General features: G+C 47.6%; 2 protein-coding genes and 1 pseudogene across 3 annotated transcripts; 1 reads left to right on the forward strand and 2 right to left on the reverse strand.

The window, feature by feature from the left end:
- The first annotated feature begins 13,275 nt into the window (after positions 1-13,275).
- Positions 13,276-267,015, forward strand: B4GALT7 (beta-1,4-galactosyltransferase 7). 2 transcript variants are annotated; one of them, XM_069651543.1, is made up of 6 exons: positions 13,276-13,414; positions 125,068-125,418; positions 209,136-209,361; positions 242,363-242,446; positions 242,899-243,003; positions 266,373-267,015. In XM_069651543.1, the coding sequence occupies exons 1-6, from the start codon at positions 13,329-13,331 to the stop codon at positions 266,526-266,528; spliced, it is 1,008 nt and encodes a 335-aa protein (XP_069507644.1). In that variant the 5' UTR covers positions 13,276-13,328; the 3' UTR covers positions 266,529-267,015. The 2 variants fall into 2 exon arrangements, with proteins under 2 accessions (XP_069507644.1, XP_069507645.1); XM_069651544.1 differs by having other exon boundaries at positions 242,899-243,022; positions 266,373-266,505.
- A 170,951-nt stretch (positions 267,016-437,966) lies between these two features.
- On the reverse strand, positions 437,967-940,581 carry LOC138580756 (rab11 family-interacting protein 1-like). Its single transcript, XM_069651545.1, has 5 exons — positions 940,487-940,581; positions 938,744-939,082; positions 753,329-753,542; positions 605,719-605,812; positions 437,967-438,663 (listed from the first exon to the last, which is right to left on the reverse strand). The coding sequence occupies exons 1-5, from the start codon at positions 940,513-940,515 to the stop codon at positions 438,089-438,091; spliced, it is 1,251 nt and encodes a 416-aa protein (XP_069507646.1). The 5' UTR covers positions 940,516-940,581; the 3' UTR covers positions 437,967-438,088.
- LOC138581547 (5S ribosomal RNA) lies at positions 548,784-548,902 on the reverse strand (annotated as a pseudogene).
- Positions 940,582-1,153,433: the final 212,852 nt, after the last annotated feature.

Genomic DNA, 1,153,433 nt, shown 5'->3' on the forward strand with positions numbered 1-1,153,433 from the left:
GTTACTGCAGTCGGTAGTCTAAAAAGCCATTTTAAGATTTTTCCTTCTAACTTACTTAATTCATTTAAGAACTTAGTTCCCCATATCTCTGCCGCATATAGCAAACTTGATATTATTTTGCTAGAGTAAAGTAGTAGAATGGTGTTCACAGAAAAACTACCTTGACTCAAGGCTCCAGCTATTTTTGTACATTTCAGTTTGGTCTCTATCCAGTGCGGTTTCCATGAAAGCTTATTGTCCACTAGCACTCCTAGGTATCTATAACATTCAACCACTTCAATCACTGCATTCTTCAACACCCACTTGAACTTATTAGAGCGTGTTTGCTTTGAAGTGACTAAAAATGTCATCACCTTCATTTTCGCTGTTTATAACCAACCCATTGCTGTCAGCAAACTGGACCAGACAATTTAACCTATTTTGTAATCCAACTGGTTTATAGTCTAGCAAGACTAAATCATCAGCATATCCTAACCAGGCTAACTGGATATTGCTGATCTTTACTGCGTCAGCTGCTATCACCATCTCGTTCAGACAGTCAGCTAGATAAAGATTAAATAGTGTGGGTGCTAAACTACAGCCTTGTTTAACGCTGCATACTGTAGGGATTGCCTCCGATAGTCGGCCTTCACCATCCAGTCGGATATTAACAGATGTGTCAGAATATAACAGCTGGATCATGTATAGTAGCCCCGGCGGAATCCCCCATCTAGTTAATTTTAGCCACAATTCCTCTCTCACAGTAGTGTCGAACGCCGCGGTAAAATCAATAAATACTGCATACACCAGAAGTTTTTGCACCTAACATGAGTACTCCACTGCAGACACTAGGTTAATGATATTGTGAATCGTGGAGGATTTGGCACGAAAACCGGGTTGATTGATCGGGAGGATCATTTTTTCAACTATCCACTCATTCAGTTCTTCCAACAATACTTTTGCAAATATTTTTGCAGGTATTTCCAGCATTGCGAGCATTCTATAGTTTTCGGGATCTTTCCACTCTCCCTTTTTATGTATGGGGAGAATGATACTATCTCGCCAGGATTCGGGAATCGTTCCATTTTTACCTATCCATCGGAACAAAATAACAAATGCTTTTGCCCATTCCTCAGGTGCTAGGCGTAGGAGGGCGTTACTGGTCCTGTCCGGGCCAATTGCCCTAGATGTATGTAGTTGATCTATCATTCTTCTTAAGGAATCCTCAGTAAAATTCCCATGCCATATCGACTGGGTTACTTTGTATCCTTCCCCTTCAACTGTGTTCGATCCGATGGTGTTTTTTACATGCATTATCCAATCACTTTCTACCACGCTGTTAATGGGTAAGCTTCTTGTATTAGCCTCATTTATTGCCTTCCACATACCCTGGTGGTTGTTACTCTGGGCATGTGCAGCAATGTTCTGCCATACTTCCTTCACCTTATCTCTTTTATGGCTATGAAGCCATTTCCCATATTTTTTTTTTGGCCATTTTATCTGTGTTGTGGCATCACACTTCTAAGAGTTGACTATAGATTTAGGGCCTCATTACGACCCTGGCGGTAGGGAGTGAAGGGCGGCGTAAAAGGTGCCGAAGCCATTCCCTCCGTACCGCCGCATTACGAGTTCCCCTCGCGGGACACGGTAAGCACGCCTGCGAAATCCAGGCGTGCCTACCGGGTCCCGCGAGGGGTAGAGGGAGCAAACAACGGGCCATCTCGTAATGGCCCGTTGTTTGCTCCCTCTCCCATTCCCATTCAGCCCTATGGGGGCTGAAATGGGAATGGGGAAGGACTGTGTCCGGGTCCTTGGAGGGAGGAATTACCGGGCCTTCCGAACTCGGAATGGCCGGGTAAGTCCTCATTCCGAGGACCCGGACCCCGACGCGATTTCGGCGGCAGCCATGCCGCCAATAGCGGCATGGTTACCACCGAACTCGTAATGAGGGCCTTAATAGATTGTCTAAGTAATCTTTTGGCCTTGTTTATTTCCCAATCATTTGGCGGCACACCAAGTATTTTGCTTTCCATGAGACAGATTCCATCTTTCACTGTTGCTGCAATACTTCCGTTTACAAGTAGAGACTTCTTTAATTTTATTCACCAGATTTTCAAATTTCCAAATTGTATCCTTTAAGACTTCATCAGATGTGTTCTCCAATTGGTCCACAAATGCCTTCAATTCCTTTACTGCAATTACATTAGCTTTTTCTAATTTGGTATGGTTCCAGATTATCCGATTAGCGGCATTTTTGACCGCAATATTGCAGCACAGATGATATTTAGTCTCAACCTTTGGATATTCCAGCATCACATATAGTGGTAGATAGTCACTTTCTTCACGGCAGCCAATCACCATATCAAGTACCTATGGATTAGCCTTTTCATTCACTATAATGTAATCTATCGTAGATAGGCTGCCTCCCCCCACCCGGGTCGCACTCCGTTTGGCATCACCTTTGGTTTTACCATTTAGCATGATTAATTGATGTTTCAATATCAAGTTCCCCCATGGTCTGCCATATATATTCGAGAATCCACTTTTAATAGGACCTGAACCTCTCTCTTGGGATTTATTATCTTCCGGAAGGATAATCCTAGCATTAAAGCCCCAACTATTATAACAGGTAGCTCAGGTTGGCATTCTTTTAATATTTTTTCTATTCTAGCCGGATTGGCTTTGTTATGTATTCCATTAGGCGGGTTATATATGTTTATCACCATTAACCGCGGGAATTGAGGAAGGATGGTATTAACCATCACCACTAACACCATGTCAGTGGACCAGCTGTATTTTTCTCCAGACAATGGGTGTTTCATGGCTTTTAATAACCTGCATTTTGGGCGTCCTCCCTTCCCTTTCACTGCTAAACTTTGTAGGCAGCACCAACTATCAATATCACATGGTTCATATAGCCGTGTTTCCTGTAATGCTAAAATGCAAAAGCTGTGTAGATTAGCTAGCAACCCAGCGCCACTCACTCACTGGCCTCTCACTTCATCTCTAAAACTCAGGACATCCTGTCCTCACTCTCCTCCTATCACCTCCCTCCCTCTCTTCCCGGCTCTTTCTCCGGCCCTTCTGCAGCCACCCCTCCTCCCTCCTTCTCTGCCTTTCCCCTTTTCTCTGCTGACGAGGTTTCCAGACAAGTTCGATCTATGAAAGTCTTGTCTAAACAGGTTCACCCCTGTTCCTCCAAAACTATCAAGGACCACATTGACTCCCTGGCTCCTGCCCTGGCTGACTTTTGCAACCACTCCTTCGCCTCTGGAGTCTTCCCATCCCCCCTTAAGCACTCCCTTGTGCACCCTCTTCTAAAGAAACCCTCTTCCGACCCCTCCTGCACGACTAACTATCGCCCAATCTCCATCACTCCCTTCATGGGCAAGCTCCTGGAGAAACTGGCCATCTCCCAGCTTAACCTCCATGCTGAATCTGTTGGTAGTCTTCATGACCATCAATCTGGCTTCAGAGCTGCCAGAAGCACAAAAACTGCTCTCCTGAACATCCGTGAGGACCTGCTCTCGAACCTCGACTCCAACACTCTGTGTGTTCTCATTCTGCTCGATCTCTCTTCTGCCTTTGACACTGTCAACCATGCCATCCTGCTCAACCGTCTCCGTGATAACCTGGGTATCACTGGTCAGGCTCTGGCGTGGCTGACCTCTTTCCTTTCCAATCGACCCTCCCAGGTCCAACTGGGGTCCTTCCTCTCTGACATCTTTTTCTCTACCTGTGGTGTCCCCCAGGGATCTAATCTCTCTCCCTGGCTTTTCAACCAGTATCTGGCACTCCTTGCCCACCGCATCGCCGCTCTCTGCCCCAACTTTCAGTGCTATGCGGACGATACCCAGTTCATTTTCAGGCTACCCTCGGCCTCCTCCTCTCCTTCCCTCATCTCTGACTGTCTGTCTGCTATCCAGGAATGGTGTGCCGCCAATGACCTCTGCCTTAATGCCAGTAAGACTGAGATTCTACTCATCGGCACACCCACTCCCTCCTTCCCTGCAGCTCTCTGGCCAGCCTCTCTTGGCCCTCTTCCTGCTCCTACCTGCAAGGCAAAAAACCTCAGGGTCATCTTCGACTCCACACTCTTCTTCTCTCCTCATATATCTGACGTCTCTAAGAAGTTACACTACCAGCTGCACCTCCTCAGAGGTATTCTTCCCTTCGTCTCCTTCCCCCAGAAGCTCACTGTCTCCCGAGCCCTGGTCCTCTCGAAGCTGGACTACTGTAACAGCCTCTATCTTAATCTGCCTGCCTCCATTCTCCGCCCTCTGCAACTCATCCAGAACAGGACTGCGAGACTTGTCCTTGGACTCAAGCCCAGGGACCATATCTCTCCAGGACTGAAATCTCTACACTGGCTCCCAGTGGCTGCGAGGATTAAGTTCAAAACCCTCTGCATTGTCCACAAGGCCTTCTGGGGCCTGGGGCCTAAATACCTTCAACTCTCTCTTCCTAAATATCTTCCTTCCCGAGCCCTTCGCTCATCCGTCTCCAACTCCCTCAGGGTCAGCCGCTTCTCGAAGCAACGAGCTGGGGGTAGATCTCTCTCCGCAGCAAGGGTCTCCCTCTGGAACAGCCTTCCTGCCTCCCTGAAACTTGAGGAGAACCATCTCCAGTTCCGGAAGCACCTCAAAACCTTCCTCTTTGCTTCTGCTTTCTCTCTCCCTCTCCCCTGCTAAATTTTTCACTGAAACTGCACTGAATCTGCAACTGGGCCACTCTCTCTGACCTCGGTCCTTGGCCCAGCCACTCTCCACTTGCACTGCCTCCCTGGCAACCCCTGCGCTGCGGGACTGGCTCTGTATCCCTACAGCCCCTCCTCCCAGGCACTTGTCTGCACTTACCTTGCACTTGCCACCAGCTGGCCCTATTATTTATTTTTTATTCTACTTACCCTGTACTGCACTTCCCCCCCCTCCCCTTCCACTTTTCCCTCCCCCGTACCCCTCCACTTGCACGATCTAAATGACACCTGGCCTAGTAGGATCGTTGTCTTTCTTCCCCTTGTTCCCCCTCCCTGCCTCGTCGCGCCTTGAAACACTTGTGTATAGGCGCGTTACAAATGCCATATCATATCATATCACTTTCATAATGCAAGTTGCCACGGGTGTTCCAGGATATCATCATGTCTAATTCATCAGGGCCGTTGATCAAATTGGGATTTAAATTACATCGGTATCCACTGCCAGTAGCCTTCAGTCTTGCCTTCACTTCTAGTTTCAGCTATCTGATCAAGTTTGGGATTTCTTAAACATCTATGTATTTCATTAGCATTTAATGTGTCCTTTGGCCCCGAACTTCCATTAATCCATGCTTTATATTCATTTCCACTAGGCATCCATGAATTTTTTGCTCTGCTATTTTTATTTTTACGTTTCACATCAATTGCTAGCCTCTGATTCTTCACCATATGCATAGATGTTTCAGTACATGTATACCTTAACTTAATAGTTCATGATGACTTAATATGAACTCCAATATTGCATTATCTGCACACCACACATTAGTCGTCACAAGCCTTGGGGTCACTAATTGATCTACAATCTTAAAATCACTCGATCTCACCATCCGCAAGGGAACCAGGTTGGCGCATAGCTCAACAATGCGGTGTCTATTCAGAATTTCTATCGAGTTAGACCTTTTAATTTCTTGAAACTGTAATGCCCTCACAAAATTCTTTGGGTCTTTCATATAGGTAGGTTCATTATCATCGGCCCCTTCTTTGTCTTGAAAATGCACAGAATTGTTTACTAGTGTCTCAGTTTTGTTAGCAATTACGGGCACTTCTGGAAAACTCAGTGATCTACTCCTTGTATACTCCTGAGACCTTTTCGTGAAATAAGATTTTAATCGCTTTCAATACTTTAGTAGTAATCTCATCTATTTTTTTTTTATTCTTCTCCTTTTTGTTCTTAATTGGTACTACCCAATCATCTAATGTGGGGGGGAGGGCTTGTGGCGTGGTTTTGTAACCAGGACCGGTTTATGCAGTTTCGCCATTTTCATATTGGATCTTTTAGGCGTCGAATTCTCAGCTGGAGCATGAATGGCTACTGTGTGTGTGTGTGTACCTTGGAAGTTTGGTTCCTTTGTGAGGTGGATGGGGTTAGGCCTATTCCGCCCCAGTATAGCAACTGTTGTTAGGGGGTGGGGCTGGTTCTGCCACAATGTTGGAATTTGCAAGTTCTCTTACTATACAGCCATTCCTTCTACTTCCCTCTTGTCTATACATTGCTGCTTGTATCAATTTCTTTTTCTGATGTTTCCTAATCTTTTTACCCTTTCTCTGCCTCCCCCAACATCCCTCTGCCTCAGCTTCACTGGCTATTGTATACCCTGCTGAGATGTCACTTTGCAGATTCCCCATAGCCGGGCATGTTAGCCCAGGCACGGGATCTATTAAGTGAGCCTCCGGGTAAGCTACCTCTGTGTTGTTTCCTATTTCTATACAGGTTTTTCGCCCTTTATTAATACTCTTGTGCAACAGAACGGAGTGGACATCCAGCTTCCGTTCTATGGTTTCACATCTCTCTACCAACTCAGTGAGCACTCTTTGTAAGGCTTCCCATAGTTCCTCATTTTTTAGTGGGGCAAAGCTCTCGTTCATACGTGATTGGGTGCTATTGACTGTGATGTTACTCGTGTTCATCTAATTGATCTGTCTTCACCCTAGGTCCTCAGTGTATACTATTCGACTCAATACCGGATCAATGACAACCCTCTCTAGTTTCGCATTTTTAACATTGTCACTGAGTGGGTACTCAGAGAAAACAGACTAGCATAGCACAACTCTCATTATCTTGTTTCTCTCTCCCCATATGGGGCTCACTCAGTTTCAACTCACTCCAACTGGGCATATTGATCACATCTGTTAAATTACAACCCGTGTCCTTTCTCTTACCATTAGGGGGTAGCCCGTTTATTACTGAATTAACAGCATCTTTTCTACCCCAAATTGCAATCTCCCTGCAATCGTTAATGGTGCATAAAGGGCTAGCTGTCTTTACTTCATTCGCAATAATGTCGTCTTTTGAATCCTGCAACATGCAGGAGAGCAGCTTAGTCCCTATGCAAGGCAGTCTCATAGATCTTCTACCAGTTCAGATCTGCAATCATTGTTTTCCATATTACCTTGTGTTTGCACGTTCTATTGGGCCTCTTCATTTTCTCAATCTGGGCCACATCTAATTTGGCTTTACCATTAATGGATCGTAGTTCCATTTAGTTTCAGACTTTAATCCGTTAGAATCCAATTATTTATTAGGTGCTCTACACCACCTTACACCAAATAGTATGGACTCCCGGTTTAACTCTATAAGTTTAGACCCAATTGTAGCACTCACACTTATCTTTACCTTTGCCTCTCAGGGATGGAGATTTCACCCCCACCACTGTTGTGGACTATTGACTTGCAGTCGCACGCCTCGCGCTGCGCACCGTGAACAGTAAACAGTACTTCCAAGTACTTTGCAGTGCGCGCGCAAGGTGTGCTGGCTGCTGGGTATTTATTGTGTCACGTTGCAAGTTAGTGGGCGGGATCTATTCCACCCAGCATGCCTACTAGAAGGGGCACATAATAAAAATAAAAGAGGGACTTAAAAACCATCCATCATAATCCTTCTCTAACATCAAGCGTCATTAGGCAGACAACAAACCCCAGCTTGTTTCCACACCCAGGGTTTAGGGGCAGAGCCTCCCCCAATCTCCTTCACGTTTTTTAGATGAGACTATGTAAATGCTGGGCTAATTACCTTTAAAGGGGCTGGCGTGGTGTTACAGCAAATACACTACTCCTGAAGAGATGCCGACTCCGTTCTCAGCTTGAATCCGAGTCCAAAAAAGACGATGAACGAAGGTCGAGTATACCTTCTCCGCAGTAAACAGTACTTCCAAGTACTTTGCAGTGCGCACGCAAAATGCGCTGACTGCTGGGTATTTATTGTGTCACGTTGCAAGTTAGTGGGCGGGATCTATTACATCCGGCAGGCCAATCATAAAGGGGCCAGTGTCAGTGTGGTGTTACAGCAAATACACTCCTCACGAAGAGACGCCGACTCTGTTCTCAGCTCGAATCCCAGTCCAAAAAGACTATGAACAAAGGTCGAGTATACCTTCTCCGCAGTAAACAGTACTTCCAAGTCTATACTGACAGACTCCCACCTTTTGTTGCTCCTTGGGGCACTGATGATGAGCTCTGGGTTTTCAACTCTCCTGGTGGATTGGCAGGCCGCGCAGGATTCTATGAGGTCTATAACTCGCTGTTGCATGTGGGGACTTCAAGTATGAGGTTGTCTTTACAATTCCTTGGTGCCCACTGTGGGCTAGCTTGAGCGCTCTCTCTTCTAGCGCTGTTGGTAACATAATTCGGTGTCCCTAGCGTAAAACCGCTTCGGGCGCTACGGTAAGTTTGTGGCGGATCCCAAAGATGGCTTGCAGTTTCTCCTGGGCCGATTTTGTGCACCAGGCTGTCATGGCTAGAAAGTTCTTCCAGTTCCGTGACTGGATGGCTTGCGTGGGGTGGGATAAAATGGTGTCTGCCTTGGTCGCTTCAACCACTTCTTGGAGAGTGAGGGCCCGCGGTCGGGCGTATGCAACCACGTGGCATACGTGCTCGTCTGTCTCTGCGGCATGTTGCCTTTTTTGGTCTGTAGCGGGCCGCGGGAAAGATAGTCCACTGGGTTATCTGCTCTGGCCCGATATTCAACTTCGATATTGTAGGGCTGAAGTTGCAGCATCCCCTTTTCAATGTGGGCCAGGGGGTGTGGTGCTTAGCCCTTGAAGATGGGGATGAGGGGTTTATGGTCAGAAAATACCCTACCTTACTTGCACAGGAGATATACTTTGAAATGTCTGCACCCCCAGAGGATTGCTAGGGCCTCCTTTTCAATATGCGCATAATTTTGTTCAGTCTTGGTCAATGCGCAGCTGTCAAACACAATGGGCGTCACATTGCCTTCTTTGTCTATTTGAGTAAGCACGGCTCCTAGGCCCACCGAGCTTGCGTCGACAAGGAGCTCTGTGTTCCTTTCGATATCAAAGAATGCCATTGTCGTGGATGCGGACAGCGAGTCTTCGATCTGTTGGAACGCCTGCTGGTGGAGGGGTGACCATTCCCACTTCTGGTCTTTCTTTGTGAGTTCGCAGAGGGGGCACGGTAGGGTAGCAAGGTCCGGTATGAACCTCGCGCAGTACGTTGCCATGCCCATAAAACTCCTTACCTCGGTGGCAGATTGTGGGACTTTGGTGCTTTCGATGTCATTCAACTTCACTGGATCCGGTGAAACTCTGTTGGATTTGAAAATGTAGCCAAAGAAGCAGAGTTCTTCTTTGCCGAACTCCCATTTCTCTGCGTTCAATGTTAGTCCTGCGTCTTCGAGCCACTGTAATACTGCCGCCAGGCATTCGTGGTGTTCTTTGTTGTTTTTTCCATATACAATGATATCGTCACTGATGTTTGCCGTCCCTTCTAGGCCGTTCAGAACCTTTCGGTTTTCATGCTGAAATACTTCAGCGACTGATGATATCCTGAAGTTCAGGCGTTTGTATCTCCTCAGGCTGAGGTGGGAGGAGAAGGTGGTGACATACCTCAACTCTTTTGCCAGCTTGAGTTGGTGGTATCCCGACCTGAGGTCTAGGTTACTGAATATTGTTGCGACTGTCATGTCGACAATGAGTTCATCAATAGTTGACGTGATATGTCGCTCCCTCCCGATGGCTGCATTTGGGAGCCTCATGTAAATGCAGATTCGCACTGCATTTGGTTGTTTGGGCTTCTGCACTACTACCATGGGAGACACCCACGGGGTTGGCCCTGAGGGTTTCTCTATGATGCCTGCTTTTCTAGTTTCTCGAGTTCCTTTTCCACGGCCTCCCTCATGTGGAAGGGTACCTGGCGATGCCGTACTGCCTTGGGTTCAATGGTGGGGTCAATATGTAATTTGATGGACCTGCCTTTCAGGCAGCCGAGGCCCTGGAACACTTGGCAGTGTTTCTCGACTAGGTTGTTGACCTCTACGTGTTGGATGCTGAAGCCAAAGTGGATCAGCTGCCGTTTTTCTGTTGTTCTGCAGCTTAGGGGAGTCTCACAGCCAATATCGACTACGTAAATCCTTGTCCGGCAGGCAGTGTTGTTGTGCGACAGGTTAGATCTAAATAATCCTTGCACCGGTAGCAGTTTTTTGCAAGCATAGGCGAAGAGTCGTACCTTCCTATCCCGGAGAACCGGCTTTGGGTTGAGCTTGTCGAAAGCGATTGCTGGCATCACGTTGACGGTTGCTCCCGTGTCGATGACAACTTTTATTGGTTTTCCGTCAGAGATGACTGTGCAGGAGGGTCTCTTCTGTTTTTTGGACCTCTGAGGTTCTACCGTCGAGATGAGGTGTACGCGGTGTACTCTCTTGTTTGATTTCTTTCGTCTTTCCTTGCCTTGTTTGTTGGGTGAGGTGCTGTCATTGCTTTCTCTGCTTTCACTAGTGTCTGATGATCTTTGCGCGTGGTCCACAGCTCTTGCTCTTCCTTTCCTGCTTGGCTGGCGGGTGGTTTCCCGAGGGGCAAACTTTCTTCGGCGTTCATGTGGTCGTTGCGGCGCCTGTTCTCTGTCTCCTCCATCTGGCGGATGTAGGCAGACTGCTGTGTAGTGGTTGAGACGGTTGCATTTTTGGCAGGTCGAACCCCACGAAGGGCATGTTTCTCCTGGGCCACCACACCATTCGCAGGCGTTCTCTTGTCCTTGAGGTAGGTGGACTCGAGAGGGGTTTGAGCCTCTGACTCCTTGTTCTCAGTTGCTCTGGCGTCTCTTGATGGCAGCAACTTCCTCGCTTTTCTTTGGATCATCCAGCGGCAAGCGTTGAATCGCGGCCTCGATTACTGCTACCTAGTTGTCTGTGTGTTCACAAAGACGCCCATCTCAAGGATTCGGGATAGTGCTATGTTCTTTTCTGACAGGATGGCTCTCCTCAGCTTTTCCGACGAGAATCCATTTATGATTTTGAGCCGGATAGCGAATTCTTCGTTAGGAATTCGCACCCTACTGCCATCTCCCATAGACGTGCATGGAAATTGTACACTGTTTCACTCTTGCGTTGTCTGGCCATGCAAAAATGGAACCGCTCATAGTCAGGATTGAGGTTGGGTTTAAACTTGTTTGTCAGCGCAGCCTTGGCTGTGTCGTAGTCCTCTGTGCCACCCTTGTTGGGTAGAGTGTTGAAAAGACGTAGTGTCGCCGCTCAGATGTTAAGCAAAAGGAAGGTGCGTTTTCTTCTGTCTCTGATGATCTCCCTGACTTCGAGGTACAACTCGAATTGTTGTAGTCAGAGGCCCCAGCGGATGGCCACACCCATGGCAAATGGGTCAAATGGCGCCATGAGGGTGGTAAGTGCCGGGTCAGGGCGGTATGGGTTGATGCTCCTCCTCTCTGAGGGGCTTGTACCTGCCCTCGATGGGCTCTGATTCGTGCTGGACATGGCTGTGTAGAGGTGTTATTTGGTTTGTGTATGGCTGTGCGCGGGAAATGATAGTTCCTGCCTTCCGGCTGTATGGCCCTCTTAACGGGCGGTGAGAGATGTTTGTGTGCTCCTTTAACTGCACGTGGGGGTGTAGGATGCGGGCTCCTCTTACCTGGTGTAATCCCCAGTGGATGCGGCTGGATTCTCGCTGTATCCGATTTCCTCCTTGTGCTTGGTGCATAGGGCGGACGTAGTGTTGTGCCCCAGGTGTCGGGTGACTGATTCCGCTGCTCGCGGGTGTGAGCGAGATGATGGGATTGTTTAAGAGCATGTAGAACGTTGCTGCTTGGAAGCGGAACCTGCCAGCGTGTGCGATGAAAGCAGGCTGTTGAATTGCTCAATGGAACGTTGGGGGCTTAAATCCGAGGATTACACGCTTCTACGCGAGAATGGAACGTTCAGGCGTGTGCGATGAAAACAGGCCGGTGTTTGTGCTGTAGAATGTTGGGGGGTCTAAAAGAGAGGCTTGCGTGTTCCCGTGTGAGAACGGAACATTTGTATAGGCAGGATGTTGAAGAACGAGTCTCTCACTTGCTGCAAAGTTTTGTGCATGCCACCCTTACCGGCACGCACTAATGTAGAACCGGTCTCCGGTACGTTGGGAGTCGTTGAGCAGCTGTTTGTCGGGTTGGTGAATGTTAAGGATGACTCTTGCGTGTGGGGAAAGCGCCGTCCTTGTCACCAGTGTGATGTGGGGAGACTCCCAATATCTTGTAGGCCTCCCAGGCCTGATGATCGCAGTGCAGAGCAAACAGAATACACAACCACATTGTCTAGTGTGTAACCCCGGACTGGCGCGAAACCGTCAGTTCCGGTGATTCCTTTATTTCCGGCTCCCACCCCCAGAACGTGACCCCGTCTCCCGTGACATCACAATAATGAAAGCGATACAAGGCCTCCGTTTGGCCTTCTCTGTCACATATTGCAAAGGGGCAAATGAACAATCCCCTCCCCAGGGAATGCCAAATCGCCCCCCATGCAGGAGAATTAAATAACTGAACTGTTATGCTGGAAATTCTTACCCAAATGCGTCTGTCTGCAGAAGACACATATCCCCATCTGCTGCACATACATATCCCCATCTGCTGCACATACCAAACCCTCGAACCCCTTCCTTCCCCCCCTCCAACAGGGAGGATAACTGTTCGCTATACTGTCCACCATACATGCCAACATTTCAACCCACCTATGCGGTAGATTACGTCATAAAAACCGGGAGACCAAGATTTTCCCATAGGAATGCATTGGGCAAAGATTAATTTTAGGCGGGAGAAGGTGAAAAATAACATTCTTTTTCACAGAAAAATCGGGAATCTCCCGCCTAAATCGGGAGGGTTGGCATGTATGCTGTCCACTGGTACAGTGGAAGTCCCATTGGTAAGAGAGGAACGCGCTGTGCCCAGCCTCACTCCATAAAACACATCTCCCACAGGAAAATCGCACATCTGCATGAGAAAACCCCAAAACTAACTGAATCCACATGCACTTTAAGTAACTCTCAACCGATGCACATTACAAACCACCAAAATACACAGAAATACCCCCTTCCCAATATTGACGCTCTGCATTAAAGTAATAATCAACATGAGATAACTAAGATTTACCAGAAACCAAACAACTATACAAATGTGCTTTGTAAAGGAGGAGTCGCTCCCGCGACGCCTTGCCCACCCATTTCCCGCTTGTGCAAAAATGATGACGAAGTGAACGTTAAAACCCACGTGATGCCGAGCAGCCCACGTGATAAGGCGAACGTTGACACCCACGTGATGCAGAGCAGCCCAAGTGATGAAGTGGACGTTGAAGCCCACGTGATGCAAAGCAGCCCACGTGATGAAGTGGAGGCGGACCTTGCTACTAATGGGAACTAGACGCTACCCTTTACGAAACGATTATGTCCGCTTTCCAGGCAGCATCAGGTGAGTGAATGTGATCCAGCTCTTGTAGTGAATTTTATATGCATTTCTTTTAGCATCCTTCAACTTAGACGTTCTCACCACTTTGTTGTTATGTTGTTAAGAGGAGCCCTTTTGCAACCTCTAGGAATGGACTTTCAAGCTGTAATTCCTTGTATTGTACTTCTCCATACTTGCCAACATTATATTTGACTAAAAAGATGTAGGATTTTCAAAAAAAAATAATTCGCATGACATCACAGGAAAATACAAAACTTACATTTTTGGCACCATTGAAGCATTCTAAAACACACAACCCATCAAACAGCACAGCATGAAAAGATGTGTAAATGTTAAAAATGTTTAATTCTGAATGGTAAGGTAATGGCAATTCCCTTACACAGAAGGTAATCACACAGAGCTGGTAGGCAACGTTTGACGCTGCTCTCTAGCAGCTGCCTGGGCAGTACATATTTATTCCTGTTGTGTAGGCTGAACACTGAATGACATGGAGACCGATACCCGCCTCAGTCTGATAAGCAGATGCTGTGTGATGGTGTTACACTCTGCCACTTGCCTTCACTGGTGGTTCACCTAAGGGTTGTCCCGGCAAGAGCGCAGGACAGAGTCACGTAGCTGTCAGGTCAGTTGATTGGTCTGAGCTCAAAGTAATCACCTAGCAGCCCACTCACTGTACAGACCGACTAATGTGTCACATGCTTTGTAGTGCAAACTGCCTTAGAGTCACATAAATTACCTGCCGCAGTAGGATCTGTCGCCCATATCTGTAGGTGGTAGGACTGCTCAGAGCTGTCACAAGGTGTGGTGAGGCCCCCTTATGATGTTTTGCACTGGGCCAGCAAACGGAAGAAATCTCACCTTGAGTTTATGTGTGGAGGAACCCAAAGATGCTAACAGTATGTCCTTTCGTGTAGGCATGGGCAAGGGACTGTTGTATTGGTATTAACTCGCTATTGATGGTCGCAGGAGCAAAATGGTTTCAGCACCTGTGCCTCTAATAGTGCCTGGAAAATGCCTAATATGTATGCACAAGCCAAAACTGCTGGCTTTGCCAATGCATGTTTTTAACAGGACTTCAGTGAAGGACACACACAGTGCTTTTGAATCGAGTGGCTGAGGCAGACCCGGTGAACACATTTCATTACACCAGTGGCGTGTTTACAACTCCAAATAAGTCATTACGTCTCAGACCCCTCCTTTGAGAAAAAAACATGCAGGCACTTGGGAGTGCAAAGTTTGATGGTAAGGCTTGATTAAAGCCAGTTCCAAGAGTTCCCATGAGGAGGTATTTTGAGAGGGGAGGTCAGGAACTGGGTTGGAATTTCCATAGGGATTTGCATGGCCATGGCCAGTCAATGGGTGGGCAAGCAACCAAACCACACCTACAAGTTTTGTGTCCCACCTCATATGCCTTTTCTCCCTATTTGTACCCCATGCTGTCATTGGGCGTGAACTTCCCGGATCTAGGATCTGGCAGAAAATATCTCCCCAGATCTCCAAGATGGCTGGCTCTACAATCCTGGTAAATCTCCGTGCACTATACATTTATTTAGAATGCTGTGGTACATTCATTTTTTAAACTATGTCAGGCAAGGATATGAACCGTGGTCTCTAGGGTCAGAAGTGAGACTTTGTGCCACAAGACCACTTGAAGGTCTGAGCAGGACCCCTGTGAAATCCCTTGTCAATGTTGCACTGTACTGGAAATACTGATGTGCATTTTAAGGGGTGCAGATTTTGTACTTTGCTGACAACATTATAAGAAATGGGGCTATTTTCCAGGTGTTCATGATAAATATGATGATGTGCTAAAAGGCAAATGTTTATGGGGGTGACTAAAAATACCTGCCCTACACCCTCCCAATCGGGGATGGCATCGAGGCCTTTCAATCATTTCAAAGGAAAGGAGCCTCATGGGGGCCCCAGCAACTACCCCATATTGGCAGTCAGTAGTCTTTGTAACACAGCAATATATTCCTTTTCTGTTTTCGTTCTGGGGCTTAAAATGTGCTGCATTTCCTGGAACCCTTTCAGCTGTCAAGTCCTATGCAATTTACAGAAGTGTTATCACCTCATTGGGGACTACACATCAGCCACTTGTTGGCAAAGAAGGGTTTAAGGCTCTTGAGTGTGCTTTTAGTGTTTGAGCTCCTTGCTGGATGGCCTTCTTGTGATAATCAGTGACTACTTTATCTTTGGCGCAATTGTAATGTATGCACCACAGCGGTGCCTCAGATTGTTTTTGCTCTAAGTAAGGGGCCCCCGAACCATCATGTTGAAATGGTCCCCAATGCATCTTCAGCCGGGCCTGCTCCCAATCCTCTCCTTGCTGGTCCTGCCCCCTTCCCCTGTGCTGCCACAGTAAAACAAAGTACATTTCTACCACTGTCTGTTCTCCAAAGCAAGCGTTTTGGCTTATTGGTGGCAGTGCCACCTAATATCCCAAACTAAAAATAATTCAATGCCCCCATGCAGACATGCAGTGGCCCGCAGGGCTGCTAAATTTAGGGGTGGGGACTAGCACACACACTTACATACATCACTTTCACCCCTTGCATTCATCCATCAGTCACGCTGCGGGTCACTAAATTTAGTGGTGAGGGTTTGCACACACACTCACATCTAACACTTTCACTCATGCATTCATTCACCAGTCACACAACTCCTTGCAAGCACGCATAAATAAAACCAAACGCAGCACTGACACAAAGATAATCAGCATCATACATGTGCACATTCATACTCGTATGCATACAAATTTAATGTAAATACACATAAAATATATATATATATATATATATACACATTGTATTGAAAATAAAAACTTACCATACCCTTTAAAGGTGCCTGAACACCCACGGGACCCTTCACTCGGAGACATTGAAATGCTGCCTGACAGAGTGGAGGACCTTTCCTGTCAGTCAGTGTGTCCACGTTACGTGTTTCTGCAACATGAACACGCTGACTGACAGGAGAGGAGTCCTCTCTTGTCATTCAGCCTGTCTACGCTGTCTGTGCAATAATGGGAGTCGGCAGAGCTCACTTACTTATGAGCCCTGCTGTCTCCTATTATTATTTTGCTGTTTATTGCGGGCCCAAAAGGCTACGCAACAAACATCAAAATCATTGCAGGGTCTGACAGGAGACAGCACAGTCTCCCATCTGAATAAAGAATATGGGAGGACTGTGCTGCCTTCTACTCGGGAGGGAGCTGCGTGGCCCCTCCCAAGTGCGAGGCCTGGGGCAGTTTGCCCCTCCTGCACCCCCCTCATGACGGCCCTGGGACTGCTTAAAAAGTAGTAGCCTACTGCCTGAATCTGTAGGGTTGGCAAGTATGCTTATCACTTGTTGAAAATTGAAATAAAATATTGTTAAGTACGTGATTTTCGAAACATCTGGTTTTGCAATTACACGGGCAGCCTGTTGTTATTATAGACACAGTAGCTGCTCCGAAGCTCATTTACGGTACGGTACGGTTCAGGCTCTGCAGTGCTCGCAGACGCAGTAACTGCTGTGCAGCTACTACACAGACTGTGGTCTTGGTGTAAGTTACTATAAATATATAATACCTGCGCCGGCTAATGCTTGCAGATACACTAACTGCTGTGCAGCTATTATACAGACCGTGCTCTGGTGTAAGTGACTACATATTTAATAAAACCTGAACAGGCTAATGCTCACAGACGCAGTAACTGCTGGGCAGCTACTACACAGGCCCTGCTCGTGGTGTAAGTGACTATATATAATAATACCTGCGCAGGCTAATGCCTGTAGAGGCAGTAAATGCTGTGCAGCTACTACACAGACCCTGCTCTGGTGTAAGGGACTGTCACAAAGTGTTTGTGTAGGGGTGATGGAGTTCTTTCTGTGAATTGTTGGCCGATTCTTGTGGCGTAGTAGTTTGTTTATTGTTGCTTTGAGGACTGTTGCTTTGTACAGTTTTAGTTGTCTTTGGTATTTTATTTAGTCTTGTCTGGTGTATTGTTCTCTCCATTTTGCGGTTGTTTCAGTTCTTCTGTGAACCATTTTGCAGCCAGTTTTTTTGGTGTTGCTTTGAATGTTTTAGCTGGTGCTAATTGGTCCGTGGCCTTGGTGATCCAATTGTTGTGTGTCTTCTGTTGTATCTATGTTTGTATCAGTGGGATCTCTTTCACCTAGGTTGTCGTGGTGGGTTGATAGCATGGCGGCCTTGTCCGCTAGTTTTGTTGCAAAGTTGGGGTTGTAAGAAGATGGTCTGTAGAACAGTAGGAACATGGTTGTTGAGTTCTATCTTGATAGGGAGGGATTCATAATCTTGTGTTGGTTGTGGTGATTCGAGATGCTCGGACGTGTTTTTTATGATTGCGCCTCCTCTGTTGGCGTGTATTAATTTATAATTGTCAGGCACTGCTTCGTTCGCAATGGCTTTATAGTTGTCTGATAGCCAAGTTTCTGTAAGGAAGAACACGTCTGTGCCTCCTTCGCTTAGGAGGTCATTGATTTATGTTGAGTGTTTTGCCATGGATCTAATGTTGCGGAGGCTGCAATGTAGTTTGCTGAATTTCCCTTTTGTGTTGTTGTTAATATTGTGTGTTAGTTGCGTTTCCGTTCCAGGTGGGTTTTTCTTGGTTAAGTCTTTTGGATGGGGTGGTTCTTTGTTGGTCAGTCTCCTTGTCGAGCAGACCGATAAGGTTTATGGCGTGGTTGGTTCGTTTCCGGGTGGTAACTAGGGTAGCTACCCCTCTGTTGTTCCATTATTGGTGATATATGGGGTGTAGTGTGATGGTTTCCAATTTGTTCCTTGTTCTGGTTGGGGTATTGTCCATGGTGGAGACCAGGTTCGGATGGTTTATTAGTTGTCATCCGTTTGGTGTCCTGGGTGGGTCTGTATTCGTGAAGCTTGTTGGCTGTCGGTTCGTTGTTGCTGTGCTGTTTCTGTTTACCATGTTGTCGTATGTGGACAGGTAGCAAGCATTGTAGTCTGTCTTTGCTCTGTTATTTGTATGTCTCCTTGGGCCATTTCAGATGTTTGAGTTTTTTTGGGGTTGTAGTATCATGCTGGTCCATGCCCTCCCGTGTAGTTTGGGATTTCTTATTATTTCTGTTGTCTTTTCTGGCTTGTTTGTCTTTCTTGTGGCAAAGCATGCTGCGTGGGTTGTGTTCCTTAGTGGGTGTCCTCTTTCGATTGGTGTTTTTCATGGTCGTTTGGGTTCAGTCTTTGCTGTTTGTGGTTTGTTGTTGTGGGTAGTTGAGACCTCGGTTGATGGGACTTTGTGGTTCCGTTTGTTTATGCTTCTTTCTTTTTTGGATCATTTTTTATCCTGGAAGTACTTTTCGTTATGGTTGTTGATTATTGGATTTTGTGCAAAGCAAACATGAATACTGTGTGAAGGAGTGCATGTGAATACTGGCATATGTTGGTGCAGTCATGTTAGGGAGAATTCTCATTTCTGTGCTAATTCCCTTCAACCTTAGTCACCCCCAGCTCTTTTGCTAGACTGTAGGACTTTTTCATTTTAACCCTGGAGTGATGGAGACCCTTTTCCCACGACCTTTTGGATTGTGTTTTCACTGTTTTGCGAGTCTGACAAACTCCATATGCATCTACTTTGTGTATGGTGACGCACAGAACCTTCAGTGCAGTGTCACTGAGAAATCCTTTAGATTTCTCATAGGGTTTAAAATACCTTTTCTTGTGTGAACTACTGTTCCCAAGAATAGTAAAGTGAAATTGACTTTACTTACCTTTCTCTTTGTGGGTCAAGCACACGCCATTTTATGTGGAGTGCTGGGGGGTTACCTAGGACCCCCTTATCCTACATTCTCATGTAACGCATGTGTATGTTGCCCTCCCTACTTTTAAATGGCTAGTGGCAGTGGTTTAATTTTTCCTACCATTGTGCTTTTCTAGAGCAGGCTGAACCCTCAGCTGCAGTATAGCACCCAGCGGTGACCATTTTATCAAAACGGCCCCTTTTTTGTCATTTTCTGTTTGTGAGGTCTTTCTTGGGTTTTACTCTGTGCGGTGAACAGATTGGAGCCCTTTGTTTGTCTTGCCTTTGGCGCACTTCAGCCCTGAAGCCCGCCTCTGGCTCCAGTGTGTCTGGAAGGACAGGATGTGAGGGAGTGTCCCGAAACTCCCCTGTCCTTGTTTCTAGGAATGCCTGAATGCCGCAGTCCTGAATGGCTGACTGGCCGTCCTTTCAGGACAGCCACCCTGATGTGTTTTTGACAGCCTAGGCTGTGCAGGAATGGGAGAAACTATCTTAAAAGGCGAAGGTTTTGGGACTAGAGGCAGAGTCGACCACTGGGAAAAACATCAGACGAAGAAACCGTGAACGAAGCTTGCTGCATCCTCCTGGACATTTGAATTGCCTGGTGAAGCCCTGCTGCTGTGCTGAAACTCCCTTTTCAGACAGAGAAGCTCCGGAATGGACAACATCTCCCCTTGGGTTACTGGGACCAACTAACCCCGAGACTAACTCCACTGGACCATCTTCACTGTCTGGCTGTACTTCTTCATTGCTGCAAGATCCAAGTGCCAGGTGTCGGGTGAAACCTCTGAAATCTGCCTAGAAGCTTCAGGAGTCTCCTAAGGACCCTCCAGAAGCAGGAAGACCAGAGCTAGATTCCCCTCACCAGACCCAAGGAGTGAAGGAAGCCCAACTGGTACCAGAGATCTGCAACAGTTTGTTTACTAAGCGCTGAAACCGCAAAGTGCTGCTGAACCGAAAAGAGCCCATAGCTGCCAATGACCTCCGCAGGAGCCCTACATATGTCCTCCCTCTTGTCCCCATGATGTAGGCTCAGGAACACAGGGTCTGCAATGCTGTAGCAGGACGGAAGCCAGCTGGACCACTCTTCTGCAAACCAGACTTAGGCTACTTACCTCACTGTCTTGTAGCCTTGCTTTTCTCAGTTGGGAATTGCAGTGGCTTACTTTTGGAATTGATTCCAACTCTGTTTTCACAGCTTGTGACCCTACAAATGATTTTCTAACAAACTCTCTAACTTTTTGCAAGAAATTTGATTCTAAGACGTGCCTCGGCTCCATACACTGTTTCAAATTGACTTTCCCTGTCCTGGCTCCCTGCAGACTCTTCTAGCCTACTGACTTTGATATGGTGTGTCCCTCAGAGGTGGTAACCTGTCTTTTTCTAGACTGTTACTGCTGTGAAAGGCTTGTCTAGATTTCATTGGAAGATTTAGTTGTCCTCACATATACTGAGAACCTGTTAACATTTTTCCTTCCTTAAACCTTTCCTTTCTGCAACCTCAGAATCTGCAAAGTATAGCTAGTGTGATATATAAATGCCATTACTGTCCTTGTGATTGAAGTCACTCCAGGGTGCAGCAATTGTGTAAGACGCATATCCAAAGATTATCCACTAACTTGCTCTGATTCTGAAAAGTCATTTTAAAGTATATTTACATTGTTACATGAATTGCCTTTCTAAAGAACACTTATTGACAAATGTATGTTAATTAAATAACTATTTATAACTGAAACCTTGAGTTTAAGTGTTACTTGGCTACTTGTATTTACAGATTTCATTTGTACAGCTCTACAGCTCACAGTTATCCCTCTTGAGATAGGCCTGGCTGCTCAGTCACACTGCCAACCTGTGTAGTTTAGACCTATAAAAAGGTGGGCTTACCTAAAACATAGCAGGTAAGTGTTGTGTAGTCTCACACAGTGGGACTACACCAATTCTTACCTAACAAGTCAGCATGGAAATGTATTGATTGTGAGGGTGCTGGGTTCCTGCTTTTGACTGGGATGGCAAAGGATTCTCACCCAGGGGGTGCATGCTATGCTTAGGCCTCTTTCTTCCACTTTGGCCCTACATAGTTTCAGGCTTTACCCATGCCACATTGGGGATTGTGAGAGTGATGGGTGTCTGCTGTTGACTGGGATGGCAAAGGATTCTCATGGGTGCATGCTACGTTTAGGCCTCTGGCTTCCACTTTGGCCCAACACAGTCTCAAGCTTTACCCTTGCCACAGTGGGGGATCATTCAGCATAAGTGCAACTAAGCAAAAGCAGAATGACAAACTATTGGTCCGAATATCATCCTACACACATTGATGTTCTGAAGTAATCAGTAAATCCATCCCCAAATCATCAAGAACAATCATGTTTCATGGCAATGCTCTTGATGTAATCAGCAGGTCATCCCATAATCATCCCCAAATCATCAGGGACAAACGTTTGATCTCTTGAAGTGATCAGCAGGTCATCCTTGAAGCATCAGGAACAAAGAGTTTTCTAAAATGGGGATGATGTAAGCGTATTCATTAAATCATCCTAAGCTCAGCCCCAAATCATCACCCATCATTGTGAGATATTTGCTGATGACTTTAACCGTGTGATGACGTCTAATGTGGAATGACTTCTAGTGTAGTTTGATGATCATCAGATGACCCCAGGATGGTCTCTAAAGTCATCCTTTTAGACCAGGGCTGACCCTCACCTTACAATCGTGGTCGATCATTTTCCTCCGACCCCAAACCTGCCTTTCCACCTCCAAAGCAAATCATTGGTTGCCCTCACAGTCTTCTACCACAGTCTTTGATGGAAGGATGCTGGCGACGTGCGCCTCATAACCATCAGTGTCCTGTGCAGTGGCTCATTTTGAATAACTAGTGGCCGGGAGAAAAGCCCCAAACAAATGCTAACTTGGGCAATGGTCACATGAGTGAGGCCTTTGTTTGGCAAGGCCTCTCACATCTGTGCCTTCTTTCAGGATAAACATGCCTACTCAAGATAAACAGTCATCAAACTGCGCAATTCATTTAAATGATCTCTACATGTGTAACACACACAAAGTTCACGTTTTCTTGACATTGTGCATAACAGCAGTTTTGTTGCCTGAATCAAGCAATAAGCGAGTGATCTTATCACTGTTTGGTATGAGTGAAAACTCCATTTAACATAAAGGATTTATGTATTTGCCAGTTTTGGTTTATTTTATGATTTGTGTGGTTTCAAGTTCTCCCCTAAAGTCTGCTTCATGGAGATGGCCATTAATTTAAAAACAAGAGAACTACAATCGCACTGCACTGTACATGTGTCTTAGTAAAATGTAATTCATAGTAGCAAAGCCAGACGCGTGTTTCGATCTCACTGTTTTATTCATGGACTATACTCGATTTTATAAATCCACAGTACAACAATACAATCCATGAACAAATAATTATGAATGAACAAAAATCAATACCCCCCCTGTTGCACAAAAGAGGCAAACATTAAATGACAAAATTACACATACCGATAACCTACAGATATGCGTTGTTGCATTGTCGTAACCACAGTGCAAAGGTTTGTAAAACAATATTCCAATCCATAGTCCAACACATACATTTGACCCATACATTGGGTAAAAACTACACGTAAATTCATAGCGCCATAACAACCAGATTTGTATGAAAAAAAAGGGGAGAGAAAATAAAACACAAAACAGAACAAAGTAACAATAAATTAGTTGCCACACTAACATCTGCTCTGATCATAGTTAACTCAATAATACGTTGCATATGTTAATGTTAAAGGATATTCATACTGTGTATCACCACCGTAGTGGTCCCCTGGTGCTCTGGCGGATCTGAAAGAAGGGGGGGGTACGTTGCGGTGCGTTAGTAGGACAACATTTGGTGAAGGAGCAAGGGAGCTGTGATGTGCTGTTGGCAGCTTCAGTTCGGTTAACACTGTTTTTTGGTGTGGTATCCGGTCAGAGTCTGTTGTGTAAGGCTCTGTGTGGTGCGCAGATTGCTGCCGTTTAAGAGGTATGGTTTGGTTAGGCTTTGAGAGGTGTGTGAAGACGGGTGAAGTTTTTGTAGGGCTGGTTATTGGCATTGTTATCATGGAGAAACGCGCGCTCATTTTGTGTGTCTTTTGAGATTTAGGCAGTGTTTTTCCTTATATTGATCTAGTTTCGGCAAGACAAGGCTGTCTCTCATCGCTCTGTCCATGTATTGTGTTAGGTAGTCTCTACAGTTCTATCTTTGTTCTTCCTCAGGCCAGCCTCTACATTCCAGTCTGTGCCTGATGCACACTGGTACCTGTGGATCTCTCTAGTTGTGACCTATGCCCATACCATAGACCTTTAGCAGGATGTCTGGATTGACGGAAGTGACTCACCATACCTATGTCTCAGATGATTTTGTTGTGTGTGCTGGGTTAATTGTTAGGTCAGTACATCTCCAGGAATACTGCTAGGGTATCGTGTAGGTAGGTCTAATGCATTCCATCTTCTACTTACTAGGTTGGTGTGGATTTCTTAGTGTGGTGATATTGGTCTCATTTGGCTGGCAGGCTAGCTTAAATGGAGGGGTAGGTTTGAAGATGGTTGTCTTGTGAGTGTGAGGTAGTAGTTGGATAGTGTGGATGCACAATTGCATAGGGATTGGGGTTTACACAAGGTTTGTGTAGTCTTCAACAGGGATGCTTTGTAGTGGGTAAGGTTTATTTATTTATTTTTTATTTATTATTATTATTTTAAACAATTTTTATTCGTTTTTACAACAACCAATCAACAAAAACGAACCCAACAGTGCATGTCATATACATTCAAGCATCGTATACAATAACTTAAAACGTCCCCTGTCTCCCCATTCCCCCTCCCCTTAACTCGAGCCTACTCCACTTTGACCTCTGCTGTTGTTGCCTCTTGGGATACCGCCCCCTCTATACTCCCGGAGGAATCATGTTCACTTAGGCAGGCCTGGGTGGACCCAGACAGTGTGGCCACTAAGTGTCTCCAGGCCATCAGTTCCCGCCTCCTCATCCCCCCCCCCCCACGCCCCTCCATTGGCTGCTTCGTTCCATACCGCCGTTTCCGCTCCTGCCCATTTCAGGAGATCGTGCCAACAGACCTCTACTTTTGGCCTGTTGTCTGCTTTCCAGCCCATGGCAATTCTGCGCTTGGCAAGTATGTAGGCCAAGTCCTTGAGTTTACTTGCGTGTTTCAGTTTGCGCGGTCTAGAAAAAAACCCTACAATGCATGCCCACACGGATTCCACATCTAGTGTGATCCTCCTTCTCGGTTAGGTAGTGGGCTACTTCTCTCCAGAATTTCCCAATTTCCGGGCATGCCCAGAACATATGTATCATCCCTGCATTAACTCCTCCCCCCCCCCCCCCAACCCCCCATTTGGGACATGTTTGTATTTCTGCGCTCTTGAATCGTGCAATCATTTGGAGGGTCATGTACGCTCTGTGGGTAACATATAGCTGGATCTGTTGTAGCCTGGTGTTCCAAGATACTTTTTTATGGTATCTCTGGACCCTTCCCCACAACCCATCATTTATGGGTTTTCCCGGCTTCTACTTCCCAATCCCGTCTCAGCTGGGTCACTTCCTTTCCCACCCTGGACATCAGCAGTTCATAGATCCGAGAGACCTCATGCCCCCCCCCCCCCTGAGAAGTCATAATTGTTTCTATGGCCGTGTTGGGTTAGTCTTCCAGCACTATTTCGGACCATGTCTCTTTAACCCGCCGTACCAATCTAGTGTAGGTAATATACTGCCCTGAGTGTAGACCCGTTTCTTCTACCAGTACATTAAATTCCATTATCTACCCATCATGCTATACATATCCTAGCGTTGCAATGCCCATCAGTTCCCAGGGCGTACGAATCGTCTTCCTCAGTTGCTCGTCCACACCGGTCAATGCCACTAGTGGCACTTGCGGAGAACACGGGGTCGAGTTCTCCATGGCCTGGCAAGCCTTACGCCACATCTTCCATCCTAGTTCTAACATCATTGTGCGCCCTTTTAGCTTTGGTTTTGGCAGCCAAGAACGGAACACATTCAGATCTCAACAATCTGGACTCCGGTGTTGCGTCTTCCGTTAACCACATATTGTAGGCTGGCCAAATAATAGACCTCAAAGTTGGGCAATTTTATGCCCCCTTTTTCATACAAGTTCTGCAGTTTCCACAGGGCTATTCTATTCCTAGTATTGTGCCATATGAACCCTCTATATATGCTAAGTTTTGGGTATCCTGTATGGTACATCCCTTAATAAATGTAACAACCTCGGCAATACTACCATCTTTAACAGTGCCACCCTCCCTACCATGGCAAGAGGGAGCTTAGCCCAGAATCTCATGCTGGTCTCAGTGTTTGCCAGTGCTTTCTCTGTGTTATGTTTATATTCAGCCTCTACCGTGTGATAGATATCAATCCCCAGGTATCTAAAGGTTGTAGTCTCCCAGGGTATTTGTAATACTGGTACTTTTCTCACGGAATCCCTTTAGATCTCCCCAAGGAGAATATACACGACTTCTTGGGGTTAACCGTAATAACAGAGAGCAATGCAAATCGCTCCATTATTTCTAAAATATATTGCAGGTTTTCCTCTGGATACCTCAAGTATAACTGCATATCGTCAGCATACATTGATATTAGGTGTGGCCCTCCTTTTGTGTAGATTCCACCTCCTCATATTGTTGCCTCAGATATATCGCTTGGGGTTCTAGTGCGAGGATAAACAGCATCAGGGACCAAGGGCAACCCTGCCTGGTGCCTCTACTGCGTTGCCACCTCTCTGAAATGATTGCTTCCGTCTTGACTCTGGCTAGTGGCGCACTATACAGTAGTTTCACCCACTTCAGGTACCCGGGCCCTATTCCATATTCTTTTAGGGCTGCCCTCAGCCAAGGCCATTTGACAGAATCAAAGTCCTTCACCACATCTAATGAGACAATTGCAACTTCTTGCGAGTCCCTTCCGTCTGCTCTATGACCCGGTGGAGCCTTCTGAGATTGCCGGATATGCTTCTGTGTGGAACATATCCGGTCTGTTTAGGTTGTATACGTTTGTTAATGACCTGTCTCAGTCTATTTGCCAGCACAGCCGTGAGTATCTTGCTGTCCTGGTTCAGCATAGATAGCAGTCTATACGAGCCACAGTCCGTACTAGGCTTGTTAGGTTTGAGGAGCGGGATAATGGTTGCCTCTCTCAGGGATTCCGGCAGCATCCCTACTTCTAACGCTTCATTCAACATTGCCAGTAGCGGGGGGAGCACCTCCATCTTATGTTTTGTAGAACTCACTGGTGAGTCCGTCCGTTCCCGGGGCCTTACTAGTAGGCAGTAGCTTGATTACTGCATCTAGTTCCTCTACTGTGATTGGGGCCTCTAGGGTCTCCCTTTCTTCAGTACTTAGTTTAGGTAGGCCAATATCTTCTAATGTTTCCATCATCTCGCTCCCTTCACCCCTTCAACGTTTCTATACAGTTGTTGGTAGAACTCAAGGAACCCCCTGTTCACGCCCTCTTGGGTATTTGTCCATCCTCCCCTTTATTGCTCTGATCGTTGACTGGGTGTCTCGGTTTAATATAACCATGCTAAAAAACCTCCCCGGCTTGTCCCCGCCACCCCAGTATCCTCCAAACTCTCGCTGCAATTGACGTATGGTTTCGGCATCTTCAATGGAGTCATCTCCTCTCCGCATGATTGCCTCTAATTTCGCCTCTGCCTTTTGCAACTCCTGTGTTATGCCTCCTTGTAACCCCTTGGATTTAGCTATAGCTGCTCCCCTCACCACCACCTTATTATAACAACATTTTATTGTTTTATAAATATAACTTTGTAACATACAAACATTCACCTCTTCCTCCAGTCCCGCCACCCCCACACCCTTTTATTCGGTTCGTTGAGGCCTCAGTTATTCTGCTTCATACTCGTCTGTACATTTTCGTGACCCACTGCTCTACTGTTGCGTGTTTCACTCCTTGTTCCACGTAGTCACACTGGGTCTCAGTCCATACTCTCCTCCCATTTCCCCCAGATCTTGTTGGCCATGGCTGGGCATCCCAGTGCCGTGTATATTCTTTGTTCTTTAATTGCACAGATGTCCATTTCGGCGGACCATTGGCCCAGGGTCGGGCATTCCGGGGCTCCCCACTTCTGTGCCATATCCCTTTTTATCAGCCCCATTGCAGTGGATAAGAAGATAGCCTCCCATTTGTTTGTGTCGTTTTCATCTGGGACCCCTAATAGCCGTTTCACGGGTTCCAGTGCCACCGTCTGACCCCGCAGTCTCGACAGTCTTTGGCAACATTACGCCCAGAAGGTTTGTATCTGGGGGCATTTCCAGAGTAGGTGGTAAAAGGTGCCCTCTTCTCCCCGACATCTCAAGCAGTTGTGGTCCGGGGCCTGCTCCCAGCCGAATAGGGCGGTTCGTGGATAGTAGACCCGGTGTAGTATCTTGAGTTGAACCAACCGGATCTTGGAGTCTATGGCAATCTCTCGCGGGTGTATTAGTACTTGAACCCAGTCCTCTGGCTCTATGATTCCCCACGTCCCTCTCCCATTTAGTTTTGAGGTTGGCCAGTTCCGGGGTTGCAAACGCATTTATGGCTTTGTATAGAGTGGACATGACTTTGGTGGGGATTTGTTGTGGAAGGAGGTTGCGTTCCAGAGGGGTACACTCCGGTGCATCCCTTAGTGCCTGCCTGTGACCCCGGAGGGCGTGCAACAGCTGCACATAGTGATAGCGCTCATTCTCGGGAGTGCGAATTTCTGTTGTAACGCTTCGAACTGGGAGATGGCGCCTTATGTTGTTACATCCCCAATTGTAGTTATTCCTTCCTTCCAACCACCTGGTCCATACTGCCAGCTTCCGCACCTCAGTAAGCTTATTATTGCGCCATAGTGGTTGCGCCAGAGTTATTTTGTTCCCACAGCCAATGTTTGCATGTGCCTGCCTCCATACCATTGCGAAATGTGCAGAAAGCGTCTGTGGAGGGGGTCTAGTGAGGCTCTGGTAAAGTATGGCGATGGGTGGGACATCTGGTGTATTGGCTGTATCTGTACTAATGTGTGGAAGCTTGCGGTCCCCGTGTAGCAGGTCGTTGACCACAGTTAATTGGGTGGCCCAGTAGTAGGACTGGAGATGTGGAACTCCGATACCCCCCCTCCCATATTGATCTTTGTAGCGTTGTCAGCGTAATTTGGGGTTGCCCACCCTTCCATATCAGTTTCCTAAGGAGGCGTTCCACCTGGACAAATTCTGCGACTGGTATTATGTGTGGGGCGTTCTGCAGCACATACAAAAATCATGGAAGTGCCAGCATCTTGAAAAGCGCTGCTCTACCCATTATCGTGAGAGGGAGAAGCATCCAGTGTTTCACGTCTTCCGAAAAGCGCTCAGTCACTGGGTGCAGATTGTCCAAGACATAGGTCGAAAATTTCCCAGAGATCCATATGCCCAGGTAGCGAAAGCCCTCCCTCACCACTAGGCAGGGGGTCTCTTAGGGGACCGCCCGGTCTTCACCCCCGATCCCCCCCCCCCCCCCTGACTGGGAAGAGGACTGATTTGCCCCAAGTCACTTTCAGGCCACTGAAGTCTCTGAAAGCCGCCAGCATCCGGGCCACTATCGGGTAAGCTTGGCTCGGGTTACTTAGATAGAGTAGGAGGTCGTCGGCATAGAGGAAGACCTTATCCTCTCGTTCCTCACACCATGTAACAACCTGACGGAGCCATTGAGCCAAAGGCTGGATTACTAACGCAAAAAGAAGGGGGAACAGCGGGCAGCCTTGTCGTGTGCCCCTGCCTATTGGAAAGATTCTGGAGGTCCAACCATTCACCCTAATCTCTGCCTGCGGTGCCTCGTATAGGAGCTGTACCCAACCAATGAAGGTCTCTCCAATACCCATGCGTCGCATCGTCGCCCACAGGCTTTGCCATATCACTGAGTCGAACGCCTTTTCAAAATCAATTGCCAGAAGGGCGAGTGGTGCATCGAGAACTGGGGCCCGTTCCAATAATAGATGGAGTCGGCGTATGTTCATTCTCGTCGATCGATGTGGCATGAAGCCACATTGATCCGGGTGGACCAAGGAGGGAATGACCGCCTGTAACCTGTTTGCTAGTGCTTTGGCAAGAACCTTGGCTTCACCGTTTAATAAGTGATATTGGTCTTTTTTTTTTTAAAATGTATTTTATTGGCATTTATATAAGTACATAATAACCATCAAACGGTAACGTAACAAACTAACAACAACTAAATAATTACCACAGTCTTCATAGCTCAACGTATTGTTCTTGATTGTGATGAGGGGGGGGGGCGGCGGTGGTCGGTATACCCAAGGTCATGGGGGTTGAGTTTCCGGGTTGTCCATTCTTGGGGGTAAACCCCAGGCAAGTCTCTGGTAGGGGTGAGAACTCAGGGGGGTTTGTTATCCGAAGCATATTGGATGTCGCGCAACAGGGCCCTCCATGATTCTAGGGTGTCATTGGAGTTATCATCGCTTGAGTTGATTCCATCTTGCCAGGCTCTGGTCTCTGCCTCTGTCCACTTTTCCAGGCCCTTAAGCCAACGTCCATGTCTCTGGCCCCCTGGTGATTTCCATGCCATAGCTATGGACCTTTTTGCGAGGATGCAGGCTAGGTCCATTAGTTTGACCAGGTGTTTGTATTTGCTGAGTCTGGGATGGGCTCCCAGTAAGCATTCCTTTGGGTTCCATTCATATCTTGTGAGTCCCGCATTGGTGCAGGTGCTTTCTACCATGGACCAGAATTTCGCCGTTTTTCTGCAGGTCCAGAACATGTGGATCATATCCGCTTTGTCATTTCCGCACCAGGGGCAGTTCGGAGATGCTTGTTTGTTAAAGGTAGCAACTCTTAGTGGGGTCATGTATGTTCTGTATAGCACATTCAGTTGAACTTGTTTGACTGTAATGTTCCTCGACACCTCTTTGGGGTATAGTAATATTCGCTCCCATTCACTGTCAGACAGTGTGATCCCCAATTCGGTTTCCCATTTTTGTCGCAGGGATGCGCTTTTTTGGATTGGATCTATCATTCAGTTTGATGTATAAGCGGGAGACCGGCTTCCAACGATCTGCTAGGTCATACATTTCGTGGAGGAGGGGGTCTGGTGGGGGTTCTTCTGGCCAGACAGGCCATTTTGCCCTAGCTGTCCTCTTGAGGCGGTGGTACCACAGGAATTGGGTGTTCGAGATGCCTTCATTAGCTTGTAGCGATTCAAGTTCTCTGAACATGCCGTCTTCAAACAGGTCTCCCCATGTGTAGATTCCGTCTCTCCCATTTCCTGACTGTCGCTAGGTCTGCCTGAGTTTTGCATACATCCGCCAGAATGGGGGTGTTGGGATTGTAGGGATGTTTTAATTGTTGAAGGAAGCCAGTTCTGGCCCATATCTGCCTGCCCAGGGTGACAATCATGGGAACTTCAGATGTTTGTTTCATCAGGTTCCAAAGCATTTCTTTGGGGAATAGCTTGGAGGTCGCAGGAGCCCCACTTCAGCTGACGGGTCATCGGAGAGCCATTTTGTCACGTGGCTGAGCTGTGCAGCTACATAGTACCTTTGCAGATCGGGTAGTTGTATCCCTCCTTCCTTGTACGGGAGCGTGAGTGTAGGTAAAGAGAGCTTGTGTCTGGATGTCCTTGATTAGGGAGTCCAGTTTTTTGAAAAAGGGAGGTCTGATGTAGAAGCAGACGTTCGTGAAGTGATATAAAATAAAAAACGGGGGAAAACTATCATCTTGACTATTGCCGCTCTGCCCATTACTGCCAGTGGTAGCTTCGACCAAAAGTTCATGGATTTGCAGAGGGCAGCCACTGCCTTTTCAGTGTTGTGTTCATGCGTGAGTGCAGGGGTATGACACACATCGACTCCTAGGTACTTAAACTTCTCTAATTGCCATTGTATCCCGACGTCTGGTAGATTGGACTTATCCAGACCCCTGAGTCTGGCCAGTGGAAACGCACACGACTTTAGCTTGCTAAATGTTATCCCAGAGTATCGGGCATAGTTGTCTAGGATGTCCAACGCGACTTGTGCATTGAGCTGAGGGTTATTTAAATACAGGAGGACGTTGTCCGCGGTCATGGATATTATGGAATGGTCACTGCCCAGCTCATTGCCCGCGTCAAAGTGTTGTTTCCTGAAATAGGCTGCCACTTGCTCCAGGCCCAGTATGTATAACATCGGGGACAGGGGGATCCTTGCCTTGTGCCCCGCTGTATCGCCCAGGCTTTGGACACCGTCCCTCCAGTCTTCACTTTCGCTGCTCGTGAATTATACAGTTACTCGACCCATCTTACAAAGCCGTCGCCAAAGCCGAATTCCCTTAGTACTTCGATCAGCCACTCCCAGTAGATGGAATCGAAGGCTTTTATGGCGTCTAGCGATAGCACCGCTAGGTCTTCATCTCGATCATAGGTCTCTGCCATGATGTGCTGGAACCTCCTCAGGTTTGCGGTAGTATTGCGTCCTGGAACAAAACCATTCTGGTCCTCGTGAATCAGGGTTCCTACCACCCTCGCCAGCCTCTTAGCCAGTATTGTGGTCCGGATCTTGCAGTCATAGTTTAGCATGGCGATTGGGCGGTATGATTCACAGTTGTCGACAGGTTTGTTGGGTTTGAGTATAGGGATGATGATTGTTTCTTTCATGGAGTTGGGTAGGATTCCTTTTTCGTATGCCTCCATATACACCTTGTGGAGTATCGGGGTGAGGGTCGCTAAATACGCTTTATAGAATTCTGGCGGAAGCCCATCACTCCCGGGGGTCTTGCAGGTGGCTAGCGATCTAATCGCCTCGTCACGTCTTCTGGAGTGATTTCCGCGTCCAGTAGCTCACTTTGGGCCTCCGTCAGTCTTGGGAGCTCAATCTCTGCCAGTGTAGCCCTTATGTCCTCCACTGGTATTTTGGTGTCGTGGGCATACAGTTTGGAGTAGAAGGCCGCAAACGCAGAGTTAATATCTTGTTGCGTCCTGTGGGTTGTCCCCCTTTCATAAGTTATTTCGGTTGGGAGGTGTCTTGGGAACTCGCGTTTATACAGCCAGGCCAACATTCTACCAGGTTTATCTGCTTCTTTATGCACCCTGGCTATGTAGGTCGTGTAGTCGAATTTAGACAGTCTATTCCAGGCCAAAAGGCATTTCTCCCGGGTGCCCTTCAGTTCTGTTTCAGCGTCCAGCGTGATGTCGATTTCGGATTCCAGGTGTGTAATCTTATTCTCCAGATCCTCCAGTTCCGACTTCAGATGCTTGCGGATGCCACCAGCTCCGGATATGACTTCTCCCCGTGTCACAACCTTCATGGCCTCCCATAGTGTGCTTCAACCGGACACTGAGCCTGTGTTAATGTCTAGGTATTCCTCGAGTTTGGTACCAAGTTCCTCCTTAAATGCGTGGTCTGTGAGTGCTGCCGGTGGCATTCTCCATAGCGGGATTGGCGGTCTGGGTCCTCTAGGAGCCCATTGCATAATCAGCGGAGAGTGATCGGATATGGTTCTGCCTAGATACATTGTGGAGTCTACTTGTTGAGCTAGCTCACGGTCTATGAACAAATAGTCTATCCTCGTATGGACCTTGTGCGGGGCCGAGTAGTAAGAATAGCTCCTCTCCGTGCGATGTTGTTCCCTCCAGATGGCCACTAGGTCGAGTTGCTCTATTGTGGTGTTTAGCATGTTAGATGCAGGGCTATTTAAAAGACGGGGGGCTCTGATCTGTCCATAGCTCTGTTCCTGATGCAATTGAAGTCACCACCCCATATGAACGCACTCTCTCTGCGAAAAGAATCATTTTAGCACTGAGCATTTCGAGGTGTGAGGGTATTCCGTGTTGTGGTAAGTATGAGTTCACCAGGCACACTGGCGTGGATTCGATAGTTCCCCATAGTATTGGATATCTGCCCTCTTTGTCGGCTTCATAGTCCAGTAGCTGGATGGGCACTGTCGGGTTCACCCACGTGAACACTCCTCTAGCAAATTTGGAGTATGGCGCCCCTCTTCCGATCCCACCCCATCTTTCGGATAATTTGGCTGTGGATACTTCCGTGAGATGGGTCTCTTGAAGCATCACTATTGATACCTTTTTCCTGCGCAGGTAAGAGTGGATCTGATTCCTTCTCAGGTACGTGCCCATACCCTTCACATTCCACGTCATCACCTTAAGTTGGAGTGCCATTGAGTTGGTGTCTTGGTTTCATCTTTCCAGTTGCCCCAGATTTCACAGGGTGGCCCCTTCTCCGGGTGATGAGGCTCTCCTCCTGGGTTCCGGTGTTTACTCATCCTCGGCCCCCAAGGACCTCTGGTCCCGTGTTTCCCCTTTCTTAATATTTCGAGGACTGTGGTGTGAACGAAACGATTAACAAAACTGGAACTGGTGCGCCGAGCAACGACAAGTTCCTGCAGGTGCTCAGGTGCTCTCATACCGCCAGGACCCATCCGGGTGTCAGGCACGAGGGAGGTCGGTCAGGCAATTGGCCTGTCCTGAACTGTTCGTGGGGGTAGGGCTCTGTGCCTGGCGTGGGCCGAGCGAGGGCCGCATCTATGTAGCTGACTGTTGGGTGATTTTACTTTCTCTTTGGTCATTTGCCTTGCGTCTGAGTTAGCTTTATGAGTCATGGATCCGACCATGCCTCAAGCGCAGGGGGTTCTTCAGTTTTCCGTGGGTTGAGGATCCTTATCTGCAGCTAGATTGTTGTCTTCCAGCCACATGTTGGCAGCTGCTGGGGATTCCAGGAAAATCGCCCTCCCCTTGTGGATCACTTTCAGTCTGGAGGGGCATAATGGCATGTACTTCAGGTTCAGTTGCCTGAGCCGGGCTTTAATCGGCACGAATGAGTTCCTCTCTCTTTGGACCTTCGGGTGTAATCGGGGTAGATCGTTATCCTGGAGCTCCCACGTTCAATGGGGCCCTCTTCTCTGGAGTGCCGGAGGATGGTCTCTCTATCCTGGAAGTTGAGTACTTTAGCGATTTATAGGGCGAGGGTCTCTTCTGAAGTGATCTATCCGTCCTTTCAATCGAGAATCCTTGCGTTAGTCTTCCAGCACCCACCTCCTGTTGTATCAGGGATTCTATATAGGCTGTCGGATTCGAGCCCTCGCTTCCTTCCGGGACCCCAAGTATTCTGATGTTGGCGCGTCTGGCCCGGCCCTCATCCTCCTCAGCTCTGGCCTCAAGTGTGAACACCTTTCGTTCCAGGTCCAGCACCTTAGCTTTCAGCTCCGCTGTGTCGTCTGACGTTTCTTTTATGGTTGTTTCGGCAGTGGTCACTCTTTCTGTTAAGTTGCGGGCATCTTGGCGCATGAGTTGTAGCTCAGATTTGAACTCCCCGATTCTGGAATCTATAAATGTGTGCAGTGATGCAATTGCCTCCAGTACCTGGGCTTGATTCTCAGGGGAGTCCGCCGGTTTTGCTTGGGGAGGTTCGGGGGTGGAAGTGCGTGGCTGCGGGGGAGTTTTCGCTTTAGCAGATATATACGTGTCCATGGTGCTTGTTTTCATCTTATTCCTGGCCGCCATGATGAGGGACGTTCGGAGACGCCACTCGGTTGTGTGTCGTAGATGATAGTGGACGTCGCCTCCTCAGCAATGCTCCCACCGGCCCGGTGGTTTTAGTGTGCGGGCTGGCGGAGCATATGGTTCCGGGGGTGGGGACTGTTTTTCGCGGGTCTCCAGGGATCAACAGGGAGGCAGCGGGTGAGGGCCCCTCTGTAAAGGCCGCATCGGCCTGTTGGGATCTGTGTTCAAGTTCCCTGCGGGGCATACAACAGCACGCCGATGGTGCGGTGCTGTGGTCCCCTATGCTGGGGGTGTTCGATTGGTTTATGCCCTCACCCAGTGCTCTCCTCACCTCCACCTTCTTTTGCTGTCGAGGGGTCAGCGTGGCCACTCACGGTGTCTCTCCGGTTCTCACTCCTCGGCCGCTACGGATGCCAGGGCCCAGGCCCAGCCTCCCCGGGCGGGAGCACCCGCTTGTCTTCCCGGTCAGCCACTGCAGTAACAGTAGATCGGACCCGGGCTCCTCCTTCTTTTTTCGGTTGTGGCACCACCCTGTGGGTCGGTTTTGCTGCGAAGGCGGTTAGCGTTTTCCTCCGGCGCCGGCTTCAGGAGATGGCCTCCATCTTGGGTCCCGCCAACAGTAGGGGGGGGGGGGCCTTTGCAGGGGAAAATCTGTGGGTCTGGAGGTCCAAACCCAGGAGAAAACCACAGGATCGTGTCCGGGGCCGGTTCTCCTTCCCTTGGAACCGGTTCTTTCTGTCTCGGGTGTAATTTCAGGCAGGGAAAAGGATCGAGATACGGCGTCTCGGCCGGAGCACGGCGACTCAGCTTCCACTCGCCATGAGCTCCAGGCCACGCCCCCTGATAAGTGATATTGGTCTATATGATGCACACAGTTCGGGGGGTTTCCCCTGCTTTGGGATTACCACGATGCTGGCCTTTCTAAGGTCTGGGGGAAGAGTACCTTGTTCTTTTGCTGCGAGGAATAACTTGTGTAGGGGCGTGGCTATCTTGTCGCTACCCAGACACTTCCATGTCTCGACGGGGAATCCTTTGGGTCCCGGCATCTTCCCGGACTGCAGCTGGCCTATGGCCATTGCTATCTCGATTTCCTCTAGGGTTCTGTCAAGGTGTGATCTTTGCTGCTCCGATAGTTGTGGGAGCACAATTCTGTCCAAATAGGACGCATCTGTTGGGGTCTGTGGAGCCCTGCACAGGTCGGCATAGAATTCGGTGAATGCTTCTGCTATGTCCGGGTAATTTTGAGCCGGGCTGTTCACACCGCCGACAATCTGTCGGACATGCCTATGCCCCTCCTCATTTCTCTAACCCGGCCAGTAGCTTGCCTGCCTTATCCCCACATTCATAGAGTGTGGTTCTAGATTCCCTGTGCGCCTGTTTGGCGTTGTCTAGCGCCGTGTTGTGGAGCCTTTCCCTGGCCTTTAGGAGAGAGCGATGTGTCCCGGGGTTGGCATCTAGTATGTATCTGGATTCCCACTTTTCCACCTCTCCCTCTGCCTCTATCCCCCCCCCCCCCCCTGTGATGTTCTTTCTTCCTGTTGGTCACCCAGGCGATCATTTCCCCTCTAAGCACGGACTTGTGTGCTTCCCACATTGTAACCGGGTCTTCAACCGTGCCGATGTTGATTTCGAAGTATTCAACAGACTTTCCCGTGATGGCTTCTACAAATTCAGGGAGACCTAGATAATAGTTATTTAGTCTCCATGTCTTGGGTGGCCGGGGTCTGTTCGTGTGGAGTGTCATCTCCAGAGGAGTGTGATCTGAGGTGTTGCGAGGCAGCAGCTCTGAAGAAACTACTCTGTGCATTTCAGGTGTTGGGAGAAAGAAGTGGTCCATCCTGGACAAAGACGCATGGGCTCCCGAATGGAAGGAGAAGCCCCGATCTGTAGGTTGGAGTTCACTCCAGACATCACACAGGCCCAGTGCAGACGAGAAAGACGCCCGTCTAGTGGGTACGTTGGAATTTCGATTCCGGATGTGAGTTCGGTCAAGGGTATTACATAACACATCATTAAAATCTCCACATAGGATCCATACGTCCAGCTGGTGCTGTGCTAGCAGGGCGGTCACATCTCTCAAAAGTCCCTCCGCCAATCCAGGTGGGGAGTATATTGCTAATATAGCTAGTGTTTCGCCCCATAGTGTGCCTTGCACGAACACAAACCGGCTGCTAGGATCTTGTTCTACTGCCGTTAGCTCGAATGGGCGACGCTTATGCAGAAGGAAGAGGGTTCCTCGTGACCGTATGGTGTACCCCGCGTGGAACTCCAGGCGGTAGTTAGTCCTGCAGAAGAACTGGCAGGTCGAGCCTGCTAGGTGAATCTCGGTAAGTAGGGCCACATCGGGGGATCGCCTGTTAAGGAACTGGACTATCAGACGTCTTTTAATGCTTGATTCCCATGCCATTTACTTTCCATGTAAGGAATTTCAGGATCTTAGTATGTTCTGCGTTAGTTGTTGGGATTTGCGCTTCCCTAGTAGGGTCAGTCATGGTCCTTGGTGGGAGTTAGTATAAGCAGGATGAGGCGGTGTGTGCAGTGGGTGTTAGGCTTGTGAGCTGCACCAAACCTAGTGGTTGTCTGGGACATGGGTATGTATATCTGGGTTACAGTAGGTGGCAGTGTCGTGGGTGGTGGCGGGGTGACATAACTACCTCGTACACAAACAAAATATTCCTTCCCTCGCTCCCCCCTCCACATACTCCTCCCCAACGTGAAGTATCTGTCGCCCAAACTCATCTGGTGACAGAGAATTAGATCGCCAGATCAACTAGAATGCAATCAACTGTTCTGAACTTCTTTGAGACTTGCTGCACCCAGCGTGTATCGGGTATCTTGGGTCGGGAGTCCTGGCCTCCGCCAATAGTCTGACATGCTGGTTGAGAGGACTAAGTATTGTAATTCTTGTTCCCGGGCCGGCTGTGGTGTCCCTTCTAATCCGGGTTTCCTAAATATTCATTGCACAGCGGATGACCGGTGCGGCATCAGTTCTCGCTGGTGCCGGAGGCTTCCTACCGATCTTGTCTTTGTCAATCATACCACTAGGCTTATTCATGGTCAGCGTCTCCTCCCGGTTCCACCTGATTCTCTGGTACAGGCTGGTGGGTGGGCCTATCCCGTCGGCGGCGGGGTCCCGGTCCTCCTCCGCGGGTTCGGTCAGTCCTGGCCCAGTCTCCAGTAATATGGGTCTCGGCCCAAGTCCATGCTTCCTGCGGGTCCGTGAAGTGAACCGTTTTGCCTTCGTGCTGAACTCTCAACTGTCCCGGGAAGAGGAGTCTGTATTTGATGTTCATGGAGTGGAGCTTTTTCTTCAAGGGTTCGAAGGATTGTCTGGCCCTCTGGACCTTGTGGGTGTAGTCCGGGAAGAAGGCGATCCTGGCCCCATTATAGGTGATGGTCCCTTTCGTTTGGGTCATTTGCAGGATGGCGTCCCTATCCCGGTAATTGCGGAGTCTGGCGATGACTGTTCTTGGGGGAGCGCCTGGGGTTGTTCGCCCTGCTGGTATTCGGTGGGCGTGTTCCACGGAGAAGAAGTTTGACAGGGATTTTGGTGCAAAAGGGTCCGCGAGCCAAAAAGCTCTGTGCTAGGTCCCTCCGTTCCGGCAGGCCGAGGATGCAGATGTTATTGCGGCGGGACCTGCCCTCTCCCTCATCCACTCGCGCCTCCAGGGTTTTCTAGTCTGGACAGTGCCTGCGATAGTTGTCGGTTCACTCCTCTGAGGTCATCCTCCACCCCGGACATCCGTTGTTCCACTTCCCCTGTCCTGGTCGAGAGTTTCTGAATATCATGGCGAAGGAATGACACCTCCGCGCATATGCCATCAATTTGTTTTCTCCATCGAGGAGCGGGAATTGGCTATAGCCGCCATCACATCCTTCAAAGTTGGGGAGTCTCCCCCCCCGGGTCTGCGTTGACCAACACTGAGCATTGTGACCTGATGACACACATACCCCTCCACTCTTACATGTAAAATGTACATAATGTATTTACTGTATATAATTTGTTACCTTTCCACCCTTACATGTAAAGAATGTACATAATGTAATTACTGTATACAATTTATGTTACCAACAACCTGTAATATGCAACCTGTAACCAAGTTCTAAGCATTCTTGTTATTCTGTGCGCCCAGCTACCCAAGGGTTTTCGGGCGCCCTATCTATAAATAAATAAACAAACACTGTGGGGGCATTGGTAGCGTATTGATCCATCGTACTTTGCGTGGATGTTTTCTTGCCCTTATCCTTGCCCATGACGTCTTTCATACTGGTTGGTGCAATATCGTTGGTATACAGGGTGTCCTCCTTTCCGGCACAGGGTTGGGATTCCCGGACTGTTTGTGTGTTCCTGTGCCTTACAGAGGTCCTGGGCATCAGGGTTTTGTTATACTATCTATTCAGGGCCTTCCAATGCCATGCGGATGATTCCTGCTGTTACGTGTGGTCCCACTCTGCCAGGCGCCCCGAGGGGGCTTACTATGTAGGATCGGATTCAGGAGAGCGCGTGGTGTTCCTGTTGCTACTATCAGACTGCTTGCGTTGTCCTTGGGCCTCCCTTTCAACTGTCTCTCGCCAGCTTGTTCCAGAGGCACTGCGGGGTGGAGCGGGCGTCCCCGCCGAACCAAAGCATACACTGTCTGATGGGGAGACATCAGAGTGAGTGCGCACCACTGTTCACCAGGGTGGGTCACCGCTGTGCTTTAACTATGCTGATGTCCTCAGGCTTATTGAAGGGTCACTGCGAGGTTTGAGTGGGCGTCCTCGCCAAAGCAGAGTGTGTGCCATCTGATGGGGAGAGCCCGAAGTGTGTGCACCCCTCTGTTCACCAGGCTGGGTCACCGCTGTACTTTAACTTTGCTGGGTATCCCCAGGCCTGTTCAAGGGTCACTGCGGGGTGGAGTCTGCGTCCTTGCCGGGTCGGGGTGTGTGCCCTCTGATGGGGAGACACGGAATGTGTGCATCCCTCTGTTCTCCAGGATCGGGCACCGCTGTGTTTTAACTGTGTTGGCATCCGCAATGCAGTGTCTTTCTGTGTGCCCCCGCTCGACTCAGTGCTTGTTTGATAGCGGTCCCGGTATTATGACTTGTATGGCATCAATGGGCCCGTGATCGGGGGGGGGGTGGTCGGGGGCTCCTCAGGGGGCCCGCAGCGCCCCGCTGCCGCCGGGCGTGGGAGTTCGCTGTTTCGTTGAGTGTCGGGCCAGGCTTGCGGTGCCGAGGCCCGCAAAGAAGGGACACGCAGGCCACGCAGCGTCACTTTACCTTCCTAGGCCCCGGCACCCTCACTCGCCTCCACCGGTTCCATGGGCTCGGTCAGGTGGATCTTGCCCCCTCCTCTGGCGGTCTCCGCGGGCCCCAGGCGGCCGCTGGCTCCTCCTTCCAGCGGAGTTGGTCTCCCGGGCAGGTGGCTTCCCTCCACTGCAGCTGCCGGCACCCTGAAATCTGCCGAGAAACCGCAGGGTTGGCCTCCGCCTCGTCAGAAGTATGCCGGGCCCCACCACCTATCACGGTCTTGCTCTCAAGCAGCCCTCTCCGCAGGCACTGCTTGGAGTATCGGGTCGAGGTTGGCGCGACCCTCCGGGCACGGCACCCTCGGGTTCCGGGTAGCTTCAGTACTTCTCCCTCGCCACAGCTTCCCATGGCGTTCAAGGATCACCTTTTCCCGCCAGGCACGGGGCGCGTGGCGGCCATCTTCCCGGGTACTTCCCGCCATGGCTTCAATGGCCCTTCGTTCTGCTGGTCCCTTCGGGAATAATTCTCTGCCTCTCAGATCTCAGGATTCGTTCCTTGGGTGGTCCTCTTTCCGGATCAGTTAAAAAATGTGATTTTCAGCATTGTCAATGCAGGATAATTCAGGATTAATTACGGCGGGCAGCTGAGCTGCGAGGGATCACGTCTGCATTGCTCGGCTGTCGGCCACGCTCCCCCCCCCCCCCCTCACCACCACCTTAAATGCCTCCCATAGAGTGCCAGCCGATTCTACACTTCCGGTGTTATTTTCAAAGTATTCTACGATTCCCTCTCCCAGGTCCTTCCTGAACACTGTCTTTCAGTCAGTGCTTCGGCTCTAAGCTGCCACGTTGGGATCCTAGCTTGGGAGGCGAGTATTGCCATGTTCAGATCAATGGCGAGTGGTCTGAGAGGACCCTCACTTTTGTATTCCGACCGCACCAGCTCCCCCGCCAACTCTGGAGTAGCAAACATATAATCTAGCCGTGTGTACAGGTTTTGTGGGGCTGAGTAATGAGAATAATGTCTTTTATGTGGATGGTGTTGCCTCCATATATCTTCCAGATGAGTCTCCCAGCAGGGTCCTCAAGGTTTTGGCTGCATGGGTAGGTTTATCTAACTTCCTGTCTGATCTGTCCACCCTGGGATCCAGCGTGCAATTAGTCACCCCCCCCCCCGATATCACCGCACCCCAAAGGTATGGGCTGACTTTACTATATAAGGTCTTGAAATAGGCCACAGTATCTTGGTTCGGGGCATATGTATTTATGACACACAACTCTCTATTTTCTATCAATCCCCGTATCTCCACCATCCTCCCATCTAATTCCACAGTGGTCTGTAATAACTGAAAGAGGACATGTGGTGCAATCCAAGTGATCACCCTTCGGGCGTATGCAGAATACGTTGCCCTTAAGGTAGTCCCCTTCCATTTCTTTCCTATCACGTCCTGTTTTTCTTTTGTGAGGTGCGTTTCTTGTAATAGGGCAATATATATCTTCTGCCTCTTTAGACACATCATGATCTTATTCCTCTTGAGTAACTATTGAGCCCCCTGACATTCCAGGTTATTATCTTAAGGTCTCCCATCTCTCACCCATACCTGGTTCCGCCCCTGTCCTCCCTTGTCTTCCACACCATGCGTAGTAGCACATGGGTGTAAACTCGTTCCCTGTCCCCAGCTACCTCCCCCACCGCCTATACACCCAAGAAACTCTCCCAAACCCCACCAGTTGCTCTCCCTCCAGCCCCTTCCAACTTCCCCAAAATGTTGCCCAGCTCCATCCCTGGATCTCGGGCTACCCCGCATCTAGCTCTTCTCTCGGTATAACCGATACTCTGTACTCTGCAGGGGGATACCTCCCTAAAAGTATCCCAACTAAACTACCTCTAGGGGGGATTGGTTGTTACGCTCACCTGGCTCCCACAGAGGCGTCGATCGGAACTGGACAGCTGCGGTCTCAACCAATGTGACGCGTAGGGCCGAGATGACGGACTGGACAGGCCCACCTATCTTCGTTTGCTTGGCCCGTAGGAATATTCTTCTGCAAATGGAGAATGGGAATTAACCACCCGTGGAGTTGAGCGTAAATCCCCCCACCCCCGCTGTTCTCCCCACAGATCACCTTTGATGTCTCTTCTTATAGTCTCACCTGATGGTTTGAAAAGATGAGCTCTCCATCCTGCATTGAGCGCAGGGGCGCGTTGATAACCAGTTGCTTCACTGGCTCGAAAGAATTGGTGAGTTACAGAACAATGTTGACTCCGAGATTCCCGGCAAGACGCCGTAAGTATAAAGTTCGTAAGAGTTCAAATGCCTGACTTTCACTCTTGTCCGATTTCTTGCAGCTTGACCCTAATGAAGAGTTCCTCATGGCAACCGGTAGTATTCTGGTAAGGATTTGTATTTTCCAACACAGTTCGATAAAATAATGTCAATATGTAACCGGTTGCTTTCTTCCTTATTCAGGCGCTGAGAGAAAGTATGAAGTCTCTGGGAATAATACCTCCGGCGGTAGGTAAGTCTATTGTGGTGAGGAGGGTTCCCCTTGTTAGTCCCTTTGTTTCACCTTGCTGTCCTTTTGTTTCCCCTTAGGGGCTGGGGTTCGGCGAAGATGCAGTGGAAGCTGCGCCGACCCGTGAAGAGGAATAGTACCCCCGGTGGTAAAATCAGGTAAGTCTATGGGGGGGTAACTAATATTCCTCTGTGTATTCCCTTGGCTCACCTTGCTGTTCTTGTCTTCTCCTTAGGTGCCGGAGTGCGGCGGGAACATGCAGGAGGATGCGGTGGAATGTGAAGATGCTGCGAAGGCCGGTGAGTTCAGCGCGGCGCTGCAGCAGGCGAGGCGACGCGCATAAATAGCTTCTTTCTTCCAGCTCAAAGGCGCGATGGATCGGGAATTCAGGTAAGGATCAAACGTATTGCTCTTGTTCTAACCTTTTCTCCTTCTTTCTCCCTTTTTCTAGGAGCTCCAAACTCGAGGCAGGCGTGGCAGAAGGCTGGATGCAGACTTGCAGGCACGGTGAGCGTTACTCTGCTGGATGCAGAATAACGCGAAGCGTGTGCTGCTCTTCGGGCATGGTTTAAAGAGCCTCCAAAGTAGTCCCAGGTAAGCATTCCTCCCCAGCCCCGCCCGAGTAAAAAAATAGTCCCTAAGTAAAGTAGTCCCTTCCAAGCCTATGGCGCCAGGACTGACTCTCCATATGAGCTTGGCGCCATAGGCGCCAGGACTGGACCCAAATAGCCCCTAGCAGGGGTTGTTGGGCTTGCTTGGGATAACTTGATGCCTGCTTCCGGGGTTGCTGGACTTGGTCTGGGTCCCCGGGGGTAGGCATCATACCATTGGTAGTGTCTCCTGGTATTACCTCCTGCTTTGCACTGACAGCATGTCATAGTCTGTACACAGCAGGGGGACACTGTCCTAACAGTATCCCTACTAAACTACCCTAGGGGGTCGGTAGCGTGTTGCCTGGTGCTATGCCTCCCGCTATGTGCAGACTGCGCTTCATAATACAGGACCATGTAAGTTAGCCCCTTGATCTCTTATGGAATCTTCTATATTCCAGTCCCATCCCAATCGTACCTATTTCTCACAAGATCTCGTGTAGGCCTGCCTTAAGTGCAAGGTTTCAAATCATTTCTCCGTCGCAGTCTCCTTCAGGCCATCTGCACCCGTCGGACAGTTCCTTGAATCAAGCCACACAGTTGCATTCTCTGGTGTTTCGAAGAAAAACGCTTTATTCTTCAGGAGCACCTTAGTTTTCGCCAGATATAGTAACATGTATCTGTATCCCGCTTCTCGCATTCTTCTCTTCACCGCCACATAGTTCAGGCGTTGCCTTTGCACCAAAAGCGTATAGTCCGGGTATGTGGTCATGGTTGCTGACGCTCTGCTGATCGCTCCCCACCCCTTGCAGAAGTGTTCCAGGATTTTCTCCCTATCTTTATAATTCAAAATCTTGGCACTGATAGACTGCGTTGGAGCTCCCGGTGGTGGCTTCTTTGACTGTGCCCTGTGCGCCCTTTCCACTGCAAACCCTTGGCTTAGTAGTCCTCCCGAAATCTCTTGCAACAGCATGTCTTCAACATAATTTGCCAGGTCTGATCCCTCTTCCACCTCCGGAAGCCCCACTATGCGCACATTATTGTTATTCCCTGTGCGCTCTGCCAATGACCGTACATCTTGCTGTAATAAGTTCACATCTATGCTCACAGCGTCTATTTTAGACTCCAGCACAATCTTCAAGTCCGATATGGCTGTGTTCATCTTACTTTCCCATGAAGACTTCAGTTTGGTGATGGCGTCTAGTATCTGTTGGTTATTGGGTACCATTTTTTTCAGTGTCACAAGTGCCTTGTCCTTTCCCATTGACTCCTTCAGCACCTTGTGGTGACTTGGCAAACTCCTCCATGATGGATTGTTTCCATTTGGTTTTGGGCATTTTGGATGCCATCTTCCCTTCTAAAAGGGGCCGCAAGTCCATGTCTCAACTCTTGATGTCTTGCTGTCCCCGGCGCACCTACTCGGAACAGTGGACGTATTCCCAGGGCTGTCCCTCACTGGTGTTTCAGTACCCGTCTTCCTTGCCACGGGGGTCATTCACTCTTCTGGGGACCCGTGCCGACCTAGGTGTTCCACGGGCCTCGTATGGGATCTTGGTTGGCAAGTTTCATTTTGACTGAAGCCTGAATGCCAGTGTATTGTGCTGTTTCCTTGTTATTCACTGGATCCTTCCATGGTTCAGATTGTTACTGTATTTGGCTTTTGACCATATCTTCATCCGGGCACCTTCCTTATCGTGCCACCATACTTTGAAGACTGCACTTTGGCACTATAAATGGCACCTCTATATGTTCATACTGCAGGCCTGCCCTCCCATCCAGAGTTCTGTTGGAGTTGACAGCTTGTGGTGCCTCTTGCCCAATAAAGCGCCACTGAGCAGTTAATCTTGCTTTCACACACTTTCGTTCCTGAAATAAAATGTATCTTGTTGCTCATCCAGTCAGTTTCGTGCCTCTAAGGAGGAACGACAAGTCTCCATTAGGCTGCCGAACACAGCTTGCGCCTCCGAGTCTCTGCACCCGGTCTCATTGGCATATTTACCGTCTAATGCCTACCCGGCGGCCAGCTGATCATATTGGCTGCTTCGCCGGGGTGTTGTCGTCCGCGGCTGCTTTGGGCAGGGGCTTATGTCCTAGGCGTTTTCTTCGGTGTGCGCGCGCCCAGTGCCAGTTCGCCTTGACGCTCAAGGGTTGCAGACATGCAGCGCTCGCCCCGCGGGTTCTCTACTCCTTTTAAAAATCCTTCGGCAGCACCCCGACGAGCTTCCCACATCTGCGGGTGTTGCCGCACCGACGTCCACCACAGCTGTTGTGTTGTAGCCAGCAAGGTGGGCACCGCACTGTCTTTTCTCTGACCCTTGCGAAATGCGACCTTCAGCAGAAACCTTTCCGTTCGTCTTTGCTTCAGGCGGTCTCTTTGAAGTCCGGGACTGCCATTTTGTATCCTTTGACCGTCTTTGTTCGCAGTGTTTGGAGCTTCCAAACTCACGAATCCTAGCACCGGTGCCCTGGCAAATTTCAGTAATTGTGCAGCAAATGTTCAGACGTCCGGACCTGCACTTATTTCTTGGGTGCTTTTTTTTATACGCATAATCACGGATCGATTCCGGATCAGCAGGAGCTACCAAGGAAGCCACGTCCTACTCCATGGCTAGTTAGCCACGCCCCCAAGGTTGATGGTTGTGCCTGTTTTGTGTCAGCCTTGTTTTGTTATCTATTGTTCTGTCCTGATTTGGTTGTTGCTTGTGGTTGGTTCCGCCTAGAATTGGTTCTCTTGTTCTTGTGGGTGTCCTCCCACCTTTCTCCCCCCCCCCCCCCCCTCTCTGTCGGGTCTAGGTGTTATCTATACCATCACGGGTTCTGTCAGCTGCTTCGCTTTGCATTTCCGGTTTTATTGTTTCAGTTGTTTCCATCTGCTTCTGAGGTGTTGAAGAGCCAGATTTTTAGTATGCATTTTAGGTGGTCTTTGGTGTTTCTTATTTCTTTCGGGTGGTTGTTCGCCAGGTGGGAGAATGAGGAGCCCCCAAGCTTTTTCCTGGCGTATGGCTTTGGTTCCAGGCAGATTTCATTGCTTGATCTAAGGAGTCTCGTCGGCTTGTAGATGGTTATTTTATAGGAATTCTGCTCCTTGGCTGCTGATTGCCCTGTGTTGCACATTGTTTTGATCGTGATACGTTGTTTGATTTGATGTCGAGAACGGAGGCTCCCATTATGCTTCTTTCTTTTAATTCAAAATCACTACAGAAGCTCAGCAGCAAGATTTTAGCACGTAAAAATATACAACATGCCTGAGTGCTGAAATCCAGTGAAGAAAAAAAAAACTGTTTGTAACAATGTCCCAATAAGTCAAAACTTGGTTTCCCAAGAGTCCTTGAGACAGTCAGTAACTGGTCACTCAACATGTGACCCTTAACAGCCAATGTGATGAATGCAGCTCTTCCAAATAGCCGTAATCCCTAGACCACTTCCTCTTTCTTTGCTGCTCACATCAAGAGATACGTGGTTATTTTCATTTGTTGTCTTCTATATAGCAATGTTTTGTTAACTGGGAGTTTTCTTTTCTCCAGGGGTATTATTTATTGCTGAGCGTGTTTCGCCATGCTTCCGATCCGCTTACAGCAGAGTTTTCTTCCCTAATTGTCTACATTGGAGCAGCCGCCGGCATAGCTTGGCTGCGGCCTCGCACCCGCCGTGTTTTCCCACCCCTCCGCCAACCCCATTTGTCGGGTGCCGGAGTCACCAGGTCTGGCATAGGGGCCAGCATTGCCTTTGTACACATGTTTGGAAAAGGGGAGGTCTTTGATGGATGCGTCACCGGAAATCGGAACTGTTAAATATTTTTAAAATGACACACTGTAAACTGTACTTGGTAAATTGTACCGTTTTAAAAAAAAAAATTCGTTTCTGCTGAAAAAAAAAAGGTGGGGGGAGAAACGCAGGCTTCCCGCTTCCTCCGACACCACTGGTCCCTCCAGTGGCAGTGTCGGAGATGGGGGGGGGAAGGGGGAGTGCGCCCCCTCCCCTTTTGATCAGCATATGAATAATTCTGTTCGCCTCGCTTACCTCACGCCCCACACGCACAGTCCTTTTCCTTGTCCCTGTTCACCTCTGGTGCTCGCTGATGTGTTTCCCTTCAAAGAGGATAACGTCCCTGAGTGCTCGAAGCAACGCAGGGAAGAAGTTTCGCTTCGTCGTCCTTTTTAAAAATAAATAAATAAAAAAGGAATTGGCTGGAGGTTGTGCTGCCATACACATGCTGCCCCTACTGGTAGCCAGGGGTACTGCTACTTTAAAAAAAAGAAAAGAGAGAAAGAAGTCTGTGCTTTGTCTACTAAAGGACTATCCATCACTAAAATGTCAGAAGAATGCAGACCCCTCACTGACCAGGAATGGTCAGAAGATGAGTGGGACTATCGGGAGCAAGGTGTGGCCCTGGCAGATAGCTTCAAAAGAGTTCTTTGCTCTTCGTTGGAAACCACCATAAAGAAGCGGTGGCCGACATGCTAGCCCTGATTCAGCTATGACTCGATGACATGGAGGCGTACCTCAGGGGAGCACACCTGGAGGTGAAGGAGAGTGCACACCCCCGAAAGGGGGAAGGAGTACACAGGCTGGAAAGAGGAAGCAGGACTCTTTGACCCCGCCCCTCCCCCGAGCCAGACAGAGCCAGCCACAACCGTAGCCAATACCTCAACTGCCTTTACGGGCTCCTTCGCAAGTCTCAAAGAAGGCTTTCTTGAATAGGAAGGTGACCCCTTCCACAAGACCCTCTGACCCAGGAAGAGCAAATGAGAGTGAAGGGCGGATCTACGAGCCTGGAGGAGAATAATTAGCGTACAGATGATGATCACTACGATGATCACACTCCTCAATCTGAGGCCGACGATGACCAGCATGCAAGGTCAATGCCTAGCACATCTGGGAATGGACAGTCCCCATTTCCAAAAGACCCCCTAGCGAGCAACCCGCTTTCGAAGGAATGTTTTTCCCAGAGGACTTGATTTACCCCAGATCGTCTGACTGGGTCCCGTCATCCAGAGCGATGGATTACTTTAAAGATAGGTTTTGCCGACCCCTAGATAAAGAAGTGCGTGCCAAACTAAGAGCAGAATGTCCCCGTCCAGAAATTCCTGGGAAAGTGGCGCTCACACCGGAGCTCGATGCAAAAATGATCACCTTCCTTGACAAAACCGTAAGGATCCTAGAAGAGGGATGACCTGGAAGTCCTGCCAAGACAGGGTCCTTGAGCTTACCGTTGGCTTATCAAAAATTATGGACCTCTCAGAAGAGGCCCTGGACACGGGAAAACCTGTTGATCCAATTACGCTGTCACGAGCCATCTGTTTGCTCGGTAACGCTAATTGCGCTATTTCAACCGAGCGCAGGAAGGGCATTTTGATGAAAATAGATCCCAAACTGGGAGAGCTGGCCACCACAGAATCTGGCCCTGCCGCTCAGGGAATGCCATTTGGCGACCCCCTTCGTTAAGGAAATGACGAAGTTTGTGGGCACATTTACCGCACTCGACAAGGTGCAAGCCTCAATAGAGTTTTCTCTGCAAAAGTTTTCTCACAGGCTGCACGAGGCAGGGGCTGCTCCTCCGGCAGCTCTTACCTTGCCAGAAGATCCCAGCAATCAAGAGACCACCACACCTACTGGCTGGACAGTGGACCCATTCTTCCCCTCCAGAGGAAGAGGCAGGGGCCGCGGCAGGAGAAGGGCATCAAGGCAGCCCGCGAAACAATCCACAGGTAAGCATCAAATGTGCAGGGCCAGCGCCGCAGGGTTCCATAGGAGGCAGGTTAGTGCGATTTGTGCAAGCATGACACTCCTTATCAAGAGAAGCCTGGGTCAGGTGCGCACAGCAAGGCGCTTTCACCTAGATTTCTTTTCCCAGCATTTTCAAGCGCGTCACCCCACACAAATAGTAATGACGGAAGCAGATACGCTAGCTTTAGACGACGAGGTCCGCAGCTTACACCTCAAAGGAGCCATACGTCCATACTCGGACCATGTCTGATGTTTCAGCCTCCTCCTTCCTGGTGCGCAGGGAACAGGTCCGTCAAGTGATAAATCTCAGGGCATTGAAGAACTTTATTCTTTACCGCCACTTCAAAATTGAGGGAATACATATGCTCAGGGATATCCTGAGACCGGGCGACTGGCTGATTCGCCTAAACCTAAAGGATGCCTACCTAGCAGTGTCCGTCCATCAGCGGCATGTAAGATACCTGAGGTTCACATGGAAGGGCCAGGACTGGGAATGCACGAGCCTGCCCTTCGGGCTCTCCTCAGCGCCCTGAGCCTTCACCAATGCTCTTACGGCCAGTGGTAGCTCACCTCAGGGATAGGGGAGTAAGGCTTATCGTATATCTCGACAACATTATTCTCATGGCACAGACGGAGGACCTGGCGAAGCAGCAGGTCTAAATCGCCTTAGATCTGGTTCACGACCTGGGATTTCTCATTCATTGTGAGAAGTCAGTCCTAACCCCTTCAAGGTCGTATCCCCTCGTCTGCTTGTAGATGGTTTTCTTTTGTAGTTATTCTTCTGTGCTCACTGGCCGCTGATTGCCCTGTGTGTTATGCACATTGTTTTGAACGTGATCCGTTGTTTGATTGAAAGCCAATCTAGCATTTTTAGCGCTGGTGTGATATCTTCTAGATAGTTTCAGGAGGAGTCTAGCCGATGTGTTTTGGATGAGTTGTAGTTTCTTCAGCAGGTGCTCCGGCATTCCGAGGTAGAGGCTGTTGGCGCAGTCAGTTCTTGACATGAGACCGACGAATGTCAGTGTTTTGTGGGTGAAGGACAGGAATGGTAGGATTCTTTTTGTTGAGTGACGGAAGAAGAAGCATTTTTTAATTATTGCGTTTACTTGTGGTTCTAATGTTAGTGCGTTGTCCATTAGGACTCCCAGGTTTTTGACTAGGTTTGATGGTGTGGGCACGGTTCCCAATTCTATCGGCCACTGTATGTAGGTGTTGTCTTGGTTTTTGGATATAATCTTGATTTCTGTCTTTCCTTGGTGGATTTTTAGGTTGTTGGTGTTCATCCAGTCATAGATTTGAGTGTTCTTCTTGTGCATCTTAGATTTTTTTTGTTTGTATATTTTTTGTAGATGATTTGAATGTTGTCTGCATATTTGTAGCACTTAAGATTGTATTTTTTGAAGATCTTGATTAGCGCAGTCTAGTAGATTTTGAACTACAGTGGTGATAGTGAGGATCCTTGTGGTACCCCGCAGTCGTTAACTCTCAGAGCAGAGTTGAAGGGCTTTATCCAGACCGTTTCTGTTCTGTTTGCTAGAAATTATTTTATCCAGGGTAGTGCTAAATCGGTTAAACCTATATCTTTTAATCTCTTGATGAGGGTTTCAAAATGTGTTGTATGCTGCTGAGAGGTCGAGCAGAATCAGGGCTGAGGTTGCGTTGGAGTCAGCGTTTGTCTTTAGGTCATCCCAGATGGATAGGAGTGCCGATTCTGTTCCTCTTGTGTGTCTGAAGCCGACTTGTGCTTGGTCCAGCAATTGGTGTTTTTCGATATGTTCTTGGTTTAGTTTGTATATGTAGGTTTCTATGAGTTTTGCCGGGTAAGAAATGTTAGAAAAAGGTCTGTAGTTGGAGAGGTCTTCCATGTTACCACTTGTGTTCTTAAGTAGTGGTTTAATATACGCTGATTTGAAGGATCGTGGTACGGTCCCTGTCGCAAGCAACAAATTCAACAGATTTCTGTAATGGGAAGGGAGTGGGAGCCACTACTGGGACCTGAGGTGCAACATTAGGTGCTTAGGATTGTGAGGTTACATCCCTGAATTCTGCGGGCAAGGGGTGACGTGCACTCTGTATAGAGTCAAGGCGTTGATGAATGGCTGTGGTGGCGGCTGCCATGTCTGCCCGTAGAACGGTAATTGCTTGGACTAGAGCGGCCACGGGATCTCCAGCTGATGCCTCCATAACCAAGATGACAAAAAACTGCTTCACAGTCTGTCAAGACTTGATAGTCGTGTAGATTATAAAGGCCTCCGTCCCCAAGTACCACACAGGGCGATGATGACTCTCTGTGCAATCTTTGAGGCCACAGGTGATCGGTACTGGAACGCCGGAACCACGGAACACTAGAAACCCCAAGGCCGCTGTAAGGCAAACCAGTAATTAACACAACACCAATATAGGAATTACCAACTAAGGACAGTTAATTAGACTCTGACAAAATAGCTTACCTAGTTGTGGAAAGATTGCCACTTAACCAAACCAGGACCTCGGGGCAAGGAATGTGGTGGGCGTTTGTAAGATTACCCTCAGAGAATGGTGAGGGTGACAGCAGTAGGATGGCAATGATGGATCACCACTTTCGGATTCTTATGTACCACACTCTGGAAGTACCTGTAGATGCTTTGTGGCACTGGGGAATGAGAAGGAGAAGGAAGTTGAAGCGTTGCAGCAAAGGGGAGCGCCAGTAGGGGTCCGTGCAACTAATCCGTAATCCAGGTTGAGCAGAGGAGAACAACAAATCCAAGGGCTTGAGCAGGAGTCGTCCAAATAAGCAGTCCATGGGTCGAGGTGTCAGAAGAGTAGTTCGAGAGGCGTCCATACAAAGGGTGAGGCAAAAGGAGTCCGTAATTCGTAGTCTGTGATCAAAAAGGAAGCCAGGAATCGAAGAACGCCAAACAGTGCTAACAGGAACAGCTGTGAAGCACTGTGGAGGTGCGGAAACGAGGCTTTTATCCTGTTGCTATGGAAGCAATGTCACGTGAGTGGAATTTCCGTGCCACATGATCTGGAAACGCACGTGGCTGCTTGGCAACAGGACACTTGACCCTGCCTGTACCAATACGCCAGGGAAGTTGCCAGTAACGAAATGGACGTAAACGTCCCAAATGATGGGCAGATGCTTCCCCAAATTGTGGTTGACACCAGTCCCTGCACGAGACAAACGGGCAGCAAACTGCTGTCGACCTAAAGTGGAGGTGGGTGTGCATGCAATCGGGACAGCAGTGGACGTAGGGATGGGATGCATGACAGTTGGCGTATTTTTCTTTGAACCATATTTTGTAGTCCCCCAGGATTATCAGATGCTCATGTTGGATGGCTGTGTTGGTGATGGCTCTATGAATTTTTCGACGAAGGTGGCATCTGTCGGTGGTCTGTAAACCAGTATGAATGTTTGTTAAATGTGATTGGGTCAGCACGTAGCGTTCCAGTAGAAGAGCATTTTTGTCGAATCTGTGGAAATAAAGATCACCCGGAGACTGCAAAACACGTTCTCACAGAATGCCCCAGATTGGGCAATACATATATGTTGCACCTTGGAAGATTTGTACATCATCTTTACTTTATCAAAGACCCGGATTTCTGGAAACAAATTATTAATACTAAGAATAAGGGACTACTTATGACAATATATAGAATGTGGTAGAAAAATGTTTGGCTGAGAAAAAATAAGAACTATGCTATCTCTATTATGACAAACTAGGAATCTTGGTTTGGTGCCTATGGATAACAGATAGTGATTCTGGCTGAAATAGAGGTTCTCCCAATTGGTAATGCTCAGGTATTAGGAGACTCCCTTTAAGATTTTAAAGTTTAAGTAAGATTAACTGTGAGATGAAGGTATGGCATGTGTTAAAGGTTTTGCTAAAGGTTCTGTCTTTTTATCTGTTATCTGGTACTTATATGTATTGTGTATTTGATTTTGATTTATTGGATTGTATTAATTTTGTGTAAAGTTTTATTTTTAAAACTAAATCACATTAACTATATAAGTATGAATTTAATATTTGTGTTTGGATTTGATAAGTGTATGACCATGGATTTAGAGTTCTCGATGTTTAGCTTTCGTCTGTTTTTATTTTCAGGTGTCCTCGAATGCTATTGCGAGGCCTCCTCCATTTTTTGCATTTCCTGTTTAACTTTAGGCATTTGAAGTTGTTGGGGAGACAGCTTTGGAGTGTGATTTTGTAGTTGTCGTTCAGCCATGTTTCTGTGATGAATAGGATGTCGATACCATTGTCGCACAGCAGGTCGAAGATTTCTGTTGAGTGTTTTGACATTGATCTTGTGTTGATTAGTTCACAGTGGATTTTTATGGTATAATTTGATCTGTGCTTTATCATTGGTGTTGTTCTGATTGGTGTTTTGGTTTTCTTCTATGTAGATCTCTGGTTGTGGTGGTGTAAGTTGTGTCTTTGTCGAATAGTTCTTCTAGGTTAAGTCTTAGGTTTTTGTTTTCTTCAAGTTCCTCTTCTAAATTTTGTGGCTGTTAAAGGGTGGGTCCTCTTGTTTTGGTGATATGTGGGGTTACGGCGTTGATCGTGTTCTGGTTCCCTCTAACTTTGTCTGTTCTTCTGCGTGGTTGTGTTCTATTGTCGGTCTTTCTTGATTCGTTCATTGAGTTGGTTTGTTCCGATGAGTGGTGGTTTGCGAGTTATGGTGTTGGGTATAGGGACTTTTCTCTTCTGTCGGCAGTAGCTCTGTTTTGGATTTTGTCGATGGTGGTGTGTTCTGCAGTTCTGGATCTGTGGTGGCGTTCAGTGTGTGTGTTCTCTCTCTCCCATTTCTCTTTCTCGTGGTCCCATTTTGTTTTCGTGGCATTTTGTGTTATTCAGTGGTTGGTTGTACGGTTGATGTCGGAGTGTTTCACCCTTTTGGTTTTTGTTTGGCTTGTTGAGGTCGGGTTCCTTGTCAATTATTTGGTTTATGTTTCCTTTGAGTTGAGGTTGCGGTTGCAGGGGTGGTAGTCCACATGCAGTGCTTTGCCGGTTGGCTCGGTTTTTTGTTATGATTGTACATGCTTTTCCTTATTGGTTTTGTTCGGTTCTTTGCTTCCTTGCGTGTATGATTGTGGGCGTGGTGATGTCGTTATGCACAGTCAGTCTTTTCAGCTTAGTCTGGCTGTCTTGCAGAGTTTGTCTGGAGTGAGGCGGGTTTGTCCGACACAAGTTTGGGGGCTGTCTGGTGGTGTGGCTTGCTAGATAATGTGTGGCTGGTTTAGTATGTGGCTGAGGTGAAACAAACTGTGTAGTTGGTGGCTGTGAGGATGATCTAGTCGGTGGGTTATATAGCATGGGCAACTCTCTAGCTATTCATAGGGTTCTATCGGAGTTCCATTTCTGTGTGGTGCCGGCTAGTATTCACAGTTCTGTCTTAATGTGGCCAAGTCAATGGTCACTGTCTTCACTAGATGTGACTCAATGCGACATTCACAGTTCTAAGCGCGATGCCAGTCACTATTCACAGTTCTATCTCCGTTTGGTGCAGGCTAGTATTCACGGTTCTATCTTGATGTGGCAGAGGCCAGTGGTCACAGTCCTCTCTAGATGTGACGTAAGGCAATATTCACAATTCTCTGAGTGTGATGTAGGTTAATATTCAGTTCTATCTCAATGTAGCCCAGGCCAACACTCACAGCTCTATCTCAATGTGGCACAGACCGATAGGACTGTAACTATCTCAATGTAGCAGTCTCCAGATGTGAATCATGGCAGCATTAGCAATGCTCTCGAAGTGCAACGCAGGCTCATAAGTTCCATCTCAGTGTGGCACAGGTTAATATTCACAGTTCTTGCTCAATGTGGCATTCTCTAGCTGTGACATAAGGCAATATTCATAGTCCTTTCTCAATGTGGCACAGGCTAATATTCCCGGTTCTATCCAGATGAGACTTGGGCAATAATCCCAATCCTCACTAGTTGAGAAACGGGTTAGTATTTGTAGCCTGGTCTGTGTTCTGAGGGTAGGTAGAGTGGCAGGGCTTCCAGAGTACAGTGATTGCTCTACTCCCCACTCAGGCCACACCTACTTTGATAGTCGCTGCTGGTTGACGGCTGTCCACTGGCCTCCCCGGCTTACACCTGCAGACATGTTAGGGAGCTGCCTCTTTTGGAGCCGACTTTACCTTTTGGGCCCTTATCCGCAAGGGCTGCACGGGCAGAGGGATGCCCTGGTGCTATGCTAATTAATGGATTTGAATGGCTATTCAGGGGAGGGGCGGGACACAAGACCAGGAACCAATACGGAAGGGAGGCCGGGATAACGTCTGTGCGCTAGGCACTCCTGGACAGAAAATAAAAAAACACAAAAAAAGCCCAAAGGTAAAAGCCGTGCAGGGGAAGCTCATCACGGCGTTGCCAGGGATCAAGTGGCACGCTGGAGGTGGCAGGAAGGGGTCTAGGACCCTGTTCGACTAGCTGACCAATCAGGGGAGCAGGCAGGACACCAGGCATCATATTTATATTGATAAAATATTTATACTCCATTTATAAATACACAGTACAATCCATGAACAAATAATTATGAATGAACACAAATCAATACCCCCTGTTGCATAAGAGACAAACATTACACATAGCCATAACATACAAATATGCGTTGTTGCATTGTCATAACCACTGTACAAAGGTTTGTAAAACAATATTCCAATCCATATTCAAACACATACATTTGACCCATACATTGGGTAAAAATCACATGTAAATTCATAACTCCATAACAACCAGATTTGTATGAAAAAAAAGGGGTGAGAAAACGAAAACCAAAGACACAAAACAGTACAAAGTAACAATAAATGAGTTGCCACACTAACATCTGCTCTGATCATAGTTAACTGAAGAATACGTTGCATATTGAACCATCAGCTTGATCTTCAATAAATAACCCGTTAGCCACATACAGCCAGTATCCCATAACAGTCTCCCATAGCCATTACTGCACACTTGTGAGTGTGTGGTCACCTTTGGTATATCCCAGACAACGTACAAGTGTGCAAGGCCACGTACAAATATATTGCTAGATGGTTTTAATGGACATTGCATCTTTATGGGTCACAATCCTAATTACCATATTCCCACTCTTTACCCCCGTGCACATTCAGGTGATCACAACATTTACACCTGAGACTCCCTATTATTTTTTCTAAGGATCTTCACATCTGACTGTAGGGCTCGAAATAAAAATTGAATAAGAAGGAGCTAAAAGCAGCTCCTGGATATCCAGCATTAACTATCGTCCAGGAGCTTGTACTGGGGAATGAGGAGCTAGTACATAGTGTTCTGAAAATGGTACTCTTATAAGATGCAGTACATTATTTGTGACTTATTCTTTTAATTGTAGTATATATGTGTGTTATGTTAATTTATAGATTGTTCTAAACACACAGGTAAAATCACAAAGGCGTGTTAATTCGGCATCCGTTGGCCTGGGGGGGGCCAAATGTAGCTCCTAGTTGCTGTCAAGCTGGCTAGGCTCTTCTTGACACTTGTGTACAGGCACGTTATATAGGACTTTTCATATAATTGGCTCCAAGAAGGAGCTAAATAGCTCCCAGCTCTCCTCCATTTTGAGCATCCGAGTGACACAGCCTCAACCCTTCCAGCCTCTTTGAGGACATGATCTGTTGCCAGATTTCCACCAACCCAAGTCCTCCATGCTCTTTGAAAGCCCTGCCCCACAAGCTTCTCGTATCCCTGTGAGCTCCACTGTGCCATGTCAGCTTCTGCTCTTTATAGGATGTAGCGACACACTCCCAGCCTGGGAAATACAAGCCCACATAATAGACGGCACAGAATGCATGCATGTTAAAGTAGGGATGAATGCGGAAGCTACTGCCAATTTCCTACTGATCTACCGCCCCCCCCCCCCGCCTCCTCCTTCCCCAGCTGACAACTTAAATTTTAGCTCTTTCTAATTACTTACTCCCCTTCTCAAGCCAACATCTCGCTTGTACTGTTTGGTGATTTTAATTTTTGGTTAGACCACCCCGACGATCCAGCGGCGGCCGAGCTGCAACAGTCGCTTTCAGACTTGGGTCTGACCCAAATCATTCATGCCCCTGCCCATATAATGGGCGACACATTGGACTGGTTATCTACCATCAATATCCACTCAGACGACCTTCAGGCTCCCCCTGTCCATGAATAGATCATGCCTTCGTGCACTTTTCTTTATCTCTACCATTCCCCATAAAAAAACAAGGTTTAGAGTTCTCATGCTATCCTTGCACGGAACTTGAAGCAGTTGACTCTAGAGAAAATGTAAACCCTTTTAGAGCACACACCCGAGTTCACGGAGTTGGATTCGTCAGACCATATCTTTCAGTCTCATTGCCACTCTGGAGCATGTTACAAACATATTGGCCCCCTTGAAGCTGAATAAGAAACATCTTGAGGGAAAAATAAGCAAACCTAGGTTCTCCTCAGACTTGCAAACTTTTAAATCCTCTTCACTCAAAGCTTATTATGTCTGGAAAGCTAATCCAAATTCTACACTCTTGAGGCCTACAAAAGAGCCGCCAAAAAGTACACATCCGCAATAACCATTGCGAAAAAGAACTTGCATAACCTTAGGATATCTCAAGCAACCTCAGATTCGAAAGAGTTGTTTAGAATCTTGAAAGAGCAAGAGATCACCCCTCAACCTTTGGCCTCTATTATTATTAAAGATCCAAATTGGTGTCTGCAGATTCAGGCCATGTCTCAAAAACTCATGGACATCCGAGATGGTATAGCGTTTAAGAAATCTTCCCTGGCATTGAATCTTGATACTGGTGATCCTAAACCTTTCATTAGAGATATTCAACTTTCGTCCTATCTCCAACTCAAGGACACTAAATGCAAGAGTAACCCCTGCTCTCTTCTTTTTATTAAGACCTGTCCTCTCCTTCTTTTGGAGGGGATTCATAAATTCATGAATGCATCCCTGGATCAGGGCAGCGTTCCAGATGACTTGAAACAAGCTTTGATAACCCCCATACTAAAAAAAAACAGGTCTTGCTCAAGATAACCCATTAAACTATCGTCCAATAACTAATACCCCCCTTCCTCCTAAAAATCTTACGTAGGGTTGCCTATTTGCACATAGCTGAACATCTCATTCAACACCCCATTCTGAATTCCCTGCAATCGAGATTTAGACAGGGTTTTGGCACAGAAACATCTCTTGGAGTTGAAGGCTAGGCTACTTGGCCGCAGAGATGAGGGCTTCACATTGCTTCTTATCTCAACGGATCAATCTGCAGCATTCGATCTAGTGGATCATGTTATACTTTCAGATCGACTTGCAGACGTCGCAAACAGTTCACTGGGTTGATTCTTTTCTTGCAAATAGGATAAGTAGAGTCTGTGCTAATGAAGCCATGGCCCCCCATGCCAATCTTGTATGGGGTTCCGCAGGGAGCCAGTACCTCCCCATGCATCTACAACATCTTTATGGCCCCGTTCTTTGCCCATCTGAAACGGGAAGGAATCACATTTCTCCAGCATTGGATCTTTCATGGATTCACATGCTTAGAATATTCCCCGTCGTCAGGCCGGGAACCCTCGGTATCTTTATAAAAGCGTTTTCCATTGGAAAAACTCGACACTTTTGTGTCCTATTGACGTCCTTTTGGGACTCTTACGCATGGCCCAATAGGACGTACGTTATAAATGGCCCCCCCCCGCCGCTCCCTTCAGATTTTAACCATCTCCAAAGTAGTCGGGATCACCTTGTGTTGTTGGGTTGTACTTTCTTTCCCAATGTCGGGGAAAGCGTTGTTCCGCCCGTGTGCCACGTGTGGAGTGAAGAAAGTTTGAGGGGGACGGGCACATGGATTCCCTTTTATTGTCTCTACCCTCATCACTCTGCGGACACCTGTGATATCTGCAAGGGGTTCTTGCAAAAGACGTTGAGGGACCGTAATCGGCGTCTAATAACATGGCTGAACGAAGGGGCCTACCCTCCATCTGAGGTAGGATCGGTGCGCAGTCATTCATCGAACAGACCGAAGTCCCCTGTAGTCCCTCGCTGGTCAGTGTCAGCTGAGCCTCCGGCAAAGAAGCCGCGGTTTACGGAGAAGAGTCGTTCCTCTTCAGGGAAAGCAAAGGACGCTCCTTCATCTTCAAAACATGGTCGTTTGGACCAAGGCCGTAAGACAGAAAAATCTTCGTCTTTATCTACTACAAAAAAGAATGGAAATGATCCTTCAAGGCGCTTCTCCTCAGACCATCATAGGTCTTCCTCGAGTAGGGAATCTTCAAAACACCGGCCTAGAGACTCAAAAAAGGCAGGATCACCTAAAGTCTGCGCCACAACTGCCGGTGGCGTCAACGGGAGTCCTATCGTCAACGGCTCCAATACAGTTTGCACAGTCAATCCCTGTGTTGGCGATCGATAAGGGAGAGGTAGAAATTCCCAGGTTTTCATCGTCGATGGTGGACCCGCAAGAGACTTGGCAACCGACGGTATATGACGCAGTTCTGCCAGATACTCTATTACAGCAGGAGTCAGCGCTGTCTGTGTCGTCGATGGGGGAGGAGCGGGAACCAGTGGTTCATCCATCAGACCTCTGCTTACAGGGCATTGGCCCGTCGACTACGTCGGGGGATCCACGAGGTACCTCCTACGTCTTCTCTACTAAATCTGCAGTCGTTGTCTTTGCAGGTTTTATCTACGCTGCTAAACCAGTTGGATGCAAGGTTGCCTCCTATGGGTGCGCCTCTGGTGACAAGCCTCGTCGACGTGGCAGGCCCCGCTCCACGTTCAATGTCAACGGTTGAGTTGCTGCTCTCTGGTCCGGTCAGTGAAGAACCTCTCTGTTCACATCGAGAAGAGGGTGAGCTACTGGACTCTGAGTCGGATCAAGGCCACAGGGACTCCATCTCGGACATTTCATCATTGCCGTCAAGAGACCCTACGTGGGAATCGGATGGAGAAGTGGAAGCTCCTAGAAGCTCGGCACAACCGTCACCTCCAGATGACATTGGAGTCTTTTGTGCGATGATGTTGAAAGCCTGTGTTGAATTTGGTCTGACCCCAGAGGAAGAAGAGAAGGAATGCTTCTTATTTGACCACATGGGGAAGAGAAGGAAGTCTATCTTCTTGGTCCCGATTCTGGACCACGTTTGGCAGGAAGGCTTGCGTACCATGCGCCATCCATTTTCGGAGCATGCAATCAAGGGCAGGTTAGAAAAAAAAGTTTAAGGCTCCAGACTCTACACCTAATTGTTTGACCGCACAGCCCTCTCCTGAATCAGTGGTGTCAGCGGCGGCTAGCAGGCTACAACAACACAAGTGCCCATCACCTCCGACAGTGAAGCTAGAAGACAGGATGCCTTTGGTAAGAACGTCTTAACCGAAGGAGCGACGAGGGTCACGGCGGCTAACTCGTTAGCTATTATGGCACGATACGACCGTGAAATGTGGCATTGCCTGACCCCCTATCTTGGAGCACTTGCCCGAAGAGCACCGAAAGACAGCTATGCTACTGGTGCATAAAGGTGAGGAGGCATCAAATCACAGCATCAACATCGCTGTGGATTTGGCAGAGTCGGGATTCAAGCAAATAAATAATGGAGTGGTACTAAGAAGGCAGGCCTGGTTAAAATGTACAGACTTTATAATGGACTTCCGGCCTAAAGTGTTGGACATGCCCTGTGAAGGTGAGCAGTTATTTGGGGAGAAGATAGACTAAGCCCTCAAGGGCATGAAGGAGGATTCGGATACGGAAAGATCACTGGGGGAATTACAAAGTGGACAAGCATTTCTGCCTTTTCGCCCCTTCTGCAGAGCTTCAGGGAATTCACGATTTGCCACATCCAGAGACCGGAATTTCAATAGATCGGCATATTCCTCCCAGGGATACAGGCGAGCTGTCCAGGCGACACGGAGAAGCCGGGATTTCCAGACTTCTAGAAGGAGAGGAGGACAGTCTTAGTCTACGAAGAGTAAGCAATCAAAATTGCAGCAATGACAATCTTCAAAACGTCCTGGGAGGCAGAGTGTCATATTGCATAAACAAATGGGAAAGGATTACATCAGACAGTTGGGTATGGGACACTGTGAAACTAGGCCACTCTTTGCAGTACAAGATCACGGAGTCGCCCATTACTCCCGTGCATTCGGCACAACCCCATCTTCACATCTTAAAGCAGGAGGTTGTGCTTATGCTGCAAAAAGGGGCTATAGAATTGGTTCCGGTGGCAGAGAGAGGCCTGGGGGTCTACTCACGTTACTTTGTGGTTAAAAAAAAAAATACAAGGGCAAGTGGTGACCCATTCTGGACCTTCGAGCTCTCAACAAGACTCTACAACGCCTGAAGTTCAAGATGCTTACGCTTCAGGATGTCATCCGGTCGATACAACCGGGGGATTTTCTGGCATCATTGACTTACAAGACGCATACTTCCACATACCCATGCGTCGGCGGCACAGAACATGCCTGAGGTTTGTGGTGGGTCTGAGTCATTACCAATTCAGAGTGCTCCCATTCGGTCTAAAATCATCTCCCAGGACGTTTACGAAATGTTGGCCCCGGTGGCGGCATGGCTACGACGAGAAGGTCATCACGTCTACCCTTACCTGAACGACTGGCTAATAAGGGGCTCGTCGCCGTCTGCAGCGCAGGCAAGGCTCGACGTTACCATGCAGCTACTACAATGGTTGGGCTTTGCAATCAACTTCGAGAAATCCTTTCCCTCGCCCTCCAGGAGCTTGGTGTTTTTGGGCACAGAATTCAAAACCCAGTCAGGACTGGTAAAACCTTCTGTAGAGGGAGTTCAAAAATTCAAACGGAAAGCGGAGGAGTGGAGAGCTGGAACCTGAGTGTCAGTCAGAGGCTACATGTCGCTTCTAGGAGCCATGGCGTCATGTATCCTGTTAGAGAAAAACTCTCGTCTGTTCATGAGGCCAATACAAGAATTTCTGGTGGACCGGTGGTCTCAAAGTCATGGATTGTGGTCCGACAAAGTGATGATCAACAGCAACCTACTGGAAGATCTTCAGTGGTGGCAACTGTCAGACAATCTGACAAAGGGAATGCCTCTGCTAGAGCCGGAATTTCAATCCAGAATTGTGACGGATGCCTCCTTAACAGGATGGGGAGCTCATCTGGGGTCTTTACAAGTTCAAGGTCGATGGTCCCCAGTAGAAGCGAACCTTCACAACAATGTACTGGAACAAAGAGCCGTTTGTTGGGCTTTTTTTGCCACGCATACGGGGATCGCTTGTGAGAGTGTTAACGGACAACACGACCACGATGTTCTACCTCAGGAAACCAGGGGGGCACTCATTCCAGAGTGCTTTCGAGCGAGGCTCAGGAGCTATGGCATTGGGCCCTCGAACAGGACATCAGCATCGTGGCGTTTCACCTGCCAGGGGTGAATAATGTAATAGGCAGACTCTTTAATAATAATAATTTAGCATTTATATAGCGCTACAAACCCTTGGGTATCTGAGCGCTGCTTATTATTACCCACGGTGTGTGGTGCTCATTTATCGACCTCGGGAGGATGAAAGGCTGAGTTTGGCCCTGCCGGGATTCGAACCTGCGTGAGCAGGCTCTGCACAGATGTCAAAGCAAGCGCTCTACTCGCTGTGCAACTTGACCGGCTTTCAGCAGGGAGATGAGCCAACTCCACGAGTGGCAGCTGAACGATCAGCAAGTGTTGGGAATCTTCAGAAAATGGGGTCGTCCTCCGCTGGATCTCTTCGCAACCCAGGAGAACAAAAAGTGCAAGCAGTTCGCCAGCAGATGGCCGCAGCCCAATTCGCTGGGGGATGCGTTCTCCTTCCCGTTGACGGGCAAGTTCGCATATGCGTTCCCTCCGTTTCCTCTCATTCGATGGACCCTCCGGTGGATTCAGAAATATCCATGCCGTGTAATTCTGATTGCCCCTCACTGGGCCAGCCAGCCATGGTTTTCGGACCTGCTCCATCTATCAGTGGCAGAACCATTGAGATTTCAAGTGGCGCCGGATCTTCTCTTCCAAGACAAGGGAGCAATTTGGCATCACAACCCGGGCTCCCTCAGCCTGACGGCTTGGCTCCTGACTTCTACGAGTTTGGTTCACTGAACATTTCTAGAGATTGTCGCCACATTTTTAGAGGCGGCGAGAGCGCCGTCTACGCATGTCTCATATGCATGCAAGTTGGAAATATTCTGTGTGTGGTGTATGGATCAGCCAGGGGTGGACCCCCCTAAACATTTCATCAGAGCAAGTTCTGCCTTATTTTACTACACTTGGCGAGAATAGGTTTGTCTTTCTCCTCCATTAAAGTTCACCTGGCGGCCATTTCTAGGTTTACTCGGAAGAGGCACTCAACTCAGTTGTTCAGTGATCGACTAGTCAAACATTTTTTGAGAGGTTTATTTCGGACTTTTCCTCCGGCCAAGAAGTTCCTTCCAGGTTGGAGTCTCAATCTGGTGCTATCAGGGCTAATGAAGGCTCCATTCGAGCCTATGTCGTCGTCGCCCCTGAAATATTTGTCGTGGAAAATGGCCTTCTTGGTGGCCATTACTTCAGCAAGAAGAATGTTGGAGCTGGAAGCGCTGGTGATTGATATCCTCCCCCCCATACTTGGGTTTCTTCAAGGACAAGGTGGCGTTAGCCACTAACCCTCATTTTATTCCGAGGGTACCAACTACATTCCATAAGCCCTCTTCTATTGTGTTACCAGCATTCTTCGCTGCGGCTTCCTCTTTGGCAGAGAAGGCTCTCCATACGTTGGACGTCAAAAGAGCATTGAAGTTTTATCTGAGTCGTACTCAAGATTTCAGACGTATGAGACAACTGTTTGTGGCTTACTCTCACAATATGCTTGAAGATCCCTTTCACCCACCTTCTTCTTCTCCTCCTCCTCCTCACCTGAATGTCCTCCTTCGGATTATTCATCCGTGAGAATGTCTCTCCTTTCTCTCGAAGCTGTATCAGGCTTTTTGTTGATGAATTTAGGAAGGGCTCCTCTGGAGGCCACCTTGCCTTTATGCAATTGCCTGGCAGTGGGACCCCCAGGGAGACCACCCCACAATCAGGGAAAAGCTTTGCCGAAAAACCCTGATTTGGTATTTGTAGAGCGTTGATGTTGGGTCCGAGGGTCTCCGAATGGAATTGAGTAAGCAGTTGAAGTCTTGACTAATGGAGAACTGCAATAACCAGCATGCACTGGTATTGTGGTGTTCCTGTATGGTATCCGCGGTGTAAGGCGATCCAACCTTGGGAATGAGAGCCCCGCCAGGAAGGCGATGAGTTGGAAGGTAAGTGGCACCACCCGGCGGGTGGGGGGTGATACTTCAGGAGCGTCCCTGGGTCCGGAACAGAACAGCCTTGACTGGAAGAGATACCCGCGGGAAGCGTGGATGGGAACTCGGAGCAGGGGCGTGAAGGGGGGGAGGGGAGGAACCCGAGTAGCGATCGTGAACCGAAAGGAAAGAGGAAGCGTTCCGAGGAGCGGAACGGGTAGAAAGAAGAAAAGAGAAACAGAAGAGGATGGAAGGAAACGGGGAATGAGCCGAAGAGGAAAAAGGTGTAGCACTTGAACAGCGGGTAAACCCGAAAGCACAAAGGGTTGCAACGCGCTGCGGAATACTGCCGACGCGTCTAAATACACGTCACAAGCATGAAGTGGAAAACACTAGAATGCTGCACCCGCTTCTGCTGGATAATGGTACGGCTCAACCCTTCCTCCATTGATTCCACAACTTCCAAGGTCTGCGGATCATGACACTTACGGACCCTCAGTAAAAGAGAGACCATCTCCAAACAAGGATTATCCCGCTGGGTTTCGTCCGCTATTGCCTTCTGTCACTCTAAAGCAGGGAAGCCTCTGGAGAGGCGTCCGAAGGTTCATTCCACAAGATCCACTGCGTCATCTGCGGCATTGTGGTCGGGAGTTCTGCTGGTGGACATCTGTCGAGCGGCTTCCTGGTCTGTGCCGCATCGATTTACTCGGCATTACTGCCTAGAGCAACAGCATGGAGCAGATGTACAGATGGGATGGGCAGTCCTGCAATACCTGTTTCAGTAAGGTAAGCCCCCACAAAGTGGGGTACCTGTTTTAATGTACCAGGCTTGTTAATGCTTTTTCTTGTGGTTTTCTGTGTTTGCGTTCCTATGTAATTGGTTTGTATTAAACGACTCAGAATGTAAGGATACTGCTATGTAATCTATTCTAAGCATGTGAATCCATGAAAGATCCAATGCTGGAGAAGGGAGAAGTTTCTTACCTGTAACTCCATTTCTCCAGCGTTGGTTTCTTTCATGGATTCACATGCGCCCTCCAGCCTCCCCTGAATGCAAACATGATATTACCTCTACTTTGGAGGTAAAAATCTGAAGGGAGGGGCGGGGCTATTTATACCGTGCGTCCTATTGGGCCATGCGTAAGCATCCCAAAAGGACATCAATAGGACACAAAAGTGTCGAGTTTTTTCTAATGGAAAACGCTTTTATAAAGATACTGAGGGTTCGTGCCTGACGACGGGGAATATTCTAAGCATGTGAATCCATGAAAGATACCAACGCTGGACTAATGGAGTTACAGGTAAGAAACTACTCCCTTTCCAACTATGCCGACGACACCCAGTGTGTCATTCCGCTCACAGGCTCCCACTGTCAAGACGAATTCCAACTTAATGGAATTTTTACCATCATAGAGACCTGGATGACGCGTAACAATCTAGCACTTAATAGAGGGAAGACAGAGCTTATGATCGTGGGCTCGTCAGCATCGCTTGCCATGGATCCATCCTATAAGCTTTTTAGATTAGGTGAAGTGACCATCGCTCCTCAAACAAAAGTTAAAATTCTTGGCGTCCCTCTTGACCAACTGCTTAATATGAAAGCCCATGTGGGAATCACGGTAGCAGCCACTACTTACTATGCTAAATTATTGGCATACCTTGGGCCATACATCTCCCAATCAAATGCAGAAACAAAAGCACGCTCCATAATAGGAGCGAATATTGATTATTCTGGAAGTCTTCTGGCTGGAGTCAGTAAAGCAGCCATCAACATTCCCCAAGTAGTACAGAATGGCGCAGTGAGAGTCGCCATTGGGCTTGCACATCGGGCGCATGTCACAGAAGCAAGATGCTCATTACACTGGCTCCCAGCGGAGGCCTGTATTACTTGTAGACTTGCAGTCATAACGTTTAAATGTAGATTGAACATCATGCCAGATTACCTGCAACAGCATATTATGAAAAAACCCACCTGCAGAAATGTGAGGTTGAGCAATCGGAACTACTTCTACCTGCCAAGATGTAAAACCAAGAACGCACAGACGGGGGCTTTCTTCAGTGCTGCCCTGATGATATGGAACTCTCCTCCTCCATCATTGCGAGCTCACTCCTCTCTTCTTCCTTTAAAGAAAGAACTTAAGACTTTTCTATTCCAATGATCAGATCTACGGAGAACTAATCGGTGCATTCAGTTCCTAGTATCCATAGTATCTAGTATTCCAGAGATATCAGATGTCAATCTAACAGACAACCTAGACTTCCTGGCCATCTCAGAATCCTGGCTACATGACGCGGTAGGCCCTGCCTTATCGCTAGCAGTTCCTGATAACTATACGATCCTGCGAGCTGACAGACACGCCTCTCGAGGTGGGGGTCTAGCAATTATAGCTAAGATTAGCCTAGACATGAGAATTATCACAACTCCTACTATGAAATCTTGTGAATACCTCCCGGTCAAAATCACCACCGCTAACTCCCATACACTAAACATCTTTCTTACCTATAGACCACCAGGTCCCATTGTAACCTTTGCGGAGGATATTTGTACGACCTTGTCCAATAACCTAAAAAATACTTCCCAAACAATAGTGCTAGGTGACTTTAATTTAGGCTACAATGACACTAAGGATATCCAATCAACGGCTACTGCTTTGACTTTGAAAGAGTTGGGATTCTCCCAGTAAGTTAACCTACCCACGCACAACAAAGGTCGAATCCTTGATTGGATAGCAGAACATAACTGCGAAGTAATTATCACGGATACTGTACCTCAGATTTGGACTGATCACCACCTGCTATTATTTACATTGACAACTAACCCTGCCACTGCCCAGTCCTCACTCGCCCCCACCTGTGCCGACGAGGAACAAAAAACTCATGACAGCGGAAAAATTGCTAACCGTCATAATACCTAAACTGAACTCGGTCCCAGACAATATGGATCCCAATTTGCTAGTCGAACAGTATAACAAAGCTATGAACTTAGCCCTCGACCACATAGCTCCGCTCAAATTAAGGAATAGCAAACCGAAAAAGCATCTCAACTCATGGTTTACTCCTCACCTAAAAAACCTTAGGCTGATTAAAAGAAAACTTGAAACCGTTTGGAGACTCTCTCCATCAGCCGAACTTCATCCCAATACAAGAAAGACATTCTATTAGCCAAACAGGAAACCTATAATACTAGAATATCTCAATCTAAATCTAGTGTCAAATTGTTCAGCATTCTGAAAGAATTGGAAACACCTATTGTACCACAAGAAAACTGTACCGAGGACAAATAATGGTGCTCCAGTATACAACATGCCTTAACGAATAAAGTAGCTAACCTACAAACTAAAATTGCCCTCAAGAAAGCATCTCTAACGCTTCACATCCCTCAGAGTACAGCGCCACCTCCACAGTCCAAACAAGAATCACGATTCTGCTTCTCTAAGGTATCGACCATTGAGGTGGAAAAGGTCATACTGGGACTTAAACCGTCCAATTGCAAAGGCGATCAATGCCCAGCACAACTTATTAAGGATGCTGCGAGAGAATTATCGCCATTCATAACCAAACTCATTAACTCCTTCACCACACTGTACCGAACAATCTAAAAGAGTCTTGGGTACTGCCACTATTAAAGAAGCAAACCCTTGACCTGGCCATTCCCACAAACTTCAGGCCTATCACGACTGTGCCCTTTCTTCTAAAAATTTTAGATAAAGTGGCCTATATGCAAATACAAAACTTCCTAGAATCCAACCACCTACTCGGATCCCACCAATCTGGGTTCCGACCGCAACATGGGACTGAGACGGCTTTAATTGATCTTAAGGCCCAAATAGATGAGTGTAGAGACAATGGCCAAGCAGCCCTACTCCTCCTTCTGGACCTTTCAGCTGCATTTGACTTAGTCGACCATACAGTCTTATGCAGCCACCTAGACTCTGCAGCCCATTTCTCTAAAGAGGCTATAACATGGATCAAGTCCTTCCTGAGTAACTGAACTATGGGAGTCTTCTCTCCATCAGCCTCAGCAGACCCGATCCCTATAACCTGCGCGGTACCACAAGGATCTTGTGTGTCACCTACACTTTACAATGTATTCACTAAGCCCCTCTTTGACGAAATGGATCTGGGTACACTAACTACGCAGACGATACCCAGATCCTCCTTCCGCTTTCAGGGGATTACACCGAGGATCTGGCTCTAGTGAATAGAATCTATAGCATCGTTCAGGCATGGATGGCCACTCGTGGCCTATGCCTGAACGACGACAAAACTGAGCTCATTATCTTAGGCACCCCAACCTACATATCCAAACTCAGCCCTGACTATGCCAACTTCACTATCGACGGTAATAACATAAAAGTAGCTAAAGAAGTGAAAACCCTAGGCTTTTACCTAGACGCCACCATGAACTTTGCTAAACAAGTCAACTCACTAGCCTCTGCTACTGCATACACTTGCAAACTCATCAGAGTTAGCAAACAATTCCTCTCCACAGACAGCTGCATTACGCTTGCCAGAGCCCTTATACTCTCCAAATTGGATTACTGTAATGGACTCTACATTGGTGCGAACCAACATACCATCCATAAAATTCAGGTCCTCCAGAACAATGCCTTGAGAGCAGCTCTTAAGATCAACAGAAATGAGCATATATCTTCTGTAAGAAGAGAATACAAATGGCTATCCACTTTTGATCAAATTCAACTTAAGATTCCCTCCCTTACTCACAAGTGTCTCAACAATAAAGCTCCGCCCTACCTCACGGACAGGTTATGTAAAAGAACCTCGTCCAGACCAACAAGAACAGCCAGCACGAACTGCCTCCAAGTTCCGCGATTCAAACTCTCAACTATAGGAGGACATAGCTTCCCAGTCAAGGCTGCGCAGCTGTGGAACTCTCTACCCCCTGGCATTGGAGAACCTCAGCCCTTCTCTAAATTCAGACAGAATTTGACCAAGTGGCTAAGAATAAATGATATCTAACTACCCTGACCTGCATCTCTCTCTTGATGCACCTTTCTCTTGACGCCTACCCTCAGCTCCCGGAACTCGTTTATTATGTGCTTGAAGTACTGTGCGCACCCCATTACTATGTTACTTGACATTGTTTTTTGTAATGTAATGATCTTGGTGCCACTCGACCTGTTAAGTCACACTTATATAACTGCATATTGTAATCCTACGACTATCCTGTACACATGCACCCTGTAATTATGCTACTCAACCTTTGATTCTGCCTTGTGTATACCTGTCTACTGTAACATTTCTGATGTCCCTGTACATTCCTTATATAACATGTACCTGTAACTAAGCTGAACATATTCCTGTCTTTTGCGCCCTGATGCCCCAGGGTCTGGTGCACACTATAAATAATAAACTAAACTAGTTCTCTTCATCCCACGGTGGCTATGTCCCCATGTTTTTTATGTCCCTGTCCGTCTTGTCTGTGCCCTCACGCCTTAGGGTCTATGGATGCGCGTTATAAATAAATTAAAAAAGAGAGAAGCACACTCTGCTTATGGTATTTGAACCCAACCTTTTCACACCAGCCTTCACATGCAAAGGCCTAGCACATTACTTCCTGTTCCCCTTTCCTACTGGCCGTTTAGAGGCACAGGCCCAACACACTGATGACTGTGCCACAAAGACCTTTTCTAAGGGCTCCGTCTGACAAATGGCTTGCTCTATTTCACTCCGACGAGACTTGTCAATAAAGGAAATGTGGCCACCGCCTGATTCATTTTGTAAATAAGATTGTCCGACATGTGACTGTTTCCTATGCTCAGCTTAAACTTTGTAGGCAACAAATTCTGTTGAGATGGACCCACTTTCGGCTTTGCTTAAAACCTGCTGACCTTCAATAGATGTGAGAGAATAGGAGTTGTTGGATCACAGAGCATGCGCTGACATGTGGAAGAGAAGATAAGGAATAAGTGGTGTTGTTTGGGACTATTTATTCATGATAACAATTCAATGGATAAAAGTGCCCAAAGTAGACTTTAAATGGTGCCAACACGTGTTTCGACCCGTTGGGTGTTTTTCAAGGCACAATTCAGATTTTGAGAAATATATCAAAGGCACCTACACAAGGTGCAGTTACAATCCACAAAATATATACAAATGGCATACAGAAAGTTTAAGAAAACCCTTCAAACAATACAAGCTAGTCAAGTCTTTCAGAAAACGGGAAGTCAAAATGAAGGAATCCAATACAGTATTAGAATGCATACAAAGAATAAAGGCACAAGTTGTGATAACAATCGTAGTTGTTCAATAACCAAAGAAAGGGAAAAAAAACAGAAAAAAAGAAAAGACAAACCCAAGTTAATATGCCAATAAAAACAGGAGAAATAATAATATATCAGGGCAGGTAAAATCCTATTGAGTTCAAGCAAAAGAGATATATAGGGAAACCATTCCTGACAGAATAATAATACAACAACCTGCAAAGTCTCTTCTATACGGCTTGCACAATTTGTTCAATGCAAACTCTCACATGTCATAACTAATGCAATTGTATTTTCCTTAATAACAATAGTAATTTGGTAATTGCACAGAATGGCAATAAGATGCCAGTGAATGTAATCGGTGGCACAACATATGAGTAGAGATCTTCACACAAAAAAGGAGCTGTTTTTAGCAATTGATTGATTTGCAAAACAATAAGTTTGTGTGAAATGAAAGCGTTCTATCTCCAGGCCAAGTCACTAATAGTACAAAATAGAGAAATGAAATCACAGAAAGACATTCATTTCATGATCACTATTCAGACCTAATTTAGTACTTCTGAGATGACATATCAACAGACATTCAAGTTGTCTGAGCCAGAGTTGGCGGTCACCTCCTCTGTATGTGGTCCAGCTTGCTGAAGTCCAACAAATTGAATGTATCTTCCAGTTCATATGTCTGCCAATGAAAGGCAAGAGGTAGCCTTGGGTCTTGACTGTGCAAGTTTGAGAGATGCTCCCGAATTCGGATTCTGAGCTCACACAGGGTGCTCCCGATGGAATCTGCACACACACATAATACCATATACAATACATTTCGATCGACAATTAATGATATCTTTGATCTTGACAGTCCTCCATGACAATTGAAAACAGTGGTTGGTGCTGATGCGAACTGGCAAAAATTCCATTTACCACATTTGTGGAAGCCCATTACTTTATCGGGTAGCCAATTCAAGAGTGAACGCAAGGTAGATCTAGGTTTTAGGAAAGAGGGGCTCAATTTATTCTTCAAGGTTGTGGACCTAGTGAAAATCATGTTAGGACGATCAGTGATATAATTACAAAGATCCTGATCCAGCATTAGTAAGTGCCAATGTCTAGACAGTAACTTGTATAGTAAATACTTATATAGTAAATGACTGTCATTAGAGGACTTTGAGATAAAATTAACAAATTGGGGCAATGATTGTTTGGACTTGGGTGAACAGTGTAGCAACGACTCTCTCTGTAAGAGATCAGATTTAGTGAATGCCTGCTCAATGTTATGTGAAGAGTACCCACTTTCCTTAAAACTTCGCCTCAATAATCCCATTCTTGTGAGAAAGTAGCTTGCATAGTACAATTCGTCTTAGCTCAGTGAAATCCCCCAAATGGAATATTGTTAATTACACTTCTTTTGTGACAACTCTTGGCATGAAGCGTCGAATTAACCTCAGTAGGTTTCCTTAAGGTTCATGTGTGATCTTATTACCTTCAATGTAAATCCTCAAATCTAGAAAATCGATAGTGTCTGTGTTCAAACTACCTGTAAACTCTATACCAAAGGAATTATTGTTAAGGTACTATAGAAAATTTTTCTGAAGACCCATTCCAAATCACAAGAACATCGTCAATGTAACGCTTCCAAAGAAAAAGCGGTTGAACATAGTCATGGGCAATATGGATATATGAATTTTTCAAAGAAACCCATAAAAAGGTTTGCTAGGGAAGGCACATACTTGGCCCCCATAGCAACACCCATTGTTTGTATATAATATTCTTGATCAAAAAGAAACTGATTATGATCTAGGGTGAATCCCAGAAAGGCTTTAACCATGTCTATATGTATACTGTACGAAGCCGAATATTGACTAAAACTGTGGCAATGGTGAGGTAACACGTCTAAAGTAGCTAGTTGAAATTGTGGTTGCCAAGACACCTGACTCACAATTACCAAAGTTTGAGTAGCGTCTCTCCAATATGATGGTAATAATGGGACCATTTGTTTGATTGCCTTATTTATGTATTCGGACAAACCCTCGGTGGCCCAGCCTAAGCTGCTCCTTAAGGGACGAACTTCTGGGAGAAAAACATAGTTTGTGCTCCTTCGGTAAAAAGTACATTGTTGGTATAACAGGTTGTGATCTTGTGAGAAATGTACACTCATCTGTTAAAATGCATAATTCATGCCATTCCAAAAAAAAAGAGAAGTAAGTTCAAGGACTTTCTGCTTAGTAGGGTTACTGTTGAGTTAGATAACACCCTGGCGTTGCCATGGCTGTGTGCCATGGAAACATAATCTTGACGGTTCATAATGACGATATTACCGGCTTTATCGGCTTCCCTGATTACGATATTCGGGTCACATGCCAAATTATTCAAGGAATCCCTCTCCGCTTTAGAGAGACTGGATTTGAGGCTAGTGACACCTCTTCTGGAATGGTCAATATAAGCATGTATGTCAGATGAGATTGCCTTGTAGAATGTATCAATAACATTCTCTGTGCCTAAGGAGGGACTAAACTTGGACTTTCTTAGCTGGCAGCATCTGCCGATTGTCTATCACATTCTTGTACATAACCAGTTCTATCTTGTACAACAATGGCTCCACCTTTATCTGCCTTGCGAATTACAATTTTACTATTGGCTAGCAGATTTTTCACCGCCTGTTTTTTAAAAAAATTTTTTTTTATTATTCATATTGTGAAATGTGGATGTTTCAGTGTTTCTTTGTTGTAGACTTTCGATGTCTGCCAGTAACTTTTTTCTTCTTCAAAGACTTAGTGCAGAGGTCAATGTGCCGGTGTGGGGACACAATAGGTAGATTTTCTATGTAGACCAGTGTTGTCACTACCCTCCAACTCTTTATCTTGAAAAAATTGTTTGAGGTGGACTTGGCTCAAAAACCTGAAGAGTTCTTGTCGAAATAGGAACGAGTTATGGAGGTTGGTTTTCACAAAACGCATCCCTTTTTCAAGGGCGTGGTTTTCTTCAGCAGTGGGTATGTAAGTAGAAAGATTCATTGCAAGGCTGTCATGCTGAGTCTCATTCTCGGTTCCATGTCCCATGTCTAGTTGCCCCTCTCTAACAAAATGTCAGCAGCCCCTCTTCTTCCTTGTTTTGGGCGGTTACCACTTCTCCTGCCTCTAAAATTGTTCCTTCTCAGCTGATAGCAGGAATTGTAACCTCTTTAGTTGGTACCTATTTCATCACCATTTATCCCGTCACTCGAACTAAAAGAAGTATCTCTAAAGTAAACTATTTTCTTTTGTACATTCGGGTATACTTCCTCTTGTTGTTCTTTGTGGTTTAAAATGTTCTTGTGTGTAGTGAAAGGCCTTTTCATGTGTGAAGTTCTGTAAATCCTTTTTCATTCTTCTCACCCTTTCTTTTGTTGTTTTATCTTTAAATTCAGACATTTCTGTCAATAAAGCATCTAGTCTTTTCTTATATCGATTAATGGGACTATTTTCTTAATTTCTCCTTCCCAAGGCATTGAGGTCGATCAGGATTTTCTGTCATCTCAGTTGCAGTATCTATAATCAGGATGAGCCAATCCCTCTCGCCGCATTTTATTAGTGATGTAACTCCACCCGAATACAAAGTTTTTATTGTCTAAGAACAGCCTAGGTTCGTTTGTTACTACTATACCTTGTGGCAGTACTCCCTTTCTCATATATTCCAGCATTATAGAGCCATGTAGCTCTGTTCTAATGAGTCTTTTTCTAGTTTGGTTAAGTTCATCCCAATTGGAGATATTGGTCTCATCTTCTATTGAACCTCCAAATAAGGAGGATTTCTGCAGTAATTCGGTTATGTATTTATCGTCCTAACTCTTACACAGTTCCATCACCATTTTGAATGCACTGAATACAGAGTGTAATTTTTATTTTTTATTTGATTTTAATTGTACAAAACAATTTTTACAAAATGAAATACAGAGTGTAATTGCTCTCCAACTCTTGCTTTATGGTTAACTCAGTTAATGCTGATCACTGGTGGAGGGGTGGAAAAAACCCAGGTCCACAAGAGGATAGGAAATGGGTGGAAGGAGACAAAATCCTTTATCAGCTACTTACATTGTTAGAGCAAATTCGGGATAGTGTGACGACTTTGCGGCCCTTCACCATACTTTTAAACCCAAAAAGAGACTTGAGGGAAAGTATCATGCCCTGTTAAACAACCCCTCTGCAGGTTATTTACCTTAAACTGACTACACTGTCACAGTCGGGTCGTTTCTGAAGCTTAAGTGGGGGTCATGCTTTCTTTGATTCTATTGTATTTGGGCATTCATTACAAAACAAAAACTCAAACATCGTTTACAAAATTACCATCTTAAATTTACTTTTGTCTAAAATGTGTGCAAAATGGAAATATACATAAGTGATGCACGAAGAAAAACTAAAGTGCTTTGTGCTTAACAGTGCGTCAAATAACTTGATGCATACAGTATATTATAACATGTGCGAAAAATGCTAAAATCCATCATACTCTTCATACCTCATTCCCCCACCTTGTTTCATTCCTTCTTATATGTTTAAAAAAAACATGTACAGGAAATTCTTCAGCGTTTTTATTTCCATTCTTTCTATTCTCTTGGTCAAGATAATATATTCTGGTTCATTTCATCAACCACTTGGCCCGTTCCACTCTTCTGGCAGCAGTATTGGGTATACCACTACAATGAGGAAGATTATTCCTGATGCACTTATTGAGCTGTGGTATTGGTTTGGCCACTGCAAGAAAGGGAGAACTCCTGATGCATTCTGGCATCTTGGTTTGGCTTCCTGGACTTCTCCCGGTCTTCCTGCCGTTCCCATTACCTTGTTCTCTGTTGGGACACTGCTCTGGTTCTTCCCGGGGTCGTGGCGTTCCTTCTCTGCAATTTCTGACACAAGTAGCACACCTGCGCAGCTCTGTGGCAGGCTCCAGCTGGTGGTCTTGCCACTGTTTCCAGGTCCACCTTTCTGCGGTCGTGCCTCCACCCCGATTTGCTTATTCCCTCTGGCGAGTTGGCTCTCAACCAGCTCCTGAGTCGTTGTAGCAGTGTCCCATTCTTTGCGGCCTCTGCCTGGAGGAACAGCTCCTCTGCCTCTCTGGTCCATCCGGCTTGAACTCCCAGGAAGGACTTGCATGGTGCTGGCTTCCACGATGAGAGATCTCTTGTCCATTCTTTCTTTCTACTTTATATTGTTGAGTTCGATGTCCACCATCTTGAAAAGTCTCTTTGGCACTTTTCATGCCTCCAGTGAGCCACCTCGTTGCAGTATTTGGCTAGATTTCCATATGGCTTCTCATGTTCTTCGTCATGTCGTCTTCTACATTTGTCAATCATGGCTTTACAATAACACATGGTTCTAATATCAATGGTGTTAGAAAAGGGTGACCATGAGGGTAGATGGTACTGTGATAAGGTTGTAGAGCGGCTTTTCCCCAGGTGGACGCCCTTCTCTCCAGGAGGGGGGGGTCCCTCCATATGAGGTCCCCTCGCATATATCCACCCCTATTATTGGGACTATTGGGTAGTGGCCTCACTTCCCCAGCCTCATAGGAAAGGGCTCCCCCCTGGGGAGAAGTGATGAGACCCTGTGAATCGTCAAAATAACACTCTTCCCTCTCACTTTCTTTTTCTCTCATGCTCTCTATCAACCCGCAGGAGATAAAGCGCAGAACATAACCTCTTCCTCCCTTACACTCAACGCATCCTATCACACACCCCATCACCAGGCACAACCCTTTCCTCACATGCTTAAACACGGCACACTCAAATTCACACACCTCTCCTCCCAAATGTATGTACCGAGCAGGAAGATGGGACACCACAAACGTCCTGCTGCACACAGACACGAGGAAGGTAGCATGTGAATCACTGAGATAATGCAAGTAAATACCATACGGCCCACAACATGTACGCACTGATGCACACAAGCATGCATTCCAACTCCAAGCAATAAGGAAACAAAAAGGACACACACACAGCTGCCAGCTGATGTTCGCACGCCCAGTGTTGAACTCTGAGGAACCCCTCCAAACCCGTTCCCATATCAATTAAGTACTCCCTGTCAAAATTGCACACCCCGCACAGGAGGAAGACTTTTGCCTGGTGGAATTGGTTACAATACGTTGCCAAACCAAACACCCGCACACAGGTGCTAAGACCAGCCCTAAAGGTAGGGCTTATCCAAACTATCCAATGCTATCTCTCCCACACCCAGGAACGAACACACTTCACACCTACCAACCATCTGAAAATCCGCTGCCTGAGCCCATGACATTTAAGTATGCATATAGTGGGATCTGCTCCAGAATGCAGAGGAAAGCAATTTTCCTCAACAATGCTTAACCACAACTCTTTGGTACCAGCCGAGAACCAGTCGCACTCGCTGACTTTCACATCCCACTGCAACATCTCCCATGCATCCAGATGTACCATCTCGCACACATGGTTGCACCATTAACTGTTAAAATGTTATTTGTCCATGTAGAAATCGGGACAGGAGATGGTATTGTAATGCCAAACAATACTTTATTTTCTTAATGTTCATAAAGTGTCCATAAATGAATAGTAGTTCAGGCTTCATGCAGTTGCTTCACTGTGGTTAAAGTCTGGGAGCAAGGCTACTCCTCTTAAACCTTCTCCTAGTCACTCGATCCCGGGTAGGCCCACCAGTCGCTTCCTCTCTCCTCTCCGGCTTCCTGAAATAAAGAGGAGAATCAATGTCAGTCCTTTTATCCTCTGTAATCGGCTTGAATTTAAAGGAATGGTTTGCCCAAAAATATTTATTGCAAAAAAAGATGGCCAATAATAAAAAAAAAAAAAAGTTTTCACAAAAGGAAGCACATGGGGGCATCCATTTTGTGAAATCGATGCCCGCCTGTGCTTGCTTTTGCGGCACTAATGGAGGAAAAGCCAGCCAGCTGTAGTAAACAAAAGCTACCACTGGGTGGCTTTTCCTTCATTGGTGCCGGGACTCTGAGGACGCAGACCAGAGACTACTACAGGCAGAAACGCTACAGCTGCATCTCGGTGAGTGCTATTTATTTTTAAAAAAATAAGCACTAGCTGCAGGTTTTTTGTTTTCCGGGTTGGAGGATGCACTCTTGTGTCTCCTCATCCTCCTTGATCTCTGTTGCCTTCAACCCAGACGAACACTGCACTCTTCTCTCCCTCCTTGCTGACAGCATGGGATTCTCTGGAACTGTCCCGAATTGGTTTACCTCCTGCCTCTCAGGCAGACACAGGCTGTTGAAATGAACTTGGAGTCGATTAGAACGCACCATGTCTCGTACGTAGGCCCCAAGGCTCCATCCTATCACCAATCCTTATTAACCTTGACATGGAGCTTTTGGGCGTTCTCAAGCCTTTGGGCATGCTCAAACATCCAAATATAGCCATCCGTCAATACACGAACAATGCCCTTAGGGCCGCAACGGGCATCTCACGTAGGAACCACATTTCTGGGGTCAGAAGGCACGTTCACTGGTTCCCTGTCAAGGAAAGGGTTGTCTTTAAAACCCTTGCCTTGACACACACATGTCTCCATGATCTAGCCTCTCCCTACCTGGCTCAAAGGATCCTCAGACACACACCATCCTGGACCTGCTAGAACAGCCTACTCTAACCAAATCACTGTACCTCTCACACGAAGAGTGCGTGCAGGTGTCACGAGCTTCCCCACCATGGCTGCTTCCTTCTGGAACACCCTCCCATCTCAGATCGGGTCAATTGATTCTCATTCAGCTTTCCGCAAAGCCATCAAATCAAGGCTCTTTGTTTGAAAGGGCTGCATGCCCATATGTCTGTATTTCTGTGTATGCATCCAAGTAACACAGTTTCAAATGCGTCATGTAACAAAACATTCTGTACTAAGCAATACTCTGTTGGGCCGCATTTATGTAACCCTTAATCAAGCCTTCTTTCGTCTTCTCATAGCGCCTCAATGCCTGTGGGCTGTAGTGCGATCTACAAATCCTGAAATAAAAAAATAAAATGTACTCTGTTGTACATGAGGGGAAATAGTGTGCAGGCCATTGTCAGTCTCCATGATTACCTGGCTATCATCCAGTCCTGGATGTCGACTGCCTACCTCAAATTAAACCCATCCAAGACTGAATTCGTCTTCATCGGCCAACCCACTAAAAAACAACTTCTCCAATAATGGCTCAATGATATGAGCCTAGAAGGATTTGATCCACAACTCTGACTCGGCAAAATCCTTAGACTTCACCATTGATAGCAGCCTGTCCTTCCAGAAACACATAGCCAGGAAGGGAAAAATAGCCTTGGTCAGAATCTCTAACTGTCGAAAAAATCAACCTCTTATCCCAACGCAGGGCTTCCGGACCATAGTTCAGGCCCTTGTAATCTTGCATATAGATGGGGGAAATGCTCTCCTGACAGGTCTGCTGCTTTCCCTTCATTAGTGCTGTAGGCGGAGGACGGGGACTGGAGACCAGAGCAGGAAAGCTGCAGCTGAATCTCGGTAAGTGCTATTTATTTATTTTTAAAAAATAAGCACTAGCTGGAGGAGCCCGGAAAACCTAGAAATAAAACCGCAGCTTTAAAAACGTTGTATTTATGTTTGCGGTCGCTTTTGAAGCAACCGCAAACATAAATACAACGTTATTGTGTTGGAAAACGCTGCGGTTTTTCTTTCCAAGTTTCTCAGGCTCCTCCGGCTCGAAAGGAGCTTTTCCTTCATTAGTGCCGCAAAAGCCAGCACAGGAGGGCCTCCATGTCACAAAATGGATGCGCCCATGTGCTTGCTTTTGCGAATTTTGAGCTTGAATAGCTTAAAATTTTACATAGGAAGTTTTAAAACGGAGAATGCTAGTATTTTTTTTTTTTTTTTTATGTTGCCTATCTATTTTTTAAATAAAAATGTTTACTAGACCATCCCTTTAAGAGACTTGGTGGACACCTTGAAGGGTGCCAATATGCTTGGATACATCTCTAGAAGTTTGCAATGTCAGATGTGGCTGGGCAAGCTCATGCCTCATTTAGGGGAGTCATGGTGACTGAGTATTTAGGAGGGAGCAGGCCTGTGGCTGAATATGTGAAGGATGATCTTACGCACATACTTGATAAAGGTCACCCCAAGGATCCAATTCTGCCTTCCCATATGGCATTGAAGAACAGGGTCCTGGAGAACTGGGAAATGCCTGATAATACTCCAGCAGTAAATAAAGATTTGGCTAGGAAGTACAGGCCACCTGCGATTAGATCCAGTTGAGACTTTCATCTACGGGAAGTCTGGTTGTTCAGGTGGCCACATCAACCCCAAAGGCTGCAGCTTATCCCACAATCCCTCCAGATAGGGATGACCAGATGTTTGACGCCCTGGGATAACTGGTGTTTTCAGCGGCTAGCATGGCGCTGTTAATCCTACTTGGGCTATAGCAACATTTTCTGACACTTTGTGGGAAGTTGTGGCAATGGCCACAGAGCACATTCCTGAGGGTGAGGAAAGGGAAGGCTTCCTCGACATTGTACAGGATGGCATGGATGCTATGTGCCAGTCTCTGCAATCTGGTTTAGATACCTCAGATTGTGTTACTTGTGCGATGGCAGCAAGCAATGTAACAAGAAGGTTTGCGTGGCTACACAGGTCAGGTTTTGCCCCAGACATTCCGGCGAGGCTATTGGATATGACCTTTGATGGCTCCCAACTGTTTGGTTCGAAGGCCGACGAGAGTTTGAAAAGTTGATTCTATTCGTCTGTTGGAATAGCAAGGGGAAAATTATCTCAAAGGGGACAGGAGACTACCTCATGGTTCACAACGACGTGGGGGTCGAGCTGCCCAAAACAACCTCCCTCTTTTCCTTCTGGAGCAGCTGCAACACCAAATTTCTTTGAGGCCTTAGTCCACATGGCTGTGGTGTAAGGCAGACTGACGCAGCATTTGGAAGAATGGCGAAGTATTACTTCAGATGCTTGGGCCCTGCAAACTAGCCCATAGTTACTGTTGACCATTCTTGAAAAGGCCTCCTAATTCCCCCTCCCCCAAGCAGCCACTACTTGAAGGATCCAGATCCGCTACTCTTGCAGGAGATTTATCACCCTGTTACAGAAAGGTGCAATAAAATTGGTACCTGCAGCAGAGAGTAACCAATGATGGTAATCCCTGTACTCCTAATTCCCCAAAACAGGGGTCAAAATTAGGATTTGTTGACCAGGAGCAAAAAGCAACTCCTGGGTATTTGGGCATCACATGCCAGGCAGGAGCTACCTCTGGGTAACCAGGAGTCCGTCCACAGCGTGCAGCAAATCGAAACATAACCGCAAGATGCAATCTCTAACTTTTTGTACTTGCATACTACAAAATATGCTTTAAATGCCCCTTAGGCATTTCCTTTATTCTCCTCAGGTTCGCCATTGGCAGGTCTTCTTTTCAATTTCGGTTCTGCCATTAGGGCTCGCCTCCTCCCCGAGGCTCTTCACCAAATTGATGGCGGGAGTAGCGGCAAGTCTAAGGAGGGGGAGGGATTCACATCTACCTCTACCTGGACGATTTGCAGATCAGGGCTCATTCTCCCGAAGAGGTTCTGGAGCATCTCGGCATCACCTGCCACTCCCTCCACAATCTGGGTTTATGTCTTAATTTCAAGAAGTCCCACATGATACCTTCCCTAAATCTTCATTTATTGAAGCAGTCCTGGATGCTTTTGGGGAAAGCTTTGCCACCCCAAGTGAGGGCTCAACATATTCTGCAGATGGTCATGACATTTCAGAATGCCCAACATCTACCGGCCTTTAATTTTTCTTTTGTTAAGGTTGCTCGGTCTCATGGCATCCTGCCTTTTCCTGGTAGGAGAGGCCCGTCTTAAGGATGAGATCCATTTAGTGCACCCTCAGATCCCAATGGTCACAATTCTCTGGCAGGGTGACGAGCCATCTTCAAGTCCTGAACAAGGTCACACAGGATCTCCTGTGGTGGGTCTGCAAGGAGAATGTGATGAATGGTGAACCCTTTTTACGTCCATGGCCGGAGACAACAGTAGGTATGGACGCCTCCTGCACAAGTTTGGGAGCTCAAGCAAAGGATCTGACAATCTGCGGTCGTTGGTCGCCATCGGAGTCCAAACTACACACAAACCTTTTAGAGCCAAGGGCAGTCAAACTGGCGCTGATGGCCTTTCTGCCCTCTCTGTGGGTGAACAGTGTCCTGAAAATGACAGACAACAAAGTGGCCATGTATCAACTCAACAAAAGAGGAATGTGTAGAGGTAACTACCACTGTGCAGAGAGGCAATGCAGTACTGGTTTTGGGCACTGTAAGAAGGAATCTCATTATTGGCCGTTCAGCCAGAGAAGAGAACACCGCGGCGGACGCTCATAGCAAACAGAGCACCGTCTCTCACGAGTGGTAGTTTGCTCACGAAGTCCTTATAGAGATCTTCGCCCTTTGGGAACCCACCCACCCACCCCTCCCAATGGATCTGTTCGCGTCCAGTATAAACAGGAAGTGCAACCTGTTCTGCTTCAGGGAATTTCCTCAGAGAGGAGATCTGGGGTAAATGTTTGTGCTGGATTGGGACTTTGACTCCTGTATGCGTTCCCTCCAGTCCCCATCATTCCTCCGGTCATCAGAAGGTTGAGGAAGTTCAGGAAGTCCATAATCCTAATTGCTGCGGATTTGGTCAGGAGGACGTGGTTCTAGACCTGTCCATCTGCCCTCCGATTTGTCTTCCTCAAAAGGCAGGCCTGCTCACTCAGAATGGTCGCATTCTCCACCCAGCAATCAGAAATCTGAACCTTCACACCTGGTTGTTGAGAGGATGAGATACAGAGATTGGGATCTCCCAGAAGAAGTAATGGAGGGGTCGCTTTTGGCAAGAAGGGCTATACCAAAGCTCTATACTGTTGGAACACATTTTGCAGCGGTGAACAGTCTTGAACATAGACCCTTTTTACTTGTGACACACCATCGGTGCTATCCTTCTTGTTGTTTCTAGCCCATCAATGGCTGAACATTTCCACTCAAAAGGGCTATCTGGCAGCGCTTACCATTTCCAAGCGCTCACCCGAACAAGGCTCTTATTTTAAACTTCCTATTGTTGTCCAGATCCTGAAGGGACTGACTAACATCTTCCCACTTGTTCCTTTTATTCCCGTTTGGGACCTTAATTTAGTGTTAAACTTCTCGATGAACTCCTTTTGAGCCTCTTCATTCATGTCCTCTTAGCATAATGACTTTGAAGACTGTCTTTCTGACAGCAATCACCTCGGCTTGTAGGGTGAGTAAGCTTCAAGCCTTGTCTTCCAAGCCACCATTTACTACTTTCTATGGGGATAAAGTTGTTTTGAGGGTTCGCCCTGCATTTCTGCCTATGGTGGTGTCAGAGTTTCACCTGGCACAAGTGTTCTGCCATCTTTTTAGCCACCTCTTCATCCTCCCAAGGATGAAGAGAAGCTTCATTTCTTGGATCCTAAAAGAGCGCTGAGCTTTTACATTAGCAGGCTCGCTAAGGTTAGGCAAGATGATCAGCTCTTTATGGGCTCTAAGGGTCATATATTGGGACAGGGTGTTACTAAACAGACCTTGTCTGGATGGATTTTGTTGTGCGTTACCGAATGTTATACTCTGGCTGGCAAAGCAGTCCCTGGCAGTCTGAGAGTTCATTCCTCAAGAGGAGCAGCTACTTAAGCTTTATAAAGAGGGGTGCCAGACATTTGCTATGCTGAAACCTGCACTGCACACCTTTTACAAGACGTTATTGCCTTGATTGGTTTTGTATCGGGTTAGGAGGCTAAATTTGGCAAAGCTGCTCTTCACAGTGTAAATCAAAAGTAGCATTTTTTTTAAAACAATTTATTTTAATTTCATTTTTTTATTCCCCACCACCAGCTACATACTGGTATGGTAGTCTACCAAAGATGAGGAATTTGTGGGAGGACATGATCCAATAGAAGAACAAATTACTTACCCCTGGTAATGTTCTTTCTACTGGATCTTCCTCCCACATATTCCTCGTCGCCCTCCCAACCTTCCCCTCTATCCGTGGAATAAATTCCGTATTTACACCTTCCTCTCTTTTAAAGTTTCTTTAACATTCGAAATTTCTGTGTTTTGAAAGAGGGGGGAAAAGCATGAGCTGAAGCAATGGGCGTGGTGCGCGCTACTTATTCCAGCGTCGGCGTCCCAGCCGAGAGCGTGATGGAAGCTGCTGTGGGACCATGAGTTGCCCATGCATGGCCCCATGTTTCAGAAGCTGCAATCACGATATTGCAAGCACAATATTGCATATATCAAAGATGGGGAACACATGGGAGGAACATCCAATAGAAAGAACATTACTAGGGTCAAGCAATTTATTTTATCCAGGTCAGGATTTGATGGCCATCCCTGGCAATCAGATCAGTACCTGGTGTTTGAAAGGGATCTCTGTCAATGGGTATTACCTGGGCAGTTTAATGGCAATCTTTGGCAATGCAACACTTTCCTGGGAATTTGTTGTCACTACCTGACAATTGGGCAAGTACCGGGCAGTTGATGGTAATCGTCACTATAATGCAGATAATTAGGCATTCATTGGAAATATTTGGTAATGTGACATTTACCACGTCATTTAATAGCAGTCTGTGAAAATGGGGCACATCCCTGGGCATTTAATGGCGATCCTCGGAAATGCAGTGAATACCTCAATGTTTCATGGCCACCTCTGGCAATTGGTTCGTAACTGTGTATTTAATAGTAAATCCTGGCAATGGTATGAAGTAATATTTGATGACCTACCCTGGCAGCGAAATGGGTCCCTGCTAGCCATTTGATTTAAATCGTTGGCAATGGTTTGAGTACCGCCGCATTTAATGATAAGTACTGTGTGTATTTGATGGCACTTCCTGGCAATGGTGTGAGCACCTGAGCAATCTCTGGCTGATGATAGGTGCATAGTCATATAACGCCAAACCCTACAATGGGATGAAAACTGAGACATTAAATGACATTGTCTTTCTGTGGGGTGAGTATCTGTGTATTTGATGAGTACTACAATACTTGTATCCCTTTTCTTGGATGAGTACTTAGGCTTTTTATTGGCATTAAGGAATCGTGGCCATGTGAAGCCAATGATAAAGGGGTGAATACCTTGGAATTGGATGGTGATCTTTAGCAAAGGGGTGATTTCCTGTGCATTTGATGGCATTTGTTGACAGTGGGTGAACTATCTGGGCATTTTATATCAATTTTCCCAATCGGATACCTATGTATTTGAATTGGGGTTTGGGGTGGGGGAATAGGGCAAGGTAATGGTTATCCCTGGCATATAATGTACTTGAAAGGTCATGCCAATACTTGACATAACATGTGAGGACTTGGATGGTTAATGGGGGTAAATGGCGTATGATGTCGAAAGCTAATGTGGTATGACATCCAGTGCATATGATGGCAATACTAGGCATTCCAATTTCCCTATGCAAAAGACAGAACAGTTGGTTTTGGCATTGCATGTTCTAATCTCGCCCCACTGTTTAAAAGTGCTACTTTGTGGCCATAGATAACTGTCCCTTGATAGCATGTGAGGATGATGCTAATGTCCTGGTTCTACAGGCAATGTACCACTATGCATTGCTACGGCTTTGCAGAACTGTGCGCTTGTGTGCACGCTTGCTCACACTAAGGAACCAAACGATTGAGGTGAGAGGCAAACTGGTCCACTTACACATACTCCTGTGTGTGCGCGCTAGAGAAGACCGCGTTTACTGAAGTCTAACATATTGTTGCTACTGAACTGGGTGTACTCGGAGTTCCATTCCACTTCAGTATTGCACAACCCCAGGAGGTATTCTGTCATAACAGAAATATTACCCTAAAGGCACAAGTGCCAGAAATCCTTTGCTAGATCAGCTAGGCTCTTGGATGGTTGTTGTAACGAATCACCCACACGCAGGGTCGGATTGGCCTTTCGGTCCATGGCCGGACCGTAATCGTCACTGGGGAGTGGGGCTGGTTTCTGGCCACTCCTGGGCTGATTTGGAAAAAATAAATTGAAGAAAAAAAAATCTTTTTTTCAAAAAGCCTTTTATTCTTCTCAGGTTGAGTAATGAGCACCAACACAGGTTGGGTGATATTGTATGCATATTTGTTCTATAAAAAAGAGCTTAAGCATAAATGCTACACAATACCATATTATCATTTGGCCCTGGACATCCGCTTGCATTCACAGTAATTTGACAATATGGATCTATACACACTGATAATGATACATATGGTGATCCATTCTTGTATGAAATGTATATCACATGAGTGAAATCGTAACAATGTTTTTTCTAGTGTACTTGGGAACAATGCCATTTGATGCCACTTCCTGTTTTGCCAAGGGGTGAAAGGTCACGTTTCATCGCCCCCCCCCGGGATGTCACTTTGTGGTGGAGTCAAATGACATCACTTCCGGTGATGTCATCAGAGGTCAAGGGTCGTGAGCGAGGGGTGGGCCACTTTTTTTTTGGGGTGACCGAGCCCGTTTCTTGTCCCAGTCCGACCCTGCCCACACATACATACAGAGAAGGGCCTGCTCCTTGAAGTATCTGCTATACGAGGTTTTGTTTCACCACTGACCATTTATCACCTGTAGAATCATCCTCGTGCCTTGCCATCAAGCTTGCTGGCATCAAAGTCCAAAACTATATAGAGGGACCAAAAATGTCCCCCATTTCAGAGTTCATGTGCTTTAACCAACATGGAAGCTGCTTCCTGGTGTTCAGACATTTGGATTATCAGAGAGTAAGAAACTTTCTTTGACAATGTCTAACCCCCAACAGGTCTAGAGCTTTGTTTAGGGAGCCCAGAAGAATAGCCTAAAGGGATGCTTAACAGATTGCTAGCACCCACCCATGCAAGCAACCTGATGGAGAAAATGCCCTTTTTGAAAACAAGTTTTTTCTTGATGTCGTTTTTTTATTATGACCCACTCCGAAGGAATAGAATATACTTTGTGAATTTGTAGCAAAGCCCAGAAATTGGATGCGGAATTGAGGACTCATGTTAATATTCTTATTTGTTTTGAGTTTGTCGAAACTCAGATTCAGGAGAAGGGAAGTTGTGAGGGAGAGATGCTGGCATAGAACCTTGTCATCCTAAGTGGGCAGCAGCACTTCTTTGCGGTATGTTATGATCTGTACACCCCTGAATTTGAGGTAGAGATTGACCGACTGGTTTCAGTAGCTTTGTGAAGCACCAAGGGACTGATGATTGGCCAGATGGGAGAGAACTGAACTGCCTTCTGAAGCCTCTCCATAGAAACTGAAAGAATTTCTGATGAGGGGGATACATTGTGTCCTTTAGAACAGGCAACCTTCAGATCTACCTCAGCCCTCTGTTTTTTAAGTGGCATCGCTTTCAGATGGACAACCAGACAGTACACTTTGTCTGCCTCGAGAGCTAGGAACATTGTACTCAGGATGGAAGGTGAGCTGATACTAGCACTACTGCCTTTCTTTTCTTTTTTTATGTGTGTGATCCAAACGAACTTTACAAAAGAAAAGCTGTGTTTGTGTACGAGGTGACTTAGCAAGGTGGGACCCTGATCATGTTAACAATTTCATTGTGTGTTCCAGGATTTTTACTGTCGCTAGAAACCAGGTCGTTCGATCACCTCCTATCAATCTGTGCCACCATTTTTCTTCATCCCACCCACGTTCTTCATCTAGTAGGTGTTTGAGATGCATATGTCTGAGTTGCTTATTTTTAAGACACGATAGAAGCAGGTGTCGAATTGATTCGGTTTCAGTGTCGCAAAGGCGGCACTTGTTTCTGAAAGCCCTCTAATGCCACAAATTTCGTTAGTGTCCAGTAAGTTCATCCTTATCCTTAACAGGAGTTGCGTGCCGCCCTGCTGGGGATTTTTTTTAGGCATCTCATTGGGTCAGTTAGCTTTCTGTACAATTGAGGGAGTTGAAGTAATTTGTTTTTTGTTGCTGTCTCTTGTGTTTGGATCCAGTCTAGTTCTTTCAATTTCTTAGTCACTCTTGTTGGATTACTGATGAGGTCATCTTCAGAGCAGGCGACTGACTGTAGTAAGGCCTTGTTGGCGGATTTCCAAGCAGATCACATTTTCACCTTGTCTGCTTGTAGTTCTTTGTTTAGCAGACCGTAGATTTCTTTGCTTTCATCAATAATGCATTTTCGGTATAGGCATAGGGCATTGATGTTTACTGTTGCCGTAAGTGATAAAAGGCTGAGTTCTCGCCGAATTGCTGCAATGGACGTAGATTGTGGAAGGGAAAAAACCACCTTCCAAAACTGGCCTTCTAGTTTTGGCGAGATTTTTTTTTGGTATCAGTCATAGCCACCCACCGTAGGTAATTGAAGGGACAACTTGTAGAATTCGATAACTAGGATGGTTGAAAACTTCCCAAATTTCGTGTCTATCGCCTTTCCTTGTGCTGCCAGCTTTATTTTCTTTTGGAGCTTTTGCTGCATAGAAATTTCTTGTTTCGAGCTGTCCATTGTCACTCCAAGGTATTTGTATTCAGTTAACTTTTCAATCTCTGTATCCTCTAAAAACCATTTGTATGTTTCTGATCTTTTTTTTTTTGCCTCCTTCGAGGATCATGATTTTGGTTTTGTCTTTATTTGTTTTCAGGTTATTTTCTGAAGTGTAGAGGTGTAGATTTGTTGGCTGTTTCTGGAGACCCATCTGGGTCTGATCAAATAAGATGAGGTCATCCACGTACAAGAGGCGGCTGATTTGCCGGTAGCCAAAGAAGGTGGAAATGAGCGAGAGAGGTCTTCAGGTTCTCCGTAGTCGCCAATAGGCTAGTAACAGCACTGGGGCTAATGGGCAGCCTTGTTTCACCCCTTTTCCAGTCGGAATTTCTGCCGAGAGGTTGCCTAGTTGTGACAGTCGCACCCTGAGGGTGGTGTCCATGTGTAGTGCTTTTATTGGCTGGAGGATCCCCTGAGGGCAACACCATCCCTCCAATTTTTTCCCAAAGGCGATGCCTGTCGACTAAGTCAAAGGCCTGGGAGAGGTCGATAAACGCCACGAAGATTTGTGGTTTGCCCTCCAGTACCTTACTTTTAAGGGTGCTGATTGTTAGTATGTTTGCAGCTGTAACTGCATTTCTTTTGAAGCCCGTTTGAAAGATGTAATTACAAGGCGCCAACTTAGACCAGGATTGTAATCTTTTTAGGAGCAGTACTTTCCCAATACAGTCCAAAAGGGCGATGGGGCGGTAGTTTGACGGATCTGTGATGTCGCCCTTCTTATAAATCGGGACAATGATGGCTTTTGTCCAGGATGGCGGGACAGATTTCTGGGCAGCGCATCTCTTGAAGATGTTCTTGATCAGCATTGCCCATTCCACTTGGTTGGTTTTCAGGTCTATGTTGGATATCCCGTCCGGGCCTGCCGCTCGGGAGTTTTTCAGCTTGTTGAGATGGTCTCGGATTTCGTCTTGGTCGTCCAGTACAAGCCAATTGGTGTCATCCGGTGGCCTTAGAGGTGAGTCCAGGACGGGAAGCGGTTGGAAAAGGGAGGTGAAGTGGTCAATCCATTTTTTGTTTTTAACTCCTCCTTGATCTCTGCCTATTAGGGCATGCTTATCTTTGTCAACTGAGGAGGAACCAATTGACAAGGGGAGAATAAATCTGTTTGGTACCCCACAATGGTTTGTAGAACCCATAGGTCGGATGTGGAAGATGTCCCCTTTGGAAAGATTTAGGCATTTCTATCATACATACCTTTTTGGTGGGGTATTCAAAGACCATGCACTTTCCTGAGGGAAAGACTGGAGCTTCCAGACTCTCTATTTTAGTGGCATTTTCATTCGTCTCCCCACTGGGAGAAGGATGACCGTCCTCTTCAAGAGGAGAAATAGCTGGATTAGGCGAACGAGGTCAGGTGGGCTCTGCCCTGGGAGAAGCAGTCTGAGGAGGAGCCTGTGAAGATGGCTATCAGGAGGAGGTGGTAGATAAAGAGTTGGGGAGAAATGCCTGTGGTGAACTGAGATGGCAAGTGGCTTTTTATGCCTGGCCAGTATCGTGCAACTTAACATTGTTGCCACGCCAATAACATTGGAAAGTGGTGACTGGTGGAGGAGAGCAATCCTACAGTTAGACTGTGCAGGATGTTTCCAGGAGGCCAGATCAGCCCAAGGCAAGACCAGAATGTGGGAGGGGGAATGAGACCCAGGCAAAGAGGCCAGAGGAGTAGCATGGGCCCCAAAAGGTAGATATCTTTGAGCCCTGAGCTTTTTGGAATGAGTAGGGCTGACCTGGAGAATAAGGTGAATGTTAGGAAGCAGAGGGGGCAACTCTCTTCTCCAACTTGTCCCCACAGAGAAGTTGCACCTATATCGTCAGTGGGTCGGAGATCAGGAATACCCATGACCCTCCCCTTGAAGGAATTACAACGCTTAACAAGTAGAGCAGGGGTCTTCAACCTGCAGCTCGCCAGATGTTTGGACTATGTCTCACTCGTTAACTATGCCGACAAGGGCTTGTGGGAGTTGTCCAAAACATTTGGCGTGTCAAAGATTGAAGACCCCTTGGCTAGGGAAACCAGTCACCTTTGTCCTCATTGGTAAAGTTTTGAAACTCGTTTTTTGTTTGAAATATGTTGGATGTTTAAAATCTTTTTTTTCTGATGGTGTGTAGTAAGGAGCAATGAATTACTGTGACAAAGCCCCCGACCAACCTTAAAGTGGATGGTAGGGTAGCCAAGGGAGCCAGGGTCACCATGGGGAGGATGACCTAGCTGCCACTACCATTTCAAAGACACGTGCCTGGGGCTAGCCATGTCATTCTGCTGCACCTTTAAGGCACGGGAGGAATAATGTTGCCAACACTGAAATGAATGGACAGGCAGGTCTGCGTTATCTTTTCTACCTATCCCTTATGAAAGAGAGGCTTCAGAGACTTCTTTTTGTCACAAATGACAAAGTAGATCAAAGTGAGATCCAGTTCAGCAGCAACGCCGCCAGAGAGATGCATAGTGGGCAATGCTGATTTCACTTGCGCAGCGTTTAGCCCATTCATCTGGATTCTACACGACAGTCAAGCCTCTAAGGCGTTTGCTCCAGACACCACAGCAGGCCTGCAATGCGAATCCGAAAACACCTGAGATGAATAAATAAGATACGAACAGCCTATCACATTGGTGAACTAATACGCTAATAGTAAGCTGCAGACAGTTGCGAGAGGCTTGGTGGAGGGATCGGTGCTAAAGTACAAGACTGGGTTTTTGTAGTTAAAGAAGAAATGCTTTTGAAGACCGTTTGAGATGGTAGAGCCTGGAGGAGAGCAGAGGCAGGAGTTGGGGAGAGTAGGTGGTAAGAAGTTGTGGAGGAGATGAGGTGGGCCTGAGGAGGAGCTGGTGAATAGGACGTTTAGGAAGAGCAGGGGTAGAGATGGAGGGGGGGGCAGGAGGAGCGAATGGGGGACAGAGCAACCGAGGGAGAGAAAGCGACACAGTTTACTTACAGCATGTGTGAGTGAGGTAGGAGGAAAAGAATATGTGGTGAGGAGGTGTTGTAGACATTGGCTCTAAAACTAGCCAAAGGTCCTTTGGGGACAAAATCACGAGGAAGAAAATGGGATTGGGATGGCCGTTAGAGAGCTCTAGGACCCTTGAATGAGGGCATGGTCAGGACTGCCCAGGGAACCTCACAAATGGGCCCCCTTCAGGCTAAAGTCTCATGGACTACTGGTGAAACATCAGTGGCGATCCCTCCTTTGGCAGAAACTGCTAAATGTGTTGTGATGTTGGTTTCACACCCATGTCAACCTGCTTATTATCGCAGTTGCAGAAGGGCTGTTTGATTCAACAATTAAAGCCGAAAGAAACGAGACCCTTAAAGTGAATGAGGCCAGGAAGAGACTTTCAAGTTATTTGTTTGCAAGACAATTTTCTCTGACCTACAAAAGCTTTGACTTGTTTAGTTTGTTTTATTAACGCGCGCCAGACCCGCGGGTATCGGGGCACAGAGAGAAACGAGGATGTTTTCAGCTTAGGTTACAGTTCTGTACAGGTAAATACAGTAAGGTAAAAAGAACGGACCTTTAGGTAATATATACAGACATAAATATGGCATAAACTGTCAGGCAGTAACTTGAGAGGAAGCGACATTATATACATTGTGAGATAGTTGGGTGGAGCTGGCGGGAGGAGTCAGAGAATTGGTGGTCATTTTTTTTACAACTTGCAACCTCTTTGCCTTTTTTCCTTTTGAAATTTCCTTGACTCTTGAGATCTGCTATTCTGAGCGTTGTGTTTTTTTTCTTGGGGCTTTGGATTGTGATTTTCTTTTTTTTTTTTTTTTAGTTTTTTCCAAGGAGGGGGTAGACAGAGAAGGCAAGGTTAGTTGGTGAGAGAAAACGTCTGGGTTCAGTTTGCTTAGCTTCAAGCTTAATTCAATTACTTTGTATACAAAACCCTGAATAAACGCACCGAAAACCATGAAATTCTCTAGTCTTCATTGTCCCACATGTGTTTCAGACATTGCATGATAGGAAGTCTTCTGTGTGTACGTAGAATCTGGCCACAAACTGAGGCAAGTAGATACTCTTTATAAATCTGTCCCTGACGACATTGCTTTTGCCCTATGGGTTATCTGGATACGTGCGCACTGAGTGTTGGCATGAGGGCAACTGCTGAGCTTTTTAGCCTCCCCGTTCCATGGAAATCTTTTGGGATCCAAAGGTCCTCGCGTGCAATCGGGTGCTTACTGAGCATGTTTGAAACTGGTCCTTGCTATACAGGACTTGTCTTTCTGGTGGACCATTAACCAGTGGCATTCCATTCTTGACGCATCTAAAGGTGAGCTGAAGTCCTGTATATCCAACAGGTAGTTTCATCAAGTTCAAGAGCAGTCACGTTTGTCAGTCTTCATGACCAGCCAGAACTTTCATAATGAAACGCCTGTAGAAAGAGCTATGTAATATTTAGCAATTCATTTTCAAAACCTACCATGCTGTCAAAACAATTTTGCCTTGGATTGAGTATTGTAATGCTTTATTGGCTGGTGCTGGCAAAGGTGATATTTGTAAACTTCAAGTAGTGCAAAATGAGTCCTTTCGCAATTTGCATTGTGAAAAATATCCCTCGCAGAACCCACATCTCTGAATTTAGAAAAGAACTACCTCTGATTTGTACCCCTCCCCGGAAGGTCTTTAAGGCCGGCAACCTTCTTCATCTTGCCACTCTCAACTCTCGCTCTGCTGTCAAACACTCCTCTGACATCTGCCACCTCCTTGAAGAGCTGGACCTTTATGTCCTCGGTTTTACAGAGACATGGTTCACGGCTAGCTCTGTCACAAGCTTTGACACTCTACTCCCTGAGGGCTACAAGATCCTCTCCGCACCCAGACCCACTCGACCTGGAGGGGGCGTAACCCTGATCGTTCCTGAGTGGATTCCTGCCACTATCATTCCCATTCAGATGTACTCCTCTTTTGAATGCCTTGTCTGCAGGCTCTCAATCTCTCCTAGCCACTCTCTTACTGTTGCTACTCTCTACCGGTCCCCGGGGTAAATCACCTCTTTTCTCTCTGAGTGGGCCGACCTCTCGTCCTCCCTCCTGGCCTCAACCACTCAACTCCTCCTCCTTGGTGACCGCAACATTCACCTCGATTCTCACTGTCCCTCATCGCTGCTCTTTCGCAACCTCTGCGATACCCTCTCCCTCTCTATCCTCCCCTCTGGCCCGACGCACTCTGCAGGACACACACTTGATGTCTTGATCTCCCCTGGCCTCCCCCTCTCTATTCCTCTTACCACTCCTCTCTCCTGGAGTGACCACTGCCTCCTCTCCTCCCATCTCTCGCTCTCTTCCCCCCCCCAAACCAACCACACCCAACACTTCAACTTACCTTCTCGGACATCCGACCTATGAAGCGTGTGTCAGATGAGGCTTTCACTGCCACCTTCTCTCCCCTCTCCTCCCCCCCTGGCTGACTCACACCCAGACACAACCCTGTCCCTTCTCTACTCTTCCATCTCTGATACTCTTGATGCTCTTGCCCCTGTCATGAGGATCCGCTTGAAGTACCTGCCAGGTACCTGCTCACCCTGCACTGCCTCTTTTTCTGCACTTATTCAGACTTACCCAGTCTGCTGCCTTAAACACAGCACTTGCCACTTGCTGGCTGCACTACCACAATTTGCCTAAATTTCTATTTATTTTATTTATCTGCGCTCCTCGGCTTCTGCACTTTCCACTCTCCCCCTTCCATGCACTTTTTCCCTTTTCCCTTTCCCATGCACTTACGTTCTCAATGTCACTGGGCCTAGTAACATCGTTTTTATGTTGTGGTGTGTTCTCCCTTGTTCCCCTCCCTTGCCTAGACGCGCTCTGAAACACTTGTGTACGAGCGTGGTACAAATAAAATATCATATCATATCATATCATATATCATATCAATGGCTGCCGGTGGCGCCTTTATGGTATGGCGCCCGCTTCGAACGTTCAAACCCGAGCCAAGGAGAGCATTTTCTCCAGTCCCAGAGTCCTGCGCGTGAATGGAAACGGACTGTGCTTAGTGCAGGCAGCTAAAGCCTGGAATTATTTGCCTACGTGGTTACGTCCGGAAAGGAACCAGTTTCCTTTCCGAAAACTCTTGAATTACCAGTTTGTTGGCTTTAGCGTGTCCTGTCTTTTGTGTTAACTTGTATGTGCGGGTGCACCCTGATGCCTGCGGGCTACGGCGCCTAATGAGTGAAAGGTGATGGCCCTTCTGTCGCTGGACCTGGGTTTGGCACACAGTTGTACTTACCTTTTTGATAGATGACTTCACCCTTTCATGAGCACCACGAGCATGAGAGCGAACGGTTGGTGCTTTGTGAGATGAATGATGGTGCCAGTAGATGGCAAATAGTTATTCTAAACAGATGTAAAAAAAAGCTGCATTATTAAAACACAGTGCATAGGCTTAATTCGAGGAAGGAAGGAATGGGAGGATGGCATCGTTCCAAACGCGTGATGCGACCGAAACGAATCGTCTCTTGTTTCCTTTAGTAATTAAGAACTACTGGACGCGAAAGGTTGACCATCACCTTTTTCTGACTTGTGAAATCTAGATGGTTGGGGTAGGCCAGTTTCAAAATCTTGGCAGGGCTCCAGACGTGAAAGGCGTTGGTAATCCCAAGCATAGATAGGCTGTCTCTGCTCCCAAAGGACCAGAAAATCAGTGAGGGGAAAGAAGTGAAGTTTAGGGATTTGTGTTAAATTACTTGTACTGGGAATAAAACCGAACACCACCTGTATGTGATGTGCGGTACTAGGGTGACCAGACGTCCCGGTTTTGCCGGGACTGTCCCGGTTTTTGGTGCTCTGTCCACCTTTCTCAAGATTCTGTTTCCATTGGAAACTGCAGTGGTCTCGTTTTTGGTACTCAGTCGTTATAGCCGACAGGCAGGAATGCAGTCTGACACAGAAGAAATGCTTCATTTTACAACTTAAGATGGTGTTAGTTTGTGATCAAATAAACACATGTGATAATTCATTTAAACAGTAACACTTCAACCCCCCTCTCCTCCAACTGCTACTGAAGTGTAGCGGCTTGACTGCCACTTTCAAGAGTTCGTCCTACTTTTATGTTAGGTGCCCTGTCCTGGTTTTTTACTTTTAAAATCTGGTCACCCTAGCGGTAACAGGTCTCTGCATTGCAAGCAAACATGTATCCGAATCTCACCAGAAACTAGATGTGTGGCCTGCAGGATACTATAGTATAGGTGACTGCAGTAGGAGCATTCATTCATTGGGAAGCCGTATCGGCTATAAAACGTGGCTCTCGACACCTGGGACCAGACCTGGTGGCTGAATGTAACTTTCTTTCATGCCTTTCTTTGGCCAATTACTTTAATCTTCCACCCTAATTGTGAGGATATTTATTTAAAAAGCTATGATAATCATTTGGAAGTGCGAGACATGCAGAAGCTGAGCATTTAAGTCTTTGACTTTATCAGTGGGGGTATATTGATAAGGGCATAGAAGGCTTCTGTCCTCTGCCATTGTAGTTTGCTGCTGCCATTAATGAGTGCACACTCTAGTCTCACAGCCGAGACTGATAGGTTCTTACAGTAGCATCCCTTTCCCATCGCGTTCCGACTGAGCGTCATTGCAGAGTGCTGCCTTCTGTCTGCAACTTCATCAATTTGGGAGCTTCAGCTCCTCCAATCCAGTTGCTGCCTCTGCCATCGGATGAGGTTGTACTTTCTCTTAATTTACTTTTGCAAGGCTGACACGTTGTTGGCAGCCACTCAAGCTGTGCAGGTATGCAGGCACTATATCCCTACAGGTCATCCCCACGAAATCCCCTGCCTAAATGCGGCATATCTTACAAATGTCGCATTTCGTAAATACCAGCCGCAAGGTTCATTCAGCACACATTTTACAGTTTTATTCTAGTATTCTTTCATTTTCTTTGTCTTAATTGTACATGAGCCAATATTATACTACTTGTACACTGTAAGCACAGGATTTATGTTAAAAGAACGTAGCCTCTTTCTCAACTGTCCTCTTTCCTCCCTTTGCCTCCTCCAACTAATCTAGAATCTGCAAGACGTATCCTTGGCCTGAAGCCCAGGGACTGCATCTATCCGGCCCTAAAGTCTCTCCACTGGCTCCCACTGACTGCAAGTATCCAATTCAAAACCCTTTGCATCATCTACAAGGCTGTCTGGGACCCCTCTACATCCAGCTTTCCATTCCTAAATACCGCCCAGCCAGACTCCTTCGGTCTTCTTGCTCCAACTTTCTGCAGGTCACACGTTTCTCTAAGCAGCGAGTGGTAGGTAGATCCCTCACCTTGGCTGGCGCCTCCCTCTGGAACAGCCTCCCTCTTCCCATCAGATTTGAGCCAGATCTCCTTAAGTTCCGGAAACCTCTTAAGACCCTCCTTTTCTCCTCTGCCTTCCATCTCCCCGTCTCGTTCTAAGCTCTCCACCTGCCACTGCGACTGGGCCTGGTCCCGTTTTGAGTCTTACAGGGACCAGATCATCCCCCTACCAGAATCCTCTGCCAGCACTTGCCCTTGGGCTCCCTTTCCCGGACTATCCCTACCCAGTCCACCTGCCTACTGCACTTTGTCTCCCCTCCTCCCCTCTCTCCCCTGGCATTTGCCCCCCCCTTCTCTGTACAGCACTTAGCCCCCCTCACCCCTCGTCTGGTCTCCCCCACTACTGCACTTCACCATCTACCCCCTCCCCCTGGCACTTATGGCCAATCACTTGCAAAGTAGGATTGTCAAGGTCAATATAATCGTCTCTTTTTCGTATTATATCCCATGCTTCACCGATCTCCCTCCCCCTTGTCTTCTGGCGCCTGGAAACACAAATGTCAAATCAAGTCCTCCTAGCTACGTTTCATGTACTTCCCTTCTGATGTTCACTGTATTTGCCTTGGACCCAATTTTCGATATTCTGAAAGATTGCGCATGATGAGAGATGCATTTTTTTCTTTCTCATCCTGCTCTAATATGCCTAGAAGAGATTACATTGTCAATGCATGTACTGTATAAATCACTCCGATTGGATAGTGAGAGCCGGTACTGTTCCTGGACTACAGTGGCAGCATAGCGTATGCAATTCTTTGTAAAACTATGTATAGTTTCTTTGTCTGTTGAAAAGGCATGTCCTAGCACGTACCATTGTGTGGGGCTTAAGGATTCAGCCCTTGAAACTTGTTTTTCCTGCCTGCACAAGTAAACTAGACTATTCACGTGCTGCCAGTCCACCCTGTCTTCTGGGGGTAGTATTTCCGACTGAATACAGCCTAACCAAACTGCAACAAGGCTGTTGTGAAAGAACTCCATGGGGCCCAGTTGCTCTTCATGTGTGAAGGCTCAGCATATTTACTGGTGAGGTTTTCATCACTATTTTCCAATCAACCAAGAGAAGAAATTGACTTTGGCAAAAACGTTTTTTTTTTTTTTTTTGTAACACTCCTCTAGCATTCATAGGACTTTTCAATCTTTTTTTTCTGTCCTAGACTGCTTACTGGAAACTTGCTGGGTAGTTTCCACCCATTCAATGGGAGGGTTCTGAGCAGTGTAAGGGAGGCATGGTATCACAAGTGTGACACTGACACAAGAGCTACAATTTCCAAACCTTTATTCAATTTTGGAGGATTGGAATAATACCTGCTTTGCCCTATAGCTATGATGGAGTAGTCTCTACCATCAAATAATAAAGAAAAGCAGCAAATCAAAGATGGCCTATACTAACAAAAACCGAATGCCCGCCCTATCTCTTATACAAAACGTGTGTAAAGGGGAATAATATGTATGCAAACGAAAAGTGTCATAACATAAAGAATAAATGTGGCGGCGTCAGCTCTCCTTCCCATGTTGGACAGCACGGAGTAAGGCGCTCCCCGTAAACAGGATATGACACTAGCTCAGGTTCTCCAAACAAAGGCAGTTCAAAACGTGGATCAAGGCCTGGTTGGCCTTCCACATTAAAGTCACTTATTCCAGCTTTCAAAAGTTGTTTCACATTCAACAAAAGTTCACGCAGGTCTTCCTCGGTCGGGCTCAGACCTATCAATCACAGCACTTGCAGGGGTTCCCTTCCCCAAGCTTAATTCACATTCTTTAGGGGTTCCCGTCTCCTCATTTTATCACACTTTTGCTCTCCCTCTGCGGGCTCTGACCTTTTCCTGATGGCGAAGACTTTCGAATGTGCGAGGGTCTTATTTTTCTATAGACCTCCACAGGTGCTACTGTAGATTTCCTAGGCTACCATTTCACCTAATGAGATTTCACCTAATTTATTTAACCGAAAATGTTAGGGGAAATGGTATATGTGTAAGGCATAATAGATGGGGTGTGGGGTAAGGGTGTAAGTTAGGGTAGGGAGGTCTGCCTTCCTTCATGTCTCATCCACACACGTGCAGCCTTCAATTGTGAGATAGACTGTTGCACCTTCAATCTTAACACACACACCAGCCTTTCATGTCACTTGCCAACTCATCGGCTGTGTACGTTCCTTTCTTTTCTTTGCAGTTTTAATTCACAAGTCCAGGTTAATACCACAGGCTTGGGCCAGCTCCCCAACTTTGTTGTTTACCCGGGAGGGTTGTTGGCGCCCTTGAAACACAATGCAGTCCTCTTGTCTAGTATTTGGCCTTCGCGTATCTTTCACAGCTCTTCAGATGCAACGACCTCCTACAGGGATCTCCTCGGTTTCTCTACCCTTTGCTCTCGTCCCTCTTTCGGTCTCTCTGCTCCAGTAGGTTTGCCTTCGCCCCAGAGATTCTGCTCCTTCTCATATTCCACCGTGCTCAGAGTTTGTCTCCATGTTCCGCCTTTTATCCGCGTGGGAAGAGCTAATGGGTGTCAGATGTATGTAATTAAAGTAAAGTGCCTGACCTTGCCTAGCGGGACATGTCCAATGAGATATGTAAGTGTTAGCCTCTTTACTCTGTCACCCTTTCCTCTGCCCAGTGTTTGTGTACAAAAGGGAGGGGGGAGTTGGGACTTTGGAGGGTCCTATAAAATAGGATGGGTGAAGGGTACGGAAAAGGGGGGGGGGTAATTCTGCATCTCACCCCCACACCCTGAAGACCCCTCACCCGGGTGATCCTCCCCCAATGGCCCACCCCTAGGAACTGGATCCAAAAGCGATGGCCGTGTCCTGGCCACCTGATTGACAAGTCCCTGAGCACTAGCGGTTGCGACACCCTTTGGTTTCTCACAGAAACGAATGTCTTATGACCAAGGACGTTTCATAACTCTGGTCTTTGTGAACTCTCTCTAGAGATAACGTAGGCTGATTAGTAAGGCAGACTTGAGAAATCTTGGGTTTGGTGCGTCAGTACAGTTAACAACACTTAAAGCAAATTCAGTAATGGTGTGCCACACTTCCAAACTTAAGAAAACTATGCACTACTTTCTCGCTTTAGCGTGTGCCATCACCTCCATTTCCAAACTTAAACAAGTCTTGATCAAGGAGTTATAATCCAGAAAAGCACAAACTTCCTTGTGCGAGATAGTCACAACCTGTCCTGGTACTAAACTATACCTTTTTAGGCATTCTTCATATGGATTTAGATTTAAAGGAGTCTGGTGCTAATAATGGAACATTAACAGTGTCATTGGTGGTATCCTTTTGGGGGGCAATAAATGATTTTATTCTATATTTTCTCGAGATGACTGCACAAACCTCATTCCGTGTGATGGTATTGTTGCAGACACAAAATCTTGCTTTAGATTACTAATTTTACTGTACATGTTATTGCCAGTGTGTACCATATCGGCAAAAGTCATTAAGGCCTTAAGTCCCAGCCAAAAGATGGAGAGCGCAAAGCTATAAAATCACTATACCTGCTAGTGCTCACAGAGAAATACCATGCCATTGGTCAGGTCCTCTGGTTAAAAACTTGAGGATGGCGTTAATCCTGCCAAATCTCAAATTGCGGATCGTTTCTGCACTAAGGCACGTTGCGCGTGCGTCACGCTGTAAAATTGTTATTATAGCAGCCAATGTCTCTGCTCCACCTGCCATGCCTTCTTTGGGCCAAAAAAGCTGCATGCTCCTAAAGCGCACATAGACTGAAGACTGCGAAGCACCACAGAACACACGCACATATAATATATAAAATCATAGTGGCATGCGAGAATTCTACCACTGCTTGGACGTGGGTGAGTATACCAGTTTTCGTTACAATGTGACTCATGACGCTGTTTTTAGAGGTCTGAATTGTGTAGAATTAATGAATGTATGGGGTCTTCAAAAGGTGAGTCGAAATGTTCAGGGGAGCATTCCAGCGCGCTGTAAATGCTTCTGGGACAGTTCCTCCTCTGTTTTGGATTACAAAGATGTATCCCTGGGTATTTTTAACAAGTGTAGCTATTTTAAAGTGGCAAAAGTGATCATGCTCTTTTGCACTTAGAACAAGTTTTAGACAAGTGTATACATGCACCTGACCTGGAGGTTAAATTGGGTGGAAATAGATTGAAATGGAACTTCGGTACTATAAGAAAGTTCAACACTTTGTGAACAATATTGTGGGCCATTACTCGACTGAAGATTTAAAACAATTATTCTCACCCTATAAATATGCGGGTGTTGTGTGACTTCTATAACCACTTTTCAAGGCCTGCCAGATCTGTGATCCCTCGCAAACATGCTTTTGACTATGACATCCAAGCTAAAAAAAAAAGAGCAGGTGTAATTTGAGAGATTTGTACCCGTTGGCCGCATGAAACAGAATAATTAAAAGTAAGCATCTGACACTTGCATTTAAGAGCTGGTTATGCAATTATAAAAACAACTTTCTGCAAACAGATGCCAAGATTATGCTGGCCACCCATTCTTCAAAGAATGACACATTTCTGGAGACAAATTATTTATGATCCTAATACCAATCGAGTCTCCAAATAAAGCCTGTGTCTGAAAGGGATTGGATTGATCACTTCGAGGCTTGATGATTCCTCTCCTTGGAAGTTATGGTTCGACATTGATGAGTATTAGCTTGTTCGTTTAGGATAGTTCTGTGATCATTAGGTTGTGCCTTCTGGGATAGTACCCTGACTTTCAAACTGCACCGCACCCTTAGAATTTACCACATACTGACTTGAATCCCCTCTAGAAAGCACTGCAACTGAATAGTGATTGTGATTATTGACCTGTGCCTTTCTAAGATAATACTGTGATTATTACCTTTGCCTACTAGGATAGTACTGTCATTATTGGCTTCTGCCTTTCTAGCATAGACATATTAGACTGTGCAGCACCCTTACAGATTACCACATATGGACTAGAATCGCATCTAGAAGGCACCACAATAGAATAGTACAGTGATTATTGACCTGTGCCTTTTCTAAAATAGTACTGTGATTATTGGTTTGCCTTCTAGGATAGTACTGTGATTATGTGCTTGTGCCTTTTCTGAGACGGTTCTGTGAGTCTTGGCCTGTGTCTCTCTGGGACGGTTCCGTGATTCATGGCTTGTACTTCTCTAGGATAGTACTGTTTATTAGACCGTGCAGCACCCTTACAGATTTGCGAATGTTGGCCTGAGTCGTGTCTAGAGGGCGCCACAGCAGAACGGTATTGTGATTACCAGCTTTCTAGGATAATGCCGGGATTATTGGCTTGTGACTCTCTGGGCTATTGCTGTGGTTGCTGGCCTCTGCGGCACCCGTACAGATATGTGGATGTTGGTTTGAGTCGCGTTTGGAAAGCACCACTATAAGAGCAGTGTGCTGGGATTACTAATCTGTGCCTCTCGAGGATAGCCCAGTGGTGATTACCCAGTCCACACTGGGAGAGTACCGCGACTATTGGCCTGAACCACATGGGGATGGCTCTGTCAGTGTTGTCCTGCGTCGCACCATTAGAGAATTGTTAAGAAGGCCTTTTAACCACATCTAGAGGGTGCACTATTGGGACAACACAGTAAGTATTAGCCCTGCTGCGCCAAGATGCCACTGTGATCATTGGCCCTGACATTCGGTGATGGTGCTGTGAACAGTATCCTGCGTTGCACCAGAGATTTGTTTGTTGCTCTAAGTCTCTTCCAGGTAGAGCCTCATTAGGGACAGCCACTGGAATACCCTAGCGATATAACCCTAGTGGACCTCCCCAACCGGACGGCCCCAAACTCGAGACAGCGACTAAACTACCCTAGAGATATCACCCGAACAGACCATCCCCAACAGACAGAGCCCAAGCTTGCATAGGACAATCCCCCACACTCAGTCCAACACCACAAGACAGCAGGACCAAAAGCACAAAGACCGACTGCAACCACGAAGCGAACAAAACCAACCAGAAAAACCACTCCGAACTCAAAATGCTGCGAAAACTAATTGGACCAAGGGAAAGACAAAGCGCAGAAAGAATAAACCCAACAGCACACCACCGAATGCTCACAACTGCAGAACACACTCCTACAGACAAGAACGTTAACAGAACTGGCACCTAGATAAGAGAGAAATCCTCCTACCCAACACATGAACGAACCGACCCAATGTACAAATCAAGAACGAACATCAACCAAACACAACCACGCAGAAGAACGGACAAAGCTAGAGATAACAAGAACAATAATGGATGCCCTAACCCCTTACATCACCAAAACAAGAGGACCCTCTGCCCGACAACCACAAAATTTAGAAGAGGAGCCTGATGAAAACAAAAACCCAGGGCTGAACCTAGAAGGACTGAGACACACACACAATTGTACCAACACCTCAATTGGAGATCGACTTGGAAGGAAACCTAATCACCAGTCAGAAGACAACGCCGACAAAAAAGCACAAACCAAACTATACCATTTTAAAATGCACTGCAACTTAATAAACACAAGATCCATGTCAAATCACTCAACAGAGATCTTCAACCTTCTCTGTGACAACGGCATCGACATCCTATTCATCACAGAAACATGGCTGGACGACAACTCCAAATTCATACTCCAAAGCTGCTTCCCCACCAACTACAAATGCCTTAAGTTAAACAGGAAAAATAAAAAAGCAGGAGGCCTCGCAATAGCATTCAAAGATCACCTGAAAGTAAAAACAGACTAACCTCTTAACATCATGAACTGCAAATCCATGGTCATACACCTATCGGCGAATCCAAAAACAAATGTTAAATTCATACGGGTTTACAGACCACCAACATACGATGCAAAATTCGTTGATGGCTTCGTAGAAGCCATCACCAACATAGCCATCCAACACTAGCATCTGATAATCCTGGGGACTTCAACATTTGGTTCAAAGAAAAACAAGCCAACTCTCAAAGTTCACTAATTGGGCAGCTAACAGCCATGAAACTACAACAGTTGGTCAAAGGGGCAATAAACTTGGCAGGACACACCCTTGACGCAATCTTCACCAAGAAAAAACTTATCCTCACAGCACCACCGATACAAATACCTTGGAGCGAACATCTCCTCATCCCATTTGTGATCACACTACCAACCAAAGTCAGCATCCAGCCCCTCAAGCTCCCAACCACCACAAAAAGAAACTGGAAAACTGTCAAAGCAAGCAACCTAATAGAAAAACTGGACATGACCAAACCTTCAACAACGGAACTAGAGAAGGCAGACCTAGACTGGAAAGTGGAGCTACTCCACAAATGGATTGCTGATACAATTGAAAATATCTCCCTGGGAAAACAAATTTCCCCCTCAAGAAAAAGAGCAAGGGCAAAATGGTTCACCCCACTACTAAGAACCATGAAAAAGGACTAGCAGCTGGAATTGGAATGGAGGAAATAATACGCCCAAGATAAGAAAACACAGTTCCAGAGACAAATTTGATCATAGGAAATTCAAAAGGCAAAGAAACAGGCATTTTGATGACAGAATCACCAATGCTACCAACACACAAAAAGAAATGTTCAACATCATAAACGAAATGAGAAACCCACCTGGTTGCGACAACACTCCAATACCCTTGCAAACTATACAACTGCTTTGCAGACGTCTTAAAAACAAAATCAATGACATCTGACAAATCATCATACAAAACAGACCAACCAACCCTAACACTCAACCATCCGGACCTGATGAGGAGCCACAGCACAAACTCTAAAACTTCCCAGAAATGTCCCTAGAGACATTCGTCAAAATGGTAAAAGACAGCAAGAAAGCAGGATCACCCATGGATCCCTGCCCCCCCTGACATCTACAAATCAATCCTCGCACAAGGAACACCATCAGAATATTATAGAAGCCTCTTAAATCTGTCGCTCACAACAGGGACTGTACCACAATCCTTCAAATCAGCATATATTAAGCCACTTTTAAAAAGCACAAGTGGCGACGTGGAAGACCTATCCAACTACAGACCAATTTCAAACATTCCCTACCCAGCAAAAATACATATACAAGTTAACCCAAGACCATGTAGAAAAACACCAGCTGCTAGACCAAGCACAAGTCTGCATCAGACCCGCAAGAGGAACAGAATCGGCACACTATCCATCTCGGACTACCTAAAAACAAATGCAGACTCCACACAACCTACGCTCTGATTCTGCTCGACCTCTTGGCAGCCTTTGACACAGTAAGCCATGACACCCTAATCAAAAGATTAGAAGATATAGGTATAACGAACAAGGCACTACTCTGGATTAAGTCATTCCTAGCAGACGGAACAGAAACTGTATAGATAAAACCCTTAAAATCTACTCCACAAGTTAACGACTGTGGAGTACCACAAGGATCCTCCCTATCACCACTATACTGCTACATCTACCAGACTCCATTAATCAGGATCTTCAAAAAATACAACATTACATGCTACAACTACGCAGATGACACTGAAATCATCTACAAAATCGAAGATGCACAAGCTGATCACTCACCCCTAGTAGAATGTCGATAAGAAATCTTTGACTGGATGAACACCAACGTCTTAAAGATCATCCCAGGAAAGACAGAAATCATGATTACATCCAAAAACCAAGAGAACACCACCTACATTCCCTGACCGACGGAAATGGGAACCGCGCCCACACCATGTAAGGTAGTCAAAAACCTGGGAGTCCTAATGGACAATGTTATAACGTTAGAACCACAAGTAAACACAATAATTAAGAAATGCTTCTTCCTCCTTCACACAACAAGAAGAATCCTACCTTTCCTCTCATTCACCCACAAAACACTGACAATCGTCGCCCTCATCATATCAAGAATCGACTACGCAAACTGCCTCTACCTCGGGTTGCCGGAATACCGCCTGAAGAAATTACAACACATCCAAAATGCAGCAGCTAGACGACTCCTCAGACCACATCACTCCAGTGCTAAAAACACTACATTGGCGCCCAATTAAACCTCTTATCGCGTTCAAAACAATGTGCATAACAATCAGGACAATTGGCGGACAGGGAGCAGAATTCCTATAAAATAACAATCTACAAACCAACAAGGCTCCTCAGATCAAGCAGTGAAATCCACCTGGAACCAAAACCATACGCCTGAAAAAAAACTAGGGGGCTCCTCTTTATCCCACTTAGCCGCAAAAACATGGAACAACCTCCTGAAAGAAATCAGAAACATCAAAGACCATCTAAAATTTAGAAAACTTGTAAAAATATGGCTTTTCAACACCTCAGGAACAAATTGAAACAGCTAACACAATCAATCAAACAGGAAACTCAAAAACAGACGGATAGAATATATGATGGCACGGACAATACCCAGGACCGACTAAGGGAAACTCTAACAAGAGAGACGATGCTAGATGGAACAGAACGCAAGCGACAACCCCATGAGGACAGAAAATAATATACGTGCCCAACACCACCAACAACCTTACCCACTCGGGAAAGACGTAGGGTATGGACGTAGCTTGCAAGTAAATCAATCCGAAAAGATTAGGTTGCAGCAAAGACAAACTGGCATAAAAGGGCTAGCTGAATACAAAGATGGAAACACAAAAGTAGCTGACCTAGCGTAATGACAGAGAGATGAGACAGCCTTATCATGTGATGCTGAAACTTGATCACTGAAAGGAAACAACCTTCTCTAAATCTCGAAGGAGACGCTATAGGTAAGTACATTTCTCCTAACAAGGCTACTAACCAACCCCAAAAACTACGAAAAACCTCACCACTCCTCACACACCCTAACCAAACGCAACCACACCTCCTTAAAGCTGCAGCAACCTGCACGCACTTCACCACGCACACCGACAACCGCACCACACAGACCCCCACAGCAGCACACGATGGACTCAGAACCGAATACCACACCAATATGCTCGGCGAACAGTGTTAACCAAACTGAAGCTGCCAACAGTACTTCACAGCTCCCTTGCTCTTATCCAAACTTTGTCCTACTAACACGCCTAACCTATCCCCTTTTGTTTCAGATCTGAAAGAGTGCCAGGGGACCACTCCAGTGGTGATAGTGCGCGGTACAAATATCCTTTAACATTAACTTCTCTTGGACAGAATTAAGAAATCCAAAAGGTCACAAGTCCAGATCGATTAGCTAATGTGACCATAAAAGAGAACCCTTTGGGCTAAAATATTGTTTTCCATGTTTAACCTTATTGGATGTGCTCATAATATCCCTGAGTCATGGACAACTTCCCATGTGGTTCCAATATTTTAGAAAGGAGACAGATTTAAACCATCTTATTACTGAGCCATCGCTTTTTGGCATTTCTAGCTAGATATTTGCAACTTTTACATTGTAATATCTTGCTAAGTCGGCTTCTGAGGCGGGTAGATTTGAGGCATCAGTTCGGTTTTGTGAAGGGTCTTGGTACGTTCTTTTAATGGTTTTATTTTACATCTGCCACAAAACAGAGTGATAAACAGACACCAGCCCATCTATTTGCCATTTGTCGATTTTGAGAAAGCTTTCGACTGCGACAATACATCGCTGCTTTGGCTGAAATTACTAAATTGGGAATGCCCCCCACCCCATCTTAATTAACTTAAGACCACTGCATCTTAATACAACTATGCACGTTCGATTAAATAATGAAGGTCTAGCCTCCATTCCGACTTTGAAAGGTTTAAAACAAGGCTGCGTCTTGGCCTCTGCAACTTTTAACTTTATCATTTCATATACAGGAGATTTTATTTTAAAATGTAGTTTCCCCCAATAGTAGGAATTGTGCATGTAGGATGGTTAGTTGATGCGGATGACCTGGTTCTAATAGATTATACCCGACTGGGGTACAGCAACAACTGTCCGTTCTGGAAAAATGTGTCCGCAAATGAGTTGGAGATCAACTCATCCAAAACTAGCATAATAATGATGTGCCCTGGCAAACAGAAAACTAGCTTCATGTGGAAATTAGATCATACAGTTTTGGAGACTATAACTACAATCGTATAGTTGGGTTTTCACATAGCAGGCTGTGGAATAAGGAAGAACTCTATTGGGAACCTGAAAATGATTGTGTTAGTATCACAGGCTAAGAGAATTAATTGGTGATACAGTCATCTTTTGCTACTACCTTTTTAATTTCTACAAGTCCATGGTAGTCCTGATTATTACATATGGTGCAGACATATACTACAAAAGCATAGACTGACAGACTTAGGTCTGTTTTAGAGAGGTGTATTGTGCCTCCCAAAAAGGGTGCAATCAACAATCTCACATTATGAACAGGGTTTAACATCACTCCAAACCACTGCAAATTGGAAATGACTATTTAGGAAATTATTAACTTCTACAGAGAATTCACTATCGAAGGATCTCAAAGTAGACTAGAGAAATCTTTAGACAGTGATTTGATTGCATGGGCTGCTTATTATAAATCATTATTAATAATGCAGGAAATGTTATTAGAAAGTTTCCCAAAGGAGGTCAACTATTAAATAAGGAGCTGAGACATAGGATGAGTCATTTATCTGTTCAGCAATTGTCTGAGTTTTGTACTCCTGTTTTTTTTTTTTTATTTTCTGTCTGATTTGGCTCTGGTGGAGAGTCCCATGCAGAAATCCCACAAGTTCCATAAACATTCCTTTAATGTTCAAATTATAGCTCGAAAAACTGAATTGAGATCTATCCTAAAGAGATCGGGCCTAGGTGTGAAAGCTTATGGGGAGGGAGTAGCAAAGTTAAAAAATAATTATAGGAATTGGCTTCGTGCCCATAAGCATTTGGTAGTTCAGCAGGATACTGAGAGAATGCTTTGTGCCCTATCTCTTAGGAATTCTCTGAATTTTTGGTCAATGGTGGGATTGAATGAGGTAACTCATCACCAGAAACAGGACTCTATTATCCAAGAGGGAGTGTGGCTTGACCATTTTGCCAAGGTTTATGACTCTGAGGCTTCAATGTGTTCGGTTGTGGATATAATGTCCAATTTGTGTTTTGAATTTAATGTTCCGGACCTTGAATTGCTAATCAAGAAATCCTCAGCCTCGAGCGTCTGGTCCGAATGGTTCGAGTAACTCAATTTTGAAATTGGATCCAGTTACTTGGGCGAAGGTTCTAAAGGCCCTCTTCGATGACATTACTATCCAGAAGAGAATTCCAGACTCCTGGAAACAATCTATAGTTATACCTATCTATAAGAAGGTTGATGGGTTACTGGCCTCTAATTATCGCCCTATTTCTCTGCTGGATGCCGATAGTAAAATCTTTTCGGGCATCATTCTAGGGGAATTGGAAACCTGAGCTAAAACAAAGGGAATTATCCCTAAGCAGCAATCTGGTTTTAGAAAGGGCTTATCTACTTCATTGAATGGGCTTGTCTTGCCTTGCTGCCAAGTCATTTATACTGCCATTTTTGGAGCCTGGATCGACCTATCCCAGGCATTTGATATGGTTGACAGGAATTTACTGTGGGGAAAACTGGATGCCTGGGGAATCCCTCCTGGTTTACTCTCTATTCTGAGAGAGCTGCACTTCAACAATTATATGCGGGTCAGACTTGGTAGATCGGGTCTGCTTTCTGATCCAATTAGGATTACTAGAGGGGTACGACAGGGTTGTTTATTAGCTCCCCTGCTTTTCATCCTCTTTATGGCGGATCTATCTAACTGGTTAAAGGATATTGGTTTAATATCTCCTTCCATTGGTAATGCAAAAATTAATTGCTAGCGTATGCGGATGACGTAGTAGTCCTGGATTATTCACAAGTGGGGCTGCAACATCTGCTGTCAGCGTTGGAATCTTATGCTAGGAGCAATAAATTAAGTATAAACCCCTTAAAATCCAAGATTCTTCTATTCAAGAGACCAAATAAAATAGTGAAGAATTTTGCTTGGAAATTGGATCAGTCTCCGGTAGAGGTTGTTTCAGAACTAACTTATCTGGGAGCCGAATTGAGATCTTTTCCATCAAAGAATAGTCTACTGTCATCTATTGATCTAAAATTGGTGAAACTAGGTGCTTAGATGAGAAAAATTAATTCCAAGTTTGGCAAATTCTCTATCCTTCCCCTTATAAGATTTTATATTGGGAAGGTAGTTCCCATAATGTTATATGGTTTGGATTATAACGCTGTAGCTTTGGACTTAGAATGGGATGTTATAGAATCTAGGATTTGGAAACGTACTTTGGGTCTGCCAGGCTGTGTTCCCATTGTCTGTTTGCGCTATGAACTTGGTCTCTCGTCACTTGGATCGTGGCTAGAGTGGAAGTGGTTGACTCTCTACAGATTAATCCTAGATCCTCCTAAGAATTCCCTCTTTGAGGATGCAGCTATAGAACTGCAACAAGGGTCCAATTACTTTTTATACAGATTAGGACAAACATGTTTACAACTATTGTCTGGCTGTGACTGTGATGTGTTGTTGCTTTTGCAGAACCCTTTAAAAGTGAAAGAAAACATGAAATTGGCTGATTGGATTCACATGATTGGTGATATGCGAAGAACCAAAAGATCAGCCTCTTTGACACTGCTGGATAAACGTTTATCCTTCGTGCCTGCTTATTTAAAGAAGTCCCCTAACCCTTCGTTTAGATCTACTTTTCTGAGATTCCGTTTAAATTTACTCCCTACTCTAGAATTATTAGCTATCAGAGATAAAGAAGGGGGGACCTTATCAATTTGTGACAGGTTTCCAAGTAGTGAAGTCCAGACTATTAACCATTTACTTTCTAATTGTCTTGGGACCTGGAGTATCAGGACCATACTTTTTGGTAGATTTGTCCAGGAGTCTCATCTTAATACCGATGATTTTTGGGCAAGATTATCTTCTGGTAATGAGATGGCTTTATCAATTGAGGTGGGAAGATGTTTAAGGGAATTGAAGTTAGTAACAGATTGAACTATTTGCGTTGATTTGAATTTCTTTCCCATCTTTTTCTTTTTCTTTTATGATGTGTTATTCTATTTAAAACTTGTAAACTCCTGGATGATTGTTATTTTTTTTTTTTTTACTGTTTTTACTTTGTATACTGTATGTCGAAATGTGAAGTCAAATTTTGGCTATTGCACCATAAATACATTTTTAAAAAAATTATGACTCATTGATGTAGGTCCCTAATTTAATAGATATTTTAATTGATTCTTCAATGATGTCAAAGAAATTATGGTTTTGGGGATTGGATTAAGACGTCTGATGACACAAAAGTTATTTACTGAACTTGTGTCATGGAACAAACCACTGACCAATCTTCCCCGATAGCTAATAAAATGTCTAAATTCAAAATGGAAAAATATGGTTTTAGGTGTTTAGGCTATTTCCAACTAATGAGATCTTGCGCGTAGGGTTATTATTGAGAGACACAAAAGAACCTATAGATTTTGCAAAGATAAGAACCATGTAGAGACATTTGACAACAGAATTAAGTGCTCTCCGCTTATTAACAGCCAACCTCTTTGATAATTTGCCATATAATCCAGGTCAAGTAAATGTGGAAGCCTTATGGCACAGAACTATGGCAGGGACTGAAATTGCAATGCTTTTAGCCTTCATAAGATTTTTGTGAGCCATATTTTCAGCTTCATAATTGTTACGTGACCAAACATTTTAACCTGAGACGTGTGAGAATGCTACTGTTTTGATGTATTTTAGATTGATGTACTTTTTATATTTTATTGGTTTTACATGTCTTTTTATGATGATGCTAAAGACCTGCCGTGTACCATCAGGACAGCCTCTGTTGAGCAAAGAGGCATGGTCTGTGAATGGACCGCTCACAGGAGGGTCCAGAGGCACTTCGGGAATTTATTGCTGGCAGGATGCTGGTACAGCACACCGGTCTGGTTTATCGCCCCAGTCCAGATGAGGAACGGAGCAACCAAGGTCTTCTGTAGTCTTATGAGGCAACAGAAGTTCCCCACTAGATTGCTTTGGCAATGTTGATTTGCGGGTCTTCAATGTAGTCTTCACGTCTTCGAATGTTTACCTCCAGAATGATTACAGATTCTCTGTTTAGCAAAACCCCCTTTGGGTTGCCCCAGCCCCCCAATATCTAGGATCTGCACCATTCAAAAAGATAGTTTGCCTAATTATGGACTGCCACTCACCCCACATTTGCCCAGCATCAGACATCCACTGGGAGAAATGTGGATTGGGTCCGGACAGTCCCAATCCCATTTTCAAGCAATTCAGTTACACAAAGCACTTGCTCGTGAGTCCTGTGAAAGGACCCAGCAAATGTTAATGCCCTTATATAGAGGTTTCTGGCCTCAGAGGGTAGGAAGACTGCCAATATCAAGATGGCCAAAGAACAGGTCTTGAACCATGTGGGCAAGCGATTGACTCAAAATGGCGTTCTTGTGGTGAAAAAGTGTGTACGGTAGTGCTCTGGAACAAATTTTGAGTCACGGTTCTGTGGCAGCAGACATTCATAGGCACATCATAAAAGCATAAACATTGTTGCGAGACAAAAGGGAAGCAAAGTGCCTCTGTAGCACTCCACTTTAAGATGTGTTGTACAAAATTAAGGCACAGGAAAGCATACATGGGAGAAATGATTTCCCTGTAGTGCTTGCTGTAGGGGCTGACCAGTGACCGCCCCCAAGAGTCGAGCAGTAAAAGTTCAGAGGCTTTACTTGCATATAAAAATCAGCCTGGATTCCAGGACATAGGTCAATATGGCGGGGTCCCATTAAAATCGGCGGTGAGAAAACTGCAGAAATACAAATTTGCATAGCAGTTGGGGAAAGTAGTCTTTGAGGGACTGTACTCTGACGCGCCCTTATAACCTGAGTCTGCTGCCTAATGAGAAGCCTGTTGAGCAGTGTGCAATTGGCCCAGCCTTTGTAGCCCCATAGTGATCCAATAGACCTGATTCAGCCATGTGGTGTTCTTGTTATATTGCCAATTTTATATTCCTCCTGATGTTAGGAAAGATTTCGCTGAATGTAATTCTCCCTCTATTATGGACCTCCCTCCCCTCCCCCCCCCCAAACTTTTTGCTTTTGTTTGGCTATCCTGACCTGACTTTTTCCAGTGGAACAAAACTTTCAGCTGCGTTCCCCTGGGCTTTTACTCATTGTTTTAATGGGGAAACTGACATGTCCTTCAGACTGTCCGTTCTGGCAAACTGTTTCCCTTAGTATTTTACTTTGCCATTTCATGGTAACTTTTTATCAGTGTGCAGAGTACATTACTGTACTGTGCACTGGGGGGGGGGGTCCTTTTTTGTCTTATGGCCCTAGACACCCTCCAATGAATTTTTGGTGACTGTACAAGTGTGTCTAGGAGGAACTGGTGGCAGCAGTTTACTGTAATGCTATTTTTAAAGATTTGTTAACGGACATAACGCGTTTACTACAGATGACTCATGACTGTGGCCAGTGCTGAAAATGGCTGTGCCACAAAGTCTTTTGTTCTGTCCTTTGTCCATCTTCTCCCTTTGCCTTCCCCAGGACAAGCTGACCCGGGGCTTCTTTATTTGGGCATGCAGCCTCCCGCGAAAACTGCATCTTTCGCAGGCTCCTGCATGGCACATGTGCTAGTGCCCAGGAAGCTGGTTGGGAGTGTCTGGTCCCAATCCACACTACTGGTGCCAGGATGTCTAGTATGCATGATTACATAAGGACCGCAGTGGACCATCACTGGTGTGCATGCAACATCACTGGTGTGCATGCAAGGGAGCAGATCTTCTATTGGTTGTCCAGGTTTGGTCACGCATCGAATTTTGGATAAGAGAAGGGGCCCTACATCCATTCCGGGTCGATCTACCGTGGTTCATCTTGAACTACAGAAGGAGACAAGTATCCTGTGAGCTGTAGAGGACCCGAGGACCCATCGGAGAGGAGCTGGAAGGTTTGGCACTCTGAGCCTGCTGTTGTCCCGTCGGATCCCTGTCTCGTTCTTGACCTTAGAAGGCCTGCAAGGGCGCTTCGACCCATTTGAGTAGTGGGAGCAACTACTGTCTGCATCTCTTGATTTCCCGCCAAAAGGGCCTTCTCGGAAGTGTTCCTGGGCCGTCCAGTGAACTGAAAGAGAAGGGGAGAGTGGGGAAGCACAGACATGTGTTATCTCCTATCGCAGACCTCAATGAGAAAGATTAATGTCTTCAGAGCTTTTCAATCCGAAACAAGAGTTGACTAAACCTATACACAATTCAGAAACTCTTCAGGTGCAGACAGGCTAGTGTCACAAGGCCACTCGGGACAGAAAAGACAAGCAAAAAAACAAAACTGTGTATCGCTACACAGTGGCCAATTATGCACTCCTAGGGGGACAACTGTCCTAATATCTGTTAAAGTAGTTACCTATGTTGTTCCCGTTAATACTGTGAGGGCAACAGTTTAATTGAACCTTCAACTGTTTCAGCATGCTCAAAGGCACATTAAATCATAACACATGTATTTACATCAATAAACATTCCTTGTTATGGTTTAAACAGAAAAACACATTTTTTGTTGTTCCAGCATAAACATCAGACCAAAAGGTCTGCGTCGGAACCCTTATTTCACACTGAGATTATAAAAAAAAAAAAAATCATAGAAATCACGAGTAATCGTCCTTATACACATACATGTGCGATAGTGATTAACACTTGAAAGTAGTCAACATAGTTTGCAGATTAACAAAGTGTGCACTTGAGTTCCAGTGTTTAGAACATTCACACTTGGACTTTTACAAATGTCGTAAAATAATCGTAACCACACCAAAATAGCTCCTTATCGATGTCTCTTATGACCAACACGTTTCGGATTCAAAATCCATCTTCAGGGTGAGCGCTATATGTTCCTATTTGGTATGCTTCTTGTATAGGACCCTACAGGGTTGCAAAGCGTGCACATTCAGTGTCAAAATTTTGTATACTAGTCTAAATAGATGTACCCATATAAGGTGGAACAGTACTAACCTCCTGTTCCTTCGAATGAGACCAAGCCTCGTACCTGTAGAGGTCAATGTGTATCGTAAGTATTATGTACCAGTAACGTATCTCTACTTATACAATAACTGCTGTAACAAGCGCAAAGACCAAAGTAAATCACCAAATCTTGTGGATGAGGTTGAGAATTGCTGGGTATTGGTGCTAGTGCAGTCAAGAGGGCGATATCTATGCTGATTGCAGAAGGTAAAACACGTAGGGATTAGTCTGGGCAGACCAATGTAACGGCAAGACACTAGAAGGTCTATCTAGTTTGAACGCAATCAGTGTTAGAACAGTACTATATCAAACGTGGGCTCCAAATTCCCCATAGCCTAACCATGACAGGTCCCTCATTGAAGAATTATCAATACCGCAAAGGTGGAAAGGTGGCTACAAATCTAAAGCTGAAACAATCCCAGACAGCCGGGTGGAGTGCCTCTCAAAAAGTTCAATAACCCCCGAGGCCGACTGTGTAGAGGTGTGCGCTACAGTCTGTGCGACATATACCTGGACAGTAGCAGATTAAACAGGGAATTCCCCTGTATCACAGAGAAGCATGCTGTCTACAACATGTAATTTAATTCTGTGTCCCATTAGATCTCTATGCTGTAAACACTGCTAACAGCGGAATTTGAGATCATTGGGGCAGCATAGTGTCAAGAAATCTTAAAAGGGCGAAAGTTCACAGTACCAGCACGCTGGGTACTGCTATGATCATACACATTCAGAGGATAATTTGCACGGATCATTGCTGCTCATTAGTACGGTGTAGGTCTTACCTTGCAGGATAGATGCCGCTCCGAGCCGACCGCCTACTCGCGAGCGGCTCGGAGCCAGCATTGTTTGTAAGGTCGCCATGGCTCACACGCGTACAGAGCCATGGCAACAGTGCACCATCTTGGTGTGCGCCCTGAGCCGCGTGTTGTCATCGGGATATCCGTTGCCAAGCACTCCAGAAAGGACAGTATGGTGCCGTTAAATGTGGGAACTGACCAGCTCTGTCCCGGGACATTGCATAGGTGTGCTGCCGCTTCGAGTCGGGGCTTGAAACTTTGGGAATCCCTAGTTTGTGGTTCTCAACACCCTCCAGCCAAATTTCAAAGGCCTAGCTCCAATGAGTCGCGAATTAAGAGAGTGCATCACGCCACAATCTTTTGTGGTCCATGCATCACTGTGTTGTGGCGACGGTCACTGTGGGTGGCTTTCCTACCTTCTCTGCTGTGCCCTGAGCCCTGCTGCACCAGAATGTTCTTCTTTTTCTCTTCGTGGGCGGAGTTGTGGCTACTCTCCCGCCACGCACTATAGTCCTGTCCCGCAGCACCGGAGAGCCGGATCGGCGAGCAAAGGCAGGCAACCGCAGACTACCTTGACTAAATTGGCATAGTTTGGTCTGAATTGAAGCAAGGGGCGGTGAGTACTTGCTTAACTTACCGGTGTCCCCTGGCTCAACCATTTCTTTTTACGCACAAGGGTTCCTTGGGATCCTCTCTTTGACTGGGATAGCCCGCGCTTCCTAGCTTGTTTCGAATGTCGGAAACTGCTCTGTCCGCTAGGGTAGACCCTTCCCATGTGATTGGAACTTCTTCTACCACCCCCTTCATGAACCTTACCTAACTCTTTGCTTTAGCTCACTACTGCATGTTTTTACTCCCTTCTGTACATTGAGCACAAGGCTCCCCACTTCGCAGGGCTGGACTGAATAAGTTGGGGTTTCCATCCTGAAGACTGCCTAATGCTTAAATTATGTTAAACCCCCTTCTGTTATAGGTTGTGGACGTTTTCCTCCCTTTTTCGCATTAGGCTACAGTGGTTGTATATATGTTAGATAGTGTAATGCTTGTGTGGTAACTGTTGCATTATTGGTTTGGTTGTTCATGTGGTTTTATTGGGCCTAAAATGTATATTGCGCGATCTGGATGACACAAGGCCTAGTATGATCGTTATTTTGTTCTCCCTTGGTTTCCCCCCTCCTTGTCTTGTTGCGCCTAGAAACCCTTGTATACAGGTGCTTTAGAAATGCCACATCATATATCATATCAAATATATGTATTTTTGATATACAGTATTCTATGGTATCTTTACTGTGTACGCTCATTGTGGGCTTCTGATCACTCTCACCCCTCCTGAGACTTAGTCTTGGCCGCTTGCCAAGCTACCTAGATTGGTCTGGCTTGTCCAGAAGGTTCCCCTGTTTCACTAAACTAGGGTGGCCTAAACTTCTGTCCATCAGGCCAGAGTTTAGAAATCCATTCTAGCATCGGACATGATAGATTCCTAGTCAGAAAGTCTCCATTCTGAGTTCCGTGATTTCTAGTGTAGAACACAATTTGAGAGCAAGGACCAATAAAAGTAATTTTATGAATTTGGGCTCCTGGCAAGGAACCTATTCTGCCCAGCAGGGCTACTGATAGACAAGGATACAATTGAATAGGTCAAGAGAACATTACCTTTGCACTCTTCTTTCACCTTTCTGGTCAAACGCAATTAAATACAGCTACTCAATTTTTGGTCCCTTATTGGGGAATCTTTTGAATTTTATATAAGGTACAGTAAAATGCACTGGTTAATAAAATAGGTTATTCACCAAATTTTTCAAAATGAAACCTACAGAATGTAATCACAAGAATACAAAAACGCTATGGAGATCTAATGCTTGTGTATCAAGACAAGAGGTCAATATCTTGCTGTCATGATCAACTGAACAGCATTACAGTGGATGAGACTGAACATTTTTACAATGAAAAAACAAAAAAAACCACAATGTTCTTTCAGATAACAGTGAAACTACACTGTGAGTAATAAAGGTGTGTCTACACCGGGGTGTTTCTGCCGTCTGCGTGGGCTAAATGAGCCACGTATCTACCACGGCATTCATCAGGACGAAGTCTGTATGTGAGGGAAATCATAGAGTGCTGTAGAAAAGGAAATGGAAGGCTATTTAGAATAGTGCTCCAATAAGAGTAATATATATACAAATGAATTGCTGCATCATGTGCAAAGTACCATGGAAAAGACATCTTACCTGTGTGGAGGGAATTCCAACAGGCACTTTTTAAGAAACCGTCTTGGGTGAATTATCCAGACAGCATTCCTGCATCGAAAATAAGCGCGGACCAACTAAATAAAGTCTCCTCTAGGGAACAGTTGGAATCCAGCACAAACGGTAACAGATGCGCATAAATATGCTTGTAATGGTGATGGAGAGCTTACCTCTCATGTGAGGACAGTGGGCAGGGATCTGAAATCTGCGATATCCACGTGAAGTTCGCAGTCCTGAAAGAGGACAATATGTAAGTACATAAGTCACCTAGTGCACACTCGTGGCTTGTGTGAGAATAGTAGTGATATTAAGGGCATACCTAATAATTGATCTCGCTCGCGGGTCGCTGCATGCAGGCAAAGTACTGCAGGGCAATGCGCGGAATACCGAGTCACTCCCAGGCGAGAGAAAACAGGAAGTTTGGCGTAACTAACGCCGTTGCTAGGGTGTGAATCCTTGTATACGAACGGCCATATTGGAGAGTGTGTGAATGTCGCACTCGGCCGTACCAGAGGTATTGGAGCCCACAGGCGATCTGAGGGGTACAATGAACAATTTTGGTAGATGCCATATAACTATGTATAATTATGGTCTAGAGAAAACATGTTAGTTATGGTTGCCATGGATACTGGGATTACGGATCGTCAGGATCTAGATCAATTTAAGCAATATAAATATTTCTTGGTATACATTACACTTTCCGGTGTATCACAGGGTGACTGTTAAGTCCTTAGTGAAAGCATAAAGTGTAACTTTGTGTGGTGTTCCGGGCGTACAGTAGCGTGAGGACAGTTCAGCGTACATATCGGAATCGCACAGTTCTTACTGCTCGTATATACCGTGGGGGCTGAACCACATAGCATATGTGAGAAAGATCCCCCTACTTTGGTCTAGGGTTTGTTTAGCCATGAAAGGAATGCAGATCATCAATTCCAACTCGGATAAATATAGCAAAATACAGGTACGCGCCAAGTGTGCAGAAAAAAGCAAGTTACAAGTATGCCCCAAATATACCTGATTTTTGCACTGTTGCTTGCTAGAGTTGCAATACATACACCGTCATGAAAAATTATGTTTTGATCATTTTCAACATTTTCAGGTACAGTTCGAAGAGGGGTATCAGATTACAAAATATGCACAAACTAGGTACCTCGTTCTGGTACCCTGACTCGCTGGGCTCGTAACATATAAACCATTCTGTATAAACATTTTGAGCATTTTCAACATATTTTGTAATTGGATTCTTCTCTGAAAAAAATGCTCCAACTAATGGACAAAAGAATAACATTGTTACCAATGTGGCTAATACAAGATATGCGCCATGGAAAGGCCTCTGAAATGTATAACTTTAGCATGGCTAAATCAAAAAGAAGAACCCGGAGTAATCCGAGTTAGTTATTTCGAGACTCATCATTCTGTATTCCTGAGTGGAGCATATCAAACCACAATATTGTAGGTTGTGGACATAGGAAATGATCAAAGTACCCTTGAGGGACAATGAGTTAAGAAAGACCATTTCACATTTCTTGATCTTTCCGGGTTCACCCACTTTCCGCTTAGCAATATAGTTTTGCAAAAGCATGTTTAATGAACCTGTGACAGTCGAATCATGTGAATTTTAAGTTTTCTGTTTTTAATTTTCGTTTTGTAAAATTTTCTGTCTACAACTTGTTACATAGGTACATATTTTTGTCTGGCACCAAGGGCTGATGCCCAAAATGTAACATCTATCATTGATGTTGGTTCTCCTCTTTATAGGCTGTCTGCATTCCTCCGAACACATCCCAAAGTAAGGTTCTGCATTGAGTATGAGTGAAACGTGTTTGGGCTATATGAAGAATTGCATCGTGTACGATGACTGAGTGGCAATCTTGTGTTTTTTATTTGGTTTTTATTAATTGTTAAATTGTTGAACACATCTATGCATGGTCTATCTGGGATGCGACTATGTCCCCTGCCTGGTTCTGGGAACCAGCATCATAGTGACCCACCGAGCCAGTAGATGTTAGTCCCACAGGGAGTATGGGGAGGATCCTCTGGTCACCCTACCATGGTTCCCATCGCGTGGCACTCTACAAACTCTGTGCCTCGCCACATTCCTGTCTTGGGTGGCCTACACTCTCCCGGCTCCACCAACCCTAAGAGTATTTACTTGGCCCAACCCCTGGATTGAAGATTCTGCCAGGCACAGTCTGCTCCCGTCTGGGCCGGCCAGTGGGAGGAGGAACAAGTCTGGGACCGGGGGGTGGGGGGGGGGGGACTATTGTGAGATCAGAGATGGCGAAAGAGAAATCTGGACATGTCCACAGACCCACCTATTTGTGACTCTACGCCAAGGGAGTACTGGGGTATGGGACCATGGAAAGCCTGCAGCTAGATCAGACTGAGGAGAAGGGTACAGGTCACCCCAAATCCTGCAACGCCAGGAAGAGGTGAGTCAACCCCTCTTGAATGTGCACACACTTGAGCTGGCAGTCCGGAAGGCCCAGGAACATGCAACTAGCAAAAGAAATCTTGGATAAGGGCAGGGTCTCTGGAAAAGTGTCCCAATCCCATTAAAGGAAGGCCATCCTGGCCTTTCCTCTGTTTGGGAAGATCCCATTTAATGTAGGTTGTCCCTGCTTGCATTCCCTAATAAAAGATGGTGATCTAGAGCCTATGGTCTGGCATCCTTTTTGATCCCTGGATGAGCCCTGTGACGGTTATTGATTATCCAGAACACCCTCATCAATCATAGAACCATTTCTCCCTTTCGTTTGTCTGAGTACAAGTGGAGAAACACATTTTCATCACAGTATGCATGTGTTTTGCTGTTCTTAAAAGGCTTGCAGAACCTTTATTGCCAAAACAAATGTTTGTTACATTCGGATTGACCCTCGCCGGGTACTAATTTGGCATAAAGTCACTTGAGCAAAACAGAAAGGTGATGGCTGGAAGGTTTTGAATTAATCATAACCACGGGCAAAGCTCTGGGCAACCCTCCAGACCATCGTTTTTCAGCCTGCCAAGCATTACAGAGGGGGGGAAAAGGGTCCCGAGTCTCCCGGGCCTAGAGACCCAAGCTGCTCCTCACTGATGACGCCCAACAAGGCTGAAACATGTCTGGGAATGCTTGTGGTCTCGTGCAGAAGGGATGTGACCTAGCAGTTTGGGCTGGACTGCCCCTTTTGGGATAGGACCAAGCCTGATTTGCATATGGTTTTTCCCCCTTCTGTAATGGCTTGGCAGGCTGAAAAACGATGGTCTGGAGGGTTGCCCAGAGCTTTGCCCGTGGTTATGATTAATTCAAAACCTTCCAGCCATCACCTTTCTGTTTTTGATAGTCACTTGATCCATGACACGAGTGTCAGTTCTCTACATGCACACTCTTACTCGCAAATGGCTAGTGATGAATGCAGATTTTGAGGCCTAATGTGGAAATCCCTTGGCATATTAACGTTTTCACCCTTTCCATTATATACACACCCATAAACTAGAGGTAGGGGAGCAGAGAATGCATGGGTAAACAAGAGGCAGGGGGTCTGGTCTGTCCTGGCTCGGCTCTTAGGACCAAACAGGAGCGAGTCAGCAAAATAACCTCCTAGCATCTGAAACCTGTTATTAACTATTGCTACATTACAGCGATTAAAACAAATGCTGCCTGCGTGTTTACCGAGCATTCGGCGGTAACCAAAATACTGTATCCTTGTATGCCAAACAAGGGGACCGGAGGTTGCAGGGGTTGAAACCCCGCTCCCCTTGTTTGATAAAATGGGTTTGGGGTTTGCGGGGCTGTCCCACACTTCCTTTACATGGATAGCGGGGGCAGAGGACCTTTTGCATGTCGCACCCACTTGACAATCTCCCTCCCCCGATCTTCAAACCTTTAACTTATTCCCCGTAGTGCTGCCTACAAAGCCAAAAGTATTGGCATTGGAAGTGAAGAGAGGTGAGATGTGGCGAAGGACACACCCTGTGGGGTGTCTGGCTTTTTACCGAATAGACCACTGATGGCCTTGCTACTCAAGATTGCCATTTTTACCCACTAACTGCCGTATTCCAACTACACCACACCCCTAGTAGCACTATGAGCTAGTTATGTGCATTTATAGGGAGGAAACTTTTTTTAAGCAGTATTCTGAAAGGTAATCACTTGCATCTGAAAAGCAGCTCTTGGTGTAATATTGCCATAACCAAGTGTGCATCAGCCACTGGATTAGTAAGCACTGTGTGTCCTTGCATCTGTTCCCTGCACTGAATTCATGTTAAAAATGAGCATTGCCAAAGCGCCTCTTCTGGGCATCTTCTGGTACTGCCAGGTATGCCATCCTTTGGCATTGTAAAATGATTGACAAGACCAGGTAAATGCCTCTCATTCCTAAATAAAAGCCCAAACGTGTTTATTTTGTGAATGGTCGTTTTCGATTACACTTATTTCTCTGTAGTTCTCCATTATCAACTGTTATAATCTACTTAATAGCTTCTTATATATGCTGTTAGCTGTGAAGCATGCTGTAATGTTTGTTCCGTGGGAAGTGTCCCAGCTTCCCCACACACTTTAGTCTGTGCTATTCATAATATATGGGATAAAGTACCTCCCTTTTTGTATTTTATCACTATATTGTAAATCGCCTAGGAGTTCCGACGGAAGAGTTAATACATGGCCACTACAGTCATCCCCATTAATACCTGGCTCTTGATGAATGGAATGTAATGGATCTTTCAGCTGATCAGAAATATTGTAGAATACGTTTGAATTTAAGAAAAACCTCACCTGGGGCTTCTGATGTATTGCAGTAAATGGTTTAATAAAATGGGTTTACAATGTTTTGTGCTTTAAAATAAGTTACAACCTGCAGTTGGATTCTTACTCTGATGCATTTATATCCATCACTGCACAAAATAAACATATCACTTAAACAGTTCCTTCTCAGTTAATGGCTGCATATTTTCAAATAAGGCTGTTTTACGCACACAAAAAAGGAATGTACAAGGGTTGTCATGATTTTAATTTAGGTGCTGCGATGGCAGCTGAAATTCTGCTCTGTGCTGGCTCAGCAGCAGGCATTGCTAAATCCCAACCAAAGCATAATAACGGATTACAAATCAGTAGTGATGTAATGCTCTTATTACAGAGCAATAGTGATGTCACAACTCGCCTGTAATTCTATAGTCGCCAAGGTAGGGTCTCTTTGTAGGCTCAGAGCTATTAATGGCTATGTAGGCCCCTGGACATTGGGTGATTGCTATTCACACATGCATTTTTTTTTGTTTGGTCGGGAGAGGGGCTCTGTGTCTATTGTTCGAGCCTAATTGCCCGTCAAATAGATTGCCACCACCACAGCAAATAGAAAAGGGACTAAGTCTCTCTTCCATTTCTGTGACGGTCGCAGTGAAAGTGAGTGTGGCATCTGGAGCCTGAAGCCCTGGGCCACGGCTAAGTGGGGTGGATTTGGGGCGGGGCATGGAGGTGTGGGGGGGGGGAATGGCTGCACCCAGTGAAGGTGTGTGATTGGCTGTTGAAATGCAGGGAGACGCTGACAGTTTCCACCTGTGTTTCCATCTACCTGATTTGCTAAGTGCCTGTAATAGAGTTAAGGATGCCTCAACACACAGGCAGCGAGCTTCTTTATTGACACTTACACTCCCTCTGTCCTCCTTATCCTTGATCTCTCCTCCGCCTTTGACATGGTTAACCACAACATCCTGATCACACGTCTACGTGACACCCTGGGAATTGCAGGTCAGGCTCTGGCGTGGTTAATCTCCTTTCTCTCTGACCAACCAACCCAGGTGGAACTCTGGGCCTTTCTCTCGACTACTGCTCTCTCAACCTGTGGCGTTCCCCAGGGATCTAACCTCTCCCCCTGGTTCTTCAACATCTATATGGCTGCCTTGGCACGTGTCATTGCCACTTTCACATCTAACTTCCAGTGTTACGCGGATGACACGCAACTATCTTTCAGGCTACGTTCAGCCACCTCCTTGGTCATATCTGACTGTCTGTCTGCTATTCAGTAATGGTGTGCTGCAAATGACGTCTGCCTCAATGCCAGTAAGACTGAGATCGTTTGCATTGGGACTCCTGCTCCCGCTTTCCCTCTTGCACTCTGGCCGGCCTTGCTTGGGCCTGCGTCTGCACCCATCTTCGAGGCAAAAAACTTTGGGGTCATCTTCGACTCCACTCTCTCCTTCTCTCACATTTTGGACATCTCTTAAAGTCCAACTACCAGCTGCACCTCCTCAGAGGTACCCTTCCTTTTCTCACCTTCCCCCAGCGGCTCACTGTCTCCAGAGGCTTGGTTCTCTCTAGGTTGGACTATTGCAACTGCCTCTTCCTCAACCTCCCTTCTTCTGCCCTATGCCCTCTGCAACTCATCCAGAACAGAACCGAAAGACTTGGACTTGGCCTTAAGCCCAGGCACCTCATCTCTCCCGTGCTGAAATCCCTTCACTGGCTCCCCGTGGCTGCAAGGTTCAAGTTCAAGACCCCCTCTGCATTGTCCACAAGGCTTTCTGGGGCCTGGGGCCTGGGACCTACCTACCTGTGCAACACTGCCTTACCTAAATACTGTCCCTCACGAGCCCTCCGCTCATCTACCTCCAACCTTCTGCGAGTGAGCCAGATTTCCAAGCAGAGATTTGGAGAGAGATCCTGATCCTCATCAGTGGCCTCCCTCTGGAATAACCTCTATGCCGCCATCCAGCTTGAGCCTGACCTTCTTAAATTCTGAAAACTCCTCAAGAACTTAGTCTTCCCCTCTTCCTTCTCTCTCCCTCTACCATGCTAACCTAGCTCTCTGCTCTCTTCATCTCTCCCTCCTCATCGTTACAGCTTGCTGGCTGGCCGCCTGTTGTACCTCAGAGTCTCACAGGTCCTGGCACCCCCTCCAGTCCTCTCTCGCACGTGCCTCAGGGCTCTACAACCACCCACCCACCTTCACAGCACTTAGAAATAACCCAGAGTGTCTTTCTCCGCACTTAACCCAGTCTCCACCAACTGGGTGCACTTGAACCCCCCCCCCACCCTTCCCTGTCCCCTGTCTATGCACTTGCACAATCCAAATGCACCACGCCTGAAGATCGTCTTGTCTGTTCTCCCCCGTCTTCTCCCCTTAACTGCACTGTTAAAACTGCAGACTTGCCGTCAGGCTTATTTGCTGTGTCTCAACTGTTAAATGTATTTTATGCACTTATTCTCCCTGTGCAGACCATTATCGTCTCAGAATTTCAAGGGCTCTGAACGCCTGTTGTTTTTCTCCATGTTCCCACCCTCCTTGAGCGCTTTGAAACACCTTTGCTGTGTATAGGCGCTATATAAATAAACAATACAATACATAAGTCCAGGTAACTTTATTTTGCATATATAAAGTTCATCAGGGTTCCGGTTACTCTTTCGTATATACAGAGATCATTCCAGCTCCCAACTGACACGCACACAACGGTGCCCTTCACCCAGGTGCGAATAAGGTAATGCAGACTTTTATACTGGTATAGCAGGCTGCCATGCATTATACAAAAAAAATTCGAAAAAAATAATTGGCCTTTCTGAGAGCAGAGGCGGGACCTGACACCATGGAGAGGTGGATATGTGTTTTGCAGGTACGTGGAACATCTCAAGTCACTGGTGAGAAGGAAGTGAAGGTGGCATTTGAGTAAGATCTTGCGCAAGTGCTCCTAACAGCCACGACATTACACGTAAACACATTTGGAAAGAAAATAATACGGTCGACCAACTAGCGTGGTTATTGGTAAATAAACGCGAGTTAAGAAGTATGGGCACATCAAAAGTAAAGTGGGTACTGAAAATGAAAAAGGGAAAGGGCTGAAGACGAATGTGTGCTCAGGCAGCTCTTGGCCAACTCAGCTGGAGGGGAGGGGCTGTGGGAAGCACACAGGAGGCTATTGAAGGAGCAATTTGAGTATGTCCACGTGTGCTTCGGTGGGATTTCTGCGTCGCACTGTGTGCAGTGCTAGTGGATGGGGCAGGATTCTGGGAGGGTGGGTCTGGGTAGTCGGTGTATGCTTCGTCAGTGTGTGAGAGAAACAGAGCGGGTTCTATGCTGAATGTTTGACTTATGCGGGTGCAGCAAATACTCAGTGGGGCAGCTGTGTCTGTCCTGTTTGTGACCCGCAGCCTCAAGTTCATCGTGGTTTGCTTTGGTCACACACCTCACCCCCGGAGTCGCACTGCTGACCGTCTCTCCCCCGCCTCCTGTTGCAGGTCGCATCGTCTCGTGGGTATGCTGTCCCGGAAATGCTCCGTGCTCAGGCTGTTCTTTTTCTGTCTGCTTCTGGCTTTCACGTCCCTGCTGTGGCTTCAGTTCAGCTGCTCCACTGAAATTAGCCGGCGAGTTCACGAAAGAATGCCTGTGGCACCGAATCCGTGCGCACACGAGCACGCCGGCATCTCCAAGGACGACCCCTCCTGGGGGCCCCACACACTGGCGCTGGTGGTGCCCTTCAGGGAACGCTTTGATGAACTCCTGAACTTTGTGCCTCATATGCACGAGTACCTAGCGAAGAAAATGATTCGACATCGTATCTTCGTAGTCAACCAGGTGGATCACTTCAGGTACAGTGTTCTTATGCAATCCTTGTATACATTTGTAATGAGCATGTGCCAGCCAGCATGAGATGAGCAGAGTGGCTCTGGCTTGTTTATAAAGTCCATGTACCGTCACCCTGTTCACTGTGTCTACCACCACCGATGCCTAAGTTAATCGGCTTTTATACTTCACCAAATTTACTATTGTGCCAAGCCCATGATCTGTGGTGATGAGGTTGGTGGCGGAAGGAACGTGTACAGGTAAAGCAGCTACAGGTTAATCAAACATTCAGTGTTGGTAAAAGCATGCAACCCATGAAAGGAAGAGGGCTGGTGATAGTTTGTGTGTATACTCAACGTAGTTGAATCTGAGAGGAATGGCTTGGTGAACTACAGTTCTAAGAGGCCTGTGCTAAACTGCAATATTACCATGCTGATACTATTTTCGTTGTCTCTGTGACTACTAGGAGAGTGGCTGAATGAGCTTGAGATGTTCTCAAGCGTTCCCTTGAGACATTGAAGGCTTGTTTGCCAGATTGCATTTTACTATCCCAAGACAAAACCCCAGGATTTTTAAGTATAGGACTTTCAAGCTCAACTGTTAGTCAATTCTTCCTTCAGCCATTTCTATGTAAAAAGTAGCAGGAACATAAAGTTGAAGAAGCAGGGAAGGGAGCTGGACCCACTCGATGTACCTTGCTACACCTGCTTGGCCATGTACAAAATGAAAGCGAGGAACGTAATTCAGGGAAACCACTAAAGTACAGAATTTCCAACTCAAGAAGGTATCCGTCAAAAAACATGTACCTAACTAGTCGAGAGGGTGCCAGCCAAGAGTGACAATCATTTTAGAACTTTCTTAGATTAGTTGGCACACATCAATTCAAGCTAATGCTATGAAAATATCAAACTGAAGGGGAGCATTGTTGGAATAGTACATGATCAGCATAAAATAGAAAGTACAAGGTTTACTAGGTTAAGTATTATTGCAAGAGATTCAACCTTCATAGCATAATGGAAATGGCAGTGTTCGAAATTGTGTAAACGTTGTTTGTATTTATGCTGTCATGTGGGTGGGACTTTTGTAATCTGCTAATTTGGGACCTTGCATTAAATGAATACATAATGCAACAAATCAAGTTTACTGTCCAACTTTTGGGATACTCGGCGCCCTTTGAACTTTTAAATGAAAGGATTTTAAAGGTATTAAGAAAGCGAAAATCATAGGGTCTGTAGCCCAATGAGCTGCAAAAAGGAACTCTTAAAAAAGTAATATACTTTCAATGAACTCCCAAAACTACCACACATTAAGTGTTTTGTGTCCTGTTGAAAACCTGAAAGGCAGCAACAGTAACATGACAACTGTAGAATTATGACCGCGACAGATAATAGACTTTTCATGGTCCAAATCAACATACTTTTGTTGATCCCCCTGAACCGAACATGCTTTAGGTATAAGGTCATGCGAAGAATCGTCATTGGTCCTACCTAAACCTTAGCGATTCGCCCAGTACTTGGTTCCATTTGGGTAAGGTTGAGTACAGACCTACTTAACTTGTGACGAACAATGAGTCTCAAGGGGCACAGGCAAGGGATTCATACATCTGCAATGGCCTCAAAGCTCCTGTGGCATGGGTATTGAAGGATTTGATTCATAAGCATCTGGGTATGTTTTTAGGCATCCCGCTATGACCACCCCTCCTTATAAGTCTCTGTCCTAACACTTAGATCACGTCTGAAATTCAGACCCTCAAAAAACATGCATTGTGACCGACAACTTGCAGAAACCTACCCTACCTAACCTTCAAAAATTCCATTGCTGCCCCTAACCCCTGCACTGGAGTCTGCCAAATCCTCCTACTTCACAAACCTAATCTCCTCCCTTTGCAATAGTCCATGCAAACGTTAATCTACCCTCTGGTCTTTGCTCCCATCTCACAGGCCAATATCCATTGCCTCCTCTTTCTGCTAATGACTTTGCTCACTACTTTTCCTCTGCGTCACTCTCGCAGCCCTACTCACTCCCTCCCAAACTCTCCTTCTCTTCCCCTACCTCTTCTACTCTCGACTACTCCTCCCGTAACTCTTTTGTTGAATAAGCACCCATTCTTCGCATTGCCAACACATCATGCACTCCTTTTGACCTCCAAATGGTCAAATATTTAGTCTCTCTTGCCTGATCTCTCAGAGCTCCCGGAGCTCTTAAACCTCTCGCTCTCTCCCTGCTGCACTCTTTCTTGCCTTATTCAAATCTCCAACTGATTACCCCTATTGAAGAAACCCTTTAATGGCCCAAACATCCCAGCAAGCGATCACCCAGTATCTCTTCTTCCTCATTATTCAAAAGCCTTTGAGTTGGTCTTCGACCGGATAACTATAAGTACATTAAGGATAATGGCCTTGGAGATGCACTTCAATCTGGCTTCTTTAGCAGGCACTCCACAGAGACTGGACTCATGCATGCCTTCAACTTTCTCCCTAATGCTCATCACTCCAAACTCACTTCTCTACTCATCCCTCTGGACCTTTCTGCTACTTTTAACACCGTCAAGCACTTCTCTCTCCTCATTCCCCAGGAACTTGAGTTTTGCACATCTGCTCTTGCCTGGATCGCCTCCTACTTGGAAGGACAATCCTCTGACCCCCACCTTGCTCCATGTGTGCATCCCTAAAGTATCTGTCCTTGAACCTCTGCTCCTCATGATCTATCTCTCTGCCCTTGGAAGACACATTTCCAGTCGTGTAAGTGGAAAAAAAGGAACTAGTGGTACTCTGGCTGCATTCAAAAAGGAGGGAGTGAGTTGGTTAGACCAATGCTGCCTGGAGGGAGGCTTGGTACGGTTGTCGAGTGGTGGTGGGGGGGGGGGGGGTTTAGGGGAGGTGGGCTATGACCAGGAGCTCCCACTTTGGCTCACATTGTTGGATTTCAAGGTCTTCAGTAACAATGCCTTATAGAGTGTACTTTAAAAAAAAAAAACAATTGCATAGTAAAGCCACATGACGTGTAAATCCTTATAGCAACACGTTAAGCCAAAAGAATATCATTGTGGCTTTAATTTTCACATCATGAATGGTAAACTGTAATTCCCAGAATGCAAGATGATGCCAACCTGAAAAATCTAATTAACCCAATTGTACTTTCAATGATTTAAGACATGTGATAAAAGAAGTTGTGTAATAAACGGAGATGCAGATTATCCATTACAACCCTCCAGCACGTTGTTATGATGTTGAAAATATTGATTAGTGACTTAAAGCAGCTGTGACATCATGGATATAAACAAATCATTAATGGCCACTTTGTGTTGCTCACTTTAACTATCACATAATTGCAAGGTGCTTTGCGAACTCTTTGAGTTGGAAATGTTCCATCATGCATATGAAAGGCTCTTCCACTGATAAAAGGAATGTGTCTATGACCTGAGGACCATAACGACCTGCAGAGCCACAGGCGCTGTGTGTGTGTATTTGCCTAGCTGTGACTTGGGAAATTGGCAGTGCTTCAATGTCCAGTCTGTGCCGATTCTATATTTGGCTGAGGAGAAAGAAAAAGCTTCAATGACCTGTTTCTTACGCCTTTTAACTAAAAGGTACACGCTGTAAAAAGCAAACTAATGGCACGGCGGCATACCAGTGATTTATATTGCACTTAATCTCATTCTTTGGCTTTCACTCTTAACTTTTTTTTGCTGATGACACTCAAATAATGTTCTTTCCCTTTTTCACCCCAACCATTTCGGAACAGATTACAAACAATCTCACTGCAATTCATCACTGGATGGCTCTCCACCTCCTTATACTGAACTCCTCAAAATGAGTCTTCTTTCTCCCAGTTTCTACTGCCATCCCTAACCTCTGCTTTCCTGTCTCCTTCCCATCTGCCTTGCAATCTTGGGGTCCTCCAAAACTATTTTTTGTTTTCATCAACAAAGTGTAAAAAAAAGAACTGTAAAAGACATAACTATCATCACTTGGCATAAAAACACAAAGGAGCAGACTGGGAATAAAATTGTTGAGCATATTGCAAGTTTCAGTTAAACATTTAAATCACTCAGTGCCTCAATGCACACCCACCAAAACCCCACTACCTACCCCCCTCCTCCCATTCCCCCCCTCACATTGTACACCCCTATTCCAGGGCCATACATCTGTCCATCTACCCCCATCTGAACCCCACAATGAGGCAATACCTTTCTTTATTAGTCCCAAAGCAGCCACCAAAAAGGTCTTCTCATACTTAGTGAGCCCCTAATCCCCCCCTCATATCCCAAGTAGAACACATTTTGGGTCTTGAGGGACCTCAATGTTCAGTGTATTTGACAATTTTCTTATACATTTCCCCCACAACATTTTAGCCCGAGGACAGTGCCACAGGGTGTGGTAGAGCGTATTCCCTGACCTTCCACACCGTAGACAGCATTCATTCTCCGTCCGCCCCCCGCCCCCCGGACACATAGCTTGGTACAGGATTAATAAACCCTATGAAGAATCTTGTGCTGTATGAGAAGGAGCCTGGCAGATATACCAGTCTCTCGCAGGAACAGCCGTGCTTCTACCCATTTATCAAATTCGTTGGGGCCTATATACCTTTCCCACCTGCCCCTGAGGGGGGTCAGTTTCTGAGCCCCATAAGCAGATATTACTTGGTACAGCGTGGACATGATCTTCGTCTCAGTTCTGGCTGGTAGTAAATTTGCCTCTAGTGGGGGGGGGGAGGGGGAGGAGCACTGTGGGATTTCACTCAGAACAGGAAACTGTGACCTTAATGCATGCAACAGTTGTATATATTGAATGCGTTCCCCCTTCCAGAGGGCAAACTTCTCCTTAAGAGACTCGGAGGGAAGGAGACCATCCCCCTGCACCACATAACCCCCCCCACCCAAGTGCGGAATCCAATGTCTCCTAGTTCCGGAAATGGCCCATCTAGAGGAGCTCCGGGAGGTATGAATTACTCCATAGGGGTTGACTTGGCGTTGGCATCCCCCCAACCAATGTGTGTGCACCTCAGCCCAAATCTGTAGCACATGTTGTGTCATGAGCGGGGCCCCACCCCATCTCCCTTTCCTTGAATAAAGTACCTGCACTGAGGTCCTCCCCACGCATCCAGCCCTTTTCCGATGCAATATGAGTCAACCCAGCTGCCCAGTAATATTGTTGTAGACTGGGTAAGCCAATCCCCACCTCCCAGACTGACCGCTGGAGGGTTTTAAGGGCGATGCAAGCCTTCCCGCTCCCAGAGAAGCTCCCTCAAGGTTCCCTCAATCCGTCCAAACACTTTCCTGGAGACCGGGAGTTGGGCATTCTTCAATACATAAAGAAACTTGGGCATGGATATCATTTTAAACAGGGCCGCTCTGCCCATTAAACTCAGTGGGAGGGACTGCCAATGTGGGACATCTGACTTAAGTGTATCCATTATCCGGTGTAAATTCAGGTCAAGAAACTTCGAGAGGTGTTGGCCCAGTTGTATTCCCAGATAACGGAAGCCTGTCATAGATACCTTTTTATAGGGGCACTCCCATGGGAGCGCTGCATCCCCCGCCCTGTATGTCAAAGACCGATTTCTGCCAGTTGATCTTAAGGCCGCTGACCGCCTGGAAATCGCGGAATATCTTTGTCCCTGCTCAACAGGATACCTGTGGATTGCCCATATAATTCAACAGGTTATCTGTGTATAGAGATAATCGCTCTTCACCTCCCCAGGGCCACTGAAAAACCTCCCACTCTGCTCCCCCAGAGCTTCACTGCCTGTGGCTCAACAGCTAGGGTGAAAAGCAGAGGGGAAAGGGGACAGCCCTCCCTTGTTCCCCCGCCTGAGGGAGAATGTCCTGGAGCGGAACCCATTGACCTTTACTTCAGCCACTGGCGATTTATAGAGTAAGCACACCCACCTGTGAAAAACTATCACATTTATCACAACCTAGACCCTGGGGATCCCTTACTCCGGTGGCCAGGGAAAGGCCATCGCTTTTGGATCCCGACCCTGGGGGTGGACAAGCGAGGGAGGATCACCTGGGTAGGAGGTCCTCGGGGAGTGGGGGAGAAGCACCCAATGGTGAGACTGAGACATGGTATCCCCTTTTTCCACAACCCATCTAAACCCTATCCTTGTTATTTTATGGGAAATTACAACTCCCATAATTCCTCCCTACGTTGTCTTGACAACAGTACTGTACCAAGGAAGATGAGGAATGAGGACAGAAGGAATACCTCCCCTGACTTGCATTCGCCCTGTCCATGTAATGTGACCAGCAGGGTTCGAAATTGAGATTCTATGAGCAGGAATTTAAACCAGCTCCTGGGTGTCGGGCATCCCCCTGAAGGCAGGAGCTACCGCATGTTAATGTTAAAGGACATTTGTACCGCGCACTATCACCACTGAAGTGGTCCCCTGGCGCTATGGTGGCTCTGAAAAAGGGCAGGAGAGGGGGTGGCTTAGTGGGAATAAGCTGGAAAAGTGCAAGAGCAGTGATGTGCTGTTGGCAGCCTCAGCCCAGTGGGTCCGTTGGCTGGGCTTGGGGTGTTTTACGGTCTGTAGTCGTCGTGTGCTGTTGTGAAAGTCTGTGTGGTTTGTTTTGTAGTTGCATTGTTGTGAAGTTTGTGCGGATTGCTGCGTTTTAGGCTTGTGGTTGGTTAGAGTTTGAGAGGTGTATGCAGAGGAATGGAATTGTTAGTTGGTTGGTTAGTTGCCATTGCTGTCCATTGCAATTATGGGATTCCATCTAGGTGCGGCACATGCCGACATTCACACTTCCATCCAGAAGCGACGCAAGCTTCAGAATTCCATACGAGTGTGGCACATGCTAACAGTCACGTTTCTATCTAGATGGGGCGCAGGCTAAAGGCAAGAATCCCGAGTGTGGCAAATGCTAGCAGTCACACTTCTATCTATATGCGACGCCAGCTAGGGTTCAGAATTCTGAGTGTGGTGCATGCTAAGAATCACATTTCTATCTAGATGCGACGCAAGCATGTGAATAAGGAGCAATCCGAGATGCCCCTTTGTCCGTTTTATATTAACCAATTTGTTTAAATGTGTATTAGATGTGTTCTAATTCTTCTTTATTAATATTCACAAATGCTCAAAGTTGATGTCACATTTACATGTTTGGAAGGCAGCAGTTGGCCCTAGGAGCCAAACGTAGCTGCTGTTGGTTTCAAGCCAACCAGGCTCTTCTAATGGCTCCCAGCTCCCCTCAGTTTCGAACCCTGGGCCAGGCAGAGTCAGGCACATAACTCTACTAATGTACACCTGCCAATTAGAAGTATCCCTGTGAAAATGAAAGGTGGCACGCGCAGACACACTTTGAGCGAGGCTTGGCATGAGGAGCAACAGCTCTTCCGAGGCGGATGCAAACCAGGTGGTGGGAGTTGGAAGGCCAACGGGCTGATTATCAATTGAGAGGATCGAGAGAAAGCCAGGCAAGATTTCTAAGCTTTCAGGAAGCTGTGAGTGTTCGAAGAGCTGAGCAAGTGGAGGAAAGAAGACCTTCACGATGCCACGAAACTGCCCACGACCTTTGGAGTTGGAGAGGAGCAGCTGAAGCATTCGTAACAGCCTTGAGCTGCGAGGACAAGATGAAAGACATTCATTTAACACAACCAGTGAGGTATCGAGCACAACAAAATTCCGGTTGATGTTAAAACGAAAGTGACTGTGATTTGAAATTTGATGGTTTGCGTGTGTTCTGATAACCGGCAAATGAAGAGAGCAATTGTTAAAGGAAAAGGATACAGATTATCAGAGTGGTCCTGAGAGAGGAAGTCGCACATTCGAAAGTCTCTGTGAAATCTTAGGAACTTTTTGTGAACAGTTGAAAGATATTACGAGCGAAGATCAAAGGAAAGAAAGCTCAATAAGAGGAATGTGAAACAAGCCATGATATATTTTATTTGTATCGCGCTCATACACAAGTGGTTCAGATCGCGATACATAAGTGTTTCAGAGCGCGAATGCCTATGAGGGCAAAAGTAAAATATAAAGAACCAGGCCAAGAAGGCAAGTAAAAGGGAATAGGAACTAAGAGTACCAAGAGACATTGGTGCTGCAAGAGAAGATTGTGAATTGAAAGAATATGAAAAGAGAAGTTGAAATCCTGCAGAGGTCTATGTACATTTTCTTGCAGTTATTTCCGAAAGTCTCCGACACTGAAAGATCTTAAATAAAAACGTGGGGATGGGATCCCTCTTGAACAACACGACAGGCTCATGCCCAGCAGAGGTGAGAAATTGAGATCATATGAACTGAATATAGATGACGTGGCACGTGAAGCCTAAGGAAGTGATTGAACTACCAGAAATTGAAAGCCTAGGATTGAAGTGTTGAACTATACCAGGAAGTCAAAGTGTGCAAGACTGATGGAATGGTGCAATCCACCTATCCTTTGTTTCTTAATAAACTCTTTAGACACTGTAGGGTTGAACCTGGGGAAGGGAGTTTGTGACAAAGCCATTCTGACACTTCTTTTTGACACATTATTTTTCCGTTTTGTATTAATTTAACACATTTTGTTATCTTGAGAAGGAGGGCAAGGTTAGGTTTTCTTAGTATAGGCCTGTTTATTTTGAGCAGACTAACTTGGACGTATTTGTTACTGTTTAGTGGTTGAGATTGCTCCCATTTTTAGAGTTGGGGCCAGTTAGGAATTCTACTATCCCAAGCAAATTCATAAATAAAAGTTTTTGAAATGTGGATCCGTTGTCTTTGTCTGCTGCTCTATACCACACCTCCCTCACACTCCCCAAAAAGTTTCCCCCAAAACCCATACATTCCATCATTCCCCACAATGTATCCAAATGTACTGAATCAAATGCCTTTTCAAAATCCACTTACAACAGAGGATTATCCCATAACGCACACACTGCTCTCTACAAAACATAAAGGCACTATTTTAATGTAACCTCCACTCTCCCACATCACGTCATTCACACGCACAATGTTCCTGTTTGTTAAAGAATAAAGTTTGCCCCATTGAACCATAACACTACTAATCTAAACTCATTAGCAGTAATATGCTTCTCCATTGCAGTTCACCCTTATAAACCACAACACTTCTTATCTTAACTCATCAGTGCATGTTGTTTCGTCTGGCCCGCAACCCATGAAATCACCCTGCCGCTCCCCCATTGAGAACCGTTTCGTACCCTTCCCAAATCGTGGCAGAACTATTCACTGGTCCCTCATTAAGTGAGAAATATTCATGTATAGTGCGAACGAATGCCTCCGTGAACTCTGGGAAACCCAGATAGTACGAGTTCAGACTCCAAGTAGGCGCAGGCTTCTCACGCCCACTCTTGAATATGAGTAGCATAGAGTGGTCCGAAACCCCTCTGGCTATGAATTTCACTGAGAGCAACCTATGTCCATCACCCAGCGTGATAAACAGGTAGTCCAACCTGGAAAAAGAAGGAACCTGTAGCATCTGGGAGCCACGGGTAAGCCAGCCAACACACAGGAACCACGCAGGAGTTGGGCAAGTACAAACAGGAAATGTACTTTATTACTTGGGGCTCAGGCAGAAAGGTTACAGGGGAGAGATGGAGATAAGCATCTTTCTACTGTAGGTTCCCATCTCCAGAATCCCCTTCACACAATATTCTACATTCCTTCTGACATTCCTGAAGTAGCTGACCCACACAGACAGCTAGAAATCATTCACTCAGCACCCAACCATAGCAGTTAAACCCGCCAGACACCACAGAACCCTATAGAAAAAGGAGTACCCAGCATGCAAACTCCTCCAGGTATCCAACCAGCCCATTGCCCCAGCAAAGGAGCCCAATTTAGTGGGTACCTCTGGATTTCTACTGCTGCGCAAGACCTGTCCAAGCCAGTATGCATGGTCATTGAAATCCCCACTGAGGACCTGTTTGTCTGCACCACCCAACACAAGCTTCTGAAGGTCATTGAGCAAGTCCCTTGTGAACGGAGGGGGGGCGCATAGACCGCACACAATACCCCAGGTGGCACACCAGAGTTCCCCTGGATCAACCTGTACCTTCCTAGATGGTCCGTTCGCACCTCAGCGACCGTGAATGGCACCCTTTTATGGTTTAAGATCATAGTGCCCCTCGCCCCCCCTGGCAAAGCCAGCATGAAAGGCCATCCAATAGTTTGTTTGTGAAAAACGTGAGTTTGACCCTGCCAGGTGGGTCTCAGTCAGGGGAGGTAAGTGCGGGCAGTGCCTATTAAGGAACTGCAGTATCAATTTACGTTTAATGCTCGAGCACGTGCTTACCTTTCACATTAAGAACGGGACTCCATTGTAACGTGTCATCCTCCCGTAAGTACCAAATACCAGGCAAAAGCCCCTGTGCGAAGGGGGGAAAAAAAGGGCATTTCTAATACTACTCGAGAGCAGCTTTCGTTTGATGGACTCAAAGGATTGCCGCTGCACCTCTCTTGTGTAATTGGGGAAGACGCCGGTGCGGGACCCATTGTAGGTGACCGTGCCAGTCTCCCTAACCATCTGTAGCTGGGCATCCCGATCTCTGAAATTCAGAAGTCTTGCAATAATGGTGCATGGGCAAGCCCCCAGCACTGGTATTCCCGTGGGTACCCTGTGAGCCTCTCCACTGAGAAGAAGTTGGAGAGTTTCTTTGGTGCTATTAAATCCTTAAGGCACTTTTTGTGAAAAGGTTCCTTGCTGGGTCCCTCCACCTTCTCTGGAATCCCAAGGATGAAGGGGTTGTTTTACCTCCATCTCCCTTCACTGTCCTCTGCCCTACTCTCCAGGACTTTAAGCTTCTGTGATACCACTGTCAATTGTTTTTCCATCTTCTTCACCTCGTCTTCTGTGTCCAATATCCGCTGCTATGCCTCGCCCGCTCTCGAAGACCACTTGTGGACGTCCTGCCACAGAAAGGAGACCTCAGAAGCTAGTCCATCAATCTTTTCCCCCACTGAGGGCCGATACTCAGCAGTGGCCCCCATGATAACACTAGGCGCAATGGCTGAGTTGTGTGCGAGTTTTCCATGCTGGAGGCGGTGGTGGGCTCCACTTCGGCGGGCCAGAAACCACAAATTGCTCTTTGCTTTGCTGCATTGCCTTTTTCCTCTTCTCTGCCATTTTGTGATGTGGGGGAGGGGTGTCTCTTTCCAACAGAACACTCACTGGCCGTCCTCCCCTTTCACTGGAAACAGTCCGTGTGACGCCTGGTCTGTCTTTTGCGGTTCCCCTTGAACCTCTTGACCTGCACTAGGCTTCCAGCCACCTACACGGGGAGCAATCTGAGTCAGCACCTCACACCCACACTGTCAGGCCTCTGTCCGCAGGCTGCCTTACCACGTGCAGAGTCCGGCTGGGCAGATACTCACTGCAGATGCCTCTCGAATCCCCCTACTGGCTTCCAGGTGGTCTCACTCAGTGCTGCTGCTATCTACACCAGGGCCCAAAGCCTGTCATCTCTGGTCACCGAATAACTTGCCTGGGGTCCTTGGTTGCAGAGACTCTGCCTCTTTGCTAATTGCAGGTGCTCCTGAGTAGGCTGCCCCCAACTCCGGGGGAGAGTAGCCCACCCAACAGGCAGTGGGCCTTATCCCTGTGATGGTCTCTCTAGTCCACAATGTCTGCACAGGTCCCCCGTTGAACTGGGGCCTCCACCGCTCCCTGGGCACACTCCTGCTGTTTGCAGGCTAGGCCACTAATGATCAGGCAGTCTCCCTGCCCGACTCCGCTTCTTACGTTGTGGGCTCCCCGAGCATAGGGACCAGATCCTTTCTGCAGGGGGAAAGAGTCCCCAGAGTCAATTTCGCTATGTACGTGGCTAAGTTGCTGCTTATTTTCTGGCCGCCGGGCCACCTGCTGTCGGGCTGCTTCGATGTGGGAGCACGGCCCACGCTGTAGGCATCCACCGTAGGGCACCTTGCTCGCCTCCCGCTCATCCTCCATCATTCTTTAGTTATCACTGCTGCTGTGCGGCCACCTCTCTGCTGTCGATCTCACCAGTATTCACTTCTGAGGGTTGGCAGAGCGGGCGGCGGCCTCGGAGCGCCCCCGGTCCTACAGCAGTCTGGTGACCGCACCACAAAAGCCCCCATCCAGCTGCAGCGGCAATTGGCTCATTCCTCCGCCTTCCGGCCACCAAATACAGCCGGAGTGCTGCAGGCAGTCGCCAGCACCTTCCGCTACGATCGCCCACAGCTTAGAGCCTTCACAAGCAACTTTAATTTAGGATATTTGTCAGGATATATACAGCCTCATGGAGTGCCGAAATCCCACGTCTGCATTTTCTGCTGCTCAGCAGCGTCCCCTGGGTGTCCTCTTTGATGGCAGCCTATGATTGCTCGTATTAACTTCCTGAACCTTTGGAAAAGTCGAATTTTCTTTTTTACATACCACTCTACAAAAACTGTCTCAACTCTTGTGCTCAGAAAACTGGACTACAGCTCAAGTTTACTCCTTGCCTTCCTCCCTCCATACAAAATCCTTGACCTTGCTATCCTCACTCTCTACAACCTACCCATATCCTCTCCATCTTCTACCTATAAGACAACATGCTGGTTGGCTCTCCATGCAAGACTGCTCTTTTCAAGTTCTTTCTCCTAGTCTTCAAAGCTGTCAGTACCTGTCTGTTTTTCTGTTCCCTCACCATCTTGTTCCCTCCAATCATCCTCTGCTTTTGCTCTCACAGTGCCATACCATCCCTCTACCTCCTCTCTTTGCCGCTCTTTCTCCCTACTTGCCTGCTCCACTGGATCCCAGTGCCCATAACAATCAAAGCCAGCCTAACTGTGGTCTCGTCAAAGCTAGTCTTAAACTTCCCTTTCCTCGCTAAAGAGGGAGCTCCCCCCTGCGCTCTCCTCATCCTCCCGCCCTGACCCCCCCCCCACTGCTTCCAGTGGTGCTTAATATTGTAATTTGTATATTAAAATAGTACTCCACTTTAGTTATCACTTGCTCTCCTCAGTTTAATGTTCGCTTTGGTAAAACGCCTGTTTTCCTATATATTTATTTTTCTGTTTGTTTTGAGCCTGCTATATCGATCACTTTTTTACACCCTCATGAACTGGCTGACCATTTGTTCTCGACGAATTTGACATCCCTGTTCCTCAGTTAAATGCAAATAAATACCTCAAGGACCTATCTGTAAACCACAGCATCACTAAGTTAAGCCTGCGTAGCTCCCTGCCCTTTGGCACTGATGATATATCTGAATCTGCACCTTGGACCTTTCTGCATGCATCCTCTCCCTGTCTCGCAGCACTCGTCAATGCTCTCACAAAATTCGCCTAATTTCTATGGGCAGCAGGCTAGTCCAGAACGTACAGCAGGAAATGGTGGACTGACCCTGCAGTGTGCAAACAAATAGAACATTCACAGGGTATTTCCACTGCCACTGCTGTAAATGTAGAGCAAAGCAGAGGGCTGACCCTGGTACCTTGCCCTCACCCAACCCCTCCCCCCACACACCACCAACAAAAACATGCAGGTAACACTCCAGGGCAGCAACCACCTCGACAGTCTAGACCCAAAGTAGCCATACGTTCCAAGAGTAAAAGTAAAGTGGGTGAATTTCACGTCTGCTCCCCAGGCACACTCTGCCCTTGTGCTGTACCATACGCTGTGTGGAGGTATCCATTCCATGAAATAACGCAGACCCGTTCCCATTTTATGAATGTCTTTATTGGAGGAGCAAGGTGCTGTGTACTTACTGTAGTAGCGTGAGTGTGCCCTGCTTAAAGTGAAAGTCCAGTGCTTTAAGTGGGCCAGGAATAGCCGGGACTGAGCCCTGGCAGTCTCCAGAAAGGGCTCCCAAGCAGGGGCCCTGCCTGAGCCTACCCCCGACTAGCCCCAGCCGCGCTGACACCTGAGGCAGCCCATGTAGTGGCTGCACGGTTACACGGGCTGCCTGCAGCTGTTAGCACTTCAGTGTAGAAAAAAGAAAAGACAATGCCTTTTTGTTTTTTTTCTAATCCGAAGCCCCGACACCTGCAAGCAACACGTGTAGCCCTGCAGTGCGGGCTGCCTGATGGCTCTGTACCCTGAAACAGGAAGAGGTCTAGACTGGCCAGCCTTCCTTTAGTTTCCAAGTAAATGGCCATCACCCAGTGTAAAGCCCCATGGCTTCTCATGCTGGGTGATGGCTAGTTACTCAGAAACAAAAGGAGGGCTGCCAGGCCCCCCCTCCTGTTTCAGAGTACAGACCCATCAGCTGCAGGGGCAGCACTTTGATTCAAGGAGCCCGTGGTTAAAGCGTTGCACCACATGGCTCCTTGAATGAAAAGGCTGCCTGCTGGGCGTGAGCTGGGGCACATTGGTGTCGCACCTTTGGTGTGCCCAGCCCCTTCTTTGGCTTAAAAGGAGGGGATGGGCGCATCAAAGGTAATAATGCCAGTGCGCCCCAGCTCTACTTCTTTTAGCTAACCCTAGCCCCTTAGGCGAGGGGGGGGGGCTTTCTGTAGGGGTCATGGCCTAAGTACACCCATACTTGGGCCACACCTCTGAGAGGACCCCCCGATTTCTAATCCCACCTAAAGCACTAGGAAAGTCACTACTACATTATTGACTGACTTTTATTTTCGTTCATTTTGGGTGTATCTCACTCAGTGCTCTTGTACAAGCGAAGAAACTCTAAAAACGTCATCACGTTGCTCCACAGTCAGCCCTCTGAGAAGAAATGTGCACCAGTTATGTGCAGCAGAGTAGGGTGACCAGACTTTATAAGTAAAAAACCTGGACAGGGCACAAACATTAAAGTACCACTAACTCTTGAGTGGCTATCAAGGCACTACACTCGGATAGCGGCTGGAGTAGAAGGTGGTAGTGTTACTGATGGAATAAACTCATATTTTAAATAATTTATCGCAAACTACCACTATCTTAATTCATAAAATGCAGCATTTCTTCTGTGTGAGATTGTGAATTCCTGCCTGCCAACCATGAAGACTCACTACAAAAAACTGGGACCACTGCATTTTCCAATTGAAAACTAATCTTGAGAAAGGGGGGCACAGCATCCAATTGTGTGACAGTCCTGGCAAAACAGGACGTCTGGTCACCCTAGTGCGGAGGTCTGTCTGTTCGTCCAGGTTTTTTGCACTCTGGTGGTATGGGCTAGTTTTTGCACTCCTGCTTTATTGATGATCTTGGTCCCAGTTTCTGGTAGCTTGGTTTGAGGGGTACAGCGTCTCGTGAGGCCATGGTGTTGTCCCGTGCTGTCTTCCTGGTTGCTTTTGATGCACTCTTTCTAGTACGAGGCAACTCTGCACATAGCAGAGCGATCCCCCCCGCACATCAACCCCCCCCTTTCTACTTCTTGACACAGCATGTCAAATATTCTCTTACATAATAAACCACAGACACCATTGTAAAGTATTTGGAAACACAAGGTCACAGTTTATTTAGAGAAACACAAAATGGGACGGTCCCAGCAACATACTAAAGTAATATACATTTCCAGGATGACCCGTGTCATTCCCCGTTTGCACTTGGGCATAAACCATAAGCGGACATACGCTTCTGGTTCTGACTGCCAGTCAGTAAACATTCTTGGGACCACTGACATCAGATGCTGTAGCCTCAACTGGCCTGGCCCGGAGGGGAGTCGGTGCCCGTCACTTGGATTTGGCTCGAGTCTGACCATTCCTGAACCGCTCACAGCTGAAGCGTCAAAACTCATCTCTGGCTAGGAGCGCCCTGACACTCCGCCTGCGACAGAAAAAGGCAATTGGATACTGCTGAAAAACATAACAATAATAACAAAATGCTCAATACATCTGGACAATGTATTAACCTAATGATGACAGAAGGAATTGATTTTCATCACTTGGTCATGTGAACGCCTCACCAAGCTACTGAACTGCCTTAAAATAAAGATTGCACTACTTAATACTGAAAACATAATCAATTTCACAATTTTCAAGCTGTTACCCAATGAAGGGTGAGGGAGGGTGGGGATCACAAGGCAGGGGGGGGGGGCTGCTGAACAAGAGACTGTTCTGCTGCAGCCCCCACCTTTATAAGCATCCCCCAAGCGCCTGCGACCGGATGTCGGGCCCAGGGGGCCACCTCTTCCGCCTCCAAGGGGAGGAAGAGTAGAGTTTGACCAACCCCGGAATGGGGGGGCGAGAGGGGCAGCCTGCTATGTAGGATGTCCCTCTAGAGCCCCCTCCGGGGGCCGGTCAGCCACACACTGACTGCTCGAAATGTCAGTCGCTGACTGCCAAAGCCTTGCGGGAGCGTAAGGGGAAGTTGCAGGTAGGTCGGGTGTCCAAACCCAGTAAATCTAAGAAATCTACTGGTCTTTCCACCGACGACCCGAGGGGTGACTCTCCACGTCTGAGGAAATCTAGGGGATCTCTGTCCCGGAGTGGTTTGCTGCACTCCTTCTCGTCGAGGCACTCCCGAAAACTGTCACCGGTCGCCTTCCCTGACCTAGACGGATGATGGCTTTGCAGGGAAAGTGGCTTGCCCCGCTAAATCCTCTACCCCGGAGGAGTGGGAGACATTCAGGGAGAAAATGTTGCAGATTTTTCAATCTCAGGGCACTGCCCCGTCCGCGCCTTCGGTTGAAGTCGGCGGGGATAGGTCTTGATCCGACGCTCGTGCGCTTTCGTGCCCGGGTGGTCTGCGCGGAACCGTCGAGGTCCCGTTCGGACAAGGCTGCGGGAGATTGCCAGAGACGTGCCAGATCCAGGTCGCGGTCTTCGTTCCCTGATGAAACCGTTTCAATCTGGGAAGCTGTCAAGGAAGGTGTAGACGCCATCGGCGCTGAGCCCGTCGGGTGCTGCTGTCTGGGCCTTGTCCTCGACCAGGCCCTCGGTGCCTCTGTTGACATTGACGCCAAAGCCGTTGGCGCCCTCAACGCAATCGGGGCCTACGGCGCTGACTTTGCCAGGGGGAGCCCCGAGGGCTGTTGAACCTCAGAGAAAGGCTTTATCCAAGTCTGTGAGGCCTGTGCTTGACTCAAGGTCGCATCCTGTTCCAAGGAGAGAATTTTCTCATTCTTTCCACGACATTAATGAAGATGTTGAGGGGTCTGAGATTGAGCTGGAGCATTTTGATGCCCCGGGGGAAACTCCGAAAGCTCCAGACTTGGTCTTTTCGGAGGACAGTCAATTGGAAGACCTCCGTCAGTCTTTGCATGATGCCAGTGGCCTCCTGAGATGAGTTTGGCAGGCCAGAGCCTGGGGCTCATGCTGAATCCTCCTATAGGAGGTTGATGTCGAGGGTGACTGAGTACCTGGGGTGGTCCGGCCCTCCAGTTGAGGATGATCAGGATGACCTTACAGATATTTTGGATCAGGGTCTGTCCACTGACCCAGTGTTGCCTTTTCACATGGCTTTACAGGGTGGCTGCTGCTTGGAACACTCTAGAGTTTCTTCCGGCGGTCAACAAGTCGTTGACTAAAAAATACTGGCCATCTAATGGTGACCCCTGCTACCGATCTACTCGCCCCACTCCTGAGAAGTTTGGTGGTTCAGGCGGACATGGCTACCTCGAGGCAGGCGGCATACACTACCATCCCTCCAGATAGGGACGACAAACGCTTCGATGGATGGGCATGCAGGTTATTTTCGGCTGGGAGTATGGCCCTTAAATCGGCCAAATCCACTTGTGCCTTAGCCAAATATTCGCACACTCTGTGGAATTGCGTCTCTTTAGCAGCTGAGCATATTCCTGAGGGGGAAGAAAGGGATGGGTTCTTTGCTATAGTGCATGATGGCAAGGATGCCATGTGTGTGAGTCTCTTCCATCTGGGTTGGACACGGCAGATAGTGTTAGCCGGTCCATGGCTGTGAGCACCGTGGTACGCAGGTTTGCGTGGTTGCTGAAGTCGGGGTTTGCACCGGATGTGCAGAACCGCCTGTCTCAGCATCTAGAAGAGTGGCGAGCCATTACTTCAGATGTGTGGGTTCTGGAAACAATAGCGCACAGCTACTGCCTACCATTCCTAAATCGGCCTCCCGACAATCCACTGGGGAAACTCTCTTGAAGGTTCTGGATCCGCTCCTTGTGCAGAAAAGCTTGACCCTGCTGGAGAAAGGCGCTATAAAACTGGTGTGGTGGAGAGGAACCAGGGATGGTATTCCCCATGTTTTTTGATTCCACAAGAGGACTGAGACCCATCTTGGATTTGCTTCGCTTGAACAAGTTCCTCAGGAAGGACAAGTTCAAGATGGTCACTCTTTCTCAGGTCCTTCAGACCCTTCGACTTCAGGATTGGTTGGTGTCATTGGATCTACAGGATGCTTATTTTCATGTGCCGATCCATTCAAAGCACAGAAAATACCAGCGGTTCGCCGTTGGCGACTCGCACTTTCAGTTTCGGATCCTGCCATTCAGGTTGACCTCTGCCCGAGGGTCTTCACCAAGCACATGGTGGTGGAAACATCTCTCAGGAGAGGGGGGGATTCACGTCTACCCCTACCTGGATGATTGGCTAATCAGGGAAGGTTCTCCTGAACAGGCCTTGGATAATCTCAGCCTCACCTGCCACTCGCTTCACAAGCTGGGCTTCTCCCTCAATTTCAAGAAGTCGCACATGACACCTTCCCAACAGCTCCAGTACATCGGAGCTGTGATGGACACGTCCTTGGATATGCTCGCCACCCAAGGTGAGGGCTCATAACATTGTCCAGATGGTCAACAAATTTCAACATGCCCAGAGTCTTCCGGCTTTCGAATTCTTAAGGTTGCTCGGCCTCATGGCATCCTGCATTTTTCTGGTGCCAGAGGCCAGACTGGGGATGAGATCCCTTCAATGGGCCCTCAGAACACAGTGGTCTCAATTTTCAGGCAAGATGTCGGATCTCTTTCATGTCCCGTTCAAGGTCTCCGGGATCTTCTGTGGTGGGCCAACAAAGGGAATTTGATGAAGGGGAGCCGTTTTGGCAACCATGGCCGGAATTAACGGTGGTGACGGATGCCTCCCTCACAGGATGGGGAGCTCATGCCAACGAGCTGACCGTCAGCGGTCGTTGGTCTCCGTCGGAATCCAGACTTCGCATAAATCTTTTGGAGCTGAGGGCCATCAAGCTAGCCCTGAAGGCTTTTCTGCCGGCTGTGCGCGGGAAGTGTGCTGATCATGACGGACAACACTGTGGCTATGCATTACCTCAACAAGAGGGGTGGTGTAGGGTCGCTCTCGCTCTGCAGAGAGGCGATGCAGTCTGGTCCTGGGCAATACAGAAAGGAATCTCGCTCTCCGTGGTTCATCTGGCCGGAGAGAAGAATATGGCGGCAGACGCTCTGAGCAGGCAGAGCGCAGTCTCCCACGAGTGGGAGTTGGCTCAGGAAGACCTTCTGGAGATCTTTGCCCTTTGGGGAACCCCTCAAGTAGATCTGTTTGCGACTGGTGCCTTCTGGAATTGTGAGAGGTATTGCTCAAGGGAATTTCTCCCGAGAGGAGATTTAGGGGACGCGTTCGTCGTGGGCTGGTCATTCCCACTTCTCTACGAGTTTCCTCCAATCCCTGTCATTCCTCTTTTTCTAAGGAGGCTACAAAGGTTTGGGTCACACATGATCCTCATTGCTCCACATTGGGCCAGGAGAGCGTGCTACCCGGACCTTCTAGAAATGTCCATCTGTCCTCCATGCAGTCTTCCCCCCCCCCCCCCGAGAGGATCTTCTCTCGCGGGAGGGTGATCTGGTTCTCCACCCAGAGGTCAATACTCTCAACCTTCACGCTTGGTTTCTGAAAGGTTGAGATATAAGGATTGGGTACTCCTGGATGACGTGATGGAGGTGTTGCTTTCGGCCAGGCGGCCAGCAACCAAATCCTTGTACAGTTGGTGTAACTTTTGCGACTGGTGCAGAGGAAACAATGTCAATCCTTTTCAGTGTTCTATTCCGATGGTTCTCTTTCTTGCGTTCTTTGAGCCACAAGGGTCTGCAAGTGGGTACCATTAAAGGTTACCTGATAGCGCTGTCTATTTTCAAGCGCTCGTCTGAAGAATGTTCTTATTTTAAGATTCCAGTTTCTAAAAGGGCTCACAAATGTGTCCCCGCCGTCCCCTTTCCAGGTGCCGGTTTGGGATCTGAATCTAGTCTTAATATTCTTGATGGGTGCTCCGTTTGAACCTTTGCACTCTTGTCCTTTGAGACTGTTGACCTTCAAGACAGTTTTCTTGATTGCACTTACATCTACTTGCAGAGTGAGCGAGTTGCAGGCACTTTTGTCTAAGCCACCCTTTACTGTGTTCCACGGGCATAGGGTTGTACTGAGGGTATGTCATTCCTTCCTACCTAAGGTAGTGTCTGAGTTTTATATGTTTGGGATATTTCTTCTCTGTGAAAGATGGTGAGCTAAAGACTTTGGGTAAGGCTCTTGTAACCAGGACTCATGTCTGGCAGAGAGTCTCCCAGGACCCCCCCTTGTTATCTGTGAGTTTTATCTGAGCCAGAAGGTGGTACTTCCTGCTTTCTATCCTCCTCCTCACCTTGGTAAGGAAGAGGAGAGGCTCCATTGGTTGGACCCTAGGAGAGCTTTTACATTTCTAGGATGTCCAGGGTCAGAGTGGATGACCAGCTTTTTGTGGGATACACTGGACACTGATTGGGCCAGGCTGCTACCAAACGGACCTTGTCCTGGTGGATTATCCTCACCATCACTGAATGCTACAAATTGGCTGGCAAGGACCCTCCTGGGGGCTTGCGAGTACACTGCTCCAGGGACGTGGCTACAACCACAGCCCTGCAAAGGGGAGTTCCTGTTAAGAACATTTGTGATGCTGCAACGTGGTTTTTCATCCACACCTGTGTCAAGCATTACTCCCCTGGATACTCTCCATGGTCAAGATATGACCTTTGGTAGAAGTGCTCTATTCTGCCATCTGATTGGGTGCATCACATTCTTCTCCCTCCTCCACTCACTGATCCTGCTTTGGGGGTCTGTCAAAGATGTGGAATATATTGGAGGATACAATCCATTCGAAGAACAAGTTACTTACCAACTGGTAACGTTCTTTCGACTGGATGTTCCTCCAACGTATTAAACATCGCCCTCCCAGCTTGCACCTCTGAAGAATTTCCTATGCTATTGCAGCTTGCGTTCCCGCAATGCTATGTGCAGTCAAGGGGGCTTTGTGTGCGGTGATGGCACACATTGTGAGCAGAGAAAAAACATGAACTGAGACTACGGGCACCGTGCGTCCTACTTATGACCTCTGATGACGACACCTTCGACTGAGGCACTCGAGGGATATCGACCCGGCGTAGGATGCCTTCTGCCGAAAACATTTCCGAAGCAGCACAGCTGTGGGCATTACATGTCAAAGATGTGGAATACATTGGAGGAAGATCCTGTCGAAAGAACGTTATCAGTTGGTAAGTAACTTGTTCTTTCTAGGATGCCCCGTGTCATTCCCTGTTTGCACTTGGGCATAAGAGGACATACACTTTTGGTTCTGACTGCCAGTCAATAAACATTCTCAGGACCACTGAAATCCGATGCTGTAGCTTCGACTGCCCTGGAGGGGAGTCTGTCCCCGTCACTTGGATTTGGCTCAAGCCCGGCCATTCCTGAAACGCTCACCGCTGAAGCCGCAGTGTCGAAACTCATCTCTGGCATCTAGGCCATATTCACCAATACCTCCCATCTGCAGCCAGCCCTTCTCAGTGCCACTTGCATTGCCGTGAAGAAGACATACATTCCCTTATCAAACAGATGTACACCATCTGCAGCAAAATGCGATAGGAAAGAAGTCAAACAGCAATGTCCAATGAATCCAAGACTCTCCAATTTAGCAAATTTCTTCATGCTCCTATTCAAGCGCCTCTTAGATTTCTCCATCCCTTCCTGGAAAAGGGGACCATGCCAGAGCTGCCGCGGGGCAATCTCCGACCAAAATATGCCAGTGCCCGGTAGCTCCTGAGCCACGATACGCAGGGCCACCTATACCTGGGCCAGCAAGCGACCCCAACCCAACTTGGCAAGGTTATTACTGCCCAGATGAATCGCCATCATTCTAGCTGCGGGCCTCCACTGCAGCTGCCTATGTATTAAGGGTAACACGGAGTGCCACTTCATCCCTGGGGTACCCAGCTATATCACCTTTGTACCCCAAAATCCCAAGTTGGAGCCTACTTTGCATTGCAAGGCTGCATTCTCTGCCCGTGCTGTAAAGGAATGACCAATCATCCAAACTGCATCGTCTGTTGGTACAAAGCATAAGTGACATCAAAATCACTTCTCTCCTGCCCCCTACAGCCCTGCCCCATGACAAACTTCCAAACCGCATAACCTGAGATGGGGGCACGCTCTTGCGGTCCCTGTCCAATTTACAACCGGGCGTGGGGCCCGCTTCGGGCCGTACAGTCTTTAGCGGCCGGATTCCCATCTGCCCACCCTCATGATAGCCGGTGCCGACATCCCCTGTAGAAACGCTGTGATGGCTGCCCCAATCCTGAAACTGTTCGGAGACCAACCCGAACCATGGATGCCCAGTGCCCCCAGAGTTGCCGACAGAACACTGTGAGGGAGGAGGCGTCAGCATGCAGTAGGAAGGGGTGGCCCTCTTTGTTCCTATTTGTTAAAAAGAGCTTCAAGAGGTGTACCGGGCAGCTGCCCTTCAGTTGGGACACATGCATCTATATACTTGTTTTAAAAAGAAAGAAAAAAAAGTTTTATTGGTTTTTTGCAACATACCAAACGACTCCTCGTACCATACAACTCACATCTGTGGGAGTAACAAACAGCCTATGTATTGGCACCCATTCTAGTGTTGCCAGAGTTCATACCCACTGCCCTCTACACTTGTGCAGGTCTGCCTTCCCAAAAGAGGGGTCTTTGCGGTGGGCTGTCCGCCTTTGCCTTGCAACTTGCCCCGGGGTGCCATGTTTTTGTAGATCGGTTGGGTATTTGAACTATGTCTCTTGTGCCTCAGAAGTCTCTGTGCCGCTTTCGACACTGGGTGCAAATAGGACCCGCACTAGCATTTTCCATTGTTATTTTATTGCTGCTCTTGCATGCACCCCTCTGCATTGCCATAGTCCACACCATTGATTCTGCCAGTGTCCACCTCTTTTAAGTCTGCCCATCATGCTGCAACTGCTGGGCCTTTGTCAGACTTCCAAGCTATCGCTATTCGGCGTTTCGCTAGAACGCTGATATAAGTCTTTAATTTTTGCCTGATGCGCTTTCTGCCAGCCACCCTTTGAGGACAGGCCCAGCAAGTATGATTCTTGCATCCATGCATGCATTTGTATCCCTCCAGCCCCAACTCTCGATTTTATTAGTTCCCAAAATTGTGCTATTACTGGGCAGGTCCAAAAGATGTGCAGTATGTGTGCGTCGTCCATGCAGCACCTTGGGCAGGTGTGATTGGCTGTGCACCCCCTTCTGGATAGCCTGCTCGGGGTGAGGTATGCTCTGTGGGTGACAAACAATTGTGTCTGCTAAAACCTCGCGTTTCTGGCAACGCTCTCTATTTTAGTGCTCTTGGCCACTCTTGGTCCTTTAGGGTTTTCCGAAGCTCCAGTTCCCATTTCCCCTTTGCTGGGAGCTCAGGGGTATTTTGAGGGCACAGAAGCAACAGGTACATACAGTCTGGACACAGTGTGACCTCCTTCTGCTACATCATACTATGTGTCTAGCATTTAATCTGTCCCTTCCCCAGTATTCAAGCCTGTCCACCTTTTGTTCAATGCTGTCACCATAACTATTTATAGCATGAATTGGCCATTCTGTATACCGCTGCCCTCCATTAGGGTTTGGAGCTCCACCCACCGGCTCTCCCTCCAGAGGTCCCATATTTGTGCTATACCTTTTGGCCACCCAGTTTCGCCTGTATGTCTTGAGCTCACCTTGTTGGGCATTCACCAACCCTGACAGGGGGACATGTACCGAACGGGGTCTGGGGTTTACAAGATTTTCCATGCGCTCTTCCAAAGGGAGAGGCCCAATGTGATGAGCATGGGGAGCTTCTGATGCATGGGCTGTCATATCCATATGCTCTCCCTGAGGTAGCAGTGTTGAAGGGCGGGTTGTAAAATTAGTGTGTTTTTTTTGGGAGGTCTCGTCTCCGAGCCAGTGCGCCATGAACTGCAGCTGTCCTGTTAGGTAATATAATTCGTAGGTTGCTAATTTTTTCCCCGCCTGAATCATAATGCCTTTGTAGTGTACCTAACGCCAGTCTTTTCCTGCTGCCTCCCCAGAGGAATTCCCTCACCATCGTATTCAGTTGGGTCAAGAATTTCTTTTGGCATCATGTAGGGTATATTGTTGAAGTGATATAATAGACTGGGTAGCACTATCATTTTCAGCAGGGCTGCTCTGCCTGGCATCCCTAGTGGGTGCTTCCTCCAGAAGCCATAGAGTTGGTGACATTTTTTAGGGCTATCAATGTGTTAGCCTGATGCGATGCTGCCGGGTCGTGTTGTATCTCTATCCATAAGTAGCGGAAGGAAACTCATTGCAACAGATTTAGAGATTTAGAGATTTAGATTTAGAGATTTAGTCCCCGTTGGCCACCTATCCCCCACCACACAGTGACCAAACAAATCTCCCAGCTGAGAGCAAATAGTAGCTGGCGAAGCTAGGGAAGGCGGGGGAATCTAGGCGACGCAGCTACATACTCCATAGGAGTAGAACCTAGAAGCATGCATTGTGAAACCTGTGTCCCCAGCCAGGTACACCTGGGGGCCCGGCGGGTTGACCTAGTGCGCTAGGACATTGCAGCACGCAAAGAGGAGAGATAACACGGCGGGAAGAGAGCAGGAGAGGCACGCAACATAGTCTGTGATCCTACCCAGGGAAACGGCACAATGTCAAAATCGGGTAAAGGAGGCAAGTAAAAGTCCAAACGGCATTTCGACTCTCCCTCGTAAACCACTGGCTCAAAGCCCCTGGACAGCTCCCCGGAGGGACGGCCCCACCCAGTGCCTCAGGATCCTACAATGGCATTTCAGGACATCAAAGAAATGTTCAACCAACTGCAGAACAACATTCAGTCCCTTGATGGGAAGATGGACACACTCACCTGCAAGGTCGACCACATGTAGGTCCACCTTGACAAACATGGGGAGAGGCTTTATGAAGTCAAGGGGTGGGTTTCCACTGTGGACGACTAATCCACATCCACGGCCAGAGAGATGACGTTTGTGAAACGGGCCCACAAAGAACTAGTGGACAAACAGGAGGTTTTGGCGTCCAGGTCTCGGAGGAATAACCTGAGAATTGTGGAACAGAGAAACATGGAACCGCTAGCGGAGGAGATGAGGCACTGGGAGCGGAGGACTTTTCAGCAATGTTCATACTGGAACGGGCACACTGGGTCCCTAGCAGGAGGAAACTGATCCAGGGGCCCCCTCCCCCCATCCCCCCCCAACCGGGCTCTGATCCTTCTTTAATGTTTGCCTCCCTCTGTTTGGTTCACAATGGCCTTTCACTCAAAATATCACCTGTAGTGTTCATGAGTCTCAATGTATTTTTAAACTAGCATTTACTGTGGACATCCCTCAGTCGGGTTCACTCCTGTCAAAACAATGTTCATGGGGTTATTATTCACTCTGACTTGCAGGCATCCCTCAGCCGGGTTCACGTTTGCCAGATACACAATTCACTTTTCTTTATCACAATACAGGATTCACTTCCCTTCGCTTTCCTCTTGACAATGTGTCAAAGACTTTTGATTGTACAAGGGGTTTTACTCGACCCGTGTATGCCGATTTTGACCTCTTACGCTGGGCACTCCTAGGGCCTCCTGATATTTGTAGTTTCAACAAAAGAGGACCGTCTGAGTCTTTCAAATGATCGCCCACGTGGTACCGGACCACCCTGCATCTGTTCTTTCCCTGGGCTTTCTTAAAAGTTAAGTAATGCACAAGTTCTTTGTTCATAAGTTCTTTCTATTCATATCATGTAGCCATTTGCAAACTTCGCTCAACACAGTCCGGTTTACTATCGGTTCTCCCTCCGACTAACCGGCTGTGCTGAACTCTTTGGCGTTTCTGGTCTCTGGAGTCAAGGACGGTACCACAGTAGCAAGCGCGTCTCCCTGCCATGTACTTCAGTGCAGGAGGGTTCTGTGTACCATTGACATCTGTTAAACCTCACACCAGCTGTAGTTCCCGGTCTTACGATTTGTTTCACTGAAGCTTCGCGGGTCTAGGTCGAAAGGGGCAAGGGCACTTCCCTCCTTGTCGTCCTTTCAGGTCTCGCCGTCCTTCTCCTCCATGTGAACTGCCGTCCTAGAATAGTTGCTTCCTTGGGTGTTTGGCCTTGCTCAAAATGTGCTCTTTTATCCCAGTGGGGAAGGGAAAGGGCTGTCAGGTGTGTGTAGTTATTGTCAATTGCCTGACTCTGTCTGACGCTTGTGTTGGGACGTCAGGTAAATGGCTATGGTGTTAGTCTGTTGTCTTTCACGGTGTAAGAAAGTGTTTGTGTCAGAAAGGGGTGGGGGGGGGCAGAGCTTCTAAATATCTTACGGGGTAGGATGGGGGAATGGTGTTATAAAGAAGGGGGGGTACCGCGTCTCACCCGTCAGTGTCCCACATCCACTCCCCGAAGACCTCCATTCAGGTGGTCCACCCCAGGAACTGGATCCAATTGCGATGGCCGTGTCTTGGCCACCTGTATGACAGATCTCCGGGGACTAGCGGATGAGACCCCTTCAGGTTTCTCACACTATCCTCCATTATGTAGCCCATCCATTTTCATACTGTTGTGTAAAATGTGTCTCCTGAATGAACCCCACTTTTATAATGTGGCGTTTCAAGAATAGGAGATTTGTCCTGGTTTTACCTGGATGGTTACCTCCCCTTACTATCCTATTCTATCCAAAGCTTAGCAGGGAACTTCACTTCATATTTTTGTACCAGTGTACATTTCTCACCAGTAAACGTGCTCCTGGACGACTGCACTGCTGCAGAGAAATTGGAAAAATGTTGAATCTGGTCACCATCATAGCGCAAGTCACATTTCAACCTCTGGTCGAAAATATTCTTGCATACTAAATGTTTAAGCAGGTGTTCCCAGTTGAGCGCCTGAGCCCAATGCCAATTTCAGATATGTTTTGGCTTTATCATTTTTAGTTGCAATTATCCTATTTGTTGTTCTTGATCAATTTAAGTTCAGAAATAAATCATTGATTTCCTGTGTTGGATTCAGAAAAAATTAATAGCTCAAAGATATACTCTAGGCATTAGTTCCCAGATGTCCTGGTTGACACGTGTTTCGGCATCAAGACTTTTTCAAAACCGGACATAAACAATCTCAATCTAATATAACCAAAGCAAAATGTGTAAGTGAGTGCATCACAGACAGAAAGGGAGTGGTGAAGGGTAGGATTAGTGCTTAGAAATCGAATGTTCCAATACCAAAAGTCCAATCATTTCCAGGTTTTTAGAGCTATAGTTAGCATTCATTTAATGGATTACTCCCTGGCCACACAGATTTAGGAACATGATTTCCGAATTACTAGCATGATCAATCATTTATAGAATTAGTGTTCACATTTAGATGCTTGTTCACATGTCTGCTGCTACGTTATCAGATACCATATCATATAATATCATTGTGCATTAATCACACGCCACTACGCAATGAGCTAAGCAATTACAGCAGCCATAATTCCCCCTATTGTAACTACTATCACGCATTCTGTTGGATTAATGTCACAAGCAAACTATGCAATTATCATCATTCTCGTAGCGTGTGTTCGCTGAGTATGTCCGCGAGATACTGAGCTTGAGCAATTACAGCAGCCATAATTCCCATTATTGTAAACACTTCACAAATTGTGTTGAATTTCTGAATTACTGTCATAACCAATTGCAATCTATGCAATTGTCATTCTTATAGTGCATTCGCTGAACATGTCATCTGCAAGTATTAATAATCACGTGGTCACCGCAATTGAAATCCTCTGTCTAATAATGTAGCCCTGTTTCCAAACTCGCATCCCTTTTTAAAACACTCTGCGCATGTATTCACTTGGTGTTAGCTTCTACTGTTACATACAGTAAATCACGATTATCATGAACATCAATCGCTGTGTTCTATTTATTAAGCCCTGTGTCCCGTGTATCGCATCCCTCTTCCAAACTACACACAATTAGCTAAATGTTTTATGTCCTTGTTGCTTATACAGAAAATTCAGAGAATTTTGTTTGTTTATCCTGAAACCGTACCTGTTCATATGGAGACAGCTCCCTTGAGTGTTTTTTTTTTATTGCCATTTGTTAAAGTCAGGAATGATTCAAAACAAACCATATGGCGTATCACGCCCCCATACGTTTTAACAGTTATGGTTCCCAAAATTTTATTAACCTTTCCCCCCGCACCCCCATCCTTCATAGGTGCAGTTGGACAGATCAGGAAGCACATGTCACTCGACCATCCGGGGCCCCGATGGGGCCCCGACCGGGCGTTTCATTTTCAATTGTGTGGTGATACCTCCTATACATGGCTCCCTTATCAAAAGAGTGAGTCTGGTGGGGCCGAGTCAGTGTTCCTTCGGCTCTCTATTTTCGGTGGTAAAGAAGTTGTTATGGAACTTCAGCCATTCTGTCTCCACGAGTGCACTGCTTCCCTGGATTGCTGCTGAGATTTCTTCCATGCGATATGTTCTTGGCTGTCCCTGCCCACTCCCGCACTGTGCGGAGGTGCCCCCCTTTCCAGTACGTGGCTCGGCAGGCCCTCGCTACCAGGAATAGGAAGTGTGCCTGTGTGGGGAGCGTGTTCGTCTTATTTCTCAAGCCCGAACAGCACCAGGACAGGGTCCAGTTTATATGACCCGCCCCCTGCATCTCTGATTCAGCCCAGAACCTCCATCCAGAAGACCTGTACCTTGCGACAGGCCCACCACATGTGCCAATAGTTAGCTCTTTCTTTACACCCATGCCAGCAGCGAGGGTCTACCATGGGAAACATCTTGGAGAGTGATACTGGGTCATATTGCCCCCTGTGTAGCAGTTTTACAGCGTGCATTTTATTTTGACAGGAAATCTAGGCTTAAAAAGCCCTCCCACAGAGTCGCAGCCATAGTCCAGCCCCCAGTTCTAGACCCAGGTCCCTTTCCCATCTCGCCCCAAGACCCCTGGTCGCCTCACCTCTAGTTTCCAGCAGGGCCCGATAGAGAAGGGAGATGAGCCCTTTCATGTCTACATGTGTGTCCAGGACCTTCTCTACCGGGTGAGGCCCTTCCAAATGTGTGGCTTCCATTTTTCTGACATGAATACTCCCTTCAATCTCAGCTATAGGAGTGGGGACGATGTACCAATACCTAATGCGTTCTCTAGCTCTTGGATGCTTATGAACCCTTTGTCTCATCAGCTGGCCCACTCTGCAGAGTCCTGCCTCAAACCAGGTCTGATAATGCCCAACATCCGGGATTGCGTCTCTGACCAGTGGTGCCCAGCTATGGCTCATCGGTGAAGGCCATGTGGTTGCCTCCTCTCTCTTGCCTCCACTAGCCAGCGCTTTCCACATTGTCCCCAGAAATGGGTGTTCGCTGATCCTCTTTGGGAGCCTATTTAGCAGGACCCAAAGCCCTCCCCCACTGTCGCTGGGCTCAGGTGTTGGTTTTCCAGGTAGACCCGCTGTTTATCCGTATCCTCCCTTAGATGGGGTGGCCAGAGCCCTAAGTTGGGTTGCCCTATAATACACCTGCAGATCAGGGAGGCCAACACCTCCTTTCTCCTTTGGGAGGGTGTCTCATAGCCCACCCAGGGTTTCTGGTCTTGCCAAATGAATCTCGTAATGCGTTGCTTAGCTTCCTTCAGATGCACTTCCGGGGCCTTAATTAGGAGCATTTGAAAAAGGTATAGTACGCTGGGGAGGAGGTTCATCTTGACCGCCTTAAGTCTCCCGATCCATGACAACTGCCCTTTGTTCCACACCTCCATCACCGTGAACAGCCTGTCAAATAGGTGATAGTTGGCCTGGCCCAGGTCCTCATCTGGTCTAACAATATTTATCCCAAGGTATTTCACCCCTTCCGGCTGGATTTGCAGGCACAGAGGTTCCAACTCTTCTATGTTTCTGACTGAGTCTTGGGCGAAGGGAAGGAGCATGGATTTACTAATGTTTACCTTGCAGCCGGAGAAGCAACCAAAGGTCTCGATCACCTGCAGGGCAGCTGGGACTGATTGGGTGGGATGTCTCAGGTGCAGCATTATGTCATCGGCATAGAGTAGGATTTTAAAGGTTTTAACCCCCACATCGAAAGCTCCTCAGAGAAATTCCTTGAGTATCTCCATTGTCATGTCAAATAAGAGAGGGGACAAGGGGCATCCCTGTCGTGTCACTCAGTGGAGCCTGAACGTGCGGCACAATCGCCCATTGACCATGACCCTTGCCGATGGATCCACATATAGGGCCTTAATGGCCTGCAGGAGTCCTTCGCCCAAACCAAATTTCTCAAGTACTTTGTTAAGGAATCGCCAGTTAACCCGGTCAAATGCCTTTTCGGCATCTATTGCCACCAGGACCGGGTTGCCCCCTCCATCCACCGCTCCCCCCCCCCCCCCCCCAGCCACCGCTTACCTCATGAGGTGCAGGGTTTTTCTCATGGTGTCTGCAACCGGGCTACCTATATTAAGCCCACTTGATCAAAGTGGATGAGTTTCGGCATAATACTTTCGAGTCTTGTGGCGACTATCCTAGTGAGAAACTCACGTCGACGTTCAGTAGGGAGATGGGCCTATAAGATCGGCAGTCTGCCGGGTCCTTCCCTTCCTTGGGGATTACCGTAATTAATGCCCTTCCGAAGGACTGGGGGGCTCTCCTGGTTGCCATCATGTTCGAGAATAGGCCTGCTGGGAACCCAGCCAGTGGACCCGCAAAGGTCTTAGAAAAACCTGCTGTAAATCCATCTTCTCCTGGGGCCTTCCCTAACTTTTTAACCCGGATTTCGCTAGGACCGTTCAACGTGGAGGACTCGCTATATCTAAGTGTCGGTAGGGTCACCCCTTCCAGATAGGAATCCATTGCCGCCCTGTCAGGGGCCCCCTCGGTCCCATACAGGGTCTCATAGAAGTCGGCAAATTCTCCTGCTATGGCCGCTGGTTCAGACCTAACGTGATTTCACTCGCCCCTCAGCCTGTCCACCCATCTCTCTGCCCTTTGGCCCCAAAGCCTGGCGGCTAACACGGCATCCGCCTTATCCCCTTTTTCGTATTATCTTTGTCTCAAATATTGGAGGCTGGATATAACCTTTCCTAGTTCAATTCCTTTCAGCTCCTGTCATTTCTCACGAGCAATCCCCAGGTCCCTTTCCTTCTCTGCTTCCCCTTTCCCCCTCCACCCTTTTCAGGAGGCATATCTCCCCCTTAAATTCCAGGCTAGGAGGGCCCAGGTTCTCTTCTTCGCTGCCCCTTCCCTGATCAGTGTGCCCCACCAGGTTGCTTTAGCTGCGTCCCATACTATCCCTTGTTCCACTTCTCCTGTGTCGTTTATCTCAAAGTATTCCTTAATGGCCTCTCTAATTTCCTCCCTAACGACCCCATCTCTCAGGAGTAGGTCATTGCAGCGCCAGAGGGATTCCTTGGGTTTAAGCCCAGATACGTTAATGTCCGCTCTCGCCATGTCGTGGTCCGACCAGCTGATAGGTCGATGCTCAATGCTCACAGTTGTCTACTCTACTAGCATGTTGGTCCATGAGGATGTAGTCTATTCTAGTCCTAGAACCGTGGACTGCTGAGTGGAACGTGTATCCCCGCGTAGCCGGGTGCATCTCCCTCCAAATATCAACCTGCCCTTGTTCCCACATATTTGTTTTATTTAATTTGCATTTTGAAAGCGCTCACACAGCTCGGGGGCATTGAGGCTCTGTTAGAGGAATATATCTCTTAGTTGCGTATTTATAACGCGCTTAATACCCGGAGGTTTTTAAGTGCAGACCTGGGGATCGAACCTGTTTTGCTTTGTGTCATCTTGTTTCCAAGGGGAGGACGTTGCCGCTGAGCTATCCTCCCGGGACATTTAGTCTATGAACCCACGGTTCACCAGCCCCCCTCTACTCCCCGTGGGGATGAGCTCACCACTGTGATCTAATTCTCTGTCGGCCCACATGTTAAAGTCACCTCCCAAAATGAGGAGCCCTTCCACCCTGTCTAGGAGCTCTGTCATCGTCTTCTCAAAAATTGTAACTGGCCTCCACTTGGGCAATAAAGAGTTGCTATGGTTATCCTGGTGTTGTCCAGGTTCCCTGAGACCACCAGAGCCCTTCCATCTGCTCTGCTCCACACTGTCTGCTCTGCGAGCCTAAGTTTTCTGTGGAGTAAGATCCCCAATCCCCCTTTCTTGGAGGGGCCCGATGCCCAAAAAGTCTGGCCCACATGGGGACCCGGAATCCGTCTTTCCTCCCCTGCCACCGTTCGCGTCTCCTGTACCACAAGGGCATCCAACCCTGAATGTCTCATCTCCTTCCCCAGCAGGGAGCGTTTAGTGGGCGAGTTGAGGCCTTTTACATTCAGTGAACCCAACCTAAGAATCTCGACCCGGCCCCCGTTCTCAGGACCTGCCATCCGGGATCATCTTATTTCTCAACCCATCCCCGGCATTACGGGCCCCTACTGAGCTCCTCCATGTCCCAGATATGTTCCGCACCAAGTGACCTCCTCCCCTACCCCCATATCCCTTTGGTCTGAGACGCCTGCCCGAGGGCAAGCCACTATGGGATAGAATCGTTGGTCCTCCATTGTCACCCATATAATCTCGCCTCCCCCGGCAGGGGTCCAGTAATGTCCAGTGTTTCTGCATCGCTCCTCGTGGTGCTCAGGCTATTGTGTTTGGTTCTCATTTTCACTGCGAGCCAGTGTGTTTTTGAATTTTCTCTTCCCCTTCATCTTCTTCAGGGCCCAGGGGCCTTCGGGTTCTCTTGAGTATTCTGTGGGTGGCTCTCCTCCCCCTTTCTCCTCGGCTGTGGTACCCTCACCCTTGAGGACATGGAGCGCTTCCTTGCCGGCCGTCACTCCATAGTCCACTCCGGCTTGTTCAAACGACAGGGCAAAGGGGTAAGACCATCTGTATCTTATGTCCTGCTCCATGACTTACTTCCGCAGCATTTGAATTCGGACAACGAAATGAGTTCCTTTTTTATGATTACGACTCAAAATCACACTCATTGACCATCTATTTGTTAGTGGCAATGGACCGTGATGAAGAATATTAAGTTACTATTATTACAATGGCTAGTAAATAAGGGTGGTTAGGATGGTCCATAAACAAAATCACAAAAGTGCAGAAATTACATGTGGTGGAATAGTTTCATAATGCATTGTGTAGAATTCTCATTATATGTAATAGAGGTCGACATGTTTATTATACATGACTCATTGATGAAAATGAGACTATTTTCAAACAGGCATTATTAGCCATGGGAACAGTAAATGGGAGCTATTGAGGAAAAATGCACACAGTTTGCTTGTAGGACAAGAACGGTGGCATTGGCTTTACAATAATGTGATGAGATTAGGTAAATGTAATCTTGGATTACTTTATTACTGAAAAAGTAATCCAGGGCAAAAGGCGGGGGCTATCATAATCACGTGAGTGTGTGTATATATAGGAACCAAAACGGTGGAAGCGTTTGGAACACTAGAAGAACACACTCAAGGGAGGCTGTCTTCATGAACAGGTACGGTTTCAGGATAAACCAGATTCTCTGCATTTTCTGTATAAGCAACAAGAACATAAAACCTTTAGCTAATTGCGTGCAGTTTGGAAGAGGGTTGCGATACACGGGACACAGGGCTTAGTAAATAGAACACAGCGATTGATGTTCATGATAATCGTGCTTTACTGTAACAGTAGAAGCTAACACCAAGTGAATACACGCGGGAGTGTTTTAAAAAGGGATGCGTGTTTGGACGCAGAGAGCTAAATTATTACACACCCATGATTTCAATTGCGGTGACTGCATGATTATTGGAATACTTGTAGATGGCATGTTCAGGGAATGCATGCTCTGAGAATGACTTTTTGCATAGATTGGTTATGACAGTAATTCAACACAATTTGTGAAAGTGTTTACAATAAGGGGAATTATGGCTGCTATCATTGCTCTAGCTCGTTCAGTCGTGACATGTGAGTAATGTACAACGGTATGCAATAACGTAGCGATAGAGATGCATGAGCATTTAAATGTGAAAAGCAACTTTTTGAATGATTGACCATGTGAGTAATTCAGAAATCATGTTCTTAAAAAGAGCATGACAACAATGAACAAAGAGTATTGTTAGGAAATAGTTTAATACGCAGCAGTAGGCACTCCATTTTAAGGGAATGATTGGGAGCGGTACACAACACTTTGTATTTGGATTTGTAGATCAAGGCCACACCACCGCCAGGATGGGAGGACACACAATCTAGATGCGCTACAGTGTAGTTATGGGGTAGGGCCTGAACAAGGGTCGGACCGGAAGAATCTCTAAGCCAAGTTTCCGTAATAAACAGGAGCCGAGTCATTAGAGGATAAGAGATCGTAGCAGTCCATGGAATGCGCAGCCAGTGAGTGCACGTTCAGTAGACCGCAGTTTTACTCAGTCTGTTGCTTGGAAGTGTTAGGAGTGACAAGGGGCATAGCAAATCCCAAAGGCAATCTGGTGTCCGCAGGAGCCAATGAGAGTAGCATAGAACGCTCCCAGGTACGTCGAGGCATACCTAGAGCATGGCATCCGTCCGGCACTTAGTGCGCAGAAAGTGCCAGATGGGCACAGAGGGGCTTGCCTTAAGCACGCCTTTGGCGTGCTGGCGGCACACCTGCTGCACGCATCCGCTGCGTGGGCGAGTACCTCGGCAAATAAATGCCGGGAACCGCTCGGAGTGAGGCAAAGAACCACCCACCGAAGGAGCTAGATAGAGGACTGTTCTATGGGAACCGGGTCAGAGGTCCCATACGAAAATGCAACATGCAACAAAAATGCAACAAAGGGGGAGGTAATGACCCTGGGGATAGCGGCATGGCTGACAATAGCCCAACATTGGAAACGCAAAACCTCAGCCATGAACTAAGACTGGCTGCATGAAGTGTGGCGGTTCGTCTCGCTTGAATGGATGACGTACAAACTCCAAGGGTCAACCGACGCATTTCGGAAAGACTGGGGAAACATCCTAACCTACCTATAAAGTGACTATATGCTCCAGTGGTGCCCGCACAATATCAGAATCCTAGACATTTTGTAAAACTACCCGCACCCCGGAGGATCAAGGAAGTGGGCGGGGGAGGTAGAAATGTTGACATACTTGTTGTATATAACTACAAAATCAATAAAATCTGTTTAAAAAAAAAATAATGTCCTGGCACAGAAACCAGCTGACAGCTAAGGGGTGACAAATGATGGCGCAAGGCATAGAAGCAATCAATAAGGGATGCAGACTGAGAATGAGGAAAGGAGGAGTGCTGAGAGCATCAGTGTCTCTTGAGATGAAAATTGAAGCCGCTACAGACAGGGCGGAGTTGAAAACCATAAACTATGCCCAAGCATTGGCACCATTTTTGGTAAAGAAACGTGACTAAGAAAATCAACTTGAACGGGCAACTACACATTTACAATCTAACGGTTGGTAATAAAAAAAGGGAAATGAGGTCCGCCATCCGACAAGCTAAGACTTCCATTCCCAGAGAGGGAAGCTCATGACACAAAGGATTACAAAACCTCTGAACTAGCTGAAATGCTACAAAAGTTCACTGCTACAGCTAGACGCTGAACAAATGATTCAAATAATCTGCTCTATAAGCTCAGCTGCAATGTGGGGCCTACCGTCGAGTGCCTGGGCGGACCCTAATCTATAACAGATAAATGGAATCTGAGGCTGACTGGACCAAGCTCTTCAAAACTCTATCCTCCAGTCCAACGATTGCTTTTAAAACAAGTAATTTGGTCTAGAACTACATGTCACCTGGACTTTGATCGAGAAGACCTGATTTACCTTATTAAACGTGCAAGTTCCTGTAGAGCTCCAGGACTGGACGGACTGTCAAACACTACACTGAAGCAAAATCTGAAAGAATGGGCCATCATGCTTGAATTAATTCTGAAAATTGGGACTAAGACACAAACAACTCTGGTCTCTTGGACAAAGGCTAATGTCATCCCAATCTTTAAAAATGGTAACGGACATGATCCTAGCAACTATCGCCCTATTGCACAACTGGATGCTCTTGGTAAAATCTAAGCCACACTTCTTCTAAAGAGACTATCACAATGGGTGAGGGAATTCAGCCACTTTGACCCCTTTCAGGCTGGATTCATCAAGGGCCTGGGCACTACAGTACCAATCTGTATTCTATCAATTTTAAAGGAAAACCCCTAAGGGGGGGTGAAAGGCAAGTTATACCTGCCATTTATTGATTTCCATAAAGCAGTAAACAGTATTTCTCCAGCATGGGGTCTGGCATGGATTCACATGCTCATGAATATTCCCTGTCGTCAGGCTGGGAATCCTCGGTAAAGAAAAAATCAGTATCAGTTTAATTTCTGATCTGTCTTTCTTAGTAGTAACCAATCACTGGTCTCTGGGTCATACTGCCCCCAGCCAATGACTGCCCTCTCCCTAAGCCCCTCCCCTGGCAGCCATACCACACGTTCAAGTGTTGGGAGTCCTCGTGTTATAGCTCTCGAGCTTTTACTGCTTATTGTGAATTTTCAAAGCGTTTAATCTAATTTTTTCGGTCAATCGAGCCTCAAGCTCCACCGTTTCTACTTCCGATCAACGGGGACCCGTTTTGGAATTTTCTGCGCCCCTCAAGGGCGTAATTTTCATTGGGTATGCTTCTTGGAGGATTCCAGAAGACCTTGAGGCCTACCCCGCGGACATGGCCCAGGACAAAGGAAGCTCGACGTCCGGATCCAAGCTGTTCAGGAACTGCCCTGGATGCGGATTGCAGAATGTGTTCAAGGAGGACGAGCATTCTAGATGCCTCTACTGCCTTCACAAAGACAAAACGCACGTGGAGAAGGACTGTGTGTTTTGCAAGAACATGTCGGAGCGGACCATGAGGGATGGGGAGGGGGAGGATCCGCCTCACCAACTGGCTGGAAGGGAAGAGCCCAGCGGTAGGTGAGAAGAAGAGGTCCGAGCGGTCTAAGTCCTTTTAGGGCAATCCGGCGACGGGGGCCCAACAGAAGGCTAAGCACCGCGAGTCCGCGGGCACCGGGAGTGCTGAACGGTCAGGCTCCTTTCACTGATGCCATCAACCACGAGCCAACGCTCTGGCTCGGAAGAGAAAGTCAGAGAACCCGGCTAAGCTTCTGGAGAAGCCCCGGTCAATCACCGATGGAAGCAGCCGAGGGGGAGCGAGGCAGTGACCCCCCCCCCCCCAAGCTGAAGGCCGCAAGCGCGCCAAAAGTCGTGAAGGCCCTGAATCACCCGGCTAAGGCCTCTATCGAGGGAGTCGTGGCGGCCCTGGCGAAGCCTGTGGAGGCTACCCCAGTGGAGGTGACCTCTGGGCCCAGAGTTTCCACCGCGGAGGGAATCCTCTTTTCAGCCCATCGATCAGCCCCTCATGAAGACCCCGGTGGAAAAAGAGGGGGGGGGGGCGGTGGCCGTTACGGACACGGATACAGCCTCTGAGGAGGAGCTGGTTGAAGTCGTGAAGGGCCTCAACAAGAGGTTTGAGCAGGTCCGGTCCCACGGGAGGAATCCCGGGGAGGCAGACGAAGAGCGCAACGGTGGCGCCGACGCGGCTCCCATGGAGGAGGAGCAACCATCGCGCCCGTCGCAGCCAGTGCCCAAGCCTCAGGACAACTCGGTGGCCATTTTGATGGCAATCCAAACCTTATGCACGGAGATAAGGACGAGGTTGCCTCTACCCCCAACTGATGACCCAGCAGAACCGGGCCCGTCGGGAAGCCCTCCAAACAAGCGGAGGAGAGTTCATCCCCCCGACCCCCGCCCTTCCGGCCGCTCAGCCTTCATCTCCTTCCCCTGATCCTAGGGATGACACGGGAACAGATACGGCCACGACGGGGGACAGATGACGGTGGTGACGACGGGATGGACCTTCCATCACCACCCCGTCGGGCCTCCCCGCCCGACAAAATTGGCTCCTTCCACGCCATGATTACCAGGGCATCCGAGCTTTTCCAGCTCTGCCCTGAAGAACAGAAGAAGGAAGGCTTCCTCTATCAACGGCGTGAGGCCAAGAGGAAGACGGTCCTCGCGGTGCCGTTGCTTGACGACATCTGGGACGAGGGACTTGCTCTCCTGAAGAACCCGTCCACGACGCCTGCCAAGAGGGATCGGTACGAGAAGAAGTACAGGGCCCTGATTCTGCCCCTTTGTGCCTTAGGGCACAGCCGACCCCGGATTCGGTTGTCTCGGCGGCGCCCAAGAAGAAAGCAGCGGGGGCGACGGCTTCAACATCAACCTCCCCACCTGACGGTGAGGGAAAGAAACTGGACGCCATGGGACGACGAGTCATCTCATCTGTGGCGACGACGATTAAGGCGACCAAAGCCCTAGCTATTGTGGCCCGCTACGACAGGGAGTTGTGGTACAAGATCGCTCCCCTGCTGGACTTCCTACCGGACGACAAGAGGGCGGAGGCCCTGGGGATCCTACAGGAAGGTGAGGTAGGCGTTGGACCACGCCATTACGGTGGCCACGGACATCGCGAACACTGGGTTCTGCCATTTGGCCAACGGTGTTTGCCTTCGAAGGCGGGGATGGCTCAAGGCAACAGATTTCCGCCAGGACGTGCAAACCAGAGTTCTGGACATGCCCGTCGACGGGAACAACCTGTTTGGAAATACAGTAGATGAGTCACTTCAGGCTACCAAGACCGACACGGAGATGGCTCTGGCCTTGGGAGTTTTGCAGCAACGATGCCGCCCTTTCGGAACTCCGGAGGCAAGCAAGGTGCCTCCAAAGGATTCGGCGGTGGCTGCTCTACGTACTGCCAGGCAGCCCGTTCCTCGTCGCAAGAGGCCTACAGAGGGCGCAGCAAGTCAGGAGGATCTCGTCGCCATTGCCAAGGAGGCCAGGGCGGCAAAGCCGCCTCCAAGCAAGACTGAACAGGCCGTAACGTTGGGCCCCCACCTGAGCACCCCGGTGGGAGGCCGGCTGGCCAAGTTAGTCAGCGTGTGGGAGTCCATCTCCACTGACCGTTGGGTGCTGGATACCCTGGCCCACGGGCACACTCTTGAATTCCTAAAGAAGTGCCCCTGCATTCCTCCCGTGGCTAGGAAGGAAAATCACGTCCCTCAACTGCTGTTAGAAGTAAGGGCGATGCTCAAGAAGGGAGCCATCGAGCTCGTCCTGAAGAGGCTCTGGAGTATACTCGAGTTACTTCCTCGTCAGAAAGAAGACAGGCGGTTGGCGCCCCATCCTGGACCTGTGTCGGTTAAACAAATGCATCAAGGCCCAGAAGTTCCGGATGGTCACCCTCCAGCACGTGCTGTGACAGCTGGAGGAAGGCGACTTCCTATCGTCGCTGGATTTGAAGGATGCTTACTTCCACATCCCCATTCTAAAAGGGACACCAAAGGTTTCTCAGATTCGTAGTCCAAGGACGGCACTACCAATTCAAGGCCCTGCCATTCGGATTGAAGTCGGCGCCCAGGGTATTTACCAAGTGCCTAGCACCAGTGGCGGCGTGGCTGCGCCTGAAGGGGATCCACGTTTACCCCTACCTGGACGATTGGCTCATCCGAGCAAGGACAAGGGAACGCTCCGTCGAGCACACAGCGAAGACCATCTAACTGCTCACGGATCTGGGATTCTCAATCAACTTCCCCAATCCCACCTGATTCCGTCGCAGGTCGCACTGTTTCTGGGAGCCAAGCTCGATACAGTGGCGCAATTGGCCTCTCCGTCGGAGCAAAGGACAAAGGCCCTCCTGGGCCAGGTGCAGCTCCTGCTGGCCACGGATGTGGCCAGTGTGAGGTCCATCAAGTCCTTTCTCGGCATGATGTCCTCTTGCATCTACCCGGTGCGCCTATGCAGGCTGCGGATGCGTCCTCTACAGGAGTTCCTCGACGCCCGTTGGATGCAAGCGGTGGGCAGTTTCGAAGACAAGATCCCGCTCAACGAGGTCTTCCGCCAAGCAATTCGGTGGTGGGGCACCCGCGCACATCTTGCTGCGGGCACAGACTTTCAGACCCCAGCACATCAGGAGACGTGACGACGGATGCCTCCTTGGAGGGATGGGGAGCACACACCGGCGATCCTCACGCGAGAAGCCTTTGGCTCCCGGAGGAGAGGTCACTCCACATCAACATTCTGGGGCTCCGAGTAGTGTTCTGGGCTCTCCGGTCGTTTTTCCCGTCCCTCAAGGGCAAGGTGGTGAGGATCTTCACCGACAACACCATCACGATGTTCTACATCCGGAAGCAGGGAGGAACCAGGTCCCCGGCCCTATCCAAGGAGGCCCAGGATCTGTGGCATTGGGCCGTTGCCCAGGGGATGTTTCTGATGCCCTTCCATCTAGCAGGGATAAAGAACACCATTGCCGACTCACTCAGCAGGGAGCTGCGCTCCTGCCACGAGTGGGAACTGCGTCAGGACCAAGTGGATCGACTTTTCAGACGATGGGGCAAATCCCAGATCGACCTGTTCACGACGGCGGCAAATTCCCAAATGCCAAAGGTTCGCCAGCAGGTTTCCCCAGCCGAGGAGCATGGGCGATGCTTTCTCTTCCCCTGGGACGGCCTATTCCTGTATGTGTCCCCCCCCGTTGCCGTTGCTACTGCGACTCATCAACTAACTCAAGAGGTCCCGGTGCAGGATGATCCTTGTCGCACCGGCGTGGCCGAGACAGATCTGGGTTCTGACCTTCTGGAATTGTCAGCATCCCCCCCAGTCAAACTATCGACGGACGCGGATCTTCTCTCCAGAGAAGGAAGCGCCATCCTCCATCACAACCGGGGTCTCTGAACCTGCAGGCCTCGCTCCTGCGGCACCAGAGTTTGGAGGGTACGATATCCCGGCGGACTGCAATGAGGTGCTTGCAAAGGCCAGGGCGTCCTCAACTCTCAAGTGCTATGGACACAAATGGAAGAGGTTCTCTGTGTGGTGCCGTGCACAGAAGGTTAACCCCCTGCGAATTACGGCCCCTCAAGTGCTGCCGTACCTGCTGTCGCTGGCCAAGGCGGGGCTGGCTCATGCCTCCATCAAAATACATCTAGCAGCGATCTCCCGCTACACCAGAACTATGGGACGATCATCTATGTGGTCTCATCGTCTGGTGAAGGAGTTCATGAAGGGACTGTTCCGATCGTTCCCGCCAGTGAAGGCTCCGGCTCCGGCCCCGGCGTGGGAGCTCAACGTGGTGCTGACCAGGCTCATGGGGGCGCCTTTCGAGCCTCTGCATTCAGCAGCGTTGAAGTTCCTGTCGTGGAAAACAGCTTTTCTTGTGGCCATCACCTCCGCACAACGAGTGGGAGAGGTCCGGGCCCTATCCTGAAAGCCTCCATACTTGACTTTTCACAAGACGAGGGTGGTGCTGAGGAGGCACCCCTCCTTCATGCTCAAGGTGCCATCTGACTTCCATCTCAACGAGCCCTTGGTGTTAGCAGTTTTCTTCCTGTCGCCTTTGTCGCCGGCTGAGAGGACTTTACACTCGCTGGATGTTCCTAGAGCACTGAAGTTCTACGAGGACCGCACGAAGAGTTTTCGGAAGACATCACAACTGTTTGTGAAATTTGGACCTGTGAAACAAGGGAAGGCCCTCGCGAAGGCTTCCATTTCCAGATGGCTCTCCGGCTGCATCATGCACTGTCACCGGTTGGCAGACCGACCGTTGCCCAGCCGTCCAAGAGCCCATTCGACCAGAGCGATCGCTACTTCCACGGCGTTCTTGTCTGGTGTACCCCTGCTGGACATCTGCAGGGCTGCTACATGGCGGTCGACACACACCTTCACGAGATTCTACTGCGTCGACCGGGAATCCAGGGAGGAGTCCAGGGTTGGCCAAGCAGTGCTGTGCAAACTGTTCGCCTGAAGGTGGGCCTGGTGAGGAGGTAAGAGATGCTTAATGTTGAGTTATGTAATGCTTAATGTTGCGCCTTGCCACCTTCCGTGGTTGTGCATGTGTGTACTGCTAAGTATTCTTATATTCATGAGCATGTGAATCCATGCCAGACCCCATGCTGGAGAAGGAACAAGTTACTTACCTGTAACTGTTGTTCTCCAGCATGGATTCACATGCGAACCCTCCCTCCTTCCCCTCTGCGGCTCTTCGCTTGGTCCTACTTCCACTTTACGTGCTACCAAATCTGAGGATGGCTGCCAGGGGAGGGGCTTAGGGAGAGGGCAGTCATTGGCTGAGGGCAGTATGACCCAGAGACCAGTGATTGGTTACTACTAAGAAAGACGGATCAGAAACGAAACTGATACTGATTTTTTTTTTCTTTACCGAGGATTCCCAGCCTGATGGGGAATATTCATGAGCATGTGAATCCATCCCAGACCCATGCTGGAGAACAACTTGTTCCTCATAGACCGTCTATGGCTTAAACTGACAAACTGGGGCTGCACTGATGATCTGGTGGCCCAATAAGAGGCCTACACTCGAACACCACCATCAAAATCCATCTCAACACCAACGGATGGCTAAGTGAAGATATTCCAACAAACGGAGGGCTAAAGCAAGGTTGCCCATTGGCCTCTTCTATTTTCAGTTTGAACATCTCTTACATGAATAAATCAATGGGCAAGGTCAGATGTTTTCCGCCTTCTATAGGTGGGGTAAAGATACCCTGTCTGCTATATGCTGACGACTTGGTCATACTGGACCAAACTGCCACTGGTTTAGATAGGCATTTGAATGCCTTGGAGAGCTACAACTTGCTAATAAACATAGCAAAAACAAAGATTCTGCAAATCAAGAATAGAACCCAGGAATCTAGGAAAGTTCAACAATGGTTTATTGTGGAGGAGGAACGAGACTCTGTGAAAACCTTTAAGTACCTAGGAGTATGTCTCCCATCAAGCAAGATAGAGACAACTATTTGGATTTCACTTTGAGGGAAGTCAACCGCTCTAGCAAATCAAGCCTTCATAATAAAGCAAAACTTGTGTCGATTCTCCATGACACCTGTCCTGGAAATGTACAAACTCAACTTGGTGCCAATCCTTAAATATGGTGCGGCAGCCTTGCTGAGCTTCACAACAAAGCAATGGAATGTTCTGGATGGGCTTTATTGGCAGAAAATATTAGGTTTGTTTAAATCCACTCCTATTCAGCTCATAAGGCAAGAACTGGGCCTTTGCTCTTTGCAAGCGACTGTCGAATGGAAAAACATAATACTCCTACGTCTGTCCCCTTTCCTCTATACCAGGGGTCTCCTTCCCGGGCTCTACCAGGACTGGGAGGGGCTTGAGTAGTTTGTTACCAGGCGCATCCCTGAGGTGCCCCACAAGGGGCCCAATAGGCGCACCAGAGGTTTCTCCGAGGGTTCCCGCACTGGACCTGCCAAAACTGGACACTGTTCCGAGGTTCACCGTTTGGGTGCTAAAGTTCAGCCCAGTTCTTATTTGGCTCTGGATACCGGGGTACGCCATGAGGTCTCAGTTTCTGGAGCTTTCCCCACCGAGTCACGGCTCGAGGCCCCTCTTGAGGGGAGCCATACGTCCCGGGTTAAAACCAGAGGTTCTCTTTTTGGGGCTAAATCCAGTACCAACAGAGTGAAGGGAACCGCTTTGAAGGTCCTGTTGTTGAGGTACATTCCTCAACCGTCCCATGCTCTGGGTCAGGGTGGTACCAGTTCTGTCGAGTGGCAAAGAAGGCGGTCACGCACCACAGGCCTTCCAGTACTGGCTCTGCCGAGGTGCCTGCACTGGAGGCTAATACTGGGACAGTACCCAAGATGTCCAGTAAACATCCTAGATCTGCCAGCACTGGCTCGGCTGAGAATCCTTGTGTTAAGGCTAAAGTTACTGAAGTCCCTGACTCGCCTGAGGAAACAGTTGCCTCACTTTCTCCTGTGACGCAGTTCGCCTCAGGTGTCGACAACATGGTGGCCCAACCTCCATGCTCCATGGCAGCCATTTTGGATACCTCTCTTACACCAACGTTCACAGCGACTGGTGCTGGGAGCATTTCGTTTTGGGTTGAGCAGCCTTTTCCACACTATGTGAACAACAAAAACCTGTTCCGCCCTTCATTCGATTGGTGTGCTCGGGCTCCGCTGCCTCATGCAGTCTCGCTTCCTCCTGCTTCCGTGCCACTGATCTGTGTGGATCCAGCCACTGGTGGGACCTCCTGGCAACCCTCCTCGTTGCGTTCATTCGGTTATGCCCCACATGAACGGCCTCTGCTTACTCCAGCGCCTAGACCCTAGAGGATACTTTTTTCGGGAGTTTTCATACTCTCATGCACTCTGATCCTATGAGGGCGTACTTTAAAGGTCTTTTCAGGGACATGTACCTGGAGCCTCCTGTACCACCTTTTGTCCCAGCTGTTCCTACGCAGGTACCGGTGGTTCCACTGCCTCCACCTCTTCCTGGCAGACCTCCCCCACCACTTCCTCCTCTGCCTCTGCTTTCTCTGATAGAGAAGACACCGGCGGTGCAGAATAGCACTTTAAAACTGGAGGCGATACGCTCAGTGGAACAGTCCTCTGCTTCTGCTTCGCTGGATGAGCCTCAAGCAGACCAGGACAGCAAAGAACAGCCCTGCTCAGTTAGAGCATTCCATGACTGGATGCTGGAGATGATGGCCCTGCTTGATATTACAGTACCCAAGGCCCCCACTCCACAGGAAGGGGTCCTTTCTGGAGCCTTTACTCTGTCACCACAGGCGCGCACCGGCCTGTTCCTCCAGAAGGACGTCTTGGCTGAGGCCCATAAAGTCTGGGACAAACCCCATTCCGGGCTGCATCTCAACAAGCGATTGACGCTCGATACTAGCTTCACGCCTCGGAAGATCTAGCCTTATCGGCTTGTCCGCTCCCTTCGTCAACGGTGATGGCAGCAGCTACCCTCCAGTCCAAGCCGGCCTCTGCATCATCCACGGCAGCAGCCCAAATCCTCTCTAAAGAGGATAAACATCTTGACAGCTTTTGGCAATTAACTCTTTTCCAATTTGCGCTCCAACTTAGTCAAGCAAACACTGAGCTCGTCCTGGCAGCAGCTAATCTGAGGCTGTGGAAGGAGCTAGCCAATTTCAAGGAATGCATTCCTGCAGATAGGTTAGACGACTTCAAAGCCGGTTTGTCGGCCGCCAAAGTGTTGGCACAGGATTTACTGGAAGCTGCGGCACACCACATGGATACCTCGCTCGAGGCCTTATGGACGGGGTTGAGATGCGACATAGTTCTCAAAGGAAGTGCAGGACAAGGTACTGGACCTTCCTTTTGATGGCAAGGAATTGTTCCATTCCTCTACTGATGGGGAACTCACTAAGACGAGTACCCAAACCGCCAAATCTTGATCGGTCCTGGTGAAAGCTCCTGCTAAGGCCCCTTATTCACAGAGGTCACGGTCCCAAACTCAGTCATTCTCTGCGCTCAGGGGGTTTCAGGATCGTAGTGCGTGCCGAACTGAAGCTCCGGTTGGCGTGCCCCGCCGAAAACAGCAACATGGTGGTTGGTTTTTATCTCTACCATCAGCTTCCTCTCCAGGGACAGTTAGTCTCCCTGCCAACAAATCTTCCAAATGATATTTTTTGATGGAAGGACGAATGGAAGGACGAATCTAGTCTCATCTGGAGGTGTGGCAGACCATCGCCGAATACTGGTGGGTTTTGTCCATCGCTCGGTGGGCTTCCACTTGCCCCTCCCTCAAACCCTCCCTTCCAACAGATCGGGTCGCCCTCCCTGAGAGCCGACGTTCAGAAATGTCTGGACCTCAGCAAGGGGAGGGCTTCTACTCCCATCTGTTCAGTGCCCAAACCCAACCAGGCTGGCCTGCGCACTATCCTCGATCTTTCCCAGTTCAATCTTTCTCTTCCCCCAAGAGAAATTCAAGATCACGCCTTGCCAAATAAAGTCCTCTCTTCGGAAGGGTGACTGGCTCAGTGTAGTGGACCTTCAGGACGCATACATGCACGTCCTGATATGGAGTCGGCATCGAAAATATATCTGCGGTTCTCCTTGGGAGAGGAACACTTCCAGTTCTGTGTGCTCCCTTTTGGTCTCAGCTCGGCGCCACATGTCTTTACGAAGATGTTGTCGGTCATTGTAGCTTTCCTGAGACTGCAGGGCGTTCATGTATATCCATATTTGGACAACCACTTGTCCGCTTTTCCTCCAGTCTTCGCACGTGACCGCATGAGACCCAAAGACTTCTGGGCCTCATGGCCACTTGCGTCCTAGCCCTTCCTCTTGCACGTCTGAAGATGAGGCGTACTCGGGTGACTCTTCGGAGCTCTTGGTCTAAGGCTTCGGAGCCGGATTCCAAGATAATCCCAGTTCCATCCTGCATGACGATGGTTCTACAATGGTGGTCCTCGATCGACAACCTTTCTGTGGGGGCCTCCTTCCAGGAGCCCTGCCCACAAGTGATGGTTACCACGGTCTCATCCCTTCTGGGGTGGGATGCAACCGTTTCACTTCAAAGTATTCGACCTTTGGACACGTCAGGACAGGCAGTTTCATATCAACTATCTGGAACTCCTGGCTGTTTTCCTGGGGCTCAAGGCTTTTCAGCCATCTATCACCAAGAAGGTAGCCCGTATTTGCACGGACAATTCTGTGGAGATGTTTTACATCACCAAGCACGGTGGCCCCAAATCGCCGCTCCTTGCGGACCTAGCCATACAAATTTGGCACTGGCACATCCAGCACAACATTTGGCTCATGGCTGTACACATCCCGGGTCACATCAATGTAACTGCAGACTCACTCAGTCGGCAGCCAGTTACGAGTGGGAATTGAACGGCCTCGGGGCGTCCTCCCTGGGACACTCTCCAGATCCCGTGGCACAACATGAAGGCTTATGCTTTTCCTCCACTGCCTCTAATCCATCTGTCACTCTGCAAGCTCAGGAGTGAATCAAATTGCAATCTCCTCTTTATAGCTCCTTGGTGGCCAGCCAGATTCTGGTTTTCGGAACTTCAGCATCTGTCAATTCTTCCTCTGATCAGATTGCCACTGATTCCCGACCTCCTTCACCAGAGCGATCACTAGATGTGGCACCCGTCCCCACAATCATTCAGCTTGGCAGCCAGGTGCCTGAATTCAGATCTTTAGTGCAGTTTAATTTGTCCAAGGACAACATGCGCTATATCCAAGCGGCCAGAAAGCCTTCTACGAGGGCTTTATATAGGAGCAAATGGCTCAGTTTTCGCCACTGGTCATTAGCTAAACAGCTATACCCACCCAGGCATGCTATGCTTGACAAGTTCTATCGTTTGTGTCTCAGCTTGCAGCATCGGGCATCCATGTCTTGTCTTGCAGGACTTACTTATCTTATCTTCCATTGCGGCATATCTGTCCACCGACAACTGTTCCTTTTCTTTGGCCAATCCGGTTGTTAAAAGGCATTTTGCTGGTCTTCATCTCTTCCCGCCAGTGCGCAACCATCATACCAAATGGGATTTGAATGTGGTCTTCACAGCGTTATGCCATAAATCATTTGAACACATGGCTACTACCGATGTTGAATATCTTTCTTGGAAGGTCGTTTTTCTGATCGAGGCGACATCGGCGAGTTGAGTAAGTGATCACCTAGCTCTTTCTATGGAACATCCGTTCCTCACTTTCCATAAGGATAAGGTTGTGCTTCACACTCATCCTTCCTTTCTGCCTAAGGTGGTTACTGATTTTCATTTGAACCAATCGATCTCCCTACCTGGGTTTTTTCTTAATCCGGTGTCGGATGCTGAGAGTTTTACACAACCAGGATGTTAGGCGAGGTCTCAAATATTACCTCGATGGAACGAGTGAACTCGGGGCTCTTCACAACTCTTTATAGCTGGTCCGATAGCACAGCAAGTAGAGCGCTCGCTTTGACATCTGTGCAGAGCCTGCTGACGCAGGTTCGAATCCCGGCAGGGCCAAACTCAGCCTTTCATCCTTCCGAGGTCGATAAATGAGCACCACACACTGTGGGTAATAAGCACCGCTCGGATACCTGAGGGTTCGTAGCGCTAGATCAGGGGTGCACAACTGATTTTGACAGAGGGCAGAAAGTACCTTACATGAGGGCTATAGTGGGCCGAAAAGTAAATGTGGGCGGGGCGGGAGGCGGGGAGTGGCATGAGGCTTTTTAAACCCCCAAGTTGTACTAAACACATGGAAAAAGAATGTTTTTGAGGGGTAACGATTTTTATTTGCATTTCAAACTTACATTTTGTACTACACATTTTCCATTGTTATAATTTATTTCTATTTAGTTATTGTATCTCGCCTGTTTAATTAACTTATATATATTTTATTGACCCTAGATTGGACATGCCGTTATTTTGGACTGCTACAGTTTGCTATTTGGGTTGCCCAAGAGGAGTATGGCCTTCGTTGAGTCAGGTTTCCTCAAAAGGCCAAAGATGAACATCTCCTAACTGTGCCTGTTTTAGCTTTATTATTGGGTTCACTCTTGGGGTGCAACACTATGCCCCATGGCCCCCTCACCCCCAACCAAACACTATGCCCAATGGCCCCCTCACCCCCAACCAAACACTATGCCCCATGCCCCCCTCACCCCCAACCAAACACTATGCCCCATGTCCCCCTCATCCCCAACCAAACACTATGCCCCATGTCCCCCTCACCCCCAACCAAACACTATGCCCCATGGCCCCCTTACACCCAACCAAGCACAATGCCCCATGTCCCTCACCCCTAACCAAACACTATGCCCAATGGCCCCCTTACTCCCAAACCAAACACAATGCCCTATGGCCCCCTCGCCCCCAACCAAACACTATGCCCCATGGCCCCCTCACCCCCAACCAAACACTATGCCCCATGTCCCTCACCCCCAACCAAACACTATGCCCCATGGCCCCCTCACCCCCAACCAAACACTATGCCCCATGGCCTCCTCACCCCCAACCAAACCCCCCACCCCATGGCCCCCTCACCCCCAACCAAACGCTACGCCCCATGGCCTCCTCACCCCCAACCAAACCCCCCACCCCATGGCCCCCTCACCCTCAACCAAACCCCCACCCCCCAAATCAGCACACACAAACCAGCACCAATACACACCCGAACCCCCACCCCAGCACACACACAAACATGCACCATAAAGACCCGAACCCCCACCCCCCCAACTCCAAACCCCCCACCCCCAACTCAGCACACACACTCTCAAGCATGCACCCATACAGACCCGAACCCCCACCCCCCCAAATCAGCACACACACAAACATGCACCCATACAGATCTGAACCCCCACCCCCCCAACTCAGCACACAAACATGCACCCATAAAGACCCGAACCCCCCACCCCAAACCACCCACCCCCCAACTCAGCACACACACTCTCAAGCATGCACCCATACAGACCCGAACCCCCACCCCCCAACTCAGCACACACACAAACATGCACCCATACAGACCCGAACCCCCACCACCCCAAATCAGCACACTCTCAAACAAGCACCCATACAGACCCAAACCCCCACCCCCCAACTCAGCACACACACAAACATGCACCCATACAGACCCGAACCCCCACCACCCCAAATCAGCACACTCTCAAACAAGCACCCATACAGACCCAAACCCCCACCCCCCAACTCAGCACACACACATGCACCCATAAAGACCCAAACCCCCCCAACTCCAAACCCCCTAACTCAGCACACACTCTCAAGCATGCACCCATACAGACCCGAACCCCCCACCCCCAACTCAGAACACACACAAACATGCACCCATACAGACCCGAACCCCCACCCACCCAACTCAGCACACAAAAAACATTCAAATCCAAACATTCATACAAATCCGACACACCCCCCACCCCCGCATCTCAACATACACACAAAATACATTCAAATACAAACATTCATACACATCCGACACACCCCCCACCCCCGCATCTCAACATACACACAAAATACATTCAAATACAAAAATTCATACACATCCGACACACCCCCCCACCCCCGCATCTCAACATACACACAAAATACATTCAAATACAAACATTCATACACACCTCCCATCTCAGCATACACACACAATACAAATACAAACATTAATACACATCCGACACCCCCCCCCACCCCCGCATCTCAACATACACACAAAATACATTAAAATACAAACATTCATACACATCCGACACCCCCCCCACCCCCGCGTCTCAACATACACACACAAACATAAAGCAAAACAAACCCGACACACAAACAGAGCACTTACCGGAGACGTGCTGGAAGGCAGGTAAGCTGGAATGCTGGAATCGTACTACGGCTAGCGTGGTCCAAGGCTGAAATGTCTTCCGGCATCAAGCCTTATGGACCACGCCAGCCGTAGTGCTGGCCCTCCATTGGTGCAGCACACACGCATTACGTGGCTCGTAGGAGCGACGTGGTGCGTGTGTGTGCTGATCCAATGAGGGCCAGTGTTTTGTCCGGCCCGGAAGACAACAAAGACTTTCCTAATGGAGGACGGCCGCCCTCCATTAGGAAAGTCTTTGTGCCTTGCGGGCCGGACAAAAGAGCATGGCGGGCCGCAACTGGCCCGCGGGCCGTATGTTGTGCACCCATGCGCTAGATGATAATAAAAATAATTTAGCATCTATAATCACATTCGGAGATCCGAAAGGGAAACCAGCTTCCAAAGCAACTATCTCCTGATGGATTGCCTCTTGTATTTCAGAAGCCTTCCAGTAAAGGTGTTTTCCATCCACCCGAGCTAACTGTAGTACGTGCTTTGGAATCTCCCACAAGTACGGAGGAAAGGGGACGGGATGTAGGAGTATAACAGTTACTCACCATAGTGACTACCTTACTCCTAGTCCATAGTTGCCTTTCCTCCATACGCCGGCCCGCTGTCCCCTCTAAAAGTATCCTCTATTATTGCTCATATGGTCTCAGACCTGGCGATAGAAAAGGACGGAAGGGCGATGCGCAGAGCTCAGGAGTGCAGGGTTACAGCCATGTGCAGTACCCCCCGTAAAAATAAAAGGACAAAAATCAAAAAATGTTGATGCTTTTTTACAAAAGTAAATCCCTAAGGACGGAATGTCCCACAAGTATGGAGGAAATGGGACTATGGACAAAGAGTAAGGTAGTAACTTAATTAATTTCTTCGCCAAGTTCAGAAGCTCCTCCAATGTTGGCAATCATTGGATCGGCCATCTTGAAAAATGACAACAGCGCCTTTAGTATATGGGGAACTAAGAGCCGAGAAAGATTGGACTTCTGGGAGTAACACTAGAAGACCTATGAATCACTCCGGCAACAGTGAAAAAGAAACTGTGGACAGCAGATTGGATCACCACAGGTGATCGAACTATCCAAGTATAAACTCTACTATGATGCTGCCAAAGAACCAAGAAGCAGAGGCTCCCTGACAGAATACTTGAGTAAATTCCCGGATGCTTATTTCAGATCAGACTTTGAGAATCCAACTGAACTGTTGCAAAACTAGTGAAGCTATATTCTACGTGGGCTTTGAGGGCTAACTCATTGGAATGCAGGTTCTGTAAAGTGGTTGGTCAAGAAGAAAATCTCGGACACCTTTTTTCAGACTGCAAATCGTTAAGCATGCTCGGAACAAAGCACTTCCGAACATTGTTTCAGAATTTGTTAACATGAGTGCACATGAATGGTGGCCATTGCTGAGGAGCAGAAAGAAGCTGGGTCTATCATTGACCGCCGTAAAATTCTTAAGGGAAGCCTTAAATCTAATAGCTGATGTCTGTTAATCACCCAGAAAGTTGACAAAAGATGTATTCTCCTTTGATGGGAAGAATGGTCTGGAATTAGACTTTGCACAATTTGTAAAGTAAAACTGCCAAGCAAATAATTTAAAAAAAAAGTTTCAAAAAAAAAATGTTCCTCTCGCGGATTCCTCATCGCTCTCCCAACCTACCCCCTCAATTGGGGAGCTACTTTGCTCAGGACGATACACGGATTACTTTTTAAGGAGTGCAAAAATGCAATTTCCCAGCATGGTTGCGCATGGGGGAAAAAATGAATTAAGGGGCGGTGTTAGCCATTTATATCAACGTCGCATTCGATCCCGAAGCGTGTCAAGCTTCTCTTGACGCCGAAGTCACATGATGCTCCTTGGTGATGAAAAATGTCATCGGTTTTGCTGCTGACCAGTATATCTCTTAAGATAAGGAAATGCGTGGGAGCAACATCCATCAGAAAGAACATTACCAGAGGTAAGTAATTTGTTCATTGATGACCTCCATCAAATCCCTTTTGTCACTTGCAGATTTTTCAGCCTATGTAAAATACTTTCTGATTCTTGTGAATCTGCATGCTGTGCATATAGTCCAACATCTAATGGTAATTGCAGAGTGTTGCATATTGTATTTAGGATTGAAAGGGGACGTCGACATGGGCGTGCCTGTAACACTATCCCTAACGTGACGTGTAGTGTATCCAAAATCCCTCATGCGTCGAGGTGCCTCAGGTTCTTTTCCACCCAGCTAGCTGGTCGCCCTATGCGGAGCTCGTAAAATTGCTAATTAATATCTTTGTCCATGACCTGTGGTCGTTTTATATATTCGGCCCCTTCATCAACGACTACTTACCAACCACCGTGGAAGACGACTCCAGACTTCAACGGCTGGTGCTCCAGTCGACGCTGTCGACCACGTGTCCTTGGCCCTCCAGCCAGGCCTACACAGTAGGGAGAGTGGGGTCTGGGGCTCTATTCCTTTTCAAGAATGTATTTCCTTCTACCCTTATTTCCCCTTCTGGTTTTGCTGTCACTATAAACCTGAACTATGGACAGGACCCCTTTTAAATGTTGCCCTTCTTGTAAAGGCAAGTATCCGTAGAAGGACACGCACCGGAGGTGCAATAAGTGTCTACTTCGAGATCACCACGAGGAGTCCTGTCGGTCTTGCCAGCTTTTACGTCCTAAGACAATAAAAGAGCGGCAAGCTAAATGGTGGGCAGTTTACGTCATGATGCAGGCCGAGGGTAGCTCATGCAGGCCGAGGGTAGCTCCCCCGCCGCCACAGGCGCCGGGAGTGATGAGGAATTGAGACACAGCCGTGTCTCCGACACAGATGCTATCGACTTATCTTCAGAACAGTCGCGCTCCGAGTCGACCGTCCCCGACAGGCAGGCCACCGGTTCTGCTATAGGGAGTCTACACCCCGACGACAGGAAGGAACACACACACACTACACACAAAGGAAAGCACACAACCCCCCAAGCCGCCTTGACAGACTCGTCAGGACTGTTGAAGACGCAAACGGGTACGCCGATATCTTAAATGGAACCCGCCGATCTACAAGGTCGACGGCCCTCCCCGCAACCGCCTAGGCAGCATACGTCCGGGCACTCCAGTGATAAGGGCGTCGGCACCAAGATTCATAAGAGCGTCGAGACGCCTGTAAAGAGCACGCCGATGCATAAAGTTCCAGCAATGTCGTAAACCATGGCGAAGCCGCTAGAAGAGTCGAAATCCCTCCCAGATACGCCGACCATCCGCAAGAGTCTCGCCAACTTTGTCGAGGGACACGTCCACAAGTCGAGAAGGGCAGGAAGAGTATTCTGAAAGTTCCCAGCCCCTGGCTAAGACTCTTTCAGATAAATCTCTACAAACTAAGAACCCAGTGCCCCTAGAAGAACCCTCTCCACCCCCATTCTCCCACCCCCTCCAGACCCCTCTGGTTCATTTTTATGGACCAGAGACAGGTTTTACATGAATACACTTTCAAGATTTGTGGACTTTTCAGAACAGTTTATCATGCCTAAAAGGCCCAGTGAGGAAGACCTATACCCTACTGTGTCTAAATTTCGAAGGACCTCCTGCCCTCTTCATGAGGAGGTGTTTGACCTGACGGAACCACAGGAGGTTCCTCAGGACCCATATGTACAGGAAGATGATCCTTTTAAGGACCCTATTGACCAGGCCCCAGATTCGGGGGATGAGCAGCCAGTGGATAATGCACCATGACTGTCAGCGACCAATACGCCTGATCCAGACACATTGTGCATGGATCCTCCCTCATCGTCTCCTATAAGACAGGCATCTCCCATAGTTGACCAGATGGCATTCAATGCTATTCTGAAGAAAGCAGCAGCACATTTTCAGATTGCCACGCAGGAAGCAGTTTAAGACACCGACTTCGTGGAAGATATTTTGAAGGAGAAACCACCTGCAAGCCAGGCAATACCTCTGTTGAACTCAATTAAACTTCTTTGCGGACACCTTCGCAAACAAGTGCTGTGAACCCACGGGTCAAAGCTTTTTCGCCCTCACCCATTCTACATTCGGGGGCATACTACTCCAGATTTCCTAGAGGTGACAATGATTAGGAAAAGAAGGCACCACCGGACAAGGACTGCAAAAGTTGTATGCCCTGGGGAAGCGTGTTACTACTGTGGCAGCCTATTCCACCAGAATAGCCAACAATACCGTGTTGTTGGCCAACTAGGAAGGCCTGCAAGAGGTCCCTGAACCAACACGTTCACACCTGCTGGCGATTGTTTCGGGAGGCAGGTGAATCGTAATATTCTTAAAAACACCCTGGATACTGCAGACACAGCAGGAAGAACACTGGCCCAAGGTACCATATTGAAGAGGCATGCATGGTTGAAAAATTCCGGTTTCAAAACAGAAACACAGGCGCCCCTCATTAACAAGCCGGTAAAGGAATCTAACCTGTTTGGTAAGGCTGTGGATGAGGCGCTAAAGACTGCGAAGAAGGAACATGAGACCTTGAAGTCATTAAACCAGATAACTAAAGGCCCTTTCAGCAGGGAGGTGGAAGCTCTCGCCGCTCCTTTCACAGACAATCTTTCCCACGTTCCACCCACAATCAGTATGGTAGGGGAAACACATCGTCCTCAGGACAGGGGTCAGATGCCTCAAACCAATATCAGCCTAGAGGACAGCGCCAAGGCAAAGGAAGGGGTAGAAGCACCAACCATAGAGGCTCCACGGCCGCCAATCAGAAATGACTTACCGATCCGGGTCCCCTCCCATGCCTCCACGGTCGGAGGACGGATAACGTCATTCTTGTATGCATGCAGGGTATTACCACAGACCAGTGGGTGCTCAAGACTGTCACTGACGGTTACTGTATAGAGTTCAGCCAACCACCTCGATACCGACCACCAAAGTCCAGGCGTTTGTCACCAGAACATCTGAAGATCATATTGCAAGAGGTCGAGTCCTGCAAGAAAAGAGTGCGATCGAAGTCATCCCTGTTCTACAGGTAAACAATAGTATTTATTCAGTGTACTGCCTTGTACCCAACAAGGATCTCACCATGTGCCCTGTGCTAGACTTGCGCCCAGCAAACAAATTTGTCAAACCACTAAAGTTTTGAATGATAACATTGCAAGAGGTAATCCTTCTACTGACACAGGGGGATTACATAGCAACATTGGAAATGAAAGATGCATACTTTCATATTTCAATGTTGCCAGTGCACAGAAAATACTGAAGGTTCATGATAGAGGACAAGCACTATCAGTTCAAGGTCCTTCCATTTGGCATTGCCTCAGCCCCAAGGTTATTTCCAAAGGTGCTGGCAGTAGCAGTGGCTCACCTGCACAGGCAATCGATCCCAGTTTATCCTTAACTCGACGACTGGCTCATAACAAGGTATTTGTACGGACCATACCTTTCAAATACCCAGAAAACGATAGATCTACTCTTAAAGTCCAGCCTAGACCCCAGTCAAGTAATTTCTGAATTTCTGGGGGCTATGATTCAGACAGAAGACTGCCTTGTCTTCCCCTCCAACGAAAGGGTTCAAAACATGCTGTTTCAGATGCCTCGGTATGTATCCTGTCGAGAGGTGACAGTATGCAAAGCCATGCGACTGTTAGGAATGATGGCATCTTGCATTTATTTAGTCCAACACGCACGTTTGCGCATGTGCCCCATGCAAGAGTGGCTCAACAGCCAATGGTGTCAGGCCAGCAGACAATGGGACGATCTAGTGGTTGTCTTGGCAGCCCTCGTTTTCTCTCTGCAGTGTTGGATGAGGGAAACCTCTTGAAAGGGAAAACCTTCACCACCCCCGCAGTAGAAGCCACTCTCACAACGGATGCATCTCTTACAGGGGTGGGGGGCTCACCTCCTTCACCACCAGACGGCGCACAGCGTTTGGTCCCCATCAGTAGCATCCAACCACATAAACCTGTTGGAGCGGTTAGCAGTGTTCAAAGCCCTGAAGGCCTTTCAGATACAGTTACAGAGGAAGACCGTACTAGTTCTCACAGACAGTACCACGGCCATGTATTACCTGAACAAACAAGGGGCACACTCTCTCCAGGGTTATCCAAACTGTCCCAGAACATATGGAAGTGGGCTCTGAAACAAAATGTTCCTCCTGTCTCAACATGTTCCAGGAGAACTCAATCTTCTGGCGGAAGTACTCAGCAGAGACTTCCTGCTACTCACAGAGTACGAATGGCGACTACACGAAAACATTGTCTACAATATTTTTGCAGAATGGGGATTCCCAGAGATCGACTTGTTTGCAACTCTGGAGAACTCACAATGCCCAGATTACACCTCCAGAACCGCTCAAGGGGAACAGTCTCTGGATAAAATGTTCAGGGAAATATGTTTAAGTTTTTCCCCGACTCCCCTACTCAACTAGAACCAGTCACAATGATATTGGTGGCCCCAAAGTGGGCCCGCAAACCCTGGTTCTCCCATCTGATGGAGTTGTCAATCTCCCCTCCAATGAAACTACCTTGCCCATACAACATGCTTTTGCAGGACAAGGGGGAAACACTCCATCCGTTCCTGCAACTCTCAATTTAGCGGCCTGGCTCCTGAAGTCAGAGTTTGGGCATCTCCAACTTCCTCAGACATGCATGGACATACTTAAAGAAGCAAGAAAGCCTGACACCAGACATTGCTACTCCAATAAATAAAAAAGCTTCATCATCTGGTGTAATTCCAAGAGCATCAATCCTATAGACTGCTCACCCCACACATATTGTATTATACCTGACTCATTTACTGGACTCAGGTCTTGTTTCTAATTCCCTGAAGGTCCACTTAGCCACACTTTCAACGTATACCATGTCCGAAAGAAAGGTCTCGTGGTGGAAGATCCCAGTAATCAAGGCTTTCATGGAAGGGGTTAAAAGACTTCATCACCCTATTTCAAACCCAGCTCCCGAATGGTACCTAAATGTGGTACTAACTAGACGCATGGGATCTCCCTTTCAACCAATGCATAAGGCTAGCCTTAAAGCACTCCCTTACAAAACCGCCTTCCTGGTGGCAGTCACTTCAATAAGAAGAGTTAGTGAACTAAAGGCACTTTCTGTTCTAGACCCATTTGTCACTATGCCCAAAGTAAAGTAGTTCTGCGCACTCGCCCACGGTTTGCGCCCAAATTAATTTAGAAGTTCCATGTGAACCAATCGATAGAACTACCCACATTCGTCCAGAACCCCTCTAGCGAGGCAGAAAGAAGCCTACACACACTGGATGTGCGCAGGGCAGTCCTATATTATCCGGAAAAAACTAGGCCACTAAGAAAAACCAACCAGTTTTTCGTCTCAGTAGCTGCTGGTATAGAAAGGGACCCCATCTCTAAATCAGCCATCTCTAAGTGGATTGTCAATTGCATCCCACTCTGTTAGACTCTTGCCAAGAGACATCTGCCCTTCAAGCCTAGAGCACGCCCTACTCGGGGCACAGGGGCTTCCATAGCATTCATTGCAAATGTCCCTCTCGAGTCCATTTGCAAAACGGCAACCTGGAGTTCTGTACACACCTTTACAAAACACTACTTCCTGTATACTCGCTCTAGGTCCGATTCTCATGTGTGACAAGCAGTACTTAGACATCTCTTCACTACTTTTCCTTCTCGCTTCCCACCACCAACTCTGGATGCTGCTCGCTTGTCTATGCACAAAATGTGATTCTAAGCAGATTCACAAGCATCAGAAGACATGCATTACTTACCATAATAGCATTTCTGATGATTGTATCTGCTTAGATTCACATGTGCCCACCCTTCCTCCCTGCTCGGATCGAAGGGACATAGACATCTTACTACTACTTCTCTCTCTCTGTACTAACTCACGATAGTCATAAGGCTCCCTCACAGTAGAAAAAATACAATTGGAGGGGTCTCGACGCGTGAGGGATTTTGGGTACACTACATGTCGCATTAGGGATAGTGTGACAGGTATGCCAATGTCGACGTCCCCTTTCGATCCTCAAAAGACCAGATGCAATACTCTGAGATTACCACTAGATGTCAGATTATATGCACAGCATGTGAATCTAAGCGCATACAGTCATCAGAAATGCTATTACGGTAAGTAATGCATGTCATTCTGCTTCGTTTGGTGTTCACTCCAAATATCCCTTCTTGCATGTTGTCAAACTTTTGTTTTTGTTAAAACCTTTAAAATAAAGTGTAAATGCTGACCTCAAAATGACAGATAATCCAACTGAAATATACTGGTATTTTGGAAATTAATAATAAATATGTAAGTGTAACCCCCTTCTGTAATTCTGTAACAAAACAGGGACGCTGGAAGGATTAGAATCATTCTTAACCTCTGGCATTGCTCTGAGCAACCCTTCAGACTATCGTTCTTCATCTGCCAAGCCATTACAAAAGGTTAAAGACCATATGCAAATCAGGCTTGGTCCCACTTCCTTCCATGCCTTATCCTCACCTCCACTTCAGGGCTCCAGAGTGCAGCAGCCACAAAAAAGCATGTTGCCTGCATGTCAAGGGTCATGGGGGGTGACGGTGGGAGGGTGGGTTCCTGGCCAGTGGACCGCCATTGCTGCAGAGCCCCCATGCCATTTAGAACTCTTGAGGAGACGACTACCTTGGTTTGCTGCCAAGTAACACTACAAAAGCCCCATCATTGCCATGGAGTCCCGTATGCCAGAAGTTACTCCTGTGGTGACACATTTATTTATTTTTAATCTGTTTTTTGTTTGACACATTAACCAAGACCTTGGGGTGCTGCCACGAAATGATGCAGAGCGTCCTCCACTGCTGCATAATCCCAAACGTCTGATGTGACCCACGCAGAGATGCACAATCTAAGACCCAGAAAGGATGGCACACTGAAAAGAGCTAACCAATGCCCTGGAGTCCCTTGTGTTACACTGACCCGTCGCTGAACCTCATTAACCAAAACCCAGAGGTGCAATAAAAGCTATGAAGAGCCTTCGGTTGCTGTAAAATCCCATATGGCAAAAGGTATCCTCACAGAAAGATGCATAGAATGCTGACTAGCTGGGAGCACTGCCGGTAAGGCATTCAGCGGACCATTCCCCACTGCAGGATCCAATAACCTGGATAGGATGTCCGCATGCACTCACCAACACGAGGTGATCTATAGCATGAATGATGCATGAGTTGCAGTTTCCAGCAAAGCTGGAACAGAGCCAGGAGCGCAAGGCATAACTTAAAGATGACCTACATATTTCCACCAGAGGATTTTAAGAACCCAGGGAGACAACAGCCCAGTCCCCTCTGCAGCGGGAGTACAGAGCAGATGCCATGACATGCTCTTGGTTCCATCATTTGCTCGCCTGATGCAGCAATGAGAAGAGGTCTTCTCTATACCATCTAAGGGACTTCAGTGAGGCCAAGAAGCAGTGAGAGATAAGGACCCTTCCTCCCTTGTGGGAACCTCAGCTGGGGGACTTCTACCCAGGAGCCTCCCCCGAGACGGACACCTGGTACTCTCTGGCTTCTTCAGATTCTTCATAGGCTTCTCCAGCATTGGATCTTTCATGGATTCACATGCTTAGAATATTCCCCGTCGTCAGACTGGGACCCCTCGGTACACATATATAGCCTTTTTCAAAGGAAAAACTTTCGACACTTTTGTGTCCTGTCTACGTCCTTCTAGGACCCGCCTACGCATGCTCCGCAGGCCGTGCTAGTATAAGAGGCCCGCCCCCGCGGCTCCCCTTCAGATTTCAACCGTCTCCAAAGTAGTGGGATCTCCTCGTGTTGTCCTACTGTTTTGTACTAGGTTGCGTCATTGGATTTCGAGTAATAATGTCCTCTGTGTCAGGTAAAGCGCTGTTCCGTCCATGCGCGACATGCGGCTTAAAAAAGGTTTACGAGGGGGACGGACATATGGACTGCATATATTGCCTCCACCCTCACCATTCGGCGGATACCTGCGACATATGCAAGGGGTTTTCTCAAAAAACCCTCAAAGACCGGAACCGACGCCTGGTGGCATGGCTGAATGATGGAGCGGGGGCATACCCCCCCTCGGAGGTGGGCTCCACACAGTCGGCGAAAACATCGCGCCGAGCGGCCTCGTCGGAACCACCGGCGAAGAAATCTAGACCGTCGGAAAAAGAGTCGTCTGGAAGTCACTCCACTAGAGACTCCTCGGCGAAGAAATCATCCTCATCAAAAAAGCATGAGAAGGAAAGGAAATCCTCCTCTGGCGATCATCACAGATCGACCACGAGTCGAGAGTCGAGTAAAAGCGGGCACAGTGTGGAGAAGGCGGGACCGCCAAAACCACCTGCGAAGTCTTCGTCGTCGACGGCGGTCCAGTCATCGACCGCCTCCCTGCCACTTGCACAGGGGGCATCCACCGTCCCGTCGACAATGGCGTCGACAAGGGCCTCGTCGACGGGGATCCTACAGGAGGCCTGGAGGCCTGAAGTCTTTGACCCGACCCCCCCCCCGGAGCCTTTGCTACAAGAACAAGCATGTTGCTGTCCTCGGAGGACGAGAACGAGAGATTTGCTGGCCCAGTAGACCTAGGGCTACGAGTGGCTGACAAGTCGTCGACGAGGGCCTCTGTTACACCGGTATCTGCCCCTCTCCTCAATCCTCAATCGGTTTTGTCATTGGATATTCTGTCCACGCTTCAGTCCTTGTTGCAGTCGTTGGACCAGCGACTACCCCAGTCACTCGTCGACGAGCCGGGCCCGTCCCGTCAACCGACGCACCCACGCACACCAATCTCAACACTGGCACAGGAGGAAGGTGAGCTGCCAGATTCGGAGTCTGACAGGGGGGGCCATGTCGGATATCTCATTATCCCCCTCCAGGGATCCTACCTGGGAGTCAGAGGCGGAGTTGGAAAACCCCAGAAGCCCAGCTCACCCGTCCCCTCCGGACGACATCGCTTCATTCCATTCTATGATGGAGAAGGCATGCAAAGAATTTGGTCTGTCCCAAGAAGAACAGAAAAAGGATTGTTTTTTGTTCGACCACATGGGCAAGAGAAGGAGGTCGGTGTTCTCGATACCAATACTGGACCATGTATGGAAAGAGGGGTTGCAGACAATGAGACACCCATTCTCAGAACCAGCAGTGAAAGGACGCCTAGAAAAAAAGTTTAAGGCTCCAGAGTCTACCCCCAAGTGTTTATCCAACCAACACCGGACTCGGTGGTGTCGGCGGTAGCAGCGAAGGAAGGCAAAGGCACAGCACAAGTGCACGACTCCTCTCGAGAACGAGGCGAGACGCCAAGATGCCTTTGGCAAGAAAGTGCTCTCCGTGGGAGCGACCACAGTAAAGGCCGCAAACTCTCTGGCAATTGTGGCCAGATACGATAGGGAGATGTGGCACAGACTAGCTCCGCTGCTTGATCATCTTCCAGAAGAACAGAGGAAGGCGGCGATGCTACTGGTCCGAGAGGGTGAGGAAGCCTCAAATCACGCAATAAACATTGCAGTGGATCTCGCTGAGTCAGGCTTCAAGCAAGTCAACAATGGGGTGGTATTGCGTCGACAGTCATGGCTTAAGTGTACCTACTTCAGGCCAGAGGTGCAATACAAGGTCTTAGATATGCCCTTTGAGGGAGACCTTCTTTTCGGCGAGAAGGTGGACGAGGCCCTAAAAGGGATGAAAGAAGATCCGGACACGGCACGTTCATTGGGTGCCCTCCAGAGTGGCAGAAGTTACAAGTCTTTTCGTCCCTTTAGAGGGGCTTCAGGTAATTCAAGATTCTCTTCTGGAGACAGATCCTTTGCCAGATCGGCTTACCCCTCCCAGGGATACCGACGTGCCTCACAATCGGCTAACCGTCGACGAAACTTCCAGTCTTCCAGAAAACGACCATCATACCCATCGTCGTCGAGAGACAAGCAAAATAAAGATCAGCAGTGACATACCACGCACTGTCCTGGGGGGAAGAGTCTCAGCATATGTCGACGAATGGGAAAGGATAACGACGGACCAATGGGTGTTAGACACCATAAGAAACGGACACTCTCTGCAATTCAAACACAACCCTCTGCAAATTTCACCTGCGTTCACCGCTCAGTCCCATATGAAGGTACTGCAACAAGAGGTTACACTCATGTTAGCGAAGGGCGTGATAGAATTAGTTCCAACATCACAGAGAGGACAAGGAGTCTACTCAAGATACTTCGTCGTAAAAAAGCCGAACGGCAAATGGCGTCCCATTCTAGACTTACGCGATCTCAACAAGTCCTTAAAGAGCCTAAAATTCAAGATGCTCACTCTGCAGGAAGTGATCCGCGCAGTTCAAAAGGGAGATTTCCTGGCGTCCCTGGATTTACAGGACGTGTATTTCCATATTCCAATGTGTCGGAAACACAGGAAATTCCTACGTTTTGTAATAGGGCGAACTCACTACCAATTCACGGTTCTTCCTTTCGGGCTCAAGACCTCCCCCAGAACGTTCACAAAATGCCTGGCTCCAGTGGCTGCCTGGCTAAGGAAGCAAAGCCACCATGTATAACCATACCTCGACGACTGGCTGGTAAGGGGATCCTCCCCCGCGTCGACCAACACAAGTCTGCAAGCCACCATGCAGCTTCTACAACGACTAGGATTCGCCATAAACTTCGAGAAATCCTCTCTGCGGCCATCGAGAACGCTGGTATTCTTGGGGGCACAGTTCGAGACTCAGTTAGGGCTGGTGAAACCTTCCCTCGACAGGACCTCAAGACTCATTCAACAAGCGGCCCGGCTACGGCGAAACACCAGGATCTCGATGAGAAAGTATGTTTCGGTCCTAGGGGCCATGGCATCCTGCATCCATCTGGTGAGAAACTGTTGACTATTCATGAGGCCAGTCCAAGAATTGCTCGCGGACCGATGGACATAGGCTCAGGGATCGTAGTCGGACAGGATAACCGTCGACGACGACAAGCTACGTCGGACCCTCCAGTGGTGGCAGAGTTCCCACAATCTGAACAACGGTGTGCCCCTACAGGAGCCGGAGTTTCAGAGCACCATAGTTACGGATGCGTCCCTAACCGGATGGGGAGCGCACATGGGTGCTCTCCAAACGCAAGGTCGCTGGTCTCCAACGGAGTCACTCCTACACATAAACGTACTGGAACTCAGAGCGGTACGATGGGCTTTGAAGGCGTTCCTACCACACATCTAGAGTTTGCGAGTGCGAATACTGACCGACAATACAACAGCCATGTTTTATCTGAGGAAACAAGGAGGGGCACGATCGAGGACTCTTTCCATAGAAGCCCAGAAAACATGGCATTGGGCATCGAAACACGAAATTTCCCTCGTGGCTCATCACCTTCCAGGAGTGAGGAACGGCCAAGCCGACTCCCTCAGCAGAAGCATGGCCCAGATACACGAGTGGGAAGTGGACACGGGTCACTTGAGGAAAGTGTTTGAGAAATGGGGTCACCCCCCTCTGGACGCCTTCGCGACCAAAGACAACAAGAAATCCCAGCAATTTGCAAGCAGATGGCCCCAAGAGGGTTCGGTGGGGGAGGCGTTCTCCTTCCCATGGACGGACATGTTCCTCTATACTTTCCCCCCGTTTCCCCTCATACGGAAAACAATACAGTGGATACGCAGATACAATTGCCGGGTGATTCTAGTGACACCATACTGGCCGAGGCAACCGTGGTTCTCAGACCTCCTCCATCTATCGCTGGAACATCCCATAGCGTTTCCGAAAGTCCCGTACCTTCTATCCTGGGACAGAGGCACGGTGTGGCATCACGACCCGGACAGTCTCAACCTTACGTCCTGGCTCCTGACTTCTCGGAGTTGGGCGCCTTAGACATTTCAGAGGATTGCCAAAATATTCTACAGGCGGCTAGAGCCCCTTCTACTAACAAATCTTACTCCTATAAGTGGCGGAGATTCTGTGAATGGTGTAGAGGACAACAGGGCCTACAACCATTGTTGGTGACGCCGGAACAAGTTCTACCTTACCTGCTCCTCTTAGCAGAAAAGGGATTGTCCCCCTCGTCGATAAAGGTACACCTGGCAGCCATCTCGAGGTTCACAAGGAAGAGGCAGTCGTCTCCCCTATTCAATGACAGACTGGTAAAACACTTCATGCGGGGTTTATTTCGAGCCTTTCCCCCGGTGAAACGTTTTCCCCCGACGTGGAGCCTCAACACAGTGTTGGCAGGCTTGATGAAACCGCCTTTCGAGCCTATGGCCACGTCCGACATAAAATTCATTTCGTGGAAGTTGGCATTCCTGATAGCTATCACATCAGCCAGACGTATCTCGGAACTACAAGCGCTGGTCGTGGACCCGCCCTACCTAAGATTCTTTAAGGACAAGGTAGTCCTGGCAACTAACCCTATGTTCGTCCCGAAGGTTCCGACGGTATACCACAAACACTCATCCATGGTTCTGCCTACTTTCTTCGCCACTCCATCATCGGCAGCATAAAAAACTCTTCATACCCTGGACGTTAAGAGGGCTCTGAAATTCTACCTACATCGTACACAAGACATCAGGGCTACTCGGCAACTGTTTGTCGCATATGGTCCGTCGACGAGAGGAAAAGCAATCTCTAAACAGGGACTGGCTAGATGGGTCTCGTCGACGATTGCTTTTTGTCACTCTAAGGCCGGAAGGCCACTGCAAGGACATCCTAGAGCTCATTCTACAAGGTCGATGTCCTCCTCAACAGCGTTATGGGCGGGGATTCCGCTGATGGACATATGCCAAGCTGCGGCATGGTCAGTGCCCCACACGTTTACCCGCCACTACTGCCTTGCCAGGCAGCATGCAGACCAGGTGCAGATGGGAAGAGCTGTCCTGCGCCATCTGTTTCAGTAAGGTAAGCTCTTCCCTGTGGAGATTCTGTTGCCTACCCTCTTAAGGGCGATATACTTTATGTGGGCAATGTTATATGACTTAACTTATCCCTACGGTAGATATGCATTGTGTAGTAGGGTGAGAATATATATTGTTACATTACATTCTCACCGCCGTCTCAAGCGTTACTGCTATACAATCTATTCTAAGCATGTGAATCCATGAAAGATCCAATGCTGGAGAAGAGAATAGTTTCTTACCTGTAACTCCATTTCTCCAGCATTGGTATCTTTCATGGATTCACATGCGCCCGCCAACCTCCCCGTATGTAATGTATGTGATAAATTTAACCCTTCCTACTTTGGAGGGGCCGAAATCTGAAGGGGAGCCGCGGGGGCGGGCCTCTTATACTAGCAAGGCCTGCGGAGCATGCGTAGGCGGGTCCTAGAAGGACGTAGATAGGACACAAAAGTGTCGAAAGTTTTTCCTTTGAAAAAGGCTATATATGTGTACCGAGGGGTCCCAGTCTGACGACGGGGAATATTCTAAGCATGTGAATCCATGAAAGATACCAATGCTGGAGAAATGGAGTTACAGGTAAGAAACTATTCCCTTCCCTCTGAGGGGCTAATTCTGAGGGTGACAGAAGGTTCTGGGACTAAATCTGGGGAAACATAGATGTAAGGGGCCAAGTTGTCCAGCTTTTTCAAGGCGCTTGTCGGCAAACCTTTCAAGCACCTGTGCTGAGGTTCCCAAGACCTAGCCACTGATGACATTGCCGGTCTTCTTCCCTCATAGCCACACCAAGCAACCTTGCAAGATGGTGAACAACTTGGCTAAGGCTCTGGAAATGGCAGCCAGTGGGGCTTCTGTGATGCAGAAATGTCCATGGCTTTCAGATCTCTTGTTTGTGCAGGAACAGGCACTGGCAAGGGAGAAGCCTCCTGTGACTCATCAGGGATTTGGTGCCTTTGTTCCCAGTGTGCACCCCCCTGCCTGGGCTTTCTCCACCAGCTCCACCTCCTTCTCCCCCATATCGCCACTGGTGGACGCCCACGTGTGGCGAATCCTGTTAATTTGGACCCACATAGAGGAAACTGAGGAGGAACTTCCTTTATAAGCAGTGAGGGCAGCCCATGAATGGGTTTCCAGACTGCTGAAATTCTACGCCTAGGTGCCTGAGGTCATCTTGCAGAGCCAGGGGTTCTGGTGGCAGCATTGACATCACAAAGTTCAGAAACGTCAGGGGTTCATTGCACAGAAAGATATCCTGGTGGAGGGCTTTAATATTTGGGTGAAGCTCCACTCTGGATGGGTGATGAATGGGAGGGTGAATACCTCAGCAGCTACTCTCCTGTGAGCAAAAGGGAGTCGACCACTATTGCTTCACGTCATTGGGTGCAACGTATACCTGAAGTCTTTCTTGCAGCTTTTGACAGGCCAATTCTGAGAAGCCACTCCCGGCAGACGATCAGGAGGCGTTCAGCAGTGGTCTTGCTAAAATGAAGCAGGTCTGTTGGGATATTTTCCAGGCACCAAAAGATCATATCCATACATTGGCGAGTGGGCATAGTTGACTTTGGGGCGTCAAGCAACTTTAAAGCTTTACAGATAATTGGCCTACCAGCCACTTTTAATCTTTATAAATTGACAAATGCTCCCAACAAGAAAAAAATGGGGAACATAATTACTGCCAAGAAAAACTAGAAAATGGCAACCTTAGAAGCCCCTGCTTTGTTTTCACCCACACAACTCTGTGTATATGTTGGGATATGCTGTGTGCAAAGAACTATGGATTACAAAAAAAGATCTGCTTCAGAGTTAAAATTATATTATTATTTGCTTGAAAAATACCCGCATAGGAATGGTAGTTACCTTTTTACTTGCTAAAAAAAAATCATTTTCCTCCCAAATTAATAAAATGGGGAGTAAAATACTCCGATTTCAAAATCTTATCGGGAGAACTCGCCTCAAGCCTGCATGAGGGCTACCAAATTAAATTCCAATGTGCAGGATAATATTCTGAATCTTCCCTTTTGAGGCTGTAGACCTTTTATCACTCCTCCACGGGTAAGAAGTTAATGAAAAAAAGACCAGCACTCAGACTGCAAAGTCATTAGCAGTCGTGGCAAAAAAGCTTTTTTCCTCTTCTCGTATGGTTTCTGATTCACTCGCTCCTGCAGAAGCTTCAAAGGATATCTGAGAGACTGGCAAGGCAGGCTGCCCATTCCCCATCCCAAACAGAGAAAGAAGCAGCAGCGACCCACCCCCAGAGGTTTTTCAGTGACCTCTCCACCTACCTCTTCTGACACCCAGCAGAAACAATAACTAGCTGGTTTGCTGTTATTTGTTTCTGTTGGTGGCGGCCAGAGGCTGAGGATCTCCTGCCATGTGGTGGAATGGAGGACAATATCTTCGGACCTTTGGGCACAGACGGTGATCTATTGGGGTTTTTGATTTTGACCTTCCTCTGCTGCTGAAGCTAAAGGGAGGGCTCAAGTTTCAGAAGCTGCTGCCCAGGATGGGGCAGAATATTTTTCAGGCTCGAATGCCCAAGAACAACCAGTCTGGCCTGCGTATCATTCTGGACCAGTCCTCCTTAAATACTTTCCTTCCATTGCAAAAATTCAAGATCACACCGGCGCAGATTGTCTGCTCTCCGTCAGGAGGATTGGCTCTGTGCGGTGGATCGGAAGGAAGCGTTATTTATTCATTCTCCCCCCTAGTATCTGGTTCTCCCCTTTCATCTGAACGCAGCTCACAAAGACTTTACAAAGATGTCTGTGGTGGTAGCCTTCCTCAGGCGGCACGTTTCGCAAATATGGATTACTGGCTGGTCCGAACTTCTGACCAGCTGGAAGCTGACAGGTCACTTCAGGTTCTGCTGAAACGTCTCTTCTAACTTTGCTTTGCAATGAATACAGAAAACATTGACGCCTCCCCAGAGGCTGACCTTCATAGGTTTCGACAGGGACACTCTGGGGCCAAGGTTTTGCCAGCGCAGCATAGGGTGATGATTTGATTAAAATGTGCAATTTCCTTCTAAATGACTGTCTGGTGGTTTCAGAGGGTCTTGAGCATTTATCATGTTGCATACTCTGTGCTGCATGCTAATTTCAATATGAGGACGACACAGCTTTCTGGCCTTGGTCTGGAGTCTGTTTTACCACCCCTTGGCTACTGTCTTGCCGATTCTTTCCTGAGAGCAGATCTCCTTTGGTGTAGCGACTCGGCCATCATTTTGAAGAGGGTGCAGTTCGTGGTCCCTCTCCCCTCGGTTACCATTGTTACCGACTCCTCTGTTCTGGCCTGGGATTACTATGCTAGACGACTTGTAGTTTCACAATTTGTGGGGACACTAGGACGGATTCCTCAATCAGTGTGTTGGGAGCTGTAAAGCGATCTGCAATGCCTTCCTCCCGGTTAACAGGCCTTTCTATGCAGGATCTGGTGGACCATACCAATGCCATGTTTTACCCGAGCTAGCGGGAAGGCAGAGACACAAGGTCCCCCCAGCTATCTAGGCTCGCAAGGGAATTTTGGGAGTGGGCCATATCATAGGGCATTTGGGTTCAGGCGCTACATCTGCCTGTAGAATCCAATAAGGAAGAGGTTGCACTCTGCAAGTTTGCAGTGAGGCCCCCGCGTGTGGGTAGCGCCATCATTCAATGGTACAGGAATCTGTTTGAAAGGTGGGGGTAACCACTGGCTGGTGTTTGGCCCTTCCTGTGAATGCCAAGTGTGCTTCATGACTCGTGTAAGTGTGTAGAAGTAGGGCCCGGACATAATGGTGGCATATTTTTGGGTACATAATTTTATTAATCAAGAAAGGGTTGGAAAAAGGCCTCTCTATGCCTAAAGCTAAGACTGGTTTCCCTGCTTCAAAGAAGACGAATGAAATCAGGATGTCCTAAACCAAAAAGTCTGTCACTGTCTTGTCTCAAAAGCCTACCTCTGTCCCTAACACTAACAACTTAAACCAACTGTGCAAATGATCTCTTCCCAAAGTAAGGTGTTCTCGTTGGTTCCAACAAACAGAAAAGTTCCCAATCTCTCTAGCAATCAAATGTGATGAAATAAAACAATGTTCTCAAGAATAGGAATCCAAGGCTATTGTTGTGTTCCTTTACCCTAGACCACTTTTAGTTTTATTCCTTTGGGCTTCTGAGCCCCATAATCTTTTAGGTAAATGTCACTCAGCAATTCACAAGGATACACTTCTTGGATTCACGGTTCCTGAATCCCAGCAATTTGGCGCATTTCCCTCCCAAGCATGAGATTATGTCCTTTTCACTTCTAGGGTCCCTGACCCTCTTGTTCTGAACTTCTTTTGCCGGTGACGGTTCCAGACTCGCAAGTATCTGAAGGGCTTAGTTTACTCTCTTGCCAAGCTGTTGTCCTCTCATGGACTGTCTTTTTCTTACCTGGTCCACACCCTCTTGTTCCTTAACTTGCTCTCAATGTTTATGTGGGTGCGTTTCCAGACTTGCAAGGATCTGAATGGCTTGATTTACTCTCCTGGCAAGCTGTTGTCCTTTCATGGGCGGTCTCTTTTTCTCTTACAGGGTCCAAGACCCTCTTGTTCCTTGTTACTTCAGGTCTTGGCCTTTCATGTGGGTCCCAGACTCGCACTTTTTTTTTGTATCCGTTTGGTTCACCATCCTGCCAAACATACGACTCCTTTCTTGGTTATTTTTGGGGTCCCAGACTGTCTTATACTTTGACTTTGTGATCCTGTGACTCACACATCAAGGTCCCTTCAGGGTCACTGACTCTTATTCCTGGGGGTCCCAGACCCACTATGGTTTTGCTTACGTATGTCCCAGACTCTCTGTCCCTTGATGGTCCCAGACCCCCTCTTCATCCCCTTGCATCCCCAGACCTCTAGCGCCTCTTGGGAAACCCACATACCTGTTAGCGTCTGTGTTGTAGGTACCAGCGTTTCCCGTACAGCTGTTGTTCGTCGAGGCTCTGGTAGCGTTCGGGTAAGCGGCGGGTTCTGCAGCGGCTCTGCAAACCTCTGACTCGTCCCAGCTGCTCATCCTTCCTTGCAGGTGCTTCTCTGGGGCCTGAGGTGCCCAGAAGTTTGTCACAGATGCAGAGTGAGGGGTTCTTCGAGCTTGCACCAGGTTTGTGTTCTCCTTTTTCTCTGTTCACGATTTCCCATTTGGCTCCTGTCTGCTTGCCCAATGCATGGCTCCAGCAGTTCCTCCTAGGGAGGATCGTTCTCTTTTAACATCCCAGCTGAGCTCAATTTGAACTCCTGCGCTGTTTTGTTGCTTTCGTTTGGCCCAATGACATCTCGTGAGAAGCTAGACTGCTCACACTGATCCTTCAACGTGATCCTCAGACTCCCAGTCATCATCTTCTCAGTATTTTCAATCTGGATGTAAAATACTTGGTTGGTATTTCAGTGCCGTCAGGTATATCATTTTGACTAATTTGGCAACAATATATATCTTACTCTGACTAGAGGGGGAGAAGGAGGACTTGGTAATGGAGAAGGGGTTTGTGGCACTGAAGCTGGGGCATACCGCGTCTCCTGGGAATAGTCGTCCCCAATCCCATAGTGGGCTTCCTTCCACATGTGATCCTCCCTCGGTGCACCATCCCTATGAGGATTTTTTGTACTGTGGACGCACCGCCCTTGCTGCATGGGAATGGTCTCCCCCTAGCAGAAAAGGGACTGCATCCTCCGATTCGTCACACTGGGCAGACATCAGATGTCTGTGGGAGATGACCGTTCTCTGTGCATCTTTCTGCCCTTTCATCTTATTCACAGGGCGTTCCAGAAGTTCATTTTCCAAATATCAAATAGCCTGATCCAAGTGAATTCCATGGTAAACTGCCAGATTCTTGGACCTGAAGAGTTGGTAGGGATCCCACCCACACCACCTCATGTCCTCCTTTCTCTTAAGGTAAACCTTCTACTTTGGGGAGAAGAGAGGTTGGTGGGTGGGGCAAGGGTGTGATGGTTATGATTTGCCATTGCACCCCCGAAGCTCTTTGGTTGTCAGCCTGGTTCCTGAGCGCCTGACTTTCAGCCGTTGGGGCTTATCCAAAGACAACCTCGGTGTAGTCAGGGCTGCCCATATGGTACTGGGATGCATTAGAATCGTAAATGATTCTGTTTTTGTCACTGTTGCTTTGACAGGCTCATCAGTCCCTGGACCTGTGACTTGCCGTCGGTCCTTAGTTTGTCTGACTTGGCCAAATCTGTAATTTATTGCTGCACCTATCCTTCAGCTGTGCTTACCTACAGGAATGCTGATGGGGCCTCTTCCTCGTCCAATGTGGTTGTGAAGCAGTACTCCAAGGGGCTCAGGCAGCTGTTCCCGCTCTTCCAGGGGCACTCATTCAGCCTTTGACCTCACTGTTGACCTCACACCAGTTGCTCACAATATTTCTGAGCCCTAGGCAACAACCTACGCTTTGTGTCCTGTAAAATGCCTTTGTTGCTGTTACTTTGGGTCACAGTGTCACTGGGCTTCAAGCAAAGTTAGCCTCTGGAGCATTAACTACCTTTCATAGACATGAGGTGGTGCTTTGTACTCCCCATTTCTTTATACTCAAGATTGCGCTCAATTTTCATATCCATTATAGTGCTCTCTTCAGATTGCACCATTTGGACCTCTGTGGGGCACTTATATTTTACATGGTTAAGACCTGTGAGTTTAGGTCCTTGGAAATGCTTTGTCCTTTACATGAGACTTCCATGCAGTCAGCTGGCTTCTGCTTACATTAGGGAAGGATCCAAGTGTCAAAAGTTGAAACTTCCTAAAGGCCTCCACATTCATGTGGTGTGGAAAAGGGTGGCATCTGTTGCTTTCCAAAGGTGCGTCTCTTTGGAAATCAAGATCTTCGGCAGATGCCATGTTTGGGCCATCAGTACTGCAGAACTGCTTTTCTTCTTTGTAATCTCCCACACATGGCTTTACAAATTCTTTAAAACCCCACTAGACCTGTTCACATTCTTGACCTAAGAGAAATGCACTCCTGCCAGGGTGACCAGTGAAAACATATTTACCAGTGCTTTCTGTGAAATGGTGCCTATCACCTTAAGAACGTTTATTTGGTGTATTGCTGCAACCCAAAGGCCAGCCAGACACCATGAAACCTTTATTTGGCATTTACTGCAAAGTTTGTTTGCATAAATGTCAATTTTCAAGCACCCCTTCACTTGCCAGCAAGTCCGAATACCATAGAAATGGTACTCTCTCTTCATAAAATCTTCACACCAATGCGAGTTGGCTAGTAGATTTTGCAGGGCCTATAGACGTACGAAGGAAGTGAAAAGAAGCTGGATTACTGTACTTATAGTCCATACTCCACCTTCCATCATACACCCTTCCACGCTAAATAAACCTCAGTCATTCATTGCGTAGGCGATTGAAAAAGAGTGGAGGTAGAGGTGGGGCAGTGCCTGGAGAGGGGGTGCAACGTGCACACGCGGCTATTGCTAATCAATTAAAATTGAAGGATTATTCTTTTGCTGAAAGATGAACTCAGTTCTTGCTTAAGGGACAGGACCAAAGTATGGACGAAGAGTAATTATAGTCACTATGGTGTATAACCATTTACTATATCCCTGAAGAGTGCACCTGGCAATACATCCCTAAAGAGTGGGCTGGGCAGTCTATCCACGTAGATTGATCTGGTTACTATATACCGGGGAGCAGAAAGAATGGAGCAAGACAGTAGATCTCTGGACAAATTACAAGTAGCCAAGTGGGCACTATTATAACAGAGAATGTGGCTGTGGCAATGCAGCTTGCTTGGAGTTATATCCCTGAGACTGTGGCAAGAAACGATAGCCAGAAAGCAGCCAGTACCCCTAATAGTTTGAATAACATTGATATACTAACGTTTACGCCACACTGACAACTTTGGCTTAGACAGTTTAAAAAAAAAGCAACATTCTTTTTAGTTGTAGATAGTTCCACCTTCCCCACACTCCCCTACCAATAGCTCTTTACGGCAAGCCCCAGCCTAACGAGAATAAGTGTTGAAACCATATTTTTGTTTCATGTGTTCTGTTGGCACATATGATCATAGGTGAGAATTAGGACTCGGACATCGGGGTATGTTTTAAGAGTTTAATTTTCTCTCTGTCAAACCCACTCTTTCCCCAACTCTACAGCTCAAGTCCTAGTCTGTAACAACAGAAAGCTATAAAGGGTGTTCGTCAGGTGGTCAAGATGTCTCAAATTAAATTAAGTCCTCTGTCCGCAATCCTACTCCCGCCTAATCACTTTCCCTATCACCTTAACAGAAACAAACAAAATAACAGAACAAAGATTTTAGGAAACTACCCAGGCAAAGGTATGGCTGCTGGCTTCTGGCCCCAAACCTGCCCTTTATCTTAGAACCTCGCCTATGTTTATAGTTAATGATGCAGTTCTTGGCGGCTGGAATGTTATACATGTGCGCTGCAGCCCAGGCCTTTTTGTGTCTCGCCCCACTCTGGATTTCTTTGTCTTTCTCCCCTCAGGAAGATTTTCCGTTTTTTTGCTGCCCCCTCTAGGATACTTTAAGTTCCCACACTGATGATGCTCGCCTTCTCACTCCGCACTCTGGGGTTCCTTCAGTTTCTTCACCACTCTTGGACTTTCCTCTTTCTCACTCCCCAGTCGAGGTTTTCTTTTTTCTCCTCACTCCAGGCTTTTCTTCCATCTTCCCCTTGTCTGGGGTGTTCCTCTTTCTCACTCCCAACTCTGGGGTTTGTGTGTTTCTTGCTTCACAATCTGGGCTCTCCCTTCCTCTGAAGCTTCCTTCTCACCCCCCCTCCTGTTCTTTCTTCGGTCTTCCAAATCTGTGTTTTCTTCTGTCTCGCCCCTTGTTAGGCTGTTCCTTTCTCAATTCTTCCCCCCACCCCGGCATTATGCCCCACTGTGCGGTTAGTCTTTTTCACTTCCCTACCATGGGGTTGTGCCAGCCTCTTCCCGTTCTGGGAGGTTGTCGGCCTCTCCTTGCACTGTGGCTCTTCATTGCCCCTTCTGCCCGCCTCCCTCGCCAGTGGAGCCACTTTGTACCTGATTGCTGTAGGCGGCTGTCCTCTCTTCGCGAAGCTATGTATGCGACTCATCAACTGGACTCTGCGTCAGTGTTGGAGTTTGCTGCTTGCTTGGTGCGGGGTCGGTTAGGTGGATTCTCTGCAGTCTTTTGGTTTGGCTCATCAAGGTGCTTTGCCTCCCGTCTTGCCACTTCCCCGGGCTGCTCCAGTCGTTCGTCGGTTGTGCATTGCTCCACTTTCCCAAAGCATGTCGCAGAGCTGCACACCGAGACCGTGTTCTCGCTCACTTGCCGACCACACCTACTGTGGTCTCCTCAAGGCAGTTAAACTCTGTGGGACATCTTGTCTATTTCTCTCCTGATTCGTTCCTCCCTGGATGCTTCTCCAGGGGGCTGGTACACTAGTCTCTCGCTGCCTTCCATGGAGATGGGACAACGGCAGGGTCAGAAGCCGAGTCAGCCATGATTAAAGAGTATTTGGGGGGGGGTGGTCATACCACTTAGCCCCTGTATAACCCATCAAGATGATGGTGTCTGGGAGGGTGCTGACTTATACCCCACTTTGGGGTTTTCCTGTCTCCTAAAAGGGAAGCTCCTCCAGAGGGATCCTGCTTGCCATTTCCCCGAGGGGGGTGTTAAGTGTAGTGGGCTCACCTCCCTCGTCCCAAAGGTGGGGAAGAGGGGAGATGCATCTGAGCAAATTACAAGAACTAGAGCCAATTACAATGGTCAAACCTTATCGAGGCACCTTGGAGAACTGGCCAATGAAAGTATGACAACTAAAAATTGTTGAATCTGAGAAGCATACAGACAGGTGGTACATAACACCCGTCTCCTTGGGGCCTGGATGTAGTACCCAGCCCCCTTCTCATGACTCAAGCAGTCTTGGAGCCCATGCCACTCCGTCAAGGATATAGTGCCCAGTTTACTATGCCCTTGGATTATAGCACTCTGCTTTAGCCAGCACCAGATACTCACCCTCTTGTTGGGTCAACCTCCCAGACCAGGTGTGGTGTCACATGTCTCGCTGACCTTCCTGGCTCATTGGCCAGTATTCCTGTATTGCCAATTCTCTCGGGCCTCTCTGGCCTCTCAGCTCCCTCAAGCTCTGCAGCATTCACAACTTGTCCAACTCTCACACCTCTTTCAGCACTCACAAGTATCTCAGCTTGCCCATCTCTTTCTCCTCCCTCTGGTTTGCCAAGTCTTTTACCTCTGCACCCACCATCTTTTTCAGCTCTCCCTTGTCTCTGGACCCTTGCAACTTGGTCAGTTCTCTGGAATCTTCAGCCCAGCCCTATCAACCGCCAGCTCTTTTATGTTTCTCAGCACTTATGCACTTTGAGCTCACTAGGACCTCTCAGGCTGGTCTCCTACTCCACTCTGATTGTTTGTGATCGTTCTCACAGTTCCTTGTTTATGACACTCTGGGTCTGGTTTCCTCCATTCTTTTCTACATCTCTGAGCAGTCCCTTCTCCAACAAGGAGATCTGCCCTCTTGAGATGCCTTTTTCTCTGGTTTGGGGCTAAATTACATAACTTTGCTCTGCCACCAGCTCCACGCACACCTCCAAACCTTCAAATGGCCAAGCGTCCCTCTTTAAGGCAGGCAGCAGTCCTAACTGATGCTCAGCACCACAGTGCTTCCTCACTTTTGGGATCCAACCACACCTCCAGGTAGCTTGACCAAATGATGCTTCCAGGCGAGACTCCGACTTGAGCTTGTCACTGAGGGGCGGAGCCAGCTGTGGCACAAGGAGAGGCCCACACAGAGTGGAGATGCCTCTGACCCAACATGGTAGAGTGCAGAGTCGGAGAGGCAAAGGCAGCTCAAGGCATGCCTCTGATGGATGCCTGACAATGTGAAGTATGTGGTGGGCCCAGTGCCTGCAAATCGCTGCCGAAACCAGAAATCAAAAGACAAGCAAATCCTCTAGTCTCAAAGAGAGAGCCTAAGGGCAAAGAGACGCTGAAAGGAATGGAAGAGAAAACCTGCTTGTATCCAGCCTGGAAAGTCTGCAAGCCATGGGGAACGCCACCGCTATCCAAGAGACGCCATCGACTTCACTGGAACAAACCCAATGGAACAGAAGGTATCTGGGTTGGCCAGGGCAAGGAGAGGAAGAAAGGGGCGCGCCAAAGAGTTGCCATAAGCCCCTACGAGGGTCAGAGGTACCCGTAAAGAGAGAAGGAACAGAGTTGTTAGGGAAGCCCAAGAAACCAGAGGATTGTAATCCACCAGACGGCTCAGAGAAACTCCTAAGAGATGAGAGCAAAATAATGAGAGGGGTTAAAAATAACCTACAGAGATGACACTGGGGACAAAGGAACCCAAGAGGGCTAGAGAGGCCCAATAAAACACAGTGAAGAACAAATACCAGCAGAGCGCAGAGACTCCCAAGGCCTGAAGTGAGTGGTGAAAGGTCACTACAAGTTGTGGAGAGGGATCAGGGAGCTACCCCTCCACCTAAAGAAATTGAGACCTTTTGCTTTTCAGGGACCTAAGACTTTCTTTTTGAAATGTAAGGAAACTTTGTAACTTTGAGAGACTGCCAAGTGGTAGGTCCAGTTTAGCAGATAGGTTTGGACTGAGGACTATTTTTTTTGTTTTGACGGCGAGCACCGTAGGTCTAGTTTTGATAAGAACAACTCCCTTTTAGCAATAAGGATAGAAAGTATTTTCTTTTTAAGTTAAATAAAGCATCTTGACATGTCCTCTGGTCCGAGTCCTCCTTCTCACTTGCCACAACAGCCAAATATTGACACTTGAAATAGGACCTTGATGTGTGATGGATCATGGGTACTGTACACGTAACTGGGATAGTATTATGAGAATGCCCCGTCGATGTCCTGTTTTTGAAATTGAAGGAAATCATGTGAATCTAAGCAGATACAAGCATCAGAAAGACCATTAGAGGTATGTAATGTCATTTCCTTCATGAATACAGAAACTTAAATATATTTACACAAATATTGGGTAACCAGATTTCATGGTCTTATAATTCCTTTTGATGAGCCGGTTGTCAGAGAAACTAGTGTATAGAAATGAAATGAAAATGGATATAATATTCAGGAACTAAAGGATACAAGGACACGATACTGAGAAGAATTAAATTAAGTAAAATCACTATTTGGGAGTTCAACAACTCCTTTCGAAGTAATCTTTTTTCCTGAAATAAAACACTTTAAATGATCTTCAAGCAAAAGATTGTTTACTTTTTTTCTTTTAATTTTGATGTTTTGCAAGTTTGAATGTGAAACCCATAGGAAACAAACATGCTGCTATAGACCACGGCATAGGTTGTCAATAGCACTTTCATCTGACTTAGTCCTTTTTTTTCCGTTGTAAAATTCATCAGTTTCCTCCTCAGATACTCAGTGACTTGTTTTGTGGCTCACTGTTTACAAATCTTTGGCCAGTGTGATGAATCTAGCAATATCATCACTCCCTCTCCTGGGAAACTCTCTTCCTGTATGGCCAGGGAAGGGCAGCCGCTACCTGATCCTGACCCTGGGGGTGGCTGCCCGAGGGAGGATCATATGGGGGTAGAGGACCCTCATGAGAGGGAGAGAAACTGGCTATCCACCTTTCTACCCCTAAGTTCAGACTGTCATGGCTTGTTGTGGTATTGAAAACAACCATCTTATACTGGCCGCAGGGTTCCTTCTGTCAAATTGTACCAAAGTACTGAGACGAGACTGGAGTAATGAAGATACTAGAACAAGGAAGCAGCCTATGCTGCATTCTAGTTGTTGACTGGAGCTACATAGTAGTGGGGCGCTTGCATACCCACCAGCTGTGTGAGAGAGAGACGCTGCAGAGAGAGGGATGCTGTAGCGAGAACCTTGCTGCAAGCAAAGCCAGTCGGAAGCTGGAAAGTCGGCAAAGTGCTGCCTGATGCTGAAGGGCGGCTGGAAATGTTGTCCAGAGTAAGCCGAGAAGCCAGAGGTATGCTGTGGTGAAGTCAAGGACAGTGCAAGGCTGTCTGGGGACACGGGAGGCGAGAAGCCGAGAAGGGGGCAGAATGCTGTTCAGAGCCGCAGGCAAGCCACAGCAACCGTGGGACAAGGTGCACAAAATGGAAAAGCAGGGCCCTTCAGGGTGAATGCCGCACACCGTGGGGAAGGCTGGAGGAGTCTGCTAAGCAGGCAGGAAGCCATATGATAAAAAGGGAAAGTAACGAAGATCGAGGGTCGCTGACCCAATTGATGAAAAGGGCCTTACAAATAGGACCTCGATGTGTCACACTAGTAAAGTGTGCAAGTCTGAAACCCATCTACGTTGTGAAAGACACTATGAAAAGTCCTGGCAGGAGAGTAACCCACTGTGCGAGTCTGGGACCCACACCCAAATATGTGTGTGGAACATTGTGAAGGTGAGTCTGGAGACCCGTACCTCAAGGGAAAAGTAACTTGTTATAAAGTCCTGGCAGGAGTGTAGACCAGGACAAAGTGAATGTAAAGCCAATATCGTGAAGTCCTGACAGGAGAGTAAACCAGGCCAAAATGAATGCAAGTTTGGAGACCCGCATCTCAATTCAGGAGTGTGAAATATAGGGGAAGGGAATCGTACCCCATCAGTGGAATAATTGTTAATTATAAACTGTGGTAAATCAAGGGATGAGGAAGAACCCTTGAGTGTGTGATGCTAGGGGAAGGGGACCATACCCCCTTGGATGGAAAGTTGCCCTTTGCCAAGGACAAGAACTGTGGTAGAGAGCTGAAAAGAAGCCGAAAACATGAGGGAAGGGAAAACCATCTCCCATTGTCTGGAGAGTTGTGAAACCTGGGGGGAACTTTAATCATTTGTTTGTGCACCTTTTGGAATGCTATCAGGTAATATCCCCATAAATAATGTCACCATACATATAGTCGCTGGGAAACGGCATAGGCGACATTATTTATGGGGGTAATTTATAGGGTAAATAGGGGCGGGGTGGCCCCCGCTCCCTTTAAATAAATATGGGGGTTGCAGGGGTGTCCCCCTTCGGTTCCATATGGTAATACCACCGCAAAAAACAGACCCATTCTTGTATGGCGACGTTTTTTGCGGGGATATTATCAGCTTGGACCCCACAGTGTTTGTAGACACCTACAACCAGGCCATGCTAAAAGCCCTAAAAACCATTGCCCCCCTCAAACTACACAAACAAAAACCACGGCTCCACTTTAATTCTTAGTTCACCCCACACTTGCGCGATTTGCGTAAAGAAAAAAGAAAAGCCGAGGCTCACTGGAAAAGCTCACCTTCTCCAGTCAACAAAAACAACCTTACAGCAGCCTCCCTTACTTACAAAGAAGCCATCCTAGCTGCAAAAAGAAGTAAACAATAATAGAATCACTCAAGCCCAATCAAATACCAAAGAACTCTTTAAGATCCTCAGGGAACTTGAGTCTCCTGTCGCCCCCATTGATACGTGCACCCCTGACACTGAATGGTGCTCCTACATTCAAAAAGCTTTGCTCGACGAAATTGCCATGCTCCAAGCCAAAATTAACTCTTAAAAAAAGCCACCTATCTGACTCTTCTGATAGCCCCCCGTCTTACAAATCCCCCCCTCCTAAACACTCCTTCAAACCCTCAGCTTCTCCCCACTTACCATCAAGGAAGTAGAAAATATAACCAAGCTTAAGCCTTCCAACTGCCAAGGTGACGCCTGCCCTGCACCTGTCATAAAGGAAGCTGCACATGATCCTGCTCCTTTCATTACTTCATTCATTAACGCTTCCTTCAAATCGGGAACTGCACCTGACAACCTTAAGGATGCCTGGGTCATCCCATTAATCAAGAAACCCAATCTTGATCCCACTAATCCCTCTAATTACAGGCCCATCACCACGGTGCCATACCTTCTCAGAATTCTGGATCGAGCGGCATATCTCCAAATCCAGGACTATCTTGAATCCAACAATCTATTAGGGCTTAGACAATCTGGCTTCCGTCCCAGACACAGTACGGAGACAGCCTTAATTGATTTGAAATCCCAAATCGAGGAGCTGAAAGACGAGGGTAAACTGGCACTCCTGCTCCTCCTTGATTTTTCAGCTGCCTTCGATTTCCTCTGCCACCACCTCAAAATTGCGGCCCATTTTTCTGACGCAGCCTCTTCATGGATCAGCTCTTTTTTGGCTCACAGAGGGTCTTCTCCCCCTTGCCGCAGCTGATCCAGCCCACGTCCCGTGCGAAGTTCCACAAGGATCTTGTGTATCTCCCACGCTTTACAATGTATTTACCAAACCACTCTTTGATATACTTGACTATCTGGGTGTCTCCTACACGAATTATGCAGATGACACCCAGATACTCATCCCTATCACTGGCGATTATGTAACAGATGCTAATGCACTCAATGTAGTTTACACTGTCATCCAGGCCTGGATGGCTCATCATGGGCTTGGCCTCAATAATCAAAAGACCGAGATAATCATCCTCGGCTCACAATACAAACTTACTAAGCTTGACCCCAAATTCAATTCCTCAACATTGATGGGAATGATATCAAAGTTTCTCACGTCACAAAAACTCTAGGAATATATCTAGACTCTACTCTGTCCCTCAATCGACAAAGTAACTCCGTTGTCTCAGCGGCATCCTACACTTGCAAATTGATTACAGCATTTCGCCCCTTTCTGACTATTGAGAACTGTCTGATTCTTGCCAGAACCCTAATCATGTCCAAAATTGATTACTGCAACGCCCTCTACTTTGGGACCAGTCAACGAAACATTGATAACCTCCAGGTCACTCAGAACAATGCCATAAGGGCAGCTCTCAACGTTCCCAAGCGGTCCCACATTTCCACTACTAGACGCAACCTGCACTGGCTACCCATCACTCAACACATCTCCCTCATAGCACTCGCTCTAACACACAAAGCCCAGAACAATGCAGCCCTGGCTTACCTATCTACGCGTTTTACACAACATACAGCAACCAGACCACTAAGATCCTCACAGGTTCACACCCTGACGATTCCTTGCTTCAAGTTACAGACAGCTGGAGTTTCGAGCTTCCCAGTCCTCGCGGCTAAGCTCTGGAACACCCTCCCTAATGCTCTTAAAAACATTCCTGCCTTCCACTCCTTCAAAGCCAAATTGTGGTTACATGAACAGGATGCCCTTGCCTCTTCACTTTAAGTGATACATCTGTCTATCCTCACCGATTGATCTTTGTACATAAACTGCCATCTTTATCTCATTTTATGCGGACGATGTACTGCTATATGTTAGGGACCCATACAATAACGTGCCCACAATGCTAGATGTCTTAGATAACTTTGCAAAGGTCTCAGGCATACAATCCAGCAGGGTAAAGTCCTGTCTCTTTTCTCTGGGGGGCCTCAAGGGTAAGGACATAGCAGAACTCCCTTCAGTGGGGATCCAGTGGGAGGTCACCTCGTTTGTATACCTTGGAATACAAATCATGCACACCCCTGCACTAAAGCATGAACGCAACACTAAGGCGGTAATCCCTGCCTTGAGAAAATCCATAAACTTCTGGGCAAAACTTCCCCTGTCCATGATGGGCAGAGCCTCAATAATTAAAATGATCATCCTCCCCAGATTCCTGTACGGGTTCCACAATGTACACTACTACATCAATGCTCCTTTATTTCGCCTGTTGGAAGGGATATTCCGAGATTTCCTATGGGGGAGGGGCAGACACAAGATAGCGCTCACCACCTTAGTCCTACCATACAGTTGGGGGGAATTCAACTCCCAAATCTTGAGAAATATTATCTGGCAGCACAACTCGGCTTTTTGACCAAGTGTTTGGCAGACGATACCACATCTGAGACGCCCCTGCTACAACCCTTGATCTCCCCGATGCACTTGAGGGAACTAATCTGGGCCCCCAGCCATCTGATGCGTAATGCCCCCTTCTTAGCTATCCTAGGGAGGAAGGTATGGCACAGAGCGAAGGCACTCGCCCACGTAAAGCACCCTTACTCCCCGGACAGACCAATGATCTCGGATCTGTGCAGATCCGACACGGATCTACAACACCTCAGACACTGGGAAAAGAAAGGGGTATATGCATGGGGGGGCTTGTATGCTTGTACTCCTTTAAGGAATTTGAGATACTACAGGAGGAAGCTGGCATCCACACAGGTCAGTTCCTATGGTACCAAAGGATACGTACTATAGCACAAAATAAGTGGACAACATGGCCAGAGGAACCAGCATCAAACCCCCTGATTACATTACTGTATAGCTTAGGAGAGGGTTGTAAACTAGTGTCCCAAATCTACGGTCATCTCAGCGACACACCTATCCCACGAAGTGCCGATCTGAAAAGTAGATGGGAAGCTGATGTGGGCAGGGAGATAACTGATGGGGAATGGGAAGGGGCTCTAGCGTACCCTAAAACAGTCTCCAGAAACCATAGATTCAGACAAATGCAACTGAACCTGCTGCATCGAACATATTTAACCCCATCCAGGATGGCGAAATGTAATAATCCACCACACTCTAACTGTACCTGGTGCGGAGCGGATGGAGCGGACCTGATTCACGTGTTCTGGTCATGCACCAAAACGCAGCCCCTTTGGACCACCATACAGCAGACAAGCGAAAAGGCAGGATCGTCTAGGTACAGGTGGACTCCGGATGAATGCCTTACCCAGGCCGGCCAAACTTAAACATCTGGCCAAATTAATGGATATAATGTGTATATTGGCAAAAAGGAAAATTGCAATTTCCTGGAAGAAACCCGCCGGACCACAACATAAAGTATGGTATAGGGAATTAGAACGGTGGGTACGCGCCGAAACAAAGGCATGGGAAAACAGTGTTACCAGATCCACGGATGCCTCGAGCATGACCTTAGAAGCTTGGAAAGAACTCACAGGATCTCTATTTCACCCCTCAGATGACAAGCCCCCATGAACATGAACGAATCTACAGAAATCGCAGAACCTCAGGAGAAACTAGCCACAACCACAAAGGGTCCTTACTGGCTCAAAGCCCCCCCCACCCCCCCGCCCCCTGCTTGTGTCCTCCCCCCACGCCCCCTACGCCGACACAGTTCTGTCATGACGGGAGAATCACTTGGAGACAGTTAAAGTTGACTTGTTAAATTGTTAATGTTATTATGAAACGCTTATCCTTTCATTACGGGCATAAAATGTGCCATGCAAATATAAAAATGATAAATGCCAATAAACAAATTTAAAAATAGACTGCCATCTTTTGTATTCTCAGTTGCCTCCCTCCTTCGTTTGCTTGGTCCTTACTTTATGTAAATAGTGTAAATTGTAAATTTGTACTGTTCATCCTTTGTTTTGTAAGTTGTAACTGCTGCTTAAACATGTAACTGCCTTCTTAAACATGCGCCCAGATGCCCGTGGGCAAAGCGCTCACTACAAATAAAATAAATACAAATACATGGAGCTGTTGGAACATTAAGGAAGACTACAGATGGCCGGTTTAAAGTTTAGCTGTAAGGGTCATGATAGGATTTTGGACACAGGATGAAGAACTGTTATTTTATTTTTTTTGTGGATATTTTGACACTGACATAATTTAGTTCATTGAGGCAGGGAAACCCCTCGGTGTCAGGGCGAGAGAGGTCTTTCTCCAACCCTTCTTTTACTTTAATAAACGTCTATAGCAATCATCACAATGCCTCTGTGTCCAAGTCTTACTCCTGATTCATTACCCCAACTTCAGTGCTCATGTTATCTTGTGCTGGTGGTCTGTTTTTCCTTGGCTTAGCGCTGTGTGCAGTGTTCTACTTTGGCTTGTGCTGCTGTTCACTGTTATTCACAATGTGCCCACTTTTCCATTGACAGTTGTTTACAGTGTGTACCCTTTGCAGATTTAACAGGGCATCATTAATAAACGTGGGCTTTCTGGAGAGTGGGAATGACACGGATTACATCGCTATGCATGATGTAGACCTCCTACCGCTGAACTCTGAGCTGGACTACAGTTTCCCAGCTAACGGGCCCTTCCATGTGGCATCCCCAGACCTTCACCCTCTCTACCACTACAAGACATATGTGGGTGGCATCCTTCTGCTGACCAAAGAGCATTACGAGCTGGTAAGACCTGAACACTATTACCTATGTTTACACATGTATCGAATTTGCTGGTCAGAAAGGTACAATATTCTTCCTTGTTTTGCTCTTTATCATTTTAACAATATGATGATGAAGATCCAATGTTGATGGTGGTAGTTTCTCAAGACAGATATGGTTCTCTAAAAGGTTTCAGTGGCAGATTGTTTCTCCACACCTGCTGTTGCTCTAATTTACTAGTTTTCTCTCACTGATCTTTCCTCCCCTGCTACATCTGTCATGATTATTTTTGAGTTGCTGCAATCCTGTCTTTTCTACTCCTGTGTTCCTGCAGTTGTGTGCCTGCTGCTCCACTGTGCTCTTCTCTATAGCTGCGTGCTTCATATTTGTGTCTTGTATTAATTTACTTTCCTGTTCCTCTGCATTTGCTCTAGTGATTTTTCACAACCGGAATCCTTCCCTTTCAACTTGAACGTTTGTTTCCTGTGACAATTCATTAGGTTGTATGACTTCTCCCTAGGGAGTGGACCTTTCTAATGAGGCGAGGCCGCAACCTGAAATTCCCCCTAGGGGTGGTTCAATGCGTGTGGACGTCATGGGGAGGCACCCCCCCCCCTCTGGGGTCAAGGATAACCACCTGGGGTGCACCCTTGGCAATCCCTTCACCCACACATTCCCTAGTCCTATACTCCACCTCTAATCCTTTCATAGAGAGCAAATATATGTACTATTGTCATAGTGATAAAACCAGCCAAGTAGGAAGGACTAGGACGCAGAAGAACATCAGTGGTATGAAGATTACACCTTCAAGTACTGCCAGGAAGTGGCTCACTGGCATGAAGGGCGCCCCGAGATCATACATTGAGGTGATGATGATGGGCAGAGGCGGGACCAGTCATACATAAAGAAAACTGAACACTGACTCAAGGTTGTCTTTGAGGAGCAAGGAACCCGGGAGATTTTAATCCCAACAGAAGCAGGCAGAGCAACAGACGCCAGCAAGATGCTGCAACAGTCAACCGGGGACCCTGCAGGAGAACACCCCTTTGCCCGACCTGGAATGAAGAGTGTGGTGTGACACTGGCCAGGTGGGCCCCAAAGAGAGACAGAGACTGCAAAGGTGGGAGAGCCGTGAGAATGCTGTGCAGCCTGCCAGGCGAAAGAGAAGGTGCTTGGAAGCAGCAGATCGGAAAACCCATCCTCTGCAGAACCAGAGGAATGCCTGACCCTGCATGAAGGAAAGGGGAGGCACGGGAGGCTTGGTGAGGACGTGAAGGAAACCGCTGATGCAGGAAGCATCGCAGAAGACGTCCTCATCCCAGTGGCTTGCATAAGACCATTGGATGCCAAAGAAGGGACTGGGACCGAAAACTAGAGACGGAAAGCATCAGAGGAAATCTTCCTTGTTGCAGTGCGAAAGAGAGAACCACTGACCATCGGGAAAGGGTCTGGGACCCCGATAAGATTTGGTACTTTGTTCAGACCAAGTTAAAGTGGCAAAGTGTGTGTGAAGTTGAAAACAATGAGAAATATATCAAGAGAAGGGAGACATTCTCTTGGTCCTGAACTGAAACTTGAGCCAAAGATGCCAGGGGAAGGGAGTCATTCCCCATGGCCTTGTGTTGAACTGTGCCATAGCATGCAAAGAGATGGGAGGCTTTCTCTTGGTTCTGAACCGAGATTAGAGATAAAGAAGGCAGACAAAGAGAGTCCTTCCCTCTGGTTCTATTGAAGAGCATAAAGAGCTATACCAGGCGAAGGGCCCCATTCTCCTAGATGTAACGTTGTGCAGGAATGGGTGAAACCTGCAAGCCAGGGGAGTGAAGTCATTCCCCCTGGTAATTTGGTTTGAGAGAACACTCTTTTGAGCATTACCCATGTTCCCACTGTTTCTATTGAATAGCATAAGGAGCCATCCCAGGATATGGGAGCCATTTTCCTTAAAGAAGGAACTTTACGTTCATTTACCAATAGCTGTATAGTGTCAGGAGATGTCGGTGGTAGAAGTAGCTTTTGACACAGGAAAGTGGAATATACGTTGACGGACATTCTGACAGACCCTTTTAGTATTAGTTTTGAGGCAGGTAACCCCCCCCCCCTTTTTTTTTTTTTTAATTTTTTTTATAAATGTTATGGATAGTAAGGGCCTTTTTCACACACACGTCTGTAAACAAAAGCATTCCACACATTTGGAGCATATTCTTTCTTCTGTCTTGTTACTTTTTCGTGAAGATAGGAGCAGTACAGTACACTACTTTACATGGCATCCTCTCCTATACTGGTGTCGATGTGGCCCGACGCGAATGCTATGTGTATTCTCATGTGATGCCGGTAAGAAATTGCATCAGAGAACTGTAATTTTTCTGCTAGGCATACTGATGTGCATGCATGATGTAATTGGTAAGGACTCAACTCAGTTACAGCTTTCTGGCACTTGGAGTTGAATTATTGGTTGCATGAGTATGAAAGACTGACAGTGAATCATTTGTTACAAACACTTAAAGACAAAACGAGGATGAAAACATTTATTACAAGATCCCCCAAAGATTGAAAGGGCTATTAAGCATGTTGTCTTTTGGTAAGCGAAATCTTCTATCTCAACCTGACCCAGTTGTCCCATACTGGGGGAAGGAAGTTGAATACCCAGTTTACTTTCTGGTCCTAGCAGGAACAAGAGGAAAGATGTGTATTATTACACTATGGAAGAAGTGGAGAAGTTCTACAACAAAAGTAATGAGAGGCCATCGGAGGTCAGAATATCTTCTTGTGCCACAAAGAATAGAAAGCAGTACCAGCCAGTCTGCCCCATTCTGTATTATAAGTCTTTTCATTTTGGTTCATCTGTTGGTCTGCCTTGTTTTTATTGCAGGGAATTGTCACAACCTCTGCTTTTCTAACAAATGGCAATGGTTTTGTCAATGTGAACATGAAGTCCCTAGCTCTGCCTCTCCATACTTCCGCTGCACCCTTTAAAGAGCAGAAAGAATAACCTGCATACCCAAAAATATGGATTTTAACACATTTATGGCTTCCCTTTTTAGTTTTGTTTGATAAGATGGCGCAATGTTAAAACTATTGTATTAGAGTACATTTGGGAGGGAGATGGGATGTGATGAGGGACTCACTATCTGTTCCTCCTCGTCCAAAAGTCCCTTCCTAGGATCACTTTGAGATAGATTTGATGTAGTAACATGAGAGTTGTACTGTATATGGCCTGCCAGTGTTATTTCTAAGCAGTCTTCTGAGAGTTAATGGCTTAATTGTCGTAAACGAGCTCCGGGTGTAACAAACATTTCTCAACCAAGTGTTTGTTTTGTTTTATTCATTTATAATGCGCACCAGACCCCAGGGTAAGAGGGCGCAGCCGTACAGGGTATGCAACGCTTACAAAAGGGTTACAATAGTTACAAGTTGCGTTTTACATGGTGAAAATACTATAGATAGGATAGGCAGCAATGCAGTACATTATATACAGGTATTTATACAGTATTATACAATAGGTTATATACAGGATATGATATTTATATAATGCGGCAAGCATTGGGCAAACAGTACAGAGCAATTTATAATATATAATTTGTATCTATAATACAGGCAAAAGGATGTTAGGGGGTGCTGGTTAGTTGATCGATTGTTTCAAGTGACTGATGTAGTTGGCTCTGAATTTAAGGTAGGATTTCTCAGCGCGTATAGCTATGGGCAGTGAATTCCATAGTTGGGCCGCCCGGACGGGGAAGCTAGCACCTCCGGCCTTAGTCAGTTTAAATCTCGGAAAGTGTGTTTTCAGCCACTTCATTTAAGAACTACAGGTCCTTGGATCTGTTCCTTGAACTGTAGAAAAGCTTGTGTATAGTTATCAGGTAGGCATTTACCAGGGGCAATCATTGTAGGGCCAGGTACTCACACTATTTTCGAGCTGTTGCCATCTTTTGGGCAGGTAGTACCGTTATGGCAGTGCCTGGCAAATGCCTATCCCATCCTTGCACGAAATAAAAAAACTGTTGACTTTGTCAATGCTTGTTTATCTCTGGTGCTAGTCAAGTGTAGCAATAGGTTGCCTTTCTAACTCTGAAACATCTGTCTGTTGAATTACTCTGAAGTGACTCTCTGAGGTGAGTGCACTCTGTAGTCCACTGAAGAGGAGATTGTAGGGGAATATCCAACCACATGTGCTAGTCCCACTGTGTAGACAGTTGAAACTTTGTCCTACTTATTGGACCTTACAAAGGTTACCATGTGAAGCCAGCCCAATAGTCCCAAAACTTTCTATAGCCAAATGGCTTGTATCATTTATTTTCTTGGCTAGCAGGAATTCTCTGCAAGAGCTTTACCTAGTTGCATTTCGAATGGATTGTGTCCTCCCACGTATTCCTCATCTTTGATATTCATATCTCGCCAGTTTTGCTGTTTCGGAAAATGTTTTTCTCGGCAGATGGCGCTGTACTCGATGTCATGGCGCCAATGTTGCTCGAGGGCCTCCGTCGAGCGTTGACGTCATCGTTCGTACACATAGATCATGCAGCGCCCTTTGACTTCAGTTCCGTTTTTCCGAAAAGCTTTTGCTAGAGTACGAACACTGCGCTTCGTTTTTCTGTTGAAAAAGGTCTTCATCATCTACCCCTTTGACCCCAAAGTTCGGGTTTATGAAATGCTACGACTGCGGGTCGAACATATCTATAACTGATCTGCACTGCATCTGCCTGTGGGGGTCTGGGTTCTGGGCACCGTACCATGACAGAAAAAGCTCTATGGGAACGCAGAGGTAAACTGGCGGTGGGCAGGGATTCCTCCATTGAGATAATCGGGTGTCCGACAAAGTCAGATTCCCCATGTAAATGGGACGCCTTTAGAGTTTAAATGATGTACATTTTTGAGAATTCAGCCTCGAACCCCTCGAAAGAATCGCGGAAGAGCCATACCCCGGTTGCTTCTTCGAACGACTCGGGGAAGTCGAATGCTACTTCATTGAGGCAAAGCATGAAGTCGGTTATATGTGGAGAGAGCTCTCGACCCGATGAAAAGGCGTCGAAGTTATCGACTCAAGAACCGAGTCAGTCTTCGATACCTTCGAAGAAGCACAAAGCGTCGGGACTCGACGACTGTATCGACACCATTGGCGTCTAACATTTCGATGCCGAAATTGAGGGCAATTCCGAGTAAATCGACACTTTTTCGAAGCAGTCTTCGAAGACGTCGACGGAAACTTCGATTCAATCGAAGCCTGTGCCTATTCAGGAGAAGATTTTCAAACCAATTCCAAAAAAAGACTTCTTTAAATCTATGTCCTCTATATATGAGGAGGAATTGGCCTTTGAGGAGGAGATTTCTCCATTTGGGGTGCAGTTTGGCACTAAAAATGTGCCTGAAGAGCTCATTGATCAGGAATCTAGAATAAAGACCTTTGTGACTGCCTCCAATCTGCTAGTGGCCTTGACACTTTGCCAGAATTGGAGTTTGGCAGAACATGCAGGTTCTCGTTACAGAAATATCATGAATAGGGTTACGGAATATATGGGGTGGAGCAGAGCTTCCCCGGTGTATGAGCAAGATGATATGACAGACATTCTAGACTAGGGACAACAGAAGGATCCAATTCTGCCCTTCCACAAAGCTCTTCAGAAAAGTGTTATGGCTAATTGGGAAGCTCAAGAATCTTGGCCTGCAGTGAACAGACGTTTCTCTAGGAAGTATAGACCCTCTAGCAGTGACCCAGACGAACTCCCCAAGAACCCTACACCTGTGAGCTTGGTGGTTCAGGCTGCCACGTTAACCAGGCAATCTGCTTACCGCTCTATCCCTCCAGATAGAGATGACAAAAAGGTAGATGCCTGGGCTCGCAAGGTTTTTACATCAGGCAGCATGGCCTTGGAAGTCTACCAATGTCAGCTGTACTTTGTCAATATTTTCCTATAACCTGTGGGATTGTGTTGCCATGGCAGCTGATCACCTCCCGGAAGGCAAAGAGACTGCTTCCTGGCTTTAGTAAAGGATGGAAAGGAGAGAATGGGGGAATGTCTCCAGATCCATGGCTGCAAGCACCGTACTGCGCAGATTTGCGTGGTTGAGGAAGTCTGGTTTTGCACTGGATGTGCAGGCCAGACTGCTCAACATGCCCTTCAACGGCTTGAGGTTGTTCAGCAGCAAGGGGGGGTGAGGGTCTAGGGGAGCTGCAGTCCTCCAAGGTGGCGGCTAAGTCCCTTAGTGCCTCCATTCGACAACCTCAACAACCCTATTCAGGCTCATCTTCCTGGAGGGGTCATTCTTTTTGTTTCTATTTCTCAATTGGTAGAGAAAGAGGACAGGGCGGATCAAGGGGCCAAAGAAGATTCCCTCATGGTGGACGAGGAAGGGGTGCTAAATCGGCCCCAGCCGGGGCAAATGTACCCTCAGCCACTGCTGCAGCTGCCTCTAAGCCTCTCTGAGGCCTTGACCCACAAGACCCCGGTGAGAGGCAGAATTTCTCAGCATCTGAACGAATGGCGGGACATTACTTCAGATGCTTGGGCATTAGAAACAGTAGCCCAGGGTTACTGCCTTCCTTTTCAAAAAGGCCTCCGGATCATCCACCGGGATACGACTCAGTCAAAATTCCAGATCCGCTCCTTGTGCAGGAAATTTTAACCTTGCTAGGGAAAGGTGCAATAGAACATACACTTGTAGCAGAGAGGAACAAGGGTTGGTATTCCCCCTATTTTCTCATTCCCAAGAAGGACAGAGGGTTGAGACCCATCTTGGATTTATGAAACTTGAACAGGTTCAAGATTGTTACCCTTTCTCAGATCCTTCAGGCACTCCAACTCCAAGACTGGTTGGTATCATTGGACCTTTAGGATGCTTACTTTCATGTGTCAATCCATCTCCAGCACAGAAAGCACCTGAGGTATGCGGTTGGCGGTTCTCATTATCAGTTTCGAGTTCTGTCATTCGGGCTGACCTCCGCCCGAGGGTTTTCACCAAGTTGATGGCAGTAGTGGCAGCAAGTCTCAGGAGAGGGGGAATTCATGTCTACACCTACCTGGATGATTGGCTGCTCAGGGCTCACTCACCTGAGCAAGCCCAGGAACATCTCGGCGTCACTTGCCACTCCCTTCAGACTGGGCTTCTCCCTCAATTAGAATGATACCATTCCAAAGACTCCAGTTCATTGGAGCAGTCCTGGATACTTCCTCTGGGAAAGCCTCGCCACCGGAGGTGAGAGCTCAACACATTCTGCAGATGGTAACAAAATTCCAGAATGCCCAGCATCTGCCGGCCTTCGATTTTCTGAGGTTGCTCGGTCTAATGGCCTCCTGCATTTTTCTGGTGCCAGAGGCCCGATGAGAATGAGATCCCTTCAATGGGCCCTCAGGACTCAGTGGTCCCAATTCTCAGGGAATACGTCAGATCAACTGGAAGTTCCGAGCAGAGTTGCTCAGCACCTTCTACGGCGGGCTTGCAAGGACAACATTCTCAAGGGAGAATCTGTTTGGCAACCATGGCCGTAGATAACAGTAGTGATGGACGCCTCACTCACGGGGTGGAGAGCCCACACCAACGATCTGACAATTAGCGGCCGTTGGTCTCCATTGGAGTCCAAACTCCACATCAACCTTTTGGAGCTGAGGGCAATCAGACTAGCGCTGAAGGCCTTTCTGTCATCTGTACAGGGAAAGATTATCCTGATAATGACGGACAAGACAGTGGCCATGTACTACCTCAACAAGAGGAAGTTAGGGTCACTACCACTGTTCAGAGAAGCAATGCAGCTCTGGTTCTGAGCAATACAAGAAGGAATCTCCCTGTCAGCAGTTAACCTAGCCGTTGAGCAGAACACGGCAGCCGACGCTCTGAGCAGGCACATCAGAGTCTCCCACAAATGGGAACAAGCTCAGGAAGTCCTTCAGGGGAGATCTTCACCTTTTGGGGAACCCCGCAAGCAGGTCTGTTTACGACCGGTACCAACTGTAAATGTGAACTGTGTTGCTCAACGGAATTTCCCCCAAGAGGAGCTCTAGGAGACTCGTTCGTAGTGGACTGGGAATTTCCACTTCTTTAAGCGTTTCCTCCAGTCCCGTCATTCCTCATGTCATCAGGATGTTGAGAAAGTCTGTCCTGGTCATAGTCCTAATTGCCCCGGATTGGGCCAGGAGGACGTGGTACCTGGACCTTGTGGACATTACTTTCTGCCCTTCAATACGTCTTCCACAAAGAAGAGGATCTTCTCTCGCAAGAGGAAGGTAGTGTTCTCCATCCAGAGGTCAAGACACTCAGCCTTCACGCATGGTTTCTGAGAGTCTGAGGTACAAGGATTGGAACATCCTGGATCACGTAATGGAGATTTTGCATTTGACCAGAAGACCAGCAACCAAATCCTTGTACCGGTGTCATTGGAATAAGTTCAGTGACTGGAGCAAGGACAAGAATGTGGATCCATTCCAATGTGGCACTCCGTTAGTGCTCTTTTCTGTTGCATTTGGCTAATCTGGGGCTCTAGATTGGGACCATAAAAGGATATCTAGCTGCGCTTTCTATTTTTAAGCGCTCCTCGGAAGAGGTTTCCTATTTCAAAATACCCTTAATCGTTCAATTTCTGAAAGGGCTTACTAATGTGTATCTCCCAGTCCCATTCAATTTCTCTGCTTGGGATTTAAATCTTGTTTTAAAGTTTCTAACGTGTATCCCCTTTGAGCCTTTACATTCTTGTCCGTTAAGGCTTCTAACTTTGAAAACAACCCTACTTATTGCATTAACATCAGCTCGCAGGGTAAGGGAGTTGCAGGCTTTTTCATGCTATTTTCTATGAGGATAAAGTTGTCCTCAGAGTAAAACAATCATTCCTACCGAAAGTAGTCCGACTTCCATCTGTCGCAGAAGATAACGCTACAAACCATCTACCCTCCTCCTCATTCAGGTGGAAGAGAGGATGCATAGGCTAGACCCAAAAAGGGCTCCAAGCTTCTACATTGCAGGAATAGCTACATTTCGCCACAATTATCAACTCTTTATAGGGTATAACGGCCCCAAATTGGGCCTGGCAGTTACTAAACAAACCATATCAAAACCATATCCAGGCAGGACTCTAGCTATTGGAGAATGCTCTAGACTTGTGGGAAAGGACCCGCCAGAACGGCTTCGAGCTCATTCTACAAGGGGCATCGCAACCTCAGCGGCTCTCCAAAGGGGTGTCCCAATACTCCTGGCCAATTCACTCCCTTCAGGCAACACCAAAATAACACTAGCAGGGGAGCATATTTCCTCTCACCCTGTGTCCCCCGGAGTTCCTCTGCAGCGGGGTCTTCCACCGGGAAGGGCCGCCCTGCTCTCCTCCCAACCAAAGTAGAGTTGCTGTGATTCCATGTTGGGCTGCAGAGTATGGGCCGCCCCTCTGCAAGAACAGGGAACACCCTTAGTCGGCGCACAGCCTACTCCCACTTCCTCCTGGGTAGGCTCCTCCTCCAGTGCCCGGCTCGCCACCCGCCCCTTCACTCAGCGAGGGACGTCTCCAGGGGACACGCAACCGCCTCCCGATCGCACGGATGTCGGCGAATGGTTGTGCCCGTCAGACACCCTTACTCTTCGCTTTACGACCGGTACCAAGCTACACTGCGAGCTTTACATCAGAGGAGGGTCACTATCAGGGAGGCGGTGAACTCTATGGGAACGGCAAATGGAGCCCGTTGACCATGGCTGAATTAAAGCGGTAGCAGCCAGATGTACGAATGGAAGGTCACGCAGAGAGCACTTCCAATCGAACCCAGAGGCGGCAGAACACCATACACGGGGTGTTCCTGATGGACCCTGTGGCAGTCGGTGAATACAGACAGAAATGACCACGCAAGAGTAATTTGGAACTCGAAAATGTCAACTGAAATGGCAGGAATTAAGATAAAGCTGAACATTGATGTTTTAATGGTGCAATTGTTGCAGTTCTGTAACAGCGATGTAGTTATTATATGTAGTGTTCCCCTGATGAAACTCCAATAATAACAATTCTGAATGAGAATGATAAGGAGCGAAGCATGTCGGGCTACATACGAAGTGATTTAGTGAATAAGGGCATATGAGGTTGAATGAGAAAGTGAATAATTCTGATTAGAAGACCAAATGGAAAGCAATTTGAAAACGACTGTTTTTCCATACACTACTACTTACTACTATATATACCAGCTGTTTATTATCATGAATGACTTATGAAATTGTGATCTGTTCAAATGAAATGACGGAGTAAACTATTTTTTATTGATGCAAAATGAGTAATGGTTTGCTGTCTGAGATTTAAATGTATTAAGTATGGGTGTTGGCATGCTTAACGGAAAGCAGCTGGACACGATAAGATGTTATGATTGACATTTGGAACAACACCAAACTGCACAGGGTCACATAACTCAGGACCTAAAGGAATATTTTGATTGTGTATATATTTTTTTTTTAAAATCAATTGGGGGGATTATTCCTTTTGGGTCGTTAAACAATCCTCTAGTCTCCATTTGTTATGCGGTGTCCCAATAAATGACATCTGTTCAGCGGCTGTTGGTTGTCCATTGACACATTTGTCAAGCATTATTGCTTGGACCCATCCTCCATTCAAGGAGATCTCTTTGCAAAGGCAGTTCTCCATTCAATCCATGATTAATTAATTCTCCCGCCTCCAAATTGTCACTGCTTTGGGAGTCTATAAAAAAATGAGGAATACCTGGGAGGACACAATCCAGTCGGAAAACAAGTTACTTACCCCTGGTAACGTTCTTTTGACTGGATGTTCCTCCCACGTATTCCTCATCGCCCCACCCAGCCTACCCCGCCGTAAAATGTACGTGTATTACACTCTGCGTTTCCTGAGAGCTTGCGATCTGGGGTATGCCTGGTTAGTTCCTCGATTTAAAGGGGAACAGGAAAAAACAGAACTGAAGCCAACGGGCGCTGTACAATCTATTTGTACTAACAATGACTTTGACGCTCGGCGGAGGCCCTCGAGGGTCAACAATGCCACAAGAGTACAGCGTCCTCTGCCGAGAAGTTTTTTTACCGAAGCAGCGAAGCTGCTGAGATATGAATATCAAAGATGAGGAATGTGTGGGAGGAACATCCAGTCGAAATAACGTTACCAGGGGTTAGTAAATTGTTCTTCTAGAATCAGTCCTAAAAATGGATGCCTTTGCACTGTAGAAAGAATGTTTTTTCTTGTTGTGAAAAACGGAAGTTGAACACTGTTGCACCCCTGTTGAATGTCTGCTAATCGTTCAGGTGGGGGATAAAAGTGAATCCCCTCAAGTCTAAGTCCACCACCACCACAGCCATGTTCTTTGTGAACACCCATCAGACCAAAGGGAAGTCCTTTCTACTGACAAATATTACAAATATGATTGGTTATTTGTAACGCGCTTAATACCCAGAGGTTTCTAAGAGCGGACCCGGGGATCGAACCTGTGGTGCTCCGTGTCTCTTGCTTCCAAGGCGAGCGCGTTATGAATCTCTAAAACCTGTTTTCGCCTCATGGGAATGTTTAAATGAGCATCTTGAAAAGTCGCTAAGCTGCACCCTTCTTGTGAAGACTCTAAGATGTGCGGAATCTTCAACATGTGGAACCTCTTTGGTGTACTGTAACTTCTTCACCTCATCTAGAAATGGGTGTCTTAAGTCTATAGGAGCATTTCTATGTTCACTCTCTGACAGGATAGAGAGAAGGGTGGAACTCATGGCAGCCTCAGTGATTAACCTCTCTTTATAATATTTTGTATTTAGTCGCATTTTGCCATTTGTGTCAAAACTGACTTATGCTGCCCCTGGCTGGTGATGGAACGGTTTCAAAGATGGCTTGAGTAAAGGGGTCTGTACCAGCACCTGGAAAGTGTCCAGGAAACGGTCTTGGAAGTCTCTGCCAAAATCGCAGCCGCCAGCTTCACCATCAGGCAAAATCTTCTTTTAAGAAGACATGTCAACCTCTCACCATGAAGGTTGCTGGGGCCTGAATGCCTAAGAGAAATGGATTACTTGGCAGATGGGTGGGAGGGCCGACAAACATCTGACAAGAAGATGATCAGTCTTAAAATGTTGAAGGTACTCATCTGTCTTTGACACTCACATTGTTTTCCTATCATACAGAGAGTCCATACAGTGGATCCAAAACATTTTCTGTGATGTACAATTTTAAATTGTATGCTTTGAGTTGAGATTGTTGCCTCATAAAACTCTTAGACAAGTTTTTTTAATAGAAGCTGTTGGTAAAATGATTCTTTTGCCAAATTTAACGGGGAAGACCGCTTCTGGTGCTAACAAAAAGAATGTGTTGGGTTCATCCAGAGGTTCAGTTGAATACTGGGCAAAGTAGAGACAAACTTGTATTTGCCACAATGTAACCCCAGTTATTTGCAGATTAGTTTTGGCAGCCATGTCCCAAGTCTTGCTTTTCTTATCCCAGAAATGAAAAACCTGCAAAGCTGGAGCTTTCCCCTTACCAAGGGCTGCAGTAATAACTGTGGAGTCGGCTGAAAATTTCCCCTGGACAACCACTGGATCATCACTTGATGACTCTTAATTGTTGATGCTCTTAGCAAATGCACTCTTTGAATATGGTTTGCTCCATGGAAGCGCTATACATTCAAAACAGGTGCCACAGGCACAAAGACCGTTGGATTTTTCTACATTTCTTTTAATTATTTTTTGAATAAGCGGAGCCTGTAGCATTCTCAGGAGGGTGTTGGCATAACTTTGTCAGCGCTTTGGCCCCAGTGCCACTCAATTATCTTTTTGGAACCGGCAGCTCATCGCATGAGGAGGAGACATTGTCCATAAGATAAGGACAGTTGGGGAACGCTTTAGAGTAATTTGTGATAGTTTGTGCTTCCCGCCAATGGTTACAGAGTACCTGCGAGTTCCTGATTTTGATTCTGAACTGGATTAGTAGTGACGCTATGCCTAACCTTAGCCTACTGGTCCACAAAATGTTGCAAGGGCAAAACATCAAGAAGTCAGTCCGTCAGTAACTAAATGGATGACGGACATGGACCATTATGCTATATTTGAGACAGCTGTGCATGGACTTGGGGGCTGCCCTGATAAATATAAGATTTGTGACAGATGGGGAGCATGTGGGCTACAATTAAGTGTCTGAATGAGGCATGGGTTGTAGCTCTGGTGGGCATTTGGTGGATGGGTGGACATCTGTGTAGGACAGGAAAGCCGTGTTTCTTGAAGGGAATGGCTGTTGCTGCTTTATGATATATCTTCAAGCTGTGGGTGGCAAAGGTTTTTTTTTCTTGGGCTGGCTTTTTTTTGTTTTAAAATGTGAATAAAAAGCAAATCTAAAAAAGAAACCATTCTAAATGTGATATGGAAGGTTTGTCTTCTCTCTCATCTAAGGAACTATGGCAAGGCATGGGCAATCTGGTTAAGTCCACCTGCGTACAACCAGGTTGAAAACTCGCATTTATTGATCATAATACCTGAATCCTTGGGACACCCTCGATTAGTCGATAAAAACACTTAAAACATGACCCATGCACCAGGGTTTACAAAGACTTAACCGAAAATTAGTAGGCCCTTGTTCGTCTTTGGGACGCCTACTTTTTTTTTTTTTTGTAACTGGAAAACAAGGCACAAATTAGTTTTAAAAAATTGATTTGCAGAGTTTGCTAATTAAGAGTTCTCCAGCACGGGTCTGGCTTGGATTCACATGCTCATGAACGTTCCCTGTCGTCCGGCTGAGAATTCTCAGTAGAAGAAAAACAGTTTCACTTTCACTTTAAAACTGTATTTCACCTCTAAACCAATCGCTCTCCTCTGGGTCATAGTGCCACCATCCAATGACAGTCCTCTCCCTAAGCTCCACCCCTGGTGGCCCTCTTCAGATTTTTACTGCACGTTTCAGTGTTGGGAGTCTTCATGTTGCTCTCTGAGCTATTTTTGTGCATTTTTGAGTTTTTCTCCATCGAAAATTAACTAAATTTGACTTATCGTTTCTCAAAGAAAACCAACAAAGGCTGCTACATCAGGCTGGTAGCGTGGCTCAAGTTGAGCATGGGCTCTGACTCGGCCTCTGGGAAGGGTCATGCCTCACATAGGGTCGGGCGGTCCCAGGGGCAAACTCTCCACGGGAGGAGATCAAGATCCTTTGAGGACGCCCCATCTGTGGGGGTCCAAGAGAAGGCCAAGCTCTGCAACACTGGTTCCACTGGGTTCACTGCTGATGCAGGTCCCAAATCAGGCAGAGCGCAATCGCCATAAAGCTCCACAGTGAGCCTGCTGGCGAAGGTGTCTCTTTGAAGAGCAAGTCCCTGACCCCATCCATACTCTGTTTACAAGCGGACAAGCCTACAAGGGAGACATCCGTAGAGGACTCTTCAAAACTACCTACGATCTCCCAGCCTCGACCATTTGACCGCAGACCCGTTGACTAGGCCCCTGACTACTACTACCGCCACCACAGCATTGAAGGAAGGCAGATCCGTGAAGGGAATGCCTACAACTGCCACACCACTTGTCATTACCCCAGAGGCGTGATACAGCTGCGGAGGCAGCAGCGAAGGCAGTAGGCACACCAGGGATGGGGGGGGGGAAGGTCCTGTAACCGCACTGACCCAGAAGCCCCTGGAGAAGAAAATGAGGACAAGGCCCCCCTGATGGAAACGACACAGGATGGGGGACCCATGTGCTGCTCCACAGAAACCAGTGCAGATTTACACAAGCTCAGACGATTATCTTCCTGATGACTACTATACACACCACGAAGGAGGGCTGTGAGCCTTCGTCCCCTGCATGCAAGAGGAGGTGCGTTAGTCTGGACCCTATGCAGCTGGTTACGTACACCCCTCAACCAAGAGATGTGTTGCTAGATATTCTGATGACTATACACGAGGGTCACAGAGATCCAGCAGAGTCTACCCCCAACACTGGGACCTGCTCCACCACAGGACCTTGGGGACCTCCAAGGTTGAGTCCTCTTCGTTGGGAGAGGAAGTCTACGGATGCGACTGGCCCGTGGCGTCACCCGACCCGTGAAGCCCCCCCTCCCAGGTGCTTAATATCTCAACCACGGTCGTCTCGGCCACAGCCAGAAAGGGCTCAACAAACCAATCATCTGCATCCATGGTGCCTCCGGACCAGGATGGGAAGAACCTGGATGCTATGGGCAAGAGAATCTATACAGCAGCCTCCACCATCAAGGAAGCTAATGCCCTAGCCATTTTGTCCCGACAAGACCAGGAAGTATGGTACAATCTTGGGCCTATTCTGGACTTCCTACCTAAAAACAAGAAGGTCGAGGCACTAGCCCCGTTTCAGGAGAGAGAGGAGGCCTTTGACCATGCCATTACAGTGGTGGTGGACATTGCGGACACAGGTTTCACCAGATGGGGAACGGTGTGTCCCTTCATCGACCAGGGCCATTCGACAGTGAAAACCTCTTCAGCAAGGCCGTCTAGGAGTCGCTGCAAGCCATTACGACGGACACGGCAAGCTCCCTAGGAACCCTCCGCCAGCGCCTGCTGTCCTTTCGGGCAACCAGGGCAAAGTCTGGTAGATCCTCCAAGGGATATGCTACCCCGTACCGGCAGCCTCCTCGCTGCTTTACCCAAAAAGCATAAGGAGGGGGGGTGGCGTCTCTCGCTCTGACCTGGCCGCCTAAATCCTCGCAGTTATATCCTGGTTCCCCGATGTGCTGATCATGGACGCCCGCATTTCTGGTTGATGGAAGAGGGCGGCTACCACCCATTCCGATTTTGCTGAAAATGGGGCCCTGGAACCCCGAGAATAGATCCCTGGCACGGCAAACAGCGCCATCTTGGGCCACGCTTTTCTACACACCCAGCGGGGATCTGGACCCAGAGAACGCCACACTGCAGGGTGGCCCAACACCTCCCAACTCCCCTCCCCGCACTGCACACTTTAAGACCGCGGTCAGGCAGCGGTGTACCCTACCAGAACCTCCGCAACCTGGCCTCGAGAGTGGGGGAGACAGAACAAAGGATTTTGGACTCGGAGGATGCCATTAAACAAATGGAGAAAACAAATTAGCAGCGGTCACCCAAAAGCGAACCCACCTTGAAAACAGGGCAGAAGACAATAAAGGGCGAGCACACCGCAACAATATATGGATCCTTGGGGTGCCGGAAAAGAAGCAAGGACCCAGTGTGGAACTCTTCCTTGAATAATGGCTCAGTGAACTGTATGCCCCACGAGCGCACAGAATCCCGACTGGACGCCCTGTGCCTGGGGTGCCACCACACACAATAATTGCCAGACTCTTGAACTTTCACGACTGGGATTCCAGATGCCCTGGCCTCCGGCCCCATCACCTACAATGGCTACCGCATCAGATTTTATCCTGACTACACCAGGGAGGTCCAAAAGGCTTGTCAGTCTTTTGGCTCAATGAAAAAGAAGTTAAAGTGGCCGACTATAAAATACGCCTCGTTTTTCCCAGCACAGCTCAAGGTACACCATGAGGGAGTCACCCATGTGTTCTACACGCCGAAGGAAGCATGGGAGTGGCTTGAAACTCAGATCCTTAAGACCCTCTCCACCACGTCCATCAGAAGGTCGACCGAGATGGAAACCAGTAAGCGACCCATCCCCGATCCTGTTCGAATCATAAGATGCAGAGCAATCCACACCTGCAAAGACCAGGAAGGACAGGAAAGAAAATGGATAACCAATGATGGTCACTCAGGATTCACCGGCAGATGTTACCTAGTTGTTTTGTGCCAGGATGGCACACAGTTCTGGTTACAGATGCTTTTGGAGTACAGGGAGGTATGCAGGTATTACTGCTTTAGGCAACGGATCACAAAGGGGTTATGCTTTGTATATGTTGGGGGGTAAGAGGGGGTGTTTGGTGGCAACCTCGTTTGGTATTTAAAGGCACAACAGAAGACGAAGCTGGGAATATGTGGTGGTCGGGGAAATGGGACTGTTACTGGGGCCTGATTCTCTATGCTCGTATCATACATCAGCAGGGTTCATGGCAATCTCTTTGCTTACATGGAACGTTAATGGGCTGGGCTTTGGCATCAAGAGGTGGTTGGTGCTTAGGCACACCCCAAATATTGCACTGTTGACTAAAACACATCTTGTCGGGACAGAATGCCTCCTTTTTTTTTTTTTAAAAAACAATGCAACCGAATTCCACGCAGGATTCTATAGGGGGCGCATGTGGGGTGCTGATACTCGTACACAAAAGGACCCCCTTCCAAGTCAAAAAGGTGAAATCTGACCCCAAGGGTAGATTTGCTCTCCTGGTGGGGGAGATGTGGGTGGCTACTTGGTGCATCATGGCAGTTGTGTTTGAAACCGCAAGACACTATGGGAGCTGGGCATATGCCAAGCCTAGGGCTAAAAAGTGAGATCAGGGGGTGCAAAAAGTACATTGGTAAGGCCTGCCCCTATTTGGACTGACTTATCTACAATTGGCTACCACCTTTACTGATGATCCATGTATGTTGTGAACTGTATAGTATTAAAAACCAAGCAATGTTATATGTTTGCCGATTTATTTTTATGAAAATCAATAAGAATTGGTGTGTAAAAAAAAAATAAGCATAAAGGGGTCGCTCTTAGGCTTACGGCAGCAGGGGACAGCGTTGGCACTGCCCACAGGGCAGGGCACCGACCCCCAAGCAGGCCTGAAACGGCCATGGCCTCTGGGCCCCACTCATGCACCCCAGTGGGAGGCCGGCTGGCAAAGTTCGTCAGCACATGGAAGATCACCACCGACAGATGGGTGCTCGACGCGCTTGAATAGAGGCACACCTTGGCGTTCCAACGCAGGAACTCTTATTCCACCGGTGGACGGACCACAGCTTCTGCAAGAGGTGTGTGCCATGTTACGAAAGGGGGTGATAGAACCCATTCCCCAGCACCTCTGGGGCTCCGGAGTATACTCCAGATAGTTTCTGGTTCCAAAGAAGACTGGGGGTTGGAAGCCATTCCTGGATCTGCATCGTCTCAACAAGTAGTTAAAAGTCCCAGGGTGATCTTGTTACAACACTTGCGCAGCCAGCTGGAGGAAGGGCGATAGTTTAAAATAAATAATAATTTTTGACGTTGGATCTGGAGGACACCTACTTCCACATCTCCATTTGCAAGAAACACTGCAAATTCCTATGGTTTGTGGTGCAAAGGCGGCAATAAGAGTTCAAGGCACTTTACTTCGGGCTAAAATCGGCCCCAAGGATCTTTACAAAGTGCTTGGCCCCGGTTGCAGCACATCTTCCTCTGCAGGCCTTACCTAGATGATTAGCTCGTTTGATCCCGCTCCCACACTCTGGCGAAAAAGCATACAGCAAGGACTGTACGTCTGCTGACAGAGTTGGGGGTTCTCCATAAACTATTAGAAGTCCTGCTTGATGCCATCTCGGAACGTGCTGTTTCTGGGTGCCCGGCTCAACGCAGTAACGTGTTTGGCATCCCCCTCGGAGGTAGAGGGTGGTAGCAATCCAGGAAAAAGTACTTTGTCATCGGCGCAGAGGTCCACGGTGCAGGCCAAGTCGCTGCTGGGCATGATGTCCTCCTGCATCAGCCTAGTCCGCCTCTGCAAATTACAGATGAGGCCTCTCCAGGAGTTTCTGGATGTGAGGTGGATGCAAGTGTCGGCGACATTTGCAGACAAGATGATCCTCAACGAGGAGTTCCATCAGGCAATACAGTGTTGGGGCGTATGACTGCATCCCGTCCAAGGGGCCCCGTTGCAATTTCCCCCTTACTTGGAGACAGCCACCACGGACACCTCTCTGGAAGTCTGGGGAGCCCACACTGGGCAGTTGCACGCCAGAGGCCTCTGGCAGCTGGAAGGAAAGGTTCTCCACATCAACGTTCTTCAACGACAGGGCGGGTTGTGGGCCCTCAAGTCTTTTCTGCCATCGATGCGGGGCAAGATGGTGGTGATCTTAACAGACAACACCACCACCATGTTTTGCATCTGAAAGTGGGGGATCCCGCTCGCAGGCCCTCTCCAAGGAGGCCAAAGATCTGTGGCGCTGCGCCATTCGTCAGGACATGTTCCTCATCCCCTTCCCCCTTGCCGGGCATCAAGAACATCAATGCAGACTCGCTCACCAGAGAGCAAAGTTCTTACCACGAGTGGGAGCTTTGCCAGGATCAGTTGGACCACCTGTCCGAATGGGGCCAAACCCAGATTAGTCTCTCAGCGATGGTAGCAAACTCCAAGTGCCAGAAGTTTGCCAGCAGGTTCCCTCAGCCGAGGAGCATGGGGGATGCATGCTCGTTCCCATGGGCCTGACCGTTCCTTTAGGCTTTCCCTCAGTTCCCACTCCTGCTTCGTGTGATCAGAAAACTCGGACCGTACCACTGTAGGATGATATTTGTCGCACTGGCGTGGCTACTACAAATCTGGTTCCTGGATCTGCTGCATCTGTCAGTGGCCCTGTCCATCAGGCTACCACTGCTCCTGGACCTTCTCGCCAGAGGGGGCCGGAAGGGGGAGGGCAGCGCTTCTGCACCATAACCTGGAGTTGCTGAACCTAAAGGCAAGGCTCCTGCAGCCCTAGAGTTTGGACGTTATGCTTTACCTGCCGAATGTAAGGACATTCTGACCAAGGCCAGAGCCTAGTCGATATTCAGGTGCTGCGGCCACAAGTGGAAGTGCGTCTCTGTGTGTTGCCAGACTCAGATTACCCCTCTGCGCATCACAGCACTGCAGCACCTACCATACTTGCTTTCCTCGGACAAGGCTGGACTGGCTCATGCCTCTATCAAGGTGCACCTGGCAGCCATATCCCGCTACAGCAGAGCGCCGGGTAGGCCTTCTCTGTGGTGTCTCAGACTCGTCAAAGAGTTCCTCAAAGGGCTCTTCAGGACGTTTACGCCCGTAATGGCTCCTGCCCTGCTTGGGAGCTCAATGTGGTCCTGACTAAGCTCATGGGGGCACATTTTGAGCCTATGCATGCAACCGTGCTTAAATTTCTTTTGTGGAAGACTGCTTTCCTCATGGCCATCACCTCAGCAAGGCGGGTTGGGGAGATCCAAGCCCTGTCCTGCAAGCGGCCTTACTTGTCTTTCCAGGCTTCGAGGGTGGTACTGCGTACACAACCCACCTTTATGCCGAAGGTACCATTGGAAATCTACCTCAACAAACCTTTTGGCGTCACCTGTCTTCCCAAATCCATCGTCTCCAGCTTAGAGTGGCTTAAAGTTCTACGTGGCACGTAGGAACACTTCCAGAAGACTTCTCAGTAGTTCATCGACTTTGAATCTTGGAAAGGCCTTGTCGAAGGCTTCCACCTCCAGGTGGCTCTCCCGCTTCATCATGCACTGTCATTAACTGGCTAGCAGGCCGCTACCAGGCCGGCCGAGAGCCCACTCCACCAGAGCCATCGCAACAACAGCATTCTTCTCTGGTGTGCCGCTGCTACGTGCCCCCCTTCACAAGGTTCTACTGCATCGACAGGGATTCCAGGGAGGAGTCCTGAGTCGGCCTGGCGGTGCTACACAACCTGTTTGTGTGAGGCGGTCTGTTCCATAGGTGAGTGTTTATTGTTTCTATTGAGCATTGCCACAGCCTGTGGTTGTTTATATGTACTGCTGTGTAATTGTTATTCATGAGCATGTGAATCTGTGCCAGAACCCATGCTGGAGAAGGATTAAGTTACTTATGTTCTCCAGCATGTGTCTGGCATGGATTCACATGTGAACCCTCCCTCCCTCCTTCTCTTCTGTGGCTTTTCTTGGTTCATACTGCAACTTTACCTGCTTACCAAATCTGAAGCTGGCCATTAGGGGTGGAGCTTAGGGAGAAGACTGTCATTGGATGAGGGCAGTTTGACCCAGAGGACGATGATTGGTTTAGAGGAGAAATACAGTTTTTTTTAAAGTGAAAGTGAAACTTTTTTCTTTTTCCGAGGATTCCCAGCCCCGACGACTGGGAATATTCACGATTATGTGAATCCATGCTGGAGAACAATAGTTACAGCTAAGTGACTTAAACTGGTCTTGATTAGCAAACAAACTCATTTGATTTGCAATGTTGTGCTAATATTTTTAATATCCCCAGAAGTTATTTGTACCGAAGACATAAAATGAGCATCAATACAATATTTTTTTTGTAACGCTGACAGACCTCGGTGAGATTAAAGAATTTGTAAGGCCCGACTAGTTACGCTAGACATACATGTTGAGTATCTTAGCTTACCTACTTGAAGATCCCTTGCAAATGGTGTTTGCCCTTTTTAAAATCTACTATGTGAGTGGGCTTCACGAGCCCTGGGTGTGTGTCTGTAAAATGCAAAAGGTTAGCTACATGAATGGACACATAAAAATAGACAGGATAAAAGGCTCTGAAAACAATTTGGCCAGGTCTCTCCCGCAGGTGTTAATATATAATGCAATCATATTCATAGAGAAAAGCACTGGATGCCAACTACAGTGTATAGTGCTGCAGTAGATTTGTAGATGTAAAGACTGGATGGAATTATTGATCACTGCTTTGTGTAAACATCTAATTGGGTTTGTATATTCATTATGCAAGAGGAAAGAAAGTAACAGACTATGCAGGATGGATGAAGTATCGGGCAGAGAACTGGGTGAACTACATGTAATATTGTAGTTTGCGACCTTCTGGCTTTCATGGTAGCTGATATAAAGCAACAGGGTGATGAGATGGAGTATGGAATCCGCTTATAGGTTGAGCACCAGTCGCAAAGATGAATGCAACCATCAGATCACAGAACTAGGTTTGCTATCAAAAGCAAATGGCTGTGTGATCATGTACATTTGTAAATGTTTTAACTCAAAGTGATGCATCTTTCACCAACAAAATAAAAACTAGTTGACACTATGACCTTTAGATACACTAACCTAAGCTTTACTGTAAAGCATCTAGGTAGGCAATGCAGCGTTTTTACATTAGAAATACTGTAATTATGCATTATTTAACAACTTCAATTTTTAGGAATGGATTTTCATGATTGTTTTTTGAAAATCTAATAGTTAGCACATGCTGGTGTTTGCCAGACAGGATACCGTTTGCTTAATGAAAGTATCATCCCGATTTACTTCTGGTTTACGATTATTTGAAAAATAAAAATTCTTGCTGAGCCCTCCCACACAGGCCTTTGGCACTAGAGTGGAGGAGATTGTTACTGCTGCACTCGCTCTCCATTAGCCCCTTTAAATATGGAGTGAATAGAGAAAGGAGGGTGGAGAGAGACCCATGGGCAACAGTGGAATGCAGGGTGAGCTGTGCGTTAATAGAAAAGGGAAACCTAAATAGCTAGCTTTGCTACACAAGTGTCAATTTAATTAGCAAACTTACTGAATTGCATAGCAAATTGCTATGCCACACTGCTTATTTTACACCTTGGGAAAATACTGGTACCAGGGAATCCATTCTGGTACCATGCTTGGAGTCATTCTTTCTCTCTGTGACTTTATGGTGCATATCTGGAGCAGGAGAAGGGGCTCTCTCAAATGGCAAACGCCAAATTCTGTATGACACCAGAGCCTCTGTTACAGACGCACACGCTTTATGACGGAAGCAGTGCTCTTCCTCCTAAAGGATGAATATTTTAATACCGCCCACAGTGAGCCCACTGTGGAAACCTTATCTATGTTCACAGCACGGCTCTGAATTCCAGAGGGGCCTATGGTACTGGTCCCCCTTCTTTGGCCTCATATGTTGGAGATGAGGGAGGAACTAGATTAAAGAACAAATGGCACAAGAGTGAACTAGCTGGGGAGCCACCAGTGGGCGCTGAGATGTGCTGAAGTCTCTCAGCTGATCTCCTCCCCAGGGCGCCTTATTTTCGGTTCTGGTCCCCCCCCCCAGCCTTGTTCGAGCTGTGCCCTGGCCCCCCCTGGTGCTGTCCGGCATCGTGAGGAGCGAAAACCCGGTGTCCTGAAGTGCCGGGAACATGTAGTTTGCTGCAGTCCGAGGGGAAGTCGCTCGGTGCCTGGTGTGCGTCCCCGGCGAGAGAACCGCACAGGTCGGGGCTGCTTGGCGGTGGGGGAAGGGCCGTGGACTGTTTGATGGGCCCTCGGCCGTGGCTGATCCCCCTCCCCACCTCCCTCGTCCGGCAGGGCTGTGCACTGACAAGCGGCCGCATAGATCTCTCGTGTGCGGCAACCCTGAAGTGGAGGGGGCTTCCTGGCGGCTTGAAATCAGAGGTCCTGGAGCGGGAGGACCCGTGGCAGACGCCGGTCCGCCGTAGTATTGGTGTGCGGCCGTGCGTCCGGGAGGTGGAGGAGTGCGGGAGGCGTGCGCTTGGAGACTGTTCTCTGGATCCCGGCTCCTGAGGAGGTAGGGACCGGAGACGGCGCGGTGTGCGGCTTCGGGAAGGCTTGCATCCCGCAGAGTCTTGGCTGCGGATCTCTCTGGAGGTCCTGTGTGACTTTGAAGACTGCTCCGGCATTTCTTATGGTGTTTGCTCCCCTCCCCCATAGCTCTGGTGATGGCTGATTGTGGGGCCTCTTACGGCGTTCTTGTCTGGAGAAACTGTGTGGCCCCTGAAAGTTAGAACGGACCCTTTTTGTTCCTCCTCATGTCAGTTCTCCTGATGTTTACTACTTCTAGTGTTTAGGTTGTACCTTGGGACCCTGTCTTCTAGAGGAGCGCTCCCTCCATCCTTGCCTGTTTTCCTGTGGCTCCCCTTGCTGGAGTGCCCCTAGCCAGAAGACCCTGAACAGATCTGTCTGGTTGGATGCTCGCTCTTCCGGGCTCCTGTTTGTATCATTCTAGCCTTGAAGGGTACATTGGTGCCTGCGTGGGACATCATCTTGCAACCTGGTATTGAGAGGAGAAGGTTTGTGTTCGCCTTTTTATCCCCCAACCAGCCTCTCTGAGGTGGATCACCTGGGATCTCATATAGCCTGTGGCAAACTGGTGGGGTCTGTTTCTCAAGCTGCGCCTCAAGGTGAGACCTCTCTGGGTCTTGGCCCTCAGTTTTCGCTGCTGAACCTGATTTTGGATGCACGGAGTGCAGGCACTGCAAAGGTTTTGGCAGTCGCCTCAGCATTCGGGGGAAGACCTCACCATGCACGACTCTAGCTAGCCCGAGGCGGCAGAAACCCAAGATATGAGCCGTAGTGTGGCAGCCTTACTTGAGGAGATCTGAGGTTATCGGGCGGACATAGGGAAGAGGCTAGGTTCCCTTGATAAGAAGGTGGATGATGTGGAGGACCGCGTCCAAGCCCTTGAGGCTAGCCAGTCCTCCGCTGATCTCTTCGAGACTCAATTTGACCTGCGCCTGGCAGAGTTAGAGAGGAGGGAGGAAAAGATTGCGCTCAAACTAGACGATTTGGAAAATCGGGAGCGACGCTCTAATTTGAGTTTCCTTGGTATTCTGGAGCAAGAGTGGGAGACACAGGCAAACATTGTGAGAAAGGTCAAGGAAATTATAAGTCTTTTTTGTTCGGGGGAGAGAGAATACCAATGTCCCCACCATTGACAGAGCCCACAGGGCGGGAGGCCGCGTGGGTGGTCCTCGATCCGTCCTGGTGAAGTTTCATTATTTTGTGGAGAAGACCAAGATCCTGGAGTTGGCTTGTAAAAGGGGTCTGATTGACTGGAATGGTGCCAAGACGTCCATTTACCAGGACCTTTCAGCGTTCACACTTGCGCGCCGGAGACTCTGTGGGCCACTGACGAAATGGCTGCAGGCTATACAGGTGGGGGCATCCGTTCTCGCTCTCTTTTGAATTCAATGGAGATAAGTATGCTCTTACGTCGGAGACTAACATCAGGAGAGCGATGAGTGAGCTTCTGAGCGAATTTTTTTTTTGTGTATTTTTTTTTTTTATTCCCCCCCCCCCCCCCCCCCCCCCCAGGAACACATCAAGGTGGGCGAAGGTCGTCATAAAGATTCCTCAGAGTTTTGGGGCGGAGGCGTGTCCGGATCACAGGAAGTACAGGAAGATAACGCCCCCACTTGAATGGGGAGCAGAGTTCTCATTGTCTTGTTTGTGAATACGCTCCTGGAATGAGCATCTGGCTGTTAAGGCAGGCTGGAAGTTTGTACTAAATTTTCTGACTAAATGCTTGATTGCTAAAAAAGTTTTCTCTTTCTTCTCTTGTTCATCTATCGGGGGGGCTCAGAATATGGTGTGGTTTGGAGAAGTTTCTCGCCCTGGTGGAGGCGATCCATGGTGGTCTGAAGGCTCGGCAGTGGTGTTGCAGTCCTCTCAGGCGCTCATAAATTGGGATGGGGAGGGGGGGCGGTTAGAGTTGGGTGGGGAGGGAGGAGGTGGGGTTTGGAGGTACCGTGATTGTTGGGTTCAACATGCTCTTTTCTAGTTTATTTGTGTGTACCACGGACTTGGGACAAGGCTTGTATGAAGGCCTTCAGCAGGAGGCGAATGAGTCATCCGGCTGTTCTGATGGGTGATTTTGTCCATCCTTTGTCGGTGGGGTCCCTAAACGGGTGAGGCTTGAGTTCTCCGACAAAGAGGTCATTGGTGCTCAGAGAATTTGTCAGACTAAAACTTTATTTTTTCTTTGTGCAAGAGTCCCACTGGATTAAGGGGAGGGAGCCCACTTTCCGATCCAGAGCTATCCAGCAAATGTTTCGGTCATCAAATGTGGCAAAGAGGCGGGGGGTTGTGCTCTTGATCTCCCCGGATGCGCATTTTTCTCCCAGTGCCCATAGAGCGGATCCGGAGGGGCACTATGTTATGGTTAAGGGGGAGGTGAATGGTCGTCTGTTCACCTTTGTGGGAGTATATGCACCAAATGACGGTCAAGATGTGTTTTGGCAGGGGATGGGAAGGAAAATCAGGGATTTTGCAGAGGGAGCGATAATAGTTGGGGGAGATTTTAATATGGTTTTGAGCCCAGATGGAGACAGGAAATCTCCCAAGCCGTGCCCCGATCTTAGATCTCAAATGAAATTGGCAGATTCTTTCCGTATGGTAAATGAGGAATTGGGCCTGGTTGATGCCCATCCCGCTGGTGGCAGTCGGGATCCTCTCTATACTTCTTTTTCCCCAGTGCATCAGTCTTTTTCCAGGATCGACTATGTGCTGATGGACTCCTCGATCCGTGAATATATTTCTGATTTTAATGTAGAGACCATCCCATGGTCTGACCACGACCTGGTTACTATTAACCTGGGGATTCCCCCGGTGGCCCAGAGCAAGTCATAGTGGATATGTAACGATTCCCTTTTAATGGATAGGTAACTACGGCAGTCTCTTCTAGACTCTCACTGAATTTTTTTGTGTAAATGACGATGGGGAGGTGGAAATTAGAGGTGTGTGGGATGCGTTCAAGGCCACGATCAGAGGTGTTTTAATGGAAATGGGTGCTAGGAAGGACAGGTCTAGGGAAGAGCGCAAGTTGAGGGACCATATTCTTGCTATCCAACCGGGGGGTAAATTAAGATCGCAGATGGATCCAGGTAAGCGCGAAAAACTCCAGAATCTTAGGGCGAAATTGTCCGCTCTCCTTGTTGGTCAGACGGAGAAAAAACGTGCATTTATGAAGCAGCGTTTAAATGGAGAAGGGGGAAAAGGCGGACAAGATTCTGACCTGGAGGCTCAGGGAACTTCGTAACAGTAGGCGAGTTAATTTTATTTCTGGCCAGATGAGTGAAAAACTGCTTGGGAAGAATCAAATTGCGGAACAATTTAAACTGTATTACGAAAAACTGTATGCCTCTGAGTACACCAGGGATGGATCCGAAGTAGATTGTTTTTTTCATTTGCTTCCTCTCCTCTGTCTTGCGCGAGAGAGCTCGGCTTCCTTGGAGCTTCCCATCTCCCCCCAGGAGGTGATTGATGCTATTGCTTCTCTGAAGAATGGTACCACTCCAGGAGATGACGGATTCACTGTCCACTTCTTCAAAACGTTTCACTCCACCTTGGCTCCGTTCTTGGCTAGGATGTATAATTCGGCTTTGGATACTGGTTGTCTTCCCCCTTCCATGTTGTCGGCTCTTATTGTGGTCATTCCGAAGGAAGCAAAGGACCCTTCGCTATGTCAGTCCTATAGGCCCATCTCATTGCTAAATATTGATGTGAAAATATTGGCCAAACTCCTAGCGATCAGGCTGTCTAAATGTATCCCCTATTTGGTTCACGGAGACCAGGTGGGTTTTGTCCCCAGACGTCGGGGGTCTGACAATATCAGGAAAACAGTAGACCTGATGTATGAGGTGTCCAAGCGGGAGTCTGAGGCTTACCTCCTCTCGCTGGACTCTGAAAAAGCTTTTGACCGTGTGGAGTGGTTATATATGGGAAAGGTGCTCCGTAAGATGGGTATTGGTGATAAGTTTTGTGGATGGGTTTCGGCCCTATATACCGGTCCCTGCGCACAGGTTCTAGTTAATGGGTTTACCTCTCTGGGCTTCTCACTTTCTAGAGGAACTCGTCAGGGGTGCCCTCTTTCTCTCCTTTGTATGCTCTGGATATGGAGCCCTTTGCCATCGCGGTTAGAAACAATGAGGTGATTTCTGAGGTGCGTTGTGGGGACTATGAATTTAAATTGTCTCTCTTCGCAGACGATATTTTGGTGCATTTGTCTGGGATTAACGACTCCCTTCCTCGGTTGTTAGAGCTGACCCGCGATTTTGGAGCGTTCTCCGGGCTTAAAATCAACGTTTCCAAATCCTGTATTACGCCCATGGGTAAACTGGACAATAATATTAGTGGTAAAGCAGAGGTGTTCGGGATGCGGATAGAGAGTGTTAGTACTAGGTATCTGGGCAACAATATTCCTAGGGATCGGAGTAGGATTTTCGAGTTGAATTTTCCTCCCCTGCTAGCCAAGATTGGTGACTATCTAGTTAGATGGTCTCCTCTCACGCTTTCATGGTTTGGGCGCATGGTCTCTGTGAAAATGAATGTGCTTCCCAGGCTTCTTTATCTCTTCTACTTTCTTCCTTGTATCATTCCGTACTCTTTCTTTGCGTCTCTTCGATTGCATCTTCTTCGTTTTGTGTGGGGTGGCAAGAGAGCCAGAGTTAAATTCGATACCTTGTCCCTTCCAAAGGCGTTCGGAGGGTTCGGCCTTCCGGACTTCAAGCTGTATTACAAAGCGGCTCAGTTGCGGGCGATGCTAGAGCATCTGAGGGATGATCTCAGGACGTATTGGACGTATGTTGAAGATGTACAGGTCCACCCTCATAAGGTCAGGGACTTGCTCTGGGGCCCTTCCTCGTTCTTTACCTACAGCTGCTAAGTCTCATCCGATCCTATCGGTTCTTTGGGCACTGTGGAGACCAAGCAGGGACAACAAGCTACTCTCATCATGCCCCCCCCCTCTGTCTTCCTTGTGGGGTCCTCTGCTTGATTTGGGGACCAGAGGTTTTTGAGGGACGCAGTCGTGGTCAGACCAGGGCATAGAGAGGGCTGCACAACTGTTTAACCAGGGAGGTTTTATTGAATTTGCCCAATTATCAGAAGTGCTACCGGAGAAGCCTCTTTCCATCTTTGATTATTTGCGGCTTAAGGTCATCCTTACTCCAGCAGATTGGGTGGCTCCCCTCTCTCGTCCTTTGACTCCTTTTGAAAAAGTATTTGTGGAAGCCAAGTCTAGGAAGGAGTCTCTCTCTAAAATCTATAACGTGCTGATTACGGCTGATGTATAGGGTAGACAAGCGTTTAAGGGTGTATGGGAGGAGAGAATGGGCATAGCCCTTGATGATTGTGCATGGGACTCTTTCAGGTCAATTTTTTTGGGGGAAGCTCTATACCGCAGCCATGGAGCACAACTTTAACATTCTCCACTCTTGGCACCGGCTGCCCGTCTCCTTGTCTAAAATGTTCCCCAGTGAATCTCCTATGTGTCCTAGGGCTTGTGCTAGCAGAGGAACCTAGTTCCACATGTGGTGGGAGTGTCTGGTTATTCAGGTCTACTGGGCGGAGTTGCTAAGTTGGATCAAGGACATCCTGGGAACATGTCCTTCCCTTCATCCCATGGAGATTCGTTTGGGTACCCCAAGGCCTGAATGCGAGGAATTGCCCTTTTCCAGGGTGGTGGGAACGATGTTGAGGGCTGGGAGAATGGCCCTAGCCCAGAAGTGGAAAAGTTCTCCGGCCCCAACCAAAACGGAAAGGTTTAATAAACTTTTGGCAATTTTTACATACGAGAAACTCGCAGATATTGTCAATGATAACATGTCCTCTTTTTTGCAGGATTGGACTATTGTGCTTTTGAGCGCGGACTGTGAAGCCTTGAAGCTCTAAGATCATGGGCTCTGAATGGGGCTCGAGGATGGGAGGGTGGAGTGGGTATTTGTCTTCAAATTGGAATGTTTCATCTGAAGTTTTGTTTCTCTGGGACCTTGCCGTTAAGGCTGTTCAACAACTCACCCCTAACTGGTTTTATGCCTTTGCTCCAACCCTTGTGTACCGTTTTGCTTCTTTTTTGTTGAATCTTGTGTAGCTCATTGTTTGGGGGGGAGGGAGTATTGGGAGGGTTGGATGGGGGGAGTGGGGGAAGCGTTATCAAATGTCTTCTCGGTTGGGAACTCTTTGATTCCCGTTAGATGTATACGAGTGTTATTGTTGATGTTGAAAAGTTTAATGAACACAAAGTGGAAAAAAGTGAACTAGCTGTAGATTTCTGAGGCCTGTGATGCTAACTGGCTACAAGCCGAGAGGGGATGCATTCAAGAAATACATTCTTTAAAACCAGTGACTTGTGGCATGTGACGCTGAATCTGAAATAAGATTTAATGGAGTGTATTTGCTGGTTTTCATATTTGAAGAAGAAAAATCCAAAAAGGTGTTCAAGGCAAAGCCCTGCACAGTTTTTAAAACGCATGTTTTAATCCCTCTCTATTAAATACAATGGCGGGGATGTCTGAAGAGCAACAAATCAAACCGATATAGAAAGGCCACAAACAGTTTCCGTAACCACTAAGTGGAAAAACTGGCAACTGGAATATTGGAGCAGGTTTTGAGACTTGCGTATTGGAGATTCCAAAGTTTGAAATCCTGTACCTGCATTCTTCAGCATCTTTCGGTCAGTTTTGTGCCCGGCCTGCTGAGAGCAGGGGTCCCAGAGTGTCAGTGCATTAGCCTATCAAACCACTCGGCTGATCCTTACTCTCAAAGTCTGTATACATATCGTAATTTGGACACATTTGTCATTCACTTTAGCCATCTTTCGGCAGTGCCTTCAGCTGAGAGTATAGCCCCCTGTCCCTGCATACACCGAACGGGCACCTCCCAAATGCATCTGTTTCCACTGCTTAATGTTCACCCCTTTCTCCTCAACAGCCGGAGGGACTCTGGACCTGGCTGCATTTTTGCAAAAAACACACTTTCACATTCAGCCCCCCCCCCCACCCCTCTAATGTTTTATGATGGTTGTTTTGCGGAGCTATTAATGCTCATGCCAGCAATAGGCGATGCGGGAGACCTCTGTACCATCCACATACAGTTTAGATTTTGCCCTTTCATTTTTCTGCAGCTCAACATGAAGTCAGGCATTTTCTACTCCCTATCCTTCATAATTGCTTTGTTTCTTTTCAATGAGTGTATGCAGTGCATGAACATCGGCACATGGCTGGATTGTGGAGATCGGAAGAGCTTCTATGTTGGCCCACAGATCTTCATCCGGATGAAGTACCAATTCTGTCCTAGATTTTTTAAAACTTTTCCAGAACAGTGGTAGGAAGTTGCGGGGAAGCTAGTTGGAAATTACTTTTTTTTTTTTTTTTTTTAAACTTATTTTTTATTAGTTTTACATAAATATTACATGAAGAAGTTAACATTGAATCTTATAACATTCCCTTCGCCCCCTCCCCCCTCCCTCCCCACGGGATGGATGGAGTCATTTTGTCCAGGGATCCTGTTAAGCGTTAAATATGTCTGATATTTTTATGTTATGGGGGCACCATTGCTCCATAAAGTCTGACTGGAGGTATTGCAGGGTCCCTTCCCATTCTCTTACAAATTGGTCTCCTGTTCCTTGGAGTTTGTGAGTAATTTTTTCCATTGTTATATGGGCCCAAACTTTCTGTAGCCAGGTGTAGGTCAGTGGGGTGTTTTTATTTTTCCAGTTCTGTGCAATGGTGGTCCAAGCTGCAAATTGTAGTCCCATGAATGATCTCCATTGCGTTTTGCTGTATTGCCTTGCTGTGTCGTCTTTGATTCCACAGAGCCAGACCTTCTCTCCCATCAGCCCCACATCCGGGAATATTTTGCCCATCTCGTTTTTCACTTCTTCCCAAAAGGGTTTTATGCCTTTACAGTCATGCCATATGTGTCTCCAAGTCCCCACTTCGTCACATCCTCTCCAGCAGTGGCTGGACGTGTTAGGGTACATTGTGTGGAGCCTCTCTGGAGTGTAGTGCCACTGTGTCATTATTTTGACCCACATCTCCCTGGTTTGTGCCGAGCGGGTCATTCTGGGGATCTGTTTCCATAGATCCTCCCATTGTTTATCTGTTGGTTCCTCCCCCAGTGTTCTGCCCCATTTTATTCTGTATGACCATTTAATGCTTTCCCCTTGTGAGTTTATGTATTTGTATAACGTTGAAACCCACTTTCTCTCCCCCGTGTTGGATATGATGTATGTTTCGAACCCTGTAAGGTCCCTGGTTGCTGCCTCGGTGATTATTGGAGAGTTGAGCCAGTGTTTTAGCTGTTCATATCTGTATCTATCGCTTTTAGGGATTCTCGTGGTTGCCACGCACGACTCTAGGGGGATGATTTCCTTGTCCATGAACATCTCTCCTATTTTAGTAATGCCCGCTTTCTCCCATGTGTCATATGCCCCTTGTTCCATCCCCGGTGGAAATAGTGGCCATTAATGGCGAGCTTACGGGCAAGGAAATTACTTTTTTAAAGCCTGTTTCATTGGATATTGTAGTTCTAAAACAGTGCATTTACAGAGTTTGTTGTCCTGGTTATTGGTCTGTTTTGTGCATTTTATCACACATACTTAAGATTTGTACCCAGAGGAAGTGGCACACAGTTTGAAATGAGTGGCAAGTTCCGATTTATTTACACTAAAAAGGATATTGATAAAAGGAAGGAAATTACATTTGAAAATTAAGTTTCTCTATTTTATATACAAATGGCTTTTATCATTCTGTACTGATACACAAAGTTTAAAAAAAGCCAAAGATGGTGATTTAAAGAAACCGCATTTTGCATGTCGAGCACATTTCTCAGATACTGAATATATTGTTTTTAGTTGCGGAATGGGGGTGATGTCGGTGCCAGACCCTTTCCTTGGAGAAAGTGCAAGCAAGACGAGCATGCACATATAGGGTTGTGTGTTCCCTGTGCCCTCTTTCCTATTTCTACCCTGAAAACACCATGCACACACTGCTTTCCTCTACCTCTCTAGTTCCCTTAATCCATTGCTACAAGAAAGGACTGGGAGCGCAGTGTTCCACGACAGTGTCTTAGCATTTTTATATCACTCGAAGAAATGGCAACCAATCTAAACGCCTTGGTTCTGGAAAAATATTGCAACAAGGTGTTCCAAGTGATATCTGATCACTCGGAACTCTGAGGTGAAATACACCTCATACTTGAAAGCTACCGTCTATAATTGTTGTATGTCCGATTGACCATCCTCCAAACCCCCCCCCCCTCCCACTATCACCCCGCTATGCACCCCTTTCCCCCTATGCACATTTGCTGTTATCAAGCATTTCTGGGGTGCAGATAGGAGACACAAGGGGACTATATACAAAATAGAAGAAAAAAAACAAAGCGATCCAAAAAGGAGAAATACGTTATCAGAGAAAATGATATATCCTCCTGCTGTGATGTCAAAGCAGTTGATTGAGTTCCATTATCCTCTTCCATGGCATTGCCATAGGAGGATACAGCATTCAAAAAGGGAAACATAGTTGCAACGGTTGTATGGGAGCCATACACAACACTGTTTTTAATGGTGTGTAGACTTTGTGAGCAGTCCATATTGCCTGGTATGAATGTCATTCCCAACCTATGAACCTTGCCTTCCACTTGGTCCCATAACTCAGAGTGTACAATTATCCTGTGATAATGACTGCTCCACAAGTCTGTAATGCTGAAGCTCTCACTGCAAAACATGCATTTAGTGCAATGCAAAGAATTTTATTTTAGATTCTTTTCGTTCTGTTTTACTATGCATTTTCTCACCCCTCCATTTTAGTGTAACGGGATGTCGAACCGGTTTTGGGGCTGGGGTCGTGAAGATGATGAATTCTATCGCAGAATTAAAGCTGCTGGTCTGCAGGTAAAACTGCGGGAGATGTATTGATTTATGTATTGATTTTTAGCTCTTTGGTGCTATATACAAAATTGGGTGAATGTGGACACATTTGTCCACATTCCAGGTGGTGCATGCAGCTCTGGGAATGAGGGTCATGCAGCTGTGGTAGTGGGTTGTTTGGTGAAGAATTAGGGGTTCCTGAAACTGAGGAGGCTGGGTCTGACTATTGATGGTGTAGAGGAAACTAACTGAAGGACATGGCCATACAATGCATTTCATAGAAAGAAAGTAGCATTTTAGTGTGTACTCTGGATCTGTAAAAGGTTTGTGCGATAGGTGCACTGGGAGTGTACCTGTACTATGGTCTGGGTAAGAGAGGGTTGTAAAATGACTGGGGTAAGTGGGTTACTCTGTGCGGAGTGTGCTTTTGGTGACTGCGTTAGCTGGGTATGCCATCAAATGTTTCCCTTTTACAGCTTCTTCGGCCCTCTGGAATCACCACAGGATACAAGACCTTTCGTCACCTCCATGACCCAGCCTGGAGAAAGCGAGACCAGAAAAGGATTGCGGCTCAGAAGCAGGTATAACATCCAAATAAATGTGAGCACAACAGCATCCACAAAATCACCTTTAGATGGGAGAAATTGGTGTTTTCAAGAAGGTGCACAACTTGCCACGAAGAGACAGTGCTACCTTTAAGCTAGCTTACTAATTAGCAGCTATGTGTGACCTATTTAATTCCTCCCAAGGAATGTTTCTTCAATAGCCAATATTTTATTCGGTTTTAGAGTATTAAAAGAAAATCTATCCATCAGTGAGGCAGTCCTCACCTCCAAGGTAACTAATGGCATAAGCCTCACCTTCACTCACCCAGGCTCAACTGAAGTACATATCCTGGGAGCTCATGGTCCTTAAAAAGTATTCTATATTAGTAAGGTTGCCTCAGGCGACTGGTTTATCTTCTGAATGTTTGTTTTAATAAGTTAGCTATCTTCCTTCCATTGTTCTTTTCCAATCCCTCCATCTTGGCATAAATGTTCCTACTACGCTGCATAAACATCCCTATATGCCTCCTACATCAAAAAAATGTTGAAGTAATGGGGAGATTCAATAGTGGAGTAGAAAATGGGATCTGTTCTTTGTGAAGTAGGAGGTTCTTACTGATTGCATTGTTTCAAAACGGTAAGTGACACTGGGTTTCCTTCATTGAGCTATAGTGGCAGAAAATGAACAGTAGGGTTTAAATTGTTCAAGATGGTGTCATCATCCCAGTGCATATCCTAGTTTAATCTACTTATAATTACATTTGTTAACACCAATCCTAAATTCTACTGTCCTTTTAAATAAATCAAAAACTTTAATTGCATAAATTGTTTCATTTAACATCACCTAAAATGTCACATAATTTAGATTTCTACAAACCGTTTCACCCACTGCTCTCTATACATGTTTGTTAGCATCAACCAAATTCTATTGGGAAGTCAAAGCGCAGCCAACGTGTTTCATTTCTCCAAGCTTTTTGAAGGCAGTTTCCATTAATCTCTATTTTCCATTGGTAACTGGTCTTAGTTTAATGTGATTTAAAAAAAACTTTTTAAAAAAGCGGGAGAAAGAAAACAGATAACGGAAGGCATAAGCGAGTATTCATATTTATGCATTTATACAATTATAAAGATGAAAATGGATCAATAAATATATTTGTTAAATATTACATTGAATGTAATTAAATGGTTATTGGCCTAAGTGGCACTGTTGTGTCATGTCTCATTAGTCTTTTGAATTAAGAGTAGCTGTTAATTAAAATTTTTCTCAAATCTCTATTCTTAAATTTTAATATACACCATTGTATAAGAGGTTTACATATATAAAATTATTTCGTTTTGGGTATCATACATACAAGGATTGATGTGTAATATTGATTAGTAGTCAGTTGTCCTGATACTCTTAAATATCAGCACATGTTTTATCTAATGTATACTCAACCATTTTTTTTTTTAACAATGACTAGGTAGTGTCTGAAGAAATGTCATATATCTTTCCTCCACTGTATTTAAATTTCATAAAGCAAGATAACTATCTTAAGCATTTATTTGAAAGCCATACAGTATCTGTTTTCTATGTTGTATTCACACTACATCTGGAATCTAATCAGACCAGCTTAGGTGGTGTTCAGAGGTGTTTTCAAAGTCACTTTGTGTTGCAAGATTTAGAAAAGCCAGTCTAGGCACATCAAGTTTTTTCACAATCCCATTTTGTTCTATTCTACTCGCCCTCTCTTAAGTAGTGTAAGCCAAGCAGTAAGGCTGAACTAAGTAGAAAGCGGGCACTGTTGTGTAGTACAGTTATGACTTAGTGGAAAGAGTAAATTAAAAGGAGCCACACAAGTAAGTGTCGAAATAACACCAATTGTTTTCAGAACATTTTAAACATTCAAAGGCGAGTAACAATAGCATGGTACATATATACAGCTCACAGTTAGGTGATACACTACGGGCTGCACACTACCATTGGTATGACAAGCAATTATTGAGATTGTAAATGCAATTTGTGAAAGTAGGGAAAAAGATGTTAAACGCACATCAGAACATAGGCCTTATAAATTCATCACCATATCCCTAGTCTTCGAAGGTACAGCTGCAGGCTGCACCGTCGCTACAGGTGTCTTTAGGTGTCCAGCAAAGGTTCCTGGCAGTTACTGTACTTACCGTAAGGAGAGTCCCCTTAGCTAGGGTGGGTGAAACGTTGAAAACAGGTAGTGCAGAGCAACAGTAGGTGAAATAGAAACTTACCAGTGCTAAGTCAGTTTGCATAGATCAGAGAAACGGCTACCACCCATGAGGTCCAAAAGGATGATAAACAGAAGTACTGACCAAGATGCTACCACCTCGGACCAGCCCTGGGTAGAGTTAAGCAGCACTTTGCGTCCTAAGCAAACCCAATGGGGAAGAGCGGCCATACAACAGATGTGTGATCTAAGACCCTGAAAATCTGGAAAGTTAGAAACTGTTCCAGGTGACAGACAAATGCTGGGATAGACATATGTTTCCTTATCATGGTTGTAGTGCAGGGTCGTCTGGTCCTGGCTTCAAGGGTCTCACGGTTCCCCAGACGGTTGTGGGGCATCTTGTCGGATGCACAGCTTGCATTGACACCGGGTAGGATCGGGAGGCTCTAGGCATTTCAGTGGCAAGACTTCGAGCAGGCTTGTCTCTTGTGGAGGGCAACACAGTAGATTTCCAATGTCCAGGGTCCTGAGAGTGCCAGTTGTTGGGCTAGAAGGAAGCTCTGACGTGAATTCCACTTTGATTTCGACACGCTACCCCTGGAAAATAATAGCTTACCTTCAAATGCTAGGGTTACCAAACTGTTTTATAAACCAAAAGAGCTTTCTATTTTTCAGTTTGAGTTATCTGGGGGCTGTGCTCAAGGAAAGGAATTGACGGAGCATATTATAAAATGTATCTTTATCCAGCTATCAATCAAAAATAAAAATTGAAAGACTGGTGTGATTCTAGGGGTGTGTTATATCTCAATTTCCTATTCTTTACATTTTATACCATGCTTCTTCTTTCAGGATTTCCCTTTACGGCTGGGAGGGAGAAAGACCTGTCTCAGGATATTTACATGTCTATATTATTAACAACAATTCTATCCTTTTTAGCTCAGACACTGGTCTCTGTTTAAAATGAGTTGCAAGAATATGCAGTTATCATATACAAGGTTTTTATTAAAAATCTATTTCTAAGGTTCTGATTACCGTCTCGATCAACAAAAACAAGCATATCTTAGGTTGATTCACTGCCTTTCAATAAAAATACTATCCAATGATTTGCAGTTGTATCTCACTCTTTCTAAAAAATGTCTTTCTGCTTGTGTTTGGAATACTTAAGTGTGGTATTGCACTCAATGTGTTGCCATGCATTGTCTCCACACTTTGCAGATTTGCACCCATGTCTATAGATACCGGCTTGGGTGTTTCGGCTTCCTCTGCTCTGCTAAGAGACTTCAGATCTGGGCATCTCTCCTCTGCTCTGCATGCCTGGCTGGCTGTGGGGAAACATTCAATTGTTTTCTTGGGTTCCTCTGAAGCTACTCGCTAATCTGATGGTGTGGCCCCTTACATACATTAAATGTTAGCTCCAATGCCATTTACTGAGGCTTGCGTTTCTTCATTGGTCATTGACCTAGTTGCTATATTTTAGTTGACTTGGTCAATTGTGTTTATAAAAATTGCCCCTACATAATGGGGTCTTATATTACCTCATCAGACTCCGGACACTATTTCATGTTCCTGTCTCTTGTTTGGTTATCTTTATTTGATAAAACTTCCCTACATTAACTGGATCCCGACTGGCTCTTAACTTTTTAAACACTTGAAGTTCGTCCAGTGTCCAGTTTCCTGTTATCGTAACTGATCAAAGTTGTCTTCAATACTAACTGCAACCTTGTCCTTTCTCTCTTTCTAGCTCCTCTTCCTATTGTATTGTTTATTTATTCATAGAGCGCACCGGGCCGTTAGGCACCCGGGTGCTTGTGAAAATCTTAGTTACATAAATATCTTACATTTCTTATGTTACAGTTACAGGTTATCGTTGCATGAATAGCTTACATTTCTTATGTTACAGTTGCAGGCATATCTTACAAGTTACAGGATATTAGGATATATTTACAGTTATCAGTGGCATAAAGGGGATTAGAGGAAGGCAAAGGGAGAGGGGAGAGGTGTCTAGGAGACCGGTCGTTCAGAGGAGAGGTGTCAGCAGTCGTTGGTTTGTAGCCAGAGTTTAACATTGGTTTTGAACATGTGAAAGGAGGGAATGGCTCGAAGTGGATCCTGAATAGAGGTCCATATATTTGCAGCCAATACTGGGAAGCTTGAACCTCCAGTTCTTTTCAGATTGAAATTTGTGATTCTGATACTATTAGGTTGGGCCTTTCTAATGCGGCGTTCAGATGTGTACCTAGTAAATTTTTCAGTGAGGTATGCGGGTGCTTTGTTATTAAGACAGTTGTGTGTAATGTTCAGGGTTTTAAGTTTGATACAGTCCTTGATGGTCAGCCAGTTAGCAGTTCTTCTTTGGTCAGATATGTGTTGTCCTTTGGGAATACCTAGTGCTGTTCTGAGGGCGTTGTTTTGCAAGGTTTGGAGTTTATGGGTGTTGTGTTTGCTGGTACCTAGATAGTGTGTTACAATAGTCTAGTTTCGATAGGATAAGGGCTTGTGCAATGGTGATGCAACTATCCGTAGACAGAAATGTTTTGCATGCGTGAATTAGCTGGTTGCTGAAGCTGTGGCATTAACTTGCTTGTTGAGAGCTGAGTCTAAGTAGAATCTTAGCGTTTTGACTTCCTTGGCTACATTGATTTTGATACCATCAATAGTGATGGATTTGTATAGGTGGGAGAGTTTGTTTAGTTTACTAGTGGATCCAATGATTAAGAGCTCGGTTTTATCGTCGTTAAGACAGAATCTGTGTGTGGCCATCCGAGTTTGAATGATTTGGTAGATTTTGTTTGAGGATAGTGTCTTTGTTGTAATCTCCTTGAATTGGGATGAGGATCTGGGTATCATCAGCATAATTAGTATATGAGACACCCAGTTTTCTCCAAGATATCAAAGAGGGGCTTTGTAAAAATATTATACAAAGTAGGGGACCCCCGAGGAACACCACAGGTGATGAGAACTGGGTCAGCGGCTGAGATGGGCGAAAAGACTCTTATAGTTCTATTATCCAGGAATTAATTTATCCATGCCGTGGCCTTGGTGGAGAAGTTGGCAGCCGATTTAAGATGGTTACAAAGTACTTTGTGATCTACCAAGTTGAATGCGGCTGATAGATCTAGGAGTAAAAGAATGTGTCTCCTTTGTCTTTGCGCTCATCTAGTTGGTTTTTGAGATCAAGGAGGGCCGTCTCGGTCTGAATCCAGATTGTCTAGTGCCCAGTAGGTTATTAATCTCCAGGTAGGACTGAATCCAGATTGTCTAGTGCCCAATAGGTTATTTAATCTCCAGGTAGGATTGGATCTTTAGATAGGCAGCTTTATCTCAGATTTTAAGGAGGAACGCAACTGTCTTTATGGGTCTGTAGTTCGTTGGGACATTAGGGTCTAGGTTAGGTTTTTTTAGGAGGGGTAGTATCCAGGCATATTTGAGGTTTGTGGGCACAGAGCATGATTTGAAGGAGGAGTTGATAAAGGAGGTGACGAAAGGGGCTAGTTCTTGTGCAGCTTCTTTGATAATAGGGGCTGGACAGGTGTTGCCAAGACAGCGATAGGGTTTCAGAGATGTAATGATATTCTTAGCTTCTACAATGGAGATAGCTCTAAAGTTAAATTGGTTGTGTGGTTTAGTTTGGTTGATGGCGAGTTCCTGTAGGATGGCTTCTTGAGTGGAGAGCGCAATGTTGTGGAGGGAGGATCTTTTGGCAGAGTTTTTGTCTTTTAACATGGTGATTTTATTGTATAAGGCATTTTGAATGTTGGTGCACCATATTTTATCTTTGGTGCAGGAGTCTGTCGGTGTGATAGGGGATTCTAATTCTCTGAGGCTGGTGAAGATTTCCCTAGTGGTAGAATTTGCTTTTTTAATTCTGTCATTAAAGGTCTCTTTTTTTTTTTTTTTTTTCCTGCCTGAATTATTTGTTTCTTGTAACTATTGATAAGGGTAGTGAGGATATTTTTGTTATGGGGGGAGGTTTTTTTTTTCCAGCGGGCTTCAGCTTGTCTTTTATCTTTGCGCAAGAATTCAAGGCTTGGGATGAACCAAGTGTTAAGATGGGCAAGAGGTTTAGATTTACTTAGTTTCAGTGGCACAATGACATCTATAGCTGAGTTGATAGTATTATTGTACAGGTCAACCAGACCATTAGGGTTGGTGATAAGATTAGAATGATTAGTGATGGGCTGAATCAGAGGGAGGAGATACGTGACTGTTATGTTTTTTTTACAAAGTGTAAGGGCTGGAGGTGTCGGTAGTTTGGTTGTTTTAGATTGAGGTAAGTCTGAGAAGGTCAACAAGATCAGATGATGATCAGTCCATACGCATGGTTCAATAGCCGTTATGATGGAGGTGCAGATAATATCTGTCACCCAGTCCAGAGTACGGCCTTTGACATGTGTGGGGCCGTTGTTTCGGATGGTGAGGCCTGCTTCCAATATTGTGTTGGCTAGCATTGAGGCATTAGAGCCTTTAGGGTCATTGTATCCTAGGTTGAAGTCACTAAGTAGGATGATTTGTCCCCGGTTTAGCATTGGTGTTAAGAAGGGTGGTTATGTCTTCTTCAAAATAACCTACTAAACCTGGAGGTCTATAGATCAGGTGCACAGTAATAGTGCATGAAGTGAAGATTCCTAGTTTGAGAGAGAGTAGTTCTGCTGAGGGCATGGACATATGATCTACTTCTTTGATAGTGAGGTTGGCTCTGCAGATGAAAGCTTTGGAGGTTTCTCTGTCCTTTCTAAAGATGGTGAAGTTAGGAGGAATGGCAAGCATTGGGGCTGGACCAGCCGCTTTGTGCAACCATGTTTCAGTCCCTGCTAGGAAATCGAGCTGGTTGCAGATTATATCATCTGCTATTTCAGAGGCATGGGCTATCAAGGATCTAACGTTGATGAGGCCTCCCTTAAGGTTATGTGTTCCTTTCATGGTAACGCTAGTGTGGTCAATGTTGATCAGGGTTTCAGATGATTTAGTACAGGGTTTCTGAGTATGGATAGTTTTACTTTTAAAGGGGTTGTGCCGTACTCGTGTGGGTTCCGTCATGGAGTGACCTTGAGAAAGGTGGGCTGGTGGTGGCTTAGGCAATCTAGATCCTAGTATAAAAGGGTAGTGGGGCATACCTGACGCTGATATATCTGGGAGATGGGCTCTGATGACTGTTGGGTCGGAGGCTGGGTATACGTCTTGCTAGACGGTTCCCATGCTGTCTGGAGTCTATAGTGGAAAGCTGCCATTGTAGATAGGGCAGTAAGTGTGGTAAGGATAGCTAGGGAGCAAGTGGGCAGATTGTGCATGGGTGATGTAATAACAAAGTTGGTATGGGAGATTACCTGTAAACGGCCGGTGTAGGGTATAGGAGTAGATGGTAACACACAACATAGGGCCCGGTTATTGCTGGGTAGCAGCAAGCAGCATAAGGGCCTATGTTCTATCTTGCTGGGCCTAATTGGTCCATGAGATTAGAGAAGGGACTTTTCACAACCTTGGTTTTTCCTGACACTGTGTCAGCAAGATTGCAAAATAGTCTTTGGATTTTTCAATTGCTTAATGCAAAAAAAAATATTTATTTGCCCAATAGACTTCCCTCCATAAATCAAACCTTTACATATGTATTGAATAATACTTTCAGTAAGCATGTGCTTTCTAAGCGCTTACATAAGAGGTGTGTGTGTGTGAGCATAGAATGCATAGCTTTTGAGGCCTTGTATTAGCGCTACAATAACATATGTATCTGTAGTGGCTGAGGCCTTGAAAAGCTCAATGACACGCGTACTTGTGAATGTACAGCTTACTTGAGGCCTGGTGTTGGCATTTCAGTGATGACATATGTACTGGTAGTAAATCATTGCTAGGAAAGATTTAATTTATGTGCAGTTTTCCCTCCATTTATCGGCTCCCCAAACTTTTTGCTTTTGTTTGGCTTTCCTATCCTGACTTTTTTCAGTAGAGCCCAGCCTTCAGCTTAACTCCCCTGGGCTTTTTCTCACTTGTTATAGGGAAACTGAAACGTCCTTCAGACTGCCAGTACTGGGAAACTGTTTCCCTTAGTCTTCGACTATGTTGCCATTTCTTGGTAACTTTTTAACAGTGCACAATGTACCTTCCAGTACCGTGCGCTGGGGTCCCTTTTTGTTTTATGGCCCTAGACACCCTCAATAGATTTTTAGGTGATTGCACAAGTGTGCCTGGGACGAACTGGTGGCAGCAGTTTGTTTTCATAATGTTTTACTTCCTTTGGCTCAAGACTGTGGCCAGGTACGACAATGTCCGAGCCACAAAGTCTTTTGTTCTGTCCCATGGCTATTTTGTCCCTTGCCTTCACCCAGGTCGAGTATGTGTGTCTGCGCCCAGGAAGTGTCCCAATCCACACTACTGTTCCCAGGATGCCTGGAGTGCCTGAATGACTGAGACCATCGTGGACTGTGATTGGTCCACGTCTGGGATGCCTGCATGAGAGAAGATCTTCTATTGGAAGTTCTGGGTGCCGATTTCAGGCTGAAAGGCAGCACCCAAAATTGATAATGGCTTTCACCGACAACAAATCTGAGGTACTTTCTGTACCTTGGATGTACTGGCATGTGGAAATATGCATCCTTGATATCTAAGGCTGCAAGGTATTCTTGGGGCTGAATGGCTTGTATGACCTCGTGGAGCGTTACCATTTTAAAGTTTTGCTGTTTGATGATGTTTTTGTCTTCCTAGATCCAGAATAGGCGCCACTTTGTGTCTGGTTTTCTGACGACAAAGTGCCTGGAGTATACTCCCTTTCCTCTTGCTGAGGGAGGAGCTCTTTTGATGGTTTTCTTAGCATTTGACATATCTCGTATTGTAAAACCTGATGGTGTGGGTGAGATACCTTTTATGGAAGGTATCAGGATTTGTGCGCGCTTGAACTCCAATAAGTGGCCGTACTGGATTGCATCTTGCACCCACCTATCGTTCGTTATTGTTTACCACTCGTGGAGGTAGACCACCACATTTCCCCCCCCCACCTGCTACCCCTGAGGCAGTCATTGTTGTGCCTTATTTTGCCTACCTCTCTGGGAGGTGGCAGATCCGTGCTTTTGTTGCCTTTGATGGTATTCTGTTGCGCTGGGAGGATTGGTAAATCAGCTTGTAGGCCTGAGAATTACCCAGGTCTACCATAGCTCTTGTCTCTAGAGGCTGAGAATCTTGCATTACTGGAAGCTTCTCGTAAGGAGTGAAAGGGCTGCCTGCTGGAGGGCTGTAAGAGACCTAGCCATGTCTGGGGACAAAAATAATGAGGCCCTTAAAGCCATGAAGGCTGACACAAACAGATTTTTCCCTTCACATGTTCTATCAATGACCTTGTCTTGTACTTCTTGATGAAAATCGGTGCAACGTAGCCCTGCTTGGCGTCTAAGGACTAACCCATTGCCAATTTGCTTAAAGCCTGTTTCAACAAGGTCTACAGCGATATTTATGCTGTGATTCAAGGCATCCTCCCCTTCGCGCACCAACGTAATCGTCTCTTTTCTCTGCTGTTCCGGCAGGTTTTCCAATAAGGGAGCCAGACGATGCCACATCTCTCGATCATATTGAGCTACGATTGGCAGGGTATTTGCTGCTTTTACCGTTGTTGCCCCAATGGTGAAAACCTTTTTTCCAAAGGCATCAATTTTCCGGTTTTCATTGTCTTATGCTGCGTTCGAGCATTGCGTCTTGCTGCCGCTGAAACAACTGACTCGGGAGCAGGTCGCGAGGTGAGGCATTTCGGTGTTGTCTGGAGCTTTAAACTTCTTCTCCAGCCTCCCTTTAACTGCCGGTTCTGTAAAAGGATGCTTCAGAGTATGGAGGCCGTCCTGCCAAACGTGGTCCAGAATGGGTACGGAAAAGACTGCCTTCCTGCGTTTCCACATGTGGTCGAAGAGGAAACCATCTTTCTTTTCCTCATCTGGAATCAGACCAAACTCCTGGCATGCCTTAGACATCATGGAGTGAAATGCCCCAATGTCATCAGGAGGCGAAGGTTGAGCCGGGCTACCCTGCGCATCGTGGTCAGGATCTGTGTCCCATGTTTCCGGCTCTCTGTGGAGATGAGGCGGTAGAACTCCCCCGATCAGTGTCCTGGTCTGTGTCAATCAATTCCCCCTCTTCTTGCTCTCCCATACGTGGACTGAATGGAGGTGGAGGTCCAGGAGGTGTTTGAATCCTAGAGAGTATGTCCTGGTCTCTACAGGGATGGGTTGGATCCCTTCGATATTGAGGGGTAACTTGATGTTCTCCGGAAGGTTGAATTGTCTGAGCTTGAGGGAGCGGAAGCCTGGCATCAAGCTGTCCCAAAAGAGACTGCAGTGTTGTAAGGACCTGCAGGGAAAGCAGTGATTGTGGGTCTATGAGGTGGTGTATTGTGTATGCATAATGCCTGTTCCAGCAGGTGTTGATGGCAGAGTAGGTGTCTGAAACCTTCGAGGTGTGTAATCCTCTCTAGATGGTCCTTGGATTGGAAGTTCCTCCTTCAGGATCAGATTCAAAGACACCTGGGCATTCTTCTGATGTAATCTCACGCTGCAAAATGTCTTCTGGCATGATATCTGGGTACTCTATGGGAGACATTCCCTGGGGAGCCTAGTTGTGCTGCATCGTGGACCCCGTTGGGGTTTTCAAAATACACTTGGGGGACAATATATTGCCTTCTGTTGATAATTCTGACATCTCCATCGTGGTGGTCGAAGGGCACGTAGGCTTTTCTGCAGACGATTTCTTTTTGCCCGTTGACAAGTTGGTCGTGTTGGTGGTCGTCGAAGAGGTCTTCGACGAGAGACGAGTCGTAGACCCTGACGAAGATGCCTTCAATGCTGTAGTCGATGGTGCTGTCATCGGAGTAGACCTTGCCAATGATTTGGCCGTCGACTGCTATCTTGATGACGACTCGTGGCTAGAGGAGGATCTTTGAGATTCCGACGACGAGTAGTGTTTTTTCCCCACTCGTCTTGGTAGACTTTTTCAATGACGACGCTGAGGAGGATTTCGTAGCCGACTTGACTCTTTGCTTTTCCGTTGATGGAGGAGATCTCCTGGACGGGTCAGCGGATTTTGAGGAAGGGCGAGAGCCTTTCTCCCTCGGTTTGTCCGATAGTGCTTTCGTCAATGGGCCCTCGGATGAGTGTTTCGAGACCCTTCACCGCTAGCGGGAGTTTCTTTACAGGGAAAGAGTGTTTGGCCTTATCGTTCCCCGAGGACCGTTTTGCCTCACCTGTCTTTTGTTTCTTCGCCTCCTCAGATCTAGACCTCTGTCTTGACGGTGATTTATTGTCAGAGGGAACAGTTGCTCTGCCACTCCGTGGCGAGCCGACCTCAGACACCTGACAGGCTCCTTCATTGAGCCAGCAGATTAGGCATTGGTTCCTGTCCTTAAGGGTTTTTTGCCAAAAACCCTGGCAGATATCACAGCCGTCGGCATAATGGTTCGGGTAGAGGCAGTAAAGGCATTCCGTGTGCCTGTCCCCCTCATACACATTTTTTAGGCCGCAGGTGTTGGACTGCCTAAATAAGGACTTCTTAGGTTTTGAAGCTTCCGTGGTTGGAACTGGAACCGTGTGTAGAAGTCGGTTGCACCACTCGTTGAAGAAGAAAAACTTAATTTTCAAAGAAATGTTATTTTCTCTCTGGAGAGAAACGTGAGGAATACCAACAGCTCGGAAGATGGTTGAAAATGGAGGGGAAGCTGCTGGGGCGGAGCTATACAAGAACGTCCCATTGGTGGATACCAAAAGCACCCACAACGACATTGATGGGTACTCAAGGTGTCAAATTTTTCCATGGGAAGTTTACTAAGTCAAAGTAACCGGGGATTTCCAGCCTGACGATTGGGAATATTCACAGCATGTGACTCTATGAAAGATCCAATGCTGGAGAATGGCTTCAACCATTTCTGAAACAAAACTAAATACAGCTGTTGGCAGACTACACCGCAGAACACTTACAGGTTGATCTCCCGGGGAGCAAAATGGGGCAGGTAGCTCAACAGACACGGGCCCTTCAGCGGATCCCAAAATCCTCCGGTCCATAGAGGGTGAACAGGAGAAATCTCCATCGTCTTGAGAGTTCCTGAAGCTGCTTCCTGCTAGACCCAAACCAGCAAAGAGGGAAAACTCCCTTTAAGGAAACCAAGTGTCAACATTCTCGAAAAAATTCCAGAGGACATAGTGATAATGTATTTCCGGGGATCCTGCAAACTTTTGTTGCACATCCTGAATAATTGTACGCTTACTACAGTATTTATTTATTGACACACTGAAGAACAGTATAGCACAGTACAGCATCGGACTCCCATCAAGCAGGCAGCCTCTGCCGCACTTTCAGGGAGAGGGGAGGAGAACCCCTATACAACGTAGACTTTTAAGGAATCCCAAATAGCAGCTGGCCTTGATATAATCTCAGGCTACTGCCTCTGCAGGCCAAATTACATCTAGTACATGGGACAATCGCAGGCCAGCCCAGCCAATGCATCTTGGGTGCAACCACTGTCATTAGACACCACCCAAGAGAAGGAGTTTGAAAGGCAACCAGTCCCGGCAATAAATGTCAAGCGTTGGTAGAGCGAGCTGGCAAGAGGGGGAGAGCGGCAATCCATGGGAGACGCCTTTCTTGGAGACTGTGCGCCAGAGTGTGACGGCAGGGACCAGGAAGGAAAAGCTACCTGTGCGTGTTGAGGCAGAAGTGTGGTGTTAGAGTGGAGGGAGAGATTGGATCGAAGTAAGAGCTTGTTGTGTTACTGAAGCTACGTAATGGTAGTGTGGGGCAAGATTGAGGCGTAGCCTGTTGGAGAGGAATTTATTGGGCGTAACAGCAGAGGGGTATCACAGAGAGGAAAGGAAGCTGTACCATCTAGAGGGAGAGGAATATTGTGGAGGAGAGACATTTTATTTGAAAGATGACTGTGGTGGAAATGTGTGCGTTGAAGGAGACTGAATTGGAGATTTGTCCTGGGTAGCAGGCGGAGTGTCGAGAGCTATGCACAGCGGTTTAAGGCGTGGAGGAAGCAGCGTATTTTGTGGCAAGAGAAGATTACAAATAGTTGAGACGAGAGGTACCTGCAGGGAAGGGAGTGTTAATGGCAGGAGGAAGAAAGGGCCATGTAGAGTGGGAAGAAGGGATTGAACAGCATGCGGGAGATTGATGAGGGTCAATCGAGGGAGGGGACAGAACCAGAAAGCGCCTCGTTAGGTTGACACAAAAATAGGAAATTCTGGAGTACCATTTTGGGTCAGGGGGAGAGTACAGATGCAGGTGGAGGAACAAAATGGGGCGACTAGACAGCAGGTTATTGCTACAAAACATCGAACACAAACACTGCCAATCCCATAACATGGGATTTTTTTCAACAGATTTTAACACACAACAAAAATATAGATGGGATTTGGGTTGGGGTAAGGTGGGGGCATATGAGGGGAGGGATCCCTGCCACCCCCGACTCCCCCTGCATTTATTTTCGCTGCTCTGTGTTAAAATCTGGAGGAAATAAATGTGATGTTTTGGGCCTGGAAGTATTTTTCCTAATTGTTTTCACATAGATCCCGCTGCGGGACATGCAGGACAGCCCAGGAATAGCATGGAAGGCAAAAAAGGGGTCCAGGGAGAATGACGGGAGGAGGAGCAGTGGGTGGCAGATGAGTATGGCCATGCTTCTCTGCCAAGCCTCACGAGGGTGGACCAGACCCACCCAGAAGCGGCAACCCTGGACCCATCCTGGCCAGTCGTCTTTCCTGGTCCACCAGGACTGTTCCCAAGAGAGCCACTAGCTGGCAACAAGCTGGAGGGCCCTACTCCACACAATCTCTAGCCACGGCAGATCTACAGAGCGAACCTCAAGACAACGCTCACTGAAATAATGAATTGGACATTTATGATGCCCATCCCCCTGATGCAGAGCTTCTACCGACACTTCGTTATGGAGGTGATGCCTCAACTACTCTTGGACAGTCCAGTCCAGTCTGGTTATGGGGTCATGGTGAAGGTGGCGCAAAGATATGGGCCTCTCAGTGTGTTACCCTGTGGTCCAAGCGCCTGGAAGCAACGTTTTGCTTAATGCCAGGTGACAAATTGTCTCTGCACAAACCCAAACCCTAACCCCTCAGGCTCAGCCTCTACACCTTTGGGGATCATCCTTATTGGCCTCCTCCTTGACCACAGTCAGAAAGCCCAAGTCCTTTTGGAGAAAAGAGGCTACCTTAACCGCTTGTTATGCCTGCGTGTAACCTGCTTTTCATGAACGGAATGAGGGGTTTGCACACTTCCTGCCGTCAGACAAGAAAAGACCCATTTATGGCAGTATTAACGAAGCAAAAATAATGTCCATGGCTATGCTAGATGGTATGTCCCTGTGGGGATGGCAAGAGAGGAGCCTGGTTCCTGAATACTAAGCTTTTCTTTCTGAAGTACAGGCAACTCTGGGCATTACCAGTGCTTCTTTTGAATAAGCTCAGCACTAGGGAAACCACAAGGGTGGTGACCAGCTTCCTTCATCGGGAGTTGGGGGCAAAGGGCGCAGAGGGTTATATACCTAACCCCAATTAGATTACTGTCTTATTTGGGCCTCCTCGCTCCAAGCTGGTCTTTGGTTACTGAACCCAACTCTTTGACTAGTGCACTCGCTGGGGCTATCCATAATTGGGGAAAGTCCACTCTTGCACTGTCTCTGTCACGGAGCTGTATAGTTTATGGTGGTACTCTTCTCGGGAGAGATTTTTTCCCTTTTAGGAGAGTGTTCAGGATATACAGAACTTGGGCAGCCTCTACGCTATAAATTATCAAAGGTTCCTGGGCCTCATGTCTTCTGTGGTAATGGTGGTCCCCTTCACCAGGATGAGAATGGGGTGTGGGAGTTTAAACAGAGGTCCCTTCTGAACATCTGGGACCAGGAGTTCCATCCTCAACCCATAATGATTCTGGTACGGACTCAAGTGAAGGAGAAAGTGATTTGGGGGATGCAGGCACATTATTTTAAGGCTGGGAACCCTCTAATGGGAGGCAGATTCTCAGATCTCTACTGCGACCAACTTCTTTTTCCATATTGGGGTGTCGTTATGGAAACTCTGCAGCATCACAGACCCTTGGTCAGAACAGGACAAACGAATACACTTTCATGAACTTGAATTGATATCCATTATCCTGACCCTCCAATCCTTGCTCTCCACCATAATGGGAGCCAGAGTATTGGTCCTTACTCTCTTTTGTGAACAGGAACGGTGGAACAAGGTCACACAGAATATGCCACCTAGCATTGGAGTGCTGGGACTGAACTATTAAAAAAAAAAAAAAAAATTAAAAAGATCTAGTGGACATTCACCTTGCAGGATTCTTTAATGTAAGAGCATAGGCCCTCTGCAAATTGAACCTGGGGCATAATGAGTGGGTAATCTCAATGCCTGCACTAGACCAGATCTTGCAAACTTCGAGAACACCGCTGATTTTGCAACTGCGCATGCTGTATGCCTCTTGGATGGCTCGAGGCACAGACTCGTTGGGAGATGCTTTCTTGCTCCTTGTGAGAGGTGGGGGGCAGCTTTACCTATTTCCCTCTTTCCCACTGTTGCTGAAAGTGCTTCAGAAATTCAAAAGCTTCAGGAAGCATCAAAGTATTCTATTGGCCCCTGTCTGGCTTCACCGTATATAGGCCTTTTCCACTAGTCATACTAGCCTCCAGATTTTTGACACTGAAGAGGGACCTTCTGTCACAGGCTACTGAAATTATGCAGCATCCATTGCCCTCAATTTTATCCCTAGCAGCTTGTATCCTCAAGAGTTGACTTTCAAGGTTCTGGGTCTATCTTGGGATAGCATGGCTATCCTTAAAGCAGCCTACCAGGACGCACTGTTGCAGTAAATGGGAGCCTTTACCACTGGTGTGTGGTGAAGACTTTTAGTCCTCCTCACTGCTCTCTGGCTGACATTTTCTTATCTCTGATTTTGCATGCCAGTTGCATGCCCCTTTAGTTAGCCAAGCGTATCAAAATGCATATTAATGGTCTGAAGAAAAACTTTCTGCAGTTTTGGCAACCTCATCTAGCTTGGGATCTCAGTAGAGCTCTCTCCCTTGGTACATAAACCCATTAAGCCTATGGCCTCTGTGGACATTACATTTGTGACGTACAAGGACACCTTTTTAATAGCTCCATCTTCTGCTAGGATAGTCTGCTATTTTGGTATTGAGCATTGACCCACCCTTTTTTTCCCCCAGCGATAAGGTTCTGCTCCGCACTCATCATTTTTGTTTTTCTGAAAGGGTTATCGGTTTCACTTGAATTATGAGATTGATCTCCCGGTGTATTTATTTCTGCCCTTCTACAGAGGGAGAGATATCTGTGCATGCACTAGCTGTTGCTAGGTCTCCAATTTCTTTAGAGTAATCCAAAGAAAGTAGGCCCTCGGATAATCTTTGAGATTTGGAGGCCTGGCCCCGGGCACTAAAGTAGGAAAATTGTCCACCGCTCAATGGTGTTAGAAATGAAGTAAAGCAATCCTTTCCCCAGGTGTGCATGCCTGTTCATGGCGAAGGGTAGGACCCGTTGAAAGACATTTACAAAGCGGTCATATGGACCACCTCAAATGCATTCTGTGGATGCGAGTTCTAGGGCTGATACGTGGTTTAATCAAGAGGTGCCTTGGAATATTTTCGGGTAACTGGACAATTCACTAGATTTTTGATTGTTTCAAATTGGAGGTATGGAGAAAATTGGTAGGATTTAGGAGTAAGAAAGTAAGTCCCTCAACGTATTGATTAGTGTGATTACTGTGCCCTCAGTCCGTAGGCCCCTTTCCTCCATTCGGTCTCCCCTTCCGCCGATCCATACGATTGCCACCTGACAGTGTTTATAAAGAAGACTTGGACCTGGGAGCTCATGCAAGGGAACTGTTTCTGGTGCGTGACACAAATGCATTATTTTGTGCTACTGTAATGAATGCTGCTCCACTTCATGCTCCGGTCCTGTTCTTAAAGGACAAAATGTCCCATAATGGGGAGGAAAGAAGCCTATGGACTAGTGGACACTATGGTGAGTAACTTTTACTTTCCAGCACATTCTACACCGATGTTTTACCACCTAGTCATTGACTAAATCTTGGAATATTAGTTAACCTACCAACTGTTAATTGGAAAGTCTTTTGGCCGTTTGCTAGTCTGGATTCTACTCTGTAATGAGCACTGAAACAACCAGCTTGCTGCTAAAAGAAAACCTACTTGTCCTGAAAGAAAAGGGGAGGCCAGTATCCTTCATTTAGACCTGTTGGCAGCTTTTGACAAGGTACACTCTGCCATTTCGATATCTGCCTGGAGCATGTTATGGTATCCTTGGTCCAGCATTTGCTTGGATTAAGTATTTTGGGGGTGTAAGGAAGGCATGGTATCAAACAGTGAAGACAGACAAAAGTGATCACAGTTCAAGGATGTTTATTGATTTCAATGTGTTGGTTGAATACCTATCTAACCATAAATCTAAAGATGGGAGCAAGCTACGATCATCAAATAATAACGCAGTCCTAGTGGGGTCTGTGTCAAAATAAAAGGGCCTATACTAATAAACCCATTGCCAATCCTTACTTCTAAATACAAATGGTGGGTGATAACAGTGTAGGCAAAAGAAAAGTGTTCAAGAAAGAATGTCAGGATAGTTGAGCAGTTGGCTTCCCTTCCCCAGGTTTTCAGTACGGGACAAGGCAGCAAGTTCGAGCTTTGAACACACTCTGGCTTCTCTGCCACGATGGTACAGTTCAAAGCGTAGGTATCCGGGCCTTCTGTGCCAAGTCTCTTTACCATTCAAAGCATCTTTATTGCAGAGGACCTGACTTAACAAACGAGCACTAAAGTTCCTTGCTTCCCAGATTTTCCACATTCACGAGTGCTCGGGTTCACTATTCACCATGGGTCCCTCTCCTTCAGTTTCGGACCCCTTTTAGCACAATATTCACAATTGGTCTCCCTCAATCTGGCTCAGACCACGGATCTCCCTCATTTGGGCTCGGACCCCTTAACACAATGTTCTAAATTGGTCTCCCTTGTTTGGGCTTGCATTGTGTCAAAAATATGAAGACTTTTGTGCAATGGATTTTTCTTAAACCATCGCAGGACCACATCGATTCACTTAATTTCTCATTCTTACCTTTTTCTTTTCCTTTTAATCACTTTTAGCCAGAGATCGTACAGAGACCTTTGAGCATACTCGCCGTGCCGGACCACTCTGTCGCAGGTGTTCTATCTTCCTTTTCTTAGTTCATACATCTATCAGCAATTTAGCTTTCCTTGCATCTTTCATCACATGCGTTACAAATCTTCCTTCTTGCGCTTTATATACAATGTTGCCGCTTGCAACCTTGACTTCAACACAGACCGGTCTTGCATCTGTCTCCCCAACTAACCGGCTGTGTTTAATCTTACTGGCGCTGCTTTAATCTTGGAGCCAAGGATGATATCACGGCAGCTGCTGCTCCTCCCCAACTCGATCAGCCATGCAGGAGGGCCCTGGGTATCTACAACACAAAATGCAGGATTCTTCAGTCTCGATTCCTGGTGTTAAGCCTTTCAAGCCGAAGGACTTTGGAAATGAATGGTTCTCATCTCGAAAACACTGTTCCTTTGTGTTTTTTGCTTCGCTCAGAGTGTGCTCTCGTGCTCCACCTTTTATCCGTGTGGGGAAGCTTAATGGAAGTCAGGTGTGAGTGGTTACCATTAATTGCCTGACCATAGTAGTGGGACATGTTGGGTACAATGCTCGGATGTGAGTCGGTTTTCTCTGATAGCGGGCTGTCTGTGTAAAAGCGTTTGTCTAGGGAAAGGTGAATGTGGGTAGTGGGGTAGAGTTCCTAAATATCCTACCGGGTAGGATGGGATAAAGGTGTTACAGGGAAGGGGATACCGCGTCTCGCCATCGTGTGACCCCACCCTCCCCGAAAACCCCTCACCCCGGTGATCCTCCCACACTGGTCCATCCCCAGGAACTGGATCCAAAAGAGATGGCCATGTCCTGGCCACCTGGATGGCAGATCCCCAGGGACTATTGGGTGAGACACATTCTGGTTTCTCACAGGGGAGAGCTGGATGGTTCAGCTTGGCAATTCATTTCAGCCAACACCCATGGAACCCTATGGCAGGCTTCCAGATTCGACTCTATTCCCACTTTCATTATGTTCCCCTTGCCAGAGTGATGGATACATTCGGTCTGCTGTGTCAACTTTACACCAATGACACTCCGGTCTTTGTCATGGTGCCACGGAGGATGGTTAGATGATGATGATGATGGTGTGTTTGGGTTACTGTGCAGATCAGCTACTTGCATTTTAATTCGTGTAGAATGGAGGTCCTGCTCCCAGACTGTGACAACCCCAGCACCTCTTTGCATTGTGAATCATCTTGACACTCCACCAATCCTAGTGTAATCGATCAGGAAAATGGGAGCACTTTCTGATGACCTTCTTTCCGTTAACCCTGAGATCAAAGCTGTTTCCAAGATGGCAGGGATGTCATTTCACCAAAATGCCAGGGGTAGCGGAAGACACATCACACAACCCTTGACCCCTGATGACATCACAGGAAGTGATTTAATTTGACCCCACCACGAAGTGATATCGCGGGAAGCGATGGAACACAATCTTTCACCCGTTGTCAAAACAGGAAGTAGCATCACATAGCATTGTATACTTCGAAAAATATGGTTCCGATATCACTATAATGTGATGTACATTTCATGCAAGAATGGATTGCCATATGTATCATTAACATCAGTGTGTATAGGCCCATATTACCAAATTATTGTGAATGCAAGCAGGCGTCCATGCCCAAATGATAATGTGTTATTATATAGCACTTACGCTTATGCGCTTTATATAGAAAAAATATACACCCACTATCACCCAACCTGTGTTACTCCTTTATCAACCTCAGAAGGATGAAAGGCTGAGTTGAGGCGTTTAAGAACAGACTAAATCAGTGACTCACCCCCTGAAGTGTGCCTGAAATGAAATAAACCTTTAATGAGTCTAGCAATTATTGTATAGAATTCCAGAAAGACACATTATTTGGTATTCCTATTCTTTCTTATTTAGGGTCATTGCTGAAAGTGTTAGACTTGTTGCACTCCTGTTCTTATTTTTATTCTTTTTTGATGGGGCCTGAACAAGAAAGCCAGCCACTCCAGAAGTAAAGAGCCACATGGTGACCACAGCCCTGAAGCTTGCATTCCAAAAAAAAGGGAAAAAAATGTTTATTTTTTATAGAGGTCGCAAGGGAGAAAAGAGGTCGCAGTTGCGACCTCTGGCGCCCCCTAAATGACGTCTCTGCAAGATAGCTGATATTCACCTATACAAAAAGAGTTGGCCATTTCTTCACAAGAAACAAGAAAATGCCTACCAGGTACAAGCCCCCGCCACTCCAGGGACACTACAAAGAAAGGTCCAGATGATATGGCCAATAGACAAGTCTGAATCCTAAATTTAATGAGCCTTCAGCTTCCCTATGCGATGAAACAAAAGTTCCAATGATTTGGCCAAAGCAAACCATCTTTCACCTACTGTTGCATTCCCAAAGCGGCGACATGGAAGGTGCGAGATAGTGGTGGCCGGTTCAACTTGCTCGGCATGGTGCCTTTGTTGGAAGGTGGGTTCAATGTCCCTTTCAGTTTCAAACCTTGCTCATGTGGAGCGTTGTATCGTGTTCTGTGTGTGTTGCAATCCACTGTATTCCTGAGCTGCTGCTGTTCCCATCGCACAAGTTGTTTTTATCTTGTCTCTGGGTTTTCTGCCTGCAGGCTTCATGCTTCACCATTCTCTTATCTTTGGTGCCAATCTGCTCTCTTTTCGTGTGGCTTCCAAGTGCCTGCTGTGACACTGTATCTCCTGCCGCCAGACTCTAGCTGCTGACTGCTGCTGAAGTATTGTGTTCAACACCAGTCCCGTTATTCAGACAGCGCATCTCCATCCAGCGACGTTCAGGGTTTTTTGCCAGTGCGGCTTTTCCCCAGGGACTTGCTGTCCTCCGGTCATCTGGGTCGCTATCACTTCAGTGGCCAAGGTGGTTTCCGGCCCGAGCCACCCTTACTTTCACAACATCCTTACCAGAGTCCAGTTAAGTCATACAGTGCCCACCCTTAACACCTAAACTTCAAAGTCCATCCCTATTTGAATGTTAAAACAAACCAATTTGTTTCTTAGGTGTTCCAGGGTGTTCAATTTTGTATTGTCCATGGAGCTAGCCTTGACAAAGAGACTTGAAATCCAAAATGCATTGGCCTTTAACTCTGGCTCTTCAGTAGTAAAGAAGGCACAACATGCACTTTTAAATGTTCCAAGAAGATGAAAGAATGTTCTCGCGATATGTTGCGACGTTTCTTAGAAATGCAGTAGTGTACACTACAAAAGGTGGTTGCCAGATCTGATGATGAACATCAACAGGATGTTTTCACAGTTCTGTTTCCCGATTTAGTGGATTTCAGGTCTCTGGTAGACACCATCTATCAAATCATTTACCTAGAAGTTATTCTTGTAACATAGCGGTGCCCGCCCACACTACCTGTATTGTATACAACAAGCCCTTGCTGGAGCTTGGCTTTCAGACTTCATGGCAGACAAGACCTCGACTTTCTTCATTCACAGCCGGCCTCTCTCTTGGGCCTTGGTTTGCAGAACTCACAGTAGGCCTCTCTGAAAGGCCAGGACCTGGAGTATCTCCTCTTCCCTAGTGGGTTGTGGAGAGAAATCCCCAGGATTTGACTTCCAGCCCCCTCACCCTCCTGCCAAGTAGCTGAGTGGCTGTGGTGCCCTTCAGATTAGCACTGCAACTCTGAGGGCTTAACGTCACTCTCGCCTGTCTTTCCAGCCCTTCCAGACTACGTTACTCCAGGCAGCAGTCCTTCCAGGTGTACTCCCTCCAGAAGCCTCCCCTTATAGCAAGGGAGCATCAGCAGCTAAGTCTGCTTTCTCCACGTCCAAGAACTTGAATGACTTAACTCAGCCCTTTTTATACCCATTAGTCTCTTGTGCCAACCAACTCTGGTTACCTCCCAGTCTTATGTATCCCTCCCTGGGATTGGTTATACTTGGTGATGATGATTCTTCTTACTATCTCTTTAGTGATTGTTTCTTGTTGCCCAATGGATGTATTATTTGTATTCCCTCGGCAAGCAGCTGACCAGCTTCTAAGACCTCGGCAGCATGCAACGCCATCTTGGATCTCCCCAATTTGAAGTTGCCAGCTCTGCAGTGCTCCACGGTACCTTCTTCTGGGTGCAGTGTTCCCCCTATTTTGCGTGCTAGAGAACCTGGACGGCGAGCATCCCACTACTGCTGTGTTATATTCTGGGAAATTGAGTCGTGGATGTGAGACTGCACATGGTTATTTGTGCTGGACAAGCAACCATGTCTAAGTGTTTGTGTGTGTGTGTATTTCTGTATGTAATCCTACTACCTATATGCAAGGTCAGCACACGTCCACTCTCCAGCAAGGGGCGGGATGGGGCTCCTCTGAAAATGTAGTCAGCTGGAGTGGCGGATGCCAGATGTAGCAACATGGGCTCTGGGAACAAACGGAGCAGACATTCTCTGAGAGGAGGGGAAGGTTGCAGTGAGACCCCTTCCAGTCATCCTCTGACACCACCTCCCTCCCTCGTGGCTCACTATCCCCACAGGTTATCATGATGAAACTGGTGAATTGACTACAGGCATCAGTGGAAAGTCTGTAGCTAAACCAAAAGCAGTTCAGAATCAGGCACTTAGCACAATTCCCTAATTCAGCAACTACAATTTTTGTTGGAAAATAAGTCCTATGTGTGTGACAACTCATTTTGGATAATGATTAGTTGTTAAACCACCTGGTTGGATGCGATGCTTCAGTACATTCCTTTCACTGTTGCAAAAACTTAAGCTAAGGGAATGGTAACACTGGAGTGAAAATGTGGGCAATATCGAGTGAAAGGGGTTGTCTTCTACTGTTGGATATGAGGTCCTTAAAGTGTAAAGTAGTTTGCGAATTGTAGCATTTAATACATTTTACTACTCCTGTTTCTCAGAATCACACCAAGAGGTGGCATATTACTGTTCTGCTAAATAGATAATCCCCCTGCAGAGGGAGGCTCACTGAATGTTTAAACATTTCGGAAGACAATTCCATATCTAACCAAAAATGTGCAGAAGTGCAAAGCATTCAATTATTTGAAATATTTCAATCTGCAAAACCAGTGATATGTAACTTTTTATGCTGTTATTATTCTCCTTTTTCCACAGGAGCAGTTTAAAGTAGATCGGGATGGTGGCCTGAACAGTGTGCAATATAAGGTGGAGTCACGCACAGAGGTGGCCATCGGTGGAGCACCGTGCACGGTTCTCAATGTACTGCTAGATTGTGATCTGGACAGAACACCGTGGTGCTCCTTTGGCTGAATGCAGCGATTCTTCATGGCACAAACGAGGCAGGATTCCCTGCAGTCATGTGAGAGTTATTCTCCAGTAGTCTGAACCTCATGAGGACATACATGACCATTTGATGGAACAGACTCTGCATGGCAGTTTACCTCAAGCTCCATTGGTTCTTGGGATCAGACAGTATTCAGTGCAGCTCATTGGTAGCTTTCGTACAGCTGATGAGGATTGAAAAGCAGCAGCTTTGGGCTCCAAGGTCTGGACTTTGGGCTCCAAGGTCTGGAGCTCCTATCCTTCCTGTGGATCTGTTGTCTCCACTGGTGGGTAATGCATGCCGACTCGAAGACCTGCCTGATGCTGCAGTGAGTTGGGATCTGGGACTGTAAGTGTCTCGCCTCCCTCGTGTCGACAGTGATGGACACTGGGCCCATGCGACTGGTAGTGGGGGTCATTGCATCTGCTGCCTATCATAGGAGGCCTAGTTACAATAAAGGACAGTTTTAATTTATGTGATGCATTGTCATTGTATTTGCTTACAAACCTGAGATGTTAATGTGAGCACAATGTTATCTCTCTTTATACACCAAAGAAAGCTCACTAGTGCATAATGTCTGCTCCGTAAACCTTAATTGCCTACACTCCAAGAATTCCAACAGTACTGGAAATTCATAATACATAGAAATGACAAAAATACTTAAGCCAATTTATTAAAATCACAAAATCTCCTCTTCATGATTGCCACCCACAACCAACTGACTGGTTTGACAGACCCTAAACTCTTCGTCTTGCTCGGACCAAGTTCAGAATGTACCACTAAGAATACAGCTCATTGTCTGAGGCGGCATCTCACCCAGCAACAACAGAACTACCATTATATATCCACCTCAAAATTCACAATGTCACTCCCCATCGCATCCCGTGCAACCCTGAACCAATTCATCTAAAAAAAGAGCCCAACAAAATTAGTTTTACGAGTGTTCTCAACTGCCTGTAGCTTATTTTTCATCCTTTACGTGAACTAAAATAGCCTGATTTCTTTTTTTTGGGGGGGGGGCATATTAGTTTAATACAAAATTTAGCAAACAAACGCATAATATTCCTGCTTTCCAAATGTCCTTACAAAAACGTTCCAGTTTAGTTTAATGCCCCCATCAACCCACCACAATCCAGTAAATCAAAACATTCCCTTAAAAATGTAAGTGCTGTAATGGTCAAAAAGGCTGCTTCGCTCTCAGCAAAAAAGGCCACCACTCTGCTGCAGATAGTGTAGTGTAGCCTTCCAAGAAGTGCAGTGTCGTGTCCTGATCGTTGTTAAAGCTGTGCATCTAGTGAACAGAGTGAGTCGATTTTCAACCGAGCCAGTGATTTTACAGAATCTACAGCACAATGAGGTTGAGCCCATCACAGCTCTAGCTGAAAAGATTTCCATTGTTTTGACAGCCTCACAAACTGTGCCCTCTGGAAAGGGGCCGGGAATTTCTTCAAGTGCCCCGGTATGTTACCCCTGCATCTGGTTTCTTTTGCGCAAGGTTATAGAAGAGTTTGTGTTAATTAACTGTGTCGTTTGTTACTATCCAGTCCAAAGTCCATAGCTTCTTTTTGACCTTTCACGGAGTGCGACATAGGTCTTCCACTGAAGCGCTTAGCCGTCCCAAGGTGGCTCTCCGGTCTGCTCCCCAGTTCACCAAAGCACTCCTCTCTTCCTTCAGCAGTTCTGCTCTTACAATGGTCAAAATTGGAGCAGAATTCTTGTCTCTGCATTTGCAGAAGTAATGTAAGGTTTTCCACTCAGCTCCTGCTTTCACAGAGCCTAGGCTCAATTCACGTCTAATTACCTGAATTGAGACTGAGCTTGGTAGGCCCAAGACCTGTTTCCAAAAGGTCCCCTCCAGGAAGGCCCAGTGCTTTTTGGGGAACCATAGCAAGGCCTCCACTCCATATGTCGGCACCGGGACCCCCTTTGCTTTATTAGCTACGGCGATAGCTTTCCCCTTTAGAGATGCCAAGATGTGCCATTTTATTATATATTGAGGCCGCAGACTGTCCCCAACTCATTTGGCACTTCAAAAAATATCTAAAGACCTTTAGAATGCACTGCCTCCTCTACCCCTGCTATACTAATGACACATAACTCTGCCAGTGAATCAACAGCCAGCAAAACGAGAACCTGCCCCCAGAAACCTGCCTGCCATTGTATCGCGGGCACCTTTTTTCCTATTTGTGCCTACATCGCCCTGAAATAAGTTCTGTTCAACATAAAGCAGCAGTTCTGTGGATAATCCCTTCCTGGACCAAAACCATAGGCCCAGGAGTTTGAAGACTGTCTCTTCACATCGAGATTTGCTCAGTTTACAGTTCTTTCAATTTTTGCCACATTGTACTAGAACAACTTTTTCTCTTGCTCATCCCGCCTCAAACCGTCAGTGGGTGTTAGTAATAGGAACTATGGTGAACTACTTCCCTGGCTATGCCGGTTGCCCTGGTTTCATCCTACCCAAAAATAAATTCTTTAGTGCTTCTACCTTTTCGTAGGTTCACATGCTTTGAATATTCAATGTTAGGCTGAGAATCCTCAATACGATAAACAAGCAGTTTAAAAGGAAGCTGTATTAGACACAGCACACTATCCACTTAATTTGTATCTGTCAATTGGTAAGGTTGGTAGTCCCTAGGTTCAGTGCCCCTGACGCCCATCTTCATATTTGTTATTGTACATTGCTTGAGAGGAAGTTCTTTGGTAGCTACTCTTTTTTCGGATGGAATTTGCAAGACACAATTTGTTTTAAAAGAGAACTACAGTTTTTCTGTTTGAGGGGTTCAAATCGGTTTTAAGCTCCTGCATGGTGCTTTCAGGGGGGATAAAACCATGTCCATGACTTCTGTTCAGTGTTTAGCACCTTGGGAAGTGTGCTGGGATTCCCCTCTTTACTGATTTCTGGATATTGAACTGGATTCCTGGCTCCTTTATTGGCCAAGTGCTTTCTTTCTTACTGAACAAGATAGGCATATGGGCCTCATACTATGTTATTTTGCATGAAAATAGTCTCTTTCCATTTGTCCATAGACGTCGGCTTCTATGGACAAACCACTAGGGAAAAGGATCCAGATGTAAGGAGAACACTATGAAAATGGGGAATAAACCAGGCTTCACTGAGACAATTTGTAATCCCTCCCTGTCCACCCAGCAAGTGTGTGCACACCATTTGTCCATGAGTTGGGCCGCCATCTCCCATAAGTCAGCATTCTTCAATAATAGCTGTGTCCATGAGCGCTTCGTCTGTAGGTTCAGACTTCATTATTTTGACCCGGTCTTCAGTTGGCAAAGACTAAAATATAGTGAAAAACCTCAAGTCTGATGCATTTCCATACCGAATATGCATGGTTAGTATGGAAATGTGAGTACAATTGTGGGTGGATAGAAACGGGGGATGGGCAGGTTTGAAAAGGAGGAAGGATGGGGTAATTGGGCTTTGAGGGGTGGAATCCCTCTATTAAGAAAAAAAATAAAAATGGCCATTTCTCCTGGATGGGGTCTGACATGGATTCACATGCTCATGAATATTCCCCATCGTCAGGCTGGGAATCCTCTGCAAAAGAAAAAACAGTTCCACTTTAGCTTTAAAACTGTATTTCTCCTCTAAACCAATCATTGTCCTCTGGGTTATACTGACCCCATCCAATGGCAGTCCCCTCCCTTAGCTCTACTGCTGTTGGCCATCTTCAGATGTTTACTGCACGCTTCAGTGTTGGGTGTCCTCGAGTTTGCTCTGCAAGCTATTTCTACTTTTTGTGTGTTTTTTCACAGAAAAGGTTCTATTCTGGTTCCGAAAGAGACCTTCTCTCCATCTGCTGACAGTGGGGGCTCCCTTGTCAGTGAATTTCAGTGCCCCTCAAGGGCAAATATCGTCAAAGTGTCCAAAAGGCCATTGAGCCTACTTCGTGCCCTCCAACCATGATGGAGGAGAAGGAAAGAAGACGGATCCCTCTTCAAGCCCTGCACCAAGTTCAGGCTACGAAATGTGTTTGTGAAGGAGAAAAGCTTGCAATGCCTCTACTGTCTTCATCCGGACCACAAGGAAGGAGAGTGCGAGATCTGCCTCGGATTTTCCAAGAAGACGAAGAATAGACACAGTAGACTGTTGGCGTGGCTGAACGCCAAGGCCTCTGCCCTGTGCTTCGAGCAGGCTCATGCCTCACCCAGGACTGGCCGGTCCGAAGAGAGCGGGCTTCTAAGTCCTTTTAGGGCACCTCATCCGTAGGGGCCGAAGCTGAGGCCAAGCACTGCAAATCCGGGTCCACCGGGGTCGCTGCGCAAGCTGGTCCCGCTATGGGCAAGGCGCGATCGACATTGCCATCCGCCTCAATTCCCAGCCAGCAATCAAGCTCCTCCTCGAAGAGAAAACCGTTTAACCCGGCTAAGCTGTGGGAGAAGTCAGAGAAGCCAGGGACGGAGGAGAAGACAGCCGAACTGCCCAAGAAAGCCCAGTCAGCTCAAGAGAAGTCTTCATTGACGATTGAGCTGGTGGCGGCTGCTCTCACGAAGGCAAAAGGGGCTGACCCCGTAAGGGTAGACCCCACAGTGCAGAAGGGGTCCCTGCCTCTGAGGCGAGAAGCCACCACAGTAACTTTGGTGAAGTGTGGTGACACGCTGGAGAAGAGGATGCCATCTCTGAGCCTGGCTCCGACCCCTCGGGGTGGAAAAAAGGGGTGGGGGCAAAGAGGCCCTGGCCCAGGCCATGTCCCAGGCCATGGATGACGAGGACCTGGAGTCCTTACACACGGTCCATAAGGATGTGGAGGAGGACAATGGAGACAGCAGCGGTGCAGGTCTAGTGTTCTGATCACGCCAGCTCAGCCGAGGTATATACCTCTGGACATCCTGTCGACCCTACACACTTTGGTATCAGAGACACAGAAGAGGATGCCATAGGGCCCGGTTCCTGCGCTCTCCCTAGCCCCCTGATCAGCCGCCAGCAAAGAAGAGGAAGTGTCATCAGACGCCCCCGTTTCAGCCCCCACATCCGCATCGGGCACCCTTTCCAGTGGACCGGCCACGTGGAACGGGACAGATATGGCCACGGCTACAAGGGATAATGGAATTGTTACAGTGGGTGGCAGGTCTCTGCAGCCGAGGGCGTCCCCACTGGACGAGGTGTGGTCATTCCATTCCATGGCTGCTAGAGCCTTCAAACTTTTTGCACCTTGTGCCCAAGGAAACCAAGAAGGAGGGTTTCCTGTACCAGAGGCGCAACGCCAAGTTGAAGACTATCATTCCAGTGCACGTTCTGGATGGCATGTGAGAGGAGGGCCTGGCCCTCTCAAAGAACCCTTGCATGGCTCCGTCCATGTGGGATAGGCTGGAGAAGATGTACCGGATGGCGGAATCCGCACCCAGGTGCCTGAGGTTGCAATCTTCGTGGGATTCAGTGGTTTCGGCGGCAATGAGGAAACTGTCAGCTAATTCGTCATCGTCTTCAGTCCCACCAGACAGCACGGGGAAGTTGATGGACGCCGTGGAAAGGAAGCTAATTTACACCATGGTGGCCACCATCAACGCAGCCAACACACTGGCAATCCTAGTCGGGTATGACAGGGAGCTGTGGTACAATTTGGGCCCGATTCTGGCATTCCTCCCCAACGACAAGAGGATAGAGGCGATCTCACTCTTCCTGGAGGGAGAAGTTGCGTCGGATCACGGCATGACCGTGGCTTTTGGGCATTGCGACACTGGGTTCCAGCAGATGGGGAACAGTGTCTTCCTTTGTTGTCAAGGCTGGTTGAAGGCCACGAAATTCCACCAGGAAATCCAGGTGAGAATACTGGACATGCCTTTCGACTGAGATGACCTTTTTGGGAAACTTGTTGACGAGTCCCTGTAGGCCATCAAGGCGGCTACAGAGACGGCCTGTTCCCTGGGTATGCTCCAGCAGCACTGCTCTTCATTTCACTCCTCCAGAGGGAAGTCGAGCAGGTCGTGAAAAGGTTTTTCCTCATACCATCAGCCTGTTCACTCCGGTGGGAGGCCGGCTGATGGGATTAGTCAGCGAATGGGAAAAGATCACCACCGACAGATGGGTGCTGGATGCTCTTGCCCAAGGACATATCCTGGAATTCAGCACAGGTGTCGGCGTATCCCTCCGGTGGCCCGGCCGGAGCAGCATATCTCTCAGCTCTTGCAGGAGGTGCGGGCCATGCTAAGAAAAGGGGCGATCGAATTCGCTCCCTAACGACTCTGGGGCTCCGGAGTCTATCCCCGATACTTTTTAGTCAAAAAGAAGACCAGGGGCTGAAGGGCCATTCTCGACCTGAGACGTCTGAACAAGTACCTCAAGTCCCAAAAGTTTAGCATGGTCATATTGCAGCACATGCTCGGCCAACTGGAAAAAAAGGAGACTACTTTTACGTCCCAATTCACAGGAAACCCTGACCGTTACTACGCTTCGTAGTGCAGGGATGGCACTACCAGTTAAAGGCCCTTGCTTTCGGCTTGAAGTCAGCCCCAGGGTGTTCATGAAGTGCCTGGCACCAGTGGTGGCCCATCTGCGTATATGGGGGATACACATGTACCTCTACCGTGATGACTGGCTTATCCAGGCACACTCCCGAGAGTTAGCCGTCGGATACACAGAGACGACTGTCCAGCTGCTGACGGATCTGGGATTCTCTATCAATTATCTGAAGTCCTGCTTGACACCATCGCAGAACGTGCTGTTCCTGGGAGCCAGACAGAGAAGTCTCCTGCATGGCGTCACCCTGGGAGGAGAGAGTAGCAGCCATTCAGGGGAAAGTTCAACGATTTTTATCTATGAGGACCGCCACGGTGCGGACAATCAAGTCCCTGCTCGGCATAATGCTGTCTTGCATCTACCTTATCCAGCTCTGCAGGTTACAGATGCAACCTGTTTAGGAGTTCCTGCACACTCGCTGGATACAAGTGTCAGGATGCTTCCTGGACAAGATCCCGCTAGACTGGGAGTTCCGTTGGGCGATATGAGTGGTGGGGCATTTATTCCAACATCACTCGCACAGGGTTTCAAACCCCCCGCCCCGCACTCCAGGAGACGGTCACCACTGGCAGTTCTCTGGAGGGCCAGGGAGCCCACACGGACATCTGCACGCCAGAGGTCTGTGGCTGACGGAGGAGAAGGATCTCCATATAAATAACTGGAGATACGGGCAGTGTTCTGAGACCTCAAGTCATTCCTTCTATCTCTAAAGGGCAAGTTGCTGAGGATCTTCACGAACAACACCACGACCCAGAAAACAGGGGGGCACTCGATCCCCAGCGCTCTCCAAAGCGGCACAGGACTTGTGGCACTGGCCCGTCGGACAGGGTATGGTCCTCGTGCCTCTTCACCTGGTGGGAGTCAAGAACACAACTTGAAAACTATTAGAAGACTGTCACTGCGCACAGGAAAAAATATATATATATATTCAACCAGATAATATGAAATGTTCAGATAGTAGCAATCATGATCCGATGCTGTAAGTAATTGAATCCACACATCAAATTGTGAGAAATCTCTTCATTGTATTGTAAGGTAATAGCCGACACGTGTTTCGACCCAGACGGTCGTTTTCAAGGCTATTTGTTACCCATAGTTATACAGTCAGTCACAAAAGTAGACCATTAGAATGAAAGTGGCATCATATTATGCAGTAAATTATTGATAAACATAAAGAATATACATCAAAATCCACCCATGATGGAACATAATATAAAAATGAAATAAGATTGTAGCATACCACACCAGTTGGTAGAAGGTTTGGGATGAGCAGACGTATATGAAGGAAAATAGGAGAGAAAAGACAATGAATTCAGATTCGCTATCATGGATACTTTGCTTAGAAAAATAACATTCGTTATATGTATACATAATCCAAAGAAATATATTTGTTAGTGTGTCCATACATAAAGAGCACGTAGTGGGACATGTGACCCGCGCCCACGATCACCCGTCTGGAGTCCATACAAGTCTAGCCCATGTAGAGGACTTTGTATAAAGTGAAGTCCAAAATTGCAAAGTAAGATGCACCTCTGCCACCGTGACATAAATTATGTAAAGAAAATCTGATGTGCAATAAAAGGAGGCAATTCCTTACCCACTGGATGCACAAGTTGTTGTTCGAACCTGTAATTGTTATTGTGTAATTGTAAAGTCCGTATTTCCAATTATAAAAAAAATATAAACGGTATGTTATGCACTCATATATAGTGTTGCCTACCTTAGATAGGATATTTTCGAGTGACCTTCAGTCAAGATATCGCCTGGTCAATTAGCACAAAGTCAATGGGTTAAATCCCTGCGTCACTGAAAGCAATATATATGTATAATTAGTATGCCTGATGTTAGATTTGGGGTGTGTAGCTCCTGTAGAGTTAAAATGTACCTTTCATGGGTAAGAGAATCCCCGCAATCTATAAGCTCGCTCCCTCGAGCCAGGACGCCGTTGCACAAATAGATACAGCGGACCACTGCGCTCGGGAATGACGTGTCACGTGATGTCACAATGTAAACAAGACACGGAATAGTGAAAAGATGTGTTCTAGTGGCATCGCAATCGTCTAATGTTCTCTATATGTGTGATTGTCAAAAATATAAAGTTAAATAGCATTATTGTTTGGACATTTAAAAATAACAATTGAATATACCAGATGTAAGATAATGAAATACGTGTCGACTCAAATGTTTTGTGAACATCAAAACGTTCGTGAATCAGTGAAATGGGTTGCATGTCCCATGGTCTCCAAAGGGGTTAAATCATAAACGCGAGGCACAGGCCCCCACCCCACGCATATGAAAGATAATTCAGTTTTGTCATAAGTCGCATAAACATAGTTTATAAAAAAACATGCATCTCGTGACCTGAATTCAAACCAGTCTCCATTATTCACAAAAGGCAAATTGTTCTCGCCTCCATTTTACATAATTTCAATTGTGTATCACCCCCCCTCTTTTCTTTTTTTACTTTCATCAGACCCAGGAACCGTATCTCTTCCGTATCTTCCATTCGGTGTGTTTTTTGCCAATGAATAGCCAATGGTGTTTTAGGTTCAACATTCCTCAAACTCAGTAAGTGCTCACGTATACGTATACGTATCTGCCTGATGGTGCTGCCAACATATTTACTACATACACATACAATAATATATACAACAAAACCTGTTTTGCAGTTGATATGATCTTTTATGGTAATTTCGTTGTTGAATGAATCTCTAAAGATATATGTTTTGTCCATACCATATTTACATTGGTTACAATGTCCACATTTATGAAAACCATCCCCCCCTTGTAAGCCAACTTTGCGGTTCTTTGCGACACAGGTGCGTTCTTTTAATCCACCAAAAGATCCCAGAACCCTTGAGTACTTTAACTTTGTCAGACCTTAAAAACATTGAAACTTTGACCAATTTGAGCACAGAGGGAAACTCGGACTTGAATTCTGTTTGTGCAGATTTAGGAGTTATTACCAGTAATTTGGAAATTTGTGAACTCAAGTCTACATCGAAATTCACACTGCACATTTTGACTGAGAACGTTATTGACATTTTTCATAAATCCATGTTGAAGGATATTCATAAGCGAATGGATCAAGCAACACATTCCAACAAAAACCGGGCAACTGGTAGCAGAACACACTATAATCTTTCCAAATCTGAACATCAAGCTCTGAATTCCCTCATGCAAAACGGAGCAATTACCATCCAGGAAGCGGACAAAGGGGGCAATGTGGTGGTACTCAATACCAAAGATTCTATTCAAATGGGTATGAATCATGAATCATTTAGCAACAACACACTGCTGCAAAATTTTGAATACCAACCCCACGAACTCTATTGTATTGAAACTTAATAATTTGATTACCAAATGGCATCTGATGGGAATTGTTACGGATGAAGAAAAGAAGTTTCTTATTGTAAGTCACCCAACAATTCCAACTATATACATTTTACCCAAAATTCATAAAGCATTTCAACAGCTGCCTGAGGTAAGGCCAATTATGAGTGGCGTAGGTTGGGCCACAGAGGGCCTCTCCCAGTACTTAGATGAGGCCCTAAAAACCTTTGTGGTACAAATGAAGTCCTATATTAGGGACAGCACTCATGTTCTGCAATTTCTAGACACTATTGAATGGCATTCTGACTATTTACTTGCAACCATGGATGTCACAGCCCTATATACTAGCATTGGACACGATTTGGCGATCAATGCTCTGGAGTTTACTTTAAGGAACTGCTCGGCTTCTCACTGGCAACATGTCGAAATGCTCAAGGATTTTTTACTTTTTACTTTGAAAAACATTTGTTTATTTAATGACTAATTTTTCCAACAAGAGAGAGGGGTAGCGATGGGTGCAAATTTTGCGCCATCTCTAGCGAACCTATTTATGTCTCAATACGAAGAACAACACATATATCAACATAATACATATTTGCATCACATAATTGGATGGAAACGATTTATTGATATCATAATATGGGCAGGCACACCGGAATCTTTTTGTGACTTTGTTAAATATGCCAACATCAATAAATTTGGGATTCAGCTTACTGGATATGCTAGCTCGTCGAGCATAGATTTTTTTGGACCTGCACATCTTTATTTTAGACAACCAAATTCAAACTAATACATATCGTAAACCAACAGAGGTAAATTCAGTCCTTCACACTCACAGCAGCCATCAAAGGGGAACTATCAATAATATTCCAGGGGGTGAGTTCTATAGAGCTCGTAGAAATTGCAGTTGTGACTGTGATTACCAACAAGAATGTCAATTGCTTAATAATAGATTTCTTGAAAGAGGATATAGCCCCAAAACTATTAATGTAGCTTCTAAGAAATATAAGAACACCACACAGAAAGAATTAGTTAATAAATAAAGGAAAGAGAAAACAGATACACAACCGGTTGCGATTATAACCCAATATTCCAGAGATAGTGCTGAATTATATCGCATGACAGCCAAGCATTGGAACATTCTCCTATTGGACAAAGACCTGATACCATTTCTTACAGACAAGCCTAAACTTACCTTTATCAAAGCACCCACATTAAGAAACAAACTGTGCCCTTCCTTTTTAAATATACCAACTACAGAACCGCAAAGTTGGCTTACAAGGGGGGATGGTTTTCATAAATGTGGACATTGTAACCAATGTAAATATGCTATGGGCAAAACATATATCTTTAGAGATTCATTCAACAACGAAATTACCATAAAAGATCATATCAACTGCAAAACAAGTTATGTTGTATATGTTATTTTATGTGTATGTGGTAAATATTATGTTGGCAGCACCATCAGGCAGCTAGGCATACGTATACGTGAGCACTTACTGAGTTTGAGGAATGTTGAACCTAAAACACCATTGGCTATTCATTGGCAAAAAAACACACCGAATGGATGATACGGAAGAGATACGGTTCCTGGGTCTGATGAAAGTTAAAAAAGGAAAGAGGGGGGGGTGATACACAATTGAAATGACGTAAAATGGAGGCGAACAATTTGCCTTTTGAGAACAACAGAGACTGGTTTGAATTCCGATCACGAGATGCATGTTTTTTTATAAACTATGTTTATGCGACTTATGACAAAACTGAATTATCTTTCATATGCGTGGGGTGGGGGCCTGTGCCTCGCGTTTATGATTTAACCCCTTTGGAGACCATGGGACATACAACCCATTTCACTGATTCATGAACGTTTTGATGTTCACAAAAAACTTGAGTCGACACTTATTTCATTATCTTACATCTGGTACATTCAATTATATTTAAATGTCCAAACAATAATGCTATTTAACTTTATATTTTTGACATTCACACATATAGAGAACATTAGACGATTGCGATGTCACTACAACACATCTTTTCACTATTACGTGTCATGTGTACATTGTGACATCACGCGCATCTGTGCGCGTGACGTCGTTACGTGACACGTCATTCCCGAGCGCAGTGGTCCGCTGTATCTATTTGTGCAACGGCGTCCTGGCTCGAGGGAGCGAGCTTATTGATTGCAGGGATTCTCTTACCCATGAAAGGTACATTTTAACTCTACAGGAGCTACACACCCCAAATTTAACATCAGGCATACTAATTATATGTATATATTGCTTTCAGTGACGCGGGAATTTAACCCATTGACTTTGTACTAATTGACCAGGCGATATCTTGACTCAAGGTCACTCGAAAATATCCTATCTAAGGTAGGCAACACTATATATGAGTGCATAACATACCGTTCATATGTTTTTTATAATTGGATATACGGACTTTAGAATTACACAATAACAATTACAGGTTCGAATAACAACTTGTGCATTCAGAGGGTAAGGAATTGCCTCCTTTTATTGCACATCAGATTTTCTTTACATAATTTATTTCACGGTGGCAGAGGTGCTTACTTTGCAATTTTGGACTTCACTTTATACAAAGTCCTCTACATGGGCTAGGCTTGTATGGACTCCAGACGGGTGATCGTGGGCGCGGGTCACATGTCCCACTACGTGCTCTTTATGTATGGACACACTAACATAAATATATTTCTTTGGATTATGTATACATATAACGAATGTTATTTTTCTAATCAAAGTATCCATGATAGCGAATCTGAATTCATTGTCTTTTCTCTCCTATTTTCCTTCATATACGTCTGCTCATCCCAAACCATCTACCAACTGGTGTGGTATGCTACAATCTTATTTCATTTTTATATTATGTTCCATCATGGGTGGATTTTGATGTATATTCTATGTTTATCAATAATTTACTGCATAATATGATGCCACTTTCATTCTAATGGTCTACTTTTGTAACTGACTGTACAACTATGGGTAACAAATAGCATTGAAAATGACCGCCGGGGTCGAAACACGTGTCGGCTATTAACTTACAATACAATGAAGAGATTTCTCACAATTTGATGTGTGTGTGTGTGTGTGTGTATATATATATATATATATATATATAACATTTTTTCCTGTGCGCAGTGACAGTCTTCTAATAGTTTTCAAGTTGCGTATATGTACTGTGAACCATTGAGTGGAGGGTTCATCTTTAGAAAGACTCCTGCAGCCGGAAGCATTTCTATGCATTCCAATCATTCAACGAATTGAAAGGCTGGTGAATAGCGCACAATTCTAAGCATCTTTCACACTCGAATCAATTTATGCTGGAGTCAAGAACACCATTGCACACTCCCTCAGCAGGGTATTGCACTGCTGCCACGAGTGGGAACTTCGGTAGCACCAGGTGGACCACATCTTTGTCAAGTGGGGCAGGCTCCAGATTGATCTGTTTGCAATGGCGGCAAACTCCAAATGCCAGAAGTTTGCCAGCAGATTCCACCAATCGAGGAGCCTGGGGGACACATTCTCCTTCCCATGTAATAGCCTGTTTCTGTATGTGTTTCCTCCGTTGCCTCTCCTTCTACGAGTTATCAATGCACTCAGACGGTGCCAATGCAGGATGATAGTCATCGGCCATGCGTGGCCGAGGCAGGTTAGGTACCCGGACCTTCTCAGCCTGTCAGCGTTGCCGCCAGTCAAGCTGCCTGTGGTTCTGGATCTCCTCATCAGAGAAGGAGGCGCAGTCCTTCTCCAGGATCGCTGAACCTGAGGGCTTGGCTCCAGCAGTCCTAGAGTTTGGAGGATATGAGTTGCCTGTGGACTGTAGGGAAGTCCTTGCCTAGGCGAGGGCGTCATTGACTTTGAAGTGCTACGGTCACAATTGGAAGTGTTTCACGACATGGTGCCGCACTCAGAAGATTACCCCGCTCTTCCATACTTGCTACCCTTAGACGGGCACACGCCTCTATCAAGGTACATCTGCCGGCTACCTCCCGCTACACCAGGTCCCCAGGAAGATCTTCACTTTGGTCTCATCGACTCGTCAAGGAGTTCCTCAGAGGACTGTTTCAATCTTTCCCACCGGTAAAGTTTCCTGCCCCGGCATGGGAACTCAACGTTGTGCAGACAGGCTCATGGGGCCCCTCTTCGAGCCTATGCATCAGGCCCATCTCAAATTCCCTCCTATGGAAAATTGCTTTCCTTGTGTACATCACGTCTGCTGTGAGAGTGGGTGAGATCCAGGCCCTATCCTACAAGCAGCCATATCTGCCATAAGTGTGGCACGTTTGGGTTTGGGGAGTGGAGCAATTACTTTACTCTAGAAAGCCCTGCCACTCTACATCAACCTTCCTCTTTTGTGTCACATCTACACAGTGCGCTGAATGTTTACTGTGTTGTATTCTACCTCTTAAAACTGTATCACATCTAGATGGTCGCATTGAGATAGTACACTGAAGCTTACTGTGTTGTACTCTGCCTCTTTAGACTGTCACATCTAAATATAGTGCTGAAAGTTTACTGAACTGTACTCTACACATCTAGATGGCGCGCTCAAAGATTACTGTTGTACTCTGCCTCTTAAGACTGTGTCACATCTGGATAGTGCACTGAAGTTTACTGTGTTGTACTCCAACTCTTAAGACTGTCACATCTGGATGGACGGATGGATGGATTTATGGATGGAACATTATGAACATTAGCCTATGCCAGACACAGACAGGACTGTGAATGTTAGCAATGCCACATTTAGTCAGAACTGCAAACATTAGCCTGCGTCGCATCTGGATAGGATTCTGATTGTTAAACAGTGCTACACATAGAATTGTGAATGTTGGCATGTGCCGGACTGGGACAGGATTGTGAATGTTAGCAATGCCTCACCTACTTGGAATTGGGAAGACTAGCCTGCATCGCATCTGGATGGGGTTGTGATGGTTAGCAATGCCGTACTTCGTTAGAATTGCGAACGTTAGCCTGCGCCAGGACACGGACAAGACTGTGTTAGCAATGCCTTACTTGGTCTGAACTGCGGACATTGGCTTGCGTTACATCTGGATAGGATTGTCGGCAATGCCACACTGGTTTAGAGCTGTGGACATTGGCCTGCGTCGCATCTAGATGGGATTGTGAATGTTAACAATGCTGCACTATTTGATTCGTGAACATTGGCCTGGGCCAGACCTGTGCTAGATTGTGAATGTTAGCAATGCTGCACTATGAAGCTACGGAGCTATGAACATTAGCCTGAATATCATCTGGATAGGAATACAAATGTAAATGTGAACATGCCCCACACGTGTATCACTGTGTACCCTGCTTTCCTGTTCCCCATGCTGTTGCTATATTTCCGTATTCCCCCCTTCCGTCACTTTAAGCCCAGGCCCCTGCCATCCTGTTCATGTGCCTGGTCTCGTGCGCCTTAAAGATGACCATCGTATCACATTGCTACGCTTACTCTCTACTATACACCATCATTCAACTAGAACACTGCTATACCCCTGATTAATTCGGCATAGCTGTTCACACACGAATACAACCCCATGAACACCTCATCACCCTAATAAAAGGCAGCTAGCCGTGCACATTCTGGCCTAGTTGCTCACATATGCGTCCTGCAGGCCTAACGCAGCCAGAGCCCAGTCTGGATGTCCACCCACCAGACTGCACACATCCAACTAATATCTTCGGCAGCACACCTAACGCTAGGATGCTGCTACAATCCGGCAATTACATCAGCTGTACACATCTGGTGCACCCTGCAACACTATCTCTCTCTCTCTCCACTGACCAGAACTATGGGTCCCGCGGGCGTTCAACCAACTAGCGCTTTGAGGTCATACCAGTGATATATAGAGCGCTATATAAATGCCAAGTAACATAACATATCTGACTTTACAAATCAAGGCTAGTGTTGCGGACGCACCCCTCTTTCATGCCAAAGTTTCAGTCGGATTCCACCTCCAAGAGCCTTTGGTATTAGCTGTGCTTTTCCCAAATCCTTCGTCGCCGGCTGTAAGGGCCTTGCACTCGCTGGACGTTGCTCGTGCCCTGAAGTTCTATGTGACATGCACAAAGAGTTTTCTGAAGACTTCTCAACTGTTCGTGAACTCTGGTCCTTGTCCAAGGCTTCCATCTCAAGGTGGCTCTCTGGTTGCATCATGCACTGTCATCGGTTGTCGAATCGACCGATGCCCGGCTGTCTGAGAGCCCATTCCAGCAGAGCAATCGCTGCAACGATGGTGTTCCTGTCTGCTGTGCCTCTGCTGGACATCTGCAGGGCTACTATGTGGAGGTCCATGCACACCTTCACAAAGTTCTTCTGCATCAACGGGGATTCCAGGGAGGAGTCCAGAGTCGGCCAGGCAGTGCTATGCAACCTGTTCGCTTGAGGTAAGTCTGTTCCATAGGTAAGAGTTAATTGCTTCTGTTGAGCCTTACCACCTCCTGTGGTTGTGTAATGTGGTACCGCTGTGTGTTCGTTTTTCATGAGCATGTGAATCCATACCAGACCCCATGCTGGAGAAAGAACAAGTTACTTACCTGTAACTATTGTTCTCCAGCATGGGTCTGGCATGAAGTCACATGCGAACCCTCCCTCCGACCCATCAGCGTTTTTTTCCTGGTCATACTGTCACTTTACATGCTTACCAAATCTGAAAATGGCTGCCAGAGGAAGGTCTTAGGGAGAGGACTGTCATTGGATGGGGGCAGTATGACCCAGAGGACAGTGATTGTTTTAAAGGAGAAATACGGTTTGTAACCGAAGATTCCCGGCCTGACTGGGACTATTCGTGACCATGTGAAACCATGCCAGACCCATGCTAGAAAACAATAGTTAGAGGTAAGTAACTTGTTCCTTGCTTTTTCTGTCAGGGACTTATGGAAATTGCTAGGGCACAATACTCACATACAACCATCTACAGGAGCCTTGTGCAGTGAAATCCTGGACCAACCCTACTCTGAGGTCGTCCTAGATTATCCCATCTTTGGTTAGCTTCACCTAGAACAATATCATCTGCAAATCTGTTATACAAGTGCCTTTTCCATGGTTTCAAATTGTCAATGATGTTCAAGTCCATAGTGCCAGATTCACTGGGGTAGCTATGTTTGTGAGTCCATGCTCTGTGATAGGCCTTCTCAAATGCTTCAAAGTGTTTGTCAATTAGAACTCCTTCAGCAGAAAAATACATTCAAGGAAATGGAGAATTGACAGAAGGTCCCAAATAGAACATGCATGCCTTTGCACTTTATGGATCTCGTTACTTGCATTGTATATTCCTTCCTCCCTGCAGTGATGGATGAAGGAGCTTGATTGGAGACTATAGAGCAGCATGTCCTTTAAAACTTTTCATCCTGGCTAGCTTATTCCAGCTACTATGCGGGCTCTGAATTGCATCAATATTTTGTTACAATTCCCTAAACCATGTCCAGTGGAGGAAGATGGTCAGCATATAGATTTATTAACAAATATACCCTTCTAGGCGCCCCCCTTCTTAGAAATGCATGAGATCTTAAACCCTGTTACGATGGTGTTGATGGCTGGTGAGGAGCCGCTGAATCCATCTTCACCTTTTTCTGTGCCTTCTGCCAAGTGGCGAAGAATAGTAGCATAAGATTGTTCTTGTTTTTTTCTTTATGAATTACAAGTGAAACTATATGGTGTGTCCAATCATACCAGAAAGAGTAATTTCATGTAGCCATGATGGGCCTCAAATAGGCAATGCCGCAATTGAGAAGAACCCCAGGTGGCTGATGCGCACACGGTTTCTCACCATAAAGTGAGTTTGGAGACCTTAGCATGAAGTCTTTAGAATACAATGTGTTCAGATGACTGTGTATGCAAGTCTGTTCTGGAAATCAAACCCTGACACACGCAGAACTATATCACCCCAAATAGTACTATACATTTTGAGGATCTAAAATGTTACCTAGCTGGATCACCTGAATTGATACCCAGGGGGACAGTACCAGGATACAAAGGGTACCAGCATGCTTCTATTTACCATCTGCCTTCCTCCTTACTTATGGGTTGTCATTCAAAGGAAGAGGACTGGACCGGAGCTTGCTGCAGAGAAGAAGAAATCAAAAGAAAGATAAAGAGCACATGCTGGCGTAGACATACATGGCATATGCAGTCTCTCCTTACACATGATCCGTGCCCCATCTGCCAGTCCTTTTCTGTGCATTATTTTTTCTTTCTTTTGGAGCCTCCAGATTTATGTTTGTGTAAAATGTCTTTAAGCACTGTAGGACTTGTGGCATTTGTTTTTTCTCATGTGGACACACCTTTATGACTGGTGTAACTAGGGACAGATCACGAGTGGGGGCTGTGCTATTTTCTGATGCAGCTTCAGGGCCTTGTCTCAGGAAATTCCTTAACAGGTGGAAGGAACTCTTTGACTCCCCAGAGCATATGTAAGTTTGTCCGGGACAAGGTAAGTAAGAACCAATTTATATATATATATATATTTTAGTTTTTGGCAGTTAACCGGTCCTGGTGTCATGCTTCCAGCTGATCACCCATCCGGAAGCTGGTCCTCTGATTCCTTGAGCCACTGCAAGTTGACGTCACCAGGGCTTGCCCCAAAGTGCTAGTTGGACCTTCTAGTAGCCTTACAGTAGCCCTCAGGTTGAGGATAAATGTCCTTCTACCAGGACTTGTCCTGAGGGGAGCTTAGTGCCTGTTGAAGTTATTGCAGGCTCATTCTAGGTTTTGCTTCGAAGCCCAACACATCCCACAGAGGTATGGGCGGGTTCTTTGAAGTCTATACACTCGTCTTTGACGGCCATGTTTTAAGAACTACCACAGATTCATACACTCTTGAGCGGATATGCTTAGTCAATGTCCTCCATCAATAAGGATGATTCCCAGCGAATTTTCTCTCTTGAGGACAGCTGACATCCTCATACGTTGCCAAAAAATGTAAAGAAAGGAGATGCTTGTAAGCCTAAAGAAAATAGGTAGGCTGTCGGAAGTATTGGTTAAATTCCCAACTCTCCGTACTTTGCGGTACTCCGCTCTATAGTCTAAAGACATTCAGCCCTACCTATTGTACTAATTGACCAGGCGATATCTTGACTCGAGGTCACTCGAAAATATCCTATCTAAGGTAGGCAACACTATATATGAGTGCATAACATACCGTTCATATGTTTTTTATAATTGGAAATACGGACTTTAGAATTACACAATAACAATTACAGGTTCGAATAACAACTTGTACATTCAGAGGGTAAGGAATTGCCTTCTTTTATTGCACATCAGATTTTCTTTACATAATTTATTTCTGAGTCCACACTCTCACGTTTCGGAGGCACCTCCCATAAATTGGAGTCCTATGGTGGTACCCTTATAGGATGTAGTGTTTTCCATCTCGGCCAGACCAGGTTTGTCACCTAGGGTGAAGTGGAGTTCTGCCTTTACTACGCAGCAGGGTCTAGTACAGGGGTCCCCAACCTTTTGTGCACAATGAGCAAAATGTGCGTATCAAATGAAATGGTGAGCAACATCCATTTTTCAACTTAATATATTTGCGCTCAGTTGGCAGACAAATGATTGCACCACAAATTAGAAATGTCTTTCGTCGGTTTACCGACAAAAAAAACAATCTAAGTATTGCTGCAGTCACAATATAAGTACCAACAGAGCTGATCACAGTAATAAACCAAAACACCCAAAAAAAGGAATCGCCCAAGGGAACTAAGCCAAGAGTGACGGCAAACCAAGTATTAAAAAAAAGTTTGGCATGTAATAAACTTATGACTGCTTATAGAACACTTTAAATTATAGTACTTTATTTTATTTATTTATTTAATATTTATATTGCGCCGGTAGCTCGGGAGCCTCGGGGCGCAGAAACAAGGACACGAGAACGGACGGAACAGATAGTGATTGGACAGAGCAGACGGGACAGTCACATAGAATTAAGCTAACTGAGGCATATGCCGTGATGGCCGTTTATTTGAACATATGGGTTTTTACCTGTTTGCGAAAACGCGAGTAGTTGGTTTCCAGTCTAAGGTGGTCTGGTAGGTTGTTCCAAAGGTTGGCTGCAAGGGTTGGAAAGGCTCTACCTAAGCCACTTTTGAGTTTGTGAGGTGACGTAGCAATTTTAACAAGTTGGGATGATCTCAGTGTTCTATTAGGAACGTATGGTTTGATCCTAGTTTTTAAGTAGATTGGTGCCTTTCCGTAGATGCATCTGTGAACGATGGTTAAGGTTTTGAAATGCACCCTATCTTCGATTTTCAGCCAATGAAGCTCTCTTCTGGAGTTGCTGATATGTTCTGTTTTAGTTTTGAGCTTGACAATTCTTACCGCGTTGTTCTGTACAATTTGGTAGCTTTGTAGGCATTGCTTGGAGGCACCCAGGACTAGAGCGTTGCCATAGTCAAGGCGCGATAAGATGGTGGCTCTTGCTATGGTCGCACAATTTTCCTCGGATATGAAAGGTCTGATGGCTTTTATTAGACGGAGGTGGTAGGCACAGTTTTTTTTGATGAACTGTACTTGGGCGTCCGCACCCAACGATGCTTCTAGCAGCATACCTAGGGTTTTAACCTTGCTTAGGACCGGAATGGGGGTATCTTTAATGTGGAAGGATGTGTAGGATGAGGGTAGCTTAGCACGAGCAGAGGATGAGCCGAAAATCATGAGTTCCGTTTTTTTTCCGTTTAGGCACATCCAATTGGAGTCCATCCATTGCTCCACGTGGTTGTATATCGTGGTAAGTTGCTCGCTATCTTTCTGATAATTGCCACTTAGTTCGAATACAAGCTGTGTGTCGTCAGCATAGTTAGTGAAATAGGTGTTTATGTGGTCTAGAACAAGGCATAGGTATTTTAAGTAAAGATTGAACAGTAGGGGTGACATACTGGCCCCTTGGGGAACTCCACAGAGGATGTCTTTTTCAAGGGAGAACTTGTCCCCCCAGTGCACTCTGGATATTCTGTTTTTTAGAAAGGACATTATCCATCTGATGGCTTCATCAGAGCAGTTGGTGGTCTTTTTTAGCGCATTCTGGAGTAGGTTATGGTCGAGGAGATCAAATGCGGCGCTGAGGTCGAGTAGAACGAGGAGGCCTGTCTTACCCTTGTCAATAATACCGAGCATTTTGGTCTGCAGATCTAACATGGCCGTCTCGGTACTGTGTGCGGGGCGAAAACCAGACTGCTGTGGGTGGAGGGAATTAGATTCCTCTACTTAATAGTTGCTAGACCACGTGCAATTCTAGTGAAGGAAATTTGCAAAGCCATTAACTTAATTTGACATTAAGTGGTTGTTTACAGAAAGTGTTGAGGAAATTGAGTAGTCAGTAGTACATTTTTAGACACATAGTCAATTTGTTCAAAAATATAGTAGGACTGCATACACCATTATCAGGGATTTCAGGTTCTCAAGCAAAATATTTTAATGACATTTAGTGCAAATGGTTGGATAGTTAAATTGTTCGCAAATGAAACACTGATTTTCAGGATCCTTTGGGGTTCTGGCTGGGGATTTTCTGGGATCTTTAGTGGCAAATGTTGCACTCCTAAGAATGCAAGATCAGCAATACTGTTCCCAGTCATCGATTACTGTATTGTGGATTGTTTTTTCTTAAGGAATGTTATGAAATTTTGCATTTCTGTTTGAACAATGAGTTAACACTATGCTCTTGAGTTCATTGTCCAATAGCCAGGTTAGGAAATATGAAGAAGAATGTATGACAGCCAGAGGGGCTGGTTGGCGATGCCTCAGCTTGACAAGGATGCATTGGAAAAAAATTACTAAATCGCAAGAAATTAAGATATTCTCTTAAAACTGTTAAACAGTTTGGAGGCCACACGAAAGTATCCGTTTTGAGTCTTTGGCTGAAACTACCCAGGACAGAGCTATTGACAAATAGCATCCCCAGGTTTAGGAGGTCCAGGTTATTGAAAGGGATGCCCCTTTGTTCAATGCAGAATGAAGAATCTTGAAAAGAAAATTCAACCGCAATTTAATGAGTGGGTGGGTACATGGCTGGTCAAATGTATAGTTTTAAAAATGGCTCATAAAAATTGCCAAAATAAAAAATAACGATATTTATTGGAAACAATGGGGCTTTTTCCGAAGGACACCAAACTATTTTATGTTTAATGCAGTTGCCAAGACAGGCATTATGCCATCTCTTTAAACAAGGTCTGTTCCATGGTTTTTATGGGAGCGAAATCTAGGGTGCTTCAAATTATGTTCTGGAGGGGATGCAAAATAAATTCCTGTGCCAAATAGCCAGGTCTTCCTGCAGATACACCTGGTATTGCTGTATGAGCTGAATTGGGTGTGATCAGTTTGAAGGTGTCGGGCCGGTTAAGATTTTTGAATTATTTTTTAAAAGCACATCTGGGATTTTGTGCTAACCATAAAATGAATTTCAGTGCACATGCGATTGCAGCCTCCCCTTATAAAGAAAAGTACTTGAGGTATGGGGGGTTGTAAAGCACCGTCTATTTGGATTGGGGGTGGGATATAACTAAATTGAGCACATTAAGTGAACTTAAAATAGCTCTGAAAGCAAGAGCTTGTCCGATGGGGAGAGTGGCATATGCCCAAAATATACATAGGCTGCACTCTTTAGTTATATACAGACTTACACACACACATAAGATGCCATCTGTGAAATAAAATCCCCAGGATGCCGGAGGCTGATGCTAACCGTACGTGTAAATGTACCTACCCCTCAATAAATTACGGTGTGCTGGAGGAAGCACACAGTGTGCCTGCAAAGTAGGAGTAGATGAAGATTTTGTTAATTTTCTGTTAATTTGTCGCTGTTTTTCTGTTTTGCATAAGCGTGGACATATATGTCAGCTATGCTTTATATAACTAATTGTAATGATCAGGGTTTTATATGTAGCTGGTTTTAATATGCTAAAGCTGCTTTTTTTATTTTGTGCTTGTTCTATGAGAATGTTATGAACTATGATACGTTTTTAAATGTTGCTAACCTAATGGAGAAATATGATTTAAATAAATATTGATGGAGTAATACTGGTAATTACATAGTAGGCTTTAAAAGTCACTTCACTGGGGCTTTGGAGGTTACCTCCTAAGAATTAATTTGGCATATAATGGCAAATAGTGCATTTTAAAGCTCCTGGGGCCTGTTACATTGGTGAAAAAGTGGTTGGGAATAAAACATACTTTTCGGAAGGATTTGAAGCATCTTTTGGCTGCACAAAAGGGATTTTACACAAGACTGAGTGGCAAACATTGGTCAAAGCTTTGAGCATATGTTGACCACTTCAGAGTGGTGTGGTGGTGTTAACTAAGTATTTGGATTAATTAATTGACTATTAAGTTACATTTATTAACATAACTTAATTGTATTTGAATATTTGGCAAATTAATTATGAAAAATGTGGGATGGGTTTACCTTCTTAACCACGTGCCAGATGGCCAGTATGAAACAATGATGACTTTTTCACTAGGACACTATGTAATAATACATATAGGTGGCACTAAAATGTATATTTATGATACATATAATGCATGGTTGCATCAAACACAAACCTCACTTGTACTAAAAGCAGTGCATGCTAATTATTTAATAAATGAAAGTTGTATAATCATGCCACTTATTTGCCCATTATGCTAGCTGTTCAAAGAACAGAATGACAATTTCTCCAGGACACAAACATGGTTCAATTATTTTACTCATTCATTTGTCAGCTGAGCAAAGTATCTGAAGAGGACAGGGTTTTAGCAATGACGCTGCTCTAATAAGTAAGGACATTTACCCACAAAATTATTTGCATGGTGGCAACAAAAACAAATCTTGCATGTATAAAAATAAGCCAGCTGGAACAACAGCAGGCTTATTGGTTAAGATACTTGCACAGTCCAGGACTGTGTCCTGGCTGTATTGCTACTGAGGTCTCATCCCTTCAGCACCTCCTTCTAGGCCTCCACACCATGGCCCAGAGCAACTGGTTAGCAACAATTTAGGGTGGGCCCCATCACCAGGCTATGCTCCAGAAAGGATAGTTTAGGGATTCCCTTCAAGCTAATGTTATCAAAGAGGGGTGCAGAGTTGGGGAAACAAGCTAAATTGGTGCAGCCCAACAAACACCAAGAAGTAATATTTAGGTTAGTGATGGAGGAGAAATTGTGTTGAGCTTCCAACCCAGCACCACACACGATAGGCTCTTTCAGCTGCTTTGGCACAGGGTAGTCACTTCATCTTCCCAGTCAGACCGGCTTCTCTCACCGCATCAGCTAAAGGCAAAAACCTTGTGTGACAAAGAGGCAGGCAGGCTGGATTTTGAATAAAGAAAAAAGTTGTCTTTATTTGACTTAATTATATCGGGAAAAACTTGTCCCAATGAAGTAAAGTTCTTGCAAAACAAATGGTTTCTTTTCAATTTGTCTTCTGATTTTCTTAGTGTTCTTCAGCTATTTCTGTGCAGGGACGCAATAAGGACCTCTGGATCTTCTTCTACTCTTAACCCTCGTAAGCACACAGGCTTCCCGCAGCTCCCGTCTCCACATCCAGCTGGTTCTGTAATGAGAACAAGAATGAACACCCCAGCCTTTCCTTTCAGGTGCTTTATATACATTCTGCTTAACGAGCCAATTAGAGCCTGGTTTACTCGCCCGTTGATTAAAAACCCTTGCAAGCCCTGCCCCCTTTCTCTGAAGGCAACGAGGAGAATGGCGTCCCACTTTCTGTAAGACCCGACACCCTGGCTGGGACCGAGGAATGCAGGTGAGCAAGCTTGTTTAGTTTTGTCTGTGACTCGTTCTGCTCGATGTCAATGTGTGTCTGAGTGTGTTTTATCCGCGGTACTCCAGTTACTAGGGGAGGAAAATTTTATATGGAGCGGCTTGGCACATTGCCGCAACTCGGTGCTTCTGTCCCCTCGCGGCGTTCCATGAGGGGAGAGAACGCTAACATGCAGTGGCTTGGCACTGTGCACCGGCTCCATGGTTCTGTCTCCTTGCAGCATCCCGTTCCTGTCCATACCACTAATGTCAGCAGCCGTAATATACAGCCTGGTGCTGGCACGGTTAGACGCAAGGTTCATCCTTGAAATTCCGGACAGTCCCCCGTTGCGGCCCAACCACGCCCCAAGGTTGGATTCTGCTTGTTGTGGGGTATTCTCTGCTGATTTCTCCCTTGGTACACTGTCTTGGTTACCAGTGTTTTATTCTTGACTGTTACACATACCCCCACCTCCCCCCCGCCACCCCAAGCATCGAGCCGTTCGGGTCGATCTATGTTCCGAGATAGATGGTCCAGAATCAGTTGAAACGCTGCCGGTTTGTGTATGGTTTGAAAGCAGAACTCCTGTAAGGTGAGGAACCACCTTGGCTCTCCCACCCTACTTCTCCACCCATCAGTCGCCGGGAGGCGCAAGCCGGCCCTTCCGGGAAAGGCCCTGAGGGCAAGGCCAACAACTGACCAGAGCCCAGGGCCATACCCCCTGCTCGTTTCTTATGAGGTTGTGAGTAATCCATATTTCTTACCTACTCCACCTGCGCCCCTTACCTTGTCCACTCAATCTTCTCCCTTTATTACCTTACCGGCATCTGCTTTGTGTCCCAGTCACTGCATTGGACGTTAAGGTTGCTTAAAACATTCGCAACAGTGCGCCACCGTTAGTTGGACCTATGTACTCTACATTCTGGTAGACATCTCTACTATCCCCTCTCCTCATAGACAAATCACATTTATGTGTTCGTTACTAATGCATTTGAACTTGTGCCTTTCTGCATTTTAATCGACTGCCTTTTTGGCTCTGCTAAAATTGAATCTAGGTATCTAAGTATCTGTACCCTAATATACTACTACCGCGATTACTGCTGCCTTACTTTCTGTGCACGCCATTGCATCTACGGTGGTCATTGTTATTATTGTTTAACATTGTGTGCAATTGCCTACAACAGCACCTCTACCTCAACCACCCCCTTTTTTGTAGATCTAGTAGGCATCTGCTTTTAAGACTGCATTAGGCCAACATGCCCTCCACCCTCACTACTCTGTTTGCAAGAATACTGCCCCTCCTACCCTACTCTACCTCACATGGCACACCGGTGGGACAGTACCCAATTACACCACCGCCTCCCTCCACTACCCCAATCTTCACAACACCATGACTATGCCGTCCACTGCTCACCACACCAACCCTTACCTCAACAACCCAGCCTTATGGCTCCAACACTTTGCTTCCAGACCTTCACCAAACATATGATGTTCCATCACCCTCCCACAATTGTCCTATCCATATCATCTCTAACCAACAGTATGCATTGACCGACCACAACTTAATTACGTTTAACATTCAGTCCATACCTGCCAGCCTCTCTCCTACCATTGCACCGGCTACTGCCATCAGCAATAAACGTGACATCACTTGCGACAGACTCCTCCCCCTCCTCCTCCCGGCTCTCAATGACCAGGTTCGCTCATGCTCCAACCCCACGGTTATGGTTGACACCTTTTAACCTCGCTATGCAAAAAGCCTTAGATATCACCCCATCCAAACTGAAAAAACCCAAACCTCGAGCCCACCTGAACTCTTGGTTCACACCCCAGCTCAGAACCCTGCGCAAAGAAAAACGAATTGCGGAATCACATTGGAAAAGCAACCAGTCCGCAGCCAACAAATCGTGCCTCCTGCTGGCCACCCTTAACTACAAGGAAGCCATATTCCAGGCTAAAAAAGGCACTTACAATAAACGTATTGAACAAGCCAAATCCAACACCAAAGAATTGTTTAGAATCCTAAAAGAACTTGAAACCCCTGTCACTGCACCAGACACTTGCATCAAAGATAGCACTTGGTGTACCAAAATCCAAGAGACTCCCCTCGGCAAGATTGCCACCCTCCAATAACAAACGATCAAGCCTACAATCCAACCCACAACCCAAGCCTATCCCCACCCTAAACCACCCCATCCCAGACTGACTCCTTTTAGCTTCTCTCCACTCTCCATTTCCGAAGTGGAAAAGATCATCACCAGCCTTAAACCGACCAATTGCCAAGGTGACCTCTGCCGGCACCTATAATCAAGGAAGCAGCTCATGACCTAGCGCCATTCATAAGCCAATGAAGCCATCCCGAACACCCAGTTCCTGTGGTACCACCGCCTCAAGCGGACAGCAAAGGCACAGTGGCCTGTCTGGCCAGAAGAACCCCCACCGGACCCCCTCCTCCAGGAGATGTACGATTTAGCAGACGGTTGGAAACCAGTCTCCCGCTTGTACACCAAACTAAATGACAGACCCAACCCAAAAAGCTGTCGCTGAGACAAAAATGGGAATCCGAATTAGGGACCACGCTAACTGACAGTGAATGGGAGCGAATACTACTATACCCCAAAGAGGTGTCGAGGAACATTAGATTTAAACACGTTCAATTGAACGTGCTATACAGGACATACATGACCCCACTAAGAGTTGCTACCTTCAACAAACATGCACCGCCGAACTGCCCCTGGTGCGGAAATGACAAAGCGGACATGATCCATATGTTTTGGACCTGCACCAAAACAGCGAATTTCTGGTCCATGGTGGAACGTACCTGCACCGAAGTGGGACTCATGAGATATGAGTGGAACCCAAAGGAATGCCTACTGGGAGCCCATCCCAGACTTAGCAAATACAAACACCTGGTCAAACTAATGGACCTAGCCTCCATCCTCGCAAAAAGGTCCATAGCAATGGCATGGAAATCCCCAAGGGGCCCAAGGCACGGACGTTGGCTTAAGGACCTGGAAAAGTGGACGGAGGCAGAGACCAGGGCCTGGCAGGATGGAATCCGCTCAAACGATGATGACTCCAACGACACCCTAGACTCATGGAAGGCCCTGGTGCGCGACATCCAATTTGCCTCCGACCACAAACCCCCCTGAGCTTTCACCCCTACTAGAGACTTGCTTGTGACTCACCCCCAAGAATGGTCAACCTGATAACCCAGCCCCCATGATCTTGGGTGTGCCGCACACCAGCCCCTCTCCCCCCGCCACAATTACGAACAATATATTGAGCTACGAAGACTGTGGTAGTTAATTAGTTAATTTGACTTAGTTTGTTTGTTGTGTTACCGTTTGATGGTTGTGTTGTATTTCTATAAATGCCAATAAAATACTTTAAAAAAAAAAAATTTACCTAGCGCCATTCATTACTACGCTCATCAACTCTTCCTTTAGCTCTGGGATCATACCTGACAATCTAAAGGACCCGTGGGTCAGCCCCCTATTGAAAAAACCTACCCTGGACGCTAGTATACCCACAAACTACAGGCCAATCACCACAGTCCCGTTTTTACTAAAAATCCTCAACCGTGCAGCAGATCTACAAATTCAAGATTACCTTGAATCTAACAAACTCTTGGGACTTAGGCAATCTGGGTTCCGGCCACGTCACGGCACTGAAACTGCCCTCATAGATTTAAAAACACAGATTGAAGATCTAAAAGACAAAGGCAAACTTGCTCTCTTACGCCTCTTGGACTTCTCGGCGGCCTTTGATCTCGTCAATCATGAAATTCTCTGCCACCACCTTAAATCAGCTGCACGCTTCTCAGATAAAGCCACAACCTAGATTAGCTCCTTTTTAGACAATAGATCTATGCGCGTGTTCTCTCCACGAGCAGCCGCCCCACCCACATTGTATAACGTGTTCACCAAACCTCTCTTCGATATCTTGGACTATCTGGGTGTCACTTAAACCAACTACGCCGACGACACCCAGATACTAATCCCTATCTCAGGTGACTACACGGCTGACTCCCTCGCTATCAATGTCATCTACCAGGTCATCCAGGCGTGGATGGCTCAACACGGACTCTGTCTTAATGATGAAAAGACTGAGCTCCTTATTCTTGGTTTGCCACAAAAACTTACCAAACTCGACCCTGCGTTCAAGTCCTTCATCATCGATGGGAATATTATCCCAACCGCCAAGGACACAAAAACCCTAGGGATCTACATTGACTCTACCCTATCCCTGACCAGACAAACTAACTCAGTCTCTTTGGCAGCGGCATATACCTGCAAGCTTATTACAGCCTGTCGCCCTTTCCTCTCCGCAACCAATTGTCACCCTGGCTAGAACTCATGTATTATCCAAGATTGATTACTGCAATGCACTGTACCTAGGCACCAATTGCTGCAACCTAAACAAGTTACAAATTGTCCAGAAATATGCGATTAGAGCTGCCCTCAACATTCCCAGGCGCCAACACATATCCGACACCAGGCGCAATATTCGCTGGCTCTCAGTCCCACACCGTATCTCCCTGAAAACCCTGGCTCTTACCCACAAATGCCTTCATAACAAAGCTCCCTGCTACCTGGCCAACCGATTTGCCCTCCACAACTCCATTAGACCCCGCAGAATGGCTCATTTAAACTGCCTTGAGGTTCCACGTTTCAATCTCCAAAGATCAGGTGGAATTAGCTTCCCTATCTTGGCAGCTAAACACGCTTCCTAATGAGCTTAGAGCAGAACCCTCATTCCTGAGATTCAAACACCTTACAAAAACCTGGCTGGCCGCCCAGGACATTTAGCTCTGGGTTCTCTGCTTAATTTGTACATGTATATATAATCTTCTTGTCCTCTCATTGCTATTATTATACCTGTAAATTCTGTATTATACTTGTAAACTTTGTAATTATGGTTCTGTCTGTTTTTCTTACGTTGTAACTAACTGAGGCGCCCGGTTGCCCCTGGGCTTGGTGCGCTATACAAATAAATAAAAATACAAAAAAAAATAGAAAAACCACGTCAAAACTCTTTGATTAGAATCTTTATGCGTGGCCAGCCATTGCAGGGGTGCGTGATCTGTGAACACCGTGAACTGACGTCCTGCTAAGTAGTACCGCAATGTCTCAATGGCCCATTTTATGGACACGCATTCTTTTTCGATGGTCGAATACCCTAATTCATGTGGCAACAATTTGCCGCTGATAAAGGCCACTGGTTGTAGATTTGTCTCACTACCTTGTGTATGGCTCCCAGACCTACCCCGGAAGCGTCTGTTTGTAAATAAAACGGTTCTTTAAAGTCCGGGCATTTTAGAACAGGATGGGCTGATATTGTTTTTTTAAGTGCAACAAAAGCCTTCAATGCTTCCTCATCTTTTAGAATATCGGCCGTATAGGATGATTTCAGAGCATCTGTTAACGTACTGGCAATTGTTGAAAAGTGAGGAATGAATTTCCTGTAATAGCCGATGAATTCCAGGAAAGCTCTTACTTGTTTCTTGTTGCTGGGCATAGGCAGTTTTATTATAGCCTAGATTTTGTCCAGTTGAGGCCTAATCACCCCTTCGCCAACCACATGGCCTAGGTATTTTGTTTGGTTGGCTGCTAGTATGGTTTTCTTGGGGTTTATTTTGAATCCGGCTGTTTGTAGCAATGTTCTCCAGCATGGGGTCTGGCATGGATTCACATGCTCATGAATATTCCCCGTCAGGCTGGTAATCCTCTGTAAAGAAAAAATCAGTATCAGTTTCGTTTCTGATCTGTCGTTCTTAGTAGTAACCAATCACTGGGTCATACTGCCCCCAGCCAATGACTGCCCTCTCCCTAAGCCCCTCCCCGGGCAGCCATCCTCAGATTTTTACCGCACGTTCAAGTGTTGGGGAGTCCTTGTGCTTTAGCTCTCAAGCTTTTACTGCGTTTTCGCGCTTTTTCAGGAGATATTCTCATTTTTTTGGTTTAATCGAGCCTCAAGCTCCACCGTTTCCACTTCCGATAACAGGGACCCGTTTCGGAATTCTTCTACGCCCCTCAAGGGTGAAGTTGTCGTCGAGTTACGCTTCTCAGAGGTTCCAGAAGATCTGAGGCCTAACTCAACGGACATGGCCCAGGACAAGGGAAGCTTGACTCCCGGATCCAAGCCGTTCAGGAGCTGCCCGGGATGCAGATTGCAAAATGTTTTCAAGGAGGACGAGCATTCGAGATGTCTACTGCCTTCATGAGGACAAGACGCACGTGGAGAAGGACTGTGTGTTCTGCAAGAACCTGTCAGAACGGACCAAGCAAGATCGTCGTTCCCACCTCGCCTCCTGGCTGAAGAAGGGCACAGCAGGTGAGAAGGCGAAGAAAAAGTCTGAGTGGTCTTCTAAGTCCTGTGAGGGCGACGGGGGCCCAACAGAAGGCCAAGCACCGCGAGTCTGCGGGCACCGGGAGCGCCGAAAGGTCGGGCTCTTAGGCTGCCAAGCAGGGCGCGACTTCCCCGGCACGATCAACCACGAGCCAGCGCTCTGGTTTGGGGAAGAGGAAGTCCGAGAACCCGGGTAAGCTTCTGGAGAGGCCCCGGTCGATCTCGAAAGGAGCCGAGGGGGAGCGAGGCGATGACCCTCCCCCTAACGCGAAGGCCCAGGACGCACCTAAGGTGGTGAGGGCCTTGATCCACCCGGCAAAGGCCTCTATCGAGGTTGTCACAGCGGCCCTGGCGAAGCCGGCATAGACTACGCCAGTGGAGGCGGCCTCGGGGCCCAGAGTTTCCCTGCCACCGCGGAGGGAATCCTCTTTCCAGCCCATCGTTAAGACCCCGGTGGAAAAAGAGGGGGGAGGCGGTGGCCATTACAGACTCAGATTCAGCCTCCGAGGAGGATATGGTGGAAACCGTGAAAGGCCTCAACGAGAGGTTCGAGAAGGTTCCTGCTGGTGTGATCAAAGATAGCGACGATGGCGACGACGAGGGCCCAGTGGAGCAGCCATCCCGCCCGTCGCAGCCATTGCCCGAGCCCCAGGATAGCTTGGCGGCCATTTTGTTGGCAATTCAATCCTTATGTACTGAGATAAGGACAAGGTTATCACGGACCCCAACGGAGGATCCAGAACCAGGACTGTCGGGAATCCCTCCAAACAAGCGGAGGAGAGTCCACCCCGCACCGCCCTTCGTGCCCACGAGGCCTGTGGACCCCTCATCCCCCTCGCCGGACCCTCGGGATGATACGGCGACGGATACAGCGACGGGGACGGACGACGACGGTGGCGATGATACAACGAACATTCCTTCATCACCCCCACCCCCCTCGGGCCTCTCCGCCTGACGAAATTGGCTCTTTCCACGCCATGATAGCCAGGGCATCCGAGCTCTTCCAGCTATGCCCTGAGGAACAGAAAAAGGAAGGCTTTCTTTACCAACAACGGGAGGCCAAGAGAAACACGGTCCCCGCGGTACCGTTGCTCGACGACATCTGGGATGAGGGGCTGGCTATCCTGAAGAACCCTTCCACGACACCCGCCAAAAGGGACAGGTACGAGAAGTATTACCGGGTCCCCGATGCCGCCCCCTTGTGCCTCAGGGCCCAGCCTACGCCAGACTCGGTCGTCTCGGCAGCGGCCAAGAAGAAAGCGGCGGGTGCGGCGGATTCAACTTCCACTTCCCCGCCGGACAGCGAGGGCAAGAAGTTGGATTCCATGGGACAACGAGTCATCTCGGCGGCGACGACGATTAAGGCGGCCAATGCCTTAGCGATTGTGGCCCGTTACAACAGGGAGCTTTGGTTCAAGATAGCTCCCCTGCTAGACTTCCTACCGGACGACAAGAGGGCGGAGGCCCTACAGATTCTGCAGGAAGGTGAGGTGGCGTCGGATCATGCCATAACGTTGGCAACGGACATTGCCAATACCGGATTTCGCCAGCTGGGCAACAGGGTTTGCCTTCGACGAGGATGGCTCAAGGCGACGGACTTTCGCCAGGAAGTCCAGACCAGAGTGTTGGATGTGCCGTTCGACGGCAACAACCTGTTTGGGAAGACGGTGGATGAGTCCCTCCAGGCCATCAAGACTGACACAGAGACAGCCTGAGCCCTAGGAGTCCTTCAGCAACGGCGGCCCTTTCGGAGCTCCAGAGGCAGACAAGGGAGCCTCCAAGGGATCCATTGGTGGCTCTACTACGTACCACCAGGTGGCCCGATCCTCGTCCCAAGAGGCCTACAGAGGCCGCGGCAAGCAAGGAGGGTCTCGCTGCCGTCGTCAAGGAGGCCAAGGCGGCAAGGCCTCTTCCAAGCAGGACTGAACCGGCCGTAGCGTCGGGCCCCCAGCGAAGCACCCCGGTGGGAGGCTGCCTGACGAAGTTCGTCAGCGTGTGGGATTCCATCTCCACCGACCGTTGGGTGCTGGACACCCTGGCCCGCAGACACTCACTAGAATTTCAAAACAAGTATCCTCTCATTCCTCCCGTGGCCAGGAAGGAGAATCACGTCCCTCAACTGCTGTTGGAGGTAAGGGCGATGCTCAAGAAAGGTGCCATTGAGCTCGTCCCCAAGAGGCTCCGGGGCTCCGGAGTATACTTGGGTACTTCCTCGTCAGAAAGAAGACAGGCAGTTGGCGCCCCATCCTCGACCTGCGTCGGTTAAACAAGGCATAGAAATTCAGGATGGTCACCCTCCAGCACGTGCTAGGACAGCTGGAGGAGGGCGACTTCCTATCGTCGTTGGACCTGGAGGATGCTTACTTCCACATCCCCATTCTAAAAGGACACAAAGTTCCTCAGATTCGTAGTCCAGGGGCGTCACTACCAATTCAGAGCCCTGCCGTTCGGATTAAAGTCGGCACCCAGGGTGTTCACCAAGTGCCTCGCAGGGGATCCACGTCTACCCCTACCTGGACGACTGGCTAATCTGTGTAAGGTCAAGAGAACTCGCCGTCTAACACATGCGAGGACCATCTGCCTGCTCACGGAACTGGGATTCGTCATCAACTACCCCAAATCCCACCTAGTTCCGCTGCAGGTGGCACTGTTGTGGCCAGGGTGAGGTCCATCAAGTCTCTCCTCGGGATGATGTCCTCATGCATCTACCTTGTGCACCTTTGCAGACTTCGGATGCGTCCACTACAAGAGTTCCTTGACGCCTGCTGGATTCAAGTGGCGGGCAGTTTCAAAGACAGGATCCCGCTCGACAAGGAGTTCCGTCGGGCGATTCTATGGTGGGGTACCCGTGCGCACCTCATGGCAGGCAGAGTTTCAGACCCCGGCGTATCAGGAGACGGTGACGACGGACGCCTCCCTGGAGGGATGGGGGGCCCACACGGGAGATCTCCATGCAGGAGGCCTCTGGCTCCCGGAGGAGAGGTCTCTCCACCTCAACATCCTGGAGCTACGAGCCGTGTTCTGGGTGCTCAAATCGTTCCTTCCGTTCCTCAAGGACAAAGTGGTGAGGATCTTCACTGACAACACCACCACGATGTTCTACATCCGGAAGCAGGGAGGCACCAGATCCCCAGCCCTATCCAAGGAGGCCCAGGATCTGTGGCACTGGGCCGTCGCCCAGGGGATGTTTCTGGTTCCCTTCCACCTGGCAGGAATAATAAACACCATCGCCGACTCACTCAGCAGGGAGCTGCACTCGTGCCACGAGTGGGAACTACGCCAGGACTAGGTGGATCGGCTCTTTCAATGATGGGGCAAACCCCAGATCGACCTGTTCGTTATGGCGACGAACTCCAAGTGCCAGAGGTTTGCCAGTAGGTTCACACAGCAGAGGAGCATGGGCGATGCTTTCTCGTTCCCTTGGGACGGCCTGTTCCTGTATGCGTTCCCTCCGTTGCCGTTGCTGCTCCGTCTCATCAACCAGCTCAAGAGATACCGGTGCAGGATGATCCTCGTCGCACCGGCGTGGCCGAGACAGATCTGGTTCCCGAACCTTCTGGACTTGTCAGCGTCCCCACCTATCAAGCTGGCGACAGATGCAGATCTTCTCTCCAGAGAAGGAGGCGCCATTCTTCATCACGACCCGGAGTCGCTGAACTTGCAGGCTTGGCTCCTGCAGCACTAGAGTTTGGAGGATACGATATCCCGGCTGACTGCAGAGAGGTATTTGCAAAAGCCAGGGCATCCTCAACTCTCAAGTGCTACGGACATAAGTGGAAGAGGTTCTCTGTCTGGTGCCGTGCACAGAAGATTAACCCTCTGCGGGTCACGGCCCCTCAAGTATTGCCGTACCTACTGTCACTGGCAAAAGCTGGACTGGCTCACGCCTCCAAGATACATCTGGCTGCCATCTCCTGATACACCAGAACTACAGGACGGGCGTCCTTGTGGTCTCATCGCCTGGTGAAGGAATTTATGAAGGGACTATTCCGATCGTTCCCACCGGTGAAGGCCCCCGCCCCGGCGTGGGAGCTCAAGATGGTGCTGACCAGGCTCATGGGGGCCCCATTTGAGCCTATGCATTCGGCGCCGTTGAAGTTCCTGTCGTGGAAGACAGCATTTCTCGTGGCCATCACCTCCGCACGACGAGTGGGAGAGATCCAGGCTCTATCTTGCAAGCCTCCATACTTGACTTTTCACGACACGAGGGCGGTGCTGAGGACACACCCCTCCTTTATGCCCAAGGTGCCGTCGGACTTCCACCTCAACGAGCCCTTGGTGTTGACCTGTGAATCAAGGGAAGGCTCTCTCGAAGGCTTCCATTTCCAGATGGCTCTCCGGCTGCATCATGCACTGTCACCGGTTGGCAAACCGTCCGCTGCCCGGCCGTCCGAGAGCCCATTCGACCAGAGCGATCGCTGCTACCACGGCATTACTGTCTGGTGTGCCCCTGCTGGACATCTGCAGGGCTGCTACGTGGAGGTCGACGCACATCTTCACAAGATTCTACTGCGTCGATCGGGACTCCAGGGAGGAGTCCAGGGTCGGCCAAGCAGTGCTGCGCAACCTGTTCGCTTAAGGTGAGCCTGGTGAGGAGGTAAGAGATGCTTAATGTTGAGTTGTTGTATTGCTTAATGTTGAACCTGTTGCCACCTCCTGTGGTTGTGCATGTGTATACTGCTATGTATTCTTATATTTATGACCATGTGAATCCATGCCAGACCCCATGCTGGAACAAGTTACTTACCTGTAACTGTTGTTCTCCAGCATGGGTCTGGCATGGATTCACATGCGAACCCTCCCTCCTTCCCCTCTGCGGCTCTTCACTTGGTCATACTGCCACTTTACGTGCTACCAAATCTGAGGATGGCTGGCAGGGGAGGGTCTTAGGGAGAGGGCAGTCATTGGTTGGGGGCAGTATGACCCCGAGATCAGTGATTGGTTACTACTAAGAAAGACAGATCAGAAACGAAACTGATACTGATTTTTTCTTTACCGAGGATTCCTAGCCTGACGACGGGGAATATTCATGAGCATGTGAATCCATGCCAGACCCATGCTGGAGAACAACAGTTACAGGTAAGTAACTTGTTCCTTATAACTGCTTTGAGATGTTCCAGGTGTTCGTTCCAGGTGTTACTAAACACAATTATGTCATCCAGGTATGCTGAGCTATACCGACCATGGGGTGCTAGTGTTTGATTCATCAGTGTCTGAAACGTAGCCGGAGCCCCATGTAAACCAAATGGTAGTACCGTAAACTGATATAGACCAGAAGGGGTTGCAAATGCTGTTTTTATTTTGTCCTCTTGCCTCAGGGGAATCTGCCAATACCCTTTTGTCAAATCAATGGTGCTTATGAATCGTGCTGAACCCAACTGTTCTATTAGTTCGTCGATGCACGGCATAGGGTATGCTTGGTAGGTGGAGATGGAATTCAATTTCCTGTAGACCATGAAAAACCTGCTACTACCATCAGGTTTTGGGACAAGAATAGGAGAGGACCAGTGGCTGCAGGAGGGTTCTATTACCCCTAGACTCCGCATTTCCCCTACTTCTGCCTGTACAGCTTTTCTTTTAGATTCAGGAAGGCGGTAGGGACGTATTTGTGCCGTTTGTCCTGGTTCCGTCTCTATTTTGTGTTCTATCAAGGCCGTCTTTCCTGGAGAAAGAGAATACATCTCTCAGGTGAAGGATATATTTGTCCAGCTCCTTTTTCTCTACAGGTGTGAGTTGTGTACCCCATGGGACAGTACCGAAAGCTGTTCCTTCACTTTTGATTGTAGCCACAATGACTATCACAGCACCACCTTCGGGTTCTTTCCATTCCTTCAGTAGGTTTATGTGGTAATTCGGTCTCTTTTCTCTTCGATCCGGCTGCTCCACTAAGTAATTCACCGGCCCTAATACTGCAGTATTTTGTAGGGGCCTCTCCACTGAGCCAACATCTTGTTTTGACTAGTAGGCCACAACACCAACACTTTATCGCCGACTTTGAAGTTGCGAACTCTGGACTTCTTATTATAGTATTTTTCTTGTGCCAACTGTGATCTTCCCAGATTCGCTCTGGCTAGTTCCCTTAGTTCGGACAGGTTGTCCCTTAGCTCTATCACGGAGTCGGTGAGGGTTGTGGTTGTTTCTTGCTCTTCCCATTCATCCATGGCAATGTCCAAGACTGTATGGGGTCGGTGTCCAAACAATAACTCGAAAGGTGAAAACCCTGTTGAGGATTGTGGGGTGTCTCTTAGGACCATGAGTACCCATGGTATGGCCCTGTCCCAGTCTTTTCCCGTAGGAGCTGTTACTTTTTGAGCATTAATTTGATTGTCTTGTTGTCCCGTTCTACCAACCCATCAGTTTGTGGATGGTGGATGGTAGATGGAAGTGTGTATCTGTTTGATCTGTAACTGCTGACAGACTCTGCGCATTACCCCTGACAAAAAATTACGGCTTTGATCCGTCACGATTTCTGATGGAATTTCTACTCTTGCAAAGAAAGGTACTAGCTGGTTGCATACCTGTAATGCACTGATACCTCTCATGGGAAAAGCTTCCGGATACCTCGTAGCATAATCAACCACCACGAACAGATATTGGAATCCGTGACTACTGGGCTCCATGGTCCCACCAAGTTGTTAGGGAGAATTCTCTGAAAAGGCTAATTTCCCAAACCTAGTGAGTCCCCCAGCCGCTTTGCTGGATTTTTGGGGTTTATTTTTTTCTCCTGCTAAGAATGAGACTCTTTTACTCCCACTCTTAGACATGATTTGAGGTGTTCCTTTATCTTTCCATGTGTTTAATGGGCTATGGGGTCTTTTATTCCATAGGGTCTCATGTGTTTTTGATGTGGGTTACACAGCACCCTCCGTGCCGTAACACAGGGGTGTCGTAGCGACCCCCCAACATAGACTCCATACCCTGGGACTGACTACTGTCTCCCAGGGCATGTAAAGTCACCATTGGCTTTACTAGTCCCAAATTATGAACAGAAACCAGTACAAACCATCATATTGTGGACGTACTGGTCGGGGCAATTTGATTGCCCCGGGGTCTGTTGTTCGAGGGGGCATGTCTCCGTCCCCCCTGATCGAGTTTTGGCTGGTGGCAGTGGATACTACTTTTTATATTCGACCGCGAATATATCTCTATGGGATTTTCCCATTGTTCGAGGCTACCAACTTTAATTATTTAATTCTTATAGCCTCGAACATACCACCGGTTTATTTATTTAATATTAATTCACCGGTTGTTTTTTTGTTGTTGCCAGAACTCGATTCTAAAATGGCGTTTGTGTTCTCTTCTGTGACTCCAACCCAAGTCTAGCCCTTTGTTCCACTTTTTGGCGGGCTTCTCCACAGAAGCCTCCAAAAGTGGTGCCACTCTGTCTGGGTACCACAGGGGGTGTGGGAGGGGGGGGTTTAGGCACCCTGGACTGAGTTACCTTGGTAACTCAAGTCGCACTCTTGTGTGATTGGCCTCACCACTTAGCATGTTTGATTGACAGCTAGACTGAATGAATGGGGGTTTGCTGCATAAAAGCAGGGCTTTGGGGACTGGAACTTCAGAAGTCGCCACAGGACCTAAGAATCCGAGGAGGGAGAAGCTGAGCCGACCTGCAACGACGACACCACCGGTGGAGCCCTGCTGAACCGTCTCACCACTTTTCCCGACGACAGAGGAGATCTCCAGTCTGGAGAGTCTTCTTCCTTTGACTGGTGGGGATAACCAGTTTTGCCTTCTTTTCACCTTCCTGGAGCATCTCGTGGCCGCCTTGCCCGTGCCAGGCCCCCCAGCAACCGGAATACCACGGCTTACCACTACCGTGAAGAGAAGGGTAGTACCTTTTAACCGAAGAACTCCGCGGCTGATTTCTTCCCTGGCAGTGCAACGACCTTCATCTTTCCTCCACGGTGAGACCTCCTCTTCCTCTGGACGAAACACCGACTTGCACCCGCTGCCAGGAACAACTGCCTCCGCTGGAGCTTCCTTCACACTTAAGGTACTGTGTCCCGCCTGGCTTCCCTTGCGACAGATCGTTCGGGGTGACAGCAAAGCCTCGACTTTCTAACCTCGGCTGGCATGGGACAACCTAGCTAACTTTTCCTGACTTTAATTTCATCCTTTTTGTGCGAACTATCTACAAGACTCTTTGGGCATAACCCCACTGTGTGAACCTGGACCCCTTCTGCTTGCTCTCTCCAAGAGTGGGCCTTGCAATTGACTTCCGTGCTCTCCAGTAGAACTTTGCCTGTCCTGCCTTACTGTGGTTCTTGTAAAAGTATTGAAACTTGTGTGCTTTCAAACCTTTGCCTTTTCCCTCCCTTTTTCTATAACTTATTAGAGTGCCACCTTATGTTAAGCGCTCACCTCTGTCTGAAAATAAGTGGTGTTTTATTTATATATATATATATGATAGTGACTGTGTGCTGAATTTACTTACCTCTTTTTGTTAGTGTAATTTACAAGTGTGTCTTTAAATAATTATATACTTTTACACCAAAGCTCTGGTCAGTGTTTGCTTGTGCTACTGTGTCTCTGTACCTATTGTGTATACTCTATATACTGCCTAACTCTTCTTGAGGCCACAGCTACCAAGTGAATCTGTGTGGTGCAGACTGCTACCAAGTGGGTTTACTGCCAAACACATGTAGTCTTAAATCTTTTGCAGTGGTCCCTAAGGGAACTGCACAGGTTTCTGCCTAACACAAGTCCATTCCAATCTGGAAAAACGACTCCTTTATTAATGGCATGGGTCGTAAGGGTGCGCGAAGGGGCTTTATTGGGGTTGTCCTCTGGCAGATTTGGCACTCTTTGCAGTACTTAGCCACTTCCCGATACACCCCTGGCCAATAAAACCTCTTTAGGATTTTCTCTAAGGTTTTCTCCCGGGCCATATGTCCTCCGGCTCGGTTATCATGGGCCAATTTAATTATGGACGGTCTGAAACTGATAGGAACCAGTAATTGTTCTACTGGCTGTCCGTTCTGATTATTGGTAACCCTATACACAAGGCCTCTTAGTAACTTGAACCATGGTAGGGTTGTTTGGGGTGTGGACTCATCTACTGCTTGTTCCCGTACATTCCTTAAAGTCGGGTCCGTTTGTGTTTCACTTCTGAAGGATATTCTTTTTATCTTCGGGAATCCAATCCACAAGGCCACTACATTTTTCTACCCATTTCTTTTTCTCGTCTCGTACTTCTCTCCTAGTTTTCCTTGGCCTGGACTTATACTCTACGATCTCAGTGTGTGAGAAAGGTGCATTTTTTAGCCATTCCGGGTCTACCACACAGGCTTTAAAGGTGGGTAAATCCATTCCTATTAACACACGGGCAGATAGTGTGGCATGATGGCTACCTCCATGGGTGTATTTACTCCATTAAGTTCAATGTTAACTTGTTTGGAAGGGTATGATTTGGTATCCCCATGCACGCATTTTACCGGAATCACATTTTTCCCCCCTGTTCCCAGAGACACTTACTTCTGGTCTGATGGCGGTCTGTTCGCTTCCGCTGTCGAGAAGACCTTGCCTTGGAACCCTGTCGACTTTGACCTCCACCAGGTATGGCTCCCGTCGTCTTCTGAATTCACGGTTTTGGATACATCCGGTTTTCATTGGCTCGGTCTTGGGTTTTCTAGGGCAAAATCGGGCAATGTGGCCCCATTCCCCACAATCGAAGCATTGTGGCTGTCTGTTGGTGTTGGGCCATGCCATGCTTTTAGGTTCCGTTCTTTGGGGTTTGGGGATCTGTTCCACTCCCTGTAGTTCTTGTAGGAAGGACTTTGTTGATTTCCAATGGTACCGGCCTTGTACCACCTGCCTTTTGGAACACAGTGGCTATATCAATAGCTTCGTTGAGGGGTGGCCTATTGTGTTGCCATACCCATCTTTGCTTTGCACTTGGAAGAGCTTCCACGAACTGTTCAAGCTTCATCTTTTCTAGTACCTCCTGCACCGTACTGTGTGCTGGTTTTAACCATTTATCTGTTAAATCATGAACCCGATAGTACAGCTGCCTTGCATAGATCCGGTCAGTAATGGAGCTACGTAGTGCCCCCCTTTTTCTACTGGCCACTGAATCCCTGGCAACCCGTTCAAAGTTTGTGAAGAAATAGCCGGGATCATCGCCCTGTTGAAAGGTCTGCAACACATTAGAAGGGGCCGGGGTTGTTCCCCTAGTTGCTGCTACTGCTTCCGTGACCTGCTTGAGGCTATCCTGTGTTGCAGCCTGCAATTGTAGAGCTTGCTGTAGCACTTGCCAATCGGCTTGGGCTTGGTGACTATGGACTTGTACCAGTTGCTATAGTTGTTGCTGACCATCAGCCAAAGCCTTGATTATTGCTTCCATGGCGCGTTTAAATCCCACCCCTGCCACCAAACTTCTGTGACAAAGAGGCAGGCTGGATTTTGAATAAAGAAAAAAGTTGTCTTTATTTGACTTAATTATATCAGGATAAACTTGTCCCAATGAAGTAAAGTTGTTGCAAAACAAATGGTTTCTTTTCAATTTGTCTTCTGATTTTCTTAGTGTTCTCCTATTTCTGTGCAGGGACGCAAAAAGGACCTCTGGATCTTCTTCTACTCTTAATCCTCGTAAGCCCACATGCGTCCCGCAGCTCCCGTCTCCACGTCCAGCTGGTTCTGTAATGAGAACAAGAATGAACACCCCAGCCTTTCCTTTCAGGTGCTTTATATACATTCTGCTTAACAAGCCAATTAGAGCCCTAGTTTACTCGCCAGGTGATAAAAACCCTTGCAAGCCCTGCCCCCTTTCTCTGAAGGCAACGAGGAGAATGGCGTCCCGCTTTCTGTAAGACCCGACACCCTGGCTGGGACCGAGGAATGCAGGTGAGCGAGCTTGTTTAGTTGTGTCTGTGACTCGTTCTGCTCGATGTCAATGTGTGACTGAGGGGTGCATGGCCAGGCAGCCATGGAATAGGCTGTGTTTCCTGGGAGCTCCTTGATCCGATATACTGATCCTTTTATAAAGTGTGCATCAAACAGCCCAGTGCAGCTTGGAAACAACACAAACTGCGTGTGAGCACATTGGGCAGAAGGAGAGCGAGACGGAGCCCTGTTTGTGGTGAGGACGTGGCATTCCGGACACTTTGTATACAGTGCCCGGCCGAGAAACGAATTCCAAAGATGGCGGCCTGAGGACAAAGGACAGCCAGCCCCTGTGAAATCCAGCAACAACTGTGCGGGACGAATATCAGCCCTTGAAAGGACCGTACGATTGGGAAAGAAGTCTTGATGACCTCGGGCGCTCATAGCCGCAGATACATTTGTAGTGCTCTCAGTGCAGTGGAAGATAAGAGCACGGCGGTGGGCGTGCCTGGTGGAGGCATCGAGGTTTGAATGCGAGCTGCTACATTGTATCTACAAGGAGCAGGTAGCGCTGATGCTGTGAGCGGCTGGGAGCCCTTAGCCGCCACAGTACAGGGCAGCCGCAGGAAGGAAGCCTGCGGCGCACCCAATGGAACGGGCAATAAGCCCTAGGAATTACTGGCGGAGGGACCTGCTGTGGTCTGTAATGTGTGTGCAGAGCGGACTATCGAAGTGACTGCAAAACGTGGAGCGGGCCGCTCTGAGTGCTGGAGGGCTGTAACGAGTGCGACTGGGGACTGCTGCAGTGGTATTTGAGTGTGTGCGAGCAGGCTGCAGACAAACTTGCACTAGGAGCAAGCCACATTGGAAGAAGCGGATTCATAGGTCCCCCTCCCCGCGGGAAAGTGTCCCAATATAACTACTGACAATGGACACATGCAGACAAGCTGGTATGTGGGAAACTGCACACATGCCACAGCTGATATCTGCATAGCCCTGAGGTCTGGGTGAGACAATCGGGCACAACAAAGCAGTGCCACCGGCCCATGAGCATACTGAACGGGGCATGCAAGGTTTGTCACAACAAAAGGAAGATGGCGGCCCAGCTGGAGTAGAGGTGGCCAGACACCCAGACCCGATGGTACAGGGCCGCTGCCAGGCAGGAGGGTGCAGCGCAGTGGAAGCTAGGGACAGAGATAAGCTGGAATCCCCACAACTCGGGTGAGACAGTGGGCACACAGAGGAAGACGTGGCCTGCCCATAAGAGACTGCTCAGATATCAGGGTTGTGACTTCACCCGCAGGGCGGCCCAGGAGGCACGAAATGGCAGCTGGCCCCAAGGAGTATCACTAAAAACTGCGGGCGGAAAGAACCTACACACGGACCCCGGCAGTGCGGAGGGTCCTGGAAAGTTGCACTGAAGGAGCACAAGAAGGTGCCCGCAATATGGCGCAAACGGGACTCGAGAGCAAAGTGAAGCAGCTGACCCTAGACATATTTACCAAAGCGCAGCAAAAGACAGCACCCCCCCAGCGCAGTCTGGGATGAAGGCGCGAGAGACTGAGGGTGCGGTGGGAGACCGCCAACAGATACTGGAGGCTATTACAGAACTGAAATCCTCATGGGGAGTGGTGATGGGCGAGCTCAGAGAAGCGCTGGAAAAGAAGTTAGACACAGTGGGAATAGATGTTAACCTGCTTCGGGAAGACATGAGCGCTGGCGGACCGAACTAGTAGCTTGGAAAGTGCCATAAAGAAAAATGAGGACCTTAGTTCCACGAATGCAAAAGAGGTCCACGTGCTGAAGCAACAAGTGGGCAATTTGGAGAATCGGGGCGGAAGAAGCTGAAGGGTGGGCTAGGCGAAGCAACATACGGGTGGTGGGCCTGCCGGAAGGGGAAGAAGGTGCGGACCCCACAGACTATGTCGAGAACATGCTGCTTCAGGCAGTGGGAGCTGGTAAACTTTCCCAGGGATTTGCGGTAGAGCGAGCGCATCGGGCCCAGACGAGGAGACCACAACCAGGGGCGCCGCCTGGGGCTATCATTGCGAAAATCTTGAATTATAGAGACCGTGAAAAGATCTTGGAATTTTTTGGAAAAGGTGGTACTGTAACGAGAGCGTCAGCAATGATCACGGCCTACCCGGACTATACAATGCTGGTGCAAAGGCAACGTTACAGCTACGTGGCAGTCAAAGAGTAGATTGCGCAGGGATGAAATGCATGTTACTCTACCCGGCTAAGCTTAAAGTCCTGCACAATGGTAAAGCCCACTTCTTTGAGACCCCGGAAGAAGCGTTATGCTGGCTAGACACGCATGGATGTCCAGAGCCGGAAGGGGACCAGGGCCGAAGCGGAGAGGATAAGTGAGCTGGTGACACGGGAGTGGAGAAATGGGAGCAACACTGCCTAAGGGTAAGGGGGCGGGGTTGTTTGCATAAACTGAATGGTAATAGAGTAGAAGCCCCCTGCCATATATGCTCGCCATTGGACACTGGACTGGAATATAGTGTTGACTATTTAAGAATGTGATGCATAGCGCTGCGTTATATAGATATATCGGAGCCACAGGATACATGCGCTTTATCCCCACTAGTAGAAGTACCAGGTGCGCCGATAGGGCGACATCTCCCCACAGGGTCCTAAGTACGGGCAGTGCCAGAAAAGGGCTAGATGTGGGGGAGCCTGAGATCCAGGGATGGAGCTGGGCAACAGTTGGGAGGGAAGGGGGGTGTTTCAGTGTGAGTTGGGGTGGGGGACGGAGGGGGGAAGGAAGGGCGGTTGAGGTGTTTGATGTGTTGGTAGTTAAGGGGAGTTTAAGTTGGGAAACAAGCCTACGCAATGGGGGAACACAATTGGATTTGGACTGCACTGCTGAGGGGAGTTCAAGCTGGGATAAGATGGGTGGGAAGGGGGGGGGCTGACTCTGAAATGCCATGGGGGATCTTAGAATAGTCACTTGGAACGTCAGGGACTCAATAGTTACTTGAAGCTGAACAAAGTCATGCTTTATTTACAAAGACAGAAGATGGATATCGCCTTATTGCAAGAGACGCACCTGACCCGAGAGAAGATGGAGATGATCAGGAGGAAATGGAGGGGTACGTGGTGGGTTCGCCTTATTCGGCTTACGCTAGGGGAGTGCTCATCTGGGTGGCGCCACACGTCCCGTTTCAGCTGTTAGACGCTGGTGGAGACGGACGGGAGGATGGCTGTGGAGAGGGGATTGGTAGAAAATAGGGAGGTAAGTATTGTGAACACGTATGCCCCGAACCAAAACACTGCAGCTTATTTCAAAATGCTGTGTAATAATCTTAGTATGTGTGTCGGGAGTGCAGTGATTTGGGGGGGGACTTTAATTGCGTATTGAACCCTAGGGTGGATAAGTCAGATGGGAAAATGGATAGGCTGACCCCATCGGCTAAAGCGCTACAGCTGCTGCTGAATGACTTTGGGTTAGAAGATGTATGGAGGGTGCGCCATCCTCATGAGAGGCAATACTCGCACTATTCCGCCCCGCAGCAACTTTGCACAAGGCTGGACTATGTTTTCGTTACTCCAGAGATACTGACCGACATCACGCAAGTTGAATATAAAGCAAGGGTCCTCTCGGACCACTCACCTCTGATCCTTGGCTGGCAATGTTGCCCCCTGAGAGCAAGGATTCTGACATGGCGCCTCAGGGCAGAGGCGCTCAGAGACCCCCATTTCAGGGAGGACATGAGGGAGGAGATGGTTAGGTATTTTGAGACAAATACGGGTAGTGTGGATTCGACAGGCACATTGTGGGAAGCTTTCAAAGTTGTGATGAGAGGGACGACCATAGCAAAATCTAAGGGATTGCAGGGGGGGGATCCTGGTGGACCTGCAGGACACTGAGGAAGAGCTGGAAAGGGCACTTAGGGAAGAGAATAGTACCAACCAAGACGTGGATCTGATACCACGGCTGCAGCAAAAGTGCGCAGGGCACTGGGAAAGATTGTGTAACCTTAACTACAAAAAGTATGTAGGGAGGCAGCACGCGGGAGGAGACAAACCAGGAAGGCTTCTGGCATGGCTATACAAGAGGGAAACCCCTAGACCCCCGATTAGATCGATAATAAGAGAAGACGGGACAGTTGCGGACACCCAAAAAGGATTAATCAGGAGTTTGCAAACTATTATGGGCGGCTATATGGGGTTGATAGTGAAGATGACCGCGCAATGATAGTGGAAACACTGGAGGACATAGGATTGCCGCAGATTAGTGCTGACGAAAGAGAGGAGATGGACGCACCGATTACTTTGGAGGAGTTAGAAGAAGTGATAAGGCAGTTGCCAACTAGTAAGACCCCGGGAGCTGATGGCCTACCGAGCGAATTTTATAAAATATTTAAAGATGAAGTGCTCCCCCCGTTGTTAGACATGCTGAATGAGGCGTATGAGCTAGGCAGATTGCCAGAGTCACTCCGAGAGGCGAATATAATACCACTCCCCAAACCCAACAAGCCGGGGCATAGCTGTAGCTCCTACAGACCCCTGTCGATGTTAAATCAAGACAGTAAAATTCTGACTGCCGTTCTGGCAAACAGATTAAGGAAAGTCATAGGCAAACTGATACACCCGGACCAGACGGGCTATGTCCCAAATAGGGACATATCCAACAATCTTAGAAGGCTCCACAGAGTCCTAGAATATGGAAATGAAAGCGAGGACGAATTGGCAATTGTGTCGGATGCAATAAAGGCCTTCGATTTGGTCAAATGGCCATTGTTGTTGGCGTCCCTTGCAGACTATGGGATGGGTCCAGGGTATCAACAGTGGGCAAAAATGTGTTCTAGTTAACCGCTGGCCATGGTTAAAACAGGGTCAGTGGTATCGGAAAGGTGGCAGCTCCATAGGGGAACCAGGCAAGGTTGCCCATGGTCCCCTATGCTCTATATATTGGCCTTGGAACCCCTAGTTATCTACTTAAGGCAACACTACGACACGATAGGCTTCCCTGTGGGTGGTGAACGGCACCTGATATCATTATACGCAGACGATATACTATTGTATTTGCGATATCCAGAGGAAAACCTCCAATATGTATTGGAAGCGATGGGGAGATATGCTGAAATGTCCGGAATAGCGGTGAACCCTCAGAAGTCTAGTATGTTCCCGTTGGGTGGATATAAAGGGATCCCTCTGAAGCAACTGCCCGTGCTACAGGTGCCGTGGGCGGCCAGCACATTTCGCTACATGGGAATAGATGTATGTCACGCTGTGGAAGATGAGCATAAGCAAAATACGGAAGTAGCCATCGCGAAAATTGAGAATTGCATGCAATTTTGGGTAAAGCTGCTCTTAGCAATGATAGGACGTAGTGCAATGTTAAAGATGGTGGTCTTGCCCAGGCTCCTGCACTACTTCGGGAATATCCCGTATTGGATACCAAAGAAGTTTTTTAGCAGATTGGCCAGCATGTGCAGGGACTTCCTGTGGCAGGGCACAAGGAATAGAGTGGCCCTCTGGAAGCTACAGAACTTTTATGAGAAGGGGGGTATAAAGCTACCTAATTATGAAGTTTATTATGTTGCAAGTCAGATGCAATATGTGGCCAAATGGCTCTCGGAGGAGGTGATCTCTGAGACCAGACTGTTCAGGCAGGACTGTGCCCCATTCTACCTGAAGGAGATTATGTGGCTGCCCCGGGCTGTAATGGGTGGGTGCCCCAAGATGATGGCATTGGGATGGAAGATGTGGCACAGGGCGTGCCAACTAATGGGGAACCCATGGCCATGCTCACCTCTAGGTACCACTGGTTGCATTGGCTGGTGGAGAAGAGCAACTGAGGGATAATAATTAGGAACCATTGGGAGCCGGCCGGTATAGCGACAATGGGGGATATTTGGCAGGAGGGGACCATAGTGAACTTTGGGGAGTTGGAGGCAGAAACTGGGCTACACACTGGCCAGTATATTACGTACCATAGACTGGTGCGGAAGATTGAGTACGTGGTTCGAACTGGTGCTTGAGGAAGAACCAGATGCCACCATTGATGTAATATACAACATAGTAGAGGTGGGACACGAGATATCCAGAATATACGAGATGATGATGGCCAAAGTGGGAAAGGAGATGGGGCACTTCAGACTAGAATGGGAGGAGGAAGTAGGGACCCAGATGGAGGATGGGATGTGGGAGCGTGCCCAAAGGTAATCACAAGAAGGTGTCAAGGAACGCAAGACTTAAGCAGATGCAATTATATATTACGCATAGGGCGTATCTGACAGCACAGAGGATAGCCAGGTACAAGAACACAGGGCGACAGGCATGCCCTAAGTGTGATCAGGAAAACACGGGCATGGTACATATGTTTTGGTCATGCCCGGTTATTGAGCGCTTCTGGGGCGAGGTTGCATGCAAACTAGCGGAAAAAGGTATGAACATCGTGGTGGATACTGTGTGGGCTTGCCTGTTAGTGGGGTTCCCTAGGCCAAGGAAACTTAGGCATGTGAGCAAACTGAAAGATCTGGCATATTCGCTTCGGGGGTGGAAAACGTGGAAGACGTGCCATAAACCACGACTGGTAGTATGGTAGAAAGACCTGCAGAAATGGGCGGATGCGGAAACCACGGTATGGCTAGAAGCTAGTGGTGCTGGGGGGAGGAGGAAACGGAGACCCTGATGGCCTGGAAACTATTGATAGCAGAACTATTTGGGTCATTACATGACCCAGTGGATCTCACGGAAGGGGATTCCCCATCACAAGTTGCAGCAATAGAACACCAGTGAGAGCAGGCTCATAATGGGGTGGCTGGGGGTAGTGGGAGGCAGTGGACAAGACTGAAAATGTATAACCGAAATGTTATTGTGCACACTGCAAGTTTGGTTTGTATTGTTTGTTTAAATATTCAATAAAAATAGTTTTAAAAAAAAGAAAAGAATGCATGTGGCCGAGTGCATTTTATCTGCGGTACTCCCGTTACTAGGGGAGGAAAAGTTTGTATGGAGTGGCTTGGCACATTGCCGCAACTCTGTTTTTGTCCCCTTGTGGCGTTCCATGAGGGGAGAGAACGCTAGCATGCAGCGGCTTGGCACCGTGCACAGGCTCCATGGTTCTGTCTCCTTGCGGCGTCCCGTTCCTGTCCATACCACTAATGTCAGCAGCTGTATTATACAGCCTGGCGCTGGCACAGTTAGACGCAAGGTTCATCTTTGAAATTCCGGACAGTCCCCCGTTGCGGCCCCACCACGCCCCAAGGTTGGATTCTGCTTGTTGTGGGGTATTCTCCGCTGATTTCTCCCTTGGTACACCGGCTTGGTTACCAGTGTTTTTTCTTGACTGTTACACCTTGGAAAAGTGTGCATAGAAACAATGCAGGAACAGCTTGCTTTATTTGTGGCAGGCAAACTCTGACTCCATTATGGCCACCTGCAGCGTGACATTTATGGAAGGGGCTTGGAGAGTTTACAAACTACCTGCTCTAAGGCAAGAGAATGTTTTATTAGGGGTTACTAAAGCTAGAGCTTTGACCCTTGGCATGCTAGAAGCAACAGCAAGAAATGTTGACAACGCTGCCAGAGCATGTTCCAGTGGCTAGACGTGAGGCGAGTGGCATACCTCAAGGGAACTATGCTGATTCCAGAGGCCCAAGAAAATATGAGAAGTTAACTTTTTGACAGCCTTCACTTTCCTTGGTTTAGTAATCTGTGTAGGGATGGACATATGCCTTAACTGCAAAATCCATGTCTGCAATTACAAAGATGACCCAAGAAATTACCCTGAATAGTGACAGCTATAGGCAGTCTCTGGGTTGCAGAGGTTTTTAGGACATAACATAGTCCACATACAGGAGAGGCGATGGATCAAGCCTAGGAAAAGGCAGTGGCTCGCCAGCTTTTTTTTAACGTGTATATATATTTTTTTTTTTTCTGGAGCTTGTGGATCTCCTTATATCACCTGCTCTGCATAGTCTGACATCTTGTGGTAGTCGCAGAGTATTACAAGATTTGTTTTTGAAACTGAAATGGATGTCGCCAGGGCATGTTAGTAATACTATCCCTAGTGTGACGTGTACTGTACTCATGGTCCTTAGCGCGTCAAAGTCTCTCAGACTGTTTTTTCCACCATCGAAGTTGGTCGCAAATGCAGAGTTCTCTTTCAGGCTGATGCCTTTAATTCCTTATTGTTCACTCTTGCCGCACGGCCAACGGACTGCTTGACTGCTTTCAGCGAACAACCTCATCGTCAACGACTGTACTGATCGATGACCAGACGCGGCCTACACTGGCCTCTTCGGGCTTTGACCCTTACAATAGGGAGGACATGCACCGAGTGTGCAATTACTGTCTCAGAGGGATCACCCTGAAAACTTTTGCAAATCTTGTAAACTTTTTCGACCTAAAACACTGAAGGATTGGCACACCAAACGCTGGGCCGCTCACGCAATGCAGGCCTACATCGACGTGACGGAAAACTCAAGAGAGGCCAGTATCTGGGTATGAGTGACGCAGTAGGCGAGCAGGGTTTGCCGGAACCCCATGTGCGGGCCCCCGACTCCAATAAGCAGGCCGGTGGATTTGTGATGGAGACGACACCGGGCGGCCAGAGCACACATGCGCCCAAGAACACTAAACACATACCCCATGACTGACTTTCGACGGTACCGTCGAGAGTTGAAGCCCACACAGTGTCTGCAGAGAGAGCCTTGGGTTCTTCACTGTCCTCTGTGCCTTTGCGTATGCTTTTGCCTCATGACGGGCCTCCGAAACCGCACCCCAAGGTCAGTTCGGGCACAGCAAACAAAAAGGCCCTCCTTTCGCGTGCCGAAAAACAGCCGCCGAAATGCGTTTTGGTGTCCCCGAAGAAAACGCAAAAAATGCAGGAGATAATCGAGACATGTCAGTGCTTCCCTGCTTAAAGCGAGGTCACTGAAAAAGTCACACATTTAGACGCCTTTGTTCTCGAAAAACACACAGACTGTAGATCACCACCCCCGCCCCATATGTAGACTTGCTCTCGGGGACTTTGCACCACAAAATCCAGACTCCCTCCCATGCCACCCCTGTCATATCAGGCTTCCCACCTTCATGTGATTATACACCTGAACAGTTTAATACGATATTAAGGAGGATGTCAAGTATTGTGGGCTTTATCGACAGACTCCCAGATCAGCCAGGGACCTCAGCACACCAGCCCACTGCCAAAAAACCTCGTCTTGAGCCACAGCTTAGCACCTCTGCTCTAGGCACCCCGGCCTCGACCTACCAAGACCCCTCTCAAGACATGTACTATTACGATTACCTCAGGGTCACAAGACTCGGGGTTCAAAAGGGGACCTTGTCGAGACCAAGAACAATTCTATGAAGACGATCACAACAAAATATACTTAATCCAGTCGCCAGACCACCAGAACCAGCCAGTAGCAAATTCTCCCATTGATAACCAACTATAATACACCCTTAAGAGTGCTAAGGAGGAATATGACACTCTCAAATCCCTTGGCCAGTTAACAAACTAGCCCTATGTTCAACGGGGGCACCTCAAACTCTAGAAGGTTTTAGGGTCAGGGTGCTCCTCGGGCTATACTCATCTTGGGGCCAATCACAAGTCAAACATCCTCTTCCAAATTTCAAAGAGGAAATAAAAGGTTCAGAGGAAGGGGCAAACCCTCACCTGTCGGAGGCTCTACCCCTTCCAAACAATGATGCACAGCTTCAGGTCCCCTCCCATGCCACTCCAGTAGGCTGCCAAATTTCACACTTCACCCATGCATGGGAGGGGATAACGTCAGACAAGTGGGTGTTGTCCACAGTGGCAGGCGGGTATTGTATCGAGCTGTTACAAAAACCACCCTACTGCCCGCCAAGACAGAGGAAGATCTCAACAGAAGAAAAACGCATTTTGTTGGAAGAAGTAAAGGCACTGCTTGAGAAGGACGCCATAGAGTTTGTCACAGCAAATCAGGTAAAAAAGGGTATTTATTCAACGTACTACCTTGTGCCAAAGAAAGACCTTTCCATGCGCCCAGTACTAGATCTGCGCCCTGCGAACAAATATGTCAACCCCCAAATATTTTGCATGCCCACGCTCCAAGAGGTAATCCCACTCCTAAAACTGGGGGACTACATGCAACATTGGATATGAAAGATCCATACTTTCTTATTTCAATGCTCCCTGCACACAGAAAATATCTGCGTTTCAAGATAGCAGGAATTCACTGCCAGTTCGAGGTACTCCCCTTTGGCATCGCCTCAGCACCAAGAGTATTCACAAAGGTACTCGGAGTAGTGGCAGCACATGTGCACAGAAAGTCCATCCCAGTATACCCTTATTCAGACAACTAGCTAATTACCGGTGAATCTCTTCAAATCTGCAAAGTTAGTGCTATTTTTTCACGTTTTTTCTCAAAAACTTCGATTTTTCGGTCAAAAAGAGCCTCAAGCACCACCGTTTCTTCATCCGATCAACAGGGACCCGTGTCGGATTCGTCTACGCCCCTCAAGGGTGAAGTTTTCGTCGAGCCACGCTCTTGGAGGACTCCAGAAGTTTCTCAGGCCCATCTCGGACATGGCCCAGGAGAAGGGAAGCTCGACGCCCGGAAAGCTGTTTAGGGTCTGCCCTGGATGCCAGCTTCAAAATGTCTTTAAGGAGGACGAACACTCCTTTTGTCTTTACTGCCTACATGAGGACAAGACGCACGTGGAGAAGGACTGTGCGTTTTGCGGCAATATGTCGGAGCGGACCATGAAGGACCGCCATCAACGTCTCGCCAACTGGCTGGAAGGGAAGAGCCCGTCAGGCGAGAAGAAGAAGAAATCCGAGCGGTCTTCTAAGACCTTTGAGGACGCCCTGGCGACGGGGGTCCAACACAAGGCCAAGCACCGCGAGTCCGCTGGCATCGGGAGCGCCGAACGGTCTGGCTCTACGGGCGCCAGGCAGGGCGCATCCTCGCCGGCACCATCAACCACGAGCCAACGCTCTGGTTCGGGTAAGAGGAAGGCCGAGCACCCGGTGAAGCTCCTGGAGAGGCCCCGGTCGAGCTCGAAGGCCCCATCGGAGGGAGAGCGAGGCAGTGTCCCTCCCCCTAAGGAGAAGGCGGTGAGCGCACCTAAGGTGGTGAAAGCCTTAATCCATCCGGCCAAGGCCTCTATGGAGACAGTCGCGGCGGCCCTGGCTCAGCCTGTGGAGGCTACAGCAGTGGTGGCGACCTCGGGGCTCAGAGTCTCCCTGCCACCGCAGAGGGAGTCCTCTTTTATGCCCATCGACAGGACCCCCGTGAAACCTCCGACGGAGAAGAAAAAGGGGGGGCAGGAGGTCGTCGTGGATTCGGCCTCAACCTCGGAGGAAGAGCTGATCGAGGTCTTAAGCCATGGCGTTGGCGTGGAAGAAGACCAGCCCGTCGGGAGGGATCCCGACGTAGGAGACGACGATAACGTCGAGGGTGCCGACGGGGCCCCTGACCGCCCGTCGGACTCCCCTCAACCAGCGCCGCAAGACAACTCGGCGGCCATTTTGTTGGCTATACAGTCCTTATGCTCGGAGATAAGGACGAGACTGCCGTTACCACCAGCGGAGGAACCGCTCCCGACGGGGGACCCGGAGCCAGGCCCTTCTGGGAGCCCTCCCCCTAAGAGAAGGATTCATCCTCCACCTCCTTTTCAGCCATTGCGCCCTGTTCAGCCCTCCTCCCCGTCCACGACTCGTGGGGATGATACGGGGACTGACACGACCGCGACGGGTACGGACGACGAGGTTTACGACGAGGATCTGTCATCGTCACCTCCCACCCGGGCTTCCCCGCCCGACCAGATTGGATCGTTTCACTCCATGATCGCCAGGGCATCCGAGCTCTTCCAGCTCTGCCCGGAAGAGAAGGACGACGGTTTCCTTTATCAACGGCGCGAGGCCAAGAGGAAGACGGTCCTCTCCGTGCCTCTACTGGACGATATTTGGGATGAGGGCCTCGCCCTCCTCAAGAACCCATCCACGACGCCGGCTAGAAGGGATCGGTACGAGAAGAAGTACCGGGTCCCGGACGCGGCCCCCTTGTGCCTCCGGGCACAGCCGACCCCGGACTCCGTTGTCTCCGCGGCGGCCAGGAAGAAAGCCGGGGGGGGTGCGGCCTCTACGTCGACTTCCCCGCCGGACGGCGAGGGAAAGAAATTGGATACGATGGGACGCAGGGTCATCTCGTCTGCAGCGATGACGATTAAGGTGGCCAACGCCTTGGCTATCGTAGCCCGCTACGACAGGGAGCTGTGGTACAAACTGGCCCCCCTGCTGGACTTCCTACCGGACGACAAGAGGGCGGATGCCCTAGAGATCTTGCAGGAAGGAGAGGTGGCGTCGGACCACGCCATTACGATTGCGACAGACATCGCTGACACTGGATTTCGCCAGTTGGGCAACGGCGTGTGCCTTAGGCGGCGTGGATGGCTCAAGGCTACTGACTTCCGTCAAGACGTGCGACCAGAGTCTTGGACATGCCGTTCGATGGAAACAACCTGTTTGGGAAAACAGTGGACGATTCCCTTCAAGCCATCAAAGCAGACACGGAGACGGCCCGGGCTCTTGGGGTTCTCCAGCAACGGCGGCCGCCCTTTCAGAGCGGCGGAGGCAAACAGGGTGCCTCCAAAGGTTCCGGCGGCGGATTTTCCACCTACCGTCAAGCGGCCCGTTCGTCATTGCAGGAAGCTTACAGGGGACGAGGCAAGTCAGGCGGACCCCGCCGTGGTCGCCAAGTAGGTCAAGGCGGCAAAGCCTCGTTGAAGCAGGACTGAACCGGCCGTGGGGTCGGGCCCCCACCGAAGCACCCCGGTGGGAGGCCGGCTGGCGAGCTTCGTCAGCGTGTGGGAGTCCATCTCCACCGACCGTTGGGTGCTGGACGCCCTAGCCCAGGGTCACGCGCTCGAGTTTCAAAAAAGGTGCCCGCGCGTCCCCCCTGTGGCCAGGAAAGAACATCACGTCCCTCAACTTCTCTTGGAGGTAAAGGCGATGCTCGGGAAGGGCGCCATCGAGCTCGTCCCAAAGAGGCTTCGGGGCTCCGGAGTTTACTCAAGATACTTCCTCGTGAAGAAGAAGACGGGAGGATGGCGTCCCATCCTGGACCTACGACGACTGAACAAATTCATCAAGGCACAGAAGTTCCGGATGGTCACCCTCCAACACGTCCTGGGTCAGCTGGAGGAGGGCGATTTCCTGTCGTCGTTGGATTTGGAGGATGCCTACTTCCATATTCCCATCCTAAAGGGACACCGAAAGTTTCTCAGGTTCGTGGTCCAAGGGCGTCACCATCAGTTCAGAGCCCTTCCCTTCGGACTAAGGTCGGCACCCAGGGTGTTCACCAAGTACCTCGCACCGGTGGCGGCGCAGCTGCGCCGAGAGGGGATCCAGGTCTACCCCTACCTGGACAACTGGCTCATCCGAGCCAAGACGAGGGAGCTCGCCGGGGAGCACACAGCAAGGACCGTCCAACTTCTCACAGACCTGGGATTCTCCATAAACTACGCCAAGTCCCACCTGGTGCCCGCGCAAGACGCACTGTTTCTGGGAGCGAAGCTCGACACAGTGTCGCTTCTGGCCTCTCCGTCGGAGGAAAGGACGAGGGCCATTCTGGGCAAGGTGCAGCGGATGCTGGTTGCGGACGCGGCCAGAGTGAGGTCCATCAAGTCCCTCCTCGGAATGATGTCTTCTTGCATTTACCTCAACCCCCTGTGCAGGCTCCGGATGCGCCCGTTGCAGGAGTTCCTGGACGCGCGCTGGATCCAGATGACGGGCAGCTTCGAGGAGAGGATCACACTCGACGAGAGTTTCCGACGAGCGATCCGGTGGTGGGGCACCCGCGCACATCGACAGTGGGCATGCACTTCCAGACCCCCGGCCACCAGGAGACAGTGACCACGGATGCCTCCCTGGAAGGGTGGGGAGCGCACACCGAAAATCTGCACGCGAGAGGCCTTTGGCTCCCGACGGAGAAGTCCCTCCATATCCACGTCCTGGAGCGCCGTGCAGTGTTTTGGGCCCTCAGGTCCTTCCTTCCGTCCCTCAAGGGCAAGGTGGTGAGGATCTTCACCGACAACACCACCACCATGTTCTACATCAGGAAACGGGGCGGAACCAGGTCCCCAGCCCTGTCCAGGGAGGCGCAGGATCTGTGGCATTGGGCCGTCGCGCAAAGGATGTTTCTGGTGCTGTTTCATCTGGCAGGAATAAAAAACACCATCGCCGACTCACTCAGTGGGAACTACGACAGGATCTAGTGGACCGCCTCTTCCGACGGTGGGGCACACCCCAGATCGATCTATTCGCGACAGCGACGAACTCCAAGTGCCAGAGGTTCGCCAGCAGGTTTCCCCAGCCGAGGAGCATGGGCGATGCTTTCTCGTTCCCCTGAGAGGGCCTGTTTCTATACGCGTTCCCATCATTGCCATTGCTGATCCGGCTCATCAACCAGCTCAAGAGGTCACGGTGCAGGATGATCCTCGTCGCACCTGCGTGGCCGAGGCAGATATGGTTCCTGGACCTTCTGGACTTGTCAGCGTCCCCGTCAATCAAGCTGCCAGTGGACGCGGATCTGCTCTCCAGGGAAGGAGGCGCCATCCTCCATCACGACCCGAAGTCGCTGAACTTGCAGGCCTGGCTCCTGCAGCGTTAGAGTTTGGAGGATACGACATGCCGGCCGACTGCAGAGAGGTTCTTGCAAAGGCCAGGGCGTCCTCAACTCTTAAATGCTATGGACACAAATGGAAGAGGTTCTCTGTCTGGTGCCACGCACAGAAGAATAACCCTCTGCGGATTACGGCTCCCCAAGTATTGCCGTACCTACTGACGCTGGCCAAAGCTGGACTGGCGCACGCGTCCATCAAGATTCATCTTGCTGCGATCTCCCGATACACCAGAACCACGGGGCGGACGTCTTTGTGGTCTCATCGTCTGGTGAAAGAGTTCATGAAAGGACTGTTCAGATCGTTCCCGCCGGTGAAGGCTCCGGCCCCGGCGTGGGAGCTCAACGTGGTGCTGACCAAGCTCATGGGACCTCCGTTCAAACCTCTGCACTCGGCTCCGTTGAAGTTCTTGTCGTGGAAAACAGCGTTTCTTGTGGCCATCACCTCCACACGACGGGTGGGAGAGATCCAGGCCCTTTCCTGCAAGGCCCCGTACTTGACTTTTCACGACACGAGGGTAGTGCTCAGGACGCACCCCTCCTTCATGCCCAAGGTGCCGTCGGACTTCCACCTCAACGAACCCTTGGTGTTGCCTGTTTTCTTCCCGTCGCCTTCGTCGCGGCTGAAAGGACTTTGCACTCGCTGGATGTGGCTAGAGCGCTGAAGTTCTACGTGGACCGCACGAAGGGTTTTCGGAAGACGTCACAACTCTTTGTGAACTTTGGACCTGTCAATCGGGGGAAGGCTCTCTCGAAAGGCTTCCATTTCCAGATGGCTCTCCGGCTGTATCATGTACTGTCATCGGTTGGCAAACCGACCCCTGCCTGGCCGTCCGAGAGCCCATTCCACCAGAGCGATCGCAGCTACCACGGCGTTCCTATCTGGTGTGCCCTTGCTGGACATCTGCAGGGCTGCTACGTGGAGGTCGACGCACACCTTCACGAAATTCTACTGCGTCGATCGGGATTCCAGGGAGGAGTCCAGGGTCGGCCAAGCAGTGCTGCGCAACCTGTTCGCCTAAGGTGAGCCTGGTGAGGAGGTAAGATTTGCTTAATGTTGAGTTTGATGTGATGCTTAATGTTGAGCCTTTGCCACCTCCCGTGGTTATGCATTTTTTTTTTTTTTTTTTTTTTTTTAAATTTCTTTATTGGTTTTTCAACACATATAACAGTGGTTAGACGATGCAGTATGTGTGGATCAAAAACAACATGTCTTAACGTACCCAACCTTCCCACCCCTCCCCCCTCCCACCGAGACCTCAGTGGAGTCCTCAGATGTCCCTAGGCACGAGCCGGGCCGGGACTGGCAGTGCTAGTAGAGGCGCCGTCTTGCGTCACTGGGTGTAGTAGTGGCACCGTTAGCTCCACCCATCGGAGTAGGTCTGCGCTGGAGTCCAGCCTTTGTGTCTGGATCGCCGTTTCCCAAGCCGCAGTCTCGGCGGCTATCCATCTTTTGAGGTCGTCCCACCAAAGAGCTTCGCTTGGCCCTTTTGCGCTCTTCCAACCCATGGCTATGCGTCTTTTCGCTGTTATGTATATCAAATCAGTGAGTCTGTTTAGGGGCTTATTCTTGCTGTTTCGCTTGTAGCTCCCCAATATGCAGGCTGCTGGCTCATGGATCATCACCTCAATTTCAGCTGTCGCTACTTTTTCTTGCACTCGGGCCCAGAACCTCTGGACTACTGGGCAGCTCCAGAACATGTGGGTCATTCCCGCCCTAGGCTCGTGGCATTTGGGACAAGTCTGAATCGTGGCTCCCTTGAACTTTGATATGGCGTATGGCGTGAGGTAGGCTCTGTTGGTGATGAACAGTTGGATAAGTTGGAGGCGAGCGTTTCTGGAGACTTTTTTATGATAATGGGTTATTTGCTCCCATGCTTTGTCCTCAAATTCGAGGTCCATTTCACTCTCCCATCCACTCTTGCATTTCAGTGTGTCCTTTGTCATGGTCTGCAGTAGGGCTTCATATATCCTGGAGGTTTCATGACCTCCTTCGGCAGTGTCCAGCAATGATTCGATGGCTTCGTTCTGCGTAAGTTGGTTGACAGCCTCTGGCCATCTCTCCTTCAGGGCCTTTATTACTGCCCTGTGGAGCAAGAACTGGCCCGTGGGCAGGCCTGTGGACTCGCAGAGGTCAGTAAACGTCATGAGCTCCTGTTCGTGGATGAGGTCTCCAAGCACCGCCACCCCATAGGGTTCCCACTGTGTGCGCGTGTCTACAAGACCCCATGAAGCTTTCGCCATGACGGCCGCAATGGGGATCTGCGGGGAATATGGGTCTGCCGCCCCCACTGCCCTGCAGGCACGCCTCCAGAGCTGCGTTCCAAGTTTGGTTAAGTAGGGGTGATGTTGTAGAGCCCCTTTCTCGACCCAAAGGAGGTCTCGGAGTAGCAGTCGCGGCAGGGCCGGTTGGAGGAGTCGGGTATCAGTGGTGGCTTCATCCGCCATCCAGTGTGTTACGTGCCTCAGTTGACAAGCCAGATAATACAGTTCGAAGTTGGGGACTTTCAAACCCCCCTTCTCATAGGGTCTTTGGAGAATGTCCAGCGCCACTCTGTGCCTGCCCCCCTGCCACAGGAACCCTCTACAGAGCTTGTTCAGGTCTCTGAAAAAAGCGGTGGGGATGTTGAAGGGGACATTAGTGAAGCAGTGTAGTAGGCGTGGGAGCGCCACCATTTTGAGGAGTCCCGCCCGCCCAGCTACAGAGAGAGGGAGCTTCCCCCAAAACTCCATGGATTTGGCGAGAGCGTCCTTGGCCCTAACCGTGTTAAGAATGTGTTCGGTGCTCGGGTTGCGGTGTATGGTAACACCCAGGTATTTAAAGGACGTTACTTGCCACTGGAGGTCTAGTGGGGGCAAGGATCCGCACTCCCCGCTATGCAGTGCAGCGAGGGGGTAGAGGCAGGACTTGTCCCTATTTATCTGTATGCCTGTGTGTGTGTGGAAGCACTCCAATGTCTCCAGGATGTAGGGCAGACGGAGCTCGGGATCATGCAGGTAGAGCAGCATGTCGTCTGCATACATGGAGATGAGATGTGACTCCCCGTCTAGCTCAATGCCTCCGTCACCATATTCCTGACGGAGATATGCAGCTACCGGCTCAGCAGCTATAATATAGAGCATGGGGGATAGGGGGCATCCCTGTCGTGTGCCTCTGTGGAGGGGCCATTTGTCCGAATAAGTCTTGTTGGTGCGCACCCTGGCGGTGGGATTGGTGTAGATCAATTGGGTCCATTTAAGGAAGGCGGGTCCGATCCCCATCTTGGTCATAGTGGCATACAACCAATCCCATCTGACCGAATCAAAGGCCTTGGTGGCGTCAAGTGACGCTACGGCGTATTTCTGGGGTTTCCCCTCGGTACTATATATGATGTGGTGTAACCTACGTAGGTTTTCAGTAATAGAACGCCCGGGCACGTAGCCCGTTTGGTCCTGATGGATCAGAAGGGGAATCACTCTGCGTAGTCTATTGGCAAGCAGTGCCGATAGTATTTTGCTGTCTGCATTTAACATAGAGAGAGGTCTATACGATCTGCAATCTGTCCCATCTTTACCAGGCTTTAGTATGGGGATTATTATTGCTTCACTCATGGAGTTCGGGAGAGCGCCTCGCTCGAAGGCCTCGTTATATACTTGTGCAAGCAGGGGGGCGAGGGTCTCCTCATATGTCTTATAGAATTCCCCAGGGAGGCCGTCCATGCCCGGTGCCTTTCCGGAGGGAAGTGATCTAATTATTGCCTTCACATCATCAGGGGTAATCGGTTCGTCTAAGGCTTCAGCCAGTTGTGGGTCTAACCTGGGTAACTTAATGCAATCTAGGGCGTCCTCGATCCCAGTGTCGGATGGGGGAGGGGTCTGGGAATAGAGGTCTTGGTAGAACTCAGAAAAAACCCGGTTGATCTCTGCTTGTGTGTGCGCGGTGGTGCCATCGGGTTTGCGTATGTGGCAAATGGGGGTGCTAGGGGTCTCCCTTTTGTACAGCCAAGCTAAGAGTTTGCCGGGTTTATCTCCCAGAGCGTGTGATCTTTCTATATGTTTGGCGAAATTTAATTTCCCCAGTGTCTCCCAGTAGGATAGACAGGCTTGTCGCAGTTTGATTATTTCCTGTAGACAATCGGGGGTCACGTCTACTCTGTTCTCCAGCTCCCCCAGCTTCTTTTCTGCTTCTACCAGGGAGTTCACAATGGATCTCTGGGCCCCTCCCCCCGATGCTAACATGTCCCCTCTCATGACCACTTTATATGCCTCCCATGCGGTGCCGATCCACTCTACACTGCCTAGATTGTTTTGCCAGTATTCGTCTGTGCTGTCTTGAATGTGATCCCGGAAGGCAGCATCTAGCAGGGCCTCGGCCCGCAGTCTCCACGTGGGGACCGGGGGTCTGGGCGGATATACCTCCCATGTGACTATCAAAGGGGAATGGTCTGACAGTACTCTAGGTAAATACTGTGCATCGCGAAAAGTGGCTTGCTGCTCTTGACTGACCAGCATGTAGTCCAGCCTGGTGTGGACTTTATGCGGTGGGGAGAAGGAGTATTCTCGTCGCTCTGGATCTAGTTCCCTCCACAGATCACAGAGTGATAGTTGGGTCATTAGTTTGGACAATATCTTGGCTGGGGGGGATGGGCGGGAGTGTCTGGCATCAGACCTGTCCTTGAGGGGGTCAAGGGTGCAGTTGTGGTCGCCGCCCCAAATCACAACACCGTTTACATATGGGCCTAGTCTGGGATAAAGGGAGTGGAAAAAGGGAGTGGCATCGTGATTGGGTGCATAAGTGCTAACCAGGCACAGGTCTTTCCCCTCCACCGTACCTTGCACAAGTGCCATCCTGCCCTCATCGTCCGTCTTGGTGCTCGTTATTCTGAAGGGGACAGACGGGTCGATCCAAATCAGGACCCCTCTTGCATATGAGGAATAGGCGGATCCGATCATGGTCCCTCGCCATGTTTTTGCTAGCGCCTTCAGTTTCTCCTCCGTTAGGTGTGTCTCTTGGAGCATAGCGATTCCGACCTTGCAGCGTCGCAGGTATGTGTGGATCCGGCGTTGTTTTACATAACTGTTCATGCCTCTGACGTTCCACGTCATTATTTTTATCGTTTCAGCCATGAGCGTGGTTGTGCCCAAAGTTCCTCCACTGGCTCAATCGGGGTCCTCTTAGTGATGCATCTGTAGTGAGGTCATTCTGAGGTCTCGGTATTTCTTGTTCAAAGGTCCCAACGTGGGTATAACTCCCCTGCGTTTCCCTCCCCCCCGATAAACTTCCCCAACATAGAACTGGTCCGACGGGCGGTTCCCCGTCATGACTATCCCGTTTCCGCTCCTTGAGACCAAACATGGTCTTCGGGTGCCCTACGGGCGGGTAATTGTACCCAGAGAAGAGAAAAGAAAACTCCTGGGGGTTGAGGGAGCTGTTGCTTCGGTGTTCCGCGTATTTAAGATCAATTCAGCTGCTCAAAGGGCTCGATTTATGTTGCTGCGCACTTGGAGTGAGAGCCGTTCCTCTGCAGTCTTGGAGGGTGGTTCAACGCGGCTTGCGTCTCTTATCTTCAATGTCCGGTAATTGCTGCTCGTCCATCCAGTCCCGAGCCAGTGCCGGGGTGTCAAACAGGTGGGTTCTATTTTTGTATATCACCTTTAGCCGAGAGGGGTACAGAAGCATGTATTTCACTCCGGCAGCCTTCAATCTAGCCTTGGTGTGTATGAACTGAGCTCTGTCCATCTGTACTTGGAAGGTATAGTCAGGGTAGATCGCTATCTTGGCAGAGTTCCTCAGGATCTGGCCCCCAGAACGCGAAAAAGCTAGTATGATCTCACGGTCCCTGTAGTTTAATACTTTAGCTATCATAGGCCTGGGAGGGCCGCCTGGTGGAGGTTTCTTAGCGAGGGATCTATGTGCCCTTTCGATGGAGAAGCCCTGTGATAGCTTCTCTGCTCCGATCTCCTGTAGCAGGAGGTTCTCTACGTAGTTGGTGGGGTCTGGGCCCTCGATGCCCTCCGGTACGCCAAGCAGTCGGATGTTATTCCGGCGAGCCCTCCCTTCGGCCTCCTCAGCCCTGTCCTCCAGGTTCTTGACCCTCTGCCGCAGGCCATCCACTTCGTGCAGGAGCTGGGTTTTCGCTTCAGTGTTTTCACGTACCTGGGTCTCAAGCGCCTCGGTCCTGCCCGCCAGGGAGCGGACGTCCTGGCGCAGGAGGCCCAGATCTATGGCCACCGCGTCAATTTTGTTCACCATTGTCGCCTGGAATAATGTGATAGCCTCCAGGAGCTGGGTGTTGCTGGGTTCGGTTGGCTCTCCAGTAGGGCCCGTCTCCCCACCAGCCGTCGGCGCGTCTGGGCACCCGGGGCCGGGGGGTTCGTTGGCTGTATAGGCGTCCAGGGTGGTCTGTCGCTGCTTGGACCTAGCTCCCCTTCCCGACATTCCTGCGGTTTCGTGGATCTCAGGCTCGCGACGACACCAGGACGTGGCCCCAGGCGTGGTCCCGGCCCCAGTATGTAAGGGCGGTCGATACGTTTCAGCTCCCGGATGGCGTGCTCCGCGGGGGGACAGCCGCCAGCACCCCCAATCTCCTCGTGTCCCTCTCAGACCGCCTCAATGCGAGCGCCGTCTGAAATATAGGAGTATTGTGCGGGGAGGGGTGCGGCGACTGGCCTGGCGCGGGGCCGCACTCCGCCACATGTGGTGGGAATTTCTTTTCTATTGTCCGGCGGCGGGGAGATGTCCGGTCTGCGGCGCGCGGGGAGAGCCCCTGTTCCGCTCACCTCAGATGGATGGAATTACTGTCCCAGTCGACCTCCTCTCCTTTAGTCAGCAGGCCGCGGTCTCACTCGGGTCCCCAGGCAGATAGGCTCAGCAGGGGGGGGGGAAGTTCCCTGGTCTCCGGTCGACCCGCTCATCTCCGCTTCCGCCCCCGGGCCACCGGCGCGTCAGGGCAGACGGCCCCAGTAGATCTCCTGGCAGGGCAAGTTCAGGATCAGGGCAGTCGGCGTTCGCTCCGTGCTCCAGTCCAGGCACGGGGCCGCTGGCGTCAGGCCCCGGAGCTCCACTGGTCTCCTCCGCGGGCCGACCCGGCCAACGGTGCGCTTCAGCAGCGCAGGCCGTGTTCCGCTGTGCCCGCTTCCCGCGGGGCAGGTCACGAGCCCGGCGGGACTCCCCTCGGTCGCCCCCCGACACACCTCCTCTCCAGGCGCCGCGGAGGTCTGCCGCCTCCGCGGGTCGCCGGGCCAGCGCAGGCCTCTTCGGGTTCGCTCCGGTCGATGGCGCGGGCCCGGCAGGGCAGGCGGCGCCGATGAGCCCCCCGGCGGGGCCAGTCCAGGCACGGGGCCGCTAGCCCCAGCCCCCCGGGCTCCTCTGGTCTCTGCTGCAGGCCACCCCGGCCAACGATGCGCCCCAGCGGCGCAGGCAGTATCCCCGCTGCGCCCGCTTCCCGCGGGGCAGGTCACGAGCCCGGCGAGGCTCCTCTCGGCCGCTCTCCGACACACCTCCTCTCCAGGCGCTTTGCAGATCCGCCGCGGGTCGCCAGGCCAGCGCAGGCCCCTCTGGATTCAGCAAGGGGAGGCCGCCATCTTGGCTTCGTGATACGTGTTACGCGGTTTTTTCCCGCAGCCGCGTTCTGGTCTGTCGGACTGCGACCCTCGTGTGTGGGGGGCCCAGGAGCCTCCCCCAGGCTTCAGTGTCTCTCGTGATGCGCCGGCGGGCTCGGATGAAGCTTCGGTGTCCCGTAGGGCAGCTTATCAGTGTTCATCGAGCGGAGCTCACCGGAGATGCGTCCTCTCTACATGGCGGTTAGCCACGCCCCCCTCCCGTGGTTATGCATGTGTGTACTGCTATGTATTCTTTATTCATGAGCATGTGAATCCATGCCAGACCCCATGCTGGAGAAGGAACAAGTTACTTACCTGTAACTGTTGTTCTCCAGCATGGGTCTGGCATGGATTCACATGCGAACCCTCCCGCCTACCCCTCTGCGGCTCTTCACTTGGTCATACTGCCACTTCACGTGCTACCAAATCTGAAGATGGCTGCCAGAGGCGGGGCTTAGGTAGAGGGCAGTCATTGGCTGTGGTCAGTATGACGCAGAGATCAGTGATTGGTTACTACTACGAAAGACAGATCAGAAACGAAACTGATACTGGTTTTTTCTTTACCGAGGATTCCCAGCCTGACGACGGGGAATATTCATGAGCATGTGAATCCATGCCAGACCCATGCTGGAGAACAACAGTTACAGGTAAGTAACTTGTTCCTTCTTTTTAATTTGGGCTTCTCCATCACCAAAAAGAAATCGAGCGTAGTCCCTAGCCAAATAAAACAATTTCTAGGGGCTATTTTAAAGTCCAAGTGGAGCTGGCTTTCCCCTCAAATTAGAGTGCACAAATCATGCTGTTGCAAGTACCCCCACTACAAGGTCAGTGGGACGATCTAGTGGTTGTTTATTCGCTGGTGGTCCAGGGACAGGCTGCTGGAGGTAAACCCTTCTGCGTTCCACCACCACAGGCGATCCTAACTATAGACCCCTCATTCGCTGGATGGGGGGGTGCTCACTTCGTTCACCACACAGCCCACAGCCAGTGGGCACATGCTACTGCCCAAAGACATATCAACTTCCTAGAACTCTTGGCAGTCCTCAAGGCTCTTCAGGCCTTTCAGCAACATCTTACTCATCAAACAGTGCAGGTCCTCACGGACAGCACCACTGCCATGTTATACCTAAACGAGCAAGGGGGCACACTGTCTGTCCAAGCTATCCCCAAGAATATGGAAGTGGGCACTCAAACAGAACATGTTTCTAACATCTCAACACGTTCCAGGGGAACTCAATTCTCTAACAGACACTCTAATCAGATACCCTCTACCAGAAGAACACAAGTGGCAACTCGATAGATATCCTAGGCAGAATTTTCTCACAATAGGGGCACCCCTCATTAGGCTTGTTCGCCACAAGCCTAAACGCACAATGCCCAGACTTTGCATCCAGGTTTCCCCAGCCAGGGTCCAAGGGGAACGCCCTGTGGAGTAACTGGTATGGGAAATGTGCTTATGCTTTCTCCCTCCAGTTAACCCCCCCCCCCCCCCCAACACCACTTCTGAGCAAAATAGCACACAAGATGCACCAAGAACAAGTAACTCTAATCCTGGATGCTCCTATGTGAGCAAAAAAAACCTTTCCTCATCTGCTCAAACTGGAAATGTGTGACCCAATCAAGCTTCTGTGCCCTTACAACATAAAACACAAGGGAGCATCTCGTCATCCCTGCCCTCAATCTATGAACTTGGCAGCTTGGCACCTGAAGTCATAGTATTTGGCCACCTGAATCTTCCACAGAGGTGTATGGATATTCTAAGAGAGGCACGAAAACCCAACACCAGACACTGCTATTTCAATAAGTGGAAGAGATTTGTGATATTGTGCACCTCACAAACACTAAACCCAACACAATGTTCCCCAGATAACATTCTACAGTACATGCATTACCTACAAGACTCTGGCCTAGTATTGAACTCCATCAAAGTGCATCCGGTGGCCCTGTCAGTTTACACCACTTAACAGAGCAAATTGTCGTGGTGGAAAGTTCCTGTCATTAAGGCATTCATGGAAGGTGTAAAGAGGCTATAACCCCCAATTTCCAACCCTCTCCCGGGTTGGGATCTTAATGTTGTCCTCTCCATGCTCATGGGTCCACCCTTCGAGCCTATGCACAAGGCCAGCCTAAAACATTTGACTTGCAAAACTGCATCCCTAGTAGCTATCACTGATATAAGACAAATCGGTGAGCTAGTCCGTACAAGGATGGTATGCTGAAAAACGCAGGCAGACCCCACAATCTGGACCAGGGTATTACCACAACAATGTATACTGTACTCCACGATTATGAAATGGGTGAGGGAAAGATGGCCCAAAATAGTTAGTTTGTTTATTACATTTATTTATAAGGCGCACCAGACCCGAAAGTAGCAGGGCGCCGAAGGATATGCGAAGCTTACAAGTGTTGCATATTGTACAGGCAGTAAATGACACATCGAATTATGCAGGTAATCCAAAATACAGGCTTAAGTCATACAAAAGGCAAAGTTAATTAAATCTTAGTGCTTACATATGTACACAAATATTAACAAGTATCAAATATATAATCTAGCAACAGTCGGGCTAGCGTAGCATAGGATCTAGCTAGATATCAGCTAGGTTGAGGTGGGTGATGAGGTTTTTTCTAAATCCGGAATAGGGGAGGTCAGCTCTCAACTGGTATTCCAAAGTTTGGCGGCCTTAACAGGGAAGCTATTGCCGCCAATCTTAGAGGTTTTAAATCTAGGTACTACCAGATAGTTTGTTGATGGATATAGATGGTCTGCTAGAGTTTCTTCTAGAAATTCTGTCAATTAAGTAACTCGGTGCCACATTGTGCAGTGCCTTGTGAGTCAGGGAGGCGATTTTTTAGTAGTATTTTGTTATGGGTGGATAGCCATTTGTGTTGGCGTCTGATGGCAGATATATGCACTCTTTTATTGATGCCTAGAGCGGCTCTAATGGCGTTATTTTGTAATATTTGGAGTCTGTGGAGAATAGTTTTGTTAGCACTACTGTATAGGGCGTTGCAGTAGTCTAGTCTTGGAAGAATTAGTGCTCTGGCCAGTATAAGGCAGTTGTCGTTGGAGAGGAAAGATCTGCCTGCTCTAATCAGCTTACAGGTGTAGGCTGTGGTGGACGCCAGGGTATTTAGTTGTTTGGTGAAGGACATGGTTGCATCGAGGTAGAAGCCCAAGGTTTTTACCTCTTTAGAGACAATGGTATTATTGCCATCGATAATGATGGAGGCATAATCAGGCCCTAGTTTGGAGATATTGGAGGGAGAGCCGAGGATTATCAGCTCTGTTTTGTCATCATTCAGGCATAGTCCGTGTGTGGCCATCCATGCCTGAATGATGAGATAGATTCTATTTACCAAGGCCAGGTCCCTACCATGATCCCCGGAAAGAGGGAGGAGAATCTGAGTGTCATCTGCATAGTTAGTGTAGGTGACACCCAGAAGGTCCAGATCATCGAACAGTGGCTTGGTTAATATATTATATAGAGTCGGGGACACGCAAGAGCCGTGAGGGACCCCACACATAATGGGGGTAGGGTCGGCAGCTGCAGAGGGTGAAAATACTCTGCTCATTCTATCACTCAAAAATGATTCGATCCACTTAACAGCGCCTGTAGAGAAGTGGGCTGCTGCAACTAGGTGCCTACAGAGGACCTTGTGGTCAACCAAGTCAAATGCAGCTGAGAGATCAAGTAGCAGCCATAATGCTGTTTTCCCTTGATCTCTCAGCTCATCGATCTGAGTTTTCAAGTCGATCAGAGCAGTCTCTGTCCCATGCAGTGGTCGGAAGCCCGACTGTCGGACTCCAAGAAGCTTGTTTTTCGAGGTGTTTCTGGATTTGTAGATAAGCAATTTTATCTAAGATCTTAAGTAAAAATGGTACTGTTGTAATGGGACGGTAGTTGGTGGCAATGAGTGGGTATAATGTTTGCTTCTTCAGAAGCGGGAGCACCCAAGATTGTTTAAGGTTATCTGGGACCGTTCCGGAGGCAAAGGAAGCATTGATCAATTTGGATATAAAGGGTGAGAGGTCTCTGGCAGCCTCTTTTATGATGTGTGCTGGGCAGATGTCTCCTTTACAGTTGGATGGTTTGAGAGAGAGGATAGTTTTTTCCACTTCCAGTACTTGCAAAAGAACCTGATGCCACCATAGAAATGATGTACGATGTCTCTGAGGGCGGGCGCGAAATATCTCGGATATATGAGCTACTGAATACGAAGGCGGGGAAGGAGCTGCTTCAACTGAGGCATGACTGGGTGGGGGAGGTGGGGGAACCCATGACGGATGGACAATGGGATAGAGCCCAAAGGTACCACAAGAAGGTGTCCCGGAATGCGAGACTCCAGCAAATCCAACTATGTCACCCACAGAGCATATTTGACCCCCGGCAGAATAGCCAGGTTTGGTAGCTCGGCTATACAGAAATGCCCCAGGTGCGGGGAGGAGGAGGAGGCTGGGCTGTTGCATATGTTCTAGTTCTGAAAACTAGAATGGCCAGCAGTGGGGTGGTGTTTGACATGGGGCCTGCTTGGGCATGTATGCTTGGGAGCTTTCCTAGGCCACATAATCTAAAGCATATTAGCAAGATGAAGGACCTGGCTTATATCTTGGCCAAGCGCAGAATTGCAATGTGCTGGAAAGCGGCCCACCGGCCTAGAGTAGAGATGTGTTGGGCAGACCTCCTGAAATGGGCCGAGGCAGAAGCTGCGGCCTGGTTTGAAGCAGTTACTAGAGGTGGGTCCCCTGATAGCCTGGAGGCAATTGGTGACTTTGATGGTAAACCCCCACCAGGCCAAACACGAAACTGAAGACTTAGAGTTGATGATAATAGGGACACCTGAAGATGCTCAGGTGGATGGCACGGATACGATGGCTCGAGTTATTGGGGAGGGAGGGGGGGGACGGAAGAGAGCATTTTATAATGTAATGTTTTAACATCGATCACGAACGTCCTAAATGGTTGTAATGTTTGGAGTGTTTGTTTAAAATAATAAAAATTGTTCCAAAAAAAAAAAAAACAATGTATACTGAGAGAATATCCAGAGTTCTACATTTAATAAAGCTGAATCAAAAATATTTATTTAACTTGATACAACAATTATGAATGAAAATTAATCATATATGATATATTTTATTTATATCACGCTCATACACAAGTGTTTCAGAGCGTGACCAGGCAAAGGGAGGGGAACAGGGGAGAAACAAAAACAAAGATCTTACGAGGCCCAGTGACATTAAGATCACGCAAGTGCATGGAAAGGAAAAAGGAGGAAAGTGCATAGAAGGGGGGAGAAGTGGAGAGCAGAATAAATAATAATAATTAGAATAAAGGGAAAAAATCAGTGGTAGAGCAGCCAGCAAGTGACAAAGTGCTTAGATTAGTCATATAGGGTATATGTGATAAGTGCAGAAGAAAAGTGGGTGGGGGACTGTATGGGTACAGATACAGACCCCAGTGCAAGGGGTGGCCTGGAGGCAGTGCAGGAGGGAGGCAGGGTGAGGAGGTACCTGGGCCCGAAGAACAGAGGGTGGCCAGGTGCACGGTGCTGAGAGAGAAAGCAGTCACTAGAGATCATCACTAGAGATCACAAGTAAGTTGCAGGTAAAATCCCATTTAAAACAGTGTAGGTGACAAGACTAATTTCTACACTTAACCATTCATTCAACAAGCAGCCTTATTCAGACATACACAGACATTTTGGATAAGGCTCAGATGAGAACATACAAAAATTCATAATATTTAACATTAAAAAAAATATATATATATAATATAATTTCGGAGGCTTGTGGAATCTGCTTAGATCACATGCTGTGCATAGGCCGACATGTAGTGGAAGCTGCAGAGTATTAGTTGTTGTTTTCTAAACTCGAAAAGGGACGTCGACAGGGCGTGAGGGCGTGCCAGTAATAATATCCATAGTGTGCCGTCCACTGTAACCATGGTTCTTCACTCGTCAAGGTCCCTCAGATTGTTTTTTTCTGCCATCATAGACGGACGCTAAAGCGGAGTTCTCCTTTCGGCTCACAGCATTTATTATTCTTACCAATTAACGATCAATAGTTTTTCTTACTATCCTTTATATTCACCGACTATCGAGACCATCCGACGGCGGTGAAGAACAAGAAACAACCGTCAAACTCCCGTCGGTGGATCCATCCTGGCCTTGTAAGGCCGCGCCGGATTTTGGCCATCACAGTAGGGAGAAGTGGGGGAGGACATTTTAGAATGTACATACCACTTTTCGTACACTACATTCGCCTAGCTGCTGTGTCATTCCATTATGGATAAGACCCCCTTTAAATTGTGCCCTAAGTGCAACAAAAAGTTTCTGTGGGTTGTGCCCTAAACGCAACAAAAGATTCCTGTGAGTCGACCAACACCTCGTGTGTAACCTGTATCTCCCTCGGCACCAGGTCGAGGGTTCCTGTCGAGCGTGTAGACTCTTCAAACCCAAGACATTGAAGGACCGCTTAACTTAACACTGGGCCCACCACGCCAGGCAGCTCAAGGCCATGGAAGTGGAGGGTGCCTTCAGCGACTGCAGCAACGCCGGTATCCGAAGGCGACGGGGTTACTCCGGTTTCCCAAGTGCAGGCCCCTAACCCCAACAGGCAGGCCAGCGGCATTGTTTCGGGGAAAACACCCAGGAGTGAAAGTGCTCTCACTATCCCCCCCACCAAACACACAACCCACTGCTGAGACTCGACATGTGTGTTGAGCAAACAGCAGCGCATGACGTCTAGGGTGAGGTCCGTTGAATCACTGTACTCTGGGCACTCAAGATCGAGATTGCCACATGACAGGCCCGACTGTCGAAGGATAGAACAGATGTCGTGGATAAAAGCATTCCTGAGGGTCGTGAGTCAGCTGACGGCACTTCGGATCTGACAATAGCTGAGATTCAACATTCTGTGTCAATAGAGGTAAAAAAAACATACAGGCCGGACTAACCCATTTAGTTAAAAAGCACGTCACAGAAGGTCTTTTTAAATCAAGGAAGTCTAATAAAAGCTCTTCTTAGACCCCTCATCGGGACAAATCACATAAGGATAGGTCCCCTCACAATGCTAAGGAACCTCAGGTATTTAAAAAAGAAGGCGATGCCTTCTACTGTAGTTCCACCTACACCTGAAGATTGAGGTCTTTCACCGGTTATGATGGGACATTGTGTCGGGAGGGGAGAGGGGTGACACGCAAGTGTAAAGGGGTACAAGGTTGTTCTTGGTTCTTCCCAATGGTCAGCCGAAGATATGGATAGGGACATGAAAAGAATGTCCTTCATGGGCAATATATTTGAAAAAGACCCTAGCTACTTCGCAAGTTTTCACTCCACCCCCCACCCCACACAACAGTGGCATCTGGGTCTCAGAACCCTGTTCAAAACCCTGCTAAGCGGTCTGCCCCGGTGAGCTAGAACAAGATCCCACGGTCATCAACCTATATGACCCGGACATTGATCATGAAGACCTCTACAGCCAAGAAGCCACAGACCCTTATTATGGAGATATTGAGGACGATCCAGATACAGACATGTACAACATCGACTCCCCAGTTGATAAGAACCCCCTGTTGTAGACTCGCCCATAGATAATCAGCCTCTTCTGAACGAAGTACTCATCAAAGCGGCTGAGCATTTCCAAATATCTACCCAAGAAGATCCACAGGACAAGGATTTTGTTGACAAGCTCTTGGGAGATAAAAAGGGTGTATCTGAATTCCACCTACTAAAGTCTGTCCAGCGAAAGGTACAACCCTTGCTGGAAACTCCTAATCAGACGCGAGCGGTCAACCCCTGCATAGAAATACTTTTAAAACCTGCACCGTCAGACCTGCTGTACTTTAGGTGGCGTAGATCCCTTACTGCTATGTATCAAAATCAACATGATTAAATTGTTCAAAAAAGTACCAAACTCTGGTATCATGCATTTTTATGAAATTCTCTGAAAACAAAAAGGGCAAATTTCTAGAAAGTTATTCAAATAACTTTCTAGAAATTTGCCCTTTTTGTTTTCAGAGAATTTCATAAAAATGCATGATACCAGAGTTTGGTACTTTTTTGAACAATTTAATCATGTTGATTTTGATACATAGCAGTAAGGGATCTACGGTGTTATTTTGGTCTTTTGTCCCCTCCTTTTCTGCTCATGGGGCAAATCCCCCCCCTCTTTCTTTGTTTGTACTTTAGGTGGCAGCTAAAGCCTTACTCGCTTGTTGTTAGCACCACAAGGAAGAGTAGGTATTCCCCTAGCCTCCTCTAAGGCTCCTCCAGACAGAGAAAGTTAAAGGCTATACACAATGGACAGGAAGGTTGCCTCTTCCGCTGCGTTCCAGACCAGAATAGCTAATAACGCCACTTTATTAGCCAGTTACAACTGCCATAAATGGGATGAGGTCTCGGCTTTACTCTCTTCAGCCCTGGAACCTCTCAAAACTCAATTAGCTCTGGTGTCTTCAGAAGGAAGGGCAGTTTCTAGCTGCTTGCTAAAAGGCACTCTTGATGCCACAGATCACGCCGGCAGGGTACCATTATTAGCGTCACGCCAGAAAGACTTATTCCTTTTCTTTCCAAGTCACTCTCAGTCTAGCCAGCCTCAGCAGACCTGCCCTTCACCCTATGGTCCAAAAATGCCTTTTTAGACAATTTAATCACTTTCTTTGTTTCTCCGTTACAGCCGCCAGATCCGGGAAAAAGTGAATCATGTGTTGCTCCGACTCCAATCTTCCCTTGGCCTTTACTTTTGATAGAATTCTCTCTATCTCGCTCATCTGAGAGTTTCACAATCAGCGTCGCTCCTGCTTTCGATTCCTTCCTTCCAGGAGCAGCAGGTATTTTAATATGAAAGCATGTGTCAACAAATATACTTCCATTTCCAAGTCGAGGAGCTGAGGAATCAAAGTGGTGACAAAGGCCACCGGATCTCCCCGCTCTCCTGCAGGTGGAAGCCCTATAATCCGGATCTGTTTTGCATGAGTGCATTTTCCAGGTACTCCAGTCTACTTTCGATGGCCCTATTTGCTTTAACTGCAGCCTCCACGCCCTTTCCAAGGTTCTGCACCCTGGGAGCGATTGTGTGTACCGCTGATTAATGTCATCTACCCTCTGCTCAAGCGTGGATGTGCGAGATTCCAGCTGGGCCACCTTCTCTGCCATTTTGTTGAGTTTGCCCTCTAATCGCGCTGTCCACTTCTCGATTTTACCCAGTGCTGCAATCTCCAGATCTCGTGTAGGGGAGGAAGTCCGAGATGCATTTTGATCTTGCCATCTACTAGTGGCATTGCAGGGTGTAAAGTCAGAATCTGTAGATTTAACCTTCTATATGGCTTTCCCTATGTTTCCATTGCTGCTGCCATCACCTCCCCTGTTATTCAGCAGACTATGAAATGCTGACTAGACGAAATGCTGACTAGGGTCTGCAGGAGTCACTCCCCTCACTTCCCTGGACAACACATGTTACTTTCACAGTCCTCGGTTCCTGCTCTACATATGTGTTCCATCACCTGCACTTTAGATGCGAGTATATTCCCTACAAAGCACATGTGGGAACATTGGGGGAGGGGGTACCTGCACTGTCCGGGCCAATCCTAATTCGTCCTCATTGTCCCCAACGAAGTGCACCTCATTTGCTCTGGAAGCCCGGTCTGGCTCTGTCAGGCCTCGGAAAAAACGTCTGCTTGCAAAGAGGCCTCCCAGTGTGACCATGCCCGCCTCAAAGATGGCTGACGCAATCCGCGCTGAGGTGTACACACAGCTGCCGGCACCCAGCAGTCTGTTCCTGGAACGCACCGATCCCCGCTAGTCACTCTTGGTTCGTCTCTGCGCCGCTCAGTCTCACACTGGGGCCCCCAGCACTGAATGCTGCATCCAGGACTCTCCCCTAGGCTGCCCGACCTCACAGGCGGCAAGGGCCGCACTCATCTGGTCACCGGCACACCTGCAGGGCTTTGATACCACTCCCCCACTGCTGGTCGAGCTTGTGGCACCCGGATGGCAGGAGCTGACGCTCCAGTCCCTGGGTCACGGGGCTCTGAAGGGACGTGCCTACATCACCCCCATCTTGGCCCCACCCCACTTTTTTTTTTAATTTTTTTTTACCAGTGCAGAGGTCCACATGGAAAACATTTATTTAGATCCGGCATGTAGGGATTGAGGTTGCATCTGTATTGAACTCTGCCCTGAGGTCCTATCTCTTGCTTCTTCTAGAGGTAGCAGGACGTTGGTGACTTCCTTCCCCACCTAAAATAACTCGATGCAGTGTTTTGTAAGCTATACTGAACATGAAGCAAAGTGACAGGACTGTGGGTATCTGCAGGTGTCTGTGCCAGGCCTCTTAGAAGTATTGTCTGGCCCCTTAATCCAATCGTGATGCATGTTACTTCTTCATGGTAAGTTATGCCTTGCTGGTGTATTCGCTGCGTTGCCCGCTCAGTGTATTCCTCCATAGCACAGTGCAGTAGTCTCGGTTCACCGAGGGGACATAGTCCGCATCATCCAAAGTCTCCAGTGTGGCTGTTAGTCTCACTGCCATGTGGTCGTGGATCCTGTTGTGGCATTGCATTCCAGACTGCTGCCTTTGTGATTCACCACTGCAGCACAGGTTTAGTTGAATCGGGTAAGGTATGGTGGATGCGGTTGCGTGTGAGCATGAGCTTCCGTGTGCTAACCCGCTCAATACACGGCAATCCAGGATTCCCACAGGAGCAGGTCCGCAGTGTTTGTCCATGCTTACTGGGTCTTGTGGTATGTCAGAATCGGGAGACAGACAACTCATTATGCTTTCTCAACACTACTTTATTGAAGTATCAAAGAAAACCCATCTGCTCTCTACAGCTATGTTCGATATATTAAAGGAAAAGAATGATTCCATAGGGTGCTCGTAATGATGTCATCTAAAGGAAAGTTTTCCCGCCGTCGGATAGCCTATCTTAGCCTGAACTCTAGAACTAAAAAAAAAGAAAGCACAAAAACCTAGCAGAAAGATATCTTTAGAGCCTTTTAACCTGAGGATGAAGTGGTGGTTGGTTTCTGACCCACTCTGTAATGTCTAAAATGGTCTTTTCCTCTAAGGCACCATTCTGATCAGGACACAAGCAAATGTCTCTGGGCTTCGCCCCCACAACAGTTCACATGGGTAAATATAAATGTCTTTGGGGCTCCTTGCCAGATACATGGTTCAAAAGAAATCAACCAGAAACGTCTTTAGGGCTCTGTGCCCATAACACCATTCTCTCTCAGCCTCGTATGGGCTCTTTTGATGGTATCAGGTAATATTGTGCACTACCTCACTATTACAAGTATCCAAATACCTTTATGTGGTGAGTGCGCGCCACGGGCACCCTCTACACATGCCTGGCCATTTCTTTGCCTTTGTTGTGTTTTACCTTCCAAGATGGCTGCCCGAAATAATGCCCCCTTGAGACTCCTGCATCAGCTGTTGCTGCTGCATGATTGGCCTTTGCTGTACAGAAATGGGCCAATCACAAAGCTGGCAGGCGAACGCTCCCCCTCCCCCCTTGCCAAGGCCCACCGCATAAGGCCTGTTTGTTCCCTGTCCGGGTCTGAGGGCCCCCATTGTGCACCTTTTTTGTGTGCATGGAGACTGCACTGTACCTTCAGTACCTTCGACATACTGACTTCTTGGAGATTTAGAAACCTGCAGAAGGTCAGCTTCCCCCTCCTTGCTCTTGTCGACTTCCCTTCCATCTGACACTGCACCTCCTCTTTCCCCTTCCTTCTGGACTCCCACTCACTGGCTGTGCCCAGCTGCTACTTGTTTCACCTGCCCATGCCTAATTCAAATCTTGTTGTGACCAATGTTCCATGTTCTTACCTGCCAATTTCTAATTCGAATCTTGTTGTGCCCAGTGTTTCATGTCTTCACCAGCCCATGCCTGAGTCAAATCTTGTTGTGACCAGTGTTCCATGTTCTTACCTGCCAATTTCTAATTCGAATCTTGTTGTGACCAGTGTTTCATGTTTTTACCTACCCATGTCTAATTCAAATCTTGTTGTGCCCAGTGTTGGTTTTCACTTGCCCATGCCTAATTCGAATCTTGTTGTGCCCAGCTGCTGCATGTCTCCACCTGCCCATGCCTCAATTCGATGGGTATGCCGTCTACGCCTCCGCCCAGCCCCCATTTCTCCCCTCATTTTGTGTTCAGTGCTCTTGCACTATCTGAAATGTTGCCAGGCCTAGTAGGATAGTTTTATTTGCCCATTCTTAATGTTATCAAGGCCTTGTAAGAATGTCACTGTATTTTCTCTTGCTCCCTTCCCCGCCTTGAACCGCTTTGAAACACGTGGTGTATAGGCGCTATATAAATAAAAATCATATCATTGTCCCCTTATATAATGTCACCATACATATAGTCGCCAGGAAACGGCATAGGCGACATTATATAAGGGGACAAAATATGGGGTAAATGGTTGCAGGGGTGTCCCCCGCTCCCTTTTTTTTAAAAAACACCCCTGCAGGTTCCATATGTCAATGTCGCCACAATAAAATGCCACCATTCTTGCATGGCGACATTGTTGCGGGGACATTAACACATGGAACCCTTTTGATTTTGTGTGGTACACACCCTTGGGGAGTTCTCCTTCCCTCGGCCCACTTTGGGCAATTCTGACTCATGCCGCCCTAGGGTTTTGGGTTGTACACACCCTCGTGGGGTTCTGCCTCTCTCAGCCTTTCTGATGCTTGCCCCGCCCTGTGAGCTCTGGTACCAATCCCCCTCAAAGGCTTGCCTTTCTTTCAGTCTGCTCTTGGCCCTTCTGATTCTCACCACACCAGGGCGTCTTGGGTGGTCGTTCTGCCCTCTTCTTGGGTGGAAGGAGCAACTGCATACCTCGTCTCCTTTTGGGGTGCTCTTGAGGGTAGGCGTTCAACTCGGCAGACACAGCTCTTTTCCTCCTGGCCCCCTCGTAGAGGTAGCGGTGACCCACCTGCTTCAGGTCAGCATGTTTTCCAGCTCGATGATTCAGCCTTCCATTAGGGTCATTCTCCAGCGTAGGCTGCCCTTGAAGAGTCTTTGAGACCAGCCTTTTCTGGTTTAGCTACTGGCTATGGAGCAGGGCGCTCCGCGGTCATCTCCTTGCTGTCACCCGACTTGCAGAGTGGGCGTGATCCGCCCTCAGGCAGAACTTAATATGGGTTTGCGCAGGCAGGTTGGGGGGCACCCTTGTAACATTTCAGAGAAAAGGTTCAACCCTTTCAAACCAATACAAAGAATGATATAATAAGCATAAACAATCTGGTAACCTCTTCCTTCTTCTCATGCTTGAGAAACAAGTCTCTCTTGGGTTCGGATTCTTCCAATGTCTCCACTCAAAGTAATGCATAATCTTGATGTGTATCTATTGTAGGAAGTTCTTTTCTCGTTCTCACCTGGTGAGCGCCCACACGCTCCGTAGCCCAGTGCACTTCTCTCTTCTCTCTTCTTCCTTCTGAGGTCTTGCTTTGTATCCTCTGTGTGGTGAGGAGGTGAGTTCCTCCCATATTCCGCCCTGTGTACGTGATGTTGCCTGAGAGGGGTCAGAAACCATACCCAGCCATCAGTGGGATATCAAGTAAGTCATTGCATACATCAGTCCCCTTGTAACAAACATAACCATGGGATAAGCGAGGGGGAATACTGTTCCCTAGTTAGGGATGCCCTGTCCTGAAAGGGGGCGTCGTCGCCAGTGGGACACTGCTTGTCCTGTCACCTGGGGGGTGTTAAGTGAAGCAGGCTCACCTGCCTATTCCCAAAGGCAGTGGATCCCTCTTGGGGAGAGTGGACAATTCCCTGGAATCGTTGCAGTGTATATTTCTGTGCCAACTCACTGGGGCCCTTCCTCGCCTGCAACACAGCACCACACTTGCCCTCATTAGGCATAGGTGCAGGATAAGCCCTGGAGGCTGCCTTCTATGCTAAGAAGTCTGGGGTCTGTGGCATCCCTCTGATCTGCTGGCAAAATCGCACACTCACCACATCAGGGTGGTGTTGCCATGGTGCTGCAACTTTGGTTGCATCTATTCCTTTTTGGATGCCGGGCTCTTTTCCTTTAACCCGTGCTTTGCTCTGACGGTGCAGCAAAGTCTAATCTTCATGATGGTTAGGTCTTCAGCTCACATTTAGTAGGCAGTTTACTTATTATGGGGCGACAGACTACCAAAGACAAGGAGCCCTATACATTCTAGGTTAACATGCGTGAGCTTGGCAGCATTCCTCCATAAAGTTATTTTTTTTTTTGTTTTATACTTAAAACATCCTTTTAGTCCCAGTATACAGAGTAAAATACCCTGGCCTCACATTCTTATCTAAATCTGTCATTATGGAATTGTGGGCGAGAGGCGACCTCCAGTGGCTAAAAGATTTATCATTTCTTAAGGAAGAGAAGGACCCTCTTGTAATGTTGTCATTGGCAAATGGTATTTATCCGAAACAATAGAAATGTGTGCGAGTGTTTGACATCTTGAAGATAGTATGGGAGAAAGATGAGCTTGCTGCTGCGGTGGACTCAGGAAGCCATTATTTAATAGGATGGATGGGTGATTTTCACAGAAACAGTTGCAGGGATATGATTATTCATGAGCCTTTTATACATTGATAAGGATTTGTTTGGGAAGTAACAGAAATAACCAGATTAGCCTATTCTGCAGAAAAGGGTTCTATGGCTTTCACACTTCATTAATTACCAATTAGCAGTTGTTTTATCAGACCATGATGGGCTTTAGACAAGCCAAGAAACATCACCCCCTTTGCTCACCCTGGAATGTCTGGTCATCTCGTCACATCTTCTATGCCATAGCCACCAGATCTAATAAGAGCAACATGGGGCTAGCAGATACGCTCTCAACAGTAAGGAGACCTTTGGGCCAAACAGTGTGAAATTTGGATCTGTTAGATGACCTCTCATGGAAAGGAGCAGGTCTGTGGGGAATCCCCCTGACCAAAGTGGAGGAGAAAATAATATTCTGGGGAAATGGGTATATACAAGGCATTAAGAAAGTAGATCGGCCCTGTGGGAGATATCGGGTTCCTTTTGAAGAGACCCACAGTGATTATGGGGTACAAGCGCAGGAGTTAAGACAATATTACAGGTGGCAAATATGCTTTGCCTGTTTAAAGAAGGTGATAAACTTTTCAATGCGTACGTTTAGATATTTTGGATCTTCTTTCAAAAGACAGTGTGCTAAAAGCATTGGCCAAAGGTAGAGCTGTCTCAAGTCGGGGGAAGAGGTGAATCCGAATAGCAAAAAGGGCTGGAGTTGGCTGATAAGGTGTGGAATGACTGTCAATGGGGGCAAGCGCTTCCGTGTCTACTATGGACTAAAAGTTGGTGGCCATTCATTGGAGGAAAATATTCGATATTTATTGGACACCTATGTGTACGCCCAAGACGAGTATGAGGGCAAACTACATGTCCTGGAATGGCTAACTAGCAAGTGGTCTATAAAACATGCAACGGCCACACTCGCTGCTGAACGTATTTGCTTGAAGACTGTTCATAAAATATACGTTGTTCTTTGAAAGCTTCTAGTTAGGTCCCATGAACCGTTAATAGCTGGTGTATATTTACATTTCTCTAGTGGTACCAAATAAGTGTTCTTGGCAGGAATATCCATTGCTGAGGAAAGTAAATCCTAATGAATGGAAAGTCCTTGTGAAAGAAGTTTGAGATGTGGATTGAATACATTGTTTAACAAACTGCCTTGGAGAGACTCTATTACAAACTAAGAGACAACCTACAAAAATACTATCTTGGGTTCAATTCACAGGAAAGTCCTGCAAGAGAGTCTGTGTGGATTAAAAGTAGCTAGTAAAGCCTTATTAAAAAAAAGAAAAAGGCAACCCACCTCCTCCCTTTTAGTCACTTGTGTTGTCTTTTGTTAGTTGTCTATTTCTAGATAGTTCACACATGTTAACTCCTTAACTGCTAAGGGTGTACAATTCCATAGGAGATTGTTGCAGCCGTGCCCAGGGCCACACTTACGGTTATATCTGAATCCATCAATGTACATTTTACAATGGAAAATAAATAAAGTTGGATAAAAAAACTAATATTCTTACTGGGCTCAAAGATCAATGTTTTAAAAGGCTATGAAGCCATGGCTATGACTAAAATCAGGTGCTCATAAGTTGCATGAACACAGCAAAATGTAACCGAGCATGAGGGTAGTGTACGCTGCTTATGATAGATGTTCTCACAAAACACCACACCAGCACCATGCGTTTATCACAGCATGTGCGTCCTTAGCAGAGACCAATACAATTCAACACAAAGTGCTGGTAAGACAAGTCAAGCACATTGCCAACAAGGCCAATCATTTCAATGCAATGAGAAAGACAGTGGGCCTCATTATGAGTGTGCTGGTCTGGAAACAACAGTGCCCCTAAGCCTACCGGCACTGTTGTTTCTGGACCGGCACATTACGACTCTACAGGCAGGGGCCGTTCTGCCCGCCAGGGTCAGACTTGGCGTGCAGGATGGCACCTGCCAGCAGAGTTTCACAGAAGCACTGGCACCGTTGTTGCAAATTGCCGATCATCTGAAAAACGTTCCTATTCTGAATGACCATCAATCGGGTTTCAGAGTTGGATTTGGGACAGGAACGGCTCTGCTAGAATTAAAATCTAGGCTGATGGACCGCATGGATAAAAAAAGAAGCCTCTATGCTGATGCTTTTGGATTTATCGGCAGCCTTTGACCTGGTAGACCATTCCATCATGGCCACCGGATTGGGGGAGGTCATACGTTTCTCACCTATAGCTGCCCATTGGATCTTATCCTTCCTTTGCAATAGGGAAAGCAGAGTATTTTTTAGAGAAGCAGAAGCTATGCTCATTGACATTAGTTTTGGGGTTCCTCAGGGCTCGTGTACCTCACCTTGTTTATACAACATCTTTACAGTTCCCTTTTTTGCCATGATTGCGCATGAAGGGGTGATGTATACAAATTATGCTGATGATACGCAGTGTGTCATCCCACTATCAGAAACCACGATCGAGGTGAGGCATTAATAAAATCCATGACTTGATCGTGACCTGGATGGTCCACAATAGACTTGCGCTGAATAAGGAAAAAAAACGGAGTTGTTGGCTGCTGGCTCGCCCAATATGCTACAGAAATTGGGCTCAACATATTAATGTTTTTATATAGGACCCGCTAAATTAACCCCTCTTAACAAAGTTAAAACATTGGGGGTCATTTTTCACCAACATCTTAGCATGAAGTCACATGCTTGTAGCTTGGTATCATCCTGTGCCTATTACATCAAATTGTTGGCCCCCCTCAGACCCCTGATTTCTCAAGCAAACGCAGAGACAGATAGTGGGAGCTAAAATTCGATTACTGCTCCAGCCTACTCGTGGGTACTAATAAATCTACCTGCAACAGGCTGCAGGTCACCCAAAATGGAGTAGAAAGAGTAGTTATGGGTCTTGCTAGGAGAGACCAAGTGTCAGTAGCAAGACAAGCTCTTCATTGGCTACCAATAGAGTCTTGAATTCTTTTTAGACTGCTGGTGATAACTCAGAAATGTAGGCAGGGAAAAATGCCCACGTACCTACATGCTCTCTCATCTAACAAAACACATGGAAGATCACTTAGGTCCAGCAATTAGGTCCTTTTGATGATCCCCCAGGTGTAGAATTAAGGCCTCAAAAGGAGCCTTCTTTGCTGCTTCACTTAGGGCCTGGAACGACCTTCCCCTAGACTTAAGAGGCATTGGGCCTCATTACGAGTTTGGAGGTAGCCATGCTGGTTTTACTGGTATGGCTACCCCCCAAACTCGGGCCTGGGTCCCGCAAAATGGGAATAACCGGGCCATTCCGACCTTTGCGGGTGCAGTAATTCCCATTTGCGGGACACAGACCTGGTACGTCCCCATTCCTATTTGAGCCCGCATAGGGCTCAATGGGAATGGGGAGGATGGTAACAACGGACCCGTTCGTAACGGGACTGTTGATTCCATACTGTTCTGCTAGCGGGTACCGCTCTCAACGTCTGGTCTGACCAGGCGTGAAGAGCGGCCCCGCGAGCAGAACTCGTAATGTGGCGGTAGAGTGATAACGGTGCCGGCAGCACTACCGGCGCAGTTATCCCTCTACCATCAGAGTCGTAATGAGGCCCATTGACTCTACTGATGTCTTCAAAAGAAAATTGAAGACACTCCTGTTTACTTAAGGAAATCAGCCCCTGCTAGACTACTCTGTTATCTGTTTATGGCCTCTGATCTCTTCTGTTTCATGTTGTGTCCTGTTGCGCCCTTAAGCCTACGGGTCCATGGCCTGCGCAATATAAATTCATAAAAGTAAAGTGCAAAGTGCTTCCGTGGTCCCCATTCCTATAGGACTCCATGGGAATGGGGACTTACAAAATTACTGGCGCCTAACTTCCTGGCCACCGGGGTCGGAAAACCCTGGTATTACCGGGAAGTCAGGCGCTGGTAATAAATTACAGGTCCGGCGGCACCCGTAATGAGGCCCAGTATCATGTTGTAGATTTCGTTTTGTTTCATGGGCAGCAATGTCTGGTTTCTTTCTGCCCCTTGCCTCGTTTGCTGACCTGCACAGATACATATTGCTGGCCTCTCCGATGTTTCTTATGGTTTCTTTTGTACTTAGAAAGCAAAGGCTACTTACCTGTTATACTAATTCCCCCTCATAGTCATATGACCACTCGTTCACTAGACGCTGTAAAAATAACAATGGTAAGTCATTTGAAGTTGTGCAAACTTGTAATGCACAGTGTTTAAGTGATGCAATCCGGTATACGGGAAACGCGTTGCCATGCATGCAGCAACGCTCTCCCCAGCAGCACACAGCATTATGAGAACCAATGGCAGTGGAGTGCTTTATAAATACCAAGTAATATTACACACTCCACAGTTTGAGCGGATCTCAGAACAACTCCTTTTACAGTATCAACAGGCGCCATTCAAAAATACCACACATATTAGAGCATTTCCGTTCATTTTTAATAATGAGAAGATTCCATGCGGAGACTCTTCAAAGTGAATAGTGCACTGTCCCTTTAAGTTTGAAGCTGGTAAACCTTATCCTTCTTCCCCGGCCCACATTTGGGCAGCCACCTCTATTCTATTTCACATAAGGAAACTCGGCCATATTACTGCAGTGTCTTGTGCCATGTTTTTAGGGGGCGGGGGGGTGCGGGATAAAGATATATAATTGGTATTTTAGGGTACAGCAGGCTGGGAGCCGTAGATGGGTTAGGGGACCCGCCCCAACAAAAAATGCTTCAATAAATGCAGTAGGATAACCACCAGGGTTAGTTTACCAGATCCGAAGCTACAACAGCCCCACCACCATTCAGATGGAGATGTGGATGGATCGGTTGTGAATATGACCACGATAACAATGATGGGAGAAGTACCAGTTATCCACCATTGGATCTCTTATACATTAATGGCTATGTGCATATTTTGTGATGTCCGGAGTGAAAGAATGGGAATACTCAAATAAGCACCTACGTTTTTAGAGACCTGTTCTGATCAACTATAGCTACGTGTATTTTAACTTTACTTACCTTCTGTCTCACACTTGCTATTTCTGTCCCAATCAAACTGTGTCATTATACAATCAATCCGTACTGGTAGCCCAATGAGCCCTTCATACAGGCTCTTGGGATAACCATACTCCAGGTACCAAGAGTTGAGCTTTCCTGCAAATCACAGGACATGGATGCATGTGTGCAGGCACTGCTCTACCCTCCCAATCCTCCTCTAACACACGCACCGTCTTTTACTTCTTTGTAAGAATGGGGGCATTGAACTATCAGACCAAGAAGCGCTCGGATGAGTAGTTTGCTCATTGGTGCATTCTGCCTCACCTCATCAGGCTAGTCGCACAGATTTCACAGCATCCAAAGGTATGTATTTTAGGGAGGATGGCAGCTACTCTTCCCAAACATTAGGCACTGCAAAGTCTGACCAAAAAGAGAAATGGACCCAGAACCAACGACCATGATGTAATGCTTGCAAAAAGCATGTGCAAAGCCCATCTCAGCGGCTGATGAAATCTAGATGCCTGTGTTGCTGTAACGCTAGTGGTGTTGCTTCTTTCCTGAGCCCTTCCTGTATGTTCATAAATATTCGCTGCTGGGGCATTTTCTGCTTCTGGTATGCTTACAGGATAGGGACTATTCAGTGGGCTAAAGAAGACTTGGAAGCCTCCTTTCCCGCAGAAGGGCACCATAGGTTACAAAGAGACTTTGAGTATTTCAGAGCCTAAGTCACACCAAGATGATAGTTCTTGCCGCCCCCGAGAAGGGTTTCTGGAAAAGGGATGGTAAACCGATTTCTTGATGGAGATGAATCTCAGACTTATTCAGCAGATATTTTAGCCTCCAAACAGGGATCTAGTACTTTGTCGTGACCTTGGAGGAGCTATGTGGACTTCAGCCAGGCCAAGCGTTGCACACCAACACTAACCTTTGCGCACTTTTAAGCACGGTTGAGGATGCTTCACAAATCAAGGGGGAATGGTCACTGGTTTCCCCTAATTACTTGCCACCAGAAACTTGTGCTTCTCTTTGGGAAGATTGATATTAAGGGAGGCATCACCCTTCCCCATAGAGTTGCTGCATTCCATGAGCAATAACTTGACAATTGCCTATTTGAAATGGAGGTAAGCGGGTTGGTTGATCTTGCCACTGATATTCTCCACCTAATTACATATCCTGTCCATGTACAGCAGTAGAAGCATGCAGGCTTTTGCCTTTTTTGAAGGCTGCCATTAAGGTGGTTTGATTGGCCAAAACTTAGATATGTATCCGCAATTGCTTTTTATTTGGCAGAGAAAGGTTTATTTCATGTGTCATTGTCCATATCGGAATATCTTTTTGAATTGGGATGGTATACAAAGTTATTCGAAATTACACAAATAATTCTCGTTTGCAGTGATTTATTTGCTCTGTTGGGTTAGTTGCTAGTCTCTTGAGTTTTTAGAGTGTACGCCACACTATGTAAGACCCTGCAATGCCATTGCCCTGGTTACTATTCTGGCTTGTCCCCTCTCTGGATTAGTGCCCAGGTTGCCAGTCCTCCTCCTTCGAGTATTAGTGGTGCACCCTCTCCTTTGCCCACGGCTTATGCCTGTTCCTTTAGCAAGGCCTTAACATCTTCCTTCTATGCCTTTTCCATGACCAAAGCAACAGGATTTTCTCTCTGCCCGTCATGAACCACAGCCTTAGTCTTTCCTCTTTTATAGGATAAGGTGCCCCGCTCACCTTCTATTCTTGAGGTAAGTTACCCGGCTCACCCTCTTCTCTTTGATGTTCACATGCTGGACCTTTCTTCACTCTCCAGGTTTTCTTTCTCTTTGCCTTGTTTCACTCTCTGGGGTTTCTCCATCTTTACACTTCTTTCCACTCTCTGGGGTTTATATTATGCCGCCTCTTCACTCCTCTGTTAGTACCCTACTCTACAGTCATTGCCTCTTCATCCAACAATGCTCCAGCTTTCTAATTGTACAACTCTGCACTACACAACTCCTTTTTACTGCTTTTTCAGAAGCCGGCCCTTTCTATAGGGCTTGGATTGAATGACGTCTCAAGCAGTCTGCAATCGTATATTGTTTTACTTTATCCTCTATAGGGAACCACACCTTTTGTTTCAGCATCCGATTCATGGAACGACTCGTCGGCGACCTTCGTGAGCTCGGTCTCTAATTTGCTTCTGTAATACTTCTGGGATGACAATAAGCTCTTTCTTGAGAATGATGTTCGACATAGCCACAGACGGATTATCCTTCACCAGCACAAACTCTCGCGAGCCTTGACTCACCTCTGCTGACGTGCGCCCGATTTCTTGATGTTTCCATTTCCCAGTGTCAATGCAGCGTCTCATAGTTGCCAGAATGGGGTCCTGTTTAATGTGAAGTTCAATGACTGGCAGACAGAGAGATGCAGCGGGGCTTTGGATGATGTAATGTATGCATCTACTAGAGAAGAGGTGTATCGTACACAGAGCAACTGACTGTTGGCCAGGATCAAGGGCTCTGGTATGGATTCCCTGTCATTTTCCCTATGCATCCACGAGAGAGTATCTGCTTTGCCATTCTTTGTTCCGGATCTATGGGTGATAATGAAATGTAAGTGGAGAAAAATGCCATCGGCCGTGTGTTGGGCGTTGCCACATTTGGCTGAATTCAACACAACCAAATTACGGTGCTCTGTGTATACCGCAACTCAATGTTGTGCACTCAACAGGTAGTGTCTCCATTCCCCGAAGGCTGCGCGTATGGTCAGTAATTGTCCGTAGTTCTGGTATATTTAGGTTCTACAGTATGGAGTTTAAGGGAGGCAAAAAGGTGCATATGTGGACATTGTTGAAATAACACAGCACCAGTAGCCACTCCTGATGTGTCAGCCTCCACGAAGAAAGTGTCTTTAGCTCTGGGGTGCTGCAGTATCGGACCCTCTGTAAACGACTTCTTCAAGGCTTCGAAGGTAGACTGAACTTCGGGGAAACAAACCAATGAAAACTGCTTTGTAGTTAGTGCTGTCAGGTTATCCATAACGGTACCGTGGTAAAAGTTGGGAAATGCCTGGCCCGTTTTCATGTTCCATGGTACTGCCCTCTGCAGTATGGCCCGTACCTTCCCTATATCCACGGATATTCTGTGAGGGAAAGAGTCCAAGCCAAGTAACTCCACTAATTTCAGCTTTAGCAGAAAGATGGTTTTCAGAGGTTCTGTTTTCACGTGGGTAATGTGTTGGTGAGGACAAAAAAGATGAGTAGATCATGGAGGTGAATGATAACCTACTGATCCAAAATATCCTGGAATATGTCACTCATAAATTGTTGTGGGGCATTGCATATTCCAAAGAGCATGACATTACATTTGTAAAACCCATTTTGTGTACAAAATGCTGTCTTCCACGCATCCCGTTTGCAAATGCCTACTAAATGATACTCCCCTCAGAGATCCAAATGAGTGAATTTAGCCTCTGTCTTCAATTGCTCCAAAAGAACGCTCGCGAGTGTCAAGGGGTCATTTTTCTTAATCCTCATTTCGTTTATTGCTCTGATGTCTATGCCCGCGTAGGGTTACCCCTCGCTCAGGTACGAAAAAAAGAGAAAAAGTAACTAGTGACTGTGATTGACTTACAGGCTCGTTTTTTCCATTTTTCATCTATGATCCATCAGCCAATACATGCTGAACATAACCCCATAGTGAGAGCATCGATCAAACCAAACGACAGTTGCTCACTATGGTGTTCTTGTCAAACAAGGGTTAATAAAAGGCTATTCGTGTTAATGGTCCCAGGCGTCAATCCTGTACAATCCACAGCTGCAACAGTTTATGGTGTGGCTGCCAGTAGCCTAGGTATAATCGTCTGGCTAGGGTAATATCAATGCATACATACAACATGGAACTGGATTATGTAAGGGTGTAGAAGGAGGAGTCTGACACACAGGTGGCCTAGTGATTCTATGTCAACACAGGAGTCGAGCATTATGCTTAACTTTCTTTAATACTGCAACTCGCAGCATTTCAAATTTGAATATAAACACGTTTTAAACATGCAGATCTGGTCCCGCCCTCCCATGAAGCTGTGGTGGTCTGGGAACACCTAACGCTTCTAAAAGTGCTGCGGCGGTCGCGGTTTACTCAAGTAAGAATTCTGACGAGGATAGGAACTAGAAATAAATACGCCTGACGGGCCCCGCGTAGGGAATAGTTTACATCCTTGTCCCTCCTAAGGGAAAACACTCGTTCGTGCAGTGCTGTACAGAACTGTCCCTCTTAAGGGAAATCATACGACACACACTGGTACAGTCCAATAGAAATGTTCACTAACCTGAGTACAGCGAAAAGAAAGCAGAAAGGACCAGGGTTGGAGGCTATTTATACAAGGTCCCAAGCACTGATAGGAGCAAAGAGTGTGACTTGGGACTACCATACAGGAGAGGCTGATGGGAGTTTGTAGTTTTTACTGGACTTTTAAACTCTTAGACCTTGAAATTTGAAATGCTGTGATTTGCAGTATTAAAGAAAGATAAGCATAATTGATTGCGGTCTGGCCCAGAAGGTAGGTGGGAGCATGCTGTGTGGAATTGTGCAGCCTCTGGGGGGGTTCATTATATTAAAAGCGCACCTGCGTGCGTTGAATTCCCTCTCCTTCCTCCCTGCTTCGCAGCCCGACCCTGTTCCCGCCCCCTAGGCCTAAGTGGCTGCAGGGCCCGACACAGGTGATGGGCCGAACAGGCCAACTGGCGCAGCGCTTCGCTGCACGTAAGATATTACACGTCCACTCAATATGCTGCATAAACCCGGACTGGGGCCTGCACGCCAGTTCCGGTGATTCCTTTATTTCCTTTTCCCTGCCCTCTGTCCCGTGACTGGGAGTCCTCCCTGCACGTGATGAAACATTCCTCCCCAACTTGGAAGGTTTTTCACACCATTTAACGATAACATTTTACAACAGGTCGTAGTCCATTCTAGTCTCTCAGATTTTGTCTGGGCAGGCTCACCTGCTGGTAGATTCCATCTACGAAGTACCCTTGGAGGCGGGATGATGGCCTCGGCCTTTCCCGCAGGTGGTATCGGGGATGGCTTCTCTCGGGATCTTCCGCTGGATGGTTCTCTGGCCCGACTTCCTCTTCGGGCCGGTTGGGCGTCCTTGACTCTCGGGGTAGTTCATAAGTTCCAGGTGTCACTTGGCCATGTGGCCGACAGGGTGATCTGGTTTCTTCACTTGCGGCTCTTGGATTTTCTTCCCACAGCTCGGGCGGTACTTTCCTGAAATGCAATATGTTTCTGGTCACTGTCTCACTTCCTCTGGTGGCGGTGATCATGCTGTGATTCGCGGCACTGACTGTCCAGGGCTGGAATTCAAAATTCAAGGACATCTTCTTGGTCGTGGCTCAGTTTTTAACTAGGAGGGTGTCTCCAGGTACTAGTTCTCGGTGGCTCGCACGCCGAGTGAGGGTCTCTTGTTCATTCCGTCTAGTCCTCCTGGCATCTATGGTTGGGATGTCTGGCTCAGGTGCCACCCACTTTGGATGTAAGGGGAGTTCTGCTTGTATGGGTACCCCAAACATAAGTGCTGCGGGGCTGATTCCTGTCGAAGAGTGTGGGGTCTGCCTGTGTCTCTTCAGGAAGCGATATACTGCTTTTAGCCAGGAGTGTCCTCGTTCCTTTGCGATGCGCATGACTTTGTTGAGTGACCCCATGAATCGTTCAGCGTCGCCGTTTGCTTGTGGCCATCCTGGGGTGATCCGCTTGTGTCGTATATTGAGGTCCTGGAAGAATTGGCGTAACTCTTCGCTGGTGAATGGTGGCCCGTTGTCGCTTTTGATCTTTGACGGCATTCCGTGTATTGCGAATATTTTCTCTAAGGCTACGGTCATGGTCTCTACTTTGGTAGACGCCATGTGTTCAAATTCGGGATACCAGCTGAATTCGTCAACTAGGACGATTAGGTAGCCTTCTCCCGCGATGATGCAGTAATCTATGCTGACGACTTCCCACCGTTTGCTGCTTGTCGGGGCATTGATAATGGGTTCCGGGTTCTCGGCCCCCCTGGTGGCTTGGCAGGCTGCGCAGGACCCCACAAGGTCCATCACCCGCTATTGCATGTTGGTAATCCACATCCTGGACTTTAGGTATGCAGTGGTTTTCACAATTCCTTGGTGCCCGCTGTGGGCTAGTCTGAGGGCCCTTCCTTCTAGTGACGTGGGCAGCACGATTTGGTGGCCTTAGAGTATCACCCCTTCAGGGGCTACGGTAAGTTCGTGGCAGATTCCGAACAGTGTTTGTAGTTTCTCTTGGGCGGATGTGGTGCCCTGAGCCATGGAGGCCAGGAAGTTCTTCCAATTCCCTGATTGGATGGTGAGGGTGGTGTGGGACAGGATGGCGTCCGCCTCAGTCTCGTTGGCTATCTCTTACAGGGTCAGGGCCCATGGTCGAGCGCTGGCTACCATGTGGCACACATGTTCGTCTGTCTCCGTCGCGTGGCGTACCTCCTGGTCAGTGGCAGGCCGCGGGTGACCGGACAGGTAGTCGGCTGGGTTATCGGCTCCCACCCGGTATTCTACCTCTATGTTGTAGGGCTGGAGTTGTAGCATCCACTTTTCGATGCGTGCTGGGGGATGCGACGCTGACCCTCTGAATATTGGAATAAGTGGCTTGTGGTCGGAGAATACATTTGCTTGTTTGCCTAGCAGGTAAACTTTGAAGTGTCTGCATCCCCCACAGGATTGTGAGGGCCTCCTTTTCTATGTGCGCGTAATTCTGTTCAGTTTTGGTTAGCACATGACTGGCAAAAGCGATGGGGTGTATGTTCCCTTCCTTGTCTGTTTGGGTCAGCATAGCCCCTAGGCTGACCGGGCTGGCGTCGACTAGGAGTTTAGTGTGTCTCTCAATGTCAAAGAATGCCATTGTTGTGGAGGCAGACAGTGTGTCTTTGATTCGCTGGAATGCTTGTTGGCGAGTAGACGACCATTCCCACTTTTGGTCCTTTTTTGTTAATTCGCAGAGTGGGCTTGCGATGGTGGCGAGGTCTGGGATGAATCTTGCGCAGTACGTTGCCATTCCCATGAAGCTCCTTACTTCTGTGGCGGATTGTGGGGCCTTGGTGTTTTTGATGTCGTTGACTTTGGCAGGATACGGCGACACTCCTCTTTCGTTAAAGATATATCCAAAGAAGCATAGTTCATCCTTTCCAAACTCGCACTTCTCTGCGTTTAGGGTCATTCCAGCTTCTTCTAGTCTGCATAGGACCGCTGTGAGGCGCTTGAGGTGATCTTTTTCGTTTGTGGCATATACGATGATGTCATCACTAATGTTTGTTGTCCCTTCCAGGCCAGTGAGTACTTTCCGAATTTCGTGCTGAAATACTTCGGCTGCTGACGATATTCCGAAGTTCAACCACTTGTAACGTCTCAGTCCGAGGTGGGATGAGAACGTGGTGATGTACCTCGACTCCTTGGCCAGTTTGTGTTGGTGGTAACCGGACCTAAGGTTGTTTGCTGAAAATTGTCGCCCCTGTTAGATCGACAATGAGTGTGTTTATTGTTGGCGTGATGTGGTGTTCCCTCCCGATGACTGCGTTGGGGAGCCACATATCAATGCAGATCCGTACTGCGTTGGGTTGTTTCGCGACTACCATGGGGGATACCCACGGGGTTGTCCTGAGGTCTTTTCTATTATGCCAGCTTTTTCCAGTTTTTCTAGCTCTTTTTCCATGGCGCCTCTCATGTGGAATGGCACTCGGCGATGGCGCACAACGTTTGGTTCGATGGTGGGGGCAATGTGAACTTTGATAGATATGCCTCCCCAGCACCCGATGCCCTGGAATACCTTGTGATGTTGCTCCAACAGATCATTGATTTCCGTGTGTTGGATGCTGAATGCAAATTGTACTAATTTCAGCTTCTTGGCGTTTCTACAGCTTAGTAGGCTCTCACAGCCAGCGTCAACAACGTAGACTCGTGCTCGGCACGTGGTGTTGTTGTGGGAGAAGTCTGATTTGAATGATCCTTGCACCGGCAGGGGTTTCTTGCCGCCGTATGCATACAATCGAACTTTCCTTTCTTGGAGTTTGGGCCTTGGGGCAGAGTTTGTCGAATGCTGATACTGGCATCACGTTGACGGTTGCGCCCGTGTCTATGACAACTCGTAAAGGTTTTCCGTCGGAGATGACTGTGCATGATGGTCTTTTCCGTTGTCTGTATCGTTGAGGCTCTACGGCTGAGATGAGGTGTACGCGGTGTATTCTTTTGCTGGCTTTTCTTCGCCTTTCCTTGTCCCGTCTATCGGGGGATGTGCTGTCCTCACTGTCCTCGCTTTCGCTCGTGTCTGGTGACCTCTGGGTGTGATCTACAGCTCTCGCTCTCCCTTTATTGCTTGGTGAAATGTTTCTCGGGGAGCAAATTTCTTCCGGCGTTCTTGTGTCTGCCGCAGTGTTTGTTCTCGGTCGCTTCTGTTTGGTGGATTTAGGCAAACCGCTGCATAGTGGTTGAGCCGGTTGCACTTGCGGCAGGTTGATCGTCATGCAGGGCATGATTCTCCTCTGTGCCATGGGCTGCCGCACCATTTGCATGCATTTTCTCTTCCCTGCGACGTTTGGGGTTTGGAGGGGTTTCCTCTTCGTTCGCTTTGTTCTCGGGGGTTCTGGTGTCTCGATATGGCTGCATTGTCCTACGTTGACTTGGGGTTATCGAGCGGGAGTCGTTGGATTGCTGCCTCAATAACTATTACGTGGTCTTCTGTGCGTTCACAAAGGAGCGCCATTTCGCGAATGCGGGACAGGCGTATGTTCCTCTCTGAAAGGATGGCCCTCCTCAGTTTTTCTGATGATATCCCATTTATTATTTGGAGACGGATAGCCAACTCTTCGTTGGTGAACTCGCAGCCGACAGCCATTTCGCATAGGCAGGCATGGAATTTGTCCACTGTCTCATTTTCTCGCTGGCTGGCCATGCAGAAATGGAATCGCTCATAGTCAGGATTGAGGTCGGGCCTGAAGGTGTTAGTGAGTGCGTTCTTTGCGGCATCGTAGTTGTCCGCGGTCTGGGATGGCGTTGAATAGGCGCATCGCTGCTGCTCCGATGTTGAGCAGGAGGAATGTGCGTTTCTTCTTCGCTGCCGTTATCTCCCTTGCGTCGAGATGCATCTCAAACTACTGCAGCCAGATCTCCCAGCGAATGGCTCCTCCCGTGGTAAATGGGTGAAAGGCGGCATGAGGGTGGTGAGTGCTGGGTCAGGGTGTTCTAGATTGGCACTCCTCCCCGCTCACTGGCTTGCACTAGCCCTCGAGGGGCTTGTGTTGGCACTGGACATGGTGGCGCAGTGGTGTTTCCAATTGCGGGAAGGAACAAGTTACTTACCTGTAACTGTTGTTCTCCAGCATGGGTCTCGCATGGATTCACATGCTCATGAATATTCCCCGTCGTCAGGCCGGGAAAAGAATCAGTATCAGTTTCGTTTCTGATCTGTCTTTCTCAGTAGTAACCAATCACTGGTCTCTGGGTCATACTGCCCCCAGCCAATGGCTGGCCTCTCCCTAAGCCCCGCCTCTGGCAGCCATCTTCAGATTTGGTAGCACGCAAAGTGGCAGTATGACCAGGTGAAGAGCCGCAGCGGGGTAGGAGGGAGGGTTCGCATGTGAATCCATGCCAGACCCATGCTGGAGAACAACAGTTACAGGTAAGTAACTTGTTCCTTCTCCAGCATGGGGTCTGGTATGGATTCACATGCTCATGAATATAAGAATACATAGCAGTACACAGATGCACAACCAACGGGAGGTGGCAAAGGCTCAATATTAAGCATTACATCAAAAACTCAACATTAAGCAATTCTTACCTCCTCACCAGGCTCACCTTAGGCGAACAGGTTGCGCAGCACCGCTTGGCCGGCCCTGGACTCCTCCCAAGAATCCCGGTCAACGCAGTAGAATCTCGTGAAGGTGTGCGTCGACCTCCACGTAGCAGCCCTGCAGATGTCCAGCAGGGGCACACCAGACAAGAACGCCGTGGTAGCATCGATAGCTCTGGTCGAATGGGCTCTCGGACGGCCAGGCAACCGTCGGTTTGCCAACCGATGACAGTGCATGATGCAGCTGGAGAGCCATCTGGAAATGGAAGTCTTCAAGAGAACCTTCCCTTGGTTCACAGGTCCAAAGTTCACAAATAGCTGTGATGTCGCCCGAAAACTCTTTGTGCGGTCCACGTCGAACTTCAGCGCTCTAGCCACATCCAGCGAGTGCAAAGTCCTCTCGGCCGGTGACGAAGGCAACGGGAAGAAAACAGGTAACACCAAGGGCTCGTTGAGGTGGAAGATCGACGGCACCTTGGGCATAAAGGAGCGGTGCGTCCTCAGCACCACCCTCGTTTCGTGAAAAGTCAAGTATGGAGGCTTAGAGGATAGGGCCTGGATCTCTCCCACTCGTGCGGAGGTGATGGCCACAAGAAACGCAGTCTTCCATGGCAGGAACTTCCACGGTGCCGAATGCAGGGGCTCGAATGGCGCCCCCATGAGCCTGGTCAGCACCACGTTGAACTCCCACGCCGGGGCAGGGGCCTTCACCGGCGGGAAGGATCGGAACAGTCCCTTCATAAATTCCTTCACCAGGGGATGGGACCACAAGGACACCCGTCCTGTGGTTCTGGTGTATCGGGAGATCGCAGTCAGATGTATCTTGATGGAGGCGTGAGCCAGTCCAGCCTTTGCCAGTGACAGTAGGTACGGCAGCACTTGAGGGGCCGTAATCCGTAGAGGGTTAATCTTCTGTGCACAGCACCAGACAGAGAACCTCTTCCACTTATGTCCATAGCACTTGAGAGTTGAGGACACCCTGGCCTTTGCAAGGACCTCTCTGCAGTCAGCCGGGATATCGTACCCTCCAAACTCTAGTGCTGCAGGAGCCAGGCCTGCAAGCTCAGCGACTCCGGGTCATGATGAAGTATGGCGCCTCCTTCTCTGGAGAGAAGATCCGCGTCCGTCGGCAGCTTGACTGGTGGGGACGCTGACAAGTCCAGAAGGTTCGGGAACCAGATCCGCCTCGGCCACGCCGGTGCGACGAGGATCATCCTGCACCAGGACCTCTTGAGCTGGTTGACGAGTCGGAGCAGCAACGGCAACGGGGGGAACGCATATAGGAACAGGCCGTCCCAGGGGAACGAGAAGGCATCGCCCATGCTCCTCGGCTGGGGAAACCTGCTGGTGAACCTCTGGTACTTGGAGTTTGTCGCCGTCGCGAACAGGTCGATCTGCGGTTTTCCCCATCGTCGGAAGAGTCGATCCACTTGATCCTGATGTAGTTCCCACTCGTGGAACGAGCGCAGCTCCCTGCTGAGTGAGTCTGCGATGGTGTTCTTTATCCCTGCCAGATGAAAGGGCAGTAGAAACATCCCTTGGGCGATGGCCCAATGCCACAGATCCTGGGCTTCCTTGGAGAGGGCTGGGGATCTGGTTCCTCCCTGCTTCCGGATGTAGAACATCGGGGTGGTGTTGTCGGTGAAGATTCTCACCACCTTGCCCTTGAGGGATGGGAGAAAGGACCTGAGAGCCCAGAACACTACACGGAGCTCCTGGATGTTGATGTGAAGCGGTTTCTCCTCCGGGAGCCAAAGGCCTCTCGCGTGAAGTTCTCCGGTGTGCGCTCCCCACCCTTCCAGGGAGGCATCTGTCGTCACGGTTATCTGGTGGGATGGGGTCTGAAAGTCTGTGCCTGCTGCCAGATGAGCGCGGGTGCCCCACCACCGGATCGCTCGTCGGAAGGTCTCGTTGAGCGGGATCCTGTCCTCGAAGCTGCCCGTCACTTGGATCCAGCGGGCGTCGAGGAACTCTTGCAGAGGGCTCATCCGAAGCCTGCACAGGCGCATGAGATATATGCAGGAGGACATCATCCCGAGGAGGGACTTGATGGACCTCACCCTGGCTATGTCCGTGGCTAGCAGACGCTGCACCCTGCCGAGGATGGCCTTCGTCCTTTCCTCCGACGGCGAGGGCAGATGCGCCACTGTGTCGAGCTTGGCTCCCAGAAACAGTGCGACTTGCAACTGGACCAGGTGGGATTTGGGAAAGTTGATGGAGAATCCCAGGTCCGTGAGCAGCTGGACGGTCTTCGCTGTGTGATCTATGGCGAGCTTCCTTGTCCTTGCTCGGATAAGCCAGTCGTCCAGGTAGGGGTAGACGTGGGTCCCCTGCAGGCGCAGCCGTGCCGCCACTGGTACGAGGCACTTGGTGAACACCCTGGGTGCCGATTTCAATCCGAACGGTAGGACCTTGAACTGGTAGTGCCGTCCTTGGACGACGAACCTGAGGAACTTTCGGTGTCCTTTTAGAATGGGGATGTGGAAGTACGCATCCTCCAAATCCAACGACTAAAGGAAATCGCCCTCCTCCTGCTGTCCCAGCATGTGCTGGAGGGTGACAATCCGTAACTTCTGTGCCTTGATGTACTTGTTCAGTCGTCGCAGGTCCAGGATGGGGTGCCATCCTCCTGTCTTCTTTTTCATGAGGAAGTACCTTGAGTATACTCCGGAGCCCCGGAACCTCTTTGGGACGAGCTCGATGGCACCTTTTTTGAGCATCGCCCTTACCTCCAAAAGCAGTTGAGGGACGTGATTTTCTTTCCTGGCTACGGGTGGAATGCGGGGGCACTTTTTTAGAAATTCGAGGGCTTGCCCCTGGGCAAGGGCGTCCAGCAACCAACGGTCGGTGGAGATGGACTCCCACACGCTGACGAACTTCGCCAGCCGGCCTCCCACCGGGGTGCTTTGGTGGGGGCCCGACACCGCTGTCGGTTCAATCTTGCTTGGAGGACGCCTTGAGCCTTGGCCTCCCTGGCGATGACGGCGGGGTTCACCCGACTTGCCTCGTCCTCTATAGGCTTCCTGAGACGAGGAGCGGGCCGCTTGGCGGTACGCAGAGGAGCCACCTGCCGAATCCCTTGGAGGCACCCTGCTTGCCTCCGGTGCTCCAAAAGGACGGCCTTCGTTGCCGGAGAACGCCTAGGGCCTTAGCTGTCTCCGTGTCCGTCTTGATGGCTTGGAGGGACTCATCCACTGTTTTCCCAAACAGATTGTTCCCGTCGAATGGCATGTCCAAAACTTTGGTTTGTACGTCCTGGCGGAAATCCGTCGCCTTGAGCCACTCTCGTCGTCTAAGGCAAACACCGTTGCCTAGCTGGCAGAAACCGGTGTCAGCAATGTCCATTGCCACCGTAATGGCGTGATCCGACGCCACTTCGCCTTCTTGCAAGATCTCCCGGGCCTCAGCCCTCTTGGCATCCGGTAGGAAGTCCAACAGGGGGGCGATCTTGTGCCATAACTCCCTGTCGTAGCGGGCCACGATCGCGAGTGCGTTGGCCGCCTTAATCGTTGTTGCCGGCGATGAGATAACTCGTTGTCGCATTGCGTCCAGCTGCTTTCCTTCGCTGTCCAGCGGGGAAGTCGATGTTGAGGCTGATGCCTCCCCGCTTTCTTCTTGGCCGCCACTGAGACGACAGAGTCAGGGGTCGGTTGTGCTCTAAGGCACAAAGGCGTCGCGTCGGGGACTCGGTACTTCTTCTCGTACCGATCCCTCTTGGCAGGCGTCGTAGACGGGTTCTTGAGAAGGGTGAGACCCTCGTCCCAGATGTCATCCAGCAGAGGCACGGCGAGGACTGTCTTCCTCTTGGCCTCGTGCAGTTGGTCAAGGAAACCTTCCTTCTTCTCTTCGGGGCAGAGCTGGAAAAGCTCAGATGCCCTGGCGATCATTGCATGGAAAGATCCGATCTCGGGCGGGGAGGCCCGGGCTGGGGGCGATGGGAGCTTGGTCTCCTCATCACTGCCGTCGTGGCCGTGTCCGGTCCCGTGTCCTCCCCAGGGACGGGGAACATGGATAGAGGCTGAGCAGGCCGCGAGGGCTGAAAAGGCGGGGCTGGATGGATCCATCTTCTCTTGTTCGGGGGCTTCCCGCTGGGCCTGGTTCTGGCTCCTCCGTCGAGCCTGGTTCCGGATCCTCTGTCGGTGGTAAGAGCAATCTCGTCCTTATCTCCGAACATAAGGATTGTATCGCCAACAAAATGGCCGCTGAGTTATCCTGCGGCTCCGGAAGCGATAGGAGCGATGGGTGAGTAGGACCCTCGCCGGTGCTGCCGTCCCTCTCGTCGTCACCTTTGTCGGGATCCCTCCCGTGGGGACGGGCCTCTTCGACGCCCTCGTCGAGGCCCTCTAAGACTTCTACCAGCTCCTCCTCGGATGCTGTGTCTGTGTCCACAATGGCCACCGCCCCCCCCTCTTTTTCCGCCGGGGTCTTCACGGGGGTCTTTTTGATGGGTCTGAAAGAGGCTTCCCTCCGCGGAGGCAGGGAGACTCTGGGCCCCAAGGTCACCTCCACTGGTGTAGCCTCCACAGGCTGCGCCAGGGTCGCCGCGACTTCCTCGATAGAGGCCTTGGCCGGGTGAATCAAGGCCTTTACCACCTTGTGTGGGCCTTCACCTTGGGGGGAGGGTCACCGCCTCGCTCCCCCTCGGTCGGATCCTTCGAGCTTGACCGGGGCCTCTCCAGAAGCTTTGCTGGGTTCTCGGCCTTCCTCTTCCCTGAGCCAGAGCGTTGGCTCGTGGTTGATGGCGCTGGAGAGGGTGCGCCCTGCCTGGCAGCCGAGGAGCCCGACCGTTCGGCGCTCCCGGTGCCCGCGGACTCGCGGTGCTTTGCCTTGTGTTGGGCCCCCGTCGCTGGGGCGCCCTCACAGGACTTAGAAGACCGCTTGGACTTTTTCTTCTTCTCACCTGACGGGCTCTTTCAAGCCAGTTGGAGAGACGAAGATGTCGGTCCCTGATGGTCCGTTCCGACATGTTCCCGCAAAACGCACAGTCCTTCTCCACGTGCGTTTTGTCTTATGAAGGCAGTAGAGACATTTTGAGTGCTCGTCCTCCTTGAACACATTCTGCAGCTGGCATCCAGGGCAAACCCTGAACAGCTTTCCGGGCGTTGAGCTTCCTTTCTCCTGGCCTATGTTCGGGTAGGTCGCAGAAACTTCTGGAATCTTCCAAGTAGCATAACTCGACAAAATCTTCACCCTTGAAGGGCGTAGAAAAATCCGACACGGATCCCCGTTAATCGGATGTAGAGATGGTGGAGCTTGAGGCTCTATTTGACCGAAAAATGAGAAATTCTCTTTGAAAAAGTGTGAAAATGCAGCAAAAGCTCGAGCGCAAAACACGAGGACTCCCAACACTTGAGCGTGGGGTAAAAATCTGAAGATGGCTGCCAGAGGCGGGGCTTAGGGAGAGGGCAGTCATTGGCTGGGGGCAGTATGACCCATAGACCAGTGATTGGTTACTACTGAGAAAGACAGATCAGAAACAAAACTGATACTGATTTTTTTTCTTTACCGAGGATTCCCGGCCTGACGACCGGGAATGTTCATGAGCATGTGAATCCATGCCAGACCCCATGCTGGAGAAGTGGGTGTCCCCTTTTACTGCAGGTGTGGCCACGTGCCTCTGAGTGTGTCTGGGACCCTTCCTTGGGTGAGATGGGCTCTATGGAGTCTAGGCTTGCCCCTGTTCTTGGGACTGCACTCACTGGTGTCTTGAGGTTGATGTTTTTTGGGTGTTTGATACAGCTTGTTGCCTGCTGTGGTGGGTGGTGCTGTGACTCTGTGGAGCATTGCAGGCCCTCATGTGCTGGCATCCGGCGTGTTCATACACCCCACGGAACGTTGGGGGTGTGAAAACGAGGCTCGGCTTCCTCGTTTGTTTGGCTGGAGAGCTTCGGAACATTGGGGGTGTGAGAACGAGGCTCCGCTTCCTCATTTGTTTCAGCGGGAGGTTACTGGAACATTGGGGGTATGATAGTGAGGCTCCGCTTCCAAGTGTGATGATGCGAAGGCTAGCGGAATGCTGGCAGGCCTCTTAGAACGTTGGGCCCGAGATTCCACGCAGGTTGCGGCCTGTGTAATGGGCGCGTGGGGCTCTAGTCCTCGTCGCCAGTGTGATGTCAGGCCTAAGTGGTTCCAGGGCCCGACATAGGTGATGGGCCGAACAGGCCAAGTGGCGCAGCGCTTCGCTGCGTGTAAGATATCACACGTCCACCTATATATGCTTCATAAACCCGGACTGGCACCTGCACTCCAGTTCCGGTGATTCCTTTATTTCCTTTTCCCCGCCCCCTGTCCAGTTATTGGGAATCTTCCCTGCACGTGACACCACACCATTCCCTCCCCCTCGTTCCTCCATTGTGAATGGACCATCCGCGTGACTTGCAGGCCCTAGGCCTGACACGCTTCTCCTTCCCTGCATTGCGGTCCAGCCCAGAAAGTAGGTGGGAGCCTGCTGTGTGGAATTGTGCAGCCTTTGGGGGAGGTTAATCAAATTAAATGCATCTGCATTATATTAAAAGCGCACCTGCGCTCATTGAATTCCCTCTCCTTCCTCCCTACTTCGCAGCCTGACCCCGTTCCCTCCCCCTCTCGCCATGTATTGTGATTGGGCCATCCGCGTGGCTTGCAGGCCCTAGGCCTGACACGCTTCTCCTTCCGGCACTGCGGTCTGGCCCAGAAGGTAGGTGGGAACCTGCTGTGTGGAATTGTGCAGCCTCTGGGGGGTTCATTATATTAAAAGTGCACCTGCGCTCGTTGAATTCCCTCTCCTTCCTTCCCGTTTCCCAGTCCGGCCCTGTTCCCGCCCCCTATTGTGATTGGGCCATCCGCGTGGCTTGCAGGCCCTAGGCCTGGCACGCTTCTTCTTCCTGACGTTGCGGTCTGGCCCAGAAGGTAGGTGGGAGCCTGCTGTGTCGAATTGTGCAGCCTTTGGGGGGGGGGGGGCAATCAAATTAAAAGAGCCTGCATTATATTAAAAGCGCACTTGCCTCTTTTTGTACATATGTATATACACTCCTGTATTCTGTATTTGTGTTGACCTGACATTTCACACTGTACTCCTGCTTTATTGTTGTTATTCCACTATTGTATCTACTGTAACTAAGCGGAAAGCATTCCTGTAATTTTTCACTGTGCAAAGGCACCCAGATACCCTCGGGTTGGGTGCGCCATACAAATAAAGAAAGAAAGAAACAATCCTGTGCACGTTGACTTCCCTCTCCTTCCTTCCCGCTTCTCATAAAGGCCGCCCCCTCCCCCTCCCGCCCCCTATTGTGATTGGGCCATCCGCGTGGCTTGCAGGCCCTAGGCCTGACACTTCTCCTTCCCGGCATTGGGGTCTGGCCCAGAAGGTAGGTGGGAGCCTTCCGTGTGGAATTTTGCAGCCTTTAGGGGTGGTGGGGGGGGGGGTAAATCAAATTAAAAGTGCCTGTTGTGTGGAATTGTCCAGTCTTTGGGGGGTTAATTATATTAAAAGCGCACTTGCGCTCGTTGAATTACCTCTTCCTTCCCGCTTCCCAGCCCGGCCCTGTTCCCTCCCCCTCCCGCCCCCTATTGTGATTGGGCCATCCGCGTGGCTTGCAGGTCCTAGGCCTGACACGCTTCTCCTTCCCGACATTGCAGTCTGGCCCAGAAAGTAGGTGGGAGCCTGCTGTGTAGAATTGTGCAGCCTTTGGGGGGTTAATCAAATTAAAGGTGCCTGCTTTGTGGAATGTGCAGCCTCCGAGGGGTTAATTATATTAAAAGCGCACCTGTGCTCGTTGAATTCCCTCTCCTTCTTTCCCTCCTGCTTCCCAGCCCAGCCCCATTCCCTCCCCCTGCCCCCCCCCCCTATTGTGATTGGGCCATCCGCGTGGCTTGCAGGTCCTATGCCTGACACGCTTCTCCTTCCCGACATTGCAGTCTGTCCCACCCTTCCGCCCCCTATTGTGATTGGTACATGCGCGTGGCTTGCAGGTCCTAGGCCTGACACGCTTCTCCTTCCCGGCATTGCGGTTTGGCCCAGAAAGTAGGTGGTAGCCTGCCGTGTGGAATTGTACAGCCTTTGGGGGGGGTTAATTATATTAAAAGTGCACCTGTGCTCGTTGAATTCCCTCTCCTTCATTCCTGCTTCCCAGCCGGGCCCATTCCTGCCACCTATTGTGATTGGGCCATACGGGTGGCTTGCAGGCCCTAGGCCTGACTCACTTCTCCTTCCCGGCATTGCGATCTGGCCCAGAAGGTAGGTGGGAGCCTGCTGTGTGGAATTGTGCAGACTTTGAGGGGTTAATCAAATTAAAGCGCCTGCTGTGTGGAATTGTGCAGCCTCTGGGGGGTTAATTATATTAAAAGCACACCTGTGCTCATTGAATTCCCTCTCCTTCCTTCCCGCTTCCCATCCCGAACCCGTTCCCTGCCCCTCCCGCACCCTATTGTGATTGGTCAATCACCACCTTTTCACACACGCTGCCGGGGCAGCCCTCTGCCCGTGCAGCCCAGCGGCTAAGGCCCCAAGGCAAAGGACGGCTCCTGAAGCAGCGGCTCAAGACAGTGTCTGCAGGTGTCAGCAGTGGAGGCCAGGGGCCAGCCCCAGCATACACCAATCCATAACACCTACATCCCCCCCTCCTTAATGGCACATATCCATAATAAGCACGCCCTTCCACCTTGTTTGCCCTATGCACTGAGCTCAACCTGCAGTTCCCGGGGCGCAGCAACAGTGCCCCATAACAGCCAACAAGTGTGGCTGCAAAGGCATTCCCCAACCCTAACAAGCAGTTGCAGCCTGCCGCAGTACCCTGACATGACACACGACAAACCGGCTGCCATTAACCAGCATCAACGGATAAGTAGGAGCAATTTACAATTTTACAACCTATACAGACACTGTCATACTCAACCTAGGCCTCTCTCCCACTATAAAGGACTCTCAAATCTAGGTGTGTTCTCCTGTACCCAAACTGCATTGTGAAACCTAGGCCTCTCTCCCACTATACAGGACCCTCAAATCTAAGTGTGTTCTCTGGTACCCAAACTGCATTGTGAAACCTAGGCCTCTCCCCCACTATACAGGACTCTCAAATCTAGGTGTGTTCCCCATATCTGGCTATTATACTGTGAAACCTGGTGTACTTTGAGGCCAAAGCCTCTCCCACTGTCTAGGTGCCCCCAATCTAGGTGTTCAATTGCTGCCTGCCATTCTGTGAGGACTGTGACCTCCTCCCGCTGTCTACATGCATTAAATGTAGGCGTTAATCACTACCTGCCTCTCTTCAAACATAGGCCCTCCCTTGTCACCTAAGTCTAAGTGCCCCAAACCTGATGCTTGATCACTGCCTGCCTTCTGCGAGGCCTAGGCCTTCTCCCGGCATCTAGGTGTCTTGGTGCTCGATCACTGTCTGCCATCCTGCGGAACCCGGGCCTATCTGCTGTCATCCAGGTGTCAGGAATCGAGGTGTTCAATTATTGCTTGGCACCCGCCAAAACCTAGATCCCTGTCCGCCCTCTGATATCCTACATCCAAGAGTACTATCTCATTAAAACACCTGTGAAACCTAGGCTCCTCAAACCTCTGGATATTATCGGTACCTGCCACAATTGAGTACTAGGAACCGATCACCCTAGAACACCCAGCAGCCACCAGAAGACCGTAATTACAACCATAATCTCCACCCTGGACCCCATAGCTCCATAACCAGCCGCGCACCCATCCAACGTCCATTACTCCCTAGGATAGCCCTCCCGTTGTAAGAGGAACACTCCTACCCAACCAACTGAACAAAGAGACACCCTCAGAGAGCTTCAAGACATCGCAACATAAGAGGATTAAACTCTACACTAGCATAGCAAAAGGCACAACAGTTGGGCAACTGCCCCATAAACTCAACACCCAAACCAACTCCTACCACTGAGGACCCAAAATGCCCAGACGCAGAATTCGATGCAGACAAAGAGCAGGATCACGGTACAAATAATACGGATATACAAGCTCAACCGCTACGAGTAGAAGACGCCTTCAATACAGAACGCACCCCGCCAAATAATACAATCAACAGAACAAACAAAAGAGAAAAATCCTTATACCTTATACCATAGCTCGCATGAACTGAAGAACCTAGATACTTCAACAACACCGACATCTCCAGATGGACAAAGAACTACCCCAAACAATGGAACAAAAGACCGGAGGACCCAAGAAGATAATGGGATGACGCCAATCCCCTTACTCCAAATATCACAAGAATAGAAGGGCATTATTGATACGCACATGAGATGACGAAGCATTAGAAGTCAGCAACCCATTTTTAATTTAACAGACTGATTCAACGAGGAAGCAGCCTCAACGGAACCTCAACCAACCAGAGTCAACAAAGAAGCACCCTAATTGAACACCGACAATTCAAAACAGGGAACCACAAATAAATAAAACCACACCAAAAAGATCCACTGCAATCTAATTAATGCAAGGTCCATGTTCAAACATGCCACCGAAATCTACGACCTCCTAAGTGACGGAGGCATCGACATCCTATTCGTAACTGAAACATGGCTAGATGACAACTACAAGATCACTCTTATGTTAAGGCTAAGATTAAGACCCCTAATCCATCGACGGGGACCCCTGCCTCACTTCCTCACGTGCCGCAGTTCCCCTCAGATGAGGACAAAATGGCGCCCGTTCCCGCCACGACCATAGCTGCCATTTTAGGTGCTACCCCTACAACTATGCCATCGGCTTCTGGTGTAGGGCTCGGTCTCTTGGGTGAACCTAAGGTCCCTTGTGCGCATCTTTACCGGCTGATTTATGATTGGAACGCCCAGATGCCTCTTCCGCACAATGTTTCATTGCTCGCGGGGACGGCTCCTTTGATTTATGTAGATACGTCAGTGGAGGGGCCAGTGTGGCACCCTTCCCCGTTACGTCGCTGGATTTGTCCACCTCATGAGAGGCCTCCTCGGGTCCCGAAACAATCTCCTGAGGATGCCTTTTTCGGTAAATTTCAAGCGCTTATGCGCACCGACCCCATGAGGGAATATTTCAAAGGGCTTTTCAAGGAGATCTGTCCACCGCGCCTCCGGCTCCACCTGTTCCTCCGGTGGTTCCACCGGCACCTCCCTTGTCTGTGGTGCCCCCCCCCCTGCTCTCCCACCTTTGCCTCCATTGTACCCAGTGGACAAGGCAGTGCCTGACACGGCTCAGCAGGATCCTGACCTGTCAAATGACCCTCAAGGCGATCAGGACAATGAGGACCTTCCCCGCTCTATCCGAGCCTTTCATGACCGGGTACTGGACATGATGAGTTTCTTAGATGTTCCGGTGCCCGCAGAAGGGCGTGCTTTCTGGGGCGTTCACCCTGTCTCCTTTGGAGCGTACCGGCCTGTTCCTGCAGAAGGACGTTCTGGCCGTGGTCCGAAGAGTCTGGGGAAAGCCACACTCGGGACTTTTTGTCAATAAAAAGATTGACGCGAGGTACAGGCTGCATTCTTCGGAAGAGGTGGCCCTGTTGTCTTGTCCGCCACCCTCCTCCACAGTGGTGGCTGCGGCCACCTTGCAGTCCAGGCCTGCAGCATCCTCTTCCACGACCGCTACTCAGGTTCTGGGAAAGGAGAACCAGCTCCTCGACTCCCTCGGGAGGAAAATCTTCACCAACTCGGCCTTGCAGCTCAGGCAGGCCAACGCCGAATTGATATTGGTGGGAGCTAATATGCGGATGTGGAAAGGTCTGTCGGAGTTTGAGGAGCACATCCCAGTCGAGAAGCAGTGGCGTAACACAAAATGTGGGGGCCCCCCTGCGAGCCATGCTGAGGGGCCCCCCCCATCTCAGCAACAAATCACGGTCGTGCCACACTCTGGGCCGGCCTAGATTACCACGCTTGCACAATACGCATGAACGTGCTGCTGAAGGTTATGCCGCACACTGTACTAGGAGAAAGATATAAATATGTGTTTTAATGCAATATACAGCACACTTTCTGAGAATAATTGGCCAAAAAGCCAGAGGGTTTGCAATTGTTTTGTAGGGTAACACCAATCCAATATATGCAAGTAACCAACGGTGCACAGGAACATTAATGCTTTGCTATTAAAAATACCATGCCGCATTGAAAACATGTCCCACTGGCTGCACAATATAGACCAGTGTAGACGCGTTATGAAATTACAGTAAAGCATGCCAAGCCACATTTATACAGACCTAAACTGGATGCACAAAAATGCCAGTCGAAGCAATAACACTCATCAAGAAGAGAGCACACATTGAAGCCCGGGTCTCTGCTGCCTCGAACAACACGGCCAAACTCTTTAAAATCTTCATGGAACTGGTCAATCCTGTTGCGGTCTCCACCTCTCCGGTTCCCTCCCAGGCCCTCTGTATGTCTCTGGCCTCTCACTTCTCAGCTAAAACTCAGGACATCCTGTCCACTATCTCCTCTTCCTCTCCCTCTTCCTCTCGTGGCCCCCCTTTGGCCATCTCTACCTCTCCTCCTCCTTTCTCCTCTTTCTCTCTGACAACACCTGACAAGGTTTCTAAGACAAGTCCGATCCATGAAAGTGTCGTCCAAACAGGTGCTCCCCTGCTCCTCCAGAACCATCTAGGGCCATATTGACACCCTTGCTGCACCTTGGCCAATTTCTGTAATCACTCTTTCACCACTGTAACGTTCCCCTCTCCCCTTAAGCACTCCCTTGAGCACCCACTCCTCAAGAAGCAGTCTGTCGATCCTACCTGTCCAGCAAACTATCGCCCAATCTCCATCACACCTTTCCTGGGAAAGCTCTTGGAAAAAAGCTGGCAATCTCCCAGCTTACTCTCCACGTTGAATCTGTTGGTTATCTTCATGACATAAGTCTAGCTCCAGAGCTGCCAGAAGCACAGAAACATCTCTCCTGAATACCTGTGATGATCTGCTCTCTAACATTGATTCCAGCATTCCTTCTGTCCTAATCCTCCGTGATCTTTCCTCGACTTTCGACACAGTCAACCACGCCATCCTGATCAATCGACTACGTGAGAACCTGGGCATCACGGATCAGGGTCTGCAGTGGCTGACCTCCTTCCTCTTGGACTGCCCCTCCCAGGTCCAACTTGGTCCCTTTTTTTTCCATCACCTCTCTCTCTCTTCTTGTGGCATTCCCCAGGGCTCTATCCTCTCACCCTGGTTTTTCAACCTCTACTTGGCCCCTTTGGCCCACCTGATCTCTACCTTCTCTTCTAACTTTCAGTGTTATGCGAATGGCACTCGGCTTTCCTTCAGGCTCCTCATCTCTTGCTCATTCCTGACTGTCTATCCGTGATTCAGGATTGGTGGACCTCCAACGATATCGACGTTAGTGCCATTAAGATGGAGATCCTTCTCATTGGGACCCCTGCCCTGCTTTCCCTCTCTCACTCTGGCCACCCACCCTGGGCCCTCTTCCTTTGCCTTCCTGCGAGGCAAAAAACCTTTTGTGTCATCTTCGACTCTACTCTCTTTCTCTCCTCGCATCTCAGATGTTGCGAAGAGGTCCCACTACCTACCAGCTTCTCCTCCTCAAAGGTACTCTTCCCTTTCTCACTTTCCCCCAGAAGCTCACTGTCTCTAGAGCCCTGTTTCTCTCTAGGCTGGACTACTGCAACAGCCTCATTCTCAAGCTACCTTCCTCTACTCTCCGCCCTCTGCAACTTTTCCAGAACAGGACATCGAGACTTGTCCTTAGCCACAAGCCCAGGGATCATATCTCTACAGCCCTGAAATCTCTCCACTGGCTCTCGGTGGTTGCAAGAATAAAGTTCAAGGCCCTTTGCATTATCCACACGGCTTTCTGGGGTTGGGCCCACACTACAACCAACCCTCTCTTCCAAAATACCTTTTTTCTCTAGCCCTTCCACCGGCTAACTCCAACTCTCTAAGGGCTAGATGCTTCTTCAGGCAGAGAGTGGGGGTGGTAGATCTCTCTCCTCTGCAGATGCCTCCCTTTGGAATGGCCTCCTGCCCCCCTCAAACTTTAGCAGACCACCTGATGTTCAGAAGCAGCTCAAAACTTTCCTCTTCTCCTCTGCTTTTGCTCTCTCCCTCCCCTGCTGACCTACCTGACCTATCTGTCTGCTGTACCGACTGGTTGCTTGGCTACCCTCAGAGTCTCACTGAGTCCAGGCTCTTTCTTGATCAGTCACCCTTGCACTGCCGATGGCCTACCACGCACTTAGGAACTGTAACCCTACAGTCCCTTGTTCTCCTTGCACTACCCAGAGCTGCACTGTCCTGGCTGCACTTACTCAGAGCATTGCAGCCCTGTTTTCCCCGCCCTTCTTCCTTGCACTCCCCCCTCCCTTTCCCCTTGCATTTCTCATTCTCGCACTTGCACGATTTGAATGACACAAGGCCTAATAAGATAATTTGTCTTGTCACTCCCTCTATCTTCACTCCATTCCTTGTCGCACCAAGAATCACTTGTGTACAGGCATGTTATAATAGACTTCTATCATATCATTTTATCACAGATGCTCAAAAAAATATAGAATGCTGCAGTAAGAAATGGCTAGACTGGCAGCACCCAAATGCCAATCTAGTCAGGTAATTACACTTAGCAGGACTGCTGTATCAGAAATGCGCAGTTAAAAAAAAGTCATACCAAATTGAGGAATAACTAGACTGGCTGCACCAAAATGCCCCTCTAGCCACTAATACCACATATCATGCCTGCTTAGCCTGGACATGGACAACCATTATGATTTATCGAACAATCCCACCTCCCACACATGCCCTCTCCCTCCCATGCCCTACCCCAACCTCCAAAATCAGCTCCTTGGCCCAGAATTACCTTCACGTCCCTCCTCCTTGTCCTAGAGCTTACGTTTGAGGCTCCTGGCCTCGTAGGTAAGTACTGGGATGAGAAAGAGTGGGATTAGGAGTAATGAAGATACAGGTAGCTAAGTCAGGCATTACCTCCATGTACCTCTACCTCATCTCAGTGCTTGTGTATGAGGCAAGTAATGCCTCATACACAATTACAGGGACAAGGAAGAATAGGGCTAGGAGTAATGACGATTACCAATAAGTAATTAAGGCATTAAACAAAAGTAGGGTCTTAACAATATTCAGTAAACTGGGCTGCAGCACTCGCACCCAGTAATTTTGGGCTATGTTGACTCAACCTGCTTGACCTTCAGAGGAGTTGACGGACAGAACAGGACACCAATGTTAAACGGCACCTGGATTAACAAGGGCCAAGCAGTTACTAACTTAAAGCATTTCACTGTTAGTACCTGCATTAAAATGCCAAATCTTTTAGGCAATTGAAATTGTGATGTATGTTTAGCACTTTCATGGCAGGGAAGTGATTGGAAGTGTAGAAAGGGAACAGGAGACCGTTCATTCTCACAACAGTTCATAAGTGGGTGCTTTCACACTTAAAGGAGAGAGTTAACTGCTTGTAACATTGAAGCTGCACTAGAATAGTCTCATTAAAATGCGTAAATAAGTTAGATGCCCCCACACAAAAAAGTTTGCCTCCCCCACCACCCGTGAAGTTAGCGCCTCCCCCAACATTTGAAGCATCAGCCCCCTGAAATGTAGGTTTTGTTGCGCCCCTGAGCACAAGCACAAACACCATTCACAATATACACGCAAGCACACCAATCATCCTTACATTTAAGTGTGCACTCTTTCACCATGCAGGCACACCCGGGCAGCCCCCCATACATTTAAGTGTGCACCCTTTCACCGTACACGTACACACGCACACCCAGTCACCCATACATTTGTGTGCACCCTTTCATCATACACTCACACACACACACGTCATGGGGTTGAGGGGAGCCCTATTACTTCAAAAAGAAATTGGGCCTCAGTATAAGTTTGCCGGTCGGGTAACAACGGTACCGGTAAGCTTGCCGGTACTATTGTTACCAGACCGGCAAACTATGAGTTTTGCTCGAGGGTGCTGTGAGCAGAGCATGTCGGGTGCACCGGCACCATTATGAATGGTGCCGGTGCATCCGATCTCCTCATTCCCATTGAACCCTATGTGGATCAAATGGGAATGGGGAGCATTTTTTTTCCACCGCCCGCAAATGGGCAATTACCAGGTCCGGCGGGGCCGTAATGACCCGGTAATTGCCCATTCGCGGATGCTGGAAAAAAGCGCAAGTTTGGCGGCAGCCTGGCGGTTTTACCGGCAAGGCTACGGCCAAACTTGTAATGAGGCTGATTGTTTCTTTTTGAAGTCACTCTGACTTCATAAAGACATTATTTCTGTTACAGAAATAATTTCTTTATGAAGGCAAAGTGATTTAAAAAAGAAATTAAAAAAAAAAGATTTTGAAAAAAACATTTTTTTTCATTTTTTTTCAAGTGGGGCCCCCTCCCAGGACATGTGCTAGCGAGGCCCCCCGCACCGCGGGTGCTGCGGGGGCCCCTGTTACGCCAGTGTCGAGAAGCTGGAAGATTTCAAAGGAGGACTTCCCGATGCCAGGGTCTTGGCCCAGGATCTCCTGGAGGCTACGGCTCATCACATAGGCACCTCGGCTAGGGGCCTAATGCTTGGGGTTGATACCTCACGGCAGGCGTGGCTGCATGCCACTACATTTTCTAAGGAAGTGCAAGGCAAGGTGTTGGATCTTCCATTCGATGGTAAGGAGCTTTTTCATTCTTCTACTGATGTAGAGCTCACCAAAACCAAGGATAGCACTCAGACGGCTAAATCATTGTCTGTTCTAGTTAAAGCTCCTTTCAAATCCCAGAGACCGTTGTCGCGAAGTCGACCTTCCTCTGGGTTTAGGGGCTTCCTCGACCGCATATCTCGCAGAGTGGATACTCCTGCGGGGAATAACCGCCATAGACAACAGCGTGCACGGTTTTTCTCCCGCTCCTCAGCCTCCTCATCAGGTTCAGGTGGGACCGCCACCGATAAGCCTGCCAAATGAGGGTTTTCCGCGCTCGCACGAGACCCCGGTGGGAGGACGTATTGCGTCTCATTGGGAGGCGTGGCATACCATCACAGAAGACAGATGGGTCTTGTCAGTCGCTCGAGCGGGCTTCCGCTTACCTTTACCCCCTACCCCACCTCTCAACCCTCCTTTTCAGCTGTTGGGCTCACCCTCCCTCAAGGCCGAGGTTCAGAAACTTCTGGACCTCAGAGCTGTGGAACCCGTTCCCCCTTGGGGAGCGAGGGGAGGGCTTCTACTCCCAACTGTTTACGGTGCCCAAACCCAACCAGGCTGGCCTGCGCACCATCCTAGACCTTTCCCAGTTCAATCTTTTCCTACCCCAATAGAAATTCAAGATGATCATGCCCGGCCAGATTCGCTCCTCTTTGCAGATTGGCGATTGGCTCGGTGTGGTGGATCTTCAGGATGCGTACATGCATATCCTGATTTGGAATCCACACAGGAGATACCTCTGCTTCTCTTTGGGAGAGGAGCACTTCCAGTTTCGGGTGCTTCCTTTTGGCCTCAGCTCGGCGCCGCGTGTCTTCACGAAGATGATGTCGGTGATTGCGGCCTATCTTCGTCTCCAGGGTATCCATGTGTATCCTTATTTGGACGACTGGTACTTACGCAGCCCTTGTCCGTTGGCAGCAGCGGGCAACCTCCAGTCTCTCCTTCAGCTCCTGTTCCATCTTGGGCTGTCGGTGAACTGGCGGAAATCCTCCATGACGGTCTCACAGGACCTGATCTTCCTGGGTTTTCGTTGGAACACGGTTGAGTGTATCTGACCGGGGACAGAATGGCGGATCTGTCGGCCACGTGTCAGATGTTTGCGCAGTCGGAGAGCATGTCGGCCTGGTGGTTCCAGAGGCTTCTGGGCCTCATGGCCTTGTGTGTACTGGCTCTTCCTCTTGCTCGTCTCAAAATGAGACGGACCCAGATGGCTCTTCGGAATTCATAGCGTCAGGCAGTGGATCCGGATTCCATGCGGATAATGATTCCGGATTCCATGAGAGTGGACCTGGATTGGTGGTCATCTCTCAGCAATCTGTCTGGGGGTGCGGGGTTTCAGGACCCGGTCCCCACAGTGACGATTACGAGGGACTCCTCCCTCCTCGGTGGGGTGCGACGTTAGATCTTCTTCATGTCTCGGACCTCTGGTCGCCTCAGGACAAGCTCCTGCACATAAATCATTTGGAGCTTCTGGCGATCTTCCTAGCGCTCAGGGGGTTCAGACCGCTCATTGTCAACAAGGTGGTCTGCATAAGAACGGACAATGTGGTATCAATGTATTACATAAACAAGCAAGAGGGAACAAAGTCTCCCCCCCCCTTGTGGACCTGTCCATCCAGATTTGGGAGTGGGCCGTGCTTCATGGTGTCTGGCTGCTTGCAGTGCACATCCCGGGCTAGCTGAATGTCACAGCGGATGTCCTCAGCAGGCGGACAGTGGTCAGCTACGAGTGGGAGTTGAAGGCGGAGGTCCTCTCATGGATTTTCTCGCATTGGGGCACACCGGAGGTGGACCTCTTCGCTACGGCGGTAAACAAGAACCTTCCTCAGTATGCCTCCAGAGGGGGCTGGGAGCCTCCTCTCTGGGGCATGCTTTCGAGATTCCATGGCACAACATGAGAGCTTACGCCTTCCCGTCTCTGCCTCTAGTTCATCGAGCAATTTGGAAGTTGAAGAACTCTGTGAACTGTTCCCTTCTACTGATAGCCCCGTGGTGGCCGGCCAGGTTTTGGTTCTCAGAACTTCAACACCTGTCAGTGTATCCGCCGATCAGGTTACCAGTAACTCCTGATCTTCTTCACCAAGGGGAACAACAGATGTGGCACCCCTCCCCACAATCGCTCAGCTTGGCGGCATGGTGCCTGAGTTCAAGTCTTTAGAGCATCTGAGTTTGTCTGCGGATAACATGCACATTATCTTGGCAATTTCTGAATGTTACCGCTTGGCGGGTAAGGACCCTCCGGTAGGCTTGCAGGCCCATTCTACCAGGGGTATGGCTGCCTCTACTGCCCTGCAGAGGGGTGTTCCTATTTGTAACATCTGTGATGCAGCCACCTGGGCTTCAGTCCATACTTTTGTACGTCACTACTCCCTCGATTCTATCCGTGGGCAGGATCTGGCCTTTGTCAAGGGGGTCCTTTACTCTGCAATTTGATTGGGCTTTCTAAATTTTTATATTCTAAATTCTTTTCCTACCTCCTTACGTTGGTACTGCTTTGGAGTCTGTCATAGATATGGAATACGTCGGAGGACCCAATCCCCTCGAAGAACAAGTTACTCTCTTACCTGGTAACGTTCTTTCGATGGGATGGTCCGACGACATATTCCATATCGCTCGCTCCCTGCCTTCCCCGCTACAGAATTTCTTATGCGATTGCAGCTTACGTTTCCGCAAGCTCTGTGGTCATACTGGCAGATTGGTGCCACACGTTCTTGGAAAAAACTACAACTGAGGCTACGGGCATTGTGCGTCCTACTTATAACATCCAGTGACGTCGGCCGTCGGAGGAGGTCCTCGAAGACGGCGTATCGACGTCATCGACGCAGGACGCAGAAAGATTTTCTGAAGCAGCACAGCTGTGGCGATTACTGTCATAGATATGGAATAAGTCGTCGGACCATCCCATCGAAAGAACGTTACCAGGTAAGAGAGTAACTTGTTCTTCTGAGCTGTTGCTGTGGCTCCACTCCTGTGAAGCCCTTCAAGAACTCTTGTGGCTCCCTGCCGGCTTTCACCGTTCAGTGTCGGCTCACAGACATGATTCGGTTGTCTCGCGCTGGAGATCCTTTATACCTGCTGCCACTTTCGGCTGTATTCGACAAAGGGTCTAGTCCCTTGTCAAACTTTATTATTTTTGTGTTTAGTTTATTACAAACTTTTCACTATTTTCCTACAATCTAGTTCCAATTAAAAAAAGAACTCCTACATAAAAAAGGAAATTTTTTCTATAGTTCCTTGAGTGCTGGTGTCCACCCCAATAGGTAGAATTCATTACTTTCCACGCTCTTACTGTTTTTCAAACGTAGCTTCAAGAAATGTTATCAGGGCGAATGTCGTTTTTGGGTTCTGGTCCCCGTACAGAACCTCCCACAATTCTTCTGCATCTAGCCCAACCTTTTCAAACAGTTTGTATAAATAAATCGATCTTAGATCCTTCAAGTTAGAGCAAAACAATGTGAAGTGTTTTAGAGATTTAGGGGGTAATTCATAGAATTGAGCACACAAGTGGTGCACGCGGCTGGCGCACAGTGTGCGCGTGCGAATCCCTGCACCAGCCGCGTGCGCTAAAATCCATTTCCGCGCACAGCGTATTCATGGATTCCAGCCACCAAAACCAGCCGTGGCACACAGTGGCGCAGCGACCCTGCAGCAGTGCCAGTTACGCCCCCAAGAACGCCTCTCGCGCAGGGAAAAGCCATCAATATACCCAATCCAGCGCAAAGGGCTGCGCTAACCCTGTACCAGCACGGCAAGCAGGCTACGTGTATCACTGGGGTGCGCGGGAAGTACCTTACGCGATTGGCCCCGTGCGAGCAGGGTACGCGTTTTTCAGGGGTGCGTGGGAAGTTCCACACGCGATTTCCGCAGGGTACGTGTATTTCAGGGGTGCGCGTGAAGTTCCACACGCGATTTCAGCAGGGTACGTGTATTTCGGTGTGCGGGGGAAGTTTCACACGCGATTTCAGCAGGGTACGTGCATTTCAGGGGTGCGCGGGAAATTCCACACGCGATTGGGCCCGTGCGAGCAGGGTACGCGTATCTCAGGGGTGCGCGGGAAGTGCCACACGCGATTTCAGCAGGGTACGTGTATTTCGGATGCGGGGCAAGTTTCACACGCGATTTCAGCAGGGTACGTGTATTTCAGGGGTGCGTGGGAAATTCCACACACGATTGGGCCCGTGCGAGCAGGGTACGCGTATCTCAGGGGTGCGCGGGAAGTGCCACATGCGATTTCAGCAAGGTACGTGTATTTCAGGGGTGCGCGGGAAGTTCCACACGCGATTTCATCAGGGTACGTGTATTTCAGGGTGCGGGGGAAGTTTCACACGCGACATCAGCAGGGTACGTGTATTCCAGGGGTGCGCGGGAAGTTCCACACGCGATTGGCCCCGTGCGAACAGGGTATGCGTATTTCAGGGGTGCGCAGGAAGTTCCACACACGATTCCATCAGGGTACGTGTATTACAGGGGTGCGCGGGGAGCACCACACGTGAATTGCACATGTGGGTCCTCCCAGGTGTTCCCTCTACACCCTCCACGGCCCCTGCAGGTGGCTCACACCACAGGGGCCTACCCTGCACATGTCCTGCAGGCACCCCATCCACCATGGCCATGCCCCCCAGCCAACCCACATGTCAACTTGGACTACTGCCCACCAACGCATGTCCCCCTGCACCCCCAGCCACCAGGGGCACCCTCCACCAGGCCCCCACTCATGTCTCCCTGCACCCCCACCCCCCAGCCACCAGGGCAGCCTCCACCAGGCCCCCACCCATGTCTCCCACCATCCCCACCCCCCAGCAGTGCAGGGTCACCCTCCACCGGGCCCCCACCCATGTCTCCCACCACCCCCACCCCCCAGCAGTGCAGGGTCACCCTCCACCAGGCCCCCACCCATGTCTCCTACCACCCCCACCCCCCAGCACTGTGGGGCACCTGCCAGCAGGCCCCCACCCATGTGCAACTCATGTTCCCCACCCCCTCTACCCCCCAGCACTGTGGGGCACCTGCCAGCAGGCCCCCACCCATGTCCAACTCATGTCCCCACCCCCCAGCACTGTGGGGCACCTGCCAGCAGGCCCCCACCCATGTCCAACTCATGTTCCCGACCACCCCCACCCCCCAGCACTGTGGGGCACCTGCCAGCAGGCCCCCACCCATGTCCAACTCATGTCTCCCACCACCCTCACCCCCCAGCAGTGCAGGGGCACCCTCCACCAGGCCCCCACCCAAGTCTCCCACCACCCCCACCCCCAGCAGTGCAGGGTCACCCTCCACCAGGCCCCCACCCATGTCTCCCACCACCCCCACCCCCCAGCAGTGCAGGGGCACCCACCACCAGGCCCCCACCCATGTCTCCCTTCACCCCCACCCCCCAGCCACCAGGGGCAGGCCCCCACTCATGTCTCCCACCCACCCCCCAGCACTGTGGGGCACCTGCCAGCAGGCCCCCACCCATGTCCAACTCATGTCTCCCACCACCCCCACCCCCAGCAGTGCGGGTCACCCTCCACCAGGCCCCCACCCATGTCTCCCACCACCCCCACCCCCCAGCAGTGCAGGGTCACCCTCCACCAGGCCGCCACCCATGTCTCCCACCCCCAGCACTGTGGGGCACCTGCCAGCAGGCCCCCACCCATGTCCAGCTCATGTCTCCCACCACCCCCAGCAGTGCGGGTCACCCTCCACCAGGCCCCCACCCATGTCTCCCACCAGCCCCACCCCCCAGCAGTGCAGGGGCAGCCTCCACTAGGCCCCCACTCATGTCTCCCACCCCTCCACCCCCCAGCACTGTGGGGCACCTGCCAGCAGGCCCCCACCCATGTACAACTCATGTCTCCCACCACCCCCACACCCCAGCAGTGCGGGTCACCCTCCACCAGGCCCCCACCCATGTCTCCCACCACCCCCACCCCCCAGCAGTGCAGGGTCACCCTCCACCAAGCCCCCACATATGTCTCCCACCACCCCCACCCCCCAGCACTGTGGGGCACCTGCCAGCAGGCCCCCACCCATGTCCAACTCATGTTCCCCAGCAAACATATCATCACAATCTAGATCCCTGGTCCCTATGGTCAGCCTCCAAATGCGAAACTCCCACCCGAGTATTGCATCCACCCACTCATAATTGGCAAATACATGACAGAACACCAATTGCAAGTTCCGAAACAAACATATTTCCCTCACATACACCCAATGGGTGTCAGTGAATCTCAAAACCTATATCATGAAATGCATGAAACCAATGAGATACTACACATTGAAGTATGATAAAAAATATGTATTAAAGCAAACATAAATAGAATAAAAAATAAAGAAACACAAATGTGAATGTACAAAAATTAAAAGAAGCATGTCCGTGAAAAAAAGCAAAACTAAAAATCATATTCCAAAGTAATGGTGTCCAAAGTCACTGTCCACAAAACAAAATCCAATTGGAAATAAAAAAGAAAGCCATTGCTCCATGGTTAAAATGTGAAAGAAAAATACAATCCAACAGTGAACTATGTACATGGGAACAAGCCAGGGTCCATTATTCCAACGAATGAAAGGAAACCTATCTAACTACACTAACTAATAAAATAAACTATATACAGAAATGTGGCCAATGTCCGAAAGGTCCAAATTAAATTAAAAAAAAATGAAACCTAACACTACCTACATAACTATGTACAAGGGCAGCGGGCTAGTTTGACGGCTCACTTGTGGATGTCCCGGGCCAGGGCATCATCGAACTCCTGCTCAATGTCCCGGAGGTGGTCCTCCTCCATGGCCCCGAGGGTCTGCAGGGCCGTCGACGTGTCCACCTCCAAACCCCTGCGGATTGCCTCAAGGCACTCGGCCCGCCTCAGGGCCCTCCGCATGGAGTTCTCCGCCCTGACCATTGTGAGCCGTGCCTCTTCCGCTCCGCATCTATGGCGTGGCCCAACCACTGTCACACGGAAGACACTCTCTGTCCTGGATCCTCCTGCCCTCCGGCCGATGCCTGCCCCTCCGATGTTGAAGGCCCCGAGCCTTCATGGCTCCCACCACGTTGATGCTGCTGCTGTGCCTCTGCCCGTGCACTGCCTCCTGCTGCCTGCACATCCTCCGCCGGCTGGGGTGCAGTCGTTGATGTGGCCACCCCTGCTGGACGTCCGACTCCCGACTGTGGCAGGGATGCCTCCTCCACCAGCCTGGCCGAACCGTCAGAGGCAGCTCCACAGGGCACCCAGGTGACTGATGGGTGGGAAGATGGCACGGAGGACGACTGGCGCGTAGGTGGTTCAGTTGAGGAGGGGGTCGTAGCAAGCCCCATCATACGGAGGAATCCGGCCTGGGTGACCTGTCCCAGCAGGCTGACGTGTTCAACGAGCCATTCGAGATGACGTGCAGTCTCCTCATGAAAAGACTGCAGGTCACCTCGCATGGCCCGTTGACGCAACGCCACACCACTCAGAACAGGCTAAACCCGGACCTGGATAGCCACGTCCGCAGGCAGAGGAAGGCCAGTTGATGTGAGCTCATCCCCTGCCTGAAAACGGGTCTGGACGTAGGCATCCCTGCTGGTGCAAGATGATGCAGGGACAGGATCAGGGACAGGATTGCACACAGGCACCTCCGCGGCGGCCTGTGCTGCCTCCTGTCCCTGGTCCTGCACTGCACCACTAACACCAGTGGGATCCCCACCTCCAGACCCCGTCTCTGTTGCTTGCACGGCCTCCTCCTCCACCAAACCCCCCACCAACCTGGATGACTCCGTGGCATCTTCCCCTGTTGGGCCCTGTGGGGTCCCAGCTGCCCCTTCTGCTGCCGAGGAGTCCAACTCCAACCTCTGTCTCTTGGACCTCCCCCCGGCAGCTGCGGCCTGGGATGCGGCACCGGACTCCTCACTCCCCGACGAGATGACAACATGGGAGGGGAGCCGGGCCTTGCGTCTCCGGCTGGCGGTGGGATCCCCGCCGCTGTGCCCCACAGCACCTTCTCCGCCCTCTTCATCAGTTGACGCTGCAGACAGGGAGAAATAAAACACAGGCATCAGGGCACTGTACAATGGACACATGCACACATGACAGTTGTACATGAGTGGCATTGGCAAACCTCAGACATGTCATCACAATCCCCAACACACATGTCATTACAACTCGCACACATGAGCCATACCACAACTGCCAGCACCATCCATACACATACAACAGCATGAGCAGGCAAAGGTGAGCCAGACATCAAATGCAACACAGGAAGTGCACCACACATGTACACACACCACCACACTTGCATGCATGTGTACACCTCTGCCAAGTGTCGCAGTGTTCAGACGGGCATCCATGTCACATCTGCCGATCAGGCTTCCACATGCCGCTGTCACATGCATCCATGTTGCATCACTGTTGCACCCTTGTCAAATACACACACATGCACATGTACACAGTGCTGATACATGCAGATGAAAACAAACATGCGTGACATCACGGACATGTCTACTTACATACACATTCATCCAAACATGTGTGCCCACACAACTGCATTTGGCATGCAAGCCTACACACACAAGCACCATCCATGTCTCACACATTCCAGCCCTCGCATGTGTTAGCCCCACGGCCCTGTACTCCCCCACCCATACAAACAGATGTGTAACCTGCACACTACTGAAAAATCACCACACGCACAGCTCACAATCAGGATGCATGTACACTTACCGCTCGACTCCAGACTGGTCTGCCTCTCAAGGACCTGGACGTGGATCGCTGGGGATATGCGTTCCAGGACCCTCATCTGTTCTTCCAACAAGTGGCCCCGGCGCCCCTTGGCATCCGCTGCCTTCAAGAGGCGCCGGGCCTTGTTCAGGGTCCTGGACCTGAAGTCCTCCCAGCGCTTCTTGACATGTTGTAAATCGCGGACTGCCACCCCCTCCGCGTTGATGGCAGTCACGATGTCAATCCAGATCCGAGTCCGTCCTTCCTTGTCGGCGCGGGAACTTCCGAAGAGGGCATCATGCTGCCCCAGGACTTGCTCCACCAGGACACCAACTTCGGTGGCACTGAAGCTGGTGCCCCTCTGCCTCTCTGGCCGGGGGTTGTCAGTGGTCTCAGATGGTGTTTGCCCCGACATGACAACCCCAGAGGCAGGAGTGGGTGGGCAACTGGGTCCTGGGGCTGGGCTGTGGAGCGATGGAATCCCAGTCGGGAGTCTTCGGTTCCAGCAGGGGTGGTCACAGCAACAGCACCCCTGGCTGATGTGCAGGCAGCAAATGGCAGGGCACGTGGGCAGCAGGCAGTCAGGCAGCAGCAGATGGCAGGTGGGAGCGTGCTCGGGGCTCTGGGGGGCAGTAGTCCGGCCTTCTGGGCAGGAGCGTGGTCTTCCATGTGCTTACGCGTGGCCAGCTTGATACGGAGTGATTTGGCACGTGAAAAATCTGCACGTCAGCGTGTAATTCGAGGAAAGGCCCTTAGCGCGTAAGAGTGTCTGCACGCATACGCATTTTCATTGGACAGAAGGCCCCTCAAGCGCAAGCGCCCCTGTGACGTGACGCGTACAGGCGTGCATGGGCATTTCAGCGCGCGTGAAAAACTGCACGTCCGCGTGTAATACGAGGAAAGGGCCCATGCGCGTAAGTGACGTGACGCGCGCGTGCATTTCCCTCAGCACGGGTTAAAGGTGAGCGGGCCCAGCAGTTCGCTGTACGTGCCTTTTGTGGAAACCGACGTGTGTTGCTGCTTCCTGTTGTTTCGCGCGCCATCACAACTTCACAGCTATCAAGGACGTATCTCTTCTTTTGGCGGGGGTATTGGCTACGCGTGTTTTTCTGCATCGCGCTAGTCAGACGGTGAGTCGCACACGCTCTTTTTCCCACTGCGGGTGCCCCTGTGTATCGCACCCATTTTCGATGTCATAGTAGCCTGCGTGTCCCACGCGTACGCGTTATTCGTGTTACTGGGTGCCACCGCGTACTGCGGGAGGTTGAATCTACGCACGTAGGCTGCACGGTTGCGTGCACGGTTTTACTGCAGTTTTGGGGTGCCTGAGCGTTGCGTGACCCGTCACCACATCACCGGGGTCACATACAGCCTTGCAGGTGCAGGGGGGCTGTTAACATCTTGCTTCCCACCCCCTTCACCCCAATTGCCCAGGTCAATTGTGGTGTACACCTCCCATTGGCACCACTCCATCTGTGCCAGCACTACTACATCTGTGCCATGGTTGGGAGGGCACCAAAGGTGAGGGGCGCCTCAGCTGGGTGTCGTCCTCGTGGCGGGCGTGGTCAGGGACGTGGCCGTGGTGACCAGGGAGTAGGGGGGACTCCAGGGTGTCCAGGGCAGCCACAGAGGGAGAAGAGGCAGGGGTGCGCCACTTGAGCACAATGTTGTGCCATGTGTCGGTGCAGCCATGCCACCAGGCTGCGTTGGCACTTGAAGAGCCCTTGGTAGATCTCCAACAGGCCAGGGGGGAAACCATAGGGGCACGCCGGGCTGCTCAGACCAAGACACGTGTCCCTGGGGCAGTCATGTCATCTGCTGCCCCGAACAGCCGGGTGTTGGCAAGTGCAGGGGCAGATGCACCCAACAGCACCCCGGTTGTGAGTCTGCCAACCAGGACCGTTGCGGTCAATGACCCTGCCACAGCTGATGTTGCTGCGCAGGGTCCATTATTGGGCACCCAGCTGCCACTGACACAAGTCAGGCCTTTGGTCATCTCTCCACCTGCCACTCCCTTGGCTCAATCCACCAAACCCACTGGCCATACTGGTCAGGGCGGCATTAGCCAGCCAGGGTCTGCGCCACAGTCCAAGAGGAGGAAGGTTGCACCTGCAGCACAGGCTGGGACCCCACACACAGCCACGACCTCTTGCACGTCGAGGAAGAAGCCTTTCTGTAAGCAGGAACTGGACTTCCTCGTGGACTATGTGCGGGGCCACAGCCGTGACATGCTAGTGGGTGCCAATAGTCAGACTACGGCTGCCCAACGTGACACCCACTGGAAGCATGTTGCGGAACATGTCAGTTCATTCGGCCATGAGGTGCGCACGGCGCAGGAGTGCAAAAAGCGTTGGAATGACATCAAGCGCAGCACTAAGGCTAAGCGTGCCTCTAATTACAACTTGACTCTGGCGACTGGCGGTGGGCCTGCACCAGAAGAGGGAGAGCTCACTCCGCATGAGGCTCTCGTTGCGGAGTTCATACCACCTGAATTGGTCGAAGGAGTGGGAGAGATGCTGGACTTTGATGCCCAGTCCAATGAGTGTTGATGCGCGTTTGTTGAGGACGTGTGTGTTTCACTTGTGGGATGTGTTGTGCATGATTGCTGCTACATGTGACGTGTACATGGTTCTGATGTGTAAGTAATGCAATGCTTCCGTCATGCATGTCTCCTCTGCCTGCAAGCGGGACTCCATGTAGGCATGCTCCCTTGCCCCTCCTCCGCCACTCTGCACCCCAGTTCCACCTTTGCACTGGTCTGCTTCAATCTTGCCAATGTGTAGTTTTGTCAGACTTCGGCTCCACCTCCCCCTTCTCCTCACCTGAATCTTCTGATACAGAGTCTTTTACCGTAGTCCGAATTCGGGGACGTTCCTTCTTCTTGGTCCAGATAAGATCCTTAGGAGTTCTAACCTTCTTATCGTGCAAATAAGGTCTGGCCCCTCCGGAGGCCACCTTGGCAGAAGTGGAAACCTGCCGCGGGGGGCTCCCAGTGGGCCAGCCTCTATGCCCAAGGGAAAAAGCCGAAGCGGCAGAAAAAACCCTTGAATGAAGATCTGCAGGCAAGGTGAAGAGTGGTTCCGAAGGCCAGGTATGAGGCAAATTGTTCCAGACTGATATGAAGAAGAGTCAGGAATGAAGAATTCAAAATACAAGGGCTTTCTGCAAGTCGGAACACTGCAGAATGCTGGGAGTGTCAAATGCCACGACACCGGAGCAGAGTGCGAAGGGGATTCACAAGCGGAGGAAAGTAAACTAGCAGGTAGCAAGAAGCGGAACGCGAAAGAGATCGCGAGCGGAGAAAAAGGGTTCAGAAAGGCAGAGCGAGGAGCTGAGTGTGAAGGGGATTAGTAAACGGAGGAAAGTAAACAAGCAGGTAAGCAAGAAGCGGAACGCGAAAGAGATTGCGAGCAGAGAAAAAGGATTCAGAAAGACAGAGCGAGGAGCTGAGTGCGAAGGGTTTCGCAAGCGGAGGAAAGTAATCAAGCAGGTAGCAAGAAGCGGAACGCGAAAGAGATCGCGAGCGGAGAAAAGGGGTTCAGAAAGGCAGAGCGAGGAGCGGAGTGCGAAGGGTTTCGCAAGCGGAGGAAAGTAAACAAGCAGGTAGCAAGAAGCGGAACGCGAAAGAGATCGCGAGCGGAGAAAAGGGGTTCATAAAGGCAGAGCGAGGAGCGGAGTGCGAAGGGTTTCGCAAGCGGAGGAAAGTAAACAAGCAGGTAGCAAGAAGCGGAACGCGAAAGAGGTCGCGAGCGGAGAAAAAGGGTTCAGAAAGGCAGAGCGAGGAGCTGAATGCGAAGGGGGTTCGCACGCGGGAAAGGCTGAACACAGATAGATGGTTACGGAAAACCACAAAGAACTATAACACAGAGCGGACAGAAAGGGGAGAGGAACACAAGAGAAAACTACAGGCTCAAGCTGAAAACAAGAGCGAGGAGGGAATACGGAAGAAAGTTACGAGTAACTCCGAGCGCTGGGAATAGTGTAAACAATACACAGTTACAACGCGCCGAGCTGGAGGCGGGGCCTAAATTTATAGTGGAGGCAGCCATATTGGGTGAGGACTAGAGCGTCCATCGATCCCACAACTTCCACCCTCGATTCCTGACAGTATACCCCCTCTTCCTTGGGGGTCCCCCTGGTTTGCCTGGCTGAAAGCGATGGAACCTTTTCACAAGATGAGGAGCATGTATGTGGTAGTCAGGCTCCCAGGTTCTCTCCTCCTTAGGATAGCCCTTCCAATGTACCAGGTACTGTAGCCTGCCCTTACGATACCTGGAATCGATCAAACGAGCCACCTCGTACTCGTCCGGGGCAGGATCAACCTTAGGGCGTCCCCTATGAACAGGTCTCTGAAATGGGTCTTCCTTGTAGGCCTTGAGAAGAGAAGTGTGAAACACAGGGTGAATCCTCTTGAGGGATTCCGGAAGTTTAAGTTTGAAAGCCACCGGATTGATCTGTTGAACAATGGGAAAGGGTCCTAGAAATCTAGAAGAAAACTTCCCCTTATGAATCCATCTGGGAAGAAATCTGGTTGACAGCCATACCAATTGTCCCACCTTCCAATCGGGGTTTGAGCGTCTGCTCCTGTCTGCCCACTTCTTCTGGGCATCCTGGCTGGATAGATGAGCCTTCTTGGCTGTCTCCTGTACCTCGTGCAGATCTCTGAGAGCCTCATCTAAGGCTGGAACCTTGGTCGATCGTGAGGTAACCCAGGGTAGATGGTGTGGGTTGAAACCGTATGTACAGAAGAACGGACTCATCTGTATGGTGGTGTGAATTGCATTGTTATAAGCAAACTCTGCCTGGGAGAGAAATTCAAACCACCTTTCTTGCTGTGGACTACAGAAGCACCTAAGGTACTGTTCCAAATTGGCATTGAGTCTTTCCGTTTGGCCGTTGCTTTGGGGATGGTAACCCGAGGAGAGAGCCCTATGGATTCCCAGAACCCGACAGAGAGTAGCCCAGAATCTTGAGGTGAATTGGGAACCACGATCAGAGACTATAGTCCTAGGCAAACCATGTAGGCGGACTACGTCACGGAGGAATACAGCCGCTGTCTCAGAAGCCGAAGGCAGTTGTTGAAAGGCAGAAAAGTGTGCCAACTTGCTGTAGGAGTCACAAGTGACCATAATTACAGTCATACCAGAAGACACCGGAAGATCCACAATATAATCCATGGATATATGTTCCCAGGGGCGATTTGCTAGAGGAGGCTGTTGCAATAACCCTATCGGCTTACCCGTTTGATACTTGTTTGCGGCACAAACAGAGCAAGTAGAGACGTATTGACTCACGTCCTTTCTTAGCGTTGGCCACCAAAAACCCCTACTTAATAAGTCATAGGTCTTTCTGATGCCAGGATGACCTGTCAAGGGCAAGTCATGGCACCAGGAAAGAACCATTCTTTGAAGCTTCTTGGTGGGAACGTAAAGCGCCTCATTATGGTAATACAATCCATCCTTCCCCTTGGTGGTATTATGCGCGAGCTCTGAGCCGCTCTGATACAGGGGTATAAGCTCCTTGAGAAAAAGTGTCGTGGAAGCCAAAATTCTGAGCTTAGGGAGAACAAAGTCATGTCCTTGATATAATCCTGATACCTCCCCCTTACTTCGGGATAAAGCATCAGCCTTCTTGTTCTCTGTTCCAGGAATGTAAGTTATCACAAAGTCATACTGCAGAAAGAAATAGGCCCATCGGGCATGACGGGCATTGGTGCATTCCATCTGCTGGAGTACTCTGAGATTTCTGTGATCGGTGCGAATCAAGAAGCTATGAGCAGCTCCCTGTAGGAGATGACGCCATTCCTGACAAGCTAGCTTGATGGCTAGTAGCTCTCTTTCCAATACGGAATAATTCTGTTCGCTACAAGTTAAGGTCTTGGAAAAATAAGCTACAGGATGCTCAAGATCGTCCTCAGAATCTTGGAGGAGAATGGCTCCTACTGCTCCTATAGAGGCGTCAGTCTCCATGATGAATCGTCTTGTCTGATCAGGTTGGATCAGGATGGGAGCCGTGGAGAATCTTTCCTTAAGGAGTTGGAAAGCCTTCTGCGGTTCTCCTTCAAAAGAAAACCGTACTCCCTTCTTAAGTAGAGAGGTTAGGGGGAGCACTATTTGTGAGAAGTTGGGGATGAAACGCCGATAAAAATTGGCTAAGCCCAGAAAACTCTGTAGCTCCTTTATGTTTCCGGGTTCCTTCCAATCGTGAATGGCCTTAACCTTTCTTGGGTCCATTTCGATCCCTTCGTGAGAAAGGATGAATCCAAGGTAGGACACAGAAGTGGCTTCAAACTGACATTTTTCGGGCTTGACCAACAACCGATGGATAAGGAGTCTTTTCAACACCTTCTTGACCTGTACTCTGTGTTCATCCCGAGATCTGGAGTAGACAAGGATGTCGTCTAGGTAGACCACTACGGAGAGGTATAACATGTCTGCAAACACCTTGTCCATATACCTCTGGAAAACTGCCGGAGCATTTACAAGACCGAACGGCATGACTCTGTACTCGTACAAGCCGAACGGAGTGCGAAAGGCGGTCTTCCATTCGTCCCCCTCCTTGATTCTAAGGAGGTGATAGGCCCCTCTTAGATCTAACTTGGTGAAATATCTAGCCCCTTGAACCGCCTCCAGGATGTCTCGTATAAGGGGCATGGGATACCTGTCCCTTATAGTGATTTTATTAAGTCCTCTGAAGTCTATGCATGGGCGCAACTCATCCGAATCCTTCTTGGGGATAAAAAACAATGATGCCCCGCAGGATGACTTGGATTCCTGAATCAGCCCATTCTGTAAATTAGCGTCCAGATATTCTCTGAGGGCCCTTCGTTCCGGAAGGGACAGGGGATACATCCTTCCGAAAGGAACGATAGAATCAGGCACCAGGTCAATTGAGCAGTCCTCTGCCCGGTGTGGGGGTAGCTGCTTGGGGAGAGTATCCAGAAAGACTTCGGTGTATTCATAGTATTGGGGCGGAATTGTTGCTACAATTAAGGAGCCGGGAGCTTCTGAACCTTCTCCAGTCACCACCTTAGTTGCGGTAGCAATCAGACAGTTTGATTTGCAGAATTGAGAATCAAAGCACACCTTATTGGCAGACCAATTGATAAGAGGATTATGTCTCCTCAACCAAGGCATTCCCAGAACTAAAGGAAAATGAGCTGCACGTATCTGGTCGAATACTAGGAGTTCTTGGTGATTGCCTACTCTAATCTGCAATGGAATAGACTCCCACCGGATAGGACCCGAAGAAAGAGGTACACCATCAACACCCTCAACAGGTATGGGTTTGGGCTTGGTTCTGGTAGAGACTAAGTTCTCCTTAGCCCAGTTAATGTCCATAAAGTTTCCAGCGGCACCACAATCCAACATTGCCAATACCTCAACAGATGTTGCTTCAGATAACTTCACGTGGACTTTGAAAACCATTAAGCTACTGTCTTCGCCCTCTTCTAGGGTTCTTGAGTGGTTGCAAGGGTAACTGGCAGGTCCCCCGAGACTTCCCTTGCAACAGCCCGGGGGTGGAAGTTTTCCTTCTTCCTAGGAGGAACTTCTGGACAGTTCCTCAGCAGGTGTTTAGAGGATCCACAATACATGCACAATCCTGCCTCTCGGCGTCGTCTCCTTTCTTCAGGAGTCAGCGGTCCACGAGCAGCTCCTATCTGCATAGACTCTTCGGTGGATGATATCGGCCTCAGGGTTGGAGTCTGGGAGGGCAGGCCTATCGTCTGTGAGGTTCCCTGTGGACGTCTCCGTTCTTGTCTGCGTTCATGCAGCCTGAACTCGATCTGGAGGGACAAGGTCATCAAGTCACGAAATGACTGTGGTCTGGCTATCCTTGCAAGCTCATCCTTGATCTCGTCCTGAAGTCCTCTTCTGAAGATCGTCTGTTGAGCTGAGTCCGGCCAGTCAGCCTTTGCAGCCAGTCTGAGGAAGCGAGAGATATAGGTTTGCACGTCGGTATTTCCTTGACGGACATCAAGGATAGCTTCTAATGAGGAGTATAGAACCTCAGGTCTATCAAATCTATCCTTGAAGGCTGTAACAAACTGATCGTAGACATTTAGGGAAGGATCATCATTGGAGACCAGTGGAGTTGCCCATGATAAGGCATTCCCAGAGAGATTGGCAATTATAAATCCGACCTTGGCTCGGCTAGACTCATAAGCATGAGGCCTGAATGTGAAGTATACCTTACAGGCATCCAGAAAATCCTTGAGACCTCCTGGATGACCATCATACTTGCCGAAGGAAAGAGGCATCGTGGGTAGGTCACCGTGGTCATCTCGACGCAACACTACTTGTTGGCGAAGGACTATATTTTCAGCCCTTAGGGATTGTACTTCAGCTGTTAGGTTCTGTATCGCTGCTACGAGTTCCTGGTATTGTTCCAAAGATGCCATGTTGGTAGTTGGGCGTTGTATGCTGTCAGACTTCGGCTCCACCTCCCCCTTCTCCTCACCTGAATCTTCTGATACAGAGTCCTTTACCGTAGTCCGAATTCGGGGACGTTCCTTCTTCTTGGTCGAGATAAGATCCTTAGGAGTTCTAACCTTCTTATCGTGCAAATAAGGTCTGGCCCCTCCGGAGGCCACCTTGGCAGAAGTGGAAACCTGCCGCGGGGGGCTCCCAGTGGGCCAGCCTCTATGCCCAAGGGAAAAAGCCGAAGCGGCAGAAAAAACCCTTGAATGAAGATCTGCAGGCAAGGTGAAGAGTGGTTCCGAAGGCCAGGTATGAGGCAAATTGTTCCAGACTGATATGAAGAAGAGTCAGGAATGAAGAATTCAAAATACAAGGGCTTTCTGCAAGTCGGAACACTGCAGAATGCTGGGAGTGTCAAATGCCACGACACCGGAGCAGAGTGCGAAGGGGATTCGCAAGCGGAGGAAAGTAAACTAGCAGGTAGCAAGAAGCGGAACGCGAAAGAGATCGCGAGCGGAGAAAAAGGGTTCAGAAAGGCAGAGCGAGGAGCTGAGTGTGAAGGGGATTAGTAAACGGAGGAAAGTAAACAAGCAGGTAAGCAAGAAGCGGAACGCGAAAGAGATTGCGAGCGGAGAAAAAGGATTCAGAAAGACAGAGCGAGGAGCTGAGTGCGAAGGGTTTCGCAAGCGGAGGAAAGTAATCAAGCAGGTAGCAAGAAGCGGAACGCGAAAGAGATCGCGAGCAGAGAAAAGGGGTTCAGAAAGGCAGAGCGAGGAGCGGAGTGCGAAGGGTTTCGCAAGCGGAGGAAAGTAAACAAGCAGGTAGCAAGAAGCGGAACGCGAAAGAGATCGCGAGCGGAGAAAAGGGGTTCATAAAGGCAGAGCGAGGAGCGAAGTGCGAAGGGTTTCGCAAGCGGAGGAAAGTAAACAAGCAGGTAGCAAGAAGTGGAACGCGAAAGAGGTCGCGAGCGGAGAAAAAGGGTTCAGAAAGGCAGAGCGAGGAGCTGAATGCGAAGGGGGTTCGCACGCGGGAAAGGCTGAACACAGATAGATGGTTACGGAAAACCACAAAGAACTATAACACAGAGCAGACAGAAAGGGGAGAGGAACACAAGAGAAAACTACAGGCTCAAGCTGAAAACAAGAGCGAGGAGGGAATACGGAAGAAAGCTACGAGTAACTCCGAGCGCTGGGAATAGTGTAAACAATACACAGCTACAACGCGCCGAGCTGGAGGCGGGGCCTAAATTTATAGTGGAGGCAGCCATATTGGGTGAGGACTAGAGCGTCCATCGATCCCACAACTTCCACCCTCGATTCCTGACAAGTTTCTTGTTCATGTGTCCTGTGTAGATGCTAACTTCCAGCGTAGAATCTGCCAGACATGTGCCGTGTGGTACAGCCTTAGTACTCGATGCAGGGTATCTCACTTGTACTGTGCATGGGTCAGATGTCCCGCAGGGACATGAGTGCCAATTCATGCTCCATGTGCATTGCACGCATGCCCCTATGTGTCCTTGACTAGATGATCACTGTAATATGAGTCCTTGGTTACATACATTGCCTGCCATCTCATCAGCCTTCCCATGTCAACTGTGGCTCAGTGCTGCGTTGCACACATGTTTAGGCTCTGACAATCTGTGTGGCTCACAGGCCTCAGCCTGTTCAATGGCCAATGACTCTGTCCAACTCTTGTTGTGTCTTCTTCACACGTGGGCGGCCTCCGGAGTTTTCATCATGTGTCCTGCCTACTGTCCCAGCATCATTTGCAGTGTTGTCATTTGAATCACATTAAGCTGTTGATGCCAGTCAACACTGCCTGTCAATACACAGGTGTATGGTCAGCCTTTTGATACCATGCTAGGCATCCCTGCTTTGGTACTGGGGTAGAGGGGTGCTTGGCTTCTAGATATGGTACACATTGAATGCACAATGCACGTGATGTGTGAATTTGACATTGCACTGCCTTCACATTTCCTGGCACACACCATGGAGTACTTGTACATGTTGGTAGTGAGTGGCGTACACATTTTCTGCACTGCATAGACCCACCTCCATGGAAACTGCCACCTTTCAACAGGTCTGAACACAGAAGCTATTCAAAGTAGACCCAGCATGCATGCCAGGTCATATGTTGTGTGTCACATGTCTGGCGGATGCCTTTGCTGTCGGTGTGTGTGTGTCGTGTGCTTCTGACATGTGTAGTGACCTTTTTTCTCTCTATTTTTCAGGTGATGACGCAATGGAGGCGGAGGATGATGTTGTCATGCCAGACACAGGGTTGGTAACACCACATCAACCCGGCACTAGTGGGGGTCGTGGGGTGGTAGGACACGAAAACCCCCAAGTGCTGCAGTCCATCTTGTCTCTGGCTGCCTATGAGTCCAGCCTTGATGACGACTCTGACGTCCATGTTGAGTTGGATGAGCATCAAGTCCATGTGTCAGGGGTGAGTGATTCTGATGTGGACACTCCTCTGTCTGCGACACCTGCACTGAGGGATCAGACAGTCTTGGTTCCTCCGCCCGTGGTGGATCGGGACGCAGGGTCACCCTCCACACCAGTCACTGATGTGTCTGGGACATCACGTCGACGGGGGCATGTAGTCGTGCAGCCGCAGGCGGTGCCAACACAGCCAGGACCCCCGGTCCTTGGGTCCCGCAGGGGTCAAGCCAGGCAACGCGGTCGCCGCGCGCAACCGCTGTATACTGAGTGGGAGCAAGACATGACTGCCAATTCCGAACGGCAGGGGGCAGCAATGGAGAACATCGCTGAGAGCATGGAGCGTGTGGCCCGATCTGTGCTCCCCCCTGCTAGGCAGGTGCTTCTCCAGCAGCAGGCGGCACGGTCCACGGCCCGCTCGCTCAGGCTGGGCATGGCGGCCTCAGACAGGGCACGCCAGGCTGAAATGTTGTCTCTGCGTCAAGCAATTGCTGCTCACGCAGAGGCGCACATGGATGCCCTGAGGGAGGAGTATGCTTCCCTCAGATCCACTCTGGGTGTCCTTATGATGTCCCAGAGGCAGCAGGCAGAGGAGAGGTTTGCACAGCTTGAGCGTACCATCTCGGCTGAGCTACAGGCTTGCCGGGAGGTGCAGCGGTTGTCCAGCCTGGCCTTGCAGGAGGAACTCCGTGTTACACGTGCTACCTTGCAAGAGGAAGCACGTGTATCACGTGAGGTTCTGCATGCAGACCTATGTCACATCGCCACACAGAACCAGGCTCACCCGTCCGGCAGACTTGCTGCCGACGAGGGGCAAGCTGCGGCTAGGCGTGGCCAGGCTACTGTGCCATGTCCTCCTTTACAGGATGAGCCAGACTCGGACGACCAACTATCTCCCACATAGGTCGGGCTGTGCAGGCGTTGAGCCCATGGAGGTTTTGTTTGGCTCAGCATCATCGCATGTGGATGTTGAGCAGCACCCTGTACCTCCCCCCTCCTGGGTGCCTCCCCTCCCCCCCGGGTCGTATGTGGCCATTTTTGATTTTTCTTTTAGTTTAGTTAGTTAAGTTTCTGTTTGATAGTTAGTTTAATTAGGTAATGTAGGTTTTCCATTGTTAGTGTAATTAGTTAATAGTTGATTTAGTTTAAAATTGCTAGTCTATTGTGCTTTCATGTGACGGTGCGGTGCTTCGTGGCTTTTGAAGGCATCCACTGTCTGTTCCAGCTGGGCCCTTCGTGGTTGTCTTGTGTATGTGTTTGCTGCTTGGGGTCCTTGACTCACATATGCCACTCCTGCCTCCCTTATCCATGGGCTTGCAAGGATGGTTCGGTGTTACAGAATATTACACAAGGGCTTTGGACTGTCATATCTGTGGCATGTCTGGTGCTGTGTGACTTGTGTTGACACCCCTAGTGGGGATGATTTTGGTGTTATTGTCCACTGTTCAGCTTTTGCTAGATGGGGTGTGTCATGATTAATGTGTACATTGATTGCTATGCATTGTGTAGTATGTTTCATATCTTTCCTGTACACGTGCTTGTTGCAATTCATGCTGTAGATAGTGTTCCACACTTTGGATGTGAAAGACGGACTGATGGTGTGATTTGTGATGTGGCTCTCTGACATGGTCAAGTAATGAGTTGCCTGATGAGACACACACAGATGACTTTGAAGCATTAATCATGTGTTTCATGCCCTTTCTGCAGGGGGATGAGCCTCCAGAGCACCTTTGCCAGCAGACATGGCCCATTGGACGACGGAATTCTGGACCCGTTTGTTGGTGCCCACATGCGTGCACAAGCAGAGGCACAGTGATTGCAGACCCACATCCTAGAACTGCTGGCATGTTCCAAGGAACTCCAGGCCAGGTGAGCATCACAGGGGGGCCACGACACAGCAAAGCTTGCACCAGGCGAGTTGCACATGCAGGCTTAGTCACAGCACTGAGGGTGAGCTTAGACGAATATTGGTGTTGAAGCACACAATGCAGCTCAGATGTATTTGTGGACTGATGGCTGTTGATAGTAGGGTTGTCTGGGACACATGCAGGGGCAGTGTCACATACCCTCCGGTACACCAAGGTCCATTGAGGCACTTGTATCAACCATGTAGCCTTCCGAGACATGGAAAGGGGCAGCTCACAGGGACATACAGCAAGGGACATACTCGGGTGCAGTGCATGTCTTTTCCATGTATTTTATGATAAATGCACTGCCAACTTTGTTTCGGTCATGGTGGTACGCAACTTGCTCTGTAGTCATGGCTTGCTATATGGGTCTGTCTGCTTACCCAGGGAACATTGCATGTTGTGTGAATTGTGACACATTGGTGTTCCATTTGCCACGCACCCACCAGCGGCTGACTTACTGCATTGACTGTGTATGACCCGTCACAGGGGTGATGTTATATATGGGTACAAAGCATCGACCCCAGATTGTCTGTTTGTAGAGTAGTTTGTTGCTATGGGGCATGTTTGGTGTTGTGTTTTTGTGTAATTGGCACGTACAGGTTGTTGACTGTGGCTCTCTTTGCAGCATTGCAGTGCTCCTGTAACCGGACCTGAGAGTGCGCAGGCAGGAGGCCAGCACTCAAAACCAGAGCCAAGTGTCTTGTTGTTTTGTCTTTCGAACTGCTCTGCATAGGCTTGCTGGGGAGTGTACTAATGCCTGGATGTATGTGTGGTTCAATTTGGTATGTTTTTTCTCCCTAATCACCCGTGATCCTATGCAATTTTGAACCCTGTACCCTCTACCCGGTGTTCCTGCTTCCCGTACCTATCCAAGCAACGTTCCCTGACCCTCTTTCCCCGCTGGGGTTGCGGATGCCTGTGTAAGCCCCGAACTTGCAGGTGCCAAAACCCTAGAGGGGGTGGTTGGTTCGTACCACTCCTGAGCCTGGACTACAGAAGGCCATGACAATGATGTCCAAGTTTGTTTGGATTGTGTATGTGTTCATGCAGGTAGTACATTTTCGTGCATTCCCTAGTTTCATGTGTCATTCCTCCTCCCCTCTCCTGCCACTCATTCCAGTCATCCAGTGTGTCAACACCTGTCCCGACTGCATATCCCTGAACCTCCTTCCCCACCAGGGTCTCAGGGGCCTGTGTGAGTTTGAACTTGCAGGTACCCGGGACATGGTGGGGGTGGTTGTTTCGTGACACTCCCGCGCCTGTACAGGGGACCTGTGACCGTACACATCCGTTCATGGTGCATCATCCTATGTCATGTACCACACATGTTTCACATCCTGTCGTGACATTGTTTTGCTGTGCTACCTTGGTTGTTGCATCATTGTGGTAGTACTTGTCCTTTGTGTGGTACTGCTACGTCAAGTCATCTACTGGAGGGTGTTCTGGTTCATTTTTCTGGCTTGGATTTTGTGATTTTGGACATTGATTATGAGGGTGCAGGCACCTTTTTACACACAAGGTGGGAGATGGTGACGAAGGGTAAAGGTGATCCTGTGGCCAGGTGGAATTGAGGTTTGAAGGCTCCATGACCCAGGTGAAGTTGTTCAGTGGGTCATGGCCATTTGTGAGGGAGGGGGGGGGGAGTTGTTGTTGATAGTTGCCTTGCCCTGCAGTGTGATGGGAACTCTGACATTGTAATGGTGGTATCCTATGTACATGTTGTGTTCTGCTGATCAATGCCTGTTCATGTTTTGTGTTTTCCTTTCAGGTGCGAGGGAATAGTTGTGGTTTGACATGCTGGGGTGTACACATGGTGAATGTTCACATGTGATGTGTAGAGAACACTAATGGTCACTTGAGTGCACATGCATATGTGGAGTGCATGTCCTTGCAGAACCACACACTTGCACTCTGATGCACTACATGTACTCCCACCCTTGCATATCCACGTGTACACTGTTTGCGTTCTGGTGCCCACTGTGTCCCTGCAGCACATGTTCTGTGACCGATTATGGATCCTGTACATGCCCAATTTGCTGTTTGATGTGGTCTGTCACTTAGATGTGATGCTCAGGGTGTGCATCACACACAATGGCTGTTCACTGTGCTGTGCGCTGAGCAGTGTGTTGCAGGAGTAGGACACTGCACACATGAGCTGCAGTGTTGATTTTGCAATGCACAATGTGCATGTAGACAGGCATTCATTGTTATGTAACGTCTACGACTCTTGTAATGCATTTGGAAATGACTTATTTTGGGTGGGAGATTTTGTTGGTCTGTCATTTCATCTGATTCCGGGTCAGGCATCATTGTCTGATGCCACTGTACATTTAGGACATGGCAATGTGTACCTTATCGTTACTGTGTTGGTGTATGGGTATTGCTTGCCATGTCATGTTGTGGTTTGGGAGGGTTTGAGTGACATGACAGTAATGGCCATGGCCTGTTTTGCAGGTGTGTGTGAGATGCACACCTTGCATGTCAGGGTCATCCGCTTCTCAGAGCAACTAGCTGGGGGTAGATTTCTCTCAGCGGCAGGGCCCTCCCCATGGAACAGACTTCCTGCCTGACTTGAACTTGAGGGGAACCATCTCTAGTTCTGGAAGCACCTCAAGACCTTCCTCGTTGCTTCTGCTTTCTCTCTGCCTCTCCCTTGCAGAATTCTTCACTGGAACTGCACTGGAGCTGCAACTCGGCCACTCTCACCGACCTCGGTCCCTGGCCCAGCCACTCTCCACTTGCACTGCCTCCCTGGCAACCCCTGCACTGCGGTACTGTCTCTCTATCCCAACAGCCCACCCTTCCCAGCACTTGTCTGCACTTACCTTTGCAGTTGCCACCAGCCGACCTATGTATTTTCTTTTTGGGCTACTTTCCCTGTACTGGACTCCCCCCCCCCCCCCCTTTTCCCCTTGCACTTTCCCTTCCCCCTACCCCTGCACGATCTCAATGACACCTGGTCTAGTAGTACCGTTGTCGGTCTTCCCTTGTTCCCCCCTCCCTGCCTCATCGCGCCTTGAAATACTTGTGTATGGGCCATATCATGTCATATGTGTGCCTTTTGGTCACACAGGATAGCTTGTGTTTAAGTAGCTAGGGATGCAGACGATGTGGCACTTCCATGGCAACTATCTCAGGGTGGTAGGGTTGTGACAGTTGACTGTCTCTTTGTCATCATCGATTGTCACCTGGTATGTGCCAGGCCTGTGTGCACTCAGCAGGGGTGGGAGTTTAGGTGAAAAATGTGGCCACAAGCTGGGTCCGGGCTTCCTCGCCATGTGCCCTGTCCCCTCCCATGGGCAGCGCCTGTGCCTGTGGTTGGGGATGTGGGGGCACCACCATGTCCACCGGGACGCCCTGCCGTGTTGCAACATTGTGCAGGACACATGCTGCCACAATGATCCTGCACACTACTGGTGGTGCATAGAGTAGTTGCCCACCAGAGCGGTCAAGGGAGCGGAAACGTGACTTGAGCACTCCGAATGTGCGCTCCACTATGCCCCTGGTTGAAATATGGGCGGCGTTGTATCTTACCTGGGGTGGTGTGGTGGGGTTCCGGATTGGCGTCATCATGTGGTTGCTCAGAGGGTAGGCACTGTCCCCTGGGGAGGTGATAATAGTTGAGATTATTAGGGTTTGGATATTTGTCTGTGTGTGACTTGCATGCATGTGCAAGGGCATTTGTACTGACCTAGGAGCCATGTGTCGCCATGCTGCCCAGCTTCCAGGGCCCGGCTCAGGGCGGACATTCTGTATATGAAACTGTCATGGGTGGAGCCAGGGTAGTTTGCATAGACAGAGGTGATGATTCCCTTTGCATCGCATACCACCTGTACATTGATGGAATGCCAGTGCTTGCGGTTTCGGTAGATGTGCTCAGTGGCCCTAGGTGGACGTAGGGCCACATGGGTGCAATCTATGGCACCGAGCACTTTGGGGAAGTGTGCCACCCTGAAAAAATCCAGGACAATGGCCTGCCTTTCTGCGTGTGTTCTGGGCATGTATATGTGCCTGCGGACTGAGGGGCGCGCTGTCATGATTGCCAGTACCTCATGTAGGCAGCGTGACTGCGTGGCCTGTGAGACCCCCCCCACTATGGCAGTGGTCCGCTGAAATGACCCAGTGGCCAAAAAATGCAGGACATTGAGCAGCTTCTCCAAGGGGCTCAATGCTTGGGAGCAAAGGGTGGGGGATGTAAGGTCATCTTCCCACTCCCTGACCAGGTCTAGGATGATATGGGGTGGAAACCTATACCTGCCGTAGACCTGGTCGTCAGGCATCCCAAAAAGGCTTGTCCGTGGTGCGAAAATGCATTCCTTGGCTATTCTCCTCCTCCTGCGGTGTCCCACGATCAGTGCAGCGACAAATGGGGCATTCATTGTAGCTGTATATACGCGTTTGTTGTTTGCGCGCACTTTTATGCTGTGCGCGGGGACGCTTCCGCCTGCCTTCATGTGGGCGGACGCGTTGACGCCTGTGCACGTCTTTTGCCGTGCGCGGGTTTCCCGTATTCGGATACGTGGTAAAACTGTAAGTCCGAGTGTCATCGCGTGTGATCGGAGGGGAGTGAGCGTACACGCGATTGGCCTGGGTACGTGTGTTTCGGGGTGCGCGGGAAGTTCCACACGCGATTAGCCTGGGTACGTGTGTTCCGGGGTGCGCGGGAACTTTCACACGCGATTGGTGGAAATCCACGTGTGTTCTGTCATCACGTGCAATGAGGGAAACACCCGCGCGCGTCACGTCACAGACGCGCTCACGCGCTAAGGGCCTTTGGTCCAATGAAATCGCATATGCGTGCTGCCGTGCATACGCGCTAAGGGCCTTTCCTCGAATTACACGCTGACGTGCAGATTTTTCACGTGCCAAATCATTCCGTATCAAGCTGGCCACGAGTAAACACACGGAAGACCACGCTCCTGCCCAGAAGGCCGAACTACTGCCCCCCAGAGCCCCGAGCACGCTCCCACCTGCCATCTGCTGCTGCCTGACTACCTGCTGCCCACGTGCCCTGCCATTTGCTGCCTGCACATCAGCCAGGGGTGCTGTTGCTGTGACCACCCCTGCTGGAACCGAAGACTCCCGACTGGGATTCCATCGCTGCCCAGCCCCAGCTCCAGGACCCAGTTGCCCACCCACTCCTGCCTCTGGGGTTGTCATGTCGGGGCAAACACCATCTGAGACCACTGACAACCCCCGGCCAGAGAGGCAGAGGGGCACCAGCTTCAGTGCCACCGAAGTTGGTGTCCTGGTGGAGCAAGTCCTGGGGCAGTATGATGCCCTCTTCGGAAGTTCCTACGCCGACAAGGAAGGACGGACTCGGATCTGGACTGACATCGTGACTGCCATCAACGCGGAGGGGGTGGCAGTCCGCGACTTACAGCATGTCAAGAAGCGCTGGGAGGACTTCAGGTCAAGGACCCTGAACAAGGCCCGGCGCCTCTTGAAGGCAGCGGATGCCAAGGGGCGCCAGGGCCACTTGTCGGAAGAACAGATGAGGGTCCTGGAACGCATATCCCCAGCGCTCCACGTCCAGGTCCTTGAGAGGCAGACCCGTATGGAGTCGAGCGGTAAGTGTACATGCATCCTGATTGTGAGCTGTGCGTGTGGTGATTTTTCAGTAGTGTGCAGGTTGCCAATCTGTTTGTATGGGGTCGAGTATGGGTGGGGGTGTGCAGGGCCGTGGGGCTAACACATGCGAGGGCTGGAATGTGTGAGACATGGATAGTGCTTGTGTGTGTAGGCTTGCATGCCAAATGCAGTTGTGTGGGCACACATGTTTGGATGAATGTGTATGTAAGTAGACATGTCCGTGATGTCACGCATGTATGTTGTTTTCAGCTGCATGTATCAGCACTGTGTACATGTGCATGTGTGTGTATTTGACAAGGGTGCAACAGTGATGCAACATGGATGCATGTGACAGCGGCATGTGGAAGCCTGATCGGCAGATGTGACATGGATGCCCGTCTGAACACTGCGACACTTGGCAGAGGTGTACACATGCATGCAAGTGTGGTGGTGTGTGTACATGTGTGGTGCACTTCCTGTGTTGCATGTGATGTCTGGCTCACCTTTGCCTGCTCATGCTGTTGTATGTGTATGGATGGTGCTGGAAGTTGTGGTATGGCTCATGTGTGCGAGTTGAAATGACATGTGTGTTGGGGATTGTGATGACATGTCTGAGGTTTGCCAATGCCACTCATGTACAACTGTCATGTGTGTATGTGTCCATTGTACAGTGCCCTGATGCCTGTGTTTTATTTCTCCCTGTCTGCAGCGTCAACTGATGAAGAGGGCGGAGAAGGTGCTGTGGAGCACAGCGGCGGGGATCCCACCGCCAGCCGGAGACGCAAGGCCCGGCTCCCCTCCCATGTTGTCATCTCGTTGGGGAGTGAGGAGTCTGGTGCCGCGTCCCAGGCCGCAGCTGCCGGGGGAAGGTCCAAGAGGCGGAGGTTGGAGTTGGACTCCTCGGCAGCAGAAGGGGCAGCTGGGACCCCACAGGGGAAGATGCCACGGAGTCATCCAGGTTGGTGGGGGGTTTGGTGGAGGAGGAGGCCATGCAAGCAACAGAGACAGGGTCTGGAGGTGGGGATCCCACTGGTGCTAGTGGTGCAGTGCAGGACCAGGGACAGGAGGCAGCACAGGCCGCCGCGGAGGTGCCTGTGTGCAATCCTGTCCCTGTCCCTGCATCATCTTGCACCAGCAGGGATGCCTATGTCCAGACCCGTTTTCAGGCAGGGGATGAGCTCACGTCAACTGGCCTTCCTCTGCCTGCGGACGTGGCTATCCGGGTCCGGGTTGAGCCTGTTCTGAGTGGTGTGGCGTTGCGTCAACGGGCCATGCGAGGTGACCTGCAGTCTTTTCATGAGGAGACTGCACGCCATCTCGAATGGCTCGTTGAGCACGTCAGCCTGCTGGGACAGGTCACCCAGGCCGGATTCCTCCGTATGATGGGGCTTGCTACGACCACCTCCTCAACTGAACCCCTTATGCGCCAGTCGTCCTCCGTGCCATCTTCCCACCCATCAGTCACCTGGGTGCCCTGTGGAGCTGCCTCTGACGGTGCGGCCAGGCTGGTGGAGGAGGCATCCCTGCCACAGTCGGGAGTCGGACGTCCAGCAGGGGTGGCCACATCAACGACTGCACCCCAGCCGGCGGAGGATGTGCAGGAGGCAGTGCACGGGCAGAGGCACAGCAGCAGCAGCAATGTGGTGGGAGCCAAGAAGGCTCGGGCCGTCAACATCGGAGGGGCAGGCATCGGCCTGAGGGCAGGAGGACCCAGTACAGAGAGTGTCTTCCGTGTGGCAGCGGTTGGGCCACGCCATAGATGCGGAGCGGCAGAGGCACAGCTCACAATGGTCAGGGCGGAGAACTCCATGCGGAGGGCCCTGAGGCGGGCCGACTGCCACGAGGCAATCCGCAGGGGTTTGGAGGTGGACACGTTGACGGCCCTGCGGACCCTCGGGCCATGGAGGAGGACCGCCTCCGGGACATTGAGCAGGAGTTCGATGATGCCCTGGCCCGGGACATCCACAAGTGAGCCGTCAAACTAGCCCGCTGCCCTTGTACATAGTTATGTAGGTAGTGTTAGGTTTCATTTTTTTTGGAATTTAATTTGGACCTTTCGGACATTGGCCACATTTCTGTATATAGTTTATTTTATTAGTTTGTGTAGTTAGATAGGTTTCCTTTCTTTTGTTGGGATAATGGACCCTGGCTTGTTCCCATGTACATAGTTCACTGTTGGATTGTATTTTTCTTTCACATTTTAACCATGGAGCAATGGCTTTCTTTTTTATTTCCCATTGGATTTTGTTTTGTGGACAGTGACTTTGGACACCATTACTTTGGAATATGATTTTTGGTTTTGCTTTTTTTCACGGACATGCTTCTTTTAATTTTTGTGCATTCACATTTATGTTTCTTTATTTTTGATTCTATTTATGTTTGCTTTAATACATATTTTTTTATCATACTTCAATGTGTAGTATCATCTCATTGGTTTCATGCATTTAATGATATGGGTTTTGAGATTCACTGACACCCATTGGGTGTATGTGAGGGAAATGTGTTTGTTTCGGAACTTGCAATTGGTGTTCTGTCATGTAATTGCCAATTATGAGTGGGTGGATGCAATACTCGGGTGGGTGTTTCACATTTGGAGGCTGACCATAGGGACCAGGGATCTAGATTGTGATGACATGTTGGCTGGGGAACATGAGTTGGACATGGGTGGGGGTGGTGGGGAACATGAGTTGGACATGGGTGGGGGCCTGCTGGCAGGTGCCCCACAGTGCTGGGGGGTGGTGGGAGACATGGGTGGGGGCCTGGTGGAGGGTGCCCCTGGTGGCTGGGGGGTGGAGGTGCTGGGAGACATGGGTGGGGGCCTGGTGGAGGGTGACCCTGCACTGCTGGGGGGTGGGGGTGGTGGGAGACATGGGTGGGGGCCTGCTGGCAGGTGCCCCACAGTGCTGCGGGGTGGGGGTGCAGGGGTACATGAGTGGGGGCCTGCTGGCAGGTGCCCCACAGTGCTGGGGGGTGGGGGGTGAGGGAGACATGAGTGGGGGCCTGGTGGAGGCTGCCCCTGGTGGCTGGGGGGTGGGGATGCTGGGAGACATGGGTGGGGGCCTGGTGGTGGGTGCCCCTGCACTGCTGAGGGGTGGGGGTGGTGGGAGACATGGGTGGGGGCCTGGTGGAGGCTGCCCCTGGTGGCTGGGGGGTGGGGGTGCTGGGAGACATGGGTGGGGGCCTGGTGGTGGGTGCCCCTGCACTGCTGGAGGGTGGGGGTGGTGGGAGACATGGGTGGGGGCCTGGTGGAGGCTGCCCCTGGTGGCTGGGGGGTGGGGGTGGGTGCCCCTGCACTGCTGGGGGGTGGGGTGGTGGGAGACATGGGTGGGGGCCTGGTGGAGGGTGCCGCTGCACTGCTGGGGGGTGGGGGTGGTGGGAGACATGGGTGGGGGCCTGGTGGAGGCTGCCCCTGGTGGCTGGGGAGTGGGGGTGCTGGGAGACATGGGTGGGGGCCTGGTGGTGGGTGCCCCTGCACTGCTGGGGGGTGGGGGTGGTGGGAGACATGGGTGGGGGCCTGGTGGAGGGTGCCCCTGCACTGCTGGGGGGTGGGGGTGGTGGGAGAGATGAGTTGGACATGGGTGGGGGCCTGCTGGCAGGTGCCCCACAGTGCTGGGGGGTGGGGGTGGTGGGAGACATGGGTGGGGGCCTGGTGGAGGGTGACCCTGCACTGCTGGAGGGTGGGGGTGGTGGGAGACATGGGTGGGGCCTGGTGGAGGGTGCCCCTGGTGGCTGGCGGTGCAGGGGGACATGCGTTGGTGGGCAGTAGTGCAAGTTGACATGTGGGTTGGCTGGGGGGCATGGCCATGGTGGATGGGGTGCCTGCACGTACCCTGCTGATGTTGCGTGTGATACTTCCCCCGCACCCCGAAATACACGTACCCTGATGAGATTGCGTGTGGAACTTCCCGCGCACCCCTGTAATACACGTACCCTGATGGAATCGCGTGTGGAACTTCCCGCGCACCCCTGTAATACACGTACCCTGATGGAATCGCGTGTGTAACTTCCCGCGCACCCCCGAAATACACGTACCCCGCTCAATCGCGTGTGTAACTTCCCGCGCACCCCCGAAATACACGTACCCCGCTCAATCACGTGTGTAACTTCCCACGCACCCCCAAAATACACGTACCCCGCTCAATCGCGTGTGTAACTTCCCGCGCAACCCTGTAATACACGTACCCTGATGGAATCGCATGTGTAACTTCCCACGCACCCCCGAAATACACGTACCCCGCTCAATCGCGTGTGTAACTTCCCGCGCACCCCGAAATACACCCGCTCAATCGCATGTGTAACTTCCCGCGCACACCCGAAATACACGTAACCCGCTCAATCGCGTGTGCAACTTCCCGCGCACCCCCGAAATACACGTACCCCGCTCAATCGCGTGCACGTACCTTGCTCAATCGCGTGTGTAACTTCCTGCGCACCCCCGAAATACACGTACCCCGCTCAATCGCGTGTGCAACTTCCCACGCACCCCCGAAATACACGTACCCCGCTCAATCGCGTGTGTAACTTCCCGCGCAACCCCGAAATACACGTACCCCGCTCAATCGCGTGTGTAACTTCCCGCGCACCCCCGAAATACACGTACCCCACTCAATCGCGTGTGTAACTTCCCGCGCACCCCCGAAATACACGTGCCCGGCTCGCACAGGCCCAATTGCTGTATGTTGCCACTTTTGTAATGCGCAGGGACTCTACCGCCTGCCTTCGTGTGGCGGACGTGTTTCGGCTTGTGCGTGTCTTTGGCTGTGCGTGGCTTTGCCCTATTCGATTCCATGAATACGTGTGGTTCGAGTGCGTGTGGGCTTTCTGTCTGCTTCCCTGCAGTACATCCCCAGCTACGCCCTTATTTTTGCGCGTTGTTCCCCATTCCGCGCGTTTCGCCCCGTGTCCTGCCCACTTTCTGGTGTATGCACCGAGGTTGTGCGCTTTCACTGTGCGCGTCGCGCACGCCTTTCGGGATGTTGCAGTGACTTGTGCGCCATGCACGGGTTTGGCGCACATCCCGAGGTAAACACGCGCAGGGACTTCCATGAATCGCACGCGTGCGCCTGTTTTTTTGCGCTTGCGCCTGCTTGCGCCGAGATTTTCAGTGCACGTTTGTTCCATGAATCGGCCCCTTACTCTGTAGACCACAAAGGGGGCACTTTTCATTTTATTGTTTACTCCCATATCTCATTAAAGTGGGTTTGGTGTGGAGCAAATTTAGCTGGAAGAAAAGGTCTTGCTGCTTATTAGTTGGACATTTTTTCAAGTGTCCTGGCATGAAATTTAGTTGTATGATTGTTTTTAAAGAGGGTGTGTGTGGCAGAGTTTGCTCTTTTTTTCTTCCTTCTCCCGCCAATCATCTGACCACAGAATCTTTTTACATGCATCAGGTTTTTACATGGAGTTTCAACTGAGGACCCTAGATTTTGTAAGGTAATTGTACAGTGATTCCTCCACTCGGTTAAAACCCGATCCAACAAGGCTGATTTTTTTTGGTATTTATTATGTCAAACTGTGGGGGGCTGTTTTTCATATTTGTCTCCCTAAAGAGCTGCAACGTCTTCCATATTACTCTCACTTGTAGAGATAGTAGGCCTAACCCATGCCGGATGATTGCCACCAGAGTGGCGGCTTTTGGGGGGTGTAGTATTTGCTTCCAGAAGAAGCCTTCCAGATGGTCCCATGTTTCCCAGTAGAGTGAGGCAGGACTCAGCCCAATAGATAAGAACTGATATCACCTTTCGGTTGTAAAACGTCATCACTGGTTGGAGAGAATTTTCCAAATCTACAATTATCAGACCCTGGGAGGTTAGATATTTTGCTTTCCTCTTCAGACAATAGCTCCAAGCCTTTTCCCCAATTGCAGCACTAAGAATGATCCCGAGAAATTTTATCTCGATTGATGAAGTCAGGCGTTTCCGTTAAATGTCCAGCTTTAGCTTTTCTTTTTTCTTTCTTTTGAAGCCCCAAATACCATTATTTCAGATTTGTATGCATTTATCTTCAAGCTGTTTGTGTTTGCGTAATTTTGTAGAATGTCCAGTTTTCTCTGCAGACTAATTTGCGTCTGGTCTACGAGCACCAGATCATCTGCATACAGCAGCCATCCTAATGCGATTCCATTTGTCTTCGGAGGAAAGGTTTTTTTATCTGCCAGATCTATTTTTAGGTCTTCAACAAAGAGGTTAAATAAAATAGGTGCAAGAGGACACCCTTGTTTCTAGCCCTTTGAGGTGTCTATTTGTCTGGTTAGGTTTCCCTGTTGGTCCAGCTTGATCTGCATACTTGTCCCTGAGTGTAGATCTTTGATGGCTAATAACAGGTAATTCGGGCATCCTTTAGATTTAAACTTGTGCCATGGTAATTCTCGACCTATACTATCGAATATTTGTTCTAGATCTATACAAGCCAAGTAGATTTTTCCTTTCTTTGTTGCTCGCAGTTTCAAAAGGTTCATTAGCAATAGGTTTAGGCTGCATCCTTCCTCCTTAACAAAACCAGCTTGTCTGCTGTCAAAACTTTGTCGCCAGTACCCACTCATTCAGCCGTCTTAGGAGGATCGTTGCGAAAATCTTTTCCATAAAGTGTAGGAGAGCGATTGGCCTGTAGTTCATTGGTAGCATGCAGTCTCCCTTTTTGAATGTGGGAACTGCTATTGCTGCTTTCCATGATTTCGGGATTGTTCCTTTTTCGATGATCCTACTAAAGAGGACTTGGCAAAAATCAGCCCATGATTCAAGGGCTGCTTTCAATATGGCGTCGGAAAGGCCATCCCGACCCGGGGCTCGTGACTGGCTTACCTTTTTTTATTAACATTAGGATTTCGTCCATATCAAATTTGATGTTCCATCTCCGGCCGAATGCCTCTTGTGATTTTGTGTTTATTAGATTTTTTTTTCGCTTCAAGCAGCTTCTCAAAATGTTTTACCCATGCATCTTCTGGTATGGGATTTAGTTGGTGTGGGCAAAATGATGTTTCTCTTTCATTTAGCAGCTGCCATAAGGTTTTACTGTCGTTCTTATTAAGAGCCTGTATGATTGCTTCTTCACCATTTTGGAGGATGCAGGTTTTATGTTGTTTAATCCGATTCCTATCTAAGGAGGTTGTTTTGTTCCACTACCTCCTTATCATGGACATGACTTGGCTTACAAAATGGCTTCAGATCTGTATGTCATTATTCTCTGAAGGCTATCGGGACATTGTCGTATTCAACATCATCTTTTTCCTGATTTTGCAGTTCAAGTAGTTCCTGTGTTAATACAGGGATGTCTTTAGGCAGAAAACATAGGGCCTCATTCCGAGTTGGGTGGTAAGGGAAAAATGATGCCGGTAAAGGAATACCAGCATCGTTTCCCGTTACAGCCCATTCTGACCCACCAGACCGTTATTTACGGCGTCGTAAAGTACGATGCCGTAAATAGCGGTTTAGTGGCGCGCGCCCGACACGCCATGCCGTAATTAGCAGCATGGCGTAAACCAGAGCTCATCTCAAGTAAAGCGGACATGGAAAAAACGGCCTCCACACGACCGCAAAGTACCTTACCGCCATGGAGTAAATACCGGCATCGCTGAGAAGGTGTTAAGGACCCTGAGCAGTGTTTCCAAGAGGAACAGGTGCACTCAATCAGCACAGGTGGAGGCAATGGAGTCTGGCATAGCACAAAAGGAGCACACCCACACACCACACCCCCTCCCACACCAAGATGATACCAATTGTAGCAGCATTCCTGGAGCTGGAGGCCCTGCTTGCAAGGCAGCAACTACAACAACAGCAACTACAACAACCACAACCCCCATCACAGAGGATACACAGGAGGAGGAGGAGGGTGAGACAGGCCCAGCATGCCCTACCGGTGCAGCCACCATTACCACGCCGGCAGCCCCCAATCCCCGCATCAGAGCCACCCCTTCAACCTCACACCAGAGCAGATCCACACCCTGTACCGGCTTGACTGGGACACCATTACCAGCATAGTGGGCATGATACATGATGATACAGTGAGCCGCATAGAAATCCGCACTGCCATCCCCCCTCTACTGAAGGTAGTGTCTGTGCTCCACTTCCTTGCCACAGGCAGCTACCAGCATACAGTGGGGCACATGCATGGCTTTTCACAGCCCATATTTTCACGGATGCTCAAACAAGTGCTGGATGCCCTCCGCACCCACACAAGGGAATACATATCCCTACCCCGTACTCCCCAGGAGATATATGACACCAAAGCTGCCTTCCATGCACTGGCAGGCATGCCAAATTGCATAGGTGCCATCGACTGCACCCACGTGGAATTAGTGGTCCCGCATGCCATGGAGGTGCCGTATCGCAACCGCAAGCAATACCACTCCATCAACGTCCAGATGGTGTGTAATGCCAGTAAAGCCATCACACATTGCAATGCCCGATACCCCGGATCAACTCATGACTCCTTGGTCCTGCGGAACTCAACACTACCACGCTACATGGAGCGACATGCCGGACGACGTGCCTGGCTGCTTGGTGAGTAACCTGAATGGGCCATGCCAGTGCATTGGGGCTGTGAGTAGGTCGCCTGCATACTCCACCTGGGTGGGAAAGGGGGGGGGGAATGCATACCCCACCTGGGTGGGAAAGGGGGGGTGCATACCCCACCTGGGTGGGAAAGGGGGGGGGGATGCACACTCATCCCAGTAATCATCTGCGGCCATGTAAGACTAGTACAATTCTCCACCATGAATGCACACACAATTACCTCCTTTCCACTTCCATGCAGGTGATGCTGGCTACCCTCTAAAGCCGTGGCTCATGACCCCGGTCCGCAACCCACAGAACAGACACGAGGAGGACTACAACAGATCCCATACCCGTACACGGGTGGTGATAGAGCAGACCTTCGGCCTGTTGAAGGCACGATTTTGTTGCCTCAGCCGGTCCGGTGGGGCACTCATCTACAGCCACGAGAAGGTGTCCAAGATCACCATGGCATGTGTACTGCTACACAACATGTGCATCCGTCGTAACGTGCCACTGCCCCCTGACGTGGAACTGCTACCACCAGATGATGATGAGGGGGAGGAGGAAGGAATGGCAGGACAGCAGCACGGTGCCGATGCACAGGAGGGTTGTTCAGTGCGTCAATCATTGATTGGACAATATTTCTGACTCACAAGTCAGCTGAGGGTGTGAGGGTGAGAGGACATTGGGCACTGGGTGTGGGGATACATGTACACCATGCAATGTGCGACATCAAAAGACACAAGCAAAATGAGCAATGTCCACTCTGTATTTTGGAAATGAACAACCAGTGTATTCAACATTTATGTAGGAACGTGTACAACAAAACCACCACCCTCACCCCCTCCCCCCCAACTCCCACACACACCCTCACCCCCCTCCCCCTCCCCCTCCCCCCAACTCCCACACACACCCTCACCCCCCTCTCCAACTCCCACACACACCCTCACCCCCCTCCCCCTCAACTCCCACACACACCCTCACCCCCCTCCCCCCACAACAACCCTACAATAGTCCCATCAGTGCAACATAGGCCACTTATGTGTGGCAGTATGGTCATTGTGTGCTTCCAGAGCCAGGGGTATCCATGTTCTGGCGGCAGAGTGTGCGCATTGACCGACGGTCTGCGTGGAGAAGCACTGTGAGGGTGGGTACTCCCACTGGGGCTGTGGTCTGGGGGGTGCTGCCTCCAGGGCATCAGTGATCCGGCCCAGCACCTCACAGAGCCGGTTTGTGTTGGCAGTGATGACTTCGCCCAGGGCCTGCAGGTCATTGTGCCACTACGACCTGGATTCACGGTTGTCCCGGATGAAGTCCTCAATCAGGCCCGTGAGGCGCTGGGAGTGCAATCCATCCATGGCCGGTGTGGCAAATGTGCTAGGCAGCCGTGGTGTTGAGCCTGCAGCCGTTTCGGGGCTTTCTGCAGGGGAGGTGGATCCAGGACTGGCAGGTGGTGCTCCTTGGCCTGTGAGGCCTGGGGTGTCACTCTCCCCGGAGTCGCTGTGTGCAACTTGACTGTAGGATGGGGTGTCTGGGCTGTGCACGATGTCATGGGGCTCCTCCAAGTCGGATACGGGAACTGATGTCGGGCTATCTGGCTCCTCGGGGAGGCACATGGCAGCATTCTCCCCTGCCACACTGGACTCCTCTGAGTGCACCGTGGGGCATGTCTCCGTCGGCAGTGCAGGCATGGGTAGGGGTGTGGGTTGTGCAGCCTCCATGGGGGTTGCTGGTGCAGGTGGTGTTGCCTGTGCCTTCTTCCTTCCTGCAGGTTTACGCTGTCCCCTGGCTGTGCCCCTGGAGGTACAGGGCTGTGTGGCTTCCTGGCCCTCACTTTCATGGCCGCTGCCTGTGGGTGTCATGATCACTGCTTCCAAGGAGCCAGGACCAGCCCAACGTCCTTGGAAGCAGGCCCCTAACCCTAACCCTAATCCTAGGCACCAGCCGGTCCCCACGGGGACCTTTTGGACCATGTCCTGGCGCCAGTGGCACCAGGCTCATCAGAATCATCGGTCCCGGCACTGGAAGCGCCGGGCTCATAATATGTGTGCAGATGCTTGGGTGGACTTACCTGCAGCAGACCATGCTGCTTACTTACCAGCCTCTTAGAAGTCCTCTGTGAACAGGGACTACTTTCTTACCTGGGTGGGGCAAGCTCCCTGGATTCAGCACTGGAAAGCTTCTGGAACTGGAACTCTTTTCTTACCTAGGCGGGGCCGTGGAGGAAGACGCCTCATCACTCCAAGGCTATTTAAACCACACCCGATAGACGAAACGTGCTTCGCGTTATTCTGCATCTGCAGCAGAACGCTCACCGAGTCTGTTCCAGCCTTTCTTCTTAAGATCCCGAATCTGCAAGAGTCATACTCACCATTCCTGCATCCTGAATCTGCAAGAAGCATACTCACCATTCCTGCATCCAGTTGACAACAGCACCTGCAGAGACAAGAAACAGCAGGTTAGCAAGGCAGCCTTATCTCGCAGTGCTACTCACCTGATCCATCGGCTACGGTCATTTTCGGCACGCTGCACCTCCGCCTGCGAAGACAAAAGCATTGTCACTACTTACCGGCACTCCGTGAATTCTGGATTTCTTCACACCGCATCGCCGCCTGCGGAGATACAATGCTTTTATCTACTTACGGACATTCCGCGGACTCCGGCGCTGCAAACCAACTTCTGAAAGACAAAAGAAGAGACATTAGACAGGTATTTACTTACTCCCATCGCGCTCTTCGCAATAGAACGCCTGCTCTTCAGCACGAACTACGCTGCAAGGAAAAGACAGTTAGAGCGCTTGCATTTACTCACGCATTTCCAGGCGCTTCACTCCATCTTCCTCAAAAGTCCTGCAAGACAAAAGGGAGAAAAGCATTACGAAGTCCTGTTCAATGTTAACGTGCCTTGCACCTAAAGACTATAAAGACTAAAAGGTGTCTGGAAACTCACCGCTAGTGCAGTTAACGACGGTAACGGTCTTCTGAGTCCAAGAGTCCTATGCTTCACCAGTGAAGGAACTGGCAACAGCGCCCTGCACCAGACGCAGATGGAGAGCCCAGCATTCACCTATCTAAGGTGAGCACGTTGACCTGGGGGCTCTACGGAGAGGGAGAGAGAGAAAGAGGGACATCGAACAACCCAGACCATTAACCCCCATATTCTTTCACCTGCAGAAACCTCACCCTAAGAGTTCGACACACAGTGCGAAGAGGTTCGACCCCAGAAGCCCATCGGGTTCTGCACATCACCTTTCGAGTCACAGACACCTTCCTGCCAAGATCAGCGCCTCCGTGGGAATCAGGTGAGCGTTACAGTGGGGGGGGAGAGAGAGATGGCATAAGCTATGATTTGGGGGTCAGCATTTCTTCAAGCCTATGGTATGACAATGGGATTGCAGCGTTTTGTTGACATTTGGGTTGGGAGTGGGACAGTGATGAGGGCTTGGACGGTAAATGCATGCAGGTGTCTGGGTCACTCATGTTGGTGGAGTACTGTGCTGACTCACATGGACTGCCTCTTTGTGTGCTCTGGCCAATATGGGTTGGAGCCTTGCACCTGGCATCAGCCTGGGTCTTACTTGTGACGGCATGATTTGATGGGGGGGGGGGTTCCCATACGTGATGTGACTGCTTGCCCAGCCCTTGGCGGTGCCTTACATTGGGAATGCATTTACTATCTTCACTCATGACACTCACCTCCATCTGCGGATGACTGGGCACCGCACTCCATCTCGCCGACCTCCTCTATGGCTTCAGTGCCCATCTTGTCCGCACACGTTTGCTCCCAGGGCATCATCTTGATTGGAGAAGCTGGGCCTCCTCCTGTCTCCAGGGCCTGTGTTCGGTTGGCCGATAGGATGGCCCGCACCCTGAGACGGAGGTCATCCCACCGTTTCCTGGAGTCCCTCGTCGTACGGGGGGTGTTACCTACGGCGCTCACCCTCTGTGCCACCAAGTCCCAGCTCTCCTTCTTCCTGGCAATGGTCGGCCTACGCATGTCGCTGCTGAATACTGTCTCAACAATTGCATGCAGGGTGTCCACCAGGACCTGGAGCTCGTCCTGCATGAAACGCTCCTTCCTGATGCGGGCGGCACCTTTCTTCAGTGCTTTCGGCATGATACTGGTCACTGATGGGTTTTTTGAGGGTCGAAATATACCTCCGGGTACTGTATTAAGAGTATGGCAGTGGATTGTGTTTTTAAAGATGGCCGCCGCGCTCCTTCCCGTTCCTGTGCGATGACGTAATTTCCGTATCCGTTAATTAGCGGTGACCGTAATTTACGGATACCGTAATTTACGGTCACCGCTAATAACGGACAGTGAAGCTTCGGTGGCGGTGTTGTAATGACCGTCTCGCTTCATGCCGCTAAGGGGTTTTACGGGCCCTTTAGCGGTATGCCGCTAGGGGATTTACCGGCATGGCGGAAAGCTCGTGCCCGCGAAGTCGGAATGGCCTGTAAATTGCGGTGTCGTACCAGACCGGACTCTGTCTTTCCGCCATGCCAGTAAAAACCCATACTTACCGCAAAACTCAGAATGAGGCCCAAAGTCTATTTCTACCTGTTCCTTCCATCTGTATACATTTTCCTGCACCATTCCTGTGCATGCCATTATTATGGGGTCATGATCACTATGCTATACCGGGTATACAATTAGGGAGCTTATATCTGGAAGGAGGTTTTCAGATATGAAGAAATAGTCCTGAGCTGCTTTTCTGATTCCATTTGTCCAGGTGGCTGCTGCCAGTATGTCTTCCTTGATGTTTCCATTTAGCAGATGCAGCCCTCTCAGCGCCATTTCTTCCAACCATTTGAGTCCTCTACGTCTCTTTGGGCCGATTTCACCATCAGGCCTTCCATGAGTCTACGGTCCTCTTCAGAGGCAATCTATATTAAGATCGCTGCATATCATTAGCCAGATGTTCTTGTGAGTTGAATATATCTCGTCAATCCAGTCGGTCACAAGGTCCACATACGTCTCGCCCTCCTTGGCATCTGGGTTCCAGTATAGGTTGAATAGTAGCAGGAGGTCTTGTTTTTTCTTTTCCTCATGTTCCTCTAAACAAATGAGTAGAATCTGTATGTAGGGATTCGGATTAAAGGACTGTAACACCCTCATGTTAAGTCCCTTTTTGATGAACACCAAAAGCCCTGACTAGGGTCTACCTATCACGCCCCTTTTGGCCTGATTTAAATATACTGAGTATCCAACGAAGGACGGGGCTTCTATCAGCCAGGATTCCTGGATGAAAATTATCGCCAGCTTTGCTATCACCGGGTCCATTTAGTTAAAGAGGTGAGTGTGTCCTCGAGTGTTCCAGGACCCGATTTCCAGGTTTATCGGCCCCCCCTGTCTTCTGGCTCTAATCATGTTTTGCGGCTAAGGCCCCTGCAAGCCAGTTTCATGACTGCAAGTCTTGTTTCAGTGAGGTAGTGATCGTTCTTGGAACACTCTCCGTCTTGATTGTCATCGGCATCTCTTCCCCCGTATGGCGAGCTTAAACTGGGTCTGACAGGCTTTTGTCTTTGCTTTGGTATGAGGGGGCAGGTTGTTCATTTTAGAGTCTGGTTCGGGTTTCTGCCGGCACCCTATGGAAGGCCCTCCTTTGTTTATCTCTGATTTTGCAAAGGTCTTTACAGTTCACGCCCGTGGGTCATCTCTTTTGTTTGCACTTCTTCTCAGGTCACAGCCCAATGTTCGAAGATCGTGGCTTGTATCAACGAGTAAAAAAAAATCAGCAAAGCCCATTAGCAGGTTTACTCTATCATTTACCCTTTTGTTAGGAAAGTGGACTATTTTGACATCATCTGTATTTGCCACTCTTAACTTGGGGATATGAAATTTGATCTGTTTAGGATCAGACCATCTGAGGCTCTTAATATTCTCTCAAGGGTAGTGGTTTGTCTAGGGTCCCACTCAATATTGGTACTGCTCACTCTACTTGAGTTTTCTCTCATGTGAGCCCCTTTTCCTTTACTCACTCTTTCCTGCCAGGTCTTTTTTGAGGGACAGGAAGACAGTCCGAGTCGTTTGCTCATTGTTTCTGAATTGGGTCTTTACAAGTCCTTAGTTTCTTTCTTTTTTTCTTCCATGGTAAGGAAGGGCGATGGAGAACGTTTGTCCATTTCAAATGGAGGGCTCTGCAACAGTGTCCTTTGGCCTGCTAAGGCCTGATCTTCTGTCAGGTCCTCCTCCGTTTCAGGATCTTCACAGTCTTCATAGACAGACAGGTCCATTAGATCTGCCTCACAATCGTCAAACTCCTGTGGCTGAAGTGAAGGAGGTAGACATTCAGAGGTGATCTGGAGCTGCAGGCTGGCATCCTTCTGCCTCAACAGGCCAGCTTTTTCTCGTCTTGAATCTGTTTTGGGAGCGATTTTTCTTGTCCAAGGTTTCAGGTCTCTCAAGAAGCTTTGCAAACCACTAGGTTTCAAATGCGTTGATTTCTTCAAATGTTTTATTTTTTATTTCTCGTACAAATTTTCCTGGGGTTTCCTCAGCTCCTTTAGTTCTTGCTGCTTCAAAGATATAGAAGGGGTTTCTATTGGGATTAATCGGATCACACACCAAGTTTTTCCAAAGAGTTCAGTCTATCCCTCCTACCAGTCTTTCCTTGATTGTTTTGTGATCGATTTGTTGTTCTTGCCATTATCGAGGTGGTAGGTATATTTGAGCATTTATTGGGGGAGGAGATTTTTGGCCGGATTTGTACGTGATTCCATTTGGGCCACTTGAAATTCCTTCCACCAGGGGTTCACAAGCTTTTGCCTTTACACATGGGGGCCGGGGGTGGGGGTTCTGGCTTCTTCAGCTCCCTTGAGCCAGGAAGCCATTTCTCTTACTCCTTCTAGGACGATACGTTTGTCTGTCTTGGCATCTTGTTATAAGTCAATGATTTTAATATAACCCCCCCCCATCTCTTTTTCTCTTCCTTTTTTTTTCTTTACAGATTCTATAAAGGATTCGACATAGATTAACTTCGAATTCATCAGGGCTATTACAGTTGTTTGGTCCTTATCATTTTCATTTAGATTCTCGTGTAGTTTTAAATAAGGGGCCAGGGTTATGGTTACTGCTGAAGGTATAGAAGCCTGCAGGTTCGTGGCCCAGGGAGGCTGTACGCTTTGATTCTCTGTTGATCGCTTCTGGTATTTTTTTCTTAATTCTTTCTTTTTGGCTTGTCCCCTGGACTCCGGCTCTAACTCTGAGATGTTGGAAGATTCTATTTCAGACGAGTAGTCGTCACTAGTTCGTTCCAACATAGTCACAGCCTCCAGGCCATGAGTGCTCTTGTGGTGTTTTGCTCTCTTTGGTCTAGCTTATTTTGAGGTGTCCTGGTTGCTCCAATGGGGCCCTGCTCCCCAAAGTTCTTGATTTATTTTTCGCTGATATATGGTCCGCCCTATCGCGATCTACTATGCTGTCTCGAATAGGGCGCTTTGCTCTTTTTGGACTTGTTTCTTTGCATAGACATAGTGCCAACTGAGTAATATCGTTTGTAAAGCGAGCGCTGGGACGTATTTTACCCAACATCTTTGTAGGGGGCTAGTCCAATCCTTAGATCCCCCCCCACACCCCCCAAAAAGCATGTTTTGGTCCTCCCCTGCCACACTTGCGTTCTCGCAGTCCTGTAGGGTCGGATACATCACCCGGTGTCGATCTTGTCAGACGCGACTGTTCCAAAGACCGATGAACATCCGGTGAGTTCTTTGTACACTCTGAACGTGTTCTGTCCTGGAGTAATACATTTTCCTCAGAGACTGAGGGCTGCTCGTTCGGTGTTGCTGTGTCCAATGTGGGGTTGTTTAGTTGTTCCAGATGGTCATAATTCAGGCTTTCTGCATCGCAGATTCAGGCAGGTGCTCGTTGCGGGTCCATGGGAATGTTATCACAGTGGTTTTCAGTTTCGGCCTCCCTGATGGACGGTGGCACCATTTTAAATGGACTTTCGAAGATTCCACTATTTAAAAGGATTTCATTTGAGGGTTCATCCCAAGTTTTACCCAGGCCCCCAGGCCCTTCCAAATGTGGAGATATTACACTAGTGGGGACAGAACTCTCAAGATTTCCCCTTCCTTGTGTGTTGGGTATCCGAGGAACGGCGTCTTGCTGAGCAGGCGGTTTAAAATGCCACTTTAGTTTCCCCAGATCGGAGACCGAGTGGCATTGTTTTTTAAATAGGGGGGCCACTTTATGTTCCTTGTTGCAGTTTAGGCTCAAAGCAGGTGGATCCTTAGCAGAGGTGCTATTTTCGTTTAAGGGATGGGTCTTAATCCGATCTTTCCCTGCTGCGCGGACATGGTCGCTTGAAGCATTGTCCTTGCGACATGTAGGCTTCCAGACCCCATTACCGACAGATTTGCTGCAGCGCCTAGCATGTTTAGGGAGTTTGCTCCATCCCGCGTTTTGCCTGGCAGGGTTTGTAACGCTGTTTTATTAGCACCGGCGACTCCAGGGAATTCAGTTGTGGTGCTGGCGCATATTGTGCTCCCAATCTCTATTACCGACGGATAAGCTGCAGCGCCCAGCCTATTTGGGCAATCCGTCCCATCCCACGTTTTTGCTAGCAGGGTTTGTAATGCTGTTTTATTAGCGCCTGTGACTCTAGGGGATTCAGTTGTGATGCTTGCGCGTGTTATACAGTCGTTAAGGTCTATATCATTATTTGTTTGAATATTTTTGTGGGAAATGGGGCTGTGTGCAATAAGCCCCATGCTACCCATTGAGGCTGGGGGAGGCTCTGAGATAGAGTCTTAGCGTTTAAGAGTACCTGCTGCTGGGTGCGTTGAGGTCCTCTTTGGTCCTGTTCCGGCTCCATATTTTTCAGGCTCTGGTCAGCTGGACCCACAATGGCTCACCCTTCGGCAAAAACACTCTGCAAACACTCTGCGTAGGTGTTTTGTGGAGTTAGCCTGCAATTGAGAGGGAAGACAGACTCTCAGACAGGCTCTCGGATCCAACAGCAAAATGGGGTTTCCATTGGCTTTCTGCACACTCTGGAAACACTGTCGACCTTTATACTATGTTGCAATTGTAATCTTGATTTAAGGGGTAAGTCCTTATTCTGTTTCCCCAGTGTGATCTTCATAGTTTCGTGGGGCCAACTTGCCTCAGTCCTAGATCCACTCGGGCCTAGTATGTTCTTTTTCATCCTAGTACTTCCAAGATAGACAAGGTCTTGGGTATTACAGTAACACATCTCTACTAGGTACTGAGCTCTCAGGAAAGGAAAAGGGAAAGTGAGAATGTGTGGTTTTGGTGTGGTGTCCCGGGCCATATCCTAGATTGTCTTTCTTGTGCCCAGAGGGGGAGTCCCTCCCAATGAGATCCTCCGTTATTATACCACCCCTGGGAGGAGTGATGACATCTACAGATTTGTCACACTATATAAACCAAGATCTCCTGAAATGTGCCGACCTTGGCTCGGACCCAGGCTATGATGTGAAGCAGGGTGGGGTTAGAAGGAACTCTAGGATCTGAACCTGTATCCATAGGTCATGTCCATTAGGTTTGTTTCAATGTATGCAATTTAATTGCTTGACGGTTTGGAAGGATTCATAGGGCATTCACAAAGGTAATTACCAGGTTTTCCTTAGTATAAATACAAATTGCGTTTAAAGAGTATATCCTTTTCTTCCCGGTTTAGAGGCCCACATAATCATACGATCTGCAGGGGTTCTACTCCTCTATCCATTGAACCAGGACTAAGGGGCACAGAGACTTCAGGCTTGGTGTTAACGGTAGTGCAGAACCTTGTCTTTCTGTCTCGCGAGAGTCGATCTGTAGTACCGGGTATAGCAGGGCGGGATATGTAGTAGGCATAGACAGAACTATGGAAAGCGCACCTTGATCTCCTCACACAGGCCTTTGTAAAATACTGCTGCCTTTTTGCCTTCAGGCCAGGAGGTCTTAGCAGCTAACTGGTTGAATTGTGCCACATAAGATATCACATCCTTGAGGTCGTGTGCTAAGTGGTCCAGGTCTGTCTCTTGTCCTTTGGTTGGGTGTCAAATACCATATACATCTGTCATCGGGCACCAAAATCATACAAGAAGGATACAAAGCAGCAACCCCACGAGCCCCCAAAATGAGCCAGGACAAACACTGCTGTGTAAAGGCATCCTGATTGGCCTATGTAAGAAACTGAGTTAACATTCGTTGATAAAAGTACAGGGGCATCCCGTTATCTGCTTGCGATGGGGGGCTGCAGGTGTGGCAAAAGCATTACACATATGGATGAAGCCATTGGAGTTCTTTCTAGAGGTGTTTCAGGTACAGCTGCCCTGCTACCTCATCAGGGTTAAAGGGTGTGCTATGGCTTGTATGAGGGCTGCTACTGGGTCTGTCGATGTGTCCATCATCACCAGGCAAACACTTGGGCTTCACGAACTGAAACATGGACACATGCATAAGGTGTTCCACAAGTCTGTCAGGTCAGAACTCCTATCGAGAATAAAATGGAGCCCGAGAGGGGACAGTAGCCAGAAGATGTAAATGAGGAATAAATGTACCTTGTAAGCAAGAGGATACCAAGAAAATCTTCTCCCTCCCCCAACCTCTACTCTTTGATGTCCCCAGACACCTGGAATCAACTGGAGTAGTGGCAGCAGGAGTCAATCCAGAGAGAACAGGCTGTCTGGTACAAAGTCCAAGATCCAAATGCAGCAATACAAACACCATCAAAACACATCTGTAGGGGCAGGGAGGAACACATCCAAGTCCAGTCCAGGATTAGACCATATAGGCACAATGAAGATCCCGACAACCAGCAAAATGGTAGACCAAACCCAAGCCCATATGGGACTTTAAAGTTAGGCAACAAATAAAAAGGAGTCAGGAGGGTGCGACAGGGCCACAGGGACCTACTGCAGGCACAAGTTGGGAAGAATCTGGGCAAGAAGGAATAGGTTACTTACCTGTAATAGTTGTTCTCCAGCATGGGTCTGGCAAGGATTCACATGCTCATGAATATTGCCCGTCCGGCTGGGAATCCTCGGTAAAGAAAAAATCAGTTTTAGTTTCGTCTCTGAACTGTCTTTCTCCTAATAACCAATCACTGGTCTCAGGGTCATACTGCCCCCAGCCAATGACTGCCCTCTACCTAATCCCCTCCTCTGGCAGCCATCTTCAAATTTGGTAGCACGTAAAGTGGCAGAAGGACCAAGTGAAGAGCTGCAGAGGGGTAGGAGGGAGGGTTCGCATGTGAATCCATGCCAGTCCCATGCTGGAGAACAACAGTTACAGGTAAGTAACTTGTTCCTTCTCCTGCATGGGGTCTGGCATGGATTCACATGCTGAAGAATACATAGCCGTACACACATGCACAAACACGGGAGGTGGCAACAGGCTCAACATTAAGCATTTCATCAACTCAACATTAAGCATCTCTTACCTCCTCACCAAGCCCACCTTCAGGCGAACTGGTTGCACAGCACTGCCTGGCCGACTCTGGACTCCTCCCTGGAATCCCGGTCGACGCAGTAGAATTTTGTGAAGGTGTGCGTCAACCTCCACGTAGCAGCCCTGCAGATGTCCAGAAGGGGCACACCAGATAGGACCGCCGTAGTAGCAGCGATCTCTCTGGTCAAATGGGCTCTCGGACGGCCAGGCAACGGTCGGTTTGCCAACCAGTGCCAACCAGTGACAATGCATGATGCAGCCGGAGAGCCATCTGGAAATGTAAGCCTTCGAGATCGACTTCCCTTGGTTCTCAGGTCCAAAGTTCACAAACAGCTGTGACGTCTTCCAAAAACTCTTCGTGCGGTCCACGTAGAACTTCAGCGCTCTAGCTACATCCAGCGAGTGCAAAGTCCTCTCGGCCGGCATCAAAGGCGATGGGAAGAAAACTGGTAACACCAAGGGCTCGTTGAGGTGGAAGTCCGACGGCACCTTGGGCATGAAGGAGGGGTGCGCCCTCAGCAACATCCTCGTGTCATGAAAAGTCAAGTATGGAGGCTTGCAAGATGGGGCCTGGATCTATCCCACTCGTCGTGCGGAGGTGATGGCCACGAGGAACGCTGTCATCCATGAGAGGAACTTCAAAGGCGCCGAATGCACAGGCTCGAATGGGGCCCCCATGAGCCTGGTCAGCACCACATTAAGCTCCCACGCCGGGGCAAGAGCCTTCACCGACGTGAATGATCGGAATAGTCCCTTCATAAATTCCTTCACCAGGCGATGAGACCACAAGGACGCCCGTCCCGTAGTCCTGGTATATCGGGAGATGGCAGCCAAATGTATTTTGATGGAGGTGTGAGCCAGTCCAGCTTTGGCCAGCGACAGTAGGTACGGCAGTACTTGAGGGGCTGTAATCCGCAGAGGGTTAATCTTCTGTGCACGGCACCAGACAGAGAACCTCTTCCATTTATGACTGTAACACTTGAGAGTTGAAGACGCCCTGGCCTTTGCAAGAACCTCTCTGCAATCAGCCGGTATATCGTACCCTCCAAACTCTAATGCTGCAGGAGCCAGGCCTGCAAGTTCAGCGACTGTGGGTCGTGATGGAGAATGGCGCCTCCTTCTCTGGAGAGAAGATCCGCGTCCGCCGGCAGCTTGACTGGTGGGGACGTTGACAAGTCCAGAAGGTCCGGGAACCGGATCTGCCTCGGCCACGCCGGTGCGACGAGGATCATCCTGCACCTGGACTTCTTGAGCTGGTTGATGAGGCGGAGCAGCAACGGCAACGGAGGGAACGCGTATAGAAACAGGCCGTCCCAGTGGAACGAGAAAGCATCGCCCATACTCCTCGGCTGTGGGAACCTGCTGGTGAACCTCTGGCACTTGGAGTTCATCGCCGTCGCGAACAGGTCGATCTGGGGTTTGCCGCATCATTGGAAGAGTCGATCCACTTGATCCTGGCACAGTTTCCACTCGCGGCACGAGCGCAGCTCCGTACTGAGTGAGTCGGCGATGGTGTTTTTTATTCCTGCCAAGTGGAAGGGAACCAGAAACATCCCCTGGGCGACGGCCCAGTGCCACAGATCCTGGGCCTCCTTGGATAGGGCTGGCGATCTGGTGCCCCCTTGCTTCCGTATGTAGAACATTGTGGTGGTGTTGTCAGTGAAAATCCTCACCACCTTGTCCTTGAGGGACGGAAGGAACGACTTGAGAGCCCAGAACACTGCTCGGAGCTCCAGAATGTTGATGTGGAGAGACCTCTCCTCCGGGAGCCAAAGGCCTCTTGCGTGGAGATCTCCGGTGTGGGCCCCCCAACCCTCCAGAGAGGCGTCCGTCGTCACCGTCTCCTGAAATGCCGGGGTTTGAAAGTCCGTGCCTGTAGTGAGGTGAGCATGGGTGCCCCACCATAGGATCGCCCGACGGAACTCCTCGTCGAGAAGGATCCTCGAAACAGCCCGTCGCCTGAAACCAGCGGGCGTTGAGGAACTCCTGTAGCGGACGCTTCCGAAGTCTGCAGAAGGGTACAAGATAGATGCACGAGGACATCATCCCGAGAAGGGACTTGATGGACCTCATCCTGGCCACGTCCGTGGCTAACAGGCGTCGCACCTTGCCGAGGATGGTCTTGTTCCACTCCTCTGAAGGGGAGGCCAATTGCCCCACTGTATCGAGCTTCGCTCCCAGAAACAGTGCTACTTGCGATGGAAGCAGGTGGGAATTGGGGTAGTTGATGGCGAACCCCAGCTCCGTGAGCAACCGGACGGTCCTCGCCGTGTGTTCGACGGCGAGTTCCCTTGTCCTTGCCCGGATTAGCCAGTCGTCCAGGTAGGGGTAGACGTGGATCCCCTGCAGGCGCAGCCGCGCCTTCACTGGTGCCAGGCACTTGGTGAAAACCCTGGGTGCTGACTTTAATCCGAACGGTAGGGCTCTGAATTGATAGTGGCGTCCCTGAACCACGAACCTGAGGAACTTCCTGTGCCTTTTTAGAATGGGGATGTGGAAGTAAGCATCCTCCAGGTCCAACGACGATAGGAAGTCGCCTTCCTCCAGCTGTCCCAGCACGTGCTGGAGGGTGACCATCCTGAATTTCTGCGCCTTGATGTATTTGTTTAACCGACGCAGATCCAGGATGGGGCGCCAACCGCCTGTCTTCTTTCTGACGAGGAAGTACCTTGAGTACACTCCGGAGCCCCGAAGCCTTCTGGGGACGAGCTCGATGGCACCTTTCTTGAGCATCGCCCTTACCTCCAACAGCAGTTGAGGGACGTGATTCTCCTTCCTTGCCACGGGAGGAATGCAAGGACACTTCTTTTGGAATTCCAGCGAGTGCCCGTTGGCCAGGGTGTCCAGCATCCAACGGTCGGTGGAGATGGACTCCCACACGCTGACGAACTTCGTCAGCCGGCCTCCCACCGGGGTGCTTCGGTGGGGGCCCGACAACACGGCCGGGTCAGTCTTGCTTGGAGGCGGCCTTGCCGCCTTGGCCTCCTTGGCGACGACGGCAGGATCACCCTTGCTTGCCGCGACCTCTGTAGGCCTCCTGGGAAGAGAAGCGGGCCGCCTGGCGGTAAGTGGAGGAGCCACCGCTGGATCCTTTGGAGGCACCCTGTCTGCCTCCAGAGCTTCGAAAGGGCCGTCGCTGTTGAAGTACCCTTAAGGCCCGGGCCGTCTCCGAGTCGGTCTTGATGGCCTGTAGAGACTCGTCCACCGCCTTACCAAAAAGGTTGTTGCCGTCGAACAGCATGTCCAAACTCTGGTCTGGACGTCCTGGCGAAAGTCTGTCGCCTTGAGCTATCCTCGTCCTCGGAGGCAAACTCTGCTGCCCAGTTGGCGAAATCCGGTATCGGCAATGTCCGTTGCCACCGTTATGGCGTGATCCGACGCCACCTCGCCTTCCTGCAGAATTTCTAGGGCCTCTGCCCTCTTGTCGTCAGGTTGGAAGTCTAGCAGGGGAGCTATCTTGAACCAGAGCTCCCTGTCGTAGCGCTCCACAATCGCTAAGGCATTGGCTGCCTTAATCGTCATCGCCGCCGACGAGATGACTCGTCCCATGGAGTCCAACTTCTTGCCCTCGCTGTCCGGCTGGGAAGTGGAAGTTGAAGCCGCTGCACCCGCTGCCTTCTTCTTAGCCGCTGCCGAGATGACAGTCTGGCGTGCGCTGGGCCCTGAGGCACAAGGGGGCGGCATCGGGGACTCGGAACTTCTTCTGGTACCGGTCCCTCTTGGAGGGTGTCGTGGAAGGGTTCTTGAGGACAGCAAGCCCCTCGTCCAAGATGTCGTCGAGCAAAGGCACCGCGAGGACCGTTTTCCTCTTGGCCTCTCGTCGTTGGTACAGAAACCCTTCCTTTTTTTGTTCTTCAGGGCAGAGCTGGAAGAGCTCGGATGCCCTGGTTATCATGGCGTGGAAAGAGACAATTGCGTCGGCTGGAGAAGCCCGCGGGGGGTGGGGGGGAATGACGGGATGTCCGCTGTGCCATTGCCGCTGTCATCGTCCGTCCCCGTCGCTGTATCCGTCGCTGTATCCTCTCTAGGGTCCGGTGAGGGGTCCACAGGTCTCGCAGGCACGAAGGCGTAGCAGGGTGGACTCTCCTCCGCTTGTTCGGAGGGCTTCCCGACGGGGCCTGGTTCTAGATCCTCCGTCGGGGTCCGTGGTAATCTCTACCTTATCTCGGTACATAAGGATTGGATTGCCAACAAAATGGCTGCCGAGCTATGCTGGGGCTCGGGTAATGGCTGCGACGGATGGGATGGCCGCTCCACTGGGCCCTCTACATCGCCATCGTCGCTATCTTCGATCACGTCAGCAGGGACCGCCCCCTGGGATCGAACCTCTCGTTGAGGCCTATGAACCTCTCGTTGAGGCCTATGGATCTCTCGTTGAGGCCCCTCTCGATTTCCACCAGCTCCTCCTCAGAGGCTGATTCCGAGTCTAATGGCCACCGCCCCCCCCCTTTTTCCGCCGGGGACTTCACGGGGGTCTTAACGATGGGCTGGAAAGAGGATTCCCTCTGCGGTGGCAGGGATACTCTGGGCCCAGAGGCCGTTTCCACTGGTGTAGTGTCAGCCGGCTTCGGCAGGGCCGCAGCGACCACTTCGATAGAGGCCTTTGCCAGCTGGATCAAAGCCCTCACCACCTTCGGTGCGTCATGGGCCTTCGCCTTGGGGGGAGGGTCAGCGCCTCGCTCCCCCTTCGAGATCGACCGGGTCCGCTCCAGCGGCCTACCCGGGTTCTCAGACTTCCTCTTCCCCGAACCAGAGCGTTGGCTCGTGGTCGAACGTGCCGGGGAAGTAGCGCCCTGCCTGGCAGCCGAAGAGCCCGACCTTTCGGCGCTCCCGGTGCCCACGGACTCGCGGTGCTTGGCCTTCTGTTGGGCCCCCGTCGCCGGGGCGCCCTCACAGGACTTAGAAGCTCGCTCGGACTTTTTCTTCGCCTTCTCACCTGCTGTGGCCTTCCCCAGCCAGGCAGCGAGGCGGGAACGACTATCTTGTTTGGTCCGTTCCGAAAGGTTCTTGCAGAACGCACAGTCCTTCTCCACGTGCGTCTTGTCCTCATGAAGGCAGTAGAGACATTGCGAGTGCTCGTCCTCCTTGAAAACGTTTTGCAATCCGCATCCAGGGCAGCACCTGAACAGCTTGGATCCGGGCGTCAAGCTTCCCTTGTCCTGGGCCATGTCCGTTGAGGTAGGCCGCAGATCTTCCGGAATTCTCCAAGAAGTGTGAACTCAACAAAAACTTCACCATTGAGGGGCGTAGAAGAATTCCGAAACGGATCCCCGTTGTCGGAAGTAGAAACGGTGGAGCTTGAGGCTCGATTAAACCGAAAAAATGAGAAAACGCAGCAAAAAAACTCGAGAGCTAAGCACGAGGACTCCCAACACTTGAGCATGCGGTAAAAATCTGAGGATGGCTGCCATGGGAGGGGCTTAGGTAGAGGGCAGTCATTGGCTGGGGGCAGTATGACCCAGAGATCAGTGATTGGTTACTACTAAGAAAGACAGATCAGAAACGAAACTGATACTGATTTTTTCTTTACCGAGGATTCCCAGCCTGACGACGGGGAATATTCATGAGCATGTGAATCCATGCCAGACCCCATGCTGGAGAACCAGATCTGTGTCGGCCACGCCGGTGCGACGAGGATCCACCGGCACCGGGACTGCTTGAGTTGGTTGATGAGTCACAACGGCGGGAATGCATACAGGAACAGGCGGTCCCACGGGAATGAGAAGGCATCGGCCATGCTCCCTGGCTGAGGAAACCTGCTGGCGAACCTCCGACACTTGGTGTGCGTCGCCGTCGCAAATAGTACGATCTGGGGATTGCCCCATAGTTATAGCAGATCCACTTGATCCTGCCGCAGTTACCACTCGTGGCACGAGCGCAGCTCCCTGCTGAGTGAGTCTGCGATGGTGTTCTTTATTCCTGCCAGGTGGAAGGGTACCAGAAACATCCCCTGGGTGACGGCCCAGTGCCACAGATCCTGGGCCTCCTTGGATAGGGCTGGGGATCTGGTGCCTCCCTGCTTCCTGATGTAGAACATTGTGGTGGAGTTGTCGGTGAAGATCCTCACAACCTTGCCCTTGAGGGACGGAAGGAACGACCTGAGGGCCCAGAACACGGCTCGGAGCTCCAGGACATTTATGTGTAGTGACCTCTCCTCCGGGATCCAAAGGCCTCTTGCGTGGAGATCTCCGGTGTGCGCTCCCCAGCCCTCCAGGGAGGCATCCGTCACCGCCTCCTGATGTGCCGGGGTCTGGAAGTCTGTACCCGCCGCCAGATGCACGCGGGTGCCCCACCACCGGATCGCTTGGCGGAAGGTCTCGTTGAGCGAGATCCTGTCTTCGAAGCTGCCCGCCGCTTGCATCCATGTGGCGTCGAGGAACTCTTGCAGTGGACGCATCAGCAGCCTGCAAAGGCGCACTAGGTAGATGCATGAGGACATCATGCCGAGAAGGGACTTGATGTACCTCACCCTGGCCACGTCCATGGCCAACAGCCATTGCACCTTGCCCAGGATGGCCTTCGTCCTTTCCTTCGACGGCGAGTCCAATCGCGCCACTGTGTCGAGCTTGGCTCCCAGAAACAGTGCGACCTGCGACGGAACCAGGTGGGATTTTAAGAAGTTGATGGAAAATCACAGATCCGTGAGCAGTTGGACGGTCTTCGCTGTGTGCCCGACGGAATATTGCTCGGATGAGCCAATCGTCCAGGTAGGGGTAGACGTGGATCCCCTGCAGGCGCAGCCACGCCACCACTGGTGCTATTCACTTGGTGAATACCCTGTGCGCCAACTTCAATCCGAAAGGAAGGGCCTTGAACTGGTAGTGCCGCCCTTGGACTACAGATCTGAGAAACTTTCGATGTCCTTTTAGAATGGGGATGTGAAAGTAGGCATCCTCCAAGTACAGCGACGATAGGAAGTCTCCTTCCTCCAGCTGCCCCAGCACGTGCTGGAGGGTGACCATCCGGAACTTCTGGGCCTTGATGTACTTGTTTAAACGACGCAGATCCAGGATGGGTCGCCAACCGCCGGTCTTCTTTCTTACGAGGAAGTATCGTGAGTACACTCCGGAGCCTCTTTGGGACGAGCTTGATGGCTCCTTTCTTCAGCATCGCCCTTACTTCCAGCAGCAGTTGAGGGATGTGGTTTTCCTTCCTGGCCATGGGTGGAATGCGGGGGCACTTTTTTAGGAACTCGAGAGTGTGTCCGCAGGCCAGGGCATCCAACACCCATCGGTTGGTGGAGATGCACTTCCACACGCTGACGAACTTCGCCAGCCAGCCTCCCACCGGGATGCTCAGGTGGGGGCCGGATGCTACGGCCAGATCAGTCCTGCTTGGCAGCGGCCTTGCCGCCTTGGCCTCCTTGGCGACGATGTGGAGATCCTCCTGACTTGCCGCGTCCTTTGTAGGCCTCCTGCGATGATGAGCGGTACGTCGAGGAGCGGCTGCTGAATCCTTTGGAGGCACCTTGCTTGCCTCCAGAGTTCCGAAAGGGCGGCCGTCGTTGCTGCAAAACTCCCAAGGCCCGAGCCGTCTCTGTGTCTGCATTGATGGCCTGCAGTGACTTGTCCACTGTCTTGCCAAACAGGTTGTTCCCGTGGAAGGGCATGTCCAAAACTCTGGTTTGCACGTTCTGGTGGAAATCGGTTGCCTTGAGCCAACCACGCCGTCGAAGACAAACACTGTTGCCCAACTGGCAGAAACCGGTGTCAGCAATGTCCGTGGCCACCGTTATGGCGTGGTCCAACGCCACCTCGCCTTCCTGCAGGATCTCCAGGGCCTCCGCCCTCTTGTCGTCTGGGAGGAAGTCCAGCAGAGGAGTGATCTTAAACCAAAGCCGCTTTAATCGTCACCGCCGACGAGATGACCCGTCGTGCCATGGCGTCCAGTTTCTTCCCCCTCGCCGTCCGGTGGGGTGGTTGAAGTTGAAGCTGTCGCCCCCGCCGCCGCCTTCTTGGCCACCGCCAAGACGACAGAGTCTGGGGTCGGCTGCACCCTAAGGCACAAAGGGGCGGAATCCGGGACTTCGTCTCGTACCGGTATCTCTTGGCAGGAGTCGTGGACGGGTTCTTCAGGAGCGATAGCCCCTCGTCCCACATGTCGTCAAGTAACGTGACCAAGAGGACAGTCTTCCTCTTGGCCTCACGCCATTGATAGAGGAAGCCTGCCTTCTTCTGATCTTCGGGGCAGAGCTTGAAGAGCTCGGATGCCCTGGTGATCATGGCGTGGACAGAGCCAATTTCGTTGGGCGTGTGAGGCCCGAGGAGGTGGTGATGGAAGGCCCATCCCGTCGTCATCCGTCCCCGTCGTGGCCGTCTCTGTTCCTGTGTCATCCCTAGGATCAGGGGAAGGAGATGAGGGCTGCGAAGCCTGGAAGGGCGTAGGGGAACAAACTCTCCTCCGCTTGCTTGGAGGGCTTCCCGAAGGGCCAGGCTCCGCTGGATCGTCTGTTGGGGGTAAGGGCAACCTCGTCCTCATCTCATACATTAGGCCTGAATCGCCATCAAGATGGCTCCCGAGTTGTCTTATGCCCGGGTACCGGCTGCGACGGACGCGAAGGTTGGGGAGTGGAATCCTCTGCCTCCACGGGAACCTCGTCGATGCCACAGTCGCTTTCTTCGTCTGCCTCGTTGGGATCCCTCTCGTGGGACCGGACCTCCTCTAACTTCTTGTCCAGGATTTTCACGACTCCAGCCAGCTGTATCCGTGTCCATGATGGCCACCGCCCACCCCCCTCTTTTTCCACCGGGGTTCTCACATGGGTCTTATCGATGGGCTGAAAAGAGGATTCCCTCCGCTGTGGCAGGGAAAATCTGGGCCCCGAGTTCACCTCCACTGGGGTATCCTCCACAGGCTTCGCCAGGGCCGCCACGACTCTCTCGATAGAGGCCTTAGCCAGGTGAATCGGGGCCTTCACGACTTTAGGCACGCCTGAGGCCTTCACCTTGGGGGGAGGGTCACCGCCTCGCTCACCCTCGGCTGTCTCCGCCGGGATCGACCGGGACCTCTCCAGAAGCTTACCCGGGTTCTCCGATTTCCTCTTCCCCAAGCCAGAGCGTTGGCTCGTGGTTGATGGCGTCGGTGAAAGTGCGCCCTGCCTGGCAGCCGAGGAGCCTGACCGTTCGGCGCTCCCGGTACCCGCAGACTCGCAGTGCTTTGCCTTTTGTTGGGCCCCCGTCGCCGGAGCGCCCTCAAAGGACTTAGAAGACCGCTCTGACCTCTTCTTCTCACCTACCGCTGGGCTCTTCCCTTCCAGCCAGTTTGTGAGGGGAATACGCTGATCCCTCATGGTCCGCTCCGACATGTTCTTGCAAAACGCACAGTCCTTCTCCACGTGCGTTTTGTCTTCGTGAAGGCGGTAGAGGCATCTAGAATGCTTGTCCTCCTTGAAGACATTCTGCAATCCGCATCCAGAGCAGTTCCTGAACAGCTTGGACCCGGGCGTCGAGCTTCCTTTGTCCTGGGCCATGTCCACGTGGGGTAGGCCTCAGAGATCTTCTGGAAACCTCCAAGAAGCTGAACTCGATGAAAACTTCACCCTTGAGGGGTGTAGAAAATTCCAAAACGGGTCCCGTTGACCGGAAGTAGAAACGGTGGAACTTGAGGCTCGATTGATCAAATAAATGAGATTAAACTCTTTGAAAAATCGCAAAACGCAGTAAAAGCTTGAGAGCTATAGCACGAGGACTCCCAACACTTGAACGTGCAGTACAAATCTGAAGATGGCTGCCAGAGGAGGGGCTTACGTAGAGGGCAGTCATTGGCTGGGGGCAGTATGACCCAGAGACCAGTGATTGGTTATTAGGAGAAAGACAGATCAGAAACGAAACTGATACTGATTTTTTCTTTACCGAGGATTCCCAGCCTGACGGGGAATATTCATGAGCATGTGAATCCATGCCAGACCCCATGCTGGCGAACATGGAGCCCAAATGCAAGACAAACTTGAACTTACCATTGCTGAGTACTTTTCCATAGCTCCTGCTGATGTAATAGGTTCCTGATGTCCGTGTAAGGCACTGCCCTGGAATGGGTTCTTAAACGTGGTGGCACATAAGGCACAGACATCCGGGGCGCCAAGAGGCTGTAGTCCTGTCTCATAGGTGCCAGGCAATGTGGCGCACGAACGCTGCATACATGGCCAGGCATTGGTACTGATAATCCTGAAAATTTTCCATTCAAAACACGATACGCCAGACTAGAAGTATGTCATCAGCCTTGCCAGGGTAGTTTGCATTTGGAAATCGTTAGCTTAATACCCTGGTTTCCTCTTGATGACTTTGAGACTTGTGACATAAGTTGTCTGGGAGGTGCCCTAAATGTCTTGGCATAAGCATGGGTCCTAAATAGGGTAGAAGTCAAAGATATCTGACCAGATATTACTGAAACTTGAGCGGGGCTGCGAAGGCAGGAGATTAGCAGTCATGCTGCCATTCTCAGTGCTGACATTTCCGGAATCTCGTTATGAGATTAGTTCTAATTACATCACTGACAATGGGTGGAAGACAATATTTAATAGCAGAAAAGGTTATCCAGATATATTGATGTACATGGAGCTGTGGCACAAATGTCACACCAATGTGTTCTCTTAGGTAATGTACGAAAATATCGTAAATAAAAAACTGAATGGTTGAAATGTTCGGATTTTGGCTGTACCAAAATTACATACAGCCGAAAATGCTTAACATTTTAACCATTCGGGTTTCATTATAGAAAACATGGGAAGCAGCGGTTGCGGGGGTGTCCATCCCCACACCCTTGCTCATTATAATGGAATCGGGGTGGTGGGTGTCGGGTGTCCCCTCATCCACGGAAGTGAAGGGAACTGGCACTGCAGGGACTCGGCGGCACACAGTGAAGGTAAGTAAGGGGGTGGGGGCAGCGGGGTGTAGAAAGGGTGTTTAGTAGTAGGGTGATTATTTTGAATACAAACATTTAGAATGCAAGAGCTTCGTTTTAGAAATGTTTGTATTCGAAATAATCACGTACATCCGTTCTCTCCAATAAGCGGTTTCTTATTTTGAAGCATTCCATGTAAACTAAGCTTTAGAGGAGTTGTAAATATGTAAACCGTGTTATCCTACATTTGAGGGCACTTGGGAATTCTGTTTTCCTCTACATACCGCCTATACTTGGATAGTTCCTGGGAAACTTATGCAGAGAGTCTTTGAAAATGCTTCTGTAAGGCTGAATTATGTTCCATACTTTGTAAGAAAAGTAAAGTCTTCTGTGCACTTCTGAGGGCGAAATAAAAACAATAATTCATCCCAGCCTTTTTAAATGATTGGATTGTCCACAGATCTGTTGGCAAAGATTAACAAATTGCATCCTTATTTTGGAGGAATGTTCACGAGTAAAATGTTCTCATTGCCTTGGTACCGTCTGAAACAAATTGAGAAAATATCAATTTGTGAGTATACATATGCCTAGCTGTACCTAGATTTAAGACTTTGTTCTTTCGTTTTTGATCCCTAGCGTGATGTCAGCACTACACTGGGAGACAGCCCTATGCACTATTGGTAGGTTCATCCCCATGCTCTGTAGAAGCCATGCTCTGAAGAAGCAGCCACTTGGGAGGGGTCCTTCTCGAGACGCCCCTCGTTTCCCCTAAAAGCAACTCTCTTCAAAATAGTGTGCTTCTGTTTTAACGTTGTGCTTATTATCCCTTTACTAATTGGGGGTACGCCACTGTACGTAGACCTGTGATGTGCTTCCGACTTTGATTGTTTGCCTTGGACTCCTTTTGATTTCAGACTAGATTTAGCCTCTGTATTGACACTCTAATTGGGTTATCTGGGGTCTTGATTATTTAGTCGTTGTTGGCAACCATATTATCAGTGTTGGTATGTTGTTTGTTCTTTATTCCATGTTCTCCATATTTGTTGCCATGTACATTTGTAATACCTGTGTTATGTAATTTTTCCTTTTTCATTTCTCTGATTTGTTCTGTTGCACTAAGTTATCAATGATGAAATAAAAACTATGCATTTTCTCATTAATCCATTTTTCGTTGCATTTATTGTTTCATGTAGGCTGTTTCTGTGTAAGATCTATTTTTGATTTCTTACAATAGCTTTGGTATCATTGTCAGAGGTGAGGCTTTGGCACAACTCGGTGTCTAAACAAACTATATCAAGAATCAACTGTTAATAATTCCTGGTGGGAACATCTCTTTATGTAACTCTTTACGTCTGAGGGGAGCACGGCGGAGAATGTACAACTCTGTACCCCTCCTCTGCTTGTGTCTTCACAAAAATGAGGCAGAGCAGGAAATGGAGGCATTAAACCTCACTTTTACATCTCCAGTTCCCACTCCACCCCATTGAAAATCGGGGTGTTTGTGCGTAACGTGTGTCTCTAGTACAAATCCTGTATGCCTAGTCTCAAATCTTTCATACTTCTGAGGAGCATCACATATGTACTATTTAGTTAACATGCATGGGTCACATTTAAAGCAATCTCTAAATCACAATGAAGGGATAGTCGAAGGAGGTCATTTTTGGCATTAAATGAAGGCATAAAAGCGAGATGTAATGTTTCTACACCTTCGTTTTACAAGCTACCCCTTTTTGGTGCTGTTCCTTGGCGTAGGAGGGCAGCAAAGCTGGGTTTGCATCTCGGCTTTGGTTTCTTCCTCCGTGTTGGGAGAGCACATGGTTTTAGGCCATGCTCTAAATAGAGTTTGTGGGATTATCTGCCCAAAATAATTTGTTAAAGTGGGTCTAAATAGTGAGGTTTAAAGCACAAGTGTGCCTATGTAGGGATTAAAAAGTTAAATATTACAAAATAAATCACATGAAACATTTGTTAAGGGGAATAAGGTACTGAACGCTGTACAACTGTTTCTTTGCTTCAAAATGATGTGGAGGATTAGAGGAATGGAAGGAAGGGAGAAAGTGCAGCAGAAAACCAGGATACCCACACAAAAGAGGTCCTTGGTGGTGTGAAATTTCCAGCGTTCCACGCAGGCCTGTCCACCACTGGGTGTAGCCAATTGTCAAGAGTACATATATCTCCATGGGCGTTTTTCTGGCAGGGATGGGAGGGTAGTAGGTGGGGAAATGCATGGCTGTTGCAATATAAATGGTAGTACAGGGGGCGGGCCTGCATTCACAGTACTCCTGTGCACCACAGTATGCAAGCTCCTCTTCGCAGTCCTCTCCTTCTCTCCCTGATATCTCACACTTACACGCTAATTAGGTGGCTTATGCCACCTATGCAGCACATGCCAAGTCCTCCTCTCAAAACCACACTGTGTTAGGTGACTTGCTAAAAAACCCTACCAAATAGAGGGAATATTTTATACCCCATACCCACTTTGTCATTCATGGAGAAAGGTATGTTGTGTCCTTGCGAGGGTATGTATTCTCCCTGCCCCCATAACGCAAGGATCCCCACTGTAAGGGCTCCCAATGACCCAGGAGACAGAGGATCACCACTGTCTCAGTAGAGGGAGGTCCCACTGTGAAAGAACCACCAATGTCTGAGCATTGCAAGTACTCCCCACCACGAGGCATTGCACGCCACTGCATTTCAGGTAAGCTGGGGTGGGGCAGGGAGAGTTGATGTTTTCACTGCTCGAGCAAGCACTTCAAAACATGGCCCATTTTACCATTGTCTCGTTATTCGATATATGCCACTTGTTTTATGGACCTGTCGATCACACACATTTGCCCTGTCATTCTTCCAAAATGCACTATTGTAAGGTGCTGAACCTATACCATACTGACACTATGCTGGCTCTACCTCTGATCCAGAATGCAAATACAAAAATCCATGCATCACTGACATACCCATTCACACAAATACACCAATGCACTTTTCTGAAAAATGAGCCCCACTCAGCGAGTGCTGCCCAATTTGAACCACCACCTCAATGCTGCTATCAGTGCCCAGACACATATGTATCCACTCTGGAAGTAGGCCACTAAGTGCAACTGGCCATCTCTGGAATCCCCTTTTCCACACATGACGGAAACACAACTGAATTTCTAGAAGTCCGAAAACATCTCAAAATTCACCTCTTCACGTATGCTTTCAAATCTTACTTCACCCACACCATCCAGTCGTCATCACATGCCATCATTACCCACAGTACAACAAACCAAACATCCCATACATCCTTCTTCACCACTCCTCGACTAGAATCTGTGGCCTGTATTGTGCCTACAGTCATCCAAAAGATATGCATGATTATCAGAAGGTTGTGTTTGCCCCGCTACTGATAAACACTGTATAAAATGGTGACATCACCCTGCTGCCGTGCAGTATTATATAGAGACCAACTCAAAGAATAAACCACATCAATCAGGAAGCGAGGAGGCGGAGACCATCTACCGCCATTCATATAATAATTGTACACTACTGCTCACTGTAAGGTTTGAAACCGTGGACGAGGTGAAAAGTTAATTACATAGTCGCTAAATGCTGGGAGAGGCCAACCCCTTTTACTGATGGACAAGGCTAAGTCTCCACCCCTCGTTAAGATTGCTCTTCCTTTCTTTCATGTAGGATTCCTAAGCCACACTGGGAATGAATTTGTGCTATGTAGTAACTACGGTTTTATAGGAGCTCATGTACCAACATACACTATGACATCAGGCTGGAGAGACAAAAGCTGCAGATAGTTCAATAAAGATGTGGCACAGTATTATGTTCTTTACTTGACCAAAAGATTGGATGTGTAAGAAAAGTACCCATAGATCTGCTCTCAACACCTGCCCAGGACAAAGCGTGAGATGACAAGTCTGGCTGGCTGCTAGATTTGCTGTACTGACACAGTGGGTGGGTCTTTGCTCTCTTCTTCTCTAGAAATGCAGCAGGTAAGAATGCGGAAGAATGAACGCACACGCAACCGCATGCGCTGCAGTCGTGTGGGCGCAGGAATAGAAGGTAGGGCTGCACTCTGGAGGTGATCCCCAGGAGGGTGGACGTAGCGCACATGGTAGGTTTTCATGGTCTCTGCCCGCTCCTGGGAATCTGGAGGGGCCATGGTGTGAGACAGCGGGGGCAGGGAGTGATTCCTTGGCCCCGGGGCAGTAAGGGTATCTGGAGTCCTGTCCTCTCTCAGAGCCTTCAAATGTTTCTTGGTGCTGCTGAAGGGTGCCCAATGCTTTATTGTTCCTGGGTGCTCAGGCTGACTTTGCAAGGAGCTGGCCGGGAGTTGGCTGGTACTGGAGAGTAGCGCTTGTTGATGTGGCAATGGCTTGGACACAACAGCAGCCTGGTACAAGCTGCTATAGTGTTCATCGTCGGTGTCACTTCTGCTTCCAAGATCTGCATCACTCGCATGTAGAATTTGAACCATTGGAAGGGCCTGCTGGGCAATCAGGGCTGAAGGTGAAAGAAAACATGTGTTAGCTAGAAGACTACAAGATTGCTTGAACACAGACTGTGTTCTAGATTAATGCACTGCCTGCCCCTTTGTACACAAAAGACCTTCTCCTGTAGGAATTCAATGAATGTGGAGAGGGCCGGGGAGGGAAGGGCTTGCATTCCTACAATAATGACAAGTTAATTTGCTTGTTCCAACTGGGGTAGGGAAATCTGATAATTGGAGACTTGATCCTGCCTTGAGAGGGTTTTGGCACAGTTGCATTTAATTTGGAAACTAGAACATGTGTGTGACCAATACAAACTGTCCCTTCAGAGAAAGTCAAATCTGTGCATTTGAGACTAGCCTTTTCAGATGCACAATGACCTCCTTTCGAGGGATGGGGATATCTGGGAACATAGAGGTTGGGTACTCAAAGGGCACATTGTCCATTTTATTTGGATTATAGCAATCTGAAAATTAGATACCAGTTCCTTTGTGTTTACACTACTCGCATGCATATGGTAATCTGAGCACTAGTGAGTGATTTGGCACACACCATTCGCCTGTACATGTTCTCCTGCTACCAGATGCATGGGACAGCACACACATATACAGACGCCAGCACATTTTTCCTCACTAGACACAGTCTAAAGGTTAAGGGACACACTGATGGTATAAGTGGCCCTCCCCTTCCCCAATTTCTGCAACCTCCTACCACACTCTTCCAGACCTTGTCCCCTCTGCAAACCGCTCAAGGTATCTTATTACATCATGGCAGAGAGAAAGGTATGGGGTAGGTGGGTCATCTGAACGAAGAGGGACACCAACTACCGGTAGTATAGTCACTATGGTTTGTAACGTGTACTTATTGTTACGTTCTATCACCTTTCCTGCAGATTCATTAGATAATTGCCCAGAATCCTTGGAAGAAGCGAGGAAGCAAAAACTGACAGCTTTCAGTCAAGTAGGTTTCTAAGTATACCCTGACTGAATTCCTTAAAACCTCTAGAGCTCAGGCCCAAAGCATAATTCCTACTTATGGCCTGTGACGTTGCCCATGTTGCTGACTTACCAAGGCTTGAAAACGCACAAATCATTGGAATACTATGGAGGTTTTGTTGTCCCTGATGGTGTGGGCGTGCATCCCAGAGATGGGAGTAAGGGACCTCACTGATTAGCACTGAAGCTGTATGACGCCACCGAGCGAGCAATTCAAGAGTGTGTTGTTGCTTACCCTAAGTCATAAAATGTCAATGCTTCCATGCCCCTGTGCAGTGTGCATATGAAGCATTCTGCAGCCAAAGCCAGACTAGGAAGGATGGAATAACTTAAACCGTGTCCTAGTTGTCAACAAATAAGATATTTAATGCTAAAGTTGGCAGCCTTGAACTAATACAATGAAATACAATATTTCCCAAACAGGAACTGCCATTGTCTAGTCACTATACCTATATAGAATAGAAACCGTTGAGGACATTTAATTCTCAGACATGTAGTAATTACCTCGAGTGGTTTCCTAATACAATATTTAAACAGCAAATAAATACTGAATACAACAAACATCACGGAAGAAACTTGAGTAAAAATGTATTGAAATTAGGGATTTGTGAAGAGAGGAACATTTAGAATTGAGACATGCAGATAAAGCTTGAGCTCTAGACATACAAGATACATCGCTTTAGAAAGCAGAATGCTTAAGGTAATTGGAAGATCACAACACGTAGCTGTGACTCAAGGCTTGAAAATGCAAATATTTGGGGGAATAATTTAATAAATGGATATCAACATCAAATAATATCTTAATCGGTATCAAAAACATAGAGAACAAAATATATCTAAAACATAGTATTGCAGAGTCTATTCTTATAAAGATAGTATAACTGGTACCATTGGGTTGGGGTCTCTGGGGCAAGAGGCAGACAGAGCGGTTTGGGGGTGTCCCACCATAAATATTTGAATACAATTAAATATATACATATAGTCTAATTGAAAAACATTAAGATACATATCATTAATAACATAGCATAGCACATGTTGTTTAACTATCATGTTTTGCTGGAAAAGTCCATAAGATGACACAGCGTCACAGATAAACAATATGTAGATTTAAGATGAAAATAAAAATAAATCATAATTAAGAGGGTGGCCGTGAAGGAAAGGCGAGGTTAAAGTAGGTGAAAAACCTTTTTCGTTATTTTTTTGAGCAAAATTAAATATTACTTATTGAAAAGGTGCTTTGCAGCGTTGTAACCTATACCAATGTGACTCAATAACATCCCCAAATTTCGGACTTTGCGGGGGTGTCTGGGTAATAAATTCTGGGGCGATGTGCGCAAATCATACCTCTGCGGATTCCCACCGGTGTCCTCTTTTCGGAAATGCATGGGGCCCCCTGTTTTCCTTGGTGGCTTGGACACCCGAGGCCCATATCTGTATGTTGTGCCGGTCGGCAGAATGGCTGAGATTCCCCTCTGCAAACAGACTGGGGGTTGCTTGCGTTTTCGGCTTGCCCCTTGCCAGCCAGGTAGGTGCACCCACGCATGTGAGGTACCATTTTCATCGGGACACCTGTGGGAACGCGGGACGGTAGGCCATGTGTTGTTGGGGGCGTGTTTCGATGGGTGCGTCGAGCGAAATGTGCGGAAAAAGCGTTTTTTTCCCCACATTTCGGACTTTGCAGGGGTGTCTGGGTAAAAAAATCTGGGGCGATGTGCGCAAATCACACCTCTGCAGATTCCCACGGGTGTCCTCTTTTTGGAAATGCATGGGGTTCCCTGTTTTCCTCGGTGGCTTGGACACCCGAGGCCCATATCTGTACGTTGTGCCGGTTGGCAGAATGTCTGTGATTTCCCTCTGAAAACAGACTTGGGGTTACTTGTGTTTTAGGCTTTCCCCTTGGCGGCCAGCTAGGTGCACCCACGCATGTGAGGTACCGTTTTCATCGGGACACCTGTGGGAATGCGGGACGGTAGGCCATGTGTTGTTGGGGGCGTGTTTCGATGGGTGCGTTGAGCGAAATGTGCGGAAAAAGTGTTTTTTTCCCCACATTTTGGACTTTGCAGGGGTGTCTGGGTAAAAAAATCTGGGGCGATGTGCGCAAATCACACCTCTGCGGATTCCCACGGGTGTCCTCTTTTCGGAAATGCATGGGGTTCCCTGTTTTCCTCGGTGGCTTGGACACCCGAGGCCCATATCTGTACATTGTGCCGGTCGGCAGAATGTCTGAGATTTCCCTCTGAAAACAGACTTGGGGTTACTTGTGTTTTAGGCTTTCCCCTTGGCGGCCAGGTATGTGCACCCACTTATGTGAGGTGCCGTTTTCATCGGGACACCTGTGGGAACGCGTGAGGGTAGGCCATGTGTTGTTGGGGGCGTGTTTCGATGGGTGCGTCGAGCGAGATGTGCGGAAAAAGCGTTTTTTCCCCACATTTCGGACTTTGCAGGGGTGTCTGGGTAAAAAAATCTGGGGCGATGTGCGCAAATCACACCTCTGCCGATTCCCACGGGTGTCCTCTTTTCGGAAATGCATGGGGTTCCCTGTTTTCCTCGGTGGCTTGGACACCCGAGGCCCATATCTGTACATTGTGCCGGTCGGCAGAATGTCTGAGATTTCCCTCTGAAAACAGACTTGGGGTTACTTGTGTTTTAGGCTTTCCCCTTGGCGGCCAGGTAGGTGCACCCACACATGTGAGGTACCGTTTTCATCGGGACACCTGTGGGAATGCGTGACGGTAGGCCATGTGTTGTTGGGGGCGTGTTTCGATGGGTGAGCCGAGCGAAATGTGCGGAAATTGCGTATTTTTTCCCACATTTCGGACTTTGCAGGGGTGTCTGAGTAATAAATTCTGGGGCAATTTGGGCATATCATACCTCTGCGGATTCCCACCGGTGTCCTCTTTTCGGAAATGCATGGGGTTCCCTGTTTTCCTTGGTGGCTTGGACACCCGAGGCCCATATCTGTATGATGTGAGAGTGTGACATTTCCGGTGTGAAAACAGACTTGGGGTTACTTGTGTTTTAGGCTTTCCCCTTGGCGGCCAGGTAGGTGCACCCACACATGTGAGGTACCGTTTTCATCGGGACACCTGTGGGAACGCGTGACGGTAGGCCATGTGTTGTTGGGGGCGTGTTTCGATGGGTGAGCCGAGCGAAATGTGCGGAAATTGCGTATTCTTTCCCACATTTCGGACTTTGCGGGGGTGTCTGGGTAATAAAATCTGGGGCAATTTGGGCATATCATACCTCTGCGGATTCCCACAGGTGTCCTCTTTTCGGAAATGCATGGGGTTCCCTGTTTTCCTCGGTGGCTTGGACACCCGAGGCCCATATCTGTACGTTGTGCCGGTCGGCAGAATGTCTGAGATTTCCCTCTGAAAACAGACTTGGGGTTACTTGTGTTTTAGGCTTTCCCCTTGGCGGCCAGCTAGGTGCACCCACGCATGTGAGGTACCGTTTTCATCGGGACACCTGTGGGAATGCGGGACGGTAGGCCATGTGTTGTTGGGGGCGTGTTTCGATGGGTGCGTCGAGCGAAATGTGCGGAAAAAGTGTTTTTTTCCCCACATTTCGGACTTTGCAGGGGTGTCTGGGTAAAAAAATCTGGGGCGATGTGCGCAAATCACACCTCTGCGGATTCCCACGGGTGTCCTCTTTTCGGAAATGCATGGGGTTCCCTGTTTTCCTCGGTGGCTTGGACACCCGAGGCCCATATCTGTACATTGTGCCGGTTGGCAGAATGTCTGAGATTTCCCTCTGAAAACAGACTTGGGGTTACTTGTGTTTTAGGCTTTCCCCTTGGCGGCCAGGTAGGTGCACCCACACATGTGAGGTACCGTTTTCATCGGGACACCTGTGGGAACGCGTGATGGTAGGCCATGTGTTGTGTTTGTGTGGTTTTCATAACGTTTTGACCCATTTGCTGGAGCCCTTTGTCTCACAACCCTTTCTTTTCCCAAATGTGACCTACATTTAGTCGCTGCTTTAGCCACCATACACTTTTGTTGTAACCTGCACAAGTCACCTACCCTTGAAAAGGTCTGCCTGTGCTCTTTCAAAAAATGTATGGCTGCCGTTCCTCACCACATTGGTTTTCCCAATTTGCACATGCTAAGTGCGTCTGGTCAGGCCGTGAGCGTAAAACTCCTGTGTACCATGGCTCAGTGTTTGGCTTGTGGTATTACTTGTTTTGTACAAACACTACAAAAATGGTATGCTCTCCTAACTGCAAGAGTCGGGGGAATGTAGCGGAGCATTGCTTTTCTCAAAATTCATCGAAGCCATTACCGTACCAAGCCAACCATGTCTAACACATACCTTTTTTTTTTCAGTCATTTTCCCGCTTTTCCCCCATTCGATGGCAGTTTCCCCTACCTAGTTGTTGCCTGACCTATGCAAATCACCCCTTCCTAAACTTGGAATTTTGTCTACTTTTCAGAAATATATGCCTTTCTGTCCTCCAATTTGGCTTTCCTGCCCTTTTCTTCCATTCCGTCCATGCATGTCCAATTGGCAAAATGGCAAAAATCGCTTACCTCTCACAAAACGGTTGATAACCCCATCAATATAATTTTTTTCCATTTCCACTCAACCTGTTCCTGAAAGCCAACACATTGGGGAACTCAGCACAGCAAACCATTTGTTCCTAGCTCTTACAAGGAAAAAACCACAGGCTTCTTTGTACATCATTTTATTGGCATTTTTTGAAAAAACCCAAAATTTTCGCACATTTTCCTTATTTTCTCTCACCCCCTACAGCAACGTGGGATTCCTGGGTGGCGTTACGACCGCCTACATGTGGGAAAAAAAGGAGCCAAATTTGGCCGAGATATCTCATGTAACGAAAAAGTTACAAGCCATTGAATGGCCACATACCAAAATCACCAAAAAAGGCTCTGGCACTGGGGAGAAATACCCATGGCACTTAAAGGGTTAACTATCATGTTTTGCTGGAAAAGTCCACTAGATGACACAGCGTCACAGATAAACAATATGTAGATTTAAGATGAAAATAAAAATAAATCATAATTAAGAGGGTGGCCGTGAAGGAAAGGCGAGGTTAAAGTAGGTGAAAAACCTTATTCGTTATTTTTTTTGAGCAAAATTAAATATTACTTATTGAAAAGGTGCTTTGCAGCGTTGTAACCTATACCAATGTGACTCAATAACATCCCCAAATGCATGTGCTATACACACTTTCATACATGTCATGAACAGAGACACATTTAGAATATTTATTTTGGCAAACATTAGAAATAATTGTATAAAATACAAATAGATTCTTCATATTATGGATGTAGGAATGTTCTACACGTCAACCCTTCATGAGGATGTGATGGAAGCAGTAGACTAGACACTCCTCACTCTTCAAAGGATCCAAAATAATACATCCTTTCTATTGCAATTGATAAACTTTGGATTGTAGTACAGTTTTTCCACTTTGATTACAGAAGCTATTTACCACTAACAGGCACCACTATGGGGACAACTATTGCATCAATATCTTCCATGGTCCAAGCCAACATCTTCATGTATGAATTTGAACATCATGCTATACTTAATACATAGAAATGGAAGAAGCAGTCAGTATTTTGGTAAATATTAGTGTCAATTTCTTTAGCCTCTACAATGGTCCTAGAGATATTACATATGTTCCAGATGAAAATGAATCAAACGCAAGAGAATAAAATGTTCATCGGAACTGAGAGATCCAGGGCTACATATTTTAGTTGTGGAATTGAAGATTTTAAATGACAAATGTGATACTAACATACATATGGACGGTGTGCAGTCATAACATCGGAAAAAAGTCTATTTATATGGTTAAATGCTGTCAAGCAATGTCAGTACATTTCATTGTCTAGAGTAATAACATGTTGCCCAATGATGTGGTATCAATCGATAATTTCCTAAGAATACATTCCATTCATTTTCTTTATTTAAACCAACTTTTGTTGCGTTAAAATGAAATATGAATGTAGCCTCCCCGCTTTCTTTCTGAGGTAGCTTGTAAATACCTAAATATCTCAAATCTTTGTGTTTCTGAAAAATATGCTCTTGTTTCCAATGTGCTCCCAATGGGAACCTTTCATCTCTCATTCTGATTGTTCTGCTGAGATTTTCAGTTATTCGTTCTCTTTTATTTCTTAATGTGCTCCCATCTATAGTGTGTGACGAACACAAATAATCACGTACACAAAGGTACTGTTACAGTCAATTGGCGAGTTTGTATTTTGTTTTTACATAAATCCATATTCCTTTACATTGTTCAATGCTTGCACACTATTGTTGCAAGTACCATATTTATAAAACGCAAACCTGTCTGGGGGGAGCCGCACACTTTGTATTAGTGTTTGAAAGTGTAAATGCCTAGGGGATAACCTGTCCTTCAAAGTACTAACTCTAGTTAATGTTAACTACAGGAGATTTGGATCATGCTCGTCTTAGTCTGTGTCCAGCAAGAGAAGTTCCCAATGTTTGTTGAGCCACTTATATATTAAGTTGCTGTTGGAAAGTTTTAAACCTGATCTGTCTGTCTGTCTTGTTTGTTGGTCTATTTTTGGACAGTAGCAATTTGAATCTTGTTTTGTCTTTTGCCTTCTATTTGCGAGTTTGTAATAACATTTTCTTTATACCCTCTTCCTCTAAATCTCTCGGTAATTAAATATGTTTCGCAATCTAAATCTTTGCTCATGCTACAGTTTATTTGTTCCCTCATAAATTCACCTGTGGGTATATTATTGATCACATTCCTTTTGTAACAACGTTTACTTATGTAAAATGCAGTTGCATCCTGTAAGTTTCCTGTATGTTTTTGTTTCCAAATTGTGATTATATTTAAAAATGGTTAGATCCAAAAACATAATACTGGTCTTACTAGAAGTCCTAGTATTTTTAATATCCATTAATTGTTGTTTAATATTCCTGCACTTCAATCTCATTGCCTTTCCAGATTAACAAAATATTATCTATGAATCGCATGCACATCACAATATTTGTGTTTTTTATGGCAAGAGATCAGCCTGGTATCTTTGTGCACATACAAATGCTTGACTTGGTTCGCAACAATATTACTTTCTATTTAATGTTTCACTATATAAACAACACACAGAAGTGGAAATGGGAGCACACTGTTCTCAGTTTCTAGTTACTCTCTTCATGGGATTTGTAGAACAAACGCACAATGCAATAGAACAAAACACAAATATCGTGATGTGGATGAGATTCATAGACAACATTTTGTTAATCTGGAAAGGTGATGGAATTGATGTACAGGACTATTGTAAGTATTTAAACAACAATTAATTTGATATTAAATATACTATTACTTGAAGTAGGACCAGGATTATGCTTTTGGATCAAAAAATGTTCAAGTATAATGACAAGCTAGAAATAAAACCTACAGGAAACCTACAGAAGGAAACAGCATTTACATAGTAAAAGTTGCCACAAACAGAACGTGACCAATGATATAGCCATGATGGAAATCCCTATGATAAACATAGGGTTTATACCAATGGATTCATAATGCTAATGGTTATATCACAACTGATTTTAGGTGACATATGATCGTACCAGATGCCTAGCAACTTGCCCAATTGCAAGGCCTGGTAACAGATAATGTGAGGAGGCATTGAGAGGATAGCTCAGGGGCAACGTGCTCGCCTTGGAAGCAAGATGACACGAAGCACCACAGGTTCAATCCCTAGGTCCGCGCTTATAAACCTCTGGGTATTAAGCGCGTTATAAATCACCTATCATTGTAATTTGCTTCCTTGTACACATCGAGGCACTCATGTATTAATCAATGCCGAACACCCTTTTGTTCGTACCGCACACAGCACTGCACTCCTGGTGTGTATGGGGCAGTCTTCATTACAGCTGCATATTGTTATTAAACATTGCGTACGCATGACGATAATTACGTCATTACATAGCTTGATTACATCACAACGTGTTTCTTTTTATAATGTGGATATCACAGAACACCTTGTTTACTACATCGTACTAGAGGGAAACGCTGCCCGTACTAATCAAGTAAGGGATTTCCCTTATTACATGTCAACTAAGGGACTAGATGGCAATTGGAATCTGCTCTCCCCTACCCCCAGGTGCTTAATTTACATTTTCCGGCTTGTTGCAGATTAAACACAGCCGGCATAGCGGTGAGGCAAACAAATTAAGACCCCTTTACAGCAAGTTCTTGGTAGATCTATGCACGCAGTAAGTGGGAAACATATACAGCTCCTTGGTTATGATGCATTGAGGTGAACTGCCTTTATAATCGAGTACGTTCATATATCTTTGTAGCTCCAAGGCGTTGGGATTTTTTAACAAGAAATATGCATTTGAATTCAACATCACTATTTGAGTGGTGTATGTCCTATTCGGTAAAGTGTCTTCCGCTTTTGTTTGGTTTGATACAATTAAGTAGTCCGAGACGCTGCCGCCCAGGATCTCACTGCTGTGGTTACGATTTTGATAGAAGTAATTGGCCACTTGGCCATGAGGGCAGATGGTAAGTATAAACTAAATGAACAACACTACCATGGGAGTACACTACTGTTGCAATTTATATATGTTATATTGATTGTATGCATGAACAAGAAAGGAAATACAATAGTTCTGACAAATCTATAGCCAGTCAAATATGGCCACCTGCATTGGACAGGTAAAGTTGAGGAAGCTGGAACAACAGACACATGACTAGGAACATGGTGACTCCCAGAAAATGCAGAAATAAAAAAAGCCCTTTGTTACATGTTTGTAAATTTCGCCTGAAGAAGTCCCTGAGTTATGGATGGAACACGTGGCGCAATTTGGAGCGTCCTTCGGACCACTCAACAATTCATATGTCCATGCTGGCTGATACATTTTTTTATGTAAATTGAAGATTTATTTTAACATAAAGTTAATGTTGTTGCACGAAATATTGGACCGAGTGCTCTTTCAATTAAGTTTGGATGGGGATGTTTGCCGTAGGACTTAACGTCAACATCTGAGGCTTAATTAACAGTTGTTGCAAAGATCTATATATATATTTATATTTATTATGCTTGTCATTTGGAATTTGTTTTCAATAAATATGTGAATACAAAAAAAATCTCAGACGGATCAGCATAAGAGATGAAAGGTTCCCATTTGGCCCACATTTTTGTGGCACATTGGAAACAAGAGCACAATGGTCCGAACCATGATGATTTGAGATATGCAGTTATTTACAAGTTACCTCAGAAAGAAAGAGAGGGGACAGAGAGAATGCTCTCAGAAAGCAAGAAGCCAAATTAATATTTCATTTTAACTCAACAAGCGTTGGTTTAAATAATGAAAAGGAATTGAATGTATTCTTAGGAAATTGATTGATATCAAATCAAGGGGCACATATAATTCTGCTATGTAATTGCTGTAGACAATGAAATGTACTTGCATTGCCTGCCATGCAGTTACCATATACATAGAACTGATTCTCAACAAGATATAATGCTACAGCATTAAACATATGTATAAGCTAGTAAATATGGCTGGAATATTAATGAATAGACATGTGAGAGATGACACAGAGAAAATCGCTAATTGCTACAGACAAGGTTCCAAGTAAATTCAAACCATTATATTGAGCTAGGAAGAATGTCTTGTTCAGAATTCAAATTGATAATTTTCATAGTTTAGGAATACACAACAGAGATCTTGATCTATATCATCAAACACAGAGAAGACCCGGGACGCTAACCATAATGTTGATGTAATGCCCATGCTAATTATGTAATAAATCATTTGAATGCTTATTTTGACTTTCATTATTAATATAATACCTCAGAGAGAATATTAGGGATAAAGTTCATGTAATTTTAAGAACGTACAATTGGGATTTAATAAATGTCACAACAAATATTCAAAGATAGCAGAATTATTGAAAAGGCATTGTAGTCCTTCATTGACCCCAATTAATGGGGAGGTACAAAGTCCTTCCTTGACCACAATTGTTGGGGAAAGACTTTAAAGGCAATCCAAGATGGCACCTTTGCGATTCAGAACCCCACAATGCACGCTGCAACCATACTGCTGATCATTAACTGAATGCTGCAGGTAAGCTTCAATAAATAGCACTCTTAGATGATAAATATTCAAACTTCCCAATCAATGTTACTTATCCAAATCTTGAATTAAACAAGAGGTATATTATTAATATGCTTCCTTACCAGGATAAAATACACTGCCAGCTAAACCTTATATTGAATTACATTGAAGTTACAAATGCGTGAAGGATTACATCAGAGTCTCAGTATATTAAGTGAGACTTTTTTTTTATCCAAATCAAATTAACAAAAATACTTTGAGCAAATTGAAAATCTAATTAAACATGATGGAAAATCAAATCATCCATTAATAAACAACTCGTACATAAAAGGTACTTCCTGAGATTCCTAGTCAACAAAAATTAAATTTGTATATTTTTTCAGATACCAAACTGATACCAGAGAAAGGTTTGTCCTAACAATTCACCATTAATATTATAATATTATCAAGATCATACAACTTGCAAAGAAAGATACAGTAAGAGTAATTATTTATATGAAAGCTGACAAACTAAGCAATGGCAGATAAGGTATAATGTAAGTAACCTCTTTTAACTACAGCCATTGAAGAAGCACACAAGGCGGAGCAAAAATGTAGTGGTTAAACCCTCATGAGTGGAAGAAATTCTATAGAATAGGTTATTTGAACCATGTTCGTTCTCAGTAGAGGGTCTCACACGCTCTTGATAAATTTATAAAACTTGGGGTATCACCCTAAGTAACCTGGGGTAATCCAGACATGGAACCCTTGCTCATCGTGCCTTAGAGAGTGCCTGGGGTTGCTGATGCTACTCTTGTCAGAGGAGAATTGTCTATTATTTCGGTGCTGGACTGCCTTTGTGGGTGAGCCCAGGCTGAAATGCAAATAGATATTTCTCCTCTCAAAAGGGACAATGAGCTAAAACGTGGTTGTAGACCCTCCTGAGTGGAAGAAATTCTGTAGAACAGGTTATTTGAACCATGTTCATTCTCAGTAGAGGGGCTCCTGCAACTCTTGATAAAATTGATACCAGAGAAAGGATTGCCCTAACAAGTCAATATTATCAAGATCTTACAACTTTCAAAGTAAGATACAGTAAGAGTCATTATTTATATGAAAGCTGACAAACCAAGCAACGTCAGATAAATTATATTAGTACCAGGCGGGTGCGTGTTTTGAACCTCCTAGCCAATGAGGAGGCTCAGAACTGGGGCTTTACCACATGCTAAAGTTCCAGCTCGGAGCTTCCTCGTAGCTGGAGGCCGCCATCTTCCCCCGCCGGGCAAAGGTAAGTGTGCACTCCCCAGCAACCCCCTTTTCCACATCTCCTCTACTCTCCCCTCCTTCCCCCAACCCACTTACCTGGCCCTGCTATGACCCTCGCTTGCACTGGGAATATTAGTGTTCCCGGAATGTCACCAACCCGGCAATGGCTAGCATGGAGAGGGAGAAGGTACTACGAGTATGTCCCTTCTCCTTGATCCATGGCGGGCATAATTTTGTTTAGTATTTTATAAGTTAAGAAACTGCAAGCAATGTGCTGGGGGTACTAATAGCAATATTACCTTCGCAGGAGGTGCATTACCAGGGCAGGCAATGCCCTGGACTACAGTTAAAAGCTCTCGCTTAGCTCAGGCTTCTAACTGGCCCAGGGCAGAACCTGGCCCGCTAATGCCCCCCTACTTAGTTAATATTGGTTAAATATAAGTAATTTCTTGTAACAGCCCTTGAAGAAGCATGCAATCGGAAGGACACATTTCTGCCAAGTGTGAAATTAGTGTTGAGCATTGGGTTTTGGGCATTAGGTCTTTAACTAATATCATCAGAATTTGTAATTGAATTATCTTGTGTGCCATGTAACCATTGGGATTTGAACCCCAAACTAATATAAAACTGCTTATTTGTTAAGAGGACACAAAAGTGGTTTGTATATTTAGACCTAATGTTGGGATGTGTGTTGGAAATACAATTTTCATTTAAAAAGACAATTGTTTGAATTTTGATTTATTCTTGTGCTAACCACTACATATATGCTATTTGCACTGGAATGCAATTGTCTTTAATCAATGAAAATTTAATAGTTCAAGAAATTAAAACCATTAACCTCAAGATGGAACAACAACTATAGCAGATCAGAGATAATAAACTCAGCAGAAATACAGCTGAGGACAACAATGACACAAATGTAAGTGACTTGAATACAGCGGTTAGAGAAATACAAAGACTTCCCGCCTAGTTGTACGACCAGGAAAACAGGGTGAGGGGCAACAATCTGGATCTTATTGGCCTGCTGGAAGGTTCTCTTAAAAGCACTCCACACAATAACTTATGTTGGTGATATAGTAATAGAAAGTATGCACCAAGCCTTGCTTCAAAGCCTCGAAAAGCAGTGCGCAATAATAATTTGAATATTGAACTACCAAATGAAGGTTTATAACACTCGTATTAGCAACGCCTCTTCTCACTCTAAAGAGCTCTTCTCCATTCTTAAAGAGCTGGAAAACCCAATCCATGTTACGACTCCTGCCAACTCCAGCAAGGAATGGTAAACTACCATCCAAAACGCGTTAGCCTCTAAAATTTAACTACTACAAAATATAATTCTCACTAAGAGATAAACATCAGCTGAAAAAAATGCTTTGAATACCAATCTTAACAAAACTAAGGAAATATTGAACCTGCGATTCCAATTTACCCCAGTGACCCTACACATTGTGGTAGACACCATCTGTAAACTAAAAGCCTCAATTGTAAGGGGGATAACTTCCCAGCCCACGTAGTCAAACTTTGCGCCACCCCCCTCCTGACTCCTATCATCACCAACTTTGTGAATGCCTCATTCAACACTAACACTGTTCCGGCAAGCATAAAAGAAGTGTGGGTGACCCCACTACTAAAAAAAAAAAACAACAACTCTTGATGCAACAATACCCACTAACTACCGACCAATAACTATGGTATTGTTCTTGCTTAAAATTATTGATAACATAGCTTACAAACAAATTCAAGCTTATCTTGAACAAAATCAGCTCCTTGGAGCTAGACAATCTGGATTCAGGCCCAATCACAGCACAGAAACAGCTCTCCTGGATCTGAAAATCCAGATAGATACCATTAGAGACTCTGGCAAACTCTGTATACTACTGCTGTTAGATTTATCTTCAGCATTTGACTTAGTGGACCATGATAAACTATGCGCCACTCTTGCCAATGATTTTTGCTTCTCCAAAGATGCCACACTCTGTGTGAAATCCTTTCTAGCTGAATGCACGTCTAGAGTAAGCATTGGTAAAGAGGCTGCAGATCCCATACCAGTCTCTATTATTGTACCTCAAGGATCCTGTCTCTCGCCCACGTCATACAACACATACACTAAGCTCCTCTTCTCTGCCCTGGATGCTATGGGTGTCACCTACACCAACTTCGCAGAGGACACCCAGATCCTCATCCAGCTCTCAGGGGACTATGCCCAGGACACAATGACCATCAACAAGATCTATGCAATAATCCAAAATTGGATGGCTCTGAATAGCCTCTGCCTCAATGATGAGAAAACAGAGATTCTCAACGTGGGCTCCCAAGCTAAAATCCGCACCCTCCATCCAAATTATGCATCTATCATCATTGATGGTTCTCTGATCCCAGTATCCAAACAGGTCAAAACACTAGAAGTTTACTTAGATACCAATCTAATAATGACTAGATATGCCCTTTCATAATCCACATCCTACATGTCTAAATTGATTGCTCTGAGTCGCCAGTACCTCACACCTACAAACTGCATCACCCTAGCCAGAGCCTTAATATTATCTAAATTGGACTACTGTAATGTACTCCTATTAGGGACTTCCAACTCCAACCTAGGGAAACTACAATTAATGCAACAACAAAAAAAAGCGCTACGAGTGCCTTTAGGAATCAAAAAGTCAGACCATATCTCTAATATAAGGAGGGAGACTCATTGGTTACCCATCAAGGCTAGAATCATCTTTAAATCACTTTGTGTTACCCACAAATGCCTTACCAACAAAGCTCCCATCTACTTAAATAATGTAATAAGTAAAAAAGATTCAAACAGAACGCTCAGATCCAACAACAAATCGTTCCTTGCGGTCCCCCGCTTCAAAAGTTCCAGAGCAGGAGGCAGCAGCTTCCAAGTCATGGCTCCGAAACTCTAGAACAAGCTTCCACTTAACATAAAAAATGAAGACTCCTTCCTTTGCTTCAAAAAAGCACTAAAAACCTTTAACCCCACATATCTTAAAATAGCCACCTGCCCAGCCAGATGCCTCCCTAGTGTGACTATTTACCAGAATCTGTATATAATGAATGTGACATTGGAATGTTTAACCTATGTACGTATCTTTTGTACAAGTGCCTTCCTGGAGGTAATTGACTACTGTTGAATTTTTTTCTGTAACATGACTGCAACAACGCCGTGATATCTAAGGGTTTGGGTATTTAATAAATGCAATAAATAAATTGTCACCATTATGCTTCCCTTCATGTTCTTTACTGAGGCAAAATTGGCTGGCACAACTCTGCATTTCTTCAACAACGTTTCATGTGAAGATCTAAAGCAGAGGCACGAATTCAATAACGTTTTGAGTGATTCTTCTTCCTAGTGTTACTTGAACTATCCAGATAACTTTTTCTTACAGCATCAACAGACCCAGCACAGCTTCGAGAATCCTGAGACGGCTGTTGCCTACAACAAAGAAAATGATGAGCTGTTCTCAGCAAATGATGGGCCAGGCAAATAATCACCCCTAGGGCCTGTCATCACAACCTAACTCAGCCAACCCAAAGTGGGGAGACATTGCATCATTCCTTACTGAATGCTTCAGGAAAAGGAGAGATTGGAGGCCCTCACCAAACCAGGCAAAGTTCATTCAGAAAAAACTCATTACCACGGCATTGCAAGTATGTGGCAGTCAACAGTTGTTTTGGATAGACTAAATCAAAGTTTTTGGATGACCATCAACACTTGGCTTTGGGTACAGGGAGAGATGTGAAATCTATGGGAGTGGATGTGTTATGTGAGAATCACGCGTAGGTGCATACTATCTAAAACGTTCAATCACTTTGCTTTTTTGAAGAGGTGAAAGTATAGAATAAAACTGATGCATGGTTCTGGGATTAGGGTATTAAGGTTTTACTGGGAAGCTGTAGGGTCATTTCCCCAAGTCGTTACCCTCCGAAAAACACCCCCATAGTGCACTGCACAAGGTTACATATTTTGAACCCTTGAGAAAGGGAACTTATTTATGGAGTGATTGTAACTGGACCCTGGCTCTGTCCTCCTTACTGGTGAGAATGGGTGTCCGGTCAAAGGGTCGACTACAAAGGGTCGAATGGTCAAAGGATCAACACCAAAGGACCGAAAAACAAAAGGATAGAATATTTTTTTTTATTAATTTTTTTTGGGGGGGGGCGCTTTTGTTTAAGGAAAAAGTGGTTTTTACCACAAAAAACAGGGGTAGGGGGAGGGACCCCCCCAAAAAATGTTTTAAAAAAATATGTTTTCGATCCTTTTGTTTTCGGTCCTTTGGTGTCGATCCTTTGACCTATAACCGTGAGAATGATGTCGCTGGCGATGAATGAAGATAAACTGAGTTGCAGACAGTTGGTTGCCAGCGCTGCTTAGGGTTGTCCAGCTATATATTACTTCTTCCCTTTGTTTATTGTTTTGCAGGGTCCAGGGTGGTAATTACTGACACGTGGTCCTCTTTCCGGAACGACAAGGCACATAAACACACCAAGAAGTGGTTTGTAAAATAGAGTTGACCCCCACACATTTCGACTAATGGCAGAATTGCCAGTGATTTTTGGGAATTTGAAAGGTGATATGAGTAATAGCAAACAACATCGGATGAACATATCAGGGGATTCAAAGTGGGTTGCACGTTCCTTTAAGAGACTCACGACAAGCTTGCAAATCATACAAACCGGTTACCAAAATGGATCAGCAAATGTTATTCCTCCTCATTAAAAAGTTCAAAAATCAGTTGGGTGAGTGGGTCTCATTGTCCTGCTGAGTAAGGGCTTGTTCTGTGGGCAACGCCATCACATCCCCTATATAGTCCCAATCCTCCACTCTGTCCATATAATGGTTTGCAGCTAGGCCTGAATTTGCCGGGAAACTTACTGAGAGTTTTACAACAATCATAACATCTTCTGCACTGTCATGGTTGAGCCCGGTGGCCTCTGAGGTAGCCTGATAAGGCAACCTGGCTGTTGGGGATAGGCAGACACCATCTATGGTGGGTGTAGCCCGAGTTAAATTCTACTTTCTGACATGATAATAGAAATATGATTTGTCACAGGGGGGGAGGGGCTACACATTTATTAAAGTTAATTGGTAAACGCCTATAAAATAAGGTAAAACTCAAGAGTGAGGTTCTATGGTCACAAAATATCAGGTTGAGGTAGAAATGAATCTGTGAATAACCCATTCTAGAAGGGCCTTGTGCCCATTACCTTGTCTAAACACTAACATTCCTGTGTTTTCACACTCCGGCCAATGTCCAAAAAAGTCATTCACAGTTACATACAGTTGATGGGGCCTGAGCACAGATTTTCATCCTTTTTTTGGGGTCTGGCTTTCCAAGGAGGTGCTGTCTTGGCTTACCTTCATCTTTGCTTTGGCCTGGCATCACCTCCCAACAAATAGATTGCATTGGCGGTCAGCGTACCCCTCATGTCCTTAGAGGTTCTTTTTTGGGAAGGTTCTAGAGTTTCCCTTCTTATCCCAGGGGTCTCTCCTGGCAAACTGTCTCTTTCTGGCACAGAGATTAGGTGGTGTTCCTCCTATGTACTTGAGGGTAGTATTTTCTCTTAAGATAAGTCTCTTTGCATGGGTCAGTGACCTTGCAGCTACCACCGAGGGTAGACGTGTCTCTATGTGGCATCACTCTCAGCTTGTAGTCTTGTGGAATATAGCACACTGCCCGCCTCACACTTCTTTGGGAATAGAGCATCTGGCTTCCTTCTCTTTCTGTGGGGGTAGAGTCCCCAACACTAAATAGCGTCTTTACTGTCACTATCTGTCTGGCTCTTGGCAGTCTCTGGGCCCAGATTCTCAGCAAGCAGGTCTCCTGCACTCACCTGGACGCCTAGACCTGTCCTCTTTGACTCTAGAGTGCAGTCACTTCTCTCTCTCTCTCTCTCTCTCCCTCTCCCTCTCTTTCTCTTCCTCTCTTTCTCGTTCTCTCTCTCTTCTTCTCTCTTCCTCTCTCTCCCCCCCTCCCGTCTGACCTGGCTAACAGAGTGTCTGACTCATTGGTGGTACCTCTTCACTTCACATTATTTTGCCACTCTCATTCTACAACACATTCCTAGCCCTACAGTGATTCGTGGGTCGGTTCCCTCCTCAATTTCCTGTGCCATGGTTGGCTCTTGATCCCAGATTTCATCTTCTCCCCATGTGTGTGAATCCTCACCCTCCTTATCTCCAGGTGTGGGGTGTATTCTAATAGGATGGATCAGTTGTAACCCATAGACACCACATTAGTGTCAGGCTAGAGGATCATGGCCACTTCCTGAATTGGCATTTTGCCGGCCGTGTCCTCAGATATTTAGCCCCCTCACCTACCACCTACTACCTGTCAGTGTTCGGCTGCTGAGTGCAAATAACCGTTAACTGGATTTTCCTCTGTGATGAATCTGATGTTGTCATCACTCCTTTCCAGAGGTATCCTCCCCTCATGTGACCAGAGGATGGCAGCTGCTACCTGATCCTGACCATGGGGGTGGCTATGTGAGGGAGGATCACATGAGGGGAGGTGACCCTCAGGGGGAGACACGGGCATCATCAGATGAGACATGATATCCCCCTTTACCTTTTAGGGATATCCCCTCCATTCCTCATTCCTTGATGGGATACTGTGATAATCTCCTTCAACAACCCAAAAGGCCTGCTCACAGGATCCTTCAATATTCTGTAGCAAACAGAATGACGACGACTGAAATGAGAAAGATGACTGCCCAAATGAAGATTACTAGGCTGAACCAGAAGGAGCAGTCTAGTGTTTGGAGGAAGCTGATTGGCTACAAGTAACTCCCTACTAGAAGCAGGAGTTCAAAGATGGAACAGCTAAGAGCAATGGAGAGATCCGACCGGCAAGTCACTGACGGAGAAGCCAAGCTGTCAGATGGACAGGCGAGCAAGAAGACGTGGGAGAACAATGGAGAAGACTTCCCAGCATGGGCTGGGAATTCAGGAGGTGGCGCGCGAGGCAGAGAAGCGGCATGAAGAAAGAGGGAGGCGGCGTCTGGATGGGAGACGCTTTCCCGCTGGCAAGAGAAACATTGAAGCGGGATGCGAGGCAAAGGAGGAGCTTTGCACCGGCAAGAGAAGTCGGAGAGATGTGCAGAGCGCCACAAGTCAAAGAGAGGCACCGCCCGAAGCAGTGGGTAGAGAGAGCAGAAGCTGGAAAGGACCCTGGTGGGGCCGGAGAAGCCAAGGGGGCCATCTATAACCGGTGAGCCCACAGTGGAAGGTCGGGGCCCTGGGATGGAGTTAGAGAAGGTGTAGCATGGCACATCTTATGCTACACTGACATGGAATCCACTGAGATTCTGGAAGGAGAATGTGGAGGTAGAATGCGGACACAGAGAGAAGACAGTTGGAGAGACTGAAGCAGCTCCCTTCAGAGACTCCTTCCATATCCCCTTCATTTATGTATTTATATATAAGTTACTTAAAGATATTAATAAATATCTGATTATCATCACAACTAAAGTCTGTCCCATCATTACTGCTATAGATACTACTGCAATTGGCGACGAGGAAATTAGACGTCCAATCACCTGAGAAAATGGGCAAGTGAACTGGGGCTACAGCTACAGGTGAGCTTAAACCATACTCTACATTCATATGGTAGAGTTGAGCAAGTTTGTTTGCAGAGCGTACATCGATTTAACTAAACGAATTCACAATTGCAGTTAAGACGCACTATTGCCTCGCGCTCTGCATTGCTGTGTTGGCTGCAACGCGCGCCTGTCCCTCGCGCTGTACATTGGAAGCATAAGGGTGCGTGAATTGTCGCCGCTCGAGAGCATCTCTGTGTTTGATTCCAGCGCGCAATCTCCTCGCGCTTCGTGTTGAATGTAAACAGAGCGAGCCGGCGCTTCAGAGGAAAGAACCCAATACGCGGTGACGCGCGTCACGCACAAGCGGCCATTTTGAGACGGGATAACGCTCGCTATTACGGTCTTACACTGAGATCGTGGCACTGAAGGGAGAAGTAAATAAGCCAATTGCTGAAAAATTTGGGCGAGTGTTTGGATTGAAATGTTTAAATGAAAGCGGATATATTTAAATAAAAGAGTATACATAAAGAAGTAATTAAAAAAAAACAAAAAAAAAGACAAACAAGGAAAAAGAGCATGTGAGGAGTAGTTGACGCCATCCTGCTCCTACTCGTCGCAGTACCAACACTGCACGGTCCACAATTGAAGTATAGAACAGTGGCATGCACTCTGTATGTAAGCAGAAAGCAGATAGGCACTGGGTAAACTAAGCAGTGTGTCAATGAAGGAAGTATACAGGAGTTATCATTAAGTGGTAACCAAGTTATTGGTGATAGAGGAGTTGGTGATCAAGCCTTAGTCGACAACATGACAATGCACACTGTCCCACCAACAGCTATGTTTCAACTATGTGGGTATCACCATTAGTTGTGGTTTGAAGAGCTCGGGGAAGGTTAGAGTATGCATTGATCTCAGAGAACTGAACAAGTGCATCATCCCGGAGAGACATCCGCTTCCCAATGTTCAGGAATTGTTCTCTACGATGGGACCTGCAAAAGTGTTTTTAACACTAGACCTCACTTCGGCGTACCACCAAATTTGTTTGCACAAAGACTCAAGACATTTGACAGCTTTCATAACCCCGGATGGCTTATACCAATATAAGAGAATGCCGTTTGGTCTCATATCAGCAGTGTGTGTGTTTCAGAAAACCATGCATCACATTTTTGATGGTGATAAGGGGATTATATTTTTTCAAGATGATATTCTTATAATTGCCGGAGATCAATTAGAGCATGATAAGATTTTGGATGGAGCATTAAGGAAACTGCATAAGATGGGCATGACATTGAGTACAGAGAAATCTAAGATTTACAGAGAGCAAATTGAATATTTAGGTCATGTAATATCGGAGCAGGGAATTACACCAAAGCCGGATTTGTTGTCTGCAATTAATGATATGGCTCAGCCCGGCAACAACGAAGAACTAAGAACCTTCCTGGGAATGGCTGAGTATTACTCTAAATATGTTAGGAAGTTTGCTGATCATACGGCTGCATTGAGGGATCTCACCAGGATGAATGTCAAATATGAGTGGAATGAGGACTGTGTGAGAGACTTCAAGTTCATAAAGAGTGCCCTCACTACTGCACCGGCTCTGAAGAATTTTATCAGGGGTCAGCGTACAGTAATCACGACAGATGCCAGTAATGTGGGTCTAGGTGCAGTGTTGGCACAGCTGCATAATGGAGAGGAGAAGATAATTGCGTTTGCATCGAGGCTATTTAAAGGAGCAGAAAAGTCATATGCGACTATTGAAAAGGAGGCTCTAGCCATTATGTGGGCTGTGGACAAGTTCAGGAGTTTTGTCTGGGGAACGCAATTTGAAGTAAATACTGATCACAAGCCACTTGTGGAACTATTCATGAACAAGGGTCTAGACAAAGTGTCAGCAAGGATAAGGAGATGGGTACATAGAATGCAGGAGTTCAATGTGGTGGTCAAGTATATTCCAGGAGTGAGGAATTATGCTGGAGACTGTTTATCTAGACTTATGAATACCCAGGAGAATAACAAAAGTGATTGTGAAGATGATCAACAGGAAATGATATGTGTGGTAAAAGACACAGCTGTTGATAAAGAGGAATGGCTTGAAGGAATGAGTAAAGATGCCAAGCTACAATTTGTGATGGAAAACATAAACAAAAAACATGTTCCACTCAATAAAGTCAAGGAGGCAGATGTGCAAGGACTGTGGAGTGTCAGAGATGAATTGAGTGTACAAGATCGATACTTGCTCAGAGGGGTTAGATTAATGCCACCTGAAGATCTAAGGAAGAAAATAATTGATCTAGGACATGACTAAATCCAGAATAAGAAACACATACTGGTGGCCGGGATGCGATGCAGAGATCGAGACGGTCACAAGAAACTGTATCCTTTGTAACAGATCTGATAAGGGTTGTGTGAGTAACGAGTACCCGATGGTTAATAATTTAATAACTTCAATACCACTGAAACCGGTCGGCTTCCATGTGACCTGATTGGAAAAACTAAGGATCAGAGATGTCCCCAAATCAGGCCATAATTCTGATCCCATAAAGGGATTGTGTATATCATGTTTTTTTTTAAAACCTAGGAACGGAGTTCACAGTAAGAAATACACTTCCGAACCAAAAGAAATAGGAGTTGTCTTCGACTATTCTTGGTCCAACACTCCAAATGATGTTTTTTTAACAAATACTACTTGTGAAATAAATTCATGAGTTTTGCCTCTCGACTTATATAATCCTTTCTTCAGCTAAGAGACATTAGATCAACACCTCTAATTTTTTAAAAGGTTGCATTCCAAAAAAAACGAAATAAAAATTTAATGTTTATTTGGGAAACAACATACCATGTGCAAAACCTTGAAGGATAAACAAAACAGGAATCCAACAGTGTGGATAAAAATCCCCATAAAAAGAAGCAATACAAGTTCTGCAGTTGAATGGTTACAATCTTTTCCAGAACTTTGGCAGGCCAGTAATTGGTTGATAAGTAGACAGAATTTTGTGATCCAATGTAGTGTAAGATATGATTTCTTTCAAATCTGATGGAACACAGGATTGAGATAGTGACACATTGACCAAAATTTGTACAGCCTCACCAAGTGCACATGCATCCCACTTAGCTAAATAAAATGGAATGGCTCATATCCAAAATTGGTGGGCCTATGTTTAGCCAAAAAGTTGACAATATCCTCAGTCTTTACCACTGAAACAGTAATGCCCGTCCGATAGCACAGCGAGTAGAGCGCTCGCTTTGACATCTGTGCAGAGCCTGCTGACGCTGGTTCAAATCCCGGCAGGGCCAAACTCCTCCTTTCATCCTTCCAAGGTCAATAAATGAGCACCACACACCGTAGGTAATCATAAGCACCGCTCAGATACCTGAGGGTTCATAGCGCTATATAAATGCTAAATTATTATTATTATTACATTTAGGACAGATAGTTTCCTTTATCAGATTCCATACTTTTATCAGCTGAATTAAATTCAGAAGCAATAGGTTGAATGTTTATATTGTCTCAGATTTTTTAAATTTTATCCCCCAAACAATGTGTTGAACTCATTGGCCATTTCAGTTGTGGCTGGTAGACCAACATTAGTACATTCTAGATTGCTAACATTTCTATTTGATTTGTTTTTGCAAAGAGGATAATTTTGCAAGCATAATCTCTTGCTTATATTCCTCCAAATGCCAATTGGGCTATCTGGCGATCTGCAATATCTCTGGTCTTAAGATAGGCTTTTTCCTTTTTTTCGGTAGTCTTTCTTTAGGTTTTGCAGTTTTTCGTTGTACCATTGGTTATTTTTTTCAAAGATTTCTTTACACTTTTTAAAGAAGCAATCCTATCACAGTTAGTTTGAAGATGTGACATGCGGTAGGTATACAAGTCTGTGCATTTGGTGCAAGATTGCATATGAGCTAAGTTCCTCAAAAGATCTTTACTTGAGATAGGGTCTAAATCTTTTTTCGTCGAAGCAATTGCACATTGGTATTTGCAATTGTACCCTTAAATGTGCAATTTTTGGATATTGAAAACCTCACCACAGCATGATTTGACCAACTCACCAGGTTGACTTTGTGCTTGCATAGTTTTATCTCCCTATAAAATATGGGATCTGAGCAGTGACCACCAGTGTGGGTCAGTGAATTAGAAAGGAGATGCAAGTCAGGAATCTGCAGAATATCATAAAGATGTCTGTAGTCGGGGGGGCGCTGTTGCGCCTGCTGCAAGATGGCCGCAGCCTGAGAGTGCTTCAGCAGAGGCTCACTAATATGTTATGTTATTTTGCATTTATATAGCGCCATGGCGCCTTATGTACCATTGATATGGTCTCAAGGCGCTGGTAGGTTGAACGCCCTCGGGAACCAAAGTTCGAGTCAGTAGAGAGAGGTAGAGGGAGTCAAAAAGGTACATGTGAGCGCCAGATGTGTGCAGCTGGTGTGGTATTCGTGTGATAGCCGCTTTTTAGCGGTAGGTGTGGTGGTTGAGAGATCAATGGTATGTGTTCATTCTGGCAGGTTGTTATCCAGATCGATTTTGGCTGCGTTAGGCCTGAGGAGAACGCCTAGGCTGGAAGATGTAAAACCAGCAGTGTTTAGATAGGGTGATGGGAAGTAAAAGGCAGAATGATGGTATGAGAACAGCTATACCGAATGGTGTCATAGTAGCGCTGTGTTCTAGATGAGTGGTGGTGCAAGGAAGGGAGTAAGCGTAGAGATGTGAATAAGGTGTTTTCTCTTAGGTGCTTGCGGTCGAGCTCGCTCCAAAGGTTCCATGTACGCCCTCCGTTCCATGTACTCAGACTCTTCTATCCATTTACGACGGTTTCAGGTGCTCAAAGCCATTCGAATCAGCTATCGGCACTACGCGCTCTTCAGGACTACATGCTCATCCGCTCTACCTATTCATCCGCTCTATATAATCGGCACAGGCACAGGCCCACTCATCCGCTCTGCGCACAAATCCGCTCTACGCACACGTCTGCTCTATGCACTCATTCGCCCTACACACTCATCCGCTCTACGCACTGACCTGCTCTGTTTACTCGCGTGCTCTATTTACTCATGCGTTTTATTTATTCATCCGCTCTACGTACTCGACGGTACTACGCAATTCATCCGCTCTGCGTGCTCATTCGAAATAGGCACTCATCTGCTCTACACATTCATCCGCTCCACGCACTCGTCCGCTCCATGCACTCGTCCGCTCCACGCACTCATCCGCTCCATGCACTCATCCGCTCCATGCATTCATCTGCTCTGCGCACTCGCCCGCTCTACGCACTCATCCATTTAACGTACACCTCCACTCTACGCACTCATCCGTTCTAGGCACTCATCCGCTCTAAGCACTCATCCGTTCTGCACATTCCTCCATTTAACATACACATTCGCTCTATGCACTCGTCCGCTCGACGCACTTATCCGTTCTGCACACTCATCCATTTAATGTACGCATCCGCTCTACACACTCATCCGCTCTAGGCATTCATCCATTCAACGTACAAATCCGCTCTACGCACTCATCCGCTCTACGCACTCATCTGCTCTACGCACTCAATCCGTTATAGGCACTCAATCCGTTATAGGCACTCGTCCGCTCAACACATTCATCCGTTCTGCACACTCATCCCCTCTCGGCACTCATCTCCTCTAGGCACTGATCCGCTCACTCTATGCATTTATCTGTTCTATGTAACTGACCGTTTTACGCACTCATCCGCTCTACGGGCTCATCCGCTCTACACGCTCGTCCGCTCTAGGCTCTCATCCGCTCTCCAGACTCGTCCGCTCTCCGCACTCTTCTGTTCTAGGGTCTCAACCGTTCCAGGGGCTCATCCGTTTTACGCACCTCTACGCACTCATCACCTCTATGCACTTGTTCGCTCTATGCACTCGTTCGCTCTATGCTCTCGTCCGCTCTCCGGACTCATCCATTCGAGGGACTCATCCGCTCTACGCACTCATCTGTTCCACACAATCATCCGCTCTATGCAATCATCCGTTTTACGCGCTCATCCGCTCTACGCATTCATCAGCTCTACGCACTTCATCTGCTTTCCGCATTTATCCGATTCTAGGGACTCATCTGCTATACGCATTCACCCGCTCTTATGCACTCATCACCTCTACGCACTCTACGCACTCATCACCTCTATGCAACTCATCTCTACGCATTCATTCGATCTTCGCACTCACTGGCTCCACTCCCCGTTTGCTCTAGGCACCCATCCGCTCTGCCACATAACTGCACTAGACACTCATATGCGCTCAACCGCTCTACACACCCACCCTCTCTACACATTCATCGGTTCTTCACACATATCCGCTCTCTACACTCATCCGCACTGCACACTCATCCGCACTGCACACTCATCCGCGCTGCACGCTCATCCGCACTGCACACTCATCCGCATTGCACACTTGTCTGCTCTGCGCACTCGTCTGCACTGCACACTCATCCACGCTGCACACTCATCCGCGCTGCACACTCGTTCACTCTGCACACGCGTCCGCTCTGCACACTCGTCCCGCTCTGCATACTCGTCTGCTATGCAGACGCCTCTGCACTGCACACTCATCCGCACTGCACACTCATCCGCACTGCACACGCATCCGCACTGCACACTCATCTGCTCTGCACACGCATCCGCACGGCACACTCATCCGCACGGCACACTCATCCGCATGGCACACTCATCCCCACGGCACACTCGTCCGCACAGCACACTCATCCGTACTGCACACTCATTCGCTCTGCACACTTTTTTTTATTATCTTCATTGCTTTGATCTGGCTTATTCATTCCATTCTGTGAGTCCTTTTAGATTACATTAGAGGTTATTCGTTTTTATTTCTCACTTGCTTCATGATGTTGTATTGCTATTTGTTATAGTGTTAATTAATATCTAGTTGTTTGGGTTAGTTGACGAGTTGTTGTCCACTTTAGTCCTCACGTTCACATTGATCGTTTTGTCCATTACATTTATTTGTCTATTTAATTAAGTTCAGCCGCATTTCTGTCTTCATACAACTAATCCTTCGTATTTACTTCACAGGTATGATTGTTTTTACTCAATCTATTTTGTTTGTCCTTTTTAGCTAATCGGTAGGGGTTATTGGTTTACGCTTTCTTACTCGGAATCATGATACTGCATTGATAATTATGATCGGGTATTTTGGCAACGTTTTGAGATGCTGTTATCCAATTTGAGTTAGATTGAGTTTGGGGTCAGTTTTAGGGGAAAAGCCAAGTTTTCAGCAATTTGCGGAAGAACATAAGGTCTTCGGTGAGTTGGATGTGAGGCGGGAGTGCGTTCCACAACGTGGGGGCCAAGGCTGAGAATGATGATCTGCCTAATCGGACTGAGTTTGTTTTTGGTATGACTAGAAGGCCTGCTGAGCTAGATCTTAGAGTACGTGCAGGGTGATAGGGTTTTAGTTTGTCTTGAAGATATTGTGGTCCGGATTTGTGCAGTGCTCGGTGAGAGATGCATAAGGTTTTGAAGGTCACCCGTCGGGCGACCGGAAGCCAGTGCAGAGTTTTGAGGGCTGGGGAAATGTGGTCTCTCGGGCCGAGCGCTAGTAGCAGTTTGGCTGCCGCGTTTTGTGCTCTTTGGTGTTTAGTCAGCTGGTATGCGTGGACTCCAAGGTAGAGGGGGTTAGCATAGTCCAGTCTTGATATAACAATTGATTGGACCGCAGAGAGTCTGTTTGGAAAGGAGAGGTACGAATAAATGCGCTTATGGGTTTTAAGGTGGTAGTGGCAGGACTTTGAGACGTTGTTGACTTGGCGCGAGAGTGTTAGGTCAGAATCTAGGATGCATCCAAGGTTTTTTACTGATTTAGAGGGGGTCGGTGAGTTGCCCATGGCAGATGGCCAGGGTAGTGGTTGTGGAAGGAGTTCGGTGTTGCCACATACCATGATTTCGGTTTTGGAGGGGTTTAGCAAGAGGTGGTTAGTGGTCATCCAAAGCTCTATGTCGAGGAGCAGGAAGCGAGGTCAGGTCGGCAGTTGGGTTTTGAGTTCAGATGTTTCAGAATTAGCTGCGTGTCATCGGCGTAGTTGTAGCACAGGATGTTGTGCATGCAAATTATTTGTGGGAGGGTGGCCATGTAGAGATTAAATGGGAGGGCTGATAGGCATGCTCCTTGTGGAACTCTGGTGTCGACTGGTCGGGCTTGGGAGGAATAGCTTGAGAGTACGGTTATTTGATTCCTGTTTTTGAGGAAAGATGCTATCCATTTGAGGGCGGTTCCACGAATTCCTAGCGAGTGGAGGCGGCCAAGAAGGATCGAGTGATTGATTGTGTCGAAAGCGGCGAATAGGTCAAGGAGAGTCGGCTGTGTTTTTAAGGTCATCCCAGATCGAGGTTAGTGTGGTTTCAGTTCCGTGTTGGGCTCTGAAACTTGTTTGCGCGGGGTCAAGGAGATTATTGGCTTCGACAAATGAATTTAGTTGGGAGTAGGCGGTTTGGTCGATGAGTTTGGCGAGAAACCTGGTGTTAGAGATGGGGCGGTAGTTTTTGGGGTTGAGGGAAGGTTTTTTTATTAGAGGTTTGACATGAACTGTTTTGAATGCGTCGGGAAATGTTCCTGAGGAAAGGTCATTTAAAATGGTTCTCGCGTGTTCTCCTGCGCAGGTCGAAGTGAAGATTTCTTTGAGGGTTGTGGCCAGGCAAGGGTCTAGCGGAGAGCCGGATGGTTTGAGGGCAGAGAGCAGTTTGAGAAATTGGTCGGTAGAAATTAGGCTAAAGGAGTCGAATGTTGGTTGGGTATGGGTCATAGGCGGTGGGTTGGCCGGTAAGGCGGGTGGGTTGCCTGGTGGGTGTAGGAGAGCTAGTTTGTTGGTTAGAGCATTTGTTATTTCGAGAGCTGTAGTGTAAAAGTGGAGAGAGAGTCACATGGAGATTGTGAGGCGGTCGCGGCGGTAGTGATGCATGATAGTTTGGTGAATTCACTGATGATTTTGTGAAGTTCTTTGCTGGTGTTTTTACAGTTTAAGATTCGGGAGTTGTAATGGCCTTTTTTTGCTTTTCGGATTTGGGCCTTGTATTGATGAAGGTGCCGGGCTAAGGTGGATCTGCTTAGGGGAGTTTTGTCCTTCCGCCATTTTCGTATTTATATAGTTGTTTACTGGCCTTCAATTCGGGAGTGAACCATTTAGGAAAGATGCCACGGCGGGCTGATAGTTTACAAGTGGGTGTGAGCTGCATTAGTGCTGTGTTGAGCCATGCGTCAAAGGCGTTGGGGGTTAATTGATTATTGAGTAGGCAGTTTGGCGGGGGAGACTGGAGGAGCCCTTCGGCTAGGTCCGGAACGATTATTAGTTTTTTCCAGCATTTGCGCAAATTTGGAGGTTCAGGTTCGGGTACGGGAGGCGGGTTGGGTGAGCGAATGATGAAAGAAACAATTAAATGATCGGACCAGATGATAGGGATGGGGGGGTTTAGCTGTATCAGGTTATGGGAGCTGAAAATGGCATCAAGAGTGTGTCCTTTATAGTGAGTTGGGCTGTTTGTGTGGGGTTGGAGTTTAATTGCATCTAGGCCGTCAACCAGCGAGTGTTTCATAGGGTTGGTGGGAATGTCCAGCCATATGTTGCAATCACCTAGAAGGGTGAGGTTGGGATGGTTTAGTTGGAGGGTCGCAATAGAGTCGCAGAGGTGGTTTGAGGATTGTCTATCGTAGCCAGGGAGTCTGTAGATTATTAGGAAGCTGTGCAAGAATGAAGGGGTAAGGAATAGTTTAACGAGTAGTGACTCGCAGGAAGGAATGGAGGGTTGATTATCGATGATTGAGGCGTGGAAGTGAGACTTGCAGGCGAAAGCTATTCCTACTCCTCTAGAGGGACGGTTCAACGGGATGAGGGAGTAGTCGGGGGGGGGGGGGGGCTTCATTGGCGATAGGGGCGAAGTCGTCAGAGAACCAGGTTTCGGTGATGAAGACTAGGTCTGGTTTGTCAGAGGCGAGAAGGTCATAGATGCAGTGTCTGTTTTTTGCTACGGATCGAGCATTAAATAGGATGCAATTCATTTTGGTAGAGGTTGATGTCAAAGCTGCAGAGATGGGGAGTGGGAGCCAGTGGAGACTGGAAAGCGAGAGGGGAGGGGTGGGCGAGCAGTGGAGTTGTTGGGTTTCAGGTGGGAGCGGTTGGACGCATGTGTTGGGATGATAGGGTTTGGCACGGGAGGTTTGAAGGTGGGGTTTGTGGGGGTAGGAGTTTCGGTTGTGATCGGAGAGAAGTCGAGGACGAGGGGTTTTAGGTAAGGTGAGGCGTGGGGGGAGGGTGGTGAGAGGGGTGATGAGGTGGTGGGTCAAGACAGGGGAGGCGATGAGTGTTGAGAGATTGAGGGGGACCAGGTACGTTTCCTCTTTAGATTCTTTGTTGCGACTGGTGTGTGTGAGAGGGTAGGGGTGTGAGAGGGGGAGTGGGATGAGGCTTCTGTTCTTGCTAGGGCTCTGCGTGCAATTTTAAAGGAGGGGAAGGAGAGTGGTCGGTGTGGGATGGTGGTGGGGGTTGATGGGAAAAGCATGGGGTGCATGATTGCTGGGCAGGGGGTGCCTGTGGGGCGAGTGGGTAAGTTCATAGCAGGCTGTTCAGTGGAGAGGCAGGAGCAGTGGTTTTAGGGTGGTTGGCTCGCCATCGTGCCTCTCTGGCTTGGTGTTTGGAAAGGGGTAGGGTCGGGGATGTGGAGGAGGCTGGGATGACTTGGGGAGGTTGGGGTGGGAGGAAGGGTTTGCTAGTCCTCTGTGAATTGGGTGCACTCATGGTGAGTAACTGTGAATTATTGAAGGTTTCTGGGTTCAGATTAATAGGTATATTTCTAAGATCAGCCAGTGAACGCTATTGGGTGCACTTCTAAGTTCAGTTTTGCACAGGCAGGATATTAGATCAAGATCTAAGCTCAAATTTGCACCTGGTGGATAATTAAGTACACTTCTAAATTCAACCAGGGGGCGCACTTCTAAGTCAAACTTTGTACAGAGTGGATATTAGGCACACTTCTAGGTTCAGATTTGCCCAGGGACGATATTAGGGAGACTTTTAAGTTCAGTTTTGCACAGGGAGGATATTAGATAAAGATCTAAGCTCAAATTTGCACCTGGTGGATAATTAAGTACACTTCTAAATTCAACCAGGGGGTGCACTTCTGAGTCAAACTTTGTACAGAGAGGATATTAGGCACACTTCTAGGTTCAGATTTGCCCAGGGATGATATTAGGGAGACTTTTAAGTTCAGTTTTGCACAGGGAGGATAATTAGGAACACTTCTATGTTCAGTTTTGCACAGATATTAGGCACACTTCTATAGTCAACCAGGCCAAATTATTAGGCACATTTCTAAATTCAACTATGTGCAGGGAGGATATTGTGCTCACTTCAGAATTCGACTTTCTACAGGGACGGTATTAGGTACACTTCTAAATACAACTATGCACAGAGTAGATATTAGGCACGTTTCTAGGTTCAACTTTGTACAGAGAGGATATTAGGCACACTCCTTAGTTCAACTTTGCACAGGGAGGATATTAGGTAACCAAGTTCAAATTTGTACAGCTTTGCGAGGGAGGATATTAGGCACACTTCTAAATTGATCTTTCCACAGGGAGGATATTAGGTACACTTCTTAATTGAGCTTTTCACAGGGAGGATATTAGGCACACCTCTCAATTCAACTTTCACAGGGAGGATATAAGGTACACTTCTAGGTTCAACTTTGCACAGGGAGGATATTAGGTAATTAATTCAATTTTGCACAGAGAGGATATTGGGCACACTACTAAAATCAATCAGGCGAGGCTAATTTGCACACTTCTAGATTTAACTTTCAAAGAGAAGATATTGGGCACACTTCTAAATTCAACTTTGCAGAGAGGGGATAGTTGCCACAATTCTATGTTCAACTTAGCACAGAGAGGATATTGGGCACACTTCCAAATTCAACTTTTCACATAAGGGATATTGGGCACACTTCTAAATTCACCTTAGCACAGAGAGGATATTAGGCACACTCTAAATTCAACTTTGCCGAGAGGGGATAATTGGCCACTTCTAAATTCAACTTTTCACATAGAGGATATTAGGCACACTTCTAAATTCAATGTTTCACATAGGGGATAGTTGGCACACTTCCAAAATCAACTTTGCACATAGGGGATATTGGGCACACTTCTAAATTCAACTTTTCACATAGAGGATATTAGGCACACTTCTAAATTCAATGTTTCACATAGGGGATAGTTGGCACACTTCCAAAATCAACTTTGCACATAGGGGATATTGGGCACACTTCTAAATTCAACTTTTCACAGAGAGGATATTAGGCACACTTCTAAATTCAACTTTGCAGAGAGGGGATAGTTGCCACACTTCTAAATTCAACTTAGCACAGAGGATATTGGACACACTTCCAAATTCAACGGTTCACATAGGGGATAGTTGGCACACTTCCAAATTCAACTTTTCACATAGAGGATATTAGGCACACTTCTAAATTCAACTTAGCACAGAGAGGATATTGGGCACACTTCCAAATGTAACGTTTTACATAGGGGATAGTTGGCACACTCCAAAATCAACTTTGCACATAGGGGATATTGGTGTTATGCTCACCTGGTATCCACAGGGACGCCCGTATGCCCTGGTTGCCGGATTTCCCCCGGATGTGCCCAATTCGGATGATGTCTTCTATGGCAGGTGGGCCTGAAAACACAGGAGGACTGGACTTAGGCACAGATTTTGTTTCCTCCCACCAGCCTCTTGGACTCGACCTGATGGCCCCCTCCTCACCTTGTTATGATGTCTGGCGTGCTCTCCGTCCTGCTTTCTGCGCAGGGGTGCATAGTTGTCTGCGGGTTGAAGCGAGTTAACTTCACTGGTGCCAACCCATTCAAGTGTCTTTAAGGAAGTAAGTCCGATTATAGCAGTCTCTGAAGGCCTTTGCTTTTCTTTCGTGCTATTAATGTCTTTCCCTGATTGTTTCCCCCTTAGGTGTGCAGAGGTTCGCTGGGTGCGCTGCTTGGATCAGGCTCCTGCCGGGATTATGGACGCGGAGCATATGAAGAATGGTAGGTTCAGCGCGAAGTGCGGAGCGCTAATGTCTTTTTGGGCTAACCTGTATTCTTTATTCCTTTTCAGGTCGCAATGGTCTTTCTGAGCGTGCAGAGATTTCCGGAGCGGAACCGGCCAAGATATGCCCAGCCAGGTGAGGAGGTTATGGTTACTGCTGTGATTGCTGTGAGTAACCTGTTTAACGTTGTCCTTTTTTCTCTCTCCCTCCAGGTGCTTCGTTCTGGTGCGTGTGTGCTACAGCTTGTTCATGGGTGTGTCGGGCAAAGAACTGCTGGCTGCAGAATAACGCGAAGCACGTTCTGTAGCTTGGGTGTGGTTTATATAGCCTACCCCTGTAAAGTAGTCCAGGTAAAGAAGTCCGGGCTACCACACCCTAAAACACTCCACAGCACAGTCTGGTTCTTAGGGACTAGACTGTGTGGGTATCTCCATGTTGGCTACAGGCTTACACACAAAACGTAGTCCCCTCAAGTCCCATTCCAAATATGAGCCTGGCGCCAAAGGCGTCAGGACTGCCTCCTGGAGAGTCCCTGGTGATAATGTAAGGCCCTTGGGGCCCCAAATGAACCCCGAGTCCTAACCCTACCTGGCATGTGACCATGCCAGTGGGGTTCTGGGTCATGGGTCGTGACAATTGGGCACACTTCTAAATTCAACTTAGCACAGAGAGGATATTAGGCACACTCTAAATTCAACTTTGCCGAGAGGGGATAGTTGCCACACTTCTAAATCGAACAATAATTATATTGGGAGGACATTCAAGATGCATTTATACCAGAGATATGTGGAGACTTTTAGGCGCAACTGGACCACAGATATTCTAATAGGCAGGCTTTCTAGATGCGACTATGCCACAGATGGAAAGGTTTTACTACATTTTCACGTATAGGGTAGAGTGGTAGGGTAGTATGGCTTGAAGTAATTGCTTCAGTCCCCGTCCTTGCCACACTTACTTATTGTTGTCGTCTTGCTTCTCCTGCAGATACCTGCTGATACGATCGGGAGTCGTCCTTTGCCTCAGGGTCCTTAGCCGAACGGGGCTGCATGGGCAGGGGCTGCCTTGGGAAGGACAGTAATGGCCAGTGTAATCTGGCCACAGAGCCAATCAGGGGGCCGTGGGCGGGCTGGGAGGCGGGAGGATGTTAACCAGGAAGCAGGAGGGGAGAGGGGTACGATCCGGGTGCAGGGGGGAAAGAGGGGGCGAAGTTAGGGCTAGATGGCAATGGAAGGCAAGGATTTAGCCAGGAGATGGGGCACACTCACCGTAGCACTGACCAGGTCCGAATGGGCCTCAGTGTACATGAACGCACTGTAGTCTTCTTGACTACACGGCCACATAGTCAATCAGGGGGCCGTGGGCAGGCTGGGAGGTGGGAGGATGTTAACCAGGAAGCGGGAGGGGAGAGGGGTACGATCCTGGTGCAGGGGTGGAAGAGGGGGCAAAATTAGGGCTAGATGGCAATGGAAGGCAAGGATTTAGCCAGCAGATGGGGGCACACTCACTGTAGCACCGACCAGGTCTGAAATCCTGCAGCCCTGACATCTACTGTGGTGGAAAACTGGCACAGGGAGGCATCGGAATATCTCTGGAGTGGGGACTTGTTACCTGTCATCGCGGGCCGGTGGATCCTGAGCAACGGGCTGTCTCCCTTGTAACCGCCACGGCTGTTTTTGGCAGGCTTCCCCTTCCCCGCCAGCATTGGCTGCTCTGCTACCCGGCTCCTCTTCATCGTGGTGTGGAGGTGTTCATCGGCGGCGGTGGAGTGGGGGCCCCTGCTCGTCTCCCCCTTGGTGGCCGGGCGGACCCCCCCTGATGAGCAGCAAGGGGCGGGCCTGCCTTCACCAGAGCCCATCACCCATTCCGTTGGAGCCGCGTCCGCGTCTCGTCTGGCCGCTGTGCTCAGCGCACCTTGGATCTTGCTGGGCCCTCCTTCTCCACCCGATCCCGCTGGTTTGGAGGCCTGTTAAGCGGTGAGTCGGGTGGCTGCTGGGGGTGTGCTTCTACTCCGGGGTGGGGCGGACAGGACGACGGACCAGGATCACCTCGCCTGGGCAACCGTACTGTGTCACCTGTGGGTCCGTGCCCCCCCCCTTCCTATCTTCTATGGCTGATGGATTTTGGCACTGACCTGAGGGGGGCACTGTGTGCGGAGCCATGTACTGGGACTGCTGGTTAGCTGTGCCCTATGGTGCTCTGTGGACCTGGCGGGGCGCATCGCGGGGTGCGGTGTGTAGTGGCTTCACCTGCCCTGGAGATACCATGGATTGGATCGGCAGATTCAGGCACTGAGCGACCTACTTGTGTCTTTTAAACTTTGGAATTTAAACTGCATAGACAGGTCTACGATAGTGAGGGTCGGTTTATTCTGGTGGCTGGTTCGATCGCGGCCTGGCCTGTCTTATTCGTCAGTATGTAAGGCCCTAATTATGACTCTCCCGATTTTCTCCTATCATGCACAGAACACCTCTGGACATTCCCGGGGTACGAAGTGGTTTGGGTGGGAGACTTTAACCTAGCCCTCTCTGCCACGTTAGACAGGTCAACATCAGCCCTGAGGCCACTTACTCGGGCAACTCAAAAATGGCACTCCATAGCTACAGACTACTCCTTGGTTGATATTTGGTGTTGGCATCATCCAAACGTCCGAGAATATATATACCATTCCAGTGTACATGGGAGTTCCTCCAGAATCGATTATATCTTCCTGTCCCCGGATCTCTCATGCGTGGCGGACAGAAGAGCGATTCTCCTGCGCACTTTGTCAGATCACTCCCCGGTACTGGTGAGGTTTAAGGGCCCTTCATCCCCCCCTAGGCAACTCCGTTAGAGGTTCCGAGCTCATGCTCTAGAAGATGGGGCGTTTCGGGAAGATCTGCACCGGGCCATTACAGAATTTTTTCAGTTGAATGAGGGCACAGTCTCCAGTCCCGGTGTCCTATGGGAGGCTTTTAAGGTCTATTTGCGGGGTTGGTGTATGTCATAGGAAGGGGGGGGGGGTCCTGAAAAGCATTCGCCGGGCAATCGCCTGCATGGAGAAAGACATTAAAAATATGGAGCTCCTTCTGGGAAAGTCCAACTCCCCCACGCTTGAAGCCGATTTGTCAGCAAAAAGACGAGAAATCTGTTCTCTAATGGACAGCGAGGAGAGGTTCCTGGGTGACCAGGTGCTGTCGGCGAGATATGGGGAGGGAGATCGCCCGAGTAGGACCCTTGCCTGGGCCATAAGACAGGAGAATCGTCTGGAACCCGTACTGGAATAATTCCCCACTGGGGAGGCCATCAGGGACGTGGAGGGGATAAATGAGGTATTTTGTCAGTTTTATGAAAAGCTGTATGCCACCCATAGCTCAGTCGGGGATGACGACATCACCCAATACCTTGCTAGGGTAGCCCTGGGCTGGCTTGACTCGGAGGTCAGGGGGCTTCTTAACGATCCCCTCACAGTAGAGGAACTTCGTAGAGTGATACAGTCGCTCCCGAACGGTAAAGCCCCCGGTACGGACGGGATCACGGCTGAGTTATATAAGGCTTTCCCTGATTTGCTTATCCCCCATTTATGTAACATGTTCGAGGAGGCGGCCTCCTCTGGGGTACTCCCGGAGTCCACTCGGACGGCCTTGATCACGGTACGGCTTAAACCTAACAAAGACTCTAGGAAATGCTCATCCTATCGCCCCTTGTCTCCGATAAAAACGGACAATAAAATCTTAGCGAAGCTACTTGCGGACCGGCTTCTCCCACAAAATAATCTGCGTAGGTTATTTACTTTAATTCATAATGTGAACCCAGACGTCCCTATCGCTGCGGTGGCTTTGGACGCGGAGAAGGCATTTGATTCTGTTGAATGGTCTTTTCTGTTCGAAGTCCTTTGGTGCACGGGCGTGGGTAACACGTTTCTCCATTGGACTAGGCTGCTTTACTCAGCCCCTCGTGCCCTGGTATACACTAACGGGTTTCAATCGACTCCTATTTACCCTACTTGGAGTGCTAGGCAGGGGTGCTCCTTCTCCCCCCTCCTGTTCGCCCTGGCTATCGAGCCGGTGGCCTGTGTCCTGAGAGTTGCACTCTCACCGTGGAGTGATAATCCGTTCTCATGTATCTATTGTCTCCCTCTATGCGGATGACATGTTATACATAAAATAACCTCGGTCTAACTTACCACCTGTGATAGAGGAAATATCCGCATTCGGGCCATCTCTGGCCTACAAATAAATTGGTCTAAATCTGAAGTCCTTCCACTCACATCAGGGGTCTCCTTGCAGGATGTCGGAGAAACCTTTGCTTGTGGCCACGGGGAATCCGCTACCTAGGTATAAGGGTGTCCACTTCCCCTGTAAGACTATTCGAGGAGAACTACATCACAGCTCTGCAACACTTGGAACATAGGGTAGATGCTTGGATACGACTCCCCCTTTCTCAGGCGGCCTGCATCTCTTTATCTAAAATGGTTATCCTGTTGAAATTACTATACATCTTCAATAACGTACCAGTATGGCCCCCTACATCCTTCTGGAAATGCGTAAGTGCCCTGATGTACAAACTGATCTTAGCAGGGAAACGTCCTCGCATATCCCTACCCATGTTGTGCTGCTCGTACGCTCAGGGAGGGCTAGAGGTCCCCAATCTTTTTCGAAACTATCTTATTGCTCAGATCCAATATTCGACTTGGTGGTGGTCCCCCACGAATAGCTGTCCCCATTCTCAACTCGAGAGGGCAATCGATCAGACCAACGACTTACGGGGCTTTCTTTGGGCCGTCCGGGAGCGTCATGTGAGGGTGGAGGTTCAGCGCCTGGAGATCACGTTGAAGGCCTGGGATCAGATGGCGAAGTGGTCAGGGTTGGGTCTGTGGTACTCCCCGTGGATGGCCATATACAGGGTCCGCGGAATCCCTCTCACATTCGAGAATATATTTATTCCGCACTTCCAGACCTTGCATATCCATACGTTGGGGGATGTTGCGCCGCTTGGTAAATTTATAACCTGGGAGGAACTTAATTCCAGGGGTGACTGGTCCCCACTCACTATGCTACTATACTTCTGTCTTTGTGAGGTGCTGAGATTGAGATGGCCTGATTTCCCCTTGGCTCCGGCGGTTTCCCCAATCTTGGATTACATTACTAACCCGATATCTACTAGAAGGGTGGTCTCATCCCTGTATGGTATAGCTCAATTGTTGGTGCCCCCCTCATCATCCCAATATAGGACCAAATGGGAGGGCTGTTTATCACGTTCCCTGTCTGAGACTCAATGGGGTTCTATACTGGCGCAGTCCAAATCGATCTCCATCAACAACAGATTTTGCTTGATTACTACATGTTTCTATATCAGCTGTATTACTCCCCTCTATCCTTGCACAAATTGTTCCCAACTAGGTCCTCGAACTGTAAGAGATGGCAACGGACCCCAGCTGACTTCTATCAAGTGGCCTGGCTCTGCCTTCTCATTCAAACCTTCTGAAGGGCCATCACAGAAGTTATGGAGAAGATAATAGATGACCCGATCCCATTTACTCCTGAAACTTGGTTGTTGACATTGGTGGAACTGCAATCTGATAGTGATAAACGCTTGGTGAGCATGGCCTCTGTGGTCGCTAGGTCTTTGGTGGCCCGTACCTGGGGGGCTGCAGCCCCCACCTTACACCACTGGGTGAATTCTATGTTGTTGTGTGAACGAAGAGAAACACAGTACAATCAGACACTCCCTTTCAGTGGCAGACCCAGGGACTACTGGGTGGCCTTCAGGAGCTACAAATCAGATGGACTACCCTGTGAGAGTGTCTCGTTATCCCAGGGTTCCCCCGGAGTCTACTCCGACAATGCTTTGAAGGTACTCGGCCACTGAATCGGAATGCTCCTTTTGCTTTGGTGTGGATCAACCTTAGGGCTATTGCCCTTATAGTAATAGTGCACTATAGGTTTTCATCTTGTTGGAACTTTGGCTGTGACTCTGACATGCTGACGCATTATTGTGGTTTATATGGGGGGGGCGGAAGCAGGCTGGGTGGGGTGGGGGTGGTGTTATGCCCCGCGTAAGGGGGCTTTGTTGTGCTGTATGGTTTGTAACGTAAAAGTCAATAAAAAACAGTTTAAAAAAAAAAAGATGTCTGTAGTCCACATCTTCCGGGACATTGCACCATATATTCAAGTCACTCAAAATAATCAAACTTGAGTAATGGAGAGCGTCTGACCCCAGATGGGTGTCAAGAGTATCCAGAAAAAGAGTGGCTGCCCCAGGCTTCATTAGGAGATATTTATTTATATTTATTTGGTTTTTAATAACGTGCCTAATACCATACCCAAGTTCGGTTTCTAAGCGCGCATCCGGGATTCAAACCTCTGTTGCTCTGCGTTTTCTTGCTTCCAAGACCAGCGCGTTGCCCCTGTGCAATCTTCCATTCACAAACATCCGTTCCAATGGATGATCAGTACAGATCAGCACCTGGAATGTAACATCCCATCAAAGACAATGTACATTCGTAACTTCAAGAGAGATTCTAGCCAGAATGGCCACACCCCCCTCCTTTTTTATTATCTCTATTATGCTGTTTAATTTGAAAAGAGTCAGGTACTAAAGATGGAAATGAGTAATACTGTTATTATTAAACTCTGTCATAAAAAAAACATATTGAGCTTCATAGTCAAGCTAATTTATGGCTACTGCATTCTTAATGGCCGACTGCGCTAGTTTCAGTGGGGGTAGTACAGTCCAGTGTTGGGCCAAAGAGTTGTTGGCCCTGATATTATACTGCCTGATTTTATTTAAGGTGCCCAATGACAGTGTTCCATGTGTGGTACTTTTCAAAGTATGTAAAAAATCACTGGCATACATTATTAGCATTATTGTATCATAGTGGGAGGATAGATAACCCACAAGATAGCAACAGATACAAGAGTGCTACCACAGACAAGGAGGAACTCCCCGTATTCCTCTGCCGAAAGCTAATAAGGAGGGACAGCCATCCACTGGGTCCGCCACGGACAGACACAGACCGGCTGGTCTCTGTTGCGCCGGCTCTATCACGCCTGATGGCCAATAAACGAGAGAGGCACGGACTGCAACTCTCTTGAGAAGCACTGTGTGCCCAAAGTGGCAAACAGGGATTTAGCTTGCTTTTCTGTTATTTTACACACTTTATTCACTTATTTTAAACCGTTTCCCTTCCCCAAGTTCAAATGTAATCAGCTTCATACAACACTCTCCAGTTCTTTCGTTCTCATGGTTCCCTTCCCAAAGATGTACACAGAGCAGTTGACCTGTTTCCTCTGTTCACAAGTGAATACAGATATGACATGTCATTTGGTTAGTTTCACCAAGGGCACACACTTCTTTGCTGCTTTTCCAATACTAATTAGTGGTTTCTGGTTTAGGCGCAGTTGTCAGACCCCACGGTCCACCCATTACAGGTCATGCAACCAGCAACCACATACCTTGTCTGTGATTTGACCTTTGATGTTGCCAAAGTCTGTGTTAGGAAACTTCCTGGTCTAGGCGCAGTTGTCAGACCCCACAGCCCACCCATCCAAGGTCAGGCAACCATACGTTTCCCCAAAGCCTTAGCGCTGACACTCTTAGTGGGGGCACGTCTTCATCCACTGCTCCCAACACCCTCTGCCCCGTCTTGCCCCCATTCCTTAACCGCTACCCTCCTCCCTTGGAGCCCAACCCCCCGATAGCCCAAATGAGAGGTATGACCAGTTGAATGAGTGGGAGAAAAATTGACACAGCAAACTTTATTACATACATAAAGTCAGGAGTTAACTTACAGGTGTTCCGTTTCGCTGCTACCCTCAGGATTCTGCGCTGAGCAATAGCATCCTAGCCCCTCCCCCCTGCCCCTTTAGGTCCTTGCAAACCCGCCCCGGGCCCCGTCCCTCCTTATCAGTCCCTTTCTACCCTTTGGCCATTCCTTTTGTTTTCATTTCTTTTTTATTTCATTTTCTTTAGTTTTCCTTTCCCATCTCTATTTAAGTGCATTTTCTTTCATGGTCTTATTTTGTTTCATTCTCCATTGTTCGCTTTGGGTACTTTTTTAGGATTCGTCCAGATCTCTTTCCATGTCATGCTTCCCTTTCCCCTTCCGTTTCCTTGTCACTTGTCCATTTTGGCTCCTTTCTTAGGATGCATCCAGATCTCCTTTTCCCCCCTCTTGCTTCCTTTTACCCCTGGATTCCCTCTTCTTCCCACTTCCCCTTTTCCCTTAGTGGCTCTCTATTCCTTGCCAAATTTCCCTCTACCCCAATGATCTTCCCTTAGCCTGTCATGTCAGGAATCCCCCCCTTCCGCCGAAACCCCGGGCTACCCTAGCTCCCACCACCTTAGTTGTCCCATCCCCTTCACGCCCTCCTGTTCTCAAGAGCCCCATCCAAAGCTATCTTCATCCCAGAGCCCAACAGCTTTAATTTCCCCATCATCCTCCCCTCCTTACCTATCGCTTAAGAGGGGTCCTCCCCAACTCTTCCCCCCTGCTCCTCTTAGGCCCCACCGCAACTTCCCACCGCATTCCAAGGACCCCCCACTCCCAAGTATTTTTCTGTTCTCCTTGAGCTGTCAATTGAAAATGCCCCATTTTTCTTATCACCCCCCCTCACTGACCCCTATTCCCAAGTGGACCCCCTCCACCCCAGTTTTCCCAACCTACTTACCAGAGCCCCATTTACTGTAAAACCTTTAATTCCCCCCCCTTGCTGACTTCATTATTGCTCTCCATTTTTTGTTTCCAACGATGCACTTCCCATTTCCCCCCACCCACGTTTGGAGTTGGAAGGTCTTCCAAGCCCCCTAACCCTTCCCTTTAACATGGGCCTCCCCTGAGTCTAATACACATGGGCACCGTTCATTATAAACAGATGGCTGTGCAGTTCCCTTGTGGTATCTGCCAGTGCTTTCTAACGGGAAAACCATGTAACATCCGCATGGCGTATCTGCAAGAGACCTATCGCTGCGACTGGTGTCTCCACCACAACTCACAGCGGGCAACCGGCAGCAGTGAGTTCCCCCTCATGCACCAGGTCGCCTGCGCCCCTAAAACACCTCCCGCTCATTTGAACCTTGTCTCTACCCTCATTCATTCCGTATTTCCCAGGCAAGCTGGCCTTCCGGACTCCCCGGTGGCATGTTGGTTCGTGCTGAGGCCGACCTTCGCCCTTTTCTGACGGCGTTCTTTGTAATTGCTGATCACTTATTCCGTACTCCATTGCAGGAGGGCCAACTATCCTGGCAGCGGCGTGCTGAAAAAGGTATTCCTTTGACCGTGTGTTTCCTTAACGGAGGACCCCCGGGAGGTCTCCGGCTGGGGCGCGCTTGCCTTGTGTCGCTCCTGATGAGGTCATGCACCGCCCCCTCCCCCTTCTGGGCGGTAACGTGCATGGCTCCTCCACCCCGGCTCCACTCCACGCCATGCCGCATGAGGGCGTCGGCACTAAGGGGGGCCCCTGCCAAGAGGCCCTTCTATGAATGGCGTGGGAGCCTGTCGTTGTTCAGTAATATTCAAGACAACTCTTCATAAATGCAGCATTTACTTGGTTTCACTCAAACAACAACTTTCCTGCCACTCAATATTCAGTAAATGTAATGTTGCGTTGTATTCATCAGGACAATGCCTTTCATTCAGTTCCGTTTTCAGTAAATGGAACTTTAAGTTGTGCAGGCTTGAATGGCACTTTTTATGTAGTTCGGTATTCAGTAAATGCAGTTCTCAATTATGCAGGCTTAAATAGCACCTTTCATTCAGTACGGCATTCAGAAAGTGTAATATTTCACTACTTCCATGGACGGTTACCATTTCCAAAGTCCCTTGGAGCGCTACAGCATTCCTAGTGTCTCCCAACACTTCCCGAGTCTCTGCATCTCCGTTCAGCGGCTTTTCCTAGAGCCGGAAAACCAACTCGCCAGTTCACCGGTTGCACCTTCGTGCGTGGCTCTGCCTCTGCTCCCTGGCAACGCTTGCTGTACGCCTTCCCTCACAAGGGCTCCCAGTCCTGTATAGTCACATCGGCAAGACTCTCGGTATCTCTATCAGCGTGTCAACGTCTCGGCTTCTAGGTCCTCAGCATGGCAATTCCTTGGCTCTTTTCCTTCTGCGGCTGCACCTCTCATGTGCTTCTGGATTCCAACTTTTATACTTTCTTCTACTACTAACAGGCTGCATGTGAAGCGAGGTATACTCAATTGCCTGACCCTGCTTGAGCCTATTAGTGTGAGATGACGGATCTTCATTGCTACATGCCTCCAGACCACTCTTCTTCGTCCCAGAGTGGTGTTTATAATAGGAAATCTGTACTATCTCCAGTTTCCTCTTCTTCTTCTCAGTACTTAAGGGAAAACGACAGGGGAGGATGGGATGAGATTGGCAATAGCCCATAAAGGCTAAGGGAGGGAAGGGTAGGTGAGTATCAGGAAAGGGGGGGATACCAGGTCTCGCCTTCGGGTACCCTCTCTCCAATCCCCAAAGACCCTCCATTCAGGAGATCCTAGCTCGCTTGTCCACCCCCAGGGTCAGGATCCAAAGTTATCGTTTTCTCAATGTTTGCCATTTAATAAATGAAAAAGGATGAGATAACGCCTATCTTTCCCTATCCTAACAAGGATGTCCCTACCTAGCAAACTAAAACTAAAGAAGGATGACCTAGTGCCCAAAATGTCTCTGACCCTCACACTAAAAGTATACATGGAAAATTTGGCTGTCTTCAGTTCAATAAAACAATGTGAAAGTTAAAATTCAGAAAGTAGTCCTTGTGACCGGGGTTGCGCTCCCTTCCGCTGGATCAATTCTTGATTACCTTTGGAAAAGTTTTGATTCGATGCCGTTCTGTTCAGTTCAACACAAAATGTCTTTTCCCTCCACTGCGTCCTTCCACGTGGTAAAGTAAATGTCTCTTTGACAAACACTTGTTCAGAAAACAAAGCACTTGTCTTCCACAATATCCTTCTTGTTAAGGCAAATGTCTTTTTCACAAAACACAAGTTCATAAACCAAGGCAATTTTTCTCTTCAGAATGTAAAGCAATTACTAGCATATCACACTTATTCTTCTCATGAAATACTTGTGGTCAAGATGGCACAGCAAATACCTCTGGTGATGCAACCGTTTGTCAAGATGATAATAGAGTTAGCAAGTTCTTTCCACCACACCTTTATGCCACAAGCACACTTCTTCAAAACAAAATGTTCTTTCCTGGTCCACTCGCCTGCCAAGACTAACTACCATTGATCCCTTTTCTGGTGTACTCGCCTTCCAGGAAGAAAGAAACCCCCACAACTGCAATTGGTCTTAGTGCAATATCTATTCCAATATTCTCCACACCAGTATTCTATGTGGGGAAGGCTCAACAGTGGCTTCCTCTTTTTATAGTCCCTTGACAATGTGGGTTACAGGTTTCCCCAAACTAGAAACTCAAAGGAGTCAAACTAACATTGCGCCCATGTTGCCTCTTGACTGATTCTTTACAGCTAGTTGGCTGTTGGCAATGCAGGTTACAGGTTTCCCCCGTTTGGTGTCCCATAAAAGGAGAATTGTGACCTTGTCGCCTCTTTACTGCTTCTTGGCTGTTGGCCGTATGGGTTACAGGTTTCCCCCAGTTGGTATCCCATAAAAGGAGAATTGTGCCCTTGTCGCCTCTTTGCTGCTTCTTTACAGCCTCTTGGCTGTTTGCAATGCGGGTTACAGAATTCCCAGAGTTGGTGAATTGCACCTTTGCTGCTTTTGTACTTTATTTGTTCGGTATTCAAAATTATTGTTTACTATTAACTGTTCTTTGTCTCCACGCGCCGGGTCGCCTATAGCTTCAGGCCAACTCACCAATTTTCGTCGGCATCAGCTGGTGTTCTTCCTTCAGCTGCTGCAGCAATCCCAGCCCTCTGGACTGCCTCAGCTTCTCCTTCCATGTCTCTCCTTGGCTGTAACTCATTCTGCTCTCTCTTGGACTGACCACGTTCTACTCTACTCTCATCTGAAACTCTCTATCCCTCAGGCAAAGTCCCCTCAGCACTGCCACCTACCTTCTCGGTTATTCAGCCCATGAAGTGTGTGTCAGTGGATGCCTTTGCCTTTACTTTCTCTGCTCCTCCTACTCCTGCAGCTGACTCACACCCTGACATAGCCCTTTCTAATATGCATCTTTCAATTTCCAACACCATGGACATCCTTGCCCCTGTCATGAGAATCCGGCCAAAGCCTACCTCCAAGTGCAACTATTTCTATGATTCCGACCTCGCCATCCTGAAATGCAAGTGAAGGGTGGCTGAGAGGAAGTGGAGGGCTTTAGGCGCATCCTCTGACAAACTGGCCTGCAACCTACTACAAAGGCAATACAGACTCTCTGTCCTGTCCAAGAAGAGAGCACACATTCAGGGCTCTGTCTCTACGGCCTCTAACAACACAACCAAACTCTTTCAAATCTGCAAGGAACTGGCCAATACTGTTGCAGTCTCTACCTCTCCTGTGTCCTCCCAGGCCCTGGAGTGTATGACCTCTTTCTTCTTGGACCGCCCCTCCCAGGTACAACTAGGTCCCTTTCTCTCTGCCACCTCTCTCTCTACCTGTGGCATTCCCCAGGGCTCTATCCTCTCACCCTTGTTTTTCAACCTCTACTTGGTCCCTTTGGCCCACCTGATTTCTACCTTCTCCTCTAACTTTCAGTGTCATGGGGATGACACTCAGTTTTCCTTCAGGCTCCCCTCAGCCTCCTATCCTCTCTCGCTCATTCCTGACTGATTCCGTGATTCAGGATTGGTGCACCTCCAACAATCTCTGGCAGTAACACAGAGATCCTTCTCATTGGGACCTCTGCCCCTGATTTCCCTCTCTCACTCTGGCTGTCTGCCTTGGCCCCCCCTTCCTTCACCTTTCTGCAAGGCAACAAAAACCTGGTGTCATCTTTGACTCCACTCTCTCTTTCTTTCCTCACATCTCGGATGTCACCTAGAAGTCCCACTACCAGCTGCACCTCCTCAAAGGGACTCTTCCCTTTCTCACTTTTCCCCAGAAGCTCACTGTCTCCAGAGCCCTGGTTCTCTCTAGGCTGGACTACTGCAATAGCCTCTTCCTCAATCTGCCTTCTTCTACTCTCCGCCCTCTGCAACTTATCCAGAACAGGACTCAAGACGAACAGGACTCAAGACTTATCCTTGGCCTCAAGCCCAGAGACCATATCTCTCCAACCCTGAAATCTCTCCACTGGCTCCCAGTGGCGGCAAGGATAAGGTTCAAGACCCTTTGCATTGTCCAGAAGGCTTTCGGGGGCCAGGGCCCGCACTACATCCAACGATCCTTCCAAAATACCTTCCTTCTCGAGCCCATCGCTCAGCTACCTCCAACTCTCTTAAGGGTTAGACGCTTCTCCAGGCAGAGAGTGGGGTAGATCTCTCTCCTCTGCAGATGCCTCCCTCAGGAATGGCCTCCCTACCCCTCTCAAACTTGAGCATGACCACCTGAAGTTCCAGGTGCAGCTCAAAACGTATCTTCTTATCCTCTGCTTTCTCTCTCTCTCCCTCCCCTGTTGACCTACCTGACCTACCTATCTGCTGTACCGACTGGTTGCTTAGCTACCCTCAGAGTCCCACTGGGTGTCAGGATCTTCCTTGATCAGTCACCCTTGCACTGCCTCCAGTTCTACCACGGACCTAGGGGATGCAACTGTAACCCTACAGTCCCTTGTTCTCCTTGCACTACCCAGAGCTGTGCTGCCCTGGCTGCACTTACTCAGAGCACTTCTGCCCTGTAGTCCCCTCCATTTCCCTTGCACTTGCCCCCTCCCTTTCCCCTTGTACTTCTCGTTCTCGCACAAGGCCTAGTAAGATTGTTTGTCTTGGCCTCCCTTGTCTTATCGCGCCTAGAAACACTTGTGTACAGGTGCGTTATAAATGATTTATATAATTTCTGAATTTAAATGTCCCGCTCAGGTGTCTTGCTCTATAACAAGTAGACTGCACATTCTGGTCAATAGCACCTTTGATCCTTACTACCTCTGGGCCCTTCTTCCTCGTCTCAGTGCCGAAGACATTATGGACCCTGACGTCATTAGTGGTTTTGGTCCTTTGATGTTTAATTAGTTTTTATTTTGTGAACTGAGAGTTGTTAGAGTTAGGAAATGTTGTGTAAAAGGTTTGTGATTTAACACTGGGTATCAGACCTCTACCTAAAACATAATCATGACAATTAGATGTTATATTTAATTCCTGAACTCCCAAGGTACAAACCTTATTCCGTTTAGCTGACCTTTCATAGCATGTTCTTCGGGTAGTTTCATGGGAGGGACTTGTGCAATGACAGCAAGCCATTAGATATTTGGGAATTATGGGACCCTCATCCTCACAGGAAGATGAATACTGTATCCCTCCCAAAGGAGTCAAAACTTCCCCCTGACAGCCATCTCCGCCCATGTGATCCTCCCTCATGTTACCACCACCAGGGCTAGGATCACATAGCAGCTACCTTACCCTGGCCACATTGGAGGAGATCCTAGTCTGGGGTTCAGTGATGACTACGCAGGATTCATCACAGGACTTGTACATGCCTTCAATTGCCCAAAAGGGTTGTATCTTTTCAAGCAGAACTGGATCACAAGCCAATGGAGCAACAACAGAGCAGCCCATCTTTCAGTGAGAAGAAAGGGAAGCTGAACTGACCTAGACATGCATTCGTTCAAATACTTGTTTAGAATAAATAACTGAAGTTGTATATTAGTACTGCTATATAACACAAGTAGTTGTTTTGTGTTACTTGAAATAGTTAAAAACTGGTGGGAGTTTTGTTGGTCCAAATTGTGACGCTGTGCAGCTGTTCTGTGTGAGTGTTGAGGATGGGGAGAATTCAGACTAGTGTCAACACTTTACAATTAGTAGGAAACAAGGGAGATAGGACCTCTCACAAGGGGACATGTAGGGATTATCCGTGGTTTCAGTGGTAGTCTTGTATATAACAAAGCTTCTTTAGCCTTGTGGTTGGGGATGGAGGTTTTAAATTCCCATTGAATGCGGATTTGAAAAATAATAGCCAAGATCTTCAATGGCAGGTTAAAACTCGCTATAGGAAATATTACTCATCGTTCCCAGGCACGGTTTATAAAAGGCTGCTGTTGTATGGGTAATAAACAACAAATAATGTTTATTTCTAATACTTGTTAAAATACCAGGAACCAATAGTAGCATTTTCTTTTGACTCCAAGAATTTCTTTTAGAAGCGTAAACTGTTCATACCTGGACACACTTTGGGAAAATTCGGTTTGGGAAATTATATATATTTATCTATTAATCTGCTTTATAATTGCGCATCAGCTAAAGTTCTGGCGAAAAGAATTGCATCAGATTCCTTAGTCTCATATAATGGTGCATGTCAAGTTTGCCCAAATTCCCATTTTTCATTAAACTAGAAATTGAACCACTATCAGTATACATTTTTCAATGAAAACAAACAAGGGATTTATTTGTGGGGGTATATATTGACTTATCGTAGTCTTTCTATGAAGGTCGGGCAGTGTCAGTTAACAAAATGCAACAATTTGCAGTTGTTTTGGATTATAAAGTAATGTGCAAAAGGTTAGAGGTCCTTCCTATCGCCCAATCCTATTTTAGGGAGCACATTCACAATTGGTGAACTAACATGGGCCCAAACAGATTTAAATAACTTGGCACACCTTCTGGAAAAGGATTGTAAGAAAATATTTTCCACCAATATTAATAAATTAATAGTAGATTTTAAACTTGCATATTCTAGTTGGAAAATGCTTAACAATTCTATGTGGGCAAGGCTAATACAGTCAAAAGGTGCATACTAGTACGGTATGTCTTGCCTAATTAATGTCTCCATGTATATGAAAAAGTTTACACAAAAATAGGTAAGGCATTGCAATCTTTTCTGTTGTGTGAAGGTTTGATATTGTAAGGGAGGAAGGGTCGTTTTGCCCACCCCTGTACATTCTGCACGAAAAAAGCCTATTGCTCATCCCATCTTGGGGAGACGTCCCCCTTGTCTTTCCACTGACGACAGCGGAAGAAGCCATGGGACGATACACTCCGACTCCATTTTGTGCCACCCGAGACTCCATCTTTTTGCTAGGCCGCACAATGATCTCAAAGAAGCTTTCTCTCCCTGCATCCAGTGCAGCGCACAACCAGTCCTGACACCCCCAATACCTCCTCTCCTGTATGCGCTGCGCTGGCCCTTTCCCAGGGAAGCCCAGGCGCGAATTGTTGCACCCGACAACTGTTTTATTTCTGTTCCTCTGAGCTCATTGCCCTGTGTGTGACCGGGTCGAGACTTGACTTGTGCACTCATCTGTCTCCACAAACCTGCTCCTTCGACCCCCACCTTTAGAAATTATTGCCTGCACAACCTTTCACCCCTCTACTCTCCTTTCATGTAGCAGTTGGTGGGACCCATCCCCCACGGACCACCCTAGATTGCCCCCAATATACCTAATCCTGTGTGATCATACATTCTCCATGGACTAACACCTGTCAATCCATTCGTTTGAACCATGAGGCACCAGGGTGAATAAATCCTAGATCAAACTCCTAGATAATGCACCTGGGGAGAAGGACCACCGCAACTCGACCCCCACAAGGGTCTGGGCTAAGAATGTGTATGTTTGCCCACGATTTATATACAACCCCACATTCTGGTATATGTGGTTATGTCATGCATTTACTCTTCTGCATGGCAATGGTTATTATGTAGTTTATATTAGCTAGAACAATTGTACCTTCTGGACCAAGCCTGACCTTCACCCCACGGAGATGAGCCTAGCAGACTGACGTGCCCACAGTCCGCCCCAGCCTCAACAACCAATTGGAGTTTGGCACTGTATATTGTTGCACACTGGACCACAGGGGCCCACCAATGAACAATGTTATCCTGTACTGTATGTTGTGACAAATATGTGCTTTATAACCCACTGTTCATGTATCGTTTGGCAGAGCGCTCTCAGAGCAGCAGAGTCCTCTGCATGCTTTATTTACCTGATATAAACTTTGTTCAACTTGTAATCTTTCTCCTGGTCTCATTCCCTACTGGGGTGTGTCCATTTATTCTGAGTTTGGATTAGTGTTTTGGGGATTGACCACTCTAGGATAACAGACCACATAATTCTCAGAAATGTTAAAAAGAGGCTTGGATTCCCAGAACTCTGAAAACCCGACCATGCATTTGTGCTAAAAGTGTCTCACATTCTTATGAATAATTTGGGAGAAAGGCCAGAGTGGGCATAACTGGAAATTCAGATAAAATTTAAATGGCACAAAATCTCAACTGAAAATGGACTAACTAAATAAGTTGCACTCACAACTATTAGAGCAGTGGCTAAAACAATCACAAGGACATTGTTACTTTCTTCCGGGGCGTATCTTAATCATTTTGCGTTCTTATGAAATATAAAAGCTTAATTTTCTCATTTGAAATGGCGGACAACAAGTACTTTATTTGGTACCCAGTAATTTAATTGCTGGAAATATACATTGAGGGGGTAGCGATATTTTTTTAAAGCCACCCACTATCCACCACTTTCCCCAAATATTCTACAATTGGAGTTTGTTTATATAATTGTACAATTCATAAAACATGTTAGGAAGGGTGTTTACTGGGTTAATAAAAATATCATTTCCCCCTTGATGTTTATTTCCAGCGATGAAATCACATATAACCGTTTATTTGCATAGTGACATGTGCCGATGGCAAAACTTGTGAAATATGTAACACTTGACATGGGACAGACTGAAAGACTTCAAGTAGATTTTTTTTTAAATATTTTTTTATTGTTTTAATCAATAAGATTTTTACAAAAGAAGAATAGAAGACATTTCATTTTCAGTGCGAAGCTGCAGTAGCATGTAGGATCATCAGTGATAAGATCGGGAGAAGTATTGAGGCCGGAACTCATCGAAGGTCATTGGGCGGACCGATCAACCTGAGGACGGTCGGCTGAGAAGTTCAGTGTTTACATAGACCAACATTTTGTAGGTGGCCAGCTGCCACGAAGGTCTATCTCCGGCCATCAATCTCGACCAACAAACGTCCTGGTCACTTAAAATGTGCTCCGAAAAGATCTTCGTCAGGTAGACTGTTCGGATCCTGGCTGTGCGAGGACATGCTAAGAGCAAATGCCTAATCGACTCTGTTACTCCCGGCGTTTTGCAGAATCGGCACTCGTTCGATGGAGAAAGCCCTCTGATTGCTAAGATTTCGTTGGTTAACAGGAGATTTAGTCGCGCTCTCATTATTAAATCGCGAGCGTGTCTAGAAGGGAACTTTTTGATGTACGGTTGTAAGTCGTTGAATCTTCTGATGTTTGGCGGGAGGTGCTGTGTCAGTTTATTCTTTAGAGCTGCCTCGCTGGTTTGGATCCAGTCGATTTCTTTCAGTTTTTTTGGGATTTTTGTTGGGTTTCTGACGAGTGTCTCTTCGTCACACTCTGTAGTAGCCAACAGAGCCTGGTTTGTTTTTTTCCAACGGTTTAGCATGTTGCTTTGGCCGTTTTCACATTCTTTCTTGATTAGATTGTAAATTGATGGATCAGACGAAATTCTGGATTTGCAATAAAGCATGAGCATGCTAGATTTCACTGTTCCCTCGAGTGATAGCAGGCTGAGTTCCTTCCTTATGACGGTCAACGAAGTAGATTTTTAGTATCACTAACTGTCCACGTTATCACCCTCCAGCACTGGCTTTTTTTTTTTTATTCAACAGCGGTTTGCATTCTGAGGCTTCTAGTTTTGCTTTTCTCACACATTTGGACCCACACATCACCAATCGTGAATCACTATTGGCTAAAATGGAAACATCGGCCACTTGGAAGCAACTTTCCTACCCTACCTACTTATCCTATATGGTGGATGAGATGGAAAGCCGTGATCTATTCCTACACACCAAATCTGGCATATATGGTGCATCTTGCATTGTTTGTCTAGGTGCGTTTAATTAAGCTAGAAAATACAACTAAAATAAACTAGAAAATACAACTAATGAAAACACCAGTGACCCATCCCAGTAAAGGAAAACCCAGAGAGTGCAGACTTTGGAATAAAGGCGGCACTAAATAGGAGTGCACCGGCCGGGATTTCTGTAGCAAAGTCAAAGGTATTGAAGATGTTTTTTCAAAAGGTAGTGAGTGAGGATTTGCATGTCACTAAGGCCCGTTGAGGCAGACCATGGGGACAGAACCACTTTGAATACCTTTAAATGCTTGTTCTAGGGCTCAACAGCATTGAGCCATGCTTTTAGGTGCTTTTAATTGTTTTAGTCGGCGTCAAGACGTTTTGAGTTGGTGATTCCCATGGGGGGGGGGGCAGTCCTGTAGCGATGATCGTCTCGAATCGGATGAAGAAACCAGGTGGTGATGGGTCGAGTTGGCATCACAAATCAGTGCAGTTCTTTGATGGTGATTAGCTCAAAAAAACTGGAGTGCCACGATGCGATGCGTTGAGTCAGAGGCTCGATAGCTGAACAACGATCGAAAAAGCAGCAAACCTCAAAGGCAGCTGGGGGTGCTGGCAGTGGCTTCAAAAGCATCTCAAAGCAACTGAGCTAGCTTTTAAAACATATCAAAGCTAGAAAACTAGTGCTAGTGCTTTACTTTTGGCTGCTCAGGGGATATTGTCCAGGGGCTCCAAAGGGAAGATTTGTCCTGCACTTCCTAGCCGGAAGGTATGTAGAGAGCTTTTTCAGGCTTCTGTCACCTTCAGTGAGCAGGGTCCTAGTGTGAATTCCTTTGGCCTAGCAGAGCCTAGCCTTTGAAGCACTGAACATCTCCCTGCCGCCTTGGGCCAGTTCTCATCTTCCTGGAAGATGACACTCCGTTTCCCAGGGAAGACAAATGCTTTTGCTGAGCCCAAATGTTTTGTTTTGGGTGAAACTCAGTCCCAAACAGTGAATATAAAGGAGGGCCCTCACCAAGAGGGTCATCAGAAATCCAACTGATTTAAATGATACCAGGTTTTGGCCATTATAATTGTGGAGTCCCAAAGTCTACCATGTCATAACCAGACATGACTTATATTTAGATTTGACTATAAACGAAAAGTGATGGGTTGAATGTTTTGAATTAATCTGAACCACTGGTACTGCTCTGGGCAACATTCCACACCACAGTTTTTTAGCCTGTCTGTGCCATTGCAAAATGGGTCCAGCCATATACAAATCAGTCAGGTACTGCCACCAATGGGAGCAGTCCAGTCCAAACTGCTAGGACAGGTCCCCTCTGCACAGACACTTAACCAACCCCAGGCATGTTTCGGCCTTTTGGCATGGGACCAAGCCTAATTTGCATATGGTCTTCCCCTTTTGTAATGGCTTGTTAGGCGAAGAACTATGGTCTGGAGGGTTGCCCAGAGCAATGCCAGAGGTTCGGATTAAATCCAAACCTTCCCGCCATCACCTCTTTTGTTTTGCGTTACATTTAGATTTGGCATCTGCCACCAGATTTGGGGCCCGCAATTGTATAATTTAATTTAGATGCAGGACTACCCACAGTTAAAGGCAGATCGTGGTTGCTGGATTTTTGCTGACAGGAATTAACATGCCAGTAGTGACTGTCATAATGCCAAACCACATCTAAGATGCAGAGAGGTATCAGTAGAGAGGTTAAGCAGAAGAGAATACACGTGTGCACAATGCATTATAAAAGGGGGGGGTCTGATTAACAGATCTCACTTTCAAAGATAGGGATACACACATCATTGTATTACTAAAACTCAAAAAAGCCCAGGCTTTTCTGCCCTCACAGATGGCATCCGGTCACACTCCCTACTAGCCAAAAATGGTTGAGCACATCCCTTCTAATGGACAAGCTCACCATCAAGGCAAAAGTATCTACTGAGGCATCAGCTTTTCAATTTGGACAGTAAAGTGAGACACAGAAATGTAGGGTTTCAACTTGCAAACCACATAAACTACTGTGAACACCTGCTTCCCAATTGTGGCCCTGTTTCCCTCTCTCTCTTAGTCAGTCCCCTGCCTATGCAGGCAACCAATCCGTCTGAGTTTAGCTGTGATATAACTGCTCCAATTGCAAATTCACAGGCGCCTGTGTGAATAATACATTTTTCTCCATAATCTGCGATTTTTAGAACTGGGGCCTGCGCAATCCATTTTTAAGGTTCTGGAATGCTGTTTGGCAGGCAGGAATCCAAGTGAGTTTCTTTGGCCTTTTCTTTGAGTCTAAATCATCCAAGGGCAAGGAAATGGTCCCATATCCCTTAGTGAAAGAGCACTAATACCTACTAGGGCCAACGAATATCCCCACCTGCGTCTGAGTTTCAGGAATATCCAATCCTGGACCACTTCCACTTTTGCCTGAAAAGGCCATTTCTTATCTTGATCCATTTGGTGTCCTAGGTAAGTTACAATGCTCTGTGCTATCTAGCACTTTGAAGACTTCATAGTCAAGCCAGCATTCTGCATGGCTTGTAACACCGCTTTCGGGTGGGATACATGGTTTGCCAAGGTGTGGCAGAAGATAGCAACATCATCAAAATAGACTATGCTGAATCCGTCTAAGCCAGATAGGAGACATGGTTTACCATCCTCTGACAGGTTGCAGGGGCATTTTCTAACCCAAAGGGCATAACAATAAACTGCTAGTGCTCCTCTGGTGTAAAATGAAATGCTGAACCCTCCTTTGCTCGGTCAATCAGGCCAACATGCCAGTACTCAGTCCGGGATTAAAGGTATTCATATACTTGCCAGTGCTTAAATTGTCAATTAGCTTGTCTACACAAGGTATGGGTTGTGCATCCTTCTTGGTCAGAGTTGAGCCCTCTGTAGTCAACACAAAAGAGTACTTCTGTTTTTAGGAACCAGCACCACAGGGCTAGCCTATCCACTACAAAATGGCTAAATAATCCCAAGGTCCAACATCTTGAAGACTTCCTACTTGATGGTGTCCATCATTTTGTCAGACATTCGTGAATCCTATTCTTCACTGGCTTACTGTGATGGACTGTGTGTGATCTGGAGTTTGTAAGAACAGACACGCAAAGTAGAAAAGCAGCCGCTGGAAGTCTTGCAATTGCTTTCCTAACCACTGAGTTGGACGGGTATGGCCAGTCGTGGGTCCCGTGCCTGCTGGCCATAGAGACGCAAGCTACACCTCACTGAAGACATGCAATGAGGACAAAACATGTCTGGGCTTGCTAGTGATCTTGTGCAGAAGGGATGTGACCATGTAGTTCGGGCTGGACTGCCCCTTTTGGGGTCGAACCAAGCCGATTTGATTATGGTCTTTTCCCTTTCTGTAATGGCGTAGCAGATGAAGATGGATGTTTGTGAAGGGTTGCCAAGAGCGTTGCCAGAGGTTACTATTAATTCGTAAGTTTCCTGCCATCATCTCTTTTGTTTTGCTATGACAGGCAAACATCACATATGCTCCTGAGGTGCTCCTTCAAGTCACCTGTTCTTGTCAAATCTTCCCATAAGCCCATTGGCTTGGGGATGGAACTCTGTAGAGAATGTATAAGTACCTCCACAATGCTCCCACATCGCTTTCATATATACGGATATGAATTTGGAGCCCCTGTCAGAAATTACTTCTTTAGGGAACCCCACCAAGAGAATATTTCTATTTTGACACTCCCATGGTGACTCCTTCAAGGTACCATATCTATTGATCGCAGGCAAAAAAGACTGAATACCAATACCTGCAAGCCTGCCTTCTGGCCTGCCAAGCCACGCCCCCTGCCACACAGGCGTGTGCACAGGGGAGGACAACCGCGACAAGCATAGAGGAGGGAAGTCATGGTTGTTGGATTAGTAAGTGTAATTGTTTATAAGTGTGTAGGTGGGCGTCCTTGTGTACAGGTGTGTAAGTGTGTGTCGGGAGAGCCTTGGTGAACTGTTAGTGGCAGGGGGGAGTGGAGGGCCACCTTGATTGGAAAATGTGGTGGCAGGTGAGGGCGTGGCTCCCAGGAGGGTGCAGTGGGGGGTGTACCCTCCCAACCTACCCAAATTGTAATAATCATGCCGTTGAAGGCCACACAAAATCGGCATTGCCTTTAACAGTCAGGATTATGACATACAATCAAGGCCACTCTATCACTAGTAATTGAATTAAGGAGGAATTTTTCGCCATGCCTGACTAACCAGAAGCTTGGCAAGTATGAGAGAAGCACACACATTCCTTGATTTCTCTGCCCATCTGCGGGCAGTAAAAATAGGCAGGCAACCTGTCAACTGTCTTCGTCAGTGACCTGTCTAAGGAATGTCAAGATCCAAGTCCAAAAGGAATGTCATGTGGCATTGGGGAACAACCAACCTCCAATCGCTCCCCTGCCCTAGAATGTTTGGGCTCACTGTACAGGAGGCCATTCACCCAGTACACATTTAACAATTCAGGGGCCTAGCCCTGAGCATGTCTTTTGCCTGCTTTCACTGACCTGAAAGAGGGGGGAAGTTTCTCTGCGTCTTGCAAAAGTAGCCAAAGGCATCTACGTGACAACAATTCACCAGAGGTCTGGCAGGCCCCTGAGGTCTGAAGTTACCGGGCCTCATTACGACCCTGGTGGTGAGGCAACAACGGTGCCGGTAGTGTTACCGGCTCCGTTGTTGCCTCACCACCTCATTACAAGGTCTGCTCGCGGGGCCACCATGTACGCCTGGTCAGACCAGACGTGCAGAGAGACACCTGCTAGCAGAACAGGATGCTAACAACGGTCCCGTCATTAACGGGACCGTTGTTAGCATCCTCTAAATTCCCATTGAATGGGGAGGATGCTCTATGGGGGCTCAAATAGGAATGGGGACGTACTTGGTCCGGGTACCGCGAATGGGAATTACCGGGCCCACAAAGGTCGAGATGGCCCGGTAATTCCCATTTTTCAGGACCCAGACCCGAGTTTGGGGGTAGCCATGCCGCTAAAAACGGCATGGCTAGCTCCAAACTCGTGATGAGGCCCACTGTGTCCATCAGCTCAGGTTCTTTTTCTACACCAGTAGGCTACCCTGAGATCACTGAGTACTGTGCTACCACAGTCGGCACACAGGTGGCCACTGGGCCCGCTCCTGCAGATGCAGGGACCTCGGTGTGTGCTTGAGATATGGTCTAGACGCTACCAGGGTTTCTGGACTGTTTCACTTTCCAGAATGAAGATTCCTTGGTGCCCATGGGCTCAAGCACTTCTTCTGTGGCTTCCTCCTTAGCCATAGATATAGTGACCACCACAATTATTTTAGGATCAGGAAGGTCATTTTTCCTAACAGACAGTCTACCTCATGGAGTCTTTTATCATTACCCAGTGCATGGTGGTTTCACCCTCCAGATAAGCTCTACCATTGTCAGTGGGCATTGGCTGGAGCCATCATACCCCCCGACACTGCAATCTGGGCCCTGAACATACCGCCCATTCGGCACCCAAAGTTGCCTCATAGCTGTGTGACAAGCTGCTGTGTCATGTAGAGCTGACACTTCGTTCCAGTGATGAAGAAATGCTCCAAAAAGATCTGATTGTTTTCAGGAAATGGATCCTCCTTGGAACCTGGTACCTTTAACACTAAGAGTCACAAGAGAACATTCAGCCACTCCCTGGTGTAGTGGGAATTAATCTGCTAGGGTGCCCGCATTGACCCCTCAATGTGGCCAGCATTGACTATGGCCTGTTTGGGTCTATCCTTATAGGCTGGAACATCCTTCTTATGGGTCACGTCTCCACAAAGAGAACATCCTTTGGTTGCTGATGTTTGTGCCCCAGTGTTAGAGGCACCATCATTCTTGGAGAGGTAAGGCTTCCTTCTGGGTTGCCAAGTTAAAGCCACTTCTGTTTCTTAACGCTAATAATGCAGATTTTTAAAACTTACCTTGCAGTCCTTGATTGTAATTTTTATCTGTTGTTGCACGCTCTGCTTTTATATAACTTGCGGCTCGTGCTGGGCTTCAGCTGCTGCTGATTTTATCTACGTAATATTGGTGAGAACGCTGCGTGTGCGGCTGTCCTTTTTCTTTGTTTAGATGGGGCGGGTCTTTTGCCTCCCTTTCTTCCCACTCACGGTCTCATATGTGCCAAAGTGATCGTCCGCGCAGCGGAAGGACGCAGCGGGCACGCCGTCATTGTGCCGAATGCGTGCTTAAGGCAAAATCCGTCTGTGCCCGTCTGTGTACGGGACATGCAGGATGGGCAGCACACTATGGGCACTCCTTTGCCACCATGTTGGTTACAACGCAGCAAGCTGCTATCTTACGCTCCATCTAACACTTGATGACAGTAGGGTTTCATATTATCCACTGCCATCAAGGAAGCTAAACAACCTGCCGCGATGCAGTGTGCCTTACTTAACATACACTCCTTAGTTGTCCACTTTATGGAATGCTATCATCTGCTATCCAATAGTGAATTTGACCTCCTCTTTTTAACTGAAACATGGCTGAGAGAGACGTCTGGCCCTGCCATTGTTCAGTCTCTCCCTACTAACTATGAACTGGCACATGTGGATTGTATGACCCCCCCCCCAATCCTGGTGGTGGGGTGGCCCTGATCCATAAAACCAACTACAGGGTCTCTAGTTCGGTCCCCAAGAATTCTTTCAAAATGGAATGCATTTTGACCCGTATCTCTATCTCACCTACCTTTACCCTCACAGTTCTACTTGTTTATCGACCTCCAGGGGCTGATACTGCATTTTATGCTGAATTGCAAACTAAATATCCCGATCTGATTACTATTGCTTTAATCTGCCTGCCAATTCGGTGACGGGAGTGCAGGTCACCAAATTTATGGCTCTGATGGCTGAACTAGGACTCCTTCAGGAGGTAAATGCCCCTACCCATCAACGTGGTAATCCGTTAGATCTTATTTTTGCCCCACTATCCTATGTTGCCACTGCTACTCCTATCCCTGTAATGTGGTCAGATCACATTATGGTCCCCTTTTCCATCCGGCTCAAAGTTCCTCCCTCCAATGTGATAAAGCCTGTAATTCGTAAGCGCAGTTAGTTCGGGGTGTCTAATCTTGAGCTACCTCCTCTTTACAAATACATTGTGGTTCTGTGGCAAGCTGTTCCTTGGCCACACTGGAAGCTTCTTTCATAGCTACTGCTGACGCATTGGCCTCTTATAAGCTATGCAAGCAGCGTAGCCGTCCCCCTGAATCGTGGTTCTCGCAGGAACTTAGAGTAAGTAAATTACGGTGTAGGCAGGCTGAAAGAAAGTGGCGTCTCAGCTACTCCTCTAATTCTAAAACCCTCTTCCGTAGTACTCTCACTGCCTATCACAAAGCAGTGGTGAGTGCAAAAAGAGATTGAATCACTCACATCACCCCAGCAGTTAATGCCTCATTTGCTACTGGAGTGATCCCGTGCTCACTTAAGCATGCCCTTGTTGTTACTCTGCTTAAAAAGCCTTCCCTGGATCCGGAAGTGCTGGCCAACTATCGCCCTATCTCGCTCCTACCATTCATGATGAAAGTTCTGGAGGCATTGGTATCTACCCTTTTGTCTACTTTTCTGGAGTCCTCCCGATATTTTGATATTTTTCAATCTGGTTTTCGGCCTGCTAGAGGTACAGAATCTGTTTTGAACTTGGTGATGGATGACCTGATGTGCCTGGTAGATCAGGGTGGTGTCGGAGCACTCCTGTTATTAGATCTGTCGGCTGCTTTCGACATTGTCGACCATTCTCTTCTCATTTCCTGTCTATCTGAGGCCGGCCTCTCTGGCCAAGTCCTGAACTGGTTCACGGCTTTCCTGGCAGACCGCTCTCAATCAGTGTCTCTTCCTCCTTTCCGCTCTGCCCCGGCCTCTCTTTTCTGTGGGGTTCCTCAGGGTTCAGCACTGTCCCCTATTTTATTCAATATTTATATTAAATATCTTCTGCGCCTCATTCAGTCACATGGGTTTTGCTATTATTCTTATGCTGACGATACCCAGATTTTGGTCCATCTGGACCTGACTAAATCTGAAACTGCCAACCTACCGAGAAAGTGTCTTGTGGAGCTGGGGGACATGGATGACATCGAATTGGCTAAAGTTAAAAAGCAGTAAAACCGAGGTCCTGGTTGTAGGTACCACATCTCCTCAGCTGTTCTGGACGGCTGATTTCTGGCCTAGATCCCTGGGCCCACTACCCAGGCCGGTTCTGTCGGTCAGGAATTTGGGGGTGCGGATCTTCGCCACTCTGGCCATGGATGAGCAAGTTACTGCGGTTTGTAAAACCGGCCATTTTAAGCTCTGTGTCCTTCGGAAGGTCTTCCCGTTCATTCCTACAGCCAGTCAAGCTCTGGTGGTTGCAGCTCTGGTTCTAAGTGTATTGGATTACTGTAACTCACTTTATTTGGCGCAGCATGGCTACCTGACTGGGCGCCTACAGTTACTCCAGAATGCCGCTGCGAGATCTATCCTGCGCCCCCCCACACATGACCCCTCTGCTGAGGTAATTGCATTGGCTTCCGGTTGTTGACCAGATTATGTTTAAGTCCATGTGCATAGTGCACCAGGCCTTTTATGGCATTGGAGTGGAATTTTTGCAAGCCAGGTTTGTCCGCTACATGCCCACTCGTTCCCTCCGATCACAAGCGACACTGCGGGTGGTGGTTCCTTGGTTCAGGTTAGCTCGAAAAAGGGGGTGCGCCTTCTTGGTGGCAGCCGCCAAAGCATGGAATGACCTTCCTCTTGCTCTGTGGGGGACCATAGACCACTTTGCTTTTTGTCGGAAACTGAAAACAATGCTCTTCTAGAAACAGCAATACCATTAATAACTCCTCACTTCCCCAGCGCCATGATGCCTTCGGGCGTACGTGCGCTTCAATAAATTCAGTTAGCATGACATTCTTCTTTTCTGTGGCCGCTGATGAGCCATGTTGCTGGGATTTCCAAGGAAATTATTGGGGGACTTTCTTGGAAGAAGGGCAACAACCGCTTACTTCATGCCCAAGCCTTTTCCTGGACATGACTACTCACATACCTACCGGCAGCCTTTGCAAGCCCCCTAGGGCATGTGATATTCTTGCCCACTAGATAATGGTGTGACTGCCTTTCATAATTTTTCACAACACACTTTCATGCGAAAAAATTATACATTCCCTCAAATGTGTCAACCTTCTTACCAGTGACCCTCCCACTTAGATACTTTAAGCACTAATGAGTAAACGCCTCAAACATTGGTTGTCTCTTTTGCTGAGTCCTCTAAAACTATAAGGTACTGTTCAGAAATTGCAGGACTTCCCGAGGATGGAGGCCTTTTTTCTGTCGGTTAGTGAATCATCAGGGTTGTACCCTAAAATCCTTCTTCCACCTCCTGCAGCTGGAAGGCAAACTTTGCTGCTTCAAAACAATCAAAGATATCTTTTCTCACATTCATCTGGCTGGACGAAGTCTTTACAGATGTAGTGCCTAGTCCTTCCTTGGGTGCTATCACTTGAAACTCCTTCCTCCTCCTAAGAGGTTTGTCTTCTGGTCTCCCTTTTCTCCTCAGGTTCTGACTTGTGCAGTTCTAGCCTCACTCAGTTCTTCTGTTTCTGAGCCTTAGCTCTCTGTTTTTAGTCTGCTAGGGTGATACTCTGTGTTACTAAAGTGTGGAGTCCCACAGGTATCCTTTCGCTCCCCTCTGCTTTTTAACTTGTATATTAAACTGCTCATGGACATTCTGAGAAAGTACTGCATACAATTTCATTTGTATGCAGATGATACTCAGGTGTTCGTGAGGATACAGAACTCGGAGAGCACATTTGAGTTAGTGGAAAAATGTTTGTAAGAAGTACACGCCTGGATGTGCGCAAATCAACTTTTGCTGAATGTTGATAAAACAGAGGTGACCTTATTTGCCTCTAAATACCATCTGCAACATTGGAAGGAGCTACAATCACCATGTTTCTTAGGGACACAGCTGAATTTTGCAAAAATAATTAAGAATCTGGTCTGTGTCTGGGAGGATAATATGGGTTGCGCAGCACAGGTGGGTGTAAAGGTGCAATCTGCATTCCATTCTCCACGTCTTCTGATGCATATCCTGCCATTTATCGTGAATGAAGATAGAGCAGCGGTAGTATGTACATTGGTCAATTCAAGACTGGATTATGGCAATGCACTGCTATCAGGCATACCAGCCTATCACTTCCAAAGATTACAAGCGGCCCGAAATTCAGCTGTTAGGCTGGTGTACAGGGTAAAAAAAAAATCAACCCCCATTTCGGACCTAAGAAGATCCCTACACTGGCTAGCGGTGAAATAGCGAATTGACTTTAAAATTATTTATCTGGTATTTAATTGTGTTAACAAAACTGCACCAAGATACCTGTCAGACAAAATCAAAAGTCATGTGTCAATACGGCAATTGCGCTCAGTGGATAAGAACCTGCCCCAAGTACCATGCACGAGGTGTGTGAACAAAGGGGATCGCAGTTTCGGGGTGTACGGCCCCAGATTATGGAATAAACTACCCAGAGAGATTTGCAAAATAAAAACCCTCCCTACATTTTGTAAGGCCCTGAAGACCCATCTGTTTTGTTAGAGATTAGGAACAGAATAGGGCATCAACAATAACATGATGAAAGTGTAAATAGGGCACTATAATGCAACCTGATACAGCAGCGCCCAAATACGATTTAGTTCATCAGGTGCGCAGTATACATCCCTCAAAATTCAAAAAATTCAAATTCTAGAATGCTCTTTGTAGCAGCCAATTCAGGCCCATTGGGAAATCCCTGGCATCTGGCTGAGATTCAGGACCTAAGTGAAGCCTGGGACCTAGCTGAGACTCTGGATCTTTGGGACAGCATACTACCCACTCTTCAGGAAGAATGGCTGGAACAGCTATCATTGTCACTGTCCCAATCCACTACCAAGCCCCCCCTAGTACAGGTATCTGGCTTGGGGGTTCGAGATCCCTTTTGACCCCTGGTTCTCCTCCACACCCTTTCATCCTCAAATGCTTGGGAGCTCTTCTGCATTTCAGGTTTGCAAACCATACTGCCATGGGGAATTCTTCTTTCTGGACATCAACCGCGAAGGGCGTTGGACTTCAGGGCCTTCATGGAATCCATGATCAGTTCCATTGTATAACAAAACCTACCTGATAGTGTTTCTACCATTGCCTGTACAGTCTTTTAACTTGGTTGACTAAGATGTCAGTGCAGTCTGTACCAGATCCAACTGCTGTCTACCAGTATGACAAAAATGACTACTGCTTTGCAGGGGTACAGGGATGAGTAGTGGTTTAAGCTCTTCGCCAGCCCCCACTACCACTAAACCAGCAGTAACTCCAATCATAATGGTGAAACAGGCACAGACCAACAGGTATACTTCCTTTGCCTTTTACTGTAGTACAGGCCAAGGACAAACTATATATTTCAGGAGGGCGGTGAGCAAGTACAGAAGCAAACCAAACAACAATAGTACTGTGTTACCAAAATAAAATAATGTCCAGCTAAAATTCTATAAACAATAGGGCATTTTAAATTAACTAGAAAATACACACAACGATTAAAACACAATAATGACACACGCATTTAAGGGAAAACAGAGAATGCAGACATTGGAATAAAGGGGGCACTCTGGGTTTGAAAACCAGGGTGCACAGGTAATGATTTCAGCAGCAATGTTAAGGTTACTGAAGATGTCTTTTAAAAAATGTAGAGTGGGTAATGAGTTTCTTAAAAGTCAACTTGGTACACTAATGCGGGCCAGAGGACAGAACCACTTCAAATACATTTAAATGTGTGTTCTTGGGCTCCGCACCATTGACCCAGGCTCCTCAGTGTTTTAAATGAGTCGAGTCGGCGTAAAGACGTTTCGGATTGGATTGCGGGCATTAAGATGGTCTAGTCAACTCAAGATGGTTCAACGATGCCCTGCAGGTCGGCTTGAAGTGGATACACAAACCAAGCACATATGGATCGAGTTGTCATCTTGAATTGGTTGCGTCAGACCCAAAAGGGTGGTTCTTCAATGGCGATCGGCAAGGAAAAGTTGGCGCGCGGGCAGAGACTCGACAGTGGACAGAAAAATAGCACTTGTCAAAGGCAACTGCGGGTGATTGCAGTGGCTTGACAATCATCGTGAAGCATTTAAGACGGGTCAAAAACAGATTAAAGCTGGGAAACAGAAACCAGACCGGGTGCTTGACTTCTGGGTGCTCTAGGCAACCCATCTCCACATCTTGTCTCAACATGCAAGGTAAACCTTTCTTCTGCAATTCCCAACCAGGAAGAAATGTAGAGAGCACTTGCAGGGTTATGTCTCCTCCAGTGAGTAGGCCTCTGGGAACCAATGGTCTCAGCTGCAGTTGGCCTTGATTAGTCACTTGGTCACCCCAAATATTCCCTTGGGATGGTTAGGGTGAAGAGCTTGCCTCCTACTTGGAAATCTTGGTTTCTCCCTCTATGGCAGGGGACTTTCTTTATGCCTACATCAAAGAGTCTCTGCTAATTACCACACTGGTTTGAGTTACTTTGATCTAGCAGAGGCTGGCCTTTGAAGCACTGAACATATCTTTGCCCACTGGGAGCACTTCCTGTCTTCTTCGAAGGTGACAACCCTTTTGTAGTAAGGACAAAGGCGCACATTTTTGTTTTAGGTGAAACTCAGTCCCTGGCAGTGAATACACAAGGTGCCTTGAACCAGGGTTTTCAATAGAAACAAAGCTGATGATAAAATGACACTAAATGGTATGTGCAAATACAATTATAGAGTCCCCAGATTATCTTGTCATAACCAGACCTGGCACAATTATATAGTTTAATTTAGATTCATGACCACCCTGGGTTGAAGGCAGATTCTTGCGGGGGGCTCGAGAGCCTTAACAAGATAGGGGCTCCCCTGTGAGCTCTGCGCCACCAGACAAATATACTCCTTTAATCCTGCAGTATCCTTACGTTCCCTCCCCACCAGACCGTTAAGAGGAGGGAAGTGACGTCCCGGCGACATAACTCTGGATTTTAAAGCAATCAATGCTCCTGCAAACCACACGCATGAGTCCGCCATGCGTCTACTGGACCTGGAGCCCTGCACGGCCTGCAACAAGGTGGTGCTGAGAGACTGGGTGAGAGCATGACATGTCCAGTTCGGGGTATTGAGTAGGCCAGTCCCCTCTGAGAGGCTGAAGAGCGGCTATGGGCACTGCTAGGAATCAGCGGGGAGCCAGTACTTGTCTCCTGGGGATGTCTTCCCGTGGTGCGGCCCATTTCTGTGCTGCGCCTGGACGAAGAGGGTGAGGGGGTTCACTACTTTGGGAGAGCTGCTTGCGGCTGTTACACCGGCACTGGTGTGAAGATCTAGAAGCGTGCAGCAGGCCGGTAGAATGGGGAGGAGGTACTGGCACTCAAAGCCCAAGAGTTCAAAATGGGGAAAAACAATAAAAAACAGAAGTCCTCCTTTAAGGTAAATTTGGCAGCCAAGATGCAAAGAATTTCGGCGACCCCAGCACCGGACTGCGAGGGTGAAAAAGCGGCAATGCTCGGAGGAGCAAACTCTTCTGCTGACATAAAGGAAAACCTTGTATAACTCAAAGCAGTATCAGCAAATTTGATTCTGAAATGGATGCTCACACTAGTAAAGTGGACCCACTGCAAATGAGATTGGACAAGCATGGCGCCAAGCTTGATGAAACCAAAAACAGGATATCTGATTTGGAAGATGCAGCTGCTTCCACCTCCTCTAAAGTTAAATGAATAGAAGAAACCCTGAAAACAATAAAGTTCAAGAATGAGAACCTAGAAAACCGTTCCTGTTTGAACGTGAGGATTGTCTGAGTTAGAGAAATGCAGATGCATGGACCGATGGAGAGGTTTGTGGAGGATATGTGTAAAGTGCTATTCGAAGAAAACAAAGAGCCATTCATGCTTATTGTGGAAAGAACAGGTAGGATTCCGGAGGCTAAAGCGCTCCTGGGGCTCTTTCAAGCCCATCATCGCGGGAATCTTTAATCATCGAGACCGGGGCGCTATATTAAGACTGGCCAGATGGAAGGGTGATTTGAAATTTGTATGCCAGAGATGATGTGGCTTAATCCGACCCTAACAATTGGTATCAGTAAGTGTGATAGGGGCCTACACAAACATGCTTAGATGGGTGGAATATACTAAGGTATGGGTGGGTATGGAGAGGCATGACTGTTCAAAAGCTATTAGGACAATACTGTTTACAAACTTCGGCTGGCGAATCGGTCGACATGAGCACCCGCTTGGGGAAACCCTTACATTTGTCGATGGTTATTTGGGGTGGGTTAATGCCCGACAAATTGGGGTTGCCTGTTGGGGAGGTGGAGTTTTTTTTTTGGTGTATGAAGTTTCATTTGGTGACTCATCTAGAATGACGACAGGGGCAGTTACAATGGCATTAGGTTTTGCTGTTGATATGATGCACAATGAACATGGGCATTGGAGGCACAGGGATATAATAACGGGTCCCAAAGTACATGTAAGCTACAAAAGGAGAGAACATTCCAAGAGCGATATGGGGGGACAAGCACTCCCCTCGAACAGTCCATAAACTTGGGAGAAGATGGGTAGTACCCAAGAGACAATTTGGCTGGCCATATGAAACATTAGGGAGAGTAACCACTCACACAAGGCTAGGAAGATTCTCCTGTACTTGCAGAGGCTTAATATTAATGTTGCATATGTTCAGGAAACACACCTGGCGAGTGTCACCGAGACAAAGTTTGCTCGTCAGTGGGGCTGCCACCGATAATATTCATCCAGCTCCTCATACATTCGCTGGGTGGCAACTCTGATTCATAGCTCCCTCAGGTTTAAACTCCGGGAAGGAAAGATACAAATGGGAGGTTTCTGATGGCTAGAGGGTACATTTACGGATACCCGGAAAGTGAGAAAGATACAGATGGGAGGTTTCTGATGGTTAGAGGGAACATTGAGCGGGTCCAACTCACAATGCTTACATACTACAGTCCAACACTGATGCCCCTGAATTTTATAAGTGGGCAATGAATGCCCTGGCATCAGTTGTGGACTCTGTGGTGATATGGGGCATTAATGATTTTAACACTGTTCTAGACCCCATAATGGTTAGATCAAAAACATTGATATGTCTAGAATTGAGGATAGCTTTAAGAATAAAGCAAATACGTGAAATGAAATATTCAAACTGGTGGGTATATGGAGGCTGCAACACTCCAACAACACAGATTACACTTTTAATTCCTGGGAACATAAAATCGCCATGCGCATTGATTACATTCTACTATCTACAGGACTTTTCGGAGAACTGTGAAATATTTCCCTGCATGTTATCTTACCAGTTGCAGATGGTGCTGGAATCTAGACTTTCAGGGACACATTACACAGGTGGTGCGTGGCGATTTAAATCATTTGCGCTGAAAGATGAGGTATTTAAAAAGCACCTTTGAAGGGATTGGTTCCTCCAACGTATTCCACATCTACGACAGGTAATCACGACAGCTGTGCTGCTTCGGAAAATGTTCTCGGCGTCTGCGTCCTGCGTCGATGATGTTGATACGCTGTCCTCGAGGGCCTCCGTCGAGCCGACGTCACCGGGTGTTATAAGTAGGTCACACGACACCCGTAGCCTCAGTTCCGTTTTTTCCGCGAACGTGTTTGCTTCGGAGATCTTGGCGCGCCTCGGTTCTTCTGATTCTATCAGTTCTTCGAACTTGGTTGGTGTAATTAAGACCATGTCTTCTTCTACCCCGCGGTCGGGATTCAAGATGTGTCGGGACTGCAGTCCCAAAATGTCACTCACGGACCCGCACAACGTCTGCCTCTGGTGCCTCGGCGAGGACCACGCCACCGATGACTGTGACGATTGTCAGTCTTTGATGTCAAAGGCCTTGCGGGAGCGAAAGAAGAAGCTGTCGGTAGGTAGGGTTTCCAAGCCCCGAAAGTTGAAATCCGCTGGTCTTTCAACCGACGATTCGAGGGGCGACTCTCTGCATCGTCAGCGTAAGTCCAGGGGGTCTCGGTCCCGGAGTGGTTCCTGCCATTCCTCTGCCTCTTTGAGGCACTCGCGGAAGCGCCGTCATCGGTCGCCTTCCCCGTCCTCGTCTGAGGAATCCTCCAGACGGCGGGTAGCTTGTCCTACCAAGCATTCCTCTCCTGCGGAATGGGACGCATTTCGTAAGGAAATGATAGTGATTTTCGAGTCACAGGGCTCTGTGCCGTCCGCGCCTTCGAGAGAAGCCGGCAAGGAACGCGCTATGGCCACCGTTCACACGCCTTCGGGCTTGGGCGGTCGGCGCCATCACCGGGAACCTTCGAGGTCCCCGTCGGACAAGGTGGATCGCACTAGCCATGCCCGCTCCAGGTCCCGGTCCTCGACGCCCTCGAGACCGGTAGAACCTGTGAGATCTTCTAAGAAGACGTCGACGCCATCGGCGCCATGTCCGTCGAGGGACTCTCTCGAGGCTCCGCCTCCGAGGAAGTCATCGACGCCATCGGCGCCGAGGCTGTCGAAGGACACGCTCGGGGCACCGCCCTTGCGGCCTGTGTCGGTGCCATTGGCGCCACGCTCGACGTCGATGCCGATTCCGTCGACAACCTCAACACCTTTTGTGGAGGCTGTACCGGAGGAGACTCCGAGGAAGGCCCTCAAGAAGTCAGGGAGGCCTGTCTTTGATCCTTTTTCTGTACCCTCATCCAGGCAGTTTTTCCAGCCTCTGGATTATATCTCTGAGGTGGAGGAGAAGTCTGAGGGAGGTGTGGTTCCTGATGAGGTTCCTGACCACTTGTTGTCTGGTCATAGCCAGTTGGAAGACCTGCGTCAGTCTTTACACGACGCCAGTGGTCTGGATACCTCCCCGGAGGTTGAGTTTGGCAGGCCTGAGCCTGGTACGCATGCTGAATCTTTGTACAGGCGCCTCATGTCAAGGGTGACAGAGTACTTGGGATTGTCTACGCCAACAGTGGATTTTCTGCAGGAAGAACTGACAGATATCCTTGACCAAGGTCCACCCACTGACCCGGTGCTTCCATTTCATATGGCTTTACAGAGAAGGGTGGCGGCAGCTTGGACTGCTCCAGAGAGTCTCCCGGCAGTGAGCAAGTCGTTACCGAAAAAATACCAGCCAGCCAGTAGCGACCCCAGCTACTTGACTACGCACCCCACTCCGGAGAGTTTGGTGGTACAGGCGGCTACGGCCCCAGCAAAACAGGCCTCGTACCCTACCATCCCTCCTGATAGGGACGACAAACGTTTTGATGGCTGGGCGAAGAAAGTGTTTTCTTCAGGGGGTATGGCTTTACAGGCAGCCAACTCCGTGTGTGCCTTAGCACATTTCACTCACACTCTGTGGAATTGTGTGTCGTTGGCGGCTGAACATATTCCTAAAGGGGAGGAACGGGATAGTTTTCTTGCCCTCGTTCAAGATGGCAAGGATGCCATGTGTGAAGCCATGTGTGAATCCGTTCAGTCGGGTCTGGACGTGGCAGACTGTGTCAGCCGGTCCATGGCGGCGAGCACCGTGATGCGCAGGTTTGCATGGTTGCAGAAGTCGAGGTTTGCTCCTGACGTACAAGCCCGGCTTCTCAATATGCCCTTTGATGATGAGCATCCTTTTGGCAGCAAGGCTGACGAGAGCCTTGAGAGGTTGCAGACCTCCAAATCTGCAGCAAAGTCGTTGAGCGCTGCAGTTTGCCAACCTCTGCCTTTTCGTCCTAGGGGACAGCAATGGAGGGGAGGTTCCTTTCGATACTACTCTTCCTTTAGTAGATCGAGGGGAGCTGCAAGTCAAAGGGGCCACCGTAGGAGTACCAGAGGTGGAAAACAAGGTACTCGAGGTGCCAAGGCTGCTCGGGCAGTTGCCTCTTTGCCCTCAGGCACTGCCGCAGCCGCTTCAGCTCAGTCATGAGGCCATGTATCATGGTTCGCCGGTTGGGGGAAGGCTGGCGCAGCATCTTGTAGAATAACGTGCCATTAGTTCGTTACTTCAGATGTATGGGTTCTGGAGATCACAGCCCACGGCTACTGTCTTCCTTTCCGGCAGAGCCCTCACAACAATCCACCAGGGGATCTCTCTTTGAAGAGTCCGGATCTGCTCCTTGCGCAGGAAATCAAATCCCTGCTGGAGAAAGGCTCCATAGAACTAGTGCCTGTAGCGAAGAGGAACAAGGGATGGTATTCCCCATATTTTTTGATCCCAAAAAAAGATGGGGAATTGAGACCCATCATTGACTTGCGTGGTTTGAACAAGCTTCTCAGGAAGGACAAGTTCAAGATGATTACTCTTTCTCAAGTCCTCCAGGCCCTTCAACTTCAGGACCGGTTGGTGTCTCCAGACCTCAAGGACGCTTATTTTCATGTGCCGATTCATCCCAAGCACAAGAAGTACCTGAGGTTCGCGGTTGGCGACTCGCACTTTCAGTTTCGGGTCCTGCTGTTCGGATTGACCTCCGCCCGAGGGCCTTCACCAAGCTCATGGTGGTGGTGGCAGCGTATCTCAGGAAAGGGGGATTCACGTCTACCCCTACCTGGACGATTGGTTGGTAAGGGCGCGCTCTCCCGAGCAATTCCTGGATCATCTGTCAGTCACCTGCCACTCCCTTCACAAGCTGGGCTTCTCCCTCAACTTAAAGAAGTCCCACTTGACACCTACCCAGCGGCTCCAGTACATCGGAGCAGTGCTCGACACATCCCTGGGGCTGTGTTTTCCTCCCCAGGTGAGGGCTCATCACATTCTGCAGATGGTGAACAAGTTTCAACATGCCCAGAGTCTCCCGGCGTTCCGAGTTCTTGAGGTTGCTCGGCCTCATGGCATCCTGCATTCTTCTGGTGCCAGAGGCCAGGTTGCGGATGAGATCTCTGCAATGGGCTCCCAAGCTCCAGTGGTTGCAGTCCTCCGGCAGGATGTCGGACCCCGTTCAGGTGCCGCCCTCGGTCGCCCAGGATATTCTGTGATGGGCTGTCAAAGGCACTCTGATGAAGGGGGCTCCATTTTGGCTACCCTGGCCAGAGGTGACGATCATGACGGACGCATCCCTCACGGGATAGGGAGCTCATACCAACAAGTTGACAGTCAGCGGTCGTTGGTCTCCATCAGACTCAAGACTCCATATCAATCGGTTAGAGCTGAAGGCTTTTCTGCCGTCTGTGCGAGGGAAGAATGTCCTGATTCTGACGGACAATACAGTGGCCATGCGCTACCTCAACAAAAAGGAGGGGGCAGGGTCTAGGGTCTCTCACCCTGTGCAGAGAGGCGATACAGCTCTGGTTCTTGGCCATCCAGCAGGAAATTTCGATCTCAGCAGTTCATCTGGCCGGAGATGAAAACATGGCGGCAGACGCTCTGAGCAGGCAGTGCACGGTCTCTCACGAATGGGAGCTGGCTCAAGAGATTCTCTTGGAGATCTTCACCCTTTGGGGGACCCCACAAGTGGATCTCTTTGCCACCAGTGTCAACCGGAAATGCAAAAGATTCTGCTCGTGGGAATTTCCTCCATGAGGAACCTTACGGGACGCATTCGTAGTGGAGTGGTCCTTCCCACTGCTGTACGCGTTTCCTCCGGTCCCCGTCATTCCGCAAGTGGTGCGGAGGTTACGGAGGTTCGGTTCCTGAATGATCCTCATTGCTCCGGCATGGGCCAGGAGAACGTGGTACCCGGACATCTCGCCATGTCCATCTGCCCTTCACGCCGTCTTCCCTATCGAGACAATCTGCTCTCACGGGAGGGGGGGTCAGGTTCTCCATCCAGAGGTCACGTCCCTCAACCTTCATGCTTGGCTTCTGAAAGGTTGAGGTATAAGGATTGGGACCTCCCTGAAGACGTGATGGCTTTCAGCCAGAAGGCCCGCAACGAAGTCCCTGTACCGTTGCCGTTGGAGAAAGTTCTGCGACTGGTGCAGGGTTAAGAATGTGGATCCTTTTTCATGTGCCATTCCTGTGGTTCTGTCTTTTTTGCTTTTTGTTAGCCCACAAGGGCCTGCAAGTGGGTACCATTAAAGGTTACCTGGCGGCACTGTCCATATTTAAGCGCTCGTCTGAGGAGTGTCTGAGGAGTGTTCTTATTTTAAAATTCCTTTGATTTCTCAGTTTCTGAAAGGGCTCACTAATGTGTTCCCACCGTCACCTTTCCAGGTGCCCGGTTGGGATTTGAACCTGGTTCTAAGATTCCTCATGGGAGCACCGTTTGATCCTTTACTTTCTTGCCCTTTGAGACTGTTGGCCTTTAAAACTGTATTTTTAGTTGCTAAGCCACCCTTCACGGTGTTCCATAAGGACAGGGTGTCCTTAGGGTTCGTCCTTCTTTTCTTCCGAAGGTTGTGTCGGAATTTCATTTAAGCCAGAAGGTCATTCTTCCGGCGTTCTATCCTCCTCCGCATCCTGATAAGGAAGAGGAGAGGCTCCAAAGGTTGGATCCTAGGAGAGCTTTAAGTTTCTACATCTCAAGTATGTCCCGGGTCAAAGTGGACGATCAGCTTTTGTAGGATACCCTGGAAGGCGTTTGGGTGAAGCTGTTACTAAGCAGACCTTGTCCAGATGGATTATCTTAGCCATCTCGGAATGCTACCGTCTAGCGGGTAAGGAGCCTCCGGTAGGCTTGAGGGCCCATTCTACTAGGGGTGTGGCTACCTCTTCTGCTCTGCAGAGGGGTGTTCCTATTCGTAACATTTGTGAAGCAGCCACATGGGCCTCTGTCCATACTTTTGTCAAGCACTACTCCCTGGATTCTATCCATGGGCAAGATTTGGCTTTTGGTAAGGCAGTCCTCTATTCTGCAATTTGATTGGGCATTCTAAAATTTGAAATTCTTTTCCCACCTCCATACATTGGTACTGCTTTGGGAGTGTGTCATAGATGTGGAATAAGTCGGAGGTACCAATCCCTTCGAAGAACAAGTTACTTTCTTAACTGGTAACATTCATTCGCTCCCTCTCTACCTGCCCCTCTACAGAATGTCTTATGCGATTGCAGCTTTCGTTTCCGCAAGGCTTTCTGTAGTCATTCTGGCAGAAGATTGGTGCCACACGTTCTGGGAAAAAACTACAACTGAGGCTACGGGCGTTGTGCGTCCTACTTATAACATCCGGTGACGGCAGCTTGACGGAGGCCCTCGAGGACAGCGTATCGACGTCATCGACGCAGGACGCAGACACCGAGAAAATTTTCCGAAGCAGCACAGCTGTGGTGATTACCTGTCATAGATGTGGAATATGTCGTCGGAACATCCCATCGAAAGAACGTTACCAGGTAAGAAAGTAACTTGTTCTTTGAGATGTAATATAGTTTTTCTTCACCGAGAACGTGGGCTCTGTTCACTAGCATGGCATATTGTGGGAGGCATTTAAGTGCTGCGTTCGGGGCATTTGTATCACCAAGGAGGCAGGCATCTTGCAGGTAATTAGGGCAGACCTAAAGGTGAATGAACAGAGACTCAGAGGTCTTGTGATAGATTATAATGTGAAGGGATGCAAAGGTTCTTTGGTAGAGATAGGATAGCTAGGGAGTTTCAGGGATAATGCAGAAAAGGAAATAAAATGCCCGGGGAGACAAAATTAGGTTCAACAATATGCAGAAGAGCCCTACTGGCAAACATTCTCATGATGGGAGGTAGAAGCAATACATTGAGGCCACCAGAGATAAAGAAGACACACATAGATACAAAACGAGTGAAATTGCAGAAGTCTTCATGGGGTTTTATAAGGATATGTATACACTAAACAAAACAAATCTCAGGTACACAAATATATGGAATACGTTGAATCATACTGGCTGAATCAAACCGTTTGGGAGGTTCTCTATTGCAATATATCATTCAGGAAATATTGGGTACCATAAACGGCCTAGCAGGCTCTAAGGCTCTAAGTGTCAATGGCTGAGACCAGTTGATCTTGTCCGCGGAAGGTGCTGAACCCTGACAGTCCCCCGAAAAAGTAGCGCACTGAACCTATGCACTACAGCTAAGCGCGGTACTCTCCCGGGGGAAATGGGAAGTGGATAAAATAAGAAAAAGACAGATCTTCTCTGTTGACCTCTAAATGATCTGCAGAAGGGAAAGAAGAAAAAAAGCATGCCTCTTAAAACAACTGCAAATCTATAATAACTTTCCCTTCACCCATACCCAATCATCAAGTGCTGTTTAAGATCATACCTAACACACCTCTTCTAACTGCCCAGAGGATGAAATTACTTGGTGAAAACTCAACCTGGTAATGTATTGCTGCTGCAATCTTGCTGCCTTCCTTAGAGATCCATAGCACAAGCAGATTAGTCAACTTGCAAAAACTCCTTTGCCATGCTGCACAATAATACACCCACAGCTTGTCTTTAGAAATTGAACCTTCTTTCACCTTTAAATACTTTTCTCAGAATCCCAAAAAATTGTTTAATAATGTCACACACAACTAGAATCACAGCCACCAACAGTGTGTAACTATAAAGTTGCTCCTTCTCACCAATTTGCAACTCCAAGTCACTGCCTCTGCTTTTCTTAAATGTTGCCCTTATTTGTCCATGCTTTTTTTACATTTGTCCTTTACTACAGCAAGTCGCCGCGCTTGTGCAAGAAAGTCAAATGGATTAGTGGGGCCTTTCACCACACCTTTGCGTAGGAAGTCTCAGGTTAGAGGAAGGCTGTCACCGCGCTCGCACTCTGTGGGTCTCCTTGGTTACAGCTGATGCATCACTGCGCGCGTGCTCTGTAGGTCTAGTTGGTTACAGCTGGTGCGTCACGGAGCACATGCATTGAATTTGATTTCCCGAATGCTGCTACAGAGACGCTGCGCGTGCCCTCTCTCACAGCTTCCAGGCACTATTCATGTATTGTTTGTTCACCACGCACGGTGCACTCCGTAAACATTCAAAAGTTCCCTGAAAACAAACAAAGCTAAGGCTTCGACGCACACAGCTTTTCTCCGGCACATTCAGATAACAACATCAAAGCTGCCAAGAAGCCGTAATCATTAATTATGCGGCTTGAAAACTTTCGGAGAAAAAAGACCGACTGCTCCGAGTGCAAATGTTCTCTAGCAACAGGACGTTACACGGAGCGGGCTGGCTGTCCTTCACAAGCACAACGTTCGTTGTACAAAGAAAATAAATCTTGTACTAACCAATTCTGAACAAGGATGATTAAAGGCTTAACAGAAACTTTTTATAAGAGGAAACTTCACCCGTAGAATACCGGATGATATTTACAATATATTATTTACACTTCCTTACTTTTCTAATGGACAAAGTCAAAATTATGCAATAGTCACTTAGCTCCTTATCTCTTCTGGAAAACTGTAGACTCCTTCTGACTCCTGATCTTCTGCAACTTCTCCTGAAAACAGCAACTGCTTCCTCCTGGCCACCAAAAGCTCTGTAAGGCCTAAAGTTCAAAATTTCCAAAATATACGTCCTCTCAGGTGGGGTGATGATGATGAAAGGCAGTTTAGGATGCCCATTGTCTGCCCTTTGCCCCATCCATCCTATCATGATGCCTGATGAGCACCTCCATCTTGCCTTCGGAGATTTTCCACACCCTGTATAAGAGAGGTTAAGGCTAAACCAAACACATAGATTGAAACTACTCACGCTCAGAGCACACATCCCAAAAGGCTAGGAAAGCAGAACCTGACACCGGGCCCAGAAGGCCTAACCATCCAATTCTTCAAAGCATTTTGTAGCATGCTAGCTCCACATATTTTAAAGGTATATCAAGAGGCCATGGAACGGGGAACTCTTCCGCCTACAATGAGAAAAGCTATAATAACCTTAAATCCGGGAAAGAACTGGACCAGTGTTGTTCCCATAGGCCTACCTGGCTCATAAACATGGCTAATAAGATCCACACCACAATATTTGTGAATACGCTGCCGCCATATATGCAGAGCCTTTTGATCTCTCCCCAATCAGGGTATATGTCTGGGAAAACCACAAGATATGGCATAAGAAGTTTTTTTTGGCTTACAAATTGAATGAAACTAAAAGATCCCAGTAATTGTGGTGCTTCTTGACGCTGAAAGAAATTGATTCAATTGAATGTCCATTCCTGTTTGTGGTACTGCATAGGTTTGGTCTGGGGGCTCGCTTTGTCTCCATGGTGGCAGTCCTGCATGACTCCCCTTCCGTGTTGATGAATATAAATGGGCAATTATCAAATTACTTTGCTCTGGGTAGGGAAACAAGGCTGCCTTTCCCCAATGATCTTTCTGTTGGCCGTAGAGCCATTGGCAGTCCTGCGAAGAAATCAACATGTGCAACAACTGTATTCTCATAAATTAATTATATCACTGTGTGCAGACTCTATGTTATTTATCAAGAACCCACGGGAGATTTGGCAACAATCATGCAGCAAAATGAACTATGTGGGGATTATTCCGGTATCCGCATTAACTTAGAAGGGAAATCGGTTATCTTCTTCTTGACCAAAGGAACACCGATATATCAGGACCAGTTTGGGTTCCAGTGGGAGAATGATACTACTGGATATCTTGGAATAGACATTGCAAAAGACCCAGATCTGCTATTCAGGGAGAACTATGGGAAAGAAATAGATAAACTGAAAATGCAGGTACAGAATTGGGGAGGTATACCCTTGTTTCTGCTGGGGAGAATAGCTTTACTTAAAATGCTCGTCCTCCCAAGGTTTTTACACCTGTTCCTGAATAATCCCTTGAATTTATCTGGAAGGTTTTTCTCGTAGCTCAAGAGTATTCTCCTTGAATTTATGTAAGCTGGTAAACAAGGGAGAGTAAGCTGGGACAAGATGTCATCACCTATGAATAAGGGTGGTCTGGCTCTGCCGGATTTTGAACGATATTATTTGTCATTGCAGGCCCACTTCCTGTCATCTTGCTACCACAAGAGGCTAGACAGACTGCATGTGCAAATAGAAAGAGTAATTATGTCGCCTGACCTGCTGTGCTCAGTGGTTTTATCCGACGTTGAGAGTAAAAAGAATGAAATAAATATTGTGGCAAGTATGCATCGGGCATGGAGGAGGGTAGAGGCCAAACATGGAGTTGTTCACCTACAGTCCCCCATTGTTACTGATTAGATGTGTAGCTAGAATGGGGATAACACATGATAAGGTATACATAGCGCTTGTTGCCAAACATTCAGAGATTATTTCCCAGACAGATCATTTATATCACTGACTGCATTTACAGTAAAGGGGGGATATCCCCACTGGACATATTTATGTATTTTAGATTAAGGAATGTGTTAAAGGCCAAATTCTCAACAATCCCAGTTCAACCCCCTACATTTACTAAATGACACAATATAATTCGGGCACAGGGCGATACTTGGGAGTGAACATATATCATGACCCTAAATTAGTGCACAAATTCAACACATTGGGCCTCATTACAACCCAGGCGGTAAGTTCCCTACTTTACCACCATGGTGTAAACTCTGTTTACACCATGGTGGATGGCGGATTTACCGCCCCATTCCAAGGTGAGTGGGGCGGTAAATCCCCATTCACCCTTCCCCATTCCCATTTTTGCCCCGTAGGGCATAATGGGCGTGGGGAAGGCGCTAATTACGGCACCGTAAATTACGGTGCCGTAATTAGCACCAAGGTGGGTTAGCGCCTTGTATTTTAACGCCTGCTAAAAGCAGGCATTAAAATGGTAATCAGGCGTTAAGGGTTAACGGCGCCGTCGGCGCCGTTAAACCCTTAACGCCTGGGTTGTAATGAGGCCCATTATGGGCTAAAGAAGGGTTAGAGAACTCTATGAGGTTCTGGAGCAAGTTACCCCTGTCAATGGTGGGGTGGGCGGCATGACTATAAATGGTGGCACTGCCAAGACTCATGCATTGCTTTGGTAATGTCTCGTATAACATACCGAAGCAATTCTGCCAAGACTTAGAAAAGCAGTGCAGGAGCTTCCTATCACAAGGTGGGAGACACAGAGTATATTACAAAGGCCCTACGAGCGTGGGGGCTGGAAGATACCAAATTTGGAGTTATATTTTTTGCCGTGCCAATTGCAATATGTAGTGCAATGGATGGCGGATGATCCAACGACAGAAACCATCCTCCTACAACTAGCTATAAAAAATTCATACCTCAGGGATTTGATCTGGTGTCCCACTGGAGAACAAAAGAACTATCCTTACTTCGTGACAATGGGTATCCAAATTTGGAAAAGGACCTGTAAGATCATGGGATTGGCGGATCCGATCTCACCGAAGCACCCCATAACGGCAGTAATGGCAGATGTGCCAGGAAGTGGGAGAGGGGTGCACACTCAACGGGAAACATGCGGAATAGCCACGATCGGAGACCTACGATACGAGAATGGGTGGATGAAATTGGTAGAATTACAGGAGGTTACGGGTATACACAAGGGTCAATTCCTGTTACATAGCACAGTGATAAGTGTGATAAAGTGAAGGTGGCCGAACATAAACGAGGAGACCATAGGAAGTGTGGAAATTGAGACATTGCTCAGCGTATTAGAGGGAGGACACACCATCTCAAGGATATAAGAGGTATTGATAGGACGCAACGCAAGTGGCGAATTAAAGTGCAAGGAAAGATAGGAAGCTGAATTGGGGAAAGTGTTTGCAGATAAAGAATGGGCGGATATATCACTATACCGTAAAAGTGTCTCCAGAAATGCCAGGCTTCAATTAATACAACTTTACATCACACATAGGGCATACCTTGCCCGAGCTGCAATTGCAAAGTTCAAAGGAGCGAGCAAACAAAAATGTCCCAGATGCAGAGAAGGAGAGGCTGGATTGGTACACATGTTTTGGGAATGCCCAGTAATACAGTCGTTCTGGGGGGGGAGTGGCACATAAAGCGGCCCAAGGAGGTATCGACGTTGACATAGGAACCCCAGAGGCATGCATGCTTGGCCGTTTCAAGAGTGCGAAGAATAAAGCATTGAACAAGCTCAGAGATCTAATCTACATACTAGCCAAACGTAGCATAGCTATGAAGTGGAAAGACCCAAGAGAACTGAGCATTAACAGGTGGTGTGGAGCCCTGAAAAAATGGGCAACAGCGGAAACTGGAGTATGGGAGAGGGCGATGATGGAACAAAGGCAAGAACCAGGAATAGACATCCAACAATGGATTGCTTTAACGGAGAGCCTGTTTATTCATTAAAGGGGCGAAGTCGCTATGCAAGATGCATCATAGGCAGTAGACTGTAGTTTAAATTGGAAAAGTAAACTCTGAGTCAATATGCACGGGCAAGTTGGGGGGTGAGAAGGGATGTTAATAGAGTAATGTTAGAAACTAGATACTGAAAAGTGATCTGTACATGAGTGTGATGGTTTGTTTTTGTTATGTTGCAGAAAAAAATATATATTCAACAACAAAAAAAGAAAACAATTATAATAGTTCTGGCACAGGGCGAAGGCTGATTGGTTTCATAGTTATATGGGATACTTTTGAGACACCGTAGACATTGGGCCTCATTCCGAGTATCGCGGTAAGTAATAGTAATTACCGCCATGGCGTAAATACCATGTACGATGTGGTCGGAAGGCGCTATTTCCACCATATTCCGACTTCGCGTGCACGAGTATTCCGCCATGGCGGTAAACTCCCTTGCGGCATAGCGCAAAAGGTCCCGTCAAACCCCTTACCGCCATAAGCCTAGACGCATTTAACACCACCGCCTTCGATCGAATCCGTAATTAGCGGTGACCGTAAGTTACGCTGACCGTAAATTACGGCCACCGTTAAATACCGGAAACGGAAATAACGTCATCGCACAGGAACGGGAAGCATCACGGCGGCCATATTTAAAATCACAATCCATTGCAATCCTCACCATACAGGACATACAGGACTCCATACAGGACTCAGATCGACCAAATATACAGCAGAGAAGATCATCATGCCAAAAGTTCTGAAAAAGGGCGCTGCGCGCATCCAAAAAGAAAAATTCACCCAGGATGAGTTACAGGTCCTGGTCGACACCCTGCATGAACATGCAGATATCGTATTCTGCGGCGACATGCGTAGGCCCACCATCCTCAGAAAGAAGGAGATATGGGAGTTGGTCGCACAGAGGGTGAGCGCCGTTGGAAACACCCCCCGCAGCACAACGCATTGCCGCAAACGGTGGGATGACCTTCGTCTCAGGGTGCGGGCCATCATGTCAGCAAACCGTCAGCAGGCCCTGGAGACAGGAGGAGGCCCAGGCTCACCCATTAAAATGATGCCCTGGGAGGAAACATGTGCGGAGATGATGGGCACAGAAGCCATCGAAGGAGTGGGCGAAATGGATTGCGGTGACCCCTCATCCGCTGATGCAGGTGAGTGTCATGAGTCCAAACAGTACATGCATCCTTAATTTAATTCACCGCAAAGGGCCGCCCAAAGAGTCACATCATGTTTGCTTCGTAGCCCCCCCCCCCCCCCCCGCAACCATGTCGTAACAAGTGGGACCCAGGATGATGTCAGGTGCAAGGCAGACACCCATATTGGCCATTCCACACAGAAAGCTGGCCAATGTCACTCACCACTGTACTCCGCCAACATGATTGACCCCGCCAACAGTATGCTTTTACCATCCAAGCCAAGTTCTCTCACCAACCAAAATATCACCAAGACGCTGCTCTCCCAATGTGTTACCATAGGCTTGTAGTCATGATGACCCCCAGATCATTGATCATGCTGTCTCTCTCCCTCTTGCCCCCCACAGGTAGCGGACATGAAAGTGAGGAGCAGGAAGGCTCCCGGCCAAGTACCTCCCGGGACAGGGGCAGGGTACAGCGCATACCTGCTGGCAGACATAAGGCCCATTCCACGCCACCTGCTCCAGCAACCCCCATGGAGGGTACACAACCCCCACCCGCGCACCTGGACATGGCTGCAGTTCCGCAGGAAACATGCCCCACGCTGCACCCTGAGGAATCCAGCATGTCAGGGGAGAATGCTGCCATGTGCCTCCTTAGTGTGCCAGACAGCCCCACATCCCATTCCGGGGTCAACGTGGAGGAGACCAACGTCTGCAGCCCTGAGTCACCATCATACAGCCAGGTTGCACACAGCGACTCCGGGTCGAGTGATGGGCCAGGCCTCACAGGCGAAGGGGCAACACCTGTCTCACATCAGCCCACATCCCCTGGCGCAACACCTGAGAGGCCTGCAGGCACAATACCGAGCCTGCAAACCACATCCCCCACAACGGCCGCAGAAGCTGTGCACTCCCAGAACCTCACGGCCATGATTGAGGAGTTTCTCCGGGACAACCGGGAATCAGGGTTGGTGCATCACAATGACCTGCAGGCTCTGGGCGAGGTCATCACTACATCAACAAACCGGCTCTGTGAGGTGCTCGGCAGGATTGCTGATGCCCTGGAGGCAGCTACCCCCAGACCTCAGCCCCAGCAGGAGGAACCACCCTCCCAGTGCTCCTCCACGCAGACCAGCCCGGTCCGCAGGTCACAACGCACAATGCGTAAATGATTCCTCATGCTCGGGGCGTGCCCATTGACTATGAAGCCACACACATGTGGCCTATGTAGTATTGATGGGACCATTGTGGGGCTGTTGTGGGGGGAGGGTGAGGGGGGTGAGGGTGTGCGTGGGAGTTGGGGGGGAGGGGGGTGAGGGTGTGCGTGGGAGTTGGGGGGGAGGGGGGTGAGGGTGTGCGTGGGAGTTGGGGGGGAGGGGGAGGAAGGTGGAGGATTATTTGTACACGTTTTCACATGATTGTAAAATACACAGTTTGGTGTTTCCTTGAAAACAGAGTGAACATTGATCATTGTGCATGTGTCTTTTAATGTCTCACAGTGCATGTAGTACACGTATCCCCACACCCAGTGCCCAATGTCCTGTCATCCTCACCCCCTCAGCTGACCTGTGACTCAGAAATATTGGTCAATCAATGCTTGTCGCACGTGACGTCCCTCCTGTGCATCGGCCCCGTGATGCTGTCCTGCCATTCCTTCCTCCTCCTCCTCCTCCTCCTCCTCCTCTGGTGGGAGCAGACCCACGTCAGGGGGCAGTGGCACGTTCCGATGGATGCACATGTTGTGCAGCATTGCACATGCCATGGTGATCTTGGACACCTTCTCGTGGCTGTAGATGAGGGCCCCACCTGACCGGCTGAGGCAACGAAATCGTGCCTTCAGAAGTCCGAAGGTCTGCTCTATCACCACCCGTGTACGGGTATGAGATCTATTGTAGTCCTCCTGGTGCCTGTTTTGTGGGTTGCGGACGGGGGTCATGAGCCATGCCTTCAATGGGTAGCCAGCATCACCTGCATGAGAGTGGAATGAAGGTAAGTGTTCGTGCAATCATGGTGGAGAAATGGGCTAATCTGACATTGCAGCAGGTGTTCACTGGCCATGCACACATGTCCCAGGATACAGTGACCCCATTACATCGTACAATGGCGTTGACTGCCCCAACCTTATGCATCTCTCTACCCCACCCTTTACCACCCTGGTGGAGTATGCTGGCAGCCTACTCACAGCCCCAATGGACTGCCATGGCCCATTCCGGTTACTCACCAAGCAGCCAGGTACGTCGTTCAGCATGTCGCTCCATGTAGCGTGGTAGTGTAGAGTTGCGCAGGACCAAGGAGTCATGAGTTGATCCGGGGTATCGGGCATTGCATTGTGTGATGGTTTTACTTGCATTACACACCATCTGGACGTTGACGGAGTGATATTGCTTGCGGTTGCGATACGGCACCTCCATGGCATGGGGCACCACCAATTCTACGTGGGTGCAGTCGATGGCACCTATGCAATTTGGCATGCCTGCAAGTGCATGGAAAGCAGCTTTGGTATCATATGTCTCCTGGGGAGTCCGGGGGAGGCATATGTAGTCCCTTCTGTGCTTGAGGAGGGCATCGAGCACTTGGTTGAGTATCCGGGAAAATATGGGCTGTGAAATGCCATGCATGTGCCCCACTGTATGCTGGTAGGTCCCTGTGGCAAGGAAGTGGAGCACAGACACTACCTTTAGTAGAGGGGGGATGGCAGTGCTGATTTCTATTAGGCTCACTATGTCGTTATGTATCAGGGCCACTATGGTGGTTATCGTGTCCCGGTCAAGGCGGTACAGGGTGTGTATCTGCTCTGGTGTGAGGTTGAAGGGGGTGGGTCTGATGCGTGGGATTGGGGGTTGACGGCGTGGTAATTGTGGCTGCACCGGTAGGGCATGCTGGCCCTGTCTCTGCCTCCTTCTCCTCCTGTGTATCCTCTGTGGTGGGGGCTGTGGTTGCTGTGGTTGCTGTGGTTGCTGTTGTTGATGTTGTCGTCGTTGCTGCCTTGCAAGCAGGGCCTCCAGCTCCATGAATGCTGCGAGAATTGGTATCATCTTGGTGTGGGAGGGGGTGTGGTGTGTGGGTGTGCTCCTTTTGTGCTGTGCCTGACTCTATGGACTCCACCTGTGCTGATTGGGTGCACCTGTTCCTCTTTCTGGCACTGTTCAGGGTTGTTAACACCTTCTCTGCGATGCCGGTAATTACGCCATGGCGTTAAGGTACTTTGCGCCCTTGTGGAGGCCGTTTTTACCGTGTCCGCTTTACTTGGGATCAGCACTGGTTTACGCCTTGGCGTTATTTCCGACGTGGTGTGTCGGGCGCGCGACACTGGTACGCTATTTACGGCGTCGTACTTTACGGTGGCGGTAATTACGGTGTGAAGGGTCGGAATAGTCCACGGCGGTAAATGATGGCGGAATTACTTTACCGCCATCGTTTTTCCATTAGCGCCGTACTCGGAATGAGGCCCATTGTCTCCTCATTGAGGTACAAATGAGAACACAACTTGTGCTGGGATTTCCAGGATGAGCAATGGTCACACTTAGTCACCCTGACGAAAAGCAGTCTGAATGCAAGATCTAAATTAATTCATTTCATTCATCAGACATATCACACCACTGATAAACTACATATCTACTAACGGGAGGTACCACATGAATGTGCACAATGTAAATCCCTGCATGCTGATCTCTCCCATCTGGCATGGGTATGTCCTGCACTTCAGGAGCTCTAGAGAGAAGTGTTTTCCGTATTGAGTCCTGTGGTTAATGAACGTGTAGAAGTGTCACCAATGATGGCCTTGTTGGATCTCACTGACACATCCCATGTTTTCAACAAAAGCTAGTTGGCATCCAATTAGTACTGGTCCGGAGGTGTGTGGCAATGGTTTGGTGGAAGGTTTTGTCCCCCAGAATCAAAGACTGGCCAGTCATGTTGTCTATTGTTGTGACATGTACACAGCATATATCCGTTCCATGACGACCAATGAACAGCCCTCCAATATCTGGGCCCCATACCAGAACTACTTGTTAGCAGTTCCTCAAGATACATCCTCGCTGGAAGACGGGGACCGAACATTTAGGTAATGCAAAGTCTTCACGCAAGAGTGGCTTATGCCCAGTTGGCGAGGATACAGTAAAATATGTATGTCCCCTAACATTGATTCTCCTCTTTTATGTTTAGATGCAATGTTGCCATTCACGTATAATGTTGTGATTCGATTGGGTGTTACATCTGGGGTCTCGCGGGTTCTGCCCGCCCAATCTGTGCGTTTCTACTTGGCCTCTCCTTACCTGCAACGCGGGTGGTTGCCTTGGAGACATTGTATCCCTGTCTCGGGGATACGGGCTTTGCACGCTGGTCACGTGAAAAATCAGCTGACTTCAGCACTTCCGTGCAGGTCCCTCCCCTCGCCAAATGCACAAAAGAGCTCCTCTCACATCTAACGTTGCTTCTAATTAGCGTTACTTGCTGGAAATGTATCTTGTTACAGAATCTTTGTTCCCGGACTTCCCATCGACCGGTCTTTGTCTACTTCCTTGGCCTTGTTCAGACCGGATCCTACTCCCGACCCGGACCGTTCAGGGACTCCTTTTCCCTAACGTTTTATTACGACGCCTGATTCAATCGAGCCTCGGTCTTCCGCCGGCGCCACTCCCCTTGTGCGCATTCGTCCCCTGCATTCATCTCCCTTCGGACCTTACCTCACTCAGCTCCCGCCGTCCCGAGCAGCTCTTGCCGGTCCGCAATCCCTGCACCCGCCATTCCACCTGGCTCCTACTATGGGTGTACAGAGGAAACAAGGTAAGCTTGCCCTTCCTCATTTACCGTCTATATTTGAGCTAGTGTCGCTTGCCTACCACTGTATTCATCTGACATTCCAAGACTGCTGTATATCTGAGAACCGACCTTCATAACATAACTCCAGTGACCTTTGGGGACAGTTGAGAACTGACCCTCATAACAGGACTCCAGTGACTTTTGGACTCATTCCAGCACTGTTTGGATTACTACATATGCATTTCCGGACGCTATCCTGCTTAGTACACAACCCCGACGCTAGCAGCGTTCCGCGTGTCGCCCAGGGAGATTCCCTATACTAACCTACCCATTTTTTGTTTTGTCCTGTCGTTGTTTCCTTACCTCATTCCTCAGTGTCTCTCCACTTATAGGGTAAGCCACCACATATGTGATATCATGGTTTTTGCTCTCTGATTGTATTGGGAATAATAGATCCTTTCCTTCTTCCTGTTAGGGTTGGTTATCCATTGCTTTTCATCCCACACTGTCATTAGTATCCAGTCCAAGGTGTTTTCAGGTATACTCACCACGAGTAGGAATACTGTACAAGGGAACTCTTTTCCGCTGTATTAATCAGTTCCTTTTTTCTTTTCAGCCTTGGCGTAGCGGTGTGGGTGTCCCGCTCTTTTGGGTAATCAACTCCTCTGTCAGTTATATGAGTACAGCAGAGGGGTATATTGCATTAAAGAGATCCTCAAGTTGAGGAGGCCTGGTTCTGGGTGTCTCCCTTCTGGGAGGTCACTTCAGCTTGGGCTGAACATTATTCCGGAGCAGCTCCCTCTTATCTGCGGGTTTGAGGTCCGAGCAACGCCCCGGCCTGTTCAGCTTGGTGGTGAGTAACAGAATTAGAAGCCACACAATTGGTTCCGATGGAACCTTCGGAGACAATGGCACACATCCTGCAGTTGGTTGCAGTTCTGAGGGCCGAGATGTCTTCCATGAGGGATGATATGCAACAGCATATCAACGCTATCCAGTTTGTGGTTGCTTCACCCGGTCTACAGGGGCAGAGGCTTTAGGGGCTACCACATCTGGTTCAGGGTTTCCTCCACCCCGACAGAAAGCCACCCCGATAGTGCTCTCTGCACAGTTTCCTTTGGCACCACCAGAACGGTTTCTGGGTGATCAGAAACATTACAGGACATTCGTTAACCAGTGCAAACTGCACTTTTTGTGTTGACCCTCTTTCTTTCCTACCTCAACCACTAATGCAGCCTTTATATTGTCACATCTGGGAGGTACAGCAGCTGCTTGGGCCAATCCCCTGTTGGAAGCTAACAGCCATGTGCTGTACAATTGCAATGCATTGTTAGCTGCTATGAGCAGGGTATTTGATACAAGATACACCACACAGGCCTCGGACCTGGAACTGCTTAAGCTCAGACAGGGTTCTTCTCCCCCTCTCACCTACCTGGCCCGCTTCAACCAGCTAGCGGCCGAAACTGACTGGCCCGGATAGAAGAAATCTGCAGTCTTTTACCAGGGTCTTTCAGAAGAATTGAAAGATACCCTCTCAGCAGTACCTGTGGGGCCAACCGCATTTGGGGATCACCTGGACATGGTGCTCCAGATAGATGCCTGTAGGGCTGAACGAAAAGGTGAGAAAAGACCAGATGTTTCTCCTTCGCTTCCTGATATCCCTACTGCGGTGGTCCCCACTCCGGAACCCTTGCAGATAGGGGCAGTCATGGGACCTCTAACCCCGGCACAAAGGGAATATCGCAGGAGCAACAATTTGTGTATGTACTGTGGATCCTCAGAACATCTCCTTCCTGAATGCACTAAAAAACCAAAGAAGAAGGTGGGAAACGCCGCAAGATCCCGACACTAGATGGAGTCCATACGTTGGTAAAATTAGCACAGGACTCCCGTGTCCATAACCAGACGGCCTTGTTTCATCTTCCAGTTACCTTCTCGGTAGCTTCTGGTCATCCGTTTCCAGTTTCTGCCGTTATCCACTCAGGAGCTACTGGAAACTATATTGACCTCCACTTTGCCACAGTCTCAGGGATTACTCTGGTCTCGAAAGCCCAACCTGAGTCAGTTAGCGCAATTGACGGCTCTGCCCTTGTGTCAGGGCTTGTTACTCAGCAGACTGTTCCCCTGAGTATGTGCACCGCAGAAGGCCACTCTGAAGATATTGTTTTTGATGCCATCAAGGCCCAAGCTTACAAAGTCATCCTAGGCATCCCTTGGCTCTGTCTACACAATCCTGTTATTGACTGGGCCCCGGGCCTGATTCATTTCTCTTCTGCTGTTTGCAACAGCACGTGTTTCACTACCCTGGGGGGTCAACTGTGGGGGGCCTTGCCAAGCCCTGTCCACTATCTCATCCTGCATAGGGGCAGTCACGACTGCACCAGTCGCTTCTATTCCATCAGAGTACTCTAAATTCGTAGATGTGTTTGACCTGGGTATGGCTGAAACCCTACCACCTCACCATGTCTACAACTGCCTCATAGACCTTATCCCTGGGGCAGAAATACCATAGGGCCGAGTGTACTCCTTGTCCTTGAAGGAGGACCAGGTATTGAAGGAATATGTAGATAAAGCCCTTTCTATGGGGTTCATAAGACCCTCCAAGTTGCCGGCGGCCTCTCCGCTCTTCTTTGTAACAAAGAAAGAGGGGGACCTAAGCCCTTGTATAGATTATCGGGCATTGAACGAAGTGACAGTAAAGAACCAGTACCCTCTGCCCCTGATATCAGTACTCATCGACCAGCTGGGTAACTCACAAGTATTCACCAAGTTAGACCTCTGTGGTGCTTACAACCTAGTTCGGATTAGAAGCAGTGATGAGTGGAAGACGGCCTTTAAGACCCGTTTCGGTCTTTATGAATACTAGGTCATGCCGTTCGGCCTTTGCAATGCTCTCGCCACTTTTCAGGCATTTATGAATGATGTGTTCCACGATATACAAGATCAATACGTCGTGGTTTACCTAGACGACATTCTCATTTACTCAGTTTCCATGACTGAGGACGTTCAACAGGTCTCCAATGTCCTACAATGGCTTAGGGATAACCACTTGTTCGTGAAGGCAGAAAAATGTGTGTTTCATGGGACAAAGGAAAACAATACCCATACCCCCTCTTTCAGAACTGTCTTTGCAACATGTGGAGGACACTGTCAGCCTCCTAAACTTATCTGAACAAGAAGATACGCATACAGTGGCATCATTTGCCCTGGAACAGGACATCATCCATGGACTGGCGAAACATACTCAACTTAAACCCCAATCTTGTTTCACCCCACTTATGCCCCCGGATAATGCTATTGACATCTTTCAAAAGGCAGTACAAAATGAATTAAGACAACTATATCTTTCCAATCACAAAACTAAGCTCAACCATGATCTCAATCAATCTCAAATACAAGCTATCAAGATCCTAAAACAAGATTTCGACATCACAGTGAGGACAGTGGACAAGGGTGGTAATATTGTCCTCCTCAAAACAGAAGATTATGTACAAATAGCGAGAGACCATCTGGGAGACACCGACTGCTACCAATCGCTTCCAACCAATCCTACCAAAAAATTGGCCACAGACTGGAAACTCATGAGCTCACACTGGCACGACAACAACCTATTATCAGATGAGGAATATGAATATTTAAATGTTACTCACCCCATACTTGCAACAATCTATTTTATGCCTAAAATACATAAACCATTTCTGAAACTACCACTCTGCAGACCTATCATTAATAGCATTGGATCTCTCACGGAAAGAATCTCAGAATATATTGATCACTACTTACAACCGCTAGCCTCCACTTTAAGCTCTTTCTTTAAAGACACCACGCATGCCATTAACCAATTGGAAAACATTAACTGGGAAGAAAACTACTGGTTCGTCACCTTAGATGTGACTGCACTCTACACAAGCATTATCCACCAGAACGGTATCTCTAATACTGAATTGTTTCTCAAAACCAGATCAGTTTCACTTCAAGACCAAAACATGATGATTCTGGAAATGATTCATTTTACCCTCAGTAACAACATATTTTGTTTCGGAGATCAAATCTACAAACAGATACAAGGTACCGCAATGGGCACCAAATTCGCACCATCCTATGCCAACTTATATATGGGCCACTTCAAAACTCAATTCACATGGCAAAACCCAGATTTCACAACCCATAACAGAATAGCCTTCTGGAGGCGCTATATCGACGATATCATCATCATCTGGAATGGCACAGAACAACAACTATGTGACTATTATAACTTTCTCAACAACAATGATTATAATTTGAAATTCACCATCAACTACAGTCAAGAAAACATTAATTTCCTGGATTTTCATTTATATCTACAAAATGGAGCAATCCACAGCACACTATATACAAAAGAGACAGCTGTGAATAGCCTCCTACATGCTTCGAGCAATCATCCTCGGCATATCATTCACAATATTCCTTTCGGAGAATTTCTCCGCATCAAGCGTAACTGTACCTCAACCGCAGAATGCAATAAACACCAAACTGCCACGATGCAAAAATTCAGAAACCGTGGATATAGCTCCAAACATCTGAAAGCAATGCTCAAAAAAACCCAAGAAAGATCCAGACCTAGTCTACTCCAAAAGACAACTAAAAGATGCATCTCTCTGGAGACACCCAGGTTCATCACCACCTTCAGTACCAACAATCATAGTATCAAACAGATCTTACTACGCAACTGGAATATCTTGAAAACTTATGCAGATCTAAAAACTCTCTTAGACAACAAACCCAATGTAGTCTTTCGGAATTGCATCAATCTCAAAAAAATCATAAGTCCATCATACTTCAACAATAAAAAATATGAGATTTTCAAAAAAGAATCTTTACCACACGAGACATCCTGGTTAAAAGCACCCGTACGAGGCAATTACAAATGCAACAACTGCCAGATCTGTCCATACATGATCAACGCGAAAAAATACTTTATCCAAGCAAATGGCAAACAGATCAAAATCAAACAACTCATTAACTGTAACAGCACTTTCGTCATCTACACCATCATTTGTGTGTGTAAAAAGGCCTATATTGGAAGCACCATAAGGAAATTGAAAATCAGAGTTGGAGAACACATGAGAGCCATCAAAAATAAGGACACAACCTCTCCGCCAGCACTCCCTTTTCTACAGCAACACCACAAATCTGATTTCACCAATATCCAATGTCATGGAATTGAGAAACTCTTACCGTCACACAGAGGAGGCAATTTGGAACAAAGCCTCCGCAAGAGAGAAGCCTATTGGATTTGGACAATGGACTCAATCCAGAATGGGCTTAATGTTGACCAAGAACTGCATCATTTTCTGTTGTGATTAATGTAGCTCTTGTACAAATGAGAGTCTCGTTTTCGAGTCTCTCTACATCAATGCTGAGTATAAAATGTATATGCTGTTGTTATTTCTGACTTTACTCTATGAATTACTCTGTAACTTACTGAGTAATATTTAGTCACATGTGTTGATCGTATAACCACATTCAATTGATCAGCCAATTCCTCCTTTCCAGCCTATCGCTATTTGTCTACCTCCCTACTCACAATCCAAATGACTAACACTATCAAGGTCTACCTAGCTCCAGGCAACACATGCACAAGTCTATTTTCATTCAAAACTTGGGGGTGTATCGCCAAAACAAAAATCAAAGAAAACCCTCTCTGTGAGGTATTAATGTATTAATTTGATGTATTAACCTCCCAGACTATTCCAACTTTCACTTTTTCTATCTTATTCATATAAGAAACTTATAAATTACAATTTCTTTTTATTCTCTTATGTGTCGATAACACAACACTCTTTTCGGAATGTACATGTATTTCTATACAAATACATACGATTTATAGTAATAATAGATGTACCTTCAACACACCGTGTTGAGAAGTACATTGATCACGTGACTACCACTCCATTCCGCGTCCACGATCATATATTTACTTTTAAATGGTAAATACGACATTCTTTTTTTACAACTTACATATATTAACATCTACACAGCAATCCACAAGATCCCCAGTACCAACAGCCGTATTTCTGAGACACCGTGCTAAGGAAACAATCGATCACGTGACCACCACGCTATCTTGCGTTCACGATCATATATTAACTTCCGGGTCAATACAAACAGTACCCGCACACAGCAATTTACAACGATCGGACGGCAACAAGTCGCACACACCCGTGCCTCACTTCAGCGCGACCCACAACCGTAGGTAAGAACTAGGTAATAGACCCACTCTTAGCATATACAGAGCTATGAACAATACGTTCAGCGCTACGACCACCAAGTTACACCATACGCATATTCATGCCACATTACCGTTGTATTGCATCTGCTTTCTTTAGGACGTGGAGAGTAGCCATAGAAAATCTCTTGTGATTTCGCCATTCCCTTTGAAACATACCTGCTTCATTGCATACGCAAACCAAGGGCTACTCAAGTAAGTACTCTGTCAAGACACTTGCATATTTTTGTGACCCTACACCCCTGTAAATCTACCTTAGAAGCAAAGTTAACATTAATTGACATCAGTTCACTTCTATATTTAGAATAGCACATTTCTCCCTCTCTTGTAACCAAGCGGGTTTTTCAAAACAAACTATTTTCTTCTTTCTTCCCTCTTTCTCTTTGTACCAGGAACTTCAGGACACACAACGCATAGCATTTGTGATGAATATCTTGCATATTTGCTTCCATGCATCAGTATACCTCTAGACCTTACTAACCCCTGAAGATCCGTCACCAACCAGACGGTGAAACACGTGTTGGGCAACAGAACAAATAATGAACAACATGGTTAACACATGGTTAACAGATTTAATGAAACTATGATAAATACTCTGAAATATAAGAGGGCCTAGACTCTGACCAATTACCTCTGATTATTTGAGACTCAAAACTTAGCGAACCTCCAACTGTGAAGTAACAGTGATTTAAAGCATCTAACTCCATTCCAACTGTGAAGTAACAGTGATTGCAAGCATTTAACCCCAGAACTGGTAATGTAATATATCCGTGACACAACGAGTATCACTTAATCTCAAAATCAAAGTGTGCAATCAAGACTTAAAATTCAGTCAACCTTGAACTGTGAAGCAACAGTGACTTAATATATCCATTTCATTAACCGATAACTGAATCCATCTGTGAACTAATAGGAAGTACTGAATTCACAAATCAACTGAATCCATCTGTGAATTATCAGGAGATACTGAATTCGCAAACCAACAAGTGCAACCAAATCCCTTTTGTTAAAAACAGGGAACTATTGCTATTTTTTGTTTCATCCATATCAGGATTTTTGGATTATATGTATTTTACTTTCTAAGTTTTGGTCTTCAATGTATAACCACTTGGAAATGCATTCCTAGATTATGTAACTTTTTCAGCCTGGGCTAAGTACCGAAGGACATACCTTTACAGAATACATTAGACTCACAATTTAGTTATTAGTGGAGCGCGAAACACTTATAGGTCTATATATATAGTTATTTAGCTTTGTTTCCCTTTGCAGTCTAAGGGTAATAGACCTCAGTCTCGCAGCTCCACTCCCCCTCTTTCTCTAATATTCTGAGGAGCGCCGGAATCAGCCTAAGACTGTTCCAGTGTATACTAGTGTTTCATGCTACGGAAGTGGAATTTCTGGGGTTTGACATTACAAATCGGGGAATCAGAATAAGCTCCTCTAAAGTGAAAGCCGTTATGGAGTGGCCTGTCCCTAAGAATGTTAAGGGCTTGCAGTCCTTCCTAGGTTTTTCAAACTTTTATCGCTGCTTCATCCACTCCTTTTCTGCCATAGCAGCTCCGCTCACAGCGATGACCAGCTCTACCCTGTTTGTTTGGAGCACTGCAGCTTAGTCTGCTTTCGACCAACCAAAGGAAGCCTTTACATCGGCTCCGGTATTGCAACATCACAATCCGGATCAGCCCTTTTTCGTGGAAGCTTATGCCTCTGCTTATGCAGTTGGGGCGGTCCTATCGCAGCCTTGCCCGCAAACGGGGGTGGTAAATCCTGTTGCCTTCTGTTCCCGGAAGCTCTCTAGTTACGAAAGGAACTATTCCATAACCGAAAGGGAGTTGCTGGCCGTCAAGGACGCCTTCACGGAGTAGAGGTACCATCTCCCGTGGGCCAGACACACTGGGGGGTCATTACGAGATTCACGGTAATGGAAAAACGATGCCCCTAAGGGAATACCGGCACCGCATACCGCTCCGGCCTATTACGAGTCAACAACCCGGTATCAGCGCCACCGCTGATACCGTGCACCCCCGTGCCGGCAGGCACGCAGCTCTTCGCCCCGGCAATACTGGGATGGCGCTAACAGGAGGACATCACAAGTCATGCGGATATGCTAATACCGGCATCATGAAGGTGGTAATAAGGGATACCGGGATGCCGGCATCATCGGCATCGCGAATCACCCGCAAACAGCAATGTGCAGTGTTCCCAACTGTCACAGGTGCACACAATCAGCACAGGTGGAGGCAATGGAGTCTGGCCCAGCACAAAAGGAGCACACCCACACACCACACCCCTTTCCACACCAAAATGATTCCACTTGCAGTTGCACTATTGGGGCTGGAGGACATGCTTGCATTGCTACACCAGCAACAACAACAACAGGCACCACAGAGGAGATGCAGGAGGAGAAGGAGGTTGAGACAGGCCCAGCAAGCCCCACCAGTGCAGCCAGTGATACCCCACAGGCAGCCCCATATCCCTCGCATCAGAGCCAGTCCATTCAACCTCACCCCTGAGCAGATCCACACCCTGTACCGGGACACCATCACCACCATTGTGGACATGATACATGACAACATTGTCAGCCTGATTGAAATACGCACTGCCATCCCCGCTCTACTAAAGGTAGTGTCTGTGCTCCACTTCCTGGCCACAGGCATCTACCAGCACACAGTGGGGCACATGCATGGCATATCACAACCCTTATGTTCCTGCATGCTGAACCAAGTGCTCGATGCCCTTCTGAAGCACTCAACCAACTACATATCCCTACCATGGACTGCCCATGAGATCTTTGACACAAAAGTTGGCTTCCATGCACTGGCAGGCATGCCAAATTGTACTGGTGCTCTTGACTGCACTCATGTGGAATTGGTGGTCCTGCATGCCACAGAGGTGGTGTACTGCAATCGTAAGCTATATCGCTCCATCAATGTACAGATGATATGTGACTCCAGGAAGATGACCACACATTGTTGTGCCCGATTTCCCGGATGAACTCATGACTCAATGGTCCTGCGGAACTCCACGCTATCACGCTACATGGAGCAACATGCAGGACGACGTGCCTGGCTGCTTGGTAAGTTGCATGACAGGCACATTGTCAGATATCTTGTCCCAACTGATGCAGAGGCAGCATGAACACCTACCTCCCCGTAGGGTCTTGGCGCCTGGACCCAAAAGTAACAGGCTACCGCAATCCACCGGGGAAAGAGGGTTAGGGTCCGAAGATTGGATAGGTAGAGGGTTATAGGAACACCGGAACAAGGGTTAGGAAGAGGTTATGGATGGGAACAGGGGTTTAAGGAAAGATGCTCCTCGGCTCCTGCCGCCTCCTTTGGATGCAACTCTTGTGGTAGAACTCTTGTGGCGTGTTCTCCGCCCATTCATACCATGCACACCAGTCACTCTCTTGCCTGTGATCGGAGCCTTTTTAGTGGAGCATGAAACCACCCCTCTGGGGCTTTTACTTGGAGCTCTAACCACAGGGTTTTTGTAGCTGACTAAGATTAATCAAGTGCTTACTGCCCTTCACCAACTGTAAACAACACAGAACGGGTACTAACTCATGCACTGGCTTTACACAGCTCCTAGAACCTTTACATAGTGCCCTTAGTTACACTTAATCACACTAAACAGAATAGGATTGCACTTAGCTGCGGTCCGTAGTCGTGTTCTCCTTATCACGGCTCAGGTAGTCCAATAGTTCTGTAGCGGCGGAGTCCCGCTGGAAAAACACCAAAGGAATAATGAGCATACGTCGATTCCACTCACTCTCCCTAACTTGCACCCAAAAGCTATGAAAGACGGCCAGTTGATGAGTGCGGGCCGGGTTGTCTTCACCCGTGGCTCCATACTCCTTGCCTCCTGCCCCGCCCCGTGGGATAGTCTGAAACGGCTCGCTTCGGGTTACTTCACCCGGAACGTAACTTCAGCCTGTCTCCCCAATAGTACGCTCTTCATGCAGGGTTAATGTACTGTGGGTTGTCATGCGCCTCGGCGTGGCGCCATGCGTTGCGGTCTAACCGCCTAAGTGCTACGTCTGCATGCAGCGCGGCTTCAGTCGCTTGTTAGTCTTTCTCCACGTTAGCAGATTACACTAGGCCCTTATCTGAAGTGAAGCACGGGGCCTGTGAAGTCTTCAGGCGGGCGGTTTGCCCCGTGAGCTTGCCCCTGAGGGAACTCCAAGGAACACGTCCTCTCTCCTCTACGGACGGAATAGCAAGCGGAGAAAAGCGGGCGCGGCACGCGCATGCGCTGATGGTTGGGCGTGGCCCGCGTGTGTGTCTTTTCTTCCTGGCAGGCTTGTGAACTACACGGCCTGCTGGTTAATGTAGTCTCTTGCCTGATTTCAGGCCCCGTTTGCTCTGCCTGCAAGGTAGATGAGAATTTCTCCTTAAGCACTGCATGTGAGGCCGCAACCAAGTCTTTAAACAACCCTGGGACACCAGCTTAACATGAGTAACACTAGCAACCCGCCCAGCCCTGACAGTACTCCCCCTCCCTCTCGCAGGCCCAGGTTTAAACGGGTGCCTTTGGTGAAATTGACGGAGGAGCCGAGGAGCATGCAAGTGGGACGCAGGTTCCCAGGATTGTTCTTCTGGGCCATAACCTTCCCAGTCTATCAAGTACCAGAGCTTATTGTGTTTAACACACAAGTCCAGAATTGCCTTAATCTCATATTCGGGGTTGCCATCAACCAGCAAAGGTGGGGGCTTTTTGGGTTTCAAGGACGAGGGCGCTGCTTTTAGTAGGGATACATGAAATACAGGATGTATATGCATATGCTTTGGTAGGGTTAAACGCACTGCTACCGGACTTGTTATTTCTTCAATTGGGTATGGGCCAACAAATCTCGGCTGGAATTTCTTTGGACCTTGGAAGTTCAAGTTTTTTGTGGATAGCCAAACTGTATCCCCAACTTGGTACTGCGGGCTTGGTCTGCGTCTTTTGTCTGCGTATTTCTTATAATTCTGTTTTGCTGAAGACAGGTTGTCTTGTATGACTCGCCAGCTACTGATGAGCTGTTTCCTTCGTTCCTCCACAGCTGGGGCCCTTGGGGCTAACTCTGGTATTGGCTGAAATCTTGGGTGGAAGCCATACGTGCTGTAGAAAGGGGTTGCCTTAGTAGAGATGTGAACTGCATTATTGTAGGCAAACTCAGCTAGCCAAATCACCTCGGCCCATGACTTGTCTTGGTTGAGAATCATACATCGCAAATACTGCTCCAGTGTTTGGTTCAGGCGTTCCGTCTGACCGTCTGTCTCGGGATGATAGGCCGTAGACAAACGTACTTCAATTCCTACGGCTCTACAAAAAGCCTTCCAAAAGTGGGAGGTGAATTGGGGTCCCCTGTCCGATATAATTCCTTGAGGTAAACCATGGAGTCGAACTATATTTTTCAGAAATAGCTCGGACATATCGCTAGCAATAGGCGTACCTGTGCACGGAACAAAGTGTCCCATTTTTGTTAAGTAGTCTATGACCACCAGGATTGACGTGAACCCCAAACTCTCAGGAAGGTCAACAATGAGATCCAATGAAACTGTATGTCAAGGTCTCGGTGGCGTGGGTAGAGGTTGAAGCAAGCCTGCTGGTCGTTGGTGGTCAGTTTTGTTCCGTAGACAATTCTCACATTGACTTATGTACTGCCGAACATCTCGGGTCATCTGAGGCCACCAGAAGTGTCGATGAAGCAATTCTAGTGTTTTAGTCGCTCCAGGATGCCCCACGAAGGGCGAATCGTGACACCACTGAAGAGCCTGTTTCCGTAATCGGGTGGTTGGGGGGTAGAGACAAGCTTTATAGAATGGTAGTCCTTCTTTTACTGTGTGGTCTGTGTTCTGCGTTGTCCACTGTACCAGTTCTTGTGCTGTCATAGCCTTTCGGATATCTTGGAACATGTCCTCCACTGCAATGCCCCTGATAATTCGTCCTGGGTCAACAATGGGTTTTGATTCCTTTGGATTTTCCACCGAAGGTGATGACGACTCCGGATACCTAGACATGATGTCTGCTTTTCTGTTGTCCGCTCCGGGTCGATAAGTGACGACGAAATTAAACTCTGCAAAGTACATTGCCCACCTCAATTGCCGGGGGCTCAATGCTTTAGCTGATTTTAGAAATTGTAGATTGCGGTGATCAGTGTAAATGGTGACGGTATGCCTAGCCCCCATAAAATAGTGCCGCCATTCACCAAACGCATCCTTGATTGCCAATAGTTCTCGATCCGCAACCACGTAATTTTGTTCGGCTGGCAACAAGGTTCTAGAGTAGAAGGCCACAGGGTGGAGTTGCCCATGATCATCACGCTGCGACAGAACAGCTCCGATTGCATAGCTTGACGCATCTGTTTCAACTATGAAGGGTTTAGTTGGGTCAGGGTGTAACAGCACTGGTGCGGTGGTAAAAGCCTTTTTAAGCGCCTAGAAACTTTCTTCTGCTGCTGCGTTCCAGAGGAAATCCACTCCCTTCTTGAGAAGTCGGGTGATAGGATACACTTTTTGAGCGAAACCTTCGATTAAAAGCCTGTAAAAGTTGGTGAATCCCAATACGGTCTGAACCTCCTTGACTGAGTGGGGTGATGGCCAATCTAGTATGGCTTGTACCTTTCACTTGTCTATGGTTACTCCTTGCGGAGAAAGGATAAACCCAAGGAATTCTACGGTTGACTTATGGAACTCACATTTTTCAAGCTTTGCGAATAGTTGGTGTTCCCTTAGTCTTTGCAGAACAGCTCGCACATGTTTTTGATGCTCCTCCATGTTTTGTGAGTATATCAAGATATTGTCGATATATACAATTGCGAAAACATCCAGATATCCTCGCAGAACCTCATCCAAGAAATGCTGAAACGCTGCTGGGGCGTTGCAGGGTCCAATCGGCATCACTTGGTACTCGTATAGACCGAACTTGGTCCGAAACGCGGTCTTCCACTCGTCTCCTTCCCTTACGCGGACGAGATGATATGCTCCGCGTAAGTCCAGTTTAGTATACACAGTGGACCCTCTTACTTGATCCAATAAAACCGGTATTAATGGCAGCGGGTATCGGTTCTTAATAGTTATCCGGTTGATTTCTCTATAATCGATACAAGTGCGTAGATCTCCCGTTTTCTTAGGGACGAAGAACAACGGGGAAGAGACCGGTGAAGTCGAATGCCGTATAAACCCGTTTGCCAGGTTAGTATCAATATAGGTTCTTAGATGCTCGTTTTCTGCCTCCGTAAGTGCATAGATCCTGCTACATGGTAGCACAGCTCCTTCTTCCAAATCTATGCGGCAATCGAATGACCTGTGTGGTGGTAAAGTTTCTGCTGCAGCTTTACTGAAGACATCCCTGAACTCGACGTACTCTTCAGGTAGTATCAAATCTGTACTCCCTATGATCTGAGCATCACGAGACTGTAGACAATGGACCTCATTAGGACCCTGGCGGTAAGGGGTTTACGCCAGCGTTAGCTGCGCCGACCCATTACCGCCAACTACGAGTTCCCAAAGCGCCATGGTCACTTTTACGGCCGCTTTTTGCGGACGTAAAAATCCATGGCGCTATGGGACCTTGGTGTTAATTACGCCACCGTAATGTACGGTGGCGTAATTAACGCCTTCCCCACTCCCATTGAGCCCTATGGGGCCGAAATGGGAATGGGGAAGGGTAAATGGGTCAATGGGGACTTACCGCCCCGCCAACCTCGGAATGGGGCGGCAAGTCCGCCATCCGCCATGGCGTAAACGGACTTTACGCCATGGCGGAAAAGTCCGTCGATGGCGGAGAAAATCCGCCAGGGTCGTAATGAGGGCCAATGTTCCCGGCAGTAGTCTGATGAAAACTGAACTATACCCGAAGGCCAGTCTATCCGAGGATTATGCGAGCGCAGCCAAGGTAGACCCAAGATGAAACCGAAATGCGGAGCTGCTATCACATCAAACCACAACAGTTCTTGATGCTGATCCCTGCAAGTCAACCGTAGGTCTTGCGTCTGTTGTGTGATAGGTCCTGAAGACAATGGAGACCCATCTACTGCTTTTACTTCTTCTTCTGGCTTCTTCTTGACCAATGGGAGGCCAAGCTTCAACGCTAACTGCTTATCAACGAAGTTTCCCGTCGCACCCGAGTCGACCATGAGTGTTACCGAAACCCGTTCACCCTGCCAATTCAGCTCTCCCTTCAATATTACATGAGTCGCTACTCCATAAAACGTATTAGCCAGGCTCTTCGGGGTGTCTTCTACTAAGCTCGCCTGGGCCACCCTCACTGGTGAGCTGTGGCATTTCCCGGTTGGTTCCCTTTTGGTTTTGTGGGACATTCTCTCACGAAGTGCCCTGCTTTACCACAGTATAAACAGAGCTTGTCTCGCCGTCTCTTGTCTTTCTCCTCTTTGGATAATGGCCCCCGTACTGTTCCAATCTGCATTGGTTCCTCAGAACCTGCACTCCTCTCAGATGACCTTCCGGGTCTCTGCTGATCTAAACGTGCCAATGATTTGACATCCCACCTTCTTTTGTCCTGACGAAGGTCACTTTGGCGTTGATCCAGACGTAATCCTAGATCAATCATACCAGAGCAATCTCTTGGTTGAGGATCTACTTGTGCAATCAAGTCTTTTAGATCTTCCCGCAGGCCTTGGTAGAACAGTGCCATTCGTTTTTCTTGGGGCCACTCTGTTTCCACCGCCAATCTATTGAAAGAGGTCACATAAGTAACTAACTCCTTACTACCCTGTCGCAGTGTCAACAATTCCCTGTCCTTTTGCAAAGAGGCTGAACGCCGGTTGAATATCCGACCAAACTCCTCCAAGAAGTCGTCCCAAGAGTACAATAAAGCATCGTCCTTACGAACCAGGGGTGTGGCGCATGAAGCTGCATCTCCAGTCAGGTATGATATTACGAAGGCAGTGCGGGCCTGCTCTGTGCGAAACACGGTAGGTTTTGTTAACAAATGAAGCTGGCATTGCATGACAAATTGGTTGTACCTTTGAGGGTCACCTTGGTACCGTTCGGGGGCAGCCAGCGGGAGTTGGGGTTCACTAGACACTTGCACCTGGACTGGCGTTGGAGGGTCATGGGGTAACGGGGTTGCTTGAGCTTGAGCGGGACGGTTAAGGTTTGGACCTGCCCTGCCAGGGCAAGATAATCTTGCCTGGTTGCTGCTAGTTCTTGTTTTAGCTCCTGTAACAGACCTACCACGTCTGCCATGTTGGTCGTGCTGCCCGGGTGCCTATAATACGTGGGCTTGCTATTCTGTCAGATATCTTGTCCCAACTGACGCAGAGGCAGCACGAACACCTACCTCCCCGTAGGGTCTTGGCGCCTGGACCCAAAAATAACACAGGCTACCGCAACCCACCGGGGAAAGAGGGTTAGGGTCCGAAGATTGGATAGGTGGAGGGTTATAGGAACACCGGAACAAGGGTTAGGAAGAGGTTATGGATGGGAACGGGGGTTTAAGGAAAGATGCTCCTCGGCTCCTGCTGCCTCCTTTGGATGTCACTCTTGTGGTAGAACTCTTGTGGCGTGTTCTCCGCCCATTCATACCATGCACACCAGTCACTCTCTTGCCTGTGATCGGAGCCTTTTTAGTGGAGCATGAAACCACCCCTCTGGGGCTTTTACTTGGAGCTCTAACCACAGGGTTTTTGTAGCTGACTAAGATTAATCAAGTGCTTACTGCCCTTCACCAACTGTAAACAACACAGAACGGGTACTAACTCATGCACTGGCTTTACACAGCTCCTAGAACCTTTAAATAGTGCCCTTAGTTACACTTAATCACACCAAACAGAATAGGATTGCACTTAGCTGCGGTCCGTAGTCGTGTTCTCCTTAGCACGGCTCAGGTAGTCCAATAGTTCTGTAGCGGCGGAGTCCCGCTGGAAAAACACCAAAGGAATAATGAGCATATGTTGATTCCACTCACTCTCACTAACTTGCACCCAAAAGCTATGAAAGACGGCCAGTTGATGAGCGCGGGCCGGGTTGTCTTTACCCGTGTCTCCGTACTCCTTGCCTCCTGCCCCGCCCCGTGGGATAGTCTGAAACGGCTCGCTTCGGGTTACTTCACCCGGAACGTAACTTCAGCCTGTCTCCCCAATAGTACGCTCTTCATGCAAGGTTAATGTACTGTGGGTTGTCATGTGCCTCGGCGCGGCGCCATGCGTTCGTTCTAACCGCCTAAGTGCTACGTCTGCATGCAGCGCGGCTTCGGTTGCTTGTTAGTCTTTCTCCCCGTTAGCAGATTACACTAGGCACTTATCTGAAGTGAAGCACGGGGCCTGTGAAGTCTTCAAGTGGGCGGTTTGCCCCGTGAGCTTGCCCCTGAGGGAACTCCAAGGAACACGTCCTCTCTCCTCTACGGACGGAATAGCAAGCGGAGAAAAGAGGGCGCGGCACGCGCATGCGCTGATGGTTGGGCGTGGCCCGCGTGTGTGTCTTTTCTTCCTGGCAGGCTTGTGAACTACACGGCCTGCTGGGTTATGTAGTCTCTTGCCTGATTTCAGGCCCCGTTTGCTCTGCCTGCAAGGTAGATGAGAAGTTCTCCTTAAGCACTGCATGTGAGGCTGCAATAAAGTCTTTAAACAACCGTGGGACACCAGCTTACCATGAGTAACACTAGCAACCCGCCCAGCCCTGACACACATGGTAGTGCAATGGGGGGATAGATGCACACACCACCCTGGTGTCATTGTTGTGGTGACTGCACAATGTCCATATTGAAAAACCCTGTGCCCCAAAGCATCCCACACTGAACATGACAACCATACCCCATAGTTATGACGGAAGCTGCACACCAATTACAATATGCCTGACTTTTAACCAGCCCACATCCCACAACACGTCCACCGCACATCATCAGACCTCACTCTCCGTAACACAATCCAGCAACATGCTGTGAGTATGCACAATGTACATGTCCGCAGCAAAACACAACACAGGAAAAGCATCAATGAGTGTGCACAAATCAATCCCATCAAGGGAATACACTGATTGTCACTGGTCCACCACCACAGTAGCGCTGCATGTCACAATGGGAATAATAAGTGCTGAATGAGAAATCATGCTGAGACTTGTGCCAATGCTGCTAGTTATAAAATCATACTAATCACTACACATCACATTATGATACCAAACACAGCGGTATGCATCCACAGTGCATGAACACCAGCAAGAGAGTGGACACCCTGTATCATCTGGGCGACGCAACCCACACCATTAGACCATGGGGCAGCACACAATGTGGAAAGGTAAAATGAGTGCATACATCCAGGGACATGTGCATGTGAACAACAAATATCTGCAGGCATGTGTGATAAGTACAGATGTCTTTCAGAAATGTACTTACACATACCTTATTTTGCACCATGCAGGTGATAGTGGCTATCCATTGAAGACGTGGTTCCTCACCCCTGTCCGGAACCCACAGAACAGGCACGAAGAGGACCACAATCGTGCCCATACCCATACCCGTACCCACGTGGTGATCGAGCAGACCTTTGGCCTGTTGAAGGCATGTTTTCGCTGTCTTAGCCGGTCGGGTAGGGCACTCCTATACAGGCATGAGAAGGTAGCCAAGATTATCATGGCATGTGTCATGCTGCACAACATGTGCATCCGACGGAACGTGCCTCTGCCCCCTGACATTGAACGGCAACCACCAGGTGAGGATGAAGAAGATGGTGTTGCACATCATCCCGGTGGTGATGCACAGGAGGGACGTGCTGTGTGCCAGTCTGTGATAGGCCAATGTTTCTAAGACACATGGATGCAGAGGGTGCCATGAATGTGGGACTCAGGGCACAGGGTGTGGGGGTACATGGACACTATGCACTGTAAACCAATGAAGCACACATACACAATAAGGAATGTCCAGTCAAGTGATTTTTTTTGATACACAACGGGTGTATTTAACAGGAAAAAGTAAAAAGTGCTCATACCCTCCACCTAACACACACCCCCTTATCCCTCTCCCCCCACAACTCCCCCAGACACCCCCTCCACCTCCCCCCACAACTCCCTCACAAACCCCCTCCCCCAGCACCTCCCCCAACTCCCCCATACACCCCCTCCACCTCGCCCCACAACTCCCCACACACCCCCTCCCTCTCCCTCCACAACTCCCCCACACAAGGCATGCAATGTTATGCCACTCGAGTCTGCATAAGTCTGCACATGCAGGCTGACCCTGTTACATATGTCCTGGGTCGGACTCCGGGGGCGGCAGGTTCGGGCGCTGCATGGTGTGCACAGACCTGCGCAGGGGGCTCGTCTGTGTGGAGCTTGATGATGACCCCGTGGGCGTATGCTCTACTGTTGGGGCCGGACGCAGAGCCTCCATGGCATCCGCAATCCTGGCAAGGACCTGCCTCACTGCCAACAGCTCCTCACAGATCTTTAAGGTGCTGGACTCTATGGCCCCTTTCATGGCCGTAGGGTTCTCTCGGACCTCCTTCCTCGTAACGTCGCCATCAGAGACATATTTTTTAACAAGGCCGGTCAGCTCCTGCTGCCGCGTCTCCCTCTGTGCCATCCTGAACTTCCCGTCCCGGACTGCTGTGGAAGTGGATGGTACGTGTGGCAAGGGGCCCAATTCTGGTGGGTCCTCTGTGGGGCTCCAGGCCCCCGGTTCTGCCTCTCCTCCAGACTGGACGTGCAAGTTGCCTTTGGGTGTGCTAATTGGGGTGTACTGGGGTGTTTGGGCAGGGCTGGGTGTGGCACATACTTCCAGTGAGCGGTTGTCCTCCTCAGGGACACATACCTCGCCTTGGGAAAGTTCTTTATCGCCACTCTGTGGTGCAGTGGCAGCTTCCTCCCCTACAGAGCTGTTAGCTGTAGACAGGGTCCCATCTGCCACTGGCTCAACAGCAGCGGATTCCACAGGTGTTGGAACTGTTGATGTAGTGGCTGTCCTTTGACGGCCCTGTTCTCTGCCATCCTGTGGTGCCTTTGTCCTCGGTGGCTGATGTGCCTTGCCTGTGCCCTTGGATGTGGAAGGCCTATTAGTGTCTTCCCTGGACCTGGCCCTCTTCGAAGGAGTGGTGGCCTGTGCTGCAGAGTCCTCTGCATCGCTGTCGGTATCACGGCCTGTGGGGGACCAAAAGAGGGACGGCATCAGTGATGGTTGTACATGCATCATGCATACAATGGTATTAGTGCAGTTGTACACATTTGATGACTTGCTGTCCTACAGTTGTGGCATACAGGTTGCTTGCCATATGGTGGGGTTGTTCAGGCATACGTTAGGTTCACACATGTGTGAGGTGGTGTATGCTGTGTGACATGCTTTTGTGTTGTGGACTGCGTGCAGTGTAACACATGCCGTTTCTCTGGTGTGTGTCTCAGGTATGGCATTGCCATGCTGCATGCATGTGAATGTGACAGTGCTGGGGACGGCATCTAGGCAGGGATGTGTCCATGTGTGTGTAATGACCCATGCATTGCCTCATAGCACAGTCACATTGGTGGACCATCATCATAGCTTGCATTAGTGTTTTCTTTGGACACTCACTTCCATCTGCCGATGACGAAGCTCCACACCACCCACTCCTTCTATGCCATTCCGATGGTGCTGGCGCAGGTTTCTTCCCAGCGGCTGAGTTTAAAGGGTGAGTTTGAGCCACCGCCAGTAGCCAGACCCTGGCTCCAGTTAGCAGACAAGATAATGCGCACTCGGAGGCGCAGGTTGTCCCAGTGTATTTTAATGTCCTTTACAGTGCGGGGGGTGGTGCCAACCACACTGACATTCTGGGCCACTAGCTCCCATACCTCTTTTTATTTTAGCTGTGTAGCTCTCTTCAGGTCTGAGGCAAAGACCACCTCTGCATTCCCTGCTAGAGTGTCAGCCAGCATGTTAAGTTCATCCTCAGAGAACTGCTCCTTCCGCTGCCGGGATGCACCTTTCTTTATGGCCTTTGGCATAGTGCTGGTGGTGTAGATGCTGATCTGAGTGTTGGTATGAGGCTTCAGGTCCTGTATCTCGAGGATGGCAATGGATTGTGTTTTTCAAGATGGCCGCCGTGCCATTTCCCGTTCCGGCACGATGACGTTACTTCCGGTTCCGGTATTAGCGGGCCCGCTAATGGCGGGTCCGTTATTTAGGGGTGGACGGAGGCGAAAGAGATGTCAGCGCTTTCCTTGATGCCGCTAAGGGATGTTTTGGGTCTTTTGCAGCAAGCCAGTACTGTCGATACCGGCATGCCGCTACGCACATGCACGCATACTCGTAATCGGCCGCTTTTAGTGGTGTCAGTGCTACCCGGACCCGGTAAAAACTGATTTTTACTGCAAATCCCGTAATGACCCCCACTGTCACCTTATATTCAGATCATAGGACTCTTCTGGCCTTCAAATCAATGAAATGCCGCAATGCCCATCAAGACCGGCGGCATGTATTCTTTTCCCAGTTTCAATTCATCACTACTTACTGTCCCGCACAGCTGCATGTCCCCGAAGATGCCTTGTCAAGGCAAGCATCAAGTGATCAGCAGGAACACAGAACACCCATTTCTCTCCTATCCGACAAAGTTCTATGCGGGTGTACAGTCCAGCCCAGCCCTCAATGCATTCCCTCACAGAGGAATGGATCGTCTCATCTCCAACAGAGGTGGCCTCACTCAACCTCGACATCCTGGGGGGCTTGCCTTTTATTCAGGGCCGTATGTTTGTGCCTCCCTGTCAAGTGTGGTTACATGCCTTACGGTGGGCCTGTGATTCGGTTGTCGCGGCACATCCCGGACACCAGAAAACACTTGAATCCCTTCGACACTGGTCTTGGTGGCCTTCAATGTAATGGACTATCTATCCTCTTGTGCCATCTGTGCCCAATGCAAACCGTCCAGGTCTAAACCAATGGGGTTGTTGCAACTGCTCCCTGTTCCCTACAAGCCATGGCAGATGGTATCAATGGACTTTGTGGTAGAGCTACCGGTAGTCAAAGAACTCAACATTATCCTGGTGGTGTTCGATTACTTCACCAAGTATTCCGTCTTTATTCCATGCTCTGAACTTCGTTCTGTCCCTGCTTTGGCCGACCTTTTTTTGGTGCATGTGTTCAGGCATTTTGTATTATTATCCATCATTGTGACTGATAGGGGAACTCAGTTCACTTCATGGTTCTAGAGGGCTCTCACCGCAGCCCTCCATATCGATGATCGTTTCTCGTCTGCCTTTCAACCCCAGACAGATGGGCAGACTGAGCGTGTTAACACGACCATGGAACAATACTTGCGGTGTCTATGTCTGCAGTTCCAGTGTACTTGGTTGACTGCTTTGCCACAAGCTTAGTTTGCGTACAACAACTCCCAGAACTCGGCTACAGGGGTGTCTCTCTTTTTTGCTCTGTTCGGTCTTCATCCAAGCTCCTTGCCTCTGTATCCATCATTGCCCACTGACAACCCAGCGGCACTTGCTTGTGTGCGCGATATGGAACAGCTATGCGATATCCGTACCCTGCATTCATCTCCCTGGGGACCTTACCGCACTCAGCTCCCGCCGCCCCGAGCAGCTCTTGCCGGTCCGCAATCCCACCGCCATTCCGCCTGGCTCCTACTACGGATGTACAGAGGAAACAAGGTAAGCTCGCCCTTCCTCATTTACCTTCTATATTTGAGCTAGCGTTGCTTGCCTTCCACTGTATTCATCTGGCATTCCAAGACTGCTGTATATCTGAGAACCAACCCTCATAACATAACTCCAGTGACTTTTGGGAACAGTTGAGAACTGACCCTCATAACAGAACTCCAGTGACTTTTGGGGTCATTCCAGCGCCTCTTTGGATTACTACATGTGCATTTCCGGATGCTGTCGTGCTCAGTGCACCACCCCGACTCTAGCAGCGTTCCGTGTGCCACCCGGGGAGATTCCCTATACTAACCTTCCCATTTTTTGTTTTGTCCTGTCGTTGTTTCCTTACCTCATTCCTCAGTGTCTCTCCACTTATAGGGTAAGCCACCACATATGTAATATCATGGTTTTTGCTCTATAATGTATTGGGAATAATAGATCCTTTCCTTCTTCCTGTTAGGGTTGGTTATCCGTTGCTTTTCATCCCACACTGTCATTAGTATCCAGTCCAAGGTGTTTTCAGGTATACTCACCACTAGTAGGAATACTGTACAAGGGAACTCCCTTGACAAGGCATCAACTGTATTAATCAGTTCCTTTTTTCTTTTCAGCTTTGGTGTAGATGTGTGGGTATTCCGCTCTTTTGGGTAATCAACTCCTCTGTCTGTTATCTTAGCACAGCAGAGGGGTATATTGCATTAAGGAGATCCTCAAGTTGAGGAGGCCTGGTTCTGGGTGTCTCCCTTTTGGGAGGTCACTTCAGCTTGGGCTGAACATTATTCCGGAGCAGCTCCCTCTTATCTGCGGGTTTGAGGTCCGAGCAATGCCCCGGTCTGTTCAGCTTGGTGGTGAGTAACATTGGGATATTGTTATGTTTTTCTTTCTGATGTTTGCACAATGAGACAATAGAATAAAAATATAATTTTTATAAAGGCAGATCCTAACTGCTGGAATTTTGGTTCCAAAGGTTGCTGGCAGAAATGCAAATGTCACCTGTGGTTACTATGTTGCCAAACCAAAGTCAGGACCTGAGAGGTGTTTGTAGACAGTTGTAGCAGAGGTACATGTGTGATATAATATGATAGTCTATTTATATAGCGCCTATACACAATGTGTTTCAAAGTGCTTCAAGGCAAGGGAGGGAACACGGGAAAATACAATGACATTCCTGCAGGCCATGAACAGTAAGAGTGTGAAATTAACTATCGTACTCGGCCTGACGACATTTCAGATAATGCAAGAGCTAAGACATAGGCCTGACAACATTTCTGGTAGAGCTGGAGAAAAACAAAAGGTGAGGGATAGGGGTGCAGAAAGGGAGGGGAGGAACAAAACAAGTGACTATCTTACTAGGTCTGACGACATTTCAGATAGTGCTGGAGGGGGTGGGGGAGGAACAAGTAAAGGGAGGGGGGAGGAGACAGACGAGGTTGCTATCATACTAGGTCCAGGGACAATTCTGATAGAGTAAGTGCATAGAAAAAAGTAAGGGGAGGAGGGGAGGAGATAGGAAAAGGGAGAGGAGGAGAGAACAGAGAGTAAGCAGTCAAAAAGAGAGGAAAAGCAAGAGGGGAGAGGGAATACAATTGCAGAAGTCAGTAGTAACACATAATGATGCAAGCCAGGATACAAGATGAAGATGGGAACAGCATTATTCAGGGCCACCATGAGTACAAGATGCAAAGAAAGTCCAGCATGAAAGTTGAGAAAGGGTGACGCACCCTGAATCAATGAAGTCCATAAACTTCAAATACAACATTGGCCACAAGACGCTGATGGTGAAACCAGAATGTATCTTTTTTTTTAAATAAATGTTTCATTGGTTAGAAGTCAAGTATGTATAAAAACAATTATCAACTTAAAATAAACCTTTAACATTACAGTTCCAGAAGGCATCTACATCCAAGCAACAACAATATCCATACTTCTAATTCCCAAATTCATATGTCAAAACAGACAAATAAGCAAATAAATTCAACATCAGCCGACCAGAGTTCGATTAATCCCAACCCTCCATCCCAGAAGATCCCCCCTGATTTGATAACACAACATCAAGCATTTTCATCACAGCAATGACCAACCTAGGCTGGTCAGCAATTAACACCCACTTCGACCATTCCCCTCTTGTGAGAGTTGATCTCATCCATAAGAGATCATCTAAGAAAAATGCCTGAATCTCAGTCAGAGCTTCACAATTCAGTACTATGTGCTCCGGGGTTTCCACATGCAGGGTACTCTTACAATACCGACAATTAGCATTTTCAACTCCCACCATTTTTCTCCTAAATAGAACTTCTCTTGTGTGTAGGATGTTTAAACGACACCTGAGAAGTAAGTCTCTATATTCTGACGAGGGGGATTTCATCATAAATTTGGGTAGCTCATTGACCCTCCCACTCTCGATAGTCAAAGTTTCTCTAGAGTTTAAGCCACCACATTGATCCATGGTGGAAATCCAATCCCTGAGCAACAATTTCTTTCTCACACTCATTGGATTACACAATAACAGGTTTACAGAAACGTCCTTGTCCAAAAAGAGGGCTTCCACCTTCTTCCTCCATAGTTCTAACGGACCTTCTACCACCGTAGTATCCAATGCCAAGATCTTAAAAGGCTTTTCAACACTCTCTAGGGCCCACTTCCTATATAGTGAGACAGTCTTATAAGCCACCATTGACTCCAAAGACTGGAGCCTCAATTCAAACCTAATTGTGCACTTCGGAAGGTCATTAGGCAGTTTTAAAATCTTACGCCAAAAATGACCCTCCAGTTTCTCCTAGCAATCACATGAGAGGCGGAAAACAGCTAGTCAAGATCTGCGCCACCTTTTGCTTATAAAAGGTCACGATTGGTATTAGTGTGAATTTGCCAAACTTCAGGTGGAGCACCCTACCCTGATTGACCAGAGGAATCATTCTCTGCCATAAATATGCATAGTGAGCAGCACCATTAGCATTTCTATTGACCCCCAAATACACTATTGAGCCCACAGTCTCCAAAGGGATGCCTTCCACGCTCCAAATTAATTTCTCTTTCTTAACCATTAAAGCATTATTCATCGGGAGAACCTTAGATTTCCTTGCATTGATTTTCATACCATGGATTTTAAGGTACAGTTCGAAGGCTAGGAGGCAACGCTGGAGCACTATGGGAGTACAATCAAGGAAGACAAGGTCGTCCGCAAAAATAATCCACAGTACTTGGGCTCCGTTAATTGTTGGCGGAAAGGCCCGAATATTAACCTGAGAAAGTCCCAAATCAGATATATAGAGGCAGAACAGGAGTGGTGCAAGAGCATACCCCTGTTTCAAGCCCCGATATGTGAAGAGCTTACTGAATAATGTTCCTCTCGAGCACAGCCTAATTTGAACCAAGGTGTCTGTGTAAAGCGCTTCCATTGCTTCTACCAGGTCCATCGGACAACCCCACAAGCGCAATTATGCCCACAAATGACTCCTAATAACACTGTTGAACGCCTGTTCAAGGTCCATGAAGGCCAAGAACAGTGTCGATCCCTTCTCAAAGCTCTTTTCCTATTTTATTTAGCCTACAACACCTGGTATTCCCAGGCGGTCTCCCATCCAGGTACTAACAAGGCCCGACACTGCTTAGCTTCCGAGATCAGGCGAGATTGGGCGCATTCAGTGTGGTGTGGCCGTAGAATGTATCAGGACAGACTCCTGCAGAAGTAGGCATCGGCCATAGGGGAGAGGTGGGGGAGCAGGGTAGACGAATCAAGTAAAATAGGTAACACCTGTGTGTGAGAAAGGGGGGGTACAAGGAACATCAAAGAGGAACCAGAGGTGGTGGGGATGGCCTGTGGGGACAGAGGTAGTAAACACATGTTGGTGCATGCTTACCTGCTGTCTGAGCAGGGGGTCAGGCCCTGGGTCATCCTGGTCTGAACATGCCCAAACAGGAATTGCCCTTTTGTTCGTCAGCCCTTTACTTCGGATGCCCAGGTGAGAGAGGCCCTTGATCTAAAAGTTAAGAGCAGGAAAGAAGAGGCAGGGCTAAGAAGGTGGGTGGTGCTTAGGCCAGGTGACCTAGATCCACTTGTACCTGCTCACCATCTGCAAAGGAAAAGAGGCTGGAGGGCTCCTTAAGTAGGGAAAAAGAGCAGCAACCAGGAAGGCACCGGGTGGACGGGGCTTGCTAAGTGGGGAAAAATAGCGGCAACCGGGAAGGACCCAGGTGGGCGGGGCTTAGGCCAGGTGACCTAGATCCACTTGCACCTGCTCCCTATCTGCAAACAAAAAGTGGCTGGAGGGCTTCTTGAGTAGGGAAAAAGAGCCGCAACCAGGAAGGCACCAGGTGGGAGGGGCTTAGGCCAGGTGACCTAGCTCCACTTGCACCTGCTCCCCATTTGCAAAGGAAAAGAGGCTGGATGGCTCCTTAAGTTGGGAAAAAGAGCAGCAACCATGTGGGCAGGGTTTGCTAGTGGGGAAAAAGAGCGGCAACCTGGAAGGCACCAGGTGAGCGGGGCTTAGGCCAGGTGACCTACATCCACTTGCACCTGCTCCTCATCTGCAAAGGAAAAGAGGATGGAGGGCTTCTTAAGTAGGGAAAAAGAGCGGCAACCTGGAAGGCATCAGGTGGTTGGTGCTTGCTAAGTGGGGGAAAAGAGCAGCAACCTGGAAGGCGTCAGGTGGGCGGGGCTTAGGCCAGGTGACCTAGATCCACTTGCACCTGCTCCCCATCTGTGCACTATGCTTTTCATTATAACTGACAATAACTGACAACATGATGTGAAGAAACCTGTGGATCCCTCACCAAAACCCTGCCTAAAGTCTCCTCCCATGTGGCCAAGAGAGGGCTGATGCTTCCTGATCCCAATTCTGGGGTTGGTGCACTGCAGGAGGATCACCTGGGTGGAGACAAGGCCCCGGGTAGTTGGGAAAATCCGTGGGATGAGACACAGTATTTTTCCTCTGAAAGTTATTCCCTTACTATCACACCAGAAGAGGTTATGGCTTATTGCCATTTTAACAACTCTTAACTGCCTGTCAAAACTGAGATGGTAAATGCTAAGCTTATAACATCTAAACCTGTTACATCAAAAGAACCAATTCTTTTTATCCCTAAAATCAGGTGCCCTCCTCAATACCAAAGGTGCACTACTAGAAGTAAGGGACATGTTGCCCTATCTGCATCTCCTTACTCTAATAAGGTTAATACCTTCAATCCCTCTTCTAAAAATACTAAGGGAATTAAATCTAACCCTAGTTCCATAAAAGAAGTAGAAAAACATAACTTCACTAAAGTGAACTGCATGTCCCATAATGCCCCAGAGACTGAAACGAAGAAGAGGGCTCAGGAGGCATGTAGAAGTGACTGACAGACAATTAGCCCTAACAGCCTTTGGCATGCTCAGGCAATTAACACTGAGGGCCTGCACCTGAACTTAATTGCCCCACCTGAGAGGAATAAAAAGCTGCAGAAGTAGGGAGAAGTAGAGCTGGAGCAGGAACCAGAAGGCTGGTAGCACTAGCAGAAGGAGAAGAGCACAATGCTGACAGTTCATGAGGAAGTGTGTACACTTAAGGGACGCCAGGGCAAGAGGAAAGCAGATTTGACCTGCAAGTCCTGAGAGAGTCCTGTGTTCACAAACCCTGCTTTGTCGTGGCTGCACTGAGAAGGACATGTCTAGGTTAAAAGTCTTGAACAAGAACAAAAAGTAGTTCCCAATTAGGGAACTTCCGTCCCGGCCATTGAAAGTGTGCAGGGGACAGGAGTTCCCTAATTGGGAACTACTTTCTGTTCTTGTTCAGGTCACAACCCATATGCCAGGGTTGATTTTCTTCTCCCCGCACCTAAAAATTCCATACATGATTATCAAAATTTCAAAACAAAATCTTCATAAAATAGAATTGCACTAGGAGTGCAAAGTGATTAATTCTTCTTGTAGGTTAAAACTCTTCCCAGGTGTGCCTAATGGCTGTGAATGCAGAGCCAAGAACGTGCTGCAACCCGAGGCCCGTGTATTGAAGCAAGCCGAGGGACAGAGGAGGCAAGGAGACTCCTTGTAGTTAAGGCCGAACCAAAGACACCTGTGCTGCTGAGGGTTGTGGGTCCCAAGAGTACCTAAAGGAGTAGCAGAGCCCGAAGAGGTCGGGAAGTGGAAGTAATCCGCAAGCATAGTGTTCCTGGAGCCGGTGAGTGAAGCTCTGTATGCAGGTTCACTTGTATAAGCTTGCCGGTAACTGTTACCAGCTCAATAATATCTTGTGTAAGTGTGGAAGCGGGTAAATGTTGTTCATTAATGTGAAGCGGTTGGCCAACAATGAGAATGTATCATGCGTGACTCTAAAAGCTAGTGTAAGCCATTCATTCGCCATTGCTGAACTGTAAAATCTTTTAGGATCACACCAAAAACTTAAAGCTGACATTCACGATTTGTTACAAAGTATATTCCATCAAAGCAAGGTTGCGTGCAAAACATTGTGATTCCCAACGTGAGTCAGAGTGTAACTCTGTGATAATAAAGGGAATTACAATTTCTTTCAAGACTTTAAAGATGAAAATCTTCCTTCAAAGTGATTGCATGTACCTAAATATGTTTCTATATTGAAGAATGATCCTTGCAACATTGAACACATTTTCCTAAGATTGCATTATTGGCATTATGGTCAAAGCAAACATGAGAGTGTTCTTCCTAGGAGGGAACACTGGTATATATTGGCACAGCCAGCATGAGCTGGCATTACTGGCCAAACCAACAAGACTGTTTTATTACAGCAGAATATTGGCATATATTGGCACAGGGAGCATGAACCTGTCTCCGTACAGTGGATATACTGACATTATTGAACAAATCCAGAATTAAAATATATTGTCAGAATATTTGCATATATTATGTGCAAAACCATCTTGATAATGTGCTGGAAAATGCTCCGGTGTACTGTTTGTGAGGTTGCACATATTGAATTTGTTTAGCCTACAAAACCGATTGGAAATTACATAGCTTGTTATCCAATTTGTCATAAAAAGTGTGAATTAAAAGCACCATCGCCCGAACCCTACATAGTTAGTCGGGACTCCCTCCCTATGCTCGGTTACCCACACACATTAGTCTGACATATATACACTACTCGAATGTACACATTCACCAGCTGCCACCAATATAAAACCTGCTGGGGAGGACAGTAAAGGCCAGACATTGATGGGTTCTCTGACCTTAATAGAAACCAACTCTGATGTGTTAACAGGGAATAATAGAAACTGGGTGTTATCTGCTAAGGAGGAATAATGTAACCTGGTAAACTGGACATGGTGTAAAGTGATAATAATGGCCTAGGTGCTATGCTGGAAATTGGCAATGGTGTGCTAAGTAGGCATAATGCATATGTGCAATTATGCTCTGCATAGATTGAAGTGTGTGTATTTATGTATATATATATATATATATATATATGGGATACATTACTCACCGTAATCGTATTTCTGATGCTTGTATCTGCTTGGATTCACTTGCTGTGCATAGGCCGACATCTAGTGGAAGCTGCAGAGTATTACAGTTTGTTTTTCGAAACTCGAAAATGGGCGTCGACACAGGGCGTGCCAGTAATACTATCCCTAGTGTGACGTCCACTGTACCCAAGATCCCTCACGCGTCTAGGATCCTCAGATTGTATTTTTTCTGACATGAGGTAGCATGAGGAGTAGCGTGAGTACAGGTAATCCAAGCAGATAGATAGAAAGGTAAGACTACAAGCAACCATGCGCCTTCTCTCAGAGGGGAGGAAGGGTGGGTCGCATGTGAATCTAAGCAGATACAAGCATCAGAAATACGATTACGGTGAGTAATGTATCCCTTCTGAGGCTTGTGGAATCTGCTTAGATCACATGCTGTGCATAGATTAGCGTACAGTACCTGAAGAAGGAGGTGGGATGTGAGAAGGGTCATGAGCAAATAAGTGTCTTAGAACCGCTTGTCCCACTTGTGTATCTGCCTTGGAATGGGTGTCAATGCAGTAATGCTGAGTAAAAGTGTGAATAGAGCTCCAAGTAGCTGCTTTGCAAATGGTGTCAAGGGGTACATTTGCAATGAAAGCCAGAGCAGAGTGGCCCCAATGCCTCTTGTAGAGTGGGCTCTTGGCGTGAAAGGCAGGGTCTTTTCAGAGAGTGAGTAACACAGCTGGATACAGTTAATAATCCACTTTGAGATGGCACCTTTAGAGACGCGATCCCCCTCTCTGCCTGTAGCTACGGAGACAACAGCTGATCTGTTTTCCTTAGCGGTCTGGTTTTATTTACATAGTAGAGGACCGCCCTACGCACATCTAGGGTGTGTAGTTTCACCTCAGCCGAGCTTTGAGGGTCCTGGAAGAAAGCCGGAAGCTCGATGGACTGGTTTACGTGGAATTTAGATATAAACTTAGGTGAGAACCTAGGGTGTGTGCGTAAAACCAGTTTGTCTTTATGGACAGTAAAGAAGGGATCCTGCACTGACAGAGCCTGAATTTCACTGACCCTTCTTACAGAAGTAATAGCTACTAAGAAGGCCGTTTTATAAGTCAGGTGTTTGAGACTGCTTTTATGCATGGGCTTGAAAGGGGGGCCCATGAGTTTAGATAGCACCACATTAAGGTCCCACCCTGGTGGTGGGTTTGAAATAGGAGGGTGAAGTCTCTTTACTCCTTCCATGAAGGCTTTAACTACTGGTACTTTCCACCACGAGACCTTGTTATGGGAAGTGGTGTATGCCGACAGGGCTGGCCAGGTGTACTTTCAGTGAGTTAAAAACCAGTCCTGCATCCAGCAGGTGGAGCATGTATGTAACAATAGTGGAAGGAGTGCAATCAACTGGGTTGATTTGTTTACTCTGGCACCAGATAACGAGTCTCTTCCACTTGTCAAAGTAGCAGTGCCTTGTGTTTGGTTTCCTAGATTCCTTTAGGATGTCCATACACCTCTGTGGTAAATTGAGATGTCCAAACTCTATGACCTCAGGAGCCATGCTGCCAGGTTCATTGAGTTGGGTTGCTGATGCACTGTTTGACCTTGGTGCTGGGACAGTAGGTTGTACCAGGCCGGAGGTTTGATGGGCTCGCACACCGCCATCCTGCGTAAGTGTGTGAACCACGGTTGTCTTGCCCACATGGGAGCAACTAGGACGAGCGTCATCGACTCTCTGTTCATCTTGTTGACCACCTTCCTGATGAGAGGAGTTGGTGGAAAAGCGTACGCAAACATCCCTGACCAGTTCATCCACAGGGCGTTCCCCTGGGAGTCTGGTTGGGGGAACCTGGATGCAAATCCTGGGCATTGTCTGTTTTCGCTTGTGGCGAATAAGTCTATAGTGGGGAAACCCCACTGAGAGAAGATATCTTGTACGACCTCTCTGTGTAGAACTCATTCGTGTTCCTCTGGGAGGGAGTCTCTACTCAGAGCATCCGCTAGGGAATTGAGCTCCCCTGGAACATGTTGTGATGACAGGAAGATGTTCCGTCTGAGTGCCCATATCCAGATTTTCTGGGCAAGCTTGGACAGATTTGGCGAACGAGTGCCTCCTTGCTTGTTCAGGTAGAACATGGCTGTTGTGCTGTCCGTCCGGATTTGCACTGACAGGTTTAGTAGGTAGGGCTCGAACGCTTGAAGCACTCTGAATACTGCCAGAAGCTCTAGCAGGTTGATGTGGTTCTTGGCCACTGAGGGAGACCAGAGACCCTGAGCTGTGTGGTGGAGATGGTGAGCTCCCCACCCCGTCAGGCATGCATCGGTAGTGACTACTGCCTGTACTTCGGGATCGTAAAAGGGTTTCCCCTGTGCAAGATTCTCTCTTGTCCACCAGTGAAGGCTTTGTACCAGTGTTGGCGAAACGACCACTAGATCGTCCCACTGACCACTTGCCTGAGACCACTGTTTCGCCAACCATTCCTGCATGGGACGCATGCGCAGGCGCGCGTGGGGGACCAGGTAAATACATGACGCCATCATGCCCAGCAAACGCATTGCTTTGCGTACCGTTATTTGGTGACCGGACTGATATTGCGGAATTTGCAGTAGTATATTCCGAATTCTTTCCTCTGAAGGAAATGTTAACCCCTCTTGAGTATCTAGGATTGCTCCTAGGAACTGTTTGGAGGTGCTTGGCACCAGGCTTGACTTTTTCTCGTTGATTGAGAAGCCTAATTCGTGGAGGAGGTTGATAGTCCTTTGAATGTTTGTCCTGCAAATTACTGGGGTTTCCCCCGTTATGAGCCAGTCGTCCAGATAAGGGTACACCGGGATTGCCTCCCTGCGTAGGTGTGCAGCCGCCACCGCCAGTACCTTGGTGAATACCCTTGGTGCCGAAGCTATCCCGAAGGGCAGTACCTTGAACTGGTAGTGCCGACTGTCCACCATGAAGCGCAAGTACCTTCTGTACGCTGGGAACATGGAAATATGAAAATAGGCATCTTTCATATCCAAGGTTGCCATGTAATCCCCCTTTTTTAGGAGGGGGATTACCTCTTGTAGCGTAGTCATTCGAAACTTTTGGGGCTTGACATACTTGTTGGCAGGCCGTAAGTCCAATACTGGGCGCATTGTCAAATCTTTTTTTGGCACAAGGAAGTAAGTTGAATAAATACCCTTCTTTACCTGGTGTCCCGGGGCGAGTTCTATCGCGTCCTTTGCTAGCAGATTGGCGATCTCCTCGAGGAGAATCTTCTGATGTTCTAAAGAGTGTACTCTTTGTCGTGGAGGATGGTTCCGGGGACGCTGCAGTAGTTCTATACAGTACCCTGCGGATACTGTTGACAGCACCCATCTGTCTGATGTGATCCCTTCCCAAGCCTGGGTGAAGTTGGAAATGCATCCCTCTACTGGGGTTGCGTGAGAAGGGACCCTGAACTGAGCGTCACTGCTTTGGTGGAGGCGTGCCACCTCCTCTACTGGGGCTGCCTCTGCCTTTACCACGTCCTCTCCTATTACCCCTGCCGTAACCCTGGGTAGACTGTTGGCTGTTGTTGTTCCACTGTGTACCCTGCCCCTGGGAATAGTTTGATCCTCTCTGGGAATTTAGGCCGCGTGGGCGACAAAAATTTCCATTCCCTCTCTGGTTAGGGGGGTTATTGGTTAGTTGGCCAAGGGACTTGAGTGTCTCATATTCGTCCTTGGCATTCTTCAGCACATCCTCGACCGCCTTACCAAACAACAGATCGGCTTCCACCGGTTTGTCCAACAATGATGCCTGGGTTTCTGCCTTAAAACCAGACTCCCGTAACCACGCATGTCTCTTGATAACAGTACCTTCTGCTATCAATCTGCCTGCGTTGTCCGCGGCATCAAAAGTTGCTTTTAAAATGCAACCAGACACGGCTCTACCCTCTGCAGAAATTCGTGCTAACTGGCCCTTTTTAGGGTTCTGGTGCAGAGGCTATGAGTGCCGCGACTTCTTCCCACTGATGGCAGTTGTAGCTGGCCAACAGGGTGGTGGAGTTTGCAATCCTTGCCTGATAGGCGGACGTTGAGGCTACTTTCCTGCCGAAACCATATAGTTTTTTGCTCTCCTTGTCTGGAGGAGCTTCGGACAACGACAAGGGTGTTCCAGCCCTCTTACGAGTGTTAGTGACAACCTGGGAGTCTGGCTTCAGATGTTCTCTTATATAGAGAGGGTCAGACTGGGCTGCCCTGAAAAGTTTTTCAACCCTGGGATTGACTGCTCTGGTGAGGTTCGGGTTCACCAGGGACGGGTCTATTCTTCGCTGAATAGACATAAGGATAGGGATGGTCTGGGCAGCAGGCCTCCTTTCTCCCAGTAACTCCTCGGCGAAGTCCCTCTCTTCCTGGACACCGTGGGTGTCAATATGGAAATGTTCTGCTGCTCGTGCAAGAACCTCGTTCAGGAGGGGTTGGTTATCGATAGGGGAGTCGGTAACCGGGGCTTCCTTCTCTACCGGGGAATCTACTCTGTAGGTTTCAGGATCTTCCTCTTCCTCTTCTTGGTCCGCATCATCCCCATAGTAGCCCGTCCCGGTTTGCTCTTCTACCATGCCAATTTCTTGATCCTCACCAAAGGAAGTCTCTCCTTGATACTGTGAGTATGGCCGTGAGTATGGTTGTACATCGAAGGGGTCCGAAGACCTCATAGGTGTCTCAAAACGGGGCTTCTTACTCGGGGGATAGGATCATTAGAGCCTGAGGGTGTAGACCCTTGTGGATTATATGAAAGGAAATGGTCTGGGTTTTTATCATAAAAGTCTGCCAAAGAAGACATCCTTGACATGACCCTATATATGTCATCACTCGACCATTCTTTGGAACTGGGAATGACTCTCTCAGAAAGTCTAGGAGACTTATCCTGAGTAGACTTGCTGGTTTTAGAAATAGCAGAGTGGAGTGTTTTACAGGTGTGGAAGAGTGCAGTGGCTGCTTCTTCTGCTGTTTCCCCCCCTCCCCGTGAGTGGAAGAGTGTTTTCCCTGTCCCTTTGTGGTTCCGGAGGTTTTCGACGCCTGGCGTCGAGGATCGGGGGTAGAGTCCCTGTCCTTCGAACGTGGGGCCGCGCTGATCTTGTCTGCGGGCTCCGACTCCTGGTGAGCGGCCTGGGGGTGGAAGTCGTCTTCACCCTCCGACGATCGAACTTCCGTTAGCTTAGGGAGTGAGGCACTCTTGGCAAGAGTGGATGATTGCCTGGAGACATGGGGCGATCTCGATCTAGAACGCCCAGAGGCCCCCGATTCGGACCGTTCTCTATGTGCCTCTTTCCGAGAACTCGACGTCGTCGAGTCTCGGTTGGACTTCGTGTATTTTGTGTGAGTGGTGTGTGAAGCGCTTGTGTTGCCGGGGGTCTTCCCCATAGCTGCCCTGTCAGATGACCTTCCGAGGTCGGGGACTTGCGCTCGGCTGTCTTTAGACGCCGTAATGCCCTCGCCGTCCGAAAGCACGGCGTCGCTGCCATCGCTGAAGGCACCCTCCGCGGCCATGGCCGCCTGCCGTGCGTGGTGGGCCCAACGCTTTGTCGAACGGTCCTTAAGTGTCTTAGGTTTAAACCTACTACACGCTCTGCAGTTCGCCTCGGGGTGGTCGCTCGGCAAGCAGAGATTGCACGTGGCGTGCCTGTCGACCCAAGGGTATTTGCGATTGCACTTGGGGCAGAATTGAAAAGGGGTACCCTCCATACACACCTTGAGGCAGCGGGCTGGTAAGTGTAGGAAATGTATAAGATGTACCTATATACCAAGAGTGTAGAGTATGTCCAACCCCCCACTCTCCCTACTTGCAGGGTCGAGGCCAGAGGCCTTCCAAGGCCCGGGCCGAGGCCAGAGGCCTTCCGAGGCCCAAATCCGTCGTGCAGCAGCCGACGGTCGAATTCTTCTCCAAACCGGCATCGAGTGTCGAAGTTCGACGTTGGGGTGGGGAAAGGATGTAAATGTATCGATATTTTAGCAAAAGTATGGCTAAGGCCAGGGGACTCGGCAAAATGCTTCCGACCAGTATGGCGGAAAAAAACAATCTGAGGATCCTAGACGCATGAGGGATCTTGGGTACAGTGGACGTCACACTAGGGATAGTATTACTGGCACGCCCTGTGTCGACGCCCATTTTCGAGTTTTCGAAAAACAAACTGTAATACTCTGCAGCTTCCACTAGATGTCGGCCTATGCACAGCATGTGTTCTAAGCAGATTCCGCAAGCCTGAGAAATATATATACAAAACCGAATTGTGTTAATCAAAATATTTGCTGTCTTATAATACCATTGCCACTTCGATTGTAATATAGTTTGATCTTAGTTTTACTTCGCTGTTGTGAATGTTTAATTCCTATTGTATTTATTTCTGAGGATGTTTCTTCCACACTGTTTAGTGTATGTCTTCTTGCGCTGTATTTTGAAAAGCTCAAAGTGAATCAGAAGAGGAAGTGGAGAGTAGATTAATGAACTGCTCTCTGAAAGAACACCCAAAGATAATGGAGAGGCCAATCCAGGGCACATTGACATTCAGTATAATTGAAGGGCTGGAAAAACAATCAGGTAACACGAGTACACCGAATACAAACTTCAACAAAATTCATTATTTCAAGGGGGAGAATGAACAGACTTCAATCGGACACGAGAGGTAATATCATAGCTGCACTAGAGAGAAACATACCACCATAACTAATACTGCTAATGTGCATATATCTGGAAAGGCTTGAAACAAAACTAAGAAAAACAAGTGACAGCCTGTTGGTTTTTCAGACAGGCAAAGGTTGCCAGAATTGGAAAATGTCCAGGATAAAAAAACATTGTAAAGCTTTGAAGCATTTAACAGTTGTGAATCTCCTACAGAGGTTGTCAGGGACTTTGCAATAATGACTCTCATTTCATGAAAAGGTAATATAGATACTGCAAACCTCTTCATTTTCAAAGTTGAGAAAACAAGGGATGTAGTTTTGCAACTGGTGATAGGGAAACATGGACGTGGAGACCAGGATTTAGAATACTGTGGGCATAAAAAAGAAACCAGTGGCTGTGGGAGACATGCAAGGATATTATTCCAAGCCAAAGCGAGAGTGAAGATAAAAGCAGACTAGTACGTTTTTCTGGGATGTTGTTCTGCTCTGCGATCCGCATGCTAGTAATGGTGTCGGGGCAGCATGCAGTGGTCTGCAGCTAGCTCGAGCACTTTCGAACTACTGTAGAGTAACTGGTTATTGAAAGTGTAGTGATCCTGATTTTCTAGGTAGGAGCTTACAGCCATCAATAGCATGTGTTAGTACGCTGGGCCGGATCTGTGAATTGACAAGATTGATTTACCTGCTGTTCTTCATAATGTTTGATTGGTTTGAGGGCTGGGAAGCTATTTATTTTCTGCCTTGTGCTTTTCGTTCCATTTAAGGGTCTCACTCCTGGGTCACTCCACATACTTCTGTGCTATCCATTGCATAAAGGGTTAATCATTCATGTAAACTATGTTTTTTATTTTTATTTAATGCTTATGGCTGATTCAAGCCTTTTGCATAAAATATAAGAACATTTGGAATTACACAATAAAAGAATAAAAGATAATAAAAGTACATTTCATCAATTAATAAAGCACATGACATATCCTTCATAGATTCTTTCAAATCAATTGAAACCAATCAACATTTGCTAATTATTGTCGTCTGAGTTAATAGATTGACGAAAGACAAAATAAAAAGACTAGATACATCAAGTCTGCAATCAAGTGCAAGGAGACTATCAAGTTCACTCTAGTCCTGGCAATCTTCCAAACATGATAAGCTGCAGTGACAACAATCATAGGTTTGGCAGCAAAATTGGTCTGATTCGTAGCCCCCCCCATGTACTGCACAGAACTGACCATAAGCCTTGTCATATTGTACATTTAACCCAGTGCACCCTGTAAGAATGTGTCTGCAGAACCTTAATCTTGCAGATGCGACATGGTTGCAATTCACGTGGCTCCTGCGTCCACGTCCCGCTGATCTCCCGAATGGGCTAAATATTCAGTCACAAATATAAGATAAAATGTCTTAATGGTAAGCTGCAGTATTTCATGAGGTAGCTACGAAGTTCGTACCAAGAAAATTCCTGTCTAGTATACTCAGCATAACGCTTACAACCAGAAAAGACATCAAGAGTCATCACACAATCCCCTCTTAGAGATTTTTTCCTTAACTCACCCAAGAAAGGGTCAGGGTTCGCCATTTCCTCGATTGGTAGACCAATGTCCTCCAGATGCTTAGTAACAACATTTGATATGATATGATATTTTATTTATATTGCACCCATACACAAGTGTTTCAGAGCGCGACACCAGTGTTTCAGAGCGTGAACACAAGTGTTTCAGAGTTCATTTCTCAAAGTTACCTGGCTGGTGGGACCTGTGTGCTTCCAATAGTACCAGTAAAGCATTTGAAAATGAATTGCACTTTGCTGCAAGGATCCTTATTAGAAGCGTGGTGCATTTCAACTTCCATAATGTAGAAAGCGAAAGCACCACCTTCTCCATTCTTACCAAGACCGTTTTGGGTAATCCCAACATAGATTTCAAAGGTTTTCCCTCAATCCTGTTTAACCAGACAGGAGTAACACCCAGAGCAGTTTCTAACCCACACAATAGATTAGGAAGGGCTGACATTGAGTAAACCTCCAAGTAACCATCCACCGAATCGCCCCATACTCTGCCGATAAAGATTTTTAGGACCTGCCATTTGCGAAACACTTTCATGGCTACCAGCATCCAATATACCGTCTCAAAGGGGGTCCCAGGGAATGGGAAGCCCAGATATAAATAGGAGCTGACCCTTTCTAATTTGACCCCATCAATCCACCAATTATGCTTCAGAGGCTTTGTTCCCTTACGCTGGACCTGTAGACTTTTTGTCTTTTGGAGGTTTTCATATTGTTGTTTTCTGCGTACTGTGAGTGAGCGTCCAATGAGTGTTGCAAGCCCAGCGGTGTACAATCTTTTTAGAGCGTACTGTGTACTGTGTCGTCCACGTAGCCAATCCATGTGGTCGGCACACCTCCTAAACGGGGAGGAAAATGATGACGCTGGGCAAGTGCAGGCCCCATATCAGCCACATATAGGTAGAAAGCAGGGGTACTAACACGCACCTCTGATTAAGACCTATGTTGGATGCTATCAGTGGCGTGACTAGTCCATCTTGAGAGTATTGCACTAAAACTGCTGTTTCCGTGTATAAAATAAAGTAGAGAAGCTGAGGATCGATGCCCCAGGCAACTGCTTTACACCAGAGGCGTTGTCGGAGTCGAAAGCAGCCGAGTAGTCCACGAAACGGAGGTAGAGAGCACCATCTGTCCCGCTACTAACATCGGCTGACAACACCTGGAGTGCCTAGATGGCTCGCACTGTCGAACAGCCTTTCTGAAAGCAAGTAGGTGGCAGGTTTTGACCCCTTCTTATGAGTTTTAAAAGGATTGAGGCAAAGATTTTGCTACTAGCATCCAGCATGGCTAGTAATCAGTAGTTGCAGGGTCCTTATGCGACCCCTTTTTAAATACTGGAACAAGGATGGAATATCACCAGCTATCCGGGATAACTCCACCATGCAGGATCTCAGTAAACATTATATGAAATACCTCAGCCTAAAATAATGGGGCCTCATTACAATCTTGGCGGAATGGGTTAACGGTGGCCGCTAATGGATGCGGACCCATTAAACCCATTCCGCCAGATTACGAGGTCCCCTCGCTGGACCCGGTAAGGACGCCTGGTAAAACCAGGCGTCCTTACCGGGTCCCGCAAAGGGGACCAGGGAGCTAACAACGGGCCGGTCGTAATCGGCCCGTTGTTAGCTCCCTGCACCCATTCCCATTGAGCCCTATGGGGGCTCAAATGGGAATGGGAAAGGTCCGGGCCTGGGTTCCCCGGGGGAGGAATTACTGGGCCCTCCCCTTTCAGGGAACCCGGAGCCAGACCCGGTTTTGGTGGCAGCCATGCCGCCAACAGCGGCATGGCTACCGCCAAAGCAATAATGAGGCCCATGGTCTCCTTTTATAAGAATGATCGCTAGCCCATCAGGGCATGGGGCACGGGAGGGTTTCCAAGTCGTGTAATAATGTCAGCAATATTCATGCTATTCACATATTCCATTAATTTATCACCTCCCTGGGTTTGGGATAGACCAATAGTATTGTCAACTTTTGAGTCCCAGTATGTCTCACCCAAATATTGCGTCTATTGCTGCTCTGTGATCCCACGCAATACCATGGTAGAGTTTGAAACCAAAAAGGTTCTATACAAATACCAGAATTTGCGGGAATCATTAGTCTTAATTCATTTATAGACCGGCTTCCAAATGGCTGATGTTAAGCTGCTTTTGTGCTGGCCCAACCAGTCTTTATATACAAATTTGACAGAGGCAATTTCCACTTTTTGGCGAGAGAATCAATTACACCTATTGCGCCTAATGCATGCTATCTCACAAAGTAGGATTCACTTTTTATCATGAATACACATGTTGGATAGATGCAGCATACTTCCATTCTAAACCATAGCTCTCTTAGGTCTCTGGCATGGAGGCCTCACAATCTGCAGCAAACATTGCAGTCTCCCATTACATTTACTAAGTAAATCATGTGGGGGTCCATCCTATTTTCTCGATGATCTTGGAGAATCTCTGTGTTGGCCTCCGTACAAATGATGTGATTGCTCTGGATGCTAACTGTTGACCTACTCAATGCTGGGATGACTCTTACCCCTATGTTGAGGTTACATATAGCCTTTAACACAGCATGATCACTTAATGATGTAAATGTGGTCTCATAATTGCTGATTAGGCAAGATCACTCACAGGGAGAGACATGGGGATAAGGCATCCCGTTCTGTGAAGGAACTCCCTAACCCCTTTTCCCTTGGGACCAAGTCCTTATCAGAAATCCCTGATAACAATACTGCCTGTTGTGTTAATGTCTCTTCTGCCTTTGATCCACAAATGAATATGATTGAGACCAAGAAAAGCCAAAAAAAGCCTGCACAGTAATAACAGGTGGCCTTACCATAGTACTGAGAAGAGTTGTCCCCAAGGAGGCATAAAGATTATCTCAACAACAGTAAAGGAGGACCCAGCCACAGGAAATAAAGAGTGGGAAGGTCTGGGAAATTAGAGAGAGCAGCCGGTGTGAAGCCAGCACCAGCCTGGGAAGTTCAAACCTGGGAGCAAGAAGCTGCAAGAACGCTGATCCCCAGTGGCGGGGAAGTTCAAGAACAGCCAGCGCGGCGCTGCGGAGGAAGCCACACTCCTGACCAGTGGGAAAGAAGCAAGCAGTGGCGTGACCTCGGAAAGGTGGACCGAGAGGCCCAAGTCTCCCTGTGGAACCACGAGGACAAACCAGGGAGCGAAGTAAAGGAAGCGAGAAGTGCTGAAGCAACGCAAGTTAGCCCATCGCCCCAGAACCCATGAACCGGCGACACTGTCCCAACACGTAACAGGCAACAGGAGTAGCTGGAGACCCTGTAGGGGCTTGGGGCAGCTCAAGAGTCAAGAGAGCCTTGGGAGTGATCTCCCTTGTCACAGCAGTTTTATCCAGAGAATTAAGCGTCAAGAGAACCTCGAGAGTAATCCCCCTCGTCCGATTAGTGAAACCCAGAGAGTCAGGCCAGCCTCGGGAGTAATCTTCCTTGTCATAGTAGTAATAACCAGAGAACTGAGAATCAAGAGCCAAGAGGTACTTTTCTTTATTTCTTAAATAAAACTTTGTTGAAACATGCCACCCCTTTGTCCGACTTAATCCACCATACCACAGGGGCAAGGGCTAGGGGCAGAGGGAGAGAAATCGAGAGGATGCACAGGGATGATGCGAGACAGAAAGACTAAAGAGGATGCTAGATTGAAGGGCACAAGGAGGGGAACAGTGGCAGGTGGAGGTAGCCAGATACGGGGATGAAAGCCTAAGAATTGATTTAAATAGAAGTAGAATTAAATTGTAGGTAAGAAGGGGCAGTTTTTTCATTGTTCTTTTTTTTCCTTTTTAAATGTTTATTCAAATAAAAATATCCATCAAACACATGCAATACATATCTGGAAAGCAAATACATAATCCATTGATACATAAAAGAGTAATTCATTCCATGAAAAATACTAGAACAATATAACAATAAATTCACACATTTCCATAAACTAAAATGCAGCAATTCAACCTTGTAAACAAACACTTTCTTCGATACATGGCGGCCTTCAAATAGGAGAGCATGGCCCATGCCGTTAGTTCGGTTCCCGCTGTTAAAAGAAAAATCATGGCCGGCCAATACTGCCGAAGATTGGTAAATTTCAAGGCTTGCACGAGGGTCCGCTTTCTTAAGTCCCCATAACCAGGACAGAACAATAAAAAGTGACTCAAATTTTCATTCTAGGCACCACACACAGGGCAACTAGGATCCTCTGGGTAACCTACCCATTTTACAGTGTTGCCCCTCAACCGTACGCAATCAAACCGTTCCCTTGTAATGAGCCAGCTTTGGTGTATTTCCCTGGCCCAAGCAAGATACGGCTAGTTTATGAATACTGGCTGATTGTGGCACCCGTGCTACATTCATATGTTTGGCCACAAATTTCCAGGTCACAGCTTCCTTGAATACTCTTACTTCCTGCGGCAGCAACAAAGCTGAGGGAGGTGGCACAACCGGCACATTACACTGGCACATAAGCGCCTTTACTGACCTCAACCAAGGTATTTTAACCCACAAGTCCCTATTCAGCGTTGCTCTTATAATAAACTGACATAGCATGGCATGTTTATTGTCCCATATTCGCAGCCATAACTTGCTTGGGGCGACTGCCCAATCGTCCTCCCAATAAGTTATTGCAAGCTCTCTGTGAACAGAGGTGCTAGAAGAAGAACCAGGGAGACCGAAAAGCTTTTTTTTAAAAATGATTTTCCTTAACCTGCAAGTCGCCCGGTTTGCCAAACCCCCACCGTGCTGCTCCATATTGTGTAGCAGCCTTTACTTGCATGGTATAAACCTTCAAGGCCGATTGCATGTTCTGGCCCCTACATTTGACAAGAAAACGGGATAGGCCCACCAAATACTGGCCCATTTTCAAGGACAGTTGTTTTATGTGTGCACTACCCGATAAGGACTCTGAAAATCTAATCGCCAGGTAATTGAATTCTACTACCCTGGGGATGACTTCCCCTTCACAAAGTATGGGACGCATTTTAATAAGCCGCCTACTCCCACTGCAGCCCATCACTGCTGATTTTGCAATGTTCATCTTGAGACCTACGCCAGCCAAAAAAGGACGCATAGGCGTCAACCAAAGCCTGGAGAGCCCTGGGGGTTCTGGCCATAAGCACTGTGTCGTTGGCAATAGCTAGGACCTGAAAGGACCTGCCCCCCAATTTCAGGAAGTCCACACCAGTGCTCAATAAGGCAGTAGCCCATGAATATAAAAAGTAAAAAGTATGGGGGCCAAGACGCAAACCTGCCGAACACCCAACCCAATATGGTACCATTCTGTGCACCTCCCCCCGTGTCCAAAACAGACGTTGGCCTTATTGGTTGAGTCGCGCTCCTGTAACACACTAAAAATTTCCTTCGGACAGCCCATGGCTTCAAGCACAGCCCACAACCTTGAACGATCAACTTTGTCGAAGGCCGTTCTTAAGTCCATAAACGCAGGTAAAAACTACCTTGCCTTTACAAAATACAAAGTTCGATACCAGGAAATACAGGTTCAATGCCTTCTCCATTGTGCATAGGCCCGGGCGGAATCCAAATTGGATATCAGTGAAAATCTCTGCACCTGCGAGCCAGTTCTCTATATGGGCCAGCAATACCCGACCAAAGATCTTGAATGTCATATCCAGGATAGAAATTAGGCGATAGGATGATGGCTTGGTTATATCGCCCTTTTTAAAGATAGGAAATATGGTTGCCGCCTTCCAAGATGGAGGATAATGTCCCATGCTCATACAGGCATATAGCTCGGTCTCGAGCACCTCCACCATACTGTTTAGGGAGGCCTTGATCATTACTACCAAACCTCCAAAACTCCTCCCTCTCCTATTCTTTTTGGCGGGGATACCATAGGAGGCATAGCCATCCAATCGAGGTATCTCGAGGTCCCAGGTTTCTTGTAGTAAGATGATCCCATGACGCTGAAAGAATTCCAGGTTATTGGACAACTGGAGTTTGCCCCTAGAAACGGCTATGTTCCAGGAAAACGATCTTGACTTCAGAGGCACCCATAATGTGTTCACTCCTACCAGCTTGGTTCTCAGATTTCCCTGCCCCCTGGGGGCAAACACTGGGCAACCTCCTGTCAGTCCTGTTCGTCCAATGACGACAATGGCTCAAATCTATTTTGTGAGGCCAAGGTCCTGGGGGGTTTGACCCACCCCAATCTTACAGGATCATTCCTGCTCACAGTGCCCCATGGGAATTCACGTTCTACATTCGGGACGGCAGAAACAATTCTACCTACCCCTTTTGAGTCCCCAAGTGGGAGCCGTTCCCTACGACCCGCTTGGGGGGGGGGGTGCCACCAGTCTTATTTGGGGATAAAAATAGTCCAAACCCACCAGTCTGCTATCTAGTTTCGAGCCATCAGCCCACAGGCCTCTAGTTAGATTTGAGCTTACCATTTGTCTTACTGAGATGGGGTTGGAAAATGATACCACTATGCAGTCACCCTCAACAGATTTCCTGGTGGAACCCCCCCATCCAACTCTTCTGGCCATTATGACTGATTTGGGGTCTATAGTTGGGCCCATCAAATTAGAGTTTATCTAGTGCAAGGCCTTGTTCATGATAGAAGATGTAGTTTCAAGGACGCCCCTCAGTAAACCCTGGACCCCCATTATCACCCCCACCAAGGGGGCCGTAGCTGGGGGGAGATTCAACACTAAATTCGACCCACTAGCCCAACCAATATCCGCTACCTCGGGCAAGGCACTTGGTGGGAGTTTTATCCTACCTGCTGGCAGTGATCTGGGTCCGGTGCGACCTACTGGCAGACCAGCCAATTCAGGCGGGGGGAAAGTACCACCAGCATCAACGCCCTCCCTTACACCCTGTCTCACCGGGCAGATCTCTCGGATAGTGGTTGGCTCCACCCTAGGTCTTCCGCCTTCGCGAATCTGGATTATTGCATCCACTTTCATTTTCAGATCTCTGATTAAGTCATCCATAATCGCCAAAGTGTTCATGACCCCACTTTTAAACGATTGAAGCATAGCGTGTGTAGCCTCTATATGGACCAGCCATCAAGGTACCTCTAAGGGACCACTGTTTGAGGACTCCAAGGTTGGGGCCATAAGTTGATGAAGGGGTTTCAATGTTTTATCCAATAAAGCCTCCAATCACAACTTAACCTCTTCCATTGTGGTTGAGGCTAACGTAACATCCCCCAAAGATGGGACAACGCCCTGATCATCTGATGCTCCGCCCTTACCCCCAATTGAGTCCAATTTTGTTTTTGTTTTTTTTCTTGCTTACAACCTCAAAGGTTTTAACAAAAGGTTGCTGGTTTCCGTTTAGATCCTTTGCCTGCTACGTAGCGACACCACTGACAGAGGAGAAGAATTTAAAGTGTTGGTGTTAGTGTGATTTGGAGGATTTGTGGAGTGCTTGGCGTTTCACTTTGGACAATAGTGACTTTTTTGAGTGCCACTTCAAGGAATTTGGCCGCGAAACCTCGACCATCTGGCCGAGTCTCCTGCTATCATTCTACACCAACAAGTTTCTTCGTCGAGGCTTGCAGACTGGTCGCTCAGTGGTGTCCGAAAGACGTGCCTTTCCTTTGTTAGGCCCTGACAGGATGTGAGGAGGTGGCGGATTGATTCTACTTCGTTTTGGTTAGCACAGAAACGACAGTCTTGGGTCGGTGCAAGAGCTCTGATGAAAAGGATTTCTCTTGTAGGAAGTAAATTTAGGCGAACCCGCATGAAGCTTTTTCTTAACTCTTTTTCCGGGAATCTCTCGCAGTATTTTAATGGGACTTTTAACCTGTTGTGTGTTGTTGGTAGGTGTTTTAGCGATTTGTAGGACTGGCTTTTTTCGATTGAGTTCATCCAGTCTTGCTATTCCAATTTGGTCTTAACTCGCCCTGGATTGTAGATTAGCGTTTCTTCGTCACACGCTACCTCTTCTAATTTTACTTGAATTTTTGCGACCCACTCCAGTAGTGGTTTACAGGATCCCTTGTTGATCTCGGAAGCAACCACCTGGAAAATTGGGGGTGAATCAGGGATCAGGATTTTTCGATACAGCTGTGTGGCACTCTGGGTTACCGCCGCCGCTAGTGATGCCAAACCTAGATCTCTTCTAATTGCTGCTTTTGGCAATCCCAGTACTGATTTCCAGAATAGACCTTCCAGCTGAGTCCATAGTTCTTCTTCCAAACACAAGTTTGCCACCATCCCATAGGTTACTGCTGGAACCACTTTTCATTTGTAGAACAGGATTGTAGGGGACCACAAGAATTTTCCAAACTTTCTGTCTATTGCACGAGCTTGCGCAGTTAAATTTCTCATTTTGTCCCATAGTATTTTTTGTTGCGAGTTTTCTTTTAAAGAGTTGTCGAGCTGGATTCCCAAGTATTTATATTCATTTACTTGCTCGATTTTTTAATTTTCCATGGTCCAGCAGTTGTTGGTTTGTTCTTTCCTCAGCGCCTTGGTCCATATTAGGATTTTTGTTTTTGATATATTTACTGTTAAGTTGTTGCTTTCCATGTACGTGGCTAGGTTTGTCAATTGTCTTTGTAGGCCTATCGGTGTCTGGTCCAAAAGGACCAGATCGTCGGCATACCACAGTCTTGATATCTGCTGAGCACCTACTTTCGGCGGAAAAGATTGCAGTGTTCTCTCTGAATCTTGGAAGTCTCCAATAAATGCTATAAATAGCGCTGGCGCCAGTGGGCATCCTTGTTTAACCCCACAATTAGTTAGGATCCTGTCCGAGAGCGTGCCTTGCTGGCTTAGGCGGACCCGAAGCGATGTTGAGGTGTGAAGGGCTATTATGGGCTCAAGCACCGGACCTGGGCAGTTCCATGTTATTAGCTTTGACCAAAGTCGGTTCCGGTCTACCATGTCGAACGCTTGGGATAGGTCCACCATCGCCAAGAAGACCTTGGGTGCTCCACTTTTTACTTTCGCTTTTATAATATTCAGGATCAAGAGGTTTATTGTTGTTCCTGCCCCTTTCTGGAACCTGTTTGAAAGATGTCTGCCGAGGGAGAATTTCTGGCCCAGTTCTTGAAATGAGGCAACAAAAGTGACGCAAAGATCTTGCCGATGATGTCCAGGAGTACTATTGGTCTATAGTTTGTCGGCGCACTTTTGTTTCCTTTCTTGAAAATTGGGACTAGAACTGCCTCTGTCCACGTTTCTGGAATCTGCCTCTGAATTTGACATTGCTTAAATAGTTCACTGATGGCATAGGCCCATTCCATCAGGTGTTCTTTAAGATCTAGGTTTGACAGCCCGTCCGGGCCCAGAGCTCTCGATGCTTTTAGGTTGGTAATTATTCTAGAGATGTCTTCTACGTCAGTCAAGTTGATCCATTGGGTTGTGCTCGGCAGCACAGACCGTGGTTCCCGGGTTAGCGGAGCTTGGTATAGATCTGTAAAGTGCTGTATCCAGCTTTGTTCGGTTACTGAGTTTGAAATCAATGGTACGGTCTGCCATTAGTAGTCTTTAATAGTGACCAGAGTTCTCCTGTATTTCTTGAGGCGAGAGTGCGTAACATGGCTTCAGCATCGTTTTGATATAACATTTGTCGTTGTGTCTTTAGCCATGATTTGTAAGATCTCGCTAAGGAGGCATGGGCGGACCACAGAGCGGTTGTTTTCGTTTTTACTGCCAATCGTTTGGCTTTTTTTACTTCTCGTCATTTTTCGGCCACTGTGTTGTTAAATACGTGGGTACGTGGAGCCTGAGTTTGTGGTTTCCCGTTGAAGGACACTTTGTGGGCTACCAGTAGGGATGTATATTCAGGTCTTGTTGGCTCCCCCGGCTCCCGGTCGTGGGTCCTTTTTAGGTTTTCCCTGAAGGCTGTAATGTCTGATGCGGTGAGCCGGAGGCGATTTTGTTGTTTATTTGTCTCCACGTCTGGTAGATACTTAGGTCTTTCCAGCAAGGCTCCGTTCCATGTCATCTGAAGCAGATTATGGTCGCTTTCTGTCGTTTTCTTTACTCTATAATCCACGAAGTAAGGAATCATGCTTTCCGAGATAAATATGTAGTCTAATGTGGCCGAGGATTCAAGCCTTTCCCAAGTTGGAATTTGCGGGCCTCCGTTGCCTAGCTCTGCCGCGTTGTAGAATTTTCTCGATTTCATTAGGTTTCCCCACGCGCGGCCCCTTTCGTCGTCCTCGAATGTGGCCGTTTGTATTGCATTCTTCGATGGGTTAACCTTACACTTTGCGTTCAAGTCGCCACAGATTATGATATTTTGGACCTTCCTGTCCATCGTTATTTCGTCAATGCTCTCGGCTATTGAGTTACAAAAATCATCTCTTGTTGTTCTTTCTGGATTCCAATATAGATTTAGTATTGCCAGGTCGGAGTTTTCCCAGGTGTCTTGGGCATGATTGAAGTGGAGCCAAGTAGCTAGTGACGTCAATTTGCCGTAGCTCGCTGTGAGTATGCCCTTTGAGGTGAGTGCTGAGCCCACTCGGACGGCGGTCAGTATGCCCGCTGAGCGGCGACCAGCGTTACTTCTGGTTGCCCGGGATATTTCGATTTCGTATCCATCTAGGGATGGTTTGGTCGTTAGCCAGGTTTCCTGTAGACAGATCAAGTCAAAGGCGGCCAAGTTTAGGTCGTTTGCTCTGGTTAGGTGGCAGTGTCCTCTGGTATTCCACGATGCCATTTTTAAGGTGCTGTTGTGGCACTGGGTCAGTGGAGTTGTGATTATCTTTCTGACTTCAGAGGAACCCGCTGGCCGTTGCTATTTTTTGTTGTTGTCGGGAGAAGGTATCTGTAAGCCAACTCCATGGTTTTGAGGCAGATACTTCTTTAGATTTTCTTATTGCCGGGGTCGCCCCTCGTTCTGAGTGTCGGTTCTCGTGTTGCCTCTCATCGCACCTGTATTTGCTAGTGCTAAGTGGTGAGGTTCTCCGGTTCCGTTTGTTTGAGTATTCCGAGTAGACTATTTTGCCCTCCATCTCCACTCTCCTCTCTAGCCTTCTGGGATTGGTGGACGGGGGAATCCTGTCTCGTCGGCTCTCCGAATGCTCTCCTTCCTCTCTCTCTCTGAGTCTCTGGTCTATTTTTGGTTTCGCGAGCAGCTGAATTTTGAGTCCTAAGCGCTGGAGATCTTTTGTTATTTCAGGAGTGATTGTACTTGTCGCCTTGCTTCTGATATGAAGATATGCTTTAGCTCTATGTTCTCGATGGTAAGGCTCAATTAAGGTGAGATCATCAGATATTATATGTCTGAGGTTTTCAGTTTTCCCTAATAATTTTAGGACTGTTCTTCGGTTGAGGACCAGGTAGCTGTCTTTGGCTGACATTTGCTCTAGTTTGAAGAGCACTGAGTCTGCCAATTTCGAGTTTTTTCTTGTTTCTGCCTCCCGTGCTCTTGTATAGTTCTTAAATGAGTGCGCTCTAGGTCTCGGATAACGTGGGTTTAGGTTTGGTCTCTCTTCTTGTTCTCTCTTTGGTCGGTCTTCTTCAATTTTATTTAAATTCTTTGCGGCTTCAAGGACTGTGCTTGGGGAGTCTGAGCACACCCTTTTCTTAATGTCGGCCGGCTCTCTAGCTGGACGCCCTGTTTTGGCCATAGAGGGCGTTTTTTCTTGCTCGATTGCGGAGACTATGGGGTCTTTTTGGGTGCTCGCTGTGTTTGTGATCGAAGTGGTGGCTACCGTTTCATCTTCCAGGTGCTGAGAGATGTCCATTAGGTCCGCAGACGAGTCTTGGGCGTCACTTATTATTAGAACCAAAGTTTGATTCTCCTTTTCCTGCGCATTGGATGGTGTTGATCTGCTATTTGTATGTTGTTTTGAAGCTGTACATTGGTGTTGGAGCTCAGTTGGAAGTTTGGTTCTTTGGGCTTTGTTTGTTTACATAGGTTAGAATTTTGGAGGTTTTTCACCCTTCTTTGGGGGCAGGTTTTTGATTATTTGGATTCTGAGTCCGCTGATGCGAGCGTGGCAGGTTTATTTCCCGTTTTGACGAAAATTGGGGCCATGTCCGGTTCCTTCTCATGCTCATCCGTCTGAGTTGACTTTGAGGGGGCGGATTTCAGATTTTCGGCCTGGTACGTTCTAATTTTAAGGATCTCCTCAGTCAGCTTGTCTATTTTTTCTCCAAGTAGAGACTCTCTAGATTTAGAGTTCTGGTCTACAGCAGTTAGGTAGCCCTCAATATAGGACAGTTTTTCTTTCATATTGCTTATCATGGCTGTGTTATTTGTAAGCGCCTCGTGAATGGCTTCATACAATTTCCCAAATGGATTTAGGGCAATTGTAAATGCCGACATGATGGACAGCAGGTCAGTTTTCTTTTTTGAGGGAGACTCTTTTTCTCTGAAGCTTGGTGTTTCACTTGGTCGCCGTGATTTGGTTGGGGTTTTTGTAACTTTGTTAGGTGAACTATGGTGGGATCTCTCTGAGGATCTTCTTACTGTGGACGGTGTTTCACCTTGGATGATGTATGGAGGTTTGTTCGAGGGTCTCCAGGCTTGCTCACAATGTGCGGCCGCGTCCATGCATAGTGATCTTCGGCCTGGCCGTTAGTGATACCACTTGTGGTCCTTTTTCTTGCCAGGGGTTCTGGGGAACTCATAGTTACGCTGAGCGCAGGAGGCGTGATATTGCGGCTGTCTTTTGCTGAGTCGATGTTATTGCCTTCTAGGAGACTTTTTTCTCGCTGAGGCAGTTGGCCGTGTGTCTCAGAGTCGAGCTGATTAGATTTATTTTTATCCACCACGTTTTGGCCCCCAAGTAGGTCTTGTTGTGCTTGTGGGGCGTCAGTTCCATTTGAGGTCGGTGCAATCAGGTCTGTTTTTCGCGCTTTAGTCCTCTGAGGTGGCTCTACAATCGCCTCTAAGATTTCCGCGTCGGACAGCTCTGGGTCCTGGTCTAATTTTCTCTTGTGTTGAATTATAAAATATTCTTTTAGGGAAGCAGACATTAGGGGGGCGTGCAGACATTTTGAGCCCCCCTGGTTTTTCAATGTTGTTTTCCTCTGCTTCTTTGCCAGTGGTTTTTCTAGCAACAGATGTGGCTTCGGTAAAGCTTTTGTATGTGAGTTTTTTTCGGTCTTACTCATGATTTCAGATAAGTTGTCGTTTCCTTCTTGGGTCGACTCCAATGGTTCGTCGACTGGCAGATGTTCGATTTCGCCTACCACGCCCATTGTGGCTTGTATAGGTTCTTTAGCCTGATCTAGGGGCAATTCTGCGTTATTCAGATCTTGGTTGTCGGACCGCACCAGTGAGGTCCTCTGGTCTGCGGTGCCCGACTCCTGGGACATTTCAAATACTGAGTCATCTGAGGAGAGAGTTTGCTCCTCGTTTTCGGTGTCCCATGAGTCATTGGAAGCAGTGTTTATTTGGGCGATTTTTTGTTTCTTCATTAAGCTTTGTTTTGGTCGCTTTTGGAAGTTTCTTGACAATTTTGTTGATTGGTGAACTTGGGCTGTACTCGTCGTGCCCATCCCGGCGGTGACCGATAATTTCGACGCGGTGTTGTCAGGCTGGTTTCTCCCAATTGTAGCGTGGAAGCGCAGTGCGGCTACGGGGAGCCGGTGGAGCATTTCGCTCGTTGCCGCAGGGGATAATGTGCGAGCCGCACCCGGCTGTTCAGGGCCCCGTCGAGACTGTCCTCCGACCGTCAGCGGCGTGGGCTCCCTCGTCGAAATGGTCAGACTGCAGGGAGCAGCATGTGTCACGGATCCCTGCGATCGCAATGAGAAATGTTCCAAGGTGACTTCTTTCAGTGGGGTTTATGAGAGTTGTCCACCTCTCGATTAGGCACAGCAGCAGAGTGTACACTTGCGCCGCCCGCTCTCTCTTCCCTCTCTTCGAGCGTCACCACTGCTGTCACGGTCGCGCCTCCCGATGTTCTTGGATTTAGGGGGTGCGATGCCTCGCTCGGGGGTGATGGAGAATTTACGGGAATCAGCGGGGGTGGGGGAGAGAAGGGCCTGAAGCGCTCGCACCACAGGATACCACGTCTATGACGGGGTTTCCCCTTGCCGTTTTCCGGTTTTTCCCCGACTTGGTTTCTCTGGGGTCTTGAGAGTCTTGTTGCGCGCTCCGCTCGTGTATCGATTTGCTGCTTCGAAGACGGCGACTTTGATCGTCGTCATTCAGTGATAGTGATGCCATGGCAGCTTGATTGGAGCTGATTGGAGCTGGGCGTTGTGTGATTGGATGGACGCACAATATAAAGGCCACTCTTTTATAAGAGGGACCTCTTTACCTTTGACCGGCGGCCGCCGGACACCAGACACACTGCTTTGCACACCGCGCCGCGCTCCGCGCCTGCGCGGTGTATTTGTAGGAAGTCCTTCTCGAAACAGTAGAGGTAGAAGTAGGACTGTAGAGACACAGTTTCAATGTGGAAAGCAGGAGAATTCACGCAGCGGTCTGTCCTCACCGCTCTCACCAGACACACTGCTTCGCACACCGCGCCGCGCTCCACACCTGCGCGGTGTATTTGTAGGTGTATTTGTAGGAAGTCCTTCTCGAAACAGTAGAGGTAGAAGTAGGACTGTAGAGACACAGTTTCAATGTGGAAAGCAGGAGAATTCACACAGCGTTCTGTCCTCACCGCTCTCACCAGACACACTGCTTCGCACACCGCGCCGCGGTCCGCGCCTGCGCGGTGTCTTTGTAGGAAGTCCTTCTCGAAACAGTAGAGGTAGAAGTAGGACCCTAGAGACACAGTTTCAATGTGGAAAGCAGGAGAATGCACGCAGCGGTCTGTCCTCACCGCTCTCACCAGACACACTGCTTCGCACACCGCCCCTCTCTTTACAAATAAAAAAATTACATTTTTTTTTTTTTTTTTTTTGCGGCCACATTCGCTCCTGCAATCCCAGCTGGTTCAATATCCAGATTTGTGGGTGAATCCCCAGAGGACCTAATAGTTGTAATTGACCCCACCGCCCCCGTACCCCCCGAGACCCTATGGCCCCCATGCCCCCCGCACTCCACAGCTATCTTCTTCGTGCTCCGGTTACTCGTAGCACTATGGGCACTAGGAGCCAAAGACCCCTCTCCCAATCCCTCATCATCTAATGCATTAATGACCCCCTATTGAGGAGGCAGCTTCCCATATGGCTTGTTCCGTTACTTGGATCCTGTCGGCTAGGTTCCCTGCCATTATTTTTAAATAAGAGTCCAGAGACAATTAGCTCACAGATTGCCTGGGTTTAGAAACCCTGGCTATAGGTTTGCTGACTACATTGGCGACTCTTAATTATTTCGCTTTTTTGGCACTAGTAGCCATGGGACACTCATCTCTAAGTTTCCTTGTTACCATTTTTGTGCACTAACCTGATGGGTAATGGGTACAACAATGTATAACAGTTGATATAAGTATAAAAATGTATATAAGAAATATAACATACTGCACTATTAAAAGCCAATTCAAAAATATAAAATCACTCTAAAAAACAATCAATCAAAAACGATCGGCTGCTCCCGGGCTCTGAAGTGTTGATTTGGCGGTCCCACCACTCCAGCAGGCATTGAGCATGGCGTGACTCTGGAGAATCGTCTCGGCACAGAGGGATCCCGAGGGAAAAGCGAGGAAAACAGCACTAAACAAGAACCTCCCAAGCGTTCCCACCCAGGGATAACCTACAACGGGGGATCAAGAGCTGGGGAGAAGCAGACGGCTCAGCGCAAGGAGATGAGACACATGCGGCAGGCGGGAAGGAAGCAGAGGAGAGCAGACATCCAGCAGCGGGGGTGACAGAGCTATAACGGTAACAGGACATGGAACATGCGCTGGGTTCACGGCGAAGCCGGGGGACATCCCCGACTGTAGTTAAGTGAAGATACAGACGCGGACAAGCACAGTGACACCAACCCACCCCCCCCCCCGCACCCTCCAGATGACAAGGATCGGAAGAAGGAGCCTAAGGCTCGAGGAACAGGAGGCTAGGGATAGAAACTGAATGAAGGAAGGAAGGACCCGGGGCACACCGGCATACCGCCGCTAGGCGAGTCCACAAGTGCCCGGCGTGACAGGCTGGGGAAAGGAAGCAGAGCGGTGAAAGGCCGGGAGAAGAAGGGGCCCTAGAGGCACCCTGAGCAGTACCGAGAGCAGGCCGACAGAGCCGCATGGCTGACAGGCGAGCACTGGAAGAAGGCGGGCCTGCGCCACGAGGGAGACGAGGCATAGCGGACAGGACAGGGAAGAGTAATGACTCCCCGGGACCCGTTGCAACACCCCGGAGCTCGGGCTGAGAGGCGACAAGGAGCCTACGACCCGCAGCGAGCCAACAGGACCAGTTTACCAAGGAGAAAGAGCCAACGCGAGAAGGAGGACCGGAGTGGTGGGTGGCTGGGAGGAAGTGTAATGGTGAGAAGAGGGGACCCAGCCAGACAGTGGAGGTAATGTGGGGGGGGGGGCAGAACCAGGGAAAACAGCAGACGTATGTGAGAGGAACAGCAACACAGCAATGGACACCCTCCACAGGCCGGGGAGCGTGTCAACCTCGTCACTGGTCGCCTCCACCTCTTCTCGGTGCAGCACGCTCGATGGAAGAGAGCAGCAGCACAAGCGGAGAGGAGGGACCCTAGAGAACAGCGGTCCCAATATGGAAACCGGGACCAACCTGCGGCATTGAAGAGCCTTGTAAAGCGAACACACCAATGCACCTTCCACCACCGTGGCGCACATAGGGGACAATATCGTTGGAAGCCGAGCGGGCAGGAGGCAACGAAGAACCACTGCACCGATGCTGCCCACAAGCAAGGTGCAAGTAATCCAGATGCAGCCCCAAAAGGGCTGTAAGCCGCAGACTATACCTCCAAGCAGAGCCACATTTGTGAAAGAGGGCCGGCAGACAGGAGACACATAGAATCTGAGCAGGCAGCAGGGGCCAGGCACCAAACGACAAACCCTACAGAGGCAAACTAAATACAACACCTCACAGATCTTACCGCTGCAGGGCAGAAAAGGACTTATACCTCTCTGCGGCACAAAGCAAAAGGTGGAAGCTAAAACAGCAGTACTCTAATGCTCCGGGGCACCAAGCTCCCAAGCCTCACAAGCACCCGGCAAAACCCCCAACGGAGGCAAAACTGTGGGCCGGCCCAGAGGCCCACCAGGCTTCTGAAGTGGGCAGGATTAGGGAGCACTGCACTAAGGGGGAACCTACCAAGAGACGATGCCGCAAGGCAACGGAAGAGAGAAGCCCCCTACAAAGAAAGGATCAACAGGTCCGAGACAAAGCCACCGAGACCTCGGACCAGAAGTGTAACGCTCACCTGACTCCCACGGGGGCGCTGGCCTGGTTCGCGCTGCTGTGACCTCGTCTAAGGTGATGCGCAGGGTTCGGAAGACAGACTGGACCGGGCCCCAGATCTGGCTTGTCTGACTCGCAGAAGTATCCTTCTGTAGGTGAGAATAGGGGGTTAACTGTCTGCGGGGTAATGCAATCGGCCTCCCACTTACCCCTCTCACCCTCCTCAAAACCCTACTGTGCTTCCCCGTAGCGTCTCACCTTAGGGTCTGGAAGGACGAGCTCTCCATCCTGCTTCTGATACAGGGGCGCGTTGGTATCCAGTTACGTCACTGGATTTTCGGATGGGTGAGAACCAAACTTGCTTGGCTTCCAGGTAAGTTTTTCTATAAGTGGTTCCCCTTGTGTCCATGCATTAATGTTCTAATGCTAGTGTCTTTTTCCCCATAGGGGCCGGGGTACGAAATGCCGGGGAACAGGCACAGACCCGAGGTGAGCGGTGAAATCCTTGTGGAAATCAGGTAAGTCTTTAATGAGTATTTTGGTAATGTCTTTTCATTCACTCATTAACGCTGATGTCATTTTCCCCTAAGGGGCCGGGATCCGAAAATGCCTGGATGCGGCGCAGACCCGAAATGAAAAGGGAATGACCCAACAGGTAAGTCTTGACATGGAGTTTTAGCTTCCCTTTTCCCTTCTTTCTCTCACCTTTGTTCTTGTCTTTTTCTCCCTAGGTGCGGAGGCGCGACTGCGAATCCGGATGGTCGCTGCTGAACATGGAGGCGCCCTGTAAAGGTGAGTAGAATGCGGCGCTGCAGCGATCGATGCGATGTGCTTTTAAAAATAAATGTCTTCCTTTTCAGGATTGTCGGCGAAATGTCTCTGGGATGCAGATTTAGCAGGTGAGGCCTTTTCCTTCTTCTGTTCTCTTGTTCCCTTCCTTTGCAGGTGATTCAGGATGCTGGCAGGTGTGGCAGAAGTCAAGATGCAGGAGCAGACACGGTGAGCGTCCAGCCGCTAGATGCAGAACAACGCAAAGCACGTGTGGCTGATCGGGCGTGGTTTAAATAGCTTTGGAAGAAGTTCCTAGAATGTGTCCTTCCTCCAATCAGGTATGTATCCTTCCCCGACCACGCCCGGGTGGTAAATGAGTCCCACAGGTAAAGTAGTTCCTTTCAGGCCTCAAGGAGGCCGGGGTTCTGCAGCATGGTCTGCATCAGGTAAGTGCACCCAAACACTTTCATAATGAGCCTGGCGCCTATGGCGCCAGGACTGACGTTTTCTATGAGCCTGGCGCCATAGGCGCCAGGACGCTGTCCAAAGGGCCCCTATAAGGGGTTGCTGGGACCTTCCCCGGGGACTTGATGTCCGCTTTCGGGGATGCAGGGCCTGAGCCGGCTCCCCGGGAGCGGGCATCGTGACAGAAGGGTACAACCCGTGCCCCCGGAAAAGCCGGGGAACGCACTGGAACGGCAGGAGTTAAGACAAACATAGATGACTTCCAAGGTAAGGAGCAAAACTGAAAAGGTTGGTCCACACGCAGGCGACTCCTTAGGAACCCTCCCCACGCTCCAGCTCATCATGAAGGCCAGAGAGCTGAACAAGGGAAGTAATGAGCGTCAGAAGGAACGGAAGGACCACGACGCAGACGACAACTCACCGCAGATGACGAGACAGGATCTCAGAGGAGAAATGCAAACCCTAAGGGAGACCCTAGCAAAGACATTTCACGACCAGTTCCAGCAGATGCGGTCCGACCTCAGTACGGCCCTGAGTGAGATGCGACAAGAGGTGACCCAATCAGGCGAAAGAACGGACCTGCTCAAAAAAGGTCTCCAGGAAACCGAAAAGGAAACCACAGCGAACAGTGAGGCCATAGACCGGCTGGACATAGCGACACAGAACATGGAGGCACAACTGGAGGACCTCGAGAACAGGTCCCATAGAGTCAATATCAGGATCAAAATGCTGCCGGAATCGGTGACGGACAGAGAATTGAAGGAGGAAACACAGAGGATCTTTGCAGATCTCTTGGGCGAAACGACCATGGAGGCAATTGAACTGGACCAGATCCAAAGAGTAGGCCAAACATTCAAGGGCCCCAGTGCTAGGCCCCCGAGACGTCCTGGCAGCATTCGCAAGATACAGCGAGAAGGAACCAATGCTATGAGCAGCCAGACAGCAGGAACCGATACTTTACAAAGGCCAAACAATATCCCTATTGCAGGACCTAGCAAACAGCATGTTAATAAAAAGGAGAAACATGGGCCCTGTGGTGAAGGAACTGACCAGGAAGGATATAAAATACAAGTGGACTTTCCACTTTGGTTTGCTGTTCAAGTGGGAGGGAGTTCAAAGACAGGTAACCACACACCAGGAAGCAGAAAACATAATACACCTAGAACTCGATGACGAACAGAGGACCAAGGGAGTGAGGGCCCAACTACATCGGGGCAAAGGGTAAGGTCCAGACCTTGGGAATGGTCGACTGCAGGAGAAAGACGTTAGAGAAGGGCCACCCTGAGTGCCTCCCCAAACCCCTGAGAACAGGAGAGATCGGCAGCAGAGAGGGAAGCGGCAACGGGTGCCTCAGGTGAATCAAGCCCAACAAGATATTCATAAGGGGGTTGTGAGCAAATATTCTGTATATTGCGCCTAGGAATGGGGGAGTAGAAAACATGTTGGAACAAGCAAGGGCGAGTACGCCCGTGGGAGGGAGAAGGAGGAGGAGGGGCGGAGGGCAGACACACTCCAAAGTTGGGGCAAGGGGGAGTGAGAGGGAGGGGGTGGGCAAATGGGTGGGGAGGGTGGTGGCACCAGAGCAGCCACACAAGAAGGATAGAAGGAACAGAACAGGAGGGTGAACCAGAACCACAACATGAGCGCCAGGAAGCACAGGGGGTGATGCACCGGGAAAAAGGAGGGAAGGCACGCCCCGGAGGGAGGTCCAGGAATAGGGCTTAGGGGCAAGGGCAAATAGGGAGCCAGCTGATTTATCCAGGTTCAGATGGATAACGCATAACGTGAGGGGGCTCAACACCCACCTCAAACGGACCAAATTAGAAAGGTTCACAAAGGCGCAGGCCCCAGAAGTCCTCGCTTTACAAGAGACCCACCTACTGAAAAAAGACCAGTGGCACCTAAGTCTCAGGGGCTTCTCGCAGATACTCTTCGTTTCAGGTCCCACAAAAACTGGGTGGGTAGTTCTTGCTTTCAGAAACAGCTTAGACTTTAGAACACAGGACATCATTAGGGATAAAAATGGCAGGTACATCATTGTAAGGGGAGAATACATGGGCACACCCTATGTCATAGCCTCAGTATATGCACCGAACGCTGGGCAGGAACAATTCTTATGCTAAATATTGGGGACTATGGAGAGCTTTGCGAGGGGACAAGCCATTATAATGGGGGATCTCAACCTGGCATGGGACAAATGCATGGATCGGACAACACATGGGGGGAGCGGGAGGAGGTGCAGTGACCTCCCACAGCTTCGAGAACGTTTTGAGGGAGCCGGAATGAGGGATGTGTGGAGAGCACTACAGGGCCAACAGGAAAGTCACACGTTCCTCTCGGGGGTCCACGGGACCCAATCAATGATAGATTACATTTGGGTCTCAGCAAGCCTAGTGGGCAGAGTGGAACAGGTGGAGGCAGGTCCCTTGGGCATAGTGGACCATAAGATAGTGCAAATGAAAATGGGTCTGGTGGGGGCAAAGGCTAGTGGTTTGGAAATGGAAGTTCCCGGAAGAACTACTGAGATATCGGGTGATTCAGGAAGAAGTAAGGGACAAAATCAGGGCTTTCTTTGAGCACAATAATGGCATGGACACAAGCAAAAGCACAAGGTGGGACGCATTCAAGGCCACACTGAGAGGGGAACTCATAGCCCAGAAAGCAAAACGAGATAAGCAAATGGGGCTGTTGGAGGCCCAACTAGAGGGAGAGGTAGAGGCCTCACGCCTGAGAATGCGGGAGGCTCCCACTAGGAAAGATTTAAGGGAGTACAGACTAGCAGTGGGTCAGCTGGGCGGTTCTAAGGACAAAAAAAGCTGGGGGGGCAATGCTTCTCGTAAGGCAGAAATATTACGCAAAAGCCAATAAGGCGGATGCATTACTGGCGCGCCTTCTAAGGGGAGCTAGAGAGCAGAATGTAATTACAGCCATGAAGGACGTGGGAGGGAACCGACTCAACCGGACGGAAGAAATTAAAGAACGCCTAGCTAGATACTAAAGGACACTGTATTCAACTCAAAATCCACTGGCCCAACCACAGAGCGACTTCCTAGATGCCTTGCGCCTTCCCAGTCTATCCCGGGAGGCCCAGGAAGAACTGGGGCAGGGGATTACGGAGGAGAAAGTGAGGGTTACCATATTAAAACTGCCCTGTAATAAGGCCCCGGGTCCAGACAGGTCCCCTGCTGCATTTTACAAGGCCTACTCCCATATACTGACCCCATACCTGAAACAACTGTTCAACACATTCAGGGAAAAAGGCCACATTACGGCAACAATGGAAGAGGCCAAAATCACACTAATCCACAAGACAGGGAAAGACCCAGAGAGCCGCACGTCCTACAGGCCCATCGCACTCATCAACATAGATTTGAAAAAATATACCAAAATATTGGCGAAAGGGCTGGAGGGACACCTCCCTTCACTGATCCACCAGGACCAGGCAGGATTTGTGATGAGCAGGCAGACGGCTGACAACATTAGACGGGTGGCCCACCTGGTAGAAAAAATGCAGAAGACAGCCACTCCGGCGGTCCTCCTGGCCTTAAATGCAGAAAAAGCATTAGACTGAGTGGAGTGGTCGTTTCTGTTCAAGGTCATGGGGAGAATGGGCCTAGGGGAGGCATATATCAAAATGGTCCAGGCCAATTACAAAAATCCCTTCTCCCACCTCTTGGTGAATGGAACAACATAAAACCCAATAAGTCTAAGACGGGGGACTAAGCAGGGGTGCCCACCTTCCCCCCTGCTCTATACCTGGAGCCCCTACTACAGGCGATACGGACGGAAGGGAAAATCCAGGGTATATGATAGGATAGGTTATTTATAACGTGCTTAATACCTAGAGGTTTCTAAGCACGGACCCGGGGATCGAAACGGTGTTGCTCAATGTCGTCTTGCTTCCAAGGCGAGCATGTTGCCACTGAGCTATCCTCCTGTATACCTTTTGGGGTAAGACAGCATAGGGTGGCGGCATTTGCCGATGATATGCTCCTCACACTAACTAACCCGGAGGAGTCAATCAAGGCGAGTATGGAACTCCTGATGAAATTTCAGGAGGTTTCGGGTCTACGAGTCAACTAGCAGAAATCAGAACTCCGGAACCTAACATTGGGAGATAAGGCAGCCGCATACTGAAAGCAGGATCCCCATTCAAGTGGAGCCCCGGGGGGATAAAGTACTTAGGGGTCAAAATTACCCCCTCCTTGGCGGGGTGCTATGCAGCCAATTATATCCCTATGATAAAAGTAATAAAGAGGGATCTCCAGAAATGGAAAAACCTAAGAATATCTTGGTTAGGGAGGGTAGCAGCACTCAAAATGGTAATCCTACCCCGGCTAATCTACCTGTTCCAGGCTATCCCACTGACGGTCCCATCTGGCTTTTTCTGGGAACTCGCAATAACAGTGAAGGAGTTTGTTTGGGAAGGCAAGAGACCTACCTGGCCCAATGCCTAATGATGGCCCCAAAGAGGGAGGGGGGACTAGCCTTACTAAATTTCCACCTATACTGTGAGGCGGCACAACTAAGGGTAATCCGCGAATGGTTCACGGGGACGAAAGAGAAACCGTGGGTACAAATGGATAGGGCAGTGAGACAGCACACCTTAGGGGAGGTCCTCTGGCTCCCAGGTCATCATAGTCCGCAACACCTATATTTAAGTGGGATAACAAAGGGTCTCGCAGATATTTGGGATGGGGCAGTGAAGAAGCTGGGGATCACAACATACCCTTCACATTCACCCCCATTTTCAATAACAGAGATTTTACCCTGAGGATGGAAAAAGGGGCGTTTGCACATTGGGAGAGGGGGGCTGAGGGAAAATAAGGGACATGTTCCGAGGGTAAAATGTGAAAAGGTTCAAGAGTGTAAGCAGGACTTCGGCATAGGGGAAGGGGAAAGACACAGATACTTTCAGAGTAGACATTGGGTGATGAACACAGAGATCAGGGTGGCTGCTACACGTACCACGACGCTGTTCGAACGGTTCCTTCTGACGCAAGAAGGGACCAAAGGACCGATCTTGGACCTATATAAACTCCTAGAGAACGCCGCTCCCAGGGCGAACTGGGCATACATGACCAACTGGGAACTGATACTGGGGAAAAGCGTAGAGAGGGAGGAGTGGGAGAGGTTATGGAGGAGGATACCGAAGATGGCAAGGGCGGTACAACTCCAAGAGGCCTGGTACAAATATATATACGGGTGGCACTACACCCCAGCCTGTCTACATGCTATGTACCCGGCAACGACTAAAGATTGCTGGAGAGGAGGGGGTCATGATGTTTCCAGAATATATGAAATGTTGATGTCTAAAGTGGGGAAGGAAGTCACGCAGTTGAGGATGGACTGGGAAACAGAAGTTGGTGCCCCGATGGAGGATGGGATGTGGGAACAGGCGCAAGGGTATCATAAGAAAGTGTCTAGGAATGCGAGATTGAAACAGATACAACTATATATTAAGCATAGGGCATACATGACACCTTTGAGGATATCGAGGTTTGAGAATGCAGGACGGCAGGCATGCCCCAAATGCGATGAGGAGAATGCAGGCATGGTTCATATGTTCTGGTCATGCCCAGTCATAGAACGATTTTTGGGTGCAATAAAAGAGAAATTGGTGAAAAGAGGGGTTAAAATCACAGTGGACACAGTGTGGGCCTGTTTGTTGGGGGGGTTCCCAAGATCACGGAAGCTTAGGCATGTCAGTAAATTGAAGGACCTGGCTTATGTGCTTGCAAAAAGGAGAATTGCCATGGGTTAGAAGACCTGCCACATGCCAATGGTGGAGGTGTGGTGGCGAGATTTACAAAAATGGGCCGAGGCAGAAACCATGGTGTGGCAAGAGGATAGCAACGCAGGAGGGGAAGAGGAGACGGAGTCCCTGATGGCCTGGAAACAACTGATACCTGAGCGTTTTGGGTCAACTGGAGACCCGGCAGACGCTAAAGAAGGGGAGACCGTACCACAGGTAGCAGAAACGGAAGGTTGAAAGAAATAGACTCATAAAGGGGGGAGGGAATGGGAAGCAGTGACTAGTAATTATGGATGTATATGGAAATGGTTGAAGGTTGTACTGCTTGTTTGGTTTGTATTGTTTTGTTGTGTCAATAAGTTAATAAAAGATTGCTGGAGAGGATGCGGGGAAGAGGGTACAGGAGCACACATCTTGTGGGAATGCGCCAAGATCAAGCCCTTTTGGAGTGAAATCAAACAGGCACAGGACCAGGCGTTTGGGGAGGGTGTATGCCAAGATCCCAGTATGGTTCTGATGGGAATACAAGGAACTGAGGCAGGGAGGAAAGCAAGGGTGCGAGTAAAGGCAAAGGTCAAATTCACGTTGGCGGCAATGGCCCTCATTGCACAAAGGTGGAAGGGGCCCTTAATCCCAACAGAGCAGGACTGGCTGAGGAAGCTATGGGAGCTAGTAGCTCTGGAATGGGCTACGTATGCAATCAAAAACAACCTAGAAAAAATTGTGGATGAATGTGGAGAGACACTTACCTTTCTAAAGGGTGACTTCAGGGCTCAATGGTGCCCACAAAGACTAAAACTCCTGGATGTTCATTGAGGGCCCACCTGTGGTGGGAGAGAACAATCCGAATGAACACTGGCGCTCTGGTGAAAGAACTGGGAGGCGAGGGGGGCCTGTTTCTTATGTTGTAAAACAATAAAAAGAGGTTTAAATAAAAATAATTGTTAGGCTCTGCAATCCTGAAAGCTATATGCTGACTAAACAGATATGCACATATGCAAATAAGGTATGCAATGTACCTTTTTGGAAATGAGTATTCGCAGAAATGCACAGTCCAAACACTGAAGTGCTAGGTGCAAAGACAAAAAAAATAACAGTCAGGCAGTAATGCATGTGGATTGCACTAACCAGTGAAGAATGCTGCCAGTAAACTTTGCCCAAACTGAAATGATGGAAAGAAAATAATAAAAAGACGGGGGAGAGAAAACCTTCCAGCTCCCGAACTGACAAATATATCGTTCAATAAACAGTTAGGCAAATAGAAAGAACGAGAACCAGTAGCACAGGAGCAGAGGAGACGGCTATGACTCAGAGTCTCAAGGGGGATAAAGAAGTGTCAGGAAACAAGTTAAAAAAGGAAACGCTGTCACCGACACTAGAACCATTCCGATGCAGTGGACCTCCTGCAACCTTACAAGATTGCTTGCAGTTTGTCTATAGTCTAACTATGGGTCGGGCACACCCAGCATCTTAAGGAGCTGCCCGAGCCTGACTATCTCAGCACTCTCACTCGGGACTTTCACTGTTCACCTGTCATATGGAGCACATTTTCCCAGCTACTGCTGCAAATCACAACAGCGGGTCGCGGAACCGGACGAAGCGCCCACACTCCTCCACTTGGGCCACAAGGACACCAAGAACTCTGTGGGGCTCCGCTCCACCTCAGTGCTCTTAACAGTGATAGCTCCTCCTCCTGCTGACAGCCCGCTCACAGCCACTATAAACAGACCACTCCAAGCAAAGTGGCATGGACACCAAGGACTCTGCGGGACTCTGCTCGCTCCGCTCCACCTCAGTCCTCTTAACAGAGATAGCTCCTCCTCCTGCTGACAGCCCGCTCACAGCCACTGTAAACAGACCACTCCAAGCAAAGTGGCAAGGACACCAAGGACTCTGCAGGACTTCAATTTTAAGCAAGCATACTGGTGCCAGTAGTGTTGAAGATGACAAACTGGTTGAGTTTAAGGTCACCGTCAAAGAAGACACAAAGGTTCCAAGCTTTGGGGATGGGAAAAGGAGGTCTGGAAGAATGTGAATGGGTGAGAGAAGAAGGGGCAAGAAAGGTAGGCAGGTAACTTCCAGCTTGGAGGAGTTAAGCACCAGATGGCATAATGACATTCAATGATGGATGGTCGAAAGACAGTTGGAGCTCCTTGAAGAGAGGTCTCGGCAAAGGAGGAAAAAGCGAAGGAAACCTGCTTATCATCGGCAAAGAGGCGGTACGAGAATCCAAAGAAGGAGAGGACCTTACTAAGTGAAGAGGTGTACAGGGTAAAGAGTAGTGGGACAAGAACAGAACTATGGGCCACTTCATCTGGGAAGGGGGTGGAAGTGGATGTCTCAATGTTCCAGGAGACGGATATATAAGACATGCATTACTTACCGTAATAGCATTTCTGATGATTGTATCTGCGTAGATTGACATGCTGTGCATATAGTCTGACATCTAGTGGTAATCGCAGAGTATTTCATCTTGTCTTTCGAGGATCAAAAGGGGATGTCAACATGGGCGTGCTTGCAACACTATCTCTGACGTGACATGTAGTGTACCCAAAATCCCTCACGCGTCGAGGTCCCTCCGGTTGTATTTTTCTGCTGTGAGGGAGCCTTATGACTATCGTAAGAGAGTACAGAGAGAGAGTAGTAGTAAGATGTCTATGTTCCTTCCATCCGAGCGGGGAGGAAGGGTGGGCACATGTGAATCTAAGCAGATACAATCATCAGAAATGCTATTACGGTAAGTAATGCATGTCTTCTGATGCTTGTGAATCTGCTTAGAATGACATGCTGTGCGGGAGGTGAGAAGAAGAGATGTACCGCTTGTCCCACCTGAGAATCAGACCTAGAGCGAGTATCCAGGCAGTAGTGTTTTGTAAAGGTGTGTACAGAACTCCAGGTTGCTGCCTTGCAAATGGACTCGAGAGGGACATTTGCAATGAATGCTATGGAAGTCCCAGTGCCCCGAGTAGAGTGTGCTCTAGGCTTGAAGGGCAGATCTCTCTTGGCAAATGTGTAACAGAGTGTGATGCAAATGACAATCCACTTAGAGATGGCTGATTTAGGGACAGGGTCCCCTTCTCTACCAGCTGCCCCTGAGACGAACAACTGGTTGTTTTTCCATAGTGGTCTAGTTCTTTCCAGATAATAAATGACAGCCCTGCGCACATCTAGTGTGTGTAGGCTTCTTTCTGCCACGTTAGTAGGGTTCTGGAAAAAAGTGGGTAGTTATATTGACTGGTTCACATGGTACTTGGAAATGAATTTGGGTGCAAACCGTGGGTGAGTGCACAGAACCACCTTATCTTTGTGGATAGTGACAAATGGGTCTACAACTGAAAGGGCCTGTTGTTCACTAACTCTTCTTTTTTTTTTTTCTTTTATTGATTTTATGCAAACAAAACAACAAAAACCAAACAAGCAGCATAATCATAATAGTTCAATTACACATCAAGTTATCGTAATCACTGCTCCCATTATCCCTCTCTCCCCCCGTGAGCCTATTTGTCAATCCCTTTCAATGTTTGGCACATGCGACCGGGTTTCGTTCTCTTCTGAGTCTGATGGATCTGATATTACTCCAAACAATTCTGTTATTAGCGTTTTCCAAGCCAACAGGGTACCCGCCTCCCCTTCATCAGCCTGGCTACTTGCTTCTTGCCATGCCACCGTTTCAGCCTCCGCCCATTTCTGCAAGTCCTTCCACCATACATCCACCTTCGGTGTGTGGCATTTCTTCCACCCCATGGCGATCCTGCGTTTCGCAAGCACAAACGCCAGATTTCTCAGTTTCTCAATATGCTTGAGTTTCCGTGGCCTAGGGAACCCGCCCAGTAAGCAGGCCCAGGCCGTGTCTGTGACAAGAGTAACCCCTTTATCAGCCAGTTTCTGTGCCACTTCTCCCCAGTAGCACCTGATAATCGGACACGACCAAAACATATGTGTCATGTCAGCGTTTTCCAGGTTACATTTAGGACACATTTGTATTCCAGCGTTTCGGAACTTGGATATCCTCAAGGGGGTCATGTATGCCCTATGCGTTACATACAGCTCTATTTGTTTTAATCTGGCATTTCTAGACACTTTTTTGTGGTAACCCAGGGCACGCTCCCATACTCCGTCCTCCATCGGGGCCCCCACTTCCAACTCCCAGTCCAGTCTCAGATGTGTCAAATCTTTCCCCGCCTTAGCCATCACCATCTCATACAGTCTCGAGATCTCATGACCCCCTTCGGATATATCATATATCGTTTCCAAAACTGCATCTGGTTCTTCTATCAAAACTGTCTCTGGCCAGGTGTTCTTAATCATCCGCACCAATCTAATGTACGTGACATATTGGCCCGTGTGTAGCCCCGCTTCTTCGTTGAGTTCTATAAACTCCTTAATGGATCCCTCTTGCCAAACATCGCTTAGCGTTTCCAGCCCCACTGATTCCCAGTAGGTCCTAACAATCACCCTCAGCTGATCATCCCCTCCTGTCAAAGCAACCAGCGCTATCTGCAGGAGGCACGGGACTTCCATCAAACGACAAGCCCTACGCCAAATTTTCCATCCAAACCTCAACATCGCAGGATGCCCCCTCATTTCAGTTTCGGACAGCCAAATCATTTCTTTCAAATAAAACGAGGCGCAGTCCTGTCCACGCACCCTGTGCTCAGGGGTCACTTCATCAGAAAGCCACTTGGCCACATACTGTAACTGTCCCGCCAAATAATAAACCTCAAAATGAGGCAGTCTGATAACTCCTTTTTCATAAAAGTTCTGCAGTTTCCAAAACGCCACTCTATTTCGGGTACCGTGCCACAGGAAATCCCTACACATGCTGTTCAATTTACTGAAAAACTTCTTGGGTATTATGTATGGGATATTACTAAAGTAATGCAGGAGCCTGGGCAGAACTACCATCTTAAGCATGGCCCCCCGCCCCATCATCGCCAAGGGCAATCTTGCCCAGAACTGCATGCTGTTCCTAATTTTCTGGACAGCTACTTCCGTATTGTGTCTGTGTTCTTCTTGCACCGTGTGATATACATCTACGCCCAAATAGCGAAAAGAGCTAGTTGCCCATGGTACCTGTAGCACCGGTAGTCCTTCTACAGGGATCTCCTTATAGCTACCTAGCGGGAATATGACAGACTTTTGGGGGTTCACCGAGATGCCCGACAACTCTGCGTACCTTTCCATCACTTCAAGTATGTATAAGAGATTTTCTTCTGGGTATTGCAAGTACAGTAACAAATCGTCCTCGTACAAGGATATCAAGTGTCGTTCCCCTCCTACCTCAATGCCAATCGCATCATACTGTGCCCTAAGGCATATTGCCAGAGGCTCTAGGGCTAAGATGTAAAGCATCGGGGACCAGGGGCACCCTTGTCTGGTGCCTCTGCCAAGTTGCCATCTTTCGGATATCACCGCTCCAGTTCGGACCCTGGCAAGCGGCTCACTATACAACATCTTGGCCCACCTGATATAGCCCGGCCCCATTCCATACCCTTCCAAAGCAGCCAATAGCCATGACCACTTGACGGAGTCAAAAGCTTTAACTGCATCTAGAGACACTATCGCCATCTCACCCTCGTTCTTACTACCCCATTCGACCACCCGGTGAAGCCGCCTATGGTTGTGTGTTATGTTTCTGCTCGGACATAACCCGTTTGATCAGGATGTATGAGTCTACCAATCACTTTCTGCAATCGATTTGCTAGGACAGCCGTGAGAATCTTGCTGTCCTGATTTAGCATCGACAGAGGCCTGTAGGAACCACATCTATGCTCCGGTTTATTGGGCTTGGGCAGCGGTATTATGATCGCCTCTCTGAGTGACTCAGGCAACCGTCCTATCTCAAACGCTTCAGTAAGCATGTCCAGCATTGGGGGGAGGATTTCCTCTCTGTATACTTTATAGAATTTGCTGGGGAACCCATCTGCTCCTGGGGTCTTACAGGTAGGCAGCTGCTTCACAACCTCTTCTAACTCCTCCAACGTGATTGGCTCATCTAACTCCTCCCTCTCTTCTTCACTTATCTTGGGCAGCCCTATGTCTTCTAACGTTTCGATTATCTTGCGCTGGTCACCCATCTCATCATCTCCGTACAGCACTCTGTAATATTCCACAAATTCTTTGTTAACCCCCTCTTGTGTGGCCACCTCATCTCCGTCCTCCCTAATAATAGTCCTAATCGGAGGCCTAGGGGTCTCGCTTTTGTATAGCCAGGCCAAAAGGCGGCCTGTCTTGTCTCCCCCCGCGTGCTGCCTCTCAATATATTTCCTATAATTGAGATTGCAGAGTCTTTCCCAATGCCCTGCACATTGTTGCTGTAGTTGGAGTACCAGCTCCGTGTCTACATCACCGCTCTTCAATGCTGTTTCTAGCTCAGTTTCCACCCAATGCAGGTCAGCCAAGACCCCGCCCTGTAACCCTCTTGACTTAGCAATGGCCGCCCCCCACATCACCACCTTAAAAGCTTCCCATAATGTGCCTGCAGAATCAACACTCCCAGTATTCTCTTCAAAAAAGTTAGTAATCTCTTCCCTTATATCTTCTCTAAAGACTGGATCTTTGAGCGCCTCTGCTCGGAGGCGCCATGTAGGGATCTTCGCCCTCGGGGGGCAATATTGCCATCCGAGGATTAGGGCCGAATGATCCAAGAAGACCCTGGCCTTATATTCGATTTGAGTAATCTCAGACATCACATCTGCTGTGGCAAAGACGTAATCGAGCCTAGTGTGCAGTTGGTGCGGGGCTGAATAGTGCGAGTATTGCCTCTCAGTGGGATGTTTCATCCTCCACGCATCTGTAAAGCCAAAATCAGTTAACAGCATCTGCAACGCTCTCGCCGCTGGGCTAGGCTTACCCACCCTGCCATCAGATCTGTCCACCACAGGATCCAACACACAATTAAAGTCCCCACCCCAGATCACCGCGCTCCCTATACACGTACTAAGATTGGTACACAAGGCTCTGAAATATGCTGCTGTGTTTTGGTTGGGGGCATACGTGTTTACTATGCATACCTCCCTGCTCTCCACCAGCCCTCGCAATATAGCCATCCTACCATCAGTTTCAACTACCTCTTGTATCGATTTGAACAGGACATGCGGTGCCACCCAGATTAACACCCCCCGGGCATATGCAGAGTATGGCGAGCCCACTACGGTCCCTCTCCACTTTCTCTTAACCAGGTCCAACTTCTCTCGCGTCAAGTACGTCTCCTGTAGTAATGCGATATCTATTTTCTGCCTTTTCAGATACATCATGATTTTGTTTCTTTTCAGATAGCTGTTAAGGTCCCTGACGTTCCACGTTATTATCCTGAGGTCCCCCATAGGTCATTAATAAGCACCCTCCCGATCCTCCGCCGATTACGCCCCTTCATGCACCGCAAATACAACATGCTTATTCCTCCAAATAGGCTCGAAACAAAACTTAAACTCCCCATAACCACACACACACTCAACTTCCCATCCCCCCACCTTCTTCCCACCCACCCCTCCCCCAACAATACCCTCCCCAACCGTTGCCCAGCTCCATTCCTGGATCTCAGGCACCCCCACATTTAGCCCTGCCTAGCACAAGCTTCTACTCGGGGCTCAGTAGGGTAAAGCCGCCCTAATGGCCGCTGAAACTAATAATCTATTTGGGTAGGTCGTCCACGTTCTGTTGCTCCTTTCAAAGAACATTACGCATACAGTTGCCAAACCGTTACCAATTACAGTTACACTCACTATATTCCAGTCCAAATCGAGCACCAGGCTCAGATTGTGTACAAAGTTCAGTTAGTTATAGTTTCTCTATACCATCAGGGTCTTCCTCCTTACGAAATCTTCATTCGGTATGATCCTGCCGGTCACGATCCGCTTCTTGTTCCGGGCAGCCCTGCAGGTCCAGCCATGTGACAACATCCTTAGGGGTATCAAAAAATAGCGCTTTGTTCTTATGTAGCACATTCAATCGTGCCGGTTACAGCAGCATATATTTAACTCCTGCCGCCCTCAGCCTTCTTTTGACGGCGACGTAACTATACCTCTGCCTTTGCACCAGTATCGTATAGTCCGGGTATGCTGTGATGTTGGTGGATGCTCTCTCTATCGTGCCGCCCTTACGAAAATATTCGAAGATCTTTTCTCTGTCCCTGTAATTCAGGATCCTCGCGATGATTGTTCTTGGCGGGGCCCCCGGCTGGGGTTTCCTCATTAGGGTGCGGTGCACCCTCTCCACCGTAAATCCCTGCGAAAGATTCCCGGCTCCGATCCCTTGTAGGATCATGTTTTCGACATAGTTTGTGGGGTCTTGGCCTTCTTCCCCCTCCGGAAGGCCAACCACGCGAATGTTGTTCCTCCTCGCTCTTCCTTCCGCCTCTTCCACACGATTTTCCAGGTTGGCGACCTGTTGTTTTAAGACATGAATCTCCTTCGCATTGCTCGTGTTAACATCGGTATTAATCTTCACCCCACTTTCCAGACCGCTGGTCCTTTCTGCAAGTGCCCTAACATCTTGACGTAGCAGGGTGAGTTCCGTACCTACAGCATCGATCTTATTCTCTAGAGCTGTGCGTAGGTCCGCCATTGCCAAGTCCCATTTAGCACTCAGTCCCGTTATAGCCTCCAGGATCTGGTGCTTGTCCCCTTCGGGGGCATCTTCCGCAGGGGTCACGACCATGCTCTGCACCGATGTTGAGGGGGTCCGTTGCGTTTTCGTGAAAGTCTCCATCGTGGGTTGCTTAGTCTTGGTTTTCAACCCTTTCGCCGACATGGCGCTGCCCTCCACTCCTGTCCGCCTCCGCCTTAGTGCAGCTGTTGCACTGTCCTCGGTCTGACAATGGTCTGGCTCCCAGGTCTCCTAACTCACATTCGAGGTGGCACTTCGAATTGTCTTACGGATGGGCTATGGCCTCACACTCCCCATTCAACTTCCGTAGGCCTCGTCGCCCAAGCATCCAATGTTATCTCCTCCTGCGGTCAGCTTGCCGAGGCTCCATTAGCGTATGCCAGGCCGGGCGCTCTCATGGTGCTAGTTCGAACACTCTGCCATATCTCCCTGTCGTACTATTCCTCCAGGCAATTTACCGCAGCCATGTCCCGCAGTTCCGGGGAATCAGTTTCGTTTCTCCTCGGAGGCCTCTCCTTTGTTAGCCGCCATCTTGGTGCCGAAGCGGCCACACATTCACACAAACAAAAATATGTATATCTCACGATTCCCGGGGACTATGAACTTCTCCAGCGAACTTCACTTGGCGTGCGGCTTCCGACACCTGATCCCCAAAGTTCTAGGCGCTCGTTGCAGTTTCAACAGGTAACTTTGGCAAAAATAGAGTCGGATCATCAGGAGCTCCTCACGCAGCACGTCCTATTCCATGGCCAGTTAGCCACTTCACTAACTCTTCTTATTGAAGTGACTGCCACCAGAAAGGCGTCCTTGCAAGTGAGTGCTTTAAGGCTAGCCTTATGCATAGGTTCAAAGGGAGATCCCATAAATCTAGTTAGTCCCACGTTTAGGTCCCATCCGGGAGCAGGGTTTGAAATAGGGGGATGAAGTATTTTAACCCCTTCCATGAAAGCCTTAATCACTGGGATCTTCCACCACAAGACCTTTCTCTGGGACATGGTGTGCGCTGAAAGTGCGGCTAAGTGGACCTTCAGGGAATTAAAAACCAGGCCTGAGTCCAGTAGATGAGTCAGGTATAATACAATATGTGTTGGTGAACATTCTATAGGACTGATGCTCTTGGAATTAAAGCAGATTATGAAGTGTTTCCATTTATTGTAGTAGCAATGTCTGGTGTTAGGCTTGCTTGCCTCTTTATGTATGTCCGTGCATCTCTGAGGATGTTGGAGGTGTCCAAACTCTATGACCTCAGGAGCCAGGGCGCTAAAAGTTGAGAGTTTGTGGGCTTGGGTGTAGTGTCTCCCCTTTGTCCTGCGATAGCATGTTGTATGGGCAAGGTAGTTTCATTGGAGGGGAGATTGACATCTCCATCAGATGGCAGAACCAGTGTTGGCGGGGCCACATTGGGGCCACCAATATCATTGTGACTGGTTCCTGGTGCGTCTTGTTGAGTAGGGGAGTCAGGGGAAAAGCGTAAACAAATTTCCCTGGCCATGTTATCCACAGACCATTCCCCTTGGAGATGTTCTGAGGGTACTTGGAGGCGTAATCTGGGCATTGTGAGTTCTCCAGAGTTGCAAACAAGTTGATCTCTTGCAAGCCCCATTCTGCGAAAACGTTGGAGACGATGTCTTTGTGTGGTCGCCATTCGTATTCTGTGGGTAGCGGGAAGTCTCTGCTGAGTATTTCCGCCAGAAGATTGAGTTCCCCTGGAACTTATTGAGACAGGACTAACATCTTGTGTTCGAGAGCCCATTTCCCTATGTTCTGTGACAGTTTGGATAACCTCAGAGAGTGAGTGCCCCCTTGCTTGAACAGGTAATAAATGGCTGTGGTACTGTCCGTGAGGACTAGTACTGTCTTCCCCTGTAACTGTGTCTGAAAGGCCTTCAGGGCTTTGAACACTGCTAAGAGCTTCAACAGATTTATGTGTTTGGATTCTATTGCTGGGGACCAAAGGCTGTGCGCCGTCTCCCCGTGAGAGATGCGTCTGTCATGAGAGTGGCTTCTACTGCGGAGGTGGTGAAGGTCTTCCACTTCACAAGGTTTTCCCTCAACCACCACTGCAGAGAGAGAACGAGGGCTGCCGAAACAACCACTTGATCGTCCCATTGTCCACCTGGCCTGACACCACTGGCTGTTGAGCCACTCTTGCATGGGGTGCATCCGCAATCGTGCGTGTGGGACTAAATAATTGCAGGAGGCCATCATTCCTAACAGTCGCATGGCTTTGCGTACCATCACCTCCCCACTGGCTACATATTGAGGGATTTGTAACAGCACGTTTTGAACCTTTTCCTTGGAGGGGAAGACAAGGCCATCTTCTGTCCGAATCAGAGCCCCCAAAAATTGTTTGACTTGGCTGGGGATGTAGGCTGGACTTCTTTTCTGTGCGCCGGCAACATTGAAATATTAAAGTATGCATATTTCATGTCCAATGTTGCCATGTAATCCCCCTGTGTTAGTAGTGGGATTACCTCTTGCAATGTTATCATACAAAACCTTTGTGGTTTGACAAATTTGTTCGCTGGGTGCATGTCTAGCACAGGGTGCATGGTGAGATCCTTTTTGGGTACACTGAATAAATACCCATGTTTACCTGTAGAACTGAGACAACTTCGATTGCGCCCTTTTCCTGCAGGATCTTGACCAAATGCAGTAGGATTTTCAGATGTTCTGTTGACAACCATCTGGTCTTTGGAGGTCGGTATCGAGGTGATCGGCTGAACTCTATACTGTAACCGTGGTTGACGGTTTTGAGCACCCAATGGTCTGTGGTAATTCCCCCCCATGCGTGGAAGAATGATGTTAACCATCCCCTGACCGGGGAGGAATGGGAGAGGACCTGGATTGACGAGTCATTTCTTATTGGAGGCCGGGGAGCCTCTAGGGATGATGCTTCTACCCCTTCCTTTGCCACAGCGCTGTCCTCTAGACTGATATTGGGTTGAGGCAGCTGACCCCTGTCCTGAGGACCATTTGTTTCCCGATTCATACTGATTGTGAGGGCAACGAGGGAAAGATTGTCCGCAAAAGGAGCGGCGAGAGCTTCCACCTCGTTGCTGAAAGAGCCTTTGAGTTATCTGGTTTAAGGACTTCAAAGTCTCGTGTTCCTTCTTTGCGTTTTCTAGTGCCTCATCTACTGCTTTACCAAACAGGTTAGATTCCCCCACTGGTTTGTTAATGAGGGCCACCTGAGTTTCTGGTTTCAACCCCACATTTTTCAACCATGCGTGTATCTTCAATAGGGTATTTTGGGCCAGAGTTCTTCCTGCTGTCTCTGCAGCATCTAGGGTATTCTTAAGAATATTATGATTCACCTGCCTCCACTCCGACACATTCGCCAGCAGGCGAGACCGTGTTGGTTCAGTGACCTCTTGCAGGCCTTCTTGGAGCAGCTTCCACTGAACGTCGCTGTAGCTGGCCAACAATGTGGTATTGTTGGCAATTCTGATGGAATAGGCTGCCGCAGTTGTGGCACGCTTCCCCAGGGCATACAACTTTTTGCAGTCCTTGTCCGGTGGTGCTTCGCCCGTGGACAAGGGTACTGCTGCTCTTTTCTTGGTCGTAGTCACCACTAGGGAATCTGGCATAGCATGTCCCCGAATGTAGACAGGGTCTGTAAGTGAGGGGCGAAAAATCTTTTCTACACTTGAGTTCACAGCTCTTGTTTGCGATGGCGTTAGCAAAGAAGGAGCGATACGCCGTTTAATGGAGTTCAGTAAGGGTACAGACTGTCTTGCCGGTGGTTTCTCCTTCAGCATATCCTCCACACAGTCGGTGTCTAGCACTGCTTCTTGCGTGGCAATCTGAAAATATTCGGCAGCTTTCTTCAGAATAGCATTAAATGCCATCTGGTCATTTACAGGAGATGCCTGTCTTATAGGAGATGAGGGAGGGTCCATGCCCAATGTGTCTGGATAAGGTGTATTGGTTGGTGACAGCCATGGTGTTTGTTTGTTTGTTTCTTCATTTGTAATGCGCGCCAGACCCAAGGGTAACCGGGCGCAGCGAGGAGAATATGCAAAGCTTTCAATGTTACATGGAATTACAAGGTTACATAATTTACAGTGGTAGAGAGATAAGTATGTACAAATTTAGCAGGATGCAGATCTGGTCAAAGTTTAAGGCACTGCTGTCGAGCGAAGCAGTAGGTTATATACAGTGTTACTATAATTATTTACATTTATCGTATATCTCTAATAATACATATATACAGTTCAGATAAGTAGCACAACAAAGGTGTCTAGCAATACATTACATATTTTTGTCATTGATGTGTTTGATAAGATTCATTCTAAAGTATGAGAAAGGTTGGTCTGTTCTCAAGTTGTGTGGCAGGGCATTCCACCATTTAGCAGCTAGCACAGGGAAACTGATGCCGCCAATTTTAGCAAGTTTAAATCTAGGTATTACCAGGCAGTTGGAGTTGGGGGTTCTTGTAGGTCTACTAGAGACTTTTCTTTTAATTTTGTCCATCAGGTAGCTGGGAGCAGCGTTATTGAGAGCTTTGTGCATCAAGGAGATCATTTTAGGTGGATTTTGTTGTCGGTGGAGAGCCATTTATATTGGTGCCTGATGGAGGAGATATGTTCCCTTTTATTTATGCCCAGAGCAGCTCTTAGTGCATTGTTTTGTAGGATTTGTAACCTTTTGGTGATAGTTTTGTTGGCACCACTGTAAAGGGCATTGCAATAATCAAGTCGGGATAATATTAAGGCTCTCGCTAGGATCATGCAACTATCATTAGATAAGAAGGGCTTACCTGCTCTTATTAATTTACAGGTATATGCTGTGGTGGAAGCTAAGGAGTTAACTTGTTTGGTGAAAGACATGGTGGAATCAAGATAGAAACCTATTGTTTTTACTTCCCTCGAAACCGTAATGCTATTGCTATCTATGTTAAACATGGGGTAGTCCTTGCCTAACTTGTTAATATTGGCCTGCGTACCCAGGATAATCAGCTCAGTCTTATCATCATTCAGGCAGAGGCCATGGGATGCCATCCATGCCTGAATAATGAGGTACACCCTATTCACCAACTCCCTGTCCTGCTGTGATCCCCAGAAAGCGGGAGGAGAATCTGTGTATCCTCTGCATAATTAGTGTAGGTGATACCTAGAAGGTCCAGATCATCGAAGAGAGGTTTAGTGAATATGTTGTATAAGGTCGGTGAGACGCAAGAGCCTTGAGGGACTCCGCAAGTGATTGGTGAAGGGTCGGCCGCTGCCGAAGGGGAGAAGACTCTCATTGTTCTCTCGCTCAAAAAGGATTCAATACATTTAGTGGCATGGTCCACTAGATCGAAAGCAGCTGAGAGATCAAGTAGAAGGAGGAGTGCTGTCTTACCTTGATCTCTCAATTCATCTATTTGGGTCTTTAAATCAATGAGGGCAGTTTCAGTTCCATGGAGTGGACGGAAGCCAGATTGTCTAGCTCCCAATAGATTATGTAATTCAAGGTGTCTTTGAATTTGTGTATAGGCAACTTTGTCTAGTATTTTCAGTAAGAACTGTAGTAATGGGCCGGTAGTTGGTGGGGATAAAGGGGTCTAGAGTCTGCTTCTTGAGGAGCGGGAGCACCCATGATTGTTTTAGGTTAGCCGGGATGTTACCTGTGGCGAAGGAGGCATTTATCAGTTTGGAAATGAACAGTGAGAGGTCTCTGGCAGCAACTTACATTAGTCGTGCTGGGCAGATGTCACCTTTGCAATTAGAGGGTTTGAGAGAGAGGATGGTTTTCTCTACCTCTAATGTAGTAGTTTTAGTGAAGGAGAATTTGTTGGTAAAGTCGTTGATGGTGTCATTAAGTGGCGGCTTATTTGGGAGGTTTAAAGATTCTTTTTTAGTTGGATTTTGTTTTGCAGCGTGGTAATTTTATTTGCTAGGGCAGTTTGGATATCTGTACACAAAGGCTGGTCCTTAATACAGGTATCTGGTGTGGCAAAGGGATATTCAAGTTCTTTCAGAATGGAGAAGAGTTCCTTCATGCTTGAGTTAGAGTTGGCAATGCGATCATTGTAGGAGTTGCGCTTTGCTAGGCAGATTTCATTTTTGTAGTGCCGAGAGATATTACTTAAATTAACTTGGTTCTCCTCAGTCGGACAGAGTTTCCAGTCTGATTCACATTTTCTTTTTGTTAAACGTAAGGCTTTGAGTTCTGGCGTGAACCATTTGTTTAAATGTGCCTTAGGTTTGGCCTTGGAGTGGGGCGACTCTGTCCATAGTAGTACGCATGATGCTATTGTATTCATGGACCAATGCACGAGGGTCGAGGTTGTCTGGCAGAGCATTTAAGCTTGGAAGGATCAGGGGAATAATATTATCCACTGTCATATTCTTTTTATTTCTTGTGGGGCAGGATGGAGCCGCCTGTAAGGCTGGAGTAGATGGTTTGGTGGTTAGTAGGTTAAAGGACACCAGAGAGTGGTCAGCCCAGGATAGGGGCGTAATAGAGGAGACTACGGCCGTACAGTTGGAATCAACGATCCAGTCAAGTATTCTACCCTTCACATGGGTAGGGGTGTTAACTTTTTGGGTTAGTCCTAAGGTGTTAAGGGTATTGGCAATAGTTGATGCATGAACATCTGCTTGGTCGTTGAAGCCAAGGTTAAAGTCCCCTAGTACCAGCAGTTGTGATGTAGTTTTGATATTGTTGGACAGAAGGCTTTGCAAATCCTCCTCAAAGGTTCCAAGAGGACCCGGTGGTCTGTAGATTAGGTGAATGGAGTTTGGGTATTGTTTATGGGGATTTTCGCAGTGAGGGTTTCACAAGATTGCAGATTTGTGGCAGGGGCTAATCTTAATGATAAGTTTGTTTTGGATATAATGGCGATTCCACCTCCGCAGGAGCCTTCTCGGTCTTGCCTGGATATGGTATAACCATCGGGAATGGCCAACATAAGTGATGGACCTGCTGCATTGTATAACCAGGTCTTAGTTATAGCAATAAAGTCTAGATTGGCTTCTATAATTAAATCAGCAAGGTCGATGGCATGTGCCACTAAGGATCTTACATTAAGGAGTGCTCCCTTAAAGGAATGTCCTTCAGAATCCATTTTTAGTTAAGATAGTATTTGATGGGTTAGTATTTGTCTTGGGCTTGGAAGTTTGGATGTTTATGTTCGCTGGTAGGGAATGAGGAAGATTGGGACCATTACATATCCTGGTATGTTGGCCTTTCATTGTGCGCTTTATAGCGGGAAGGGGTTTATAGTCATAATGTCGACAAAAAAATGTCGACAGACAAAAATGTCGAAAAAATAATGTCGAAAATAATAATGTCGACATTCTATACTTTTAATGTAAAAAGTCATAATGTCGAAAAAAAAATGTCGACATTTTTTTTTTTGACATTATGACTATAAACCCTTAAAACTATCAACACCTCACCCAACACCCCCCTGCCACCCCCCCCCCCCACACCCCCCAACCACCCTTTCACCCCTCATACTCAACACATACCAATTATTTATTTATTTATTTATTTATTTATTTAATAATTAAATAAATAAAAATTGTATTTACTATGGGGGGGTCCCCCCCCCAACCCCCCCTCACCCAACACCCCCCTGCCGCCCCCCCACACCCCCCCAACCACCCTTTCACCCCTCATACTCAACACATACCAATTATTTATTTATTTATTTATTCAATAATTAAATAAATAAAAATTGTATTTACTATGGGGGGGTCCCCCCCCAACCCCCCCTCACCCAACACCCCCCTGCCACCCCCCCACACCCCCCCAACCACCCCTCATACTCAACACATCATATATATATTTATTTATTTATTTATGCATACACTAAATTAATGTCGAAAAAATATCGAATAATGTCGACATTTTTGTTTGTCGACATTATTGTTTTTCGACATTAATTTGTCGACATTTTGACTGTCGACATTATTGATGTCGACATTATGACTGCACACCGCGGGAAGGAATCTTCTGGGAGGTTCATAAAGTTTATTGAGTCTGGCACGTAATTTGAGGTTTCTCTCGTGAGTTGGAATAGGCTGAGAGGTATAGGCTAGTTGGCCTGGTATGGCCTGGTGCATAGGGCTAGTATGGCCGGAGTAGTTGAGTCCCTTGGGAGTGACGGGTGGGGGAGAGGGCGCAAGAACTGACTTGCATAGGGGGACTTCAGTATGGCACTTCTGGGTACTGGGGGCATAAAGCGTGGCCATGACCATTATAGTATAGATATTGAGTAAGCTTGACATTGTGGAAAGCTATCACTGGTGACTAGCAGTTCCACTTAGTATGAGCAGGCTAAGATTTCAGGCAGTCTACATTTCTAAGTGTCAGATATCTATATGGCTAAAAACAGTCAAGTTAAATGGCTAGGTACATTTTTACCAAATATGGCAGAATCTATTCAATCTAGATGCCATTTACTAGTTTGACCACACATCTATATGGCAAGAACAAGCAAGTTAAAAATGCTAGGGTACATTTTACCAAGTATGGCAAAATCTATTCAATCTAGATGCCATTTACTAGTATGACCACAGATCTATATGGCAAGAACAAGCAAGTTAAAAATGTTAGGGTACATTTTACCAAAAGTGGCAGAGTCTATTCAATCTAGATGCCATTTACTAGTATGACCACAAATCTATATGGCAAGAACAAGTAAGTTAAAAATGCTAGGGTACATTTTACCAAATATGGTGGAATCTATTCAATCTAGATGCCATTTACTAGTATGAGCACAAATCTATATGGCAAGAACATATGGTGCATTGTCCACTGGCTGCTCATCCCCCCAATCTGGGGCCTGGTCAATAGGGTCCTCAGAGGGATCATCTTCCTAAACATACGGGTCCTGAGGAACCTCCTCTGATTCCGTCAAGTCAAACACCTCCTCATGAAGGGGGCAGGTGGCCCTTTCAAATTTAGATATAGTAGGGTACAGGTCTTCTTCACTAGGCCTCTTAGGTGTGGAAAACCTTTCTGAAAAGTCCCCAAATTTGGAAAGTCTATCCATACACCCTTCAAATCTGTCTCTGGTCCACAACGAGGAGCCAGAGGGGTCTGGAGGGAGGAAGGGCTCCTTTTGAGGGTCTGAGTGCTTAGTGCATCGAGATTTATCTGAAAGAGTCTTAGCCAGGGGCTGGGCACCTTCAGAATAGTCTTCCTGCCTTTCTCGGCGTGTGGACGTATACCATCTAACTGTCTTTAGGCTTATTAGCAGCCAAAACAATCTTCGCGAGACTCTCACGTATGTTCGACGTCTCTGGGAGATGTTTTGACTGTTCTAGTGGCTTCGACGTTGCCGGTGCCTTCTGCATCGGCGCGCTCTGAAGAGGCGTCTCAACGCTCTGTGCATCTTGGTGCTGACTCCCTTGTCCGTAGAATGCCGTAGTATGTCGCTTAGGCGGTTGCGGGGAGGGCTGCCGACCATGTGGATCAGCGGGTTCTGTAGAGGAAATTGACGTACACCGTTGGCGTCTTTGACCGACCCAAGGAGTCCATTGAGGTGGTTCGGGGGGTTGTGTGTTTACCTTTGTGAGTAGCATGTGCGTCCGTGTCAGCGGGGGGTGCACTCCCCATAGCAGAACCGGTGGCCTGCCTGCCGGGGTCGGGGACAGACAGCACGGAGCGTGTCCGCTCCGAAGATAGGTCGATGGCATCTGTGTCGGAGCGACAGCTGTCGCTCAATTCCTCGTCACTCTTGGTGCCTGTGGTGGCAGGGAACTACACTCGGCCTACATCATGGTGTAGGCCAGCCACCGTTTGACTTGCCGTTCTTTAATCGTCTTAGGACGCAAGAGCTGGCAAGACCGACAGGACACCTCGTGGTGATCTCGTGGGGGACACTTATTGCACCTCCGGAGCGTGTCCTTCCAAGAGTAGTTGCCTTTACAAGAAGGGCAACATTTAAAAGGTGTCCTGTGCATAGCTCAGGTTTATAGCGACAGCAAAACCAGAAGGGAAAAGAGAGGGGAGAATAAAATACATTCTTGAAAAGAAATAGGGACCCGGACCCCACTCTCCCTACTACATAGGCTGACCAGGAGGCCCGGACACGCGGTCGACAGCGTCGACCGCAGCACCAGCCGTCAAAGTCTGGAGGTGTCTTCCACGGTCTTCGGCAGTGGTAGGTAAGTAGTCATCGATCAAGGGGACATATACCTCACTGACCCTTTTGGTATGAATTTGTAAATTGTGTATATTTTATTCTTTATGTAAATATGACTTATTGTATCTGATCTTAATGTTGTTGATGGGTCCAGCACTGTAACCATAGCTGGACACCAGTGCCATATGTAACCTTAGCCATACAATCCTCTTGTTGCTCTTGCGTCCTGCTACCTCTGGGTTAGGCGCGCATTACAAATAATAAAACAAACAAACAAACAAACAAACATATATAAATGACCCGAGGTCGTGGACAAACAATCTAATTTACAATTTTTAAGAGCTCTGCATAAAGCAACCAGCTAACTGGGCAGAAAAAAACAATCCGAGGGACCTCGACGCGTGAGGGTTTTGGGTACACTACATGTCACGTTTGGGATAGTGTTACAGGCACGCCCATGTCAACGTCCCCTTTCTTTCCTCGAAAGATAAGATGCAATTCTCCGCTATTAGCAATAGATGTCATACTATATGCACAGCATGTGATTGTAAGCAGATTCACAAGCATCAGAAATCAGATGATGCAGGAGGACATCAGTTGAGTACAGTGTTCTGGATTCTAAACTGGAGAGAGTTGAGAGCAGTGTTTCACAGGATTAAAGGCTGCAGAAAGCTCAAGAAGGGATGTATGTCTATTGATCAAATTAAACTGCTCAAATATTTTTTGTTCAAGTTTTTTTGCATATTTTATTTGTTCAAATATTTTCCCACAGAATGCAGGGGGATATCCCCATGCCCTTGCCCTCCCACTACAGATGCCTGCCCTCCTCCCCAATCCATATTGTCAGACCCCAACACATATTGCCTGACCCCCACGCATCATCTGCATATTGGTGGCAGTAAGCTGGGACAAGACGTCAGCACCTATGAATAAGGGTGGCCTGGCTCTACCAGACTTTGAACAATATTATTTAGTATTGCAGGCCCACGTCCTGATGTCTTGCAGAAAATTCAGGCAAAAAAGATTAGAGCAATTGAGGGATGAGCAACAGTACCAATACCATCAAGAAGGATACGGATGGATAAGAGGTCATAGTGCTGGGCAGTAGATTTAAGGATCTGGTGACAATCATACGCTCCATGATTTTGGAAGAGTAGGGGAGATGAAAGCCATCACAATAACTGGCAGACTGTAAGGGTCAGACAAGAACGGATGACTGTTTTAGAGCAAGCTGGAATGATCCTAGCTGAGAGGGAGAGTTTGAAGAGGAAAGGAATAAAGGAGCAGGTTAGGGGTTCAATTTGTGGCATGAAAGGATCCACAGGGAGGGGTTGGGTATCCAAAGAATGGGAAACAATTCAGCACAAGAGGTTATAAAGTAATCTGAAATGTACGTGTTTTTTACAAGTTTGTTGCCACACTGTTCTGTATCTGTTTTAACTAAGCTTTGGGAGGTTGGTTCGACTCCCTTTGTTAAAACCTACTTCCCAACCCATTAGTTTCTCGTGAGGGTATATGGTGGTGTTGAGAAGGTTTAATTGCAGGAGACTTTGCATAAGTAGCTTTGCTTGGGAGAAAAGGCAGCTGGGACTGTTGGTTAAGGTTTAATTCGATTGTTGAGTATGGGTCCTTTTGAGAAGCTAGGCAGTGGGTGGGGCTATTATAAACTTGAAGGGCACAAACAGTTTAGTGGCTGGTAATGTCCTGATATAAAAAAGGTTGTTTGGCAGACCATATTGCCTACCCTTCTTAGGTTACCAGAGAGGTTTCGGTCAATTGGAGACATGTTCCACTTGTTTGTGGCACGCAGAGGGCGTGTCATACTGTTAGGCATAGTCCATCCCTAATCTCTTCCAATTCTACGTCATCAAACACAGTACAATCTCGCTTTTGCATTTCTCACTGCCACCTCACACAGATTCCTTTTCTTTCACACTGCACCCCACTTTGACAACCGCCTCTTCATTCTGTGTATTACCACTCACCTCCAACTTCTTTCAGAGGGTTGGTTGCATCGATTCCTTCTGAAGACTCCATTGACTTGGAATCAGGTGCATGTAACTGCTGGAATTTCAAACTCTGCACAAAGAGAAAAGAATCCTATCATGGAATGCTCATAAAAGGTTCTAGGGGAAGTGCATTACAATATAACCCCCCACACACACACTTCAAACTGCCACTCAACATGCAAACCACTCCACCTAAGAGTCAAATCAATACTCAAAACGAAAATCCATATCCACCTCCTGCACATCTTGGCCCCAGACTAAAAAACATGTGCCATTGCACCCAGGCACAAACAATGCCCCAATACAGGGCCAGCCACCCTCAAGTCCGCCCTGCAAGTTCACACTCTCAAATCCTGCTGCACACCAACTCTACCCAAACCAAATTATTGCATCCTAGCCCCAAACCCAACACAAGACTCCCCAAAACCAAACCCTGAGCCCTACACTTTACCCCATGTACCTTTGGATGATAAATTCAACCCTTACATCACCTTTGGATGCCAGAGCCAAACCATGTGCCTAAACTACCCACAAACACTGTACTCCGGTCCCACATCTGAGCAAAGGTCACCCTCAAACCTCCATGCTCAGCCCCTATCATATTCAATGCCTCCATACCGAAACAAGCTTCACCCGTCCCTCACTCCCTCCATATTCAATTTGGAACCATTTGATAGTCTCTCTCTCACACACACACACACACACAACACACACACACCCCTCTTCTCCCCACACCTAAATTATGGCTCCCCTAGATCCCATACAAAAAGCTCTACATCAAGCTTGAGCTTCAAACCTCACTCACTCTCCACCCAGTTAGCACACTGGGGTCTGTATGGAAGGCGCAGTATCAACAGTAAGACAGACACAAGTGACCACAGTTCAAGAGTGTTTATTGAACCTTAATTGGGTTTGAAAAACGCCAATCGAATCCTAAATCTAAAGATGGGAGCAAGCTACGACCACCAAATAATAATAACGCAGTCCTATTGGTGTCTTGTCAAAATAAAAGGGTCTATACTAATAAACATATTGCCAATCCTTGCCTCTAAATACAAATAGTGTGAGAAACAATGTTATACAAACAAAAAGTGCTCAAGACATAATATGTCAGAATATTTAAGCCGTTGGTTTCACTTCCCCATGTTTTCAGCACGGGATAAGGCAGCACACTCGAGCTTAGCACAGACTCTGGCTTCACTAACACGAGTGTGCAGTTCAAAACTCCAACATCACGGCCTTCTGTACCAAAGTCTCTTTGCCGTCCAAAGTCTCTTCTTTGAGGGAGCCTGATGCAACAAATATCAAAGTTCCTTACTTTCAGGATTTTCCTTTTCTCATTTACTGGGATCCCCCTCCGCCGGGCTCAGATCCACTTTAACACAAAGTTGTTTTTCACATATACACAATTTTCTTAGGATTTCCACGTATCCAATTTCTCGAGTTATTCACAGTTCACCCCGGATACCACTCTGCCGGGCTCATATCCGTTCTAACACAAAATGTTCAATCAGTCTCCCTCTGCCAGGCTCGGACCAATTTATCTATTGTAACACAAACTTGCTTTAACACAAAGCTTTCAATTGATCTCCCTCTGCCGGGCTCGGACCAACTTTATCTACTTTGTCATCAACTTTCTTTACTGTATCAATATCTAAGACTTTCAATTGTGCACAGGATTGTGCGTGGCCCGTTGCAGGACCACTTCAATTAACAATCCTTTGCCAATCTTTCACTTTTGTTAACTCTCAGTTGGACACCTTACAGAGACCTTTGATGAGCATGCACGCGGTGCCGAACCACTCTGTCAAAGGTATCATATATTTTGCCTTTAAAGTTCAATCACTCATCTGTAGTTCAACTTTACTAGCGTTGGTTATAAAACGCGTTTCATTCAATGTTCTCAGATCCAGCGCTCGCTATACAATGTTGCTGCTTGCAACCTTGGCTTCCATGCAGACCGGTCTTGTATCTGTCTCCCCAACTAACGGGCTGTGTTGATTTCAATGACGCTGCATTCTTGTTGGAGCCAGGGACAGTACCACCGCAGCTGGCGATTCTCCTCGCCTTGACTATCGACGCGGGAGGGACCCGGGTACCTCTGACACACAATGCAGGATTCCTCATCCTGGTTTCCTGGTCGTACGCTTTCGACTCTCGAGGTTTCGTGAAAGTAAGGGTTCCTTTTCGAAAAGGTCAAGTGAACTTCCATCCTTGTGATCCCTTCGTTTGTGCCGTCTTCTGCCTCCTGTTAGACTGCCATCTTGGAACTGCTGTTTCGCCACGTGCTTTGCCTCGCTATGAGAGTGTGCTCTCGTGCTCCGCCTTTTAGCGGTGTGGGGAAGAGTAATGGAAGTCAGATGTGCAAGATGGTCAGTAATTGCCTGACCCTGCCTGACCATTGTATTGGGACACGTCAGGCTGGGGTGTTAGTCCATTTTCTCTCATAGCGGGCTGTCCATGAGAAAGTGTTTGTGTTGAGAAAGGGGGCTGGGAGGGCTGAGTTCCTAAGTATCCTACCTGGTAGGATGGGGTAAAGGTGTTACAGGGAAGGGGATACTGCGTCTCACCACCCGGTGTCCCACTCCCCAAAGACCCCTCACCCAGGTGATCCTCCCGCACTGGTCCATTCCCAGGAGCTGGATCCAAAAGCAATGGTCGTGTCCTGGCCACCTGGATGATAGAACCCCGGGGACTAGCGGGTGAGACACCTTTTGGTTTCTCACAGGTCCCAACTCTCTTCTAAACAAGCAAAGGCAAAGAGTTATGTTATTTGAAGCAGATATAGTTTACTTTAAGAAAAGGGGCTGTTATTGCGCGGGGAAAAGTCAGACAATGTGCTAGGGCAAAGAGTGGATTGTGTAGGAGGCAGAGTTGGATGATGGCGAGCATCATGTTTTTGAGATATGTGAATTGGAGACATGAGACCTACGGCTTTAACAGAATAGTCGGGTGGTGTACAGTTTCGTTTCCGAGCATAGAATGCGTACTGTTGTTGGCTATTTTAATGCAAGGGGGCTCCTTACTTCTCCTGGACCAAGTTGCCTAGCTTTGTAGCGCATCTACGCTAAGCAAGGAGGCTAATAATATTGCATGGCTTGGTGTCGGAAGCATGCCATTTTGAAGACTAGTCATCAGTTTTGAGGGTCACATTGAAGTTGCTATAGGATGAGGTGGTGTGTTAAGTGTCTGTTGTGATGTATGCAATTGTATAAAGAGATGCTTTCAATAAAAGCAGAGTGGAGTTTAGTGGTCTAGATAGAAGAAAATGTATGAGCCAAGTCTAGAGTATATAATTGCTTGTGCAAAGTGGGATGAATGATATACAAGTTCTTCATAGATGTAGATGGTATTGAATAGATGTTACAATGGTACATTATGGGTAGTGTAGCATTCCATACCACCTATGGAGAGAGCAATATCACATAGTTCCAATAAAAGTGCAGCCAACTGTAAGCTCAGTGTTTGGAACATTTTGCCTCCAAAAGTAAATTGTTGCCTTCAGATAGAAAATTCTTTGCTCTCACAAAAAGCCATACTTGCTTCAAATCCTGGTCAGATCACTATTGAGTGATTGTTTAGGGATAGGAATGAATTCCAGACATGCGTTGTGATTGCTGACAGTATTTCGGAATGTAGACAGGGAGATGATATTCAGCTCTCTCCGATGGTCAGGTAGGACGTAGTGGTTGGATGTTGCATAGGAGAATACATATTGTGTAGTATCTTATTTGTATAGTGAGCAGCAGACATTTATTAGACAAAACCCCAGTCAGGAAAGCTATAGTACAGTTTGTATCAAAAAGAAATAGGACTAATAAAATCTTACCTCATCTCCTCAGCTAGGTTAGCTTTCTCCAAGGAAATAGTATGATTTTGTTTCTTGAAGTCTCTAACCCTTTTCCTTCATACATATTGGATGCCAGATGATATTTAAAAGTTCTAGAGTAACTGCGTAGCACTTTGAGAAGTCTGAGCATGGTTGACTTTAACCATACCCAGGGTCATTCCCACTACACCAATTCAATTACCGTTTTTTCAATTGCCTGGTATTCCTTGACTTTGCATAGAGGTAACCTTAGGCAAGGAGTAGGGAGTAAAGCATCTGATCAAGAGCAAACATGTTTATAGACACGGCCTGACTGAACTGGCCATCAGCCCTGGAAAGTGATGTTGTTGTTTTGGGAATATGTGAGGAGTAGCTTAAATGGCCCCTTGCAGATTATATGGGAGCATACTTCTGAAAGGCACGAGAGTTGGTAGGTAAACTCTGTTTGTATTGACGCTGGATTTCATTCACATCTTGTTACCAAAGATTGGTTTGAGGAAGGTCATTACACTTTGAATTTGTTGCCAAGTCTTGATTTATTGAGCACATGAGTGCTAGTGGTTAGCTTAGCATGTATAGTGCTGGTCACATGTGAAAAAGACCAACACGTGTTTCGACCGAAGTCTTTATCAAGGCTGTGCATGAGTGGTGATGTGCAAGTGTGTGGTGACATGGGGATTTAATGCAACGCAACAAGTTTATAAAACATAAATTATTTAAAACCCACATACATGATTCATATATGCATAGTGATTAGTGAGATGGGTGGTGGCGTGACATGAATGAATGAATATACATGCTCATTTAACAGAGGATAAGCAATTAAATTATGAAGCCCCATTGGTTTGTTGCATACAGACATCAATTATGTGCACCAAGGAGGAACAAAAAGGAGACAGACGGGAAAGTTGGTTAGCTCAGAACAACTATGCTATGGGGTATACAATTGCTGGTCTAAATTAAATTCACAGACTGCAAGGCCAACAGGTTTCTATGGTCAGTAAAAACCTGTACTAGAGCGGCCGTACCCAAGAGATGATGTCTCCAAACTAGGAAAGCATCAGCACGGCCAATAGCCCCCACTCTGTAATAGTGTAATTGTGCTCATATTGAGTGAGTTTCGTGAATGGTAGGCCACCGGATGCAGGAGACTGGAAGCAGTACATAGCTGAGACAACACGGCCCCCACGGCTACGTCTGAGGCGTCCGCCTGGACATAAAAAGGGCATTCAGGGTTTGGATGCTGTAAAACAGGAGCCAGCGTGAACGCTGCTTTCAGAGTATCGAACGCTGATTGTGCTTCTGTATTCCAAACAAAAGGACGTTTGTTGCTGGTAAAAACAGTTAATGGGGTTACGATGGCCGAAAACGAGCTGATAAACCATCTGTAAAAGTTCAAAAAACCAAGGAAGGACTGCAGAGCTTTCAATGAGGTAGGAACTGGACATTGCAAAACTGACTTTATTTTAGAATTACTCATCTTCAGCCCTTCACTGGTGATATCATACCCCAAAAACTACACCTTGGTGGCATGAAATATGCATTTCTCCTGTATAGCATACAAGATGTGGTCATGTAATCATTGTAAAACCGTGGATACATGTTTTACGTGAGAGTCATAGGAGGGTGAGTAAATCAAAATGTCATCTAGATATATAATGACGTACTGGTCAATAATATCTCTGAATACATCATTGATGAAGTTCTGGAACGTTGCAAGGGTGTTACATAAGCCGAAAGGTGTAACCCGATATTCAAATAGGCCATATCGGGTCTTAAAACCCGTCTTCCATTTGTCACCCCTGCAAATTCTCACCAGGTTATATGCGCCCCATAGATCCAGCTTTGTGAAAATCACAGAGGTCCCCAGCTGATCAAACAATACAGAAATGAGCGGAATAGGATATTGGTTACGTATAGTGATGGCATTCAAAGCTTTGTAATCTATGCAAGGCCTTAAATCACCCTCCTTCTTCGGCACGAAGAACAGAGGGGAAGCTGCCGGTTAGACCGCTGCAGCCTTACCAGATAATTACCAGGACTGGCCATGCATACACCCATGACATTAATTCCTATATATGAACCCTAATGAGTTTTCATTTTTCCTCTCATTTACAGTGGCTACTTAGGCTCCTTATTTAAGGATCCGCCATTATCACCACTCCATGACTTTCCAGCTTCCTTAATCAAGGACGACCACACACTTTTTATACTGGTAAGGACCCCTTGCAACCAGCAATTGTATACACCATAGGATAGTTGTTCTGAGCTAATGTCAGAACCTTCCCAGTGTATTTCAGGGTACGTGTCAAGACTGGCAGTTGAACCCGTCATGTAGATGACGAATTCTTCCTGCCAATGTACTTCTCAGGAGTACCAAGGACAGACAGGGAGGTCTATTGACTGAAAGATTGGTTGGACGCTCTGGGACACCGTGGCTGTAAATAAAACACACAGTATCAGTATACTATATGCAACACTGAACAGTAATGCAGACAGGGGTATAATCAAGCTAACCTGGATGCATGACAGAGTTACCCTTGTAAGGAATAGTAGTACTGATTCCCTGTTCCCAACCAGGAGAAGGCGTTACCCTGTAAACAGATGATGCAAGTAGATAATCAGAAACAGAATGACTGTACCAGAACTAAGCGTGAAATAATACACGTAACAGGAATATAACAGTAATAGTTTCTTACCAGTAGTGTATTGTACAAGGTTGTGGAGATGGAAGACTTTGCTGAAATGATGAAATGTGTCCAGTGATGCTTCCCCTAAACCGCCGGCACGAGGACGCATAGAATCCAACGTGGTATATTAATCCCAAGTCCCCTGACACGACGGCAGGAGGACGCCTACATATTCCCAGTCCGTGCTCAATGAGGAAGTCTCTAGTCCGAGCACAAACCCAGCCAAGTTCCACTAACCACGTGACACAACAGATCCAGAGAGAGTTCTGCGTCGGCTTTGAACGTGTAGGTAAACTACAATCCGTGAGGCAAGGAATCTGTGAGCAGTCCGGGTCAAGATTTCACTGGCGGTTACCAAGAACAGAACGTGAGGCAGCAATAAGATCATGGGATGGTCCGTGTCAAAGTACCAGAAGTTCATAACCCAACGACTAGGGCCGAAGAGAGTAGCTAAGTCCGTTAAGCAGGCAAAAAATCGTAACACAGTAAATCCAAATGAGAACGTAACACAAGAGAGCCACTGATCGGAAGTAGATTCAGGAGCCACGTACCTTCGTTAGAGGCGGGCCTTAAGCAAAATCACCCGATCCTCCGAACGTGCCCCTGAACGTGACCCTGCCGCCACGGCCTGCCTGAGGACAGGTACGCAGGGCGCCATCTTCTCCATGGCAACCACCACAGCACAGGGAAAGACGTGCCGCGCATGGGAAAAGCGCAAATGCCTATTCTGGCTTGCGGAAGTCTCCCTTTATCAGAGTTACGTGACAATTGAGGAGGTACAGGTCTAGAAGACGGTATATATGCATGTTCACGAAAGCGGTGTGTTTTCTTCAGGAACACAGTGATTTCCTGACAGCTAACCAACTTTCCCTTCTCTCTCCTTTTTGTTCCTCCTTGGTGCACATAATTGATGTCTGTATGCAACGAAACAATGGGGTTTCATACATTTATGACTTATCCTCTGTTAAATGAACATATTAATTCATGGCACGCCACCACCCATCTCATTAATCACTATGCATATATGAATCATGTATGTGAGTTTCAAATAATTAATGTTTGATAAACATGTTACGTCGCATTAAATCACCATGTCATCACACACTTGCACACCACCACTCATGCACAGCCTTGATAAAGACTTTGGTCGAAACATGTGTTGGCTTTTTTCCCATGTGACCAGCACTATAAGTGCTAAGCTAACCACTAGCACTCATGTGCTCAATAAATCAAGACTTGGGGCAACAAATTCAAGGTGTAATGACCTTTCTCAAACCGATCTTTAGTAACAAGATGTGAATGAAATCCTTCTCCAATACAAACAGGGTTTACCTACTAACTCTCGTACCTGCACCCTGCGGGAATTAGTGAGCTTGTCCCAACCAAACCCTGTACCGGGAATCAGGATCAAATCTATATATCAACTAGACCACACATAGCGCAGGGGTCTGCCTTTCCTCTAAGCTCTTCATTCCAGTAACGTACTTCTGTAAGGCCACAGACAATACTTGACCCTAACTATGTGTTTGTGATTCTCTTATACTGCATGTGAGTGATAGCTTAGACCATATGGCTCTCCATTAAATAATATGCAGTGTATTAGTTAATGAAGGCACATGAGGTCGCTTTGCTTCATTTCACAAGATAGCATCAAAGAGACTGGCAAAGGATGTAGCTTGTTAAAATGACAAGGGTATAGTTACAAATATAAAAGGTCAGTATAATGTTCCAATAAGCCTAGGAGAAAAGAAAGAGTCCCTTCAAATGTTCTGGGCACTTTACTTCCCTGTTGCAATGATTCTCTTCCTTTGCATGAGGGTACAGGTAATCCAAGGGCCACCTGCCTTGGCCTGTTAGTAGTAGACTGGAATGATACTTAGTTTGGGACAATAAAAACATACTTCCCAAATATTTTCTCCACTTCACTGGATACCGGTAAAGACTTGATTTCTAGTTGTATATGGTGTAGGGCCAGCTTTCCTGCCGTGTAAATTGAAGTACTATCAGTGGAAACATGGGTCCACCTTGCTCGTAAAGCATGCTAGCCAGAGTTCCCTGATTGAAAAAAAGCAGACGAGGAGGGCATGCACTGTCAGTGATAGCACCAAAGTAGTAGCACTCTACTGAAAAAATAAGATGCCTTAAAGATCATAACAAATCTTAAGAAAAAAAAATCTAATTGCAGTACATCATCTCCCCTTTATGCATTTCTAGTTTTGTTGATGGTACAGCTCCAAGAGGCTACCCTGGTGGAGAAAGTCACGCTCAATGAGAACACATTAACATAATATAACACAAGCAGAAATGGAAAAAAAGAAATAGAAAAAGTGAGGCACTTGTACTGAATCAATACAAAAGAATAGCAATGTTTGAGGTGGATAGATATGCAGACTGTGAGAAAGTTGCATTTGCTAATTTCTAGACTGGGTGTAAGAACCAGAGCTGATATAACGGTACCAAGGCTCCAGGTTCTCCAGTCTGTCACCAGAACAATGTCGCAACTAATGTGGCATGGGTCTCACGGTCAGACCCCTTAATCTAAAGATTGCTGCTCCTTTATGTAACCTGAAAACTATGTGCAGAATGGGAGGAACCAGAAAAGGAATAAATTGGTACCCTGAAATCCTAAGCATCTTGTAAGATTCCCCGGACTCCCCTGGAAGGGACATGGCCAAAATAGAGGTTCCCTGATGTCTGTCTGTAATCCTAACAGACCCATAGTGGTACTATATAGCTCCCTCATACCACCAGAGACACTAGCCTTTGTACAAAACCAAAAGGATTCCCATTCCACCTTTAGGAAAGTCAAAGTCAGAATATGGAGAAATCAATGTCAAGGAGTCTTCCCTGGAAGAAAACATTTATTTTGCGGTCAGCGTCACAGAAAGGAGCCGTTGCAGAGTTCTTCTGATGTCACTTGCATCTGGTAATGGGTGTCTGTTAGCATACCTTTTGATTTTTTGAATCTATATTGTGCATAGATCCTCCAGGGAGGACAGATAACTGGGCAGACTGAACTGCATCTGGGTGCCAATGTTGTTTTTCCATTGAATTACATGCTAAAAACATTATGTACAAAGGAATATTCGGTTATTTGAAAAGATATGTTTTTAGACATTTCTGAAAAAGTGGAAATGAGTCCAGAGTTCTCGGGTTGAGAGGTAATGAATTACAGAAACGGCCCCAGGAAGGAAAACCATCTGTCTCCTCTATTGGTCTGTTGGGATAGTGGTATAACAAGCAGACGGTTGTCCGAACAAAGGGATCCAGTTGGCCAATAAGGATCTTGATCCAGACATGCTGATGCTAATCCACTGATAGGTTTTAATATCAGGCAGAGTATCTTTTTTTTAAACATATTTTTTATTAGCATTTTCAATTTTTCACATACAAATTTTTCCCCCTTCACTCTCAACTCCCCTTTCCTCCTTCCTGCTCCCTCTACCCCAGACAGCTGTCATCATTGTCATTATCAGTCTTTTGAATCCAGTCCGCTTGTACCTTCAGCAGAATAAATCCAATACGCGTATTCTTTGCAGGCACCAGTTCTCTCGACAGTCTTTATGCAGAAAGTCCAACACCAAATCCCAATCCTTCTTAAACTTCTTTTGTTCCCCTTGTAACACATATGTAACCGATTCCAAAGAGAACTAATGCCAGATTTTCATTAACCAATCCTGTTCTGTAGAGGCCATAGGTTGTTTCCAATTGTGTGCAATTAGTGACACAGCGGTTCCAATTAGAATCATATAAGCTTTCCTTTGACTCTTTACGGTGAGAACCTCCCTTATATCTACAAACCCCAACATTGCTTCCCCCATGTCTCTATGTATTTGGAGACCAAAAATCTCTTTCATTGCTTTATTAACACTTCCCCAGTATACCTTCACTTTGGGACACTGCCACCATATATGGCCCCATGTTCCCATTTCCTTACATCCCCGCCAACATTCCCCTGAAACGTTTGTATAAAATCTATATAATTTCTCCGGAGTAAAATGCCATTGCACCATTGTCTTGACCCACATTTCACGTATCTGACGTGCCTGCATCAATTTCAGAATTCCCTTCCAAACAGCCAACCATTGGGTCTCCGTAATGTTAGTGCCTATGACTTTCTTCCATAGCTTCATATACCCCCATTCCAATTGACCTGGATTCTCTCCAATGATTTTATACAGTGTACCCACCACATGTTTGTCCCCTGGATTTGTGGTAATGTACTTCTCGAAGGGGGTAGGATCCCTTATTATAAAGCATTTTTCTTCCATTAATCAGTGTCGAAGCTGAGCATACCACAATCGTTCGTTTTCATTCAAAGAGCATGCTTGTTTACTTTGTTGAAAGGACCTTATCACTCCACCCTCCACCATATCACCCATCTTTAAACATCAAGTTCCCTCCCATGTCTTGAATGCACTCTGTTCTAATCCCGGAGTAAACTGGGGTTTGCGAAAAGGAGGTGCAAATGGAGACGGAAACGTGGTAATACCTGCCCGCTTGACCACAGCTTCCCATACCTGTTCCATCAAAGCTGTGATTTTACTATTATACATATTAATGGGACGATCTTGTTTTTGACACCAAAGGACTTCCTGTAGGGGCCTTCCCACCACCGCTCTGTCCATCCGCACCCACATTTTCTCCATGTCTCCTTTAAACCATTCCTTAATGATTCTCAACTGGGCCGCTTGATAGTACATTTTAAAATCTGGTGTCCCCATCCCTTCTTTGAGTACTGATGCTGTTAATGTCTTCCATTCTACCCTAGATCAATTGCCTTTCCAGATATAGAGCCTCATTCCGAGGCTGGCGCTATCCATGGAGTAAATAGCACCATGGTAAGCAACCATGGAGCTATTTACTCCATGGAAATCCGGCATGGTGAATGGAGTAATTACCGGTCCATTCCAAGGTTGGAGGGACGGGTAATTCCCCATTCACCATACCGGTTCCCCATCCCCATTCCTGCCCCCATAGGGCTCAATGGGAATGGGGAAGGAGTAAATTACGGCACCGAAAATTACGGTGCCGTAATTTACTCCAAGATCCCTTTGCGGGTTGGATTTTTAACGCCTGCTAAAAGCAGGCGTTAAATGCCAACCCGCAAAAGGGAACTCGGAATATGGTGGTAAGTGTTAACGGTCACCGTTGCCATTAACGGTGACCGTTAACCCTTACCGCCAGCCTCGGAATGAGGCCCATAATCCCTTATATACTTATTAAGAACCTTAAAGAATTTCCGGGGGACCATTATTGGGAACGCCTGGAGGTAATAAAACACTTTTGGACGAACCATCATTTTAACTACGTTTATTCTTCCCATCCAAGAAGTGGCCAGGAAGTTGCGTACTTTGAGCCACTGTTTAATTGACTCCAAGAGAGGGAGATAATTTGCTCGATACATCGAGTCCAGAGAATTAGTTATCTGCACCCCCAGATATCTTATGCCCTTTTGTGCCAATGCAAACTGGTTCTCGCCATCGCCATTCATTATGGATATTTTACCTTCTTGAAATCTCATCATCACTGATTTGTGTATATTTATTTCAGGCCTGCCACCACCCCAAATTGTGTCAGTTCTGTTGCTAGGACCTGCAGAGAAATTGTTGCATCAGTCACCGTTAATAATATGTTGTCCGCAAAAGCCATCACTTTATGCTTTTGTCCCCCGAATTGAATATCCCTGATTTTATCCTCGTCTCTAATTCTGGCCAGTAATGGTTCAAGTAGAGGCGTGTATAATACCGGAGATCCCGGGCACCCTTCCTTGGTCACCCCAGTTACCTGAACTTTGTGCAAAAGTTCTCCATTAATAGCAAAGATTGGGGTTTGATCATTTGCCCTAACCATTTGCACAAATCTGGGACCGAATTCAATAGCCTCCATGGGGAGGAATAAGAAGGACCACTCTAACATTATTACCCCTGTTGATAATCCTGCTTTATTTATTTTCTCAATCAAATGGCTCACCTGTCTTGTATTGTCGAATGTTTGCCTCCCATAACAAACCCTGATTTATCAGAATGAACACATTTTGGTATCAGCCTTCCCAGTCTAGTTGCTAATATTTTCTCGTACAAAGCTTGGCGTCTATATTAATAAGATCTATGGGTTGTATTATCCACACTGAGTTTTATCCTTGGCTGGCTTAAGAAAAAGCACCACCTTTGCCTCTTGCATTGTAGATGTAATAGTGCCCTCCCTTCTTATGGAGTTAAACAGGGAGGTCAACGCCGGGATCAAGACCTCTATATAGGTCTTACAAAATAATGCTGGAAAACCATCCGGGCCAGGGGCCTTGTTAAGTGGTAGGGACCTTTTCGCTTCTCGTACTTCCTCTGGAGTGATCACCCCCTCCAACTCTTCCCTATCGCCTGCTTCCAATCTGTTTAACCAACATTTTTCCAAATATGTCTTTTGTGCTTGAGAATCCGGGGAATCAGTGGTATACAAAGCTGAGTAATACTCAGTAAATGTTTTTAATATTTCTTTAGAGGATGTGCTAATTATGCCTTGTCCAGTTTCTATTCTACGAATGGTCTTTGCTTCTTCCTTCATCCGCACTTGTCGTGCCAACAGGCGATCAGCCTAGTTGGCCTTGATGTAATACCTTTGTTTTAAATACAACAGGGCTTTCGAAGGACTCCAAGATGGGGGCCGGCAGAGGAGGACGTGCATGAGCGTCTCTCCCCACCTGGCCGCAACTGCACCAGGATAATAAAGCTTTGTGTTTTCGAAATTTATAATCTTGCCCCCACTGGAACGAAGATACTTAGGGACGGTAGACCGACTGCGCATTATAAGGGCGGAACGCACCAAAGTGAGAGGAGATCAGGGATCCGGTACGCGGCAACGGGGAACCCCAAGAAAGGAGACCCTGTGAGGGACAAGGGTACGTGGCAAGCCTGAGAAAGGAGAAGCCACTAGGGACAGGTGTACATGACAAAGCTGACGCACCCGGCATTAAGGCAGTGTCGGCTTCGACTCCGAGGAGCAGATCGGAGCAGCTTGGCAGCATGACGTGTATCGGAGAAGTCAAGCAGCGAACAGAGACTGGAACCAAACTCACGCTGAAGAGGCACAGCTGGGCGGAGGTGCGTCATGGGGAGGCCTTGAAAGGCGGCGGTGCAAGGCAAAGGGTAAACGATATTGCGAAGCGGAACGGGAAGACTCCCTGAACCAGTGCTGAAAAGAATGCGGTAAAGTGACTCTATATAATTCAAAAGATGCTTTCACAAATACTGATCCTCCGCCGGGTAAAAAGCACAACGCTCTCGAGCCGCTCCACAATAGACACATGGACTAGCCCCACCCAGCCCATAAGCAAGGATAGTGAGAGCCCCATATTGGACTACAAAAAGGGCGCTTCAACACCCACGAGGTCCAACCTCAGGAAGGCACAGCACATATAGAACGGACAGCAATAAGAAGGGGGGTCAAAAGGGAAGGCACGGCCGTGACCCTGCAAGTTAAAGCAGTCCCCGGTGGGACACTCAAAAGGACATACATTTGTGGCATCACAGGCCCACACAGGAGCGAGCAGGCTTGAGACATATAAAGGGGAAAAAAAGGACTCTTGGAGGGAGTATTAATCCATTAAGCTACCACCACAACTAGTAACCTTGCAAAGAAGAAGGGGGAAGCTGATAAAGCTAATTCATCGACCAGAAAACGGCCAAGATATCCACCCATTAAAGCCCACAAAGGAAGAGGCAATTCAAATCAGGAGACTACAATCAGAGAAGCTAACACAAAGGAAAAGGTCACCACAGTTCGAAAGCACCCCACGGAAGGAGAGGGAAAGCTCCTGGGAGAGGGAGAACAAGTTACTTACCAACTGGTAACGTTCTTTGGACTGAATGTTCCTCCAACGTATTCCTCATCTTTGATAATCATGTCCAGCTTCTGCTGCTTCGGAAAATAATTTCTCGGCAGAGGGCGCTGTGCGTCGATGGCACTGAGTCCAGTTGATGTCCCTCAAAGGCCTGACGTCGTGTATAAGTAGCACACACGGCGCCCATTGGCCTCAGTTCTGTTTTTCCATCCTGGTCATGTTGGCTGTTAGCCTAGGCAGGCAGTAGTCAGCCTTGCGAGAACGAAAGCTGTAACAGCATGGGAATTTCTACAGAGGGGTAGGATGGGAGGGCGATGAGGAATACGTTGGAGGAACATCCAATCAAAAGAACGTTACCAGTTGGTAAGTAACTTGTTCTTCGAATGGATTGTGTCCTCCAACGTATTCCTCATCTTTGATAGACTCCCAAAGCAGTATGTAGAATAGGAGGAGGGAGGAGAATTTAGAATTGTTGGTTTTTATAAGGCCGAATACAGTACCGCCTTACCAAAGACGACATCCTGAGAATGGGAAGCATCCAGAAAATAATGTTTTGTGAACGTATGCAACAATGACCATTTTGCAGCATCACAAATGGATCTAATAGGTACTCCCCTTTGAATGGCTTCAGAAGAGGCTATACCTCTGGTAGAATGAGCTCTCAAACCCTCTGGCGGGTCCTTGCCTGCCATTTTGTAACTTTCTGAGATACCAAGTATAATCCACCTTGACAAAGTCTGTTTCGAAACAGCTTGTCCTGATTTTCTTCCTGTGTAGCCAATAAAAAGTTGGTCATCCACTCTTAGTTTGGAGAATCTAGAAATATAGTAGCTTGAAGATCTTCTAGGGTCCAAACTATGGAGCCTCTCTTCCTCTTTACTGGGATGCAGCAGGGGGTAAAACGCCAGCAGAACAATCTTTTGATTTAGATGAAAATCATATACCACCTTAGGCAGAAAGGAGGGTTTTACACTCAACACAACCCTGTCATTGTGGAATACGGTATAGGGTGGCCTGGAGGAGAGTGCCTGCAACTCGCTCACTCTACGTGCAGATGTCAATGCAACCAACAATATGGTTTTGAAGGTCAATAACCTTAATGGGAATGTGTGCAAGAGTTCAAATGGGGCACACATTAGAAATTATAGAACCAAATTAAGATCCCAAACTGAAAACTGAAAAGTAGAAGGCGGGAACACGTTTGTGAGCCCTTTCAGAAATTGAATCACCAAGAGAATTTTGAAGTAAGAGCATTCTTCCCAAGAGTGCTTGAATATGGAAAGCGCTGCCAGGTAAACTTTAACGATTCCAATATTAAGACCTTTCTGTGCTAATGAAAAGAGAAAAGAAAGCACCTCTGGAGTGGAACATAGAAAAGGATCAACATTCTTTTCCCTGCACCAGTCGCAAAACTTGTTACAGTGGCAACGGTACACAGATTTTGTTGCTGGCCTTCTTGCCGAAAGCAACACCTCTGTTACGTCATCCGGGAGGTCCCAATCCTTGTATCTCAACCTTTGAGAAACCACGCGAGAAGTTTGAGAGTGTTGACCTCTGGATGGAGTACCTGTCCCTCCCCTTGCGAGAGAAGATCCTCTCTTTGTGGAAGACGTATTAGAGGACAGATGGACATATCCAGAAGGTCCGGGTAGCACGTTCTCATGGCCCAATCCGGGGCAATTAGGATCATGCGGCTTCCAAACCGTCTCAACCTCCTGATTACTTGAGGAACTACGGGGATAGGTCGGAACGCGTATAGAAATGGAAAATCCCAATTCATCACAAATGCATCTCCTAGAGCTCCTCTCAGAGAAAATTCCCTTGAGCAATACCTTTCGTACTTTCGGTTGCTTCCGGTTTGCGAAAAGGTCCACCTGAGGGGTTCCCCAAAGGGCAAAGATTTCTTGAAGGACTTCCTGAGCTAGCTCCCACTCGTGGGAGACTGTGTTCTGACTGCTCAGAGCGTCCGCCATCGTGTTCTCCTCCCTGGCTAGGTCAACTGCCGATAGGGAGATTCCTTCTCGAATTGCCCAGTACCAGAGCTGCATTGCCTCTCTGCACAGTGCTAGAGACCCTACACCTCCTCTCTTGTTGAGGTAATGCATGGCCACTGTGTTATCCGTCATTATCAGGACATTCTTTCCCCTGACAGATGGCAGAACGGCCTTCAGCACTAGTCTGATTGCCCTCAGCTCCAAAAGTTTGATGCGTAGTTTGGACTCCGATGGAGACCAATGACCGCTGCTTGCCAGACCGTTGGCATGGGCTCCCCACCCCGTGAGTGAGGCGTCCATCACTACTGTAATTTCTGGCCATGGCTGCCAAAAATGTTCTCCCTTCAGAATATTGTCATCGCAGGCCCACCACAGACCTGTGAGACCCTGGGTGGAACCTGAAGTCGGTCTGACATCTCTCCTGAGAATTGGGGCCATTGTGTTCTTAAAGCCCATTGAAGGGATCTCATTCTCAGGTGGGCTTCTGGCACCAGAAAAATGCAGGATGCCATGAGGCCGAGCAACCTCAAGAAATCGAAGGCCGGAAGATTCTGGGCAGTTTGAAATTTGATAAACATCTGAAGAATGTCTTGAGCCCTCGCCTCGGGTGGCAAGCTCTTTCCCAAGGATGTGTCTAATACAGCTCCGATGTACTGGAGCTGCTGGGAAGGTGTCATCTGTGAATTCTTGGAATTGAGGGATATGATAAGATATGATAGGTTATTTATAAAGCGCTTAATACCCAGAGGTTTCTAAGTGCGGACCCGGGGATCGAACCTGTGTTGCTCTGTGCCGTCTTGCTTACAAGGCGAGCACGTTGCCGCTGAACTATCCTCCCAATAGGAGGGAGAAGCCCAGTCTGTGAAGGGAGTGGCAGGTGACTTTGAGATGATCCAGAGCTTTGCGGGAGAATGTGCCCTGATCAGCCAATCGTCCAGGTAGGGTTAGAAATGAATCCCCCCTCTCCTGAGATGCGCTGCCACCACCACCATCAGTTTGCTGAAGACCCTCGGGGGCGGAGGTCAACCCGAATGGTAGACTCAAAACTGATAGAGCGAGCCTCCAATGGCAAACCTCAGTTATTTTCAGTGCTTGTAATGGATTGGCATATGAAAATAAGCATCCTGAAGGTCCAATGACACCAATCAATCCGGTAACTGGAGGGCCTGCAGGATCTGAGAAAGTGTGACCATCTTGAATTTGTCCTTCATGAGGAACTTGTTCAAGTATCTCAAGTCCAAGATGGGTCTCAGTCCTCTGTCCTTTTTGGCGGTTTTAAAAATATGGGGAATACCAACCCTTGTTCCTCTCCGCTACAGGTACTGGTTCTATAGCACCTTTCTCTAGCAGGTTAATTATTTCATGCACAAGTGTGTTTCCCAGGTGGATTGTTGTGAGGCTGTGTTATAAATAGAAGGCAGTAACCTTGGGCTATTGTCTCCAGAGCCCAAGCATCTGAATTAATGGCTCACCATTCTTCGCGATACTGAGACAGTCTGCCCCCCACCAGTGATTTGTGACGCAAACTCTCAAAGTGGTTTTGGAGCGGTTGCTGCAGCTGCCGATGGCAAGGAAGCTGTAGCTGGCTTTGCACTATTTCCTCGTCCACCACAAGGGTTTCTTCTTTGGCCTCTTTGACTGCCCATTTCTCTCGCCTTTCCAAATGAGGAGAGGTAACGATAGGATCACCCCTCCATGGTTTGTCCTGAAGAACGAAAAGTCTGAGGTTGCCTAACAGCGGCCCCTAAAAATTTGGCAGCCGCCTTTTAGGTCTGCAACCTCTCAAGGCTCTCGTCAGCCTTGTTGCTAACTAGGTGAGACCCGTCAAATGGCATGTTTAGCAAACGAGCCTGCACGTCCGGTGCAAAGCCCGACTTGCGCAACCACGCAAATCTGTGCATTACAGTGCTGGTAGCCATGGACCAGCTGATGCTGTCCGCAGTGTCCAATCCAGATTGAAGGGATTCACGCATGGCTTCTTTGCCATCCTTAATGATAGCTAGGAACCCTTCCCTTTCCTTCCCTTCTGGAATGTGCTCCGTTGCCATGGATATTTACTCCCACAGAGTGTACGAAAACGTGGCTAAGGCACATGTGGAGTTGGCCGATTTCAGAGCCATACTCCCAGCTGAAAATACCTTCCGCGCCCATCCATCCACACACTTGTCATTCCTATCTGGAAGGATGGTAGGGTACGCTGCCTTATTTGATGTAGCCGTGGATGCCTGGACCATCAGACTCTCGGGAGTGGGGTGCTTGGACAGATAACCGGGGTCGCTACAGGAAAAGCAGTATTTTCTTGCGTGGGATTTATCCACCGCAGGGATGGTGTCCAGGCACTCCCAATTTCTGGCCACCCTATTTTGTAAAGCCACATGAAAAGGTAAGATTGGGCCATAGGTGCACCTTGGTCTAGAATATCTGTAAGGTCATCTTGGACAAATTGAACCGGAGGTCTAGCCCAGCCTAGATATTCCACCACCTTGGACATCAGGTGACGATATGAAGAGTCAGCATGCTCTCCTGGCTCTGGCCTACCAAACTCAATTTCAGGCGCTGTATCAACCCCACTGGCGTTATGCAGAGTGGCAACCAGGTCTCTCATCCTGCTCTCTGCCGAAATAAGACATTCAGGTACATTTGGAGTTCCAAAGTCAAGGCCAAATGGGGCATCCTCTTCACCAGATCTTTCTTCTTCTTCAAAAATTGAAGGAATGTATTAAAACAACTCCTGTAATACAATAAAGAGCAAGATGATACGTGTTGTTTACTTGCCTCCGTGTTTTTAGTTCAATTGATGAAGTTAGTGCAATTTACATCTTTCTGATGCGCTGAGTGTCCACTAAACTCCTCTACACCAGTTGATCCTGGGTCTGTTCCAATATGGCCCCCTTGGTTGTTGTACTCCTGATTAACTTCGAGAAGTGGAGTCCTTTCTTTGTGTTGCCGCACAACCATAGACGCTTTAACAGAGTCCTTTCTTTGTGTTGCTGCGCAACCATAGACGCTTTGAGATTGTGCAGCAGCCATGGCTCCTTTGAATCGAGTGCTGGCCGAGTATGTTTGAATGCTGCAAGTGGAGTGAATAAACCCCTCCGTGTGTATAGGTGAGCACGCTACCAGCATTTCGCCTTTGGATGTGACTCTGTGCATGATATTGTCTCCATGTCGGGACACCTTTTGCATTATTTGGTGGTTGGGGTACTTTATTTTACACTTATTTTACACATGTTGTGTGGCTATCCATTTTCCGCGTTTCTTTTACATTGTGGAGGTTGGACAGCATGGACGCTGAGTAGGTGTCTTTACACATTAGATAATGCATGGTCTCCTCACGTGTGTGAAATATAAGCACCCCCTTCTGTTTGCCCTCTAGTGCATGTTGACGGCATGTTGTTAGCTGAGGTTTTGGTAATGCCAGATAAATGGTGTTTACTGTTATGTTCCCATTGCTTTCCAGATTGACTCTGTACTTTATTGCTTGATCGTATGGATGTTTCCATTTCAACTTGTTCATTACTGAATTGTGAATTGCAGTCTTGATCCCTACATTTGTGGAGGTAATTCACTTTGTTATTTGGAGCCTTGATTTTATGTGCAGTGGTATTGAAGCCAGTGTGATTTCTGGATATAACAGAGCATGTGGTCTCTGTGTATTGGTTTTGTCTTACTTAGGTGTGGCGATACTCTAGCGGACTGTGACGCTTTGTTGAAGTATTGATTTCTCATTTGGAGGGAAACCAGCAAATTTGTCATCCTGTGACGTGCTTTGAGGTTTCACCATTTAAAGGTAAATCTGCGGGTGCCCTTTGGGACCCTTGTGAGTGTGGCATAATCCCTGTGCCATGCCTCCATTTACATTTTGTAGTACTTCCTTCCCTCTTTGGAACTCATTAGGTTTCTCCTTTCCTTTATTTTTACAGGCTTGGAGGTTGTTTTCCTTTTACCCTCTTGGGTGCCTGAATCTACCCTTTCAACACGGTGTGGAAGAGATTAGTGGATGCTTTTAAATTTATCCCCTGAAGAATGTTCGCCTGAACTGGGCAGTTAAGAACAGAAACATGTTGGGATGCTTGTTGTTTTAGTCACACATTGAGATTTTTTTTGTGTGTTATGTGATATATCTGATGTTTTATATTTGTTTTATATTTGTTTTTTAATGTTTAGTACACTGTGTTAGGTGAGGGTAGTGTTTTTTGTTTAAATTCAGTTTGAATTATTTGAATAATAAACTTGTTATACATTTGTGTAAATCAGTTATAGCAGACGGTCCATTTTTTCAGGACTAGTGATGCTGGAAAACCTTATAGAGTTCCTGTGTGAGGGGGTTGGAGGCAAGTAAATAACACGTATCATCTTGCTCTTTATTGTATTACATATATCTATATCCCCGTTGGTGGAGTAGGATGTTTTCATGTTAATAGGGATTCTTTACACCTATTTAAACATATTAAAACAACTCCTTCCTTGGCAAGGGGGTAAAGGTTTTTTCTGGAAAACTCAACTTTGGTTTGGCGCCTTTATGAGGTTTCACATGATCTGTAGGCTGTGCTGAAACCACCAGAATTATTGGCGTTGATGGTTTTGGTGTTGATGTCGTCAGTGGCGTTGATGGTGTCGATGGCGTTGATAGTAATGGCGCCGATGGCGTAGAGGATTCGACTGTTCCCTTCTAAGATTTTGGCTTTGAGGGAAGTGGAGGTTTCGACGGTGTCGAGAACCTTGAACGGTCGTCACGTCTCGGTTGACTTTTACTCACCGGAGACCTTGAGGGTTCTCTGTGAACCTTCCTTCGACCACCCGGGCTTGAGGGCGTGCAAATGTCGGTACGGGACCGCTCTCTGCCAGCTTGCGAAGAAGGCGCGGATGGAGGCTTACCCTTTTCAAATATTTCCAGCATTTTCCAGTGGAATGCCTCCCAATCTTCACATGACGAATGTTTGGTGGGGCACTTTAATTTTTTGGGGGCTTCGACTGACGAGGATGAGGAGGATGGCGACCGATGGTGCTGTCTCCTCTATCGCTTCATCGAGGACGATGAGTGGCACAAACTGCTATGGGACCTCGATCACTTTTTGGCACCCTTACGTCGAGGAGAACGATCTCCGGAATCGACAGTTGAGGAACAATCGGTTTTAGTTTTACAGGGCAATTTCACTACCTGTAACTTCCCCTTTCATTCTTGCAGGGCTTTTCCCATCATAGCCTGACACTTTGCGCAGGAATAGGTGTCATGGCCTTCCCCCAAGCCCCACAGGCAAGAACGACTTCTTGAAGCCCGTGCGAGGAGTCATCGGAGTAGAGGAGGAAGACAATTAACTCGATTTTTTCAGGAATTGCGTAGCAAATCATTACTAGCAAGGTGCCTGAGTCTCCGAAGCAAACACGTTTGCTGTAAAACAGAACTGAGGCCAATGGGTGCTGCATGTGCTACTTATGCACCCAATGACGTCACCCTCGATGGAGGCCTTCGAGGGACATCGACTCGTCGCCATCAACGCCCTCTGCCGAGAATTTTTTTCCCGAAGCGGCCAAAGCTGGACGTGATTATCAAAGATAAGGAATACGTTGGCAGACACAATCCATTCGAAATAAAGCTTATATATAAGTCTAACCCCCCACTCTGGGATAAGAAAGCAACGTGAGGGTTAGGCGAGGCAATAGGCTCTAGCAGAGACACCCATTTTAAGGCCCAAAAGTCCAAGACAAGAGGAAAAGAGGCACAGTCATCATCGCTAAATCCCCCAACTAGACAAGAACCCAGCATAAAACAATTGTGGAGCAGTGACACTCCCCTGCAATCGCGAAGTAAGGGAACAGGGCAAACTCAACAAACTCTGGAGCCAGGATCAACTCTGACAATGGCGACTACTGAAGAAGACATGCAAACGCGGTTCAAGGAGTTCCAAGAACAATTCATGTTCTCCTTTCATAATCAATTTGAGTCGCTAAAGGAGGAAATGAAACAAGCAGTACAGGAACTAAGGGTCAATGTCGCAAAGCTGGAACAAAAGACAGACATGCTGGAAAAGGTGGTACAAAATGTGGTGGAGGAAGCACTACAAAGCCGGGAAACGCAAGAGCATCTGGTACTCTGGTACGCCTCACACACAATTTAGAAATCCAATGCAAGGACCTTGAAAACCGCTCCCGCAGATCCAATATCAGAAGAACAAGTTACTTACCAAATGTAACGTTCTTTTGACTGGATGTTCCTCCCACATATTCCTCATCTTAGATATATATTCTCCAGCTTGCTGCTTCTTTCGGAAAAAAAGATTTCACCAGAGGGCGCTGTGCTCGAGGCCGCGTAGCTTGGTCCCTCAAAGGTCACCGTCGAGTGGCATCCATCGTATAAAGGGCTTAAGCCGCGCCTGTTGGTTCAGTCCTGTTTTTCCGATGTTAAAGGTCGCATCAGTTGTATTGCAAAAAAGTGTAAAAACTGTACGGAGGGGTAGGTTGGGAGGGTCGATGAGGAATATGTGGGATGAACATCCAGTCGAAAGAACGTTACAGTTGGTAAGTAACTTGTTCTTCGAATGGATTGTGTCCTCCCACGTATTCCTCATCTTAGATAGACTCCCATAGCAGTTGTAATTTGGAGGAGGGAGTACCATAGTTTTTTTTAATTATGCACTGAATGAAGGACGTCTTTTGCAAAAAGGCCCCCTTGGTAAGAGGTAGTGTCTAAACAATAATGTTGTGCAAAAGTGTGCATTGATGACCAAGTGGCCGCAGCACAAATATCCTGCACTGGGACACCCCTGTGAAGAGCCGTGGAAGTTGCTATGCCCCTGGTTGAATGAGCCCTTAAACCATCTGGAGGCTCTTTCCCAGCCAATTTGTAACATTCAGATATTGCTAGGATAATCCATCTGGGTAAGGTTTGTTTGGACACACCAAGTCCCAATTTGTGTCCAGTATAACCAACAAACAACTGATCTGTTTGTCTAAATCTTTCCAGTCTAGAAATGTAGAAACTGAGAGCCCTTTTAGGGTCTAATCTGTGGAATCTTTCCTCCTCTTTACTAGCGTGTGGAGGAGGATAAAAGGACGGTAAAGTGATATACTGTGACAGATGGAAATCTGAAACTATTTTAGGTAGGAAAAAGGGCTTGACCTTTAAAACAACTTTATCCTTGTGGAAAATCATGTGAGGAGGTTTACAAGAGAGCGCCTGCAACTCACTCCCCCTGCGGGCTGAAGTTAGAGCTACTAGTAAAACTGTTTTTAAAGTTAGGAGCCTTAAAGGACAACAATGTAAAGGCTCAAGAAACATTAAAACTAAATTTAAATCCCAAATGGGAACTTGGAAAGGTGTAGGAGGGAACACATTTGTTAACCCTTTAAGAAATTGGATAACTAAAGGCATTTTGAAATATGAAACCTCTTCTGAGGAGCGCTTGAAGATGGATAGCGCTGCCAGATATCCTTTAATAGTTCCAACTTGGAGCCCCGAGTTGGCTAAATGTAATAGAAAGGAAAGCGCTACGGGAGTGGTACATTGAAAAGGATCCACATTCTTATTCCAGCACCAGTTACTGAATTTCTTCCAACAACACTGGTATAAGGATATTGTTGCTGGCCTTCTAGCTGAAAGCAAAATCTCCATAACGTCATCCGGAAGGTCCCAATCCTTATATCTCAACCTCTCAGAAGCCAAGCGTGAAGGTTGAGTGTCTTGACCTCTGCAGCTCCTTCCCTGCAGCTCTCTGGCCGGCCTCTCTTGGCCCTCTTCCTGCTCCTACCTGCAAGGCTAAAAACCTCGGGGTCATCTTCGACTCTACACTCTCCTTCTCTCTTCACATATCTGACGTCTCTAAGAAGTCACACTACCAGCTGCACCTCCTCAGAGGTATTCTTCCCTTCCTCTCCTTCCCCCAGAAGCTCACTGTCTCCAGAGCCCTGGTTCTCTCAAAGCTGGACTACTGTAACAGCCTCTATCTTAATCTGCCTGCCTCCACTCTCCGCCCTCTGCAACTCATCCAGAACAGAACTGCGAGACTTGTCCTTGGCCTCAAGCCCAGGGACCGTATCTCTCCAGGAAATCTGAAATCTCTACACTGGCTCCCAGTGGCTGCGGGGATTAAGTTCAAAACCCTCTGCATTATCCACAAGGCCTTCTGGGGCCTGGGGCCAAAATACCTTCAACTATCTCTCCCTAAATACCTTCCTTCCCGAGCCCTTTGCTCATCCGTCTCCAACTCCCTCAGGGTCAGCCGCTTCTCAAAGCAACGAGCTGGGGGTAGATCTCTCTCCGCGGCAGGGGCCTCCCTCTGGAACAGCCTTCCTGCCTCCCTGAAACTTGAGGAGAACCATCTCCGGTTCCGGAAGCACCTCAAAACCTTCCTCTTTGCCTCTGCCTTCTCTGTCCCTCTCCCCTGCTAAATTCTACACTGAAATTGCACTGAATCTGCAACTGGGCCACTCTCACCGGCCTCGGTCCTGGGCCCAGCCACTCTCCACTTGCACTGCCTCCCTGGCATCGCATCCCCTGCACTGCGGGACTGTCTCTGTATCCCTACAGCCCCCCCTTCCCAGCACTTGCCTGCACCTACCTTGCACTTGCCACCAGCTGGCCCTATTTATTTATTTTTATTCTACTTACTTGTACTGCACTTCCTCCTCCCCTTCCCCTTGCACCTTTTCCCTTCCCCTATCCCTGCACTTGCGCGGTCTGAATGATACCTGGCCTAGTAGGATCGTTGTCTGTCTTCCCCTTGTTTCCCCCCCCGCCTCGTCGCGCCTTGAAACACTTGTGTATAGGCACGTTACAAATGCCATATCATATCATATCATATCTGGATGGAGAACCCGACCGAGAGAAGATCCTCTCTTTGTGGAACACGTATTGGATGGCAGATGGACATGTCCAGAAGGTCCGGGTACCACATTCTCCTGGCCCAATCCGGGGCAATTAGGATCATGGTTTTTCTGAACTTTCTCAACCTCCTGATTACTTGATGAATCACAGGGACTGGAGGAAACGCGTAAAGGAGTGGAAATATCCAGTCCACTACAAACGCGTCCCCTAGAGCTCCTCTCGGGGGAAATTCCCTTGAGCAATACAGTTCGCACTTCCTGTTGGCACCAGTCACGAACAGATCCACTTAAGGGGTTCCCCAAAGGGCGAAGATCTCTTGAAGGACTTCCCGAGCTAACTCCCACTTGTGGGAGACTGTGCTCTGCCTGCTCAGAGTGTCTGCCGCCGTGTTCAGCTCTAGGTGAACTGCCGATAGAGAGATTCCTTCTTGCATTGCCCAGAACCAGAGCTGCATCGCCTCTCTGCACAGTGATCCTACGCCTCCTCTTTTGTTGAGGTAGTACATGGCCACTGTGTTGTCCGTCATTATCAGGACATTCATTCCCTGTACAGAGGGCAGAAAAGCCTTCAGCACTAGTCTGATTGCCCTCAGCTCCAAAAGGTTGATATGTAATTTGGACTCTGATGGAGACCAACGACCGCTGATTGTCACATCGTTGGTGTGGGCCCCCCACCCTGTGAGTGAGGCATCCATCACTACAGTTATCTCGGGCCATGGTTGCCACAAAGGTTCCCCTCTGAGGATATTCTCCTTGCGAGCCCACCATAGGAGATCTTGAGCCACCTTGGATGGGACTTGTAGAAGATCTGACATCTCCCCTGAAAACTGGGACCATTGCATCCTGAGGGCCCATTGCAGGGATCTCATCCTCAGTCGAACCTCTGGCACCAGAAAAATGCAGGATGCCATGAGGCCTAGCAACCTTAGGAAGTCGAACACCGGTCGATGTTCGGCATTCTGAAATTTTGTTACCATCTGCAGAATGTGGTAAACTCTTTCCTCGGGAGGCGAGGCTTTTCCTGAGGTGGTGTCCAGGACCGCTCCGATGAATTGAAGTCTTTGGCTCAGAATCATTTGTGATTTCTTGTAATTGAGGGAGAAGCCCAGTTTGTGTAGGAACTGACAGGTCATGGCTAGATGTTCCTGAAAAATATATATTACAGATTGACTACCCCTGTCTTCAAGTCCTGTATGTTACGCAGATAAGGGTAAAGGTTAACCTGTTTAATTCATTAGCAGGGTAAACACCTTATAGGGGAAATTACTGAAGCAAAGCAACTTCGCAAAATATAAATCTCTTTATTTTTCATGAAAACACATTAAAAGACATTACAGACATTTTCTAATGATCATCAATCATACCATTCAATCACCATGCTCCTATTCTAACAAAGGGGTACTCTAACTTGAAGAATCTTTTGTGCATAACAGTTGTTGTGAATATGCATACAAGACATAGGAAAAAGAAATTAGATTTTCCCTTATCAGTCGACATATGTTTCGGCCCTTGATGGTGTACCACTTATGTCAACAGTGGTCACTGAAATAGATGTTGGGCCATCTTCAGGACAGAGGTTACTTCTAGAAGATCATTCTTGTTCCCCATTTGACACAAAATGACACATCTAAAAACATAAATATACATAGGTTTAGTATAAAAAAGAGACATTGTGCTTCGCAATAGAACTTATTAAAGGTAATGGCTAGTATAACTTATTCTAGACATAAACACAGAACCCACCTGCGGTCCATAAACTGTAATTTGGACTATTGAGCTGTGTGGGACACTTGGATGTTGCAGTAATTTAGCGTCCAATGTTCAAGTTCCTATATTAATGAGGAAAAAGCCAATCAGTCTTCTATTTAAACTGACTCAGGTAATTTTTGAATTAGGATCTACTAGTTCCTCAGGGACTTCTCTTGTCCCAAATTGAACACCAGATGATGTAATCTCCTCATCAGAGGTTTTCCTGCCTGGGCTGAGGGTGGAAACATTTTTCTGGTAAAGGTGGAATAGTCGTAGTTTTAGCCATAGTTGTTGTCTTGGGAACCGGTATAAAAGATTTCCCTGACAAAGGCGTTGAAGGCGTCAACCGAATCAACAATGGCTTCAATATGCTCGAAGGAATACCCAAGGTCATCGAGGAGGGCTTTGATGTCGAGTAAGGCTTCGATGCCAAGGCCGAATTAATCAATGCCATTTTTGGCTTCGATGAAGTCGTCGAAGGACGATTCGAGTCGATAGCTGACTTCGACGAAGAGGATGCCATTTTGTCCGCTGTCAACCTCGATTTATGCACCAAAGGTTTTTGTATAGTCTCATGAGGCGCTGGAGAACCATCGTCCGAGGACGCCTTCGACTTTTTGTCGGATTTAGTGTGAGACGTTTTAGATTTCCCTCTGTCACTTTTAGAGTGGACAGGGGTATGCTCTTCATGCAACTTTTTTGAGGGGGTTGGGCCGCCTTCTCAAGAATTTTTAACATTGAAGCCCTAAAGGCCTCCCATTTTTTGGGGGAATCATGTTTAGAAGGAAAAGAAATGAACCTTCTGTCAGGCGAGGAAGAAGAGGACGAAGATCTATGATGTCACTTTTTTGATTTTTTCGATGAAGAGGAAGAGGACTTCCTCGAGCGACTTTTCGACCCCGATCGCCTCGACTCATGACGAGATTCTTTTCTCGATTCCCCCAAGTCTTTCAGTCTTTTTGCAGACTTGAACGACTCTTCCCCCACCGCTAGCTTACCTTGGTGTTTCGTAAAAGCCTTGTTCAACATTGCCTGACACGACCCGCACTCGTCCACTCAGTGATCAGGACTAAGGCACCAAAGACAGTTGCGGTGAGGATCCGTAATGGACATCTTTCTTCCGCATTTCAGACACTTTTTAAAACCCGTCTTGGGTGTTGTCAGAGTTGAGGAAGAAGACATTTCTCGATGAGAAAACTGACGCGCTGTTTCGATACATGAAGCAGGAGCTCGGAAAAACGGAACTGAACCAACGGGCGCGGCTCAAGCCCTTTATACGATGGATGATGCCAACGCTCGACGGCGGCCTTCGAGGGACCAAGCTACGCGGCCTCGAGCTCAGCGCCCTCAGGCGATCTTTTTTCTCCGAAAGAAGCAGCAAGCTGGCGAATATATATCTAAGATGAAGAATATGTGGGAGGGCACAATCCATTTGAATTAAAAATATGGTGGAATCTGTGGAGGACAACGATTTAAAAGGGGCAGTCCAGCATGTCTTCAAGTACATTTTGTCAAGCAACGAGGAAGAAGAGATCCTGATGGATCGTATACATCAGGTAGACCCACAGAGAGTGGGAGAACCGGGTGTACGCCTGGGAGATGTCTTGGTAGCCCTATCCTTATACTCCCAGAACTAACAAATTCTAAGAAAAGCGAGAACGGCTGGGCAAATGCAAATGAATGGGATGGAAATACAATTATACCAAGATCTCTCCCAGTCCACACTACAAAAGAGGCGAGAAGTGGGTCCTGTGGTAAAATACCTGGTGACAAAACAGATCAGATATTAATGGACCTTCCCGTTTGGGCTTCTATTTGCATGGGATGGAAAACAGCACAGAATTATGACGTGCGAAGAAGGGCGGTGGGTCCTGAATATACGAGATGAAGTCAAGAGTGGAGCAGAGAATCAACTAAGTGGGGACAGAGGACACAGAAGACCGTGAGAATGGAAAACCATCCAACAAAGAAGGAAATACAGCAGCAATAATAAGTGATGGTCTATGACGAACTGCGAGGCATACATGGTAACTCCGGTGGGGACTTTGACAGCGGCACAATCAGAAAGACATGCTGCAGCCCGGGAGGGGTCTTGGGGGTGCGGGCAAAAACACTTGGAATCCTCGATGGGGTTTAGGAATCCCCACAATGTTATCCCTGGGTCTACCGAGGGCCAGGTGCGACGGACATTTCACCCGAGCGGCCATAGGTTCCTGGTCCCTCCATAGGGGTGTTGCAGGGTTAGGGAAGAATACAACATGTTGGGGGTTGTTGAAGGGAGGGGAAGAGAAGCCAGATGAGAGCATAAAGAGCAAGAATCCGGAAATCGATGAGAGTACACAACGGGATATAGTTAAATGGAAAGGATAAGAATTCTCACATTCAATGTAAAAGGTCTGACTACCCCAGTGAAAAGAAGGAAACTCGAACATATCCGTCACAGGGGAAAATGTAATGTTCTTATGCTGCAGGAGACCCATGTTAATAAACAAGACAAGGGGAAATTACGCATTAGGGTTTTTACCCATGTGTTTTTTTTTTAAACTATTTTATTTTTCAAAGGAGGCAAACATGAAACCACATTTATACTTTGTTCTGTAATACAGTGCTATGATCTGCATACATTTTCCAACATTGTCAATATCGAAAGAATGTCTCCAATTCTTATAATGGTGAACTTCCCCCCTCAATCCCCCCACTCTCTGAGCCCCACCCTTTTCCTTTTCTTAGCCAAAAGTCCTCAGCCCTTTCATTATCTTCTCCCTGGACCGGCCTGTGAAGTGTGATTTCCTCATTTCTCTCAGTGAATATGAATGTTCTTGAGTATTCAAGGTTTGAAGTAGTGGGCTTCCCTATCCTCTACATAGTCCTGGAGGGCGTCCCAGATAGACAGGAATTTCAAATATTTCTCTGTATTTGTGGCACAGATGTTTTCCATTGTCATGACTCCCCAAACTTTGACCCACTACCAGGGCATCATAGGACCATCTTTTGTCTTCCAGCATTGGGCCACTGTCATTCTCGCTGCTGTCAGTAGATGTGTTATTAAGGCCGCCTTGTTTCCAGAAGCGGCGTATTTCCCCTCCGATACCACTCCCAGTAAGATGATTTTTGGTGACCAGGGCAGCACCATTCCTGTAATGTCTTTGATGAGCACCAGAATTTCTTTCCAATATATGATCACCTTTGGGCACACCCACCACATGTGGAACAGGTCACCCCTTCCTCCACATTGTCTCCAGCATTCTGGGGGGTATTCAGCATTTATTTTGTTTAAGCGGTAGGGGGGCATATACCACCTATAGCAGAGTTTGTACGCCGATTGCTTTATTGATGTAGATTTGGGCAGCTTGTGCGCTCTCAACCATATTTGGCTCCATTCTTCCTCCGTAATCGTTCCCCCGTGTCCTTCTCCCAATCCCTCTTATATGGGAGATTGTCTGCTGTTTGTGCCTTGTCCAGTAGCCTGTATAGTTTAGTTATACCCTTCGTAGTTTCTCATTCCTGCATTGCTAGTTCCAAGCCTACCGGAGTTCTTACTCCAGTTTTCTTTACTGCAAAGTGGGAGATCCAGTGGCAGAATTGGATGTATTTATATCTTTGATTTTCTCCAATTCTGAATTTCTTTTTGCAATCTTCACATGAGATGGGGACTCCTTCATTGTACATATCCTTTAACAACAGTTTTTCAGCTCCCCCCTATCGCTCCCAGAATTGTTTATGGAGTCCTGGTGAGAAGTCTGCATTATGTGTTTGGGGGACAGTGGGCCCAGTCCCCGCTGCATCTTCTTCCCTTGGATTGCTTCATCCCAGCTGCGCAGGGCAGCTTTGGTGGCCACCAACAGCCCACCCCCCCCCTTGCGGGCGTCAGGGTTTAAGAATTGTATCACTTTCAGCGGGATCGTTGTAGCTGCTTGTTCTATCTTAGTCCACCCAGGCAAAGAGTCCTGACCCACCCTTTTCAACATTGGGGTCATACGTGCTGCCAATATATACCTCCCGATGTTCGGGACTCTCAACTCACCGAGGAGCACTGGTCGCATCAGGATCTGTCTTTGGATCCTCGTTTTTCTATTCTGCCATATGAAGTTAAATACAGCGTTCTGAAGGTCCTTGGTTAGCCGTGGGGGTATATTGACCGGGATTGAGCGCACTACATACAGTAAGCGGGGGAGTAATGTCATTTTTATAGCCGCAACTCTTGGGAACCATGACAGGTCTCGGGGGTCCCACCTTTGCAGGTCCTCTTGAAGACGCTTCCAGAGGGGCACAATATTTGCTTTAAATAGATTCCCTGTGTCTCTAGGTATGTGGACCCCTAAGTACTCCAGAGCCTGCTTTGCCCATTTAAGGGGTATGCCTTCTCCATGGGTGCTAGGACTTCCCTCTTTTCTGTGATATTTAATGCTTTGGTTTTAGAGTAGTTTATTGTGAATCCCGATACCCCTGCAAACTTCTGCAATTCTGTTATGAGTCTGGGAAATGTGTTTTCGGTGTCTGCCATATAGAGCATTATATCGTCCGCATAAAGCGCAATCTTATGGTTAGTCCCCCTGCTATCAACTTCCTTGATACCTGGGTCCCTCCTTATCCGGATTGCAAATGGTTCCATTGCCATTGCAAAGATCAGCAGAGATAGGGGACAGCCCTGGCGTGTGCCTCTCCTAATGTTGATCTGTTTCGAGGTATGGCAGTTTACCAGGATGTGCATGGATGGGAACGGTAATTTGCCAACACCATCTTGATGAATGATGTCCAACACCCAAACCTCTCCAGCACCAACCTTAAATATTCCCAATTTACACTATCGAAAGCTCGCCTGGCATCGAGAGCTGCTATCGAGAACTTGTAGTTCATTCTTGTACCCCAATCAATGACATCTATAGCCCGCCTCACATTATCCTGTGTGTGCCTTCCTCTTATGAAGCCGGCTTGGTCCTCGTGTATGATTTCTGGTAAGACTTTCATCAACCTATTTGCCAAAATTTGAGCATAAAGTTTTGTATCTGTGTTAAGGAGAGCAGTAGAGCGGTAGCTAGCACAGTCTACCGGATCTTTCCCAGGTTTTAGAGCTAATATCATAGCCGACTTCCCCATGTCTGCCGAGACCGGCCGTGTCTCTAATCACGTTGAAAATATAATAATGGCAGGTGATCTTAATTTAGCTTGGCAACCCAAGCTAGACAGGAGTGGCAATAGAGCACAGGGGATTTACTTTACTTCATTGGATTTATACTGTGCAACCATATACCCGTAGGCTTGAGGGCGCACGTAAAAACAGAGACTAATGAACAGACATTAAAAACATGATCCTAAAGAAGAAGGAGAGGAGGACAAAGTGAGTGACCAGCAAGGGAATTTAGGCAAATAGAAGTGTGTTCCTTTTTTTCCTGAATGTCTCGGTAGACTTCAGTGCTCTGAGGTCCAATGGCATAGCATTCCATGCTCTTGGGGTCGCATTCTCAAACAAACCCTTCATGGCTTTCTTTACTGGTGTTACATCTGGAAATGACTAACTGATCAACATTATTTGGTCTGAGAAGTCTCACATTCGGTTTTTGAGGCACCCTCAAAGTCGCTACGATGGTAAATAGAAATGTTCTCACTGCATGGTGTATGGAGGGAGTAAATGGTCCAAGCACATGGTTTCACTTACAACGCGCAGGGCACATTATATTTGGGCATCAACTGGGCTTTTTGGCAAAGTAAGGAGAATAGAAGTAGGACCAATCTCGATTTCTGATCACGCCCCACTACGGATGGAAATATCCCTGACACATAAGAAAACGGGTCTCTGGCAGTGGAAATTCCCTTTGGTCCTTTTACAAGATCCACACAAGAGAATACAATTAGAGAAAAAAAAGAAGAGTATTTTAGTCTAAATAATTCGGATGAGGTCTCTCAGGAGACAATCTGGGAAACCTTTAAGGCAGTCATTAGGGGACATCTGATAGCTCCCAAAGCGGCAAAAGACAAACAAAGGAACCAATGGGAAAGGGAACTAGAAGGGAAAATACGGGATATTCAGGGAGAAGTAGCACAGAACCCCAGTAATAGGCTGAATAAGAGATTGAGACATGTCCAGGGCCAATTGGAAGCGATTAGAACGAAACGGGCGGAGAGGAGTCTTCTCTATCTAAAGCATTGACAGAATACAAATGCTAATAAAGCAGACAAATATTTAGCCAGACAACTTAGAGATAAACAGCGTACACAAGCAATTATAAAAGTACAAAATAAACTAAGGGTAACGCGGACAAGGACGGAAGGCATAGGCGAAATAGGCAAAATCTTTAAAGAACATTATCAAAACATGTACACATCAGATAACCCATCAGGACAGGAAGTCTATCTGAAAAGAGTAATAATCCCTCAGATAGAGAGAGGAAATGGATGCTCTTGGATGAAGAAATAAAGTTAGAAGAAGTAGAAAAAGCTATTTTAGATTTACCCCTGAATAAAGTTTGGGGACCAGATGGATTCCGTGCAGTTTTTTACAGTAAATATATAGGCCCTCATTACGACCCTGGCGGAAAGTGACTGACCGGACCGCAACAGCGTAAATAGCGTTTCCGCCATTGCACGAAGGAGCAAAGTGCGGCTAATTACGACCCATCGGGCACGAGCATTACGCCATGGCGGAATCCGAAAGGCTGCGATGGCGGAAATGACCCCAAAACGGCCCTTACCGCCGCCGTACGCTGCACCAGGTGCAATACCGCCACCCATCTTAGCGGTCACCGTAATGAGCGGTCACCGTAACGAGCGGGCACCGCAAATTACGGCCACCGTAAATATACGGAAACGGAAGTAAAAGCATGTGGCCGGAACGGGAAACAGCACGCCGCACAACTATAAAAACCGAATCCCAACACAACCATTAAAAATCCGACCCTGACACACATCCCAACCCATTAGCAACCCCAGTTAAAAAAATAAATATGGGAAAGGTAGCCAAGAAAGCGTGTGACCGCAAGCGGCAGGTACACTTCTCCCGAGAGGAACTGACCGTGCTCACCGAGACCCTCCAGGAAAATGCCGCCGTCGTCTTCTCCAGTCAAATGACCAGGACGGCCCTTGCCAACAAGAAGGCCATATGGGCCCTGGTGGCACAGCGCGTAAGTGCGGTGGGGACAACACCCCGCACGCCACAGCAATGTCGCAAGCGGTGGGACGACCTGCGGATCCGCGTACGCAGCATACTTTCTGCGAACAGGAACATCGCCACAGCTACCGGGGGGGGTTCAGAGTCGCCCATCAAGTTGACCCCCTGGGAGGATATCTGCGCCTCCACCATAGGAATGGAGAGCATAGAGGGAGTCGGAGGGATGGAGAAAGGAGTGCCGACATCCGGAGAATCAGGTAGGTTGGCCAAGAGTAACAATGCGAAATCCACAAACCACGAACATGTGCAGTACCATGTGACCCCATAGTGCAATACATACTTTGCCCTGACAGCGCCCTCTAAAAGTCAGAATGAATAAACAAATCAATCAAGATGCCATAAACAACCCCCACATGTGCAGCATGCACCCCCTAACTGCAGGCAGCCAAATGAATGCATCCTCAATCCACACGAAAATGAGACCACCTCCAAGGCCCAGTCCCAAATCAGCCTCATGTACCACCCCAATGCATTTGATACGTTGCCATTCCAAATCCGACAGACCCATAACTAACGCTCGCCCCTCTTTACTCCACCACAGGGTCCGATACCAACGACGAGCTGCAGGACACCCCTACCAGCACGCCTGCAAAGAGGGCCAGGACCAACGTCCCAAGAGCCTCCACCTCAGGTGCAAGGATCAAGACACGGCAGCAGCAGGAATCAAGTGGCAGCACACTGGAGGGGACTGCAACAGGCACCCCAGCAGCCAGCAAGTCCACAACCCCAGCACCACAGGTCCCCCCAAAGAACGTATCTGATGGCACTGCCTCTGGTGGTAGCAGCACCATAGGTGACACAGCTGTCATGCCAGCATGCTCCGACACGGAAAACAGTGCTGGCGACGTAGGTACCATCCATGACCTTTCCCAATCCCCCTGCATGTTCCATCCCCTACACCATGACGAAACCACGCAGGGGCACCCTGAAGACGACGACTGGCCAACCCCCACAAGTCCTGTGCCAAGGCAACATGTGTTGAGCAGCCCCCCTGTCACACCACCGCAAATGTCCATGGCCCAGCAGAGGCAACAGTCCCTCGACCTGCTGATCGAGCAACAGCAGGAAGTGTCCACGCTACTCAAGGACCATGCAAATGAATGCGGGGGTTCCAGGGCAGCCATGGAAACATCCACCGAGACACTCAGGGCACAAATAGAGAAAAGTAGTGAGAGCCTCAGGGGAGAAATGGAGAAAAGCACCGAGAGCCTGAGAGCACAAATGGAGAAAAGCACCGAGAGCCTGAGAGCACAAATGGAGAAAAGCACCGAGAGCCTGAGAGCACAAATGGAGAAAAGCACCGAGAGCCTGAGGGGGGAACTGCATGCGACGTCCAAAGACGTTTGTGCTGAACTTGCTGCTGTGCGCCGTGTGCTCTCGGAGCTCTCACAAACCCTCAGAGACATGCATGGACGCGAGCAGGCAGAGACATCATCCGTGGCAAGTTCCGTCCAGGGCAGCCCCCAACGCAGATCTGGCAGGAACCTGCGCTCCACGGGCAGGGGTGCCCCTGATACCCGTAGAGGGGGCTTGCAATAGCGTCCAACCACGGACAGCATGCATATTTGGACACTGGTGTTGGGGGGGGAGGTAGTAGGGTGGAGGGGGTGTGTTGGGCTTCACTGGGTGGCGGGTCCATAGGGTGTATAAATCAAATCACATTAACAATACAGCATCTCATTATCATCCAATGACATGTGTGGACATTGATATTTGCGTACGAGGCCTTCATAGGCGTACAGTCCACAATGTGCCTGTACTACACACACACAGTGCCACAGGTCCCCTTTCCGTGTAATAGGCACCATGCGTGGTTGCTAGAAGCATGCATCTATGATGCTCTGTCGGATTGCACGTGCATCCTGTGCCTCATGGACTCCTTGAGGTGCCTCCACATCCCCACCCTCATCATCATCATCATCTTCAGGTGCATGCAGTACAGCGTCAGGGGGCATGGGCACATTCCTACGTATGCACATGTTGTGCAGCATGACACATGCCATGACCATCTTAGAAACCTTCTCATGGCTGTACATGAGTGCCCCGCCAGACCTGCTGAGGCTGCGGAAAAGAGCCTTCAGTAGGCCGAATGCCTGTTCAATGACCACACGGGTACGTGAGTGGGCATGGTTGTAGTCCTCCTCATGCTCGTTCTGTGGGTTCCGGATTGGTGTAAGGAGCCATCTCTTCAGTGGATACCCGGCATCACCTGTATGAGACGAATGAAGGGTGTCAGTGGAATGATAGTGCTAAGTAGCCCCCCCCCCCTCCTGCAAGGTCATTGACGCATCAAATGGGCCACGATGTCATGCATGGAATGAGACTCACCGAGTAGCCAGGATCTGTGCCCTGCGTGTCGCTCCATGTAGCGTGGTATTCTTGTGTTCCTCAGTACCATAGAATCATGGGTAGATCCTGGAAATCTGGCACAACAATGCGTAAATATCTTGTTGGAGTCACACACCATTTGCACATTGATTGAATGAAATTGTTTCCGGTTGCGGTACTGGACCTCCATGGCATGTGGGACAACCAATTCAACATGGGTGCAGTCGATGGCACCAATGCAACCCGGGATGCCGCCAAGTGCATGGAATCCCACTTTTGCGTTGGTAATCTCCTGGTACGTGCGTGGTAGTGTGATGTGGTCGTCGGCGTGCTTCAGGAGGGCATCGTGCACTTGGAAGAGTGTCCGTGAGAACAGTGGCTGTGAAATGCCATGCAACTGTCCCACTGTGTGCTGGTAGGTGCCTGTGGCCAGGAAGTGGAGTGCAGACACCACCTTCAGTAGGGGTGGGATGGCGGTTGGGCTATCTATCATGCTCACGAGGTCAGCATGTGTCATGTCCACAATGGCGATTATGGTGTCCCGGTCCAAACGGTAGAGGGTGTGGATCTGCTCAGCAGTGAGGTTGAACGGATCGGCTCGGAGGCGTGGGATTGCGGGCCGCCTGCGTGGTGGTAGTGGCAGTGCTTGTGGGGCTTGCTGACCCTGCCTTGCCCTCCTCCTCCTCCTTCTCCTCCGTCTCCCCTGTGCGCCCGGTTGTTGTACCTGTTGTTGTTCGTCGTCTTCTTGTAGTTGTAGCACTTGCAGTGCTATCTGGTCCCCCAGGCCCAACATCGCTAGTCCTGCCGGTAGCATTTTGGAGTGGGAGTGGTTGTGGGAGGGGTTTGGGTCTGCTATATATGTGCTGTCGGCCTGTATGGCCTCCACCTGTGCTGATTGAATGAATCTGTGGCAGATGCAATCCCTTCTGGCCGAGCACGTCCCGCACGTAAGGCTGCATTTGGCCGCATGGCATCTTGGGATTGGAATCATGTATCAAATCCCGATGGCAGTGTGATGTACTTTGACTGATTTTCATGCTATGCTCCCATTGTTACACATGCTATGATTGCAGCCGCTTACATACCTGTGAAGATTCAGTGGTATGTAGGGCTCGATCGATGGCCGACCCTCATGCAGCACAGTAACGTACATCACCGACGGGCGTGGCGTCCCATTTGTGATTGCAGCCAGTTAGCATTATGACACACAGCCGCACTACATTGATGTAATTGTGAATGCAAGCGTTCACAGAAGCCTTTTCGACGTAATGTTGCAAGTGAGGAATTCGAAGGCCAGCATTTTTGGTTTTGAAGTAGCGGCGAGGATACGCCCACAGGTCTGGCTGGAAATGTAACGTTCTATTGTAGAATGTCCTTGGGACATGGCCCATAACGAGCAGGCAATGAATGATATGAATTGAATGGGATGCGCAATAGCGTAGTGGACGATAAGGCAGGACGTTCCCAAATCCATCTTGCTTCACAACACTACAGATCCGGCCAGGGGCACAGTGGTTTTTGCAGACTGCATTACGCACAGACGCGATGGAAGTTTCACATATTATGTGAGTGAATATTCATGCGTTTTCATTGCGGGATGAGGGAATGATGAATGGATGCATGGACAGATGATTCCGTTTAGGGTCTGCCATGTACATGGGTTTTTTGAATCACTCCCCTTCCCCTGCGCTATGTGATGCAAGGCTGCCATAGTGGGACTTACGTCTATCTGCCCTTGTCGGATCCTCCCTGTCTCGACGCGCCTTCATACACTTGTGTCTAGGCACGTTACTAATCCCATGTCATGGGTTCTATCTTGACGGACGCATGCACAGTAACCGACGTTGCCAATGGTGTATTTACCTCGATTGATTTCGTTATGATTCGATACTGATTTAGGGGTGTGTATATTCCTTTGGAGTGGGCTAGCATGCATATGGGTGTGGATTTGGTGTGTTGAATGAAGATTGTAATGCATCATGAGTCCCGTAATGCAATCGGTTAATTTGTGTTTCTTTTGGGTGACAGGTATCTCCTGCCCTATTGCAGATGCCATCTCTACGCCACTCCTCCAGATGGTTTTTACTCTCGACTCCTGCAGCTTCGGGTGAATCAGTGGAGCACCATTTCGATCTTATGGGACGATCGCCAATGGGCCACATGCCCTTACGCTGTACTGGTGGCTAGGTGCAACATTTCGGCCTTTCAGCTCGACTAGTGCCTGCCTCATGGGACGGACCTGCGGTTCTTGCCGCTTCCATGTTGCCTTTTGGAACGTTGATGTAGGCCCTGTGTGCCATGATGGTACAGGGCGTCACACAAGTGGAAGCTGGTCAATTATTGCAGATGCAGCCCTCGGTGATGATGGTTGTTTTGGTGTTATTTTGCAAATTGCTGTGGGGCCTTTGTCATTTGGATGTGCATTTAAATTGTATTCCGATATTTGTCGTGTTGCGTTGTTCTTTGCAGGTGATGTGGCGATTTTCGCTTTGTGGCGGTATGTATTGCGAGATGATCTGCATTGTGTTCCGCCTTCTGAGTTGAGTTGTGTGGTACAGTACTGGGCGCGTTTGCCTACGTAGCACAGTATGGTCACGGATAGGGGCTGCCATTGTGACTGTTTACATGATGTGCTGTTCAGGGGCGGGGGATTGGCTTTTGGCCGACTGGTGCCTGTCAGCCAGGTCGATTGGTGGAATGATGGGATGTTCAGAATGTGGCTGGTCACAGGTGACTGTGTTTGCGTGCGTTTGTTGGAGGGGGACTGGGGTCATGTCCATTGGAATAGCTTCTGTATTGATGCCATCTGTGCCCTGCAGCTCCCATCGGCCCCTCTTGGGATGAGCCTGGCTGCTCAGTCACTCTGCCAACTTGTGTGGTACATGCTTCTGCTGATGGTTGGTTTGTTTACTGGCAAGAGTACAGGGCTGGTGCAATCCCCCTCAGGATGCTGTTTTGGATGTTGCCTTGCGCTGGTGGCAAGCGATGGGGGACTACTGTTGTTTTGTGTCATGTGTTCTTGATTTTCATTTTGATGTATTGTACCTTCACATGCCTGTGCTGCATCAGTACGGCTATGGTGACATGCCGTACATGGATGCCCACTCACGGGGCGCTTTGAGCCCCTGCATGCTTTTCTACGTTGGCATGCATGGGTGAATTGTAGATTTCACTGGTTGCATAGTGTGAGTACATTGCGCCTGCCAGGAGTTGTGCAATGTGGCCAGGGAGTGGAGTACAGGCACTCAGTGGGCCATTTACGGTTGGTTCACGATGCCGTATTTCTCGCCATGGCGGAATGGTACTTTACGACGTGCTTGATGGCGTTCAGTACATGTCCGCTAGGGTCAGAATTCGCGTACCGTTGCGCCATGGCGGTGATTCCGGTTTTGCAAGGCGCGCGTGCGCGTACTTGGTGCAGTTAGCGTTGCCGTTCACTGCGGTGTCGCTAATGGCATCGTACTTTACGGTGACGGGTCATAATCGCAACGAGCGGTGTTCGATGGCGGTATTGCATTTCCGCCATCATTTTTCCATTTCCGCCAGGGTCGTAATGAGGCCCATAGACATATTGGCACCTACTCTGACAAAACTATTTAACTTGTTCAAAGACAAAGGAAGCATCACCCCGTCAATGAACGAGACAAAGATACTAGATTTTCATAAACAGGGGAAAGACCCGACCCTTGCGGGATCATATTGACCAATTGCATTAATTAACCTCAATGCAAAAGGAAACACGAATATTTTGGCGAACAGACTTATGCGTTTGCTCCGCAAATGAATAGGTCCGGATGAATCAGGTTTGTATCCCCTCAAGGCAGGTTCATGATAACACGCGAAGAATAATTTACTTAGTGGAGAAAGTTGGGGTGACCCAAATCCCGGCAATTCTGCTCTCGTTGGATGCTGAAAAAGCATTCGACCAGGTAGAATGGTCTCTTCTCTTCCGCATCCTGAAACACATGGGCTTCGGGGAGCCTTTTATCAAAATGGTCCAGGCAAATTACAACACCCCGGAAACCTGCATAGCTCTGAATGGAATTGTCACTGATAAAGTGAGATTAGGATGGGGTACGAAACAAGGATGCCCCTTATCATCGATGCTTTATGCAATTTACCTAGAACCTCTAATAATTATGATTCGGGACTCTGAGCACTCAAAGGGTATAAAAATGGCGGCAATGTCACATAAACAAGTAGCATATGAGGACATTATGATGATGGCATTGACAGATCCTGAGCGAACACTCCCATTGCTTATGGGGGAAGTATGGGAGTATAGAGAAAGGTCAGGCTTAAAAATCAACAAACAGAAATCTGCAATTCTGGTGCTAGCGAGAGACCACATGGCGCTAAATCGGCTAGCCACTTACTTGCAATTAAAAGTAGCAGAAAAAGGGGTCACGTATATAGGAATAACCCTCACAAAAAGGGTTGAGCTACTACATGGAGGAAACTACCCACAGATATTGGCAAGAATAAAACAAGACCTGGAGAGATGGAACCCTCTGACAATATCATGTTGTGGTCGGATGACCTTGATAAAAATGAATGTTCTTTCCAAATTACTATATTACTTCCAGGCATTACTGCTAAGTGTCCTAAAAAAAAGTTTTTAATCCCTGAACAAGGCTCTCATGTCATTCATATCGATAAAAAGACCTTCTCAAGACTTGCGAGTCGCGAGGAACAAGGATACCTCCGTCCCTAAGCAGCCAACAGCGAGACCAAAGGACACTCGCTGTTCGGAGATTAGGGCCACAGGTGGAAGAAACAGGATACCCAGGACTTCCGGTTGGCTGCCGCAAAGGAAAGGGGCAAGTTAGGTGATGGCAACAAGGTAAACAATGTGTTGTATGTAGGAAACCGTGGACACACCTACCAGAAGTCAGAAGACAGAGTATCCTAAATGGTGGGGTAACATCTGCTCCCTCAGCGGGCTGTTACAACACACATGGGGCACTGGGAGGTATTAGAAAAGCGCCCTTACACCACGCTGGCACCACCTGTGGCTTGAGAGCTGTGACTGATGGAATGTCACAGGAATGCCAATCCAGATGAGCTGTTTCAATGGGGAAAACCGTAAGAAGTCTGTAAGCAATCCGAGGTCAGAACCAGAATGTCAATCAGCTGGCGTAGGAACCAAGAACAATCCGGGAGCAGTCCGTAAGCAATCCGAGGTCAGAACCAGGAGGAACAATTCCAAGACGTAGCACAAAGGGTAAGGCAAACAGGAGTCCGTAGAGCGAGGTCCAGAGGTCAGAGGTACAAGGAAAACAAAGAAAGCAGGAATCCGAATTGTAACGCCACACGCCGTAAGTAAACAGCTGAGAAGCGTTGTGTTGCTGTGTAGCGTCTGTTTTATCCCGTAACTTATGTCACATGAGCCGGTTGATCACGTGATGCGTCACATGATTTGGTAACTGACACGGCGCAACGGGTACGCTGGTCCTTAGCAACAGTGGGCGTGGCTACTGTCTGACCGCTATTGGCAATGATACGCCTGGAAGCATTGCGTGCCCTTGGTGCCCCACATGAGACGCCTTTCCTCCTTTGTGTGTGCAGGCGCCACGGGAGCCGACATGCTGGATACACGCGATGGCACCTCCCGTGGTATCCTCTCCAGTGCCCCAGCACTCCTCTGCCCACCGAGGGAGCGAACCCCTGAAGCGGACGGAGGGGAGACTTAGAGGTAGCAACCTCAGATCCCGGTCATCTACGTGGGTGAGTTCTGTAACAGAGGCTAGGGACTTGCTGCAGGGAGGTGTGAGCACGTGTACATGGACGTGAGGACGTGACGGAATCCCCCACCAAGGGCCCATGACCCCTGGGCAGGATGGATGCCCCCTTGTGGAATTGAGACACTAATAAGGGCGCATGGACATCGGATGCCAATTCCCACAACCTCTCCTCAGGGCCATAACCCACCCAATCTACCAGGTAGTAGAGACGATTCCTAGAAACACGGGACCCCAAAATAGCGTTCACTTCATGTTTCACAGAATCGTCACGTACCACTGGTGAAGGGGGAACGGACAGTCTAGAGGCAACCGGGCAGGGCTTAAGCAGGGAGGAGTGAAAAACAGGGTATGTCTTCCAAGCAGGAGGAAGGGATAAACAAAAAGCCACCGGATTCACTACACGTAAGACTGTGTATGGACCCACAAAACGTGGCAAGAGCTTACTAGAGCCAGGCAGTTGCAGATCTCTAGTGGAGAGCCACACCCTATCCCCGGGAGCAAAGGATGGTGTAGGAGCCCGTTTCTTATTAGCCGCTACCCTCATACTTTCTTGTGCCTCAAGTGAGTGTTTGCGCATGGATCAAGGACACATCACGGACACAAGCCGAGGCGGCGGGCACAGTCGGCCTGGACAGGTCCGGTATTGGCAGAGTGCAAGGATTCTGTCCATACAAGGAATAGAAAGGAGAAGTACCCAGAGAGAAATGTGGTGCATTGTTATAGGCAAATTCTGCCAGGCATATGAGTTGATACCATGACTGTTGGTTTTGTAGGGTGAGACAACGTAGATACTGCTCCATTACCTGATTCATTCTCTCTGTTTGCCCATCTGTTTCTGGATGGTAGGCAGAGGAGTAACGGGTGTCTATTCCCAGTAAGCTGATGAGAGCCTTCCAGAATTTAGATGCGAATGGGTACCGCTATCAGAAACCAGTACTGTGGGTAACCCAAAAAAACAAAACACCTCCCGAAAGAACATCTCTGCCAGTCTAGGTGCTGAGGGTATGCCTGTCCAGGGGACAAATCGGGCCATTTTGGTAAACGAGTCAACCACCACCCAAATGGTGTCATACCCCTTGATTAGGGGTAAGTCGGTAACAAAATCCATCGTAAGTGTATGCCATGGTCTCGGGGGTACAGGTAATGGTTGGAGTTGGCCGAGAGGACTTCCCTTCCTGTTTTTGCACTGGGCACAAATAAAACATGTGTTGACATAAGCATTAACGTCTGCCCTCATCGAAGGCCACCAACACCAGCGTTGTAGTAAACCTAAAGTGCACCTTTGACCGGGGTGGCCATTAATGGGAGCATCGTGGGACCACTCCAGAGCTACATTGCGTGATTCTGTGATGGGTAGAAACAGCCTGTCCTGATAGTAGGGAAGATCGTCGTGTACCACTAACCCCCAACCCACTATTTGTTCGGGATGTGATTTAGTCCATTGCCGTATAGTGTGTAGTAGGTTCGAAGGATGAGTGCATAGGCATATTACATGTTTTTTATCTAAGACTGTTTCTGGAAAAACCGGGAGAGAAACACCCCCTGGGGAACGGGAAAGAGCATCAGCCTTTAGATGTGTAGTTCCTGGTTTATGTTTGATGACAAAGTCGTAGTCAGCTAAGAATAGGTGCCACCGAACTTGTCTGCTATTGACGCATTTTAGTGAGGCCAAGTCCTGTAGATTCCTATGGTCGGAATAGACAATTGTCTGATGCGTGGCCCCTAGTAGATAGTGTCTCCAAACCTGAAACGCTTCTTTGATGGCCAGCAGTTCTTTCTCAGTGATGGTATAGTCTGTTTCTGTGACGTTGAACTTCCGGGAGGGATAGGCCACTGGATGTAACCGGCGGGAGTCAGGGCACATCTGGAATAGAACGGCTCCCATAGCAAACGAGGAAGCATCGGCTTCCACTATAAAAGGAAGATCGGGATTCGGGTGTTGGAGAACTGGGGCCGAGGTAAAAGCGGCCTTCAATTTGTCGAATGCTTCTTGTTGTTTTGTGGACCATATAAAGGGTACATGAATACTGGTGAGAGCAGTAAGGGGAGCCGAAATGTCAGAGAACCCAATAATGAACCGCCTGTAGAAATTGGCGAAGCCCAGGAAAGACTGTAAGGCTTTGCGGGAGTTGGGAACAGGCTAGTCCAATACCGCACGGATCTTGGACTCATTCATGGATAGACCTCCATGCGAGATGTGGAACCCCAAGAATTCTACGCTGTTTACATGGAATAGGCGTTTCTCGGGTTTGGCATAGAGGGAATGGGCCCGTAAATGGAAGAGTACTTCACGGACATGTTTCACGTGATCCAGTATATTGGGTGAAAACACCAGGATGTCATCCAAGTAAATGATCACGTATGCATCGATGATGTCACCAAATATGTCATTCATAAACAGTTGGAATGTTGCAGGGGCATTACATAAACCAAACGGCATGACAGTATATTTGTAGAGCCCATACCTTGTACAAAACGCCGTTTTCCATTCGTCACCCTGGCGAATCCTTATTAGATTGTACGCCCCTCCGAGATCTAGCTTGGTATAAATGGAGGCGTGCGTCAAACAGTCGAGCAGGGGTCCAATGAGGGGTACGGGGTACCTGTTCTTGATGGTTATGGCATTAAGGCGTTGGTAGTCAATACAAGGACGTAGGTCCCCTTCTCGTTTTGGTACAAAGAATGTAGGGCTGGCGGCAGGTGACACTGATTATCGGATGTGACCGAGTTGCCGTTTGGATGTATTCTTTAAGTATTTTCTCCTCCACAGGTGATAATGAATATATCCTCCCTTTGGGTATGTCGGCGTCTGGTACCAGATCGATTGGGCAATCATACGGCCTGTGTGGTGGCATGGCCTCTGCGCAACCCTTATCGAATACATCTAGGAAATCGTGATATTCAGTAGGCAACCAGAGACTATAGTACCCACCATGTGTTGGGGTGGATCCATCGGAGGTGTTCCGTCCAGTGTAAGCCGGGCTACTGCCCCTAGCAATTGTGATGGCGTTTCCACCATTCCTAGTGGGGTAAGGCATTTGGTCTGACAGAAAGGGGATTCAAAATACAGCTGGCTAGAAGCCCAATCTATCGCAGGGTTATGGAGATGCAATCAAGGTATCCCAAGGATCAGACCAAAATGGGGAGTCGTGATTAGATCAAAGACTATAGTTTCCTTATGAGTATCTTGGATCACCAGGGACAGGGGAGCGGTCTGTTGTTTGATAGGACCTGAAATGAGCGCCGTACCGTCCACTGCTTGCACCGGTTCGGGCCGGGGCTTGGACTGTAAAGGTAAATTGAGAGAGGGCTAAAGCATTATCAATATGTGGTGCCGGAATCAATGACAAGGTGGACGGAATGTATGGACTCGGGTGCAAAGAACAACTTGGCCTGTATCAGTATAGGTTTTGAACCGGAGTGTGTTGGTATAACGGGTGTGGGGGTCTGATCGCAGCTCGTCCGTGCCCCCTTATTCAGGGACGAGCTTTCTGAAAACCTGGGGTTTTGAGACGAGGATGTCTAGGGCATTCCTTGACATAGGGTCTCATTACAAGTAGGGCGCAAAGGGATACCAGGCACCGGTAATGACACCGGTGCCGGTAATCCCTTTACGCCCTATTACGAGTTCCCTTTGCGGGTCCTTCCTTAACGCCTGCTTTTAGCCCCCCTATGGGGGCTCAAATGGGAATGGGGAATGGCCCTGGTGAATGGGGAATTACCGGTCCCTCCGACCTCAGAATGGACCGGTAATTACTCCATTCACCAGGCCGGAGTCGGAACGATTTTGGAGGCAGCCATGCCGCAAATAGCGGCGTGGTTACCTCCAAAGTCGGAATGAGGCCCACAGTGTCCGTTAAGGCTGCAGTAGAAACAGGCGTTTGCTGTCCTCCTTCGTTCCCTTTCAGTAGGCGTGATTGGACTAGGAACTCCCCCCCCATTTGCATGGGCTTCCTTTGAGATCCTGTCGGGATTGCTGGAGCTGAAGAAAAGCCTGACTCTGCTCTCCTCTCAAAGCGTCTAGCGTCTACCTGGAGGGTTAGATCCACTAGTTCCTGAAAGGAGGCTGGCAGGGATGGGGCTACTGCCAAAGCATCTTTCATGGTGTCGTTCAACCCTTTGTAGAAGACTACTGCGTTTTTATCTTCAGGCCAAGCAGTCTCTACTGCTAAGTGATTGAACCTCATTATGTAGTCAATAAGAGTGGACTTCCCTTGTGTTAAATTGAGTAGCTCGAGGTCTCTAGATTGGGCCTGGTGACTTATGTCAAATACTTTGGTCATTTCCGTTACCAGTAGGTCAAAATCATAAAGTGCTGGACTGTCGCTTTCTAACAAGGGATTGGCCCGCGTGGCCGCAAATCCACCCAAATGCGAGAGCGTAAATGCAGCTTTTGTTGTTGAATCAGGAACGGACTGTGGTTTGCACAAAAAAAGCAGTTTGCATTGATTCAGGAATGTGCAGAATCTTCTGGGGTCACCCTAGAATTTTTCTGGTGCTGCTAATGGAAAAGGAGTGGGCACAGTGATCTGAGTAGTGACTGGCGGTACAGCCTGGGGCGCACTTGATGGAGATGTGGGGTCCCCAAATTCCGGGTTAGCCGGTAAAGCATGGCGTTCGCTTTGAATAGTGTCAAGGCGTTGATGGATGGCTGCAGTCGCAGCAGCCATATCAGAACGTACGACAGCAATGGCCTGGACTAGAGCAGCGGTCTCCGGTTGTGGGATCCATGTTCCAAGCGATAGGAGGCTTCTCAGTCTGTCAAGACTTGCGAGTCGTGAGGAACAAGTATACCTCCGTCCCTAATCAGCAAACAGCGAGACCAAAGGACACTCGCTGTTCGAAGATTAGGGCCACAGGTGGAAGAAACAGGATACCCAGGACTTCCGGATGGCTGCTGCAAAGGAAAGGGGCAAGTTAGGTGATGGGAACAAGGTAAACAATGTTTTGTATGTAGGAAACCATGGACACACCTGCCAGAAGTCAGAAGGCAGAGTATCCTAAATGGTGGGGTAATACCTGCTCCCTCAGAGGGCTGTTACAACACACATGGGGCACTGGGAGGTAGTAGAAAAGCGCCCTTAAACCACGCTGGCACCACCTGTGGCTTGAGGGCTGTGACTGATGGAATGTCACAGGAATGTCAATCCAGATCAGCTGTTTCAATGGGGAAAACCGTAAGAAGTCCGTAAGCAATCCGAGGTCAGAACCAGAATGTCAATCAGCTGGCGTAGGAACCAAGAACAATCCATGAGCAGTCCATAAGCAATCCGAGATCCGAACCAGGAGGAACAATTCCAAGACGTAGCACAAAGGGTAAGGCAAACAGGAGTCTGTAGGGCAAGTCCAGAGGTCAGAGGTACAAGGAAAATGAAGAAAGCAGGAATCAGAAACATAACACCACACACCGTAAGAAAACAGCTGAGAAGCGTTGTGTTGCTGTGTAGCGTCTGTTTTATCCCGTAACTTCTGTCACGTGAGCCAGTTGATTACGTGATGGTCACGCGATTCGGTAACTGATGCAGCGGAACGGGTACGCTGGTCCTTAGCAACAGCGGGCGTGACTACTGTCTGACCGCTATTGCCAGTGATACGCCTGGAAGCATTGCGTGCCCTTGGTGCCCCACATGAGACACCTTTCCTCCTTTGTGTGTGCAGGCGCCACGGCAGCCGCCATGCTGGATACACGCGATGGCACCTCCCATGGTATCCTCTCCAGTGCCCCAGCACTCCTCTGCCCACCAAGGGAGCCAACCCCTGAAGCGGAGGGAGGGGAGACTTAGAGCTAGCAACCCCAGATCCCGGGCATCTACGTGGGTGAGTTCTGTAACAGAGGCTAGGGACTTGCTGCAGGTAGGTGTGAGCACGTGTACATGGACGTGAGGACGTGACAGACACCCCACAACAGCAAGAACAATGCTACGGCACCAAAGAACAAAGGAGGTCTGTCCCTTCCACATTTCCACAGATACTATGAGGCAGCACAATTGTGGATAATTAGGGAGTGGATACCAGAAGAGACGCACAAGATTTGGGCCAAGCAGGATAAAGCGGTAGCGGGAACGCCCCTCTCAGAACTACTGTGGAAAAACAAACGCTTTAGACACCCAAATCTTAAGATAAGCGTAGTGATGGGGGTGGGACTGAAAGTGTGGGACGAGGCACTAAAAAAAAGGGGTACTAACGGGAGAACCAGCTCCCTTTAGAGCAATATTTGGGAACGCCGACTTTCAACCGGGGATGGAAAAGGGAGCATATAAGAAATGGGAGGAAGACGGGTGTATACAGAGCTGTGATATGTTTCAGCGCCAAACAATTAGATCCTTTGAGGAGTTTATAATGATACTGGGCTTGACAGCAATGGAAAGGTTTAAATATGAACAACTGAAACATTGGTTTACTACTCCAAACATTAAACGGCCCGAGACCAGAGCTCAAACACCTTTTGAATCCTATATAATGACCCATTCAGGATCAAAGAAACTTATCTCAGACTTATATAAATTCATAAATGTCCAAGATGAAGAAATCCAATGGAATTAAATGAAGAAATGGGAAAAGACATTAGGGGAAACAATATCTAGAACTCAATGGGAATATCTCTGGGGGGCTATCTCTAAGTTAACGCGAGCCATACAAGTCAGAGAAATATGGATAAAAATGCTCGTACACCCTATGTAGGGGCTACACACAATGTTCCCACAAGTGTCACAAGGATGTAAACAAGTGGGGAACTGGAAGCATATAGGTTGGGAATCCCCGGCAATACAACATTTTTGGGATGAGGTAAAAAACCAGATGTATGGTTTGTTCCAGGGGTTGGGACAGGTGGGAGAAAGGGTATGGCTATGCGGTATGTGTGAGCCCCGAACGAAAGGACTAACAAAAACACAGAAACGTGGGTTCATGTGTTTATTAATCGCAGCCTGGCTAGTGATAGCGCAAAAATGGAAACAACAAACTCCACCCTAAGTCTATGACTGGTTGCAGAAAGTGTAGTAATTTGAATTGATAGAATGGGTCACCTACAAGATTCAGGGAAACCAAGAGAATTATAAGAAAGTGTCATGAACCATCGAACTCGCCCCTTCTGGGCCTCCTGGTCCCTGACACGTTGGGCCTTACACTCCATAATACTACATACATGGCGGCAAGCTCAGAACGCTGCTCGCCAGTCTTCACGTTCTACGCAGCGTCCTCTATAAAGAAGCCACACTTCCACGGCCCCGCGCGTCTCAACGCTGCTACTAGCTGTGATCGGACGTGTGCTCCGAACCTTCTCTAGTGCTACTTGCTATCCCCTGGCCTCTGGATTCCCTTCTCCCGACTTCTTCCCTCTTTCCTAACTTCCCGGGATCCCTGCGTCGCTTCCGCTTGCCCCTTACTCCTTCTTGATTATTCCCGGAGTTTCCCGTGATCCTGGACATCGAAGCTGAACGTAATCTGGAAGCCGAGGACGGCCGAGCGGGCTTATTTAAGTCCCGAACCATACGAAAGAAGACTCCACCTAAAGAGGACATCAGACAACATAGACAGATGAGAAGGGGGGAAACCTGTGACAGAAACACTGGGGGTCGGTACTGTCCTTCCTACAACACGATTATATGGTACAATGGTGCCCACATAAGATTAGAGTTCTGGACTTAGTCGGGTCCTGATTTCAAGAAACCAATGGGATGGCAGAAATGTACTTCTGACGGGGGGGGCAATGGGAGGTGGGAGTTGGATTGTTGGGTAACTGTTGACGATGTATCATATTGAGAAACTAACAAAAATATGTTTTAAACAAAAATACACCAGGGCTTTCTCTGCTCGCCTAGTCTGTAACAAGTCTAACTGCCCCCTGAGATACCTACATTTGTTCCGTGATGCTACCCACTTGTTCATTTCCATCGCTCTCACAATCATTTTCAATTTTTCTTCCAAATCTTTTTGTGCCAATGCTAATTGTTTCTCTCTGAGGGCTTTTTTCGCTACCAAGTCTCCCCTCATGGTTGCTTTAATGGCATGCCAAACTCACCTTCCTGATGTTTCCTGGGTCCCATTTATCACAAAGTATTGCCTAATCTCTCTCTGAATTTCCTCACACAATACCGGTTCTCCTATTTTATGTACTGGGAATTTCATCCACCATAGTCCTGACCCTTTGATATTCTGATACATTTCTAACAGTAATGGCGCATTATCAGATAGATTTATAGGACCCAGGTGCATCTTCTGTATTCGTTCCGGCACTGAGGCCGAGACCCACACATAATCTATCCTCGAAACATGTCAGATGGATAGATGAGTAAAACGTATACTCCTTAGTACCCTGCTGTATTTCTTTCCAAGCGTCAACTAGAGACAAATTGGCCATAGTAGATTAACATTTTTGAGTAGGGGTTGTTGTGATTTCTGTCCAGCCTATCTACTTGTGGATCCCAGGCCATATGAATATCTCCTGTCATGACTATCTGTCCTTCAGCGAAACGTTCTAGTTTACCCAGAACCCGTCCTGCCCCGAATTTGAAGCATACACTGTAGTGATAGTGTAGCACATTCTCCCTATTTGAATTCGGGCAAAAACTATCCTTCCCTCCTTGTCCATTTATTTCTCTAATATGTTCTGTCCTACCCGGGCTTTCATAGCTATAAGGACCCCTCCTGTCTTCCCCTTGTTGTTTGATTGTATGATATGTGGATATCCTGTTTGCTTTAATTTGTTACTATCTTTCCTCAAAACATGAGTCTCTTTGTAATGTCACCACTTCGGGCTTCTCACAACTTAGGAACAATCCCACTTTACGCTTTTTGACAAGGGAGTTAAAGCCCCTTATGTTTAAGGTTAAGATATGGATTCCTTTCTTACCTCCCATCTGCATCTGGTTAAGCCCCCTTCAAGTCCCCCCCCCAAATTTACCCCCTAGCCCCCATCCCTCCTCCTCTCCCCGGTCAAGCCCAACCTATTCCTCCTCCTCCCATGCTTTGAGCCATGGAGCTTGAGCTCTACTACACTCCCGAGGAGTCTTTGTGCGGGTCTACCCAGACCCAACTCACCCCCGATTCCAAGCTCCGGGAACATCCCTCACCTCCCCCGCCACCTCGTTCACTCCATATTCCTGCCCCCTTCTAGTGATAGAGTGACCATGACCATCACCTATAGTCCATAATTCTTAAAGTTACAGATAAAGTACTTTTTACCCTCTACATTGGGCACAGTTGTCCATACGCCTATACCTCGTGACGATTTGGTCCATTCCCACCTTTTATACTTCCCAGTCACTCGAGAATCAGCAACATCTTTTTGAAATCTCCCTTCGTCTTCGATCTTTAAAATCTGCAGTCCTTCTTCACATGTGGTGATTCAGTGTTGTTGTCCTTCCAATGAGAAAATTAATTCGAAAGGGAATGTCCATCTGTATCAGATTTTGAGCTTTGATTAGAACTTTTACTACTGGACCCATCAGTCTCTGTTTCAACAATGTTGTCTGCGCCAAGTCTTGATACAGTTGAATTTCTGATCCATTGACCTTAATAGGATCTGTTTTTCTTCCGGCCTGCAGAATTGCCTCTTTTTGTCCATATCTTTCTATTGCCACTACCACTTCTCGAAACCTCGCTTCCGGGTCCTTACATTTCGGGCAAACTCTGTGTATTCGATCCAACGGAACTTCTTCCCATGTGTCTAGATCAAGGAGGTCAGCAAACACTTGTTGCATGGTTCCTTTTAAGTCCCGATCTTCAATCGTTTCTGGGAGGGGTTTAACTCTAATGTTGCATCTCCTTGACCGATTTTAGAGGTCCTCCATCTGTATTTCCATTTTATGGGTCGCCACTGCAAGCTGGTCGGTCAAAATGTTAATTGTGTGCTTATATTCTGCAAGCTCTTGTATCGTAGTTTCGTTGGCTTCCCCTCTCTCAGCCAGATCTTTAATGTCACGTTTCAGCTCCTGTAGGGATTGTGTGAGTTCTGTTTTTATAAGTGCCAGTTGTGCCTGGAGCATTTCTGTCATTCGGTCTTTGAAATCCTTAAAGCATTGTTGTATAATTTCCTTAGTGGACTCCTGATCTGGGATCTTTGACGGTGAGGCCGTTCTGGGGTCTTGTTGTGATGTTGATCGTTCATCCGTTGCCATCTCTGCCGTTTCTTTTCACCATAACTTCGGGAGTGCACCTTCCTATTGTTGTTTTTTCTTTGATATTTTGGGAGTGGGCACCCCCTCTGTAGGATCGTTAGGATTGTTCCTAGACATCTGTGAGCCAGATCAGCTGCTGATTAATGGCAACCTCACTATTCCCTCCTCCGTGTTGCTGAGAGTATGTTCTCAATAGTTTCTACCCCCAACTCTCCTGGAAATGCATGGGTCCTTTTTCCATCCCCCACGTAGTGCACCTCTGACCACCGGCAGCACCATTGTTATTTGCACCAGATTAAGGTTGTTGATAATAGCTAAAAGGTTCCACCTTCTTTGGTGCCTCTAAGTGACCTGAGGCGTAATAGGGAGACCAATCCACCTCTCTGTTTAACTTCGCCCTTGCAATGCTAGCACGCGTGTGTTGTCTTTCACAGTGGGGCGGCCTCACCTCTTCTTCTACTGTTTGCTTTCCAGCTCCTGTGTGTCCGATTTTACTATATCCCGGTAGTTCTTTGGGGTGCTGTACCCTTCTTATCCGTCTCACCAATGGCAGGTCTCATGTGGAAGATGCCACGGCCCTGGAGACGCTTCAATGCGGTCACGATCAAGTTCTGTTGGAATCTGCTAGCATCCGTGTTAGAAAATAATCTCACCTCCGGGGGTCATGGCCATCTCTCCTAGCTTTATTTAGTTTGGTAGCAAGTCTATTTCACTGATAGCCGGAGGCAGCAGGAAAGAGCCCTCTCCTCACGGTGCCGATGCCTCTGCAGCCATCTTGGAATCCAGGCAGAGTATCTTAAATCGTATTCTAGGCTTAACTGGTAACCAGTGGAGGGAGTGATGGAGATGTGAAATTGGGAATCATAATGGGACATGGAAAATGTATCTAACAGCCCCATTTTGGCCAACCTAGAAGGATGCTGTCTGTTTTTCAGGGATACCAACTAATATATCAGTTCCGTGGTCTAATTTATAGTGGATCAGAGTACTTACCACAGCAATCCGGTCGGTTGAGTGAATGAGAGGAACAACTGGATGAAAAAAGCAAAACCATAAATAGATAGATTTCACTATTTCACTGACCTGGGATTTGGCTTGCCATATACATCCTAGATTTTTGACCGTAGGGGGAATGAGGTGGGGAGTTCGGTTAAGGGGGGCCAGGATGGAAGACATGAGAGATAGAGATTGCTTAACAGATTTTTTTGGGCCAAAGAAGGCAAGCACCATTTTTGAGGGGTTGATTTGTAGTTTGCTATGGAAATAAAGAACGTAAAGACTGTGTGCATGTCCACCATCATTACTATTCATAAAGATACCCTTGATTCTTCCAAGGACAAATAAATCTAAGTGCTGATAAGAATGCCTAAAACGTGTTTCAACCTTACGGTCCTTATCAAGGCATAGATTGATGATTTTCAATTGTAAGCTTAGTCAAAGCAAAATATGATGCAACAATACATTAAATAGTGACAGTGTCCACATGACATTTTTCCAACACACAATAATTTAAAAAGTAATGCCATAAGTGTATATAAAACCAATATAAAAGACACATTGAAAGCGGAAGAGGGAAAAGAATAGAAAAGAAATTGGTTAGTAATTTCCCGCTTTATAACTTATACAGACATATGTGCTAGAAAATAAATCTTACCAAATCAAAGACAGGTAAAAATAATTGAGGATCCTGTATAAATCTGATATTGGCTTGTGATCATGCATGTGATCATGCAACCTTTGTGTGGTTGAATAACCTATAAAAAGGAAGCAGGTATTTCTATGTACTCGAAAAATTACAGCCAAAATTAGGTATTGTTCCTGGGCGAGTGGTTTCGTATTATTGTTGTCAGCACGCTTGAGCTCAATTTATTGTGGCCTGATACATTAGTCATTTTTCCATTTTTTAATATGTTTTTCTTTAATGTTCTCATAGTTCACATTCTTAAAGCATTGTTAGCAATAATTGTAGCTTTCCACAGATCAAATTTGTGAATGTCAAGACAACTCTGATTCAAACAAATAATAAAAAATAAAAAAATGTTCCCAAAAAGGTTTTCTTAAATATCATTGAATGTCAGTCATAGCCAAGTGTCAATCATCTTCCGGTCCATTTCTTAAATCAATTTCTACTTCATTGACTCTCAGTTTTGAAAATAAATTCTTTGCTCTCAAATCGATTTATAACTTCCTTGACTATTACTCTTTTCATTAGTCAATTAGTGACTTCATTGACTAATGTTTACTCTCTCAACTATTGTTTCCTCTCTCAACACGTGTTTCTCCATGAAATGGTCTTCATGGTTCTTCAGGAGAGAGTATATAAGAGAAAATATACTTACAAGATTTGCAATTACTTTTGTTTATGCATATTAAAATGACACTACACGCATATGGTCAGTAGTTTGCAGTTTCAAACTACTTACAATTTTTCTATTGCTCTCTTAGTTATTCTTCTGTTAACTTCTTGCTTTTATTCTATTGTTTTTCTTTTCACTTGCAGTGATATGATTTCCTCTAAAAAAAAGAAAAACCATAAAGGTTTTTTTCTTTGAGTTCTAATACCCTTCCTTAATATTTGTAATCATTTTACTTCTAAGGAGAGATGTGAAAGCTGTCTTTTAGGTTCCCACTTTAAGTGGCACGCTCCTATAACATTGTGAAAGCTATTTGTGAAATACCTAACTGCTTAAATTATTACCAAACATTGAAATTGTATTCCAATTTAATTAGACTGGAGTTTGTCTTGTAGGATCCCACTTTAAGTGGAACTATTCTATAGCATTGGAGGCTACATTCAAATAGGAAAAAGATTTTCAAAAAATAGTTTCTAGAGAGATTTCCTTCCTCTTACCTCAATGTCTGATAGAATGGATGCGATTGTCTACCCCTGCTACATTTCCGCGCTGAAATTTGTGCCATACGGGCTTCCTTAAATACATTGCATGTATGACGTCATTGCGCATATTTACGTGATGGCGTCATCACGTTTGCTACGTGACATGGCCATTTCGAAGGCCACTTTTAAAAATCTAACTAATGAGTTTGCTACTTTAAATCACGACCATATTCGGTGTCTTATTGTTGGTTTTACTTTTTAGTTATAGTACACAAGCTTATAGTTCTTCATTTCTGCTACTTATGATATGTGTTTGTTGTGATTATAGGACATTTCGCATACTTGATACATTTTCCCCACTTGGTTGTGATGCAACACATTAAACTACTAATCATGCAATATCTCATCTTGTTTATACAATATGTACATAGTTTATGCCTTGTTCTTCATCCCGTATTTCCTCAATTCTATACGTTTGATCTTTAATTAAGAAGGTGACAGATGGTAATTTCTCATCATTCTTCAACCCATCCTCCCAATATCACCAATTGATAACTTTCTCTAGATGAGTTTCATGCAGTACCTACGCTTTCTTAGATTAAACAATTATTATTAAGCTCCATTTACAGCCAGTATGCCATCTCATGTTCAGAATTTAGGCCAGATATGCAGGTGTCCATAATACATATCCATTCCGACTCTTTTCTTCTCAGCATAAGTTCACTGTTTCTATCTCTTGCTGGTGTTTCCACTTTTTCCAATCCCAGAAATTGTATTTTGTCCATGTCTTTCTCTTTATGTTCTGAGATAAAATGGGTGGAAAGTGGAAACCTCAAGTCCTTGTTTTTTATAGTTTGCATGTGTCCCAAAAGTCTTGTCTTCATTTTCCTTATTGTACTCCCTTTATACATATTCTTAATTTTCCCGTTTGGTAAGATTTGTTCTTTTGTTCCATTCAGAATCGGAAGGCACATTTTACAATTCCTACATTTGAACATCCCTGTGGCAGGTGATAAGTTCATGTAGCTTCTTATACTACTGGGTATCTATTTCTTTGGATTGCTGGGGCTTATAATTGGCCTCATCATGAGTCCGCGGGTCTGGAATGCGGTGATTCGGTGACGACGGTGACACAGTTTCCGCGTCCGCAAGGTTGCGGAATGAGCGGCCGATTACGGCTTGCCGATCGCGTGCACCACACCAACGCGGAAACAGTGTCACCGTCGTCACGTAAATGGACATTATGCCACAAAAAGCACTGCAAAACCCGTGACCGCCCCCGCCGTCACGGACACGGAATCACCGGAAGCAGAAATACCATGACCGCGAAAACCGGAAACAGAGAGGCGGCCATTATTTAAACCACAATCCACCGTCATCCTCGGACACCACAGGCCAGATCACCTCCCTGAGCAGCAAAAAGCATCAACCACCATGGCATCCAGGATCCCAGCACAAAGACAGCGAAAGCAGCGCTTCAGTGAGGCAGAGCTGACAGTGCTTGTGGAATATATATTGCAGCATGCGGAAATGCTGTTCAGTGCAGACCAGCGGCGTGCCACCCAGCAATGCTGTAAGGAGGTGTGGGATAAAGCAGCATGCAAGTGCACAGCAGTCGGGGTGACAACACGCAGCGTGAAGGACTGCCACAAGAGGTGGGATGACCTCAGGCTCAGAGTGCGCAACCTCATTGTTGCACACTGCCAACACAGCACTGGCACTGGTGGAGGGCCTGCATCCCCACTAAAACTACAGTCATGGGAGGAGCACTGCAGCAGTGTCCTCCACCTTGAGGGCATACATGGCATTGTCGATGCAGAGGCAGGAGTGAGCCCACCTGCAGATGCCGGTAAGTGCACAGATTACAAAGCCATGAGTGTTAATGGACTCCAGGAGTGACCCAATGGACCCACTGATAACCCCCACCCCCCAGTCAGGGCAGGGGTGACCCAATTGACCCACTGATAACCCCCTCCCCCACCAGTCAGGGCAGGAGTGACCAAATGGACCCACTGATGACCCAGATGAAAAGCAACACCCCCCAATATATAGCCCCTGGACATGCACACAGTGCATGACTGAGTACAAGCAGAGACACATACAAATGAGTGCATCAACAGTCATATGTGTGTACATGCAAGTGCTCACTGATCGTCCAGTTTGATACATGTGATGGACCCATCAATTAGCAGCACACAACTAACAGCATGCGCACTGTATCCCCACAGCCATGTCAAGTGACAGCGACAATGCCCAACAGGCGAGGCAATGTCCACCTGCACGTAGCAAACGCAGCACCCCTGCCCAGGAGGACGAAGCAAGCTGCTCTGAAACACAGGCACCAGCTGCATCTAGCACGGATGCACCAGCCGACGCCACCATCCCCATGCTGCGTGCCGCCCCACAAGTGGCGCACCCACCCACCATGCCCACAGATCCCAGCCTGGAAAGCATCTGCACTGTGGAGAAGGCTGCATGCAGTGACGACAGTGCCCCAGCCATGCAGGCTGAACTAGGAGAACAGGGGGACAACATGGATGAACTGTCATCCCTCCAAAACCTACAGTTCAGCACCCCCCGCAATGCATAGTCCAATGAGGTCACCAACCCCCTCCATGGCAGAGCTGAGTGCCCGCATGCAGCAGATGGAGGATCAGCAGGCCACCCTAACACAGCTTGAAGAAAGGCAGCTGGAGGAGGCCACGCTGCAGCGGGAGGAGGCCAGGCTGCAGCGAGAGAGCAATGCCACATCAGTGCGTCGGCTCTCCAGGGCCATTGGATGTTTTGCCATCACCAACGTCACATTGGCATGCCATGTCCGGGAAGGCAACAGAGTCACATCCACCATTGCAGAGTCCATGTTGGTTGCCCTGCAGGCATTTCTTGGATGTGTACCAACAGTAACACCACCAGTCCCGTCCACCAGCACCACCCCATCAAGCTCCACCACTGCCAGCCCACGGAGGCGCTCTAGTCAGCTGAGTGGACCCTCCGGGAAGGACGCTCATGCGCACAAGCGCCCCCGTAAATAGTGCCATGTGGGAATGGCTGTCCAGAAGACATCCAGGCGCACAAATGGGTGTATGGGGGTGGGTACGTTTGGGTGGTGGGGGAGGTCCATTATGGGGTTAGTGTTTTGGGGCCTGGTTGGGGGTGGGTACGTTTGGGTGGTGGGGGAGGTCCATTATGGGGTTAGTGTTTTGGGGCCTGGTTGGGGGTGGGTACGTTTGGGTGGTGGTGGAGGTCCATTATGGGGTTAGTGTTTTGGGGCCTGGTTGGGGGTGGGTACGTTTGGGTGGTGGATGGGCACAGGTGTACAGCTTTCCTATCAATACACCTTCTTTCCTGCTTTGTTAAAAATAAATCACCTTTGAAAACTCTTTCACGAGTGAACATCCGTAATTTCATTTGCATTCAATCAATTTATTTACCTGCATCTTCATATACATGCAATGCTGTTCATGTGCAGTCTCTCAGAAGTAAATGCGAATGAGTGTATCCCGTGTGTGTTGTCCATCTTGTGCCTCCCACGAGGGAGTGCAGCCATCCCATCCCCATCCCCATCTTCATCATCATTCTCTGTGTCTGGGGGCATCGGAATGTTCCTGCGCATGCACAGATTGTGCAGCATGGCACACACAAGCACTATTTCACCTGTCTTCATTGGGTTGTACAGCAGTGATCTGCCAGATCTGCTCAAGCAGCTGAACCTGGCCTTCAGTGGGCCAAATGTCCTCTCAATCATGCCACATGTGTGGGCGTATGCCCTGTTGTACGCCTCCTCATGCCTGTTCCTTGGCCTCCGTACAGGCGTCATCAGCCATGGCGTGAGTGCATATCCTGCATCACCTACATGGGATGTAAATGGAGGGGACATGTCAGTGTTTGTGGATAAATGTCTTCATCAGATGTTCTGCAATAATGTGTCATTAGTCAATCATCCATATGGGCCAGGCAGTGGTCTGACCAGTGGGTGATTACCATTCTTGGTTCATTGTTGTCGACATTGGCTTTTGGACTTTCCCAACACCTTGCTGTGCATATAGAGTTGGCCTTGCGCCCAGTAGTGGGTGACGGGTACAGCATTGTGCAGTGATGTACACACATGGATGGAGGAGTCACTCAATAGACTGTGATGAAGTGGTAGATGCAGTATGTCTCATGTGTACACATCATGTGCATTGGGGGGGCACTGGTGCATAGTGTGGGTGTCTTTATCAAGTGGCTCAAGTTGTATGAGCTTGTACTAGTCTTGGTTCTGTATCTCCTTTGCCAAGGTGTGTATCAGCACACTGTGGCCACCTGCCATGTCTAGCTTTGTGGGTTGTGGTGACTGTCAATTACATGGGACAGGGGGTGATGCATTTGCAGTTGTAGCAGGCCACTCAAACACGTCATTGCCTTGGGCACCCTCCCCCCACCCCCTTTCACAGGGCCCATGCTTTGGCAGTTGTACTCACCCAATAGCCATGTGCTTTGTCCAGCATAGCGTTCCATATACTGTGGCAATGTTGAATTCCACAGGACCATTGAGTCATGTGTTGGCCCTGGGAAAAGTGCGCAGCAATGTGTTATCACTTGTCCAGCGTCACATATCATCTGTACATTCAGTGAGTGCTACAGTTTCCTATTGCGGTACACCATCTCCATTGCACGTGGTACTGTGAGGTCTATGTGGGTGCAGTCTACTGCACCAATGCAATTGGGCATGCCCGCAATGGCATGGAAGGCCAACTTGGTGGCAATGACCTGGGCAAGGGTACAGGGTAGGGCGATGTGTTCTGACACATGGTGCAGCAGGGCATCCAGTACCTGGCCCAGTAGTCTTGAAAAACAGGGTTGTGAGAGCCTGTGCAGCTCACCAAAAGTGTGCTGATACGTTCCAGCGCCGAGAAAATGCAGTACAGACATCACCTTCAGTAGGGGGGGTGGGGGGGGGAGTTTGCAGTCAAAATGCCAATGCAGCTGCTGATGTCATCCTCAATCATGGTGGTGATGTACATGATTGTTGGACGGTCCAGCTGGTTCCAGGGTGAGGCCCTGATGCAGGGTATTGCAGGCTGCCTGCGGGGTCGTGCCGCCTGCACAATTGGGTTTGGCATGGGTGCAGGGTTTGCCAACTTCTGCCTGTGCCTCCTCCGCCTCCGCCTCCTCCTACTCTGCACCATTACTGCCACCATGTGCAGTGCTGCCTGTAGGTTCAATAACCCCAGTCCCAATGCTGCTACTGCAGCTGCCTGCATAGTTGTGTTTGGAGTTTGGCTGAGTGTGGGTGTGGCCCTTTTGTAAGCTCCCAGTGGCCTGCAGGGTCCAGCTGGGCTCATTTGGTGCACCTGTGGACTGATTCAGCTCACCAGGCACTGTTTAACGTCATCTCCACGGTGGCGCCGATACCGCAACCATGTCCACGGAATTTCCACCATTTTTATGGCAGAGTTTCCATGTCCGTGCTACTTGTAATGCGCACAGTGTTACGCATTGCCGGTAACTGGGGGTTTCTGTGCTGACGCAGTTTTCGGCTGCGTTGACTCTGCGGTGGTGGTTTATGGTGGTGGTATTTCCGGGTTCGATGGTTAGAATTCGCCGATCCGGTAAACGGTGCCGTATGGTTATACCGGCAATGTTAAGTCCGGACCAGCGGACTCGTAATGAGGCCCAATGTCTTTAAGAGTTGGTGCTTTTCAAAAAACAATTGATGGGTCTATTTATTTTTTTATATTCTCATCTGTTTTGAGAATATTCCAATGTTTTTTAAGGATACTTTTTGAAATCCGTGTGTCAATGCTATATGTATTTATGAAGTTAACTTTGGTCATTTATTTCTGGCTTTTTCTGTTTATCCATCAGTAGATTCGCTCTTGTGATATTCTTTGAATTTGAGAGGGCTTTATTAAGAAGTTTTGTATGATATCCTCAATTTAGAAATTTCCTTCTCAATTGGTTCACATGGTTCTCAGATTTTTCTTGTGTGCTAAAATGTCTTTTCACTCTTAATATCTCTCCATAAGGGATTGTTCTTATTATGTGAGTGGGGTGGTTACTGTCTGTATGCAAGATGCTATTAACTGCTGTTTTCTTAACCTTTTAACTGCCATGGCTTTTCCCCCCAGGGGCCAAGGCCTCTTTTGGGGTGATTTTGGTATTTCGCCATTCAATGCCTTCTAACATTTTCTGTTTCATTGACATGATATGATATGATATGGCATTTATAACGCGTCTATACACAAGTGTTTCAAGGCGCGACGGGCACTTGGGGGGGACAAAGGGATGACAGACAACGATCATACTAGGCCAGGTGTCATTCAGACCGTGCAAGAGCATGGGAAGGGGGAAGGTACAGTGCAGTACATGGGAATAGATAATAGCAATAGGTAAGTAACAGCCAGCATGTGGCAAGTGCATGCGTAAGTGCAGACACCAGGTGCAGGAGCTGGTAGGGGGACGGTAGGGATACAGAAACAGTCCCTAAGTGCGGGGGTTGCCAGGCGGGCAGTGCAGGTGTGTGACGCCGGCGGGGGAGGGACCTGGGCCCGAGATCAGAGGGTGTCCAGGTACCAGTGCAGTTTCGGTTACAGCCAGGAGGTCAGCAAAGGAGAGGAGGAGATAAAACAGAAGCAAAGAGAAAGGTTTTGAGGTGCTTCTGGAACCAGAGATGGTTCTCCTCAAGTTTAAGGGAGGCAGGGAGGCTGTTCCAGAGGGAGGCACCAGCCAAAGAAAGAGATCTCCCACTAACACGTTGCTTGGAGAAGCGACTGACCTTGAGGGAGTTGGAGGTAGATGAGCGGAGGGCTCGAGAAGGAAGATATTTAGGAAGAGAGAGTTGAAGGTATTGAGGTCGCAGGCCCCAGAAGGCCTTGTGGACGAGGCAGAGGGTTTTGAACTTAATCCTTGCAGCCACTGGGAGCCAGTGCAGAGATTTCAGTCCTGGAGAGATATGATCCCTGGCTTGAGGCCAAGGACAAGTCTTGCAGTCCTGTTCTGGATAAGTTGCGGAGGGCGGAGAGTAGAAGCAGGCAGATTTAGAAAGAGGCTGTTGCAATAGTCCAGCCTAGAGAGAACCAGAGTTCTGGAGACAGTGAGCTTCTGGGGAAGGAGAGGAAAGGAAGAATGCCTCTGAGGAGGTTTAGCTGGTAGTGTGACTTCTTAGAGACGTCAGAGATGTGAGGAGAGAAAGAGAGTGTGGAGTTGAAGAGGGCACTGAGGTTTTTTGTCGTGCAGGTGGGAGCAGGACGAGGGCCAAGAGAGGCCGGCCAGAGAGCTACAGGAAAGGGGGGAGCAGGTGTGCCGATGAGGATAATCTCAGTCTTACTGGCATTAAGGCAGAGGTCATTGGCGGCACACCACTCCTGGATAGCAGACAGACAGTCAGAGATGAGGGAAGGAGTGGAGGAGGCAGAGGGTAGCCTGACAATGAGCTGGGTGTCATCCGCATAGCACTGAAAGTTGGGGCAGAGAGCGGGGATGCAGTGGGCAAGGAGTGTCAAGTATTGGTTGAAAAACCAGGGAGAGAGGCTAGACCCCAGGAAGATACCACAGGTAGAGAAGAAGATAGCGGAGAGGAAGGACCCAAGTTGGACCTGGGAGGGTCGGTCAGAGAGGAAAGAAGTCAGCCACGGCAGAGCCTGGCCGGTGATACCGAGGTTATCATGGAGACGGTTGAGCAGGATGGCATGGTTGACAGTGTCAAAGGCAGAAGAGAGATCAAGCAGAATGAGGACGCACAGGGTGTTAGAGTCAAGGTTGGAGAGCAGGTCCTCACGGATGTTCAGGAGAGCAGTTTCCATGCTTCTGGCAGCTCCAATGCCAGACTGATGGTCGTGAAGACAACCAACAGATTCAGTGTGGAGATTAAGCTGAGAGATGGCCAGTTTCTCCAGAAGCTTGCCCAAGAAGGGAGTGTTGGAGATTGGGCGATAGTTAGCTGGGCAGGAGGGGTCGGCAGAGCGTTTCTTAAGAAGAGGGTGCACAAGGGAGTGCTTCAGGGGGGATGGGAAGACTCCAGTGGTGAAGGAGTGATTGCAGAAATTAGCCAGGGCAGGAGCCAGGGAGTTGATGTGGTCCTTTATAGTTTTGGAGGAACAGGGGTGAACCTGTTTCGACAAGACTTTCATAGATCAGACTTGTCTAGAAACCTTGTTTGCGGAGAACAGGGGAAAGGCAGAGAAGGAGGGAGGCGAGGTGGCTGCAGAAGGGCCAGAGGAATCCATTAACCCCTTAAGTGCCAAGGACGAGGTATCTTACTTAAGGGGTTAACGAACAGATTTCTTTGTATTTTGCCTCCAACAATGTATAGTTCCAAATCTAGGAATTTTATTTTTTCTATACTTTTGTTCATTGTGAGATGTATATTGTACTCATTTATATGATGATTTCTGTCTCTTCTCCGTTCCAAGTACATCGTCAATATAACGTCCCCAATATATAATGTTGTTATTTTCATTAAAGGACTTATGTAGCCAGGCATGATTCAGTTTTTAATGACCAATGAACAGGTTTGCGTAGAATTTTGTGCCCATCACCGTTCCTTGTTGTTTGTACATTATTGTGTCAAAAATTAAAATATTGTTTTCCAACACAAATTTCAACATTTTCAAAATCATTTAATTTTGCTTCATATAGGAGACTGAACTCGTTTTTGGGAAAAGATCTGTGCATTCAATGCCCTTTTCATGTGTTATGCTTGTATAGAGAGAGACTACGTCTAGAGTAACAAATATATAATTGTTTTCCCATCAGATCTCTTCTAGATGTTGTGTAACATTCTTAGTGTCTTTGAGGAATGATGCTAGATTTATTGTCAATGGTTGCAGGTATATATATATATATATATATATATATATATATATATATATATATATATATATATATATATATATATATATATATATATATATTGCGAGATCCTCTTGGTTAGGGATCCTATCCCATTTATTATTGATCTGCATGATGGTAACAAATCATAGTCTTTATGGATCTTTGGAAGAAAGTATATAATAGCCATCACTGGTTTTATCACGCACATATATGCCACTTCCTCTTCATTAAGCAGACCTTCGTTAAACCACTCTTCACTCATCTTTTTCCACTTTGATTGTAATTCCATTAACTGGTTCTTAGCCAATGATACATACCAATCTTTGTTGTTCAGGTGGTTTGTTCCTTCATTCACGTAATCTGCCCTATTCATAAGTACAACATTTCCTCCTTTGTCTGCCATCCTAGTGACTATGTTTGTATTTGACGCTAATTCCTCCAAGGCTTTTCTCTCTTTTAGTGTTAAGTTGTAATGTAATTTCACTTCCTTGTTAGTCAGATAGTTGTGCCTTAGTTCTTCTACAACTGTTTTTTTTAACTATAATATCTACTGCATTGTTTTCTGCCAGTACTGGTAGAAAATTTGATTTCGGTTTTAATATTGTTTCTTCTGATTGTTGTATATCTATTGCTTGTTCTTCAATGAAACATTCTGTTGTAAAAATAAGTTCCTCTTCATTGATATTTAGCAGATCAATTGTTTTCTCTACAAGTTCTACTGAAAGCCCTGATGTTGATTGTTCTTTTGGAAGTTCTTTCCATTTGAATGTAGTTTCGTCAAAGTATTTTTTCAATTTTAACCTCCTACAAGACAAACTCCAGTCTAATTAAATTGGAATATAATTTCAATGTTTGGTGATAATTTAATGAGTTAGGTATTTCACAACCAGCTTTGGCAATGCTATAGTAGAGTTTGACTTAAAGTGGGAACCTAAAAGAGAGCATTCACATCCCGCCTTATAAGTAAAATGATTACAAATATTAAGGAAGGCTATTAGAACTCACAAAAAAACACTTTAGGTTTTTCATTTTTTTAGAGGAAATCATATCACCACAAGTGAGAAGAAAAACAATAGAGTAAAAGCAAGAAGTTAACAGAAGAATAACTAGGAGAGCAATAGAAAAATGGTAAGTGGTTAGAAAATGCAGACTACTGATCATATGCATGTAGTATTATTTTAATATGCATAAATAAAAGTAAATACAAATCTTGTAAATATATTGGGCCTCATTCCGAGGCTGGCGCTATCCATGGAGTAAATAGCACCATGGTAAGCAACCATGGAGCTATTTACTCCATGGAAATCCGGCATGGTGAATGGAGTAATTACCGGTCCATTCCAAGGTTGGAGGGACCGGTAATTCCCCATTCACCATACCGGTTCCCCATCCCCATTCCTGCCCCCATAGGGCTCAATGGGAATGGGGAAGGAGTAAATTACGGCACCATAAATTACGGTGCCGTAATTTACTCCAAGGTCCCTTTGCGGGTTGGATTTTTAACGCCTGCTAAAAGCAGGCGTTAAATGCCAACCTGCAAAAGAGAACTCGGAATATGGTGGTAAGTGTTAACGGTCACCGTTGCCATTAACGGTGACCGTTAACCCTTACCTCCAGCCTCGGAATGAATGAGGCCCATTCTCTTATAGACTCGCTCCTGAAGAACCATGGGGACCGTTCAATGGAGAAACATGTGTTGAGAGAGTAAACAATAGTTGGGAGAGTAAACATTAGTTAATGAAGTCACTAATTGACTAATGAAAAGAGAAAAAATCAATGAAGTTATACATTGATTTGAGACCAAGAATTTATTGACAAAACTGAGAGTCAAAGAAGTAGAAATTGATTTAAGAAATAGATCTGAAGATTATGCACATTTGGCTATAATTTACATTCAATGATATTCAAGAAAACCTTTGATTTTTGGGAAATTATTTTTGAATTTTTTTATTTGGTTGCATCAGAGTTGTTTTGACATTTACAAATTTGATCGGTGGAAAGCTACAATTATTGCTAACAATGCTTTAAGAATATGAACTATGAAAACATTGAATAAAAACATCAGAAATTGAAAAATTACTAATGTATCAGTGAACTAAATTTGAAAAACAGTTGGCGCACAGCAATAGGGCTCAAACTAAAGAGAACACATTTCTATGTACTGGGCCAAAGAAAACCATTGCAATTTTGAAATCTGAATTTGAAGCAGAAGTGATTTGTATAGTACAATAACACACACTTCTGAGAGTTGGTTCTGGTAATCAAAGGATATTCCTTTTTTTCTAATGTGCAAAATAAGGTAATGTGTAGGAAAAATATAAAGGAATGGAAATAACCAGAAATACACGCTTATAATATTGTACAAGAGTATAGAAACTCATTTAACATTTAAGAGTAGAGACATCATTTTTGCAGCAGCACTTATCATATTAAGTGGATGTGTTGCATCCGTGCTGTTATTCAACATACAGATCTATGGCATACCATGCGGGTTGCGGTCGCCTGTTTATATATTTATATACAGGCATATGACATAATCGCGCTGCATGTGACGTTATTCCATGTTATTCTTATTGTCATCCTGCGGTTTCAGAGCATTGCATATTTATCAAAGCACTTGTCTGTGTCATCAAAATGAAGAGAGGTTTTTGTTAAGAGACAACATACAGTAAAATATTAGAATCAGATAAGAGGGTGAAGGGTAAATATTGTGCTTAAAGTAATCACTAAATATAACAAAAGGAGCCAAAATATCATCAAATTGTTGATCCCGTAAAGTCAAAGGCATGATTCCAGTGAATTACTATGAGAATTCTTTGTCTTATCTAATAGATTCCACTTTACTGTTACAAAGAAACCCCAACTGTTATTCCTTGGTTGGTGATACTAACATAATCAGTGGAAGCATTGTCCAACACCATATTATTTAATAGACATGTCACATGAGATTGTTCTAATATTGCCAAATTCACCTACATAAAAATTACCATCGATACGAAGAACACCAACACGAAGTAGGTGTCAGAATCCACGTGTTCAAATTTTTCAACTTGAACACGTGGTGTAGCCAGAGAATTCTTCAAGGTAATTGTAACGCTCACCTGATTCCCACAGAGGCGCCGGTCTTGACTGGGCGAATACGGTATCTTCAAAGGTGATGTGTAACACACGGTTGGCTCTTTGGGCTGGACCTCTGTGCACTGTATGTCTGACTCGAAGAGTAAGATGTCTGCAGATAGAAAATATGGGATTAATGAACTGGGGTTATTGGGTGTCTCTCTCTTCTTCCCCTTCTCTTCTCCTGTAGAACCCCAAAGGTTAACGCTCTCACCTTAGGTAAGTGAACGCCGAGCTCTCCATCTGCCTCGGGGCAGGGTGCCGTAACCAGTTTCTTCACTGGATAAGGGTGCAGACCTCTTGACCTCAGAGGACTGCTGTCCGTCGTTTACTGCACGAACGGTAAGTTCCGAGCATTTCAAATGTCTTTAAAAGTCTTTTGTAATGATGTCTCTTGTTTTGCAGGGTTCCGGCGATGGCGGATGACGGGCTGAAGTGAGTTGAGGATGGAACCCGTGTGAGGAATAGAAGCGCCTGGAAGCACGTAAGTAAGCGCTTGTTGCCTGCTTCACGATGCGCACTAACTGTCCTTTTATCTTGCAGGTACAAGTTCGGAGCTGCTGAAGGGTGCCGGAATACCCACTGGGTTCGGCGTGGGAAGGAGTAATGGCACGTGAGTAATAAAGTTACCCAATGTCTTTAAACGCACCTTCTTTTGTCTTTCAGATGCGGGATGCAGCGCCGAAGGCCTCCGGAGCGTGCGAAGAGTTGGTAAGCTTTTGTCTTTCAGATGCCGGAATGCAGTGTGAAGACCTCCGGAGCACGCGAAGAGTAGGTAAGCCTTTGTCTTTCAGATGCCGGAATGCAGCGCGAGGCGTTGGTGACAGCTGATGGACCAGGTAAGAGAAGCGCTGTCACTGAAGACCGTAATGCTAACCTGTTCTTTCTTGTCTTTATAGGTGTTGCTGAAGACTGGATTCAGGATGGTAAGCCTTTTTCCCTTAGGCCCAGGATCAGATGCAGAAGACATGATGAGCGTTCTGCTGCAGAGGATGCAGATTAACGCAAAGCAAGATTCATCCATCGGGTGTGGTTTAAATAGCCTCCTGTAGTGCTTAGGTGTCTCCTTCCACAGCCTCGCCTAGGTAAGAAAAGAGTTCCTGCTTTCCAGAAGAGTTCCAGTGTTCTGAACCTAGGGAGTGGCTCCTGCCCCACCCAACAGGAAAAGTAGTCCCAAACAGAAGAGGATTAGAGGCTCAACTGGCAGGTAAGTAAGCAGCATGGTCTGCTGCAGGTAAGTCCACCCAAGCATTATGAGCCCGGCGCTTCCAGCGCTGGGACTGGGCATATTTATGAGCCTGGTGCCACTGGCACCAGGACAGGGTCCAAAAGGTCCCAATTGGGACTGGTTGGCACTCGGAACCTGGGTTATGGGTCTGCTTCCAAGGGAGTTGGGTAAGTCCTGACCTTTTGGAAGCAGAGATCATGACAGTAATACGTTTCGTTGAGTGGTAGATATGAACTCCCAAACAAGGCTATTAACCAGAAGAGGAGCACCAGTTGTAGACCTCGAACGGGTTGGAACTGCACAAGGACACCCAAATGATAGCTCAGTCAGCGTTTAATTCCTGCAGAAAGAACCGTACAGGTGTCAGAGGAGTATTAAATGCAGGCGAAAAAAAAGTTAGCAAAAAACACGTGAACTAACCTGCGCTAGTAAGTTAGGAACTTCAGACCGCAGGTAGAAAAGCCTTATGTCACGGTTGGGGTATATCCCCTGCAAGGCAACGAGTGAGGCTATGAGAAATACTAATGAATTGGCAAAAAATGGTAGTAACACAGAGCTTTGCAAAGGGGCTTACCGGCAGGTGCGGTTGACATGAGCTGGAGTCCCAGGTCTGGATAGAAGGAAATCTAAACTAACGGCACGCGGATGCCTGAACCTGAAGTGGCGAGTCTCTAGTCCCAGTCCGCCACCGGACCCGACCCGACGGCACTCAGATGCCTTAAACAGCTAGGGTGGACGGTCTGAGAGATAGTCCAGAAGCGCAGCAAAACAGTGACTGGTGAGTAACGATGGAACAGGTGACGAAATCCGAGGAACGTGGATCGGGGTCAATAACTTGCAGGCAATGAGGTACACAAGAGCAAGGCAAAGGCAGTCCGAGGTTGGCAACTTGCGGGCAACGAAGCATGAGAGGCGTAGCCAAGGAATCCATGGGACGTGAAGCAGGGTCAATAGGTTGCAGGCAACGAGGTACAGAAGAGCAAGGCAAAGGCAGTCCGAAAAATGTTATCTGAGGTTGGCAACTTGCGGGCAAACAACAATGAAAGACGAGGGGAAGACCTAAGCAACCCAGAAAAAAACATAGCTGAAGTCAAGAACACAGTGATACAAGGCAGGATACAAAGTAGCAAAAAGCTCAATCAGAAGCGCCACCCCCAAGTCTGAAATGGCTTAAGAGCCTGAGGTCACGTGACATGGAGTTACGCGTCACGTGACCACAAGCTCGAAGAGGCCGCCACAGTTTCCAAGGTAACCGGAAGCGTTCCACTAATCGGTTCATTTCGTCAGGTAAACACGATGTGAAATGGGAACGGTGCCAGGAACGTCTTGAGGGGGCATGGTGAGTCATGGCATTACCAGGCTGAGGTTTCCTAATGGTTGTGGAATTCTGACATGGATGCTTAGCAGTACTAGAGCTCCTTTTCTTGACAGTAGGACAGAGTTGTCACTAAGGCACATCCTTTGGACAATATAATATACATCAAGATATCAAAGTTATTTTGAAAGATTTGTTTTTCTTTTAAAAACATACTCTGAGCAAAAAGACAATCAAGTTAAAGGGAAAATATTGGTTCATAAACATGTAGTTACATTTGTTTGCGTAACACGTTCATGAGAAGAAAAGATAAGTTCCAAGTTACGTCAGATGTTGCCAGAGATGTAAATTTGCTTCATCAAGTAAGTTGGAGTAATATTAGTTCATAAACATCCAGCAGAGGAGGAGAGTTGGTCATCCTCCACAAACACCACCTCTCAGTCCTATTCAAGGATAGTTTATCCTGCAGCACTGACTGTGAATCACAGCTGGTAGAGACACATCTCTCCTACTGTCACCCACAGTATCCTACTCCTATACAGACCCCCTGCCTACAACAGGAACTTTGCAGACTCCCTTAGTGACACTCTATCAGCAGCTCAGGGACAACGCGCTCACCTTGGAAGCAAGACGACACAGAGCAACACAGTTTTGATCCCCGGGTCCACGCTTAGATAACTCTGGGTATTTAGAGCGTTATAAATAACCAATTACAATTACCTTATTTCAGCATCCATCTCTCGCCATATTAGGAGACTCTTCAACATCTGGTTTAACACTCACTCGAACCCCATGACGCGTTCTCTCTCTGACAACCTAGAAGAACTCAACCTGACCCAACTGATATCTCTCCCCACTCACAACGCAGGTCACACCCTTGATGCTATTTTCAGCTCCACAAACCTGATATATTGACCTTAACCACCCTCTAATATGGACAGATCACTCTGTAATCTTTTTCTCTCTCCTGATCCCCCCAGACCTCTGCTCCCGTCAGAACCTACCTTTCCTCTCCAACCTCTCTCTCTCCAACCTCTCCATCTCACCCCAGTCACTCCAACGAAACGTACCTCTCAGGGACCGGGCCCCAATCCCAAATGGTACACAGCCCACCTCAAATCTGTCAAAACCCTCAAGCACCGACTAGTGCGGACTTGGAGAACAAACCCCACCTCTCAAAATAAAACCTCTCTTGCAAGACTGACCAAGGCCTACCGATCAGAAATTAGAAAAGCAAAAAAACCTTGTATGGGAAGTGTATCTCCAACTCTTGTAACCCTAACCAAGAACTGCACCGAATTTTCACAGAATTCAAGATGCCACGCTGCACAAACCCTCCCTTCCTAATGCCCAATCACTCTGCGACAATCTCTCTGACCACTTTCACAATATGGCTATAGATAGACACTCTTCCATCCTCTTCAAACAAGCTCTGGCACTCCCTGCTTCTTCCCTTTCCCAAGCCAGGCCCAGCTCTTCTCCTCCCTCCATGCCGGTCCTTTTTTTCTTTCACCCCCATCTCACACCCTTAGTCCCTCAAAGTTCTAGCACAAAGACAACATTCAGGTTCCACCAGAGACCCCTCTCCCTGCACCCTTCTTAAGAACATACTAACAACACCAGGTGCAGGGAGCATTGCACTGTCCATTATTAACCAGTCCCGCTCCTCAGGTATGTTCCGGGAGGACTTTCAAAACTTGCTACATCAAACCTCTCCTCCAAAAACCCTCTCTCGCCCCTCTCCTTCCCTCCAACTACCACTCTATTTCTAACATCCGCTTCATTGCCAAACTCTTGGACCACACTGCGTACAAACAGCTCTGCCTCTTCACAGAAACAAACAACCTCCTAGACCCTGCCCAAACGGGCTTCAGACCCCTTCAAGGAACTGAGTCCTCGTTGGTGTCGGCTTGGGATAACTTAAAAAGAACAGCAGACTCATCCTCCTTGACCTATCTGCTGCCTTCGACACCATTGACCACACCATACTCGCAGACAGGCTCCATTCTTTAGGGATCAAAGACTCTGCTCTAACATGGATCGCCTCCTTTGTTTGAACCACTGGCACATTTTGTTCCTCCCACCTTTCGCTTCACTCCCTCGCCCTGTTCTGAAAAGGATCATGCAGGGCGCCTCCCTGTCTCCTCTCCTTTTCAATATCTACTTTTGCCCACTCCCTGCTCTGATTCACTCTCATAACTTTATCTGCTACAATTATGTAGATGACACCCAGATCATTCTCAAGATCTCTAAGACGCCAGCCTCCACCTGTCCTGAACTCTGCACCTGCCTTTCTGAAGCCGACCTCTGGGTGACAGCCAATCACCTCCTCCTGAATCCTGGCAAAACAGAAATCCTAATATGCTGCAAATCTTCTCTCCTTCCCCAACGGATCCCATGGCCACACTCCCTAGGACCCGTTCCTACCACATCAACTTCTGTTAAAAGCTTGGATGCATGCTGGACTCATATCTACCACTCTTCCTTCACATCAACTCCGTGTCCAGTACCTGCCATTTCCACCTACGCACCCTCAGGCAAATCTTTCCGAATCTCTCCTACCCACACCGTGTCTCTGCAATCCTTGCCATCATCCTTTCCGCCTAGACTATGCAAACTCCCTTTACTTAGGCGCTCCGGCATACCAGCTCAAGAATCTCTGAAGCATCCAAAATGCTGCTGCCCATCTCGACCTTGTCCTCTCACCAAGAGAACATATTAGCCCCGCAGTACGAGTACTACACTGGCTCCCTATCGGCTGACGGACTACCTTTAAGCCATGTGCATAACTTATCGTACCCAGAAACAACCTTCCCTCTCCAACCTCTCCCTCACCCAACTCTCTCTTCCCCGTCCCTCTCTGGAATAAAGTCTCTATTAAGCCAGCTCCCTTCTAAACTCACTCCCAGCATTCTCACTCCTGGAAGCCCCCACCCCCCCAAACCCCCACCATTGAACATTTCGATCAGTGGCTTTCCAATGCCCTTATCCCTGTCACTTCAAAAAGACATACCTCTCAGAGACCGGGCACCAATCCCAAGTGGTACACAGCCTACCTCAAATCAGTCAAAACCCTCCAGCACCGACTTGGAGAACAAACACCACCTCTAAAAACAAAACCTTGTAACACCGGACCAGAATCCCAGGCTCCTCTCGGTCTGGATACAGATTCAAATGTACAGTTCATGACCAAAAAACACGAGTGGTTCTTCATCTTAAACGTTTTTAACGTTGGATGCTCCTCGACACGTATACAAATAAAACACAACAGGTTTTTCTCTATTTATTACAAAGAAAAACACAGTTCCCAAATATCAGGGGGTGGAGGGGTCTCTTCCTCTCATCTTTCATCAATGCAACATCAAGTCTGGTTTATTGTCCTGCCAGACTTGACTGTAGGTCTTCTTACGGCAAAACACAGTTTCCAAATATTAGGAGGTGTGGAGGGGCAGCGGGAGTCTCTTCTCCTATTCTTTCTCCAGTTCACCCATGTAGTTTCAAATTCGGTTCACTATCCTGCCAGACTTGTAGATCTTCTTTTCACAAGAACACAGTTCCCAAGTGTCGGCGGGGGGGGGGGGGAGTGGGGGGTGAGCGAGGGAGTCTCTTCCCCAGCTCACAGATGTAGCACCAAGTCTGGTTCACTACCCTGCCAAACTTGACTGTAAACCTTCTTATCAAACAACACAGTTCCCGCTTATCGGGGGGGTGGTCTCTTCACCTGTTCTTTCTCCATCTTACAATTTCTGCAGAGACTTATGGGCCTCCTGAATGGCTGTGACCATCCACCTGGCTATGGAGGCTTTAGAGGCTTGGTCCCCTGGCTTAGAGCTGCTCAAGGTGATGAATAACACCTCTGTTTTGCGAAACCCTTTGGTCCTGTCTAAATAGAACTTCACGGATATTCGAACGTCTAGACAGTGCAACGCTCTCTCTGCTTCGTCCTTTGGGTTAGGAAAAAAGGTTGGCAACACAACTTCTTCATACAAGTGGAATGAGGAGATCACCTTCGGAAGAAATGTTGGATGATTGCGAAGCACCACCTTGTCTCAATGGAACATGGTATACGGTTCTGTGGCCATCAGGGCCTGAATTCCACTCACTCTCCTAGCTGAGGTCAGACCCACCAGCTGGGCTATTTTGATTGTGACCAGTTTTATGTCTACCGATGCCATGGGCTCAAAGGGCCTATGCTTCAGTGCAGCGAGCACCACATTGAGGTCCCACCCCAGATGCAGACTTTTGGTAGGAGAATATAGTCTTGTCAGCCCTGTCAGATGTCTTGTGACTATCGGAAGGAAGAGAAGAACTTGTGGTCAGAATTTCTGTAAGCGCCTATGCGGCCAGGTAGGTCCGGCATGACTCCACCTGCATCCCCTGAACACACCAAGTGTGCTGAGAAAGATAGCACCTGATCTAGCTTGCACGCCAGAGGGTCTATCCCTTTGTCCTTGGCCAAGAGGCAGAATCTAGTCCAGTTGCTTTCGTACTGACTTCTGGTGGACTTGCTTCTAGCTTTCTGAATTATTTCCAGGTTGTCTGGTTACAGACAGAGATGTTACATTATTACTTGCTCAGGAGCCAGGGTGCTAGGGCTAGCTTCTCGGGAGCAGGGTGAACTACCGCCCCTCCCTGCTGTGAGAGGAGCCTTCAATCGTGAATCGGTAGGTTCAATGGACCCTGCACCGCCAGCCATATGAGGTCTGAGAACCAGGGCTGCGCTGGCCACCTCAGGGCAATTAGAATCAGGCTCATGTTGGAGGACTCTCTGACTTTGTTGAGAACTTTGTGAATGAGCGGTGGTGCAGGAAATGCATATGCCCACATCCTGTTCTAAGGGAGGTGTAGGGCATCCTCTAGGGAGCCTTGCCCCTGACCCTGCTAGGATGCGTACTTCTAACATCTCTGGTCCTGCTCCGTGGCAAACAAGTCTATGTGTGGTTGACCCCATTGCCTGAAGATGTCTGCTAGGACTTGTTCCTCTAGCTGCCATCGTAGTTGTCCACACCAAGTCTGCTGAGCCTGTCCGCCTCCAGATTGAACTCCTCCAGTAAATGAATCATCGACAGCCATATGTGGTGTGCCGTGGCCCACTCCCAAATATCTATGGTGAGCCTGCACAAGGGGGGCAATCAGGCTCCCCCCTGCTTGTTGATACAGAACATGCACATGGAGCTGTCGGTTTGTAGGCAGACCGCCTGACCGCGTATTAAAGGTAGGGAAGCCTGGAAAGCCAACTGGATGGCCTTCCATTTGAGGAAGTTGGTGTGTTTTTTCCATTCCTCTCTCGTCCACGTGCCATGCACACTGTGCACGTGTAGGGTGGCTCTCCATCGCTCCATAGAGGAATCCGTAGTGATAGTAGACTCTGGATGTGGTTACCTGAAAGGTCTGCCCCACTAAGGTTGGTATCCTGTCTCCACCACAACAGGTCTGGTATGAGGTCCACCGGGATGGATACTGCTCCATCTGGGGAGCCTGTCATTTGGCTCCATGAGGTGCAGCTTTGTCCGCCTCATCCTGAGCCTGGTTTAGTGAATCACCAGGATACAAGATGCCAAGATCCCCAGCAGGTGTTGGTACCAACAGGCCGACGTAGTCGATCTGCTTAGGAAATGGCCTGTAGCCGCTTTGATGGCTGCTACCTTCTTGTCTGTGAGAAAAATCCTCTGTGTTTCGGTATCCCACATCAACCCGAGGAAGACCAAGGTTTGTGTGAGCTGCAGTTGTTGAGATTTCTTGTGGTTGATGGAAAACCCAAGATTGTTTAGAGTCTCCATAAGCCTGGAGGCCGAGTTCCAACCCCCTCGGGCAATTCCGTCCGGACCAACCAGTCGTCGAGATATGGACATAGATGGGGGCCTTCCGATTTAAGCAAGGTCACCACAGCATTCATCAAACTTGTGAACACCCATGGGGCCGAGTTGAGTCTGAATGGCAGTACCTTGTATTGAAAATGTAGCCCCATCACTCTGATCCTCAGGAACAAGCGGTGTGGCTGCCAGATAGGGACGTGTAAGTATGCATCCTTCAAGTCTGGGGAGCACATCCAGTCTCCCCCACACAGAGACTCCGCTTTCAGAGCTGGCGTAACCATCTTGAATTTTTGGAGGGGTAGGGATAGGTTGAGGAAGGACAGATCGAAAACCACTTGCAGGCCAGCCTGGTTCTTTTTTAGTATCGCGAAAGTCCGCGAGTAGAACCCCAAGCCCCATTGAGAGGGGGGATCTTCCTCCACTGCTGCACTTTGTACCAGTGAGCGGATCTCTGCGAGGAGTGTTGGTGTCCCGATTTGAGGGAGGGGAGGAGACGAAGGAGGATCCGCAGGGACGGGGAGACAAAACTTGTGCGAACCCACAGAAAGGATCTAGGGATCTGAAAAGAGAGTCCGCCAGGACTGAGTGTGGAGAGCAAGTCTGCCCCCAACTGGAGAACTGTGCACCTTGATGGGGCCGTCATTGCTTCTTTGGATCTGAGGCTGGTGCTTGGGAGGGGGAATGAAAGAAGCCCTTGCGTGAAGTGCGCTGATGTTTGCGCTTGTGATGGCTGGGGGACCGGTCTGGTTGCCTTGTCGTCTGATCCTGGAAGCCCCTAAACCCACCAAAGGTCCTTCCCCTGTCTGGCTTGGTTCGGCTCCGTCTCAATACCCTGAGCGCTGGCTTTGCCAGAATGGCCAGTGATTTGGCTGTTTGGGAACTATTTTTCTTTTTGTCTAGTTCTTCTTCTGTGGATGAGTGGAAGAGACCTCCCCCCTCAAACGGCAGGTCAAGGATACAGTCTTGTACATCCATGTTGAACTTTGTGGCTCTAAGCCATGCCGTCCTTCTCATATCTGTAGCTATGCAGATTGCTCTGCCAGCTGTGTCGATATGTCCGACAGTGGATTTCAGAAGATCTTGCGCCACTGTTTTGGCCTCTGCCAGCCCCGCCTTGAATGAGGCCTGTTTGTGCAACGGGATGTCTGGTAGGAAATCCGAGATCTCCATTCATACCCTTTGGTTTGTGGCGGCTAACATGGCATCTGTATTCGCCTGTCGCAGGTGGAGAGCTGGATTTAAAAAAATATTTTTCCCATATGCTTCTTGCACCTTTTCCTCCTTGCCCAACAAGGCGAAGGTCGATGTGGAGGTCTGGGGCTTCGCGTACATGGACGCTCCTGCTATTACTGATGAAGGTGGCTGCTGATGCACCGACAGGAGCAGGGAATCCCCCTCAGCCTGCCTGTACTTTGCCTCTAGTCTCTTGTTGGTGGGTTGTGTTGAGTGAGGCTTCGTCCAACCCTTTTTTGCTTGGGCTTCAACATCCTTCTGAAGGGGATGCCTGATGTGGAGGCCGATTTTACTGTGAGGGCCTCTTCTAATAACCCTCCCTCCGGCTGTTCCTTTTGGGGCTGTGGAATGCCTAGATATTCTGCCAGTCCTGCCAGCCTGTCATGGAAGGCCCTGACCGATGAAGAGGTGTTAGGGTGCTCCTCAGTGTCCGTCTGGTCTGGAGCGTCTGAAGCGACCAGGTCCACAGGAGATGCAGTCGGAGGTACTGGGGTAGGTTGGGGGGCCGGAGTAGCCGGCAGCGCCACTATGCTAGGGTGCATAGGTACCTGTAACAGTGCAGGAGGAGACTCCACCGCAACTATAGGGGTGGCTTTCTGCCACTGCACTGGGGCCTGAGGTGGTACTGGGGCTGGTTTAAGCATTTATTTATTTATTTATTTGTATTGCGCCGGTAGCTCTCGAGCTTCCGGGCGCAGAGACAAGAACACAAAGACAAAAAGTAAAACAATAAAAGACGTAACAAGAGACATTAGATCTGCATAGGTAGGTGGGCAGGTTGTAGTATATGTATTACTTGAAGATGTGGGTTTTCAGTTGTTTGCGAAAGCGTTGGTAATTGGCTTCCATCCTTTACTGGCCGGGGAGGTTGTTCCAAAGGCCTGCTGCAGTTATAGGGAAGGATTTACCTGCCCCGTTTTTAAGTCTGAAGGGAGCTACCACAATCGGACCTTGTTCGGCTGATCTTAGCTCTCTTGTAGGTTTGTAGGGAATGATTTTAGTTTTCAGGTATGCAGGGGCTTTGCCAAAAATACATCTATGCGTGAGCGTGAGGGATTTAAAATGGATTCTCTCTTCAATTTTTAGCCAGTGAAGTTCCTGATGGTCTGAAGCATGTCCTTTATGATCCCCCTGAGAATGGTGCCCATCTGTGGGGATCCGAGGAATTTGTCAAAGAATCTGTCCTCGGAGGCTGGGGATGCATGCGCCTGTGAGGTTGGCCCTTGCCCGCGCCCTGTCCACTCTGTACATAGTAGGGCTCTGTGTTGCGTCCCTGTCCCGCAGGCGGGTATGCCATAAACCAGGAGTCCTGAGTGGTGACCATTGGGGGACCATTGCCCCCTAAAGGTGGGCTCTGTGCCTTGCCACCCTTCCGACTGGCGCGCAGGTTCACGTGCCGCCATTTTGTCTTGCTGCGCCGCCATTTTTTCCTTCCCCGACACGCCTGGTATCGTATTAGGCCTAGCATCCCCCTGTGTACTGCTCCTGGCAAGTTTGTTCTTTTTCCGCACCTCAGGCTCCTGTCTGGTAGGCTATGCGCCCTCGGCCGGAGGGTCTGTAGTGTTGTTGCATGTAGGCGCCCCCTCGGATATGGGCCTGGTACTAGGGCAAAGCCCCTCAGGAGATTTCCCGGTGACAGAGCCAACAGGCCCCTCAGCAACGGAACAAGTAGGATCAGAGGACCCCTCGGCCACGAGGCAGGTAGCGCAATGTGCCATGGTACAAAAGCTGGTGACAGGACCTTCCTGGCCCCTCCCGCATGGCTGTTTCCTGGGAAAGGAATCACCCTTGTGGGGTGCTTTGTTAAAGAGAACACTCACCTTTGCCTTTGTCTTCCTGTGCACATACTCCTTTATGTGGTCTGGGGGAGACCTAGTGAACAGCTCCCTCCACCTGTAAGCCAGTTCTTAAGGGACCATCTTCTCCCAGGCAGCAGAGGCAGAGCATGTGGGAAAGGGGCCCTCACTGGAAGAGCACTGGCTAAAGCCCGCTTGGGCCGACATGTGCCGGTGAGGGGCGAGGTGCCAGAGGCCGCAAGACTGCTACAAAAAAAGGGTTGTTAGTAATTGGGGACGAAGGTCCCTGGGGGTAACTAGAAAAAACACTGTGGAATTATGAGGAGAAAACAGCCTCAACCACCGCTCTGGTGAAGTAGGTCCGCTCCCGTCGATGCAGAAAAGAGCACTGGAGTGTGGTGCCGGAGGGCGCAGTCAAGGGTGCATGCTCCTGGGGGCAATGCCCCATCGTGCATGCATTTAAAGGGGTATAGACATTTTCCAGGTGAAAATGGTTCAGTTTCCGTCCCTAGCGAGGGATGCCGATGCAGTATGGAGGAAAGGGGACAGGACGTAGGAGTGAAACGAAGATAGGTTTACAATATTGGTTAAGTCTCGGTTTGCCCATTGGATTGTGGATGAAAACCAGAAGTGAGGTCTATTTTAATTTCTAGCACCTTGCAAACGACTGTCCAATACCTAGAGGTGTACTTCGGTGCCTATCCGATAAAATGGAATCAGGTAAACCATGTCGAGAAAATATCATACGCAGAAAAAAAATGTGCCCTCTGAGGTGCCGACAGGAAGGTAGGTAAAGCCTCAAAGTGTGCTAACTTGGAGAATGAATCAATCGTTACCATCACAACCATACACTTGCTAGAAGGGGAAAGCTCAACAATGAAGTCGGATGAGATAGATTGTCCAGGGGAGTGAAGGTAGTGATAGCTGGACCAAAATACCCATCAGGGATATCCTAAGTGTCTTAGATTGCAAAGAAAACCTGCACGAAGAGACATAATGGCTGCTGGTCTCCTGTTTGCTGATACCATTTTCATTGTCAGTTTACATGGGTTCCTAGTTCCCTTTTATACTTGTTTGTACCACCTCATCGCTCCCAGCACCCCACCTCCATCCATGCCAGCTATTTAGGGTCTAGCAATCTGTGGGTTCTGGTCCACATATTGTACAATGAATTTCGGCCCATTCCGTCTCCAGGGGTTCTGTCAGTCCATGTAGCCCCCCCTCCCGAGATTCTTTCCATAATTAATACATTTTTAGCGGCTTTGGTCCATTCCCATTTATTTGGAGGATATACACTTTTCCATTTGGTAGCTATACATGCCCTTGCAGCCAGCAGTAACGTTGCAGCCAGCAGTAACACTGCAGCCATTTTCGGAAGCCTAATATAATCCCCCGCCTCCTCCGCCTCCATACCAAACAAGACCAGCATGGCCGATTTAATTCAGGCTATACCGTCTACCTCTTTAATCCACCCCAGGACCTCATCCCAGAAAATGTGTTTCCTTGGGCAACCCCACCACATATGCCAGTAGTCAGCTCGCTCTCCACAGCCTCTCCAGCAGGTGGGACTTGAGTTTTGGAACATTTTCCAGAGTCTGACCGGGTCGTAGTGCTACCTGTTGAGCAACTTGATGGAGTGGATTCTGTATTGACAGGAGATTGATGTCGGAGCTACTCCCCGGCAGAGAAGATCCCAGAGGTCTGAATCAATATTGACTCCCACATCCCGTTCCCATCGATCCCTAGGTTTCTCTGTGGAGCCACTACTTGAGCCAACCAGGGCCCCATACATTGCTGAAATCAACTCCTTTGTTTCAGTCCTCTTATCTAGGAGTGCTTCGAAGGGTGTGATTCACCCTGTATCTTTTCCTTGAGATCCGTCCCTTTTAGCTGCAGATAAGAGAATACCGAGAGTTTGCCTATGCCCAGCGCCTCCTCTAGCTTGGCTATGGTGATGAAGTTCACTTCCCTCCAGAGCTGTCCTATCCTTTCAAGCCCCGCTTCGTACCATTTCTGGAATCTTTTGGGATTAGGTATTGCGTCCCGCACTCCCGGTACCCAGAGATGCCCCATGGTTGAGGGCCATGTTGTGACCCCCTTCATGTCCGCTCCTTATCTCCAAATACCCCATATGGTTCCCAGAATAGGGTGCTCACGGATCCTACTCGGGAGCTTGTTTCTCGAGACCCATAACCGTTCCCCTACTGTGGCTGGGTGCAACTATAGGTTGTCTAACTCAATCCACTGTAGGTCCCGCTGGGATCTAAGCTTGGGTATTAGGATTCTGAGTTGAGCAGCTTTATAGTAGAGCTTCATGTCTGGAAGGCCCACTCCCCCTTTTTCCTTGGGTAATACCAGTATAGCACTGGGAATCCTTGCCATTTTCCCCTGCGACAGGAACCTCAGGAGGGAGCCTTTTATCTCTCGAAAGAATGATTCTGGGATCCGGATGAGTAGCATTTGCAACGCATAAACAATCCTTGGGAGGACCACCATTTTAAGAGCGTTGAGGTGGTCCAGCCAAGATATTGTTAGCTTCTGTTATTTTAGGAAGTATGCCTTTATTTTAGCCATCAGTGGAGGAAATTCGCTGCAAATAGTTTACCAGTCTCGCTTGTGACAGATAGGCCCAGCTATTTCATTGTGTCCAAGCTGATCTTCATCCCTAGTGATGTGAACCTTCCTATCTCCCTGTGCAGGGAGAAAAGCACCGATTTGGATCTGTTTATTTTTAGTCCTGCCATAGAGCCGTATTGCTCAATTAGTTGGATCAGTGCAGGTATGGAGTTCAAAAGGGTCCCTTATGTGTAGGAGCATATCGTCCGCATGCAGTGCAATTTTGTAGTCAACTCTTCCTACCGAGAGTCCCACCACACCTGGGTCTGCTCTGATCTTCTGGGAGAGGGGGCAACCCTGCCTTGTTCCCCTTCCCAGTTTGAACCAGCGTGAGGACCCTCTATTGACCATAACAGACACTATTGGGGATGCATAGACAGCAATTATCCCTCAAACTTTACAAGCACTGCCTTGAGAAAGCCCCATTCCACCCTATCAAATGCCTTTTCGGCATCCACTGACGGGAGGGCTCCGTGAATCAGGTGGAGGGTTTTCTTCATTCTATCCACTTCCTGTCGGCCTTTAATGAAGCCCACTTGGTCAGGGTAGATGAGCCCCGGCATGTACCCTTCTAGTCTAATTGCTAGGATCTGAGTGTATATTTTGGCATCTATGTTCAGGAGGGAGATCGGCTGGTAAGAGGTACACCTTCAAGGGTCCCTACCCTCCTTGTTTATTACTGTGATGAGTGCCCTACCAAAGGACTTTGGGGCCTGTCCAGTGCTAAGTATATCATTGAACAGTTCCGTCTTGAAGGGCAGGAAGAAATGACTTATAGAACCCAGCTGAGAATCTATCCTCCCCCGGGGCTTTTCCCAGTGGTAATCTTGCCACTGTGCTCTTAATTTCTTCTTCCATTATGGGAGCCTCCAATGCACTAGTCTCTGCAAGCGAGAGTTTGGGCAGTTGGGTACCGGCCAGGTACCTGTCTATGGCACCCGCCTCAGGGTCAACCTCTAATTCGTATAGTTTCTCAAAGAAGCCTGCGAGGGCCTCCGGAGTCCCTTTACCCGAGGGATCCTTTGCCCCTTCCGCCCCTCGATTTCTGCGACTCATCTTTCGCTAGCTGTCCCCTTAATCTAGCAGCCAATAATGCATCCGATTTATCTCCTTTCTCGTAAACTTTTTTGTTTCTGATTATTTTCCCCTCTTCCAGAATGCGCAGCTGCTCCCTTTTCCCCCCTTGCCTCCAATATGCATTCCTCTCGCCTCCCTGATGCCTTATGCGGCCCTTTTATCCTGTTGTTTTATTTCTTCCCTCAACCTACTTTCGATTAGTGACTGCTCCCTCTTCTTTCTCGCCCCTTCCCTGATCAGAATCCCTCTCCAGGTAGCCTTCCCTGCTTCCCACACAATTCTTTTCTCAACATCCCCCATGTGATTCATCTTAAATTATTCCCCAATTTCCTTCCTTGCACATCTCCAAGAGGAATAAAGGGTCCTTCCACAGGGATTCATTATACCTCCATTTTGTTCCTCTGGGGGTCAAACCTGTGTTTGTCCTGTCCTGTGTTTTCGAACAATATTTTAGCAAGTGGGTCTTTCAAAAATTTTAGCTGACCCTTGTTTGGGGCATAGATAATGGCAAACGTGAAATGTACCTTCCTTATTGTGCCTGATACCAGCAGAGCCCTCCCCTCTATGTCAGACCAGACCCTGGTCACTTCCATCTTGAGTGCCTTATTAACCAGAATCCTCACCCGCGCTTTTCTTAGAGGACCAGAACCCCAGTGTTCCCGCCCAACTAGCCCGCATGGGATCTTTCTTTCTTCCCCTTTAGTGTATCTGGTCTACTGTAGGAACGGGATGTCTAGTTTAGACCTCCGAAATTCCCTTGCAACAAATGATCTCTTTGTGGGCGAGTTCAATCCTTTAACATTCAAGGTGCCCATGCTCAAGAGGTCACCCTGTGATCCTATTTCACATTATCCCTGTTCGGTAGCTCTCTTCTTGCCATCTTGGAGATTTGCGTGTGCCATTGTGAACCATGCCATAAAAGGCAGAAAATAGGGAGATAGCCCGTACCAAGGTTCCCTTCCCTCCCCTCTCTCCCGCGACCCCCCTCTAAACTCTCCCCGCCGGGTGTCCGATCCTCCCTGGTTAACGTCATCAGGTTGAAATTAAACCACCTATGGCACCCGTTCAGTCAGGTCCCTTTCTCAACAAACCGCTTGTTCTAGCGCCCTTCCTTCTCACCCGCACTTAACAGTTTCGCAAAGAACAACAAATGCAGTGTCCATAATTTCTGTCCCGTACAATACAACATTCCCAACTTAATAGTTAATGTTAATGTCAAAGGACATTTGTACCGCGCACTATCACCACTGGAGTGGTCCCCTGGCGCTCTGGCAGCTCTGAAAGAGGAGGGGAAGTTGAGTTAGTGGGAGGAAGCAGGAACAGTGCAAGAGAGCAGTGATGTGCTGTTGGCGGCCTCAGCCCGGTGGGTCCGTTGGCTGGGCCTGGGGTTTTTGCAGCCGGTAGTCGTCGTGTACAGTTGTGCAAGACTATGTGTGTTATTGTTTTGTTGTTGCGATGTAGTGAAGTTTGTGCGGTTTGTTGTGCTGTAGGTTTTTGTTGTGTTTGGTTTGGAGTTTGAGAGGTGTATGCAGAAAGGGAAATTGTTAGTAGGGTTGGTTAGTTTGCGTCTCTATACTGAGTTGAAGCACTCAGCTTGCGTGGTCTCCCCTGATGCGGCTCTGTTCTGATCTGGATCCGACTGGGATATAGGTTCCTTACTCCTTTGGCCCCCACCTCTACCATGCTCTCTCATGGCTCCCCTTATCCTCCCTTCATACTCCTGCGGCCATTGCGCCTGCCAATGTCAACCTCTCAGGTAGTGTGTGGTGATTGCCAATATCTCGACAATTCCACATCACTGTGATGCCTGGTGGTAACTAAGGGGCGGGCGAAAGTGTTGGCGCGATTGTCTGGGGTAGTTGAGTCAGTTTCCGTGCTTGCCGCCTGTGTTCCAGTCTATCCAGTGTCACCCGTCCAGTTGCCGTGGGGGTTGTCCTCTCGGGTCGGGAAGGTCTGTGTCCTTTCCGATTTAGTCATCCTTTTTCCGTTTTTTGTTTTCCAGATTTAATCTGTGGTGTTGAAGAGCCAGGTTTTTAGTGATTTCCTGAATTTTAGGTGATCTGCAGTGTTTCTTATTTCTTTTGGGATGTTGTTCCAGGTTTTTACGGCTAAGTGGTAGAAGGAGGTGCCTCCAAGTTTTTTCTTAAGGTATGGTTTGAGTTCCAGACAGATTTCGTTGCTTGATCGGAGGGGTCTTGTTGGTTAGTAGACTGTTTTTTTCTTTAGCATGAATGGGGTTCCAAAAAAGGACACCTGTGTCCCCCGAACATGGGCATCCCTTAGTTTTGATCTCCATCCTGCAAGTGTTAGCCGTAGAGACTTAGCCCAGTGTTTGGTCAGGTCCCGATCCCCAGAGGGTTGTTCAGCTTCCTAAACGTCTGGGAGCCTGGAATACATCTCCTTCTCGAGCCCTTCTTCAGTCATTGTCCTTCTGCTGCCTTTTCCTTTGAGGTATGTGGAATCTCAGCATCTCCTGTGAGCTCCCTGGTGACTCTATTTATGTCCTCCTCCATGATGAGCCTGTACTTCTATCGACGATTTCCAAAGTGCTGTAGAAAAGAAGCCCCCACATGTATCTGACCCCTTTCTCATTTAGCCACTTTGTGAGGGGTGAGCAAAGCCTTCTCTTGGTGATGGGTAGAGAGGACAAGCCCTGGAAGACCGTGATCTTCATCGATCCATATTGCACCAGGCCCTTTTTTCTAGCTCTTTCAAGGATGTTGAGTTTGTCCCCATAATTATGAAAGCGGGGGAGGACTGGCCATGCCCTCGGCCCTGTGGATCCCCTCAATCTTTGCTTTGTCTATTGTGTCATTGTCAAAGATGAGTTTTGTAATTTCTACAGGGTTCTCCGCAAGTCTCTCTCCGTCTCTCCCTCTTTGTCAGGAATCCCAAAAATTCAAAGGTTGTTGTGCCTTTGTCGGTTCTGAAGGTCATCCATTTTGAGCATGATCTCTTCCTCTCTCCTCTCCACCTCAGGGAGACGCACATCCATCTGAGTCTCTACAGTATCATGGGAGGATTGGTTGTGCTCTAACTCCTCAAGTCTTTCCTCCATCTTGTCGATCCTTTGGGTAATTTTATCCACCCTACCCTTAATGTTCGCTCTAATATTCCTGATCTCCTTCATTAGTGCTGGTACATCTTTTTTGGTTGCACCGGATTCCTCCTCCACCTGAGACATGGTGGTCCGTCTGGCTACACCTCCTTTATTTGTTCTGACAGCGTGACAATAGCACAAGCCCAAGTGCGACAGGTCCCTGAGTGGTACGAATCGCCAGATCATGGAGGAGCTCACTAAGGTTTTACAGGACTTGGAGGCCAAACTCGTTGCTACAAGGCAGGACTATGCAGTGCGAGCAACCCAGGTGCGTAGTTTGACCGCACAACAATCTCCCCTCCCGTCTGAGGGCCCTGTTCCCACACCAGTTCAAGTTCATGTGTCCCCAGAATCCGTAGTCCCATTGGCCCCACCTGAGAGATATTCAGGGGATCCACAGAAATCTGATACTTTTTTAACGCAATGTAAACTCAATTTCTTGACAAAATCAGCCGCCTTTAAAGTTGCTCAGGCGAGAACTGCCTTTGTTATATCTTATCTCACTGGGGATGCGGCGGCCTGGCCAAACCCTCTTGTACAAAGAGATGACGGGGTATTATATGATTGGGAAGAGTTCCAGTCAGAATTTGGAAAAATATTTAACCGTAGGGCAGCAGCCATGTACAAAGATCGGGAACTCTTGACCTTACGACAAGGAGGTAAGGAATTGGTGACCTATGTCACGCAATTTAACCGTTTGGTGGCAGAGGCGGACTGGCCCCGAGAAAAACAGATGTCCCTCTTTTACCAAGGCCTGAGAGATGAGCTCAAAGATCTAATAGCTCAGGTAGATCCTCAACTTAGAGACTGCCCCGCCATGATCGACTTGGCTTTACGCCTAGATCATCGACAGGCCGAACGCCGTGGAGACAAAAGGCGTGATGATCCACGCCCAATAGCACGGTTGGACCTATCTCGTGTCTCTCGACCCACAGGCCCTGTTGAAAAGACCTCTGGGGATGAACCCATGCAAATTGGGTCCATTCGAGGACCACTTACTAAAGAAGAAAAAGACCGTAGGCGTAAGGAGAAGCTCTGTTTATATTGTGGAACTACAGGACACTTCGTAAGAGAGTGTCCCACAAAGCCTAAGATACAGGGAAACGCCTCGGCTCGACAGTAGTGGGGGTGGTACGTTTGAGCCAAACGATGAAGGTTACCCCAGTCATCGGACTCTTGAATTACACTAAGCATGTAACAATGTCCGGAACCTTAGGGTTTCTTGGTCAGGAGGTTCTTGTTACCCTTCTCTTAGATTCTGGGGCTACGGGTAATTTCATCGACATTGCCTACGCCAACAAAATGGGAGTTCCCCTATGTCAAAAAGAAGTTCCAGAGTCAGTGAAAGCAGTGGACGGAACAGCGTTGTGTTGCGGCCCTATCACACACTGTACTCAGGTTTTAAGTCTACTTTGCCAACAAGGTCATATGGAAAGTATCCAGTTTGATCTAATCGCAGCTCCTCAGTTTGCCGTTATCCTTGGACTACCATGGTTTTATAAGCATGACCCCCAGGTGGTCTGGTCAGAAGGTAAAGTAATTTTGTCCTCCACAAAGTGTTTGGTGCATTGCTATAAACCCACACAAGATCTAGCGCAGGCACAATCAGCCAGAGGTGCCCTATGTGGCACATCTTTGGAGGGTGTTGACCTAAGCTCTCTGCCTCCAGAATATCAGGACTATCAGGAGGTGTTTAGTAAACAGGCTGCGGAAACCTTGCCACCCCACAGACCGTTCGACTGCAGTATAGACCTAGAGCCAGGTGCTGTGTTGCCTTGTAGTCGCATTTATGCACTTACTGAAGCTGAGACGTTACATCTGAAGAATTACATTGACACTAATCTCAGGAACGGGTTTATCAGACACTCCAACTCACCGGTATCATCACCCCTCTTTTTTATACCCAAAAAGACCGTGATTTGAGAACATGCATTAATTATCACGGAATAAACCGCATTACCATCAAAAACAGATACCCGTTACCCCTCATTCCAGTATTGTTGGATCAAGTGCGTAATGCAACGGTCTATACTAAATTGGATCTACGAGGGGCCTGTCACCTGGTACGCGTACGAGCCGGAGAAATATGGAAGACGCCATTCAGGACTAAATTCGGTTTGTACGAGTATCAGGTCAAGCCCTTCGGCCTGTGTAATGCCCCAGCAGCATTCCAACACTTTCTCGACCATGTCCTGCGCGGATACCTTTATGTATTCGCAGTAGTATACATAGATGATATTCTAATATATTCTCAAAATATTAATGAACATGTAAAACACGTTCGTGCTGTATTACAACGCTTACGAGAACCTCGATTGTATGCTAAGATTGAGAAATGTGAATTTCACCGATCTACGGTGGAATTCCTGGGGTATTTCCTGACACCAGCAGGAGTTCAAATGGATCAGCGGAAGTTCAAGCTGTCCTAGAATGGCCAGTTCCCACGTCAGTCAAAAAAGTGCAAGCCTTTTTAGGTTTCACCAATTTCTATCAGCGTTTTATTAAGAATTTCTCAGAGTTGATAACACCTATCACAGCATTACTCAAAAAAGGAAAGGCGTTCCTGTGGAGTAAAGCGGCGGAACAAGGCTTTCAACAATTAAAGCAGGCTTTCACCTCAGCGCCTGTATTAAGACATCCAGATCTAGCTTGACCATTCATTGTAGAAACGGATGCTTCTAGTTACGCTCTAGGTGCGGTATTGTCGCAACGAGATCCCCAGACAGGTTTATTGCATCCGGTTGCTTTTTACTCCCGGAAATTGCTCCCTACAGAAGTCAATTATGCTATCGCCGATCAAGAATTACTGGCGGTAAAGGCGGCCTTCGAAGAGTGGCGGCATTACCTGTTAGGTGCTCGTCACACTGTAACGGTAATTACAGATTACAGATCATCGGAACCTACAATTCATCAAGACTGCAAAAACTCTTAGCCCTCGTCAATTACGTTGGGCGCCAGGTCCTTCTGCGCGGGGGGGGGTACTGTCAGGGGACAAACCTTGGGATCCTGTGAACAAAGCCCAATTGGGGCTTATGCACCTGTAAATATTGTCAAACTAAAAACACCAGCAAAAAGGAACAAACTACAGCCTTACAAAAGGCCTCTGTGTCCTCATTGCAGGAAAGGAGCCTGCAGAACTACATCTCCCAAGCACCCCTGGGCCAGGAACTACATAATGAGGCCCACGTTGGGCGAGACACGCACGCGTGTGCACATCAGAGCCAACGCACGGGGCTTGTGCTCCAGGTCGCGACCAGAAGAAGTGCCGGTCTGAGCTCCTGCAACGGGGATCAGCACGAGGGGCCACGCCCCACCACACTTCTACATTGGCCCCTCGCCAGCAAAAGATAAGTCGCGCTGCACGGGGGGAGGTCCACAACATTGCGAGAGCTGCTCATAGTCGCCTTCCTGAATGAGTAGCAGGAAATCGCCCAGGGAAGCATAGGGGCACGCGCAGGGGGCACAGCCCACCATTTCAGGTCCGCTGCTTCACCAAAAGCTAAGTCACTGTTTAAGTCTTCGGCACCATAGACAATAGCGCGCATACCTACCGAACAACGCCCCCGGGGCAGTGCATATCTCTGCATATCTCAGGAATACTTAATTAGCCAAGCGGTGAACACCGCGTTCGCAGCCTTCTTGTGCGGCTGAACCAGTCGCAACCTGTCACGTGCACCAAATCGCACAAGCCCGTGCCCTAGGAAGCAACTTCTTAAGACAAGACATCCCAAGGCTTAGATGTAACGCGGAGCCATGTGCGGCGTAAAACTGCACAGCCAGTGCGAATCTTCCCCCTTGCATGCCAATAATACGTAGGCAAGAAGCAGACTAGAAAGGGGCATTAACCTGGCGCATGCATAGTGTGTTGTATACGAGTGTATGAGTGTGTGAAGAAACACATAAAGTAATACCTGCTCTCATTGCAGCACTGACACTGCTCCATAACCGGACCTGAGAGTGCGCAGGCAGGAGGCCAGCACTCACCCCAAAGCTAAGTGCCTTTCTGATCTAAAATTTGTTGCATGCTGGATTGTTAATATGCATATTGTGTAATATTTCATTGTGTTTTTCCATGTCCCAGGTCCTACCCACTTCCCTTCTCCTAACCCTTTTTCCGGTTACCCTCAAGAACTGAACCCATCCAACCAACAATTCCCTAACCCTCTTTCCCCACTGGGGTCTCGGAAGTCTGTCTGGGCTTTTGCTTGCAGGCACCTAGACTGCAAGGGGTATGGTTTGTTCGTGCCACTCCTGGACCTGGAAATTGGAAGCGTGACAAGGTGTCATTCAGATCGCAAAAGTACATGGGAGGGGGGAGGAGGGAAGTGCAGTACATAGATAAGAATAATAAACACTAAGTAACATACGTCCAGCTGGTGGCAAGTGCAGAGTGAGTGCAGACATCAGATGTCAAGTGCTTGTGAGTGCAGACATCAGGTGTCAGGTGCTAGTGGTGGAACTGTAGGGATACAGAAACAGCCCCTAAGTGCGGGGGTTGCCAGGAAGGCAGTGCAGGAATGTGACTGGCGGGAGGGGGGACCTGGGGCCGGGATCAGGGGGTGGCCAGGTAACCAGTGTAGTTTCAGTATCAGCCAGGAGGTCAGAAGGGAAGAGGAGGGGAAAAAGCAGAAGCAAAGAGAGAGGTTTTGAGGTGCTTCTCCTCAAGTTTCAGGGAGGCAGGGAGGCTGTTCCAGGGGGAAGCCCCAGCCGAGGAAAGACAAAGAAAGAGATCGACCACCAACTCATTGCTTGGAGAAGCGACTTACCCTGAGGGAGTTGGAGGCGGATGAGCGAAGAGCTCCAGAAGGAAGATATTTAGGAAGAGGAAGCTGAAGGTAGTGAGGCCCCAGGCCCCAGAAGGCCTTGTGAACAATGCAGAGGGTTTTGAACTTAATCCTCGCAGCCACTGGGAGCCAGTGCAGAGATTTCAGTCCTGGAGAGATACGATCCCTGGGCTTGAGGCCAAGGACAAGTCTTGCAGTCCTGTTCTGGATGAGTTGCCGAGGGCAGAGAGTAGAAGCTGGCAGATTTAGAAAGAGGCTGTTGCAATAGTCCAGCCTAGAAAGAACCAGAGCTCTGGAGACAGTGAGCTTATGGGGGAAGGAGAAGAAAGGAAGAATACCTCTGAGGAGGTGCAGCTGCTAGAGTGACTTCTTAGATATGTCAGAGATGTGAGGAGAGAAGGAGAGTGTGGAGTCAAAGATGACCCTGAGGTTTTTAGCCTCACAAGTGAGAGCAGGAGGGGGCCAAGGGAGGCCAGCCAGAGAGTAACAGGGAAGGAGGGAGCGGGTGTTCCAATGTGGAGAATCTTGGTCTTACTGGCATTAAGGCAGAGATCATTGGTGACACACCACTCCTGGATGGCGGACAAGCAGTCAGAGATGAGAGAGGGAGAGGAGGTGGCTGAAAATTAGCTGAGTGTCATCCGCATAGCACTGGAAGTTGGGGCAGAGTGCAGCAATGCGGTGGGCAAGAATTGCCATGTATAGGTTGAACAGCCAGGGAGAGAGGTTAGACCCCTGGGGAACACCACAGGTAGAGATAGAGATGGAGGAGAGGAAGGACCCAAGTTGAACCTGAGAGGGTCAATCGGAGAGGAAAGAGGTCAGCCATGCCAGGGCCTAACCGGTGATACCCAGGTAATCACGGAGACGGTTGAGCAGGATGACATGGTTGACCGTATCAAAAGCAGAAGAGAGATCAAGTAGGATGAGGACACAGGGGGTGTTGGAATCAAGGTTGGAGAGCAGGTCTTCACGGATGTTCAGGAGAGCAGTTTCAGTGCTTCTGCCAGCTCTGAAGCCAGACTGATGGTCATGGGGACAACCGACAGATTCAGTGTGAAGATTCAGCTGGGAGATGGCCAACTTTTCCGAGAGTTTGCCCAGGAAGGGAGTGATGGAGATTGGGCAATAGTTAGCTGGGCAAGATGGGTCGGTAGAGGTTTTCTTGAGAAGAGGGTGCACAAGGGAGTGCTTCAGGGCAGAAGGGAAGACTCCGGTGGTGAAGGAATGGTTGCAGAAGTCGGCCATAGCAGGAGCCAGGGAGTCAATATGGTCCTTGATGGTTTTGGAGGAACAGGGATGAACCTGTTTAGATGAGACTTTCATAGATCGGACTTGTCTAGAAACATCGTCTGGGGAAAACAGAGGAAAGGCAGAGAAGGAGGGGGGGTGGTGGCCGGAGAAGGGCAGAAGGAAGAGCAGGGAAAAGAGGGGGGAAGGGGAGAAGAGGAAATAGAGGACAGAATGTCCTGGGTTTTAGAGATGAAATGAGAAGCCAGAGCCGTGCAGAGGGCTGGGGAAGGGACAGGAGAGGTGAGACTGTGGCAGGATTGGCCAGTTCCTTGCAGATTTTAAAGAGTTCAGCTGAGTTATTAGATGCTGCAGAGACGCAGGCTTGAATGTGAGCTTTCTTCAGGATGGTGCTCCTGCTGGCATTAATTGGTCTCTCTGCCCACTTGCGGTGGTGGGACTGCCAGAGTGTCGGTAGTCTCTGAGTCCCTGTCGTGAGGTTAGTCTGAGGTTTCTTCTGTGGCTTGACAACCTGGGCAATCCCTCTAGTATCACTATGCTCAACGCAGGCTGCCACTTCAATCCGTGGTTCTTGAGCCTCTCTCACACACCAGGGCTACCACTGCACTGATCGGGGCCTTACGTCTACTTCTGCCGGGGCCCACGGTTCCCACGTATGTCCTCCAAGTCCGGTCTGCCTAGCCCCTCAGCTTCTGGAGGGGGGGACAGCCTGGATCACCAATTCACCATTCCATTGGGGATTTTGGGGCCCCTGATATATACTACTGTAACCCGGTGATGGTTCCTGGCAGTATGAGGGCCAGGACAGGTCAGATGAGGGGAGTCTCACCCCCTTCCTTTGCGCCTTACAGTCCCAGCAGGCACTCGTATGGGGCCCTGGAGAGTCCGGGGTTCCCATGTTCTTCCCCCAGCGTCTGAGTGCGGGCCCTGAGAGCTGCGGGGGCATGGTATGGGCAGTGGGGGTTCACACCCACCTCTCAGCGGCCTGGCTGGTCATCTCTCTGGCTCTGCTGCTTCTCCACAAGTAGGGCGGGTTCACTGCTTCAGTCTGCTCCATAGCTGCACTTTCGGTTTCGGCCGTGGCTTTGCAGCGGCCTTGCAGCACTAGTAGCAACTTCTTAGGGGCCCTAGTGAGTCTGGGGTCCCGGGTATTTTCCCCCATGTCTGGGTGCCGGCACCGAGTGGAGCAGGGGCCGGGCAATGTGGCGGGGTCAACCCCGCCCCCTTGCGGTCGGCTGGCCATCTCTCCAGCTCTGCAGGCCTCTCCCCGGGCGGGGCGGCCCCACTCCTTTGCTATGCTCCGCTTCTTCGTTTTTCGGCTGTTGCTTAGCCACTGCCAAACTCTGGAATTAGAGTGCGGTTTTGCACCGCTGTTTTGTCCTCCAGATCGGGGGGTCCTCCAGTCTCCATGGTGTAGGGTTAGTCCCGAGCAGGGGCTCCCTTCACTTTCCAGAACCGCTATCGGCGAGACATGCAATCAGGGACCGTCCATCAGTGCGCCCCCTGGTGGCCTCCTTGGCACATATTTAGCACTGATCTGCTTAAGTCCTCCATAGGGAAAAGTATTCGAGAACCATGAAAAAAGAGATCACCCTCATGAGTAGACCATAGTTAGTAACCATAGACTGACAGGAAGACAGTTGTGCCAGCATGCTCTGACATACATCTTGCAGAAAGGATGAAAGAAAAAAAAATGTAGCTGTAGGGGAATAGTTTTTCTGCAGGGACCTGATGAGACAGTTCATAGTACTTTCTCGATAGAGCATCCGCCATGCAGTTGGATTTCCCAGTAATGACTGTAAAGGTGACTTTGTACGGGGAAAAGAATATGCCCAACAAGCCTGTCGACTATTTTGAGTTTCTGCATACTGAAGGCTCTTTAAGTTTTGATGGTTGGTTCTGACTTTGATAGGAAAGCAGGAACTCAAAAGCAGGTGACGCCATTCCTGGAAAGCATGTTTAATGGCCAGCTGTTCCTTTTCTAACACTGTGTAATTGCGTTCAGAAGAAGATAATATCTTGGGTATGTAAGAAACCGGATATTCTACACCTGAGGAGGCCTTTTGTTTCAACACTGCTCCCAAATCACCACGTGAGGCATCAGATTCTGCTACAGATGCCTTAGACTGATTGGGCATGTGCAGCACTGGAGCAGAAGTAAAAACTGCTTTTAGATGTTCAACCTCTGTTGAGCTATCAGATTCCGAGTATAACATACTCCTTTTTTCAGAATTGATGTGAGGGGAAGCAAAACCCATGACAATCCTGGGATAAACCTCAGATAAAAGTTAGTGACTCCCAGAAAACGTTGTCGTTTTTAAACTGAGTTTGGGGTAGGCTGGTCTAGGCCAGCTTGGACCTTACCTGGATCCATTCCTGTTCCATGAGCCGAAAGAACATAACCCAGATAGTGGACCTGGGGGCGGTGGAATTCACATTTCCCTGTCTTATGTCATCAAGGTAAACAATAACGGTGTGCAGGAGTAAGTCAGAAAACACATGGGCCCTCATTACGACCCTGGCGGATTTTTTCCGCCATCGACGGACTTTTCCGCCATGGCGTAAAGTCCGTTTACGCCATGGCGGATGGCGGACTTACCGCCCCATTCCGAGGTTGGCGGGGCGGTAAGTCCCCATTGACCCATTTACCCTTCCCCATTCCCATTTCGGCCCCATAGGGCTCAATGGGAGTGGGGAAGGCGTTAATTACGCCACCGTACATTACGGTGGCGTAATTAACACCAAGGTCCCATAGCGCCATGGATTTCTACGCCCGCAAAAAGCGGGCGTAAAAGTGACCATGGCGCTTTGGGAACTCGTAGTTGGCGGTAAGGGGTCGGCGCAGCTAACGCTGGCGTAAACCCCTTACCGCCAGGGTCCTAATGAGGGCCATGGTCTATAAATCTCTGGAAACTGGCTGCTGCACACGATAAGTCAAATGGCAGAACTCGTTAATTGAAAAGCCCAAAAGGAGTGCGAAAGGCAGTTTTCCATTCATCACCGAGATGGATCCTGATAAGCTCTTAGGCGCCTCTTAAATCGAGTTTGGTGAATATAGTAGCACCACAAACTGCTTTAAGAATATCTGGGATAAACAGCATTGGGTATCTATCAGGTATTGTGAACTTGTTCAGGCCCCTGTAATATATACAGCGGCGAAGCTCAGTAGTATTCTTCCGAATAAAGAACAATGGGGCTCCCGCAGGGGATTTCCATTCAGTAATCAACCCGTTCTTAAGATTAGTATGAAGAAAACACTACGAACACTCAGGCAGATAAGAGCAAAATTGGAAGTGACTGAGGCAGATCGCTCTGCACAAACCTTGATAAACACCAAGCAAACATACTACACTCAGGGAGGCAAAGCTAACCGCCTATTAGCAGCCAAACTACGAAAACAAAAAGCCCGAAACTATACTGCCCAATTTAGGGATGAAGGCACTCTACACACGGGGGAGAGAGATAAACTAATAATCACGGAATCCTTTCATGCAGGTCTTCTTAAACGGGAAGGACTAGACACAGAACTCCAAATAAGCTATATGAAGGGGCTACATCTCCCCCAGATAACTAACGAGGAAAAAGTAAACTTAGAGAAACCAATCACGGCACAAGAAATTAGTGATGCAATATAAGCCCTACCCGGAAATAAAACGCCGGGACCGGACGGTTTCGGAAATGGGTATTACAAAACCTTCAGACTGCAATTACTCAACCGCCTAACACGACCTTTCAACGACATTAAAAACCAGGGAATAGTCACAGAAGATATGGGGAGATCTACCACGGTCCTAATCCTTAAGGCAGGGAGAGACCCCAAGGAATGCACTAATTACCACCCTATATCGTTATTGAACAGTGATGCAAAAATACATACTAAGGTCCTGGCCAGGCGCTTAAAGACTATCTTGCCAGGAATTATCCATGAGGACCAGCCTGGGTTTATTACTGCGAGGCACACACAAGATAATATAAGGAGAGCAATTGACATTATAGAGATGGGAAGCAGAACAGAACAGAAATTCTCTATAGCAGCGAACGACGCGCGTAGGGCCTTTGATAGCTTAGATTGGGAGTATTTGCGGATAGTCCTAGAAGCATTCAGAATTCACGAGAATGACACTTGCAAACTTTCAGATACCCACGACGAGATTCCTAATTAATGGGCAAAATACGGCACAAGTCAAAATTCCAAGAGGTACGAGACAAGGCTTCCCGCTATCCCCCCTGATATTTACAATGGCTATGGAACCGCTGGGAATTAATATTAGGCAGAATAAGGGGATCAAGGGAGTCAAAAGTTGGAAGGAATCACACAAAATAGCATTATATGCAGATGACATAGTGTTGTTTTTAAATAATACAGAAACTACACTGCCCAGGGTAACGGAGACCTTACAAAAATTTGCATCGGTCTCCGGGTTCACTATAAACTACGTGAAATCAAAAGCCTTCAATATATCTGAAGATCAAGGGGAGATAACAAAAATTGCTCAGGCAGAACCACTGCTCTGGCAAAATAAGAATATAAACTATCTGGGGATAAACCTCACAAAAGGATATGGGAGTTTATACGAGGAAAACATAACACCCCTATCGGAAAACCTGATGGAAGATTTACACGGGTGGGATAATGAACAACTCACATGGTTCTCCAGAATTGCGGCAGTCAAAATGACGACGCCATCCGGTCTGCTGTATGCAGTGAGTTCCCTCCCGATAGAGATACCAGTGGGTATGATCAACAGACTGCAAACAGAAATAATATCCTTTATATGGAATAAGAAAAAAACAAGAATACATAGATCAGTATTAACGTGCCCGACAAAGGTGGGAGGACTGGGAGTTCCAGATGTTAAAAGATATATAATGGCGGCACAAATAGCACCCATGCTACATTGGGCCACAAGCGCGAAGAGTAGAGGCTTGTGCAAAATCGAACAAAGCGGCATGCACATCCCTCTAGGAAGAGGCAACCAAGATGTCATTGAGGGGCTGGGATAAGGCACTCAGGTGGAAGCAAATCTCCCCGGAATTGGGGACCGACACGCCCACCCCCCGGTGGGAAAAGAAATTCTGGGAAGCATGGGGATCTCAGGAACCCCCGACACTGGGTGAATTTTTCGGAAATGGGAACCCCTTGACATTTGAAGAGTGTAAGTTGAAATTTGGAGAGGGGGAAAGAGAGCGGTACAGATACATACAAATTAGACACTGGATCTCCCAAGAATCAATGAAGGAAGCTGAGAATAGAACACCCATAGGACTGGAATTAACTCTCAAAGGAGGCCAAACACTGAAGGGCATCTCAAAAAGATACAGGCTACTAGACAGGACACAACCAGGAGACAAACTCCCATATATGGCCAGATGGGAAAAGGACTGTGGAACACCTATAACAGAGGAAGAATGGGGCCACACTTGGGATTGGGCACATAAAACTTCGACATGCACAGCAATAAAGGAAACCGCATATAAGATCTGCTATAGGTGGTATCTCACGCTGCAACGCTTACATGGGATGAACGCTAACTATTCAGCCCTATGCAGGAGACAGTGTGGGGAGATAGGAGACCTACTCCACATGTGGTGGCCATGCCCCAAAGCCAAACTTTTCTGGATGGAAGTCCTGAGTCACATAAAAGGGATCACAGGGAGACAACTACCAAACTCATAAACCACAATCCTGCCAGCGGCGTCAGTGGAAGGAATTTACGCAGCAAGCGTGGCCACCACCACCCTCATCACACATCTGCTTATGACGGCACAAATGACGTTAGCACAGGGATGGAAGACGGTAGAAAAACCAGTGATAGCTTGCTGGTGGGTCAAAATATGGGGGTACTTGCCATGGAAAAGGTGTGTGCACTTAGAACGGGGAAATACCAGACATTTTTGTCAGCCTGGCTGCCCTTCCATGAATATGTCAAATATAGAGAACATCACTTCTACAGACCATCTCTACTGGGTTCCAGGTGACATGAATGATGAAGGGACTAGATAAGGAGGCTACCCCGGAAATGCAAATAATTAAAGCCCGAAAACTGTGCTAGAACCACACATGTTGGGGGTTTAGGGGAGGGGAACGGAGGGGGGGTCTAGTTAACACTGTTTATTATTTAAACTATATTAAAATCTCAAGCCCCAGGGAACATACCTACAGAACAACGAGTACAACAAAGCTCTGAATGTTATGATAGTTGATAATGACTCAAACTACAGTAGTCGAAAGGCTATGCCCGTGGTGTCTATTTGTAAACAGATATTCAAACAATGTTCAAAGCCTAGGAACAGAGTCCCTGCAGTCCAATTCATATAAGGGTTATGCAGTTGTAACCATGGAAGGCCTAAGATGATAGGATAATGGGCCGTCTTAATGTTATCAAAGAATAGGTTTTCTCTGTTAGATGCCATAGACACGTTTACAATGGTTGTATGTTCTGTAATGGGTCCTGATACTAAAGCGGTTCCAGTTACACCTTCTACACTTTCCCAATGCATTGCCATTTTCTGCTCAAATTTCCAGTGCTATGCTGATGACACTCAACTCATTTTCCGGCTGCCCTCGGCCACCTCCTCTCCCTCTCTCATCTCTGACTGCCTAACTGCCACTCAAGATTGGTGTGCCTCCAATGATCTTTGTCTGAATGCCAGCAAGACTGAGATCCTCCTCATCGGCACACCATTTCCATCCTTTTCTCTCACTCTATGAACGGCCTCCCTTGGCCCCCCTCCTGCCCCTACCTGCAAGGCTAAGAACCTCGGGGTCATCTTTTGCTCCACACTTTCCTTCTCAGCCCATATCTCTGAGGTCTCTAAAAAGTAAAACTTCCTAGTGCACCTCCTCAGAGGTACTCTGCCTTTCCTCTCCTTCCCTCAGAAGCTGATTGTCTCCCAAGCTCTGGTTCTCTCTAGGTTGGACTATTGTAACAGCCACTTTCTAAATCTACCTGCCTATACTCTCCACCCTCTGCAACTTATCCAGAACAGGACTGCGAGACTTGTCCTTGGCCTCAAGCCCTTGGATCGTATCTCTCCAGCCCTGAAATCTCTCCATTGGCTCCCAGTGGATGCAAGGATTAAATTCAAAACCCTGTGCATTGTCCACAAGGCTTTCTGGGGCCTGGGTCCAAAATACCTACAGCTATCCCTCCGCAAATACTCCCCTCTCGAGCTCTTCTACCTCTAACTCCCTGCGGGTCAATCGTTTTTCAAAGAAACGAGCTGGGAGTTTCAAAGAAACGAGCTGGGAGTAGATCTCTATCTTCAGCCAGAGCCTCCCTCTGGAACAGCCTCCCTGTCACTCTAAAACTTGAGGAGATCCATCTCGGTTACGGAAGCACCTCAAGACATTCCGCGTTGCTTCTGCCTTCTCTCCCCCTCTCCCTTGCTGACCGGGTCTCTCTCTTGGCACTCTGCACCTGGCCACCCTCTTTCCCCTAGGCCCAGGTACCTGCTCACCCTGCCGCCCTCCTGCACTGCCTCCTGGCCACCCCTTGGACTGGTGGACTGTATCTGTACCCATAAAGCCCCCCCCACCTTTTCTCTTTATCTGAACTTTTCAGACTCACCCAGTCTACTTCCATAAACACAGAACTTGTCAGTTGCTGGCTGCACTACCAATGTTTATTGCCTCCATTTTCTATCTATTTTTTATTTATTATTTATTTATCTGCTCTCCACTTTCCACTCTTCCCCTTCCATGCACTTTTTCCCTTTTTCCCTTTCCCATGCACTTGCGTGTTCTCAATGTCACTGGGCCTAGTAAGATCATTGTTGTTTTGTGTTCTCCCCTGTTCCACTCCCTTGCCTAGTCGCGCTCTGAAACACTTGTGTACGAGCGTGATACAAATAAAATATCATATCATATCATACAGGAATTTTCATGTCTTTTTGTAAGCGCCACAGCACCGCAATCCACCAAGATGGCAACATTACTGAGATCTCGGTCTGGAAGAAGGACAGTAACTTGTAGGACAACCATAGACTGTTCTTTGGCTGCTGTCTTTGGTTTTGGGGAACAGAAATGTTCATCCGTAATCGCGGTTCCCCCTACAATAGGAAATGGGGGTTTCCCGATTTCCTTGGTGGAACAAAAGGGCAGTCTCGCACTAGGTGTTCTTTGGAGGCGCAATACATACATAACCCCTGAACTCGTCTTCTAGAACGTTTTTCAGAGGCGAGAGGACCCTGTGCTAAACCTAGTTGCATCGGTTCTTCATGCATGTCAGTCTTTGCTTCAGTTTTGAAGATACCTTGTCCTTAAGCTCTTCATTGAGACCGCGTCTAAAGATGGTTATGAGGGCATCCTATGGGCAGGCGGTATCAGAAGCCATCTGTTTAAATTGAATTATCAAGGACAAGATATCCACGGAACCCTGCTTCAAGTCTAATAACTGTTCTTGAGCAGATACTACAACTTCTTGCCTGCCAAACATAGCTCTTGAGCTATTTGTAAAACCCGGATAAGAATCAAGGATGGGATTATTGGTAGTGACCAATGGCGTGGACCATGCTAATGCACTATCAGAAAGGTTCAAGATCATATAACCAACTTTATCCCTATCAGTAGGAAAATAGGGTGCTCTGAAAGAAAATTGCACAGTACACAAATCTAAATATTCCTTAGGTTTACTAGGATTGCCATCAAATTTGTCACTGGGTAAAGAACCCGTAGGCAAAACTGCAGGTCCAAGTACTTGTGCAACCTGTTTGAGATTGGCGTTCTCATTCTTCAAGGTTTGTACCTCAACAGATCAATTCTGGACTGCAGCTACCAACATCTGTAACTGGTCCATGTTGAGATCAGGCATTGCTATCCTTGATAAGAAGTTAAGCGCTGAAATAACACGGACCTGTGAGCAGAAGATTCACGTATTGTAGCCAATGAAAATTCCCCTGTTACCCCTTACCCTCTGAAAGACTGGTGTCACAGATTGGTAAAAGGCAACAGGGAAACCGTTGGGGCAAGAAAACCCTGGATGGTATTCTTGTAGAGTTGACCTGACCACAGCATGGACTGAAATGCAAGCAGATACATCTGTAAGGATGAGAGGTGAGATGAACTTCGGAGACGGAAATGTTCAGTTTGTTGTGTAAGGAAACAGGGAAGTAGATACTCTGGACGAACGACGATCGGTCGTGGGAAACTTGGGATACTGAAGTAAATATTGAGGAATAACAAAGAGACATTAGAGAGTAAAGGGCATCCACTCCAACACACATTCACACACATATCCCTAGAATTTAGTACTTACCCGCGCCAAGCTATGTATGTAGCGACGCGGCAACCGAGGATGCTGCAATCATCTTTATACCTTTCCTGGAATTAAGATCCTCTGTCGAACGTAGGACGTCAGTGGGAAAACGCTAGACTGCTACTGCATGTAGTGGGTGCCATATTGGAAATCCCACGTTGCAGCCACAGGAAGGCACGGGAGGATAGCTCAGGGGCAAGGTGCTCGCTTGGAAGCAAGACGCCATGGAGCACCACAGGTTCGATCCCCAGGTCCGCGCTTAGAAACCTCTGGGTATTAAGCTCGTTATAAATAACCAATCACATCATATCATATCACACTGCAGACGCCGCCAGCGTTGCCATAGGAACGACTGGTCCAGCGTGAAGTGACACATGGGGTGTTTGCGGGACTCACATCAGTGCAATTTTAAAATGGACAGTAGTACTTTCCAAACCCTTCAGAACAAAGAGGAGGTGTTTAGGAACAAAATAAAGGACTTTTTCCTGTGGCCGAAAGTTGGGCGTTGTTTGAAAATTCTACCAAAGCCAATAAAGATAACCAGTTGTCTTGCGTGATGTTGTGAAAACATCTGAGATACTGTTCTAGGGTCTGGTTCAGTCGTTCTGTCTGACCATTGGTCTCTGGGTGGTAGCCAGAACATAATGCTCTTTTTAAGCCCAAATGTTTGCAGGCAGCTGACTAAAACCTGGATGCATATTGTGATCCCTGATCCGAGGTAATGGTTTCAGGAAGACCATGCAGTCAAAAAATATCTTTGATAAAGATATCACTCATTTCACAAGCTGTGGGTATCTTCTTCAATGGTGTAGAATATGCTTGTTTCGTAAAGGAATAATCCGCTGTTACCATTATACCGGTACAACCCTGTGATACTGGAAGGTGTACGATAAAATCAGTAGAAATCTTTTGCCATGGTTTTACAGGTATGGGTGATTGTGTGAGTTTTACTATTGGTGATCTTCACAGTGTCCGGTTTTGAGCACAGGTGGTATAGGCCGCGAAATGCAACTTGATGTCAGTAGTCATTCAAGGCCACCAAAAATTCCAAGGTGTTCTTGGTACTGCGGTGACCAGCCACTGCCGAATCATCTGTCAGACGTTAAGACTTTTTGGCAAAGTTCTGGATTAGGTATATACACTTTCTCCTTATAAAAAACAAACCATCCTGGAAACATAAGTTGGCTTATAAAGAATCGTCTGGGGGATGATCTTCTGTGCATCTTTGGATTTGTTGTATCAGAGTGTTTCTGGTAAACACAAATGTAGGTTGCAGAAGCATTTTACAATGAAAAGGCAGTTCTTCTGTCTCAGCAAAACCATTTTTGGATAGTGGATTAGCAAGCCGAGTTTTGGTTCCTGGTATATACGTGATCTGAAATTGGTAGTGAGAAAAGAACAAATTACTTACCCCTGGTAATTTTCTTTCCGACTGGATGTTCCGCCAACTTATTCCTCATCTTATAATAAGTCCTTCCTGTGTCAGCTGCTTCGTAAAAAATGTTTACGGTAGAGGGCACTGTGCGTTGTCGTCAATTCGATGTCCCACGAGGGCCTCGTCCCGTCAAGGATAACATCATCAACAGTATATATAGTACACACCGTGCCCGTTATTTCAGTTCCTAGTTCCCCCCCCCTGGTATCTGAACATCCGGCATTCATGAGGTCAAAAGACCAGGCACTCAGGGTAAGAAAGGTGTAATGCATGGAAATTCTGCTGAGGGGTAGGATGGGCGATGAGGAGTACGTGGAAGGAACATATAGTCAAGTACATAACCAGTGGTAATTTGTTCTTCAAATGGATTGTGTCCTCCCACTTATTCCTTATCTTATTATACCCTCCCAAATCAGTATGGTATTGGAGGAGGGAGGAGGTATTTTCAAGATTTGCCATTAATGCTGTAAAGCACAGCCTTTCCGAATCCTGCTTCCTGTCCTGAGGCAGAGTCCAGACAATAATGTCTCGTAATATTTTGTAAAGAAGATCTAGTGGCTGCCGCACAGATGTTCTGTACCGGTACCCCTCTCTGCAAAGATGATGAGGTGGCCACACCCCTTGTCGAATGAGCCTGCACGCCCACAGGGACATCCTTACCGGCCAGGTTATAGCACTTAGTGATGCATAACATTATCCAATGGGATAATGTTTGTTTTGTCACTGCAAGACCCCGTTTGTGTATCCAACAAACAACTGGTCATCTTACATCAACTTTGCCATACGAGAAATGTAAAAGCTTAAAGACCTTTTGGAGTCAAGCCTATGAAGCCTCTCCCCTTCCTTACCCGGGATGAGGTGGAGGATAAAAGGGCGGTAATACAGTTTTCTGGGAGGTGAAATTCTGAAACCACCTTTGGCAGAAAAGGGGGTCGGACTCCTAGTACTTTTCCCTTATAAAAGGTTGTGAATGGCGGTTTGCACGTCAAAGCCTGCAATTCGCTGACTCTGCGTGAAGATGTTATGGACGTTAAAACAAATTTTTCAATGTAAGTAACCTAAAGTGACCCAAACAAAGAACACATAAGGAATATCAAAACCAGATTTAAGTCCCAAACGGGAACCACAAAAGAGATAGGAGAGACACACTTGTGAGCCCTTTAAAGCGCTGAATCACAATAGGCATTTTGAAGTAAGATGCCTGCTCAGGCGTGCGTTTAAAAATGGATAGCACTGCCAAGATTCCCATCACAGTGCCAACCTGGGGCCCCAGATTGGCTAGATGCAGCAAGAATGATAACACCATAGGTGTGGCGCACACAAAAGCTTCCACATTCTTATCTCTGTACCAGCAGCAGAACTTCTTCCGACAGCAGCAATACAGAGATTGAGTTGCTGGCCCTTTGGCCGAAAGCAAAACCTTCATCACGTCTTCTGGGAGATCCCAATCCTTATTTCACAACCTTTCACAAACCATGCGTGAAGATTGAGAGTCTTGACCTCTGGATGGAGAACCCAACCCCCCTTTTGCGAGAAGGTTCTCTCTTTGTGGAAGACTTATTGGAGGACAGATAGCCATGTCTAGAAGGCTGGGTACCACATCCTCCTGGCCCAACACTGAGCAATCAGGATCATGGATTTCCCAAACATCCTCAACTTCCTGATTAAATGAGGGATGACGGGTACAGGAGGAAACGCATCACTTACGAACACGTCCCCTAGAGCTCCTCTTTGAGGAAATTCCCTGCAGCAAAAGAGTTTGCACTTCCTGTTGACATTGGACGCAAACAGATCCACTTAAGGGGTTCCCAAAGGTGTAAGATCTCTTGAAGACTTCCTGAGTTAGTTCCCACTCGTGGGAGACTGTGCTTCGCCTGCAGAAAGCATCCACCGCTGTGTTCTTCTCTTCGGCTAGGTGAACCGGTGATAGGGAGATTTCTTCTTGAAGTACCAGACCAGAGCTGCATTGCCTCTCTGTGCAGTGGTAGTGACCCTACACCTTCTCTCGTGTTGAGGTAGTAAATGGCCACTGTTTTCCATCATTATCCGGGTGTTCCTTCCTCGCACTAAGGGCAGAAAGGTCATCAGTGTTAGTCTGATTGCCCTCAGCTCTAAAAGGTTGATGTGTAGTTTGGACTCTGTTGAAGGCCAACGATCGCTGATGATCAGATCGTTGAGATGGGCTCCCCAGCCCGTAAGGACAGCATCAGTGACTACTGTTATCTCTGGCCATGTTTGCCAAAAAGGTTGCCCCTTCAGAATGTTGTCCTCGCTGGCCCACCACAGGAGATCCTGTGCGACCCTGCTCGGAACCTGAAGTAGGTCTGACGTCTTGCCCGAAAACTGAGACCACAGGGACCCGAGGACCCACGGAAGGGATTTCAGTGTCAGACAAGCCTCTACCACTAGAAAAATGCAGGATGTCATGAGGCTGAGCAACGTTAGGAAATCTAAGGCCGTAAGATGCTGGGCATTCTGGAACTTGATGACCCTCTGCTGAATTGTTGAGCCCAGACCTCGGGTGGCAAGGCTTTCCCCAAAGAAGCATCCAGGACCACTCCGATGAAGTGCACCTTTTGGGAAGGTATCATGTGGGACTTCATTAAATTGAGGGAGAGGCCCAATCTGTGGAGAGATTGGCAGGTGATGCTCAGAAGTTCCAGGACCTGTTCTGAGGAAACAGGCACTAATCAGCCAATCGTACGGGTAGGGGTAGACGTGAATCCCTCCCCTCCTAAGACTCGCTGCCACCACCGGCAACAACGTGGTGAAAACCCTCGGGCGGAGGTCAGCCTGAATGGCAGAATTTGAAACTAATAGTGAAAACTGCCAACGTCGAACCTCAGGTACTTCCTGTGCTTGTGATAAATAGACACATCGAAGTAAGCATCCCGAAGGTCCAATGATACCATCCAATCCTGGAGCTGGAGGGGCTGAAGATCTGAGAAAAGGTAACCATTTTGAACTTGTCCTTAGTGAGGAACTTGTTCAAGTATCTCAAGTCCAAAATGATTCTCAATCCTTTGTGCTTTTTGGGTATCAAAATGTAAGGGGAGTATCACCCACTGTTCCTTTCCATCACAGGTACTGGTTTTATAGCACCTTTCTCTAGCAGACTGGAAATCTCCTGCAAGAAGAACGGATCTGGAAATTTGCGGGAGTTGCGCTCCAGTGGATGATGGAGAGACCTTCTTAAAAAGGAGAGGTAGTAACCCTGGGCCACAGTTTGCAAGGCCTAAGCATCGAAAGTAATGTCCTGCCATTCTTCCAAATGCTGACTGAGCCTACCCCCACCGCAGTCAGGTGGACTAAGGCCTCAGAGTGGTTTTGAGACAGCTGAAACAGCGGCTGAAGGTAAGGAACAAGTTACTTACCTGTAACTGTTATTCTCCATCATGGGTCTGGCACGGATTCACATACTCATGAATATTCTCCGTCGTCAGGCCAGGAATCCTCAGTAAAAGAAAAAACTGTTTCACTTTCGTTTATAAACTGTCTTTCTCATATAAACCAATCATTGAGCTCTGGGTCATACTGCCCCCAGCCAATGACTTCCCTCTCCCTAAGCCCCTCCTCGGGCAGCCATCTTCGGATTTGGTAGCACGTAAAGTGGCAGTAAGACCAAGAAGAGCCGCAGAGGTGCAGGAGGGAGGGTTTTCATGTGAATCCATGCCAGACCCATGCTGGAGAAGAACAAGTTACTTTTTCCCCCTTTTTATCTTTGATCTTGTACTGTGTAGATTGTGCCGGTAGACAGGTATGAGCCTTGCGAGATTTGAGATGGCAATAACCCGGAAAAATCTACAGAGGCGTAGGCTGGGAGGGCGATGAGGAATACATTGGAGAAACATCCAATTGAAAGAACGTTACCAGTTGGTAAGTAACTTGTTCTTCGAGTGGATTGTGTCCTCCAACGTATTCCTCATCTTAGATAGACTCCCAAAGCAGTATGGACAATTCCTCTGGAGGAGGGGGTAGATTTTTCGATACTCTTTGATGGCTGAATATAGTACTGCTTTTCCAAAAGTTAGCTCCCTAGACTGGGAAGCATCCAGGTTATAGAATTTTGAGAAGGTGTGTAGCGAAGACCAAGCTGCTGCTTCGCAAATGGATCTTATTGGAACACCTCTTTGAAGGGCCATGGAGGAGGCGATGCCTCTGGTGGAATGAGCCCTTATCCCTTCCGGAGGGTCTTTTTGAGCTAGTATGTAGCATTCTGAAATGCAAAGCACAATCCAGCATGAAATTGTCTGTTTTGTCACCGATTGACCCAGTTTCCTTCCTGTGTAACCTATAAACAGCTGGTTGTCCACTCTAAGTCTGGAAAGTCTAGAGATGTAAAAGCTTAAAGCTCTTTTCGGATCCAACCTGTGTAACCTTTCCTCCTCCTTCGAAGGATAGGGTGGAGGATAGAATGCGGGTAAGACAATTTTCTGACTTAAGTGAAAATCAGATATTACTTTCGGTAAAAATGATGGTTTTACCCTCAACACAACTCTGTCCTTATGGAACACAGTATAGGGTGGCCCAGAAGACAGTGCCTGCAATTCGCTCACTCTTCTTGCTGATGTTAGAGCAACCAAGAAGGCTGTTTTCCACGTTAGTAATCTTAATGGACACGTGCGCATGGGCTCAAAAGGAGCACACATCAAGAATTTTAGGACTAAATTTAGATCCCAGATCGCTACTTGAAATGGGTGAGGAGGAAACACATTAGTGAGTCCTTTTAAGAATTGTATTATCGAAGGAATTTTGAAGTAGGAGCATTCTTCCGACAAGCGCTTGAAAATGGAAAGCGCCGCAAGGTAACTTTTTATTGTTCCAATATTCAGACCTCTATGTGCTAGGGTCAGAAGGAAAGATAATACTTCCGGAATAGAACATAGAAAAGGATCGACATTCTTTTCTCTGCACCAGTTGCAAAACTTTTTCCAACGGCAAAGGTATAGAGACTTTGTTGCTGGCCTTCTTACCGAAAGCAACACCACCATAACGTCATCTGGAAGGGTCCAATCCCTCTATCTCAGCCTTTCAGATACCAAGCATGAAGATTGAGCGTTTTGACCTCTGGATGGAGAACCTGACCTTCCATTTGAGAGAGAAGGTTCTCTCTCTGAGGAAGACGTACTGGAGGGCAGATGGACATGTCTAGAAGGTCCGGGTACCACGTTCTCCTGGCCCAATCCGGGGAAATTAGGATCATGCGGCTCCGAAACCTTCTCAGCCTCCTGATGACCTGAGGAATGATGGGAATCGGAGGGAACGCGTACAATAGTGGGAAATTCCACTCCACCACGAACGCGTCCCCCAGGGCTCCTCTCGGGGGAAATTCCCTTGAGCAATACCTTTTGCATTTTCGGTTGATTCCGGTTGCAAACAGATCTACTTCAGGGGTTCCCCAAAGGGCGAAGATCTCTCGAATGACTTCCTGAGCCAGTTTCCATTCGTGGGATACTGTGCTCTGCCTGCTCAAAGCATCTGCCGTCATATTCTCTTCCCCGGCTAGATGAATTACCGTTAAAGAGATTCCCTCCTGAATTGCCCAATACCAGAGCTGCATTGCTTCTCTGCACAGGGGTAGTGACCCCACGCCTCCCCTTTTGTTTAGGCAGTGCATGGCCACTGTGTTGTCTGTCATTACCAGGACATTCTTTCCCCTGACAGATGGCAGGAAGGCCTTCAGCGCTAGTCTGATTGCCCTCAGCTCTAAAAGGCTGATATGTAGTTTGGACTCCGATGGAGACCAACGACCGCTGATTGTTAAATCGTTGGCATGAGCTCCCCACCCCAGGAGTGAAGCGTCCGTCACTACTGTGATCTCCGGCCATGGTTGCCAAAAAGGTTCTCCTTTTAGGATGTTCTCTGTACAGGTCCACCATAGAAGGTCTTGCCTGACCTTGTTCGGAATCTGAAGAAGATCCGTCATTTGACCCGAGAACTGGGACCACTGAGTCTTTAGGGCCCATTGAAGGGATCTCATCCTCAAGCGTGCCTCTGGCACCAGAAAGATGCAGGATGCCATGAGGCCGAGCAACCTTAAAAAGTCGTAAGCCTGGAGATTTTGGGCATTTTGGAATTTGGAAACCATCTGAAGAATGTCTTGAGCCCTCGACTTGGAAGGCAAGCTCTTTCCCAAGGACGTGTCTAATACAGCTCCTATGTACCGAAGCTGTTGGGAAGGTGTCATCTGTGAATTCTTGAAATTGAGGGAGAAGCCCAGTTTGTGGAGGAAGTGGCAGGTGACTTTCAGATGATCCAGTGCTTGCTCGGTAGAGCGCGCTCTGATCAACCAATCGTCCAGGTAGGGGTAGACATGAATCCCCCCCTTTCCTGAGGTGCGCTGCCACCACTACCATTAACTTAGTGAAGACCCTCGGGGCGGAGGTGAACCTGAATGGCAGGACTCGAAACTGATAGTGTGAGTCGCCAACTACGAACCTCAGGTATTTTCTGTTTTTGAGATGAATCGGCACATGAAAATAAGCATCCTCGAGGTCCAATGACACCAACCAGTCCTGGAGTTGAAGGGCCTGAAGGATCTGAGAAAAGGTAACCATCTTGATCTTGTCCTTCCTGAGGAACTTGTTCAAGTTTCTTAAGTCCAAGATGGGTCTCGGTCCTCCGTCCTTTTTGGGGATCCAAAAATACGAGGAGTACCAACCCTTGTTCCTCTCCGCTGCAGGTACTGGTTCTATAGCACCTTTCTCCAGCAGGGTTAGAACTTCCTGCTGTAGGAGCGGGTTTGAAAGTTTCAACGGGTGTCTCCCTGGTGGATTGCTTTGAGGTTGCTTTAGAAAATGAAGCAATAGCCTTGGGCTATTATTTCTAGAGCCCAAACATCTGAAGTAATGGCTCGCCATACGTGTAGATGCTGCGACAGCCTGCCTCATACAGGTGTTTTGTGGTGCAAATCCTCAAAGTGGTTTTGTGGCGGATGTTGCAGCTGGTGATGGCAAAGAGGCTGCAGCTGGAGCTGGCTTAGCACGTTTTCCTCGTCCACCACGAGTGGCCTTTCTTTGGCCCCTTTGACTGGCCATTCCTCTCGTCTTCCCGTATGAGGTGTAATAACGATAGGATCGTCCCCTCCATGATTGCCCTTGCGCACGAAAAGGCTGAGGTTGCCTAATAGCAGCTCCTAAGGATTTTGCTGCTGCTTTTGAGCTCTGCAACCTCTCAAGGCTCTCGTCAGCCTTGTTGCCAAAAAGGTGAGACCCGTCAAAAGGCATGTTCAGGAGGCAGTTCTGTATGTCCGGTGCAAAACCCGACTTCCGTAACCACGCAAACCTGAGCATTACCGTGCTAGTGCCCATGGACCTGCTTGCACTATCCGCAGTGTCCAATCCAGATTGAAGGGATTCCTACATTGCCTCCTTTCCATCTCTAACGATGGCTAGGAAACCTTCCCTTTCTTCCCCTTCTGGTATGTGCTCCGCCGCCATTGCGATGCACTCCCATAGAGTGTATGAAAATTTTGCCAAGGCACATGTGGAGTTGGCAGATTTTAATGCCATGCTCCCGGCTGAAAATACCTTCCGTGCCCAACCAGCCACACGCTTATCGTCCCTGTCTGGAGGGATAGACGGGTACGCAAGTTTGTTGGAAGCTGTGGCTGCTTGTATGACAAACTCTCGGGAGTTGGATGTTTTGACAGATAGCCAGGGTCGCTACTGGCTGGGCGGTATTTTGATGCGAGGGATTTATTTACCAGAGGAATAGAATCCGGAGTTTCCCAATTTTTGCCCACCCTGTTTTGTAAGGCTACATGAAAAGGTAGTACTGGGTCTTCAGTGGGACCATGGTCCAATATGTCTGTTAAATCGTCCTGGACGAATTGGGCTGGTGATCTAGCCCATCCCAAGTAATCTACCACCTTGGTCATTAACTGACGGTAAGATGGACTGGCATGCTCTCCTGGATCTGGTCTACCGAATTCATTCTCAGGAACGGTGTCAATGTCACTTGCATTGTGTAAAGACTCCACCAAATCCCTCATTCTGCTTTCCTCTGAGATCAAGCATTCTGGGACATTTGGGGTGCCATACTCCAATCCAAAAGGTACATTTTCCTCCTCAGATCTCTCCTGTTCCTCAAAAATTGAGGTCAAGGATTTGAAAAACTCCTTCCTAGGGAGAGGCTTGAAAACCTTCTCTGGGAGAGGAGGAGGAAGAGGTGTAGTACCAGGCTCTGAAGGAATTACATGTTTCTTTAACTTTTTCCTTCTCTTTTTATGGCTGCCCTGGTTTGGTTGGAGCCTTTGGCGCCGAGGGTTTCGGCGTCGACGTCGATAAAGGCGTCGACGGCGTCGATGACATAGTGGTCGTCGACAGGGTCTGCTTCGAGGGCGTCGAGGCGGCCTTCAACGGTTTCCCCTTCGAGGTGTGATAGGTCTCGGACGGCGTTGGTGACCTCGAGCGGTCGACTCGACTCGAGCGTTTATCGCTCGACGTCCTGGAAGGTTCCCTATCCTTCCTTTTACGATTACCCGGGCTCGAGGGCGCGCGAGTGTCGGAGCGATGATGCTCCCGACCGGCTTCCGAAGAAGGCGCGGACCGAGGCTTCACCTTCTCAAACACCTCCATCATTTTGACCCTGAATGCTTCCCACTCTTCGGTAGACAAATGTTTTGTGGGGCATTTCATTTTCGGAGACTTGTCCGACGACAAGGTGGAGGGAGACCTATGGCATCGTTTCTTCGACTTTTTCGACGAAGACGACGAGCAATGAGAATCGCTTCAGGATCTAGATCGATGCCTTTCGCGTCGAGGAGATCCCATGGGGTCTCGACTCGACGGTAGAGGCTTTTCAATCCTTCCGACCTACCTGTAGCTTCCCTCTCCTTTCTCGCAAGGCCTTCCCCGTTATCGCCTGACACTTCGAACAGGCCTCCATGTCGTGGCCTTCCCCGAGACACCACAAACCCTCGCGGTGAGGGTCCGTGATCGACATTTTTGAGCCGCAGGACTTGCATTTCTTAAAACCCGATCTCGGGGTCGTGGTCGGCATTGTTGACGAGGACATAATTACTTCTCGTTATATTATATTTCTTGACAGAATTCGAGGTGCGCCGAATGTCCGAAGAAACGTACTGCAGAAAAACGGAACTGAGACCAACGGGCGCCGCGCGTGCTACTTATTCACCCGATGACGTCACCCTCGACGGAGGCCTTCGAGGGACAATCGACTCGACGACATCGACGCATGGCGCCCTCTGCCGAAAATATTTCCGCCGAAAATATTTCCGAAGAGCAGCAAAGCTGGATGGAATACATCTAAGATGAGGAATACGTTGGAGGACACAATCCACTCGAACAACCATTACAGGTAAGTAACTTGTTCCTTCTCCAGGTGGCAAAGTTCAACAGAAGCAATTACTCTTACCACCAGGTTCACCTTCAAGCGAACAGGTTGTGTAGCACTGCTTGGCCGACCTTGGACTCCTCTCTGGAATACCTGTCTACGCAGTAGAATCTCGTGAAGGTGTGCGTAGACCCCCAAGTAGCAGCCCTGCAAATGTCGAGCAGGGGCACACCAGACAGGAACGCCATTGTCGTAACAATCGCTCTGGTGGAGCGGGCTCTCGGACGGCCGGGCTGTGGTCGGTTTGCCAACCAGTGACAGTGAGTGATACAGCCGGAGAGCCTCCTTCTTGGGATGAAATTCCGACAGAACCTTGGACATAAAGGAGTGGTGCATCCACAGCGCCACCCTCGTCTAATGGAAAGTCAAACAGGACCGATTGCAGGATAGGGCCTGGATCTCACCCACCCTCCTGGCAGAGGGGATGGCCACGAGAAACCTTGTCTTCGACAAAAGGAACTTGAGAGGAGCTTGATGCATCTGTTCGATTGGGGCACCATGAGCCTCGTCAGCGCCACATTGAGTTCCCATGGCGGGGCTGGTGCCTTCACCGGCGGGAACGACGATCGAAATAGCCATTTAAGGAACTCCTTGACTAGACTGTGTCGCCAAAGAGAAGACTGTCCCAGAGATCTGCTGTGGCGGGAGATAGCCACCAGATGAACTTTGATGGATGCGTGCGCCAGCCCCGCCTTAGTCAATGAAAACAAATACGGAAGGATCTGAGGGGCCGTGACCCTCGGAAAGCTGATCTTCTGCAATCCGCAACATGTAGCGAACCGTTTCCAGTAGCATTTAAGAGTCGACGACGCCCTGGCCCTGGCAAGGACCTCACTGCAGTCTGCCGGTAGCTCGTACCCACGAACTCTAATCGCTAGGAGCCAGGCCTTCAGGTTCAGCGATCCTGGGTTGTGGTGCAGGATTGCGTCTCTTTCACTGGCGAGCAGGTCCGCAACCACTGGCAGCTTGACTGAAATTGATGCCGACAGGCTGAGAAGGCCCAGGTACCAAATTTGCCTCGGCCACGCTGGGGCGATGAGGATCATCTTGCACCTGCACCATATGAGTTTAGTGATGACTCGTAGTAGCAGAGGAAACGGTGGGAACGCGTACAGGAACAGGCCCTCCCACGGGAAGGAGAACGCTTCCCCCATGTTCCCCGGCTGGTGGAACCTGCTGGCCACCCTCTGGCACTTGGTGTTCGTCGCCGTCGCAAACGGATCGATTTGAGGTCTGCTCTCCACCTGAGTATGAGGTTATCCACTTTATCCTGACGAAGCTCCCAATCGTGGCAAGAGAGCAGCTCCCTGCTGAGAGAATCAGCAACAGTGTTCTTGACACCCGCCAGGTGAAAAGGACTGAGAAACCTCCCCTGGGCAACGGCCCGGAACCACAAGTCCTGCGCCTCCCTGGAGAGCACTTGGGATCTGGTGCCCCCCTGCTTCCTGATGTAGAACATCATGGTGGTATTGTCCGTGAAGACCCTCATCACTTTGCCCTTGAGGGATGGAAGAAATTATTTGGGGGCCCAGAACACTGCCTGTAGTTCCAGAATATTTATGTGGAGATCCCTTTCCTCCGGTAGCCACAGGCCTCTGGCATTGAGACGTCTGGTGTGGCCCCCCCAGCCCTCCAGGGAAGCGTCCGTGGTGAACGTCTCCCGGTACGGGGGGCTCTGGAAGTCTGTGCCCCCACGGATGTTGGAGCGCATGCCCCACCACCTTACTGCTTGACAGAACTCCCTGTCTAGAACAATCCTGTCCTTTAAGCTTCCGGACACCTGGATCCATCGGGCGTACAGGAATTCCTGGAGGGTTTGCATCCGCAACCTGCAGAGCCTGATCAGGTACATACACAACAACATCATGCTGAGCAATGACTTGATGGCTCGCACAGTGGCGATTCTCAGAGCCAACAGCTGTTGTAACTTGCCCGAAATAGCTGAGATCCTTTCCTCTGAGGGGGCTGCCAGGCAGGAGACAGTGCTGAGCCTGGCCCCCAGGAACAGAGCATCCGGCGATGGAATCAAGCAGGACTTCGGATAATTCACAGAGAATGCCAGATCCGTCAGCAGCGAGACGGTCCTGTCCGTGTGGTCGGCAGTGATTTCCCTTGACTTGGCCCGGATGAGCCAGTCATCGAGGTACAGGTACACATGTATCCCTCGCAGACGTAGATGGGCCACCACTGGTGCCAGGCACTTCGTAAACACCCTGGGCATCAACTTCAGTCCAAAGGGAAGGGCCTTTAATTTATAGTGATTCCCCTGTACGACAAAGCGCAGGAACTTTTCGATGCTTCTCGTGAATGGGGACATGGAAGTAGGTGTCCTCTAGAACGAGGGACGTTAGAAAGTCCCCTTTCTCCAATTGGCCTAACACATGCTGCAATGTGACCATCCTGAATTTTTGGGACTTGAGGAACTTGTTTATTCGCCGCAGGTCGAGAATGGGCCTCCAGCCCCCAGTCTTCTTTTTTACTAAGAAGTATCTGGAGTAAACTATGGCGCCCCGGAGTTGCTTTGGAACGCGCTCTATCGACCCTTTTCTTAGCATGGCCCATACCTCCCTCAGGAGCAGAGGGATGTTCTGCTCCTGCCGGGCCACTGGGGGAATCTGCAGACACCTTTGCTGGAATTCTAGAGTGTGTCCGTGGGCGAGAGCGTCCAGCATCCATCGGTTGGTGGAGATCTTCTTCCATTCGCGGACGAAGCCCGCCAGTCTGCCTCCCACCGGAGTGCATGGATGGGGGCCCGACATCCTGGCCGGTTCAGTCCTGCTTCGGGGCCTGCATGCTGCCTTGGGAACGATGGCGGCCACCTCCAAAAGCTATGGAACGACCCCTGTGGGCCTCCTGGGAAGTGGAACGAGAGGGTTGACGGTAAGAGGACGATGCACCGCTGAAACCCTTTAACGATCTTCCAGGTTTCCCTCCTGAGGCACGAAAGGAAGGGCGATGTTGTCGGTCTTGATGGGTTGTAACATGTCATCGACAGCCTTCCCAAAGAGATTGTCCCCGTCGAACGGCATGTCCAGGACCCTTGTCTGAAATTCCTGCCAAAAGTAAGTGGCTTTCAACCAACCACGACGACAGAGGCAGACACTGTTCCCCATCTGACGAAACCTTGTGTTTGCGATGTCCAGGGCCACCTTGATGGCATGGTCCAATGTCACTTCGCCATCCTGGAGAATCTCCAAAGCCTCAACCCACTTGTCGTAAGGAAGGAATTCTAGCAACCGGGCCATCTTGTACCACAGCTGCCTGTCGTACCTGGCCAGGATCGCAAGAGCATTTGCCATCTTGACTGCCGTTGCTGCCGAGTATATAACCTTTCGGCCCATTGCGTCCAACTTTTTCTCCTCGCTGTCTGGGGGAATGGAGGCTGACGACGGTGGATTTGAGGACTTCTTCCACGCAGCCGAAGAGACAGCCGAGTCCAGGGAAGGCTGCAATCGCAGGCACTTGGGTGCAGACTCTGGCACCCGGTACTTCTTCTCCAACCGGTCTTTTTTCGCCAGGGCTGAGGCAGAATTTTCATCAGCACCTGGCCCCCATCCCAAACATCGTCTAGGAGAGGCACTGCAAGAATGGTCTTCCTTTTCGCCCCTCTGCACTGGTACAGGAACCCTTCCTTTTTGGTTTCTTCTGGCATTAGCTGGAAGAGCTCTGGCACACGGGCGACTATGGAGTGGAATGAACCCACTCCGTCCAGCGGATATGCTTGCGGTGGCGGGGACATGCAGCCGTCATCGTCCGTATCCGTCATCCTCGTGTCCGTCCCTACATCCCTAGGGGAGGAGGGTATGTGAGGTGGCTGATGAGGCGCCGTGGGGTGCCACTTCCTCCTCTTCTTCGCCAGTGGCAGGCTTGGTGCCACTGGTGCCGGGGGTGCCGACGGCATCCTCTTCTGTATCTCCTACACCAGCGTGTGGAGAGTGGAGGGTGAACAGGATGTCCAGCGACACATCTCTGGGAGGTGGAGAGGGAGTAGGCCTGCTGGGCTCAGCGCCTACGACACTGTCATCGCCGGCTCCGCTGCAGTCGTTGTCGCCCCCCTCGACGGGTTCACCGTCATCGTCCTCCTCTGCATTTCCACTATCGTCGTTCCCCATGTCCTCCATGACCGGGTCAACGGATGCCATGTCCTCGTCGTCCAACAAAGAAATATTGTGCCTTGAAGGACCATAGAGGCCTCCACTGCCCTCCCTTCCTTGCGTCCTGAGGGGTCTCAGCCAGGCTCAGGGATGGCATCTTCTTCTCCAGTGTCTTTTCCACCGGCTTGGCGGAAGCCTCCCGCTGGACCCGGTCTGCCCCTTTCGACGTCTAGAGGGCGGCCGCCACCAGCTCGATAGATGAGGACAACTTCTCCTGGTCCACCTGGGCCTTCGGGGACAGGTCGGTCACCTTACCCGGCTCCTTGGCCTTCTCCGGCTTCTCCCGCAGCTTCCTGGGGTTAGCTGACTTCCTCTTCGAGGAGGAGCTGAAGCGATGGCTTGTGATGAATGCAGCTGGTGATGTCGATTGCGCCCTGCTTGTCACTGGACCTGCTTGTGCGGCGACCCCAACGGAAACGGACTTGCAGTGCTTGGCCTTGTCTTGGACCCCCAGGTATGGGGCGACCTCAGAGGACTTATGAGCCTGCTCCTCGGACCGACCCGTCCAGGGTGAGGCATGCCCCTGCTTGCCGCTCGAGGTGAAAACTTGACGATTCTAGCCCTTGAGGGGTAACGAAAGACACCGACAAACGGATCCCAGCTTGCCAGTTGAAAGCACGAAAGAGCACATGGGCTCCATTTGACAAAAATTGGAAATATTTACGAAAAAACTCGAAAACGCAGAAATATTACACAGATCAAAACACAAGGATTTCCAACACTTGAACGTGCGGTAAAAATCTGAAGATGGCTGCCAGAGGAGGGGCTTAGGGAGACAGTGTTCATTGGATGCGGGCAGTATGACCCAGAGCTGAGTGATTGGTTTATAGGAGAAAGACAGTTTTGTAAACAAAAGTTAAACTGTTTTTTCTTTTACCGATAATTCCCAGCCTGACGGCGGGGAATATTCATGAGCATGTGAATCCATGCCAGACCCCATGCTGGAGAAGGCAGCCATTGCCTGGGCGGTCTTAGCACCTCTTGGTCGTCCACTATGAGGGAATTTTCTATTTGACTGGCCTGGCCTCTTGCTCTTCCAAATGAGGAATAGTAGCGAAAGGACCGACCCCTCCATGCCTGAGCAGTAGGGTCAGAACGTTGAGGCTGTCTTATTGCAGCACTGAGAGACTTGGTCGCTGTCTTTGAGGTCTGTAATTTTTCAAGACTTTCATCAGCTTTGTTGCCAAAAAGGTCTGTGAAATCAAAGAGCAGGTTAAGAATTCTGGACTGAACATCCGGTGTGAACCCAGACTTTCATAACCAAGAAATCTGCACGTTACTGTGCAATGTGCATGGCTCTATTAACGCTATCAGCAGATTCGAACCCTGATTGGAGGGATTCACACATGGCGTCCTTTCCATCTTTTACGATATTAAGGAAACCCTCCCTTTCTTCTCCCCCATGGATATGTTCAGCTGCCATTGCAATACAGTCCCACAAAGTGTGGGTGAATTTGGCCAGAGCGTAGGTGGTGTTTATAGATTTAAAGGCCATACTATTAACCAAAAAAATCTTTTTTGCTAGGGTATGAAAGCGCTTGTCGTCCCTATCTGGAGGGATGGTAGGGTAATCTGCCGCCTAGATGTGGATATCGCAGCTTGCACAACAAGGCTCTCTGCGGTAGGATGCCTTGAGGCTAAATCAGGGTCAATACTGGATGGCCTATACTTTTTTTGTCTGCCAAAGTTTTACTGACAGCTGGCTTGGTGTCAGGGGAATCCAGTTTGCCATCACTTTTTTTGTTGTGATGAGTGAAATGGTAAAATAGGCCATTTTCGTGACCCTTGTCTAGTATATCCATTAGGTCATCTTGTTTATAGGCGGTAGCTGGTCCCCCCCAACCAAGATATTCAATGACCCTATTCATGAGTTGTCTGTATGATGCCTCAGCATGCCCAGGCGGGTCAGTTATAGCAAACTCAATCTCAGGGGAAGTGTCCAAGCCACTTGCACTCTCATATACGCTCACTTTAGACTGCCATATAAATGTTCAATCCTGGACTCCACAGACATTAGGTGTTCCATATTCCAGGCCAAAAGGTGGAGTATCTTGATCTGAGAATGCTGCCTCCTCAAAAACAGATGAAGTATACTTGAAAAAGTACTTTTTGGGCAAGGGATTAAAGCTTTTCTACACCTCCTTCACCTTCGACGCCAAAGATAATGCCTTCGACAGGCTCGACCCCCAACTCGAAGGAGTCTTCGAAGGTAGAGGGAAGGGCCTCTCCTCGATGGCTCTTGATGGGTCGACAGCTTTCAGCCCAGGCTCGAGGGCATGCTAGCTTTAGCCTGTTTATTGGCCTTGGTAGGTGCAACAGGGTTGTGACCCTTCAGCAGCTCCTTCGAAGGGGCCGGAGCCCCCTTTTTTGAAGATTTTCATCATCTGGAGATGGAACATCTTCCATTCAGCTTTTGAGGCTGACTTATTGGGGCAGGCCACCCTGCAGTTGGCAGGGAAAGGAGTCGGAAGATAGAGATCTATGACGCCTCTTTACCTTTTCCTCGATGACAAAGAGGAGTGTTGAGAACTGCTCTGAGACTGAGATTGTTTTTTTGTACTTTTTCTCGGTGACGACTTGCCCCTTGAATTTCGATCATCCGACGATCTTCTTTTCAAGGGCGTCGTGGAAGTGGATTTTCGAGGGGGTCTACTCAAAGGAAATTTGCCCTTTCTTTCCTTGAGTGCCTTCCCTGTCATAGACTGACAGGAACCGCAGTCTGACGTTTTATGATTGATGCCGAGGCACCATAGACAAACGCGGTGATGGTCGGTGATCCACATCTTCAATCCTCACTCAGCACTTTTCTTAAATCCAGTCTTAGGGGTCGAAATTTTTTGCAATAACTGGCATGTACTTGACAGAGAAAAGCGCACCATATCTGAAACGAAGCTAGTGGAAAAACGTAACTGAAGTAACGGGTGCGGTGCATACCATATATACTGTCGATGAGTCAACATCGTCAGGGGACAGAGGCCGTTAAGGGACACTGGGGGTCATTACGACCCAGGCAGTAAGTACGCCAACTTTACCACCATGGTGTAAACTAGGTTTACACCATGGTGGATGGTGGATTTACCCCCCCATTCCAAGGTGAGTGGGGCGGTAAATCCCCATTTCCCATTTTACCCTTCCCCATTCCCATTTTTACCCCATAGGGCATAATGGGAGTGGGGAAGGCGCTAATTACGCCACCGTAAATTACGGTGGCGTAATTAGCACCAAGGCGGTTTAGCGTCATGGATTTTAACGGCTGCTAAAAGCAGCCGTTAAAATCGGAATCAGGCGTTAAGGGTTAACGACAGCGTTAACCCTTAACGCCTGAGTTGTAATGAGGCCCACTGAGTCAACGACTACGCACAGTGCCCTCTACTGCAAACAAGATGTTTGAAGCAGCAGACGCTGGAAGGAGTTATCATTAAATGAGGAATACATGAGAGGACACAACCCATTCGAAGAAGTGGGGCCATCTGGCTTGTCGACTGTTTTGACAGTCATGGTTTTGCAAGAGCTCAAGATTACGGGGATCGGTTGTTAGTTCTACTAGCCTGTGCGCTCAATGAAGAAGGTGTCTCCATTCTTGACAAGCCAGTTTTATAGCTAGTAACTCCTTTTCCAGTACGGAGTAATTTATTTCTGCTGCTGTCAAAGTTATTGAGAAATAGGCCAAAGGATGTTCGTACTCCTCGTCCTGTTGTTGTTTTAAAACTGCTCCTACTGCAAAGTCTGAAGCTTCAGATTCAAGGATGAATGTTTTCTCATACATGGGTTGCCAAAAAAAGGAGCAGTGGTGAAGCTTGCCGTTACCTTCTGGGGGCCGCTTCTGTTTCTTGACCCCAACAAAATGGTGCATGTTTCTTTAGCAAATTGGTCAAAGGTAGAACTACCTCAGAATATCCACAGATGAACTTGCAATAAAAATTGGTAATTTCTTAAAATGTCTGTAGTTACTTCACCGAACGTGGGGCTTTCATTTGTAGGATAGCTTTTACTTTTCTCAGATCCATGGTAATCCTGTGGTTAGATATCATAAATCCCAGATAGGGAACCAAATTGACATCAAAAATGCATTTCTCTGGTTTAGTTTGTGTGACTGGAGACGTTGTAAAACTTGGCAGATGTGTTGATCGTATTCTTCAGGTGTTTTGGAGAAGCTAAGGAGAAGCTAAGGATATCATCTAAATACACAAGGCTATGCAAAAGAAGATCTAAAAACATGGACCATAAAAAGCAGAAATATTGCTGGGACATTTGCCAAACCAAAAGGCATAACTTGATGTTGGACGTGACCGAAAGAAGTCCTGAAAGCGGTTTTTCACTTATCGCTAGATGTAATTCTTACCAAATGTTAAGCTGCTCTTAGATCGAGCTTAGTAACTATCTGAGCTGATTGTACTGTCTCTAAGACATCCGGAATGAGTGGAAGAGGATATTTATCTTTCAAAATAATGCGATTCAAGCTTCTATAGTCCGTGCAAGGTCTTAGTTCTATAGTGTCCTTTTTAGGAATAAAGAACAGAGATGATTCGGTAATTAGACCGTTCTCTATATTTTCATCAAGATAATCCTTTAGAAATTTGTTTTCAGCAGGGGACAGTATGAACATACGGCTTAAAGCAACGTTTGATCCGGGTATTAGTTCTATCGTACAATCGCCAGTTCGATGAGGAAGTAAAACCTTTTTTCTCTGATCGCCAAAATGTGCATGCGAGTAAAAGGTGTGACCCCCTGTATCTCCTTGAGTTTCCCTCCACGCATCTACCAATGCTAGATCCCGAATTTTCTGCTTCCGATCCCCAGATGAGGTGATCACTTGGTCCTGGGGTATCGATGATCTGTCTTTTGTGGGATCCCAGGCCATATTGAAATCACCTGTCAGTATTATCTGTGAATTGGCTAATTTTTCTATGCGGGTGAGAGCATGCTGTATGAAGGCGTCTTGGCCTGCATTTTGGGCGTAAAGGGTCGCCACAGTGTAGTCCTCCCCCTTCCTTCTAGTGCTAATGCTATGTATCTCCCATTTACATCCTTTTGTTCCCCCTGATCTTTAGGTCCAGCCCATCCTCTAGAGCTATCAATACTCCCCCTTTTTTATGCGGTTGGGTGGCCTGGGCTATCCTCGAGTAAGCCCATATCTTAATTCTATGCGTATCCGAGGTCTGTATGTGTGTTTCCTGTAAGGTGGATATATGTGGTTGCTCTCTCTTCAAAAATCTCTCAAGTTTCTTCCTCTTAACTGGAGAGTTTAAGCCGTTCATGTTTAATGATAGCATTTTCAACTGGTCTATGCGAGCCATCTGCTCAGGTTTGTTTGTTTAGGGCAGATGCTCCCCCCGGGGGTTCGACTGCCACTTCATGGTACTATGGTTGTGGATGTCGTGGGATATCGCCCTGATTCCTTTTTGTTCCCGGATCCTCTCCTCCCTCCCCCCTCCCCCACACTGCCACCACCCTCATCCCTCCCCTGCCCCCCTGGGTGCGCCCAGCTGACAATCAGCCCCTCTCGCTACTGGTGCACGAGAGCTGAGCACTAACATATACCCAGTCTTGCCCCATGCAGGATTCCCCCATCCCATTCCAAGACCCGTTCCCCCGCCCCGTTAGAGTCCTTCATTAAACCATCTACAAGTAGCCCCGAGTTTAGCTTGCTGAAGCGTGCGCCCTCCCCAGATGCGCCTTCCTGTCGAGTCGTGACCATGGGTCGCGGGTTTAATTGGTGCTGTCCAAGGGTGGTCCTGAGAGCTCTGCCCCCTTCCCCAGTGGAAAGCACTTAGACATGGGTTGGTTTCCCCCTTTCCGTGATCTTTTGGACCTCACAGTGGACCACTCCCACGGTTTCTGGTTGCTGAAGCGGCTCTCCGAGGAGGGGAGAGCCGTCGTTGGTGGAACCTCAATGCCGAGCAGGGTCGTTCCTTGATCGCATGTTGTGACTTTGTGTTGCTTGCCCTGCCAATTAAAGGTCAGTCCGAATGGGTGGGTCCATCTTTATCGAATCTGCTGTGCTCTTAGGTAGGAGAGTACTGGGCCCATCAATCTCCTTTTGAATAGGGTTATCTGCGACAAGTCCTGGTACAGGAGATTTCAGCACCGTTACAGGTTATTTGGTCTGCTTTCCTGGCGGTGGTTAATATTCGTTCTTTGATTGTGTATTCATGGAAAGCCACCAGGACATCTCTTGGCCTTGCTTCGGGTTCCGTCTGGCGTGGCCCCACTCTGTGAATCCTGTCAAACTGGATTCCCATATTTGCATCCATGTTCCCATTCAGGAGATTGGAGAAAATAGACTTAAGTGTTCGCTCGAGATCCTGGTCTTGAATCTCCTCTGGTAGGGATTTGATCCTTCTGTTTGATCTCCTGGATCTATTTTCCAGGTCTTCTGCCTGTAGCTCCAAGTTCTGGGTAGCCACCGCCAGCGTTTCCAAGAGTTCTTCCGCTTTCCTTTCGTCTTCGGTCAGCTCCTGGATGGCATGCTCATTGGTATCAACTCTCTCTTCTATTTTGTTAATGTCTTTTTTTATTTCCTGGATCCCCTCCGCCAGGTCCTCCATCAGGGTTACCATTCGCCTCTGGCCTGCAGCCGCTATTTTGTCCACCATTTAGCCCAGAAAAAGCTTCAGCAAGTCTTGGGTCACCGGTCTGTCCTGTTCCTCCTGCGAGGCTGTCGCCTCGGAGGGACACTCCTCGGTGCTGTGATCTGCTGTCTGGTCAGCCTCCCGGGACCACATATTTGCCAATGGCCCTTCTTGCTGTTTTTTGGTGGACTTGGATGGTGGAGGTTGATCCTTTACCCTGTTTCTCGACATGCCAGTTGTGTTTAGCGGCCGAGGGTGGCTGTGATCGAGTTGGGTGTGTGGGCTCAGTCCAGCTGACTTCCGACGTACTTGCTGATCTAGTCCTTTCTGTGCAATGAGGGGCCTAGTGCTGTGGTGAAGGTATCCGTACTGGCTGGACTGGCTTTGGGTGCTTACCCAGCATGCAGTGGAGAGTGCAGTCCTTGTCCGTTGAATACACTGTGGTTGGTTGTTGGTAATGTTCGCCGTATAGGAGTTCCCTCTGGGGACCCCCTCCCAGTGATTCCTTCAGGAGCTGGAGCCCGGGGTTCCCTGGGAGCCGCACCTGCCCAGGGGAACATCCGCTGTAGGCGACGCAGTGTGGGGCCTCTTCCATTGGTTTAATCTTGCTGGGTGGCAGGGGGCTAGTGAGGAGACTCCCTGCTCCGTTTGGGAGCCACTTGTGGGTATGGGCACAGGAAGGTGAGTGGAGAGAGAGCGAGGCCCTCCCGCCCCCGAGAGAGCCAAGTCCTGCCGTTCCCGCAGCGGCCGGAAAGATGTGGAGGATCTAACCTCCCACGGACCAAGTGTCTGTGAGCTCAAGGCCCTGCAGGCGCCCGGAGGAGCAGAGGGGCCCACAGGGAAAGCGCAGCCTCGCAGAGGGGAAGCGTTTTCAAGGAGCCACAACTCCTCACCTCTAGATCCAGGAAGGCAGGTCCGACCACCACGTTGGCACCGGCAGGGCTGCAGCAATGCTTCTGCTCCCAATCCCCCTGACGCTGAGGCCCCGTCCGCCATGGGTGGTTGCTTCTGGTGCTCCTTCCCTCTGCCGCTAGGAGAGGTGTTCGGGGCTTCCAGTAGAGGGGAGGGGGGTGAGGGAGCTGAGTGTTATCGACCTCTCAAGCAGGTCGGGGGAGCTGCAACTGGTGCCCGAGTCCCTCCGTGGGACGCCCCACAACCAGAGCCCCTCGCCGGGTGTCGTTCGGCCAAGCTCCTCCTCCCCAGCGACCGGGGCTGAGCTACGCCTGCTCCCTCTCGGAGCTCCTGGCAATTAGTGGCGGTCCGGTGTATCAGGGTTCCGTCCGGCGGCCAGAGGTGCTACGGCTGTCGGCGAGGACTTGACTGCTGCGTCGTTGTCCTATGGTGGGTCTGCGCCTCTTATGGTGGGCCGCGGACCCGACAGCTCTGTGCCTCATGGGAGCGCCACGTCTAGACTCCCGCGATGGCTCCGACGTGCTCCCCCGAGTTCCGACACTTGAGACTCGGCTAGCTGGTGTCCGGGGAGGGCTTTTCCAGGCTGATTACTGCGGGGCAAATTTCACCGGGTCGGGAGCTCGGGAGGCATGCTCCTAGCACTTCGCGGCCATCTTGGAATCCCCAAGGACCATCATCTTGGGAGATTGAGGAGAGGCCTCCTTGATCACCCAAACAAGGTCCAAAAGAGGGTACTTTGTCAAATGGACCATTCAGAATTGATCCACATCAAACAGACGCTCTCAAGCAAAAAGGTCAATACATTTGAAGAAGCTACAGTTGAATTATAGTCAATAAGATCAATCTCTATGAAGAAATGTGTACAGTAGTGATCACTTCCCAGCCTTACCAGCAAAAGCATTGTCCACAATATGGTCACTGTTGGAAATAACTGGCAAAGACAATGAAAACATCCACATATGTGCCACAATCTCAATTCACTGGATGACAGCCATTAAGAGACACTGCTTATAAAATGGCATGCAAAGTTGGACAGTATTTAAACAGCGCAATAGTGTAAAGTGTCTTATGAAACAAAAACTCAGCAGCAATGTTCTTTCATCAGACTTTACTGGATCCATCAAGGAAGTACAGACGTGGTTTGTCAGATCCTGATATAAGTTGAAAGTGTGGCAAAGCATGGGGGCATTTTTGCTCATAATCTCTGAAAAACAGACAGGCATCTGGCGTGAAGTATCAGAAAGGACACATTTGAGTCTTGGCTTCATACTATGACACACTGTAGAACAGTACGTCTTGGTGCAACTTACATGCATAATGATTTTGACAAAGGATATAACCTCATGCTATTAAGAGAAATGTACATGTTCGAAATGGTAATCTTCAGGAAACTGAACTAACTGCAACAGAGTTACTTATTTTCGTCCAGCCCCTCGTCCCCCTACCCCGGCACTAACTGACGCTGCATGAGATTAGTGTTATGGCTGGGTCTGTCCATGAACCAGACCCCCTTTCAGCTGTCATTGCCCAGAGCTGTCCCCCCCCAGAACACCCATGGTGGTATTATTTGACAGTGCCTCCAACTATTGGATAAAGGTCAATAGAACCCTAACACATTGCCTAAACTGTAGAGTAGCTCTCTCACACACAAACTCAATAAGGACTGCAAGAAATTAGTATGGTTTACTTTAGTGTTTCCGCATGACGTTTGCAGAGTTGAATTAATATAAACCTATGCTGGCAACCTATATACATAATACAAGTGGATCACTAAAATAATAGTACAATGATAGTTTAATGACGAGGTACACCTTAGGTTTATACCTCTACTTAAATGTTGAGCTATATTGTTGAACATGAAACTGACCCTTCACACATGGCTTTAATAAGCTGCAAAATCAAGTTCCTCACTACCTTACTTTGCCTTACCACTGCCTTAAAGAAAGCAATAGCTTCTAAAGATGGGAGAGCTTAACTCAATGCCTTTCCTTTATTTTACATTTGGCACTTGATTAGATACCAGGAGTTCTATTGCAGTGTGTGAGTCCTGTCAAGTGGGTTATTTGTGTGTCCTTTACCACATTTCTGTAAGGATTTGCCCTGGGCTTCCTGTATATATTTGGGAACTGCTAATGTAAAGGGACAGGTAAGAGTATACAGCAGGAGGGTGAACAAGAAGGAAGAGCAGCCATGGTAAATAAGAACAATGGAACAGGAACAAAAGGCAGACCACAATGGTGAACAAGTAGGCATGGGACCCATATCCTGGACAAACAATGTGGAATCCCACTAGGGGTGTACATAGGTCAGACTTGAGACTGTTCACAGATATAAGGGAAGCTCAATGCCTGTATGCAAGTTACTCTAACAGATTGTCACCCTGCAAATCCGTGGGAAAGGGACAGCGAGTATGGGTTCTGTGTTGGACCCTAAAGCACAAGCAAGGAGTGTACTTACATGAGAAAGGCATAATGGGGTCCAGACAGAACATACATTGGATGCCTTCTGTGAGGACATCAATCACCTAATATTACATGAAATACACTATAGGACTACGGGTAAAACAAGACAATGGAAGAAGCAGAGAGTGAGTCCTAGGTATAAGAGCCGATCTCTGTGCAAACGAATATACAGAGGCACACCTGAGGACACTGTAGAACACTTACCAGACATTAATAGCCCAAAGTGGAAATAAGAATTCGGAACAGGAAATAGCAGTGCAGGAACTGGAGGAATGTACTAGAACAAGGGCAAATGTAGCTTGAGACTAAAATTAGGTAATCTATAGCAGGGTACTTCAATAAGGGAACTAGAATTTTTATTTCATTTATTGAATTTATAAGGCGCCTTTAGCCAAAATTGCTATTACAAAATATTACAAAATGGTACAATGTACATGATAATGCAACAAAAAACTAAAATCAAAAGGAGGGGGGGGAGAAAGAGGCAATCACTAAGTAGAAAGAAGGGAGAAGATGAGCTTTCAGGTTTGAGAGCAAAATACAAAGAGATGAAGAAGAGCAGATAGAGAGATTTCCAGTGTTTAGGGGCTAAGAGGGCAAAAGATCAGAAATGGGAAGCAGCACAGGGGGTTTGCGGACAGTGAGAAGAAGCAGATTCTGTGATCGAAGAGTCTGAGTGGGAAAACAGAACAAGACTAGCGAAGAAAGATAAGAAGGAGCCAAGCTGTGGACATTAAAAACAATAGAAAGAAAAAGGTAGAGAAGACGTGATTCAAAGGGAAGCAGTGTAATCGACAGTAAAGAAGATGTGATAGAGGAGCGAAAAGGTTAAGAGAAGAGAAGACGAATCGAAGAACTATAAACAGATTGGTGAGGAAGCTAGTGACTGGAGCAACGTAACTGAAGCAGGCTGTAAACCTGGACTGGAAAAACATGAGCTATAGAAAGCGGGTGCACAGGACTCAGGACTAGAACTAAGTGGAATAATGCAAACAGAAGCAAGAGAAAACAGTGTGACTAAACATGATAAATATTGACACTATAAAGACCTGAAATAGCAGGAGAAGGGACAAGAAAGAAGCAGGGAAGGAGACTCAATGGAAGCAGCACAAGTAACAGATGCAGGAAGCTGCAGGGACACAGCAAATAAATCAGAGTCTGGGGGCTTCAGATAATCAGCATAAAGAAAAGGGGAAAGCCCACTGGCAGCAGGCAGAGAGTGAAGGACAGAGTCTGCAAGGCAGCGCTGTGGAAACTGGAGCAAGGCAACACAGGAACATGGAAAAGTAACAGGCAAAGCACAAGCACAATTGTCAGCAAAGCAGGGAGGTCCAAATGGGTTCCAGCTGCACGAGGTTCGGAGCTCAATTGTATTTATTTATTTAGTTTGACATTTATAAAGCGCATCGAACACGAGGGCATCTGGGTGCTGACAGGAATCTTTAGGGGCAGCTTATAAGCAGTTCTAGCAGGGAGGAAAGCCAGGGTGGAGCTGTATGATTTCACTGCACACAAGCAGGCACAAGTGTGGTTAATGGAAATCCCTGGCATGGACTTTGGGGGAAAAAAGCAGGGCTGACAAACTCCAGGAGTTTTTGCATAGAAACAAAAGCACAGTAATTGATGTGGCATTTTGAGTGTTGTATTTTGAGTGTTGAAGTCCTTCATCAAGGACCCTGTGTGTATGCAATTATGAGTCAAAGAGGCATTTCGGATTAGGCTGATGGGTTTTTCAGGTATCTTGCAGTTGCATTATTGGAGTTGTAGTCCATGTTTCTGAAAATAATTATTTGTGCCAGGAGATATTGAATGATGATTCAGGGTCATGTCTGTGGGTGGTTGACAACGTCCAGCAGGTCTGCAAACAGCGCAACCAAGAGACAGAAATGTAGGTCGTGACAATTTTTCAAAATATCCATATTTTCGGTTTAATATACCACATGTCAGTCAGTTAGTCATCAATACATAATGACGTCCAAATCCTTTCCTGGTTGCCGCAGCTGTGCCAGATTAAATGAGCTCGCCCCTCTCCCGGCACGCCTCACATTATGTCTTGACCCACATAATACTTGTCGCTGGCAAAATGGGCTTGGATTAGGATCTAAGGAAATCCTAAAAGGGATTCATCTCTGTCAGTGGCTCTGTTTACTACACCACTCACCTGAAAAACATTCTGTTCCCTCTAACTGCTTCACACACTCTCCTCACAGCACGCCCCTGTGCTCCTGTCCTGTCACGAGTCCCAAAGTCATTGGCTCTGTCAACCGTCAACCATGCAGTCACTGGAAAACTGCTACTCCCTTGATGGAGTCACCATAATGCCAACTACTGGCATACCCATGCTACTGCAGTGCAATGCCACCCAACCGATGAACAACCAGCATGGCATCACATCAGGACCTTCTGATCTGAAAGCTTAATACGCTAGGTGCTCAAATTCAGTAGCATTAAGCAATGTGGTTCCTTTCTTCCTCGATCCCCCCCCACTTGCTAATTGCTGGTGGACTTGCTACCAATCCCATCTCTAATTATTCCCTTACTAACTTCCTGACCCATTTTGTCATGTGTTTCCCCTGTGTAGACTGTGCATTTAGCAGCATTGTTGCATAAAGTTGTGACTAGTTTGTAAGTATGGACTGATTGTGGCACCTAGTTTTGAATTCATTTATTTTATTTTGCACAACAAATTATGTCGAACCAGCATTACATGGAGCTAGGACTGATCATTGTAATGTCTTCCCTTCTATGAATAAAAGTGTTCGATAAAAAAGAACATCAACGTAGAATGAATAGATAATTAAGTCCATCACTGTTCACGACAGTTGTTATTGTTTCAGAATGTACCTTTTATCCTGCATCTATATGTTAATATAATAAAAATAAAATGAATGTACAAAAACAATGTTGATAATTGAGTCAGCTCTCCAAAATACGTAACACACTGATTGCTTCCTCACTCTTGTTTCCATCTTTTTAAGACTAATATTCATTGCTGGCTACTTTTGATCTCAGCCAGCACTCATCCATTCATTTATTTAGGTTCTATTGTCCAGTGGATTTCCAATAACCTCAGATAAAGCATTTTTTGCTTCGTAGTCATTAATATTTAGCTTGAGGCAAATAAAATTGGATCGAGGTATTTTTCGAGCGAGTTCCCATTTTAGTTAGTGAAAAGGGGTTATCAGTTGTGACGAGGCAGCCCTTCTGAGAGGGTGCCTGCCAGTTTAGCACCTTAGGCCCCCCTTTGACAAATCTCCATGTGCCAGGAAAAATGAGAAGTAAGCAGCAACTATGTGGAGCTGGACATGTCCCTTAGCTAGATCCAATGTCCAGCCAGGAGGATTAAACATATTTTAATTAAGCAAACAAATAGGAACATTGTAACAACCCAAACAAGTGCTTTGCTATTTTATTTCCTCTAGCAATGCTGCTGAGAGAAATGAATAGAAACTTCCATGCAAATATAAGGTATAGTTCCCAATGAGTGGGAATAGAAATAAAACAAACAAGCACCTCCCTCTTGAGAGGAAAATGTACCAAGGGAATTCAAATGTTGGGGTTTCCTCACACATAAAACATAGCACATCATTAACCAACTTACCAAAAGGTTTCTGTAGGAGGAAACACACAGGGAATAGTAGACAGCCTCAGGGAAGGGCGATGAAAAACCACAAACAAGCGCAAGCCAGTATATAATCCAGAATGGTAGATGGGCCTTACACTTCAGTCGGCCAGCCGACGTGAGAGAACACCTGACCCCAGTCACATGGACCAACCAGAGGGCAGCACATCCCACAACACACATGTGAAATCCATTTCCCTAAAGCACACGCAAGGAGAAGTGCAACAACTCTTTAAAACTCAGCAAGGATTTGTCAGTTCTGTGAGGAGATTTGGCTACTGCGCGACATACCTGAGGAGAGCAGAAATCCCCAGGAGACCTGGAACAAGGAGGGTCCATAAGAAGAGAGAATCACAATGTCAAAGTGCTGCAGAGAGGTAACATTGGAGAAGCATAGGGAAGTATACAAGATCGGGCACTGCTAGAGAGAGATTCCACAGAGGAGAAGGGTACCAGCATGCAGAGGGAAACATGGGGTACCACCTGGGACATAGGAGAGAGAGTAAAGCAGACGAATTTAGAGCAAAACGAAGGGATTGTCTGGGAAGAAAGTCAGAAAGGTACAGCTTCGAAGCAAACCATACCATCTGTGATGCAACAGGAAGTGATGTTAAAGAGACTATAACAGATATACAAGCTGTTGGAAAGGTTGGAATATGTTGAGGTTGAAGCAGGAGAGGAAGGAAATGCAATGAACAAGAAAGGGGAGAAAGACAGGCCTAGGAAGCAGCTTATAGGGGGATATTGTGAGGTTGAAGGGAGGACAGGAAGGAAAGGCTAGGAAGAGGAATGGGGAGAAAGGCAAGCCAAAGAAGCAGCATGTGATGAAGAAGTGGGCTGCTTCTCCATCAAACCCCACCAGAGCCAACAAGACCTTGCGTCAAGCGAAACCCTGAACAAGGACAGAGGAGACCTAGGGGGCAAATGGCTGGTAGATCGCCAAAACACTGGTTTGCCAGGAAGCTGGGAACCATGTCAGGGGACTACCATGGAACAGGAAGAGACATGGAGGAAAAAACAGCCTCCTTTACGGGGAGAGGAGGAAGAAGGGGGATAACCCCCTTAAGAGACATTTATAAAAATGACTTTTTAGGACACAAGAGGAACATTTGTTCAGTTTCGGTATTTAGTTTGGGGATTTTTGTGGACTTTTGGAAATATGGCTACTGCCTTGAGGATTCTCATTTGGCCCAAGAGAGAAGCTCTATTCTTTTGGATTCTTGTGTTAGGAAACTCCTTGGCCCAAATCCTCACTTAAGAGAAGGACTTCGGAGTCTTTTTTTAACTCTTTCCTTTCAATCTCCCTTATCAGCTTGAGACTCTTAGAATTTCATTTGATAATAATCCTAACACAACTTGTTTCTTGCACAATTGTAAATAAACCTTTAAAAAAGTATCTTTCTGTCCGTCTTTAATTGTGGCAGCACAAAAGATGAACTGGCGAGATGCGGCAGCCTCACCACAATGCATATAGCAGCAGGTTTTATACACTGTCATTACTGGGATGTCTTGATGCTTAACGGTTATGAGCACACATTTCATTGACTTGTAAGTTAAAGTGCTTGTGTCAGCATGCAACCCGTTTCATTCCTTGATTGGTATGGAATGTCTACCGCCCAATTAATCTCATATTAGTGATGTTGAGTCACAGTTAAAGTTTATGATGGCATGCAGTGGGGCATCTCAGTAATTATTATTGGCCATTGTTGATGTTTTCCATTAGGATCAGTAGGCACCCTATGAATCAAGTGAAATGCAGACAACTGCATGAAGTATGTGTATACCAGATGGCGCAAGATGAATACCTGGTTGATAGTAGCTAGACATTCATAGTATCCACTCTGCACTGGACTGAGAAACAATTCCTCCACCATCTATTCTTGAAATGCCTGTAACTGAATGTTTGTTTCCAAGAGACACTAGCCTATAGGACTTGGGATCACAGATTGGCAACACATTTCACATATAGAGACAAGTGGGCTCGTTTTCAAAGAACAAGTAAAGACCTGTTGTGATAGTATTTGGAAATTGATAGAAGCACTAGTGGCGAGTGTATTTAAGCCAGGATTACTTCCATTAATAAAGCCCACTCATCACTTTCCCTCATTGCACACTCAATTGATGAGAGAAGTGCTGAAGTACACTCCGAACTGGTGAACCATCAATGACTATGGTTTGTGTTTCATGGCCATCATCATGTCACCACACTGATGGGTGAATCCAAAAGGTGGCATAACCAATGGGTTGGGCCAGTGGAACAGGTGGAGTGCTGAGCACCCACTTATCGTATCAGCTGCGCTAGAACCAAGTTAGCGCTTAATAGCATCCAATGCAAATGATCAAACAGGGGCCCGGTCAGTTTTGACAGTAGCACATTTAGTTCCCATGCAGGGCTGGGAGCCATTATCGGAGTGAATGTTCTGAAGAGGTCCTTGGGGAACCCCTTAACGAGCCTGTGCAACCAAAGGGAGAGCTTGTCTGGATCCCAGGTGTACCTTGATAGATGCATGGCAAGGCCAGATTTGGCAAGCGAGAGCAGGTACGGAAGAAGCTGAGCGCTGTCACGAATAGAGGAGAAATCTTCCTTGGCTGCCCCCACACTGTAAAGCGTTCCCACTTGGGTTTGTAGCATGCAAGTGTAGAGGGGGCCCTGACCTTGGCTATGATGTTCCTGTATTCCACAGGCAGCGAGTAGTGTCCACATTCTAGGGCAGCAGGAGACATGCTGTGAGGCTCAGGGACGCTGGTTCGTTATGCAGGATTAACTCTCCTTCTTTGGAGAGCAGGTCGGGAAGTGGAGGCAGTTGGATGGCTGGAACTGCTGACAGATGGAGGAGGTCTGAGTACCAGATCTGTGTGGGCCACGCCGGAGCAATGAGGATCATCTTGCAGTGGCAACGTCTGAGTGTGTTGATCACTCGTAGCAACGGAGGAATTAACGGGAATGCATACAGAAAAAGGCCCTCCCAAGGGAATGAGAAGGTGTCTCCCAGACTCCTCGGCTGAGGATAGCGGCTGGCAAACTTTTGACACTTGTCATTGGTAGCTGTTGCAAACTCCTTCTCTTCTGGAAGTCAGCAACTCCTTCTCTTCTGGGAGTCAGAGGCCCCAGGCATAGAAATGTCATGTCTAGGTGCCACAAACCTCAAGAGAGGCATCGATCGTGACTGTCGAATTATACGCAGGGGTCTGAAAGGGAGTGCCCTGCAAGAGATGCAGGCAAATTGACCACCATTGTAGGGTCTGCTGGAATGCCCGATTGAGGGTGTTCTTGTTGTTCCACGCGCCCAAGGCTTGCTGCCATCTGGCATCCAGGAACTCTTGCAGGGGTCTCACCCTTAGTCTGCAGAAAGGAACCAAATGGATCCAGAAGGACATCATCCCAGGCAGGGATTTGATGGATCGGACTGTTGCAACGGTAGCTGTCGATAGCCATTGGACTTTCCCAGGAAGGCCTGCACTCTCTCTTCTGAAGGAGTCGCTAGACACGAAAGTGTGTTGAGGCGGGTATCCAGGAATAGTGTGTTCCGAGATGGCGCTATGCAAGACTTTTGATAACTTATTGAGATTCCCAGAGAAGTTGGGGTCTGGATGGTCTCTGCAGTGTGCTAGATTGCCAGCATGTGAGAGCGGGATCAGATCAGCCAATTGTCCAGGTAAGGATAGACGTGGATTCCCTTGCGACACAGATGCACTGCACCGGAGCCAAGCATTTGACGAAGACCCTTTAGTCTGATTTCAGGCCGAATGATAGGGCCTTGAACTGATAATGTGTTCCCTGAATGTCAAAATCCAGGAATTTCCAGAATTTGCGATGAATGGGAATGTGGAAGTAAGCATCTTCCAAGTTGAGGTTAGCCAGGAAATCTTCTTACTCCATTTGGTCGAGGACGTGCTGCAACATGACCATCCTGAACGTTTCGGATTGGAGGAATTTGTTGAGGTGTTGCAAGTCTAGAATGGGTTTCCACCCTCTCGACCTCTTTCTCACCAGAAAGTATCTGGAGTATACTCCAGAGCCAAAGAGGCCCTGAGGTACAGGCTCTATTGCCACTTGGCTTATCATGCCTTGAAACTCCTTCAGCAGCTGTGCCACGTGCTGTTCTTGTCATGGGACGGGAGGAACGTGAGGGCATTGATCCTGGAATTCCAGAGCGTGACCCTGCTGAAGAATATCGAGCACCCATTTGTCGGTTGAGATCTTGTGCCACTGAATGTCAAATTGCAATAAACAGCCTCCCAAACGGGTGCTGAAGTGGGGGTGTAGGCCCTGGGCCAACTCAAGCCTGCTTTGGGTTCTGCACCCTGGATGGGGGGCGAAAACAATGCTGGCTGCCACTTCCGTAAGACTGTGAGCCTCCCTTATAAGCCTTATAGGTGGTTGAACGGGAGGGGTGATAATAAGGCGAGGTGAACTCTTTGGTGGACCTTGAGATCTTCCTTTTAGAGGAGCAAAGGGATGGCCTCTTCTGCTGGAGAGTATGACGTCTCTGTCTGTTTTTATGGCCTATAGGGTGTCTTTGAGTGCCTGCCAGAAGAGGTTGTTACCATTGGATGGCATGTCCACCACCTTTGTTTGCACATCCGTGCGGAAGTTGGTGGCCTTGAGCAAACCCTGGTGGCTGAGGGCCACTCCATTGCCCATCTGGTAAAAACCTGAATCAGCAATGTCCAGGGCAACGGTGATCGCATGGTTGGAGGCTACCTCCCGTGAAGAACCTGAGGGCATCCTTCCATCTACTCCCCTTGGATCTTCCTCTCAGGTGGCCAGGGAAAGCCAATCTTTAGGTGAGGCATGGTATCCCCATTTCCCGTGTCAGAATGTACCCTCCCCTCCCCTTGCCTTTGTAGGTTATTGTCAGTCTTCCCCTCTTTTACACAAACAAACTGTCCCGCATTCATATTCCTTTAAGACTGGGACGAGGAGGAAGCAATTGGGAGCTATGCACACTTCCATTCGTGCACGCCACGTTGGTACTGATATGAGGAAGAGGACTACGGGGCACCACTACAACGGCCCGCATGTCCCATTAATGAAGTTAACTATGGTCAGGCAAAGGACTTGAATCTGCAGCCAAATGAGAGGCTACATGTGCATAAAAGGAGAGACAGGCGACAGTTAATGGGAAACCCGCCGGAGAAGGACGCAGGCTGGAGAGGGGCAGGCGAAAAGGACACCATATGCTACAGAGGAGTGAGGCAGATGCTAGGGCCAGAACGGGCCGCGAGAGAGTCAAGAGTCATGCAGTCCCCTGTGCCATGTGTCCACAGCTGGAGTTGTGAGACACAGAAGACTCCAGTGTGCAGCTGAACACAGCAGCAAGGTTTGATAGAGGCAAACCCATCTCGCCGAAGCTCCCGACAAGCACACAGTGAGCAAGATAAAACCGGAGAAGAGAACGAAGATGCCCAGAGGAGCTGCCGTACACCAGTGAGTGAAAGAAAGGGAATACTCACAACGGGGCGCTCCAGGGCCTGGAATTGGACAGATGGAAATGCAGATCGAACAGAAACTCATACTGAATGGGTCTGGAGACCGAAAAGAAGCATTTTGAATACTGAACAAGCTGCAAAGTACTTTCTGAATTATTGCATACAGAACTAAGCAAAAGATATGCATAGAATATGAAAATACTGAACGAGTGAAATGAAAAAGATGTGCATTGATGAGCACAGTGAAAACTAGTAATGAGCATTGATGGACAATGAGAAAGTATGAAAAAACGTGAAAGCCAGAAATGAACTCTTATGAATTAAGTGGAAAGCAAATGAGAAGCACTATTGGACAGTGTGAAAGCAAGGTGACAAGGGATAAACACTACAAAGTGAGTGTGTGAAAGTTATGTTGTGGCATGGTAAAGAGACGGCAAGGATGTACAGTATTGAATGTGGACTAATGCCACATGTTCAGTGGGAAAGCCTGTGTTGGTAAGGAAGTCCAATGAAAACATGTGAATACAAGAAAGTGCCAAAGGTTTTCGTTTGCATGACCTGTGATGGGTGGACTGTGTGGTCTGACAACTGCGCCTAGACCAAGAAACGCCTACTTGGAAAGAACCAAGAAAAGTCAAGATACAGAAACTGTGTAAAATAATAAATGCTGAAGTGATTGAAGAACAGAGCAATCTACATGAACTGTTCAAAAGCCTGAAAGGTTACAAAGCTAATTTGAAATCATTACTGAAAGCGGAGAGATTTTAACTGACTGTGGGTTTGAAGCTGGAAGAGCTGCATTCTTGGAAAAGGGAACCCCAAGACTTTGTGAGTTGTGTTAACTTTGGGGAAGGGAACCCCGAGGCCTTTTGGAACTGTGTTGAACTTGGGGAAAGGGAACCCAAAGGCCTTTTGTGGAACTGTTTGAACTTGGGGAAGGGGAATCTGAAAAGCAAGCCAGGAGCTAGAAGAAGCTCAGAACATTATGTTGGAACACTGTTTTTTTATTGCTGACATCCCTACACATTGTATCTCTTTAGTTGTGAGGGCAAGTATAGGTTTTGGACACTGACAGACTTTTGAGTTGAACTTAATGACACAGACTATCATTAGATTTTTTAGGTCGGGAACTCCCACCTTACCATAGGCCAAGTTAGGCCTAACTCCATCCTGACATTCAAGTGAAAATTTAGAAAAGTGAACCTGTTTTCTGTGTCTTACTTCATGGTGCCTTCACACTCTCCCTCGCGGAACAAAGCCAGGGCCTCGGCCTTCTTGGCATCCAAAAGGAAGTCGAGGATGGGTCCCAACTCGTACCATCTCTGTCATACCTGTCATACTTCAAAAGAATAGCTAGGGCTTTGGCAGCCTTGATCGTAGACGCTGCCATTGTGATGATGCGCTTCCCAGTCGCTTCCAGCTTCTTAGCCTCCGGGTCAGGAGGTACCATAGACGAAGAAGAGGGGTTGGAGGGCCTCTTCCTAACCGCAGCCGAGACCACCGAGTCTGGCAATGGCTGGGACCTGAGACACTAATGGGCCGAGCCTGGGACACTAATGGGCCGAGCCTGGGACCCAGTACTTTGTCTCCAAACTTTCCCTTTTCGCAGGAGTTGTGGTAGGGGTCTTTATGACCAACAGGCCATCCTCCCAAATGTCATCCAACAGGGGCACTGAAATGATAGTCCTCTTGGAGGGCTCCGGTCGTTCAAAAAGGAAACTTCTCCTTAGGCATGAGGTTGAATAGCTTTGCTGGCTCGAGATCATGGAACGAAACAACGCAATCTCACTTGGCGCAGAGTCCCTGGAGACGTCAGGAGGCTCCCCATCAGCGGGAATGTAGTCATCAAACTAATCAGTTCGTTGCGTACCCTGGGTCGTGACAGTATCAGTATCAATGTCGGTCTGGGCTGCGTCGTCCACCACAGGAGTGGGTGCAACCAGCAATGGCCGAGGGGTAACAGGGGCTTAATGAGGCAGCGTCAGCTGAGCGCAGGAAGGCCTTGCAGGGCTCCTTACTGGAGCACGTATGGGAGCAACTGGTAGACAGTACTGTATTTCAGAAACCAGCGTGTGCAAAATAGTCAAAATATCTAATGACATATCTCTTGGTGCAGGAGCCAGAGCATGGCCATGAGGTGAAGGGCTAAAAGGCTGAGATGGCTGGCGAGATGGCACTCAATGCCGCAGCGCTGGCAATATGGGATCAGGGTCCCCTTGACCACCTTTCTGGTGAGAATAAATCCCTCTGGCAGGTCCTCCTCAGAACTAGGGGAGTGCATTATTGGTGGTGGTGACATCCTGGGAGGTCCCAAGGGAGATAGGGTGAAAAGTGGTGCAGCCTTGGTGGGCCTAGGAAGAAAATCAAGGGCAAGAGGCAGCTCTCGCTACAAATCCGAGCCCCTAGGAAAAGAGGCGATGCCTGGTGCCTGCGGGGCAGGAAAAGGTGCCGTCGTTGACAGGGCCATCCTCGATACCGCCAACAGAGGCCTTGGCGGTAAGGCTATGCTGGGCGTGGTAACCGTCGTCGTGGCAACGGTGATGGTAGTGGATAAGCCCAATGATGGGATGGAAGTCGTCGACTGAAGACTAGTTTTCTTAGATGGAGTCGTCGCCGAGGATGGGGCAACAGGCCTGATAGCTGGGGTCTTCGACTGGTCCCTTGATGAGGTCTGTGACAACAACATGGTTGACGACGGTGGAGACGCGGATGGGTCCTTAGACGGTATACCCTTCGACAAGGTCTTATGCTTGGCCCCTGGCATCAGTGATTTCCTCGTGGACAGAACCTGCCCAATTGACAGTAGGCTAACAGTCGACGGAGATGGTGACAGTGACCAGCGCCTCTCCATTCTGGGTCCTGCAGCCACAGCGAACGTCGATGAAGAGGCCGTTGGAACATGGGATGATGTTGTCTTTTTTAGTATCTTCCCCAGAGAAGCGTCCTCAAAGTTTCTCAACCTCTTTTTGTCAAAGTGAGCACGCTTTTTTGGTTTTGGTCTGCTGACTCTGGAAGAGGCATGACTAAGCCATGAGGCTGCGCCAGAGGCCTTCCCTTCCTCAATCAACTCCACTAACCTCCTATGGCAGTCCTTCTGCATCTTGGAGAAGGTCTGGCATATCGAACATCTGTCGACATTGTGGTTGGGGTGTAGGCAATATATGCACATGAGGTGCCGATCTTCGATAAAGATGTTCTTCGGGCTGCAGTTTTCGCAGGCCCTGAAGAGGCGTGTCCTTGTGGCGTCCGCCATGGTGTGAAGCAAAGGCCTAATCTTAGGCCTGCTGCACCCACACGTCATAGATCCGATAATGGACAAGGATTTCCTCCGGCAACGGGTCCCCACCACTGGTAGTCACAACGTGTCTCAAAAATGATGAGAAATCAAGGAGAATTCTCGCACAAATAGGCAAAAATGTTATTGAATTTCGAGGAGCAAAACGCATGGTTGGAGGCTACCTCCTGTGAAGAACCTGAGGGCATCCTTTCATCTACTCCCCTTGGATCTTCCTCTCAGGTGGCCAGGGAAAGCCAATCTTTAGGTGAGGCATGGTATCCCCATTTCCCGTGTCAGAATGCACCCTCCCCTCCCCCTGCCTTTGTAGGTAATTGTCAGTCTTCCCCTCTTTTACACAAACAAACTGTCCCGCATTCATATTCCTTTAAGACTGGGACGAGGAGGCAGCAATTGGGAGCTATGCACACTTCCATTCATGCACACCATTTTGGTACTGATATGAGGAAGAGGACTACGGGGCACCACTACAACGGCCCGGCATGTCCCTCTAATGAAGTTAACTATGGTCAGGCAAAGGACTTGCATTTGCAGCCAAATGAGAGGCTACATGTGCATACAAGGAGAGACAGGCGACAGTTAATGGGAAACCCGCCGGAGAAGGACGCAGGCTGGAGAGGGGCAGGCGAAAAGGACACCATATGTTACAGAGGAGTGAGGCAGACGCTAGGGCCAGAACGGGCCGCGAGAGAGTCAAGAGTCCTGCAGTCCCCTGTGCCGTGTGTCCACAGCTGGAGTTGGGAGACACAGAAGACTCCAGTGTGCAGCTGAACACAGCAGCAAGGTTTGATAGAGGCAAACCCATCTCGCCAAAGCTTCCGACAAGCACACAGTGAGCAAGAGAAAACCGGAGAAGAGAACGAAGGTGCCCAGAGGAGCTGCCATACACCAGTGAGTGAAAGAAAGGGAATACTCACAACGGGGCGCTCCAGGGCCTGGAATTGGACAGATGGAAATGCAGATCGAACAGAAACTCATACTGAATAGGTCTGGAGACCGAAAAGAAGCATTTTGAATACTGAACAAGCTGCAAAGTACTTTCTGAATTATTGCATACAGAACTAAGCAAAAGATATGCATAGAATATGAAAATACTGAACGAGTGAAATGAAAAAGATGTGCATTGACGAGCACAGTGAAAACTAGTAATGAGCATTGATAGACAATGAGAAAGTATGAAAAAACGTGAAAGCCAGAAATGAACTCTTATGAATTAAGTGGAAAGCAAATGAGAAGCACTATTGGACAGTGTGAAAGCAAGGTGGTGACAAGGGATAAACACTACAAAGTGCGTGTGTGAAAGTTATCTTGTGGCATGGTCAAGAGACTGCAAGGATGTACAGTATTGAATGTGGACTAATGCCACATGTTCAGTGGGAAAGCCTGTGTTGGCAAGGAAGTCCAATGAAAACATGTGAATACAAGAAAGTGCCAAAGGTTTTCATTTGCATGACCTGTGATGGGTGGACTGTGTGGTCTGACAACTGCGCCTAGACCAAGAAACGCCTACTTGGAAAGAACCAAGAAAAGTCAAGATACAGAAACTGTGTAAAATAATAAATGCTGAAGTGATTGAAGAACAGAGCAATCTACATGAAATGTTCAAAAGCCTGAAAGGTTACAAAGCTAATTTGAAATCATTACTGAAAGCGGAGTGATTTTAACTGACTGTGGGTTTGAAGCTGGAAGAGCTGCATTCTTGGAAAAGGGAACCTCAAGACTTTGTGATTTGTGTTAACTTTGGGGAAGGGAACCCCGAGGCCTTTTGGAACTGTGTTGAACTTGGGGAAAGGGAACCCTAAGGCCTTTTGTGGAACTGTTTGAACTTGGGGAAGGGGAATCTGAAAAGCAAGCCAGGAGCTAGAAGAAGCTCAGAACTTTATGTTGCAACACTGTTTTTTTATTGCTGACATCCCTACACATTGTATCTCTTTAGTTGTGAGGGCAAGTATAGGTTTTGGACACCGACAGACTTTTGGGTTTAACTTAATGACACAGACTATCCTTAGATTTTTTAGGTCGGGAACTCCCACCTTACCATAGGCCAAGTTAGGCCTAACTCCATCCTGACATTCAAGTGAAATTTTAGAAAAGTGAACCTGTTTTCTGTGTCTTACTTCATGATGCCTTCACACTCCCCCTCGCGGAACAAAGCCAGGGCCTCGGCCTTCTTGGCATCCAAAAGGAAGTCGAGGATGGGTCCCAACTCGTACCATCTCTGTCACACCTGTCATACTTCAAACGAATAGCTAGGGCGTTGGCAGCCTTGATCGTAGACGCTGCCATTGTGATGATGCGCTTCCCAGTCGCTTCCAGCTTCTTAGCCTCCGTGTCAGGAGGTACCATAGACGAAGAAGAGGGGTTGGAGGGCCTCTTCCTAACCGCAGCCGAGACCACCGAGTCTGGCAATGGCTGGGACCTGAGACACTAATGGGCCGAGCCTGGGACACTAATGGGCCCAGCCTGGGACCCAGTACTTTGTCTCCAAACTTTCCCTTTTCGCAGGAGTTGTGGTAGGGGTCTTTATGACCAATAGGCCATCCTCCCAAATGTCATGCAACAGGGGCACTGAAATGATAGTCCTCTTGGAGGGCTCCGGTCGTTCAAAAAGGAAACTTCTCCTCAGACATGAGGTTGAATAGCTTTGCTGGCTCGAGATCATGGAACGAAACAACGCAATCTCACCTGGCGCAGAGTCCCTGGAGACGCCAGGAGGCTCCCCATCAGCGGGAATGTAGTCCTCAAACTCATCAGTTCGTTGCGTACCCTGGGTCGTGACAGTATCAGTATCAATGTCGGTCTGAGCTGCGTCGTCCACCACAGGAGTGGGTGCAACCAGCAATGGCCGAGGGTTAACAGGGGCTTAATGAGGCGGCGTCAGCTGAGCGCAGGAAGGCCTTGCAGGGCTCCTTACTGGAGCACGTATGGGAGCAACTGGTAGACAGTACTGTATTTCAGAAACCAGCGTGTGCAAAATAGTCAAAATATCTAATGACATATCTCTTGGTGCAGGAGCCAGAGCATGGCCATGAGGTGAAGGGCTAAAAGGCTGAGATGGCTGGCGAGATGGCACTCAATGCCGCATCGCTGGCAATATGGGATCAAGGTCCCCTTGACCACCTTTCTGGTGAGAATAAATCCCTCTGGCAGGTCCTCCTCAGAACTGGGGGAGTGCATTATTGGTGGTGATGACATCCTGGGAGGTCCCAAGGGAGACAGGGTGAAATGTGGTGCAGCCTTGGTGGGCCTAGGAAGAAAATCAAGGGCAAGAGGAAGCTCTCGCTACAAATCTGAGCCCCTAGGAAAAGAGGCGATGACTGGTGCCTGCGGGGCAGGAAAAGGTGCCGTCGTTGACAGGGACATCCTCGATACTGCCAACAGAGGCCTGGGCGGTAAGGCTATGCTGGGCGTGGTAACCGTCGTCGTGGCAACGGTGATGGTAGTGGATAAGCCCAATGATGGGATGGAAGTCGTCGACTGAAGACCAGTCTTCTTAGATGGAGTCGTCGCCGAGGATGGGGCAACAGGCCTGATAGCTGGGGTCTTCGACTGGTCCCTTGATGAGGTCTGTGACGACAACATGGTTGACGACGGTGGAGACGCGGATGGGTCCTTGGACGGTATACCCTTCAACAAGGTCTTATGCTTGGCCGCTGGCATCAGTGATTTCCTCGTGGACAGAACCTGCCCAATTGACAGTAGGCTAACAGTCGACGGAGATGGTGACAGTGACCAGCGCCTCTCCATTCTGGGTCCCGCAGCCACAGCGAACGTCGATGAAGAGGCCGTTGGAGCATGGGATGATGTTGTCTTTTTTAGTATCTTCCCCAGAGAAGCGTCCTCAAAGTTTCTCAACCTCTTTTTCTCAAAGTGAGCACGCTTTTTTGGTTTTGGTCTGCTGACTCTGGAAGAGGCATGACTAAGCCATGAGGCTGCGCCAGAGGCCTTCCCTTCCTCAATCAACTCCACTAACCTCCTATGGCAGTCCTTCTGCATCTTGGAGAAGGTTTGGCATATCGAACATCTGTCGACATTGTGGTTGGGGTGTAGGCAATATATGCACATGAGGTGCCGATCTTCGATAAAGATGTTCTTCAGGCTGCAGTTTTCAAAGGCCCTGAAGAGACGTGTCCTTGTGGCGTCCGCCATGGTGTGAAGCAAAGGCCTAATCTTAGGCCTGCTGCGCCCACACGTCATAGATCCGATAATGGACAAGGATTTCCTCCGGCAACGGGTCCCCACCACTGGTAGTCACAACGTGTCTCAAAAATGATGAAAAATCAAGGAGAATTCTCGCACAAATAGGCAAAAATGTTATTGAATTTCAATGAGCAAAACGCAAGGACTCCGAACACGAGAACATCCAGTAAAAATCTGAAGATGGCCACCAGGAGTAGAGCTCAGGAGGAGGAATGTCATTGGGTGGGGCAGTATGACCCAAAGTGACAGGAATAGGCTATAGAAGTGACACGCAGTTTTTAGCTTTAAAGCGAAACTGCTTTAATATTACTGAGGATTTCCAGCCTGATGAAGGGGAATATTCATGAGCATGTGAATCCATGTAAGACCCCATGCTGGAGAAACTCTTATCTCTTAAGGTCTGACAAAAGTTTCTAGACATCTGAAGTGTGCTAAAATGTTTAATTAAAATGCCACCCAGAAGTGCATTATAATAGTCCAGACAAGTCATTAGGGCTCATATTACAACTGCAAAATTGTCCAGTGGCATGAAGCGACAAATGATACATGATCCTAATATTAAAATAGCATTCCCTGTGAATGGCCTAGATCTTTATGAACTATCCTTTCTAAGCATTTCGCCTGAGATGTCGACTTGACATGTTTCACCAAAATTGTAGGAGAGGGACGAGATGTGAGGGGGAATTCCTTATTATGCGCTTTAAGGACCCTTTTGGTTTTACCGGGCCATCCCATGAATCGGATATAATATTCTAGGATGGGACTTTCTTTACCCTGGTTGCTGCACAGAAAAATACATCAAGGGTTTAGGTCTAGTTGTCTGCTCAATCTGTATTAAATCTATTTCCATATCCTCTCCCAGCAATGTAATATTTCATCCTAAATAACCTCTCGAGACTGCAAGAGTTAACACAATTACTTTAGAGTATTCAATGTTGCATTTTTTTTTATATCCAAGAAACATGTTTTGATTTGAACAGTGAAGTTCCAAGTACTTTCACTTGTGTTATGGTTGCATGAGGTTTTAATCACAATCTGATAGGGGAAATATGTTTATTCTAGCCAAGTCTTCATGGGGATAGGGGGTGTACTTTTATCTCTGCGAACGAAAGGACTTTCTGAATGTCACACACCTGTCTTCACGGAATGCTTATGTGCCAGGCTATTATTGAAGTTATGCAAAAAGGACGAGTATACTCGTCCTTGGCACTTAAGGGTTAAACCAAAGGACACAAACATTGCCTCTCCCCCATGCCTCAATGTCAACAATCATTTTAGGCCCTTTGGACATTGAGGTCCTGGTTGTGAACATTTTTTAACCACAAGGGGGCTTCTTAGTGTTATTCAGGTGGTTTTCATGGAGCTCACATCATTTGGACTTCCACTGTTTGTTAATATGCTCTAGCTCCTGAGATAGTTGAGGGCATCCATCAGTTTTTGCCCTTTGCAGATTATATTGCTAAATGTTATGACCAACCACTTGCTCTCTATAAGCAATAGTTTTGTTTTTCTCTTGTTTTCCAAAAATAACAGTAAAAATAAGCCCCTTGTTTTATTATTTTTTGAAATCTATTGCAGGTTTCAAATAATTGACATTGACGTGATTGTTTGTTAATTTAGGGTTGTTCAGCTTCTTGATCGGTTTTAATCCATGGAACGATTTCTTATTTTTTTCTTTCTTTTTTTTCCCCACTGTGAGAAACCTGAAGGTGCTCTCATGTCTAATCCCCACAGATCTTCTGTTCAGGTGGCCAGGGAAGGGCCATGACTTTTGGATACCGACCCTCGGGGTGGACAAGTGAGGGAGGATCACCAGAGGGGAGGGCTCTTGGGGATTGCAGAGATGGTACCAGAAGGCGAGGCATGGTATCCCCCTTCTTAATGCTGACCTACCCTCCCCTGCCTTAGCCTTTATGGGCTATTGTCAATCTCATTCTATCATCCCTTATAATTGTCCTTTAGGTACTAAGAAGAAGAGGCAACTAGGAGCAGTGCAGATTTCCTATTTCCAACACCCCTCTGGTACTGCGATGAAGAAGAGAGGTCAGGCATGTCACAACAATGGGCTTAAACAAGGTCAGGCAATTGGGAATACCTTGGTTCACCTTTAGCCCATTAATAATGAAAGAGAGTATAAAATGTGCAAGTCAGAGAGATGCGAGAGATGCAGGTGGTGCAGGAGCAGAATGAAAACCGAACCACGTGTTTGCCGTGCTGAGGGGCGGGAAGACAAGACACTAAAGATTCCAGGAGTCCTGCCGAGCAGACTGAGCAGGACCGGGAACTCTTGTGGAGGAAGCCAGAGAGCAGAAGCCGCTGAAGAGCGGAGGCGGAGCTCAGCACGAAGGCCAGCGTTCCTAGAAGGAAGCAGCCGGCAAACCAGCAAGTTGCTTCTCCCATGTGGGGGGAAGCCGCCGAACAGAGCAGCAGCAACTCGATAATGTTTTCAAAGAGATTAGGAACTCTGGGGCACTCAGAGGGGCTGTTGAGCTCGTACAACTAAAAGCAACACAGATTGAATACCGAACTTGATGAAAGGGGCTGCTAAGCCTGCATAAGTGAAAAATACAAATATTGGATGCCGAACTTGCTGAATGGTGCTACTGAGCACATATTAAAGAAAACGTGCATCGTGAATTGTTTGAAAGACATTATTCGAGCTCACACAACGTAAAGCTATACATCTTGAACAGATAGAAACCAAGCGCAATGCTGGATCTATTAAATGACAAGAAAGGTTCTACTTGAACAAGACTACCAAGTGTTAACAACTATAAGAACAGTCTGGGGAACCAAGTGTGCCATGGTTAGAAAACACTTTAGAAATCACATGAATGTCCAACAATGAAATGAAAGCATTGTCTTGTGAACTATTGAGCATCAGCTTTGGGAAACTTATGGTTGCGTGACCTCTGATGGGTGGACCGTGCGGTCTGACAACTGCGGCTAAACCAAAAACCACTAAAGGTTGGAAAGCAGCAAATAGGTGAATCATTGGTGAAGTTAACCAAAGGAAGGGTCAAGTAGATCCCATTATCTTTTACAAACTGGTAAGCCGAAGAAACACTAAACTATTGAAAGCAAATCTTGGAGGGGTTGGGGGGAGAGGAGGGGACCCTGAGAACAAAACTTTGAGAATATTCATCTTGGGAAAGGAAATCCCAAGACGACATTGTTGTGTGAACTTTGTTACCTTTGGAACTTGGGGAAGGGAAACCCGAGAGCAGCAATTGATGGGAAAAGTGCTATTTGTGAAACGCAGAAGGTAACTTCAGCCTTGATCAGTCCTTATTGCCACTAGACTACATTGGAAATGTATTGATCTGGAGACAGAGAACTTTAGAAGAACTTAAATTGCCAATCATTGAACATTTACTTTGGAACCCTTATGTTTGGTTGGGAGCATTTCCCCACTAGTTGTGTTGTAGTTGTGAGAACAATCATAGGTTTTTGACACAGGCAGACTTTTGTTTTTGACTTATAGACAAACACTTTCCTTCAATTTCTTTAGGCAGTGAATTCCCGCCATATCATAGGGTTAGTTAGGCATTACACCAACCTGATTATTAATAAAGCTTTGTTTAAATATATCTTTCTTGTCTGTGTCATCTCTTTTGATACCATGCCTGTCTCACACCACTTGATAACCAATTATATGATTAAGAAGGGAGTCTTTGGGCATCTCAAACAGTGGACAGTTCTAATGACTATGCTTCAATTAAAAAAATAATTTGTCAAATTTTTCACCAAGTATACAATTCCTCCTCTATGTTCAGGTCAATGATGAGTCTGTTACGCATGTACCGTGCTTTATTTTGGAGTAGTATTTAGGCCAAGTTTTCACTGAAATCAAACCATTTGGCTTTGGCTTAATCATTTGTCTTATTATTTTAAGTCAATTGAAAAACTCAGAGGTACAGAGTGCAAAAAGAAAAGGTGGAGGGAATTTAACGTTGTAAGATATTTTTCTTGAGTTGATGCTGGACCTTCGGGTTCACTCTGTAACAGTCATCATATGTAGGATGTACTCGTAAGTCCAATAGAACAGAACCGGATGAAACTGCACACTGAGAAGGTGTCATCCAATAAGCAATTGCAGACTCAACAAAACACAGAGATGATCATAGACCAGCAATCGTTTAGCCCAGTAAACGTTTTTGAATCTGGCAACTCAACACCGATGACACCCTCAAGCAGGGAAAAACACACTCAAGCTTGGTAATCAGAACAAACTCCAGAATAGACTGAGAATGTCTCTCTGAGAACTAATGCTTCGAACCTCTAAAAAAGAGAGATACGGTCACCTCGGCAGGCACTGTAAGGTAATCAGGAACAGGCTACTCCCTCCTATCCGCACAGATACTCACACTTACCAATTTGCTAATTCTCTCTTCTGCACCAACAAACAATAGAATGCAGCTATACCGCTCCATTAATTTGGCCTAGCTGCACACTTACTTATACACCTCCATGAACATCTCAACAGTCTTTAAAATGCTGCTAAGCCCCCACGAAAAATCAGCCTAGCTGCACACATAGGGCCTCATTACAACTCAGGCGGTAAGGGTTTTACGGCGGCGTAAACAGCGCCGACCCTTACCGCCTGAGTACGAGGTCCCTTAGCGCCATGGCGGACTTAACACCTGCTTTTAGCAGGTGTTAAAATCCATGGCGCTAAGGGACCATGGAGTTAATTACGCCACCGTAATTTACGGTGGCGTAATTAACGCCTTCCCCACTCCCATTATGCCCTATGGGGCAAAATGGGAATGGGGAAGGGAAAACGTAGTTTACGCCATGGTGGTAAAGTCACGGCCCAGGCGGTAACTTACCGCCTGGGTCGTAATGAGGCCCATAATCTCGTTCACAAGCTCCACCACCACCAGAATGCAGCTACCCAATTCAAATTGGCTGTGCTGCACACATTCTACTGATGTCACACAACCACTGCACCATGTCTAGCATTAGAATGCAGCTAAACACCACGTAAAACCGCCCTGGCTGCACACTTGCTGAGTGCACCCAAGCACTATTTCCTACCCTACTCTCTCCACTGACCTGGACTACGGTCCCCAAGGGCGTTCATCCCACAGCGCTTTGAGATCATACCAATGTTATATAAGGCGGTATACAAATACCCAGTAACATAACATAACATTAATGTTAGCAGGATTACCCCACATTCAGCTGGCTAAAATGAAACCAGTTGGAGTCCTACCAGGTTAAGATGTCATCCAGGCTTTGTGAATGTACAGTGTAGCTGTTACTGTTATATGGTAGAAAAAAGAAGAGGTATGCTTTAACTAAAGAAGAATCGTCCCAAAAAGGTTAAAATGGTTGTAAACAGTAGTGGAAATGTTACCGTTAACAGTAAAAAATAAAAGTAGTGGGACTCACTTCTCAATAGTTCCCACTCACTTCGACCTCTGTACATTTATAAATGGGCAGATGCTTTGAATATAGGTGCTCCATCTCCGGAATCTATTGCCAATCCTCATAACAGCCCTTGTTTATAATCTAAGTCTAGAAATTATTTAGTTTAACTCTAAGTATGACACAACCCATTAATGCAACAGGGTGAAGGTGTTTCTAGAAAACAAAAGAAACGAAACGCCCACCAGACCTACCGAGCGTGGCTTCAGTGCTGTATCTTCTTTGGTAACTCCGCTCCTGCCTATTGCCACTCTCCTACGGATCTTACTCAGAAGGGAATTCTTGGCTGTTATTTCAGTAACTGTAGGCAGAGTAATTTCTTCCAAAATCTGCAGGAAGGCAAGACTGAGCTGTACTTGCCCTCTGGCTTTCTCCCTTTTACCCGGCTTGGACCGAAGACTGAACCACCTGCATGCAAAAGAGTATTTTAAATAATGCTGTGAGAGAACATTGTCATATAAGGCTGGCTAAATTTCATACAGGAGTTATTAAAATCTGTCCCCAAGCTTCTGGATTACAGCATGTTCACATCATGTGGCTCAAAAGTAAGAATTTTGAGTTTTCTGATTCCAGAGTTATGCTATGAGACTGCAATTTGTTCAGTGTCATGTGTGAGTAGCTTGTCAAGTCTTTTTGTTCTGGCATTTGTATGTTTGCTTTTCTACAATTAAAATGCAGAGCACACACCTGAAAGCTAAAGAAATATCAATGAGCTACATACAGCTATGACAGAATGACTTGAGATCAATGGACACAATTGTGAAGTGTTAACAGGTGTCTGGAAAGAAGCCCTTTAGTCAAATTTCCTTATCTAGTTTAGGTTGTGGTGGAATCCTAAAAAACGATATGAAAATGCACTCTACTGCACAAACCTCATGCACAAGCCTCATTAAGTGTTTGGTTATAAATCCATGGAATTACCACTAAAATTGTTTACTGTTATCTACACTCGGTCCCGTAGAAGAGCCACATGATTATGTTTGATGGCAAGGCATTAATACCCATTTTGGAGTTCATAGGACTATTATGTTTGATGGCAAGGCATTAACACCCATTTTGGAGTCAATCCTCCATGAGGATTTTTTTCAGATTTACCACAGGCGGCTAATTGCGCTAGATTAAATACGCCTATTTTTAAAGGTAAAGTGGAGGATTTAAATCCGACTATATGCGAGAGGTAAGTCCTTCACTTCACCTTCAAACTTGAAGGAATCATCCAAAATGACCGAAAGAAAATCACTAAATGTGTGATTTGGCCGAGTTTCGGCCCTTTAAAAATTCCAAATGGCCAAAAAGTTTGACCAGATCATGCACTCGGTTTTGGGGGCTGTGGGCGTATCCCCCGCACCCTTGCTCACTATATTGTGAGGGGGGGATTGCGGGGGTATCCCCTGCAGCCAACCCAAAAAAAAGGGCTGCTGCGGTGTCCCCTGCACCCTTGCTCACAATATTGTGAGCAGGGGTTGCTGGGGTATCCCCCACAGCTGTCCTGGAAAAGAAAAGGAAAGGACCCTGCTGCGTCTGTTCCCGATCACGGAGGTGAAAGGGAACAGGCGTCGCAGGGACCAGCCAGTAGAAAGCAAGGTACGTAAGGAGTTTCGGGGGGTGGGTATGGGTAGGGGTGTGTGGGAGGTGTGGGTAGATGTGTGGGCCAAGTCCGAAATGTTCAGGGGAGAAAAGACTAAAGTTTATTTCGAAAAACTAATCTTCGGTCTTTTCTCCCTCAAACATTTCTAACTCTGTCTTTCAACCCTGATCCGTCTTAGGGAGGTTTTCTAGATATTCCCTGTACCTTAGGGTGATCAGATTGTGTAACATCAAAGTCTCTGTCTCACCCGGGACACCTTATGCCAACAAGAAAAATTCAAAAGGTATTGTTCAACAGAAGGTTCAAACCTATTATTTATAAGTCCTTTAGATTCCAGGCTAAGATACCAAAAAGGTGTTCTCCAAGTTTGCCCAACAAAAGTGTTCATAAACTGAGACGTCTAAAGTCCTTCCCTATTCTATAAACAAATATAAACCAAATGCCTATCTAGGCAGTACTCTCCTGGGATTACTGACGATTCTGCCTTCTGGAGGATCTCTGGTCAACACAAATTTGCTAGGCATCCCCACAGCCTCTTGGTTCTTTAACACATTAACCTTCTTAGGTCTCTCCACTCCCACAGGTTTGCCTCTGACCTCTCCATGGCCTAAGATTCTCTCATACTTCTCAGACCTATCGCCGACATTGAATTTCCTCAAATTTTTCTTAGGGTTCCCCATGACTTTGAATATTCTCAAATGTCTCCCAGGCCTCTGCATGACTTTGGATTCTCTTAACCTTCCCTCAGGTCCCTCCATGACCTTGGATTCTCTCAAACTTCTCTCAGGTCTCGCCACAACCTTGGGGTCTCTCTAAAAATCTTTCAAGATGCTCTAAGATGTTGGATTCACTCATCACAACATCCTTGACAGTAATGGGTATTTCTTCTCCCTTCATTCAGGGTTCTTTTCATACAGACAATTTCCCCACCCTCCTGCCTGCTTCTGCTCAGGTTCCTCAAGGAATCACTTCAGCTACAGGCCCTCCCCCTGGTATCACACTCTGTGAGTAGGACCTGTCCCTGAATCCTCTCTTCAAAAGAGCACTTGCTGGAGATTCCAAGATGGCCGCCTGCAGGGGATGGAAGTGCCAATGGAGCTCCGGTGCCCCGGACCTGGGAATTGCCCACCACCCGGTAACTGGGCTTGGACAAGCATCGGCAGGAGTTGTGGAGCGGCACTGGCGCATTGGTGCACCCGGCGAGGCAAGGAACGGAGTGGAGGTTCGCCTTTTGCGGTCGCCGCGGCCACTCTGATGGTGAAGCGGGCCGGAGCCTGAAGGCGAGGGAGGCTGTCGTGGCCCCAATGAGAGGATCCGTGAGCCGCTGGCGCAGGAGGAGGAGGGCTGCGGCGGTGATGACTCTGCACCTGATCAGTGGGGAGTGCGCGGCGGCCGTTCTGCCCCGTGGCTGCCTTGGCTGCCTTGGCGGGGCGGCTCAGCTGCACGCTCTCGGTGCTGGAGCGGGCTGGGGCCCGATAGCGAGGGGGGCGGCCGCGGCCCTGGTGAGGGGGCCCACGACCCACCCGAGGCAGAGGAGGAAGAGCCGTGGCGAAGGCGGGAGGCATGCAGTGCCCTCTCACTCGAGGCATTGTGAGGCCGCAGTGAGTGGGTCCGCCCCCCGAAAGAAGAAGGGACGGTGTGGAGAGCGGCTGCTCCAGCGGCGGGCAGGTGGTGGTGCTGAGGGTTTGCACCCCCTCTGAGAGGAGCCTGTTGCTGGAGGAGGAGGAGGGGTGCCCCTCCGGAATCAGTGTGGAGGAAGGCACCACCTGGAGCAAGAGTCGGAGGGGCCGGCTCTGGAGAGGAATGGAGGGGCCAGCCCTGGAGAGGGGTGGAGGACAGCCTCGCTGGAGTTCGCGGGACGAGGCTGGCAGCGGCAGTAGAGGAAATTCAGTCCCCAGCATGGAAGATACCCAGCGGCTTGAAGGTAGAGAGCGGGGAGTAGCATCGGGCCAGGAGGTGAGGGAGAGGCCCGTGAAGCAAACTTGGGATAGAAGGAAACCAGGGAACTGCTCAGCCTCGGCCTCCACGGGGATAGGCCCCCTGGACCACTGGGGTCTCAAGCGGCGTGCGGGGAAGAGAGGTGCGGCGCGGGAGAGCTCCGGCTACCCAGAGAGAGTGTCTACACAAGAGGAGCCGGGGCAAGCCGCACTTGCTACCCAGCAGGATTGCCTAAGGGACCGCACAACAGTGAGGAAGGCGCAGGAGACATCGGACCAAGGCCTTGGGGAAAGGAAGCGCAGGAAGTGGAGCAGAAGGGGAAGGTCGTTCTGAGCCTTGAAGAGAGGGACAGTAGTGCCTAAGGGCTAATATCACGCGAGCAAAGCCCACGTTGAGATGGCCGCAAAAAACAAAGGGAAAGATGGGAGAGCGCTGCAAACCCCAGGGGACACCCAGATACTCTCCCTACTATGTGGCCGATGTAGGAGATGAGGGAGACGGCCAAAAGCATGAGAGACTGCTCAGAAGACGCTGATACACCATCTGATGGGGGAACTCAGCCACGATTTTAGGGGGGAGATGCTCACACTGCAAACCAGTTTAACTAAAACATTCCAGGAACAATTCCAGCTCCTGCGTGCGGACCTCAACTCGGCCCTGGGGGAAATTAAGCAGAAACTACGGCGGGGGGGGGGGAGCGAACGGATCTCCTGGAGAGAGGCCGGCAGGAAATGGATAAAGAAGTGACGGCCAACAGTGAGGCAATTGATAGGCTCTATGTGGCCACGCAAAACCTGGAGATCCAGAAGGAGGACATGGAAAATAGGTCTCGAAGGATCAATATAAGGTTTAAAATGTTCCCGGAAACGGTCCAGGACAAAGACCTAAAAGGAGTGGTCCAAACTATCTTTGCCAGGATACTGGAAGTGCCCCCCCCGGATAAAGTGGAGCTAGACCGTATACACAGGGTGGGCAGAGGGAGCAGAGGTGCATTGTCAAGACCCAGAGATGTCCTGGCGACATTTACCAGGTATGCCCAATAGGAAGCAGTCCTCCAAGAGGCAGAACCAATAATGTACAACGAGCATCACATCGCGCTGTTCCAGGATTTGTCGAGCAGCACTCTGATATAGAGCCGTCAAATGGCCTGGTTTTAAGGCGCTCAATGACAGGGGGATCAAATACAAATGGACCTTCCCTTTCGGACTGGTGTTCGAGTGGAAGGGGACCCAAATGTGGATAACCACGCTGCAGGAAGAAGCGGACACTCTCCACTTGGATGATCCTGGATGATCTCCCCACTGGAGCTGGGAAAGAGCCCGCGACCGGCCGGCCAGGGGCAAAGCCTTGAGTCTGGACAACAGTGGGGGAAAAGAGAAGGGGGCGAGGCTGAGTGGCAAACCATCCAAGGAAAGGAACAAGAATTGCCCTGTGGAAAATGGAGGTAGTGCACAGGAGGGAACCTAAGACAAAAAAGTGATACAAGGGTGGTGGGCCACTAAAGGAAGTCATTGGCAGGGGGGAGTTACCATCTACGAATCGGAAAGGGTGGGTATGCCTGTGGAGCGGGGGGTGAGGGAGGCGGGAAGGGCACGCCCTTCTAGACGAGGGGAGGAGGAGGAGGGGAGGGGGGATGGGTAAGGGTAGGCACGTTCACGGGGGAGGAGATGGGAGGGAAGGGGAGGGGGGTGGGGAGGGCAGCAGAGGCTATGTACAAGGTCATGGACATGGGAAGTAGAGATCTACTGCAATGCGAGGGAGGGCAGGAGGGTTCAAGAGGGGGCATTCAAAGGTCTTCCCTTATTGAGTATCGTTACGAGAGGAAGGAGGGGGGGCGAAAGGCAACTTGGAAGCACGGACAGGTTAATCCACATTCAAGTGGCTAACACATAATGTGACGGGACTGAATACCCCCCTTAAGCGGAAAAAATTAATGCAATTTATGAGGAAAGAGGGTCCAGATATTTTGGGACTACAGGAAACGCATCTCAAGCAAAAAGACCAGGGACGCCTAAAACTACGGGGGTTTGGCCAGATCCTACACCCGTCGGGGATGAGTAAATCGGGGGGGTAGCTTTAGCTATCAAAAACACAGTAGATTTCTGAGTCCTGGAAACTATAAGGGATAAGGAAGGTAGGTATATCATAGCCAAGGGGATGCACCAAGACAGCCCATATACCCTGGCGGTGGTATACGCTCCAAATTCAGGCCAGGAGCAGTTGCTGAAGCGGGTTCTGGGGATATTGGAAGACAAGGCCTGGGGGCAAATAATTCTGCTGGGTGACCTCAATATTGCGTGGGGGAGGGGAAGGGGCAGGATGGGGGACCCCACAAGAGGAGGAGGAGCAGTGATGTCAGCAGACCTTAAAGAAAGAATAGGGAGTGCAGGGCTGAGGGACGTGTGGAGGGAACTGAAAGGGGACGAAGAAGGTTACACCTTTCTATCCGGGGTCCAAGGGTCTCAATCTAGGATCGACTATATTTGGGTTACATCAAGTCTGGTGGGCTAGATCCGCGAGGTAGTGACAGGCCCCATCGGTATAGCGGACCATAAAGTGGTCCCCATGAGGATGTCCCTAGGTCATCGGGAAAGAGGGGTGTGGACTTGCAAGTATCCAAAGCACCTTCTTAGAGACCCAATAATCTGGCAAGAAATAGAAGAAAAGATCAAGGACTTCTTTGTGCTCAATAAAAGCGGGGACACAAGGGAAGAGGCGAGATGGGACGCTTTCAAAGCGACATTGGGGGGGGATTGATAGCAGTAGCGGTGCAGAGGGAGAAGCAACTGAAAGCGCTGGAAACGCAGTTGGAGGAGGAAGTTGAGAAAGCGAGGCAGGAGGCGGGGCCAACCCGACTAGGGCGTCCATGAGGGAATATCGCAAAGCAATGGGGCAGCTAGAGGTCCTCCGAATGAAAAAGGCTGAAGGGGCACCGCTTAGCGTTCACCAAAAATATTATGCTAAAGCGAATAAGACAGACGCACTCCTTGCGCGCCTGTTGAGGGGAGCCCAATCTAGGAACGCTATCACGGCCCTAAAAACAGGCTCAGCGGAACGGGTTACACGGATACGGGAGATACGGGAAGCGTTAGTTGAATTTTACGAATCTCTCTACGCGTCGCAGGAACCTCAGGCTAGCACACAGATAGAGTTTTTAGAAAGGGTGGAGATGGGAAAGATCGGGAGGGAGGCACTGGAATCACTTAGTAGGGAGATTACAGAGGAGGAAGTGAGGAGGGTGATTTGTAGCTTACCACCAATCAAAGCACCCGGCCCGGATGGCTACACTGCGACTTTCTACAAAACCTTTGCAACTGAGCTAATACCGCACCTGACACACCTCTTCACCACATTTAGGTCAACAGGGAAAATAACCCCGTCCATGGAGGAGGCTAGGCTGGCCCTTATTTTGAAACCAAATAAGGACCCTGAAGAGAGGACCTATTATAGGCCCATCGCGTTGATTAATATTGACGCCAAGATATTTACGAATATTTTGGTTAACAGGCTGGAGGGCTTTCTCCCGGATCTGATCCATCTGGATCAAGCGGGTTTTATAAGAGGCCGGCAGACGGCAGACAACATCAGGAGGGTGGCCCATTTGGTGGAAAAGGCTCAAAGGACAGACACTCCCGCAGTCCTCCTATCTTTGGACGCAGAAAAAGCGCTTGACCGCGTGGAGTGGTCCTTCATGTTTAGGACCATGCAGAAGATGGGCATTGGGCAGGGAATTTTTGTGAATGGTTCATGCCAATTATGAGACGCCAACTATGAGGATAGCAGTGAATGGGGCAATGTCTAGGTCCTTTAGATTGAGTAGGGCCACCAAACAGGGTTGCCCCCTGTCCCCGATGCTTTATGCAATCTACCTGGAACCTCTTTTGCAAGCAATTAGGGAGGCGGAGGAGATACGGGGGGCATTACATTTGGGGGGGAGAACAAAAGGTGGTGGCATTTGCTGACGATATGTTGCTTACACTGACGGCGCCAAGGGAGTTCATCCAGGCAAGCAGAACTCTGCTGGAGGACTTTGGGGTAGCCTATGGCCTGAAGATAAATGTGGGAAAATTGGAACTTCTGAATTTGACCCTAAAATCGGGGAGTTGGGAGGCATTGAGGGTAGCTACCCCATTTATATGGAGCCCGGGCGGCATCAGGTATCTAGGAGTGAAAATTACGCCAACCCTGGCAGCTTGGTACCCAGCCAACTACCCGCCATTGCTAAAAGACATTAAGTGCGACTACCGTAGGTGGAGGGGCCTTCACGTTTCGTGGCTGGGCAGGATTGCGGCAGTTCAAATGGTAAACTTGCCGCGCTTGCTGTATCTCTTCCAGGCAATACCCCAAGCAGTCCCTGCGGGCTTCTTCAAGGAATTGGGAACATTGACCAGAGATTTTCTGTGGAAAGGGAAGAAGGCGCGGGTTAGTAAACAGTTGCTGATGGCACCTAGACGGGAGGGGGGACTAGCACTACCGAATTTTCAACAGTATTACGAAGCCACACAGCTACGAGTCATTAGAGATTGGCTGTGGGAAGGGGAAGTTACACAAGATAAACAGTGGGTGAAAATGGACAGAGCAGTAGTGCATCGCAGCTTGGCAGAGGTATTGTGGCTCACGAAACAATATAGACCCAAGCACCTATATGAGAGCACTATAACGAAATTGATGGCGGAGAACTGGGATAAACTGGTGGGAGCTAAGGGGATTACGACTTTTCCATCCCCCTTCACACCCTTGTTCGGCAATGGGGATTTTACTGCTGGGCTGGAAGTGGGGGCATTTAGGCAGTGGCAAGACGGAGGCTGTAAGTGGCTGGGGGACCAGTTTCGAGGGGGGGGACAATTCTCTCATTCGAGGATTGCAAGAGGGGGAAAGGCTCTGATACGCGCAATTACGACACTGGGTCTTGAACCCGGTGAACAAACAAGCAGCAACGAGAGAGAAGACGCGGTTTGAGAGATTCCTCCTGTCTAATGATGGGTCCAGGGGGGTTAATATCTAACCTATATAGAATTCTGGATGAGGCAAACAGCAGGGGTCAATGGCAGTATATGCGGAGGTGGAATCGTATCCTAGGAAGGGCAATAGAGCGAGAAGCGTGGGATAGGTTGTGGAGGGACATTCCCAGACTGGCTAAACCATCCCAGCTACAGGAAATATGGGGTGTCCAGTCAACTCGTCGAAAAAAAACTGGTCGACTGCAATTTGGTCGACGCAATTTGGTCGAAAACCAAATGGTCGAATTTTTTTTTTTATTTATATATTTATTTTTCGGGTTTTCGTTTAGTTAAAAAAGGGGTTTTTAGAGAAAAAAAGGGGGTCGGGGGGACCCCCCCAAAAAAAAAAAAAAGGGTTAAAATAAAAAAAAAAAAAATTTCGACCATTTGGTTTTCGACCAAATTGGTTCGACCATTTGTCTGGTCGACCAATTTTTTTCGACGAAATGTCTGGCAACCTTGATTTTGTTCGGGTGGCATTATACACCAGCCGTCTCTGGGAGATTTATCCTAGCACTTCGGGGAGTTGCTGGAGGGGATGTGGGCTGGAGGGTACGGCGCAACACATCTGGTGGGACTGCCCGAAAATCAGGCCTTTCTGGCAGGAAGTGCGGGATGCTCAGGAACAGGCGTTCCGGCCAGGGAACAGTAGACCACCTGTGAAAGTCCTCCTGGGAATCTGAGGGGGCACCGACCCGGGGGAGCCCAAGTCCCGGGGGAAAGCGAGGGCGATCATCATAATCGCAGCTATGACGGTAATAGTGCAGAGATGGAGGAGCATGGAAGTTCCCTTTTTGCAGGACTTACTGCGGAAACCTTGGGATATTGTGGCACTTGAGTATGCTATGAACAACAACGTGCAATCTTTCGCAAGGGACTGGGAAGAAACTCTGGTATTTCTTAAGGATGACTTTCGAATTGGGTGGCGCCCTCAGCGCTTGCGACGTAATGGATCAAGGACAAAGCCAAGCTGCCACCGGGGGGAGGGGTGGGGGCGGGGAGGGTTGGAAAGTTGGCAGATCCAATGTCTTTGCCACAAAACTAAAAACTTTGGCGATTGGTCCATGGGGCAATGGATCAAGAACACAGTAAAGCTGCCTTCAAGGGGAGGGGGTGGGGAGGAGTTGGGAAATGCAATGTTATTGTTGTAAAACCAATAAAAATATGTTTTAAAAAAAATTTTTTAAATGAAAAAAGAGCACTTGCTCTTCTGGTTAAACCTCTGGCATACCCTCGGCAAAGTAACTTGCACAGCAGTTAGAAAGTGTCCTACCTTTTGTAGGGGAGGACTGGTCCAAGACGACCCCCCTCGCCTGCACTTTCTCCCCAGGTAAGGACTATGGCTCTCTTGGGCGTCCCCTCATGCCACCCGGGCCCAGGTGGTGGAGGGCTCACCCACTGGAGACATTGCCCGCACGTATTAATTGCCCACACGTATTAAAATTTAGCTAGGCCTAGACACCATTTTGTCTGGTAAAGATGGTGTGAGCTCAGCGCACTGTAGCGCGGCCCCCACCCTTGGAGGGTTTCAGTCATCCTTGTTGCCGCAGCACCCTGGTAGATCCGCTGCGAGCCCGTTCCCACGAACCAGAAGGACATGAGCTAGTGTAATGCACTAACATTGTAACAGTTCACCTCCCGCAGTGTATCGTATCATCGCTCCCAGCATGACCCGGCCAGCAGGCCTAGGCAAAATGAAATGAACAGTAAAATGGTCGTCACAGGCCCGACAATCCTCGTATATTAATGTTGAGACTACTTGCAAAGGATGCTTTCCTCTCATAAAATCCCTTATATTGTAAAAGCCTGTAAGATGTATAATTACAAGAGATCATGCCCCCATGATATAAGCGATGATGAGCATATACCATTGCAGTTGGATGCTAATAATAAAGGAACGCACCAGGAATCTATTTGTTACGTGTATTACTGAGAAACTTACACCCCATGGGCTCGCGCCATAACTGAACTAATGCTGCTAGAATACACGAGGAAATTAATGTAACCAGACTGTGGAACTCATGTGAAGGATGCGCAAGAAATGCACTTGTTATGTGTGTATGTCTAAGATTCTTATGTGCCACCACCGTCACGTACAGTGGCGAGTCATTTCCTATGTATTCCACCAACCCGACTACTACCTCACTTACTGCAAATATATATGCATATAATTAAATACTGTAGTTGTTAAAACATAGTGTACGAATACGGTGTTCAGACTGGGTATAATCGAGACACATCCAGCAAAGTTGAAATGCATGTTTTAAAATGATTTGAATAAGTATTATAGAATGTTCAAATGTTTGATGTTTTTACCTAACTCAGCAACACACGAGGGAGATACCTTTGTGAAATACTTGCAAGGCCATTCCCCCTCCTACCCTGTGAAGGCTGCCAAAGGCATGAGAGCAGAGACCGCGCCGCGCTGCTTTACCTCCCCCAACCAGACTGGAGCCGCTTCACAGATTTGTAACCCCCTCTGTAGCACCCAAGGCCACCACCCGCCACCTGCATTATTTACAGCACAGCAGTAAAACCTCTGCCTGAACACACGCGCCCCCTCGTAAACCTCACAACCCACCGGACCACCTCAGACTTATGGCCCTGTGCAATCAAGACACCCAACACTTTGACAACACACAGCGGAACATCCATAACAACTTCTAACAAGGCAGAAAGACATGTACCGCCCGTGCCAGGCCCTGAAGCTTAGCCCCTCGACCTATGGCCCCGGTCAACAGGACACTGGTAACCATGCCCTGACGTATTGCCTCCAGTCCCCTCACAAGGTGCATTCCTCCTGTGTTGCATTAACCTGTTGTATAACCTATTGTAAGATTTACTGAAGAAGATAATGCTAAAAATGCTCGAATGACTGCAGTGTGCATGGCATAGGGCTAATAAGTCCGGAAGAGACATTCATCTCTGCCACTGGCCACGATGGCCCCACAACACCGCCTGGATGAACTCCGCCACCCGGCCAGGCCCAGCCCAACCCACGAGGCTGCCCAATGACGTCTTCCAGCCAAAGCCAACCACATCACAGCAGCACCTATAGTTAGTCGTCGCCACCCAATCCCCATGAACTTGTGCCCCCTATAGTGTGTAGGTTCTTATGACGTTTTTTGTAAATATATACGCCTGTCTTTGCTATTGTCAGACAGAGCGCTCTCGGAGTTTGCAGAGTCCTTTGCATGCCCTATTCTGATTGATAAACTCCCATTTACGCTCACCCGCACTCTGTCTTGGCCTTATTCCCATTTTGGGAGAGTCCTTCATTGTCTCTCATTGCGGGGAGGATCGTGCTGTTTGGGGACGCTTGCCTTCAGTGGTGACCCCGATAGCGTGATTTTATTTCTTCCTAAAACCCATTATAACCGTCCCCTTTTGGCACGAGAATCTCCGGTCGAAAAGGGATACGCACGGTGAGCCGGCTCCGGGAGGCTGCCCGCCAACGGCGACCGGTACACTAAGAAGTGCGCACTCAATAGAGAAAGGGTATGGGATCCCTGTTGAAAAATCCCCTTTGAGTACCGCTCGCCGGAGCCGGGGCTGACTGTTGAGCGGACGGCGACACTGCCTGGACGGACCCAGTTTCGGAGACTATCGGTTCAAGACGGGCACGTAAGTACTGAGTGTGAGCGATTGTAAAGGGAGCGGGGAGAGAAGCGTAGGACAGGGAACGAGAAGGGGGTACGAAGATATACTAAAGATTATTCTAAAATTTCCTTTCTTTTTCTTTGCATATGGCCATTAGGATTACGAGGTGAATAAAGAGATAGAAGTGACGGGAACCTAGCTCCGAAAGGGGGTGGAAGGCGGCGCCGCATAGTGCTATATTGACTAGTACTGGGAATATATGACGAAGTGGAATACAAGATAAAAGTGCTCAGCAAAAGGGGGCACTGAGAATACATTAGTGATCGCTACTACTTCTTTCTTTTCTTTTTCTTTAGGGGTAGGAGGAGAATAAAAACGGAATTAGCACGAACTTGGGAGAAAAGTAAGAGAACAAGGGTCCTACTAGAGGGGGGGGAGAGCAGGTTAAAACCTATAAATATATGCATATGCGCATTCATCTATCTAAGTAAAATAGACAGGGACAGCCGGCTAGGGAGGAAAGGGAGGGCAGCGTGAATGGTGTACTGAGTGTTACCAAGAGGTGTGTGCACCTCGTATGTGTCAAGGGACAACTTTGATGTTGCGAATGTGTAAAACGGCTATAAATGTATAATTGTCAAATGGTCATGGTAAGTGTGACCGGATAAAACTCTTTTGAAGGCAACGTTGAGACAGTGACGTGAGTGGGTACCTTTTGATTTCCGGGGTGATAGTGTCAAAATAAATGATGGATTGCTCTTGTATGTGTCCCCCAAAGAGAACAAAGTAGAAATTGTGTACAGACAGTTTTTGTATTGGGCAATCAAGGGAGGGAGAGCCCAACCGAGCATAACACTGGATGTGAAGTAGAATACGAAAAAATAATATCGATACTACAGTAACATTGGAGTTGCAGACATACAGAGACACATAAGCACTAGGAGAGCACACAGAGATGGGGCCTGAAACACCATTATCACATATTTGTAAAAGCCTTCCAGGGCACGCGGAGCGGATTAAGAAATATCACGACCAATGGGTAACCGAGTTGAAAGGAGAGGGGCTACCCCAGATATGGCCAGAGGGAGGGTCATTTGACAAAAGCGTTCTAGATATGGTGATGACATGCATTTTCTTGAAGTACCGAGGGAAGCGGCTGCAGAATAGAAGGGAAATATTAGATCTTTGGCGGTTATTCGAAGAGGTACCACCGCCTAAAGCGCCAGCACCAAATCCTGATCTCCCATCTACTACAGACAATCCACTGGTGTTACAGAAAGATATCAAAGAATTGCCAGGTGTAACACCACCAGTAGAGGTAATAAGTTTATACCCGATATTAAAGAAACCTGTACCCGCGGAAGGATACAGTGATCCAACGTATGTACCTCCCCCGACAACTACTACACCCCACCGGCCCACTGCACCCCCACCATATGAAAGTACAAGGGAGCGAGGCCAGACGGGTACACAAAGGGTGGACATAGAGAAACTCACAGATGATCTAGAATCAAGACTGTCGATAGCAAAAGATGAGCTCTCGAGGATAAAAAACATATGCGAACGAACAGCACTGGATACAACTAGAGCTGGACGTACTTCTAGAGCATCGGATGAAAGTAGAAGGCCCGAAGAGGGGTGGAAGAAGGGCGAGATCCTGTTTAGGATTGAGGAAGAACCAACACGAATAATAGAAGTAGGGACCCGAGAGGAAGATGGTGGTAACGAAGAAAGACTTGGGGGACTAAGAGAGGAATTACTATGTGATATTAGAGAAGAGCTAGACGAAAGCGACAGATTGAGTATGGCAATAGGAGGGGGAAGCGAGGGGGAGGAAGGTGCATGTTCTATGAGAACCCTAGATGATGAGTGGTCGGGACGACTAAGGAACAGAGTGGGGAAAATGGCATCACTGGGAACATCAGCAGCCAAAACGGGTCCGGATGCAACCACGAAAGGAAAGCTACAGCTCCCGTTGATACATAGGGGAGGAGGGAGGCCCAACTATATCCCACGGGCACAGATGGATAAAGCTAATTTATTAAAGCTATTGCCCCCGTTATCAGGAGGGGCAAGTAAGTGGATATACGCCTTCGAAAAACATACAGCTGTGGTACCCCTAGCTGTAGGAGATGTGAAAAGTCTGCTCGTATCAGCGGTGGGCGACCAGGCTGAAAGAGTATGGGTTAAAGCCGGTTTCCCGGGAGTAACATTAGACTGCGACCGCCATGATGGGGCCTCCTTTAACACAGTGCGTGCTAGGGTGTGGGACGCCTTACGCGAAACATTTCCAGACACACCTGACTTACAGTCCGTGATGCAGTGTGCAATGAATGACGGGGAGGAGGCTATGGATTACATTTTTCGGGTCCAAGAGATGTGGAGAGCGGAAACGGGCACGCCCTGGTATCAATCGACATCTTTATTTTACTTCATTATAAAAAGAGGGCTCCCAAAGGAAGTGCAGAAGGCACTTGACAAAATAGCAGGTATAGAAGCAAAGGGATGGCCGGAAATTCAGAGCATAATAGTACACCATTGTAAACGAATCAAGGAAAGGGAGAAGGAGGTGGCGCAGAAAAGATTGGCAGACGAGGCGAAGTTGGTGCAGACAAAATTAGTGAAGGTTGCAGCAGCAGTAGCCGCGCTCCCACACAGCAGGGAGGGAGAAGATGAGGAGGAGGGGCTGATAGCAATACAAGGAAGGGTGGCAACTAATTGGGCGGGAACAGGACAGCGGCAGTGGAACGAGCAGGAGCAGGGTGGAGGTCCGCAGTGGCAAGAGTGGACCCCTCGAGGGGGACGAGGTGGGTACAGGGGCCGAAGAGGAGGTGGACCACAGGGGTACGGGGGAATGGGAGGAAGTGGATGGCAGGGTCCCAGGGGCCCTCAGGGGAGTTGCTGGAATTGTGGACGATGGGGGCATTACTCCAGGGAGTGCAGAAGTAGACAAAACAACGGGTTCCAGGAAATGGAACAGTATGGCCATCCCCACCCGGGAAGCCCATATGGCCTTCCGATGGGACAACAGCAACTGAGAGACCCAAGCCAGGGTAACACGGGCCAGCAACAGGGACCCCAGTATAGAACACAGAACCACCCACAAAACATGTCTAACAACGACAGCATGCAATACACACCAGGCAACCCTTTCGCGACAGCAGCCAACGGGGCCCCCGCACCAGCACCTTACAACGGCATGTCAGTGGTCTCAGGTAACGTATTCAATGAGGGGGGGGCGATGAGACACCCCGCATAGGACAGCCCACAGAGAACACTTGCGTGTCCAGTTCTATCTACCACCCACAGTGCAGCAGAGGAACCATTGGTAGGGGCGCAGATAGGAGACAGGCAATTTATATTCATGGTTGATTCGGGAGCGGAGAAATCATGTGTCAGGGAGGGCCGGTTCCCGTTATCTAACAGGAAGTTAGAGACGCTGGGGTTCTCTGGGGCTGTAATTGAAGTTCCTTACACAGAAGCTTTAGATGTAACCATAGGGGGCAAGACTGTAAAAGCCCCCTTACTGTACTATGAACAGTCCCCGATAAATTTGCTGGGGAGGGACCTTATGAGTAAACTTAACATGACCATATCATTTACCGAAGGAGGAATAGTGTGTTCTACACCCGGGATATGCCCCTTGCGTGCAATGTTGGTAGTGCAAGCCTACACAACCACACAGGAAATACGAGGGCTGCCACAAAAAGAAGAGATGTTTATTGCAGGGCTAAAGACTTTGGCCCTTATAGTCCCAGAGCTAAAAAACATGGATTGGAGGGTTCCAGCAGAATTCCTCTTCCGCCCCATAGTGTGTCCAAATGCAGCACCAGGATCAGTGGTATCGTTGGATTTGCACGCCGTGCAGGTATCAACGAAACGGATCGCTGTGATTGGAATAGACAGAGAAGGATGTGAGTGGCGCACCGTACTGTGTACAAACGCAAACCTTGCCCTACGCGAGGTAACAGATGAGGATCTCTTTTCAGACACAGAAGTAGATGGTGAGATAGTAATGGAAATAGCGATGCCCTGTGACATTTTGATCCAAGCCAGAGAGATCCCCGTCCAATTGATGGCAGTGGTAGGAACACCACCGTCATTTTTTGATGACGACATGAGGCTAGTACCAAACAATTTATGGACAACAGGCCCACATGATGTAGGGCTGTTGCATGGAGTACAACCTGTGAGAATAAACCTAAAACAAGGAGCTATCTTACCCAGAGTTAAACAGTATCCATTGTCCCGTGAGGCTGAAGAAGGGATAAAAGAAACGATAAATGCACTACTAGTACAAGGAATAATAGTGCCTTCAAACTCCCCATGTAACACATGTATTTATCCAATCAAAAAAGCAAAGGGGGGATCTTGGCGGATGATACAGGATTTACGCCCCCTCAATGATGTAATACAGAAAGAGTTCCCTCTAGTCCCGAACCCTGCATCAATACTATGCAGTATCCCAAAAACAGCATCACATTTTACAGTAGTGGACTTGAAAAACGCATTTTTCTCAATACCCCTGGCTGAAGAGAGTAGATACCTTACAGCGTTCACACTGGGGGGAAAAAGATATGAACACTGCAGACTGCCACAGGGATACTGTGAGAGCCCGAGCATATTCAACCGCATATTGCATGAAGACTTGGGGAACCTATCAGTAGAGAGTACGATTATTCAGTACGTGGACGATTTATTGGTGTGTGCACAAGACAAAGCAACGTGTAGAAAAGATTCAACAACGCTCCTGACTTTACTGGCCAACAAAGGATACAAGGTAGACAAGGAGAAGCTACAGTATTGCCTGCCTGAGGTCCTATACCTGGGACAGCTCATATCGAAAGATGGAAAAAGAATAATTCCCGACAGGGCAGAGGCAATAAGATCAGTAGGAGAACCCACAACAGTGAAAGATATGCAGAAATTTTTGGGGATGTGCAATTATTGCCGAGCATGGATACTAGACTATGCAGCATACACCAGGCCCCTCCTACAAGCACTCAAAGAAGCACAACAGGAGAATATAAAAATAAAATGGTCAGAAGAAATGAGCATATCGTTCAAATCACTGAAAGAGCTAATTTCAAGCGCTCCAGTACTAGCAAACCCTGATTATGGACACGAATTTTACCTATTCTCCCATTGCAAAGGAACACTTATGACAGCAGTACTGACACAAAAGACATCCTTAGGACACAAGCCCCTGGCTTACTATAGTGGTACTTTGGATGCCGTGATGCAGGGTCATTTCGCGTGCGAACAATCGCTCGCAGCAGCCGCATTTGCGATTGAAAAAAGTGCCACAATAGTAATGGGATGCCCTGTGACACTGTTTGTGGAGCACTCATTATTTGCAATACTTGAAAGATCAAAAAGCACACTGACCACACAGCGGGCAACAGCATACGAGATTATATTGTCCAGCGCCAACATCCACATAGTGAGATGTAAAACAGTGAACCCCGCCACATTCATTACAGAAGCGTGCACAGTAGAAGACATGCAAAATCACGATTGCGCAACCCACACAGGAGAAGGAGGGGAGGGCACAGTGGTGTGTGAAAACGCTCTCAGCGAGGGGGAAGTGTACTTTGTGGATGGGTCTGCATCAATTGATATGGACACGGGAGAAAAACACGTTGGCATGGCGGTAGTGAGATTAGAGGAAGGTGAGTTTGAAACACTAGTACAGTACCGCCTCCCGTCGCATTACTCTGCACAGGCAGCAGAACTGGTTGCGCTCATAGAAGCACTACACGCAGCAAAGGGCTGTGCAGTTACAATATACACAGACTCAGCTTACATGACAACGACAGTACATGGAGGTCTAGCAAGATGGGGCCGTAGGGGATTCAGAAGGGCAGATGGAACACCAGTGCAGCATGCAGAATTGTTAAAAGAATTAATTGAGGCCCTACAAAACCCTACTGCTGTAGCAATAGTGAAGTGCCAGGCCCATACCTCCAACTCAGACGTTGTGTCTTTAGGGAACGCGGCAGCGGACGCTGCCGCCAAGGAGGCTTCCTATTTTCAGAAATACGACACAGGTGAGTTCATGATCAAGAACACAACAACCGAAGAACTGTCAGAAGGATATAACATGATGTCCTTATCACAAATACTAGAATTGCAGGCAGGAGCTAGTGCAGAAGAAAAACTAACGTGGACAAAACGGGGATGCAGCCAATCAGGAACAGACCTACTATGGCGGCAAAATAACTCAGGGAAAGTGGTAATGCCACTGCAGTTATTAGAAGTTGCATTTCAACAATTACACTTCCCCGCACACAACACTAAGCAGCACATCGCGGCAGAGATACAGGAAGAATGGTTTGTGCCCTGTCTCCAGGAGCATGTGTCTCGATTAGCAATGGAATGTACAACATGCCAAATATACAACTCAGGAATGACATTACGCACACTCCGGGGAACAATTCCCAAACCCATTGGCCCATTCAGAGAACTGCATATAGACTATGCAGACATGGGGGAAAGGTGTAATGGCGCACGGTACATGATCGTAGTTGTGTGCCCATTTTCAAGGTGGGTGGAAGCGGGACCATGTGCGCGACCTGATGCCAAAAGCGCCGCCAAGTTCCTAGTAAGGGAAGTGTTCCCGCGCTGGGGAATTTGTGACGTAATACGTTCAGACAACGGCTCTCACTTTGTGAATGAACTTTTCAAGGAAGTTACCACGTTATTGGGTATAAAACATAAATTGTGTTCGATTTATCATCCACAAAGTAATGGCGTAGTGGAAAAGATGAACGGCCTGTTAAAGGGCAGATTATCAAAACTATGCTTCTCATTAAAGAAAAATTGGATTTACTGTCTACCCCTGGCACTATTTGAGTTGAGAAATCAACCAAGTAAAGACCACCACTTGTCCCCACACGAGATCGTGACTGGGAGACGAATGAACACAGCACACTCTCCACTGCGTGAACACTCAGATGCTCACAGAAGCGCCGCAATATTGGGAGATGAGTTCACAGACTACCTAAGAAAATTAACAAGGGCAGCGCGCGCAATATCGAAGCAACTCTCCCCACCCTTCACTAGAGAAGAGGGAAATGTAACAGGATCTGTCACGGAACCAGAGCAACAGGTACAGCTAATGCCAGGCGACTCAATTTATGTCAGAAGCTTTGTGCGTCGGTGGAATGCACCACGATTCCATGGCCCATACGAAGTAATATTTTGCACGCCCACGGCAGTAAAGGTGAAGGGCTTGAGGTACTGGGTACACTTGACCGACGTACGAAAAGCATACAGCAATGTACAAGAGGAGTTAGATGAGGAGGCACAGACAACAGCAAACGATACAAATGAGTAGGATGTCTACATATCACTTTTGTGTGTGTGTGTGTATCAGCACTGGACTTGAACGAAATAATGACTGACAAGGATATCTCAAAAAAAAAAAAAAAAAATGTGTATATGTGTGTTTTCTTTCTTTTTGATGAGTGGTATGTAATTAATGAAATAAAAATATTATAACTTGTATACACCCTTGTCTGTGAATACCCCTCCCCCGCATCCCCACCCGCTTCCATTCCCAGTGAAATGTATTGGCACAGATGGTGCCAGCAAAACGTTTACATGCATGCACTTAATGCACTTTTATATCTCAAACAGGAGCTTCCATGGCATCTAACGGGCAGCCTGCAACGGATAGAATTAGTAGAATGAGAGAATTAGTATATGAGAGATGTAGATATTCGTATGAGTGTGGATTATCAGTATGCATCACATTGTTCTTTATGATAATGTTTGGCTTGGTCACATATTGGTTTATAGCGTTCATCTCTATCGAGATGTACGAGGGGGGAGGGAGTAACAACACCACTGGACCAATTAACAGTACCACCGGGCCCAATGTAACTGCAGGTGTCAATACCAGGGAAGGTGATTTTTTGATATGGGACGGAACTAAACTTGTCTGGGGGTATCATACCACACCATCAAGTGTTGTGACCGCACAAAGAGAAAAACCACATGGTGAAATGCAGAGCAACACAGTGTCTCCACCAGGGGTATCCAACTACAATGCCCATAGTCTCAATGATCGAAACCCGTCTGCCATATCATGGTTGTATAACACCCCTACCAGCAAGCTTGCCCCCATCCCAAAAAACAATCTGCCAGATAGCGTCAGGAAAGAAAACGAAAAGCTACTAGAAATGCACGAAATACTATATGATGAATGGGCCAAGGGGGGCGGGAATGAGGAAGGGGGGTCTAGTTTGCCCACTGCTCAGGGGGTTGGGAAGTACATGAGTAACAAGAACGCCAGACGAAAGAGAGAAACAGGGAGGAGGAAGTATGATGAGTACTATGGGCTAGGTCTAGATAAGATGGAAGACCCACGACACCCCCATCAAACAAATAAGTGGTATGCAGACATGAGTGCCACAGCTAAACAGACGACAAACGAGAGCTGTTATGTCTGTTCCCTCATCCCCCATGCATCAGGTACACCCAAAGTGTTGTTACCCCAAGAGTTGCCTATTGTGGATGCCCAATGTCTCCTTCATCTCACGCTGTGCAGGATTAAGAACACCTTCCAGGCACACGAAGTGACTTTTCAAATGCTGCAGAACGAGAAAACATGTTACCCAAAAACGGCAGGAGTAGTATGTTTGAAAGAACCATTTTTTGTGATAGGAGGGACACTTTTTTCTGACAACAAGCGGAAGGATGAAGAAGTACTGTGCAAAGCGGAAGCACTAAGAGGTGTGGCGCCGGACAAATTACAGTGGATAGAGGAAACATGTACACCAGTATGGAGAGAACACATTTCAAAGCTAACTTGGGTAACTGCCATTGAAAAGCCGTTCAAACTACAGAGCGAAATGGACTATAAGCTGTGCTTTAAAGGAGAAGGGAGAACCCCCATGGGAACAAACACGAACTGCAACAAGACCCTCACCATCCCAGACCTAAAGAAAGGGACAGCGGCCCTGATGGACACATACTGGGTGTGCGGCAAACAGGCATACCTACACCTCCCCCAGTCATGGAGTGGCAGCTGCTCAATGGCCACTCTGCACTCGGCACTAATGGTGATACCAGAAAGCCACATCGATGGGAGCAAAAGGACACAGGAACGCATGCAGAGTGTGGCTCAACCAACTGCAGAGTCACAAATATATGTCCTGTCTTCTGGAAGCAAGGGAGAAGTGCTGACCCGTAACAGACGAGCATCAAATTACATATCAAAGGCATCATCAGAACTATTGGCTCAGATCCCAGACAAATATTGATTATTCAGCTCAGCAGAAACATTTTTTGCCTCACTCGTCTCAAGTGTCCAAGCAAGGGCAAACGCAAAGTGGCTCCAGATAACACGCTGGGAATTGATTCAGCTGGCAAACGACACTGAAGAAGGATTCAATATAATAAAGGTGGAACTCAGAGTTTTACGACTAATGACCATGCAAAACAGGTATGTCCTGGACCTGTTGACAGCGATGGACGGCGGTGTTTGCCGAAAAATAGGAAGTGCCTGCTGCACTTTCGTACCTTCTGAAGACGCAGAGAATGGCTCCCTGTCCCATGTGATCGAAGCAGTCCACAACCTAGGAGAAAAAATGAAAATGGAAGGTGGAGCAGAAGCGAGTACCTGGTTCGACAACATCTTCTCCTGGGTTCCCTCATGGCTTGGAACAACTGTGAAATTTTTAATACCAGCTGTTGTGTTCCTCCTTCTACTTTTTTGCCTGTGCCAGGTGGGTCTTCGAGTCTGTGCTAACGCAGTACCAAATGGTGCAATGATGATGGTGACAATGGGCAACTCACACGGTACAATAAAAACAATGCAAGAAGCACAAGTACAAACAGGGATAGATAATTCGCCCAGGTACCAATTGGTGCCCATATACCACGATAAAGATATTGTAGATAAGTTGTGGCACGCCACCATCAAGGAACCCCGTATACTAGAATGGTATGAGGAAGTTTGGGTAGATTTAGAAGCAGATGGTGGGTGCATATATCTAACGTGTACTCCAGATGAATATGCCCGGAGAGGTGAGAGCTTAAGAGCAGTGTGCAGAGCATGGATGCCCATCAAAGGAACTCCGGCATGGGATGAGGCGGTGATGGACGAGGCAGAATGTAGGAGGATAGAAGATTTAAAGAATTCGTTACTTTAGTAACGAAAGGGGGGAAATGTAGGGGAGGACTGGTCCAAGACGACCCCCCTCGCCTGCACTTTCTCCCCAGGTAAGGACTATGGCTCTCTTGGGCGTCCCCTCATGCCACCCGGGCCCAGGTGGTGGAGGGCTCACCCACTGGAGACATTGCCCGCACGTATTAATTGCCCACACGTATTAAAATTTAGCTAGGCCTAGACACCATTTTGTCTGGTAAAGATGGTGTGAGCTCAGCGCACTGTAGCGCGGCCCCCACCCTTGGAGGGTTTCAGTCATCCTTGTTGCCGCAGCACCCTGGTAGATCCGCTGCGAGCCCGTTCCCACGAACCAGAAGGACATGAGCTAGTGTAATGCACTAACATTGTAACAGTTCACCTCCCGCAGTGTATCGTATCATCGCTCCCAGCATGACCCGGCCAGCAGGCCTAGGCAAAATGAAATGAACAGTAAAATGGTCGTCACAGGCCCGACAATCCTCGTATATTAATGTTGAGACTACTTGCAAAGGATGCTTTCCTCTCATAAAATCCCTTATATTGTAAAAGCCTGTAAGATGTATAATTACAAGAGATCATGCCCCCATGATATAAGCGATGATGAGCATATACCATTGCAGTTGGATGCTAATAATAAAGGAACGCACCAGGAATCTATTTGTTACGTGTATTACTGAGAAACTTACACCCCATGGGCTCGCGCCATAACTGAACTAATGCTGCTAGAATACACGAGGAAATGAATGTAACCAGACTGTGGAACTCATGTGAAGGATGCGCAAGAAATGCACTTGTTATGTGTGTATGTCTAAGCTTCTTATGTGCCACCACCGTCACGTACAGTGGCGAGTCATTTCCTATGTATTCCACCAACCCGACTACTACCTCACTTACTGCAAATATATATGCATATAATTAAATACTGTAGTTGTTAAAACATAGTGTACGAATACGGTGTTCAGACTGGGTATAATCGAGACACATCCAGCAAAGTTGAAATGCATGTTTTAAAATGATTTGAATAAGTATTATAGAATGTTCAAATGTTTGATGTTTTTACCTAACTCAGCAACACACGAGGGAGATACCTTTGTGAAATACTTGCAAGGCCATTCCCCCTCCTACCCTGTGAAGGCTGCCAAAGGCATGAGAGCAGAGACCGCGCCGCGCTGCTTTACCTCCCCCAACCAGACTGGAGCCGCTTCAAAGATTTGTAACCCCCTCTGTAGCACCCAAGGCCACCACCCGCCACCTGCATTATTTACAGCACAGCAGTAAAACCTCTGCCTGAACACACGCGCCCCCTCGTAAACCTCACAACCCACCGGACCACCTCAGACTTATGGCCCTGTGCAATCAAGACACCCAACACTTTGACAACACACAGCGGAACATCCATAACAACTTCTAACAAGGCAGAAAGACATGTACCGCCCGTGCCAGGCCCTGAAGCTTAGCCCCTCGACCTATGGCCCCGGTCAACAGGACACTGGTAACCATGCCCTGACGTATTGCCTCCAGTCCCCTCACAAGGTGCATTCCTCCTGTGTTGCATTAACCTGTTGTATAACCTATTGTAAGATTTACTGAAGAAGATAATGCTAAAAATGCTCGAATGACTGCGGTGTGCATGGCATAGGGCTAATAAGTCCGGAAGAGACATTCATCTCTGCCACTGGCCACGATGGCCCCACAACACCGCCTGGATGAACTCCGCCACCCGGCCAGGCCCAGCCCAACCCACGAGGCTGCCCAATGACGTCTTCCAGCCAAAGCCAACCACATCACAGCAGCACCTATAGTTAGTCGTCGCCACCCAATCCCCATGAACTTGTGCCCCCTATAGTGTGTAGGTTCTTATGACGTTTTTTGTAAATATATACGCCTGTCTTTGCTATTGTCAGACAGAGCGCTCTCGGAGTTTGCAGAGTCCTTTGCATGCCCTATTCTGATTGATAAACTCCCATTTACGCTCACCCGCACTCTGTCTTGGCCTTATTCCCATTTTGGGAGAGTCCTTCATTGTCTCTCATTGCGGGGAGGATCGTGCTGTTTGGGGACGCTTGCCTTCACTTTCCACAGGTAGTGTTCTCACTGTGTATCCAGGGACCGCACACATGAAATCCTGTATTCTTCCTTCATGTTTTTTCTTCTAACTTGTATATTCTACCTTATAGGACTTGGACAGTAGGTGATTTGCTAATCCAGCGGAGGATTGATTCTTCCATTGTGTGTCTTGTTTTACCTGTCCTGATTGGTTTCTTCTCTCAGGGTGCTATGGTACCCCATTTATTATTTTTACATTTTTTTATTTTTATTAGGTATTTCGTTTATAACAAACTTCTACCTCAATACAAAATGCCATTCAATAGATAGTCACATTAATGAATCCATCATTACAAAGTAAAAAGAGGGATCACCCAGGATTCTATACAATAGATTATAAAGTTAAAAAAGTACATAATAACAAAATGTCTTCCATAAAATGTATCAGTGCAAAAATCAACCTGAAATCATTACCTCCATAAAAACGGACCCACCAATCTTCAGCGTTCAACCGTGGGTTACTAGCAATCAATTGACCAAGGTGTCTTGTTCTCGTTGTTCTTAAGCCGGAACAAAAGAGAGTCAAACGCTGCAAACATTCTACCTTCTCTGGACAGGATCTACACCTTGCATCATTTATCCCCTCGTGATGTCTTTCAAAAAGCACTTCTTTCGTATGAAGAATGTTTAACCTGAATCTTAGAAAAAGGTTTCTATGACTAGAACTCTGAAGTTTTATCAGATATTTTGTAACTATGTTAGGAAACCCAACTTATGGTGCTCCATTTAAACCTAAGGCTTATTATTAGCTCCCTTCTGGTATTGGTAAGAGTTTATTGAAAGTTTAAATTGCTTAATGTCTGTCCTGAGAGTCTAAACATCGACTGAGATCTCTGTGCTATTTTGAATCTGCAAATGTGATTAGATGCATTTCTGCAGTGTTCTGCACTGTAAAGTGACCTCACACTGAGCAAGTGTTCTGATTAATGCTTGAAAAATAAAAGTTCAAATGAGTGTCTTATGGTTTATTTTCCCTCCTTTCGTTTTCAGCAATCCATGATCTTCCATGGCTCGCTTTTCCTTTGGGGTGCAAGCCTATTACTGGATTGTGGTGGAATTTAGCATCACCACACCCATGACCTACATTTTCAGTGTTTAATTTAATTCTGGTATTATTATTTACGCAGCATTTACAAGAGCCATGTTCTCCATTATTAGTTTCATTCTCCCAAGGCATGCTGGAACTTGTAGTCTCAAATTTCAGAAAAAGGTGATTCTTTCTGATTTAAGAAAGTACTGCATCTCTGTGGGGATGGTGAGCTCAAGTAATCCCACTCATCCACACTCTAGAAGGCACATTGGATAGTGGCCGGACGAACAAAGGACCCTGTAGCTTGACGCCTTCATATTAGGCTGGGGAGTTTATTCAACTAATCACACTATGACTGGGACTTTGCATAGCCCGGATTTCCCTACTCTACTAAAATTCAGCAAGGCTCACAGTTTTTAAGGAGCACTCCCCCCATGGAGTGACAGAGGTCACATTCATGTTATCCTCACATCCAAATCTTGAGGTTCCTTGAATGGTATTGGTATTGTTTAGTCATAAAGCGCCTATACACAGGCACGTGTTTAAAAGCGCTCAAGGAGGGTGGGAACACAGGGAAAAAAACAAGTTGCTCAGAGCCCTTGAATTTCTGAAGCAATAACGGTCTGCACAGGCAGATTAAGCGGATATGGTAAAAGATTGACAGCGATTATGCTTTTTTTTTACGTGCACATTAAGGGGAGATATGGCTCGTCATGGTTTCAAACACTTTCATGTTAGGGTGAGTGTTGTGAAAAATGAAACGAGCTTCAAGCACAGTGTACATTAGGTACTTTGTGATGTAAGCATACAACTTTTTAATCACAGATATATTTGTCAAATATAAAGATCTGATCTGTGGTAATTCTTATATTCCCAAAACGTTCTCTGATGTTATGCAAAGGACACAGGAGCCTTTGCTGTTGCTATTTGTTTCCCTTTTCTGATATAGGTATTTCGAAACAGCACGTTTAAAAATAATCTGAAAGAGTTATTGAAGGTTTTGATAATGTGCTATGCGCAGTAAGTGAATGTTCTTAATATGATTACAATATATAGAGGAAGTGATCATAAGAAATTACCATTTAAAATTTTTAAAAAGAGCCAGTTTAGAATGTTAGTACAATTACATAATTTCCTTTTTTTAAATATCTCCTTTGACAAAAACGAAGACCATTGTGTCTCTTAGGATGTCCTTCCTTTTTCTAAATGGTCACACTCACATTAAAACCAATGATCTCTTCTGTGAGCAAGGCAATGTTTAATTTTGCTGATGGCTACTGATTGCTTGGGATTGCTTTTGGAGCAGACATTTATTACAGTATTTGTTATGCACAAACACTAATAATTAAACGTTATTAAATAACAAAACATAGAAGATAACAGGAAAGGAAATAACAAACAAGTTGTAGACCCTGCAGCTTAGTCCTCTGGTCCATTACAAATGTCTGTCAGAACCCCAGCACCCCAATATAGGGCTTGAAATTGCTCGGCGCTAGTTAGCTCCTGCTTCTAGCCTAGGGGAGCCTGGTTAGTGTGAAACCAATAGCGGGCCAAGAAGTGAGGACTTATTGGGAGACGCCAAGGAACAAGGTCCTGGAACAAAAACATGAACAGTGACCTTTTTGGGTCACCAGCTTCAACACGTGGCGAATCTGCAGAGAGAAAATAGGGGTGTCTTAACCCCTTACTTATGACATTTGGCAACACACACACACATGCTGGAAGAGGAAGACAGGGAGCGGTTGGCCAAGGAGAGCGCTACAATCCTGACAGGCAAAGAACAATATAGGGAGGGTACAGAAAGCAGGAAATGTGAGTTTTTTAGTTGAAGCCAGAGCTGGTGTTGTAGAATGACCAAGAGACCAGGAGGAGGAAGGAAGGAAAGAGTGGCACAGTGCAGAGGCCATTTGTGGAACAGGTGAGGTATTGGATAAGGAGAGAAAGTGGTTCTTCAGTGTGAGTGTGCGTGGTTGTGTGGCGAGTGGGTAGACAAGTTAATGTAATGAGCAATTGTGAAGCAAATGTTACTGAGCAAAAGGAAGGTTCTTGAGTAGTGGAGGAAGGGGGCGGAGGTAGTGGTCTGGAGGGAGTAGTGGTTTGAGGGAGTAGTGGTTTGAAGGGAAGGGCAGTACTTTGGAGGAATGAGTAGTAGGCTGCAGAAGGGATTCATTTAATGCCGGTGCAAATGCTGGGGATCCCTGTAGAGCACGCCGGCTTTAAGCTTATCATTGCTGGGATACCGTGCTACCGAGCGTAGCTCTTTCCATGAACCTTGCGCTCCCTGTGTCCAGATTAAAACGCGCAGGCTATCCCTCTCAGCGCTCGATAGCCTACAAAAGGGCATGTTTTTACAAAACCCAATTCGGCCTTTTGAAAGCAATCAATAAATATGCACAACGGCTACCGCAAGATAGGACACATCATGGGAAATAATATGCCGCTTTACCCAGCGGATCACCTGCAATAGGCGCCCATTGTGACACCTATCCCTTGGCACATTTGGCCTCGGGACCACCATACCTACGGTTTAATCTCCATTTCCGTAGCACCTCTGAACATCCAGACTATACAGTCTTTTCCTATCCTGACGAAGGCCCCAACACCAATAGGCTCACCAGAGCCCCCATACGGGCCGAAACACCGGGTGTAGACACAATCTCCTTCAAAGCACAGTGTTATCAACTTTGACTGTTGAATGCCAACGCATGTATTAGAGACTTGCTCTTTCACTTGTTCACCTGTTTTTGACCCCTGTCGTCCCTGCCTGGGAGAGCGACAGTAGCCTTTGTATGATGTCCACCGTATAGAATGTTGAATAAGAATACTAACTTGTTCGCTGTTTTTGTTTTATGATGCAAACTGTTGTTGTTTATATTCCTTGTAATGAATGATGTTCAGCATTATGTCTAAATTACAGAAAAACATCAGAAACTATTTATCAAATGATTTTTGTTTCTGATATCGAGGTGTTTGTTTTCTCTGCTTGTTTGCATTTTTTTTAAAACTTATTTTTATTATTTTCTCAAATGGTTACATATAAACAAAAATCAACAGTTTCCCCCTAAACTCCCCCCTCCCCAGCCCACCCTCATCCGGAAGAGTTCTCCATGTTCTATTGTTCTCTTGATCGGCTATGAGGTGAAAATGTCTGTTATTCTGATGTTATGTCGGCACCATTGTTCCATATAATCTGATTGTAGTTATTCAACTACACCCCTCCATTCCTTCATGAAGGAGCCCTTTGTTCCTTGAAGATTATGCGTGATCTTTTCCATGGTCATTTGCGAACAAACTTTTCGTAGCCATGTGAATATTAGCGGTGGGTCTTTTTTCTTCCAGTTCTGCGCTATCGTGACCCAAGCCGCAATGACCAGGCCCATAAAGCTTCTCCATTGCGCCCTAGTATACTTTCTGGGTAGTTGCCCTCTCAGTCCGCAGAGCCACACTTTGGCCTCAAGTAACGGTTCCAGGAATAGTGCATAAAGGAGTGGAGAGAGAGGGCAGCCCTGTTTCGTTCCCCTAGTGATCTCCACCCTTTCCGTGATCTCCCCATTTACTGCAATCCTGATCGAAGGGGAGGTATAGTTGGCCTTGACCATGTCTATATATTGTTTCCCAAATCCCATGTGCTCCAAGGTTTTAAAGAGAATGGACCATTCCACCCGGTTAAAAGCCTTCTCGGCATCCAGTGATAATAACACTGCTGGGGTGTGGGAGAAGTTTGTTTTTTCTATCAGGTGTATGAGCCTCCTTAGGTTATCATGGGTCTGCCTCCCCGGGATGAATCCTGATTGATCCGTGTTGATTAGGGACGGAAGAAGCGGGGAGAGTCTGGCTGCCAGGATTCTTGTATACATTTTGGAATCTAAATTTATCAGGGCGATGGGTCTATATGAGCCTGGGAGGGATGGGTCTTTCCCCTGTTTATGGAATACTAATACCTTTGCCTCGTTCATGGATGGGGTTACATTCCCGCTGTCTTTAAAGGAATTTAGCAGTCTGGTAAGGATTGGGGTTATTTTTTGTAGAATGAGGCTGTGAAGCCATCCGGGCCAGGTGCTTTGTTGAGCGGGAGGTCTTTTATAGCCTTCTGTACTTCGTGTTCCGCTATCTGGGCATCTAGTGCCGTTTTGGCTTCTTCAATATTTTTTGAATGGGGATTGATTCCAGGAAGCATTCCTGGTCTGCCTCCTCCGGATACTCTGTTGCATAAAGTTTCTGGTAGAATGCCCTAAATGTCTCACCAATATCATTGGTATGCGTTACTGTATCGCCTTGTGTGTTTTTGATGTTCCGGATGTTCCTAATCTTTTGCTTCGCGTAGAGTTGTCTAGCCAGATATCAATCTGCCTTGTTGGCTTTGATGTAATATCTCTGCTTAAGATATAGAAGGGACCTTTCTGCCTTTTTGTTACGAAGAAGTTCTAGTTGCCCTTGCGTGTGTTACAGTGCCCTTTTTAAGTGTCTGGTGTGGGTAGTCACAAGTTCATTGCGGATTTCCGACAATTTCTTTTCCAGCTCTCGTTCCCATTGAAGCCTTTGTTTGTCCCTTGTTGCTTTCAGGGCGATGATGTGACCCCTGGTTACCGCCTTGAACGCTTCCCACAAGGTGCCCAAGGGGACATCCCCTGTGTCATTGTGTTCAAAGAATTCTGTTATCTTATCCCTTATGGTCTCCCCCATCACTGGGTCTGATATTAGATCTTGCGGCAGCCTCCATCGCCAAAGGCCTCCCTCTGTCCCCGGAGTCGTTAGCTCCAGCCATAGTGGTGCATGATCTGACAGTGATATGGGACCCAGCTCCATCCCTCGTATCTTACCCAAGATCCCTGCCGACACCCAAAAGTAGTCAAACCTCGACATCGCATTGTGTACGTGTGAGTGGTACGTAAATCCCTTATTTTGGCTTTCATGCTCCCTCCATGCATCACAAAGCGCCATACCTTCCATAATTTATTTGAGGCGTTCGGACGGGGCGCCCTGTTAGTGGGCTCCCCCCGCACTCCCGTCTATCAAAGGACACCAGGACATATTAAAATCCCCCCTATTAATAGCTCGCCTTTTGCATACCCCTCCAGCTTTCCCATTGTATCCCGTAGGAAGCCATCTTGGCCTGTGTTAAGAGCATAAATTGTAGCCAGAGTTAGCGTGGCATTGTGTATTTTGACAATGGCAAATGCGTATCTTCCCTCTTTGTCCACGTGCCTGTCAATCAGAGTTGCTTCCATTCCCCTTTTGTAGCTATCATGACCCCTGCTCGTTTCTCATTAGCGTTTGATTGCGCTAGTACGTTGTACCCTCTGAGGCGGATCTTCCCCCTATCCTGTGCTCTGATGTGAGTTTCCTGGAGCAGGAGCACATCAGCCTTTTCCTTCCAGAGCATATTCTCCACCTTAATCCTTTTCACGGGGGAGTCCAGGCCCCTAACATTCAGAGTTAGAATCCTTATTTTCCCCATTTCAGCCAGTCCCTGTGGGTTGCCCTAATAGTCCGGGAGCCTAGGCCCCCACCCTCTTCCGGAAAATCCCCTCCCTTCCCTCCAAACTCCCCAACTATCCCCAACCCAAAACCGTTTAACATTGCACCCGAGGAGGGCCAGGGTACCTAAGGTAGCTGTGCCGTTCCGCCTATCGCTCCCTGCCCTCTGTGCACTCGAGGCTAACATTGCGGGGGGTCCTAAACCCCACACCTTCCTCAGGCCTTGATGCGAGTCTTTCTTGGTTCTCGTCGGGCCTAATTGATCCGATTATCACAATCCCCTCACTGGGTTCCATTCCGCGTGCCTCAGATAAAGATCGAACCCCTTCCATGTATACTTTATTGGAGTCTCTATTCTTTTGCGGTTGGTTTATGAGTCCCTCTCCCATTCCTTTTCTTTTTCTGGAGGACCATTTCCCACCCCCTTGGCCTCTTTTGTTGTTCCCTTCTTGTCCTTTCGGCTCCTGTCGGTGCCTCCTCTGCCTGGATGTCCATAATGTGTAGCCCCTCCTCCCAGGTAGTCACCCTCCTTTGCTTTCCCTCCCAGTCGAACAACAGCCCGAATGGGAATGTCCATTTTTATTTTATTTCTTTCGCGACCAGTTCCCTTATCAGTGGGGCCATTTCCCTCCTCTTTAGGAGTGTTACAGCTGACAGGTCTTGATAGAGCTGGATATCTACTCCGTTCATCCTAATTTGATCCAGCTGCCTAGCTCTCCGTAGAATGAGTTCTTTTTGTGGATACGAGGATATAGCTGCAAGCACATCTCTGGGTCTTTCTCCCGGTGCCCCTGTGCACTTAGGCCCCCACTCTGTGAATGCGGTCTATCCCTATGTCTTCCGGTTCTCGTGCTTTGTGCTATGATATCCCTGAAGGCTTCCTGCACCGATCTCTTCAGGTCCTTGTCCGATACCGATTCAGGCATGTTTTAATGCGAATGTTCGATCTGCAGGACCTGTTTTCCAGGTCCTCGCACTGGATTTCCAGATTGTGGGTCAGTCGCACTAAGTGCTCTTGTGTTTCGCTATGTTGTAGGGCCTCGTCTTCTACATTCTGGACTATTTTCTCGAGGGTATCTGTCCTTTCTTCGAGGTTGGCTATATCATGCTTCACTTCCTGGATTGCCTGCTTCATGTTGTTTTTAATGGCAGCGAATTGGTCCTGTACTGTCGACATGAGCTTGTCCTGTAGTTCTACAAACCAGACATGCATTTCGTCTTTTGACGGGGGTTTGGTGCCAGAGGAGGCATGGCTCTGGTCCAATGTCTGTGCAGTAGAGTCATCCTGCGACCTGCCTCTGGTTGCCAACGGGGTATCTGATGCCCACATCTGTAATAGACTAGGGTCCTGCTTGGCCGCCTGCTGCGGGTTCTGCTGGGCTCCCCCCCTTTCCCTTTCGCTTTGGACATTGGCTCCTCTATGTTGCTCTGCCGCCTTCTTTATTTACCCCGGGGTCTCACTGGGTCTTGCCGGGCGGCTGCGCTGTGCTGTGCAACGACCCGTAGGGAGCGCCTCCGGCAGTCTCCTTCTGGGTTTAGAGGTATCCCCACTTGATAAGCCTCCACGTGGAATTTGCAGGGGGGTGAATGGGCCCAGGCACCCCCTTATTGCTATCCCCTTAGGTAGGGTCCTTGGTGTGGATGCCTCTCTGCTGTTTATGGGTGACGGGGAGCTGCCCCTTTCCAGGCCGTGTGTCTGTGCAGAGGACGTTGGTGGGGGAGGGGTCCTCCTGAGATGAGTCTGGTATTGCCCAGCGTTCTTTATTTCCCAGCTCTGCTATTATGTGAGGCTTAAGGATGTCCCCCCCAGCTTATGATCGCTGGGTCCATTCACAGATCCATTGGGGCTGCGGGGGGATGGGGGGAGCAGGGAGGCCTCTCACCTGTCTGCCGCAACTGTCCCCCGCCTCGCTGTGCCGGCGCTAGTTCTAGCCCCGCAGTGATGCTCTGCTTCCTCCCGACGTCCTCCGCAGTATCCGTGGGGTCTGGGGGCTGCCCAGACCGTCCTCTGGAGCCGCCGACGTCTGTTTCACCCAGCGGGGCTCTGCGGCGCCAGGAACTCGGCATGGATCTCCCCCCGCCTCCGCGCTCGCCCCCCAGAGCGAGCCCCGTCAATCCTCGTCAGGGGAGGCGTGGGGGGCAGTGATGTCCGCGTTGCCGGAGTACTGTCCCGGCTCCCTTCCCATGCAAAAGGAGGCCTACATGCGTGCACACATTTTTCCCCTGTACATCTGCACTCTGCCCTGCAAATGACTAAAATTTGCCAGCAATGTGCCACCTACACAGATGTCTACATGTAACGTCTCCCTGCCGCCAAAATACGTCCTGGAGCAAAATGTGCTCACAGGTTTCCACATTCAGTAGCACTAACAGGGTTTACGGATGCCTGAGTTAGGGAGGAGGGTCATAACAAAACAAAAGAGAGATGGACAGCCCTAGGACCCACCAAGGGAAAAATAAAATCCCTTAGTCTATCTTTGTGACTTGGTGTGATTCCTGTGCCATCTTTGACAGCTTCGTCCTGATCAAGTGCTTCAGCCTTTTCTTGAGTCAGAGCTTCAGCTCACCCTCACTCTTGGGCCAGGGCTTCCATCTTTTATCGTGCCAAGGCTGCAGCATTTTCTCAGAAAGTGTTTCAGCTTTCCGTTGGGCCATGGATTCAGCCTTCTCCCTGGCCTGGTCCTGCATCTTGTCTCATGCAAGGGCCTCAGCCTTCTCTTGGACCTGCATTCCAGCATTTTCTCGAGCCAGAGCCTCCTCTTCCCTTTCAACCTTCTCACAGATCAAGTTCTGTATTCAATCTCTTCTCTCTTTCCATGGGCCAGGATCGAGCACTTATGGGTTTCATGGCCTAGCTCACTGCAACCACAGCATCCCCAGCACGCAGTCTTAGGCTCTACTGGAGGACTCTGTCTGGGCGCCAACACGTAGCTGGATTTTACAATTTATGCGACCTTCCTTATATAGCCAAAACCTGGGTATAAGACGTGAGGGGATGAATTTCATAATAGAGATAGCAACCCCTGCAAGGATGCTGCAACTCCTCCTCTACGCAAATCCTCTTTGAGCTCACCAAGGAGCTGGTCCTGGAAATTCACTGATGAAGCTTCCTCTCTGATAGGGGTACATTAGCTTGGGGTATTTTGGGGGTCTCCTCTAATCAGCGCTGTTTGTCAATTATGTTATTTTCAGAGGCAACAGGAAATCCTGCCAAGACCATTTGTTACAGTGATTTCTCTGGGGTGTCATACTAATAAGAAGGCAATTTTTCTGAGCTTCAAAGGGGACTGACAAAAATGTTTCTGAGGATGGTCTGGGACCTTGGGGGCTTATCCATATACCTCTTCTTCATATAGCAGGTTGGGGTCACCCCATGGTCTCCCCAGTCCCATCCTCTAGGCTAAGACATGGGACTTTCGTCTTTTGCATAGCAGCTTAAGAAGTCTACATTTGCCTGCGGGCGTCCTTCCTGATCACCCAGAAAGTGTAATGCTACAGCGCCAGGAACCACCTCATGGAATGTGGATTCCTCTCATTGGTTGTAGCTTAAACAGCGAGAATGGCATGGCAAGGTAGAAGTGCCTACGTTGAGCTAGTACGTAAGGTCCACCATCCTACAAATGGAGAGGCATTGCAGTTCGGTGGTGCCATTGTTTCTCTCTCTCTCTGGATCAGTTTTCCACTAATATAAAGTATAGGGGGGCTTTCACTGCCCACTCATACCGGCTACAGTACTGAGACCAAAAATGCAGTTTTAAAAACAGAACAAGTCTCCACTGCCCACTCTTTTCTCTCAGAAATGTAGTCATAAGATAAATGGCTGAGAGAAATCAGTCACAATGTGGCAGGGAGGGATGCCAGAGAACACGTCATCTCTTGAAACATCTCCAGACTCTGACGGATCAATCAAAGCTGGTTAGGTTGTGAAGCCCTCTCTTGGTCCATCAATGGTCTGGCTATGGTGGAGAATCTCTGAATGAACCCCAGACATTGCAAGACTGGACTAAACAAATGCTTGCAATCTTTTTATCATTGGAGGTGGAATTATCTTGACCACTGTAACTTTCCATTCCTAGGATTGGACAAGGCCTTTCCCCAATTGGTGTGCCAGGTATTTGACGATGGACAGAGCTAGTTGGCACTTCACTTGTTAAGCTTAAAAACCTGCTCTTTGTTGGGGTGGGGTAACTAAATAGAGGTGATGCATGTGCTCACTCCAGGTGTGACTGTAGATCACAATATTATCCAGGTATGCCCCCGCGTTGGCTTGGTGAGGTGGCAGGATTTGGTCTATCAGGTGCTGGAAAGTGGCTGGTTCTGAATGTAAGCCAAAATTGGAGCCCTGAAAATTGAAAGATTCCCTCGGTTAGAAAAGCAAGTCCAGTAGTGAGTTGTGTTGCTCTATGTTACAAGTTTAAATTAGATGGTTGTGAGTTGCAATGATATAAAGTGCTCAAAATACTACTACGGCGAATTGCTAGGAGAATCGCTAGCAGGGAAGCCAGATACTTGTAAAATGTTTCATTTGCCACCACAAATGGTCTCAACATTTCTTGGATTGACGCCGATGAAACGGGAGTATGTTGAGCTCGGGGATAAATTAAGGCAGATTTGGGAGGCTGAAATGAACTGCAGCATCACAATAGAAAAACGTTTAGTGTAAGCGGGCTATAAGGCGAAATTAGACCTGAACTTGAGATTGATTCAACAAAAAGTCCTTGGACGTGTGTATTGGATGCCATTGCGCACGCATAAGTTGGAACTGCTGGATAATGATTTATGCTGGTGTTGTGGTAAAGAGAAGGGTATGTTGCTACCCGCATTATGGGATTGTACCAGATTCAAGAATTTCGGGAAGGATGTGTTAGATAAATACATCCTTCCCTAGATTACCTATGTAGGTTATTCTGCTATTTAAACAGGGCAGGTACAAAGTTGCCCGCACTCATATTTGATGAGTTGATAAATCTTTAATGGTAATGGTGACGCAGGTACCGGAGGTACGGAGGTGGAGGTTTGGGTGGCTGAACTGCAGATGTGGCCTTGTTTTGATGGAGTTATGTTTGCAGGAATGTGTAGAGAAGATACCTATTTGAAGTTGTAGACATCTTTTAATGATCTCTATAGCTGATTTCTGTGATTAGTATATACATTGTACTAAGAAAGAGGGAAAGTTGGGTTCTTTTTTGTGTGTATGTGTGTGTGTGTTTAGGTATGTGTGTGTGTCTGTAGGAGAGTGTGTGTAGATTAGGCTTGTGTGTTTAAATCGGAATTGTTGTCGGGATGTTTATTTAAGACTCTAATGCGAAATGTGAAATGCCTTAGACTGATGCTGCACAGTTTATCTTTCATGGATGCCTATTTTCGCTTTAAAGAATTTGATGAATACGATATAAGATTAATTCATGGTCTGTTCCTGGCAGTTGTTGCACATCTGATTTGTGAATTTGGAAATATGGAAATAAAGTTTATTTAAACAAAGTCAGTCCTATCCCTGTCCTCTGGGGCTGAGGGAATCTACCAATACTCTTTGGTAAAGTCCAGTTAGGAGACGTAGGTAGATGTTGCAATCCATTCAATCATCTCATCAATTCTCTGCATAGGGTAAACATCAACAAAGAAGATCTTGTTCACCGTCTGAAAAACGATACAGAAACACTGTCATCCAGTTTCCACACAAATATGAAAAGGAATGCCCAATGACTTCAGCATGGCTCGGTAACTGCCAATTCTAGCATTGTCTAGATTTCTTCTTATACCGCTTGACTCAGAAGTTCGGGTAAGCAATATGGGCAAAGATAACCTGATTTCCATGGTGGCGTATTAATGCGATAGTACAAGGCCTTCACTCTTCTTTGTTGGTCCAAAATGACATTCCAAAAATGATCCAGAATGTCTTGGAGATCATGGGTCTGTAAAGATCATCTGGGATCATTGTGTGGGGAACCAAGTTAGGTTATTCTTGGAGAGTCTCACCAATGGCACTGGTGACGACTGGTGGTTTGTTGGGACACTTCCAAACTTTCCCTCAGTTTACAGGGTAGATCAGCAAAGACTTTTGCCGGGCTGTCTGCTGCACTCGATAGTGAAGATCACTACGTAGTTCCATGGTCAAGGTCAGAAAAGGCCCATGCCATTGAGCCAATAGCTTATTTTCTGATGTGGGAAGTAACACCAGGACTTGAGTCCCCCACCTTAAATTTACCGAAGTGTGTCTGTTGATTGTACAGCACACATGCTGGATCAACAGGTCACCCACTAACGCCATCCTCTCTCTTGTCCCCAAATTGTGTGGAGTTCAGAACTAAATCTTCTTGATTATCCCAGATTGCCTTCAACAAGCTCAGGATGTCCTGGGGTTCTCTTCTGTGGGTGACTTTAAAAGGGAAGAAGTCAGTACACTTGCGGGGTATTCCGTACATGGAACAGGGCACACAGGATCAGGGGCGTTGCTGGGGGGGGGGGGACTAACGGGGCTATAGCCCCTGACCTTTTGGTTGTAGCCCCGGATAGAATCTCAGGAGCTAAATCCAAAAGACTAGCTAGCCCCCAGTCCCAACAGGTCCGACATCAGCTTAGCCCCGGGTCTTTTCCAGACCTAGCAAATCGCCTGATCAGTCTCCTCAGGAGGTTATTCAAGGTTTGCTTGAAGCTTTCTACTAATCAACCAAGCTGTGCTCATTAGATGGTGGTGGAAAGGGTTTACTTTCCATAGAACGTCTTGACCTCATCCATTAGACGAGCCCTAAAAGTGGTACCCTTTCCTATCAAAATTTCCTTGGGGAAACCAACATGGGAGAAGAAGAGCACAATATGTTTAAGAATCTACTGTGCAGCGTTCTTCTTCAGCGAGAAGGCCTCTGGGTAATGTGGTCTAATTAACTACTACCAGAATGTACTAGTTTCCTGCCTTGGAGAGGTTCAAGGGCTCCATGATGTGCATACCTGGCTGGGAGAATGGAACCTCAATAATTAGCAAGGGCTGTATTGGAGCTCAACCCTCGTCTTCCAGTAAAACCATTTGGAAAATGTGATAAACTTGGCTGTACTACTTGATATGATGAAAAATCCCAGGCCAAAAGAATAGGCTCAGGTCATGTTCTTGGGTTTTTTCAAAGCCCTTGTGCGCTGCTTTACATAGACATGTGCCAGTTCTAACACTGCCTTCCTAAATGAGGTAGTGAATGGCAACTCACACAGGGTGGTTTCCATCCGCTTAACGTTATTCTTCCTACATAAAAAAAGCCCCTTCCCTCCACAAAAATGTCCCCTTTTTATTTGTCTCTTCTTTGTTCAGAACTCACAAGGCTGGACCTAGCATCTTTGTGGGAGTGCTCTGAAAGCATAAACATGAGGGCCAATCAACTGGTCAAGAATGCTTGTTCAGAGGCCACATTACAAGCTCAAACAAGTTTGCCTAGTGCACACCTTTTAGTTTAAATGAGGTGGAAGTATTAGGATACTTAGTGGGGTACAGGGGAGAATATCAACCCTGACACTGGGTTGTACCAAATTATGTGAAAACAGCAGGTGTCCACAACCTTTGTGGAACACTCCCGTCCCTTGCACACCCTTGTAGTTGAAAACACAACCAAATTCTCTTGTGTAATTTCAAAAATAAAACTTTATAAAGGGATGATTTCGTCCTCCATGAATTGTGTGCCCCAAATGGGGTTAGTTTAGACAAGTAATAATTCAACGTACAATTTGTACCAGTTTATAATCAACCTATAAAACCTAAAGTAAACTGATTTTTACAATACATGGTATTCATAGTAACTATTTTTCATAGTCCAGACAACCAAACATTAACATTTACAGTTCAAATGACTTATAGTAGACAATTTGTACTTGATTTGAACTCCTAATCCAATGCGTCTTAGTAGGCAGAGTCAAAGTTTTCAAGGTACAGTATGCTTTACGCGTTTCGGGGCGAATAGAAACCCTTCTTCAGAAGATGTCTACTAGACGTGTTTTCTCTTCAATTTATCTGTATCGACAGTAGAAAGTATATTGTTATTGTAATCATAATGATACATCATAATCCCTGTCTGTCATGACTGGATTTTTCTTAATGTATAATCACCTGTTCATTTCTTAGTGTGGTCTCAATTGGAGATACAAATTCCATCTTGATTAGTATATCTTTGTCAATCCTAAAAAAATATATTTAGAAAAATATAAAAAAGGGGGTTGTAAGTCCCTATCGTTATGAGAAGTAAAGATGTAAAATAACTGCAACCATGTTTGCATTCTCAAAATGTCCATTAGAGAAAGGGTATAGATGATTACCTGATCAGTAGGTCGTAGTCAGGATTTTGGGTAATCTCCCGCTTTGTTAAAGCTCTACGCTCCTGTGGTGGATCTTAGCAGCACGATCAATGAAAATGTGGGCCCTGTAAAGCGGAAAGAGGTTTATCAGGGGCTATTTTTATCAGTTACCGAAATCCTATAGGATAATTCTATGTGGTGAGTATAAAGTTCTAACTTAGCTTACCTCAAAAAGGGACGTCTTTGTGCATGTATCCTATGTTGAAATTCATACGAACGGCAACTGAACAAAAGAAGAAAAATCCAGCCTGCTCACAGTCACCCGCAGTTGTGGACACCTGCTGTTTTCACACAGAGGCCACATTGCAACCAATGAAAAAGGACTGTGTGACTCTGAGCACTGGGCACCCAAATACAGACAGTAAGCAAGGGCCTGGATTCGTAGAATACATTGATGTAATCACCCCCGGGTACACACCTGCCCTTTATATCTGGCTACACACAAATACCCTTGAAGTGGCTTCCTTCACCACCAAATGGTAGCAAACCAACGAAGCTACGTCACTGGTCTGCGGTGTTGCAGAAGAACAAGTTACTTCTTACCTTGTAACGTTCTTTCGACGGGATGTTCCTCCGACGTATTCCTCATCTTAGATATCTCCTTCCAGCTCTGCTGGCCTCGGAAAAATTTTTCTCTAGAGGGCGCTGCGCGTCGACGTCCTCCGAGTCGATGTCCCTCGACAGCCGCCGTATCGACGTCGACGTCATCCTGCCTATAAAGGCCGCGCAGCGTCCGTTGCTCAGTTCCGTTTTGTAGCCCACAATAATACTTTCTGGACTAACTAATCACCCTGAAGGAGCGTAAGCTGCAACAACAAGGGAAGTAGAACTGTGGGGATGGATGGGAGGTTCAATGAGGAATTCGTCGGAGGAACATCCCGTCGAAAGAACGTTACAAGGTAAGAAGTAACTTGTTCTTCGAAGGGATTGTGTCCTCCGACGTATTCCTCATCTTAGATGGGCTCCCATAGCAGTATTCTATTATCGGAGGAGGGAGTACTGACTTCACGCTGTCTTCTATTGATGAATAGAATGCAGTACAGCCCTTCCAAACCTAGTCTCTTGACTGGAGGAGGAATCCAAATTGTAAAAACGTGTAAAGGTATGGACAGACGACCATGTAGCGGCCGCACATATGTCTTTAACCGGCACGCCTCTTTTGAGGGCCGATGAAGCTGCAATACCTCTGGTCGAATGAGCCCTAAGGTTTTGAGGGGGCTCTTTCCCTGCCAGTTTATAACATTCCAGAATGGCTAGAATGATCCATCTGGAAATGGTCTGCTTAGTTATTGGTAACCCCAGCTTGTGACCTGCGTAACCTACAAACAGCTGGTCTGCGTGTCTTATCCTGGCTAGTCTACTGATGTAAAAACTTAAAGCCCTCCTAGGGTCTAGTCTGTGTAACCTCTCTTCCTCTTTCCCCGGGTGAGGAGGAGGATAGAAAGATGGTAGGGTAATCTTCTGAGTGATATGGAATTCAGAAACCACCTTTGGGAGGAAATTAGGCTTCACTTGCAGGACAACTTTGTCTTTGTGAAATATTGTGTGAGGGGGTTTACAAGAAAGAGCTTGTAATTCGCTCACCCTTCTAGCAGATGTAAGTGCTATTAATAAAACAGTTTTAAGGGTAAGGAATCTTAACGAACAAGAATGGAGAGGTTCGAAAGGTGTACCCATCAGGAAAGTTAGTACTAAGTTTAAATCCCATAGGGGAATTTGGAATGGTCTTGGGGGATAAACATTGGTTAACCCCTTTAGAAACTGTATTACCAAGGGTAATTTGAAATAGGATGGTTCTTCCGCAGTACGCTTAAAGATGGATAGCGCTGCGAGATAGCCCTTAATGGTGCCAACTTGAAGGCCTGAATTTGCCAAATGTAGTAGGAAGGACAAAACCATTGGTGTACCACATGAAAAAGGGTCGATATTCTGTTCTCTACACCAGCTGCAAAATCTGTTCCAACGGCAGCGGTATAAAGACTTTGTTGCTGGCCTCCTTGCCGAAAGCAACACCTCCATAACATCATCAGGGAGGTCCCAATCCTTGTACCTCAGCCTTTCAGAAGCCAAGCATGAAGGTTGAGGGTTTTGATGACTGGATGGAGAACCTGACCTCCCTTCTGTGAGAGTAGGTTCTCTCTGAGTGGAAGTCGAATTGGAGGGCAGATGGACAAGTCTAGAAGGTCCGGGTACCACGTTCTCCTGGCCCAATCCGGGGCAATTAGGATCATGGTTCTCCGGAATCTGCTCAACCTCCTGATCATTTGAGGAATGACAGGGACCGGTGGGAACGCGTACAGAAGCGGAAACTCCCAGTCCACTATGAACGCGTTTCCCAGAGCTCCTCTCGGGGGAAATTCCCTTGAGCAGAACAGGTCGCATTTCCTGTTTAGGCTGGTGGCGAACAGATCTACCTGAGGGGTTCCCCAAAGGGCGAAGATCTCTTGAAGGACTTCCTGAGCTAGCTCCCACTCGTGGGAGACTGTGTTCTGCCTGCTCAGAGCGTCCGCTGTCAAGTTCTTCTCTCCGGCTAGGTGAACTGCTCTAACAGGTTGATATGTAGTATGGACTCCGATGGAGACCAACGACCGCTGATGGTCAAGTCATTGGCGTGGGCTCCCCACCCCGTAAGTGAGTCATCCGTGACTACTGTTATCTCCGGCCAGGGTTGCCAAAACTGTTCTCCTTTCAGAATGTTCTCCTGACAGGCCCACCACTGAAGGTCTCGAGCCACCCTGCCGGGAACCTGAAGAAGATCTGTCATTCTCCCTGAGAATTGTGACCACTGAGTCCTCAGTGCCCACTGGAGGGATCTCATTCTCAGGCGAGCCTCTGGCACTAGGAAAATGCAGGATGCCATGAGGCCTAGCAACCTCAAAAAGTCGAAGGCTGGGAGACGTTGGGCATGTTGGAACTTGGTAACCATCTGTAGAATATCTTGAGCCCTCACCTCTGGTGGCGAGGCTTTTCCCAGGGAAGTGTCCAGGATCGCTCCTATGAACTGGAGTCTCTGCGATGGTATCATTTGTGACTTCTTTAAATTGAGGGAGAAGCCCAGTCTGTGAAGGAAGTGGCACACGTGATTTAGCTGGATCTGAGCTTGTTCCGGAGAAACAGCCCTGATCAACCAATCGTCCAGGTAGGGATAGACGTGAATCCCTTCCCTCCTTAGACTTGCAGCCACTACCGACATTAACTTGGTGAAGACCCTCGGGGCGGAGGTCAGCCCAAATGGCAGCACTCGAAATTGATAGTGAGAGTTGCCAATTGCGAACCTCAGGTATTTCCTGTGTTTGAGATGGATAGGCACATGGAAATAAGCGTCCTGAAGGTCCAGAGATACCAACCAGTCCTGGAACTGAAGGGCCTGGAGGATCTGAGAAAGAGTGACCATCTTGAATTTGTCTTTTCTGAGGAATTTGTTCAATTCTCGCAAGTCCAAGATGGGTCTCAGTCCTCCGTCTTTCTTTGGAATGAGAAAGTAAGGGGAGTACCAGCCCCTGTTCCTCTCCGCTATAGGTACCGGTTCTATGGCACCTTTCTCTAGCAGGTCCCAAATTTCCTGCAAGAGGAGCGGATCTGGAGCTTTCTGAGAGCTGATCCCCGGTGGATGACTCTGAGGTATACGTAGGAAAGGCAGGCAGTAACCTTGGGCAACTGTTTCCAATGCCCAAGCATCTGACGTGATAGCCTGCCATACCGCCAGATGTTGAGTCAACCTGACTCCTACAGGTGTCCTGTGAGGGAAGTCCTCAGAGTGGTTTTGGGGCGGCTGATGCAGATGCTGATGGTAAAGAGGTACCTGCTGTTGCTGCGGCTTTTGAATATCTACCCCGTACACCTCGGGTAGTTCTTCTTTGTCCCCTTTGAGCCGGTCGTCCTCTACCTCTTCCGAATGCGGAGTAGAAGCGAAAGGACTTGCCCCTCGCAGAGGTTCCTGTGGGACGAAAAGGAGTCTGACGGATTGCAGCTCCTAGGGATTTTGCTGCTGCTTTTGAAGTTTGCAGTTTCTCTAAACTGTCATCCGCCTTTTTCCCGAACAAAGAAGAGCCATCGAATGGCATGTTCAAGAGCCTGGCTTGCACATCTGGGGCAAAACCAGACTTTCTCAACCAAGCAAATCTCCTGGTTGATGTACTTGCCGCCATTGCTCTGCTGATACTGTCAGCCGAATCAATGCCCGTCTGGAGGGATTCGCACATAGCGTCTTTACCGTCCTGTATAATATTCAGGAACGCATCCCTTTCTTCTCCCTCCGGGATATAGTCAGCCGCTGTAGAAGCACACTCCCAAAGTGTATGGTTGAACCTAGGAAGGGTGCAAGTAGCATTAACAGATTTTAACGCCATGCTACATGCTGAAAAGACTTTCTTTGCCATAGCATCATATTTTTTATCGTCCCTGTCCTGTGGGACGGTAGGATAAGCCGTCTTGACATCGGTAGAGGATGCTGCCTGTACCACCAGACTTTCTGGGGATGGGTGTTTAGACAAAAACTCTGGGTCTGTAGTAGATACCCTGTACTTAGTAGACAGTTTTTTATTTACTGCTGGTAGTACATCTGGGGTTTCCCAGTTTGTCATGATTTTTCTCTGAAGAGCTTTATGAAAAGGCACCACAGGATCCTCCTGTGGGCCTTTGTCAAGAATATCCATGAGGTCATCTTGTTGGAAAGATTGTGAAGGTGCAGACCACCCCATGAACTCTGTGATCCTGGCCATTAAGGCTCTATAGGGGGTTTCAGCATGCTCCCCAGGGTCTGGCTTAGCAAACTCCACCTCAGGGGAAGTGTCTAACCCACTTGCCTCATGAAAGGAATCATGAAGATCCTTTAACCTGCGCTCTTCAGAGGAAAATTCCTCTCTAATTGGGGTTACAGGTCCCTGCAACTCAAATGTGTCTTCCTGTTCAGACAATTCACCCTCTTCAAAAATTGAGGACATAGTTCTCAATTGTTCTGAACTCATAAAGGGAGTAAATCCCATTTCCAAGGCAGAGGGTGCCGAACTTGTCATTATCGGCCTCGAAAACGTCGATGTCGTCGACGCCGACGTCGAAGGCTTCGAGCGTGGCGTCGAAAACAAAGGCGGAGGCCTCGAAGACCTCGACAGAATTGGAATTCTACTCGACAATCTCGAAGCCATCGACGTCGAGGACCTGGGGATAGTCACTGGGTGTGTCGTAACCGTGACCTTTCTTGGCGTCGACGCCGGTGTCGACGCTGGCGTCGAGTCGACAGACCCGTGCGTCGAAGGTCCCTTCGACAACGGCGTCGAAGACATCGACCTCGACGGAACCCTCGTCGACGGCGTCGACGGAACCTTCGAGGAAGGTTTGGAGGTCATAGTCCTACTCGAGGGTTCGAGACGCGCTTGAGAGGTTTCCTTCGCCGGGTACTGCGACTCGCGGCGTTTTTGACCTTCGATTCTTTCGACCAGAGCATCGCTCTCGGCAGTCTTCGAGGGGGTCGAGGCCGCTTTCTCGAAGGCGCTCATCATATTTTTGCGGAATTCCTCCCATTCAGCCCGGGAACTATGTTTCGTGGGGCAAGGGATTCTTTTTGGCGAAACAGAGGAAGAGGAAGACGGAGAAGGGGATCTTCGACGTCTCCTCTTCGAGTGCTTCGATCTCGAGGAGTGATGAGACCCACTCCGAGACCTGGAGCGCGAATGGTGACGAGGAGACGAATGTCTCGACTTCGTCGACGAAGAAGAAGCTTTAAAAGTCTTACCTTTCTCCAGCTTCCCCCTACGCTCCTTCAGGGCCTTAGCTGTCATGGACATACAGTCCTCGCATTCCGAACAATGGTGTTCAGCTCCCAAACACCACAGACAAACTCTGTGAGGGTCAGTCAACGACATCTTTTTCCCACAATCTCGACATTTCTTGAAGCCGGATCGAGGAGTTGTCGGTTCCGACGAGGAAGCCATCGAGTACGGATCGAATGACTCGAGGTAAATAGGATTAATCTGACTAAGAACTGAGCAACGGTATTCCGAGGCACTGAGTAAGCGCGGAAAAACGGAACTGAGTAACGGACGCTGCGCGCGGCCTTTATAGGCAGGATGACATCGACGTCGATACGGCGGTTGTCGAGGGACATGGACTCGGAAGACGTCGACGCGCAGCGCCCTCTAGAGAAAAAATTTTCCGAGGCCAGCAGAGCTGGAAGGAGATATCTAAGATGAGGAATACGTCGGAGGACACAATCCCTTTGAAGAGACTGTTATTCATTTTTTGCTTTTATGTGTGGGTTATAATGATCTTATATCCTGCTATTTATCCTCCCTGTTTAGACTGAACAATATAAGGACCAACGGGCCATCTTTGGACCTCTTTAGGAACCCAAACGACCTATGTTATATTCTTTGTAGCAAAGGTTTTACTGCAGGTTTTACTGAAGGCATGGCTAAGAAGGTCAAAATGGGTCCAAACTGGTTATAACTGATCTACCTCTCTTGACTCTGGGCACCTGTTTTTGTATTTTATACTTTTAAAGTTTTAAAGCACTTGTTTTGTATCAAACTTTTTACTATTGCGCCCAGGATTATTTGTGCTCTCTCCCGAAAGCCTTTATTGGACATGATTAACAACATTAAACCGTGGCATTTGCTACCAAGGGTTGACGTAGAAATGTACTTCCGGTTTTATTGTGCGTGAAGTGGATTCATGATGTATGCTGTATTTATTGTATCTGTGTTTTTATGCTTTTATGGCAAATTCGCTGAATAAAGTTGTGTAAATCATCATCCTTTGCCTTCTCCTATACCATCATGACTTGGTCAAAAGACTCTGAGGTGGAGGCATCATTAAATTGAGCTGCAGTAAACTCAGGGTCAAGACGAGTTTGTTGGTGGGACAAATGATTGGATGTGTGGAACCAAAACCCCTCTCTCCTCTTGTTATCTACCCTAGCTCCAGGACTTGCTCAACCTTTGTGAGGAAGATGATTTCACAAGTAGTTGTGCTACGGAACCACCAGTCTTAACATGGAATAGAGTGGATGAATGATTGACATGTAAGACCACCCCACCCCCACTCCTTTAATATCAGTTTATTCCTCTGGCCCAAAAATAAATACTGCTATTGGGACCTTCAGACCTCTGGAAATTACAGTCCTGTTCTCAACTTCAACCATTGGGTTCCCAGCACTGTACGGATCCCAGACTGTGGGGGAGTTTGACTTGATCAGAGACTCTTACCACTGTAAGGATTAGAGGGGGCCGGCATCATGGACACGTTGGGTCAGGCCCTGTTCTTCCCACTTCTATCACCATATGTCATGGTAAAGGATTAAAAGACAACTCAAAGCCAAGTCCTATATTTCAAGGTTTTTTATTGTACAAATTCGGTTTACCTAAGGTCACATAAACAAGATGACTTATCTATAGGACTGTGGTCTTCAGTCCTTCCTTTAATCACTTAGACTCTGCCTTACTAGTGGTTAACATGTCACTCACAGTTTTTGCACTTCTTTTTAGGTGTTCATGTTGCTTGTTTGGCATTCGTAGATGTTGTCAGGGTGTCATTCTTCTTCTTAGGCAAAACCTGCACTACCACACCATGTGCTTTGAGTTGTCCAGATGTGGGTTAAGTGTCAGACACTTTGAAATATTTTGCAATATCGCATTTGGGCCCTGGGGTTGTCAGGCTTAACCCCTTGGTAGGCTGTCAGGGACCTCCCTTGGTATTGCTCCTCCACCAGGCTAGGAATCATGGTTCTTGACCTTCCCTTGTTGTCTATCAACTTGGCTACCTTCTCTTCCTTAATACCTCACCCCCTCTGACATGCAACGTCCCTTCTCTTCTCCTGTTTCGCTCTCACTCAATGGTTTGCCACACTACAGTCTGCTCCTCCACCTCCTTTCTCTTTTATTTTCCTGTCTTCTCCTTCTCCCCTTTTTTTATCCCAGCATTCCCCCTAGCTCGCCTACTGGAAGCTCTCCCACTTTCAATGTTGTCTTATCTGCTCCTTTCTCTCTTTCTGATGGTTCCTTCCTCTCCTCAATGTCTGTCCTCTGTACTTCAATTTCTTCCAATCCTCTCTCCTTCTCTGATTTTCTCACTTCATCATTTCTTCAGATTTTGTTACCTAATCTCTTCTCTCTACTTCTCTTATGTACTCCTTTGCTCCTCCTTTCTGCTCCTCTGGACCCCCTTTACCTTCTCACCTCTTCTTGCAGTCTCCTCCTCTTCTCCTTCTCTATTCTGCTCCTTGCATGTCCATACACCCCTTCTGCACCTTCTCTCCACACCACTCCGCTACACCACTCAGCCATAAATTATCATTCACCTCATGCTTCCAACTCTTTTGTTTCACCCTACTTCTTATACACTAGCGGAATTACCCAAGGACCTAATCATTGATAAACGATTACACCTGGGAATAGGTGGAGACTGAGCGCTATAGTTATTTCATTTACCAGGAGACTAGAAACTCCCAAGCTGCAGCTGTTCAATGAGCAAGCCCGTGATGTGGCTCTGAGGTCTATACTTCTGTGGTGCCACTGCTTTGGACTCAAACGTGTCCTTATGATGGTTGCGGACACATTGCAAGTCTTAAAGTTGACTGCTTTTTGAGGTGGCTATGGCACAGATTACGTCCTTTGTGCAGACTCTAGCAAATAACAGCAGCCCATGTTTCCTGGGCGTGCACGCTTAATGATTGTCACTGAACACTGCTTTGTGAATCAGTTCTCCATCTCAGTACCCTGGGTTTTGTGGATCAGGGGGCAGGGTTGTCTATGGTCCACCAGGATGGCAAGTCTCTTTATGTGTGTCTCATATGTGTCACATTGTTGTTTTCTGAGGCATTAACAGCACATTCTTCATGTATTAAATCAAGGCCCTTTCATGCAGACAGTTTTCATGGTTGGGAATTTCTCATTTAAAATTAGCAGCAAACTATCTATGAAACATAAGGGCTGACATACTAATAGGCAGGGGTTTCTACGAGCTCCTGAGGGAGTCTGACAAAGAAGGATTGGGTGGACCTGGAAGCACAAGAGGATCATACATAAAACTGCTCCATGCGGATCTACACAAAGCGGGTGGTGGTCCATGACCCACATTGTTATCTCAGTCCCATCCTCTAGTCTAAGACATTCATCTTTGTCACAAGGGTCAATGACAAATGAATGATTGGTTCAAACTTCTTTAGTACCTTAAAAGCCAGAGGAATCTGTGGAAATCTATGTATGGTCTTTCTTCACCTGTAGGCTAGCTTCCCAAAGCGTTGAGACAGAAACCAAGACAGGACATAAAAAAAGAAAACATTGAGCATTCTAACAGGAGGCCAATAGGTAAACCACCTACCTTGTCTCAATGCATTCGGACGGCTCACTGATTATTCTGGCATAAGGGTGCCTAATAGAAAAGTGAGCCAGGAACTACAAATCCAGTCATATAGCTCCAAACATTATCAAAGGTTGAGAAAAGACGCAAGTCTTGTGCACATCTTCCATGTTAAGATTCTTCTAAGGTCATACAAAGTGCAGTCAGAGATTAAGCTGATTTACACTTAGGCAAACATATCATAAATGGAATAGCCATATGATCCATTCATTCGGAAAAGGTCTTTGAAGTGGAATGGGTAGTACTAAATATCACGTCCAGAGAGTATGGCCTGTCATGTGTTGAGCAAAACTGAATAATATGTCCAATTTAGTAATCGGGGAACGTATCTGGGGAAAGGTAGGGTAGATAGCCTGTATATTAAAATCAACATTTGTCACTATACTACTAACTGACAGCACAGGTTGCAAGGTACTTCCATGAAGGTACCCCCAAACTGAGGATGGACACACACAGATGCACTTGCCATTCGTGCGTCTTTGGTGTACTCACAACACAACTGCAACTCGCAGCACAACCGGCAGTGTCGTTGGCCATGCGCGCCGGGCAGGACCCTGGCTTACAGACTCTTGAGCATGTTGAGAGGGCAAAGAACATGCCAACAAATAAAATAAAATAAAATGAACCTCATAAAATAACTAAGTTCCTTTCTCTGAAAGAAAGTGCCTAATATAATCTCCATTAAAATGGGCCTTTAACAGAACACCATATATATTTAAAACAAGTCAGATAATAACAGTCCACAGTCACAAGTTCTGTTGTGCAGAACAACATACGAGGATCAAGCTTCTCTCTGCATGGACATATGCAGCCGAATTTGAGAATGAAAGACAGAAGCTGTCCATTTCTATAACAGGCTTCACAAATTTCGGAGGGCAAAGTTGAAACAAGAACGACAATGTGCTTCACTAAGGCCACGCGGGCATGGGATTGTTTCAAGTGCATCACAATTTTCTGTAAGCAACGTTGAAGGTAAAAGTACAGGGTCAACATTGGCATCCCATTGTTAAAGCTGACAAAATTTTATTGGATCAATTTAAAAACTAGCATGGCATGTGCTTAACTGGGATTCAATTATTTTAAGGTAGTGTAATTAATGTACTTATACTAGACTATGTATATATGCATTTGCATGACTAAGTTTGTACCCACCTGTAACTACAATGTAACGTAACCCTTATTGACTGCCTTCAATTGCAACTGTAACCAGATCTAACTTATGCGCCCGTATGCCCCTGGGCCTGGCTGCGCTTTATAAATAAAATAAATATAAATAAAAATACAAATACAAATAGTGTAGAAACCAGTCTAACAATGTGCTTGACTGAGGTCATACTTGCATTGCTAAACTGTAATCACAATATCTGAGATGCAATGTAGAAACCAGCGTGGTAATGTGCTTATGTGTGGCAACAGAAAAACAGCATTGTTAAAAGGTATGCAGTGATTATATCGAATAGGATATAACAAATGGCATTTTAACGGAAGAAATACTGAATGCTAAATATATAGGCAGTGCGAGTAAGGGGTTAAAAGGTGAGAGGGTGGTTCAGTGTGGGGTTAGAAGCATGGGTAAACGGGGGGGTTTAAAGAGGGGAACCCCCAAATTTAAAAAAGAAAAAAAATCTGTATTTTTGGGGGGGTGGGTAAAAATGCATTAGTTATTTATCAATTTGTTAAGATAACATGTAACCTGTTAAAACGTTCAAAAACGGTCATAGCAATTCTTTTCAGGAAAAGCAGACATGACCATGTCCTTGTATTTAAATGGCGCAACAGTGGCATTGTTGAAATGTCATCACAGTGGCCTGGGGGTAATGTAGAATCCAGCATGGCATTTTCTTTTTTTTAACTTTGTTTTCATTGAGCATTTCAACATACAACGTGTCCGCCAGTCAATACCCGGCGAAAAACATCAACTACAATCATTAATGAAACAATGCATACCAATTTTCCCCGCTCCATTCCCCCCACACAAAGGCATAGCGGGCTTCACTAGGCAATTGGTTCAATAGGCATAGGGATAGAACTATACTCTGATTAAGACATTTCAGGGTGGCAACAACAGAGAGGTCCCACACAACGTTAATAGATGCAGCAAAAGAGTGGGCAACAAGCTATACCAGCGAGAATGTAGTGCCTCCAGAAGCACAGCCAATTCAAAGTCTCATAGCATCACAGTGATAATTTAAAAGAACCATAGTCCATTCCTGCAAGAAAGAAGATATAGGGCCTCATTACAAGGTGGCCGGAATGGGTTTACCAGCACCGGTAATGGTCCCGGTAAACCCATTCCGCCCTATTACGAGGTTCCCTTGCGGGACCCACTCAGAACATATGGTCAGACCAGACGTCCTTTGCGGGTCCCGCAAGGGGACCAGGGAGCTAATAACGGGCCCGTTATTAACGGGCCCGTTATTTGCTCCATCCCCATTCCCATTGAGCCCTATGGGGGCTCGAATGGGGATGGTTTCTTTTAATGAGGAATTACTGGGTCCTCCAATGTTGGAATGACCCGGTAATTCCTCATTCAAGAAACCCGGACCCGGACACCATTTTGGAGGCAGCCATGGCGCTAATAGCACCATGGATACCTCCAAACTCGTAATGAGGCCCATAGTATCATTGGTGATGGCTGACAATTTCTCATAAGTGAAAATAGCTAATAACTTGTTCAGCCATTCCGCCTTAGAGGGAGCCGAGGAACTCTTCCATTTTTGGGCCAGGGCTAGTCTCCCCGCTCCCAACATAGCCCCTATCACCTTTGGGAAGGTAAAAGGCTCATCTTCAGGCATGGGCGTGCCCAAGAGGATCTCCAAGGGGAGAAGGGAGGGGCTCGCTCCCACAATGTCTTTGATCAAGCTGAGCAATTCGGACCAATATACCTGGATAACCGGACACTTCCACCACATATGGTACCAGGTTCCGCGCTGTGAGCACAACCTAGGGCACATCGGAGACACTTTCGCAAACATTCTGGATAGGGTGACCGGGGGCCGATGCCAAGAATGGAGAATCTTGAAACTATGCTCCATGGCTGAAGTGTATAACATCCCAGAGAAGACTGACTTAAAGACTGCCTTCCATGTAGAATAATCAAGGGTTAGGCCCATTCTTTCCTCCCAGATTTGTTTAAATGTCTGCCTGCCCTCTAAATTAGCGGTGACCGATACCTTGTAAATCTTAGAAAGGAAGCCCTTTCTGGCCTTGGATTCCACGAAGATCTTTTCAAAGCGAGTCAAGGGGCGAGTCATATCGGCCAGCCAACCGGCTTCAGTAAGGATCCCCTTGAGACACAAATATTCAAAGATGGGGGGCGGGTTGTCCCCCAACGCATCCGACAGCTGATCATATTCAATGAAGACACCCCGGCGAAAGAGTTGAGCTACCCTTTCCAACCCCTGATCAGACCACTATTGTGTCTCGCGGAAACCCCTAGAACCAAGATTGAACGAGGGGCCCCCAAGAGAAGATAAGGGGGAAGGACAAGAAGAGAGCCGCTTATTATCTTTGTTTGGCTTCCAGGATGCCCACAGGGCAGCCAGCGTTGGATGAGATCTGATATGCGATGGAAGGGATCTTGGGTGAGCCCATAAGAGATCCCTGACTTTTTTTGGGTAGGTCTGGACATCCTCCACGTAAGTCCAATAAGTCCCTAGGTCATCTCTCAAGTGTTCTAGCATCACACGCAACTGGGCTGCCTTGTAGTACAATCAAAAATCAGGGAGGCCAAAGCCTCCAAAGGTTTTTGGAAGAGTTAGGGTAGAATATTTCACTCTAGCCCTCTTGCCATTACAAATGAAATGAAGAACACGGGACTGTAATAGTTCAAAAAAGGAGTCGAGGACAATGCAAGGGAGGGCCGAGAAGAGATAGAGACGAGGCAGTATGTTCATTTTAACCGTGGCCATGTGCCCAAACCCCGAAAAAGTAAGGGGAGCCCATCGTACCAGAGCGCTCTGAATCTTTGCCATAAGTGTGGGGATTCAAACATTTTACCCAGGTCCCTGGGAATATTGGTGCCTAGATATCTGGTGGCTTACCGTTCTACTCTCATTCCCAGCACCTCTGCTCTGCCAATAATTTCGTGGTCTAACCCACCCATCGGCATTATGCAGGATTTGGTCACTTTGACCTTAAGCCCTGAGAATGAACCAAAGTGGCCAATGAGGCCTAGCAATTGAGGAAGGGAATCCTGGAGGTTAGTCAGGTAAGCCAAAATATCGTCCGCAAACAGAGATAGTTTAAATTCACAATCCCCACATTGCACCCCTGAGATCCTGCTTTCGGCCCTGACCGCAATGGGGAGGGGTTCCATCGCCAAAGCATATAAGAGGGGGACAAGGGGCACCCCTGACAGGTACCTCTAGAAAGCGGCAAACATGTCGAGGTACAATTATTAAACAGAACCCTTGCCACAGGGCCACCTTACCCATATCGGGCCATTCGACACGGTCGAAGGCCTTTTCAGAGTCCAAAGAGAGGAGGTAGGCTTCCAAATCCTGCTTCAAAACCTCATGCATGAGGTCCAGAGTTTTCTTCACGTTGTCCGACGCTTGGCGACCAGGAATAAAACCAACCTGGTCTCCGTGCACGAGGGAAGAGAGGAGTTTCGCAGGTATATTTGCTAGGAGTTTAGCTAGAATTGTAACATCTATATTGAGAAGGGAGATGGGTCGGTAGGACTGATAGAGGGAGGGGTCTTTCCCCTCTTTGGGGAGAACCACGATAAAAGCAAACATCATGGAGTGAGGAAGGGCGGAATTAAACATTTTAGCCAGGAACGGGGCCAACGTGGAGCGGTACGTCTTATAGAAGCGAACTGTGAAACTTTCGTCCCGGAGCGGTCCCGCTCTTTAAAGAGGAGATGGTATCGATTATTTCCTGGGGCAATATGGGAAGCTCCAAGGAGGCAGCTGGGGCCCCCCTCCTCTAACTGGCTCACATGGCGTGGGGCAAGGCAAGTTCTGCTTCGCCCCACCCAGGTGCGGTGACTCCAATGGCGGGAAGGGAGCGGGACCCAACAGTTAAAGCAGATGGGCGGAGCAGGACGGCTCCAGATCCCACAGCCGCAGCGCCTCCCCTACTCACCGTTCCACTCCAGCAGGTGGGCGAGGGGAGGCGAAGGCCCAAATCCCCTCCCCCACCTCGACAGAGGCCAAGAGACGTGGAGCTGCAGGCGGACACCGGAGCGCGCAGAGCTCCGCAGGACAAAACCGGCTCGTTCTCCGGCTATGCCGCACTCAGGAAGGTCGGAGTTTCAGCCTGCCAGATGCACCAAGGGGTCCCCCAGCCTCCAGTGGGGTGGGCACGTCGCTCCTGAGGGTGCTGTGGGGGCTCAAGTCCCTTTTCGCCGGCCTGTGAGAGGAGACAGATGGAGGTGCTTCAGCACATCTCGGCGCCCCCTGGTGGATCCTCCAGCATGGCATTTTATTAACTGGGGCAACACTGACAAGGAATCGATCAAAGTTACATGGCAATGTTCTGGGGCCAGTGTACAAACCAGTATGGTAATGTGCTTAGCTTTGCCAATACTTTAATAGCATTTATTGGGCTCAAAGTAGAAAACAGCATGACAATTTGCCTACCTGGGGCAACTTGACAAAGCTGAAACTGATATCACCTATGTTTAGAGGTAATGTACAAAAGATATCACCTATGTTTAGGGGTAATGTACAAAACAGCCTGGCAATTTGCTTGACTGAGGCAACATTGGCATAGCAGTGCTAAAACTGGCATGGACATTTTTTGGAGGCAATATGCAACTGGTGTCATTTTGTGAGGGCATTGTCATTTTTTATGTCAGCTTGGAAACAAGCATAACACACTGAATACAGTAGAATGTATGTCAATACATCTTCTGGAGTCCCATCACATGTACCTCGTCAGATTTTGAAATCTGCAATAATTCTATTTAAATTCCAGAGGCTGTTACCTAGGCAAAATGAACCTTCATAACTTATTGAAAGTTCATTTGCGAAAAAGTTTTTTTAGGGAAATCAATTACAGATAATTTATAAAAAATCAAAATCAATAAAATAATGAATTAGTCAAATAAACACAACTAATTTTGAAAACAATCTAAATGCAGGTGGTAAGTAATCTGTGTACAAAGATATGTGGATTGTGAAAGAGGAAAATAACATAATGATCTGAAACAAGTTGTTGTAATTACTGAAGAGGTAAGTGTTGTTACAAAGTCCCCATCCTCACTCTGGTGACCTCGAGTGGGGTGACCACAGAGGCATCCTTAGGGCTGCGGCCGATCAGCCTGTCCCTACAACTGCCTTAAGATACACACATGTATTTCCTTCCCCTAGAGAGAGTATGAAAGGTAGGATCAGAGTTTGGCAGGTAGAGGGAGGGCTGCCCAAAAGGAAGGACGGGCCAATCCCAAGTCCCACAGCCAGGCTGTAAGCCATCCCAGCAGGCAAAATCTAAAAGCAAATCCCCATCCCAGAAGACACACCTTAGTTTCAATATAAGCCCTATACAAATGCAATGACTCAGGCCGAGTGGTAGGGATCTGGAAAGTGTAAACAGCTGTGCCTAAAGGCGGGAAGAAGATAATAGAGGAGATATTCAGGGAGTGGAGAAGGTTGTGCCCAAGGGGATGAAGGAGGTTAGAGAGAAAGAGTGAGAGATAGACAGAGAGAGATATGGAGAGTGGAAACAATTGCGGCCAAAGATGTCAAAAACAGATGGTGGGAGAGATCTGGATTGTGGCGATGCCTGTGCCAAAGGGGTGAAGTGGAGAAAGAAGGTCCAGGTTTGGATGGGAGAAGGACGCAGCCCAAAGGGGCAAAGAAGGTGACCAAGGGAGTAAACAAGGAGAGAACAAATACACTCAGAGGAGATTAGAAAAAGAGAGAATTCTGGAAAGGAGGCCGAAAGTCAAGAGAAATTTTGTTCCACAAAGATCAACTGTTTAAACTAGAAAATAATAGCAAGTGACGCAAGAAAAATTAAGGGAGGAATAGTTAAGCAGGATCTTCAAGGTTTGGGACAGAATAACTTAACAGGACTAGTGGCTGTTATCTTAGGAAGAGATTTGGCCACCCCCTCACCCTACCATACTTCCTCGGCCCATAGTCATGACTCTGGGAAGTGCAATACATGATGCCCAGCCCCCTATTTCCACTGGTACGGAAGTGCAAAGCGAATCATTATCCAACCCCACCCACAGTGAATCGGCAAAGACAAGGCTCAAAGTAGAAGAAGAAAGACCACCCCGGGAACCAGTGATTACCTCCACCCATAAGGAACCTAGTAGAAAGCAAGTCCCTGGGAGAACTAGAAACTTTCATTTTTATGTAATGGATTTTACTTTGGGCACCATTTTCATTTCCAAGAAGGGGAATCCTAGTACTTCGTGAGACTGAGAGACAGTGTGAACTTATTTTGTCCCCACGCAGATATATAGTTCCATAATAAACCACATTAGAAGTCAGCTTTCTGTGTTTACCTGGCTATTGATCCCTTCCACTTATGTGACAGTGGTGAAGTGATAGTTTTGATAATATAGAGGGGAATACGAACACAGGGTAACATAGTGTTATGAAAAAAGGAATGCCCACACAAAGGTATATTCCTAAATATACTTGCAGGCCGATTCATGGAATAATTAGCGCGGCGCAAGTGGCCAAAAACGTGCGAATCGCAGCGGAATAGCGAAAATCGCAGTGGAATAGCGAAAATCGCACAAAAAGCAGCGCACATCGATTCATGGAAGGCCGTGCGCGAGAAAACCATCGGACGTGCGATAAGAAAGTGCGCGGCGCACGTTGGCGCACAGGCCATCTAACGGCATGCGCCAGGTCACAGCGAAAATCGCACAGTCCACAGCGAAAATCGCACATAGCGCGGCGCACGCAACAAAAGTAGGCGGAACACGGGGCGTAACACTCGGAATGGGGAACAACTTGCCAAAATGTGGGCGTCACGGGGGAAGCACAGGGTAAAAGTGCGCAGAACGCCCACACGCTCGCCTACAACACATATTCATGGAATAGAATAGGTCAAAAAAGCGCACGCTCAAACCAGCGCACAGGCACAAACACGACCGCCACAAGAAAGCAGGCGGTAGCGTCTCAGCGGCTGTAAGAAATGTGCGCCAAAAGGTGCGCCAACAAATAGCACCCATATACTGCCATGATGAATGTCCTATACTGTGGCCCTCCAGGACAAATGACGTGCAAAGGGGTACCCACAAACACGGACACGCTGACAAAAAATACGTGTGCGCGGGAAGTCTCACACGCGATTTGGCCGGGTACGTGGATTTCAGGGGTGCGCGGGAAGTTCCACACGCGAATAGCCTGGGCGCGTGTATTTCAGGGGTGCGCGGGAAGTTCCACACGCGAATAGCCTGGCCGCGTGTATTTCAGGGGTGCGCGGGAAGTTCCACACGCGATTACAGCAGGGTACGTGTATTTCAGGGGTGCGCGGGAATTTCCACACGCGAATAGCCTGGCCGCGTGTATTTCAGGGGTGCGCGGGAAGTTCCACACGCGATTACAGCAGGGTACGTGTATTTCAGGGGTGCGCGGGAATTTCCACACGCGAATAGGCTGGGCGCGTGTATTACAGGGGTGCGTGGGAAGTCCCACACGCGATTACAGCAGGGTATGTGCATTTCAGGGGTGCGCGGGAATTTCCACACGCGAATAGCCTGGCCGCGTGTATTTCAGGGGTGCGCGGGAATTATCACACGCGATTTGGCTTGGTACGTGTATTACAGGGGTGCGTGCGAAGTTACACACGCGATTAGGCTGGGTGGGTCCTGTCACCCTCGACGGCCCCTGCAGGCAGCCCACAAAACAGGGGACTACCCTGCACACCTGCTCATGTCTCCCACCACCCCCACCCCCCCAGTCACCAGGGGTACCCTCCACCAGGCCCCCACTCATGTCTCCCACCACCCCCACCCCCCCAGTCACCAGGGGCAGCCTCCACCAGGCCCCCACACATGTCTCCCACCACCCCCACCCCCCAGCAGTGCAGGGGCAGCCTCCACCAGGCCCCCACTCATGTCTCCCACCACCCCCACCCCCCACCATCCAGGGGCAGCCTCCACCAGGCCCCCACACATGTCTCCCACCACCCCCACCCCCCAGCAGTGCAGGGGCACCCTCCACCAGGCCCCCACTCATGTCTCCCACCACCCCCACCCCCCACCATCCAGGGGCACCCTCCACCAGGCCCCCACTCATGTCTCCCACCACCCCCACCCCCCACCATCCAGGGGCACCCTCCACCAGGCCCCCACCCATGTCTCCCACCACCCCCACCCCCCAGCAGTGCAGGGGCAGCCTCCACCAGGCCCCCACTCATGTCACCCACCACCCCAACCCCCCCACCATCCAGGGGCACCCTCCACCAGGCCCCCACTCATGTCTCCCACCACCCCCACCCCCCACCATCCAGGGGCACCCTCCACCAGGCCCCCACCCATGTCTCCCACCACCCCCACCCCCCAGCACTGTGGGGAACCTGCCAGCAGGCCCCCACACATGTGCCCCTGGCCCCAGGTCCTGACGATACACAATCATGGCAGTAATGGCCAGCATACCCAGCACAAACACCCATGCAAGGATTGCATCCACCCACATAGTGAATGCAATCACATGACACAACCCCAATGCCAAGTATGCAAAAGAACACATGTCCGTCACACACACATACACAATGGGTGCAAGTGAATGTCAAAACCCATATCATGACATGTAACAAACCAATGAGAAAATAACACAAGTGTAAGAAAATATAAAAAATGTATTAAATACCAAAAATAAGTGAACTTTTCAAACATACAACGATGTGGCTAAGTAAATAAATGGTCCATGTCCGAGAACAAAAGTGATAAACAAAAAAACAAAGGCATAAAAAATAAAAATGATTTTGTCCAAAGCAATATCATGTCATAGGAAATTAATGAAAAACCATTACGTCATGGTGAAAACAATAACAAATTAAAAAAATGTATCTCCCAAAAAAACAAACTATATACAGGAATGTTCCAGGGTCCATGAGCCCAACACCAAAAATGAAACCTACCACTAACTAATGAAAAATATATGTACAAAAAAGTGGCCATTGTCCGAGCGGTCCAAAATAATAAAAATAAATAAAGGAAACCTAGCACTAACTAACTAAATAACTATATACAAAGGCAGCGGGCAAGTCCTGCGGCTCACTTGGTGATGTTGCTGGCCAGGGCATCATCGAACTCCATGTCGATGTCCTGGAGGCGGGACTCTGTCCTGGCCCCGAGGTCTCGCAGGGACAACCCCATGTCCACCTCAAACTCCCTGCGAGCTTCCTCGAGGCACTCAGCCCGCCTCAATGCCCGACGCATGGAGAACTCCGCCCTGACCATGGCGAGCCGCTCCTCTTCCGCCCGCTGCCGCTCCTATCCGCTGGCCAAACTCCTCCCACATGGAACACACCACCATCCCAGGGTTGCCCTGCCCTCCGGCCGATGCCTGCCCCTCTGATCTTGATGGCCCCGAGCCATGATGCCTCCCACGTCGAGCCCGCTGCTGCCTCCGACGCCACTGCCTCTGCCAGCACGACGGCATCCAGGCTGATGGAAACCACCGACGCCGTCGTGCACGTGCCCTGCCCGATGATGCCGTCACATCTTCCATCTGCTGGGGTCCACTTGCTGTGTTGTCCACCCCTGCTGGACCTCCGACTCCCAACTGTGGCAGGGATGGCATCCCCACCGAGCTGGCTGCATTGGTCGGGGCAGGTCCACAGGGGGCCCTGGTGGCATCTGGGCCGGAAGACGGCAAGGAGAACGACCGGTGGATAGCCTGCACAGAGGAGGAGAGGGCCGTCAGATTGGCCAACACATGCAGGAAACCCCCGAACATGGCCGATCCCAATTGGGCCACGTCGGCACGGTGCACTTCGTGATGACGTGCGTGCTCCTCCCGGGAAGCACGCACGTCATCACGAATCACAGCCGTGCGCATCGCGACCCCAATCAGGACCTTCTCCACGCGGCCAGGGGTTACCACGTCCGCAGGTGGAGGGGAGTCAGGTGACATGGACATCCCCACTACCTGCGGACGGGCCTGGGACGGGACATCCCTGCTGGTGCATGGTGGTGCACTCACAGGGTCAGGGACAGTGACATGCACAGGCCCCTCCACGGTGACCTGTGCTGCCTCCTGCCCCTGGCCCTGGACTGCACCACTTGCACCAGCAGGGATGCTCCCACCAGGCCCCATGTGTGCACCAGTGTCGGCCTCCTCCTCCTCTGTGCAAACCACCAACCTGGATGGCTCCTCACCGTCTCCCGCCGTAGCAGGCCCCTGTGGGGGCTCACCCACCCCTTCCGCTGCAGCCGTGGGGGCATCCCCGCCGCCTTGCTCCACAGCGCCGTCTCCGCCCTCTTCTTCACTAGCCGCTGCGTAGAGGGAGACAAAGGACACAAGCATCAGGCTACTGTACAATGGTCCCCTAGACAGGAAGCAATAGCAGATGAGCACCACTGTCAAAGTACACTTCCATCATGTCCCTCCACAACACATGGGTCAGTCCAGGCAAAACACACACAGTAACAGGCATGGTGCATAAAATGGACATTTCCATGCATGTCCAATGGACTCTTGAAACATTCAATGATATGTAACTCACATGCATCATGGCTCATGCATATCACATGCACACACTTCACCTCAGTCACATCCATCTGGCCCCAAACACACCGAACACAGGCGAAACAAGGGTAAGTTGGGTGCGTCACTGAATCTGTGCATTGTCACACACATGTGTCATGCATCCATGCCATGCACAAGTCACAGACACGCAGGTCAGGCACATAGACATGGCTACCATATATGTACCTGGCATCAGCACCCATCCTTCACCCCCGTCCAGGTACAGAGACTGGCATGCTCTCATGTCCAAAATCTGCATAGGGCTCCCTATGCCGCTTTTCAACACATGCAACAACCATGTGGGTCACACATCACTGGTCGCACATGCATTACCATGATGTCCCTGCACACATACATGCATATATGGCCCATGGCACACATACAGGCAAGTATCATAGAACCAGCACACCGCAACATGCCCTGTCTCACACAGTAATGCTTGGACACATACCGCTCAACTCCAGACGGGCCTCCCTCTCAAGGACCTGGGCGTGGAGCGCTGGGCGTACGCGTTCCAGGACCCTCTTCTGGATGGAACTCATGCGGCCCCGGCCCCCCTCCACGAGGCGCCGGGCCTTCACAAGGGTCCTGGACCTCAAGTCCTCCCAGCGCTTCTTGATCTTCTGGACGTTGCGGGTTGCCACCCCCTCCGCGTTGATGGCAACCACACAGTCGGCCCAGATCCTCTCCCGTCCTTCCTTGCTGGCGCGGGACGATCCAAGGAGGGCATCATACTGCCCCAGGACATGCTCCACCAGGACACCAACTTCGGTGGCAGTGAAGCTGGTGCCCCTCTGCCCCTCTGGCCTGGGGTTGCCACTGGTGCCAGATGTGGAAGTGCCCGACATGGCAACCCCAGAGGCAGGTGTGGGTGGGCAACTGGGTCCTGGGGCTGGGCTGTGGAGCGATGTAATCCCAGTTGGGAGTCTTCAGTTCCAGCAGGGGTGGACACAGCAACTGGACCCCTGCAGATGGCTGATGTGCAGGCACCAAATGGCAGGGCACGGTGGCAGCAGGCAGGCAGGCAGGCAGGCAGCAGCAGATAGCACGTGGGAGGCTGCTCGGGGCACTGGGGGGCAGTAACTCGGCCTTCTGGGCAGGAGCGTGGTGTTCCGTGTGTTTTCGGGTGGCCAGCTTGATACGGAGTGATTTGGCACGTGAAAATCCTGCACGTCAGCGTGAAATCCTAGGAAAGGCCCTTAGCGCGTAAGCGCGTCAGCACGCATACGCGATTCTATTGGACCAGTGTCCCTCAGCGCGTAAGCGCGTCTGACGTGACCCGCACGGGCGTTCCCCACTCAGCAGGTGATGACGGAACACACGTGGAAATACTGCACGTCAGAGTGTCATCGCGTGATTGGCCTATGTACGTGTATTTCATCGCGTGTAATTGGACAAAAGTGCGCGTACACGCGATTGGCCTATGTACGTGTATTTCATCGCGTGTAATTGGACAAAAGTGCGCGTACACGCGATTGGCCTATGTACGTGTATTTCAGGGGTGCGCGGGCACTTACACACGCAAGTACGTCAGCGCACCTGTATGCCTGCTGCGTGGGAATTTCCACACGCTATTGGAGTGGGAACTAGATTCCAGGGGTGCGCGGGTCACACGCTCGCCTAGAACACGCGCAAAGCATTAATTTGCGCACTTTTCAAATAACAAGCCAGATGCCAGGATGAACATACCGTTCCTAGCAGCAGTGGCAGTGGGCTACCAAAGGAGGAGGAGGAGGAGAGTCAGGGCCAGAATATTCACACCCAGAACCAGCCTTTTCGGGATGCCTGATGACCAGGTGTATGGAAGGTACAGGTTTCCACCACACATAATACTGGACCTGGTGAGTGAGTGGGAGGATGACCTCACATCACCCACCCTGTGCTCTCAAGCACTCAGCCCCCTGGAGAAGGTCCTCAATGTACTGCACTTCTTAGCCACTGGATCATTTCAGCGGACAAGTGCCATAGTGGGTGGGGTGTCACAGGCCACCCAGTCACGCTGCCTACACCAGGTCTTGGACATCATCACTGCACGCCCATCAGTCCGCAGGCACATATACCTGCCCAGAACACCTGCTGAAAGGCATGCTGCCGCCCTGGATTTTTACGGAGTGGCACGATTCCCCAAAGTGCTAGGTGCCATCGACTGCACCCATGTGGCTCTACGTCCCCCCAGGGCATCTGAGCACATCTATAGGAACCGCAAGCACTGGCATTCCATCAACGTGCAGGTAGTATGTAATGCCAAGGGAATCATCACCTCTGTATATGCCAACTATCCCGGGTCCACCCACGACAGCTTCATTTACCGAATGTCCACCCTATGCCGGGACATAGAAGCTGGGCGGCATGGCGATACATGGCTTCTCGGTGAGTATGTATGCCACTGCACATGCATGCATGTTGGATACTGAGCAAGGTCACAACCCCACCAATGATACCAATCACCACCTCCACAGGGGACAGTGCCTACCCTCTCAGCCCCCACATGATGACGCCAATTCGGAACCCCACCACGCCACCCGAGGTAAGATATAACACAGCCCACATTACAACCCGGGGCATAGTGGAGCGCACATTCGGAGTGCTAAAGTCACGCTTTCGCTCCCTTGACCGTTCTGGTGGGCAGCTGTTATACGCTCCCCCAGTAGTGTGCAGGATCATAGTGGCAGCATGTGTCCTGCACAACGTTGCAACACGCCGGGGCCTGCCCGTGGACATGGTGGTGGCCCCACATCCCCAACCACATGCACAGCCGCTGCGCATGGGAGGGGAAAGGGCACGAGGGGAGGCAGCCCGTACACAGCTAGTGGCTAATTACTTCACATAGTATTCACTCCCCTGTGGAGTGCACACTGGCCTGGCACATTCCATCTGACAATCAATGATGACTCAACCTGACACTGATCCTGAATGTCTGGAGATTCAACCGTGAAAAGCATATCAGCCTGAGATTGTTCACCTGGAAGTGTTACAATGTGTGCATCCCTACCCACACACAACACCAATGCAGTTTTGTGAAGGAACACATTCAAGCAGCCAAAATTAATACCCACTTGCTAAATGCAACAAGAGGACAGTGCCATGTCACCCAACCCATCCCCAGCACCGCCACACAACACACCGTGCCATGTCATGCTATGTGCAGGTAAACAAAGTAATCCCCACAACGTGGCAAGTGTTGCGATGTACAGTGTCCCCAATTGAAACTTCCTACACCTGAAATGCTCACTGTAATGCAGGACAAACAACATACTTGAGCACGTACTACCATAAACATGACTTCAGTAATGTAATAAATCAGTTGTCTCACCACCTGGATATGCCTGCACTCCCACCACTTCCAACTGAACAGTGTTGGTGCCATGTAGAGTTGTAGGTGCACTGCTGCCAACAAGGACCCCATCTCCAGACTAGAGGACCTTGTGTAGACATGAGGAAGGGACCTGCAAATTGGGAGGCAGACACAGATGATGAGTTACACATCAATGCAACATGCAGTGTACAACACAACAGCAATATGCACTAGGAATGTATACACAGTATTGACTAGACTACCCACACATGTAGTGGGAGTCCAATGTCACCATGTACTTCAATGTCACTTGGGCACACCCTTTGCAAGCCCATGGAAACGGGAAGCAGGAGGGGTGTGTGTGACTCAAACCCAGGCATCTGAACCTAATACATGACAAGCCTGCATGTGCCCAGCCACAATGCAGCGTATGCCCACAGGAACCACGGAAGCCAACAATTTGTCCCAAAAAAATTGGGAAAAATATAAAAATAAAAATAAAAATAAAAATTTAAAAAAAAGAAAAATAAAAAGAAAATCAAAAATGGCCATTAAAGGGCCCGGGGGGGTTGGGGAGGCCACCCAGGAGGTCCGAGGTCAGGGTGCACACCAGAAACCACCTGTGTGGATCCTGGGAAAAAAAAACACCTCCATGGGCTCATGGCCCACACGGCTACCCTATTGTGGGAGTATCACTGCTGTCGCTATTATCACCCTGTGCAGCTGCATCCGGAGGTGGTTGCACTATGGGAGGCAGCCCACGCAAGGCCCTACTCTGTTCCTCCATGGCTGCAAGCATGCGGGTGTGGTAGGTCTCGTTCTGGAGGATGAGGGTGCGGAGGTCCCCATGCAACAACTCACGGGATGCCCGGACCTCCGCCCTCGTTGCTTGCATCTCAGCTGAGAGCGTACGGGTGAGACGCTCCAGCTGCTGTTCTGTCCTTTGGTGTGTTGAAGCCTCTAGCTCAACAAGAGTCGTCCTGAGTTGATGTAGCTCCTGCCTCAGGGCTTCCCTGTGGCCCTGGGACTCTATGGAGATGGCCTCCTGCAGAGTCGCCAGTGCCGCCCGCCTGTCCCTGTTGGACGCCAACATGTCCTCCCTGTGTGACTGGCAGATGGAGTCGGTTGCCTGCTCTAGTCGCTCCATCAGCCTTTCAGGGGGGACAATGGAAGTGGCCACCCTATCCATGGCCTGAGCCATCATCTCGGATGATGCTGCCTGTTGGGTAGCCATACCGTAAATGGATTGCTCCCATACGGTATTGCCAGGTGGCGTACGGCCACCACGTCGGCGGGCACCACACCTGTCTGGGGCAAGGCGGACTGCGCCTTGCTGTGCCGGCACTGCCTGAGGCTGCAGGACTGCATTCCCCCTCTGATCTGCTGGCCCAGGAACAGGATCAGATGTCGCGGAGTGTGACCCTGCATCCGTAACCACCAAAGGCCTAGCTGCCAACACTGACATCCCCATTGAGGGTTCTGACCCTGGTGCAGGTGGGTGGGACAGAACAGATTCCCTCCCTGGAACACTCACCTGCGACGGCACGTAGGTCTCATCATCCGAGTCAACAGCTGAGTACAGCTCGGGGGAGGTGCAGCCAGAGACACCCCTTGAGAGCACGACCTGCAGCACTTGTGGGTTTTCACCCACCAGCACACCACGTCCCTCACTGGTGGTTGGTCGGCCCTCGGACCCCTCCTGGCGCTGCACCATCTCCACAACCCCAGCAGTATCAGGTGCGTCTTCCCCTGCAATGACATAATGACAAAGAAATGGAAACCCGCATTAGCACCATGGCACACAATGAGGGCTGAGAAACAAGAGAACCAGTACTTGATTGACACATGTCCCACATGACTAAGACCCTCCCATGCATGCACCCTCACTGCGTATGAAGGGCAGGCAAATGGCACACACTCATTACACAAAGATGGAAGATGAACACATTTCATGCATGCTGCCTGGCAGTGGCATCACACATTGCCCTGTGATTGCCAGGTGACACACACATGCCATCACACAGATGGCATGTGCCATTGCTATTGAGTGTAGATGGAGAGGAGGGCAGCACTTATTCATTCTGTCCAGTTCCCACATGCAATAGCTTTTCTAATTCTGACAGGTCTGCTTTATCACCTGGAGCTGCCAGTCCAATATGGTCCAATTGCACAGGGACATGTGTGAACATATGATATCCAGGTAACAAAGTAACTCCACTTTACCATGGCCATGCCATACATGTGACTAGAGGACTGAGGAATGCCTAGTATAAGTGTTTGGAATGCATACAATCTGTCTGATTGAACATAGGAAAATAATCAACAATGTAGTGGCAAGGTGACACTTCAAGGCCAACTTGGGTGCTGTTGGGCTAGATGTCTACTGTTGGCAGAAGGGATACTGCAATGGCGAAACGCAGCTGCGCAGGATGTGTTGCATGAAGCACATGGCTGACCCATCCGACTCAGGCGCACACACTCTCACCTGGCACACAAACAGATGCCCTCACACACACACCATGCACATGGATGACACACACATGCATGTGCACTCACCGGACAATGCCTCGTAATCAGGCAGATCTCCCACGCCTTGGATCTGTTCCTCCGTGACGTAGGTCCCAGCGACTGACTCATGTAGAGTGAGTTCCATGTCTTCTACTGGAGACCCACCTCCAGTCACTAGAGTTGCGGCATGACTTGAGGCCAGCTTCTTCTTTGCCCTGCGCTTTAGGTCATTCCAGCGCTTGTAGCAATCATTGGCTGTGCGCCTCACGATTCCAAGGGCACTTACGATGTCCGCAATGGTCTGCCAGTGTGCCTGGCGTTGTGCAGGTGTGGTCTTGGATCCTGCAACAATGACCATCTCGTTATCATGTCCGGACACATACTCGACAAGTGCATTCAGTTCCACATCCGTGAAGCTGGGCTTCCTCGACGGACCGGACTGTGTAGCCGTGTCGGGGGCATCAGCCTGTGCCGGACGAGCACTCTTCCTCTTCCGCTTGGAAGGTGGTGGTGATCCTGAGTGTCCTGCGCCGCTCTGGACACTAGGGGCAGGAGCCCTGGTGGGCTCTGTATCAGGTGTGTGGGATTGCACACTCAGCATGGGAGTTGGTGCAGGCATTGGCTCAAGTGTAATGGTGTCATGGGGAATGTCAGCAGAATGGACTAGGACGGACACTGTCCTGGCTGGGTGTGTGAGAGCTGGGGTGGATGGAGCTGCAGCTGCCCTGCAGCCTCTCCGCCCTGCCTACTTGGGGCAGCAGATGACCTTGCTGCCCCAGATCCACGTGGCATGATAGCATCAACGTGCACCAGCGCAAGTGTCGTAGCCCTGCTGACCTGGAAGTCAGCCATGGAGTCAGCCAGGTCTGGTGCCACAATGGGCTGGTCCAACAAGGGCTGAGCATGGATGGTGTCAGCCACTTCAGCCTCAATGGGAGGGGGGGGGGGATGATGGGTGCCCTTGACTGGTCCTCCACACATGGGGGGACAGGCTCACCCTGCAAGTTACGACCACGTCCCCTACCGGATCCACCACGGCCACCACTTGTGGCTCTTCCACCTTTGCCACCCTTACGGAATCCTCGCCTCCCAGCCATGGCACTGATATTAATGTGCGTATGGGAGTGGCTGTAGACAATTGTCCTGGGCAATTGGGGGTCAAAGGGGTTGGGTACCAGATGGTAATTGTACCCTAGTGCTCTAGCACGGCTGATTGTAACCCCTGGGGAAAGATGACGGGTCACGCAACGCACAGGAGGCCCAAAAAAGGGAGATGACGTGCACTCAACCCCTCCTAGACCACGTGTGCAGAAAGAAAAACCTGCACTACGCTGTGGCACCCAGTAACACAAGAATGAACGTATGCGTGTCACACGCAGCCTAGAATGACCTCTGAAGGGGTAGGCTACACACGGGGCAAGCACAGAAGTTGGATACGTGCTTGACTCACCGTCTGCCAGGTAAAAGAGCGTGAAAAATGAGCGCGTTTGGCTGGCAATACCCCCGCCAAAAGAAGATGTGTACGCTGTCTGAGAAGACAGGACAACAGTAGAAGGGGACACTGTTTGAGGGAACAGGCCCAGGTAAACCAGTACAAGAGGAAAAAAGAGAAAAAGCTGTCAGAGGTAACAGGGAGTACGAACTGGAAACGCCGTGAAGTAAATCGCGTGTGAAACGACAAGAAGTACAGAATTCACCCACTCGCTCTCCACGAAAAGCACGTACAAGGAAATGGTGTTCTACATGTACCTTATATACAGGCCCACACGTACAGCGTCACTTACGCGGCGTGTACGTTCACCAATCACACGCTTTGTCACTCCTGCGTGTAGATCCATTTTCACCAATCACACGCTTTGTCACTTCTGCGTGTAGATCCATTTTCACCAATCACACGCTTTGTCACTCCTGCGTGTAGATCCATTTTCACCAATCACACGCTTTGTCACTTCTGCGTGTAGATCCATTTTCACCAATCACACGCTTTGACACTGGGACGTGTCACGCAACAATTTCCTGCACGTGCAGGTGACTATAGGCGCGCATATGCTGTTGACGGGTTTACGCGCTAAGGGCCTCCCTATCAGGCTGTCCACGCGTTCACACACGAGAGACCACGCTCCTGGCCAGGAGGCCAAATTACTGCCCCCCAGAGCCCTGAGCACGCTCCCACCTGCCATCTGCTGCTGCCTGACTGCCTGCTGGCCACGTGCCCCACAGTGCTGGTGGGTGGGGGTGTTGGGAGACATGGGTGGGGGCCTGGTGGAGGCTGCCCCTGCACTGCTGGGGGGTGGGGGTGATAGGGGACATGAGTGGGGGCCTGGTGGAGGCTGCCCCTGGTGGCGGGGTGGGGGTGGTGGGAGACATGGGTGGGGGCCTGGTGGAGAGTGCCCCTGGTGGCGGGAGGGTGGGGGTGGTGGGAGACATGGGTGGGGGCCTGGTGGAGGGTGCCCCTGGTGGCGGGGGGGTGGGGGTGGTGGGAGGCATGGGTGGGGGCCTGGTGGAGGCTGCCCCTGGTGGCGGGGGGGTGGGGGTGGTGGGAGGCATGGGTGGGGGCCTGGTGGAGGGTGCCCCTGCACTGCTGGGGGTTGGGGGTGGTGGGAGGCATGGGTGGGGGCCTGGTGGAGGCTGCCCCTGGTGGCGGGGGGTGGGGGTGGTGGGAGACATGGGTGGGGGCCTGGTGGAGGCTGCCCCTGCACTGCTGGGGGTTGGGGGTGGTGGGAGGCATGGGTGGGGGCCTGGTGGAGGCTGCCCCTGCACTGCTGGGGGTTGGGGGTGGTGGGAGGCATGGGTGGGGGCCTGGTGGAGGCTGCCCCTGCACTGCTGGGGGGTGGGGGTGATAGGGGACATGAGTGGGGGCCTGGTGGAGGCTGCCCCTGGTGGCGGGGTGGGGGTGGTGGGAGACATGGGTGGGGGCCTGGTGGAGGCTGCCCCTGCACTGCTGGGGGGTGGGGGTGCAGGGGGACATGAGCAGGTGTGCAGGGTAGTCCCCTGTTTTGTAGGCTGCCTGCAGGGGCCGTGGATGGTGTACAGGGAACACCTGTGAGGACCCACCCAGCCTAATCGCGTGTGACTTCCCACGCACCCCTGTAATACACGTACCCAGCCAAATCGCGTGTGATGATTCCCACGCACCCCTGTAATACACGTACCCAGCCAAATCGCGTGTGATAATTCCTGCGCACCCCTGTAATACACGTACCTGGCCAAATCGCATCCCTGTAATACACGTACACAGCCAAATCGCATGTGATAATTCCCGCGTACCCCTGTAATACACGTACCCAGGCTAATCGCGTGTGATAATTCCTGCGCACCCCTGTAATACACGTACCTGGCCAAATCGCATCCCTGTAATACACGTACACAGCCAAATCGCATGTGATAATTCCCGCGTACCCCTGTGATACACGTGCCCTGGCTAATCGCGTGTAAAACTTCCCGCCTACCCCTGTAATACACGTACCCTGGCCAATCGCGTGTTAAACTTCCCGCGTACCCCTGTAATACACGTACCCTGGCTAATCGCATGTAAAACTTCCCGCATACCCCTGTAATACACGTACCCTGGCCAATCGCGTGTTAAACTTCCCGCGTACCCCTGTAATACACGTACCCTGGCTAATCGCGTGTATAACTTCCCGCGTACCCCTGTAATACACGTACCCTGGCCAATCGCGTGTTACACTTCCCGCGTACCCCTGTAATACACGTACCCTGGCTAATCGCGTGTATAACTTCACGCGTACCCCTGATATGCACGTTACCCGCTTTGCGTTCCTTGTTTGGCAGCCCTGTAAACTGGTCCAGGGTTAGCGCAGCCCTTTGCGATGATTTTGCGATTTTGATGGCTTTTCCTTGCGCGAGGGCGTTCTTGGGGGCGTTACTGGCGCTGCTGCAGGGTCGCTGCGATACTCTGCGCCACGGCTGGTTTGGGAGCCTGAAATCCATGAATACGCTGTGCGCGGAAATCGGTTTTAGCGCACGTGCCTGGCGCAGACAATCGCACGCGGACACTCTGCGCCAGCCGCTTGCGACACTTTTCTGCGAAATTCTATGAATTACCCTGTTAGTCTCTCTTAAGAGATGGGTAAGAGCGTTGGTGCAGTTACAGGTACGAATGTGGGTTTCAAAAGTCTCAAGACTTTGAAAGGTATCTTCTTTAGTCTCTAACATTTAAGGTGGGGACAAGGGTGGGGTCAAAGGTCAACCAGGGCCTTAAGGGTTGTCAGTTATCGCATGGAGGCGCTTGTTTGCTTCATGATTTGTTTTCACTTAACCACAAGCTAGTCTTTGACTTTGTAGCCTTAGCTTGTTGCCTGCTTATTTTAGATTGAGTGTTTTTAGAATTGTGATTTTAGTATTTGTAATTATAGTATTGAATTTTGTGAATTGTGATTGCTGACAGATTGATTTAAGTAGCTCAAATACAGATAAATATTTTTTAGTGGCACTTAGCAGTTGAATTGTACTTTTAAAATTGCTGCTTCACATTACATTAGAACACACAGCCTGTCTGAGAATCGTGTTATAATATAAGCAGCCCCGGAAGGATCAAAGAGCGTTGCCTCCATTGTAAGCAGTGAGTAGCAGTGTATCCATTAAGAAAGTACACCACCTAGATGGCTTGTAGTTCTCGTGCCGCTCAAATTTGCAAGTCAGGAATGAGAGCGCCGTGCGAGAACCCAAGTGGTCTGTGGCAGTCAGTGATAGGCAGAGAAGGCATGGAAGAGGTACAGTCTTTTCTCCCTAACCTACACCAGAATTTGCTAGGGCATTCATGGGTATTATGGAGGTTCTAGAGGCTATAAGAATTGCCATGTCTAAACTGGATAACCCTAGTTACACTCCAACCTATATGAGCAGCCAGCAATTGCCACGGGCTCCTCCGCTTAGCATAGACAAACCAATTTGTCTCTCGACACCCCTGGAACCCGACCAACCCTGTGGTTGGCCCACAGGGAGGTCGAGCCAGTGAAGAGGGAAACGGGCAACACAAGAGGGAAACGGGCAACACATTAATACAAACTATGGGCCTCATTACGAGTTGGGCCGGTAGCCGTGCCTGCATTACAGGCACGGCTACCGCCGAACTCGCATCCGGCACCGGCACCCGCGAATGGGCACTTACCGGCCCATTACGAGTTGAATGGGCCGGTAAGTGCCCATTCGCGGGTGACGGTCATGCTGTGCTCCTCATCCCCATTCTGCCCCATAGGGCAGAATGGGGATGAGAGAGGGAGCAAACAACGGGCCATTACGAGATGGCCCGTTGTTTGCTCCCTCCTCCCCTCGCGGGACCCGGTAAGCACGCCTGGTTTTCCCAGGCGTGCTTACCGTGTCCCGCGAGGGGACCTCGTAATGTGGCAGAACGAGTTGAACGGCGCCGTCACCTTTTACGGCGCTGTTTAACCCGTTCCTGCCAGGGTCGTAATGAGGCCCTATAATTAGGACAGACAACCAAGTCAACCTTCCAACACCCCTGGAATCCGACCATGCCTGTGAGGTTGCTTTCAAGGCCCACAGGGAGGTCGATCCAGTGAAGCGGGAAACGGGCAGCACATTAATACAAACTATAATTAGGACAGACAACCAAGTCAGCACCCTAACATCCCTGGAATCCGACCATGCCTGTGAGGTTGCTTTCAAGGCGCACAGGGAGGTCGACCCAGAGAAAAGGGAAATGGGCAGCACACAAATACAAACGGCACCAAGAACAGATAATCAAGTTAGCTCCCCAACACCCTGGGAACCAAACTACAGGGAGGTCGAGACAGCTTTAATGGATAGAGGACCAGATAGAGGACCAGGGACAACACAAAAAGATCTGTATTGCGAGAAAGCATAACAACAGATCACGGTACCTCAATCAGTTAGGTACTCAAATCAGGAAAACGTTAATAACACATCAGGAAGGGAGACTAGGCCAATATTATTAACAACAATCGGAGAAAAACAGATGAGCAACCTATGTGTACCCTGAAAATGATGTTGCTAAACACGAGATACCTCATAAAGCATGCAGTAGAAATATCATCTCACACCCAGGAACAAGATCTGGACCTATGCGCATTGACTGAAACATGGAGTCATGACGCAGCTGGCCCATCTCTACACCTGACCACTCTGGAAGGATACACTATATTACGCCACGATAGAAAGGAGGGCAGAGGAGGTGGTGTTGCTCTCATCTTTAAATCAGAACTAAATATATGGGAGACAAAGATAGAAGCGAAACCAGATGCAGAGATCATGTTAGTAAAAGTTGGCATTAGTGCAGAAACAACCTTTAACATAATATTAATTTACAGAGCGCCGATAGTAGCAACAGATTTCCCCAACCAACTGTGTAATCGCATCCTACCGTTGCTAAAAACCTAATACCAAACTACTAATATTACGCGATCTCAACTATTGGCTGGGTGATCTCGGACACCACAGCAACTATTCTGGAGACAGAATTGAGCTTGCTAGATTTTGATGACAAACCCAACGCATATAAAGGGACATTCGTTGGATTGGGTGGCGACTCACAATGTTAACCCTGCCTCTGGTCTGACCATTCATGCATATATTTCCAGATTTGCAATGAGCGCTTTTTAAAAAAAAGCAAACAGAGCAAGATTCCTAACTTAGTGAGGAACACGAAAAAACTAACCTCAGATCATTTAAAACCATGGACCTTTATCAGCTCAAATCAGGGCGATGAATAACCCACACGAGATGCCAACGTGGAACATGTGTGTCCCATCAACATATAATATTTTCATGGTCCCCTTCTTTAACATGTTGGAACATAAAGGCATCATGTTTTCCAATGACGCAGATGACACACAGTATGCCATACCGCTCACAGGATGTCATAGCACAGATGAAATTCGAATCAACAAAGTATTTGACTGCCTCCAGATTTGGATGGCACAGAATGAGTTGGCTTTGAACAATGGAAAAACAGAGCTTATGGTAATAGGAACAAGCAAGAAATTGTCCAAGATAGGACCATTGTACAAGAGCTTTAATACTGCAGTTTGCAAAATTGAAGTACTAAAGAAAATGTAAATCTTGGGTATCACGTTAGATCAAAACTTAACTATGGGATCACAAGTGAGTAGTTTGGTCGCTACCTCCACCTACTACCTAAATTACTGGCCAATCTCCGACCACAAATATCAGAAAATCACACAGAGACAATAGCACAAACTATAATAGAATCAAAGATGGACTACTGTTGTAGCTTACTAACTGGTACCCCACAATCAGAGATTAATCATTTACAGGTAATCCATAACAGTGCAGTAAGGGCAGTGAAGGGATTGAGGTGGAGAGCCGATGTTTCTGGAGCAAGACGCAGTCTACACTGGCTCCCAAAAAAAAAAGAATACAGTTCAGGCTACTATTAACTACGCACAAATGATGTGGGGGGCCTATGCCAACATATTTGATGGAAGAGATAGTGGAAAAACAGAGCCAGAGGGGTCTGAGATCTAACAACTCCCATCTGTTAAGAACGCAGAGATGCAAAACCAGCAAAGCTCTCAAAGGAGCTTTAAGCAAAGCTGCGCCTATGGCCTGGAATACTCTGCCTCTGGGTATAAGAAGAAAACTCTACAGCTATATTCAAGAAGAAACTTAAAAACCGTGTATTTCACTAAATAGTAGAAGTTAGCTGGAGAAACCCCTCATCTAATATTAGAAGGATTGGTAGCTGGAGGGTACTCTTTGGTGTTTGTTGGCGTCTCGTTATGTGTGCGCCCATAAGCCCTCGGGTACCTGGCGCACGTTAGAGGTTAAAGTAAAGTAAAATAAAGATAGGAAATAGTGGGTTAGATGAATGGCTACAAACTGGCTGAGCAGGTACTGATTGTGATGCTGTGCAGTGCCCACAGTTGTGTACAGGCCCAATGTTGTAGATAGAGACAATGTTAAAGATGGGAACTTTCTTCAAGACCACTGAAGCACTTTCCCAAAGGTGAGTGAGTGGTAGGAAACTTGCAGTCGAGTACCTTCTGCCGTTTCTGACTGCAGTGAGTCAGGACTTGGGTTCTTATGAGGTGAGAGGTCAGTAGGCCTCATTATAAGTATGGCGGTACAGTAAAAAAGGCGCTGGTAGTGCTACCGGCACAGTAGCCACCGTACCGCCTTACTACGAGCTGTGCTCGCAGATACCTGTCAGCCCGCCAGGTCTGACCTGGCGGGCAGAGCGGCACCCGCGAGCACAGCATGTCGGATGCACCGGCACCGTTATCAACAGTGCCGGTGTATCCGACGTCCCCATTGCCATTGAGCTCAAATGGGAATGGGGATGTACTGGTTCCAGCGCCCGCGAAAAGGGAATTACCGGGTCCGGCGGGGTCGGAATATCCTGGTAATTGCCCATTAGCGGATGCCGGACCCGAATGCGAGTTCGGGGGTAGCCTTGCCGGTTTTACCAGCAAGGCTACCTCAAACTGCGTAATGAGGCCCAGTGTCCTTCCCGGTGTTCTGGTTCTCTGGTGGCAGTGCAGGAATAGCTGTGAGCAGATCTGCTATTGAGAATGATGTCGGTGGGGCCATTCAAAATGAAGATTAGGCAAAGAAGGAAAACTGCTCGGGTGTGGTGCAGATGTCTAGTTAGCCTGATGCACAGGGTCAGATGACATCCACTTTTCAGAGTGCCAATGTTACCTTTGGGTTTCTTAGTAGCTTGGCTCAAAGACATTTTTTTTAAGCAGCTGCAGGTGTTGGACATTAACAAAGAGTGTCCAGTGATGTTCTCTCTTAAAGTTTGTTCTGCATTGGCAAAGGCCAAAGCTCCTGAGGGTGGGGGTCTTCGAAGACTGACTCCTGTGAATAGCCTGGTCTCGGTGGGGCAAGATAAAACAGCACCAAGTCAGTTTCAGACTCTCTCTGATAACTGACAGTCTTGGTAATGCCAGTACCATGACACAGCTTTTTCGCCAGGAAGGGTTTTGATAAGCTGAAGACTCAGGCAAAGCCTTTTCATATGAGCGATCTTTGGGGTTTACGCATTCCTCCGTGTTTGCGGACCCATAACCATGGAACAGGTCCCTCCGTTTTCACAGTGAATTTGACCAGGGCCCACTCACACGTGTACCTCCATTCAAACATTCTTGGCCCCCACACACTCAATGAGGGCATACAAATTGCAATTTCGCAGGATTCTTCCTGGGTTTTTGCCAAGTATGCATTAAGGATGGAATCAAGCACCATTTACAAGCACCATTTACAAAATGATAATAACAGTTCCTGGCACCTATAAGCAATATCTATGACTATATAAGGCCACACAGCTCTCACAGTCCTTCTTTTGTAGGAACAATGCCTGGCCTTTGTAAAAAGATTTTACATTAGTCCAGTTTACAACATAGCAAGTGATCCAAGGAGAAATGCATCAGGAAAACAGTATGTGTGGTGGGCCCTCAGCCCAAAAGGCTTACAATAGGTCAGTAATCATTTGCACTTGAGTATTTGGTCTTAGATGAACGGTCATCAAGGGAAAGCTGGATAAACTAGGGAACCAGTAGAAATTATAAGAGCTTTGTGCCACAGTCAGGTCAGGAGTTTTGGCCTCATAGAACCCATTCCAGATAAGAGCAGATTAGGAATAATCCACAACAGAATGGCTGTCACTCACTAATTAGCCAAACCTTCTGAAAAGTAAATCTGCATACCTGTGATTAGTCTCTGATTTAAACTTCCTGGGGAAGTCACACCCTTGCAGGCTGTTGAATCAACTGTGCGATTTATGATTCTCTCCTTAGTCATAAACCACCTTAAGTGCGTATGGTCGGTCTGGACCTTGAACACATTTACAAACAGCTAGAGTCTAAAGTGGCGTAAAGGTGACACAACAGCAAAACTTCCTTTTTCCACAGCCACCCAACTCTGCTCTCTCCCTCTGAGATAGTGACTGATGAATACTACAGGGTGTTCTCTGCTCATGTTGTCAATAAGTGAAAGTATGGCGACCATCCAACAGTCGTATGCATCAATTTGAATGATGAAAGGCTAAGTAAAATCTGGTTTGCACAGCAATTGTGCTTGGTACAGGACATCCCCTAGCCCTTTGGAATCCATGCTGGCATTGCCATCTCAGCAAGTTTTCTAGGCAGCTTATACGAAGTTATTGCTGTCAGGAGTGGCCGCAATGCTTCCATAGTTACCACAAAGTTTCAGTAATACCCAGCCAGCCCACACAAATCTTTCACCTCTGTCTGAGTGGTGGGTAGCACCCAGATAAAAACTGCTTGAATGTTAGACGGGGGAGGCTTTATATTGCCACTGCCAACTTTGTGTGCAAGGTACACCACAAAGGTTTGTCACACCTGGTTCCTTGGTGGTCAGATTGGCACTCTGCAGTTCCCCCAACAACTTCATCAGGTGGTTGAGATGCTCATCCCACCTACATGTGGAGACATGAGTGTTGTCTAAGTAGCTAAATGAAATTCTTGCATGCCTCATTCCTGGGTGCTGTTAAAAGAAAGATGTTGATGTTGATCCCCAAAATACCCTGGGCCTATTGCAAAGATACCATAAGGGAATAGCATCGTCATCATCATATCCTTTATTTGGTAATGACACATTTGCACAAGGTGCATACAAAATATACAATATAAAATATGTACTATCACAAAATAATTATAAAACAATATATGTACATAAGAATTGTAAGAAAAAACGGATTGTGTGAGTAGAAAACTTAAATGATAACCCATTTCGTATATATTTATCATAGGAACTGCATACAATCTAGAACATTAGCAACAGCCGTTGCCTGATATATAGTATCAAGGTTTGTTAACCTTCAATGGCCCTAGGAGTATGTCTAATGCCTTCTCTACTTAAAATCAGAAGAATACATTTGGATCTACAACATTCAATTGCAAAATTACATCGTGGGGAGTGCTTCTGGTTTGCCATTTCGATGTCCTGCAGGCCAGTGGGAGAGCACTAACCGAAATGTTAAAATGAACACATGTTTAAAAGGGGGCGAGGGGGGGGGAGAGAGAGAGGGAGAGAGAGAAAGAGAGAGAGAAAGAGAGAGAGAGGAAATAGCACTGCCCTTTAGAGAAATACATTTTCCTGGAGCAATGATATGTCCCAATGCCCTAACCACAAAGCTTTAAAGACAATACTGCACTGATGATACCTTATAGGTTGAAACCAAACATGTGGCAGTCTGGCAGCCTTGAGAAATGTCTGTCTTGGGTTGATAAAGCTATTTATAAAATAGCACTGCCCTGTAAAACAAAGACAATACCCTGCGTGGAGCACAAGGCTCGCAGTTGGGCTAATTTGCATACCCACAATGCCTTGCTGATATGGCTCTGAACTAAAGGTGACATTTCAGCGATGGCTACTAGGGGGCTTTGTGGGATGTGTGACTTGGCACAAATTGAATATCCTACTTTCACATTTTAGGCAAAAAGCTTTTTTTTACAAGTTTGTTTAAACCGACCACAACCTTAGTGTTTTGTAAACATTCCCTAATGCTCCAACCACAAGACTGTCAAGACTATACTGAACTGATGATCCCTAACAAGTGCTAAACCGGGCATATGGTTGTCTGGCAGCCTTGCGAATTGTCTGTCTTGAGTTGATAAAGCCATGCATAAAGTAACACTACCCTGTAAGACAAAGACAATTTCCTGCATGGCGCAAAAGGCTTGCATTTGGGCTAATTTACAACTCTGTAAGTACAATTAAACGTCATCTTGTAGGCACATCCACAGGCATAAAAAACACACACCAAAGCAGACAACGCCTACACTAACCTCATCGTCCACTTGCCCTAGACCCACTGAACTCTGCCTTAAAAACCGCTAAATCAAAATACCTCATGACACACACTTGTCCACATACAGTGTCTAAAACATACAAACTGGCAATTGTTCGACCCATATTGGTGAGACATAACCCATATCAAGGTCCCAATTTAAAATAAAAAAAATAATGTAAGCATAGTAGTATATACATATCATTGCTGTGGCTAAATGAAAAATGATAGCAAACATGCAACAACAAAACATTTGCTATACAAAAATCAATACGTCCTAATGTAAACTGCAAGAAAAACATTTTAGTCCTTCTACTTTTCTTTCAACAAATCCATGCTTTGCTGTGGCAAAATTAAATTGAATCTTGTCTTCCGGGTCCATGCCCACCCTGTCATGAAAGGTGCTACCAAAAGTCCTCTGTAATCTCTATAAACAATGTTGCATTTTGAAAAGATGAGAGAAGGTTCACAAAAGTACACACCACCCAAAACACAAAAAGAAATATGTATATAAAAATACATACAGGGTTATTATGTAAAACATTAATCTCGCTACATATGGAGTAGCATTTTATCAGTGTATCATCTAGACACCATTTCTAGCCAGAAACAATAATTTTGTTACACACGGAACAATATTTGATGTGTGAATCAACTGCAAGCAAGCAGGCAATTTCTCACGTCTGTTTAAAGGATTGAGATTGTTCATATGGCACACTTTATGGGGCTCCCTAGGTGCGGAGAACACAGCACACAGCCCACTACATCATGCATTGGACTGTGGGAGTTTCCTTTTCAACACTCATTGACTTATAAGAGATGTCTCCTTAAGAACTTTATCAGAGCTCCCACTGTGTTCTTCCACATCCTTTTAAAGTGCACCACCAGGCAATTAGCCTGGGCGTAGCAGGTTGAGAACTTGTAGCTAATGCCACTTTATGTCCACAAGGCTTTCAAGCATGAACATATTTATGAAATTGGAACTCAACAATCTATTTTGGGGGGAAAAAAACTTGTGAAAATCTCTATGTGAGGTTCTAAGAGGCACAACCCTGGGGCAGCTGGCTGTGTGGTCCACGGTTATATAATGTAAACAGTTTCCAGAGAAAGAAGGCAGGCAAATGGGGGCAATGATATGTTGATGATCGTAAACCTCTCACAGGGTACCCCAAACTGGCTGTGGTCTAAGGGGCCCTGACAACTGGAAAGTTGGATAGTCTTTGCAATAACGATTAACCTGAATTCCCGTGCTGGGCCAGTAAAAGTGAAGAAACAATGTCTCCATCGTCTTTTTCAATCCAAGGTGAGCAACCTGCAACAAGTTCCTCTGTTTCATAAGCGCCACCAGCCTCTGGGGTGGGGTGCTCATGCCTTAGGGTGTCTGCCTCAGTGTAAAGGAGCCTGCTTATCTAATAACTTTTAAACTGTCCAGGGTCACATGATTTTGTATTACACATTCTCTATGCCTAAGAGAACACGCTGCCAGACTAGGTGTTCCCTCCACCATTAAATCTTACAGCTAGGAGAGTTCTTCCAAGTCAGACAATGGAATCCCTATACGCTTCATTTGGCATCCTTCACCAAAGCCCGGGGTCAAGGCAATTCAGGAACATGCCCATTGGGTGGTCTGGGCACAGAAACTGATGTGCACTTTTTGTTTATCTGTGTTAAATTGAAATATCTGAGAATATGTTATTTAAGACCCCTCTTTAGGATAGCTTCAAAATGTTTTCAATTTGTTAAATGTTTGATGGGTTATTTCAATTTGCATGCTTTGTATGTGTGTTTTTGCAACAGGAGGAATGCTAGCAGGTCCTGCAGGGACTGTTCAATGGTGGGCGCACCATGTGTTCTGTATCAGTCCTCTGATAACCTTAAGGCTGGAAGAGAGCACTTGTCAGCAGGTTGCTTTTTCCAAGCATCTAATCCAGTGATGACAATGTCTGCAAACGAATAAAGTCTGGAAGGAACCATAACTAGCTTCGTAAGTCATTCCCCAAAAATCATCCTTTGGAGACATCCTGGACTCCAACCCTCAACGGCTCAATGTGGTGATCTATCTTCAAGTTCAAGTTGACCCACAATACCACCATCCAACATAGTGGGTACTATAGAGCCTGTCACAAGTAGCTACAGTGATAAACAACCAAGACAAAAGTATGCGAGAAAAGTATGTTTCATTAGGGATAAAGTAACATAAGAATGACCTATATAAGAAACGCAGCAGAAAAAGGTAACACAGAAAGCCTGAACCTCCTAATCCTCCTAATCCCCCAAGAAATATCCACCCAACTCTGTTGTCTCGGTCCTCTCCACTGAGAAGCCATTGATTTGGGCTTATGGGTCTTTGCTGTGTCTTCAGGTTAAAAAGTTCTTGCCCTATCTATCTTTGTCTAGGGTGTACAGGTTAATTGTGCCCTTCTTCTGTCTCCTCACTATTGTCTCCTTCAGGGTAACCTGCACCAAATTTCCCTTTAGGTTTAACACCCACCTCCTAATGTACACTGAGCTTCTCCTTAAAAGCACCAATCTCCTCCTTAACCTTACACACCTCCTTCTCTTCACCAAATCTCCCTTTAGGATCACCACCTTCCTCTACTTCAGAATTCTCCTCACCCTGCCACTGCAGACCAGTCTTCCCCTTCTCATGTTCTCCAAGCTTCTCTTTAGGATAACTGCCCCAATTCTTAACCTCAAAAACCTCCTCCACCAGCTGTTGACTATCACCTCTCTACTGAAGTTCTCCAAGCTTTTCTTTAGTAGCACCACCCTCCTCCTTAATCTCACAAACCATTGCAGTATTCCCTGGTGAATAAGTCATTACATCTCCCGAAAGAACACTGTTGGGGCCAACAATATATTTTTTCTCTTAACATATTCTAGGACTGGTTTAATTATACAAACAAACGACAGTCCCAGAATATGTGGAGGAAGTGTTGCATAGAGGGGGATAAAATATTGTTTACACACTTATGATTTTCCTGGAGATATAATGACTGGATACCACCCTGGTTTGAATAAGGACAACTACTGTATTCTTTTTAGTAAACTGTGTTCACTGTACCTAGCATGCTTGTGAATGTCGAGTGGGATGGATTGCTACAGTGTAATGTACACCTACACAAACTGACACAGGAAGCAGCAAGGAACTTTACAAAGGGCCTCTGATGTCCCCTCTGACTTGCAGTGTGAACCGTGCAGGAACTTTCATAAGGCTACTGATGCCTAAGCGAGTGCTTGTTTGAGATAGCAGAGAAACTCGGAGAATAGACTATGTGGGTTGTTGACTTTCGTAGTCCCGTTCCATTAAAGGAAGAGTGTTTTCTTTTTTTGTTGGTCATCAGAATGGAGGGAGTTTTACAAAGGGACAGGTATAATAGGTTCACCTTCTGATGTTTCATGGAATGTCCTTTTTGTGTGTCTTGTGACTGTCCCCTGCCATAAGACAGGGGCCAAGGGAGGATGGCCTGGGGATTACCCCCACACCACATGGCCCATCATCCTCTAGCTTGAGGAGGCACCTGGCCATCTTAGTCACCCACTTAAGAGCACCCTGAGTCAGGAGCAGACTTCATCACATATCTCCTCCTCTTCTCCCTGTCTAGCTGAGACCTAAGGGTGGGGTATGGTTTTTGATTGGTTGGTTTCACCCTCAGCAAGGAAGTGTTGAGGCCACTCCCTAGTCCATTGGGGGTTCCCTGAACCAACTGACCAGTACGTGCCAAATGGGCAGATGGCTCTCACTTGGTTGCATGATGTAGAGAAACCTGTGCAAGGAAAAGTATGCAAGAAAAGAAAAGTGCCAGTTTAAAAACAAACATGTAAGCACTGTAAGTGAGGCCTACCTGGAGTTAAAGTCCCAGGCCTTCTTCAGTGGAAGAGGCAGCAGATAGGATGTGAAGGGAAGCTGACCACATCTTGCTGACTGATGCACACCTGTCCTTAGAGGGATAATTGAACTAGTCCTTAAGACGGTGTCCACCTGTCTGTGAGACAGCCAAAGGAAACTCAGATGTAAGTATAATATAAAGGGGAAATAATCCAGAGGGAATTAACACTCTAAAGGAAAACAGATTAAACCCTGGCCCCTGTCATTTGTAAGTACTGAGGGCTGGGGTGTATATATACTGACTGTTCATCCTGGGAAATAAGTAAATATTTCAAAGGAGTATGTGCTTCTGGAATTATAGATTTGATTAAACAGATCCTATGTGTGTATACTGGGAGGTCAATTTACTCCTTTTCTGTGCAATGGACAAGCACAGAAAAGCAAAGGACATTTCAGTGTGTGCATACCTAGAAAAATAAAGACATTGAAGTTATTTCCTGGTTACATGACCAAGCTGAGTTCTGTTTCTGGTTCTGATCCACTCCATAAAAGTGGGTAAGAGTTATTAACTGCCACTTATTTTCTCGCCTTTAAGTTGCCTATTGAAGATGACAAATGAACCGTTTCACATGGTAATGCAACAGAAACACCATTGAAGCGAGTTTAGCAAACATATTTGCTTTCATTTTTACAAGTCATTTACATGCAGGTGTGTGAAATAGCTTGTTTCAATTGCATTTTCTAGAACACTGTTTAAGATTCTGACATGTCCATTGATTAAGGGAGGAGGATGTTTATTCACAATGAACAAGAAGTAGAAATTTAGATATGCAGCTATGTTCTGATTTAATGTGTTTTTTATACAAATGGTGATTTTATCCTGAGGCCACATTCACTGTTCAACAAATGGGGGATGCACGCTCAAGAAAATTCAAATGCATACATGGTGATGCATGTGTTTTAAAAATTCACTTTCCTAATAATGCCTTTTTGACCAAGGATGTTGGCATTTCATAGGTGCATAATTATGTATACTTAAATTGAGGCAATGTATTTCTATTTTATTAATAAATAGAGCTTCTATGCAACCCTGCATATTTCTTATACCGAAAGGAGAAGGAGGCTGTTTGCAAACAATATTAATAAATTGTGGGTCCCAGGTTCATAAAAAGAACTCTATTTAATAAATAGAAATTGTGAGCAACTGGTTTGGGGTGGGTGGAAAATTCCCCCCAATTGGATGTCACCCGATTAAAACATCCTACAGTGAAACAATTTGTCAAATGACACATGTTCGGTCCCCAGGATTACTGCTACTGGAAGTCGTGAAAGGATAGCCATTTGGGTTTCATAATGCTGCTCTCTTAATGTAAACTCTCAAAGAGTAAACCTTAGGGTTAACTTCACAGTCTCCATGGGCACAGGTCACCAGTACTAGATTTTGTGAACTCACCTGTTCTGCAAGGATCAGGTTAGATCAGGAAAGCATTCTGCAACTCCCCGATTCCAGTATGGCCAAGATCCTTTGCATTCCAAGATGATGGAGGGGTAGTACGTTCTTACATGTCTTCCCTGAGCCAGGATCTCAACCTCTTCGGCTGTGTAGTTGTCCTGATATTCTGGGTCTGACCGCAGCTATTGGGTCACCAGAGGACTGTGAAACAATAGCTGCGCCCACTATCACTGTAAGGGTGCAAGATGGGACAGGACCAATGCAGGTAACTGGAATTTCCAAGGCATAGCATCTGATGATCTCTTGTTCAACTGTGGGGAGTGGTGGTGATTTGTTTTGTTCGAAGTAACAGACTGGCTTCGCTGGCTGAGATGGATAGGATCTGAGCTTCGTGGTAATTTAGATCCTTCATCGGTCGTATCAGACCTGGCTTTCTTGTCTGGGGCTCTGGAACAGCCCCAGCCAGCTTTCACTGATGGGATTATTGCATTGCTGTGGCTGTCTGGACGGCTGGCTCCAGGATGGGCTGACAAAACTGTCTTACATGCCGTTGTAGGTCTGCTGGTAGGGAAATCGTGAACTGTACCAGGTCCAGTATTCTTTTGTCTCCCCAAAGTTCTTTCTTCCTAGCTGTTCCAAACAGTAACTGAATCCTCGCCAAGCAGCTTGACATCTTGCAGTTGTTGACAACAGTACTTGTGTATAGGCGCGTTATAAATGCCATATCATATCAGATCATATCATACTTGGCATCTCATCCCAAAAGTTCCAGAATACCATTTTGTAGAGTAGCCCAGTTGGTATGCCCACCTGCACTTAGCACCTTATATGCTGCTTGTAGTACCCCGGTCAACAGAGGGGTGACAATTTGTGACCACCTCGTTTTTCCCCCACTGGGCTGCATCTGCAATCCTATCAAAGTTGTGGAAGAACGCGTCCAGGTTGTGCCTTTAGCGTACCTATGTAGGAGGGCAACAGGTGTACTGGAGTTCTATCTGTAACTGCCCAACATGGCTAACTGACCTTTTACCAAATTCTCAAAGATGGAAATCCTTCAGGGTCTGGACTCCCCCTTCTCTCTGGTTCCCATTGGACTCATCATTCCACCAGTGAACTCCATCTAGGGTGGGATGACTCTAGGTTGCACACATACATTTGTTACCTTGACAGAAGTATGAATTCTTGTCTTTCGCTCCTCACAATGGCAGGGGATCAAAGTGAGCAGGGGCTAATCAACTTCATTGAAATCACCAGTCCTACTGTTTGCACATACATGTTCCTGGTCTGAGCCTGGTCCATAGGTGTTAGGGGTTACTCTTAGAAGTAACAAACCCCAGAAATTATTGTCCAAGTGACTATCTGAGTCACACTGCACAGCGATGGAGTTCCAGTCTTTGCCATTGATTGGTATTGGGTGATTGGTATTGGGTTCCCATACCCCAACCAAGATCTGAAAGAATCCCCAGAAAGAGCTGCCTGCTTGGGAGTGGAGAGACAAGGTAAATTGGCTATGGCGCACCTGGGTCGTTTTTTTTTTTTTTTTTTTTTTTTTTATTTGTATATAATCTTTCTAGATTTTTTAACAAAAGTTGAGAGGAAAGAATTGTTCGAGAGAAGCGGAAGAAACGGTGGAACTTTTCATTCAGTCTGTGTTGGAAGAAGCACGTTAAGGATGTGTATCATGATGTTTATAGTTGCCAACTGCCATGCCTGTTTGTCTCCGTCCAACAGTTTGTTCCAACACGTTTCTTCGCTTTGAAGAGTAAAATTTGTAAAAATGTCTGTCAGGTATCTGTCACGAATTTCTATCGTCGCCGGACAGTTCAGGAGGAGGTGGCGTATGGTTTCCTTGTCCGTGGTGGACTTGCAGAGACGGCAGAAGCTGGATAAGGATTGATGTCTAATCGCCAGTATTTCATTGGTTTCTAGAAGGTTCAATCTTATTTTTAAAAAATAATTTCGGGCCGCTCTATTTGGGAATAGTTTCAGAAAAGGTTGGATAGCGTCAAGTTTCTTAGAGAAAGGAGGAAGATGTCTGGAAAGTTTGTATTTTGAGGCAGAGTCATTGGTGTTGATCCAGTCAAGTTCTTTGATTTTCTTGACAACTCGAACGGGGTTGGCGATGAGATCTTCTGTGTTACAGGCAACTGAGTCTAGGATGTTCAAGACTTTACTTTCCCATCGAGTGAGCATATGGCAAGTACCCAGTCGGATTTCTTCACTTATCAGTTGGTATGCGTAAAGCGTTTCTTTCTGTCTACATTTTCGATAAAGCATGACGCTATTGCAATCCACAATTGATTTTAGCGAGGAGAGAGTTAGTTCTCGTCTAATTACTGATATCGGAGTTGTTTTCGGCAGGCCCAAAATTGGGCGCCAGAAGTTTGCTTCTAATTTTGGCCATAAGTCGTGGGGAAGGTTCGGCATTGCTTCGGCGCCATATGTCAAGGATGGGATGACTTTCATTTTGTAGAAATCTCTTACAGGTCTAATTGAGAATCTGCCATATTTAATGTCAATCGCCTTTCCTTGTGTGGCTAGCTTGGTAGTTTTGGCGCGTAGGGACTCTTGCATTGCTTTTTCTTTGTATGAGCTATCTAGGGTGACTCCCAAATATTTAAAAGTTGTGACCTTTTCAATGGTAGTAGTGCCAAGTTTCAAATTCGGTGCCGATTTCTTTTTAGAGAATTTCTCTATTATCATCATTTTTGTTTTGGATTCATTTATTTCCAAATTGTTTGACGTCATGTAGAGTTGAAGATTTGTTAATTGACGTTGAAGGCCAATGGGGGTATTATCCAGCAAAATCAGGTCGTCGGCGTAGAGTAGGCGACTGATTTGTTCTCCTCCGAGTTTAGGCGGAAAAACTCTAATCTTTGTTTCCGTTTCCTGGAAGTCGCCTAAATAGGACAAAAACAGAGCCGGTGCTAGTGGACATCCCTGTTTAACGCCTCTGTTTGTTGTTATTGCTTGTGTTAGAGTGCCTTGCTTGTTCAGGCGGACCCTCATGGTAGTATTTGAGTAGAGGGCTTTAATTGGGTTGAGTACGTCTAATGGACATCTCCATAGGGTAAGCTTTCTCCACAGTCTTTCTCGATCGACTTTGTCAAAAGCTTGTGTGAGATCGACGAAGATGATATATAGACGTGGGCGACCCTCCAAGATTTTGCTTTTGAGGGCACTCAATATCAAAATGTTGGCGTTAGTCCCCAGGTTCTTTTTAAAGCCAGTTTGGAGCTTGTCGTGGCACGGGGAGTCTTTGGCCCAAGTAATGAAATGTTTTAGCAGCAAGGACCCAAACATTTTGCCTATTGGGTCAAGGAGGGCGATAGGGCGATAATTCGCTGGGTCTAATCTATCCCCTTTTTTGTAGATAGGGACGACGTTTGCACAAGTCCATGAAGATGGAATTGATTTTGTGGTTGTGCAGCGTTTAAATATTTGGCTCAAAAGGGGAGCCCAAGTCTCTGGATGGGATTTCAAATCGAGGTTCGTGATGCCATCCGGTCCAGGCGCACGTGATGGTTTTAACTTTTTAATTAAGGCAATGATGTCCTCAATGTTGTCCACACTGATCCAGGGGGTTTCGTTTGGTTCCATCAAAGGGGTTTTGATAGTTGGACTCTTAAAAAGGGTTTGAAAGTGGTGTTCCCAGGTCAGTTGACCAATTCCATTTATTTGGCATGGTCGATCTCCTGGTGCAGTTGAATGAAGTAAGGTCCAAAAGTCTCTGGCGTTGTTTCTGGTGATGGCCATGAGAATATTTTCCGCGTCTTGTTGGTACAACTTATGGCGGTAGCATTTTAACCATGATTTGTAGTCTTTAACGGCCAATTTAATGGTCTCGAGTGCTGATGAGGGCTCCAACCCTTTTGCTTGTCTTTTTATTCTCCTCAGTTCTCTTTTTTTTTCCGTGACTAATGTGTCATAGGTATGGTTTCGGTCTGGTGGTGGAGTCTTCTTTTTTTTTTGAGGAGCTTTAAAGATGGTCAATAGGGGCAGGTAGTCCACGTCTGTCCTAGGGGGTTGATTACTGTAGTCTTTATATTGCGCTGTGATAGTAGTTATTGCTTTTTCCGTTAATCTAAGTCTTGTTCCTTGCGTGGAAAGTTCAATATCTGAGGTCATGGTGTGGTTAATCGGAGAGGAGGTAGACCAAATTGTTTCTAGTAGATTATGGTCACTTTCCTTTGTTTTAATCACTTTAAAGGAGATTATGTGGGGTAGTAGAGAACGAGATACAAAGATGTAGTCAATTGTGGAGGATGAATTTGCTCTTTCCCAAGTTGGAAGTCTATTAGAGTCGGGAAATGTTAGATCTAAGTTGTCAAAAGATCTAGACTTCATTAAGTTTTGCCATTTTGTCGGCCTCTGGTCTGCTGCTAATTTTTTCGATCTATGTCCCTTTGAGTTTGCCAAGGGTTGACTGTTTATGTTGAGGTCCCCACATAAGATTACGTGGTCAGGCTTATGTGTAACTTGCACCCAGTCCAGTTCTTGTTCTATTGTGTTGATAAATCTTGAACTTTCAATAGTGGCTGGGTTCCAGTAGATGGTCACAATTATAAGTGTCTTTAGCAAGGTTTTAGACGATTCTCTTTTTTTGGTAATCCAATTTAACTTTACCATCAGCATGAAGTGGTTTTCTTTTAGCTTTTGCGAATTTACGAGACCTCGTCCGCTACGGATTGCTATCAGGAGACCGGCCGTTGGACGGCCTATGGCGCACCTGGGTCGTTTTACTGGTGTAAGTCTTGTGATCCCACTTCTGTCTCGAGTGGTGACAGGGAGCTATAATCAAGCAAGGATCGAAGTACAGGAAACTAATATCAAACTGCTGCTGTCACACTTAAAAAGAAAAACAACGCATGACATAGTTAGATATGGTCCGGTCATGCTTTGCGCACCCCCTGCAACTGTTCCCAACGTGGGAATTTATCTAATTTCTGCATGCTTCAAAGCACATTTCATTAGTGAATTCTGGATGCACATTGAAATGGGACTCAACTCAAAGGAAACATCCCTTGAGTTGCGCAAATGCGCAAAGGGGGTGAGAAAGGGCATTTGAATGTACTGATCTATGATACGCATATTCAAATGCTATTTGAGAATGTAGCATATCTTTCTTTATACATATGATGAGATACTCAAACTCATCTAATCATTTGTGCCAAAACCTTTTTGGACAATGTTGTCAGATGTTTTTTTCTGCCAGTCAAGCCTCCAACTTCTTCTGTTTACCCGCCAGCCTGTCCTCTCCACATCGCTACAGTCAATCTGGTACCAGCTGGGCTTTCTGCAGGTCCAGCACCCCTTGATTCACTCAAAATGCTTTTCATTCAGAAGTCGTTGTCATCAGGCAGTTCACTCTGGTAAGAGACCAAGTCAATGGGCATGGAGGTCCTAGTGACACGGGAGCAGTAGAGAACACTTTTCAAGGTTCTTCTACCAAGTTAGCCTGAGCTTGCAACCTCTGCTATGGACAAAGTCTTTTCATGCTTAACCCTTTGCCAGGTTGCTCCTTTTGAGTGAGCTTTTTCAGCCGCTACAGATCACGCACTGTCTGCATTTATGCTATTCATGATGCTTTCCGTAGTTTCTACTTTGGGATTTTTGGGATGTATTGCACTGCAGCTCTGGAGGATTTTGTCTGTGGCAATATAAGTTCTATCACCTGATCTCCACTGCTGCCACCTGGAATTTGGAGGGATTCCCCCGGTAGCAGGATTATAAACTGACCTTACCTTGACAAACCTAGGCATCAGTCATCTTCCTTGGTCTAAATATTAGTAGTTGAAGTTACAGCTGCTCCTGGAAACTGTGACCCTCGTTACCAAGGGCAGGGAGTAGCCATGACAATGTTTGGCCACACTGATACCCCACACATTTTTGTACAGGAACAATAGGAGCAATGTCTGGTCACTGGACTCAATAATGTATTTCACACTGCCTGGGCTGGTGTGGATTCAGGATTGAATCTAGACAACATTCACAAAATGGTAATAGCAGGTACTGGCAATGGTAATCCTGGATATCTAAGATATGCAGTAGTCATATCAAGTTATGAATACATTATCTCATTCAAACAATGTCCACTCATGGAACCTGATACTGGATTTCATGTAGGAGCTACTGCTAGCCACACCAAGAGACTACAACAGGCTGTACACTCACTAAATTCACAAGATGATCACCACCAACCAGCAGAGCCCACACAGGCAGCATGTGAAGACCTGTACACGTAAAACAGGGTACATGGTGTACCCTAATCCGGAGGGGACTAGCATAAATCATGTGGCACACACAGTATGCATGCCTCTAATGAACCTCATACGAGGAGTCATCTGGGCAAGAGTCAGATAAATCATAGGTGCCTCATGCCATAAGATGTGAAAGGAATGGTGTCATAAAAACCATATACCATGTTTTCATCGCAACCACTTTACATGTTTGCATTTTAAACGTGCAGTTTTCACTGCAGTCGTTTTTCGCTGAATTTGTTTTTAAAACATGTGTTGTGTGTTTGGGGTAGAGGACAGGGGGGTGGGTGGCAGGGTGAGGTGGTGGGGATGGGTTAGGTGGAGGTTGGAGAGAACTTCCATTTAAGAAAAAAACATAGGAAAACTGTGAAAACTGCAAGTTTAAAATGCAAACGTGTAAAGTGAAAGCGGTGAAAACACAAAGAACCCATGAAAAAAGGCATGGGCATTTGCAGAGGGCAATTTTAAATTGCATAGTACATTTCTAGGAACAATGTAGATATGGCACTGCATTGTGCTTAACAAGGGCAAACAAATAATGGTATGGTGATTGTTGAAGCAGGAATGACATGTTTCTGGGGGAAATTTAGACACAAGCTTGTGCCAATGTCCGTGACTGGATATAAACTAGGATGCCATTGTTAAAACTAGCAATCTATTAGCAATATGTGATTGATGAGGTTCTTTGAAACTGGCTTGTCAATGTGGAATTTGGCATGGCAGATTCCAAGTAAGACTGCCACATTAAGCTAAACGCTCACATATTTAGGGTGCCATGGTGTGTTTGTGAATCAATCCTGGCAAGATGGTACGTTGTGCACTGCGCCCTATTAAGAGCAACAAATATTATAAACTGGTGTTTACTGTGTGAGAAACCACAGATGTAATTTTGAAACTTAAATCTATCGAATGGAAGGAAAAATACCAATTGGCAAGCCTGGACGTTAAGGCACTCTACACATCCACCCAACATCAGTGGGCAATTAAAACCATAGACCATACCTTTAAAGGAGGCTCATCATCAATATACCAACAAATACAAATGATCAAAGAAATACTCAAATTAACCTTTGAATGCAATATTTTCAATTTCAATAATTGTTATTATAGACAAACTAAAGGTGTAGCAATGGGCACAAAATATGCTCCGGCACTAGCAAACATCTTCATGGGCTTCTTAGAGGACACTGGGGGTCATTCCGAGTCAACCTGGGTCCGGTGTCTCTGAATGGGGACTTACCGGGTCATTCCAACCTTGGAGGACCCGGTTAGTCCCCATTCAGAAAACCATTCCCCATTTGAGCCCCCATAGGGCTCAATGGGAATGGGGAAGAGCTAATAACGGGCCCCTCCAAGGTCCCTTAACGGGTCCCGCTAAGAATGGCTGGTCAGACCAGCCGTTCATGGTGGGACCCGCTTAGGGACCTCGGAATGTGGCGGTAGGGGGTTAACGGCACCGGCATCCTTACCGGTGCCATTAACCCCCTACCGCCATACTCGGAATGACCCCACTGTCATTTATCAGGACAAGGCATATCAGAAAGAACTACTGAGTTGGATGCGTTACATCAACAATGTTTTGATCATTTGGCGAGGTACCAAGGTTGAATTTAACAAGTTCACAAATCGCATTAACAGCAACCAGCTGGGAATACAATTTACTGGAATTTGCGACGATCAATCAATTAACTTTCTAGACCTAACAATCTACATGGACCACAACAAACTCAAGATGTGTACTTTCAGAAAACCTATGGAAGCCAATTCCACATTACAAGCTAAGAGTTTTCATCACAGACCCACCATTCTGAATATATCTTCCAGAGAATTTATTTGGGCAAGAAGGAACTGCCAAACAACTGTATCCTTTGAAAATGAATACGCACTGCTGAAAACGAGATTTCTGGCAAGAGGATATTCAGAAGACTGCGTGAAATGAGCAATGAATAAAAGTAGAGTACTTACATAGGAACAGACTCTAGTACCCAGCACTAAACGAATTGAACTGCCAAAAGTGGTGTTCATCACTAAACTTAGCAGCAATTACAAACTTTTGAATAAGATCCTCTATAAACACTGGTATCTTCTAAAACTGGACGAAAATATAAAGAATCATGTTGATCCAAAACCAAGAATCCTCTTTAGACGGGCAGAAACCCAGAAAAACAAACTAAGCCCCTCGTTGTTACCAGACCTAGAAAAAAAGAACACAACACATTGGTTACAATCCCCCAACAACTGATTTAGAAAATGTGTACAATTTGCAAATATGCTCATGAAAAAGCGAATATATTTAAAGACTTACACAACAACGAGATCAAGATCCAACAGCCAATAAAACTGCAAAACGAAATACGTGGTTTATGGTATTATCTGTGTATGCAACCAGGTATACATAGGTAGTACCATTAGAGAACTTAGAACCCATATCCGAGAATATTTGGCAAAGATTGGGAGCCAAGATCTGAGATTACCCCTGCCCTGCCATTGGCAGAAAAAACACCAAATGGCGAACAAAGCAGACATAAGATTTATAGGTCTCCAAAGAATCACACTGGCCAAGAGAGGAGGCAATAGAGAAAAAATATTATGTCAAGCAGAGGCCAGAATCATCTGTAAATTTAACTCGTCCGTTCAGGGCCTCAACACAGACATGGGGCATCATTACGACACTGGCGGAAGACCATGGTGCTATTAGCACCATGGTCCATGCCGGTAAATTACCGACTCTGCCATGGAGAAAGGGGGAAATTACCACCCCATTACAAGGTTGGCGGGGCGGTAATTCCCCCTTCCTCCATGGCCCTTCCCCATTCCCATTTTTGCCCCATAGGGCTCAACGGGAAAGGGGAAGTCGCTAAGTACGGTGCCGCAAATTGCAGCACCGTAATTAGCACCAAGGTCCCTTTGCGGGTCCCTACTTTAACGGCTGGTCTACACCAGCCATTAAGGTCGGGTCCCGCAAAGGGGCCTCGTAATTAGGCGTCAATAGGTTAACGGCCCGCAGCCTTTTACGGCGCTGTTAACCCATTAGCGCCTGGGTCGTAATGAGGCCCATGGTGTCTTTTTTTGTAACAAATCACCACCTTAGATATGTCTACCAATGTAATTAATCTCTAACATTTCACTACACACGTTGAATAACAGACATGTGTTTAATGTTCATCTTATCTGGTTCCATCATCTCTCATATTCAATAAGAGCAGAAGAATTTGGTATTTAAGAAAGATCGACCAGTATACGTTCAATGTAGTTGAATAATAAATGCATACACTTAAGAGCCTAACCATCTACCTATGCAACCCGGTTTATGCTTACGGCTAGGTTGAATAATTCACATTTGGGACTATTGCAAAGATAGCTGGCATTAACATATTGGGCTCTACATGTATAACAATATATTTTAAATGAACGAGGTGCATTTGTCTCGATACTCAGTACTTCAACCAACTAATAATCATTATTTAGCATATGGTTTACTAATCAGTCTTAAGTAATGGCACGCGAAATAATCATACCATTGTCAATGGTTAATCCTGACTTATGTTTCAAATGAATCACGCTTAGTTTCTATAATAGAATGAAGTTTGTGTCTCTTTATTACAAAGACATACCATGACAAGCACATTAAAGATTGGGCACTGCTAGCCCCATTTTCACACAAATACGCTATCTCGATCCCAAAAGATGGCGCGTGCCACTTCGAATCATTTGTTAAAACAAAAGGACTCTGTTTGTGAGTCTGTTTCCATGACGACAACCCAACAACAAATACTATGTCCCAAAAGATGGCGCGTGCCACTTCGAATCATTTGTTAAAACAAAAGGACTCTGTTTGTGAGTCTGTTTCCATGACGACAACCCAACAACAAATACTATGTTCGTATGCCATTCGGCGCCCCACTCAGCAGCCGACGCACGCAAAGGAACGCTAGTAGTGATTTTGGAAGGTAAGAGACCATCCACAAATTATAGTCCCCTGTGGGCCATGTACTATTTAGACTTTAAACTCAAACCCGCATGGAGCGCTGATCTTGTTAGCAGCTGAGCAGTAAATTAAGAGAAACAAGACTTATGCTAATTAACTTACTCCAAGTAACTTTCGCTGCTAATTTAGCGGTCAAGCATACTAAAGATTATCATTTCAAGTAATTGGATGGTCTGAAACAGCAACTTGTTTAATTTGAACCAAAATTATTTGCGAGTATTCAAAAAAAAATGTTTCTTTACCGCAAGTGCAGAGAATTTGGACGGCTAACACATAACATTATATATAAAATGAATGGCACCTCTAAGTATTCAAAGAGGCCATACTAGCATAACCATTTCAGGACATGCTTTCAACAATTATATTTATTTTCAATCTATTGCATAGGGATTGAACCCAATTATTGGTGAAGCATCACCTAAACAATTGTATGGGGACATGCAATTTAAGGTAAAAATACCCAAATGTAACTTTAATTAGAGGAAAGTTGCACAAATTGTTTGTACTGAATATATTGACTCATTTTGTCATTTTTTCACCTCTCATTTGTTTTACTTTTGATTTTATCTGTACCTTTATATATTCAATATGTGACTTGTTCTCTACACCCTATGAATCCTCCCAATAACCAACCCTTGTTTCTCTGTGGTTTTTTATTGAACAATGGTTCATACGTTTTTTTCATTATGAATGTGACTCAACATTCTGCCCCTCTCTTTCCTTTTCCCACCATCCCCTTTTTTTTTTTGTTAAATTCTTTATATGGTTTAACCCGACAATGCGGATAATTGTATTTTATAATGTTTTGTTTTGTATGGACTATGACTTGGATCAATGTTCATTTTTAATTTGTGTTAATAGATTGCATTAATACATAATAACAAGGTCCTGATTTGAAAAAGGCTTTTAGTACAGCTGAAACACGTGTCATCACCAATGGCAACTTTATCGAAATAAAACAATCACTTGTTTTTGAAACCTAGACTTGGCGCAGTCTTCTATCTGAGCACTTTTTGAAACAATTAATTCCATCAGTGGTTTACTTGGCTTTTTTCCAACTACAACTCAGTAAGACGCGACATGCAGTTTGTTATGTTCAAAGCTCAATAACCTCTTTAGTTCAACTTATACATGTCGCCTAGATAGACCGGACTTCCAAAGCCAAAACTTTTTAAACTACAGAAACCAGAAGTTGTCTTCCTTGCTAGTCCCCGGGGATCTGTCATCCAGGTGGCCAGGACATGGCCATCGCTTTTGGATCTAGTTCCTGGGAGTGGACCAGTGCGGGAGGATCACCTGGATGGGGGACTTTGGGGAGTTGGACACGGAAAGGTGAGACATGGTATTCCCTTCCCTGTAACACCCTTTCCCCATCCTACCAGGTAGGATACTTAGGAACTCAACCCTTCCCTTTCCCAACACAAACACTAGCACAGACAGCTCACTGTGAGAGAAAACAGACTAACACCCGAGCTGTATATCTGACATGTCCCAACATAAGTGTCAGGCAGAGTCAGGCAATTATTGATAATTACACACATCTGACATCCATCACACTTCCCCACACGGATAAAAGGCGGAGTATGAAAGCACGCTCTGAGCAAGGCAAAACACACAAGGAAGCAGCAGTTCTGAGATGGCAGTTTAATACGAGGAGAAAGACGGCAAGACCAGAGAGGGTTGCAAGGAGGGAAGTGCACTTGATCTTTTCGGAAGGAAACTTGCTACTTTCACGAGCCCTGGTGAATAAGAAACATAAGACATGGAATTAAAGCTGAAGAGAGGTGCGTTGTGTGTCTGAGGTACCCTGGCTCTCCCGTGTCGATAGCCAAGGCGGGGAGGAGGGATTTCTGCTGTGCTACTGCCCTTGGCTCTTACAACAAAGCAGCACCAGTAAAGTCAGCACAGTCAGTGAGTTGGGGAGACTGATAGCAGACCGGTCTGTGTTAGAACTAAGGTTGATAGCGGCAACTTTGTATGACGCAAACTGAAGAAACAGTGTGTGAAGCGTATGTAATGAGCGGTGTGAATATAATTGAACATCCAAGCAGTGACTGAACTTTTGAAGCCAAGATAGATACCATATACACAGAGTGGTCCGGCACCATGTGGGTGCTCATTCAAAGATATCTGTTAGGTATCCAACTGAGAGGTGGCAAATGTGAAATGTGAAATCAAAGCGGTCCTGCATCGGGTCGAGCTAACTCCTGTGCACATTCGAAAGTCTTCTATAGCTAATACGAACTGCAATTAGTCCGAGCCTGGTTGAGGGAGACTGGTTGTGTAAGAGGAAGGATATGAGCCTGACTGAGGGGGATCCAGAGTGAACCGTGAGTCACCTGAGAAAGGATATTCTCTGAACATTGGAGAAGGGGATCTGAGCCTAGAAGAGGGAGAATCCAAAGTAACGAATGTGGTATAAAAGGGATCTGAGCCCAGCTGAGGGGGGTCCAGGGTGAAGAGTGAATCACCTAACTTGAGTACTTTTAAGAGGAAAGGAACTTTTTGTTTGTTTTGGTACATCAGGCCCTCTGCATCAAAAGACTTTGATAACTTAACAGACTTGGGCACAGAAGGCCCTGTTGCTAGTAATGGAACTGTGTCCTTGTGACCATGAAGCCCGAGCGTTTGCTATGCTCGAGTGAACCTCCTTGTCCCGTGTTGAAAACGTGCGGAAGGGAGGTCAAAGGACTGAACATCCTGACATATCATTTTGTGAACACTTCTATCTTTTTCATGAATACTACCCTACACTATTTGTATTTAGCGGTAAGGATTGGCAATATTTTTTTTTAGTATAGGCTTGTCAGTACATCAGTTTGTGAGGATAAGAGTAAGACACTGACACAATACTCATTTTGTCAACAAGTAACTTTTGTTAACTTTGTTTGTTTTCTTTCTTATCTTTTTGTTAAAGGATACGTGTTGTTGTAGAATTCCCAAGGAGTTCTCAGGATACTGTTCTCTACTGTGGGTAAGTATTATACTGTGTGTATTTTCAGTCTTTCATTCTATCTCCTCTTGTTCTTTCTTTATTGCAAAAGTCTGTTCTCACTATACATTTTCTCCCTTATCAGATGATTCCATGTTATGAGATTCAACCTTTCTGCGCACTCTTCTGTCTCTATTCTTCCTATTCTGCCCCTGCTGGACGATTTGTTCTCCAGGGCCTCAAAGATTAAGTCATGAGGTCTGTCAAATGGAAGTTCAAACGGGGAAAATCCCGTTGAGGACTGAGGGGTGTTTTGCAGGGTAAGTAATATCCATGGCAATAGTCTGTCCCAATTCCTCTCCCCTGGTTCAGTAGTTTTTCGTAACATCTGTTTGATGGTTTGATTGTACCTCTCGACAAGACCATCCGTTTGAGAGTGATAAACTGCGGTTTTCAAATGTTCAATCTGTAGAATCTCACAAACATGTTTAAGAATAGCAGACATAAAATGAGTTGCTTGATCAGTTACAATCTCTTTAGGTATCCCTACCCTACTTATAAATGGAATTAATACATCGCAAATTTGTTGTGCATTGATGGACTTCAGTGGGAAAGCCTCAGGATACCTTGTGGCATAATCAACAATTACTAGGATATATTTATGTCCAACGGTCCCACAATATCTAAGCCAATATGATTAAAGTGTTGAAGAACGATTGGCAATGGTTGTAAAGGCGCTTTTTTTATGTTCGCTTTATTTTTCTTCTGACATTCTTCACATGCCTGACAGAACCTGGCAACTTGAGCGTATATCCCCGGCCAAAGAAACCTTGCCAAAATCTTTTGAATTGTTTTATCAGTCCCCAAGTGTCCTTCTCTAACCTGTACATGAGCCACCTGTAATACTGCTTTATAATATTTACTGGGGATTAACAACTGTTGAACAGACTTCCCGCCTACGTCCTTCATGACGTGGTAATATAAGCCCTTTTCTTGAATGTAATAAGGTTCTTTCACCGACGTATTCTCTCGGGCTGCCGTTCTAGCATGTTTCAAAAGGGGATCCAACTCTTGAGCCATTCGAAAACTATCACCCCCTTCATCAATGTTCCAGTCAACAGCGATTGGTAGAACATTTCTTTCTCCCCACTCCTTCTTCAACTTCCTTATATTGACACGGCTCTTCCTCACTTTACCAATAGGGCTAGGAATTTCCTGATTGTAAAAAGTGGCACTTTCTAACCATTTATCTTCTTAGTTCTTTATTATTTGGGTAAAATTAGATACATCTGACCCGATTAAAAGGGGCTCTGGCAATACAAGCATCACAGCTGCTCTAACTCCCATTTGTTCCAAAGCCACTTTTACCTTTATTTCCTTGGTGGGGTAACTTTTTACATCCCTGTGTACACATCTAATAGGGATTTTTTGTTGTTGTATCGACTGTTTCACCTACCAGTTCAGCACTTACTGCGGTCTGCAGACTCCGGAATCAATCATGTCCTGGTTGGTTTTCCATCGACTTCGGCATCACAGGTATACCCCTACCATCACATATAAACGTGTACCCTCACTTAGGGACAAATTGGTTTCCAGCTTCTTGTCACCCATTAATACCAAGCCACCTTATATGAAATCGTTGATGGAATCCCCAATAGGATTTTCTAAATGTTGCAAATGCAAGGCCTGCATTCATGCTATTTCATGCAAATCCTTCTTGCATCCGGTCACCCAATGTCATCAGCCCATTAGATACTCAATGAATTGTGATACCACTTTTGTGGTCTATGTGCTCTCATGTCCTTGCATGAGATGGTATGTCGGGAGTACTACATGCAAGCTCAAGCTTAGAATATTACAGCATCTTAGGGCCATCAAAAACTCTGATCCCGCATATCCTATGGCCAAGCACTTCAAAGAAAAGCACAATAATGATCACTCCCTTCTCAAATTTTTTGCAGTGGCGCACATTCCGATTCACCCCAGAGGTGGGAATCGTGTACTTAAACTGAGACAGCTAGAAACCAGATATATTCTGGATTTCGACACTAAGTTTCCCATTGGCCATAATCTTGACGAGGAGCTTCATACATTTATAGGTACGTAGGTCCCATCATGTGCGATTTATCTACTTAAGATTGTTGTTTCCTATATCACTGATGTATTTCCGCGTCTACTATGATTAGTTGATTATACTCCTTATATTTACTAACAGTGTTCTTTTCCTCCCCCCTACTTCTCTCTGTGGATTCTCTCTTTTTTTCTCTTTGAATTTTAGATTTTCACCAATAAGATAGGCTATCCCCACTCTTGTATTTTCCTGGCTGTTATTCTTGTTATTATTTTTGTGACCTTATTGCACATTTGACACTTCTCATGTCTATATATTCTTTGCTGTAGTCCTGCATGTCCAACTTTTGGTGTTCTTCAACACCTTTTCCATTGTGGCTATCTGGTTTTGTTAAGATTATTATTATTATTTCAACCTCACCCGCTCTAATTTGGGTGTCATGCCAGCCTTATATAAATGCACATTGCCTCAGCTGTGATATCATTTTCCAGTTAAATGTCTTAAATTGCTCTTAATCATATGTGCTTACATAATCTAGTTGGCTTGCATAATGTTTATGCTGCCTACTAATTGATCAGCACTTGCACTTTCTGTTGCCAATGCTTCTGTGATCTTGCCTCTTTGCACATGTATTCATGCCATCTCTGACCAACTTGCACTTGCACTTTATGTCATCTTGGGCCCAATGCACATTTTTGCTTACATCAATATGGTATATTGCTTGTTGCACCAAAGTTTTATAACATAGCCCCAATGCTGACTAGCTTTTATTATGGTATTTTTATCTGCCTATATGTATAATTTTTATGTTGCTTATTAACTGACTTGCACTTGCACTTTATACCATCAGGGCCTATGTGATCTTGCCTTTTTGCACATCCTTACATGCTGCTCTTGATTAACTTGCATTTGCACTTTATGTTGATTTTGGTCAAAATGTACAATATTTATGTATTAATATGATATATTTATTGCTGCTTTACATGTTACTATCATAGCTTTTAAGCTGCCTCTGGCTTTGTATTCTGGCACTGAGCCTTTTGAATAGTCTATCTAGACCAATGAGCTGCAATGTATGCTATCTTTTATATATTGTTGTCTGGCAAATTTTTAAATTATTTCTCTTACACAATAATCAGTTTTATCCATTGGAATCTCATATTGGATTTTTAGGTTCATTGGAAGACTGTATGGCACTTTATTTTTTATTGTGTTTCCCAGTTTTTCTCAGGACACTATATTCATTTCATTGCAGGCCCATGTTGATTTTCCGTTCAAATATGGCCGCCATCATTACGGTCTTCCAGAGTACCTTCCTCCAATTAACATAGATGATGGACTACATGCAACTGCTATTTGTGTCTCTCCATTCTGTGGTGCCACGTGATCAAGCGCTCAGTTGAGCGCGAAACGCGTTGTGGTTGGGCCGTTTACCAGGCGTCCTGCTTTTGTCTGTCCTGCTGTTCCCCCCCCCCCCCTATTTTGTCCTGTACACTTCGTGCAGGCTTTGTCCACTATTTTAATCATTAAAATTACTATTTAATCCTTCACGTGTGAGCTTGCATTCATTACCTGGGTCCTCTCCTGCCACGGGATTGTAGGACCCTTCCTAGATTCACGGCGAGTGCGGTCCGCCCTGTTTCCTCTAGTTTTCCTGGCATCACAGGTATATGCATAAGGGGACTTAGGTGAAGGCAAAAATTCTTGGCATTCTCCCCCTTTTGGAACTTCAATTGATCCTACGTCCATTGGTTCAGGTTTGACGCGCTTAGGACATAATCTGGCTAAGTGCCCCATTCTCCACACTCAAAGCACTGGAGCCCCTTGGGAGTCGGCCCAAGAATGCGAGTATCGACAGGAGCTTCACTAGTTGGTAGCTGCCTACTATTTTCCCAGTCAAACCTCCTTATCATGGAGCTTGGCCATCTTTGGTTGCTTGTTGGCCTGTCAGATGTATTGGAGGGACCATTGACAGGTCTGAAGCTCCCCGTGTAGGATACTAATCGGCCTTGTCCTGCCTTCTGATATGCTGAGGCAATATTGACTGCCTCAGGCAGGCTAGGTCAGTGATGTTGACGGACCCAGCGTTGAATGGGCAAAGGTAGTGCTTCAATTAATTGTTCCAATACAACATTTTCAGTCATTTCTTGCGTCGTTGTTGTGACTGTTTGCAACCACTTATCACCAAGTTCCTTCACCCGACAGAAGAGATGGCATGGAGTTTTGTCATTTGGATTTCACTGAACTTTATTCTGTAAGCCTTCTCAGTATGTCCGAGGCGTTAGAGTACTACTCATTTCATGTCTATGTAATTTGTATCTCTTCGCTGCCTGGTATGCACTTTGCATCTCTCCTGTCATGAGTGGAGTGATGTAATGGTACCACCTATCTGTGGGCCACTGTGCATCCTGGCCACTCGCTCAAAGTTCACAAAAAAGTGTGCAGGGTTTGGTTTAGTTTAGTTTAGTTTAGTTTAGTTTAGTTTATTATTTGTATAGCGCCGCCTGGCCCTAGGGCATCCAGGCGCTTGCGATGAATACAACAAGAATAATGAATACAACAAGAATAATGCAGCAGAAATGTACAAATCGATTACATATTTACAAATTTACAGTCTTGGTGCATGCTAGTGCGGTAGGGCTAGGCAGTTTCTTTGGATAGAAGCCAAGTTTTGGTGTTGTGTCTAAATCTGTGAAAGGACGGTTCTGATCTCAGCTCGAGTGGAAGTGAATTCCAAAGTTTGGAGGCAAGCACGGGGAAGCTGGAGCCACCTGCTTTTTGGAGCTTAAATCTTGGGACATTTAAGCAGTGTGTTTGAGCTGATCTGGTAGGGCGCGCTGGGGTGTGGTGCTTGAGGTTGTCGGATAGGTATCTGGGTGCTTGGTTAGCTAGGCATTTGTGTGTGAGTGAGATGGTTTTATATTCAATTCTTTGTGGTATGGATAGCCAATGGCAGGTGCGTCTGGCGTCCGAGATGTGTTCATGTTTGGGTATGTTCAGGGCTGCTCGCAAAGCGTTGTTTTGTATGACTTGTAGTTTGTTGATGTTTTTCTGACTGGTTCCCAAGTATAGCGCATTGCAGTAGTCAACTTTGGAAAGGACTAGCGCTCTGGCTAAGGTGATGCAGTTGGATGGTGAGAGGTAAGGTCTGCTGGCATTGATAAGTTTACAAGTGTAAGCAGTGGCTGATGAGATGGAATTGATCTGTCTTGTCAGTGTGAGGGAGGAGTCGAGGTAGATTCCTAGGGTTTTGACGCTGTTAGAGACGATGATGTTATTGCCGTCTATAGTGAATGCTTGATAGAGTTTGTCGAGTTTATTAAGTCTGGGTTGGGAACCTAGGAGAAGAAGCTCGGTCTTGTCGTCATTAAGGCATAGGCCATGCTTGGCCATCCATTCTTGGATAATGGAATAAATGTTGTTGAGAGCAGTGAGGTCGGTGGAGTAGTCGCCTGTTAAAGGGATCAGTATTTGGGTGTCATCTGCGTAGTTGGTGTAGATGACACCCAAGCGGTCCAGTATGTCAAAGAGGGGTTTCGTGAATACATTGTATAGAGTGGGGGAGACGCAGGAGCCCTGGGGGACACCGCAAGTGACTGGGGCTGGGATGGCAGAGGCTGTGGGTGCGAAGACTCTCATGGATCTGTTGTTAAGGAAGGAATGGATCCATGCGTTGGCGTTATCTGAAAATTTGGCTGCTGAGGATAGATGTTTGCAGAGGATGTCGTGGTTGACCAGGTCGAAGGCGGCCGATAAGTCAAGGAGGAGAAGGAGGGCTAGTTTACCATTGTCTTTAATGTTGTCCATCTGTGTCTTAAGGTCAATCAGGGCGGTCTCAGTGCCGTGTTTGGGGCGGAATCCTGATTGTCTGAGTCCTAGTAAGTTATTTTTCTCAAGGTGGTTCTGTATCTGGAGATAGGCAGCTCTGTCGAGGATTTTTAGTAGGAAGGGTACAGTCGTTATGGGTCTGTAGTTGGTGGGGACATTAGGGTCAAGGGTGGGCTTCTTAAGTAAAGGAAGAACCCAGGAGTCCTTGAGGTTGTTGGGCACTATGTTGGAGGTGAAAGATGCGTTGATGAGGGAGGTGATGAAGGGAGCAAGTTGTTTGGCTGCATCTTTAATGATAGGGGCTGGGCAAGTGTCGCCTTGGCATTTGGACGGTTTAAGAGAGTAGATTATTTCTTCAACCTCTTTAATGGTTATGGTGGAAAACTCAAAGAGGTTATTGTCATCATTTTGGGGGGTGGTGTGGGTGTGTGTAGAGGGGGTGATGTTATCGGAGAGGGTGAGGCTTTCTTTCTTTGTCAGGATTTTGGCTTGTAGCGTGGCAATTTTGCCTAGGAGTGCTTCCTGGATGTTCGTGCACCAGTGGATGTCTTTGTTGCAAGTGTCTGGAATGGGGGAGGGTGATTCGAGTTCTCTCAGGATATTGAAGAGCTCTTTGGTATTAGATTTGGCGTTGCTGATTCTTTCATTGTACATGTTTATTTTAGACTGGATGATGGCTGATTTATAGATGTTCGATGCTAGTGCGTAGGATGTCTTATTAATAGTGGATGGTGACTGTTTCCATGCTAATTCAGCTTGTCTTTTGGCTTTGCGGAGTGTTTTTAGTTTGGGGGTGAACCAGGAATTGAGGTGTGCTCGTGGTTTGGCTTTCCGAAGCTTGAGTGGTGCTATGGTGTTTATGGCCTTAAGGATAGTTGTGTTGTATAAATCTACTAATTCAGTAGGGTTGGTCATGGTGGGTGAGAAGTCGATGATGGGTTGGAGTAGCGGGAGGAGTTTCTCTAGTGTGATATTTTTGTTGTTTCTTGTGAGTGTGGGTGGGGCATTGGAGGAGGGCACTGGTGTTTGAGTGCCTTTGTTGATGGTGAAGGTAATAAGGTGGTGATCGGTCCAGGCGCATGGAGTGTTGGAGAGGATGGTAGTGTTGCAATTGAGGTCAGCTATCCAGTCAAGGATGCGGCCTTTGTTGTGTGTGGGTTGTGCGATATGGTGGGTGAGTCCTAATTCTGAAATAGTGTTGGCGATAGTGTGAGCTTTGTCATCTTTCTCATCATTGAGACCTAGATTAAAGTCTCCTAGGATGAGTAGTCGAGAGTTAGGTTTGATATTGTTAGAGAGTAGAAGGGCTATGTCGTCATTAAAGGATAGTATGGGGCCTGGCGGTCTGTAAATGAGGTGGATGGTGATAGTGCTTGTGTGCGTTGTGGATAGTTTGAGGGTGAGTAATTCCGCTGATGTCAGTGATTGGTTTTGTATGTGTCTAATGTTGATGGAACTTTTTGCAATAACGGCTACTCCACCACCTTTAGCTGTTTGTCTGTCTGCACGGTAGATGGTATAGTCATTGGGTATAGCAAGTGATAGAGAGGGGTAAGATGCTGGGTGGAGCCAGGTCTCTTTAATAGCTATTAAGTCGAGATCATTGACGGTAATAATGTCGGCAATGTCTAAGGCATGGGCGACTACAGATCTCGCATTGATGAGTGCACCTTTAATGGTTTCGGTGGTGATGCATGATTTTTTGGTGTGGGTGCGGGGGGAGGGTGCGATCAGGCCGTGTGATATCTGGTCTGTCGGAAGTGTAGGGCGTGTGCAGTGAGGGGCAGATTTGGTTAAGGTTATGTTTTGTTTGTTGCCTAGATTGGGGAAGGATGCGGGTGTGTGTGTTCTGGATCTGAGTCGGGTGAATCTCGATAATCCTGAGCAGGGATAGGATCTGCTGGTAGTGAGGTTCGTGATAGTGGGTTGGCCGATGGGAGTAGTTTGTGATGCTTCTTGGGGGCTGGGGGTGTCTGCTATGCGATGAGAGTCAATGGAGGAGGTAGGCTGGAAGGGGTTGATGTTGGGTAGGAAGGGGGTGGGGCAGGGTATGGGATAATGTCTGGGGCAGGCTAGTCTGCTGAGGCCGTTGGGGTGTAAGCGAAAGTGTGACCCTGTACAAGGGGTGTCATGGGGGACCAGGCAGAATGGGAACATAATGAGGAAGGTCCAGGTTATCATGTCTGAGTTTAGGGGGAACTGACGCACAAAATCGTCAGAGAGAAGCTAGTGCGCAATGTTAGTACACAATGGTGCTGCAGTGAGGGTACTAGCGCAGAGAATCGGAGAAATGCTAGTGCACAGTGCTGATACCCAGTACTAATACACAGTGTACTCTAAGCGACCATAAGGCATTACACAATGTCACAGTAGTCTCTAAGCGACCATAAGGCACTTACACAATGTCACAGTAGTCTCTAAGCGACCATAAGGCACTGCACAATGTCACAGTAGTCTCTAAGCGACCATAAGGCACAACACAAGTGGTCACAGTGGTCTCTACGCGACCATAAGGCACTACACAATGTTGCAGTGGTCTCTAAGCGACCATAAGGCACTTGCACAATGTCACAGTAGTCTCTAAGCGACCATAAGGCACTACACAATGTTACAGTGGTCTCTAAGCGACCATAAGGCACTTACACAATGTCACAGTAGTCTCTAAGCGACCATAAGGCACTACACAATGTCACAGTAGTCTCTAAGCGACCATAAGGCACAACACAAGTGGTCACAGTGGTCTCTACGCAACCATAAGGCACTACACAATGTTACAGTGGTCTCTAAGCGACCATAAGGCACTACACAATGTCACAGTAGTCTCTAAGCGACCATAAGGCACTACACAATGTCACAGTAGTCTCTAAGCGACCATAAGGCACAACACAAGTGGTCACAGTGGTCTCTACGCGACCATAAGGCACTACACAATGTTACAGTGGTCTCTAAGCGACCGTAAGGCACTACACAATGTCACAGTAGTCTCTAGGCGACCATAAGGCACAACACAAGTGGTCACAGTGGTCTCTAAGCGACCATAAGGCACTACACAATGTGAGCAGTAGTCTGTGTTATACCGTACTGCGAGAACAGGGTTCAGTGAAGGCTTGAAACAGTTCAGGTTGCTGGCTGGAACAGTTGAAAAAAGGTTGCTGTAAGGGGCGGTATGTTTACCCCAGAGGAGATGGGCAGGGGATCTAGCCCTATGTTTACCCCAGAGGAGATGGGCAGGGGATCTAGCCCTATGTCTTCCATGGGTGCATATCTTTGAAGACCAGTGGCTGGTATTGAGAATGTCTTTGCACATTTGTAGCCTCAATCAAATGCGCCTGCTGCACCTGGAGAAGTTGTTGAAAAGCTTGACGATCAGCCTGTGCTTGTTGGCTTTGTAGCTGTAAAGCTTGTTGTAAGAGATGTTTCCCTTCACTAAGGGTTTTAATTAAGGCTTCCATGGTGTCCACTCTTATCCCACCGCTGCCACCAAATGTCAGTACTTCAGTTTGTGAGGATAAGAGTAAGACACTGGGCCTCATTACACGGTAGGCGGTAACCATGGCGCTACTAGCGCCATGGATGCCGCCGGTATTTTACCGTGTCCGCCTTGGTGGATGGCGGAATTACCGCCCTACTCCAAGGTGAGCGGGGGCAGTAATTCCCCATTCACTTCCCCATTCCCATGTTTGCCCCCATAGGGCATAATGGGAATGGGGAAGGAGCTAATTGCGGTACCGCAAATTGCGGTACCGTAATTACCACTGAGATCCCTTTGCGGCACCCTACTTTAATGGCTGGTAAAACCAGCGTTAAGGTCGGGTCCCGCAAAGGGAACTCGTAGTAAGGCGGCAAGGGTTTACCGGTACCGGTGCCCTTACCGGTACCGGTAAACCCTTGCCCCCTAACGTGTAATGATGCCCACTGACACAATAGTAATTTTGTCAACAAGTAACTTTTATTAACTTTGTTTGTTTTCTTTCTTATCTTTTTGTTAAAGGATACGTGTTGTTGTAGACTTCCCAAGAGGTTCTCAGGATACTGTTCTCTACTGTGGGTAACTATTATACTGTGTGTATTTTCGGTCTTTCATTCTATCTCCTCTTGTTCTTTCTTTATTTCAAAAGTCTGTTATCACTATACATTTTCTCCCTTATCAGATCATTCCATGTTATGAGATTCAACCTTTCTGCACACTCTTCTGTCTCTATTCTTCCTATTCTGCCCCTGCTGGACGATTTGTTCTCCAGGGCCGCAAAGATTAAGTCATGAGTACGAATTCGGTGCAACTTCGTACCAGTTCTGGTGTGTAAACAACCTCTATCACACCCGTTCTTTTCCCTCTCAGTCTTTTACCTTCGGCTATATGCCCATTTAGTCTGATAAGAAAGTGTGAACACAAGAGGTAGCCCACGCACCTTTACGAGGCACAGGTTTGCCCGTAGGGCTCTCCATTAATGCAGCTTGAGATCAGCGTCGGGAGTCTCGGGGAAGCCACGTCTTTTCTAACGGTTCCTCCCTTTTTGTGGGCATCTGCTTAATGCTGATTGGCTCCTCCGGGTCGTGTCCTTCAGTAGGAGATGGGCCTGCTCCTTCCCCTTATGGGCGTCGACTTCGCCCTGATTGGACCTCGAAGCCCACAGCTGGTTCCCAGCTGACAGATCTTCATTTGCACCACACGGGAAGAGCGGACACACCCCTTCCCTCAGCGTCGTCGTGGAAAGGGGTAGCTTGTGTTAACAACGTCTCGCCCTTCTTTTTCTTCCGGCAATCAACAAACTTTTCAACCAAGTTATCCACACTTCCTTAAGCACAACGGCGCAATGTTTTCTATATACAATGTTTAACTCTTCTTTCTTGTATTTTCCTTTATTTAATACGCCCACTCATAACGGACGTTTTCACTCTCCTCTCCTTCTGTCTCCTGGCAACAACAAAACACACGGATCAGAATAGAAGAAAGAACCCTAGCCGTCCAGCTCTTTATCCTATTGATAGAAGAGGTTGTCAATCAATTTCACTAAGTACCACTCTAATAGCCTCAACCCTTACCACTGCCAGACAGCCTGGTACTGCTAGAGTTCCCTTTCATAGTAACTCTATCACAAGGCCCTTTTATTTTGAAGAGACTCCACTAGGACTGCATTATTATTATTTGATGGTCGTAGCTTGCTCCCATCTGTAGATTTAGGATTGGATAGGTGTTTTAAAATTCAATAAACACCCTTGAACTGTGGTTAATTGTGTGTGTCTTACCATTGATGTCATTCCTTCCTTACAACTGGCATGTGATTTATGACTCCAATGTTCTTAGCATAGGAGCGGCACACCCTTTTAGCCACAACTTTAGTAATGTGTACAATTTTACCACTGTTTCGGTAAAATGGTTCATGTCACCATAAACCCATGACATGATTGGCACAATGCTGCCACAATGCTGCCACCCGGACGCCAACCAGGCACAGTGAAACATTTATTTAACGTTCACTGCAAACAAACAAGCCCGCATGCATCTGAGCACGGAGATACCAGTTGATAGTATTATCCCACCGCGTGGTACTCAATTTATCGACCTCGGAAGGATGAAAGGTTGAGTTGGCCCTGCCGGGATTCAACCCTGCATCAGCAGGCTGCACACAGATGTCAGAAATAGGCACTCAGCTCTTTGTGCTATTTGACTGGCAGCAGATTTGACAAGACCTATATATATAGACATATATTCTCTGCCCTGCTGTATAAAAGAAAGTATCAAAAAGGGTGCTCGTCGGAGGCCACTAGGGGGCGCAGGCAAGATGGCTGCCTGAACCTTAAGCTCCCCGTAAGGCCCTGAGAAACGAACTACAAGACGTGCCTTAATGACCCACGAACCCTGACTCCCGACCAAATTTGTGGAGAGGAACTCGCTAGCTCCTTGCTGGCGGCGGCTCTCCCCCTCCCCCAAACTCCCCTGTGGCAGCTCCACGTCGAGAGCCGCGCGCTCGCCAGGCGCGCTGGCGGAGGAGGGGCCGGGACCCCCGCCTGGGTGCGCCTGCCTGTCAAGCGCTGCCCGACTCTGCACCGACTCTGCACCGCGGGCCTGGGCGGGCCTCCTGAGGACCCCTGCCGCTGATCGGAGCATCGCCCCCCCGCCTCAGGAGAGAAGCGCCGCTTGGCCGCCGACACCGGAGGAACGACACGCGGCGCCCTCAGCGTCCTGTCATACGGAGCACCCGGGGAGCCGTGTCTCCCCCACCGCCCCAGGTACTGTTGCCGCGAACTGGCCCGGGTCGACACGGGAGCATGCCCAGGCTCCTCCGTAGTGTCCCGCTCACCCGCAAGCGACCATCATTGCCCGCATGTTGTTGAAGGCAGGCCCTGGCGGCCCCTGCTATCACTGAATATCGCTTCCTCTGCTATAGCGGGGCCCGTCCTGTCTGACTCTCTGGGGACAGCAATAGTGAACAGAAGAACCCACGCTGACACCGGGGACAGGCTCAGGCCGACGCCGGAGCGCGCCTGGGCCCCCCCACCTCTCCCCCTGCTCATCGGCCCAGGCAGGTGTCTGATCCAGAGGCCCTGGGTTCCACGCTCTGCACCAAGCCACGGGGCCACACTGGGGCCCCTGTCTAACAGCAACGCTCTGCCCCACACTGAGAGCACTGCCCCACAAGACCGCCGTGTATAGCAACAGGCCCAATAACAGCTCCACTCCTCGCCTGGGAGGCTACTTCTGAACCCAAACCCCCATTGTCAAACTTCTGTGAGCACTGCACCAGCTAAGAGGTCCACCACATCGAGGTGACATAAGGCAACAACTCAGGCTAGACCCGCCCTTCGGGCAGAGGTACCTCCGGTTTCGTACAGCCAGCTGCCTGCTAAGGCTCACCTTGACTCTTCGGGGGGGACACCAGGTTAGATCAACGAACCCCAGTGCAATAAGGTTGGACAGAGGGAAGGTGTGCTCTGGTGACATTACGGCGGTGCACCACACACCGGAGCCTACTCACCGGCAAACACCCCCTCCACCTGAAAGATAATTACGAGGCTTTGAGTTAAAAGAACGGGGTCTGCAGATCGGGACCCCGGGACCTCCCGGGAAGGAACAACCTGAGAAGTCCCAATATCCCAAGGCAGACGACATCCCATGAGCTGGAGAGACACCCTTGCAAAATACCAGTTCACCCCAAGGCATCACACGATGGAAACCGGCCCTACCACTGCACAGCCACCAGATATGAATGCCATGCAATGTAACATCCAAATGATCCTCGAAGAGATCCGAGGTATGAGGACAGACATGGGGGCCAAATTGGCCGATCTCACGACCAAGGTTTCCACATTGCAGGACCGAATAGAGGGGGTCGAGAACAATCAAGTGTCAACGGTCCTCCTCGAAACGCAAATGGACACCAGATTCAGGGAACTGCAACGCCGCGAAGAAGATCTCCGACTCAAGGTTGATGACATGGAGAATCGGGAGAGGAGGAACAACCTGAGAATTTTTGGCCTCGAGGAGACCGAGGGGGAAACACCGGTGGGACTGGAAAGTAAAGTTCAAGACATCATCCGAATTGTCCTGGGGTCCGACTCAGGTGAAACTCTCCTCCTCGACAGGGTTCACCGGGCCGGGGGCGGAGGTAGGGGCCCATGCTCGGTCCTGGCAAGATTCCACTATTATAGGGACAAAGCTAGGGTCCTGGAGAGGGCAAGAACCTTACGCGATGTCCAATACGGCAACTCTAGAGTGACAATATATCAAGACCTCTCCGCCCTCACGCTTCAGAAGAGAAAGAAATGCGGCTCCATCACCAGATGGCTTCAAGAAAAGGGAGTGCGATATCGCTGGGGTCACTCGTTCTACCTCGCGTTTGAGTGGCAAGGCCAGAGATATTAACTGGTCACGGAAACCGACATTCATAGAGCCGCTGATGACCTCACGGGAGACCACGCGGGATCATCTGGAGATCAGAGTGGAACCCAGAGAGATCACAGTCATGTTCCCCGGGGCCCGGACCCCTCCCACGGGAAACTAAAAGTCAAGGGATCACGCAAGTTTCGGAAGACCAGAGACCCTTCTATGGAACGAGGGGACCCCACGTGAGCACACATGCAGCAGTCATGGCTGAATCATTAGGCCGTGGCTCGGTTTAGGCCCTCCCGCAATTTTGTACTTTCAAGGACCTCGCTGGGCACAATATGTTTTCCCCACAATTTGAGTGGAGTTCCTAGCTCAAACGACCCAGGTCGGAGTTGCAATGTTGCCCATTCTTGAAGCTGTTATGTGGTTTTATGGTGTGACACTTTCCGATTTGCCTCGAAAGACTGCTGGCGGCACGCAATCTGGTACAGCGACATACTCCTAGAGAGTTGGGTGCTGCTGGACCACTATCACGGTTGGTGGGTGGATGAGGATGGAGGTAATGTCACTGGATTCCCTCCATCAATACTAGAGGGTCGACATGCACTGTTGAGAAGCATGATGCGAAGTGTTATACTAAACGTTTCTTTTCCCGGGGCCGGGGTAGCGACTCTGGCGGTTCGTTGCTAGCTTCAACCCCCTTTGGGGAGCAGGCGGCGAACGCCCTACAACATGGGTAAGGGGGAGAGAAGGGGGGAGGAGGGGGGGTCGGAGTTTCTAAGGGGTTGAGGGGAATGGGGGTAATCCAGCTCAAGAAATGGTCACTGATCTTACAGCGGGTTCTAGATGGCGGTCACCGGTGGGGCTTGTAGAGCACAAGATGAAAGATGACAATGGTTGAAGGGAAAGTAGGCACGCTAAATGTCAAGGGCCTTAACTCTCAGAACAAAAGGTCTCTCTTGAGTAATGTGTTTTGCAAACAACACCTGACAGTCCTTTATCTGCAGGAAACACACTACAGGCAAGGAAAGGAGTCAAACATAAAAGGGAAAGAGATTGGTAGCAACTACTGGGCCTCCCATAGGAGCTCAAAGAAGGAAGGGGTGGGCATCCTTCTGAGCTAGACATTTCGCCTCACGGGAGTAGAGACCAAGAGGGGCTTTGGGGGCCGATTCCTGCGTATCAAGGGAACCTATGAGGGGGAACGCATCACCCTGGCTACTTTATATGCACCCAACTCGGGACAGATACACTTCCTAACCCAGATCTTTAATCTCATGGCCGAATGGGCAGAGGGCGCTATGATACTGGGAGGGGATTTTAACCTGATATCGGATCCCCACATGGATTGGTGGTCCGCGAAAGGGGGGGCACCCAAGGCGACCTCCAAGGACACCCTGGCCCTGCAAACCCTACTGAGGGAACACTATTGGGTGGACGTCTGGCGTAAAGCACACCCGGGCCAGGGCGGATACACCTTTTTCTCACCCCCGCATTGTACCTATACCAGGATTGACCTCCTGCTGATATCTGAGGAGGGGAATAGGGCGGTAAAACAACCAAAGGTAGAAGACATTACATGGTCCGACCACAAACTACTCATAGCCAACTGGTCGTTGCCTATCTCCCCACGATTTTCCGGATGGCGTTGCAATGACACGCTCCTCAGGGACCCTGCCTTCCGGGACTTCATGGGTAAGGAAATGACGGCTTACTTTGAGATAAATGACACTGGTGAGACCGAAATGTCCATGGTTTGGGAGGCGGCAAAAGCCACCTTTAGGGGCCTCCTCATTGCAGAAGGATCGAGGCATAAACGGGAAAGGGGCCTTATCAAAAATAGAATCCGCACAGAGTTGGGCGGGTTGCGAGCCAAGCTGGGTCTCCCGGGGGTGGACCGTGGGGCACTCCTGGAGGAGAGGCAGGGCAAAAGACAGGAACTCCACAGGGTCCTTATAGGGGAAGTCGTTAAGAAAATGCGATACACCAAGCAAAGGTACTACGAACGGGGAGATAAGGTGGGAACCCTTTTAGCACGGAGAACCCGAGGCTGTAGAGCCGAGAGAGGAGTGCCCCATCCCAGGGACGGGGTAGGCGGGACCCATAAAGGCCGGGAGGAAATAGTGGAATGCTTTGCCGATTACTATAGCACACTCTACTCGAGACAGACAGGCGAATCACTAGATGACATTCGCACCTACTTGGCAGAACACCCTCTGCCCAAGCTATCGGAAGCAGAGTTAGTGGCCCTAGAGGGGGAAATATCGGAGGAGGAGGGCGCCATCAAAAGGCTGAAAGAGGGAAAGGCACCGGGGGTGATGGCTATACGGCGGACTTCTATAAGCAGACCCAATCTGTCCTCCTAAAGCCACTAGGCAAACAATTCAACCAAATCAAAAACCAAGACTCAATTCCCCCGACGTTCTTACAGGCCCTCATCACCATAATACCTAAACCCGGCAAAGACCCGACGGAATGTGGGTCTTATAGACTTATTTGGCTCCTAAATCTGGACGCCAAAATCTTCGCAAGAATCCTGGCCTCCAGGTTAGAGCGCTGCCTTCCTCGCCTAATACATCCTGATCAAGCGGGATTTGTTCTAAATAGACAGGGCTCCGACAACATGCGGAAGACTCTCCACATGCTTACATCCAGGGTGATTCGGGATGAAGGCGCGCACCTACTGGCCTTCGACGCGGAGAAGGCCTTTGATAGGGTCAGCTGGGCTTTTATGGGGGAGGTTTTTACGACAATGGGCATGGGCCCGAGGTGGCTTGGTTGGATGTCCCCGCTTTATTCCTCACCCTCCGTCAGAGTATTAGCGAATGGGATGGAGTCCAGAATGTTCCCCCTTGAGCGCGGCACACGACAGGGCTGCCCACTATCCCCGCTAATTTATGCACTTGTAATGGAACCATGGGCGATCTCGGTCCACAAAGACGAAGCCATCAGGGGAGTACAGATAGGTGATACACACTGCAAAATCTGCCTTTTCGCAGATGACGCATTGCTATACATTACAAAGCCATCCCAGACGCTCCCCAGGATGCTACAGGGTCTCACGCGTTACGGGGAACTGTCCGGCTACAAGGTCAACCTGGAGAAGTCGATGGCATTTATAGGTGGTAACTTGTCGGACCCAGAGGCAGCCTATGTGGGAGCGCTTCCCTTTGCCAGGCGGGAGGAAGGGTTCCGGTACCTGGGGGTCCAGGTGACGCGTGACCATGAGGACCTATATTCGGCCAACTACCCCTCCCTCTGTTCAGCAATCAGAAAAGACGTGGAAAGATGGGCAGGGTTGGGTCTCTCCTGGATGGCACGCCTCAATCTCATAAAAATAGTTATCCTCCCCAAGTTTCTATTCCTCTTCCAGATGCTCCCGTTACTGATTCCTAAAACATTCTTCACGGAAACAAAGCAAGTCCTTCTTAACTTCCTCTGGGCGGGTAAAAAACATAGGATCTCCTACGAGGTATTGACCAAGCCGAAGGCTGACGGCGGGGTGGGATACCCAGACTTGGAAGCATACCATAGGGCTTCCCAGCTGAGAATCTTGATCGACAATTTTACCCCAGGTACGGAAAAACAATGGGTGGCTATGGATAATAGGGTTCTCGCACCCGTCACAGTGGAGGAGTGGCTCTGGGTCCCAAGGAAAAAGTTCCCGAAAAGTGTATTGAACCATCCAGTCCTTGAGGTGCTGTGGTCCCTGTGGAAGGAGGGAGGTTACTATCGCTGGCTCACGACCTGGTCCTCTCCGCTGAGCTGTATTTGCCCCCCCCCCCTTCTTAGCCAAAATAGCAGAACCAGCAGCATACCAAAAGTGGTTTGAAGCTGGCCTTAGCAGGACCGACCACCTTTGGGTGGGGGGCACGTTCTTACCTTTGAAAGATCTTGAGGAGGCCCTGGGAATAGGTGCCCTGTCCCCTTTCCGTTATCTCCAACTCAAGGGAGTTCTCACGGAACCGTCATGGGGGGATACCCTCAGGAGGGACCTCACAGACTTCGAGAGATTCCTCCTCTCTGCCAGAGTCTCTAAGGGGATAATATCACGCCTCTACAAACTCTTCCTGTTCTCCTCCCCAAGAGACCCACCCACGGCACGTACACACTGGGAGAGGGACCTGGGGGAGGAAATCGACGATGAAAGGTGGGTGGCAATGTGCAGGCTGACTAACAGATCCACGGCCTCCCTCCAATGTCGCCACCAGACCCTAAAGGTCCTGCATCGCTGGCATTACCCCCCAAAGAGGATCGCTAGAATGAGGCCTGGATACAACCCACATTGCTGGAAATGCAAGACAGCGAGGGGGGACTACATTCACATGTGGTGGAGGTGCCCTATGGTCCAAAAGTACTGGGGTGAAGTGTTAATGTGGATCAAAGGGGTTGATGGGATCACACGATCAGCCTGCCCTTGGCTTCTCCTCTTTGGAATTGACTCCGGAGAGGGGCAGGAAGACACCCAGGACCACATGCTACAGACCATGTTGGTGGCGGCCAGGTGCTGTCTGGCACAGAAGTGGAAAAACCCCGGAATGCCGGGGGAAAAGGCATGGGTCACCAAAGTGCGCGCCATCTACGACATGGAATTCCTCACACACCTACTTGACGAGGCTAAATGAAATATATATCAAGATGTCTTACAAAACAACAAAAGGGCTCTGTCCGGAATTCTATGCTAGCCTGAGTTCTGTCGCTACCACTACCAAAAGGTAATACATTCATTCAACAAAGGTACAATTATGGTCCTTTGCCCAAACAAAAGAACAGTGGCTTGTTTCCAACCCCCCCACCCCCCACCCTGGTGTCTCTTTATCAAGAGAGCTCATCGCCCAGGTGCATAGTTCAAGCAAGTACACAGAATGTCTCTACAACCACCCTTTCCTCAGGTTGGTTATCAGTCTATGGATTATCTTTTTCTCTCTAATTTAACAGGGTTTTATCTCAGTCTCTTGTCTTCTTCCTCACTTGGGCGCCCCTAGAGCATATGCCCACACTAGGTGTTCTTCTTGTGTTCCCCACCAAAGAAACTCCTGGCACTCTCCCCAGCTGGGCACCTCTTTGGCCGCATTGGGTTTTCGTTCCTCTTACCCCACCTTGGAGACTCAGATCTCTTCCCGCCCCCACAACTTGGGGCCTTCCTTCTCTCACCCTATTTTTTTGTTTTGTTTGTTTAGTGATTTCTAAAGTGCCTTTACCAAGGTGCTGTACAATAATTAATGAATTGGTACAATAGTTGATATGATGACAATAACAGAAAGAAAGAAAAAGAAAGAAATAAGACGTAAGAAGAATCCAACAAGAAAGAAATAGCAATGATAATCCAAATATACAGAAAAAATGAAAGTCCAAACAGTCCAATGAACAAACAGCTGCAGCAAAAACAAGCTGCCCCCAACAACGTGGGAGAAAGGCAAAAATAAAAACAAGTCAGTACTCAAAAAATAAAACCTGGACAAGACAGAGTGCAAGCATGACTCAAAAAGCATGAAGCAGACCATCGCCTTGGGGGCCTTGCTTCTCTCACCCTACCTTGGGGGTCTTGCTTCTCTCACCCCGCCTTGGGGTCTAACTTTTCTCACCCTTCCTTGGGGGTCTTGTTTCTCTCACTCTGCCTTTGGGTCTTGTCTCTATCACCCCATCTTGGAGTCTTGCTTCTTTTACCCTACCTTGTGGGTCTTCTTTTCTGTCCCCCCACCTTTGGCCTTGTCTCTCTCAACACACCTTGGGATCTCGTGGGACCTCTCTGCCCTCCTCCCGGTTCCCTGGAGCAACTGCATACCTCTGGTTCCCAGGCGGTGCTCCTTGGGAAAGTCGGTGAGCTCGATGGATGCTGCGGTGCTTCTTCGGCCTCTCCACTGTGTTCCGCAGCAGACATAGCTTGCCCTCTGTTCCTGTTGGCTTCCGGCGGGAGTTCGGCAGTGGCTTCTCGGTACACCAGTTGTCTGCTTCTTGGTTGGCATCCAATGCTGGGCAGTCTTCTGGGCCAAGCATTTCCAGCTCCTGGCCGGCAGGGGTCGTGAGGATTACAGTGGCTCTGTTGCGGATCTGTCCGCCACGCTTGACATACACTCCTTCTGTCCTGCCACACCTCCCGGGAAGAGGTTCACAGGATTCTCCAGGTCCGTGGGTCACTCTCTACTTTCCATTTCCGATCAGCTTTTTTCCCCACTCTGTGATGGGGTGGGACCATCTTTTTCTCTCCCATCCCTGGTGAGGACAGTGTATGCAAAGGGTCAGAAACCATACTAGCCATTCTTACACTAAGTGTCAAAGTATCATACAGTTTAACTCGCATATAACCAACAAAGATATTGGGATCTTGAAACAAGGGAGGATTACTTATGTCCTTTTCCATGGGGCGTGGCTTAGCGGCCAATGTGATAGGCAGCAGCATCTCGGGGCTCCCGCATGATCCTGTACGCAGATACGACAAGCTGGCGTGATCCGCAAAGAAACTTCATGAAACTGCATATTGTGGGTGCCGGAAGGTCCAGAGAACACTAGGGGTGAATCCCGCAGAGAAACGGCAAGGAGAACAAACTTAAAGAAGACCTGAAGCAGCCACTGCGTCGAGTGACAAAATGGCAGGCACAAGCTGACGGGCTCGCCGGAGAACGCACAGCGTGGCTGCACAGCTGGAGGAGCCAGAGAGAGGAGAAGAAGAGGGTGAGGGAGGAGAGAAGCAGGATAATAGTACCGGTTGAGAGACCGGCGGCTTCTCCCACACGCAGGTCAGGTCAGCAGGACACTGAGGAAAAGGGAGACGGATCGGACCGCTGTAGAAAGCGAGCGGCTCCAGCAAAAGGGGACAGAGCGCTTGAGAAGGAGATAAGCCTCGACGATCCACCAGGTGAGCCCACAGCCCATGGAGAGGCAGCAAACAGACTGAGGGAGGGCAGGAGGGCCCTGAGCAGATTGTGGGGTCCACAGCCCCCTCCCATCCCACCCCCCTGGGAGCGGACGATCCGATGCTCCGGCAGGAAGGGCAAGCCTGACTAAAAGGGCCGAGGGGGCCTGCGGCTGGAAAACGGCACACGGAGCGCCGGCTGAGGCAGTCAAAGCAGCGCGCAGTGGCGACACCGGAGGAGGGCGAGACAAGGAGGGCCTGGGCAGACATGACCCCGGAGGCCTCCATTGGCCGCCGCACACGAAATTCAGAAGCAGCAGAGAAGAGCATACGCTGGGCCAGCCCGCCCGAATAATAAGCTCCCAATGTGGGACAACACAATCTATTGCTCCATAGGATTGGGGATGCAGGCTACAACGCGGGACTTGCACAGACTGATAAGAAGAGCTGAGGGCCAAAACCACTGAAACCACTGTAACCTCCATGTGCATGGGGCCTCAGCCCAGCTATCGGCGGCCACGAACCCACAGAGCGCAACGAAGGGGCGCAGCATTCCCAGCTGGGTTGGTGCATGGAACAACAAGGCAGTTCACAGCACCGGCTAGGGAAAAGAGAAGGAGCCGAAAGTAACAACGTGAGGGAGAAATCCATATACCGCAACACACTTGCAGACTCAGGTACAGCCATTATTAGTTGCAACGAGAAGATTGCTACTGAAACCTCCATGAGCATACAGCTTCAGCCCAGCCAATGGCACCCTTGAATCTGCGCATGGAGCAAGGGTCAGAAGAAGCCGGCAGCCGTACAGCACAACCAAAAGGACAGCACTCCCAGTTGGGTGGGTACACGTGACAAGCAAGACAGCTCCCTGCATTGTCAAAGAAAAAGAAAGGGAGTAGGAAACGACTACAGGAGGGGGATATTCATATGCCACTTTATACTGGCAGACCCAGGCGCAGCTACCATTAGCTGCAATAAGACGATCGCCCCCATTGGCAGGAATACTACGACTAGCCGGCACTTCCACACAGCACGCCCTGAATGTGCGAGGGCACAATCCACCGACAGTAACGGCGGTACTGCAGGCCACGAATGGAGATCAGCCCAGGCCTGTCAAGGGAGGCGGGGCAAACTGCTGACATTTACAGAACTACACTGCCCAGCTCTCCATTGGCAGGTGAAGACCCACGCACAAGGAGAGTGGCCGTGGGGACCACAACTGAAGCCCAGAGAGGGCAATAGAGGGGTTGACCACCCCCAGATAGCGTCAACACAAAAGACAGCATACCAACTCCCAGCACCGGCCAGGGTGTAGGGAGAAGACACCGGCCAAAACGTAGTAGGGGGCCGTTTGAAAACTACGCCACAACGGCAACGACAGACGCGGAGAGGCAAGAACTGGAGATCTGACAGAGGAACACAGGAACACTTCAATAAGGGGTAGCGGAAGAAGATAATGCCATGGACAGAGTAGAACCATACACCAGCACGCTGGCTGGCACCAGAGGTAGCACAGACAACCTACAAACAGGGCGACTCCTTCCAACGCACGGGAGAAGAAGAAGACTAGACTTGCTGGAGGATCACTGGGGATACTGGGAATCACATCATTGTCATGATGCCTACCTCCAAGGTGCCAGACAAGACCCAGCTACCCCAGAGGCAGACATCATGTCTTCAAGGGAAGTCACAACAGCCTCAAGTAGGGGCTCTTTGGACTCAGTCCTGGCGCCTTTGGCGCCAGGCTCATATCGGGCAACAGTCCTGGCGCCATAGCCGCCAGGTTCATAAAAGGGGACTTTGTGTTAAAGGTGCTTAGTGTTAACTTACCTGATGCAGACCATGCTGCAACATCCAGGCCTTCTGAGGCCTGAATGGGACTACTTTATCTTTGGAACTACTTAACCACACAGGTGTGGTAAGGGGAGGAATACATACCTGAGAGGAAGGATACATACCTGGAACTACTTTGAAGGCTATTTAAGCCACGCCCAAGCAGCAACTCACGCTTCGCGTTGTTCTGCATCTAGCAGCTGGACGCTCACCGTGTTTGCTCCTGCATTCTGTCTTCTGCCACTCCTGTCAGCATCCTGGAACACCTGCAAAAAGAGAAGAGAAGAGAAAAGGGTAAAGAAGAGTCCTTACCTGCTAAATCCGCATTCCAGAGACATCTCGCCGACGGTCCTGAAAAGGAAGACATCCATTTAAAAGCACATCGGATCGATCGCTGAAGCGCCGCATCTCACTCACCTGTACAAGGTACCACCACTTTCTACGGCGACATCTGGACTCGCAGCCACATCACCGCGCCTAGGGAGAAAAAGACAAGAATAAAGGTGAGAGGGGAAAGAAAACAAGGAAACCTTAATTTCCATTACAAAGCTTACCTGTTGGGTAATTCCAACTTCATTTCGGGTCGGTGCCGCATCCTGGCATTTCCGGACCCCGGCCCCTAAGGGGAAAAAGAGACATCAGCGTTAGTGGGCGCATGAAAAGACGTTACCCAACGCCCATTAAAGACTTACCTGATTTCTTCTGGATTGATCTTTGTTTCGGGTCGGTGCCGCACCCAGGCATTTCCGGACCCCGGCCCCTATGGGGAAAAAAGACATCAGCGTTAGTGGGCGCATGAAAAGACATTACCCAAACGCCCATTAAAGACTTACCTGATTTCTTCTGGATTGAGCTTTGTTTCGGGTCGGTGCCGCATCCAGGCATTTCCGGACCCCGGCCCCTATGGGGAAAAAAGACATCGGCGTTAGTGAGCGCATTGATACAAGGACACTGAGAACTCTCATCAAGCTCACCAGAGTCTCATTCTTCGGTTCCACAGCTCTTCTCGGAATAGTTTCCGCACCTGAAAAAGAGACAACGAACAATTATTATTGCGGATTCATACTCATTAACAGAATCCTTACGGTACTATACCGGGAAACAAAACTTGAACCCTCTACAATCAAAATCCCAGTGAAGTAACTGGATACAACGCGCCCCTGCATGAGAAGCAGGATGGAGAGCTCAACCTTTCAAACCCTAAGGTGAGACTTCATGTGGGGGTCGCAGGAGGGTTTCGTAGAGGGGTGAGAAGGGAGCGGGAGGCTTATGCTTTCTCCTGCAGATTGTTAATACTCCCTTTCCACATACAGAAAGATATTCCTGTGAGCCAGACAAGCCAGATTCGACGGTCCGGTCCAGTCCATCTTCCGGGTCCTGCGCTTCACCATAGAAGAAGCAACAACACTCCAAACCAGACCTGTGCCTCCGTGGGAGTCAGGTGAGCGTAACAGAACGCGAAGCCTACCTACAATTTCCCACCCGAGCGCTATGGAAACTTCAGAGACAGACCAGCTGGCTCAGCTTTTGGGGGAATTAGGGGCACAAGTACACTCCGCCCGCCAGGAAACTAATGCTCTCAAAAGAGAATTAATCTTATCCAAGGAAAGAACTGATGACCTGGCCAAACGATTGTAGCAGGGTCAAACAGGACAAACTCCTTTACCTAGTTCTGGGGGTAATGCCTCGTCAATGGTTTTGAATAACCCGGTACAAATCAATCTACCTGGAAACATGCCTTTGGCCCCACCTGAACGTTTTGCGGGGGACCCCAAGAAATATGCCGTTTTTATGAACCAATGTTGCCTACACTTTCTATGCAGACCTGGGGCCTTCCCTAATGATCAAACCAAGGTAGCCTTTGTATTATCTTATCTCAGTGGCTGTGCTGCCGATTGGTCTGTTCCATTGGTAAGTGAGGATGACCCAATTCTCCAGGATTTTCAAAGCTTCCAGGCGAGCATGGAAAGATTATTCGCTCGACACTCTCAGGGACAGGCCCTTGACAACGAACTACTATGCTTACGACAAGGTAACCAAGATCTCTTATCTTATATTGCCACCTTTAATAGGCTGGTTGTAGAAACGGGGTGGCCCGAAAATAAAAGAATCACACTATTTCATCGAGGCCTGCGCGGAGAACTTAAGGATGTTCTAGCTCAAATAGTAAATCCACCTCAAGCCTGCGCAGAATACATAGACTTAGTGGTCCAACTTGACCACAGACTGCAAACTAGAAAAGCAGATCGGTCCAAGTTCGAAACTCGAGTGCTGATCAAAACTCACGCTAACCCTAAGAGTACTGACGTTTCAGAACCTATGCAGATCGGCGGTGTTAAAGGACCATTGACGCAGAAGGAACGAGAGAGAAGACGGCAAAAGCAACTATGTCTCTATTGCGGGGCTTCTGGTCACTTTCTACGATACTGCCCGGCAAAGCCACCTAAGAAGGTGGTTGGAGCCACGGACAACAATTTAATAGAACCTGATTCGGGAAACGGTCAAGCCCGACAAGCGTAGAGGTCCGCTTGCCGAGCTTGAAAACAGACTCTTTGACCTCGCATTTTGTCATGCCAATGGTGCTCGTGGACCCGAAACAGCCTCAGCGGTTGCATGCTATAAAAGCATACATCGACAGTGGAGCTATTGGAAACTACGTAGATCGTGAATTGGCCTCCAGGATTAATCTTCCTCTCCGTCCGAAAGTTAACAAGGATGTCATTACTACAGTAGATGGAACCGAAATAGCTCAGGGCCGGTAACACATTCCACTACAGAAATGACACTAGTGGGACAGGATGGACATCGGGAAGCAATTGTGTTCGATGTAATCAAGGCCCCACAATTTCAAGTAATTCTAGGAATCCCTTGGTTAGAAACACATAATCCTCGAATTGACTGGCGAGCAAAGAGAATAACCTTTCCTGATTGTGAACTGACTTGTTATCCAAGAAATCCAGATATGGGTGTGGCCACAGTAACTTCCACAACGATACAACTACCGGTTGAATACCAAGAGTTCCAAGACATTTTTCATAAAGAACAGGCGAACACGTTACCTCCCCACCGGTCGTACGATTGTCAAATCGACCTGGTACCCAATGCTCAACCGCCCTGTAGTAGGATTTATGCTCTTACTGAACCTGAGAACGTTCATTTGCGTCAGTATTTAGATCAGTATCTTGCCAACGGTTTTATTCGCCCGTCAAAGTCTCCTGTTTCCTCAGCTCTGTTCTTTGTGCCGAAAAAAGAAGGCGACCTTAGAACATGTATTGACTACCGCGCCCTAAATCAAATAACGATTAACAATCGTTATCCTCTGCCTCTGATCCCTGAACTTCTTGACCAGGTAAAAGATGCTTGTATATACACCAAGTTAGATCTCCGAGGAGCTTATCACCTGGTACGTATAAAAGAAGGCGACGAATGGAAGACTGCATTCCGCACCAAATATGGGCTCTTTGAATATCAGGTGATGCCCTTCGGATTATGCAACGCACCTGCCGCCTTTCAATACTTTATGAATGATGTTCTTCGGGAACTTATCGATGTTTGTGTCATCGTATATATCGATGACATCCTGGTATACTCCTCCTCGGAATACGAACACAGAAAACATGTCAGGGCAGTTCTTGAGAAATTGCGCCAGCACAACCTGTTTGCGAAACTCGAAAAATGCGTTTTTCATACCACAGAGGTCGAGTTTCTCGGATTCATCCTGACACCTAAAGGAGTCCGAATAGACTCGCGAAAGGTGGACGCCATCCTCAAATGGCCATCTCCTAACTCTGTTAAGGGGGTTCAGAGTATGCTTGGCTTTGCCAATTTCTATCGAAGATTCATCCCGGAATTTTCTCGAGTGGTTCAACCCATAACAGCCCTCTTACGGAAGAATAAACGTTTTGAATGGACTCCTGAGGCAGAACAGGCCTTTCAAGACCTAAAGACCAAATTCACCTCCGCCCCTGTATTGAAGCATCCGCGCCCAGATCTCCCTTACATAGTTGAAACCGACGCTTCCAGTTTGGCCATGTCTTGTCTCAAAGGGATCCAGAAACTAACCAGATGCACCCTGTAGCCTTTTGGTCCAGGAAATTCACGGCTCCTGAAATCAATTACGCAATCACCGACAAAGAATTACTAGCTATTAAGTCCGCCTTCAAGGCTTGGCGTCATTACCTCCTCGGCGCAAGACACACCATTACGGTAATTACAGATCACAGGAATTTGCAATATCTAAAAATGGCCAAAGCCCAATCATCCCGCCAACTCCGATGGGCTTTATTCTTTGCAGAATTTGATTTCATAATCACCTACCGCCCTGGTTGCAAGAATGGCAAAGCGGATGCTTTATCCCGGATTGGAATGGATGAAACAAATTCAAACTTAGAACCAGTACCAATTATACCCGAACAAAGAATTTTAGGCTTGACCTCTTTACAAACTATAGAGGACGTTCAAACTCGAGTTAAACAACTTTTAAATTCCACAGCCTTGCAAGAATGGACTCAAAAGGGGACACACTTTTCCGTTAATAACGATTTACCGTACTTCCAGGGACGGTTATTTCTGTCCAACAAAGAACTGCAAGAATTGGTCATTGCTCACTATCATGATACATTAATGGAAGGACGTCCTGGTATCGCAAAAACTGAGGAAAAGATCAAACGACAATTCTGGTGGCCATCCTGGAGAAAAGACATAAAATCTTTTGTGATGTCTTGCGGAGTTTGCGCCCAAAATAAAGGTCAAAAGAAGAGACCAGCCGGTCTCCTACAACCCTTGGATATTCCACCGGCCCCTTGGCACACCTTGTCAATGGACTTTATTACCGACCTGCCTCCTTGCTATTGATATAACACTATCTTGGTAATCGTGGATCTGTTCTCCAAGAAGGCCCACTTTATCCCTTTAAAAGGGGTACCTTCAGCCTCCATCTTGGCCAAGGAATTTCTGGAAAACATAGTTCGTTTGCATGGTTTTCCATCCATATTAATCTCAGACCGAGGAAGCCAATTTATTTCCCATTTTTGGAGGAAATGTTGCCAACTGGCACAAATTGATGTACGCTTATCCACTAGTCACCACACCCAGACCGAAGGTCAAACCCAGAGGACTAACCAAACCCTTGAACAATATCTTCGGTGCATGTTGCATCAATCTGAAAACAGCTGGAAAGATATTCTATGGATCGCAAAGTATGCATATAACAATTCTGTACATTCTGGATCAGGACAAACCCCTTTTTACACCTTGTATGGTCTTCATCCTAGAACCTCAGACCTAGACCCTCCTCAAAACCTGGAAATGCCTGCAGTTGATAATTTGCATTCTACTATAACCCGAGCCTTCAAGGAAGCTACAACTCATTTGCAACAAGCCAAGAAAAAATACAAAGAAAATGCTGATCTACATCGAAGTGAAGCACCTTCGTACCAGATAGGAGACCAGGTGTGGCTGGCAACCAAGCATTTGCCTCTCAAAGGACCGCAGACTTTTAATCCCAGATACATTGGACCCTATCCCATCAAAGCTATAATTAACCCGGTGGCCTTTAAACTCGATCTACCAACCAACATGCGAATTCAACCCGTTGTTAAAACCGGTGCAGCCTGGAACCAGACTAAGCAAACCACCTGAACCAATTCAAATCGATGGGGAATTAGAATTTGAAGTTAAGGACATATTGGATTCCAAAATGTTAAAATCAAAACTCTTCTATCTAGTTGATTGGAAGGGTTACGGACCTCAGGAAAGATCTTGGGAACCAAGTGACCATGTACACGCCCCGCGATTAGTGCAAAGATTCCACCGAAAATTCCCAAGCAAGCCAAAACCCCTGGAAAGGACGACCTTGGGAGGGGCCTTGAGAGGGGGTATTGTCATGATGCCTACCTCCAAGGTGCCAGACAAGACCCAGCTACCCCAGAGGCAGATATCATGTCTTCAAGGGAAGTCACAACAGCCTCAAGTAGGGGCTCTTTGGACTCAGTCCTGGCGCCTCTGGCGCCAGGCTCATATCGGGCCACAGTCCTGGCGCCATAGGCGCCAGGCTCATAAAAGGGGACTTTGTGTTAAAGGTGCTTAGTGTTAACTTACCTGATGCAGACCATGCTGCAACATCCAGGCCTTCTGAGGCCTGAATGGGACTACTTTATCTTTAGAACTACTTAACCACACGGGTGTGGTCAGGGGAGGAATACATACCTGAGAGGAAGGATACATACCTGGAACTACTTTGAAGGCTATTTAAGCCACGCCCAAGCAGCAACTCACGCTTCCCGTTGTTCTGCATCTAGCAGCTGGACGCTCACCGTGTTTGCTCCTGCATTCTGTCTTCTGCCACTCCTGCCAGCATCCTGGAACACCTGCAAAGAGAGAAGAGAAGAGAAAAGGGTAAAGAAGAGTCCTTACCTGCTAAATCCGCATTCCGGAGACATCTCGCCGACGGTCCTGAAAAGGAAGACATCCATTTAAAAGCACATCGCATTGATCGCTGCAGCGCCGCATCTCACTCACCTGTACAAGGTACCACCACGTTCTACGGCGACATCTGGACTCGCAGCCACATCACCGCGCCTAGGGAGAAAAAGACAAGAATAAAGGAGAGAGGGGAAAGAAAACAAGGAAACCTTAATTTCCATTACAAAGCTTACCTGTTGGGTAATTCCAACTTCATTTCGTGTCGGTGCTGCATCCTGGCATTTCCGGACCCCGGCCCCTAAGGGGAAAAAGAGACATCAGCGTTAGTGGGCGCATGAAAAGACGTTACCCAATGCCCATTAAAGACTTACCTGATTTCTTCTGGATTGATCTTTGTTTCGGGTCGGTGCCGCACCCAGGCATTTCCGGACCCCGGCCCCTATGGGGAAAAAAGACATCAGCGTTAGTGGGCGCATGAAAAGACATTACCCAAACGCCCATTAAAGACTTACCTGATTTCTTCTGGATTGAGCTTTGTTTCGGGTCGGTGCCGCATCCAGGCATTTCCGGACCCCGGCCCCTATGGGGAAAAAAGACATCGGCGTTAGTGAGCGCATTGATACAAGGACACTGAGAACTCTCATCAAGCTCACCAGAGTCTCATTCTTCGGTTCCACAGCTCTGCTCGGAATAGTTTCCGCACCTGAAAAAGAGACAACGAACAATTATTATTGCGGATTCATACTCATTAACAGAATCCTTACGGTACTATACCGGGAAACAAAACTTGAACCCTCTACAATCAAAATCCCAGTGAAGTAACTGGATACAACGCGCCCCTGCATGAGAAGCAGGATGGAGAGCTCAACCTTTCAAACCCTAAGGTGAGACTTCACGTGGGGGTCGCAGGAGGGTTTCGTAGAGGGGTGAGAAGGGAGCGGGAGGCTTATACTTTCTCCTGCAGATTGTTAATACTCCCTTTCCACATACAGAAAGATATTCCTGCGAGCCAGACAAGCCAGATTCGACGGTCCGGTCCAGTCCATCTTCCGGGTCCTGCGCTTCACCATAGAAGAAGCAACAACACTCCAAACCAGACCTGCGCCTCCGTGGGAGTCAGGTGAGCGTAACAATCATAAATAAGACAAGCAGTCATGCCGGATAAACAGAAAGGTGGAAAAGGAAAGCAGACCAGTATGGAAAGACATGCTCATAAAAACGACACGCCCCAGCCCGCGGCATCAGAAGCCAGCACGAGCACATCCAACCCCAAACAGCTGGAAAAGGGACAGGAGGAGGGGCCCATACTCGAAGCCAAAGCAGCACTGAAATCATCAATGGAGTACAAAATGGATGCTGTTATTGTAGATGTGGGGCTCCTCAGAAAAGCCGTATGGACCTTGGCGGAGAGGGTGAACACGGCGAAACAGCAGGTGCAGAGCAAAACAGAGAACATTACATTACATGCGCTATATCGCATACGCACCCTAGAATATAGCGTAGAAGATGTGGAAGGGAGGGCCCGACGTAACAATGTGCGCATTGTGGGAGTGCCAAAAGGGGAGGAAGGCAAGGACCCTACGAACTACGTCGAGAGCCTATTGCTTAAAGAAGTGGGAGCTGGGGTCTTGTCCCAGGGGTTTGTGGTGGAAAGAGCACACAGAGCTCTGACTAGGAAGCCCCACCCAGGGGCCCACCCAAGACCTATGATTGCAAAGATCATGAACTTTAAAGACCACAAAAAGATACTGACATTCTCAAGGGAGGGAGGGGTGATAACGAGGAATGCTTCCAGACTAACAATCTACCCGGACTACACAGCATTGATACAAAAGCAAAGAGCACAATTTTGGCTGACTAAGGAACGCCTCAGGGCCACCAATGTGAGATTTATGCTGCTGTACCCTGCCAAATTGAAGGTGCTCCACAATGGCAGGTCACACCTCTTCGAGAATACAGCCGATGCCCACAAATGGATGGATTAACAGGGAATCCCACAACTGAGAGCCGGAAACTAACAGATCAACAGGAATGTTCCCCAATAAGGCACAGAGCACGACAATGAAAGAAGATCAATGTAAAAAAGACATAGACCAGCGGATATACAAGCGGGAGTCAGCACATTTTGAGGGCTGCCCGCCAGACGCCATGAATAGAAACTCCACTGAGCGACAGAACTCAAGATGCCAGTTTTAAGGCATCACGCTGCAACAAGTGCACCCACAGGATGGAGGGTGGCGCGAGGAAAGCAGCAGAGCCCTAGCTTGCTGTTTGTTAACAGTTACAGTTAGTGTGTTGTTTGGTTAGTTGCAGGAAGGCACAAGAAGAAGGAGGACGCACCACGCAACAGGAACAAATAAAAGGCGCAAGTGGGGAAATTATTGAAACACACCCGAACAGAGGGTGTCAGCACAGTACCTCAAGGCAGAGGACCTATGCAAAACCCGTGCAGACCAGCGTCCACACGGATGAAAAGGGTCAGAAACACCCCAGGAGGAGAAGAACTGCAAAGGACAGAGCAGGAGAGCTCATAGCCAGACATGGGACGGCACATGGGCCTATGGGAACGGATGGGCCTCAAGACACATTAGGAAAATGGGCCAGGAAGAAGCCATGATAGCCACCAGGAACGTCCGGGGACTAAACGCCTATGTTAAGAGACTAAGAGTATACGCCTGGCTGAACAGGGCAAAAGTAAAAATAGCAATACTGCAAGAAACTCACCTGACAGAAGAGAAGCAATCTAAGGTAACCAAGAAATGGGGCGGACAAATGTATAGTTCAACGTATTCCAACTACGCCAGGGGAGTGCTGATGTGGATAGCTCCTGGAGTCCCCTTCCAGCTGATAAAACAAGAGAGAGATTCAGAGAGCAGAATGGTGATTGTACATGGAATGCTGGAAAACAAAGAAGTGTGCCTAATAAACACGAATGCCCCAATCACAACGTGACCGAATTCTTCAAGAAAGTGCCACCCAGGCTGGCCCCATACAGGGAGGCGACCTTCACCTGGGCAGGGGACTTTAACTGCACACTGAACCTGCTGCTGGACAGGTCGGACACTAAGCACAGAAAGCCAGTGCTGCCGACTAGGGCCCTGCAGAAGATCCTGGATCAGTTGAAGTTGCAAGACGTCTGGAGGAAGGTACACGCAGAAATCAGGAGACACACACACTACAGCACTCCACACAGAACATTTACACGGATAGACTACTTACTCATGGGTAGAGTGTGTCTGGGGGAATTCACGGAGATACACATCAAAGCATGAACACTATCTGACCACGCTCCACTAGTAGCATCATGGGCATACACATACAGGGGGGCCCCATACCCACGTGGCGAATAAGGGCAGAGGCACTAATGGACAGGGAATTCCAAGAGCATATCCAGGATACGATAAACAATTATTTTGAGCATAACGAGGGCAGCGTGGACATCGTGGACAGCACAGGAATGGTCTGGGAAGCCTTTAAAGTGGTGGTTAGGGGAGCGGCGATAGGGAAGGCAGGAGGACTCAGGGGGAGTGTTCTGGCAGAGCTTTTGGAAATAGAAAGGGAGATAGAACGTGCTGAAACACAGACAGGAATAACTGGGGAGGAGCCAGGGGAACTTACATCTTTGAAGCTGAAGTGTATTGCCATTTGGGAGAAAATGGGGAGATTGGACTATGGGAAATATATACAGAGGTTACATGCGGAGGGGGATAAGCCCAGCAGGCTCTTAGCCTGGCTAACCAGGCAGTAGAGCAGACATGACCCAATTAATGCAATAAAAGACAAAAAGGGGACGGAAGTGAGGACCCAGGAAGGCATCAATAAAGTATTTTCAAGATTTTATGAAAGGCTATACTCCCAGAACCAGGAAGTGGAAGCTGTGGACATAGCTGATGCCCTGGCAGAGAGTAATCTTCCCAAATTAACGGAGGAGCAAGCAAAGATACTGGAGGCACCCCTCACAGTAGAGGAACTGGCAGCCGTAATAGCCATTCTCCCAACCGGCAGGTCCCCGGGACCCGATGGGTTACCCAGAGAATTGTACAAGAAATACAAAGATACCCTGGCTCCGAGGCTGCTAGAGATGTACGAGGAGGCATACGAGAGAGGACAGCTCCCGAACAGCATGTCGGAATCGGTTATAATACATATACTAAAACCAGGGAAACCGCCTCTCGACTGTGGCTCCTACAGGCCGATCTCCTTGATCAACCAGGATTCCAAAATTCTAACAGCAACTCTAGCCAGCCGACTTAAAGGAGTCATACCCATGTTGGTGCACCAACACCAAATGGGCTTTGTACCAGGGAGGAACACTATGTGGAATCTGCGTAGAGTCCACCACATAGTGGATCAAACGAGCCAGAGACAAGGCGAATGCGCCGTGGCGTCACTATATGCTGTTAAAGTCTTTGATTCTGTAAATTGGAACTGGCTGCTGAGCGCACTTGCCCATTTTGGGATAGAGGAGGGATTTCTTCGCTGGATAAGACTCCTATACAGGGATCCCAAGGCGAGACTGAAGACAGGCAGACACATCTCAGAGGGTTGGAGAATCTGCAAGAGCATGAAGCAGGGATGCCCACTATCCCCAATGTTATATATATTGGCCCTGGAACCATTCGTGGCCTTCCTCAGGGTGGAGTATAAGGAATCTGGGATAGAAGCAGACAGAGGTCGTACACCTCCTCTATATCAATAATCCACGAGTACAATTACCGGACCTGCTAGAAGCTATGGGTACATTTGCTAGACTGTTGGGAATCACTGTTAACAAAGGGAAGTCCTCGCTGTTCCCCCTAGCTGACCTGAGACAGGTCACCCGGGACCAGCTGCCAGACCTGGGCCTCACGTGGACACCAGACACCTTCCACTATTTAGGAGTAGACATACATCACAATACCATGGTAGCCCTAGATAACATTGAGAAAGTAAGGAAGTTCTGGAAGACGCTCCCATTGGGGATGATAGGTAGAGCAGCCCTGCTGAAAATGACAGTACTGCCCCGCTTGTTATATATCTTTACAAACATACCTCATGACATACCAGGGTAATTTTTGAAACAGCTAAACACAATGGCACAGGAATTCCTGTGGGGAAGGGGGAAGAACAGAATAGCCTTGAATACTTTACAAAGAGATTATGAATCGGGAGGAATCAGGTTGCCTGACTTCGAACGTTATTACCTGGTGGGACAACTGGAGTTTGTGGTAAGGTGACTGGGAGACGACACATCCATAGACTCACTGCTTTTTCAGCCGGCTCTATGACAATAATATCTGAGAGAACTGTTATTGATAGACAAATCCCTGATCAATCCCCTCCTAAACATGGTCAAACTGGCCTAACTCTATGGAAGAGGGCATGGAAAACCCGAGGGATACAAGACCCCTGCACCACGCAAATTCCCCTTGCGGGACGGGTCGGTGCCCGCATAGAGACCCTGGCAACATATCAAACACATTGGGAAGGCAAGGGAGTGGCCCAGATTGGGGCATTATGGCAAGACGGACAATGAGTGGAATTCCAGACCCTGATGGAAGAGCATGACATACACAGAGGCCAATTTATATTGTAAAACAGCATGGTCCAGACGATCAGAAAGCGGTGGATGACATTACCCGAAGGGGCAGACACCGTGGGGGCGCTGGATGCTTGGTATGATGTGTCAGAAGGGGGACACATGGTATCCAGACTCTACAAACAGCTCCTGGGAAGCAAAAACGCGCAAGAGCTGCAAGCACGGGCAAGATGGGAAGATGAACTCCAGAAAACCTTCACAGACGAGGAATGGTCCAGGGCTCTCTGGTACATGAAGAAAGTCTCCAGGAACGTGAGATTAAGACAAGCACAGAGCGTACCTCACGCCCAGGAGAATGTCCACCATGGGAAACAAGCAAATCCGAAGCTGACCTCGATGCAGGGCAGAGAAAGCAGAAATGCTGCACATGTTTTGGTCCTGTCCGGTGATAACAACATTTTGGGACACTGTCAGAGCAAAAGCGGCTGAAGGCGGTATCCACATGCAAGTGTGGTCACCGGAGTCCTATTTACTGGGCCTGTTCCCAAGAGGCGGCAAACAAGGGACACACATAGAAAAAATGACAGCCCTAATGTGCATACTGGCGAAGCGCCGCATAGCAAATGCGTGGAACTCAAGCATGGGGCCGACCATAGAGATATGGTGGGCACACCTGAAGAAATTGACGTTGTCCGAAACGTCAGTGTGGACTAGAGTGCTGCAAAGGGGAGAGAGTGAGAGTGGAGCCAAGATACTTGCATGGAACTCGCTAATACAAGAACTGTTCGAACACAAAGAAAGGAATAGTACAAGCGACCCCAGTGGGCCGGAGTATTGCTGATAAGTTGGCAGTAATGAGGGGGCAAGCACTCACTGAGGAGGGCAGCTGGCTGAGGAGATGTGGTGGTGGGAGTAGCAAGCAAAGGATATTCATGGTAGAGTGCGAGTTAGTAAAAGACTCTCCCCGAGAGTCAAACATGGGCTAGGACAGAGAGGTGTGCAGGGCACCATATCCCTGAGTGATTTGAAAGGTAGCAGAGAGAGGTAGTGGTAATACCAGAGCCGAACCGGTAGTCATGGTAGTAGCAGGAAGAGTGACAGTGAGTGGGAGAAGAGGAGAAGCTATTGTTATAGAGGGGAGTAGGAGTTAGGATTAGAGGAATAGTAGGAGGTGGAGAAGCAGAGTGAGAAGGAGGGAATGGAGAAAGAACAGTGGTGGCAGATATCAGTCATTATAAGACCAGGAGCTGTAAGCGAAGTAAGATCAAAGGGTGGAGGTAGAAAGGCGGAGTGAGAGATTGGAAGGGACAGTGACATGGTGGGAGGAGAACCGTTGGAAGGGATTTGTATAGCGAAGGGTCAGGAGTGAGAGGTTGTGGAAGGAGTGTAAGTGACACTGGGTGAAAGAAGGCACCATTCCCTATTTTCCCTGCAACTAAGCAATGATAGGAGACGGAGAGTTAGAGGTTCCCTAGGGAGTCAAATAGCCAATGATTTAGGGAGAACACCTTTAGTCGTAGTGAGAAGAGAGAGTTAGGCGTTACAGATCAGAAGACTACTAACAACCTGCTAGGGACGTCTGAGGTGGGGTCACAATAAACTTCTGAGAGGAAAGGGACGGCCCTAGCGGCAATATTCCCCAGCCCGTTAAAAATCTGAGAAGAGAAAAGTAGCTATCCTGACAAACTATTTTAAATAAACACCCTTGAACTGATATTCGAGAGTTAGCGTGGTTCTTTGGGGCGGGTATATAAAGATATAAAAACACAAAGGACCACCTTGCCGTGTGCAGTGGGACTGCACTCCAGGGTCGGCAAATGCCGAAAAATAACAGAAACTCCACGGATAAGTAAACAGAAGTTTATTCATAGAAAAACACACTGCAGAGGCAGGAAACAACAGGGACAAGGTCCTGGATGATACGTTTCGTGCTCACAGAGCGCTTGTTCACACAAGGGTTACAAAAAAGCAATGGTGTTTATATATTCAAGTAGAGCCCTTTCTTGATGTTGATCGCACGAATAAGTGAACACAAGAAGATGCATTACGAAGATGCATTACGCAGGCGGATATGTTGAAATGGAGGACGACACATAGAATACAAGGCAGTGCGCCCGAATAATCTAGATACAATATCTAAACACATGTAATAAGAGACGCATAGTGAATTCCATTAGTAACGTGATGGGTTGGTGAGGAAACCAGCACTGTAATGAAATAAGTGTCTGGTTTATGGACAGGTCTAATAAAGTACAAGTGCTAGCATCAATGTACACATAAAAACACATGTAGCAATAAAGGTGCTAATGCGTAAAGCAGCATACAATATAAAGTGCTAGTGCATATGCATATTTAAGACCACATACTGCATAGTTCAGAACGTGAGTCAATGTCGAGCTAATGAACAGTTCAAATAAAGTGCAAGGGTCAGCAGCAATAAAATAGTGCTAAACGAGCACAGAGCGTTATAAAGAGCTAGTGCTATTAGCTGCCATCTAAAGTGAAAATGCCTTAAATGTCCCAATAACAACCCTCAATTGCAGTGAACAAATGACAATCTCACAGAAGCAACATGTAACATCACGATAATGCATTCATGTGAAAAACGAATAACTGTTATCCTCTATAAAAACAATATATATACCGTGAGCCTGCAAATCTTGGGTCACAGGATTCCCAACACTCTGGACACCTGAGAAAAACATCCAACACTGGCGTCATGCCAACAATACTGGTGATATGATAAAAGCAATGTTTCCCATACCCCCGCGCTGATACAACGAAAGGGGCTGCCCGGAGAAAGGAAGAAGTGGTCACACAGATGGAACAAAAAGTGGGAAAGGCGGAATGCCTGTCAGCAGCGGGCATCAACCAACAATGTCCAGCGCAGGGGAATCGGGATACAGTGTGCAAGAAGTGATGACTCGATACAGGAAAGAAAAAGAAAAAGCAACCCATTGCTTACCCACAAAAGGGAACAAATACAATGAGAGAAGATAAAACTCAAAGTACTACACAGCTTGAAAGAGCAGCAAAAGTAACAAAAATGTATCATTTGAAACATAATGTAAAAATCAAACAGAATATCAAAAGACACATCTTGAAGATTCCAAGATGGCTGCCGGAGCGTGAGGCTGTACATCTCTGCTCTCCGCTCTGGGCCATGACTTAAGGTGACAGAAGCTGGTGGAAAATTGCTGCATAGCAAGCATATCTTGCCCCCCCGCCCCCACAGTAGGAATGTGATCCGAAGAGCAAGCTGTTGAGGGAATTAAACCCCCTGACCTCTCAAAGCAGTATCGAGACCAGACCGCGTGGCACAGTAAAGCGGAGGAAGGTCAGTGCAAGATCGGGCTGTCGGACGAGACCCCCACAGCAGAGACACACATGCAGGGAAGTGCAGACACAGCCTGGTAGCCATACCACTGAAGCAGCAGCGGAAAAGAAGGCGGACTGGAACAGTAGCGCGGAAGAGCAGCGGAAAGGCTTTGGAATCCGGAGAGACATTGGAGGAGGGACACGCCACTACAGAGCACACTGCAAGACTCCAGTGTGAAAGGTACGCCAACGTCTTTGGGGGAATAAAACTTGAAGCGGAGGAGCCAAAATGAGGGACGCCTGGGGTGAGGAAGGTTAGAGGAGAAAGTAGAGCTTGAGGCCAGCACCAGCGGAGCTCTGACACTGGGAATTGAACCGGACGCGAGCGAGCAGAGTAGCAGGTAAAGGCCGCCGCCTCCGACAGAACTGTAAAGCATGCAGCACATATGTTTGAGGGATAAGGCGACCTGCAAGGTTGGAAAGACACAGCGAAACCACATGGAAGCAACACATGCGAAGCACAAACAAACTGTAAGCTGGGGGAAAACAAGGAGGGGGAAGCATTTAAGAGCAAGAGCGCCTAAGGAGAGACAGACGTTTCAGTTCATAAGTGGGGTATCACTGAGGGACTGAGGCATAAGGAGTGTAGAAACGCATAGGAAATCACAATGCTAAAGCACTGGGAAACATACTGCACGCACTAACCTGCAGGAAGAAGTTGGGGTGAACCGACAATAAAGCACACCCTGGCTGGACACAATCCAGATAAGGCAACACAGCGCTGAAGGTCTGAGAGAGGAAGGCAGTGGAGGAGGGGGGAAAGACAGACGCAGCAGCATATGCATTCCTAAATCTGCTGTTCAGGAACATTAAATATCACAAGCATTGAGCCCATTTCCCCCTCCCTCCCCTCCCGCCTCTCCCGTCCCCTCCATACGGGAGATGGGCAGAACACAGGGGAGTATAGTTGATGAAGTGCAGGTACACAAAACAAGGGGGAAAACTCCCAGATGTCAGGGACGAAATCTAGGAGTACCCCAGCAAGAGCAAAAAAGTTAAACAACACACAAGGAGGACAACTAGAACACTGCTGGAAACAACAACAACAGGAAGACACACAGATACCAGCGACGGAGAAACAAACGTGAGGAGAAGATACAGCCGAAGATCCCCACAACATGGCTTTAAACAAGGAAGAACTGCAAGAGTGCCAGAAAGGAAAGGAACGTAGAATGATGGAATCGTTCCAGGAACAGTTTGGGAAGATGAAGGAAGAGTTGAAGACATCACTGTAGGAAATTAGAAAAGAAGAACAAGTTACTTACCAACTATAACGTTCTTTCGACTGGATGTTCCTCCCACGTATTCCTGTCAGGCTTGAATATCCTGTGGTGGTGTTGTCCGCGGAAGCTGCTGAACCCCCAAAGTCCCCCGGAGATGCAACCCTCTAAACTGAATGTGAACAGCTATGCTGGGTGCAACCCCAAGGAAAAGGGGGAAATGGGACAAAATAATAAATGTCAGGTCAGGAATCACTTGCTGAACTCTCAACATATTAAAAGAACCAAGAAATATCAATTCTGGATCACTAACCTTTTCTTCTTACTTTTCACTCTTCTTTCATCTCACACTATTAATTAATTAAAAACACCATACCTGACTCTCCTCTTCTGAGTGCTTAGAGGAATTCTCTACATTGGAAGTATCAACAGGAATATAGTCTCTTACTGCTATGCTTGAACTCCCAGAAGCTGTTCATTTCTCTTTTCTCTAAAGAATCCTTTTAAATAGAAGCCTGGATTATGTGAGTTTAGTGTTAAAGAGATTCACTGAAGAAATTAGTTAAATCTTCAACAAAATACTCCACACCTTTGTAAATCTCATCTGTTCAATTGACACGAAGAAACTCTCTTCAAAATTGCACGACGAATGAACTCACTTTTTAAAGGAGACTTGACGTGTTGATGTTTTTATTCTCTTCTGCGCATGCGCGTAGGAATTCCAACTTTCTGTTCCTACCGCGCCTGTTTCTTCAAACCTCAAGCGGTCTTGTCTCTGCGCACGTGCATATGGTTAAAGCATTACTAGGTTAGTACGCGACGAAAGAGTTATTGAAAATTGCTTCCTTTACTCAACGCTTCTGCCAAAGTCACACACGGAAGCTCCTTACAAGTCTGAAGCTTCAAATTCGAACATGCGAAACGATCAGGCGAACGAAAACGTGTGTGCACACAGCATTCTTCCCTAAACACACTGACACTTGCGCAGTCAGTGTAACAGACTCCTAACCCGGAGAATTGAGTACTCGTATAATGAGTTCTCAGAAAGGTCTTGCGCCGGAACTGTCCAATATACGGAAAACGTCTCCGTAATCAGCAGCTCTGACAGAGCGATCGCTTAGCAACTGAACTTGTCTCTATCTCGACAGAGCTGAACGTAGACTGAACAGAGGTTGATTGTATTTAGCGCCACAGTTAGAAATACAATATTTGAACTGATAGTTTCCTTAATCTAAGTTTCTAAACATTTACAATTGAGCTATTTACTATAATAAACGGTTTGTTAATACTTAGTTAAAAAAAAAGTAAAACAAGTTTGAGATTCACTTAGCTTTCTTTTCCTTAAGACAAAGGATCGCCTGACTTCTTCCTGAAAAAATCCTTACTCCAAGATAAACTGTAAAGGCTCAATCCAGATTGAAAGTTTCACTGGAGCTATTGACTAAAGACCTCTCTGCTGGGCTGGTGACAATGAAAAGCAGTTTAGAATGTTCGGATTCTGCCTTTCATTCACTCCCATCCAATCAGAGAGACGGCTGAGTACCTCCATCTTGGCCTGGGAAACTCTCATCACTCTGAACAATAAAGTTAAGGCCCAACCAATCACATAAGGGAACATTCATCCTTGCAACACTCATTCAATCTGTCTAGCAGAACCTGACAATTCCTCATCTTATGATATTCGTATCTCGCCAGCTTCGCTGCTTCGGAAAAACAATTCTCGGCAGAGGGCGCTGTGCACGTGGTTGTGGCGTCGATGTCCCTCGATGGGCTCCGTACCGTGTCGACGTCACCATCAGTATAAGTAGCTTGTGCCGTGCCCGTTGGCTTCAGTTCTGTTTTTTCAAAGAAATATTCGAGGAACACCCAGGCGTGCCTCATGACTGAAAAACTCTTCGTGAGAGAGAAGTGTAAATGACGCAAACTGTACTGCGGGATAGGATGGGAGGGTCGATGAGGAATACGTGGGAGGAACATCCAGTCAAAAGAAGGTTACAGTTGGTAAGTGACTTGTTCTTCAAATGGATTGTGTCCTCCCACATATTCCTCATATTATGATAGACTCCCATAGCAGTGGTCATTTTGGAGGTGGGAGTACTAATTATTTTTATCATGAACGGAATGGAGTAACGCCTTAATAAATAATCTTTAAAGGGAAGAAGTATCTAAGCAGTAATGCTTGATCAAGGTAAGCATTGATGGCCATGTTGCGGCTGAACAAATATCCGCTACAGGGACTCCCCTCTTCAAAGCCACAGAAGTAGCCAAGCCCCTTGTGGAATGAGCTCGAAGCCCATTCGGCGGGTCCTTTCTGGCCAATCTGTAGCACTCAACTATAGCCAAAATGATCCAGCAGGATATGGTCTGTTTTGTCACCGCTAATCACAATTTATGGCCAGTATAACCCACAAAAAGTTGGTCATCCTGACGCAATTTTGACATCCTTCATACATAAAAACTGAGAGCCCTTTTCGGGTTCAGTCTATGAAACCTCTCCTCTTCTTTGCCCAAATGAGGAGGAGGGTAGAATGTTGGTAGAATGATTTTTTGTGACAAGTGAAAGTCAGAAACCACTTTTGGTAAGAACGAGGGTTTAACCTTAAGTACCACCTTGTCTTTGTGAAAAGTAGTGTACGGGGGTTTGCATGAGAGAGCCTGCAACTCACTAACACTGCGGGTTGATGTTAAGGCCACAAGAAGGACAGTTTTTAATGTTAGAAGCCTCAGGTGACAGGAATGTAGAGGCTCAAAAAGGTATAGAAGTTAGAAACTTAAGTACAAGATTTAAATCCCAAGTCGAGACATGAAAAGGGACTGGAGGGTACACATTAGGGAGCCCTTCTAAGAATTGGATAATCAATGGCATTTTGAAGTAGGAAACCTCTTCTGAGGAGCGCTTGAAAATGGACAGCGCAGCCAGATATCCGTTAATTGTTCCGATCTGCAGCTCAAGATTGGCTAGATGCAATAGAAAAGAAAGCACCATTGGGGTGCCACATTGAAAAGGGTCCACATCCTTATCCCTGCGGCAGTTACTGAATGTATTCCAACGGCACCGGTACAGGTACAGAGATTTTGTTGCTGGGCTTCTGGCCGAAGAAAACCTCTCAGAAACCATGAGTGAAAGTTGAGTGTCTTGACCTCTGGATGGAGAACCCGACCTTCCTCTTGCGAGAGAAGATCCTCTCTTTGTGGAAGACGTATTGGAGGGCAGATGGACATGTCCAGAAGGTCCGGGTACCATCCTCCTGGTCCAATCCGGGCAATTAGGATCATGGTTCTTCTGAACTTTGTAAACCTCCTGATTACGTGAGCAATCACAGAGACTGGCGGAAACGCGTACAGAAGTAGAAACTCCCAGTCCACCACAAACGCGTCTCCTAGAGCTCCTCTCTGAGGAAATTCCCTTGGGCAGTACTGTTCGCACTTCCGGTTGACCCTGGTCGAACAGATCCACTTGAGGGGTTCCCCAAAGGGTGAAGATCTCTTGAAGGACTTCCTGAGCTAATTCCCACTCATGGGACACTGTGCTCTGCCTGCTCAGAGCGTCTGCCGCCGTGTTCTACTCTCCAACTAGGTGAACCGCCAACAGAAAGTTTCCTTCTTGTATTGCCCAGAATCAGAGCTGCATTGCCTCTCTGCGCAATGGTAGTGACCCTACTCTTCCTCTCTTGTTGAGGTAGTACATGGCCACCGTGTTGTCCGTCCTTATCAAGACATTCTTTCCCTGTACAGAGGACAGGAAGGCCTTCAGCTCTAGTCTGATTGCCCTAAGTTCCAGTAGGTTGATGTGTAGTTTGGACTCCGATGGAGACCAACGACCGCTTACTGTCAGATCGTTGGTGTGGGCTCCCCACCCCGTCAGTGAGGCATCTGTCACTACAGTTATCTCCGGCCATGGTTGCCAAAAAGATTCTCCCTTGAGAATATTGTCGTTGCAAGCCCACCAAAGAAGGTCTTGAGCAACTGTGCTTGGAACTTGCAGAAGATCTGACATATTCCCCGATAATTGGGACCACTGAGTCCTGAGAGCCCATTGAAGGGATCTCATCCTCAATCGGGCCTCTGGCACCAGAAAGATGCTGGATGCCATGAGATTGAGCAACCTCAGAAAATCGAAGGCCGGCAGATGTTGGGCATTTTGGAACTTTGTTACCATCTGCAGAATGTGGAGAGCTCTCACCTCGGGAGGCGAGGCTTTGCCCGAGGAAGTATCCAGGACTGCTCCAATAAATTGGAGCTTTTGGAATGGTATCATGTGGGACTTCTTGTAATTGAGGGAGAAGCCCAGTCTGTGAAGGGAGTGACAGGTGATTGACAGATGATCTTGAGCTTGTTTGGGAGAACGCGCTCTGATCAACCAATTGTCCAGGTATGGGTAGACGTGAATCCCCCCTCTCCTGAGACTCGCTGCCACAACCGCCATCAGTTTGGTGAAAACCCTCGGGCGGAGGTCAGCCTGAATGGCAGAACTCGAAACTGATAGTGATAACCACCAACCGCAAACCTCAGGTACTTGAGATGGATTGGCACATGGAAGTAAGCATCCTGAAGGTTCAATGATACCAACCAGTCTTGGAGTTGGAGAGCCTGAAGGATCTGAGAAAGGGTTACCATCTTGAACTTGTCCATCCTGAGGAACTTGTTCAATTTTCTTAAGTGCAAGATGGGTCTCAAACCTCTGTCCTTCTTTGGAATGAGAAAGTAAGGGGAGTACCAACCCTTGTTCCTCTCTGATACAGGTACATGTTCTATTGCACCTTTCTCTAATAATAATAAAAATAATAATGTATTTCTTATATAGCGCTACACACCCATAGGTCTCAGAGCGCTCAGATAATAGGAGACATCATTATGCCACAAAGTGGTACTCATTTTATCGACCTCTGGGGGATGAAAGGTTCAGTTGACCCTGCCCGGATTCGAACCTGCCACGGCAGGCTGCACACAGATATCAGGGGCAAGCGCTTAGCTCGCTGTGCTATCCGTTTAGCAGGGTTATGACTTCCTGCAGAAGGAGCGGGTCTGGAATCTTGGAAGAATTGGCTCCCTGTGGATGGTCCTGAGGTCTTTTTAGGAAGGGAAGGCAGTAACCTTGAGCTACTGTCTCCAGTGCCTAAGCATCTGAAGTAATGCCCTGCCATTCTTTCAGATGCTGTGAGATTCTGCCTCCCACCGTGGTCTTGTGTGATAAGACCTCAGAGTGACTTGGAGGCGGCTGCAGGAGCGGCTGAGGGCAAAGATGCCATTCCTGGGGCTGATTTCGCACCTCTTCCACATCCACCACGAGGGATATTTCTTTTACCTCTTTGTACGGTCTGTCCTCTTCCTCTACCAAAAGAGGACTAGTATTGAAAAGAACGACCTCTCCAGGAGAATGAGCCCGAATAAGGTTTCTGAGGCTGTAGCATAGTGGCGCTAAGAGATTTAGCCGCCTCTTTGGAGGTCTGCAGTTTTTCTAAGTTTTCATCAGCTTTACTGCCAAACAGCCTCAAGCCATCAAAGGGCATGTTGAGTAGCCTGGCCTGCACATCAGGTACAAACCCCGACTTCCTCAACCACGCAAATCTGTGTAGCACTGTGCTTGCAGCCATGGATCTTCTGATGCTATCAGCAGTATCGAGTCCAGACTGGAGACATTCCCCCATTGCCTCCTTGCCATCTTTTATAATATTCAGGAAGCCTTCCCTTTCCTTGCCTTCCGGAATATGATCAGCCGCCCCCTTAATGGAGTCCCACAGAGTATGGGTGAACCTGGCCAGGGTACAGGTGACATTTGCTGACTTGAGAGCTATGCTAACCGAGGTAAAGACCTTACGTGCCCAAGCATCCACTTTCTTATCCTCTCTATCCGGGGGGTTGATGGATAGGCTGTTTGCCTTGAAGAAGTTGCTGCCTGATTCACCAGACTCTCAGGCATGGAATGCCTCTTTAGGTAATAAGGGCCACAACTAGAAGCTCTGTAATTTTTGGGAAAATTACTGTTAACTGCAGAAACAATCTCAGGAGCCTCCCAGTTTTTTCCCACTGGTCTCTGACACACCCTATGGAAGGGGAGAACTGGGTCTTTCTGGGGGCCCTGGTCCAGGATATCAGTCATATCATCCTGATCAAATGTGGGTGATGATCTACCCCAGCCCATGTATTCAACGACCCTATTAATCAAACTCCTGTACCCTGAGTCTGCATGTTCTGCAGGATCAGGTTTTGTAAATTCTAGCTCTGGTGATCTATCAATGCTACTAGCAGAGTGAAGGGTGTCACACAGGTCTCTAATTTTCGATTCTGGATCGATTAACTCCTCTGGCACTCCTCTGGTACCAAACTGTACCCCAAAAGGAGAAATGTCTTCCTCTGAGGCACTCTACTCTCCAAAGATAGAGGAAATGGACTTTAAAAAGTCTGATTTAGGTAAGGGAGTAAACCTCCTTTCCTGTGTCTGAGTTTGCTTCGAGGGAATCGAAGGGGTCTTTGAAGTCGTCGATGACGTCTTCGAAGAAGGTGTCAAAACCTCCTTCGGCTTCGGTGCCAAAGCCGTTGGCGCCGATGGCGTCGACAAAGTCATCGAGAGCTTCGACGACTTATGTTTCTTCGTCGGTATCGGGGAATCACTCGTACTCGAGGAACCTTCGACGATTTGACATTGGGTTGAGATTTTCGAGCTTCACCCTTACTACTGATTCTGCCCACAGTAGTTTCTGACTCTCCTGCGTCGTCCAACGGAGTGACCCGGGTCTGACTCTTTCGAGGTTTCTTTGAGGGGGTCGGCCGCATTCTAAAAGACCTTCATCACATACTTTCGAAATTCATCCCATTTCCTTGGGGAATCCGACTTAGTCGGGCATCTTACCAATTTGGTAGATGTGTCAGAAGAAGAGGAGGGAGATCTGTGTCTCCTCTTCATCTTCTTTGAAGAAGATGAAGAACGTCTCGATCTACTACTTGATCGAGACCTATTTGAATGTTTACGCCGATCCGAATCCTTCGATACGCCTGACTTTCTAGGTTTTTTTGCTGAGGCCTTCGAAGAAGCCTCGGAAGCTTCCCGCCCTACCACCAGTTTACTTTTCCTTTCACAAAGAGCTTTCTCCGTCATCGACTGACAGGAGCCACAGTCTCCAGTCTGATGGTCAGAACCCAGGCACCAAAGACAAATGCGGTGAGGGTCAGTGATCGACATTTTAGATCCACAGTCGACACATTTTTTGAACCCCGTCTTGGGAGTAGAAGGGGTAGAAGATGGCATTTATTTTCTTGAAGAAAATTCAAAGCGCGCCGTTAACTCGAGAGCGAAGCAATCGGAAAAACAGAACTGAAGCCAACGGGCGCGGCACGAGCTACTTATACTGATGGTGACATCGACACGGTACGGAGCCCATCGAGGGACATCAACGCCACGACCTCGTGCACAGCACCCTCTGCCGAGAAAATGTTTTCCGAAGCAGCGAAGCTGGCGAGATACGAATATCATAAGATGAGGAATACATGGGAGGACACAATCCATTCGAAATGAATGATCTTGGGAACAGAGCAGACTGGACTGAGGACGGCCTATCAGAAATGTCAGAAGAGGTCAAGCAAAACAGCGTCCTACTCGAACAGGTAGCTAGAGCCACCCATAATCTGGAAATCCAGGCGGAGGACCTTGAGAATCGCTTGCGATGATCCAACATCAGGAAAAAGGGCCTGGTAGAATCTGTTTGAGATAGATACCTCAAAGAGAACATGCAGCAGTGCTTTAGTAGTTTACTGACTGGAACACAACCAGATGAAATAAGGATTGACCGAGTGCACAGAGTGGAGCCCAAGAAATAGGACACAGGAGAAAGACCCCGGGATGTTGTGGTCGCCCTGACCTCATACATCACGAAAGAGGAGATACTCAAAGCGGCACGGTCACAACAACACATAACAATAAACGGGTCCCAGATCCATTTATATCAAGACCTAGCATTAACCACGCTACAAAAGAGGAAGTCAATCTACGCAGTCGCGAAAGAGCTGGTAGCTAGAAATGTCACCTAAAAGTGGACGTTCCCCTTCGGACTCCTATTTATGCTGATGAACACAGAAGAAGGGGAAGAACTAACAGAGCAGAGGACAAGAGATAAACCCTCGTCCAACAGCGCCAGGGGTGGGAATGGTCGGTGGACAGGAGCAAGAGGCGAGAAAGAGAAGTAAAACTGACTCGTCCCCGTACCTAATATTGGGAAACGACATGACCAAGAGTTTAATCAGCTGATTAATGTTAGAATTATGCAGGGGGGTAGGAAGTATAGAAGAATAGATAAATAATTTGCTAGATTAGGAAGGAATACGCCAGGACGGAGAGGAGGATGAGAGGCTACCTTGGAAACTAAATCAGAGTATACTATATCCAGGTGGGAGAAATTCCCGGGTTGTACAAGATCCAACGCCCCCAAGCAATGTCTGGGGAGGTCTGAAAGGACATAGGTCATGGACGGGGAAAGGGGGTTGGGAAAGGAGTGTGGTGGGGTGGGGGGTGACGGAGAGGTTTTGGGAATTGGGAAGGGGTTGTTGTATGGTGCAAGGTTCTAGCAGGTCTGATGGAAGTAAGGAAGAAAGTGGTAGTAAAGAGTAAATTGGTATTAAACGTCCCTGATTATGGCTGAAATGTGCATTGTAACCTGGAACGTAAAGGGTTTGAATATACCGACAAAATGTCACTTGATACTGAAGATGCTCATAGCACTCCAAGAGTCAATAGTACTCCTCCAAGAGACACATATCCTCCCCAAAGATGAACAGGGGATTGATTGATTGATATTTTATTTCTATCGCGCTCGTACACAAGTGTTTCAGAGTGCGACAGGGCAAGGGAGGGTAACAGGGGAGAACAAAACAGCGATCTTACTAGGCCCAGTGACATTGAGAACGCGCAAGTGCATGGGGGAGGGAGGAGGGGAAAAGTGCATGGAAGGGGGGAGAGGTGGAAAGTGCAAAGCAGAGGAGAAACAGATAAATAACAATAAATAATAAAGGCAACAAACAGTGGTAATGCAGCCAGCAATTTGCAAGTTCTAGGTTTAAGGCAGCAGACAGGGTAGGTCTGATAAGTGCAGGAAGAAAAACGGGGGGCTGTATGGGTACAGCTACAGACCCCAGTGCAAGGGGTGGCCCGGAGGCAGTGAGGGAGGGGGGCAGGATGAGCAGGTACCTGGGCCCAAAGGACAGAGGGTGGCCAGGTGCACGGTGCCAAGAGAGAACAGATCAGCAGGGGAGAGGGGGAGCGAAGGCAGAAGAAAAGAGGAAGGTCTTGAGGTGCTTCCGGAACCAGATATGGTTCTCCTCAAGTTTTATAGTGGCAGGGAGGCTGTTCCAGAGGGAGGCCCCAGCCGAAGACAGAGATCTACCCCCAGCTCGTTTCAGGGTGTCACATAGGGCCCATCCCAAGCAATATTACGCTTCAAGTGGGACAAAGAAGAAGGTGGTCGCAATCTTGATAGGCACTAAAGTAGTCTTCAAAAAGCTATTTCTCCATAGGGATCCCGAGGGACGATATTTGGTTCTCAAAGGCTTATTAGATGATCAGAAATACACAATAATTGTAATGTATGCTCCCAATGAGAGACAGGACCTCTTCCTGAAAGAAATACTACAGAAAATTGGGAGTTGGTGTGAAGGACAGGTAGTTATCAGTGTGGGCTTTAATTGTGTGATGGACCAATCCTAGACAAAACACTTCCGCCCACTCTCGCAGACCAAAGGAATAGGCAGGCGCTGGGGAAATTATTTAGAGATTTGGAGGTCATTGAGACATTGAGTTTCTTTCATAACAGGGAAAGGGATTACACCCATTACTCTGCAGTACACAAAGACTACTTGAGAATAGATATGGCCCTGGTCTCGTTGACACTAATTCCACAGGTAGTACAAATAGAAATTGGGGTCAAGTACCTATCCGACCACGCCCCCGTGATATTACATATTGAAACAAAGGTAACATAGGGGCCCAGCAATTTTGGAGATTGAACAAGCTTACTCAGAGGGACATGGCACTCAGAATGCATATGGAGAAAGTAATTAACGACTACCTAAAAAAAAATAATAACGGGGGAAAAAGACTGGAAGACAGACTGGGAGGGATGCAGGGAAAGCGGTGGTCTGCGGGGGGAATTTATATCCCAATCTATAATGTACTTCATGGAGAAGGAAATAATAAGGAAAAGACTAGAGGGGGAGGTCAACGAAGCAGAAGCACAGCATAAAAAATGACGCACACAAAAAACACTGAGGGCATTACGAAAAATTAGGACGCAATTAGAAGCACCTGTGGCAAATCATGCTGCACAAACCCTAATAAACGCCAAACAAACATACTATACAGGGAGGTACACAGGGAGGGAAACCCAACCCAGCCAAACCGAGAAAGCAAAGAGCCCGGAATCACATTGTCCAACTTAGAGACGAACAAGACAAACTATGCACAGCAGAGGCCGATAAAATTAGCATCATGGAATGATTCCACACAGACCTGCTAAAACAGGAGGGAATACACCATCTCCATCGGGCTAGGTATAAGGAAGCACTACGAATACCCCAGATACCCAAAGAGGAAATGGAAGCTCTAGAATCACCTATTACAGGACAGGAAATTAGTGGCGCAATAGCATCCATACCTGGCAACAACACGCCAGGCCCAGATGGATTAGGGAATGGTATTTACAAAACCTTCAGGCTACAACTACTCGCACCACTGACACGACTATTCAATCAAAGAAAGGAGGGGGTACAATTGCAAACGATATGGGGAAATCCAACACGATATTAATACCTAAACCAGGGAAAGATCCCTCAGATTGTGCCAGTTATCGCCCCATTACCTTACTAAATAGTGACGCTAAGATATACGCTAAGAATCTGGCGGCCAGACTCAGAAAGCTACTCCCGAAAATAATCCAGGTAGACCAAGCAGGGTTTATTGTAGGAAGGCACACACAGGACAACATACGCCGAGCCATAGATATAATAGATCTGAGGACTAGAACAGAGCAAACATTCTCTATAGCGGCTCTGGGCGCACGAAGAGCGTTCGACAGCCTAGATTGGGGATATTTGCAGAGGGTACTTCAGGCTTTTGGATGCGGACCAGAGTTTATTCAAATGATACTAGAAAACCTCCAAATACCGTCAACAAATTTCTTGATTAATGGGCAAACCTAAGCACAGATTAAAATCCAGAGAGGCACGAGACAGGGATGTACTCTGTCCCCCCTAATATTCAGCATGGCAATAGAACCTCTAGCTATTATAATTAGGCAGGGCACCGGAATTCAAGGGATAACAAGTGGGAAAGAAACGCACTCTATGCAGATGACATTTTATTTGTGAAAAATACCACAACCTCGCTACCTGGAGTGACGGGAAGGTTACATGAATTTGCCATGGTCTCGGGATTCGCTATAAATTACACCAAGTCTAAAGCCTTACACATATCCGAACATCCAGGGCACATTAGGAAATTAAGTAAGGAATACCCCCTGATATGGGAAGAGGAGAGTATAGAGTACGTATAGAGTACTTACGGATACGGTTAACAACAGGGTATAAAGGATTATATGGGGCAAACATAATTTTGCTGTGGAAACAGTGAAAGATGGAACGCCCATGAACTGTCTTGGTTCGCTCGCATAGCAGAGGTTAAAATGACTTTGCTCCCGGGACTATTGTACATATTGTACACAGTAGGCTCACTCCCGGTGGAAATTCCATCCCGCATGATTAAGTCATTACAGTCAGAGATTAGGGTTTGGGGTTCCTGATGTGTCACGATAGTTCTGGCGGCAATGATAGTGCCTATGCTAAAAGGGGTGACAGACAAAACACAAAAAGGATGGTGTCAGATTGAACAATGTGTCACAACCATTCCCTTGAGAACCCTTCACGCCATGCGTACTGCAGTTTGTGGAGCAAAGGGACAACTCCTAGAGGCAACCAAAATATTGCTAAAGGGATGGGATCAGGCACTGAAAAGACCGAAAATACCTCAGGGATTAGGACCATACAACCCAATGGCTTATAACATTGACTTTACACCGGGACAGATGACCACATTCTGGGATACCTGGGTGGGAGCGAAACCCCTGACTCTGGGGGAATTCTAACAAAATAAAACTCCCCTTCTCTTCGAGGAAAGTAAGTGAAAATCCAGCATAGTCGAAGGGGACCAATATTAATACGTGCGGATTAGGCACTGGATCACCCAGAAGGAGGTCAAAAAGGCAGGATCAAGAGCCCCTGTGGGACTGGAACTAACATTACAGGAGGGATTAACAAATAGAGGGTTATCGAGACTCTACGGACTGCTGATCAAGGCACAACTGGGGGATAATGTTTTATACATGGAAAGGTGGGGAAAAGACTTCGGCACCCCAATTACGGAGGAGGAATGGGTGCAAATTTGGAGGAGAGCACATAAAACATCTAAAAGTATGGCCATTAAAGAAACAGCATACAAACTTTGCTATAGAAGGTGCATGTCCACCCAACGGATATATGGAATCAATGCGAATTACTCGCCTCTGTGCTGGAGACAATGCAGGGAAATAGGCGATATCTACCACATGTGGTAGACATGTCCCAAAGCCAAAATATTCTGGAAGGAGATTCTGGGGCACATAAAAGAAATAACGGGAGCACAACTGCCAGTCTGACCAACAGTGATCTTATTGGGAGCAGAGGTAGAGGGTGTTTATGCGGCAAGCGGTAAAACAGCCACCATCATTATACATTTGCTAATGGCAGCACGAATTACCCTAGAACAGGGTTGGAAAACAGTGTAGGGGCCAGTAATTGCTTAGTGGTGGGTAAAGATCTGGGGAGTATTGGCTATGGAGAAGGTGCGTGCGTTGAGAGCTGGGAAATATCAAAGGTTTTTGTTGGTACGGCAACCATTTAATGAATATGTGAAAGATAGGGAAACTCACTTTTATAAACCAATGCTACTTAAGAATTTACAAGTGACTTGACTCTGCAAGAAAACATTTACGGTAGAGAGGGCAAACCCTTATCTGAAAAGGAATTCCAGACCTTGAAACGCAGAATAATAATACTGACATCATACATGTGGGGGTTACGGAGGGGGGTTATGAGATGTTAACGTGTTAATGATATATGTTGTTTACAATGATATACAAAACCTCATGATCCCTAAAGTCTTATGATGTGAAACCAGAGGGCCTAAATGTAAAAGCTATGGAGGCAATAGCAGCAGAACAGTACTGGTTGTAATGTGATTGAAAACTGTGATTATGAAAGAATAAATAAAATATATATATTTAAAAAAGATACATCATGATCAAATATCTGAGTAAATATAAAAGAAGTTGCCGTCAGAAAAAGAATATATCAACATAATGGAGTTCAGTCTGAACGTATCAAATCGAGATATTTAGACAGCATGAAAAAAGGGGAGGGGGAGAGAAAAGAGAGAAAATGTCATCACCAGATCTGTGCAACATCCCACCCACTCAAGGACATGAATGAACACAGAAAAGTGGGAACATATGAAGCAGAAAGCCATCAAAATAATTAGACTCCTATAAAAGTACACAATTCTTCATCAACATTGTGACCAATAGGCACCTTGGTATCAAAATCTAAATTGAATTTGGTTGAGCTGGCGCAGCTGAAGAACACGATCACCCGCTCTAGGATGTTTGGCTATATGGGCAACCCTAAAGAAAGTCAGTTACTGGGAATTCTTGTCATGTTGCTCCTTGAAATGCTTAGCCATGGGATACAAGGGATCAGATGTTTTAATGGCTCTTAAGTGCTTGAGGCAGTTATTGGATGTGTATAGGATTTTTGTACAATGGCATAGCGGCATACTTTGCACTTGTGACATTTGACAAAACAAGCAGAGGACACAGGGAGCCAAGCAGTGTTGGTAGGATTCTTAACCAGGGGCTGCAAAAAACTTGAGACCAATTTGTCCTTTAATGTGGGTGTACATCTATATGTCAAAACAAGTTGTGATGAAATTAAAGGGGATAGGTCTTTGTCCATCTAAAGGACATGCCAATGTGTGTGGGCAATTTTTCTCACATTCAACGCAGAAGCGTCAAATGTCACAATCAACCGTGGGTCATCGATGACAGTGGGCTTGTTAAGTTTGTTCATGTTTAGTAAGGAATCTCTGTGGAGCAATCTAGCCTTCATGTATGCACCATCATGTATGCACTTTCAAAAACACCCTTAGAGTAACCTCTAGGTAAAAAGTTGTGGGAGGCTACAGAACAACACTTATCAAATTGTGCATTATCTGAGCAGTTCCTACGGTATTGGACGAATTCCCCATAAGGAATACGCCAGGACGGAGAGGAGGATGAGGGGCTACCTTGGAAACTAAATCAGAGTATACTATATCCAGGTGGGGGAAATTCCCGGGTTGTACAAGACACAACGCCCCCAAGCAATGTCTGGGGAGGTCCGAAAGGACCTAGGTCGTGGACAGGGAAAGGGGGATGGGAAAGGAGTGTGGTGGGCTGGGGGGTGACGGAGAAGTTTTGGGAATTGGGAAGGGGTTGTTGTATGGTGCAAAGTTCTAGCAGGTCTGATGGAAATAAGGAAGAAAGTGGTAGTAAAGAGTAAATTGGTATTAAACGTCCCTGATTATGGCTGAAATGTGCATTGTAACCTGGAACGTAAAGGGTTTGAATATACCGACAAAACGCCACTTTATACTGAAGATGCTCATAGCACTCCAAGAGACAATAGTACTCCTCCAAGAGACACATATACTCCCCAATGATGAACGGGGGATTGATTGATATTTTATTTCTATCGCGCTCGTACACAAGTGTTTCAGAGCGCGACAAGGCAAGGGAGGGGAACAGGGGAGAACAAAACAGCGATCTTACTAGGCCCAGTGACATTGAGAACGCGCAAGTGCATGGGAGAGGGGGGAGGGGAAAAGTGCATGGAAGGGGGGAGAGGTGGTAAGTGCGAAGCAGAGGAGAAACAGATAAATAACAATAAATAATAAAGGCAACAAACAGTGGTAATGCAGCCAGCAATGTGCAAGTTCTAGGTTTAAGGCAGCAGACAGGGTAGGTCTGATAAGTGCAGGAAGAAAAAGGGGGGGCTGTATGGGTACAGATACAGACCCCAGTGCAAGGGGTGGCCCGGAGGCAGTGCGGGAGGGTGGCAGGATGAGCAGGTACCTGGGCCCAAAGGACAGAGGGTGGACAGGTGCACGGTGCCAAGAGAGAACAGATCAGCAGGGGAGAGAGGGAGCGAAGGCAGAACGAAAAGAGGAAGGTCTTGAGGTGCTTCCGGAACCGGATAGGGTTCTCCTCAAGTTTTAGAGTGGCAGGGAGGCTGTTCCAGAGGGAGGCCCCAGCCGAAGACAGAGATCTACCCCCAGCTCGTTTCAGGATGTCACATAGGGCCTATTCCAAGCAATATTACGCTTCAAGTGGGACAAAGAAGAAGGTGGTCGCAATCTTGATAGGCACTAAAGTAGTCTTCAAAAAGCTATTTCTCCATAGGGATCCCGAGGGACGATATTTGGTTCTCAAAGGCTTATTAGATGATCAGAAATACACAATAATTGTAATGTATGCTCCCAATGAGAGACCGGACCTCTTCCTGAAAGAAATACTACAGAAAATTGGGAGTTGGTGTGAAGGACAGGTAGTTATCAGTGTGGGCTTTAATTGTGTGATGGACCCAGTCCTAGACAAAACACTTCCGCCCACTCTCACAGACCAAGGAGCTGGGGAAATTATTTAGAGATTTGGAGGTCATTGAGACATTGAGATTCTTTCATAACAGGGAAAGGGACTACACCTGCAGTACACAAAGACTACTTGAGAATAGATATGGCTCTTATTCCCCACGTAGTACAAATAGAAATTGGGGTCAAGTACCTATCCGACCACGCCCCTGTGATATTACATATTGAAACAAAGGTAACATAGGGACCCAGCAATATTGGAGATTGAAGAAGCTTACTCAGAGGGACATGGCACTCAGAATGCATATGGAGAAAGTAATTAACGCCTACCTTAAAGAAAATAATAACGGGGAAAAAGACTGGAAGACAGTCTGGGAGGGATGCAGGGAAAGCGGTGATCCGGGGGGGGGCGGAATTTATATCCCAATCTATAATATACGTCATGGAGAAGGAAATAATAAGGAAAAGACTAGAGGGGGAGGTCAACGAAGCAGAAGCACAGCATAAAAAATTACGCACACAAAAAACACTGAGGACATTACGAAAAATTAGGACGCAATTAGAAGCACCTGTGGCAGATCGTGCTGCACAAACCCTAATAAACACCAAACAAACATACTATACAGGGAGGTACACAGGGAGGGAAAGCCAACCGATTCCTAGCAGCCAAACTGAGAAAGCAAAGAGCCCGGAATCACATTGCCCAACTTAGAGACGAACAAGACAAACTATGTACAGCAGAGGCCGATAAAATTAGCATCATGGAAGGATTCCACACAGACCTGCTAAAACAGGAGGGAATACACCCTCTCCATCAGGCTAGGTATATGGAAGCACTACGAATACCCCAGATACCTAAAGAGGAAATGGAAGCTCTAGAATCACCTATTACAGGACAGGAAATTAGTGACGCAATAGCATCCATACCTGGCAACAACACACCAGGCCCAGATGGATTAGGGAATGGCATTTACAAAACCTTCAGGCTACAACTACTCGCACCACTGACACGACTATTCAATCAAAGAAAGGAGGGGGTACAATTACGGATGATATGGGGAAATCCAACACGGTATTAACACCTAAACCAGGGAAAGATCCCTCAGATTGTGCCAGTTATCGCCCCATTACCTTACTAAATAGTGACGCTAAGATATACGCAAAGATTCTGGCGCCCAGACTCATAATGGTACTCCCGAAAATAATCCAGGTAGACCAAGCAGGGTTTATTGTAGGAAGGCACACAGGACAACATACGCCGAGCCATAGATATAATAGATCTGAGGACTAGAACAGAGCAAACATTCTCTATAGCGGCTCTGGGCGCACGAAGAGCGTTCGACAGCCTAGATTGGGGATATTTGCAGAGGGTACTTCAGGCTTTTGGATGCGGACCAGAGTTTATTAAAATGATACTAGAAAACCTCCAAATACCATCAACAAATTTCTTGATTAATGGGCAAACCTAAGCACAGATTAAAATCCAGAGGGGCACGAGACAGGGATGTACTCTTTCCCCCCTAATATTCAGCAAGGCAATAGAACCTCTAGCTATTATAATTAGGCAGGGCACCGGAATTCAAGGGATAACAAGTGGGAAATAAATGCACTCTATGTAGATGACATATTATTTGTGAAAAATACCACAACCTCGCTACCTGTAGTGACGGGAAGGTTACATGAATTTGCCATGGTCTCGGGAATCGCTATAAATTACTCCAAGTCTAAACCTTAAACATATCCGAACATCCAGGGCACATTTGGAAATTAAGTAAGGAATACCCCCTGATATGGGAAGAGGAGAGTATAGAGTACTTATAGAGTACTTACGGATACGGTTAACGACAGGGTATAAAGGATTATATGGGGCAAACATAATTTCGCTGTGGAAACAGTGAAAGATGGAACGCCCAGGAACTGTCCTGGTTCGCTCGCATAGCAGAGGTTAAAATGACTTTGCACCCGGGACTATTGTACATATTGTACATAGTAGGCTCACTCCCGGTGGAAATTCCATCCTGCATGATTAAGTCATTACAGTCAGAGATTAGGGTTTGGGGGTTCCTGATGTGTCACGATAGTTCTGGCGGCAATGATAGTGCTTATGCTAAAAGAGGTGACAGACAAAACACAAAAAGGATGGTGTCAGATTGAACAATGTGTCACGACCATTCCCTTGAGAACCCATCAAGCCATGCGTACTGCAGTTTGTGGAGCAAAGGGACAACTCCTAGAGGCAACCAAAATATTGCTAAAGGGATGGGATCAGGCACTGAAAAGACAGAAAATACCTCGGGGATTAGGACCATACAACCCAATTGCTTATAACATTGACTTTACACCGGGACAGATGACCACTTTCTGGGATACCTGGGTGGGAGCGAAACCCATGACTGTGGGGGAGTTCTAACAAAATAGGACTCCCCTTCTCTTCGAGGAAAATAAGCGAAAATCCAGCATAGTCGAGGGGGGCCGATATTAATACGTGCAGATTAGGCAATGGATCACCCAGAAGGAGGTCAAAAAGGCAGGATCAAGAGTCCCTTTGGGACTGGAACTAACATTACAGGAGGGATTAACAAATAGAGGGTTATCGAGACTATACAGACTGCTGGTCAAGGCACAACTGGGGGATAATCTTTTATACTTGGATAGGTGGGGAAAAGACTTCGGCACCCCAATTACGGAGGAGGAATGGGTGCAAATTTGGAGGAGAGCACATAAAACATCTAAAAGTATGGCCATTAAAGAAACAGCATACAAACTTTGCTATAGAAGGTACATGTCCACCCAACGGTATATGGAATCAATGCGAATTACTCGCCTCTGTGCTGGAGACAGTGCAGGGAAATAGAGGATATCTACCACATGTGGTAGACATGTCCCAAATCAAAATATTCTGGAAGGAGATTCTGGGGCACATAAAAGAAATAACGGGAGCACAACTGCCATTCTGACCAACAGTGATCTTATTGGGAGCAGAAGTAGAGGGTGTTTATGTGGCAAGCGGTTATGTGACAGCCACCATCATTATACATTTGCTAATGGCAGCACGAATTACCCTAGACCAGGGGTGGAAAACAGTGGAGGGGCCAGTAATTGCTTGGTTGTGGGTAAAGATCTGGGGAGTATTGGCTATGGAGAAGGTGCGTGCTTTGAGAGCTGGGAAATATCAAAGGTTTTTGTCGGTAGGCCAACCATTTCATGAATATGTGAAAGATAGGGAAACTCACTTTTATAAACCAATGCTACTTAAGAATGTACGAGTGACTTGACTCTGCAAGAAAGAATTAACCGTAGTGAGGGCAAACCCTTATCTGAAAAGGAATTCCAGACCTTGAAACGCAGAACAATAAAACTAACATCATACATGTGGGGGTTAGGGAGGGGGGTTATGAGATGTTAACATGTTAATGATATATGTTGTTTACAATGATATACAAAACCTCATGATCCCTAAAGTCTTATGATGTGAAACCAGAGGGCCTAAATGTAAAAGCAATGGAGGCAATAGCAGCAGAACAGTACTGGTTGTAATGTGATTGAAAACTGTGATTATGAAAGAATAAATAAAATATATATTTTTAAAAAAGATACATCATGATCAAATATCTGAGTAAATATAAAAGAAGTTGCCGTCAGAAAAAGAATATATCAACATAATAGAGTTCAGTCTGAACGTATCAAATCGAGATATTTAGACAGCATGAAAAAAGGGGAGGGGAGAGAAAAGAGAGAAAATGTCATCACCAGATCTGTGCAACATCCCACCCACTCAAGGACATGAATGAACACAGAAAAGTGGGAACATATGAAGCAAAAAGCCATTAAAATAATTAGACTCCTATAAAAGTACACAATTCTTCATCAACATTGTGACCAATAGGCACCTTGGTATCAAAATCTAAATTGAATTTGGTTGAGCTGGCGCAGCTGAAGAACACAATCACCCCCTTTAGGATGTTTGGCTATATTGGCAACCCTAAAGAAAGTCAGTTACTGGGAATTCTTGTCATGTTGCTCCTTGAAATGCTTAGCCAAGGGATACGAGGGATCAGATGTTTTAATGGCTCTTAAGTGCTCGAGGCAGTTATTGGATGTGTATAGGATTTTTGTACAATGGTATAGCGGCATACTTTGCACTTGTGACATTTGACAAAACAAGCAGAGGACACAGGGAGCCAAGCAGTGTTGGTAGGATTCTTAACCAGGGGCTGCAAAAAACTTGAGACCAATTTGTCCTTCAATGTGGGTGTACGTCTATATGTCAAAACAAGTTGTGATGAAATTAAAGGGGATAGGTCTTTGTCCATCTAAAGGACATGCCAATGTGTGTGGCCAATTTTTCTCACATTGAGCGCAGAAGCGTCAAATGTCACAATCAACCGTGGGTCATCGATGACAGTGGGCTTGTTAAGTTTGTTCATGTTTAGTAAGGAATCTCTATGGAGCAATCTAGCCTTCATGTATGCACCATCATGCATGCACTTTCAAAAACGCCCTTAGAGTAACCTCTAGATAAAAAGTTGTGGGAGGCTACAGAACAACACTTATCAAATTGTGCATTATCTGAGCAGTTCCCACGGTATTGGACAAATTCCCCATAAGGAATGCTCCTCTTGCAACTAGCCGGATGGCTACTGGTGGCATGTAATGGGAGACCTGAGCTGGTCAATTTTCTTGCACAGATGTGTAGCCCCAAGGTTTCCAAAGTTACAGTGACATCATGATACACAATCTCACTGAGGCTATGACTTTCGATGAAGATCAGATTCCCACCATTGGAATTAATGCTTTTAACGAAATCAACCCAACCACATTCGGTTCCCTTCCAAATAACAAAAATATCATCGATGTACCTCCACCTGGCCACGATCTGAACGGAAAAGTCTTAGCTATGATGTCGGACAAGAATGTAGCCTCCCACCAACCCATCATGTGTTTGGCATACAAAGGAGCAAAGGTACTAACTACCCTGTACCACGCACTTGATATATTTAAATATACACCTTCGAAAATAAACACGTTATTGCAAAGGCGAAATTTCACCATCTCCAAAATCATAGTGCTGTGAGACAAAAATTAAGCGAACGTGTATGCAAAAATGATTTATATGCATTATTGCCCACCTCATGATCTATAAACGTGTATAATGACACAACATCCAGGGTGGCCAAAATCAAACCCTCTTCCCATGGAACCGCATTGATGTGTTGAAAGAAATCATTGGTGTCCTGTAAATAAGAGGGTAACACTGATACAAAAGAAATCAAAGTTTCATCAATAAAACGTGACATATTTTCCAACAATGATTTAGATACTGGAACAATAGGTCCCCCAGGAGGATGCACTAGAGATTTATGGATTTTGGGCAAAAAATAGATAGTGGGAATGGTGAGAAAAGAGGGAACCAAAAATGTAATCATGTTCTCATCCAAAATACTATTCTCACACCATTTAGTGACCCCTGTCCTCAGTTCAGACTGTATCAAAGGAAAGGGATTGGTCAGCAGAGATGTATAACATGTTCTGTCCATTAATTGCCTGAGAGCCTCGGTCAAATAGTCACACCGTTCCTGCAGGACTATGCTGGAGCCTTTGTCAGATGGTTTGATGACTATTCCCGGAAGATTCTGTAATTCCTGTAGAGCGCTGGATTGCACCTGCATGAGATTGCGGCATAGGGAAGAAACAGATGACTGGCGTTATTTCCACAAATTCACTATGCACAAATCATGGGATGCCTCAATACAGCCCCCAGTGGGATTGGAGGGGGTTGAACTTGGATTTACCCTTTAATTGAGAGGAGACAGACCAGTCTGATGGAATATCAAACTCACCAAAGTTGATATTAGCGGAATCAAATGATACATCCTCCAGAATTGCCAGATTAATCAGCAATTCTATATCAGAAATAAGTAGATTGGTGCTCCCTGCACGAGGTGTCGATTTGATCACCTTTGCCAGATTGGTGGCAAAAAAGCTTTTTCAATTTGATTTTGGGAAACAACTATAAATAGCTGGAAAATATGTTAAAAATAACAATCTATCTTCTAGAGAAAAGGAAGCCATTCTAACTTTACAAAAAGATGACAAGATAGTTATCAGACAGACGGACAAGGGAGAAGGAGTGGTTATCTGGAGTAGAGACAAATATAATGAAGAAGCTCATCAACTTGCAGATAAGGAATGTTATGAAATACGTGAGAAAGGTAAATTGAAATAGCTTATATTGAATTCCATTTGGAAATTTAAAAAATGAATTTATTAAATATAATTGACTGGGTGGAGGCTCTGTTTCTAAGAAATGATACACAGTTAACTCCCATTTTGTACTTTTTACCTAAAATCCATAAAGACATACACCATCCACCGGAACGACTCATTGTGTCTTCTAATGGTTCTTTACTGGAAAATACTTCGATCTTTTCAGATTTCTTTCTTAACCCATTTGCTAGAGACCTGAGCTCTTACATTAGCGACACAGTGACCTCTCAACTAAGGTTGAAACTCTAACTTGGGACACAGATTTTCTACTAGTGTCTCTTGATGATACATCGCTCTATACGAGTTTTAAACATGCTAATGGTATAAAGGCATGCAAATGTATTTATTTATTTATTTGTATAGCGTGCCAAACCCTCAGGTATCTGGGTGCATTATTCAAGTTACATTTGTACAAGATATAGATAGGGGTTACAAGGTACTTATATATAAAAAAACACTGAGATAATATTTACAATATTGGCATTTTACATGAGCAGGAAATAATACATGACATTATATACAAGCTGGAATGGAAACGACAGGTGGAGCCATCGTAGTTAGTTGGTTTCAAGGGTGGCAAGCCATTTATTAGTGCTTGTCCTGAATTGGGGGACAGCAGGTACAGTTCTTATGGCAGTAAATATAGAGTTCCAAAGTTTGGAAGCTAATACAGGGAAGCTAGTGCCTCCCGATTGCTGGCGGTTATACCTAGGGACTTTGAGGCAGTGTATTTGGGCTGATCTAATGGGTCTGGATGACTGGTTTTTGGTGAATCTGCGACCAGGTAGTTAGGTGCTGACTGCTCTCGCTTTTGCAATTCTTTCTAATTAACAATGTGTTTTTGTTTAATTAGATTTTATATAGACAAAAGTGTGGCACGGCTATGGACTTATGTATAGCTCCAACATATGCTAATTTGTACATGGGCTGGTGGGAGTTAACGGGGTCATGATCTGAAAAATATGACAATGAATTAGAACATTTGATATGCTGCCATTGTTTTATCGATGATTTATTTCTAATTTGGAAAGCGACTTAAGATTCTTTGAAGCAATATATCCATTAACTATATCAGAATGTAATGAATCTTCATTTAACCATGCCAGTCAATAGTATGGAATTGGTTTTTCTGGATGTGACTTTCTTTGTAGCATATGGCAAGTTGAACAGCAAATTGGTTAGAAAATAAATGTCCTCTAATTCTGCGTTACATTCCAAAAGACATCACCTAAAACTCTCATCAACAGTATACCATTGGGTGAATTGATAAGAGCCATGCAGAATTGCACTTTTGGGAAAGATTTTGAAATTGAAGCAAACAATGTAGGAGCATGTTTGTTGGCTAGCGGCTACACTTGTCAATCTATAGATGGAGCCTTCAATAAAACAAAAGTAAAATCCAAAGTGGACATGTTGAAACCTGACACTTTAAAGCACAAGAAGTAGGAAAATAGTGTTGTGAGGTTTATTACTCAATACAGCTCTCAATCTAAACCCATTAGGGACATCTTGAAGAAACATTGGTCTGTACTCTGTTTGGATCCGGATGTTAAAACATTGGTGGGTGATTACCCCAAAATTACATTCCCCAAAGCCAAATCTATTAAACAGCTGATTGCACCTAGCTATCCTTGCTATCATTGAACATGTCAACTGGTTGACCATTAACAATCACAACAGGTTTTTTAAATGTAATAAATGCAAATAATGAGAACAGGCAGAAATGTCTGCTGTTGTCAGCGATAGGGACAATAATAAGAAGTGGTACATAAATCACAGAACTGACCGTTTGACCAAGTTTGTAGTATATGGGATTAATTGCCCGTGTGGCAAAATGTATATAGGGCCCACAATTTGTTCATTAAAGGTCAGAATCCTTCAACATTATAGGGCTATTGTAACTGTTTATTTGTAAAGTGCTTATACATAAGTGAAGTGCTTCAAAGCGCTTCAAGGCTTGAAGGGAACAAGGGAATACAGACATCATTCTTAGGCCTTGAAGATTCCGGATGATTTAACAACAATAGCTTGCATACTAGGCCAGAGGCATATATACTAGAGAAGTGCTTGACAAAGAGTGAAGGTGAGTGGGGGTAGAGGAGAATACAGATAAATAAATCACAGTTCTAGCTTTGCGACATTTCAGGTTGCTTGCTAGTTGGTCATCCAATGCGCCTATGCAAGAGTATGTCAGCATGACCAGCTAGGGAGGGGAGACAGTGGGAGGACCGGACTGACCAACAGACTTGCAGGGCCTAAAACATTCAAGGTCAAGGACGAGCAGGATCACAGACAGGAAGTGCGAGGGAGCGGACACGTTCGCCCAGTCCAGCGGGGGCCTGGGTTAATTGCAGTGTGTGCCCTTCTCATGGAGCATATTGCAATAGTGTCAGGCAAAAGTGTGGAGACCCGTAGGCAAGTGCAGGACTGGCGGGGGAGCCTGGGACCTGTGCAGCTCTGGAGGTGCACCAGGCGGCCAGTCAGCTAACTAATCAGGTAGGGGTGAAGGAGGTTAGTAGGGGACAGGGAGAGAAGAGGAAGAAAATAGGTAGTTCTTGAGGGGTTTCCAGAATTTAAGGTGGTCCGGCTCAAGACAGAGAGAGGTAGGTAGGCTGTTCCACAGGGAGGCACCTGCAGAGCATAAGGATCTACCTCCAAATCTCTGTTTGGAGAAACGGCTCACCCGCAGAGAGTTGGAGGAGGCCAAGCGGAGGGCCTCCTCCAACTCTAAGAATAAAGATACCAACTATCCTTTAGCCGTCCATTTTGAAGAAGCCCATAATAGTGATCCCTCTCTACGTAGATTCGGGGCTTGGCCACATGTTCCAGAGCATAGAATATTGGGCAGTAGAGAGGGAAAACTGAGACGGTTGGAATCCAAATTGATTATTGAATCTAATACTAAAAAGCTGAATGGACATAATTCAGACGAAGAGCTAGCAGTACATCTATTGAGGTAATATACCATGAGCATTTGTATACTGTGAGTATGAGTTTTCACAAAACATCTTCGACCTAATCCATGAGTGTTAATCATATAATTGAATATTTTTTTACCTCTGATTTATACATTTGTTTAAGTAAGCATTGGCTGATGTTTGAGGACACTTGTCCAGCTCGTGTTTTTACATATTTGCCTTTAAGGTTCATACATTTTACGTGTGGATGAGTTTGTTTGTGTTGCTGCTATGGAGACGTTGATGTTTGTGCTGTTCTATCATCTATAGTGGTATCTATCATATTTATGTCACCAGTTGTCTATGACCTGTTTGTCCTGATTATTCAATTTGGGTCTGGAATGGATTAAGAGGCACTTGCACTTTATACCCGTCGTCCTTTGTGATTACCTTGTCTCTGTCCTCTTTCATGTGACATGCATACCAGAATCTTATTTGTTTGCACTAAGTATGCTAAAACAGGATGTGGCATTTTAACTGGCTTTTCTATCTACCAATAGCCCTATATTTGACAATCGTGTTGTTGAATGACAACTCTAAAAAATGGTGTCAAATGGTTTTGACGAATCCCACTGGGGTCTAGATTTTTCAGTTTTCTTTATTCATAGCGTTCCTGACAGCATCATCATCTTCTCTTTTCCCTGGCAGCGCATTTTACCTTTACACACGAGTATGATAAATATGGGCATTTCAAGCATTTTGCTATGCCTTTACAGTGTTGCTGTTGTATAGAATTATGTGTTCTAAAATGTTTTCCCATTGGAATTCTGTATTTGATATGACAAGTGAATCACGTGGCTTTTGCAACAGCTGCTCCATTTAAAAAAAAGGTTTTTATTATTTTCAAATACATAACAACAATCATTAACCCGTTAACAACTCCCCATCCCCCGTCCCTACCTCCGGAAGCACATTCTCTGTTCCCATGGAGGTTCGCTCAGCCCGCGAAAAATGTCAAAAATTCTTATTTTGTGTGGACACCATTGTTCCATATAATCTGATTGAAGGTATTCCAAAACTACCCTCCCATCCTTTCACAAAGGATGCCTTTGTACCCTGGAGGGTATTCATTAGCTTCTCCATTGTCACCAATGTCCAGACCTTCTGCAGCCAGCCAAATACTAGTGGCGGCTCCCGTCGTCTCCAGTTCTGAGTTATTGCTGTCCATGCTGCGATGACCAAGTACATAAAGGTCCTCCACTGTGACTTCTTATAATTCCTCGCTATTGAGTCCTTGATCTCCCAGTTGGGCCACATTTGGAAACATTCCTTGCATTTGAGTCTTCACTTCTGCCCAAAATCCCTGAATCACCGTGAAATATCACTATATGTGTCTCCAACTGCCCTCCCCCGCACAGCCTCTCCAGCAGAGTTTGGACACATTCGGATACATCATGTTCAGCCGCATCGGGGTGTAATGCCATTGTGTCACCACTTTAACCCACATTTCCCTCATTTGAGCGGGTCAGTTTAGGGATGTTCCCCCAGAGTTTCTCCCACTGAGATTTACCAATAGATTCCCCAACGGTTTGGTCCCACTTCAACATATAGCTCCACCATTCCTCTTCCTTTTGCACATTGATAAACTTGTACAGTGCCGATACCAATTTCTTGGACCCCGAGTTGGTCAGAGTCAATTTTTTTGAATGGTGTGAGATCCCTCAAGGCCGCCTATTTAATGTGTGGGGTCCTTAGCCAGTGTCTAAGCTGTTCATATTTATATCTATCCTCATCTTTAAGATTTAGGTGCCTTTTGCATGCCTCTAACTGATGTACCTCCCGGTCCTGCATCATCTCTCCTATTTTCGTGCAACCAGCCTTTTCCCCATCTACTGAACACTCCCTTCTCCATTCCCAGGGGGGAATCCTGGGTTCCCAAACATGGGCGTAAACAGAGCTGGTACTTCAGTCGGAGTGCCCTTCCGCGCTTGGTCGTCCCAGGCTTCAAGTGGAGCCCTCATGGCTTTGCTAATAAGGAGATTAGGGTGCCTAAAACATATACCTTTCCACAGCACCTCCCTCAATGAGGATCTAGCCAACGCCCGGTCTTGCTCTGCCCAGATTTCCTGGTGGGGCGACCCCACCAGGAAATCGCCAATGAATTCCACCACTCCAGGTCTTTCTTAATTTTCCCCAGTAGTTCCGGATAATTTTCCCCGTACAGATGATCCACCCTACCCGTGAGGGTTATACCCAAGTATTTTATCCCTTTATCCGCTATTTTTAAGTTTAGGATGGCCGCTACCCGCTTGATCTCCCCTCCATCCCCTGCCAGGATTAATATTTCCGATTTGCTTCTGTTAATCTTCAACCCTGAGATTGCCCCAAATTCCTTTAGTTCCTGTATTATTCCGGGAGTGTGCATGACGGATCTGTGAGGGCAACCAGCATATCATCCGCATACGCAACAACCTTGTGCTGCCTTCCGGCCATTTCAATCCCCGTTATGCAGGGCGACTCTCTGATACTTATTAATAGTGGCTCCAAGAAGATAGCGTATAGGAGGGGTGACAGCGAGCACCCTTGTTTAGTACCCCTTGTTAGTTCCACTCTACCAGTGACTTCCCCATTTATGGCACTTCTCACGGAAGGGGTGTTATAGTTAGCCCTGATCATTTTCATATATTTCTCACCAAATCCCATACTTTTTAATGTTCAAAACTGCATTGACCACTCCACACGGTCAAATGCCTTTTCGGCGCCTAACGATAATAAGATTGCCGGAGTTCGTTTTACTCCGATCTTCTCTACCAAGTTTATTATCTGCCTCAAATTATCATGCGTCTGTCGGCCGGGAATGAAGCCTGACTGATCCATACTTATCAACTTGGGAAGGAGTGGCGATAGTCTCGCTGCTAATATTTTTGTATACAGTTTTCAATCCAAATTGGTTAAGGCTATCGGGCGATATGACCATGGGTGGGTCAGGTCTTTCCCTGCTTTGTGGAAGACTAGAACCTTGGCTTCATTCATAGATGGGGTCATGTTTCCCTCTTCCTTGAACGTGTTAACTTTGTTAAAAATGGACTTAGGGTGTTCGCATATTTCTTATAAAAGGCAGCCGTACACCCATCGGGGCCCAGCGCTTTGTTCATTGGGAGCCCTGCTATTGCTTTCTTCACCTCTTCTTCTGTGATTTCCCTTTCCAGGATTTCCCTCTCCTCTTTCGTTATTTGTGGTATGGGAAGAGCCTCAAGTAGGCATCTTGTTCTGAGCTGTCCGGGTCCCCAGAAGCATATAGGTCTTTATAATAGTCCGTGAAAACCTCCACCATAGCACTGGTACGAGTAAGTGTCTCTCCCTGTGCATTCCTTATGCCCATGATCGTCATTGCTTGCTGTTTGGCTCGCAACTGTCTCACTAAATATTTATCGGCCTTGTTGGCCTTCATGTAGTACCAATGTCGGAGGTAAAGTAGACCCTTCTCTGCTTTTTTGTATGGAGCGTATCTAATTGACCCTGCGCATGTCTCATCGCCCTCTTCAGGGCTACCGTGTGGTTCCGCATGAGTTCCCGTTGTGTCACATACCTTCTGTTCCAGCTCCTTTTCCCATAGGTACCTTTGCTTATGCTTAGACGCCTTCATGGCAATCATATGGCCCCTCATGACCGCCTTGAAGGCCTCCCACATCAATCTTGGCTTGGCATCCCCTGTGTCATTGTGAGTGAAGTATTCATCTATTCTTTCCCTAATGCCGTTTCCTGCAATGGGATCCTGTAGCAGTCCTTGTGGAAGCCTCCATCTCCACAACCAACCCATACTTTCTACTTGGTAGCTTTACATCCAACCACAGGCGGGCGTGATCTGACAGCGAAATAGGGCCTATTTCCATCTCTTGTACTACCCCATTAACCCCACTGATACCCAGAAATAGTCGATCCTCGACATAGAGTTATATACATGAGAGTAATGCGTAAATCCACTTTGCTGGCCTTTTAGCTCCCACCATACATACCGCATATCCAAGTGAGTCATCATTTGGCGGAGATGCTTTGTAGGGGCCCCCTGCCCCTGAGGTCCTCCTGTACTTCTATCTATTACTGGTTGCCAAGCCAGATTCAAGTCCCCTCCCAAAATTATCTCCCCACTTGCAAATTCCTCCAATTTCCCGAGTCTCCCACAGGAAGCCATCTTGCCCTGTATTGGGTGCGTATATAGAGGCCAGTGTGAGTTGTGTCCTCTCTAATGAGACGCTGACAAATACATATCTCCCCCCCTTGTCCACCAGCGTGTTTTGTAGCTGTATATTCCTACCATCTCGAACTGCCACAAGAACCCCTGCTTTTTTGTCTAATGCATTAGATTGTACTATCTGCTTGAAGCCCCTAAGCCGTATATTCGCCTTGTCTCGAAGTCTGATATGGGTTTCTTGCAGCATTAAAACATCCCCTCCCTCCCTTCTCAACAAGTCCTCTACTTTCTTTCTTTTAACTGGGGTATTTAGACCCCTGACATTAAACATAAAGATTCTCAGATTCCCCATGGACCTTGTCCACTATCATTGTTATGTCTCCCCCACGGTTCGCCTCCGAACTGCCTTCCAGTCCCCCTTCCTTCCCCTGACCCCTCTCTCCCCCCTTAACTTGCAACACCCCCAACGATATAACAACTGACCCGAGGAGGACCCAGGTACCTACAGTTGCTAGGGCGTATGGCCCGCCGCTCCTGGCCCTCTACTTACTCGGTAGTAACTCCATGGGGGACCGTAAACCCCGCATTACCTTTATGTATGTAGAGTCACGGATACCCTCACTGGGCCGCATTTCCAATTGGTCCATTGGATCGCTTACTTCCCCCTTCCTCTGCAATCCGCTTCACTCTCTCGGCCATGACCCTTACGTTCGTGTCTTGTGTTGTTGTTGACCTTCCACTCAGTGCTTTCCTCCCTCCTGCTGCTTCTTTCTATATTGTACAGTTTTCCATTCCAAAGGCTTCCTTCGAGTCTCCTCCCTTGGCTGCCGGCTCCTGTCGTCCCTGTCCACCTCCTGTATGTCCATCACCTGTAGTCCCTCCTCACAGGATGTTACCCTTCTCTGCTTCCCCTCCCAAGAGAAAAGGAGACCAAACGGGAAGGTCCATTTGTATCTAATCTTTCTCAAGCTCAGCTCCTTAACCACCGGAGCCATCGCCCTTCTCTTCTGTAATGTCACCAGGGCCAAGTCTTCATACAATTGGATTTCCACCTCGTTCATCCTGATGTGGTCCATCTCTCTTGCTTTCCTCAAAAACAGTTCTTTCTGAGGGTACGAGGATATGGCTGGGTCTTTTGTGCTCTTGCTTCCCCCTACATGGAGCGGGTGGAAAGCCTGTTGTCTGCCCAAATACTATATGGGCATCATTTGGGTGGGCTCCAAATGGGCTCTCCCCACATCGTAGCGTTGTCCGCGGTTTATCATATGGGGTAATAGACTCCCCTCCTATGCCGCAGCATTCCTGTTATCTTCTGGGGTGGTGGGAGGAAAAGACAGCTCGCCCCGCCGGCTCTATGTTATGCCCCTTCTTTTTCCGTCATACCGGGGCTCACCTCACTCCCTTGTCCAACCGCTGCTCATGGCCCCCTGTATATGAATTGAGGCGGGAGGGGCCCTGTCCTCACTCCACCTTCTGTTTATGGGCCCCACCACCAGCCAGGTCCTTTCTGTGTGGGGGTGCAGTTTGCCCCCGCAGTCCGCCCTTAGGGGGACTCCTTCCTTTTCCCTTGTGGGCCACTCAAGCTTGCGTTGCCCGGGAGCGTCTACCTCAATGGGGTCGCTTGATGCTGCCGTCCTCCCGCGTGGCGAGCAGACTTATCCCTGGATCCACGGCGTCTCCCCTCTCGTCTGCATCCAAGCTCGCTCCTTTCTCCTCTCACTCCGCCACTCCTCCAGAAATGCTACTCCGCTGGGACCGGGGCTGTCATGGCGCCTCTCTGTAGCCACCTGCTTCCGTGCTTCGTTGTCTTCCCGATCTGGAGTGCGTTCCGCGCCGAACGTATTACTGCATCAGTGATGTCCTGGAGAGCACTCAGACGTAGTATGAGTGATCGCCCCCAGCCTCCGCTTCTCCACACGTTCGCTGGAAGATCGCCTTGTCACGCCACTCTCAATGACCAATGGAATTGTTTTTTTTCTTCTCCAATGCTTCTTTGAAAAACTTTATAAGCGCGGCCTGGCGGGAGAGACCTCTACGCACGTCTCCTCACCGCGGCCGTCATCTTGTAATCGTCAGCTGCTCCATTCTGAGCTTTTTTGAGTGGCTGAAAGGAACTGACACAAGCAAGTTGAAAAAGTATTTGTACTCATTATGTTTTTTATACTTGACACAGTATTTGTCCGTGTAGAGGAAGATTATTTAATAGGAATTGTGGCAATGCACTTTTCACCTGATTTCATTGATTGTCGATACATAACAATTCCATTCATGGTTTGAGTATAATACATAATAAATGGTGAGCTTATTGCTGCAAACTAGCGATTGCAACATGGCCGCTTCTTTGAAAAGTATTTTATATGCACTTGTATTCCTGTGAGGTGATGATGTAGTGATCATGTGATGTGCATAGACATACAAGAAATCCCATAAACTGACCTGACGAAGCCCTAGCAGAGGGCTGGAACGCGTGCTTGACTTCCTGTTCCAGGAGTCAAAAGTGCTTGTGAGTCTATGAGTTTTGATGTTTTTTACAACTGTGTTTGAATAAACTGATTATTTTTTGCTATGCGATCATGTGCTGGGGATTGACTATAGTCCTGCTAGTTACCACGTCATTTATTTTTTGGGTTGGTGTTGTGTGGCTTCTGGGCTATTTTGTGTCGGAAGCGGCTGTGCACTGTGAGAGACGAGAGACGGTGATACGCAGTGCGGCTTGACGATCCATGAGTTTAGGTCCTTTCCTCGAGGAAGGAGTAAAGAAGCTTTGGCGGTCTCCGAGGTCACTAGACGGCCCGCGGCTGGTGCTACGTGCTACGTTCCCGGGGAAAAGTGCTGTGGAACCCTGTGGTCGGTGGATCCTCTATCAGGAATAGATCCTGAGAGCACCCTGAGAGCACCGCAACTTGCTGAAATTCAGCGGCGCTCACTCTGCCAGTCGGTAAGCGGGGTAGCACTGGGTGTTTGAAACACCTTAAGACACCCTAAAAAAATCCTTCCCTTTTTTCTTTGTTTTTCTTTTCTTTCTCATGGCACACAGTACTCAATGGCACAATGCACTTATGTGCGCCTTAGTAGCTCCTTAGCTGCTCCTCAGGTGTTTCTCACCTCAACACTGAGATTTGCCTGACATTTGTGCTGATTTTTGTGCAACATCTTTCACTAAGGAAAGGTGAACATGTGTGTGGATAATCGCTTTGTCAGAAGTGTGCACTCCTGCTGCCCAGCAGGGAGGACGAGGGGAGTGTCCCCTCCAGTACCTGCAACTCCTGCATCTCCTGAAACACTCAGTACCAGGAGACATGGTGAACATCGCTTACGGTGGAGTGACGCTCGACCCGCCAGTATCTGCGAAGGTGGAGGAAGTGGCGATCACTCGAACTCCTCACAAACACAGGGAGCTGGTCGTGACAGCGGAAGATGAAAGCAGCCCGCTATCAAAAGGGGAAAGAATGGACACTGCGGCTTTCACGCTTGAAACTATCCGGAATTTACCGTGCTCTCCGCCCCCCCCCACCGAACGTGGAAGTTGCTATTAAATCTAGGACAGCCACGTATATTGATAGCATGGAGGAGGCGCCTAACTTTATCCCACATCCCGCAGGGAATACAGGGGTGTGGGAGGTGATCGACAAGGATGGTCCCTTGGGGGAGGTTTGTTTCACAGGACACCAGCATCTGCAGCCATCCCTACCTGAGAAATCTGATCTGGTGAGCAAAACACCAGTGGATCCGCAAAACAAGCGGGGAAGTCACCATGACAGTGTGCCAATCTGCAAAAACCAAAAAGGTTCTGCTGAGAGAGGCGGATATCAAATACCAAAGGACCTATCCTCAACTAAACGGGAAACGTTTACCCCAGTGAGTATCAGCCAAATCCTAGTCCAAATTCAAACTCCCCAACAGCCGTTCCACTACACGGTGCGGGAGACATATTGAGGGACAACAATCACAGAAGATTAGACACTCCAAAGCACCGGGGGCCATATGGGGCAAAAATTCCATCTAGGAGACAGCCTTCAGTGAAAAATAAATGGAAACCAATGGGACTAAAACCCCAAGATCTTTTAAGTGAAAGGCGTTTCTTCTTTTTTGCAAGTACAACCTCAAACACAACCACTGGGAGCTGACAGAGCATCACTTCCCTACCAGCAAACCAGTCAACTTGGTGATACCAGCAACTAACAGAACGGTGAAGTATCTGACCAGCTCCTTCTGGAAACATCACTGGTGGTGGAGGATGGGGCTGAACACGTTTGGGGCGCTTTTCCTGGCGGGCCAACCTCACCCCATCAGTGGGCCGGAACAACTGAACATACAGCGGATTGTCCGATTCAAACCCAACAAAGAGAGGGTTTGGGATCATAGCCCGCCCCTCCAGTTAAGGGAGCTAAATCATGGAAACATTCAGCAAACCAAACAGGCTCCCTGTCTCGAGTGAGTACTTTACAGGAGGATCAGACTGCAATAGTGAACACAACCCCATACATGGTACCAAAGGGATCCACAAACAGAAGAAAAAAGCCCAGACAATCAATATGGTTGCCACAAGGAACTGGACTTCCTTGTTGTTTCTACTCTGACCTCCATATTAGCGCCCTTTATGAAACTGTACGAGCATATGGGTGATCAACTAAAAGATCAAATCACTATGCTTGCAATGCTTCACTCTAAAATGGTCTACGTCGAGGGCTTTGTAACGAGCATCCAACATGATCTCGACACCAGTACAGCGAAAGTGTTGTCATTGCTTCATAGGATCCTGGATACTATAATCAAAGAGAAACAAGCAAGAAGACTGTCCAGAGCATTTGAGGTTTCCGAACTGTCAACAGCAGTATCGCTGGCCACAATATCCCTGCTATGCCAAACAATGAAAACTGATACAATGGGACAGGTCAGTGCTCCTTCAGGAACCTTGGAGGCCCCATCACCCTTTATGAGTGACGGGTCCCAGCGACCTGACCCCTCCCAGTCTGCCCAAGATGCAGCTGCAAACCAAATCGACATTGTCTAAGAGACCGGTCCTCTTCAACAGCCAGAGGAGCAGCAGATTTCCGGTAGAAAAAGGAAGGTCAGCAGGCTCTAAGTGAAACTCAAAAGGCGTTAAAACATCCATTGAAAAAGGTACACCACAAGAGGATAACACGAATAACGCAAGGAACATTTGCAAAATCTTTACCAACGTGAACAAGAACAACAAAGGAAATGCACCTTCGCAAACAGAGGGTGAGAGAGATAAGGATGGAAAACAATTAACCACAAAAACAGGCTCAGGGCCAGGCCAAGCTAGTTAAAAAAAAAGAAAACAAGCCCTACCTACTAGACAAAGATCAAATGGAAGAGTCTTTTATAAAAAACATCTCACTCCCGAAGTCAACAGTCCCTGTGAACCTACCTTTAGAAAACTAAAAAACATCAAATGAAGCACCTGAACTGCCACTGCTTCAACCAACAGCAATAACGACAGAAAAATCACATAGTGACAACATAGAAACTATAACGGAGGCGGACTTGTTGAACTTATCTACCTATACAATATCAGAACTTGACAAACGAGACCCATCCAGCTCTGATGCCGACCCCACCTATGACCCAGCAACATCAGATAGCGACACAGAGACCCCAGGGGGCCGAGGACCTAGCTGGCTGAGACTACCGCTAGGTCCTGGGATCTTAAATCAAACGGGGAAATAAAAACCCGCGTAAACCCCCGGCCAACCCGCATAAGCCCCCGGCCGTGAACTGGTCTAATGGCGGCAGGCTGGCAGTTAACAGTGGGTGGCAACCAACGCCTACAACTCATGAACCATGGATGATCAAAGAGGACGTGAAGATCCAGACCAAAGGGGTTTTAGCCCAACTAGAAGTAGAAGCAACCAGAAGCCAAGACTACTCATTCAGATAATACCTGAATCGGGGAAATCGACAGCTGAACGAAGCTCTGACCCTCCCCCCCCTCCAGGACGTGGACCGACGTTAAAGCAGCCTGCCCAGACGTCGGGACTTAGACCCTTCAATCACGATGACTATCAAATTTCTCCTCTCAGAATAACTAGACCAAAAGGCAGGTCACCAGAATGTCACAAAGAAAGCCACCTTAAATCATCAAGGAAACCACATGAAAATCCAGCCGTACAGATAGTACTGGAGTGATTGATTCCATCAAACGACGGCCTAATCCTGAACAGGGCGAATGTCATATGGTTGTTTCATCATAGACCAGCCCCGAGACTCGTAACCTTGGACGACCTAATCACAATCGAATTCCGTAAAGAAGACAGAACGGACCGGGTGATTTTAGATCTGTCAAGTCAACTCATCAAACATCTATTAATAGAGGAAGCCCGGAACTTGAGACCTATGGGACATGACATGAGTTCCAAGTGGGAGGAGTCAAACAACCAGAGAATCTACCTCGAGGAAACGGATCTACCCCTCAATAGGAGAGGGGAGTCAAATATACAGATAGAGAGTACGACCACTAAAGACTCCCGGCAGAGAGCTAAGTGGGAGTACGACCGTAAGGACTCGCCAATCGGCGCCCCGAGGAGACAGACAAAAGAGGCGGAAGCTTCAGATGAAATTGGAAATGGTTAGCGGGGCTACCAGCTCAGAAAATTAACAAAAATTAACAACAAGAGTATAACGAGACCCCTCTAGTATTAGTAAGTTGGAACACCAGTGGGTTCTCCCACCTGTTTCTCAAGGAACATCTATTAACAAGGAAATACGACATCATTTGTTTGCAAGAAACATGGTTGATAGAGCCACCCATACTGGAGGGATACACCGTTCACCTAAATCCAGCGTTAAAAGGCGATCGAGGAAGACCCACGTCGTGCCTCTTAATTGCAATAAGAAACACCTTAGATCCTGGAGATGAGCAATATCCACCCTTTGACCGGTAGGATAAGTGCTGGACTGGGCAAAGATTCAAAAATATAAGCCATTATGAATGTATATTGGTACCCCGCTAACAAGAAGCGGAACAATCTCCGGCAAAAGGTGGTCGATTGGGTGGATATCAAGAGGGAAAAATGGAAAGACCCCCACTTTCCAACATGTGGTGACTTAAACGCCCACTGTTGGCCGGCCGATGTCTATGAGACCGAAGAAGAGCCATTAAGAACTACAGCCGAAGGGAAAAGGGGCCTCGAATGAAGAAAACATTTATATGTTAACAGATAACATCAGCGGCAGAAGGTCATCAAGCAACACATGGAGGGGCAAGAAGGAGGGTCAGAGCCTCGACTATATCTGTGCATCCGAAAATCTGAAGAAGGTAGTCCAGAACCTGTCATCGAAGTAAAGCTTCAAAGTGATCACAACCTCTTGAAACTAAGCAGTTTTTTTTCAACGCGAAGACCTGAACGTAGTTACACCATGGACCCTGGGGTAATCCCGGGCAGGAATCGACTGAGGGTCCGCCCTCTTCAATTAGTAGCCATAACAGGTAAACTAAATGAAGCAAGACTTGAGTCACAGGCAAACTAAATGAGGCATAGACTTTGAGTCAGTCAAGGAGGCAATTGAGAAATTAAATAACTCGAGAGCACCCGGGTCAGATGGGCTAACCAATGCCATGCTGGAAGTCAAATCCAGTAATATGGCACAAGTTTCTAATGTCCCTTTTCAGGCACAACATGGGAAGACGAGAATTACCATCATCTTGGAAAAAAGCTGTAACCATACCGATCTATAAAAAAGGAGAGAGGACAGATCCAAGTAACTACCGTCCCATAGCGTTGCTTGATGTTGTGGGAAATGCATTCGCCTCTTCGGCCTTGAAGACCCCGGGAAAGTGGTGCACTGAAACCAACCACAGGGATCCATGGCAGGCCAGGTTTATTAAGGGAGTCAGAACACCTCTGAACATCTTCCTCATTAATATTCTTAAAGCCCAGGCAGAAAGAAACAAAGGAAAGAACATCTACATGGCCTTTATTGATCTGACAGCATCTTTTGATACAGTCGATCGCCCGAGATTATGGATGAAATTGCATCAGTGGGGTTGCCCGTCTAACACACTAGAAGTGATCCAGGACTTCCACACAGGCACCTCAACGAGAATTAGAATGGATAGATCAGGCACGTTAACAAAGGAGATACAAACCAACAAAGGGTTGAAACAGGGCTGCCGACTGGCCCCAGAGCTTTTTAACTTGTTCATGTCTGACTTTGTCGACGCCTTTATCAACATCAGGTGCTTCCCGCCAAAGGTCAGAGGGGTGAAGATACAACGTGTGCTGTACGCCGATGATGTGGTCTTGTTAGACCAGACACCAGTAGGTTTGCAGCACCAACTGGAGGCCATTCAAAACTATGTGGAGCTAAACGGCCTCAACATAAATTTAAACAAATCGAGGATCATGGCCTTTGGTACAGGCCCAGGAAACCAACACAAAAGAGGCAACATTTGGCACCTAAAGGGCAAGAAAATCCCCCAGGTCATACCTAGGCGTATGCCTGAACACGAGTAGAAGCGACCTACCAAGGTTAGACCTTCTAAAATCAAAAGCAAGAAACCTAGCAAGTCAGGGCATATTGCTTTTGAAAAGATTCTGCGGCTTCTCACTAAACCTGCTTATCGCTTTCTATCATATGAAAGTACTCCCTATTTTAACATATGGAGCGGAAACAGTTTTTTTGATTGACGCCAAAAACTGGTCTGTCATCGAGGGGACATTTTGGAAGCGAGTACTGCGGGTTCCAAAAAGCACTCCCATCCAGGCTCTCCGAATGAAGCTTGGTCTAACCTCAATGAAGACCATGGTAACTTGGAAAGTACTAGCTCTGTACAGGAAATGTTTGGAAGCGCCGGAGAGAGAATGCTCTGCTATGTAAGAGAAGCTCTGTCCTGCAACGGTGATGTTACTCTATCATAGTGGCAAACAATTTGTCAAGCAATTATAGTTGAACTCGGGGAAACGTCCTGCCGAAGTATCTTGTCCAATTCCCAAACTGGTTCTCTAGGGACCAATTTATGAGAGCTAGATTAAATTTACTCCCAACTGGTGAAATATTGAGTCGCCACAGAAATGGTCTGTCCAACGCCATTTGTAGACTGTGTGAGGAACAGTCCTCAACGGAGTCACTAAAACACTTTGTACTATTTTGTCCAGCTATGTAGGAGAAAAGAACTAGCGTCATGGCAGAATTTACAGAAAAATATGATATGGCTGGAGATCAACAGAAGAATGGTGGCAGGAAGAGTTGTCAGGAAATCAAATCCCACTGACTTTGGCCTTGGTGAAATTTGTTTTAGAAATTTTTAGAAGAATTGGTGAACTTAAACCTAAAGGACAAAACTGTTAGCTGACAAACGAAGTTGATATGAAAGAATGTATATCTCATTTTAAGTGGCAAAAAGGTTTGCTATATTTTAGAACCAAATAAAGCCATGAAAAAAAAAAAAATATATATATATATATATATATATATATGCACTAGTTACTGTTGTGTGATAAACACTGGAGGATAAGAAATGTTGTGCTGTTTGCACAAGGAATACTAAGAGGGCGAGTGATATGTTATGCATGGCTAGCATCTTCAATAAACATTACAGTTTTACTCCTACATGTATTTGATTGATTTGGGATGGTTAGTGGAGTCACGGGGACTCATTTCCCTTGTGATACTTGAAAATAGTACAAAGTCCAAGCTGATTGGTTCAAATAACTCCAATCACCATCCCTAGTCACATTTTATATAGATCTGGAGCTGTTAAACCCAAATGGTAGTTTGCCGGTGTTACCAATTAAACAAAAAACAGATATCCGTGAATTGATTGAATCCGAAATGTCCAAAGGAGAACAAAATAAAAGTTATTTAAACGGAAATACCTTTCGGTTTTCCCTCCCACTGATATTTCGGACAACCCACACACCCCCATCCAGTTACTTACGTTCGCGGGCATACTTTGCTGTGTGCCGCCACCTCTGCCATCCCTCTACGACACAGGTTCCCTTCACTTGCGTGCATGGGAACTGGCGCTGCAGGGTTCTTTTTTCTTTTTAACCTTTATTATCTGGGTGCGAGGGACACCCTCACAACCCCCGATGTGATTACAGTGAACAAAGGTGCGGGGGACATTTAGATGTTTTCGAAATGTTCAGCTGTATGTTATTTTCGTACAACCGAAATTCGAACATATCTACCATTCGGTTTTTTATTGTCTGTATTTTATACGGATACCACAAAAACCTACATATTTAATAACCAAAAGAACATTATTGCAAAGGGGCAATAACCTTAATCTTAGAGTAAAGATATGAATATATATGTGTCTACTGTGCATCCAGAGTTTCGACTGGCTACCAAACTCTTGATTCTGCAGCTAAATGCCGCTGTTCTACAGTTATTATTTTTTGTAAAGGGTCTCTGTGCAGAATAATAATCTCACCCCCGTGCCAATGAAGGCTGCAAGTTTGCTCCACCAAGTAGAGACAAATATTTATGCCATGTCAGTTTCCAAATTCACCAGCCGCTAATGTTATGTACCAGCTCTTGTTGGTGTCAAGCTGTGCCAAAATTCTACACTTTAAACACAACCAGCCGTGGTAAATGCAGGTTTGTAAAACATGATAGGCTGCTAAGGCGGAGCTAGAAAAGAAGGAAGTGGAGATCTAAAAAAAAAAGTGCTTCGATAAGAAAGGTTAATCTGGAATCAGGTGTTGTAAACTGACGCTGCAAAGAAGTGCCCCGGTCAACAGATACCCAGTTCTATACATCGGAGAGCAGAGGAGCACCAAATAGAAGTATTGAGAGTGAACATTTTACCCAACTTTAACAGAAAAGTCGAAAGTAAAAAGTCAGCATCCTGTACAAATGGACAGCAACGGCTAGTGGCATATCCCTCACATGCCTGAAAAGCAGGAACAGGTCTATGGATGTTGGCAAAGTGCTTTCATGTGGACATGCTGGCACAGGGTGGGCCCCTGCTGGTATTTTAAAGTTACAGCATTCTTTTGCATGTTTTTACACAAGAGGAGGTTTCAGGCACCAACATCTGGTGAGATGAGTAGTTTATGAATAGTTTTCTCCTGCTTTATCTTCCTATCCCCAATAGCTACAACTATAAGTATGAAAAAAGCAATAATAAAAAGAAACATGAAAATATTCTAAGGATCTTGGGGTAAGAGGGAGATTGTACCACTGATGGAATGTCTGCAGTACCTGGAAAAAGGGTATCAACAAAACAATTTTAAAACATTCCGTAAACCCAGGCAGTTCAAGGCACCATATCGACAACACAATTGAAAGTGGCAGATAAACGAGGTACATATGCTCTTCCGGTTTGATGGGGCATATGTTATGGCATAGGGATTTCCTCAAAGGGGGAAATGACTAATGTCCCACAAAGCCTGTAGATGCAGATATTTTACCTTGCTACATTGGTGACATTCTATGAATGGGGATTCATGCAACTCATTGTTTTGCATCTCACATAGACAAGTGAGATTATATATCTTATATCTAACACAAAGACCAGTACACATTGTTTTTTTGTGTCTGACATCAAGACCTCAAATAACGCCACATGTCTGACCCAGATACATGCCTCAATCACTGTTTGACACTGAGAACTCAACAGTGCTTTCTCTGGCACCACATCTCATGCTGAGCCTTGTGTGATATTGGGACTTTATTAGACAATGCAGTGCATCTGACAAGACCTCCCACAATGCTGAGTGTCTGAAAATGAGAAATTACACAATGTCTTGTCTAGGAGATGTAAGTCACCTAACAATAAAGGAGGGGTCGCCATGGGCAGCGGTTGCTCTGTCTAACAGCCCCTTTTTTACTACCGGTACTGCCCTTGTGATCCCTGGGTCTGGGTTTATGGTGTCAGTGCCAAAGACAGAAAGCAAAGGTAGGGCTATTTATTAACTGTGTGTTTCAGATACTTTTCGTGAGGATGGGAGGGTTCACTCAAGGTTACAGCTGGTGTATTCTTTTAAGACTTAAACCTAAGATATTCCACTTGACTTTACTTTACCTGTATAGGTTGAAGTGCTGCATCTGTTTAGGTTTGGTTTTCTTCATTTTTCACTTTGTAATTAGAAGAATAACAATCTTGCCTATTTGTTCATTAGCATTCTACTCTGCTTCTTATCTCAAATATACTTAAGAAAATATACTAACACAAATACTTTTTTGCCCTACACTTCTAGAGCAAACATGATCCTTCTTCGTGCAGGTTTACTAAAGATAGACTTAGTGCAGGGCCTTGCTTGGAACTTGCTAAGCCTACCAAAGGCCCCGTTTATTTTATTTTTTTATTGGTAATTTATAATGCACCTATACAGCCAAACAAGTGCTATAACAAGAATGCAGGGGGCGGGAGGGTGAGAGGAAGGGGGGGAACAGGGAAGAAGATAAACAATAACATTCCTACTAAGTTGGGAGACAATTTGGAGCATTCAAGTGCAGCAACAGAAAAGAGGGGAGGAGGGGAAGTGAACATTGGGATGAGCAGAGAAGAAGGCAAAAAATAGCGTTGCTACTAGGTTGTGATACAATTTGGAGCTTGCAAGTGCAGTATCAGAATGAGGGTAGAGGGGAAGGAGAAGTGTAGTTTGGGGATGAACAGGGAAGAAGACAACAATAACGTTCCTACTAGGTCTTGACACAATTTGGAGCGTGTGATTGCAGTAACAGAGTGAGGGGAGAGGGGGAGAAGGAGAAGTGCATGACGGGGAGGGAGGGTAAAGCCAGGCGGGAGGAGAAGGGTACATTTAGGGGAAAGGGAATAGGTTCACCTGCACTTTTGGGGAGAGGGTGCACAAGGGAGTGCTTGAGCAGAAGAGAGGGAGCCAGTGGCAAGGAGTGTTTGCAGAATCTGCCAAGGCTGGAGCAACAGAGGCAATGCTGTCCATGAAATCTCTGGTGGAGCAGGGGAAAAACTTTTTGGGATGAGACTCACCAGAGGTGATGAGGGAGAGGAAGAGGAGAGAAGGGGAGAGGAGGGCCAAGAGAGGCTTTAGAGCGGGTGAGGGAGAAGCAAGAAGCAACTTCAACACAACAGCAATGCAACCATCTAGATTCAATTGTCCAGGATAAAGGGAAAAAGCCTAGGGTTCAACATACAGCAGAAAACGCAAAAAAAACTAAATGCAAGTTTCCTCGAAGAGGGAAAAATTCCTAGGGTTCAACATACAGCAGAAAAAGCAAAAACACCTAGATGCGAGATTCCTGGATAGGGCCTACGTGCCCAAGATGGGCAACATACAATTGTGGGGGACATACAGCCGACTAAAGCATTGGCAAAAGGAGTAATGAGAGAGGTGGGGCAGTTTAAAAGGAAGCAGTAATGGCTGTTCCCCCTGGCCACACCTTTCTTATCTTATCAGTCGCTGCTGGTTGACGGCTGTGCTGCACCGGCGAAGACAGGCAAACTGTCTGGAGCTGCCCTTTGTCTCGGGACCCTTAGCCGCGGGAGCTGCACAGGCGGGTGGGGGGCTGCCCTGGAGGCTGTACTAATGAGTAGGTTGGAGGCCAATGGGGGCAGGGGTAAAAAGACACCACACAACAGTAGGAAGGAAGGTGGAGAACGAACGCAGGAGTGCAGAAAAGCAGAAGAAAAGACACCAGAAAAGACAAAAAGCAGAAAAGGGGTTAGGGACACACACACACACACAGGGTCTCCACTCACCTGCGCTGCAAGATGGGAAATGGAGTGCAGGGGGGCCTGAGAAGGAAAGCACTCGCAGTGGCCAGAGGCCAATGGGGGTATGGCTAAGGGGAGGTGGAAAAAGACACCACACGGAAGCGGGAAGAGGAGGGGGAGAATGAGTGTAGGAGTGCGGAAAAGCAGAAGAAAAGGCACCAGAAAGGACAAAAAGCAGAAACTAGGAGAAGGGTGGACACACAAAGGGTCTCCACTCACCTGCATTCCAAGATGGGAAATTGTAACTCACCAACCGGTGGTTGCTCAAGACTGTGAGACACGTCTATCTAGTTCAGATTTTTGAATGTAGAGCTCGGGTTGGAGCCTCCATCCGAGCCTCCTCTCTATGAGGGAATAAGATCTTTTCAATGATATGGTTCTCTACTGAGATGAACAGTACAAAGGGCCTGATCACTTAAAAGAGCGGGGAGAACGCACCGCCACGGAAGCATTTGTAATGGAAAAAAGAGGTCATGATGAACAAGTGAAAGTTAAGTGAAGTAACACTACCTCCTTTCTCTGGATATACCTGGTATGTCCTTCCCCAGACCAGCTACTAGGAACACCAGGGCCCCCTTCCTACCTGTAATAGAAAGAAATGCTATTGAATCCAATAGATCCCCCCAGAGCAAAATGCCAAAGATAGGGATTGTGTCTTACCACTAGGCGTACTGGTCTTGCTTTGAAGAAGACAACGACAAGTATAAAATAACAAAAGGGGAAGGTTAGTAAGGGCACTATCCCCGGGCGGAACGAGGAGCGCTCTAGAGACGGGGTTGTGCACTCTCAGCGTAGCGTCCTTTGTGCACTGATTACAAGTGGATCAGTTCCAGTACAGGCGGACCAAAGGTAATGGTAAGATGGCAGGTCCCAGGTTTCCTAGCAACAGAAGTCAGGATGGTAGTGCAGTGGTATAGCAATTGAAGACAAGGTTACCAATATCCAATGAAAAAGGAAGGTTAGTTACTCGCGTGTCCAAAAATCCTCAGTTGAATTGTGGACTTAGATCAGGCAAACAGTGTTGGCTAATTAGAGTAGCGCATGTGGCTGAAGGGAGGAAAATGGCAGAAGTCAGGTCCCGAACTGAGGCACTGTTAATAAGCAAGGACTAAGGAATTAAGGAACGGAGTGTCTGTATGTAGACGTCGGAATCCAAAACGAATGGGCAGATCAATCCATAAAGAAGCCAGGGGTTCGGTACACAGGCGGGCGGCTGTAAGGTTATGACGAAAGCAGAAACAGTCCGTAGTGAATTGCAGAATGGTCCGTTACACAGGCGATCGACTTTCCAAAACATGGCGTTGAACAAGGGAGTCCATGGAAAAGCAAAGAGTCGGTAACGGGATATCGAAGGTAGTTGAAGACGGAACTTCAGAAGGCAGCAACTTCAATTAGAAGCAGTGAAGTAAGTGAATTTGAGGCTTATGAAGGTGGAGTTCCGTGTACCAGACAACGTCAGGATTCGACGTAGAACACCTGACCTATACCCAAGGCAGCATGGGTAATGTAGTTCTTATGGAACCCGCAGCCGTGAGTTCCACAGTTTCCACCGGGTCAGGAATGGTGCAATGTAACGCTGCACCCTGTGAGGAAGGGCAATGGCTCTATGTTTTGCCCCAGGGTGAGCTCGAGTTTATCTCCTGCGTGACACGGAGGAGACCCGCAGTCGCCCGCGAGCAAGGCGAAGTGTAACAGAAATGCAGTTTACTGAAGTCTGACTTTAAACATCAAATTTGATCGAAGTGGAAACCGTTTGCCTGTTTTTTGTGATTTAACAAGATGTTTATTACACAAACATTACAGGCACTTGTAAATAGCTGCTAAGATGCTGCATCATCCCCAAATCCCTTATGTTATATTAGTCTACAGGATTGTGTACACGGGCCAAAGTACAGGTTTCCATTAACACAGTAGGACCACTATATATCCTAAGCATACAGCCCCCTCGAGTGGTGACAACAGGCGAAGCTACGCAAATTGTACACTGTATTTCTAAGGCAACAGCTCCCTCTAGCTGAGCATTCTGTGTGTTTGGGGATATTCTACAGCGCATGATGGCATCGGACAAACATACATCTGGCCTTTTAGAGTATATGATGAAGTGCTCTGTGCAATCACACTCACTTAGATCCGACCAAACGTTCAACAACTTCAGAAAGAATACCATAAAATGGCTCACCGAGAATGCAACATAAATGGCACTCTACCTCTCGCACCTCCACTTGTACTCTACCTGACTTGCTATTTTGTTCGCCATTGAGTTGACTGTTTGGTGGCGCTATATCTGCACTTGTACTTGTCTCACCTGTAGAGCCAAAAAACTGCCTACTCTGTAACTTGCGTGTTCTGTAACTTGTAACTTCTGTAACCAAGCTGTAAACTTCCTTGTCTCTTGCGCCCTGCTACCTCAGGGTCCGGTGCGTATAACAAATAAATAAACAAACAAACAAACAAACAAAAACAAGCAAAATAAAAAATCAACAGTTATTTCCTCCATGCTCATGTGATAAGGCCTGGGGCAAGGTGGATCAGAGAAAAGAAGGAATCCGAACAGAAGTGGCGGGTAAGGAGAGAAGAGTTGTGGAGGAGCTGCAGAGCAAACCTGAGTGGGGCAGATTAAGAGAAACCAGGTTGCGCAGACACATTTTGCAGAATCTGCGAATGTCAGATACCGATCCGGAAAGCAGATCTGAGTCCTCGACACCAGCAGAAGGCCTCAAAGAAGAAGCCAGGTGCATATAGAAGAGCCGCCAGTGCAACTCCCGGGCAAGGGGAAGACAAACAAGTGCAGGAAGACAGGTGGATGGAAATGCGCAGGATATGGGACCAAAGTGGGAGAGCAGTTTTCAGATCCCTGAAGGGTCAGAAAGGTAGAAACAAAGAGAATGCCATGCTGCAGAGAGTATGCATATGGGGAATTGAACGAAAGGAAGTATTGTGACGCATGGAACCCAATGGGAACGATCCTGGTGCGCACTGAGAAAATGATTGGAAGGAGAAACAGTGCATGCTAGAACTTGGGTGGGAGGATGATTCTAAAGCTGATGAAAAGTGAATGGATAAATGCTGGAACCAAGAGAGAACATCTGTAGAGTGTTTTCAGAAAGTAAATAAAAAGAAAAATGATGAATGTTCAACTCTATACAGGTACCCAAAGATGTTGAGAAAATATGCAAAACTAGGAACAATGAATACACGAACAAGAATTCAAGTTCTCAAACACAGCGAGAAAATAAGTGAAAGGAGGAACAATGCATATTGGAACTTGAAGTTCATGTACCCAGAGCCCTTGAGAAAAGGGTTGAAAGGGGAAATAGCATGCTAAGGTATTTAATTGCCAATGGTCGCAAGAGGGCTCCAGTGCTGCGGGTAATTAACCATGAATAACAGAAGTGATGCATACTGCAATCAGAAGGCCAAATGCCACAGAGACATTAAATAAACCATTAACATGGGGAAACTATGCACACTGGGACTTGAAAGCAAAATCCCCACAAACATTATAGTACAATTAAAAGGATTGTACAGGGACACGTTGCATGTTGGAACATGCAATCAAAGTCCCCAAAGACATTTCAAAAACGGACCATTAAGAAAATAAGTTAATGTTGTGACATGAAGTCATGGTCAATGAGATATCGAAGAAATGGGTCAATAAGAGAAACATTGCATGCTGGGACTTGAGGGTAAAGTCCCCAGAGGCATTTAAGAAACTGATCATTAAGGAAGACATTGCATGCTGGGACTTGTAGACAGAATACCCAGAGACATTTACAAAACTGATGATGATTAACATAAACGTTGTTTGCAGTAACCTAAGGCCAAAGAACCCCGAGGCATATAAGAAACTCATGTTTAATAGAAACATTAAGTTCTGGGGTCAAATTCCCCAGGGAAATAAGAAACTGATCATTTTTATCTCATGCTCAGTCTGTCCAACTATGTCCAAATCAGTTACATCTTTATACGTAAAGCCTGTTAAGGAGGATATAGACTGGAGTTCAAGCTACCCAGTTTTCTTGCTAAACTCCAACATGAAAATATATGGCAAGATTCTCCCTAACAGACTCATTTGGGTCTTTGCAGATTTGTATTTGTAGCTATATATAGTGCAAACCTAGCAACGCAGCGCTGTAAATCAACATATGTGTTATGGTGTAAGGGGTTACAATATAAAATGGGATGTTCCAGCCATGGGGGCGAGTTGTGAAGCAGGAACACATGGAGCATAGGCAGCAGCTAGGTATGGAGTGTAGAATAAGATCTTTAGTTCTTTCTTGAACTGCTACTGGCGTGATCCGGACTGACACTGGGATGGTGTTCCAGTAGGGAGGGGAGTAGCAAAAGAAGGCCTGTTTCTTGGTTTTCCTTGCGTGTCAGTTTCATCTTGAGCCTAGCGACAGCCTTACTCCTGGAGGAGCATGGCCCAACTGAGCTACAGTGTTTTGCTGATAGGTAGGCAGGTGTGCGAGCAGTGGTTGCCGTACAGGGAATGCAGCCGGTCTTAAAGGGTACTCTTACTGGGATAGGAAGCCTGTGCAGCTCCTTCAGGGTGGGTATATGTGATTGAATTTCTTGTTGTGAGTTGCATTGCAAGTGTGCAGGCAATATCTATGGGAACACTAATGAGGAGTGTCTTTCCCTGATGATTGTGTGAGATTACTAGGGCCTGGACTGTGGTACTTAAGTCTCTGGGTTGAAGGAGGGGGTTTAACTTTCAGAGAAATGTTAGCTGTTACCTAACAGTTTTGGCCTTTTGTTGATATGTTGTTGAAAGTTGAGAGTGCTGCCTATATTGAAACCAAGTGATCTGCCTGTCAGGGGCAGGTGAGGTGTGAAACTGTAAAGGTCCATATCGTTTAGCCAACCTTGAATAGTATCCTGCATAGATGAACGAGTAAGATTTTTCCAATGTATGGGAGGCTAGTGATCGGTCAGTATATAAAGTGAGTTTTTTTAGGATGGGCAGATTAGACCTATTTTTAGGGTGCTTGGGGAAATGCCTTGTGTGATTGAGGCATTAAATATTTTGGGGTGGTGTATGAGGGTAACCACCTTGATCTGCTTTAACAAAGATCCTTAGATTTAAAACAGAGCCATAAATGGGATAAATATGGATGACAATATTCAGATTATTCTTAACATCATAGGAACATGGAGCAAAGATAAAAAACAGGTCGCGCTCCTTAGCCTTGATGCAAACAATGTCCTGGAGTGCAAACGCTGGGAGTTTGCTAAATCAGCGCTATGAGAATTTTACTTTGGCTCCCACACTACAAGATTTCCTTGAGCTAATTTCTCACACTGGTAGACTAAATTCAGGGTAAACAAAAGCCTAACTGAAAAAAAAATCCCATTCAATGAGGAACGTGTCATGGATGCCTAATCTCCCAATCAATCTTTGTATTAAGTATGAAAACATTTGTTCAGGAGAGAGAACACAATCAAATTCAGTGCCATCAAGCTCCCAAATCTTCAGAAAATTGGCACTGTATGCAGATCATGCCAGCTTGATATTAAAAAATATACAACAATATCGCCCCTTGTCCGTCAATGTTTTCTTTTTGCTATTACAAATATAGAGGACTTAACATTACAGAAAATCAAAAGAAATCATGCTCTTTGCCCATCTAGTTGGTATAAATGGGATCAATCCAAAGTTAAATGTCTGGGTATCAACATTAACTGTTTACAATATTAATCAACTTTGGACAGAGCTTGAAAACGATCTACTCAAATGGTACAAGTAGATGACTCCTGGCTATGCAGAATAGTAGCGCTGAAGATGTACTTGGTGCCGAGATTGTTTTCCGTTTACCAAACCTGCAAACAAATGGCTCAATTCCCAAAACACATTCTACTTCATTTGTGAAAGTAACATACCCAGATCCCACATGGGGACTTGTTTTGTGCCACCATCATCAGAGGGCTTGGCGCCCGAAATATAAAGAAGTACCACATGAAATTCCAACAAAAGATAGCATGTGCAAGTGCAATTCCTCTGTCTTCAAGCTGGAAAAGTTCTCGTTTTTACTGATCCAGATTAGGACTTGCCCAAGTGCACTCCACAAGCAGTTAATTTAACCATGGCCCATAGGGATTGCATAAGTAATTAACTACTTGCATGGGTTAAATGCTCACTCTCCGGAGAACTATGTGTTAGCCCTTTCTTGAACAGCTGTATGCTTGCAGTGCTCTTCAGTGACGAAACAGGCATCACATATTCCACTCCTGCCTTTTATCCCCTCTCACCTCAACAGAACTTTAATTTGTAATTACCTGATCCCCTTTTACATTCCTCTGCAGACTAAGGTCTGGATACCCCACTTGAGGGCACAATACGCCACTTTCCGGATGAGCCTTTGCATTAATAGACCACTACAGTGGTGACTGCCGCAGTGAAAAAACCAATAGCATAATATTAGTAAGTACTCTGGCATGAACACCAACACTTTTGTTTTACAGGTTGTGAATGTCACCAGTTATAGGAAGAAGAAATGGTGCTTTGAATGTACAATTGTTCTTCTCACTGAAATGGTCCCTGTATTTCTGCGTGGCCATTAAGGGAAGCACTTCCTGTTAGGACTTGAAGTTGGTAGTTCCCAGAAACCTTAATATAATTCGTTCACAGAGAAACTCATAAGCAGAACATTAAAAGATAAGCTGCTAACAGAGATTAGAAAGCCTCTATGTAGGATTGAGAAGAGCAAGATCCCCAAGACTGCGAGGCAGAACCCCTATAACAGAGCCAGCGACAAGCTATTGTGTTCGGAACTACCTGAAAAAACATAATTGTAATATAACCACTGAACTCTACCTTGGGTTTGGCGACATCATTTTGAGTTTGCCATAATTGATATTTTCTCTAAAGTAGAGTTTGTGTGTGCCTTGCAATTAAAATCAGTTTGTGAACTGCACTGTACATTCAACTTCATATAATTGTGCGGATTCTCACGTCTTGTAAAAGATGTCTCTTTCTATACTGTTTTAAAAGGGAATAAATCCAAGGCTGTTTACTACCAGGAAAATGTGCCCTGCCATTTATGTGCATCTGACAATAAGGCCTTGAACTGTAATTCAAGCAGGAACATGCCAAGGCGGCAAGTTTCAAAATCCTACTGCATACTTTATCCCCTCATACTGTCTTGTCATACAACAAACAACCCTTCACCCATGCTTCTTAGTGTATCAAATTTCGATATATGCTGCATTTTAGTCAACATTTGCTGCTGTTGATTATAGAAAAAAGTGTGTACACTTAATATTCTGGTCTTGTTAGTGTGCTCCTTCTGTAATGACATTAGTACTACAATGGCAGGTGCTCACGTAAACCCATCTGACCTAAGTGAGCGCCAAGCAATTTGGACATATTGTGCAATTGTTTTCATGTTTTGTCTATTTCACTGGTGCAATTGGGCATCCCTAAAACTATACTGAGTCCTTAATGAACGCCTTGTATCCAACACTCTTGCATCCTGCTTTGAACTCAGCACAAATATAGAAATAGGCATTGAAGCAGCAATAAGGCACATAATAAGCATTAGATGTAATAAGAATGTCAAGCACTGAGGAAGTCAAAAATACATGCAACCTGATCGGTGCCCTATCTTCACTTTCAAGTTGGAGCTAGGGTCAACTCACTCGTTAGTCCTTTTGGATTTGTCCAAGAATAGGTGTTCAATAGGAAGAACGATCTGACCCAGGAACTTATCAAATCCCCTGTGAGACTTGTGCATAATGGTCAGTTTAAGGTCCCCCAAACGACTTGTCCCAGGGGGCAACCAGAACGTGCATTCCTCTTTCCATTCTGGTCCCAGGCTTTGATGGATCACTGAGGTCTGGAACTTCTGATCTTGTAGCTGCATTATGCAGTACGGATTGCTTGTCCCTATACTCCCCCTTGCTCGTAGGGATCTCGCTTGCAGGACTGTCACTCGCATGTGGGTTGGATGCCATTCTTTGTCCAAATCTGAAGTTCCCCTATAACAAACCATAGAGCAGTCAAACAGTTAGACAACAGCATTTAAGTACGGACTGATAAGATATATGCACATTGAGTCATGGGGGAAACTGGGGCTAAAAGGAAGAAAGGAGATTATGGCACAGGTTCTGGATAATGGAACTAGCCTTTCCTTGAGATAGTCACTTCTGAAGGCAGCAATCACAAGCTAAAATCGGATGAGTGCAGCTTTTGAGGCCAAAGGAAAAACTACTGTTACAGAATGGACTTACTACTTCTTTTGGCTACATTGAAAGTTGCAGTCCAACTAAACACATTAAAATAATGTAAATTCAAAATACACCAATTCGAATCTACTCTTTACATTTGAGACCAACAAACATTCGACATATATATACTTTGCGAAAGTTCATATTTCGCCATGTCTTATATCTGTTAAAGCAACACACGCACACATGCTGTCTGCAGTACCCAATCCTTGTGCCAGATTATCAAAACCACCCTTACAATAGGTTGCTTGAGGTCAGGGCGGCCCTCTTAACAAACGGGACTTTAATACTAAGTTTTTAGTTTCTAAAACCTACACACAAATCTGTTTTTTTATGAAGTTTGCCGCTGTAAATACATGTACTCATTGGCAGATGTAATATTAATTTAAGCTCTGTGGAAAAAGTACTGTGGGTTGTAAGTATCAGTACCCTATGAACCTTGGCCGCCCACACGATGCAACCATTTCACTGCTGTATACACGAAGGCTTCTCTCTAGGCTGACAGGTGTGAGTGGAAGTGACGCTATAGAGTGTGGACTTTCAATATGGGTGAAATGCACTACAGGAATGAGTCTCTTTATGTTTGGCGGGGTTACAACTTCCTATGGGATGGGGTCCTCTGGTTCAGTCTCTACTGACGAGTAGGCAGTTTAGGAGGGGCTCTCTATGGGTGGGGGACTTTCTCCTTCAATGCGTGTGTAGCTGCAACAGGCAGGAATGGTGTATAAAGTTATCCTTTGGGAAGAATGTCTTTTTGGGCGATGGCCACTTTAAAGTGTGTTTAATAGAGGAGCTCTCAAGTTTTTTGACGACCGTCTTCTCCATCAGATTCTAAAAGCGGGCTCTTCTTAGCCTTCAAGTGTTTTAAGAGGCCCTTCCTCTAAGGTGGATGCGAGTTGAGGTCGCCCAATGACTTACGTTATCTGCACATCTGTATTGGGGCCTTCGCTTAGGTTGGGTGCGGTGGGTAGTCGGGATTGGTGTATCTATTATCTCTCTCCGGGGTTCTTTTCGGGAGTAATAGGAGCTAAAGCACTCGTTCGCTGCCGGGAAAGGGCTGCGTAATATCGGGGATGGTGCTCTATTTCTTGGTGTGTCAGTGAGCCTTACTTCTGGTTCTACCTGCCCAAGATACCCTCTTTCCTGTGTCCTCACCCCGGGCTGCGGTCCCCGCTCGGCTCCATGCTGCTACTCTTGCCTGATAGGACCCCACCACTGCCTCCCCTGCCCCCCGCCCCCCCTCCCCCGCATCGCCTGCACGCCGCTCTGTGACGTCAACCGCAAAGGGCCTCTCGGGAAACGTTTACCGGGTTGAGCAGAACGTGCAGAATCATGTACCGAGCAGCGCATGCGTAGAGTGAGGGGGCAGGGCGTGTAGACGTGGCGCTGCACGTGCTAGACAGAGCAGGCGAGTGCGTACGCAGCAAACGAGAAAGCACGTGGCTGATTCTGGATCACGGGGGTGGAGCGATGTTTAATAGGGGCGAGATACTACCAACTTTAAGGTGTAGGTGACTAAGCTGAAACGTTTTTGTGTCTATAGTAATATAACTCGTTTAGGGGAGACACCTCTGCCCCTTGAAAAAAAGTGGACTTTCTACTTGAGCCTTAGCTGTTCAATATTAAAAATGGGTAATATTAATACACTTAAAATGGGACTTCACTAAAATCTAGCCACCCCTGCCCCCGAGAAGTTTATAGTTTATTTCCCATGATGTATCTGAATGTGTTCCGACGTTGTTCAGAGTTCAACCTGCACTATAGGACTAAATATGTACTGCAGGAGCTGCCACTTCAGAGTAGTTGCAAACGTTGCCTACCAGCTCTGTGTGGATTATCTTCTGTGAAGTTAGGTAATTGAATTTGGTGATAACTTACCATTCACAATTATACATTTTAAACATTTGAGACTCTTCCATGTAGTGCTGTTTGATGGGTTGTGCATTTTGGGACACTCCACTGGTGCGAACAATGTATGTTTTGTAATTTTCTGTGATGTCAGTGTTATGCTATGTATTATTTTTGAAACTTGAAAAATCCTACATCTTTTTGGTCACATAATGTTGGCAAGTATGGCCAGTGAGGACTCAGTTTGGAAGAGCAAGAGGGCGGTACCTAATGATCAATGTGTGTGAGAAGGTAAGGTTTTAGGCTTGATGTCAGATATTGGCCTTGCAAGCACAGGCCCTACAGAGTCTGAAGGGAACTAGTTGTGCACTGGTGTACCAACCTCTACCAGGAAGGAATCCTGTTTGTGTCCATTTAGTCCCCTGCAAGTCTTAAGAGGTCTTAAGAGTTCCACAGGTGGTAGACAGTGCCCATGCCGCTCCCAAGCACGGCCTCTCGCGAGTTGTTGGGCTGCATCTCCTTTTTTCACACTGTTCTTTGTTTTAAGCAGTGCATTTCTAATAGGTGTTTTGATAGTGGTTGTAGCAGATACTGGAAAGAGTGTAGGAGTGACTGTTTCTCTAACAAGTTCCAGCTCCTGCTATGTTTTAATATTTCGGTTATTAGGCTTTGGATAGTCCATGCAACTTTTTTTTAAGGTCCCATTGGTTTCTTTATCTATGTGTATTCCAAAGTGAAATTTATTAACAATAAAAACAACTTTAAAAAAATGTAGCAGGAGATTATTTCATCAGACTGGCTCTTCTAGGTTTGTATGGCAGTCTTCCGAGTACTACAACACATAGGACAGTTGGTAAAATAATCAACCAGTCCTGGCTCTTACAATTTTGGGGGTCATTTTACATTGCACTGTAACACATTTTACATTGAACCGTAACATGAATGCAAGGTGTATAAGCCTTTAATGCTTTGCATTCACACCTCGGCTCATTTTCTAAAATGTGTTTGTCGGAGAGGAGGGGCGGAATGCAATTACAATTAACCCCCCTCCCCTGACATGCAAGCATGTCAGAGAGGGTTTTATTGTAATTATGAGTACCACTTGGGCTTGCCAAGCATGTAAGCATGGCAAGCGACGATCACAATGAAAAGTAAACTCTGCTTGGCATGTCAGCATGCTAGGCAGCATTTACTCACTTTGCACTACATAGTGCAAATGTGAAGCGCTTCTATGCCTCCTCTTGCCCTTTATATTTTTACCCTGCAGTGCAAATGACAAAAATTTGACGGCGTGGAACTGCTTACGTTACAGTTTCAGTGTAAAGGTAACTGCTCTCCACCACCAAATTGTTAATTTCAACAACATGAGCCCCTTAGTATTCTCGTACGTTTTCCAAGCATAACAATGAAATGTATTCAAGGCTCTAAAACATTAGGGACTAAGGAGTATGCTTTGAAAGCTCTCTTTTGGCATGCTGTAGGGGAGCACATATAACATTTTGGTAATTTTACTGTGGAAAAGGTAGTAGCACTCGTCTTCTGTGATCAGAAAGTACCAACAGATGAATCATTTCTGTGTTGCCACTCTATGGTGCATAGCGTGTAAGATTAACAATGTCATCAAGATGTCCTTCAGCAGAGTTCATAAAATCTTCAATATCTGTTAATTATTGAGGAATTTTTATTTAAGCTCTCATTTGAAAGCTAAGTTCAGGTCTAAAAAGGTGGCCGTGACAACACTTACTCTGAAATCCATGGTGTCTCAAACATTTCCACATTCATTTTATTAATTGGATGTTCCACAGGAAATAAAACCTATTAATATGATATAAAATGTGGTTATGCAAGGTGAATGCACGTACTATTTGTAATAAAGCTCATTCTGTTCTTGACTTCTTTATTTGCTTCAACTTGTAATATGCTTGACCTAAACAAAGATCACTTCATCCCATGCTCTAGTTGCTGCTCATTCTTCTTCATATACTCTATTTTCCCACATCTCTTTCCCTTCTGGGAGGGGTGGTGGTGTTGGTATTCCTTATCATTCTTCTTGCTATTCTGCCTCCTGTCAACCGTCCCACCTTCTCATCATTAGATAACCATTTGTTAGATTTTCACAAGCCTTGCTCATTGGCCCTGCTTGTTGTTTACATTTCAGGAAGGAGCTCAAGACCCTCCTATTCAAGGAATGGGTCCCCCCTAATACGCCTCCCACGACCCACCTAAACTGAGTATGGGTGATGTAGAACCCCCTGTTTTCTCCTCTGTTGCTTTTTGATCTCGACTGCCAAACTGCCCAACCTCCACAGTTGCTATTTCCCCACTCCCTTGTATCTCTGCGTCTTGGACCGTGTCCTTTCCCTGTGATTTGTAAAGCACTCCATTGTTTCCACAAGCTAGGTCTGCACTCAATAAATAGCCAAATAATAATAATATTTTTTCTCCGATGACTTAACTCTTTGCTCTCCTCTGTTATTCCCCCTGACTTTTCTCTTAATCTTGTTAGCTATTTTAATTTCCATCTTGCTGTTACCCATGCCTCTACACTTATTCTCTCCATGCTTAACTCTTATTTGTCTCCTATCTCCACACCTCCTACTCATATTTTCGGGTCCTCTTTGGGCTTAATTGTTTCTACAGTTCCTTGGTCTTCTGTTGTTTCTGCCTCCCCAACTTATTTTTCTCAAGATTTTCTACTTTCTTTCACTCTCGCTACTTCCTCTTCCTCCTGTTCCACTCACTCCTCTGCTGTGTTTCATTGCCATAAGCTTCAATCGTTTGATTCACTGACCTCTTCCCTCCATCCCCATGATGCCTTTTCACATCTGTTTCCGTTGATTGTGCTACATTTTCTTTATCAATGATGTTACGTGCATCTCTTGATTTACTTTAACCTGCCATACTGTTTCTTCCTTCCCCGTCACAACTTGCATTCCTGAACCTCTCACTCTGTCATACACATACTCACATGCTCTGTCACACTGCCAAGTCACAATTTGCACTCTCCAGTCCCTGCCACACTCCCAACTCACATTTTAGGCTCCTCAATTCCTCCCGCAGTATACAGTCCTTCATTCTTTCGTGCTACTTCTGCATCTTGCACCCTTTCTCCTATTCTATGGCACTCTTCTGTCATCCTTTCTCTCAATCTTCAGCTCCCTACCTCTTTCCAGCCAACCGATCCCTCTCTGCTTTTCGGCCCACTGCTACCCCTGAGCCTACGATCCTTCTACTTTCTGTACCTCTGCTCCCTCTCTGATTTCTGGCCCGCTGCCCCCTCTCTGATATCTGGCCCACCGCCCCACTGCTTTCTCTCTGCTCTCGTGCCCACCGCTTCCCCCTTTGACCCACTGCTCTCCCTCTGCTTTCTTGCCTACCACTCCACATCTCACCCATCAACCCCCCTCTCTTTCCTGTCCCTCTCATATTGTGACCATTTTTACATTTTAAAAAATTTAGATTTAGGCCCAGAACCTCAAAAAATTGGGCATCTAGAAAAAGAGTGGAAAATATGTTATTTTTAGGTATCCGGTTTTTGGAAATGAGCAGGTCACATTATTCTCAAAGGTAACCTACGCATTTCCACAGGGCTAAGCTGTGGCTCAAATGATGCGCTGGCCACTGGCCAGCCGCCTTGAATATGTTTTTGGAAGCGCTCTCCCGACAATGTTCTACAGGCTCCCAGTGCATTTCTCCATTTCTCCATGCTGGGCCTTTAAGGGCCCTGCCACTGTAAAATGCAACCCAAAAAACGGATTTCTATCCCATTTGAGGAACAGAAATACAAGTTAGACAATAGTCGTTCATAACTGTGCTGTCACACTCCAAAACATTTTTCTTTTTTAAAAAATGGTATGACCAGGTCAGGAAGACCCTATCATGCGGTGGCACTCACCGTGTGCCTATTCGAAGTAGCCGCATAGGGTTCCCTACAATTTCTGCATACTTAAAAGTGTATCTTGTTTTTGTAAATTTGGGATGCGCTTTTACATGTGCAGAAACACCTCCTTATTTTTGCAAAGGGGTTTTATGCACCCATTCAGATCCCCTAGTGGATTGGGCTGATCTTTCTTTGGTACAAGTGATAAGATGTGCTTGCGCATTTCATTTCTTGCATCAAAAAAAGTTTTCAGAACCTTGCCCCGTGTCTTTTTTTTAAATAGTCGTTTTTGCAAAAACTGCCATTTTCGCTGGTGTTTTTGCAAAAACTACAATTTTCACGCTTTTAAAAATAACAGACTTTTTGGTGTCATTTTGTGGGATCGCAAAATCGCTATAAGCTGGAGGGTCTGAATCTTCACCAACGTGGGCGTTATTGGAAGAAGTCACAGTCTCCTCATGATCTCAATCTTCTTCTCTTCATGTTTCCTGTGATGCCTTCTTACTGTCGGCTAAAAAGCAGTCTTACACCAACCTTTCGCTGACCTATTCTTCTCACCCTGCCTATTTCAATTGCTTACTTATTTTCTGTCTCCTCCTTCTTCTGACCCCTCTCTTTACTCCTCCCTTTCTGTGTCAGACTTTGCTGACTTCTTTACCTGTAATGCTGCACTTATTTGCTCTTTTATTTCTTCCACTCACTTATGTGATCTCCCTGAATTTTCCACCTATGTCTTCTTTTAATTCTCTATCCGAAGTAGAGGTTAGTACTTATCTGTCTTGGTCCCACGGCACGGCTGCTCCCTATGGCCCTATTCCCTATTTGATTCCTAAAATCTATCCTCTCATCCATATGTAACCACTCGGCGCACCATTTGTTTGTTCACCACAACTTTACAATTCAGCTATCTTCCATTGAGATGGAGTGCAATAAGTACCGGGCCGTCATGGCTGGTATGTGGTTGCGTTGAGTGAATGCAGGTCATATCATGCATATCAGTCTTTTCTGTGCATGCTCGGTGCTGTTTTGCTGTCTCCTAAGGTCTGATATGGCATTTATAACACACCTATACACAAGTGTTTCAAGGTGCAACGCAGCAAGGGAGGGGGAACAGAGGGAAGACAGAGACAGCGATCCTACTAGGCCAGTTGTCATTCAGATCACGCAAGTGCAGGGGATGGGGCAAGGGGAAAAGTGCAGGGAGCAAGGGGGTGGGGACAGTGCAGTACATGGGATAAATAGAATAAATAAAAACAATAAGTAAAAGTACGGCCAGCTGGTTAGAAGTGTAAGGTAAGTGCAGACATCAGGTGTCAAGTGCTAGTAGGGGACTGTAGGGATACAGAAAACCGTCCCCAGGTGCGTGGGTTACCAGGGAGGCAGTGCAGGTGTGCAACTGGCAGGGGAGGGGACCTGGGCGGGGACCTGGGCATGAGATCAGAGGGTGGCCAGGTAACCAGTGCAGTTTCAGTTCAGCCAGAAGTTCAGCAGGGGAGAGGAAGAGAGAAAGCAGAAGCAAAGAGGAAGGTGTTGAGGTGCTTTTGGAACCAGAGATGGTTCTCCTTAAGTTTCAGGGAGGCTGTTCCAGATGGACGCCCCAGCAGAAGAAAGAGATTTACCACCAACTTGTTGCTTGGAGAAGCGACTGACCCTGAGGGAGTTGGAAGCGGATGAGCGAAGTGCTCGAGAAGGAAAATATTTAGGAAGAGAGAGTTGAAGGTATTGAGGCCCTAAGCCCCAGAAGGCCTTGTGGACAATGCAGAGGGTTTTGAACTTAATCCTTGCAGACACTGGGAGCCAGTGCAGAGATTTCAGTTCTGGAGAGATACGATCCCTGTGATTGAGGCCAAGGACAAGTCGCGCAGTCCTGTTCTGGATGAGTTGCAGAGGGCGGAGAGTAGAAGCAGGCAGATTTAGAAAGAGGCTGTTGCAATAGTCCAGCCTAGAGACAACCAGAGCACTGGAGACAGTGAGCTTCTGGGGGAAGATGAGGAAAGGAAGAATAGCTCTGAGAAGGTGCAGCTGGTAGTGTGACTTCTTACAGACGTCAGAGATGTGAGGAGAGAAGGAGAGTGTGAAGTCGAAGATGACCCCGAGGTTTTTAGCCTCGCAGGTGTGAGCAGGAAGAGGGCCAAGAGAGGCCAACCAGAGAGTGACAGGAAAGGAGCGAGCGGTTGTGGTGATGAGGAGAATCTCAGTCTTACTGGATTTAAGGCAGAGATCATTAGCGGCACACCACTCCTGAATAGCAGACAAACAGTCAGAGATGAGAGAAGGAGAAGAGGTGGCTGAAGGTAGCCTGAAAATGAGCTGAGTGTCATCCACATAGCACTGAAAGTTGGGGCAGAGAGCGGCAATGGGGTGGGCAAGTAGTGCCAGGTATTGGTTGAACAGCCATAGAGAGAGGTTAGACCCTTGGGGAACACCACAGGTAGAGATAGAGATAGAGGAGAGGAAGGACCCAAGTTGGACCTGGGAGGGTCGATCAGAGATGAAAGAAGTCAGCCACGCAAGGGCCTGACCGGTGATACCCAGGTTATCACAGAGACAGTTGAGCAGGATGGCATGGTTGACCGTTTAAAAGGCAGAAGAGAGATCAAGTAGGATGAGGACCGGATGGGCAGGACGGGTCGGCAGATGGTTTCTTAAGAAGAGGGTGCACAAGGGAGTGCTTCAGGGAGGATGGGAAGACACCAGTGGTGAAGGAGTGGTTTCAGAAGTCGGCCAGAGCAGGAGCCAGGGAGTCAATGTAGTCCTTGATGGTTTTGGAGGAACAGGGATGAACCTGTTTTGACGAGAATTTCATAGATCGGACTAGAAATCTTGTCTGGGGAGAACAGGGGAAAGGCAGAGAAGGAGGGAGGAGTGGTGGCCGAAGAAGGGCCAGAGGAAGAGCAGGGAGTAGAGGGAGGAGGGGGAGAGGAAGAGAGAGAGGACAGGCTGTCCTGAGTTTTAAAGATGAAATGAGAAGCCAGAGCCGTGCAGATAGCCTGGGAAGGGACAGGAGAGGTAGAGACTGCAGCAGGATTGGCCAGTTCCTTGCAGATTTTAAAGAATTCGGCCGAGATGCCCCGGAGACGCGGGCTTGGATGTGAGCTCTCTTCTTGGTGTGGACAGAGAGCCGGGATTGCCTTTGGAGCAGGCGGCATGCCAGTTTGTCAGAGGATGTACCAGAAGCACGCCATTTCCTCTCAGCCACCCTGCACTTGCGTTTCAGAGTGACAAGGTCTGAGTCGTACCAAGAGTGGCACTTGGCTTTGGGCTTCAAGCGGATCCTCATTGAAAACCCCCACCTGCCTGTCTGGGGATGATAGTTCACCCCTGAAGCTGGACTAGGCCAGTTAGGCTGCCGAAGGGAAGAGCAAGGTCTTGAGTGCCTTCCGAAGGCAAGGTGATCCTCAATGAGGCGAATGCTGAGAGGGATTGTCATGATTGCAGGCCATGCTATGGGGTATGTGGAGATAAGGACCTGGTGCCAAGTACAACCTGCACTGGGAAGGTAAGGCTGGATAACATTGCTGCGCAGCTGGCATTCTCATCAGAGCCCTATTCCAGCTGTCAATTAGCAATTCAGGCAAGCTGAAGACTAGTGCAGCCTTTCCAAGATGGTCTTCCACTTTTTAGCAACTGGAGTTATCCCAACATGGTCACAAGAAGATCCACTGTCCTCTAACTAGCAGCCCGCGCTAGTCTTTTGTTGGAAGCCAGGCCTATTTAAGCAATGCCCCGGAGTGCCTCTTTGCTTCACGTTGCATGGACTACTCAGCGGAACACTTACCACGGGCTCTGCTTCCCGACCCAACCTCCAGCAGCCCGCTCCCACCGAACACAACACTTACCTGATCCGGACCGCTCTGGCTCCAGTTTCCTTCCTGGTTCAAGGCCTGTTCCGGGCTCGGGCTCTTGTTTCCTTTCTGCGGACGCCCTCACCTGAGGGGAGATGAAAGGCAGCATTAACCACTCTGTGAGAATTCCGCTGACAGCGAGGGAAAGACAATAGAACAGAAAAAGGAAAACAGCACTGACGCAAGCAAAAGCACACAAGAAAGCAGCGCAGGCTACCAACGCACACAACACAAAGGCATGAAAAGAAAGCAGCAAGCAAGTGTGACGCAAGTACCCAAGCTGCTAACGGTGTGAGAAGAACGCAGCGCGCAAGACAGGTGAAATACTAAGCAGAAGGCAGCCCAAGCCAAGAATGTACAGTCAAACCAAGCGTTGGGTTGCAAAAGGACAGAAAGACATACAAGATCTTTTGCAAGAATACCAAGGGGTACAACCAGCGCGTGAAGTGCACCATCCGCACCAAACAGTTGCAGCAGGCCGGGACTAGCAACCACCAGTGAACAAACTGGCAACTCGTGCAATCATCTCCCACTTCATCCCTACACTCTCTGGTGAGTTCATTCTTCCTGCAGAGGGTACAAACAAGGCACCGGGGGAGGGAAGCACGGCCAGAGAAAACCCTGACATCTAACTCTTTTGTAGGTGCGAACCCAGCACACGTGCAGACCCTGATTCAGCACACTTCTCAGCAGTCAGAACCACACACTCAACCAGAGGGTACCATTAGCCCTATCTCTTCCTCTCTAAGTTCTGTGGGGGTGTTTTAACCCAAAACCTACGATTTTGGGGTGGTAAGTGGTGAGGGCCTAACATCAGAGGCTCCAGATGCTCCCGCAGAGACCAGGTAAGCGTTGCAGGGATAGGGTTCCAAATTGTGGAAGCTTGGACAGAGATGGAGGACCTCCCTATTCTGGTCGATTTGGCAAATGGGGTGACAAGGAGATGAGCTGTGCCTGATAATAGGTTTCTGTGAAATGTCTCTACTCTCTCTGATTCTCTTCTCTCTGCACGCTAGGCCAAACACTCCTCTGTTTTTCTTGTTCTTGATTTTGCATCAGTTTTTGACATTGTGGATCATATTCTCCTTCACTCTAGTTTGTTCCACCTGGGTGTTGATGGGACTGTTTTTTCTGGGTTTTGCTCATATCTCACTGACTGTTACTTTGACTGGAGAAATGTCTCAGAGTACCCCTGTACATTATTGTTTTTCACAGTGCTTTCTGCTTGATCCATGGCTTTTTCTCTTTATCATTCTTCTATCGTCTGTTATATAATAATTTGGCTTTTCACAGAATTTCTATGCGGATGACTGACAAATCCCTTTCATCTTTCACTGGCTCTTATCAATCCTAGCTTTCTGCCTGCCTATTGGCTATTCAATCTTGGATGTCAGTCAACTTCCTCGACTATTCCTCCAATATTCCTTCAGCCTTGCCGCCTCTCTCTAGTTCGTTCCCTCCCTCCCTTGTTTCTCTTTCTTCATCTGCCTACAACCTTGAAGTAATCATTAATTATTCTTTCTCTTTTTCTCTGCATATTTCTGCTGTTGCTAACTCTTGCTGTTTTCATCTGTTTAATCCGGTCGCTTGTCTGTTTCTTACTTTTCACACTACTAAGCTCATTTCTGCTTTTATTTTCTCTCAACTCAACTACAGTTTTGCTTTCCTTCTCAGTCTCTATGCTAATCATCCGACTTCTCTCCTTTCGATTTATCACTCTGCTATTCGCTTGCTGTGTTGTCTTTCTCCTTGCGACCCTTTATAATGCTCTGACCTCTCCATGATGGCTGACTTTTGAATCACATTTTTTAAAATTTTCTGTATATTGTTCTTCAATGCCTTCTTGGTTTGGCCCTCTATCTTTGTGCCACAATGTCATTATATTCCACAGCTCACACTCCTCAATTACAATTTCAGTTGCTCCTGACTGTTCCCTGCTCTCCTTGTGCCTAAACACATATTTGCTCTTTTTCCCTTCTGGCTCCCAAATATTGAAGTAAACATCCCCTTACTGTCTGCTCTCTTTGCTCTCGTCCTTCTTTCTCACATTTCCGTTCCCACTTGAAAAATCATCTGCTGTATACTTCACTCATTTTGGTCATGTTAATTTGTATACTCTGATTATTGTGCCTTTTCTGCTTGTTCAGCTCGTTGGTCAAAGCGCTCAGTAAATTCAAAAAATACAACATATACATATGTAACATGGTCAGACCTTGTCATGAGGGGATGGGGTGGCAGCCAGAGCCATTCCTAACCCAAAGGGGGAAGGGTAGAGAGCCCATGATTACTCTTCCCTCCCTAAGTGCTATATGTGCTTGGACAGTGCTAATCTTAATTTCCCCATATCTCTGTATCAAGATGCTGGCCAGTCTCTTTCTTCTTATTTCAGCATTCTTGGCAGATCGCCCGCAACAAGGCAGCCCACCAGAGCCTCCAGCAAGAAATCTGTCAGCAAATCACCATCAACACCGCACAGAGACAAACGCTGTTCAGCACTGTGGCAACAATATGTGGCAACAAGGAACACAAAGTGCTTCCAGCCAACACCAGTACATGCAGCAATAGAGCAGCTGTGGTGTGGTTCCCTGTCATGGACTTTAACATCTCTCAACTGCTTACCTATAATTTAGCTGCAGAGCTGCTCCCTAACATACACTTGAGCAAGTCTCAAACACTTACCTGTAATCTAGCCGTAGCACAGCTCCATGACATGAACTGGAACATTATTCAGTGCGGACCAACATTGACCAAAGCCGGCGGATCTGCATGGCAGAAAGGGGTGGTGCTTAGCCCCCTTGTTATGTGTTCTCCTGTATGTAACACCTCCTGGGTGGGGGAGAGAAGGCACAATCGGCCTAGAGAACCAGTGGGAAAGGACCAATGAGAGATGAAAGATGGAGGGGTAATATAAAGCTGGGAACAGGAAACAGGAAGTGTGGGCTGTTTGGGTAAGGTCAGAGGAGGAGGAGGTCACAAACCAAGAGTTCAGAAGGGAAGGAGGAAGGTCAGTCGACAGGAGTGTGGAGGTGATTTATAGAAAAGGTGAGGTATTGGCGGCTGAGAGAAAATGTCATGATTGTGCATGGAGGTGTGTGGGTAAGAGTACTAGTGAACGAGTGGATAGTGAGTGGAAAGTTACAGAGGGAGTGGAAGGAGGTTTACTAGGAAGAAGGTGGGTTGTAGTATGGAGAGGGGAGAGTAGAGGTGTGGGGAGAATAGCAGTGGTGTAGATGGGCGAGTAGTAGTGATGTGGAAAGGGGAGGGCAGTGTAGAGAGGGGAAAGTAGTAATGTGGAGGGGGTGAGTAATACTAGATTGGGGATTGTAGTAGTGGTATGGAGAGGGGAGAGTATTTGTGTGGAGCAGGGAGGGTTGTAGGAAGGGCTGAGATCGGAGGGTGGAGGTAGATGTTAGAAAGAAAAATATCAAAGGGGCCGAGAAGGAAAAAACAGGGAAAGGGAGGAAGGTGGATGATGGTGTAGGAAGAAGGAGAGTTAATAGATACTAACCTGGGGATTAGGGAAGCCTAGGTTAGGGCAGGACTCTCCATCCCCAGACACGAAAGATAGAGGGAAGGCCCTAAGATGCCAGCAGCCCCTCCCGAGTGAACGGCAGAGTTGGGGAGGCGAGGCCAAGCCTATGGTGCTAACCTTTACCTGTGATTTGGAAATCGAAAAGGTAAGTAAGAACCGCACACAGCCGGTGAGTTGGCAAGCAACCTGAGAGACTGTTGTGTGCTAAGAAAGAAGGGAGTTTGCAACAATATATCGCAAGTGTAGGCTGCACGACTGTGGATGAGCTGCGAGGAAAGGCAGACCTGTGAATGAACTTTAAAGTAAGTACAGCTGTGTAATCAGCGATACTGAGTAACAGAATGGTCCGGTGGAAGGGAGTAGCCCACTCGAAAGTCTCAGTGGAAGGTGCATTGTTTGTAACGATAATAGTGAAGGAACTCTAAAAGCAAAAGTGAACAAAGTTAACCCTGAGAGAAGGGGAGAGGAAAAACTGAACATTGAATTCTGAGTCGAAGTGTTCCTGCGGTGATCTGTAAAGAAAGCCACGCACATTCAAAAGTCTTCGACATCCGAAAAGCAGTCTGACTCCGATTGAGGGAGACCCAAAGTGTAAAAAGCTTAGGGAAGGGAGCCCCGGCAAGTGTTGTTGAACTGTGGAAGGTCTGAGCCCGGCACAGGGGAACCAACGTTGAACTTTTGTTTTTTTGAGAGGGCTGAGCCCGACAGAGGGGGGCCAACATTGAACTTTTGTTTTTTTAAGAGGGCTGAGCCCGACAGATGGGGGCTGGTGTGAACTATGTGTTTCGTTGTGTGGGAAAGACTGGAACAAGAGCCTTTAACGTGAAAGGCCAGACAGGCCTCGATCCACGTTCCAAACTGTTTCAGTGTTAAAGCCAGAGTGTGTCATCCTGCCTGCAGAGACTGCCTTATTCCATGCTGTCTAAACATCGGGAGGAGAGCTGAATCAGCCACATTTATTATTTGTCGAACACTGATTTTCCTTTTATATACATACCTCCTTCACACACGCCTTTGTACAAGAGATAGGGCAGGCATTAGGTTTTGTTAGCATAGGCCATTTTGATTTGACAGACACAACTAAGACTGTTTATTATTTGATGGTCGAGACAACTCCCAACCTAGTTATAGGGCAAAGTAGGAGTTTTTCCAAACCCCACAGATTTAATAAAGATTTTACAAATTTGTGTGTGTCATACTTGTGATACAATGACCCAGACAAGAAAGATAGAGGGAAGGCCCTAAGAACCAGTTTCCAAGTGTTCAATAAAAACTCAAACTATCTTTGGGAATTTTTTTGACATTGAGGAACTTTTTTGGAACAGATATCCTATGCTTGTACCTTCGCGACTTATTATTGTGTATTCCTTGTAGTTTTGAGTCTTGCCTTGTGTATTATATCCCTTTGTCTATTATTTTGAGAGTTGTCGCATGAGTGTAGGCCACGGAGACACTGAGTTCCTCTACTCCGTCTGCAAGTTTTGAGAAAAAGCACAAAAATGCCCGCACTTCTTTGCGCCAAAATGAATAAATGAAAGATTCCAAAAAATCTGTTGTTTCTGATAAAAATAATTCTTTGTTTATTTTTATTTTTTGCTTTCATAAAGGTTAGGCCCTTTCTGGATGACACGTGTTTCGGCGACTGCGCCTTTCTGAAATCCAGACCTAACGTCGATGCTTGCAGCAGGAGAGAATGAATTTGTAGGTGGGATTGAACCCAGGACTTTAAAGTCATTAATAGGATGGCAAAGTTACTTTACAGTGGGTGAATTGCAACCCCATTGAAAAAGGCCTGGATTTGAGAAAGGCGCAGTCGCTGAAACACGTGTCATCCAAAAAGGGCCTAACCTTTATCAAAGCAAAAAATACAAATAAACAAAGAATTATTTTTATCAGAAACAACAGATTTTTTGGAATCTTTCATTTAATCATTTTGGCGCAAAGAAGTGCAGGCATTTTTGTGCTTTTTCTCATATCTTTGGGAATTTGGGAATTGTAATTTTTGTTGCTGTCTGTGACATATACTAGGAATGAACTGTTGCAATGACTAACCTTTAGGTGAAATATGGATATAGCACTGTTTAGTAGGTCACTAATTGTGATCAACTTCATCTTTGCTGAAATCATCTTCATTGTTTAATAAAGTCCTGGCAGGAGAGTATACTAGGTGAGGTTAAGTTTGTTTAATAAAGTTCTAGCAGGACAGTATACCAGGTGCAGTTAAATGTTTGTACAATAAAGTCCTGGCAGGGGAGTACACCAGGTGAAGACAAATGTGTGTGCAAATTATAATGTAATTGCCCCTAAAATTATTAACTATTACAAACGTGTACACAAGAAAAGGTAGCAGGCTCTAGCATGATAACCTGTTGTGTGTTGTTTTTCCCACTTTGAGAGTCCGCAGCCATCGCTTTTTTCTCGCTGTACTTTTCACAAAGGAGGAATATCCATTTGCATATCAGTCTTCGTCCCGCCCACAAGGGCAGTCCAGCACCGAAATGCCAGGCAAACGTCCTTTGAACAAGAGTACCAACAGCAACCCCATACACATGTTTCAGCCTTGTTGGGCCTCATCAGTGATGTGGAGCTGTGCCTCTCCGAGTACAGTGGGCAAGGTGTTACCCCCAGGTAACTTAGGGTGACCAACCCCAAGTTCCTTGCAAAAACACAAGAAAAGGTAGCAGGCACCCCTTTCTAGATAGAACATGGCATGATAACCTGTTATGTGGTTTTTACCATCTTTGAAAGGTACAGTGAGCAAAAAGCGATGGCTGCGGACTCTCAAAGTGGGAAAAAACACAGAACAGGTTATCATGCCATGTTCTTTCTGGAGAGAGGAGCCTGCTACCTTTTTTTAAAAAAATGTGCAAGGAACTTGGGGTTGGTCACCCTAAGTTACCTGGCGGAACCCAGACGTGGACCCCCTGCTCACTGTGCTCAGAGAGGCACAGCTCCACCTCACTGATGAGGCCCAACAAGGCTAAAACACACACGTGTATGGGGTTGCTGTAGGTACTCTTGTTCAGAAGTGAATTGCTCTATGTCCGGTTTACGGTCACTGGGGGAGAAAATTGAATGTACTTGTAAATTGGGGGGAAAATCCATTCTGTGGTTCATATTAGAAAGGATGAGCACTATATAATCCCGACTATGGCGACCTCTGCGAATGAGTGTTGCAGAATAACCCAAACCCTATTGGCAAAAATGCAAATGTTAAATAAGGGTTCACATATCATATTATCAATATCATAGCCTAATAAAGTTACATCGTATCTTTCCACCCATCTGATTACTAGCATTTGTTTATTAAAGCAGATGCAGATGATGCAGAAAGTGTCCCGGTAGAAAATTATAATTTGGAATTGAATAACTGATTGTCTGGGTAATATAAGATGTCTGAAAGGGTGCACCTGGCAAATACAAGTGGAGGGCTTGACATTATGGAGATGTGCCTCAACCCTGCGTATCAGCACCTCCAAATTGTACAATGTTTTCCTCTTAAGCCGACCAATGTTTTTGGGTAGATATGATCGAGCTGTTGCAGTAGGAAGCCTGGTTAGTGTTTCCTCTGTTTGCCCAAAAGGCGTCTCCGTCGGGACGTTTGGTTGTGATTTACTTGCTATTTGCACCACCACCCATCAAAGAAAACTACTCATAGGATCAGAGTTGCTGATGTTCCTGTGTTGGTGTAGTTCATGCTAATAACTCATGATATGATATGCTATGATATGACATTTATAACACGCCTATACACAAGTGTTTCAGGAAAATTCTGCCCTGTACAATGGGAGGAGATCTTACGATTATGGGTTCTGTGCCCGCACCAGTACCCCTCCCAAGAACATTTTTAGCAAGGATACTAGTTGCACTATAAATGAGTAACAGGTGGAAGGTATTTGGAGTGGAAGCCATGCAGGGTCAATAGACCACTCACACAGTGGTTGTGGATGATTTCCCATCTACAGAAGCACAGACCATCTGCATAGTGATGGGTCTGTAGACAGGTAATGCAATGTTCTTTTTCTTCCTTTAAGCTGATGCCATCTGGGGCTCATCAAAAGCCCCAAATAGAGGATCCGGTTGCACTGCTAAGACATCAAAGCCAGCAGAGTTTCCAAAACATCCATTGGTATTGAAAGAGCTTGTATTGCAAATGCTACAAGGACTAAGGATATAAAAAATAACCAGAAGTGAATTCTCTATGTTATGCATTGTGAATCTCATTATAAGATGCATCTTGTGCAGCCCATTTTGAAAAGGGAAAGTGAGATTAAAGGTGTAGGTAGGTGCCATTCATTTCAAAGCAATGTGGGAACTAAAGCACCACAAATAAGAAACCTGAGCACCCTGATGCATCCATAGAAGCTACTAAGCGTGCAACATGTACTTTACGCAGCAGAGGGCTACACTACCACAGTAGTAGCGTCCCTGAGTTATTCTCTAAGTGTGTTTGAGACTGGTGTGACTCTGGGTGTCCTGCAACACCTAGATAGAAAGACAACATCTTACAATAATACACAATTGGTAAAGCTCAAATAGAAGTGGGGATGGTGGACAATGCATTAACATTTTTGGGAAGGAATCCCAGACCCCAGTCCAGACCCCCCAGTGCTTTCTTTTGAAACAGAAGCCCAGGAAGGTGTGGTAGGGGGGTGTCCAGTCATAATGTCGAATACAATAATGTCGAAAGTCAAAATGTCGAAAATATTTATTCGAAAATAAAAATGTCGAATTACAAAAATGTCGAATTTTTTTTGATTTTTTTTCGAATTAATGTTTAAATAAATAATTAATTCATTATAGTTTATAAAACATAATTTTTTTTAAATGGTTAAGGGTATATCCATGGTGGGTGGGGGGGGATGTGGAGGAGGGGGGGTTGGGGTAGGGGTTTGGGATGGGGTTTTTTAATAATTAATTATTTAATTAATGTTTAATTAAATATTTTTTTAAAAAAATTAAAGGTATATCCATGGGGGATGTTGGGGGGGATGGGGAGGAGGGGGGGGTTGGGGTAGGGGTTTGGGATGGGGGGTTGCGGGGGGGGACCCCCCCAATAAAAACGTTAGTATGTGTGACATTTTACATAGTTATTTTAACATTGGTTTTTCGATTTTTTTTCGACATTTTATTTTCGAATTAATGACTTTTTCTATTATATGTATGTGTTTTCGACATTTTTGCATTCGACATTTTTTTTTCGACATTTTTGTAATTCGATATTATTTTTTCGATATTATGACTATAAACCGTGGTAGGGGCTAAGGGAGGATACAGGGGGGAAGGAGGTGCACATCTTGCTATAGTAATGCATGGGGAATAAAAAGGGCATCTTAGATAGTAGCAGCCATATTGGAATCGAGGCCTAGTTTTGCTCTGAAGCCAGGGCCTCAGGCCTAAGTCACACACATAGAAATAAAGTGTATTCAGGTGGTAATAGATTGTAGCTGGGCATCGGTGAGGAAGGCCTGAGTTGCAGAGATTCATAGACCCTTCATTGTCTCATGTTGCCAACATTTCGTATCCCAGAAGGAATGCACCCTGAAAGGCCACAAGGGGGTTGAGAGCTCACTGAGAAAAGCAATCCCACGAGAAGCAGGGCATGAGCCTTCGTTCTTCTATGTCCCAGTTCTAAATGATAGCCCTTGAAAGCCCCATTCAAAAGAGCCCCAGCATTCCAAGGTACCAGTTAATCCTAGACCACCAACCATAAAACTGTTCAGCCCCCAATCGATCAGAAAAGATCTGAAAACAGAGATCAGCTGCCTTCAGCATAGGTCACGTGATTTGTGCTGCGAGGTGCCTGGAGGGATAAAACAACATAGCAAAAAGAGGGTGGGGACCTTTTTTAAATTTTGTAAAACTTTTTATTTATTACACTTGGATTATGTTGTCAACATTAACACCTATTGAGTAGAGAAGCATGACCAAACCTTAATACAATCTTGTAGGGTACACTCGTACAAACAAGGATCATTGCAATTGGGGATGATGACAGTTCATATCATGGTGATGGGTCAACCCCTGCTAGGTATGCCCGGAGGGCACACCATATGTCCTTAGGTTTGTTGATACTTGGCAGTAAGGTAATATACAGTTGCTCTGTGTCATTTGCCCAGACAATGTCCCTCAAGCACATCTCTCTTATGGGAGGTTGTTTATGTGTCCATCTCATAAGGATAGCCCTCTTAAGCAGCAATGAACCCAAGTTAAAGAATCTGTGCTGGGTTACACCCATTCAGCCAGTGTAGCTGAGTATACAGTCACATTGTGACAAGTCCAGCTGTCTCCTCAATACGTTCGACAAGGTGGTTTTAACAGCATTCCACGATTCACACAGTTTCAGGCAGGACCATAGCATGTGTAGCAAGTGAGCATTTCCATCACTACATCTTGGGCATACATTGACCCTATCGGTCCGAAACAGGTTCAGTTTTGACAGGGGGAATATAGTCTATTCAAAACCTTGAAGTGTATGAGTCTGAACTTCGAGTTCAATGACACCCTTTTCGACAGTGAGCAATGCACCTTTCATTGAAAGTCACTGAATTCTACTTGGAGGTCCCGACCCAACCTGAAGCGTATAGTTCTTGCAGTATCTGTGTTCATAGACTATGCCAATTTGTATAATACAGAGATATGTTTCTTAACCATAGACCTTTGTGAAATATATGACAAGCACAGAGGAGTTGGAGGTTCATTCGGAAATGTGGGCCAGTGCGCCTGAAACGCAGCGCTTATTCGCAAATAGTACAATGCCTGCATTGCTCCCCCCCCACAGCTGTCTTCAGTAACTCCCAGTCCACAAAACGGCACTCTATATACAAATCACCAGCAGTGGGGGGAAGCATCGGGAGCCTCCTCAAGATGAGAAGCCTATCATATATTGGTGCCTGCGTGCCTCTAGCAATCAACTTTTTCCATGTTTTCCAGTTTTCCCCCACAGGGTTCAGCTGGTGATTTGCCTGGTATGTACCACCCACCAGTAAAGAAGCTAAGGAAGTGGGGCTTGCGCGTACCTTCTCAAAGCGGAAGTGCGGCAGGGTGAGACCGGACGCCGTCCAATAGGTTGCATAATGTACCTGAGCCACCATATAGTATAGTTCGAAGTCAGGCGCATTGAACCTCCCTCCTCATAGGATCTGGTCAGGTCAGATGCAACCATTTCAAGCGGGCTGCGCTTGCCACCCATATGAAAGAAATACATTCTGCAATAATGTCATGAAACAGTGCAAGGCCGGGCCAAAGCGGAATGTTGTGGAACATATAGAGTAGTTTTGAGCAATATCACCATTTTAATTAGGCACAACCTCCCTGCCAATGACATCAGTATCTTTCCCCACTTTCGTAGCTTAGCCCTTAGGTCCCCCATGTAGGACCCATAGTTCAGTTCTCGGGTGAGGCCAGGTGTCCGTGCGATCACTATCCCCAGGTAGTGAACAGATTGTGCAGCCCATTTTAACCTCATAGTGTGAGTAAGTTCCGTCGTCCCGTGCGTCAACGGGAACATTTCAGATTTACTGCTGTTCAAATGCAGACCTGAGTCCGCTCCACAGCCCACCACTGTGTCAAGTACTCTAGGCAAGTTAACACCGGGATCCTTTCTATACAATAATATATCATCAGCGTACAATGATATAATTTCTGGTTCCCCCCCATATCCTTATGCCGGCACGACTATGTTCAGCCCGTATCTTGTCTGCCAGTGGTTCAATTACTAGCGCAAATAACAGTGGGGCTAATGGGCACCCCTGTCTGCTACCCCCGCGCAGCTGCAGGAGTGGGAAGTCGCAACCATTTGTGCGTTCGTGGGCGTACGAGCGCGCATAAAGCAGTTTCACCTGGGTTATAAACCTAGGCCCACATTCATAATTAGACAGCACCTGGAAAAGGAACGTCCACAATACATTCTCAAAGGCCTTTGCAAATGTCAAGATAAATAAATAAATAAATAATGAAACTGCCACCGCCTGTATGTCAGGTGGAGTCTGGGCCATTACATTGTACAATCGTCAGAGGCTCAATGCCGTCGATCGGCCAGGTATAAATCCTGCCTGATTGGGATGTACCATGTGGGCCCTAAAGGGGGATATGCGCGACGCAAGTATCTTGGCAAATATTTTGGTGTCCGTGTTGATGAGGGACAATAATCTATAAGACCCGCATTCCTCTGGCCCCTTGTCAGGTTTGAGCAGGGGTATGATAATGGCTTCCCGTATAGTGCCAGGCTGTACCCCCGCCCTCAGTGCCTCTTCCCAGAGTTGCAGTAGGTATGGAGACAGCACCCAGCACATCCAAGCTGGGGGCCTTACCTCGGGCCAAGCCCATTATAGCTGCCTGAATTTCTTCTAGTGTTAGAGGTTCCTCAAGCGCATTACGTGTCGCACTGGAGAATAGAGTCGTGGGTATCCCATTCAAATATTGCTCAGTGTCCCTCACAGAGGCACTCCCCTTAGGTTGGTATAGGGGCCACTAGCAGTCATAGAAAACCTTGTTTAGGTCAGTGTTGGTATAAGCTATCGAGCCATCAGGAGCACGAACATAGGGAATATGTGCATTCCTTGACACCAACTTGACTAAGCGAGCCAGTGTCCAGTCTGTCTGCTTCCCCATATCTCCTGGCCATCTGCAGTTTATCAATGAACCTCTCCTCCCTCTCAGCCAAGTACCTGTAAGCCTCTTCTGCCAATTTAATCTCAAGGTGTAGGTCGGTATTGGGGATAGCCCGTCTTTCTGCTGCAGGGCCCCAAGCTCCGCCTCTTTCCTAGCCAAATCTCTCCTAATACATTTAAGGACTCGGAATTCAGTCAATATGGCTACGCCCCGAACAAACACCTTAGAAGTCTGCACGAGGTCGCTACTGTTGAGACAAACCCCACATTATTATCAAAGAAGGTTGTTACCTTATCCCGCAAATGCACTGAAAAAGCAGTGTGCATTAGTGCAGCCGGCTTAAACCGCCACACTGAGCAGGTCGCCCCCTCCGCCAGGAAGTCCGGTGTCAGGAATATCGGGGAGTGGTCTGAGAGGGTGCGGGATAGAATTGAACATTGTGTGACTATATTAAGTAAGGGGCAGGTACCAGCTACATATCTATGCAGGAGTATATAGTATGCACCGAGGAGTAAAAAGAATACTTCCTGTTTTCTCCTTGCAGTATCCTCCGAATATTTAGTAGACCATGCATTTGCATACCACACAATACTGCCTGGGGCCGAGGGCCGGACCGAGGTATATGCAAATCTACAAAGGATACTGCCTCGGTAGGGACCGTGAAGAAATACGTCTTATTATTGTGCTGAAACTTGAGATGTGCCGGGAACAGCATGGCATAGGAGGCTTTTTTCCTGCAAAAGTTTCTTTACGCCGGAAAATGTGCAGCTTTCCTGTTGCACAGCTACTGTAAAGTCTAGATAAATGTGAATGACTTGAGATTCGTCACAAAGGTCCCCCAGTCCTCTGGCCAACCGCAGGATATGATCTCTGTCCCTAGAGTTCATGGCACAGGTGATAATGGGCCGGGGATAATCTCCAGGTTTAGGTTTGGCCGTTAGTGCTTAGTGGGTGCGCTTAATAGTGAAATGAGAGGATAGTCCTGTATCACCCAGTAGTGCTCTACGTAGCCCTTCCACTGCTATTTCCATATTGCTACGGAGAGCCTCTTCCGGCAGTCCTACAATGCGCAGTTTGTTACTGTGAGACCTTGATTCTAAGTCATCTTAGCCTTTACCATTTTCATATCTTTTGCCAGGGTCGCCACTGTGGTCTGTAGGGTCGTGATGTCATCCTCCGCTGTGCTGATCCTGCACTCGGCCTCTGTAATTCTCTGTGTTTCCTTCTCAAGCTGGGTCCATATGGAGGTAACTGTCATGGTGATGTCAGCAAGCTTGCCATTAACTGCACTGCAACCCGTTGTCATAGTGCCCAGTATTCGCTGCATACTCACTGGTTCAGGCGCTGGCTGGGCACCAGTTGTCTGGGCTACAGTGGACATTGTGGCTGTCACTTCCGAGGTTTTAGGTGCTGCCATTGTGGCGCAGTCCATGCTACCTCCCTTTTTAATCCCGGCTCCCTTTGTCATATTTCAAGCTTAGCTGCGACGGTCCCAGCCACAGGGCACCACCATGCACTATATTACTTGTAATCGTTGCGGGCAGCGATGCTAGTGACGTTGACTTGTCAAAGGTGACCGCAGTAGTCCATTCATCACCACACAGCCCACCAGCAGACATCTGCAGGTTTCCTGTGTGCCCGGATTCAAACTGCACATCCACACTCCTTCCTCGGGTCTCAAACCTTTCTCCAGCCGATGTGTGGACCTTTCAGTAAAGTTCAGTCTCCCCCTGTTACTCACAAGGGGGCCGGCGTCCATGGGTGAGGCCCCCACACCAGATCACCAGAGCCCCTGGCCAGCTGTTCTCAGCGTAGGAGTGAGGTCTGGCAAAAGCATCCCCATGTGCACTGGCAGTTGCTGTGCAGGACGGACGTCTTGTTTGACGCATAGGCGAGCAGCTGACTCTGTCGTATTTATGCTGTTCTGCAAAGTCACTGCAGGATACTCTCCCCCACCTCACAGCAGGCCCAGCCACCCTCTGCCCAGGCACAGGGGCAGTGTTCAAGTCTGGCCCACTCTCAGTTGTCGTAGGCTGGCTGCCCTATACAGTGCCCTCTCAGCTGTCTCGCACTCACTGCTCCGACATTATTCCCGGGTCCGCGCTGCACCACACATCATCGCAGGACGGGGGCAGCGCTTCTCCCTCCGCAACCCGTGATCCGGTCCGGCAGTTGATCTACACCGCTGCAGGCTGGGTGCCCAATGATCAATGTCCGCCTCACAGAGATGGTCCTGACAGTACAGGTTTTGCAGGAAGGCAGGCAGTCTTACAGAGAGAGCTGCCGCAGCGACAAGCTTTCACCCGCTCCATCTGCGCCAAGAGCAATCTGCGAGAGCTCTATCCCTCTTGGCGCCTTTCCCGGGTGCCTGGGCATCCAGGCTTTCGGGGTGTTCGTGCTTCACTTGAGTCCGCGCATGCTCACTCTCCTGCTGTTTCCATTTTGCGCATGCGCAGAGCCCCCAATGACAAGCGCTTATGTTCCAGGCCCCATTCTCGGAATAGGGCTATTTCCGGCTACAGCAGATGCTGTCTAAATGCATCTCAACATGGTTCCTGGTGGATCGTGTAGCGATCCCCCTGTTCTCGACTGTCTGCTGTCTTGTGCCCTTGCTTGCCTTGTTTCCTTCTGGATCCTTGTTTCAGTTCTAGCCCCGGCCCTCTTTTCCTGCCTTGTCCTGTTTTGGTTATGGGAGGAGTTTTTGCCCATTTTTGTTCCTTGGTACTTGGGCCTAAGCTTGCTTCCTTTTCTAACCCTTCCTGCCTCGTGGTTCTCTAGTTGGAGGTTGGTCTCCTTGGGTTCTTATTCTGCCATTCCCAACCCTTTCCTTTCCTTACCCTGTTGGTCCAATTCTGGTCTACTATACTGTTGCCTCAGCTTCTGCAACCATCTGGACCTGCCCTTCTGGTACCCGTGGGTTGGACATCCAGGAATCTCTACAACTGCAGTGGCCTTCCCTATCAGTGCTTGCACTGTCCTGATGTCACACAAATTGGGGAAATGCTGTCCCCTGGCATTGGGAGCTTATCCGGTAACTGTCTGTTTATCAGATAGGTGTTCAGTTGTTACCCATCACTGCTTAGCCTTCTGCAGCCTTGAATCCTGACAGCCTGGCTTCAAGATCTTCATCTACCATAAGAAAGACAGGTATGTCTCATCCTCATGACATCATCCCTGACAGATTGAGACGCCAATCATCCAGTCCCGAGATGGAGGAATTAGGGGACCTAAGAAACAAAGTACAGGCTCTTCGCTCAGAACTAACTACCATACGACAGGAAACTGCCAACCTAAGGCAGATGGTGGTTCAAGGAGCCAGCACACATCTTCAGGGGCAAACGCCATGGCACATACCGCATCCTTGAAATTCGATGGGGATCCCAGGCGTCTGTCGGAATTTTGTAATCACTGCAAGATACATTTTCTTTTTCATCCCACTCATTTTAACCAGGATAAAGCCAAGATTGGTTACATTTTGGGTAATTTTACCGGCAGTGCGTTGGCTTGGGCTGCTCCATTGGTATCTTCCAACAACCCCATTTTGGAGGATTATTCAGCTTTTGAAAAAGCGTTTTTGGATGTCTTCAAATCTCCCAACTCAGCCTCCATAGCCCAGACCCAGTTATTGGAGATAAAGCAAGGGAACAGAAGCATCATTGCTTACATAAGTCGTTTTCGCCAACTGGCTAAGGAATCCTTATGGCCAGAAGTAACCCAGAAGACCTTATTCTGACATGGTTTGAGAGATGAGTATAAAGACGAACTGTTACACATCCCAGAACCGGAAACTTTGCAGGCTTTGTTGGATCAAATCCTTTGTATCAATCATAGACTACAGGAACAAAAAGGCGAGAGGCAAAGAACTAAACGTCAACCTTCCAGGCCCTCGGTAAGTCCAGTAACTCGGTCAGTCCAGTAACCCCTTCAGACCTTTCAGAAGTAAATGCCTTTGTTGGTTTTACAGGTACGAATAGCCAGCTACAGTAAGAATTAGGAAACCGTGGCCTTGCTCGATTGTGGAGCTTCTGGGAACTATATGGATGCAGAATTTGCAAGAAAGATGGGCATACCATTGATATGTAAAGTGACTGTAGCGGTGATAGAAGTCAAGATGGGACTCCCTTGTCTTTCAGGACCGGTTAGTAAACACACTGGAAGCCTGCAACTCTGGGTCAATGAACATTGCGAGAATATTTCTTTTGATGTCATAAAGTCACCTACTTACCCTGTGGTTCTGGGTTTGCCGTGATTCACATACCATAATCTACACATAAATAGGGAATCTCTGACTCTGGTCTTTGCTTCAACATGCTGTACCCAAGAATGTAGCACCTCGACGGCCTCTCTGGATTCCCACACGTCAGTTTCATCACCTTGTGGACCTTTGGCTGGCATCCAAATCTGTTCAGCACATGCGGTTCCAGAGGAGTACTCAGCCTTTCCCCATGTATTTTCAGACTCTGTTGACATTCCTTTGCCTCCACACCGACCATTTGATTGTGCCATCGATTTATTGCCAGAAGCTATCGTTCCACATGCCAAGATATATTCTCTAACATTGTTAGAAAAAGAAGCATTACAAACTTATATTGAGGAATGCCTGAAGAAAGGTTACATTGTGCCATCCAAATCTCCTGCTTGTTTCCCTTTGTTGTTCATAAAGAAGAAAGAAGGAATCCTATGCCCTTGTATAGATTACCAACAACTGAATGATAGAACTCATAAGGATCGTTATCCTTTGCCCTTGATTCTTGACATCATTGAGTCCCTACACAAGGCCCAGATATACTCAAAACTAGATCTTAGGGGTGCCTACCACCTGTTATGAATAAAAGAGGGGGATGAATGGAAGAAGTCTTTTAAAACACCATCGGGTTATTGTGAATATCGTTAATGTCGTTTGGCCTTGGTAACGCCCCAGCCATCTTCCAACGCTTCATGGATTCAATATTCTCTCATCTCATCGGAACCTCAGTTTGAGTATATTTGGACGATATTTTCGTGTTTTCAACTTCCAAGGAAGAACACATGCTGCATTTTACGGAGGTCTTACAAGCTCCGGTTCTCCAGCATCCTAACGAGGAAATTCCTTTTGTCGTCAAAGCTGATGCCTCTGATTTTGCCATCGGAGCTGTGTTATTGCAATACAATCCTAATTCCAAACGTGGAACATCCCATCCCATATCTGTCTCGATCTACGATCCATTCAGTTTCGAACAGCCTCACAGGCTTGCTGGGCCTTCTTCTTTTCTCATTATGACTTTACCATCACATACATTCCTAGTACGCACAATTTGAAAGCCAATGATTTATTCCGTTCCTTGGAACCAGATGCGACTACTAAAGTAACCAATGCTCCTATTATCACTCCCAGGCAATCCTCCGTACCTTTCTACAGGATACTTCTAATGATCCGGCTATGCAGGAACTGCTGCTTACCCCTGGCATACAAGAATATGAAGGACTATTATTTTTTCATGATCGGTTGCATGTTCCTTCTGCATCCCTATGAGAAGCCATCTTGCATGGTCTCCACGATTCAAACGTTGGTGGTCATGACGGAATAAAAGCTACCCTCGAGTTGGTATCTTGTCAGTTCTGGTGGCCTGATTTGTCAGCCGAAGTTAAAACATATATGGAATCATGTCCTTTTTGTGCTCAGACTAAGATGTCCAAAAGACAACCCATAAGGCTTTTACAACCTACTGAAAAAACTCTTTATCCATGGCATACTATCGCTACTGACTCCATTACCAATTTACCACCATCTAAAGAAAAAACAATTTTTATGGTTATTAGAGACTGTTTCACCAAGATGGCACATTTCATCCCATTGACCTCTTTCAAATGACATGCAGTTTTTTGTATGAGATTTATCGGCTCCATGGACTACCAGAAAAAATATTGTCAGACCGTGGATCTCAATTCACTTCAGCTTTTTAGAGTCAGTTTTGCAAGCATTTGGGGATTCAACGTGCCTTGAGCTCAGGGTATCACCCCCAAACCAACGGCCAGACTGAACGGACTAATCAGACCCTTGAACAATACCTATGGTGCTATGCTAACGCTTCGCAAAAAACAACTGGTCTGATCAATTGGACGCTGCTGAAGTGGCATATAATAACGCAATCCATACCTCAATCGGACTAAGCCCTTTTTTCTGCTCGATCGGCCAACATCCCAAGATACTACCATTTCGTACTGTACCACCCAGTGTGGTTCCGTCTTCAGATCATATGGTTGCTGATGCCCAGAAGCAACACAAGTGTGTTGCTGGGGCACTGGCGGAGGCACGAGTTTGTATGAAAATCCAAGCGGATAAAAAACACTCTCTGAACCTTTATTCCAAGTGGGGGATTCGGTTTGATTATCCTCCAAGAACCTTACTGTGCGCAATTTGCCTACCAAATTGGCTCACAGATATTTTGGGCCTTTTAAGATCCCCCAACAGATTTCTCAGATAGCCTTTCATTTGCAATTGCACCACACTTGGCAGATACACCCCGTGTTTCATGTTTCCCTTCTGATGCCCTTTATCCCAGACTCCTATGGTCATTCATGTTCTCGGTTCGCTCCTATCCTGAGACACGGAGTGCCAGAATTCGAGTTTCAGGAAATATGTGACTCGCGAATACGACATGGGTGCTTCAATATATTGTGGATTGGAAACGTTATCCGGCCTGTGACCCCACTTGGGAACCACGTAGTTCCATCCACGCTCCTTGTTTGATTTGTGAGTTCTATTCTCAGTTTCCTTGGAAATTGGGCACTCCAGGCCTTCCTGGGAGGGGCCATGGTGTTGCAGAGAAGGAGCCAAGTACCCCCACCTCAAGCATCGCGTCCATAAAACCTATATGTTGGGAACCAGAGTATGAAAACACGTGCAGTACCAGTGAAAATACTGATACTAAGGAGAATCCTGGAAGCAACAAGGTTCCCATTGAGAAAGACATACCTGCATACAAGACAGTATGATGGCCATATAAATGAAATCCCAGAAGAAGCATGAAAAGGCAAAAGAGCAGACTGGTGACTTCATGCAAAGTAATACTGACACACCTAGAAGAGAGGCAGAGACACGAAGGTGAAAATAGTCTATAAGACATCAAGAAAGTATCAAAGATAAGTGACATCTCGGGCTCGAGATGAAAAGGCTTATGCTACAGAAACGATGAAGATATCAAGTCATTTTACAAGTGTATAGATGCAAAGAAACGCAAGCTGACTAAGTATTCTTAAAGCTAGCTATGTAGTGAATAGATTGTGGCAAGCGCCAGCGTATACATATATAGGAGTAAGTAAAGAATGGAAGTTTCCACTATGTGTTATAGCAGAGCTGGACCAGAATAAGGAGGACTCTTTTCCAGTGTGTTGCTGTTGAAAAGCAATTGAATTATAAAAGTGAATCTCAGAAGGGCGAGGCTGGATCAGCCCCAAGAAGCCAAGGTCAGATCAGACTGGGGTGAGCAGACATTAGTTACAATCGTGTGAAAGAATGAAACTCCCGTTCAGAAGACATGAACTAAAAAACGGAAGATGTCGGAGGTTCATTAAATAATAGTATTTTAAATGCACCAGAGCTCAAATTTGCGGTCTTCATAATAATAATAATAATAATAATAATAATTAGGCTTTATATAGCGCTACACTCACGTGGATGGATGGAACTGGGCAAACATGGTGAACTACACCTACGCAGAGAGGCAGGGCGTGCCTCTACTCCCCTGAATTCTCTGGAGCAAGGAACATTTCCAAGGCCAAGTTCCAAGCCTTAATTGACGTGCAGACCACTGAAGGGATGATAGATGATATGCTAATTGGTGGTAAGCTATGGTTATGACCAGCTCACCAGCACCTGGAAGTCCAATCTGCCTGCTGCTCATGTGTGTGGAAAAGTACCGACAGATGTAAGAGTGCCAACCATTTATAGGGGGGGGGCGCGTAATTAAGAGCCCTATAGTTTGTGTAACCAATGGGACGTCGTGTATTTAGTGATGTTCATAATGACTTGTTTGAGCGGGGGCTTAGTAGTGCCACCTGATGTTGAAGAGCCTATCACTTTTTTAGACTAGTATGGAACGTATACTTAGATGTTCCCCTCAAGCCTATCACATTTTCCACTAGGTTTTTGTAGTTTGCCACGTAGGATGGTGTTAGCTAATACGTAGTTTAACATCATCAATGACAAGTTTTTGTTATAAAAATAATGTTTTTTATAAAATGGATTGAGAGACCATGCTATGAGACGTCCGTTGATGTCCGTTGTACTCTCTGTTTCAGATAATTGATATTAAAACAGTCAACTTTGCTAACTTCCTGAGTCGTTTTCATTATTGATGTTTGATCTTCTGCATCCCCATTCATCACAAAGGGCCTCATTACGAGGTTGGTGGTAGTCATGGCGCTATTTGCGCCATGACTACCATCAACGGTACCGTAACGGTACCGTGTCCGGTTTGGTGAGATGGGGACTTACCGGTCCAGTCCGACCTTGGCCGGACCGGTAAGTCCCCATTCACCAAACCATTCCCCATTTCGATTTGATCCCCCATAGGGCTCAATGGGAATGGGGAAGGTGCGCAAATTGCGGTACCGTTATTGGCTCTGATTTCCCTTAACGGGTCTCATCCATAACGCCTGGTCAGACCAGGCGTTTAAGGAGGGACCCACTAGGGGAACTCGTAGTAGGGTGGTAAGGGATTACCGGCACCGGTCTCCTTACCGGTGCCCAGTATCCCTTACCGGCCTACTCGTAATAAGGCCCAAAGTATTGCTACCTCTTTTTAAAGGGCTGGGTCCGCTGTCCCGGTTCATGTGGTAACAGGGATGATGGTTAAAGTGCCGTCGACATAGTAAGCTTTGGGGTCCCAGCAATATCGGATGTCCTCTGCCATTCGGCTGAAAGGACGTGAATCTACCTGTAGATAGTGGATATTAGTTTAAAATAAGGCTTGCAAGCATAGGTGAGACGGGTCCCTTGTTTTCAAGCAGAAAACCCTTCCGATTTCTACAGGAAGCTGAGCGGACGGAAAGTTGAAGAGGCTGATTGAAGAGGCGATGATCCCGAGTCAGAAGTCGAAAAAGGGAAAGGTGAGTAAAACTGAGTGAGGTGGCAAAATTGTGAATGGGCAGTGAGTGGAGAAAGTGATAAGGGGAAACGAGTAATGCAGAGAGGTTGGGGGTAAACAACTTGAGACTCTCAGCATCGAGTTATTAAGTAATTGACTTGAGGAGAGGAGCCAAGCAATTGAGAAACTGTGAGATGAAGAATGTCACAGTAGAGTAAGCCCAGCGTCCTGCGTTATAGCACATATCAGAAGGAGTCGTACCTAGAGTCACTTTAGCGGATGATGTAGTCCACGGACACGTTTAAAGACTGTCTGAAGAGAAAGATTCAAACTCTGTAGGAGTATTTTTTAGGGGCGTGGATAAAAGGATATAGGGCCTCATTACAACCCTGCCAGTCCGGTAACAATAGTGCCGGTAGGCTTACTGGCACTGGTGTTACTGGACCGGCAGAGTACAAGTTTGAGGGCAGAATGCCCTGCTGCCGGCCAGGTCTGACCTGGCGGGCGGAAAGGCACCCGCTTGCAGACTATGACGGTCCGTGAAGCCAGGCGCCGGAAAAAATACACACCTCTGACAGCAGCCTGCCATTTTTACCGGCACGGCTACCGTCAGAGTTGTAATGAGGCCCACAGTCTTGAGGAACACAGGCTAAAGATATATGTAGGCCGGCGGTTTCTGTTAGTTTGTCCTTCTGTTTTATGTGTTGTATAAATATATATGAGGTGAAGAAATAATAGACGAATTAAGAGACGTGAAAAGGAAAACGCGAGATTTGAGAGTTCATTATTTATTTGTTTAGTTTAATTGATGGTGTTTACTGAATAAATAGAGTGAAGTAAAAACGTGATATAAAGGATTTGGAGCTGCGACGATTGGTGTATGGTCATATTGTATTATTTTTCTGAAACATATTTTTGAAAAGTGCAAAGTGTAAAGGTGAGTATTGACAGTCAAGTGTGACGAGTCAAAATGGAGGATATTACTCCGCTTACACATCTATGCAAGTAGCTACCAAAACATACACCCAAGCTTAAACAGTGCAGTACGGAATGGGTTAAGGGCACGGCAGATAAGATGTTCATGCCATGTCCACAAGGGGGATCAGTATCAAAAGCAGTGTTGCAACACATGACGACATACTTGCATGCAGCATACACAGGGAAAAGTTAGATAAAAGGCTAGCGAGCTTAGAGCTCTGGAAAATGTACTAGGAGGAAAGAGAAGAGCTGCCTCCTGAGGATTGGATACTTAACATATGCAAAGAGGGAGGTGAGGAAGAACAAAAATGCAGGGATAAAAGAATACAAATACGTAGAGACGAAGAAAAACAAAGGGCAAATGAGAAAAGAGACATGAAAAGACAGGAGGCGAAAAGGGTAAGAGAAGAAGCAAGGAAACCAAGAGAGCTTGATGATGAAATTAAACGTAAAAGAATGAGAGCACGCACCATTGAGCATGTAGAAAAAGAGTTAATGGATCCTAATTCAGTAGTAGCATGGGAGGACATAGAAGAATTCTTCCCAGCACATGAACCAATGCCAAGTCCGTTTACAGCAAATCTAGAGGATGAGTTTGACTCTAGAATCATTGGGGACGCAATCGATAAAGTCTATCATGATATAAGCACTAAGAAAGAACTGAAAGGAAAGGGTAAAAACGATCGACTTTAGAGTACACAGTTGTATGACAGAGAGGGAGGCTTGTGTAGTTTTGAGCCTAAAGAGTTATCTTTAGACAGACTAACTCTGAATAGCGACAAAGAGGAGGGAAGCCATCCAAGTTGGGGACAGGATATGTCAGACGAGGATAGAGAAACCTTCCGTGGGGAGGAGGGAGGTGACGCATGTGGTCCCGAAGGATGTTCTCCGATGGGCAAAGAAGTGAGATGGTCAGATCTAGACCTACCCACATCTCAGGTGTCAGAACATTTGGCGCAGCTAGATCGACCTAGAGGGAGATCGCATAGAGAGAGGGGGGACTCGCCACCTTATGTAAGCAGGTTAAGGACGCTACCAGGAAGAAGGTGGTGTGGAACTATTGTCCCTGCTATGGACAGACAGACGATGGGGGATGAATGTGAGTTTGGGATATCATAGTTTCCTTTGTTAGAAAAAGGAGAAGCTCGACCACAATATATACCATTGCCACAGATGGATAAGGTAAATTTAAGGTGTAAACTTCCGAGTTTAACTTCCGGTACTGGGAAATGGATACACGAGTTAGAAAAAATGACAGGAGGAAACATGTTAGCTATAGGAGACATTAAAGGTCTTCTAGCCGCTATCCTTGAGGAGAGAGCAGACGATGCTTGGTCGAGAGCAGGATACTCAAGTGTCACTGCTCAGAACACGGCTCATGATGGAGCACCATTTAATAGCTGTAGAGCGGCAGTTTGGAAAGCGCTTATAGTGCTATATCCGGATACATCATATATGGCAGCTATATTGGCACGGAAGATGCAGGAAGGGGAGGATCCTCTTGTTTACATTCAAAATTTCCAAGAGCAGTGGTCTTTCGAAACGCATGAACCGTGGGAGAAATCTATATCTTTATTTTCTCATATACTATGCCAATGGCTGCCAGACCCAGTGCAAAAGCAATTCAAGAAGTTACGCACAGGACAGTTAATGACTCCTAGGATAGGGGGTGTCACTGTCAAAAGAGGAAATCCTTTCACAGGTACGGGAATAAGCATATACCCACCATAGGAAAGCTCACTGGGAGACTTACTGAGGGTTGACGTCACTATAGGGGCAAATCTCTTTCTTTTTTTAGCAGACACAGGGGCAACACGCTCATGTATAGGAGAGGGAAAATATACACTGTCTGGAAATGCCATAAATGCTCAAGGTTTCACAGGAGCTACAAGTAGAGTTCCTTTCACTGAAAAATTGCCAGTCTCTATAGGAGAATGTGATATGTCTGGCCCATTATTATATTCGAGACAGACACCTGTTAATATATTGGGTCGAGATTTAATGACAAAGTTCAACATGACGATTTCATTTACTGATGAAGGCATAGTATGTTCAACGCCAGGAATGCATTATTTAAACATGAGTGAATTTATTATGGCATTCACGGCCATAAATGGCCATACGAGGAGTACTGCTTGAACCAGAGGTTTTTCACTATGTGGTATGCATTTTGTTAACATGTCTACCAGGTTTAGTGGGTAAAACTGTGAATACCTGATGAGTCTTTATTTAGGCCAAGGATACCAATGGATGAAGAGGGAGGACGCATCTTTCCCTTAGAATTACAAGCAGCTATAGTATGAGGGGACTGGCTATGCTTGATGGAGTTGATTATGATGGCAGATGATGGTTCACAGTGATTGCCATTGGGGAAGGTTATAGGTTGGCTGACGTCACTGACGAGGATATGTTTAGGGACCATCCGCCAGATGACAAAGTAGTATTTGAAATGAGTATTAGTTATTGGGTGAGAGCAATAAGACGCGATGTCCCTCAAAAGATGATGTTAGCACTGAAGCATCCCGAGTTTTTCGATGAGGATATGGCAAAAGGTGCAGCTTCATTATGGACTACAGGCCCCTATGACGTAAGCCTATTGAAAGGAGCTGGAGAAGTTAAGATTAAACTGAAACCAGGAGCAATTTTGCCTCGAGCACGCCAGTATCCCATGTCTCGAGAGGCAGACAAAGGTATTTTCAAGACAATATCCACCATGATAGAACAAGGTATGTTAGTGACGTCAGAGTAACCATGTAATACGTCTGTGTACCCTATCAACAAATCTAAGGGGGTATTGTGGCATTTAATTCAGGATTTACACCCAATTAATCATATTGTAGAGTCTGAATTCCCTCTCGTTCCTAATCCAGCAACAATCTTATGTAGTATCCCTGTTGAGGCATGATATTTCATGGTGATTGCCTTGAAATATGCATTTTCTCAATCCCATTCCATAAGGATTCTCAAGATCTGAAGTCATTTACGTTTCGTCAGGCTAAGTTAAAAAGCACGAGATTACCTCACAGGTACTGTGAGTCTCCATCGATTTTCAATAGAGTCTTGCATGTGGACTTAAGCAATATTGATTTGAAAAGTGTTGTATTGCAATATGTAAATTACATCTTAATCTGTAGCACCTCAGAGGAAGAGTGCAGACAGGACTCAGTTCAGCTAATGATTATTCTCGCAGAGAAAGGATATAAAGTAGACAAGGAGAAATGACAGTATTGCCAAGAGGAAGTGCTATACATAGGTCAGCTAATTTCACATCAAGGAAAGAAAGTTACTCCTGAGAGAGCTGAGGCTATTTTAAAAACAGCAAAGCCACATAAGATAAAGCACATGCAAAGATTTTTGGGTCTATGCAATTATGTGAGAGCATGGGTCTTTGATTACAGTTCATATATAAGGCCCTTGTTGCAGGCTCTGAGGAATGCACATGCAACTCAGAAAAAAAATAATCTGGGCTGAGGACATGTAAAAAGGGTTTGATGAGTTGAAAAAGGCAATTTGCACAGCTCCAGATTTAGGGATTCCCGATTATGCTGAGGAATTCTTCTTATTTTCACAAACGAATGGCCAGTCATGTCAGCAGTACTCACACAGAGAACCACGTTGGGGTACAAGCCTCTAGCATATTACAGTGGGATCCTGGACCCAGTGATGAGGGGTCATTTTCCCTGTGAACAATCTTTGCCAGCCACCACGTTCGCCATTGAGAAGGCTGCTAGCATAGTAATGGGATGTTCTATGATGTTATTTGTTGAACATGCTTTGTTTGCCATTTTGGAAAAACCTAAAGGTGTGTTGACTTCTCAAAGGGCTTCTGCCTACGAGGTAGTCATATCGAATCCAGTGATTAAAATAGTCAGATGCAGAATAGTGAACCCTGCCATGTTTATAGAGGAACCACTGGCAGAAGATGAGCATACACATGATTGCTCAAACTATGAGGAATTCTATCATGAGATCCCGAGGGTAAAAGAAAATGTTTTGGCAGCTGGGGAAATTCTCTTTATTGATGGTTCTTCTAGAATCGATCAGAGTGATGGACAGAGATATACGGGTGCCGCTGTGGTAAAGCACAGAGCCAATGGAAAGTTTGAAGTATTGATAAGTGCACGACTACCGTCTCACTTTTCAACACAGGCTGCAGAGCTAGTGGGGCTGATTGTCGCGCTAGAGAAAAACGCAGACCAGGAAGTAACCGTGCACAATGACTCCGGCTACGTGATGTCGACAGTACACGCAGGGCTAGGACGTTGGAAAAGGAGGGGCTACCTCCGAGCGGACAGCACTGCAGTGCAACATGCCGCCTTATTGGACAGATTTATTAGAGCACTACAACTCCCAGTAGCCATTGCAGTAGTTAAATGTGCGGCTCACACTAAGGGAGCAGATTTGATCTCATGTGGAAATCAAGCTGCAGACAAGGAAGCAAAACGTATTGCATGTTCAGAAATTGTTATGAAATTTGATACACCTGATGTAAATGAAAGCATGTTGGTAATGATGAGTGTGCATGAAAGCTTTAATAATTTGTCTAAGGCTCAGTTGATGGAAATACAAGAGGAAGCGCCGCAGGATGAGAAAGACCTGTGGATGCGGAGGGGGTGTTCTTTAACTCCATCTGAATCATTGTGGTGAAAGGAAAGCACTGGTAAACCGGTGATGCCTGTAGCCTTATTAGGAGAAAGTCTTGCAGCAACCATTGCAGAGGAATGGTTTGTTCCGAATTTGGTAGAACACGTTGCAGTTTATGTAGTAAACTGCATCATATCTCAAATGTTTACTGCTGGGCACACACTGCGTCCAGTTAGAGGAGTTATCCTGAGACCTAATGGTCCATTTCAGCATTTACACATCGACTGTGTCCATATGCTGCAAGTCTGTAATGGATACAGATATATGATAGTGGTAGTATGCCCCTTTTCAAGGTGGATTGAAGCTGGGCCGTTTACACATCCATATTCCACCTGCGCAGAAAACATTTTAGTACGAGAAGTGTTTCCTAGATGGGGAATATGTGAAGTATTAAGATCAGATAATGGCCCTTATTTTGTTAATGAAGTCTTTGAACAGATAAGCTTGTTGCTCAGTATAAAGCACAAGTTTTCATCAGCTTATCACCTGCAAATGAACGGCATCTGTGAGAGACTCAACGGCTTGCTTAAAGAAAGGATAGCCAAATTGAAGCTTAACTTGAAGAATGGATGGTTGCATTGCCTACCACTGGCATTGTATGCGTTGAGAAATCAACCAGGTTCTGACCACCATCTTACGCCCCATGAACTAGTGACAGGGAGACGGATGAGGACACTCCTCACACCTCCATCTAGAACTAGAAGTGATGCCCAGATGACAGCAGAATTGTTAGGAAAAGAGATACATGCTTACCTAACATGTATGACTACAAGTATCTCTGTCATTTCAGATCAGGTCAAGCGGAAGAGGTGTGGGGCTAAGAACACAGATGGAGACCATGCAACAAACGGATTTGAAAAACTACTTCTTCCCAAACTTTTCCCCGGTAATGAGATCCTAATAAGGAACTTTACACGTAAATGGCACGAGCCATGCTTTAACGGCCCGTTTGTCGTGGAGGACGTAATGCCGTCAGCAGTGAAAGTGCTTGGAAGATGTGCTTGGATATTTCTTGGATACATAAAGATCTACGCTGGAAAACTCCCTTCACCCCTATCCCAATCAGAAGCAAGCATCGGGGAAGAACCTCAGCACGTGCAGACGAGTTCCATGACGAGGAAGAAAGACGCAGAGACTGTTAAATAAACAGATAAAAAATACTTTGGACTGAGGCTTGTTTCGGGACACTCTTTTAATTGCTAAAAAAGGAGTGAAGGAAGGCTATTTGTTCTTGAGCCACAGGAGCTTGCTAAACATTGGACTGAGACACATTTAAGTCTTGATCGAGAAGGAAAACTGCCAGATCTGGAGTTCCTTTTCGATGACTGGAAAAGGGAACAGTTTCCGGATTTCTTTCTCACCAAGTTTCTTTTCGTAGTCACCCATGGTAGTGTCTAATGACCACATTTGTCGGACCATTCTTACAGTTTTTCTTTTCATTCTTTATACATATCCTGCACTTGTGGGGAGAAATACTAGCGTTCATCTGTTCCTGCAAGATCCTAAGAATGGCCCAATCGTGAGGAGATTGCTTGCAGCCATAATAGAGCAAGTTCTCCAACATCCTGAGTACAGTAGAGAAAACCCAAATGCCCCTATCTGATGATAATACTCAGTTGAGCTGGTTTTCTACTACCTGATTGAGGAATGCGCACATCTTTTCGGAAGACAAACTGATGTTCGCACTTTCTTGAGAGTGAATAAGAAATACATAAAATATATACAAAATATACAGATATCTTACAGATATGCAAATATACAGAATATCTTAGCCTAGTCATACAGATCCGAACTCTGCAGTAATGTGACATCGTAAGCAGCAGTCGGATCGGGAATTTGGTTTACCTGCCGTAACATGCAACATAGAAGGATATCAATGAAATAGGTAATCAAATCCGAGCGGGAAACAGATGAGGTGGAAGAGATGCAAAGCCACATCCAGACATGCTCCAAGGACAAGCTAGACTAAAGATGGCAGTGGTGTATGCAAATTTTATTAAACTTTCACAATGATAATTGAGACGGAACAGTTACTCTGAGAACCGATCAAACTCCCGAATTCAAATGGTACTTGAATGAAACCAATAGGAGGTAGACTCAGACCCGGCCCCAGAGGAGGAGACAAAAAGGGGAAGGGGAAGCTGATGGACAGGGTGAGAGATTCCCAGAGAAAGCCAGCGAGTGATCCTGACAGATCCAGATGCATGGGAAGAAACGCCCTTGCTGCAACGGGTATAAGACATGCTTGAATATCCCCCTGTGACACAAGAATAGAAAGGCAAGGTGAAAGCAGCACTCTTGCCAGTTAGAATGGAATGGGAAGCAGAAGCTGCTCACTTGACACAATGATGGGATGGCGAAGTACCAGCAGTACCCTCGACACAAGGGGACACAACAGAGAAGAGAAGGAATATGAGGAAAGGAACAGACCAAGAAAGCCAGTTGTCTGGTGGCAGCCTGCCAGTTGGTAGAGGTATTTGTCAAAGATGAACAAACATCTGAGGGTATAAGAATGCCTTTCTAGACAAGCCAGTTGGAAACAGTCTAGGAACTGTGATGAGGAAGCAGAAGAAACTCCACCAGCAACCAAAAGGTTTTAAATGTGCCCATGGCAGGAGGGCAGTTTAAAAGAATACTGTCTGTCTGAAAAGGACCCAGAGAAGGGGGGCAGGAGGAATAATTAGCTGCATTACAAGTCACGAAGAATATCCTGAAAAGGCCTAAGCCTTAGAAAGCCAAGATGCTGCGTGCTGGCAATGCTTCTGAAGAGGCAGAGCCCAGATGGTCCTAATACCAGGGACCTGTGAAATATCCAAATGTTTGGAGGAAGGGACAGTAAGAAAGACACAGAGAGCGTCTGAGGAGAAAACCCCGGGTGAGCACAGAGGGGCAGGAAGTCCCAAACTGTGCATAACCCCAAAGAGCTTGTGGGTTTGTAGAGTATAAATGGACCTGCTAGGTTATGGATGTTTTGTGTTTTTGTTTTTAGGCTAAGCCATGGACTTTATGTTTCTAGAGTCGGGAAGTCATCGGGCTGTGAACATATTAAGTCTTGGATTTGATACTTTGTGTTGTCCATGCTTTTAGAACTTTTGAGTTGAAGAATAGGGTGTCTCAGGAGAGAAAAAGGTCCCTCAAGTATATGGACTATCCTCACAAAGAGGGGGGAGAAGAGGAACAATATTCACCCTGGGGAGACCATCACCTTTTGTTGTCAAGACCCTCACACATTAGGTTTTACGACATTAGCTCTAGTTCTGCACCTATGAATTGTTAGGCCTTTATCCCACAGCCACAGTTTTAACAATAAGAGATGTAGAAGCATCGTTTTGAGGTCTCCTGCATCTCAATACTCCGCCAACCATAGGGCAATTCTCAAAACCTTTTGTAGTATTGAAAAGCACCTGCACTATCCTTCTGTACCGAAAAAACGTTTTTTTAAAATCAAGTTGGGCCACTTTGATATTTTAACCTCCACCTCTGGAAGTTTTCTGCTGAAAGGTCTGCTTTCAATACTACTGTGAATATTTGATACAACCCGAAATTGGGTGGAGTGTAAATCCGGCGGTGTATGTAATGGGTTAAATCTCTGTAGTTACTGAATTTGTATCAGTTGGTACTAATAGTATACATGGAACACAGGTTTTAGGTAAAAACAGTGTGTGTGGAAGTCATGAAAGTGAGGTGGGATTAAAGGGTTGCCTTCAAGTGAATCAGGAAACATCACAATATCTCAACACAGCAATCTTCTAAGGTGAGGCCAAAATGACCACCTAATTAAAATAAAGGTTAGAGTCCTTAATAATGCACATAATAAAGTGGTCCATTTGTTTTACTTTTCTTTTTCTATAGCACTTCTTAGTAATCACTTTTTTAATGTATTTTTTTATTCAGTAAAACATACATCTTTCAATTCACTCCATGTTCAGTTTTAAAAAACAATTTGTCTGTGAACACAAAAAGAGATTTTGACCCAAAAATATGTGTTGCTGCTAATGCTCCTGTCTGTAAATGGCATCATCAATATTACCTGTAGGCCATTCTGGGGGGCAATTTTGCTATGTAGATATTTATCCTTAACCTTTGGATAACTTGGTGGGTGCCAAATTTGAAAGGGGCCCAAGGCTCCAGAAGCCCCCACTACAAAACCCCCATATCAGACATTTTAAAGTCCTCACAGAGGACAGATTGCCCTCACAAGCAGAATCAAGGCAGAGCTGATCTGCCTATGTATTACAGGAGGGATTGCAGACCCTCCCCCAATCCCTGCTCTGCTGCTGGTCGTGCCACTCAGCCCTGTTTGTTCCGGTGTCACTACAGACCCCGTTGCCTGATAATCGATGTAATAAAAGCTGGTAATGGCACATATGCAAACTGAAATTCAGGGAGGCAGCCCACCATATCAGATTTTCACAGGTAACGCCGAGGCAGGTTCTTCATACATGCTATTGTTTTGTTTAATAAAACCATGTACAAGCTCCATTAGTGTGTGTATGGAAGTATAGCCTATTTGACCAAGTATATCATCTTCTCACATTGGTATTCATGGCAAAACAGAAGATCGCACTGATTGCTACATATCAGTAGTATTTCCATTCCCTACATTTTACATTACAAGTTAAAACTTTAAGAACAACAAGGCTCATAGTTAGCTCATGCAGTTTTGGGGATTTCGTGGAAAACATTTGCAGATATTCAGTGTCTTGTGTGCTGTTGTGCGAGTTGAGAGTGAATATTACTTGGTTTGACACATGTGTTTGAATATTTATTATAAATGATGATGTTGATTTAACAGGTGATTGTGACCTGCTCTCATGCTATCACAAAATATTTTCCCCGTGATATCCTTCCCAGTGTGTGTAGCATCTATTCCTCGCTTTCCCATCCCTTGATCATCCCCTTGTTCATTTATTTCCCTCTAGAAGGTCTGGATACCCCAGGCGGATCTCAGTACGCCACTCTACGGACACGCCCATGTGCGACTTTGTGATTTGTGATATGATATGATATTTTATTTATATCGTGCTCGTACACAAGTGTTTCAGAGCGTGACCAGGCAAAAGGGAAGGGAACAGGCGAGAACCAAAAACAACGATCTTACTAGGTCCAGTGACATTAAGAGCACACAAGTGCATGGAAAAGGGGGAAGTGCATGGAAGGGGGGAGAAGTGGAAAGTGCGGAACAGAGGAGAGAACAGAATAAATAATAAGTACAATAAATAAATAAATAAAGGCAATAAACAGTGGTAGTGCAGCCAGCTGGTGGCAAAGTGCTAGGTTAGTCATATAAGGGGTATCTCATAAGTGCAGAAGAAAAGCGGACCCCAGTGCAAGGGGTGGCCAGGAGGCAGTGCAGGAGGGTGGCAGGGTGAGCAGGTACCTGGGCCCGATGGATAGAGGGTGGCCAGGTGTACGGTGCTGAGAGAGAGAGAGAGAGAGAGAGAGAGCAGATCAGCATGGGAGAGGAGGGGCAAAGGCAGAAGCGAAGAGGAAGGTCTTGAGCTGCTTCCGGACCCAGAGATGGTTCTCCTCAACTTTCAGGGTGGCAGGGAGGCTGTTCCAAAGGGAGGCCGCAGCTGAAGACAGAGATCTACCCCCAGTTCGTTTTTTTGAAAAACGACTGACCCTGAGGGAGTTAGAGGTAGAGGAGTGAAGGGCATGAGAGGGGAGGTATTTACAGAGGGATAGTTGAAGGTATATTGGACTCAGGCACCAGAAAGCCTTGTGGACAATGCAGAGGGTTTTAAACATAATCTTTGCGTCCACTAGGAGCCAATGAAGGGATTTCAGAGCTGGAGAGATACGATCCCAGGGCTTGAGGCCAAGGACAAGTCTTGCAGTTCTGTTCTGGATTAGTTGTAAAGGGTGGAGGTTAGAGGTAGGTACATTTAGAAAGAGGCTGTTACAATAGTCCAACCTAGAGAGAACCAGAGCTTGGGAGACAGTGAGCTTCTGAGGGAAGGAGAGGAAAGGCAGAGTACCTCTGAGGAGAGGAAGTAAGAAGTTTGACTTTTTAGAGCATCACAGATGTGTGCAGAGAAGCAAAGGGTGGAGTCAAAGACGACCCTGAGGTTCTTAGCCTCGCAGGTAGGGGTAGGAGGAGGGCCAAGGGAGGCCACCCAGAGAGTGTGGGGAAAGGATGGTGAAGGTGTACCAATGAGAAGGATCTCAGTCTTGTTGGCATTTAGACAAAGATCGTTGGCGGCACACCAATTTTGAATGGCGATTAGGCAATCAGTGATGAGGGAAGGAGAGGAAGTGGCTGAAGAAAGCCTGGAAATGAGTTGGGTGTCATCAGCATAGCACTGGAAATTTGAACAGAAAATGGAAATGCAATAGGCAAGAGTTGCCAAGTATTGGTTGAAAAGCCAGGGTGAGAGGTTAGACCCCTGGGAAACACCAGAGGTAGAGAGGGAGATAGAAGATAGGAAGGACCCAAGTTGTACCTGTGTGGGTCGATCAGATCAGATCGGTGATACCTATGTTGTCACAGAGACGATTGAGCAGGATGGTGTGGTTGACCGTGTCGAAAGCAGAGGAGAGATCAAGTAGGATGAGGACAGAGGGAATGTTAGAGCCAAGGTTAGAGAGCAGGTCTTCACAGATGTTCAGGAGAGCAGTTTCCCGGCTTCTGGCAGCTTTGAAGCCAGATTGGTGGTCATGGAGAGAGCCAACAGAATCAGAATGCAGGTTAAGCTGAGAGATGGCCAGCTTTTCCAGGTGCTCACCCAAAGGGGTCCCCTTGTGCTCCCTCCCGTTTCCGCTCCTTCCAGCTCCTAGCTCCCCTGCACTGAAACGTTCTATTCCTACATTCTCCTCATTTCGCACCTCCCTTAAATCTCTCCTTCTCCACCCCCCGCCTTGAAACTCCCTCCCCCTTCCCTCCCCTTCCTGCGCCCCCTCTTTTCTTTCTCCTTCCCTTGATTACCTTGATTACCTTGATTCCTTCGCTCCACTCCCTACCACTCCCTACCACCCCTCTCTCACCCTCTCCCACCTCTCCCCCTTCTCCTCCCCTCCTCTCCTCTCCCCCACATTCCCACTGTTTTTCTCTCCCCATTCCCTCCAGTTTAATTGCTCTTCTTCTTGGTTTATTAATTGATTGATTCATACTGTAATTTGCTTCTACCGTTATATTGTTATGTTCTTTGTATCAAGTTGTTCAATTGTGCAGCGCTTTGGCGTAAAGCGCTATATAAACTAATAGATACAAATACAAAAAAGGGAGTAATGGAAATTGGGCGATAGTTAGCCGGACAAGAAGGATCAGTTGTGGGTTTCTTGAGGAGAGGATGCACAAGGGAGTGCTTCAGAGGGGCGGGGAAAGATCCAGTGGGAAAGCAACCACATCAGGGGAGAAAAGAGGAAAGGAGGAGAAAGAGGGAGGGTGGTAGATGAAGGAGGGTCATCAAGCAGAGAAGGAGATGGGAGAGGAGGGGGAGCGGAGGAGAGGGTGGACAGGATAGGCTGGGTTTTAGAGATAAAGTGAGAGACCAGGGCATTGAAAAGAGCCTGGGAGGCGGGAGGAGGGGTGTAGTATAAATTGCTATTAATATAACATTAACATAACGTAGCATGTATTTATGTGATGTATAAAGGGAAAACTTAGCTCAAGTGCAGCAGAGCATTGTGTCAGATTTATTGAACATGGAGTACTGTTTTAGGTGTTGAAAAACAGCTCTGTAGAAAGCATTACCTGTTGTTGTAAAACTAGATATCGGATGGGAGGGGATCTCGTCCACTGGCAACATTTTAGGCTAAAGTGCCAGGAAACATGGGTCAATATTCTGGCGTCCCCACTGTGCCCTGTTTTTCTTAAAAGCCAAAATGTGGATTGCCTAGCAATGATTCACATCACCTTGGCCTCTAGAATAACCCAGAACATATTGATTCTCCATATATCTTTTTATCTGCGATTTGTCATGATAGTATTCCACAATTAGCTAGTCAACACCACAACCTGAATTGTTTCTTGGCTGACTTATGGCCGTGTGCCTTGCGAGCCATTGTACCATCCGAGCAGAAAAAAGAAGTGAATTATAATATTTTTAACGTCATGATAAAAATAGTACAATATTTACCTGTAATTAAGTGCACACAACAAATAGAATTTTTTCTTTATGCTTTAATAAATGGTAATACTATTACCCAAATCAACATTTGAATATAAATAATATTGGCAGTGCAAGCAAAGTAATGTTGCTTGCGTAGTGGGCTGGCAAAGTGATCGCAGGCCTAGACGAGAGGGTCCCATGCATCATTGGGAAATGGGCCTTTCCTTATCTTCAGCTGGCCCTGGGCATCAAGCCTTAATAGGAACTGTTGGGCAAAAAAGTGACAAGTGTTAAGCAAACTCTGCACCATCCAAAATAGCAACAGAAACCAAATGGCTTTTAAAAAAAGAAAATCAAGTTTATTGTCATTTCGTAAAACACCAAGTTGCCATTAAACCTTGTTTCTTCAAACAACATATGGCTTGTGTCGATTCTTAAATCCCCCCTCACTCATCCTTCCCCACATGCATAATCCAAGAAAACAACACGTACCAATGTCACAGCCACTTCGCACTTTACCCATCTCCTAACATTCCCACGGCAAGTCCAACGTCCATATTTGGTGAAAAACGGAAGCCACGCACCCTCTATGCCCGTGCACGTCTCATCAAGTAAGTGCGTGAGATACTCTATATCGAATATTGTCTGTGTTTTCTTCACCCATTCCTGCTCTCTGGGAGCGCTTCCCCCACTTCCATATTTATGCTTCCCCCCACTTCCATATTTATGCCACGCAGCTTGTTGGTTCTACAAGCATAGTGCGCACCATGTGCGCCCTCCTCCCACCCCCCACCCCGCCTTCTCATCCTCCACATGAACTCCAAACAACAACAAGCTCGGTGACAGCTTCCGCTGTATCCCATCCAAGTCCTTGAGCCAGGCCACAACTTCAATCCAGTATCTTTGTTTAAGGGAGCACCTCCACCACATATGATAGTAATCACTTTGTGGGTGCCTACGAAGCCAGCACCTCAAGTCCGTCCATTTTAGCCACCATTGCCGGCAGGTAATGCCAGCGATGAATTATCTTAAACCCCTGGATTCTATATTGTAGGGACCGTGTGGACCTCTTAACCCTCCTACAAATAGAAGTCCACATCTGGTCTGTGATGTCTATGGCCAGATCTCTGGCCGACCTCACCCTCACTGGTAGGCAGTCAGTAAGATCACCTATATTCAATTCCACATATAATTTGGCTATGCGACCCATAGTACCCGGATTCTGTAATAGGAATTTTTCAAATGAGGGGAGGTTCCTGTGTAGGTCCCCCCCCCCCCCATTTCGGACATGTCATTACCCCATTGAGCTGTAAATAACAGAAAACAGAGAATTTTCCTATACGCAGGCATTCCTCCAGCCTGGCCAGAGGTACAAACCTGCTTCCTTCCCAAATTGCCCAGCCCTTGAGGTGCCGGCTTCATACGTGACTGAAAGTGCAACAGCTTGTTTGTCAGATTCCTCAGGGGCGGTGCCCATATACTACTAGGGCCGAGGGCCATATTGACAACCAACAAGTGACACCCCCCTCCTGCCACACTGAACAGAAGACCTTTAAGATACAATGCATCAACACCCTCTGGGGAATATCCTTCTGTGGGACCAAGAACCACTCGGCAAGCGTGACCGGTGCCAGGACCACATTGTACATATGGACCCATAGTTTCTCTGAGCTAGATTCTCAGTGTTCCATCATGATCCTTTGTTGCGCTGCCCTATAATATGCCACCAGATCTGGGAATCCCATCCCTCCCTCATCTCCAAATTGCTTTTAATATGTGGATAGGTTTAGTTATCTCAGTGATCAGTGAATGATATTCTTTGTCTCACCTCTTCTCCTATGATGATGAAATGGTGTATTCAAGTTGCATACTCCATTTTAGAGCAAGCGACTTTCTTATGTAGCTATCATTTTTTGACTCATATATATCATGTGTCAAAAAATGTAATTCTTTTTAAAGTGCTGAACCTCATCTTTCTTTAATTGCCCTAATGTGTCACAGTCTTTTGTTCTTTTTAATCTTAGTATAATTTCTAGATCAAAACAATGATGACAAGCTCATCACAGAACACACGATAAATCTAAATAATCGTTCAGACCTCCTTGTATTTGACATTTTATTCTATAAATCCAACACGCCTTACGCTGTTCAAGTAATCCTTGACAATGCCCATCTTTGTTGAATTTAGGAATGTGTTCCAAAATTAAGAAAAAAAAGTAATATTGGTCTGTGTGACCATTCCAGAAAGTGCCTTGCCATTGATGCATTGGTTTGTTTAGTTCTAATGTTGAACTTGTGTTTTGATATTGTAATTTTGATACTCCTAGTTATTTGCCCCTCATATAATAATCCACATGGGCATTTTATCAAGTATATCACAAAACACCTATTCCATGTTGGAGAATAATGGCATTTGATGAGTTAACTAGTTGTTGGATACATTATTTCACAGCCTTTCTCTAATGCATTGAACTGGCCACAAGTGAGGCATGGAAAAGTGCACTTTTCAGAATCCTCAAAACAGGTTGTCCTTCATCTTGATATATATAAATCTGTTTTCACCAAAAATTTCTTTTACATGTCTGCGTCTCTCATAAGCTATCATTGGTTTATCTTTCAAAAGCTCTTTAGTTTTTATGATCCAATTGTAGGATTGACCAATATGCTGTCCAGAATTTTGCACATTTGACATGAATCGCTGGAATATATGTGCACAAATATCATTCTTCCTTGATTTGATTTTAAGGTGAAATACATACATGTTCTCCATCAATGGTGATTACATATTGCTCCTTATTACTCAACATTTGAACTGAGTGTTGGCATTCTGATAAATTGTCTTTTCTCTTAATCCATTCACAAGTACATTTTCATCTGCTAGTATTTTCCTCAATCTCAAATATTGACTGAATGGCATTGTAAAAACTGCTAGGGTGACACCTCTTGGGATGTAGGTAGCTTTTCCTGCCAGAAGGTTTGTGAAATATATCAAAAGAGATTATGTGCTGGTTATTAAAGATACCTGTATCCAGAATTGTAATATCTGTATCATTTATAGCCATGGCAAATGTTATTGCCTCAAGAATGGATTAAAAAAATCCTAGAAAGTTTTGAAGTGTCTCTTTCATATGTCACCATACCAAACATATATCATCTAAGTAAAATGTTTTGTTGTACGTTGAATGTCAAAATGTGTTTTGTTTCAAAATGTCAATACATTGACCAAACAAGAAGCTACAATTGAGCCCTTGTGTGCTCCCCTTATATGTCCAAAAACATTGTTACCAAATTGGAAATAGATGAATTTCAAAATAAATGTAAGTAATTGAAGCAACAGTGTATGTTCTACTCACTTTGAAGCGTGTCCAAATAGTACATCTTTGATGATTTGAACGCTCTCTTCTTGGGGAATGCTAGTATGCAAACGTTATATATCTGTCACAAGTCTCTCCCATTCTCACCTGTTTCTCCTTACTTGCGACCTTCTTGGAAGTGGCTTCCTTCTTTCGTACTGTCCGAGACTTGTATAGGCCCCTGCGCGGGTCTTCGGATTCCAGTGTGAGTTCTTGGTTCCTCTCTGCTAGGAAGCGTTCAGTATCCAGGACATGGAACCAGGAGGGAGATAGAGTCCAGGCTCGGAAAGCACCGAAGCGCCGTAAGACCGAGCACAAGATTAATCCAGGAATAAACCACGGAAGGAGGAAAGGAAGGGAACAAACGGGTATCAGGAATAGGAAGGAGGAAAACAAAGGAATCAAAAAAGAGCACGGAGCGGACTTCGACAACACAAGTCTAACTACTCCAAGCAATAGCGTTGAGATGCGTGGCGCCGTGGGGGCGTGGCTGTTTTCCTGGGAAGTCGAGCATAACGCGCAAGGGCTGGTGTGCAGTGTTTCGGAACTGTCGGCCATGTTGGAAGGATCACAGAGTTCATACCGCGGTGCATCATGGACCATGAAGTCCAGAATGGGTAAATTCGGCGGTTCATGACAGTATGCCTCCTCCTAAGCCCTGCACCTCTGGGTTTGCCTGGGTGGATCAGATGATATCTTTGTATTAAACGGGGGGCATTCATGTTTGTATACCTCATCTGTATCTGGAGTCACTTATCCTGGAGACCTCGAATCCAAGTTGATTAGTGATGAATACTGGAGTGGGTCTTGGAGCAGTTCGGGTGGATTGTACAAATGGTTTTAAGAAGGAAGTGTGGAAGACTGGATGAATCCTTTTCCACGACTCTGGAAGTTGGAGTCAGTAGGCCACTGGATTAATGATTTCCTTTATGGAGAAGGGCCCATAATACTTGGGGGCCAGTTTATTAGGTCGCAGATGTCGAGGAAGGAGTTTCGAAGACAGCCAAACCTTATCTCCCACTGCGTAAGAAGGGCTTGGTCTCGTTTTGGTGTCTGCATATCGTTTGACATATTTTCTGGCCTTTTCCAGTCGTTCCTTGGCATCTTTGTGTACGTTGACCAGTGTTTCCATCCAGGAATCGACCGCAGGAACTGGACACCAATGGGGGGCAGCCTAGAGGAGAGTGGAATAATGATCAAATTGGACACTATAAGGAGAATGTGAAAGGTAGTGATAATAAGGAGATTAGATAAAAGATGAGGGTACTGAAAGGACCAGTGGTGCAAATAACATTGCCTTACTTAATAGACTTGATCCATTGTCCACAATAGAAGAAATAGTTTGACTACCTCCAGAGTCAGGGATGGCAGATTTGGGGGTGATACTCCAGGTGCAATTACATTTAGAAGTATGAGAGGAACCTCAGCCGTAGATTTCTTTTGTGCCTGATAACATTTGGCATACGGTTGAGAACTTCTGAGTTAGAGATGAGCTGTTTAGTGATCACAACAACAATTGGAAACCATTTTGATCATATCCCAGAAATCTCCTTTAATGGTAACCTTACCAAAAGATTGAGATGGAATGATTCTACAAAATCTTTCCTGGGGCAAAATATTATAAAGGATATTATGGCTCAACTTCAAAATATTATTAAATCCCACAAATAATCCAGTGATAATAGTTCAAACTTATAATAGAGTAATGGGAAACATTCAAGAAGGATTTATGCAGGGGCGGCCAAATGAAAGGAAAAAAGAGTTAAGAAGGGTTGATTTAACAAGGACTGTCAACTGCCCAAGGCAAATCTAATACGTCTGCTCAAAAATACAGAGACCCCCTAATGGGCCTCATTACGAGAACCACGGGGAAAACGCAGTCATTACCGGCATGGTGCTATTAGCGCATCCATGTACCCTTGACGTCGCCAATAGCGGCTGATTACGAGTGCGCAAACACGCACGAATGCCCATGCCGGTAATGGCTGCACCCCCATGCCGCTAAAGACCCCCCAACCCACCGATAGTGCCATGACGGGACCCGCCGAAACCGCCTCCGCCCAGGAGCAATCCCTTAATAGCAGACCCTGTAATACCATCATGCAAATACCGGGTTCGTGATACCGGACCCGGAAGTAATATCATCGCGCCGGAATGGGAAATGCGCCGGCGGCCATTTTTAAAAACACAATCCATTGCAATCCTCAGAACACAGCACTGGTACAGAGTGGAGAGCAGGCCCAATCAACCCATCATGTCCAAGGATACCTGTAAATCCACCCCCCGCATGCGCAAGAAGCGCTTCTCCGATGAGGAGCTCAACATGCTTGCAGATACGCTGGCAGCCCATGCAGATGAGGTGTTCGCCAATAACTTGAAACACAAAGCCCAACTGCGAAAAAACGAATATGGGAGGAGGTGGCACGGAAGGTGACAGCGGTCGGCACCAACCCCCGCACGGTGAAAGACTGCAAAAAACGGTGGGACGATCTTCGTCTCCAGGTGTGAAACATACTAGCATCAAACCACAGGCAGGCCATGGCTACAGGCTGCAGGGACCACTCACCCACCAAATTGATGCGATGGGAGGAGACGTGCAGCACCATGATAAGCATGGAATCCATTGAGGGCACTGGAGAAATGGAACAGGTGTGCCGTCATCGGGAGATGGAGGTGAGTGTCCCCACAAACCCCAGAGAACCAAAGCCTGACGTAGCACAACAGATGTGAAAGTCAACCAAGCCAATGCATGGGCCAACATACACACATATACAGATCCATGTCCAGATGGTGGCCCAAACCCTGGCACAATGAAATGCATGCTGCGTGCCAATCCCATTACCAACAGACACCCAACACACAGGGATCAATCACATATGACACATCACGCAAACCGCAATACAACGGTATGCCACCTAGTACACATCAGAACAGAATGGAGAGCCCACGGTGTATGCCAATATGCCCGCCGCCATTGAAAGTACCCTGTGTGTCACACCTACAACAATGCAATGCATGAAACATGAAATAATGAACAGCACCAAATCACGCATCTTGTATGAAACAACATCACTGATGCCCTGCACCTCTTCTTCCCCCACAGACGCAGAAAGTGAAGGCCAGGACCCAGCTTCAAGAGCCTCGACATCCTCAAAGGGATCCAGGGCCAGACAAGAAGGCACTGGGCCTTCCACCTCCAGGGCAGCACCCACACCCAGAGTGCAACACAGGGCAGCAGTACAGCCCAGGCCAGCAGAGGAGGGCACTACACCAGCCGACGACACTGCCACTACAGAGTCGGCAACACTTGCAGAGGCAGAGGGTGATGGAGCGCAGTCTGCTGCAACCAGTTCCCTAGCGGAGGTAGCAGCCATTGCCCCCCTCAGCGGCGTGGAGGGCCACGCTGAGGAATTTGCCGACATGGACAACATCCATGTAGTATGTCTGCATACACCCAGTCCCCAGCCCACCCCTCTGCACCACCCCCAGGGCACACCAGTATGCCCCATGCTAAAACATGCCATATTACTGGGCAGTCCACATCTGTCCACCACTTCAGAGGGCAGTCCAGCATTGAGCCACCCTGCCACTGCACCTTCCACCTCCACAGCCCCCACAGACATGGAGGCCCGCCTCACGAGGGTCGAGGCCCGGCAGGACAGTCTGATTGAGCTGGTCCACCAGTATGTGGCGGAGGGGGAACTGACCCGCCGTGAAATTCGGGACGTAAATGCGGCTTCCATCAGTGCCATGAATGCCAACACCATAGTGATCAGAGACAGCTTAGCTGCGGTTACACAGGTCCTTGGCAGGATTGCTGAGAATATGCAACAGCAACCAACTGCGCCGGCGGTCGCACACCCATCAACCTCCACCCCATCCACCACACCTGCCAGCTCCACTCCCTCGAGACCTGTGCGCATGACCAGGTGCAGCACACGCCAAACGGTCATGCTGCCCCCAGACCCGAAGAGAGGTCGGAAGTAGCAGGACTACCCGGCAAGTGCTAACTGCCACCTTGCAAAACTCACGAATGGCACTTTGTGTGTGGGATGACAATGGGTGAGGGGGGAGGTGGTGTTGGGGGTGTTTGGGGTGTTGGGGGGTATGGGGTGTTGGGGGTGTTCAGGGTGTTGGGGGAATCGGGTGTTGGGGTGGGTATGGGGTGTTGAGGGGGTTTGGGTGTTGGGGGTGTTTAGGGTGTTGGGGGAAATGGGATGTTGGGGTGGGTATGGGGTGTTGGGGGTAGGGGGATGGGGGAGGGTGTGTGAGAGGTGGAGGGTTCTAGCACTATGTTGTTAATTTTCCAATACACACTCATATCATGTCTGGACATTGTTCATTATGTGTGTGTTTATTCAATTCATGACAGTGCACACACCCTGTGTCCATATCCACACAAACCCAGTGCCCAGTGTAGTACTAACACAGACCCATCAGCACCCCTGTGGTCAGAAGAAATCGTCCATTAGTGATTGGCGCACAGCACGGCCATCCTGTGCATCACGAACTGGCAGGGGTGCTCCTCCTCCATCATCATCATCATCATCCTCCTCAGCCGGTGCATGCAGGTCAATGTCAGGTGGCATTGGTATGTTTCTTCGGATGCACATGTTGTGCAGCATGGCACAGACCATGGTGTGATCTTTGCCACCTTCTCAGGCCCGTAAAGGAGTGCTCCACCAGACCTGCTGAGACAGCGGAAGCGTGCCTTCAACAGGTCAAAGGTCTGCTCGATCACAACACGGGCACGGGTATGAACCCGATTGTACTCCTCTTCATGCCTATTCTGCGGGTGTCATACAGGGGTAAGTAGCCACGGCTTCAAGGGATAGCCACCATCACCTGCATTGGGGCACAATGAGGTATGTGTTAGTCGATATCAGACCTGACACCTTAGTAATCACTACCATGGATGCAGCTATTCGGTGTTCACATGCACATGTCCCTGGATTAATGCGCGCAGGTTAATTTGACGCAATGTGTACAGTGATATGTTCTGCTGGTGTGAATTGCGTTGTCCAGCTGATGCAGGGCGTTCACTTGCATGCTGATGCAGATGTACTGTGGATGCGGAACAATGTATAAACACCCATGTTGGTGATGTGTGGTACTCTCTATGTATTCCCAATAGCGGCATTGCCACAGGTGTGATCATGGTCCGTCATCCATCGCTTGACATTCCAATGGTGGCCTGCTTGTACGTCTGGCATATTGTCATTGCTGTGCAGCATTGGTCTTATGTATGGCATTGATGTGCCATGTTCAGGTTGGGATGTTCAGGGCTACAGTGTTTCGCTATATGTGCATTGTCCACTCACCACCCAATCCCACCCAGGTGGAGTATGCATCCCCCCAATCTCACCCAGGAGGAGTATGCGTGCCCCCCAAATCTCACCCAGGTGGAGTATGCGTCCCTCCCTAGTGTCACCCCCCCACTGCACTGCCATTAGCCTGTCAGGCAACTGTAACACTCACCTGGTATCCACAGGGACGTCACTCAGCCTGTTCTGACCTCTTATGACCTTGAACCCTTCCCTGGAGGCTATTCGACTGGAGACTGGGCCTGAAACACAGGATTGGTAGAGTTTAACTCCCTATTGTCTCTGTGTGCTTGAACCCCTTCTTGCCTGGGGTCCAACCCTTCCCTTTGATCCACAACTCACCTTGTTTTCTTGGATAGTGTGCTCTCCTTCCTGCTTTCAGCGCAGGGGCGCGTTGATTGATGCAGGCTTGTTGCTGCCTAGTTACTTCACTGGCAAGAGTCCGACAGGTAAGTATAATTAGTCTTTTGAACAGTTCTCTAACTTCCTTCCTTTCCTTCCATAGATGATGGCCGGCGTCCGGGGATGGCGGCGTGCTGCTGAGATGAGTAGCGCTGAAGGTGAGTGAGAGCGCGATGCGCATGCACCCCTTTCGTATTTGCATTGAACTGAGTTCTTTTTCTGTATCTTTAAGGTGCTGCGACGTTTTCCGCGTGGATGCCGGTTATGTAGAACAAATGCGGTGGGTAAGCGCGGTATGCAGCGCCTCTAGATGTTTCCACGCTAACCTGGAGTGTCTTTTCCCTCTTGCAGATGGATGAGACGTTCCGGAGACAGAGTTCCCCCAGAGCGGCTGGGATTCAGGTAAGCGTTTGAAGCTCGTACAGTATTTAAAAATAAGCAAAGATTTGCAGAATGCTTACTAATGCCTTTTTTCTGTTCTTTTCCCTTTTCCTTAGGAAGCGGCGTGCCGGGATGGGAATGACACCGCCGAAGATACTCGCAGAACAGAAGGAGTGATGAATGATGGGCAGAAGCGCCGCAAGGTAAGGCTGTTCCTAACGGTGTACTTGTTCTTGCAGGAGCTGAGCGCAGAAGAAAGATGCAGGCCTACTGGAGACCGATCCAAACACGGTGAGTGTCACGCTGCAGGTGCAGAAAACGCAAAGCATGTTTCTCAGCCTGGGTGTGGCTTAATTAGTCGCTGGGTATCCCAGGTGTCTCTGGGCTGAACCACACTCAAAAGACTAGACCGCACATGCAGTTCTGGGAACCGAAATATGTGGGGGCATCCATCTTGTCCCCATCAATGCACTACAAGTCCAATCCCCAATGTTATCCTATGGGAGTGAGTGAGTCTGGTGCCACAAGCCCCAAAGTCTGACTCCAAGTGGGTCTTTGGAGGGATGGAGAGGCCCTTGAGGGCCATTTAGGTGATCGTGGCCTGGCTCCAGCCTGACATCTTGGAGGGCTGGAGACATGAGGGGCAGGAATCATGACAGCAATTTACCAAGCAGCCAGGCACGTCGTCCAGCATGTCGCTCCATGTAGCGGGGTAGCGCGGAGTTCCGCAACACCATGGCATCATGTGTGGATCCGGGATATTGGGCACAACAATGTGTGATGATCTTGCTGGAGTCACATGCCATCTGCACATTGATGGAGTGCTATTGCTTACGATTGAGGTACACCGCCTCTATGGCATGAGGCACCACCAATTCTACATGGGTGCAGTCGAGGGTACCAACGCAATTGGGCATGCCGGCCAGTGCGTGGAAGCCAACTTTCGTGTCAGCAAGCTCCTGGGCAGTCCGTGGTAGGGATATATGGGTGCCCGCGTGCTTCAGGAGGGCATGCAGCACTTGGGTCAGCATGCATGAAAAGAGAGGTTGTGATATGCCATGCAGCTGCCCCACTTTGTGCTGGTAGGTGCCTGTGGCCAGGAAGTGGAGCACAGACACTACCTTCAGTAGAGGGGGGATGGCAGTGCAGATTTCTATCAGGCTGACGATGTTGTTGTGTATCATATCCACTAGGTTGGTGATGGTGTCCTGGTCCAACCGGTACAGGGTGTGGATCTGCTCAGGGGTTCGACTGAATGGACTGGCTCTGATGCGAGGGATTGGCAGCTGCCTACGTGGTACCACTGGCTGCACTGGTTGGACTTGCTGGGCCTGTCTCACCCTCCTTCTCCTCCTGCGTCTCCTCTGTGCTGCCTGTTGTTGTTGTTGTAGTTGTAGTTGTTGTTGCTGGTGTAGCAGTACAGGCATGTCCCGCAGCCCCAGGATTGCAACAGCTAGTGGGATCATGTTGGTGTAGGAAGGGGTGTGGTGTGTGGGTTTGCTCCTTTTGTACTGGAACAGGCTCCATTGACTTCACCTGTGGTGATTGTGTGCACCTGTGGCAGTTGGCTACACTGTAGGTTGCTATTTATGGGTGGTCCGTGATGCTTGTATTGCCGCCATTGTGCAGGTCTTATTTACCGCCTTCGGGATGCCGGTAAGTGCATGCCCGCGTAACTTGTGATGTCCTCCTGTTAGCAGCATCCCGGTATTTCCGCCACAAAGGGGCATGTGTACGCGCGCATGCCGGTAAGAAGGGGCACGGTACGGGCGGTGGCGGTATTGCCGGGTTGTCAGCTCGTAATGGCCCAGACCTTTTAGCGATGCAGGTAATACCATTTTGCCTTCTTTTTTCATTACCTTCATGCTCGTAATGAGACCCCATATCAGAAAAAGGAAGATAACCCTGGATAACCAAGAATGGCATTGGTTGGAATTAGCGAGTAATGACAGTGACTCAAAAAGCTTTTGTAAAGAAGTTAATTGTGGCCCATTATATCTTGAACAATGAACAGGCCTGGAGTCAAGCACCCCAGACCAAAAATGGGTAGATCACTTTAGTAAAGTGTATCAGGCTTACCCAGAGGAGAACTATGAGGAATTGGTCTTGCTGTCAGAGGTAAAGCATGTCGATAATACACATGGCAGGGGCTTCTTTTCTTTCATTTGGCTTTTTCATTCAAAGCCATTAAAAGTGCAAAACGTAATTGAGCACCTGGTAGCGATGGGATACCGGTGGAATATTATCAGGACAATGGTGATCTTGTTTAATGCCATAATGAGCTCAAAGATTGTCCCTAGGGAATGGTTTAGGGCGATTATTGTTCCTATTATTAAAAAAGGATGTCGCAATAGTCCCCAACCATATCGCCCGATATCCTTGATGAATACCAGTTTCAAGATGTTTGGGAAATGTCTACTTAGCAAATTGGAAAGGTGGGTTCCTAACCAGGAGATTTTGTCACCCATTCAATTGGGATTTAGGCCCAAATTAGTTACAATGCAGGGTATTACCCAAATTGACCTTTTACAATTGACCTTTTGTCCTATTTGACCTACTTAAATTAGTTATTTTATAGTTTTGGATTATAAATAATAGAAGAGGATTGGGTGGGGGATTGCAGGGGGTTTTGGATTGGGTTGGGTTGGGGGATGCGGGGAGTTTCCCCCCTCATATATGTACTAATTGACATTTTGAATTAGGTCAATTCTCCTGAGGTCAATTGTGAAAATGTCAATTAGTATACATCCCAATGGAGCAATGTTTAAATCTATATTTGATAATCACCCACTCCCTGAACATCAAACAAGAACCCATCTTCCTTGCATTTATGGACCTGAGCACTGCATTTGATAAAGTAAATAGAGAAAAATGATGGCACGTGCTCAGGCCATACAATTGTCCAGTAGGTATATTTGGATATCCTGAACATCTTGCATAGACGTAACGAGGCCTGCATTCGATATGGTAGTAAAGGGGCGAGGCACATCGTGGTTTTCGATTAATTCGGGGGTTAGACAGGGGTGTGTGTTGGCACCTTTGCTCTTCTCTCTATATAAACAACTTATTGGAAAAGATGATGGAGTGCAATGCAGATGTTCATAGGCTGGGAAATATGCTAATACGAACCTTAATCTATGTTGATGACACAGTCCTTTGCACGGACTCCAAGGGCACTACAGGCCCTGGTCACTATGTTTTTCGCTTATATGAGAGACCTTGGGGGTCATTACGAGGTTGGAGGAAAGGGATAAACGATGCCGGTAAAGGATTACCGGCATCGTTTACCGCTCCGGGCCATTATGACCCACCAACCCGCTATTAGCGGCACCGTAATTAATGGTGCCTCTAATAGCGGCATGGGCGCGGGCATGCGACCCTTCATGCCGGCAATACCGGCCTGGCGTAAACAGGAGGACATCACAAGTCAGGCGGACATGCAAATAACGGCCTACTGAAGCCTAAAACGTACCTTACCGCCATGGAGTAAATACCGGCATCGCGGACCACCCGTAAACGGCCATGTGCAGTGTTCCCAACTGCCACAGTGCACACATTCAGCACAGGTGGAGGCAATGTAGACTGGGTCAGCACAAAAGGAGCACACCCCACCCCTTTCCACACCCAGTCACACACCAAAATGATTCCAATACTACTAGGAATGCTGGGGCTGGAGGACATGATTGCAGTGAAACTGCTACAATAACAACAACAACAACAGGCAGCACAGAAGAGACGCAGGAGGAGAAGGAGGGTGAGGCAGGCCCAGCATGCACCACCAGTGCAGCCAGTGTTACCACACAGGCAGCCCCCAATCCCTCGCATCCGAGCCAGTCCATTCAACCTAATCCCTGAGCAGATCCACACCCTGTACCATCTTGACCAGGATACCATCACCACCATCGTGGACATGATACATGACGACATCGTCAGCCTGATTGAAATACGCACCGCCATCCCACCTCTACTGAAGGTAGTGCCTCTGCTCCACTTCCTGGCCACAGGCACCTACCAGCACACAGTGGAGCACATGCATGGCATATCACAACCATTATTCTCACGTACACTGAACCAAATCCTCGATGCCCTCCTGAAGCACACAGACGACCACATTTTCCTACCACGGACAGCCGAGGAGATCTCCAACACCAAAGTTGGTTTCCATTCACTGGTCGGCATCCCTGGTTGCATTGGCGCCATCGACTGCACCCATGTCAAATTGGTGGTCCCACATGCCATGGAGGCAGTGTACCGCAACCGTAAGTTATACCACTCCATCAACGTACAAATGGTATGTGACCCAAACAAGACAACATTGTTGTGCACAATTTCCAGGATCAACCCATGATTCAATGGTAATGCGGAACTCCACGATACCACGCTACATGGAGTGACATGCAGGGCACAGATCCTGGCTACTCAGTGAGTTGCATGTCAGGCTCATGGCAATGTGATGTGGGTAGGTGATTGGGGGTGAGATGCATACTTTACCTGGCTGAGATGAGGGGGAGAGGCATACTTCACCTGGCTGAGATGGGGGGGGAGAGATGCATACTTTACCTGGCTGAGATGGGGGGGGAGATGCATACTTCACCTGGCTGAGATGGGTGGGGAGAGAGATGCATATTTTACCTGGCTGAGATGGGGGGGAGAGATGCATACTTTACCTGGCTGAGAGTACCTGAGAGGATGGACCATGCTCATACCCCAAAGCAGGCCAGACTTGACCCGACACCTGACCACAAAATGCAAGACGTAAGCAGCCCTACCATGAAAATGATACAGTGCAACAACCATTCCATAGCCATCAACATGTACACTGCACATAATCAGACAGTAGCCCCCACAACACAATGCAGCGACAAGCAATTAGGATGGCCATTGCACAGCACCAAACGGCACTCACTTTCTGCGCCGCCTCCGCCCATATCTCCTTCTTCTGCTTCACTGCAGGTCGAGACATGTTGGTGGAGAAGACGACATCTGCATGTTCTTGCAGCGTCTCGGCCAGCATGTTCAACTCCTCTGGTGAGAAGCACTACTTGCGCAAGCGCTCTGCACTTTATTTGAGTGCCTTGGGCATTGTGATATGCTGCAGGTAGTGGTAGAGGTGTGGTAGAGGTGTGGTGGTGAGGTGGCTCCTGGTTACTGAGTGTTAGGCAGAAACCTGTGCAGTTCCCTTAGGGACCACTGCAAAAAGTTTAAGACTACAGGAGTAAGCAGTAAACCCAATTGGTAGCAGTCTGCACCATCCAGATTTACCTGGTAGCTGTGGCTGAGCAGTCAGACTTCTCTAAAGAAGAGTTAGGCAGTATATAGAGTATACACAATAGGGCCACAAATACAGTAGAACAAGCAAACACTGACCAGAGCTTTGGTATAAAAGAATATAATGATTTATTTAAAAACACACTTATGAAAATACACTGGCACTAATATATCAAGCAAGTTCAAACACAGTCACTATAAGTATATACACCACCCTAGTTAATTATTCGACAAGTCTAGGTTAAGACACCACTTATTTAGCAAAACAAAGGTGAGCGCGTAACCGTAGATGGCACTCCAATAATTCGTTTAAAAAGGGAGAGAAAAAACAGAGTAGGGAAATAACACAGTACCAACACTTTTGAGAAACCACAGCAAGTCAAGAAAGGCAGGGTCTACTGTACAGCCAAAGGTTCATAGGCCAGGCCCACTCTTGGAGAGAGCAAGGCGGAATGTGCCCAAGATCACACAGTGGAAATGCACTCAAAGTCTTTGCAGAAAAGTAAAAAATAAAGGTTGGATCAGTTCAGAAAGGCAAAGTTAGCAGGTCTCAGGTCAACCCAGTTAGAAAGTCAAGGATATACCGGACACCTTGGACGATCTGTTGCAAGGGAGACCAGGCGGGACACAGTACCTGAAATGGTGAGAAAGCTCCAGCGGTGACAGTTGTTCCTGGCAGCGGGTGCAAGTCGTGGCTTCGACCAGAGGAAGAGATGATCTCGACGAGGAAGAAAGCTGGAGGTTGTTGCACTGCCAGGGAAGAAACCAGCCGCGGAGTTCCCGATTAAAAGGTACAACCCTTTTATTCCCGGTAGTGGTCAAGCGTGGCTATCCGGCCGCCGGGGTGCCTGGCATGGGCGATTCGATCACGAGACATCCAGGAAGGCGAAAAAGACGAACTGGTTGGTCCCACCAGCTCAAAGGGAAGAACACTCTCCTGGAAGAAGATCTCCTCTGTCGTCGGGGAAGTGGTGAGTTCGTACAGCAGATCTCCACCAGTGGTGTCGTTGCTGTAGATGGCTCAGCTTCTCCCCTCTTCGGATTCTTTAGGTCCTGTGGCGACTTCTGAAGTTCCAGTCCCCAAAGCCCTGCTTTTATGCAGAAAAACCCCCATTCAACAGCCTAGCTGTCACTCACACATGCTAAGTGGTGAGCCGGGCGGCTCACCACTAGGCCAATCACACAAGAGTGCGACTTGAGTTGCCAAGGCAACTCAGTCCAGGGTGCCTAATACCCCTTCGACACATCCTGTAGACCCCAGACAGAGTGGCACCATTTGGAGGGCTTCTGTGCAGAAGCCCGCCAAAAAGTGGCATCCAGGGCTCGACTTGGGTTAGAGTTTCAGAGGCGAACACAAACGCCATTTTAAAACTGAGTCCTGGAAAAAAGACCCAACCGGGGAATAAATATTAAATAAATAACCCGGCGGTATGTTTAACATTGCACCAAAAAGTGGCGCGTTGAAAATCAATGGGAAAATCCCATAAGAAATATTCCGGTGGAATATTTCGCGTGGTATCCACTGCCACCAGCCAGAAACTCGACAAGGGGGGACTGGACAGTGCCCCCTTGGAAAAAAGACCCAGCGGCAATCAAATTACCCCTACCAGTACTTACACAATATGATGATTTGTACTGGTTCTGTTCCCAATTTGAGACTAGTAAAGCCAATGGTGACTTTACATGCCCTGGGAGACAGTAGTCAGTCCCAGGGTATGGAGTCTATGTTTGGGGGTCACTATGACACCCCTGTGTTACTGCACTGAGGGTGCTGTGTAACACATATACCAAAAACACATGAAGCTCTATGGAGTAAAAGACCCCATAGCCCATAAAACACATTTACAGTCAAAGGACATTCTCAAATCATGCCTAAGAGTGGGAGAAAAAGAGTCTCACTCTTAGCAGGAGAAAAAAATAAACCTCGAAAATCCAGCAAAGCTGTTGGCGGACTCACTAGGTTTGGGAAATTAGCCTTAACAGAGAATTCTCCCTAACACTTGCCCCCGCACCCCCAGACTAAGGGACAGGAGGATTTAATCCACTCCTGGATGAATCTCATACCTCTAGTCGATGACATACATCCTAGCGAGACCATCAGCATTTTGGTGGTGACACCCTGACCTATGCTCAATGGTGAAATCAAACCCTTGAAGGCAGATTGACCATCTCAATAGTTGTGGATTTTCCCCCTTCATTTGCATCAACCATCTCAAGGGTTGGTGGTCAGTCTGAATGACAAAAGTAGAACCATACAAGTATGGCTTAAACTTCTTCAGAGCCCACAAAATGGCAAAACACTCTCTTTCAATTGTTGCCCACCTTGTCTCAGGATCCTTCAGCTTTCTACTGATGAAGCAAATGGGGTGCTCCCTACCTTTCCCATCCAGTTGGCTAAGGACTGCACCTATACCTACATTTGAAGCATCTGTCTGTACAATGAAAGTTTGGTGGTAGTCAGGAGCTCTCAGTACTGGAGCTTGGCAAAGAGCTTTCTTCAGGTTTTCAAAGGCCTGATTGCACGGCTCATTCCATCTGACCTTCTTAGGGAATTTTGGAGAGGAGACCACATTCAGTGGAGAAGCTATGGTCCCATAGTTCCCAATGGAATTCCTGTAGTACCCAGCGAGGCCTAAGAAGGCTCTCACCTGGGTTTGAGTCGTAGGTGTTGTTCAATTTTGCACAGCTTCAATCTTACTGAGCAAAGGCCTTATTTCTCCACCTCCTACCTCATGCCCAAGGTAGACCACTTTACTCTATCTAATCTGGCATTTACTTGCCTTTATGGTCAGATTGGCCTTCTCAAGAGCCTGCAAAACATGTCCTAGGTGGTTCACATGCTCTTCTCAGGAGTGGCTAAATACTGCAATGTCATCCAAGTATGTCATGCAGAAGTCATCCATCCCACCTAGAACCTGATTTACCATCCTTTGGAAAGTAGCAGGTGCATTTTTCAGTCCAAAAGGCATAACCTTAAATTGGTATAAGCCAATTGGGGTCGAAAATGTAGTTTACTCCTTGGCATGGTCTGTCAGGGCTATTTGCCAATAGCCTGACTTCAGATCAAATGTGCTGAGGAACTTAGCTGAAGCAAGTATATCCACCAACTCATCTGTCCTTGGCAAAGGGTGGGCATCAGTCCTAGTGACTGCATTAAGAGCTCTATAGTCCACACAGAATCTCAATTCTTTGGATCCTGCCTTTGGTACTAACACAACTGGGCTAGACCATGGACTAGTAGAGGGCTCTATTACCCCGAGGTCAAGAATCTTGCTGACCTCCCCTTTGATGTGGGTCCTTACATTCTCTGACATTCTGTATCCTCTGCTTTTGACTGGCATATAGTCACCAGTGAGTATATCATGCTGGCCCCAAGGGGTCAAGCATGGTGACAGTGAGAACAGGGAGGCAAACTGATTTAACATAGATTTGCACTCCTCTTGTTGCTCAGGTGTCCGATTTGAAGAGAGATTCACTCCTTCAATCTTTTCATCCAAGGGTACGCCTCTGAGGAGATCAGGGAGAGCTTCACTCTCTTCTTCCTCTTCTGATGAAGCTATAAGTAAGGCTCCTACCTCAGGCCTAGAGACATACGCCTTTAGTCTGTTGGTGTGGAAGACTCTGGGAGCCTCCTTGGGATTGCTCAAGTCCTCCAGATAGTTCACCTCTCCAAGTTTGCCCACAACCTTGAAGGGTCCCATCCATTTGTCTTGCAAGGCCCTCTGCCTTGTTGGAATCATAACTAGAACTAGCTGGTCTTGAGTGAACTCAACCATGTTAGCCTTTTGATCATGCCAATGCTTGACCAAAGCTTGTCCAGCTTTCAGGTTATCACTAGCTTCTGCCATCATGTGTGACATTCTCCTCCGGAGACCTATCACATAGTCAGTCACTCTGACTGGCTTTGGGAAAGGAGCACTCTCCAACCCCTCCTTAATCAGGGCAAAGGGACCTCTGACTGGATGGCCATAAAGAAGTTCAAAGGGAGAATAACCTACTCCCTCCTGAGGGACTTCTCTATAAGCAAAGAGAAGGCATGGCAGTAGAAGGTTCCACATTTTCTTAAGGGGTTCTTCTAAAGCACCTATCATGCTCTTCATGGTTCTGTTGAACCTTTCTACCAACCCATTTGTCTGAGGGTGGTATGCGGTTGAGAACTTGTAAGTAACTCCACAGGTTTTCCACATGGCTTTCATGTAGTGGGACATAAAATTTGACCCCCTGTCAGGGATTACTTCCTTAGGAGACCCAACCCTGGTATAAATACCAAGGAGGGCCTTAGCCACAGCCTGAGCTGTAACAGTCCTCATAGGAATTGCCTACGGGTATCTAGTAGCATGGTCTACTACAACAAGGATAAACCTGTGGCCTGAGGAGGTTGGAGGATCAAGGGGACCAACAATGTCAATCCCTACCCTCTGAAATGGGACTCCCACTACTGGGAGAGGCACTAAAGGTGCCACATTCTTGGAACTAACCTTACCAGACATTTCGCAGGTGTGGCAGCTCTTGCAAATCTTATCTACCTCAGACCCCATTTTTGGCCAATAAAAGTAGAGCGAGAGCCTTTCCTTGGTCTTCTTGAAACTCAAGTGACCAGCCAAAGGAATCTCATGGGCTAGTTGCAAGAACTGTTGTCTCTTTTTTTGAGGCACTACAAGTCGCTTGTAGTCTCCAGGTGCAGACTCAGTTGGTTCACTGTAGAAGAGGCCATCTTCCCAGTGCAACCTATACTTCCCAGGCTCTTGCCCATCAGCCTGAGAAGCGGCATGGTGGCGAAGACCTTCCAGAGTTGGACATTCTCTTTGTCCCTTACTGAAGTCTGCCCTGTTGGGTCTACCTTCTGCCAGTAAAGACTGCAGCTCAGGATGGTCAACAGGATCCAGATCTCCAATAAGTTCTTGGCCTTCTACTAGCTCTTTTTCAGAGTCTAGTTCAACCACACAGGGTTGTACCTCCCTCTCAGCCTCAGCTGGAGGTGGAGTTACAGGTGTAACTTTAGACAACCTAGGGGAAGTCCTTGTTGGAAGCACTGGGGTGCTTGCTGCTGGCTTCTTCTTAGAAGTCTTGGGTTGCCCCTTTCCTTCTGTTTGTTTAGAGACTGCAGTAAGTAGCTCCAGTGGATAAGGAGTGATATCTTTCTTCATCATCGCCAGAGAAGAACCTCTCTCTTGCAGGTCTGGTTAGCACATGTAACCTTTTACTACGAGGTCTGGGGGAGTGTGACACTACTCCAAGCATTTTCAGGTCATTTCCCAACAGAACCCTTCCTGGTACCTCACATTGTACACTGACAGGTATCTTCATAGTCATATCATTGCACTGGATGAGAACTGGTAATTGGGGAAGAATCTGCACAGGCCCTCCAGCTAACTTGGTGAGGCATTTGGGTGCCTTAGCAACATCCTCTGCCTTGAAAAATGATTCATCCACCACAGTTATGCTGGCCTCAGTGTCCCTAATGGCAGGAGTCTCCTGACCATTCACCTGGACACTGTCTTTATAATACTCTTTAGTATTATCAGGGATAGAATTATACACATCAAAATTCTGTTGTTCCCACAACCCCAGGGACACTAAAGAAACACTGGCTGAGACTCCAATGGGATCATCAGCCAGTAGTAGAAGGTTTCCACTGGCCATTTGTACTTCCTCCCTTGGAGCGAAGGCTAAGGAGACAGTGTGGACCCCAGAAGGTTTACCCTTACATCTGGGATCCCCTTTCACATGGTCAGTAGAGCTACAAACATAGCATTTACCAAATGCTTTTTGGAATGGTGGCTTGTTCTGACGACCTCCTGGTTTGGCACCAAAGGTACACTAGCCTGATTTGGTTTCCCTTGTGGCTTACCCTTATTGTTTTGTTTGGGGCCCTCTCTGGGATTGGAATTATTAGAATTCTCTTTGGAGTGCTTTTTAGGCTGTTTTCCCTCATCCTTTTCTGAGTTGCCCCAGAGTCCTTGTGAGTAGCCCTGTTGGCAACCCACAAGTCAGCAGCCTTAGCTAGCTTCCTGGAATCTTTTTTTTTATTATTATTTATTTGTTTGTTGTTTTACAAAGAAAACCTTTACAAAGTATAAAAGGGAAGAAAGAAGAAGCCGATCAGAGAAAAAGAGGTGGAAAAAGAGGTGGAAAAAGAGGTGGAAAGGGCCCCCCAAGGCAATGGGGTAACAATTAAGACTTAGATTAGACAAGCACACCCGTCGGCAATTTAGTCGTGTTTTGTTAGGATCAAGCAATTTTCCAGGACCCTGACGACAGCCGTAGTGAGCATGACTTCTTGACCAGAAATCAATCTGTCCCAGAACGAGTCCTGTGTTAAGGTCTCCTCTCTAGAGACGAATCTTCCGAGCAACTGCAATCTTGTCCTCCAGGTACCCTCGCATTCTAACAACAAATGTCTCAGTGATTGTAAGTTCGGTAGGGCACAAGAAAAAGGTTCGGTGGTTTCAAAAGTCTGACTCCCTCGATCGTGCGGATCCAGTCACATATTTCAAGTTGTTTTTTGATTTTCAGAGGATTAACGAGGAGTATTTCTGTTGTTGAGTTCAGCCTCAATAAAATATCGCCCACTTTTCTCTCCAGCCCAAGAAGTTGCTTCGATTTACCCTTTTTATGATGTTCATTTACGTCGAAGAAGAGGGTAGAAGGTCTGGCAGTGATAATGTCCCGGTAAAGCGACAAGAGCTTCCAGTCCACACGACAACCCAGGGAGATCAGACCCAATTCAAATCTCAGACTGGTGAGGGGGGTGCAATCGGGTAGATGTAATACCGTTTTCCACAGCCTACCCTCAATTTTGTTCCATTTGAAGTTCCAAGGCAGAGGTTTCGCTTCTAAACCGTAGAGGAGGACTGGTACCGCTTTACCAATATAGAATTTAACAAGTGGGGATAATGAAAATCTACAGAATTTCCCTTTTAAATTCTTCATCTGAGCCATGATTTTACAGATCTTTTCGAGAATGACTGGAAGCAACTTGCTCAAAGATGGAGATGAGAGAATTTCGTAGCCCAGGTAGATGAGCTCTTCAACTCTGGGAATTCCCATGTCATTTAGAGACCACTTCCTAGACTGGAGGTTTTTCCTCGGATGTTTAAATATCAAGATTTTAGATTTTGAAGGATTGATTAATAGGCCATTTAACTTGGCATAGTCGCCTAGTTTGAGGAGGAGCCGTTGCAACCCCAATGCCGAGCCATCTAATAAGACGATATCGTCTGCATAGGCCAGCCAGTGTATGCTTCTCCCATTGATCCTGGGTGAAATCATAGATGCCGAGGCCAAAAAGTTTCCGGAATCTAATTCCTTTGAATCAGCCAAGTGCTGTCTGAGCTCAGGAGAGCAGGCATCATAAATTGACTCCAACATCACAAGATTCTCCATTCCCTCATAAGTGTTCACCCTGTAACCCTTAATCCATCCCTCTAAGTTCTTCAAACTTTCACTCACCCAGGTAACCCAAGGGGTACCATCATGCTTTTTGAGGGTCCTAAACCTCTTAAGGTACTGGGAAGGGGTCTTCCCAAATCTAGCTATTAAAGCTAGCTTCAAACATTCATAATCCTTCTTATCCAGCTCCCCCAACTCCATTACCACATCAGATGCAACGGGGGAGCCTAGAGAACAAGCCTAGAGAACAACCAAGGAAGTAACTCATTCCCTGAGATGTCCTGGAGCACATGATTATACTCAAACATAGCCAACCAATCTAATACATCCAATTTAGGCTCATACATACCCACAATCTCTTTAGGCATCCAGGGTCTTTTGGGACTGGAACTCCTAGAGGATCCGGAGAGAGAAGCATTTTCAACAGACAATTTCTTCATCTCTAGCTCATGCTTGAGCTCCATTTCTCTGAGCCTTAGTTCTTGGTTTAGTTCTTGGTACCTTTGTTCTGCTTGAGCATTAAGTCTCTTAAACTCTAATTCAAGCTTAATTTTCTCTAGTTCAATACATTGAGGAATAAATGTGGGACCTGGCAAAGGTCCAGTAGGTACAGCTGGTAGAGCAGACAGAGGCCTAGGGGGGACAACTACAACAGCCTCACCCTCCTCTTCTGACTCTGCCTCAAGGTTATCAATACTTTCATCAATATCAATATCATCACTGTTATCTACATTTTCTGGGGGAGTAGGCTCCTCTGAACCACTACCCAGACTTTGGTTTGCTAACAATCTTTCTATCAGCTCAATTTTCTTGCCTTTAGTCAGGAGATTCTTATGCTTACAGAGAACTCTTAAACAATCAGCAGTTTTTGTAGCAATGGACTCTTGACTATAACTTTCCATAGTTGACAGGTTAGAAAATAAACATTTTAGTGCTAAGCTTTGTGGTTAGTTGCACTAAGGTATCTAAAAGCACACTAAAATGTATACTCAATACAAATCCACCGCTGTACACCAGTGTTAGGCAGAAACCTGTGCAGTTCCCTTAGGGACCACTGCAAAAAGTTTAAGACTACAGGAGTAAGCAGTAAACCCAATTGGTATCAGTCTGCACCACCCAGATTTACCTGGTAGCTGTGGCTGAGCAGTCAGACTTCTCTCAAGAAGAGTTATGCAGTATATAGAGCATACACAATAGGGCCACAAATACAGTAGAACAAGCAAACAAAGACCAGAGCTTTGGTATAAAAGTATATACATATTTATTTAAAAACACACTTATGAAAATACACTGGCACTAATATATCAAGCAAGTTCAAACACAGTCACTATAAGTATATACACCTCCCTAGTTAATTATTCGACAAGTCTAGGTTAGGACACCACTTATTTAGCAAAACAGAGGTGAGCACGTAACCATAGATGGCACTCCAATAATTTGTTTAAAAAGGGAGAGAAAAGGCAGAGTAGGGAAATAACACAGTACCAACACTTTTAAGAAACCACAGCAAGTCAAGAAAGGCAGGGTCTACTGTAGAGCCAAAAATTCATAGGCCATGCCCATTCTTGGAGAGAGCAAGGCGGAATGTGCCCAAGATCACTCAGTGGAAATGCACTCAAAGTCTTTGCAGAAAAGTTAAAAAAAAATGTTGGATCAGTTCAGAAAGGCAAAGTTAGCAGGTCTGAGGTCATCACAGTTAGAAAGTGAAGGATGTACGGGACGCCTTGGACAATATGTTGCAAGGGAGACCAGGCGGGACACAGTACCTGAAATGGTAAGAAAGCTCCAGTGGTGGCAGTTGTTCCTGGCAGCAGGTGCAGGTCATGGCTTCGACCAGAGGAAGAGATGATCTCGACGAGGAAGAAAGCTGGAGGTCGTTGCACTGCCAGGGAAGAAACCAACCGCGGAGTTCCCTATTAAAAGGTGCGACACTTTTATTCGCAGTAGTGGTGAAGCGTGGCTATCCGGCCACCGGGGTGTTTGGCATGGGCGATTCGACCACAAGACGTCCAGGAAGGCGAAAAAGGCAAACTGGTTGGTCCCACCAGCTCAAAGGGAAGAAGACTCTCCTGGAAGAAGATCTCCTCTGTCGTCGGGGAAGTGGTGAGTTTGTACAGCAGGGCTCCACCGGTGGTGTTGTCGTTGTAGATGGCTCAGCTTCCCCCCTCTTCAGATTCTTTAATTCCTGTGGTGACTTCTGAAGTTCCAGTCCCCAAAGCCCTGCTTTTATGCAGAAAAACCTCCATTCAACAGCCTAGCTATCACTCACACATGCTAAGTGGTGAGCCGGGCGGCTCACCACTGGGCCAATCACACAAGAGTGCGACTTGAGTTGCCAAGGCAACTCAGTCCAGGGTGCCTAATACCCCTCCCACACATCCTGTAGACCCCAGACAGAGTGGCACCATTTGGATGGCTTCTGTGCAGAAGCCTGCCAAAAAGTGGAACAAAGGGCTCGACTTGGGTTAGAGTTTCAGAGGCGAACACAAACGCCATTTTAAAACCGAGTCCTGGCAAAAAGACCCAACCGGGGAATAAATATTAAATAAATAACCCAGCGGTATCTTTAACATTGCACCAAAAAGTGATGCATTTAAAATCAATGGGAAAATCCCATAAGAAATATTCCGGTGGAATATTTCACGTGGTATCCACTGCCACCAGCCAGAAACTCGACAAGGGGGGACTGGACAGTGCCCCCTTGGAAAACAGATCCAGTGGCAATCGAATTACCCCTACCAGTACTTCCACAATATGCTGGTTTGTACTTGTTCTGTTCCCAATTTGAGACTAGTAAAGCCAATGGTGACTTTACATGCCCTGGGAGACAGTAGTCAGTCACCGGGTATGGAGTCTATGTTTGGGGGTCACTATGACACCCCTGTGTTACTGCACTGAGGGTGCTGTGTAACACATATACCAAAAACACATGAAGCCTATGGAGTAAAAGACCCCATAGCCCATAAAACACATTTACAGTCAAAGGACATTCTCAAATCATGCCTAAGAGTGGGAGAAAAAGAGTCTCACTCTTAGCAGGAGAAAACAATAAACCCCAAAAATCCAGCAAAGCTGTTGGGGGACTCACTAGGTTTGGGAAATTAGCCTTAACAGAGAATTCCCCCTAACACTGAGAATGGCAATGGACTGTGTTTTTAAAGATGGCCGCTGTGCTCTTTCCCGTTTCTGTGCGATGACGCTACTTCCGGTTCCGCTTATAAGCGGTGACCGCTAATTGCGGTCACCGCTAATAGCGTCACCGCTAATGCCGATGGCTTGGATGGCAGTGGAGCTATCCGCGCTCCGCGCATTGCCGGTAAGGGCGATTTTTCGCCCCTTTTACGGCAGGGCGGAAAGGTCGTTACCGTCATGGCGCAAAGCTCGTGCCCGCATACTTGTAATCGCCCTCTAATAGCGGCCTTGTGGCAACACGGACACAGTATTTGCTCCATGCCGGTAAGGGCTGTACCTTACTTCCTAACTCTTAATGAGGGCCCTAGACTTGCAGGTAAACACAAATAAGTCAGTTGTAATGGTGTGTCATGGGAAAAACGATCTTACAAATTCCCAAATATCTGGTGTGATGGGTTAGTAATTCTGAGAGTTACACAATTTGACTAGTTGGGCTTTTCGCTTGAATGAAAAATTCTATGGGAACCCACATATTTTGAAACAGGTCTCACTTATGAAGCAATCAATCGGGGGCATTCATAGATGTATGAAACAACATAAGCAGCAAACCCTTTGCATTGTAAAAAAGGTCTACAATGCACGTACTGTATGAGCCATCCAATATGGACAGCTATTTGGGGTGTGCGAGGGCAATGGAGTATTGCAGAAAGAAGAAAATAGTTTCCTAAAAAAAGCTCCTAGGCTTGCCATAATCACCCCAGAATGTTTCTGTACATAGTGAGCTAGGTCTATGTTTCCTTGAAGATCAATTGGCATTGAAACCTACCATGTTGTGGTTGCGTGTCTGGCTGGGCTCACTCATAACATGATAAAAGACTTGTTGGGTAAGATAGGCCTAGTTAAAATTGGATGGTTATCAAACATAAGAAAATGTTGGGACAAATTAGTGTAAGTAATCTGATGATTAATCCATCCCTAATAGACAATACGCCACATAAAGGGTAAAATCAAGGAGTGAATAACTGTCATCAGAGAGACGCGGGAACTTTGAGACCCCTGAATAGACAATTGATGATTACCTCAACAAACTCAATAAAGGGGTATTTAGTGTGGTCTAATTACAAGTGTCAAAGGGTATGTACTACTAGAGCTCGATTTGGGTGCATTGCACTGGGTGTGGTTTTAGCTAGGAGATCAGGTAGGAATCTTAATTCAAAATGTCCAAAGTGTCAGACCAGACTGGATTTGAGGACTTAGCACATTTTCTGTTATTTTGTCCGGTGTACTGCCTATTGAGGAAGAAATATCTAGTACCGCTGTTTGCGGAGAGAGGCTTTAGCCAGTATTGCCCGACTCTGTATTATCTATTGAATGCTGCCTCGCATGCCGTTGCCTGGAACTTATCTTTATTTATCAGAAAAGACTGGAGACTATGTGAAATGGAAAAATAGATGGAGAGGTAATAACAACTAGCAATATAATTTCTTAGCAGTTTTGTTCTAGCACTGGAAGCGACGTGATTTAGAAAGTGTGTTTATGCACGTTGCCCAGGGTAAACATTGAACTACATTACCCAGACTTCTTGTCGTCTTGTCGGCTGGCTCCGCCTATTTTTTGTCAATCTCGGCGCGAACGTGCCGGCGCGAAAGAGTGAATCCGGTCTGTGCCGGTCCGTGACGCTCCGGGGCCGCAGGGTCGCTCTGTCACTTTGTTGACTGACCTTTTTCTTCATTAAGGTAAACAGAATGGCCTTCAATGATATATTAGCTCTTATAGAAAAAGAGAGACTAGTTTTGAAACGAAGGTCTGTTGATCTTCTGTCTCAGATGCAAGCTGTTAACCTTAAAGCTAAAATTAACCACTTACAAACTGATCTTTCCCCTACGCAGCCCAGATTTGAGTCTGCTCTGCAACAGGAGGCTGCTATCATTCACTCAAGGATAGATGCTAATTCTTCCGGCACTAATGGTTCTGTGCCTGAAGTGACTCTTTCATCTAGCAATTTGGTACAACCAATATTGTGCTGAATATAAATGACACACAAGAAATTATGTTGTCAACTGTAGTTGAAAATGATATTCTATGTAATAAAACTCTGAAATGCCTACTTTTGAACACTCATTCTCTGCTGAAACATGCAATATATGTCGCTTCTTATATATCTTCTAATAACAGATATATGTGCCATCACAGAGACTTGGAATCATCCTGCCTTTGGCCCCACCCTAGCCCTGGCTATACCAAAAGGATATAATATCCTTCTTCAGGACAGGCTGGAAGGAACTGGGGGGGGAGTTGCCTTGATTTTTAAAGAAAATCTCAAAGTATGGAAAGTCGATGTATGTAATATAGCTAGGTGTGACATATTGCATGCCAAAATCAGCATACATGCTGAAAACACACTTAACATTATTCTTATATATCGGCCTCCTGATCTCATGAAAGATTTTAGCAATCAGTTATCTGAAGTATTGCTAACTTTCTTAAAACCATTATCTAATGTCCTATTACTAGGAGACTTAAACTACTGGTTTGGGGATACGTTTGACCCACAAGCCAATCAAGTAGACACAGCACTGTCCAATTTAGATTTTTCTCAAATAATCAATGTGCCGACCCATGTGAAGGGACACGCTCTCGATTGGCTGAGTTGTCTTAACATCACTCCAGCTAATCTGACCGTGAGTCCATGCCCTTGGTCGGACCACTTTTTTATTCACTTTGAGCTACTATCAGACAAAGTTATCCACAACAGGGAACCTGTCTCTAGTACTATGTGTAGTAGAAATCTAAAAAAACAAACTCTTGAGGCTCTTAACCCCTGGCTTATCACCTTGAATAGTACGATTAAAGACGAATCCTCGGTTGAAGGTATCACGGCTGTCTATCAAGATACTCTTCGAGAAGCAGTAAACACCCTAGCTCCCATTACAAACAAAAAAATAATTCAGAGAGAAACCAAATCCTGGTTTTCTCACGACCTACATCAACTAAAAAGTTCTAAAACCAAGGCTCTCTATATCTGGAAAATATTGCTTTTAGAAGATGATAGAGACTCATATAATGGTCATGTTAGGGCCTATAAAAAGGCGGTGATTGCTGCCAAAAGAGTGTGTCTCAATGACAGGATAGCTAAAGCTCAGTCCAAACCCAAGAAGCTGTTCAAAGTGTTTAAAGAGTTGGAAACAACAACTAATAGTATACACGATCCTGTTGTTAAAGATACCAAATGGTGTAATCAAATACAGGAGGCGATGGATGCTAAACTTACCAGAATTGACAGAGGCATCACCGAAGCCAGAGCCATACTTTCGCTTAAGGGCTTTAAAGACCCGGCTACCCCCATTAAATGCTGGAATAACGAAGAACTGTTCTCATTTAAGCCTATCTCAGAGGCCGATCTTACAGTGATAATTCAGAACCTTAAACCATCTAATTGTAAGGGTGACGTATGCCTGGCAATCACAATAAAAGCTTGCGCCTCCTCTCTTATCCCGACTCTCTGCAAGTTTGTCAATGCATCCTTTAGGGACAGTGTTGTTCCTACTTGTATAAAACATTCCTGGGTAACCCCACTATTGAAAAAAACAGATCTCTCTCCTGTCAATCCTCTGAACTACCGTCCTATTTCCAACTCGCCATTTTTGCTTACGATTCTTGATAGAGTTTCATACACTCAATTATTAACCCATTTGAGAACTACTGACATCTTAAACAAGAGACAATCTGGTTTTCGGGAAAAACACGGCACTGAGACCGCACTGCGGGATTTGAAATCTAGGCTCCTTCGCCATATGGATCAAGGTAGCCCCTGTATGCTGATGCTGCTGGACCTTTCCGCCGCCTTCGACCTGGTAGACCACTCAGCGTTGGTCTCCAGGTTGAAGGAGGTGGCGGGTTTCTCGGCTCCGGCTACCGCATGGGTTGCCTCTTTTCTCAAAGAACGCCAATGGCGAGTGAGCAGTAACAACGCAGAAGCTAACCCCTTTGATCTGACGCAGGGAGTCCCGCAGGGAGCCTGTCTTTCACCGAATTTTTATAACATCTTTACGGTTCCCTTCCTTGACTTTTTGGACAGTAATGACATAGAGTTCACCAATTACGCTGACGATACTCAGTGCATTATTCCTATCACGGGTATTTTCTCGTTTGATGAAACTAAAATCAATTGGATATATGCGCTGATCCAAAGTTGGATGTGTGTTAATGGATTGGCCCTTAACACCAATAAGACAGAACGTATGCTTGTGGGCACTCATCCAAAAATTCACAAACTGGAAGACTTATACTCCCAGCTCGTGATTGATAACTGTGTCACATAGATCAAAAAAAAGGTTAAGACATTGGGAATCTATCTGGATTGTAATTTGAGTATGAAAGCGCAGGTCAGTAATCTCGTGTCCTCATCCTCCTATTATCCTCCTTATATAAATACAAACATTTGCATTAAAGTTAGACCTGTCTTTGTTGTGAGTTTTTATATGTATAATAGTTGTGAGGGGTCAGCAATTTGAGACTCAAAACTATGTTTAGTTTTCTCAAGGTTCAACAATTTTTTTAAACCAAAATAAACAATAAGCCCTAACTAAACCTACTCTACTCGGGGATTCCCTACCTTGTCTAGGATCTAAGGGAAAAACTCATAGAATTTTCTATACTAACCCTCACACTAAAACAACATCAATATTTAAAGAAACATGAAAACAACATAAATTAAAGGTTACCACACAACTAGTATATTCTATTACCTTTACTTGTCCTGGGTATATCTTGCTCCCCCAGAAATGTCACAAAGTCAATTCTTCCAAGGAAAAGAGAAGTCTTGAAAAGTTCTTCCAAAGAAATAAAAGTTAACACAAATAAAAATCCAATGTTAACAGTTCTTCGCTTGATGAAAATATTCCCCTTTTGAAGTTTCACAAAGGAAACAACAACACCAAAGGGATTCCTGTATAGCCTCCATCCAGGAAAGAATAAACAAAGTTTAAGACAAAAGAACCACTCCTGCTTAACAACTTTTCTACTTGCAACTGCTGCGGCGTCTTTCATATACAGTTTTGTCTGTTTTGTCAGGATGCTTCTTCTTAGGGTTTGCTCGCTCTCTCCAGCAACTCCTTCTACTAATGAAACTGTGCAAGCAGGCTCCCTTGCCCCACAGTTGACTTCTGCTTCTGCTACATTCAACTACTACAGTTCTGACAATTGTATTTGACATCCTTGGGTCTGCTGCTACTACTGCAACTTATAGGGTTAGGCAACTTCCAAAAGTCTTCTTTGGCTGCTACAGGTTGGCAAGGCACTCTTCTTTCTCTTTCTCGAAAGAGAGGGCAGCCTCTTTGCTGTAACGCTCACCTGATTCTCGCAGAGGCGCCGGTCTTGACTGGGCGACTACCGTATCTTCAAAGGTGATGTGTAGCACCCGGTTGGCTCTTTGGGCTGGACCTCTGTGCACTGTATGCCTGACGTGTAGAGTAAGATGTCTTAGGTAAGTGAATGCCGAGCTCTCCATCTGCCTCGGGGCAGGGTGCTGTAACCAGTTTCTTCACTGGATAGGTAGCGCAGGCCTCTTGACTTCAGAGGACTGCTGTCCGTCGTTTACTGCACGAACGGTAAGTTTCGAGTCATTCAAATGTCTTTAAAGTCTTTAGTAATGATGTCTCTTGTTTTGCAGGGTTCCGGCGATGGCGGATGACGGGCTGAAGTGAGTTGAAGATGGAGCCCGTGTGATGAATAGAAGCGCCTGGAAGCACGTAAGTAAGCGCTTGTTGCCTGCTTCACTATGCGCTCTAACTGTCTTTTTATTTTGCAGGTACGAGTTCGGAGCGGCTGCAGGGTGCCGGAATACCCACTGGATTAGATGTGGAAAGGAGTAATGGCACGTGAGTATTAAAGTTCCCCAATGTCTTTAAACGCACCTTGTTTTGTCTTTCAGATGCGGGATGCAGCGCCGAAGGCCTCCGGAGCGTGCGAAGAGTTGGTAAACTTTTGTCTTTCAGATGCCCGAATGCAGTGTGAAGACCTCCGGAGCGCACGAAGAGTAGGTAAGCCTTTGCCTTTCAGATGCCGGAATGCTAACCTGTTCTTTCTTGTCTTTATAGGTGTTGCTGAAGACTGGATTCAGGATGGTAAGCCTTTGCCTTTCAGATGCCGGAATGCTAACCTGTTCTTTCTTGTCTTTCTAGGTGTTGCTGAAGACTGGATTCAGGATGGTAAGCCTTTTTCCTTAGGCCCAGGACCGGATGCAGAAGACAAGATGAGTGTTCTGCTGCAGAGGTTGCAGAATAACGCAAAGCAAGATTCATCCACCGGGTGTGGTTTAAATAGCCTCCTATAGTGCTTAGGTGTCTCCTTCCACAGCCACGCCTAAGTAAGAAAAGAGTTCCTGGCAAGAAAAGAGTTCCTGCCTTCCAGAAGAGTTCCAGTGTTCTGAATCTAGGGAGTGGCTCCAGCCCCACCCAACAGGAAAAGTAGTTCCAAACAGAAGAGGATCAGAGGCTCAACTGACAGGCAAGTAAGCAGCATGGTCTGCTGAAGGTAAGTCCACCCAAGCATTATGAGCCCGGCGCTTCCAGCGCTGGGACTGGGCATATTTATGAGCCTGGTGCCACTGGCGCCAGGACTGGGTCCAAAAGGTCCCAATTGGGACTGGTTGGCACTCGGAACCTGGGTTATGGATCTGCTTCCAAGGGAGTTGGGAAAACCCTGACCTTTTGGAAGCAGAGATCATGACAGTACCCCCCCTCAAGGCCCCTCCCAAACCGGGCTTCTCCGGGGGTTTTGGCTTGTCAGGAAATGTTCGGTGAAATCTTTTGATTAGGCGAGGAGCGTGGACATATTCAGCAGGTTCCCAGGATCTCTCTTGGGGGCCGTAGCCTTTCCAGTCAATTAGGTAGAATAGTTTAGATTTGGAGATCTTGGAGTCCAGAATGCTTTTGACTTCAAACTCGAGTTCTCCATCCACTAGGATAGGTTTTGGAGATTTGGTTAGTCGGGTTTGAGGTTGCACGGGTTTTAATAGAGAGACGTGGAAGACCGGATGTATCTTCATGTGCGGGGGCAAGTCCAACTTGACTGCTACTGGGTTTACTATGGTAGTGATGGAATAGGGACCAAGGTATCTTGGGTTGAATGTGCGTGGCCCTTTTAGAGATAGATATTTGGTGGATAACCAGACTTGATCCCCTACTTGATAGTGAGGGGCTTCCTTCCGATGTTGATCTGCTCCTTTCTTGTATTGTTCTTTAGCCCTTTGAAGGTGAGAAACAGCTTCCTTAAAGGCTTGGGTGATTGTAGAATGCAGGTAGTCTACTGCTGGTGTTTCAAGATCTTGGAGGGGATCCAACTCCGAGGTTCGAGGGTGACTGCCGTACAAAAGAAAAAACGGGGTTTTCCCAAGATTGTCTGTTCTCTCCTTGGAAATAATTAGTTCCCTTCTTAGAGCATTCGTTTCCTGACGAGCTGCATGCACTTCTGCCCTTAGTTCCCCAAGTAACCGGGCTAGGGGGTCAGTATCCGAGGTTTCCATAGCGCCTGGGCGAGAGTTTTGCGGTAGGCTTTGCGTTCTGTAACGCTCACCTGATTCTCGCAGAGGCGCCGGTCTTGACTGGGCGACTACCGTATCTTCAAAGGTGATGTGTAGCACCCGGTTGGCTCTTTGGGCTGGCCCTCTGTGCACTGTATGCCTGACGTGTAGAGTAAGATGTCTTAGGTAAGTGAATGCCGAGCTCTCCATCTGCCTCGGGGCAGGGTGCTGTAACCAGTTTCTTCACTGGATAGGTAGCGCAGGCCTCTTGACTTCAGAGGACTGCTGTCCGTCGTTTACTGCACGAACGGTACGTTTCGAGTCATTCAAATGTCTTTAAAGTCTTTAGTAATGATGTCTCTTGTTTTGCAGGGTTCCGGCGATGGCGGATGACGGGCTGAAGTGAGTTGAAGATGGAGCCCGTGTGATGAATAGAAGCGCCTGGAAGCACGTAAGTAAGCGCTTGTTGCCTGCTTCACTATGCGCTCTAACTGTCTTTTTATTTTGCAGGTACGAGTTCGGAGCGGCTGCAGGGTGCCGGAATACCCACTGGATTAGATGTGGAAAGGAGTAATGGCACGTGAGTATTAAAGTTCCCCAATGTCTTTAAACGCACCTTGTTTTGTCTTTCAGATGCGGGATGCAGCGCCGAAGGCCTCCGGAGCGTGCGAAGAGTTGGTAAACTTTTGTCTTTCAGATGCCGGAATGCAGTGTGAAGACCTCCGGAGCGCACGAAGAGTAGGTAAGCCTTTGCCTTTCAGATGCCGGAATGCTAACCTGTTCTTTCTTGTCTTTCTAGGTGTTGCTGAAGACTGGATTCAGGATGGTAATCCTTTTTCCTTAGGCCCAGGACCGGATGCAGAAGACACGATGAGCGTTCTGCTGCAGAGGTTGCAGAATAACGCAAAGCAAGATTCATCCACCGGGTGTGGTTTAAATAGCCTCCTGTAGTGCTTAGGTGTCTCCTTCCACAGCCACGCCTAAGTAAGAAAAGAGTTCCTGGTAAGAAAAGAGTTCCTGCCTTCCAGAAGAGTTCCAGTGTTCTGAATCTAGGGAGTGGCTCCAGCCCCACCCAACAGGAAAAGTAGTTCCAAACAGAAGAGGATCAGAGGCTCAACTGGCAGGCAAGTAAGCAGCATGGTCTGCTGAAGGTAAGTCCACCCAAGCATTATGAGCCCGGCGCTTCCAGCGCTGGGACTGGGCATATTTATGAGCCTGGTGCCACTGGCGCCAGGACTGGGTCCAAAAGGTCCCAATTGGGACTGGTTGGCACTCGGAACCTGGGTTATGGATCTGCTTCCAAGGGAGTTGGGAAAACCCTGACCTTTTGGAAGCAGAGATCATGACATTTGCCTTTCCTTCCACGGTTATAATGCTACTACTACAACTTTAAAATAGTTAGGCAAATTCAACAAGACTTCTCCGACCTCTACAGGTTGGCAAGACATTCGTCTTTTTTGTGTCACAAGAAAGGGCAGTCGCTTTGCCTTTCCTTTCATTTTGCAGATACCAACTACAGTTACTTTGAACAAGTATACCGTCCCCTTCCAAACTTCAATGATATTGTTTCTTCATTGGCTATCCCAATGCTATACTGCCACTCTTTCCAGCCTTAGATAACCTTTGTCACCCGAAGTGTTGATAGTCTCTCAGGTAACACAGCTTCAACAACTCTTAAACAATATTGTTCAGTTCTTAGATGAGCTGAATATGCAGCAATAGGGTTTGGGATATTGGCTTGGGCTGTACTTGTTCTCCGCTCAGCTTCTACTGCTTTTGTAACCTCTGCTTCATTGTTCGGTATTTTACAAGAAATCAGTTTTCCAATAAAAACGAAATTAAGCACAAGCAATTTCGTTTTACCTTTGAACTGCCACTTCAAAGTTACGTGTTCCCACCTTTCGGTCAGCTTCTAGCCTCCAAGGTAGTAGATAAACAATGGGCTTCATTCTAAGTTTGGCGTCCGGAAACAACGGTGCTGGTAAGCTTACCCGCACCGTTGTTTCCAGACCAGCAAACTACGGGTTTGCCTGCCGGAGCTGCCATGCCGACAGGTCTGACCCTGGCGGTCACCGCGGCCACGGTAGGCAGACCCATCACAGAAGCACTGGCACTGCTAACAATGCTGTGGGTGCTTCTGTGGTCCACATTCCCAAAGAGCCCAATAAGGACTCTATGGGAATGGGGACTTACAATTTGCCGGCACCTGACTTTCCAGGCTGCCGGGGTTCTAATCTCCCAGTGGCATCGGGAAGTCAGGCTGCAGTAAATAATTGCAGGTCCAGCTGCAACCTAACGGTTGCACCGGCACGGTTAACGCCGGACACGTAATGAGGCCCAGTGTCTCACACGTGAATTCCCAAGATGTAAAACTGTGCTTGTAACACTTCAGGAGAGTCAACTGAGATTCAATAGCTTTACCGGCAGCATTCTCTGTATTAACAAGAGCCACGCAACCGCTCGACATCAAAGTATATTTAAGAATGGGAAAAGAAAAGGCTTTTACAGCATGCAAGTGTTTCAGCTTTGATAATTTCATCGCATGTTACATGTCCCGTGTTAATATGACTCCCCACTTCTAGGAACAAGTTTATTTCGCTCAAATATGCACACAAGTGTAAAGAAAGCTTGCTACTGTTACCGGTAATGTATTCTAGTTTATTTGGAGTACGGTGCATCACTTTCCCGACTCCACAATCACTGCGACTGTGGGCTGCTTCTGCTTCCTGGCTTGGTTTCTTCAACTACTACTGCTGCAGGTGCTCTTGGGACCCACACCCCTTTGCTGCGCGGGTGTCTCTGATCCAACCTCATCAAAGAAGTGACCTCCCCTCTACAGTTCCCCTCGGCTTGCTTCTGCACACAGGCCTTTGGTGGATGCACAACTTCAACTCTGCATTCAAAGAAATTAGGCGCACCTGGAAAGATTGCCTGTTTCCTACAGTCTCTTCCAATGCCACCACAGCCAATGTACTCATGTACACTGTGAGAAACCTGAGGGCGTTCTCACAAGTAGTCCACAGGGATCCATTGTTCAGGTGGGCAGGGAAGGACCATCGCTCTTGGATCCCAATCCTGGCGGCGGACAAGCGAGCACTGCCGGGAGAGCGTCCGAAGGCGAGCCATGGTATTCCCCCGTTCCTTTTCCCAATACATCATACCTTCCCTGTTTGTTCATGGGATATTATCATCCAAGTCCCATCCTACCCCTCGACCTTCTCTCAAGAAAAGGGAGGATAAAACATCTTGGACATCTAGGGAGATCAAACCCTTTCACAACCCTTGACACTAACCTTGTCTCTTTGTCCTGAAAACACAGAGGGTATGCTGTAAAGCCACCCTTTTCCTTCCAGTTATCCCTCTTCAGTAAACAAAGGGATTTAGAACCAACACCCCGGTATTACTACTACCCCAACAACCCAAATAAATAAAGGTGTAAAACATCACCCACTCACCTTAATAGGTCCCAACAAATCCCCACACCTATTACTGAAAAGAGGATGAGAAAAGTCCAAACCCACTTTCCCTCAGCCTTTAGGGGGTATTTTCAACCACACCCCGTTTCCCAACTCCATTTCCAGCAAACACTGAGACGAGGAAGAGGCAGCGGGGAGCAGTAAAGATTACCCATAGAAACAACATGGAGAAAGTAAGGGAAACAGACTATAGAAAGAACTTAAACAGTCAGGCATTTACTAATTATGACCCAGACCTGACTCCACTTGATTGTTTTTCCTACTATAAAAGGTGTGGCTCTACAAAGCTGAGAGAGCGAGCTGGGGACGTTGTCTGGACCAGAGATGCCACAGAGCATAGAGCAGCAGAATCTACGGCCCAGAGGAGAACCGTGTGCCGACACGCTGGTCCAGTGTTTGCGAGGGGCTGCAGCTTGGCTAGGGAGCCATGTCTCCGGGGACCGGGAGCAAAGCACCCTGCAGGCTGCTATTGGGGGTTGGAACATTGCTCGTTTCCGTGGGACCTGTGCCCCAAGTGTATCTGAGGGGCAAGTGGTGAGACCTTGACCTTAGTCCCGCACAACCAGAAGGGACCGCCTGTCAACGCGGTGCTGCCCGGGTGAGTCTCGTGAAAGTAAGAGAGAGAAAGAGAGACTCGGAAGCATGCGGCTGACTGAAGCGGAGCGGGCGAACGGAATACTTACAGCAGCATGGAGCGGAAATAAATGAAAGGAACTAGTAAAGCAATACAGAATGAAAGAAGAGTGACAAGAACAGGATACAATAAGAGAAAGCAAGAAACGCAGCACGCGCAATGGGCCAAAGTAAAAGAACTGTAATAAAGAGGGCGCGAGCGACCCAAAACGAGAGAGAAGGGTACAAGCAACCCAGCAAAGTGGAAAGTATGCAAGTGTGCACAGGAAAGCTGGAAAAGGTGCCAGTGGGCAGAAGAAGGACAAAGAAGGGGCAAGTGTGCACGGAGGAAGTTAAAGAAGATATCAGTGGGCACAAGAGGGAGACGAAGTTGCAAGTGTGCAGGACTAGGAAAGAAAGGTGCCAGTGGGCACGAGAAAGAAGTCAAGAAATCTGAGGGAAAGAAGAAGGCGGTGCACAAAGCCCCCGAAGGCAAAAGGGTAAGAGAAGGAAGAGCAGGAAATAAATGACAGGGGTTAAAGCTCAGAGTGGTCGTGCTTAGAAGAAGCAAAGAACCTGGTGTTTTCGAAAGTCTTTGATGCTACGCCTTGAAAGAAGTGTATATTAAAAAAGGTACATCCTGACAAACCAAACTCGTGTTTTGCAACTAAAGAGGGGCCGGAACTTGGGGAAGGGAACCGTGAGAGGCCTAAGAGCTGAACTTGTATTAAAAATGGGGAAGGGAACCCTAAAGGACCTATCAAAGTGGAACATTGATTAATTTGTGTTACTGAAGGAATTGAAACTTGGAGAAGGGAGCCCTGAGTCGCTTAAAGAAGAACTGTGTTTTTTTGTTTATGTTTTGAACTTGGAAGGACTAAAGCTTGGGGAAGGGAACCCCAAGGCATTAAAGACATTGGGGGTCATTATGAGTTGGGTGGTAAGGGATTACCGGCACCGGTAAGGAGACCGGTGCCGGTAATCCCCTACCGCCCAATTCCAAGGTCCCTTAGCAGGAACCGTAAAGGACGTGTGGTCGGACCACACGCCCTTTACGGGTCCCATTAAGGGACCAGGGCGCTAATAACGGGCTTGCCATTTGCGAGCCCGTTATTAGCACCCTCCCCATTCCCATTGAGCCGTATGGTGGCTCAAATGGTAATGGGGAATTGTTTGTTCAATGGGGATTTACCGGTCCCTCCAAGGTCGGAATGGACCGGTAAGTCCCCATTGAACGAGACTGGTGCCGGACCCGGTATTAGAGGCAGCCATGGCGCAAATAGGGCCATGGCTACCTCCAATCTCGGAATGAGGCCCATTGACATTGTTTGAATTATGGACAAGGTCATATGAACAGTCCCTTTTGATTGTACTCATTCTTTTGAAGCTGACCAACCTACACTTGGTGAGAAGACCACCCGATACCAATCCTGGTTTCCTATTTTTGTTGAACCACCACGTTTTGCTTTTGAAAGACTTCCTAACATATTTTTGTCAAAGAGTGAGGGCAAGCATAGGTTTAGACACAGACAGATTTTTATTTTGGACTTCCAGACTTCGACAGCCCATAGAAACATCAGTTAAGGGAACCATTCCTTTAGTGTTAGGGCCAGTTAGGCATTACACCAACCCAGGAACTTTAGTAAATAAATGTTTTTAAAACGAATATCTTTGAGTCTGTGTCTCTCTTGATACCATGCCTGCCTCAAAACACCCACCACGCATTGCTGGTCAACTGCTTCCAGAAGCCTAGGGAGGGCCGATAGGCAACCCAGCATGCCACATGCACAAGAGCAATATACTGCCACAAGACGGCCACCATGTCAGCATCACATGTCACCGACAGACACATCACAAAACCGCTGCTAGAAGGAACAGGTTTCATGTAAAGGTAAAGCCAGGCATTATTCGAGTGACACGCATGCACAGACATTGTACAGACACATGCCACAGAATGAAGCAGCATATACAAGCACATGATGTCCATTGCCCTGATACTGTGTAAGCCCACCCTCACACGTTACACATTGACTTATGGCTGTGCCTCTCCCCATGCAGGTGACTCCAGACACCCGCAGCGGCTCTGGCTAATGACCCTGTGCATGATCCACAAACACTGCACGATATTGCCGACAACCACGCTTACAGCAGGACCCGTGTGGGCACTGAGTGTACCTTCAGCCTCATGGCACGTTTCCGCTGCCTCGATCATTCAGGTGGAGCCCTGATGTACGCACTTGAGAAAGTGGGAAGAATAGTGCTTGTGTGTCCCATGCTGCACAACATCTGCATTAGGAGAAATGTACTGCTACCCGCTGACGTGGAAATGCCAACCACAGAGGATGATGAAGCAGAGCCTGAGGCAGGGGCTACAGCATGCATCATCACAGATGACATGAGGGATGGCAGACTGCCCCGCCAGGGCCTGATAGACAATTCTTCTGACTTGTTTACATGGCACAAGCCATGCACCACTGTTTGACAATCGCTTATGGAAATAAACTGGACAAAGACACAATCATGAATGCCCTCGCATCAATGCAGTTGAACTGTTTCAGTGATATGATGTGCCCAACTATCCTCCCCCCTCCTCCCACCACCAACTCCCCAGCACACTATCCCCCCTCCCCCAACCCACTGCCAACTCCCCAGCACGGCCACTCAGGGCAAAAAGTGTCTAAATGCCGGTCACCACTTTCCCCCCATGCCAGCCTGCTGTGATCTTGAGCCTAAATGGTGCTGGGACCAGCTCCTGGGTGTTCCCTGCTGCGATTCCTCAGTGGGTGTCATTGAGGTTGAAGCTATCGAGCCTGACCCCCGTTGATGCTGGAGAGTGACCTCCATGTTCCAGCAGATGGTCTGTGCAAGTGCTGAGTCCCCTTCTATCATTTCCCCTGACCCTTTGGCCATACACTTTCAGGGCGGCAGTACTGGGAGCTGCCTCCTCCCATAGTTTCTCGCTATGGCCTGCACAATCCTGCGGGTGGCCCCTTGCAGGCAGTCACACATCGCCTGCAGCTGTCCAGAGTGAGAATGCCCAATTGCCTCCATCTCCCTGTCACCTCTCCATCTCGTCCAGCCTTTGCAGCACGGTGTTGATTGGTGGTGTGTGCCGATTCGGAGAGGGACTGTGCATTGGGGTTGGGCTGTGCCATAGGATGGTGTGTCGATGTCCGCCTCAGGTGTGTGGGCATGCCGGCGGCGTTGAGGGCTCTTGGGTGTTTGTGGCTCTTCTGCATGCAGTGACACTGGGCTGATGTCCACCTGTTGCCCTGCCTGGTGGTGTGGCCTCAGTGTCCATCCCTGCAGCTGCAGAAGTGGATGCAGTGGGCCTTGAGGTGATTTCGGTGGGCTGTGGTGTGGACATGGACTTGGCCCTGCTGGGTTGCGGTGTCTCACGGTGGGACATCCGCCTCAGCGTAGCCTGTCTACGCCTTTGTGGGGTGGTGGCTGACCTTGAGGGCCTGGATGCGCCACTTCCAGATGGCCCTGCCCTCTCGTCCTCCTCCGATGCCTCTGGCGATGCATGAGTGCCTGTAGGGGACATAGTACATTTTTGTCAGGTATGGTTCTACCATGTGTGCTGGCATGCAAGGCACATTTGCTATGGTACAGAGTGAGACCCCACACATTTGGGCAGATGGGCATGGTTGGTCAGTGGAGCCTGCATGTGGGCACAGCATTGTGGGGATGGTTGCAGCAATGAGATTTGTGACACATGGCCAGTTGCTCTTTGGCTTGCATGGGGAGGGCAGGGTATGATATGGTATTGTTTATTTATTTTATATATATACACAGGCAAGTGTTTCAAAGCGCTCAAGGAGAGTGGGAACACAGGGAAAAAATAACAGTCGCTCAGAGCCCTTGAAATCTGAAACGATAATAGTCTGCACAGGCAGGGTGTCCATGCTGGGCCAGCTGATGTATGGCTTGCATGCTTGTGGTCCTTTGTGTCCCCAGATCCCCTCCCAGGTGGCACTCACCTTGTGGGAGTGGTTGTGGTAGCTTGCTGTATGGCACTGGCATGGCTCTATGGGGCACTGCTGTGCAGCCAGCGGGGTTGCGCTGTGGTGGACAGTGATTGGCTAGCTGGGCCCATGTCGTGTAGGGGCACATATACTTCCATGTGGCTTGTCTGCCATGCCAACATGGTGCAGTCAAACAGGGCCAGCAACATGCTGTGTGTCTGCTACAATCCCACTGGCATTGGGTGCACCAGCAGGGGTGTGGTGTACATGGCACTTGGATAGGTCACTTGCCACCACTTCCTGCTGCTGTAATACTCAGGGGTGCCCTTGGTGCCCAGCCCCAAAGCTGCTGTGGGGGTGTCTGATGTGCCACCCCGTCACTTTACCCTGTTGGTATGCACAGCTTCTAAGTTTGCTGACGTGTCCCTATCCACCGGGGCATCTCATGTTAGCTTTCATTTGTGCTTGCGCTTGTGGGGTGGAGGGGGTTGACTCACCTCCTGCCTCCTGTATGCTGGCACCCACCTCTGCACCTTCCACTCCCTCTATTTCCTCTATATCCAGGACCATGCTGCACTTTTCCTCTCCGGCGGTGCCTCCTCCAGTTGCCAGGGATTCCTTGCGGTGTTGAGACAGCAGTCGATGCACCCTGACCTTCAGGTCATTCAACCACTTCCGGCAGTCCTCTCCGTCACGGGGTGTGCTCGCCACAGCAGTCACCTTCTGGATGATGGCATGCGAGATGACTGTCCTGCTCTGTCCTGTGGTCTTTCGCTGCCTACTGCCATGTAGCTTGTCACAGTGGGCAATGACCTTGTAGGTGAGGACCACCAGCTCCCCCTGACTAAACTTGGGTTTTCTCAAACGATTTTCAGGCACCTTGGCTCTGGTCCTCTCCTGTGACATTTTGGCTTGTTTCGAGGTCCGGATGGCTGCAAGAAGTGGAGATTTTGCATGGATTGTGTTTTTAAAATGGCTGCCACAATGCTTCCCGCCCTGGCGATGACGCAATTTCCACTGGGACTAATAGCGCCGGCGCTAATAGCACTGGCATCGGCTGTGTAGCACTATTTGTAGGAGTTTTACCTTGCATATATGTAATGTATGCAATTTACAGCTCCTATACGTCTTACATACATAGGAAAACTGACAATAAAGTCAGTCCCGACTTGGGGAGTTTTCATATTTATAGTAGCATACATGTACACAATTGACATCTTCTACACAAGCGTGTACAGTTGGTATAAATGTGAAAAGGATGCCGCACTGATCCTGCAAATTATCGGGAATTGCTAAATGTACCAGCAAAAATATTTGCGCGGGTGTTACTCCATGAGGTTAACTGTTGGATTGAGGAAAGTAACATCATCCCAATCAATCAAGCGGGCTTCAGGAAAGGCTATAACACGAGCATCAGTAGTCTAGCACTTGTCACCACAGTTCAGCAGGCTTGGATGGTCCGTAATCTACCTGTATATGTCGTCTTCATCGACTTTAGTGCAGCCTTCAACACTGTTGACAGACATAGGCTGTGACTGAAGTTGAGAAGCTGCCAAATACCGCCAGAACTGTTAAAAATAATTATTCAACCACATGATAATACTAGAGTTCAAGTTCGGCTGGACCAGTTGGGCACTATGACGGGCTGGGTTGACACACACAAGGCCATCAAGCAAAGGTGCATCCTTGCAACCATGTTGTTTAATTGGTACCTGGCAGATCTGGGAGATTCTATTGGGAATTCCAACTCTATCCCGCCCAAATGAGGCGACATTCCCTACAGTGGCTGGCCTATGTGGATGATCTGGCCTTACTAGATCCTACTCCCGGACACTTACAGGGCACTCTGAACAGGCTTTCCACCTACTTCATCCTTAATTCACTCAAAATCAACACTACTAGACGAAAATTAGGATTTTCTCTCCAAAACACAAAAAGTGACACTGTCACAATGGACGTTGTATGTGGAAGTCATTGAAATGATTCCCACTTATAAATACCTAGGGTTTGTCTTGATGCTAAACCTAATGGCAATATCAATTTGGAACAACTGCAGGTCAAGATTGCCTAGTTATTGGGTGCAATTCAATCACTTGCATATACGGGGGCTGGGTATTCTGTAGATGTATTGGTGAAGCCATACCTGTCCAGGATGCTGCCGAATATGCTCAATGATGCAGAGACTTGGGCACCCAGGAGGACTTTGGCCTTCAGTAAACTGGAACATATTACTGTGAGGAGACTCTTGAGATTGCCACATTACACCCCTGGCTGAGGCCATACACTTGGAGTTTGGTATTCAGTCTATTAAGGTGAAGTTGAGTCTGAGTTGTTTATGCACTTATTGTGGCATTCTGTACCCATTCCACGTGCATCAGTGGGGGGTAATGGACCAGGGCCCCAGTTGACGGCTGGAGTGAAGCGAGGGCAGTTAACATGAGCCCCGGGTCGTTACCCCTCGGTGATGGTCGTTTAATGGGTACATAAGGTCATTAGCACCCATCCCATGGGCTGAGACGGGGCTAATTTACAGTATTTTTGCTCCGTGAACGGCTGGGGCACCTTGCGGCGTCCCATCCACCGAACGAAAAGACTGCTCCAAAATGGCCACCATGGAAAGGGAAGGCCGGGTTCTGTACACACACCGGAGCCCCTCTTCCCTTTCCATAACAGCCATCGGGAGCTGAGAGGAAGGTGCAGCTGCATCAGGGAGTGCCGTTGCAGCCAAAATAAGATAAGTGGATGGGCGGGAATATAAAAATAATGATAATTATGAGGGAACGGAGGGTTGGGGGAAGATGATGGTGGGGGGAGCCAGCCATCAGGTGGCATGGAACATGGGCTTTCACCACTGGTTCAAGCCTGCGTTACTAGCCACCTGATTGGCTGCCTCCCCCCGCCAGGCTGCTAATGGAAATTGGTCAGTGACCTGAGTGATTCCCTGAACTGGCTTAAACATGCTAATATCATGTCTAGAAGGGGCTTCATGAACAAAATCTATATTGTCCAAATTCAAACTATTGCTAACTCTTCGAGGATGTTGCCAGAGGTTGACCCTTTGTCCCTGTCCCTTCCACACTTTGGAAAGGCTATGAAAAATCGTGTTTTTTCACAGGGTAGAGAACAACTAATTGTTGATCTTGTATCCAAATCGTCCACTGTCATGGTCTTTGTGTACTTCAACACTCGTGTTGATGTACCGAAGTACATAAGTAATTGCTTTGGAATACATGTCTATGGGACTACTTGAAGGTTAAATTCAATGCTGTACGTACCGTTGAAGTCCTGGGGCCTTGGCAAAAGATCCCAAGAAATTAGAGGTTGTGCTGCATCTGAATAGGTGCATGTATTGAGACGGCAAAGCATCTCTTGATGTAACATGTCCCTCTCAATGGGAGAAGACTACAGGCGCTGAGATCCGCCGGTCTGGCAGGGATTTATACCACTGATGAAATGTGGTCAATTTCTATGAGCGGGAATAGTGATGCTTGTAATTCGTATTTGATGAGAATGTGGAAACAGATTTTATTAATTTTGCAGAATTGTGAGAAATATGGACCTAACTGCTCCAATGTACCTAGGAGGCAGGCAACTTGAGTGTGTCCACTTACTGACGTTATAGATGTGGATGTTATTGATTTGTGTCTTATGTTGCAATCTGTTGCCATTTTAAGTACTGTATTAAAAGTTGACATTTTAACTGTATGCTACTTAAATAAATAAAAAATATTGAATATCTCAGAATTGGCCATGTTTTTTCTATGATAATATCTTGGGGCATGCCAAATATCTTGCAAATCGAAAAAAAGGATTGAGATATATGAAACAATTCCTTATGGAAACTCCCAATAGCTGATTTCAAAATGAAATCAATATATATATATATTTTTAAAAAAAATATGAAGCAGTCCATGAAAAATGCAGGTATTTTCCTTGCAGGGGAGGCTCCTCCAAATGGTACTGTGGAATTATTTTCAGATTTTGTTCATAGAAAGGTTCAAGAGTTATTAAGAATTGTTACTTTTTTAAATGCCATAGACACTCGCACTTAACCTTAATTATGCCACTTGCTAGCACAATGACAACATCTATGTCTACACCTATTTATATCTGTATGAATATACTTGGTAGGGAAAGGCAAGTAAAGATAAGAAAAAGTGATCAAATAGTAAAAGATTGATGTGATCAAGTGGCCTGCCTGACTTCGGTTCGGCATTGTGGTGCTCATATGGGCCAGGGAAGGTATAAATGGACCCTGGAACCAACTTCACTGTGTCCCGCTCAAAGGCATGGAACACTCACAAGGCTACCTCACCCCATTACACAAGAGATATTTCCACCAGTCCTGTCAGAAGCACTTCAGGAGAGCCATAGCATTACACAGACAGATCCAAAACTATCGGCCTATGAGTGGAAGCATTTCCCTGTGAGGCAAAACAGACACTTTGGGCCAGATTCTCAAACTGCAACTCAAATGAAAGGGGCACAGACAATGTGCTAGTTACATTTACAAATGCCTCTCTCTCCCTATGCTTTGAGGTGTCCATAGCTAACAAAGCTTGCTAAGGTGCTCACCAGTCGTCAGTACTTGTCTTAACCGAATCTGTTCACTGTCCAAACCTACGCTGACCCTACCACTACGAAAACAAATAAAGACAGAAGAATGACTCCCTTCTCCTGGACTACGGCTTTCACCAACTTCTGTTCAATAGCTGATCCTCAAATAGCCTCTGGTGACTGTTTAAAACAGTTTGCAGAATTCGTTCAATACTGTATTGGGCTTGTGTGTCTTTCCTCTTAGCATACTGTTCTCTCCTACTTTATTTCTCTTCTCTCGATTCTCTCTACTAAGAGTTGTTCTTCTCTCCTCCCATGGCAAAGTTATGCAACATTTATAATTCTCTTCTTTTATATTCTCTTGCTTTTTGTATGGTTCACAATATTTGATCCCCTTTTGGTATCTGACTTTTGCCATATATTCTGATCCATCTGTATCCTCTGGCTTTTCACTTATAGCTGTACTCGCTTCTTTCACTATATTTTCTTGGTCTAAATGTGATGATGAGACTTCGTCCCTGGACTTTGTGGCATCGTTGGCGACGTATATTGGGTCGGCGACAAGGCACTCGTAAGATGGCAGTGGTTTTGCCACTGAGCGGTCCATGCATCTCTTCTGGGTCAGAGGGTTTGACTCCGCCCTCCAGGTCAAGGAAAGTATTTCAGGAGTTACAGCCAATGCAACAGTGCTTTGCAACTCCTATAGTTGCTGCACTACGTAAGTAATTACTTTATACTAGAAAGTCTTACAATACTATTAGGACCTTTCACATTCTGATATCTCCTTCTGTTCTCTCTCTGACTCTCATTTCACCACAGACTCAGCATTCTTTTCCGCCCTGACTCGACCAACAATCGACATCGGGTACTTTGCCGAAGGAACTTTTCCGTCATTAGAAAGTAGGTTCAGGATTTCAAGATGGCGGCCGTCGCAGGAGGACGTGCCTGAGTGTCTCTCCCTGCCAGGCCGCGTACCATAAGCTCATCAGCGAAGCGTTCAGGGTGAGTCCGCACCCACAGAATGAGAAACTATTCTGCGAGACTGCAACATCATTCTTGGGAAGTGCGGATCTCAGAAGAACAACGAAACGCTGCTCAGGCGGAGCACCAGCATCGGACAATAGAGGGACGCAGTACTAAGCAGCAGGACCCGAGGCGTTGACGGCCCGCACCGGCGGACCTGAGCGCGGGTGTCCCGAATCTACAGTCAGGATTGCCGCCTTGAAGCAGTCGAGAGCACAGAGACAGGAGGTGAGGCCGGCGGGGGCGTCCCCCAAGGGTGCTCTCACCTCAACCGAGCGGACCCAGGCTCCAAGAACGAGAGCACTGCGGAGGCCGGCGGCATAAGCGGCACCCCCACCACTCCAGCAGCTCTGGGGGAGCGCCACCCCCCCCTAAGATCACTCGCCTACGCTGAGGACCTTGGTGGTCAACACCCCCCCCCCGGCGGCCCCGGAGGTGCTGCAAGCTCTTGCATCGGGGCAGGTGATTCAACGGCCAGCCCCGGCCCGGATATAACATAGGCAGCGCCCCTACGCTGTTGGAGGCTTAATGGGCCTCTCACCGAAGCAGCAAACACAGACCCGCAGAGGCCCATCACAGGCCACCATAAGAAGTGCCACACTCCCGGCGACACTAGAGCTACAAAGACAGCCATGCCGGGGCAGAGAGTTTAAAGGCCAAGAGGACCCAAAAACAGGGGCAACAACACCCAACCGACGCCGTAGCCGTATCATCTCGGCCTCACACGCAGGGCAGGTGACAATACCCCCCCACCACCAGCTGTCCTCAGCAGGGGCCCCACAGATCAGCAGAGAGAAGTGCATGCTCAAGAGCTGCCCTAGCTCCAGGGAGGCAGCAGAAGCAGATGGACACAGGCATCAGACACCCCATGTGTACCTTTAAGGTGAGAACACGCAAGCTTACACCAACAGTAAAACCACACTGTGAGCGAGAACATTAAACCTAGCATATAGTCACAATCCATCTAGCAGTATAAAACCCACTTCGGAGCACCGGAGGGCACCCTAGCTATCAAGTGAAACAGTTGCAACAGCTGTGTATGTGCAGAGGGAGCCTATCCCGAGAGCGATCCGGCAAAAAATGCAAAGAGAAACCACCATCTCTGTAACAATCTCTCAGCATATAATCCAGCCTCCACAACACCTGCACTTCCCTAAACACACCACAGAGCCAACAGGATGGTGGGCCCATAGGGAACCTCGGCAACAAAGGGACATTCTGGTTCCTGCGGTCTCCTCCACCCACCAAATAGGAGCTGCGCTGTGCATTAATGTCCAAATCGAGGGGCGAAAACTCCTGCAAAGCACCCCTCCAAAGAAAACAAAATAGAAATCTTCAACAACTCTGGGGAGCACAAGACGTCCCTGTGGTGTCACGTGCCCTTACGCACAGGGCCACGTGACACGGAATGATTAAAGGAATCACCGGAACTGACGTACCCACGGCAGTCCGTGTTTATGCACCCCAGCGACGAGTCGTGTCTTATTGCGCGGTGGCTGTTCCCGCGCCGCGCACCTGAACCAGCCCGCCCCCGCGTATCAGCGGAGGCCAGAGCACAACACTGGCATTCCGGCCTACACCAACATCACACTGGCGACGAAGGTAATCTATGGACCCGATGCGGACCTGCACCCCCGCGCCTCCTCCTCACGCGGAGCCGCGCACCGACGCCCGCACCAACGCAACACCCCAGACACAGACACGAGTTACGGAGGTCACGCAGCTGAGCATAACGCTGCACACAAGGTGGTTGAAGCCCCACCAATGATCAAGACAGGGGCTCCCACACGCAGCTGAGACAAGGCCGTTCAACGCTCCTCCTGCACCTCCTGGAGAAGTCTAGCAGTCTTAAGCAGGTACTGCGCAGCGGCATACAGGCTGGCCGCGTTAACCCCTATGACGTTGAAGTGCCACTCTCTGCACCGCCACCCCAGGCCCACGCTCTAACGCTAGGGAGAACGCGCAGGGGACTAGCATGTCCAGCCCAAGCACCACCCCTGCGAGGGCCAGCATGAGTCCATCATCCAGGAGGAGCCTTTCCAATGAACATCCCGACCCGACACAGACATCATTTATGCCGCCGTTTGACCCATTCACCACGGGCGCTGCCATTAGATGGGAAATCTGGCTCCAACAATTCGAGATGCACCTCGAAGCCAGAGACATTACCATGCCAAAGAAGATGCACACTTTCCTTCTACTCAACATCGGAGCAGCGGCCCTGCGCCTCTTCAATGCAACACCCAACCGCGGCAACGCAGACAATTATGACGCAGCGAGATCTGCACTCACAAATATGTTCAAGCCCGATCTCAACCCAGACTACGAACGTTTCCACTTTTGCATGGCGAAGCAGCGGGAGAAAGAGACAGTAGACAAATTTCACGCTCGCCTTCGCGAAACGGCTGTAGGCTGTGAGTTCCCGGACGAAGAATTCGCCATCCGTCTCCAAATCATCAACGGGATATCCTCTGAAAAGCTGAGAAGGGCCATACTATCAGAACGAAACATACGCCTATCGCGCATCCTTGAAATGGCGCGTCTCCGCGAGCAAACGGAGGACCAGGTAGTGGTCATGGAAGCAGCAATCCAGAAACTACCATTGGGCAGCCCTGGACCTGCGGAGGATGTAGCAGCCATTTCCAGACGCCAGAACACTCGCACGAGGCAAGATTGGAAGCCCCACCCACCACAAGGGCGGGACAAAAGCTGCAAATGGTGCGGAGGCCCGTGGCACAAAGGCGATTCCTGCCCCGCATGGAGGTCCACGTGCAGGAAATGCAATCGCCTCAACCATTTCGCCGCGGTCTGCTTGAACCCGCCGGACAAAGACTCTGCCCCGCGCCAGACACAAGAACGCCGGAAAAAGTTTGCGCCCAGAGAATCCTCACATCAACAAGCACGCAAAGGTAAAGCCAGAGCCGTCGACGAATCCCAAAGGTCCCCAGACTCGAGCGACAGCGACGACAGCGACAGCAGCACGTCCCCCAAAAGGAGAGACAAAGGTAGACAGAAAAAGGGAAGCAGACGAGTACACCGCATACACCTCATATCGGCAGTTGAACCACATCGGTCACGACAGAGGAAAAGACCGTCGTGCACCGTTCTCTCCAATGGAGAACCACTGAAGGTGGTCATCGACACTGGCGCAACAGTGAACGTCATGCCAGTGGCAGCATTCAACAGACTTCACCCGAAACCCAACCTCCAACAGAAAAAAGTCAGGCTATATGCCTACGGTTGCAAGAAACCCCTCCCCGTGCGAGGGTCGTTCAAGTCAAACTTCGCCCACGAAGACACCAACTGCCGTGCGCGCATATATGTAGTGGACGCCGGCTGTGAGACGCTACTGAGCTGCAGGACAGCAGAGAAGCTGAAGCTAATACACTTCGCCTTCAGCCTCCAACAAGACGAACTCAGCAACCTACTAAAACGACACAAAAAACTATTCCAGGGCATCGGGTGCCTCAAGGGGAGAACCATCAAGCTCCACATGGACCCCACCATTGAACCGAAAGCAGTTTGACACAGACCGATCCCATTCCACCTGAGAGGCGCAGTAGAAAAAGAACTGGCCAAGCTTGAAGAGGAAGGGATCATTGAGAAAACATCCGGACCAACTCCGTGGGTCTCACCCATGGTTGTAGCACAAAAACCCAAACAACCGAACACAGTAAGAATATACATAGATATAAGGCTTCCCAACGTTGCGATCGGGAGAGAACGCCATGTAACCCCCACGATCGATGAACTCATCGTAGACCTCACTGGAGCAACCGTCTTCAGTAAACTCGACCTCAGATCAGGCTATCACCAGCTACGACTATCCAAAGAATTGAGGTACATTACCACCTTTTCATCTCACCTCGGCCTGATGAGGTACAAACGGCTAAATTTTGGAATATCTTCTGCCGCAGAAGTGTTCCAACATGAAATCCGCAAAGTCATCACGGGATTGGAAGGGACCACCAACATCAGCGATGATATCCTTGTATACGCCCCAAACAAAAGTGAGCACCATCGACGCCTAGCGGCAGTCCTGAAACGGCTCGAAGATGCAGGCCTGACACTCAACGCAGAGAAGTGCGAATTCAACAGGAGTGAACTGTGCTTCTTTGGATACATATTCAGCGCGGAAGGGGTATCCCCTGACCCATCGAAAGTGCGAGACATAAAGGATTCCAAAGCACCACAATCAGCCTCCGAGGTGAGGAGTTTCATGGGGATGGCTACCTACTGCGCACGCTTTATCCCCGATCTCGCAAGCGTCGCAAGTCCGCTCAGAGAGCTAACAAAGAAAGACCAGAAGTGGGAGTGGACCGCAGATCATCAACAAGCGTTTCAACAAATCAAGGACACTCTATCTACCTCCACCACCATGGCCTTCTTCGACATAGAAAAGCAGACTGAACTTCTCGTGGATGCCAGCCCAGTTGGCCTAGGAGCAGTGTTGACCCAAACGGACAACGAAGGCAAAGTGTTCCCCATCGCATTTGCCAGCAGAGCCCGCACAAAACCCAAACAGAACTATGCGCACATAGAAAAGGAAGCTCTAGCCATCTTGTGGGGATGCCGACACTTCAAAGTGTACCTGCTAGGCAAGCAGGCGAAAGTGTTCACTGATCACAAACCCTTGATCCCGATCTTCCGAGGCTCTGCCCCCCACCCACCTGCACGCATAGAAAAATGGATGCTGCAGCTACAACCGTACAACATTGAGATGGAGTATCGCCCAGGATCGGACAACCCGGCGGACTACCTGTCCCGTCACCCGAGGCCAGCTACCGAGAGTGAACAACACCACGCGAAGGAGACCGATGAGCATGTCTGTCAAGTAGTTGCCTGCGCAAGACCGAGAGCCCTGACTCTGCATGAAGTAGTGCACGAAACAGAAGAAGATACCGTCCTACAGCACACAGCAGCAGCCATCCATTCCGGCAATTGGAAAAACTATCTCATGTCAATAGCTCAGCGCACAACATCGGCACAGACCAAACTCAGAGCGCTGTTTGGGATCAGGCACAAACTCTCAATAGCCCCAGAAGGGGTGCTGTTAAAAGGACAGCGAATCGTATTGCCAGAGTCCCTGGAGGAAAGGGCTCTCAGGTTAGCCCACAGCGGGCACCAAGGGATCATAAAGTCAACAGCCTACCTCAAGTCTAGGATGTGGATGCCAAACATGCAGCAAAGAATAGTGGAGTTAGTTGAATCCTGCGCAGCCTGCCAAGCATCCAGGAGGCCCGAAAACCCTGAACCAATCAGCAGTACCCCAAGGAGCTGCACACGCTGGGACGCAGTCTGCATGGATCACTGCACCATTGCCGGAGAAGGCTACCTGTTTGTGATAATCGACGAGTTTAGCAGATACCCGGAAGTAGAGCACGTAGCCTCGACTAACGCCGAAACCACCATCCTCACGCTGGAGAAGATATTTGCCACCCATGGAATTCCGAGGAAAGTAAAAAGTGACAACGGACCCTCCTTCACCAGTCAGGAACTACGCGACTACTTTAAAGAAGTGAATGTCAAACACCAGCGGATCACCCCGAGATGGCCCCAAGCAAATGGAGATGCTGAGCGATTCATGGGGTCACTCAACAAAGTTATCAGAATTGCCAAGGAACAAGGGCACCCATGGCTGAAGGCCGTATACCGGTTTTTGAGGTCACACAGACAGACCCCGCACTCGGCCACCGGAATCAGCCCCGCCGCCCTCATGTTCGGGGTACCCATACAGGCGGAACTCCCTGTACACCCCCACTGGACAGCCCCAGAACCTGACATCCCAGCGATAGACACCAGACGACTAATGAGAAACGAAAAAGAGAGCATCGCCAGGCGAGCCTGCCACCGAGAACTGACCCCAGGAGACATTGTCATCGTCAAGAACCGCGCACCGCCCAAGAAAATGTCCCTAAACTTCACAGTGCGACCATGGACAGTCAGTGCGACCAACCACAGCATGGTCACCGCCACCCGAGGGGGAGAAACCGTGACACGTAATGTGTTGCACTTCAGGAAGGTACCTCCGGAAATGTGGGAAGAACCGTCAACACCCCCAAGAGAAGACGAAAGAGAAACACCGCAGACACCTCGAGGACCGACACCAACGGATAGTCTGGCCACACCAGGAGATATAAACAGACCGCACCCGCCTGATGAGAGAACCGAAGCGGAAACCACCAAGAAAGACATGCCCAGGGAAAGAAGCACCCGCTACCTTCTGAGAGAAAAACCCAAACCGTCATGCCGTCTCCAGGGGTATATAGTAGACGGAGTTTATAGGCGGACACCCATGCCAAGATGAACTCCAAAAAGGCAGCGAATGAAAGCAGGTGCATTATGTTGTGCATTACCTCGTATGTCGGACCAGTTTACAAGATCCAGTGTTAATTGCCAAGTTGTTAATTGTGATGCATATATATCTCCAAATTGGGGAGGAATGTGGTGTCACGTGCCCTTACGCACAGGGCCACGTGACACGGAATGATTAAAGGAATCACCGGAACTGACGTACCCACGGCAGTCCGGGTTTATGCACCCCAGCGACGAGTCGTGTCTTATTGCGCGGCGGCTGTTCCCGCGCCGCGCCCCTGAACCAGCCCGCCCCCGTGTATCAGCGGAGGCCAGAGCACAACACTGGCATTCCGGCCTACACCAACATCACACTGGCGACGAAGGTAATCTATGGACCCGACGCGGACCTGCACCCCCGCGCCTCCTCCTCACGCGGAGCCGCGCACCGACGCCCGCACCAACGCAACACCCCAGACACAGACACGAGTTACGGAGGTCACGCAGCTGAGCATAACGCTGCACACAAGGTGGTTGAAGCCCCACCAATGATCAAGACAGGGGCTCCCACACGCAGCTGAGACAAGGCCGTTCAACGCTCCTCCTGCACCTCCTGGAGAAGTCTAGCAGTCTTAAGCAGGTACTGCGCAGCGGCATACAGGCTGGCCGCGTTAACCCCTATGACGTTGAAGTGCCACTCTCTGCACCGCCACCCCAGGCCCACGCTCTAACGCTAGGGAGAACGCGCAGGGGACTAGCATGTCCAGCCCAAGCACCACCCCTGCGAGGGCCAGCATGAGTCCATCATCCAGGAGGAGCCTTTCCAATGAACATCCCGACCCGACACAGACATCATTTATGCCGCCGTTTGACCCATTCACCACGGGTGCTGCCATTAGATGGGAAATCTGGCTCCAACAATTCGAGATGCACCTCGAAGCCAGAGACATTACCATGCCAAAGAAGATGCACACTTTCCTTCTACTCAACATCGGAGCAGCGGCCCTGCGCCTCTTCAATGCAACACCCAACCGCGGCAATGCAGACAATTATGACGCAGCGAGATCTGCACTCACAAATATGTTCAAGCCCGATCTCAACCCAGACTACGAACGTTTCCACTTTTGCATGGCGAAGCAGCGGGAGAAAGAGACAGTAGACAAATTTCACGCTCGCCTTCGCGAAATGGCTGTAGGCTGTGAGTTCCCGGACGAAGAATTCGCCATCCGTCTCCAAATCATCAACGGGATATCCTCTGAAAAGCTGAGAAGGGCCATACTATCAGAACGAAACATACGCCTATCGCGCATCCTTGAAATGGCGCGTCTCCGCGAGCAAACGGAGGACCAGGTAGTGGTCATGGAAGCAGCAATCCAGAAACTACCATTGGGCAGCCCTGGACCTGCGGAGGATGTAGCAGCCATTTCCAGACGCCAGAACACTCGCACGAGGCAAGATTGGAAGCCCCACCCACCACAAGGGCGGGACAAAAGCTGCAAATGGTGCGGAGGCCCGTGGCACAAAGGCGATTCCTGCCCCGCATGGAGGTCCACGTGCAGGAAATGCAATCGCCTCAACCATTTCGCCGCGGTCTGCTTGAACCCGCCGGACAAAGACTCTGCCCCGCGCCAGACACAAGAACGCCGGAAAAAGTTTGCGCCCAGAGAATCCTCACATCAACAAGCACGCAAAGGTAAAGCCAGAGCCGTCGACGAATCCCAAAGGTCCCCAGACTCGAGCGACAGCGACGACAGCGACAGCAGCACGTCCCCCAAAAGGAGAGACAAAGGTAGACAGAAAAAGGGAAGCAGACGAGTACACCGCATACACCTCATATCGGCAGTTGAACCACATCGGTCACGACAGAGGAAAAGACCGTCGTGCACCGTTCTCTCCAATGGAGAACCACTGAAGGTGGTCATCGACACTGGCGCAACAGTGAACGTCATGCCAGTGGCAGCATTCAACAGACTTCACCCGAAACCCAACCTCCAACAGAAAAAAGTCAGGCTATATGCCTACGGTTGCAAGAAACCCCTCCCCGTGCGAGGGTCGTTCAAGTCAAACTTCGCCCACGAAGACACCAACTGCCGTGCGCGCATATATGTAGTGGACGCCGGCTGTGAGACGCTACTGAGCTGCAGGACAGCAGAGAAGCTGAAGCTAATACACTTCGCCTTCAGCCTCCAACAAGACGAACTCAGCAACCTACTAAAACGACACAAAAAACTATTCCAGGGCATCGGGTGCCTCAAGGGGAGAACCATCAAGCTCCACATGGACCCCACCATTGAACCGAAAGCAGTTTGACACAGACCGATCCCATTCCACCTGAGAGGCGCAGTAGAAAAAGAACTGGCCAAGCTTGAAGAGGAAGGGATCATTGAGAAAACATCCGGACCAACTCCGTGGGTCTCACCCATGGTTGTAGCACAAAAACCCAAACAACCGAACACAGTAAGAATATACATAGATATAAGGCTTCCCAACGTTGCGATCGGGAGAGAACGCCATGTAACCCCCACGATCGATGAACTCATCGTAGACCTCACTGGAGCAACCGTCTTCAGTAAACTCGACCTCAGATCAGGCTATCACCAGCTACGACTATCCAAAGAATTGAGGTACATTACCACCTTTTCATCTCACCTCGGCCTGATGAGGTACAAACGGCTAAATTTTGGAATATCTTCTGCCGCAGAAGTGTTCCAACATGAAATCCGCAAAGTCATCACGGGATTGGAAGGGACCACCAACATCAGCGATGATATCCTTGTATACGCCCCAAACAAAAGTGAGCACCATCGACGCCTAGCGACAGTCCTGAAAAGGCTCGAAGATGCCGGCCTGACACTCAACGCAGAGAAGTGCGAATTCAACAGGAGTGAACTGTGCTTCTTTGGATACATATTCAGCGCGGAAGGGGTATCCCCTGACCCATCGAAAGTGCGAGACATAAAGGATTCCAAAGCACCACAATCAGCCTCCGAGGTGAGGAGTTTCATGGGGATGGCTACCTACTGCGCACGCTTTATCCCCGATCTCGCAAGCGTCGCAAGTCCGCTCAGAGAGCTAACAAAGAAAGACCAGAAGTGGGAGTGGACCGCAGATCATCAACAAGCGTTTCAACAAATCAAGGACACTCTATCTACCTCCACCACCATGGCCTTCTTCGACATAGAAAAGCAGACTGAACTTCTCGTGGATGCCAGCCCAGTTGGCCTAGGAGCAGTGTTGACCCAAACGGACAACGAAGGCAAAGTGTTCCCCATCGCATTTGCCAGCAGAGCCCGCACAAAACCCAAACAGAACTATGCGCACATAGAAAAGGAAGCTCTAGCCATCTTGTGGGGATGCCGACACTTCAAAGTGTACCTGCTAGGCAAGCAGGCGAAAGTGTTCACTGATCACAAACCCTTGATCCCGATCTTCCGAGGCTCTGCCCCCCACCCACCTGCACGCATAGAAAAATGGATGCTGCAGCTACAACCGTACAACATTGAGATGGAGTATCGCCCAGGATCGGACAACCCGGCGGACTACCTGTCCCGTCACCCGAGGCCAGCTACCGACAGTGAACAACACCACGCGAAGGAGACCGATGAGCATGTCTGTCAAGTAGTTGCCTGCGCAAGACCGAGAGCCCTGACTCTGCATGAAGTAGTGCACGAAACAGAAGAAGATACCGTCCTACAGCACACAGCAGCAGCCATCCATTCCGGCAATTGGAAAAACTATCTCATGTCAATAGCTCAGCGCACAACATCGGCACAGACCAAACTCAGAGCGCTGTTTGGGATCAGGCACAAACTCTCAATAGCCCCAGAAGGGGTGCTGTTAAAAGGACAGCGAATCGTATTGCCAGAGTCCCTGGAGGAAAGGGCTCTCAGGTTAGCCCACAGCGGGCACCAAGGGATCATAAAGTCAACAGCCTACCTCAAGTCTAGGATGTGGATGCCAAACATGCAGCAAAGAATAGTGGAGTTAGTTGAATCCTGCGCAGCCTGCCAAGCATCCAGGAGGCCCGAAAACCCTGAACCAATCAGCAGTACCCCAAGGAGCTGCACACGCTGGGACGCAGTCAGCATGGATCACTGCACCATTGCCGGAGAAGGCTACCTGTTTGTGATAATCGACGAGTTTAGCAGATACCCGGAAGTAGAGCACGTAGCCTCGACTAACGCCGAAACCACCATCCTCACGCTGGAGAAGATATTTGCCACCCATGGAATTCCGAGGAAAGTAAAAAGTGACAACGGACCCTCCTTCACCAGTCAGGAACTACGCGACTACTTTAAAGAAGTGAATGTCAAACACCAGCGGATCACCCCGAGATGGCCCCAAGTAAATGGAGATGCTGAGCGATTCATGGGGTCACTCAACAAAGTTATCAGAATTGCCAAGGAACAAGGGCACCCATGGCTGAAGGCCGTATACCGGTTTTTGAGGTCACACAGACAGACCCCGCACTCGGCCACCGGAATCAGCCCTGCCGCCCTCATGTTCGGGGTACCCATACAGGCGGAACTCCCTGTACACCCCCACTGGACAGCCCCAGAACCTGACATCCCAGCGATAGACACCAGACGACTAATGAGAAACGAAAAAGAGAGCATCGCCAGGCGAGCCTGCCACCGAGAACTGACCCCAGGAGACATTGTCATCGTCAAGAACCGCGCACCGCCCAAGAAAATGTCCCTAAACTTCACAGTGCGACCATGGACAGTCAGTGCGACCAACCACAGCATGGTCACCGCCACCCGAGGGGGAGAAACCGTGACACGTAATGTGTTGCACTTCAGGAAGGTACCTCCGGAAATGTGGGAAGAACCGTCAACACCCCCAAGAGAAGACGAAAGAGAAACACCGCAGACACCTCGAGGACCGACACCAACGGATAGTCTGGCCACACCAGGAGATATAAACAGACCGCACCCGCCTGATGAGAGAACCGAAGCGGAAACCACCAAGAAAGACATGCCCAGGGAAAGAAGCACCCGCTACCTTCTGAGAGAAAAACCCAAACCGTCATGCCGTCTCCAGGGGTATATAGTAGACGGAGTTTATAGGCGGACACCCATGCCAAGATGAACTCCAAAAAGGCAGCGAATGAAAGCAGGTGCATTATGTTGTGCATTACTTCGTATGTCGGACCAGTTTACAAGATCCAGTGTTAATTGCCATGTTGTTAATTGTGATGCATATATATCTCCAAATTGGGGAGGAATGTGGTGTCACGTGCCCTTACGCACAGGGCCACGTGACACGGAATGATTAAAGGAATCACCGGAACTGACGTACCCACGGCAGTCCGGGTTTATGCACCCCAGCGACGAGTCGTGTCTTATTGCGCGGCGGCTGTTCCCGCGCCGCGCCCCTGAACCAGCCCGCCCCCGCGTATCAGCGGAGGCCAGAGCACAACGCTGGCGTTCCGGCCTACACCAACATCACAGTCCCCGGCTCCGCGGCGGAAGAGTTCCCTCAGTTGGGCCACGTCCCCTCCCGGAAAGTCATGGAGGAGAAGTCAATGAGCAAGGAGGACATGCAAACATGCTTTAAGGAACTACAGACGCACCTGATTAGCTCAATGCAGGTCCAATTTAAAATCCTCAGGGAAGAAATGAAGCTATCCATCCAAGAAATCAAACAGGGCGTGGCCAAGCTTGGGGAAAGGACAGACATCGTAGAGAGGAAGCTCCAACAGGTAGAGGAGGACTCCCAGAGATTGGACGAAACTGGCCCAAACAACTATGATCCTAGAACAACAGTGCGAAGACCTAGAAAATAGGTCAAGAAGATCCAATATTAGGATTCAAAATCTTCCGGAATCCATAAAGGACGCAGACCTTTTGTCAACAGTCACACAACTATTCATCGAAGTATTAGCAAACGATGCAGAGCCTCATGTAGAAATTGACAGACTCCACAGGGTTGGCCCAAAAAGGTCCTCTGAACCAGGAACGAGATCCTGGAATGTCCTGGCCGCAATCACCTCATATGTGCAAAAAGAACGGATTCTCCGGGAGGCCAGATACGCAACCCCGACAAGAGTGAACGACCAGGAGGTGCACCTGTATCAAGACCTGGCCCAATCCACCCTCCTCAAAAGAAGAAAGATGGGCCCAGTGGTCCGCCATCTGACGGCAAATCAGGTGAAATACAAATGGCCTCCTATTCACCTGGGAAGGGTCACAACATAGGGTCACCTCCTGCGCAAAAGGCGAACAGATTATGGGACTGTCAAGTGAAGAGGAGACCTCACAACCCCTGCACCAGAGGAGACCGTGGGCCCGAATAGACAGGATAGCTGGACAACAGTACAAAGAAAAGGCAGAGAAAGAAGAAACAAGCAGGACCTACAGTGACCTGGGGGTTCCCTGATATTGTAATAAGCACAGCAGTATCGCTTCAAGCTAGGATAATGCGAGACAAAGCGACAAACTCGCCCTAACAGCCTGAATCAGGCCGGGGAGAAGAGAAAGGGACACAAATGGAATCCACAGTGGGGTTTAGGATCCCCCACGAAAGATATATGAGAGAAAGAAAGGACCAGGAACCCTGGACATTTCGTACCAGGGAAGTTAGTAACCCGGTTCCAATCTCAAGGGAACAGCAGGGAGGGCAAAGGGTGCGAATTCAGGGAAGGAACAACCGGATGGCACATGGGCAGGACCACAAATGTAATAAAAGGGAAAGAGTATCGCGTAGGACACTCGAAAAACTGGACTGAATGGATAGGTCGGACATGCACCAGTGACTATCTTATTGCAGAACGTCAGAGGTATGAACACCCCGGCGAAGAGGGCTAAATTGAAGAGACAAGCATGAAGGCTGAAGGCGGACATCTTATTATATCAAGAGACACACATAAAAAGAAGTGAGAAGTCCCGGATCAGATTGAAGGAGGCCAAGAACATCTTCCAGTCGAATGCAGAGGGGAAACGGGCGGGAGTCCTCATTGCGGTAAAAGACTCACTGAACATACAGATTCAAGGCTACACAGCCGACAAGGAGGTCAGATACGTATTTCGGAATGCTACGTTGGACGGCAGACGAGTGACTCTGGCATCCGTATATGCTCCGAATGTAGGTCAAGAGCCCTTCTTACTCAGCATGCTAGGAGCTGTGGAGAACTTTGCCAGGGGAGATATTATACTAGGAGGGTACCTGAATATAGCGTGGAACCCCACACAAGATAGAAGCACCAAGACCGGTAGCAACTCAAAAGCCTCCTCTGGATCTTTGAAGAAGGCGTACATAACTCTCTCCCTCCACGACGTATGGCGAGCAAAGAACAGGGGGAGCCAGGGCTTCACGCACTACTCCCACGTGTACAACACCCTCTCAAGGATAGACTATATATGGGCCCCCACGGAAATGATAGGGAGGATCAAAGAGGTGGACGTAGGCCCGATCTCCATTTCAGACCACGCTCCAATTGTGACATCCATAGCCCTCAAGAATCGGGGGGGGCGCATGTGGTCCTGGAGATTCCCAACAGAACTACTGAATGACAACATAATAGTCGACGAAATTCAGGATAAAATAGAGACCTAGTTTGCCTAAAACGACACGGGAGAGACCCCACGGGGGATGGTGTGGGATGCTTTCAAAGCGGTCCTGAGAGGGGAACTCATAGCGCTGAAAGCAAGGAGGGACAAACAAATGGTACGATGGGAGCAAGATCTGGAACAAGAACTCCAAGAAGCGCGGAAAGAGGCGGTCAACAAACCTAGGAGAGCAATGAAGCGAGCCCTCCAACATGTCCAGGGCCAGCTGGAACTCATGCAGGCGAGGAAAACAGAGTCAGCGTTGCTAATGACGAAACATAGGTACTACATCCTAGCCAACAAGGCTGACAAGTTGCTATCATGACAACTTAGAGAAAAAGAGCGCAAGAGGACAATCCTGGCATTGGAGGACTCCAACAGTGCTTGCAAAACCACGAATGAAGAAATGGGGGAAATAATGAGAGGCTTCTACCAAGAATTATACCTCACAGGATGCCCAAATGAGGGAAAGCAGGAAATATATCTCCAAAATCTTACACTCCCCCCAACTCTCAAAGGAAGCCCGGGAATCCCTTGATCAGGACATACAACCTGAGGAGGTCACGAGAGTCATCAAACAACTTCCGAAGAACAAAGCGCCAGGACCAGATGGCTACACCGAGGCATTCTATAAGAAATTTCAAACCCAACTGGTCCCCAGACTCACGGCGCTCTTCAACAGCTTCAAGTTACAGGGAAAGGAAACATCACGCCTTCTATGAACGAGGCCAAGCTGGTACTATTTCCTAAGCCAGGAAAAGACCCCACCCTCCTGGGATCTTATCGACCAATAGCACTAATAAACCTGGATGCAAAACTCTACACCAAGATTCTTGCGAATAGGATTTCCAGCCATCTAACAAATCTAGTGGATCCAGACCAGGCAGGTTTTGTCCCCACACGTCAAACAGCGGACAACACAAGGAGAGTATGCCACCTTATAGTAAAGACAGAGCGCACAAACATCAAAACAATCTTAGTCGCACTAGACGTGGAAAAAGCGTTGGACAGAGTAGAATAGACGCAGCTCTTTCGGACTCTGGAACACATGGGATTTGGAAAGTCTTTCATTCAAATGATCAAGGCCAATTACAAGGACCCCTCAATGGTGGCCTCCTCTCACGAACTGTAGCCCAAACCAGGGGAAGAAAACAGTGATGTCTGCTCTCTTCTCTCCTCTATGACGTATTCCTAGAACCCCTTCTAGTGCATATGCGTCTACAACATCAGGTCAAGGGAATCTGGATGGGGGAAGGGAACACAAAACAATAGCCTTCGCTGACGTTGGTGGCCCTGACAGAACCGGCACACTCCCTACCCACACTGATGCATGAACTGGAGGTCTTCGGAGCAATCTCGGGCCTCAAAATAAATAAGAATAAATCGGAGATGCTAAACCTGACGGCCGATCCAACTGAGATAGCGGAACTATCTCACGCACAGGAGATTAAACTGGCCCAGACTAGTATCACCTACCACCTTGGCATCCAGTTGACTTCCTCAATAACGCAACTCTATGCGGCCAACTTCCCGGGCTTGCTCACTCATCTACAAAATCTCCTGGCTAAATGGAATCCCCTCACCATCTCGTGATGGGGCAGGATTACGGCAGACAAAATGACAATTCTTCCAAAAGTCCTATACTATTTACAGGCCCTGCCAATCAAACTCCCTAAATCCTTCTTCAGGTCCCTGAATAAGATGACAACAGCCTATGTGTGGCAAAATAAAAAGCCAAGAGTAACAAGGACAATGATGACAGCACAGAGGTGTGAGGGTGGACTGGCATTTCCCCACTTTAGACGGTATAATGAATCGGTGCAACTACGGGTGATCAAGGAATGGGTGGCAAACTACCCTCAACACATATGGACGAAACAGGATGCAGCAGTTGCCGGCTCTCCACTGTCTAACCTCCTCTGGTGCCATAAGAAACACAGACATCAAAACACCAGACTAAGCGAAAAAATGAGCACAACCCTAAACATGTGGGACACAGTAATCAAAAGAGGGAATCTGACCACGCTTCCTTCCCCCCTTTCCCTACTGTTTGGAAACCCTGACTTCCCGCTGGGAATGGATCCCAACGCTTATGTAACCTGGAAACAAGTAGGATGCACAAAGATCCGAGACATGTTTATTAACCAGTCGATCCGATCATTCAGCGAGTGCGTCCAAGACCTGGGTATAACGAGAGCAGAATTATTTCAACACACGCAATTAACTATCATCCTATCATCCCCAACCAACAAGGGGGCGGGAACAAGGGACCTCACAAAGTTTGAAATCTACATGACAACGGACTCAGGAACCCGCAAACTAATATCCAATCTCTATACTCACCTGAATGAGCAAGGGGAGGAGGTCCAATGGACCTATATGAGGAGGTGGGAAAAATCGCTGGGGGAACCTATCCCGTGTATCCTCTGGAGAGAGGTTTGACGAAATATCCCCAAGCAGACAAGATAGATACACCTAAGGGAAACATGGCAGAAGTTTCTACTGCAGTGGCAGCTAACCCAAGAGAGACTGCAAGTGATGTATCCCAACACAGATGGACAATGCTGGCGAGGCTGCCGACAGCGAGCAGGCTGGATGCAAATATGGAAGAAGTGCCCGGCCCTTACAAATTTCTAGAAGGAGATCAAGGTTCAAGCAGGGAAGATGGTCCAAGATGCAGACACCCTGGATGACAGGGTATGGCTGGAAGGGCTATGGGACCCGAAACAATAGCTGCACACCAGACTCCAGCGGAAAGGGATAATGGTCCTCGTGATAGCGGCATGGCTAACTATAGCTCAAGCCTGGAAACAACAAACACCTCCGACACAACTTCAATGGCTTGGGAAGATTTGGCATTTCATTACAATGGAGTGGATGACAAATAAAATCCAAGGCACACCCGAAGACTTCCAAACACATTGGGGTTCCATCGTACAATACCTGCAAAGTGACTACATCCTACAGTGGTGTCCACATAACATCTGCACCCTGAACATCTTTTGATCCTCAAAACTGTACAGAGAAATGACGACCATGCGGCCGACCGGTGCCATCCGGAGTTACTAGGAAGCAAGGGGAAGGGGGGTAGGGGGAAGGGCCTTGTTTGCAATTGAAGTTTGTAACATTTAACAAAATCAATAAAAAGATTTAAAGAAAATAAAAAAAAGAAAGTAGGTTTACTCCGATTACACTGACTTTCAGATACATTCACTTCATACATTCCAATACTTACCAAACTTTGTCTCGTCCTGCACAGAAGCGTTTCAGTTCTGTATCCGGACTACATTACCCAACAGCCTTTGTTGCAGCACAAGAATCACACTCTCAAGTTTATTTATTTATTTTATTTTATTTGTTTATTTGTATTGCGCCAACTGCTCGAAAGTATCGGGGCGCATACATGAAGTCAAGGACAAATAATAAAAGACAAGACAGTAGACGGGACAGGTCAGCACATAGAGAGATTAAACCAGCAGAGGACTAGGACTCTTATCTGGAATTATTTAAAGAGCATGGTTTTAAGTTTTTTGCGTCTGAGTCATGTCGGTAGTTTGTTCCAGAAGGTTGCCACACGGCTGGGGAAGGCTCTTCCTAGACCTAGTTCTTTTTTAAACTTTAAGGTTTTTTTTTTTTAAACTTTATTTTTGGTTTTTCAATATTGTCACCATACAAAGGCACGTCTAGGGTGCTTAGTCAGAGTGAGACAAACACAGCACAGTTAGAAAGCAAAAAGCATACCCGCAACATCAAACAACCCTGCCGAGCTACCCCCCACACCCCCCCAGGTTCACCCTTACAGGATCTCGTGGGTTCCTTCCTTATTTTCAGTTCAAGATTGTCAAGTGCCCTCTTGCGGGTCTGGAATTCACCGCACATCTTCTAGTTCACAGATATATCAGAGTCTGAGGGATCAGCATTTCTTAGCAAATAATTTATGTATGGACCCCAGATATCCGGGGGGCGAGCATGCAGCGGTAGGAGTCTAATAAATTCGCATTCAGTGTTTTGACAATAAACAAAGTCTTTTTTCCAGTCTTCAATCTTGGGGAGCGGGCCTCGACCCCATGACATCGCGATTCTCCTGCGGGCCAGCACCCGGAGCAGGGCCGCAAGTTTTCGAGATGCCGGCTGCAAGTATTTCGTAAGGCAGAGCAGGGCCCTGAGGGGTGTTGGGGTCACTTGTTCACCAATGATGTCTTAGGTAACTTGTAGAACGGAGGCCCAGAAATTGTGGATTCCCAGACAATTCCAGGCTAGGTGGAGGAAGTCAGCGTTAGCTGCCGCACACCTGTCACATCGGGGTGACAGTTCTGGGTGATGTTCCTCTTAACTGGGGTGTAGTACGTCTGATGCACGAAGTTAAAGTGAATCAATTTATGCTAAGTGTTTATTGCCACTTTTTGCGTCTGGCGGAGGATATAAGACCAGTCTTCATCAGATATCGCTTCTTGAATGGCTGTTTCCCATTTTTGCTGCGCCTTGGATTTGGGAGGCGCATGAGGGATTTATATAACAACGACACTAATCTTCCATCCCCCTGTGCTTGAATCGTATTGTGTAATAAATCCCATGTGGGAGGTTGTTTGGGAAAGGACGGAAACAGCTTTTGAAGGGTGTGGCGTAGTCTAAAGTAGATTAAGACGTCTAACAAGGAGTTGCCGGCTCTATCTTTGGCCATTTGTGGGGTCAGGAAAGTGCCCCCGGGGAAGAGGTCACTAAAGGAGTAAATGTTGACCTTGTCCGTCCATATTAGGAACACTTTCTCATTAGTAATGGGAATGCCGGGAATTAATCTAAAGGGCAATAATGGGGAAAATCTTATTGTCACCCCGTATTTATTAGCTATTTTTTTCCAAATTGCGTAGGTGGATAGAACTGTGTTTAGCGTGTTATATGGGACCGGAATATGACTGATAATGACAGCCCTCAGGAGGTTGGGGGAGGCTAGGGCACTTTCCACTTGCACGTGGGGCCGAACAAACTGGACCGTATACCAATAACTGAGAAATTGGGTCTGGGCTGCCCAATAGTATTTTTTCAATGTCGGGGAGCGCAAGTCCCCCGTTCACCACCGGCAACGTAAGTGTGTTGTACGCCACGCGCGCTGGTTTCCCAGCCCACACCAATTCTAGTATTAGGCTCCTGACCTTTTGGAAGAAAGACCTGGGGACCAGTTCCGGAATGTTTGTAAACAAATAGAGGAGTTTGGGTAAGATGACCATTTTCGTTAAGGAGGTTCTTCCCCATAACGTTAAAGGTAGAGTTTTCCACCTGTGAATTCGTTCATGCAAAGAATTTAGTGCACAGAGATAGTATCCCTATAAATCTCATGATGATTTTGAGACATATAGATACCCAGATAGCAAACCTTTGAGGTTTCCCATTTAAAACCGTAATCGTCTGGGAATTCAGTTGTGGTCGGGGTCAGGGGGAAGATTACGGATTTTGAATGATTGTTTTTGAGACCGGACATGCGACCAAATTTTATGACTTCTCGCATTACTGGGTTGAGATTGGCCTGGGGGTCACTGACAAATAACATAACATCATCAGCATAGAGGGAGACAATTAGTCTATGGGGACCCAGTTTGAGACCTCGTGTCCTATGGTTGGCGCGAAGCCTGGATGCCAGGGGTTCCATAATGAGGGAAAAAATAAGGGCGGAGAGCGGGCAGCCCTGTCTTGTTCCGCGTTCTAGTGTTATGTCTGCGGACCTGGAGTTTCCAAGAGTAATATATGAGCGGGGGGAACTATAAAGCAGGGACACTAATTTGATGAAGAATTTGCCTAGGCCCATTTGTGTAAGCGTTGCAAACATGAACGGCCATTCAACCGAGTCAAATGCCTTCTCGGACTGCAATAGCCCGTTGTGTTGGATTTAGGGCCTCTATGACGCCAAACCGTCTCCTGATCCCGTAGGTTGTGCTTCGCCCTGGGATAAACCCAGCTTGGTCTCCGATTACAAGTGCGGGCATAAGAGGCAGCAAACTTGCAGCAAGGATTTTAGCTAGAATTTTATTGTCCAGATTAATCAAGGAGATTGGCCTGTAGGAAGCAAAATCGTCAGGGGATTTGCCGGCTTTGTGTAACACCATTACGTTGGCTTCACATGTTGTGGGGGGGGAGGAAGCCAAGCTGCGAAGATTCTTCAAAAACTCGGAGCAGAAGAGGGGCTAGGATAGATGCATGGGCCTTGTAGAACTCTCCGATGAGCCCGTCAGGCCCAGGTGCCTTGGCATTTGGGAGGGATTTTATTGCCTCCAGAACTTCTTCAACTGTTATTGGAGCATTTAGGGGTTCACGTAGCTCTGATTCAACCCAGTACAGCTCTGTGTTATTGAGGAACTTTTGTATGGTTTCTGGATCGGAGGCCCCTTTAGAACTATGAAGATCTTGATAGAAGTCTCGAAATACCTTGACAATGTTTTCTTCAGAATATACCAGTCTACCCTGGTCATCTTTGATACACTCGGCTTGAGTCGGGGTTTTATCTATGGATAGGAGACGGGCTAACAAGGCGCCTGGTTTCTGGCCTTCCCCATATTGGCGGACCTGATGCTTGCGGCTCGTGAACTTTATTTCTCGTTCAGCTTTTTCTTTAAACTTCAGCAGTTCTTTCTTTATTTCGGCCTGAACATGTAGGCCTTGAGAAGTGGAGGCTCTCATCTCTAGTTCTTTCAAGCTTTGTTTGCTACTGGTCAAGTCCTTCCGGATCAGTTTTATTATGCCATTTTCTTTGGCCAGGCAGACTCCTCGTACAAAGCATTTTAGTGTTTCCCACATGGTGCTGGCTGAGGCGACCGAGTCTTGGTTTATTTCCATAAAGGATGTTATTTCCTTGCAAAGTTCATTCGCAAAGAAGGTGTCGGTGAGTGCTCCGGACTTGAATCTCCACCAGAGTCCAGGATTGGTGGTGCCTGGAAGAGTGGCTTCTAGTGTGACCATTGAATGGTCAGAGAAGGAACGCGGCAGGATTTGACTTTCTCCCCAGTTAAAAGGGCAGTGGATAGATGCCAGAATGTAATCGATCCGGGAACTAGTGTTGTGAACAGCAGAATGAAAGGTGGTCTCGATTGTGGCACCTCCAAGTGTCGGACAGCTCAAACGTGTGGCCTATCTCACGGACTTGGGCACTGGCTTTAGAGGGGTGTCCTGTTGTATTATGGGACTTGTCGAGAATGGGGTCAATTGGCGTGTTAAGGTCCGCTCCCCAGATAATGGTTGTTGCGTTGAACTTCCCCAGCTGAGTCATGACCCAGTTGAAGTTGTTGGTTCCATCGGCATTTGGTGCGTATGAGTTTACTATTACTACCTCTTTCCCTGAGATCAACCCTCTCACCAATAGAGCTCTTCCCTCTGAGTCCTTCACTGAGTTGATGAGACTAAAGTTCGATTTCCTATCTATTAAGATTGCAACACCTCTGGCGTACGAAGAATATGATAAGTACCTGTGACAGCCCTATGATTTAGCCTAGAGTTGTTCCGATGAAGGCAGGAGATGCGTTTCTTCGCTGGATGGTTACTCCCACGGATGTTCCAGGTGGCGATTTTAAGTGTTGTTCCCGCCATCTGGGTGGTCAGTTAAGCTCCGGTTTATCATGACTGGAGGTGTTGACTGGATTCTTGCGATCTGGAGGTGGCCGGAGGGCCCGGCTTGTATTGGAGTAGCGAGGAACCTGATGGTTGTTGTAGAATAAGGGTGAGAGGCAGGTAGCGGCCCGGCTGAACTGGAATCCCACCCTTGAGTGGGCAACCCCCAACTGGCCCACTGAGAACAATCCCTTACAAACAGAACAGACAACATAGCAGTGCGAGGGGCAACGGTGGCCCTCCAAGAGGCGGCTGGCTCCCAACTCTCGTTGCAAATTACGGTCCGTGGTGATAGAGCTGCTGTATGAGGGTTGTTGAGGCGTCATACCTAGTGCGACAATTATGAAGCTGATTTTTATGGTGGATCTCTCCTCGGTCTGTTACCCCTCTGGGGGATGTGGTTGTTTGGGGCGGGCCAGCAGCCGGCTCGGTCTAGGTATTCGCTGATCTCATCTGGAGTGTTGAAGAACTGCGTTTTGCCTTTGTGCTGAAGGCGAAGTTTCGCTGGAAAAAGCATGGAATATTGGATCTGGTTTTCTTGCAGTCTTCGTTTCACGGCTGTGAAAGTACGTCTTTGTGCCTGGACGGCTTGGGAAGAATTCGGGAAAAACTGAATCTTATCACCCTCGTATTGGAGCTCTCCTTTGGTTCTGGCTGCTCTGAGAATGGCGTCCTGGTCCTTATAATTGAGTAGCTTTGCAATGATAGGTCGGGGGTTTGCTCCAGGAATGTGTTTTCATTAGGAACCTTATGGGCTCTTTCGACACCAAAACACTTAGACAGGATTTCCGAACCAAACAGGTCCGTGCAAATTTTCTCCACGTATTCCTCCATTTTCAGGGCGGGTTGGTGTTCTCTGATTCCGACTATCCTTATGTTATTACGACGTGAGCGGCCTTCCAAGTCCTCGTTTTTGGCATTTACGGCCTTCATTTGGGCCTCCAGTTGGGATACTCTGGAGGACAAGGCCGACGTCCCATCATCAAGGTCGGAAACCCTCTGTTCAACGGTGTCGAGTCTGTCAGCATGTTTATCCAACCGATGTTGAAGCAGGTCTACTTTGGAGGAAGGCGAGTCTAGTTTGCTCCCCAGGCTCCCTATCCCCGCCTTGAGATCTAACAGAATTTCTCAGATGTCGGAGTCTTGTGTCACCTCAACTTCGTTGGGCGGACTTGAGTTGGGCGATTGAGGTCTGCTTTTGGAAGAAGACACTTTGACTGAGGAGCAGCTCTCAAAGTTCAGTTTTCTTTGCGATCTATCAGTTTTCCCCATGATCTTGATGAAGGAGGGTGATGAAGTGCCGAGAAGGTGACACGGAGTGAGCTTGGAAGGGCCAGTCAAGAGTCTGCTGGGTGTGTTCGTAGCAAGCCTGCCGGGGATCTCTTACGACTTGCTTCGGCGCGCACACTACAAATTTGAGTTTCGCCTCTGTCCCCTCTATTGTCTCCGAGAGTTGTTGGTGAGGGACTTCGTGTCGCGGCTGTGGATGAAACGCCAACGTCCCTCAGATACACCAACCTCTAGATGAACACTTGAGCAATTTGCGGGTACAGGCTCAGTGATCGACTCCGTTTATGGCCTAGAACTGATGCAGTGACCTTGCATGGGCCCCAGGGCGGTTTCACCGTCAGCGGCCGGTGGTGGGGTGCTTCTGCTGTGGTCCAGGGCACTGTTTAATTGACTGGCAACCCACCGTGGAGTGACGCACATATCTGTAGAGACCTTCTCATTCGCGGGGTTCCCGGTGCTTGCCCGTACCCTCTAGTCTATGGATCTCAGTTGGCCTCTTCCACTGTTGATGGTGTTGCAGGGCTTGTCTATACTTGTTTTATGTATGTGTCCACTAGGCCTCACCGCACCGTTGTGACCGCAGGCTATGTTGGCGCGCGGAAGAGCCGGGAGACCAATCCTACTTATCGTGGGTGCTGATGATTAAGGGGGCGCACATCGCGCTCGTACCTGGCTTTCCGCTGGTGTTTGATCATCGGCCTCCGTTGTTCTGGCTCATTCGCGCCTGTCCTCTGGGCCTTCTCCGAGCTCCGCGGCCTCTCAGCGATCGGCCCCTACCCCATCTCCCAGGAGTCTGGACGCAGCGCGGTCGGCACTCGGGGGGGCCTCCGCCGCACACCACTATCCTGTGACTTCTCCGCTCCGCCTGACGCCTCTGTGGTACGGTCGGTGCTTTTTGATGTTGCAGCCGGGCACTGCCGCGTCCCTCACGACCACCCTGCCTCTGCTCTGCCGAGGTCACGCTGCCACCAAGATGGCGTAAGGGGGGGTGGGTCCTTTCTCGGGCTGTCGTTCGTGGGCAAAAACTCATGCGACAGCCGAGCTCGTTCCAGAGTTGTGCACAGAAACGCCTTAGCTCTCGCTGGGTGTTCACAGCAGCTCAACTAGTCACCTCGGAAGAACGCTATTTTCAGGATCTTTGGGGAGCTACACGGAGCTCACAGGAAAGCCGCCATCTTGGACGGCTCTCTAGCGCCCTCTCTTTAAACTTTATGGTTGTTATCAAGCCCTTGGCTTCAGATCTTAATGTTCTGGTCGGGTTGTAAGGTGTGAGTTTGGTCTTTAAGTAGGCGGGTGCTTTTCCATAAAGACATTTATGGGTTAGGCACAGGGACTTGAATTGTATGCGGTCTTCCATTTTCAACCAATGTAGGTCGCGTCTGGCTTCGCTAATGTGATCTCTCCTTGATTTTTGTTTGATGACTCTTATCGCCGGATTTTGAATCAGTTGGTACTTGTGTAGGCTTTGCTTGCTGGCACCCGCAAGGAGTGCGTTACCATAGTGCAAAAGCGATAAAATGGTGGCTCTGGCAATAGTGGCGCAATTCTTTAGTTAGGGGTCTAATTGGTTTGAGGAGTCTAATGTAGTAGTTGCAATTTTTGCTGACATACACAGCTTGAGCATCGGCGTTGAGTGATGCTTCCAGAGTCATGCCAAGTGTTTTAACCTTACCAACTACTTCAATGCAAGATTCCTTGATTTGAAATGCCTTGTAGTCGGATGTCAATTTGGCATGTGCCTGGGTGGATCCAAATACCATTAACTCGGTCTTATTGCAGTTAAGGCACATCCAGTTGTTGTTCATACACTCTTCAATATTCTTGTAGAGGGTGTTCAGTGTAATGCTGTCCTTAACATAATCACCGCTCAATTCCATGACTAGCTGGGTGTCGTCAGCATAGTTAGTGAAAAACACTTGGAGTTGTTCTAGTAATTCACACAGGAGGCGTATGTAGATATTAAAGAGCAATGGTGACAGGGTAGCTCCTTGAGGAACTCCACACAAGATGTTATGTTTGGTTGAAAATGTGTCTCCCCAATGGACACGTGATATTCTATTCTCAAGGAAGGAGGTGAGCCAGCTTATTGCTTCCTTGGAGCAATTTGTAGTTTTGGCTAGTGCTTGTTGTAATAGCTGGTGGTCTAACAGGTCGAACGCGGCACTTAGGTCTAAAAGCACTAATAAACCGGTTTTGCCCTTGTCCATGATTTCCAGCATTTTTGTTTGTAAATCTAGCATTGTTGTCTCTGTGCTGTGTACGGCTCTAATACCAGATTGTTGTGGATGTAGTAATTCGTTTTTATCTACGTATTCCTGTAGTTGAGCTGTAGCAATTTTGTCCATGACTTTGACGGTGAAGTTGCAATTCATAATAGGCCTCAAGTTGTTAGGGTTGTGTTGGTCTAAATTGTTTTTTTTTTCAAGTGGGGTAATGGTGACTTTTTTTATATTTTCAGGCACAGTTTTTTCTCGGAAAGATGAATTTACAATTTTAGTAAATAAAGGAGCGAATATGTCAGGGTGTTCAAGTATTATTTTAGGGGGAAGCTTGTTTTCCGCGCAAGACGATGGTTTCATAGATGCCAATGTTTTCTTCATGGTATCAATGGATATTTGTTGAAATTGGAATTTCTGTTTCCCCTTGTCAGTCGTCAGTTCGACTGAAGGGTTAGGTTGGGACTTGGTCTCAAGAGCAGATGCAATTCGTTCTCTAGCTTTGGTGATTTTAGTAGCGAATGCTATCGGAGTGTTTTCACATTCTAGTTGGGAAGGATTGAAATTGGGAACCAGAGCCTGAGGTTTGTCAATAGATTTTAATATGTCGAAGAGTTTGCTGGCTGAACTCGAGGATGCTCCATTTTGACTATGTTAGGGAGAATTCTCTGTAAAGGCTAATTTCCCAAACCTAGTGAGTCCCCCAGCAGCTTTGCTGGATTTTTGGGGTTTATTTATTCTCCTGCTAAGAGTGAGACTCTTTTTCTCCCACTCTTAGACATGATTTGAGGTGTTCCTTTGACTTTGTATGTGTTCTATGGGCTATGGGGTCCTTTACCCCATAGGGCTTCATGTGTTTTTGATATGTGGGTTACACAACACCCTCCGTGCAGTAACCCAGGGATGTTGTTGCGACCCCCAAACATAGACTCCATACCCTGGGACTGACTACTGTCTCCCAGGGCATGTAAAGTCACCATTGGCTTTACTTGTCTCAAATTGTGAACAGAACCAGTACAAACCATCATATTGTGGACGTACTGGTCGGGGCAATTCGATTGCCCCGGGGTCTGTTATTCGATCGGGCACTCTCCAACCCCCCCCCCGACCGAGTTTTGGCTGGTGGCAGTGGATACTACTTTTTATATTCGACCGTGAATATATTCCTATGGGATTTTCCCATTGTTCGAGGCTACCACTTTTTAAAATAGCCTCGAACATACCGCCGGTTCATTAAATTAATATAAATTCACCGGTTGGTATTTTTTGCCGAAACTTGGTTCCAAAATGGCGTTTCTGTTCGCTTCTGTGACTCCAACCCAAGTCGAGCCCTTTGTTCCACTTTTTGGCGGGCTTCTCCACAGAAGCCTCCAAAAGTGGTGCCACTCTGTCTGGGTACCACAGGGGGTGTGGGAGGAGGTTTAGGCCCCCTGGACTGAGTTGCCTCGGCAACTCAAGTCGCACTCTTGTGTGATTGGCCTAAGTGGTGACCAGCCCGGCTCACCACTTAGCATGTTTGAGTGACAGCTAGGCTGAATGAATGGGGATTTTCTGCATAAAAGCAGGGCTTTGGGGACTGGAACTTCAGACGTCACCACAGGACCTAAAGAATCCGAGGAGGGAGAAGCCGAGCCGACCTGCAACGACGACACCATCGGTGGAGCCCTGCTGAACCGTCTCACCACTTTTCCCGACGACAGAGGAGATCTCCAGCCCAGAGAGTCTTCTTCCTTTGACTGGTGGGGATAACCAGTTTGCCCGTCTTTTCGCCTTCCTGGACCATCTTGTGGCTGCCTTGCACGTGCCAAGCACGCCGGTAACCGGAATACCAGGGTTTACCACTAGTGCAAAGAAAAGGGTAGTACCTTGTAAACGGGAAACTCTGCGGCTGGTTTCTTCCCTGGCAGTGCAACGACCTTCAGCTTTCCTCCACGTCGAGACCTCCTCTTCCTCTGGACGAAACACCGACTTGCACCCGCTGCCAGGAACAACTGCCCCCGCTGGAGCGTTCTTCCATTTTTCAGGTACTGTGTCCCGCCTGGCTTCCCTTGCGACAGATTGTTCGGGGTGACAGTAAATCCTCGACTTTCTAACCTGGGTTAGCCTGGGGCCTGTTAACTAACTTTTCCTGACTTGATCTCAACCTTTTATGAACTATCTACAAAGACTCTTTGGGCATAACCCCACCGTGTGATCCTGGACACATTTTGCTTGCTCTCTCTAAGAGTGGGCCTGGCAATTGAACTTCCTTGCTCTCCAGTAGCCTTTGCCTAACCTGCCTCACTGTGGTTCTTTGAAAGGTATTGAAACTGTGTGCTTCCATAACTTTGCCTTTTCCCTCCCTTTTTCTATAATTTATTAGAGTGCCATCTTATGTTAAGCGCTCACCTCTGTCTGAAAATAAGTGGTTTTTCTCACTAAGACTTGTCTAATAAGTAATTAGGGTTGTATATATATAATAGTGACTGTGTGTTGAATTTACTTACCTCTTTTTGTGCTAGTGTATTTACAAGTGTGTCTTTAAATAAATAATTATATACTTTTACACCAAAGCTCTGGTCAGTGTTTGCTTGTGCTACTGTGTCTCTGTACCTATTTTGTATACTCTATATACTGCCTAACTCATCTTGAGAGAAGTCTGACTGCTCAGCCACAGCTACCAGGTAAATCCGGGTGGTACAGACTGCTACCAATTGGGTTTACTGCCAACCACCTGTAGTCCTAAATCTTTTGCAGAGGTCCCTAAGGGAATTGCACAAGTTTCTGCCTAACAGACTATTGAAGTAGTTCCTTTTGGCTTCATTAATGCTGTTCTTATTTGATTTTTCTAGTGATTTCCAACTGATCTTATTATCCTCTGTTGGATTTTTTTGCCATTGTGCTTCTCTAAGTTTTTTTTTCCTTTTTTAGGTTAGTCAGTTCTGGTGTGTACCATTTTTGATGGTTGGAGTTAGGCCTAACTGTTTTTTCGTGATTAGGTGCTTTTAGGTTTATCAAACTTAGCATCTGATGGTCATATTTGCTTATGATGGTGTCACAGGAGTCTGTTTCCTTAATGTCAGCCAGAATACTGTTGACGCAGGATTGTAGATCTGCACTTTCAATATTTTTAAAATGTGCATTGTATGGCGTGTACGGCATACTACCGCTGGTAGGTTACATGTCTCTTGCCACTCTCTCTGTCTTTACAGGAACGCTACTATTGTGATACTATCTATCGTTTGCTTTAGGCTTTGCTGCTCTTAGAGAAAGATCATCAAAGTTGAGGCAGGATCCAGTTCTTCCTCTGTCATGAAGATATACGTCCCGACTAGCAGGGTAAATTACCAAAACCGTTTCCAGGAAGTTGAGACAGCATTCAGGATTTATTTTTACACTGTGAATTCTTTTGCAGTGACACATTTCAGAACGGTAGATAAGTGTTCCCCGAATCAGAGATTTCGCAACACCTTTTGATTCAACTCTACCGAGCTGCACAGGGTTTTTTCCCCCACGACGGTTTCCCTGGCAACCTCACGATGCACCCAAGTTAGTCTTGGGACATCGAGGAGGGGTCGGGTAGATTCTCATAGCATTAGGAGACACAGAACAAGCAAGTTAGTGGCCTCTCATTGTCTAGACTGTTGGTATAAATGCAAATGGAATGATCCTTACAAACCAAACATTACACTAGACTGATGTGAGTATGAGCATTCAAATGATAATCCTAATTTACTTCTTGAGGTTTCAATATTACAATCCCTTTTTTTACTGGGGAGAGTATGATGTGATGAATCCTGCAGAGTCATCATTGAACCCCAGCCTAAAGTCTTCTCCCATGTGGCCAGCGGAAGGCAGTTGCTACCTGATACTGACCCTGGGGGTGGTATTCTGAGGGTAGATGACATGGGAGGAAATAGCTATCAGGGGGAGGTGATGACTCAGATGGGAGAGACATGGTATTCTTCTCTTGATAGTAAAGAAGAAACTACAATTCTAAAGTTTCTAATGGCCTGCTGCCATAACGCAGAACCATTTACTTCTGAAGTCTTCAAATTTATTGCTATAAAATGGTCCAAGCAGAACTTGATTCCTACACATGAATAACCTCTTTCAAACTTCTTTGACATCTAATGTTAATTGTGATTATAATGTAGGTAAAAATGTACAACACCAAGACTTAAAATACTATTGTCATTCTTGGAACTTCAACTCCCAGAACTCTCCAAGTACGGGAACGAAGAAGAGGAGTAAAGAGTTACTGAGGATTACCAACATGAACAAGGGTACTGTGCAGTCTAGTAGTTGTCCCTTTAATTATCAGAGCGGGACTTTTAAAATGGAAAAACACCTGTGTACAGCAAGGCCAGGAGAGAGAACGAGAAGGAAGTCCTGCAGAACAGGAACGGGAATGAGAAAGAAAAGGAGTAGCCAGGTCGCACTGCAGAGTGAGCGCAGCGGGAAGTGGAGCCGCTGAGACGGGCTGACGCGCAGGAGTGCACTGGAGTGGAGACAATGTGCTCCAGGACTGCCTTTCTCTATTCCAAAGTACTGGAGTGGCAAGAAGCCTGAGGAAGGGTAACAGATTGAAACAAAATATACAACACAATGCACACCTATGTAAAACGACTATTAGTGATGAGGTTCATAATATTTAGACAAAATCAAACTATTGATTATTTAAAGGTGTTTGAGGTGCGGGGGAGAAAATCTCAACCTTGGCATCTTGGTTGGTGTTATTCAGTTCTTCAATTTTTTTGAATAGAAACACTATTAAAAACACAAAGTCAGTCCTTTTTTTAGTTGCAAGTTCTAAGGTACCTATTATCACATTGGATACATTCCTAAGTCTGCATTAGGTTGTCCAAAGCCTCATAGGCGGCTCAAAAAATTCTTATGATATATATAAACTATAAATGACCATATTGTAACCAGAATGGATTTTCGTTTGAGGTTTCTAACTGCATAAGCTTGTGATGTTATTATACAAGTGTAGCTGTGTTTTAGAGTGTAAAACTATGCACCTTATTAGTACATTTTTTAAAATCTTTACCTTTGTAGAATCTGTGAATTATCTATTTCTGCCCCTGATGAAGAGTGAAAGCTCGAAACGCGTTGGGCCATCAAATTAAGAATACATTTCAAGTTCTTGTGTCAAATTTGGAAATTGTCATTCATTAATGTTTCTGTATGAATTTTGTCCTTAACTACTATATGGAACTAATGTATTAACAAAACTTTTAGCAAATAACTACATATGGTCACATCCATATGATTAAATTATCTATCTGTTTACACAGATTTTAGACAGTGTGCAGGGGACGGGAGTTCCCCATCTTGGGAATACTATTTTTTTCCAAAGGGTAACAGGTTCTCAGCAGGGACTGTGGAGGTAGAGGCAACTGCAAGCAGGCTGTACCCAGCGCTACTATGAAGCGAAGCAGTACTGGTGCTGGCAAGGACCTGTAAGGATTTCGGAGAATCTGAAAGGGCGTTTGGCTAATCATGTAAGTCATACCCAAAGCAGAACTCTGATATTGCCACAATCCACGAGTCAGAGACGCCAAGGAAAACTGGTGCATTGGCCATTTGCTATTGGTGACCCCGGGGAGTTCCAACGGGTGCGTGGACATGAAAGTGAACGTTTGAAATATTGACTAAAAGGATATTGTGAAGTAAAAGAAAGAGGGCAGATATGATAAAACTTCCCGGACAAGAGAGGTCAGATGGGCAAAACTTAGAACCAGCATTGCCTTAAGCCATACGATTGTGAAGAGAAACAATGAGGGCAGATATGGTACAACTTCCCTGAGAGGAGAGGTTAGTTAGGGGAACATGGGACCAGCATTACTTTAAGCTAAAAACTATTGAGAGATAAAGAAAGAGGCAAGAACTGTGCAATTTTCTGACATGAGTTGTTGGTTGGAGGAGATTTGAAACAAGCATTGCCAAGAGTTGAGGGACTTTGCTACGTTTTTGAAAAGATGCCTGGCAGGAGAGTATACCAGGGAATCTGTTGAATCAAAAGGGGGATATTTCTGACAGAAGAGTAAACCAGAATATCCAAAGTGTATTACTGAACTCCCTTTTTGAAGGGATACCTGGCAGGAGAGTACAGCATGGAATCTGTTGAGTCAAAAGCGTGATATTTCTGGCAGGAGAGTAAACCAGAATATCCAAAGCATATAGTTGAGCTTTCTTTGGGAAAAGATACCTGGCAGGAGAGTACACCAAGGGATCTATAGGAACCAAAGGGAGAACAAGATGTGTTATTCTAGTGAGCATTGTATGAAATTTGGCATTTCAGTTGAGGGAGTACCTGACAAAGGAGTAGACCAGGAAGTCCAAAGGTTTTAAGTTTGTAGAAAAATAACTTGGATATATGAAGATTGCTCTTTTTAAAATTAAACAGTTTTGCTTTAGCCATCCTGCAAAGTATAAAAGACTGTCTTTGCATATATTTCAACCCTAATGGTAAAGAGAAAATCTTGTTCGATATATTTCAACCCTAAAGAGAACATTTTGCTTTGTTATCTTGAGGAAAATATTCAGGGAAAAGGCACTTTCATTATTTCTTAATGGAACTTTGGTAAAACAGAGAGTTTGGGACTTTCCTTTCCTGAAACAGTTCAGGGGAAGGGTAACAGAAGGGTAACTGAACCTGGAGACAAGGGTTATTTTGTTGAAACTATATATATGTGATGTTTTGAACAATCTAATTGATGTGATGATAGAAAGCATGATAGTGTGAGGGTTAGATGCAGCTAGACGCAGGTTCAACTTATTTTGGTTTTGTTTTCATAGGAGGTACCATTGTTCTTTGGGTAAGGCAAGATAGGCATTTTTCCAAACTACTTTTTATTTTAATAAACATGGCAAGTATTGAAAATACTTCAACTTTGTGTCCACCTTTCTTTGCTGATCTCTCACATATGGTGTCAGCAGTGGGATCAGACTCAGTTGATAGAAACTGGCAAACCCACACAAATAGTGTAGACGCCAATCTTACCTATCTTTCATCTTGTGAAGTGTGTCATAGGACTACTCCTCCAAATAATGGGTCTCACCCCCACAAGATTGAAACATATTCCCTTTCCTTGACCTTGACCTGTTTCTGGGGACAAGTTAAATCCAATCTCTTTTCATACCAGAGGAATGGGAGCTTTAAGAAAATATTCTGGAGATTTTGTTTTTCCTAACTCAAGAGTGGGGGTGATATTCCAGTTCATATCCAACCAAGCTACCCTATCTATTAGGGAAACTGTGGAATGTGAGAAACCTGAGGGCATTCTCACTCCTATTCCCCATAGATCCTCTGCGCATGTGGTTAGGGAAAGGCCATCACTTTTGGACCCTCACCTTGGGGGTGGACAAGTAATGGGCGGATCACCTGGGTGGAGGATCCTTAGGGACTGGGAGTGGGATGCCCTTGGGTGAGACATGGAATCCCCTTTCCCTACTGTCAACCACCCTAACCCTTCCCCAACCTTTATAGGCTATTGTAAGCCAGTTCCCCTCAAATCTCCACATATATCATTTGACAGTACGGAGACAAAGACAATGAAACTAAGAGGAATGAAGATTACCCTGTTACACCCCGTTGGTACTGGGATGAAGAAGATGCCTGTCATGGGGCTGCAAGTGTATAAAGGGAGAGCGGCCCAGCAGGGAAGAGAAAGACGGGTGGAGCCACTGGTGAAGCAACTGGTGGAGCAGCAGCAGACAGACCCGTGAGAGGAGGCAGCCATGAGGATCCGGAAGAAGGGACCAGGACGCCTGCAGAAGAGGACTTGTGGGACACAATGCATTGTAGGCCTCATGTTCCCCACAAGCTTGGGAGCCTCCAAACAGAAACATGTGCAGCAGAAGCTGTCAAGGAGCCTGGAATGCAGAGGATGCTTTCCGCATCCGAAATCCAGCAGCATAAGTTCTGGTGTAGTGGAGGACCTGAATCAAAGATAAGAAATCAACAACTGAATGAAGTGGAGGGCAGGCCCCCCCCACTTAAACCTAAGCAGAGAAATTCGTATGGACTAATTGATGTTGTAATTATCTATAAATGGTATACATAATGTTAGTATATACTAGTATTCGAAAAAGGCATCATATTTATAAGGTTGAAAATGTCATTACCATGATGTAGTAAGGTGGCAAGGCACAGAATGGACAATAAGATTTTCTATACACACACAGATAACAGCACTGCCAAATGCAATTAATGAAAATGCATGTAACCGAAAATTTGGCTAAAATGAGCAGAGGGTGTAGGATGTGGTAATTTTAAAGTTGAGACATTCGAGGACACCATGCTTTCAGAAACTTGATGAATGGGCAGAACCTAGACTTTTAATTAGGCCTTGTCTGAAATCTTATCTTAAGAGTCCAGCTGCATCAACTATAAATTGAACGGAACACCGGAGGAAAAGTCAGACATGCATGCTAGAGCGTATTTCATTCTGAAGGTTTAGTTCAATTTAAAATAATTTCCCTATGAGCTAATGTTTAACAATGAAGTTGCTTAAGACTGTGCAGGAAAGGCACCTAATGGCCGTTGACACAAAGTAACTCTCGGTCTTTGGCAAAATCACGAATCCTTCGCCATTTCAGGCCGAGTAGACTGTGAAGCTCCCACGTAGACAATCGTAGTGTAATTGAGACTGCAGTCGGGACCTGAAGGGGCTCGTGCTTATAAACATCTCCATTCCCATTGCTACGGGCTGCTGACCAGACGAAAACCTGAAGAAGGCGGTGATCGCGAGGGTTGGGAGACCAAAAAGGTGAGTGCCCTAGCCGATAGAGACAGGGACATGGGGAAAAAGAATAATGGCAGTCAAAATTTGGAAACAAACCAAAACCGTAACAGCATCTAAAAATCAATGACAAGAGTAAAATATTAATGAGAGGCAGAAATGTATGCAGGCGGCCAGAGTTGCGTTTGACTTTGTTACATGTCACATTATGTATATGTCTAATTTTGTATGCTATGGCTGTTCATGGCATAACTGTCTGTGTGCACTGTAAAAACATTGGAACTAGTATAAAAAATGATATTTTAAGCTAAATTTAAAAAATTGGCATCAAGCCAAGGTTTTGAAATTGCAAAAAAATTGCATTAAAATAGGTGATCAGATATTAAGGTTTAAGGCACACAAATTCGTGGTGATTTCACCTCAAAAAGAGTTAAACAGCCTGTGAAAAGTGCAAAAAGCTGGTGCACGTTAAGCAAACACATTTTTTTCAAACCAGCAGCTATGGAGTTAAATTTGTGATGTCCTCGTAGCAGGCAAGATAACTGATAAATCGTGCTAAGAACGATGGATTTTCGCACTAAAATGGCAGAGTTATATTTACTTATAGAAGTACTGTTCTCGTGCGTTAAGTGCGCGCTGAGAAGAAAGGAATGCACCACGTGGTAATGGTTTAACTTTGAAGTACAGGGGAGGTCCGGTTAGAACAAGGAACTGTGAGCCTGCGAAGTGTGTCTTAAAGTAGGCTGTCTGTATGAGGTTACAAGTAGTGATCAAAGATAGTGTTTTTTTTAATGCTTTAACATCAGAACAACTGGCTGGAAAAAATGCACAGTTGAAAGCTAACGTGTCAGGGGATCATGAGAGAAATGAATCATGTGAAAGGAATGTGCAAATAGCACCCTTGAGATAAGCACTGCGAACGCTCTATGCGCACCTTGCAAGGTTGTCTGAATCACACACAGAGTATTATAAAAAGACAGGCTGTACTTCATGTGGAAACAAGGTGAAATGCAGATCGCAGAATGCAAAGAATCATCCTGAAGCATTGTTGCAGATTATGGAATAAAAGGCCCACATTTAAAGCTAGGAGAAATTGGGGGCATGGCTTGGCGCCATGACGGATGGTCTGGCCCGGTGAGAGCTCCTGGCTGAGACCAGGTGTCTATTTAAAATTCCCCAGTAAAGTCAAAACTTCTGTGTAAAAACTCTGCGCCCTGAAGAGCCGGAAGGCTGAGGCAGCTCATGCTACAATCTCAACGTTCCTGGCCCGGCCGAGACAGAGTTTTGGCCGGGCTTCCTAACGAGACAGCTTGGCACGTCTGAGGGCTCCCAAAATGGCGGACAGCAGGGACAGCAGCGGTGCCTAAACTGATCCCCTCAGCCCGATCAGCCCTGGCAGGGGGATAAGAGATAACCCAGAGGACTGCAGTGGTGAATCCCCAGTTACGACACTGGACAAATCTGTCAGCAACCTCCAGGGGGTCCGCTCACCCATGGGCGGCAGCCGGCGTGATCGGGTTACGGGCGTAGCACGGACCTGACGCCCGCCGAGACCCAGTGGACCAACCCGCTCCGGCTAACAAAACGCCAGTTAAGCAAGACCGAAGGCGGCCAACTGCAGCGCAGGGGGTCCCACTGCAAAGCAACGCAGCAAAGGCTCCTTTTGGTCCCTCCAACCAACCAACCTTCCTCCGCCCACATCTCCGGGCCGGCGGCCCGCTGCTGGCCTCCACCGACAGTCCAGTGCAACCGGCACCCCGAGCAGCTTCGGTGATTCAGCACGTCCTGCTGGAGCAGCTCGTTTCCAGCATGCGTCCGACGTGGGAGGCGGAGGCGGCCTTCCAGTGGCCCTACATCCTGATTACTGCACCCACCCCCGGACAAAGGTAGGGCGGCACCTGCCGCACCACCCAGGCCCGCGTAGCCCCACACGCTGGCTCTACAGCCTCCATCTCGCCGTTGACAGCAAGGAGGGTCCGGTGTGCCCCGGATCACATTAGGATGGCATCCCGAAATTAATCAACAGGCCATATGGACCCAAGAAAGGCAAATGCGTCTCTCTTGTAGAGGGATGGGGGTCCACGCAGAGGGGGGGACATTGTGGAAAAAGGAACCGACAAGTTGGGAACAAGTAACCTCCAGGGAAGACAACGAACTGAACTATCATGGGCTCAAAGGATGGGGTCGCTAGATAAAACACTCTCCATTACGAGGTGGAATGTACAGGGCCTTAATGCCCCCAAGAAAGCAGAAATCGGTGGAACATAGACTGGACCAATTAGCAGCCGACATAGTCTACCTTCAGGAAACTCACCTGATAGCAGAGGACGAAAAGCGGATACGCTTCCGACGTTACCCTAAATGCTACTTCGCCTCCGCCGCACAGAAAAAAAGAGGAGTTGAGATACTGCTGAGTCAAAATCTGCCATTAACTCAGATTACTACCAAAGGAGACCCAGAGGGGAGATACTTGCTCCTAAAAGGCTTACTAGTTGAACTCCCAATCACCCTAGTGGCAATCTATAGTCCAAACAAAGAGCAAGACCAGTTTCTTCGCAACCTCCTCCCGATCATCACTGCCTTCTCCGCCGGCCACTTACTAATCGGAGGAGACTTCAATCTCCCCCCAGACCCGAGCTTTGACAAGACCCTACCACCTTCAAGGGAAGACTTTAGCAAAGCCCTGGCCATCGCCAAATTCCTACGGGAAACCGAGACGATTGACATATGGAGACTGCGCAACCAGGGAGAAAGGGACTATACATTAATCTCCCATGTCCACAAAGGGTACTCGAGGATTGACCTCTTGCTCGTCGCAAACACGATGGCCCCCTATGTAGAGGAAATCCAAATTGGGCACATAGCAATCTCAGACCATGCGCCGGTCACGATGAATCTGCTTCTGCAAGGAGTTCCAGAACCTGCCCAACGGCAATGGAAAATGCAGGATCATATCTTGTCGGACGCAGCTGCCAGCTCTGACCTCGCTGAGGCGCTTCAGAATTATTTCATAGAAAACACAACCCCAGACTCTCCAATGGCAACTGTGTGGGACGCTATGAAACCTGTAATTCGGGGGGTAGCAATGGAAACAACAGCTAGACTCAGGCGACAAAATCTGCTGAAGCAACGAAAGCTGGAGGAGAAGGTTGTAGAACTGGAAAACAAGCTCAAGAAGCGCCACACGAAAACAACAAACCGAGACCTAAAAAGAGTGAAAAGGGAGCTGGAAATACACCTTGCAGACCGGGCTGCCAGAGCACTAAACTACACTAAGCAATTCTATTACCTCAATAGCAACAAAGCTAACCGCCTCCTAGCGCATAAGTTGAAAAAACTGCAAACAAGGAACTACATCCAATGCCTGGTCGACAAAAATGGCACCCCGCACCACATGGAAATAGAAAAGCTCGAGACAATGGTTCAGCATCACAGGGAAATCATGGCAGGGTCCCCGACACCGGGTCTGGCCACCGTGCAATTCCTGGCCCCGATCCCAAAGAAGCAACCACACACCCTAATGCCTGACCTAGAGCGCCCAATCGCAGTGGATGAAGTAAGTGAGACGATCCGCCTCCTGAAAAACACTACTCCCGGACCAGACGGGCTGACCTCAAAATTTTACAAGAAATTTGCTCACCTTCTAGCACCCCAACTGGCAAACCTATAGATCTCATTTCTCTCTACTGGCTCCACTACGGCGGCCATGAACGAATCTCTAATGGTGCTAATCCCAAAACCAGGGAAAGACTGGACGCAGTGCGCATCATATAGGCCAATAACTCTTCTAAACAATGACGCTAATATATTTGCAAAAATATTGGCAAACAGGATGGCCCCGCTCCTCCCAGACATCATCCATTCAGATCAAGCAGGCTTCATTCCAGGGCGGGGTACTGAGGACAACATCCGCAGAACTATCAAAATAATAGAATCGGCAAATAGGATGGGCTCGAAGCTGACAGTCCTCTCCGTAGATGCGCATAAGGCATTTGATATGCTCGAATGGGGATACATAAAGGAAACCCTGCTGCATTACGGCTTCAGCCCGAACTTTGTAAAATGGGTCCTAGCCAATTACCAAAGTCCCTCCACGAGACTATGCTTAAATGGTGCCAAATCTGACAGAATCAACATAACCAGAGGCACAAGGCAGGGATGTCCCCTTTCCCCACTCATTTTTGCCTTGTCTATGGAGCCATTTGCTGACAGAGTCCGCCTTAACCCAACAATACAAGGTCTCACATTCAAGAGGTAATCCTACAAAGTGGCCCTATACACGGACGATGTGCAGCTAACACTCACCCAAACAAAAGAATCCCTAGGGGCCCTATGGCAAACCTTGGAAGAGTTTCCGAACAGCCTCAGGGTTCACAATAAATATCTCAAAATCTGTAGCGATGGGCATCAACGTACCAAAAAAGCTCAAAATGGCACTGGAAGCTGAGTATCGGATCCCATGGGCAAAGGGGATTATCAACTACCTAGGAGTCCAGATACCCAGCAAAACGGAGAAGCTGTACAAGATGAACTTTCCCGCACTCTTTAAAGAGTTAAAAAACGACATTGGACGCTGGAGAAAACAAGAAATCTCATGGTTTGGTCGGATCACGGCAATAAAAATGAATTTAATCCCACGGTTGCTATACTTCCCACATGCTCTTCCAGGCGCTATCCGGAAAAAAGCCCTCCAAAAGCTGCAAGAGGACATACTGAATCTTGTCTGGGAAGGAAAGAAGTCACGCATCCCGAAACGCATCATGCTCCGGAGTGCCGCGATGGGCGGCCTAGGGGCCCCGGGTGTGGTCAGGTACTGCCTCGCAGCTCAGCTAGCCCCGGCCTTCGCATGGAAACTTCTCGCTAATCGACCGTGGTGGCTACAAATGGAAGAAGATTGGATCAAGACCCCGATTGAGACGTTGCCCCACATCAAAGAACCTAAGGGGACCCAAGACTCGGGCCCTCTACCCTCAACGAGAAATACAATCGCTAGCTGGAAAAAGGCAGCCCGCCTATGGAAGTGCAGAAGCACAATGGGACCCCTCACACCAATCTGGGACAACCCAGACTTTTCCCCGGGAATTGCACCAAATCATTTCACAAAATGGAGAGACGGGGGCTTGGAGACCAATGCGGACTTCTTTGAGAATGGACGCCCACTAAACTTCGAGGAGTGCAAAGCCAAATTTAAGGTCCCGGAAACGGAAAGGTTCCGTTACAAGCAATTGAGGCACTGGCTCTGGAGTGAACTAGCCAAGAAGCATGGCAGCAGAGAACTGACAGCGCTAGAACACACTCTCACTGCCAACCCTCCGCGGGGGAAAATCTCCACATTATACAAACTACTGGACAGAACGGAACCAACCAAAAAAGAGCCATAGATGCTAAAATGGGAAGACAACATAGGAACAACGATCGAACCAGAGGAATGGAATCATATCTGGACCCAGGCGCACAAAAGCTCAAAATGTGTGACAAACAAAGAAGGGGCGTTCAAAGTTTGCTAGAGATGGTACCGCACCTCTGAGATCCTAAACAAGTGCAACCCAGCCATCCCTGCTCAGTGCTGGAGGGGCTGCCCGGATTGAGGAACCCTGTTCCACCTCTTTTGGACTTGCCCGAAAGCCACCCAATTCTGGAGGAACACCCTTTAACAGATCAAAACAATAACTGGGCTTACTATCACCGGGACCGGGGAATCGTGTTGCTGGTGAGGATGGGAGATGGTCAATTCCCCTTAACAGGCTGAATGGTGGACCTCTGCTCTCACCTCCTGAAAGCCGCCAAAATTTCCATCGCCAGATTATGGAAAAACCTGGAAGGTCCTTCTACGCAAATGTGGTGGTCCAAATGTTGGGAAATCGTAGTAGCGGAAAAAGTCACGGCCATCAGACTCTAAAACAGAACCAAATTCGAGCGTATCTGAGTCCCCTTCCTGGAATATGCACAACAATTCCCCAGCATGGCAAGATGGTCCCTGGCGATGTGTTGGATGGAAACCCAGGACTGAAAGGAAAGGGGCATAACAAACAGCCGGTGAATCGAAAGACTCCTGTTTACAACCGAGTCGCTAAATACTGTGTGGACTAGGTTGCACAAATCCGCAGAAACTTCCCCGGAAGAACCCATCCCGAGCCCAAGCACCGAGACATACCGGCAGCTTCACAATACGCCAACTGTGAAAGAAGCAATCTTCCCGTTCCTACCCTGAACCTTGCCCCCTTCCACCCACCCCCCTCTAGTTATTATTTGTTCTGTTCTGAGAGAAAGTTTATGATTTGTTATGATTCAGTTGTATTAATTGCAGTTTTCTTTTATTGTGTGCAATTACAAGCCTCAAAAGCACGTAACACTTGAATATTTGCAAAGCTTGTTGTGCCAAAAACAATAAGAACAATTTTGGAGAAAAAAAAATAGGAGAAATGCATTAGTTTACTGATAACCTGTGTGCTTCTCTCATGTCTTATGAGAAGTATCTGTATGGGAATATTCAGTAGCGCCTAGAGGCCTTATTCTCTGTGATACATACTTATGCTGCCTTGTAACATTCAAGATAAGCATGCTTACGCCCTTTTAAATCCCCTACCCTCTCCATTCCTGCGCTATTCAGAATGAGAAACAAGTAGCATTTGAAGGCCAACATTAGCAATTTACAAAGAGGTTACTTCTCTTCTAGTATAGAAACAAGGTACCTTTTAGCATCCGGGAAAGTGTGCAGCTTGCAGCATTAATGTAGGACCGTATGTGAAAAGATACATGCAACCCAGAATAGGCAGATTAAAAGCTGCCAGGAAGGTGCCTTTATCCAGGCAGACTGAGAGTAGGAGTGGGACATGGTTTTCAAATTACTTTACCATTAGAGATCGAAGGGACAAGTGCCTGTAGTATGCAATATGTCAATGCTCACTATCATAATGGAAACAACCCCATAGCCAGTGAAACTATGAGTGGTGCCTCAATGAAAAACATACCCTGAGAAGGAAATCACCCTGAAGGGCTGACAATTTTGAAAGGTTTAGAGACTGGCAATTAAGAAATGTTATGCAATAAAAGATTAAATGAGATGCCCAGGGTCACACAGTGTTTAAGGGGTGAAGCTGGGATTTGTGCCAATATTGCAATTCCTGCAGTTGAGCACTTTCTCTTCCAGCTCTTAACATGAACTAAAACAATCTAATGTTATAAAATGACTTGCAGAAGTATGCAACTCACATTTACAAACCTAACAATTTCTAAGGGGAGTTCCAGCATGCAAGTAGGTAAAACCTCACAGAAGACAGCACAGTAATGCAAGGGATCCTATATGATATGACTAGGATCACTGTGCCGTCTGCTGGCATGGCCAGGATACAAGCATGAACACTTTGGCTGCACAGTCTCGAATTTGCATGCTTGTTTGCCGCTTGGACAGATATTCTATGCACATCTTTTAAAGGATTGCTTAGGTTTTAAGAATACCCAGCTGAGCAAACTAATTTCAATCCCTATCTGGTGCAGGAACAGTGCTGTTAATCGCGCTGCTTGTGCTGCAAAGCCAAGTAAATGTGCAGGTATGTTTGTGAACTTCAGATTTAAAGACGGTTCAGCCAGTCTTACTGGTATGTGCCCTTCTGATCTTTCACATGAACACATATCCCTGCAATAAGTGCTTAACACACTGAGACAACTTCTGAACCTCCGTGGATGAATATGGATTTCAACTTTGGCTATTGCACACAATCAGCAACAGAGGGGAAGTAAAGCTACAAAGGTTGTGTTACCCAAACTATGTATTCCACAATGAAAACGAAAGGCATTGCATGTTTTAATTGATCAAGGCAGAATGTGCTTGTCAAAACAGACAGGCAATGGGTTTGGAGCCTCAGCAGCATGCAATCAAATTTTCCTGGCATGTGCTATTTAAGCCTGATCTAAACTGGAATCTTACTTCAGACCAGGCAGCATCGCGGGGGGCCCTGGGCAGCCACCCCATGTGCCCTCCAATAAAAACGTCTCTGGGGTCTACTGTCGTCTGGCAAGGAATGAGCGATTCCTAGTAGCATGGAACACACAGAAGCCCGTAGGCATTGTGGTGCTATTACAAGGAAGGGGCTTGCAGATTACAATAAAAAGGCATACACTAGGGGGTGCGTGACGAAGCATCGCCTGTAGTTATAAGACAAATAGATATATATTGTAATTACTATGAATAAGCTGCATGTTAAGCTCACACTGGATAGAGTATATTAAGTAAAACACAGCATAGGGGTTAATTTAGCAAAAGGGGGATGAGTACAGACACCGCTGGGGGAACTGATAGAGGTAGGTAACCAAAGTAGGGTTGAGAGTTTTTGCGGGAAATGAGGAGGGATGGCCCCGCTCTAAGTTCGCTAGAGAAAGCATTCCATGGTTCGGGGACAAGACGGGGGAGCTTAGCCCTGTGGCATTAGCTCCTTTGGTTAATGGGGACAGCAGCTGGTGACAAGGAGTCCATGAGCATGAGCACTAGGGGGTATCTCAGGATTTAAGAAGTGCTTTCCTCTTGTATTGCATGCCGAAAAAGCTTCTCATCTAGGTGGGCACTGATCAACAAGTGTGTATGTGTTTATATATTGTTAAGTGTTGTATGGAAAAAGAATGCTAGCAGTAGTGGTGAATTTTAACAATGAGTTTGCAGGGTGAGCGCGCCTATTTGACTTGTTACATGGGGATTTTATTCCTTGCATTGGGAGGGGGAATCCAAGGCTGTGTATGACCATCCTGCGCACCCAATAGGGGAACCGGTGATGACAATGAAACAGGTCTTAGCTCCATTTCTATTTTCCTTATATTGTGGGGTGGCAAGCAGCCTGGTGCAGGTAGGCAACCTGACCCTGGCTGAGCATCACAGAAGATATTTGCTGGGTCAGTGCGCCAGCAGTCCCAGTGACGCATACATGCAGGACTACCAGCAACTTAGGCAAATTGAATATGGCAGTCATAGTATGAATGCTGCTCCCTATAGCATGTGTGGCTCTGAAAGAGCTAGAGAATGGGGATTATAGTCTCATCTAGCTGCCTCCTCGCTCTCAACCCCTTTCTGGGCTGGCAGAGATCCTTCAAAAGCCAGAATCTGTGTCTGTGCATAGCTGTGAATGCCACCAGTCTCACACATGCCACTCAGTGGTGTGCTGTTTGGACACTTGGCTTTCATACCCTTTGTTTGCAGACACCGTGGCACAGATATTGCTTTGTATTTCTGATATGTGGACTTTTAGTTAAGTCTATTGTGTATGTGCGTTGTATGGCAGAGGCACAGTGTTCCCATTTTTGTGAACTGCCTTTGATGGTGTTGATAGGTGCTTCATTTTAGAAAAATGCATTTGTATGCATTATTTGTTAATGCCTTCACATTAGTCCAGTCCAGATGTCCTTGAGCTGGAAAAAACCATTGCTGACATTTCAGTGGATTCCAGGCTGTTTCCGACTCATAATTAGGCCAGGATTTGTGATATCATATTGCTGCTGCCACGCTCTCTGGGTGTCTGCTCCTCTTCAGTCCGGGCTGGGCAAGTCCCTGAGGTGAGTGGGACTCTGCGCGGGACCCCAGTCTGCATTCCTGACGCATTCCTGACGCAGTTAGTCGGGCTGCTTGAACTGTCCTTTTAAGGGCTTGCTGCTTGTTTGCTTGCTTTGCTTTCTTGCTACCTGCCTGTGCACTGGAGAGTCTCTCAGGACTCTCAGGATTCTCATGTGCCATCTGTGTGTATTGGTGGGTTCTAGGGTTCCGGGGTGGCCCCTCACTAGTTAACTTGGATCACCCTTAATACAGTCACCCCTAAACACAGTAAAACACAGCTGATACGTCATCTCTAGACTTAAACGTGTGTGGCTAGAGCGGATGTGCAGTAACTGTGGAGGAAGACCCTTTGAGCTGCCTTCTGCTATTTAGCCCCATTTGGCTGCTAAAAGAGCCAGGTGATATCACGTCTGCCCCAGATCCTGTTGGTGTGAGGAGCTGCAGCGACTGTTTGCATTTCTGTTGGATTCCTTTTGGACCAATCCCTATTTGGTCGCTGTTCCTGTAATTCCACAAGCAAACCTACATAAACTACTACTGGGCGCGGAGTGCGGCACGTAGTTCGGCAGTGAGTATAGCCTGCTCCAGTCCGCCCCGGCTTCCGCACCGGCAAAATGACACGTGGTGCTCCGACCATTACTGCTGCCGCGGCACCCCAAAACAGCTTTTGCCACTGCTATCGTCATCTGGCCCTCAAACGCGTCACAAAGTGCTGCAGCTGCGTCGGAACTTGATCAATGAAGCAGAGACAGAGTCAAGCAACAATTCCATTACTGAATTATATGTTGCCTCCTCCGCAAATGACACTTCAGTAATACCAACTTTAAAATTCTTAGCAACGGTGATAGTAAACAAGGCCGCCCCCGTTGCATTTCACGAGCCACAGGATGCTCATGTTTTGGAAGCACAAGCAATTTATGATCCTCGACCACCAGAAACCGTGAGAGCAGCTGAGACTACTCTACCACGTGGGCTCCCAGAAACTAGCAAAATGCCCTCGGCTTCAGTCTTACCTTCGCCGTCAGTTTACATCGATGCGAGCCAGTCTCCTTTTGATGTAACTGATTCTGAACTGCTGGCGCTGAGACTGGTGAGCGGGATTTGCGCTGAAGAACCCCCCGTGACGTGCACCAAAGTTGTACACTCAGTCGGAGTCCCTTCCGACCTTTGTCGTCCAACTAACGCTCGGGTAAACGACGCCTGACTTTACCAGGCTGCGAGTGGGCGTGTGGTTCACAATGCAGGCCAAACCATCGAGCCTGATGTCTTCACATTTCCACAATCTTTCAGCTCAAACAAGTTGGCCCCAATTCCACAAAGAAACATAGAAAATAATGACAATTGTCCACAGACTCCATCCAGCTTGAGAACTAATGCGGAATTGATAGTTGACCCGAGACCTGCAAAACAGCCGCATGTCGATGGATTAAGGCCCAAGGACTCACCTGCAAAAAAGCTTGCGAGGCTCAACATAAACAATGAAATGCCAAACAAAGTAGGAAGCGGCTCTGCAATCTCTGCTGTCCCAGTGAATACAACCCCAATACACAAGGAGCTGCCTGCATCTGAGTTGGCCGCGAGAGAAGCGCGTTTAACAGAAAGATTAAAGACAGATTTCCTAACGATGCGAGAGAGACTAGAAGAGAGTTTCACTCATAAATATGGAAAGGCTTGTGACACCACCAACTCTGAAAACAGAGCGGGCCTTAACTCCCCGCTCTCAAAGACAAGTACGCCCTATAGGAAAATATCTGTTGGATGCAAAACCATCAATGATGACATAAGGAAAACAACCTCACATTCGAAAACAAACAAGACTCCCAAAGTGAGCTTGCAATCTTCTAATGCCTCGGCTGTACATGACAGCGACTCGGAATTCGACGCTAAGAATGAGGCCCATCTATCTACAGCTGCCGGACTGCAAATTCATAATAATGTTCTAGCAGCAACATTGATTGCCATGCTTCCATTCATGAAGTTGTATGAGGCCATGCACGATTCTCTAAATGACCAGATGTCATTGATGGTCACAATAAACAGCAAATTGTGCAAGATGGAAACGTTATCGCAAAACATCACCCAGAGGCTCGACTATGAAGCCGACGCCTCACATTGCTGGCAATCGCGATTAAGCGATATTGCCAGACAAGAATCTAACGATAAAGCTGATCTGGTGGCTGCTGTCATAGAATGTACAAAATGGATGCGAAACAATATGGCACCTAAGCACGATTTCACGGCCGTCATGGAACACAGATCAACTGAAAAAAGGCCCACAAGGAAGTCAACGCCAAAACCACATGGGCCAAATTACACTTCTAAAGAGCTTCCGATTATTGAGATCATTGACTCAGAAGCTGCAACAAATTCTTTTGTTCCAAACATAATGGCCACGAAGCAAGTGACATCAACGTCCGCTTTGGCCTCAAAAGAGGGAACCGATCCATCATGTTCAGAGAAGACAACCCCAGTGCTAGTTCCAACGAGCTCTGTAGAGAATGCCCAATTGATTGATGATGCTGAGAAAGTCAAATCAAACGAAAGTACAAAATCAAACATGACGAATTCTCAAGTATCTACTGATTCAGGCCTGCAAGACCTGACCACCAAACTATCCTTTGGAATATTCTCAGGTCAAGCCAAAACAATAAAGGTGCCAGACAGGAAAAAAATTCAACCAGGAACAAAAGCAAAAGAAAAATCTTTAAAAGCGAGACTCGAACCGAAAGCAAAGAGACCGCGAACCAACGAGGCAAAAAGATTTATCAGGAACATCACAACCCCGCCGCCCCTCAGCATGTTCAATAGAGCAACAAAGAAGGGTAATACCTCGAATGAAATAAATAAAGCTAACAACTCGAATATGGCGACAGCTCCATATACCAAGGGAATGAGGGAAGAACAAAATGAGGATGAAGACGCAGAGAGCGAACTTTCGATCGATCTCTGCGATCTATCGACCTATTCTGTTGATGATGATAACGATGATTCAACAAAGAGGAACTGGGACAATATAACCAGTGAAAAAATTAAAGTGGCTAAGTCGATTGATGTGAAAGCTGGAAAGAGGTCTGAAAATTCGCCCCTAATAAATGCAGAGATGAGGAACAAAATCATCAAAAGCCTAGCTCCGGTGGAGACCGCGAAGGCAGCAAGAACAGAAAATTGCCAAAAGGGACCAAGGGGAACAATAAACAATCCTCACTTGTAAATCCAAATCCAAAACAGACAATGACTCAAAAAGCAAAATGTGAAGGACAAAACAAAACAAGTTCTAAGGAATTCGTCAAATCTGTAAAGACCCACAGTTGGAAATTACAACTTGAGAACTTTTTAAATGAACAGAATGATGTGAACCTAAATCGTCGCAATATTATCAAGCTCCTACATAGCATACCTATATTACGAACAATCGAATCCGACGACATTACAGTCGTTGAATATATGTCGGAGGCAAGTCTAGACTGGGTCACCCTTCATCTCAAGTCAAAACGAATTGTTAGGCAACTTCTCGACGCCAAAGAAGACTTGCTGTTCTTTGGCTTCGATGTTCAGTTCTTAGAAGAAGGTTCATCCCATCAAAGATGCTCAAACTCAAGCTTGCTCCCTCGACAGAGCGACAATCAAAAACGCGCAGATCTACGAGATCAGTTAAGAGTTTCACCGGCGTCTTCCCAAATAGACTCCTCAAACTCACGATGGAACCCTCAAGGGCAGAAGAGAGGTGATCACTAGGATAAGACCCCTGGAAAGATCGTTATTCACCGTTTGGCATCCTGGAACACAAGAGGCTTCGCCCACCTATTCAAAGAGAAATGGCCACAATTAGACGAATGCACGCTCATATGTCTAGAAGAAACTTGGCTCAGGCATAAACCAAACAGTACTGTTTAACGCAGCTGGCAAGAACGAGCTTGGTCGACCGTTTGCTGGGCTCACCACGATGATTAAAAACAATCTAAACTGGACCATTATAAAGGCTGTAAATCCGAACTTGTTTACTCAAGCGACCACGGTAAAACTCCCCACGACCAACGGGGTCCTGGGTATTACTTGCTAATTAATAATCAACGTGTACTGGAATCCAGCGATGATTCCCCAAAATAAACTAATAGCGACTGTCACTGCATTAATCAATGAATGTCTAATCTAATCACTTACAACGATCCAATAATAATTATATGTGGTGACTTAAACTACTCTTGGTTCAAGAAGCAAAGTTCACTCTACAAAACAAATACTCTGATAAGCAACCAATCATTAGACAGAGGTGCTCGCTGGACGAAGGAGATGACGATAAGAAACTGCTCTATGTTAAATGGATGCACAAACGGAGACATCCCAGCTGCACCCACATGGCACCGTGGATCCATTTCCAAAACACTTGATTATATTTGGGTGTCCATAAATCTAAAAAGCAAAATCACTCCCTTGACAACAGCAAAAACTACAAAAAGCGATCATGATGCATTAGTGATGACGTGGTCTGAGATGGTGATGCCGAGTCCTGAAGCCAAATACACGGAACCCATAACAACAAACCACTCAGGATCAAGGTAGAGAATTAATACCAAACAACTGAACACGTTTACTGAAAAATACGTGACAATCCCTACACTGGCTTCAAACATTAACTATAGCCCGCTCCTGATGCAGTTTAGAGTGGTAACTTCAAATCAAAGGACACATCAAATATTCAATAGACACTCCTTTAGTGCAATCCTCTGCCTAGCAAAGAAACAATTGCACAGTGACTTAACAAAGATAAAAAATGGAAAAGGCAAAGAAAATGCCACCCAAATGAAAAAACAACGGCTCGAATATAGAAATTGGCTAAAAGCATTTAATATCAAGCGTGACCAGGAGCAAGCGGAAACCATGTTGCAGCTCATCATGCGAAAAGATACGAGACTGTTATGGGAAATAATCAACACCGGCTCTGTAAAAGCAGCCTACGACATGGGAAATGGGGTAAACGATGCAAGATGGGTCTCCTACTATACAGCCGTCTTCGACTCACAGAGCATTGCATGCACAATACCAGAGATTGAAAATACCTGCAACTGGCTCATTGCTGAAACATCGGAGGACATCAAATGTGCCATTCAAAAACTAAACAACTCTAGAGCTGCAGGGCCAGACGGCATCTCTAACGTAATGTTGAAAACAAACAGTTCTCTAGGGGCAAAGTTCATATCCACATTGTTCGAGAGGATTGCATCAAGTAAGACCTTACCTGAATCCTGGAGTATGGCAATAGTCGTGCCCATTTTCAAAAAGGGTGACCGCAACGATCCGACGAACTATCGGCCCATCATGCTCCTCGACACAATAGGAAAAGTGTTTGCTGAGTTTCTTCAAAAGAAACTAGCGCTCTGGGTCGAAGGTAATCGACAAACGGAAAACAGGCTTCACTAAGGGGGTCGGTGTAGAAGTGAATTTAATTATCTTAAACACCATAAAACTAGAATCCATGAAGAGCGGAAAAAATGTCTTCCTTGCCTTTATAAACTTGAAACAAGCCTTCGATACCATCAAACGCCATAAACTATGGAGAAAATTAATATCCTGGGCATGCCCTCTGGAGATAATGCAACCTATCATGGCACTACATTCTAACACTTCCTTCCGTGTAAGACTGAACGCAAAAGGGGATCTTTCTGATGTAATCTTCACAAAGAGGGGAGTAAAACAAGGCTGCCCACTGGCAGCTCTATTGTTTAAACTTTTCATATCGGATGTACCCATCGCTTTAATGGAGCCAAGGACTTCCCCCCAAAGATAAACAACCATCACGTTTCCTGGGTCACATATGCTGACGACATAGTCCTGCTAGGTACCACACAAATTGGGCTGCAACGATCATTAGACGCACTTCAAAAGTACTGTAAGAATAACGATTTACTAATAAACACAAAGAAATCAAAGATTATGTCAATCATCATTGGATGCCCACGAAGCAAAAAAAACTTCAGCTGGTTCTTAAACAATGAAATAGATGCTACAAATGCCATCCGATATCTAAGAGTGCAATTCAACACCTCAATAAGTGAATCGAACTGGACCCAAGAGTTGCTAACGCGAATAACAATGTATGCCTTACAAGGATTGAAACTTCATGCTGCATATGGCAAATTCACATTAAAACCATTACTCTCCTTCTACTTACAAAAGGTCGTACCGGCCATAATGGTTGGCAGTGAAGGTGGTTGGAACATACCTGCAGACATCTGGTGTAAGTTGGAGGGCAAATGTTGGCGGAAAGTGCTACGATTACCACAGAACCTCTCAACAACAGTGATCCGCTATGAACTCGGCATAGAGTCATTATACGGCACAGTGCTGTGGAAGTCTTTCTCGGCATGGCGGAAAATGAGAATGGTTCCAGTAGGTGGCCCTTACGAAATCCTACAAAAAAGCTCCAACACTAACACGTCGGATGTAATAAGCGTGTGGGAAAAATAACTGCTTGTGATCATGCGATCTGCAGATCTGATGGAAGAGCTTGTCATAAAAATGCCACAAAGAGCCAAAATAAAATTGAGACGCTGGAATTGGATACAGAATGATGAAAGGCGAAACAAATTGACATCTATTCAAGATCTGGGAACGTCGTCGCATGGCCTTGACGAAACCCCTAAGTACTTGTAAATTCCCTTCACGACATCATCGTAATCAATTCATGAGACTGCGCTTCAACCTCTACAAGACCAAAGCAGTTCTAATGATGAGGCGCGACCCTGACACCACTGACAATCAATGCAGATACTGCAACAATGCAGCTGAGTCAGCCAAAATCTGATAATTGTATGCCCAGCTACCAAAATCCAAAGGACACTACATCTTGCAAGCTATGCTTCAATAGACAACAACTTAGAACAGTGGTGGAGCTATTTAATCTCTGGAGCAAATACAAGGCTGACGTGTGCAGTGATAAATTATATGGACTCCATACTGCCAGAAATCTGATGAGGTTTTGGCCAGACCTAACAAGCAGCAACATGATGGAATGTCAAGTAAAGGACATATGGAACTGTGTAATAAAAAGTTTGTTTTTTTGTAAACTAAACTAAAAATTACAATAAAAATAAAAAAAAGAATACAACAAAGATATCATATTTCTGTGGGCTTGGACAGTAAATTGCACATCTTGGAAGCCATCTTTTCCAAAATGCCTTGCAGAGGGAGAAGCCACCGGTACGCTGGTTGTGTGAGGTAGCCTAGCTCGCTCCCAAATTCCCACCAAGATATGTACTCCCCACCAACTTCCAAAGTCACCAGCCGTCACTGGGCTGAACTGACCCTAGTAGCAGCATCAGTTAAATATACTAGTGCTGTGTAAGACTTACATTTGTGATTTAAAAAAATTAGCCTTTCCTCCATGGGTAGCCAGTGAGCAGCTCGTGTGACGCGAAATCATGTGTATTCTTTCAAGGAATACTGAGAGTTGTGCACAGCAGCACGCCGCACTTTTCGAGCTTGTGAAGATTTTGTAAGATGCCTGCAAGAATGGCAGTGTAGTAATACAATTTAACACTGATAATGACACGAGAAATGAATGAGCAGGTGTTGTAAGTATAGCGGGGAAAGGAAAGGGCCGGAGGCATTAGCATATGTGGTAGTGAAAAGGAAGTAATAACACAGGGACGTCATTCCACCAAAATGATAGAGGTAGCGAAATTGACATCTCATGACCCTTGACCTCTGATGATATCACTGTAGGAAAAGTGTCATGATGCCTACCCCCGGGGACCCAGACCAAGTCCAGCAACCCCAGAAGCAGGCATCAAGTTATCCCAAGCAAGCCCAACAACCCCTGCTAGGGGCTATTTGGGTCCAGTCCTGGCGCCTATGGCGCCAGGCTCATATGGAGAGTCAGCCCTGGCGCCATAGGCACCAGGCTCATAGATTAAAACTTACCTGATGCAGACCATGCTGTAAACTTACCTGATGCAGACCATGCTGCAAGAGCTCCAAGCCAAAAGAGGCTTGGAAGGGACTACTTTACTTAGGGACTATTTTTTACTCGGGCGGGGCTGGGGAGGAACACTTACCTGGGACTACTTTGGAGGCTATTTAAACCACGCCTGAAGAGCAGCACACGCTTCGCGTTATTCTGCATCCAGCAGCGTAACGCTCACCGTGCCTGCAAGTCTGGATCCAGCCTTCTGCCACGGCCGCCTCTAGTTTGGAGCTCCTAGAAAAAGGGAGAAAGAAGGAGAAAAGGTTAGAACAAGAGCAATACCTTTGATCCTTATTCCCGATCCATCGCGCCTTCGAGCTGGAAGAAAGAAGCTATTTATGCACGTCGCCTCGCCTGCTGCAGCGCCGCGCTGAATTAACCGGCTTTCGCAGCATCTTCACATTCCATTGCATCCTCCTGCATGTTCCTGCCGCACTCCGGCACCTAAGGAGAAGACAAGAACAGCAAGGTGAGCCAAGGGAATACACAGAGGAATATTAGTTACCCCCCCATAGACTTAACTGATTTTACCACCGGGGTACTATTCCTCTTCACCGGTCGGCGCAGCTTCCACTGCATCTTCGCTGAACCCCGGCCCCTAAGGGGAAACAAAAGGACAGAAGGTGAAACAAAGGGAGTACCAAGGGGAACCCTCCTCACCACAATAGACTTACCTGATTTTACCGCCGGAGGTATTATTCCCCGAGACTTCATACTTTCTCTCAGCGCCTGAATAAGGGAGAAAGCAACAGGTTACATATTGACATTATTTTATCGAACTGTGTTGGAAAATACAAATCCTTACCAGAATACTACCGGTTGCCACGAGGAACTCTTCATTAGGGTCAAGCTGCAACCTGCAAGGAATCGGACAAGAGGGAAAGCCAGGCATTTGAACTCTTACAAACTTTATACTTACAGTGTCTTGCCGGGAATCTCTGAGTCAATATTGTTCTGGAACTCACCAATTCCTTTGAGCCAGTGAAGAAACTGGTTATCAACGCGCCCCTGCACTCAATGCAGGATGGAGAGCTAATCTTTTCAAACCATCAGGTGAGACCATAAGAGGGGACATCAAAGGTGATCTGTGGGGAGAACAGCGTGGGTGGGGGGATTTATGCTGAACTCCACGGGTGGTTAATTCCCTTTCTCCATTTGCAGAAGAATATTCCTACGGGCCAAGCAAACGAAGCTAGGTGGGCCAGTCCAGTCCGTTATCTCGGCCCTACGCGTCACATTGGTGGAGACCGCATCTGTCCAGTTCCGATCGACGCTTCTGTGGGAGCCAGGTGAGCGTAACAAAACGTTTTAAACATTTTTTATTTTAGGGTAGCAAAGGAGACCACAGGGCAGCAAGGGATAACTCAGGGGTTGCAGCCACGACACCTGGCGACCCCCAAATGACGTCCCTGCAATGACACTCAAACGATAAGTGCAACAATGCAGAGTGTAGTATGTAACCTGGCATGACATGAGCAAGGTTTTTTTTTTACAGCTACAGAAGTAGTGTTAGAATTAAAAGAGATAGTGATAAACTTCATGAGATGAGAAGCAAGCGATTTTACATGGGGTTTTAAATCAACGTCCCTGTAGCTGAATGGTCCATTGCCATTCATGTGTTGTATCATTTTTGACTTAGAATGCCCCCTGAAACTGAAGGAGGTTACTGGGTCATTTGCAACCTGCTTTTGGGGAATTTTGGAGATAGCACACATGTAGTGAAGGGGTTTTTTGGGGTGCTCCTAAAGGCTTTTTCTAGGAGCTCCACCGTGAGGGGTAGGACAGTTTGCATGGAGTCATACCAGGGGTGGTATTTTATAATTTTGAGGCCTCGACGGCCAGAGTGGAGAACATTTTTATTAAATAAGGAAAACCCTTTTGTGATTTGAGACGAGCAGTTGTGATTCAGGTATTATAGGATTTAGATGAATGAAGAAAGGTTTGAATGACAATATGTGAAAGCATGATGATAGTGTTTAGAGTGCCAAGGAAAGAATGTTTTATGTAGAACATGCCCCATTTCGGGATAAGCACGATTTTGAGGCATGAAAGCAGCAGAAGGTGAATGAGAATGTTTGGGTGAAAACTAAAAGATTTCATTATCATGGCAGCATGGTAAAGAACAGCTAGCTGTATGACCTGGTGAAGAAATAACGAAAAAGGAGAGGAAGGAGTTTAGAAATTCAGGCGCAGGCCGCAAATTATGAACGTTTGCAGACACAAGGTAGAAACAGGTGACCTCCAGGAAAATAAAGGCAGCCATAAAATAGGGAAATATGGCAAATAAATAAAGAGCAAGCAGAATGAAATAGGTTCAAGTAAGGTTTCCGGGGGGGCACCCGAGAGAAAAACATAAGGTTTCCGGGGGGGGGGGGGGCACCAGAGAGAAAAACATAAGGTTTCCAGGGAGGGCACCGGAGAGAAAAACTGAAGGTTTCCAGGGGGGCACCCAAGAGAAAAACGTAAGGTTACCGGGGCGGGGGGGGGGGCACCTGAGAGTAAAACGTAAGTATTCACCTTGTTCCTGCGCTTTAATACAGCGGTCAGAAGAAACGTGAACTCAGAGCCCACATAATGGGGACAATTAGGCTATGGTGACGTTTAAAGACGGCTTCAAAGGGGTTTGTTTACACCCCATGTCGGGGTATTGATTAGAAGGCAGGTATATGTGTGTCCAGCTGGTGTTTGTCTAGTCTGTCAAGTGTCTGTTATACATGTCCTGTTGTATGTCACTTGTAAGGAATTTTGTCTCCTTGTTGGTTGAAATCAAGTAAGGGTTTTATGCGATTCTATAGTTGAGAGGGAATCGCACACACCTTGATGTTCTTGAGTAAAATTGGCAGTATAAATAATTTGGCGGGAAGAGACTGGATTGGAGCTCACAGTATTTGGTGCTCGCTCATAGTAATGGGTGTGTTGGACTCACATAAGGATATCATTAGAAACAGAGTTAAGCCTGGAAAACATTGCTCCAATTGGAGGAGTGGGTTAAAGGTACCGCCCACAAGGTGTTTATGCCACGGCCACAATTTGAGTCTTCACCTAAAGCCATCTTACAACGCATGGCAACTTACTTGCATGCCGCATATACAAGAAAAAAGTTTGAAAACGCTATGCTGTTCTCAAATTGTGAAAAATATAAGAACAAGGACAGGAGGAAGAGCCTCCATCAGCTTGGATGCTAAAACTATGCACTGAGGGGGGGTGAGACACCTGCAGCAATGCCTGCCCCACCTGAAACAGGAACCGAGGGAAGTAAGCCTAAGGGACTCTACCCATTAAAGAGAGCTAAAAGCAGCCACAGGGTAAAGCAACCCCACCTATGAGTCACCTGCATACAGTAGTAACACAAATCAAGGGAAGGATAAGGACAAGAATCTCACATCCCTAGCCCCAAGGGACGAGGGGAGACACGATGATGCATTAATAAAGGAGGGGATCAGGCACAGACAAATGCATCTCTCGATAAGGGGAGAGGGGGAAAGAAGAGGAAAGGAAGTGAAGACAGAACTGATGAGATAGCATTTACAACGGACGAATGGATGGGAGGACACATCTCATTGAAACTCGATGGGAAGGAAAGTGATGATGGGAGACCTAAAAAGATGTTAGATGAGGCACAGAGGAAAGAAGAAAGAGAAGGAGTTAAGGGACGGAAGGATAAGAAGGAAAGTTAGGCTAAGGCGGAAACAGCTATATCGCGAAGAGCAAGAAAAGCAGCTCAATCGCAAACCAGAGAGTAGCCTATGAACGAGACAGACAGAAACAGTAGAGGTTAGAAGAAAAGCAAAGGGTACGTGAAAGAAGGGATGCGGAAGTTCAAAGGACAGATGAACATAGAAATAAAGGGAAAAGGAAGAAGGTAGGGTCAGAGAAGAGGCGAGGAAGCGCAAAAGGATTGGTCACAGGAATAAATAAACAAATAAATAAATAAATCAGGAAATACTGAAAATGAGTGGTTATCTTGAATAAAAAATGAATAAAGGGAACATTGAGAAATATGAACAATTGGGCAAATGAATAAAAGGATAAGGGATACACTCAAAAGCATAAAGCGAGAAAAAAAGCAAAAAGTGGAAAACAAATAGCACTTATGAGATTTGCTGGCCAACAGAAAAAAGGAGCGTTGGGCAATAAAAACATCAAGAGACCATGAAGACCAAGAAAAGGAGTATGGCTGATAAAATTGGGTCAATTAAACAAAGGAAACTCGCACAAGCCATTTTAAGTAAATATGGTGAAGTAAGCAAAACAACTTGTTTTATTTTGATTTATTTTACAGACAAGCTATCGACCTCTTGCGTGGAAGCACAAGAAATTGTCTGCATGGCCTTAAATTAGGGAGAAAGAGAAAAAGGTAAGTACTAGTTCACGCCAAAAGGGTGTGAACACACAATTGATCAACACTAAAGATAAGAGGATCCAGGTGAGTACCAGGGAAAAGGGAGAAAGAGACACAATGTCTTCAAAAGTTAGCTGTTTGTCCGAAGACAGGTACAACAGATGTGGAAAGAGTAGAAAATAGATAACAACATGGCCATTTCAGACGACCACAGAAAACAGAAGTACAATTGAAGGTGAGTAATCATTTTCATGTTCATAATATCAAAAGGATTGTTATGATAGAGGTATGCAAGCCTTAGAATAGGCAAACATTAATGGGAACAATAAAGGTGGAGGCACATAGTAAGAATTGGTGCCATAGTCTTAGAAAACAGGGATAGGCTAGATCAAGTTAGACAGGGACGGTGTTCAGCGAAACGCCTCTGTTTTATCTCCCTAGGATGAACACAAAGCACAAGCATAGACCATGGTCAAACTAACGACAAGGAAAGAATAGGAAGAATGGCTGCTAAGCTGAAGAAGTATGTGCAGCTAACCAGCAAGAATGTACTGCTAACCTGAGGAAGTATGTGCAGCTAACCAGCAAGTATTTACTGCTAACCTGGAAGAATTCAGCTAAACTGACCAAAGAACCAAGCCGAAACTAAGTATTCCGCAGGGTGGTTGGAAAATAGCTGTTAATGTGCACCAACAAATAGGAGAGAATGACCCAGAGAGTATTTTTGTTAGCAGAAAAGGAGGAAAAGGGGTTAAAGTCGGGAAGAAAACCTGACCCCTTGCCAATGCCTGAATGACTTTTGCCTTTTTTTTTTACTTTCTACAGACAACGGGGCTCCCCAAGGACGTTTCTGTCATCTACTGCGGACGTGCCTAGAAGACCAGGAAAGAAGAAGATATCTTTCTTTAATTTGTTTTGTCTCCTTAGGGTTGCATGTGGCACCCGGAAGGGGAAAATGTGTCCCATGAAGGACGAGGTGTATTTTGTGTTATTGAAAACAAAAATTATTTTCTAAGCCAGCCAACACAGAGCTAGGAATGGGGGTATTTTAGTTATGGTGTGAAAATGACGCACAAAAGGGAAATGTTTAAAAGAAAATGTTTTGTAGCTTGTCTAGGAGGCAGGGGTGTCAAATAAGAGGGAATGTCTCGCTATTTCTAGGGAATAAGGTATAAGAGCAAATGCGAAAAGAGGTTTTAAGGAAATGGGTTGGTAGGAAATGTGTTAAATAGTAGAGACCTGTTATTTTACAAAAGAAACTCATTCCGTTTTACATTACAGGTAAACGTTGAGGGACCTGTATGCCTCGGGAAATTAACGTTGAACCGTGTGAGGAGAGAGGGAGGTTGTAGAGAAACCCAGTGAAAGCCTGATGCTGAATTGCGTCTGCAAAAAGACTCCCCCAACCCTGCATCCTCATGCTGAACCGTCCTCTCTTGTGGACTCATTGAACAATGAACCCTTTTGAAAGATAAACACTCCGGAAAAAAACTGAACTTATTGTGAAAAGGAAAAACAATGGACTTCTGGTCTAAGCATCCAAAGAACCTGGGAGACCGACTGTGAAAACAGCACAATGGAAAGGAAAAGGCGACAGGACTCAGACGGTCCACTAACGCCAACTAATGATGACTAAAAAGGAAGATACGGAAAAGAAAAGAGTGTGGAAAAGAGGGAAGGGCAAAGTGAAAACGATATGCATGGGCAGGAGAAGGTGATCAAGGAGAGACTGTACTTTGTTGGGGTGGGAGTTGCAGACAAGGTACAACATACGAAGAGACAATGGGCTTATGGGTTACTTCAAAGCTTGACCGAACCTCTCGAGTCTCACAATGGCTGTGATTCGTCCAAGGCATACAGTTAGATTAAAGGCACATGATTACAGGAAGTGGGGCTTACATGGAAGGAGATGACACACACATGTTCGTTTTAAGAATAACAATACGTTAGTATGTGCCAAATTATAAGATCGTGTTAAGATGTGTTTAGATAAATATTAAAGAGAATGGACATCGAATATGGTTCAAAGTTGTTTTTCAAACAAAGAACTTTTAAGACTGGGGTGTGTAGTGGAGGACCCGAATTAAAGATAGGGAATCAACAACTGAACGTAGTGGAGGGCAGCCCCCCCACTTAAACCCAAGCAGAGAAATGTGTATGGACTAATTGATGTTGTAATTATGTGTAAATGGTATTCATAATGTTAGTATATACTAATGTTCGAAAAGGCATCATTTTTATAAGGTTGAAAATGTCATTACCATGATGTAGTAAGGTGCAAGGCACAGAATGGACAATAAGATTTTCTGTACACAGACAGATAACAGCGCTGCCAAATGCCTTTAATGAAAATGCATGTAACCGAAAATGTGGCTAAAATGAGCAGAGGGTGTAAGATGAGGTAATTTACAAGTTGAGACATTCGAGGACACCATGCTTTCAGAAACTTGACGAATGGGCAGAACCTAGACTTTTAATTAGGCCTTGTCTGAAACCTTATCTGAAGAGTCCAGCTGCATCAACTATACATTGAACGAAACACTGGAGGAAAAGTCAGACATGCATGCTAGAGCTTATTTCATTCTGAAGGTTTAGTTCAATTAAAAATAATTGCCCAATGAGCTAATGTTTAAGGATGAAGTTGCTTAAGACTGTGCAGGAAAGGTGGGGGCAGATTGCTCCCTCACATTTTGCTATAAAAGTGAGCTCTGTGTGATGCTAGGGGTGGTTGAGGCTGGGAGCTCGACCACGGCACTAAGGCTGCTCTGTGCCAGCAGTGGCATGAAATAAACCTCTATGAACTTAACAGTCTCTTTGCCAGATCTTTGAGTTGTCCTTATTGAACTGTGTTGGAGTATGTGAATCCTGCACCCCAACCTCCTCGAGGTGCAACTATCTTGTCTTACAGGTACTAGAGGGTGAGCACTGACCTATGGGCCCGTCAGTGATATCACCGCCCTCCTGTACACTGGTGTGAAGCAGTGACCACATGGCGAGCAAGCAGAGCTCACTACGGTGGCTGGGCCCAAGCTCAGGAGGTGAAAGGAAGTTGCAGGAACCATCGGGTGAAAGCCGAGGAGGCAGGCGATTGTCGGACAGGCGTGTCTGGACCGAGGAGATCCAAAAGGACCACAAGTGAGTGATGGTCCATGCGAATTAATGAAAAAGCACATATTGAATACTGAACTAAATAAAAAGTTAACATTTAAAAGCCAATGTATATTAAACACTGAACTAAATGGCTCACTTCACATTGAGATAAAACCAGCGCACATTGAAGATCGAATTAAAGCATCATTTAACATTAAAGCAAAAGGGTATACATTGAATACTGAACTTAATTAAACCATCTACAAGAGCAATGAACTGTGAGTTAAAAGTGGACTTTAAATAACGCAGTGAAGGCCAAAGAAAGTCAAACCTTGAACTTTAAAGATGGAATGCAGTGTGGCAAGACTACAGGTTGGAAAGGGGTGTGTAGGACATGGTGGCAGATCTACGAGGCAATCAATAAAAAGCCAGAGAAGCACAGGAATACCACTAGCCACAAGCCTAATAAAAGTGAACAAGTGAGAGTGACTTGACACTCAGGAACCAATAACCTGTGGGTGTGTGGCGAGGAGCCCTGGAGTTCTGGTTGCACGACCTGTGATGGGTGGACTGTGTGGTCTGACAACTGGGCCTAGACCAGAGAGCCCTGGATGGTGAAAGCTAAGAACACCATGGGAAAAGCCCACCAAAGTCATTGCAAAGGGACTGGCAAGACTAGCCAGAAAAGGGTCAAGTTGACCTGGTTGTTTTTGTTAAAGACTTTTGAAGAGACTAAGACAAGTGTCCTTAAAGGGATTGAAAGTCTTGTGGAAACTGTGACCTGAAAGCAGCTCAGAACTTTGAGTTAAAACTGTTTATTTTGGCTTTCACATCCCTACACATTGGTGCATTGCAGTTGTGAGGGCAAGGATAGGTTTTGGACACAGACAGACTTTTAAGTTGAACTCTTTGACTCAGACTTTCCTTAGTTTTGTTCAGGTAGGGAAATCCCACTTTAGCATAGGGCAAGTTAGGCCTTCACTCCTCCTGACATTTAAGTTAATAAATATCATTTGTTTGAACCTTAAGTCTGTTGTCTGTGTCTTGCTCCATGATGCCTTAACAAATCGTGTGAGGAGTGGGATGCGGCTCCACTGATACAAGTTGGGAAACCCTACAGTTTGAGAAATTAAGCACCAGAGCATCAGACCCATCGGTAGCCACTAAAGGTTCTATTGGGTTTGATATATGTAGTAGTAGGGATGAGACAATTCCTCAGGGTGAAAGAAGACTGATACCCACTGACTTGATATTGATTCCACCCCAGCATCACTACATCCGACTAGCCCCTAAGTCAGGGTTATCATGGAGATTTGGAATTGATGTATTGGTGGGGGCAATAGAACAAGACTTCAGAGTTGATGTTAAGGCTCTGTTACAAAATCAGGGAAAGGATCCATTTCAAATTCGCCAAGGAGATAAGGTGGCAGAAGGGGTGCTTGAGAGAGAAGTGTTCCCAAGGTTTAAAGGAAATTCTGGTGAAGAAAGCACAGATAAGGGATCTCAAGGCTTTGGGGAAGCTGATGAGACATCTGATGGTCCTCCCAATGCTGAGTTTAAGAGATCTATGGAGGAAGAGCCTGAGACCCTCCCTGATTTAGCCTCTGTTCAAGGAAATTACCCCTAGTTGCCTGAAACCTTTGCACAAGTGGTATCAGAACCAGAGGGTCATAGAGCAGGGGGAACTTTTTTCTTTCTGAACCATGGCCTCCTTTATAGAAGAGATACCACGTTGGAAAGACAAGTAAAACCCTAAGTAGTGGTCCCCAAGAGTCACAAGCGAGTGGTTTTGGATATACAGGAGGCCATCTGGGGCAGTCTAGAACTCAAGCACATATAACAAATACATTATATTGGCCTGGAATTCACGCTGACATTAAAACCTTTTTTCAAGCATGAGCTGTCTGCCAGAAGACCAGCACAGATATACCATCACCAGTCCCCTTAAAAGCATTACCAATAATTGAAGTTATTTTTTCTCGGATTGGTATGGATAGTGTGGGGCCCCTAGAAACATCCAAACTGGGGAATAAATATATTCTAGTAATTGTAGATTACGTCACACATTATCCCAAGGCCTTACCACTGATAACCAACACGACACAGCAGATCCTAAAACACCTGTTCCCTTTTTTCTCCCGAGTGGGGTTTCCGAAGGAGATATTGACGGATCATGGCTCTACTTTCATGAGCAAACTTATGGGAGAAGTTAGAGAATTATTACATATTGCCACTGTCATATCATCCCCAGATGGATAGCCTAGTGGAAAGAATTAATAAGACTCTTAAGACCATACTTAGAAAGTTAGTTGAAAAAGATGCTAAAAACTGGGATGAAATGATACCTTGGGCCATGTTTGCAGTTACAAAAAACCCCCAGGCCTTGACCGGATTTTCCCCGCTTGAACTCCTTTATGGGATGTCTTTGATATGTTAAAAGAGACTTGGAAGGAGATAGAGAAAGACGTAATTCCCCTTTCCCAGACTGCGAATAGGTTAAAAGAACACATGACAGTAGTAAGATTGTTGGTATAGGCACACATGGTTAAGGCACAAGAACAACAAAATGCCTCTTATGATAACAATGTTTCCTTCAGATCCTTTACAATAGGTCGAAAGGTACTTGTCTTGTTACCCACTTCAGAAAATAAGCGTGTGACTGAGTGGCATGAACATATGAAGTAATAGAATAGATGGTCCATATAATTATAAGATCCCACAACCAGGCCGACGCCTTAAAACACAAATCTATCATATAAATGTACTAAAGGTGTAGAAAGAAGATCCCACAGAGTCTCCAGCTATAATATTATCTTGTCTCCTACTGGAAGACACCGAAGGTAAGGTCCTAATCTCATCTGTAAATCTAAAGAAAGGGGGAAACCCCATGTGAACACTCTCAACTACGAGAGACAGTTCATCCACTCTGTAGGTCGGGGAATGACAGATTCCATACATAAAGTGCCAGGGTGGGGAATTCCACACAACAGCAAACCCTCCAGTCTCAAAAGTACTTACAAAGCATATAATGTTTATTCAACAGTCATAAAACATGATAAAATAACAATCCATTTAAAAACAAAGTGCTAGTGACAAGAACATTATTGATTTTAAATAATCACAATTCATCACTGATTTCCTTTCAATGGGTCAGTTTAGTTCAACCTAAACTTCATCAGTGTACCTTTTAAGGATGAACTCTGATCTATAAAGATCTTATTCTGAAAAACCAGTTTCTAAACAATGCTGGTATTCTGCCTCGACATGTTTCAGTTCCTTAACATTAGTTTTGAACTTTCTTCAGGGGGTTTTCTTAGTAAGTCACTTGAACTTGCAACAAATAGTTAGGGGCCATCTTACCCCCCAACATCTGAATCTGTGTAGCAGATGTGGGGTTGCTGTTGGTAAACAATCAATAAAAACAAAAACAAAATAAGAAACGTCAATACTTATGAAGTGGAATGCCTTGAACAATTGCTTCCTAAAGTTTTTCAGAATTTGACATACCTAGAAAAAAGAGCGTTAATGGATATGGCAGGCAATTAATCTATTATTATTAAGAAAGCAGATAAAGGCGGTGGAATCGTCTTTCTAAACCGGTCTGATTATGTGAATGAATGCAAACGACAACTACAGAATGAGACATATTACAAAAAACTCAACAAGGATCCGACTGAAGATCTAGCATGACACATTGAATTGAAAGTCATGAAAGCCAAGGCTCGGGGCGGGATTATTCCTCAAGAAAGTGATTTTCTTATCAATAAAACTCCATCCATTCCGAGTTTTTACTGTCTCCCGAAGATCGACAAAACCCTTAGTAATGAACCTGGCCGGCCAATTGTGGCAGGGATTAATTCTATTTTAGAACCCCTCTCAATTTTCGCCGACTTCTATCTAAAGGATCATGTTAAGATTATGATATCTTATTTGAAAGAGACCAAAAAATTGAAAATACTGAATTCAATAGAGAAAATCAGCTTCTGTTGGGTTTAGATATAGTGTCGCTGTACATGAATATTCCACAGCAAGAGACATTGGAAAAAATTGAAGAAATACTTCTTACACGGACAGACCAACACCCAGCACCACCATCGTTTTTAAAGTGGTGTATCACTTTGGCTTAAACCCAAAACTTTTTCGGGTTTGCAGGTACATTTTACCAACAAGTGGAAGGTACAGCGATGGGGGCAATGATGGCCCCCTACCTGGCCAACCTTTATGTCGAATTCTTAGAGAAGCAGTTTGTCTATGCATCCAATCCTTATGAAAATAACATCAAAACATGGCTAAGTTATATTGATGACGTGTTGGTAATTTGGCAAGGCTCGAAAGAAACAGCAGAAGAGTTCTTGAGATGGTTAAACAGCCTAAATAGACATCTACAGTTCACCATGACACCAGAGAAAGAGGCAATTAATGTTTTATACCTCACACTGTACCAGGAAAATGGCAGAATCCTCGTGGAACCGTTCCACAAAACCACAGAGAAAAACTCCTTATTGCATTTTGAGTCTCATCATGTAAAACACCTCAAAGATAATCTGCCCTATGGATAGTTTTTGAGACTAAATCGTAATAGTTCTAGTCAACAAGCATTTGAGGAAGAAGCACAACATCTGAAGCTCAAGTTGAAAAGGAGAGGATACCCTACAAAACACATTAGGAAAACGGCTAAACGCTCATTCAATAATAATAGGGAGGCCTTCCTTGAAGCAAAACTGAAGAAACAATGTGACAATAAAATTGTGTGTGTTAACACTTTTATTAACCACAGTTTGACTATTAGGAACATTATATCTAAACATTGGAAACTATTGAGAACAACAGAAGCGAACCCCACAATGCCAATGTTTGCCTATACTAAATCCTGTTCTATAGGGAATAGTGTAAGCCACAGTAGAAATCGGTGCACCCCTCCCACAGCCACAAGTATCACCAGTCAATGGGGTTTACCCCCAGTGATAGGCCACTTACCATGTGGCCAATGCGTGGTTTATAAATTGACAACTAGGAGTAAAGAGGTAGAGATAGGTCTAACTACACTATGGACACAAAACATTTTCCAACTGTAACACAGAGTATGTAGTTCACATGATTATGTGTCCCTGTGGCCTGCACTATATAGGCAAAACGAATCGAAAAATCAAAACGCGCATCTGTGAATACAAAAGCTGTTTAAAGAATAAGATCTTACAGGCTCCAATGGTAAAACATTTTGTTGAACAAAATCATGGTTGTGAAAGTTTCACATGGACGGTTCAAAAGCTGTGAGGCGAAGGCCCGAGGAAAAGGCCACCTCACGAGCTCTCATCTGCTCTGCTGCAAGAGCAGCCCTGGAGCAGGAAAACCGCTCCCTCCGCCCTGCTCACTGCGAAGAATTGCCCGTTGCTGCTTTCATCGGATGAAAAATGGTAAATGCCTGATACGGCACACAAGGAGTCTGCTGGCCTCACCAAGATGGCCGCCCCCATCGCCGTAGTCACCCCTGGAAACAAACATTGCCGCCGAAATCTCACCACCGCAGCCCGAGCTCCCAATAAGGCCGTGGAGCCTGCCAGCCCCTGCCCTACTGCTTTAAAGGTAGTGGGAGGCGACGAAAGGGAAAGCCGCGAGGCAAAGGCCCGAGGAAAAGGCCACCTCATGAGGTTTTATTCGCTCTGCTGCGTGAGCACGAACAGTCCTGGAGTAGGAAAAACGCTCCCTCTGCCCTTCGCACTGCGAAGAATTGCCCGTTGCTGCTTTCATCGGATGAAAAAGGGAAAATGCCTGATATGGCACACGAGGAGTCTGCTGGCCTCAACAAGATGGCCGTCCCGTGGCTGTAGTAACCCTTGGAAAAAAGCATTGCCGCAGAAATCTCACTGCCGCAGTCCGAGCTCCCAATAGGGCAGTGGAGCCTGCCAGCCCCTCCGCTACTGCTTTAAAGGTAGTGGGAGGCGACCGACAGGCAAAGCCGCGAGGCGAAGGCTCGAGGATAAGGCCATCTCACAAGCTCTCATCTGCTCTGCTGCTTGAGGGTGCGCTGCTCGTTCCCAGGTAAGAGCCCCTCTCCCCAGCGGCTCCCCATCACGCTCGCTCATAGACTCAGCCGCCTGTGCGCTAGCAAAGCAACCCCACCTGCAACCAGTCTACCCTTGTCTCCCAGCCTCAGAAATGATTGTTTATGCACTAGAATTACCGTCCCATCCACGACAATCCATATCCTGACCTCCCCATGGCAGCAAGCCACGCCTCCCTTAGCCATCCAACTCCTCCACGGCACCTCCAATGGATACCACCATGCAGGGTATGATGTTCATGCATGCCCTCCCACCACTGCCACAACCTATCATACTATATGTGCCACCCCTGTAATTGTGAACCATGCTAAGTGCGCTACTGCCACAAATGCCAATCCTGATATATGTGGCAACCCTGCAATTGTGAACCTTGCTAAGTGCGCTACCGCTACAAATGCCAATCTTGATATATAATAATAATAATAATTTGGCACTTATATAGCGCAACAAACCGTCAGGTATCTGAGCGCTGCTTATTATTACCCACGGTGTGTGGTGCTCATTTATCGACCTCGGAAGGATGAAAGGCTGAGTTTGGCCCTGCCGGGATTCGAAACTGCGTTAGCGGGCTCTGCACGGATGTCAAAGCGAGCACTCTACTCGCTGTGCCACTTGACCGGCTGTGTCACACCTGCAATTATGAACCTTTGCTAAGTGCGCTACCGCCACAAATGCCAATCCTGATATATGTGGCAACCCTGCAATTGTGAACCTTGCTAAGTGCGCTACCGCTACAAATGCCAATCTTGATATATAATAATAATAATAATTTGGCACTTATATAGCGCAACAAACCGTCAGGTATCTGAGCGCTGCTTATTATTACCCACGGTGTGTGGTGCTCATTTATCGACCTCGGAAGGATGAAAGGCTGAGTTTGGCCCTGCCGGGATTCGAACCTGCGTTAGCGGGCTCTGCACGGATGTCAAAGCGAGCACTCTACTCGCTGTGCCACTTGACCGGCTGTGTCACACCTGCAATTATGAACCTTTGCTAAGTGCGCTACCGCCACAAATGCCAATCTTGATATATGTGCCACCCCTGTAATTGTGAACCATGCTGAGGGCGCCGCCACCAACGCTATCAATGAGGGGCATGCTAGCCCTCCTAAGGGTCCGCCCTGCCTGCTGCCCAACAAGATCACTACCTCTTCTGCACCCACCCCCAAATCAGAGAACCCTGGCACATCAACCATACTCAGATGTGCCCTCATCAATGCGCGCTCACTCCCTTCACATGCCTTAGACATCCATGACCTCCTCTGCGACTCAGACCTTGACCTACTATTCGTCAGTGAGACGTGGCTTCACGAAGCCTCTGGCCCAGCACTGTCCCTTGCCCTACCCGAGGGTTACACTATTTTTAGACAAGACCGGAAATCCCAAAAAATGAGGGGGGGTTGCTCTGATTGCTAAGCAATCCATCCCCATCAGAAGAATCCAAGGGAACCTAGGCAGGAGCTGTGACTACATGCTCATCCAAATTAACCCCTCTCAGCTGTACCATCACCGCTCATGTCACCTACCGCCCAGCAGGACCAGCTACAGACTTCCAGGAAGCACTCGTGCACATCCTCGGTGACAACCTTAAGGAATCCATCATGTCCATCCTCCTTGGGACATGAATCTTGGCCTCCATGACCCCTCTGACGGGAATGCCTCCTCCCTCAACAACGCCCTCGCAACACTCGGCTTCAAACAAGCAGTGTCAGAACCGACCCACAATAAAGGTTGCACCTTGGACTGGATTGCCCAACACAACTGTCCACTATCTACTCCAGTCGTCACCACCATCCCTTGGTCTGACCACACGTCCATACACTTCAATCTTAACTATGCTTCAATCCCAAACACCAGCCAAGGGACTCTACCACCCGCCCTCACCAGGAGCGCTAAGCAACTCACTAAGGAAAGGCTACTCCCACATCTACAAGTTCCAGAACTTCAACATTCTCTTACTAATAACCCAGACACCCTCGCAACCACCTACAACCTCATCATCTCTAAAGCCATAGACACTATTGCCCCCTTAAGCAAAGAAAAGCTAAATCCATTAGACATACCAATTCGTGGTATACTCAGTATCTCCCGAAACTACGTTCACAAAAACGTTCAGCTCTCGCTGCCTGGCAAGCGAAACCCAATGAAGTCACCAAACTTGCATTTAAAAACATCGCTAAACAATACAATTCCACCATCATCACAGCCAAAGCGAGCTCCTTCAGCTCCAGGATAGCCAACGCTAAATCTGGGTCCAAAGAAATCTTTGCTATCTTCAGATAACTAGAGTCTCCCACTCCCCTTGCCAACCTCTTAAACAAAGACAAAGAATGGTGCAACGGCATTCAAGAAGCCATGCTCAATAAACTGAACACCCTCCAAGACAGAATTATCAGCCACCAAAAAGCCTTAACGCCACAACTTTCCGATCTTCTCCAGAACACCCATTTTGAAATTCCTGCATTCTCATTCCAAGAGATGACAGAAGAAGTCCTCACCATACTTAATTCAATGAAGCCCTCCAACTGTAAGGGGGACTCATGCCCTGCCCAGATCATCAAGGACAGCGCCCCGACTCTAGCACTGTTTTTCACCGCCTTCATCAACGCTTCCTTCCAATCAAACCAAATGCCCTCCTGCCTCAAAGAGGCTTGGGTGCGCCCACTGCTGAAGAAACCCACACTCGACCCTAAATCTCCAGCGAACTACAGGCCCATCATGACGGTCCCCTTCCTACTGGAGATTTTGGACAAAGCAGCATACACCCAAGTCCAAAAATACTTAGAAACGCATCATCTTCTTGGCTGTCTGTCAGTCGTGCTTTCGACCCAACCATGGCACCGAAACCGCGCTACTGGACCTCAAAAATCAAATTGACGACCTCAGAGACACAGGCAAACCAGCCCTCCTTCTACTCCTCGACCTCTTTGCGGCGTTCAACCTTGTGGACCATGAGACCCTCTGCCACCACTTCTCAACGGCTGGCAACTTCTCACCAAATGCCACTGCATGGATTGCATCATTTCTCAGTGGGAGAGCAATGAAAGTCTTTTCAGACAAAGCGTGCGCACACCCACATCTAATCAAGTGTGGGGTTCCTCAAGGGTCCTGCATCTCACCCACCTTGTACAACCTTTTCACTAGATCCCTATTCAAATACTTCGATTTGATGGGTATTTCCTACACCAACTACGCCGACGACACGCAGGTCCTCATCCCCCTGTCAGGCGACTACGAGGCAGACCAAAAAACCCTCAATTCCATTTACACCACCATCCAGATATGGATGGCCAAAAACTGGCTCTGCCTCAACAGCGAGAAGACCAAACTTCTTATCATTGGCTCTCCAACCACAATCAAAAAATGGGCCCCCAATATGACTCCTTTCTCAAAGACAGCTCTCGTATTCCTGTATCCCAGTCAGTCAAAACACTGGGAGTCTACCTGGATTCCAACCTCACCATGACAAGACAGGTGAATGCTATCTCATCAGTGGCAGCCTACCACTGAAAACTTATCACTGCTGCCAGGCCCTTCCTAACGCAACAAAACTCCAGCGCCTAGACTACTGCAACGCACTCCTACTAGGCACATCAGCCAAGAACATCCAGAAACTCCAAACAGTGCAGAACAATGCTCTCAGAGCAGCCACAGGAATCTCGAAAAGAGAACACATCTCGGACACCAGAAAATCTGTCCACTGGCTGCCCGTTAAAGAACGCATCCTCTTTAAATCGCTTGCACTGACCCACAAATGTCGCCACGACACAGCACCGCGCTACCTCGCGCAAAGATTTTCTGCACTCCCATCAAATAGACCTGCTAGATTTGGTCAAACCAACCGTCTTTCTATTCCCAAAAGCCTCAGGATTAGAGCAGGCGGCTCCAGCTTCCCAGTGCTTGCGGCGACCAACTGGAACCTACTACCTCCCGCCATCAGAAGCATGGAATCCCACACGGTCTTCACAAAAGCTTTAAAAACCCTGTTGTTCGTTTAAGCCGCTCGCTCGTCATGCCTACCTGCAAGGCATTTGACCACTGGAACACTGCCTGTAAAAATGCATAACCTATTCTCATTGCAACACTGCCTGTTAACAATGTATAATTTATGCCACCCCAACCCCTGTAACTAAGTCACATTCTTGAAACAGCGCCACGATGGCTCCGGGCTGCCAGTCACTTTACAAATATAAAAATAAATAAAGAAATAAATAAAGGCGAGAATTCAGTAATGAAGAACAAGAAACTCCTGAAAAAAGAGCAAGAGTTGTTTTTCAAAACACACAGTGACCTGAGAGGGTTGAACGATGCAATTGAGTGGCAAAAGGTTTTTTAGGAAAGTAGTCCACTTCGAGTGGCCCAGGAAGTCTGTCTATCTCCGGGTTATTTCTCATTTACCACCCCTCACCAGGTTTTCACTTTTAAACCTATTTACATGTTCTTAAAGATGAGTCTAATCCACACAGAACCAAACCCCCTTTTTTTGTATGGGCGGTCGTAAATACGTCTGAAGGACAGAATATACGGCTAATGTCTTTCGTTTAGATCACTAGAGGGCGGGCCTGTAAGCAAGACGGTTCCCTAGTCAACACTAAGAAGGGACTATCGGTCTCCTTAGAGTGATTTCTATTATATGAACCTGGATCCTGCTCAAGATGGCGCTCGTTAGTAAAACTGGCGTCCTACAGTGAAGTGGAAAAAGATACACTCCCGGGTTGAACGGTCCGTTTAAGTGAAGACGGCTGTTGTGAAAAAGTAACTGCGAATTAGACACAGTAGGGAAATACGTAACTTTACCAGAGGGAAATCAGCACTAGCCATACAGTACAAACAAAGTATGGTGCCACATGCGGCGAGCTCGGAACTATTTATCAAGTAGTGACTGTTTATTTTACTTCCAGCTCTTTTACAACTATGCCGTATGACTACTGATGGCTGGAACAGACGGAGATAGAGTCACACAGGGCTAGTCCACAAAAAGTTGGATAAGGTATATAGACATATTATTGTTTGAGAGTTCTTGGTCATCAGTGTGTTGCTTGATAGACGGAAGGGGTGCATGCTAGATACCGGACCTAGGAATTACTTGTATCCTAATATTAAGGATGAGAGATAGAATGACGTTTCGTTTTGACGGATGGTGAATTCAGGGAGCGGCTCTTTTCCCTGTCGAACCCTCCCCTGCTCAACCTTTGCTTCTCCTCAATAACGCTTTGCTCAGACCTAAGAAAGTGTGCTTTAGCCACACAACTGTGGGCAGATGTTCTTGCCCTGTTTTTTTGTAAGATTGGTGTAAATTGGTAAGTCTGATTTGTATATGAATTGAGCCTGCAGAGGAATGGTGTTCTGGTAATAGTCTGATAGAATTCAATATGTATCTCCAATAGATGAGAGCATCTCGAAGGTGGACTAAAGAAGCACTGGTTGAATAAATTGAAATCAGGTCGCATTCAGACTACCACTACAGCAAGTCGAGGTAATGAAATTCTCTTTACCCCAGTTTGTACAGATTTATACTGTTCACAAATAAGTATTGAAGTTTCTTATTTTGTTTTTGTTTTTATTGATTGTTTACCAACTGCACCCCTGTGACTACTACACAGATTCAGATGTTGTGGGACAAGATGGCCTCTAACTATTTGTTGCAAGTTCAAGTGACTTACTAAGAAATCCTCCTGAAGAAAGTTCAAAACTAATGTTAAGGAACTGAAACATGTCGAGGCAGAATACCAGCATTGTTTAGAAACTGTTTTTTCAGAATAAGATCTTTATAGATCAGAGTTCATCCTTAAATGCTACACTGAAGAAGTTTAGGTTGAACTAAACTGACCCATTGAAAGGATATCAGTGATGAAATGTGATTATTTAAAATCAATAATGTTCTTGTCACTAGCACTTTGTTTTTAAATGGATGTGATTTTATCATGTTTTATAACTGTTGAATAATATGTATATGTTTTGTAAGTACTTTTGAGATTGGAGGGTTTGCTGTTGTGTAGAATTCCCCACCCTGTCACTTTATAGATCCTAATCTCATCTTACCTCAATAACAAACAAAAACAAGATCTGTATTCACTCATAAAACATTACACTGCTGTGTTTCGAGAAGAACTCGGAGGAAGAGTGAAGGGTATTTATCGCCATATCCGCACTCCCGTAGGTAAAGTGGTACACCTGAAACCGTATCGGCTATGTGAGGCTAGAAAAGAAACCATAATGCAGGAGGCCAAGAGCATGCAAGATGCTAACATCATTGAACCTTCTAACAGCCCTTGGTCCTCTCCTATCATTTTGGTGGCAAAACCTGATGACAGTTGGAGATTCTGTACAGATTTTCGGAAACAAAATGCCATCTCTGCCTTTGACACTTACCCCATGCCCCGTATTGATGATCTAATGGACCAGCTGGGTAATGCTGCCTCCCTTTCAACACTCAATCTCATGAAAGGAAATTGGCAAGTTCCTTTGCATGGGCCTGATAAAGAGAAAACTGCCTTTGCCACTCCCATAGGGTTATCTCAATTTAAAGTCCCACCTTTCGGCCAACATGGTGCTCCTGCAACATTCCAGAGACTTATGGAAAAGATCTTATAACCATCCTTGGAATTTTGCAGAGCCTATATAGATGACATTGTAATATACAGTAATATACAGTAAGGACATGGGAAGATCATTTGTACCACCTCTATACCATCATGAGACTATTGAGAAAAGCTGGACTAACTGCTAATCCTAGAAAGTGCAAATTGGTCCAATCTGCAGTAAAATAGCAAGTAATGCACTGCCCAACCACAACAGGAGATGGTGAGGGCTGTCTTGGACGCACCATCTCCGAAGACAAAGAAAGATCTGAGGGCCTTTTTGGGACTAACAGGCTACAATTGCAGATTAATTCCAAATATTTCTAGAAAGACAGCTAGATTAAAAGACAGGTTCAAAAATGCTGTGCCCCAAAAGATAAAGTAGGAAGAAGAAGATGAAACATGTTAAACGACCTTAAAACAAGCCTTATGCCAGAGCCCCATTTTAAGCATGGCCGATTTCTCCAAAGCATTCATCCTTCAGACTGATACTTCTTTAATGGGACTAGGAGCTGTTCTGTCACAAAACGATGATGGATTTGAGCATCCCATCTTATACATCAGCAGAAGGCTCTTCCCCAGAGAGAAAAACTATTAAGTCATTGACCTAGATAGAGGTGGTGGCCATCAAATGGGTCATAATTCACCTGAATTATTATCTCTTAGGACACAGGTTTCACTTGGTGACAGACCACTCTCCTCTAGTTTGGATTATTCAGAGGAAAGAATCCAACCCACGAGTAATGTGGTGGTTCTTGGAACTTCAACTGTATTGCTTCACAGCGGAACATCGGAGAGGCCGAGAGCAAAGTAATGTGGACTTCCTCTGCCAGTTTCCATGTGAAGCACCCCAGTCCACCCCACATTGGGGAAGGGTATGCGAGAAACCTGAGGGTATTCTCACTCCTATTCCCCATGGATCCTCTGCGCAGGTGATCAGGGAAAGGCCATTGCTTTTGGATCCTGACTCTGGGGTGGACAAGTGAGGGAGTATCACCTGTGTGAAGGGTTCTTGGGGACTAGGAGTGGGATGCCCTTGGATGAGACATGGTATCCCCCTTTCCCTACTGACAACCCCCCTAACCCTTCCCCGACCTTTTTAGGCTATTGTAAGCCAGTTCCCCTCAGATCTTCACATATAACATATGATAACACTGGGGCGAAGAAGATGCAACTAAGAGGAATGAAGATTACTCTATGGTATGGCATTTGTAAGGCACCTATACACAAGTGTTTCAAGGCGCGACGAGGCAGGGAGGGGGGAACAGAGGGAAGACAGACAGCGATCCTACTAGGCCAGGTATCATTCAGATTGCGCAAGTGCATGGGTAGGGGGAAGGGAAAAGTGCAAGGAGAAAGGGAGTGGGGAAAAGTGCAGTACAAGGTAGAAAAAAAAGATAAATAATAGGGCCAGCTGGTGGCAAGTGCAAGGTAAGTGCAGACAAGTGCTGGGAAGGGGGCTGTAGGGATACAGAGACAGTCCCACAGTGCAGGGGTTGCCAGGGAGGCAGTGCAAGTGGAGAATGGCAGGGCCAAGGACCGAGATCAGTGAGAATGGCTCAGTTGCAGATTCGGTGCAGTTTCAGTCAAGAATTAGCAGGGGAGAGGGGGAGAGAAAGCAGAAGCAAAGAGGAAGGTTTTGTGGTGCTTCCGGAACCGGAGATGGTTCTCCTTGGTACTGAGACGAAGAAGATGCCTGCAAAGAACTGTGAGGGTCAGGCATGTCTTTGTAATTGTTGTCAGGCAGAACTAATTAGAGTTCCACACTTGCAGCCTGTCAAGGGGCTGCAGGTGTATAAAAGGAGACCGACCAAGCAAGGAAGAGAACGACGGGTAGAGCGACTGGTGAAGCAACTGGTGAAGCAACTGGTGGAGCAGCAGGAGACCTGTGAGAGGAGGCAGCCATGGGGGTCCAGAAGGGACCAGGACACTGTCAGAAGTCCCAGAGGACTTGTGGGACCCAATGTATGTGGGCCTCATATTCCCCACCAGCCTGGGAGCCTCAGAACTGTAACGTGTGCAGCAGGAGCTGCCCAGGAGCCCAGAATGCAGAGGATGCTGTCCACATCCAAAATCCAGCATAAGAGCTGGTGTGAAGCAGAGAGCACACAGTGATTGAGTAGAGTGTGCTACGGTCGCTGATCCTGACCTCAGGAGGTGAAAGGGACTAGCGGGAACCACCGGCTGAGGAGGCAGGCGAGTGTCGGAGAGGCATGTCAGGACTGACACAGTGATCTACTGAGATCCAGGAGGCGATGGTCCAATGGAAAGAGGCAGTGAAAGAGAATGGAGTCAAGACTAATGAAGGCACAAAAGGTAGGTGTGAAAACGAAACTCACAATAAGAGTAAGTGCACAAAGAGCGAGGAGCGGAAGAAGGCAGCTGACAGAGGACAGCGTGGACAAAGAGCAGGAACAGAAGAAGGGAGGAGAAGAACAAGAGGAGTTAACAAAAGTTAGCCAAAGGCAAACAGGAGAGAAGGAAAAACACAGAGGGAAAAACAGCACCTCACCACAAAGGCGGAGATGAGCAGTTGCAATGCACCTAACAGGGGCCGCGGAGTGCTATTGAAGGGAACTGGCAGTGGCAATCTTGAAATGAACTAGACCAGAGAACGTGATGGAACAAGAATGGTGCTGCGCATTTCCAGTGATACCATAGTTTCCAGGAGGGGTGGCTGCTGACAGTATGCCCCCTTTTATGTATGTTGACCCCTGGTTTGCGAGGGTGAAGACGATGAAATTGCTGTAAAAGCATTGGTGCCTTGTTATGTGAGACAGGTTCACATGTATATGCAGGTGGTGGATAACCTTTCCAAAGAATGAGATACTGAAGTTTTCCCTGCGAGTAGTGTGAATCACATATCTGTGATATCTCATATTCATTAGGTTCCTTTGGCATTTTCAAGAGAAACCTTTTCTTTCTATGGCCAAACTGATCCAGTACATAAGAAGCCAAAAGAGAGGAATGAAACATAGGATGAAGCCGGTGTAGAGACTGAGGAAGTCTTAGCCGAAAGGCCACTGGATTGATTTTTGAGATGTTCTCATAAGGTCCAATAAACTTTGGAGACGGCTTCGAAGGCCAGATCCATCGGGGTAGATATTTAGTTGAAAGCCAAACTAGGGTATCCACTTCCCAATCAGGGTTTGGACTCCTGTGTGCACCTGCTTGCCTCTTATATTCTTTTCTTTTTCTTTGTAAATGTTCGTACCCATCAGCGTGAGCTTGTGCAATATCTTGTAACAAGTAATGAATAGAGGCTAGACAGGTTGTCGGATGGGCCGAACTAGGCATAGATCGAGGATAAAGGCCATAAGTGCAATAGAATGGACTCATGCTGATGGCTGAATGAAGAGAGTTATTGTATGCGTATTCTGCGGTGGGAAGCAGATCCGCCCAGTTATCTTGTTGAGGGTTACACAAACAGTGTAGATACTGTTACATCGTGTGGTTTAATAGTTCAGTTTGGACATTGGTCTGGGGGAGATACCCTGACGATAAGGGTCGTTCAATGCCCAAGATGTTACACAGTGTTTTCCAGAATGTAGAAGTGAACTGGGTACCCCTGTCAGATGTTAAGGACTCCGGAATACTGTGTAAACGGAAGATTTCTGAAAGGAACACTGCAGCGGTTTCTGAAGCCGTTGGAACTCCTGGTAACGGAACAAAATGGGCCATACTACTGAACGAGCCTATCATCACCATTATCACTGTATAACCCAGAGAAGGGGGTAGATCAACCACAAAGTCGGGGGAAACATGGCTCCAAGGCCGGGAGGGAGATAGACTTTGTTTGAGGAGGCCGATGGGTTTGTTGGTCTTGGCTTTGCATTGGAGACAGACTGAACAAGATTGAACAAAGAGTCTGATGTTCTTGCATATGGTTGTCCACCAGAAGGAGTGCCGAATAAGCTCTTAAGTGGCTTCATAACCTCAGTGGCCTGCTGTCATGGCCCCAAGATATCACTGTATCTTGTAGGTTGGGGGTAAGCAAGACCAGAAGATTTTTGTAGAACAGTATACCATCCTTCCTGGTACTTCCTTCTTTAGTAGACCTGGGATCAACGTTGGACGATGCTTCTCTGACCTCTGGAAGAAAAGTGGACACAATACCCAAGAATTTATTCTGGGTAAAGAGGGATTCCTACAAGGAGATAGCAGTGAGATCTGATATGATACTACGGGACAGATCCTCTGCTATTGTGTTTTCAGTTCCTGGTATATATGTTATCTTGAAATCGAATTGAGCAAAGAAATAGGCCCATCTTGCATGTCTGGCGTTGACACAGTCCATCTGTTGTAATACTCGTAGGTTCCGATGATCGGTGCGCATGGTAAATGGATGTGTAGCTCCCTGCAACAGATGACGCCATTCGGTACAGGCCTGCTTCATTGCCATGAGTTCCTTCTCAATGACAGAATAGTTCAACTCGCTGGGACTGAATGTCTTGGAAAGATAGGCAGTGGGGTGCTCTGATCCTTCAAACCTTTGTTTTGAGGGTGGCTCCCAGTGCCCAGCTGAAGCATCAGTCTCAACAATAAACGGAAGGTGTTGGTCTGGCTGTTTGATGATGGGGGCAGAACAGAATGTTTTCTTGAGACTGGAAAAAGCCTGTTTAGCAGCTTGGTTCCAAAGAAAGGGTACGTTCTTCTTCAGTAGTGAAGTAATGGGTAGTACTGTGGTGGATAAGTCTGGGATAAATCTCTGGTAGAAATTTGCCAGCCCCAAAAAACACTGAATGTCCTTAACAAAAGAAGGTGTGAGCTATTTTAGCACAGCAGAGACCTTGCAAGGATCCATAGAGATACCTTTCACTGACAAAATGAAGCCCAAATACGGGACAGATGACACCTCAAAAAGCAATTCTTCGGGTTTGGCCAGTAATTGATTTTTTCTCAACCTCTCTAATAATTCTGATGGATGTTGTTGATGCAGCTCTTTAGATTGGGAATATATGTAGATGTCATTGAGGTAGATGATTACTGTCCTGAACAAAAAGTCTGAAAACAGCAGATTCATGAAACGCTAGAAAATCGCTGGTGTGTAAACCAGCCTAAAGGGCATCACCTGGTATTCAAATAGTCCATAGGGGGTTCTGAAGGCGGCCTTCCATTCGTCTCCTGCGTGAATTCACAGAAGATGATAAGCATCACGTAAATCCAATTTGGGGAATATAAAAAGCCCATTGGACACACTCAAGGATGTCCCTTACGAGAGGCATGGGATATCTATCTGGAATTGTCACCTTGTTAAGTCTCCTATAGTCAATACATGGTCGGAGTTGTTTGGAATCTTTTTAGGGATGAAAGACGATAGAGCCCCAGCAGGAGATTTGGAGGGACGAATAAACCATTAGGCAGGTTTTCTTCCAAATAGGTTTGTAAAGCTTTCTTTTCTGGGATGGTCAATGAAAATAGATGACCAAACGGAACCAGGGCCTCTGGTCTTAGATCGATGGCCCAGTCCCTGTGGCGGTGCGGAGGGAGTTCCTCTGGCACTTTATCCAGGAACACTTCTCCAAACTGTTGGTAAAGTGAAGGGATACAATTAATCCCAGCAATTGGAGACCAGGAGACCACACATTTGGCCGAAGAGGGTTGTTTGTCGATGCTTGGCAAACAATGAGAGAGACAGAATTCCGAGCAGAAATGTATTGTATTCTCCTTCCAATCAATGCGAGGGCTATGTCCTCTTAACCATGGTACTCCTAAAATGATCGGGAAGTGTGCCGCTCTGATTAGGTCAAAAGAAAGAGTCTCATGGTGATCATAAATAGACACCAAAACCGGGGCCGAAGTTTGGGTAATGGGTCCAGAGCTAAGGGGTTCGCCATCCACGCCTTCAACGGCTTGTGTCTCAGAGCGTACTTGAAGGGGAATATCTTCTTTCCTTGTCCAACTCACATCCATAAAGTTGCCAATGGCTCCGCTGTCTATTAGTGCCAAGGCTTCTATGGTCCTCTCTGAGATTTGTATAATCACCCGAAACACCATGAGTCGAGAGTCCATTGATACTGAACAGGCTAAGGTAGGGAGAACACGACCATTAGAGGTACCACAGACTGAGGTACGCTCTAGGGCTGGGATCTCTTGTTTTCCAATCTCCTCTGTGGGTCTTCTGGGCAGTCACGCAATAGGTGACTATTGGAACCACAATACAAACAAAGTCTGAGAGCTCATCTCCGTTTTCTTTCAGAGGGTGTCAATGGACCCCTGGCAGATCCAATCTGCATGGGTTCTTTCTTGGGTACACATCCGGAGGCTTGGAGGGCTGTACTTAGGGGTGATCGAACGCATCCTTTGCTGGGCATTTTCGTCTGTTCTAGTTTCCTCTCCTGTAGACAATAATCTATTTGGAGAACCAAGGAAAGTAGATCAGCCAGAGAGGGTGGACGGGCAATGCGAGCAAGTTCCTCTTTCAACTCCTCATTTAAGCCTCGCTTGAATATGGTATACTGGGTTTCTCCGGGCCACCCAGCTTCCATAGCTGTTCTCTTGAAAGTGTTGATGTAGGTCATAAGGACCTCTGATCCCTGCCGTGTATCCAACAAGGATTCCCCCGACAGTAAACACCACTTCTGGTCTCTCGAAGGTTTGCTTGAAACCATTGATTAAGTGAAGAGACAAGGTGCTCCTGGACTGCCTCTCTCGATTCCAAAGTACCAGAGTGGCGGGATGCCTGAGGAAAGGGGTAACAGATTCCCAGCAGGGACCAGGGAGGTGCAGGCAACCGCAGGCAAGTTGTTCCCAGCGCTGCTGTGAAGCGAAGCAGAACCGGTGCCAGCAAGGGACTGCAAGGATATCCGAGAACCTGAAAGGGGGTTTGGCTAGTCATGGAAGTCATACCCAAAGCAGAACTCTGATAATGCCATAATCGAACGGGTCGGAGATGCCAAAGAAAATGGTATTGGTGATCCCAGGTTGTTCTGACGGGTGTGTCAACATGAAAGTGAACATTTCAAATATTAACTAAAAGGATATTGTGAAGAGAAATAAAGAGGGCAGATGTGGTACAGCTTCCCTGACAAGAGAGGTCAGTTGGGCAAAACTTGGAACTAGCATTGCCTGAAGCCATACGATTGTGAAGATAAAGAATGAGGGCAGATATGGTACAATTTCCCTGAGAAGAGAGGTCATTTGGGGAAAACTTGGAACCAGCATTGCCTGAAGCCATACGATTGTGAAGAGAAAGAAAGAATGCAGATATGCTACAACTTCCCTGACAGAGAGGTCAATTGGGGAAGACTTGCATTGCCTTAAGCTAAAAACCATTAAGATAGAAAGAAAGAGGCAGTAACTGTGAAATTCTCCTGACATGAGATGTTGGTAGGGGGAAATTTGAAACAAGCATTGCCAAGGGTTGAGAGACATTGATACCTTTTTGAAAAGATGAGTCTGTTGAGTCAAAGGGGGCATATTTCTGGAACGGGAGTTAACCAGAATATCCAAAACATATTGTTGAACTTTCTTTGGGAAATGATCTGTAGAGGAGCAGGTGGACACATCATTACTAGCTCATGCCCCCTCACCTCCATCATATTGGAACAGCAGGAGAAGAGTCCTATGTGGCCCATCATGTATTATCCCAATACTGCATTGAGTGTATGTGAGACAATATGCACTCAAACAATCGTATCGAATGTGCCTCTGCACAGAAAGGGTGGAAGGATGTCTGCACACACCATCAGATATCGAAGACCTATAAGTGAAATTGGACGAGGACAGAGTGACATCATAAAAGAAAGACACAAAGACGCACTGAAACGATATGCAAATACTTAAAGAATGAAGGTGTAACTGAAGTAAAAAGAGAAACATGTAATCGAAGATGAAGAAATCATATGAAATAAGTGGTGAGAGATGAAGTGAATGTATATATGCAGAAATGTAAGGTAGTTGAGACATATGCACGCTTGCTGCAGAAGAAAACATTACGTGGCCAAGACGGCCATGATGGAAATATGAACACCAGACTCGTGTTGAAATCAATCAAGCTACCTCAGAGACAGGCCAGGGCTGCAGATTCAGGAGATGCTGAAAAACAGCTTTGTGTTAGGCATAATGAGGAGTCTATTGGCTTGGGATCAAGTATGCCACTTCAAGGGATAAGTGCAAGGCACAAAGGGAGTCAAGCGGATGGGCCGTGTATGTAAGGCATATTTCTCTTAGGCTTCTCTTATGTTAAGCAAAGAGGAAAACATTTGAAAGAGCAAATATTGGACAATCAAAGTTGCGAAAGGCCTATGCAAGGTGGAGTGAGCAAGTCTCCAGAGGCCAAGAGAAGTAATGACACAAAGTTTAATTAAATCAAATAGCAGTAAATAAAAGGACAAAAATTGATATAATTGTGGTCTCCTGACACGTGATCCAGATGTCAAAAACAAGGGCTATTCATTAAGCTCCAGACAAAGATAATGGTGTACCTACACTCCCTTAAAAGTCCCAGAACAGAGAACAGGCTGCAAGGTCAACTATAAAGAAGAGGCCTTGGCTTGGGGCCTGACCGATGAGAGATGATGGACTAATTGGGCAAGTGGGGAGTAGTCTGACATTGCTTTCTGCACCTGAGTTTTGTTTTGCTTACGTGCTGCTACAATCCGAAAAAGTCCAAGGTTGGGAGAGAACGCCAACCAATCAGAGGTTCCATGTAGCAACATGCTATACAGTGTTGCACAGGCCAACCCGCTGCTGTTATTCTGCTATAATCTGTATTATACTTATTTAGAGGTGGTTCAAGGCGTGCTTATTAGATAAGGGGCATCCGGTAATATTACTAACACGTATATGATATATAGGCACATATATTCCCTTAACCAATCCCTCCCACCAACATGTTTTACAGTTTGCCACGTAGGATGAAGCCATAGATGATGCATAAAGCCTTTGTGTAATCAAAAGTGAAGTGTGAGTGCGTGGACTACAGTTTGTTGTTCGACAGATTGCCCTACTTTATTTTATGCTGAGACTAAAGCAGTGTGTTGCCATATTCTTTGAGTCCGTCGGTTATTTCGGTCTGAGATCATTATTGGTAATTCCATTTAGCGCATGAGACGCTTCAAGATGCTAGAGCACAGATACCTGGCAGGAGAATACACCAGGGGATCTATGGGAACCAAAGAGAGAACAAGAATTGTTGTTCTAGTGAGCCTTGTATGAAATTAGACATTTCAGTTGAAGGGGTCCCTAGCAAGGGAGTAAACCAGGAAGTCCAAAGGATTTGTTAAGTTTGTTGGAAAAGAACTTTGGTATATGAAGAATGCTCTTGCTGAAATTGAAAATTTTGCTTTAGCCATCCTGCAAAGTATAAAAGACTGTCTTTCCGTATATTTCAACCCTAATGGTAAAGAGAACATCTTGTTCCATATATGTCAACTCTTATGGTACTGAGAAAATATTTGCATCATCATCTTGAGGAAAATTTCCAGGGAAAAGACACTTTCACTAGTTCTTAATGGAACTTTGGTCAAACAGAGGGTTTGGGAATTTCCTTTCCTGAAACAGTTCAGGGGAAGGGCAACTGAACCTGGTGACAAGTGTTGTTTTGTTGAAACTGTATTAATGTGATGTTTTGCACAATCCGATGATTGATACTAGGATATACCTATTTGATTTGTTTGTATTGTAGTGTGAGGGGTAGATGCAATTGGACACAAGGTCAACTTAATTTTGTTTTTTTTTCATAGGAAGGGACATTGTTCGTTGGTTAGGGCAAGATACACATTTTTCCAAACCCCTTTTTATTTTAATAAAGATGGCTAGTATTGAAAATACTTCAACTTTGTGTCCTATCATTGCTGACCCCTCACAATGATTAGTCCCATGATGATTCTCGTTCCCTCCTCTGGGTTTCAGTATTCCAATCTCTTTATCTTGAAAGTATTACTATTTCTTTATCTTGACTGGGAAGAGTATGATGAGTTCCATTACGATTTTCCGTCCCGCTCCCAGGTCTCCTGTTTTCCCTATTACCTGTTGCTGTTAGGGATAACGTCACCAGAGCTTTCGCTCGATTGGGGTCGGTTCTCTCATTCACCTGACTGCCCTCTGTTATTCTTTCAATGCTTCCTCCTTCATCCCCTCGTCTAGGATGGTCGATCTGTATTATCATTACCGTTCGGTTCCGTGTCTTCATTCGCGGAGTCGTTTCTGCATTGTTTCTGGGACACCTGGTCCACAACAGGCTTTTCATGGTCATGCCTCCACTTTCCTTTTCTCTCTCTCTGGTTGTCAGGAGGTCCCCACGTTTGACATTACTTCTCTTATTCACCTCTTGATAATCGCAGCATGTCTACTGCTGCTTCTCGTTCACCTCTGGTCACAAAACCCTGCACGTCCGGCTTTGCATCTGCACCAACATCCCCACTTATTTGTAACCCAGGGGTTTCCTCTCTCCTCCAATCTCCTCCCCTCTCACGTGTAATGTAGTCGAGGGACTTCCCTGTGTACGTCTGAGTCTCTCTCTGTCAGGCGGCTTCTCTCCTCCTCCACACATCATCCTCCTCATCCCAGTTAAATGGGATGTTTCATTTAAATAAACAGTTACAGTTTGCATTTGACGATGAAACACACAGGTTTAGTCTTCATAGGATATGTTCAGAGAGGTATTTTGGGGATTTTTCTAGGGAGTTTCTCACAGGAATGGTAGTCCTTGCCCCCGGTGAGGTCCGCTTGCCTCTACTCCTACGGAAGGTATTGCTGAGCGGGCTCGCCTCCCTAGCCTTGCAGGCGGGGGCTTCCCTATGGGGAGACGGGACGAATTACGTGATTCATCACAGTCTGAACAGGCGCAGGGGTGTGTCCCTATTTTCTATCTATTTAAAAGTGCACCCCGTCTGTGAATTTGGGATGTGTTTTTAAAGAAACACCCCTTGATTTGTACAAATGCACAAAGGGGTGGCAAGGGGCATCTGAAAAGCATTCAGAAAGCCCTCTGTGAAGTGGCTTGCTCCTTTTTTTGGCACAAGTGATGAAATGTGTTAGTGCATTTCATCACTTGCACAAATACATGTTTTGAGAATCTGGCCCAATGTGTCAGTGCCTAGAATCTGTCAACGGATAAAGTTACCAGCGATGATAGACAAACACACAAGTCCTTCCCCATTGATAATATTGCTTGCGGTTCTATATAAAAGGAAAACCAGGAAAAGAGAAAGAGGCAGAAATGCATTTTCCCCATCAGTAATACTTACGACAGAGACACAACAATTCCATTTCCTCAGGCTCTGAAGTCTCCTAAAGAAATATAGAAATTGAATAGCCTACCAAGAACGTTGCCAGCAGTTACTTCACATGCTGATGAAACTGAAGACTGCAACTTTGCCCTAGAATCCTAAGGGAGGTCAGAGATCACATAATGGAATCCCAAATGGTCACAGGGTTCTGTGTAGACGAGGTCCTGTTCCTTTCCACCCATTTTACCCAGGTCACAAGGCCCAAACTGGGAAAGGAACAATCCAGAACAATGCAGGTCTTTGTGGAAAGAACGCCCCAGGGGGTGGAATCATTGGCTTATTTAAACTCGAACCTTGAGTCTGGGGGTGAGGGGCATTGGAGTAGAAGCTGGAGGGAGGACTTTGAATGAGGCTTAAAAAGGGAGCGATGTTGGAGAGATTTTGGAGGAGAGATTGGAAGAGATTCAGAGTGTTTGGAGGGAGGAAGATAACCATCCTGAGTAGAAGGAGGCGATACAGAGTGTGTGGAGGGAGGATGGTAACCACATGTAGAGGAGCAGAGACTGATTGTTTAGACAGTGAAATAGGACCATCTAGAAAGTAAGTCAGAGAGAAAGAGTGTTTGAAGAGAGGATGGTGGCCCTCTGTACAAGGGCCACCATCCTCCAGGGAAGGAGAATGAGTTCCCCAGTATGCCGAATCTGAACAATTCATCCAGTCTCCCCAGAGGGGAGCCACCCCCTTGGAGGCTAGAGAAGGGAGCCTGCTAAGAAAGACCTTCCCTAGGAGTCTGGGCAAGTGGAACCTCACTGGGAATGACTCCCCCTTGGGGAGAAGGACTCCCATTCCGATCAGGAACTCCCAGTACAAAACACAATTTTCAGGTAATGCTGAACGTCGACTGAATGCCATAAACAAAGAAGATGGGCACATTTTCTATTGTTTCTGATGACGTACATAAGAGCAGTGCAGACTTCGAGTCAGGGAGAAAATCCTACAGAGGGAGGAGAGAAATCCCTACGCAGAGGCGAGCCTCTGTAGAGACATTGTCCTGGCAGGGGGCAGACCCACGCCGGGCCATGGAACTAGCGGGGGCGTGGATGAAGAGAGGACTTCTAGTTGGAGGTCGAAAGGCAGTAATTCTGACCAAGTAAGAGGCTCCAGTGGGAAAAAGACAGAGACGGAAACACAACCATCTTAACTGGTGGCATGACCACGGGTGAGCAGTGGTGTGCCTGGCGCCCGGCAACCGACTCCATGCCCAGAGGAAAGAAGAGAGCCTGGGGTCCCCGAGCTCCACACGGCAAGAGCCTTTGCCCCGAGATGAGCACCAACAGGAAAGTGAATGCTCCCGAAGTAAAGACGCTAGTGAGAGCTGTGAACTTTGGTTTCCAAGAGTGGCAAAAAGTTACGGAGACCGAACACCAGTAACAGAGAGAATGACAGCGGAGAAAGTTGACACAGGTACGAGAGCTTGAGTGAACAGAATGGGTATACGCCCTGTGTAAAACAGAGCAAAAGCGATACAAGCACTTTATACAAAGACTCGAAAAGCCCACAAAGGTACGAGAGCTTGAGAGAACGGAACAGGTGCACGCCCTAAGTAAAAAAGAGCGAAACAGATACAAACACTTCACACCAAGTCTGGAAAAGCCGACAAAAGTATGAGAGCCTGAGATAGCTGAAAGGGCATGTGCCCTATGTAAAACAGAGTGAAAGCGATACTTGTGCTTTATTCCAAGGCTGGGAAAGTCGACAAAGTTATGAGGAGCTGATAAAGTCGTACGGCCATGCGTCCTATGTAAAACAGATTGAAAGGAGCATGAACACTCTGCAACAAGGTTGGAATGGCCAACTAGGTTAGGGGAATCTCGAACTCCTGAGCGGACAGACGCCTTACGTCTATTAAGTTGTTTAAGAGTCAGTACGCCATCCAAGGAGTTGCAGGACTTTGGGGAGTCCACGTTTCACGAAGGTTGGGCATAGAGAATGGTGTTAAAAATAATCCTCCTTGAGGGATTTGAACATTTGGCAAACATCTGAGAAAAGTAATCTAAGGAGAACCCTTCTTTTCCAAGGAAGAAGATAAAACAGTACAGAGTATATTAATCAACAAAATATACATAAGTTGTGAACTGTGTCATCATATTTTGACACCGAAAATAAATCATCTAAATTTTGGGCCAAGCAGAAGCCAACGACAGAGGCCATTGCTACGGCATCTTTTGTGTTAAGGTTGCTTAAGTGTTGGGGCCAGTTAGTTAGGATTCGGACCCAAGACTATTTTCTGTTGGACTTTGACGTGCACCATTAGTTTTAGTTTGTTAGGCCGGGAACTTCCCTCATACCGGTAGGGCCAGGTAAACATTTTTCTTTCATTTTGAATAAACACCTTTGAATCATGTGCCACTGTAGTCTGAGTCATTCTTCTGGTTCACCACATCAGGCAATGTAAGACTCTCCGGTGTATCCATCTACTTGATTTGTCCAACAATGGGGGTCATTCCGAGTAGGGCGCAAAGGGATACCGGGCACCGTTAAGGACATCGGTGCCGGTAATCCCTTTGCGCCCTATTCCGAGGTTCTTAGCGGGTCCCTTCCTTAATGCCTGGTTTTACCAGGCGTTATGGGCGGGGCCCGTTAAGGGACTTCAGAGCTAATAACGGTACCACAATTTGCGGTACCGTTATTAGCACCTTCCCCCTTCCCATTGAGCCCTATGGGGGCTGAAATGTGAATGGGGAATGGCTTTCAGAATGGGGACTTACCGGTCCCGCCAAGGTCGGACTGGACCGGTAAATCCCCACTGAACGGGACCGGACACGGTCCCGTTATTGGTGCTAGTCATGGCGCAAATAGCGCCATGACTACCGCCAACCTCGGAATGAGGGCCATTATGTTTGTTTTGTCATTAGAAATCTATTTCTGTAATAATCTTGGTGAGGAGTGAACAGTCAGCGACACACTTTTCTTTGTGCTTTTCCCTCGGGGCTATGCCAGATGGAGTAAAAAAGGGGAGAGGGGAAAGAAAGGGGAGAAGACAAAAAGGTGCATGTTGGGTTGAGCTCCCCATAAAGAAAAATCACTAGGCCTTACGTCAACATAGGCATGTTCAAAATACATCATGCATCTTTTGTGAATGTGTGTAATGTAATGTGGAAACTTTGCCAGTATGTGAAACCTTCAGAAATCATATAAATGTGTCAATATGTCAATAAACTATCTGCAGAATGCCTGAAGAAAAGGTGCACTCATAACAAGAGTCTGGCATGCTCTGTTTTTGATGGCTTCCTCGTGGCGATTACCCACATAATTAACTAATGCAGGCGAGGATGGTAGTCTCCTCCTCTTCTCTCCTAGTGGGACAGGTGAATGCCTAGTTTTCACCCCCCCCCCCCCCCCGCCCCTCTGCTGGCAGGAACAGCTGATGGGGCTGTTGTCACTCAACACAGTGAAGGCTCCCTCCCTGCACCCAGTAATTTGCTGGAGCAATACTGATTAGGGTCCACTGGCGGTAAGCAGGGTGGTGCTGTCAATGGATAGAGGGTGTCTGCAATGAGGATCTGCTACCACCGAAACTGCTGATTAGTGGTGTTAGGGTCATTGACCCCTATGCTAGTCCCAGAATCCCAACTCACCGCTTCCTCAGGCTTCGTGCTCCATCTGCTACTCTTCCTGGACCTGCACATTCTGTGGATGGCTTGGACTCCCGGGATCTGTAAGGTCTATTGGACTTGTATCACTTCACTAGCTGAGAAGAGGGTCCAGGTCCTCATGTTATCCCACAGCAACACATGCATTCGGGCTTTGCCATGAGGGCAAAGAGAGATAACATTCTGGCCAGATTTCTGGGAGACAGATGTATACCCATTTCACTGTTAGAATCTGTAGGACAAAGGGAAGCCAGGGGAGATCTCCACGTATTTCCAATCCTCTCAGTGAGATTTGTGAAATCAAAGAAATGAAGAGGCTTTTAAAAGAAGTGGAAAATTAGGTCTCCTGCTTTTTAGAGTTAATACGTAGAAACTGGCCTTAACTAGTCAGGCCTGGCAAATGCCTCCTCTGAGGCTGCAGATGCTGGTGGATTAGGTGGCCTAGAGTCATCCATGTTTCCTCCACTTTATATTTCCAAAACCTTAACTGCATCACTTTTAACCTCGGCAAAGGGCAGTCTATTATAGAGAAGAGGCCTGTTGCCTGCCCTAATGGTCAGGATGATGGACAAACAGCTATGGTGATAGGGGCATCAGAGGGAAAGGAAGATGACCGTGGAAGCATTGAGGTTTAATTGCAACCCTTTGTATTTCTCTCTGAACAACCTCCTGTACTTCAAACTCTTCTGGAGGCGTGCTCTCTAGCTTAACAAGCACCTCTGCCTCCTCTGAAAATGAATAACTGCTCCCTGTATGAAATCTCCCATAAGCATACGCTTGATAAGTTAAAGACATGAGATAACATGCACACAGAGAGCCTGTCAGTGAAGAGTCAGGTTGTTTGTTACATCACCACACAAACAATGGCTGTTCTGACAGCTTTGGAGAAACACGCACCCAAAACTGTGTTTGGTACTACTGCTCTGGCCCTCACACACTCCCCCGCTGGTTCCTCTGTTTGGTCGACTAATTGGTCTAGGCAGGGCTGCGCTGAGCTTTGAGTACCCCCTGGAAGTAGTGAACGGCAGGCTGAGGGGGGCATTATACCTGAGACTTTCTCTAAAACAGGTGATAGTACTGAGAGGACAAAGGTGCCTTTTTGCACTTCTTACAAGGCCCTCCATGTGTATCTTCATCTGCAAATGGTGGCTTGATGCCCAGTGCTAACAATGTTCTGTCTGTAAAATATGTCTCAGAGGTGACGGCCAGCAATTCCTATGCTCTGCTTCCAGAGGCACCAATGCTTTAGACACCATTCCATTACCAGCAGAATCCAACTATGCCAACCCTTGAACATGAAGCAACAGGGCCCTTTTAGTGTCTAGAATACTTTGCATGCTCTCTGCCAAGCATACATTCATGGATGCTGATCACTGCCCCATAGTGGGCTACCTTGAGGTCTTAAGAGATGCTTATTATGGTCTCGACTCGAGGTCCAAGATCTCCAAGAGCGTATTACCACTAATGAGGCACGGTTGGACTCTGTTGAGTTACAGGTTTACAGAGGTTACTCAGGCTTGCTCTCAGGTCAAAGGCTTTGATGGTCGGGTAGAGCAATGATCAGTGCAAAGTGAGTACCCGAAACGAAGGCAAGGCAGAATAATATCTTCATATAGGTGCACGGGAGAGCTTCAATGAATTTGCCTCATATCAAAAGGTCTGTTTTTGTCACCGTGCACCTTTCTGAGTCATTGGACAAGGAGCAGTCAATATTGACACAGAGTTTGACATCCAGAATGTACACCGTGTTTCTCTCCTTTGCAGTACCAACATAGAATGGCCCCAACCTACTTTTGTAATTTTCTGCTTTAAAAGCTATGTGAGAAGACGATGTTCCTGCCCAAATAAAAACAAATATTACAGCATTGCTCCTTTTCTGGTTGCATTCTGGCAGATGAAAGCCCACGGACAACTGAGCATTGTTGAGTGCTTAAGACTGCAATGACTAGGGTCAAAGGAAAAGGTTGTGAGGTGGATATGCAGCTCTCAGTGCTAAATGAAGGTGATGAAAGTGTGTCGTGTGCAAATGAATCATCGAGCTGAGCAATTGCTCCGCAAATTGGGCAAGAAATGGGCCAAGAGATAGCAATGTATATGACATTATTGGGATGGCTGGATCCCTTTGATTTTTTATTTAATAATACGTTATGTATTTTAAGCATTTTAAGTGCTTTAAATGCATCAAATGCTTTTAATATGAGGAGGTTGTTGCTATAGCTGCAGGTTGAGCCTTAGGCTATGGTTCTTCCCTAAGAAATTTCCCACATGGGATCATGGCTTGGGCGGGGATTCTTTGGGCTGTGGGATGGGAGAGAGTGGTAGATGCATAGCGTGTGGGGTGGCGAAGGGAGATGGGGAAGAGTTGGAGAGAAAAAAGAGAAAAATGCAAGGTACAATACTTGCGAGGCATGTAATGAGAGTGAATATGTGTATTTCTGCAACAATTGTGGGACAAAGGACCTCGATGTAATGGGTGCTTTATGAATCCCAGAGCGACATAGGTCATGACACACTTAAACAGTAGTGGAAAATTAGAAATTGTACTGCGCTCCTCTCTAAAAACCAAAGGTGTGTCTCTAGGAGACACCTTCAGACAGGATGCTACATAAAAAGTCACAGATAAGGAAATCATTCTTACCTCACAGCCAGGATCAACAATAGGAGTGGCCATTATCTCAAAGCCCAGCTGGATAAATACAAGACAGGCGCAGACGTAGGTTTTAAAATGATACTGATTTATGAAGACTCTTTGCACAAGTGGGCAAGTAAGACAAAAGTAACTCAACATCAGGATGTCTTCACTTTAGAGCAGCACAAATACAACATGGATGGACTTCACAATCCTCCATATCATGGGACATGTCTTCACTTCTCAGTCACTCACGATCTTTGGGGTTCAAGTGACCCCACACTGGTTTCAGGAGTCTTGTTCTATTAGTTTGGATTCTATGCTGCTCGTCGTTGACTCCTTGCAGACCCTTTTGCCTGGGTCTTGTAGACTGTTGTGCATTTGCACGTTAGGCCTGGGTAGCTGCAAAAGGTAGGGCTAGATATCGCCACGCTAAGCCTCAGAGCCTCCACCAGGGGGCATGCCGCCTGTACTTGCCTACAGGGTGGGTCATGCTATGTTCTCCTCCTTCCTGTCCTAGGGTCCTTTCTCTATTCCTCAACGCCACCTTCCTGTTCACCTCTTCGACAATTCAGAATGGTCTTGGGCATAAGAGGGCCTCTCCTTCACTTCCTCTCCTGTCCCCAATACTCTTATTTTGGCTCACTGTGTGCCCCATCAATGATCTGTCATGGGCGTGTGCCCCCAGGCCCCCACAGCTCCTTCCAGTTATGTTTGTGGCGGTATCCTGTGATTTTTAAGGAAAGAAAGTTCACAGAGCAATATTTTTGTGGGATGTTTGCTCCTTCTCCCTAACTCCTTCTATCTCTTGTCTGCTATTTATCTTCTTCTTTTCATGTTCCCTAAATTCGATCATCTCCTCAATATTTTTCATCTCATTCCCTGTGCGGTCTCCTCCAACTATCTCCCGAGTGCGCTTCAACATCTTCCTGAAGGTAAATACTCCTTGAGGAACCTTTCACAGGGATACTAAAATTGGACCTCAGCGCCCTCCTTATTGTTGCAAAACTCGTTTGAGTCTCATGAATGTGGTAACACTGGAGAAAAGTGGTTTCTCAACTCCGTTCATGTAAGTTGCTCTAACTGCAGTTACTCTTAATTGTGTTCATGCCCCAAAAGCAAAAAGTAAAAAAAAAAGAATCCACTCAATTTTTTGTGATCATGGATAGTGTATTCATTTTACAGTTGCCCTTTGTGATGACACGTGTTTCGACGGATAAACCTGTCCTTTTCAAATCAGGGCTTGGGTAATTACAACAAAAACCAGAAAGATTATACAAAAAAACCCAAAAACAAATTTTGAACCATTGGTAATTAAAGTTTGAATTCAGAAAAACAGTCACCCACAATGTTAAAAATAATGTATAATTTCAATGTCATGAATAATAATGCATTCAGTCAAATACAGAGTAATAATTGGCCATTTCCCAAATAGTGTTGACTCGGAGGGAGGGGAAAAAGGGAGGGATATTTGAGGGTAAAGCGAAAATACAAAAGAAAACAAAAAGATTAAATATGTCACCTCATGTTGCGACAATGTATAACTTACAATGATTGTATCATGTTTGATCTTACCCAATTGTGTATATCTTGCCGGTACGACGTCCTTTCATCGCAGGGTGTTTTTACGTGGGTTTATTTTACAGCGAATTTTCTTTTGAAAAAACCCATTGGTTTTTTTCGAAAATGGGGGGTTGGGTGGGAACCCCCCAAAAATAATGAAAAAAATCACGGTAAAAAACCCGCAAAAAAACATCCCACGATGAAATGACATGGAACCATCTTGCCCATTAAAATGTCCTTACAGTTTGCATGTGAAGTCATGGGTTCAATCCCAACCTGTCATGTAAAACTGGATTAAGACCTTCCTCATTCATTTGTACTTGTACGTGTATAAGTGTGCAACATTCCTATACTTAAGCCCGTTAAAGTTGAATCTTTTTAATATGAAAACTATTTTTCGTGACCTCTAACGTTACTGCTTACGTTTCTTTAAACATTGTCTGGTTTTTATTAGTTTAGAATGGAGCAGGAGCATTTTAGAATGTGAAAAATATATTTGCGCAAACTCAAATGCTGCTGCTGATGTATTTTTAAATATTAACTAGTTACAATTGGTTTAGAGCGGAGCTCGAGTATTGGCAATGAACACAAATTTGCTTTCAAAGTCGCTATCCGAGTTAAGACCCCTCTCCACTGTTCCAAATCTGCAGATCAATTTCGCTTCTTCTTGTCTCAATTTTGATTCCCGATTTCCACCCCTCGGTTCTAGTGTCACTTTTTTGAGGCCCACGTATCTGAGCAATTTCTAGTCACTCAACTGGTGATTTTTTTGCCAGTGTTCGGCTAATGGCAGGTTTATGTCTTGGCTTCCTATGGATGACATGTGCTCTCGTATTCTCACTCTCAGTTTTCTGATGGTGCTCCCTATGCATATTTGTTCACATTGACATATGATCGCATAAATTACACATTTTGTTTTACAATTGATGAAGTCAGTAATTTTGTGCTTGATGTCATATTTATCCTTGAACACTTCCATGTTATCTAGTGCATATTTACACATGGAGCATGAGCTACATTTCCTGAAGCCCATGGGTAGTTGTGGTAGCCATGTAGGAGTATTTTTAGTTTTCTCTTCCGGGAGAAAGGAGGGACTTTTTCTTGCTCGTCTGTAAATGACAGATGGACTTTCCTCAATGAGATCTTTGATATGTGGGTCCAATTTAAGAAGGTGTAAGTTCTTTTTCAAAATCTTTCTAAGAATTGCATTATTCGCACAGTATTTTGTGATAAAGCGTATTCTCTCGGATTTACATTCTATCTGCTTTTTGGGAGTCAGAGTGTTTTCTCTAGTCAGGTTTCTTGCTTTTTCAAGTGCTTTAGCTATGGTTCTCTTTCCATACCCTCTGGCTGTGAATCTGGTTGTTAACAGCTCACATTCCTCATCAAATGCTTCTTGTTCCGTGCAGTTTCTACATGCTCTTACGTATTCCCCTTTGGGGATATTCTTGATCACTGGATTGTGGTGGCAACTCGTGGCGAACAGCGTTGAATTTGCCTCAGTTTCTTTCCTGTAGGTTTTTGTCTTAAGTTGATTGTTTGACACATAAATGGTTAGATCCAGAAAATTAACCCTTTCTGCACTCGAAGTGCCAATGAATTCTATTCCCAATTGGTTCTGATTTGCCCTCTTCCTAAAATCTTCTAAGTCTCCCTCCTCTCTTTTCCAAATTAGCAGAACATCATCTATATAGTGAGTCCATAAAAGCACATGTTCATCATAGGCTTCATCTTTGTATATATGCTGATCTTCATAAATGGACATAACTAGGTTTGCCAGGGCCGGAGCATATTTTATGCCCATGGCTACCCCTCTGGTTTGTCTGTAAAACTCCCCATTGAAAAGAAAGACGTTATTTTGTAGTGTTTGTAGAAGCATCTTCTTCAGTGGTAGTTGGATGCTGCATCTTGAGAAAAGATGTAATCTATAGTCTCCAATGCTGTATCATATCTGATCGATGTATAGAGTGCTTTAACATCCCAAGTGGCCAGAAGAAACCCTGTGTGCTATTCTACTTCTGATAGTTTATTTATTGCTGATGTTGTATCTTTCTAATAGGATTTTATTGTATTTACTACAGGTCTAAGTATGTTAACAATATACTCTGCCATGTTCATGGTGGCCCATCCAATTCCACTTAAACTTGGTCTTCCTTTTGGAATTTTCTGAAAAGCTTTATGTACTTTGAGCAGAAAATACATGGTTGGTAGTACTGGATGTTTCATGTCCAAAATTGGTCTCATCATTTGTAATAAGACCCCGACGGTGCCAACTGGTAATTGCTTCCCTTAGTTCCGTCCACGTGTGATAATCTTTAGAGAAGCATTGCTGGAAAGTTTTATGCCTAGATCAAATGTTATGTGTTAACATATCATAGCGACTTTGAAAGCAAATTTGTGTTCATTGGCAATACTCGAGCTCCGCTCTAAACCAATTGTAACTAGTTAATGTTTAAACAGACGTCAGCAGCAGCATTTGAGTTCACGCAAATATATTTTTCACATTCTAAAATGCTCCTTCTCCGCTCTAAACTAATAAAACCAGCCAATGTTTAAAGAGACGTAAGCAGTAACGTTAGAGGTCACGAAAAATAGTTTTCATATTTAAAAGATTCAACTTTAACGGGCTTAAGTATAGGAATGTTGCACACTTATACACGTACAAGCACAAATGAATGAGAAAGGTCTTAATCCAGTTTTACATGACAGGTTGGGATTGAACCCATGACTTTGCACGCAAGCTGTAAGGACATTTTAATGGGCAAGATATACACATTGGGTCAGATCAAACATGATACAATCATTGTAAATTATAAATTGTCGCAACATGAGGTGACATATTTAATCTTTTTGTTTTCTTTTGTATTTTCTCTCTTTAGCCTCAAATATCCCTCCCCCTTTCCCCTCCCTCCATGTCAACACTAATTGGGAAATGGCCATTTATTACACTGTATTTGACCGAATGCTTGATTATTCATGACATTGAAATTGTACATTATTTTTAACATTGTGGGTGACTGTTTTGCTGAATTCAAACTTTAATTACCAATGGTTCAAAATTTGTTTTTGGGTTTCTTTGTACAATCTTTCTGGTTTTTGTTGTAATTACCCAAGCCCTGATTTGAAAAGGACGGGGTTATCCATCAAAACACGTGTCATCACAAAGGGCAACTGTAAAATGAATACACTATTCATGATCACAAAAAAATGAGTGGATTCCTTTTTTCTTTTTGCTCTTGGTACATGAACACAATTAAGAGTAACTGCAGTTAGAGCATCTCCGGAAGGTAACCTTAACAAAGTCCTCCGACTCATAACCTCGCCTCCTCTCTTGCTAGTACCCACAACTTGCTCTACATTTCTTCCTCCCTTCTCTCAACCGGTCTCTCCAGCCACCCTACATCTTCTCCTTCTCATTACTCATCTCTTCTTTGGAGTTCACCCCATCCTTGATATTCATTGCTCTCTTGCTCTCCACTCCTTAATACTTTGCTTTCCACTGACTCTGATTCACACCACACTTTTGATATCCACCTCGTCAAAATTCTTCACCTCTTCTAACCTCCTCTCCTACCCTGTGGCCTGTTCTCTCCATCACCTTCCTCCTGCTCAACCTTCACCTGCTTCAGCCTCCAAACGTTTCCGAAAATGTCTGTGGTTTAAATAGCAGCCTAGCCTTGCCCCCAGTGACTTCCCTCCCTTAACTCTACACATTTGATCTTGCTTACATCGCTTAAAGAGGGACTGGTTGGACTGTAACAGTTGGCTGCTTTTCTGTTGCTCATATAGGCCTGCCTCTCCCAAGCAGAAATGAACTCCGAGCCTACGTGTTGGCTGTCCGCCATTTTGGAATGCCAATTTACTCATGGGTAGATCAAAGTGGCACTGCCACAGAGCTCAGTACTTTGCAGTTCCACCTGGTACTGTTTGACCACACATGCAGTTCGAGAGACTGAAGGTTTCAGAGTGCGAGGTTGGTTGTGTGTGCTTTTGGGCAATGAAAGAGTATTTCTGGCCTCAGCCAAGCATCCTTCTGTCGCTGTTGCTTCTGAATTCATTCTACTGTGGCAAGCAAGATTTAGCAAACCCATCCTCCCCAATGGGCCGACTTTTACACCCCCAGAATTTAACACAGTCCTGAGTTTCCGTTGTTGGGTGGTGTGCCTGCTATCTCTATTTGTGCCATGTTTTGTTTATAAATACACAGGAGTGCTGTTGATTTGGAGGGTCTCTTCGTGCTGGAAATTTCCCTTAAAGGGACATGGCCATGTTCTTGCCCCTGCCAAGAGACATGGTGGGACAAGCCTGGGGACCCTCCCCCCACAGTGCTCGTGGGCACAGCATTGCCTAGATGGTCGTGGCACACAGCCCTCATGGCCACGTCACACGTTACCCCAACAGTCGGGCAGAGGAATTTGTCACACCATCCTGATTTTTACTAAAAATGCAATGCGCAATTGATGGTCAGTTGTTTACACTTGTGTCCCTCAATGTCCCCAATCTAGAGGACACAGATATGCTTTGCAAACAATCTCTTGATTTAATGGATTGAGATGGGCCCTACTGTATATATGGGGATTATAATATGGTGCTGGATTTAGTTTGCAATAGTTGCTCTAGATCTGGGAGGCATGGAAATCCTTAGACATCGAGGGCTTTCAATAACTTGTCCCAGAATCATGGTGTGCTGGATTTATGGCACATGATGTATCCCTTAGATATGGGTCTGGGCGTGTACATTCTTCTCTTTTTTTGAAGCCATTATTTATTTCTGACAGAACAGAGCAGCATACAATGTGGGACGAATCCCATATTACAACTCGTTGGTACATTTCATACCATAAAGAGAGGACAGATATAAACAAAGAAAAATATGACAACATTTTCACCAGCTGGGGGCATGGTGGATTACACATATATCTCAAGTCAGCTGGGATGTGACTCATGGTCCAGCTTTTGAACATACCTCAATGACAAGACTGCGTATTAAATATTGAAAACTCTTCCTATTTGTACATTCTTCTCTTTGACATTCAACATTAATCGCAAATGGATCTGGTACTTTTGGAGTAGGGTCTTGCGATAAGGCGCCATGCCAACATCTTGGGATTTGTTTACTCTGCCCATTCCCTTTGTATTGTTTAGTCTGTTTCTGTCGACCAAGCCTTTCTCTCCCAGGCCATGGACAGTTCGAAAGCTTTGAACGAGGATGATGAGGTTAGATTAATCAATATAGCACTGAAAGATTTTGTAGAGATTAATAAAGGGTCAGCTGCACCTTGTTATGTTTGGGACTCCCTAAATGCTCGTTTGTGGAGCTAAATACATCTTATATAATTTGAGAGGCGGCATGCTAAAATTGGGGCTAAAAACAAACTGGCCTTTTGGGTAGTTCCGCTGAGTATGCAGATTCCTAGCTCTTATGTTGTGCGGCAAATTTTAGGGAGGGAGGTTTGGACTTGCTTACAAGAAGCCAGGGCCGAGCTCCCAGCATTGTATAACGCAGAGTTAGTCCTCATTCCCCATCGCCCAGGGCACAACAGTACGAGTGGCCTGAGAAGATGGCTAGGTTTAGGCTTGTACTAGTATAGAAGGCTTGCGCAGCTATGATATCTCCCAGATTGAGGGCCTGAATTTTGTACACACAGAAGGAGGCTATAAGGTTACAGTTTAAGTGTTATCTACTCTGTATGATCCAGAGTAGGAGGTTCGGCCAGAAAGACTGATACCTTTCTGTCTTGGATTGATCTCAAGGTCCTGTCATGCCATGAACAGGATTTGATGTGTCGACCCGTCAGATTATTGCCAATCGTTTAGGAATGGTAGCCCTATCTGTTATACGCAGTGATCAGCATCGGTTTACGCCTGGGCGCGCCACGGTCATTCATACTGATTTTGCTTCCATGGTGATCAACAGTGTAATGGAACCTCTACATAGCGTGCACATATATACACCCAGGGAAACGTTAGGGTAGAGGTTCCTTTTGTCAGCTATGCGTGCCATGCACTTTGCGCAGAATTGATGGGGCAAATCACTACTTACAAAAGCAGCTGGTACGCACCTTGGTGGTAGTATGTTAGAAGTCAAAACGCTTTCCTGTAACTCAAAGGTCAGGGCAGGGATGCCTATCCCTCCATTGTTCTTTGCTCTATACATAGAGTCATTCGCACAACTTATTTGACAAGATGATTGGGTGGCTGATGCTCAGTGTGCATAAATGCATAAGGAGCTGGCAGGGTTTTTCATTACCAGATTTCCAGGTGTGCAATCGGGCAGCTCAGCTGAATCGGTGTAGAGATCAGTTTGAGGACAGGAGCAACGCTCCACTATTCTGGTGGATTGTGTACACAAAGTTAGGTATGTCGGAAAACACTAAATGTAATGATCCTATGTTTTTTTATTTTAAAAAAGGACTTTAAACATTTGAAAACTTCTGATAGGTGTCCTAAAGTTAAGCTTAGTCTGGGTATACCTTTAATTGATGTGTATACCCATGTGTGGTTCAGCAGAGGTCTACATGCCATTTTCTCTGAGGAAGCGCTATGCAGTAGGGCTCAGCCAGTTTCATGAAGGCTTGGTCAGCATTTCAGTGGCATACCTTCTTGTCTGTTGCACAGCTAAGAGAGAAACATCCGTTCCCTAGAGCCACCTTTTTAAGTATCTTTAAGTCAGAGATGTTGCTGTTCGGCAAAATATTTTCGGGTGTCTCCGAATCTTTCTAATATTTGGAGAAACAGGACTTTTTGTGGAAGGGGGCTATTTCAATATATTACAATCTGCTACAGAATACTACCGAGAAAACCAGTGGTCCTGTAACTAAGTGTTCGTGACATATTCTCATTCTATGACAAGACAGGAGGCTCGCATTATGCTATACTTTCTTCATTACTGCAACAATAGCTTTTCAACTTATAACTTTTAAAACTTTACCATTTGTGCTTTTTTCTTCTAAACATGAAAAATTGCCAAGTTGAGGTTTAAAAGTTCCAAGAAAATCTTCCTCCTCTGAGTCCAACATAAAAACTAAAACTCCCATAAACCTATGGAGTCTAGTAGTCCTGACCTCTTCTCCTGCCCCAATCAGCTCTCAGGTCAGTCTATAAGAACCCCCAGCATCAGGTCCTTTCCTCTTTCTTTTTTACTGCCAGAAAGATAACGTTCTACTATCATGAATAAGTGTGTGGATTGAGAGTTTGTAAATTCTAGTAAGGCGCGCTTAGGCAGCGCGAGTGTGCATTATTTTATTAGTAGTTACTAATTAAAACCGTTACTCACTTGTGAGAGATTGACAACGTGGGACTAAGCCGCGTACTTCTGCGTAGTATTACGCCCAATCGAGTTCTGCGTGACCGGTGAGTAAATTAGTTTTATTCAGTATTGAAGAGGAGGCGGGGACGGAGCCGCGAGCGAACGCGCCCGCCTCAGGCACCTGGCCCCGCTCCACATAGAGCGAGAAGGCCGTGCCGGCGAACACGGCGAGCGGCAGGACCCAGGGGAGCGGGAGGAGCTAAATCTCCCATCATGCCCTGGGAGCATGATGGGAGATTTAGCTCGCACGCGCAATATTTCATTGCGATCGCGGAGATATGATGATATGATATGGCATTTGTAACGCACCTATACACAAGTGTTTAAAGGCGCAACGAGGCGGGGGGGAACAAGGGGAGAACAGACAACGATCCTACTAGGCCAGGTGTCATTCAGATCGCGCAAGTGCAAGGGTAGGGGGACTGGGAAAAGTGCAAGGGGAAGGGGAGAGGGGAAGTGCAGTACATGGTTAGTAGAATACAAGATAAGTAATAGGGCCAGCTGGTGGCCAGTGCAAGGAGAGTGCAGTACATGGTTAGTAGAATACAAGATAAATAATAGGGCCAGCTGGTGGCAAGTGCAAGGTAAGTGCCGGGAGAAGGGGCTGAGGGATACAGAGACAGTCCCGTAGTGCAGGTAGGCAGTGCAGGGAAGAGTGGCAGGGCCAAGGACCGAGATCGGTGAGTGGCCAGTTGCAGATTCAGTGCAGGTTCAGTGATTTTAGCAGAGGAGAGAGGGAGAGAAAGCGGAGGCAAAGAGGAAGGTTTTGAGGTGCTTCCGGAACCGGAGATGGTTCTCCTCAAGTTTCAGGGAGGCAAGAAGGCTGTTCCAAAGGGAGGCCCCTGCTGCGGAGAGAGATCTACCCCCAGCTCGTTGCTTGGAGAAGCGGCTGACCCTGAGGTAGTTGGAGGTGGATGAGCGAAGAGCTCGAGAAGGAAGATATTTAGGAAGAGAGAGTTGAAGGTATTTTGGCCCAAGGCCCCAGAAGGCCTTGTGGACAATGCAGAGGGTTTTTAGCTTAATCCTCGCAGCCACTGGGAGCCAGTGTAGAGATTTCAGTCCTGGAGAGATACGGTCCCTGGGCTTGAGGCCAAGGACAAGTCTTGCAGTCCTGTTCTGGATGAGTTGCAAAGGGCGGAGAGTAGAGGCAGGAAGATTTAGATAGTGGCTGTTACAGTAGTCCAGCTTTAAGAGAACCATGGCTCTGGAGACAGTGAGCTTCTGGGGGAAGGAGAGGAAAGGAAGGATACCTCTGAGGAGGTGTAGCTGGTAGTGTGACTTCTTAGAGACGTCAGATATGTGAGGAGAGAAAGAGAGTGTGGAGTCGAAGATGACCCTGGGGTTTTTTGCCTTGCAGGTAGGAGCAGGAAGAGGGCCAAGGGAGGCCGGCCAGAGAGCTGCAGGGAAGGAGGGAGTGGGTGTGCCGATAAGTAGAATCTCAGTCTTACTGGCATTAAGGCAGAGGTTGTTGGCGGCACACCATTCCTGGATAGCAGAAAGACAGTCGGAGATGAGGGAAGGGGAAGAGGAGGCCGAGGGTAGCCTGAAAATGAGCTGGGTGTCATCCGCATAGCACTGAAAGTTGGGACAGAGAGCGGTGATACGGTGAGCAAGAAGTGCCAGGTACTGGTTGAACAGCCAGGAGGAGAGGTTAGATCCCTGGGGGACACCACAGGTAGAGAAAAAGATACCAGAGAGGAAAGAACCCAGTTGGACCGGTTTATAGTCAAAAAGTCGAAAACATAATGTCGAATAGCAAAAATGTCGAAAAAAAATGTCGAATGTAAAAAAGTCGAAAACACATACATATAATAGGAAAAGTCATAATTTCGAAAAAAAAATTTCGAAAAAAAAATTGAAAACCCAAAACACTCTTTTTTTTTTTTTTTACCCAGATAGTAACATTTATTATGGGGGGGCCCCCCCCCCAACCCCCCCATCCCAAACCCCTACCCCAACCCCCCCTCCTCCTCCCCATCCCCCCCACCCCCCATAGATATACCTTTAATTATTTAAAAAAAATCTTTAATATAATATTAAATAATTAATTAATTATTTAAAAAAACCATCCCAAACCCCTATCCCCAACCCCCCCCATCCTCCCCATCACCCCCACCCCCCATGGAAATACCTTTAATTATTTTTAAAAAAAAGTTTAATAAAATATTTATTATTAACACAAAATCGAAAAAAGTCGAAAAAAAGTCGACATTTTTGTTTTTCGACATTTTTGTTTTTCGACTAAATATTTTCGACATTTTTACTTTCGAATATATTGTATTCGAAATTATGACTGGATACCAGTTGGACCTGGGAGGGTCGATTGGAGAGGAAGGAGGTCAGCCACGCCAGAGCCTGACCAGTGATACCCAGGTTATCACGGAGACGGTTGAGCAGGATGGTGTGGTTGACAGTGTCAAAGGCAGAAGAGAGGTCGAGCAAAATGAGAACACAAGGGGTGTTAGAGTCAAGGTTTGAGAGCAGGTCCTCACGGATGTTCAGGAGAGCAGTTTCCATGCTTCTGGCAGCTCTGAAGCCAGACTGATGCTCATGAAGACTACCAACAGATTCAGCATGGAGATTCAGCTGGGAGATGGCCAGTTTCTCCAGGAGCTTGCCCAGGAAGGGAGTGATAGAGATTGGGCGATAGTTAGCTGGGCAGGAGGGGTCGGAAGAGGGTTTCTTAAGAAGGGGGTGCACAAGGGAGTGCTTGAGGGGGGATGGGAAGACTCCAGAGGCGAAGGAGTGATTGCAGAAGTCAGCCAGGGCAGGCGCCAGGGAGTCGATGTGGTCCTTGATAGTTTTGGAGGAACAGGGGTGGACCTGTTTTGACGAGACTTTCATAGATCGGACTTGTCTCGAAACCTTGTCAGAAGAAAAAAGGGGAAAGGCAGAAAAGGAGGTAGGAGGGGTGGCTGCAGAAGGGCCAGAGGGAGAGCAGGGAATAGAGGAGGGGAGGTGATAGGAGGAGAGTGAGGACAGGATGTCCTGAGTTTTTGAAATGAAGTGAGAGGCCAGTGCCATGCAGAGGGCCTGGGAGGGGACAGGAGAGGTGGAGACTGCAGCAGGGTTGGCCAGCTCCTTGCAGATTTTAAAGAGTTCGGCCGAATTGTTAGATGCCGCAGAGATGCAGGCTTGGATAAGGGCTCTCTTCTTAGTGAGAACGGAGAGCCGGTATTGCCTTTGGAGCAGGCGGCAGGCCAGTTTGTCAGAGGATGAACATGAAGCACGCCATTTCCTCTCTGCCACCCTGCACTTGCATTTAAGGGTGACGAGATCCGAGTCGTACCAGGAGTTACATTTGGCTTTGGGCTTCAGGCGGATTCTCATGACAGGGGCAATGATATCAAGGGTATCAGATATAGCAGAGTGGAGAGAGGAGAGGGCTGTGTCAGGGTGGGAGTCAGCCGAAGGGGGAGGGGGGGCGAGAAGGTGGAAGCGAAAGCCTCAACTGACACGCGCTTCATGGGTCGGATGACCGCGAAGGTGGGTGGCAGTGATGAGGGTGGCTTTGCCAGTGGGGTAGGGAAGGTGAGGTGGGAGGATAGGAGAAAGTGATCACTCCAGGAGAGAGGAGTGGAGAGAGGGACAGAGAGGGGAAGGTTAGAAGAGATCAGAGCATCAAGAGTGTGCCCTGCAGAATGGGTCGGCCCAGACGGGAGAATAGAGAGTGAGAGAGAGTCGCAGAGGTCGCGAAAGAGTCCAGAGGGAGGACATGAGGCATCAAGGTGGATATTGAAGTTTCCAAGAAAGAGGAGTTGAGTGGTTGAGGACAAGAGTGAGGAGGAGAGGTCAGCCCACTCAGAGAGGAAGGAGGAAATTTGACCAGGTGGCCGATAGATAGTAGCCACGGTAAGGGAATGGCTAGGAGAGAGAGAGAATCGGCAGACAAGGCATTCAAAGGAGGAGTAGGTCTGCGTAGGGGTGACAGTGGCAGGAATCTATTCAGGGAAGATAAGCGCCACACCCCCCCAGCAAGGATGGGCCTGGGCAAGGAGAGGATCTTGTAACAGTCAGGTAGGAGTGTGTCAAAGCTGTTGACAGAGCTGGCCGTGAACCAGGTCTCAGTGAGACCGAGGATGTCAAGGTCCAGTTCCTCAAGAAGGCGACAGATATCAGAGGAATGTTTGACGGCATAGCGAGAGTTGAGAGTGGCAATGAGGAGAAGGTTGCCATCCTTAAAGGACTTCCGGGGAGGGGTACAGATCAGAGGTACGCCCTGAGGAGGTGAAGAGGAAGGAGCAAGAGAGAGGGCAGGGTGAGAGGGTGGAGGCAAGGTAGCCGAGGACAGAGAAGAGGGGACAGCAGGGGAGGAAAGGAAGTTGATGAGGCGCGGGAAGCGTCTATCTAAGAGGTGGAGGTTGGCTTGGGGGCCTTGGACCAAGACGGTCCCATTAGCGTAGACATTAATGATGGCCTTAGAGGAGCGAAAGGGGGCCAAGAGGACATCCCAACGGGTGCCACCATTAATGGGAGAAGAGGAGAAGGGAGATAGCACAGAGACCATATGAAGGGTCCATTGGTCAGGGGAAGGCACAAAAAAGAGGATGTCAGTATGAGTTTCCTTGGAGGAGGCACTGGTATAGGTGTCAGCAATAAAGGGGAAAGCAGCCTCACAGTACCAGAGTGCACATAAGAAGAAAAAAAAGGAGAAGGGGTGGAACGAAAAAGGGGATCATTTAATTATCAAGGAAGCTAAGAAGAATCCTTCCTTAAAAGCAGCAACTACTGGCCCTGTCAGTATTACAGCTGAAAGACGGGCGTCTAAGCTGCTTCACCCCTCTGCTGACAGCCTAGAGGTTGGCCCTGCCAACACCAGAGGATGGCACAATGCAACACTTCCACCTCACCAGAGTGGTCAGAGGAAGAGTGGGAAGAGGGTCCTTATCAGCAGGACACAGACCTCTCACAGAGTTTTAAAATGGTACTTGGAGACTCATTGACAGAAGCAGTCTCACAAGGAGTACAGCCTATTGCTCAGAGGCTTGAGGTTTTAGAGGCTATAATACAAGAGCAGCAAGCTCAACTTGCCAGGAAAAGAAGGGCAGAAAGTCCTGAGGATGAGCTGTCAGCCAGACACCCAAAAGAAGGGGTTGAAACTAAGGGGCAGAAAGCAGCTCAGAAGAGTAAACACTCTTCGACCCCCCCCGAGCACCTTGGAAAGGGAGGATACTGCTCCCCAAAGACTAGGCAACACTGTCGCTAGGCTTAAAAGAGCCTTCCTGGAAAAGAAGAAACAATGCCAGGACAGACCTCCTACCCCAGGGGTGAACAATTCAGGGGACAATGTTGAGGGTTATATGCCCGACGATGAAGGAGGTGAAGAGATCGACTCCTGTCGGCGCGCCGAGGAGGAGGTCGACCCTCAAGTGGTAGATTACACTATGGATATGTTCGACCCAGAGGCTATCAGGCACCCAAAGTCTTCGGAGTGGGTGCCGTCGCCCAGAGTGGCTGCCTATATGGCACAACACATAAGGAAACCTCTGTATAGAGAGGTACGGTCACGTATGCGCTCAGAGTCCCCGAGACCAGAGTTGCCGGGGAACCTGGCAGAGACGAGCTAGACCCCAAGATGGTCGCCTTCGTGACAAAGACAGCGCGAGATATCCAAAAAAGGAGTCGACCGCGCCTGGCGAGGATGCCAAGACAACCTCCTCGACATTGCAGCTCCATTAGCAAAAATAATGGACCCAGCAGAAAAGGCTAAAGACACCGGATCGCCAGTAGACGCTTCCGCTCTTGCCAGCTGGGCCCAACGAGCAGTTTGCCTTATGGGCAATGCGAACTGTGCACTTTCGGCTGAAAGAAGAAGAGGCGTTCTACTGAAAATTGACAATGAATTGAGTGACTTAGCCTCTTATGACGCTGGGGAAGGCGCCAGAGGCCTGCTATTCGGTGAGGCATTCGCAGAAGAAATATCACAGTTTGTGGGCATATATTTAGCACTGGAGAGAGCCCAAAGTTCAATAAAAAAGATCTTTCCCAGTCAAGTTTCTTCTGGGACCGGACGTCACAGGGGTCGTACGTCCGGTCGGTTCAACTACCATCGCAGACCCCAGGGGCCGCGCGCCCAATACTGGCAGGGGAAGCAACAGGACACCTTCTACCCAACCAGATCCAGGTTCCCCAGAGGTCAAAGGGGGAGAGGCTCCTATCGTCAACCCAATGCCTCAGGAGGTGAGTATAGTGAGCTTGAGAGTAGGAGGGAGAACCCTCCAGTTTCTGAGCGCATGGCAGGCGTTGTTGCGCGATGCATGGGTGCTGCAAGCAGTAGCGGGGCTACGACTAGAGTTTGTAGGGGACCCTATCCAGAGCTCAGAAACCTACCCCATTCAGGTTCCAAGCGAAGAAGCAGCGTTGTTACAGAACGAGATGCTCAAATTAGTAGACAAAAACGCTATAGAAAGAGATGCACAAGGAGGACCAGGGTTCCTCAGCAATATGTTCCTAGTACACAGAGGGGACAAGATACGACCTGTTATAAACCTAAAGGGCCTGAACGAATGGGTCGTGTACAATCACTTCAAGATGGAAGGTATCCATCTACTCCGAGATTCCTCCGAACAGGGGACTCATTGGCACGGCTGGATCTCAAAGACGCTTACCTTACGATCCCGATAGCTCAGGAGTTTCAGAGATATCTCCGAGTTCGGTGGAACAGAGAGACATGGTGTTTCACATGTCTTCCGTTCGGGGTGGCATCAGCACCTTGGTCTTTTACCAAGCTGATGAGGCCCGTAGCAGCGGCCATAAGAGAAAGGGGGATTCGCAGGATTATTTACCTGGACGATATTCTTGTCCTAGGTTCAGACAAAATGACTCTTTCCAAGAGCGTGCAGTGGATCTTCACGCTCTTGTCATCTCTCTGATTCTTGGTGAACTTAGACAAATCCCAGTTGATACCCGTCCAAAATATAGAATTCCTAGGATTCAATATAGATACGATCAAAGCGACCCTCGAGCTACCCCATCACAAAGTGAGGGCCATCAAAATGGAGCTCAGAATAGTGATAGCGAGAAAGATTATTTCTCTTCGAGCTCTTGCTAGAGTAGTGAGTCTACTAGCAGCCTTGATTCAGGCGATATTTCTGGGCCCGCTACACTATCGAGCGCTACAGAGGCTCAAAATAAGGCATCTACAGGGAGGGCTCGGTTATCACCAGCTAGTAACCCTAGATCAGGAAGCGCTCATTGAGCTCCACTGGTGGCTTCAAAACATGGAAGCCTGGAATGGCCGGGGGATCTTCGGGGATACCCCAGACATCATTATAGAGTAAGGTGCGAGCAGGTCCGGATGGGGAGCCTGATGCGAGAACGTAGAGACAGGAGGGAAGTGGTCAGAGCAGGAACTGCAGCTCCACACAAACTGTCTCGAGCCTTGCAGTCCGCGCCTTTACGAAGGACAAAGTAAAATGTTGCGTGCTGCTCAAGATGGACAACATCTCGGCAGTGCGTTATATAAACAAGCTAGGTGGAACAAGATCAAAGATGCTAGCCGAGTTAGCAAAGGACTTCTGGCATTATTGCCTACAGAATCAGATCGCAGTCACAGCAGAATACCTGCCGGGGACTCTCAATGAGGTGGCAGACTGGAATTCATGATATCTTGTAGATTCCAGCGATTGGAAACTACACCCGAGAGTGTTCAAGAAGTTACAAGATCTTTGAGGTCCCTTACATATAGATCTGTTTGCGTCCAGACTGAACGCAAAGACAAGGACGTATTTCAGTTGGAGGATAGACCCGGATGCAGCTGGCATGGACGACTTTCTCCAACCATGGAACGGAGCGCTACACTATGCCTTCCCTCCGTTTCTCTTGATCACGAGAGAGCTAGCAAAAGTTTGCAGGGAGCAGGCAGACCTAGTAATAGTGCGCCCCATCTGGAAATCTGAGCCCTGGTTTCCAGTAGCGATGGAACTTTCTACGGATTTTCCGAGGACAGTGCCTCACCAGCTGGACCTTCGACTCGGCCCAACCGGACGGATGCACCCGCTGATAACGGCGGGCACATTGCGACTGATGGCCTGCAAGGTTTCAGGAGACAGTGGTAATTGCCAGGCATTTCACGACTCGCTGCAGACTGTATCAGAGATTCCTGGGTGCCACCATTAGGAGCTATAACGCTGCATGCAATGGTTGGGCACAGTGGTGCTCAGAGTATAGTTTGGATCCTGTTTTTGCCCCTGTAGTGCAAGTATTGAACTTCTTAGCAATGAAATTTCAAGAAGGCAGCGCCTTTAGGACAATAGGAGTGTTCAGGTCAGCGATCCCAGCAGGTCATAACCAAGTTGAGGGCAACACCATTGGCGAGCACCCCACAGTCCTGCGACTGTTAAGGGGCATGAAATTGAGAAAGCCCCCAGAGCTGAGATATACAATGTTATGGGATGTCAGAGAAGTCTTCCAACTTTTCCTGAGATGGCCAGAAAATAGTGATCTTTGCCGATCACAGCTATCAGACCAGCGAGAGGAATGGAAACAGCACAACTATACATCTGGGACGACCTCAAAACTAACGCAGACTCAAACACTAACTCAGCCCTTATTCTGCTCGACCTCTCCGCAGCCTTTGACACAGTTAGCCATGATACCCTGACCAAAAGACTAGAAGACATAGGCATAACAGACACAGCACTACGCTGGACCAAATCATTCCTAGCAGACAGAACAGAAACCGTATGGATAAAACCGTTCAAATCCACTCCACGAGTTAACGATTGTGGAGTACCACAAGGATCCTCACTATCTCCACTATATTTCAACATCTACCAGACCCCGGTCACCAGAATCTTCAAAAAATACAACATTACATGTTACAACTACGCAAACGACACCCAGATCATCTACAAAATCAAAGACACTGATGCCGACCATTCAACCCTAATCGACTGTCTAAAAGAAGTCTTCAACTGGATGGATGCCAACAACCTGAAAATCAACCCAGGAAAGACAGAAATCATGATCCTACCCAAAGACCAAGAGAACAAAACCACCATGCCATGGCCTACAGAAATGGGAAACGCACCAACAAATAAATGCAACAGTGAAGAAATGCTTTTTCCTCCTCCACACGGTTAGAAGAATTCTTCCTTTCCTCTCCTTCTCGCACAAAACACTCACTATCGTCACCGTAATCATGTCTAAAATCGACTATGCAAACAGCCTCTACCTCGGAATACCAGAATACCACCTGAAAAAACTGCAACAGATCCAAAATACAGCAGCAAGACTACTCCTCAATCTATCCAGAAGAGACCACATCACTCCAGCCCTAAAAACACTACACTGGCTGCCAGTAAAACATCGCATCACCTTCAAAACAATGTGCATAACGCACAGGGCAATCAGCGGACAAGGAGCAGAATTCCTACAAAAGAAAATAACAGTCTACAAACCAATGAGACCGCTCCGATCAAGCAACGAAATCCGCCTAGAACTCAAACCATACCTGAAGAAAAAACTTGGAGGCACCTCCTTCTACCACTTAGCCGCAAAAACCTGGAACAACATCCCAAAAGAAACAAGAAACACTGAAGATCACCTAAAATTCAGGAAATCACTAAAAACCTGGCTCTACAACATCACAGACTAAACCTGGAAACCGAAACTGGAAAAAGGACGACTAAACCGAAAAGACACGGACATCTCTGAGCCGAGAGAGTAATGACCACGACACCTGGACGGGTGAAACCTGATAGACTGGAACACACGCGGCACGCACGGAGACTGAGTCAGCTACCCCAGACAATCCCACCAACACTTCGCCCGCCCTTAATTATCACCAGATACCACATTGGTGTGGAACTATCAAGATATTGGCAATCGCCCACTACTTGAGAGGTTGTCATTGGCAGGGGCACTGGCCACAGAAGTATGAATGGAGGATAAGGGGAGCCATGGGAGAGCATGTTAGAGGCGGGGGCTAGAGGAGTAAGGAACCTGTATGCCAGTCAGACCCAGTACAGGACAGAGCCGCAACAGGGAGACCATGCAAGCCAAGCGCTCCAAATTCAGAATAGAGACGCAAACTAACCAACCCTACTAACAATTTCCTTTTCTGCATACACCTCTCAAACTGCAAACCAGACACAACCAAAACCTACAGCACAACAAACCGCACAAACTTCACTACATTGCAACAACAACGCAAAAAACACACATAGCCTTACACAACAGTACACAACGACTACCGGCCGCAAACCCTACAGGCCCAGCCAAAGGACCCACCGGGCTGAGGCCGCCAACAGTACATCACTGCTCTCATGCACTTTTCCTGCTTTCTCCCACTAACGCAACCTCCCCTCCTCTTTCAGAGCCGCCAGAGCACCAAGGGACCACGCCCGGTGGTGATAGTGCGCGGTACAAATGTCCTTTACATTAACATATCAGGCAAACTAGCAATGTTATTGTGTTTCACAGCTTGCCGAAGAGTATCCAATGTTAAGGCACTAGAAATAGATAGGAAGATATTCTATCCAGAAGGAGTAGCTTTTACCATAGCTAAACGAACGAAAACAGATTCACAAGTTATTTCGTACCCCTATTTTGCTGAGAATAAAAAGTTATGTGTTGCTTCGTGTATAAAAGATTACGAGACCGCCACGGCACAGTTGAGACCGCTAGGCATAACACAGTTGCTAATAGCGCGTAGGAAGCCTTATCATGCAGTAGCAACAGCGATGATTGCTAGATGGGTGCGTGAAGTTATGCAATGGGCAGGGATAGACTTGTCCCAGTTTGGTGCGCATTCTGCTAGGGGCGCGATGGCTTCTAGAGCCTTCTCAGCAGGGGTGCCACTTCAGGATATAATGAAAGCAGCGGATTGGTCCTCTGAGTTGACCTTTAAGACATTTTCAGGCCGATTCATGGAATTAATGTGCGCTGAAATTTTCGGCGCAAGCGTGCGAAAGCATGCAAAAGCGTGCGAATCGTAGTGCAAGTGCGAAAATCGCAGCGAAACCCGTGCACAGCGATTCATGGAAGTCCGTGCACGTGTAAATCCCAGGATGTGCACCAAAATTCTGCGTGGCGCACGCTGTCGCACACGTCTCCAAACACGCGCACAGCGAAATCGCACATAGCGCGGCGCACACAACAAAAGTAGGCGGAACAGGGGCGTGACACGCGGAATGGGGAACAACATGTGAAAATGTGGGCGTCACGGGGGAAGTACAGGAGGCAAATGCGCGGAACGCCCACACGCACGTTCAAAACACGTATTCATGAAATCGAACGTGATAACGCGTGTGCCAAAAAAGACGCGCTAATCCGGAAACACGTACGCCAGCAGGAAGCAGGCATACGTGGACCCGCGCAGCATAAAAGTGCGTGCAAACAACAAACAAGCTCAGACGCCAGGATGAATATACCGTTCCTCGCAGCAGTGGTCGTGGGATACCGCAGGAGGAGGAGAAGGATAGTCAGGCCCAGAATTTTTACACCCAGAACCAGCCTTTTTGGGATGCCTGATGACCAGGTGTATGGGAGGTACAGGTTTCCACCTCACATAATACTCGACCTGGTCAGTGAGTGGGAGGATGACCTCACATCACCCACCCTGTGCTCCCAAGCACTCAGCCCCCTGGAGAAGGTCCTCAATGTGCTGCATTTCTTGGCCACTGGATCATTTCAGCAGACAACTGCTATAGTGGGGGGGGTGTCACAGGCCATGCAGTCACGCTGCCTACACCAGGTGTTGGCCATCATGACTGCACGCCCATCAGTCTGCAGGCACATATACCTGCCCAGAACACCTGCAGAAAGGCAGGCTGCCGTCCAGGATTTTTACGGCGTGGCACAATTCCCCAAAGTGCTAGGTGCCATTGATTGCACCCATGTGGCTCTACGTCCCCCCAGGGCATCAGAGCACATCTACAGAAACCGCAAGCACTGGCATTCCATCAACGTCCAGGTAGTATGTGATGCCAAGGGAATCATCACCTCAGTATATGCCAACTATCCAGGGTCCACCCACGACAGTTTCATTTACAGAATGTCAACCCTAAACCGGGACCTAGAAGCTGGGCAGCATGGCGATACATGGCTGCTCGGTGAGTATAAATGCATCTGGACATGCATGCATGTCAGATACTGAGTAATGTCACAACCCCACTAATGATACCCATCATCACCTCCCCAGGGGACAGTGCCTACCCTCTGAGCACCCACATGATGACGCCAATGCGGAACCCCACCACGCCACCCGAGGTAAGATACAACACAGCCCATATTGCAACCCGGGGCATAGTGGAGCACACATTCGGAGTGCTCAAGTCACGCTTTCGCTCCCTTGACCGTTCTGGTGGGCAGCTACTATACACTCCCCCAGTAGTGTGCAGGATCATAGTGGCAGCATGTGTCCTGCACAACGTTGCAACACGCCGGGGCCTGCCGGTGGACATGGTGGTGCCTCCACATCCCCAACTACATGCACGCCCGCTGTGCATGGGAGGGGAAAGGGCACGTGGTGAGGCAGCCCGTACGCAGCTGGTGGCCAATTACTTCACCTAAAATCACACCCCTGTGGAGTGCACACAGCTCTGGCACATACCAGCTGACAATCAATGATGATGACATAAGGGACAGGCAACTGTCACTACCATACCAGCCTGAGATTGGTCACCTGGAAGTGCTACATTGTGTGCATCCCTGCCTACTTAAACACAACCAATGATGTGTGATAAAAAGACACACATTCATGCTGCATGAATGACTACCCCCTTGCAAAATACAACATGAAAATAGTGCCATGTCACCCAACCCCTCCCCATCTCAGCTACCTAACACACCATGGCATGTCATGCAATGTGAAAGCAACCAAATGAATGCACAACACATGACACAAGTGTCACAAAGTGCACTGTCCGAAATGGAAACAGGCCACAGACAATAAGCTCCCAGTAATCAATAAAAAACAGCACACATGAACAAATACTTACCAGCAAGACAATACAGAAACACAGGATGAAACAGTACAAATTCAAAGTAGTGCAAGTCTTACAACCTGAATACACCAGCACATCGACCCCTTCCATCTGTACAGTGTTACTGCCACGCAAATGTCTCAGTGTACTGCATACAACATGAACTCCATCTGCAAAGTAGACGGCCTTGTGAAGACATGAGGAAGGAACCTGCAAATTAGGAGGAAGACAAGGATGCACAAGCACATATCAATAAACCATGCAGTGTAGAAAACAACAACAATATCCACTAGGAATGTCTACACAGTATTGACTACAGACTGCCCGCACAGCTCATGGGAGCCCAGCGTCACCGTGTAATTCACTGTCACTTGGTCACACCCTTTGCAAGCCCATGGTAACAGGAAGCAGGAGGGGTGTGTGTCTCACAAACCCAAGCATCTAACCCAAACTCAGGACAAGCCTGCATGTGCCCAGCCGGAATACAGTGGATGCCCACGGGAGCCACACAAGGCAACACACTGTAAAAATAATGGCCATCTGGGGGCCAGGGGGCGTGGGAGTGGCCACCCAGGAGGTTCGAGGACAGGGTGCACACCAACACCCACATGGGTGGATGTTGCAAAAAAGAAATACCTCCTTGGGCTCATGGCCTGCACGGCTATGCCATTGTGGGAGAACTGCTGTCGCTCTCCTCACCCTCTGCTGCTGCATCAGGAGGTGGTGGCACTATGGGAGGCAGCCCACGCAATGCCCGGTATGGTCCTCCATGGCAGCAAGCATGTGGGTCTGGAAGGTCTGATTCTGGAGGATTAATGTGCGGAGATCCACATGTAGCACCTCACGGGTTGCTTGCATTTCTGCACGGAGTGCCTCGCGTGATGCCCGGATCTCCTCACGTGTTGCCTGCATCTCAGCTGAGAGCGAACGTGTGAGCTGCTCTAGCTGCTGTTCTGCCCTAAGATTAGTGGAAGCCCCAAGGCCAACCAGAGTCTGCCTGAGGATATATAGTTCTTCCCTCAGGGCTTCCCTGTGGGCCTGGGACTCTATCGATATCGATTGGTGCAGAGTCTCCAGTGCCGCCCGTCGGTTCCTGTTGGACGCCAACATGTCTTCCCTGTGTGATTGGCAAATGGAGTCTGTTGCCTGCTGTTGTTGCTCCATCTGCCTTTCAGGGGGGATAATGGAAGTGGCCACCCTCTCCATTGCCTGAGCCATCATTTCTACTGATGCTGCCTGTTGGGTTGCAATACCGTTCATGGAGTTTTCCCATACAGTACTGCCTGGTGGCGCACTGCCACCGCGTCGACGGGCACCACACCTGTTTGGGGCAAGGCGATCTCCACCTTGCTGTGCTGGCACTGCCTGAGGCTGCAGGACTGCATTCCCCCTCTGATCTGCTGGCCCAGTAACAGGATCAGATGCTGTGGAGTGTGACCCTCCATCCTTACCCGCCAAAGGCGGACCTACCAACACTGACATCCCCATAGAGGGTTCTCCCCCTGGTGCAGGTGGGTTGGACAGAACAGAATCCCTGCCAGAAACACTTACCTGCGACGGCACATAAGTCTCATCATCCGATTCAGCACCCGAATAGAGGTCTGGCGAGGTGCACACAGAGACACTCCTGGAGAGTATGGCCTGCAGTAATGTTGGGTTCTCACCCACCACCACACCACGTCCCCTACTGGTGCCCGGTCGTGCCAGAGATTCCTCCTGGGTCTGCACCATCTCCTCAACCTCAACAGCATCAAGTGTGTCATCACCTGCAAAAACATGAAATACGAAAAATGGAAACAGGCATGTGCACCATAGTACACACATAGGCCGTGACAAGCCACAGATCCAGTACATGATCAACACATGTCCCACATGACTATAACCCTGCCATGCATGCACTGTCAAAGAGTTGGAAGTGGAGTCAAAAAGGCAGACACTGGGGAGAGCAAGATGGAAAAGCAACACATTTGTAGCATGTTGGGTAGCACAGGCATCACACATCAGGCTGTGAGTGGCATGTCCAATACACATACATGAGACATGCCACCACAAGAATGTCATGTAGCATATCCACGGTAAAGTACAAAACTACAGCAATATGTCAGTGATTGAGTACTGTCACACATCCATGTGACATCGACATGATGAGAAGATTAATGTTGAATAGTGTTTTAAAATATGCGTGTGCCACACACTGAAACACATCCAGTGTCCAAAAATACTGTCATTGTGGGCTGATCAAAGGTTGGTCCCTTTGACATCACAGGAAACATCTGTCATGTTCCACATGCAAACAGCCCCTTATAATAATTTTTATGCAGGCCAATAGTCCATCAGCCTGAATGGTGTAATCATTAACATAACCAGGTAATAATAGTGCCCCTGTGTGGCCTGTAAACAATGACCGAAGCATATCACATATGTCGCAATAGGGCATAAAATTGTCTAGCAAAAAGGGGAGAGTGCAAACAATCAGCATGAATGAAGACTTACTAAATCAGACCAATGTAGTTGCAAGACAACAGTTCAAGGTAAAGTGCACAAATGTGGGCTTAATAGGCAACTGTGGCCAGAAGGGATACGGTCATACCCACATCCAAGGCACGTGAATGTATGGGAGGAAGCACATGGGTGACCCATACCACCCAGGTGCACACACCCTCACCTGGCACTCAATCTGAACCTGTTACCCAAACAACATACACATGGATTACACACACATGCATGGGCACTCACCGGACAATGCATCGTAATCAGGTAGTTCTCCCACGCCTTGGATCTGTTCCTCCGTGACGAAGGCCCCAGCAACAGACTCATGTTGAGTGAGTAGCGGCATGATTTGAGGCCAGCTTGTTTTTTGCTCTGCGTTTTAGGTCATTCCACCGCTTGTAGCAATCATCAGATGTGCGCCTCACAAATCCAAGGGCACTTATGCGGTCGGCGATGATCTGCTAGTGTGCCTTACGTTGACCAGTTGTGGTCTTGGACCCTGCACCCAGCATTCTACGCAATTTAACATTCGGACAAATGCTGTGTATCAAAAGAATTGTGAGCGATCCAGTGGAATGTGAGATTGAATTAGACAAACTACATAAGAAATTGCAGGAAAGGGGTTATCCAGAAGAAGATCTGCAAGCAGCAAGGGCCAAAATGGACACACGAAACCGCACACAATTACTTGCTACGAAACAGAAACGAGAGAGTCCAGCTCTGGTTTTTGTAACCAAGTACCCCACACAGAGTCGACATATAAAAGACAGTATTCTTAAGAGATGGAGCATAGTACAGAATGATAATAGAACCATGGGACTATTTACCAACCCTCCAGTGTTTGCTTATCCGAAAAGTAATAATTTGCGGAATCTACTAGTTGATACGCACAACAGAAGGAGTGGAAATCTGAGACCACCCGATAAACACCTAGGCACATATCCATGCATGAGTTGTGGGAATTGCAATAATATAATGAAAGGACCTTATATTTCCCATCCAAGAACAGGAGAGCAGATCAAATTGAAATATCATGCGACATGCTTATCAGAGAACGTTATCTACGCAATCAAGTGTCCCTATGCCCAGTACTACATCGGAGAAACCGCGCGCAAAGTACGCATCCGCATGAATGAGCACAAATCGTGCATCAGACTGAACAATAGATCGTCCTCAGTAGCTACGCACTTTCATGATAATGGACATACAGTTGCCCAGCTGAAGTTTGCGGTGTTAGAAGTCATACCAACCAAGAGCCAAACCTGCAACATGAAGAAACTGAGAGCGCAGAAAGAAGCACAGTGGATTGAGAGAATGGGATCCCTTGCACCTGAAGGGATGAATGAGGAGCTGGATTTGAGTTGCTTCTTATGATTCCTCCAATCTGTTTATTGACTAAGTGTCCATGCGACATTATTAAGTTGTGATGTATACCAATATGAGTACTTTTTCGAACCGCAGTATTTTATATTTTTTTGAACTGCAGAATTGTATTTTATTTTTTTCTCATTTTTTGAACTGCAGAAAGGTATTGTATTCGTTGATTTTTCTCATGATGTCGTTATTGCATTTACTTTATTTCTAAAAACGAGATTTTTTTTAATTATTTTTTTTTTTTAATTAAATGTTTTGCATGTTTCTATTTTCTACTTTTTTATTTATTGGTCTTTAGCTTTTGACATTTGGGTAATACTGTAATTTAAATGATTACTTGATTTTGGTTTAACTTGGTTGGTTTTGGTTATATTTCGCCTCGTGTTGATCTAAAGCCATCGTTATACATACGGTTCCTTTTCTTATTACTGGTCTGTTGTAACAACCGTTTTGTATTTGTGGGGAATTTAGAGTAATATCATAAGTATTGATATGAGTTATGGCATGGACTTGCCAATGTAATGCATTAGTGCATCCACATATGTAGCACGAGATATTATATTACATTACACTGGGGTTCGCGTTGAGCCAGGTAAACATGGCCGCCATGGTCTGAGTTACGTGAAACTGTGAGCTTCTTCTTTGCAAGATGGCCGACATTTATCGAATTACAGTTGCTGAGGCAACCTAAAAACAACATAGCCAGGACCTGGTGGTGCACGCGCGCTATCGCGTTTGGCAGCAGCAGGGTCCTGTTAGAGTGTAAACTGAGTAAGTAAGTAGCCGCTGGCACATTGATGACAGCTTGTTTGAGATATGGTAGATCTCTTATCCACGCGGTTCATCTCTTTACAGAGACTCGAGCCGATCGTAGATTATCCATGCGGCACATCCGCGCGAGAGAGAGTTTATGTGCATTAGTGTATCAGCATTATTTACAGGTCAGTAAATGTGATTGAAGTTCACCTCGTAAGGAGACTTTAGAGCATAATGCATGTGTCTCCAGTTAAAGAATGCTTTGCAATGTATTTACTTTTCTCTGTTATTTCTCTTGTTTTTGGTTTTTATTTTTTTATTGTTTTTTCTTCACTTTGCTGATCACCTTATTGGGGTAATGTATGATATTTGTTTTCTGCTTTCATATATATTTTGAAACGTCCAATTTTGGGGCATTTTGATGTTTTGTTTAACATTTTCACAATATCAATGCAGAATATTGGTATGCAAACTATGATTATTCTTGTTTACTTTGTGATATCTGTGTTTGGTTTTGTAATGGTGATGTGATGATGACATGACCCATGTATATATGAACAGGTTTAATCACAGGCCCTGAGGAAGGGTTGTATACCCAAAATTCATAGGCCAGATATGTGATGTGGCTGCCATATGAAGCAACATTGAAAACCTGGTTTAAATTGAAAACGGCACTGAATGAATTAAAACCTTTGAAAAACTAAGTGTGAAGAACGACATTGATTTGAACGATACTACTGTACTGTAAAGGTCTCTTTTTGATTTCTTGGACCCTGCAGTCACCGCCATTTCGTGGCTATGTGCCGACACATAGGACACAAGTGCATCAAGTTCCGCGTCATGTATGTATGTATGTATGTATGTATTTTATTTTTGTATAGCGCCGGTAGCCTGAAGGCATCAGGGCGCTTAAACTTACAAAACAACAGCTACATAAAAGACAATAAATAGCGGTTACTGCGGCCTTATGAGTGCCACTGAGCACTACCATCCCCCAGTTCCTCATCTAAAGAGGTGTGTCTTCAGCTGCTTCCTGACAACAAGATGATTTGCTTTGGACCTGAGAGTTTCAGGAGCGCTATTCCACAATTTAGGGGCCAGCACCAGAAAAGATCTGCCCAACCCGGATTTCAACTTGAACTTAGGTACATTCAGGAGGCATTTTCCCCCCGAGCGTAGACTTCTACAGGGAATGTAGGGCACTAAGCTTTTTTTCAAGTGGGCCGGGGCTGAGCCATAAAGGCACTTGTGTACCAGGCAAAGAGCCTTGAACTTTATGCGTTCCTCTACTCTAAGCCAATGCAGAGATATCCTATCTGCAGTGACATGATCTTTCTTCTTCAGATTCTTAACTAACCTGACCGCATTGTTCTGGATCACCTAGCAGCTGGATAGGTCCTTGGATGAGGCCCCTAACAACAAGGCATTCCCGTAATCCAACCGTGATAAGATGATGGCTCTGGCTATCGTAGCCATGTTTCCTTCCTTGAGGAACGGCTTGATGGCTTTCATAAGCCTGAGATAATACGCCGTGTTTTTTTGAAGATAGCTGGTCCGGGCATGAGAATCGACCGCTGAGTCGACCACCATACCCAGGGTCTTCACCTTAGGGACCACCTGAATAGTGGCATTCTTAATTTGGAAGGAGTTGTACTCTGCCCCCAAATTGGCCAACTGACGACTGGAGCCAAACAACATCAGTTCGGTTTTTGAATCGTTCAGGCACATCCAATTTGCCTGCATCCAGTCATCTATTATCTTAGAAACCCTAGCAATCACTTTGCTGTCCGTGGCGTGATGACTACTTCCCAATTCCAAAATGAGTTGGGTGTTGTCTGCGTAATTCGTAAACGACACTCCTGCTTTCACCAATAAGCTACACAATGTGCGCATATAAATGTTAAACAACATCGGTGATAAACTGGCCCCTTGGGGAACTCCAAATAAGATGTTGCAGGAATCAGAGAAACTGCTACCCCAATGAACTCTCGTTTGGCTGTTGGATAGGAATGACAGAAGCCAGTCAATGGCTCCTTTGGAACAACCCACGTTCTCTCTAAGTGCCTTGATGAGAAGATGGTGATCCACCAGATCAAAGGCGGCACTTAGGTCTAGGAGCATCAACATCCCTAACTTATTCTTATCTAGCAGACTCAGCATCTGATTCTGCAAATCCAGCATGGCTGTTTCAGTACTGTGGGATGCTCTGAAGCCTGATTGTTGCTGGTGCAGAATCTCCTGGTTCTCTACAAAGTGGTGAAGTTGCTGTGTTGCTACCTTGTCTAATAGTTTAAGAACAAAATTCGAGTTGGTTATAGGGCGAAGGTTTGAAGGGTCTTTAGGATCCAGACCCGCTTTCTTAACAAGTGGGGTGATGGCGACTTTCTTCAGGTCTTTAGGCACTATGCCCTCTTGGAAAGATGCATTCACTATTCTCCAGAGGACAGGAGCGAAAATATCTTTGTGCTGAAGATTGATACTAGGAGGCAAAATATTTTCTGCACAGGTGGTAGGTTTCATACTATTCAACACCTCCAGCATATCTGCCTCTGAGATAGGGTCGAAATTAAAGAGCTGCTCTCTAGCAGTTACCTCCACTTCTGTAGGACAGTTGTCCTGTTTAGCAAAGGTTCTGGCCTTAATAATATTTTGTCTCGCCTTTTCGGTTTTGGCTTGAAAGGCATTTAGAACCATATTGCAGTCCTCCTCAGTGGGCATAAATGGGGGAGTAAGGGATGCGGGTTTTTCCATACTCTTCAAAATATCAAAGAGTTTGCTTATCTTATTATCGGCATGCTCAATTTCAGAATTGAAAAAATCAGCCTTAGCTGCCTTGATTTTGTCTCTATATTCCTTGTCCTTTCTTTTCCAATTCTCTTTACTATCCACAGATTTATCAATAGTCCATTTTCTTTCCAAGGTCCGTTTTTCCTTCTTCAATAAATGGAGCTCTGAGGTGAACCATTTTTGGCTGTTGTTTTTTTTAGCTAGCTTAGTGGTAAGCAGTGCCTCTAACTCCATTAACTCGAGTAAATGTTTATTATTTTTGTCTAGGAGATTAACACATGAGTCATGGTCCTGAAAGGAACACAGAATTTCATCAGTACAGGACTTGAGCTGCGGTTTGTTTAAATTTTTGAAATTTCTATTGGCTACCTTGATGTGGGGATTACGCTTATGTGCATAGGAAGGCAGTTCTAAATTGGCCGATATCAGGTGATGGTCACTCCAGATGCAGGGAGTGGTTCTGCAGTCTTGTAATGAAATATTATATCCACACAGCCAGTCTAACTGGTTTCCCTATATTTATAGTCATTAAAGCAAGGCTTCCTTGACGTGCCGGAGTGTGTAGACGTGTCTGGGGTCTCAGCCTGTCGTGCCAGAGCACCCTTCTTCCTCTTCTTTAAAGGTGGAGCGGAGCCAGAGTGGCTTACGCCGCTCTGGTCAGTAGGTGCAGAAGCACCGGTGGACTGGGTAGTAGGAGTGTGGGAATGCACAATGACCATAGGTCGTGTTGCAGGCATTGGTTGCAGGGTAATGTTGGCAGGGGGAACGTCGGTTTGATGGACCTGGACCGAAACTGTCCTGGCTGGGAGAGTCAGAGCTGGGGCGGATGGAGCTGCAGCTGCCCCTGCAGCCTCCCCACCCTGCCTACTCAGGGCAGCAGATGACATAGCTGCCCCAGATCCACGTGGCTTGGTGACAACAACTTGCACCGCCGCACGTGGCCTAGACTTGCTGACCTGGAAGTCAGCCTGGGAGTCATACTGTGCCAGGTCAGGTTCCACAATGCCACAATGGGCTGGTCCAACAAGGGCTGAGCTGGGGTGGTGTCAGCCATGTTTCCCTCAACCATGGGGGGGGCGTGGGTGTCCCTGATTGATCCTCCACACATGGGGGTATAGGGGCACCCTGCAAATCCAGGCCGTGTCCCCTACCGCACCCACCACGGCCACCTTTTGAAGGTTGGCCACCTTTGCCTCCCTTACCGCTTGGTCGCCTCTCAACCATGGCACTGATGTTGTTGTGCGTATGGGCGTTGCAGTAAACAATTGTCCTGGCCAATTGGGGGTCAAAGGGGTAGGGTACTAGATGGAATTCGTACCCTAGTGCTCTAACAAGGCTGTCTGTGACCCCTGGGGGAAGATGACGGGTCACCTAACGCACAGGCAGCCCAAAATCAAAAAATAATGTGCACGCAACCCCTCGTAGACCACGTGGTGAAAAAATGTACCCGCACTACGCTGTGGCACCCAGAAACACAAAAATAAGCGTACGCGTAAAACACGCAGCCTACAATGACCTCTGAAGGGGTACGCGACACACGGGGCAAGCACAGTTGGTAAATACATGCGCGACTCACCGTCTGCCTGGAAAAAGAACATGAAAAATAGGCGCGTGTGCGCGTTGGCAACACCCCCGCCAAAAGAAGAATTGTACGCTGTCTGAGGAGACAGGACAAAAGAAGAAGTGAACGCTGTTTGAGGAAACAGGCCCAACAAAAAGTCAGAAAAAAGATGTCAGAGGTAACAGGGAGTACGAACTTGAAACGCTGTGAAGTAATCGCGTGTGAACCGACAAGAAGTACAGAATTCACCCACTCGCTCTCCACGAAAAGCACGTACAAGGAAACAGCATCCGACACGTAGCTTTTAAACCGGCCCACACGTACACCTACCCCTTCCTCCAATTACACGAGCTGACACTCGGCGTGCATTTTCTGGATGTGTACAATGAACATGCACCCGTGTTGATGGAAACGCCCCCGAGCGTCACGTTTTCTTCAGAATACACGCATCCACACGTGGACGTGCAGTTTTTCCACGCGCGATGCCACGTCACAAGGGAATCGCCCGTGCGGGTCTCGTCACAGATGCGCTTATGCGCTAAGGGCCTTTGGGCCAATGAAACCACGTACGTGTGCTGTCGCGCTTATGCGCGAAGGGCCTTTCCTCGAATTACACGCTGACGTGCAAGATTTTCACGTGCCAAATCACTCTGTATCAAGCTGGCCACGCAACAACACACGGAAGACCACGCTCCTGCCCAGAAGACCCGAATTACTGCCCCCCAGAGCCCCGAGCACGCTGCCATCTGCTGCTGCCTGACTGCCTGCTGCCCACGTGCCCTGCTATTTGCTGCCTGCACGTCAGCCAGGGGTGCAGTTACTGTGACCACCCCTGCTGGAACCGAAGACTCCTGACTGGGATACCATCGCTCCACAGCCCAGCCCTAGGACCCAGTTGCCCACCCACTCCTGCCTCTGGCGTTGCCATGTCGGGCACAACACCATCTGGCACCACTGGCAACCCCCAGCCAGAGAGGCAGAGGGCCACCAGCTTCAGTGCCAGGGAAGTTGGTGTCCTGGTGGAGCAAGTCCTGGGGCAGTATGATGCCCTCTTTGGAAGTTTGCGTGCCAACAAGGAAGGACGGACAAGGATCTGGATGGATATCGTGACTGCCATCAACGCAGAGGGGGTGGCAGTCCACGACTTACATCATGTCAAGAAGCGCTGGGAGGACTTCAGGTCCAGGACACTCAAAAAGGCCCGGTGCCTCGCTAAGGCAGCGGATGCCAAGGGGCGCCGGTTCCATCTGACGGACCATCAAATGAGGGTCCTGGAACGCATATGCCCAGTGCTCTATGTCCAGATCCTTGAGAGGCAGGCCCGTCTGGAGTCGAGAGGTAAGTGTACATGCATGGTGATTGGACGATGTGCGTGTCGTGGTGTGCCTGTAGTGTGCAGGTTGCACATGTGTTTTTGTAGGGCCATGTAGGGATGTGTATGAACATGGGCGTGAGGCTGCCACATGTGAGTCCTCTCAGGTGTGAGACACATTAATGGTGTATGTGTTGGTAAGCATGCTGGGCAAATGCAGGTGTGGGAGCACACATGTTTGAATTTCTGTGTATGTACATTGGCATGGTTGTGGCATGGATGCTGGTTCATTATGCATGTATCTGCACTGTGTACATGTGCATGTATGTGTATTTGACAAGTGTGCAACTGTGATGCAACATGGATGCACGTGACACTGATATGTAGAAGGCTGAATGTCAGATGTGACATGTATGGCGATCTCATCACTGCGACAGTTGGATATGTATACATGCATGTAAGTGTGGTGGCGTGTGTGCATGTCTAGTGCACTCCCATTGTTTCATGTGATGTCCGGCTCACCTTTGGCTGTACATGCTGTTGAATGTGTATGGATGCTGCTGCCTGGTGCAATATTGCTGTGGAAATGCTCATGTGTGTGAGTTAAAATGACATGTGTGTCTTGGAGTGTGATGCCGTGTCTGAATTTTGACTATGCCACTCATGTACAACTGTCATGTGTGTATCAGTCCAATGTACTGTGCACTGATGCCTGTGTTTTGTCTCTCCCTGTCTGCAGCGTCGACTGATGAAGAGGTCGGAGATGGTGCTGTGGAGCACAGCGGCAGGGATCGCACCACCAGCCGGAGACGCAAGGCCTGGCTCCCCTCCCAGATTGTCATCTCGTTGGGGAGTGAGGAGTCTGGTGCCGCGTCCCAGGCCGCAGCTGCCGAGGGTAGGTCCAAGAGGCGGAGGTTGGAGGTGGACTCCTCGGCAGCAGAAGGGGCAGCTGAGACCCCACAGGGTCCGACGGAGGAAGATGGCATGGAGTCATCCAGGTTGGTGGGGGGTTTGGTGGAGAAGGAGGCCGTGGAAGGGACACACATGGGGTCTGGAGGTGGGGATTCCACTGGTGCTAGTGGTGCAGTGCAGGACCAGGGACAGGAGGCAGCACAGGCCGCCGCAGAGGTGCCTGTGTGCAATCCTGTCCCTGATCCTGTCACCGCATCATCTGGCTCCAGCAGGGATGCCTACGTCCAGACCCGTTTTCAGGGAGGGGATGAGCACACAACAACTGGCCTTCCTCTCCCTGCGGACTTGGCTATCCGGGACTGGGTTGAGCCTGTCCTGGGTGGGGTGGCGTTGCGTCAACGGGCCATGCAAGGTGACCTGCAGTCTTTTTATGTGGAGACTGCACGTCATCTCGAATGGCTCATTGACCGCGTTGACCTACTGGGACAGCTCACCAGGGCCGGATTTCTCAGTTTGCTGGACCTTGTTCCGACCCCCTCCTCACCTGAACCCCCTATGCGCCAGTCGTCCTCCATGCCATCTTCCCACCCATGTATTATCTGGGTACCCTGTGGAGCTGCCTCTGACCCTGCGGCCAGGCTGGTGGAGGACACATCCCTGCCACAGTCAGGAGTCGGACGTCCAGCAGGGGTGGCCACCTCAACAACTGCACCCCAGCCTTAGGAGGATGTGCAGGCAGCAAGAGCCAGGGCACAGGCAGAGGCACAGCAGCAGCAGCAAGGTGGGAGCCATGATGGCTCGGGGCCTTCAACATCGGAGGGGCAAGGCATCGGCCATAGGGCAGGAGGACCCTGGATTTCAAGTGTCTTCCATGTGGCAGCGGTTGGGCCACGCCATAGATGCGGAGCGGCAGCGGGCGGACATGGAGAGGGCTGTGGATTGGGGAAGGGCCAAGGAAGAAGATTTTCGGAGCGGCAGCGGGCGGAAGAGGCACAGCTCACAATGGTCAGGGCGGAGAACTCCATGCGGAGGGCCCTGAGGCGGGCCGAGTGCCTCGAGGCAATTCGCAGGGAGTTGGAGGAGAACTTGTCTTCGTCCCTGGGAACCCTCGGGGCCATGGAAGAGGACCGCCTCCAGGGCATTAAGCGGGAGTTCGATGATGCCCTGGCCCGAGACATCCAAAAGTGAGTCCTCGGACTAGCCCGCTGCCATTGTACATAGTTTTTAGAGTTAGGTTTCCTTTTCCTTTTCCTTTTATTTGTGGTCAATGGACAATGCCACACACATTTGTATATAGTTTTATTTTTAGGTAGTTTCTTAGGTAGGTTTCATTTGTTTAGTTGGGCTCAAGGACCCTTTACATCGTTGGACAATGGATTCATTTGATATCTTTTTGGGAATTTTGCACATGGATTAATGGATTTTTATTTTGGACAATGGATTGAATATAGTTTGATCATGGATTAATTTGGAATTTTTTTTTTCATTATGGACATGGAGAAATGGATTTTTTTTTTCGGACAATGTATTGTAA

Source organism: Ambystoma mexicanum, chromosome 3p (assembly GCF_040938575.1).
Source record: "Ambystoma mexicanum isolate Mex_15411 chromosome 3p, UKY_AmexF1_1, whole genome shotgun sequence".
Taxonomy (NCBI): Eukaryota; Metazoa; Chordata; class Amphibia; order Caudata; family Ambystomatidae; genus Ambystoma; species Ambystoma mexicanum.

What these genes read in the sequence shown, in the direction of transcription:
- B4GALT7 (XM_069651543.1), top strand. Translation starts at nt 13,329, where the DNA reads ATGAAGTGGAGGCGGACCTTGCTACTAATGGGAACTAGACGCTACCCT. An exon ending in AACCAGGTGGATCACTTCAG is followed by an intron (nt 125,419 to 209,135) that starts GTACAGTGTTCT and finishes TACCCTTTGCAG; the next exon opens with ATTTAACAGGGCATCATTAA. An exon ending in GGATTGCGGCTCAGAAGCAG is followed by an intron (nt 243,004 to 266,372) that starts GTATAACATCCA and finishes CTTTTTCCACAG; the next exon opens with GAGCAGTTTAAAGTAGATCG.
- LOC138580756 (XM_069651545.1), bottom strand. Translation starts at nt 940,515, where the DNA reads ATGGAGCCGAGCGGGGACCGCAGCCCGGG. An exon ending in CAGCACTGAAGCCACGCTCG is followed by an intron (nt 605,813 to 753,328) that starts GTAGGTCTGGTG and finishes CTCTTTGTGCAG; the next exon opens with AGTTTGAAATTCCAGCAGTT. An exon ending in CCCTCTGAAAGAAGTTGGAG is followed by an intron (nt 438,664 to 605,718) that starts GTGAGTGGTAAT and finishes TTTCACCTTCAG; the next exon opens with CCCTGATTGCCCAGCAGGCC.